Here is a 1,141,399-nt window from a genome sequence, read left to right as displayed (position 1 = left end):
GTAATATAGACATTCATTCTTTTATTAGGACTTTACACACATTAGCTCTCTCACACTGTCCCCCTTTATCTTTGCTGTCTGCTTGGGCTCTGCAGCTTATGTCACCTCCATGCCTGCAGCTGCACTCTCTCACCGGCAATGTCAGCTTTTAGTTACAAAGTTAACCTTTAAAAGGCCTTGCCCTGCTGGGTCCTCCGGATTTAATCCGGAGTTGTTGTTTTTTTTTTTTTTTCATCTGATCTCTGAGCCTCTGTGGGAAGGCAGAGAGTTTTTTCTTTTTCCTTGTTAAATCTTGAATGCATTTGACACATTTTGGGTTCTAAGAGTTGACTCTTTGATCTGTTTTTTTTTTTTTTTTTTTTTTTTTTTTTTTTTTTTTTTTTTTTTTTCTGAGATGGAGTCTCGCTCTGTTGCCCAGGCTGGAGTGCAGTGGCAAGATCTCTGCTCACTGCAAGCTCTGCCTCCCAGGTTCACACCATTCTCCTGCTTCAGACTCCCAAGTAGCTGGGACTACAGGCATCCACCACCACGCCCGGCTAAATTTTTTTGTATTTTTAATAGAGACGGGGTTTCACTGTGTTAGTCAGGACAGTCTCGATCTCCTGACCTCATGATCCACCCGCCTCGGCCTCCCTAAGTGCTGGGATTACAGGTGTGAGCCACCACGCCCAGCCTGAACTAATTGTTAGTTCCTTGAGGTCCTGCATTTGGGCCTGGTCCCTGGGATCATTATTATCCATTTGGGATCAACATTTGGAAATTTATATTCGGCTAGCAAGACTCCCTCTCTGGGAGGGTGTTGCCTTTCCCTGATGGTCATGGCTGCTCACCTAATCATTCCCCTTTCTTCTCCTGTGAACGGGATATTTATAATAAACTTTATTTTAGCCTAGGTTTAAAAGCTGGGTCCTAGGAATTGGTCCAGCTGGTCTGCTAAACCGAGGGGATCTTCTAGGAGTGGTTTCATTTCCTTCTTAATATTCCTAACTTTAGTACTTGTAAGAGGAACATTTACAAAGCCAATGTCTCCTGTCTCATGGGCACTTTCCCAAGAGGGAACATGCTGGATGCCTGCTGTGTGGAAGTTCTCAATATCCTTCTTACACTGTTCTAATTCTTGCCTTAAATATGGATAAGGATTCAAAGGAGCAGTTGGTTTGGCTCCCCCATGGTCTCCGGGTCTGTCTTCCTCTAACCCTCCTGCTGCCCCTTGATCTTCCTGTCCCTTTCTTTGTGAGACATATGGAGGGGCAAGCATGATAGGGGGGTCCCATGGCTTTTCACTGGGTGAGGCTCTTTACTAAGCTCTTTTTCTTCTTTGAGGTGGAACATGCGGGCTAATTCCTTGATCTAGCAGAGAATGTAACCTTTCTCTTCTTGTGAGGATGGGGTTTTATTAGTCATGTAGAGAATTATAGCTTGGCACACTCAATCCTCATCTGAGCCAAACTTAGGCCAGAAGACTGAAGGCTTACAAATGTCTTTCCTTTGTACCCCCAGTGCTAGAATTTCTGTCTCCCATTTTTGGCCAGTCTCTGTGTCTGAGTTTTTCCTGTGTACTCAACTGCACTTACAGGAGGCTTCTTTCATACTCATGTGTACTCAACCTCCACTTATTGGAGGTTTCTTGCACACCCCAAGACAGATGAATCACTTCATCTGTCTCTAGCCATTTCCCTCTTAGGAGAACGGAACTGCAGATTGGGACTCCGTACTTGCTTTATATCTAACATTCAGCTTAGTCACACACACTCAACCTCCAAAAATGCACCACCACCAAGGCAGTAGTTAATAGTCCAATTTTCCTACCTTGGCTGGTGCATGAGTTTGCCTGGTTGCCCAGTGCATGAGTTTGCCTGGTTGCCTGGTGCCTGCTTTTCTCTCTTTGTCACCTCTGCTGCCTCCTGAATAACAATCTTGGGATTGTCTGTTTTCTGCATAGAGCTGGAAAGCCTGGAAAGAGCAGGCCACCTAAATTGGGTGGGATACATCTCCCCTCTCAGCCAGAGTCCCACTCCAAGCAAGCAGAGATCGCAGATGAGCCCCCAGGTTTGTGAGAAAAATGTTCACCCATTCAAACTCAAAAGAATGGACTTACAGGCATGAAAAACAGTGAAAGTGAGACTTTTAATAATGGTCTTGCAAGATAGGGGGTCTGGTAGGCAGGCACACCCAGGGCAGTCATAACAGGTAATTTATCTCCTAACATGCAAGTCCCCCAGTTCCTCACTGGTCGAGTACTATGCGGTTACAATCTTCCCGGACGTCGCCTAAGTTTAATTATCTGCCTTATAAGATTATATCTTGTCCTCTTCCCTACTTAAGTTTCAGTTTTTCCAATAGTGAAACTTTCTTCCCTTCTATGGGCTGACCCTTCCTCGACATTTTGTTCACCAATTTTGACCTTCTAGGTGCATGAGCAGTGTGGTTTGTTATGTTGGCAGACTGGCTGCCAGTACTTAGATTTATCATACCTTGAAAATGGTCCATTTAAATGTTTTCTCCCATGACAGAGGTGCTTGCTTCACTTTCACCTTCTTCCATGATTGCAAGTCTCCTGAGGCCTCCCCAGCAACGCAGAGCTGTGAGTCAATTAAGCACCTTTTTGACTACTACTACCTAGTCTCAGGTAATATCTTTATAGCAGTGTGAAAATGGACTAATACAGACACAGACAACTTGTGAGGTCCTGAATCTCTCACCTGGATGCATTCAACAGTGTGACTCTCATATGTGGTTCCAGCCACAGGTGGAATGGCAAATTACTTCTGGAACCAGCTCACAGGGTTAATAATAATTTTCATTCCTGAATGCAGCCAATAGAAAATATTTTGACCTTGGCTTAGAATAACAGGCAAAATTGTTTGTCCACCATGAAGTCCTCAGAGAAGATTGTGACTCTCACATCTACTATATAAAGCCCTCAGGTGGTACAGAGAGTGGCACAAGACTCAGCAAACAGTTGAGATTTGACTCCTGTATTCACAGTCAGCCAACAGTAAGGATTGTTACCTAACCACAGACATAGCCAATTGGTAAGGTCCTAAATTTCACACCATGATGCAGTTGACCATTGAACTTGTGATTATCATACCTGGATCTGGCCACAGGTAGAATGGTGCCTTATTTCTGGACCCAGCTCACAGGCATGATGATGACTCTCATACCTGGACCCAGCTAATAAAAGAAATTTTTACGTGCATACTTGAGCATATGGAAAATTATATAATCATGTACATTCAATCACAAAGGTTTTAGAGAGTATTGTTACCCTCACACCTACCATATAAAGCGCTAAGGTGGTAGAGAGAGTGTTATAACAGAGCTTAGCATAAAATGTGAGGTTGTAACTCATAGCAAGACACAGACTACAGGTGGGATTAAAGCTCTTATTCATGAATGCAGTCCACTCTTGAGATTGTGACTCCAATACTTGGACCAAACTCACAGCTGGTGTTGACACTCATATCTGGATCCAAGACATGTATGAAATTGTGACTCTCATTCCTGGACTTTCCTGGAAGTGGGATTGTAACACATACTCTTGGCCAGGGATTAGGTGTCAAATTGATATATGACAGAGCCAAACACCTAGCTGATTTGATTCTCCTTCCTGGGGACAGCCCACAGAAGGTACAGTGAATCATTTCTGGACTCAGCTAACAAAATAATGACTCTCCTACCTGGACCTAGCCAGCAGAAAATATTGTGACTCTCATAGCTAGGCTTTGGTCAACATGTAAAACATGAGGTTCAAATCTGTATGAATGTCACAGAGAGAATTGTGATTCTCACATATACTGTGTAAAGCCATCAGGTGGTACAGAGAGTGTTATAACACAGCCTAACACATTGGTAAGATTGTGGTTCTCATATGCACAATTAACCAATAGTTAGGAGTGTCACCCTCATACAGGGACACAGCTCACTAGTGAGGTCCTAAATATCATACCCGAATGCAGTCAGAAGTTGGAATTGTGGCTCTCATACATGGATCTGGCCCACAGGTAGCATGGTGACCCTCAAACCTGTATTCAGCACACACGTGATGCTGGGACTCTCCTACAAGGACAAAGTTTACAGATGATATTGGGGCTCTCATGCATGGATCTAGTCCATCATTGAGACTGTGACTTCTGTTCTTGGAACAAAATCTTGGTGATGTTGACTTTCAGACCTGGACCTGGGACATGTGGCATTTTAACACTCATACTTGAACCTTATCACAGGTGGGATTCAGATACATACCTTTGCCTAGCACCTAGGTGATTTGACTTCTATGTGGGCCCAGGCCACAAGTGGGATTGTGATGTATAAAAGAGGCAAGTATCTTGGCTCTTTGGCTCTGCTGCCAGTGCCCAGATGACTGACAGAATTGTAACATATACCTTGGCTCTTCACCAAATTAATTTGATTATTTTTCTGGTCTCAGCCCAGCGAGATTGTGACATATACCTATGTCCACCATCTAGGTGATGTGACACTTCTGCCTGAACCATGCCCACAGGGGGGATTGTGACATGTAGCCGGACCCAACACCTAGGTAGTTTGGCACTCCTGCCTTGGCCCAGCACATAGAAGTAATTGTAAAATATACTGGGCCCAGCAACAAAATGATGTGATTCTCCTACCTGAGCATTGCCCATAGAAAAAATAGTCATGTTAGCTAAGTTCATCACCTATGTGACTTGACTGTCTTGCCTGGGCCTAGCCCACAGGAGATGTTATAGAATATGTCTAAGCCTAACATTTTAGTATTTTTTTTCTCCTTCCTGAACTGTGCCCAATGAAATAATTATGAAGTATTTCTGGGTCTGGCACATAGGTATTGTGACACTGCTGCTTTGGCCCAGGCAACATAGAAAATGATGAAATACGTGTATGTCCAGCACCTAGGTGATTTTTCTCCTGGGTCCAGTCTACAGGTGGAATCACATACATTTGTACAGGACATACATTTGGGCCCAGCACCTAGGTGATTTAGCTCTCCTAACTGGGCACTCTCCATAGGTGGTATGGTGACTCATTTCTGGACCCAGCTCACAGGTACAATAAATACTCGCATACCTGCATAAAGCCAATGGGAGAGATTTTGACTGTTGTAGCTAGGCCACAACAGCTAAGATTGACTCTTGTAGCTTAGCTTAACAACAGCTAAGATTAGGGGTCTCATACATGTATAAATGTCACAGAGAGGATTTTGACTGTCACGTATACCATGTAAAGCCCTCAAGTGGTACAGACAGTGTCATACTAGGGCTTGGAACACGGGTGAGATTGTGACTCTCATATGCACACCCAGACAACAATTAAAATTGTCACCTCTACACATGAACACAGCAAACTGGTGAGATCCTGAAACCCACACACCTGGATGCAGTCATCAGTTGAATTTGTAACTATCATGCGTGAAGCTGGCCACAAGTGGGATGGTGATGCATTTCTGCACTCAGCTTACAGGTGATGATAATAATGAATAATAATGAATCTTATACCTGGACCCAGGCAATAGGAGAGATTTTGACTTTCATACCTGGGTTTACAAGCAACATATATAATCATGCATCTTTACCAGTATGAAGGGTTTAGAGAGGATTGTGACTCTCACACCTACCATGTAAAGCCAACAGGTGGTACAGAGTGTCATAACAGGACCCAGCACACAGGTAAAATTATAATTCTCATATGCACATTCAGCCAAAAGTTAGGATTGTCACCCTCAAACATGAACATCGCCCACTTGTGAGGTCCTGAATCTCACATGAGGATGCAATTGACAGTTGAAATTGTGACGTGCACATGAAGCTCTGGTCACAGTTGGGATAATAACTCCTTTATTGGCCAAATTTATAGGCAGGATGATAACTCTCATACCTGGACCCAGACAATAGGAGATATTTTAACTCTCCTACCTGGGCTTAGAAAACCAGAAAAATCATGGGTCCATATTAGCATACAAATCTCAGAGAGTACACTTATAAGTGGGAGCTGAACAATAAAAACATCTGGACACAGGGAAGGGAACAACACACAGAGGCCTGTTGCGGGGAGCGGGAAGGGAGAACATTAAGATAAATAGCTACTGCTTGCAGGGCTTAATACCTAGGTGCTGGGTTGATAGGTGCAGCAAACCACAATGGCACATGCTTGCCTATGTAACAAACCTGGACATCCTACATATGTATCCCATAACTTAAAATAAAATAAAATTTAAAAACATCTCAGAGAGTATTTTGAGCCCCACCTCTATCATATAAAGACCTCAAGTGGCACAGAGAGTGTCATAACAGGGTCCAGCACAAAGGTGAGATTATGCCTCTAATATGAACATTGAGTCAATAGTGAGAATTGTCACTCTCACACATGGACACACCTACTGCTGAAATTTTGAATTTCACACTTAGATGCAGTATATAGATGGTAGCATGACACTTATATGTGGATCTGGTACACAGATAAGATGATGACTTTCAGACCTGGATTTGCAGACCTGGATTCAGCACGCCTGTGAGGCTGCTACTCCCCTACCAAGAAACAGTCCGCAGATTGGCGTGAGGCTCTCATCTGTGAATCCAGCCCACTGTCGAGATTGTGAATGCTGAACTTGAAGCAAACTCACAGGTGGTGTTGACACTAATACCTAGATCTCAGTAATGTGTGATTGTGACTCTAGTTTCCATGGTTTGCCTCAAGTGTGATTGTGACATGGTCTCTTTCTCAGTACTTGAGTAATTTGTTTTACTGTGGCCCAGCCAACAAGTGATGTTGTGACATTTGACCGATCAAGTATCTAGCTTATTTGACTCTCCTGCCTTGGTCCAGTCCTCAGGTTAGATTGTGACATATACTTCGGCCCAGCATATAGATGATTTTACTCCCCTGCTTGAGCCCAGCCAGGTATGGTGACTCATTTCTGGATTCAGTTCACAGGCACAATGATGACTTTTATAAATCGACCCTGCCAATAGAAGTGATTTGAATGCCAATAGCTAGACTTAGGGCAACAGGAAATATCACGGCCCTCATACATGTATGAAGGTCAGATAAAACATTGCAACTCTCATGCATACCATATAAAGCCCATGGGTGGTATGGACAGTGTCATAACAGGGCCCAGCACACAAGAGAGATTGTGACTCTAGTATGCGCTTCTTGCCAACATTCAAGATTATCACCTTCGCACATGTACACAGCCTACTAAGTAGGTCCAGAATCTTACACCCAGACATAGTCAACAGTTGGAATTATGACTCTCAAATTTAGATCCAGCCACAAGTGGGATAATGACATCTGTCTGGACTGAACTCACAGATGCAACGATGGCTCTCATGCCTGAAACCAGACAATAGAAGAGATTTTTGACTCTCATACCTAGGTTTAGGCTCACAGGTAAGATTGTGGGTACATACCAGCCTGAAAGCTTCACAGAAAATTGTGATTCTCACACCTGCCACACAAAGCCCTTGGTGGGTAGAGAGTGTCTTCACAGGGCCCAGAAAACAGGTGGGACCATGACTCTCATAGGCACTCTCAACCAACTGTAAGAATTGTTAACCTCAAACATGGACACAGCCAACTGCTGAGGTTCTGACTCTCAGGACCAGATGCAGCCGACAGTTGGAATTATGAATATCATACTTGAATCTGGCCACAGGTAAGATAGTGACTCAATTCTAGACCCAACCAACAGGTGCGATGATAACTCTCACACTTGGATCCAGCCAATGGTAAAGATTTTAACTCTTGTATTTTGGTTTAGGGCAAGTTATGTAATCATGGTTTCTTATGAGCACAAAGGTTTTATAGAATATTGTGACTCTCAAACCTATTGTATAAAGCCGTCAGGTGTACAGACAGTATCATAACAGGGCCCTGTGCACAAGTGAGCTTGTGACTCTGCACATTCAGTCAACAGTTCCAATTGTCACCCTCACACATGGACACGGCCCACTGTTGAGGCTATTAATCTCAAACCCAGATGCAGACAAAAGTTGGAATTGTGACTCTCATATGTGGATCCAGTCCACAGGTAGGATGGTGGCTCAGACCTGGATTCAGCACACCTGTAAGGTTATGACTCTTCTACCATGACACAACCAACAGGTAGTGTTGAGGCTCTCAACCATGGATCCAGCCCACCACTGATACTCTGACTTCTGTACTTGGACCACATTCACAAGTGGTGTTGACACTCATACCTGAGTCTGGAACATGAGTGGAACTGTGACTCTAACTTTTGAACCTTGACACAGGTGGGATTGTGACATTTTCTTGCCCAGGACCTGAGTGATTTGACTTTTTCACTGTGGCCCAGCCAACAAATGATCTTGTAAAATATGACAGTTCAAGCACCTAGATTATTTGACCCAGCTTCCTTGATCCAGCCCTCAGGTGGAACTGTGACATACACCTGGGCTCAGCATATAAATATGTGACTTTCCTGCCTATGCTCAGCCCACAGTTGGAATTGTGACATTTATCTGGGCCCAGCATCTAGGTTATGTAACTCTCCTGGGCTCTGCCCACAGAGGGTTTGTGACATATACCAGGATCCAGAGCTTAGGGGATGTAACCCTTTCATCTGGGCCAAGTTCAGAGGGTATTGTGACATATACCTGAGTTCAGCACCTAGGTGATTTGACTCACTTTCCTGGTCCATTTCACAGGTGGTATTTTAACTCATTTCTAAGCCCAACACACAGACATCATGTCTCTTATGCCTGGACCCAACCAGTAGGTGGGACGCTGACAATCATACCTAGGCTTTGGGCAATAGGTGAGATCATGAATTTCATGCCTGCACTAAGGTCATAGCGAGGATTGTGACTTTCTTGTATATTGTATAGTTTCCTAGTGGTACAAAGAGTGTCATAACAGGACCCAGCACACAGGTGACTTGAGTATGCACTTTCTGTCAATATTCAGGTTTGTCACCTTCACACATGTACACAACTCACTGTTATTTTTTTATTTTTTTTGAGACGGAGTCTTGCTCTGTCGCCCGGGCTGGAGCGCAGTGGCTGGATCTCAGCTCACTGCAAGCTCCGCCTCCCAGGTTTACGTCATTCTCCTGCCTCAGCCTCCCATGTAGCTGGGACTACAGGCGCCCGCCACCTCGCCCAGCTAGTTTTATTTTTATTTTTTTTGTATTTTTTAGTAGAGACGGGGTTTCACCGTGTTAGCCAGGATGGTCTCGATCTCCTGATCTTGTGATCCGCCTGTCTCGGCCTCCCAAAGTGCTGGGATTACAGGCTTGAGCCACCGCACCCGGCCAACCCACTGTTATTAATCCCTTGTCAGATGTGTAGTTTGAAAATATTTTTCTCCCATTCTGTGGGTTGTTTTATTTTCACTTTGTTGATTGTATCTTTTGCTGTGCAGAAGCTTTTTAACTTGATGTAATCCCATTTGTACATTTTTGCTTTGGTTGCCTGTGCTTGTAGGGTATTGCCCCAGAAATGTTTGCCAAGACTAATGTCCTGGAGATTTTTTCCCCAGTGTTTTCTTGTAGTAGTTTTAGAATTTGAGGTCTTAGATTTAAATATTTAATCCATTTTATTTCATTTTTGCATATGGTGATAGATAGTTGTCTAGTTTCATTCTTCTGACTATGAGTACCCAGTTTTCCTAGCACCTATTAGTTGAAGAGGCTGTCATTTTCTCAGTTTATGTTCTGGCACCTTTGTCAAAAGTGAGTTCACTGTTGATATGTGAATTTGTTTCTGGGTTGTCTGTTCTGCTCTATTGGCCTATGTGTCCGTTTCTTTGCCAGTACCATACTGTTTTGGTTACTATAACTCTGTAGTATAATTTGAAGTCACATAATGTGATTGCTTTGGTTTTGTTCTTTTTGCTTAGAATAGCTTTGGCTATTCTGATATTTTGATAGGCATTGCATTTAATCTGCAGATTGAGTAGTATGAACACTTTAATAACATTGATTTTTCCAATCCATGAGCATAGAAGATTTTTTCATGTTTTGGTTTACTCTTTAATTTCTTCATTAGTGTTTTATAATTTTCATTTTACAGATCTTTCACTTATTTGGTTAATTCATAGATATTTAATTTTATGTGTGGTCATTTTAAATGGGATTACTTTAACATTTTTTTTCACATTGTTCACTGTCAGCATATAGAAATGCTACAGTTTTTTTTATGTTGGTTTCACATCTTGCAACTTTACTGAATTTGTTAATCAGTTCTAACAGTTTTTCTTCAGAGTATTTAGAATTTTCTAAATATAAGATTATATAATCTGCCAATGAAGATAATTTGACTTCTTCCTTTTCAATTTAGATGCCATTTATATCTTTCTCTAGTATGACTGCTCTAGCTAGGCCTTTCAGTAATATATTGAATAACAGTGATGACAGTGGCCATCCTTGTCATGTCCCAGATCCCAAGAAAAAGGCTTTCAGTTTTTCCCCATTCACTATGATATTAGCTACGGGTCTGTCATAAGTGGCCTTTGTTATGTTGAGGTATGTTTTTCCTATCCCTAGTTGTTTAAGGGTATTTATCATGAAAGGATGTTGAAGTTTGTCAAATGCTTTTTCAGCATCAATTGAAATAATCATGTCTTTTTTTTTTTCTTTTACTGACCACTTTATTTTATTTTTAATTATTTTAATAATTTTAGGGGAAAAGCTGGTGTTTGGTTACATGATTTCTGAGATTTTTGTCCATCACCTGAGCAGTGTACACTGTCCCTAGTGTGTAGTCTTTTATCCCTTATCCCTCCCACTCTTGCCCCTGAATCCCCAGAGTTTATGATATCATTCTTATGCTTTTGGATTCTCATAGCTATTAGATGTTTGCTTTTTTTATTCCTGAGTTCCTTCACTTAGACTAATGGTCTCCAACTTCATCTGGGTTGCTGCAAATGCCATTATTTTATTCATTTTCATTTCATTTCGCCATTCCATGGTGTGTGTGAGTGTGTATATACGTGTGTGTGTATATATATATGCCATATTTTCTGTATTCATTGGTTGGTTGATGGGCATTTAGGCTGGTTCCATAATTTTGCGATTGCAAATTGTGCTGCTATAAACATGCATATGCAAGTGTCTTTTTTTCACAATATGATTTTTTTCCTCTAGGTAGATACCCCATAGTAAGATTCCTGGATCAAATGGTAGCTGTACTTTTAGTTCTTTAAAGAATCTTCATACTGTTTTCTATAGTGGTTGTACCATTTTATATTTCCACCAGCAGTGTAATGTTCCCTTTTCACCACATCCACACCAACATCTATTATTTTTTTATGTTTAAATTATGGCCATCCTTGCAGGAGTAAGGTGATATTGCATTGTGGTTTTGACTTCCATTTCCCTGATAATTACTGATGTTGAGCATTTTTCATATATTTCTTGGCCATTTGTATATCTTTTGAGAATTATCTGTTTATGTTCTTAACCCACTTTTTGATGAAATTCTTTTTTTTTCTTGCTGATTTGTTTGAGTTCTTTGTAGATTTTGGATATTAGTCTTTGTCAGATGCACAGTTTGCAAATATTTTCTCCCACTCTGTGATTTGTCTATTTACTCTGCTGATTATTTTTTGGCTGTGCAGAAGATTGTTAGTTTAAGTAAATCCCATGTATTTATCTTTGTTTTTGATGCATTTGCTTTTGAGTTCTTGGTAATAAACTCTTTGCCTAAACCAATGTCCAGAAGACTTTTTCTGATATTATCATCTAGAATTTAATAGTTTCAAGTCTTAGATTTAAGTCTTTAACCTATCTTGAATTGATTTTTGTATAAAGTGAGAGATGAGAATCCAGTTTAATTCTTTTACATGTGGCTTGCCAATTATCCCAGCACCATTTGCTGAATAGGGTATCCTTTCTCCACTTTATGTTTATGTTTTTGTTTATGTTGTTGAAGATCAGTTGACTGTAAGCATTTGGCTTTATTTCTGGGCTCTCCATTCTGTTCCATTGATCCACATGCCTGTTTTTAGACCAGTATCAAACTATTTTGGTAGCTTTAGCCTTGTACTACAGTTTGAAGTCACGTAATGTGATGCCTCCAGATTTGTGTTTATTGCTTAGTCTTGCTTTGGCTATGCATGTTTCTTTTTTTGGTAATTGTTTTTCCTAGTTCTGTGAAAAATGATATTGCTAATGGGAATTTCATTGAATTTACGGATTGCTTTTGACAGTATGGCATTTTTACAATATTGATTCTACCCATCAATGAGCATGGGATGTGTTTCCATTTTTCAGTGTTGCTCTAATTTTTTTCAGCAGTGTTTTGTAGTTGTCCTTATACGGCCCTTTCACATCCTTGCTTAGGTATAGTCCTAAGTAATTTTTTTTTTGCAGCTGTTGTAAAAGGGGTTAAGTTTTTTATTTGATTCTCAGTTTGGTTGCTGTTGGTGTATAGCAGTGCTACTAATTTTTCTACATTAATTTTGTATCCTGAAACTTTACTGAATTCATTTACCAATTGTAGAAGCTTTTTGGATGACTCGTTAGGATTTTCTAAGTATACAATCATATCATAGGCAAACAGCAACAGTTTGACTTCTTCTCTACTGATATGGATGTCCTTTATTTCTTTTGTCAGATTGTTCTGGCTAGAACTTCCAGTACTATATTGAGTAGAAGTGATGAATGTGGGTATCCTTGACTTGTTCCAGTCCAGTTCTCAAGGAGAATGTTTTCTTTTCTTTTCTTTCTTTCTTTTTCTTTTCTTTTTTTTGAGACGGAATTTCGCTTTTGCTGCCGAGGCTGGAGTGCAATGGCACGATCTTGGCTGACTGCAACCTCCACCTCCCAGGTTCAAGCGATTCTCCTGCCTCAGACTCCCAAGTAACTGGGAATACGAGCATGCACCACTATGCCCGGCTAATTTTGTATTTTTAGTAGAGACGGGGTTTCTCCATGTTGGTCAGGCTGGTCTCGAACTCCAGATGTCAGGTGATCCCCCCAACTCGGCCTCCCAAAGTGCTGGGATTGCAGGCGTGAGCCACCACGCCCGGTTCTCAGGGAGAATGTTTTCAACTTTTTGTCATTTAGTTGGCTGTGGGTTCATTATAACTGGCTTTTATTATCTTAAGGTATTTTTATTCTATGCTGATTTTGCTAAGGGTTTAAATTTTAAAGGGATGCTGGTTTTGTCAAATAATTTTTTTACATTTATTAAGATGATCATTTGATTTCTGTTTTTAATTCTATTTAATAGGGTGTATCACATGTATTGACTTACGTATGTAAAACCATCCCTATATCCCAGATATGAAACACATTTAATTTTGGTGAATTATCTTTTTGATATTCTGTTGGATTCGGTTAGCTAGTTATTGACTCAGAATTTTTGCATCTATGTTCATCAGGGATATTGTCCTGTAGTTTTCTTTTGTTTAATTGTCCTTTCCTGGTTTTGGTATTAGGGTGATGCTGGATTCATAGAATGATTTAGGGAGTATTTCTTCTGTCTCTGTCTTTTGGAATAGTGTCAGTAAGATTGGTACCAATTCTTTTTTGAATGTCTGGTAGAATTTAGCTGTAAATCCATCTGGTCCTGGACTTTTTTCTTGTTGGTCCTGACCCTTATTTATTACTGTTTCAATCTTGCTACTTGGGATTGATCTTTTTAGTTTCTGTTTCTTTCTGGTTTAATCTAGGAGGGTTGTATATTTCCAAGAATTTATCAAGTCCTCTAGGTTTTCCAGTTTGTATCCATAAAGGTGTTCATAGTAGCCTCGAATGATCTTTTGCATTTCTGTGGTATCAGTTGTAATATATCCTATTTCATTTCTAATTGAGTTTATTTGGATCTTCTCTCTTCTTGGATGCTCTTGCTAATGATCTATTGATTTTGTTTTGTTTATCTTTTTTTTTTTTTTTTTTTAGATGGAGTCTTGCTCTTTTGCCCAGGCTGGAGTGCAGTGGTGCGATCTTGGCTCACTGCAACCTCCACCTCCTGGGTTCAAGCAATTCTCTTGCCTCAGCCTCCTGAGTAGCTGGGATTACAGGTGCCTGCCACCACACCAAGCTAATTTTTGTATTTTTAGTAGAGATGGGGTTTCACCATGTTGGTCAGGCTGGTCTCGAACCCCTGACTTCATGATCCACCCACCTCGGCCTCCCAAAGTGCTGGGATTACAAGTGTGAGCCACCGTGCCCGGCCCTTGTTTATCTTTTGAATCAGCATATATATATGTGTGTGTGTGTGTGTGTGTGTGTGTGTGTGTGTGTATTTTTTGTGTGTGGTTTTTTGTTTTAATTTCATTTAGTTCTACTCTGATCTTTGTTATTTCTTTTCTTTTGCTGGGTTTGGGTCTGGTTTGTTCTTGTTTCTCTGTTTCCTTGAGGTAAGAGCTTAGACGGTCTACTTCTGCTCTTTCAGACTTTTTATGTAGGCATTTAATTCTGTGAACTGTACTCTTTGCTGTATTCCAGAGATTTTGATAGGTTGTGTCACTATTATTGTTCAGTTTAAAGGATTTTAAAATTTCCATCTTGATTTTATTATTGACCCAAAGATCATTCAGGAGCAGATTATTTAATTTCCATTTACAGTTTTGAGGATTCCTTTTAGAGTTCATTTTCAATTTTATTCCAGTGTAGTCCAAGAGAGTACTTGATTTAATTTTGATTTTTTAAATTTATTGAGGCTTATTTTGTGGCCCTTCATATGATTTATCTTGGAGAATGTTTTACATGCTGATGAAAAGAATGTATGTTCTGCAGTTGTTGGGTAGAATGTTCTGTAGATATCTGTTAAGTCTCTTTGTTCTAGGGTATAGTTTAAGTCCATTTTTTCTTTGTTGATCTGTCTAGTGCTGTCAGTGCAGTGTTGAAGACCCCACTATTATTGTGTTGCCATGTCTCAATTCTTAGGTCTAACAGTAATTCTATTATAAACGTAGGAGCTCCAGTGTTAGGTGCATATATATTTAGAATTGTGATATTTTCCTGCTGGACTAATCCTTTTATTTTTATATAATACCCCTCTTTGTCTTTTAAAACTGTTGTTGCTTTAAAGTCTATTTTGTTTGATATAAGAATAGCTACTGCTTGCTTTTGATTTCCATTTGCATGAAATATCTTTTTCCACCTTTTTACTTTAAGTTTATGTGAGCCCTTATATGAGTCTCTTAAAGACGGCAGACACTTGATTGGTAGATTTTTATCCATTCTGCCATTCTGTATATTTTAAGTGGAACATTTAGGTCATTTACATTCAACATTAGCATTGAGATATGAGGTACTGTTCTATTCATCATGCTAGTTGTTGCCTGAATATCTTGTTTTGTGTGTGTGTGTGTGTGTGTTATTGCTTTATAGGCCCTGTGAGATTAATGCTTTAAAAAGGTTCTATCTTGGTGTATTTTGAGATTTTATTTCAAGATGTTGATCTGGCCCCATCTCTTCCTACATAAGTCAGCTGTGCTATATGAAATTGCATCCAAAGAAATAAATCACATTTCAAAATGTAATGGCCTTTTGAAGTATTGTATTTTAGACAATCTCTGACACTAAGCTTTTTCATTGCTAACATGAAATAGTTGTACGATCAATAATATACTTATTAGCATTTATATATCTGAACAGATATATTTAATTCACATGTGAAGAATTAATATGCTAGCCCAGATCAAATGGACTCATTTAACTTCCATTTTAGTCACAGCCATCTCACTGGCATACAGAGGTAAGCAGAGGAGGAGAAGAATAAGCCCTAATGAGTAAGATCTATTTTCACAAGTAAATTCCATCTCCAGACAAAAAGGAATGGGAACACCACACATCATTATTCTACTGCAACAGGCAAAATCTCCAAGGCTGGCTGACAGTGTTCAATTGCTTCTAATAAGAGCCAGATATTCCCAAAACTTTCAATTATATTTGCAGATATTTTTTAGATTGGTTCACAGTAATTAAATGGCTCATATAAAGTTGTAAAAATTATTTCAAAAATAATATCACAGAAACTTTTATTGTGTATATATTAAAGTGAATGGTTCTATCTTGAAAAGGTATATGAATGGTTCTAATCTTGAAAAGGTATGTGCTGAAGATTGCCCTCAGAGAATGGTGTTACAGTCAGCTGGAATCACTCAACTCACAGGCAAGATGAGTCCCAGTGATGTCAGTTGCTCTAGAGCTCAGCACATTAACTTTTCTTGGAAATGTCAACATTATAAGCCAATGATTCCTTAAGCAGCCCTTTGTCTTTACTAACTAAATACTGAATTATCAAACATTTCAACTTGAGTAATTGGAACTTTCTTGTTGAGAAACAGTTAAGAACTTTGCCTTGGTCAGGTACAGTGGCTCACGCTTGTAATACCAGCACTTTGGGAGGCTGAAGTGGGCAGATCATGAGGTCAAGAGATTGAGACCATCCTGGCCAACACGGTGAAACCCCGTCTCTTCTAAAAATTCAAAAATTACCTGCATGTGGTGGCACATGCCTGTAGTCCCAGCTACTTGGGAGGCTAAGGCAGGAGAATTGCTTGAACCCAGCAGGCAGAGGTTGCAATGAGCCGAGATTGCACCACTGTTCTCCAGCCTGGCAACAGGGTGAGTGTAGGGAGACCCCCTGAAACTATTACTATGGAATAAAAGATGAAATGCTCTTGATTATTGTAAATATAAAATTGCATGCATGCAGGATTGTGCAAAGACAATGCCAGGTTGGACTGCCAGAATGAGCCAACAGCGCGTGATGTGCTTCCCCCTGCAGAGAGCCTATGAATGGATGTGCAGTCAGGGAGGTTTCACATCACCAAGATTCCTATCCCAGAAAAGCAGATGTTCATAGCTCTGGGAATGGAATGTGACCCTTGTGGAGAGCCTATAAATGCACGCATGAGGGGCATCTGTCCATATGGATAAGATAGGGCTATAAATGCCCTCATCTTGCCACAGCTCTTCTAGGCGTCTTTAGGGTTAAGGCATACTCCCTTCTGAGAATTTCTGGTCTAACCGGTTGTCTAGCTTCACATCCTGTTTCTATGGATTGCTGGTAACCAGCTTTTCTACAACTGTTACTGCTGATTAATATCTTGGTAATCATAGGTTATGGAAAGACTGTGTTTCTGTTTTAAGGCTCTGTTAGAAATTACTGATGCACACACTATATTTTAAATTCTTATCTCTGTATACCGTACTTCTGCATATAGATATTATGTTAAAGAATTACTTCATCCCCAAGTGACCATTTCACCTCATAATCAAATGACCCTAAATCCCTCACTAACCTACCCCTACCCTCACTAAACTTAATAATAAATGCTGGTATATCCAGTACATTGGTGGCACTGCGGGACCAGAAGGAGGTGACCGCCCTGGACCCAGCTTTCACTGTCTTGTGTGTGTCTATTATTTCTCAACCTGCCGATCCACCTGGGAACAAAGAGAGAGCCCTGTTGCATTGCGGGCTGCTGGCCAGATCCTGCAATAGGTGAGACTCCATCAAAAAAAAAAAAAAAAAACAAAACTTGGAAACTCATGGTTCTTTGTTTGAAATACTGTGAGGAAAATTCATAAAGAGACAGTTATAATTTTCCAAGAATAAGAACCAAAGAATCGATTATGTTTGAAAACATTATGTATTTGGGTAGTATGTTAGATGTAACAATGATATATTTCTCACAATTCTGTGGTTAGCATGGGTGTTCTTTTGCAGGGCCTGGATGGGCTCAACCATGTGGCCACAACCTTCTGAGAGTTAGACTCAGTTGAGACAGTTAGATCTCTCTGTATGTTGTCTTTAATCTTCAAGAAGGCTGGCCTCCTTCACAGGATGCTGTGAATGTTCCAGAAAGACAAGCCCTAATGTGCGAGTAACTGTCAAATATCTGTTACTGACTCATGGACCAAAACAAGTCACATGGCTAACCCCAAAGTAAATGTAAGTGTGATGGTCAGTTTTATGTGTTAACTAGGCTATATCACTCAGTTATTTACTCAACATGAATCTAAGTGTTTTCGTGAAGGTATTTTGTAAATATGGTTAACATGTACAATCAGTGGGTTTTAAGTAACGGAGACTACTTTGAAATGTGCATGGCTCTCATTTAATCAGTTGAATGCCTTAAGAGCAAAACGCAGGTCTCAAAGAGCAGAATTGTGCCTCTAGACTGTAGCGTTAACTCTTGCCTGAGTTTCCACCCTTATCAGCTCCTGAAATTGCATAAATAAAAATTTAATTCCTTAAGATAAGTCACTCTCTATATGTCCTGTTACTGTGTTTCTCTCAACAATCCTGACTGATGCAGTAAAGAGCTATACAAGAGAGTGGATAAGGAGAGGCAGAATACATTAGGGTCAATAGTGTGACAATGTACTACAGTTTGTCCTTGGGCCCTGTATTTCTTTTTTGTCCTTCAAAATAGTTTTCAAGATGGGATTCGACATGTAATCAGTATACTAGGAAAATTGCTGTGAGAGATAGTGGGGAGAGAGCCGGAAAAGGCACAGAGAACCTTCAGATATGATCCAGCTCTGAAACCTGTGGAGGAATCGGGAAGGATTAAGCAGGAGGAATTTCAGATCATAGCACAGTTCTAAGAAAGATGTTTTCAGGCCAAAGAGGAGGCTTTGAACCAAATTGCTTATCTGAGGCATCCTGAGATTCACAGGAATAGGACTCCATTAGTGATCCTGCTGTTGAAATGGGAAGCATAACCTTGCACAAAAGTAGTGGTGAATCAGACGGGCCATAGCTGAAGTTATCACCCCATTATACTCTCCATGGAAGAAGATCTGAGTAGTGCATCTGTCACAACCCACGTGATTCATGCTCCTTTCATATTTAGAGTACATTTACTGTCTATCAAGAATGTCAGTCTCATTCAATCATGGCATCAGGCTTTGAGTCCATACTTTATAATCTACTTCAGGCCCAGTTGCAATTGAGGTTCTTCTGATTATGGCTCATCTTTATCCAGAGATCTGAACAAAGGGAAAATTTGTGTGCTCTCATTTACTTAATTTAAAATGGTTCTTCTGATTTTGTCTTATCTTTTCCCAGAGATCTGAACAAAGGGAAAAGTTGTGTGCTCTCATTTACCTAATTTAAAATGGTGAGACAGAGACATGGAACAGCGATAGACACTATTGTGGTTTGGATATATGTCCCCACCTAAATTTCACATTAAATTGTAATCCCCATTTTTGGGGATGGGTACTGGGAGATAATTAGATCTTGGGGGTGGGTTTCTCATGAATGATTTAGCACCATACCCTTGGTACGGCTGTCACGAAAGTAAGTGAGTCCTCATGAGATCTGATTATTTAAAAGTTTGTAGCACCTCCCTTATCTCTCTCCTGCTGCTCTAGCCATGTAATGTGTCATCGTCCCCTTCACCTTCTGCCATGACTGTAACTTTCCTGAGGCCTTCCCAGAAGCTGAGCAGATGTCAGCATCATACTTCCTGTACAGCCTGCAGAACTGTGAGCTACTGAAGCCTCTTTTCTTTATAAATTACCCAATCTCAGCTATTTTTTTAAATAGCAATGTTAGAATGGACTAATATAGACACTTGTTTTCAAAAAGAGAATGAATAGGGTCCTGGTTGTGGGAAAAATGGAGTTGCAGCATTTCTTCCACTGAATACAACTCTCAAAGCTAGCAGAATGAAAGCACAATTCAAGAAATCTGAAAAGAAACTAATAGCTGGTGGATTAAGGAAGACCAGAATTCAAGTTCAAACAAATCAACGGTAAGTATTCTGCATTTCCTTTCCTGTGGCATCCCCCAGGAACTAAGAAGTAAAAAGTAGAGAGCAAAAAGAAAGAAGTCCTCTAGTTATTGTGCAAAAAGTGGGTGGAAAAACATGTAACTCTCGGAGTATATACATTCTCTTTTTTTCTTCTTCCTTTGTTCTTGAGAACTCTAACCCTTAATTAATCCCCTGGTGATGAAGCAACTACTAGAAATAAGAAGCTTAAGGATTGAAAACCCCGAGGGAGCTAAAAACATCCTCCTGCTCAGTAGTGCTGCCATAGCAAGAGGGTGTGCTGCTTTTGCTTTTTGTCCTCATGCTTCCTAATTCTAGATGGAGATAAAGTTGCAAAAGTGCATAATCAAACCCCAGATACTTAGCTAAAGCACTAAAATAAGCAGTCCTAAGGTGCAAGAAAGAGCCAGAAAGTTTGTGGGGAGACAAGAACTGAGAAAAACAACTTTATAACATTATTTATAAATTTTTAGGTCTATCCTTAAGTTATACATGTGTAGATATTATACACCACTGCCCAGATTTGAAACCAATTGGGCAGCAAAAATGTGTAGTAGATTCAAATAAAGTGTAAATAATTTACAAATGGAATTGGCACTGAAACTACAGCCTACAGAAGGCAGGTCAAAACTTGTGACCCTAACCCAACCAATTCAACTATCTCCTAGAGAAAAAGTTAACATTTTCCACAGGATGTAAACAGAAGCCAGAAAAAATTTTAATATTTAGAATTTTCAAGATACAACCCCAAATTACAAGACAAATAAAGAACCAGAACAGTTACACTTCACATAGGAAAAGAAACCAATGCCGATGCCAACATGACACAGATGTTGGAATTATCTTACAGCATGCAATTATGGATACTCTTGAGGCCAATGAAAAAATAGAAATTTTCTGTAAAAAGATAGAATATTTAAATAAAAATCAGAGAAAATTTTAGAGCTGAAAACATGACAAAAAGAAAAAATAACTACTGGATGATCTCAATAGAAGAATAATGGCAAGAAAGAAAATCAGTGGGCTTGAGGATACACCAATAAAACTTACTCAATTGAAATGTCAGAGAAAAAATACAAAAACGTCAATAGAACCTCAGGAACTTATTAAAAAAAATAGGACTAACATTTGTATCAGTGAAATCTGACAAGAAAAGATAAAATGCTGAACAATATTTCTGAAAAATACCTAAATTTCTCCAAATTTGATGAGAGACTTAAACCTACACATTAAAAAAATCATAGCAAACCTCAAAACAAGAAATCCACACTCAGGCATATAATAATCCAGTTACTGATAACTAAAGACAAAGAAAAATGTAGAAATCAATCAGCAAAACAGTAACACATTATCTTTAGGGGAAAAATGATACAAATAGGTACAGATTTCTCATCAAAAATTAGACTCCAGAAACAACATTTTTTAAAGTGATGAAAGAAAAAAATCTTGTCAACTTGGAATTCCATATATCTTAAAAATATCCCTCAGGAATGATAAAACAAACACGTTTTCAGATGAAGATAAACTGAGAAAACTTGTTTCCAGAAGACTTGCTCTAAAACATTTGCTAAAGCAAATTCTTCAGAGATGGGAAATGACAACAGAAGGAAATTGAAACACCAGGAATGAAGAGAATAAATGTGGTAAACATCTGGGTAAATATAACAGACTATTCTTCTTCACTTGAGTTTTTCAAAATATGTGTGACAGTTGAAAGCAAAAAATGTAACACTGCTTGATAGAGTTTTTAATGTAGGTAGAAGGAATATATAAAACAACTATAACAATTATAAGAGGGAAGACTAAAGGCACCTATATGGGGTAAGACATCTACATTCCATTTAAAGGAATAAAATACTATTTTAAGTGGACCACCATGAAAAGGTTAAGTATGTACATGGGTATCTCACAGTGACCACTAAAAAAAGATATATTAAAATATGCAATAAACAAAATAAAATAAAAATATGTTCAAATAACTTTTGGAAGTTATTCAAATCTTTCAAAAAGGAAAGAAAAGAAATATAAATAAGGTATTATTAGTCCATTTTCACACTGCTATAAAAAAATGCCTGACAGTGGGGAATTTACAAAGAAAAGAGGTTTAATTGATTCACAGTTCCACATGGGTAGGGAGACCTCAAGAAACTTACAATCTTGGCAGAAAGCAAGTGGGAAGCAAAGACCTTCTTCACATGGTAGCAGGAGAGAAGAGTGAGTGAAGGAGAAACTTCCCAAACACTTATAAAACCATCAGAGCTTGTGTGAACTCACCCACTGTCATGAAAACAGCATGGGGGAACCACCCCTGTGATCCAATCACCTCCTACTGGGTTCCTCCCTTGACATGTGGGGATTATGAAGATTACAATTTAAGATGAGATTTAGGTGGGGACACAGAGCCAAATTATATCATTCCACCCTGGGCCCCTACCAAATCTCATGTCTTTTCACATTTCAAAACCAATCATGGCTTTCTCAGTCCCCCAAGTCTTAACTCATTTTAGCATTAACTTTAAAACCCACATCCCAAAGTCTAATCTGAGAGAAGACAAATCCCTTCCACCTATGAGCCTGTAAAATCAAAAGGAAGTCAGTTACTTCCTAGATACAACACTGGCTGCTTTCATGTCTGGAGTTGAATGTCTGTGGCTTTTTCAGGTGCGTGGTGCAAGCTGTTAGTGGATCTATTATTCTGGGGTCTGGGGGATGGTGGCCCTCTTCTCACAGCTTCACTAGGTGGTGACCAAGTAGGGACTCTGCATGGGGGTTCCAACCCCAGGTTTTCCTTCTGCGCTGCCCTAGCAGCGGTTCTCCATGAGGGTTCCACTACTGCAGCACACCTCTGTCTAGACATCCAGGCATTTTTATAAATCCTCTGAAATCTAGACAGGAGCTCCTAAACCTTAATTCTTGTTTTCTGCACACCAACAGGACCAACAGCACATGGAAGCTGCCAAGGTTTGGGGCTTGCACCCTCTGAAGCAATGGCCTGATCTGTACCTTGACCCCTTTTAGCCACAGCTAGAACACCTGGGATGCAGGACACCAAGTCCTGAGGCTGCACACAGCAGGTGGGCCTTAGACCTGGCCCATAAAAACATTATTTTTTTTCCCCTAGGACTCTGGGCCTCTGTTGGGAGAGGTTGCTGTGAAGGTCTCTGACATGCCCTGGAGATATTACCCCCCACATTGTCTTGGCAATTAACATTTGGCTTCTCATTACTCATGCAAATTTCTGCACCTGGCTTGAATTTTCCCCAGAAAATGGGTTTTTCTTTTCTCTCGCATTGTCAGGCTGCAAACTTTTTAAACTTTTTTGTTTTTTATTTATTTTTATTTTTTGAGATGGAGTTTCACTCTTATTGCCCAGGCTGGAGTGCAATGGCATGATATCAGCTCACTGCAACCTCCAACTCCCAGGTTCAAGTGATTCTCCTGCTTCAGCCTCCTGAGTAGCTGGAATTACAGGCATGTGCCACCACACCTGGCTAACTTTGTACTTTTAGTAGAGATGGGGTTTCTCCATGTTGGTCATGTAGCAGGATGAGCAGCAGACAAAACTCCTCAGACACCGAGTTAAAGAAGGAAGTGGTTTATTTGGCTGGGTGCATCAGCAAGACACCTGTCTCAAGAGCTGAACTCCCTGAGTGAGCAATTCCTGTCCCTTTTAAGGGCTCACAACTCCAAGGGGGTGTATGTGAAAGGATCGTGATTGACTGAGCAAGCAGAGGGTACATGACTGGGGCTGCATGCACCGGTAATTAGATTGGAACAAAACAAGATAGGGATTTTCTCAGTGCGTCTCTACAATGTCTGTAACCTAGAGATAACATAACCGATTATGTCAGGGGTCGATCTTTAACTACCAGGCCCAGGGTGCGGCGCCGGGCTGTCTGCCTGTGGATTTCATTTCTGCCTTTTAGTTTTTACTTCTTCTTTCTTTGGAGGCAGAAATTGGGCATAAGATGATATGAGGGGTGGTCTCCTCCCTTAGTCAGGCTGGTCTCAAACTCCTGACCTCATGTGATCCACCCACCTCGGCCTCCCAACGTGCTGGGATTACAGGCATGAGCCACAGCACTTGGCCAAATTTTTAAAACTTTTATGCTGTGCTTCCCTTTTAAACATAAGTTCCAATTTCAGATCATCACTCTCAAGTTAAAAGTTCCACAGATCTCCAGGGCATGGGAAGGATGCTGCTAGTCTCTTTGCTAAAGCATAGCAAGAGTGACCTTTGGTGCCAGTAAGTTCCACATCTATATCTGAGACCTTCTCATCCTGGATTTCACTGTCCATATCACTCCTAGCATTTTGGTGAAAACTATTGAACAAGTGTCTAGGAAGTTCCAAACTTTCCCACATCTTCCTGTCTTTTTCTGAGCCCTTCAAACTATTCCAAACTCTGCTTGTTACGCAGTTCTAAAGTTGCTTCCACATTTTTGGGTATCTTTTTAGCAGTCTACTGCTACCAATTAACTGTATTAGTTGGTTCTCACACTGCTGTAAATAACTGCTCAAGACTGGGAGATTTATAAAGCAAAGAGGTTTAATTGACTCAGTTCTGCATGGCCAGGGAGGCCTCAGGAAACTTACAATCATGACAGAAGGTGAAGGGGAAGCAAAGACCTTCTTCATATGGTGGCAGAAAAGAGAGAAGAGTGAGTGAAGGAGAAACTTGCCAAATACTTATAAAACCATCAGATTTTGTGAGAACTCATCCACTATTGTGAGAACAGCATGGGGGAACCAACCCCATGATCCAATCACCTCCCACTGGATTTCTCCCTCAACACATGGGGATTGTGGGGATTACATTTCTTTCTTTCTTCCTTTTTTTTTTTTGAGGAGGAGTTTCACTCTTGTTGCCTAGGCTGGAGGGCCATGGCGCGATCTTGGCTCACCACAACCTCCACCTCCCAGGTTCAAGTGATTCTCCTGCCTCAGCCTCCTGAGTAGCTGGGATTACAGGCATGTGCCACCATGCCCTGCTAATTTTATATTTTTAGTAGAGACAGGGTTTCTTCATGTTGGTCAGGCTGGTTGCGAACTCCCGACCTCAGGTGATCCACCTGTCTTGGCCTCCCAAGGTGCTGGGATTATAGGCATGAGCCACCACACTTGGCCATTGGGGATTACATTTCAAGATGAGATTTAGGTGGGGACATAGAGCCAAACCATGTCAAGTGGTAACCAAAAACAAATAGTAAAATAGTAGCTATAAATACAAAAATGTTATTAATTACATTGAACGCAAAATGCAAATTAAGCACATTAATTAAAAGATAGAAATTTTTAGAATTAATTTAAAAAATATAAATCAACTACTTTCTACATGAAACTCATTTCAAATATATAAAATAGATTAATAGTAAGGTAAAAGAAAAGTTATATCAAGTAAAAACTAATTGAAAGAAAGCTGGAATGGCTAACAATATCAGATAAGCAGATTTCATAACAAAAACAATTAGCAGGGATAATAAAGAATATTTCATAATAATGCATGCATCAATTCACCAAAAATAACATTTCTTAATGAGTTTGCACACAAAACAGAACTTTGAAACACATAAAGCGAAAACTGCCAGAACTAGAAGAAAGAAGTATTGTGTATATTGTGCATTCACAACAGTAAATGGAGACATCAATACTCCTTTCAGTAAAAGGAGACAGAAAAATCAGCAAGACTATAAAGAATTAAACAGCACCAGCTACCAAAGTGTGTAGCTTACTTTTATAGAGCATTACATCCACCAACAGCAGAAATCATGTTCTTTTCAAGTACACATAAAACATTTTTCAAAATCACTCGTGGCTGACAGCCACAAACAGAGTTTTACCCACATATTTATTGACAGCAAGCCAGTGATAAGCATTGTTTCTGTAGATTATAGATTAGCTGAAAGCATTCCTTACGGGAAACAAAGGGATGGGCTGAAACAAAGGGATGAGCTCTGGCTAGTTATGTGCAGAAGGAACATGTCTTTAGGCACAGATTGCTCATGCTATTGTTTGTGGTTTAGGAAAGCCTTAAGTGGTTTTCCACCCTGGGTGTGCCAGGTGTTCCTTACCCTCATTCTGGTAAACCCACAACCTTCAGCATGGGCATCATAGCCATCATGAGCGTGTGACAGTGCTGCAGAGATTTTGTTTATGGTCAGTTTTGGGGCCTATTTATGTCTCGATTTGAGGGCCTGTTCCCAACATGTTCATCTTTTTTGTTTTTGCAAGACCATAAAAGCAAAGGCAGCTTTATCACGGTGAGCTATTTCTCACAGGAGTCAGGATCCGCATCTGCAGGCTGTACAAAGAAACAACACAGATTAAAAGCACAATCATCATTGAAATCACAGAGCTTCCAAGTGTTTTTATCTATTTTAATGGGTTACTAGATGCTAATCTGTCTGCAGCTCCTTCAAGTACTCCAGTTCCTGGCATAAAGGTCAGGTGTGTCTGGGCTGCTTTAAATATTTGTTTTTTAAATTTTGCAATATTCAAAGACAAGTTTGTAGAGTGTACTTCTAGATGCTTTGTTTACTCTTTCCCAAATTTTGATCTTATTAGGAGCCATTAATAGTTTCCACAAATCCTTATGTTTAGCTCTCAGAGCGGGCCATATCATTTGAGGTTGAGGTACCACTATACCACCATGTTTCCAGATAATAGGAACTCTTGCCGTACTTCTTATCATTTCTACCATCTGACCATTTTGTTTAGACCCGCTGAACATAGTGTGGCCATGGCACACAGACTGTGAGGTGCAATTCAAGCTAATCCCCTTAGGGAACCAATCAATAATGATTCCATAGGAATCATTGCACAGCACCTCTGCCTGTTCTACAATGCAATCTTCCCAAACAAGTATGTTCATTATTTCTGGTCAGGTCCAATTCTGTTTACAAATAGGTTTTTGAGGGTGGTATGCCTCAATTATAGGAGCAGATTAATTATGGTAAATACTGAGATCAGAAAGCATGTGTAAATGTGTCATAGAGTGATTACATCCAGGCATTATTGCCAGCCAAGATTGATAGCGAGGGGATAGGCAACTAGTGGCCTTTCCTAAACATATAGGCGGATGTTCAAATCCTAAAGAAATAGTCATAACAGTTCCTTCCTTGTGTGGGTGAGATGGGCCTATATCATCTGTAGGACCAAGCATCCAAGAGCTATCATTAATGTATACCTCCACTGGGGGGGTCCAGCCAAGTTACAGGCCATAGAAGTGGTGGAAAAGGTAAATATGCCCAATAAGTATAATTGTTCTCTGTATCAATCCTTGTTAAAGGAATACTCATGGCAATGGTGATCACTGCTGTCAGAGCTATCATTAATTACTCATTGTGAGTGGTTGTCCCACTTTCCCTAGGTTTTCTTCTGCCATCTGTGACAACTTCTTGATCTGTCCCCAGGTGGGTGGCTGTGTTTGACGGGTGTTTTTTTGTGACAGTTGGGGTCCTCCTCAGTGTCAGTCTTGACATGGCTGCAACCTGGGGGTCCTTGGGATCTTCCCAGAATCTCTCCCTCAGCATCTGGCTCATGATAAGGTTTCAGGTGTCTTGATGGTATCCAAATCGGCTGTTGATTTGGTCCCGGAGAAACACAAGCATAACCTCTCCCCCAAGTTATTATTTTACCTATTTCCCAATGTTTTGTTATCAGATCTCTCCACCAAACCAGTTGTTCTGCTTCTGTCTTTGCAACTGGTTTCTGTAGATGCTGTTCATCTGCTGCTAACATCTGGCCTTTAGGCAGGCTCAAAAAATTTAAAGTTAATAATGCTAGATTCAGTTGCATATGGGGTGTGCCATAGTCCCTCTTTTCCCCCCTCTGCTTTTGCAACTGCTGTTTCAGGGAGAGATTCATTCTTTCCACTATGGCTTGTTATTGAGAATTATATGGGGGTACCAGTAATGTGTTTAATATTCCATATAGAGAAAAATGTAGCCAGAGCTTGGCTAGTATAGCTTGGGGCATTATCTGTTATAATAGAAGCTGGAATGCCCATCACTGCAAAACACTGCAAAAGGTGATGTTTAACAGAGGCAGAAGACTCTCCTGATTGGCATGTATCCCAGACAAAGTGAGAAAAGGTGTCCACACATACATGTACATAAGCTAGTCTCCCAAATGAGGGAACATGTGTGACATCCACTTGCCAAAGAGAGTTAGGTTCCAATCCTCGAAGATTAACTCCTCCTGTAAAAGATGAGGAATGTACCATTTGGCAAGTTGGGCATCGCTGGATAATAGATTTAGCTTCTTTCCAGGTAATTCTGTATCTGCATTTGAGACCAGAGGCATTAACATGGGTTAAATTGTGAAAGTGTCTAGCATTAGATCAATCAGCCATTTGATTCCCTTCAGTTAAAGGTCCTGGAAGAGGTGTATGAGCCCTAATATGAGTGATGTAAAAAGGGTGCATTCTACTTCTAACTGCTGTTTGCAATTTGGTAAATAAAGTCATCAGTTGTTCATCTGTATGAAATCATAACTAAGCATTTTCATTTAACTGTGTGGAATGAACCACGTATGAAGAATCAGAAATCATATTACTAGGCATATCAAAAGCAGTCAATACCTTAATTACAGCTACAAACTCCACTTTTTGAGCTGAAGTATAGGGTGTCTGAAAAACTTTACTTTTTGAGCCAGAATAAGAAGCTTTCCCAATTCTAGACCCGTCCGTAAAACATTCTCAGCACCTTCAATTGGTTTAAATTTAGTTATTTTAAGGAGAATCCAATTAGTTAATTTCAAAAATTGAAAAGGTTTGTTTTAGGAAAATGATTATCGAGAACACCCACAAAGTCAGCTAAATGGATTTGCCAAGTAAGACTATTTATAAAAGCTTGCTGTATTTGTGCCTTCATGAGAGGGACAATAACTTTTCCAGGATCATATCCATGTAATTTAACAATTCATGTTCTCCCATTACCTATTATAGTAGCGATTTGATCCAAATAAGGAGTTAGAGTCTGTGAATTAGCATGTGGAAGAAAAAGCCACTCTACAAGATCTTGCTCTTGAAAAATAACCACCAGTAGGTGAATGCTGAGTTGGAAAAATTAGCAAATCTAGAGCCTTTTCTGGATTTATTCTATTTATTTAAGCTTTATGAACTTGCTTTTCAATCAGCTGTAACTCTGTTTCAGTTTCTTTTGTTAATTGCTGAGGGCTAGTTAGTCTAGGATCTCCTCTAAGGATATAAAATAGATAACTCATTTCATAGGTAGGAATGCCTAGAGCAGGTCATATCCAATTAATGTACCCTAGTAATTTTTGAAAGTCATTTAATGTTTTCAATTGATCCCTACATATGGTTATTTTCTGTGGCACAATGGGAGTGTCATTTACTAAGGTCTCCAAGTAGGAGTAAGGAGTAATAGTCTGAATTTTGTCAGGAGCTATAATTAAACCAGCACAAAAAACAGAATTTTGCAAGTGATCATAAAATTGGAGTAATATTTCTCGAGTGGGAGCAGCACAAAGTATATAATCCATATAATGAATAATGTAACAGTGTGAAAATTTTTTACGAGTAGGTTCAATTGCTTGCCCTACATACCTCTGGCAAATTGTTGGACTGTTTAACATGCCTTGTGGCAACACTTTCCAATGAAAATGCTTAGCGGGCTACAGGTTGTTTACTGTAGGAATTGTAAATGCCAACTGTTCACAGTCTTGCTCAGCTAAGGGGATAGTAAAGAAAGAGTCTTTTAAATCTATGATGATTAAAGGCCATTTTTTTGGAATCACAGCAGGAGAAGATAATCCTGGCAATAATTTCCCCAGGGGTTGTATAACTGAATTAATGGCTCTAAGATCTGTCAACATTCTCCACTTACCCAATTTTTTCTTAATTATGACAACTGGAGAATTCCAAGGGGAAAATGTTGAGGCTATATGTTCATTTTTTAGTTGTTCATTAATGAAGTCCTCTAAAGTCTCCAGTTTCTCTTTACTTATTGGCCATTGCTCTATCCAAATTGGCTTATCTGTTAACCATTTTAAAGGTATAGGTTCTGGAGGCTTAACAATGGCTGCCATCAAAATGATATCCTAAACCTTGGCAGAAACTTTGTCTTTCCACTTGAAGAGGTTCTTTCAAACCTTGCAATTTTTTTCCTAGTCCCATACCAGGGACATACCCCATTTCACGCATCATCTGTTGACTTTGAGGGCTATATAATTGTTCTGGAATTAGAACTTTTGCTCCCTGTTGTTGTAATACATCTCTTCCCCATAAGTTTATAGGTACAGAAGTTATAATTGGTTGAATAGTCCCAGGTTGCCCATTGGGCCCTTCACAGTGCAAAATATAACTACTTTGATATACTTCAGGGGCTTTACCAACTCCAACTATGTTAAATTGAGCAGGTTGAATTGGCCACATGGATAGCCAGTGCTGTAGAGAAATGATTGAAATGTCCGCTCCTAGTTCTACCAAACCTTTAAATTTCTTTCCCGGAATAATTATTTCACAGGTAGGACATTTATCAGTAATTTGATTCACCCAATAAGCCACTTTGCCTCGTTTATTTGTGCTTCCAAATCATCCTGTTCATTTAATTTCACTTTTCCCCATTTCTACATACAGCACAATCGGGAGCTGTACTATATGCTTTCCTGGCTTTGCTTTCCAGGGAAGAGAAGTAGATACAACAATTTGAATTTCCCCATTGTAATCTGAATCAGTGCCTCCGGTATGTACTTGCACTCCATTTAAATTTAAACTAGACTTGTCTAGAAGTAATCCTGTTGTCCCCACTGGCAGGGGTCTTGGAACTTTTTGCGGGGGTTCCCCAGGCAGAAGACTCACAACTTTTGTACCGCATAAATCTACTGCAGCACTATGGGCTGTGGTGGGGGACAGACATTGTACAGGAGTGGGGAAATGGTCTGAGCCAGAAATGCCCTGGTTTGGAAAGGGGCCTGGAATGGACCCCTCATGGCATTTCCCGAAATCGGGTTCTCATCTTTATCAAACTTAGAGTGACACTGATTAGCCCAATGATTTCCTTTTCTACATTTTGGACATATTCCAGGCTCAGCAGTTTTCTTTTCTCCCTCAAGTGGTGGACTGACTCACTGATTTTTTTCTATATTCTTTTTTTGTATGACCGTGCTTCCCACAGTTAAAACAAGTTCCAGGAAATGGAGTGTTTCCTTTACCCACTTTCAGTCCTGCCATGGTTTGTGCCAACAAAGTAGCTTTATGCAAATTACCTCCAATACCATCACAGGCCATGATATAATCAAGTAAATGTGCTTTCCCTCTAATAGGTCACAGAGCAGACTGGCACTTGGGGTTAGCATTGTCAAAAGTTAATAACCACAACACTATATCCTGAGCAGTTGAATCTGCAATCGCCTTTTTAAGAGACTCCTGTAACCGAGCTATAAAATCTGTGTACGGTTCTTTTTGTCCCTGTTTTACAGCACTAAAGGAAGGGTATTGTTCTCTACCTGTAGTGATTTTTTTCCCCCATGCTCTAATGCACACTCCTCTAAGCTGTTCTATGGCATCATTCTGCGTGACCACTTGTGCATCTAAACCAGCCCAGCTGCTGACCCCCAACAGTTGGTCTGCAGTTATAGTAATTTGAGGTTGGACCTGGGCATTGTGAGCAGCCTGAATGGAAGTTTCATCTGCCCACTAAGTTTTAAATTGTAAGAACTTAGCAGGAGTCAGACAAGCTCGAGTAAGAGCATCCCAATCAGTAGGAACCATCCGACTGGAAACAGCAACATTCTTTAACAGTCCCATTACAAAAGGAGAACCTGGTCCATATTGATTAATAGCTTGTTTAAATTCTTTGAGTAATTTAAAAGGAAAAGGCTCAAATGTGGCTACATTTCCCTGTTGATCTGGGGGGTATATTCCAACAGGGAACTGCCAAGCCTCTACATCACCCTCTCATCTAGCTTGCTGAATTCCTGCCTGAGTAGAACTGAGAGCGGTCGCTCAAGGTGCTGCTTGAACAGTCACTGGGGCAACTACTTTTCACCCAGTGTGTTCAGGAAAAGAAAGGTCTGGAGGGTCAGGTCACTCTTTTTCTTCAAAATAATGAGGGAGTGCAGAGGGTACGGACAAACCTCTCCCTCCTTTGCTGCTTTAGCTTTAGCTGGCAAACAAACCTGCTCTGTCACCTCTTCTGTTACTTCATTATACTTTCCTTCCTTCTCATCATCAGTGTGAAAAGGTTCCAAGGTGGAATGAACCAGAGCCCACAATTGTCCCATTGTTACCCTGAGGCTTCTGAGCTCCCCTTCTTACTTACCATGGGGATTGCTTAAGAGTACTTGAGTGCCCTCCAGCTTAATTCCACATTCTCCAACTGTTGCTCCAGCGACCCTTTGACCCAGGTTCAAGCCTCACATATGGGCACCACTTGCCGAGACCAGCTCGGTCATGGAGACCCTAACCCAGCAGCACTAGAGGAATTAAAGACACAAACACAGAAATATAGAGTGTGGAGTGGGAAATCAGGGGGCTGACAGCCTTCAGAGCTGAGAGCCATGAACAGAGTTTTACCCACGTGTTTATTGACAGCAAGCCAGTGATAAGCTTTGGTTCTATAGATTATAGATTAGCTAAAAGCATTCTTTACGGGAAACAAAGGGATGGGTCTGGCTAGTTATCTGCCGCAGGAACATGTCCTTAAGGCACAGATCGTTCATGCTATTGTTTGTGGCTTCAGAACACCTTAAGCGGTTTTCTGCCCTGGGTGGCAAGGTGTTCCTTGCCCTCGTTCTGGTAAACCCACAACCTTCAGTGTGGGTGTCATAGCCATCACGAGCATGTGACGGTGCTGCAGAGATTTTGTTTATGGCCAGTTTTGGGGCCTATTTATGGCCAGATTTGGGGGTCTGTTACCACATAAAATGAATGTTACAAATTTTATAAAATGAAATAAAAAAGTATGCTCTGTGGCCATTATGGGATTAAACAAGAAATTAACAATTCAACAAGACTTGGGCCATTTCTAGTTCTTCTAAATGCTGTTTATTAACTGAACATTTCTTTCTTAGTTAATCTCTATTTTCTACACCTTATTATATAAAGCTTTTGAAGTCCATTGAATTTTCATCATTCTCTGTGGAAAGCTGCTTAGCTAAACCCACAAGTTAATTAGGTATATGTTTTTTATCTTTTATTTTACTACAGGAACAGTTCTACTAAGTGTTTATAATGATAACACATGAGTCACTCTGTTTCAAACCTCCAGTAACAGTCTCCTCAATGTATTTCAGTTTTTTTTTTTTTTTTTTTTTTTGAGACAGAATCTCACTCTGTCACTAGACTGGAGCACAGTGGCATGATCTCAGCTTGCTGCAACCTCTGACTCTGACTCCCTGGTTCAGGTGATTCTCTTGCCTCAGCTTCCCACGTAGCTGGGATTACAGGCATGCACCACCACGTCCAGCTAATTTTTGTATTTATAGTAGAGACGGGGTTTCACTATGTTGGCCAGGCTGGTCCTGATCTCCTGACCTCGTGATCCACCCGCCTTGGCCTCCCAAAGTGCTAAGATTACAGGTGTGAGCCACTATGCCTGGCCTCCTCAATGCATTTCTAGCACTCACTAAAATTTGTATTCCATTTCTTCAGCCTTTATCAACAGGTGACTTGTGGTTTTTTTCCAACGTATCCCTGCTGCCTTTAAACTAAGAAATTATGCTTCTTGCTTTAATTACCATTAAGTATCAGTGACAATTTCAATCATAACAATCATCAGGTTTGTACTTTTTATCTGAGTTCCTAAATGTTCCAAAAATGTTTCAGAATTACCTGCTGCCATGATTTTTGAAGGTGTCTTTTGCAAGACACAATGTTAATATTCTAATAAGTTTATTATATCTCCACTAACATGTTCTGTATGCTTTTATGGAATGAGGCAGCTCCTGCTGCCTGGCCTCTCTCCACTCCTGTCACCCACTCTATGGTGGAGCAAAGTTGTGACTGAGCCTGGGTGCTGTTGTGATGCAGCTAGGTGTGAGCCCCAGAGTGAGAACTTCTAATTGTTTTCTAGGTGTGTCCATGGACCAATCAGCATGTACGTTTTCCCTTCTGAGCTCATAAAAACTCCAGACCCATCCAGACTCCTACAGACAGTCAGGACTACCAGCTGTGTGAGGGAGCTACCCACTTCAGTTCTCCTCTTCACTAAGAGCTGGATACTCATTGGGACAACCTGCCTGCAGAAAGGAGCTACCCACTTCGGGTCTCCTGAGAGCTGTCCTGTCACTCAATGAAGCTCTTCTCTGCCTTGCTCACCTCATTTTACGTATTTAATTCTTCCTAGACACGGGACAAAAATGGAGGGCCCACCAAATGATGGGACTAAAAGAGTTGTAACATAAACAGGGCTGAAACATGCCCCACCACTCACTACATTGTGGGCAAAAAGAGGGAGAGAAACACTGTGGCCCTTCTGGGATCTTAAACCTAGGTGTTCCCTGAGCCAGGGCTGTGACTCCCTCTTTGGGGCTCTGCTGTTTCAGCTTGCAGGCAGCACCATGTTCCCCATGTCCAGATGCATGTGCCCACAGCAGAAGCCACTTGCAGTGCATCTGATTCAGCCATAGGCTTGCATGGAGCCAGTGCCTCTGCTGGCTGCTGGAGCTGCCTTCCCTGCCACAGCAGCTGGTGTGCATGGCTGTACACTATGACTGGACCCCAGACTCACTTATGCACACTTCACTGCTCCACACCTGGCTCACCGTTGGCAAGCATGGGATCCAGGCCAGTAGCATGAGCCAAGCACTCCCTGCCAGGCCAAGTGGGCAGAACAAGCCCAGTGGGGCCAAGTAAAACTTCAGCAAAGGTGCCAACAGCTATAGAGATTTCCAGCTAGAAAAGTGACACCCTAAGGATCTCATGAAACTAAGAGAATAGTGAACATTTTTCAGGTTTTGGAGAAATGGAAGAAACTGAGGGAAGGAGTTGCTGTGAAGAAAAGTGGTCTGGCCCCTAGCCTCTGCAGATGAGACTTCTGAGCCTCATCTTTAGCAACTGAGAAAAGTGCTCTGAACTCTATGAAGTGGAGGAGTTACATTGGTAGGAGAACACAAGGAAAAGGAAAAGAGAATTAGGAAATAAAGAAAAGAAAAAGAGAAAGGTTTACTTCAGAAATGTGAAATTGAGTGCAAGTTATTTGGGGATCAAGATAAGTACCCCCAACTCCCCTCTTGCAGCCTTTCCCATAGGTCAGTGGCAAGCTGAGCACTCCTTGCCAGTGCCATTGAATGAAGGGGTTGGGATCAACCCCAGTGCCATCCGACCATCCCAAAGGCAACTTCCTTCCCCAAGGATGGGCCCTTCCCCCACTCCCCAGCAACCCACATGTGGGCAGCTGCCATGAAGCTGCATTAGTAAAGATGCCCTGGAGGTGTGGTCTAGCTAGAGCTCCTTCCAGCTCTGAAGATTAGTAATTGCATACCATAGACCACACTGCAGCTTCTGAACTCCACATGGCAGGTGCCCACCCTGAAGTTTCACTTTCTTCTGGGCTATCTGCTGCCCAGAGATGCCTCCTGAATCAGGAGATTAATATGGTTCTCCAGGAAAGCCATCAGTGAGCTGAGACTATTACTACAGGCAGTAAATTGCCTTGCTTTACTAATTTGCCTGTGTTTTGAGGGGCTTGTTCTAGTGTGACTTGCTAATTTACTGTAACCTCCTTGTGTGGTGATGGGTAACTACACTTGAGTACTCCACACAGGGGTGCGCTGGGTAGATTTAGGAATTCCTCCACTGACAGTGAGTGCGAAGGCAAGCTTGACGCAAAACCTCCTTACCCTTACTACTCAAAGAGCCCTCTCTTCAGTTTTGTTAATCTCACTCTTGGTGCAGCTTGGGAGTCTGCTAGTTAGAAAGATGGCAGTGGCTATAGGCTGAATTGCCAGAAAAGAAGTTGGCCTAGTCTTGTGACCTCAGTCACATTGTAGGAACCAGAATAACCAGAATTTTGTTAGAAACTCAAGTTTCCAAAACCATCCATGTAGTCAAAACGGGAAAATGCAAATACAAATAATAAAATTTATTTTTATATTCATTAATAAATGCTGTTGTGCTTGAAGATGATCACTCAGATAACATTTTGGTCCTGTTTTGGTTTGTTTTATGCCAATTTTTTTGGCATAAATTTATGCCAGTTATTTATAGTTCCAAACAACTAAATTGTTTTTATTAAAAAATAAAAAATTCTTGGCCGGGTGCAGTGGCTCACACCTGTAATCCCAGCACTTTGGGAGGCCAAGGCGGGCAGATCACGAGGTCATGAGATTGAGACCATCCTGGCTAACATGGTGAAATCCCGTCTCTACTAAAAAAAAAAAAAAAATACAAAAAATTAGTCGGGCGTGGTGGCAGGTGCCTGTAGTCCCAGCTACTTGGGAGGCTGAGGCAGGAGAATGGCATGAACCTGGGAGGCGGAGCTTGCAGTGAGCAGAGATCATGCCACTGCACTACAGCCTGGGCGACAGAGCGAGACTCTGTCTCAAAAAAAAAAAAAAAAAAAAAAAAAAAAAAAAAATTAAAAATTCTTAAGGAAGAGAAATATCTCAAAAGGAAGAGGAAAAAAAGTCCAAATTTCTTAGTCATCTTTGATACTAAGAACTTAATCAAATCACTATCATTTTTGCCTGGATTGAATTATGAAATAAACTAACATTGTTCCATTCGAACGGCTGGCAAATTAATACCTAGTTCATCAAAAAAAGTTTTGTTTACATTTAAGTAAAACTGCAATGAATTTTTAAAAGATATACCTTCAAAAATGGTTATAATCACTCATTTGAATTGAGATAGTATATGTTTTTGTTAGGATAACGAATTGTATTTACATTTTCTCTTAGTATTTAAAAATTACAACACTTTTTGCACACTCACAAAACAGTATGTAAATAAACATAAAGACATATGTGGGCACCCAGCCTGCATGAGAAATCAACATTCTCCTAACAGGTGCAGCTCTTGATTTCCCCACCCCACCCGATCTGTCCTAACTACCCCAGTGAGGACAGCTCTCCCAAATATACCACTTATCAATTCCTTTCCTTTCTCTATATTTTTACTACATATATATGGGTGGAACCCTAAGATGTAGTATGATTTCGTCTTTCAAAAGTACATACATAGTTACCATTCTGTATATATTTTCTGTGTGTTCTTTTGAGATATATTTTATTATTATTTAACATTATATTTATGGGCTTATAGCCCTCACTTTCATTTTGTGAACATGTGGCTTCTACTAACTTTTAATGCTGGTTCACACTACGCTCAACATCCGTCTGCCACAGCTTATTTGTATACATTCTTCAGTAAGGGATAGTTAAATTTTTCCCAATTATTTATTCTTGCAAATAATGTTGCTATAAATAACGTTACACATGTGCACTTGAACAAAGGTGAGGGCAACTCTCTAAGGGATGTATATCTAGAAGTGGAATTGCATCTTCAACTTTTCTGTGAGTGGCCAAATAGCTCTAAAGTTAGTAAACCATTTTATACTCCAATATTCAGTGTATTCTTATAATTTTATCACTTTCTTTTACAAATTTTGAGACTTTTATGAGGTACATGAGTGCATATAAATGTATAACTATTATGTTCTTGGAAATGGGATCTTTTATCATTTTGAAGTGACCTTCTCTGTAATAATTACTTTTATCTTAAAATTAATGTGTTTGTGATACAGTTATAAAGATTTTTTAAATTAGTATTTGCCTGGTATTTCTATCTTTCTGCTTTCAAACAGTCTATATCCTTATGCAGGAGGAGTGACTCTCATAAACAGCCTACAACTAGGTTCTTTTAATCCAAATTTTTCATTTTCAAAGATTACCCTTTTCTAAGATGGCAAATTTTGCTTCTTTACATTTGTGATTACTGATATACTTGAATATATTTCTAATATTTCTGCATTGCTATTATCCCCTTTCCCATAAATTTTCTTACAAGTTTTAGATTGATCATTTCCTTTATGTACTTCGTTTAGAAATTATAAATTCTATTGCTACCCTTTACTGGTTATTCTTAAAGTTTATTTTATTATGTATGCTCAAAACATTCTAAAGTTTATCTCCATGTTTTCACTCCTACTGAATAATACATCTACTGTAGAAACCTCCTGTCTTACATCTTAGCATGATTTTGGTCTTTGTTTTGATTTTTTTTTTTTTTCCTGAAACAAGGTCTAGCTATGTTGCCCAGGCTTGGGTGCAGTGGCATAATCAGAGCTCACTGCAGCCTCTAACTCTGGGCTCAAGCAATCCTCTTGCCTCAGCCTTCCAAGTAGCTGGGACCACAGACACATGCCACCATGCCTGGCTAATTTTTTAAAAAGATTCCTTTTGTTGTAAAGATGAGGTCTCCCTGTGTTGGCCAGGCTGTTTTGAAACTCCTGGGTTCAACAACCCTCCCACCTCATCCTCCCAAAGTGCTAGGATTACAGGCGTGCGAGACCATGCCTGGCCAATATTTTGAGTTTGAATACTGGTCTTAGCTCAAGCTACTGTCACAGGATCTTTAGGGTGTTGCTTTGCCAGCCAGAAACCTCTGTGGCCCACAGCACCTCTGCTTGGGTTTTGGTTGTGCCCACTGGGCTCACTGTGCCCATTTGGCCCAGCAGTCTGCACTCAGCTTGCACTGCCAGCCTGGATCCCACACCTACCAAGGGTGAGCCAGGTACAGAGCAATGAGAGGTGTGTGAGCAAGTGAGTGTGGGGTCCAGACATTGTGCGTAGCCAGGCATGCTTGCTGTGGTGGAGTGGACAGGTCCAGGCACCAGCACAGGTGCTGGCTCTGTATGAGGCAGTGGCTGGACTAGACATACTGCAAGCAGCATCTGGGGCAGGCACCAGTGTCTGGAAAAGTGGAACACAGTGGCATCTGAAAGCTCACAGATGCCAGGAACCACAGAACCTCAAAGATGGTGTTATAACATGTCACAGCCCTGGCTCAGGGATCTCTGAGGTCTGGGCTACCAGTAGGGCCATAGCTCTTCTCTCATCACCCACAATGTGATGAGTGGGCGACGAGGAGAGAAGAACTGCGGCCGCAGAAGGGCCTTCTGGGAGTCGGGGACGTGTTTCAGTTTTGTGTTACAGCTCTTTCAGTCTCACCATTCAGCGGGTCCTGAATTCTTGCCTTGCGTCCAGGAAGAATGAGGTAAGCAGACAACTGGAAAATGAGCAAGGTGGAGAGGAGCTTCAGAACAGCAACAGAACAGCTGTCAGGAGACCTGTACTGGGTAACTCCTTTCTGCAGGAAGGTCATCCCAATAAGCATTCAGCTCTCAGTGGAGAGGAAACCCATGGTGAGTAGTTCCTTTCCACAGGCAGGTTGTCCCAAAGAGTCAAGGAGACAGCAGCTGGTAGTCCTGAGGTCTGTCTGACTCTGGCAGAGTCCATAATTTTTATGGGCTCAGAAGGGAGGAAGTGCATGCTGATTGGTCCATGAGTGGCCATGGGCAGGCCTGGAAAAAGCACCATTCCATTGGCTGAACAGTGACCAATGAAGTTCTCACTCCTGGCCACAGACTTCCCCCACAACTGGCAGTCTGGCCCACAGGCATCAGGCCATCTCTGGCTTGAAGGTGAGGTTTCACTGAGGAACTGCCCCTTTCCACCTAGGATCCTGTGTGGCTCCTGCCACCATCAACATGTCATTCATGGTGCCCATGCGGTTCATCGTGAGGGGTGCCTGAACATCTGTGCCCAGCCATCCTCAGTTCCCCAGCCTCCTACCTGTGCTTGTCAGTGCCCAAAGTCTGGAAGGGACCAAGGCAGCAGTGGAGGGGTTGCTCCATCAGCACTGTCCAGAGCATGCACACACCTGGCCGGGTTGTGACAGTGACTGGACTGGGCTACAACTTTGCTCTGCACCAGAGTGGGCATCAGGAGTGGGGAGAGGCCAGGGAGTGAAGTCAGCCACTTCTTAGCCTGAAGGGGCAGTGGAGGTTTCCGGGGGACTCTGAGAGTGCAGAGATGCATAGGTCTGGAGCCGTGGCTGGGTGGCTGCACCTGCACCTGGGAGTGCAGTGCTCCCATGTGTTCCCCACCCCTGTTGGTTCTTTGGAGCATACAGCCCCAGCCACACCTCCTCTGCTGCAGCTGGCATCCCTGCAGCAGCTGCTCCAAATGGGCCACCGCCACCATCACTGCTGTAACAAAATACTATACACTGAGTGGCTACCCACAACAGAAGTTTATTTCTCACAGTTATGAAGGCTGGAAATCTGATATCAGGGTTCCTGCATGGTCTGGTTCTCATGAGGGCCCTTTTCTGGGTTATGGATTGCCTGTCCTCACATAGTAGAAGCAAAATCCTCTGATCTCCTTAGCTCCTAATAATAAGGGCACTGATTCTATTCAAGAGGGCCCCATACTCATGACCTTATCACCTTCCAAAGGAGCTACCTCCTAATACCACATCATACTGGTGGTTGGGATTTCAACATGTAAATTTGGGGAGAAAACAAACATTCAGTCCACTGCAATGTTCAATAAAGAGTCATTAATATTTTAAATAATTAGTATGGTTTAGCTTTACATATCTGTTTAACAATTTATTTACTTTCCATGCTCATCTAACTATTTACTTTCCATGCTCATTTATGTATCTGGTTTTCCAAGGATCTGCTGGGATAAATTGTTTTTATTTGATTGAAAATGTTTCTCATCCGTTGTTGAACAAAAGTCTAAAAATTCAATTAGATATATAATATACTTATTATCCTCTTTATGTCTTTTAACTGCTGTTTATCATTTTCATCTGTTGCACTCAATATAATTTTTAAAAATCAATCATCTCTTCAGCTGAGTATCTGTTTAATAAAACCGTTTGACTTTTTGTCATGTATTTGACTTTCAGAAATTTATTCCCTTCCCAATTCCATTTAATTTTTGATATGATCTTATTTTTCAGTCACTTTTTTTATGCTTGTTTAAAAATGTTTTGGGGATTTATATAGTTTACTTTATCTGAGAAATCATTGTCTTACATTTTTTGGAAGTCTAGTTCTGCTAGTGTGGTTTCTCCTGTCTCCCATTCATGGCTCTTGTTTCCCTGTGTGTTTCTGGGATTTAAAATCCTGAGCTTACATTTGGTAGTCTTAAACTGTTAAAGTCTTGTAATTCCTAGTTTAAGAGTGAGTCCCTCCTGACTGCATTTGTGTTTGCTTTTTTGAGGCATTCTGGGATGCTATCAATCAAAGGCTTGTTTTAGATTGGTTTGTTGCCTTAGTATTTTCTGGACAGGCAGGTGTTTTAAGTCTAAACTTCAAACTTGAGAGAAGAATCGTGGTTATAAACTCTTAAGGGGAATGCTTTTCCTAGCCAGCAATTACTCCAAAATTGTTAAATGTCCCAAGCACCAACTTTTGCCAAAGATAGATTATTTCCAGTCTCCAATTTCATTTTGAACCTAATCTTTTTTAGGATCTCAGCATTATAGTGGGATGGGATTTTATCTTGACCTAAAACCTGAATGCACAGCTTATCTCTCCTTTTCCCTGACACCATTAAATACCATCTTGAGATTACCAATACTGACAAACACCTTGCAGATGTTGCATTCTTAACATGAGTTTACCACTTTGGCTTTCAGCTGCATTTTTGTTTTTTGAATCCTGATGGTTACTTTTACTTTTTTTACAAGTTTAGATGATTGTTGTTCATTTCATTTTATCCAGTATAATAGGTGTTTTTTATAGGGCCTTTCCCCCACCCCAGGATATGGAGTGTGTACCATGTTGTCAGAAATGAAAGTAACTATATGTATAATTTTAAAGATGTAAAAAAATATATTTTTAGTGAATGTTCACAGTCATCAGGAAAAATTTCCTGAATTTTCTTTGCAGTTCAACAAAACATGATGTACTTTTCCCTCTAGTTTGAATAAACACAACCTATTTTCACATATTGCAAAGAATTTAGAAATCATTCATTTTGGGCAGCATATAAATATATATAATTAATCAAATAATAAAGGTCAAATAATTAGCTCTTTAGATTTTTATCTTAGTCATCTTGGACTGCCACAAAAGACCATAACTTGGTGGCTTAAACAATAGAAATGAACTTTCCCACAATTATGAAGTCTAGAAGTCCAAACTCAAGGTGCTAGCATAGTTTGTTTCTGGGCTCTTTTCTGGATTGAAGATGGCCACCTTCTCACTGTGTTCTCACAGGATGGGCAGGAGTGGAGGGGAGTGAGAAAGTTCCTTGGTGCATCTTCTTATAAGGGCACTAATTTCATCATGTTGGCCCTACCCTGAAACCTCATCTAAACCTTATTATCTCCCAAAGGCCCTATATCCAAATATTGTCACACTTCAGGTTATGGCTTCAATATGTAAATTTTAGGGAAATACAATTCAGACCTAGCAATGTTTGAATGTATTTCATAAGTTCAACATATACTTCTTATTAAATAAGACTAGAAAAATATTTTCTTAAGATAATACAATGTATTTATCTCAAAACAAATGTCAACATCATGTTTAATACCAAAACAATAAAATAATTTCAATTGTAGATAGAAACAGAAAAATAGGCTGGGCGCGGTGATGCATGCCTATAATCCCAGCACTTTGGAGGGCTGAGGTGGGTGGATCACCTGAGGTCAGGAGTTTGAGACCAGCCTGGCCAACATGGTGAAACCCCATCTCCACCAAAAATAGAAAAATTAGCTGGGCACGATGGCAGATGCCTGTAATCCCAACTACTTGGGAGGCTGAGGCAGGAGAATCACTTGAACCTGGGAGGGAGAGGTTGCAGTGAGCCAAGATTATGCCATTGCACTCCAGCCTGGGCAACAAGAGTTAAACTCTGCCTCAAACAAAAAAAAAAGAAAAATTGTATTTAATGTCACCATTTTTTTCCAAATAAACTTAAATAATTTACATAAAGAAAATGCTCATCTTTTAAGTTCAAGGTGTGACAAATATATACACCTGTTTCAATCTTTTGTCCTATACTATTTGCTTTCCAGCTTCCAAAATTTTTTATCTTGTCTATCCTTCCTATACCTGATTTCTATCCTTGTAGATTTATGCACTTCTAAAATTATCATTTACTCTAAGTTTATTGAGGACAAAGAAAAGATGAAAGCAGATGTGTTTGCTCAATCTACCATCTTTACTTGAAAGTTTCCTGGGAAAGATTTCTAAAAGGATCTAACTCTACTTATGTATCAATTACCATTTGGAACCAAATAAACTAACCTCTAATCTAAAGGCTTAAAACAACCACCATTTATTTAGGTTATGATTCTGTAGGTCATTGCCTTCTCTTCCCTGAAACTTCCTCTTGCTCCTATAGTAGAATCTGTCAGTGGTTGGTCCTGTCTTAGGCTGTTCTCTGCCAAACCCTTGCCTGACACTGGCAGCCACCTCGGTGGTGTGCCTCTCATTTCTTAAGTTCTGGTCTTAAAAGTAAAATGCAGAGAGAAAGCTGTTCTTTTTTCTCATATACTTCATAATAATATATTTGTATGTGTTTTTAAAATGTAAGTTTAAATAAAAATATGAATAAAATCCTTTATAATCAATCCCAGCAACTCCAAGCAACTTCTGACCTAAACACATACAATTACCTTTTCCATTTCGAATTTTTGAAAAACTGTGGAATATTTGAGGAGCTCATAGTTGCCAAGAGTGTTAATATTTTCCAAATAAGCAGTATATCTGAGAAATCTGAAAGGCAGCCCTGTCCTAAAGCTTCATTGGATAAGGCAATTCTTGAGTTTCCACAGCTGCTGGCTTCAGCCTACCCAGAGAAATAGTTTTAGAGATATATTAATCTCTGAGAAATCCACAGTAATTCATAGAATGCTTGCACAGTGATTCAAGCAGCATGTGTAAAATTTATTTAGTGTTTGGCCAGGAAGAGTTTTAATTATGTGAAGTCTTCAGAATGAGCAGAAGGTGACTAAAGATGTTTGACTAAATCAGTTATGGAGGACCTGGATTCTCCCAGACCTCCCTCCAATTTTGTTTTATTTCTGCAAACCTTAAACCATAAATGCAAAGCTCTCATGGAATTGGATGATGGCACTGTTAGAACCAAGATGCAACTAGTAGAAACGTCATCCAAGACAGGAGATAAGAACAGCAGCAGTCTTGAGCCCTCCAGTGTAGCAAAAAGGTCAGGTGTCCAGTGGTGGGTTATCTACAACCAGGGTAGGCTCAGAGGTGAAAAATTATGGGATTTTTGAAAACCCAAGAGGCAGGATGCAAGATGCGTCCATCAAAAACCTCAAGTAAGTGCAAGGTGGAGTGTGACCACCTGCTGGTCAGCTCACACTTTCTGAGTTCCTGGCATAGTGTGGTGTTGAACTTGAAGTAGCACCTGCAAGTGGAGAGAGGGCCAGGGTCCATTTCTGAGGATGATACAGGCATGGGGACTGGGCCTTGCAGGAAGAAGAGTTGAGCCAACCCTATTGGGCTTAAAAATGGTCAATAATCAGAAGCCACAAGGTGTCACCTAGGCTGATGGAACAGTTAGAAAACCGCAGTTATCTTTAAGGATGACTTTTCATCCTCTAGGTTTTGTCCATGGATATTAGGACCCCAGCACAAGACTTGGGGCAGGGGCTTTTGTCCCAGGAGACTGTATGTGTCAGAACCTCAGAAAGGGGACAAGAATTTTCGGAGACAATCAAAAGCCAGTCCTGTGAGGTAGAGCACAGAAGCTGGAGTGAGGCTGCAAGGTTCTCATAATCATCCCTAGATTGACCCACAGCATGAAGGTCAGGGGGAACTGCTGAAGTATTTACTCCCTCAAGTCACACAAGCCTGGGCACCAAAGTAGGCTTTTCCTAGCTGAGAGGAGTATGGAAGGGAACCAGACCGACCTGACCTGGAGTTCAAAACACTGAGGTTGAGACGATGATGTGAGTAGGAGTCTCCACCTGGGTTTTCCAGAGATCCCATCAGCACCAACATGCCCTAAATTTATTCCCCCTGCTCCCCTGTGTTTTCTTTTTCTTTTTTTTTTTTTTTGAGATGGAGTCTGGCTCTGTCACCCAGGCTGGAGTGCAGTGGCCGGATCTCAGCTCACTGCAAGCTCCGCCTCCCGGGTTCACGCCATTCTCCTGCCTCAGCCTCCCGAGTAGCTGGGACTACAGGCGCCCGCCACCTCGCCCGGCTAGTTTTTTGTATTTTTTTAGTAGAGACGGGGTTTCACCGTGTTAGCCAGGATGGTCTCGATCTCCTGACCTCGTGATCCGCCCGTCTCGGCCTCCCAAAGTGCTGGGATTACAGGCTTGAGCCACCGCGCCCGGCCGTGTTTTCTTTTCTCTATACTGTTTATAGTACCCTGAGCCTCCCAATCACTCAGGCTGAAGCTCATTATGGGCCCTTCATCTTCTCTGCCCTGAAAATTCTACCTCATATCCTTTCTTTCTATCTCCACTGTCACTCCCCTAACTCAGAAATTTCTCCCTTTTCTTCCCGCTATTGTTCCCCAATCTCATATGGTGGTGGCAGGCTGAATAGGGTTCTAATAATGTCATTGCTCTGTTCTAAAATCATAGAAGTATTCACATTACCTGGAATAAAATTCAAATTAAGCCTGTACATCAAAGCCCTTCCTGAGTTTTTTTCAATCTACCTTTCCAATGTCAGGCAAACAAAACCACTCTCTTCTCTGTACACTTTTTACTCTGTTCTACCTTTGCATTTTGCTCTGCATGGAATGCATTTCTCTGCATCACTGCATTTCTGAATCTTACCCATCCTTCAAGACCACCTCCTGTGTGAATGTTCTCTGATTTTCCTCTGCAGGCAGCTCTTTTGGACTCCTGGAACCACATGTCCTATTGTTTTACATTTAAAAACAGGATATGCTTTTAACATTTTTTCATTAAGTGATAAGCTCCTTGGAAATAAGGGCCTTGCATCAAATTCACCTTTATGGAGGCATAGGGAGAGCCAAGAACATTGAATTTGACCAGTTCGTAAGAAATGTAAAAAGTTTGGTGGAATAACTTTGAAAAGGTAGATTGGAGTCGTATTGTGACTCCGGAGTCATAGCTAAAGGTGGTTGGGAATAATCTGCAGAAGTATAGAAATAGATGCGGTAACCCTGAGAAAGAATATCAAATATGAAGGGAAAAGATTTATGGCTGGAAGCTCAGGGAACATCACCTGCAAGTGTTGGATGGAGAATGAAGAATCCCTTACGCAGACCGGCAAACAATGATTGTATAGGATAAAAGACAGTCACAATATTCATACTACACTGGGCATGAAAAAAAAATTCAGCCCTATTGGTCCGTCACACCAATATGTGCATGGGTAAGTCTGACGAAAATGTTTGTTTTTTTTTCTCTAGAATTGCAAATAGGGCAGAATGGCAAATACGGAAGGACGCCCTGACAGACTTATAAACCCTTAATTCAGAACATTAGAAAAATTGATTTTAGCATGGGCAACATGGCAAGGTCCTATCTCTACAATTTTTTTTTCTTTAATTTATAGAGCATGGTGGAATGTGCCTGCAGTACCAGCTAGCTGGGAGCCTAAGGCAAGAGAATTGCTTTAGCCCAGGAATTTGAGGCTCCAGTGAACTATGATGGCACCACTGCACTCCAGTCAGAGCAACAGAGATCCTGTCTTAAGAAAAAAAAAGTGATCCACTCATTGCCATAACTTTCCTAACAAATGGAACCTCCCAAGCCCAGTAAACCTGAGACATCTACAAATATGAAAATGCCGCACATAAAAAAAAATAAAAAGCCTCATAAGAAGGAACACACAAATGGGAATAAGAAGGATTCCTGGTGGTCTGATTTTGTGTTGCCCTCCCAGTTCCAGAAGTTATTTTAAAGTTGAACATAATTATTAAAACCAGAGTATAAGCACAGAGACCCTGAGGCAGTAAATAGGGGTTGAATGGGGGCTTAAAAATCCTGACTACAGGGAACCTGAAAGACTAGGGAAGCCTTTCACAGAGCTGGATAGAGAAGTTCTAGGTGGGCCGAACGTGGTGGCTCACGCCTGTAATCCCAGCACTTTGGGAGGCCGAGGCGGGTGGATCATGAGGTCAGGAGATCGAGACCACGGTGAAACCCCGTCTCTACTAAAAAATACAAAAAATTAGCCGGGTGTGGTGGTGGGCGCCTGTAGGCCCAGCTACTCAGGAGGCTGAGGCAGGAGAATGGCCTGAACCCAGGAGGCGGAGCTTGCCGTGAGCTGAGATCTTTCCACTGCACTCCAGCCTGAGTGACAGAGTGAGACTCCATCTCAAAAAAAAAAAAAAAAAAAAAAAAGAAAAGTTCTAGGTGAAGGGTGTACAATCCTTACTGGATAGGAACTGTGTAGAATCTTGGGACAGTGAGCAGCTTCCACTTGAGACCTTTCTGATCATTCCTGACCAGGGGAACTACTGCCACTGACACACAGGACCTGCTCTGTGTCAGCTAAATTTAATTCTGTGCAGACAAACTGCTGAGCTCCTGGGAGGTAAAAAGCCCTCAGCCAGGCAGACATTTACCTGATCAAAGCACGGAGGCCCTCTGAAGCCTAGCCTGGTAAAGGTCCTACCTGAGACCATAATAATCTTACACTTTATTCCAATACAATGGAGGCCAAACTACTTGTTTAAATGGTTCTACAAATGTTTGGTTGAAATTACATTTTATTCTTTATTCAGATTAAGGTATAATTGCCAAATTACAATTATATATACTTGTGGTGTACAATGTGATTTTTAAAATTTCAGCTTTTATTAAATCGGGGGATACATGTGTAGGACTGTTACATGGGTGTATTGGGCCCACATAGTGAGCATGGCACCCACAGGTAGTCTTTCAACACATGTCCATCTCTCTTCCTACTCTCCTAGGAATTCGTTTAGCTTCCGCTTCTGAGTGAGAACACGTGGTATTTGGTTTTCTGTTCCAGAGTTAATCTGCTTTAGATTATGGCTTGCAGCCATATGTTGCTGCTGAGAACATGATTTAATTTTTTTATAGCTTCATAGTATTCCATGGTGTAAATGTACATTTTCTTAATACAATCCAGCATTGATGGGCACCTAGATTGATTTCACTTCTCTGCAACTGTGAGTACTCCAGTGATGAGTATATGAGTGCATGTGTCTTATTGGTATAATTTATTTTCATTTTGGTATATACCCAATTATGGAATTGCTGGGTCAAATGGTAACTCTGTTTTAAGTTCTTTGAGAAATCTCCAAACTGCTTTCCACAGTGGCTGAACTAATTTACATTCCCACCAACAGCGTATGAGTTTTTTTAATCTGCAGCCTTGCTAGCATGTGTTATAGTATTTCATTGTGGTTTTAATGTGCATTTCTCTGGGGATTTGTGATGAGTATTTCTTGATATGTTCATTGGTCACTTGTACGTCTTTGAAAAGTGTCTGTTCATGTCTTTTGCTCACTTTTGTATGGCACTATTCATTCTCTAGTTACTGACTTAAGTTTCTTATAGATTCAGGGTATTAGACCTTTGTTGGATGCATGGTTTGTGAATATGTTTTCCTATTGTGTAAGTTGTTTGTTTACTCTGTTGGTGTTTTTTCTTTTTTCCACTTTGCAGAAAATCTTTAGTTTAATCAGGTCCCATTTGTTAACTTGTGGTTTTGTTGCAATTGCTTCTGGGGGCTTGGTCTTAAATTCCTTGCCAAAGTCGATGTTGAGTAGGATAATTTCTAGGTTTTCTTTCAGGATTTTTATATTTTGCAATCTTACGTTTAAATCTTTAATCCAAATAACAGAACAGAATAGAAAACTTGGAAATAAGGCCATACACCTACAACCATCTGATCTTTAAGAAGGCTGTCAAAAACAAGCAATGAAGAAAGGACTTTCTATTCAATAAATGGTGTTGGCATAACTGCCTGGCAATATGCAGAATACAACTAGATCCTTACCTTTCACTATATACAAAAATTTAACTCAAAGTAGATTAAAAATTCAAATTATATTTTAAACATATTTTTAAAACTGTGAACACAGTCAAGTGTTTGATGCCAAATGTGAACACTAAGCCACAGGTTCATATACTCATGCCCAACTCAGAATAAATGTTCTTCTGCCAAAACCATGAATGTATTTGAACACGAGAGACCAGCCATGAATCAGAAAACATCTGAAGACACTCTATCCAGCTTGGCATTTTATGTTTACAATGATGGACCATACATGTGCGTGGACTGTTATAAATTTTACTGAGAATGTTTGCTAGCCAGAATTAATGGAATTTTTTTTTAGCTCCAATACCAAAGCAGATCAAAACACATTTTAATAAATGTAATATCTGCAGAACTTTTATAAGCCTGATACTAGTTTTAATTCAACTTTGGTTGAATTATGTTTAATTATAGAAATTAAATTGTTAATTATAGAACTGGTATCAACAGGCTAAACTATTATCAAACCTATGGATATATTCACAATTTAGTAGCTATAAAATTGTCCCAAAACTTCAGGCATATGACTTCTTCCTGGGGGATACAAAACACTTTTACTCAAATATCTACACTGTTAGAGCTACCGTTTGGTGTTCTGAATCTCCTGAGGTTTCCATTTCAAGAGTTGCAACAGAAACTTTAAAAAATAAATTGGGAGTTTCTTCAAAATATCTAAATGTTCCATAAATCTGTATTCCCAATAAACTCAGGGCAGTGGGATAAAGAAAAATACACCCATTTGAATCTGAATACCTTAGCTTTTCTCAATAAATTAGACATCCTTTTTTCTTCCCTATCATTTCATGGTTAATGTGTTCATATGTTTCATCACATTAATAAAGATATAAAATTCTCTGACCCATTAGGAGCCTGATAAATAAGTTTGGGGTATATTTATTTCCCAAAATAATTGACAGTAAACCTCTCTGACTACATTAAATACAATAAACGTATATTTTCTGCTTCAAGTTATTAAAGTATCCCTCAAACAAGAACTGGTAAGTCATAGTTCTGAGAAATATTTGATCTTGCTTACTTTCTTTATCTAATTATGTGAGAAAACAGCTATTAACATTCCCAGGAGAAAGTTCATGGAGAGGAGATTAATGGAAGCTGGTGTCACCAATCTCCTTGTCTTCTCAGCAAAATTGTAGATGCCAGTTCTACTTTTAATTGTAGTGGCTTATCTGTAGCCTGTGAACCAAGTTTTTCCAAGGTATTTATATATCAGCAGGGGGAAAGAGCAAGGCCCAGTAGCTATTATCTCAGAATCAAATAACACATTGACTGAGATATAGAGTAGACCTTTTTTATCTTTTTCTGTTCTCAGTGGGGCGTGGTGTCTCATGACTGAAATCCTAGCACTTTGAGAGGCCAAGGTGGGCGGATCGCTTGAGGTCAGGAATTTGAGACCAGCGTGGGAAACATGGCAAAACCCTGTCTCTACAAAAAATTAGCTGGGAGTGAGTGCTGGCCTGCACCTGTAGTCTCAGCTACTTGGGGGGCTGAGGAAGGAGGATCGCTTGAGCCCAGGAGGTCGAGGCTGCAGTGAACCAAAATCGCTCCACTGCACCCCAGCCTGAGTGATGAAATGAGTCTCTGTTTAAAAAAAAAAAAGAGGAGAGGCTAGGCATGGTGGCTTATGCCTGTAATCCCAGCACTTTAGGAGGCTGAGGTGGGTGAATCATCTGAGGTCTGGAGTTCAAGACCAGCTGACCAATATGGTGAAACTCCATCTCTACTAAAAATACAAAAAATTAACCGGCCATGGTGGTGCATGCCTGTAATCCCAGTTACTTGGGAGGCTGAGGTAAGAGATTCACTTGAACCTGGGAGGCAGAGGTTGAGCGAGCCAAGATCCTGCCATTGCACTCCAGCCTGGGCAAAAAGAGTAAAACTCCATCTCAGAAAAGAAAAAAAAAAAAAAAAAAAAAAAAAAAAAGAGCGTGGATGCTTTACAGTAGCACAAGGGAAAGGAGAAATTAAGGGTTGCTTTTCAACCCCGCAGTTCATGAGCAGGATATCCCCTGTCCAACTGCAGCAAGGCCTCCTCAAGGAGAAGTTGCAAGGGCACATATCTGTCACTGAGCATAAGAAACTTAGAAAAATATTTCCCCTAAGCCACAAGCCAAGGCTGCCCTGTGTAATTTATGGCCTGTTTGATTCCAGTTACCTCAGTTAAGCTTGTTAAATAACAGTTTAGTTCTCAGAGGATTCATTAGTGAACGGTGACTACAGAACTTTCACAACTTTTATAAAAAATGACTCAGATATGAATATGTAAATAGTATCCAGGCACAATAGATTAATGCAGCTCAAAAGCCAGGATGGGGCCTTTAGTAAAATTCCATTAGATAATACTGTCAGTGATAAATTTGAAGATAGACTTTTTACCTTTTGGGGCTCCCTTTTTTGTTTACCCTCTTTAGCTTAATAATCAGTCTAGCACAATTATGCCAAGATGAGTATACATTAATGAGGCAAATCCTCCAATATTCCTGTGTTCTCTCTTGCCAAAGAGAAGCATTTACCATTTCAGAAGTAACTGACTTAATAGTGTAATATACAACAGATAATTTCTGATCTTCTGATTTAAGATGGCTGACAGGTCATCTGTGGCAATCTTTCTTTACCACAAATTCTTAGAAAGAATCACTCACTCTGAAATACAAGATGTATCCTCACTGAACTAGAAGTCAGGAAAAATCATTAAAACATGAAATATAGATAGGATTGGATTGAAGAAGAAAACCACAGCCAAATGGCATACAGGATAAGGGAGCTACAAAAGGTGAGGCAAACCTGACCAGGCACACCCTCCCAGGAGAGAGCAGTTGCCTAGAGGATAATGGGACCCTGGATTAAATAATAATCACAAGATTATTAACTAGAAAAAGATATCTACAAAATAGAAAAATTGGCAAAAGATATGTTGTAGTTCACAAAAAATGTTAATAGCTTTATATACATAAAATATGCTCAGGCTTAGTCATGATATAACTGTCTAATTCATATTTTGACATCTTAAAGCTGAGGAAATGGGAGGCAATTATATTCTAAGGCTGAAGCCCACATAATTGGATTTACTGGCTTTATGAAATAATTCTTAAAGAGCTCTCTCTTACTCTCTTTGCCAGCTAAGTGTACAACCTTAAGTCTCCAGCCTACAACTTGAGAGCCCTCACCAAAGCCCAATTATGCCAGACTCTGGTCTCCAGCCTGAGGTGAAATAGAAGTGATATCCCATTGTCTTTGTTGAATTCTGTTGGTCAGAAGTAAGTCATTAGTCTCACAGTGCTCTGAGTTTTTGTGGATGCTGCACACCACATGATATGCAGCACAAGGGTCTGATTTTACATATAATGGAAAGTCACTGGAATGTGTAATTAGTAGCAAGATGGCAATATTTGGATTTTACCCTCTTACTAATTCAGAATGAAAAATGAGGCCCAGAGAAGTGACTTTCCAAAACTACACTGCTGGTCCCAGGTCTGAGTTGTATTCCATGCTACCTCCCACCCATTCTTGTAATTCATCTCTAAATTTGTGCATTATCTTCATGTGACACTATGCCATGAGTTTTGTCTCATTTGTACCTGATGCATTTTCTAGAAGATGCTGGTATAATCCCCATTGCGTAGGTTAGGAGGCTGGGTAGGCACCAAAATACACAATGACTTCTAGGTTCACAGAACTGGTTAGAAAAAAGTAGTTCTGATCCAGCTATGTCACCACAAACCTGGGGCCCTGACTGCGTCCAGTCTCTGTAGGGGACTGAGAGGCTGTGCTTGCATAACTGTGTACAGGCAAGGAGTTGACATGGTGGGGAGCATGAGAAATCAGTATCCCAGTAGGGCCTTTGGGTAGGTCTTATGGAAGGAAGGGGTCTTGGGGATAGAACCCTGAAGTGACCTTACTTTCTCAGTGACAGACCCCAAGATAACTTAGAACCCTGGTAACCAGGCACCTACATTCTAGAGACAGCCCCAGTAGTCAACTCACTCAGTAGGAAATGCTCAAGAGAGCAAGATGTTCTTTTGCTATATCCTGACTTTCCAAGGCTCTTGATTTAGTAAGGCCTGACGTGAGGACGCTTTTCAACAATGCAGGAATTGGCTCAACTCTCACCACTGATGTCTCTGGCCATTTGGCAGAGGGCATGCAAAGGTAACAAAGGGCATCTCAAGAGAGGCCCATGCAGGTGAGGCCTCACCTGTGATCCTATTAAGTAAGACTCACATGTCTTTCTGACACCATGTGTTGGGGAAAGCAAGTGCTGAGGAGGCTATTTCTGGACAGGAGCAGATCATCAAGTGTTGGAAGCCTTAGTGAGTTGGTCAGGTTCATACCCTAGGGCATGACAGGACGGGGAGGTGAGTGTTGAAAAACAATTTTGTCTTCTTGGATGTGAACCCCAAGACTTCAAACCGTGATCTGGTTTCCTCCCTGGCTGAAGGTCTATGGGAATTCTCTTTTATGCCTGATATAGGGATAATTACTTTTGTTTTTTATATAGGGTCTCACTTTTGTCTTGCAGGCTGAAGTGCAGCTGTGTAATCATGGCTCAATGAAGCCTCAACCTTTGGAGAACTTTTAATGGAAGTGTTCCCCTGTGATGACAACCAGGCAACCACTGATGCCCCCTGGTCTAGCTGCAAGGCACTCTCTTTGCAGAGCTCCATGCAGGAGATCAATAAAAAGCTGTTTGATGGGTCCAACTACTCCATCTCTTTGGATGAAGGGCAGGTATACCATGACACCAACCATATCTAGCTCTGGGCTTGGGTGGCAGTGGGCACAGAGAGGTCTTTGCAGACAGGGATCAGAAGAGACAAAAGTGGGCCCAGGACCAAGACCCGAATATGTAGGCACCCTGGGATCTGTCCTAGGGCTTTCCCACTAGGGTAACTCACCATTCTTTCCCAAAGGAGTCTGGCTTTCATGAATCCTAAATGGCAAATTGTTAGGCACAAATCCCTGTTCACATACTTATAGGAATATCAGAGAAGACATTTTTCTGTTGCTTTTACTTCACACTAGGCCATGAGTATCTTTGCATGTTGCTGTTTTTATTAAATAACTGCACCCAGGTATCTCTTATAGCAGGCAGCTCCACTGCCCTGCCAGACCTTCTCTATACCTTACACACCAGTACTTTTATGAGGGAAGTGTTTACAAAAGGGGAGCTGGGGGTTAACCCAAAAAGGTTAAGGTATCTTATGCATTTCTCTGCAATGTGTCATCTCAGAGAACTCATGCCTACAGTCCCATCAGGGCAGGAGCTCTGCCCTTACATGTCTTGATATCATGTCTTTATGTTATTTCATAAAGCTGTTTCCCACAGTGGCTCAGCCTTTCAATGCTGGTGGAACCTGGCATGAAGAAATTTTATTTCCACTTCAGTCGTGCTGCAGGAAACATTTTGTTATGTGTCCTAACAGACTGTAACGGTTTGCTACGCTGTCATAACACAGCATCACAAACTCAAGGCTTTAATAACAGATTTTTTTTCTCACAATTCTGGAGGATAGGAGTCTGACGTCAAGCTTTGGCTGGGGTGTTTTTTCTGAGGCCATTTTCCTTGACTTGTAGATGGCTGTCTTCCATTGCTGTGTTCACAGGATCTTCTGTTTCTGTACCTTTACCATCACTTCTTACAAAGACCCCAGTCATATTGGATTAGGGCTCACTCCAATAAACTCACTTAACCTTAATTACCTCTATAAAAATCATATGTCCAAATATACTCCCATTCTGAGGCACTGGCTATTAAAACATGTGAACACATACATTTTTGGGAGAAAATGCAATTCAGCCCATAATATATAGTAATCACCTGCAGAAAGGGGTAACCTGGTGAAAGAATATGCATGGGTAAAACTTTAATAGGTATAGCCAGATTACTTTCCAAAAGGGCTGTGGCAAGTATAATGTCCCCAGCCGTCTCTCAATATCACTGGTTCCCTACATCCAGCCTCCCTTGAATGTTAAGACTTAATTTTTTGCCAATCTGGTGTCTGTGTGACAAAGAAATTCATGTAATTCCTTGCATTTCCAGTTGTTTAACAGATAAGTTTGAGTCACCTTTCAGTTATTTAATATTTATTTGGGGTTTCTCTTCCCTGCGTCATCTGCTTCCATTATTGGCCCTGCAGTTTCCCAGCCTTTTTCTCTTTGCCAGGTGAGAAACTGCTGTAGCTGTTTCTTAAGACTCCCCTTAAAGAAAACAAGTAGATGCGTTAGGTCAAAAGGGTTATTGTAAATCGTCTTGCTCTATGTATTCTTTCCAAACAAAGAAAAAAATAAAACTTCTCCAAGGCTCTTTTCCTCCACATGACAGCAAACAGAACTTCGGATAGCTTACAAGAAAATTCATACCACTCTCACTCTGCACGTTCCCAATTCTGAACCACATGCTTTGAGTAGCCATTTGATGTGCAAAAGCCTGTGTTTTCTCATCTCTACAATGAGTATGTTTTTCAGGATTCACAGTAGTCTCTTAATACAGGCTATTAATACAGATGTGTGCTGTTGCTCCACAGCTGACAAATACCATAAAAATGTCTTGAAAGTATTAATGTTTGAATCAATCCCCAACCTCCACATCCAGTTTTACTTTGGAAGCCTAGAACCTTCTCTATAAATACTCATGCCCACCACATGCACTGACGTACTGGAATTTCCTGGTCTGAATTTCAATCCCCAAAACACCTGAGGCTCATGCTCCTATTAGTGACTGTAGTTCCCTCCTTGTCCCCTGCGTAGTATAAAAATGAGTCTAAGCTGAATCTAGAGTAAATCTGCATGATGTGGACCACCAGGCTAGGGAGAAGGGAGACGTTGGTGGAGTTCCTGACTTCAGCTTTGCAGGCTGGGACCATCTTTTCCTTCACCATTTTCCTAGGCTCCTAACCAGGACTTCACCACAGCACCATAGTTCCTGGAGTAGCTGTTCAGAAGCTCAATGTTTGTCCCTTCCAAGACACACTGATGACTGCCACCTATTGGCTGTGTCTTGGAGATGTCCCCAATGTTCCTGCAGCTCTCTGAGCTGAACTTTTCTTTTCTGAAAATGGGCGAAAAGAAGATAAACCTCATAGGGTTCTTGTAGGGACTAATGTCTTGAGACATGGAAAGCAGGTCAACCATGCCTGGCTCCATAAAAAGCCTTCTGCACATGCTGTGGCTGTTCATATTTATTATTTTTTTCTGAATTTTACTGAAACTTTCTGTAACATGCCCCAATGACTCATGTCCCTTATTGTTGGGAAAACCATATCAAAAGCAAGTCCATTTTTGCATTTGTAAATGCGGTTTGACATTTCTTTTGCCTAGTCTTTGTTCTTGACATAGGCAAAACAGGGGTCCCCTGCTGGTAAAAAAAAAAAAAAAAAAAAAAAGGTCCCACGTTTAATAAAATATCTGAGACGGTTCTGGTTGAGATTTATTTAGTCAACACACACACATTAAGCATCTAATCTGAACAGTCACATTTCCAGACACTTGGCATTATTCAATGAACAAAGCAGTTGAGAGTTTCTGGGCCTCAATTTCATTTGGGGAGTCAGAAACTCACAGTAGACATTATCAGCAGTAGACATTATATGTCACGAGAATGTAACATATGATGCCTTCGTGTCCTCCTCTAGGTATAGATGCATCCTCCTAGATTCTGACAAAGATGAAGGATCTCAGAACCAATTATAACTTTTAAGTGAATGCAGAAAAAGAATTTTAGAAAATTCAACATTACTTTATGACAAAATCTCAAAAGAAATTACATATAGAACATACATACCTCAAGCCAATAAAGGCCATATATGACAAATGGATATCTGACATCATGATAAACCTTCAAAAGTTGTAAGCCTTTTTTTAAAGAGGCAAAGACAGTAGATCGATAGTAAGGCAAAGATACCTAATTTCATCACTCTTATTTAACATGCTACTGAATTTCCAAGCCAGAGCAATTAGAGAACAAAACCAAAGTCAGCCAAATTGGAAAGAAAGAAAATAATTATCCCTGTTTGCAGATATCATAGTCTTATGAATAGAAAACTTTAAAAACACTTAGAATAAATTCACTAAAGTTGCAGGATACAAAATCAAGATATAAGAGTGAGTAGCATTTCTATATACTAACAACAAACTATCCGAAAAAGAAATAAAGAAAACAATTGACACCTGTAATAGTTACAAAAAGTTTACTTCCCAATAAAATTATTCAAAAATGTTAAAGATCTCTATATTAAAAGCTAAAGAAAATTGAGGTATACAATTAAACACAAATAAATGAAAAGTTATCCCTTATTCATAATTGGCCAAATTAATATTGCTAAAAAGTCTATGTTACACAAAATGATGTATATATTTAACATAATGTCTATAAAATATCAATAGAATTTTTCACAAAAACAAAAAAACCTAAAATTCATATAGTAGAGCAAAAGATTCTGAAAGCTGGAAGCATTGTACTACTTGACAGCTGAATATACTGAAAGCTACAGTAACTAAAACAGTCCAATACTGGCATTAAAAACAGATAAATAGACCAATGGAGCAGAACACAGAAAGATGAATACCTCACAGTCTCACTCATGTGGAATCTAAACAAGTTGATCTCATTAGAGACTAGAAAGAAGGTTAAGAGATGCTGAAGTTTTAGGAGAAAGGGGCTTAGAGAATTATCTGTTAAATGATAAACAATGCCTGTTAAGCTAGGAGGAATTAGTTCAAGAGACCTATTGTAGTGCAGAGTGACTACAGTTATTGAGAATATATTGTATTTTTTTTTAAAGTGCCAAGACAGTGTTGAGCATTCTCACAATAAAAATAACCATTGAGGTAAAGCGTTTTTAATTAGCTAGAATCAAGCATTTCAAACATCATGTGTTATATGTATATATATAATTATGTGTATATATGTAATTATAATTACATATATACATATATAATTATATATATACATATATCATTATGTATATATGTGTATATATAATTTTGCCAATTTAAAAATAATTTTTAAACACATCATGGAGCGAAAACAATGCTCCAAATACCAAGTCTGCATCTTTTTAAACTTAGCTGAACTATATAGAAAATACAGTTTTTATGATTTTTAAAAATGTCCACTTATCAGCCATAAGCACAGAAACTCTAATATTCACCAGCATGTTCTAGAACCAGCACAGAACATGGGAGTCACCAATGAACTCTATGGCTTTCACTTTAAGTTTGGGACACCTGGAGTTTCTGGTGCTGATGCTAATCATATGGATGACATTAAAGAAGCAGGTGGTGCTAACAGTCCCATCTCTGGCCATGGTGTGAACACAGAAATCAGGTTTGCATTCAAAATCACCAAGGAAATACTTCAATCCAAAAGCTCTCTAGATCTCTGAGTTTTTTAATACAGAAAATGACTAAGGAATTGGCGAGTTATGTGATTATTTATATAAACTCTGCAATGTAAGCTGCACCCATTTAAATAAAACATACTGTGATATGAGTAAGAAACTTCCCAAGATTCCAGTATCAATGGGGAAGAAAAGATTATTCCAAATTTTAAATCCACAGAAGCATTAAAAAATTTAAATTAAATTCAAAAAATTAAATGTAAATATAAACATAAATGTAAATGTTTATTATTGTCTAATATATTACATAAACACTAAAAACTAAAAAATTCTACATGTACACATAAAGTGTGCTATATGTAATTTATAAAAAACTAAATTTAAACTTTTTTGCTTGCCATTAAGTGTCCTTAAGATTTCCAAGATATATTTTTGCTTAAGGGGTTTCCATATTCTGATGTTTCTTTATATAGTGATTATGATATATAGCCTACCATTATTAATGCTTTACCTATTCTAACTGATTTCATGTTTACCACATTTTGTGGTAGAATCTAATAACATTTCTTTCATACAAACATTACTAACTCACTAATTTAATCCTATAAACTGTGTAGAGTACATCCCAATTATGCCAATTAAATTATTCAAATGGTGCATTTATAACTTAAAAATGTCCTCAAACTCTCCAGTTAAATCCAATTTTTCACTATATTAAAAATTTCAAATTTCTTATCACATCCTACAAAATACTGTATGAAATTACATGGGCTGCAGAGAACGTTGAGAAATCTGTAGCCATGATAAGCAAAGAAGGGAAAGGGCTATGACTGACACATAGATGGGGGTGAAAATAAAATAATAGTGAAGTACTGGAGATAACTATGAAATAAACACAATTCCTCTTAATTTCAGAGGCAGTTGTACACCCTGGGTATACATGTGTTTTCTTTACATGCAGAGTTAATGCCATCTCTTCATGCTGAATATTTCTAATCTCTTACTTGTAGCCAAAAAGTGACTTCGACAAGAGTATTTGCTGCTAATTATAGAGCATCTATTATACCCCCAGGAAACCTAGCACGTTCCTGTGTTTGTTCACCTCATTTATATGTCAAAACAACTTTGTGAATTATGAAGCCTTCCCAGTGCACATCTAAACAAATTGGCTCGAAAAAGTAAATAAATTCAATTATGTAAAATATTAAAATGGAAACAAAAACCAAGTAAAAATTGTCTGAAATAAGGTTCTCCAATTGAAATACAAAAATAGAATGTACTCATTAAATAAACTGTAGCAACACACACATTGTAGAATTACATCTTAAAATTATCTTGTGAACATTAATAAATTTTATGAAGGTTATTCTTGGAATTTCTCAGGAATATAGAGAAAATTTCATGAACTTTGGAATGAGAAAACTATATATTAGGTTTAGGATGGTCAACAGACAAGAAAAAAACAGGATCTGCATGAGAAGATTCTGAGCCAGGAGCCATAAGATTTTTCAGAAGTAAATTCAATACAAAGCAGAGAATAAATATTTACTTTCAGAATCTTTGAGATTCCTAGTTTGCTAGTAAATTACCAATACTTTTTAAATTACGTTTTGTTCCAATATTTTTGTTTTACTCTCAAAAAAGTACACACCTATACTCAAACACAATTACACGCTCCATAATTCTCTTAAAGTTAACACTTATGTTTAGAGTGATAGACTTATAAAATTAACTCCACGTTAATCAAAACTAAATGTATGTATGTGTTTTTACAGGCCAGAGAAGTCACAGGCTCAAAGAAAAATGTAGTATGACATTTTGTAAATAGTCATTCAGGATTCAAAATACATGGCTTTTCATTATACTCTTTTATAATTATCATCATAGTGGGCAATTATAATGGTTATACTGAAGATTATATAAGAGTATCATTGTCCAATATTTACAAAAGAAAAAAATTAAAATATAACCAATATGTTAATCAATTTTGTGCTGCTAGAAGGGGATACTTAACACTGGCAAATTAAAAAGAGGTTTATTAGCCTCAGTTCTGTTGGCTATACAAACATGACATCAGCATCTGCTTAACTTCTGATGAGGCCGCAGGGAGCTTTTACTCATGATAAAAGGCAAAGGAGTATCATGGCAAAAGACAAAGCAAGAGGAATATCAGCTTTTTTTTTTTTTTTTTTCTTTTTTTAACAACCAGCTTTCACACGAACTGACAGAGGACTCACTAACTGCAGTGGAAAAAACATCAATCTATTCTGAGGAATCTACACCCATGACCTAAACACCTTCCACTAGACCCCGCCTTCACCATGGGGAAACATATTTCAACATGAGGTAAGGTACAAAAAACCCAAAGCATATCATATAAAAAAAATTTCCCAAGTTGTTTGAAATTAAAAGCCACTGGGAAAAGAGACTACTAGAGGTATCCTTTCACTGTTACCCAGCAGTGTATTGTTACTATCTGTTACCTACAACTTTGGGTAAAGTGGTATAGGTTAATTATTGTGGCAAGATGTACTTCATTCAATGTAAAATATTCTTAACACATTAAAAATCATTTTGTTTTATTAAAAGAAACTGCATTCTAAAAATAACATTTCAAAAGCTACTATATTTTATTACCTTAATGTGCAACTCATAAAACAATTTACTACTAAAATTCAAAATGTTTTATTACTATAATGCAAAATACTTCTCTGAATACCTAATGTGTTACTTAAAACACTGTTATACATCAACAAAAAGCATTTCTACTTATATTTTCCTTATAAATGTTACATTTCAGCACCCTTAATCACTCATGAAAAAGCATATAAATGATGGTCATCTAATATAGAAGAACTTCTCATAGCTCTTACGCAGCAACAAATGACCACATGCTTTAACGTAAACAATAAATATAACAAAATCAAGTTATTTGAGATTTGAATTACGTCAATATTAAAACATATAATAAAAATAAAAAACTTTTAATACGAAAAAGTATAACATGAATGTAACTACTTCAAAAAGACATCATCTCTTGATTCATTTAAATTTTTTTTTTACCATTCTGTTACAGTTTATTATTAACTTATTTTCATTACAAGTAAGCCAAAAATAGTTTCCAATATTTAGAGAAAATTTACTCCTAATTAATTTATATTTTTGACTTTAGAAAAAATTGCAGACAGAATCATATCCTGAACAAATACAAGCTGTGACCTATTTACATCTTGATCAATGTTACAAGCCAGGGCCAAAAGATATTTTAATTCTGGGCTATTGCAGAAGAGTTTCTGGTTATATCAGGAAGTTAAATCATCTGAACAATTATTATTAGAGTTTTAACTAAGTCCAGTGAACTGTAAATAGGCAAGTTGGATCTCGTTTAGGCAGAAAATTGGGCTGTAGATGTAGGGTGTGTGGTGATGCTTATTGAATCAAACAGACCCTGTCATCTGCAAAAAAGAAAAAAGTAACTTGGTGTCATAATCTGTACTCTTGATTTTCTTGGTGAGTCTTTGACCATGTATTCTTATCTTTATTTATTTTTGTCTTTGTTTAAGAGCAACTAAAAAAGTCATTGAAAGGTGGAGTATATGGTATTATCTATCACTCATTACTCCTAGGCCATGTGACTCAATTCTTCCTATCTTACTTCCTTTCTAAGTTCTATAGATTATTTTTGTATGCATTTTAGGCATTTTTATCCTTTGAAAAATTTTAAATTATTGGATTGTTTCAAATATCTTTCATACATATTCTAAAAATAACAAAGACTTTGCATTCACATTACATTGCTTTCATGTTATCAGTGTCTAGCTATTACTAACCTCTTGGCATGCTGTTCATACTCATACACTCAATGTCTCCCTCAGTTTTGGCTATTCCCTCTTTCTTAACTCTCATTTTACTGCAGATTCTACTGATACCTTCTTTCAATGCCTCCTCAAATTGAGAAATAACTAACCCCTTTTTCTGGAATATTTATAATTGACTTATACAATTGTTTTCTAACTGGTTTCTTGCTCCTCTGATTAACTTCACACACTCCTGCTGGAGTTGTTTTCCAAAACACAAATATGAATATAACTTTCTATAGCTTTTAAATTTCTAATTTACCTTTCTTGCCAAAAGATAAAATCCACACTTCTCAATCTGTTACTTAGAGTTTTCAAGCACATAGCTTCCTGCAAGCAACTCTCTCCAGTTCATTCTCACCATGTTTTAACAATACACTTAAAAAAAGTTAGTATCAGACTTCTGCTCCTTTGCTCAAGCATTTCATTCTGTCTGGAAATTTCTTACCTTAAATATCTCTACATCAACTTCACTATGCTATACCATATTTTTGTTGCACTAGCATACATGAACAATCATGTCCAAGTTAAGTCCCACGTAAGTAAGAATTTCTACAGCCACATACTAGGATCTTAGCACCCCACTAAGATTGTCATCATCCAACCATCTCCCAGAATAGGAAGTAGTACACAAGGATGTACACATAATTAGTAAAAAATATAAAACATCTTCCTAAAACACAAATTTGAATCCATAGTAAATTATAACCTTTTATATTAAAGTTATCAATGTAGTAGAATAACTATTGCTGTTGTTTGATCTCTTAGGCATTTTGTCCTTCATTGAAGAGACTTATTCCTCTTGACACCATATGATTCTGAGAGGGCTTCCATATTACATCCTGTCTCTGCCTCCTTAGCTCTAGTTGATTGATCTAGTGCAAATCTGACCCAAGTTAGATGAATCAAAGCCTTTCCCTGTGATTTTTTCACCCAGACTCTGACATGAAAAACTACCTTTATTTATTTATTTATTTATTTATTTATTTATTATTATACTTTAAGTTCTAGGGTACATGTGCATAACGTGCAGGTTTGTTACATATTTATACTTGTGCCATGTTGGTGTGCTGCACCCATCAACTCGTCAGCACCCATCAACTCGTCATTTACATCAGGTATAACTCCCAATGCAATCCCTCCCCCCTCCCCCCGATTCATTTAAATTTACATACAACTAAATTATCTATTTAAACTTTGAATTATTCTTGACAATCAACACTGCTTTAAAGTAACATCTGAAACTGTTAGTGCCTTAGTACTTTCTATAGTAAATTATGTAATGTTTTATTTAGACTTAATTTTGGACATTTGTTTGTATTCACTGTATCTGTAAAATATATTCTACTATACTATAAACTCTGGTGTTTTCTAAGGTATATATCTTGAAAAAATGTTTTTCCACATTTGTAGGAGGATTTTTCCCCCATAAAATCCTCTAAAGTTGAAAAAAGTCTGAATAATTGTTTAAGGGTTTTCCTCTGGTACAGATTCTATTTACAGGATGATCTTTGAAATAAACAAAGGTATTGTAATATTCTATATTTATACATTTCATTCAGTATAGTGTTGTGCACCATGAAGCTTACATTTTGTGAAACATCCTTAAACAGTCATGATGCTCATACCACTTTTATTCAGTATGAAATTACTGAAGCCATGTATAATGTAAGCAGTTTTTAAAGACTGCCACATTTTTCACATTTGTCAGGTTCCTCTCCAGTATAAGTTCTCTTATACTTACTATGGATTGAGGATTGGTAAAACCCTTTTCCACATTCTTTACATGTGTAGGGTTTCTCTCCAGTATGAATTCTTTTATGACGAGTAAGGCTTGAGAACTGGTTAAAGGCTTTGCCACATTCTTCACATTTGTAGGGTTTCTCTTCAGTATGAATTCTCTTATGCTTACTAAGGATTGAGGACTGGTAAAAAGCTTTGCCACATTCTTTACATTTGTAGGGTTTCTCTCCAGTATGAATTCTCTTATGGCTAGTTAGGTGTGAGCACTGTTTAAAAACTTTGCCACATTCTTCACATTTGTAGGGTTTCATTCCAGTATGAATTCTCTTATGTTGAGTAAGGCTTGAGAACTTGTTAAATGCTTTGCCACATTCTTTGCATTTGTAGGGTTTCTCTCCAGTATGAATTCTTTTATGCTGAGTGAGGTTTGAGAATTGAGTAAAGGTTCTGCCACACTCTTCACATTTGTAGGGTTTCTCTCCAGTATGAATTCTCTTATGGCTACTTAGATGTGAACACCGATTAAAAGTTTTGCCACATTCTTCACATTGGTAGGGTTTTTCTCCAGTATGAATTCTTTTATGACGAGTAAGGCTTGCAAACTGTGTAAAGGTTTTGCCACATTCTTCACATTTGTAGGGTTTCTCTCCAGTATGAATTCTCCTATGTCTAGTTAGGTGTGAGCACTCATTGAAAAGGTTGCCACATTCTTCACACTTGTAGGGTTTCTCTCCAGTATGAATTTTCTTATGTTGAGTAAGGTTTGAGAACTTGTTAAAGGCTTTGCAACATTCTTTGCATTTGTAGGGTTTCTCTCCAGTATGAATTCTCTTATGTTGCATAAGGTTTGAGAACTGGGTAAAGGCTTTGCCACATTCTTCACATGTGTATGGTTTCTCTCCACTATGAATTTTCTTATGGCTAGTTAGCTGTGACCACCAATTAAAAACTTTGCCACATTCATCACATTTGTAGGGTTTCTCTCCACTATGAATTTTCTTATGGTTAGTTAGTTGTGACCACCAATTAAAAACTTTGCCACATTCATCACATTTGTAGGGTTTTCCTCCAGTATGAATTCTTTTATGTTTGGTTAGGTTTGAACATCGATTGAAAACTTTGCCACATTCTTCACATTTGTATGGTTTCTCTCCAGTATGAATTCTCTTATGTTCAGTAAGGATTGACCTCCGGCTAAAATTTTTGCCACATTCAATACATTGAAAGATTTTGCTTTCAGTTGATGAACATTGAGTAAGTCTATTATAACATTCTTTTTGCCCCTTACCCTCATTCACAGTTCTCCAGTCTTTCACTAAGTGCAAATTGTCAAGGCCCCAGCTTCTATGTCTCGTCAGTGTCACTTTTTGGCATAAATCTTTCATATCCTGCTCTGGCAAAAGGTCTTGAATGGAATAAGATAAAATAGCTGAAAGAAATAAAAATAAAAAGTTATTCTGCTTACTAATCTCCAGTAAATACACTTTACAAATCTAATAAATATTATATCAAAGACATTAACAAGATGGCATAATAAAATACCACAGGCCCTGATTCCTTTTTGAACATATAAACTTAACAAAAATATACTGACCAAAATGCCTTTCTGAAAACTATAAAATCTAGTTGAGTGTGCAACACCCTAGGTGAGCACAATTGCAAAATCCACATAGAATAGAAAGTAAAGTTTGTTACATTTATACATAAAACCTTTCCTCCACCCCAATATAGCATGGTGTCTTTAAGAGTAAACTTCAAACTCCTGGCTTCTCCCTCAAAGCAAAAAAACAAAAAACAAAACATTGCACATGTGCCCATACTTCTGGCTTTTAGGGGCTTTCCAAAGACTGGTTTCTGTCTCCCATAACAAAGACTGTTGAAAGAAATGGTGGTATGCTTTGAATGACAGCTTTGATCTGCTAAGAAAAAGGTAAATAATTGTTACTGCAGCAGAGAGATCATAGTGCCACAGACAGACACCAGGTGTAGCACATGATTACAGGTTTTTACAAAGAAACATGAACAAATCTCTTTAGCTGAACAGTAAACACACGATTCCAGAGAAGACAAATCATAAGAAGAGGTTTGAGAGGCTACAAGGATCTCCAGCCTGGCAAATAGCTAGTAGCCTTCTCCAGGACAAAGCCACTTATAAAGAGTGTGACAGGTGGCATTTTATTAATGCCCAAATATGAACCAAAGATTACAACATATGCAAAGTTATCAGGGTAACATGGTCCAATCAAGGAAACAAACTAAATAAAAAATTAATTCTAAGAAAATAAATATGTATAAATTATCTAAATAATTCAGATGACTCAGTAAGTGAAATGGGAACAAAGACAACTAAATAAAATCAGGAAATGGGAGTATCAACAAAATAATAAAATGTATAACAAGAAACAAAGTGTGGGACTAAAGAATACAAGAAAATAACAGAAATGTTTAAACAAAAGATGTAAAAAAATCAATAATAAACACAAAAAGACCCATAAGAAGACACATTATAAGCAAGATTTTGAAATCACAGAGAGGAATAAGATGTTGAAAGCAGCAAGAGAAAAGTGATGTGTCATTTATAAGCATTCTCCTATGGGATTACCTGTGAATTTATCAACAGAAACTTTGCAGGGAAAAAGGGAGTTAAGTGATATAGTCAGGGTGTTGAAAGAAAAAACAAAAACTTTCAAGCAAGAATACTATTAACAGTAAAACTGTCCTTCACAATTAAGAGAAGATGAAGACTTTCCAAGATAGCCAAATGCAGAAAAACTAAATCACCAGTAAAACTGTCCCATAGAAAATGTAAAATGGACTCCGGTCCATTGAAAATAAAATGTGTCATTAAACAAAAAATTATATACAAATACATAACTCTCTGGGAAAGATGTATACATACACAAAAATAAAATTCTGTAGTTTTATAATGATGGTGCTGAAAACACTTTTACTTACGCTCTACGATTTGAAAAATGCATGAGAACAATAATAAACATCTGTTGATGTCTATATAATATGAAATATATAATTAGTGACATCAATAATATGAAGTTTAAGGTAAATATAACAAAAAAAATTTCTGTATGCAACTGAAATTAAGCTATTACCAGTTTATTATATGTTGTTGTAACTTTGGGGGTTTTATAATTCTCATGGCAACCACAAAGAAAATACCTACAGAGATACATATAAACACACACAGAAGAAGAGAGTAGAAGCATGTTACTAAGCTCAGAAAACATACTGGAAGACAGAGAGAAAAAGAGGAAAAAATGGCTACAAGAATCCGATAAAACAATAAATGACAATAGTAAGTAATTATGTTTTAGACAGCTATTTAAATATTCATCAACAAAACATCCCAATCAGAAGACTGAATAAAGAGATTTAGAAAAAATTTTAAAAACCACAAACTATGTCTTGTCTCCAAGAGACTAACTTTAGATGACTGGCATAATAGTGGGAGGAAGAAAAAAGATTCCATGCAAATGGTAACCAAATGACAGTTGGAAAGGTAACAATTATATTGGGAAAAGTACATTATATGTCAACAACTGTTATATTTCACAAAGTATACTTTAAGCCAAACTTGTCACAAGAGAAAATATGAACATCAAGTAATAATAAAAGTGTTCATTTATTGGAAACATATAATTTATAAGCATGCATGAATACACATAAGATTTACTGAGAACATAGGTTCCCCATTAGGTTTCCCAAATATATATGTTTATTTAAAAATCCCACACAAATTTGAAATGCAAAGAGAAAACTAAATGGAAGTGCAACTGTATAGGAAGAATAAAATCAGCAAGTTGTTGGAACAGGAGGTCCTCTTCTTGTATATCTCCCAAAGCAACAAAAACTTATCAACCATCTATGGACATAAGTGCCTTTGTGAGAGAGCCGGGCACCATGGCTCATATTTGTAATTCCAGCTATTTGAGAGGGTGAGGCAGAAGGATTACTTCAGGCCAGGTGTTTGAGACCAGCCTGGCTAATAGAGCAAGACCCTGTCACACAAAAAGTACATTTATGATTGCTTTGTGATTCGGGGAGGGAGTTGTAATACCCTGCCAAAAGCACAAGACCAAGGAAAGCCTTTTTCAGAAAGTAAGTTTACCTTCAGATGGCAAACTTGAGGACCGCTGGTCTTGGCTACAGATGAAGAAATGGCCCATTTAACATGATTCCACTTAGAATTCTGAAGTAACACTGTAACTGTCATTAACTCCTCCCAGCCATAGTCAAGAAGAGGTACTGCCCATTCAGAGAGCTAGGGTCAGATGCTCATTCATGGCCATAGACGCAGAACTGCAGACCTTGACATTTACTGTGGTCTCTGAAGCAGGTGAATAACTCAGTTCTAGACCTTTAAGCTACATTCCATGGCCAGTCCTGCCAACCTGGAGACCTGTGACCTGGTAAAAACCTTGCAAGTACTGGGTGGGAGCGACACACATACAAACACTTGGTATTAGGCCAAGTGTCTGCCCTACAGATCAAAGTGCTGAAGGCAACTCAGTTGGCCAAGTAATAAGACAGACTTCATAAGCACACAAGCCCCTGGTAATAAGCCCACTAAAGATAGACCCCATTGTGGACCCTGCAACAACCTTAGGACTCAGGTATATAATCTCTCTACTGTGAACCCAGAAAAGATCTCATCAGCTGGGGACCCAATAGGATAAAATCTTTACCTGTATAAACCAGTTTATAAGAACTGGTAGAGGTGTTTGCTCCTTCAAATGCACAGACACCAATGCAAAGTGATATTGTGCCCATTATCAATGCTTCTATTTTAACATAGTCCTGGAAGTCCTAGACAGAACAATTAGGCAAGAAAATTTTGTAAAAGCCATAAGAACTGAAAAGAAATAAGTAAAAATATTGCTGTTTGTTGATGACATCATCTTATATGTAGAAAGCCTAAGAAATAAACCAAAAATCTTAGTAAATTAGCGGAATATAAAAGGTTATACAAATATCAGTTTTGTTCTAGTACACTAACTACAAACCATTTAATAAAAAAACTCATTTACAGTAACATCTAAATTTCTTGGCAAAAAAATTTAAACAACATGAAAAATCTTTACATTGGGAAAGAAAATATTGATAAAAGAAACAAGAAAAAACAAATAAATGTAAAGATACCCAATGTTTATGAATTGGAAGACTAATTATTGTAAAGTGCCATATTATCCAAAGCAATCAAGAGATTCAATAAACTTCCTATCAAAATTACAATGGCATTTTTAAAAATAATAGAATAAAATTTTAAAATTTATATAGCATTACAAGACACTGAATTGTGAAAGCAATCTTGAGAAATAATAACAAAGCCGGGGGCATCATACTTTCTGATTTAAAGCTCTATTTGAAAACTATGGTAGTAAGAGTAGGATGGCATAAACACGAAAACTGATACAAAAATGGAACAAAATAGAGAGCTCAGATATAAACCCATGCATATAAGGTCAATGAATCTTTAACAAGGGCGTCAAGAATACACAGTGTACAAAAGATAGTCTCTTCAATAATTGATGCTGGGCAAAAAGAATATCTTCATGCAAGTGAAATTAGACCATTTTTTTCTTACACGATACCAAGAAATTAACTCAAAATAAAGACTTAAATGCCAGATAGAAATCCTTAAAAATCTTAAAAGAAAATATATTTTAAACACTACTTGATATTGGTTGTGGTAATGATTTTTTGGATATGACATCAAAAGTACAGGCAACAAAAGCAAGTATTAACAAGTTGGACTGCATGAAACTAAAAAGCATCTGTACAGCAAGAAAAACAATAAAATAAGAAAATCTGCAGGATGGGAGAAAATATTTGCAATCCATAAATCAAATAAAAGGTAGATATCAACAATATATGAGGAACTCATAGAAATCAAAAGGAACACAATAATAATGATAATATTAATAATAAAATTGAAAAACAGGCAAAAGACCCAATAGATATTGTTCCAATGAAGACATACAAATGCCAACAGATATATCAGAGGGCTATCACCAATCATCAGGCAATCACAAATCAAAACCATGATGAAATATCACTTCACACTTAAGATGACTAATACATATATATTAAAAAGTGAGATAACGGTTTGACAATAATGTGAAGAAAGGGGCTAAGAGCAGTGGCTCATGTCTATAATCCCAGCACTTTAGGAGGCTGAGGCGGGCAGATCACCTGAGATCAGGAGTTTGAGACCAGCCTGGCCAACGTGGTGAAACCCCGTCTCTTCTAAAAATACAAAATTAGCTGGGTATGGTGGCACATGCCTGTAATCTTGGCTACCTGGGAGGCTGAGGCAGGAGAATTGCTTGAACCCGGGAGGTGGAGGTCATAGTGAGCTGAGATCGTGCTATTGCACTCCAGCCTGGGCAACAAGAGCAAAACTCCATCCCAAACAAAACAAAAGAAAACAAAACACACAATGTGAAGAAACAGAAATCCTGTACTGTATACTTTAAAAGTTGTAAATTGGTGAAGTCATTATAAAAATTGGTATAAAGGCTCTTAGAAAAAGATACAAGTATAAAATTCAACAATCCCAGTTCTGTGTATATAACCAAAGGAAATGAAATCAGTATCTCAAAGAAATATCTGCATCCTCATATTTATTACGGTATCATTCACAATTGCCAAGATATGACAATAACCTAAATGTTTTTAGACACTAGATGGATAAATATGGTTTACATACACAATAAAATATTATTTGGTCATAAAAATAATTTAATTCTGCTATTTAAACAACACGGATGGACTGGAAAGACATTATGCTAAGTAAAATAAGCCAGACACCAAAAGGCAAATACTGTATGATCTCACTTGTATAGAGAATCCAAAACGGTGAAACTCACAGAAGCAGAGAGTACAGAGGGAGTTGGCAGGGCCTAGAAGTGAAGAAATTGGGAAGGTGTTTTTCAGTTTTTGTTTTTTTGAGACGGAGTCTTGCTCTGTCGCCCAGGCTGGAGTGCAATGGTAGGATCTGGAGTGCAGTGGCTGTTCGCTGCAGCCTCCACTTCCCAGATTCAAGCAAATTCTCCTGCCTCTGCTTCCCGAGTAGCTGGGATTACAGGCACCCGCCACCATGCCCAGCTAATTTTAGTTTTTTTAAGTAGAGATGGGGTTTCATTATGTTGGCCAGGCTGGTCTCAAACTCCTGACCTCAAGTGATCCGCCCACCTTGGCCTCCCAAAGTGCTAGAATTGTTGTTTGGTTTTAAGATGAACAAATTTAAAAGATCGAATGTGTAATTTCATGAATACAGTTAATAATGTCTTGTAGGCTTAAAATTTGCTAAGGTAGTAGACATTAGGAATTCTCACTCCAAATCAATTTGAGTGTGTTAATTATAGTACAATGTGTACACATCAAATTTTTATGTTGGACATTCATAATTTGTATTTGTAAAAGAGTTGTTACACACACAAATAAATATATATGCATGCATGTATATGTATGTATACCCCAGTAAGCTTTATAGTAAATAAAAACAAATTTAAAATATAGTTATTTAAAAATAAGGTAAAAGGTGGGAGTTTAATATACGCTCAGCAATCTTCCAAGCTCCCTAATAAAACAGTATTGTTTTTAAATGTAGGGAGTAGATATATTAAATTATATTACTGTTGATACTGTAACAATGTGGGCATAGAGTTTAAATTACCAATCTCAGTTTTTACTTAGAAAATAAAATTTTGAAGTAAAATAAGTTTAGATTTTCTTATATTTAGTGTTCTGATAAAATCACTGAGTATGAGCTTCTGTAAAATCACATTTGAAACCTCCATAGGATAGAAAATCATAAAGCTGAAAACACAACATATGTTTGTGGTGTTCCTGGGATTTCTGAACCAAATGCCAATATACCACTACTCTCACAAATTTCAGACAAGATGCAAAAAGAGAATTAAATGGTATAAAATAGAGTTCCTCAAAAATATGTAGATATGCCTATGTTCCACAAAGCAACGGAAAAGCAGTCAGATTATATAGTGCCTTATAAACCATGAAGAGGACTTTGCTTCACTCTGTAACCTCAAAGGAAAATCACTTCATGGTAGTGGAATCCTTAGAGAACTTAAGAGCATGGGGCAGAAGATGCTCCTGTGAGAGGAAGACAAAGAAACTCAGGCTTTTCTGAAGCAGAGCTGCCCAAACCACATTTTCATTTCTGGCTTTCTCCTTGACATTTGGGCCTCTAACCTGTGTCATCTACTTTATTTACTCCTACCTGCCTTGAAATTTGGCTACTATCACCTGTCTCTTTAAACTCCCAGGCTGTTTTCTTTGTTCTAGACAGGTGACCAGGTCTGGATTAGACATAGCAAGACCTGTTTCATTAGAAAAAATAACATGACTCTTGCTGGCACACTCCAATTACCAACCTAGTACGGTGCTTGGTAGGAAAACAATTTTTTAGAAGGTTCTAGAAAATTACTCCCAAAATACTATTTTCTGACATTAACTATACAATATTTAGAAAGGACTTTAAATGCATAGGTTCTTTTTGTTTGTTTGTTTGTTTGTTTGTTGAGATGGAGTTTAGCTTTTGTTGCCCAAGCTGGAGTGCAATAGCATGATCTCGGTTCACTGCAACCTCTGCCTCTCAGGTTCAAGTGATTTTCCTGCTTCAATCTCCCAAGTAGCTGGGATTACAGGCACATGCCACCATGCCCATCTAATTTTTTTTTTTTTTTTTTGTATTTTTAGTAGAAATGGGGTTTCACCATGTTAGCCAGGCTGGTCTTGAACTCCTGACCTCAGGTGATCTGCCCACCTCGGTCTCCCAAAAACGTATAAGTTCTTAGCTCCACTACCCAATACTACTAAATCAAAACTTGGTAGTGTAATTAGATTTTGAGGTGTGGGCAACAGTATCTTATGCCACTAAAGTTCTGGAATTACCAGTCATCTAGACTGAAGAATTTAGACCTTAAAATGTATGTCAAGATGAAACATTTTGAAGATTTTATTTTCTACACCAACAAATTCCCAAGTTTTCCTTAGAAGCAGAGATCAAAAACTCATTCATGCAAATGACAAACTCTCAGGTAACATTTCAGGAGTGAAAAATATGAAATTCATAGTATGAAATATAAATTGTGTATTGAAGTTATCCTCACCCAGGGAGACCAGGTTTCTGTAGTTCTCGAACATCACATCCCTATACAAATTTCGCTGGGCAGGGTCCAGACATGCCCACTCCTCTGGAGAGAATTCTATGACCACATCACTGAATGCCAATAGTCCCTGGGGGGAAAAAATACACACACATTTACAAAATGTGCCATGGGCAGAGTTCTTAATTTGACTCCAACTGAATTGAAGACAGTAAAGTGAACTTTTTCTGGCATAAATTGTCCAGTAAGATACTGTTTAAAACACAAAGATTCTCAAATGCATTCTGTAACTCTAAGGAAAGAGGATGGCATAAGATTTACAAAACCAGTGTAGATGCTATACTTTTGTTAAGCGTTATAGTATAAAAATAAGGGTGCCAATACAGGCATTACATATTGGACAGCTATATTTACATTACACAAGATAAGTTGGATAAATTTCTCAGAAGGAAAAATCATCTGAAGTGCCTCTCAGATTTTAATGCATATGACAAGAAATTGGAAATCTGTTTAAAATGTAGATTTTGATTCAGAAGGTCTGGGCTGAAACCTGACTTTCTGAATTTTGAACAAGTTCACCTGTGATGCCAATGCTTCTGAACCAAGGAGAATATTCTGCCAAACATTAAGTGGCAGAGCCTGCATTTATCTCAGTTCATTTGACCATTAAATAAGAGCCTTCATTTTCCAAGGTCAAATAATCTAAGAAGGAGAACTTCTAAATTAAATGTGATGGTTCATGCCCATCAGTTATTAAATCTCCCCAATGTACTTAATAATACAGAGAAAACTAATTTGCTTTATAGTGAAGAAATCTGTCAGAAAGCATCTTAACCTAGTGAATAAAATTAACACCAAGTGTAACAGAAAAAACTGGTATCACGTGTAAAAATGCACAGGAGGAGGTTACAACATTATTGCTGTAACAGCATAGGTCAAGAAGGCAAAATCTGAATCTAATCATAAAGAAACATCAGTTTCATGCAAAATTCCATCAACTTTCTTTTAACTAATCCAAGGACCCGAATCCATCTCCAGTGGGAATCTTGGGCATCCACAACTTCCCATGTTCAACAGATACAAAAGAAACATTCATTTTGCAGGTCAAAAATTTATAGTAAAGATTGCTTATGGCACTTAAAAAGCCTGAATGGATATAAAACATTGATATATAGGAAAGAAATATTTTTCAGAGCCCCTTGACTATCATAAGAAGAAAAATTTAAAAAGTACTTGAAATAAATTTATTAGGCAGAAACATTACAAATATATAAATAAAAGTCTGCAAGTTTTAAACACATGACATTTCTGGAGAAACAGCTGACCCAGCCCCTGACCTAGTACTCATTTACCCGAGAACCAGCCATTTCTTCCTCTTTTTCTGATTTCTGTTCAGATGAGATTATCTGGACAAATCACACATCTTGAGAATATGCCTTTAGAGATGTCAGCACAACTCCTTCACCTGCTATGACCACACACACAGGCAGAAGGACCTTGAAATGCAGAAAAAGCTACTTTCCTGTTTCTTCATCATACAAGACAGGAACAATGAGCTCCTACATAAAGGTCAAAATGTGAGTTTTCATTTTCCTGCCATCAAGTGCCCTTCTGTCCCATGGTAGCCAGCAATTTTGGCTACAATAATAAAAATATTGGCTGCACTGACTTGACCACACCAAACCAAAGGAGAGCAGGCCCTGTGACCTTCCTCTGGAACAAAGGCTGAACTCAACTCTCTCAAATGTATCTAAGGGCCCTCATGCTTGACCCTGGCCTTACCTTAGGATCACATGGGGTACGAAACTAAAACAACAATGTTCTTACCCAGACCAATAGACAGAACCTGTGGGGAGGGTACAAGTGAGAGTATTTCTTTAAACTGGACATGTGATCCTAATTGGAGGCTTGGGCTGAGAGCCACTTAGCTAAGCATTGCTTCTGAAACTTCAATGTGCATATATCATTTGCTATTCTGAGCCCCACTTTAAGTAATGTGATTCTGTAGGTTTGGAAGAGGTCTATTAACTGGTTCCTGTAAGAAGTCCCTGTTCATGTTAATGTTGCTCCTCCTAGGTCCATCACGAGTAGCACTTAGGTAGAAAACTACAGGCACAACAAACAGAGTCCCTTTACACAATACTCTTAGCCCAATACAAATATTTTTGGTCCAAAGTGAAGACCACCAGTCACAATTCTGAAACATGGCATTATCTGCTAGCCCTTTAAAGTTTAAAGAGGACCACAATGTCTGAGCAAATCTCCATTTGGGAAACACCTTGTGCATATACATTAATGCAATGTTTATGGAGCACGTACTATGTGCTGGGAAGTACATTACAAAACACTATGCGGGGAACTTCACATTATGTGAGTTAATCTTCATAAAACCCTAGGAGGTAGATGCGAAGTGTCTCATAATTGCCAGGATGTGAATACAGGGCATACTCTTTCCATTTCTTTTTCCATTTATCTATCACTGATTTTAAAAATAAAATGTATAGGCCAGGCGTGGTGGCTCATGCCTGTAATCCTAGTACTTTGGGAGGCTGAGGCGGGTGGATCACCTGAGGTCCAGAGTTCGAGACCAACTTGGCCAACAAGGGGAAACCCCGTCTCTACTAAAAATACAAAAAATTAACTGGGCATGGTGGTGGGAACCTGTAATCCCACACTTGGGAGACTGAGCCAGGAGAATCGCTTGAACCCAGGAGGCGGGGGTTGCAGTGAGCCAAGACTGTGCCATTGCACTCCAGCCTGGGTGACAGAGCAAGACTCCATCAAAAAAAAAGAAAAAAAAAAGGAATAAAATAAAGCTAAGTATAGATGGAAGAGACACAGAAATAAGTGTGGCATATAGGTTAGAGGAACTTTTTATTGTTGTATTTATATTTACTGTTTTATAACTTGGAGAACAACTACTGGATCCAAAGAAATAGAGAACAGGTTACTGAGTAAAATGTTTTTAGAAACACAGATTTTAATTAAAAAATAAAAATTAAGGCCCCAAAATATAGTCTTTGGCTCCCATTTATCTGTTTGGATTTGGGGAAATTGTGGGAACCAGGTTTGGGGAGGCAGCAAGAGCAGGTACTGAAACCTCTGATCTCCCCTAATCAGTTCTGTGAGGGCAAATTCCAGGGTGGAAACATATTTAGACAAGGTTTCGAAGAGCGTGAATCTGGGCAGGGCTGGGACCCTGGGCTTCACATCTTTATACCACTGGCTGATTTTCAGTTATGTCTTTCCTAAGGCTGCCCACAAGAAACTTGACTTTCACAGTTTGTGTAATTTCAATTGTTTAAGCCAATTCTCTATTCTGTAATGTAACAATAAATATAACATAAACCTTTAGAATTTTCTGGCACTAATATACTAGAAGCTAAATATTTTATTCCTAAGAAGGTAAGAGCATTTACTGCCACCACCACTGCTGTACTACTACTACTACTACTACTACCTCCTACTCCTCCTCCTCCTCCTCCTCCTCCTCCTACTACTAATAATTCTGTTCAAGAATGGCCATTCAGGCCAGGTGCGGTGGCTCATGCCTGTAATCCCAGCACTTTCGGAGGCCAAGGCGGGTGGATCATGAGGTCAGGAGTTCGGTGCCTGTAGTCCCAGCTACTCGGGAGTCTGATGCAGGAGAATGGCGTGAACCCGGGAGGCAGAGCTTGCAGCTTGCAGTGAGCCGAGATCCTACCACTGCACTCCAGCCTGGGCAACAGAGCGAGACTCTGTCTCAAAAAAAAACAAAACAAAAAAAAAAAAGAATGGCCATTCAGGTAGTGACATCAGAACTCACAATAACATTAGGGAAGTAAGGAACTCAAATGAAGCCCAAGTTCCCTGTGCACCTATATCTCTACTTTTTTTAAAAACTGGCCACATACTTCCAAATTCAAGCGTTTACCTACATTTTCTAGACTGAAAGTTCATGCATGATGGAGCCATGACAGCTCCATTTGCTTTTCTAATAGCCATAACAATGGAGGCAATTGGTCCATATATTAGTTTGCATCTCCAGATCTCCTCTTGGTTCTTCATCCAAGTACCAGGAAACTGAAGAAACCCCCATCTAGGTACCAACCAAGAAGATTCACTCTATGAGGGGAGAAACAAACCCTAGATGCCTTATTTCTCTTCCACTGAGATGAAAGCAGAATACCCCATCAACAGTCTTCACAGGACATCCCTAAATGTCTCATAGAATCTCGGATGCTGATGAGACGGGTTCCAGTAAGCCTAGGCTGATGTCTCCATGATGAATCAGGCAGGACCAATTCAAGGTACTTCTATGAGGCCAGGAAAGTAAATTAAACTGCCCTTGTAAAGCAGCCAACCATGTTGGATACTACCTGTCTCTGATCAGCTAACTCTTGGGTAAGAGGAAAGATAAAACTATCCTACTCCAGTAAGAGTTCACAGATGAGGTGTAATTGTGGTCATGACTGGACGTTTTGTGGTGCTGACCTCTCATTGCTAAGGTACTTGTTTACACTTACAGATTCTTCCAGGTTTTGCTGAAGGTAGGCTTTACTCTCCAAAAGAAACTTGGAGACAGGGTGCTCTACTTTTTACTATTTGTACAACTGCAGCAGGTCACTGGACAAAATCTACAAAACATGGAGAAACCCACCCCAAAAGAGGGACTTTACAAAGTCTATGTTGATGTCTCACAAGGTAGATGTCTCCCCTGAGTTTTCTATCCATCCTTAGTTCAAAGTCTAGCCCTTTATTTTGCATCTTAGGCAAATGACAGCCCCTCTGTGTGGACTCTAGGCAGAGTCAACCTGGTTTACTATTTCTGGGAGCTACAGAATGGGGAGAAAATCTAGAGGAGATATGCCCTCATGGAGGCTTCTCTAACAGATGCTGAAGAACCCCAGGACCTAGATTCAAAAGTTTAAGCTGCAGACTTAGGTCTTTGAAGGGCAGGAATGTGACAGGTGCCCTCTGTAGATTCCTGGGCATTTGGACAGCAGGAGAAGGAATGAAGTTGAGGGTCTTAACGCCTACTCAATGCACAGATGTGAGCCCAATTGTTTCTGGGCCCCATAATCTCTGACTCAGTTTTGGGTCTGAAGATGCCAGGGGCATTAAAAGAAAGAACTGGAATATCTGGTTGTTGTTTTGTGAAGTTATGTTTGTAGAAATATGGTCTACTTGCTCTGAAAGAACTGTAGATTCCAAATAGAGAGACCCTTCTATCTAAAAATTGTGCAATATTTTGCTGTACAATTGCAAATTGTGACTAGACGCTCAAAAAAAGAAAGGCCCTTTACAGTGAAGCCTTGTGGGTAACTTATATGTTTATATCATGTTTGGTAATTCTGGACAGCGTTTAAAAAGCAACTAAAAACAAAATTATTTTCAACTCCAGAAAAACTCTCCACAATGGTAGAACAGAGAGAAAACTGTTGCTTTTTTTTTTTAAATAAAATTGAATCACAATGTGATATATATCACAGGTCATCTGCTAACAGATTGCAAAAACAAAAATAAAAGTAATGAAAACTAGTCCTCAAGTAGAAGACAGAATCTTTTTAAAAATATGTATTGTTCAGACTGACCCCATTTTAGGCCTCAGCCCACCTGCACCCAGGCTCTCATTAAAACAGCATGTTGCTCCACACTGCCTTGCGTGTTGGCACACTCTTGGGGTTCCAACCAATACAAGAACCTTACATCTGGTGCTGAGACCCAGGAGGGGCTCAGGTCTGCGTCCCCTGTGGACCCTACCCCTCTACCCTGGAGAGCAGGCCATAGCAGCGGGACAAAGGAAGCTCCTCAGCTTCCAATCGCCTCTCTCTGCATGCACATTGATCACTGATCTCGCCTGCTGGTAAGTTTCCCGGGAGCCCCGTTAGCAGGGGAAACTCTGCATGGCCTCTCTTGGTTTCTCCAGTCCGAAAATCCAAGGTTGGTCCCAGAAGGCTCTGGCATGTGCCAGGTACTTGCTGATCATCTGGTCTCAGAAGGACGCCTCCAAGTCATGTGATCCCGTTCCAGGACAAAAAAGGCAGTGGTGACAATCGCTCCTTTTATCATCTCCTTCCGGTCATCCAGGATGGTCTCCTTTTCCCTGTTCTCCCAAGCCTACCCTCCATTATGGGAAACTCCCAGTCTTCCATTCCAAAAAACAGCCCTCTAGGCTGCCTCATAAAAAACCTGCAAACCTTAGGCCTCAGTCAAGATATCCGCCCTAAGCGCCTTGTCTTTTTTGCAATACAGCCTGGTTGCAGTACGAATTAGATATGGCCTGCAAATAGAACGTTCAACTTAACAATTTTAACTGACGTAAGCAATTATTGTCGACAACTGGAAAAATTGGAAGAAATTCCTTATGTCTAGGCCTTTTTGCACTCAGATTACAACCCGACCTCTGCAATTTTTGCTCACCTGTTCAAATCCTTCTCCTCCATTCTTGCTGCCTTGATCACCTTTCTCCTCCCAACCCTACCTCTTTTTCCTTGTTAGATCCAGCAGACTGCTGTCCACCCCTCCCAGCCCCTACCTCTTCCTCTCAACCGTCTTCTTTAACCCCCCAAGCCTCCTCATTGTCTTCTCAGCCATCTTCCCAGTCAGCTGTATCCACTTCTTTTCCTACACCATCCTCCCTCAGGACAATTCTAGCATTGCCTGTACTCATTCTCCTTTCTCACCACCCTCTCCTGAAGCCTGTAAACCCATCCCACCACCTTATGCCCCTATCTATCCTCCACTGCCTGTTAACTCAACCCCCATTCCCCCTTCACATCCTCAGCAGGAACCACTTCCAGGTTCTCCCTTCTCTCTTGCCCATACTCGCTCAGGCACCAACTTTGGCATGCCCCAACCTTACTTCAGCACCTGTGCTAAAATGCCCCCTCCAGAAAGTAGCAGGAAGCAAAGGTATTATTAGAGTTCATGTTCCCTTCTCCCTCACTGATCTCTCTCAAATTAACAAAAGACTCGGTTTATTTCCAGAAGACCCTGCCTCTTATATTACGGAGTTTCAGTATTTTACCCAGTCTTACGAAGTAACCTGGCATGACCTCTACGTTATCCTCTCTTCCACCCTCACCCCAGAAGACTGGGACTGTTATTTGCACCCTAGCTCAGGCGCATACTGATACAATTCATCACCAGGGTCCTGCCCAGCCTACTGGTGCAGAGGCAGTCCCCAAGCAGGACCCCCACTGGGATTATCAAGACGGGGCCTCTGGACGCCGCATTTGAGACATGATTGTGTGTCTCCTTGCAGCATTCAAAAAGGGTGCCCATAAAGTGGTAAGCTATGAAAATCTTTCAGAAGTCACCCAAGGTCCTGACGAAAACCCAGCCCTTTTTCTCCCTTGTTTAACTGAAGCCATGAGAAAATATACCAACCTAGACCCATCCAGGTGAGAAGGAACCACTATTTTAAACCTTCAGTTCATCTCCCAATCCAACCTTGATATTTGGTGCAAGCTTCAGAAGCTTGATGACGGCCCTCAAACCCTACGGTGAGATCTTCTTAATTTACCCTTCAAAGTCTTTAACAATCATGATGAGGAAAGTAAAAGGCAAAAACAGGCAGAGTTTCAAATCCTTGCCTCCACCATCAGGGGTCCCCTGCTGGCCCATGGGGCGGCCGCTCCACACAGAAGCCTCCTAGCAATTCACCTCCACCTGGCACCTGTTTCAAGTGCGGCAATGAAGGCCGCTGGTCCAGACAATGCCCACACCCAGGTAAGCCCACAAGGCTGTGCCCCTCTGCAGAGGACCCCACTGGAAGTTGTACTATGAGTGGCCCCAGCAAGGACTGCCCCCATCCCTTCCCAAGCAGGCCAAAACCTCCTGCTTGGATCTCATTGGCCTTGCCACTGAAGACTGATGGTGCCCTGGAAAGGACATCCCGGAAACTACCATCACTTCATCCGAGCCAAGTGGTAACCCTGATGGTGGCAAGTAGGCCAGTATGATTTTTAAATTAATACCGGGTAACCTACTCTGCTTTACCTAATTTTTCAGGACCCACCCACTCCTCCCAAGTATCTGTTGTGGGAATTGGTGGACAAGTCTCCAAACCCCGAGTAACCACTCCACTCTTCTGCTCCCTACACACCTTTTCCTTCACTCACTCTTTCTTAGTCCTGCCCTCATACCCAACTCCGCTCCTAGGCAGAGACATCCTTTCAAAACTCCACATTACTCTCCACTTCCATGTTCCCCATAGTACCCAAGACATCCACCTAGACTCCTCTGGCACTTCTAACTCTCTTCTGCTCCTCCAACCTGACACGTTAAAACATGCAACTTTTCCTTATCCCCCATCTGTAGTTAACCCCACTGTTCAGGCGCAAAACACCACATCCCCGTCCGCATTACCCTTAAAGAGCCCACCCAGTTTCTATCACAGAAGCAGTATCCCATCCCCCAAGCAGCTCTTGTAGGCCTAATCGTTTCTCACCTCCTCGCCAGTCACCCATCCACCCAACAAACTTCCCTTTTAACACACCAGTTCTACCTGTTAAAAAGCCAGGAGCTCATCGCTTAGTCCAGGACCTCAGGCTCATTAACCAAGCTTTCCAGCAGTTCCTAACCCATATACTTCACTTTCTACAATTCCCTCCAATACCACCCATTTTTCTGTTCTAAATCTAAAGGATGGTTTTTTTTCCCCACAATTCCTTTACGCTCTGATTCCCAAAACCTCTTTGCCTTTACGTGGGAAAACCCTGACACCCACCTTTCATGTCAGCTCACCTGGTGTGTACTACCTCAAGGTTTCAGACACAGCACCCACCTTTTTGGACATGCCCTTTGCTCATGACCTCTCTACCTTATCCCTAAAACTGTCCACTCTCTTTCAATATGTTAATAATCTGCTCCTGTGTAGCCCCTCTCAGAGACTGCAACACCCATACTCTCTCTCTCTTTTGAACTTCTTGGCAGAATAGGGGTATTGGGTCTCCCCTAAGAAAGCACATATATGCACCCCCTCAGTCACCTATTTAGGCCTAGCTCTTAGCCTGTGAACCCGAGGACTCACAACTGACCGCACATCCCTCCTCTAGTGCCTCCGGCCTCCATAAACTAAGCAAGAAATTCCCTTTTCAAGAACTAGTGGGATATTTTAGGCTCTGGGTTCTCTCCTTCGCTTTACTTGCCAAACCGTTATACCAAGCTGCTAAAGACCCTCTCCATGAGCCTTTAAAACCTGCACAGCCTATTACCCAACCTTTCCATCTACACCAAAAGGCTCTCATTTCAGCCCCCGTCCTCACTCTCCCAGACCTCACCAAACCTTTCTCCCTCTATACCGATGAACAGCATGGAGTTGCACTAGGTATTCTAACCCAGTCTAAGGGACCCACCCTCCAGGTTGTTGCCTACCTCTCTAAACAGCTTGAAGTCACAGTTCTCAGATGGCCTGCCTGCCTCCGAGCATTGGCAGCAGCTGCTGTCCTCACCCTTGAAAGTCTAAAACCATCTCTCCATGCCAACCTAACAGTTTATTCAACCCATAACATCAAAGACATGCTAGTTCACCGCAGTGTACTAAGTCTCATCTCTGCCTCATGGCTCCTCCAACCATATTCTCTATTCATAGAAACCCCCCAAATCACTGTGCTAACCAACTCCCATCTAAACACAGCCATGGTCTTACCTGAAGCTACAACTGCCCAAGACCCTTCAAACTTCAGTGTGAATACTGTTCAAACCTTTCTTATACCTTTTCCAAACCTAACAGACCAACCCCTTCCAGATGCCTCCTTTACTTGGTTTGTAAATGGCAGCTCCTTACTACATCAAGGACGCTGGTTGCTGGCTATGCTATAGAGTCACCTCCCCTACACACTATTAAAGCCAATCCACTCCTTCTAGGCACCACCTCCCAAAAAGCTGAACTCATCACCCTCACTTGAGCTCTCACTCTAGCAGCCAGAAAACAGATCAACATATATTCAAATTCTTGTTATGCGTTCCACATAGTGCACTCACATTCATTCATGTGGAAAGAACAGGGTTTATCTGCCAACCCGACCCTCACCAAAAGCTACAACCAAAGTGGACAGGCCCCTACACCGTGATATTCAGCACACCAACTGCAGTGAGAGTCCAAAGACTCCCCCACTGGGTCCATCGCACCAGGGTCAAGCTCACCCCAAGACTACTCCTTCCTCCAAAACATTAACAGCAGGCAGCACCCTTGGAGTCCTTGTATATAATAACCTAAACAAAGAAAAACTATCCTTAAAGGTAGGAGAAAGCCAAAAGATGGCAAAGGGACAAATGACCTCCGCAATGGATCATCGAATATTACGGTCCTGCCACTTGGGCTGAGGATGGTTCATGGGGTTATTGCACTTCTATATACATGCTGAATAGAATAACTAGACTACAGACTGTTCTAGAGATAATCACTAACCAAACTGCCTCAGCCCCAGAAATGCTCAGCACCACAAAACCAAATGTGTGCAGCAATTTGTCAAAACAGGCTAGCATGAAACTACTTATTAGCAGAAGAGAGTGGAGTCTGTGGTAAATTTAATATCTCTAAATCGCCATCTTAACACAGATGATAACGGAAAAGAGGTTCTAGAAATCGCTTCTAACATCAGAAAAGTAGCCCATGTACCAGTCCAAACCTGGAAGGGATGGGACCCAACAAACCTAGGAGGGTGGTTCTCTAATTTAGGAGGATTTAAAACACTGGTAGGGGCAGTAATCTTCATCATCGGGCCCCTCCTGTTTCTCTGGTGTGTTATCCTACTGATAATAAAAGCCACTGAAACTCTTGTTGAAACTACAGTTAATCGCCAGACAATCCAGAAAATGCTCCTGCTACAACGACATGATGGATACCAACCCATCTCTTCAGAATACCCCCAAAATTAAGTTTTTCTTTGTCCAAGGTGCCCACACCACCCCTATGTCACGCCTGAAGTAGTTGTTGAGAAAGTCGTCTGTTTCCCTTTTCTATAACCAAAAAGACAGGAATGTAAGATTCTTCCCCCGGGCCTGAAAGCTTGAGATGAATAACTCCTCCCTTCTCAGGCCCAGTCCCAAGGTGCAAGGCTACCTGCACCAGCAGCGTGTGCCAGCAAGATAGCAGAAGCAGCAAGAGAGCCTGCCAGAAGACACGAACCCCTGAGGATCTAGAAAGGCCATCCGGGTACAACATAGCAGTTATGTCAGACTAGGACACTTCCTGCTTACAGGAGACTATAAAACCTTTGCCCCACCCTCACTTGGTGCTGACTCCATTTCAGGCCTCAGCCCACCTGCACCCAGGTGCTCATTAAAACAGCATGTTGCTACACACACACACACACACACACACACATATGCACACACACACGTTCACCCTAAATTCACCTGGTAACTGGGGAGGCCATCTGTGTTTTGGCTTAGTCAACAGAAAACTGAATTGCCTATATTCAAAAGAAATACAAATTTTCTATTTCTTCACGACATAAGATAGTTTTGGAACTTGGAGCCAGGTCCTGCTGAAGGTAGGCTCTACTCTCCAAAAGAAATTCTGGAATAGGGTGTTCTACCTTTTGCTACTGGTATTTCAAAACAATGATTTCCAGGTTTAAAATAAAGGTACACCTGAGTCAAATGAAACGACAAAAGACATATTTAGCTTTTTAAATGATGTGCATACATTTCAAAGAAAATAATTACATATAAAAGTTTTCTAAATTAAGTGCTTTATAAAAAGGGAGGAGAGCATAATCTCTTCACTTACATATTCAACTTGGAGAATTAAGATTTTTTTTCTTTTTTGATCACCAGGCAGAGACTCTTGTTCTCTTCCCTCACTTTCTCCAAAACAGAGTCTCTGCCTCTGGGCTGAGCCGCCTGGAGCTGGAGGAAGGGTGACACAAGCACCCCTGTGGCCAAAAGGACTAGAAATGCAGTGGCTCAGACATGAAGCCAGCAAAGCACTGAGTCTCACCCAAAGCCTGTTGGAACCACTCCCTGGCTACCACCGATGTTTTCTCAAAGCCCTGGGGTTCTAAAATTAGCAGGTACCATAGGCAGCCAGGCCTGTGTTCTTCCCTTCAGGGTAGTAAGTTCTGCTAGGCCCCAGAAAGGTCCAGAGGTGCTGTTCACAAGCCAGGGACTAGAGTCAAGTCCTTTAGAAATCTATCTGGCATTCTATTGTATTGTGGCTGAGCTGGTGCTCAAACCAAAAAATGCAGTCCTTCTCTCTCTTCTCAATTTGTTCCAAAGGCAGAAGAGCCTCACTCTGTGGCTACCACCATCACAGACCATGGAGAGTACTTCCATACTACCACCAATGTTCCCTTCAGACTCTTCAATCAGCTTGTGGTTAATGCTGCCCAAACTGGGGCTCATTCTTCAGGGCAGGGTGTTTCCCTTTTCCCAAGGGAAGGCCCAGAAATGCCATACACGAACCATGTCTGGAATCAGGGACCTCATAAGTTCACTTGGTGCTATACTTCCCTGTGGCCAAGCTGGTGCCTCACATGCACGACAAAATCCGCTTTACTTTTTCCTCTGCTTTTCTCAGGCAGAAGTATCACCCTGTAGCCACCACACCTGGGAATGTGCTGAGTCTCACCTGAAGCCAGCAAGTCTCAAAGTGTCACCTAAAGTCCTCAGTATAGTAACTGGGAATCACTGCTAGTTATTCAGGACCCAAGGGCTCTTTAGTTAGCAGCTAAATTCTGCAAGGACTGGGTCTTTCCCTTCAAGGCAGTGGGTTTCCCTCTGGCCCAGGGTGTGTATAGAAATGTCATGACAGAGCTAGGGTTTGTAAAGGGAGCCTCATGACTATGACCACTGCCTTATTCTGCTGTGGCTGAGCTGGTACACAAAAATGCAAGACAAAGTCCTCCCCGTTTTTCCTTCTCCTCACCTCAAGTGGAAGGAAGGGGTCTCTTTTTGGAGACAAGAGCTGTGAAGCCTGGGGTTAGGGGATGGGTGATGTCAGCATTCCCTTAGCTGCCCTAGCTCATGTATCAGTGGGCCATGTGCCCCACTAGTCCACTGGTTCTGGGCCCAGTTCAGCACTAGAACTCACCTAGGAGTTGCAGTCTTTGTGGCCTAGACTGCTTCAAATTTGTTTAGGGTCCTAGAGCACTTTAGCCCACAGCCGCAAGGCTTCTGGGAACTCAAGTTCTGACTAATGGGATCAGAAATTCCCCTCTGGCTAGGGCTTGTTTAAATGCTCACTCCATGGGTGGATGTCAGCTGAGTTTGGTTTGGTTTGGTTTTCTGCTGTAACAGGGCAGCACTGAGTTCAACGCCTTATAATTGCTGTACTCTGCCTCTCTGTGAGAGACAGGACTAGCTGGATTTCCTAGGCCAATGAAGAATTCCTAAGCCTAGCTAAGGAAGATGACTGCACCCACCTTTAAACACGGTACTTGTAACTCAGCTCACACCCGACCAATCAGGTAGTAAAGAGAGCTCACTAAAATACCAATTAGGCTAAAAGTGAAAGGTAAAGAAATAGTCAATCATCTATTGCATGAGAGCACAGGGGGAGAGACAACAATTGGGATATAAACCCAGGCATTTGAGCTGGCAGTGGCAACCCCCTTTGGGTCCCCTCCCGTTGTATGAGAGCTCTGTTTTCACTCAAATCTTGCAACTGCATACTCTTCTGGTCCATGTTTGTTCCGATTCGAGATGAGCTTTCTTTTGCCGTCCACCACTGCTGATTGCTGTGCCAGGCCCGCCGCTGACTTCCACCTCTCCGGATCTGGCAGAGTGTCTGCCACACTTCTGGTCCAGCGAGGTGCCGATTGCCACTCCTTATTGGGTTAGAGGCTCACCATTGTTCCTGCATGGCTAAGTGCCTGGGTTTGTCTTAATCAAGCTGAACACTAGTTTCTGGGTTCCACGGTTCTCTTCCATGACCCACAGCTTCTAATAGAGCTATAACACACATTGCATGGCCCAAGGTTCCATTCCTTGGAATCCATGAGGCCAAGAACCCCAGGTCAGAGAATAAAAGGCTTGCTGCCATCTTGGGAGAGGCCTGCTACCATCTTGGGAGCTCTAAGAACAAAGACCTACCAGTAACAGTTGGTGGCCTGTACGGGGATTCTCCAAAGCGGTGAGTAATATCGAACCATTTTCACTTGCTATTCTGTCCTATCCTTCCTTAGAATCAGAGGAAAATATCGGGCACCTGTCGGCCAGTTAAAAATGAATAGCATGGCTGCTGGATTTAAGACTCAGTGTTAAGCTTTCTGGGAAAAGGCTTTCTAACAACCCCCAACCCTTCTGAGTTGGGAGTATTGGTCTCCCTGGAACCAGCTTCCACTTTCACAATATTCCTGGGGGAAGCCAAGGGCCAACTAGAGGCAGAAAGCTGTTGTCCCAAACTCCCGGCACTGGCCGGTCAAGATCATGGCATAGCCAGAAGCCTCTACTCAACAGTCGCCCATGTGTGCACCCCTACCTGTCCTACTGACCCATACCTCCTGGGTCCCAACCATTACTTTCTTGAAAGTGTACCCCAAAATTCTCCTTACCTCTGAATCTACTTCCTCTGATCCCTGCCTCCTAGGTACTAATGCATCACACTTTCACTTCCTCTCCCAAGTATTAGAGAAATTTGTATCTCCAAAGGGATCTAAGAAAGCTCTACGCTGCATCCTTAGGCACTAAGCTATGAACCCAGGGAGTCTTTCCCCTGGTGGCCCTCTCAATTTAGGTACACAGCTCTTGACACAGGCAGCTGTGTGGGACCCATTCCCCAACACCCTTGCCAGGGTCCCAAGTTTGTAAATGGCTAGGAAGATTGCTCTCCCATTGTGTAACATGCTCTACTCCCCCAATTTCTACCCAGCTTACCCCCACTGCAATACAATCTCCAAGCCTTGGCTCCTTGGCCAGGGCCTTAGAACTGATGACCCAGTACTTTAACAACTGGAACTGGGTCTACAACAACACAATAGATCAGGATGAAAATGAATTGAGTAAATTAAAGTGAGGTGCACATTCCTATAGTGGCAAATGAGGGCAATGAGCAAACGTCCTTCTGCTGTGTTCCCAAAATCCATGAGCAAACGTCCTTCCACTGTGTTCCCGAAATCCATCTGCCAAGAGAGGAATTATCTCTCTCACAGCTTTGCCTAGTGAGCCTACATAAGTCAATACTATTGGAAGGATAACATAGTGCCCAGAAGTTTAACAACTGGACTTCAGCACATAAAACCCAGAAAGCCCATGTTTTTCTCCTCGTTCTCCTTCTCGCAGGAAAAAGGCACATAGGATAAATAGGATCCATCTCTCATATTTCATACCCAAAAGGATTTAATCCAGGGAAACAAAAAGTTTAAGATCAATAATTAGAGCATATTCCTACAAAGGAAAAGAAGGACAAAGGCCCTAGTGGGCAAAAACTCTGTCTCAATCCTGACTCAAAAGGTTACCTACACCCTCTCTGAAATGAATTTGCATAGGAACTGTTGTTTATGGGAATGAACCTTGATGGGGCAATTGGGTTGTTATGAAATACTCAGGAACCCAGCCGAGCTCTAGAACTCATCCCTGAGTGCAAAGGCAATGTTGGGCACACTGGTAAAGGACCATTAGAATCCAGCAGCCCGGATCCCTTTCTTTGTGGTCAAGAAAGGCAGGAAAATGGGTGCAGGACTGTTACATCGGTAAGCATAACTAATTCGATAAGCAGAGGTCCATGGGTGGTTATGCACCCTGGAAAGGAATAAGCATTAAGACCATAGAGTACGCTCTAGGACTAATGCTCATCGGAAAATGACTAGGGGTGCTGGCATCCCTATGTCCTTTTTTCAGATGGGAAACATTGCCTCCAAGGCAAAAATGCCCCTAAGATGTATTCTGGAGAATTGGGACAATTTGATCCTCAGACACTAAGAAAGAGACAACTTATATTCTTCCGCAGCACTGCCTGGCCATAATATCCTCTTCAAGGGAGAGAAACCTGGCCTCCTGAGGGAAGTATAAATTATACCACCATCTTACAGCTAACCTCTTTTGTAGAAAAGAGGGCAAATGGAGTGAAGTGCCATATGTTCAAACTTTCTTTTCATTAAGAGACAACTCATAATTATGTAAAAAGTGTAATTTATGCCCTTCAGGAAGCCCTCAGAGTCTACCTCCTTACCCCAGCGTTCCCCTGGCTCCTTCCCTGACTAATAAGGACTCCCTTCAACCCAAACAGTCCAAAAGGAGATAAACAAAGGGGTAAACAATGAACCAAAGAGTGCCAATATTCCAAAATTATGCCCCCTCCAAGTGGTGGGAGGAGAATTCGACCCAGTCAGAGTGCATGTACTTTTTTCCCTCTCAGACTTGAAACAAATTAAAACAGACCTAGGAAAATTCTCAGATAACCCTGATGGCTAACAAGGGTTAGGACAATCCTTTGATCTGACATGGAGAGATACAATGTTACTGCTAAATCAGACACTAACCCCAGATGAGAGAAGTGCCACCGTAACTGCAGCCCGAGAGTTTGGTGATCTCTGGTATCTCAGTCAGGTCAATGACAGGATGACAACAGAGGAAAGAGAACAATTCTCCCAAAGGCCAGCAGGCAGTTCCCAGTGTAGACCCTCACTGGGATGCAGAATCAGAACATGGATATTGGTGCTGCAGACATTTGCTAACTTGAGTGCTAGAAGACTAAGGAAAACTAGGAAGAAGCCTATGAATTATTCAATGATGTCCACTATAACACAGGGAAAGGAAAAAAATCCTACTGCCTTTCTGGAGAGACTAGGGAGGCACTGAGGAAGCATACCTCACTGTCACCTTACTCTATTGAAGGCCAACTAATCTTAAAGGATAAGTTTATCACTCAGTCAGCTGCAGACATTAGAAAAAAACTTCAAAAGTTTGCCTTAGGCCCGGAGCAAAACTTAGAAACCCTAGTGAACTTGGCAAACTTGGTTTTTTGTAATAGAGATCAGGAGAAGCAGGCAGAATGGGACAAACAGGATTAAAAAAAAAAAAAAAAAAAGGCCATCACTTTAGTCATGGCCCTCAGGCAAGCGGACTTTGGTGGCTCTGGAAAAGGGAAAGGCTGGGCAAATCAAATGCCTAATAGGACTTGCTTCCAGTGCGGTCTACAAGGACACTTTAAAAAGATTGTCCAAATAAAAATAAGCCACCCCCTTGTCCATGCCCCTTATGTCAAAGGAATCACTGGAAGGTCCACTGCACTCCAGGGTACGAAGGTCCTCTGAGTCAGAAGCCACTAACCAGATGATCCAGCAATAGGACTGAGGGTGCCCGGGGCAAGCGCCGGCCCATGCCATCACCCTCACAGTAAGGACATAGGTAAGGTAATTTGCTTTGTCATATTGAGAGGCAGGACTTTACTGGTGTGAGCCTAGACACAGTGAATAAAAATAGACTGTGTGGCACAGATATCAGCACTGTTCCACCAAAGGGAGGTACCCCCCCAGTGCCTGACCATGAATTTTCCAGTTTGTGACCACCAAACAGTGATTACGCATTAGTGATGGCCCCAGAATTGGTGAAGATGTGGGTTTCAGACTGGCCTTGCATGGCAGACTGCTCACCAACCAGGAGGATGAAAAGATAACCAAGAGGAAGAGGTAAGATGGGCCCTCACTTTGAGAACCAACCTCATGACCTAGTGGAAATGGGCCATCAGTTCTGCATACTGAGTGGTCCTTTTTCTGCAGCTGGAAGGGTTTATCTGACACTGGATGATAGATGTTGCCCATCCAGATGTGACTTGGGCACCTCTGCACGTCCATCAATAAAGTAGGTACACCCCTGTTGCAGCAGTGCAGTAGCTTTCCAGCTGTTGGAAAGGACCCGACTAGCTAAAGGCAAAATGGTCTCTGGTTGTTGATCATCTTCTGGCATGCCGGAGGGACAGAAACTGACAGTCTTGTGAAGTACAGAAACACCTGAAACTCCAGGCCTGTCTCAGTCCTGCAAGTATTCCTTCCATTTGACAAAAGATGCTTGGTAGCCGCACCTGGTTTTCTAGAATAGGGTTCTTAGATCCAAGGCACAATGTACATCTCTGTTTTCAGTAGATGAATTCAAATCCTGTCAGTGTCTTGGTCTCAGGGAGAACTAGATAAACTGCAACCAACTGTGTCTTGAGAAGCATATATTAACCACAGGCATACACCAAAAGCCCATTGGGAGTCAAGACCCAGAGTGAGTAGTCTAAAGACTCCATGAGTCAAGAAGTATTATTATTGAAACCTATTACCTACCATTGCAAGTCCTTTCCCCATGGGACTAGTGGAAGAGCCTCCTGGACTAACCACTGGGCAGTTCTTACAGCTTCTTCTTGAGAAGAACACAGATGAAGGTGAATGTCTTGTGAGCGGCCTGATGCATCTTAGAAAGCATTAGAGGTGATGAATGTGTTATCTCAGTAAGACACAAATGCCAACAATGCGCTGGGCCTCTTTAGCCAAGAAAAGAACCCTGTGAGTGAAAAGCTTCAGGGATGCTGATTGTGAAGTTTGTCTGCCTTCCTTACTCTAAATATAGCCCCCAAAATTGATGGAGATGGCAGGCCCTTGTATCTTGTGTAGGGTGATGGCCCATCCCCATGGGTCATGAGGTTGGTTCTCAATGTAAGGGTCAATTTTACCTCTTCCTTTGGGTTATCACCCAGAAGGACACCACCCACATAATGCCACAGGTGGAAGTCAGAGGGCAGCTAGGTCCTCCCTACACAGATCATGAGCCAGTGGAGGACTACTGAGGTAGCCTATTGGAAGCTTTATAAAAATGTATCTTTGGCCTTTAAATGTAAAAGTGAACTGCACCTGAATTTCTCTACAAATTGAGACAAAACAAAACATGTTTGCCAGGTCAATAACAGTAAACCAAGTTGCAGAGGAATTCTGAACTTCTTCCAAGATGGTGACAATGTCTGATGTAAAGAGATTTAATAAGTATAGCATTGATGAGGTTGTGGTAATCAGCAGTAAGCCTCCATTCCTTTCCCTGGCCTTGAAAAAGGGCCAGACTGGGAAGTTAAAAGGTAAGATAGTGGTTTCAGAAAACCCCCTTCTATCCTGTCATATGTAACAGGATGAATCCCTTCTATGCCCTACTTGAGTTGATATTATAGGGTGTTGATCACCTTAGAGGGATTTGGAAAGCTGTACTGGTTTCTTGTTGGACTGTATAGTCATCAGTACAAAAGACACGGGCTTGGTCCAGGTGAGGATCCAAAGTGGGGATCCAAAGTGCCAGAACATCCAGGCCAATGACAGGAAATAGTCACTGAGAGGTGAGCGAGAGTAACACCAGGGCTTGTGAAAAAATGATGGGTCCTCCCTTAATGATGATGATGACCCTGGCAGGTATTCTAAAGACTTGTTCTTCTCCAAGTCCATTCATGGGCACAACAAGACTGGTGAACTACATTGGGTATGTGGAAATCAGAGTAACCTATGATCAGTGTGAAATCAGGCCATAAATGCCCATGAGTTTTGAGGCACACACTTCTGGATTTAAAACTACACTAACAAAGCTATAGTAATCAAAACAGTATGGTATTGAAATATATATATATATATATATATATGTCTGTGGAAAAAAAATAGGGAGCACAGAAATAAATCTAAAAATATACGGTAAACGAATTTTTGACAAGGGCACCAAAAGGATACACTGCAGATAGGATAGTCTCTTTAGTAAATGGTGCTGGGGAAAAAAAATTAGCCAGGCATGGTGGTGCGTGCCTGTAATCCCAGCTACTCGGGAGGCTGAGGCAGGAGAGTCACTTGAACCTGGGAGGCGGAGGTTGCAGTAAGCTGAGATCACACCACTGCACCCCAGCCGGGGTGACAGAGTGAGACTCCATCTCAAAAAAATAAGTAAATTAATTAATTAATTAAAACATAGTAAATGGTGCTAGGAAATTTGGATTTCCACATTTAAAACAATGAAATTGAACCCATACCTTACACTATACACAAAATCAACATAAAATTGATAAAAGCTCTAAATGTAAAACCTGAAACTATAAAACTCCTACAAGAGAACATAGGGGAAATGCTCCTTCACATTAGCCCTGGCAGTAATCTTTTGGCTGTCACACTAAAAGTCAAAATACCAAACCAAAAATAAATAGGACTATGTAAAACTAAAAAGCTTCTGCACAGCAAAGGGAACAATCAACAAACTTAAAAGGCAATCTACGGATTAAGAAAAAGTATATGCAAACCACGTATCTGGTAAGAGATTAATATCAAAATTTAGAAAGAACTCTTCCAACTCAATAGCAGAATTAACAATCCAATTTAAGAAATGAGCAAAGGATCTGAACAGGTAGTTCTACAAAGAAGAAACAAAAAATGGCCAACAGGTATAGGAAAAAGTGCTTGACATCATTAATTATCAGGGAAATACAAATTAAAAGCACTATGAGATATCACCTCTCACGTGTAAGAATGATTATTTAAAAAAGACAAGATATAACCAATGTAGGAGAGGATGTGGAGGAACGGGAATCCTAACAATCCTGTTGGTGGGAAAATATAGCCTGGTATAGCCATTATAAAAAACAGGATGGAGGTTCCTAAAACATTAAAACTAGAACTACCATATGACCCAGCAATCCCTCTTCTGGGTATACCTAAAAGGGAGAAAATCATCACATAGTTAAAGTATCTGCACTGGCATATTAACTGCAGTATCACTCCTCTTAGCTAAATATGGAATAAACTTGTGTCCATCAAAGGATGAATACAGAAAATACTATATTTATGAATATTATTCAGCCTTAAAAAAGGAATTCAATTCTGCTAGTTGTCATAACATAGATGGAACTGAAGAACATTATGCTAAGTAAAGCCAGACACAGAAAAAAAATATGCAAAATATCTTAAAATCTCTCAAATATGCAGAGATAGGAAATGAAACAGTGATTACCAAGGGGAGGAGAATGAACAAAAAGAAAATTGGGAGATGTCTGTAAAACAATACAAAATAGCAAATATGTAGAATGAACAAGTTTAGAGATCTAATATCCAACATGAGGATAGTAAATAGGAAGTAAAAAAAATTGTATGGTATTAGATATTTTTTTATAAAATAAGTATGCTGTGCATACTCTTGTCACAAAAACTATATGAGATGATGAATATGTTAATCTGATTCTCTATAGTAACCATTTTACTATCTGTAGGTATCCTACAACATTTTGTAAAACTCAAATGTGCACAATTAAGTTTATTTTAAAAATGTAACTAAAAATCACATGTAATGCCAAAGCTTTTAAAATAGAAATAAAATAAAGTACTACGATATATAACCTGGGTTTTAACCTTTCATAACAAAATTTTAAGACGTGACCGTATAGGTTATTTTGTTTTATTCCGTTGCAATTAATGCCGATAAAAAGGTTTTTGTTCATCTTGTTTTCTGGCTACCACAAAGTATGTGGAAATATTATTCTCTGCTATTTATAAAATCCTTGTAATGTTATTGACTAACTTAGTGATGATAGGGGCTGAAAATATTCACCATGAGCTTAAATATATTTATGAGCAGTATGTCAGGTTTTCTATTTTTAGGGGACAGTCTCCACTTGAAAAAGTAGAATAAGAGCTCCCTAGGTCTTCTGTATAAACTCATACTTACTAGAACACTCTGTATGTTACTTTGTGCGAGACTTGTTTTCTAAAGACAAAAACTTTTTAAAAAGTGAAGGAGGGTCAGGTGCGGTGGCTCATGCCTGTAATCCCAGCACTTTGGCAAGTGGAGGCGGGCAGATCACAAGGTCAGGAAATTGAGACCATCCTGGCTAACACGGTGAAACCCTGTCTCTACTAAAAATACAAAAAATTAGCTAGGCATGGTGGCGTGCGCCTGTAGTCCCACCTACTCAGGAGGCTGAGGCAGGAGAATCGCTTGAACCCGTGAAGCAGAGGTTGCAGTGAGCCGAGATCTTGCCACTGCACTGCAGCCTGGGTGACAGAGCGAGGCTCTGACTCAAAAAAAAAAAAAAAAAAAAAAAAAAAAAAGAAGGAAATGATGTTCTATTTTCAAAGAAAATCCTGTTAGTATTTTTGCTGTTTAAAGGTTTCAAATATTGATGTTGGATTAAAACATATATTCAAAAAAAGTCACAAGTAAATTTTAATGTGGTTATTGAATCATCACAAATTTTATGGTAAAATCAGCATTCAGTAAACCTATTGTTATGAAATATCTACGTGTCTTAAAACAGAGGGGAGCAACACATATTGGGGCCTATTGGAGGGTGAAGAATTGGAGGAGCGAGAGGATTTAAATAAATAACTAATGTGTACTAGCCATCTGTATTCATATTTCTATTTCATTGTCCATCTGTAATGCATTTTGGCAGCTAAATCTTACAGTTCACTAATCCTCTCATTAACTTATTTTAATGTTTTGCCTGTACATTGTATACTAACTTTATTATATTTTTCAAATGTTTATATTTGATTTAGTTCTTTTCCAAATATGGCTTATAAAGTTTGTTGTTCCTTGATCTTTATGCATTAATGTTTTGACTGTGCATTGTATATTAACTTTATTTTATTTTTCAAATGTTTACATTTGGTTTAGTTCCTTTCCAAGTATGGCTTATAAAGTTTGTTCCTCCTTGATCTTTATATATCACTTCAATTTCCCATTTTTTCCTTTTTATACATTTAAGTATTTTAAAAATTTTAGTATTTGACATTTGGAAATATCTAGTTTATCTGAACCTTTATTCTGGTGGTTTATTTCCTATGTGACTTATAAATTCTAATTTGGAGGGGTGCGCAAGATGGCCGAATAGGAACAGCTCCAGCCTCCAGCTCCCAGCGTGAGCGACACAGAAGATGGGTGATTTCTGCATTTTCAACTGAGGTACCAGGTTCATCTCACTGGGGCATGTCGGACAGTAGGTGCTGGTCAGCAGTTGCAGCCTGACCAGCAAGAACTGAAGCAAGGCGAGGCATCTCCTTACCTGGGAAGCGCAAGGGGGAAGGGAATTCCTTTTCCTAGCCAAGGGAAACTGAGACACACAACACCTGGAAAATTGGGGAACTCCCACCCTAATACTGCACTTTACCAAGGGTCTTAGCAAATGGCACACCAGGAGATTAGGCACCTGGCCCGGAGGGTCCCATGCCCATGGAGCCTCCATCATTGCTAGCACAGTAGTCTGAGATCTAACTGCAGTAGGCAGTGAGGCTGGTGGAGGGGCGCCTGCCATTGCAGAGGCTTAAGTAGGTCCGGGAAGCTCGAATTCGGTGGAGCCCACCACAGCTCAAGGAGGCCTGCCTGCCTCTGTAGACTCCACCTCTGGGGACAGGGCATAGCTAAACAAAAAGCAGCAGAAACCTCTGCATATGTAAATGTCCCTGTCTGACAGCTTTGAAGAGAGCAGTGGTTCTCCCAGCACGGAGGTTGAGATCTGAGAACGGACAGACTGCCTGCTCAAGTGGGTCAGAGACCCACTTGAGTAGCCTAACTGGGAGACATCCCCTACTAGGTGCAGACCGACACCTCACACCTCACACGGCTGGGTACACCTCTGAGATGAAGCTTCCAGAGCAAGAATCAGAGAGCAACACACGCTGTTCAGCCATATTCTATCTTCTGAAGCCTCCACTGCTGATACCCAGGCAAACAGGATTTGGAGTGGACCTCAAGCAAACTCCAACAGAACTACAGCTGAGGGTCCTGACTGTTAGAAGGAAAACTAACAAACAGAAAGGACACCCACACCAAAATTCCATCAGTACGTCACCATCATCAAAGACCAAAGGCAGATAAAACCACAAAGATGGGGAAAAAGCAGTGCAGAAAAGCTGGAAATTCAAAAAATCAGAGTGCATTTCCCCTCCAAAGGAACGCAGCTCATTGCCAGCAACGAAACAAAGCTGGACAGAGAATGACTTTGACAAGTTGAGAGAAGAAGTCTCCAGTCAATCAAACTTCTCAGAGCTAAGGGAGGAACTATGTAATCAGAGCAAAGGAACTAAAAACCTTGAAAAAAGAATGGATGAATGGATAACTAGAACAATCAATGCAGAGAAGACCATAAAAGAACTGATAGAGATGAAAACTATGACATGAGAACTACATGACAAATGCACAAGCTTCAGTAACCGACTTGATCAACTGGAAGAAAGAGTATTAGCAACTGAAGATCAAATGAATGAAATGAAGTGAGAAGAGAAGTGTAGAGAAAAAAAGTAAAAAGAAATGAACAAAGCCTCCAAGAAATATGGGATTATGTGAAAAGACCAAATCTACGTCTGATTGGTGTGCCTGAAACTGATGGGGAAAATGGAACCAAGTTGGAAAACTCTCTGCAGGATATCATCCAGGAGAACTTCCCCAACCTAGTAAGGCAGGCCAACATTCAAATTCAGGAAATACAGAGAACGCCACAAAGATACTCCTCGAGAAGAGCAACTCCAAGATACATGATACTCAGATTCATCAAAGTTGAAATGAAGGAAAAAATGTTAAGGGCAGCCAGAGAGAAAGGTCGGGTTACACACAAATGGAAGCCCATCAGACTAACAGCAGATCTCTCGGCAGAAACTCTCCAAGCCAGAAGAGAGTGGGGGCCAATATTCAACATTCCTAAAGAAAAGAATTTTAAACCCAGAATTTCATATCCAGCCAAACTAAGTTTCATAAGTGAAGGAGAAATAAAATCCTTTACAGACTAGCAAATACTTAGAGACTTTGTCACCACCATGCCTGCCCTAAAAGAGATCCTCAAGGATGCACTAAACATGGAAAGGAACAACCAGTACCAGCCATTGCAAAAACATGCCAAAATGTAAAGACCATCAGTGCTAGGAAGAAATTGCATCAACCAATGAGCAAAATTTCCAGCTAATATCATAAAGACAGGATCAAGTTCACACATAACAATATTAACCTTAAATGCAAATGGACTAAATGGTCCAATTAAAAGACACAGACTGGCAAATTGGATAAAGAGTCAAGACCCATCAGTTTGCTGTATTCAGGAGACCCATCTCACATGCAGAAACACACATAGGCTCAAAATAAAGGGATGGAGGAAGATCTACCAAGCAAATGGAAAACAAAAAAAAGCAGGGGTTGCAATCCTAGTCTCTGATAAAACAGACTTTAAACCAGCAAAGATCAAAAGAGACAAAGAAGGCCATTACATAATGGTAAAGGGATCAATTCAACAGGAAGAGCTAACTATCCTAAATATATCTGCACCCAATACAGGAGCACCCAGATTCATAAAGCAAGTCCTTAGAGACTTATGAAGAGACTTAGACTCCCATACAATAATAATGGGAGACTTCAACACCCCACTGTCAACATTAGACAGATCAACGAGACAGAAAGTTAACAAGGATATCCAGGAATTGAACTCATCTCTGCAGCAAGCAGACCTAATAGACATCTACAGAACTCTCCACCCCAAATCAACAGAATATACATTCTACTCAGCACCACATCTCACTTATTCCAAAACTGACTACATAATTGGAAGTAAAGCACTCCTCAGCAAATGTACAAGAACAGAAATTATAACAAACTGTCTCTCAGACCACAGTGCAATCAAACTAGAACTCAGGACTAAGAAACTCAATCAAAACCGCTCAACTACATGGAAACTGAATAACCTGCTCCTGAATGACTACTGGGTACGTAACAAAATGAAGGCAGAAATAAAGATGTTCTTTGAAACCAATGAGAACAAAGATACAACATAGCAGAATCTCTGGGACACATTTAAAGCAGTGTGTAGAGGGAAATTTATAGCACTAAATGCCCACAAGAGAAAGCAGGAAAGATCTAAAATTGACACTCTAACATCACAATTAAAAGAACTAGAGAAGCAAGAGCAAACACATTCAAAAGCTAGCACAAGGCAAGAAATAACTAAGATCAGAGCAGAACTGAAGGAGATAGAGACACAAAAAACCCTCCAAAAAATCAATGAATCCAGGAGCTGGTTTTTTGAAGAGATCAACAAAATTGACAGACCGCTAGCAAGACTAATAAAGAAGAAAAGAGAGAAGAATCAAATAGATGCAACAAAAAATGATAAAGGGGGTATCACCACCCACCCCACAGAAATACAAACTACCATCAGAGAATACTATAAACACCTCTACACAAATAAACTAGAAAACCTAGAAGAAATGGATAATTTTCTGGACACTTACACTCTCCCAAGACTAAATCTGGAAGAAGTTGAATCCCTGAATAGACCAATAGCAGGCTCTGAAATTGAGGCAATAATTAACAGCCTACCAACCAAAAAAAGTCCAGGACCAGATGGATTCACAGCCGAATTCTACCAGAGGTACAAGGAGGAGCTGGTACCATTCCTTCCGAAACAATTCCAATCAATAGAAAAAGAGGGAATCCTCCCTAACTCATTTTACGAGGCCAACATCATCCTGATACCAAAGCTTGACAGAGATTCAACATCAATGCAAAAATCCTGAATAAAATACTGGCAAACCGAATCCAGCAGCACATCAAAAACCTTATCCATCATGACCAAGTGGGCTTCATCCCTGGGATGCAAGGCTGGTTCTACATACGCAAATCAATAAACGTAATCCAGCATGTAAACAGAACCAAAGACAAAAACCACATGATTATCTCAATAGATGCAGAAAAGGTCTTTGACAAAATTCAACAGCCCTGCATGCTAAAAACTCTCAATAAATTTGGTATTGATGGAACGTATCTCAAAATAATAAGAGCTATTTATGACTAACTCACAGCCAACATCATACTGAATGGGAAAAAAACTGGAAGCATTCCCTTTGAAAACTGGCACAACACAGGGATGCCCTCTCTCACCACTCCTGTTCAACATAGTGTTGGAAGTTCTGGCTAGGGCAATCAGGCAAGAGAAAGAAATAAAGGGTACTCAGGTAGGAAAAGAAGAAGTCAAATTGTCCCTGTTTTCAGATGACATGATTGTATATTTAGAAAACCCCATCGTCTCAGCCCAAAATCTCTTTAAGCTGATGAACAACTTCAGCAACATCTCAGGACAAAATCAATGTGCAAAAATCACAAGCATTCTTATACACCAGTAACAGACAGAGAGCCAAATCATGAATGAACTCCCATTCACAACTGCTTCAAAGAGAATAAAATACCTAGGAATCCAACTTACAAGGGATGTGAAGGACCTCTTCAAGGAGAACTACAAACCACTGCTCAGTGAAATAAAAGAGGACACAAACAAATGGAAGAAAACATACCATGATCATGGATAGGAAGAATCAATATCATGAAAATGGCCATACTGCCCAAGGTACATCTCCACTAAGCTACCAATGACTTTTTTCACAGAATTGGAAAAAACTGCTTTAAAGTTCATATGGAACCAAAAAAGAGCCCACATTGCCAAGACAATCCTAAGCCAAAAGAACAAAGCTGGAGGCATCATGCTAGCTGACTTCAAACTATACTACAAGCCTACAGGAACCAAAACAGCATGACACTGGTACCAAAACAGACATATAGACCAATGGAACAGAACAGAGCCCTCAGAAATAATATCACACAGCTACAACCATCTGATCTTTGACAAACCTGACAAAAACAAGAAATGGGGAAAGGATTCCCTATTTAATAAATGGTGCTGGGAAAATTGGCTAGCTGTAAGTAGGAAGCTGAAACTCGATCCTTTCCTTACTCCTTATACGAAAATTAATTCAAGATGGATTAAAGACTTAAATGTTAGACCTAAAACCATAAAAACCCTAGAAGAAAACCTAGGTAATACCATTCAGGACATAGGCATGGGCAAGGACTTCATGTCTAAAACATCAAAAACAAGGGCAACAAAAGCCAAAATTGACAAATGGGATCTAATTAAACTAAAGAGCTTCTGCACAGCAAAAGAAACTATCATCAGAGTGAAGAGGCAACCTACAGAATGGGAGAACATTTTTGCAATCTACTCATCTGACAAAGGGCTAATATCCAGAACCTACAAAGAACTCAAACAAATTTACAAGAAAAAAACAAACAATCCCATCAAAAAGTGGGCAAAGGATAGGAACAGACACTTCACAAAAGAAGACATTCACACAGCTAACAGACACATGAAAAAACGGTCAGCATCACTAGCCATCAGAGAAATGCAAATCAAAACCACAATGAGATACCATCTCATACCAGTTAGAATGGCAATCATTAAAAAATCAGGAAAGAACAGGTGCTGGAGAGGATGTGGAGAAATAGGAACACTTTTACACTGTTGGTGGGACTGTAAACTAGTTCAACCATTGTGGAAAACAGTGTGGCAATTCCTCAGGGATCTATAACTAGAAATACCATTCAACCCAGCCATCCCATTACTGGGGATATACCCAAAGGATTATAAACCATGGTGCTATAAAGACACATGCACACATATGTTTATTGTGGCACTATTCACAATAGCAAAGACTTGGAATCAACCCAAATGTCCATCAGTGACAGACTGGATTAAGAAAATGTGGCACATACACACCATGGAATACTATGCAGCCATAAAAAAGGATGAGTTCGTGTCCTTTGTAGGGACATGGATGCAGCTGGAAACCATTGTTCTCAGCAATCTATCGCAAGAACAGAAAACCAAATACCGCATGTTCTTACTCATAGGTGGGAACTGAACAATGAGATCACTTGGACCCAGAAGGGGGATCATCACACACTGGGTCCTATTGTGGGGAGTGGGGAGTGGGGAGGGATAGCGTTAGGAGATATACCTAATGTAAATGATGAGTTAATGGGTGCAGCACACCAACATGGCACATGTATACATATGTAACAAACCTGCATGTTGTGCACATGTACCCTAGAACTTAAAGTATATATATAAAAAAATTCTAATTTGAAATACCTTAATTCTTGTCAAGAGTCCAGTTTTTATGTGTCTTTGTTTATTCAAATTTACCTGAGGCAAGTCTGAGGACCCCTACAGGTTTGATGATCACAAAATTATCAACTGTCCTGAGGGCAGTAACTACATCTCTGATTCCTTTTCTAGATCCTTGTCTAGATTTACTTTTCCTTCTTGAAGTTTCTGCATTTTTCTTTCAGCTCTACTGGGCATTTTAAGCACTCTTGTAACTTCCTTAGCATTTTCAGTTGTTGCCTTAGAAGAAACTTGCTGTTATATAGAATATTATTTCCAAAAATACATAAGTAAAATATTTAGATAGACATTTTGTAGCTGACAATAGTGCTTCATTTGAAATCTAAAGTTTCTTATTCCAGAATAGCTTCTGATCCCAACAGTGTACCATATATTAGTAATAATTTGTAGAATTTGATGATTTTTAATATGTAAATAATAATTTTATGTTTAAGACATTTCTATATGTATCATTCGCCAAATAATTTTCAACATTAAAAAAATAATTTTATGTGTTGAATATATTTGTAAAGATATCAGTCTACTGAATATGACCCAAATGAGTATTTATTTACCTATTTTAAGATAGCTTTGTTGAAATAATTGGATTCCAATCACTATGCTTCCTTCTTAGTACTTACCTAAATCCTTAAAAAAAAAATCAGTCTGAATTTTGTACTTAACCCAAATGCTATTTTAAATAACCTCAAATTATATTTGCATGTGGCTAGATGGCTAGACAATACTTTTCGGTTACAATTTACAATTTTAACTGGTAGATTTTATTGTTATTCACAGAAAATGCAACCTGTAGGAGTTCTGCTTTCATAACATTATTTATACTTTTGGAGCCTTAAACCTTAAAGTTTTAAGATTTTTTAAAAATAATCAAATATAATCTGTATACCCTGGTTTCCACAGTAATTGTTGTTCACGTGTCTATCTTTTTAACTAATCAATGTTTCTAATAAAGTTAGTTAACATTTGTTGTGTTAATTTTTCCTATATATTAAAACAAATTATTTTATAGTAGTTTTAATGCCCCCTATGAAAACTGTAAAATGTGCCAATTTATTTTCTAAATGAACCTATGTGCTATATATAAATGTATACTTGAATATATAACTAATATAGCATATATTATAAATTAAATATAGAACATATAATAAATGTATGTTATAAAATAGATAAAATATATTATAAAATATAAATATATTTAAATATATAACTATTTAAAATTATATAGTTATTTTAAATAGCTATATATTTAAGACATACATGTAAGTGGCTTGGAAATATACATACTCTGTGCTATGTAAGTGTTAACCAGTGATTCATCAAATGATCAGCAACTGATACCATTCTTTACTTACAATGTTATTTTGTATTTTTCTCATTACGAGTTACATTTTCTGTGTTATCTAAATACTGACACAAAAGAAGACAGTAGGCTGCCAGCCAACATTTGATAAAACTTAAAAGTCAAATGACATAATCTTCTAGTTTATTTTAGGTGCATTTTTGTCTTATGCAAAATGACATGTCTGAGTGGTAGGTATGAAGTTGTAGCCTTGTTTTATTTTCTACAAAGACCCTCAGAAAGACGGTATTAACAGACAGCTCAAAACCTCATTTTTCACATTATTTAAAAATATCAACTGCCATGAGAATCTAGAGATACAGAACACTAGAAATTATAAACAAATATATATGAAGACAAAAATTACAAAAACAAATTCTAGACAAAATAGGATGTGTTAACAGACTTCTAACAAATAAAGAGATTAAATTAATTAAAAATCTTCATGTATAGAGTATCTCAGATCTGGATGGCATCACTGATGTATTCTGCCAAATTTTTTGGAGAATTAATATCGACCCTTCCCAAATATTTTCTATGGGGAAAAGAGAGATCAGATTGTTACTGTGTCTATGTAGAAAAGGAAAACATAAGAAACTCCATTTTTATCTGTACCAAGAAAAATTGTTCTGCTTTGAGATGCTGTTAATCTATAACTTTAGCCCCAACCCTGTGCTCACAGAAGCATGTGCTGTACTGAATCAAGGTTTAAGGGATTTAGGGATGTGCAGGATGTGCCTTGTTAACAATATGTCTGCAGACAGTATGCTTGGTAAAAGTCATCGCCATTCTCCATTCTCTATTAACCAGGGACACGATGCACTGCAGAAAACCGCACGTACCTCTGCCTAAGAAAGGCTGGGTATTGTCCAAGATTTCCCCCCACTGAGACAGCCTGAGATACGGACTCATGGGAAGGGAAAGACCTTACCGTTCTCCAGCCCAACACCCATAAAGGGTCTGTGCTGAGGAGGGTTAGTAAAAGAGGAAGGCTTCTTTGGTTAAGAGGAAGGCCTCTGTTTCCCGCATGTCCCTGGGAACGGAATGCCTTGGTGTAAAGCCGACCATTTGTTCTATTCTGAAATAGGAGAAAAACCGCCCTGTGGCTGGAGGCAAGATATGCTAGTGGTGATACTGCTCTGTTACTCTTTGCTACACTGAGATGTTTGGGTAAAGAGAAACATAAATCTAGCCTATGTGCACATCTGGGCACGGTATCTTCCCTTGAACTTATTTATGATACAGATTACTTTACTGACATGTTTTCCTGCTGATCTTCTCCCACCATCACCCTATTCACCCTGTTCTCCTGCTGCACTCCCCTTGCAGAGATAGTGAAAATAGTAATCAATAAATACTGAGGGAACTTAGAGACCAGCACCGGTGCAGGTTCTCACATGCTGAGTGTGCCGGTCCCCTGGGCCCACTGTTCTTTCTCTATACTTTGTCTCTGTGTCTTATTTCTTTTCTCAGTCACTTGTCCCACCTGATGAGAAGTGTCCACAGGTGTAGAGGGGCAAGCCCCTTTCACTTTCAATAAAAAGGAGATAATAAATAACATATAAAAAGAGTTATACATCTTGACCAAGTGGGATTGTTTCAAAAACATGTAGTTTTGAGAGGTGACAACATGCTAGCAGCCCTTGCTCTCGGCACCTCCTCTGCCTTGGCGTACACTCTGGTGGTGCTTGAGGAGCCCTTCAGCCCATCACAGCACTGTGGGAGCCCCTCTCTGGGCTGGCCAAGGCCGGAGGCGTCTCCCTCTGCTTATGGCAGGTGCGGAGGGAGAGGTGCAGGTGGGAACCAGGCCTGTGCTGTAGGTGCTCACAGGCCAGCGCGAGTTCCAGCCGGCACAGGCGGGGGCTCGGCAGGCTCCTCACTGGGAGCGGCTGGCCAGCCCCGCCGGCCCAGGACAGTGAGGGGCTTAGCACCCAGGCCAGCAGCTGCAGTGGGTGCGCCAGGTTCCCCAGCAGTGCCTGCCCACTGGTGCTGCCTCCGGGCCTCAGCTGCCTCCCCGCCGCCGGGCAGGTCTGGGGACCTGCAGCCCGCCATGCCCAAACTCCCCTGTGGTGGGCTCCTGCGTGGCCTGAGCCTCCCCGACGAGTGCCGCCCCCTGCTCTGCAGCACTCGGTCCCATCAACTGCCCAGGGGATGAGCAGTACAGGTGCACAGTGCAGGACTGGCAGGCAGCTCCACCTGCGGCCCTGGTGTGCGATCCACTAGGTGAAGCCAGCTGGGTTCCTGAGTCTTGTGGGGACTGGGAGAACTTTTATGTCTAGCTAAGGGATTGTAAACACACCAATTAGCACTCTGTGTCTAGCTCAGGGTTTGTAAATACATCAATCAACACTCTGTGTCTAGCTCAAGGTTTGTAAATACACCAATCAGTACTCTATCTGGCTAACCTAGTTGGGACTTGGAGAACTTTTATGTCTAGCTAGAGGATTGTAAATGCACCAATCAGCACTCTGTGTCTAGCTCAGGGATTATAAATGCACCAATCAGCACTCTGTAAAAACGGACCAATCAGCTCTCTGTAAAACGGACCACTCAGCTATCTGTAAAATGGACCAATCAGTTCTCTTTAAAATGGACAAATCAGCTCTCTGTAAAATGGACCAATCAGCAGGATGTGGGTGGGGCCAGATAAGGGAATAAAAGCAGGCTGCCCCAGCCAGTCAGTGGCAACCTGGGTCCCCTTCCACGCTGTGGAAGCTTTGTTCTTTTGCTCTTTGCAATAAGTGTTACTGCTGCTGCTCACTCTTTGGGTCCACGCTGTCTTTATGGACTGTAACACTCACCGCGAAGTTCTGCAGCTTCACTCCTGTCAGCGAGACCACGATCCCACCAGAAGGAAGAAGCTCCCACCAGAAGGAAGAAGCTCCAGACGCATCTGAAGGTCTGAAGGAACAAACTCCAGACACACCATCTTTAAGAACTGTAACACTCACCGCAAGGGTCCGCAGCTTCATTCTTGAAGTCAGCGAGACCAAGAACCCACCAAATCGGGACACAGTTTTAACATCTAGAGAACAATTAATTTATCCATTTACGCTTACACTTCCACAAGTTTCCCCATTTTTGTGTGTGTGTGTTTTATAAGTACACTTAACATGGTTATATTTATTATTCTCATAGTGGTAAAGTGTCACAGGAATATATCCAATCTCATAAAATTGAGTATATTGAACTTGAACTTTTTTGTATATCAAATATTTTAATAAAGCTGTTAATATCCATAAAATATATCACAATAAAATAAAGATCAAGATGTGATAATATCATTGACAGAAAAAAATTTTGGCTAAATATACTTTATGACTGTAATCCTAAACACACTAGGAGTTGAGGAGAACGTCCACAACCTGTTAAAGGGCATCTATATAAAATGTACAGTAAATATTACTTAGTGAAAAAAAGTTTCCTCCATAACATTGGAAACAAGACAAACATTCACTTTTGCCACATCTATTAAATATTGTCCTGGAAAATTTAGCTTTAAAAGTCATATATGAAAAGATAAAGTGTCTCTACATTGAGTAAAATTCTTTTAATTTCTGAGACATTATTTCATATATGAAAGAAATCCTGAGTAACTGTCTAAAAACTCAAATAAGTTTAGCAATGTTGCAGACTATGAGATGAAGATCCAAATATTAATTGTATTTCTGTACACTAGCTATGAACTTTCTGAAAATACAACAAAGAAAACCATACCATTCAAAATAAAAATGAATGAAAACTCCCACAAGAAAAAACTTTTTAAAAAAGTGCTAACTGGGTCAGGCGTGATGGCTCACGCCTGTAATCCCAGCACTTCGGGAGGCGGAGGCGGGCAGATCATGGGGTTAGGAGTGCAAGACCATCCTGGCTAACATGGTGAAACCCCGTCTCTACTAAAATTACAAGACATTAACTGGGTGTGGTGGTGGGCCCCTGTAGTCCCAGCTACTTGGGAGGCTGAGGCAAGAGAAAGGCGTGAACCCGGTAGGTGGAGCTTGCAGTGAGCTGAGATTGCGCCTCTGCACTCCAGCCTGGGTGACAGAGCGAACCTCCATCAAAAAAAAAAAAAAAAAAAAAAAAAGTGCTAACTGAACAAAAATGGTAATAAAAAGATAAAAACACATCTTTAAAAAGGTAATTTTAATGAACATTTTGTCACTGTCAAAAATATATATAAATTACAAGTATGTAAAACTACGCTTGACATTAGTCATTAGAAAAATGCTAATCAAAACCTCAGGGAGGCCGGGTGCAGTGATTCATGCGTTTAGGCCCAGCACTTTGAGAGGCAGAGGTGGGTGGATCACTTGAGCTCAGGAATTTGAGATCAGCTGTGCAACATGGTGAAACCCCATCTCTACTAAAAAACACAAAAATTAGGTGAGCATGGTGGGTGGTACATCCTGTAGTCCCAGCTACTCAAGTGGCTGAGGCAGGAGGATCATTTGAGATTGGGAGGTGGAGGCAGCAGTGAGCCATGAGCATGCCATTGCACTCCAGCCTGGGTCCCCAAGTGATATCCTGTCTCAAAAACATAACTCTCAGGGAGATACCCCTTCTTATGCAGTATAATGATTTAACAACAAACAAAAGTAAGTGTTGGCAGAGACATAAACATAGAACCCTCACAAACTGCTGATAAACCTGTAAAACAGCATATCTGCTTTACAAAACAATTTGGTAGTTTCTCGAAATGTTTAACATGGGTTTACCATATTGGTGCATCAGCTCCACTCTCACTTACGTGCCCCAAAGATATGAAAATGTTAGTTCACACAAAGGCTCACTGGAACATTGTTTGTTATAACCAAATATGAAAAATGGAAACACTCAAATGTCAACCAGTTAATATAAGAAAAAACAATTAAGTATATTTTATATTGGAATACTATTTGGCAATCAAAATGAAATAAATAATGCTACATGCTACAACGGATATGAACCTCAAACAAATAAACTAAACTAATAGAAACCAGAAGCAAAAGACTGATAATGTATGGTTTCAATTATACAAGACATGTCCAGAAAGTGAATGTCTACAGATAGAATGGAGATTAATGGTTGTGTAACACTGAGATAAGAATGAGAAATATCCTCAAATTGCATTAAGTTTTGGGGGAGTTAATGAAATCGGGCTTCTAAGAGGCACTTGAAGTCCACTGAATACATCCTGGAAGTTCAAGGTTAGTGGCTACCACTTACTGCTTTGTCAACAGACCTGGAGCACCTACAAGAGCTCAAGTGGACAAGGCACCAGCTCTGCATCCTCCCACAGCTGGCATGAAGCAGCAGAAGGGGGCTGGGTTGGGGTGCCAAGACCCTGGAGCCCATAAGCAATGGTGGGTGAGGAATCAGATGACTTCCTACATATTAGTAGGACTGCAGCACCTGGAGTGGGACCCAGTGGGTCACACTGGGGTGGCCAGATACACCTGGGGCTGCCAAGTACACTTTCCCAAGTCAGCAGCCCTCCTATCTGCTGGTGGCAAATAGCATCTACATGCCAAGTTTGAAAGTGAACCCTCATTGTATGGTAGTAAAACAAGTAACACAGTGGCAGGGCATCTGAGTACCCCATACAAATAAAGGCGAACCACCTAGTACTTCCCCTAACCTGGCAACAGAAAATAGCAAAATAGATTCATCCTTTCAGGGATTGTACCTGATTCCTCTGAAAACACAATGCAACATTCCCCCGGCGCCATGCCCGTCATGACATGGGAGGAACAGATTTGGAGCTCTGGAGACAATTAGCTGCCTGTGGAGCTGCTCTTTCTCCCCACAAAGCCTGAGACTTCATCCACACGTGGAGATGCTGAGGCAGCCAGGCAGTACCTGCAAGAGGGAACCCGGCACAACCAGCAGCCCATTCCAGGAAGATGCACATGCATGTATGGGTCAAAAGTTATGTTTTATTTTCCCTCCCCTCCAGGAAATCTTGGTATGTTGCCTCAGGCTGAGGCTCAGTGGCTACTCACAGGTACAATCATCACACATTATAGCCTTGAACTCCTGAGCTCAAGCAATTCTCATACCTCAGCCTCTGAAGAAGCTGGAATTACAGGTACATGCAACTGTGCCTGGATCAAAAAGCATTCTTTAAAGTGCAACCAACAAGTACTATTCAGCCATATGCAAACTTCATTTATGACCTTTTTAAGTTAACACCTGGTTTAAATGAAATATTCAAACTGATATTTTTACACAGTCATGAAAGTGCTAGGAGGAAGAAGGATGTTTGGAGCCCGAATACCTAAAATAATTCTACCAATTCTAGCCTTGTGTTATAAACAAAGAGTAATTCTGGCTATAGTCAGATACTATTTCTGTAGTGAAGCACTATTATTTCAAAAATTTACGCAAAACATAAAATAAATTTTCAAGTATTAAAAATAATTGCACTCTACGAATTACTGTTATCTTATGGTATATGGGACAGGGTGTGTGATCCAAATAAGAGACTTGAGATCTCTGATGAAACACTACTGTCTGTCAAAAAAAAAATTGTGAAATATTTTACTTATGTGTACAATGTGGATATCTGTGCTTCTGAAAAGTACTGCATATTACACAAATCCTTAATGCATACAACTAAAAATTCTCAAAAATTTACTTGTCACAGTAAATATAAATTTTAACTGATAAGTAATTTGAAACTTTCAGAGAAAACAGCAGGATTTTTATTTTAGTAATCTGGCAAATTACCAAATTTAGCAATTATTATCTCATTACTAATCTGTCTCATCCAAACTGATACGCAGAAAACTTTATAAGTTTTTGTTTTGTTATTGAAAACCAGCAGAAGACAAGGATGCTCTCTCACCACTCCTATTCAACATAGTATTGGAAGTCCTGGCCAAAGCATTAAGCAAGAAAAGAAATAAGGGCATCCAAGTAAGAAGAGAGGAAGTCATGTTATTCCTGTTTGCAGATGATATGATTCTGTATCTAGAAAACCCCATAGCCTTGACTCAGAAGCTCCTTAAGGTTATAAACACCTTCAGCAAAGTCTCAAAACACAAAATCGATGTACAAAAATTACTAGCATTTCTATACACCAAAAATTATAAAGCCAAGCCAGGCACGGTGGCTCACACCTGTAATCCCAGCACTTAGGGAGGCTGAAGCAGGCAGATCACGAGATCAGGAGTTCAAGACTAGCCTGACCAACATGGTGAAACCCCGTCTCTACTAAAAATACAAAAATTAGCCAGGCATGGTGGCACGTGCATGTAATCCCAGCTACTCAGGAGGCTGAGGCAGGAGAATCGCTTGAACCCGGGAGGTGGAGGTTGCAATGAACTGAGATTGCACCACTGCACTCCAGCCTGGCCAACACAGTGAGACTCCGTCTCAAAAAATAAAAATAAATAAATAAATAAATAAATAAATAAATACATGTATAAAGCCAACAGCCAAATCAGGAATGGAATCCCATTCACAATTGTCACAAGAAAAAGAAAAGAAAAAAGAAAGAAAAACCTAGAAACAGAGCTAACCAAGAAGGTGAAAGAGCTCTACAATAAGAGCTACAAACACTGCTCAAATAAATCAGAGATGACACAAACAAATTTAAAAAATTCCAAGGTCATGCATTTAACAAATCAGTATTATTAAAATGGCCATAATTGCGGTGGCTCAGGCCTGTAATCCCAGCACTTTGGGAGTCCGAGACGGGCGGATCACGAGGTCAGGAGATCGAGACCATCCTGGCTAACACGGTGAAACCCCGTCTCTATTAAAAAATACAGAAAACTAGCCGGGCGAGGTGGCGGGCGCCTGTAGTCCCAGCTACTCAGGAGGCTGAGGCAGGAGAATGGCGTAAAACCCAGGAGGCGGAGCTTGCAGTGAGCTGAGATCCGGCCACTGCACTCCAGCCTGGGTGACAGAGCGAGACTCCGTCTCAAAAAAAAAAAAAAAAAAAGGCCATACTGCCCAAAGCAATTTACAGATTCAATGCTATTCCTAACAAACTAGCAATGACATTCTTCACAGAACTTTTTAAAAAAAGGACTGAATAGCCATGAAAATCCAAAGCAAACAGAACAATGCTGGAAGTATCACACTACCTGACTTCAAACTATACTATAGTATAGACTTCAAACTATACTATAGTAATCAAAGTGGCATGGTATTGATACAAAAACAGAAACATAGACAAGTGAAACAGCATAGAGAGTCCAGACACCTACAAACCATCTGATCTTTGACAAAGCTTAACAAAACATGCAATGAATAAAGAACTTCCAATTTAATAAATGGCGCTGGAAGAACTGGCTAGCCATATGCAGAAGATTGAAACTGGACTCCTTCCTTACACCATATACAAAACTCAAGATGAATCAAAGACTTAAATGTAAATTCCATAACTAAACCCTGGTATACAACCTAGGCAATACCATCCTGGATATAGAGAGAGGCAAAGATGTCATGACGAAGATGCCAAAAGCAATTGCAATGAAAGCAAAAATTGGCAAATGGGGTCTAATTAAACTAAAGAGCTTCTGTAAAGCAAAAGATACTACTGACAGAGTAAACAGACAACATACAGAATGGGAGAAAATTTCTGCAAACTATGTATCTGACAAAGGTCTAATATTCAGAATCTGTATGGAACTTAAACAAATCTACAAGAAAAAAACAACTCCATAAAAAGTGGGCAAAGGACATGAACACTTTTCAAAAAAAAAAAAAAGATATACATGCAGCCAACAATCATTTTTAAAAAGCTCAACGTAACTGATCATTAGAGAAATGCAAATCAAAACCACAATGAAATATCATCTCACACCAGTTGGAATGGCTATTACTAAAAAGTCTGAAAATAACAAAACAAAACGCTTATACACTGTTGGTGGGAGTGTAAACTTGTTCAGACATTGTGGAACACAATGTGGTGATTTCACAAAGACTGAAAAACAGAACTGCCATTTGACCCAGCAATCCCATTACTGGGTAAATACCCAAAGAAATATAAATCATTCTATCATAAAGACACATGCACACATATGTTCAATGCAGCACTATTTACAATAACAAAGAAATGGAATCAACCTAAATGTCCATAAATAGTAGACTGGATAAAGAAAATTAGGTACCTATATGCCATGTATTACGATGCAGCCATAAAAAAAAAAAAAAATGAGATCATGTCCTTCACAGAAGCATGGGTGGACCTGGAGGCCATTATTATTATCTACTAATGCAGGAACAGAAAACCAAATATTGCATTTCCCTAAGTGGGAACTAAATGAGAACACATGGACACATAGAGGGGAAAAACAGAGTGGGGTGCCTGCCAGACAGCAGACAGCAAAAGGATGGAGAGAATCAGAAAAATAACTAATGTGTACTAAGCTTAATACCTCGGTAATGAAATAATCTGTACAACCAACCAACCCCCATTACACGAGTTTACCTATATAAAACCTGCACATGTACCCCTGCACTTGAAATAAAAAAAAAGAAAAAATAATAAAGCTGAATTTACTTTTAAGAAGGTATATAAAATCACGCTGAATATTAAAGCAACATTCATGTATGGTGCTTATTAATTCTTCAAAGATTCGATAAACAGCAAAAAGTTCTATTTTCAGATATGTGGCAGCCAGGAAAAAAACTTCTCTCATAGCAACTACTATGGCATAATAAAACTAAATGGTCTTCATAGTAATCTAAAATCTAATATAAAATGTAAAATAATCTCATATTTTGACATAATTTTAATCAGTCTTAAAATATTATACGTACACTAAAGTGCCTCCAAACTTTAAAAAAAAAGCATAACTCAAGTCATTCTGAATTTAGATATCTGTTGCTTTCAAAGATAAAATTCAACCTAATTACATACAGTATTTAAAAGAAAATTATAGGGGGAGGTGACAGGAGGACCTGCAGCAGGCCCGCTTTGGCCTTCTCTCCGGCCTGGTTTCCCTCTGCGTGTGACTGCGCGCTCAGCCCAGCACCACCAAGGGAATTAGAATGAGATCAATATTGTTAAAAACAAAAACCTGAAACCAGTTAAATTTAACAAAGGTTATTTGAACAAGAAAATGATTCTAGAACTGGAGGAAGATGTTCTACATCCTGGACTATATGAACCCAATAGCAATGGCGAGATCAAGGGGTCCAATCCAGTCTTCAGGGCCAACAATACCAGATTACTTGAATCAACCAAGGCCTATCTGGGAAGAAGTAAAAGAGCAACTAGAAGAGGAAAAGAAAGGCTCCAAGACTTTGGCTGAATTTGAAGAAAAACATGAATGAGAAATGGAAGAAAGAACTAGAAAAACACAGGGAGAAATTGTTAGGTGGAAGTGAGAGCTCATCAAAAAAAAAGAAAGAAAGAAAGAAAAAAGAAAAGAATAAATCTGGCAGGTATTCATCTTCTTCATCAAGTTCTATTTCTTCTAGCAGTTCTTCTGATTCTGAAGATGAGGATAAGAAACAAGGAAAATAGAGAAAGAAAAAGAACCGTTCATATAAATCTTCTGAAAGCTCCACGTAATAAACTGAATCAGACAGTAAGGATAGTTTAAAAAAGAAAAAGAAGTCAAAAGATGCAACTGAGAAAGAAAAGGACATTAAAGGACTCAGCAAAAAGAGAAAGATAAATTCTTAAGATAAAACTTTATCATCCAAGTCCTTGTCAGAATCACAGTATATTAAGGAGGTACGAGCAAAAAAGAAAAGCAGTGAAAAACAAGAAAAAGCAACAGAAAAAAGAAAAAGAAGCATAAGAAACACAGTAAGAAGAAGAAAAAGAAGGCTGCTAGTTCAAGTCCTGACTCACCATAACATTAAGAAAAATCAGGATTCCCTTATAAAGAAAGTGCAATGTCTGAGGAAATTTCAACTGTGAAAACTACAACATATTTACTAAAATGCACGAATTTTCTTGTTTTTAGAATTATTCCTGGACTATTCAGTAGCCACTCAGATGCCACTGTGTGAAAGGGCCATAAATGTTGCCTGCTGCTTGAACATCTATTTTTTCCTCTTCCAGTGCTTCATAACTCTGGGAGATAATACTCTGCAGTCGGACTACTGGTTAAGATATTTGGTAATAAAATTAATACTTTTAACTAGAAGTGTCTAAGGATAAGCCAACAGAAAGTGAATCTGGATACATCTTTTTTTTTTTTTTTGAGACGGAGTCTCGCTCTGTAGCCCAGGCTGGAGTGCAGTGGCCGGAACTCAGCTCACTGCAAGCTCCGCCTCCCGGGTTTACGCCATTCTCCTGTCTCGGCCTCCTGAGTAGCTGGGACTACAGGCGCCCGCCACCTTGCCTGGCTAGTTTTTTGTATTTTTAGTAGAGACGAGGTTTCACCATGTTAGCCAGGATGGTCTCGATCTCCTGACCTAGTGATCCGCCCGTCTCGGCCTCCCAAAGTGCTGGGATGAATCTGGATACATCTTTAAGATGTAATCAGAAATGACCAGATGACTCTAGTTAAAATTTTTGAAGGAGGGATTACATTAATATTTCAAAATCGTTACTCTGTAGAGAAGTGTATTTTAATTTTTCCCCTCATATACTTTTATTTACCTGGGGAAGGAGCTTTTAGGGTTGCAGGGCTGGTTTGCTATCTCTTTAGCTAGCAGAATAGTGTGCCTTTGATCCTTACACATCCTGCCTGTATTATGGACACGGTAGCCATGCTTCACTGGGAGGTCAGAGCTGGGTACCAGCAGTCTTGCCCTTTACTGAGCTTAGTGTCATCCTTGGATGCTGTCATATGCTGCTTTGAGTGAACCATTTGCAGCATGAGAAAGCCCCAAAAGCTCTGGGATTTACCTCTTCAATAATAAAGAATATTTTTTAGCATTAGAATGTGTTATGTCATTTGAATTAATTTTGATTACACTTCGGCTTGGGAGAGGAATTATTTTAAATAGACACTGGTACTTTTTGAACTTGATAGCTGAAGATTCTAAAATGCATGTTTTATACCAAGTTTTATGTTGGGAACAGGCCCCCAAAATCTGGCCATAAACTGGCCCCAAAACTGGCCAAAAACAAAATCTCTGCAGCACTGTGATATGTTCGTGATGGCTATGACGCCCACACTGGAAGGTTGTGGGTTTATCGGAATGAGGGCAAGGAACACGGGGCCCACCCAGGGCAGAACTGGTTAAAGGTATTCTTAAACCAAAAACAGCATGAGGATCTGTGCCTTAAGGACATGCTCCTGCTGCTAACAAGCCAAACCCATTTATTTCAGCCCATCCCTTTGTTTCCCATAAGGAATACTTCTAGTTAATCTATAATCTATAGAAACAATGCTTATCACTAGCTTGCTGTCAATAAATACGTGGGTAAATCTCTGTTCGAGGCTCTAAGCTCTGAAGGCTGTGAGACCCCTGATTTCCCACTCCACACTTCTATATGACTGTGTGTGTGTCTTTAATTCCTCTAGCATCACGGGGTTAGGGTCTCCCCGACTAAGCTGGTCTCGGCAGTTTTAAGCAGTCAGGAAAATGTTGTGTAACCAGTGATAGTTTTTTTTTTTTTTTTGTATGGATTTTGTTTAGGCTGCAATGTTTAGCTTTTGTTAACTCCTCACTCTTGCTGTCATTGCCATATTTAATGGCCTACTTGCCAAGATATTTAGCATGTAAAAAGCAGGATTTTGATCAAAAAAAAAAAAAAAGCTTCATATTGAAGCTGAGACTTACCATAAACAAGTTGAGTGGCAAGCTTGGTATGCTGTGTCTTATTGCCAGAATCTTAGTCAATGTAATATTTTAAAAGTTTGCTGTCTTTGTATATTAGTAACAAATTATGATAAGTTAAATTTAAGAGTTAACTTATCTAACTTAAGCTCTTCCTGTGTCATATTTTACTAAGATTTTGTGCCTCATATCTACTGCCGAATTGTTTACTAGGAATGTTAAAAGAAACTGATAATTCATTTTCATTTTACATTTTTATATAATCAGGTAACATGAAATATAACTTGATGTACAATTTTGCCTGTTACAAAGGGTGTGCTAATTATAGTGGTATATGCACAGAACATGTTGGCATAACAATGGGCTGAATAAATAGCTATTTTACTTAAAAATAAAAATAAAAAAAGAAAATTATAAAATAAGGAATACCAAACACAACTAAAGTCCAAAATTCAACAGCATATAATAAAGGTTTTTTCCAAAATCTAGTTTTCTCTTGAATTCCTGAAATTAATATTCTTTTGAAAACATCTACTGTATTTAGTCATAATTAACTAAGATATGACTGAGATTAAAGAATGAAATTCTCCTACCACTTCATTGAGAAAATCCTGCCTCATCCTATCCACTCACCAAAGTCTTGAGCTCTCACTGTCAATGAAGCTGAGACATAGACACTCACCCAGCAGAGTCTTGGAAGTGAGTCTGTGCATGTGAGATAAGCTACCTAAAATGTAATTATAAGGAAAGGATGCCATTAGTTCACCTCCTTTCAGGCCTATAAGTGTCATGTCACCTATAGAGGCAGGATAGTCCTAGTCCTAGGAGTGGGCCTAGCTGGGTTGCAACTTGTTCCATATGTGAGTTCATTTTTCTGCCACCTTGTCCTGTGTGGTTTGTATGGTGTCAGTCCTTGACAACAAAACAGATGTCTTTTAGTAGCTCAACCTTCAAAACCGTAAAACACCATGCCAGATTTGTTTGGCAAGGATGTGCTCTCTCATCACTCCTGTTCAACATAGTATTGGAAGTCTGGGCCAGGGCAATCAGGCAAGAGGAAGAAATAAAGGGTATTCAAATAGGAAGAGAGGAAGTCAAATTGTCTTTGCAGATGACATGATCCTATATTGAGAAAACCCCATTGTCTCAGCCCAAAAGCTTCTTAAGCTGATAAGCAACTTCAGCAAAGTCTCAGGATATAAAATCAATATGCAAAAATTGCTAGGATTCCTATACATTAACAACATGCAAGCCAAGAGTCAAATCATGAATGAACTACTATTCACAATCACTACAAAGAGAATAAAACACTTAGGAATACAGCTAACAAGAGAAGTGAGGGACCTCTTCAAGGAGAACTATAAACAACTGCTCAGAGAAATCAGAGAAGACACAAACAAATGGAGAAACATTCCATGCTCATGGATAGGAAGAATCAGTATTGAGAAAATGGCCATACTGCCCAAAGTAATTTATAAAAGAATTCAATGCTATTCCCACTAAATTACCACTGACATTCTTCACGGAATTAGAAAAAACTACTTTAAAATACACATGGAACAAAAAAAAGAGCCCAAACAGCCAATGTAATCCTAAGCAAAAAGAACAAAGCTGGAGGCATCATACTACCCGATTTCAAACTGTACTACAAGGCTACAGTAATCAAAACAGCATGGTACTGGCACAGAAAGAGACACACAGAGCAATGGCACAGAATAGAGAACACAGAAATAAGACTGCACACCTACAGCTAAGAGAGGAGAGCACCTTCATATTGTCTTATGCGCAATTTCTGCCTCCAAAGAAAGTAGTAGTAAAAACTAAAAGGCAGAAATGAAATATCCACAAGCAGATAGCCCGGCGCCACCCTCTGGGCCTGGTAGTTAAAGATCGACCCCTGACCTAACCAGTTATGTTATCTATAGAATCCAGACATTGTATGGAAGAGCATTGTAAAAATCCCTGTCCTGTTCTGTTCTGTTCTGATTACCAGTGTGTGCAGCCCCCAGTTACGTACCCCTGCTTGCTCAAACTTGGTAAGACTAGTCTTGAGAACTTGCCCACTCCATTTGAGTGGAAGTGTGGCCTGATCACCCACAGCATGCCTTTATTGGCACTTTGGTTTGGTTTTGGTTTTGGTTTTGACTTGGTTTGAATTGCCTGACAGGACCAGTTTTAGGAACTTGCCTACTCCATTTGAGTGGAAGTGGCCTGATCACCCACAGTGTGCCTGTACCGGCACTTTGGCTTTTGTTTTTGACTTGACTTGGATTGCTTGATAGTTTGGTTTTGGTTTGGACCTGGCTTACATTTCTTGATATTCTGATTTTGGTTTTGATTCTGGTTTGGCATAAACTGTAAAAGTGTGTGTGTGCCCTTTTTACCCGTTCTTTGTTTTGTGGTGTGTGTGTGGTGTGAGCGTGGTGTTTTGTCTCAAAGAAGCATGGGTCAGGCACAAATAAGTCAACTCTACTAGGAACTACGTTGAAAAACTTCAAAAGAGGGTTTAAAGGAGACTATGGAGTACTATGACACCAGGAAAATGTAAAACTGTGTGTAAAACTGTGTGTAACGGGCCAGCATTAGAGGTGGATTGGCCATCAGAAGGAAGCCTGGACAGGTCCCTTGTTTCAAAGGTATGGCACAAGGTAACCTGTAAAGCCAGGGCACCCAGACCAGTTCCCATACATGGATGCTTGGTTACAGCTGGTTTTAGATCTCTCCACACTGGTTGAGAGAACTGCAGCATAAGCAAGGCAGAGAGAGAGAGAGAGACAGAGAAGAGAGAGAGGAAGAGACAGAGGCAAAAGGAAAGTCAAAGAGAGAGAAACAAAGTCAAAGAGAGAAAGAGAGAGATATATATACAAGTAAAGAAAAAAAAAACAACAACAGTGTACCCTATTCCTTTTTAAAAGCCAAGGTAAATTTCCATAACCCTATAACACTCCAATACCACTTCATTGTCAGTGTAAACAAGGGCATATCCCAAAAGCACTGAGGCCTTCCTATCAAAAATCCTTAACCCAGTAACCTGTGGATGGCCCAAAAGCATTCAATCTGTAGCGGCAACTGATTCGCTAACAGAAAAAGGTAAAAAATAACTTTTAGAGGCAACCTCATTGTGAGCACACCTCACCAGTTCAGAAATACCCTAAGGAAAAAAAGGGGCGGGGCAGAATTTATGTAAAAAGAGTATTATAGCCAGGCGCGGTGGCTCACGCCTGTAATCACAGCACTTTGGGAGGCCAAGGCGGGCAGATCACAAGATCAGGAGATTGAGACCACGGTGAAACCCAGTCTCTACTAAAAATACAAAAATTAGCTGGGCACGGTGGCGGGCGCCTGTAGTCCCAGCTACTCAGGAGGCTGAGGCAGGAGAATGGCGTGAACCCGGGAGGCGGAGCTTGCAGTGAGCCGAGATCGCGCCACTGCACTCCAGCCTGGGCCACAGAGCAAGACTCCGTCTCAAAAAAAAAAAAAAAAAAAAAAGAGTATTATATGGTAAACTCTTGTCCTGAAATAAATTAACTGATTGTTTAAAGAAAGAAATATTTGTAATAAGTCAGAAAGTTGAGGCATGTCGAAGAATTGTCTGTAAAAGTTGTGAAAGAGAAAAATGTTGTAAAAAAAACAGTTTATGTGCAAGGTGTATAAGGAAAGTAAAATATACCTTTGGTAAAAGAATTATAACAAGGAATAACTATAAATTTTTACCTACATTAAAAGGTTAAAAATATGTATATTTTGTTTTAAAGGTTTAATCAAGTTTTAAAATGTTAATTGGAAAGAAAATTCTGTGTGTAAACATTGGCTAAAGTGGTAACAACCAGTTTTTCTGTAAACTGAACATTAAAATAAAAGCATAGCAGGTTTTTCTTAAAGCACCAACCTGCTCTTTAGCAAAAATTATAAAAGGTTAAAAAGAGTCTATAAAATCTTACCTTATGGTCGGTCAAACATTAAAAATTGGATAAATATGTCTATAAGGTTTATTAAAATTAGGTTTAACAATAATACACTAATATAAAGGTAAAATTTAGCTTATCTGGTACAAAAATCATACAAAAAGCATTGTTAAATGTAGAATGGTATTTGGCTTTCTTTGGTTTAAAAACTAATAAAAATAGGTGCTAAAGGAAATTTCTCAGTAAAAAGGCACTAAGGACTATAAAGTCCACAGCCAACGTCCCCACATTTAAAACAAAAGGTCTATTTCTTAAAAATTATATACTTGGTTTATCTTCCACTTTCCTTTCCCTCAAACACTAAAAGTCTTTTAGCACATGTATCACCCCTAGAATTTCCGGTAAACTAGCACCAGCCGGAAGATCACATTATCATCAAAGCGTGGAAAGAAGAAAAACTCAAGCCAGCCTGGGAAGGACCCTACCTTTTGCTGCTAACCACCAAGACTGCTGTTCATACAGCAAAAAAAAAAAAAAAAAAAAAGGAAAGGGATGGACTAATCACACCCAAGTCAAGAAGACACCACCCCCTCCAGAGTCATGGACCATAGTCCCAGGGGAAAACCCTACCAAACTAAAGCGAAGACAACTTTAACTCTTTTCATCTATTCTATTACTCTTTCTTCTTTCCTCGTTCTATTGCTGACCATCCAGTTATTAGCATAACCAAGCCAATTTCACCTCAAACTATTGCATTTAATGCTTGCTTTGTTATATCCTGTGGAGACTTGCCAAGTCAAAGACAGCCTTCTACTTCAGAAAAGTACTTCTGTCCCTCCTGACTCTCCTCAGCCTGGGCATTAGTAAACTAGGACCATTTAATCCGAGGAGATTTCGATAAAGACCCTAGTGCCAACCAGAAGTCTTGCCCCCAGTGTAGAGTTTTCATGCCATAGTTGGTCCAACATTCTGTGGACCACTAAAGAGCAAGGATGGACTGCCCCAACCAGTTTTTGTAATTTCCTAAAATCATACATTCATTTTACTAGAGGATCATAGAAGTTAAACACTTAAACTTTAGCAATAAAGACAGGATATCAAGGTGCAAATGCCTGGTTAAAATGGATCAAATATTCCACCTGCAAATTAAACAAAAGCAATTGCTATGCTTGTGCACATGGCAGGCCAGAGGCCCAAACTGCCCCCTCCCACCAAGGTGGTTCTCTGGTCGACCAGGCATAGGCTGCATTGTAGCTCTTCCAGGATTCTACAGTCTGGAGTAATAAGTCATGCCAAGCTCTCTCTGCTATATCCCGAAGTCTGGCACTCTGCGGGTCAGCCCCTGAGGGCCATCCAGCTTCTGTCTCCCAACACTAAGTTCACTTTGTGTCTCTCATGACAATGAGAAAACTTAGCATTTCTTGAAGACCTGAAGGGATGTGATGAGCTTAAGAATTTTCAAGAGCTTATCAATCAGTCAGCCCTTGTTCATCCCCGAGCAGATGTGTGGTGGTATTGTGTTGGACCTATACTGGGCACTCTGCCAAATAACTGGAGTGACACTTGTGCTTTTGTCCATTTGGCTATCCCTTTCACCCTGGCATTTCATCAACCAGAAAAAAAAAAAAAAAAAAAGACATCGTAAAGCAAGAGAAGCCCCTTATGGGTCTTTCAACTTTCACATCTATTTAGATGCAATTGGAGCCCCGCAAATAATACTGGATCAATTTAAAGCTTGAAATCAAATAGTTACAGGATTTAAGTCAATATTTTAGTGGGTGACAGTTAATAAAAATGCAGACTATATAAACTACACTTATTACAACCAACAGCAACAAGTTTTTCATGAGTTTAAAGAAAAACTCATGTCAGCCCCAGCCCTGGGTCTACCTGACCTGACAAAACCCTTTACACCCAAGTGTCAGAAAAAGAAAAATGGCAGTTGAAGTTTTAACCCAGACTGTAGGGCCCTGGCCAAGGCCAGTGGCCTATCTCTCAAAACAACTAGATGGGGTTTCCAAAGGCTGGTCCCCATATCTAAGGGCCATAGCAGCAACAGCCCTGTTAGCACAAGAAACAGATAAGCTAACTCTTGGGCAAAACCTAAACATAAAATCCCCTCATGCTGTGGTGACTTTAATAAATACCAAAGGACATCATTAGCTAACAAATGCTAGACTAACTAGATACCAAACCTTGATCTGTGAAAATCCCTGCATAATCACTGAAGTTTAAAACACCCTAAACCCCACCACCTTGCTCCTGGTATCAGAGAGCCCAGTTGAACATAACTATGTAGAGGTATTGGACTCAGTTTATTCTAGTGGGCCCAACCTCTGAGACCATCCTTAAACATCAGTAGACTGGGAGCCATACATGGATGGGAGCAGCTTCGCCAATCCCTGCAAAGTGACTCTGAAGAAGACGACAAGCCTTGCTCCAGTCACACCTGGAAGTTGACTGGTTCATGCACGGCCGAAGCATGAGGAAACTCATCGTGGGACTCATTTTCCTTAAAATTTGGACTTGTACAGTAAGGACTTCAACTGACCTTCCTCAGACTGAAGGCTGTTCCCAGTGTATATATCAAGTCACTGAGGTAGGACAAAAGGTTGCTACAGTCCTATTATTTTATGGTTATTATAAGTATACTGGAACTCTAAAAAGAACTTGTTTGTATAATGTTATTCTATACAAGGTATGTAGCCCAGGAAATGACCAACCTGATGTGTGTTACAACCCATCTGAGCCTCCCAAGACCACAGTTTTTAAAATAAGATTAAGAACTGAAGACTGGTAGGGGCTTATAAACAATATGAGAAAAGTGTTAGCCAAAAAAGAAAAAAAAGAGGTGCCCAAACAAGTCACCTTAATATTTGATGCCTTTGCTGTCATTAATAATGATAAGTTAAAAATAGGATGTGGTTCTCTTAATTAGGAAAGAGGTTAAATGGCAGAAAATAAGTACGTTTATCATGAATTAGAACTGTGTGAAAATATAGATAATGGTCTTGTGTCATTTAGGCTACTTAAATTTTAAAACATGAAAAAATCCTGTCCACCTTCAGCAAGGGAAAAGTGGCCCTTCCTGTACCACTGGTCCTGTACCCTTAGAACTCATAATAATCAACCCCCTTAATCCTCGCTAGAAAAAAGGAGAACGTGTAACCCTAAAAATTGATGGAGCTGGACTGGATCTTCAAGTAAATATTGTGGTTTGAGAAAAAGTTTATAAACGGTCTCTCGAGCCAGTATTTCAAACCTTCTATGATAAACTAAATGTGCCAGTACCAGAAATTCCAAGAAAAAACAAGAAATTTGTTTTTGCAATTAGCCAAGCATGTAGCCCAGTCTCTCAATGTCACTTCATGTTATGTATGTGGAGGAACTGTAATAGGAGATCAATGGCCATAGGAAGCCTGAGAGTTAGTACCTACAGACCCAGTTCCTGATGAATTCCTGGCCCAAAAGAATCACCCTGATCACTTCTAGGTCCTAAAAGCCTCAATCATTAGACAATACTGTATAGTAAGAATGGGGAAGGACTTCATCCTTCCTGTAGGAAGACTACATGGTGGAGTTCAAACGACACAGAGAAAAATCCCTTCAGTAAATTTCCAAACTTGCAGACCGTTTAGGACCACCCAGAATCCCACTGGGACTGGATGGCCCCCACAGGGCTATATTGGATATGTGGACATAGAGCCTACACTAAGCTGCCTGACCAGTGGACAGGCAATTGTATTACTGGCACTATTAAACCATCTTTCTTCCTACTGCCCATAAAAACAGGTGAACTCCTGGGCTTCCCTGTCTATGCTTCCCCCAAAAAGCAAAGCAGAGCCATAGATAATTAAAAAGATGATAAACGGCCTCCTGAAAAAATTATATAATACTATGGGGCTGCCACTTGGGCACAAGATGGGTCATGGGGATACCGGACCCCCATTTACATGCTCAACCGAATCATATGGTTGCAAGCTGTCTTGGAGATCATCACTAATAAAACTGGTAAAACCCTGACTGTTCTGGCCTGGCAAGAAACTCAGATGAGAAATGCTATCTATCAAAATAAATTGACTCTCGACTAACTTGCTAGCAGTTGAAAGAGAAGTCTGTAGAAAATTTAACCTTACGAATTGCTGCCTGCACATAGATGATCCAGGGCAAGTAGTCGAAGATATAGTTAAAGACATGATGAAACTGGCACATGTGCCTGTACAAGTGTGGCAAGGATTTAACCCTGAGGCCATGTTTAAAAATGATTTCCAGTGCTAGGAGGATTTAAAACTCTTGTAATTAAAATTATAGTAGTAATAGGAACCTGCTTACTGATCCCTTATTTACTACCTGTACTCAATCAAATAGTAAAATGTTTCATCGCTACTCTAGTTCACCAGAATGCTTCAGCACAAGTGTACTACATAAATCACTATCGATCTGTCATGCAGGAAGACATAGGCAGTCAAAATGAAGGTGAGAACTCCCACTAATAAAATGAGTGAGAGTCTCAAAGTGGGGAAATAAGGGAGGAGACAACCCCTCATATTGTCTTATGCCCAATTTCTGCCTCCAAAGAAAGAAGAAGTAAAAACTAAAAGGCAGAAATGAAATCCACAGGTAGGCAGCCTGGCGCCGCGCTCTGGGCCTGGTAAAGATTGACCCCTGACCTAACTGGTTATGTTATCTATAGATTCCAGACATTGTATGGAAGAGCATCGTAAAAATCCCTGTCCTGTTCTGTTTCGTTCTGATTACCGGTGCATGCAGCCCCCAGTCATGTACCCCCCGCTTGCTCAATCAATCACAATCCTCTCACGCGGACCCCCTTATAGTTGTAAGCCCTTAAAAGGGACAGGAATTGCTCACTTGGGGAGCTCAGCTCTTGAGACAGGAGTCTTGCTGATGCTCCCAGCCGAATAAACCTCTTCCTTCTTTAACTTGGTGTCTGAGGAGTTTTGTCTGTGGCTTGTCCTGCTACACAGCCATTTGATCCTTGACAAACCTAACAAAATCAAGCAATGGGGAAAGGATTCCCTATTTAATAAATGGGGCTAAGATAACTGGCTAGCCATATGCAGAAAGTTGAAACTGGATCCCTTCCTTAGACCACATACAAAAATTAACTCAAGATGGATTAAATACTTAAATGTAAAACCCAGAACTATAAAAACCCTAGAAGAAAATCTAGGTAGTACCATTCAGGACATAGGCACAGGCAAAGTTTTCATGATGAAAATGCTAAAAGCAATTGCAACAAAAGCAAAAATTGGCAAATGGGATCTAATTAAACTAAACAGCTTCTGCAGAGCAAAAGAAATGATCATCAGAGTGAACAGACAACCTACAGAATGGGAGAAAATTTTTGAAATCTATCCATCTGACAAAGGTCTAATATTCAGAGTCTACAAGGAACTTGAACAAATCTACAAGAAAAAAACAGCCCTATTAAAAAGTGGGCAAAGGACGTGAACAGTCACTTCTCAAAAGAAGACATACATGCAGCCAAGAAACATATGAAAAAAAAAAGCTTAGCATCACTGATCATTAGAAAATTGCAAATCAAAACCACAGTGAGATACCATCCCATGCCAATCAGAATGGCCATTAAAAAGTCAAAAAATAGTCTGGGGCAGTGGCTTACGCCTGTAATCCTAGCACTTCGGGAGGCTGAGGCAGGTGGATCACTTGAGGCCAGGAGTTCAAGACCAGCCTTGCCAACACAGTGAAACCCTGTCTCTATTAAAAAATAGAAAAAAATAGCTGGGCATGGTGGTGCATGCCACCATGTAATCCCAGCTACTCAGGAGGTTGAGGCATGAGAATCACTTGAACACAGGATGTGGAGGTTGCATTGAGCTGACATCGTGCTACTATATTCCAGCCTGGGTGACAGAGTGAGACTGTATCCACCCCCTCCGTCAAAAAAAAAAAGGAAAAAAACAACAGATTCTGGTGAGGTTGTGGAGAAAAAGCACTTGTACACTGTTGGTGGGAGTGTAATTAGTTCAACCATTGTGGAAGACAGTGTGGCAACTCCCCAAAGACCCAAGGGCAGAAATACCATTTGACTCAATAATCCCACTACCAGATACACACCCAAAAGAATATAAATCATTCTTTTATAAAGATACATGCAAATGTATGTTCATTGTAGCACTATTTACAATAGCAAAGTCATAGAATCAACTTAAATGCCCATCAGTGATAGACTGGATAAAGAAAATATGGTATATACACACCATGGAATACTATGCAGCCATAAAAAGAAATGAGATCATGTCCTTTGCAGGGACACGGATGGACTTGGAAACCATTATTCTAGCAAACTAATGTAGAAACAGAAAACCAAACACTGCAATTTCTCACTTATAAGGGGGAGCTAACTGATGAGAAAACATGAACATGTTGGGGGAACAACACATACTGGGCACCTGTTGGGGGGTTGGGGGGAGGGAGAACATCAGAAAGAATAGCTAATGGATGCTGGGCTTAATACCTAGGTAACAGGATGATCTGTACAGTAAACCACTATGGCACACATCTATGTAACAAACTTACACATCCTGCAGATGTACCCCCAAATTTTTTTAAAATCTTGAGGAAAAAAAAAAAAAGGAAAGGGTGAATTTCAGGGTTTCCACAGTGGCTAAAATGTAGAGATGTTCCAGGTAAGAAGGCACGGAGTAGAAGCTCCAAATTTTACCCACAACCTGCCCTAACATCTTTGGCTGCATCGTGCACTTTGTAAATGTATTGATGATACACAAAATTTCAGGAGTCTGCTGCAGTTTAGAAGGCATAAGAACTGACAGGCTACTGCTTCATGCAGGAAATACAAGACAAAATGGATTTAAATGTCTCAAAGTTTTCTTGAAACACCAAAAGTTGAAACTTTTGGTTCTAGACAAGATGGGATAAGCAAACTCTATTCTATTCTCAAAAATTATAGCAACGGGCTTGTAAAAACTTATAAAGCATCAGTCTAAAGACTCTGAAAGGTACAGAAAAGAAGGCAGACTAACTTGGAACAACAGGAGTGGTTTTAACAGCTACTGCCCTGGGTATGTCTTTTGTTTTGTTTTGTTTTGCCTCCTATATATCCTGGTTCAGTAGTGGAGAACACAGTAACCTGGAAAAGGCAACTGAAAAATAATGGAAAAAAAAAAATCTAACATGCTCTCTAGCCAAAGCAGCATGGGATAAAGATGGCCTATGCAGAAAGTGATTACTGGATGACACGTCTTCATATTCTGGCAAACATCACACACAAGTAAGACATAATACTTCTCTTCCCACAGTGCTAGTGTTACAAAAACTAGGAGCAGAACTCTTTCATCCTCACCCTGCAATATTGAGGCCTAGCTTCTCCCAACCCAAATTGAACGCACTGTCAAGGCAAATACTGAACAGGGCTCTGTCTTCCATTCTCATCCTGCCATTTAGGTGCAGCCTATCACCCCATCCCCATAGGCTTTGCATTCAGGGAGACCGTAAGTGGAGCTCTCCCTTACATTCCTGCCCCACAGTAATTAGGGAATGCTTTGTTTCACCTACATACTGAGCACCTTGATGAGGGAAAAATTGCCTGTTAGGGTTAAGAATATGACCAAACACATGATGCCTGGCACTGTAAAACTGACTTTAGCTTATTACCTACATATTCTCACATGCCAAGGAAGAAACACCTTGGCTACCACACAGAACCGCAGAGGGAGGAGTGCTTGCAAGCAGAGTTTAAATGTTGGTGATAATCAGAGATCCTGAAAGTTTTGTTTCTAAATTTCTGCATTACCTTTTTCTTTTGTGTTTACTTTTTAGCAGACTCTTAATTACTTATTTTTAAGTTTATCAGTTCTTTTATATGCTTGCTCAAGTGCTCTGTTAAAGCCCTCTATTAAATTTATTTCAGTTAGTATACATTTGTTCTAGAATTTCTATTTCGTTGACTTTTTTAAAATCCCTATTTGTTTAGTGATATATTCTATTTGGCGGGACATTGTTTTACTCATTTGTTTTACTCTTTGTTCATTTTCCTTTTGGCTTTTAAAATGTGCTTATGAAAGTTGATTCAAAGGCTTAGTTTAATAAATATTACGTCTGTGCTTCCTAAGAGAATTTCTGTTAATTCATTAGTATATTTTCCTGTGAATAATATTTTGTTGTTCATTTGAATGACTATGTTTTTATTTGCTTATTTATTTTATTTTTTAGAGATGGGGTCTTCCTATGTTGCCCAGTCTGCAGTACAGCGGTTATTCACAGACTCAGTCATAGGGCACTGAAATGCCTAGGCTTAAACAATTCTTCCAACTCAGCCTCCTGAGTTATCTGGCACCTGTAGTGCACATCATCTTGCCTGGCTCATCATTTTTTATTGTTGAAAAGTGGACATGTTGAATACTATACTGTAGTAAATCTGGAAATCAAATTCACCTCCCTCCCTAGGCTTTGTGACTGTTTGCTGTGAGTTGTCATTACTTATTCAGTGATCATTTATTTTTAAAGCTCTATTCTTCTTCATAAGTGGTCACTGATACCTATGTTTCATTAGTTGTTGGCTCTTGATTTGAGAGAGGATTTTTCAAATGTCTAGAGAATACACTTTTTTTTTTTTTTTTTTTTTTTTGGGACTGAGTCTCCCTCTGTCACCAGACTGGAGTGCAGTGGTGTGATCTCAGCTCACTGCAACCACCACCTCCCAGGTTCAAGCAATTCTCTTGCTTCAGCCTCCTGAGTAGCTGGGACTAAAGGCGTGTGCCACCACATTCAGCTAATTTTGAATTTTTAGTAGAGACAGGGTTTCAACATGTTGGCCAGGATGGTCTCGATCTCTTGACCTCGTGATCTGCCCACCTCGGCTTCCCAAAGTGCTGGGATTACAGGTGTAATCCCATCGTGCCCGGCCAAGATCTTTGAGCATTTTGCTTTCTATTTCTAAGCTTTTTTGTTTAATGTATACTTTCTTAGTTTGCCTGATTTCTCCACAAAATTAATTTATATATTCACTTATTAGCCATTTAAGGTTCATAAATATGTATTACTTTAATTCATTTTTTTCTACTTATTTGGGACTAAATTTATCCAATGATACCTTATGTTTTCAGCTGTGCTAGCTTTGGCACCTGCAATAGTTTTGCTCCACTGACCATGCATATTCAAATTGGATGTCCATGAGCCCATGTTTAACATAACAGATCTAGATAGAAAACGATAAACTGGCCATTTCCTTTTCATGGATGCAGGCTGTATCCTTTTCTCATCTTCTACTAATCTACAGTCTTAAATCACATTTTCAAGTAAAACATAATAGAAAAAATTTGTGTCTTCTTTATTAAGCAAGTAACTCAAATTCTAGGTCCTAGTTTCAAGTCTCTCTCAGAGTGACTCCTGTTCTGTTACTGCTTTTGTCAGACTTCTGTACCTTACTCTAGGCCCATCTATAAACTTTCTTGTAAAATTCAGCTGTAGCAAATTACCTTGAAAAGTCAGTTTAGCAAGAACACTTCATCCTTAATATCTGATCGGCCTCAATGTTTCATAAGGTTTCTCACTGTCCGCCATCCCACAAGGTTGATCACCCTGGCTGTCCCCAGCAAGAACTGGTTTGGTCACTTTAACCAGAATACCCCTCATCTTTGTTTCCTCTTAGTAAGTTTCCATCCATCAATCCTTAGCCTACTCCTTGCCTGTAAGTTCTTACTTACCCATACTGTATTTAGAGTTGAGCTCAATCTTTCTCCCCAACTACAAAATCTTACTGCAGTGGTGTCTATACCCATCTTATTATTCTGACTAAAGTGTTTCTTATTATGCTTTAACCAGTATCATGAAATATTTTTTAACATGTTTGACATGTAATTTGTAAATAGTGTTCCTCACACATGGACAGCCAAAAGTGATCAGCCTTAGCTGGAGATAGAGCAAGGTAAATATATAGCTGTGTTTTGTTCAGAACTCTCAGCTGTTAGCTCATCTCAATTAATAGTCATATTTGCTTATTTGTGCATATTTTAAATATTAATAGCTTGAGTGGAGAGTGGATAAATGGTTAGTTTAAGGAAGTTCTTGCATCACTAAGGTAGCCATTGATTTTTCTATTTGAGCCTTGAATATTTCCATGCCTGAGAACAGGTACCTGGAAATCATGCATTCATTCAACAGTGAGCTGGTCTTTAGGTCTTGTGACAAATGAACAAATGACTCAATATAAAATATCCTGCACCAATGGTAGTATAAAGCTCTGCAACAAAATGTTAATTCAATTGGTGTGGACTTCCCCAACCATGTACATTTTAAAGGTCTTCAGAACTGGTTCTAGACTTGCCCCTAGAAGGTAATCTCCATGACCTTGGAAAATTCTACCTGATAAGAAAGAGTGTTTTAGTTCACTTGAGGTCTTGGGTAAAAACATGTATATGATTGTAACCACATAAGTGATAGTGAATATCTTGTTTTTGTATGCCTGGGTCTCTGGGCCATGCTGTATTAGTATGACCCCTACAGTAGAAATGGTGGTTGAGTAGCTAGAGCCAGTCATGTGCCCACTGCATGCCTATACAATTGAACCCCAATAAAATACTTTGGACACCAAGACTCTGGTTGGTTTCTCTACTTGGCAAAACTTTGCACATGTCACATTAAGACTGGGAAAATTATGTACTGCTTGTGTGATTCCACTGTGACAGGGCAACTGGAGGTGTGCACTTGGTCTCCTTTGAAAGCTTTCCTACCTCCTACTTTCTTTCCTAAATATAATCTGTATCTTTTCTATTTAATAAATTGTAGCCATAAATGTAACACTTTTTCTAAGCGTTTTTAGTTTTTCTAGTGAGTAATCAATTCTGAGAGTGGTCAAGGAATTCTTGACAAAGTTAAATCAGAAGTGGAATTGCCTGTAATCCCAACTACACAGGAGGCTGAGGTATGAGAATTGCTTGAACCTGGGAGGTGGACATTGCAGGGAGCCGTGATTGTGCCACTGCACTCCAGCCTGGGCGACAAGGCAAGACTCCATCACAAGAAAAAAAAAAGAAAAAAGAAAAAAAAAGAAATTTTCTAAAATGGACTTACTGAATTGTTGCAAAGTTATCATTATAGAAAAGGAAGAATTAATAGTAGGGGTTCATAAATATAATATTTGTTGCCTGGATGTCTACTGAATCACACATGAAATAAGACAGCTGGTGTGCTGTGAACAGTTATTAGATGTAAAGGTTATCAATAGAACTTAGAAATAATAGACCCAACTTTAAGGAGTCAGATCAATGGATACATAATATGTAAAATAAATAAAAACAAGTGTTTAAAAATCTTAACAGGGAGGCCATTATAATGGCAGTCCCTGTGCTTTAGGTTTCTAAGTAAGAAAGCCAGAATGCAATATAAACAGAACAAACAAAACTAGAGACTTTACCTATCAGAAATTGCCAATTAACCTTCAACTAAAATATAATTCTTTTAAAAACTACATTTACAAAATATATATGACCAACTTATTAAAGACAAAGTTGACAGTGCAGTAAGTAAATAATGTCTTACACTGGCACTAGTGGTGCCAAGCCTATTAGACATTCACAGACACACAGACAGAAAAGATCTTGATTCTTATCTCAGGCTATACACATAAATTGATTATAGATGATTGTAGCTCTGAATGCAAAAGTTAAAATTTTAAAGCTCTTAGAAGAAAACAGAGATATACATATTATAATTGGCAAAACTTTAAAAAATAGAAACCAGGACCAGGTGTGGTGGCTCATACCTATAATTTAAAAACTTTGGGAGGATTAGGCAGAAGAATCACTTGAGGCAAGGAGTTCAAGACCAGCCTGGGCAACATAGAGAGAACTCATCTCTACAAAAAAAAAAAAAAAAAAAAAATAGCTGGGCAGGTGGCATGCCCCTGTGGTCCTAGCTACCTAGGAAACTGAGATAGAAGGATTGCTTACGTCCAGAAGTTTGAGGATATAGTCAGCTATGACAATGTCAATGCACTTCACCAGGGGTGACAGAGTAAAACCTTATCTCATACATACATATATACATACATAATAAGAAATTAACAAAAATAACCAGAAAGTCATAAAAAAGAAAAATTGATGTGTAACTACATTCAATTTAAGAAATTATTATTATCAAAATTAAGAAAATAAAAAACTAGAGTGGGAGAAGATATTCGTGTATGTGTGTATATGTATATATATGTGTGTGTATATACACGTGTGTGTGTATATATACGTATACGTATATACACATATATGTACACACATATATATATATCTGATAATATACTTGTATCCACAATGTAATAAGAAAAAGGTAGACAATGCAACATAATGATGCAAAAGTCTTAAACTGATACTTGAAAAAAATTACCTTCAGATGGGCACTAAACATATAAAATGGCTTCAACTTTATTAGTTATCAAGGAAATGCAAATTATATCTCAATGCAGTTCAGTTACATAGCCACCAAAATAACTAAAATGGAAAAAGAAAATATAACAAATGTTTGCCAAGATGCAAAACAAACGAAACTCTCATGCACTCCTGGTGGAAATGTAAATTGTAAGGACCACATTAGAAAACCATTTGGCAGTATATACTAAAGCTGAACATATGCATAACCTATAATCTAGTACTTTTTCTAGGTCTCTAGCATACAGAAATGTGACTATCTTGGCACCAAAGACAGGTACTAAAAAGTTCAAAGCAAGAGTATTCATAATAGTCCCAAACTAGACAAAATCAAAATTTTATCAACAATACAAGTTGATTTTATACAACGGAATACAATACAGCAGTAAGTATAGATGGATTAGATTATGGATGAAAAAGAAGCAATGCCACTAAGAACGTTGAGCGAATGAAGCCAATCATAAAGAGTATATATTTTATGACCATAAAGTTCATAAATAGACAAAACTACTTAAAGGTTTTAGAAATCAGGGTAATGTTTGCACTTGGTGGATAGGCAGAAACTACAAGAGGGCATCTGGATTTCTAGTAATCCATGTTTCCTTTAATTTCCTTTCTTTTTTTTCCTTCCTTCCTTCCCTCTTCCTTCCTTTTTTTTATGCTCTCCTTCTTGAACTAAGGGCTAGTTATGTAGGTATGTTGCAGAATTTTGTAACATTTATCAAGCTATATACTTATAACATGTATATTTATATATGTATAATATACTTCAATATAATTTTAATGACAAGGCCTAATACTTTTCTTAGCAATTGACAGGATACAAATTATAAATAAATCTCTATAATGATATTATATTTCTAAGAAACCATACTACATTTTCTATTCTTTTTCTTCCTTTTCTTCCTACTTACTAAACCTTTTTCATTTCAGGATTCATATTGAAGACTTTGAAAATTATCCAATGAAAATTGCACATGACCTTTATATAGAAGTCCATACTCTAAATGTATCACTCTTACAATATTAATTTATCAATTTTCTGTGGTAAATTTTTTTTTTTTTGAGAAGGAGTTTTGTTCTTGAGGCTGGAGTGCAAAGGCACGATGTCAGCTCACCACCACATCCGCCTCCCGGGTTCAAGCAATTCTCCTGCCTCAGCCTCCCAAGTAGCTGGGATTACAGACATGCACCACCACACCTGGCTAATTTTGTATTTTTAGTAGAGACGGGGTTTCTCCACGTTGGTCAGGCTGGTCTAGAACTCCCGACCTCAGATGATCCGATCCGCCTGTCTCGGCCTCCCAAAGTGCTGAGATTACAGGCATGAGACACTGCACCAGGCCTTTTGTGGTAATTTTTGGCCTAAATAGACTGAAGTTAGATAAATTATAATGTACTTTCATTCCTCATAAAAGAATGACGTTAATGTTCTTGACAGAAAGACTAGAGACTCAAGGAAGCCCTTAGTTTCATAAAGGCATCAAAAGTAATGATAACAAAAATTCATTGTGTATCAAGACAGTAATAGCTTTTCCAGAAATATGGATGTAATTTCTGTCAAAAATATTTAGGTTTGCATAACTTCAATTTAATAGCATTTGCTTTAGTATTAAAGGTGAGAGTATAACTAATGAAAGTCAATTTTGCTTTATTTTAAAAAGCAGCAGGGGAGGGCAAGATAGCCAACTAGATGCAGCGAGGTAGAACAGCTCTCACTGAGGGACTGAGATGACAGGTATGCTTTTAACAATCTTCAGAGGAAAGGCACTGACAGTGGACAGAGGGAAGACACAGAAGCTGGTCTGATGCAGCAGAAAGCTGGAAACAATGCATGGGGCTACTGTATACTGGGACTCATTTCTGGACCACAATAGCTCCAGAACGAGTTGAACTGTCAAGAAGCAACCCACTCTCGCCATAGGCCTCTGGAACCTTGAGCAGGAAGAGACCCGTTGACCACCAGAGACACTTTGAGTTAGCTGGGAGAGCTGCTGTCCCTTAGAACTGCAACCCCTACTTGGTAGAGACAGCAAGCCAGCTGATGTAGAGCTCAAAGGGTTTGGTAAAGAAGCATCTGTAGTGAGGTGTGGACTTGGCCAACCATCCCCATAGGCTCAACTTGCTCCGAGACTTTAGTAGCCCAGAGGAACTGTCAGATCTGATCTCCACAGGGCTGTCTTGCCTATCAGATGGCACTGGTCTGACCTAAGCATCCCTTGGTCTGCTGGCCTATCCTGGGGCCCAAGCCTGGCCATGTCTGCTTGCAGGGCAGTCTTGGGTGTCCTCGGGGCCCACACTGTAGCTTTTGCACTGATGCACTATGCCCGACTGGTAAAGAGTTCCAACGAGCTGATCGCTATGACCACATACAAGCCTGTCTGCTCCCTCCCCATACTGCAGCTTCCCCCAGGGCCATGGTAACTTCCCACATTGCTTTGCTGGTGCATGTCTATATGGGCAGGTTTTACTTTCACTGTCCACCAGCACAGGAGCACAATTCACTCTCCCACACCCCCCACCAACCACCACTGCAGATTCAGCCTTGGCAGGCACAGAGCCAGCAAGCCCTACCCATACTAGCACCCCACCCTTGCACTAACACTGCACAGAGAACAGTGGGTCCTTCCCTGAGCAATCACTCCTGCTTGTAAGGCACAGATTAGGCACCCAGACCTGCACCACTAGCATTCTGGCCCTAAGCCAACACCACCTCCAGCACAATGGCACACACACTCTGCAACAGGGGTTCCCGCCACTCATAACCCCCTGCTGTATTGCCTTCACCACTCCAGTGAATGCCTGTAGCAGGGCAAGCACTCCAGCACCCACTAGCACTCTGCTGCAGCTGCTGCACCTCACCCACCACCATATACACAGTGCAGTGGATTCCAAACCTCCAGGAGCCAGAAAACAAACGAGGTTCAAAACAAGTCTCCCAGAGAGCACAAAGTCCAAGATTTGGGAACTGAGTGCTGGCCCCCAAAATCTTCCAGAAACAAAAACAGTTGGCTGAAAACACATTTTACCACAATCAAAGTCTCAAGGCAATCAAATACAATAAAAGAAAAATGCACATCCAAAGGTCAGTTACCTCAAAGATTGAAGGTAAATAAACCAACAAAGATGAGAAAGAATCAGTGCAAGAATGCTGAATGCCCAAAAAGCTCGAGTGCTTTCTTTCCTCCAAACGACTGTGTCACCTCTCCAGGAAGGGTTCTGAACCAAGCTGAGATTGCCGAAATGACGGAAATAGGATTTAGAATATGGATGCAAATGAAGATCATCTGAGCTATGGGCATACATTGAAACTTAATGCCAGAAAGCTAAAAATCATGACAAAACAATGCAGGAGCTGACAGACAAAATAGCCAGTATATAAAAGAACATAACTGATGTGATAGAACTAAAAAACCCATTCCAAGAATTTTGTAATGGAATGAAAAGTATTAACAGCAGAATACACCACATGGAGAAAAGAATCTCAGTGCTTAAAGACTGACTTTTTAAAATAAGACAATCAGACAAGAATAGTGAAAAAAAAAGAGTTAAAAGGAACAAATAAAACATCCAAGAAATATGTTATGTAAAGAGAATGAATCTGATTCTCATTGGTGTCCTTGAAGGAAATGGGGAGAATGGAAGCAAGTTGGAAAACATATTTCAGTTTGTCATCCATGAGAAGTTTCCCAACCTAGCTAGAGAGGCCAACATTCAAATTCAAAAAATGCAGAAAGCATCAGTAAAACACATCAAAACAAAATCATCTTCAAGACACGTAATCATCAGATTCTCTGAGGTTGAAATAAAAGTAAAAAGGTTAAAGACAGCTGGATAGAAAGGTCAGGTAACCTACAAAGGGAAGCCCATCAGACTAAAAGTGGACCTCTCAACAGAAACCTTAAAAGCTGGAAGAGATTGGGTACCAATATTTGACATTCTTAAAGAAAAGAAATTCGAACCCAGAATGTCATATTTGGCCAAACTAAGATTCGTAAGCAAAAAAGAAATAAGAAGATCCCTTTAAGACAAGCAAATGCTGAGGTAATTTATTACCACCAGATCTGCCTTACAAAAACTCCTGAAAAAAGTGCTTAATATGCAGAGAAAAGACTGTTACCAGCCACTACAAAAACACACTGAAGTACACAGACCAATGACACTATAAAGCAACCACATAAACAAGTCTGCAAAATAAACAGCTACCATCATGATGGCATGATCAAAACCATACATTTTAATACTAACCTTAAATGGAAATGGACTAAATGCCCCAATAAAAAGACACAGAATGGCAAGATGGATAAAGAACCAAGACCTACTGGTATTCTGTCTTCAAGAGACCCATTTCATGTACAATGACACATGTACGCTAAAAATAAAGGGATGGAGGAAAATCTACCAAGCAAATAAAAAACAGAAAAAAAAGCAAGATTGCAATCCTAGTTTCTGACAAAACAGATTTTAAACCAACAAAGATCAAAAAAGAAAAATAAGGGCATTACATAACAGTAAAAGATTCAATTCAATAAGAATATATAACTATCCTAAATATACATGCACTCAGCACAGAAGCACGCAGATTCATAAAGCAAGTTCTTAGAGACCTTTAAAGAAATTTAGACTCCCACACGTAATAGTAGGGGGCTTTAATACCCCACTGACAATATTAGATCATTGGGACAGAAAATGAACAAAGATATCCAGGACTTGAACTCAGTACTGGATCACATGGACCTGATAGATAGATATCCACAGAACTGTACACTCAAAACCAACAAAATACATATTCTTCTCCTAGCCACATGGCACATACTGTAAAATCAATCACATAATCAGAAGAAAGATGCACCTTAGGAAATGCAAAACAACCGAAATCGTAACAATCTTTCAGACCACGGCACAATCAAACTAAAAATCAAGACTAAGAAATTCACTCAAAACCACATAATTACATGGAAATTTAATAATCTGCTTCTGAATGACTTTTGGACAAATAATAAAATTAAGGTGGAAATCAGGAAGTTCTTTGAAACTAACAAGAATACAGATACAACATACCAGAATTTCTAAGATACAGCTAAGGCAGTGCTAAGATGGAAAATTATAACACTAAATGCCAACATCAAAAAGTTAGAAAGATCTCAAATTAACAACCTAACATCACAACTAAAATGACTAGAGAACCAAGTGCAAATCCCAAAGCCAGCAGAAGGCAAGAAATAACCAAAATCAGAGCTGAACTGAAGAAATCTGAGACATGAAAAACAATTCAAAAGATCAGCAAATCCTGGAGGCGTTTTCTTTTTAATTAATAAAACAGACCATGAGCTAGCCTAATAAAGTAAAAAAGAGAGAAGATTCAAATAAATACAATAGGAACTGACAACGGGGATATTACCACTGATGCCACAGAAATACAACCAACCATTAGAAAATATTATGTATGCCTCTATACACATAAACTAGAAAATCTAGGGGAAATGGATAAATTCCTGGACACATACACCCTCCCCAGACTGAACTAGGAATAAATTCAAACCCTGAACAGACAAATAGTGAGCTCTGAAATTAAGTAATATCTTCCCAACCAAAAAGCAGCACAGGACAAGACAAATTAACAGCTGAATTCTACCAGATGTACAAAGAACAGCTGGTTCAATTCCTGCTGAAACTCTTCCAAAAACTTGAGAAGGGACTGCTCCCTAACACATTCTCTAAAGCCAGCATCATCCTGATACCAAAACCTGGTAGAAGCAGACAAAAGAAGAAAACTTCAGGCTGATATTTTTGATGAACATCAATGCAAAAACCTCAACCTCAACAAAATACTGGCAAACTGAATCCAGCAGCACATCAAAAAGCTTACCCACCATGATCAAGTAGGCTTTATCCCCAGGAGGCAAATTTAGTTCAACATATGGAAATCAATAAATGTGATCTATCACATAAACAGAACTATAGACAAAAACAACATGATTATCTCAACAGATGCAGGAAAGGCCTTCAATAAAATTCAACAATCCTTCATGATTAAAACTCTCAATAAACTAGATATTGAAAGAACATACCTCAAAATAATAAGAGCCAAATACAACAAACCCACAGCCAATATCATACTGAATGGCCAAAAGCTTGAAGGATTCCCCTTGAAAACTGACACAAGACAAGGATGACTTCTCTCACCCCTCCTATTCAACATAGTAATGGAAGTCCTGGCCAGGGCAATCAGGCAAGAGAAAAAAACAATGGGCATGCAAATAGGAAGACAGGAAGTCAAACTATACCCGTTTGTAGATGACATGATCTTACACTTAACAAATCCCATAGTATCACCCCAAAATCTCCTTATGCTGACAAACAACTTCAGTAAAGTCTCAGGATACAAAATAAACGTGTGAATATAACTGACACTGCCATATACCAACAACAGCCAAGCCGAGAGCCAAATAAAGAACACAATCCCACTCACAACTGCCACAAAAAAGAATAACATTCCTAGAAATACAGCTAACTAGGAAGGTGAAAGATCTCTACAAGGAGAACTATAAAATGCTGCTCAAAAAATTTGACAACACAAACAAATGGAAAAACATTCCATGCTTAAGATAGAAAAAAATCAATATTGTAAAAATGGCCATACTGCCCAAAAACAATTTATAGATTCAATGCTATTTCTATTAAACTACCAATGAGATGCTTCACAGAACTACAGAAAACTATTTCAAAATTCATACAGACCCAAAAAATAGCCTGAATAGCCAAGGCAATCCCATGCAAAAAGAATAAAGCTGGAGGCATCATGCTACCCAACTTCAAGCTATACTACAGGGCTACAATAACCAAAACAGCATAGTATTGGAACAGACACATATAACAATGGAACAGAAAACTTAGAAATAAGGCTGCACACCTACAACTATACAACTACTTGATCTTTAACAAACCTGATAAAAATAAGCAATGGGTGCCACTGCACTCCAGTCTGGGCAACAGAGTGACACTACATCATAAACAACAATGATAACAACAACAAAAACCCCACAAGCAATGGGGAAAAGATTCCCTATTTAATAAATGTTACTGAAATAATTGGCTAGCCATTTGCAGAAGATTGAAATTGGACCCTTTCCTTACATCGTACACAAAAAACTAACTTAAGATGGATAGAACACTTAAATGTAAAACCCGAAACTATAAAAACCCCAGAAGAAGACAACCTAGGCAGTATCATTCAGGACATGGAAATGGGCCAAGAGTTCAAGACAAAGATGCCAAAAGTAATTTCAACAAAAGCAAAATTGGCAAATGGGATTTAATTAAACTAAAGAGCTTCTACTACACAGAAAAGAAAAATATCAATAGAGGAACAGACAACCTACAGAATGGGAGAAAACTGTTGCAAACTATGCACCTGGAAAAGATCTAATATCCAGCATCTATAAGGAACTTAACAAATTTACGAGAAAAAAAACCCAAAACACAACTCCATTAAAAAGTAGGCAAAGGAAATGAACAGACACTTTTCAAAAGAAAACATCCATTCAACCAAAAATCATATTTCAAAATGCTCAACATTCTCTAATGGTGTTCATTAGAGAAATGCAAATGAAAACCACAATGAGATACCATCTCACACCAGTCAGAATGGCTAGTATCAAAAAGTCAAAAAGTAACAAATGCTGGCAAGGTTGCAGAGAAAAAGACCCTTATACACTGTTAGTAGGAGTGTAAATTAGTTCAGCTATTGTGGAAGACAGTGTGGTGATTCCTCAAAGAACTAAAAACAGAAATACCATTTGACCCAGCTATCTCATTACTGGGTATATACCCGAAGGAATATAAATCATTCTATTATAAAGACAAATGCATGTGTATGTTCACTGCAGCACTATTCACAATTGCAAAGACATGGAATCAACCTAAATGCCCATCAATAATAGCCTGAATAAAGAAAGTGTGGTACATATACACCATGAAATCCTAGGCAGCCATAAAAAAGAATGAGATCATGCCCTTTGCAGGAAACTGATTGAGGTGAAGGCCATTATCCTTAGCAAAATAACACAGGAACAGAAAAACAAATACTGCATATTCTCACTTGTAAGTGGGAGCTAAATGACGAGAACACATGGACACATAGAAAGGAACAAAAGACACTGGGACTTATTTGAGGGTAGAGGTGGGAGGAGGGAGAGAATCAGAAAAAGTAACTAATGAATACTAGGCTTAATACCTGGATGATGAATCTGTACAACAAGCTCCCGTGACACAAGCTTACCTATGTAACAAACCTGCACATGTACCCCTGAACTTAAAAGTTAAAAATAAAAAATAAAAATAAAAAGCAGTACCGAGTGCTAACATTTGTATTAAGAATATGGTTTACTGGGAAAAAAAGAGATATTTACTAAAACTGTGGACCATCTGTGTGAGTCAAAAACCCTTATATATGTTAGGTATAATGTAAAGAGCAATGCTAAAACAGCTGCATTTTAAGATAAACTGTTTAATTTTTTAAATTCATACTTTTATTGACAAGCACACATTATGCATGACCTGAAATCATATCATGTATAAATTAGTGTATGCATTATGAGCTCAATCTGTCAATGGGCTTTCATTCATAAGTGTTGCTGCTCTCTTCCCAACATAATAATAGTGCTACTTTCATTATTTGAGGAGAGTACTGTTTGTACATGGAATTAAAAACAGACAGTGATACACTTGTGGGGTCCTAAGAAAAATATTATTAAAAGGTGGCATTTTCAGCCCTGAGAATTACATTAATGCACCACCCCCACTCTGTGTCTCCTTCGATGAAATTCTCTCTACTGACAATAAATAACTATGTCTGTGAGTTGGACTGTTTCCACTCTCTGATTGCCTTCTGGTTGCCACACCTGGGTAGTGCAGAGTCACAAGAAACCCCATGCCACGTGGCAGAATGCACACTGTTCCCACCTCACCACACTCTACTCTCTCCATCCAGCACTAGCTGCAGCCAGGCTGTCTCACAGTCCAGAATGCCAGCCAGCGATCAAGCTTTCTGAAGTGCCTTGGCTGGGGCCCATAGATAAGGACCGCCAGGCAGTGCTCCAGAAGCCAGCAGATGCCATCAATCAATTTCCCACCTGCCAGACACTGAGAATCTCCAGACACCAGAGATGTCCTCTGTTGCCAGAGCTGAACTCTCACATGAAGACTCCAGAAGGCCCTGCAATGTAGGCATGCTTCAATCATTGCCTCTCTGTGGCCACAAGGACACAGGCTCTTCCCATGGCTAGTGAGTTGTCCAGCACACTTGGGGCTCTGGAAAGGCCCCTTTACAACTATAGGCCTTAGCTGAGCTCTCCATTTACATAAGGCCAGGCAGTGCACATTATGGGAGACACCCCTGGGTACTGGGATAAGGATGGCACTTGGCATGTGAGCTAGGATTGGGTGCCCACTGCTCTACCCCAGCGAGGCAGTGGCCAGCTAGCCTCTGTCCCCTTACCGACCTCCTTTGCTACAACTGCATTTCTGGCAGGCAGCGGATCAGGGAAGCATCTGCAGTTTTGGACCATGCAGAGAACCACTACTGGACAAGCATTTCCAATCTGACAACAGAATAGTACAGCACTGCTGAGGTGAAGTTGGCAACGAACTTTGAGACCATAAAGGCAGCCAACACTTCCAAGTCATCACAACCTGCCTCTCCCATAGATTTATTGTAGACCAACTCAACCATCTCCATGTCAGCAAGAAATGGTCCTCACTCTAAGCCATCACTCTTGGATTTAGATCATTGGGCTGCTTTGGTATGGAACTGAAAAGCTTTAATTTCTATAAAAACATAAGGTTTTGGACCACAGCTTTATTAAAACAAACAAACATGAGCAGAGTTGTCTACATATGGAATATCTGGGATAAACTCCTACTTGAAAGTATAATCACTGTTTTTTTGTTTGTTTCTCCTTTTTTTTTTTTTTTAAGATGGAGTCTCGCTCTGCTGCCCAGTCTGGAGTGCAGTGGCGCGATCTTGGCTCACTGCAAGCTCCACCTCCCGGGTTCATGCCATTCTCCTGCCTCAGCCTGCTGAGTAGCTGGGACTACAGGTACCTGCCACCATGCCCATCTAATTTTTTGTATTTTTAGTAGGGACGGGGTTTCACTGTGTTAGCCAGGATGGTCTCAATCTCCTGACCTCGTGATCCACCTGCCTAGGCCTCCCAAAGTGCTGGGATTACAGGCGTGAGCCACCGCACCCGGCTTTTTGTTTCTTTAGTCTGATAGGACAATATCAGAAATTTCCTTGGTCACAGAGGATATAAAACATAGTTTGAACAAAAGCAGCAATAAAGCTACAAACTATTATTCAGTGTATTTGCTTAAGTATGATAGCTGATTGGGGCTTTATCATGTAACATTAGTTTGCTTAGTTTTCATTAACTCTGTTGAACTTGAATTGTGAATACATCTATGGCTAATTCATATTGTAATTAAACTGCAAATTGACATAAACTGTACATAAAAAGCTGCACATTGTCATCCAAAATAATACTTAGGTAAAACCAAGAATACAATAAACCGATGTCAAGGAACCTACCCTAAAATAAAAATACAGTTAACATGGAATTGCAAAACTAGAATGAGAGAAACAATTACCCATAAAATCTTGTTTGGAACATCGATATAACACTAGAAAAGAATTTTTCTAAATAACTACAATGTTCATCTGTGAGTGTGCATCTATGAAAACCAGGCATTCTGAATCATTGCCCTGTGGTGTATGGCAGTACAATTTTACAGAAAATGCACTACAACAATTAATAAAATTCTCTAATGAGAGAATTTTAATAAGTATTTACACTACAAATAACTATTTATATTACTAATATATTGATGCTATTATTTTACAAAACAAATAACCTGTAATAGTCTTTAAAAGGAAATAAGAGTCTCACATTTCTAAATTTAAAAAATACAAATTTTGTGAAATATGGTTAAGAGTAACTGATAAAATAAAAATTTGGGCATAAACTATATTATAGTTTGGACATATGTTGAAAAAAGTGGATGAAAATCTTAATGAGCCCTTTTGTCTGCACTAAACTTAATCTTACAGGTGAATATTATAATATATAGTATACCTACTAGCTATCTATTTTATACACAATGTATAAATTCTACCACGTTGTTCTTAATGTTTGAACCTAAAATAACACACAAACATACAAGAGAACAAAATAAGGCAGAAATGCATGAAGACAGTGACATTATCAAGATGATGGAATAGGAGTTCCCTACTTTATTTTATTTTATTTTTTAAAATTTTTATTTTTTATTATACTTTAAGTTCTAGGGTACATGTGCACAATGTGCAGGTTTGTTACATATGTATACGTGTGCCATGTTGGTGTGATGCACCCATTAACTCGTCATTTACATTAGGTATATCTCCTAATGCTATCCCTCCCCCCTGCCCCCACCTCACGACAGGCCCCAGTGTGTGATGTTCCCCTTCCCGTGTCCAAGTGTTCTCATTGTTCAATTCCCACCTATGAGTGAGAACATGCGGTGTTTGGTTTTCTCTTCTTGCGATAGTTTGCTGAGAATGATGGTTTCCAGCTGTATCCATGTCCCTACAAAGGATACAAACTCATCCTTTTTATGGCTATATAGTATTCCATGGTGCATATGTGCCACATTTTCTTAATCCAGTCTGCCATTGATGGATATTTGGGTTGGGTTCCAAGTCTTTGCTATTGTGAATAGTGCCACAATAAACGTAAGTGTGCATGTGTCTTTATAGCAGCATGATTTATAATCATTTGGGTATATACCCAGTAATGGGATGGCTGGGTCAAATGGGATTTCTAGTTCTAGATCCTTGAGGAATTACCACACTGTCTTCCACAATGGTTGAACTAGTTTACAGTTCCACCAACAGTGTAAAAGTGTTCCTATTTCTCCACATCCTCTCCAGTACCTGTTACCTGACTTTTTAATGACCGCCATTCTAACTGGTGTGAGATGGTATCTCATCATGGTTTTGATTTGCATTTCTCTGATGGCTAGTGATGATGAGCATTTTTTCATGTATCTGTTGGCTGCATAAATGTCTTCTTTTCAGAAGTGTCTGTTCATATCCTTTGCCCACTTTTTGATGGGTTTTTTTTTCTTGTAAATTTGTTTGAGTTCTTTGTAGCTTCTGGATATTAGCCCTTTGTCAGATGAGTAGATTGCAAAAATTTTCTCCCATTCTGTAGGCTGCCTGTTCACTCTGATGGTAGTTTCTTTTGCTGTGCAGAAGTTCTTTCATTTAATTAGATCCCATTTGTCAATTTTGGCTTTTGTTGCCATTGATTTTCATGTTTTAGTCATGAAGTCCTTGCCCATGCCTATGTCCTGAATAGTACTGCCTAGATTTTCTTCTAGGGTTTTTACAGTTTTAGGTCTAACACTTCAGTTTCTAATCCATCTTGAATTAATTTTTGTATAAGGTGTAAGGAAGGCATCCAGTTTCAGCTTTCTACTTATGGCTAGCCAACTTCCCCAGCACCATTTATTAAATAGGGAATCCTTTCCCCATTTCTTGTTTTTGTCAGGTTTGTCAAAGATCAGATGGTTGTAGATGTGTGGTATTATTTCTGAGTGCTCTGTTCTGTTCCATTGGTCTATATCTCTATTTTGGTACCAGTACCATGCTGTTTTGGTTACTGCAGCCTTGTAGTATAGTTTGAAGTCAGCTAGCATGATGCCTCCAGCTTTGTTCTTTTGGCTTAGGATTATTTTGGCAATGCAGGCTCTTTTTTGGTTCCATGTGAACTTTAAAGTAGTTTTTTTCCAATTCTGTGAAGAAAGTCATTGGTAGTTTGATGGGGATGGCATTGAATCTATAAATTATGTTGGGCAGTATGGCCATTTTCACGATATTGATTCTTCCTATCCATGAGCATGGAAAGTTCTTCCATTTGTTTGTGTCCTCTTTTATTTCACTGAGCAGTGGTTTGTAGTTCTCCTTGAAGAAGTCCTTCACATCCCTTGTAAGTTGGATTCTTAGGTATTTTATTCTCTTTGAAGCAATTGTGAATGGCAGTTCACTCATGATTTGGTTCTCTGTTTGTCTGTTATTGGTGTATAAGAATGCTAGTGACTTTTGCACATTGATTTTGTATCCTGAGACTTTGCTGAAGTTGCTTATCAGCTTAAGGAGATTTTGGGCTGAGACAATGGGGTTTTCTAAATATACAATCATGTCATCTGCAAACAGGGACAATTTGACTTCCTCTTTTCCTAACTGAGTACCCTTTATTTATTTTTCTTGCCTGATTGCCCTGGCCAGAACTTCCAACACTATGTTGAACAGGAGTGGTGAGAGAGGGCATCCCTGTCTTGTGCCAGTTTTCAAGGGGAATGCTGGAGTTCCCTACTTTTATATTCCCCTGCAGCAAAAACAAAAACAAACAAACAAAAAAACTAGTCAGCCATCCATCAACTAAAGTAACTTTATGAGAAAGCCAGGCACAATGGCTCATGACACTAATCTCCTCCATTCAGGAGCCTGAGGCAGGAGGACTGCTTCAGGCCAGGAGTTCAAGAACAGCCTGGGCAATATACTGAGCTTTGGGATACAGGGCATTAGGAAACTGTGCTCAAACCCAAAATAAAGAAGAGTCACTTTGAGAAGACAGGCCCTTTGATTAATAAAGTATCATATTATCCAAAGCAGTCTGTAAGTTAACTCAAATCCCTATCACAATTCCTGTGCACTTTTCATAGTAATAGAAAATGGAAGCCTACAATGTATATAGAACTACAAGAAATAATGAATGGCCAAACCAATCATGAGGAATAACAAAAAAGCTGGGGACATCATACTTGTGACCTACACAAAACAGTTCAAAAGTCACTGCTTGTAGATAACCTGGGGAAACCCTGCTAGGTACTCAGTGGGAGCTACACTCATCCATGTATCTGGTATTAGGCCCACCATATAGCAGAAACCTGCCCTAGTGCCTGCTCCACAGAAAGTCCTGAAGACAATCCAGTCTGCCCAAAAACATGACAGGACTCACAACCACATGTGCTCCTGGTAACAAGCCCACTAAAGGTAAAACCCACTCCAGACCTGGCAGCAACCTTGTAACCCAGCTACAACCCTTTTTACTGCAAGCCCAGAAAAGATCTCACCTGTCTTGAGACCCAAAAGACGAAGATCTTTACCTACTGAAAACAGTTTATAAAAATGAGAAGAGGTGTTTGCTCCTTCAAATGCACAAACACCAATGCAAGTCTATATTATGCCCATTCTAATGGTTCTGTTTGAACATAGAACTGGAAGTCCTACATAGAATAATGAAGCAAGAAAACACAGAAGATCCAAATTGAAAAGATGAAAAAAAGTCACTGCAGATGGCATAATCTTATATATGTAAAACCATAAATAGTACACCAAGAAATAGCTTAAACTAATAAATGCACTCAGTAAAGAAGCAGAAAATATAATTAACATACAAATATCAGTTTTGTTTATATAGAGTAGCAACAAACCAGTAAAAAAAAAAATCTCATTTACAATAGCAACAAAATAATAAATTTCTTAGCAACAAATTTAACCAATGTGAAAGATCTTTAAACAAAAAAATAAGATATTGATGAAAGAAATTAAAGAAGATACGAATAAATGTAAATATATGATTGTTTATGGATTGAAAGAATAAATATCATCTAAGTGCCATATTATCCGAAGCAATCTGTAGATTAATTCAAATTCCTATCAAAATTCTTGTGCCACTTTTTAGAGTAACAGAAAATAAAGTCTACAATGTATATAAAACCTATAAGAAACATTAAATGGCCAAAGCAATCATGAGGAATAAAACCAAATCTGGGGACATTATACTTCATTATTTAAAACTACATTTCAAAGCTACAGTATAAATAATAGAATGGTATGTTTATAGGAACCAACACAAAAATCAATGGAACAGAATACAGAGCCCAGAAGTAAATTTATGCATCTAAAGTTAAATCTTTGACAAGGGCACTACGAATACACAATGCAGAAAGTATAGCATCTTCAATACTTGGTGCTGGGAAAACTGGATACTCACATGCACAATAATAAAATTAAATCATATTTCTTGTACCGTACACAAAAATTAACTCAAAATAAAGACTTAAATTTAATACATAAATCCTTAAAAAAATCATTTAAAAAGCATATGAAAAGCCTCCATGATACTGACTTGGCAATGATTTTTCAAATATGATATCAAAAGTATGGCAACAAAACCAAACATAAAGTTGTACTGTATCAAACTAAACATATTCTGCACAGCAAAAAATAAGAACCTTAAAGATAGGATAAGATATTTGCAAACCATGTATGATGAGAGGTTAGTATTCAAAATATAGCAGAAACTCACACAAATCATAAGCGAAACCGTAATAATAATACCCAAATTATTATTTGAGTACCAATAATAATACCCAAAAGTTTTTTCTTTTTTTTTTGAAATGAAGTCTCGCTCTGTCACCCAGGCTGGAGTGCCATGGCGCAGTCTTGGCTCACTGCAACCTCTGCCTCTTGGGTTCAAGCAATTCTCCTGCCTCAGCCTCCTCAGCTGGGATTACAGGCCACCACGCCAGGCTAAAGACTGAATATTTTTTAAACAAACATATTAAAATGGCCAACAGGTGTGTAGAAAGATGCTAAACATTACCATCTGTCAGAAAATTGCAAATCAAAATCATAATGCAATAGCATTTTACAGCAGTCAGAATGGCTAATAAAAAGAAGAAATACAACAAGTGTTAACAAGGATGTGACAAAATATTTCTGCACATTCTTAATGCGTTGGAAACTGGAAGAATCATTATGAAAACTAGCATGGAGATTATTTTTAAAAACTAGAACTATCTTACAATCCAGCAATTCCACTTCTGTATATAAACAAAATAAAATCAGTATCACAAAGAAATATCTGCACCCCTGTATTCAATGCAGCATTATTGACAACTGTCAAGGATTAAAAAAAAAAAAAGACTCATCTGCAGATGCTGAATGGATAAAGAAAATGTGGTATAAATGGACAACCAAATATTATTCTCCCATAAAAAAGAATGAAATTCTACTATTTCAACATGACCTGAAGACATTATGCTAAGCAAAATAAGCCAGGCACAGAAAGACAAACACTGTATGTTCTCACTTAAATGGAGAATCTAAAAAGGTTGAACTCAAAAAGCAGAGAGTTACAATGGTAATGAGCAGCTCTGGAGGTAGAAAAAATGATAAGATGCTCAAAGAGTACAAACTTTCAGTTATAAGATAAATAAGTTTTGGGGATCTAATGTATAGCTTTAAAATGTAGTTAATGACAGCGTTTTGTATGCTTAAAATTTGCTACAACAGTAGGAGACCTCAAGTGCTGTCACTCCAAAAAAAACATAACCATGTTAAGTGACATAATTTTCATCAACTTAATTGTATTAAACATTTCACAATATATATAACTATCAAATTATTACAATATACACAATATATAATCATGCAATTTTTATTGATCAAAAAATTAATGTTATGCACACACATATATACACATATGTGTGTATATGCACATACATAAAACATACACATACATATCAATGACATGTTATGTATACACATGTGTATGCATATAAAAACACATACAGTGATATAATCCTAGTAAGCTTCAAACTAAACAAAAAAAATTATAAAATAATAACTACTTAAAAATCAGGAAAAATATGGGAATTTAACACACGCTCAGCAATGTTCTAAGTTCCTCAATGGCACAGTACATTTTTTAAATGTAGAAAGTAGATACATTAAACCATATTACAGTTAAGGAATTAGAGCACAGAGCATTTACAAGATATGCCTCAGTACATACTAAAAAACTTAAAATTTTGCAGTAAGATAACATTAGATTTTATTATATGGGGCAGATGCTTAGTGTTCTGATAAAATTATTGAGTATAAATTTCTGTAGAATCACATTTGAAGCCTTCATAGGATATGAAATTATAAAGCAGAAAACATACAACATCTGGGTGTGGTGTTTCTGGGATTTCTAAACCAAATCCCAGTATCTCCACTACTCTTACACATTTTAGACAAGATTCAAAATGGAAATTAGAAAATGTTTAACACAGAGCTCCTTAAAAATCACAGATAGCCCCATGTCCTGAAAAGCAATAAAAGAGCAAGCAGCCACGTCCTCCAGTCCCTTGTAAGCCACGAAAAGGACTTTGATTTTCTTTGTAAGCTAGAAGGAGGATTGTGGAAGAGGAAGTCCAGTCCTTATAGAATTGAAGAGCATGGGACAGAAGATGTCTGTCTCTATATGAGAGCAAGAGAAAAAAAACAGGGCTTCTTAGAAACTATTTCCACTGCAGCGTAGCTTCACAAGCCACATTTTAAGATCTGACTTTCTCCTTGACCTTTGGACATCTCATCTATGTCATCTGCTTTATTCACTCCCACCTACTTGGATGTTTGGCTACTGTCTCCAGTCTCCTCACACTCCGGGGCTTTTTTTTTCTCCATACAGGCGATCAGGTTTGGCTTAGAGAACAGCCAAGAACTCTTTCATCAGAAAAAGTAGTATGACTTCTGCTGGGATTTTCCAATTACTAACTTAGTACTGTGTTCAGTGGAAAAAACAGAACATTATAAAAGAGTCTAAAAATTTAATATGAAATACTGTTTCCTCACAGAAACTTTATGATATTTAAAAACTTTTCTAATTGTGGGTCCTTAGCTCCACTACCCAGTGCTGCTGAATCAAAACTTGGTGGTGGTTGGCTGGGCATGGTGGCTCACACCTCTAATCCCAGCACTTTGAGAGGCCAAGGCAGCAAATCACGTAAGCCCAGGAGTTTGAGAGCAGCCTGGGCAACATGGAGAGATCCAGTCGCCTAAGGAAAAAAACAAGTGGTGGTAATGGGAGGTGGTAATGTGATTATAAGACGTGGGAAACAATATTTTATGCCTCTAAATTTCTGGAGTTACCACTAATCTAAAATAAAGGACAGATCAGCTGAAGAAAGAAAAAGGTTTATGTCAAGATGAAGTATCTTCGAGATTTTATTTTCTATACCAACAAATCCCTAAGTTTTTCTTGAAAACAGTGATCTGAAATTTATTCATGCAAAGCAGAGACTCCTCAAAACATATACGAAAGCAAAAAAAAAGGCCAGGCATGGTGGCTCACGCCTGTAATCCCAGCACTTTGGGAGGCTGAGGTAGGTAGATCACAAGGTCAAGAGATCGAGACCATCCTGGCCAACATGGTGAAACCTTGTCTCTGCTAAAACTACAAAAAAATTAGCTGGGTGTGGTGGCACTTGCCTATAGTCCCAGCTACTCGGGAAGCTGAGGCAGGAGGATCACTTGAATCTGGGAGGTGTAGGTTGCAGTGAGCCAAGATCATGCCACTGTGCTTCAGCCTGGCCATAGAGCAAGATTTCGTCTCAAAAAACAAAAGAAAAAAAAAAAAGAAACTCATAGGGTATACTAGAAATTGTGTACTGAAGTTATCCTCACCAAGACAGGCCAGGTAGAAGCCTGTAGATGTTTGAAAACTACAGAATAGAAATGTTCTATTATAACATAGAATAGAAAACCATTTTTATAGTTTTCTAACATCACAAATTCTGCTGAGCATAGTCAAGCAATTTCCACTTCTCCAGAGAGAATTCTATGATTGAACCCCTGAATGTCAAGAGTCTCTGAAAAAAAAAAACCAAAAAAACAAAATAAAACCAAAAAACACTACACACTTATTAAGTGGCCATGGGCATAATTCTTAATTTGGTTTAAGGTAAAATGAGAGTAAAGAGAACCAGTTCTGACTGACTCACTGGAATTATCCAATAAGATAATTTTTTAACTCAGAAATATTTTCAAAGGTTTTCACTAACTTTGAGGAAAAAATGCATAAGATCCATAAATCCAGTATATATACAATACCTTTCTAGATGACAAAATACAAAATTATGGGTACCCACACAGGCATTGCACAATTTTGAGTACTATATTTACACTGTATGGACTAAGTTGTGTATATTTCTCAAATGGAAAAGTTGTGGTGAGTTAAAAGATACTTCTCACATTTTAATGTGTACAACAAATAACTGGAAACTTCAGATTTTGACTCAGGAGATCTGGGGTGAAGCCTGAGTTTCTGAATTTCTAAGAAGCTCACCAATGAGACCAATAATTCTAGCCCAATGAGAATATTCTGTCAAACATCCAGTAAGTGTCAGAGCCTGGGTTCATCCCAGTTTTTCTGACCAGTAAACAAAGATGAGAGCCTTCATTTTCCAAAGTAAGGTATATGCAAAGAGAATAAAAAGAAGAGATCTGAGCTTGCTTACAGAATAAATGTGATGATTTAAACAAATTAGCCAGTAAATTTACAACAGGTACGTAGTAATGCAGAGAAAAATAATTAACTCTATAGTAGAAAAATCTGTCAGAGAACTCTTTAACCAAGTGAGTGAAATTAACATCAACTGTAACAGGACAAATTTTTATCATGTGCCATTGCACACAGAAGAACAAAACATCACTGTTGTAATACTGGTAGTCAAACAAATAAATAATTTAAAATATTTTTCTTTTATTTATTTTTTTTTGAGATGGAGTCTCATTCTGTCACCCAGGGTGGAGTGTGGTGGTGCAATCTAAGCTCACTGCAACCTCCACCTCCAAGGTTGAAGTGATTCTGCCTCAGCCTCCTGAACAGCTGTGATTATAGGCGTGCGCCACCACACCCAGCTAGTTTTTTTTTAGTGGAGATGGAGTTTCACAATGTTGGCCAGGCTGGCCTTGAACTCCTGACCTCAAGTGAACCACCTGCCTCGGCCTCCCAAACTGCTGGGATTACAGGCATGAGCTACCATGCCCAGCCAAAAAATAAATAACTTTAAATCTGAATCTAATCATGAAAAAACATCAGTTTGAGTCTCCAGATCTCCTCTCTTTTCTTTTACACCAAGTACCAGGGTACTAAAACAATTTCCACCTGGGTACCAACCAAACAGACTGAGGAGAGAAACAAGTACTAGATAACTCATTCCTCTTACTCTGAGAGGGAAGCAAAATTAGACCCTCTTATCAGCCTGACCACAGTTTGCATAGAACATTTCCAAACTTCTGAGAGACTCCCAGGTGCTGGTGAGAGAGTTCTGGTGTCCCTGGATTGATGCCCTCATTGTGATTCAGGAAATTCACACTCAGGTTGATTCTGAATAGCAAATAAAACTGCCCTGGTGGAGCTGTGGAACCTGAATCCAGGTGTGACAGCACCTGTTCTGATGAGCCAACTCTTGGTTAAGAGGAAAGACAAAATTTATCTACTCCAGTATCACAGTTTAAAGGTAACTGTAGTTATAGTCATGGCTTTCGCTATTATGTGCTGCTAACCTCCCACTGCTCATGTGCTGGTTTACACTTAAAAACTTTGCCATGAGGTTCTATTTAAACCAATGTAGCAGGTCATGGGACAAGATCTGAAATACTCAAAAAATCCCTCTAAAAGAAGGACTTTAAGATGTCTATGTTGATGTCTCAGAATGCAGAACATGTCTCCCACGGGTTTTCTGTTCATCTTCAATCCATAGTCTTGTCCTGTCTTGTAAATCCCAGGCAGAAGTCAGATCTCCTGTGCAGATTCTAAGTGGGATCAACCTAGATCAGCAATCATGGAAGTTACCGCAAGCGGAGTAAAACCAGAGGAGAGATTTCCTGATAGAGACTGCTCTAACACATTCCATAAAATGTTGACCTTTAGAAAAAAAGCTGAGATGAAACTGATATAATTAAGAGTATTGAGGACTGCTACCTGGGAGTATAGTTTTAAGTTGACCTGAATATACACTTTGATTAGCAGTACTTCCAAGTGGATTTTCAAAGACAAAAAAAAGGGGATGGGGGAGCAGGACAAAAGAGTGAACTGATACAAAGTTGTTTGTCTGAAATTCTCATTGGTTTACAGAAATAACATTAGTTAGTGATTGGTGAGTGACCGTATAATACAGAGTGTGGGTTACAGTGTCTGGTGTAGCATTATTAGGTTAATTTACAGCTACCTGTAACAATAGCAAGGACTTTCAAGGAAAATATACATTAAAAATGAGGAGTAGGTCATGTTTATGGTCTTATTATAACATCTCTCTGGGCCTGATAAGTAAAACAGCTTGGATTCTTCTGATAAAATTACTTTCTTTTCTCAAATCCTAAGACCTAGATTTAGAATTTGGAGCTGCAGATTTAGGTCTTGGATGGGTCAGAAAGCAGCAGGTGCCCTCTACACATTTGTGGGCCTTTGGGCAAGAGAAAAAAGAGGAGTTTGAGGTCTCAAGTCACGTAATTAATACACACGTGTGACCGTGTTTGGGTCTCTGGGTATCAGAGTCTTTGAGTTAGTTTCAGGTCTGAAGAAGCCAGGGCATTGAAACACGTTGAATGGTTGATTGCTGCCCTGTGGAGTAGTTTTGGTAGAAGTCTGCTTGAACTTCTCTAGAAGAGACTGTAGATCCCCAACAGGCAGAGACTACACTGCCTGCAGATTTTAGGGCAGCATGCACTTTGCTGCACAAGTATGAGTTGTGACTAGAAGCCCAAAATGGAAAGTGAGTGAAGCCTGGCAGGCACTTCATAAGTTTATACTATGTCTGGTAATTCTGGACAATGTTTGGGGAATATAACTACAAGTAAAATCATCTCCAATCCCAGAAAAACTCTCTACAATGGTACAACAACAACAACAACAACAACAAAAAACTGGCTTAAATTACACAACTCAACCAGAATGTGATATGCATTACAGATAATCTGCTAAGAGATTAAAAAGACAGAATGTAAGTTACCTTAATTAGTCCTCAAGTAGCAGACCTGACTGCACCATTTGTCATATATAGTTCATCCTAAATTCACCTGATAATTGGGGGAAGGGGGAATCATTTGTGTTAGCTAATTTGCTATATTCCAATGAAAAACAAATTCCCTTATCTGCAAGGCATGAGGTAGTTTTGCAACTTAGAGCCAGGTGCCCGCTCCAAGTAGGCTTCTACTCTCCTACAGCAATAGTAATGAAAGAATCTATCTTCTTGACTATTTACATTTCAAAGAAATCATTTGTGATGCTCTGAGCACCCATCTTCTGCTGGCCTGTATCCACTTCCAACTCTGGCCATCTGCCACCAAGCCACAGCTTACCACCCAGAGCTTACAGCCCATGCAAATGCTGACTGCTGTAGTTGTGCTCCCACACCCCGTTACAGTGCAGGGGCCCGGAGGCTGTAGGAGAGCCTGCAGGACTCCTGGGTAGAATTGCACTTTAGCAATAATGGAAATGGAAAGAGTGTTCCAACCTCAGATTCCCTGTATAATGGCAACAGGGAAAAAAAATACTGCTAGATGCCCAGCATGAGTCTGAATAAAATAGCTCCACGAGCTGTCATTATGACCCCCACCTTGCTTACAGACACTGTAAGATACTAATAAAGTTTCTGAAACAGATACCCAAAGCACTGGAGAGAAAAACAGCTCTCCATCAGAGAAAGGTTATATTGAGAGAAGAAAAGAAGTTGAAAACATCTTAAAGAAAAGCTTAGATTAAATATGGGATTGGTAAATTCAACCAGAAAAATCTACCCTTCCAGGAGTTTCTCCAAAGACACCCAAAGCACATAGTCACTGTTAGCATAAAAAACATGAGCATTATGAACATTATGAGGAACAGGAGCATAGTCTCAAGCAGATTTTCTAAAGGTTTTTCTGCCAGTTCTGCTGCTTTCTCATCTGCAGGCCATTAGATTAGGGGTCCATATTGGAAGGCGCCTGACAACTTCCACCAGCACCTTTTGATGAAGAATTGGAATACAATTTTATTAATACAGTGGGATTTATCTGAGCTTGTGACACAGCTAACTGAAGAGCTATTGTGATCCTTAGGTGGCTATATCACATGTTTATTTGCACTACAAACGCTACATCCTTAATTTAGTAAAATAAAACACTAGACAATAAAATCATGCTGACCTATAATTATACCTACACAATCAATTAATAATCATGTCAGACTGATTAGTATCTACTGAAACAATTTGGTAGTGAATTTTCTTTATATAGTAGGTATAAATATCTAGGTAAAAATTTTTTCATATACTAGAAGTTTTGAGATTAATATGACCTTAATTCACTGAAATATAAAACACTTTATATTTCAAAAGAATAAATAGCACTGATGTTAAAAATCACTACTTTAAGGGGTTTGTTCAAAATAAATATTGCAGCCTCTTAGACAAGGCAGCATGAGAAATAAATAATATTGTGGCCTTATTTATACAGTATTGTTGAAAACACTGTTTAATTTAAATGAATGCAAGTCATCTACTAAAGACTACACATAACCATGCTAACTTGTCCTAAGTAATAAAAAGAAATCAGGTATAGCTAGAAACTCTGCTGTACAGGTCATACATTAAACTGTTCTTGCTTCTGCACTGTAAGTACTTCAGACTCCAAATGTCAGATAATCACCTTGGATGATCAGTTTTTTGTCAAAGTCCACCTACTTAATATCTTTTACCCTTTACCATTCTGGCTGCTGAATTTAATTCTACTCTTTGGGCTCAACTTTTGCAAGCTCTTAAAATCAACTTTAAAAGACTAAAAATTTTAAAAACAATAAATTTCTGCCAAATCAAAAAACGATGCAACAGAATCCAGGTCTTAGATAAAGACAACCATGAGTTAAAAAGAATGATTCAAATTTATTTAGCTGGTAAAATAATTTGCATATATTTCAAGAAGCAGAAGAAAAAATACATACAAGTTTTCCAGGTCAGGCATGGGGGTTCACACCTATAATCTTAGCACCTTGGCAGGCTGAGGTAGAAAGCACCCTTGAGGCCAGGAGTCCAAGATCAGTCTGGACAACATACTGAGACCCTGTCTCAACAGAAACTTTACAAATTAGCCAGGCATGTTAGTATATGCCTGTAGTCCTAATTATTCTGGAGGGTGAGGCAGGAAGTCCTTGAGCCCAAGACTTCCAGGTTGCAGTTAGCTATGATTGCACTCCAGCCTAAGTGAAAAAGCAATACCTTGTCTCAAAATAAATAAACAAAAGAATAATAAGACTTTTCTAAATTAAATACTTTAAGAAAAAGGAGGCCGGGTGCAGTGGCTCACGCCTGTAATCCCAGCACTTTAGGAGGCCAAGGTGGGAGGATCACGAGGTCAGGAGATCGAGACCATCCTGGCTAACACGGTGAAACCCCACCTCTACTAAAAACACAAAAAATTAGCAGGCATGGTGGCAGGCGCCTGTAGTCCCAGCTACTCGGGAGGCTGAGGCAGGAGAATGGCATCAACCTGGGAGGCGGAGCTTGCAGTGAGCCCAGATGGTGCCACTGTACTCCAGCCTGGGAGAGAGCAAGACTCCGTCTAAAAACAAACAAACAAACAAACAAAACACAAAAAGAAAAGGGAGAACAGCAAAATTTCTTCCCTCATTCTCAAGTGGAAAAATTAAGTTTCTTCCTTATAATTTGTATTTGCTCCTACAACAGACAGGTCTTGAACTCCTGGACATTGGAATTCCAGTGGGCACTGGATTAGGCACATGAAAGAGAGTTTGTGGGGAAGAAAGCAAAAAAAGAGAAAGATGCTCTCAAGGATCCACAGGTGGGGGACAGTGAAGGATTGAAGGAATAATTGGTTTATGCTCAGATACTGGTCCATGTGGGGCTATGCCCTGACTCATTTCTGTGCTGGAAGATGACCTTATAATCAGCTAGTCCAGAAGCCCAGATTGACGAAGCAAGCAGGTTGTGGCTACAGAAACAGTATCTGAGGCAGGGGATATGCCAAGAGTCCTGAAGACACATGTGTGATTTTTGGTCGGAGACTCTAGGAGCAAAGTTGTACGTGAAATTCCTGAGAGTGAAGCCTTGTTCTAGAAGAGGCATGGCCACACTGATAGTTAGTGGCTATGTTCTTGAGTGGGTGGGCATCATGTGAAAGCAGCTGTGGGGAAAGGGGGTCTGTTTTCAGAACTCCTTCCCTCTAACTCCTCAGTCCTCTCTCATCTTGGGAGGACTCCTGGAATCACAGGACAGTGCAGTGTAACAGCCTGTATACAGAACAGAACCTCTCTTCGCTAAGAAAGGGCATCTGCCTCCAGCTGCTGCTCCTGCACTTTTGACAAAATTTCTGACACCAGATGTGTGCAGTTTCCTGAACATCAACCAATTCTCCAACACCACTGGTTGCTCAACAATTCAATTCTAACACCATTCAGTTTGCACAGACCTTACAAGGCCAGGGCTCAGTCCCACATCACTGCCCCCACTACAGAGGCCAGTCACATGCACCAGGGACCCATCTATACTTATTGAGTGATTGCCTGTAAGTCTGGGACTCCCATAACCCCATACTCAAGTTCAATAATTTGACAGAACTCCTCACAGAACTCAGCAAAACATGTACCAGTTTGTTATAAAAAGTACATCTCAAAACAGCCAAATGGAAGAGCTATATACAGTAAAGGAAAGTGGCAGGAGAAGATTGGGTGGGTAGGCAATCCTGGTAAATAGATGTGACTGAAGAAATTCCCCATCCTTCATGTTCTCAAAGAATAGGTGAATGAAAAGAAACACTCTTCTAATTTTGACTTATGATGCTCCCCCCCTTTTTTTTTAACCTATTACAAAGCCAGACACAGATTGCAAATTCCCATTTTTGTCTCATAAACAATCACCTGAACAATTCTCTTCAGTGGTAAAAAAACCAAAAAACAAACAAGAAAAAAAACCTTGTTCACCAACCACTGCTTAACCCATTTATGCTGGAGGTGGCAAATTTTTTTGTGTGAAAAATCAGACCATGGTGATGACCCTGAGCAGTAGGGTCATCTAGTAGTAGGAAGTATAAATAACTCCCACGAGCTTAGTGCTCCAATAATGAACACTAGGCATAAATGGGTTAGCTTCTCTCTTTCTAGCAGGCCCCAGAACTTTGATGCATACTCAGCCTGAGCCAGCAAATAACCCCTCTTTATGCCCCTCCTAAACACAGGCTGACCTCAGGGTGAAACATTCTCTGATCTAGGATCTAATTTTGGCAACTTTCATCCTGTCCTCCCGCTTCCACATTCTTTCTAGTCTTGTGTGTTCCCCCTTCAAATAAAGCCCTTTTCTGCCTAACATTTCAGATGATTGCAGATATAGTTGGTATTTTTCCCCTGTTGCAATACTCCTTTAAAATTAAGTAACTTTTTATGTAAATCTAAATTAGCTTTATTTGACAAAGTCTAGAAACAGCCCAGGACGACGAAATTTTATCCTCAGAAAGAGCTTCTGAACCCGTCTTCCAACCCAACCTCATTTGCATCTGCCCATGGATCTCCCACTTTCCAGGGCTCTGTAGCTTCTCTCAATGTAAAGGACTCTGCCATGCTTGTGTGAGCAGGCTGGGACACCTGCAAGGGAGGCTCCTCAGGAAGAACTAATTGGGCCTTCAATGACTTTCTTTTGCAGGTTCAAGATTGGCCTTAACTTGGAGTCACTGGGCTCAGACTTCTACTTTCCAGTCAGGGCTATTCATTTAGTTTTAAATGAGAAAATGCCCAGTGTTTGAAGAATTCAGCAAAATCACTCAAAGACAGTGTTTATAAAAGGGAATAAAATTGTAAGACACATTTTACATTTCAAAAGGAAAGGCAAAAGTGTCTATTCCTTTCAGATACAAAAATGTCAATTAAATATTTCTATAACAGATCATTTAGGAAACACTTACTAAATGTGAGCCCTTCTAAGAGGAGCCATGTCCCATCTCCTAAAACTTAGCATTGAATTTGGATGTCCAGATAATTGAATACAGAACATTTAATGTCACAAATCATCCACCCTGTAAAAAAGAGGAACTGATGTTTCATGAATCTATATAATTTACCAATTAATCTACCATACTGTCTTGTGAAATTGAATTTCCTATAGGCATACTGAAAAAGAGATGTTTCCTATTTTTTCCCCTGGTAGAATTCCCAAACTTAAGCCCTGAGATTCTGTTTGAAATCACCCTTAAAATAGAACAGAACTGAGAAACTACTACACTCACTCTGATGAAGAAAAAGATAAACGAGTTTTTTTAACAAATGAAATATATGACTACATATTTTCTTCCTAGAATTCACCACTTTCATGCCCTTTGTAAATATTTTCTAACCTTTCAAGCTCTACTGATAAAGTGTAATATATACTTAATAAAAAACTGATGATGAAATAAGTGAACAAATCTTTTTAAGGTGACAAATTCAGGGAGTAACAGTGCTACCTGGAACACAGACACATCCGACTCAAGTGTCAGATCAGGCTATCCTATAACCTGGGACATTCTCCCACCCCCATTCTACTCACTGAAGTGGTCACTGACCACCCTGTCTGGAGACACTGCACTGTGCCTCACTGTGTGCTCCAGGGATGTTTTGCTTTGCATGTTCTCGCACCAGCTCACTGGAGTAGGTTTTGCTTGTCCTTTGGACTAGTTTTTCTCCCTTCACAAGTCTGAGAATACAGAGGGCAGAAATTATTTCTGTCTTTTCCCAACTCCACTGACATGTCTCCAGACAATGAAATTGGGGGTTGGGAGAGAATGTCTAAGAGATTAGCTTTTTAGATGAAGGGTGTACCAGAAGACTTCTCTCAGCCCCAGGACATCCAGCAGCTCCACTGAGAGGTTCCATCCCCATGCCATAGGCTGTCCTCTGGTAAGAAAAAAAACCCAGCAACCAAAATTCACTAGATACTCCAAGAGACATAGCCACTGTGGGCATCTTGGGTCATTCCCAGACAATTCTGAAACTCAGGACTAGGATAAGAGTGGCTGACCGGCCAGGCGCGGTGGCTACGCCTGTAAGCCCAGCACTTCAGAAGGCCAAGGCGGGCGGATCGCGAGGTCAGATCAAGACCATCCTGGCTAACGTGGTGAAACCCTGTCTCTACTAAAAATACAAAAAATTAGCCGGGCATGGTGGCGGGCACCTGTAGTCCCAGCTACTCGGGAGGCTGAGGCAGGAGAATGGCATGAACACGGGAGGCTGAGCTTGCAGTGAGCTGAGAGTGCACCACTGCACTCCAACCTGGGCGACAGAGAGAGACTCTGTCTCAAAATAAATAAATAAATAAAAATAAATAAAAAAGAGTGGCTGAGGATACAACAAGCTGTAAAGTTTCCAAAGTGGAACCTCAACTCAAAGATATTGTACAAGGCATCTGTGCCTAGGAAAGATAAAAGCAGAGTGCCACAAATATTTCTTTACAATAGAGTGCCAGGGGGTTCTTCTCTGCTTTTACAAACAGAAAACAAATCTTTAAAGAGTGCCACAAGCATGGGTAACTAGTGAAACCCAATCTCTGCAAAAAAATAAAATAAAAAGAATTAGCCGGGCATGGCAGCACACACATTTAATCCTAGCCACTCAGGAGGCTGAGGCAGAAAAATCACCTGAGCCCAGGAGTTGGAGGCTGCAGTAAGCTATGACAATGTCACTGCATTCCAGCAGCCTGGATGACAGAGCAAGATCCTCTTAAAAACAACAACAAGCCAGGCGTGGTGGCTCATGCCTGTAATCCCAGCACTTTGGGAGGGCGAGCGGGCAGATCACGAGGTCAAGAGATCTAGACAATCCTGGCCAACATGTGAAACCCCATCTCTACTAAAAATACAAAAATTAGCCAGGTGTGGTAGCGCACACCTGTAGTCCCAGCTACTCAGGAGGCTGAGGCAGGAGAATCGCTTGAACCCAGGAGGCAGAGGTTGCAATGAGCCGAGATTATGCCACTGCACTCCAGCCTGTCAACAAAGCGAGACTCCAACTCAACCAAAAAAAAAAAAGCCGGGCAGGAAAAAAAACAACAACAGGCCAAGCGCCGTGGCTCACGCATGTAATCTCAGCACTCTGGGAGATCAAGGCGGGGGGATCACAAGGTCAGGAGTTGGAGACCTGCCTGACCAACACGATGAAACTAAAACACAAAATACTAAAAATACAAAAATTAGCTCAGGGTGGTGGCACGCGTCTGTAATCCCAGCTACTCAGGAGGCTGAGGCAGGAGAATCGCCTGAACCCGGTAAGCAGAGGTTGCAGTGAGCCAAGATCGCGCCACTGCACTCCAGCCTGGGCTACAGAGCGAGACTCCTTCTTAAAGAAAAAACAAAAACAAAACAACAATAGCAACAACAAAGAGTGCCCTCCAATGTTCTGTGAAAAAATGATTAATTAAAATATTGTGCCTGGAGTATGCAATAAAAGACAAATAGCTGACAATGTTGTGAATTGAAGAGGTGACGGTGGTTTTTGTGAATTTTGGAAAGAGACTGAAAATTTAGTATTTTATTGCAGGCCAGAGTTAGGCTGGGGGAGCAGGGGAGGAGATTTGAGACTCTGCTTTCCATGTATTTGGAAAATGCAGGGGAAAACCAGTCTCTTGTGCAGTGTTAAAATAATTAGCAGGCAATTAGACAGATGTGGCTCTAGTGTCTTGCGTTTCGACATGAAAAATACTAGTAGCTCAAATGCATTTCTTGTTAATGACTACCTTAAGTGGAAACAAAATCCAGGTTCAACCAATCGCAAAACTCCAATTAATCTCTAATTAAATAACCAGGAAATTTCCACGTGTACAGTCCAAATAAAGTGACTGTAACTGTCGCCAGTCAATTATTAAATTTGGCTTGCTTCCTCATGCACCCTACAAAAGCCTTTCCTTCAAGCACCTCCTCCATAAACCCACAAGCCACACACCATAGATGGGTGCTCTCCCATTCCAGAAACTCCCTTTGCTCAAACAAACTCTTCAAAGCTTTAAGAGTGACTCCCTTTATTTTTCACAGGAAAAAGGATGGACTGCACAGCTAAGATGAGCCCTATGGAACAGCTCTTCCCACGCATGTTTCGCACACCGAGTTGGGCTTCTCCCCGATGACCCTCCCCTCCGGACCAAGCACACAGTTTGGGGGACTGGCGGGGTGGCAGCTTCATAGCTGCCCAGAGAGGCCGGGGCGGAGGCCCGGGCGGAAGCCGCGGCGCAGCGATGGGAGGAGAATCACGCGGCGGCCCGGCCCCGCCCCTACCCAGAGGTGACAGATCCCACAGGTGCCAGCAGAGACTCCGGGCCGCGGACTCCGCAGCTGATGCGGGGAGGCCGGGCCGCCATCTTGGAACACCCTCCAGGGAACTCTCACCGTTTTCCGGATTTCGGTGTGTCCTGGCATCTTAGCTACGTAACTCCCAGCACCTGCAGGTCACAGGGAAACCAGACACTGCAGCAGCAGAGTCACCAGGGCCTCCCGCAGGTGAGGATAAATAGCGGAGAAGACGCGACCGAAGCTCCAACTGGAGCGCAAGACAAAGGCCCCGCCAGATCCCGGAAACCGCCTCTGCCTCTCAAGCTGCGCTCCTGATTGGACAATTCCCACGTCAATGTCCCTGATTGGACAGGGCTCCAGGACCCTCCTCCTTTGGTTATGAGTGACAGGAGATGAGGTCAGCAAAGGGGTTGAATGAGACTATTAATAAAATGGGCAATTTTTTTTTGTATCCTTCCAAAATTGTTCCATGTCTTTACATGTATACCATCTTTAATAAAGGGCGCACTCTTAAGCCAATCTGCAATCTTTTTTCCTGAGTGTCTGAACAGCATCATCATCATCTTCTGTTGGCGAGAAACCTGAAGATGAGTTTTCCTCCCAAAGCACAGACCAGTCAGAAGCCGAGGCGTGCTTGGGAATGCTGGCGGGTGGAAAGGGGAGGCTGCCTGTGCATTCCGGTGCGCCTGTGGGACTGTCCTAGCAAGCAGGACCCAGCTGTAGAACAACTACGCAATGCATGTGTTTCTGACCAAAGGGGACCTGCTGTCCACCCGCCTCCTCTGCTGGGCAGGGCAGCTAATGGTTGGGGTATTTACATCCAGGCAGGTGTCCCAGGCCAGTCCCCTGTCAACCCATCATAATAAAAAAGTCAGAATCTATTTTCAAAAGCATATTCAAGGGCACATGTTCAGGATACCTACCTGAGAGCATAAAGTTGCCCTGAATATACACTCCAATTAGTAGCCATTACAAGTGGATTTTGAGAAAAGACGCAGTTCCTAAAATTTTCATCAAAAATTTACATTAAAATCCATAAGCCACTGACTGGCTATACATTGTTCTTTGTATCACAAATTCCAGATGAGGCAGCTCCTTAGGAACAACATACCTTTAAACAATTGCCTCTGGGAAAGGGTGTGGAGGTGTGTCTCAAATCCCATACTCAAGTCTCTCTGGGCCAGAAAAATCTTTTGTACCTCACAGAGCTTCAGCTGTTCAGAGCTATTCTTCTTTTCTTATTCCCATAGTCGGTACACTTGGACCCTTAACAAGAAATAAGTTCAAACAGAAAATTTGCCAAGCCACAGGAATAATGGCCTGTCAGTGCCCTCCACGAAGCTGATTGTCACCTTCCTTCAACACCCTTTCCACTGCTTCCCCCCAGCACACACATCCTGGATCCCGGGAGAGAGGGGCTGAAGCACACCCAGACACATCTCACGACCACCACGAGCAAAACCAACCCCCTCCCCACCCCGGCCCTCCCCACACAGACACACACTGGCGCACTCGCGCAGGTACACACATACACACACACACAGAGAAAGAGACAGATAGTTTGAGGGAGAGCAAGAGAGAAAGGGATGGAGAGAAAAAGGGAGGAAGAGAGAGACAGCGATAGAGAGAGAGAGACAGAGTGACGGAGGGGAGAGAGAGAGAGAGAACGCGAAAGAAAGGGTGCATGGTGGAGGGGAAAGAAGAGAAAGGGTGAGGGAGATAGAGAGCGAGAGCCATACAACCTTAGAGAGGGAGTCCTCTGCTCTGGTAGACAGGGCCCCATTGAGCAGGCCTGGGTAGGGTGGAGGGTGCTTGGGCTGGGCCAGAACAGGGTGGCAGGCCGCCCACGCGGGTGAACCAAGGGAGCCCTGAAACGTGTTTTTTCTTGGATTGGTTGATTTGGGGGTGCGTTTCTTAGGGTTTTTCCTTTGTTGGCTCCTCCCTGTCCTCTTGGTGCGGTGGGCCCCGAGATTTGTAGAGTGCGCGCATCCGTCTAGCTAGAGCGGAGGCGACGAGCGTGCCCAGGGAGCCGGAGGCCTGCGTCTCTCTCGTGTCCTCGGGACTAGAGTTTACACGAAGTTGGTGGCAATGGGATTCTGGGTGCACAGGGACGGTTGTTTTGGTGGCTAATGAAGGCAATGACCTTCCCCGAGGGGGAAGCAGCCCATGCGTTCTGGAGCGGGGGTCTTGGCTGGCGTCTGCGGGGCCCGCTACCCCTGCCGGCCCCTTCCCTGGGCTTGGACGGTGGCGGCGGCGCCGCATGATTGAATTGAAGTGCTTGCGCCTCCCGGGAGCAGGAAGACACCCAGGACAGCAGGGAACCCGCCTCTACGCCTTCAGGGTCGGGCCCCGGCCAGCCACAACCCGGGCTCCTGCTGGGGCTGCGGCGAGGCGGGAGAGGTGGGATGCTGCTGCCTGGCGGTGGTGCAGTGGGGGACCCCTAGGTCCCGGGCTGCTGCGGGGGCGCAGCAGGGCGGAAAAGGGGGGAGCACAGAGGGCGGTTAGGAAGCAAGCAGATAAAAGGGGAAGGTTAGGAAGAGTCAGAGGGCGGTTAGGAAGCAAGCAGACAAAATCCCTTCAGCACTCGGTATTCCCGGGCGGAATCCCATCCAAGTACTCACCCAGCCGACCCTGCTTAGCTTCACTAGATCAGAGGAGATGGGGCGCGTTCAGGTTGGTATGGACGTAGACCCTGACAGTGGCGCCTGGCCGCCCCAAGAACTGGGTCCAATCACGCCTACCAGACTCCAGGCGTCCCCGCCACCCCGGGGGCGCGGGGCTCGGATGGCGGACCCCGGAGCCGCTCGCCCGCACCCGGGATGGGCTGCTCTCCCCCACTACACCTGAGCACCCCGGGCCGCCTCGCTGCGCCTTCCGTCGGCCTCCTAGAGCCTCCGGCAGTAGCTGGCAGCCAAGTCCCGCGAACACCACGGCGCCGCCCTGCTGCCCAACGGGGGTGTCAGAGGCCTCTGTCCCCTGCCCAGGCTTCGGACTCTCCGGGCGGCCTCCCTTCCGCCAACGCTGCAGGCCTTCCCCTGCCTCCCGAGCTCCCGAGCTTCCACCACATCTGGCCGCTCAGGACAGGGCGTCAGTGCCCAGGCCCTCCGATCCTCCACCTTAGCGCTGAGGGATTGTTTTGGATCCCTCGCAGCCCGTCTTGCAAACAGACACCTACACACAGACACACAAAGACACAGACACACACAGCTTGAATGAGAGCAAGAGAGAGGGATGGAGACATAGAAACGGAGGGAGAGAGAGAGACAGTGATAGAGAGACAGTGAGTCAGGAGAGAGGGAGAGAGAGAGAGAGAGAGAGCGCGCGAGAGAGCAGGCGACAGAAAGAGCACGAGGTGGAGGGGGAAGAAGAAGAGAGAGGGTGAGGGACCTAGAGAGCCCTAGAGCCTTGGAGAGGGAGCGTTCTGCTCCGGTAGACAGGGCCCCTTTAAGCAGGCCGGGGTAGGGTGGAGGGGGCTTGGGCTGGGCCAGAACAGGGTGGAAGGGCTAACGGAGTGACCCAAAGGAGCCGTGAGACGTGTTTTTTGTTGGATTGGTTGCTTTGATGGTCCGTTTCGTAGGGTTTTTCCTTTGTTGGTTCCTCCCTGTCCTCTTGGGGCGGTGGGCCCCGAGATTTGTCGAGTGCACCCGTCCCTCTGGCAAGAGCTGTGGCGCCAAGCATGCCCACCGGGCCGAGGCCTGGGTCTGTCTCCTGTCCTTGGGACTGGAGTTTATAGAAGTTGGTGGCAAAGGGATTCCGAGTGCACAGGGACGGTTTTCCTGGTGGCTGGCGAAGGCAATGTCCTTCCCCTGGGGAAAGCAGCCCATGCGTTCTGGAGCGGAGGTCTTGTCTGGTGTCTTGTGGGGCCCTCTTCCCCGCTCCTTCCCCCGGCTTGGACGGTGACAGCGGCGCCAGATGAATGAATTGAATTCCCTGGGCTTCCCGGGAGAGGGAAGACACCTGGGACGGCAGGGAACCCAGCCACTGCGCCTTCGAGGTTGGCCCCGGTCCGCCCCGCCCCGCGCAGCGAACTGGGCTACTGATGGGGTGGCTGACAGGCAGAAGGGGTGGGAAGCTGCTAACCGGCGGTGCTGCAGTGGCGGATGCCTCATGAGGAGGTCCCGGGGTACCGCGGTGGCGCAGGCGAGTGGAAAAGGAGGAGCAGAGTCAGGGGGTGGTTGGGAAGCAACGGGATAAAAGGGGGAAAGAGGGAGGGAGCGGGAAGCCAAAAAAGCCTACAGCACCCGGTATTTCCAGGCGGTCTCCCAGTTAAGTACTAACCAGGCCTGACCCTACTTAGCTTCCAGAGATAAGACGAGATCGGGTGCGTTCAGGGTGGTATGGCCATAGACGCCTGGCAGCCCCAAGAGCTCCGCTCAGTCTTGCGCGCCGGACTCTACACATCCTGGCAACCCCGGATCCACAGGGCTCGGATCAAGTATCCCTGAGCTGCTCGCCAGCGGCCGAGCTAGTCTGCTGTCCCCCTCTACCGGCTGCTCTCCCCTTCTACGCCGGAGCATGGTCTGTCGCAGTGTTGCGCCTTCAGCTGGCCTCCAAGAGCCTCCCGCAGTTGCTGGTGGCCAGGCCAAGCGCGGGACCGCCACAGCGCCGCCCTGCTGCCGGGCGGGGGCGCCAGAGGCCTCTGTCTCCTGCACAGGCTTCGGGCTCTGGAGGTGGCCTCCCTTCAGCCGAAGCTCCAGGCCTTCCCCCAGCTCCCTAGCTCCGGAGCTTCCACCACATCCGGCCGGCTCAGGACGGGGTGTGCTCCGAGGCGTCAGGGCCCAGGGCCTTAGCACTGAGGGATTGTTTTGGATCCCTCGCGGTCCCTCCTGCAAGGCCCCCTCTTGCCCCACCCACCCAGAGCCTCCAGGGCTGCCCAAGGGCAATCAGCCAACCCAGTCCTACGGGCGCTCTTTCTCACAACGCCTTCACCCCCGTCCCCTGTCCCGACGGGGACCCAGCCTGTGGGCAACAAGGGGGCCAGCTGGGTTCTGCTTTGCCCCGCGCTGGCACCAAAGCCGGCAGCCTGATCCTGGGAGAGAGCGGCTGAGGGACACCCAGACACAACTCACGACCACCATGAGCAAAACCACCCATTCACACAGGGGAGCACGCGCGCGGCCACACACACACAGCTTGAAGGAGAGCAAGAGCGAGAGGGATGGAGAGATAGAAACGGAAGGAGAGAGAGACAGCGATAGAGAGACATGGGGGAGGGGGGAGAGAGAGAGAGAGAGAGAGAGAGAGAGAGAGAGAGAGAGAGAGAGAGAGATGGAGAGGTGGAGGGGGAAGAAGAGAAAGAAAGAGGGTGAGGGAGCTAGAGAGTAAAAGCGATAGAGCCTTGGAGAGAAAGCGCTCTTCAAGCCATAGAGAGAGAGACAGGGTGAGGGAGGGGGGGGAGAGAGAGAGAGAGAGAGGAAGAAGAGAAAGAGAGAGGGTGAGGAACCTAGAGAGGGAGGGCTCTGCTCTGGTAGACAGGGCCCCTTTGAGCAGGCCGGGGTAGGGTGGAGGGTGCTTGAGCTGGGCCAGAACAGGGTGGCAGGGCCGCCCACCAGGGTGGGCCAATGGTGCCCTGAGAAGTGTTTTTTCTTGGATTGGTTGGTTGCGTTGGAGGTGCGTTTCATAGGGTTTTTCCTTTGTTTGCTCCTTCCTGTCCACTTGTTGCAGTGGGCCCCGAGATTTGTAGACTCTCCCTGTCCGTCTGGCGAGAGCCCTGACGCTGAGAGTGCCCATGGGGCCTGAGGCCTGGGTCTCTCTCGTGTCCTTGGGACTGGAGTTTACACGAAGTTGTTGGCAATGGGATTCCAGGTGTACAGTTACGGTTTTCCTGCTGACTGGCGAAGGTAATGTCCTTTCGCCGGGAAAAGCAGCATTCTGGAGCGGAGGTCTTGGCTGGCATCTGTGGGACCCGCTGCCCCTGCCCGCCCCTTCCCCCAGCTTGGACTGTAGAGGCGGCGCCGGATGAGTGAATTGAATTGCCTGGGGGTCCCGGGAGCAAGAACCTCCCAGGACTGCAGGGAGCCCGCCCCTGCGTCTCTGGGGTCCGGCCGGGCCCGCCGCTCCCGGCGCAGCGAGCCAGGCTCCTGCTGCAGCGGCGGCGGCGAGGGGGAAGAGGTGGGATGCTGCTACCTAGTGGTGCTGCAATTGTGGACACCCATGAGGAGGTCCCGGGCTGCGGCGGGGGCGCAGGCCTGCAGAAAAAGGGGAGCAGAGTTAGGGGGCGGTTGGGAAGCAGGGCGATAAAAGGGGTAAACAGGGAGGGAGCAGGAAGCCAAAAAGCCTTCAGCACCCGGTATTTCTGCTGTGGGAAACTGAGGACCAGAGAGACCGATATGGGAAAACAGGAGGATGTTTATATTAAGGTACACACTGGTTCAGTGGATCCCCATTCAAAAAGCTGAGGGTTGAACAAAAACAGAGTTTGGCTTATAAAGGCTAGCATACAAGAGCAAAACAAAGGCAGTAAATCATATATTGACAGGTCACGTAATCTATAGCATAACTGATGACTTGACATAACTTGTGGCTTTATAGCTGCTTCGAAAGAAAAAACAAGAACTGTCTAAATAAAGACATTTGTCCTTTTTTTTTCCCCCCTCACACTTGCTCCAGAGGAGGGGTGTCTGGGACCTATTCCGTTGGTTTTGACTTCAGGGGCAGCGTTATCTTATAACTGTCTTTGAAGCGAGCTTGCTAGGCAGAGGAAAATTTGTTCTTTTTCTTTTTTTTTTTTTTTTTTTAACCTTTGCCTTGCCACATTCTGGGCCTTGGCTTTTACTTCTCAGACTAGGTCACTGACATTCTTAAAGCCTTGTCAGTTACTTTTCTTGGAGTGAATGAATGTAGTACTTATTGTCATTATTTTCAAATTTCTGCCTCAGTTTTCCCCTTTAATGCTTTTTATAAACAAGATTTTAATAGAAAGCATCACTATTACTTGATTCTTTTTGAAAGAACAGTTTTTCTTTTTTAGGCACAGGCTGATATTTACGCAGAGCCATTAGCTGAGTGGTAGTTTGCTTAGCTACAATTGCCTCTATAGTTGATTTAATGCTCCTAACAAGGAGGGGTAAAAGACAAGGAAGTATCAAGCAACCTCCTAGTATGACTGGAACTTCTCCTGTTAATGTTTCGAATCCACTGAAAGAGGTGAACCAGCCTCCAACGATGGAATCAGGAGTCCACCCTTTACAGGTCTGGACTGGAACATGGGCTAATTTTCTCATTCTTGCAGTTATTTGGATAATAGCTTTTCTATTGTCATCAATTTCTAGGCAGCAATTAGTTAGATTAAACTTTCCACATACTTCTCCTTCCTGGGCTAGGAGATAGTCTAAAGCCAGTCTATTTTGATAAATGGTGTTTCTAATTTTTGTGGCCTGTTGGGCCAATAAGTCTAATGCATTTGCTATTTCATTAGTGATAATTTCAAGAACTGCTTGCAAACTTGTGATGCGGTTAAGCATGTAAATTGGGGTGCGGTACCCCCATGACCTATCTTGTGCCCAGGTAGCTGGCCCACAGTATTGAATTACTCTTTCAGGTGGCCAATCTGTGTCTTTCTAATCTCCTATTTTATGTCTTTTTTATGTCTGCATTTCTTTGTTTCTTCCTTTAATTTCATCATAGACAGGATACCCTAAGGTTTCCTCTTGTTGCAGTGGAAGCAAAAAGAAAGACGGCCTAATTGTTCTGAGTACACAAGCCCCTGTCCATTTGGCTGGTAACTGTTGGTTGGCCCGTGGCCCACAAATCCAATAGAGACAAGAGGGTGCCTGCCAGGTATTTAGAACTTCAAGCTGATACCAGGTGTGATTTAGAGAAGAGAAACAGGAGAATGGATTTGGATGAGGTGATTTGGAACTATTTTTACCTTGCAAGAAAGTTTTTCTTAGTGTTTCATTATAATATTGCAGTACTAAACATATTAATTCTTCTACTGGGTCTGTAAAAGCTTTTCCTCAGCGAGCAACACAGTATCCCCTGATAACAGAAGCTTTTTTTTTTTTTTAATTTATTTATTATTATTATACTTTAAGTTGTAGGGTACATGTGCATAACGTGCAGGTTTGTTACATATGTATACTTGTGCCATGTTGGTGTGCTGCACCCATCAACTCGTCATTTACATCAGGTATAAATCCCAATGCAATCCCTCCCCCCTCCCCCCTCCCCATGATAGGCCCCGGTGGGTGATGTTCCCCTTCCTGAGTCCAAGTGATCTCATTGTTCAGTTCCCACCTATGAGTGAGAACATGCGGTGTTTGGTTTTCTGTTCTTGTGATAGTTTGCTGAGAATGATGGTTTCCAGCTGCATCCATGTCCCTACAAAGGACACAAACTCATCCTTTTTTATGGCTGCATAGTATTCCATGGTGTATATGTGCCACATTTTCTTAATCCAATCTGTCACTGATGGACATTCCTTCTTTGTCTCTTTTGATCTTTGATGGTTTAAAGTCTGTTTTATCAGAGACTAGTATTGCAACCCCTGCTTTTTTTGTTCTCCATTTGTTTGGTAAATCTTCCTCCATCCCTTTATTTTGAGCCTATGTATGTCTCTGCATGTGAGATGGGTCTCTGAATACAGCAGACTGATGGGTCTTGACTCTTTATCCAGTTTGCCAGTCTGTGTCTTTTAATTGGACCATTTAGTCCATTTACATTTAAGGTTAATATTGTTATGTGTGTACTTGATCCTGCCATTATGATATTAACTGGTTATTTTGCTCGTTAGTTGATGCAGTTTCTTCCTGGCCTCGATGGTCTTCACATTTTGGCATGTTTTTGCAATGGCTGGTACCGGTTGTTCCTTTCCATGTTTAGTGCTTCCTTCAGGGTCTCTTGTAAGGCAGGCCTAGTGGTGACAAAATCTCTAAGCATTTGCTTATCTGTAAAGGATTTTATTTCTCCTTCACTTATGAAACTTAGTTTCGCTGGATATGAAATTCTGGGTTTAAAATTCTTTTCTTTAAGAATGTTGAATATTGGCCCCCACTCTCTTCTGGCTTGTAGAGTTTCTGCCGAGAGATCTGCTGTTAGTCTGATGGGCTTCCCTTTGTGGGTAACCCGACCTTTCTCTCTGGCTGCCCTTAACATTTTTTCCTTCATTTCAACTTTGGTGAATCTGGCAATTATGTGTCTTGGAGTTGCTCTTCTTGAGGAGTATCTTTGTGGCGTTCTCTGTATTTCCTGAATTTGAATGTTGGCCTGCCCTACTAGGTTGGGGAAGTTCTCCTGGATGATATCCTGAAGAGTGTTTTCCAACTTGGGTCCATTTTCCCCCTCACTTTCAGGCACCACAATCAGACGTAGATTTGGTCTTTTTACATAATCCCATACTTCTTGCAGGCTTTGTTCATTTCTTTTTCTTCTTTTTTCTTTTGGTTTCTCTTCTCACTTCATTTCATTCATTTGATCCTCAATCGCTGATACTCTTTCTTCCAGTTGATCGAGTTGGTTACTGAAGCTTGTGCATTTGTCACGTATTTCTCGTGTCATGGTTTTCATCTCTGTCAGTTCGTTTATGACCTTCTCTGCATTAATTACTCTAGCCGTCAATTCTTCCACTTTTTTTCAAGAGTTTTAGTTTCTTTGCACTGGGTACGTAATTCCTCCTTTAGCTCTGAGAAGTTTGATGGACTGAAGCCTTCTTCTCTCATCTCGTCAAAGTCATTCTCCGTCAAGCTTTGATCCGTTGCTGGCGATGAGCTGCGCTCCTTTGCCGGGGGAGATGCACTCTTATTTTTTGAATTTCCAGCTTTTCTGCTCTGCTTTTTCCCCATCTTTGTGGTTTTATCTGCCTCTGGTCTTTCATGATGATGGTGACGTACTGATGGGGTTTTGGTGTAGGTGTCCTTCCTGTTTGATAGTTTTCCTTCTAACAGTCAGGACCCTCAGCTGCAGGTCTGTTGGAAATTGCTTGAGGTCCACTCCAGACCCTGTTTGCCTGGGTGTCAGCAGCAGAGGCTGCAGAAGATAGAATATTGCTAAACAGCGAGTGTACCTGTCTGATTCTTGCTTTGGAGGCTTCCTCTCAGGGGTGTACTCCACCCTGTGAGGTGTGGGGTGTCAGACTGCCCCTAGTGGGGGATGTCTCCCAGTTAGGCTACTCAGGGGTCAGGGACCCACTTGAGTAGGCAGTCTGTCCCTTCTCAGATCTCAACCTCCATGTTGGGAGATCCACTGCTCTCTTCAAAGCTGTCAGACAGAGTCATTTGCGTCTGCAGAGGTTTCTGCTGCTTTTGTGGTTGTTTACTGTGCCCTGTCCCCAGAGGTGGAGTCTACAGAGACAGGCAGGTTTCCTTGAGCTGCTGTGAGCTCCACCCAGTTCGAGCTTCCCAGGGGCTTTGTTTACCTACTTAAGCCTCAGCAATGGCGGGCGCCCCTCCCCCAGCCTCACTGCTGCCTTGGCGTTAGATCGCAGACTGCTGTGCTAGCAATGAGGGAGGCTCCGTGGGCGTGGGACCCTCCCGGCCAGGTGTGGGATATAATCTCCTCGTGTGCCTGTTTGCTTAAAGCGCAGTACTGGGGTGGGAGTTACCCGATTTTCCAGGTGTTGTGTGTCTCAGTTCCCCTGGCTAGGAAAAGGGATTCCCTTTCCCCTTGCACTTCCCAGGTGAGGCGATGCCTCGCCCTGCTTCAGCTCTCGCTGGTCGGGCTGCAGCAGCAGCTGACCAGCACCGATTGTCCAGCACTCCCTAGTGAGATGAACTCAGTACCTCAGTTGAAAATGCAGAAATCACAGGTCTTCTGTGTCGCTCGCGCTGGGAGTTGGAGACTGGAGCTGTTCCTATTTGGCCATCTTGCTCCGCCCCCCACTTGGCCCTTTTTTGCATTGTGGTGGCCCCTGATGACTGTATATCTGGCCATCCAGTGACTTGCTATACTGTCTTACAGGTCAGTGTGGGGCCAGGAACAACTGGGCCAAGGGGCACTACACAGAAGGTGCAGAGCTGAAGGCGTCGGTGATGGATGTTGTGAAAAAAGAATCAGAGCTGTGACTGCCTGCAGGGTTTCCAGCTTACCCGCTCCCTGGGTGGAGGGACTGGATCTGGGATGGGTACCCTTCTCATCAGTAATATCTGGGAGGGGTACCCAGACAGGATCATAAACGGTGTTCTGCCTTTGCCCAAGGTGTCAGATACCATGGTGGAGTCCTACAGTGCCACCCTCTCAGTCCACCAGCTCATAGAAATTGCAAAGGAGACCTTTGCATTGATAGCGAAGCCCTGTAGTTCTGCATGACATCTGTTCCAGAACCCTAAAACTGCCCACACCCACCTATGGTGACCTGAATCACCTGGTGTCTGCTACCATGAGTGGGGTCATCATGTGCCTGCGCTTCCCAGGCCAGCTGAATACTGACCTGCAAAGGCTGGCCATGAACATGATCCCATTTCCCCGGCTGTGCACTTCTTCATGCCTGACTTTGCCCCACCGACCAGCCAGGGCAGCCAACAGTACTGGGCCCTGACTGTGGCTGAGCTTACCCAGCAAATATTTGATGCTAAGAATATGATGGTTGCCTGTGAGCCCCGTCATGGCCACTACCTAATGTTGGCTGCCATTTTCAGAGGTTGTGTGTCCATGAGGGAGGTGGATGAGCAAATGTTCAATATTTAAAACAAGAACAGCAGCTACTTTGCTGACTGGCTCTCACAATGTGAAAACGGCCATCTGTGCCATTGCATCTAAGGGGCTAAAAATGTCAGCCACCTGCATCGGCAACAACACGCCATCCTGGAGCTGTTCAAGTGTGTTCCAGGCCTTCCTGCACTGGTACATGGGTGAGGGCATGGACATGATGGAGTTCACCAAGGCTGAGAGCAACATGAACGACTTGCTGTCTGAGTAAGCAGTACCAGGATGCCACAGCTGAGGAGGAAGGAGGTGGCCTAGAGCCTGCCTTTTCTGGGTAAAGAGGGGAAGCGGTGTGGATTCTCTAGTGTGTTCTGATAGCCATGTGTCACTACGCACTTGTTCTTTGTGTCTTCACATCTCCTCTTGTTGCATTCTAAAGCATTTTCATAGTATGCAGTTTTGCCTAATAGAGCATTCTCTTAGCATCTGCTTTCACCTGCACTTTCTATAGGCCCTCTGGGTACTGCTGGCAGATGTAATTGTGCTGCAAGGTTACAGCTGACTTGGGCTTCTATGCCCAGGAACAAGCATTCCAGTGGTTCCTGGCGGGGTTAGTATGGGCTATGGACATGGCAGGCATGCTTCACAGGAGCTTGAACCTGCCCTGGGCCTTGGTCATCTGCTCAGTAGGGAACCTGCTTCCTGAAGGCAACCCTTGCTTCTCCTCCACAGGACCAGCTGGTCTCTGTAACTTAAAAGAGGCCAGTGTTGCCCACCCCCACCCTACTTCCAAAAGGGTTGGGCAATTCTACCCCAAGGTAGGACCTTGGAGACAATGTAGTAGCACTACTGGTGCTGAACCAGCAATAAAGGGTGGTCAAATAGGGGGCCAGCTACCCGTTCCCCATGATAGCGTGGGTGTGTCAGTGTGACCTCTTCCCCCTAATCATATGGGCACACGAATATCTGGCAGGGGCAGAGACTAGTTGGCAGGAATCAAGCCCACTGTGTACTCACATGCATGTAGAAGGGAATTAGGCCCTGGGGGCTGTACATGTGGTCACTGGGCCTGTGTGTGTCTCTCCATGGGTGCAGTTTCTGAACAGGAACTGGGAATCTGGCAACCAGTGATGAAAATGCCTACTCAGGGGTCTGTTCTGCCCCAGGCTGGAGGGATGGCACTCCCTGGAAAAGTAGCTAATGTACACTGCCTCTTGTCTCACCTATCTCCCGCTTCAAAGCAGGGGGAGAATACAAGGCTATCAGGATGAGAGAGGTGGAAGTGGCACCTTTGGGGTCAGGCCCTTAAGCCAGGCAGAGCCTCTTTCCCAGGCCTCTCAGGAAGCCTGGACTTCGAGGCCTGCCTCCAGGAAGCTGTCAATAAGATGTGTATGAGCTGGGTGCTTGGGAGCACACCCAGGACAGTGCTCTTCTACCTGGCTCTTATAGAACTCAGCCATGGCCTGTATGACACCCTGTTGGTAATTCACCCCATCACACAGGTGGATCAGGAAGATGAAGCCAGCATAGCCTGGGGTTGGGCAGATGTTCACGTCCTATCCCAGATCCCCTTGGCCTTCCCCTAGGCCTGCCCACCTGTCTCAGATGCATCAGGGAAGGCAGGTGAGGCTCATCTCCTTTTCCCTAAATGCTGGCAATTGCTTCACAGGCAAGCAGAGGAGTGTCTCATCTTTGGAAAATATGTCCCTGGGTAGGGACACAGCTGGGAGGTGAGAGAAGTTCCCCTTTAATGCCCCAACCTGTTCTCAGAGCAAGAAAAGGGGCCTCTGTGACAGCCCTCCTCACTGGCTCTTGCCCTCTGAGGGGTGTCCTTGCCCAGCACAGCCCAGGCCTTCACCCACCTGACTTGGCCTTACATGGAGCTGGTTGGGAAGGTTCAGCTGCAGCAACAACTGGAAGCTGCCCATAACTAGTGTCTCCACCCGTGGGTGGTGTCAGATGTTCCTCCCTCCTGCAGTGGTACAGCCAGAGTGGCAGAGGGGGCAAGTCACTGCTGCAGTTCCCACCTGGTTCTGAGTGGGGCCCAGGCTTGGTTCCTGTGTATTTCCCAATTACCTGGTTCCACCTGGGACTTCATGGATGGGAGTGGTCCTCTTAGGGGCCTTTTTTTTAATATGCCAGCTGCAGGTCTGTGTTTCTCAAGTCTCAGGAGTCCTGCTTCCAGCCCGGCAAGCATGGGCCATGGTGGGAGGGGGCATGAAGCTTCCAGAAAGCAGAACCTAGTGACTGCTGATGGTTTTCTTCCTTCAGTGGGAGTCAGCTCAGAATCTCAACGTTCTTGTAGGGCTTCAAAACAGTACAGACAGGGTAGCGTGTAAGCAATTGAGGCAGAATGATGGGGCCAGGAGGGAGCAGGGCCAAGGTCTGGTGGCTTACCCATGTAGAAGGGATTGTAGGGATTATCTACTATCCGGGAATTCAGTGGAGCTTGGTCTCATTAAAGCCCTAGATGAACTTGGACTTGGACATGGGAGACAGCATGAAGTGGGGGCTCTACTACATGCTGTGGTTTTTGAGCAGCTGTGCCATGGTGTACCCATAGATGTTCCCCACTTGGAGCACAGCTGTGGGTAGAAGCTGGCATAGCTGCAGAGGGAAGAGGAGGAGCAGGCGGCAGGAGGAGTCTCAAGAGCAGCCTCAGGCAGCCAGATGGGGCCTCTGCAAGCAAAATGCAGATCCAGCGTGTTGGCCTCTTAGCTTCTTGGCTTGCTGCAGATCACCTGACCTCTGCTTACCTATAAATGGGGGTTGCAGTAGCACCTGCCTTCTGGGACTCTCACAGCTTGAAGGGGCAGCACACGCCATGTGCTGAGAATGCACCTGACTCTGGGGAGCTTCTGACAGCACATCAGATTCAGCATACCCAACCTCTACCAGACACCATGAAATCTTCCCTACCCCTCATTCCAGCTGAAGGGAAAGGGAGTCTGTCCTAGGGGAGCAAGTATAGGCATATTTCTCTGGTGGGCACATTGCCCAGGCTTGGGAAAGCCCCTTGGACACATGCTGGTTTCACTAGGAATCTGTGGGGTGGATTTAGCCTGGAGCCCTGTACCCCAGGAGGCCAGTGGCCCCCTACCTGGGACCAGGACTGCACCCCAGGAGGTCAGTATCCCCCTACATGGGAAGCAGGTGGTGGGGCTGAACTTTGAGGGAAGTCATCATTTGGTATCAGGAAAAGTGCAAGTGGTTGATGGTGGTTCAGTTCTGCAGGGCTTGTGTAATAACCCAAAGAGTGCAAAGTTAACACAGGCTCATCAGTTTAAAAGATAATGGGGCAGTTGTCTTCATCTGCCCCTTTCCCAGAAGTAACTGGTGTTCAGAGGTGGATCTGGTTTCTTCCAAGCCTTTTCCCTTTGCATGTAGCTGTGTGCATGTATTTAGGTGTGTGTACACACATTCTGCAGAGGAGTTTTGTTTTTTTATTTGGGGGCATAACTAGTGAGGCAGCCTGGTATTGTAAGTGTGGAGTCCTCTATGGAGTGGGCATTGGGACCTTACTAGCTGGCTTCTGCCAGCTGTTTCCCCAGTTTCTGCCCTTCACAGACATGCTGGCCACCTGTTATGACATTCAGTAGTCTGGTCCCCGGTTAGTAACATGAGAGGACTTAGTCAGCTACATCATAATACTGGAAAAGCCCACATTATGCAGAGAGAAAGTATAAATGAATATTTGTGTACTGCTCGGCTGGAGTCCACAGTACATGACTGAAATGACAAAGGGATTTTTTTCACCTAATATTTGGACCCTGAAAGAGGGCATTTATGGTTTTCTTATTTAGAACACAGAATAAGTACTACCCAAAATTATGCCCAACTCCCACTTCACCCCTCTAGTTTACCTGCCTTGGAGAGAAAGAGGAACTCACCTGGTTAATGCAAGCCTGAAATTATTTGAGCCAGGTCACTGTGTAAAGGTCATACTGACTCTGTCCTCTCATGTGTCACATTCTCAACTCAGATATTTCATAGCTCCCTGTATACAGGTAGATACAGTACCCTCCTAGCCTCCTTTCTTGGTATGATACATGCCTGACAGCATGTGAGAGGGCTCAAGGTCCAGGCTCATGGGATGATTTGGGCAAGACTGTTCTGCTTGCCCCATCTAATCTCTCCAGGTGACCCTGCATGCATATGTTCCTCCATCTAGTTCCAGAATAGGGGATAGGAGGTTATATGGCTTGGCTCTCTGTCCCTACCCAAATCTTACCTTAATTTGTGATAATGCCCATGTGTCAAGGATGGGACCAGGTGGAGATAATTAAATCATGGGGCAGTTTCCCCCATACTATTCTCATGATAGTGACTGAGTTCTCCCAAGATCTGATGGTTTTATAAGGGGCTTCCCCCGTCACTTGGCTCTCACTCCTCTCATGCTTGCTGCCATGTAAGGTGTGACTTTTCTCCTCCTTCACCTTCTGCCATGATTGTGGGGCCTCCTCAGCCATGTGGAACTGTGAGTCCATTAAACCTCCTTTCCTTTATATATTACCCAGTCTCAGGAATGTCTTTATTAGCAGTATGAGGACAGACTAATACAGTAAATTGGTCCCAGGAATAGGGTGCTAGTGTAAAGACACCCCAAAATGTGGAAGTGACTTTGGACCTGGGTAACAGGCAGAGGTTGGAACAGTTTGGAGAGCTCAGAACACAGGAAGATGTTGGAAGGTTTGGAACTTCCTAGAGACTTGTTGAATGGCTTTGACCAAAATGCTGATAGTGATATGGACAATAAGGTCCAGGCTGAGGTGGTCTCAGATAGAGATAAGGATCTTGTTGGGAACTGCAGTAAAGGTCACTCATGCTATGCAAAGAGACTGGTGGCACTTTGCCCCTGCCCTAGAGATTTGTGGAACTTTGAACTTGAGAGAGATGATTTAGGGTATCTTGCAGAAGAAATTTCTAAACAGCAAAACATTCAAAAGGACACAGAGGGGCCAGGCACAGTGGCTCATGCCTGTAATCCTAGCACTTTGGGAGGCCAAGGTGGGTGGGTTACTTGAGGTCAGGAGTTCAAGACCAGCTTCACCAACATAGTGAAACCCTGTCTCTACTAATAATACAAAAATTAGCCAGACGTGGTGGCAGGCACCTGGCTGCCCATCCCAGCTACTCGGGAGGCTGAGGCAGGAGAATCACTTAAACCCAGGAGGTGGAGGTTGCAGTGAGCCCAGATCATGCCATTGTACTCCATTCTGGGGGACCAGAGTGAAACTCCATCTCAAAATAAAGAGGAAGCAGAGCATAAAAGTGTGGGGAAAAGAGAGATCAGCCTGTTACTGTGTCTATATAGAAAGAAGTAGACATAAGAGACTCCATTTTGTTCTGTATTTGAGATGCTGTTAATCTGTGACCCTACCCCTAACCTTGTCCTTGCAAGAGACATGTGCTATGGTGACTCAAGGTTTAAAGGATTTGGGGCTGTGCAGGGTGTGCTTTGTTAAACAAGTGCCTGAAGGCAGGTTACTGGTTAAAAGTCGGGACTTGCTAGCTCAATGCTGCTCTTGATGCACTAAAAAGGTTTATGGAGATGTTGACATATGCATATCAAGGCACAGCACTTTTCCTTAAACTTATTCATGTCACAGAGAACTTTATTCTTATGTCTTACTGCTGACTTTCTCCCTATAATGATCCTATTATCCTGCCACTTCCTTTTCTTTAAGATGGTAAAGATAATTATCAATAAATACTAAGGGAACTAAGGGACCGGTGCCGGCGTGGGTCCTCTCTATGCTGAGCGCTGGTCCCCTGGGCCCACTTTTTCTTTCTCTATACTTTGTCTCTGTGTCTCATTTCTTTTCTCAAGTCTCTCATTCCACCTAACAAGAAATGCCCACAGGTGTGGAGGGGCAGGCCACCCCTTCATCAAAGCTTGAAAAATTTGCAGCCTGATGATGCAGCAGAAAAGAAAAAACCCATTTTCTGTGGAGAAATTCAAGCCTACAGCAGAAATTTGCATAAGCAACAAGGGGCTGAATGTTAATCACCAAGACAACGGGGAAAATGTTTCCAAGGCATGTCAGAGACCTTCACAGCAGCCCCTCCCATCACAGGCCTAAAGGCCTGGGAGGAGAAAATGGTTTCCTGGGCCAGGTTTAGAGGCCCCCTGCAGTGTGCAGCCTTGGGATTTGGTGCCCTGCATCCCAGTCACTCCAACCGTGACTAAAAGGGACCAAGGTACAGTTCAGGCCATTGCTTCACAGGTACAAGCCTCAAGCCTTGGTGGCTTACACATGGTGTTGGGCCTGTAGGTGTGTAGAAGTCAAGAATTGAGGTTTGGGAACCTCTGCCTAGATTTCAGAGGATGTATGGAAATGCTTGGATGTCCAGGCAAAGTTTGCTGCAGGGGTACAGCCCCTCTGGAGAACCTCTGCTAGAGCAGTGTGGAAGGAAAAGGTGGGGTTGGAGCCCCCACACAGAGTCCCCACTGGGGCACTGCCTAGTGGAGCTGTGAGCAGAGGGCCACTATCTTCCAGATCCCAGAATGGTAGACCCACCTACAGCTTGCACTGTGCACCTGAAAAAGCCCCAGATACACAATGCCAGCCCATGAAAGTAGCCAGGGGGCAAGGCTGTACCCTGCAAAGCCACAGGGACAGAGCTGCCCAAGGCTGTGGGCAGCCTTGCATCAGCAAGACCTGGATGTGAGACATGGAGTCAAAGGAGATCATTTCAGAGCTTTAAGAATTGACTGCCCTGCCGGATTTTGGAATTGCATGGGGCCTATAGCCCCTTCATTTTGGCCAGCTTCTCACATTTGGAACAGGTGTATTTATTTATCCAATGTCTGTACCCCCATTGTATCTAGGAAGTAACTAACTTTCTTTTGACTTTACAGGCTCATAGGTGGAAGGTACTTGTCTCAGATGAGACTTTGGAGTGTGGACTTGTGAGTTGATGCTTAAATGAGTTAAGACTTTGGGGGACTATTGGGAAAGCAAAATTGGTTTTGAAATGTGAGAACATGAGATTTGGGAGGGGCTGTGGATGGAATAACATGGTTTGGCTCTGTGTCCCCACCCAAATCTCATCTTGAATTGTGATTCCCCATGTGTCAAGGGTGGGACCAGGTGGAGAGAAATGAATCATGGGAGTGGTTTCCCCATGCCGTTATGATATTGAGCGAGTCCTCATGAGATCTGATGGTTTTATAAGGGACTTCCCACTTAACTTGGCTCTCACTTCCTTCTTGCCTGCCACAATGTAAGACATGACTTTGCTCCTTCTTTACCTTCCGTTGTGATCTTGAGGCCTCCCTAGCCATGTGGAACTGTGAGTCCATTAAACTTTCTTTCCTTTATAAATTACCCAGTTTCAAGTATGTCTTTATTAGCAGCATGAGAAGAGACAAGAAGTCTCATATTGACCTCGAGTTTATGCCAGTTTTTCCACAACAGCTTTCCAAGACAGTCCCTGGTGTGGGGCTTATAAGATGCCACGAAGATATGTGAAGTCACTATCTGCTTTTATTGTGTGGGTGTTTTATAAATTAGAGCCCTAGAGGGGAATAGGTGTCAGAGCTACTCCAAACCGCTAACATATAAACATCTAAGCCTGGCCCTTTTTTGGTGGTAAAATATATATAACATAAATCTCACCATTTTAATCATGTTTAAATGTACAGTTCAATGGCATTCAGTATACTCACATGGTTGTACAACCATCTCCTTTATCCATATCTACAACTTTATTATTATCCTAAACTGAAACTCCTAAACTCCTAAATGAAGAAGTCATCAAATAGAAGACTGATGAATTTGACTTCATAAAAATTAAAACTTTCAATGAGAAAAAAATGCCTCAAAGTCAAAAGTCAACGGACTGGGGAAATCTCCAATATATATGACAGACAAAAAGCTAATTTGGGTAATGTATATATAAAGCTATCATAAATTATTAAAAGACCAGCAAAAAAATTGAAAATGAACAAAGAATGTTGTATTAGTGCATTTTCATGCTGCTGATAAAGACATACCCGAGACTCAGCAATTTACAAAAGAAAGAGGTTTACTGTACTTACAGTTTCACATGGCTAAGGAGGCCTCACAATCATGGTGGAAATTGAAAGGTACGTCTCACATGGTGGCAGCAGGAGAGAGAATAAAAGCCAAGTGAAACGGATTTCCCCTTATCAAACCATCAGATCTGATGAGACTTAGTCACTACCATGAGAACAGCAGAGGGGAAACTGTCCCCATGATCCAATAATCTCCCACCAGGTCACTCCCACAACATGTGGGAAATATGGGAGTACAATTCAAGATGAGATTTGGGTGGGGATACCAAGCCAAACCATATCAGATATAAAGAGTTCAAAGAAAAATGTAGATTTAAAAATATTTGCTAAGTTTTTTACTGTGGTAAAATATGCATAACAAAGTTTACCACTGTAACCACTTTGAGGTGTATAATTCAGTGGCATTAAGTACAAATACATTGTTGTGCAACCATCACCACTATCCATTTTCAAAACTATTTTATCATCCCAAACTGAAATTCTATCTATGGAAAAATAACTCCCCATTTCCCTTCCTCCCATCCCCTGACCTCCACTATTTTATTTTCTATGTCTATAAATTTGACTACTCTGGGTGCTTCATATAAGTGGAAACATACAGTATTTGCTTTTTTGTCTAACGTATTTTACTTAGCAAAATCTTCTCAAGTTTTGTTGTAGCATGTATCAAAATTTCTTTTATTTTTAAGGTTGAAGATATCATTGTATGTATTGACTATATTTGCTTACCCATTCATCTATAGATGGACATTTTGGTGGTTTCTACTCTTTGGCTATTGTGGGTGCTGCTATAAATATGGGTGTGCAAATATCTGTGCAAATTCCTGCTTTCAGTTCTTTTAGGTATATACCCAAAAGCAGAATTGCTAGATCATATGGTGATTACTGTTTTCCACAGTGGCTGTGCCATTTTACTTTCCCACCAGTAGTATGCAAGACTTCTGACTTCTCCACATCCAGTATTTGCTGTTCTCTGGGTTTTTGTTGTTTGTTTTGGTTTATTGTTGTTGTTATTGTTTTATGGTAGCTATACTTATGTGTGTCAGTTGGTATTGCATTGTGCTTTTGATGTACATTGTTCTCATAATTGATGCTGAGCACCTCACCCTGTGCTTACTGATCATTTGTGTATCTTCTTTAAAGAAATGTTTATTTTAAAATCTTTGCTCATTTTTAAATTTGATGTTGTTGTTGCTGTGGTCTTAATATAGCCTGGATATTAACTACTTATCAGATATATAGTGTGTGGATATTTTCTCCCCCTCTGTGAATTGTATATTCAATCTATTGATTGTATCTTCAGATACACAAAAGGTTTTAACTTTAATAATGTTATTTTTATGTATTTTTGTTGTGTTGCCTGCACTTTCACTGTCATATCCAAGAAATTATTGCCAGATTCTATGTTATGAAACTTTTTCCCTATGTTTTCTTCTAAGGGTTTTATAGCTTTAGCTCTCACAATTAGATGTTTGATCCATTTTTAATTGTTTTGTATATGATGTAAAGTAAGGGTTCAACATCATTCTTTTCCATGTAAATATCCAGTTTTTCTAGCACCATTTAAAAATACTGTCCTTTCTCATTGAATAGTTTTGGCTGCCTTGTTGAAAATTATGACCAATATTGCCTTGGTCTTCATGTCTGTCTCTATGCTGGTACAACATTTTTTGGGTACTGAAACATTGCAGTAATTTTGAAACCACAAGGCGTTAGTCCTTTAACTTTGCTTATTTTAATATAGATTGGGACACGGGTTTTTTTTTTTTTTGAGATTTCATCTGAATTTTAGAATAGGTTTTTCTATTTTTGCAAATGTTGGGATTTTTATAGGAATTCCATTGAATCTGTAGATGACTATAGATAACAATGACATCTTTTTTTTTTTTTTTTTTTTTTTTTTTTTTTTTGAGACAGAGTCTTGCTCTGTCGCCCAAGCTGGAGTGCAGTGGCGCGATCCTGGCTCACTGCAAGCTCCGCCTCCTGGGTTCACGCCATTCTCCTGCCCCAGCCTCCCGAGTAGCTGGGACTACAGGCGCCCGCCACTGCGCCCGGCTCATTTTTTTTGTATTTTTAGTAGAGACGGGGTTTCACCGTGGTCTCGATCTCCTGACCTTGTGATCCGCCCGCCTCGGCCTCCCAAAGTGCTGGGATTACAGGCGTGAGCCACCGCGCCCGGCCAACAATGACATCTTGACAAGGTTTTGTCTTCCAATCCATGAACACATGGTGTCTTTTCATTTGAGTCATCTTTAATACCTTTCTGCAATGTTTATAGTTTTCACTGTACAGGTTTTTCATTACCTTGGTTAAGTTGGTTTCTAAGTATTTTATTCTTTCGACGGTATCATAAATGATACTGTTGTCTTGATTTTTCTTCATGTAGTTTATTGTTAGTTATTGTAGAAATACAAATGATTTTATGTATTGATTTTGTATCCTGCAACTTTATTGAATTTTATTTATTGCTCCTGACAGTTTCTTTCACAATATACAAGATTATATCATCTGCAAACAAATACTTTTACCTTCTCTTTTTTAATTGGAATATTTTTTATTCTTTTTCTTGCCTTACTGCTCTAACTAGAACCTGCCATACTACATTAAATAGAAGTGGTAAAAGCAGGCATCCTTGTTTTTGCTCTTAGGATAAAAGCTTTCACCATTATGTTAGCTTTGTTTTTTTAAAATGTATAACATATTATGTTAAGGTCTTTCCTTTCTGTTTGTAGTTTGAGTATTTTTTATCATGAAAGTGGGTTAAATTTTGACAAATGCTTTTTCTGCTTTGGTTAAAATAATCATGTGGGTTTTTTTTCTTCTATAGGTTAATGTGGTATTACATTGATTTTTATGTGTTGGAGCATACTTTTACTTTAAGAGTCAATTATACTCATTCATGGTGTATAATCCTTTTAATGTACTGCTAAATTTAAATTGCTAGTATTTTGTTGAGGATTTTTGCATCAGCATTTGTGATGTTTGTCTGTAGTTTTCTTGTGTTGTCTTTGGTTTGGTGTCTGGGTAATACTGGCCTCATAGAATGAGTTAGAAAATGTTACCTCCTCTTCAAATTTTTGAAAGAGTTTGAGAAAAACTGGTGTTAATTCTGCTTTAAATGTTGGGTAGAATTCAGCAGTGAAGCCATCTGCTCTAGGGCTTTTCTTTGTTGCTGGGTTTTCGGTTACTGATACAATGTTCATACTGAATCTCCTTGCTGAATAGGTTTATCCAGCTATTCTATTCCTGATTCTGTCTTAGTAGGTTTTTTGTTTCTAAAAAATTGTTCATTTTATTTATGTTATTCAATTTTTTTGATGTATAGTTGCTTCTGGTACTCTCTTATATCCTTTTTCACTCTGTAAGTTTGGTATAACTCATTTAAGTTATAACTTCTCCAGTAGCCAATTATTTCAAAGGCCAGATATGTACTCCTTAAAAAATGACTAAAACTGACAGCTTGTAGAAAGCCATAAAAACCTTTACTGTGTTGTTCTGGTAACATACTTGTAAGATGCTTGCCAAAAAAAAAAAAAAGAAAGAAAAAGAAAAACACTGGAAAATACTTTTCAATTTCTCAAGGAGATTACTACAACAGTAACACATCAAGACTTATTCATTAATAATGAAAAATACCAATTGTTATACTAAATCTGGATAGAAAAACATAGGTAGTTTTTTACCTATCTTCATTATCTGTACAATGTTACCTTTCAAAATATTTTGAAAGTGTTAACTGTATGGGAAAAAATGAGGTATTTGAAAATGGTTAGAAAGTTTAACAAAACCTTATAAACTCACATGTCCTTTACTGGGATATCCTTGAAGATCTGAGAGTTGTCCACATTTTGTACAGCTTGATCATTCATAATCTTGGAGGCAAACAGAGTGACTCCCAAGGAAATCCTTTTCCAGTTAGATGGACAAATGTCAATTTCAGCATAAGTTAAGATCCTTTCCAGGTAAATCTGCAAAAGAGAGCACTGATATTTGATTTTAGTTCAGTTTAGCTGTTACGATAAGAATGCATGAATGACAGATTTCTTCTGTTTTTGACCAGAAAGTAAGTGGCTTTTATTTTTATATTCAGAGATTTTGCTCAGTCAGCCAAAGCAAGAGACCAAATCACAGTTGTAAGTCAGATATCTCTACATCTACTCCATCCTTAGAAATTTGCAGTCCAATTTTGATCACAGGAATGACTGGACATCTCAGCCAAGGGCATCATGAAGACAGATGGAGTCATTGCCTTCACACCCATAAAACGCAGCACATGCACAGGCCCAGTGTGCATTAAGGTTATTAAATGAACACTTCAATACCCACCTTGTGCAATGTGTTTTTATACCTGGTTTGCAGGTTGATAGAAATTGTACAGATATGTCATGCTTGATTGTATAAAACCCAAGGGATACTGAGTACATTGCTATCTTCTCCTTTTCACAATAACTAATCCTTTTGTGGCACTAGCTTGAAGAACTGCTAGTCAAAAGAGCCTCCCAGTGGCTGCTGTGCAGAGCAGCATGACAGGTTCAGGTCTTTGGGGCCATAAAATGTTTCCATATTCAGTGCCTTGATAAGGAATACCCCTGTAGAGAAGGGTACTTCTCACAGCCCTATTTTTCCTATCTCCACAATCATTTCATGAAAATTTATTTTCTGTTTTGTTTTGTTTTTAGATGGAGTCTAGCTCTGTCTCCAGGCTGGAGTGCAGTGGTGCGATCTCGGCTCACTGCAACCTCTGCCTCCCAGGTTCAAGAGATTCTCCTGCCTCAGGCTCACAAGTAGCTGAGATTACAGACACGTGCCACCATTTCCAGCTAATTTTTGTGTTTTTAGTAGAGATGGGGTTTCACCTTGTTGGCCAGGATGGTCTCAAACTCCTGACCTCAAATGATGCGCCTGCCTTGGCCTCCCAAAGTGCTGGGATTACAAGCGTGAGCCACTGCACCGGGCTTCTTTTCTGTCTTACATCATCTGCAACGTTGTCAATTCCATTGGCTTAAAGGCAGTAACACCTGTCAGTCTCTGATCCTTGGGATTCCTCTTAACTTGCAAGGCAGTTTGTGAGAAAATCTCATGAAGTATTTTACATCTATCAAACATCTACCTACAAAAAATTTGGTGAAGTGAACAGCTGAGTAAAGGTTATAGAGGTAATCCATGAGGTGTTATTACCTCAAACGGTGCTCTGCAGAAGCATATGGTTTATATGTCATTTGAACTATGTACCAAGACAAAAGGAAAACAGTTCATTTTATGAAAGTTTATTATCTGAAAGTTAGGTTGGCAGCTCAGATCTGGCAATGTTCTCCAAACTCAACAGTGTTTTCAAAAACAAATGGCTCTCGAACACAATGTATTCTTAGATTCTTCTCCCTTGCCCCCAAACTCCACACTCTCACGTATCCTAAGAATGAACCTCCTGCCCAAGGTTAACGCTCTATAGATATCATTAGAAAGCATTGAAACAGCACTGGCAAGCCCTCAACTTCCTGTTGCCTTTATTGCTAAGCTGGTAACCTGTGGACACTCATTGATCCCACTTGTCTTCCTGAGTCAATCAGAGACAGTTCCTTTTTCCCACTATGCCAGTTCTCAATCAGTGTGGTTGATCCATCCCACTTCTGCAGAACACTGTTCCCACAATCACTTGTTTTTTTTTAATACTTTAAGTTCTAGGGTACGTGTGCACAATGTGCAGGTTTGTTACATACGTATACATGTGCCATGTTGGTGTGCTGCACCCATTAACTCGTCATTTACATTAGGTATATCTCCTAATGCTATCCCTCCCCCAACCCCTCCCCACAATAGGACCCGGTGTGTGATGCTCCCCTTCCTGTGCCCAAGTGATCTCATTGTTCAGTTCCCACCTCTGAGTGAGAACATGTGGTATTTGGTTTTCTGTTCGTGCAATAGTTTGCTGATTATGATGGTTTCCAGCTGCATCCATGTCCCTACAAAGGACACAAACTCATCCTTTTTTGTGGCTGCATAGTATTTCATGGTGTGTATGTGCCACATTTTCTTAATCCAGTCTGTCACTGATGGACATTTGGGTTGATTCCAAGTCTTTGCTATTGTGAATAGTGCCACAATAAACATATGTGTGCATGTGTCTTTATAGCAGCATGACTTATAATCTTTTGGGTATATCCCCAGTAATGGGATGACTGGGTTGAATGGTATTTCTAGTTCTAGATCCTTGAGGAATCGCCACACTGTCTTCCACAATGGTTGAACTAGTTTACAGTCCCACCAACAGTGTAAAAGTGTTCCTATTTTTCCACATCCTCTCCACACCTATTGTTTCCTAATTTTTTAATGATTGCCATTCTAACTGGTATGAGATGGTATCTCAATGTGGTTTTGATTTGCATTTCTCTGATGGCGAGTGATGATGAGCATATTTTCATGTGTCTGTTGGCTGTATGAATGTCTTCTTTTGAGAAGTGTCTGTTCATATTCTTTGCCCACTTTTTGATGGGGTTGTTTGTTTTTTTCTTGTAAATTTGATTGAGTTCTTTATAGGTTCTGGATATTACCCCTTTGTCAGATGAGTAGATTGCAAAAATTTTCTCCCATTGTGTAGGTTGCCTGTTCACTCTGATGGTAGTTTCTTTTGCTGTACAGAAGTTCTTTAGTTTAATTAGATCCCATTTGTCAATTTTGGCTTTTGCTGCTGTTGCTTTTGGTGTTTTAGACATGAAGTCCTTGCCCATGCCTATGTCCTGAATGGTATTACCTAGGTTTTCTTCTAGGGTTTTTATGGTATTAGGTCTAACATTTAAGTCTCTAATCCATCTTGAATTAATTTTTGTATAAGGAGTAAGGAAAGGATCCAGTTTCAGCTTTCTACTTATGGCTAGCCAATTTTCCCAGCACCATTTATTAAACAGGGAATCCTTTCCCCATTTCTTGTTTTTGTCAGGTTTGTCAAAGATCAGATGGCTGTAGATGTGTGGTATTATTTCTGAGGGCTCTGTTCTGTTCCATTGGTCTGTATGTCTCTTTTGGTACCAGTACCATGCTGTTTTGCTTACTGTAACCTTGTAGTATAGTTTGAAGTCAGGTAGCGTGATGCCTCCAGCTTTGTTCTTTTGGCTTAGAATTGTCTTGGCAATACAAGGTCTTTTTTGGTTTCATATGAACTTTAACGCAGTTTTTTTCCAATTCTGTGAAGAAAGTCATTGGTAGCTTAATGGGGATGGCATTGAATCTATAAATTACCTTGGACAATATGGCCATTTTCACGATATTGATTCTTCCTATCCATGAGCATGGTATGTTCTTCCATTTGTTTGTGTCCTCTTTTATTTCACTGAGCAGTGGTTTGTAGTCCTCCTTTAACAGGTCCTTTACATCCCTTGTAAGTTGGATTCCTAGGTATTTTATTCTCTTTGAAGCTACTGTGAATGGGAGGTCATTCATGATTTGGCTCTCTGTTTGTCTGTTACTGGCGTATAAGAATGCTTGTGATTTTTGCACATTGATTTTGTATCCTGAGACTTTGCTGAAGTTGCTTATCAGCTTAAGGAGATTTTGTGCTGGGACAATGGGGTTTTGTAAATATACGATCGTGTCATCTGTGAACAGGGACAATTTGACATCTTCTTTTCCTATCTGAATACCCTTTATTTCTTTCTCTTGCCTCAATGCCCTAGCCAGAACTTCCAACACTACGTTGAATAGGAGTGGAGAGAGAGGGCATTCCTGTCTTGTGCCAGTTTTCAAAGGGAATGCTTCCAGTTTTTTCCCATTCAGTATGATATTGGCTGTGGGTCTGTCATAAATACCTGTTATTATTTTGAGATATGTCCCATCAATACCTAATTTATTGAGCATTTTTAGCATGAAGGGCTGTTGAATTTTGTCAAAGGCTTTTCTGCATCTATTGAGATAATCATGTGGTTTTTGTCTTTGGTTCTGTTTATATGCTGGATTACGTTTTTTGATTTGTGTATGTTGAACCAGCTTTGCATCCCAGGGATGAAGCCCACTTGATCATGGTGGATAAGCTTTTTGATATGCTGCTGGATTCGGTTTGCCAGTATTTTATTGAGGATTTTTGCATCGATGTTCATCAGGGATATTGGTCTGAAATTCTCTTTTTTGTTGTATTTCTGTCAGGCTTGGGTATCAGGATGATGTTGGCCTCATAAAATGAGTTAGGGAAGATTCCCTCCTTTTCTATTGATTGGAATCATTTCAGAAGGAATGGTACCAACTCCTACTTGTACCTCTGGTAGAATTCGGCTGTGAATCTGTCTGATCCTGGACTGGTTTTTTGGTTGGTAGGCTATTAATTATTGCCTCAATTTCAGAGCCTACTATTGGTCTATTCAGGGATTCAACTTCTTCCTGGTTTAGTCTTGGGAGAGTGTAACTGTCCAGGAAATTATCCATTTCTTCTAGGTTTCCTAGTTTATTTGCATAGAGGTGTTTATAGTATTCTCTGATGGTAGTTTGTATTTCTGTGGGGTTGGTGGTGATATCCCCTTTATCATTTTTTATTGCATCTATTTGATTCTTCTCTCTTTTCTTCTTTATTAATCTTGCTAGTGGTCTATCAATTTTGTTGATCTTTTCAAAAAACCAGCTCCTGGATTCATTGAGTTTTGGAGGGTTTTTTGTGTCTCTATCTCCTTCAGTTCTGCTCTGATCTTAGTTATTTCTTGCCTTCTGCTAGCTTTTGAATGTGTTTGCTCTTGCTTCTCTAGTTCTTTTAATTGTGATGTTAGGGTGTCCATGTTAGATCTTTCCAGCTTTCTCTTGTGGGCATTTAGTGCTATAAATTTCCCTCTACACACTGCTTTAAATGTGTCCCAGAGATTCTGGTATGTTGTATCTTTGTTCTCATTGGTTTCAAAGAACATCTTTATTTCTGCCTTCATTTTGTTACGTACCCAGTAGTCATTCAGGAGCAGGTTATTCAGTTTCCATGTAGTTGAGCGGTTTTGATTGAGTTTCTTAGTCCTGAGTTCTAGTTTGATTGCACTGTGGTCTGAGAGACAGTTTGTTATAATTTCTGTTCTTTTATATTTGCCGAGGAGTGCTTTACTTCCAACTATGTGGTCAATTTTGGAATAAGTGTGATGTGGTGCTGAGTAGAATGTATATTCTGTTGATTTGGGGTGGAGAGTTCTGTAGATGTCTATTAGGTCCACTTGGTGCAGAGTTGAGTTCAATTCCTGGATATCCTTGTTAACTTTCTGTCTCATTGATCTGTCTAATGCTGACAGTGGGGTGTTAAAGTCTCCCATAACTATTGTATGGGAGTCTAAGTCTCTTCATAAGTCTCTAAGGACTTGCTTTATGAATCTGGGTGCTCCTGTATCGGGTGCAGATATATTTAGGATAGTTAGCTCTTCCTGATGAATTGATCCCTTTACCATTATGTAATGGCCTTCTTTGTCTCTTTTGATCTTTGCTGGTTTAAAGTCTGTTTTATCAGAGACTAGGATTGCAACCCCTGCTTTTTTTGTTTTCCATTTGCTTGGTAGATCTTCCTCCATCCCTTTATTTTGAGCCTATGTGTGTCTGCATGTGAGATGGGTCTCCTAAATACAGCAAACTAATGGGTCTTGACTCTTTATCCAATTTGCCAGTCTGTGTCTTTTAATTGGACCATTTAGTGCATTTACATTTAAGGTTAATATTGTTATGTGTGAACTTGATCCTGTCATTATGATGTTAGCTGGTTATTTTGCTCACTAGTTGATGCAGTTTCTTTCTAGCATCGATGGACTTTATATTTTGACATGTTTTTGCAATGGCTTGTACCTGTTGTTCCTTTCCGTGTTTAGTGCTTCCTTCAGGATCTCTTGTAGGGCAGGCCTGGTGGTGACAAAATCTCTAAGCATTTGCTTGTCTGTAAAGGATTTTATTTCCCCTTCACTTATGAAACTTAGTTTGGCTGGATATGAAATTCTGGGTTGAAAATTCTTTTCTTTAAGAATGTTGAACATTGGCCTTCACTGTCTTCTGGCTTGGAGAGTTTCTGCCGATAGATCAGTCTGATGGGCTTCCCTTTGTGTGCAACCCGACCTTTCTCTCTGGCTGCCCTTAACATTTTTTCCTTCATTTCAACTTTGGTAAATCTGACTATTATGTGTCTTGGAGTTGCTCTTCTCGAAGAGTATCTTTGTGGCATTCTCTGTATTTCCTGAATTTGAATGTTGGCCTGCCTTACTAGGTTGGGGAAGTTCTCCTGGATGATATCCTGCAGAGTGTTTTCCAACTTGGTTCCATTTTCCCCATCAGTTTCAGGTACTCCAATCAGACGTAGATTTGGTCTTTTCACAAAATCCCGTATTTCTTGGAGGCTTTGTTCATTTCTTTTTACTCTTTTTTATCCACACTTCTTTTTTCACTTCATTTCATTCATTTGACCTTCAATCGCTGATACTCTTTCTTCCAGTTGATCGAGTCGGTTACTGAAGCTTGTGCATTTCTCATGTAGTTCTCGTGTTATGGTTTTCATCTCTATCAGTTCTTTTATGGTCTTCTCTGCATTGATTATTCTAGTCATCCATTCATCCATTCTTTTTTCAAGGTTTTTAGTTTCTTTGCGCTGGTTACATAGTTCCTCCTTTAGCTCTAAGAAGTTTGATCGACTGAAGCCTTCTTCTCTCAACTCATCAAAGTCATTCTCCATCCAGCTTTGTTCCATTGCTGGCAATGAGCTGTGTCCCTTTGGAGTGGGAGATGTGCTCTTATTTTTTGAATTTCCAGCTTTTCTGCACTGCTTTTTCCCCATCTTTGTGGTTTTATCTGCCTTTGTCTTTGATAATGGTGATATACTGATGGGGTTTTGGTGTGGGTATCCTTTCTGTTTGTTAGTTTTCCTTCTAACAGTCAGGACCCTCAGCTGTAGGTCTGTTGGAATTTGCTTGAGGTCCACTCCAGACCCTGTTTCCCTGGGTATCAGGAGCGGAGGCTGCAGAAGATAGAATATTGCTGAACAGTGAGTGCTGCTGTCTGATTCTTGCTCTGGAAGCTTTGTCTTGGGGGTGTACCCCGCCATGTGAGGTGTGAGGTGTAGGTCTGCACCTAGTGGGGGATGTCTCCCGGTTAGGCTACTCAGGGGTCAGGGACCCACTTGAGCAGGCAGTCTGTCCATTTTCAGATCTCAACCTCTGTGCTGGGAGATCCACTGCTCTCTTCAAAGCTATCAGACGGGGGCATTTACCTCTGCCGAGGTTTCTGCTGCTTTTTGTTTAGCTATGCCCTGTCCCCTGAGGAGGGTCTACAGAGGCAGGCAGGCCTCCTTGAGCTGCGGTGGGCTCCACCCTGTTTGAGCTTCCCGGCCACTTTGTTTACCTACTTAAGCCTCAGCAATTGTGGGCACCCCTCCCCCAGCCTCACTGCTGCCTTGCAGTTAGATCTCTGACTGCTATGCTAGCAATGAGGGAGGCTCCGTGGTCGTGGGACCCTCTGGGCCAGGTGTGGGATATAATCTGGTGTGCCATTTGCTAAGACCCTTGGTAAAGTGCAGTATTAGGGTGGGAGTTACCCGATTTTCCAGGTGTTGTGTGTCTCAGTTTCTGTTGGCTAGGAAAAGGGATTCCCTTCCCCCTTATGCTTCCCAGGTGAGGCGATGCCTTGTCCTGCTTCAGCTCTCTCTGGTCGGGCTGCATCACCTGACCAGCACCAATTGTCTGGCACTCCCCAGTGAGATGAACCCAGTACCTCAGTTGAAAATGCAGAAATCACCTGTCTTCTGTGTCACTCACGCTGAGAGCTGCAGGCTGGAGCTCTTCCTCTTTGGCCATCTTGGGTGTGCCCCCCAATATAACCCACAATCACTTCTTCTTGAAGACTTTCCCTGTGCCCAAAATCTTCCCCAATATGACTGTGTTTCCTTTATTCTCATCCCACTCCCCAAAACTCCCCAGAGTTGTCCTCATTTGCTCACAGCATCATGCCCTGGTGCCCACTTCTCACCTCCCATCTCTCCTTAACCAAACCCACCTGGCCCCTGCCACCATCACTCTCCAGAGAATCCTGGTGCCAAGCTGCCCAGACTTCACATCTGCAAACCAGAGCTCTTCATCCCAATGCTCTACTCCCCAAAACTTCCCTAATCTGGTACAGGGCATTTTTATTTTCCTCACTTCTGGGGCCAGATACATACATTAAGTTGGCTTGCTCCAATCTTTGTGCAACTCCTCTTATGTCTCCTTTCACTGGTAGGCTGCCTTTTTTTTATTCTGAGCTGCTATTTTTCACTGCTCACCTATATCATCCTAGTTGCTTCTTTTTATTATTATACTTTAAGTTCTGGGATACATGTGCAGAATGTACAGGATTGTTACATAGGTATACACATGCCATGGTGGTTTACTGCACCCATCAATTTGTCATCTACATCAGGTATTTCTCATAATGCTATCCCTCCTCTAGCCCCCCACCCCCTGAAAGGCCCTGATGTGTGATGTTCCCCTTCCTGTGTCCATGTGATCTCATTGTTCGACTCCAGCTTATGAGTGAGAACATGCAGTGTTTAGTTTTCTGTTCCTGTGTTAGTTTGCCGAGAATGATGGTTTCCAGCTCCATCCATGTCCCTGCAAAGGACATTAAATCATCCTTTTTATGGCTGCGTAGTATTTCGTGGTATATATGTGTCATATTATCTTTATCCAGTCTATCATTGATGGGCATTTGGGTTGGTTCTCTTTGCTATTGTGAACAGTGCTGCAATAAACATACGTGTGCATGTATCTTTATAGTAGAATGCTTTATAATCCTTTGGGTATATACCCAGTAATGGGATTACTGAGTTCAAATGGTATTTCTGGTTCTAGATCCTTGAGGAATCGCCACACTGTCTTCCACAATGGTTGAACTAATTTGCACTCCCACCAACAGTGTAAATTCTTCCTGTTTCTCCACATCCTCTCCAGTATCTGTTGTTTCCTGACTTTTTAATGATCACCATTCTAACTGGCATAAGATGGCATCTCATTGTGGTTTTGATTTGCATTTCTCTGATGGCCAGTGATGATGAGATTTTTTTCATGTGTCTGTTGGCTGCATAAATGTCTTCTTCTGAGAAGTATCTGTTCATATCCTTTGCCCACTTTTTGATGGGATTGTTTGATTTTTTTTCTTGTAAATTTGGTTAAGTTCTTTGTAGATTCTGGATATTAGCCCTTTGTCAGATGGATATACTGCAAAAATTTTCTCCCATTCTGTAGGTTGCCTATTCATCTGATAGTTTCTTTTGCTGTGCAGAAGCTCTTTAGTTTAATGAGATCCCATCTGTCAATTTTGGCTTTTATTGCCATTGCTTTTGGTGTTTTATCATGAAGTCTTTTCCTGTGCCTATGTCCTGAACGGTAATGCCTAGGTTTTCTTCTAGGGTTTTTATGGTTTTAGGACTTATGTTTAGGTCTTTAATCCACCTTGAGTTAAGTTCTGTATAAGGTGTAAGGAAGGGATCCAGTTTCAGTTTTCAGCATATGGCTAGCCAGTTTTCCCAACACCATTTATTAAACAGGGAATCTTTTCACCATTGCTGGTTTTTGTTGGCTTCTTCAAAGATCAGATGGTTGTAGATGTGTGGCATCATTTCTGAGACCTCTGTTCTGTTCCATTGGTCTATATATCTGTTTTGGTACCAGTACCATGCTGTTTTGGTTACTATAGCCTTGTACTATTGTTTGAAGTCAGGTAGCATGATGCTTCCAGCTTCGATCTTTTTGCCTAGGATTGTCTTGGCTATATGGGCTCTTTTTGGTTCCATATGAAATTTAAAGTAGTTTTTTCTAATTCTGTGAAGAACGTCAATGGTATCTTGACAGGGATAACATTGAATCTATAAATTACTTGGGGCAGTATGGCAATTTTCATGATATTTATTCTTCCTATCCATGAGCATGGAATGTTTTTCTATTTGTGTCGTCTCTTATTTCCTTGAGCAGTGGTTTGTAGTTCTCCTTGAAGGTCCTTCACATCCCTTGTAAGTTGGATTCCTAGGTATTTTATTCTCTTTGTAGCTATTGTAATTGGGAGTTCACTCATGATTTGGCTCTCTGTTTGTCTATTGTGTATAGGAATGCTTGTAATTTTTGCATATTGATTTTGTATCCTGAGACTTTGCTGAAATTGCTTATCAACTTAAGGAGATTTTGGGCTGAGATGATGGGGTTTTCTAAATATACAATCATGCCATCTGCAAACAAAGGCAATTTGACTTCCTCTCTTTCTATTTGAATACCTTTATTTCTTTCTCTTGCCTGATTGCCTTCAGCAGAACTTCCAATACTATGTAAAGGCATCCTTGTCTTGTGCCAATTTTCAAAGGGAATGTTTCCAGCTTTTGCCCATTCAGTATGATATTGGCTGTGAGTTTGTCATAAATAGTTATTTTTTTGAGAAACTTTCCATCAATACCTAGTTTATTCAGAATTTTTAGTATAAAATGGTGTTGAATTTTATCAAAGGCCTTTTCTGCATCTATTGAGATAATCGTGGTTTTTGTCATCAGTTCTGTTTATGTGACGAATTATGCTTATTGATTTGTGTATGTGGAACCAGCCTTGCATCCCAGGGATGAAACTGACTTGATCATGGCAAATAAGCTTTGTGACGTGCTGCTGGTTTCAGTTTGCTGGTATTTTATTGAGGATTTTTGCCTTGATGTTCATCAGGGATATTGACCTGAAATTTTCTTTTGTTGTTGTTGTTTTGTGTCTCTGCTAGGTTTTGGTATCAGGATGATGCTGGCCTCATAAAATGAGTTAGGGAGGAGTCTCTCTCTTTCTATTGTTTGGAATAGTATCAGAAGGAATGGTACCAGCTCCTCTTTGTACCTCTGGTAGAATTTGTCTGTGAATCTGTCTGGTCCTGGGCTTTTTTTGGTTGGTAGGCTATTAATTACTGCCTCAATTTCAGAATTTGTTATTGGTGTATTCAGGGATTCGACTTCTTCCTTGTTTAGTCTTGGGACTAAACACATAAAACTAGTATGTGTCCAGGAATGTATCCATTTCTTCTAGATTTTCTAGTTTATTTGCATACAGATGTTTATACTATTGTCTGATGGTAGTTTGTATTTCTGTATGATCAGTAGTGATATCCCCTTTATCATTTTTTATTTTGTCTATTTGAGTCTTCTCTCTTTTCTTCTTTATTAACCTGGCTAGTGGTCTATTTAGATTGTTAATCTTTCCAAAATCCAGCTCCTGGATTCATTGATTTTTTGAAGAGTTTTTTGTGTCTCTATCTCCTTCAGTTCAGCTCTGATTTTAGTTATTTCTTGTCTTCTGCTAGCTTTTGAATTTATTTGCTCTTGATTCTCTAGTTGTTTTAATTGTGATATTAGGGCATCGATTTTATATCTTTTCCACTTTCTCCTGTGGGCATTTAATGCTATAATTTTCCCTCTACACACTGTATTAGCTCTGTCCCAGAGATTCTGGTATGTTGCGTCTTTGTTCTCATTGGTTTCAAAGAACTTATTTATTTCTGCCTTAATTTCATTATCCAATAGTCATTCAGGAGCAGGTTGTTCAGTTTCCATGTAGTTGTGTGACTTTGAGTGAGTTTCTTAATTCTGAGTTCTAATTTGATTGCACTGTGGTGGTCTAAGAGACTATTTGTTACGATTTCCATTCTTTTGCATTTGGTGAGGAGTGTTTTACTTCCAATTATGTGGTCAATCTTAGAATAAGTACGATGAGGTGCTGAGAAGAATGTATATTCTGTTGATTTGGGGTGGAGAGTTCTGTAGATATCTATAGGATCTTCTTGGTACAGCACTGAGTTCAAGTCCTGAATATCCTTGTTAATTTTCTGACTCATTGATCTAATATGGACAGTGGGGTGTTAAAGTCCCCCACTATTATTGTGTGGGAGTTTAAGTCTCTGCTTAGTCTCTAAGAACTTGCTTTATGAATCTGGGTGCTCCTGTATTGGGTGCATATATATTTCCTTCAGGAACTCTTGTAAGGCAGGCTTGGTGGTGACAAAATCTCTAAGCATTTGCTTGTCTGTAAAGGGTTTTATTTCTTTTTCACTTATGAAGCCTTAGTTTGTCTGGATATGCAATTCTGGGTTGAAAGTTCTTTTTTTTAAGAATGTTGAATATTGGCTCCTACTCTCTTCTGGCTTGTAGGGTTTCTGCAGAGAGATCCATTGTTAGTCTGACGGGCTTCCCTTTGCAGGTAACTCCACCTTTCTCTCTGGCTGCCCTTAACATTTTTTCCTTCATTTCAACCTGGGTTAATCTGACAATTATGTGTCTTGGGGTTACTCTTCTTGAGGAGTATCTTTCTGGTGTTCTTTGTATTTCCTGAATTTGAATGTTTGCCTGTCTTTCTAGGTTGGGGAAGTTTTCCTGTATAATATCCTGAAGAATGTTCTCCAACTTGATTCCATTCCTCCTGTCACTTTCAGGTACACCAATCAAATGTGGGTATGGTCTTTTCAAATAGTCCCATATTTCTTGGAGGCTTTGTTCATTTCTTTTCATTCTTTTTTCTCTAATCTTGTCTTCATAATTTATTTTATTATGTTGATCCTCAACCTCTGATATCCTTTCTTCTGCCTGACTGATTCAGCTGTTGATACTTGTGTATGCTTCATGAAGTTTTCTTGCTGTGTTTTTCAGTTCCATCGGGTCATTTATGTTCTTCTCTAAACTGATTAGTTAGCAATTCGTCTAACCTTTTTTCAGGATTCTTAGCTTCCTTGACTTGGGTTAGAACATGCTCCTTTAGCTCAAAGGAGTTTGTTATTACCCACCTTCTGAAGCCCACTTCTGTCAATTCGTCACACTCATTCTCCATCCAGTTTTGCTCCCTTGCTGGTGAGGAGCTGTGATCCTTTGGAGAAGAGGCATTCTTGTGTTTGGAATTTTCAGCCTTTTTGTGCTAGTTTTGCCTCATCTTCATGGATTTATCTACATTTGGTGTTTGATGTTGGGGACCTTTGGATGGGGTTTCTGTGTGGACATCCTTTTTGTTGATGTTGATGCTATTCCTTTCTATTTCTTAGGTTTTTTCTAACAGGCCCCTCTGCTGCAGGTCTGCTGGAGTTTCCTGGAGGTCCACTCCAGACCCTGTTTCTCTGGGTATCACCAGCAGAGGCTGCAGAACAGCAAAGATTGCTGCCTGTTCCTTCCTCTGGAAGTTCTGTCACAGAGGGGCACCTACCAGATGCCAGCCAGAGCTCTCCTGTATGAGGTGTCTGTTGACCCCTGCTGGGAGATGTCTTCCAGTCAGGAGGCATGAGGGTCAGGGACCCACTTAAGGAGGCAGTCTGTCCCTTAGTAGAGCTCCAGTGCTGTACTGGGAGATCTGCTTCTCTGTTTGGAGCTGGCAGGCAGGAACATTTAAGTCTGCTGAAGCTGTGCCCACAGCTGCCCATTCCCCCAGGTGCTCTGTCCCAGGGAGATGAGAGTTTTATCTATAAGCCCCTGGCTGGGGCTGCTGCCTTTCTTTCAGAGATGCCCTGCCCAGAGAGGAGGAATCTAGAGAGGCAGTCTATCTACAACGGCTTTGCAGAGCTGCAGCGGGCTCCGCCCAGTGCGAACTTCCCGGCAGCTTTGTTTACACTGTAAGGGGAAAACTGCCTACTCAAGCCTCAGTAATAGCAGAAGCCACTCCCCCGACCAAGCTCGAGCATCCCAGGTCAACTTCAGACTGCTGTGCTGGCAGTGAGAATTTCAAGCAAGTGGATCTTAGCTTGTTGGGCTCTGTGGGGGTGAGATCTGCTGAGCTAGACCACTTGGCTCCCTGACTTCAGCCCCCTTTCCAGGGGAGTGAATGGTTCTGTCTTGCTGGTGTTCCAGGCACCACTAGGGTATGAAAAAAACTCCTGCAGCTAACTCGGTGTCTGCCCAAATGGCTGCCCAGTTTTGTGCTTGAAACCCAGGGCCCTGGTGGTGTAGGCACCCAAAGGAATCTCCTAGTCTGCGGATTGTGAAGACCATGGGAAAAGCATAGTATCTAGGCCAGAGTGCACCATTCCTCATGGCACAGTCCCTCACAGCTTCCCTTGGCTAAGGGAGGGAGTTCCCCAACCCCTTGTGCTTCCCAGGTGAGGTGACACTCCACCCTCCTTTGGCTCACTCTCCATGGGCCGCACCCATGGTCTAACAAGTCCCAATGAGATGAACCAAGTACCTCAGTTGGAAATGCAGAAATCACCTGCCTTCTCTGTTGGTCTTACTGGGAGCTGCTGACTGGAGCTGTTCCTATTCGGCCATCTTGCCAGCCACCCCTAGTTGCTTCTTAACGTTCTAACTTGCCTCTACTTTGCCTCCCAACTATGGCCTACTCTCCCCAAAGCAGTCAGTATACTTCTTAAATTAAGAGCACTGCACTACCCTGCTCAAGATATGACAAAAGTTACCTGTAAAACTGGATTAAAAACTTGACTTCTTCCCAGGACCTGCAAGACAAAAGGCCCTGTGAGTTATGGCACTGCCTGTGTGACCTCATCTTCTCCATTACTTCCCTCATTCCTCACTCCAACCATGCTGGCCCCCTTGCTATATGTTTACTGAACACATATGAAACACATTTCTGTCCCAGTCTTGGCACTCACCTCACTACCTGTAATGTCCATGCTCCTTCCCTTCCTCACTTTTGTCAGGTCACTTTTCAAATGTTACTTCGCTAGAGAGGCTCCTTCTCATTCTATCTAAAATTAAGAGCTCCTCCAATCACTCTGTTTCCTTTTATCCCAATTTCTTTTCTTGCTATTTGCCACTACCTGAAAAAAAAAAAAAAAAAAGTCTTCTTCACTAGGCCATAAGCTCATAAAGCTGATAAAAGCAAAAACTCTGTTCCACCTGTCCTTCTCTCTATCCCAGCACTTAGAAGAGTGGCAGAGTCAGCATTCAGTGTTTACAGAATGAGCAACTTCTTGGCAGCATTTAGCACTGTATCACAGCCTCTATTATCTTGAATTCTTTGTTGTAGTTTTAGTATCCTATCCTGTTTTTCCTCCTCCAATTCTATCTACACATCTGAGGGCTTGTTCCTTACATCCTGATAGTCTTTACAGGCCTATCTTCTATTCACTCTCTCTTTTTTTTTAAAAAGAGAGGGTCTCACATGTTGCCCAGGCTACATAAAAATTCCTGGGCTCAAGCAATCCTCCCACCTCAGCCTCCCAAGAAGCTGGGACTAGAGGCATTTGCTACCATGCCCAGCATGTCCACTTTCACTCTACACACTTTCTCCACATTTAAGTAGCTACTCATACTGCTCATTCCTTACCTCTAGCTCAGATTCAGGTTCCAGTCCGGTATATCCACATGATGACTGAACACTGCCACTCTGCTACTTCACAGGCACATTGAAACTAACTCATCTACAGTGAACTCCTTTTCTGATCCAGCTTTTACTCCAGTATCACCTAACTCTCTACATCTGGAAGCACCACTCCCATTTTCCTCCATCATGTGCTAAACTTTCTGAATGGCTTGAAGCTTCATGAAAAGGCCTGTGTCTTATCCAGTGCCCATAGACAGGTTTCTATTCAAGTGCACAGCAAAAGCATTCTCTCCTAAACTCTGGCTGGTTGCTAACAAATCATGTATTTACCTAAGTGTTCTTTTCCTCCAGCCCAAGCAGTTGATCTTTTTCTATAGGCTTGCTGTTGAAAGGAATAAAACCCAACTGTATTCGTCTGTTCTCACACTACTATAAAGAACCACCTGAGACTGGGTAATATATGAAGAAAAGAGGTTCAATTAACTCACAGTTCTGTATGCTGTACAGGAATCATGGCTAGGAGGCCTCAGGAAACTTACGATCATGGCAGAAGGTGAAGGGGAAGTAAGCACATATTAACACGGTGAAGCAGGAGAGAGAGAGTAAAGGGGGAAGTGCTACACACGTTTAAACAATTGGATTTCATGAGAACTCATTCAATATCATGAGAACAACAAGGAAGAAATGCCCCCATGATCCAATCACCTCCTACCAGATCCCTCCCCCAACATTAGGAATTACAATTTGACATGAGATTTGGGTGGCAAAACAGAGCCAAACCATATCATCCCACCCCTGGACCCTCCCAAATCTCATGTTTTTCTAACATTGCAAAACACAGTCAGGCCATCCCAGTGGTCCCCCAAAGTTTTAACTCATTTCAGCATTAACTCAAAGTCCAGCTCCAACATCTCATCTGAGACAAGGCAAATCCCTTTTACCTATGAGCCTGCAAATAAACAATTCAGTTAGTTACAAGATATAATGGGGGTAGAGTCATTGGATGAATAAACCCATTCCAAATGGGAGACATTGGCCAAAATGAAGGGGCTAAGGCCCCATGTAAGTCCAAAATGCAGCAGGGCAGCCATTAAGTCTGAAAGCTCTGAAATAATCTCCTTTGACTCCACAGCTCACATCCAGGCCATACTGATGCAAGGGGTAGGCTCCCATGGTTTTGGGAAGCTCTGACCCTATGGCTCTGCAGAGTACAGCCCCCACAGCTGTTTTCACAGTTTGGCATTCAGTGCCTGCAGCTTTCTAGGTACAAAGTGCAAGCTGTCAGTGGATCTACTATTCTAGGGTCGGAGAATGGTGGCCCTCTTCTCACAGCTCCACTAGGCAGTGCCCCAGTGGGGACTTCATACAGGGTCTTAAACACCCCATTTCCCCTCTGCACTGCACTAGTAGAGGTTCTCCACAAGGGCTCCATCCCTGCAGCAGACTTCTGCCTTGACATCCAGGCATTTCTATACATACTCTGAAATCTAGGCAGAGGCTCAAAAACCCCAGCTCTTGCCTTCTTCACATCTGCAGGCCCAACACTACATGAAAAACACCAAGGCTTTGGTCTTGCACCCTCAGAAGCAATGGCCTGAGCTGGACTTTGGCCCCTTTTAGCCATGGCTGGAGCTGGAGCAGCATGGACAGAGGGTGCCATGTCCTGAGGCTGCAGAGAGCTGAAAGACCCTGAGCCTGGCCCATGAAATTATTCTTCCCTCCTAGGCCTCCAGGCCCATGATGGGAGGGCCTACTACGAAGGTCTCTGAAATGTCCTGGAGGCATTTTCCCCATTGTCTTGGCTATTAACATTCAGTTAATCTTTACTTATGCAAATTTCTGCAGCCTTGAATTCCTCCCCAGAAAATGGGTTTTTCTTTTCTACCGGATGGTTGAGCTGCAAATTTTCCAAACTTTTCCACTCTGCTTCCCTATTAAATGTAAGTTCTAGTTTCAGGTCATTTCTTTGTTTATGAAAATGAACGTAAGCTTTTAGAAGCAGCCAGGCCATATCTTGAATGTTTTGCTGCTTAGAAATTTCTTCCAGATGATGGCCGAATAGGAACAGCTCCAGTCTCCAAATCCCAGCGTCAGCGACACAGAAGACAGGTGATTTCTGCATTTTCAACTGAGGTACTGGGTTCATCTCACTAGGGAGTGCGGGACAATTGGTGCTGGTCAGCTGCTGCAGCCCATTCAGAGAGAGCTGAAGCAGGGCGAGGCATCGCCTCACCTTGGAGGCGCAAGGGGGAAGGGAATCCCTTTTCCTAGCCAGGGGAACTGAGACACACAACACCTGGAAAATTGGGTAACTCCCACCCCAATACTGCGCTTTACCAAGTATCTTAGCAAACGGGCACACCAGGAGATTATATCCCACACCTGGCCGGAAGGGTCCCACACCAACAGAGCCTCCCTCATTGCTAGCACAGCAGTCTGCGATCTAACGCCAAGGCAGCAGTGAGGCTGGGGGAGGGGTGCCAGCCATTGCTGAGGCTTAAGTAGGTAAACAAAGCGGCTGGGAAGCTCGAACTGGGTGGAGCTTACAGCAGCTCAAGGAGGCCTGCCTGTCTCTGTAGACTCCACCTCTGGGGACAGGGCACAGCTAAACAACAACAACAACAACAACAACAACAAAAAGCAGCTGAAACCTCTGCAGACGTAAATGACTCTGACAGCTTTGAAGAGAGCAGTGGATCTCCCAACACGGAGGTTGAGATCTGAGAACAGACACGCTGCCTGCTCAAGTGGGTCCCTGACCTCTGAGTAGCCTCACTGGGAGACATCCGCCACTAGGGGCAGACCGACACCCCACACCTCACACGGTGGAGTACACCCCTGAGAGGAAGCTTCCAAAGCAAGAATCAGACAGGTACACTTGCTGTTCAGCAATATTCTATCTTCTGCAGCCTCTGCTGCTGATACCCAGGGAAACAGGGTCTGGAGTGGACCTCAAGAAAATTCCAACAGACCTACAGCTGAGGGTCCTGACTGTTAGAAGGAAAACTAACAAACAGGAAGGACACTCACACCAAAACCCCATCAGTACATCACCATCATCAAAGACCAGAGGCAGATAAAACCACAAAGATGGGGAAAAAAGCACGGCAGAAAAGCTGGAAATTCAAAAAATAAGAGCGCATCTCCCCCTGCAAAGGAATGCAGCTCATCACCAGCAACGGATCAAAGCTGGACGGAGAATCACTCTGACGAGATGAGAGAAGAAGCCTCCAGTCCATCAAACTTCTCACAGCTAAAGGAGGAATTACGTACCCAGCGCAAAGAAACTAAAAATCTTGAAAAAAGAGTGGAAGAATTGATAACTAGAATAATTAATGCAGAGAAGGCCATAAACAAACGGACAGAGATGAAAACCATTACATGAGAAATACGTGACAAATGCACAAGCTTCAGTAACCAACTCGATCAACTGGAAGAAAGAGTATCGGCAATTGAGGATCAAATGAATGAAATGAAGTGAGAAGAGAAATCTAAAGAAAAAAGAAGAAAAAGAAATGAACAAAGCCTGCAAGAAGTATGGGATTATGTAAAAAGACCAAATCTACGTCTGATTGGGGTGCCTGAAAGTGCGGGGGAAAATGGACCCAAGTTGGAAAACACTCTTCAGGATATCATCCAGGAGAACTTCCCCAACCTAGTAGGGCAGGCCCAGATTCAAATTCAGGAAATACGCCACAAAGATACTCCTCGAGAAGAGCAACTCCAAGACACATCATTGTCAGATTCACCAAAGTTGAAATGAAGGAAAAAATCTTAAGGGCAGCCAGAGAGATAGGTCGGGTTACCCACAAAGGGAAGCCCATCAGACTAACAGCAGATCTATCGGCAGAAACTCTACAAGCCAGAAGAGAGTGAGGGCCAATATTCAACATTCTTAAAGAAAAGAATTTTAAACCCAGAATTTCATATCCAGCCAAACTAAGTTTCACAAGTGAAGGAGAAATAAAATCCTTTACAGATAAGCAAATGCTTAGAGATTTTGTCACCACCAGGCCTGCCTTACAAGAGACCCTGATGGAAGCACTAAACATGGAAAGGAACAACCGGTACCGGCCATTGAAAAACCATGCAAAAATGTAAAGATCATTGAGGCCAGGAAGAAATTGAATCAACTAACGAGCAAAATAACCAGTTAATATCATAATGGCAGGATCAAGTTCACACATAACAATATTAACCTTAAATGTAAATGGACTAAATGGTCCAATTAAAAGACACAGACTGGCAAATTGGATAAAGAGTCAAGACCCATCAGTTTGCTGTATTCAGGAGACCCATCTCACATGCAGAGACATACATAGGCTCAAAATAAAGGGATGGAGGAAGATCTACCAAGCAAATGGAGAACAAAAAAAAGCAGGGGTTGCAATACTAGTCTCTGATAAAACAGACTTTAAACCGTCAAAGATCAAAAGAGACAAAGAAGGCCATTACATAATGGTAAAGGGATCAATTCAACAGGAAGAGCTAACTATTCTAAATATATATGCACCCAATACAGGAGCACCCAGATTCATAAAGCAAGTCCTTAGAGACTTACAAAGAGACTTAGACTCCCATACACTAATAATGGGAGACTTCAACACCCCACTGTCAACATTAGACAGATCAACAAGACAGAAAGTTAACAAGGATATCCAGAAATTGAACTCATCTCTGCAGCAAGCAGACCTAATAGACATCTGCAGAACTCTCCACCCCAAATCAACAGAATATACATTCTACTCAGCACCACATCACACTTATTCCAAAATTGACCACATAGTTGGAAGTAAAGCACTCCTCGTCAAATGTACAACTACAGAAATTATAACAAACTGTCTCTCAGACCACAGTGCAATCAAACTAGAACTCAGGACTAAGAAACTCAATCAAAACTGCTCAACTACATGGAAACTGAATAACCTGCTCCTGAATGACTACTGGGTACATAACAAAATGAAGGCAGAAATAAAGATGTTCTTTGAAACCAATGCGAACAAAGATACAACATACCAGAATCTCTGGGACACATTTAAAGCAGTGTGTAGAGGGAAATTTATAGCACTAAATGCCCACAAGAGAAAGCTGGAAAGATCTAAAATTGACACTCTAACATCATAATTAAAAGAACGAGAAGCAAGAGCAAACACATTCAAAAGCTAGCAGAAGGCAAGAAATAACTAAGATCAGAGCAGAACTGAAGGAGATAGAGACACAAAAACCCTCCAAAAAATCAATGAATCCAGGAGTTGGTTTTTTGAAAAGATCAACAAAATTGATAGACCGCTAGCAAGACTAATAAAGAAGAAAAGAGAGAAGAATCAAATAGACACAATAAAAAATGATAAAGGGGATATCACCACTGACCCCACAGGACAACAAACTACCATCAGAGAATACTATAAACACCTCTATGCAAATAAACTAGAAAATCTAGAAGAAATGGATAATTTCCTGGACACTTACCCTCTCCCAAGACTAAATCAGGAAGAAGCTGAATTCCTGAATAGACCAATAGCAGGCTCTGAAATTGAGGCAATAATTAATAGCCTACCAACCAAAAAAAGTCCAGGACCAGATGGATTCACAGCTGAATTCTACCAGAGGTACAAGGAGGAGCTGGTACCATTCCTTCTGAAACTATTCTAGTCAATAGAAAAAGAGGGAATCCTCCCTAACTCATTTTATGAGGCCAACATCATCCTGATACCAAAGCCTGGCAGAGACACAACAAAAAGAGAATTTTAGACCAATATCACTGATGAACACCAATGCAAAACTCCTCAATAAAATACTGGCAAACCGAATCCAGCAGCACATAAAAAAGCTTATCCACCATGATCAAGTTGGCTTCCTCCCTGGGACGCAAGGCTGGTTCAACATACGTAAATCAATAAACGTAATCCAGCATATAAATAGAACCAAAGACAAAAACCACATGATTATCTCAATAGATGCAGAAGAGGCCTTTGACAAAATTCAACAGCCCTTCATGCTAAAAACGCTCAATAAATTCGGTATTGATGGAACGTATCTCAAAATAATAAGAGCTATTTATGACAAACCCACAGCCAATATCATACTGAATGGGCAAAAACTGGAAAAATTCCCTTTGAAAACTGGCACAACACAGGATGCCCTCTCTCACCACTCCTATTCAACATACTGTTGGAAGTTCTGGCTAGGGCAATCAGGCAAGAGAAAGAAATCAAGGGTATTCAGTTAGGAAAAGAAGAGGTCAAATTGTCCCTGTTTGCAGATGACATGATTGTATATTTAGAAAACCCCATCGTCTCAGCCCAATATCTCCTTAAGCTGATAAGAAACTTCAGCAAAGTCTCAGGATACAAAATCAATGTGCAAAAATCACAAGCATTCTTATACACCGGTAACAGACAAACAGAGAGCCAAATCATGAATGAACTTCCATTCACAATTGCTTCAAAGAGAATAAAATACCTAGGAATCCAACTTACAAAGGATGTAAAGGACTCAAGGAGAACTACAAACCACTGCTCAGTGAAATAAAAGAGGACACAAACAAATGGAAGAACATACCATGCTCATGGATAGGAAGAATCAATATTGTGAAAATGGCCATACTGCCCAACGTAATTTATAGATTCAATGCCATCCCCATCAAGCTGCCAATGAGTTTCTTCACAGAATTGGAAAAAACTGCTTTAAAGTTCATATGGAACCAAAAAAGAGCCTGCATTGCCAAGACAATCCTGTCAAAAGAACAAAACTGGAGGCATCACGCTACCTGACTTCAAACTATACTACAAGGCTACAGTAACCAAAACAGCATGGTACTGGTACCAAAACAGACATACAGACCAATGGAACAGAACAGAGCCCTCAGAAATAATACCACACATCTACAGCCATCTGATCTTTGACAAACCTGACAAAAACAAGAAATGGGGAAAGAATTCCCTATTTAATAAATGGTGCTGGGAAAATTGGCTAGCCATAAGTAGAAAGCTGAAACTGGATCCTTTCCTTTCTCCTTATACGAAAATTAATTCAAGATGGATTAGAGACTTAAACGTTAGACCTAAAACCATAAAAACCCTAGAAGAAAACCTAGGTAATACCATTCAGGACATAGGCATGGGCAAGGACTTCATGTCTAAAACACCAAAAGCAATGGCAACAAAAGTCAAAATTGACAAATGGGATCTAATTAAACTAAAGAGCTTCTGCACAGCAAAAGAAACTACCATCAGAGTGAACAGGCAACCTACAGAATGGGAGAAAATTTTTGCAATCTACTCATCTGACAAAGGGCTAATATCCAGAACCTACAAAGAACTCAAACAAATTTACAAGAAAAAAACAACCCCATCAAAAAGTGGGCAAAGGATATGAACAGACATTTCTCAAAAAAAGACATTCATACAGCCAACAGACACATGAAAAAATGCTCATCATCACTGGCCATCAGAGAAATGCAAATCAAAACCACAATGAGATACCATCTCACACAAGTTAGAATGGCAATCATTAAAAAGTCAGGAAACTACAGGTGCTGGAGAGGATGTGGAGAAATAGGAACACTTTTACACTGTTGGTGGGATTGTAAACTAGTTCAACCATTATGGAAAACAGTATGGCGATTCCTTAAGGATCTAGAACTAGAAGTACCATATGACCCAGCCATCCCATTACTGGGTATATACCCAAAGGATTATAAATCATGCTGCTATAAAGATACATGCAGACGTATGTTTATTGTGGCACTATTCACAATAGCAAAGACTTGGAATCAACCCAAATGTCCATCAGTGACAGACTGGATTAAGAAAATGTGGCACATATACACCATGGAATACTATGCAGCCATAAAAAAGGATGAGTTTGTGTCCTTTGTAGGGACATGGATGTAGCTGGAAACTATCATTCTCAGCAAACTATCGCAAGAACAGAAAACCAAACACCGCATGTTCTCACTCATAAGTGGGAACTGAACAATGAGATCACTTGGACTCGGGAAGGGGAACATCACACACCGGGGCCTATCATGGGGAGGGGGGAGAGGGGAGGGAATGCATTGGGAGTTATACCTGATGTAAATGACGAGTTCATGGGTGCTGACGAGTTGATGGGTGCAGCACACCAACATGGCACAAGTATACATATGTAACAAACCTGCACGTTATGCACATGTACCCTAGAACTTAAAGTATAATGATAATAATAATAAATAAAAATAAATAAAAGAAATTTCTTCCACCAGATACCCTAAATCATCTCTCTCAAATTCAAAGTTCCACAGATCTCTGGAAGAGGGGCACAAAGCCACCAGTCTTTTTGCTAAAGCACAGTAAGAGTGACCTTTACTCCAGTTCCCAATAAGTTCCTCATCTCCATCTGAGACCAGCTCGGCTTGGACTTCACTGTCCATATCACTATCAGTATTGTGGTCAAAGCCATTGAACAAGTCTCTATGAAGTTCTAAACCTTCCCTCATCTTTCTGCCTTCTTCTGAGCCCTCCATACTGTTCCAACCTCTGTTACACAGTTCCAAAACTGCTTCCACATTTTCAAGTATTTTTATAGCAATGCCTCCCTTCTCTGGTATCAATTTTCTGTATTAGTTCTTTCTCACACTGCTATAAAGAACTACCTGAGACTGGGTGATTTACAAAGAAAAGAAGTTTAATTGACTCACAGTTCCACAGGCTGCACAGGAAGCATGGCTCAGTAGCCTCAGGAAACTTACAATTATGGTGGAAGGCAAAGGGAAAGCAAACATGTTTTACAATGGTAAAGCAGGAGACAGACAACAAAGGGGGGAAGTGTTGCACACTTTTAAAGCATCAGATATAAGAACTCACCATCGTGAGAACAGCAAAGGGGGAATCCGCCCCCACAATCCAATTACCTCCTACCAGATCCCTCCCCCAACACTGGGAATTATACAATCCAACGTGAGATTTGGCTGGGGACACAGAGCCAAACCATGTAACTGTTTAAATAAAGGCAAGGTAGTAGAAAAATGTTTGTGGGACTCTCTGAAATCTATACTGGGTTCTTAGGAATATCTCTGTGTAGTGGCTTGGAGAAATAACATTATTCTGAAATGATTCAGAACAAAGTACACTAATTACATCTGACTTTTTTCTAAGTCACCAAAATAATTCTATTCTTCATTGTAGTAAAACTAAAATGTTTTACATCTAAGTAGGAATTTCTCAGTTTCCAAATAAACTGATATAAAATTGTCCAAAATAAAGATATTAACAGTAAACTGTTAATGTCCTGACTGCGTTTCTATGGAAACTTAAGAATTGTAGGCAAATGCTGAAATCGAGGTTTCACTTACCACTTTATTGAGTGCCAGAAAAATAAATTTCAAGAGGCAAATTGAAATGAAAATTTAAGTGTCATGCAAATAAACATAAAATGGTAAATTCTGTGCTCACAAATTATTTTTTTTAGCTTTTCTGATTTAACACTTCTTATGATTGTTCTATGCTTAATGTATGATACCTTACCTCTCCTGTTTCCAGCTTCTCTTGTCCAGGGAATTCTCAGTTTCAATTTACAGTGACAAGAGAAAACTCTTTAAAAATTATTAACCTGCTTGATTGGTAAATTTAGGTAATTTTATTACCTCTACTTTTATCTGTATCTGTTGAAATTAATGTATAGACATATGATGGAGCCAGGTAAGATGGAATACATCAGTAATTCCAGCTACTCAGGAGGCTGAGGTAGGAGGATCACTTGAGCTCTGGCCAGAAGACTGAGGCCAGTATGGGCAACACAGTAAGACCCCTTTTCCTTTAGAAACAAAAATGGACAGGTAAATGTTGCCTCTGAGTTGTATAAAACAAACTTTTAATTGAACTAATCAAGGGTGGAGTAAGTTCTAAGAGATAAGTTTACTTTATGGGTAAAACATACAATGTATTCCACAGTTTTAAAGTTTAGGAACTCAATTAGGCATCACTACCATCTCCATGTCAGTTTCAGGGTACTTACCATAGAACCTTAGTTCTGTTCGGGAGCTGTCTTACATAGTCATTTCAGATCTCAAAGTCTTTGTTCATCATCAATGTAGGGAGAATATACACAGGCCTTATTTGTGTTTGGAAGGGCCAAATAAGATGTACGTTAAAATGTGTTGTACATACTGAAAAAAGACATGAAGAGCCTATGGGATCTCATCCAACACTACCCATCTACCAACTGGTGTCTAAAATCACTGAGGCTTACCTTACACCACCAAACAGAGCATAAATATTCACAAGTACTTCCATGCTTTGTGCATAAAGTTATAATCTATTAACACAATCTATTCATTCTTTCATTATTATTGAATATTCTGAAAATTGAATACAGTACTTCCCAGTTATAAAGGCACATACATCATGAGCTTTAATTATTCTAACTTTTTTTTTTTTTTTTTGAGACAGAGTTTTGCTCTTGTTGCCCAGTTTGGAGTGCAGTCGCGTGATCTCAGCTCACTGCAACCTCCACCTCCCAGGTTCAAGCAATTCTCCTGCCTCAGTCTCCTGAGTAGCTGGGATTACAGGTGTGCACCACCATGCCCAGATAATTTTTTGTATTTTTTTACTAGTGATGGGGTTTCATCATGTTGGTCAGGCTGGTCTCGAACTCTTGACCTCAGTTCATCCACCTGCCTTGGCCTCCCAAAGTGTAGGGATTACAGGTGTGAGCCACCATGCTCAGCCTAAGTGTTCTAACTTTTAAAGAAATTAAAAGCACAACCAAAGTTGAAATAGAAGAGCTATAAGACATTTTCTCTATACTAATGAAATATCTGGCATTTATTAAAACAAATAAAACAACCAGATTTAAATATCTTTATGATACAATGTTTTCTATTTCAAAGAACTTGGTTTTTATTCAAGAACCCTGTTGTTACTCAAAACTATTTCTACTTAAATTCATTCTTTTCCTCAAAGTCTGATGGTAAAATATTAAACATTTTCTTTCATCTCCCCCGTTTCCATCCCTATCAGAGATTGGAGTTTGAACTCCAACACACTCATCTTTGAACGTAATTCTGTTGACATGAGGAGGGAGCTATGTAAACAAACACTTGAACAGGCAGTGTCTGGCATTTTAAACTCCCAAACCTTTACATCACAAATGTAACTCTGAATTTATGTTCAATCTCTTTCGAAATGTTTTTACCATGAACCACCCCCACCACTTTTAGAACAAGCAGGAAAATGAAGTCAGTAAGTTACCAGAGTAGATCTGAAGATACATTTGGGTTAAAGAGGAAATCTTTTTTTTTTTTTTTTTTTTTTTTTTTTTTTTTTTTGAGACGGAGTCTCGATCTGTCCCCCAGGCTGGAGTGCAGTGGCCGGATCTCAGCTCACTGCAAGCTCCGCCTCCCGGGTTTACGCCATTCTCCTGCCTCAGCCTCCCGCGTAGCTGGGACTACAGGCACCCGCCACCTCGCGCGGCTAATTTTTTGTATTTTTTGTATTTTTTTTTTTAGTAGAGACGGGGTTTCACCGTGTTAGCCAGGATGGTCTCGATCTCCTGACCTCGTGATCCACCCGTCTTGGCCTCCCAAAGTGCTGGGATTACAGGCTTGAGCCACCGCGCCCGGCCAAGAGGAAATCTTAAAGCAATCAGAAGACTGTGGGTAAGCTTTGGGTTTAAAAAACCACCAACTATTCTGCAGCCCTGGCAGTAACATTTTACACCATTCATAATCACTTTAAGTATCTCTCCAATTTTCTTCCCTTCAGTGTTCAAATTATAATTGGAAGGAATAAAGCCATTTCTGTCGAGGTGACTTAAAACAACCTATTAAAAACTCCATATGCCAACCTCTATTCTGAATTTAAGCAAGAAATCTCCAAACATTTGGGTCTAAATTTTCCCAAGTATCAGCTACCTTAAAACATCAGAGAAAGGGAACACTCAGACTCTTACCTGGCTCCTTCACTTAGGCACCATCTGGATAGACAAGGAGAATGGGATGGGTACTCAGAAGTTGGAGTACTTGAGTTCTCATTAAGAAAAGGCAAAAGTCGAAAAAGTCGAAAAGGCAAAAGTCAAAAGGAAAAAGGCAAAAGGAAAAGGCAAAAGTCGAAAAGTCGAAAAAGTCTCATAGAATGATAAATTGTAGGGCTCAGACTGATGTCCTTTGGCAGACCAGCTTGGAGCTGGCACTGGGGGACACACAAGTCAGCATGCTTTGCATGGAGTGGTTCTGCTCCTCTTCACCACCATGTGCACCGTTGCTTGCTGCTGCCTGCTCACAGATCTCAGACCTGAAGTAGGACCCCACTGCCCCCCGATCCCACCTAGTTTGGTTCTAGCATTGGGTGACACACAATAGGTCAGCATGGTCCCCATGGTGCACTTCTGCTCTTCTCTACTGCCATATATTCCTTTGCTCACTGCTGCCTGCTTGCAGATCTCAGACCTGTGGTAGGGCTCCACTGATCTCCTTGCCAGACCAGCTTCCACTCTTCTCTGCCACTGCCTGCACTTTTGCTTGCTGCCACCTGTTCATAGATCTCAGCCCTACAATCGGGCTCCACCAGCCCTGTGCAGCAACCCCACACATGGCTGGCATTGGGGAAGATGCAAGAGTTCAGCATGTTACCAATGGGGCACCACCACTCCTCTTCACCACTGCCTGTGCCTTTGTTCAATGCTGCGTGCTCATAGATCTCAAACTCACAATAGGGCTCCACTGGCCTTCTGCACCAGCCCTGTTAGGGGCTGGCGGCATGGGACATGCAAGAGGTCAACATGTTACCCATGTGGCACCTGCACTTCTCTCCACTGTGGCCTGCACCTTCACTCACTGCTGCATGCTTATAGATCTCAGACCCACAAGAGGGCTCCACAAACCTCCTGTGCCAGCCCTACTTGGGGTTGGGATTGAGGGACATACAAGAAGTCAGCATGTTCCCCCAGAGGGTGCTTCCAGTCCTATCTACTCCCATCGCACCTTTGATCATTGCCTCCTGTTCCTCATAAATCTCAGACCCCCAGTAGACCTCATGTGCCAGCACCATTCATGGCTGGCATTGTGAAACACAGAAGTGATCAGTGTGTTACTCATGAGGCACTTCTGCCCCTCTCCTCTGCCATCGGCATGTTTTCTCACTACAGCCTGCTTGTAGTTCTCAGATCTGAGGTAGAGTTCCACTGACCTCCGGCACCAACTCTGCTTGTGGCTGGTATTAGGGAACATGCAAGAGGCCAATGCATTACCCAAGGGGTGCCTTTGTTTCTCTCCACCAACACCTACACCTTCACTCGCTGCCACCTGCTTATACATCTGAAACTCACAGGAGGGCTCCACTGACTTCCTGTACCTGTCCGGTTTGGGGCTGGCACTGGGGGACATGCAAGAAATCAGAGTGTTACCCATGGGGCATCTTTGCTCTTCTCTGCTGCTGTCTGTGCCCTTGCTTGCTGCTGCCTGCTCCTTGATCTTAGATCTGCAGTAGTCCACCAACCTCCTGTGCCAACCCCACTCAGGGCTGGCACTTTGGGACATGCAAGAGGCCAGCCTGTTACCCACGGAACAGCTCTGTTCCTCTCTTCTACCATCTGCATGTTTGCTCTCTGCAGCCTGCTCGAAGATCTCAGACCCACAGTAGAATTCCATCGATTTCCTGCACTGACATTGCTTGGAGCTGGAACTCCGGGACATGCAAGAGGTTAGCCTGTGACCCATGGGGCGCCTCCACTCCTCTCCTCTGCCATCTGCTTGTATGCCTCCTGCAGGCTGCTTGAAGAATGCAGCCTCAGAGTAGTGTTCCTGCCAGTCTTGCATGGGCCTGGTTGGGGCTGGCACTCTAGGACATGAGAAGTCAGCCTGTGATCCACAGGGCGCCTCCACTTCTCCTGCCATCTGCATGTTTGCTGCTGCTGTCTGCTCCTAGGTCTCAGCCTTGCAGTAGGATTCTGCCCACCTCCTACACTGGTACTGCTTGGGCCTCGCATTGAAGGACATGGAAGAGGTCAGCATGTTACCTTTGGGGTGCCTTTGTTCCTTTCCACTGCCACCTGCACCATTCTTCATTTCTGCCTGCTGGTAGATCTGACCCATGGTAGGGCCCTGCCGACCTCTTGTGCTTGTCCTGCTTGGGGCTGGCATAAGACACACAAGGGGTCAGCCTGTTACCCATGGTGTGCTGCTGCTCATCCTCACTACTGCCTGAGCCCTCATTGGCTGCTGCCTGCTCGTAGATCTCAGACCCACAGTAGGGCCCTGCTGACCTCCTGCACCTGTCCTGCTTGGGGCTGGCAATGGGGGACACGCAAGAGGTCAATGTTTTACCTAAGGTGTGCCTCCACTCCTCTCTGTTGCTACCTGCACTATCTTTTGCTTTTGCCTACTAGTAGATTTCAGAACCACAGTGAGACTCCACAGACCTCCTGTGCCGACCCGTTTGGGGCTGGCATTAGGGGACATGCAAGAGGTCAGCCTGATACCTATGGGGCTCCTTCTCTCCTCACCTCTACCATCTGCATGTTTGCTCTCTACAGCCTGCTTGTAGATCTCAAACTGGCAGTAGGGCTTCTCTGAGCTCCTGCAGCAACACTGCTTGGGGCCAGCACTGGGGGACACTCAAGAGGTCAGTGTCTTGCCAGTGGGGTGCTTCTGCTCCTTTTCTCTGCCATCTGCGTGTTTGCTCATTGCAGCTTGCTCGGAGATCTCAGACCCTTAGTAGGACTCCGTCAACTTTCCGTACCAGCCCTGCTTGGAACCAGCAATCGGACACATGAGAGCTCAGCCTGCTACCCATGGGGTGACTGTACTCCTCTCCACTGCCGCCAGCACCCTCTCTTGCTGCCATCTGCTTGCTGATCTCACATATGCAGTAGGGTTCCACTGACCTCCTGCACTGGTCCTGCTTGGGGTTGGCACTCTCGGTCACCAAGAGGTCAGTGTGTTATGCATGGGTGGTTTTGCCCCTCTCTGCTGCCACCTGTGCCTTTGCTCACTGCCACTGGCTCATAGTTCTGAGACAGGTTGGGGGGCCCTCCCAACCTTCTGTCCTGTCCTACTTGGGGCTGGCATTGGGAGACACATAAGTGGTCAGCCTTTTACCCCCATGATGTGCATCTGCTCCTCTTTGCCACAGCCTTGGCCCTTGCTGGCTGCTGCCTACTCGTAGATCTCAGACCCTCAGAAGGGTTCCACTGACTTCTTGCACCCGTCCTGCTTAGAGTTGACACTGGGGGACATGCAAGAACTCTGTGTCTTACCCATATGTAAGGTGTGAGCCACCATGCCCGTCCAAAACAAAGTTTTAAAGAGACTCAAGAGGATCAACTTGTTCTGCAAGTAATGTAAGTGCCTAACAAAACAAAGTTTTCTACTCTTTAAAGGAAGATAGTACCAGCCTGGGCAACATAGTGAGAACTGATATCTACAAAAACAAAAAATCAAAAATTAGCCTGGTATGGTGGCACATGCCTATAGTCTCAGCTACTTAGGAGGCTGAGGCTGGAGGATCAGCCCAGGATGTTGAGGCTGCAGTGAGCTGTGGTTGTGCCAATGTACTCCAGCCTGGGCAACAGAGCAAAACTCTGTCTCAAAAAGAGAAAAGACAGTAAAAGCCAATCACTCAAAACATAACACTTACAATACTAGGTATTTAAAATAGGACCCAAAACCGTAAAATATTTAGGAATGTATCCAATGTGTGTTGGAACTGGCTCATACAACAATTTATTGTCATCTCTTCTAAACTCATTCATGACATTACGTTGATAGCCTGAAAGTGATCATGGTGTATCTACATCACAGAAATTGGCAAATAGCACAAATTAGGGCTAACCACCCTCTCCCCAAAGAGCTGGTCCACCAGAACACCACTGGATAAATTTAACAAAATATGAGCTGACCTCTACAATAAAACATTGCTGAGAGAAATTAAAGGAGATCTAAATAATTAGTGAGATATAATTTATGGATCAGAAGATTCAATATTGTTAAAAATGTCAATTTCCTCCCAAATTACTCCACAGATTCAGTGGAATCCTAATTAATATCCCAACAGACAGGGTCAGGCACAGTGGCTCACACCTGTAATCCTAGCACTTTGGGAGGCCGAGGCGGGCAGATCACTTGAGGTCAGGAGTTTGAGACCAGCCTGGTCAACATGAGAAAACCCTGACTCTACTAAAAAGAAAAAAAAAAAAAAATTAGCCTTGTGGTGGCAGCCACCTGTAATTCCAGCTACTCAGGAGGCTGAGGCAGGAGAATTACTTGAACTGGGAGGTGGAGGTTGCAGTGAGCTGAGGTTGCACCACTACACTCCAATCTGGGTGACAGAGCAAGACTCCATTGCAAAAAAAAAAAAAAAAAAAAAAAAAAACAGATAGGCTGATACTAAAATTTATGTGGAAATGCAAAGTTTTAGAATAATCAAAAGTTGAAAAATAAACATGTTAGAGGACATACACTACAACATTTTATTATTTATTATAAATCTACATTAAGTCATAAAAGATATACAGACCTGTATAAAATATAGAGATCGGCCGGGCACGGTGGCTCACGCCTATAATCCCAGCACTGTGGGAGGCCAAGGCAGGCAGATCACGAGGCCAGGAGATCGAGACCATCCTGGTGAACACAGTGAAACCTTGTCTCTACTAAAAATACAAAAAATTAGCCGGGCGTGGTGGCGGGCGCCTGTAGTCCCAGCTACTCGGGAGGCTGAGGCAGGAGAATGGCAGGAACCCAGAAGGTGGAGCTTGCAGTGAGCCGAGATCGTGCCACTGCACTCCAATCTGGGCAACAGAGCAAGACTCGTCTCAAAAAAAAAAAAAATTATATATATATATATATATATATATATATATATATATATATATATATATGTAGAGAGAGAGCAAGAGAGAGATCAATGGAACAGAATAGAATCTAGAAATTCACTTGGACATATACAGCCAATTGGTTTTGTTTAGATGTTCTATGGCTACTTGTCTGAGACTTTATAGTGTTTGCTTAAGCATTTGTTAATGATCATATTTTTAAAATCTAAGCAAAATTCATCATTACCATGTCTCATGACATAGAAATTTGAACTTCAATCATCCATTTGTTCCATGCTGAACAGACTTAGAACTATTTTCTAAAATAATATGTGCTTTGCCTGTGAACACTCCCTTGGCCCTTCTTTGTGCATTGGACTTGAATTTAGTCAAGTGGCCTACCTCTAATTAAAGCACAAAGGTATGTGCTTAATCAGTAACATAAAATAACTCTCATTCACTCAAGAAATATTTACTGAACAACTATATGCCAGGCAATTCAGATATTACTTGGAAAGTATAACCTCTAAGACTACATATCAAAAGTTTGATTGCAAAAATAATATTTACCAGAATAACCTGAAATATATGTAGTCAAATTATTTCACTACTTAATCTAGAATTGTTTTTTTTTGTTTTTTTCAGACAGGGTCTCAGTATGTTGCCCAGGCTGGCCTTGAACTTCTGGGCTCAAGGGATCCTCCCACCTCAGCTTCCTGCATAGCTGGGACTACAGGTGCCCACCACTACACCCAGCTTTCTTCTTTTGATTAAGGCAGACTCTCAGATTGATACATACCTGGATCTCACAGTTATGTCTCTCACAGTTAACTATGCTCTAGTACTATGTTCTATGACCTAAGCCAAGCAGTGTTATAAGAAGCAATTGCAGCTTAGCTAGCGTCAACCCACTGCAATTTCTTCAAAACTGCATTAAGCTAATACAGCTCTTTGGCTGTCCCTGGGTTCTCATGAGGTTAGGCTGTGGGCTAAATTTCTCATCTTTATTTTCATGAGCGTGATGACAAAAAAAAAAAACACTGATTATTTGAATTAATCTGAATGAACATCTATTATCTGCAACTGGAAGAGCCTATGTAACACCTGTAGTTTTACAACAAAAATATTCCACAAAGCAAGTCCAGGGGGTTCCTCTAGTATTCTGCCTGGAGTAGATATTGTCATCAGCTCTGGGTTCCAGGATCTCTTCTATACTTTATCTTCCTAGTAATTTCAGTAATTCCAGTGCTGGGGCCCAGATATTTCCTTAGCTCTGAAATCCAACTCATATCAAACTACCTGGTGATAGCTCCCTGAGGTTATCTGATGGGCATATTGAAATGTAATGTGGTCCAAAATGGAATTCTTTATTCCCTTCTCTTAATTCCTCTTCCAAGACTTCCTATCTCCATAAATGACATTAGCATCCAATTCACCCACAAACCCAGGTGTGTCCTTCATTCCTCCCTTTCCTGCAGGCTCCATAGCTAATCTATAGGCAAGTCCTGTCAATTCTACATCTCCAGGCTTGCCACTCCCCTGCATCTCCAACCCTCTAGTTCAAGCCATCATCATGTTTCATTTGAGTCACTGCTAGAGCCTCCTGATTGGTCTTCTCAATTCTGCCCCTGTCCTTCTCTACTTTCTGTTATACATAGTAGCAGAAGTGATATTCTCAAAAGATAAATCTAATCCTATGAAACTCCTACTTAAAACTAACTAGTGGCCAGGTGCAGTGGCTCACATCTGTAATCTCAACATTTTTGGAGGCCAATGTGGGAGGATCGTTTGAGGCCAGGAGTTCAAGACTAGCCTGGGCAACATGGAGAGACCCTCATCACTACAAAAATTTTAAAAATTATCCTGGCATGGTGGCACATATGTCTAGTCCCAGCTTCTTGGGAGGCTAGGGTGGGAAGATCACTTGACCTCAGGAATCTGAGACTGCAGTGAACTGTGATTGCATCTCTGCACTCCAGCCTGGGCAACAGAGTGAGACTCTGTCTCTAAAAATACATTTTAAAAATACAATAAGGGCTGGGTGCAGTGGCTCAAACCTGTAATCCCAGTACTTTTGGAGGCCAAGATAGGCGAATCACTTGAGCCCAGAATTTTGAGACCAAGCTGGGCAACATGGAGAAACCCCATCTTCACAAAAAAATATGAAAAAAATAGGTGTGGTAGCACACACCTGTAGTCCCAGGTACTCAGGAGGCTGAGGCAGGAGGATTGGTTGAACCCAGGGGGGTGAGCTGCAGTGAGACCCTGATCACACCACTGCACTCCAGCCTGGGCCACAGAGTGAGACCCTGTCTCAAAAAAACTAAAACAAAATAAAATAACTGGGAGTATTTCTCTCTTTCAGCTAAACCATGATCAATATAAAGGCCTTCATGATCTGTCTCCAACTAATTTACCAATCTTATCTATACAACTCCCCTCCTCACCACTGTTCTTCAGCTATATGACTCTAATTTTTGTTATTAGAAAATCCTTTCCTGTCTCCTGGGCATTAAATCTTTTTTCCCGTCTGCCTGGAATGCTCTCCTCCTGGAGTTTAATGAGGCCTGGCCCTTCTCACCTATGATCTCATCTTCCCCATTAAGTAGCACTCACATGCCACCTACTCAGAGACAGCCTTGGTTGTCAGCCAAATGGCTCTTTCTTTTCTTTTCTTTTTTTGAGATAGTGTCTCACTCCATCACCCAGGCTGGAAAGCAGTGGCATGATCATGGCTCTCTGTAGCCATGACATTCTAAGCTCAAGTGATCCTCCCACTTCAGCTTCCCAAGTAGCTGGGACCACTGGTGTGTGCCGCCCCACCCGGCTAAATTTGTTTTTGTAGAGACGAGGTTTTGCCACGTTGTCCAGGCTGGTCCCGAACTCCTGGGCTCAAGTGATCCACCTGCTTCGGCCTCCCAAAGTGCTGGGATTACAAGTGTGAGCCACCATGCCTGGCCCCTAATGGCTCTTTCTAAAGCACTCCTGTTCACCTTCCCCAGCTTACCATCTCTTTCTTTATAGCACTTAACAAGATAGGTAATTATCTTCTTTTTAATTGTCTGTTTCCTTGTTGATTTTCTGTCTTCCCACTAGATTATAACTTCCATGCTTTCACGCTCCTTACTTGCATTTAGCATATTTTCTGGCACATAGTTGGTGCTCAGTAACTTCTTTTATTTTTTTAGAGACAGGGTCTTGGTATGTTACCCAGGCTGGAGTACAGTGGCTATTCAACAGACATGCTCACAACTCACGCAGCCTCAAACTCCTGAGCTCAAGCAATCCTCCTGCCTCAGGATTCTAAGTGGCTGAGACTACAGGCATACCACCACATCTGGCTGATTTAAAAAAAAAGAAAAAATTTTTAGAGATGGGATCTTGCTATGTTGCCCAGGCCAGGCTGGTCTTAAACTCCTGGACTCAAGGGATCCTCCAGCCTCAGCCTCCCAAAGTGCTGGGACTACAGGTGTGAGCCCCTGCACCCAGCCTCAATACATTCTTGTTGAATAAATGAACAAATAGCATTCAGTTGGAGAGAGATCTGCATGAAGAAAAGGGCTTAACTATTTATGCCATGCACTGGATCAGGGGCTGCATAATGTTGTGCAACAGAGATGCCACTAAGGGTCAGACACTCCACCATTGGGCTCTGTCCTCTGTGACTGACAGAAGCTCCAAAAACTTGTCATTGTGGGAGCTGCAATATCCTGGGTCCTTGCTTCTTCAGTCTACTTTCCCTGTTTGTGCTATCTGCCTCCTAATCTTTCTCAGATGACTTGTACATTTACAGTTTCCCCAGTTCTACCCACAGACATTAATTTTCAGAAAAAGGTCTGAGCAAACACCAAGTAAGAGTGACAGCCTCTAGCATTAACTGTCCTTAAGGTGGTTGCTTTTTACCTGGCAAAAATCCTTAGCTAAGCCCAGGACGCTTTAGAGCAGGGGTTCTAAGTTTTCATAACTCTTTTTTTTTTTTTTTTTTTGGTGAGATGGAGTCTCACTCTGTTACCCAGGCTGGAGTGCAGTGGTGTAATCTCAGCTCAACGCAACCTCTGCCTCCCAGGTTCAAGCGATTCTCCAGACTCAGCCTCCCAAGTAGCTGGGATTACAGGCACCCGCCACCATGCCCAGCTAATTTTTGTAGTTTTAGTAGAAATGGGGTTTCACTATGTTGGCCAGGCTGGTCTAGAACTCCTGACCTCAGGTGAACCATCCACCTCAGCCTCCCAAAGTCCTGGGATTACAGGCACAAGCCACTGTAATCCAAGTTTTTGTAACTTTTGAATATTTTGTGGTAACTGCATTTATTATTTTATAAATGACTATACAATTTGTAAAGGCCAGTTTTGGTGGAAAAGTAATTAAAATAAGGATGGAAATTATTACACTTGCTGGAAATATCTAATCTTTGTCCTCAAACAAATGCTTATTGGCTGTAAGCAAACTTATTATATGTTAGTTCTGAAAGAAAAAACATAATGAAATAACTTGTACAAAATACTGCAGATATATCTTCAAAGATTTTTGTCTAACAATTATGGAGGAAATGAAAATTACATGTAAATTATAAGCTGAGAATCAAACGAATGCATTGACACACATTCCAAGTCTTTGGAATTATTGATAAGAATACAGCTTATTACAGATCCTTTCATCAAGAGAAGATACTGGGGTTTGATTTTCCTTTGACAACATTTTCAAAAATATTGATGGTACAAGACCATCAAAGTCACCATCACTATCTCCTGCTGAAACTCCAGCCAAATCTTCACCCCACCCTACTTAATCACTTGCAAAAATCACCCAACATTAAAATCAAGTTCTTACACGTCACTCAGGTAAGAGAGATAATTAGAAATTGAGGAAAGAAAGAAATCACTTTAGCGTAATAAGGAATTGGCTGGGCACCTTGGCTCACGACAGTAATCCCAACACTTTGGGAGGCCAAGGCAGGTGGATCATGAGGTCAGGAGTTTGAGACTAGCCTGGTCAACATGGTGAAATCCCATCTCTACTAAAAATACAAAAATTAGCTGGCAATGGTGGTGGGCGCCTGTAATCCCAGCTACTTGGGAGGTTGAGGCAGGAGAATCACTTGAACAAGAGCGAAACTCCATCTCAAAAAAAAAAAAAATAGCCAGGCATGGTGCGCACTTGTAATCCCAGCTACTTGGGAGACTGAGGCAGGAGATTGACCTCGGGAGGTGGAGGTTGCAGTGAGCCGGGATCACACTACTGTACTCCAGCCTGGGCAACAGAGCAAGGCTCCATCTCGGGAAAAAAAAAAAAAAAATTAAAGAATAATAAGGAGCTGGCTTGCGCCTGTGGTCACAGCTGTTCCCGAGGCTGAGGCAGGAGAATTGCTTGAGCCAGGGAGACTGCAGCTACAGTGAGCTATGATCGTGCCTGTGAATAGTCACTGCACTCCAGCCTGGGTGACATAGCAAGATGCTGTCTGAAAAAAAAGAAAGAATAAGAAGGAGCTCTGTAGGTAAATTAGAACAGACTTGTATTTGAGACCTTGCCTTCACTGCTGCCATGAGGTAGGGCATGGAGGGACACTCAAGGAGGAAAAGCAGAGATCTCCAGCCCCAACCCTATTCTATTTTGAATTGTCTAATGAATTGGGATGATTCCAACCAAGGTCCACTGGCATTTAAGAACACTAAAAATACCAGAGGGAGACTCACCTGAGTGAAAGAGGAGTCCAGTCAGTTGACCTGATTGCAAATGTGGGCAGAGAGGCAACAAGAAAATACAATAAGTCTCCTGTCTCCTTTGTATGGGGCTGGGTGCTGGGAATAGTGAAGGTCACGGAGGTGGTGGTGTGCAGGCAGAGGCAGACACATTTTGGATGGAGTAATCGGTGAGGTCCTCTCTGGAGACTGAGATCTAAATGATGAGGCAAAGAATGGGGCAGGAGAATGCAAAACTGAGGCAATAAGGCCCTGAGGCTTTTTTTTTTTTTTTTTTTTTTTTTTTTTTGAGGCAGTTTCAGAGTTTCACTGTTGTTGCCCAGGCTGGAGCACAGTGGCGCGCTCACTGCAACTTCCACCTCTTGCATTCAAGAGATTCTCCTGCCTCAGCCTCCTGAGTAGCTGGGATTACAGGTGCCCACTACCACCCCCGACTGATTTTTTGTATTTTTGGTAGAGACAGGGTTTCATCATATTGGCCAGGCTGGTCTGGAACTCCACCTCAGGTGATCCACCCACCTCAGTCTCCCAAAGTGCAGGAATTACAGGCATGTGCCCAGCCAGAGGCCCTGAGGCTTTAAATGGCTTAGTGTGGTTGAGGAGATGAAAGAAGACCACTTAATAGAACACAGATGAAGAAGGAGGAGAGCACAGATTGGAAAAATGGGCAGGGGCCACCTCACACAAGCCTCTAAGGTGTGGTTAGGAGTTTGCTCTTTGTTTTAAGAACAATGAAAGCCCTGAAAGGTTTTAAGCAAGGGTATGACTTGGTCGGATCACTCTGGATGTTCCCAAGAGAAGGGACTAGAGAGAAGATGGGAGCTTTGAGGTCCATTAGAGGCGAGGCCGCGGCAGTGGAAGAGCTAGATAAAGCGCTCTTGGGAATTCTGAAGGGGGATGGCCCAAAGAGGAAAACACTGGATTTCTGCTAATAAAATCGAGCTTGATGGGATTAGGAAGGGCGGCTCAAGGCCAAGAATTTAAGACCAGCCTGGGCAACATAGCGAAACCCCAGTATCTACAAAAAATAAACAAAAATTATCTGGGTGTGCTGGTGCATGCCTGTAGTCCCAGCTACTTTGGAGGCTGAAGTGGGAGAATCACTCAATCCCGGGAGTTGGAGGCTGCAGTGAAATGATTGCGCCACTGCCTGAAATGAAAGAAATAAAAAGTTAGGGCTCAGGAAATTCATCAAAAAATAAAAGGGGCTGAGTGCGGCGGCTCACACCTGTAATCCCAGCACTTTGGGAGGCTGAAGCAGGTGGATCACTTGAGGTCAGGAGTTTGAGACCAGCCTGGCCAACATGGTGAAACCCCGTGTCTACCAAAAAATACAAAAATTAGCCAGGCGTGGTGGTGCGTGCCTGTAGTCCCAGCTACTCAGGAGGGTGAGACATGAGAATTGTTGAACCCCAGAGGCAGAGGCTACAGTGAGCCAAGATTGCACCGCTACACTCCAGCCTGGGCAACAGGGTCAGACCCTGTCTCAAAAACAAACAAACAAACAAATAAATAAAAGGGATACATGCATGTTGGTGAGGCAGGTCATATTTGTTATTCCTGTAGACAGGTGCTTTCTAGCCATAGTTGAACTAGGGTAGTTACATCACTAGACTTTCAGGGCCATTTTTCTCTCTATAAAGAACTTCTTTAGCATGAAGGAAATTATTTCCTCCAAATGACAAATGGCATTTGAGTATTTCAGAGTCATGATTCAGAATATTTATGTAAGCCAGATGGGAGCAAGAAGAGGATAAACCAGGACTGGCAGAGGTGGAACTTGTTCCAAATACAAGATGGACACTGCCATCCTGTTCTTCCCAGGATGTCACCTCCATCTGCCACACCCCTGCACTTCTTCTCACAGCTCTTTCCTCTCCTTCCCTCCTCACCCTTTCATCTTCTCACCCTGATTCAACCCAAACATACAGAACCAATCTTGGAGGGAAATCTGTTTTCATCCAAGACAACTGGTCGGTTGCAAAACATATTGGACAATCAGCCACACATGCTGAGCGAGCACATGTAGGTAACACTAGAGAAGACAGTCTTGGCTCTAGGGGAATGCCAAGTTCTGGGGCAGAGCCTGCCCTGGTGTCTGCCAGCATTTCCAACAATCCCTGCAGTTAGGAGAACCAAAAATTCAGATGTCATCCTTGACAACTCTCTCTCTTCCCCAGCCCTCGCATAAAATCCATTACCAAATCTTGTCAATGTTCCTCCTAAAGATCCCCCAAATCTGCCCCCTGCCTCCCCTGCCACCCCCTCCACACCACCCCAGTCAAGCTCTCTCTCTTCTTTCCTCTGAGCTCTATGAAAGCCTTCTCCCTGGCTTACCCCATGAGCCCCTTTCAAATCCATTCTCCACATTGCAGCCAGAGAAATCTCTCAAAACGCAAACTTGTCACTTTACCCTTCTCCCGTGGGCATAAAAGTTTTCAATGCTTCCTTTTGTTTTAGGATACAGACCAGATTCCTTACAAAGCCAAGGCTGCCTGTTCTGGTCCCTGCCCAGCCCTGCAGCCTATGAGTGCCGCCAGCCTTTGATTTCTCTGCCCCAATTACACTGGCATCGTTTGGTCTGTTACCCTCTGCATATTCCCTCCCGTGTGTGGTCCCTCTGCCGAGAATGCTCTACTCTCCCCACTTTATATTTTTACTTATTTTCTGAACAACAGCTCAATATCGATTTCACAGGGAAGATTTCCCTGACCTCCTAACTAGGTCAAACCCTCTTACGCAGCAGCATGCACCTGTCCTTCACAAGGCTGATCACACTCACACCCCTACATTCATTTGCACGATTATTGGGTTAAAATCTGTCTCCCTGGCACCAGTCACAAGGCTCCAGCTTCTCTCTGCCTGTCTGCCCAGGAAGCAGAAGATGAGACACATTAGACGATCGGGCTCAGAATAGAAGGCAGAGAGAGTACGATGATGACCCCGACAGCAAAGGAGTGCCTGAGACCTGGTTGTCTAGAAGCAGAGCCCAAGACCAGGGAGCACAGCTGCTTGTGATTACTGTAGCGCTGTTCTGAGGAAAGACCTGTGAGGGAGGAAGGGAAGTGCAGCAGAGGGCTCTGGACCCCAACCTGCCTGGAGACAAGGGGCCAGCTTTTGTACCCCAGTATCAGCCAGTCATTGGCTGGAGGTGTCCCCCTCTTCCTGGGGGAAATTGGCTCATAATTTCCATAACTTCCCAGCAGGGCAGCTCTTCTCAGACAAGGGCAATTCTCCTGAGACACAAAGGAAAAGGAGAGCAGCCGTGATGCGTTAGTGGCTCACATTCACAGCAGCTGGGATGGGGATCTGGGCAAGGCACCACCGCATCTGCTACAGGGTGGTAGCTAAGAGTTCTTTATATGTATACCTATATACACACACACTCATATATATGTATGTATATATATTTTTTGAGACGGAGTCTCACTCTGTTGCCCAGGCTTGTGTGCAATGGCGCAATCTCAGCTCACTGCAACCTCCACCTCCCGAGTTCAAGTGATTCTCCTGCCTCAGCCTCCCAAGTAGCTGGGGTTACAGGTGCATGCCATCACACCTGGCTAATTTTTGTATTTTTAGTAGAGGCGGGGTTTCACCAGGTTGGTCTGGCTAGTCTTGAACTCCTGACCTCAAGTGATCCACCCACCTTGGCCTCCCAAAGTGCTGGGATTACAGGTGTCAGCTACCATGCTGGCCTATTATTATTATTTTTGGGACAGGGTCTTGCTCTGTCACCCAGGCTGAAGTGCAGTGGTGCCATCATGGCTTATGGCAGTCTCCACCTCCTGCATTCAAACAATCCTCCCACTTCAGCCTCTCGAGTAGCTGGGACTATAGGTGCGCACCACCACACCTGGCTAATTCTTTGGTATTTTTTTGTTGAGACAGGGTTTCACCATGTTCACCAGGCTGGTCTTGAACTCCTGGGTTCAATCAGTTCTCCCACCTCGACCTCCCAAAGTGCCGGGATTACAGGCATGAGCCACTGTGCCCGTCCAAGGGTTCTTCTTTTAAAAATACATATGGTAGGCTGGGTGTGGTGGTTTATGCCTGTAGTCCCAGCACTTTGGGAGTCTGAAGTGGAGGATCGCTTGAGCCCAGGAGTTACAGACCAGCCTACGCAATACAGAGAGACTATCTCTACAAAAAATACAAAAATTAGCTGGGTGTAGCGGCCCGTACCTGTAGTCTCAGCTACTCCAGAGACTGAGGTGGGAGGATTGGGTGTAGTAGCCCATGCCTGTAGTCCAAGCTACTGCAGAGGCTGAGGCAGGAGGATTGCTTAAGCCCAGAAGGTTGAGGCTGCCGTGGGTTGTGATTGCACCATTGCACTACAGCCTGGGTGACACAGCAAGACCTATCTCAAAACATATATATCAAATAAAATAAATAAAATATGTAAAGGCCAGGTGCAGTGGCTTACACCTGTAATCCCAGTGCTTTGGGAGGCCAAGTGGGGAGGATCACTTGAGGCCAGGAGTTCGAGACCAGCCTCAGCAATGTAGCAAGATGCTCATCTCTACAAAAAATTAGCAGGGTCGGCCGGGCGCGGTGGCTCATGCCTGTAATCCCTGCACTTTGGGAGGCCGAGGCGGGCGGATCACGAGGTCAGGAGATCGAGACCATCCTGGCTAACACGGTGAAACCCCGTCTCTACTAAAATACAAAAAATTAGCCGGGCGCGGTGGCGGGCGCCTGTAGTCCCAGCTACTCGGGAGGCTGAGGCAGGAGAATGGCGCGAACCTGGGAGGCGGAGCTTGCAGTGAGCCGAGATGGTGCCACTGCACTCCAGCCTGGGCGACAGAGTGAAGACTCCGCCTCAAAAAAAAAAAAAAAATTAGCAGGGTCTAATGACTTGCCTGTACTTCTAGCCTCTGGGGAGGCTGAGACAGGAGGATCATGTAAGTCCAGAAGTGCAAGGCTGCAGTGAGCTATGATTGCACCACTGCACTCTAGCTTGGGTGGCAGAGCGTGACCCTGTCTCTTTAAAAAAAAAAAAAAGGGAGAATTCTGATGATAAAAGAAGGCAAGTTAAATAAGAAGATTACATGAAGGTAGAGGGGAGTTCCACTGGACATCTTTCCTTCCTTTCTTTTTCCCAGCCAATCAGAAGCACTGCATCAAAGTCAGAAATGGAAGTCAGTGAAACAAATAAACAAGAGGATCCTGTCAGATTGTAAAAGGATTACAGCAACATCCCACGGCTGTCCAGCATGGGTCCTGTTAGCATACAAGCAATGATGTCTGCACTGAACCCTTCCTGCAGTGGACTGGGTCTTTGTTTCCTTTTGTGTCTCCTCTAGATCTTGTTTTTCCAGGCCTTCTAGCAATTCTATGAGCTACCCAATGTCTTTTTGGTGTACTTGTTTTCCATTCTAAATTGCTATAATTAGTTTCTGTTGCTTACAACTAAGATCCCTGTAGTATGCCTTATCCAGGCCCCTGCTGCACAACCCTGAGGTCCCCTCCACCTACTGACTGCAGAGGATAGGATGGGCCAAATGCCAGCCGCATAGTTCCTGACCCCAGCCACCAGGCTGCAGCCACAGTGGAGGGCTCCTCAGTCTTCTGGAGCTCTGAGGGCAGGTTGGAGGAAAGGAAGGACAGGGTTCTGCCTTTAGATCAAAGCACTATGGATTCAGAACACGGGGAGGCTGTGGAGCAAGCCTCCGTCTATCAGAGCAAGCCTCCAGCATGATCCAGTACTGCTCAGGTGAAGATGGACACAGCCAACACATTTCCTCTGCAGAAGAGATGTGACTCACAAGCTCTTCCCCAACCAGCTGCTCATGGAGGAACATGTCAAGAGCTTAGCATTGTCATCCACTGCCTCGGCTTCTTATGGAGGGGCAGCCATGTCCTCAAGCCATGTCCAGACTTCTTACCACACTTCGACTCCTAACTCCAGCACTACCAAGTACCCGCCACCTCTGCAGTCATCCCAACTCATCTTGACCAAGCCCAGCCTCACATCGTTGAGAACAGAAGACTTCAGCAGAGGAAGGGGCCTCCCCTGTACCTATTTCTCTCAGGACCTGGCAGCAGTAGAAGTCAGGGAGCCCTTTTAGAAAGGGGCATTTTTCTCACTTGCTTTCTTGCATTGTGATATCACCTCTGACATCTGTGCCTTGGGTAATCTGAGGATCAGTGCACAACCTTCAGTCCCGAATTTCCATGGAATATGAATTTTCTAGGCTTCACCTTGGACATTCCTCGCTTATATATCCCTGGCTCATTCCTACTGGTAAGAGCAAATTTCAGCAAGTTGGTGCACTTAATTCTTCCAGCTATTTCTCATATCCTACCAACTTGTGCTCATTTGTTTAGCCTCCCAGGACTATTCTGGACTACATTTCAGATGCTTCCAGCCACCTCCTCTTTTAGCAGCTACTATCCAAGTCTTTGTACTATTGTGCACCATCTGAGGTTCATCAAATGGAAATTACGAACCAGATGATAATTTATCATGGTTCCTTGGTTGCAAGCAACAGAAACAAAAAGAAGAACTTGTTGAAAGCTTAGCATGTAGCTCACAGAGGAGACAGGAGGCTGGAGAGCCAGTCTTAAAATAGAACTGGAACCAACGAAACTGGCCAACTATTTTGTCTGAGAGTTGCTGAGGAAACAAGTGTCATCCAAGTGTTCATTTCTGATGATGCAAGACCCTGTCTCAGGAGACAGTCTGAGTGCTCCAGCCTAGGTCATGTGCCCACCTCTTGGCTATGAGGAAAAGCCCCTTGATTTACTGTCCTACCAAGAGTCCACACAAGGAGAGAGGGTTAAGTCCACAATCAGAAATTGGGGTGCTATATCCAATAAAGGGGAAATGGAGGTTGAGCAATTTTTTTTTTAAATGGCCACTACAAGTACCTATGTTGCTGTACGTTCCATCAGCTCACCTCACCGCTGCAGAGACCACACAGGAAATCTCTCCCACACTCCCCTGCCTGGCCTGCTCCATAATCATATGGCTTTGATCCTGTTACAGTAGGTAGCTAGTCAGGCATGAGCCAGGCAGATGAGAGCTCCCACATCGACCCCACCAGGAATATCAGGTGACCACCAGATGATAATCCGGCAGTTGTCACACTGTCTCTCTAAAATAATAATTGGTAGCAGCTGGTGCCAGAGAAAGGCAGTTTCCCAATAGAGAGAAACGCCTGAAGCTGGTGATCAGCAGCTTCCCGATAAGATCTCAGGAGTTGTGTGAGTGAGCTCATGCATGTGCACTAAAGCAAAATGGCAGAGTTTAACTGGTATATATTCTCCTGGGGACATTCCACTGGTAAGGGAAGAATGTTTCAAGTGAGCATGCATACAACTCCAGTAAACACACTGCGCATGCTCCGCTCCCAAGTGCTAGCAGGCCACTGTGCATGCGGACAGCCCACCCCAAGAGAGGAATCAGTGGAGAAGGGACACAAGACGCCAGAAGCATGCCAACATATAAAACCCCAAGTCAAAAGGTCAAACCACACACTTGACTTTCAGATCACCCACTTGGCCCTCTTCCAAGTGTACTTTCCTTCTTTTTGTTTCTGCTTTAGAGATTTTTTTTTTTTTTTTTTTTTTTGAGCTGGAGTCTCCCTCTGTCTCCCAGGCTGGAGTGCAGTGGCATGATCTCAGCTCACTACAACCTCTGCCTCCCGGGTTCCAGCGATTCTCCTGCTTCATTCTCCCGAGTAACGAATTATAAGCACCCACCACCATGCCCAGCTAATTTTTGTACTTTTAGTAGAGACAGGGTTTCACCATGTTGGCCAGGCTGGTCTCGAACCCCTGACCTCAGGCGATTTACCCACCTTGGCCTCCCAAAGTGCTGGGATTACAGGTGTAAGCCACCGCTCCTGGCCTTTGCTCTAGAGCTTTTTAATAAACTTTCACTCCTGCTCTAAAACTTGCTTCAGTCTCTCCTTCTGCCTTCTGCCCGTCCGTCAAATTATTTCTTCTGAGTAGGCAAGAATAGAGATTGCTGCAGAACTGTATGAATTTGTCGCCAGTAACTCGGATACCCACCACCGGTAACAACCCCAGCGGCTTTTACATCAAGTTCCACTGACCCTGGAAGCTGACCAGTAATGGTGTTTAACAGGCTGCCTAGAAGAGTCTCCAGGGTGCCCTCTGGGGGTCGAGAGCAGGTATAACCTTTTAGAGGACCGGAACTTTGTAAAGGTTACTGAAAGAATGAATCCAACCAGACTGAGTCTCAGGGTATGACACTCAAGTAGGTGTCTGATCTTCCCCGTTGTATAGGCAGCATCATCTGCTCTGGAACCTGGAGAAAGAACCTGGGGGCTTCAAGGTTTCAGAGGTCATCAGTCCAGTGGCCTTCTGATTTGAATGGTCTCTCTCCACTATCTTTCCCCCATTCTCTGCTCCATTCAGCTCACTGGGCCATTAGCTTCCCCTCCCTCTAGCAGTGATAGCCCCTTGCCCCCAGGGTCCAAGGATGGAACAGATGTTGGACTTCCAGTGATACAGTCCAGGAAGGCTCAAGAGGAGATGCCACTGTGGTTAAAGCATCCCATAAAAGTGGCTGGGAAATCCTGGTCCTATTCTACTTCTGTGGTGGAAAGTTTACTTCTACACCCACTGAGAAAACCAGATTGTTCCTCTCTTGCTTGTAAGAAGTCCACAGGTCCTTTCAAATTTATTCCACAAACGCTTATTCAGCATTTACCATATGTCAGGTACCATGCTAGGTACTAGTGATATTGCATCTACAGCTTCGGGGGAAGGAGACATTAATTAAAAGAATACACACAGATGTAATTAAACTGTGATGTTTGCTATGAGGGAAGAGCATGAGAAGTTTTAGAATAGATGACTGCAGGATCTGTTATCTGCAGGTCAGGGAAGCTTCCCCTGAAGAAGTGATGCTGAGCCGCTATCCAAGGATCAATAGAATGAAATGAATAGAGGGGGAGATAAGGAAGAGTATGCTGGTAGAAGGAGCTGTGAAGAAGAAAAGTCCCGAAGGCCAGAAGAGTTTGTGGTGTTTGGAGTACGGAAAGACCTGGGTGCTGATGTGAGAGAGGGTCAGCACCCAGGTCTTTCCGTGGATGAAGGGCCTGTGGATGAGGGGCTGTGGATGAGGGGCTGTGGATGAGGGGCTGTGGATGAAGGGCCTGCTGGATGAAGGCCTGTGGATGAAGGGCTGTGGATGAAGGCCTGTGCATGAGGGGCTGTGGATGAAGGGCCTGCTGGATGAAGGCCTGTGGATGAGGGGCTGTGGATGAAGGGCCTGCTGGATGAAGGCCTGCGGATGAAGGGCTGTGGATGAAGGCCTGTGGATGAGGGGCTGTGGATGAGGGGCTGTGGATGAGGGACTGTGGATGAAGGGCCTGTGGATGAGGGGCTGTGGATGAAGGGCTGTGGATGAAGGCCTGTGGATGAAGGGCTGTGGATGAAGGGCTGTGGATGAAGGCCTGTGGATGAGGGGCTGTGGATGAGGGGCTGTGGATGAAGGGCCTGTGGATGAAGGGCTGTGGATGAAGGGCTGTGGATGAAGGGCTGTGGATGAAGGGGCCTGCTGGATGAAGGGCTGTGGATGAAGGGCCTGCTGGATGAAGGGCTGTGGATGAAGGGCCTGCTGGACCTGGCGGGCTGGGACTAGTGGGGATTTAAGCTAAACGGATTTAAGCAGGCTGCTAGGTGAAGAATGGATTGAGGGAGGAGAAAGCATTCAGAGAAGAGGCAGAGGAGTGGTTTGGACCTGGAGAAAGGGAAGTGGATGGATCTACGGGGCGTACCGGATTTGGAATTGAGAGGACTTGATAATGGATTGGAGGCGGAGGATTCCCAGGATTCTGACTTGCACACTTCTGTCTTTCGCATTGACAACAAATGACCCGAGTGTAGCCTCATTATGGTTGGGGACGTTGTCTAGTCCTCTTTGTTCTAGGTGCACAGTGAATGAATCCATCCTCAGTGCATGAATAGTTGCTTTTCTCCACCCCGGGGAAGGCCTGCAGGTCTCACATCCCCCGGGAGGTGGCAGAGCAGGAAAACCAGCCGTTCACTTTTCCCGTGGCCAGAAACCCACTTCCTGCCGCAGGCGAGTTCGACTCCCTGGGGGAATTTTTCCCACATTCCAAATTCCCGAAAACAGCTCTTTCCCCAGCCTTTTGGAACTGCTTGAGTGAAGGGCGTGACATGACCAGGGAACTTCTCTTGGGGGCCAAGGCCCCTGAACTGACTCAGTCATTTTGCAGGGAGGGCCTCTTTCTTTTCGGCTGGGACAGTTCTGCAGAGCTTCCATATCGCATGGCCGGCCTTCCGCAGGGCACGGCGTGGAATCGACAGGGCCACCGGGGCATTTCTCCCTGCTCTGTGGCTGCAAAGAGCGAGAGAGCCTAAGGGAGCCCTTCCCAGTCACATCCCGGGGAGGTTGTGGGGAGCCCAGAGAATGCCTCACCAGGAGTCAAAAAATAGGTTTACACATGGGAAAGCTGGGTTAGAATATGAAAAAGAGTCGGGCAAGGCCAGGGAGCGGGAGACCGGTTCTGAAAGGCCAAGGGCAACAGGCTCAAAATACCCCTGGAGGATGTAGGTAAAGGACTGGGATTTACCGGCTGGGTATGGTGGCTCACGCCTGTAATCCTAACACTTTGGGAGGCTGAGGTGGGCGGATCAGTTGAGGTCAGGAGTTCGAGACCAGCCTGGCCAACGTGGTGAAACCTCCTTTCTATTAAAAATACAGAAATTAGCCAGGCGCCTGTAATCCCAGCTACTCGGGAGGCTAAGGCAGGAGAATCGCTTGAACCCGGGAGGCATAGGTTGCAGTGAGCCGAGAACGCACCACTGCACTCCAGCCTAGATGAGAGAGAGACTCTAAAAATAAATAAATAAATAAAAATAAAAATAAAAAAAGACTGGGGTTTACCAAGAAATACGGCTCTCTGAGTGAGGAAAGAGCAAAACGAAGTCTGGCGGCAGATGAAAGAATAGAGAACAAGGACAGAGTGAGGAACACAGAAAGCTGAAGGGCACTTAAGGGGACACATTGCCATGAGGAGCGGAAATCAGAATCCAGAGCCATCTCACCTAATGTTGGTGATATGGTTTGACTGTGTCCCCACCCAAATCTCATCATGAATTGTAGCTCCCATAATTCCCACATGTTGTGGGAGGGACCTAGTGGGAGATAAGTGAATCATGGGGGCGGATCTTTCCGGTACTATTCTCATGATAGTGAATAAGTCTCATGAGATCTGATGGTTTTATAAAGGGAAGTTTCCCTACAGAAGCTCTCTTCTCTTGTCTGCCACCATGTGAGACCTGCCTTTCACCTTCCCCCATGATTGTGAAGCCTCCCCAGCCATGTGGAACTGTGAGTCCATTAATCGTCTTTCTTTTGTAAATTGCCCAGTCTCTTTTCTTCCTCACCCCTCCTGCTTCTACTCCTTCTACTTTCTGGCCCCTCATTAAAGAGTAGGAAGAACTAGTGGTTCCCAGTTTCAGGAACTTCAGTACACTGACCACACGTTTATCTCCCTCAACCTGACTCATACCTGAAGTGCCATAATTTAATTTCATAGCTGTATTAATCTAGGTTTATGATCATATTTTAGTGTATATTACATATTTGATTTTTTTTCAACAAACATGTGATGAGGATCTACTTAAATTATGAAAGGCCCATTCACCATTTAATTCCATCGCACATACTCTGGCAGGATAATACATTTACCTGTTATCAGTCATTTCCTCCTTAATTTTGATCCCTGGTTTCCATGTGTCACCTCTAACTGGTCTTGTGTAATAGATCCATACTTTGGTCCCCTGGTCAGGACTGCCTGATAGTGTCTGTCCTCTGAGTCTATTGGTAGACATTACCTGGACTTGTCCTTGACCACTCCTTGCCTTGTAGTTCGAGTGCTCCAGCCACCTTGCGTAACCTACAGTTCTCTGATGCATCATTCTGTATCACACACCTGCATCTTTGCTTGTTGACTCTATTGCCTGAGGTATTTCTTGACCTGTTGTATTAGTCAGGATTCCCCAAAGAAGCAGAACTTACAGAGTGTGTGTGTGTGTGTGTGTGTGTGTGTATGTGTGTATTTATTGAGACAAGGTCTTGCTCTTGTGTGTAAGAGCAAGGATTCCCCAAAGAAGCAGAACTTACAGAGTGTGTGTGTGTGTGTATGTGTGTATTTATTGAGACAAGGCTGGAGTGAGGTGGTGCAGTGGTGTGATCTCAACTCACTGCAACCTCTACCTCTTGGGCTCAAGAGATCCCTCAACCTAAGCCTCCTGAGTTCCTGAGTAGCTGGGACTACAGGCATGTGCTACCATGCCCAGCTACTATTTTTTTTTTTTTTTTTTTGAGATGGAGTCTTGCTCTGTCTCCCAGGCTGGAGTGCAGTGGCGCAGTCACGGCTCACTGGAAGCTCCGCCTCCCGGGTTCATGCCATTCTCTTGCTTCAGCCTCCAGAGTAGCTGGGACTATTGGCGCATGCCACCACGCCTGGCTAATTTTTTGTATTTTTTAGTAGAGACAGGGTTTCAGCGTGTTAACCAGGATGGTCTTGATCTCCTGACATCGTGATCCACCTGCCTCGGCCTCCCAAAGTGCTGGGATTACAGGCTTGAGCCACCACGCCTGGCCTTTGTTGTTGTTGTTGTTGTTGATGTTGTTGTTGTTGGTTGTTGTTGTTGTTGTTGTTGGAGATGGAGTTTCATCACGTTGTCCAGGTTGGTCTTGAACTCCTAGGATTATGCAGTCCACCCGCCCTGGCCTCCCAAAGTGCAGTATTACAGGTGTGAGCCACTGTGCCCAGCCCTGTATTTTCTTTTAATTATAGAAATTGCCTCATGTGAGGAGGCTAATCAGTCTCACAGTCTGCTGTTTGTAAGCTGGAGAACCAGGAAAGCTGATGATGTAGTTCAATCTGAGTCCAAAGGCCTGAAAAGCAGGAATGCCAATGTCCAAGGGCAGGAGAATATGGATGTCACAGCTCAGAGAGAGCAAATTTGCCTTCCTTCCACCCTTCTGTTCTATTTAGGACCGCAAGGGATGATGCCCACCTACATGGATGAGTGCAGACCTTCTTTACTCAGTCTACTGATGAGCTAATCTCTTCTGGAAACACCCTCGCAGACACATCCAGAAGTAATGTTTTATCAGCTATCTGCACATCTAATTGACACATAAAACTACCATCACAAATTCACTCCTTGTCAATTTGGCATCCGTATGGGTTGCATCTCCTTAAACCATACTTAGTCCCCAAATAAAAACAATAACAAGATCCTAATTCTGATTAACATGACATCTATCTCATACTAATTCCTTTCCCAGAAGAGGAGATGAAGCTCTTGAGTGATGTTTGCTGTTCTCCAGGTAAACACTATGATGTAAAATTAACTTAAATACAGATATAAAGTGAATACATTTTATATTACATAATAAGGGAGTAAGAGAAGAAAGAAAATGAAGGTATTTGCTTAAAATGTATACATATACACGAACATATAACAAAATGAGGAGGATATACTCATGTCAGTTACAGTCCTCATTTCCATAACTGGTCGTGTGATCATAACTGGTATTGATCACTACCTTCTTCTACTACCCGTTCTGTATTCCATTTGCCTTCAGCAAGCACTTCAGCTGGTCGAGGTTTGTTACCTGGTGGAGTGGCACAAACCTTCATACCTGAAGGATCTGGGTCATTCATAGTCCTGCCTGGATTGCACTGTTGTAGTTTTCCATCGACCTTAATCACAGGGTGTGGTAATACTAAGAGATACCCTAAGAGACCTCCTATATTCCATACATACTCTTCCTTACCTCCATTGTGGAGTGGAGGTCCAATTTCCCCTTTGGAAGTCTGGACCAGTCACCCCAACCAATACAGTAACTCCCTTCTTGGCCTATTGACTCAGAGGCATAAAGAGCCCAAAGAGTCTGGGTGGCAGTCTTAGCTTCAAGTTCAATTGAATCATTGTTGTGTCTCTTAATGGAAGCATTCCTCCCTCCAGAACTAAGACCTCTAGGCCAGCAGAGCATAAAATTGCAGGAACAGGAAGCAAAAATTTTGCTAGTGGGTCACTAGGGTAATGGCAAGTGGTGTCATTTCTATTTCCACCCCTTGATTCCTGGACCCTTGAATCTTGGCCCTCGGAGAAACAGCACCATGTATTGGATGCTGATTCAGAGCACATATAGCCTCCTGAATGGGCTTGCCCTGGCATCACAAGGCATTGCCACCTAGCTGGAGTGATAACTGAGACTTCAAAAGCATCCAGCTGCTTCAGGATGGTGGGGAATGTGATAAGACCAGTGAATTCCATGAGCATGGGTTCATTGTCACACTTCTTTTGCTGCAAATTGAGTTCCTTGATCAGAAGCAATGCTCTATAGAATACCATGATGGTGGAGGCATTCTGTAAGTCCACAGATGGTAGTTTTGGCAAAGCATTGCATACAAAGAAAACAAATCCGTATCCAAAGTAAATATCTCTTCTAGTGAGGACAGAACACTGCCCCTTCCACAGTGGAAGTGATTCAGTGGTAATCAATTTGCCACCAGGTAGCTGGCTGACATCTTTTCTTTTCTTTTTTTTTTCTTTTCTTTTCTTTACTATTTTCTTTTCTTTTCTTTTCTCTTTTCTTTTCTTTCTTTCCTTTCTTTTTTTCTTCTTTTGAGATGGGGTCTCATTCTGTCACTCAGGCTGGAGTACAGTGGTGTGACCATGGCTCACTGCAACTTCTGCCTCCCAGGCTCAAGCAATCCTCTCACCTTAGCCTCCCAAGTAGCTGGGACCACAGGCGTGGTCACCATGCCTGGCTAATATTTTGTATTTTTGGTAAGGAAAGGTCTTGCCATGTTGGCCAGCCTGGTCTTGAATTCCTGACCTCAAGTGATCTTCTTACCTCGGCCGCCCAAAGTGCTGGATTACAGATGTGAGGCACCATGTCCAGCCTCCTTGACCGGTTTTCATCCAGCCAATTCCTCCTCGTTTTTGGGAATCAAGTTAGTTGTCATCACCACCAGGAAGCCTTCCCTGACTACCCAGATAGGCACTTAGTATGTGCCATGCTCTATGCTAGATAGACACTGGGGATCCAAAGATAAATAAGTCACACTTCAGAGCCTAGAAGTGCTCCCAGTCTAGAGGATAGAGCAGTGTGGTAAGTGCTGTGATGGAGGTATGCACAGGTGCATGGGAACACTGAGGAAGGGCTCCCAGCCCAGATGAAGTAGGGAAGGGACCCAGAGGAAGTGACACATCAGCTGAGCTAGGCAACGGAGGAAGCAGGGAGGGGGAGAATGTTCCAGACCAAGACTTCGTGGTAAGAGCAATTGTAATACATCTGGGCAACTGCAAGTGGTTCAACATGAACTAAATAGAAAAGGAAGAAGTGATAAGAGATAAGTTTTACCCGTAAGCAGGGACAAGATGACAAAGGGTCAAGCTATGAACTTTGTCATTCAAAAGACTTTGGGCTTTATCCTGAAGACATTAGGAAGCTCCTTAAGGACTTTAAATGGGGGAAGATGGGATCACATCTATTTTAAATGATAACTTGCATTGGGCAGAATAAATGAGAGAGAGCAAGGCAGGAGGCAAGGACTCATGTGGAAGGTTATATGTGAAATGACCCTGGACTGAAATAAGATGATAGTGGTGGGATTAGGTGGGGAGAAGTGGGAAGATTCAGGAGACATCAAGGAGCTAGAATTGCCAGAGCAGAAAAGAAAACCATACAGGTTTCTAACTTTGGCACTTGGAAAAAGTGTAGTATTTTTGTCAAAATAGGGAACACTGGAGAGATCAGGTTTGGGGAAAAATATTTGTTTTGGGCAAGTTGAGTTTGAGGTTCTCTGGGATGTTTAGATGAGGTACCCAGTAGGCAGCTTGCTATGCAAATCTAGAGTTCATAAAAGCCATTTGAATTTCATGACCATTAGGATGGCTACTTTTTTTTTTTTTTTAACACACAGAAAATAACAAGTGTTGGTAAGGATGTGTTGAAAGTGGAACTCTTGTGCACCATTGGTGGAAAGGTAAAATGTTGCAGCCTCTGTGAAAACAGTATGGTGGTTCCTTAAAAAAATTAAAAATAAAATTATGATTTTGTCCACCAATTTCACTTCTGGGTATATGCCCAAAAGAATTGAAAGTAGAGTCTCAACGAGATATTTTTTTCACCCATGTTTATAGAAGCACTATTCACAACAGCCAAAAGGTAGAAGCAACAAGAGGTCTACCAATGGATCAATAGATAAACAAAATGTGTGTGTGTGTGTGTGTGTATATATACACACACACACACACACACACTAGAATATTATGTAGCCATGAAAAGAAGGAAATTATGATACATACTATAGCATGGATGAACCTCAAAGACATTATGCTAAGTGAAATAAGCCAGTCACAAAAAGATACATACTGTATGAGTCCACTTACATGAGGTACTGCTACTTTTTGTCCTTGAGTTAGAGAATAATCTAACTTATAGGGACAAAAAGTAGAATGGTGATTGTGGGGAAGGGTAGGGAAGGGGAAAATGGGGAGTTATTGTTTAATGGGTGATGTGGTTTGGCTGTGTCCCCACCCAAAACTCATCTTGAATTGTAGCTCCAATAATTCCTACATGTTGTGGGAGGGACCTGGTGGGAAATAAATGAATACCATAGTATTCTGTGGTAGTGAATGAGTCTCATGAGATCTGATGGTTTTATGAGGGGTTTCCCCTTTTACTTGGCTCTCATTCTCTCTTGCCTGCTGCCATGTAAGACATGGCTTTGCTCCTCCTTCACCTTCCACCATGATCGTGAGGCCTCCCCAGCCATGTTGAACTGTGAGTCCATTACCAGTCTTGGGTATGTCTTTATTAGCAGCATGAGAACAGACTATTACAATGGGTATAGAGTTTCAGTGTTGCAATATGAAAAGGGTTCTGGAGATGGATGGTGGCACTGGTTATACAACAACATGAATGTACTTAATGCCACTGAAGTGTATACTTAAACATGGTTATGATTTTTAAAAACCAAAAAATGGTTATGATGTTGTCTTAGTTCATTTTCCATTACTTATAACAAAATACCTCAAACTGGGTAAATTATAAGAAATGAAATTTATTTCTTACAGTTTTGGAGGCTTTGAAGTCCAAGGTTGAGGGGATGAATCTAGTGAGAGCCTTCTTGCTGGGGGTGCTCTCTGCGGAGTCTTGAGGTGGTGCAGGGCATTGCATGTAGAGCGGGCCAAGTGTGCTAGTTCAGATCTCTCTTCCTCCTCTTTAAGCCACCAATCTCTGATCCTCTGGTTCCTTTTCCCATTGGATCTGAATGCTGGTCTTGGTGGTTGTAAAAGGAGGAAAAGTAACACTGAAGGTGGCTTCGCAGTCTTGTAGTCTGGCATATCGTTTCCACAATGGTTTGAAATAATAATAATAATAATAATAATGCCATAGTTCCATTCCTGTGATAACCCATTAATCCATGAATTAGCTCCCCATGACCTAATCACCTCTTAAAGGCCCCACCTCTCAATACTGCCACACTGGGGAATAAATTCTGACATGAATTTTGAAGGGGACAAACATTCAAACCATAGCAGATGGTAAACTTCATGTTGTGTGTATTTTACCATAATTTCTTGAAAAAGCCATTAGAGCCACCAGTCTTAATTTGGAAATCTTTAGACTGTATAGGTGACAACTAAAGTCATGGTCTCATAGAAAGCGAGAACAGTAGAGGAAAACTACTAGTTGTGGGGTTGGCAGAGTAAAAGGAAGGTGCAAGGGGGCCTGTGATATCAGAAGGAAAACAGGAAGGAGTGGTAGCATCGAAATGGATGAAGGAGAGCTCATCTTAGGGTCAGAAGCTACAGACACATCAAGAATGAGAAGGACTAAGAGGAATCCTGTATTTAGCGACAGAGAGAGTGTTTATGACCTAGGTGGGGGCAGCCTCAGGGGAGAGGTGGGGTAGAATTCAGATTGCAATGGGGTGAGGAGTGTGTGAACTGAGGAAGTAGGGAAGAGTGCAGCATCCTGGAAGCTTGTTTATGACAGAGGGAGAGAGAAGATGGTGATAAAGACAGATGCAGCCGGCTATCCTAAGTTGATGACAAGATCACTAGCTTTGCAATTTGCCCCAGTGTCATGCTCACTCAAGCATCCTTTTGGATATATACATATTCCAACGCCCACATGAACATCTAGCCCACCAGACAGAGTAATGACTTGAGGAATCGGCATTCTAGTTGATACACTTTCCCTCAAAAGTTTGGTTAGCTCAAGGTTAGATCTGACAAGATCAAGTTTTTGAAAGTGGAAAGCTCAAGACACTGAACTGTTTGGAGATCCCCACATGCCCACACTGCACCTCTCTTCTATGTCTTTCTTAAACCATCCTCCCTCCATGAAATGTCATCCCTCAGACACACACAACTTGTTTTGTTTTATTTTCAAATTTTTTTGTAGAGACGGGGTCTTCCTATGTTGTCCAGGCTGGCCTTGAACTCTTGGGCTCAAGCAATCCTCCCGCCTTGGCCTCCCAGAGTACTGAGATTACAGGCATGAGCCACTGCACCTGGCCACAATTCGTTTTATTCTTACACATTCTTTGAGGCTCAGTTTAGTTTTGCTCCTGTTTCCCTCACTGAACAGCTTCTTGTTTCTTGCTCCCAGCATATGTGTAGATGGTCAGTAAGTGCTTATGGAATTAATGAGTAGATGGCAAAGAAGGATGATGTTGAAAATGCTTAATTAATAACAGAACAAAAAAATCCATTCTTTAATGAGCAGTATTTATTGAACATTTACCAGGCGCACACCAGGTATGACCGGTGTACAAAAAGATAGGGACCCTCTCCTTAAAGAGCATACCCATGGGAGCTCTTTTATCACACCTTTCATGGTAGAAGGAGAATGGTAGTTACATTTGGCCTCTGTGCTCTCCAAATTATTTGTTCATACTTGAGGCTGGCATATTGTGTACAATAAATCTTTGTTGAACAGATGAATGAGCCTTTATTATAGAACTTATAATATGATTTTTTAGTTTTTGTGTGTGATTTTCTCCTCCACATCATGAGCTCTTGGAAGCCAGGAACTATGCCTTACTCATGTTTGTTAACAGAATCTAGCACAGAGCTTTGTACATAATAAGTGCCAAAAATGTTTATTGACTAAAAGAATGAATTTCTAATAGAGGTAACAGCAATGCATACACAACCACACATACATGTAATTTACATTCTCTTTTTCCCCCAATTTTTTTTTTTTTTTTTTTTTTTTTTTTTTTTTTGCATAGGAAGCCAGGTGAAAAATCCATTTCTTGTTACTGGTTTTTAATGGGCCTGAACATTTCTGCGGTCATCCTCCGCAGATTGCTCTGGCTGTGGCAAACAGACTCTCATTGCATCAATTGAGGTTGTGAAGGATCTGGAAGGAAGCACATCAGTTGGGGACTTGGTGTCCTTGGTCCTCATAAAGCCTGTGACTGTGATGACACATAGCATTTATTTGAAAGGGCAGATGCTGGTTGATAGACAACACAGCTTTTCACCTGGGGCGTGGGAATGTGGGAAGTTTAGCTGAAGCTGCCCCGCTGAACTCTGTGCTTAACTTTATTAAATTCTCCAATGAATATATTAAATTTACCAATATGTACACAAACAGGAGATACCCAGGGGATGACTAGTCTAGATTTCGCCTCCTCTAGCCCTCTTATACAGCAACAACAAACAAACAAACAAACAAAAACTTCTCTGCCCCTTTCCATGTTTGTCCTGCCTGCAGGGGAAATGGGTTTGTCTAAGCAAGGAAGAGGTTTTCCAGCAGGGTTAAGAGGGAAGGATAAACATTTTAAATTTTGTTCCCCTTTAGCAATGGAATGCACTTGTCAAAGAACAGAAGACACACCCTCAGAGCTGCAGGAGATATCATTTCAGAAGTTGTGGATGTTGCCACAGGGGCTGCCATGGTGACTGTAAAACTGGTTGGATCAGAGCAAAGATGACAGCCCTTCCTGCCTGCTCCTTGGCCAGCTCAGCTCCCTGTGACCTTGTCCTCTGGGAAGCAGCCCTCCAGACTCCACACTTCCATGTTTTCCCCACCCTGGGTAGAAGCACTAATAGCTCATGATTCTTACTTCAGTGCATGTTCTTACTGCTCCTCTGCTTTGATGGGTAACATCAAGCAGATAGTCCAAGGTCAGCCAGCGAGGGAATGCCCTGGGTGACAGTTCTTTCTCCTGGATCTTCCAGGGTTTGGCCTCAACTCCATAAACAGCGATGGGAAAGCCTCACACTTCTTGATCTGCAGCGGGATTTCTGTTGAACCAGCCTGATTTCTTTCCTGCTCGCTTCAGGGGGTAGGGAGTTGTCCGAAAGCATATTCTGTTTTTCCCAAGAAAACGAGCTGGCTTCCTCTCCAGCTATTTTTCTGCTCTTCATTATTTGTAAATTTCAACTCTCCAGCCTCCAGCTACACAAATTTACAAACTATTATTAGTAGCTATGTGGAAACTTCATATTTGAAATGTTTTCTGATAAAAGAATGGGGACATTCTTTGTTAAAAAATTATTTCAGAAACACTTAGCTCATTTCTCCCTATTCTAGCTGTTTTCGTCTTTGTTTCCCAGCTCACTGCCAGATGCAGTCTTTTCACAGCTTTGCAAAACTGCTGTTTAACTTGACACAGTGTTAACAGTTATTAATCTAGGTGGTGGGAATATAGGTTTTAGTTACGGTATTATTTAGACTTTTCTGTAGCTTTTATATTTATCAGAAAAGAGCAACCATACAATAAATGGCTTTTTGTCCTCTTTTCACAGAGTTCTGTTGGTGGTTCTGTTGCTATCTCAGTTCCCAAGCTGTTAGCAGGACCACGCTGTTTCCTTTGTGTACAACAAGATCTCAGTGTTCCAGGGCGGTGTTTCTCCCACCTAACAGCCCAGACTTGCCAACCATTCTTGCTGGATTAGGAAATGAACCACTGATCCTAAAGATTAGAAAACAAAATAAGGAGATATAGGGTCCCCAAGGACCTCTCTATTTAACTCTACCTTGGATTACTAGCTTTGTTCCAACAACTTTGCTTCAGTTCCCAGAGAAAATAACCAGGCTCTTGAGGTGGACTGACCCCACTAAAGCCGCTGGGGCGGTCTGGACCAAAACGCCACATCATATGACATTTGAGGGAGTTGAAGGTACAGGAGGAAGGTGTTGATTCCAGAGCTTCACGTTTTATCTAGACTTGGTTACACCCTTGTTTGCCATCTTTTAGCAAACAAACTGCATCCCCGTATGCGCTTTCAGCGTCTGCATTTGGAACAGCAGTTCTCAAGCTCGTGTGTGTATCAGAATCACCCAGAGAACTTGTTAAAATGCAGATTTGTGGAACCTACACCCATAGTTTCTGATTCAGTAATAATGGGATGAGGCCTGAGACTTTGCATTTCTTTTTTCTTTTCCTTCCTTCCTTCTTCTTTCCTTCTTCTTTCTCTCCTTCCTTTCTTCCTTTCTTTCTTTCTTCCTTTCTTTTCTTTCTTCCTTTCCTTTCCCCTTTTCTCTCCCCTCCCCTCCCCTCCCCTCCCTTCCCCTTCCCTTCCCTTTTTTCTTTTCTTTTCTGACAGAGTTTCACTCTTGTTGCCCAGGCTGGAGTGCAGTGGCGCAATCTCGGCTCGCTGCGACCTCTGCCTTCCAGGTTCAAGCAATTCTCCCTCAGCTCCCAACTAGCTGGAATTACAGGCGTGTGCCACCACGCCCAGCTAATTTTTGTATTTTTGGTACAGACAGGGTTTCACCATGTTGGTCAGGCTGGTCTCGAACTCCTGACCTTAGGTGATCCATGCACAAGCCCAAAGTGCTGGGATTACAGGCGTGAGCCACCTCGCCCAGCTCAGGCTTTGCATTTCTAACAAGTTCCCAGGGGACACTGATGCCACTGACTGGGGACAACAGTTTAAGAACCACTGATTTAGGAGATAGGACTGGTGATTGTATCTTACCTGTGGGCAGGGGTGAAAATAAAGGTCAAGAGAGGAAGAGATGTGATGTTTTGTACAGTTCTGTGAGTTGTCTTTTTTTTTTTTCGAAGACAAGTTTGCTGTCTGTCACCCAGGCTGGAGTGCAGTGGCTTGATCATAACTCACTGCAGCCTGGAATTCCTGGGCTCAAGGGATCCTCCTGCCTCAGCTGCCTCAGTAGCAACTGGTCTCAAACCCTTAGGCTCAAGCACTCCTCCCACCTCAGCCTCCCCAAGTGCTGAAATTACAGGCATCAGCCACCACACCTGGCCCAGTTTTATGTTTTTATATATGCTTATAACTTAGCAGTACATGATTTCCATTACTCCGTGCTCCAGTAGCTGCGGGAGAGAGAGGCACTGTTTGGGAAGGGGCACATCAGTGTGTATCCCAACCCAGAAGCTATATTCTCTGCTCTTATAGTGACCCTGTCCATGCCCTGGTTGGAAATCAACTTGAAATTTACATCTCTAGATTTTTTTTTTAATTTACTAATATGTATCTCAAAATTTCACAGCACAACTCGTGTTCAAAGCCATGTTTTGGGGTGTCCTAATTCTACCTACCCATCTCACTTGCTGTTCCCATGGCAGCTGTGCCCTACCAACTGGTTGAGTGTCTGGTTGTCACCTGTCCATGACACCCTCCCAGCCCATGCAGGACCGCTCTCTGGGGGCTCTGCAGCAAGCCTCGATGCACTGTGGACCAGCTGGCTGTGTCCCAGGAGTTCTTAGGGACCTGGCTGTCTCCTGATGTGATTTAAAGTTTGAGTTATTGGTGACATTAATGGAACTGCTCAGGAAGTGGAAAATCCCCAATATATATGTTCTGTGCCCTTTTAGAGAAAAGGAAGAGCTTAGGGGTGGGGAGGAGTATTCTTTGATTTCATTGCCTAGTACATTTCCCAAAATGATCCCCAATTCTAACATTTAGGCCTGGGAGGAAAATTCCCAAATAAGTTGTAATGATCTGAAATCTTAGCCAGCGGGAGCAGAGGGAAAAATGTTGGTAATCTGCTATCTTTTTTATCACATAACAGTAAAACTTTATTTTTGCTATGAGACTTTATTTTTAGGGTGGTGAATAGTCTCTGTAGAGGGTGATGGCTTCATTTTTATCCTCTCTGTAAAATGGTAGTGCATTATGCACATACTATACTGCATTAATATTTCTGCCATTAGTCACTTCTCATATATGAGAAAGTTAAACAATATCTATCTTAAAATAATGTTTTGTCTTATGTTGTACACTTTGAGAGTGTTTTAGAAAAATCCCTCTGTCCTCCCTAATGTTACATAATTTTTTTCTGAATAATTAGACTTTATTACTTTTTCCCTACCAGAAATCTTAGATCTCGGGGCATTTTTTATGAATGATGGAGAACATTTGGTGCCTTATCTGGAGAGATAGAGAGATGTAACTATTGGCCATAGAAAAAAAAAATTTAAGGGTAGTCAGTGTTCCCTGGACTAGGTTTCATTTGTGTTTTAATACACTTCGCCATTAGATGGTAGCACAGTAATAGACATAACAATTTAGGGGTAGAGGCACGGTCTCATCCCCCATTTTAAATAAGATCAGAAAGGTCTAAGTTGGTTTAATAGAACCATCAGATGGTCTTTGTCAATCCCAACACCATAGATTTGGGCCTGGGACTTTGGTCCTAAGACTCTGTGGCAAGTCAGATTGTGGGTGAATGTTATAAACAGGAGCATTGGTTTCAGGTTGCCCTGTTACCTCCAGATCTGAGATAATTATCATTTAAGCCTAAGAATGCTTGGATGGGTTGGGGGTGTTTTGAGACTCCTTGGCACAGCTTTTGGCTTCTCTTTTTCTCCTCTCTCCTCCCCTCCCCTCCCCTCTTTCTTTTCTTTCTTTTCTTTTTTCTTTTCTTTTTGTTTCCCTTTCTTTCTTTCTTTTCTTTTTTTCTTCCTTTCTTCCTTTTCTTTCTTTTCTTTTTTCTTTTCTTTTCTTTTTGTTTCCCTTTCTTTCTTTTCTTTTTTTCTTCCTTTCTTCCTTTTCTTTCTTTTCTTTTCTTTTTGTTTCCCTTTCTTTCTTTCTTTCTTTCTTTCTTTTCTTTTCTTTTTTTCTTCCTTTCTTCCTTTTCTTTCTTTTCTTTCTCCTCCTTCTCTTTCTCTGTTTCTTTCTTTCAACAGGGTCTTGCTCTGTCACTCAGGCTGGAGTGCAGGGGTGTGATCACAGCTCACTGCAGCCTCAAACTCATGGGCTCAAGCGATCCTCCCACCTCAGCCCGGGAGTAGCTGGGACAATGGGCACACATCCTCACACCTAGCTAAGCTCTCGAAATTTGGATGTCAAAGTATTATTTTATTTTATTATTTATTATTACCTCATGACATAGCTACTGTTTATCCAACATTCAAATTAAATACATTTCTTTGAATTAGTATTGAATTTTCTCTTCCTTGTGTCTATACTTTCCTAAATTGATGTTTAAAAAACAAGCAAGGCCAGTGTTTGGCAACTTCTCTCCCACATCATTTGTGACCTGGGAAAGGGAAAAATGGCTCTTCTCCAGCCTATCGGTTTCGAGGGTCAGCTGCCCTTTGACATCAATGTCTTCCTGTCTCCTGCAGTGTCATAAGGTATCATTAACAGGAATTCTGTGTCCCAAGGGGACAAAAGAAAACCAGGTCAAGGGAACTTGCATGGAAACTTAAACGTTTTAAAGAATGGCAAATTTGGCTTCATTTAACATAATTGAAAGACTCTCTAACAGTGTTAGAGAGCTAATGGGGCTATCCATGGCTGATAGAAATAGAAAAGAATCCAACTCGACCTAGTTTCCATAAAGATAATGAGTCCAAGAAGAAAACAAATCTGGAGAAATAGAGAAAACAGAGCAGATTTGATTTACAAACATTTTCCTGTTTTTGGAATTACGATGATGGAGTCTCAGTGGGGCTCCAGGGGTCCTAGACTTGCCAGGGCAATTCATTCCACCTCTGTGGGACCCCTGCATCCTTGCCCCCAGCACAGTTAATGCTCCTTTAGGAGCTTGGCACTGCCAATCCCTCATTCACTGGGCCATTGCTACAGGATGTTTCACTGTTAACTCACAGGCTTCTCCCTCTTCCCCTACCCTCTCCAGGGACCATCATAACTGTCACAGTCAGAAACCGGCTCTCCACATCCCGAGTCTGGGGCTCTCACCAATCCTCCTAGTCTGGATACATCCCCACTACTGCAAGTAGAGTTGCCAGCCAGATGAGCAAAGACCTAGACTGCCTATTGGGGGCAGCCCTGCCTCAGTGGGCCACTCTCTAGCCACCCAGCCTGTGTCCCCATTCTGAGGAACACAGACCTACTCATCTCCTTCACCTGTTAGAAAATTACTTTTACTGGCCGGTCATGGTGGCTCACGCCTACAATACCAGCACTTTGGGAGGCCGAGGTAGGTGGACCTCCTGAGGTCAGGAGTTCACGACCAGCCTGGCCAATATAGTGAAACCCCATCTCTACTAAAAATAGAAAAATTAGCCGGGCGTGGTGGCGGGCACCTGTAATCCCAGCTACTTGGGAGGCTGAGGCAGGAGAATTGTTTGAACCTGGGATGCGGAGGTTGCAGTGAGCCAAGACCATGCCATTGCACTCCAGCCTGGGCAACAAGAGCAAAACTCCTTCTCAAAAAAAAAAAAAAAAAAAAAAAAAATTACTTTTCCTGAGGCCAGGTGCAGTGGCTCAAACCTATAATCCCAGCAGTTCAGGAGGCCGAAGAGGGCAGATCACCTGAGTTCAGGAGTTTGAGATCAGCTTGGCCAAAATAGTGAAACCCCGTCTCTACTAAAAGTATATTTAAAAAAATAAAAAGAAAAAAGAAAATTTCTTTTCCTAGAAAACAGGTGCTTCCTCCAGGCCCTTGGAAGTCTGTTGTCTTTTCCTTCAGCATACTTTTGCTGACTACCCCTGGGGATATTCCTAGGTGAAACGAAGCCTCTGCCCATCCACCCTCTTTCTATCGTAGCTCTGACTGGGAACCTTATCTTCCAGCCATGTCATATGAAGGATCTGGATATAGAAATATATAGCAGTATGATTTACTACATTTATAACTGCATGCAGTGCTATGCTGGTAAATGTTAGTAACCAGAGTTGCCTGGGGAAGGGAGAAGAGAAAACTCTAACTTGTAGCATTTGCTTATTTCCATGTGTAAATACTCTGGATCTGCATTTGGGGAACTCCTATGAAAGCAGTCTTGGCAGAGGAGGTAGTGGAGGAGAAAACAGGGCTGCATTCAGGAAAGAATAGCACTTCCAGAGAGCTGGGACCAACAGATGGAAGCCTCATGGCAGAGACAGCCGGCTGGGAGACATTCTAAATTCAATCAAAGCCTGGGGAGCTGAGATGGACGGGACAATTGTAACAGGGAGAGCCTGGTAAGAACTGTGTCTCCTGAGCTCTGCGCTTTCCTATAGGATGGGCATGGGAAGTGCTGGAAAGCCTCTTCTTTAAATGAATATTAAAGTGTTAATATTCTGGATTCTTGGCCCAGATATTTAATTTCTTTTATTTTCCTTTTTTTTTGAGACAGAATCTTGCTCTGTCACCCCGACTGGCGTGCAGTGGTGCAATCATGGGTCATTTGCAGCCTCGACCTCCTGGGCTCAAGTGATTCTCCCACCTTAGCCTCCTGAGTAGCTGGGACTACAGATGCTCACCACCATGCCTGGCTAATTTTTGTATTTTTAGTAGAGATAGGGTTTCGCCATGTTGCCCAGGCTGGTCTCAAGCTCCTGGGCTCAAGTGATCCTCCCACCTCAGCCTCCCAAAGTGCTGAGATTGCAGGCGTGAGCTACCACGCCTAGCCCCTAATCGATCCTTCCTTCCTTTCTTTATTTTTCCTCTAGGTGAATAACTTTATTAACGTTTGTTTCAAACTTTGTTCCCAGGCTTCTTCTGCTTAATTAACTGCAAAGAATGAATTGTGTATAAGCAAAAACTGAAAAGTGTCCAAGGGGCTTGGGCTTAAAAATATTAGAGATCTAGATTTTATCAGATCCATAAACAAAAAATTATTTAAAAGCAGTCATAATATAAAATAGCATCTCCCAGTAACTTCTTCAAGTTTTATCTTCAGAAGTTGATTCAATTCAGTTTGCCTCATTCTTGGAAGCCTCATCAAAATTCTCCACAAGACGTGGAACTTCATCATCATCATCATCATCATCATCATCATCATCCTCTCCAGTACCAAGTGGTGCTTTTCCATCCACAGATCGTTTGGGCAGAGCTTCAGCCAGTCTCCTTAAACTAGTCAGACTGACTGCAGTAAGCTGGTTTAAGACGCTGGTTAGCGTTTCTGTCAGCTGCTTTGTCTCAGCATGGCCTGTAATGGTGAAAGTGTTCACTGCCAGAGATGCCTGAACTTCAGGGTTGTTAAACTGGATCATTGTTCCTTGGAGTTTTTCCTGGTTCATGATTGTTTCTTTCATCTTGTCTGAGTGGATAAGGGGCTGCACGGGGGACTAGGGTTGGTGCTCGGGGGTCTTGGGTGGACCAGCTGAGATTAGGCGCATACACGCGGGGACGCAAGATGGCAGCTAAAGCCTTTCTTTTTTTTTTTTTCTTTCTGTCTCTCTCTCTCCTCTCTCTCTTTCCCCGCTCCCTTCCCCTCCTATCCCCTCCCCTTCGCTTCACTTCCCTTTCCTTTCTGTTGCTCTGTTACCCAGGCTGGAGTGCACTGGCATGATCATAGCTTACTACAACTTTGAACTCCCGGGCTCAAGCCATCTTCCCACCTCAGCTGGGACTACAGCCAGCCATGCACCACCATGCCCAGCTGTTTGTAAATTTTTTTTAGAAAACGGGTCTCACTTTGTTACCCAGGCTAGTCTTGAACTCTTGGTCTCTAGTGATCCTCTCTCCTCAGCCTCCCAAATCGCTGAGAGTATAGGTGTGCTCCACCATGCCAGACTCAGACACTTAATATCTCTAATGAGACTGTATTTTGTGATCTAAAATGCCCATAGAATGATCTAATACCTTAGAGTGAGCAGAAAAATTCTGGAGTCCTCATAATTTTTATCTAATGGCAGGAAAGAGCTTTCCTCATGGAATAAATTTTGAAGGAGCAGTGGGTAACAAAAATAAAGTTGCTTTTTGATCACGTCCCATGGGCAGTTCTGGTCCAACAAATAGATTTGGTGGTTAATGGTGAGCGCCAGGCCTCCTAAAACCAACCTAATCTTCAGGGTTCCTTGCTGTGGGCCTAGTGGGAGCAGAGCCATCTGGGAGGAGTGGGTGAGCCCAACTCATTCTGTGGGAGAGGGTGCTTCAACAGACTTGGATTGAGGTAGAGGCTGAATTTTAAAATGTATCTTTTAATAAGATGATATATTTGCAGACAGAGTTATTGCCCATGTCCAGACTTTATGGGACAGATTCCTACTCCTACTTGGTTTTTGTTGTCATTGTTGTTGTTTTGTTTGTTTTGAGACAGGGTCTCATCTGTTGCCCAGGTTGGAGTACAATGGCACGATCACTGCTCACTGCAGCCTTGACCTCCCCAGGGTTAGGCGATCCTCTTGCCTCAGCCTCCTGAGTAGCTGGGACTACAGGGTTGCACCACCACACTCAGCTAATTTTTGTATTTTTTGTAGAGACAGGATTTTGCCATGTTGTCCAGGCTGGTCTCAAACTCCTGGACTCAAGTGATGTGCTCATCTCAGCCTCCCAAAGTGCTGAGATTATAGGCGTGAGCCACCATGCCCGGCCCTCACTCCCATTGATGATTTGTGCAGAATCTTCTCCCAGCCCCTCACATGACTCATGAAGGGTGAGAATTTTCCCCTAAAGTCTCCTCCAGAAGCCCACACTAGAATCTGCCACACTAACCACATTTCATCATGTGATGCTTCAGAAGGAATTAGAATGAGTTATAGCCATGCTTGCAGGCAGACAGTGAGTCCAGTTTGGAGAATCTGACCCCAGTGACAAGTCCAGCTCCTTAGGGATTTTTTTTAATTTTTAGTTTTTTAAAGAGATGGGGTCTCACTATGTTGCCCAGGCTGATATAAAACTCCTGGCATCAGATGATCCTCCCACCTTGGCCTCCCAAAGTGCTGGGATTACAGGCATGAGCCACCATGCGCAGCCCTCCTTAGGGACCTCGATAAAAGATATTAATGGAAAACTGAATTAAGGTCCAACATGCTTATATATTTTGCCAGGTTTCTTGAAGCTCCAGAAGTCTTTGATTCTGTGTCTTCTTGGCTGCAGCACAGTCTAAGGGTCAGAATTTTTGCCATTCTCCAGGCGGTGTAATGTTTGCACTGTGTGTGTGTGTCTGTTCTGTGAGCCGCCACTGCCACCGCTGCAGGCTGCAGCTGGTGTTGACGGTGCAGAAGTGCTGAGTCACTGGCTGTTTGGCGACCCTTACATCACGTTCCATTGTCCTTTCTTCCTTTCTAGGCTTTGAGAGCCCTTTCAGTGTTTTTTGTTTTGTTTTGTTTTTGCCCAGGGCCTCTCCCTGGTAGGAAATCAGGGTGTGAAAACTGAGAGGGTGCTGGGGCTCCGGAACAAAGCTGCCCAGAAGGATAATGGGTCCCTGCAGGCTGCTGAGGACACCCAGCAACCCAAATTCACGTGCTGGAGGCACACCAGGGCCCTGGGCCAGCCCCAGCCGGCCCCAGAGCCCCAGGGTGGGCTCTGACTCACATTTTTCTGCAGCTCTCCCTGCTGTGCTGGTTTCAACTGGAGCTGAGGAGTTTAACAATCTCTTTATATGTTCTGAATCCAACGTTCTTTGTGCCCGTTTTAGCACAAGTGTAACAGGTGGTCCTAATTATCAGTGTGACATAAATTCTTGGAGAGGTAGCCTCTGGAGAGGGCTATACAGATTTTTTAAATGACTATTTTGACCCAACAAGCTTGTCACTTTATTACAGTTGTTTTGTTATTAAAAAAAAAATCTATTTATTATGGAAACATCGGGGAAAAAATAAAACATCATAAAGAATGAAGTAAAGGTTATTCGTATTCCACTACCCAGAGATGATCACATTTTGATATATAATCTTCTAATATTTTTTCTAAATATAGATTGATATGCACGTAATTTTACATAATTGGGCCCACATTGCACATTTTATTTAAACTGAGAAATATGCTGTGAATACACTCTTACGTCATTTAGCTATATTCTAGAAGTGCTGCAAATTAATGCAGTATGAGCAGAGAGATAAGATACATCTTGGATTGTTTTATTTGCTGTCAGTTCATTTCTGTTTGCAGGATCTTTCTCTTGCCAGAATAGCCTCATTTACAAGTCCCGTCCCTTCCTGTCCCTTCTTCCCACCCCTGCAAGGTAGCTAAAGCATTTTCTCAGGTAACCATCCCACACTCTCTCTGCCTTTTTTTTTTTTTTTTTTTTTTTTTGGTATATAAACTGTTTATTAACAGACAAGGCCTACAGACTTATTCATTCTTGGACACACCCACAGTTCAGCCATGGCAGCCAATGGTCTTGCTGTGCTGGCCTCAGACAGGAAGGCCCCAGAGGTGACACAACCCTCTATGGGCCCGAATCTTCTTCAGTCACTCCTGCTCTTCACAGAGTTTGTCGTCTGTTGGCTAGAATCTGCCCATATTTTCCAACCTTTACATACTTCTGTCTGTTCAGGAACCAGTCTGGGATCTTGTACTGGCATGGATCCTGCATAATGGTGATCACATGTTCCGCCTCATCCTCAGTGAGTTCTCCTGCCCTCTTGGTGAGGTCAATGTCTGCTTTCCTCGACACCACATGAGCATATCTTCAACCCACAGCCTTAATGGCAGTGATGGCAAAGGTTTTTTTTTCTGCCGCCCACCGATGCTGGTGTTGAGTACTCGCAAAATATGCTGGAACTCTTCAGGGATCACTAGAGACATGATGGCCGCAGAGGCAGCAGCGTGTAGGCCTCCTGTGGAGGAAAATCTCTGCTTTTTAAAAAATGCTTTCTGGGAAGCCCTAGGACCAGCTAAGATCTATCTGGCTCAGTAGTTCTCAATCTTGAGCTCACATCAGAATCTCCTGGAAGGCTTGTCAAAGGAGATTGCTGGGCTTCACCCCTGGAGTTTCAGTAGGGCTGGGGTGGTAGACAAGTTCCCAGGCAAATGTTGCTCATGCTGGTTCACTACTGAGAACCACTGATTTGGGGGAATGGATGAACAATTTTCTTCCTCCAAGCCCTCTCCCAGTGTTCCTTGGCTACTTGTCTTTTTCCCTTAGAGCATTTATTTTGTCTCCAAATTCTTTGCTTATAACCACTCCCTATGCTGTCTTCTTGTGGTGTCACTCATGCATACAAAGGACAGAAATATTTTCTTAATGGAGGGCTGGAATCCAAAGGGTTCAAGGAGTCTCCCAGTACCCGTGAGAGTAGAAGCCAGTGTGATTTGTCCTTCCCTGTCACTGCAGCAGTCTCCTGAAGAGCTGGCTCAAAAGGAAATGCACAGATGCCCAGACTATTTGTTAAAGGAAATGACACATTATCCTCTTCCCAACATCTGGTCATTCCTGAAAGACAGTCAAGCCCTGATAATACCGTTGACTCACTAGAAGCCTGTGTCTTCTTTCCCGAGGGAGGTGGAGACAAACCAAGGAGGATAGAATCTATTTTTGTGTCGGCCCAAGGGGACGCCTTGGGGAGGGGGCGAAGGGTCACCCACATTGCTGTTCTGTTCTGGGAGCCAGGAATGCATACTTCCTTCCTGTCCAGGCCTGAGCAACAGTCTCTTTCTTAAGCCTCAGATCTTCCACAGAGAGCTGGAAAGATTTTTAAATGCCATGGTGGGCTGGAATGGCTGGACACCAGCGTAAATGGACTGATGAAATGGGAAGAGGAGATTTGGCAGGACACAGGGTATTGAGGTTGCAGCAAAGGCAAGAGAGCTGTGTTGGGTTGAGTGACTGTCATACTGTGCAGTCCAGGCTCAGAAGGACTCTGGCTGCATCTGGCTGCCTCTTGATTAGGAAATGCATGTATTTGTTTTCATCTCTAAGGCATCTTCTAGGGGCTAAATATGGAGAAAGAATAAGAGGGGTGTGAGTAGGGTGTCTGGTTAATTAACCTGGAGGACTTGCCCAGGTTGACTTTGCACAGGTAAGGAGAAGTAATACCCTGAAATCTACCTGGAGATCCAAGGGGACCCCCCTCCAGCCTCTCAACCAGTGGAGTAAGTGAAGCTGAGTTCTGAGAAAAGGAAGTTGTGTTCTCATTAAACTAATAGAGGGCCTCCTGGACTAGGGAGGGGATGGGGAGAGGTGGGGAGGGCACCTTTGCCTTTGGATCTAAGGGCATTTATTGTGCCAGGCCTTTGTTTTGTTCCAGCCAGGGCACTCTGGCAAAGGCATCCTGGGAATTTGGCCTGCAAACAGAAAGGGCATTTCCTTGTGTGGGTTTCCTGTTTAGGTCTGCGTAGAAACCCAAAGGATCGCTTGGCCTTATAAATCCTCTAGACATTACTGGTATAGATGCTCTGGCCGGATGCCATGGGAAAATCGCACAGAAATAGAAGAAAGGAGGAAGGCACATTTACTCTCAGGATGCTGGGTGGGTTTCAGGCTCCCCGCCTTCAGATCTATAAACACAGGAGGTTGGGCTAGAGGGGATGATCATTCAGGTCCTCTCCAGCTTTGACAATCTCAGGTTCCATTTTCCTCTCAAGGGTCACCAGGAGCTGGCACTGTACATCTCAGGCATGGGAGTCAGCTGAACAGCTCACCAAACAGAAGCACAAAGAAAATTTCAACCCAAAAGTTAGAAAGTTGCCCTGGAATATCCTTTAGGCTCCTTCTCAGAAAGGAGGTGCTTTTGAACTCTGGTATTTCCCAGTCTTTCCTAGATGCTTAGCATACTCCAAAAATCACAGCTGCTAGGTCAGGAGCATTGTGGAGTCTCGTGGAAGGGTTTTGGCACAAAGCAAGTTTGCAGAGCCGGCGGTGAATTAGGTGTTTGTTAGGAGACATCACCCATTTCAGGTTTCTTTTTTTACTTCCTGTTTCCCTCAATTTCTGTATATGTCAACTTGCAGTTTGGCATTCACACTTCTGGTTTAACGGAAGAGGCCATGTTTTTTTTCTTAATCTGTGGCTGAATTCAGATTCTCTGCAGACTTCACTTGGAGATTGACCAGACTTTAGGTCAGTTGGGAAAGTCATGGGGCAAAAACAGGATTTCTTATGGAGATTTCCTGTGTCAACCCAAGCTTTGTTGCAGTAAGAACATGCTCATCATCTTCAACAATGCCTCTTGTGTTAACTTATTTTCTCATTTATTTGCATCATTTAGAAAATGTGTTATATAGAACCACCTTTTTTGGGAGGCAAATAATAAAATGATATTGAGTAACATTAAATTAATTGCCTGTAGTCGGACAATGCAGCGTTCTAGTAAATTAATTATGATAGACTCACTTATGCAGCAACATTTCTCAAGACAAGATCGCCCCCTTAGAATTCAGCATGGCTGTGTCCTCAGTTCTCTTGGGTGCGAATTGTGGCATTTGTCTCTGAACCTCATACCCTCAAATATGTCCTTACAGATAAACACATCCGCAAAGGAAAATCACTTCCAAGGTCCCATTCTGTTATTTCTTTTCCAAATTTTGCTTTCATGTGTCTGAAATACATTCTTCTTTCTTCCCACCAACTCTGAGCTGTTTCTTCAATAATGAAGTGGGTGGAAGAAGAAGGAACATGATAGGAAGTTCTAAGCTTTCTGGATCAGTGCTCCTTGGAACACTAATCCTGAGAAATATGCTTTAAAAGGGAGTCCTGTGGTCACACAGGGGTGGGAAATGCATGTTTGCACTCTGCTGTGTTAAAAGCTCTGAAAATTCATGCAATAAAGAAACATGTTTGACTTTAGCTCAGCATTTCCCAAACTTACTTGATCAAGAAAGTATCTTTTTATATTATGTGTATAGCAGATACTAACAAATGGAGGAATAAGTGTTCTATGTGACACTTTGAGAAATGCTTCCTGTTGAAAAATAGAGTTCACTGTCTTATATTTAGTACTGGGGAAAATACATGTATTTACATTATAGTATAGTATATGAATATTTATAATATATATGTTGTATATGAATATATTATAGTATATGTTATACAACAAATATAAATATACTTATAGTGATAATAATATAAATATTACATATAATATATTATATAAAGTTTATAATTTATATTTATATTATAATATTAACATAATCATAATATTAAATATATAATTCTATATTACATTACATATAATTATGTATTATATGTTATATAATATAAATATAATGTGTATAATTATAATTTTATTTGTTTATTTTATTATTTTTATTTTTTTTGAGACGGAGTCTTGTTCTGTCACCTAGGCTGGAGTGCACTGGCAGGACCTCTGCTCACTGCAACCTCCACCTCTGGGGTTCAGGCAATCCTCCTGCCTCAGCCTCCTGAGTAGCTGGGACTACAGGTTCCTGCCACCACACCTAGCTAATTTTTTTGTGTTTTTAGTAGAGACGGGGTTTCACCATGCTGCCCAGGCTGGTCTCAAACTCCTGACCTCAAGTGATCTGCCTGCCTCAGCCTCCCAAAATGCTGGGATTACAGGTGTGAACAACCATGCCCAGCCTATAATTATAATTTATATTTACATTTCTAATTTACATTCATAATATTTATATCTCAATATTTGTATTATATATAAAGTGGAGGAATATATATATAACATATGATAAACATTCCCATTACATTTTCATATATACATACTTTATATGTGATATGGTTTGGATCTGTGTCCCCACCCAAATCTCATGTTCAGTTGTAATCCCCCATGTGGGAGGTGGACCTGGTGGGAAGTGTTTAAATCATGGGGGCAGATTTCTCGTGAATGATTTAGCACCATCCCCTTGGTACTGTCCTTGCAATAGTGAGTGACTTCTTTAAGAGATCTTGTCATTTAAAGGTGTGTAGCACCTCCTCCCTGTCTCTCTTACTCCTGCTCTGGCCATGTGAAGGGCCTACTTCCTCTTCATCTTCTGCCGTGATTGTAAGTTTCCTGAAGCCTCTCCAGAAATCAAGCAGATGCCAACATCACGCTTCCTTTACAACCTGCAGAATTGTGGCTAATTAAACCTTTTTTTCTTTATAAATTACTCAATCTCAGGTATTTCTTTACAGCAATGCCAGAACAGCCTAACATAATGTATATATACTGTATGTGTGTGCATATCAATAATGTACTGGAAATGTTGCTGCTCTTTTCAGAATTTTCAGGATGAACATAGCTATGAAAAGATCTTTATAGAAAAAACATTAGAAACACATCACCATTTCAATTGTGGCTATCGTTGTTTGGTAGATGACAGGTGAGTCTTTTTTTCTTTCTATTTTTGTTTCCCACAGATCTTCCACAATGAACGTGAATTATCTCTATATTAGATGCAAGAAACAAAATAAATTTTAATTTTTAAAAAGAGTCCATGCACGGCCGGGCGCGGTGGCTCAAGCCTGTAATCCCAGCACTTTGGGAGGCCGAGACGGGCGGATCACGAGGTCAGGAGATCCCGGCTAACACGGTGAAACCCCGTCTCTACTAAAAAATACAAAAAAATAGCCGGGCGAGGTGGCGGGCGCCTGTAGTCCCAGCTACTCGGGAGGCTGAGGCAGGAGAATGGCGTAAACCCGGGAGGCGGAGCTTGCAGTGAGCTGAGATCCGGCCACTGCACTCCAGCCTGGGTGACAGAGCAAGACTCCGTCTCAAAAAAAAAAAAAAAAAAAAAAGAGTCCATGCACAAGGTTCCTTTCATTTGGTCTTCATGCAGAGAAGCTATCAGATGCATCCTCCTGCTTCCTAGTCATTTATCTGAGCTTGCTTGTGGTTTATGGCATACATCTACTGAGGTCCTGCATGGCTGTTTCTGGAGCACACGCAGCTTCTTCAGTTTTAACAGAAAGTAAAGCAATTACCACATAGTGGGAGGATCAGTAAGTGCAGGAAATGGCCTCATCAAGTCCACCAAACTCAGTTGTTCCTGGATTGTGTGTTCAAGAAGAAACAGATTGTCTATCAGCCAGAATTTTTGGTTGCCACCAATGGAAATCTCAGTTGGAAAGTGGATTTATTGGAAATGTATCATATGGTTCAAGGAATCAGTGCAAGGCTGGAGAACCAGGTGATGAAATTGGATAAAAATCTAGGGAGGCCTCATGACCCAGCACTGTGGGAGGCCAAGGCAGAAGGGTCATTTGAGCTCAGGAGTTCAAGACCAGCCTGGCAACATAGACAGTCCTCATCAGTCAAAAAAAAAAGAAAAAGAAAAAGAAAAATTGGCCCGGCATGATGTGCCTGTCGTCCCAGTTACTTAGGTGGCTGAGGCGGGAGGATCATTTAAGTCCCGGGTCGAGGCTGTAGTGAGCTATGACCACACCGCTGCACTCCAGCCCGGGTGGCAAAGCAAGACTGCTTAAAAAAAAAATCAAGGGTGGCAAGGCACAGAGATAGTCTACTTGGCATGCTGCCATTGGTGTTCTCAATGCTGAGCACCTGTCATCATGCTGCTGGGCTCCGGCACCCCTGAACACTCATTGCTGCGCTGCTGCACACTCAACTCCAGCACAGCCACTGCCAAAACCTTCTGCCTCCCCACAGGCTTCCTGTCCTACTGGGGCCACTGATCAGCTGAACCCAGGGTAATATGCTGGTTCTCTAGCTGCTGGGGCAAAGACAGAAGCTCTCTGCCCTCTTTGGCTTCTGAATTAGGAAATGGAGTCCTGCCTCCCTTCTTTTGGATGCTTCTTTCCAAAGGGAAAGGATGTTTAAAGGCTTGGTAGCCAGAATGACCAATAAGCATAACATTTAGGGATTCTGTAAAGGGGCTGCTAGGATCTCGGAGGGGCAGGGGAAAAAGCAGCCCACCATGCTCAGAAGTGATCTCTTTTCCCCAGAGCAACATGCAGCATGGTTTTCTTTCTACTGGGAATCCTGAGATGGGAAATGTTCTGCCAGATTTCTTGATCAGTTGGTTGAAAGTCTGCCCCTCAGAAGAACTGACCACTCTGGATAAAAATTGCACTAAATAACAAAATAAGAATGACCATTTTTTAAAGAACCTGGGAGTCGAGGAATGATGCCCAGCTGGCTGAAAGGGCTGGGGTTTCTCACTCGCTCTGTCAGCCACACGGATTGTCTGTTGGACCCTGACCAGGGGAAATGAAGGGGAAACAGAGCACTTGACGGATTGTTTTTTCCTCTGAAGAACTTTACAGTTTAGGGACGCAGATGAAATAGATTGAGATTATCTTAGAGAAGGGCCCTATAAGTGCAGGGAATGAGAAAGGAGTGAAAAATGTAAACATGGATTTTTTAATTGACTTCCTTATTCGGGAACATCTCTTTCTGCTTGCAAATGTCCAAATGTTGGGGCTGAGTTCAGAGACTAAAAGATGAAATCCAAGGAGAGAGTCAGGGTGGCTGTGGCTGCTGTTAGATTCTTAGACACCAGACACGGACCCTAATCTGGACTGTGTGGGAGAAAACTGGTGGGGTTAACTACTTCAGAGTGTGGAGTCTTTCAGGTAGAACTGGAAATCAATGATTAAGAAATGAGAGGCCAGGCACAGTGGCTCATGCCTGTAATCCTAGCACTTTGGGAGGCCAAGGCAGGTGGATAATTTGAGGTCAGGAGTTCAAGACCAGCCTGGCCAATATGGTGAAACCCCATCTCTACTAAAAATACAAAAAAATTAGCCAGGCATGGTGGTGGGTGCCTGTAATCCTAGCTACTTGGGAGGCTGAAACAGGAGAATCACTTGAACCCAGAGGTTTCACAGTGGAGGTTGCAGTGAACTGAGATTGCGCCCCTGCATTCCAGCCTGGGCAACAGAGTGAGACTCCTTCTTAAACAAAAAAGAACAGTAGAACTAATATGGATCTGCTCACCTCAGAATAAGTGAAGTAGAATTTGAGAACCTCACAAAGTTGACCTTATGTAATCTTTGTATTATTATAATTTTCTACAGTGAGTTGCTTCTTGGTTGTCAGGAAATCTGCACAACTTTTTCATCATTGACTGGGGCCTTTTGAGGACTGTCTATACCATAGTCCCCACTTATTGATGGTTTCACTTTCCACAGTTACAGTTACCTCTGGTCAACTGCAGTCCAAAAATATTAAACGGCAGAGCATGGTGCCTCACACCTATAATCCCAGCACTTTGAGAGGTAGAGGCAGGAGCATTGCTTGAGCTCAGGAGTTCAAGACCAGCCTAGGCAATATAGTGAGACCCTGTCTCTACAAATAAAAATTAAAAATAGCCAGTTGTGGTGGTGCATGCTTATAGTCTCAGCTACTCAGGAGGCTGAGGCAAGAGAAGCACTTGAGCCTGGGAGTTCAAGGCTGCAGTGAACTGTGATCACACCACTGCACTCCAGCCTGGACAACAGAGCAAGACCATGTCTCAACAAACAAACAAACAAACAAAAATCCCAAAAAGATTAAATGGAAAACTCTAGAAATGAGCAATTCGTAAGTTTTAAATTTTGTGCTATTCTGAATAGCATGATGAAATCTCAGGCTGTCCTACTCCATTCCTGCCCAGGATGCGAATCCTACCTTTTTATCTACATGAAATAATTTAGCCATCTTGGTTATCAGATCTAAAAAACATAGTATATGTGACGCTTGATTCTATCTGTGGCTTTGGGCATCCACTGGCAGTCTTGGAATGTATACCTTTCAGATAAGTGGGGGACTGCTGCATATTTTTAGAGAAGGGGTTTCCAAGCTTGGGTACTTCAGTTGGACGAGGATCAGGAATATGCCTCCCAGAAATGCAACCAAGACAACAAACCAAGCACAAGTCTTTGGTATAATGTATTGTAGAATGCATTCTTGCACGGTGGATTGTATTCTTCCTGGGAATATATGCTAGAAAGAGAAGAGCAAATCTTTAGGAACATGAGAATGTTCTACACCTTAGAGAGTGCAGCTGTGTGCAAATACTCAGTTACCTGGAACTGAATCTCAACTAGAACCAAATTTCACTGACATAGACAAAGTTTAATGATCAGTGTGCAAGAACATCTGAGTCACGATGAAGGAAGAAATGATTAAGGACTCATAGGATCTCTTCAACTTGGAAGCCTATCCATTCCTAGGAAATTTGACACAAACCACATGGTGTCTCTCCTGTAACCCCAGCATTTTTCCAGGAAAATCTTTGAAGGAAAAAGGTCACAAAAAGGTAGACCGAGGGAATAGAGTGAAGACAGAGAGGCAAAGTGGAGGGGATATTCCATTTTTCTCTTCACCGTAGAGGCTGTTGATTGGAACAGGAGGTAGGAAGTGACTGGAATTTCTAGTATCCAATATAGGGATAGTGCATTTCACCTTTGGCTGTGTCCCAGGGTGAATAGACAGTGAAAGGGAAGCATAAGCCCTCACGAAAGAGCCTGATACAGCAAAACTGCTATAGGCCAGGGAGGCTGGAGGCAGACAGGGCTGGAGCTCTGTGAGACACTTCAGGTCTCAGGCCTGGGTCCAAGAGATGAGTTTGGACACAGAATGAACATCTTTGTTGTCAGTTATATTAAAACATGGTGTCTGGCTGGGCACAGTGCTGCACGCCTATAGCCCAAGCTACTTGGGAGGCTGAGGTGGGAGGATTGCTTGAGCCTGGGAGTTTGAATCTAGCCTAGGCAACAAAATAAGATCCTGTCTTTAAAAAAAAAAAAAAAAAAAAAAAAAGATGGTGTCTGTAACCAGATGGCTGTGTTTAATCCTAGCTCTATACCTCTTACTAGCAGTAGGATTTTGGAGAAATTACCTAACCTTTCTGTGCCTCTGTTTATCATTTTTAAAGGGCGATAAGGATATGACCTGCCTCATAAAGTTTTCATGAATGTTAAACACATTAATTCATGTAAAGTGCTTAGCACATAATAAGTGTAACCAAGTAACTGTTCAATAAGCATTAGGCTTCAATGTTATTATAGGTGGTTAGAATATGCCAGAACAAGGGTAACATTTTTCACCTACAAGGCTTGCATGGGACATCCAGGTAAACTTTCATTCAGATTAAGCTCAGAAAATGTCACAGCCATTGCTTTAATCTGACTGAAGTTGATGAAGCATCTCTGTGGTGGAAATATTTAACTTACATCTATAATATTAACAGATTGCTGGTGTTAAAATCTTACTAGTGGCAAATGCTTTGTTTCACTGAAGCATTTCCTAAGCAGTGGCACAACATGGTTGAAATGTGGCCATCCTGGGTCTTAGTTTTAAGAGCCTTAAGGCCGGGCACGGTGGCTCATGCCTGTAATCCCAGTGCTTTGGGGGGCTGAGGAGAGAGGATTGCTTGAGACCAGAAGTTTGAAGCTACAAAGAGCCATGACCATGCCACTGTTCTCCAGCCTGGGTGACAAAGCGAGACCCCATCTCAAAAAAAAAAAAAAGAATCCTTGAAAATGAGTCCTCAGAAATGAGGGGGACTGTAGTGTCTTGCAACATTTCTCACATAGGTGTGTCAGTCACCGGGATTTGGGGACAACTTGAGCATTTTAAAATGTATGTTTTCAGGTCAGGTGTGGTGGCTCATGCCTACGAGTCCCAGCACTTTGGGAGGCTGAGGTGGGAGGATTCCTTGATCCCAGAAGTTTGAGACCAGCCTGGACAACACAGTGGACCCTGTCTCTACAGGAATTTGTTTTAAAAAATTAGCTGGGCATAGTGGTGTGCTCCTGCAGTCCCAGCTACTCAAGAGGCTGAGGCAGGAGGATCGCTTGAACCCAGGAGTTCAAGGCCGCAGTGAGCTATGATGGTGCCACTGCACTCCAGCCTGGGTGACAGAGCAAGACCCTGTCTCATAAAAAATAAAGAACTAAATAAGTAAAATTTATGTTTTTATAGAATAAAACATAGTTCCTTAAATTAGTTTTTTTCTCAAACTGCGGCTTGTAGATTTTTTTTTTTTTCTTTATGAGATGCTGGTGCATTCCTGAAATCTGAGGAATGTTGGTATAACAGAAGGGACATGGGCTTTGAAATCAGACGATCCATATTCAAATTCTGCCTCTTCTACGGACTCCATGGGAGAACCTGGGTGAGTCACTCGGCCCCACTGAGCCTCGCCTTTGTCATTTGGAAAATGGTGATAATAGCTACGCACAATCTTGCTATAAAGAGTGCATGCAAATGTAGGGGCTCAGCAAAAGTTACCTCCCATCCTCTCACCCATTTTCTTCTCCCCTAAAGAAAGAGGAGAGGAATTATTCTGCCGTCTTGAATGAAAGCAAAGAGAAACTCAACTGAGATATTCAACAGATTTGTACTGGAGACTCGATGATTCAGACAGAGGTGTTGTGGTAGGCTGAATAACACCCCCTCAACTCCTAAAGATGTTCACGTCCTCATCACTGGAACCTGTGAATGTTATATGGCAAAAAAAGAATGTTGCAGGTATGAGTAAATTATAGATCTTTCAACAGAGGGATTACCGGTGAGTCCTAAATAAGAGGGAGGAAGAGGAAGATTCCATACAGAGAGAAGAGTAGAAGGCAATGTGGCCAGGGACTCAGAGACTGGAGTGATGTGGCCACAGGCCGAAGAAAGGAGCAGCCACCAGAAGCTGGGAGGAAAGGAAAAAAGCGAATTCTCCCCTAGAGCCTTGGGAGGGGCTCAGCCCTTCCGGCACCTTGATTTAAGCTCCGTGAAACTGACTTCAGGCTTCTGGCCTCCAGAACCATGAAAGAATATATTTGTTTTAGGTTTCCACATTTATGGCAATGTTTTACAGCAGCCATAGGAAACTAATACCGATGGTTGCTCATGACTGCAAAAAAATAATGTTAAGATGGGGTGGAAATGATTGTGCTTAGTGGCAGAAATTTAAGAACTCCCGAGCAAACATTTTGATTCTGTTGTCTAGTCCTTGGCTCCTAGGCCGACAGGTGTGAAGAAGAGAAAATCCCTTCTAATAGTATAGAGCTTTCACACTGTGGCTTGAAACCTTCAGTGGGCTGTGATTGACGTTTTGTTTGTTTGTTTTTTAAGTGAACTAGAATAGAATAAAAAGCCTGACACTCTATGCTGTTGTCATCATAAACCAAGGGCTTGCCCACTCTTTCCTATGTGAAGCCGTTGCACATGGTCTTCCATGCACTCTCCTTCCTCCTCTTACCACTCTTAGTTAAGTGGCCGCTAACATGCTCCCATGGCATCTTGTGCTTTCGTTATTATGGTCCTTATCACCTTGTAGTACATTATTAGCCACTCATTCAGCGAGTGTGCTTCTGGTCCTACTGTGTCTCAGGCACTTTACTGGGTGCTGGTCCTTTCCAAGTGTCTCCTCCTTGGACAGCCATTTCCCTAAGGAATAAGGTTTTTATTGTTGGGCTGTTTGTTTGTTTGTTTTCTGAGATGGGGTCTCGTTCTGTCGCCGAAGCTGGAATGCAGTGGCATGAACATGGCTTACTCTAACCTTGACCTCCCGGGCTCAAGCAATCCTCACACTTCAGCCCTTCTACCCAAGTAGCTGGGACTACAGGCACACACCACCATGCCTGGCTAATTTTTTAATTTTTTGTAGAGACAGGGTCTCCCTGTGTTGCCCAGGCTGGTCTTGAACTCCTGGGCTCAAGAGATCCTCTTGCCTTGGCCTCCCAAAATGCTGGGATCACAGGAAGGAGCCACAGGGCCTGGCCCAGGAATAATGTTTTAACATCTGTATCTGTAGTGCCGTAGGCAGTGCCTGGCATTCCAAAAGGTGCTTGAATGAGTTGTGGTTTTAGAATTATTCTTTTTTTGTCTGTTTTGTTTTGGTTTTTATTTTTTTGTTTTGTTTTGTTTTGAGATGGAGTCTCGCTCTGTCATCCAGGCTGGAGTGCAGTGGCGCCATCTTGGCTCACTGCAACCTCCCCCTCCCAGGTTCAAGCAATTCTCCTGCCTCAGCCTCCCGAGTAGCTGGGATTACAGGCGCCCACCACCACGCCCAGCTAATTTTTGAATTTTTAGTAGAGAAGGGGTTTCACCGTGTTGACCAGGTTGGTCTCGAACTCCTGACCTCAGGTGATCCACCCACCTCGGCCTCCCAAAGTGCTGGAGTTACAAGCATGAGCCAACGCTCCTGGCCTAGAATTATTCTTTTAAACAAATTCAAATGGTAGTTGCGGGCAAGTCATCTGCTCTGGCCCTGTTAGGTGTGGGACAAGACATTGCTCTATGGGAACTGGCCTGACAGGCGTAGGTTTTCTAGAAGCATGGTCATAGAAATCCTCTATTTGGGCTTTTAAATTGCAATCGTCCCTTGGTAGAGTTGGACACATTTTCTCTCTTCTCCAGGTCACCCTCCTGCCATAGCATCCTGGAACAGCTAGAGGAGGAATCACTTGACTGATGAAGAAATGGAAGGAGTGCTTGTGAACATTGGAGGCCGTCCTAATTGCAGGACCAGCTGGAGAAGATAGCCTAAAATAAATTTCAGTCATACAGGAATTTTTAAAAGAAAAGGATACCTTCCTTTCCTAACTTAGGCTCTTCTGCTAACTTATTGTAACATCATCAGGTCCTTAAAACATCAAATATGAGAGCCAAATTATATTCAGCAGTGTCTTAGGCAACAACCACATATGTATAATATAGACGATGATATCATGGCTGACTCAATATAATTACACCTTTGCTCATAAACCCTATCTTTCTTTCTAGGCATTCAAAGCACATGACAGACATTATCTTGTTGCTTTTCCCAGCACACTTGCCAGGTAGACAGGAAGCAAATATCATTATTGTCTTCATCTCATGTAGGTATAGACAGCGTTCCTGGGAACTATTTGCTCAAAGCCCCACTGGCAATAAGAGCTACTGGGAAAAAAAATGGCTAGAGTCCTAATTTAAAAAACAACTTCCTGCTGAGTCAACTTCAGGTCACAATGCTGGGATATTTCTAATTTCAGGCATTCTTAGACGGGGGCACAATGGGTTAGTTATTTTCCTTTATTTGCAGGGGTTTCGGAGGGAGTGAGATAGCAGATATAATCAAATTGATGCAACTATTGGCACTTTCTGAGTGTTCAGCATCTATGGGGAACTTCAGCATCTATTTTCTTTCCAAGATGGCAGTGGCATTACCGAGCATAGCTCAGTGAAGTACGACTGGCAACACAATCTGGAACATCAATATGATTCTACAATGTTTTGCCATTAGAGGCATTTCTACTGTCATTGAAAACATTTAGAGTTGTAGAGGCCTGAGCTCAAGTACCAGCTCTGACATTAACTGGTTAAGTACTTTTGAACAAGCCTTTAATCGCTCTGTTCTCATTTTTCTCATCCATAAAATGGGAACAATATTTACCTTCGTCGAAGACACTAAGGGTAAAAAGAGATCATATATATGTTTCATAAACATTGAAATTCTATAGAAAAACAAAGCATTACAAAGATTAGACCACTTCAATTACAGGCCCTAATACAGGTTATATTTTCTATCAATGGGGACTATTTCCAATGGGTCATCTGTGCAAAAAAGATGTCTTTAAAACTGTAAATTAGGCCGAGCATGATGGCTTGTGTCTATAATCCCAGTACTTGGGAGGCCGAGGTGGGCATATCACTTAAGGCCAGGAGTTGAAGACCAGCCTGGCCAACATGATGAAACCCGTCTCTACTAAAAATGCAAAAATTAGGTGGACACGGTGGGCATGCCTGCAATCCCACCTACTTGGGAGGCTGCAGCAGGAGAATAGCTTGAACCAGGGAGGCGGAGGTTGCAGTGAACCAAGATGGCACCCCTGCACTCCAGCCTGGATGACAGAGCAAGACTCTGTTTAAAAAAACAAAAACAACAACAACAACAACAAAAACTGTAAATTATTATCTCCCTGGGAAATCAGGAGAAAAGAAAATTAAAAGGAGAAAGGAGGCCTGGGGCTATAGGTCTATCAGAATGTAAGGAATGTGACAAATATGAACCCCGTGCCTATGTGGTGGAATTCAAGTCTATATACAATGTACAGCCCAGGAAGCTTGCAAAGTAAAGCTTTCTTGTGCCTTCTGGAATGTGGACCCTTTGTCCACGATCTACAAGGTAAAGAATTCCATAGGAAGTATATATTTAACTAATTGTAGCCAGAAATTAGATATGGGTAAGCCAGATTCCACTGTGCAATGTTATTGCTTCTTCAACCTAGATACGTGCATACTTTAACCCAAGCTCAAACCCTGAAGATTTGAACTCCTAACCTTTAAAACACGAGGCGGTTACTTTGATCACCAGGCATCCTGGCTCTTGTTTACTAGGACTGGGAGTTCTCCTCAGACAGAGCTCCATTTATTCCACGACCCCAGCAGAATAACACTAAGAAACCCAAAAGCACATCCATTTTGAAATAGTGCCTGTGGCACCAAAAGGATTCTGGAGCTCTGAATCAGTCCCTTACCTCATGGCAAAATTTACAGGCTTGCAGAGTTAAATGAAAATCAGATTGGAATGCAGGGACTTCTATTTTTCTGTAATGACATGTTGTGAGAAGGAAGGCAATTTTCTTGGACATTCCTCTAAAACCAGTGCACTTGCAGTGGCTTTTTTTTTTTTTTTTTTTTTTTTTGGTTTACAAAACTATTCTAAACAGACCCAGGGCTCACTGCCATCTCCGGGTGCCAGGACTCTGGGCCACAGGGGCCATTTGTCCAGGGAATATAATTAAAATCAGTAATTATTCCTTTCACTTGGCACATGTGAGCCTCTTCTCAAAGCTGTCAGAGAGTGGACTTTAATATCTCATTCTTTCTCTGAAGTAATTTAATGATCACATAAGAAAAATGATTCTCTGAAACTATAATCTTAGAATTTGGCTCCACCTCCAAGTTGAAAGAATTTTGTAAGGAAAGAAAGAGAAAACACTCAAGAAATATGTCTGCTCCTCACATCTGACTGTGAAAAGTCTATATACTATGACCTGAAAAGGAAAGATAAACATAGTCCATGAAATTCTGTGGCAAAAAGGAATGAAAATGTGCTTACGAAAAAAAAAACCCAAACTGGAACTGTATTCTCTGCAGGTTTAAAAGCAACCTTTGCCAAAATCTGCTTTCTGGAAACTTTCCTCTAAACCTGGCTGCTACCGTCAGCCTTGGCTGTGGGAGACAGACCTGGAAGACTATGGTTTGGAATATGTGAATGTTAAAAATCAGACATTGTTCCCTTTTCTTTATAACAACAAAAAGTCTTTGGTTTTGGCTATATACATGCTGGGTTTTCTGGTACCACATTGTTCCTTTTTTCACTAGAGGGATCTTGATATTTTTGTTTGTTTCCTTTTTGACCACTGCTCTCCCCTTTCTTACAATGCCCTTGAGAAGAAGCTAATGGGCTCTGTTTCCATGCTGAAATGAAGAAATGATCGAGCGAGTATGAAATGACGCGTGGAAGGCCACACAGCAAGTTGGAAAAAGACTCTGAATGAGAAACTTGAAATTTCCATGTCCTCCCCAGGTCTGTAAATCCAGTATACTAAGCTAAGTTTTTCTAAGACATTGAGGCCCAAAGATGGCTGTTGAACCACAGGCATGAAGTGTGACTTCAAATCAAGAGTCAACACTACGCGGAGTGACTAGATACAGAATGCTCTAATAAAATAATCATCACCTGCCGGGGCAGAGTTAAGCTTAAAATCATCTTACCGTGGATTATTTGAATTTATAGCATATTACATATAATTCAGATAGAACAGGGTAATGTTCAACCTAATCCCATCTATGAAAAGACTGCAGAACAAACAATAAATATAAAATACATTACAGGAACTGTGTTTCAGTTACATGTCATATGTCACATACATAAGAACAAGAATTAGGAAGCAACAGAATCAATTATTATTGCATCACGGGGAACTATGTTTTCAAGAAGCATAACTACTGAACTTGGAAGTCATTCTCTTTAACAAAAAACAGGTAGTCCATGTAACCTAACATATTACACAGCAGCAGCAGCAACTGAAAAAGCTGTTCCCAGGCAAAGGGCACAAGCCAAAGTCATTTTTGTGGGCTCTTAAGCAGATCTCGCTATGTTTCAGTGGAAGGTAGAATCATTCAAGAGGAAACTGGGAATGTGCAGAGATAGAACCACAGAACATCACAAAGAGCCTTCTTAAAGGAGCAGTGGTGGGCTGAGTGATTGGGAATGCTCTGCAATTAAAGGCATACCTGGTTTAACGTTTTTTTTTAAGAGATGAGGCTCTCACTATGTTGCCCAGACTGGTCTTGAACTCCTGGGTTCAAGTGATCCTCTTACCTTGGCCTCCCAAAGTGCTGGGATGCCACCCTGCCCCAGCCTATCTTTGCCATTTTTCTAACAGCATGTGCTCATTTCATGGTCTCTGTGTCACATTTCAGTAATTCTCACAATATTTCAAACTTTTTCATCATTATTATTTCCGTTATACTGGTCTGTGATCAGTGATCTTTGATGTTACTGTTGTAATTGTTTTGGAGAGTCATGGGCAGCACCCATATAAGAAGGTGAACTTGATCAATAAATGTGTGTGTTCTGACTGCTCCACCAACTGGCTCCTCGCACTGACTGGCTGTTCCCCCATTTCTCTCTCTCTCCTCAGGGTCCTCCCTATTCCCTGAGATACAGTGATACTAAAATTAGTTCAATTAATAACCCTACAGTGGCCTCTAAGGGTTCAAGTAAAAGCATTGCACATCTCTCACTTTATTTATTTATTTAATTTTTTTTTCAGACGGACCCTCACTCTGTTGCCCAGGCTGGAGTGCAGTGGCGCGATCTCAGCTCCCTGCAACCTCCGCCTCCCAGTTCAAGTGATTCTCCTGCCTCAGCCTCCTGAGTAGCTGGTATTACAGGCATGAGCCACCACACCCACCTAATTTTTGTATTTTTAGTAGAGACAGGGTTTCACCATGTTGGCCAAGCTGGTCTCGAACTCCTGGCCTCAGATGATCTGCCCGCCTCAGCCTCCCAAGGTGCTGGGATTACAAGTGTGAGTCACCACACCCTGCTCACTTTATTTAATTTATTTTTTGAGCCAGGGCCTTGCTCTGTCACCTAGGCTGGTATGCAGTGGTGCCATCTCAGCTCACTGCAACCTCTGTCTCCAGGGTTTAAGCAATCCTCCCACCTCAGCCTGCTGAGTAGCTGGGATTACAGGCAAGCACCACCATGCCTGGCTAATATTTGTATTTTTTGGTAGAGACAGGGTTTTGCCATGTTGCCCAGGCTGGTCTCGAACTCCTGGTTTCAAGCATTCTGCCCGCTTCGGCTTCCCAAATTACTGGGATTACAGGCACATCTCTCATTTTAAATAAAAAACTAGCAATGATTATGCTTAGTGAGGAAGGTATGTTGAAAGCTGAGATAGACTGAAAGCTAGTCCTCTTGTGCCAAACAGTTAGGAAAGCTGTGAATGCAAAGGAAAAGTTCTTGAAGGAAATTAAAAGCATCTCTCCATGGGACACATGAATAAGAAAATGAAACAGTCTTAATGCTGAAATAGAGAAAGTTTTAGTGGTCTGGGTAGATCAAACCAGCCATAACATTTCCTTAGGCCAAAACCCAATCCAGAACAAGGCCCTAATGCACTTTAATTCTCTGAAGGCTGAGAGAGGTGAGGAAGCTACAGAAAAAAATGTTTGAAGCTAGCAGAGGTTGGTTCATGAGGTTTAAGGAAAAAAGCTGTCTTAATAACATGAAAGCAAGTAGTGATGGAGAAGCTGCAGCAAGTGGCACAGAAGATCTAGCTGAGATAATTAATGAACAATAGGTTTTCTACATAGATGAAACCTTTTCTATTGGAAGATAATGCCATCTAGAACTTTCATAGCTAGAGAGAAGTCAATGCCTGGCTTCAAAGCTTCAAAGGACAGTCCGATTGTTTTGTTAGGGGCTAATGCAGCTAGTGACTTTAAGTTGAAGCCAATGCTCATTTACCATTCTGCAAGTTCCAGGGCTCTTAAGAATTATGTGAAATCTACTCTGCCTGTGCTCTACAAATGGAACAGCAGAGCCAGGATGACAGAACATTTCTTTACAGCACGGTTTACTGAATAGTTTAAGCCCACCATTGAGAACTACTGCTCAGAGAAAAAGATTCCTTTCAAAATATACCTGCTCATTGGTAATGCACCCAGTCATCCAAGAACTCTGATGGAGCTATACAGGAGATTAATGTTTTAAGCAAACACAACATCCATCCTGCAGCTCATGCATGGAGGTGTAATTTTGGCTTTCAAGTCTTATTGTTTAAGAAATACATGTTTTTTTTCTTTCTTTTTTTTGAGATGAAATTTTGCTCTTGTTGCCCAGGCTGGAGTGCAATGGCACGATCTTGGCTCACTGCCACCTCTGCCTCCTGGTTCAAGTGATTCTCCTGCTTCAGCCTCTCAAGTAGCTGATATTACAGGTGCCTACCACCACGCCTGGCTAATTTTGTATTTTTAGTGGAGATGGAGTTTCACCATGTTGGCCAGGCTGGTCTTGAACTCCTGACCTCAGGTGATCCACCCACCTCGGCCTCCCAAAGTGCTCGGATTACAGGCATGAGCCATTGCACGCAGCCAATAAATACATTTTGTAAGGCTATAGTGACCATAAATAGTGATTTCTCTGATAGATCTGGGCACAGTCAGTTGAAAGCCTTCTGGAAAGGATTCACTATTCTAGATGCCATTGAGAACATTCATGATTCATGGGAGAACATATCCATGTTAACAGGAGTTTGGAAGAAGTTGATTCCAACCCTCATAGATGACTTTGAGGACTTTAAGACTTCTTCAGTGGAGGAAGTCACTGCAGATGTGGTAGAAAGTGTAAGAGAACTAGAATTAGCAGTGGAGCCTGAAGATGTGACTGAATTGCTGCAATCTCATAATAAAAGTTTAATGGATGAGAAGTTGCCTCTTACGGATGAGCAAAGAAAGTGGTTTCTTGAGATGGAAACTACTCCTGATGAAGACACTGTGAATATTATTGAAATGATAACAAAAGATTTAAAATATTATGTAAACTCAGTTGTTAAAGCAGCAGCAGGGTTTGAGAGATTTACTTCAATTTTGAAAGAAGTTCTACTGTGAGTAAATGCCATCAAATAGCTTTGCATGCTACAGAGAAATCTTTCATGAAAAGAAGAGTCAATTGATGCAGCAAACCTCATTGTCTTACTTTAAGAAATGGTCGCATTTTGAAGAGAAGGTGGAGCGGGGGGCTCCTCTATTCCAGGGACTCTAAACCAAAAAGCATCAGAGTTTGAGAAGCCAGCAGCTCACGGTTCGGCTGAAGTTAGGAATGGGAGGCAGCCGCCAAGTGCATGGGGTTGGGGGTGTCCTGGTCTTTGGCTTCTCAACTCTGTCTTTCGACAGAGAACATGTTACGACTTTTCAGAAATAGGAAGGTTTGTTGATTTCTCACAGTTTCAGGAATCTGATGATACAGATGAAGATTCGGGCCCTACCACTAAGAAAATTTGATCATCTCCCCTAGAAGCTAAAAATAAGGCGATCTGGAAAGAATTCACAGGAAGATAGTGAGGACTCAGAAGAAAAAGATCTGAAGACCAAGAAGGATGACTTTCACTCAGCAGAGGATAATGAAGATGAAAACGAAGATCATAAAAATGTACACCAGCACAGCAGGCAGCATCTAAAGCAGCTTCTGAACAGAGGGAGACGCTCACGGAAGATGTGGGCGTGAGGAAGAACAAGAAGAGGATGAGGCACCCTTCCAGGAGAATTCCGGCAGCAATGAAGATTTCCTAATGGAAGATGATGACGATAGTGACTAAGGCAATTCAAAAAAGAAAAACAAAAAGATGGTTAAGAAGTCCAAACCTAAGAGAAAAGCAAAGAAAATGTTCAAACGCAGACTAAAGGCTACAGTGATGCCAAGTCCAGTGAAAGGCAAGGGAATGTGGGTCGCCCCACAGCTTCAAAGCCATCAAAGGAAAGGACTCCTTCTCCCAAGGAAGACAAGGAACCAGAAAGCCCGCCAGAAAAGAAAACATCTACAAGCCCCCACCCAAGAAATCTGGGGATGAAGGCGTCTGGGGAGGCTTAAAAGTGATGATGGTTTGGGGAGAGCTTTTAAGAAAAGGAGAGGAGAGTAGAGGAAGAGAGAAGAAAGGAGAAAGAAAAGAAAGAAAAAAGAAAAAGTAAAGGAGAAAAGAGAGGGAGAAAAAAAGAACCTACTTAAGATAGAACATGGTTTTGTCTACGGCTTGACCCATGGGCTTTCAGTGCTTTTTTCCATTTGTTGAAAGTAATGCTTCTCTCTTTTAAAAATAAAACAATTGTATGTTTAATTGTTTAAGTTACCTTTTTGTCTATTGGTCTCTTTGCCAATGCCCCCACCCCCAACCCCAGCTGCCCTTTCCCAATGAAAGCTACGTCAAATTAATCATGGATTGACTGCTTCGTTTTTTTATTTTTAATGGAAGGTATACCACAGTTGTAAAGCAGTAAGATTTGAGATGAACACTATGGAAAATTTGCTTTTTGCTAAACAATAGCAAGTTGAATAGTAATCAAAAAACATAGAAAGATTTTAGTTCAAAATGATTGCTTCTTCCTCTACTTGGACTTTAAAAAAATCAGTTGTCATCTAATATGAGTTTATTTGTCTATGTACACAAGTATAAATGTCTAAAAAAATCATGACTTTAAACTTCCACTGATGAGGCAGGTAAAAGATAAAGATGAATTCTGAACTGTTAAAAAAAAATGGTCACAGCCACCCTGTGATGATGGTTCATTTCAGGTGTCAATTTGACTAGATTAAGGAAACATACAAACCTCTAAAAGTGTTATTTTGGGGTGTGTCTGCGAGGGTGTTTCTAGAGGAGATTGGCATGTGAGTCTGAGTGGACGAGGTGGGGAATATCTGCCCTTTGTATAGGCAGGCACCATCTAATCTTCCAGGGGCCTGGAGAAAACAAAACAGAAAAGGCAGTTATGTTGTGCTGTCAGTTGGAGCTGGAATACACTCTTCCTCTCCTATCCTTGGACAGCAACTTCAGGCTGTCCAGCCTTTGGACTCCAGGACTAAAACCAATGGCTTCCCCTGTTCTCAGGTCTCTGACTTCACATTGAGAGTTACACCACCTGCTTCCCTGGTTCTGAGGTCTTCAGACTTGGACTGGGCCAAGCTACCAGCACCTCAGAGTCTCCAGCTTGCAGTTAGCCTGTTGTGGGACATCTGAGTATCCATAATCATGTGAGCCAATCTTCCTAATAAATCCCCTCTCATCTACCTGTCTATCTACCCTATTGGTTCTATCTCGTTGAAGAACCCCAATGAATATACATGCTAACCCCAACAACAACCACCCTGATCAATCAGCAGCCATCAATGTCTAGACCCTTCACCAGCAAGATTATAACTTGTTGAAGGCTTGATTATCATTAACAATTTTTTTTTTTTTAAGACAGAGTTTCACTCTCTCGCCCAGGCTGGAATGCAGCAACGCGATCTCAGCTCACTGCAACCTCCACCTCCCAGGTTCAAGCGATTCCCCTCCTTCAGCCTCCCAAGTAGCTGGGACTACAGGTGGATGCCATCACACCTGGCTAATTTTTTGTATTTTTAATACAATGGGCTTTCACTGTGTTAGCCAGGATGGTCTCAAGCTCCTGACCTCATGATCTGCCTGCCTCGGCCTCCCAAAATGCTGGGATTACAGGCATGAGCCACGGCACCCAGCCTATCATTAACATTTTTTTCGCAATAAAGTATTTTTAAAGTATGCACGTTTTTTAGACATAATGCTATTGCAAACTTAATAGACTACAGTATAGTATAAACATAACTTTTCTATGCACTGGGAAACAAAGATGTTCATATGACTCACTTTTTTGCTATATTAGCTTCATTGCAGTGGTCTGGAACCAAACCTGCAATATCCCTGAAGTATGCCTATATAGAATTCTTCATACCGGGAAGAGGACTTATTGATAGAGGAAGGTGTGGGATATGGGGCAATGTGTGTGACAGAAAAAGGTCAGTAGATGGCAATGAACCAATGGCAATGGAAGGATCAAGAAGGACCGACAGAGAGATTTCTGTCCATCATGCTTGTCTGAAATGAAAACCAGAGCCACATTGTGTATCATTTACAGCTTCATGTATGCATGTATCTGTCTAAGTTAACCGTTTATGGTTTTTTATGATGTTGGCAGAGTAATTTTACACTATTTGTATTGATTTTATAAAATCAGGTTAAAGCCATCTCTTATTATTAGAGATTGATACTTTTAGTTAAAGATGCAGGTAGAATGCATGCATTAACTCTTATTCTCAAGTTATTCTAAAGAATAATTAAACGGATTTTGAAACACAAAAAAGACATAAACCACAGGGACAAAGAGGAGAGGAGAAAGCAAAAACAAAATTTTGGATGGTGGAAAGCACTGGGACAAGTGATAACTGAATTAGAAGACCCGAGGGTGTCAAATTGTATAGCAGTGGTTGGGAAGCTGAGAACAGCCCAATTTACACTGAAGAACTCCCAAAGTCTTAGGAACTGGTAACGAGGTTCCTCTTAAAGTGAGGTTGAAGGTTAGTGAAAATTAGCAGATTAGAGGAAAGTCCAGTTAAAAAGCTGTTAGATGAATGAATGAATGAATGAATGAACGAATGAAAATGGTATATCTATACAATGGAATACCGTTCAGCAATAAAAAAGTTCTGATTCATGTTACAATATGTATGAACCTTGAAAACATTATGCTAAGTGAAAGAAGCCAGTCACAAAAGACCACATATGGTATTATTCTATTTATATGAAATGCCCAGAATAGACAGATTCATAGAAACAGAAAGAACAGTTGACTCTTGAACAACATAGATTTGAACTGCATGATTCCACCTATATGTGGATTTTCTTCTGCCTCTACCACCCCTGGGACAATAAAACCCAACCCCTCCTCTTTCTTTTCCTTCTCAGCCTTCTCAATGAGAAGACAATAAGAATGAATACCTTTATGATTATTCACTTCCATTTTATTTTATTCAATTTTTCATAGGTTATTGGGGTACAGGTGGTGTTTGGTTACATGAGCAAGTTCTTTACTGGTGATCTGTGAGATTTGGGTGCACCCATCACCCAAGCAGCATACACTGCACCCTATTTGTAGTTTTTTGTCCCTCTTCCCCATCCCACCATTCCCCCCAAGTCCCCTGTTGTATTATTCTTATGCCTTTGCATCCTCATAACTTAGTTTGCACATATCAGTGAAAACATATGGTGTTTGGTTTTCCATTCCCGAATTACTTCACTTAGACTAATAGTCTCCGAGCTCATCCAGGTCACTGAGAATGCTGTTAATTCATTCCTTTTTATGGCTGAGTAGTATCCCATTGTATATATATACCACAGTTTATTTATCCACTCAATTGATGGGCATTTGGGTTGGTTCCATGATTTTGCAATTGCAAATTGTGCTGCTATAAACATGCATGTACAAGTATCTTTTTCATATAATGAATCCTTTTCCTCTGGGTAGATATCCAGTAGTGGGATTGCTGGATCAAATGGTAGTTCTACTTTTAGTTCTTTAAGGAATCTCTATTCTGTTTTCCATAGTGGCTATACTAGTTTACATTCCCACCAGCAGTGTAGAAGTGTTGTCTGATCACCGCATCCACGCCAACATCTATTGTTTTTTGATTTTTTTGATTATGGCCATTCTTGTAGGAGTAAGGTGGTATTGCATTGTGGTTTTCATTTGCATTTCCCTGATCATTAGTGATGTTGAACATTTTTTCATATGATTTTTGGCCATTTGTATATCTTCTTTTGAGAATTGTCTATTCATATCCTTAGCCCACTTTTTCATGGGATTGTTTGTTTTTTCTTGCTGATTTGATTGAGTTCATTGTAGATTCTGGATATTAGTCCTTTATCAGATGTATAGATTGTGAAGATTTTCTCCTACTCTGTGGGTTGTCTGTTTACTCTGCTGACTGTTCCTTTTGCCATACAAAAGCTCTTTAGTTTAATTAGGTCTCAGCTATTTATCTTTGTTTTTATTTCATTTGCTTTTGGGTTCTTGGTCATCAAGTCCTTGCCTAATGTCTAGAAGGGTTTTTCCAATGTTCTCTTCTAGAATTTTTATAGTTTCAGGTCTTAGATTTAAGTCCTTAATCCATCTTGAGTTGATTTTTGTATAAGCTGAGAGATGAGGATCCAGTTTCATTCTCCTACATGTGGCTAGCCAATTATTCCAGCACCATTTGTTGAAAAGGGCGTCCTTTCCTCATTTTATGTTTTGTTGTTGTTGTTGTTGTTGTTTGTTTGTTTTGAGACAGAGTCTTGCTCTGTCGCCCAGGCTGGAGTGCAGTGGTGTGATCTCAGCTCACTGCAAGCTCCGCCTCCCGGTTCACGCCATTCTCCTACCTCAGCCTCCTGAGTAACTGGGACTACAGGCGCCAGCCACCACGCCCAGATAATTTTTTGTATATTTAGTAGAGACACGGTTTCACCATGTTAGCCAGGATGGTCTCGATCTCCTGACCTCATGATCCACCCACCTCAGCCTCCCAAAGTGCTGGGATTACAGGCGTGAGCCACCGGGCCCAGCCTCCTCACTTTATGTTTTTGTTTGCTTTGTCAAAGATCAGTTGGCTGTAGGTATTTGGGTTTCTTTCTGGGTTCTCTATTCTGTTCCATTGATCTGTGTGCCTATTTTTATACCAGTACCATGCTCTTGTGGTGACTATGGCCTTATAGTATAGTTTGAAATCATGTAGTGTGATGCCTCTAGATTTGCTCTTTTTGTTTAGTCTTGCTTTGGCTATGCAGGTTCTTTTTTGGTTCCATATGAATTTTAGAGTTTTTTTTTTTCTAATTCTGTGAAGAATGATGGTGGTATTTTGATGGGGATTGTGTTGAATTTGTAGACTGCTTTTGGCAGTATGGTCATTTTCACAATATTGATTATACCCAACCATGAGCATGGGATGTGTTTCCATTTGTTTGTGTCATCTATGATTTCTTTCAGCAGTGTTTTGTAGTTTTCCTCGTAGAGGTCTTTTGCGTCCTTGATTAGATATATTCCTAAGTATTTTAATTTTTTGCAGCTATTATAATGGATATTGAGTTCTTGACTTGATTCTCTGTTTGGTTGCTGTTGGCGTATAGAAGAGCTACTGATTTGTGTACATTAATCTTGTATCCAGAAACTGTTGAATTCTTTCATCAGTTCTAGGAGCTTTCTGAAGGAGTCTTTAGGGTTTCTGAGGTAAATGATCATAGCATCAGCAAACAATGACAGTTTGACTTCCTCTTTACTGATTTGGATGCCCTTTATTTCTTTCTTGTCTAATTGCTCTGGCCAGGACTTCTAGTACTACGTTGAAGAGGAGTGGTGAGACTGGGCATCCTTGTCTTGTTCCAGTTCCCAGAGGGAATGCTTTCAACTTTTCCCCATTCAGTACTATGTTGGCTGTGGGTTTGTCATAGATAACTTTTATTACATTTAGGTAATGTAAATGTAATAAAATTGTATGCCAATTGTAATAAAATTGGTATGCCTTGTATGCCAATTTTGCTGAGAGTTTTAATCATAAAGGGATGCTTGGATTTTGTCAAATGCTTCTTCTGCATCTATTGAGATGATCATGTGACTTTTGTTTTTAATTCTGTTTATGTAGTGTATCACATTTATTGATTTGCATATGTTATATGCCCTGCCTGCATCCCCGGTATAAAACCCACTTGGTCATGGTGGATTCCCTTTTTGATATGTTGCTGGATTCAATTAGCTAGTATTTTGTTAAGGATTCTAGCATGTACGTTCATCAAGGATATAGGTCTGTAGCATTCTTTTTTGGTTATGTCCTTTCCTGGTTTTGGTATTAGGGTGATGCTGGCTGCATAGAATGAATTAGGGAGGGTTCCTTCTTTCTCCATCTTGTGGAAGAGTGTCAAAAGGATTGGTACCAATTCCTCTTTGAATGTCTGGTAGAATTCTGCTGTGAATCCATCTGGTCCTGGACTTTTTTTTGTTGGTAATTTTTAAATTACCATTTCAATCTTGCTGCTTGTTATTTGTCTGTTTGGGATATCTAATTCTTCCTGATTTAAGCTTAGGAGTATTGTATTTTTCCAGAAATTCATCCACCTCTTCTAGGTTTTCTTTTTCTTTTTTCTTTTTCTTTTCTTGAGATGGAGTCTCGCTCTGTCACCCAGACTGGAGTGCAGTGGCATGATCTCAGTTTACTGCAACCTCCACCTCCCAGGTTCAAGCGATTCTCCTGCCTCAGCCTCCTGAGTAGCTGGGACTATAGGCATGTGCCACCACGCCTGGCTAACTTTTGTATTTTTAGTAGAGACAGGGTTTCACCATATTAGCCAGGCTGGTCTCAAACTCCTGATTTGATCTCAAACTCGTGATCCACCCACCTCAGCCTCCCAAAGTGCTGAGATTACAGGTGTGAGCCACCGCACCCAGCCTCTTCTAGGTTTTCTAGTTTATGTGCATAAAGGTGTTCATAGTAGCCTTGAATGATCTTTTGTATTTCAGTGGTGTCAGTTGTAACATCTCCCATTTCATTTCTTATTGAGGTTATTTGGATTTCTCTCTTCTTTTCTTGGTTTATCTTGCTAATGGTCTATCAGTTTTATTTATCTTTTCAAAGAACCAGCTTTTTGTTTAATTTTTTGTTTGTCTTTTGTTTGTTTCAATTTCATTAGGTTCTGCTCTGATCTTGGTTATTTCCTTTCTTCTGCTGGGTTTGGGTTTGGTTTGTTCTTGTTTCTCTAGTACCTTCAGGTATGACCTTAGAATGTCAATTTGTGCTCTTTCAGTCTTTTTGATGTAAATGTGTAGGGCTATGAACTTTCCTCTTGGCACCGCCTTTGCTGTATCCCAGGGGTTTTAATAGGTTTTGTCATTATTGTCATTCAGTTGAAAGACTTTTTAAAATTTCCTTCTTGATTTCGTTTTTGACCCAATGCTCATTCAGGAGCAGGTTATTTAATTTCCATGTATTTGCATGGTTTTGAAGGTTCCTTTTGAAATTGATTTCCCGTTCTATTCCACTGTGGTCTGAGAGAATGCTTGATATAATTTCAATTTTCTTAAATGTATTGAGGCTCATTTTGTGGCCTATCATATGGTCTATCTTGGAGAAAGTTCCATGTGCTGTTGAATAGAATGTGTATTCTGCAGTTGTTGGATGAAATGTTCTCTATATATCTGTGAAGTCCATTTGTTCCAAGGTATAGTTTAAATCCATTGTTTCTTTGTTGACTTTCTGTCTTGACGACCTGTCTAGTGCTGTCAGTGGAGTATTGAAGTCCCCCACTATTATTGTGTTGCTGTCTGTCTCATTTCTTATGTCTAGTAGTAACTGTTTTATAAATTTGGGAGCTCCAGTGTTAGATGCATATATGTTTAGGATTGTGATATTTTCCTGTTGGACAAGGCCTTTTACCATTATATAATGTCCCTCTTTGTCTTTTTTAACTGCTGTTGCTTTAAAGTTTGTTTTGTCTTATATAAGAATAGCTATCCCTGCTCACTTTTGGTGTCCATTTGCATGAAATGCATTTTTCCACCTGTTTATGTAAGTCCTTATGTGTTAGGCGAGTCTCTTGAAGGCAGCAGATGGTTGGTGAGTTCTTATCCATTCTGCAGTTCTGTATCGTTTAAGTGGGGCATTTAGGTAATATCTTGTCATATTACCAGAGTTGGTTTTCTGGTTCCTTCTCGCTTGGGTAGGCTCTGTCAGAGGGAAGGTCTAGGGCTAAAGGCTCTCGTTCAGATTCTTTTGTCCCATGAGGTGTTCCCTTGATGTAGTACTCTCCCCCTTTTCCTATGTATGTGACTTTCTGAGAGCCGAGCTGCAGTGATTGTTATCTCTCTTCTGGGTCTAGCCACCCAGCAAGTCTACCAGGCTTTGGGCTGGTACTGGGGGTTGTCTGCACAGAGTCCTGTGATGTGAACCATCTATGGGTCTCTCAGCCGTGGATTCCAGCACCTGTTCCAGTGCAGGTGGAGGGTGCCAGGGAGTGAAATGGACTCTGTGAGAGTTCTTAGCTTTGGTGGTTTAATGCTCTATTTTTGTGCTGGTTGGCCTCCTGCCAGGAGATGGTGCTTTCCAGAGAGCATCAGCTGTGGTAATATGGAGAGGAACTGGTGGTGGGCCCTAGAACTCCCAAGAGTATATGCCCTACCAAGGTGGGTAGGGAAGGACCATCAGGTAGGGGAAGGGCTAGGTGTGTCTGAGTTCAGACTCTCCTTGGGCGGGTCTTGCTGCGGCTGCTGTGGGAGAGTGGGGTGAGGTTCGCAGGTCACTGGAGTTGTGTGCCTAGGAGGATTATGGCTGCCTCTTCTGAGTCATGCAGGTTGTCAGGAAAGTGAGGGAAAGCTGTCAGTCACAGGCCTCACCCAGCTCCTACACAATCTGAAGGGCCAGTCTCACTCCTACTGGGCCCCTGCTAACAGCATCAAGTCTGTTTCCAGGCAGTGGGCAAGCAGGGCTGAGAACTTGCCCCAGGCTACCTGCCTCCTGGCTGTGAAAGAAAAAGGCTTTAGTTCTTCCCCTGCCTGTGGAGTCTGCATGCTGGATTCCCCCCTCCCCCGCCCAAGTTCCAGCCAGGAGGCTTCTCACCTGCTTCAAATTGTTAACAAAGTTCAACTGGAGACTTTCTTCTCCCTGCAGTGTTTTCCGCATGCCTCTAGCCACCCTCCCAAAGATCCCTGTGGTGCCATGCAGGAATGGGCTGCTTGGGGACCCAGCAAGCTCCCAGGGTCTTTCCTGCTGCTTCCTCTACCTCTATATTTTGCTTGACTCTAAATTGACTTAGCTTCAGGTAAGGTCAGAAACGTCTCCCGCAAACTAGACCTTCAGTTTCCCCAATGGGGGTATGTGCCTCAGGGGTGGAAGATCTCCCTTTCCCACTTCCACACTTTTGGCACTCACAATATTTGGGGTGTCTCCTGGGTCCTGCAGGAGCAGTTCACTTCCTTCAAAGGGTCTGTGGGTCCTCTTGGGATGCCTGGTTTATTTCTGCAGTTGTTCTGGAGCTAAAATTCATGATGTTAGCCTCCGCATGCTGCTCTGTCCATCCAAGTCAGAGCTGCAATCTAGTTCTGCCTGTCACTTGCCATGATGATCCCTTTATTTTGATTCACTTCCGCTTAATGAATAGTAAATATAGTTTATCTTCCTTATGATTTTCTTAATAAAATTTTATTTTCCCTACTTACTGTATTATAAGAGGATATTATATAACACATATATGTTAATCGATTGTTTGTTATCAGTAAGGCTTCCAGTCAACAGTAGGCTATTAGTAGTTAAATTTGGGAAGAGTCCAAAGTTATACATAGAGTTGCAGCTTCACAAGAGGTCAGTGCCCTTAAGCCCCATGTTGCTCCAGGGTCAACTGTAGATTAATGGTTGCCTGGGACTGGGAGAGGGGAGAATGATGAGTTTCTTCTAATGAGTATGGGTTTCCTTTTGGAGATAAAAAAAATTCTAAAATTGATTGTGGTGATGGGTGCAAAACCCTGAATACTAAAAACGATTAAATTAAATAATTGATTATTGTTTTAAATAAGAAAACGCTAAACCCATCAAAAAATGAGCCAAAGGTCTGGGTGTGGTGGCTCACGCCTGTAATCCCAGCACTTTGGGAGGCCAAGGCAGGTGGATCACCAGAGGTCAGGAGTTTGAGACCAGCCTGACCAGCATGGTGAAACCCTGCCTCTACTAAAAAAAAGAAAAAGAAAAACAAACAAAACGAAACACACACACACACACACACACAAAATTACCTGGGCATGGTGGCACATGTTTATAATCCCAGCTACTTGGGAGGCCGAGGCAGGAGAATCGCTTGAACCCGGGAGGTGGAAGTTGAAGTGAGCTGAGATCAAGCCATTGCACTCCAGCCTGGGCAACAAGAATGAAACTCTGTCTCAAAAAAAAAAAAAAAAAAAATGAACCAAAGATCTTAACAAACACCTCACCATAGAAGATACACAGATGGCAAATAAGCATATGAAAAGATGCTCAACATCATACTTCATCAGGGAAATGTAAATTTAAACAGCGAGACACCACTACACACCTATTAGAATGGCTCAAAACCCAGAACACTGACAACACCAAATGCTGATGAGGATGTGGAGCAACAGGAATGCTTACTCTTTGCTAGTGGGAATGCAAAATGTTTCAGCCACTTTGAAAGACAGTTTGGCAGTTTCTTACAAAATGCAACATATTCTTAACATACAGTCCAGCACTTACACTCCTTGGTATTTACCCAAGTAAGTTAAAAAAATTATGTCCACACAAAACCTGCACACAGGTGTTGATTTATTCATAGTTGCCAAAATTCAGAGGCAACCAAATGTCATTTGGTAGGTGAATGGATAAATAAACTGGTACATCCAGACAATGGGATATTATTCAGCACTGGAAGGAAATGAGATAACAAACTGGGAAAAGACATAGAGGAAAGTTAAGTGCATGTTACTAAGTGAAAGAAGCCAATCTGAAAGGCTATAGGCTAACTCTAAAAATATGACATTTTGGAAAAGGCAAAACTATGGAGACAGTAAAAAATCATTGATCATTGTGGGGGAGGGAGGGATAAAACACAGAACACGGAGGACTTTTAGGGCAGCGAAACTGCTCTGTATGACACTATAATGGTGGATGTCATCATACATTTTTTTCAAACCCATAGAAAGTAAGATACCAAGAGTGAACCCTAATGTAAACTCTGGACTTTGTGTCATAGTGATGTGTCAATGTAGGTTCATCAGTTATAAGAAATGTACCAATCTGGTGGAAGATGTTGATAGTAGGAAAGGATATGCATGTGCAGGGATAGAAGATATATGGGAACTCCGTATCTATTCAGTCTTTTTTTTTTTTTTTTTTTTTTTGAGATAGGATCTCACTCTGTCACTCAGGCTGAAGTGCAGTGGCTCAATCACAGCTTACTGCAGCCTTGACATCCTGGGCTCAAGTGATCCTCCTGCCTCAGCCTCCCAAGTAGCTGGGATCACAGGCACGTGCCACCATGCCCAGCTAATTTTTTTGATTTTTAGTAGAGATGGGATCTTGCTATGCTGCCTAGGCTGGTCTCAAATTCCTAGGGTCCAGCGATTCACCTGCCTCGGCCTCCTAAAGTGTTGGGATTACAGGCGTGAGCCACTGTGCCTGGCCTCCATTCATTTTTGCTATGAACCTAAACTGCTCTAAAAAGTAAAGCCTATTTAAGAAAATTAACTAAATGAAAGAGAAAAGGGAGCTGATATAGCCCCTGCCCTAATGGAGTATACTTACTAGTATGTATTATTCTTGAAAAGAAAAAAATCCATAAATATTTTTAAAACATTTTTAAAAGTTGATTCTAAAACTCATTGCACTGGGTGAGGGCATACCAGACAAGCAGTCTCCTTACAAAACAGTGCCCAATACACCCTGTTCCTGCCCAGGTACACTACAGGGGACCCTTATAGTGCTGTGCCCTTCATCTAGTTAACTGAGAGTAGGGATGGCTTTGAGAGCATCCAACTATACAGAATAAAAAGGGTCTTTGCACTGGAGGCTCTTAAGAGAAGTCAAGCACAAATCCATTGTTTTATAAATGAAAATACTGGAGCTCAGAGAAATTAACTAAAGGTAGAAAGACTTCAGTGGTAGAATGTGTTTTTGATGCATTATCTCACAAAAACCTTAAGAAGTTGGTGATATTAATGTCCCTGATTTAGAGAGGAAGGAAATGAGAGGCTAAGAAATTTGTTCACGTTTCCACAGCTATTTAAGTGACAGAATCAACTGTAACTCCAGAGCATATTATCTGACCTCTATGCTAGAGTTCTCCTTGAGCACTTCTTTTCACAAAATGAATCTACTTGGTGATTGTATTATTACTTGATCATTTGTTTTGAATTTTAGTCCTTGGAGAAGTTCATTGTTTTCTTTGGTTTGTTTTCTAGGATTCCTTTTCAGAACAAATCATTCTACTTCATAGTGCTATAACAGTCCTCTCATTAAAGGAACTATAATTTTTTTTCTATCACAGCATTCTAAAGCTTCAATGCCAACAGCCGCTCCAACCACCCCTTTATACATGTCCCAAATGTATAACCTAAAAGGACTTATGTGAAAATCTGAAGTTTCATTCATTTGTTTATTTATTACTTCATTCAGCAATGTTTATTGAGCACTTGTTGTAAGATAGGCCTTGGGTATACAATGAATATAACAGACATGATCCTTGCAGCTATGGAGCCTGTAGTCTAAGGGAGGAAGATAGACATTAAAAAAGCACAACCAATACTTAGAATTATAAGCCACATCAAGCGCTATGAGGAAAATAAATGGAAAACCATAAGAGACTACAAGAGAGTACTGGATTTCGATTGGGAGACCAAGAAAGGCCTCTTTGAAAAAATGATGAGCCAAGGCCATCAGGATGAGTAAGTGTCAGAAAGGCGAGGTTTAGGTGGAAGGTTATAGGGTGGGGCACATGCAGCATTTCAGGAAAATGAATTGCATACGTGAAAGATCCAAGACAAGATGGTGTTTGCATGGTTAAGAACCGAAAACAACTTAATGTGGCTAGAGCGTAGTAAGTGAGGAGCGTGGTAGGAGATGAGTTTGGAGATTTAAACTTAAATCTGATCATGCAGGTGCTTGCAGTCCATATAAGGACTTCTTCTTATATGAGATGAGGGAAATGGGCTTCTCTACTCTCTGGTCCCACCAGAAAATTTTCAGAACATTTTTCACGAAAATAAATTCTCTTCAGAGGAACCAGGTGGGTATCTGAACTTCCTTTGAAGTAGGCGTTTGCCTTTACCACAGGACACTCGGAAGTCTGAACCTTTTAGTCACTAACCATATAAGGATCCTTATCAGGCTTAAACTATGTTTTAAAGATCTCTCTGGCCACCATAGTGAGTATAAGAGGGAGGGACAGGAAAAGAGGATGGGATGGTGTGTAGCAATTGAGTTGCAGTAGTCCATCTGAGAGAGAATAAGGACTTGGAGATGGAGAAATAGGAAAAGACTTGAGAAATATTTTGAAAGTGGAATCAGTAGTATTTGGTAATGGGCTGGCTGTTATAAGCAAAGGAGAGGGCATTTGAAAAGATGACTCCTAGGTTTGTGGCTTTAGCAAATGAACAGATGGTAGTAATATATATTTAGATAAGGAAGATGGGAGGAGGAAGATCAAGGGTTCGGGTTTGGACAAGTTAAATTTGAGTTGCCTCTGAGATATGTGAGTAGGCAGTTGGCTATACAAGCCTGGAGATCAGAAAACAAAGGTCTGGACTAGAGATTAAAATGTGGGCATTAACAGCATTTTGGTGATATTTAAAGCCACAGGACTGGTCTGGGCGCAGTGGCTCACTCCTGTAATCCCAACACTTTGGGAGGCTGAGATGGGCAGATTACTTGTGGTCAGAAGTTCAAGACCAGCCTAGCCAACAGGGAAAAACTCCATCTCTACTAAAAATACAAAAATTATCTGGGCATAGTGGCTCACGCCTGTAATCCCAGCCACTCGGGAGGCTGAGGCAGGAGAATCACTTCAACCCAGGAGGTGGAGGTTGCAGTGAGCCAAGATCACACCACTGTACTCCAGCCTGGGCGACAGAGCATGACTCTGTCTCAAAAAATAAAATAACATAAAATGAAATAAAAATAAAACTACAGGACTGAATGAGATTACTTGGGGGAAAGTGTAGAGAGAAGAAAGAAACAGGCTCCGGAAGGAGTGCCGAGTGGTCTCTAATACATGGAGACAGAGGAGAGGAGATAGGGTTAGCTGTGAGACTTAGATTAGCCTGGACATGGGAGAAAGGAGAGGACGGCATGGTGACAAAAAGACCAAGGGGAGAGTGTTTCAATAAAGGTGCAAGCAACTATGCCTAATGCTTCTGAGAGGTTAAAGTGAGGTTGGGAACGTGTCTACTGTATTTGGTATTGTTGCAGTAGTGTGCTGAAACTGACTCCCATCAGTGCAGAGAATCTATGTGGGCATCTTTTCCCAATTCTGTGTTTAGTGATGACACATTGGTAGTCATGGTGGGAGTATTTCCACTACGGAAGCTAGCAACCACTTCTATGGTTTTTGTTTTATTTTGTTTTTGGCGAGGTGGTTGTAAACATGTACCAGCATGCCACTGACAATATGACTCAATTTGTAATAAGCTGAAGAGAGAAATGGCCTTCTCTGCTCTCTGCTCTCATCAGAAAGTTTTCATGAAAATAAATTATCCTCAGAGGAACCAGCTGGGTGTCTGAACTTCCTTTGAAGTGGGCTTCTACCTTTGCCACAGGACTCTCTAAAGGCTTAGCCTTTTAGTCACTGACCTTCACAAATTTGATGCAGACCAACAGGAAAAAGAAAATCAATGTGGTCATATGAAGAATTCCTTCCAACTCTGAGATGCTGTAATTCTGTGTTGGCTGCAAGAAATTCCAGGAAGCACAAGCAGTAAACCACATTTCATTTACTCCTGGGCTTATTTACTTGGTAAAAATAATCATTAGAAAATTCCAGAATCCAGGGGTTAAGAGATGACATTTTCCACATCTTTTTTATTTTTGAAAAATGTCTACTATTTTATTAAAAAAAAAATGTAGATAAAAAAATTAACTGTGGCTGGGCACAGTGGCTCATGCCTGTAATCTCAGCACTTTGGGAGGCTGAGGCAGGCACATCACTTGAGGCCAGGAGTTCGAGACCAGCCTTGCCAACATGGCAAAACCCCGTCTTTACTGAAAATACAAAAATTAGTTGGGCGTGGTGGCGCACGCCTGTAATCTCAGCTACTTGAGAGGCTGAGGCAGGAGAATCGCTTAAACTCAAGATTGCGCCTCTGCCCTGAAGCCTGGGCAACAGAGTGAGATTATGTCCCACCAAAAAATATTAATTGAAAGGTGGAAAGTTTTATATTTTCAATACTATGACAAATGAATTAGATCATTTAATAATCAAGATAATTAATCACTAGGTAATAGGTGTTAAGATAAAATCATTAAAATAATTGTGCTTTTGACATTACTTTAGTTGTGGCATATAGCCACAGTCTAAATCCTCCTGTCATCCAAAGGTGAACTACAGATTGAACTGAATTTCTTGCAAAGTCTTCAATTTACTGAAGAAGTCAACATGCAAACCTAGTCTATATAGCTCCAAAAGTTTGTTCTTTGACACATCTTTACTCTGAACACTTAGCAATGATAAAGTTTATCAAGCTTAAAAATTAAATAAACACATCGGTGGCTCAGATTTGGAACAGAAATGCAAAGCTGTGAGCTGAGCAGAAGCCACTTGCTTATGGGGCTATGGATCTGGAATCAGGCAATATTAGCTATAGTTTGGCTCTTCCCAAGTAAATTAAAATAAAAGAGTTCCATGCCAAGATGGGAGGCTGAAAGCCAGACTCACTACTTGAAGCCAGAGGGAAGGCAGGCTTCTCCTACTCCAGAAAGGAAGCAGAAATGGAAGCTGTTTCTGCCTGGAGCTACAGCTTTTAGCAAACTGTGGACTTATGCAAGAGGGAGGACACAGCTATAACCCTGTGACTAGGAAAAGAGGCAGTCTGTTTAGTGCCTAAATCTGTGCTGTCCTCAATATGACTGTGGGCTGGATCTTGAAATAACCATTAGTAAATCTGGGTCTGAACTGGGGCCCCAGGGAGCCAAGTACAAAATGAAGGGATTCACAAAGCCACTGGACAGGGAGGAGAAAGCACAGTGGGATTAGAGGAAAAAAGAGAAAGAGAGAGACAGAGAACACAAGCCTAGAGTCAAAATGAGTCCTCAACCAAAATCCAATGCTTAGAAAGCCAAAAAAAAGAAAAAAAAAAAAAAAAGAAGACATAAATTTTCTCCTGTTGAAATTAATTTTCTAGAACAATCTGGAAAAAGGTTTACATATGCTTACAATGTGCAAAGAGATATGCAGGAATAACTTCTTTTTTTTTTTTTTTTTTTTTTTAAAGCAAGACATTACACAAAAAATGCCAACATAAATGAAATCAGAATGGGGGTATAGTGAAAAGAACAACTAGAAATCTTGGAAATGAAAAATACACCCATTAAAACAAAAATACAATAGATGAGATAAGCTGTAGACTGGCAATAGTTAAAGACAAAATTACTAGATTGAAGATGATACTGAGGATTTTTGCCTAAGAAACAGGACAGAGAGACAAAGAGATAAAAAATGTGAGACAGCAATTAAGAGAGAAGGAGGATCAACTGATAGGCTTTGACAAATGTCCACTAGGAGTTTCAGAAAATGAGAATAAAAGATATGATGGATAAGTAATATTTAGGGAGAAAATAGCTAAAAATTTTCCACAGTTAAAGAAAGTGCTAAGCTGAGCACAGTGGCTCATGACGATAATCCCAGTGATTTGGGAGACTGAGGCAGGAGCACTGCTTGAGGCCAGGAATTTAAGAACAGCCTGGGCAACATAGTGAGACCCCATCTCTACAAAAAATATAAAAAGTTAGCTGGGTGTTATGGCACCTGTCTACAGTTTCAGCTCAGAAAGCTGAGGCTAGAGGATGGCTTGAGCCCAGGAGGTCGAGGCTGCAGTAGGCTATAATGGCACCACTACACTCCAGCTTTCGGCATCAGAGTGAGACCCTGTCAAAAAAAAAATACTAAGTGCAAGTGCAGCATGACAGAAATTCACACATCTTAGCCAGCAGACAATTAAGTAATGTCTTTACAGCTAAGGGCAAGTAAGTTAGAACCTAAAATTGTACATTAAAAAAGTTTATTCAACAGTGAGGGACGCTTAAAGACATTTTCAAAAATATAATGATTAAAGTGTTTCCACTCAGAGACCCTCATAACTAACAGGAAGGCATCTCAGCAAAAAGAAAAAGGAACAAAGGTTGATGAAAATGACTAACACAGAAATTGATAAACTAGATTAGTAAATTTAATTTCCTTATAAAAATTCAACATTTTTTTCATTTATTAAAAAGATGAACTAAAATTCTAGACAATAATTTTTAAAACGCTAAAGAGGGTAAAGGATGGGAAAATAGGATGAAGAGTATTCAAAGGGAAGTTAATATATGCTAAGATCAATATCATATCAGGAAAAAGAAGAGGAATATTTAATAATTTAGATGTTCTTAGAATATGGAATTATTAAATATGCAAGTCAACACTATAAGGGCAACTACTAAAATAAGTAAGATACCATGTCTGGCTCCTAAAGTAACAGCAGAAGAAAAAAGGAGTATAGAAAATGTTTTCAACACAAGAGAAGGAAGGAAAAGGGAAAAAATAAGCAAAGAATGATAAACATAAGATGAAAAAATAAGAAAGTTAAAAATAAGTTGAAACATTATCATTAGCCTCAGCAACCATAAACATATTAAACATTGACTTTCAAAAAGAGATTATCTGAATGATTTTTTTTTCCAGACAGTCTCATTCTGTCACACAGGTTGGAGTGCAATGGTATGAGCTAGGCTCACTGCAAACTCCAGCCCACCAGGATCAAGCAATTCTTCTGCCTCAGCCTCCCAAGTAGCTGGGATTACAGGCACAGCCCACCACGCCCGGCTAATTTTTGTGTTTTTAGTACAGATAGGGTTTCACTACATTGGTCAGGCTGGTCTCAAACTCCTGACCTCAAGTGATTCACCTGCCTTGGCCTCCCAAAGTGAGAATGAATTTTTTAAAACCCCAAATCAGGCCGGGCGTGGTGGCTAACACCTATAATCCCAACACTTTGGGAGGACGAGGTGGGCAGATCACCTAAGGTCAGGAGTTCAAGATCAGAGACCAGCCTGGTCAACATATTGAAACTCCGTCTCTACTAAAAATACAAAAATCAGCTGAGTATGGTGGTGCACACCTGTGGTCCCAGCTACTTGGGAGGTTGAGGCAGGAGAATTGCATGACCTTAGGAGGCAGAGGTTGCAGTGAGCCGAGAGTGAAACATCATCTCAAAAAAACAGAAAAAAAATTGCACTGAATACACCTAACTTACCAAACATCACAGCTTAGCCTAGCCTAAATTAAATGTGCTCAGAACACATTAGCCTACCATTGGACAAAATCATCGAATACAAAGCCTATTTTTCAATATCTCATGTAATTCATTGAATACTGCACTGAAAGTGAAAAATTGAATGGTTGCATGGTTACTTGAAGTATAGTTTCTACTGAAATGCTTTTAAAGCATTGTAGAGTTGAAAAGTTGTAAGTTGAACCATCATTATCAGTATAGTCAGGGCCATGCTCTCTTGAAGGTGCTAGGAAAGGAATTACTCGATGCCTCTCTTACAGCTTCTGGCAGCTTCAGATGTTCCTCGGCTTGTAGGTGCAACACTCCAAGCCTGTCTTTACGTGGTGTTTTCCCTGTGTGTCTTCACATCATCTTCCTCTGTGTCTATGTCTGTGTCCATATTTCCCTCTTCTTTTAAGGACAACAGTCTTGTTGCATTAGAGGCCCACCCTACTCCACTATGACCTCATCTGAACTTAGCTAATTGCATCTGCAATGACCCTGTTGCCAAATAAAGTCACTTTCTGAAGTACAGGGGATTGAAACTTCAACCTGTCTTTGGGCAGGGGACACAATTTGATGCATAACAGAAGGCATCAGTAAAAATAAGGGCAGAAAAGGCTGAAATAGAAACCAAAGTCATAAAATAGAGTAAATAAATACAAATGAAACTTAGTTTTAAGAAAAAAATCCAGTTTGATTACCCAATCTTTAATAAGACTGATAAACAAAAGAGCACAAATAAACTATATTAGAAATCATAAAGAGATACAATCGCACCCACACATTTACAAAATCACAGATCATTGCAGTATGAAAAAGAATACTTATTTACTTATTTATTATTTTTTGAGATGGAGTCTCATTAGTTACCCAGGCTGGGTGCAGTGGTGCCATCATAACTCACTGAAGCCTCGAACTCCCGGGCTCAAGCAATCTACTTGCCTCAGTCTCCCAAGGAGCTGAAACTACAGGCATGTACCAGCATGCCTGGTCAATTTTTTAAAGTGTTTTTGGAGAGATAGGGTGGGGGACAGGTCTTACTATGTTGCCCCGGCTGGTCTTGAACTCCTGACCTCAAGCCATCCTTCCACTTCAGCCTCTCAAAGTTCTGGGATTATGGATGTATGCCATCATGCCTAACCCATATTTATTTTTAAAGCAAATTCTACATATCTTGGAGGGAATAGCACTTGAGACTATTTTAAAAGCTTGGATGGGTAGGTGATCACGTATCTCTATTTATAATAGCTATGTGTCTTCCCTTAGCTATATTGGATTTTTGTTGTTGTTGTTTTTGTTTTGAGACAGAGTCTGACTCTGTCACCCAGGCTGGAATGCAGTGGCGTGTTCTCGGCTAACTGCAACCTCTGCCTCCCGGGTTCAAGCGATTCTCCTGCTTCAGCCTCCCATATAGCTGGGATTACAGGCACCCGCCACCACGCCCGGCTAATTTTTGTAATTTTAGTAGAAATGGAGTTTCACCGTGTTGGCCAGGCTAGTCTCAAACTCCTGACCTCAGGTGATCTGTCCACCTCACCCTCCCAAAGTGCTGGGATTACAGGCATGAGTCACTGCACCCGGCTATATTGGATCTTATTTTCAGGATTTTAGAGAAAAAAAAGGAAGAACTGAGAAATGTGCCCTTAGCTAGTAGGAAGCTGTGGGGTTAGAAAAACAATTACTAGGAACTTTTAATTCTAACCATTAAGTAAATATTTTAGTATATTTGAACACACAGAGCATATATTTTTACCTACTCAAATGTTTCTATGTGGATATGAAAATATATACACAAGAAAATGATAATGGATCTACTGACATATGCTTTGGTACAGCTGCAAAACGCAAATATTTCTCTATGTATATTCATGTTCACTCCAGAGATAAAGATCGACAAACCTGCTGAGCTGGTATTTTACTTATGCACTATTTTTCTGTCTGCTTTAAGGGACTCCACATTCCACATACGATCTACATTTCATTTTAACTCCCATGTTCTTGGCTTCACTCTTTTCATGTCAGCTTTATCCTTTTAACCACCTGTTTGATAGTGATTTCTCAGCTTCAAATTCTAACTTGCTTTTCTTCCTCCTCAGAAATGTCCTGTAGTTTTATTTATTGTTTCCTGAAGTGTGGCACTTGCTCATAATTTCATGAATGACAGCCTTTTCCCAAAGGGAAGCAAAATAGTAGTTATTCTCCAGCTCCACTTAACAACCATATTTAAATGCAAATACAATCACTTCCATTCTATCTGCTTTGCTTCTCGTATCTGATCTAAACTATCAAGACATTAACAACATCTAGCTTTTGTTTTTTGTGATGATGACTTTTCATTTTTATATACACATTTTTTGGGTTGTTCAAGAATTACATAGTGCCCCGGTACAAGTTATGAGATAGTTGTACTATGGCTACACTTCATTATTAAGTAGACTATTTGATTTCCTCTGCACATATCTATCTATCCCTGTGCTTTTGCTTTTATTGGTCTCCCTGCCTGGAAATTTAGTACTTCTTTGCTTCTGTTACCCAATTGATAAAGAGAGTGAGGCCTGGAGCCTGACTTACCTAAGATCACACAGTTAATTAGGACTAACGGAGCCTAGAGATAATCTCTGGACTCCTGGTCCCCTGGGATTTTTCCACCGCACCCCACTGCTTTCTTCAAGGTTTAATTCAAATAATGCTCATCTAAGAAGTCGTCTTGAAACCTTCAAACAGAAGTAATCTGTCCTTTCTTTCAACAGCTGCATGATTTAATTGCAGCCCCTCAGATGCTTATCACTTTATTTGTTTGTTTGTTTATTTTTGAGACGGAATTTTGGTTTTTTTGCCCATGCTGAAGTGCAATGGCGCGATCTCAGCTCCCTGCAACCTGTGCTTCTTGGGTTCAAGCGATTCTCCTGCCTCAGTCTCCTGAATAGCTGGGATTACAGGCATGTGCTACCATGCCCAGCTAATTTTGTATTTTTAGTAGAGACAGGGTTGCTTATCACTTTTTATTTTGCACTATTGTTATTCATGTACAGGCCTTTATTTCCTCTCTTCATGTCCAGTTATTTGAGGCTTGAACCTGCTTTACTTTTGTGTCTCTCATATCACCTAGCCTTCTTGTATTAACAGGTGCTCAATGTATATTTGTTAAATTAATTAGACCCGTTTCTTATTTTGCACAACTTGTGGTCATGGAAATCACATAATCACATATAAGCCAGACACCCCAGCATGCCATTTGGCTTGGGGAATTCTTTTGAGCCATGCCTTTCTGCCTCTTGCTGAACACTTCTGTGGTTCTAGAACTCCATTGTCTAAGAGAACGTTCTGTAATGATGGAAATGTTTTATATCTGCACTATCCAATATGGTACCACTAGCCACATATGGTGATTGGCCACTTACATGCGCCTAGTGAGACCGAAGAAGTAAAATTTTAATTTTATTGAACTTTAATTAATTTATATTTAAATAGCCACATATGACTAACAGCTGCCATATTGTACAGCATGGTTTTAGGCACCCCATTTTGATAAATTCACTTGTCTCGTCCCATTCAACTTGGTTACATAATTCTAGATGGCCTGCTTAGTGAGAAATGACATTGTTGTCCTCCAGGCTCCAGCCTTCAAGATTCCATGTTTTACAGTCCTCTTTCCCCACTTTTGTCCTCAGGAGAAAGGTGAAATTCTAAAGATTTTCCTAAGCACTCTGATCTCCACCCATCTTTCTTGCTCAGAATCTGACTCTGTTGGTAAAGCACAGGGGTATAAATGTATAATGCCTAGGTGTATGGTGTTTGCTGCTATTTCTTAGATTTTCCTAAACAGATTATAAACTTCTTGAATGTAAGGACCATGCATTCCATATCTTCTGGATCCTCCCGGTTGCTGATTCCACTGCCAGTTATATTGTAAATGTTCTATAAATATTAATCAATTGATTGATTAAAGGTGGAAAAATGGGCTGGGAGCAGTGGCTCACACCTATAATCCCAGCACTTTGGAAGGCCAAGGTGGGTGGGTCACTTGAGGTCAGGATTTCTAGATCAGCCTGGGCAGCATAACGAAACCCAGTCTCTACAAAATTTTTTTAAAAAGTTAACCGGGCATTATGGTGTGTGCCTGTAATCCCTGCTGCTTGGGAGGCTGAGGTTGAGCCCTGAAGGTTGAGGCTGCAGTGAGCTGTGATAGCGCTACTGCATTCCAGCCTAGGTTATAGAGTGAGACCCCGTTTCAAAAAAAAAAAAAAAAAAAAGGAATCTAGTATGAGCAAGAAAGGACAGTATCTGAGAAACAGGGAGAAGGTTGTCAAAATCTTAAGATTTACTTAGCACCCTACAGACTAAAGGACTTTTAGAATTATTTCACTTATTCCCATAATTGTTTCACAAATGCCCTTTTGTATTATTTAGTATTAGTCATCTAAGGAACTCAATTTAAATAATTTTTCAGGCCGGGCGCGGTGGCTCGAGCCTGTAATCCCAGCACTTTGGGAGGCCGAGACGGGCGGATCACGAGGTCAGGAGATCGAGACCATCCTGGCTTAACACAGTGAAACCCCGTCTCTACTAAAAAATACAAAAAACTAGCCGGGCGAGGTGGCGGGCGCCTGTAGTTCCAGCTACTCGGGAGGCTGAGGCAGGAGAATGGCGTGAACACGGGAGGCGGAGCTTGCAGTGAGCTGAGATCCGGCCACTACACTCCAGCCTGGGTGACAGAGCGAGACTCCGTCTCAAAAAAAACAAACAAACTAACTAACTAACTAAATAAATAAATAAAAATAAAGATGGGGTCTCCCTATGTTGCCCAGGCTGATCTTAAACTCCTGGACTCAAGCAATCCTCCCATCTCAGCCTCCCAAAGTTCTGAGATTACAGGTGTGAGCCACCACACCCAGCCTATCAAAGAAACTTTCTGATCATGTTTATGAACTTCATCGTAGATAACTTACTGGGAAATTGAGGAGTTGTTAGGTACCTAAAACAGCACATTTGGTGGAAGTAGGAAAGAATATGTCTGCATATTTGTTTAAAACCTTCTCAAGGTAGGCTCTTGAATGTATATAATGCCATCCTGCTTTTATGGATGAGGTAATAAAAGCAAAGGTGTTAGTGTTGTGGAAAGTATTTTGATTTACTTTTCCTTCTTCCTTTAGCACCCAAATTACACTTGAGCAAGATTGAGCTCCTGTGGGAACCTAGCCTAAGGCAAAATTTCTGCTGACCACACCCTGTGTGAGACCACAGTCAGTCTTTTAGGGGCTCTGGCAGGAGGACTTAGTAAATTCACGATAGCTGCAAAGTTAAAAGGCCCAACCCGGGAATTCTCTGTCCTGTAGAGCCACACTGCCTTCCTGCCTGTGCGCCAACCTTTAGCTCACAGTGCCCAAAATATGAAAAGAAAATTAGGAGCCAGGAGGGAGTTGTCTTTGTGGGACAAGAATTTCAGCTGGCAGTAGTTAATATTTTTCCAGCTATTTTGACATGCATTATATAAGGGAACCAATTCCAAGACAAAACAAAAAATAAAATGCTATTGACTCTCGAAGTGCAAACATAGGGTAAATTAGAGCTGACTTTTCTTTTTAACTTTTTATTTACAAAGGATGGATTTAAGTAATTTCTCTTTTTATTTATTTCCATAAAGTCGCAAATCTAGTATATTATTTCCCTTACTGTTTATTCATTTTTATTTCTGCTAATTTTCATATGTTTAAAATATGTTTTCAATAGGCTGACAATACTTATGGATCATATGCACACATGCTTATGTATAATAAATCACTTTTATGGGACCTATCAAATCTGGCATTCTTTGTAGCCCACAGTGGTTCACATTTTCAAGGCTTTTCACCCTGTTTTAAACTGCAACTTAACACTCACAAAATAGGTTGTTCAAAGGTAAAGGTTCTGCTTACAGGCACTTGCCTTTGACTAAATACATCTAGAGTAAGTCCTGAATAAAATGGAGGAAATAACCTCTGTCTCATCTCCATTTATATCAGGACTAATGAAGAAAATGCACTTCGTAGTCTGTACCAATGCTGCCCAGTGTAGAAATAACATAGGTTACATGAATATGGTAATTTTTTTTGTTTTGTTTTCGAAACAGTGTCTTGCTCTGTCGCCCAGGCTGGAGTGCAGTGGCGTGATCTCGGCTCACTGCAACCTCTGCCTCCCGGGTTCAAGTGATTCTCCTGTCTCAGCCTTCTGAGTAGCAGGGATTACAGTCGCCCGCCAACACACCCGGCTGATTTTTGTATTCTTAGTACAGATGGGGTTTTGTCATGTTGGCCAGGCTGGTCTCAAACTCCTGGCCTCAAGTGATCCACCTGCCTTGGCCTCCCAAAGTGCAAGCATGCACTGCTGCACCTGGCCCACTGATTTATTTTCTATCGCTATAGTGCTTCCTTTTCCAGAATGTTATATAAACAGAATCTAATGATATGAGTCTTTCTGGTTCTTTCACTTACCATGATGCATTTGAGATGCATTCCTGTTGGAGTGCCTTTCAATTGTCCTTTCCCTTTTCTTACTGAGCAGTACTCCTTGGTATGGATGTACCACAGTTAGTACATCCCTTCCCCCAGTGAAGGACATTTAGGTTGTGATATGGTTTGGATTTGTGTCCCTGCCCAAATTTCACATCGAAAGTAATCCACAGTGTTAGAGAAGGAGCCTAGTAGGTAGTGATTGGATCATGGGGCAGATTTACCCCTTGCTGTTCTCAAGATAGTGAATGAGTTCTGGTTGCTTAAAAGTGTGTGGCACCTCCTCCTTCTGTCTCTTCCTCCTGCTCCAGCCACATAGGATGTGCTTGCTTCCCCTTTGCCTTCCATCGTGTTTGAAAGTTTCCTGAAGCCTCTGCAGCCATGCTACCTAAACAGAACCGTGAGCCAATTAAGCCTCTTTTCTTGATAAATTACCCAGTCTCAGGTAGTTCTTTCTAGCAGTGTGAGAATGGACTATCCAGTGTTTGATGATTACAAATAGAACTGCTGTAAACATTCATATACAGGTTTTTGAGGGGACATAAATTTTCACTTCTTTTAGGGTAAATACTCAAGAGTGGTATCAAGGTTTTTTGTTTTTGTTTTTGTTTTTTTGAGACAGGGTCTCAGTCCGTCGCCCAGGCTGGACTGCAGTGGCACAACCTTGCTCACTGCAACCTTCCACCTTCCAGGTGCAGGCGATTCTTGTGCCTCAGCTTCCCGAGTAACTGGGATTACAGGCACGTGCCATCACACCCAGCAAATTTTTGTGTTTTTAGTAGAGATAGGGTTTTGCCTTGTTGGCCAGGCTGGTCTCAAACTCCTGGCCTCAGGTGATCTGCCTGCCTCAGCCTCCTAAAATGCTGGGATTACAGGCGTGACCATCACACCTGGCCTGATATCAAGGTTTTAAGGTATATGTTTATAAAAAATTCCCAAATTATTTTCCAAAGTAGTTGTACCATTTTATATTCCCATCAACAATGTATGAGAGATCCAGTTTCTCCACAATCTCACCAACATTCATATTATCATTGTTCTGTATTTTAGCTCTTCTACAAGATGTATAGGAGATTGTGCTTTTAATTTGCAATTCTCTAATGACTAATGATGTCAAACATCTTCTCATATGCTTTTTTTGCTATCCATATACTTTCTTTAGTGAAATATCCAAGTCTTTTGCTCTCTCTCTATATATATTTGTTGTTGTTGTTGTTGTTGTTGTTTGCGATAGGGTCTCTCCCTGTCACCCAGGCTCCCAGGCTGGAATGCAGTGGCACAATCTCAGCTCAGTGCAACCTGTGCTTCCCAGGCTCAAGTGATCCTCCTACCTCAGCCTCCCAAGTAGCTGGGACCACAGGCATGTGTCATCATGTTCAGCTGATCTTTTAATTTTTTGTAAAGACGAGGTCTCACTGTATTATCTAGGCTAGTCTCAAACTCCTGGGCTCAAATAAGCCTCCCACCTTGGCCTCCCAAAGTGCTGAGATTATGGGCAAGAGCCATGGTGCCTGACCACTATTTTCTAATTTGATTTTTTTCTAACTGTAGAGTTTAGAAAGGTGTTTTTTGTTTTTGTTTTTGTTTTTTTAGAAAATGCATATATGTCCTTTGTTGGATATGTGATTTGAAAATATTTTCTCTCAGTGTATGCCTTTTATGCTTTAAAAAATAAACTTTATTTTGTAGAGCAGTTTTAGCTCAGCAAAATTGAGTGGAAGGTACAGAGATTTCCCATATAAACCTGCCCCTACACATGCATAGCTTCTCCCAGTGCATTTCCACACCTTCCATTGTAGTGGTGCATTTGTTACAACTGATCAACCTACACTGACACATCATTCTCACCCAAAGTCCTGCATGTACTTTAGGGTTCACTCTCGGTGTCCTACATTCTATGGGACTGGACAAAGAGACAATGACATGTATCTGCCATTATAGTGTTATGTAAAGTATTCCACTGCCCTAAAAATCCTCTGTTTTCTATTTACTTACCCCTCCCTCCCCACCAACCCCTAGCCACCAATGATCTTTTTACTGTCTTCATAATTTTGCCTTTTCCAAAATGTCACATAGTTGGAATTAGACAGCATACATCCTCTCAGATTGGCTTCTTTCACTTAGTGACATGCACTTAACTTTCCTCCATGTCTTTTCATGGTTTGTTAGCTCGTTTCCATCTAGTGCTGAATAACATCCCATTGTCTAGATGTACCAGTTTATTTATCCATTCACCTACTGAAGTACATCTTAGTTGCTTCTGAATTTTGGTAACTATGAAAAAATCAACTCCCGTGTGCAGGTTTTGTGTAGACACAATTTTTTTTTTAAACTCACTAGGGTAAATACCAAGGAGTGTGAATTCTGGATTGTATGTTAAGAGTATGTTGAGATTTTTGTTTTGTTTTGTTTTGTTTTGTTTTTTGAGATGGAGTCTGGCTTTGTCACCCAGGCTGGAGTGCAGTGGTGTGATCTCAGGTCACTGCAACCTCCACCTCCTGGGTTAAAGCGATTCTCTGCCTCAGTCTCTTGAATAGCTGGGACTACAGGCGTGCGCCACCATGCCTGGCTCATTTTCATATTTTTAGTGGAGATGGAGTTTCACCATATTGGCCAGGCTGGTCTTGAACTCCTGACCTCATGATCTGCCCACCTCGGCCTCCCAAAGTGCTGGGATTACAGGCATGAGCCACCACACCTGGCCAAGTATGTTGAGTTTTGTAAGAAACTGCGAAAATGTCTTCCAAAGTGTCTAAGCTATTTTGCATTCATATCAGCAAAGAGTGAGTGTTTCTGCTGCTCCACATCCTCATCAGTATTTGGCGTTGTTAGTGTTCTGAGTTTTGGCCATTCTAATAGATGTGCAGTAGTGTCTTGTTTTAATCTGCATTTCCTGATGAGGTATGATGCTGAGATTTTCATGTGCTTATTTGCTGTCTCTGTATCTTCTTTTGTGGGGTGTTTGTTAAGATCTTTGGCCCAGTTTTAAATTGGGTTGTTTGTTTTCTTGCTGTTGCTTTTTAAGAGTTATTTTTATCTTTTGGATTACAGCCTTTTATCAGATACTGATTTTGCAAATATTTTCTCCCCATCTGTGGCTTAGCTTTTCCTTCCCTTGACAGTATGTTTCAAAATTTTTAATATTAGTGAAGTCCAGTTTATTGGTTCTTTCTTTCATGGTTCTTTCTTTCTTTCTTCGATGTTTTATCTAAAAAGTCATTTCCAATCCCAAAGTCTTCAGATTTTCTCATATGTTATCTTCTAGAAATTTAAATTTTTGTGTTTTATATTTAGATCCGTGATCCATTTTGAGTTAATTTTTGTGTAGGGTGTAAGGTCTTTGTCTAGATACATTTTTTTACATGTTGATGTCCAGTTACTCCAGCACCGTTTGTTGAAAAGATTTTTTTTTCCCATTGCATTGCCTTTGCTACTTTGTCAATGACAAATTAGTATTGCATTGAATTTATAGATAAAGTTAGGAAAAACTGACATCATGACAACATTGAGTCTTCCTCTCCATTAATGCAGACTGTCTCTCCATTTATTTAATTCTTTGATTTCTTTCAACAGAGTTTTGTAGTTTTCCTCATATAGATCTCATATATGTTTCATTAGATTTATACCTAATCGTTGCATTTTTGGGGTGCTAATGTAAATGGTATTGTGTTTTTATTTTCAAATTCCACTTATTTGCAGGTATAGAGGAAAAAGATTTACTTTTGTGTATTAACCTTGTACCCTGCAACCTTGTTATAATTGCATATCAATTCCAGGAGTTATTTTATTTATTTTTTTAATTTTTTATTTATTATTTATTTATTTTTATTTATTTATTTTTAGATGGAGTTTTGCTCTTGCTGCCCAGGCTGGAGTGCAGTGGCGTGATCTCGGCTCACCACAACCTCCACCTCCCGGTTTCAAGTGATTCTCCTGCCTCAGTCTCCTGAGTAGTTGGAATTAGAGACATGTGCCACCACACTCACCTAATTTTGTATTTTCAGTAGAGATGGGGTTTGCCCATATTGGTCAGTCTGGTCTTGAACTCTCAACCTCAGGTGATCTGCCTGCTTCGGCCTCCCAATTATTTGTTTGTTTTAAGAGGTAAGGTCTCTGGCCAGGTGCAGTGGTTCACACCTGTAATCCCAGCACTTTGGGAGGTCAAAGCGGGTGGATCACAAGGTCAGGAGATCAAGACCATCCTGGCTAACACGGTGAAACCCCGTCTCTTCTAAAAATACAAAACCAAAATTAACTGGGCTTGGGGGCGGGCACCTGTAGTCCCAGCTACTTGGGAGGCTGAGGCAGGAGAATGATGTGAACCCAGGAGAGGGAGCTTGCAGTGAGCCGAGATCGCACCACTGCACTCCAGCTTGGGTGACAGAGCGAGACACCATCTCAAAAAAAAAAAAGGTAAGATCTCATTATGTTGCCCAGGCTGGCCTCAAACTCCTGGGCTCAAGTGATCCTCCCAACTCAGCCTCCCAAGTAGCTGGAATTACAGGCATGAGCCACCACGTCTGGCTAATTCCAAGAGTTTGGGGGCAGTTCTTTCAGATTTCCTACATAGGCAATCATGTCATCTACAACAAAGACAGTTTCATTTCTTCCTTCCTATCACTCCACTTTTTATTTTCTTTCCTTGTCTTATTGCATTAGCTAGGACTTCCAGTATGATGTTGAAAAGGGATAGTATGGCTAGGTACAGTGGCTCATGCCTGTAATTTCAGCACTTTGGGAGACTGAGACAGGAGGATCACTTGAGCCCAGGAGTCCAAGACTGACCTGGGAATGGGAGACCCATCTTTCCAAAAAAAGCTTTTAAAATTAGCTGGGCACAGTGTTGCATGCCTGTGGTCCTAGCTACTTGGGAGGCTGAGATGAAAGGATCACTTGAGTCCCGGAGGTTGAGGCTGCAGTGGACTGTGTTCACACCACTGCACTTTTGCCTGGATGACAGAGCAAGACCCTGTGAAAGAAAGACAGACAGACAGACAGGAAGGAAGGAAGGAGGGAATAAAGGAAAGAAGGAGAGAAAGGGAGGGAGGGAGGGAAGGAAAGAAAGAAAAACGAAGGAGAAAGAAAGAAACCAATGAACGATAGGTGAACAGACATCTTTGTATTGGTCGTGATCTTAGTGGGGAAGCTTTATTTTCTCACCATTAAGTATTATGTTCGTTGTTTTTTGTTTTGTTTTTTTTTAATAGTCCCTGTGAAGGGACTTGAGGACATTCCTGTGTGTTCCTAGTTTACTGAGAGTTTTTATCATGAACAGGTGTTGGATTTTATCTAATGCTTTTGCTATATCTATTGATATGATAATGTTAGTTTCATTCTTTACCTTGTTGAGATGATAGATTACATTAGTTGATTTTAGTTGAATTTTTTAAATGTTGAGTCATCCTTGTACACCTGAGTTAAATTCCACCTGGTCATAATGTATAATTACCTTTCTACACTGCTGAATTTGATTTGCTAATATTTTGTTAAGGATTTTTGTTATCTGTGTTCCTGAGAGATGCTGGTCTGTAGTTTTCTTTTCTTATAATGTCTTTTCTGATTTTGGTTTAGGGTGATACTGGCTTCGCAGTGTGATTTAAGAAGTATTCCCTCTGCTTCTGTCTTCTGAAAAAGATTGTAAAGAATTCGTATAATTTCTTCCTTAAATATTTGGTCACCCATTTACTTTTAATCTACATACGTCTTTATATTTAAAGTGGATTTCTTATAGACATTATATAGTTGGATCTTGTTCTTTGACCTACACAGACAATCTCTGTCTTTTAATTGGCGTATTTGTACCACTGATCTTCAAAGTGATCGTTGATATAGTTGGATTAAGATTTGCCATAGGCTGGGTGCCATGGCTCATGCCTATAATCCCAGCACTTTGGGAGGCCGAGGCGGGCAGATCACGAGGTCAGGAGATTGAGACCATCCTGGCCAACATGGTGAAACCCCGTCTCTACTAAAAATATAAAAATTAGGTGGGCATGGTGGCGTGTGCCAGTAATCCCAGCTAATCGGGAGACTGAGGCAGGAGAATCGCTTGAACCAGGGAGTCAGAGGTTGCAGTGAGCCAAGATCGCGCCACTGTACTCCAGCCTGGCGACAGAGTGAAGCTGTCTCAAAAAAAAAAAAAAAAAAAAAAAAAGATTTGACATGTTAGTTACTGTTTTCTACTTGTTGCCCTTTTCTTTGTTCCTACTTTTGTCTTTTATGGTTACAATCAAGTATTTTATAAAATGATTTCATTTTCTCTCCTTTCTTAGCATATCAGTTATTTTTTACTTGTCTTAGTGTTTGCCCTAGAGTTTGCAATTATTAATTTACCACTAACCTAAGTTCACCTTCAAATAAAAGTATACTGCTTCACAAATAGTGAGAGTAGTTTATAACAAAATAATCTGAATTCCTTCTTCCTGTTCCTTGTATTGTTGCTATCATTCATTTCATTTATATATAAGCATCAACACACACACAAACACACACTCACTCACACATACCCACATACATCCATACTTGAATACTTTGTTGCCATTATTCTTTGGACAAATGGTTATTGGTTAGATCAATTAAGAATAAGAAAAATAAGGTTTTTTTCAACCTTCATGTATTTCTTCTCTGATGCTCTTTCTTTCTTTCTGCAGACCTGAATTTCTGACTTATACCGTTTTCCATCACACTGAATAACATTTTAAAATATTTCTTGCAGAACAGGTCAACTGGCAATAAATTCCCTCAATTTTCATTTGTATGAAAAATCTTTATTTTTTTCTTCACTTTTGAAGGATCATTTCGCAGGGGACAGAATTCTAGTTTGATTTTTTTCCTCTCAACAGTTTAAGTATTTCACTTTACTCTCTTTTTTCTTTCATGGTTTCTGAGGAGAAGTCAGATATAATTCCTATCTTTGCTTCTGTATAGGTAAGGTGTTTATTGCTTCTGGTTTTGTTGGAGATTTTAAAATTCGTATTTAATTTTCTGAGGTTTCAATATGGTATGTCTAGGTGTTTTTTTCTTTGTTTTTTTTTGTTGTTGTTGTTGTTTTGTTTTGCACTATCCTGCTTGCTGTTCCCTGAGTTTCCTGGATCTGCGGTGTCTGACATTAATTTGGGAGAAATTATCAGTCAATATTGCTTCAAATATATCTTTTTGTTATCCTTCCAGTGTTCTTATTATGCATACATTAAACCTTTTCTAGTTCCCCACAGCCCTTGGGTGTTCTTTTCTTTCTTTCTTTTCCCAGACATTTTTCTCTTTGCTTTTCAATTTTGAGGTGAAAACTCAAAACTGCCTTGAGATGACCTCAAGCTCAGAGATTTTCCTCAGCCATATTTAGGACTAATAAGCCTATCAAAGGCATTTTTCATTTCTGTTACAGTGTTTTTTATCTCCAGCATTTCTTTTTAATTCTTCACTAATACTGCCCTCTCTCTGCTTACATTTCCTATCTGTCCTTGCATGCTATCTACTTTATCCATTAGAGTTCTTAGCCTATGTATCATATTTGTGTTAAATTCCCAGTGTGATCATTCCAGCATCTCTGCTGTATCTGTCTAGTTCTGAATCTTGCTCTGTTTCTTCTATTATTTTTGCTTTTTAGTATGCCTTGTAATTTTATCTTCTTCTTCTTCTTTTTTTTTTTTTTTTTGAGACGGAGTCTTGCTCTGTCTCCCAGGCAAGGCAGTAGTGCAGTGGTACGATCTAGGCTCACTGCAACTTCCGCCTCCCAAGTTCAAATGATTCTCCTGCTTCAGCCTCCCGAATAGCGGAGACTACAGGCATTAGCCACTATGTCTGGTTAATTTTTTTGTATTTTTAGTAGAGATAGGATTTCAGCATGTTGGCCAGGCTGGTCTCTAACTCCTGAGCTCAAGTAATCTGCCCACCTTGGCCTCCCGAGGTGCTGGGATTACAGGCATGGCCTTGTAAGTTTATCTTGATAGCCAGACATGATGTACCGTTTAAAGGGAACAGTGATAAATAGACCTTTAGTCATGTAGTCGTAAGGTGTGAAAAGAAAGGAAGTTCCCTGTAAGTGGTGGGGGACTACTTCTCTGTAGTCCTAAGATTAGGTCTTCTGGTGAGCCTGTGCCCATGGACTGACTGTGAACTTTACAAGTGTTGGTTAGTGTTTTTCCTTCCCTGCCTTAGTTGGACAGAATGGCCAGAGTGGGCTGAAGTTGAGTGTTGAGTATTTCCCTTCCCCCAGGACAATTAGGTTCTGATTAAACCCCAGGAGGTTAGGGGTCCTTAGCATGGTCTTGAGGGCAAACCTTGCTAAGAAGTACAGAATGCTTTGGTGTATTTCAAAATGATTTATTTTTCCCTACACTTACCAAGAGAATGAGGGAATTTTTGTCCGATATTCACTGTGAGAATCTTGTCAAGCTCCTGGAGGTAAAATTCACAAAAGTGTCCCACACCCCACTGGCCGTATCTCCTGGAGTTTTTGACTCAGAGACTTGTCCACACTAAGCCTCCAGCAATTTGCCAATTATAGTTCAAATTTTCCTTCCCAAAGCTGGTTCCTGCTCATTGGTTTTTTCATTTCATTCATTTTTCAGTTTGTTCAGCTTTTTACTTGTTTGGATGGAGTGACGACTTCCAAGTTCCTTACATGCCTGACCGATGGTGCCTTTTCTTTTAATCCTCTAAACAATGTTTCTCAGAATGGAAGGAGAAATTCTTAATTTTTATGAAATCTAATTTTCCCATTTTTTCTTTTATGGATCAAGCTTCTATGTATTGTATCTAAGACATTTTTGCCTAACTCAAGGTCACAATGATTTTAATTTTTCTTCTCTCAGAGTACTCTTTTTAAAGTGTAAATCAGATCACATCACTCCCTTGCTTAGAATTCTCTAAGGGCTTTCCCTCACATTTAGAATAAAATCTAAACTCCTAATCCAGGGCTACAAAGTGCTGCATGATCTTGCCTTCGGCTTCTTCTTTGACCTCAACTCCCTGCCCCTTTCTCCCTCATTCACTCTGCTTCAGCCACATTTGTTTTCTTGCCGCTCCACACACCCTCCTTGGAGTCTTTGTACTTGCTGCTACCTCTGCCTGGATTACTCTCCTCTCAGATCTTCACATTGCTCACTCCTCAGTCCTTAAATACCAACCACCCTCTTGGCAAAGCTCCCTTAACAAGCCTATGTAAAATAGGACCCTTCTTTTATTTGCAATTCTGTTATCCATTTTTATTTTTGTCATGGCATTAATCACTATCGGTAATTACTTATTTATTGCATTACTTGAGGATTTTTTTTTTTTTTTTTGCTAATTTGTGCTACTAAAATGTACATTCTTTAGAGCAAGGCATTTTTGTCTTGTTACTTTATTCCCCAAGCCAAGAACAAAATGTGGCACAGAGCAGATGCGCAATAAATATATGTTGAAAAAATGAATTATACCCTACTGAAAACCACACCTCATATACTGAGAAACTCAAAATATGAATCTTGGGATAAGGGTGAGAGTGAGATTTGAATGGGGTGGGGTTTGTTTTGAAGCAGAAGAAGAAAGGAAGTTTTCAGTGGGACTCCCTGAAGAGAGAAAGCCTGCCGACAGGGGCCCAGCCACTTCCCAAGAATGAGTGACCTATGATTCCCTGACCTCAACAGTGTCCAAGCACAGGCCTTCAGCAGTGGAAGCCCATTGCCTTGTACCCTCTGAGAGTTTCTCTCAGGTCCTTAAATTACTTTAATTTTAGGCACACTTTGTGCTTCAAATTTCATTGCCTCCAACTTAATTATTGGCACGGACAAAGTCTTCCAATCCATAATTAAAGACAAAAAGGTTTTAATTAGTACTGGCAGATGAACAGGCATATAGCTTCACGTAAAAAATGGAGGGTCCACATACCTCATGTTTATGGTCAGTTGATTTTGCAAGGGGATGAAACAATTTAATGGGGGAAGAATATTCTTTTCAACAAATGGTGCTGAGATAATTCACAGGCACCAGAATGAAATTGAACCCCTATGTCAAACCATTCACAAAAATTAACTCAAAATCGATCATAGACCTGAATGTAAGAGCTAACAGTTTACAACTGTTAGAAGAATGCATAGTGGTAAATCTTTATGACCTTGGGTTAGGCAATGCTTTCTCACATATGACACCAAAGCACAAATGTCAGAAATAAAATAGATAAATTGAACTCATTAAAATGAAAAACTTTTGTACTTCAAAGGACAAATCGGGAGATTGAAAAGATAACCCACAGAATGGGAGAAAATTTTTGCAAATCAAATATCCAATAAGAAACTTGTATTCAAAATAGCCAGGCATGGTGGCTCATGCCTGTAATCCCAGCACTCTGGGAGGCCGAGGTGACAGATAGCCTGAGGTCAGGAGTTCTAGACCAGCCTGGCCAACATGACAAAACCCCGTGTCTACTAAAACTACAAAAATTAGCTGGGTGTGGTGGCATGTGCCTGTAGACCCAGCTACTCAAGAGGCTGAGGCAAGAGAATTGCTTGAACCCAGGAGGCAGAGGTTGCAGTGAGCCGAGATCGTGCCACTGCACTCCAGCCTGGGAGACAGAGTGAGACTCCAGCTCGAAACAAACAAACAAAAACAAAAACAAACGCAAAATATATGAAGAACTCTTACAACTCAAAAATAAAAAGACCTATAACTCAATTTAAAAACAGGCAAAGGATTCACAGACATTTCTCTAAACAAAATATACAAATGGCCAATAAGCATATGAAAAGATGCTAAAAATTATAAGTCATTAGGGAGATGAAAATAAAAATGAAGTACCCACCAGAATGGCTGTAATCAAATAGATGGACTATAACACGTGTCAGTGAGGATGAGAAGAAATTGGAACCCTCAAATGTTGCCAGCAGGAACATAAAATGGAGCAGCTGCTTTGGAAAAGGTTAAACATAGAGTTACTATGTAACCCGGCAATTCCATGGCTAGCAGTTCTACCCAAGAGAAATAAAAACACATGTCCACACAAAAACTTGTACATGAATGTTCAAAGCAGCATTATTAATAATAGCCAAAAATTAGAAACAACGCAAATAGTCATCAGTTGATGAATGAATAAACAAAATATGGGATACCCATACAATGGAATATTATTTGGTCATAAAAAGTGAATGTGGTATTGACACATGCTACAATGTGGATGGGTCTTAGAAACATTACATGAAGTGAAAGAAGCCAGTCACAAAAGGCCATATATTTATGATTCCATTTATGTGAAATCTTCAAGACAGGCAATCTATAGAGAAAGTAGATTACTGGTTGCCTAGGGCTGAGCGGGGAGTAATGGGGTCCTAAGAATGTGGTAGCTAAAGGGTATGGGGTTTCTTTCTGCAGGGGACAAAAATTATAAAATTAGATTGTGATGGTAGATGTATAACTCTGTAAACTTACTAAAAACCATTTAGTTGTATACTTTATTTATTTATTTATTTATTTATTTTGGAGACAGAATATTGCTCTATCCCCTAGGCTGGAGTGCAGTGGCATGATCTTGGCTCACTACAATCTCTGCCTCCCAGGTTCAAGTGATTCTCATGCCTCGGCCTCCTGAGTAGCTGGGATTACAGGTATGCACCACCATACCTGGCTAATTTTTGTATTTTTAGTAGAGCTAGGGTTTCACTATGTTGGCCAGGCTGGTCTCAAACTCCTGACCTCAAGTGATCCTTCTGCTTCAGCCTTCCAAAGTGCTGGGATTACATGTGTGAGCCACAGTGCCCTGCATGACTTGTATACTTTAAATGGGTAAATTGTGTAGTGTATTAATTACATCCCAATAAGACTAATAAAAAAGATATATAATTAGAAATACTCATTTTAGTATCACTTTAGTATCATGTTCCTCCACCACTTGCTTTTCAGCTTCTTTGCGCTACATGTGTAGATGCCAAGCTAGAGAAAACAAAATGCTTCCCTTAAGCACCTTGACTCACAGTTAAGTGAAGATGCCATTCACCGAAATAGATCAACTGAAACTCAAACAAAGCAATGCAGGAGCCCAGAAGGCAGAACAAGTTACTATGTCCAAGGTATTAGAGAGGACTCTTCAGAGGAGATGTGTTTAAACTAAAATATGATGGACAAGTAGAAGTTTGCTACACAATGAAAGAGAAATCCAGCCTGGTCAACATGGCAAAATTCCATCTCTACAAAAAGTACAAAATTTACCCAGGCATGGTGGTGCACACCTGTAGTCCCAGCTACTTGGGAGGCTGAGGTGGGAGGATTACTTGAGCTTGGGAGGTTGAGGCTGCAGTGAGTTGAGATCACACCACTGCACTCCAGCCTGGGTGACAGAGTGAGACCCTATCTCAAAAAAAGAGAAAGAAAAGAAAAGAAAAAGGAAAAGAAAGAAGAAAAATTAAAAAGAGAGCAAGAGAGCAAGAAGAGAGGAAGGAAGGAAGGAAGGAAGGAAGGAAGGAAGGAAGGAAGGAAGGAAGGAAGGAAGGAAGGAAGGAAGGAAGGAAGGAAGGAAGGAAGGAAAAGAAAAGAAAGAAAGAGGAAAAGGAAAAGAAAAAAGAAAAGGAAAGAAGGCAGGGAGAATTCCAGGTTCAGGGAACAGTGCATGTGAAGGCACAAAACCAGAGGAAAGCCTGGAGTGTTCAGACAATAGTAAATTGATTTGGCAAAAGGGTGGGTTGGCTGGGGGAATGGTGAGGGATTAGGCAAAATGATAGGCAAACCTACCCTGAAGGACTTTACATGCCCTTTTGAGAAATCCCAGCTTTTCCCTTAGAGGCAAAGGGGAGCCAGTGAAAGACAATCAGCTTCTCAAAAGGAGGGTAACTCTGCAAACAGTGCAGGACGGCATGCTGCTTTACGCCAATTTTTTTTTTTTTTTTTGAGGCAGAGTCTCGCTATTTCACTCAGGCTAGAGTGTAATGGTGCAATCTTGGCTCACGGCAACCTTCGCCTCCCAGGTTCAAGCGATTCTCCTGCCTCAGCCTCCTGAGTAGCTGAGATGACAGGTTAGTAGTGTAGTGTAGCCACTACACTCGGCTAATTTTTGTATTTTTAGTAGAGATAGGGTTTCGCCATGTCAGCCAGGCTGGCCTCAAGTGATCTGCCCTCCTAGGCCTCCCAAAGTGCTGGAATAACAGGCGTGAGCCATGTGCCTGGCCTGCTACTTTTTCTACTGTCTTCTTCTTTCTGCAAATCCCTCCACTCATGCAGCACTGGCCTTTATTAACTTTAATTGTGCACATTCTGGAAGCAGATGTTACCCATGCAGATATTTTGTCTAATTCAGCCACTCATGTGGGAATAAGCTACACAAGATGACATGTGCCAGCACAGGTACATTTACTTCCTAAAGATCAACATGACCAAACTGCTTAGTTTAAAAAAATCATTTACAGATTAATTAATTAAGGTATTAACATAGTATCTTTAGGGGATGAAGTAAAAAAGTGGCCCCTGGTGGTCTAGCTTAGGCTTGAACATAGATATGCTGTGTGACCTTGGCAAAGTCATTGCATCTTTCTAGCTTCAATCTCATCTTCTATAAGATTAAATGGATGGAAATGAAATCAGTGATCCTGGAACTTACCTAATGACAAGCATCTCCTGGAGTTCTTGCTCCTACTCCAGACCCACTGGATCAGTATTTCCGGGGGAGGGCCCTTGAGAATTTTACGTTTAACAAGTGCTTTCTAAGGTTTCTCCCAGGTGCTGTAATCCCAGCATTTTGGGAGGCTGAGGTGGGAGGACTGCTTGAGGCCATGAGTTCAAGACCAGCCTGGGGAATATAGTGAGACCCTGTCTCTATTAAAAAAATTAAAAAATAAAATTAGCCAAGTGTGGTGGTGCACACCTGTAGTTCCAACTACTCAGGAATCTGAAGCAGGAGGATCACTTGAGCCCAGGAACTTGAGACTGCCATGATCTATGATCACACCACTGCATTCCAGCCTGGGCGACAGAGTGAGACCCTGTCTCTAAAAATTAAAAAAAGAAAAAAAGGAGAATTCCTCCCAGCTCTGATTCCATCTTTCAGTAATGCTGGCTTACAGCAGGGCAGAAGCCTGACTGAACTGAAGATTCCCTAGATGCCGCAGCTGGAGTGCTACTGCCGGGATGTTTGTTGGAGGTGGAGGGTGAAAGTATGTATAAGGGTGGCCATTTATATACTGAAAGTGTGTGACAGTGTCATGGCCCCAAGAAGAAGCGACAAAGCAGTGGCTCCTCCATTTCTACCTTGCCTCCTTCTGCTAACCCCAGACATCCCCCTTCGGGGAAATGGGCACTGGAGCATAGAAGGAAAGACTTCTGAAGTAATGAGGAATGTTTTCTAAATGATGGTGTTGTGCTTTGAAGAAGCAGTGAAAACAGTGATGTCATTCAGTATTCTTCTTCCAAAGAGAGAGGCTGTTCTTTTGGTATTTCAGTTCATTTAGAATGGTGTCACTCATTAGGGTCTCCCAAAGGCTCTATTCAAAATAGCGTCTTTAAGTACCCACTTGAGTGCCATGAAGCCATTAAAATAGGCATCATTTCCATTCCATCTAAGCTTTCCATCAGGGTGGACAAACATGTTGAAGGGCAGACAAACAGAGATGCACAACATTGAGAGAAACATAAACAAATGGAGACCCTACCCAGCAAATAAACACAATGTTAAATATTTACATTCTGAACGGGGATTATTACTTGTTCTTATGTTCTGGGTTAAGATGGTTGGAGCCAGGCCAGGGTACATGATTCACTACCCTGTGCAAACAGAGATTGGATTATTCCTCCTCTCCTTTCATCCTGTCTCCAAATTTGAGGTTTTAAAAATGCATTCAATAAACGTTTATTAAATTTCTTCTATTTTCTAAGAGTTACATACCAAGGATACAAAAAATAAGACACATTTCTGCCTTCTGGGGGCTTGGCAATGACAAAAATTAGGAAAATGCAAGAAGAACTTTTCATTAAGAAAGTATTAGGGACCCTTCCTATGAATGTAAGACCCAAACTCCAAATAAACATGTAAATGTGTAGATTGCCATCTAAATCAACTTGGCCTCCAAGTTTTACCCAGGATTAGTTAAAAGCCCAAGTTAGTTTATTCCCTTGGAATTGCCTTAATTGTCTTATTTTAAATTAATTGAATTCTTTTTTGTGGATCAGATGAGGTCATCTCATTTTGACTGGAAGCTGTTTTCTCATCTCTCTATTTGTGGGAAGCAGCAAGCCTAAGTAGATCAGCCTTGTGGCTTGTATCCATGTGGATGTGGATGGCTAATGTCACCCTTTCAGGCATTTTCAGATATGAAAGATTCTGGATACAGTTCTGTCAGGAGAGTCTCTGAGTCCATGTTCAAATTTTCTGACTTAAGAGATTCATCTCTTAGCAACAGCTCAGTTGCTAGTGTATTGGTTCCTCTGAAGATCTGTTATGAAAATAGTTAATGAGCCAGGGCAGATACAGTGGACCTGGAATCATCAAAACATTTCCCAAGGACATAACGACTTCCACAAACCAACATTTTCACACCACCTTTTATACCAATGTGCTCACAGCAAGAAGCTGCCTACTGAAGATTGGGTATATTTGGTCAAGGGTATAATGTAAATCTCTTCCACATGTTGGCTGAGCACTTATAGGGCTATCACTTGGTTTTCTGAGATGTAATTTGGTTTCATTTGCTATCTTAATCCTAGATTTGCTTCATACCCAGTAATAAATTGGATCTTATGCCAGCTTTGTCCAAAGGTCTTCCGTAACCCCTCCAAGATGGGTAAGATATTCTTCTCTGAGCTCCCAAAATACCCTTTGCATTTTACTACCACCGCTTTTCCCTCATTTTTAAAATTTTTGTTTTGAGACAGGTCTCACTCTGTTGCCCAGGCTGGAATGCAGTGGTGTGATCATAGTTCACTGCAGCCTCGACCTCCCGGGCTCAAATGATCCTGCCACCTCAGCCTCCCGAGTAGCTGGGACTACAGGCATGTGCCACCATGCCCTGCTAATTTTTGTATTTTTAGTAGAGACAGGGCTTCACCATGTTGCCCAGGCTGCTTTCTTTATTTTCTAATGTTGAAATTTGGCAGACTTTTTTCCCTTTGCTACAGGATGAGAAATACTTGTAGTAAGAGAATAATCTACACAAACACACACACACACACACACACACACACACACACAGAGAGAGAGAGAGAGAGAGAGAGAGAGAGAGAGAGAGAGAGACTATGACATCTAGCTGGTTACAGTTGAAACAATGATTCTGACACTGAAAAGGAATTCAATACGCAACTGGCAGACATTTGCCCCTGAACAGTGTGTATGTTACTGTCAAGTCAAAACTGAAGAAGGAGGAACAAGGCTTATTTCTTGAAAGGAGGTGGTTCTAGTGAGTAAAAATAATTCCTCAGGGAGTCCCATGAAAATGGCAGGGGTTTCATCCAAAAAGTCAATTATCAGGACAAGTTAAAGCAGAGCAGAAGAATTATCAGACCCTTTACCAGGCCTGCCTGTGCACGGTTAAGGTATAATTTAACACAGAGCAATGTATATTTTCTTGTTATAGAATACGAAGTTGTCTTTGCTTGCTGATTGTCTGCATTTCTGTTTTAGATTTAAAAATTGAGAGCTTCCCTTGGCTGCTTCTGAACCAGTGGACTGCTCAGCGGGATTGCGGAAGGAGGTGAGATTCTACCCAGGGTGACTGTCTGTCCTCCAATCTACTATTCTCAGACTCTGCTGATCTCAGATCTCGAGTCATTCTTGCCACTTTTTACTAATAAATACTAATAAAAACACGCTGACCTTGTGCATGTTTCCGGCCACCGGGTGACCCAGCCTGCCCCTGTTCCACTTACTGAATGCTGCTCAGAAACCACAGTGGATTTGCTGCAGAGGGCCTCGGCTATGACGCAGAGAAAATGGTCTTATTTCCTTACATGATTAATGCCAAGGCATGGCTTGGTAAAAAGAGGATTATGCCAGACCAATGTTATTTCCTTTTGTGCTAAAGGGGCAGGGTATATGGTGGTGGGTGGTGGAGGGTGGAGGGTTGAGGGTACAGGGTGGGGCAAGTGAATCAGCCCATGTGAATAGAAATAAAGCAGTTGATTCTGTGTCACATGATAGTCTAAGCAAGGAGCTGAGATACTGGTAATACTAGTAGCCTATTGAAAACTCCTCAACAGTGATTATCAGTGGTTTCTTATCAACCCAAGGACACCCTTAAGGATTGTTCTTTATCACCAACTTAGATGAAAATATTAAAAGTGTTCACTAAATTTGGAGAGGGCACTCATTTGCAGGGAGTGGATTATATCAATTTGATTGTTTATTTCAATATGACTTTGAAACATCAGAAAATGTGTCCATTAATAGCAAAATTTGCTTTTAATCTCAACAGAGACAAATGCACATTGAAAGCTTTAGAAATTAGAAATATAGACTCAAGATGGCATTAGGCTGAAGAGCCATAAATGCAGAAGAAAGTGCTTCCAGTCAGAGTGGACCACAAATACAATGAGTTAGCAATGTAGTAATATAATTAAAACAATTCCTTGTGACTCAAGGATAAATTAAAGAAAGTATGCCATGCAAAGACAAGAAATAATCTCTTCATGGTGTTTAGAATTATGAGCAGTTGGAGTTTATTTTTTATGATTTCATTTTTTAAAAAGCAAATATTCTATAGAAATACAATAACAGTGATAATAAGGATGACAAAGAGAAGAAGGACGAAAGTATAATAACTCTTCATATTTGAGATGTTGCTGAGGCCCTGGTTTCAGTGTCTGTTACCTGAGATAGCATCATTGGATCTTAAATATTATTTTGGGGGCTTTTCGACGGGATCAAATTTTACAACTTTGGAACTCAGTTTTACTGAATAATGAAAAAATAGGTAAGCTGATCAGCTAAAATTAGCCACTAATTATTTGCAAAGCACTCCTCTATCAGGTTCTCCTCATGCTTGTCCTACTTTTCTTTGTCCCTAGCTGAAAACAGAAAAAAAAAAAAATGTAGAGACCATTTATCTTGTTAAACAACTGCAGAGTCACAGCAGCACTTTCTGGCCTGAAATTCAGGCTTCTTTGGTATTGATTCTAAACAATTGACTCTTGACTAAATGCTCTTGACTAAAATGCTAAGCCATAAATAAGGAAGGTAGTAAACCTGAGGTTCTCCACTAACATATCTGGCAATTAGATACTCCCAGGATTGCTGGGCTTAGGAACAAACTCAGTAGAACTGAGCTGGCGTGGGTGAGAGGTGCCTTTTCTGGCTTCTCTGGTGCCCTGTGCTTCCCTCCCCTGTGCAGTTCAGGACACTTTCATATTGTACTTTTCTGCTCACAAGATTATGTTCCAGATCAGTGTTTCTTAAATATCACTGTGCATTCAAGTCACCTGGGGCCCTTGTTCAAATGCAACTCCTGAGTCAATAGGTTTGAGGTGGGACCTGAGAGTTTCTGGTGTGCACCTGGGAGATGTCAAGGCTGTGAGTCTGGTGGCCTGCACTTGATTGAGTAGTAAGGCCAACTCCTTGAAAGCCAGAGGGAAAGTCCCTAGCTCTTTTTTTCTTTTCTTCTTTTTTAACTTACGATTGAAGTATAACATATATGCAGAAATGTGCACAAATTATGAAAGGTCAATGTATTTTCAAAAAGTAAACACATCTGTGTAACCAGCCCTTGTATCAAAAATTAGAATATCGGCCGGGCACGGTGGCTCATGCCTGTAATCCCAGCACTTTGGGAGGCTGAGGCAGGCAGATCACTTGAGGCCAGGAGTTTGGGACCAGCCTGGTCCACATGGCTCTAAAAATACAAAAATTAGCTGGGTATGGTGGCGCGCACCTGTAATTCCAGCTACCTGGAGACTGAGGCATGAGAATCACTTGAACTTAGGAGGCAGAGGTTGCAGTGAGCCAAGATCACAGCACTGCACTCCAGCCTGGGTGGAAGAGTGAGACTCTGTCTCAAAAAATATAAAAAATTAAAATAAAATAAAATAAAAAATTAGAATATTACCAGCACCTGGAACCCTTCTTGTGCCTCATCCAGTCATGACTTTTCCCCAAAGGTAAATGGAATCTGACCTCCTTCACTTTTGCTGTTACCAGCAATACTCCAATGAACACACTTGTGCATGTCCCTTCATTCACGTGTGCATGCATTTCTCAGGTAGATACCTAGACCCATTCTGATTTTAATGGTAAGATGATACTCCACAGAAACATTAGTGCCTTGTATTTATATGAGAACAATACAAGTTGGTCTTTGGATGGCTTTTGTCTATGGTATCAAAGACTGACGAATGATTGGTAAATGCTAGTAATAGCCTCCTTAAATTATTTTGCATTTTGTTTTTGTTTTTGAGACAGGGTCTTGCTATGTTGCCCAGGCTGGAATGCAGTTGTGGGATTGAAGCTCACTGTAACCTCGAACTGGGCTCAAGCAATCCTGCCACCTCAGCCTCCCAAGCAGCTAGGACCACAGGCTGAAGCCACTACACCTGGCTACATTGTTTCTTAAGGAGCTAAAACAGAATAACTGTGCTCAGTGCCCCTCTGATGCCTGAAATGTTTGTTCTTTACACAAAGTCCGAATTTAGAACCTATGACCCTAGGATTTTTTTTTTTTTTTTTGACACAGAATCTTGCTCTGTCACCCAGGCTAGAGTACAGTGGTGCAATCTTGTCTCACTGCAACCTCCACCTCCTGGGTTCAAGCCATTCTTCCTGCCTCAGCCTCCCAAGTAGCTAGGATAATAGGCATGTGCCACCACACCCAGCTAATATTTGTATTTTTTTAGTACAGCCAGGGTTTTGCCATGTTGGCCAGGCTGGTCTTGAACTCCTAACTTCAGGTGATCCGCCCACCTTGGCCTCCTAAAGTTCTGGGATTACAGGCATGAGCCACTGCACCCAGCCCTGACCCTAGGATTTGTTGAAAAGAAATAGGCCTGGAGTTTTGAAGGAATACCCAGTATACTAGCTTGTAACTTCACGAGTATTTTCTAAAAATAGAGTGGACAAACATCTGTCTACATTCTATGGGAAAATGCCTCTAGTATTAATTCGGTGTCATAATTTGGCAAGGATTGGGAATTGTAAATCAGGATAGAGTATAAATAATTTTGATGACAGAAATCTGGCCCTTTTTCAGTTGGGTAGCTGGTCAGCTATTAGAATGGATTTATGATGTAGGTTTTTACAATCCACAAAAGATGTATCCATAGCTGTAGGATTGCACAGCCGAAGGAAGCAACTTGTCTAGTTAAAACATGATTTATGCTTTGAAAAACCAATTTACAAAAGATTCATAATGGATTCAGTGTCCCAGAATCTAATTTCATCATGATCTATAACTGTAGATATCACAATCTCCATTGAAATCTGCTGTCATCTAACTCTTTGAGGTAATAATTATAAAAGGATATGAATTTAATAAGTGACTACAGTTGATTTTTGTACGTGCTGTTATTTATTACTTTGCCAGCTGCTTTTGAGGGATTTGGTTTTTTTGTATGATTGCTTGTGTGTTTTTTTATCAGTCTCTAATTGTTGTGATTGAACAAGAGATGGATGATACTGTCCTTTTTAATTCAGGAAAAGTCCCTAGAGATAAGACCCAATCTAAAGTTTCTAAATATAGCTTGGCAGAACCATTGCAAATTTTGATGTCCAAGTGCTCCTAAATGAATACATTAGCTGGTAGATAATATATTACATACTATGTAGAAGACAAGCAGTTGGTTCCAGAAATCAGTGACGGGCATGCAAATTAGTAAAATGATAGATGTGAATGTTAAGGCATACTAATTTAGTGTCTTCCTGAGACTGGATTAGAATTATGAAAAGTTTATTTTGGTGTGCATTAAATCACTCAAAGTGCTTATCATACCAAATGCAACCAGAGTTCATTTATTCATTCTAAAAGGTTCCCAGGGTGTTATAGGTCAGATGCCATGGTAGGCATTTAGGGCATGGGTAGGAATGTGAGTAGTTTCTGTCCTGGTATGATCTGCCCCCTACCGGGGGAGACAGACACATCAGCAAACATTTGCATTAGGGGGATGAACTTTTAAGACATTGTATCCTATTTGCATCAACAACAATTAACCCAGAACCTAGCACGGTGAATATGCTTTCAAATAAAGAAAGCATATTCTCTAATATGGGAATCCTAGCAGGTGACCCAAAAGGATTGTTCATCAACTCAGCCTGGAATAGATGAGTGTGAAGACCAAAATCTGGAAAATCTCCACCAAGGAAAATATATATTGCTGGTTGTCGTAGGCTAAGTAATGCCCGCTCCATCCCCACCCCCTGAGAGTGATGCCCATGCTGTAATCTCCAGAATATATGAATATATATATATTCATACATGAATATATGTAAGTGGCAAAAGAGACTTTGCAGATGTGCTGAAGTTAGGTATCCTGAGATGGGGATTACCCAGGTGGGCCCAATGTAATCACAAAGGCCCATATAAGAGGGAGGCAGGCAGGGCAGAGTTAGAAGGAGGCAATGGGAGACAGAAGTGAGGCTGGAGTGATGCCATTGTTAGGAAGGGGCCACAAGCCAAGGAATGCAGGCAGTCTCTAGGCTGGAAAAGGCAAAGAGTTAGGTCCTGCCCTTGAGCCTCCAGAAAGGAACCAGCCCAGCTGATACCTCAACTATAGACTAGTGAGGCTGATTTTGGACTTCTGACCTCTATCATTGTAAGATAATAAATTTGTATTGTTTTATGCCACTAAGTTTGTGGTGATTTGTTAGACCTGCAATAGAAAACTAACATACTGGTTCATTGTCAGTCTCTGCAGTGTGTAATTACTGATGATTCTTCCTTTCTTTCCCTTTTTTCTCTTCTTTCCCTTCTTTCCTTCCCTCCCTTTCTTCCTTCCTCCTTCCCTTCCTTCCTTCCTCCTTCCCTTCCTTCCTTCCTTTCTGTTTTTTTTTCTAGAGCACTTGCTAAAATCACACTTGATGATTTCAATATACACAGAGAGGACCCACCCAGCTTTTAGGCCTCTCGGTTCCTCGATTTTCTTTTTTCCGAGATCTCTACTTCAATCACTCACTACTTTGGTCATAACCTAGACTTAATATTACCAATAATAGCAAACCCTCCATAAACTCACTCTCAGGGATTCCACTCTGACTACCACTTCCTATTTTTTCAGTGCTCCGTCTCTCTGGTACCCTAATTCCAGTAACCCTTCAATCTCGCTGGACCCTCCAATCCACTGATACTCCCAGCCGTTCACTGTCTCTCACACTCTAATGTCCTCATTTCCCTCATAACTGGATTTAGGTCTCCAGGGCAGTCTTTGTGAACGTTCCCTTGCCTACACACTAGGCTTCCTGGCTCCTCTCTCATTTTGACATTTCCTTGTCAAAATTTCCACCCTTGCCTATATCCAATTGTTGAACTACTCCCTGCCTGCATTTGCACAGCTGAATATGGCTGAAGAAAAACACATAACCATGCTGTTGGTCACAATTTAAATTCACGACCACTAATCCCAAGTACCCTGAGTACTATCTGGCCATCCTACTATACTTCGAGTCCACTCTTCCACCCTCCTAGCTGACCACTTCACACCTTCCCCTCTCTCCCAAACTAGTGGCACATCCTCCCTCTTCTTCACTCCCACCTTGCTTCTGATTCCACCAAGGAAACAGGAACAATCCTAAGAACTCCCACGTGATTACTCCTCCCACCACTTCTGCCACCTGCCTCCTTCTCTGCCCACATAGGATATTTCATTCCCCTCCCGTGGCTCTGTCTGTGCTCCTGTCACAGGCCAATATCTCCACTTATTCTCTCTTTCCATTCTCTCTCCCCTGTTCAAGGACTTTGCTCCTAGTATCGTTCCCCTCATCCCCAGTGTCATTATTTTCCTTCTCACCTTTTTTGGATCATCTCCGGGTTATAGCAAAACTCCTTGAAAGTGTTGTCTGTCTTTGCTTTCTCTATTTTCTGTGTCATTCTCTCTTGAACTTACTCTAATCAAGCTTTCTTTCCCACCATCTTAGTGAAATAGTTGTTATCGAGAAGTCCATAATACCAGGTTGGTTGCTCAACCCAATGCTCAGGCCTCTTCTACCCTCACTAATCAGAGGCATTTGATGCAGATAATCATGCGTTCTGTCTTAAAACACTTTTTTCGCTTTTGTGTCTGGGACACTTTCTTTTCTTTCCTTTTTTTTTTTTTTTCCCGAGGCGGGGTCTCACTCTGTTGCCCAAGCTGTAGTGCAGTAGCGCAATCACAGTTCACTGCAGCCTGGACCTCTAGAGCTCAGGTGATTTTCCTACCTCAGCCTCCTGAGTGGCTGGGACTACAGGGGCATGCCACCACACCTGGCTAATTTTTTGTATTTTTTGTAGAGATAGGGTTTTGCCTTGTTGCCCAGGCTGGACTAGAACTCCTGGGCTCAAGCGATCCTCCCTGTTTGGCCTCCCAAAGTGCTGGGAATACAGGTGTGAGCCTCCGCACCCGGCCTCTGGGATACTTTCTTGGTTCTCCTTCTGTCCAGTTGATGACTCATTCTTTTTTTTTTTTTTTTTTTCCTTTTTTTTGACACAGAGTTTTTCGCTCTTGTTGGAGTGCACTGGCAATCTCGGCTCACTGCAACCTCCGCCTCTCAGGTTCAAGTGATTCACCTGCCTCAGCCTCCCAAGTAGCTGGGATTACAGGCATGCACCACCACACCAGGCTAATTTTTTGTATTTAGTAGAGACAGGGTTTCACCATGTTGGTCAGGCTGCCCTCGAACTCCTGACCTCAGGTGATCTACCCACCTTGGCCTCCCAAAGTGCTGGGATTATAGGCGTGAGCCACCATGCCTGGCCTCATTCTTTTTCCACTTACCTCCCCAATCTTTAAATACTTAGAGATCCCAGGCGTCAGTTTTTGGCCCACTCTTCTCTATCTATATCCACTTCTCAGGGATCTCGTTGAGACCCCCGGCTTTAAGTATACTGGCTATGTCCATGTGCTGATGGCTCCCAAATTTATATCTCTAGCCAGGCCACATCTCTATTTTGAACTCCAGACTTCAACATCTTGGTGCTGCCCCAATATCTCCACTTGGATTTCTAACAGGCAAGTCAAAATTAACAAGTCTGAAGCTGAACTCCTAATTTCTGTCACCCGGGCTGGAGCGCTGTGGTGCAATTCATAGCTCACTGTAACCTCAAACTCCTGGGCTCAAGGCTGGGCTTCTGCCTCAGCCTCCCAAAGCACAGGGATTATAGGCATGAGCTACCATGCCTAGCCTCAAGCCTCTATCTTGACTCTTACTTACACACCACATCTAATTCATCTGATCATCCTATCAGCTGTACCTTTACAATATGTTCAGGATTCAATCACTTGCCATCTTTATTGCTACAACTAATCATCCTCTCTCTCCTGGATTATTTTTTTGACCTCATGATTGGCCTTCTTGTTTCTACACCACCTCCCTTCCCAACAAGAAGAGGTAATTTTCAGCATAGAAGCCATTTATTTAATATTTATTAAATGAATATTTGCTGTGTCTGAAATGTGAAATCTAGTCAAGTGTCTGTTCCATCTCCCTAGAGTAAATGCTGAAACTTGCCCAATGGCCCAAAGCCTGAAAATGGTCTGGCTTTGGGTTAATTTCCTAGCTAACCCTTCTTGTTCACTATTCTCCAGCCATAATGGCCTCTTTGCTCTCCCTCAAATGTATCTCCACCTTAGGCACTCTCTATTTAGTGCTCACTCTGCCTAGAATATGCATCCCCTAAATCTTCTTACGGCTCTCACTTCCTCACTTCTTCCAGGTGTCTGCTCAAGTTTTACCCAATCAGTAAGACCTTCATGAGAGAGCACTACCAGCCCCCAGCCCTGACACTCCCTATCCTCTTGTCCTCACTTTATTTTTCTTCATGGCACAGATTTATGCTCTAACAATATTATCATATATTTTCTTGCATAAATACTTGTGTATAAATGACTCCCTCCACTAGAATGCAGACTCCACAAGAGGAGGAATTTGAAGTTATTTTGTTCACTGCTGTAATCTCAACATTCAGTAGTTTCTGGCACACGGTGGATACTCAACAAGTATTTGAAGAATGAATAAGTTGCTAGATAGAATACAGAACACTCAGTTAAATTTGAATTTCAAATAAACAACAATTAATTATTTTGTGTAAGTATGTCCCATGGAATATTTGGACATGTTATGCTAAAATTTTTGTTTATTTGAAATTCACATCTAACTGGGTACTTATATTTTTATTTACTAAATCTGGTAATCTTATGAATGAACGAATATTTATTGAGGTTCCTGAAGAATGAATGGAACTCTGGACAAAGGTTTGGAAAGGACATTTTGGCAGAAAGGCTAAATTTGACAAGGTACACAGGTGCGAAAGCAATGTCGTTCATTAAGAAAAGAGTGATTTAGAAAGTGTAGCTTACCCTCAACTCTTCCAGAATTACTTTGCTGGAGGGTACATTTAAAGAGGGTCTGTAGGTTGGGAGTAGTGGCTCACGCCTGTAATCCTATTCATCTGCAAATCCTGTCAGCCGTATCTTCACAATATGTTCAGGGTCTGACCACTATCCATCTCTCTTGCTACAACTGTGGTCCAGACTAATTATCATCTCTTTCCCAGATTACTTTATTGGCTTCAGGACTGGCCTTCTTGTTTCTGCACCACCTTTGCTGGGAGGCAGAGGGAGGATCGCTTGAGCCCAGGAGTTTGAGAACAGCCCTGGCAACACAGTGAGAACTTGCCTCCACAAAAGATTTTTAAAAAAAATTAACTGAGTATGGTGGCACATGCCTGTAGTCTCAGCTTCTTGGGAGGCTGAGGCAAGAAGGATCACTTGAGCCTGGGAAGTTGAGGCTACAAGGAGCCATGATCCTGCCACTGCACTCCAGTCTGGGCGAGGGAGCAAGATTATGTCTCAAAAATAAAGTAATTAAAATTAAAAAGGTCTGTGTCAAAAATTGGACAGATTTTAAGTCTTGTCTTTGTAGATGGGTGATATTAAAAGTTTATAGGACATTTAAGACAGAATTTTGCTTTTCTACCATGCCATTCATACAGAAAAGGACACTGAAAATATAAAAAGAACATTCTCAGGGTAAGAGAAGATATATTTTTCCTTTTGACTTGGGATTATATTAAGTCATTCACAATTACCATGTTATTAATACTGCTGATAATTTTAGGCCTAATTTTTCTGGGCTAACTCTCCTTCCTTATAGTGGAGAAACTTAGATGCTTATTAGTTCTTTTCATCTGAGAAAGAAGAATTTGCCTTATATGGTGGATGCTATGGTGTGGGACCCAAAGGCCCCTTCAAGACTGAGGCCCTCGTTCACCCAGCCGTTGGAAATTGTGGTGACTGACTGCTCTTGTTTGAATTATTTTCTGTGACTTGCCATTAACCGAAGATAGCCACTTTGCCCAAGTCACACTCTATCCCTGGGGTGGCCCACATCTTAGCCCTCAGAGCAATCTGTGGCACCATCCGAGACCTTTGTGATTTCAATGCAGTTCATCTTCTCCCTCTGTTAAGTCCTTCTTTTTTTTTTTTCATCTCCTATTGATGTGAATCTGGTGACACCTCCCACTCTCCGCCATAAATTTACTGTATACTAACCCCCATCTCAAAGTTGGCTTCTTGTGGACTGACTTGAGATAGTTGGTTCCAGGAATGGTCTGAGGAAGCCAAGTGTAAAGTAGGTCACCAGCAAGGAGGACATCATGACTAGGGGTAGGTGGAGCATGGACAGTGCTTAGCATGCTGTAGCCATGTGCTTGTTAAAACTTTCATGGTAGTAGGCAGGGTACAGTGGTCACGCCTGTAATCCCAGCTACTCAGGAGGCTGAGGCAGGAGAATCGCTTGAACCTGGGAGGCAGAGGTTGCAGTGGGCTGAGATCACGCCACTGCACTCCAGTCTGAGTGACAGAGGGAAACTAAAACTTTCATGGTAGTAAACTGGGATGAGATGTTTGTGGAAGGCAGTGCAGGGGCCTCAGGCATTTGAGAAGTTCAAGGGAAGTCATAATTATAAAAACTATGGAAATGGCTGGCTGTTACTGGACATTTAATGTATTGAAGAAGAACAATGAAAGGCTGACAGTGATTAATCAACAATCAGAAAGTCAGAAGCTCTCCTTGGCTTCATAATAAACAGACTCTTATTCTGCAGTTGGAACACAGAAAAAAAAACTGAGGATCAGGCCCAAGTCTTAAATATAAAAGAAGGGGAGCCGCAGAAGAGATTGAACTCAGGTTATCCACCTCTATTGCACTGGTTCCTCTCTGTCAGCTCATGCCTATGGACCATAGAGGGTTCCTATGGCAGGCTGACAGAAGAGGGAAAAGGCCATGCCAGGGTCACAACTTGGTGTGTGGATGCAACATGAAAATGGTCTTTGGCTGTACTACAGCTTCATTGTAGCCCTGCAGAGTGAGAGCCTGGAAGACAATGGCAAAGGAAATCCTACCAACTGGCAGATTTCTGGGCAGTGCACCTAGTCAAATACTTTTTTTTTTTTTTTTTTTTTTTTTGGAGAGATGGGGTTTCACTATTTTGACCAGGCTGGTCTTGAACTCCTGGCCTCAAGCAATCCTCCTGTGTTGGTCCCCAAAAGTGCTGAGAATATAGATGTGAGCCACTGTGCCTGGCCTGGTCAAATATTTTTGGTGGTTAGCTTGGCTGGCTTGCTAAGAGCAGGGCAGAAAGATTGGAAGATTGGTGGCAAAGATATTTAAAGAAGAGGTGTGTCGATGGCCCTATGGCCATGGCCCAAACTGTGAAGATTTTGAATCCTATTGTTAATGCCCATAAGTGAGCATCCACTATGGAGGAAGCACTGAAGAACAAAGTACACAGGATGACTTAACTGGTCATCTACTAAAGGATGACTAGCCAGACCCTGTCACGCTATAGTGCTGGCACAATGGGCACATGAACCAAGCAGCCCTGATGGCAAGGATGGAGGCTGTACATGGGCTCACAGCATGGACTCCCACTCGGCAAGGCTGATCCTGCTACTGCAACTGCCCTATGACCAACCTGCCAGCAACACAAACCAACCTTGCATACTCACTACGGTGCTATATCTCCAGCTGACCAATTAACCATTTGGTATTAATTACATTGGATCCTCTCTACACCAGAAGGGGCAGTAATTAATCTTGATAAAAATGGATACATATGGATGTAGGTTTGCTTTTCCTACCCACAGTGTGTTAGCCAGCACCACCTTCTGAATAATTAGTTTTTATCCAGAAATATAGAATGCCACATGATATTCTATTAGTTCAAGGAGCCCACTTTACAGCAAAGGAGAGTAAAAGTAGACACATGGTGGTGAGACCAACTGGTTCTACCACCCAGACCCTGACAGCCTGCTGAAGGGATAAAATGGTCTTTGTAAGGAAGTCACAGAAGCTTAGGCTTGGAGATGATAACCTAAGAAGATGGGGCATCATTTTCCAGATTGCAGGACATATCCTAAATCAGCTACCACTCTATGGTGTTGCGTCCCCACTGGGAAGAATACTTGGGTCTAGGAAACACGGTGAAAATAGAAGTGACTGTGCTTCTCATCACTGTCTGTGACTACTAGGAATATGTGATTTCTGTCCTTGCAGCTCTTTGCTCTGTGGGTTTACAGGTTTTATATTCTAAAGGAAAACACACTAGGGGACACAGCAGTAGTCCCATTGATTTAATTTAATTTTTTTTTTTTTTTTGAGACAAAGTCTCCCTCTTTCACCCAGGCTGGAGTGCAGTGGTACAATCTGGGCTCACTGCAACCTCTGCCTCCTAAATTCAAGTGATTCTCCTGCCTCAGCCTCCCGAGTAGCTGGGATTACAGGTGCACACCACCACGCCCAGCTAATTTTTTGTGTTTTTAGTTAAGATGGGGTTTCACCAAGTTGGCCAGGCTGGTCTCGAGCTCCTAACCTCAAGTGATCTGCCTGCCTCAGCCTCCTAAAGTACTGGGATAACAGGCATAACCCACTGCACCTGGCCAGTCCCATTAAGTTTTATAGCTACTGCCTAATTACTTTAGGCTTCTTGTTATAGGAGCAAGAAAAAGGGAATCACCATTCTGGGGATGTGTCATATTGGGGATTCAGCAGGGGTCATTGACGCTGATCACTAGGAGGAAGTAAAACTGCTGATATACAGTAGTGCCAGGAAAAGTATACATATTTGGCACCCAGGGCATCTCCAGGAGAATCTCCTTGTACTCCCTTAAGCAATTTTGATGGTAAATTGCCAAGTGCCACGGTTGCAGCCTGAGAAAGACATGGCAACCAGGGTCTCAGACCCATCAAAGATGAGTGTCTAGGTCATACCACCAGCTAAGCCACTGAAACCAACAGAGATGATAGCCAAGGATGAGGGGACTCTAGAATGGGTAGAAGAGTAAGATAATCAGCTGGTCTCTCAGGATACATTGCTGTAGTGACAGGGCTGTGGTTTTTCCTGCCAACCCTCTCCTTAAATTTCCCAGAAAAAGAACCAGTCAGAATCTTGGAGGAACTTGCAAAGACTAATATACAAAATAAACAATCCAAGCAGCCGAAAGGGTGGACTATAGTTAATGCTGTGCACTGCCCAGAACTTCCCTGCAGGACTCAGATACCATTTCCCCAGCTGTTGGGAGTGTTGGCGGAAGGGCTTTCAGCTGAGTCACTCTCCAGGAAATGTTCTCAGTCCCTCACCCAAGGACATTCACCGCCTGGGGTCAGTCCCCAGTCACTGACTGATGGAGGCAGCATACAAAGGCCCATCCCCCTTTGCACCAAGATGGGACAAGATGGGCTATCCAGAGCTCCCCTCTGACTGCAGCCTGGCTTTGTTCCAGCTGCTCCCCAGTTCAGCTCTTCCCTCTTTTCAATCATATCTCCTTCCATGCCCATTGGTGCTGACCCACAAGACATACCCCAATAAACCTCCAGCAGGTAAATCTGTCTGAGTCAGTCTCAGGGTACCTGACCTAAGAAAACGTTATCAATTTACTGTAATTTATGAGTTAAATAGGACACAACATAAGGAAAGAGTCATTATCTGATAATTCACAAAGGAAATTGCAGAGGAACTGGATGACTAGTGTTATTAGATAATAAGAGTGTTGTTGGGTTAATCTTTACAGATAGAGGAAGATTCCCTGTTGAGATTGTGTCCAGAGGCGAATCAGAATGATGCATAAATGAAATAGAAGGTTTGGGCAAAGAGAATAATATCAGGCAATGTTCTTTGAGAGGCAACATATCAGACACATCTTGTCTTCTGTAAATGGGACCCAGGACAGCAGTGCTACAACCGATAGTGAATGCACAACTTTGATAGGTCTCCCAGGGTTACACTCTGGGACATAGAAGCGGGGGCACTGGAGTGGATGAACCAGAGAATCTTGAGGCCCCAGGCCCTCCTGAACTGTTGAGGTTAGCAGAAGTAGCTCACTATCTCACGCTGGCGGAGAGGAGCCTCTCCTGTACAAAAGACCCTTCAAAAACCTTGCCTGAGGCAATTGCCTCACAAAATGGTGAGTGTCCTTCTTAGGACCCGTGCCTGGCTCCCTTCATTGCCTCAAGAACTGGCTAATATGAACTAGCAGGAAATGAGAAGGTGTACAGACAGGTGGATCTTGAGGGAGGTGGGCTAGAGAGGGTAGAATCTAAGGCTGGGTAGGTGAGAGTTCATTGATATAAGAGCATCTTCCTATGATGAGGAGTTTCATGTCCTATCTAGGACATCGGAGCCAGTCCCAGGATGTGCTGGGATTGCTCCCTAAAAATTGAACATGATGGTGACCTGCAATAAGGCCAGAGGTGCTCCAACTGTCTTGTGGAGTTCTGAGGAAGAGGTTAGAAAGATTGGGGAGATGTAAATATAGGAATGGATTTATTATGTGATACTGAGAACCTGCTCCCTAAGCATGTGGTCTAAGGAACATCCCTTCCATGGAAGCAATAAGGATGAGCTGCTGAGAGGGGTACAGACATCTTTGAGAAGCCCAGTTTTGGCTATCCTCCATAGGGCAGAGGTAACTGTAAGACTCTCTAGTATCAGTGACGGTGACAGAATTCCAGCATAGCAAGGTCCAGGTGGTAGCACTTAACAAAAAGCAAGGTGGATGTAACAGAAACAGACAGCAAGGTTGAAATGTCAGCCAGGTGTCTACTCTTACAAGGTTTTGTGGCAATGGCTAATAAATAGACCATAGTGATCCTGGAGGGACAAGGTAGGTAGCCAGATGACTAAGAAGTTGCTTCACTTATATGACAAGAAAAACTTGAGAGTTTGGTGAACCTACATCAATTGCAGAAGTGGAAAATCATGACCTCTCAGATCGGAATCAGTTCTCACTCCCAGAGGCCATCAATTGAAGGAGAGTCTGGGTCCCTTTGAGAAAGGACTCTATAATGACACTACAGGAATAGACATTATTTCTCTTATTCCTTCCCTAAACGGACCTGTGGTCATGTACCAAAAAAAAGATACAGAGGAGAAAAGGGAATCCTCAGCCCTTTGAGAGCTATTGGATAGAGGGCACTCAAAACACCATTATCATCCCCCAGTTACAGTGGAAACTTATGGAAGCAAGACGATCAATGAAATCCTGGCCCAAGTCTGACAGTGGTCCAGTAAGTCTCCAGGCCCCTCCTGTGGTTATTATCCTGGTTCCCAACTGTGTAATTAGAACGCAAATTAACATCAGGTAGAATCTTACATTAAATACCTGAGCTGTAGAGTAAGAGCTATTATAGAGGGAAGAGCCAAGTGAAGGTGCCTGAAACTGCTCTCCTCTGGGCAACATAGTAAACCAAGAAAATACTGTATCCCAGAAGGAACTGCAGATGTAGGCAAAGGGATGCAAGGGTAGTGGCCTCCACCAAATCTCTTTAATTCACCTGCATTCCTCTAATGAGCACCAGGTGGATTAAGGTAGGTGGAGATGGAGGCTACCCAGTTGCAGCTGTTTTTTCCAGATGCTGCATCTTTACTAGAACAGATTAACAGACCCTGGCACTTGGAATGCAACTGTCATTAACAGTGACAGTGCTCTTTCTCATCACCATCAGTAAAGAAAATTTTAAAACCAACTTCTTTTTATAAGGCAGCAGGACATAGTCACTGCCTTGGCGCTGTTTTCCTGTGTTAACTCTTGTTTCTGTTACTACATAGCCCACAGGGACCTTGACCATCTCAATCATCTGTGGAAGCAGAACATTATGCCTATTTATTGAATTAATGACATCAGGCTCATTTTGACTCAGCAGGAATTGGTGAGAACTTTGGATGCCCTAGTAAATACAATTGTGTCAAAGGGTGGAAGATAAACACCACAAGGATTCGTGGATGGAAGTAGATTTATATTAGTCCATTCTCACAGAGGTATAAAGAACTATCTGAGACTGGGTAATTTATAAAGAAAAGGTTTAATTGGCTCACAGCTCGTCAGGCTGTACAGGAAGCGTGGCTGGGGAGGCCTCAGGAAACTTACAATCATGGTGGAAGGCAAAGGGGAGGAGGCACGTCTTACATGGCTGGAGAAGTAGGAAGAGAGAGCAGCGGGAGGTGCCACACACTTTTAAACAACCAGACACCATAAGAACTCACTCACTATCATATGAACAGCAAGGGGAAAATCCGCCCCCATGATCCAGTCACCTCCAACCAGCCCCCTCTTCCAACACTGGGGATTACAATTCAACACGTGGTTTGGGCAGGATCACAAAGCCAATCTATATAAGATGCAATTGCAGACAAGCTCTGGGGATTTATAGCAATCTTCCATGGAGGTTATAAAGCTACTAGTGATAGTAGGTCTATATATTATTGTAATTCACCCATAATAGACAATAAAAAGAAAGGAAAAGTTTCGGGATGGGGGCACGTAGTCTACAATAACCTTTTGTGTGTTTACTGTCTCTTGCTTTTTAGGTATGATCATATTGCTGCTGCAGTTTGAGAACTAATGAGAGAAAGGCATCAGAAAGAACCTTACAAACAGGGATTTGTTGTTGTTTTGTGTATAATTTTCTAGGGGGAATCTTGTCTTCTTATTGCTTCTGCCAGGAAGCCCAAACTACATGATTTCCTTAGAAGCAGACAATACTCCCTGTTACGTTGGGAGGAATAAGCTAATAAAAAAAGATGTGAAAAACTACAGGAGTGTGCAATTAGGTGTGGACACTGGCATCACATGGTGGAAGAGAATGCAAGAGTCAGCACAGAAGTGGCGGGTCCCAAGCAAGCAGTGATGCATGAGGGAGGGTGAGAAGTGAAAAGCAGCCCGAAGTAAGGCAACGCAGAATGGACCGAGAACAGGTGACTGTGGATGAGATAAAAGGCATGGAGGCCAAGCACAGCGGCTCATGCCTATAATCTCAGCACTTTAGGAGGCCAAGGTGGGCGGATCACCCAAGGTCAGGAGTTTGAGATCAGCCAGGCCAATATCGTGAAACCCTGTCTCCATTTTAAAAGATACAAAAAGACTGGGTGCAGTGGCTCACGCCTGTAATCCCAGCGCTTTGGGAGGCCAAGGTGAGCAGATCACCTGAGGTCAGGAGTTTGAGACCAGCCTGGCCAACGTGGTGAAACCCCCAAGTCTACAAAAATACAAAAATTAGCCTGGCATGATGGCAGGTGCCTATAATCCCAGCTACTTGGGAGGCTAAGGCAGGAGAATCACTTGAACCCAGGAGGTAGAGGTTGCAGTGAGCCGAGATCATGTCACTGCACTCCAGCCTGGGCAATAAGAGCAAAACTCAGTCTCAAAAAAAAAAAAAAAAAAAAAAAAAAAAAAAAAAAAAAGCATGGGAAAGTGGGAGAAGCACAGTTGTGAAAAGCTTAAATAAGAGAATAGAAAAAAAAAATCAATATGAGTCTGTGACATTTTATAGGGAGGACAGCAATGCTGAATGACATCAATCTTTACAAGGCTGTTCTACCTGAAAACAATTATGAATATTTGTTCCAGTTATAAAATCAATTGTTTCCAGAAAAGAAAATCACAAATTATCCTAAAAATGTGTTTTCAAAAGTACTTTTATAACTTCTTGTTAGAAAAATTATGGTGATCTATTTTAGATGGTTAATAAAATTAGCAAAAAGAAAAAAACACCGTAATTCTACCACTTAGAGATTAATAATTACCGTTAAATCTTGATGTTTATTATCTAAAAGTTTCGTGTGTGTATTCTATTTTGATAAAAATAGGATCCTGTTGTGTAACACAATTTCTTTTTTAAAATGCACTATTTTCGTCTGTAAGAAATCACATTCAGTATCCAAAAGAACTGAGTAAATGATAGAAAATATTTTCTGGGATTGCTTTTTATTTGAATTTTCAACATCCAATTTTTTTCTTCTGCAATGTGCTATATATCACTCTACCATAAAGCCAGGACCAGATCAGGCCTGGTCTGGCCCTTTTTTCCCTGTACAGAACTCCACAGCCTCCCTCATGTGACATTATCAGTAGCTTGCTACAGCTGACCCACATATTTAATTTATTTTTATGGGCCTTTTTCTGGAACAATAAAAAAAAAATCTGGGATATCTTCCATGAAGAATGGAAAGGAAGTGCTGTCAGTCTTGGAGAACAGCAGTGCAGATCACTGCCCTGACCTCCCCATGACTCAACTGCCTGTGTTTTCACTTTGGTCCTCTTTAAGGCTGGAAGACTAATTGAATAGAGGTTGAGGAGGCCAGGTAATAAGTGAGGTGTATATAATGACTCAAAGGCATCTTGCCTCGTCATTTTGGGCAAGTTACTTAAGTTCTTTGAGCCTTGGGTTCCTTCCATCAGCTAGAATAATACCTATGCCATGAAAAGTGGCAAGAACTGAATGAGACTGTATGGATATTGCATGATGTTTCTGCAGTATGTGCAGAAACAGCAATCCACTCATTCTTCAAACTTGTGCACTAAAAGTAAGAGGGTTTATGGAAAAAACGGGATTGAAGCAGTTCATTCAAGGCCTATGCAGCTTTGTAACCAAAGCAGTGACAGTAACAATACCCATCCTAATAAAATGCACCATAGTTAAGCTTCTATAAAGAAGAAATACTAATTAAATTTATAAGATTGCCTTTGCCTTTAAGAAAAGGTGATGGTTACTTGATGGAAGAGGGTGAGAGTGAGGGTTGATGCTGCCAAGTTACACAGATGAGGGCAAAATGCACTGAGACCCAGTGAGTACCTCCAAGATACAGCCAAGAAAGTGGGGTGAATGGGCACCATGTTCAGTTCTGAATTACTTCATGGTTTCTTTTTTTAAAAACTTATTAGGGCACATTAGCTGCAAAATAGTAACATGTGGGCACAGGGCTGCAATTTTTTTTTTTTTTTTTTTTTTTTTTTTTGAGATAGGGTCTCACTCTGTCACCCAGACTGGAGTAGAGTGGCGCCATCACGGCTCACTACAGACTTGGCCTCCTGGGGTCAAGCAATCCTCCTGCCTCAGCCTCCCAAGTAGCTGGGATTACAGATGTGTGCCACCACACGCAGCTAGTTTTTGTACATTTTTGTAGAGATGGGGGTTTGCCATGTTGCTCAGGCTGGTCTCAAACTCCTGGGCTCAAGTAATCCCCTAGCCTTGACCTCCCAAAGTGCTGGGATTACAGGCATGGGCCACTGCGTACAACTTAGAGCTGCAAAATATTAACATGCTGGGGAAAATCACATATGAAAGCAATCTTGATTATAGTGATATCTCTGGATTTATCATTTATGTGTGGACTAATTTCCAAGATAGATGTAGATGGTACAGCAAAACAGACTGTCCCTAGTACAGGGGATGGTTCATAGTAAGTGCTCCTTAAATGACTGTGAAGTCATCTTCATGATTCTTTTCTTTTTTTTGAGACAGGATCTCACTCTGCCACCCAAGCTGGAGTGCAGTGGCGCAATCATGGCTCACTGTAGCCTCAAACTCCTGGGCTCAAGCAATCTTCCTGTCTTGGCTTCCCAAAGTGCTGGGATTAAAGGCATGAACCATCACACCCAGCCTGTCTTCATTATTCTCATCATACTCATCATCAAAATTATCATCATATATGTTAATCCCCACTAGTCAGGAATTCAGAATAGAGAAGTAAGTTACTACATAGAGCCAGCATACAATGAGACATAAGGAAAACCCATTCTAAAGCAAGATCCTGACCCTAGCCAGAGGCGTTATGTATGTTTCTGTTAAAACAAGAACTCATTCTAGGATGTCACCAGTTTTGCGTCCCAATAGAAAGTGACAGGTGAAAATAGATTCAGATGGTTTGGGGGAATCTCCATATCGAGATTTGGAATTTAGCATTTTGTAAGTAATCTACTTGTGGCAAAATGGTGTGGGTGGACTTATTTAGTGTCCAAAATGGAGAACAGAATTGGATTTCTCTGATTTTATTTTTACCAGTTATCTGCTTAAATGGAATTATGAGTGAAGGGAAACCAGGTTTAATCTCTCTATTCTACACAGTTGCAGATTTAACATTTATTGCAAAAAGGACATGGAAAAATAGAGAGCTCATGCTTTACCAAGATCTGACCTTTACGTATGAGCTACTAATGTTTTCTTGTTTTTGCGACAGTCTTTTGTCCTGCTTGATTGTTTGACAGAAATTTGAGGAAAGAGGCAATAATTTCTTTCTTTTTTTTTTTTTTTTCTGAAATGGAGTCTCGCGCTGACGCCAGGCTGGAGTGCCATGGCACGATCCCGGCTTACTGCAACCTCCGCCTCCCAGATTCAAGTGATTCTCCTGCCTCAGCCTCCCAAGTAGCTGGGACTACAGGCGCGCACCACCATGCCCAGCTAATTTTTCTATGGTTAGTAGAAATGAGGTTTCACCATGTTGGCCAGGATGGTCTCAATCTCTTGACCTCGTGATCCGCCCACCTCGGCCTCCCAAAGTGCAGGGATTACAGGTATGAACCACCGTGCCTGGCCAATAATGATTTTAAGAATTGAAAAACTGCAAGGTGGGCAGATCACTTGAGCTCAGGAGTTGGAGACCAGACTGGAAAACATGGTGAACCCTGTCTCTACCAAAAATACACACACACACACACACACACACAAAGTTAGCTGGGCATGGTGGTATGTGCCTATAGTCCCAGTTACTTGGGAGGCTGAGGTGGGAGGATTGCTTGAGCCTGGGAGGCAGAAGTTGCAGTGAGCCGAGATTGTGCCACTGCACTCCAGCCTGAGCAACCCGATGAGACCTGTCTCAAAAAAAAACTGAAAAACTGAGTCCAAAATGTAGAGGCCAGTAAGAAAAAATAAAGAATAAAAAAGAATTGAAAAACAATTACTTTGCATAAGTTGAGCATGGTGGCTCATGCCTGTAATCCCACCACTTTGGGAGGCCAAGGGGGCAGATCACTTGAGGTTAGGAGTTCGAGACCGGTCATGACCAACATGGTGAAACCCCATCTCCACTAAAACATATATATTTTGTGTGTGTGTGTGTATGTATATATAAAAAATGATATATTTATATATTTGTAATATATTTATATGTAATATTTATAATATATTTATATATGTTATATATTTATATATTATATATAATAATATGTTTATATATTTTTATATATACATATATAAAATTAGCCAGGCATGGTGGTGGGTGCCTGTAATCCCAGATATTCAGGAGGACGAGGCAGGAGAATCTCTTGAACTTGGGAAGCAGAGGTTGAAGTAAGCCGAGATAATGTCACTGCACTCCAGTCTAGGGGACAGAGTGAGACTCCATCTAGAAGAAAGAGAAGAGGAGAGGAGAGGAGAGGAAGGAAAAGAAATATTACTTTGTACAGAATCTTCTTCAAATGTTGATAGGAAAGCAAGCAAGCAAGAAAGAAACAATTACTTTGTACAGAATCTTCTTCAAATGTTGATGAAAGAGAAAGAAACAAAGAAAGAAAAGAAAGAAAGAAAATGACTTTGTACAGAATCTTCTTCAAATGTTGATGAGAGCTTCAGTCTCAGAATCTACACAGTGCCACAATAGCTCAACTCTCCTTTGCTTGACATAAGCCCTAGCCTAAGGCTGTCTTGGGGAGCTACAGTAGCCCAACTGGCAGAAGCAAATGTAAAGTTGAAAAGACATAACCTAGAATGGTACTTATTTTCGTAAAACTGTCCACAAATGGTGGAACACAACAATGTTATGAATTTAGACATTCAAGGATCAGGAAATTCCAGAGTTAAGGTTCTTATATTGATTAATCTATATAGCACATTTAATAGGGTTTATAATATGCCCTGAAAATAAAAGCCGTAATGGGCTATGATTTTGTTTAAAGGGAAAATGGGAAGACCAGCTTATGGCTGGAGAGATCAAATAAATAGTGTTATGAAAACCTTTGGAGGCTGAGCACAGTGGCTTTCGCCTGTAATCCCAGCACTTTGGGAGGCCGAGGTGGGTGGATCACTTGAGCGCAGGAGCTGAGACCAGCCTGGCCAACATGGTGAAACCCCATCTCTACTAAAAATGCAAAAATTAGCTGGGCATGATGGTGTGTGCCTGTAGTCTCACCTACTCAGGAGGCTGAGGCAGGAGAATCTCTTGAACCCGGGAGGTGGAGGTTGCAGGGAGCTGAGATCGTACCACTGCACTCCAGCCTGGGCTACAGAGCAAGACTCCATCTCAAAAAAAATAAGAAAAGCTTTGGAACCTGATGCTTTGATTATGTATGTTCTTAGCTTGCAGGTTTCATTAGTATCTATTTTTCTTGGGTTAAGTAGAAGGCACATTTTCAAAAAAGGTAATTGTTTGCTAAAGTAGAATCCTTAAAAGATTTTTTTTTTCCATCAGAAAGCCTTAAGTCTAAGTTCTTGCAAAAAAACCATAAATGTTCTATTTTGTGTTTTTTTCTTAAATACATTATTTAAATCTTCATGACTTTAGATTGGCTTGATTTGTTTCCCTTCCTCCATTGGGAGTACACTGCTGCCAAGTTTAAAGTTTGTAACAATCATTTTTGAATGACATAAATGCAAAAAAATCTCAACCGTCTGTCTGCAATAGGAAAAATTATATTTCTTTCACCATTGTTTTACTACAGACTCATGAAGTTATTTTTATAAAACTAACTTTTTTTTCCATGAGGGAGAAAGTTCAGTGCAAATATATAGAACTAAAACCTAAACTAAATTTTTCTAGGAAATTCCTTAGTAAATGAGTGACTATGGTATGGTCTTAAATATTACTATTTTTGAGTTTTTTTGGTTTTGATTTTCACTGACTTAGTGATTTGGGCAACGCAAATGATCTTTCTAAACTTCCTTTTCTCAAAGTAAAATTGACTATAGTTTATGTAATAGGCTGCAGTAGCTACTGTTATTTATCTTCTCTGCAAGACTTCCCAACACCTTTCTTCCATTAACATTTCTGGCCCTTGGAGTTCTTCCCTGGGATTTCTTGATTTGGAGCCCGGAGAGGAATAGCCTTGCCTCAGAGGTCGAGTCCTAGAGAGATATGAAGGTATGTATGCGTGCAGGTTGCAGGGTAGAGGACGTGCCATCTTCACCATGTGCAGAAGTCTGTCTGCAGTCAAAGAGGATAAAAACAAGCAGAGACAGAGAAATGGCAACACATGGGCTGAGGGTGGGTGGGAGATGGAGCCATTCGGAGCACTCATGAGCAAACATGAAGTGAGACATTTCTTCTTTCCAGTCCCAGAAGCCCAGGTCCTGTAGGTCCTGATCAATCCCTTGATCCTACGAGCTACTCCATTATCCTGAGCCTCACGAACTAGGATAATACCTTTTATACTAAATCTAATTTTACAGTTAGATTTCTGATATCTGCAACCCAATTCTATTGTGTGGAGTCTTTCTCTTTTTTCTGAGGAAGTCTTGCTCTGTCACCCAGGCTGCGTGGAGGGCAGTGGTGCGATCTCAGCTCACTGCCACCTCTGCCTCCTGGTTCAAGTTGATTCTCCTGCTTCAACCTCCCAAGTAGCTGGTATTACAGGTGCCTGCCACCATGCCTGGATAATTTTGTATTTTTAGTGGAGATGGGGTTTCACCATGTTGGCCAGGCTGGTCTCAAACTCCTGACCTCAGGTGATCTGCCCACCTTGGCCTCCCAAAGTGCTAGGAGTACAGGCATGAGCCACTGCATCTGGCTGTGTGGAGTGTTATATAGGGCAATGTTTCTTAAACTGTAGCACGCATTAGAATCACCTGAGAGCTTGTTAAACACTGCTGGGCCCCATTCTTATAATTTCTGATTCAGTAAATCTGGCAGGGAAACCTGAGAATTGGCTTTTTTTTTTTTTTTTTTTTTTTTTTGAGACAAGGTCTTGCTCTGTCACCCAGGGTTAACTAGAGCGGCACGATTCTAACTCCCTGCAGCCTTGAACTGCTAGGCTCAAGCAATCCTCCTGCCTCAGCATCCTGAGTAGTTGGGACTATAGGCGTGTGCCATCATGCCTGGCTAATTATAACATTTTTTTGTAGAGATGGAGTTTGCTGTGTTGCCTAGGTTGGTCTCAAACTCCTGGGCTCAAGTGATCCTCCCACCTCAGCCTCCAAATGGTTGTGTACAGATGTGAGCCACCCTCACCCAGAGCTGAGAATTTGCATTTCTAACAAGTTTCTTTTTTTAATTATTTATTTATTTATTTGAGATGGAATCTCGCTCTGTTACCCAGGCTGGAGTGCAGTGGCGTGATCTCGGCTCACTGCAAGCTCCACGTCCCGGTTTCAAGCAATTCTCCTCCCTCAGCCTCCCAAGTGGCTGGGGCTACAGGTGTGCACCACCACACCCAGCTAATTTTGGTATTTTTAGTAGAGATGGGGTTTCACCATGTTGGCCTGGCTGGTCTCAAACTCCTGACCTCAGGTGATCCACCCAACTCGGCCTCCCAAAGTGCTGGGATTACAGGCTGAGCCACTGCACCATCCTCCAATGAGTTTATATGTGATGCTGTTGCTGTTAGTCCAGTGACCACACTTTCAGAAACACCGATAAAAAGAGTTAACACGGACCTCTATAGCAGCTCGAACTCTTGAGTGAGGAACAGGCTGTCTCACTAAGCAATGAGCTCCCTATCATTGGAAATGTCAGAAGAAGCTGGGTGAAGATTTATCAGGGATGCTGCAGAAGGGATTTGCATTGTGTGGGAAGTTATATTAGATTTTTAGGTTTCCTTCTAGTACTAATAGTTTATGATTATTTTAAATGTCTTCTATGTAGGAACAAGAAAACAAAGGAACACTCAATCTGTTCCTTCAAATAGCAGGGAAACAAAAACCAAACTTCATTCCTGCCACAAATGAAGACTTGTTCAGTAAAGCAAATTTCATAACTCATTTCCATATTGATTTTGGGAAACATTCTTTATGTTTGTTTGTTGCCATTCTTTATGAAATTCTGTAGTATATCAGCAAACATTAATTGAGCCCCCATTTAACATTGCTAATAAAGCACATGTTGTCGTTCCTCATGAAGCCCGATATAACAGCTCTACAAATTACATACGTAGATGACTATTGCCAGAATTTATTTTATATTATGTCGAAAATGCTAACTTGAAGATACAATGTTACCAGGTCCAGAAGTTCAGCTCTGTTACTATTACCGAAATCTAGTGGTTAATCCAGTAGAAATATCATATAGGAAAAAAAAAATCCTGTGTCTTCTGTTTCAACTTTTTGTGGAAAAAAAAAAAACAAATAGTGTTGAACAAATTTAATAATGAAAATATTATAGCTTTACTGGGCATTGTTACATTTTCATTGTGGTGCAACAATGTTCAAGGATTACATCTTTATTTCCAGTATATGGCACTGCCTATTTTTCAATAATATACCCAGGCTCATGTGCAGCTGGTAGAACCAGGACAGACACACCAGTTGTTGGGTAATGCCCATGATATACTGTTATTAAATATGTTGAAATACCTCTGAATATACCATTTCTTAGAAATCTTTTTTTTTTTGAAGATAGGGTCTCACTCCAGCCCCTTGGGATGGGGTGCAGTGGTGCCTTCATAGCTTTCTTCAGCCTCGAAGATATCCTCCCTCCTTAGCCTCTCAAGTAGCTGGGACTATAGTTGCATGCCACCACATCTGGTTAAATTTTAAAACTTTTTGTAGAAACAGGATCTCGCTATGTTACCCAGGTTGGTCTCAAACTCCTGGCTTAAATGATTCCCACACTCGGCTCCCAAAGTTCTAGCATTATAGGCATGAGCCACCACACCTGGCCCCAGAAATTATTCTTAAAGCAAAAGCCTCAGTAGTAGCTTTTTGGTTAAAAAATGAAACACAACAGGTTATTTTAGTTGTGTTTTGAGACTTAAAAAGTTTAACCAGGTATATTAGTTTGAAGGTACTTTTAAAAAAGAAACCAATGAAAATGAAAAATATACTAGTATTGCATGTTTTCGAAATTACACACACACACACACACACACACACACACACACACAGATCTGCCACTTAACTAATCTCACTTTGAGAAAATCATGAGATTCCCCAAGCTCCCAAAAGCTCAGTTGTCTTGTCTATAAAATGCAAAGATTGGACTGGATGTTCCCTGTATTCCTTTTAAAGCTAACATTCTACAGTCTTATGGGGGAGGGGTAGCATAATGATTCATTAAGTTTTCTTTAAACACATTTTGGTTTATTGTAATTTCTAGAATCCAAGAGTTCATTCTATTCATGCCTTTATTTAGAAAATAGAGACACTGAAAATGAGCAGCATATGACTAAACTTCATGGAGAGTGATTACATCATAAAAGGAGAAAACTTGGAGCCCTAGAGCTCTGCAGAAATATGTGTCAGATTTGTGTGCTTGTCAGAGAAGTGTTTGGAGGAAGATTGGTACAACCTATTATTCACGGAGTTCTTCCTGCTCTTCCCAAAGCAGCAGATCTCTGTGATTTCTCAGTGAATTTCACAATATGCTCTGTGGTAGCTACATTATTAACTCTTTTATATATTGGGAAATTGAAATAAGTGAAGAAAAGAATTTCTCCAGGTTTATGCAATAGGTAAGTATAAAAATCACTTCTAAAAACAGGAAATTTAGGGGGAGACTCATGTGAAGATACTGAAGAATTGATTTAAACTGTAGAAAGTCAATGTCAGCAGTTTTCTTTTCTATCAACATGACATTAAGTAACTTTAAAGGTAAGAATTATGGATGAATATTATGTCATCACTCTTTATAAAATAGACCAAAGTGCTAAAATGTCAACTCACTTTTGGCTGCTTTTGAAAATCAAAAACCAAACTCAAAAACACAAATGAAATTAGCTATGGTTAAGTATAAATCAGCACAATTCATGTGAGCACAGTTAAAATGACAGATGGACTGTGTGCCCCTAAATGCAAGATATAGAAGATTGTGCAAAGCAAGGTCTACATATATTAAGTCTGAATTTCCTGGTTTGAAAAGGATTAACCAACCTCAATAGAAGAAAAGCTAAAGAAAACAAGCACTTTATCTGTGGTGAAAACAGAAAATGCTAAAATTTCTCTTGATAATGGCATAATGCTACATGACAGTCAGATTTTGCAACGGCCAGTTCTCACATATTCAGCTAATAATTTAAAACAGTTTTTACCACTTTGTTGAGCCTGATGGTATAATTCACAGCAGACAAAAAAAATACACCCTTCAGCAACTTTTGGCTCGTCATCTAGAGAGTCTGCTGTTTGATATAGTTAATAAAACACTGAAGCTTCATATTACTTCTCTACTGAGCAGAAATATTTCAAGAATGCACAGAGAGAAAAATAAATAAGAATATGAATCTAGTAGAGGAATTGAAATAAATGTGAAGATGGAGGAATATCAAAGTAAAAAAAAAATTGGGCCAGGCACAGTGACTCATACCTGTAATCCCAGTGCTTTGGGAGGCTGAGGTGGGTAGGTCACCTGAGGTCAGGAGTTCGCTCAAGACCAGCCTGGCCAAAACAGTGAAGCCCCATCTCTACAAAAATACAAAAATTATCCAGGCATGATGGTGGGTGCCTGTAATCCCAGCTACTCAGGAGGCTGAGGTGGGAGAATCGCTTGAACCTGGGAGGCGGAGGTTGCAGTGAGCTGAGATCATGCCATTGCACTCCAGCCTGGGTGACAGAGCAAGACTCTGTCTTAAAAAAAAAAAAAAAAAAGGGGGACTAGTTTCACATACTAAAGAATTTCAGTGACTGGGAATTTGTAGGTTGGCATCAATTTGGAAGATCACACATCCATTAATCTATAATATAACTGACTTTTTAAATATCTTAAAGTACACTTGCACATACCATATTGTCATACTGAAAAATAGATTCATGCAATAATTGTGGCTATAGCAACTGCTTCAATAAACCCAAGAGTTTGGGCATGATGAACAAGGCTAAAGGAAAGGAAGAGGAGCTGGAGTGGTGGAAGGAGATTCAGTAGACTGTGCCTGTAGCATATTGCATGGTCAGTAAAATGGAACCTAGATAGGAGCTCTGTAGGCTTCATTCTATACTCTGTATCATATATCTAGTACCTTCATATGGCTGTATGTCTGCCCAAAGAATACACAGGCATACCTCATTTTACTGCGCTTTACTGTGCTTCACAGTGCATTTTTCACAAATTAAAGGTTTGTGGCAACCCTGTTGTGATGGTTAATATTGAGTATCAACTTGTTTGGATTGAAGGATACAAAGAATGGTTCCTGGGTGTGCCTGTGAGGGTGATGCCAAAGGAGATAAACATTTGAGTCAGTGGACTGTGAGAGGCAGACCCACCCTCAATCTGGGTGGGCACCATCTAATCAGCTGGAGCGGCTAGAATAAAACAGACAGAAGAAGGTGGAATGAGCAGACTTGCTGAGTCTTCCGGCCTTCATCTTTCTCCCGTGTTGGATGCTTCCTGCCTTCAAGCATCAGACTCCAAGACCTTCAGCTTCTGGACTCTTTAACCTACATCAATGGTTTGCCAGGGGGTCTCCAGCCTTCAGCCACTGACTGAAGGCTGCATCCCTACTTTTGAGGTTTTGGGACTCAGACTGGCTTTCTTGCTCCTCAGCTTGCAAATGGCCTATTGTGGGACTTTACCTTGTGATTTTGTGAGTCAATACCCCTTGATAAACTCCCCTTCATGTATACGTCTGCCCTATTAGTTCTGTCCCTTTAGAGAAACTTGACTAATGCACCTGTATAAACCAAGTCTATTGGCGCCATTTTTCCAACAGTACATGCTCACTGCGTGTCTCCACATCATAGTTTGGTATTCCTCACAATATGTCAAATTTTAAAATAATCATTATTGTATCTATTATGGTGATATGTAATCAGTGATCATTCATGTTACTATGGTAATTGTTTTGGGGAGCTATGAACTGAACCCATATAAGACTTAGATAAACTTAGATAAATGCTGTGTATGTTCTGACTGCTCCATGGACAGGCCCTTCCCTCATCTCTCTGCTTCTCCTTGGGCCTCCAATTCCCCATAAAACGATATTGAAATTAAGCCAATTAATAACCCTACAATGGCCTCTAAGTGTTCAGGTGAAAGTAAGAGTCGTACATCTCTCACTTTAAATCAAAAGCTAGAAATGATTACACTTACAGGGGAAAAGAGGATGAAAGGCAAGATAGTCCAAAAACAAGGCCTTTTTTTTTTAATGGGGTCTCACTCTGTCACTCAGGCAGGAGTGCAGTGGCACAATGATAGCTCACTGCAGCCTCAAACTCCTGGACTCAAGTGATCCTCCCACCTCAGCCTCCTGAGTGGCTGGGACAGGCATATGCTACCATGCCCAGTTAATTAAAAATTTTTTTTCATTCATGTTCTGCTTATGCTATGGCACTTGTGCTATGGCACCTGGCTAATTTTCTGTATTCTTGATGCTCTGGCATTTGGGGTCTTGTGGACTCCGAGAACTGCCCCTCCAAGGATTAACTAATTTCTAAAGATAAGGAATTTGCCTGCCAGTATGCCTTTAATATGTAAACCAACCAATTCCAAGACTATATTGCCCACTTGTCACCTTTTATCAGACTTCTAAAATTTTTTGTGTGTATGGAGATGGGGTCTCGCTATATTCTCCAAGCTGGTCTCAATATCCTAGCCTCAAGGGATCCTCCTGCCTCTGCCTCCCAAAGGACTACAGGCATATGCCACCCCACCTGGCCAACAAGGTCTCTTGCATTAATAGGAGAGTTGTGAGTACAAAGGAAAAGTTCTTGAAATAAATTAAAAGTGCTACTTCGTAAACATATGAATGATAAAAAAGAAAAAGAGAAATAACTTTATTACTGACATGGAGAAAGTTTTGGTGGTCTGGATAGAAGATCAAACCAGCCACTACATTCCCTTAAGCCAAAGCATAATCCAGAGCAAGGCCCTAACTCTCTGCAATTCTAAGAAGGCTGAGAGAGGTAAGAAAGCTACAAAAGAAAAGTTTGAAGCTAGCAGAAGTTGGTTCAGAGGCTTAAGGAAAGAAGTTGTCTTAATAACATAAAAGTGCAAGGTGAAACAGCAAGTGATCCAGAAGTTCTAGCTAAGATGATTGATGAAGGTGGCTACACTACACAACAGATCTTCTGTGTAGATGAAACAGCCTTCTATTGGAAGAAGATGCCGTCTAGAATTGTCATAGCTAGAAATAAGTCAATATAGGCCAGGTGCAGTGGCTCACGCCTATAATCCCAGCACTTTGGGAGGCCAAAGTGTCTGGATAACTTGAGGTCAGAAGTTTGAGACCAGCCTGGCCAACACATGGTGAGACCTCGTCTCTACTAAAATACAAAAAATTAGCCAGGTGTGGTGGCGCACACCTGTAGTCCCAGTTACTTGGGGTTCTAAGGCAGGAGAATCACTTGAACCCAGGAGGCAGAGGTTGCAGTGAGCCAAGATTATGTCACTGCACTGCAGACTGGTTGACAGAATGAGGCTCTGTCTCAAAAAAAAAAAAAAAAAAAAAAGAAAGAAGTCAATAGTCTGGCTTTAAAGCTTCAAAGGACAGGCTGACTCTCTTGTTAAGGGCTAATGTAGTTGGTGACTTTAAGTTGAAGCCAATGCTCATTTACCATTCTAAAAATCCTAGGGTCCTTTAGAATCATGCTAATGAAGTTCAGGATTTCATGTCATTAAAAAAAGAATGATGCTAAATCTACTCTGCCTGTGTGCTATAAATGGAAAAATAAAATCTGGATGAGAGCCCATCTGTTTACAGCATGGTTTCACTGAATAATTTAAGTCCATTGTTGAGACCTACTTTAAAATATTATTGCTCATTGACAATGCACCTAGTTAATCCAAGCATTCTGATGGAGATGTACAAGGAGATAAATGTTGTTTTCATGCCTGCTAACCGAACATCCATTCTATAGGAGTAATTTCAACTTTCAAGCCTTATTATTTAAGAAATACATTTTGCAAGGCTGTTGCTGCCATAGATAGCAATTCCTGTGATGGATGTGGGCAAAGTAAATTAAAAATCTTCTGGAAAGGATTCACCATTCTAGATACCAGTGAGAACATTCATGATTCTCATCATGGGAGGAGCTTAACAGGAGTTTGGAAGAAATTGATTCCATTATGTATGACTTTGAGGGTTCAAGACTTCAGTGGAGGAAGTCACTGCAGATGTGGTGGAAATAGCAAGAGAACTAGAATTAACAGTGGAGCCTGAAGATGTGACTGTATTCCTGCAATCTCATGATAAAACTTGAATGGATGAGGAGTTGCTTCTTACCGGATGAGCAAAGATAGGGGTTTCTTGAGATGGACACTACTCCCAGTGAAGATGTTGTGAATATTGTTGAAATGACAACAAAAGATTTACAATATTATATAAACTTAGTTGTTAAGCAGTGTCAGGATTTGAGAGGATTGACTCCAATTTTGAAAGAAGTTGTATTGTGGGTAAAATGCTATCAAATAGCACCACATGCTGCAGATAAATCTTCTGTGAAAGGAAGAGTCAATTGAGGCAGTTAACTTCATTGTTGTCTTATTTTAGAAAATTGCCACAGGCACCCCAGCCTTCTGCAACCATCACCCTGGTCAGTCAGTATCCATCAGGACAAGACATTCCACCAGCAAAAATATTACAACTCACTGAAGGCTCAAATTAATGTTAGCATTTTTTAGCAATGAAGTATTTTTAAATTAAGGTATGTACATTGTTTTTGTAGACAATGCTATTGCACACTTAATAGACTACAGTATTGTGTGAACATAAACTTTTAATGTGCACTGGAAACCAAAAAATTTGTGTGACTTGCTTTATTGTGATATTCACTTTTTTGTGGTGGTCTGGAACCAAACCTGCAGTATCTCAAGTTATGCCTGTAGTTACTTTCACTGTATTTTGGGCCAGGTGTAGTGGCTTATGCCTGTAATCTCAGCACTTTGAGAGGCTGAAGTAGGAGGATTGCTTGAGACTTGGAGTTCAAGATCAGCCTAGGCAACACCCTATCTCTATTATTAAAAAAAAAAAAACAAAAAAAACAAAAAAAAACACCCAAACAAACAAAAAACCACTATATTTTGCATTAGCTGTGTTTTCTTATGTTCTGCATTTTTTTGTTTGTTTATTTTTTGTTTTTTGGGAGACAGAGTCTTACTCTGTTTTCCAGGCTGGAGTGCAGTGGTGTGATCACAGCTCACTGCAGCCTTGACATTCCAGGCTCAAGTGATCCTCTCACCTCATTCTAGCAAGAGTAGCTGGGACCACAGCTGTGTGCCACCACACTTGGCTATTTCTTTTTTATTATTTGTAAAGATGAGGTCTCATTATGTTGCCTGGGCTGGGCTCAAGCAATCCTCCCACTTCAGCCTCCCAAAGCGGTGTGATTACAGGTGTGAGCTACCACACCCAGCCTCTTTTTTTTTTTTTTTTTAAGAGACAGAGTCTCACTATGCCTGAAACTCCTGGGGTCAAGCAATCCTCCTGCCTCAGCCTCCTGAGAAGCTGGGACTACAGACTCGTGCCCCGGCACTCAGCTAATTTTCTGTATTCTTGATGTTGTGGCATTTGGGATCTTCTGGACCCTGGGAACCACCCCTCTGAGGATTAACTAATTCCTAAAGATAAAGAACTTCCTTGCCAGTATGCCTTTAATATGCAAACCAACCAATTCCAAGACTATATTGCCCACATGTCACCTTTTATCAGACTTCTACTGTCTGGGACTCCATCCCCTATCCTCATCACGGCAGGGCCAAGCACCAGACAACTGGGGACCACCAACATAGCGCAGAGCCCACTGAAATTATTTAGACTCTCTGACCATAAGCTTGTACCGCTTGCCTACTTTGCTTGGCCCATTCCTTCCTGCGTAAACTACAATTAAATCTCCCACCCACAGATCCTGTCTCTCCCTGCCTGCTCATCTACCTTTGGTGCTTCCCTGTGTGGTCCTGCATGTGCGCTGTGCCTCCTCTTTCCAGGGACTGTGATTATAATAAAAAACTTCTTCCATCATGGCAATCATTTTTATGTCTGTGTGTATTACCATACCAGCTCAACACAAGTGCTGGGTACTTTTTTAGAACAATGGCGGTAAGCAAATTTCCCAACTACTCCTTTAGAGAGAGCCAACTGAATACATTTTCTGAGGTTGCTCACTAGCTTATTATACACTACAGTCCCCAGGCCACCCTACCCTTGCTGCATGCCTTTATTCAGTACTTTAATGATGCAGTGGCTATAACATTGTGGATTGTTTTGGATGGCCCAGAAACTTTACCTATTCTTTTGGAAAATGAGAAATTAGTCTCTCCCCATGAACCACCAAAAAAGTCCTTTGTTAGAGGCCATGGCTTTTTCTGTCCAGTGGATGAACATACAGCCAAGCTAGGTCATCCAGATAGCGTTTCCCTGAAATTTTTGTTTTTAAACTTTTAAGTTTGGGGTACATGTGCAGGTTCGCTACATAGGTAAACTTGTGTCATGGGCATTTGTTGTACAGATTATTTATTCACCCAGGTATTAAGTCTAGTACCCATTCATTATTTTTCCTGATCCTCTGCCTCCTCCTAGCCTCCACCCTCCAGTAGGCCCCAGTGTGTGTTTTTCCCCTCTACGCTGTGTTCAGGTATTCTCATCATTTAACTGTCACTTACAAGTGAGAACATGTATTTGGTTTTCTGTTCCTGCATTAGTTTGCTAAGGGTAATGGCCTCCAGTTCCATCCATTTTCCTGCAAAGTCCATGATCTCATTCTTTTTTATGGCTGTGTAGTTTTCCATGATGTATATATACCACATTTTCTTTTTCCAGTCCACTGTTGATGGGCATTTAGGTTGATTCCATGACTTTGCTATTGTGAATAGTGCTGCAATGAACATACGCATGCATACGTCTTTTTTTTTTTTTTTTTTTTGAGACCAAATCTCACTCTGTCACCCAGGCTAGAGTACAGTGGTGTAATCTTGGCTCACTACAGCCTCCCTCTTCTGGGTTCAAGCAATTCTCATGCCTCAGCCTCCCAAGTAGCTGGGACAACGGGCAGGCGCCACCATGTCCAACTAATTTTTGTATTTTTAGTAGAGACGCGGTTTTGCCATGTTGCCCACGATGGTCTTGAACTCCTGGGCTGAAGCGATCTGCCTGCCTCGGCCTCCCAAAGTGCTGGGATTACAGGTGTGAGCCACTATTTCCGGCTGCATGTGACTTTATGATAGGACGATTTATATTCCTTTGGGTATATACCCAGTAATGGAATTGCTGGGTCAGAGCCAGAAATGTTGGAGCTGATTTATCTTGTCATTGGCACCTGGAAGAAATAACCATTGTTTTTCACTGCTTAGATCCTACAGCTGTCCTGGTACTTCTGCCTTTCCTTTGTTTTCATGAACTATCTGATAAGCTTCCAGTAAAGTCTTTAAGTTATAATTGGTTTCTATCCTTGCAACAATAGCACCCCAACAGATACTCATGAATTCAGTGACTAGAGACACTTTATGTAACCTTGGCCATTAAAGTAAAATTCACATGGAGTCCTGAAAGTTCAAGATGGTGGTAAGAGAGTTTGTGCATGAATTATTTGTGAAAGTACTTTGCAAAATGTCAGTGCTATATGGTATTGTCTCTCGTCTTCTCTTTGCTCCTCACCCTCGCCCCACCCTTTATACCAAAGTGGAACGGACACACAAGTTTAAGGACAATTAGTTCACCACTGTACCAGTGAATGGAAACTATGTGCTGTGCTGAAATGTTTGGTATACAGGGATAGGTTTCTCTCTGACCTCTTCCCTCTAGAAAGCTAGAGATGTGAGATAAAGCTTACATTCTCCATCATCAGAGTGGAGACCCACCCATCCCTCACCAAAGGGTGAAGCAGTTGGTGTAATAAACTCTTACTGTATTCCTCTCTTTAGATGCTCCTACCCTTGACCCCTCCCATTTTGTAACTTACTTGAGAAGTTCTTCTGCTGTGATCTGAGAAGCCCTGAGGTCAACAGGTGTAGGCTTTGGGGCAAACCATCTCTTCTGCTCTCTGTTCCTTTGGGTCTTCTGCCTCCCATCTGGTGGATGTGACCTGTCCATGCAGTGGAGTGAAAAGATCTGAGTCTCAGATTCAGGCTTCCAGTGGGAAAAAAAACCAAAGCAAGCCTTTGGGCATACTTTGGCTTGAGGTTATTCAGACTGAATTTGAGTTCTTTGCTAGGAGTTGGGGCCAAAGCTCCAGCCAATGATAAAAGGCCTTGCTACGTATCTTGGGTGTATATGTCTCTTGGGAGAAACTCAAGAACAAGGATAGAATTTGGGTATTCCTGGCTTCTTAGTGAAATATCATCTTAATATCACATCTTTCAAGTCAGTCAGTATACATTAATTGGGCCATGTCTATTGTTTACAGCTGTCATCCATTCTGACTAATTAATGTCCATGTCCTACTGTTGTCTTTTTGGCATTTTGAATATTATATCTTATTTGGTTAATATACTCAACACCTCCTTCTTAAATGCATTTTTTTTTTTTTTTTTTTTTTTTTTGGAGATGGAGTTTCACTCTTGTCACCCAGGCTGGAGTGCAATGGTATGATCTCGGCTCACTGCAATCTTCGTCTCCTGGGTTCAAGCAATTCTTGTGCCTCAGCCTCCCAAGTAGCTGGGATTACAAGTGTGTGCCACCATAACCAGCTAATTTTTGTGTTTTTAGTAGAGATAGGGTTTCACCATGTTGGCTAGGCTGGTCTCGAACTCCTGACCTCAGGTGATCCACCCGCCTCAGCCCCCACAAGTGCTAGGATTACAGGTGTGAGCCACTGCACCCAGCCCTAAATGCAATTTTTTTTTTTTTTAAACGGAGTCTAGTTCTGTCACCCAGGCTGAAATGTAGTGGCACGGTCTCAGCTCACTGCAACCTCCACCTCCCTGGTTCAAGTATTCTCCTGCCTCAGCCTCCCAAGTAGCTAGGATTACAGGCACCGCCACCACACCCGGCTAAGTTTTGTACTTTTAGTAGAGACAGGATTTCACTGGGTTGGCCAGGCTGGTCTCGAACTCCTGACCTCATGATCCACTTGCATTGACCTCCCAAAGTGCTGGGATTGCAAGCATTAGCCACCGCACCCAGCTGCAATTTTTAATATATGTGGTAGGTTGCAAAAATGTTCACAATTGTTTGGACCTTCCTATATCCAACACCCTCCAACCTTTTTTTTTGTCCAGAGATAGGGTCCCACTCTTTCACCTAGACTGGACTATAGCAGTATGACCTTGGCTCATTGCAGCCTCAAACTCCTGGGCTCAATTGATTCTCCAGCCTCAGCCTCCTGAGTAGCTGGGACTATAGACGTGAGCCACTCTACCTAGCCCTCTAAACACTTTATAATGTGTCTTCTCCCATTCAGAGGTGAAGTCCATTTCCCCACCCCTTGATTCTAGGCTGGACTTGTGATTTTGCTTTGGCCAATACCATGTGGCAGAAGTGGTGGTGTGCTAATTTCAATACTAGACTTTAGAGGCTTTGTGCATTTCTACTTGCTTTGTTGGGATCCCTGCCTTTGCCATATGAGCAAGTCTAGGCTAGCCTGCTAGAGAATGACAGACCATCTAGACCAGAGCTGAGTCAGCTCAGTTGTCCCAGCTGAGGCTCCAGACATGTGTGAGAGCCCAGCCAAGATTGGCAAAACCAATCTATGTCTGAAAACAGATCCATGAAGGAATCTAACAGAAGAACTGCCCAGCTGAGCAGAGCCTAAATTGCTGACTGTAGTCACGAAAATAGTGCGTTATGCTGCTAAATTTTGAAGTGACTTGTTATATGATAGTAGCAATAGCTAACTGTTATATTATTTACTATGCATAATTAAAAATAGACTTATTCAGCAATAAAGGCAATCTTATAAAGCAATAAGATCCTTTTCACTGGGATCACAAGGCAGAGGTTCTGTGATTCCTGGACTGTACCTGTTAAATGATTGTGAGGAGAATTTTCAGTTCCACAATCCTAAAATTCTACTGTATGACAGTTTTATTCATCTATCACTCTAAATGCAGAAAAACACACTAAATGTGTTGTTCTCTTCTTCCCATAAATAAAACTTCTGCACATTAGCATTAAAATATTCCCAAGTAAATAAAAAATCTTTTGAGCTTCTTAGACTCAAGAAGCCAGCTGGCTGTATAATGAGAGTATAACACAAGTAATAGTTTCTGAAACACAAGTATCAACTTCTAAGTCATGGTCATGTCTTTAATATCTTCCTACTGTTGCTGTGAGACCTCAGGCAAATTCCTTACACTTTTGAGTTTTAGTTTCATGATTAGCAAAATAGGCACAGTAAACTTCTCTACCTTGAGACTTGGTATAATTTAATTACATATTTCTTCTAAAGAGCTGAAAACTCAAAATAGATTAGATACATACAACATACTATCACACAAGGAGAATAAATCTCTTAAGGAGACTATCTTGGTAAATATATCACCTAAGGCATGAATATCCCCAAGTAAAAGTATTATTGAATAAATGATCAAGTTAGAAGACAAATGATCAAACTGACTAAATTATAAGATATGTATGACTGGGCATGGTGGTGCACACCTGTAATCCCAACACTTTGGGAGGTTCAAGCAGGAAGATAATTTGAGCCCAGGAGTTTCAGAACAGCCTGGGCAATATAGTGAGACCTTGTCTCAATAAGTAAATAAATAGCAAGCTGGGTATGGTGGTGCATGCCTGTAGTCCCAGCTACTCGAGAGGCTGAGGTGAGAGGATTGTTTGAGCCCAGGAGGTCAAGGCTGTGGTAAGCCATGATTGTGTTCACTTCAGCCTGGGCAACAAAGTGAGACCCTGTCTCAGAACTAAATATATATATATATATATATATATATATATGCTACTGTAGAAAACTTTATGTTTACACAGAATCCTGAAGAGAAATATGAGTTTTATTGTTGTTGAGTTTTTTGTTTGCTTGTTTTTTTGAGACAGAGTCTTGCTCTGTCATCCAGGCTGGAGTGCAGTGGCACAATCTCGGCTCACTGCAAGCTCCACCTCCCGGGTTCACGCCATTCTCCTGCCTCAGCCTTCGTAGTAGCTGGGATTACAGGTGCCCGCCACCAAGTCCGGCTAATTTTTTTGTATTTCTAGTAGAGATGGGGGAATCAATGTATTAGCCAGGATGGTCTCAATCTCTTGACCTCATGATCCACCTGCCTTGGCCTCCCAAAGTGCCCGGCCTGTTGTTGGTTTTTTTGTAGAGACAGCATCTTGCTGTCTCCCAGGTTGGAGTGCAGTGGTGTGATCACAGCTCACTGCAACTTTGAACTCCTGGGCTCCAGTGATCCTCCTGCCTCAGCCTCCTGAGTAACTGGGAATATAGATGAGTACCACCATATATGGCTGAGAAATATGAGTTAGTAAAACTTCTGAAAGAATAGATGTGGCTGAGAGCAGGTGAGGCCAAGGCGGGTGGATCACCTGAGATCAGGAGTTCGAGACCAGCCTGGCCAAATATCATGAATGCACATATATTTACATTCTGATGATTAAAAAAATATTTTTTATGGCCGGGTGCAGTGGCTCATGCCTGTAATCTCAGAACTTTGGGAGGCTGAGGCGGGTGGATCACCTAAGGTCAGGGGTTCAAGACCAGCTTGGCCAACATAGCAAAACGCTATCTCTACTAAAATACAAAAATTAGCTGGGTGTGGTGGTGGGCACCTGTAACCCCAGTTACTTGGAAGGCTGAGGCAGAAGAATCGCTTGAACCAGGAGGCAGAGGTTGCAGTGAGCCTGAGCAACAGAGCAGACTCCGTCTCAAAAAAAAGGAAAATTTGCTTTTTCAAGACGGGGTCTCTCTCTCTCTCTCTCTCTGTCTTTGAGGCTGGAGTGCAGTGGCATAATCACGGCTCACTGTAACCTTGAACTCCTGGGCTTGAGTTATTCTGCTCCAGCCTCCCAAGTAACTGGGACTACAGGCTTACACCACCACACCCAGATAATTTTTAAAAATGTTTTTGTAGAGACAGGGTCTTGCTATGTTGCCTGGGCTAGTCTTGAACTCCTGGTGTCACACAATCCTCCCACCTCAGCCTGCCAACATGCTGGGATTACAGTGTGAGCCACTGTGCCCAGCCACATTCTGATGATTTTCAACATTTTATGATAGATGAAATTTTATAAAAGTGATAGTATAGGAAAAGTATTTTAAGTCCTCTGTTTATACAGAAGCTTAAGGCCTTGAAATGCTGTATCAAAAATGTGGCCAAATTACGACTCTTATTTTGTAGGATTGTCCTGGGAATGTTTATGCAGGGGCTGCATGATTCCTGAATTGGGTAAGATAATGATTTTTCCAGTTCAGAAATTTCTAGTGCTTGCCGCTTTGAATCTTGTTCATGCATTCACTAATCTTTTATTGAGCTCCAAGCCTGGGCCAGCACACTGTTAGGGACCACGCGTGCAAAGTTGGATGAGAGCAGTGCCATGGGACCATGAGCCCTCAGAACATCTTACCGCAGTTCATTTTTATGACTTGGCTTTGTTCTGGCAGACAGAACTGTTCAGCCATCTTTGTTCTGTCACCATGGGCTTTGGTATCAGACAGACTGGGCCCTTGTTCTAGCTCCATCACTGACTTTCTACACCTGCTTCCTTAAATGCAGATAATAATGCTGTCTACCTCGTAGGGATATTGTGAGAATCAGAAAAATGATGTGAGAAAAAGGATCAGGACAGTCTCTTCATTAAACCACTTGCTCTGATGACACATTTCCTCACTGTCCCCGGAGAGTGTCCCATGCATAAACCCTTCCTTCCTCCCTCTACCATCACCAATGGCCAGAAAAAATCAAACACCTGGGATTCTCTTCCTTCAGTGCTCTGTCTCTTCTAGGTAGGATATTCATCTACAACTATATAAATGTGTGAATAAGTGCTAACTTTATGTCATTTGTCCCAAGAGTAATGCATTTAACATGAGCTCCCTTGAGATGATACTTTTTCCCCCATTGAGATTGGTTATATTTAATACATATTTTAAAACTGGTTTTCTTTCAGCTTTATGAGAAGTTAAGGGAAGGGAGGGTAGTGGAAAGGTAAGGAAATAAAAGATGAGAAAAGATTAGAGAAGAGAAAGGACAAATAGAGGGAGAAGGAAAGGTAGGCAGAGGAAAGGAGGGAAGAAACAGATAAATTGCTGCTGAAAGATATGTTCATAGAGACTGTAGTGAGGAAAAGGCAGAAACAGAGGAAGAGAGTGAGAGAAAGCCAGAGTGAATATAAGAAAGAGAGAATTTGGCCTGGCACAGTGACTCACACCTGTAATCTCAGCAGTTTGGGCGGCGGAGGCAGGAAGATCACTTGCGTCCGTGAATTTGAGACAAGCCTGGGCAACGTAGTGAGACCCTGTCTCTACGAAAACTAAACAAAATTAGCCAGGCGTGGTGGCTCATGCCTGTAATTCCAGTACTTTGTGAGGTTGAGGTGGGTGGATCACCTGAGATCAGGAGTTCAAGACCAGCCTGGCCAACATGGTGAAACCCCCATCTCTACTAAAAATACAAAATTAGCCAGGTGTGGTGGTGCATGCCTGTAATCCCAGCTATTCAGGAGGCTGAGGCAGGAGAATCACTTCAACCCAGAAGGCGGAGGCTGTAGTGAGCCAAGATTGCACCACTGCACTCTAGCCTGGGGGACAGAGTGAGACCCTGTCTCAAAACAACAACAACAACAAACAACACAAAAATTAGCTGGACATGGTGGCACATATCTGTAGTCCCAGCTACTTGGGAGGCTGAGGCTGGGGAATAGCCTGAGCTCAGGAGGTTGAGGCTGCAGTGGGCTGTGATCACACCACTGCACTCCAGCCTGGGTGACAGAGTGAGTCCCTGTCCAAAAAAAAAAAAAAAAAAAGAGAGAGAGAGGAGAAAGAGAGAGAGAGAGAGAGAGAGAGAGAGAAGAATTGCTTGTATTCTCCAAGCCTGAGAAAGACCTGGCATACTGTCCAGCATACAGTCAGTGCTCAATATATATTTGCTGAATGAAAGAGTGTATGGAAGAGATAGTCAATAGCTCAATCTAACGTGTTATCTAGACATTCTAGTCCATCTTATTGTCCACTGGGCAGAGGGTATTGTACCTTAGCTATCTCTTTTAATCACTTTCCTTTAAAGGGGTTTTTAAACCATGGTTTATAGCTCCACAGTAGCTTTTTATTATTTAACCTTCAGCGCTTCCACTCCGAATGGGATCACCACAGCAGCCAATTAAGGGAGAAATCATTATTTGCATTTGAGCTCAAGTGCTCAAAGTAATAAGTATCAGTATGCTAGTGGGCAGGTTAATCCAAGCTTTAGATTGTATCCAGCCTGTGAAAGATGTTCCCTGATTCGACCTTAACCCAAAGCAATGGCCACACTGTCCGAGGTGTTAGGCGTCCCAGTGAGGGAGTAGTTTTAGGTTGGCAGCATAAGTTCATGACTATTCAGTCTTAACCAGATGCCAGCAGTGATGACCTTGTTAACCAAAAAGCATCTGAGACCAGTATCAATCAATTTAGAAGTTTATTTTGCTAAGGTTAAGGACATGCCCAGGAAGAAAACAAACAAACACAGAATTTCAGAAATAGTCTATGGTCTGAGGGCTTCAATATTTAAAGAGGGAATAGTGGGCTGGAGGGGAGAGAGGTGGTTACATTACTGAATTTATATGTTGCAAGAGAAAAGGAGCAGGTAGGGGAATAGTCAATTACGTATTCCTCTCGTGCTCAGTAAATTGGAGCTTTACGTAAGATAAGGTGAACATAGAGTAGCTACCTGTGGAGATATTTAACTTTTTAATCTGTGGCTATCTGCTTAGGAACAAAAGGAAAGGCAGCTCTTGCACAACTCAGCTTTCAGCTTCATTTTTTTTCTTTTGGCAGAGTGAATTGGGGTCCTGGATTTTTATTTTCCTGTCACAACCTTCAGGTTCTACTCCATATAGACCCTTGGTTAGGGCTACTCTGGCCTTACAGGGCACACTGAGAAGTCTGACCAATAGCTGGTGAGATCTTAAAATGGGTCCTTGCTTCCACACCACTGGTCTAGTGGGCCCAAAGTAACATTTAGCCCTCAGATACCTCAGAGAGCTTCCAGCTGACCCCTAGTTTAGCTGGTTAGCTTATATTTGTAGCTTTGCATCTGGGTTTTTTATGTGTGTTCCAATTCCTTGCTGAAACTTGAGGCTACCCCTTCTTGACTAATACCTGGAAGCGCTCACGGGTTTCTGCCTCATGTCGTCTTCCCACCCCTTAGTAACCAATGCCCTTCTAACCTAGAAGGACCACCATCATCCATCTATCATCCTAGCCCCCATCTGACAACTATAACTATCTCTTCTCAGGAGTGGCTCCACCTGACCCTGTCTTTGTGGAACTGAGTCACTTGAATTTTTTTTTTTTTTTAGACGGAGTTTTCGCTCTTGTTGCCTAGGCTGGAGTGCAATGGCACGATCTCAGCTCACCACAACCTCTGCCTCCCGAGTTCAAGCGATTCTCCTGCCTCAGCCTCCTGAGTATCTGGGATTATAGGCATGCGCCACCATGCCCAGCTAATTCTGTATTTTTAGTAGAGACAGGGTTTCTCCATGTTGGTCAGGCTGGTCTCGAACTCCTGACCTCAGATGATCCACCCGCCTCAGCCTCCCAAAGTGCTGAGATTACAGGGGTGAGCCACTGTGCCTGGCCACCACTGGAAAATTTAATCACCCTCATGAGATTTCACTTAGCCATGCTTGGATTTGGTTATTTGTACCTCTGTCTTTTCCTAGAGGGGCCTGATTCTTCTGTCCCAGCTTGCTTCCCACAGCCCCGAAGTTGGTTTATTCTTTTTTAAAAATTTTCATTTTATTTTAGATTCAAGGGGTACACAGGTGTATTGCATATTGGCAGGGACTGGGCTTCTAGTATACCCATTACCCAAATAGCAAACATTGTATTCAATAGGCAAGTTTTCAAGCCTCACCCCCACAGTCTCCCTCTTTTTAGAGTCCCCAGTACCTATGATTTACATCTTTATGTCCATGTGTACTCATGGACAAGTTACCAAATACCTCAGTGAGAACATGCAGTATTTTATTTTCTGCTTCTAAGTCATTTCACTTAGAATAATGGCCTCCAGCTTTATCTATGTCGCTGCAGAGGACACGATTTCAATTTTTTTTTAATAATAGCTGTGGCTTATTTTCTCTCTTGGAAAAATCCTCTCTGTTGTCTACTCTGTTCTGAGGAATACAAAGTGTACCAAAAGGTATACTATAATTCAGCTTTCAGGGAAATTTCTCTGCTTCATTACCTTCCACCAACCAACCTTCCCATTCCAACTAAAAGGACATTAACAATATTATGATACCTTTGTTTAAAATTTGTAAGTTTATCTTGGGGATTTCTACAATGAAAGTTGGACATGATCCATTTATACTTTATACTCTGTATCTGGTGGAGACTGGGGGCTTGGTAAGTACTTCATTGATGACATTCATTGGTGACTGAATGAATGAACTGAAACATCTTAATAGTAGTTTAAAAAAAGCAATTTGGGAATGGTTGCTCTAGTACTTGTTAATGATTATCTAGTAGTTTTGTGGGATGGTTAATTCCATTTTATTTTTTTCCTGAGACAGACTCTCGCTCTGTCACCCAGGCTGGAGTGCAGTGGTGTGATCTCAGGTGATCCACCCACCTCGGCCTGCCAAAGTGCTTAGTTTACAGGCATGAGCCACTGTGTCCGGCCGATTAATTCCATTTTTAGTATGAGGTACTAATGAGGACAAGGTGGTAGTTTTATCACTGCCTAGATAATTTATTTTTGTATAGTAAAAGTATTTGTTTCACAGTCATACATGGTGCTTTGCACTAAGGTAGTCATTAAATAAATGACTTCTCACAAGGCAGGATGAACAAGAGCATGGACATAGATGGTTTAGAGAAAACTCAGTTCCATTGCTGAGAAAATAATACACTAATGATCAATTAGTTGTTTTTATATAGGATAACATGTTATCATTATGAGAAACAAACTTTCAAAGAACAGAAAAACCTAATGTTACAGTAATAAAAAATACTTAATTTTTTTCTAACATCATTCTTTGATATTGTTCTCTAGCTTTTTATCCTGACCTATGTCAATGTCATGCTAGTATTTGAAGAAGTGGCTGGAACAAGGTCCCATATTTTAATACTTATGAAGTCTTTTGTACTCTTTATTGTCCTCCGCATACATTTTTCCTTAATTTTTATAATATTTGGGGACTTTATTTATTTTTTCTTTTTCTTTTTTTTTTTTTTTGTTTTTTGACGGAATTTTCTCTGTTGCCCAGGCTGGAGTGCACTGGTGCGATCTTGGCTCACTGCAACCTCCACCTTCCAGGTTCAAGCGATTCTCCTGCCTCCACCTCCTGAGTAGCTGGGATTACAGGCCCGTGCCGCCACACCTGGCTAATTTTTATTGCATTTTCAATAGAGACGGGGTTTCACCATGTTGGCTATCCTGGTCTCAAACTCCTGACCTCAGGTGATCTGCCTGCCTTAGCCTCCCAAAGTGCTGGGATTACAGGCATGAGCCACCGTGCCAACTTGGGGGCCTTTCTTATTTGAGGAAAGCCCCTGTTAGGATCTCAGATTGAATTTTCTTGAATTTTCACTTCCCTTTTTATGGATGCCTGGGGTCTCCAGATACCATCTTATATGTGGGTTTATGTCTTGGTGCTTTTTATTATTATTATTATTATATTTCTTACTGTAAGAAACATTGCTGACAGTGCCTTATTTCATTTGGCTTGTAAATGCTGATGCTTGCTATCCTCTGGGTCAGAGAGAGGTCAGACTGTTCTAAAACATAATCGCTGGCTCCACCATACAACTGTGAGTTTAATTAGTCTCCCATACTGGTGTGAAGCACTGAATCTTATTGCTGAATGAGGCCTGGAGAGCGTATCTGTTCTGGTCCTGTCACCTTCTGGCAGGTGGGTTCCAGACCATTCAAGATAGGTGGCTGTTGGAACTGAATTGAAATAATCATTTAAAAAATCTTCACAGATTACAATTTGACAATCTCTCTTTGTATTTAAATTGAGTTATCACCCATTACCATCCTGATAACAAAGAGTTTCATTTTTTTGTCTCCATGAAATAAGTCCTATTTTAATAAAACTGTTCTCTCTTATTTGCTCTTCTTTAATAAGAAAAACAATGAACAAAAATCTCTGCAAAAGAATGTCTTCTCTGCTTCCAGGTTATAGCTAAGTCATTTCTGTTTTCTCTTCTCTTTTTAGACAATAGGGCACAGTCTAAATATGAATCAGGTAGCTGGTATTAGTTTCTCTTACCTTGCTATGAGGTAGGTGAGGAAAGCATTTCAGCACACAAGCTTCAGAATGAATCCCACCTGTGCTGGAATCCTGATACTACCTATCAGCTTTGTACACTTGGGAAAGTTACTTAATCTGTCTAGTCCTCAGTTTTTCTCCGTGGAAATAATAATAGATTCTACTGTACAGGATTTTAAAGAGGATTTAATGAGTGTAAAGACCATTTGGACCAGGCACGGTAGCTCACACCTGTAATCCTAGCACTTTGGGAGCTGAGGCAAGAGGAATATTTGAGCCCAGGAGTCTGAGACCAGCCTGGGCAGCAAGGCGAAACCATTTCTACCCCCACCCCCAACAAAAAAATTAGCTGGGCATGGTGGTGCACACCTGTAGTCCCAGCTACTCAGGAGGCTGAGGTGAGTGGATCACTTAAACCTGGGAGGTGGAGGCTGCAGTGAGCTATGGTCGTACCACTGCACTCCAACCTGGGTGAAGAGTGAGACCCTGCCAAAAAAAAAAAAGATGATGTTGTTCTAGTTACTACTGTTGCACAACAAATTATTTCAGAATGTAGCAGCTTAATGCAATTATTTCATCAGGTTCATGGACGTTACACATCAGAAATGTGAAAAAAAACACAGTGATGAGAAGTTAACTCTGCTCCACAATGACTGGGGCCTCAGATGAGAAGGCTGGGAGTCTTGGCTAGGGTGATTGACAGCTGCAGACTCCAATCATCTGGAAGTGTCTGCAATCACATGTCCAGCAGCTGATGCTGCCCGGAGCTGCTGAATAGGTGACTGCATGCAGCTTGGGCTCCCTACTAGCATGGCAGCCTTAGGACAGTTGAATTTAGTTGAATGTCTTACATGGCAATGTAGGGTTCTAGTGACAGTGTTCCAGTGGACAAGCTGACACTGCATTGCCTTTTATGGCTCACCCTAGGAAGGTAAGCAGTTATTTATGCTACATTCTATTTAGGACAAGCAAGTCACGAAGCTTGGCCTAGATTCAACGTAAGAGGATATAGACCCAACCTTTCAATGGAAGGAGTGTTGAAGAATTTATGACAAGTTTTTCAGACCATCATAGATTGTATATATGGCCTTAAGATTAATTGAGATCACCTAGGTAATGGGTGTAGCTAGAAAAGAGATGAGGTTCTGAGCCCTGGGACACTCCAGTATTTGAAGATCAAGAAGATAAGGATCATCCAGTGAAGGAGACTGAGAATGAGTGGCCAGTGAGGTAGGAGAAAATCAGGAGAGTGCGGAAATCAAGTGAAGGAAAATGTTTTAGTTAAGAGAGGTGATCAGCACTGTGAAATACTGTTAAAGGGCAAATGAGATGCGGATTGAGGATTGCCTATTAATTTTGGTAATGTGGAAGTCACTGGCAATCTTGGCCAGAGCAATTTCCAGAGTGTGGTAACTGAATTCGTCAACTTTCACCTCCTTGGCTGCCAGCCCCTATAGGTCCTGGGTGTGTCACCTCCACTCCCACCTCAGGACCAAAGGTTCACACTGGCTTAATTGGTTTGGTTTTGTCACCACATGTTGCAGTACAGTCTTTACCAAGTGTTTTCTGCTGATGGAATTTATGAAAGAATCTCACTTATCTTTGCAATGTTCAAATTTGCTAAGTAGCTCTAATAGCTGACAATATCTGTATTATAACGTTTGAATCTAAACATATTTTGGAAAGTTCCATTTATAGTAGAGCTTGTTTATGTAGAGCTTTAATGAGAGATTTTAAATGATAAATTTAAAGATAGGGCAACATGGACAAAATCCACTGACAAGCAAGTGGGAACTATTCGTCTGTATACCTAAGTAAACCTGCCCTAATGAGGGTTGGTTGGTTTTTTAACTTCTTGAAGAAAAAAATAAAAAAATTTGAAAAGAAAAAGGTAAAAACTTCTCCTATGTTAAAATAATACCACTTCAAAATCTACTTAATGGTTGTTCAGAGATAAAACATTTGTTTTATTGATTTTATTATAGTTTGGGTTAAACTGTAACTGTGTTGATTATATGTGTGCAAATTCTGCCTGTTTGCTCTTACATTCATTTCTTACCCATTGCCTGCTCTACTTTATCTCTGGGGACCACTCATGCAGCCTCCCTTTGAGAGGCTCCGTGTTAGCTGCAAATGACAGGAGATTTGTCATAAGAGGATTCTCTTCCCCTCTGTCTGCCTAAGGCAGCATCCCCAGTAGCACTTGCATCTCTTCTGTGGCTCCATCTCCCACCAGCCCTGGTTTTAGCTTCCACCAGCCTAGGGGTGGGAATAGCTTCCGGCTGCTGCCAAACTGGGTCACCTGACTTCCTTGCTCTTCCATCATCCATGGAACCATGGAACCATGTGTCAGAATTAAGGTTTCTCTGGTTTCGGCCGGGTGCAGTGGCTCACACCTGTAATCCCAGCATTTTGGGAGGCTGAGGTGGGTGGATCATTTGAGGTCAGGAGTTCAAGACAAGCCCAGCCAACATTGTGAAACCCCGTCTCTACTAAAAATACAAGACAATTACCCGGATGTGGGCCGGGCGCGGTGGCTCACGCCTGTCATCCCAGCATTTTGGGAGACTGAGACAGGCGGATCAAGAGGTCAGGATATCGAGACCATCCTGGCTAACACAGTGAAACCCCGTCTCTACTAAAAATACAAAAAGTTAGCCGGGTATGGTAGCGGGCGCCTGTAGTCCCAGCTACTCGGGAGGCTGAGGCAGGAGAATGGTGTGAACCCGGGAGGCGGAGCTTGCAGTGAGCCGAGATTGCGCCCCTGCATTCCAGCCTGGAAAACAGAGAGAGACTAGTCTCACAAAAGAAAGAAAGAAAGGAAGAAAGGAAGGAAGGAAGGAGGGAGGGAGGGAGGGAGGGAAGGAAGGAAGGAAGGAAGGAAGGAAGGAAGGAAGGAAGGAAGGAAGGAAGGAGAGAGAGAAAGGAGGGAGGGAGGGAGGGAGGAAGGAAGGAAAGAAGGAAGGAAGGAAGGAAGGAAGGAAGGAAGGAAGGAAGGAAGGAAGGAAAAGAAACAAAATTAGCCAGATGTGGTAATGGCGTGGGCGTGTGCCTGTAGTCCCAGCTATTTGGGAGGCTGAGGCAGGAGAATCGCTTGAATCAGGGAGATGGAGGTAGCGGTGAGCATGTGATCACGCCCCTGCACTCCAGCCTGGGAGACAGAGCAAGACTCCGTCTCAAAAAAAAAAGCTTTCTCTGGTTTAAATAAATACGTGATTTCTGCTTTTTTGGTTGAACCCTGACATAATCATGTACGTAGTTCTTTCTTTGCCCTGACATCAACTTCTAAAGCCCAAATATGTGAATTAACAACACATCCCACTTATTCCTTGTTACAATAGGAAGGAAGAGTTGCGTTTATAGAACCTGAAGATGTTTTATACCTCACTTGCTTTGTGGTTAAAGCCATGGGCACTGGCATGAGACAGGCCTGGTACTGACTTGTAGCTCCTGTGTCAATCACTAATTGTGTGATCTTTCACAAGTTAAGATCTCTAAGCCTCAGCTTCTTCCATCATCTATGATATAGAGGTAATTTCCCTACTTCATATGGTTATGATGATTGAATAAAACATGAGCTCAAACTACCCAGGACAGTGTTTACAGGTTGTTAAGTGTTCTGTAAAGGAAGCAGTTATTAATCAGAAAGTTTCTTTTTTATATATAAGCCCTTGCAGTTGATCTCACTCATGTCAGGAGCCTGACATGAAGAGAGGACAGGCATTTGCTGGCATTTTATCTTGGGAGGGTACTAAGCCAAGTCATTCATTTGCAGGGTCAGGATGTGGCTAGGCTAAAAGGAGATGTGGTAAAACATCCTCAGTGCTATACATTAAGCCCTACTGTGGCACTCACCTTGTTTTCGGCTCCGTTCTCCAACAATGACCCTATAGTTATTCTGAAGTTAGATATACCAAGGTGAGAGTGAGGCTGACTGTTAAAAATATTAATTGGTGGATTAATTCTCCTGCTTTTAGCCCTGAATTGGAGGATTAGTTGAAGAGAGCTCGTACTGGGGACTAGGCTTAATGATTTCTGTCCTGCCTTCTTCTTTCCACCTTCCTACCTTCTTGTCTTCTCCTGTCCTCTTTCTTTTCTGAATGGTCAGATTAATTCCCAGCATCTTCATAAAACATTCTCTGATTATTTCAAACAAATTGGGCATTTGCAGTGGTATACATCTAATCTCCAGGCCCCCAAGCAGAATTTCACAAAGAAGACCTCCTCCAGGCTATTTTTCCCCAAAGAATATCCTGTGAGGCAGCCTGTGGCACTCTTGTTTTGCAGGAACACCTCAAGCACTGTACGGCTGCTGGGCTGCGCCTTTCTTTGGCTTAAGACCGGTTTCATTAACAAGCATGTTCACACTTCAACTGGAACATTTAAAATAACACCCGCACAATGTGTTTAGTGTCTAGTTAATTATTAAGTCTCTGAGCTTGAATTATTCAAGCAAAATTGATTGGGTTCAACCTCCTTCCTTCTCTTTGTGTGTGTGTGTGTGTGTTTTTTTTATTTAAATAAAAATAAATTCTCCTCTCTGCTTTCTAAATAATGTGGAAAGGGTTATTTAGCAACCATCAATACCCTGGACTGTGGGTGGTACCCAAGTGCTAATAGAATTGGTAGAGAACTGACAGCTTGACTCTTTTGTTAAAAAAAAAATGTATCTACATCTCATATACTTCCATTGTCAATTAGCATTTATTGAGACCTAACACGTTTTAGGTTCTCCTTTAAACTTCTTTTTAGTTATTTGTAAGTTGGAAAAGTAGGTATCTTGGAGTCAGTTCTTTAGTTTACCATACTTGAAAAAGGAGAAGAAATTGCTTCCTTCTTTGCTACCGCATCTTATGGTCAAACGAAACTGTTAAAATTGGCTTCACCATTAAAATCCATATTGTTGAAGAATATTTGTTGAGCTGAAAAAATGTCCAAAATATATTGCTAATTTCAAGCAAGAGGCTATAAAACTGTCTTTTATTATGTATCATTTTTGTAAAAGTGCATAGGAAAAAGACTTGAATAATAAACACCAAAATATTGCTTATTATCTGTGTTAGGATTAAACTTTTCTTTTTGCTTTTCTACTACTTTTAGAATTAGACAACACACACCCATATAAAGATGTCATGGCTGGAAATGATTGACCTTTTGTTTGAATCTAAGTATTATTCATGTCAAGACCGCATTGAAAATAATGCTGTTCTTAAGCCAGGCAAGTGTAGACGTTGCAAGTGTAGATTTCATAAAAGATTCGTGCTATTTCGTGAATCACAACTTGAATCAACTTCTGTTAGCCTTCATTTTACGTCTAGGCCCTCATTTCTAATTCTTCCTCAGCTTCCATATTATCAAGATGTAAGATGCAATTGTGGGCATTAACATAGAAACATAACCGCCTCGCAGGTGTGGGGAGGGAATATAAAATAATTGTATTTTAGAGAAGGACCATAAAGGAGATGGCAATCTTAAGAGAAAGTAACAGAACTGCAACGACCCAGTTTTGTGGTGTTAATTTAAATGTGGCATCTTCCACGAGAATTTTTTAAAGGGAGCTCTCCTAAAACCGAGATTCACAAAAACCTGGAAGGGCCTTACAAGCATCAGGTGCCCTAGCTATTCAGTGATTTGCCTTTGTTGCCCTAATTCCTGCATTGTGCCACTGGGTTACAAGTGTGTGTGCGCGTGCACACGCGGGTGTAGGTTTGATGACAGCGGTGAACTGCCTTGACTGCCTTCACAGGCTGAATCCCCCGCAGGCGGTAACCATGGCTAGGGAAAAACAGGCAGCCGCTAGGACAGTTCTGGAGGAGACACTATCAGGCTCCCGTAGGGAAACTTTTGGGAATGGAGATGGGGGATTCCATCCTTTGCGTGCAGACCCAAGACTTCGGTGGTAGCGCGGACAAGTCTGTCATTGTTTTTGTCCTGGGAAATGACACACGAAGTGCTGTAATTAGATAACTAAGAAATGATTATTCTGGAGTGTGCGCGAACCGAATCTGGGGGGTGGGTGGGGAGCAGGTAAGGGGCTGAGAGACAGGCTTCGTCTTCTCCAGCTCTGTCGGAAGCCTAAAGCCAGCTGCTTCTGGGCGCCTTTAACAAACGCGCCAGACAGGTGATGTCTCCGAGGACTAGGCAGGAGCCCCGCTTCGCTATCTGCACCAGAAGCCTCGGGGAGCCGGGGCCACGGCGCAGCGGTGGCGCAGTTTCCACCCTGCGCCCCGTCCTGCCGCAGCTCCCGGCGCGGCCCGGTCATCCCGCCTCCATATGCTCCGCCACCGCCGCCCGGGCCTCCCCCAGCCCTCCCGCAGCTCCGCATTCCACGCTGCGGTAACCGCAGCCTCGCCGCCGAGGCGGTCCCCACCCCTCCTCTCCGGCTGGCGCAACCACTCGCGCCCAGAGCCCGCGCCCCCTTGGGGGCCTCCGCTGGGCGCGCCGGCCGGACCCCGCCCGGCTTGGTCGCCGGCTGGGGCTGAGGCTCGGGCAGGGCGGGGGCGGGGAGTGGAGGGCGTGTGCGCGCGCGTGTGCCGGGGCCGGGGGGCCAGGCCGCCATATTGGATCCAGACTCGTCCGCCAGCCTCCGCCTGCGTGCGGCGGGACTGGAGGAGCCTAGCGGAACCCAGGGCGCGGGCGCGAGAGGAGAGGGAAGGCGGGGGAGGGCTGGAAGGGAGAGGAAGGGAGTGGTTGGGAGCCGGACTGCCGCAGCCTCTGGTCTCCTCAGCCGCGGAAGCGACCCCTCCTCCTGCGCCTCGGCCGCCTCCCTCCTCGCTGAGGAAAGATGCCCTTAGCCCAGGGGTGTGAAGAAGGGGGCGAAGTAGCTGCCAGAGCCGCCCGCGCCGCCGCCGCAGCTGCTGCGGCTCTTGTCCTTTGAATTCAGAGAAGCACCCCCCCTCGCCTGGGGCGTCGGGAGCCTCCGGCGCGGCGGCCGCGGTGTGGGTGTGGGGGAGACGGGGAATCTCTGCCTGGCGCGGCGCGGCTCGGCCCAGGAGTGACCACCGACATGGAGCGGGCTCGGGCGGCCAAGTAGCCCCTTCGGAGCCCGGTGCCAGTGCCGCCCGCAGCCCGCCTTCCACCCCCGGCCGCGCCGCCGGTCAGGCCCTGGGGAGAAGCCTGGAGAAAAATGAGGAGTTTTCACCGGAATCCGTTGAAAATAGGACTGACTGCAAAGCCTTAAAAAAGAAGGACCTCGGGAGGAGAAACGAAAAGCGTCCTCCGGGCAAGACTTGGCGTGCTCCGAGCCGAGGGGCTGTTCAGGGACCTCGCCCCCTCCCTTTCCCGCTGGAGAAATTGCCGCTGATGCACTATCCAAGTGGTGGTTGGGAGGATTTGCAGCAACATATTTGGTTTTCCCTCCCCCTTCTATGCATTCTGTTTTTTTCTCCCTTTTCTGTTTTTCTTCCCGGGAAGTGAATTGCTGATGCAAATCGGACTTTATTCATTAGTGATGCAACTGGATTCGTTTCAGGATTACGTTGCACGAGTTGAATTTTGAATGAAGGAGAAGAGTTTTTTTTTTTTTAAAGAAGTGTTGACTCTAGTTCGTTGTACTTTTAATTATTTTATTTAAATATACGACTTAATTGTATTATTCTTTAAAAAATGCATTAAGTATATATTTTATGGTAATTTACCCTCAAAATATATGTATATGGGTGAAATTGAAGACGCTTCAGTTAAGTGAGGTTACCGGTGTGTTGGATGTTTAATTCAGCACCAGCATTGCATGACAGTTGTTTGAATAACAAGTGGTTTATTTTTAAAACCATACCTTTTAAAATTTAGGTTCAGATAATAGTAAAAGTCATCATAATAATTTAAAGGAAAACCAGCAGAAATCGAAGCAAACATGTCTGGAGAAGTGCGTTTGAGGCAGTTGGAGCAGTTTATTTTGGACGGGCCCGCTCAGACCAATGGGCAGTGCTTCAGTGTGGAGACATTACTGGATATACTTATCTGTCTTTATGATGAATGCAATAATTCTCCATTGAGAAGAGAGAAGAACATTCTCGAATACCTAGAATGGGGTAAGTTTGTAATTTTTAGATAAACTGTTAATCGTTAGCTGGTCATTATGATTTAATTGGTATAGAGAGTTATGAGTAAACTCCGTTGAAAGAAAAAATACAATAAAAAAATAGACACTAGTTATTCAAGATTTCTGCTAGTTTTTGGTAAATATTTTCCCAGGAGTAGAACTGTGCTGCTCAATTGTTACCTTGATTTAAGGCCTAGCTAATGTGGAACTTGGCGATGAAGAACTTACATTTTTAGGTCAACAGTGAGATATTTTAAATCAATTCTGTGATGGGCAAAAGTGGATTATTGGTTACAGTTGCCTAATACATGGCACTGTAATAGTCCTTCATTTGAAAGGCATTTATTGGTGGAAACATTCAGATTATGGAAATTATTCTCAAAATGGGAGGAGATATAATATCTGTGTTTACCTTAGGTCAACAGGAAGCTGAAGGTGGTGATCAGTGGGTTTTTTTTTCATCTCTACATAGTACAAGCAAAGGAAACTGCTAAACATGGACTTTCCAAAAATTATGTTTGTAAGATTAAATGACATAAATAGTTTAAAAATTTTGTGATAGTAGTTGATGGAGAATGTTTGGGGACAGCTTACACTTGAGAGATTTTACTCTAATTTAAATCTAAACTGGGTAGATTTTTGGCTTCATTCTTCTAAATATAGATGTGATTTAGAAGACCTACTGTATTGGAATAGATCAATGATGTGAGCAAACGCTCCATGACCTTCAAGCTTGAGGGCTTGGCTCAAGTTCTTCAGCGTCTCCTGTTATATACAGGGTACACTCTAGCGTCCAGAAGTTCACTGTTGCAGTAAGCAAGCATCGTCACCCAGATCTGTCTGTAGTAGTGGTACGTTGGCTTTTGAAGGATTTTGGCCGAATATTGTTTTGTACCTTTGGAAATCTAATTTTAGTTTGTTCTTATGCTAAGTTCTTATGCTAAAATATCTTCGTTCCCAAGTAAAACTTTATTTTCCTGAGGTAAAAGTCAGGTGCTGATTGTGTCTTTTTTTTTTTGGATTTGAAATTTATTCAAAGTTAGTTTCTCAGGTAAACCACTGATCCAAGAATGCCTATAAGTAATAACTTTATTCCATTTGCCAGTATAAGGAGATTTCTAGCAAAGTGATGTCATAAGGTTTAAAAAATATGTAAATGTGAGTAGAATAACTCTTCAAAACAGACTGCCAGACTCACCCTGGGAATGTAAGCAATCTAAACCATCTTTCAAGTAACTTCTCACTTAAGAGCGAGACAGTTTTGACTTTGGTACTGGTTTTGTGAGTATATGTCTTTTATATGTTGAATAAAATATTTTGTAAAGCATATGTAGTTTTACATCCCATGTCTCTCAAATTCAGAAATTCTGTAATGTTAATTTTTTTTTTTTTTTTTTTTTTTGAGACTTAAAGGTTTTTGGTACTTTTAGAGTTGGAACCTGAGTTCTTAAGTTATGGTTCCTTAGTGATACTCTAGTCTGTGATTTTTGTCATTTAGTGAATTCTTTCCTATCTGTGAAGCTATGGGAGAACTGTATGTACCAGTAGTAAATATAATTTTAAATGATTTATGACAAAGAGAAAACTGTATTCTCCACTGCCTTCTGATTATTAGAGTTTAGGTAAGTAGTTTTATGCTATGAAATATTTTGCTGTGCTAGAATAATTTATATGTATTTTCCATTAAAGTATGTTTTTCTTGGATGTCGTTTCTTATATATCTATAAAAACACCTCATTTATGTATATTTTCATATAAGCCAAATATCAAATAAGTATTTGGCTGAATTTTATTTTTATTAGTGTAGAAGTTTGGATAAGGAGTAAGAAAAGAAAGAATGGAAAAGGCTGTCAGGAGTTGTGTAGTGAGTAGTGTTTGATGTCTTTAAGTTATTTGAGAATTTAGATTAAGAATGCCAGTCTCTTTAAGAATTGAAATAGATCATATGTTCTTCATATGAATTGATTACTACATTTTGGGGAAATGTCCTATTTTATTTTAATTACCTAACAATATGTGAAAATCAGTTAAGACTACGAATATTTCCAGATTGTGAATTGACCTCAGTTAAATGTTTTAAACATTATTTTTTGGGACTCTGGTGGAAATTTACAGGGATTGTTGTTGGGGTTAAATTTGGTAATTTAGATTTGCCTTAAATGGTGTAATTTTAAGTTTGATTTTTAATAATTCAAAAAATATTCTTTTATTTAAATATTTAAAAGATTATTTGCAACAGGAACACAGTATAAATAATACAATTTCTTACATATTTGTGTTCATTATTTATATTAATGAAAGTGTCAGCTAGATGCTACTTATTTTTATGCTGATGATAGATTACTCTTAGATGGAGTCAGCCAAGATTCTTACCGGCTGTATTCAGCTTCATTTATATCAATTTCATTTTATTCCTAGTTTTAGTCCATTTTATTTTTATATTGGTACAGTTAATGTTTTGTTCATAGCAGTATCATGACAATAAGAAAACTGACAATTCAAAGTCAGATACGTTGTTTTTCTTTGACAGCATTTCTTGCTTTTGGTGCTGATGGCTTGAGGGAGGAAATAAGTGGAAAGAGAAAGAGGATTAAGCCAATGAGCACTAGAGCACGGGAATAAAAGTGCTTTAAGACTATAGATCACATTTAAATTTAATAAGATGTGTTATTTTTATTTATAGTAAATAATATTTGAAAGACTTTTGTCTGCTTAGTTTTAAGTTGTTGAAATGATTATGTATGTTTGTGTATACAGTAATAGTCTGGATGTCAGCATAACTCTAGAATAAATTACAGTGGAGTTGTAGAAGTAAAGATAACTTCCACATTGTAAACTAATTTGCTAGTAATGACTGAATTAGTATATCATTATTAAATCGGCCACACCCTACTTTTAAATGGGAAATTGGAATTTTAGGGAATTACTTACCAATTTACTTAATAAATGTAAGATAATATTACTTAATACAAAATAAATATGCAAGGCTGTCTGTATGTGGATAACTGTATTTTGATGGTTTTTGAATATTGGACTTTGTAACATAGAAATTATCACTAAAAGTAATTTTATAGCTTTTTCAGATTTTATATATACATAGAGAATAGTCTGTTTAATAAATTTGTACCTAGAACATATCAGCAGGTACTATGCTTTAAGCTTTTCTTTTTATTAGAATTGTCATAAAGCTGTTCACTTTTTTTTTTTTACACGAGGGTTAATTAAGTGAGGTGTTGATGGATCTGTATCTTTTCTAGGATACTTTTGTTCTTCACATCTGCTGTTCCTCATTGTTAGCTTTTCCTGAGTAGAATTTATTAATCAGTTCGAATTATCAAAATGTTCATTTGATACAGATGATTACATTTATTTTATTTAAGTTCTCAACTAGGATAATCAGCAATATTGGTTGGGTCCTTGTTTCCTTTATACTAGCCACCTAATATTCTATTCTAGGAATGATAATGAGTAAGTGCAATGATTTTATCCAGTACAATGCTGGCACATGGTAGAAGCATGTTCAGTAAGTGTAATGGCTATTATTATAATATTTCTATTTGTCTCTTTTTAAGAGAAATTACACTTAGAGGTAGTTGCCGGAAGATACTGGTTACTGGCATTCATGATGGAATAGCGTAAGAGTGATGCTGTTGATAAAATTACATGTAGGAAAAATTCTCTAGAAAGTAGAGTGAACTTAGATATAATGAACTAGTGCTGTCAAGCCCTGAAGTCTTTGAAATACTTGATGTTCATTAGTAATTTTTTTTGTTTTTAGAAACATCACCCTTTTTATTTTATGTATTGATTTATTTTAGAGACAGAGTTGTATTATAATTTTTTTGTTTTTAGGAGCATCCCCCTTTTTATTTTATGTATTGATTTATTTTAGAGACAGGGTTGTATTAGTCTATTCTCGCATTGCTATAAAGAACTACCTAAGACTGAGTAATTTACAGAGAAAAGAAGTTTGATTGGCTCACAGTTCCGCAGGCTACAGGAGGCATCCATGGGAGGCCTCCGGAAACTTGCAATCATGGTAAAAGGCAAAGGGGAAGCAGATCCCGTCCTACGTGGCTGGAGTGGGAGGAAGAGAGGGAAGGAGGAGATGCTACACGCTTTTAAACAACCAGATCTTGTGAGAACTCACTATCACAAGAACACAAAGGGGAAGTCTGCCCCCATGATCTAGTCACCTCCCACCAGGTCCCTCCTCCAACACTGGGATTACAGTTTGACATGAGATTTGGGTGAGGGCACAAATCCAAACCATGTCAAGGGTCTTACTATGTTGCCTAGGCTGGTCTTGAACTCCTGGACTCAGAGATCCTCCCACCTCAGCCTCCTGAGGAGCTGGGATTACAGACAGGCACCACCACACCCAGCTTTTTTAAAGAAATAATGTATTGCTTTATGAGTGAAAACAGGAGGTCAGGATTAACACTTTAGGAATGTTAGAAATATATTTATTTTATATGGAAATGTAAGGCATACCTTAGTATAGCAGTATATAAAAATAAATAGTGCAGTATGTTGGAAATTTTATGAAATGTCCCGTAATTCCTAGGACTTGAATACTATAACACAGTAAGCTCAGGCTATTTTAGGATAAAATAACTTAGCTCAAATAAATATTTTATTGTACCACACTTCCATGCCAATCAAAAATTTGTTCCCTGATCATTTTCTTATTTGGTACATTTATTGACAGTATGTTATCTATGTAGCTCATTGTTTTCTCCTGCTGGTTGTGATAGGTTTTAAAATCAATTATTAAGTCTAACCAGCATTTAAAAAATTAAAGACTAGAATAGAAAATACAAAGTACATCAAATGCAGGAGTAAGTATTGTTGTGCAAAACATTGTGTTTTTCTGTATTTCTTGTTCCCATACTTCTTACTATAGGTTGAGATAAAAAGAGTTTGAAATACTTTAGTGTAGGTGCAGCTATACTGTGTTGACTGTTAAACAGTGAAAATATTATGGACAGTTGATTTTATCAAAAAGGGCACACAATAGATTAGGGACTTACTCAAGCACCTAGTGAAGGGAAAGGGTAGGTATGGACAAGATGTAGACTTGGAAATAGATGGGAAGAGGAGACATGGGGTAGGGAGAACATGAGAGTGAGTAGGGAGAGGGAGATAGAGAATGAGAATGAAGACCATGTTCCTGAGTTGCTGCTTCAGTCTGACTTGTTGAATGATTGGGTATTTTTAATTTAAAAGAACTTAACGGGCAGAGGAGTTAATTTCACTCTTTTGTATTTCTTGCGATGATTTATTGTCTCTTCCTTTGTCATTTTCCTTTTCTGACTTTGGGCTAATGGGCGTTGACTTTGATTGATTGTCAGAGGTATATAAGTTTTTGAGTTTGAGTGATAACCATATGACCTATAAACAAGGGTAGTAGTTTCTTGGTTTTAGCTTCCCATCACTTCAGCCGAACTCTAGGGTAGATGTAGGTGAGGATTTGCTAGTTCCATCAGATTTTTTCCGATCCCTTGTTGCTCAGGAAACTGCCAGTGATAGGGACTTCAAGTTTTAGGTATCGAGGACCAAGAATTGCTTAGCTCCTGTTGCCCTATCTTGATGGGTCAAGAAGTCTTATCATAATAATTATTATGAAAGACCATCATGGCTTACTACAGCCTCAACCTCCTGGGCTCAGGTGATCCTCCTGTCTCAGCTTCTGAAGTAGCTGGAGCTACAGGCAAGTGCCACCATGCCTAGCTAATTAAAAAAAATTTTTTTGTGTGGAGATGGGGGTCTCATTATGTTGCCCTGGCTGGTCCCAAACTCCTGACCTCAAGCTATCCACCTGCCTTGGGCTTCCAAAGTGTTGGAATTGCAAGTGTGATCCTCTGCACCTGGTGTGATTTTTGTTTTTGAATTACCCACACTGTAAGTATAGATCATCCCAGACACAAGTTTTTTGTTGTATATAAAAACTCCTTTCCAAATCAAGGGGGCTTCCTTTTCTTCCCCATTAATGGTGAGTAGAGCTCCAGGATTATTCTATCTAGCTAGCTTCTACACACTTCCTTCCTATGACTGTCATCTCTTTTTTTAGTCAGTAGGTGGGGAATGGCTAACCTTCTATTGGCTAGTGTTTCTTTATCTGTCATGGTATGAGAGCAGCACTTTAGCTTTCATGTTAACGGGACACAAAGACCTGGCTTCCCCTTTCCAATCCCACTGTTTGCCTTTATTCTTCCTCATAGAACTGTTTGCTTCTCTTTTGGGATTAGGGCCTCTTCACTCTAACCTCCCTCCCTAGTTTCAAAGTGTATTCTGGAAATCCATGGGATATTTAATAGATGCTTGGGCAAGGGGAAAGGTTTATATGAATAAATCAATTTGGGAGACGATTTTAGACAATATTTAATGTTAAAAATACGGCAGATTATCCTAGAATTTATGAAGTTTATCTGACTATGGAATAAGCTTTTTTTTAGAGCGTCTGGAGGACGACTGGCAACCAGTGTTTCATAGAATACACTTTGGGAAATGTTCTTCCAGTATAAGGTCATGGTTTTCCTTGTAACTTCCTGAGTTGCAGGGTTAGAAAGAAATATTGAGAGATATTTGGGTTATTGTGTGGATTGGAGAGAGAATCCAAATCTGAGTAAGTTGTTTTACTTAGTGGCTGTGAACTTCATTTTCTGTGTGAAAGTCATGTGCACTGAAAGATAAATTTAATCATGTTGGAATAACATGAGTGATGCTGTTGGTAAAATTATGTCTAAGAAAAGCACCCTAAAAAGTAGAGTGAAATTTGACATCATAATGAACCAGTGCTGTCAACTCCTAAACTCCTTGAAATTACTAAACTCCTTGAAATTACTGAGAGATCTCTTAATTATGACCTTTTCCTGCTTTAATTAAACTTGCTTTTCTTTATGTGTAGTCATTCACATTAAATATAGAAATTCTTTTATTTTTTACATCTTTTATTACTATAGATTTTGCAAAACTATTGTCTATCTGAAAAGATTGCATTCATTACTTTGTGATTTTTAAGAGGAAAATATGGACTCATAGTTTTAAAATCCTGTTACAGTGCTAAGTATTGTTTTTTTGCCATGTAACACATTTTTGCTAGGCCATTGGTTTCAGACTTTTGGACTCGTGTGGGAACTTTACTGCTATTTATTATATCCATGAAGCACTGTGTTTCCAGTGCCAGCACCTATTTATATATACTGTTAAGGAAACTAGAAAATATATACTTTTATTAAGGAGAAAACATATATAATTGGTGCTATTTTGGCGTTATGTGAACAATTAAAACTGTGGTTACTGTTAATTTTTGTTCTGGGTTTTGGGGAGGCCAGATAATAATCATAGAGGACAATCTAATTTCATTTTTTAAAGACAAACAGCATATAGGGGAATAAAATTAGTTTTCTCTCTCTTTTTTTTTGGTAGAGATAACGTCTCACTATGTTGTCCAGGCTGGTCTTGAACTCCTAGCCTCAAGCAGTTCAAGCACTTGGCCTCCCCAAAGTGCTGGGATTACAGATGTGAGCAGCCACACCTGGCCTTTTTTCTTTTTTCTGATTTAGATGTATTTTTCTCTTTAACTGTTCCTCACCAGTGCCGTTCTTCCCACCCCTGATCTAATTATACTGGAAAGTACTATTTATATGGATGAAAACAATCTTTTGAAAAGATTGTGAATTATTTCAGTCATGTGCAATCATTTGTTAACTTTCAGTTTTATTTCAGATTGCTTAAACATCACTGTAGGCTTAATGAAAAAAACACCTTTTATTTAGTTTGGTCTTTTCATAGTGATAACACTTAATCCAGTTTCCTTAGAGTTTCCATGGTGAATATCCACAAGTAGAACACCTAACCTGAAATGTTTCTGTTCTAAACCAATATACTGGAAAAGAGCAAGGGGTTTTGGATTAAGACTGACTACTTTGTTTATTAGCTGGGTGATTTAGTTATTTAACCTCCCTATGTCTCTTTGTGAAAAATGGACATAAGACTAATAGTTTACTTTTCTAAAAAGTTAAAAGTTGGTTTAGGATTCTTCCTTTTCTGGTGATTTATAATTGTATTTTGTCAGCTTATTTCCCATTCTGGTTTTTTTTTTTTTTTTTTTTTTTTTTTAAGAGTTTAAGAGATGGAGTCTCACTCTGTTGCCCAGGCTGGAGTGCAGTGGCGTGATCTCAGCTCACTGCAACTTCCACCTCCCAGGGTCAAGCAATTCTCCTGCCTCAGCCTCCCAAGTAGCTGGGACTACAGGTGCATGCTGCCATGCCTGGCTAATTTTTTTTTTTTGTATTTTAGTAGAGACAAGGTTTTACCATGTTGCCCAGGCTGATGTTGAACTCCTGAACTCAGGCAGTCCACCAGGCTCGGTCTCCCAAAGTGCTGGAATTTTCGGCGTGAGCCACCGTGCCCGGCCTCCCATTCTGCTTTTAAAAATTTCTGTCTAGCCTTATGATAAAGGAATAATTAAAATGACATTTATTGGTAAAAACTGAAATGCATAGCTATACTAATATAAGGATGTAAATAACTGTTTTACTATTAACATACATTCGTATCTTACTGATGGTATTTTATTATATTGGGATTGAAGATGCCAATATCTCTGTGTGACTATGCAAAAAAATTTTATAGAATAAGCTTTTTGCATTGGAACATTTTGTTGTTATATAATTATTCTTCAGTAAATATCAAGTTAATGTTCATTTGTCCGCCATCAACAATGAATATGAGATGACTAATAACATTTTATTTTTCTATTTATGTCCAATCTGTGCATCAGTGGTAGAGTTCTGGACTTCAATGCAGAAGGTTAAAATCATCATGAAAAATTATTGATGTGTTGTTCATTTAGGACTTTTTATGTATTAAAGATTTTGCAGCACCCATAAATGTATTTGTGACCTGACAGTACCACAAATGTGTGGTGTGGTATGTAGAAACTTAATGTATACTAGTGTTTCCTAGATTATATTTCAAGAGATATAAATGAATATTCTGAAAATTCAGAGTTCAGTGGATATGTAAGATTGGAAAATAGTGCTTTTTGTATGCCTCTTTGGATATTACAAAGCACATTATCATAGAAAAAGTTTCAAAAAGTTCAGTGTAGAAACCGTTTAAACTTTGTTTTACCTAGAATTGGCCTGAGTAATTTAACATTGGAACTCCTTATGAAGAACAGCTGACAGAGTTTGGGAAATGCTGGTATATAGTTAACCATAGGTAGTATGAGAGCCTTTAAATTGGTTGTGTGACAAAAAGTGGTTAATAAATTCTTCTACCACACAAATTGTCACAATTTATATCAATTTCCAAACAAAGGCAAAGGTTTGAAGGTTTGCCTTTATCCTTGCCATGTTTTTTTAGCGTTATCTGTTTATGTCATCTAAGCAATATTAAGTTGGTATTGGGTGTGTATATCTTTACAAACAAAGGACAATGAGACTTGATACATGCCTTCGAGGAGTTTATATGTGCAATTCTTGGTTTGCAAAGATGCACCTGCTAACCTAGTGATTTTCTTTTTTTCCAGTAAAGGAAAAACATAAACATAAAACATAATTTATTATGTTCTAATCCAGTACCTCTCTAACCATTGGCACACAATTTGGGATCGATATTGTCATGGCTGTGAAATAGAACAGTGCTAATTAGATTTTATGAAAGTCTTGTAAAAGCAGTATAGTTGTCTTGCTACAGCAAGAATCCCATTCTTAAGTATCATCATTTACTTGGAGTGGCTAATGCAATGCCCCAAGTTGACTCAGATACTATTAAAAGCACTCAAGCATTTACTTAGAAGTGGTATGCCCTGGGATTTAAAAAATACTTGTTTGAAAAGATTAGGAAAAGTCCCCACTATGAAAAGTGACTAAAACCCCTTTTTCAGATTGTGTTGCTAGCTACATGATCTTGCCCTGAGCTAAAATCGTAACTAAGAAACATTTAACAACAGACTAAGTTCAGATATGTGAGAAGCTGACATATGATATCATAAAGCTTTTCCATACCCTCTACTTATAGAGATTCTCCTAGAGTTTATGGTTAAAACTACAATAATATTTTCAGGTCTAGTGTAGAATCTGTTTCTGCCTTTTTGCTGTGTGCCTTCGTAATGTGCTTCTCAGTTCAGACTAATGCATGCTAAGCTGACAGTTTCTTCTAAGAGTCCTTTGCTGTGTTATGTTGCTTGAAGTTGTGATTAAGTGTGATCATATTTGTCTCTTCTGACTCTGTGCCTCTGTTAATCCCAGTTAAGTGTAGTAGCTCATGAGTTCTGGTTTTATTCAACCTCTGTGTGCATCTGACTCAGTTGACTTCTCTGTATGAAACGTGTACAAATGGATTACTTTCCTGGATCTTACTGACCTTGTTAATCATGTTTGTTTTTCCATTAAAAGTTAAGCAGTAACAACTTCCTTATTACATGTGCCTCTAACCTGAAAATATTGTGAATTCTACACATCCAGGATCTTTGTAGAAGGAATTAAAAAAAAAAAAAAAAACCACTTATAACATGATCCTTTGATCATGTCAACATCCTGCTTAATATACTTCAATAACTACTGAAAGCTTTCAGAATGACATTTGAACTCCTCTTTAGTGTGGCATACAGACTTTTTAATATGATCCTTGTTTACTTCTCTTTTTCTTCACTTTATTTATTTATTTAGTTTTTTGAGATGGAGTCTCGCTCTGTCACCCAGTCTAGAGTGCAATGGCATGATCTTGGCTCACTGCAACCTCCACCTTCTGGGTTCAAGCGATTCTCCCACCTCAGCCTCCCGAGTAGCTGGGATTATAGGCACCCACCATCATGCCTGGCCAGTTTTTGTATTTTTAGTAGAGTTGGGGTTTCACTATGTTGGCCAGGCCGGTCTCAAACTCCTGACCTCAGGTGATCCACCCGCCTCAGCCTCCCAAAGTGCTGGGATTCCAGGCATGAGTCACCACTCCCAGCAGATGCTATGATATTTTAATGTCGAAAAGGTGGTGTCAAATTTGATGATGGTGATGAAGAAAATAATTTTCATAATCCTTAAAGTATATGAACTTTGTTGAAAGAGAATAAAGTCGGCTTAATAAGAATAACATCTAAAGGTATGCGAGGACCTAGTAATCCTTGAAAGACCAACCTTAAGAGACTTCTCTGACAGCAAGAAAAATAAAAGAGTAAACAACAAGAAATGAAAAGGAGGTTTCTTGAGACAACAAACCACAATGAAGACATTACACAAATGTGAGTTATTTTTATCCTACCCATTTTGGGATTAAAAGAGTAATCTATAAAGAGTAATGGGCCGGGCGCGGTGGCTCAAGCCTGTAATCCCAGCACTTTGGGAGGCCGAGACGGGCGGATCATGAGGTCAGGAGATCGAGACCATCCTGGCTAACACGGTGAAACCCTGTCTCTACTAAAAAATACAAAAAACTAGCCGGGCGAAGTGGCGGGCGCCTGTAGTCCCAGCTACTTGGGAGGCTGAGGCAGGAGAATGGCGTGTACCCGGGAGGCGGAGCTTGCAGTGAGCTGAGATCCGGCCACTGCACTCCAGCCTGGGCGACAGAGCATGACTCCATCTCAAAAAAAAAAAAAAAAAAAAAAAAAAAAAAAAAAAAGAGTAATGGATTTAAGGTTAAAAAATGTTTGCCTCAGCTTCCCAAAGTGATGGGATTACAGGCGTGAGCCACCGTGCCTGGCTTTTTCTTCACTTTAAAACATTTTGAAATAATCTCAAGTTTATAGAAACATTGCAAATATAGTACAATTTTTTTTCCTCTTAAACCATTTGAGAGTAAGTAGCCTACCTAATGCTCTGTCATCCCCAAATATTTTCTGCATTCTTCTACGTAACCACAATACAACTATTAAAATGAAGAAGTTAACATTGATGTATATTGTCATCTAATCTTTAGGGCTGAATTGTTCAGGCAGGAGAAGGGAATGACTACTTATTATGTATGTATGTGTGTATGTGCAATTTTATATTTATTTTCCACTGTCATCTTAAAAATTATTTAAAGTTCTTTAAGAAATTTACCTATAGTAAAATTCACTTATTTTGGTGTGAATCCTGTGAGTTTTAACAAATGTAAAGTCATGTAACCACTACCATAGTCAAGATACAGAGCAGTTCCATCATCCCTAAAATTCTCTTGTGCTGTTCTTTTGTCCCACACTCATCTTTTACTCCAGCTATAAATGAATTTGACTCTTTTACTCATTAAACCATGACTTTGATCATTCATGACTTTTCACGTATTGGTTAAATTGTTTGGAAATTCCTCTTTCATTGCACCCCATAGGAGACATTTGGTAATGTAGGTTGAATGAATTATGCCATTGTACTTGTTATATGCAAGGCTAGAAGCAATAGCTCTAATCTTGAAACATGGTATGAAACTCGTATTTTTAATGCCAGGGACTTGTTTCTTCTTTGATTTACCCTATTGTAAAAAATTTCAAAGTAATTTTTTCCTTAAAATTACTTAATAATTAGAAATAGTGATAATAAAAATTCAAAAGTAATTTTTCTGTTTTTTTTTTTTTTTTTTTTTTTGAGACAGAATCTTGCTTTGTTGCCTAGGCTGGAGTGCAGTGGTGTGATCTTAGCTCACTGCAACTTCCATCTCCTGGGTTTAAGCAATTCTTCTGCCTCAGCCTCCTGAGTAGCTGGGACTACAGACATGTGCCACTATGCCTGGCTAATTTTTGTATTTTTTGTAGAGAGGGGGTATCGCCATGTTGACCAGGCTGGCCTGGAACTCCTGGCCTCAAGTGATCCGCCCACCTTGGCTTCCCAAAGTGCCAGGATTACCAGCATGATTACAGGTGCCACCACATGTGGTCAAAAGTGATTTCTTATATGAGTAGTCGTTTATTATCCCCTAGCAGTTGGCAGTTTGTAAACAAGTACTTCATGGTGGTAAGGTAAGGAGAAGAGCCGGGCGCGGTGGCTCAAGCCTGTAATCCCAGCACTTTGGGAGGCCGAGACGGGTGGATCACGAGGTCAGGAGATCGAGACCATCCTGGCAAACATGGTGAAACCCCGTCTCTACTAAAAAATACAAAAAACTAGCCGGCCGAGGTGGCGGGCGCCTGTAGTCCCAGCTACTCGGGAGGCTGAGGCAGGAGAATGGCGTGAACCCGGGAGGCGGAGCTTGCAGTGAGCTGAGATCCGGCCACTACACTCCAGCCTGGGTGACAGAGCGAGACTCCGTCTCAAAAAAAAAAAAAGGGTAAGGAGAAGAGGGTGGTGCTGTTTAAAAGAATAAGGTAAAATGCAGATAATCTCAGATTTTTCAAGGTAAAGGTTCTTGGATTAACTCTGCATTTAACTTTATTTGCACAGTGTCCATCATAAACTTTAGAGTCTGGTGATGATGGATTGAGCATACAAATATAACTTCATTTCCTTCTGTAATTCACTAACACTATAATAAAGTAATTTTTTTAAAGAGTCATAAACCTTTAAGGATGGTAAGAGTGGTAGAAGAGACTATAGAAACGAAACTTTGGAAGCTGAAAAGCAGGTAGATGAGTGATAATGACTTAGGAGATCTGAGAAAGTCAAATTCCAAATTAGCAATGGTGAAAATTGAGGACTTGTTCAATTTACTTGGCAGAATCTTCAAAAGTCTTAGAATTGATATCTTTAGGAACCTCTGGAAGTTGAGGTATGGGTAGGGCTAAAGTACAGAGGATTGATTGAGGCTGGTTTAGATGCAGTAGAAACTCTAGAGCCATTCCCCTGTTGAGTGCCATTAGGTTACTTTGTCCCTCTCCTCAAACAAATATTGGATATTCTTAGTACAACAGAGGTTTTCTCGATTGGGCAACATAGGTGTAGTTTATGGTGGACATTTCATATTGAAAATAAGGAGATTAAGTAGATTTATATTCACTTCTACTGTTCCCAGAATGCTGGCAACTAGGCCTTTATCACAAGGACAGGAGATTAGAAGAGTCTTGTCTAGAGAATCTGACTCTCCCCAAGAAGAAAGAACTTAGAGATGCAGATATCAGGGGCTTCTCAGTAAAGGGCTCAGGCAGTCACACTACAGTGAGATTTGTTATCAGTGGGTTTCACCCAAGGGTTTGGAGTTTCATGTCATGTTTTAGTTCTCATAATTTAATATGAATGGAAAACTGAGAATTGCCAGACATCTAAGGAAAGGTACAGTCCCACACAAAAAAAGCAACCCACATGAAACATACTTTTCAGGGAAAGCATAACTTCGAAAAAAGAAATCCCCCAAAAACACCAAATCACATAAAACTATCAGTATTTTCTAGAGATGAGAGAAAATACTGCAGTCATGAAGTCAGGATGCCATAAAAAGGAACAAAAGAGAATGAAAAAAGTTCTTTGAAATTAATATGATAGCTAAAATGAAAACCTCAGTACAAGATTGGAAAGTAGAAGAATGGAGCAAAAAGCCACAGAGAGATAGAAAAGAGGAGATAGAGGAGAAAATTAGAGGACCAATTTAGGAGGCCTGAATAATAATCTGATGAATGATAGGAATTCTAAAAGAGCACTTTGATACAACAGAGGGGAAGAAATCATCAATGAAGTAATTTAAGAAAATGTAGAACCAAAGGGCACGAGTTTCTAGACAGAAGGGGCCTACCAAATACCCAGGTCAGTGGATGAAAATAGACTCATATCAGGGTTCAGAACCAGTACATTCTGGAATTCCTAAAACTCTGGGACAAACAAGAGACCCCAAAAGATTCCAAAGAGTGTGAATACAAAGGATAAGAATCAGAAACACTTTGGCCTTTTCCGCAGCAACGCTAGAAGCTAAAAGACAGTGTTAATATTTTGAAGGAAAACAGTTTCTAAACTGAAATTCTATATCCAGCCAAATTTTTAAGTATGAGGGTGGGATAAGGACATTTTTAGGCATGAAGGTGTTAAAAATTCTGTAACCTGTGGGCTACAAATGGTTTACTTAGGATAAGGAGCTTCCCAGGATATGGGACTTGTTCTAGAACCAGGAAAGTCTTAGGCAAACTGGAATGAGTTGTTGCCTTAGCTGCAACTAGATAAAGGAGTGAATGATGAGGAAATAACAGGATATAGGAAGCAGGAGATACAATGCAGGAGAGAGTAGAAAGGATTTCCTAAGACTATAGTGAAGGGAGAATACAAAATGACAACTTTGCACTAAGCATAGAGGTGAACCAAAACAGATAGGATGCAGTTCAGAAGGTTCCAGGACAGACTTAAGTATCTGATATGGATGAACATCTTGAGAGGAGATTTGGAAATCTGGGGAGAATTTAGGTTGCTTAGAAATGAAGCAAATGAGAAAACAATAAGAAAAATAGAAATTTGTTTAGGAAAGGAAAAGTAATAACTTATATGGGTATAGTAATGGAAACACAATATTTAACTAAAATTATGCTATAACCATATTGGGAGGATGGTATGGAAAGGGAATTTTTTTTTGGTGGAAGTGATAGTAGGTATGGGGCCTAATGTTTTTCCTAAATCTTAAGTGATGATTGAATGTGTATTTATGAATAACTGATAAAAATGAAAATTTAAAAAGCTGTAGTTTTTACAGAATTAAAAAGTCTAAATCCGGCTGGGCACAGTGGCTCATGCCTGTAATCCCAGCACTTTGGGGGGCCGAGGTGGGCAGATCACGAGGTCAAGAGATTGAGACCATCCTAGCCAACATGGTGAAACCCTGTCTCTACTAAAAATACAAAAATTAGTTGAGCGTGGTGGCGCACGCCTGTAGTCCCAGCTACCCTGGAGGCTGAGGCAGGAGAATCGCTTGAACCCAGGAGGGGGAGGTTGCAGTAAGCCGAGATTGTGCCACTGCACTCTCGCCTGGCGACAGAGTGAGACTTCGTCTCAAAAAAAAAAAAAAATGTCTAAATCCTTTACACCTACTTCGTTGATCTTATTTTCAAACTTGTGTTTTTCTTTTTGAGGTATTTCTAAGTCCTGTAATCAAGGAGCTCAAAACTGGATACAGCAAATGGGAAATTTGTGTTAGAATTTATGAGAATATTCTTTGAGCAGATCAGTCTTTTTCTTATTTCTCTGTTCTTAAAGATGACAATTTATAAATAGTCTTTATCTGTCTTAAGAGTTTAGTTGATTCCTGAAAAACCTATGTAGGTTAAATTCATTAAGGATACACAGACACTTCTGTGAACACACAGCAAAAGAACACTAACAGAGCAGTGAAGACAATAAATCACACAAATGATGTAAATGACGAAAATGATGGATATGATTATTATTTCTTTAAGGAGCTTCCAGGTCCTATGAGGAGGCATCAGAATACATGTCAGCTATACAACCGCAAAGGTAGCTTTGGTTTAGCAGCACTTACCTGCTCTTCTGAAGTTCAAGTTTATCCTTGTAAATGCAAAGAAATGCCGTGTGTGTGTGTGTGTGTGTGTGTATGTGTGTGTATATATAAATTCTCATGGCTTTTGGGGTACAAGAGGTTTTTGGTTACATGGATGAATTGTATAGTGGTGAAGTCCAAGATTTTAGTACGCTCATCACCTGGGTACTGTACATTTTACCCAATATATAGTTTTTTATCCCTCACCCCCTTCCCTCTACCTTCTGAGTCTCCAACTCCATTATACTTCTCTATCTGCCTTTGTATACCAATAGCTTAGCTCCAACTTACAAGTGAGAACATACGGTATTTGGTTTTCCATTCCTGAGTTACTTCACTTACAATAATGGCCTCCAGCTCCATCCAAGTTGCTGCAGAAGACATTATTTTGTTCTTGTTATGGCTGTGTAGTATTCCATGGTGTGTGTGTGTGTATGTGTGTGTATATGTGTGTATATTCTTTATCCATACATTGGTTGATGGGCACTTAGGTTGGTTCCATATCTTTACAATTGTAAATTGTGGTGCAATAAACATATGTGTGCAGGTGTGTTTTTGATGTAATGACTTATTTTCCTTTGAGTAGATACCCAGTAGTGGGATTGCTTGATCAAATGGTAGATATACTTTTAGTTCTTTAAAAAAATCTCCTTAAAGTTTTCCATAGAGGTTGTACTAACTGACATTCCCACTAGCAGTGTGTAAGTGTTCCTTTTTCACCACATCCACAGCAACATCTATTGTTTTTGACTTTTTAATAATGAGAAGTGCCTTATATTAAATGAAATTCCTCTTGTAATGAATTTCAACTTCTCCTAGAGAAAATCACTTTAAAATCTAAAGAACTGACCAGCTCTTCCTTTCATGTCTGTTTTAGGGCAGGGTTAAGAGAAGTTTGTTTCGGGGGATTGTTGAACTGTAGGACTCTGAGAAAACTGGTCAGCTTTCTAACTACTCCCAAGTCAGGTTTTCAGAGGATGAGAGTGACATCTTTGCTTACTTTCTCTTTACATTCAGATGCATATTGAAAAACACACCCCAAAAGTAATTATTATTGAATTATGTAATGTTTTTCTTCCTTGTATTAGAAATCATTCTGTTTAGTTTGTTCACTACTTCTGTTGCTCAAGGTCGTTTTTGTTTTCCAGACTGTGGGTCATTTATTTTGTTGGTGATTGCATACCTAAAAATTTATTTTGCATTTTATCTAAAGGGAAAAACATTCAAAATAGTAGCAAAGCCATAAAAAATTTACAGGCTAAATCTGTAATCATTTTAATTTCTAAGTTTAATGTCTTTACTGAGAATCAATAGAATTTAAAGCAGATACTAACCAGTCCATCTAGATAACATTATATATTTACAGCTTAAAATAGGGTTAGGATGAAATATTTATGATAGTTTAGTATATTTTGTTTTCAGTTAGCTATATGACTAAAAAATATGTAAACCATTCCATTTAAAAAAAGAAGTAAGAGGAGATAATGTAATATAACTAGTATTTGGAGATGACAAAGGAATTTTCCCCCCAACGGCAGTACTATTTCCTTTGCAACAGTGTTTCTAATTTATGTTTTGGTTCTCAGATATACAAAGTTGATTTTTGTGAGAGGGTATTAATTTTTTAACAGACAAATTTGATTTTTGAAAACCCTAATTGTTTAGTGTTTATCAACCCTAAGAATTTTTACCTAAAGCTGCTTAAATATTAGTTAAAAAGTTGTTTCATTTTCTTTCCAAAATTCTCTGCACATGGCTCAAACTGTATTTGAGTCTGAATTTCTTTTGAAAATCCAGAAAGCTTTATGAAGAAATGCCAAGAAAATGTTTAGTTCAGATTTACTCTTCTTTCATAGAAGGACTTTCACTTTAACTGTTTCACTTGATTTATGTTTATTCTACTCTACAGCTGTCCATTTCTGAAAGTTACCAGCCTCTAGAATGTAAAGAGCTATATATGATTCTATTCTAGCATATTGAGGTGAAGTTATAGATGAAGTTATAGATGTGTTTTGTTCAGCTTAGTTTTGATTAATTTTCCTTTTTTATGGATATTGAATTATCTTTATAATTCAGTGAAAAGGCAATGTTTGAGATATTTCGTGTGCTTTCTTCTCTGTTAAGTTCTCAGTTTTTGTCACTGAAACCTGTAAGCCACTGAGCTGCTGCTGTTTGTATCTACTTATGCCAGATAGTCCTTGGCTTTCATTTGTCAGGATGCAGCAAGCTTTTTGTTATATAGCTTCAACTGGCTTTTTTTCCTTAAAAGAAGCATGTTTTTGCTGGAGAAGTATGAATCCATATTACCAGTTTATTATAAAGGACAAAACCTGGGACAGCCAAATGGAAGTGATGCATAGGGCGAGGTTTAGGGTAAGGGAGTAGAGGGGGAGGATTTCCATGCCCTCCTTAATTAATTTTCTTCTGAGTTTTCAGGTTATAGCACCAACATACTAATGACACTAGCTAGTTTATATACATGTTTAGCCAAATTATGAAAAGTAAAAGGAACTATTTTCCTGAGGGTATTATTACAAAAAAATGCCTCAAGGTGACTAAGGGCAATTATAATAGTGGCTGAATTTCTAGTACTATTTTGTCATAATTTCACTTGTTATTTTTTATGTGTTTGTGTGTATATATTTCTTGGATGTGCTTTAAGTGTTCCTTGTCTTCAGTACCTTGGCAATGTATATGAACTTGGAATTGTGGCACAACTCTGGGGAGGGAGGTGCTCTGGAAAATGCCATATGCGTAAAATTCTTACCTACCGCAGAGAGAGAGAGAGAGATTTTTTTGAGACAGATAACACTGCCTCGGCCTCCCAAAGTGCTGGGATTACAGGCATGAGCCACCACGCCCCGCCTAAACTTTTTTTAAACATTTAATTTACTTCCATTTATCTGTTGTTACAAATAATGCTATTATAAACTGATCTGTGATTAAATGTCATTTTATTACAAGCTAGAGACACTGTTAAAAGCAGCATTTATCCCTTATTTTATAAGGTAATGAAGAAAATGTGAAATATATATATTTTATAAGCTCTTGTTGCCCAGGCTAGAGTGCAATGGCGCCATATCGGCTCACCGCAACCCCCACCTCCTGGGTTCAAGCAATTCTCCTGCCTTAGACCAGGCCAGCCTCCCGAGTAGCCACCATGCCTGGCTGATTCTGTATTTTTAGTAGAGACGGGGTTTCTGCATGTTGGTTAGGCTGGTCTCAAACTCCCGACCTCAGGTGATCCGTCTGCCTTGGCTTCTCCAAAGTGCTGGGATTGCAGGCGTGAGCCACTGCACCCGGCAATAGACCTTTTTTCTTTTTTTTTTTTTTAATGACTTTACCATAGTAGCTTTGTATATGAATCTGATGGCAATTGGGGATGTAGATACCTTTTGCAGTAAATAATAATAGTGACAGATTGTGTAACCAGTTCTGATAACACATTATAGTTCTGTAGGCTTGAGGATTTAGTTTTTTTAAATTCTCTTTTTGTGATAATTTTTAGAAACTGTAAACATTTAAGTGTTAAAAGGTGATTAAGAATATACCATAGTCACTATTTTCCAGCATTTATCACTATTTTTAATTATATGTATTTGCAATTATTTGATTATTATTGATCTTCCTTACTAGAGCAGGGACTGTGTCTGTTTTGCTTACCACCTCTTCCCCAATACCTAACATAAGTGCTTGGTATATTGTAGGCACTCAATAAATATCTACTTGATGAATGAAAGAATTGGTGAGTGAACAGTGGAGTTAAGCAAATAAATAGGGAATAAAATGTTTTGATACAATTAAATCTCAATATTGAGTCAGTAGCTATGATGAAGAAATAACATCAAAAACTCCAACTTTAGAAACAATTTTGCAGAGATTTTGGGGGGAATATAATAAAATATAACAAGGAGGGCAATTTAGAGATGAAGTATTTAACTCTAGGGTTTTGGTTTTGTTTGAATGATAGTGGAAACGTCCAGGTAGAATGTTCAGGAGAGAGAAATATGGGCCAAAGGTCAAAGGGTGGTCATTAAAATAATGACAGTAATTAAATTCAATAAATTATTGAATGTCTACCTTGTGCTAGCTATTGTATAACTGTGAAAGGTAGGTAAGACATATTCCTCATAATAATTCAATTAAAATACCTCTTACGCTGATAATTGTCTTCACAAGTAAAGTTTTAACAAAGTTAGAATTTTGATTTTAGAATTTAGTGGAAAGCAATGATTATGACCAAATTATCTTAATACCTGTTGAATTTTCGCTATATCTTCTAAGTGATAAAGATGATTTTAATTCAGTCAACTTTATACTCGAGACTTTTGTTAATAAAATATTTAAAAAAATGGTTTACTGCCATTCTGTGTAGAAATAATTGGAACAAGATTTTTTAAAATAATCATTATGATACCTATCTTTTATCTTTCTGCAGAAAAAATATGGAAACACTAATGTCTCTAGAGGTAAATATTTAGTGAAATGTGGTTTTCATTTGAAATTAAAATTAATCATCTTTGATTTCATATTTTTTCTTTTACACTGTGATACTTTAAAAATTATTGGCTGGGTACGGTGGCTCACGCCTGTAATCCCAGCACTTTGGGAGGCCAAGACAGGCAGATCATGAGGTCAGGAGTTCACGACCAGCCTGGCCAATATGGTAAAACCCCATCCCTACTAAAAATGCAAAAATAAGCCGGGCATGGTGGCACATGCCTGTAGTCCCAGCTACTTGGGAGGCTGAGGCAGAAGAATCGCTTGAACCTGGGAGGCAGAAGTTGATGAGCCGAGATTGCACCACTGCACTCCAGCCTGGGCAACAGAGGGAGACTTCGTTTAAAAAAGAAAAAAGAATTATCTGTTATAGACCTCAGGGCTATTTGTTATTTTTAAATTGTCTTTAAAATGAACTTGAATTTTGTGAACATTGTAACAGGTCAAATTTCTGGTGGTACAAGTCTTCAGTATTGGAATAAAAAATAGTTTAAATGATAGTACAGTGATAAGAGGTAGCTGATTACACAATACAAATGTTGAGGGTTAATAGTGTGCTTTTGGTTGGAACAGAGAACCTGATGCAAATTGGTTTAAAGAATATGGAAAGTGGCCGGGCGCGGTGGCTCAAGCCTGTAATCCCAGCACTTTGGGAGGCCGAGACGGGCGGATCACGAGGTCAGGAGATCGAGACCATCCTGGCGAACATGGTGAAACCCCGTCTCTACTAAAAAATGCAGAAAACTAGGCGGGCGAGGTGGCGGGTGCCTGTAGTCCCAGCTACTCGGGAGGCTGAGGCAGGAGAATGGCGTGAACCCGGGAGGCGGAGCTTGCAGTGAGCTGAGATCCGGCCACTGCACTCCAGCTCGGGAGACAGAGCGAGACTCCGTCTCAAAAAAAAAAAAAAAAAAAAAAAAGAATATGGAAAGTTTTTACTAGTTAACCTATCAAGAGCAAAGGTGGGGTAGAGTTCTCGGTTTAGTGGCTCTACGGTATTATCAAACATCCAAAGTCTTTCAGTCTCACTGATGTTGTAGTGTAGACTTTTTTTTTTTTTAATATTTGAGACAGAGTCTCACTCTGTCACCCAGGCTGGAGTGCAGTGGTGTCATCTCTGCTCACTGCAACTTCCTCCTCCTGGGTTCAAGCGATTCTCCTGCCTCAGCCTGCTGAGTAGCTGGGATTACAGGAGCGTGCCACCATGCCTGGGTAACTTTTGTATTTTCAGTAGAGATGGGGTTTCACCATGTTGGACAGGCTGGTCTTGAACTCCTGACCTCAAGTGATCCACCCGCTTCAGCCTCCCAAAGTGCTGGGATTATAGCTGTGAGCCACTGCGCCCAGCCTAGACTTCTTTTTTAACACTGTTTTCCCTCAGGATTATGGGATGGCATCGGAGCAACATGATTTTTGTTCAGGTGGGGAGGGGAGAGAGAAGCTACCTGTAGCCCTCTGATTTCATGGAAGCACCTAGAAAATCTTCCCTCCATTCTCAATGGCCAAAATTAGGTCTCCTGTCTATTCCTGAACCAGTACAATTGGTATTGGTGCCAATAAGATATTGAGGTATATGGGCTGTGTATGGGAAGTGCAGTGATCTTAACAAAGTTAGGATTCTGTTCAGGAAGAGGGAATGGATTCTGTCTACAAGCAGTCTCCCCTATAGTTGGTTTTGTGGCGTACAGTTTATTTGTAGCATTTTCGAAAGGAATTTTTAGTGCTACAGTAAAGCTTTATGCTATACTTTGTGTTTACCCTCGCCACCCCACCACCTGTAACTAACACCTTCTCTAATAATGTGTTTTTGATTTAGGGATTCTGGGCCAGTGTTAGTGTGTGTTAGGAAAGGATATTTATATAATTAAATATTAATTTTAAAATTATAAAGTCATTAAAATGATATGCCATCCTTTGTTGGCGTATCCCTCCTCTGAATGCCTATAAAATTTGTTTATAGTGCTCACTTGGAAACAAATATGAATCTTAGATTATTTATTGTCTTTTTATGTATGTCATACCAGGATCATTTCTTGTATATCCAGGACAAATCTATTATATCTGTGTTGTTAGTGATATCTGCAGAAGATGTTGTTAAGAGAAGATTTGAAGTCAATTCAATAAATTTTTTAAATGTACAGTAAAGTAGTATGTTTATAATGGAGTGTAGCAACAATGAAGATGAACAACATGTGGTTCCTTCCCTAAAGGAATTAAACAATTAAATGTAATAAAAAGGGCAGTAGAGAGAGATTACTTTGGTGTGGGGAGTAGAAAGGCTCAATCATGGAGATAACATTTTGAGCTTACTCTTAAGGAATTAATGTTTTGTGAAACAGAGATAAAAAGGCGCATTTTAGATGGAAAGGAAGCTCAAAGGCATGTGCTAGTAGCATAGTACTTGGGAGCAGTTGAGGCTTAGTGGGAAATAAAGTTGAAATGGTGGATTGGGGCCATTTCAGAAGGCTTACTACTTAATTTGAATTTGACCTGGTGGACAGTGGGAAGCCATTGAATATATATATTTGTTTTTATTTTTAGAGATAGAGTCTTGCTGTCACCCAAGCTGAAGTGTAGTGTTGCAGTCATAGCTCACTGCAGCTTTAAACTTCTGGGCTCAAGTGAGCCTACCAGTAGCTGGGACTATAGGTGCACACCACCACGCCTGGCTTTTTTTTTTTTTTTTTTTTTTTGTAGAGACAGGGTCTCACCACGTTGCCCAGGCTGGTCAGGAACTCCTAACCTCAGTAGTCTTCCCACCTTGGCCTCCCATGTATTTCTTTTTAAAGCAAGAAGACTTGCAAATTGTTTTCTGCTGAAACATAAGTACCCTTAAGATTTGTTGTCTTTTGCCATGATATAATGTTTGTGGAGTACACACGTTAATTCATGTATTTTATAACAAATATCTATTGCATACCTCCTATGATAGACATCAAAATCTGGAGATACAACAGTGAACAAGACAGGCAGAGTCTCTGCTCTCATGGAACTTACATTGTAATTTTGGGGGAGGTCAGGAAATACACATGTAAATAAGGTTATTTCAGATAATGGTAAGAGCTATAAAGAAAATAAGAGGATGATGTGACAGAGTGTTTTGGGTGGTAATTTAGATGAGTTGGTTAGTGAAGACCTCAGAGGATTTGATGTTTGAACTGATGTTAAATGAGAAGGTGCCAGCCATGTGATGATCTTGGGTAAGAGCACCCTAGGTAGAGGGAACAGTAAGTGCTGGGTCCTTAAGATGGAAAAAGGAACAGAAGGAAGACCAGTGTGCCTGGATCAGGGTGAGTTAAGGGAAGAGTGGTAGGGTATGAGGTTTCTCCTGGAAAGGAGTTTATATTTTACTCTAAGGGTTAAAGCCAGTGCAGAGTTTTGAGCAGAAGGGTGATACCTAGATTTATGTTTTGAAAGGGTAACTGTGGTTGCCATGTAAATAAAATCATGCCAATTAGGACCTTTGTAGCAGTGCAAGTGAGATAGTAGTGCCTTGAACTTGGGCTGTAGTAGAGGAGATGGAGATTTGTGATACCATTTTTATTTAGTTATTTTTGATTTTGAATTATTATTTTTTTGAAACAGAGTTTTGCTCTTTTTGCCCAGGCTGGAGTACAATGGCATGATCTCGCCTTACTGCAACCTCTGCCTCTCGGGTTCAAGCAATTCTCCTGCCTCAGCCTCCCAAATATCTGGGATTACAGGCGCATGACACCATGCCTGGCCAATTTTGTATTTTTAGTAGAGATGGGGTTTCACCATGTTGGCCAGGCTGGTCTCGAACTCCTGACCTCAGGTGATCTGCCTGCCTCAACCTCCCAAAGTGTTGGGATTGCAGGCATGAACCACCACGCCTGGCCTTAAAAATTTTTTTTTGAAACCGAGTCTTGGTCTGTCACCCAGGCTGGAGTGAAGTGGTGCAGTCTTGGCTCACTGCGACTCCTGCTTCCCAGGTTCAAGTGATTCTTCTGCCTCAGCCTCCCCAATACCTGGGACCACAGGTGTGCGCCACGCCAGGCTAAGTTTTGTATTTTTAGTAGAAATGGGGTTTTGCCATGTTGGTTAGGCTGGTCTTGAACTCCTGGCCTCAAGGGATCCACCCACCTTGGCCTCCCAAAGTTCTGGGATTATAGGCGTGAGTCACTGCACCCGGCCAATACCATTTTAATTTTAAGATTTTTCATTTTTTTATTTTTTGAGGCAGCATTTCCCTCTGTTGCCCAGGCTGGAGTATAGTGGCATGATCACAGCTCACTGTAGCTTAGACCTCCTAGGCTCAAGTGATCCTCCCACCTCTGCCTCCCATTCACTTCCGATTGCTTTTATTATTTCATGAAGTTGATAAAATGTAATCAGCTGAGGATATTGGGAAATAATGGGTGATTAGACATTTAATGAGAGAAGATAAGATTTGTGTGTTTTTGCGGTTCCACAGACCATCTCCATGTTGGTGCTTTACTACGAGGACTGATGGGACAAGCATGTAATGATACTCATAGTTTAGTGTTCATTACAGTGAAAAGCTACAAAACAAAATCAACAAAGGGAAAAGACTAGTGGAGCAAAGCCAGAGGAAACCAAGCGCATACTTCCAAGGATCCTCTCCCACTGGAATCATACAGGACGTGTTTAATCCCCTCAGTAATGAATTTTAACATATAGTGTGAAGTATTGTCTGCCAGAGAAACTCGTTGCCCTACAGTTTTGAATAGCTAGAAGAAGAATGTTGAACATTACCAACATAAATAAATGATAAACGTTTGAGATGATGGATGTTGTAATTACCCTGATCTGATCACCATACGTCTTATGTATTGAAACATCACTGAAACTCCATGAGTATGTATAATTATCTGTCAATTAAAAACCCTGGGCACTGAGTTTATTTTTTTATTGGTGGCTAGTCACGTAGGAACCCTCTACCTAGCACATACTGAAATTCAACAAGGTTGAAGATTCAACAGGGTATTAAGTAATTTGGTCATAATCATATTGCTTTCCACTGAATTCTAAAATCAAAATTCTAACTTTGTTAAAACTTTACTTGTGAAGAGAATTATCAGGGTAAGAAATATTTTAATTGAATTAATGATATTAATTGAATTATTGTTCCTTCTAGACTCCCAGAAGGATAGTAGATTTTCAGCATAAATTATATTATTTGCAGAAATAGTTCAGGTACAGTGAGCCATTCTTATCAGTTAGGATTGTGGGAACACTCCCAAAATCCAACTTCCCAGATGCCAGCCATAGACCAACCTTGCAAATAGGCCTTGCTAAGTAAAAAATAGCAGTCTCAGGTCTGTGATGTAACTCTTCCGTACAATTTGAAATAGTACTTTTGGAGCATTGGAGAGAGACCATCCTAGGAGAGAGTATTCAGATTGTCAGGAATGTGTGTTCATGTAAAATGTGCGACAATGACTTTTATCAGCAAGCATTGATACAGTTTGGAAGTTTTTCCCCTCCAAATCTCATGTTGAAATGTGACCCCCAATGTTGAAGCTGGGGCCTAGTGGGAGATATTTGGGTTATGGAGGCAGATTGTTCATGAATGGCTTGGTGTCCTTCCTGTGGTAATGTGTGAGTTCTTGCTGTATTTGTTCTTCTAAGATTTGATTGTTAAAAAGAGCCTGATACCTCCCCACTCCCCGTTGCTCCCCCTCTTGCCATGTGACATGCCAGCTTCCTTTCTCCATCTAAAACTGCAATTACTTTTGCACCAACCTAATACTATGAATGAAAGCTGCTTGAAGCCCTCACCATAAACAGATGCTAGTGCCATGCTTTTTTGTACAGCTTGCAGAACCATGAGCCAAAATAAATCTCTTTGTAAATTACCCAGCCCTTCAGATATTCCTTTATCGCTGTTCAAAATGGACTGATACGCTAATACAGAAAATTGGTACCAGGAGTGGAATGTTGCTATAAAGATAACTGAAAATGTGGAAGTGGCTTTGGAACTGGATAATGTACAGAGGTTGGAAGAGTTTGGAGGGCTAAGAAGATTACAGGAAGACAGGAAAAGTTTGGAACTTACTAAAGACTGATTAAGTGACTCTGATAAAAATGCTGATAGAAAAATGGACAACAAAGCCCAGGCTGACAAGGTTTCATATGGAAATGAGGAATTTACTGGGAACTCTAGAGCAAAGTTCACCCTTATTACACCTTAGCAAAAAACTTGACTGCATTGTGTCCATGTTCTAGGACTTTGTGAAAGGCTGATCTTAAGAGTGATAACCTATACTAACTGGCAGAAGAAATTTCTAAACACCAGAGCATTTGAGAATGATATGACTGCCTCTTAACAGCCTGTGATCAAATATGGGAGCAAATGAATGACTTAAAGTTGGAGCTTATAATAAAAAGGGAAACAGCATAAAATTCTGGAAAAATCTCAGTCTGGCTCAGTAGTAAAGAAGGAAGAAGTGTTTTCAGGAGAGGAATCCAAGGGGGCTGTGGAGCAACCACTTGCTAGAGAGATTAGCATGATGAAAAGGTAGATAAGTGCTGATATTAAGACAATGGGAAAAAGGCCCTGAAGGCATTTCAGAAATCTTCCAGGCTGTCCTTCCCATTATAGGCTCAGAGGCTTAGGAGGACAGAATGGTTTCAAGGGGCCAGGCCTAGGGCTTCACTGCCTTGTGCTGACTCAGGATGCTGTTCTTCTCTCTGACTCCAGCTGGATTAATAAAAGCATCATTGTGATTTTTTTTTTTCGTTACCTATATCCAAGTACTCAGGAGTAGGCACAGTTACAGTTTTAACTACGATTTGCTGACATAATTTGACTTGTTCAAAAATGGGGTGACTCCTTTTTTTACACTAGCCTGAGACACAGAACTAGGTGGAGATTTTGTGGATTTTATTCTCAGTTGATAATGCCATGGTAAACCCTAAATGATCCTCTTTCTAGTGACAGGAGCATCTGGGACTCACAGAGGATATAATTTGTATGGAATAACCTGTCAAGATAAGCAGAGTGTCAGATACTGACAATCCTTCATTGTGACTTCTTATGGGATGCCATTACCTGGCTTGGTTTTGGCCTAGTAATTTCCTGGCTAGATGAATGGAATTTGGGTCTATTATTTCAGGGGCATATGGATAGAACCAATAATACAGATTTTTGTTTGCTTTTCATAGGTCATTTGTGGTTATTAAATAATTATGTAAGATATAAAGTCCTCAGAAGAAGTGGTTCTTAACTTGATATACGCATCCAAATAACTTAGTGGCTTTTTCAAAAAATATGATTGCTACCCACTTCTAGAGATTATGACTTAGTTAACTCAGATGGAAGTCAGGGTATGTGAATTTTTTAAATGCTTCCCTGTTAATTCCAATGTGTTCTACTGATTAAGAATCATAGTTCCAAACCAGATAATGTTAGCTTAGTTGTTTTATAAGTTTGGGACTCTCCATTAATAAAACTGTGTACTTTGTATTGCTACCTATTTTGCACAAGAAATGAGAATTTTGTCAGGTAGGGTGTGTGTCTGGTTGGGTAGACTGGAGAACATTGGACCATGTTTCTCTCTCCAGAGGTATGTACCAGAGAATGCTTTGATCCAGAACAAAGTGGATTTTTTTTTTTTTTTTTTGAGATGGAGTCTCACTGTGTCACCCAGGCTGGACTGCAGTGGCGCAATCTTGGATCACTGCAACCTTCTCCTCCTGGAATGAAGCGATTCCTGAGTAGCTGGGACAACAGGTGTGTACCACCTGTGCCCGGCTAATTTTTTGTATTTTGGGTAGAGACGGGATTTTGCCATGTTGCCCAGGCTGGTCTCGAAGTTCTGAGCTCAAGTGATCCACCCGCCTTGGCCTCCCAACATGCTGGTATTACAGATGTGAGCCACTGTGCCTGGCCTAGAACAAAGTGGATTTCTAACAGTTAGGGGAACTTGGGTTTCCAGCAAGAGAGAAATGCAACCAAGTGGTGCTCTGAAGTCTGGGCTTAGGAACCAACTTAGTATTTATTTAGGAATCATAGATTAAGAAAATTTGTACATTCTCTCCAGTGCTATTAGTATTAAGTTCAGGCCCTCTCCTGGGGATGGTGGTGGGTAGAATACTTGATAATCACCTGCTGGGCCTCCGGTTTAAAGCTTATGGACTTACATGTGGTTCACTGGAAAACTCACCAGTATTTATAAAATAATCTTTGAGATAATGTATTCTAAATTCCAAATTAGTTATTTGTAAATAAGCTTCTAGATTATGACTAGTTCATAAGTTGTAAATTGCTTTAAGTTCAGCCTTTCATTTCAAGGAGAATAAAATATAAAAAATTAAATCATTACTTTTTTTAGGAAATGAAAATATTTATAATATTTTTAGTTATAAAATATCAAAATATCCTATTAATACTCATCAAACCATACCATTATGACATTTGATGTGTCAAGACAAAGCGTTAATAGAAGATAGTTTATGGATTGTTCATTAGTTGTTTAAAGCAATCTAGTAAAACATTTAATCAAAAAAATACATATATGTTTTTTGAGGTAGAGTTTCTCTGTGTTGCCCAGACTGGAGTGCAGTGATGTGATCTTGGCTTACTGCAACCCACTCCACCTCTTGGGTTCAAGCAGTTCTTGTGCCCCAGCCTCCCGAGTACTGGGCTTATAGGCATGTGCCACCACGCCCAGCTAATTTGGGCGAAATCCCATCTCAAACTCCTGGCCTCAAGTGATCCGCCTCCCAAAGTGCTAAGATTACAGGCGTGAGCCACCATGCCTGGCCTAATAAAGCATTAACAAAAAATTTAGATTCAAGGGTACATGTGCTTATTTATTACATGGGTATTACATGCATAATGGTAGGAGTTGGGCTTCTATACTCGTCACCCAAATACTGCACATTGTATCCATTGGTAATTTTTCCACCCTCCCTACTTCTGTCCTCTTTCCTTTGGAGTCTCGAGTTTTTTTCCCTCCATTTTTATCTCCATGTGTACCCTTTGTTTAGCTCCCACTTGTAAAGCACTTTGAAAATAAATATAATCACAGCATAAACATTTTTGTTACAAATAGAATCTTCCTACCTGGTTTTCATTTGCTTTTTCTTTTTTTAGGTGAAGAGAGTAGTAAATGATTAAGATAACATTTTATAAGCTATTAAGTATTACAGTATTTTCATTGGATATGAAGAGTAAGCCTGTCTTTTTTTTTTTTTTTTGGTGGGTCAATATTTTTCACGCATTTATATTTCTCTTGTTTATGTGTATATAGAAAGCTTATATAAAACTTTCTGTAGCATTTAATAGCAACAGATTTATAAATGTTTGCTTACAAAAATATTTATGAGACTATATGTGCTTTTCCAGGAACACACTGTTGTATCAACATGTGTATTTTAAGTCATGTTTCTAGAGTAGTGATATTCTGCCACTAAAATAGAATAATAGAAATCTATAATTTTTAGGAAAGATTAAGTCAGTGGGTACAGTTTTCTCAATTTGAAGTTTTTCATCCCATGAATTTTAAAAAATTATGTTAAAATATATATAACATAAAATTTACCATTTTAATCTTTTCGAAGTATGTAGTTCAGTGGCATCAAGTACATACACATTGTTGTGCAACCATCCTGATCATCCATCTCAGAGCATTTTGTATTTTGCTAAACTGAAACTGTACTCATTAAAAATGACTTTACTCCCACTTTCTATCCCTTGCCCTCTGGCTACTGTCATTCTACTTCTTGTCTATGAATTTGACTAGTCTAAGTACCTCATGAGTAGAACCATACAGTATTGTCCTTTTTTGACTAGCTTATTTCACTGGTTCTGCACTTGAATAAATGTAAGAACCATTAGCAAAGAGTGAGGTAGGGCTGTGCTCTTTGCTGTTTGTGTTTTACCTGCTCCTAAGCAAACAGTATTACTGTTTTAAATACTTAAAAAAGTATTTATCTGCATTTAAAAAGTAACATATGATATTAACCAAGATCTTAGATAACTGCAGGTAATACCAGAGAGCCTGTTGCTGCTGCATTGTGTACTAGAGGAATTCTGCTGTCTTTTTGACTTAGCTGCTATCACCGTCCTCACATCCCACATGTGTAACAGTAAACACTAGAAGTGATTCTGTTTTCTATGCAGACATTTTAGAGTATTATATAAACAACTGCTTAATTAATTTTGGTTTAAACTCCTAGGAAGTGATGAAATCACATTTTAACAGTACCGAATAGGACCCATAAAATAATTTGTAGGTAATCTCTGTTCTTACCCTAAGAATATTAATTCTGCCATTCTAGGCAGTATTTACTCATTCACTTAAATTTTTTTTCCCTTTTTTTTTTTTTTTTGAGATGGAGTTTCGCTCTTGTTGCCCAGGCTGGAGTGCAGTGGTGCAATATTAACTCACCACAACCTCTGCCTCCCGGGTTCAAGTGATTCTCCTGCCTCAGACTCCCCAGTAGCTGGGATTACAGGCATGTGTCACCACGCCTGGCTAATTTTGTATTTTTAGTAGAGACGGGGTTTCTCCAATATTGGTCAGGCTGGTCGTGAATTCCCAACCTCAGGTGATCCACCCGCCTCAGCTTCCCAAAGTGCTGGGATTACAGACGTGAGCCACCACGCCTGGCCTCTCTTCCTTTTAATTATTAGAACTCTTTTTTCCTGATTGACTGCCCTGGTTTTACAAAACCAAAGCCAGGTAGGTTTTCCACTTCCCATTTTGTTGTTAAGGGACATGTGCAGAGGTTCAGGACTCCTGAGTCTCTGGACAGTGCTGATCTCACCCCTCTGCTCAGCCTCATGCTTTGTCTTAAAATTTAATTGTCTGAGTTGGAGCACTTGCAAAAGCTCTAACTCTGGCTAGTGGTTGGGAGGGTGCTCAGAGACTTAATTGCTGCCTGGTGCTCAGGGCCTCCAGGTTACACTAACTCTGTCTCGGTACAGGCATGGGGAATCAGCCACAGGAGACTGACCAGCTGGAGATTGGCAAGTGTGGGGGCTCTGAGCTGCTTCCAGGGGCCCTGGGACAGCTGCTTTTGAGGGCTTCATGTCTGCTGGACCATGGGATCCAGGAGAAGAGCCCTTGCTGGAAATCACAGGACCTGGGGTGGGGCTAGTAGTTGTACAGGTTGGAAAACTGGGCCTGGTAATCCCTTTAGGAGCTGTGCTCTGAGGAACTTTGGAGTTTCCCTGGCATGTCTAGGGTGAGAGTGGGGGAAAAAAAGTGACTCTGAGGGTTAGGACCCTGAACTTGCTCACACCCCACCTGGTTCTGTGTAAAACCAGCGCAACCAACCACGAGAAAGAGTTCTAATGATTGATTAAAAGGACTGCCTTTTTCTTTTTTAAAAACCACAGCAATAAAGGGTTTTGCTAGGGCACCAGGCTACCTTTCTCAGTTTGGCTTGGCCTAGATTTTCATATGGCTCCTTATTCTCCACATTCACACGGGCCATGGTGTTTGTGGAGGTGAAGGATTGGAATTTGGGAGAATGTGATGAGGAGAGAGACAGCTGACTTGGTGTAGTATCTGGGCTGTGCAACAGGCACTGCATAACTGCTGATGGGGTCTTGGCTACCAGTAGCAGCAGGTCTATCCTAGAGAGGCAGAGGCCCTGAGAGGCAGTTCTGACCCCCTGAGCTGTTGTGCTGGGATCCCTGGCTTGGCATGCTTACCTTAGAAGAGAAGCAGGCTAAGAAACTGATTTCTGTCTCAGCTAAAACAATCCTTCTCACATACTGCATACGATCCCCAGTAGAAAACAGAACTTCCAGAATGCAGTTCATTTTTAAGATTTTATCATTCATTTATACCTGAGAGTCAATTAAGATCAGATTTTTTTTTGTTAAAATACAAATTGGCAATTTTAGTTTTTAAAAGATCTACTAAATCTCAGGAGATAATTTAGTGTAATAGTCTGCAAACTGGTATCTGTATCCATGGTGCATGAAGACTTTCCAAGGGCTATGTGGATGCGTATAGTTTTAAGGGGATCAGTTTTCAGATCTTTAGCTTCCCTAATTAGTCTTCTAAAATCCATCTGTTTGAGAACAGTCTGAAGTCTGTGGATTTTCTTTCCACTCCCATTTCACAATGAACCATCTCCCATTTTTATAAACTAACGGCATATTTCTCACCCATCTCAAATGTTCCCGTGGTACTGTCTCGTGTTGTGAAAATCTCTTAGGTGTAAAACTAAAGGGACTGTTTTGAGACTGTAGCTCTTGAAAGAGGGCAAAAGAAAAAGAGCTTATATAAAAAAATATTGAAGCAGGTATTTTATTTCACTAGTTTACAAACCAGTGGCAAAATTCTTGTCTGTCATCTTTCTGAGAACTCTGAAGCAAAATGGTTGATACCAGACTGTGTAATAACACATTCATTTGAATTAAAAATTAAATTCAGACTTGTTCTAATAGAAAATAAGTCTTTTTTAAAACAAGGTTTAATTCCATTTAGTACATTACTTTATATCTTTTTTTCTTTTGAGATGGAGTCTTGCTCTGTGGCCCAGGCTGGAGTACAGTGGCACAATCTCGGCTCACTGCAACCTCCACCTCCCAGGTGCAAGTGATTCTCCTGCCTCAGCCTCCCAAGTAGCTGGGATTACAGGCGCACACCACCAAACCTGGCTAAATTTTTGTATTTTCATTAGAGACGGGGTTTCACCATGTTGGCCAGACTGATCTTGAATTCCTAACCTGAAGTGATCTGCCCACCTTGGCCTCCCAAAGTGCTGGGATTACAAGTGTGAGCCACTGTTCCCGGCCTTAGTACAGTATGTTAAATTTATTGTGTGGGTGAATCAAATTATTTTCAAGTCTGCAAAAAACTGTCTCCACAAAGAGCCTTAAATTGCTGACAAATTTCTGGGGTGATAATGCAGCATATTTAATTAAATAAAGCTAGTGTCTCCAAATATAAAGCCTCCAGTTAAATATATCTTTTGGAATTACAAAGAATTAAACCACTTAATTTATAATATAAATTATATTACTTTAATATATGAAGTAAGAAAATGATTGTTAAATATCGCAACTTTAATTTTCTGGTATGGTCAGACCTTTTACAGATATTTCTATGCTATTTTAACTTTAGGATATAAAACAGTAGCAATCTACTAAGTTTTCTATTATTAAAATTAGTATGGAAATTATCAAAATACTGAAAAAACTGTTTCATGAAAGCAGTACCTCCATCACTGTAACTTATTTCCTTTCTTTTAGAATATATCGTCAAAAGAGACCAGAATTTATCTAAAGATAGTAGTTTGAATTTTAAATTTCCAGTAAATTTTTCATTATCTCAAAATTGAGCTAATGAAGGGTTTATGGAGTTAGGAGAACACAGGTTTACAACTAATGCCATCAAGGCAGCAGGATCCTCATGTCCGTGAAGACCAAAAGAAAGATGTAATGGAAGCGAGAACTACAGATCTGTCTTACATCCTAATTTAACCTTCAGGAAATACCTTCTACACAAAATACTTATTTAATAAAAAAAAATTACAAGATAGTAAGCTTAAAAAACAAAAGGCTAGGACCACAACTTGCCCAGTTAAGTCTGAATGGTGATGTTACTGGTTTTAAGCCTGAAGAAAAGAATGTAACTTCTGCACCTCTAAAATCACCTCTTCATATTGGGCTCATTTAAATTTAAATCACTTAATGCCTTGACAGTGCTAAAAATTCCAAGAATGTCAGACATACTGATATTCAAAATAAAGTACAAAAATAAATATCAAAGTCAAATATAAATATGTTTACCTGTCACGTTCCTCTTTAATTTACCCTGATGAGCTAAAGTTGATTGTGCTTATAATAATATATGTTATTTCAAGTACTACTATTATTTTTAAGAACTCATGACCTGGGACCCCAAAATGCAATTAGGGATATACAGTTTGGAGTATGGTTTACTTCTTAGTAAAGTTTAATACTAATTGAAGTACTAAATTGAACAAAGTCAATACTTTGTAGTACTAATCCCAAGAACTCGATCCCATGCAAGAAACAAAAGGGAATTTTAAAGGCTGTTTTGGAATCTCAGAATATTGGGGTTCTACCTTAACTTCCTGGTATTCCCCTCAAGTCTCAGTTGAGTGTTAGAGAACAAGTCTTACTTTTGCCATTTTGACAGTGAGGACTGGCTTTGCCAATTAGATTATGTGGTGGACATTTTCCATCAATTTTCATGAATTCCAGGTTTTGATGGAATTCTATTTAAAGCACATATGCAATTTGAAATAGGTTGGAAATTACATCATCTGCATCCATTTAAACCTATAATTAAATATTTGAGCTGTAATTTAAAAGTGTTCAAGGCAGTACATTGCTTTTCAAAAGCTTTGTAGAGACAGAAAAATTTCACAACCACTGCTGTAGTGTAATGGAGAAAGCCTGGGCTCTAAAGTCAGTCCGAGTGGCCTAGTTTGAATCTTTTCTCTGGCAATATTGGCTTAGAAGTTAAGTTAAAAACTACTTAAGAGTGGTTGGGCGCAGTGGCTCACGCCTGTAATCCCAGCACTTAGGAAGGCTGAGGCGGGTGGATCACGAGGTCAGGAGATCGAGACCATTCTGGATAACACGGTGAAACCCCGTTTCTACTAAAAATACAAAAAATTAGCCGGGCGTGGTGGTGGGTGCCTGTAGTCCTAGCTACTCTGGAGGCTGAGGCAGGAGAATGCTGGACCTCCACCCTGGAGGTGGAGCTTGCAGTGAGCCGAAATTGCACCACTGTACTCCAGCCTGGGCGACAGAGTGAGACTCTGTCTCAAAAAACAAAAAACTACTTAAGAGTTTCATCCAGTGTATCTATTCCTAGTTTTCTAAGAGATTTTAAATTTTTAATAGAAACTGTTACAGAATTTTATCAATTGTTTGTGCTTATTGAGAGGGTCTTATGATTTTTCAGTTTTTAAATTCCGTTATGTGGTGATTAACATTGAAGTTTGAATATTAAATCAGTCTTAAATTCCTGGATTAAACTCATCTTGGTTGTGATGGATAACATATTTCTGGATTTGATTTACTAATGCTTTGATTAGGATTTTTTTTTGGATTATATTTGCCAGAGAGATTAGTCTGTAGTCTTGTAATACTGTTGTTGTAAGTTTTAGTTATTAACATTATGCTGTCCTCATAAAAAAGGATGAGATGTAGTCCCTCAAATAATGTTGGTGCCATTTCTACATTTAATATTGAGACGTTTGGAAAAATTCAGTGATAAATCCATCTCATTCTGGAGTTTTCTTTCTGGAAAGATTTTAAATTATGGATTCAGTTTCTTTATTAGAGATAGGATTGTTCAAGTTTTCTATTGTTGGTCATTTGGCAAGTTGAGTTGTTCTAGGAATTTGCCCACTTTTAATTTTAAGGTTTATTGGCATAAATTTTTTCACAGTGATTGTTTTTCTGTTTACTCTCTTAATGTCCATAATTGTACACAGCTTTTTCATTTCTAATATTGTTTGTGTCATCTTTTTTTCATCACTCCTTTTAGAGGTTTATCAGTCGTGTGAATTTTTGTTAATGTTGATTTTCCCTATTTAATAGTTATTTTAATTTTATTAACATCTACTCTTATCTGTATTATCTTTCTTTTACTTTTCTCTTTTCCATCTTTTAAAGTTCTATGATTAGCTTGTTAGTTTTTAGCATTATTGCTTTCTAATGTAAGTATTAAGACTTTAGATTTCTAAATACCCTTGCATCTCATATGTTTTGATATGTTGTCTTTTTATTATTATTCCATTCTAAATGCCTTCTGTTTTCTTATTTTTATTTTTGACTTGTGAGTTGTGTAGAGTTATGACTTAATTTCCAATGCTTTTTTTAAAAAGCCATTAATTTAAAATATTTTTATTTGTATCATACTCCAGTATTTAAGATTTAAAAGTGTTCTGTATGGTTTTCAAAATAGTATTTCTTCTGTAGTTGTATTGCATTTATGTCTACTAGATTCAGCTTGTTACTTAGATTGTTCAAACTTTTGTATGCTTCACTTATCAATTACTGAGACAGGTGTTAAAATTATCTAGCTTAATGGCAAGTTTGCCCATTTTTCTGTGTAACTCTTGTCAGTTTTTGCCCATTTTATACATTGAGGCTAGGTCAGTTAGGTATATAAAGTGTAGAATTTCTGTGTTTTCCTGATGAATTGCACCTTTCTCTAATGACAGTCATTATCTGTAGTGAAACTTTTTGCCTTAAAATTCCCCCTTTCTCTTCATATTAATATAAATAATATAAATAATATATATTTATTTGGATATTATTTACCTGGTTTATCTTGATCCATCCTTTCATTTTCATTCTTTCTGTATTCTCCTGTTTGGATAGTTTTTGGAAACAGCATATAACTGGATTTTTCTCCTGTAGTGTGAAATCTTTGTATTTTTAACGGAGCAGGGAGGCCATTTACATTTATTATAAATACAGATTTATTTGGATGTATTTCTACCATTTAAAAAGCTTTTTCTATATTTATTTTTCCTTATGTTCTCACTGTCTTTTAGATTAATTCAGTATACTTGCCAGATATAGTTTTTCCCTCTAGTTGTTTGGAAGACGTAACACTTCATTTCTCTTCGGGTTGAGACTGCCCAGTTGAAATTTCCACATTTAAGTTATGAAAGTAATCACTTTTTTAATGGTCTTCCTAAGGATCCTCTCCTGTGACTTCTAGTCTCTGTTTCTTTTAATTTAGAAAAAGAGAATCTGTTTGGAATAGTTTGGATCAGGTGTCTACTTTTGGATCATAGCTATTATAAGGTGTGGAAGGTGGAGAATTTTTGTAGAGATGTGGCCACTGGGGGGTTCCTTTCCTTCACTCCTTACGTCTCTACTCCCCTCTTCATGAACTGTATATTATTGATTTTTATCAGGCATTTTGCGAGATATATACGACAGAATTGCTGCAAGCCCAAATATATGTAATTCCATAGTCTTTCTGTAAGACTGTTTCTCTCAAATTTACAGAGTGGGGGGAATATTATTCCTTTTTATTTTTTTGGTGTATGTGAATATTTGAAAACTGTCAAACCAGGAAACACCTCCCCCCACCACTACCTCCCAATCCCAAATGTGTCATCTCTCACTGGCTAAACTGTTCCAAAAGCTTTGGGTTGTTTTTTTCCCCTTGTTTCTTCCATTCTTTTCCTTTAGTGCTTATCTGAGAATTCCTAGGGCACTTTGAGGAAGTATTATCAGTATTTCACAATTAGAATGAACTATTGTCCTAACTTTTAATGGAGGTTCAGGACCATGGACAGATCATGTGCGCTACCTGTCTCAGTCCCACCCACATATTTTAGCACGTTAAAATATTCTCCTGAAGTCTCCACTGGCATCATTCTTTTCCTTATAAGTTGAACTTCTCCCTATTTTTATCAGTCATCTTACAGCCAGGTCTTGTCTCTTTAAAGTTTTGTTGTTGTTGTTGTTGTTGTTTTAAGACAGTTTGGCTCTTGTTGCCCAGGCTGGAGTGCAGTGGCGCCACCTCGGCTCACCGCAACCGCTACCTCTCCAGTTCAAGCAATTCTCCTGCCTCAGCCTCCTGAGTGGCTGGGATTACAGGCATGCGCCACCACGCTCGGCTAATTTTGTATTTTTTTTTAAGTAGAGATGGGGTTTCTCCATGTTGTCAGGATGATCTCGAACTCCTGACCCTCAGGTGATCTGCCCGCCTTGGCCTCCCACAGTGCTGGGATAAGAGGCTTAAGCCACCGTTTCGGGCTTTTTCTTTTTTTTTTCTTTTTTTGAAACAGCCTTTTTCTGTCGCCCAGGCTGGAGTGCAGTGGTGCTATCTCGACTCACTGCAACTTCTGCCCCCCGGGTTCAAGCAGTTCTGCCTCAACTTCCTGAGTAGCTGAGATTACAGGCATGCACCACCATGCCTGGCTAATTTTTGTATTTTTGGTAGAGATGGGGTTTCACCATGTTTGCCAGGCTGATCTCGAACTCCTGATCCGCCCATCAGGATCCTCCCACCTCGGCCTCCCAAAGTGCTAGGATTACAGGCATGAGCCACCGCGCCCAGCCCCTCTTTGAAGTTTTTATCTCATTTATTTATAAAATACTTATCTTGCCAATACCTTTGAGTTAGTAAATAGTTTAGTCTCCGTAAAGAAATGGAGAATTAGATAGGTAACTTATTTAATGATGGAGCCAGGTTTTGCAGTCAGGTTTTTCTGACTCTGAAACCAGATCTCTCAATTACTTGATATACTTCATTTAAAAAAATCATTATTCTGTTCATTATACTGTTTATGACTTTAAAAATATGTTTTAAAATCATTTATAATTTATTTTTGAAATTACAGGGCCAGGCACAGTAGCTCACATCTGTAATACTAGCTGTTAGGGAGGCTGAGGCAGAAGGTCACTTGAGGCCAGGAGTTTGACACCAGCCTGGGCAACATAGTGAGATTCCAACTCTAAAACCAAAAGCACTTTACACATTTGCCCAATTTTCTATTATAGTGTTCGTTTTTTTCCTACTACATTGTAAGAGCTCCTTGAATTTTAGGGATAGCAACCCTCTGACCATCGTAGATTACATATATTTTCCCCATTTTTCTTTTTAACTTAGAGTATTTTTTAAAATATGACTTTAGTACATAATAAAACTGTATCTTTTATTTAGTTAAATCTTTTCCTTAGGGTTTTTCTTTTGGCATTCTGATTAGAAAACTTCTTCCCCATCCAAAGAACATAAAAATATCCAATTCTGACATATCTGTGGTATATGTAAGGTTATTTTTCAGATTGTCTGTATTTGAACTGATAATTTTAGAACACACTTTAAGAGCGGTAGGTTAAGGACCTTTATATTTCTTTTTAAATGTTTTCTTGGCTTTTCTTCTACATTTATTCTTATAGGTGACCTTACAATTATCTTTACATTCTCTTTCTTTTTCCAAAATCTAATTAGGAAGAACTTTTAAAAAGATAAACAAAGTGGCCAAACTTTACTTTCACTTTTGTCATGTTTTAAACGTATGAAATAATTAAACTTTAATTTATAATAGGGTTCTTACCAGCTGGATAGAAATACATTTACATAGTGCCTATATTTATTTTTTCTTTCTTTGTTATTTATCTTCTAGGAAGCTATTATGTAAAATTTATGGTGAACCAGTTGTTGATTTATACATTATTAATGGTGTGATAACTGAGGATGCTTGAAAGAAGGCATGTAATGAGATTAAATTGTTGCCATGGGAAGATAGACTAGGTAACTACCCAGAATGTTTCCCATTTCTAGTACAATATCTGTTATTAAATACATGAAGAGTTAAATGAATAATGAAGACTTTTTTTGGGTGAATTTACAAAGCTCTTAATTTCAGCCTTATGGATCAGAATCAGAGATACAAGTATATTCAGTCATCTTATTTATAGGAGGCAAAGTAGATGAACTAGAATGTCAGGAATTTACAATAAAGAATATATCTATCAGCCATCAGAGTCATTTGTATCATTCTCACCGCTTTTTTTTTTCTACAGGAAAAATTTTATCAGACGTTCACTTGAAGAATGAAACTGGAATAAGAATAGCTACTTTAGTGAATTTAAGTTCTGATAGCATGATAGGAATGATGTGCCAAGTGGATTAATATTTTTGCCCAGTGTTTAACATGTTCCTCTGCTGTGCACAAAAGACTGCTACCTAAGTTTCTCACTCACAGATATTCTCTACTGATAATACCTGCCTCCTGGCCACATACTTTCTTTAGCTGTGTCATTAGCTCACCATTAGATCTTGCTCTGATTTAGACATAATTATTTAAAAGAAAATACACAAGTTGTACATGAATATATGTTTATTTTAAAAAACAGTATAATGAACATTTATTGAGCCATTTTATGCACCAGATATCACATTAAGTATTATATATTCTTATTTAATTAAAAACCCATTTTTAACCCATTGAGGGACTCAAACAGGTACTTACATGCCAGTGTTCATAGCACTGGCATGTAATAGCCACTCACAATAGCCAAAAAATGTAAACACCCTAGTGTCCATTAACTTGTAGATGGATAAAATGAATGTGGCATAAGCATACAATGGAGTATTATTTAGCCATAAGAAGAATGAATTTCTGACACATGCTGTGCAACATCACTGAACCTTGAAAACATGCCTAGTGACATAAGCCAGACATACATGATTCTACTTATATGCAGTGTGTAGAATAGGCAAATTCCATAGAGACAGAATGTAGATTAGTGGTTACCAGGCATGGGATGTGATGGTGGGTGGGGGAGGGGATGGGGAATTATTGCTTAGTGTTTACAGAGTTCTGTTTGGGGTGATGAAGTTTTAGAAATAGTGGTAATGTTTGTACAACATTATGAATGTAATTAATGCCACTGATGTACACTTAATAGTTAAAATGGTATATTTTATGTTACATATTTTTTCCACAAAATAAAATTCAAACAACTCATGACTTAGGTTCTACTATTATCACCATTTTGCAAGTGAGGTTTAGAAGAAATAAGTAACTAGTATGAGTTCATGTAGCTAAGTGACAAGCATCTAGACTTGAACTCAGGTTTGTCTGACCCCAGATTCTGTATTTTTAATCAGGTGGTTCTCTGCTTTCAGAAATAAAAGTGGAGGTGCCGTCTTTCCTATTCCTTATTTGCATTCTTTTGCACAGAAATTACCTCTGGTTCTTTACTTAATTGTTTGACATGTATCCTTTTAGACTCTTTTCCTATGCATTTAAGTATTTAAGTATTCCTATGCATTTAAGTATTAAAGACTCTTTTCCTGTGCATTTAATATTAAGTATTAAGTATTTGTACATAAACAAATGTGTACAACTTTTTCATTAATTTACATACATGGCATAACATATTGTTTATGTGACTGCTTTTTTCATTTAACAGTATGCATTAGAGATATTTCTATTAATTCATGTAGATCTACTTCATTTTATTTGCTGCATATGTTTCATGGCATGGATATATATGGGTATAGTGTTTCGTGGCATGGATATCCCGTAATTTATATACCATTTCGATATTTCCTAGGTAGTTTCCAGTTTTCCATTCTAACATACAGTATTTCAGGGCTTGTACATATGCTCAGAAGTGCAGTTTTTGGGCAAAGGGAATGTACATTTAAAATATTTTAAGTTACTGCAATATAATATTTCTTCCCCCATAAAGGATACCAGTTTAAACTTCTAACACTGAGATATGAGAGTCCTTTTTGCTAGGAACAGAATATTATCAGTCTTTTTTGCCTGTCCTATGGTCAATAATTGATACTTGTTACATTAGTATAAAAATCTCTGATTTACTTCCAGATGTTAGACATTTTTGATATGGTTTTCTGTTTTTTTTTTAATTGACAGTGCCTATTTTTCTAATATTAATATTTCTCTTAGTGATTTCTAAAATCTATATGTTCTATGTGTTAATTTTTTGTTATGTAAATATTTGTTACAAATATGTTTTTCCAATGTTGTTTTATTTTTCTTAAACTTTGTTCATGTTATCTTTTACCTTACAGGAGACTTGTTTTTATATAGATAAATCTTCTTTTTATTATTAATACTTCTGGCTATAAGGCTTTGTGTTGCTGAAACAGCTTTTCCCATTTCAATATTATGTGAATATGCTCCATTTTTTTTCCTAGTATTACTATAGATTTTAAAAATTGTTTCTCTAATTATGGCAATATTTTTTGAATTGTGTGAGCTATCGATTAAAGTTTTTTTTCCAAATAGTTCATCTTTCCCCCACTCATTTGAAACACCTATATCTGAGCCCATTTCTGCTTCATTGTTCTATTGGTTCAGGGGTCAGCAGACTAACACACAAGACGAATCTGGCTTACTGCCTTGCTTTTGTAAATACAGATTTATTGGAACATAGCCCCACCCATTTGTTTACATATTGTTTTTGTTTTGATTATACAAGGGCTGAGTTGAATAGTTGGCACTAAAGAGCTCACGAAGCCTAAAATATTTACTGTGGCCTTTACAGAAAAAGTTTGCCAACCCCTGAATTAGTCTCTTTTCTAATACTAGACTTTTTTTAAAATAAAAATATAAATATGGGCTGAGCACAGTGACTCATGCCTGTAATCCCAGCAGTTTGGGAGGCCAAGGTAGGTGGATTGCTTGAGCCCAGCAGTTTGAGACCAGCCTGGGCAATATGGCAAAACCCTGTCTGTACAAAAAATATAAAAATTAGTGTAGTCCCAGCTACTTGGGAGGCTGAGGCTGGAGGATTGTTTCAGCCCAGGAGGTTGAGGCTGCAGTGAACCATGAACACGCCAGTACACTCCAGCCTGAGTGACAGAGCAAGACCTTGTCTTTAAAAAAAAAAGTGTGTGTGTATATATATACACACACAAAAAGTATACATACATATATACATACACATACAAAATACACATATAAATGTGTGTTAATGGGTATGTCTGTCTCCCCATGTCACACTTTTTTATTTTATTTTATTTTATTTTAATTTTTATACAGCCTGGTGGGGAGGGGGTGTATCTTTTCCTACCAGATATCAAAACTAATAAATTATAGTAAAAATAGAGTCTGGTATTGGAAAAGAAACTGACTAAAACAGAATTGGCCAACTTTTTCTGTAAAGACTACAATAAATACTTGGCCGGGAGCGGTGGCTCAAGCCTGTAATCCCAGCACTTTGGGAGGCCAAGACGGGCAGATCACGAGGTCAGGAGATCGCGAGACCATCCTGGCTAACATGGTGAAACTCCATCTCTACTAAAAAATACAAAAAAAAAAACCTAACCGGGCGAGGTGGCGGGCGCCTGTAGTCCCAGCTACTCGGGAGGCTGAGGCAGGAGAATGGCGTGAACCCGGGAGGCGGAGCTTGCAGTGAGCTGAGATCCGGCCACTGCACTCCAGCCTGGGCGACAGAGCGCGACTCCGTCTCAAAAAAAATAAAAAATAAAAAATTAAAAAAATTAAAAAATAAATAAATACTTTTGACTTTGTGAGCTGTACCGTCTCTGTGCCAGCTATTCATCTCAGCCCTTATGTCGTAAAAGCAAACGAAAACAATACATAAACAAACGGATGGGGCTATGTTCCAATAAAAACACCTGTGTTTTAAACATTTTTTCTTGATTATTCTGCATTTCGTTTTGCACCTGAACTTCAGAAACAGTTGTTGACTTCAATCAGATACCACATTAGGCTTTCTTTTAAGGCAAACTTAAAAAAAATGTAACTTTTCAGAGATTACATTTTATATACAAATTTGCCATTTTAAAATAAATACTTGATTAAGTAATCAGTACTAACTCCAGTGCCTAGGACATGGTAGGTGTACAATTCATGCTACTAGTATGAATGGTCCAAGATTGTTTCTGCCATGTCTTTTGTCTGGTGATATGGTTTGGCTTTGTGTCCCCATCCAAATCTCATTTCGAACTGTTACCCCCGCATGTTGAGGGAGGGACCTGGTAGGAGGTGATTGGATCATGGGGACGATTTCCCCCATGCTGTTCTTGTGATAGTGAGGGAGTTCTCACAAGATCTGACGGTTTTAAAAGTGGCATTGTGCTTGCTTGCTCTCCTGCTGCCTTGTGAAGAAGGTGCTTGCTTCCCTTTCACCTTCTGCCATGATTGTAAGTTTTCTGAAGCCTCCCCAGCCATGTGGAACTGTAAGTCAATTAAACCTCTTTTGTTTATAAATTACCCAGGCTCAGGTAGTATCTTTATAGAAGTGTGAAAACAGACTAATACACCTGGAGAATCGCCTGTCTGATAGGTATAGATATTCATTAACAGGCATCTGTCACCTGTTATCTGATAACATCTATGTCAGTTGCATACGTGACAGATGATATAGATTAGATTGTACATTTTTTAAATGCTTAAGGGCCAGCAAACATTCCTAAAACATTAAAATATCATAATACTATTCCTTCCCCCACCCCACAGGTCTTCTAGTAGATGATCTTATCTACGTTTTAAGAGATCATTGAATTCCTAAAATGATTTTATTTTGTAGAATTAAAACAAATTTGTATTCTGTTATGCATTTTGGTAACAGATTAGAACTAAACTGGATATAGTAGGGATTTCATTCATAAATTATCATTCAACACTAAATGCAGATTCTTGGCTGAAGGAGCTTATATATTCAAAATCTATTTTGTTATAAAAATGCATAAATTAAGCATTTTCTTAGTAGGACCAAACTTTTTGTGATATATTTGACTGACTTTTCTTTCCTAATCTTGTAATATCCTTCTATAGACATTTAAAGTTTTACTTCTTTATGCCTTCCCCAGCAACTTTAAACCAACATTTTCCTGCTCTTTCTGACCTCATGCTAAAGACTGCATGCTAAACGGTCTGGTTGTGAATCCCAGTTCCTTCATTTATTTGAATATTTTAAGGGCCAACAAAATTGTCAGAAATTAGTTTAAAAATGTAAATAAATGGACTATTTAGGTCACATAAATTATTTTGTTTTCTTATTTAAAATGAAGCTAGTAATGCTACCTATCTTCATAGTTTGTTGTGTGTCTTGGACAAGTTGGTATGCAAAACATAAAATGTCAAGCTTGTTAAATGGAGTTACTCTGAAGATTATGAGTCCTGTTCTGATAGCCTAATTGAGAATAAGTGCTACAAACACATGTAGTTTCAATTTACAGATGCAGAGATAAGTTATAGACTAATGATAAACTTGGCAAGATTTCTGGGTAAGCTTATGTTTCACTGTATAGAATTATATTTTGACTTCATGCTTAATATTTTTTAAAAGCATTTGCTTGGTCATAACAGAATGCAACTAACAGTGATCGAAAACACAAGAACATTTATTACTAAATAAGAAGTCTTGAGGCAGGCAATCCCAGGGTTGGTTCTCTGGCTCAGCAGTGTCAAAGTGTTAGACTGCCAGGTCTCTGAAGCTCTTCTGTTTTCCCTTTTATGGTTGCAAGGCCAGCTCCTAAAAGAGCATATCATCATGGTAATATCTAGAGTAGAGAGAGAGCATTCGAGAAAGGGCTTTCTCCTTGTTCTTACTCATTAGAGAAAAGACCCTTCCTAGAAGCTCTCAGGCCCTTTCTATTATTGGTCAAAATAATATAAAGCAAGTTTCACACAGATGCCTGACCAAACAATGGAAAAGGGGAAAGGACTTACCATGACTGGCATATACCAATTATAATTCACCTTCTGGGGTAAAACAAATTGCCACTACCCAGAAATAGGGTCTGTCAATGAGGAAGAAGGGAACATTAGTTGTTAGGTAACTAGGTAGTCTGCCACATAAAATACTCATTTAAGTGACTTACAAAGTAACAGGGTTTAAAATAGTGAACAAAGCAGACTTAACCCCCTGAATTCTTGAGGTTTTTTTTTTTCCTTTTTCTGTTTAAGAGATGCCATTTTTGTTGGGATATTATTAGGCATTTTCTTGTCTCCTGAATGTTTATAAGTGTTAATTATGTATTAGTATTTCTAGTTTCAGAGCAAAAGAGAAGCTAGGGTCTAGAGGATAATATACCCAAGTTCAAATAGATGGGAGGTTCTAATTATATCAGTTAATAATTTTTTATTATGACAGAAATTGCAGAAAGAATGTAAGAAAAAGGTAGCAGCACTGCCCAAATGAGGTTATACAAGAAGAGGAAGAGAGAATCCATGAAGATACTGAGTGGGGTATTGAGTTGCTATCTGAGGTTTCAGAGAGGAATTGAAAAATTCCAGGTTTAGCTGAAGGTCCAGTTCCAGACTTAGCTGAAGGAATTACAGTGGCATATACAATTCCGAAAAAGCAAGACGATTCTGTCACTGAGGTAACGGGAAGATTCTGGAAAGCTTGGAAGACCTCATGGCCAAGATGAAGAATATGTAGATAATGGACTGGCATATATTTTATTTCTCATGTTAAAGCCTCTTCCCTTGAAATTAAAAAAAATTAAAAACTGATAAAACTTAGGGCAACATTAATTAATGTATACTCTTAACTGAATTGTTATACTTTTTGAAAATCCTGTGACTTGCTTGTTTCTCTCCACTCCAACTAACTCTCCTAAAATGTATGTTTCATTCTAGTAAGAAAACTTTAAGGATATTGTAGGATATAAATCTTATTTGAAAACATAGCCATTGAAATGTTTTGGCCTTTTGGAGTTGGGGAATGACAAATCTGATCTTGTAATCTTTTTCTTTCCAGTAATCCCTTGTGTCTGTTGCCTGAGGGACATGGACAATAAAGCAGTACATGATGCTCAGATACAGGGAAAAGGACAAGGCATATAGCTTATTGATTGGAGCTCACAAGCATCTGCTCATTGTGTTTGGAATTGCTTTCTATAAGAAAATTGCCCACTACTATTAACTTGACCAACAAGGAATTTAAAATAGCCTGTGAAAGAACATCTTTTCAAATGTTTGCTGATGAAATAAAAGTTGAAATGTATTCATTGCAAAAGTCTGTAAACCTGTGGATTATATATTCAAAATAGACAAAGACAAATAAAAAGCAGCTATCTTCATGAATAGACAAAGTTGCTTTCAGGAAGTATAAATTATATTCTGCACTGACCAAAGAATAGAAGTTATTGCATCTGTGGAACATATATCTGGAGTTACTATACTTTACTAAAGAGCAGGGCATAAATTTAGACTAAGATCCATCCGGATTACACTCATTCTTTAGGCCACTCCTGGATACTTCATTTAAATTTTGATTCTCCGCTGGGCGTGGTGGCTCATGCCTGTAGTCCCAGCACTTCGGGAGGTTGAGGTGGGTGGATCACCTGAGGTCAGGAGTTCGAGACCAGCCTGGCCAACATGGTGAAACCTTGTCTCTACTAAAAATACAAAAATTAGCCGGGCATGGTGGTGGGCGCATGTAATCCCAGCTACTCGGCTACTCAGGAAGCTGAGGCAAGAGAATCACTTGAACCTGGGAGGTGGAGATTGCAGTGAGCCAAGATCATGCCATTGCACTGCAGCCTGGGTGCAGAGCGAGACTCTGTCTCAAAAAAAAGAAAAAAAAAAATTGATTCTCGAGATAGTGAGATGTCAGCAAGGTTTGTCTTGTATAGTGGGCATAAAAGAAAAGTTCTGAAGTGCCTCTTCAGTGACTTGTAGTTAGTGGAAAAATATCATTTTCCCTGATCATGACCACTACAGTGTAAATTGATATAAATTAACTTTCTCTGGAGTGACACACAAATAACGAAGACTTAAGAGAACCTGGGTTGAAATAAATTTCCAATTGTTTGGAGGCCAATAAATACCATGCAGGTGTAATCATTAAAAAAATTATATAAACTACAATATTTTAGCTTTTCTGTGTGAGAAAGTGATTGGCTTGTTTGTTTGAGATAGAGTCCTGCTCTGTCATCCAGGCTGGAGTGCAGTGACACGATCTTGGCTCTCTGCAGCCTCACCTCCCAGGTTCCAGTGATTCTCTTGCCTCAGCCTCCCAAGTAGCTGGGATTACAGGTGTGTGCCACTACGCCTGGCTAGTTTTTGTGTTTTTCGTAGAGATGGGGTTTCACCATGTTAGCCAGGCTGGTCTTAAACTCCTGACCTCAAGTGATCTGCCCGCCTCCACCTCACAAGGTGCTAGGATTACAGGCATGAGCCACTGCACCTAGCCAAAAGTGATTTCATGAAAATTGTTAAAAATCTGTAGCTGCTTTGTTACCTTCATTAACTCTTTGTGATTAAAGTTGCAAGTTTATTGCAGTAATGGGAATGTGTTAGATTAATGTTCAGGTGAGTTACATTTTAAAATCTGTGTAGTATAGTTATAGTTCACCCAGTAATTAGAACACTATCTTAATTCCTTATTGTTCCTCTAGTGTGTCATAGGAGGTAGAGTTTCTTGATGCTGGGATTGTGGATGTGAGAATTAACATTCTCAGGGTATCCTGTGACTTAAAAGGCCAATTTTTTAACCGTGATATTTTCTGTGATTGTATATAATTTAGTTTAAATTTATACTTAATAAGTGCCAGAGTACATGGCTATATTCTTAGTATTGTTTAGAATGTTATTTCTTAGTCAAAGTTTATGAGGCATCTAGCAACATTTTACATGATATATAAAATTTGAGGTAAATGTGCTTTTTCATGGGAGGAATTCATAGCCTTAAACTGTATTCTTGAAGGAGTGTATGATTCTCCCTCTGTACTTTCCCCTGTTTTTGAATTATTGCTTCAGAGTATTTTTTTAAAAAGTTTGAGTACTTAAAACAGCATAGAGAAATAAATTGGTGACTTAAAAATTCATTATTTTGTCCTATATGCACATGTTAATATATCATTACATTTCAGTGGCAGTGTTTTTCATTTCTTGAAGTTTTACTTGGTTAATTTTCAAATCGCTGTTCGTTCATTATCATTTGTATTTCTTCCATTTCTTGAATCAATGTTACCCACTTTACGATATTTTTCAGATTGTATTATTCTCTTGAGTTCTTGGGGGTACTAATCTTCCCATTTGTTTTGATTGCCAACTTTCCCCATTTTGGTGTTCTATTTCCTCATTTAGTTTAATTTTTTTTTTTTTTAATTGTGAGCTCACTTTTGACTGAGGTAGATTTTTCTGGGATGAGTTCTATTCCCTCTGAATGCTTTTGCTTCTGTGGGATAGGGACTAGATTTAATATTTTTTAGCAAAGGATTTCTTTACCACATGGGCAGTATGGATTCAGACTCCAATCCCTCATGTTTTCCCCTTATGCTGCCCCCTGCCAACACCCTAGGTTGCTTCACTGGACCAAGAATCAGAATTTTTATTATTCCCTGACATGGAGAAAGGGTCCTGGTTTTAATGAGAGGTAATCATTCCAGTCCTCCATCTCTGTTAAGCCACCAGTGATACCTTCGTTCCTTGTGGATCTACCTGTTAGCGCCTGTGTCCAGGACTTCTGCTTTTGCAGCATCTATTCCTGTGTTTAAAGTTTTGTTTATTTTTCTTTATTTCTAATTCTTGGGGATTTCTCTTCCTTTCTTCTCTCCTTCATTAGTTTGATTGTATATTTAAAATTTCTCATGGTTGTCTGTTTATTCAGCATTTCTATGTGTATTTGTGTATGTGTGGGTCTGTGTTACTGCTTGCTATGTTGTCAAGACAACATAGTTTCAAAAATGCACAAGGACTGTTTTGAAACTTTGTTTAATAATAACTCAGGCTAGGTGCAGTGGCCTATGCCTGTAACCCCAGCACTTTGGGAGGCCAAGGCAGGCAGATCACCTGAGGTCAGGAGTTCAAGATCTGCCTGGCCAACATGGTGAAACCCCGTCTCTACTAAAAATACAGAAATTAGCTGGGCATGGTGGCGCGCACCTGTAATTCCAGCTACTTAAGAGACTGAGGCATGAAAATTGCTTGAACCCTGGAGGCGGAGGTTGCAGTAAGCTGAGATCATACCACTGCACTCCAGCCTGGGCAACAGATCGAGACTCTGTCTCAAAAAAAACAAAACAAAACAATCTGTTAAAAAATTTTAATATGAAAGATACTGGTGCTTAAAGGTGAATAATACTGTTTTTACCTTCATGTGTCTGTGATTGTAAAAAGTCTCGGAAATATACCACCTGTAACTTTGTTCTTTGTATATTTTAACTCATTAATGTATAGTCACAGTATATTTCATAATCTTTTACTATATATCAATTTAAAAGTACATAGTGTATTTTATTTACAGAATTTAGACACAGAGCCTGACATAATTGATAATAATTTTAACGTGACTTTATTAACTCCTCTTTTCTCATTCTTCCCTATTCTCTTCTAGTCTCCCTTTTGCATGGATTATTATTCTCTTTCCCTGCCCTACTGTTGGTTCCAGATTCTTATGTTATTCCACTGCACATAAGAGAGAGGAAAAATGGTAGAATGGAAACCTACTGGAGAAATTCGAGAAGAAAGGGAAGAAGGAAAATAATGGGTGAAGGGAAGGTTAAAATCTCTTGCTCCAGCACTCTCTGTTCTCTTCCAGGCCTCTTATTTTACTCCTTCAGACTCTGTCTTTATTTCTCATCTTTTCTTCTCACTTATGCCTCCGCCTTTCCACTCTCTCTTTCTATTGGACACTTTCCTTCTTACACCATTGTAGCTATCACTAGTGGCTTGCAATCTATGTTCCTACCACCTGGCCAGTAGTTGTAGGTAGGAAGGAGGTTGGATGGGAGAATTGAAGGAGACTCTGTTTTTGGATCTTGGGCTACATAGAGCAGGAAGAAAGATGTACCTTGCAAGGTATACCAGACATTTTGTATTGGAACTTTGAGTTCTTTTCCTTCTAGAATTACTCATTTATCTGTTCATTAAACAGTATACAATGAACCCCAGGCAGTGTTTTAGGAACTCAGATAGAAACATACTTTGTTCTTTTCAGTTTCAAAGAGATTTTTTAATTTAATTTAGAATTATTTCATTTTTGAATGTCTGAATTTCAGCATCTGTGTTTATTACAAACTTTTTGGGAATAAAGAGGCAACTTGTTATATTGGAAAGATTTTTGGAGCCTGATAGATCTGAGTTTTAATCCTGTCTTTGCCACTTACTAGGTATGTAATATTCAGGAATTTATATTATCTTTCTAAACCTTTCTCTTTTTTTTTTCCTGTAAAATGGGAAGTTCTTGGTATGGTACTTGGCCTAGATGGCTCCCAATAAAATAATGCCTGCTGAGATTATTATTATCACACAGAAAGTTTGTTCTTAGTACCAGTTTTGTTTTTGTTTTTTTTTGGCCAAGAAGTACTTTTAAAAATAGAGTACATTAAGACAATGATTCAAGGATTCTATTTTATTTATTTATTTTTATATCACATTCATGAAGTTTGGACAAGTTGTCATAATTTACGTAAAACTACTACTTCTAAGCTATTACTTGTAAGTTGGTGTGTCCTTCCCTGAGCTAGCTACTGTGAGCTAGCTCACAGTACATAGTAGTACTGTGACTTACTAGTCAAGTTTAGGCCAGCAAGTCACATACTATCTTTAGGCCTTATTATGTTAATGAGGGTTAATAATATGTACCTTATAGATTTTATGATAACTAAATTATGTATTAGTTTGGCAGCTCACTGTGTCTGGTTGTGAGCTGAAAACCAATTATTTAGTGTAAGATTCAGGGTTGTTCGGGGAATACAAGGCAGGGATGCAGTCAAATGTCAAGAATCACCAGAACCCCAGGAATAAGGAAACTGTCAGAACACTTCCTTTACTCATTGTCTTTGCCTTTCTGTATGCATCTGCTTTTTTTTCCTCTTTCATTATGTGGAACTGATTTTCTCTTTCGCTTTTAGCGTCATAGTATGATGTTTGCCTCAACACTTGCTGAGTTTGTATGTTAATTCTTGTAATCATCTGTAGACTGATGCTGAGTTAGGTTTTAAATTGTCCCCCAGCTTAGGTCAGGTTTCCATATTGGTTCAGTTAACTCTGACTAGTTAAATGGGGCCTCACAATATGCACTTGGCCGACCCCTGAGAACTGAGGGGGAGATTTTCAGAAAAAGAGAGGCGATGTGGCAGATACCTCAGAAAGTGTGTGCCACAAGTGAAGTCATTTAAGTGTACAGCACTGAAGAAAGTAAAGGTATTGTTATCATGAGATGATGTAGTACTTTGTGAAATAACACTGATAGCATATTCAGAATAGCATGTCATTTATCTACCAGTACAACAGATCTGATTGGTCCCTTATATGTCCTTGATTTTTGTCAAGGGCAGTAGTGTAGTGATTATTATTATCTTTTTCAATTGTTGTAATGAATATAAAGTCTTTTGCAATTTGTCTTTTATATTCAAAATTATTTTAATCATACAGTGTGCTTGAAATGGACGTTTTGGTGGATATAATTTTGTAGAATATATCTTTGTATAAAAGCACTTTGTTAAATATTGCTAATGAACTTTTTTCGGGAATAAGTTGAATGTATAATCAGTTTATTTTTCAAATGCAGCATAGAAATAAGAAATATTCAGGTAATTGATACATGATTCTTTTGGTTCTATCATTGAATTTCTGAGCTCTCAGCTGTAACTTGTTAAGGCATCTTTTAAACTATCTCAGACATTATGAATGCAGTACTCAGTAATGATTTTTATAACCCTTAGCATTGTTTTGGTTCATTTTCTTCATACTACTTAGGGTATCATCATATGACAAGATAACTATATACCCCTCTATAGACACTTAATATTTTTTAATATTTATTGTTCCATGTTCATATTTACCCCAAATTAGAATAATCAGTAGGTATAATTTACCTGAAATGTCAGCTCTACAGCACACTTTTCCTGAATTTCTGATTTAGCCTGAGTAGGGGAACTAGGTTTCAGTTTAAGGATACCTTTGTTTTGTGATTTTGTGATATAGTAGAAATCAAAGCTTCTTTTAAGTATAGAAGGTTGGTGTTATAATTATTTGGGGGGATAGTCAGGCTCCCATTTTTAGTTCTTTTTTTTTTTTTTTTTTTTTTTTTTTTGTGACAGGGTTTCACTCTGTTGCCCAGGTTGGAGTGTAGTGGCGCCATCTAGGCTTACTGCAGCCTTCGTCTCCTGGGCTAAAGTGGCCCTCCCATTTCAGTCTCCTAAGCAGCTGGGACTGTAGGCACAAGCCACTGTGTCTGGCCCATTTTTATATTTGTATTTTTGTAGAGACAGAGTTTTGCCATGTTGCTCAGGCTGGTCTTGAATTCCTGAACTCAAGCAATCCGCCTGCTTTGGCCTCCCAAAGTGTTGGGATTACAGGTATGAACAACCACGCCCGGCCCCATTTTTAGTTCTAATAGGCCTGTATGTATCACCCACCTTGTCAAACTTGTGTGTAATTTTTTTAAAAAAGGTTTCACCCACCTTGTCAAAGTTGTGTGTAATTTTTAAAAAGGGTTTCTTCCTTCTTTAATTTGAAACAGAGTCTCACTCTATTGCCCAGGCTGGAGTGCAGTGGCATAATCTTGGCTCACTGCAACCTCCACCTGCCGGGTTCTAGTGATTCTCCTACCTCAGCCTCCCAAGTACCTGGGATTACAGGCACGCACTACCACGCCCAGCTAATTTTTGTATTTTTAGTAGAGACAGGGTTTTACCATGTTGACCAGGCTGGTCTCGAACTTCTGACCTCAGGTGATTCACCTGCCTTGGCTTCTTACAGTGTTGGAATTACAGGCATGAGCCACTGTGCCCAGCATCTTCCTATTTTGTTTTAAAACAGCTTTACTGACGTGATTGACATACCAAACAATTCACCTGTTTGAAGTGTACAATTCAGTGGTTTTGATATCTTACTAATTTTTAAAAATTGTGGTAAAATAACAAAATTTGCCATTTTGACCACTTTTACATGTACAATTCAGTGGCATTAATTTACATTTATAATGTTATGTAATGACCATCACTATCTGTCTCTAAAACGTTTTCATTATCCAAAGAAATTCTGTAACCATTAGGCCCTGACTTTTCATTCTCCTGTCCCCCAGCCTTTAGTAACCTCTAATCTACTTTCTGTCTCTATGAATTTGCCTATTCTAGATATTTCATATAAGTGAAATATTTGCCTTTTAATGCCTGGCTTATTTTACTTAGCATGTTTTCAAGATTCATCCACATTATGGCATGTATCATACCTTAACTTCATTTTAAAGCTGCTTAACATACTGTTGTGTGTGTGTGTTTGTGAGCTACACAAACCAAATACCACATGTTCTCACTCATAAGTGGCAGATGAACAATGAGAACACGTGGACACAGGTAGGGGAACAACACACACCAGGGCCTGTCAGGGGGTGGGATCCAAGGGGAGGGAAGTTTTGTTTATCTCTTCATCTCTTGATGGACATTTGGATAATTTCTACCTTTTGGCTACTGTGAATAATGGTGCCATGAACATAATTGTACAGATAATCTGTTTGAATCTCTTTTGATTCTCTTGGGTACATAGGAATGGAATTGCTGGGATATGTTGGTAAATCTATGTTTAGCTTTTTGAGGAACTACCCAACTGTTTTACAAAGCAGCTGTAACATTTTATATCCCCTCTAACAATGTATGAGGGTTCCAGTTTCTCCACATCCTCATCACTTGTTATTTTTTGTTTTATTTAATTAATTAAAAAATTACAACTATTGTAGAGGTTGTGAAGTGGTATCTCATTGTGATTTTGGTTTGCACTTCCCTAATGATTAGTGATGTTGAGTATCTTTTCATATGTGTATTGGCCATTTTTTAATATCTTCACCACATGTATATATTATTTTACTTTAAGTTCTGGGATACATGTGCAGAACATGCAGGTATGTTACATACGTATACATGTGCCATGGTGGTTTGCTACACCCATCAACCCATCATCTGTGTTTTAAGCAACACATTAGTTATTTATCTAATGCTTTCCTTCCCCTTGGACCCCACCCCCTGACAGGCCCTGGTGTGTGTTGTTCCCCTCCCTGTGTCCATGTGTTCTCATTGTTCATCTCCCACTTATGAGTGAGAACATGTGGTATTTGGTTTTCTGTTCCTGTGTTAGTTTGTTGAGACTGATGGCTTCCAGCTTCATCCATGTCCCTGCAAAGGACATAAATTCATTCTTTTTTCATTTTTATTTATCTTCTTTGGAGAAATGTTTATTAAAACTTTTGCCCATTTTTGAATTGGGGTTTTTTGTCGTTGACTTGTAGGAGTTCTTTATATATTCTGGTATTAATTCCTTAGTAGATACATGATTTGCAAATACTTTTCCCATTCTATGGGTTGTCTTTTCTCTCTCTCCATATGAATTTTAGGATGAATTTTTCTATTTCTGTAATGCCATTGTAATTTTGATACAGATTGCTTTGAATCTGTGGATTGCTTTGGGTAATATTGTCATATTAACAATATTAAGTCTTCTTCCAATCCAGAATACTGGATGTCTTTTCATTTATTTAAGTCTTCTTTAATTTTTATTAGCAATATTTTTTTTTTTTTTTTTTTTTTTTTTTGAGACAGAGTCTCGCTCTGTCGCCCAGGCTGGAGTGCAGTGGCCGGATCTCAGCTCACTGCAAGCTCCGCCTCCCGGGTTCACGCCATTCTCCTGCCTCAGCCTCCCGAGTAGCTGGGACTACAGGCGCCCGCCACCTCGCCCGGCTAGTTTTTTTGTATTTTTTTTTAGTAGAGATGGGGTTTCACCGTGTTAACCAGGATGGTCTCGATTTCCTGACCTCGTGATCCGCCCATCTCGGCCTCCCAAAGTGCTGGGATTACAGGCTTGAGCCACCGCGCCCGGCCTATTAGCAATATTTTGTAGTTTCCAGTGTACAAGTCTTTCACCTCGTTGGTTAAATTTATCCTTAAGTACTTTATTCTTTTGAATGCTATTGCAAATAGAATTTTGTTATTATTAATTCTGTTATTACTGCTTTTTAAAAGACCAGATCTTGCTATTTTGCCCAGGCTGGAGTGCAGTGGTATGATCATGACTCATTGCAGCCTCGAATACCTGGGCTCAAGTTATCCTTCTGCCTTAGCCTACTGAGTAGCTAAGGACTACAGGCGTGTGCCATCACGTTCAGCTAATTTTTTTCTCTTTCTCTTCACTGTTGTGTGAATTCCACATGGAAATCCTCTCTGTCTTTCCTTTCCTTACAAAACACGAATACAGAAATCTCTAGTAGACTTGACTAAGCAGTGCGGAATACCCGTTTTCGAAGCTAGTTAGGGCTAAATGCATACTTCTAGATCAGAGCAAACTGTATGACCTATCTGTTTCACTCCCCTTATGCTCAAATACATATCTTTGATCTTATCACACTCTGTCTCCATGGAAGGAAGAGAGGAGAAGACAGCTACATCCATGTATTATGATCCTTTAATCATATCAATTCCTTTTTGTGAAAGACAGACCCGAGGAGAGGAAAGGAGACACGTCTAAACTTCTCTTACAGGCAGCAGAATATATAATCGCTCTAATCATTAGCAAATTTTAATTTACCAGTTAAAATATTAATAAGATTGCATCTAATTTCCTTTAATGAAATTCAAAGCATTTTCCATTTTCTAGCTCTTATTTCTTTGCATTTCTTCTCACAATTCTTTACCATGGATTATTTACCATTAACACCCCAAATTCACTTCCTTGCCTGTCTTCATTTGCTTATATTGTTCCCTCTTGCCTGGTGTATCTACACAGTCAAACCCAGGCAAAGGAGCAAGATTCTATTTAGTTCTCAAGGTTCAATTTATCTGTTATCTCCTTTGTGTGAAGCATTAGTATCCATATAATTAGTGTTCTCACTAATTCTGAAGCACTTAAAACTTTATCACATTATTAAATTTTGTGTCTGCATATATGCATACTTGCCTTTCTTGAATGAAGACTAAGAGCTTCTTGAAGGAAAGTATCATATCCATAATCAACTTTTTAAAAACTCCAGTCATTGCCACCATGCTTTGTATACTGTAGACGTTTGCTGAAGCATTTTGAAAGAACAAATGAATGTGAAAGAAATATGAATTTACTTGGTGGGAATTGCTGAAGAGCTCTCTGGTGCTGTGAAATCTGCTTTTATTTTTTATACATTTGTGTTAAAATATATATTTAATGCTGATAGAATGTTAAAACTGGTCTCATTTTTACATCCCCCTTGCTTTGCATTCTTTCATATGTTATTTGGAGTTTAAACATATATTTCTCACCAAAAATGTAATTCATATGTAAGAAATAAAAGAAAATATATTGTTTTCTTAGGGAAATCAAATTTGTTTATTCTCATATAGTTTGGAATTTTTAAGTATTTTGACAATTCTTAAATAATAATTTGAATTTTTGTGTAACTAAGAAACACCATTATTTATATCTAATTTGCATCACATTTTATTAAGAAAATAATTGATATTGCTCTTTCATTTCAGCTAAACCATTTACTTCTAAAGTGAAACAAATGCGATTACATAGAGAAGACTTTGAAATATTAAAGGTGATTGGTCGAGGAGCTTTTGGGGAGGTAAGAGATTAAGATTTGATAGAAGGTCTGCTAATTGTTTTGGTAGCTGTTGAACACAGTTGTGAGAGAAATTAACAAGTATTGTTACTTGTTAAACAATATTTGTTAAGTTGTGATTGATGTGATTGTGCTGTTGTGATTGATACAATTGCTCAGAAAATGAAGTGTTGAATGAAATATTTCTACTTGGAATTTTTTTTTAAGATCATGTTTTCATATGTACTTCGTATGTCAATGTAAATATGAGTGTGTTTCTAGACTCTTTCGTTCTGTTGGTCTATTTATTTGTCTTATTCTAGTATATAAGGAATCTTGATACCTGGTAGTGTGTATAACTCCGACTTCCTTTTTCTACCCCTCTCCCATCTCTCCTCCCCTGATATTTTCATAGTATTTTATTTTGTGTATGTATGTATGTGTTTATTTTTGAGATGGAGTCTCCCGCTGTTGCCCAGGCTGGAGTGCAGTGGCGTGATCTCGGCTCACTGCAACCTGCACCTCCCGGCTTCGAGTGATTCTCCTGCCTTAGCCTCCTGAGTAGCTGGGATTATAGGCATCCGCCATCAGGCCCAGCTAATTTTTGTATTTTTAGTCAAGTCGGGGTTTCGCTGTGTTGGTCAGGCTGGTCTTGAATTCCTGACTTCAAGTGATCTGCCTGCCTTGGCCTCCTAGAGGATATTTTCATAGTATTTTAGAATCAGTTTTTCAGTTTCTACTCACTCGTAGAGATACACATACACGGCTGGGCACGGTGGCTCAAGCCTGTAATCCCAGCACCTTGGGAGGCCAAGACGGGTGGATCACGAGGTCAGGAGATGGAGACCATCCTGGCTAACAAGGTGAAACCCCGTCTTTACTAAAAAATACAAAAAACTAGCCGGGCGAGGTGGCGGTCAGGTGGCGGGCGCAGGTAGTTCCAGCTACACGGGAGGCTGAGGCAGGAGAATGGCGTGAACCCGGGAGGCGGAGCTTGCAGTGAGCTGAGATCCGGCCACTGCACTCGTGCCTGGGTGACAGAGCAAAGACCCCGTCTCAAAAAAAAAAAAAAAAAAAATACACATACATGTACGCGCACACATACACACACACACACACACTCACTCTCTCTCTCTCTGTCTTTTCCAGGAATTTGGGTTAAGTTTGTATTGAAACTGGAGATCAGTTTGCAGTTAATTGGCATCTTAACAATACTACTGAATTAGCTAATCCATAGACATGGTATATTCTTCCATTTATTTAGGGCTTTATAAGTTTCTCTCAATACTGTTTGGTAGTGTTCATTCAGTATAGAAGACCACATCTTTCAGCAGATTTATTCCTGGATATGTGATATTCTTGATATTATTTTAATTAGAATTGTTTGTGAAATTTCATTTCCTAATTGTTTTCTTGGTAGTAGTTAGAAGTATAATTTAATTTTATTGATCTTATACCTTGTTATACTTTTCAAATTAGGAATTTTGTTGAATTTTATTAATACTTTGTCTGCATCTTTTGGGACATTCATGGTTTTTCTCCTTTACTTTATTAATGTGTTGAATTAGGCTGTTATATTTTCACATGTTAAACAATCTTTGCATTCCTAAAATAAGCCCAATTGGCTTGTGATATGTTACCCCTTTGTATGTACCAATGGACTTCATGTGCTTTTTCTGTGTTGTTAGGATCTTTGCACCTATGTTCTTAAGATAAATTGGCCTGTAATTTTCCTACTTTGAATGTTCTGATCAGATTTTGGTATCTTGGTTTTGCTGGTCTTACAAGAAGAGGGAAATGTTCCCCCCTTTACTGCTCTCCAGAAGAGTTAGTGAAGATTGTTGTTATTTTTTTCCTCATATGCTTACAAGACTTAACTGGTGAAGCCTCTGAGACCAGAGGTTGCTAGTGAAAAAGTTTTAAATAATATGTTTAATTTCTTTAATGGAAATAAAATGACTTGTATATATGTATTAGTTTTGCTAGGTTTTGCTAGGTTTATCCATTTCATCTAAGTTTTAAAACTTATTACTGTATTGATCATTTCTGTCTTAAAACTTTTCTTGCTAGGGGTTTATCAGTTTATTATCTTTTCCGTGAATTAACTTGGCCTTTTGAATTTTGTTATTGTAGATTTGTTTTCTGGTTATTTAATTTCTGCACTTTATAATATTTTCTTTGGTTTTAACTTGCTATTGTTTTTCTGATTTTTTGAAATAGCATTGATATCTAGCCCTTCTTTTCAAATCTGTGGTTAAGGCTATATATTTTTAGCTATAGCAGACATATTTTGATATGTCATATATATGTATATATTTTTTGCTTAAAATACAGTGTGATTTTAAATCTCTATTTTTTGATCTATGAATTTAAAGTCCATTAAAAAAATTTCTAAACATTTAGAAAATTTTCTAGTTTGTTTTTTAATTATTATTATAATGTAATTTAAAAGTGGTTAGAACACATACTCTATGTGATTGGAATCCTTTGAAATTTGCTGTGCAGTGTTCTGTAAATATCACTTAGGTCAAGTTCAAAATCTTGTTTAAATCTTCAACATCCTTACTTTCTGTTTTTTTCAGTTTGATCTGTCATTTCCTGAGAGAGGATTTCTTCATTTCTTTCAGTTTTTGCTAATAACATATGTACAGTTATTATATCTTCCTCGTGATTAACTCATTCATCATTATGGAGTGTTCCCATTATCTCTAGAGTTTTTTGATGTAAATTTTCCTTAATCTGATATTAGTAGAACTACTCCAACTCTTTTTTATTAGTATTTTCATTAAATATCTTATTCTGTCCTTTTAGTTTTAGCTTTCTATAAACATGTGGTATGTTTCCTGTTCAGTAGAATATAATTAGGTTTTTGTTTTATATTTGTTTTACTCATTTTGTGTTATTTTTCTCTCATTTCTTGCTTTTTCTTGGATTAATGGAATATTTTAAATTATACCTCCCAATTTTATCTTCTTTTATGGGTTCCCCTGGTGATTACCACACGTATCCTTGGTAAATTTATATTTTGCCAATTCCCATTTACCCAATTTCTACCTTTTTTTTTTGGTCATTGCTGTCATGTATTTTAGTTCCATATATATTTGAAACCCCAATATATATATTGTACCTATTTATGTAGGTTTACCCACATATTTATATTTTCTCTGCTCTTCACGTTCATGTACTTACCTTTGGGATCATTTTCCTTTTGACTTAAACATTCCCTTTAATATTTCTGTTTTATATTTAGAGACAAAGTTTTGCTTTGTCTCTCTGGCTGCAGTGCAGTGGTATGATCATAGCTCACTGCAGCCTTGAATTCCTGGGCCCAAGTGATCCTCCTACCTCAGCATCCTGGGTAGCTAAGACTGTAGATGTGCACCAGCATGCTTGGCTAATTTGTAAATTTTCTTGTAGTGATGGGATTTTACTACATTGCCCAGGCTGGTTTCAAACTCCAAGGCTCAAGCAGTGCTCCTGCCTCAGCCTCCCAAAGTGCTGGGGTTATAGTTATGAGGCACAGTGCCTGGCCCCCTTTAGTATTTCTTCAATGTAAGTCTGCTGATGACAAATTTTCTGATTTTATTTGTCTGAAAAAATATTTTTTTGAGGTTCTAAAATTAAAAAAAAATTGAAGTATATTGTATACACATACACATCAGTTTTAAAAAATATACACACATACAACTTGATGGATTTTTACATTTTTTTAGGGTACAAAACAAGAAATGGCATTTTATTCTTATGCCATTTGACCATAGCATTCTTTTTTTATTTTCTATTTTTTTATTTGAGATGGAGTTTTGCTCTTGTCACCCAGGCTGGAGTGAAATGGTGCAATCTTGGCTCACTGCAACCTCCACCACCCGGGTTCAAGTGATTCTCCTGCCTCAGCCTCCCAAGTAGCTGGGATTACAAGTGCCTGCTACCACGCCTGGCTAATTTTTATATTTTTAGTAGACATGCGGTTTCACCTTGTTGGCCAGGCTGGTCTCGAACTCCTGACCTCAGGTGATGCACCCATGTTGACCTCCCAAAGTGCTGGGATTAACAGGCGTGAGCCACCATGCCCGGCCTTATTTATTTATTTTTTAATTTTTGTGGGTACATAGTTTATGTATTTATGGAGTATATGAGATATTCTGGTACAGACATGCAATGCTTAATAATTGCATCATGGAAAATTGGATACCCACGTTATTTCAGAATGGACATTCAGGCATTCAAGCCTTTATCCTTTGTGTTACAGAAAATCCAGTTGTACTTAGTTATTTCAAAATGGACAATTATTATTGGTCCTTTGTGTTACAAAAAATCCAGTTGTACTCTTTTAGTTATTTCAGAATGGACAATTAAATTATTATTGACTACAGTGCCCCTGTTGTGCTACCAAATACTAGGTCTTGGTCATTCTGTTTTTTTTGTACTCATTAATCATCCCCATTTCCTCCTTTTTTTCCACGTCGTCAGTAGCATTTGTTACTGCCTGACTTGTGGATAAAAGTCATTTTAACTGGGGTGAGATGATACCTCATTGTAGTTTTAATTTGCATTTCTCTGGTGATCAGTGATGTTGAGCACTTTTTTCATATGCCTGTTTGCCATTTGTATGTCTTTTTTATCAAAATCTTGAGCCCATTTTAAAAACTGGATTATCAGATTGTTTCCTATAGAGTTGTTTGAATTCCTTGTATATTCTGGTTATTTAATCCCTTGTCAGATGAGTAGTTTGCAAATACTTCCTCCCATTCTGTGACTTGTCTCTTCACTTTGTTGATTGTTTCCTTTGCTGTGCAGAAACTTTTTAACTTGATGTCATCTTATTTGTCCATTTTTTGCTTTGGTTGCCTGTGTTTTAAGAAATTTTTGTGCAGACCAGTGTCCTGGAGATTTTCATCAATGTTTTCTTTTAGTAGTTTTATACTTTGAGGTATTAGACTTAAGTCTTTAATCCATTTTGATTTGTTTTTGATATAAGGTGAGAGATAGGGATCAAATTTCCTTCTTCTGCATATGGATATCCAGTTTTTCCAGCACCGTTTATTAAAGAAACTGTGTTTTCCCTAACATTCTTGGCACCGCTGTTGAAAATTAGTTCACTCTAGGTATGTAGATTTCCTTCTGGGTTCTTTATTCAGTTTCATTAATCTATGTGTCTGTTTTTATATCAGTACCATGCTGGTTTGGTTACTGTAGCTCTGTAGTATAATTTGAAGTCAGATAATATAACTCCTCCAGTTTCATTCTTTTTGCTTGGGATAGCTTTGGCTATTCTGGGTCTTTTGTAATTCCATATAAATTTTAGGATTATTTTTTCTATTTCTGTGAAGAATGTCATTAATATTTTGACAGGGATTGCATTGAATCTGTAGATTGCTTCGGCAGTATGGATATTTTAACAGTATTGATTCTTCTAACCCATGAGCATTGAATATCTTTTCAGTTTTTTGTGTCCTCTTCAATTTCTTTCATCAGTGTTTCATCAGTATATTGAGGTGTGTGTGCGTGTGTGCACATACCTCACATATATATGTTTATATACTTCAATTAAAAAATACACATACGTAACTTGATGGATTTTTACATTTTTGTAGGGGACAAATAAACAGTAGCATTTTATTCTTATACCATTTGACCATAGCATTTGTGTTCTATAGTTTTCACTGTAGACATCTTTTACTTCTTTGCCTGATTTAATTTCTAGGTATTTAATATTAGTTGTGGCTATTGTACATGGGATTACTTTTTTGAATTCTTTTTCAGGTTGTTCATCGTTGGCATAGAGAAATGCTACTGATTTTTCTATGTTGATTTTGTATCCTGCAACTTTACTGAATTTGTTTATCAGTTTGAATAAGATTTTGTGTGTGTGTATGTGTGGAGTCTTTAGGTTTTCCAAAATATAAGACCATATCATCTTCAAACAAGGGTAATTTGACTTCTTTCTTTCCAATTTGGGCATCCTTTTGTTCTTTTGTTTAATTGCTCTAGCTAGTACTTAACGAACTGTGCTGTACTTGAATATTGATATCTTTCTCTAGATTTGGAAAGTACTCTCATTATCCCTTTAATAAACTTTCTACTCCTATTTTCTCTACCTTCTCTTTAAGGTCGATAGCTCTTAGATTTACCCCTTTGAGACTGTTTCCTAGATCTTATACATATGCTTCATTGCTTTTCATTCTTTTTTCTTCTGTCACCTCTGTGTATTTTCAAATAGCCCATTTTCAAGCTCAGTAATTCTTGCTTCTGCTTGATCAATTCTGCTATTAAGAGACTTTGATGCGTTCTTTAACATGTCAGTTGCGTTTTTCAACTCTAGAATTTCTGCTTGATTTTTAAAAATTATTTTTTTTTGTTTATTTATTTATTTTGAGATGGAGTCGCATTCTGTCACTCAGGTTGGAGTGCAGTGGTGTGATCTTGGCTCACTACGGCCTCCATCTCCTGAGTTCAAGCAATTCTCCTGTCTCAGCCTCCCAAGTAGCTGGGACTACAGGTGCGTACCACGCTCAGCTAATTTTTGTATTTTTAATAGAGATGAGGTTTTACAGTGTTGGCCAGGCTGGTCTCGAACTTCTGACGTCAGGTGATCTGCCTGCCTTGGCCTCCCAAAGTGTTGGGATTATAGGCGTGAGCCACTACGCCTGGCCCCCTTTTTAATTATTTTAATCTGTTTGTGAAATTTGTCTTATAGAATGCCGAATTCCTTCTCTGTGTTATCTTGAATTTCTTTGAGTTTCCTCAAAATAGCTATTGTTTTTTAAGATGGGGTCTCACTCTATTGCCCAGGCTGGAGTGCAGTGGTGCCATCTCAGCTGACTACAACCTCCGCCTCACTACAACCTCCAGCTTACTACAAGCCCTTCTCCTGCCTCAGCCTCCTGAGTAGCTAGGATTACAGGCTTGGACCATCATGCCTGGCTACTTTTTGTATTTTTTTTTAAAATAGAGATGGAGTTTCACCGTGTTGGCCAGGCTGGTCTTTGACTTCAAATGATCTGCCTGCTTGGCCTCCCAAAGTGCTGGGATTACAGGCATGAGCCACTGCACCTGGCCAAAATAGCTTTTTGTTTTGAGACAAAGTTTCGCTCTGTTGCCCAGGCTAAAGTGCAGTGACGTGATCTTGGCTCACTGCAACCTCCGCCTCCCGGGTTCTTCCACATCAGCCTCCTGAGTAGCTGGGATTACAGGCACCTACCACCACCCCTGGCTAATTTTTGTATTTTTAGTAGAGATGGGGTTTCACTATGTTGGCCAGGCTGGTCTCGAAGTTCTGACCTCAAGTGATCCACCCGCCTCAGCCTCCCACAGTGCTGGGATTACAAGTGTGAGCCACCGTGCTTGGCCCAAAATAGCTATTTTGAGTTCTGTGTCTGAAATGTCATGTGTCTTTGTTTTCTCCAGGATTGATTCCTGATGCCTTATTTAGTTCATTTGATGAGGTCAGGTTTTTGTGGATAGTGTTGATGCTTTTAGATGTTTTTTGGTGTCTGGACATTGAAGAGTTAGGTATTTATTATAGACTTTGCAGTCTGGTCTTGTTTGTACTTGTCTTTCTTGGGAAGGCATTCCAGGTATTTGAAGGGACTTGGGCCCAAAGGCCAGTAACACGGTGGTTTTTGCAGTCTTGTATAGGTATTGCCTTGGTGGTCTTGGATAAGATCCAAAAGAATTCTCTGGATTACCAGGCAAAAACTCTTACTCTTTTCCTTTACTTTCTCCCAAACATATGGAGTCTTTCTCTCTGTGCTGAGCCACCTGGAACTCTGGGGATTTGGTGATACAAGTACCCCTGTGGCCACCATCACTGGGACTGTGCTGGGTCAGACCTGAAGCCCAGCATAGCAAAACCTTAGCATTCTGCCTGATGTTTTATTTTACTATGACTGTGCTGTCATTCAAACCACAATACAAAAAGTCCTTCCCGCTCTTCTCTCCCCTTTCCACATGTAGAGGAGGAGCCCCTCTCTGTGGCCAGCACCATGACTGGTCCATGAGCGGTTCTGCCAGGCCACACCGCCAGTGTTCACTTAAAGCCCAAAAGCTCTTCCGTCAGCTTGTGGTGAATGTTGCCAGGCCTGGGACTCACCCTTTAGGCAGTGGGTTTTCCTCTGGCCCAGAGCCAGTCCAGAAATGGTGTCCAAGAGGCTGGACTTGGGGATCTGAAAAGCCTGCCTTTTGCTCTGCCCCACTGTGATACCTGAAAGCAAGACAAAGTTCCCTTTACATTTCCCTCTGCTTTTCTCTAACAGAAGGAGTCTTTCTCGGTGGCCACCACAACTGGGAATGTGCTGGATCTCACTTGAAGCAAGTAGCCTCAGACCTTAAGGCCCACGGCATACTCCCTGGGTATTGCTGGTGCCCAATGGCAATTCCGTGCCCAAGAAATCTTTAGTCAGCAGGTGGTGAGTCCTGCCAGGACCGAATCCTTCTTTTCAAGGCAACGGGTTCCCTTTTGGCCCAGAGCGTGTCTAGAAATGTCGTCGGGGAGCTAGGGCCTGGAATGGGGGCCTCATGGCTCTGCCTGATGCTCGATTCCAGTGTTGTTGAGCTGGTATCCAAAACGCAAGACAAAGTCGGGGCTGTGCACGGTGGCTCACGCCTGTAATCTCAGCACTTTGGGAGGCCAAGGTGGGCAGATCACCTGAGGTCAGGAGTTCGAGACCAGCCTGGCCAACATGGCGAAGCCCCATCTCTACTAAAAATACAAAAATTAGCTGGGTGAAGTGGTACGTGCCTGTGGTCCCAGCTACTGGGGAGGTTGAGACGGGAGAATTGCTTTAACTTGGGAGGCCGAGGTTGGCAGTGAGCTGAGATGGCGCCACTGCACTCCAGCCCAGGCGACAGAGTGAGACTCCGTCTCAAAAAAAAAAAACAAAAAAACCCACAAAAGATGCAAGACAAAGTCCTCTTTACTCTTTGCTCTCCTGTTCTTAAGCAGAAGGAAGCAGTCACTCTGGTTCCCGTGAGCTGCACTGCCTGGGTTGGGGGATGGACAGTTGATGCCTTTCTAGGTCATGTGCAACCCTAGTTCACTGGCTCCAAGCACTAGGGGTTGCCTAGGAATTGGAGTCCTTGTTAGAACACAACTTGACTGACATTCAAGTTTACCTAGGACCCCAGAGCACTTCAGCCTGCAGTGGTGATGCTTGCTGGGAAACTCTCGTTCTGACCTGCTGGGATAGGTGACTCCCCTTTGGCTAGAGCTAGTCAAATGTCCCCTCCAAGCATGGCCACTGGCTGAGTCCAGCAGGGCTTCATTCTCTGCTGTGACAGGGCAGCACTGAGTGTCTGTGCTTTCCCTCCCTGAAGTATATTCTCTCTCTCTACCTCATGGCCGTTGCCAGGGAATAGGAAAATAGGGGTGGCATCCATGATTCAAGACTGTTTCTCCTGTCTTCCTAATGCCTTTTTTCAAGATACGAAGTTAAAACCAGGTACTGTGATTGTTTACCTGAGTTTTGGTTCTTGTGATAGTGCTTTTCTCTTTGCAGATAGCTTTTAAAATTTGCTGTTCCAGCATGGTGTGGGGGAGCTTGAATGGTGTAGGCTTCTATTCCACTACCTTGCTTCACCACTGGTCACAGCCAGATTTTCACGTTTATATGAACTTGTATAAACCATCAGGCAGTTCAAGATATAGAACATTTCTAGCATTCCGATAGGCTCCCATTGCTCCCCCTGCCATGTGAATAATCACTTCTTTATTAACTATTCTGTTAACTATTCTGACTTCTATCACCCTAGGTTTTTTTTTTTTTTTTTTTTTTTTTGCTTGCTTTTCAGTTTTATGTTAATGGAATTATGTAATATATACGCTTTGGTTTCTAGCTTCTTGTGCTCAACAGTACACTTTTGTAATTCATTCTTGTTTTTCACTGGTTCACAGTATTTTTCTTAATATGGACATGCCACAAGTTATTTATTAATGGTGTTCAAGTTGTTTATGGTTTTTGGCCATTATGTATAATGCTGTTATGAACATTTTTGTGCATATCTTTTGGGAGATATGAGCACTTATTTGTGTTTGATATAAATTTAGAATTGCTGGGTCACAGGATAGGCTTATTTAGCTTTAGTAGATAATGCCAAATAATTTCCCAAGTGGTTAATTCCCATCAACAGTGTATAAAGGTCCCAGTTGCTTTATAACTTCACTAACACGGGTCTTTTTTTTTTTTACTTTAGGTTTTTTTTTTAGTGAGTGAGTAGCTGTATTGTGATATTTCATTTTGCATTTCTTGATAGTGTCTACATTTGAACACATTTTCATATCACTTAGATATCCTTTCCATGAAGTGCACATTTTGGGGTTGGGTAAGTAGGAGTTGCGTGGGTGAGTTGTCTGACTTATCTTCATATTCTAGATTCAGATCCGTTGTTGGAGATGTACACTCATGTGTGTGTATATATATGTGACACATCTTTTCTGTGGCTTGGCATTTCCCTGTCTCCAAAGATCTTGTATTAAACAGAAATTCTTAGTGTTAATGGAGTCCAATTAATTAAACTTTTCTTTATAATTAGTGATTTTTGTGTTAAATTTTTTTCTAACCTCGAGGTAATGAACATATTTTCCTCTAATTAAAATAAATTCTTTTTCTGATCTTTCAAAAGAAACCTTTCATATTTAGATGTCTCATCTATCTGGTATTGACTGTTTTGTGTTTTCTGAGGTATAGGTTAAAGTTCACTTTATTCTTAGTGGTTTCTGATTATTGTTTGTTGTAAAGACTACCTTTTTCACATTTAATTGCAAAGGAACTTTTACTTACGTAACTAACCTATGTGTGTTACTTACTAATTTTTAAAAAACAGTTTTCAATGTAGAAGTCTTTTTTAAAAACAATTCTTAAGGTCAGGGGTACACTTGCAGGATTGTTAAATAGGTAAACTTGTGTCATGGGCATTTGTTGTACAGGTTATTTCATCGCCCAGATTTTTTTTATTATTATTATACTTTAAGTTCTAGGGTACATGTGCATAATAACATGCAGGTTTGTTACATATGTATACTTGTGCCATGTTGGCGTGCTGCACCATTCAACTCGTCAACACCCGTCAACTCGTCATTTACATCAGGAATAACTCCCAGTGCAATTCCTCCCCCCTCGCCGCTCCCCATGATAGGCCCTGGTGTATGATGTTCCCCTTCCCGAGTCCAAGTGATCTCATTGTTCAGTTCCTACCTATGAGTGAGAACATGCGGTGTTTGGTTTTCTGTTCTTGCGATAGTTTGCTGAGAATGAGGGTTTCCAGCTGCATCCATGTCGCTACAAAGGACACGAACTCATCCTTTTTTATGGCTGCATAGTATTCCATGGTGTATATGTGCCACATTTTCTTAATCCAGTCTGTCACTGATGGACATTTGGGTTGATTCCAAGTCTTTGCTATTGTGAATAGTGCCTCAATAAACATACGTGTGCATGTGTCTTTATAGCAGCATGATTTATAATCCTTTGGGTATATACCCAGTAATGGGATGGCTGGGTCATATGGTACTTCTAGTTCTAGATCCTTGAGGAATCGCCATACTCTTTTCCATAATGGTTGAACTAGTTTACAATCTCACCAACAGTGTAAAAGTGTTCCTATTTCTCCACATCCTCTCCAGCACCTGTTGTTTCCTGACTTTTTAATGATCACCATTCTAACTGGTGTGAGATGGTATCTCATTATGGTTTTGATTTGCATTTCTCTGATGGCCAGTGATGATGAGCATTTTTTCATGTGTCTGTTGGCTGTATGAGTGTCTTCTTTTGAGAACTGTCTGTTCATGTCCTTTGCCCACTTTTCGATGGGGTGGTTTGTTTTTTTCTCGTAAATTTGTTTGAGTTCTTTGTAGGTTCTGGATATTAGCCCTTTGTCAGATGAGTAGATTGCAAAAATTTTCTCCCATTCTGTAGGTTGCCTGTTCACTCTGATGGTAGTTTCTTTTGCTGTGCAGAAGCTCTTTAGTTTAATTAGATCCCATTTGTCAATTTTGGCTTTTGTTGCCGTTGCTTTTGGTGTTTTAGACATGAAGTCCTTGCCCATGCCTATGTCCTGAATGGTATTACCTAGGTTTTCTTCTAGGGTTTTTATGGTATTAGGTCTAACATTTAAGTCTCTAATCCATCTTGAATTAATTTTCGTATAAGGAGTAAGGAAAGGATCCAGTTTCAGCTTTCTACTTATGGCTAGCCAATTTTCCCAGCACCATTTATTAAATAGGGAATCCTTTCCCCATTTCTTGTTTTTCTGAGGTTTGTCAAAGATCAGATGGCTGTAGATGTGTGGTATTATTTCTGAGGACTCTGTTCTGTTCCATTGGTCTATATCTCTGTTTTGGTACCACTACCATGCTGTTTTGGTTACTGTAGCCTTGAAGTATAGTTTGAAGTCAGGTAGCGTGATGCCTCCAGTTTTGTTCTTTTGACTTAGGATTGTCTTGGCAATGTGGGCTCTTTTTTGGTTCCATATGAACTTTAAAGCAGTTTTTTCCAATTCTGTGAAGAAAGTCATTGGTAGCTTGATGGGGATGGCATTGAATCTATAAATTACCTTGGGCAGTATGGCCATTTTCACGATATTGATTCTTCCTATCCATGAGCATGGAAAGTTCTTCCATTTGTTTGTGTCCTCTTTTATTTCACTGAGCAGTGGTTTGTAGTTCTCCTTGAAGAGGTCCTTTACATCCCTTGTAAGTTGGATTCCTAGGTATTTCATTCTCTTTGAAGCAATTGTGAATGGAAGTTCATTCCTGATTTGGCTCTCTGTTTGTCTGTTACTGGTGTATAAGAATGCTTGTGATTTTTGCACATTAATTTTGTATCCTGAGACTTTGCTGAAGTTGCTTATCAGCTTAAGGAGATTTTGGGCTGAGACAATGGGGTTTTCTAAATATACAATCATGTCATCTGCAAACAGGGACAATTTGATTTCTTCTTTTCCTAACTGAATACCCTTAATTTCTTTCTCTTGCCTGATTGCCCTAGCCAGAACTTCCAACACTATGTTGAATAGGAGTGGTGAGAGAGGGCATCCCTGTCTTGTGCCAGTTTTCAAAGAGAATTTTTCCAGTTTTTGCCCATTCAGTATGATATTGGCTGTGAGTTTGTCATAAATAGCTCTTATTATTTTGAGATACGTTCCATCAATACCGAATTTATTGAGCGTTTTTAGCATGAAGGGCTGTTGAATTTTGTCAAAGGCCTCTTCTGCATCTATTGAGATAATCATGTGGTTTTTGTCTTTGGTTCTGTTTATATGCTGGATTACGTTTATTGATTTGCGTATGTTGAACCAGCCTTGCATCCCAGGGATGAAGCTCACTTAATCATGGTGGATAAGCTTTTTGATGTGCTGCTGGATCCGGTTTGCCAGTATTTTATTGAGGATTTTTGCATCGATGTTCATCAGGGATATTGGTCTAAAATTCTCTTTTTTTGTTGTGTCTCTGCCAGGCTTTGGTATCAGGATGATGTTGGCCTCATAAAATGAGTTAGGGAGGATTCCCTCTTTTTCTATTGACTGGAATAGTTTCAGAAGGAACGGTACCAGCTCCTCCTTGTACCTCTGGTAGAATTCAGCTGTGAATCCATCTGGTCCTGGACTTTTTTTGGTTGGTAGGCTATTAATTATTGCCTCAATTTCAGAGCCTGCTGTTGGTCTATTCAGGAATTCTTCTTCCTGGTTTAGTCTTGGGAGAGTGTAAGTGTCCAGGAAATTATCCATTTCTTCTAGATTTTCTAGTTTATTTGCGTAGAGGTGTTTATAGTATTCTCTGATGGTAGTTTGTATTTCTGTGGGGTCAGTGGTGATATCTCCTTTATCATTTTTTATTGCATCTATATGATTCTTCTCTCTTTTCTTCTTTATTAGTCTTGCTAGCAGTCTATCAATTTTGTTGATATTTCAAAAAACCAACTCCTGGATTCATTGATTTTTTGGAGGGTTTTTTGTGTCTCTATCTCCTTCAGTTCTGCTCTGATCTTAGTTATTTCTTGCCTTCTGCTAGCTTTCGAATGTGTTTGCTCTTGCTTCTCTAGTTCTTTTAATTGTGATGTTAGAGTGTCAATTTTAGATCTTTCCAGCTTTCTCTTGTGGGCATTTAGTGCTATAAATTTCCCTCTACACACTGCTTTAAATGTGTCCCAGAGATTCTGGTATGTTGTATCTTTGTTCGCATTGGTTTCAAAGAACATCTTTATTTCTGCCTTCATTTGGTTATGTACCCAGTAGTCATTCAGGAGCAGGTTATTCAGTTTCCATGTAGTTGAGCGGTTTTGATTGAGTTTCTTAGTCCTGAGTTCTAGTTTGATTGCACTGTGGTCTGAGAGACAGTTTGTTATAATTTCTGTTCTTGTACATTTGCTGAGGAGTGCTTTACTTCCAATTATGTGGTCAATTTTGGAATAAGTGTGATGTGGTGCTGAGTAGAATGTATATTCTGTTGATTTGGGGTGGAGAGTTCTGTAGATGTCTATTAGGTCTGCTTGCTGCAGAGATGAGTTCAATTCCTGGATATCCTTGTTAACTTTCTGTCTCGTTGATCTGTCTAATGTTGACAGTGGAGTGTTGAAGTCTCTCATTATTATTGTATGGGAATCTAAGTCTCTTTGTAAGTCTCGAAGGACTTTATGAATCTGGGTGCTCCTGTATTGGGTGCATATATATTTAGGATAGTTAGCTCTTCCTGTTGAATTGATCCCTTTACCATTATGTAATGGCCTTCTTTGTCTCTTTTGATCTTTGATGGTTTAAAGTCTGTTGTATCAGAGACTAGTATTGCAACCCCTGCTTTTTTTTTGTTCTCCATTTGCTTGGTAGATCTTCCTCCATCCCTTTATTTTGAGCCTATGTATGTCTCTGCATGTGAGATGGGTCTCCTGAATACAGCAAACTGATGGGTCTTGACTCTTTATCCAGTTTGCCAGTCTGTGTCTTTTAATTGGAGCATTTAGTCCATTTACATTTAAGGTTAAGATTGTTATGTGTGAACTTGATCCTGCCATTATGATATTAACTGGTTATTTTGCTCGTTAGTTGATGCAGTTTCTTCCTAGCCTCGATGGTCTTTACATTTTGGCTTGTTTTTGCAATGGCTGGTACTGGTTGTTCCTTTCTATGCTTAGTGCTTCCTTCAGGGTCTCTTGTAAGGCAGGCCTGGTGGTGACAAAATCTCTAAGCATTTGCTTATCTGTAAAGGATTTTATTTCTCCTTAGGTTATGAAACTTAGTTTGGCTGGATATGAAATTCTGGGTTTAAAATTCTTTTCTTTAAGAATGTTGAATATTGGCCCCCACTCTCTTCTGGCTTGTAGAGTTTCTGCCGAGAGATCTGCTGTTAGTCTGATGAGCTTCACTTTGTGGGTAACCCGACCTTTCTCTCTGGCTGCCCTTAAGATTTTTTCCTTCATTTCAACTGTGGTGAATCTGGCAATTATGTGTCTTGGAGTTGCTCTTCTCGAGGAGTATCTTTGTGGCGTTCTCTGTATTTCCTGAATTTGAATGTTGGCCTGCCCTACTAGGTTGGGGAAGTTCTCCTGGATGATATCCTGAAGAGTGTTTTCCAACTTGGTTCCATTTTCCCCCTCACTTTCAGGTACCCCAATCAGACGTAGATTTGGTCTTTTTACATAATCCCATACTTCTTGCAGGCTTTGTTCTTTTTCTTCTTTTTTCTTTAGGTTTCTCTTCTTGCTTCATTTCATTCATTTGATCCTCAATCGCTGATACTCTTTCTTTCAGTTGATCGAGTCGGTTACTGAAGCTTGTGCATTTGTCATGTATTTCTTGTGTCATGGTTTTCATCTCTGTCAAGTCGTTTATGGCCTTCTCTGCATTAATTATTCTAGTTATCAATTCTTCCACTCTTTTTTCAAGATTTTTAGTTTCTTTGCGCTGGGTACGTAATTCCTCCTTTAGCTCTGAGAAGTTTGATGGACTGAAGCCTTCTTCTCTCATCTCGTCAAAGTCATTCTCCGTCCAGCTTTGATCCGTTGCTGGCGATGAGCTGTGTTCCTTTGCAGGGGGCGATGTCCTCTTGTTTTTTGAATTTCCAGCTTTTCTGCCCTGCTTTTTCCCCATATTTGTGGTTTTATCTGCCTCTGGTCTTTGATGATGGTGACATACTCATGGAGTTTTGTTTTGGGTGTCCTTCCTTTTTGTTAGTTTTCCTTCTAACAGTCAGGACCCTCAGCTGTAGGTCTGTTGGAGATTGCTTGAGGTCCACGCCAGACCTTGTTTGCCTGGGTATCAGCAGCAGAGGCTGCAGAAGATAGAATATTGCTGAACAGCAAGTGTACCTGTCTGATTCTTGCTTTGGAAGCTTCCTCTCAGGGGTGTACTCCACCGTGTGAGGTGTGGGGTGTCGGTCTGCCCCTAGTGGGGGATGTCTCCCAGTTAGGCTACTCAGAGGTCAGGAACCCACTTGAGCAGGCAGTCTGTCCATTCTCAGATCTCAGCCTCCGTGCTGGGAGATCCACTGCTCTCTTCAAAGCTGTCAGAGAGAGTCGTTTGCATCTGCAGAGGTTTCAGCTGCTTTTTTTTTTGTTGTTGTTGTTGTTGTTTAGCTGTGCCCTGTCCCCAGAGGTGGAGTCTACAGAGACAGGCAGGACTCCTTTAGCTGCTGTGAGCTCCACCCTGTTCGAGCTTCCCAGTGGCTTTATCTACTTAAGCCTCAGCAATGGCGGGCGCCCCTCCCCCAGCCTAGCTGCTGCCTTGCGGGAGATCGCAGACTGCTGTGCCAGCAATGAGGGAGGCTCCGTGGGCGTGGGACCCTCCCGGCCAGATGTGGGATATAATCTGCTGGTGTGCCCATTTGCTAAGACCCTTGCTAAAGCGCAGGATTGGGGTGGGAGTTACCCGATTTTCCAGGTGTTGTGTGTCTCAGTTCCCCTGGCTAGGAAAAGGGATTCCCTTCCCCCTTGCGCTTCCCAGGTGAGGCGATGCCTCTCCTGCTTCAGCTCTCGCTGGTTGGGCTGCAGCAGCTGACCAGCACCGACTGTCCTGCACTCCCTAGTGAAATGAACCCAGTACCTCAGTTGAAAATGCAGAAATCACCTGTCTTCTGTGTCGCTCACACTGGGAGTTGGAGACTGGAGCTGTTCCTATTCGCCCATCTTGCTCCGCCCTCCTCATCACCCAGATATTAAGCTCAGTACCCATTAGTTATTTTTTCCTGATCCTCTCCCTCCTCCTACCCTCCATCCTCTGATAGGTCCCAGTGTGTGTTGTTCCCTTCTTTGTGTCCATGTGTACTCATCATTTAGCTCCCACTTACAAGTGAGAACGTGGGGTATTTGGTTTTCTGTTCCTGTGTTAATTTGCAGAGGATAATGGCCTCCAGCTCCATCCATGTCTCTGCGAAGGACATGATCTCATTTTTTTTCTGTGGCTGCATAGCGTTCCATGGTGTATATGTACCACATTTAGAAATCTAGTCCACCATTAATGAGCATTTAGGTTGATTCCATGTCTTTGCTATTGTGAACAGTGCTGCAGTGAATATATGTGTGCATGTGTCTTTATAAGAGAAGAGTTTATATTCCTTTGGGTATATACCCAAGTAATGGGATTGTTGGGTCAAATGGTACTTCTGTTTTTGATCTTTGAGGAAAATATTTTTCAATGTAGATGTCTTGTTCATGTTTCACTAAATTTATGGGTCTGATTTCTTTTCTTTACCTGCCCCAATCCAATTCTTTTTTTATTTAATTTTTTTGAGTCTGATGTGTTTTGGTTAGCTAGTAAAGGATAGTTCTAGAAATCTGTTTTTTATTTTCTTGCTGTGATAGAAATACAATTGGCTTTAAAAATATTAATCTTTTATTTAAGGAACTTGATTATATTAACTTATTCTAGTTTGTACATAAATTTTTTGAATTTTCTATATACTCATCTTGATCTTCAAATAATGATAGCATTTGTTCTTCCCAATATTTATTCCTTTTATTTCTTTTTCCTGTATTATTGTAATAGAGGAGATTTTAATAATGTTGAATTTAAGTGCTGAAACTGGGCATCCTTGTCTGGTTTGTGAATCAGGGGAAAGTGTTCAGCATTTTACTAATGATTAAGAAGTTTGCTACTACTATTTTTTTTAAAAATGATTACTCTTTTTCCTTTTTGTCCTAGTCTGTAGAGAGCTTTTATCGTTAATAGGAGTTAACTTTTATCAAAAGCTCCATCTGTATCTATTTTGATATGATTTTACTATGATATTTGGCTAATGTTGAAATTATAATTTTCAAATATACCAATATTGCAATACTATAGAAATTCAGTTGTTCCTGATGTGGCCTTTTAATACATAGTTGGGTTTGATTTGCTGATATTTTGTTTATAATTTTTTGTTTATGTGTATGAGAGAGATTGGCCTTTGTCTATTTTATAGTCTTACATTTTGGAACAATATTTAGCTCATAAAACAATTTGGAAAGTGTTTTTTCTCAATTTTCTGAAAGCATTTGTGTAAGATCAGTGTTGTTTCTTTTTAATAATGTCCAGAAGACCTCACTGGTGAAGACGTATGAACGAGGAGCACAAAATCTTTTTGTTGTTTGTTTAGATTTTCTGAGGTAAATTTTACATACATTGAAATACCCTAATTGTATATGTACAGTTGCTTGAGTTTTTGGAAAATGATCACCCTTATCAAGATACAGAATATTTCTGTTACCCTGGGAAGTTTTCCTCCTTGTTGGTTCCCCACAACTTCCATCAAATGGCAACTGCTGTTTTAACTGTAGATTAATTTTGACTGTTTGAAAATTTCATATAAATGGAATTATACAGTATGTACTGTTATGTGTCCACCTATCACTCAGGATAATGTCCAAGACTCATCCTTGCAATTGCATGTATTAATCCTTTTTATTACTGAGCAGTATACCATTTTATCAATGTTCCACAGTTTATTCATTTTCCTGTTGATGAACATTTGTTTCCAGTGTTTTGGCTGTAACAAATAAAGCTGATATGAATATTCCTGTACAAGTTTTTATGGAAATATGTTTTTGTTTTCCTTGGGTAAATACCTAGAAGTGGAACTGCTATGCTAGATAGTAGCTGCATGTTTAAATTTAAAAGAAACTGGCATACTACTTCCAGTTGAATTGTACCATTTTACATTCCTACTTATGCCCTGTTCTTGCCCAATATTTTTTATTGTTAATCTTAATTTTACCCATTCTAGTGGGTATGTAGTGGTATTCTGTGGTCTTAATTTTCATTGTTGTTTGCATTTGTGTTATATATCAGCATGGGGTTTTTGTGTTATATATATCATGGGGTTTTTGTGTTATATATGTCATGGGGTTTTTGGGTGCCTGTTATTCTTACATCTTCGTTTGTGAGGTGTGTGTTCAAATATTTTGCTTAGTCTTTAGAAATTGAAATGTTTGTATTTTTATTGTTGAGCTGTAAGAGTTCTTTGTCAGATGTTTTAGCAATATTTTCTCAGATTGTGTGGTTTGTTCATTTTTAAAACAATTGTTTAATGAGCAGAAGTTTTCAATTTTGAAGGTATAATTTTATCAATTGTTTTCTATTACAGTTAGTATTTCTGTGTTCTAAGAAATCCTTGTTTATACTCAGATCACAAAGATATCTATGTGTTCTTTTCTAAAAGCCTTCTGTTTTTAACTACTATATTTAGATTGGTGATCCATCTCAAATTCATGTATGATGTGAGATCGGCATTGAGATTCATTTTTTTTTTCATATTTGTAGCCAGTTGTTTCAGCACCATTTGTTGAAAAGGCTGTTTTCCCTTTATTAAGTCATTTTAGCATCTTAGTAAAAAAACCATGTGCTCTATTGCTGTCCTCTCTATTCTCTTTATCTCATTGTCTGCCTTTATGCTAATACCACAGTCGTGATTCCTGTAGCTTTATACTAATGTTGAGATCGTGTAATGAACTCTGAGTGTATAGAGTCCTACTTTGTTCTTTTTCAAGATTGTTTAAATTATTCTAAGACTTTTGCATTTTAGAATCAATGTATCAATTTTTATAAAAGCCTACTGAGTATGCACTGAGTATATAGATACATTTTGGGAGGACCGATATCTTAACAATGTTGAGTCTGTTAGTCTATGAAGCAGGTATTCTCTTTTTTTTTTTAAGGTCTAACTCAGTTTTCTCAAGGATGTTTTACAGTTTTAATGTATAGGTCTTCTTCATATTTTCTTAAATTTATTCCAAAGTATTTAAGTTTTTTGAGTCTGATAAATGATATCTTTTTTTTTTAAATTTATTTATTATTATTATACTTTAAGTTGTAGGGTACATGTGCATAACGTGCAGGTTTGTTACATATGTATAAAATTTTTACATTCAAACACTGTGCTGCTAATATGTAGATAATATAGTTGATTTTTGTATCAGACTTCTTTCCTGAGATCCTACTGAAGTCATATATTTTTTAGTAGTTTTGTTGTTGTTTTGGTCCCTGGTCTCTTAGTTTTTCTGTATAAGTAGTCCTACTGTGTGATAGAGGATTTTCAGAATAAGGTCACTTCCTTTTTACTTTGCAGACTTTCTGTTTGTTTGTCTTGACTTACTGCACTAGCTTGGACCTCCAATACAGTGTTGAATTGGTGTCATAAGGGTGGACATCCTTACCTTATTCCTGAATTGAGGGAGGAAGAATTCAGTGTTTCACTGTTAAGTATGGTGAAATTATTGTTAGGCAATATTTTGGTAGGTGCCTTTTATCTGATTTAAGAGACTGTCTTCTGTTACTATAATAGTTTGCTGAGAATTTAAAAAATATAGTTATTGATGGGTGCTGAATTCTGTCATAAGCTCTTTCTGTATCTACTGAAATCATTATGTGGATTATTTCTTTTAGTTACTTGATATAGTGGATTACTTTGATTAATGTTTTAATAGACTTTATATTTTAGAGCAGTTTTAAGTTCACAGCAAAATTGAGTAGAATGTACAGAGTTCCTGTATACCTCCTGTTCCCACACTTACCCAACCTTCATCTCCCAAAACACTGAACCAGAACAGTACATTTGTTACAATTCAGGAAACTACATTGACATATTATTATTACCCAAAGTCTGTAGTTTACCTTAGGGTTCACTCTTGATGTTGTACGTTCAGTGGGTTTTGACAAATGTATGTTATGTATCTCCCATTGTAGTATCAAACAGAGTAGTTTCCACTGCCCTAGAAATCTTCTGTGCTTTGTCTGTTTATTCATTTCTCCCTCACCATTGATCCCTGGCCACCACTAGTCTTTTTCTTATTATCTCCATAGTTTTGCGTTTTCCAGAATACTTAGAATGATACAGTAGGTAGCCTGTTCAGATGGGCTTTTCTCAGTAATATGCATTTATGGTTCCTCCATGTCTTTCAGTGGCTTGATAGCTCTTTTCTTTTCAGTGCTGAATAATATTACACTGTCTAGATACACTGTGTGCATTGAACATTCTATGTACATTTGAAAATAATGTTTTTTCTACATTTATTGCTTGTTGTGTTTTATATATCAGTTAGCTCTAGATGGTTGATGCTGTCATTAAGCTCTTCCATAATTTCCTAATTTTTGTTTAGTTCTGTCAGTGCTGAGAAGAGGGCTATTAAAGTTTTCAAATATAATTGTGGGTATGTCTGTATTTCCCTGTAGTTTCCTCACTTTTTATTTTATCCATTTTGAAACTTAATTGGTGCATACACGTTCCAATTGTTCATCTTTCTTATACACTGAGTCTTGTATAATGGAATGTGTTTCCCTTTAAGGTAGTACTGCTTGTTGTGAAGTCTGATTTGCCTCAGTATAGCCAGCTTTCTTAAGATATTAACCTTTTTCATATAGTTAGGTTTTGTATTTTTTCATATATTCTGGTAATCTGTGTATTTTTAAGTGGACTGTTTAGACTGTGGGTCAACAAACTTCTTCTGTAAAGTGACAGTAAATATTTTAGATTTCACAGTTCATATATGTTCTCTGAGGCAACTACTCTTCTCTGTCACTGTAGTGTGAAAAGTAGCCATAGAGAGTTTGCAAATGAATGATGGATGTGGTTGTATTCAAATAAAATTTATTTATAAAAACAGGTAATGGACCAGATTTGACCTTCAGGCCATGGTTTGCTGAAACCTGGTTTAGATGTTTTGTTTGTTTGTTTTTTTAATGAGACAGGGTCTCGCCAGTGTAGTGGTGCCATCATAGCTCACTGTAGCCTCAAACTCCTGGGCTCAAGCTGTCTTCCCACTCGCCCTCATAAGTAGCTGGGACTATAGGTGTGCCCCACCATGCCCGGCTAATTAAAAAAAATTTGTTTTAAATAGAGATGGGGGTTCTCACTTTGTTGCCCAGGCTGGTCGTGAGCTCCTGGCCTCAAGTGATCTTCCTGCCTCGGCCTCCCAAAGTGTTGGGATTACAGACATGAGCCACTGTATTCGGCTAGACATTTTTTTTTTTTTTTTGAGACAGAGTTTTGCTCTTGTTGTCCAGGCTAGAGAGCAGCGGCGTGATCTCGGCCCACCGCAACCTCCGCCCCTGGGTTCAAGCAATTCTCCTGCCTTAGCCTCCTGAGTAGTTTGGATTACAGGCATGCACCAGCATGCCCGGCTAATTTTGTATTCTTAGTAGAGATGGGGTTTCTCCATGTTGGTCAGGCTGGTCTCTAACTCCGACTTCAGGTGATCTGCCTGCCTCAGCCTCCCAAAGTGCTGGGATTACAGGCATGAGCCCCCGCGCGCGGCCAATAAAACTTTTAATAAGTGGTCCTGAGACAACTGGATAACCATTTGGAAAAGTCCATTTGTGGAACAAGTTAAAACTCTTACATATTCCAGGGCAAACCACAAATGGATCAAAGATTCAAGTGTAAAAAATTAGACAAACACAACCCAAGTATCCGACGTTAGGCAACTGGTTGAATAAACTATGGTATAGCGACATAACAGAATGCTGTGTAGCTGCAGTCAAGAAAGTTCACTGTACCTATGTAGAGCGATCTCCAGAATATATTGTAAAGTGAATAAAATAAGATGCAGGATAGTATTTAAGTATGTCTCTCTTTGTTAAACAGAGGTAGGTAGAAATATTGTTTACACTTGTATGCTTATCCAGTAACAATAGAAAGGGAGTCGAGGGAATGGGGTAGACAGGAGTGGGAGTGACACTTCTAAGCGGGAACCTTTTTATTTTTGTTCTGATTTTTTAAAGCATGTAAATGTATTACTCATTTTAAGATATCATGTAATAACTTTTCCAGATTGGGCTGAATTCATGTGCAAGTTTCATGAATCATTTAAGGAAGAAGTAATTCTAAACTTCCCCAGATGATAGAAAAAGAAGGACCATTGCCCATTGCCCAAGTCATTTTATGAGGCTAGCATGACCTTGATTCTAAAACCTGACGTGAAGCAACATAGGAAAGAATACATATTATATGCTTTGTTTTGCTTTGTTTTGTTTTTTTATGGAGACAGGGTCTCATTCTGTCATCCAGGCTGGGGTGCAGTGGCACAATTATGGCTCACTGCAGCCTCGACCTCTTGGGCTCAGTTGATCCTCATACCTCAGCTTCCTGAGTAGCTGGTACCACAGGCATGTGTCACCACACCTGGCTAATTTTTGTATTTTTTGTAGAGGTAGAGTTTTGCCATGTTGCCCAGGCTGGTCTCAAATTCCCAAGCTCAAGCTATCTGCCCATCTTGGTCTCCCAAAGTGCTGTGATTACAGGCATGAGCCACTGTGCCTGGCTTCATATGATATGCTTCTGTCACAAAAGTCAGGATCATGGTTAACTCCGTTGGAAAGGTGGGGGTTGTGATCAGGTAGGGCTGTGGGGGCAGGGTTCTGTGTTATTGCATGTTCTATTTCTTGATCTGAGTTTTAGTTATATGTTTATATGTTTAGTTATATGTTTAGTTATAGTTGTTCATTTTATCATTGTGTAAACATAATTTGTTTTGTAGTTGTATGTAGGTATGTTATGATCAATTATAAATGTTATAAAATCATTTAAAAAGAAGGTTTAATAATTATGAAACATATGTCTTATAAATTACTTAAAAAATATATACACTAATACTTGATAGATGGAACTTGCGTGGGGAAATAAAAGAACTTTGAACAGTTTAAGATTAGCACTTTTAATATTCCTATATCATAAATTGATAAATCAAGCAGATAAAAAATCAAGACATAGAGGTATTTGTTTTTTTGAAGGGAGAAACTTTTAATGGCACAGTTATTCCAATTCCATGTTAAGATGATTGGTATAGTGATTTTTAAAAACAGCAAAAGCTGGTTTCTCCCAAATTAGTTTCCCCAAGGGATTAGAGGTCAGTCTGTCAGTCAAATCTATATCCAGTAGGGACCACCCAGTTTTGTTTTAGGCTAGTCTGTTGGGATATATAGTCTAGCTAGCAGAGTTGCAGCTCTAGCAAGTGTTAGAATTGTTCATTCACAGAATCAGCTGAGGTACTTAGAAAGTAAAGATTCTTTAAAAAGAATTATGCTACAGAAAAGAACAGAGAGGATATATGTACAACACAGGAAGACTCAGCTGATTCAGGGACCCCAGTAGAAAGTGGTTTTCTTCATTTAAAAAGCTACTGTCATCTCTCCTCTTAACTTACTACAAATCCAGAAAGACAGTACTTGCCAAGAGATACTGATTATATATGGGAATTTAAATCCTCCTTGTTAGGAATTCCATTAGCAATTCTTTTGGAAAACCTGAAATCAAACCCTTTAGGTTCTCACAGAGTTTTACTCTCTGGAGATGCTCTGGTTGGGAGGTTGGTTGTACTAGGAGTTGGAGCAGCAAGCATTGTGTGGAATGCTAGTCTGTGTGAAAGTCCTTATTAGGAAATTTAAAGGGTTCACTTTGCCTTGTCAGTGGTGAAAATCAGTCCTCAAGGAGGCTGAGAGGTAGCCAGGTTTGGAGTTATTTTCTGTGTTAGGGACCTCTATATAACCCCCAAAACATAATTCAAATAGTATACACAAAAGTTTGGTTTAGTCCAGTTCTTCAGGCCCTGAAGCACATTAGCCATTGTCTACACTCTTGAATTATATCTGAACTAAAAGAATAAAAGGACTTTTCACCCATCCCCACTTGCTATATTCAACTGGCCATATTTAAAAAAATATTCAACTCGCCATATTTAAGAAGAACCTTTTGCAGGATTGGCTGGACGGACTACACCATGCTAAAACTTTTTCTAGTACTGATTAGTGTGTGAGATTGCTAGCCAGGATTTCTGACTTGATTCCATAGTGGCCTTTTTCTGAGATAATTTGAAGAAGGCAGTCACCCTAGTCAGTTTTCTAGGAATTGACAGCCAGCCAGTAGGGGGTGGCAATCTTCATTCTCCAGACCAGGATGCAGATGGTGTAGGTTCTCCTCATTTCTTTAGTGTCATGTTGGACCCTTAAGACTTTGATTGCTGGAAATCAGCATACACAGAGAAAGCTCCATCTGCTGGACCATTCTTGTAAATATCAGCCATGATCTCTATACTTAAAGGTTTACTGTAAAACAGAGGTGTCCAATCTTTTGGCTTCCTTGGGCCACATTGGAAAAAGAATTGTCTTGGGCCACACATAAAATACACTAACACTAACGATAACTGATGAGCTAAAAAAAAATCACAAAATCTCATACTGTTTTAAGAAAGTTTATGTATTTGTGTTGGGTCATATTCGAAGCCGTTCTGGGCCACATGCGGCCTGTGGGCCACGGATTGGGCAAGCCCGCTGTGATAACCATTGCTGTAGTGCTTGTCATCTTTGTAGGAAGGCGTGTTGCGAGGCTCACAAATTTTGAACTTGGGAATGTCTGTCTACCTCCGTCACATGGGAGCTGAGAGCATATTGAAATGGTGCTCACATGGTGGGGATAGAATAGGGTCTTCAGGCTACGTGGGAGTCATAGAGGTACGGTACCTGAGAGAGAACAGGCTTTTCTTGGTTCAGAAATTCTAGGTTTGAGAAGGAAAGCCTCCATACAGTCATCTCCACACTGCACAACAGGTGAGCAGGTTTCAGCAGACATTTCCACATTGTTGTTCTTATTGGTCTAAATGTATACCTGGTCAGAAGTGGTTTTCATGGCCCCAGAAGTTCAGGAAGAGTTATAGGAACTCTGTCGATGGTGTCTTTTTAATTGTTAGACATTTTGCCCACTGTTGCTGGATGAGCATTTTTTGGGCAGACCCATTTTCTTAACAAAACTGTACTCTCTGAGGCAGCTTGGATCTATCTAAGGTTTCCATTAGTTAATTTGCATAGCTCATGTTGGCATTGTGGAGACTCAACAGTTTATCTGCAGGGTGTGAAATAGGTTCTGCTTGGGGTATTAGTCAGCACCATAAAGCGGAAAAGGTGGCCAGACTCACTCTTTGGACTCTGGATCCTGGATTTACTGAAACTGCAGATATCCTGAGCCTGAAGATGCCATGTCCAGTCCTAATACCTCATTCCTGGAACCCACCTCCACCATTGTTGCCACTTGAACAACATAAAAAAAATTTTAATGACATGTTATGTTGCTGAACCTAAAAGATAAATATAGAATTCTACATGCTGCAGAGACTCCACATTCTTTTCTAGCTTATTTATTTATTTATTTAAAATAGAGACAGAATCTCGTCCTGTCACCCAGGCAGGAGTGCAGCGGCATGATCTTGGCTAACTGCAACTTCCGCCTCCTGGGTTCAAGTGATTCTCCTGCCTCAGTCTCCTGAGTAGCTGGGATTACAGAGGTCTGCCACCATGCCTGGCTAATTTTTGTATTTTTCGTAGAGATGGGGTTTCACCATGTTGACCGGGCTGATCTTGAACTCCTGACCTCAGGTGATCTGCCCACCTTGACCTCCCAAAGTGTTATGATTACAGGCATGAGCCACTGTGCCTGGCCCAAAATGGCTCTTTGAAAGCGTTAATAGGATATTTAAAAATTGTTGAGGTCTTGGGAGAAAAATCACGTGATTATTTCAGTAGATAAAAAACATAACTTTGATAGGTATATGTTACAAGAACTCAGAAAATAGGAATAAAGGGGAATATCCTTAATTTGATAAAGGATTTATGCCAGTAACCTAAAGCAAACTGTTTATAGAGAAACTTTAGATGCATTCTGTCTAAGATCAGGAACAAGACAAAGATGATTAACACTGTTACAGCTCTATATGTTACTGGAGGTCCTAGATAGTCCATTAAGAAAAGAAATACAGGCCGGGCATGGTGGCTCATGCCTGTAATGCCAGCACTTTGGGAGGCCAAGGTGGGCGGATAATGAGCTCAGGAGGTCAAGACCATCCTGGCCAACATGGTGAAACTCCGTGACATCTCTACTACAATACAAAAAAAAAAAAAAAAAAAAAAGCAGTTCCAAGATGGCCGAATAGGAATAGCTCCAGTCTGCAGCTCCCAGCGTGAGCAACTCAGAAGACGGGTGATTTCTGCATTTCCAGCTGCGCAAACGGCACATCAGGAGATTATAACCTGCGCCTGGCTTGGAGGGTCCCATGCCCATGGAGCCTCCACTCACTGCTAGCACAGCAGTCTGAGATCGAACTGCAAGGTGGCAGCGAGGCTCGGGGAGGGGCGTCTGCCATTGCTGAGGCTTGAGTAGCTTTGAAGAGAGGAGTGCTTCTCCCACCATGGAGTTTGAGATCTGAGAATGGACAAACTGCCTCCTCAAGTGGGTCCCTGACCCACAAGTAGCCTAACTGGGAGACACCTCCCAGTAGGGGCCGACTGACACCTCATGCAGACGAGTGCCCCTCTGAGATGAAGCTTCCAGAAGAAGGATCAGACAGCAACATTAGCCGTTCTGCAATATTTGCTGTTCTGCAGCTTCTGCTGGTGATACCCAGGCAAACAGGGTCTGGAAAGGACCTCCAGCAAACTCCAACAGACTTGAAGCTGACAGTCCTGACTGTTAGAAGAAAAACTAACAAACAGAAAGGACATCCACACCAAAACACCATCTGTACGTCACCATCATCAAAGACCAAAGGTAGATAAAATCACAAAGGTGGGGAGAAACCAGAGCAGAAAAGCTGAAAATTCTAAAAATCAGAGCACCTCTTCTCCTCTAAAGGAAAGCAGCTACTCACAAGCAATAGAACAAAACTGGATGGACAAAGCTGGAGGCCTCACACTACCTGACTTCAAACTATACTTCAAGGCTACAGTAACCAAAACAGCATGGTACTGGTACCAAAACAGAGCTATAGACCAATGGAACAGAATAGAGCACCCCAGAAATAATACCACACGTCTACAACCATCTGCTCTTTGACAAACCTGACAAAAACAAGAAATGGGGAAAGGATTCCCTATTTAATAAATGGTGCTGGGAAAATTGGCTAGCCATATGTAGAAAGCTGAAACTGGGTCCCTCCCTTACATCTTATACAAAAATTAATTCAAGGTGGATTAAAGACTTAAATGTTATACCTAAAACCATAAAAACCCTAGAAGAAAAACTAGGCAATACCATTCAAGCCATAGGCATGGGCAAAGACTTCATGACTAAAACACCAAAAGCAATGGTAACAAAAGCCAAAATTGACAAATGGGATCTAATTAAACTAAAGAGCTTCTGCACAGCAAAAGAAACTACCATCAGAGTGAACAGGCAACCTACAGAATGGGAGAAAATTTTTGCAATCTACCCATCTGACAAAGAGCTAATATCCAGAATCTACAAAGAACTTAAATTTACAAGAAAAAAATCAACCCCATCAAAAAGTGGGCAAAGGATGTGAACAGACACTTCTCAAAAGAAGACATTTATGCAGCCAACAGACACATGAAAAAATGCTCATCATCACTGGCCATCAGAGAAATGCAAATCAGAACCACAATGAGATACCATCTCACACCAGTTAGAATGGTGATCATTAAAAAGTCAGGAAACAACAGGTGCTGGAGAGGATGTGGAGAAATAGGAACACTTTTACACTGTGGGTGGGACTGTAAACTAGTTCAACCATTGTGGAAGACAGTGTGGCGATTCCTCAAAGATCTAGAACTAGAAATACCCTTTGACCCAGCCATCCCATTACTGGGTATATACCCAAATGATTATAAATCATGCTGCTATAAAGACACATGCACACTTAGTTTATTGTGGCACTATTCATAATAGCAAAGACTTGGAACCACCCAAATGTCCATCAATGATAGATTGGTTTAAGAAAATGTGGCACATATACACCATGGAATACTATGCAGCCATAAAAAAGGATGAGTTCATGTCCTTTGTAGAGACATGGATGAAGCTGGAAACCATCATTCTGAGCAAACTATCCCAGGGCAGAAAACCAAACACCGCATGTTCTCACTCATAGGTGGGAATTGAACAACGAGAACACTTGGAAACAGGGTGGGGAACATCACACACCAGGGCCTGTTGTGGGGTGGGGGGAGGGAGGAGGGATAGCATTAGGAGATATGCCTAATGTAAGTGACAAGTTAACAGGTGCAGCACACCAACGGCACATGTATACATATGTAACAAACCTGCACATTGTGCACATGTACCCTAGAACTTAAAGTATAACAAAAAAATTATTGGCTGGGCTTGGTGGTGCGTGCCAGTAGTTCCAGCTACTCTGGAGGCTGAGGCAGGGGAATTGCTTGAACTCGGGTGTTGGAGATTGCCGTGAGTCGAGACTGTGCCACTGCACTCCAGCCTGGTGACAGAGCAAGACTCCGTCTCAAAAAAAAAAAAAAAAAAACAAAACTAGAAATAGAAATCAGTTAGCAGGATTGGACAGGAAGAGATAAATCTTTAAGTATTAATAGACAATCTACACATAAAAATACATAGAAGCAATAGATAAAAATATCTATTAATAAGATAATTGAGTATTTGCAATTAAAGGATCATTTTACAAAAATCAGTAGAATTCCTCTGTATTCAAAATAATTAACTAGAAGAGATGATGATACAAGATGTCATTCACAATAACAAAATCAATCATGTCTCTAGGATCTAGGAATTAACCTAGCAATGCATAAGATCTACATGGAGTAAATTTTAAACTCTGTTACAGTATTATTCAAAAGACTTGAAAACCAGATACACCATATTCAAAGATGGTACAACATATTTGTAACAGTGTGAGTTCTCCCTAATCTATAGATTCTATGAAATGTCAATCAAAATCCAGTGGAATATTTTGAGAAATTTGAACCACTAAATAATTTACGTGGAGCTTCTGATTCTGATTATGACACTTTTGCTTATATTACACCAGCTGTTCTGCTGAAAACAACTAGAAAATCTTGACTAAAGTATAAATTTATCTGTTTGAAGGTATAAGAGCTATGAAATCAGTAAGACACAAGGGGCAAAGAGTTGCAGATACAAGCTGTTGAGAGGTAAACTCCCAACATTCAGCCCTACCTTTCTCTTTTAGGCAGTTGCCATTACCTAGGCCATAGCAGAACAGCTAGAAGTCTCATAGGCAGGAAAAACATAACTTGGAGTTCAGGTTTCAGTAAAGAATAGGCTCTGTTAAGTATCCTAGGTATTCAGTTTTGATCCTTGAAGGTCTATCACCTTTAGGTGTAAAGACAAATGGAAATGAGTCTGCCATTATAAGACAGAAACTCAGTTGTAATCAAATAAATTCTTAAGACTCCATGACAGGATAAATATGAAAATTACACCCAGGCACATATCAGTAAAACTTCTGAAAACCAAAGATAGAAGATTTTAATAATACCTCACGGAAAAAGGACATGTAACTTCCAGAAAGCAGTGAGACAGTTCACTTCTCAACAGAAATGATAGAAGTCGAAGATAATGGAAAAATGGCATTTTAAAACTGCTGAAAGAAGAAAAGCCATCAATCCAAAACTTTATGCCCAGCGGCAGTATCTTTAAATGAAGGCAAAAACCATAAGATATTGCTGAAAGAGAGTAAAGAAGACCTAGGCAAGCAAAAAGACATTGCATATTCATGAATTGGAAGACTTAATATTTTTAAGATGGCAGTGTTACCCAAATTGATCTACAGATTCAGTGCAATCCCTGTAAAAATTCAAGGTACCTTTCTGGTAGAAGTGGACAAGGTGATCTTAAAATTTATGTGGAAAGTTGAGAGATCCAGAATAGCCAAAATAATTTTGAAAAAGAGCAAAGTTGGAGGACTCACACTTCCTGATTTCAAAACTTACTACAAAGCAGTGGTGATCAAAGTTGAGTGTTACTGGCGTAAGGCTCATATATAAATCAAGAGAAAAGAATTGAAAGTCCATAAATAAATTTTTACATTTATCGACTGTTGGTTTTTGCCAAGGGTGCTGAAACCAAGGAGGTAAAACAGTTTTTTTCCAACAGTGCAGGACAACTGGATATCCACATGTGAAAGAATGAAGTTGGACTCTACTTCATACCATATACAAAAATTAACTCAATACAGATCATAGACATAAATGTAACAGATAAAACTATGAAACCCTTAGAAGGAAACATAGGTGTAAATTTTTGTGACCTTGGCTTAGGCAATGGTTCTTAAATATGACACGAAATCTCAGGCATCAAAGAAAAAAACAAAAAATAAGATTTCATCAGAATTTAAAACTTTAGTGCCTCCAAAAAAACACCATCAGGGAAGTAAAAAGACAGCTCACAGGGAGGGAGAAAATATTTGCAAATCATGTATCTGATGAGGGTCCAGTGTCTATATTAAAATAACTCTTTACAACTCAGCAATAAAAGCACAACCTAATTTAAAAATTGATGAGTGATTTGGATAGCTGTTTCTTCAAAGAAGTTATACATATGGACAATATGTACATGAAAAGATGCTCAACATCACTGGTCATTAGAGAAACGCAAGTGAAAAGTACAATGAGATACTCCTTCTCACCCACTGAGATGGCTGTAATAGGCAAGACAGTAACAAGTATTGATGAAGATGTAGGGAAATTGGAAAGCTTAGGCATTGCTGGTAGAATGTAAAATAGCATTCTTCAAAATGTTAAACATAGAATTACCATATAATCCAGCAATTCTACTCCTAGATGTGTACAAATGCAAGAGAATTGAAAATGTAGGTACACACAAAAACTTGTATATGAATCTTCATAGCACCCTTAATCATAATAGCTAGAAAGTGGAAACAATTCAAATGTCTGTCAACTGATGAATGCATAAACAAAATGTGGTATATCCATATGGTGGAATATTATCTAGCCACACAGGAATGAAGAAGTACTGATATATGCTACAATATGAATGAGCCTTGAAAACATGTTGCTCCTGAATGACTACTGGGTACATAATGAAATGAAGGCAGAAATAAAGATGTTCTTTGAAACCAATGAGAACAAAGATACAACATACCAGAATCTCTGGGACACATTTAAAGCAGTGTGTAGAGGGAAATTTATAGCACTAAATGCCCACAAGAGAAAGCAGGAAAGATCTAAAATTGACACTCTAACATCGCAATTAAAAGAACTAGAGAAGCAAGAGCAAACACATTCGAAAGCTAGCAGAAGGCTAGAAATAACTAAGATCAGAGCAGAACTGAAGGAGATAGAGACACAAAAAACTCTCCAAAAAATCAATGAATCCAGGAGTTGGTTTTTTGAAAAGATCAACAAAATTGACAGACCACTAGCAAGACTAATAAAGAAGAAAAGAGAGAAGAATCAAATCGACGCAATTAAAAATGATAAAGGGGATATCACCACCGACCCCACAGAAATACAAACTACCATCAGAGAATACTATAAACACCTCTACGCAAATAAACTGGAAAATCTAGAAGAAATGGATAATTTCCTGGACACTTTACACTCTTCCAAGACTAAACCAGGAAGAAGTTGAATCCCTGAATAGACCAATAGCAGGCTCTGAAATTGAGGCAATAATTAATAGCCTACCAACCAAAAAAAGTCCAGGACCAGATGGATTCACAGCTGAATTCTACCAGAGGTACAAGGAGTTGGTACCATTCCTTCTGAAACTATTCCAATCAATAGAAAAAGAGGGAATCCTCCCTAACTCATTTTATGAGGCCAACATCATCCTGATACCAAAGCCTGGCAGAGACACAACAAAAAAAGAGAATTTTAGACCAATATCCCTGATGAACATCGATGCAAAAATCCTCAATAAAATACTGGCAAACCGGATTCAGCAACACATCAAAAAGCTTATCCACCATGATCAAGTGGGCTTCATCCCTGGGATGCAAGGCTGGTTCAACATTCGCAAATCAATAAACATAATCCAGCATATAAACAGAACCAAAGACAAGAACCACATGATTATCTCAATAGATGCAGAAAAGGCTTTTGACAAAATTCAACAGCCCTTCATGCTAAAAACGCGCAATAAATTCGGTATTGATGGAACGTACCTCAAAATAATAAGAGCTATTTATGACAAACCCACAGCCAATATCATACTGAATGGGCAAAAACTGGAAAAATTCCCTTTGAAAACTGGCACAAGACAGGGATGCCCTCTCTCACCACTCCTATTCAACATAGTGTTGGAAGTTCTGGCTAGGGCAATTAGGCAAGAGAAAGAAATCAAGGATATTCAGTTAGGAAAAGAAGAAGTCAAACTGTCCCTGTTTGCAGATGACATGATTGTATATTTAGAAAACCCCATTGTCTCAGCCCAAAATCTCCTTAAGCTGATAAGCAACTTCAGCAAAGTCTCAGGATACAAAATTAATGTGCAAAAATCACAAGCATTCTTATACACCAGTAACAGACAAACAGAGAGCCAAATCAGGAATGAACTTCCATTCACAATTGCTTCAAAGAGAATAAAATACCTAGGAATCCAACTTACAAGGGATGTAAAGGACCTCTTCAAGGAGAACTACAAACCACTGCTCAGTGAAATAAAAGAGGACACAAACAAATGGAAGAACTTTCCATGCTCATGGATAGGAAGAATCAATATCGTGAAAATGGCCATACTGCCCAAGGTAATTTATAGATTCAATGCCATCCCCATCAAGCTACCAATGAGTTTCTTCACAGAATTGGAAAAAACTGCTTTAAAGGTCATATGGAACCAAAAAAGAGCCCGCATCTCCAAGACAATCCTAAGTCAAAAGAACAAAGCTGGAGGCATCACGCTACCTGACTTCAAACTATACTACAAGGCTACAGTAACCAAAACAGCATGGTACTGGTACCAAAACAGAGATATAGACCAATGGAACAGAACAGAGTCCTCAGAAATAATACCACACATCTACAGCCATCTGATCTTTGACAAACCTGAGAGAAACAAGAAATGGGGAAAGGATTCCCTATTTAATAAATGGTGCTGGGAAAATTGTCTAGCCATAAGTAGAAAGCTGAAACTGGATCCTTTCCTTACTCCTTATACGAAAATTAATTCAAGATGGATTAGAGACTTAAATGTTAGACCTAATACCATAAAAATCCTAGAGGAAAACCTAGGTAGTACCATTCAGGACATAGGCATGGGCAAAGACTTCATGTCTAAAACACCAAAAGCAACGGCAGCAAAAGCCAAAATTGACAAATGGGATCTAATTAAACTAAAGAGCTTCTGCACAGCAAAAGAAACTACCATCAGAGTGAACAGGCAACCTACAGAATGGGAGAAAATTTTTGCAATCTACTCATCTGACAAAGGGCTAATATCCAGAACCTACAAAGAACTCAAACAAATTTACAAGAAAAAAACAAACAACCCCATCAAAAAGTGGGCAAAGGATATGAACAGACATTTCTCAAAAGAAGACATTCATACAGCCAACAGACACATGAAAAAATGCTCATCATCACTGGCCATCAGAGAAATGCAAATCAAAACCACAATGAGATACCATCTCACACCAGTTAGAATGGCGATCATTAAAAAGTCAGGAAACAACAGGTGCTGGAGAGGATGTGGAGAAATAGGAACACTTTTACACTGTTGGTGGGATTGTAAACTAGTTCAACCATTATGGAAAACAGTATGGCGATTCCTCAAGGATCTAGAACTAGATGTACCATATGACCCAGCCATCCCATTACTGGGTATATACCCAAAGGATTATAAATTATGCTGCTATAAAGACACATGCACTCGTATGTTTATTGCAGCACTATTCACAATAGCAAAGACTTGGAATCAACCCAAATGTCCATCAGTGACAGATTGGATTAAGAAAATGTGGCACATATACACCATGGAATACTATGCAGCCATCAAAAAGGATGAGTTTGTGTCCTTTGTAGGGACATGGATGCAACTGGAAACCATCATTCTTAGCTATCTATCACAAGAACAGAAAACCAAACACCGTATGTTCTCACTCATAGGTGGGAACTGAACAATGAGATCACTTGGACTCAGGAAGGGGAACATCACACACAGGGGCCTGTCATGGGGAGGGGGGAGGGGGGAAGGATTGCATTGGGAGTTATACCTGATGTAAATGACAAGTTGATGGGTGCAGTACACCAATATGGCACAAGTATACATATGTAACAAACCTGCACGTTATGCACATGTACCCTACAACTTAAAGTATAATAATAATAAATAAATTTAAAAAAAAAAAAAAAAGAAAACATGTTGAGTGAAAGAAGTCCAAACAAAAAGCTACATATTGTTTGATTCCATTTATATGAAATATCTGCAGGTTTGTTACATAGGTAAACATGTGCTATGATGGTTTGCTGCACCTGTCAACCCATTACATAGGTGATTAAGCTCCACATGCATTAGCTGTTTATCCTGATGCTCTCCTCCCCTGGCCTGCCCTCACCTCCCCACCCTGTAGGCCTCAGTGTGTGGTGTTCTCCTCCCTGCATCCATGTGTTCTCATTGTTCAGCTCCCACTTATAAGTGAGAACATGCGGTATTTGGTTTTCTGTTCCTATTAGCTAATAGAACAAGTAGACAAGAATGAGGGATAAAGGATATGAACAACCTCAACATAATTGACATGGAACATTATACTGAATCACTGATGACTACTTGTTTCCTGTTTAGTACGCATGGAACATTTATCATTTACTAGTGTATAGACATGCAGTTGATTATTATTTTTTTTAATATGGACCTTGTATCCTGTAACTGTTGTAAATCCACTTAGTTTTAGGACACAGTTTTTGTATATGGTTCCCTGTTAGATTTCCACCTTCTATGTTATCTAACTTTTATTTCCTGTCTTTACCAGTTTTATGGTCACCAAAGGGAAAATTACCTTGTGCACATGTACCCTAGAACTTAAAGTAAAAAAAAAAAAAAAGTCTCCAAAGTTTGGCAGAAACCATCAGGGTGAAAACCAGCTATGATGCCTGCTTATCTGTTAGTATTCTTAGATGCACTTAATTTTGATGCTGTGCCAGTTTCTTTCATCTCACTCAGAAATATGTTTAAATGGTTAACAGTTTCTCACATTTATGATATATAGGAAGGTAATTCAATGTATCTAATCTTCCATACTGCCAGAAATGGAAAGTTTTGTTTTTTCATATGAATATTAATCTCAACTTGTCTACTTAAAAAAGTGTTATTTTCTTTGGGATAATTTGAAATTTACAGATTAAACGAGAATTGAAGTCCAGTTCTCTTTAGATTACAATAGGCTTTGTAAGTTCAGAGAAGAGAGATGGCCAGTTTTGTAAACTTTTTACTTATTTCTTACGTTCCTTACTAGATTTTTTTGGTAGCTGTTGATGGGATATTTTCTACTATGTTTTTTTCTTTTTCTTGAAAAATATGAAAGGTATTTATTTATATATATCCTACTTTATTAATACTAATTACCTTTTGTTACCAGCTGCCTTAACAAATTACCTTGTTGCTAGTAGTTTCCTGTTTATTTTTTACTTTTTTAGTTATACAATTGAATCTTCTACCAAAAATAATAAAATTTGGAGTCTGTACATTGACAATTTCCCTATTAGCTTTCTTGACTCCTTGAGTTTTGATTTTTAGCTTTAACTCTCTATGTAATTGCTCTTACCTGTGCATTAATTTTATTCTGCAGTGTAGTTTCTCCATTTTCTTTTCTCTCCATCTAACCCTATTCTGTTCATCCTTAGATTTCAGGAATTCTTTAAAATATCTAATCAGCTGATGTTACTCTTATTACTTTCCAGTGTTATGGTTTATTTTCGACAGCTTATATTGTCTGTCATCTCATGAACTTGAAGGAGGGAGCGAAGTAAATGAGGGTCCCTAGTTTGCCATCTCAAAACAGACTCTATTTAGACTATTTAAATACTAACTTAAAAAGAAAACATCAACAAAAGTCAATTATCTTGGCTGTTACTCTTCAGTAATTGAATATTTCTTGGCTGGTCTTCTCAGCTGAGGTTCTTTATACTACTTCAGTGTTTCCATCCTTTGAGAACTCCATATCCTCCCTGTTTCTGCCTCTACATGTCATTGATGAAAGTCTTCATTCCTTGTACCATAGATCCTGGAAGTTTTGATACTTTCCATCTATGGGCTATGATATAATACTGTTTGAGCGGTGCAAGGAGGTGAGGTTCAAACCTCTTCTCTTTGCTTCTGGGTTTTAACTAGTATACTAGAGCTAGATCAGGTTCAAAATGATCAGATTTTCTGTTAAAAGGGATCAAGACTTAAACTTGGAGCCAGACTCCTAAATGCAAAGTGGAGTTCTGACTTGGAATCTCAGAGTAGACTCCAAGTATATGTATCCAGCTAGCTGACTTGAGGTTTCCAGCCAGCCTTACAAACCAATTGGGTAGTGGAATAGAGAACAATATTGAAATATGGACATCCAGGCCAATTGCTAGAGGACAAATCTTGAGTCCTAATCCATTTGAGTTTATTACAAGGACAGAAGTGAAGTGCAAGGGAATTACTCATTTTTGTTTTTCAACATTTGCCTCTTGAATCAAGAGAGAGGGTGGAGCCTCTCTTGCTTGTGAGGCAGGGTGTTTCCACATACTCATAACTTGAACTCTAGGAAGAAAAAGATAGCAGGATACATTTTACAGAAAAGAGAAGTAGAGCAGCATGCTTTGCCCAAGCACTCATCTCCTTTGATACAGTTCCTTCAGATACTTTGAAATAACTAATGCATTATATTTAAGGCCAATATTACTAGTCATTGTGTTTTCAAGGAAATCAGAGGTATTCCCTGCTTCACTAAATGTATTTGTCATTACCTATTGCTTCTTTAAAATCATCCCATATTTGGAAATCAGTGAAAGAATTGTGGCAGAAAGAAGTCAGTGAAGGAACTGAATACAAGAATAAAGTCAGGAGATGAATGAATGAGTATGAAAATGGGAATAAAGATATAAAATACTTTTATTTTTCTAATGGGGAGATGAGAACACCTATACAACTTCTTCCTAGTATTTATACTTAAAACTATTAAATTCCTTATTTATGTGTTTAATGTTTGTGTTCACCTATAAAGTGTAATCTCTGTGAGGTCAGGGAGTGAATTTCTCTTATTTATTTTATTCCCTACTTAGAACAGTGCTTTTAAATGTAATTATTTTTTTTATCAAGGGCTAAAAACATAGGAAAATGGAGTTCTTTTTTTCTTTCATGCTTCCCTCTTTTGACTAATGAAAATAATACTTACTCATCATCTACTATAATCCAGTAATTTACATGCCCTTGAGTAGGGTCGCCGTTTAATCAGCAAGAGGGAGAGAGGTACACAGGGTTGATACCCACTTCTGTAAATTGAGGGATATTTTTCCAATTTTATTTCTATTCACAGGTAACAAAATTGATGTAGTTTTATAAACATTAATATAATGAACTTTTCTTACCAAATATTTTGTCTTTTTCCCATGTATTGAAACATTTCTTTGTAAATCTGATTTCTTATGGCTCCATAAAAGTCCATTATGTGGATATTTGATAATTTACTTAACCATTTCCTTATTGTTAATCTAGAACGTGAGCTCCATGAATATAAAGATTTTTTTCCCTCTGTTAGCTCATTGCAGTTTCCCAGTACTACAACAGTGTCTAGTGTATAAGTAGGTACTCAATATGTATTTGCAGCATGAGTGAAAGAATGTGCTCTATTTTTTGCCACATTATAAATGACTTATAAAATGTTTTTGTACCTAATGCTTTCACTGCACTTCAAATTATTTTCTAAGAATAAATTTCTGGACAAGGACTTGCTGGTTGAAAAGACATAGAAAAGGTTGTATGATTTCAGATTAGTTTTCTAATCCAAAATAATATTATCTGTGGCTGTTTTTCTTTACACTTTAATTTTATAAATTTTCTATAACATATTAGGATCAAAATAGTTATTTTTTTTTTCTTTTAAGTGCATTTCTATTTATTCAGAGAGCAGTGAGCAGTCTTCTAACTGGAATATAAGGTTTTTGTTGGTGGTGGTGAAAGATGAGGCTTGAAAGGTCACAGCTGGGTGCAGTGGCTCATACCTCTAATCCCAGGACTTTGGGAGGCCGAAGTGGGTGGATCACCTGAAGTCAGGAGTTCGAGACCAGCCTAGCCAACATGATGAAATCCCATCTCTACTAAAAATACAAAATTAGCCAGGCGTGGTGGCATGCACCTGTAATCCCAGCTACTTGGGAGGCTGAGGCAGGAGAATTGCTTGAACCTGAGAGGCAGAGGTTGCAGTGAGCTGAGACTGCACCATTGCACTCCAGTCTGGGCAACAAGAGCAAAAATTCGTCTCAAGAAAAAAAAAAGAAACATCATTTGGGCAAAGCAGTGAATGGCTTGGTATGGCATGCTAAGGACCTTTATTCTGCAGGACTCGGAGTCCTGTAAACTATTAATAAGCCGAATACAAAAATTTCATAAATTAAATAAAAACAAAAATACAAAAAAGCAGAGTACAGATGCCACCTGTCTTTTGAAAGGGTTATGTCCCAGTGAACCCACTGTAAGTTAAAAATAAGTCTTGAAGATGCATTTGATATACCTAACCATCATAACCTACCTACCATAGCCTATCCTACCTTAAATGTGCTCAGAACATTTGTACAGTGTAGAGTATCGGTTGTTTGCTCTCTTGAGTGAGTGAGAGCTGTGGCTCACTGCAACTGACCAGCATCCTGAAGAGTCTCATATGGCTTTCTATTGAATACATGTTGTTTTTGCACCATCTGTAAAGTCGAAACATTGAAAAATCTTACGTTGAACCATTGTAAGTTGGAGACCCTCTGTAGTGGTGTAATTAGAACTCTTCTAGAAAGGTAATAGTGATAGTGCTGAGGAAGGACTGGATAGAGAAGGGGACAAAGGGAGGTGCTGGATTTCTCACTCTCTAGTCTCCATATCTGGCCAGTCACCAACTTTTATTTAATATCCTCAGTATTTCTTCAGTTTCTTCCTCTTTTTCTTAGTTAGATCCTCTCACCTCAATTACTGCTATAACTTTCCAATGTCTTTCTCTGCCTTAAAACCATTCTTCACAGAGCTGCTATAGTGATCTAGCTAAAACTATCTACACAGAGTGGTTCCCTTGTTACCTGTATTTTTAAGGTTCTAGTTTGTTAACATGACATACAAGCTTCTCTACTCTTTGGACCCTTCAACACCATTTCTTGCTACTCCCTATTGTGTTCTTTATGTTCCTAGGAAAGAAAACTGCTTAATTTCCTGCGTATCTTCTCCCCCACACATATTTCCTGCCTCTGTGCCTTGCTTATGCTGTCCCTACTTCCCAAACTATCCCCTGTCCTCAGTCAAATCCATTTCAGTCCCCTTTTTCTGGAGTTCACTATGTAAGACTCAGTTGTCAGCCACTTCATTTAAAAAACTTTTAACATACATATTCACATACTATACACTTTCCTCCTCTACTCCCACTTTGGGGTCAAGGATGTGTCTTCTTTACTTTTTTATAGGACACTGATTTTTACTCCTTCTTTCCCTGTAGTACTGTTATGGTACTGTCTGTGTACTACTGTTTAGGTGTGTTTTCCCACACTGGACTGTGAGAATTTTGGAGGCAAGAACTTTTGGGGGCCAAGAGTCCAACCCTTATTATTGATCCAACCTTTGGCTCTCTGAAAGTTTGCTGAAAACTTAACTTACAAAAGGCAGATTAATAGGAGAAAAGGTATACAAATTTATTTAACATGTATCCATGGGCACCTGTATGAGGAAGACCCCAAAATACAGGGGAAATTGCCCATTTTTATGCTTAGGTTCAATAAAGTATAGACAGCTGTGTACAAATGTGATTGGAGAAGAAAAAGGGTATGATCTCATGCTAACAGACTGAGTGGGGAAACCCAGCAAGGCCTGTCTATCTAAAGTCTTCTTGGCCTCTCTGTGCAGCATTCCTTCCTTCCAGGTATGGGGCAGGACCCTCTCTGGAATGGGGGTCTGATGACCTACAATGAAACAGGTAAAATCTGATAGTTTTTTTGGTTGTTATTTCTTTGTTTCAGACAGTCTTGCTGTGTCCCCCAGGCTGGAGTACAGTGGTGTGATCTTGGCTCGCTGCAACCTCAGCCTCCTGGGTTCAAGCCATTCTCATGCCTCAGCCTCCCGAGTAGCTGGCACTACAGGTGCCTGCCCAATTTTTTTGTAGTTTTAGTAGAGACGGTTTCATCAAGTTGGCCAGGCTGGTCTTGAACTCTTAACTTCAGGTGATCTGCCCTCTTCAGCCTACCAAAGTGCTGGGATTACAGGCATGAGCCACCGTGCCCAGCCATTTTTCTTAAGACAGGGTCTCATTCTGTCACCCAGGCTGGAGTGCAGTGGTGCAATCACAGCTCACTGCAGTCTTGACCACACTCCCATCTCAGCCTACCAAGTAGCTGAGATCACAGGCATGCACCACTATCCCTGGCTAATTAATTTTATTTTATTTTTTGTTGTTGTTGTTGTAGAGATAGGGTCTTCCTGTGTTGCCCTGGCTGGTCTCGAACTCCTGGGCTCCAGTAATCTTCCCTCTTCAGCCTCTCAAAGTGCTGAGATTATAAGCATGAGCCACATTGCCTGGCAATAATTTCTTGGTAGCCAGTTTTTATACCGAAAGGCTGAGGGAAAACTAGAGTAATATTTTTAGGTTTTATGGCTGGCTTTGAGGAAAGGGAAGTTCTAGTTTCTAAGACCTAGAGAAGAGGGATTCTAGTTTCTATGGCTTACCTTGGGGGAGAATGGGACTGAGAGACAGAGCAGGAGAAGGTCAAAGAAAAACTTCTGTGTCTAATGCTGCTGAGTCCTTCATTTTGGAGTATTGTTTTCTGAGCCCACCAAACTTTTTATTCAGCTTTGTGTTCTCAGCAGTTAGCATAATGTATAGCATATAGTAATGTGTTTTAAAAAAAAGAGCCTATTATCATTTTTCAGTTGAAATAATGAGTCCTTGAATTAGGTCAGTGGTAGTGGGAAAGGAGGGTGGGTGGGAGAAACAGATTCAAAAAAGTCAACTTTGAATGTTAATGATAAGTTAAAGGTATGTAATTTATAGATAATGAGATTTGCACTTGAGTGAGTTTGGTATACAGATTTTTGACTTCTTAAATTTAACATTTGCTGAACACGCTAGAGAGATGACCAGTAGGCAACTAGAAATAAAGGCATAGATAGTAAGAGATAGGGATTTAGGAGTTGCCAGCATATTGGTATTAACTGAGGCTTTGGAATAGATAATATAGGTCAGGAAGGAGAGGAGGTGTAAAAAAGGTGAAGTAGAGATCCTTGGGGAAAAATATTTAACAGGTTACAGCAAAAGAAAAATTAGAGAAGTGTATTAATTGTCAGCAGTGTCCAGTAATGAAGAAAGGGTAAAGCAGGTGAGAATTGAGAACAATTTATTTGGAAATTAGAAAGTTGTTATTGAACTTTGAAAGAATAATTTCTGTCTAGTAGAGTGAAATTGAAATTAGTTTGAAATAGGTGTTTGAAAGAGGTTGAGAAGCAAACAAATGATGAGCAAGTGGAAAAAGCAAGCATGTACTACTCTTTCAAAATGTGCTTTTTGGAGAAATGTGTTGTGGAAAGGGATATGGTATCAGTTCCTTGAGGAAAAGGTAAAATGGGAGTGACGTTTTTGTTTATATTTTTGTTCTTGGATGGGGAATGGTCTTGGAAAAGTTTTTCGATTGATATACAGGAGAAAGGGGGATTGAAAGCAGGAGAGAAATTTTTAATGGAATAAGGACAGGAAGGGAAGGAAGGAGAGGGTCTGGGATCAAGATCTCAAATGATACAGTTACACCTGAAAAGTAGTAGGGTTCAAAAGGAAAAGAGGTATGGAAGCACAAAAACATTTAGAGTTGGCATGAGGGAATGTAAAAGGTCTGTTATCTATAAAGTAGGCAACCAGGTCATTAATCGCTGGTGAAGAGTAGATAGGACAGGATTGGGATAGTTTGTGGTGGCAGGGTGGTACAGGACATTTTAGAAGACTGATAAAGTTCTGTTGAGAGTGACAGAATTAATGTCAGGACTGCAGGTAGATTTGAGGGCTCAGCTGAGATTGAGCTATGGAAATGAAAAGCAACAATAAAAAGACTTAAAGAATATATATATTTGTATATGTGTAATATATATATTCCTTACATATATATCTTTATATATATCCATATATATTTATATACGTATATATAAATATAAAACATGACTTTTTTTCATTAAAGAGACTGAAAAAAAAAGACAGGGAATTGAAAAATTACTTGTAGTTGCTCATTAGGATATGTAAGGCAGTTAGTTAAGGACAGCCAAATTTGCTCTACTGTCCTGATGCTTGGAAGAATTAAAGAATGGGGTACAGGGCTGGGGAGTTGGTGGCAGCAGATAGCAGTCCAGCAGTCAATCAAGTCCTGCCTGGTCATAGGTCTGTGCCATTTAAACCTCCAGGATCAAGTCAGAGCACTTGACGCATGACTGATAATATTTGGAATTTAGTGTGAGGTGTCTTCTTAAATTTTTTTTTTTTTTTGGTATGTTCTTGCTCTATGTGTGTATTGATTAAAATATGTGAAATAAAAGCAACAGTTTGCTGGTAATTAACTGTTATTTCAAAACAATTAATTTTGTATAGAAAAGTAGTATTGGCTGGATTATGAGCTTTACTGCTTATTCATTCCTGATGAAAATATCTCTGCTGGGCTTACATACCCTGTAGTGTTTATGAACTGGTAGGTTTAGAAATGAAGAGACCCTAGAGAGATAATCATTTCCTTCAAGACGTTTTGTCTTCTACCAGGAATTTTTCAATAGATATATAGGCCCAGTGGATAGGCTTACCTCTGCATGAATATTTGATAGGAGCATTTCTGTCAGTTATGCTCTTTCTTAAAAAAAAAGAAACCATGAAAATAAATGCATCATTTATATAACTCTTGTAAGAAATGCATAAATCGTGGGAAACAGTAAGATACAATTGAAATTCAGCAGCTCAGTGAGTTATGAACCTTCTCTCTACAACTCAATTGTGTTAGTTACTGCTTAACTTAACGCTGGGTTTTCCTTTTTGCTTTCAGGAAAACCTTTAACTTACGCCCTGGGTGTTGCCTGTCAACAGTTTCCTGGTGGCTCACCGCTTCTGCCTGCTCCAGCCTTGCTCCGGCAGCTTCAAGGCTTCTGGGCTTCAGAGCTTGTTGTGAAAGCTTGCTGCTTTGGCCTGCTACCCCTGCTTCAGGTGTCAAAAGCTTTTAATTAGCTTGCTTCCTCTAATTACTATAACTAGGCCCTTACGTGTCTGCATAATCCAGTTCTAGGGTCTGAAGGGAGAATTACCTTTAGCCATTCATTCTTCTTTAAAAAATCTTTTACTCTGGCTGTCCTGGCGTTCATGGGGGAGTAAGAAGCTATATTGCATGATTCACCTTTGATGGTGCTAGTCTTCAGTCTGTAGGGGCAAACTGGTGTGGGCATACTGTATTTTATAGCCAGTGTTTGTTCTGATTGGTTGATGCCCATGCTGTCCCAATTTTAAAGTATTTTGACTGTTACTACTGAATATATAAATTGTGTCTCTATAGAAAGGATATCTCTAGCTGGTTTAATAAACTCTTTGTAGTGTTTTTAGTTTGCTTATTAAACATAATTAGTTTCCTCCCCCATTTTTAATAAATATTTTGAACACAAATTGGTCACTCAGAAAAATACAGCAATTTCTACACATTTTGTAATGATGACCATTAATGTGTCAATAGGTATCAGAATTACAGGTATGATGAATCGGAAGAACTCCTCAGTACCTATAGAACTATTCAGTACTTAGAGTAGTAAAAGTATACTAGCTCTCTTATCAGATAGCCAGATACATATTCTGGTTCTATTACTTACTCATTTTGTCACTATGAGTAAGTTAATTAACTTCTCCAAACATTAGTTTACTAATTTAAGTGGGGATTATAGAATCTGCTTTAGATTGGTATAAGGATTAAATGGGGGGTAATATATGTAATATGCTTAGCCCAGTGCTAGGCACAGAATAAGCTTTCTATAAATAAGAGTTATTTTTTGTTATTTTATTATTATTAATCATAAATGATAGTAGATGATATGTGGGGGAAATTAAAAGGTGAAAAAGTAAGTAGTGAGCAGCAACAGACAAAAGATAATAAAGGCCAACTTGTGAAGTCAGGACTTCGATGCCTCTTAAGAGAACGGAATGAGCTGGGATAAGCTGATAGATGTTTAATCACAAAATACACAGTTGTATCTCTTTTGTCATAATACCTTATTTTTGAGTTTTAGTGTCAGTTTAGTTGTATACTTGCAGCTGAGAATATTGATGCCGTAAACTTTGCATGGATATACACCCACAGATTCCCAGTCATTCATCATTAATTTAGCTAATGTTTACTGAGTACCTATAGATTCCCAATTACTAGGTGTGTACCAGTGAACAAATAGGAAAAAAAAATCCCTGCCCTAGTTAGCTTATATTGTAGTGAATGAAGCAAACAATGAACAAAATATATAAATAGAATACATAGTTCATAATGTTAACAACTAATGGGAAAGGGAAGCAAAGAAATGGGTTAGAAAGTGTCAAGGGGTAAAATGACATTTCATTGAAGGAGTGAGAGAGAAAGCTGTGTGGCTTTGTGGGGCTAGAATATTCCAGGCCTAGGGATCAACAAGTACAAAGGCTAGTTGGGATTGAGCAAGGTGATCATTATAGCTGGAGCAGAGTGAACCAGGGGGAGAGTAGCATGAAGTCAGGGAAGGTGGAGGGCCAGAACATGTTGGCCCCAGAAGGCATAGTAAGGATTTTGACTTTTACTTGGAGAGAGATGGGAAACCATTGGAAGCTGTGGAGCAGAGGAGTGTCATGATCTGAGCTACATTTCAAGAGGATCAACTGTAGCTTCAGTGTTGAGGGTAGATTGTGGGATGAGAGGACAGAAGTAGAGAGGTCAGGTAGGACAATCCAGGCAAGATTTTCTTTTGTTTGTTTGTTTTTTGAGGCAGTCTCACTCACTTCAGCCCGAGCTGAAGTGCAGTGGCACTATCTCAGCTCACCGCAACCTCCGTGTCCTGGGTTCAAGCAGTTCTCCTGCCTCAGCTTCCCTAGTAGCTGGGACTGCAGGCGCCCACCACCACACCCGGCCAATTTTTGTGTTTTTAGTAGAGATGGGGTTTCACTATGCTGGCCAGACTGGTCTCAAACTCCTGACCTCAGGTGATCCACCCACCTTGGCCTCCCATAGTGCTGGGATTACAGACATGAGCCATGGCGCCCGGTCTCAGGCAAGATATAATGGTAGCTTGGAATGGGTTGGACCAGAGGAGGTATGGTGAATGAATTCTTGCTATATGCAGGAAGACTAGATTTATAGAAGTCCATGGCAACTGTTTCTGTTTTCTACAACCTGTAACTTAAGAATGAACATAAAATTCTGTAACTGCAATTTGTAACTAGTTTGTAGCTTCAAATGACTAAAAAACACTAGCTTCTGTAGTGTTTACAGAAATAATTCTTGAATTATTATTATTACAGGTTTTCTAACATCATGTTTTTACTATGAAGTCTTTCAAGACATTGCTAATGTTTTTAAAAATATGTCTGTTCTGTGTTAAACTGTAGTCTTGCAGTTCATACTAAATGTACTTTTAATTTTGATCAAGCTAAACAAGAAAGGACATTTTAACATACTACACTCTTATATGTTAGCTATGGTTCTTGAAAATACAGGACCTGAGGTTAGAGTTCTAAGAAAATCCTTCTCTTCTTGATTTTTAGCTACTGAAATGAATATGAATATGACTTGCAGTGTTAAAGGAGAAAAGCAAGATCAGTTAGATTGTATTTTATTACTTTGTAAACTTCATATCTTTTCTCATCATTTACCAATTCGATTATTCAAGAATATTTCCTGAACTGACATTTATTTCACCACACTCACCTTATTCCAGAAAATATTTTAGGTAGCTCATGAAACTGTTATAAGATAGCTTTGAAAATGTTTTCCACCCTGCAGCAGCATGGCATTCCTGATGACCACACACAAGCTAAAATGTAGCTTCATTTTAGCCCTGATCAGTTACACCACAATACCTCGACAATTAGCGGTCATTTCATGACCAGGATGTGATGTGGTATCCCATACTATCTCATTCCATGCTTCAGATTTTATGTGTTTTATATAGAAAATGTAGAAAAGCAAGTAGAAATTGCATCACCTAGAAATACCTGATCTTTTGATTCTTCTGTTAATATACATAAAGCATAGAAATTTATGGTACATATTTTATGTGTGTGTGTATATATATAGAGAGAGAAAAAAGTCACAGTGTACACACTTTAATAAACTTATTTGTTTATACTGTGAACTTTTCCCTATTAACATTCCTCAGTAATTTTTTAAAGTGTATGAGTAATTTTCTGTCATACTGTGAGATACCACATTTAGTCAAATTGACCATTTAGAATGTTTAAGTTCATTTCAATATTTTACTATTGAAAACCATACTGGTGAATATTGTGGCTTAGTTTTTATTTGTATGTAGATATATTCAGTTGAGGGTATTTCTATCCATATTTCTATGTAAATATATTTTTCATAAGTCTAAAATTATAGAAAGTTAGACATTAAAGAGATGAAAGGTTTTTTATTTTGGTAGTTAAAGAAACTGAAGAAATTGAGAGTTGTATTCTTTGCCACATATTAGAGGTAGAGTTGGCAGTGAAGAGATTGGGCTATAACATGCTTAGTGTAATGCCTGGCACATAATCATAGCTAACACTTATTGAATGCTTACTAAGTGCCAGACCCTTGAAAAACTTGAAAATATTTTTCACTGTGCAGCAGCATGGCAGCCCTGATGACTGCACGGGTGTGTAGAGTGGGTCTCATCTTGGCCCTGATCAGTTACACCACAATACCTTAATAATTAGTGGTCAGCAATCCCAAGTACAAGGATTATACTTGTATTAATTTTTAAAATCTTTACCACAATGATAATAAGTATTGTTATTAACCCCGTTATCATGACGAGGACACTGAAGTATTGAAAAGTTAAGTTTTTTGCCGAGAGTTGTACAGCTAATGACAAAACTAGGATTCAAACCCAAGTAGTCTGACTTCAGAATCCATGCTATCACCACTCCCCAAAACAGCCACAATAAATGCTAGCTAAGTGTTTGAGTGTTCAATAAATATTAGGCATCATCATTATTCCTACTGCACAGTTGTATATTCCAGAAGTTGTTTTGGTTCCAATATTTTTGGATTTTAGAAAGATAATTTAGTTAGTATACTCTATTTTATGTAACATTCCCATTAGGGTTTAGAGCAGCACTTCATAAACAGATACATTCACATTTCTTCAATGAAGCATGTTTGTTTTTATACTAAGTGAGATTAAAAAGCAAGAATATTAATAGCCTGATGTCACTATATGCTGCCAAATGAGTTATGAAAACCTTTTGTCTTTTAGAATTGCAGATAAGGGATTTACCTGTGTAAAACTCTTACCATAGTGCCTGGCATTTAGAACACACTCCTCCTTCTATTAGATTTATACTAGTAGTATTGGGTGGGTATTACTACTACCACTACTTTTTGTTAGTAGTTATCATCAGGTACATATTTATAGAAAACTGGTGAATTGTAGAGTACTGCTAGTACTTTTCTCACATTGTGACCTTAGGAGGGGAAGATACCTAAGTTTTGGAGTCTTTCAGCTATTCTTCCCTCAATCAGAATAAGAGGGTGTAAGTGTTAGCGTTCTGTGTGTTTTCCCCACCCTAAATTTAATCTTGTATAGCTCAGTGCTCCTGTCCGTCTGTCCATGTGCACTCCCAATTGTGCAGGGTTTGATTTTTGAGTCTAAGCAGTAGCTCAGGTGGTGTGTTCACCCTTTCAGAGATCTTAGTGAAACAATGTTTCAGGTTTTTCCTTATTCTTTATTAAAGCCCTTTTTAAGTATGATTCCATTGAGAGAACAATTTAATTGACCCATCATTTCTCCAGATATGACTGAAGACTAAAGTGATTGTGTTTGAAATTGAGATACTTCCTTTTCTTTCTCACCATTTTAATTGATGAAAAACTATAATCAGTCATTATAACCACTTATAACAATTACCAAGAAATATTTAGTATTCATACACTTACTGTAATTATATGGTCATGTTATTTTTATTGCAGTCTGATCCAAATATAAATTTATTAAATAACCTTGATATGCACATTTGCTATTTTTTTTTTTTTTTGCACTTGAATTTAAACCTATACTCTATTTTTGGAAATATCCCATTGAACAGCAGTTTGAAGATCTGCTGTATATAGTTTGACCTCCCTTTCTGCGTATTAGGGTAGCATTTCTCTTCCTCCCCACCCACCCCCAGTAACTGGAAGCATCCTCCTTCAACCTTTGTTTTCCTCTTTTGTAGGCTAGCCTCTGGCCTATGGCAAATCCAGTGGGGTGAAAGCCCTTATAGATTATCTGGTTAAACTGAAGCAGAGAGATAGAAATAGAAACGTAATCAATTTGTTGAGAGTGAGAAAGGGATTTTATTTATTGTATTTGATAGTTTTTGATTCACAATTGAAATGTAAAATACAGAAATAAATGTTTATTGAGGGATCTGGCCAGCAACCCACAATGCAACGGGGCTCTCTCTTTGTTCCCAGGCAGATCGGCAGGTCGAGAAATAAGAGACACACACAAGATAGTGAAAGCTGGGTCCAGGGGCGTCACTGCCTTCTGGTCCCGTGATGCCACCAATGCACTGGATATACCAGCATTTATTATTAAGTTTAGTCAGGGCAGGAGGAGGTTAGTGAGGGATTTAGGGTCATTTGATTATGAGGTGAGATGGTCACATGGGGGTGAAGTAATTCTTTAACATAACATCTGTATGCAGAAGCACAGTATACGGAGATAGGAATTTACAATATAGTGTGTGCATCAGTAATTTCTAACAGAGCCTTAAAACAGAAACACAGTGTTTCCATAACCTATGATTAGCAAGATATTTTAATCAGCAGTAACAGTTGTAGCAAAAGCTGGTTACCAACAATCCATAGAAACAGGACGTGAAGCTAGACAACCGGTTAGACCAGAAATTCTCAGAAAGGAGTATGCCTTAACCCTAAAGAGGTCTAGAAGAGCCGTGGCAAGATGAGGGTGTTTATAGCCCTGTCTTATCCATATGGACAGGCACCCCCGCATGCATCCGTTTATAGGCTTTCCACAAGGGTCTCATTCTGTTCCCAGAGCTATGAACATCTGCTTTTCTGGGACAGGAATCTTGGTGATGTGAAACCTCCCTGACTGCACGTCCATTCATAGGCTCTCTGCAGGGGGAAGCACATCATGCGCTCTTGGCTCATTCTGGCAGTCCAACCTGGCATTGTCTTTACACAATCCTGCATGCAATTTTGTATTTACAATAATCAGGAGCATTTCATCTTTTATTCCATAGCGATAGTTTCAGGGGGTCTCCCTACAAATGTTCCTTTTTTTTCTTTTTGGAAGGAATGTGTAAAGTTTAGTTTTTGTGAAATTGTCAGTTTTAATTGCTCTCTATGTGTATGTATATGTGTGTATGTGGTTTGGGGATTATGGTATAGTATGTGGTTGGGGGTTATGGTATAGTATGTAAGAGTATGTGATATGAAAAATAGGATCGTTTTCAGTTTATTTCATATTGTTTGATCCTCTCAGAACATATTTGTTTTGGCAGCTGGCCTTCCTTGTAACATGGTGTTGGAATTTTGCATGCATTATTTAATAAGCTCTAGTTCTTTCCTGTTGAACATTTTGTTCAGTTTCTTAGTGATAGTAGATATTGAGTTTAAATTCCAGGGCAGAAAACTTGGAAAGGGGGATATAATGTATAATTACCAACTAATACAGTGTTCCCAAATACCAACTAATACAGTATTCACAAATACAGTTGTTAGTTTGGCACATGTTCACTAACTTTTTCATCTGACAACATTATTTAATTTAGGATCTTAGAATTTGAACTGCATTGATATAATTGATAATTGGTATTTTTTTTTTTTTACAGAGAGGAAAAAGGAAAATGGATGACTGAAAAAAATTATTTGTCATTCTTTTAAAATTTATATTTCCTATATCTTTTCTAGGTTGCCGTAGTAAAACTTAAAAATGCAGATAAAGTATTTGCCATGAAAATATTGAATAAATGGGAAATGCTGAAAAGAGCTGAGGTAAGAGTCTTATGTATTGGAATATATAAATATTTTAGAAATATTTTTCAGGAACTATAAAATTACATAGAGCTCATTAAATATTACTTGGTAACATTTTGTCTATGGTGACATTCTTTAAGGCATAAAAGACAAATTCAACACAATTGTGATGTAATTATGATAAAGGTTACAATCCATATGCTAATTTAATATTAGAATACTAAATGGAAACCCTTGTAATGTGGGGCTTATGCAGTTATATTTAAAGGATGTCTGCAAACTACTTTCTTTTATAGAAAGACATTTTATAGTGGATGATTTCTAACGTGACATAACTTGTTTATATTATTCTGTATTTATCTGTATTCTGCTACAAGCAAAAGTCAGCAGGAGTTTTGAACATACCCTCTGGAAATTCTGTTTAATGCTGATTTTGCAGTCACTTCATATTTTGTTTTATATTACAGGAGTTGTAGTAAAATCTAGTAGTGCAAGAACTGCCTGCATTTTTATGTAGGTTTGAGAAGGATTGACTGGAGTGATGTTAAAAATATCCAGCAGCTAGTATGGCCTGGTCAGAACTGATGGCACACATAGATCTGGAGTGGAGTTCTTGGGGGTCCTCTGCTGTGCTGTATCATGGGGAAGGGTTGAATGGGGTAGGCATTCTGGGGCTTGAGGGAAGCAGAACTTAACTGGTGTAGAATTCTGTCAGTATTTTAACTGATAAAAAGTGATACTGATGAGCAGGCTGAATAATAGCCCTGGAAGTTGGTAAGATTAGTAAGAAAATAACGGGAAATTCGCCCTTAGAAATTTTTATCTGTCAGTACTTGTAGCAACCCGAAGATGAACAAACGTATAGGGAAAAGCAAAAAGGGTTCCCATGATGACAGATGTGGTGGCAGTGAAAGTAAATACTTCATTATTTATTTCTTTGGAGAAATTTGAAAACACAAAGAAGAAACTAATAATCACTTTTGTTCTGTTACCCAGAATTAATAACATTTTGGCCAAGTTTTTGGTTTTAGTTTTTTTTTTAAACTAAAAAAAAAAAAAAAAGAAAACAAACAAAAACCCTTAGAAGTGAAGCACAAATATATTCTTTGTAAAACAAATAATAGCATATTACAGATAAAGCCAAAGCGTTCTTTAACCACCCAAGTCCATCCTTTCTCTACCTCCCAGAGGTCATTATTTTAAAATACTATTCCTTCATTAAACATTTTTTGTTTGTTTTTATATATTTAGGAGATAAGGTGCAGATTACTGACATGCATATATTGCATTGTGGTGAAGTACCCATCTAGTGAACCCATCACCCAAATAGTGAACATTGGACCCAATAGGCAACTTTTCAACCCTCACCCCCTTCCCACCCTCCCACCTTTTGTAGTCTGCAATGTATTATTCCACTCTGTATGTCCATGTGTACTCATGGTTTAGCTTCCACTTATAAGTGAGAACATGTGGTATTGGGCTTTCTGAGTTTTTTCACTTAGCATAATGATCTCCCGTTCCATTCATGTTGCTGCAGAAGATAAGATTTTATATATGTATATACATGCACACACATACATATATACATATGTGTATACACATACCACATTTGCTTTATTCAGTCCTGTGTTAATGGACAGCAAGATTGATTCTATGACTTTGGTATTGGGAATAGAGCTGTGATAAACATATGAATACAGGTATCTTTTTGATATAATGATTTTTTTTCCTTTGGGTAGATACCCAGTAGTGGTATTACAGGATGAAATGGTAGTTCTGAGAAATCGACGTACTGTTTTCCACAAAGATTATACTGATTTACATTCCTATTAATAGTGTATAATTTTTCCTTTTTATCTACATCCCCCCAGAGGTAATTATTGTATAGTAATATCCTGTTTGACAAAGTATCTGGGAGATTTAATGTCGCATGTATCACTGGGATATGTGCTAGCATCCATTATATTCAACACCTTAGTTTTTACTTATAATTTCCCTAAGACTGAATTGCCTTACTGTCACTGGTTGAATTTCTCAAGGAGTAAATACCAAGATTGAGTTTATTGTGCAGATATTTGTTAGGGATTTCTTTTGAGATCAACACCTGTAGAAGGGAAGGGAGGGAAATAGGATTTGTAAAGTTGTCCCATCAGCCTCAGTTGATTCCACTGGGAGCTCTGTAGCAGAAATGGCTCTTGAGAAGTGTCCTACATTGGATCAAAGTGTCTAAACCTTTATACACCTACCTCTACTAGTCAGTGGACATGGACTACCCCTGAAGGACATGGCCTTGGACTGGTAGGCTTTCTTCAGCTGATGCAAACCCTGAAGGTGTGACAGCATTCCCGGCTGCTAGAGCAACAAATCCTGTTATTACAAAATAGTAAATAATTGTGTTCTGATTAGCAGAAATAACAGCTGTAGTCAGTTTACTGTTTCAGAGTTAGAACTTTTAAAATTGAATTAAACTTTGTACTTTTTTTTTAAATGAAGCTAGATATTTTGGGGAAGAATTGTGAAAAGGACAAATGACTGGGTTAGCTTTCATTACAGCCGGAAGTGGCAAAATCGAAAATAAAACAGTATAATTTAAAATCAAATATTTTATTGAATTAACAAGTATTAATATATTCTGTTTCTGAGACAAGATGGAATAGACTCATTTCTCCCTGTTCTCTGTGAAGTACAGCTAAAGATTCTGGACATTATATATAAAACAAACATTAGAAGAACCCAAAAGGTGGAGAGTATAAGGTAGACCAGCTAGGGACCTCAGGACCTTAGAGTATAAGACCCCTTTTGGAAGTCAGTGTTATGCTGATAGAAAAACCTGACAAGGACCATTCAAAGAAAGTTTAAGATAAATATTCCTCATGCATTTAGATGCAAATATCTTTAACAAAATATTAGCAAATACAATTCAGCAGTGTGTTAAAAGAATTATATACCATGCCCAAGTGTGATTTATTGTTGGGATGCAAGACTGATTCCATATTTGAAAGGTACTCTCCTCGAACTATTTGAGAAAACTGTTATCTTTCAGGCAGAAATTCTGCATTGAAACTTTTAAGGAAGAATTCACTTTAAAATATAAATTGTATTTCTATGCTTGAATAAGCATATCTTTTTTAAAAAAAAATTTATAAAAACCCTTCTGACCATGACTTATCCATCTTTGGAAAACAAGACCTACCAGTGATGCTTAATAAATTACAAATGAGAAGCAAAATTCCTTATTTTTTTAGTTTGTGTATTGTTGATGCTTTAAAACAATTTTTCAGAGGTTTATGTCCAACTTATTTACCTTATTCTGTTTCAAGCCATATGTCAAATATATAATTAATGAGATATGGGTTACTCAAAGGTGCTAGGAAGCCTCCTCTCTTTCTATACCTGGGCAGAAAGGTATAATAATATAATAATTGTCCAGTAATTTCACAGATTTACCATTTACAAACTTTGCTAGTTTATCACCAATAACTGTACAAGTTCATCATTTACAGACTTTGCTAGTTTATCAACAACCTCCTAAATTAATGAATTAACTACTGCTTTCAATCTGTTCTGTAAATTTTACTTCTTTCTTCACATTTATTCAGTGAGTACTGACTTCGCTCGTTAAGAGATGTCCTTACTCATTTCATGAAGAGATGCAGTATAGTTTACAGAAACACTGTCTTGAGAGTTAAACCTTTTAAAAAAATCTTTTAAGAATATTTTTATTTATTTATTGAGGCAGAGTCTTGCTCTGTTTTCCAGGCCGGAGTGCAGTGTTGCGATCTTGGCTCACTGCAACCTCTGCCTCCTGGGCTCAAGGGATCCTCCCACCTTAGCCTGGGAGTAGCTGGGACTACAGGCACATGTCACCACACTCAGCTAATTCTTGTATTTTCTGTAGAAACGGGGTCTCATTGTGTTGCTCAGGCTAGTCTCAAACTCCTGGGCTCAAGTGATCTGCCTGCCTCGGCCTCCCAAAGTGCTGGGATTACAGGTGGAGCCACTGCACTGGGCTGAGAGTTAAACATTTCCAAGGCTCAATTTTCTCATGTATAAACTGAAGATAATAAGGTCTCATAAATAGGGTAACAGTATATCTTAGTTTATCTGTGACAGTGCTGATTTATGCCTATTGTTTTATTAGTTTTTCTATTGTTGTTATCCTTGTTCAGCTATTTTTATAATTGTTGTTACTCTTAGTAAAGTACTATACAAAGTAAAAAATGAATAAATGCGAGTTCCCTTTTCTCCTTCAAATACCCCCAGTCCTTCTGTCTTAAGTAGATCATTATTAAGGGTTTCTTATTTATCCTTAACAGAAAATTTTATTATAATGAAATCATATTACAAGGCTGATTTTTCATATTGCTTTTTCACTTAAAATATGTATTAAGTTTTTCCACTTCTGTATATTTAATACATTTATAATATCTTATTCTTAATAGCTTCGTTATACTAAATGGCTCTTTCTCTGTGTGTGTGTGTGTGTGTGTGCGTGTGTGTGTGTATGTGTATGTATATATATATATTGCTTTTTTTTTTGTTGAGACAGAATCTCGCTCTGTCTCCTAGGCTGGAGTGCAGTGGCGAGATCTCGGCTCACTGCAGCCTCCTCCTTCAGGGTTTAAGTGATTCTCCTGCCTCAGCCTCCCAAGTAGCTGGGATAACAGGCGCCCACCACCACACTTGGCTAATTTTTATATTTTTAGTAGAAACAGAGTTTTGCCATATTGGCCAGCCTGGTCTTGAACTCCTAACCTCAGGTGATCCACCTGCCTCAGCCCCCCACAGTGCTGGGATTACAGTCGTGAGTCACTGCGCCCGGCCTGAATGACTATATTTTTTATTAGGTTGATTTTTTAAGTTTATGGGAATTTAGGTTGTTTCCTTAGTTTCACTATTTTGAACCATGCTGTAAAAATATTTATATATACTGGGTAAACTTTTGTGAGTTTATCAGTAGTGTGAATTCTTACAAAGATGAAGTGTCAAACTGTCAATACATTTCATTATTTTACCATTTATCTATCTGCATGTGTTTGACCAAGAGAAATTTCAGAACAGGAGAGAAGCTAGTGCATCAAAACTAGTCATGCTACCCGAAAAGTATATGCCATGTAAAATTTAAAAAAAATTTACTATGAAATGTTGTTAGAGATACTGCTGTGGGCTGCCCTGAGGCACTTCAGCTTGTGTATACTGAAGTTGAAATGATTTCGAGGATAATTTTTACATGAAGGGATTATCATTTGATGCTTGACCTAGAACTTATTCACTCCCTAAATTAAACTCCTTGCTAGTCGAACTCTGGGATTTTAGTCGGGGAGGGGAGACATTTAAACATTGATAGCTATTGTTCCAACAAAATTATCTTCTATAAAAGTTGGACGGTTATCTTTACACTCATAATATGTAAACATGTCTGTTTTCTCACACACTTGGCAGTTGTGGATGTTACCAAATTGTTTCTATTTTTAATAAAACTTTTTACTGAAAAATAAGTAAAAATGATACATCTCATGTTTGATTTGGCCATCAGATATATATTAAAATGAAGACTTAAAAGTGAATTGATGCCATGGTAATATTTTGAATTCTTAACATTTTACAATTTAAAATTTCACCTGTTTAGATTTTAAAAATGAAAAATGTTGTCCTTTTCCTCACATATTAGAGAAAGATTCAGTTGTTATTTGAAAGAATTTCTCTGTGACAGTATTCTATGGAAGAGTGAAGTCTTTATTCCTACTAAATGATAAGCCAAAGTAGATATAATCATTAGTGGATTTTGTTTCTTTTTAACTCATGCTTTCCAAATATCTGTGCAGTTTTGATGTAAAGTATAAGATTGTTAGTCTGATGAGTGCATCTTATGAATATGGTGAAGAGAATCCTGTGTCAACTTTCCGGAATTACAATTTATGTATGTAGTCCTTACTAACTTCTGTTTCAACATAGGCATTCCTGTTGCTCTTTATCCCAGTAGTCCATTAAGGATAAAATTTAAATAATATAGACTGAATATTTTTTCAAAAGGAAAACTGTATAACAGTTGAAAACATCACTGTGGCAAGCAGAATGTTTAGATGAACATTTTGAGAAAGTGAGTGAATCTGAGGAAGTGATATGATCTACAGTAGCCCTTCCTACATGTTTGTTGTTAATACATTCTTAGATATCAAATATTCTGTTTTTAAAGGGGGGAGATATTATTTAGTTTGTTTTTTAAAAAGGTAATGAAGTAGATGTTACTATAACCTTTAAGCATGTTGAATCCCCAGATCACTTTTATGAATATATATATATATACCCAAGGTATATGTGCATCATGGTTTGGTTAATATTGATCTAGAACAGGGCTTCTCAACAGGGACTTTATTGACAACTGGGGCCAGATAATTCTTTGGTGGAGGGGTTGTTGTGTGCATTGTAGGTTATTTAGCAGTATCCCTGGCCTCTACCCACTAAATGCCAGCAGAACCCATCCTTTCCCAATTGTGACAAGCAACTGAGAGCCATGTGATATGTTGAAGCAAAAATGTAGCCTGTGCTTTATACCTAGACTCAGGATTCAAGCCATTGATAGGAATCATTTAATAGCTAGATATTTATGGATAAAATCATGTGATGTCTGGGGTTTGCTTAAAAATATGTATATGCTCCTGTGTGTGTATGGTGCTAGGGGATGGTAGTAAGTGAGTGAGGGTCTAAAAGAAATAAGATTGACCAAGAAAATAATTGTTGAAGTTGAGTACATTAGGAGGCGGGGGTTTTTATTCTAGTTTCTCTACCCTTGTATACGTTTGAAAGTTTATGTTATAAATAGTTTATATTGTTTATTTTCTTATTTTAATTAATGTTTTTGAAGAGACAGAGTCTTGCTCTGTGGCCCAGGCTAGAGTGCAATGGTGTGATCTTAGCTCACTTCAGCCTTAAACTCCTAGGCTCATGTGATCTTCCTGCCTCAGCCTTCCAAGTAGCTAGGACTACAAAGGTGCATGCCACCAGCCTGGCAGATTTTTTTTTTTCCCTGTACAGTGAGGGTCTTGCTGTGTAAGGCAGGCTGGTTTCAAACTTCAGGCCTCAAGTAATCCTCTCACCTCACTTCCCAAAGCATGGGACTGCGGATACGAGCCACCACTCCTGGCCTATTATTTTTATTTTTTATTTATTTATTTTTTTGAGACGGAGTCTCGCTCTGTCGCCCGGGCTGGAGTGCAGTGGCCGGATCTCAGCTCACTGCAAGCTCCGCCTCCCGGGTTTACGCCATTCTCCTGCCTCAGCCTCCCGAATAGCTGGGACTACAGGCGCCCGCCACCTCGCCCGGCTAGTTTTTTGTATTTTTTTTAGTAGAGACGGGGTTTCACCGTGTTAGCCAGGATGGTCTCGATCTCCTGACCTCGTGATCCGCCCGCCTCGGCCTCCCAGAGTGCTGGGATTACAGGCTTGAGCCACCGCGCCCGGCCTATTTTTATTTTTTAAAGATAGTTTTTTTAAACAGTTTAACATAGATTAGAACTCAAAGTTTAATATGTTCTGTTGACTAAAGTCTTTGGAACTTTTTTTAGTTTTGAGTTATTGGTCAAATTAAATAATGAATATTTATTAAATTCTAGCTAGAATGTTTATAAAATTTCAGATTGCTCTTATAGTGAGATAAAGCCAGGAGAAAGTAGTCTCCTAGACTCTGGCAGTCTTTACAAGCTCTCTAAAATGTTAGCAGTAAACCATAACCTCAGGTCAGTTAAATCATAAAACAGGACTTAGTAAGAAGTATGTAAAGTGCTTTCTGTTTTCCCCTTAAAAAGAACCAGAACGGCTAGGTGCAGTGGCTCATGCCTGTAATCCCAGCACTTTGGGAGGCCAAGGTGGGAGGATCACGAGGTCAGGACAGGAAGACCATCCTGGCTAACACAGTGAAGCCTCGTCTCTACTGAAAATACAAAAAATTAACTGGGCCTGGTGGCGCTCACCTGTAGTCCCAGCTACTCGGGAGGCTAAGGCAGGAGAATTGCTCGAATCCAGGAGGCGGAGGTTGCAGTGAGCTGAGATTGTGCCACTGCACACCAGCCTGGGCGACAGAGCAAGAAGAAAGAACCAAAGCATAGTGTTGTAGATTTTAGTAATTTAATTGTTTTGTGTATCATGACTGTTGAATTTACCTTGTGGGAAACAATAATCACTTATTATATATAGCATACTGTATGATAATGTTTTTAGTGTATCTGGAATATAGTGTAGCCATTAAGAAAAAATTAGGTAGATTTCTATGTACTGATATGGAAGGATGTTCAAATTCATTGTTACTTGAAAAAAAAAAAAAACAACTTACAGAGCACTATAATCTCATTTGTATAAAGACCAAAACATATAGGGGAGGTGGAATACCGTGTGAATATATAATCTCTGTGTGCACGCATGCATGCTTATATAGACACAGATTTTCTGGAAGGATTCTGACCAAAGAGTTAATAATGGTAACCTCTGGACACAACAGTTGGTCAGTGAAACTATGGGAACATGACTCAGGGAGACTTTTACTTTCTTAGAGTTATCTTTGAAGTTTCTGTCATAGTGTTATTTTTGTTTCTTTTTAGTTAAAAATTAAGGATAATGTATTACAAAATTATGATATATAAAATTAATTTTTAGGCTGGGTATAGTAGCTCATACCTGTAATCCTAGCACTTTGAGGGGGCTGGAAGATTGCTTGAGCCCAGTAGTACGAGACCAACCTGAGCAAGATAGTGAGACCTCGTCTCTAGAAAGAAATTAAAAAATTAGCTGGTCATAGTGGTGTGCACCTGTAGTCCCAGCTACTCGAGAGGCAAAGGTGGGAGGATCACTTGAGCCCAGGAGCCTGGGCTGCAGTGAGCTGTGATCGTAGCACTGTACTCCAGCTTGGGCAATAGAGTGAGATCCTGTCTCAAAAAAAAAAAAAAAGTTAAAAAATTATTTTTTATTTTTGTTTATATATTTCTAAGGTTCTCCAGGATATACTTTTATAGTAGTGGAAATATATTCTCAGAATAAACTACAACTTGAAAAAAAAATTTGAAAAACCAATCCATTAGATAAAATGGACAAGGGGAGTGAACAATTAAAAGACAAAGCTCAGGTGTCCAGTAAGTGTATGTAAAGCTATTTCTCTGCACCTGTAATTAGGAATATGTTAATTAAAGGAATAATGATATTATTTCACATCCATCGTATTAGCAACCACTTAAAAGTCTAATAATGTCATATGTAGTTGAGGATATGGGGAAAAGCAGAGCTTTTATATTCTGGGTGGAGATAGTAATTGGTATAGCACTCAGGAAAGAAAATTGGCTAAATGGTAAAGTTGAAATTTGCATTTAGGGCCGGGCGCGGTGGCTCAAGCCTGTAATCCCAGCACTTTGGGAGGCCGAGGCGGGCGGATCACAAGGTCAGGAGATCGAGACCACAGTGAAACCCCGTCTCTACTAAAAATACAAAAAATTAGCCGGGCGCCGTGGCGGGCGCCTGTAGTCCCAGCTACTCAGGAGGCTGAGGCAGGAGAATGGTGGGAACCCGGGAGGCGGAGCTTGCAGTGAGCCGAGATCGCGCCACTGCACTCCAGCCTGGGCAACAGCGTGAGACTCCGTCTCCAAAAAAAAAAAAAAAAAAAAAAAAAAAAAAAAAAAAAGAAATTTGCATTTAGCATTTCTACTTCTAAGTATATACAGTGGAGAAACTCTTGCACATTTGTACAAATATGTTTATTCCAACATTGTGTAATAATAATACAAAACTGGAAATAACCTATGTTTCTCCATGGTTATTGCATAAATAAATTATAGTGCATTCAAACAATGGTATGCCATAGCAGTCAAAAGAAGAGCAGTCATTCTTGAGAAAAAAAAAAAAGTCAAATTGCAAAAGGATAGATAAAATTATAACATTCACATAAATTTTTTCGTTTTCTTTTTCTTTCTTTTTTTTGAGACAAGGTCTCACCCTGTCACCCAGGTTGGAGTGCAGTGATACTATCTTGGCCCACTGCAACCTGTGCCTCCTGGGTTCAAGCAATTCTCCTGCCTTAGCCTCCTGGGTAGCTGGGATTACAGGTGTATGCCACCACACCCTGCTGATTTTTGTATATTTTTAGAGACAGGGTTTCGCTATGTTGCTCAGGCTGATCTTGAACTCCTGAGCTCAAGCAGTCTGCCCGCCTTGGCATCCCAGAGTGCTGGGATTACAGGCGTGAGCCACTGCACCTGGCCCATGAACATTTTCAAAACATAAAACAAATCTGTTGTTTATAGACATACACTTGTGATCAAGTCATATAATTGGTGGACTATCCAATGACTTCAAATTATTATTACAACGGGAGAAAGGGAAGAGAATGGGTTCGCAGTTTGGAGTAGGAAGGCTACAATTTACATGTTATTTCTTTAAAAAGATCAGAAGTAAATATGGCAAAATGTAGACATTTATATTATATGGATGATGGGTTGGTCCATGGTTCTTGAATTATTCTGTGCGTTTTTCTGATTATTTTGAACTATAAAAGTGTTTTTTAATATAAAATATATTTTTAAAAGTTACTATTCCAGTAGCCCAGTTTCTGAGGGTGGTTTGAAACTTGTGTTATTGAAATGTCTTATAATATCAGGTGTATTCCTTTTCCATAACAGAAATAATATAATAAACATAGTAATTCTTTGTATATTTCCTAGTTTTACATAAAGTATACTCTAAAATTTTTCTTTTTGCATTTCAGACAGCATGTTTTCGTGAAGAAAGGGATGTATTAGTGAATGGAGACAATAAATGGATTACAACCTTGCACTATGCTTTCCAGGATGACAATAACTTAGTAAGAATCATTTTTGTATTTCTGTATACTTACTATTTTTTTGTTGGAAGAATTAGAATTATTTTTATTTAAACATCGTTTAAATGTAGGTTTTATATAAAAAACCAAACACCACATGTTCTCACTCATAGGTAGGAACTGAACAGTGAGAACACTTGGATACAGGAAGGGGAACATCACACACTGGGGCCTGTCGGGGGCGAGGGGAGGGGGCAGGGATAGCATTAGGAGATATACGTAATGTAAATGACAAGTTAATGGGTGCACCACACCAGCATGGCACATGTATACATATGTAACAAACCTGCACGTTGTGCACATGTACCCTAGAACTTAAAAGTATAATTAAAAAAAAAAAGAAAATTAACAGCATTTCACATAGGGTAAGTTGTTCACTTGATATGTGGTGTTTTTTTTTCTCCCTGGAAATTTGATACCTTTTCATTGGAATTCTTTATGCTTTTTAATAAGCAAGTCGAAGCTAAATCCAAACATTTAATTGCTATTAGTTAAGTTCTGTAGAAGGCCTTCAGGAGTTTTTCATGATACCTTTAATACCAGTACCATTCCTCTTCCCCTGCTTCTGTTAAAGTCCAGCTAGCACTTTAAAATTGTGCTCAAATTCATCTTAAAATAATCATTTCCAGAATTTCCCATTGAAATTAATCTTTCTCATCTCATTCTAACTTTACGTTTTTAAATTATTTTTATTACATAACACATGTGTATATATCTCTGATTTTTTTTGATACAACTTTAAAAAACATTTAAATAGGCCAGATGTGGTGGCTCACACCTGTAATCCCAGCACTTTGGGAGGCCAAGGCGGGCGGATCATGAGGTCAGGAGATTGAGACCATCCTAGCTAACATGGTGAAACACCGTCTCTACTAACAATACAAAAAATTAGCCGGGCGTGGTGGCGGGCACCTGTAGTCCCAGCTACTCAGGAGGCTGAGGCAGGAGAATGGCGTGAACCCGGGAGGTGGAGGTTGCAGTGAGCCAAGATCGTGCCACTGCACTCCAGCCTGGGTGACAGAGCAAGACTCAGTCTCAAAAAAAAAAAAAAAAAAAAAAAAATTTAAATAAGTTACATGGACTGGACCATCTTTAGATAATTTAAAATTAAAGGTTTTTCCAACCCCACTGGAAACAAGGAAAAAAAAATAAAGGTTTATGCAACTCTATAATACTCATGGGGTTTGTCTGATTTCAGGCCAGATCTAGGTGTTCAAATAATGTCATTACTTGTCTTTTATATCCCTTACATGCTTATAAGAATATAATAATGTTTTATTAAACTGCAGATGGTGACCCATTAGTGGGTAATAACATCAATTAAGTCAGTTACAAGCAGCATTTTTTTCTCTTTTCCTTTTTTTTTTTAATTTTAAAGAGACAAGATCTTACTCTGTTGCCCAGGCTGGATCTTGCTCTGTTGCCCAATTAGAGCTCACTGCTGCCTCTGACTCCTGGGCTCAAGCAACCCTCCCACCTCAGCCTCTTGAGTAACTGGGACTACAGGTGTGTGCCACTGTGCCCCACTAACTTAATTTTTTTTTTTTTTTTTTTGGTAAAAATGGAGTCTCAGTTTGTTGCTCAGGCTCATCTTGAACTCTTGGCTTCAAGTGATCCTCTCAGCTTGACCTCCTAAGGTGTGTGGATTACAGGCATGAGCCACCATGCCCAGCCATAAGCAACATTTTTGAAGATTAAATAGAATAGAAAATGACAGAGTTAATGACAAGTAGTAAGAGTGAATGTAGTCTCATGACACATTTATTTTATAATATACTGAATTATCATATAAGCCATATATATTATTGTGGGTTATAGTGAGAATTGTTTAAAAGCCATAGTATAAAGAGTTTTGTATGCGCTAGTTGCATAGTTGTTGAACTGAATGTAATGATGTTTTAACTGGATTTAATTTTATTTAATATACAAAATTTTAGGGGTGAATGTATCATGCAAATATAATCTGCATGGGTTTGTTAACAACATTTGCAAGAGCAGATTAAAACACATCCCACATCTTTGCCTAGAAAAATTATAGCAATGTATCATGATAATTTTCAAAATGTTTTCAAATAATGAATAAAATCCACTATGACATTGCATTCTGTATTAGATAAATGTAACACTGCAGATTTGTGCATTGCTTAAAATTCTACATTTTGGTATAAATATAGAAATAATTATATAATTTTGTAGATATATTAATAGAAGTAAATTACTCAAATACCAAATTTTATATAGCAAAAAAAGCCTGAACTGTTAATTATCTCTCTCCTTTCATTTAGTTTTATTTGCATTCTTTTGTATTTGACATTAGGGTTAACATTTCTTTTTCAAAGACATTTCTCAGGGAAAAATAGTCTGTATATACCACTCAATAATTACTAAAATAGAATTAAAGACATAACTGGAGGAAGAATGAAACACTGTAGCAGTCAAATCTCCTATAACTTGCCAGTGTTTCTGTAGTTTAGGGGAGCCTTCATCATATATTCATCTCAAGAGTCAGAGGTCTTGGTTATCATGAAAGATTTCCTTTTGAACATTTTTACAATATTAGAAAATAAAATCATTAAAAAATGTTGACAAAGCTAATTTTAGATACCATAAAAGGAAATTTTATTATATATAATTATTTTTCAAAGTAATGTTTAACCCTGATAGCTTTTAAATTGCCAAGTAAAGAACATAATTTATAATGTTATACAGTTTGAGAAAGCTGTGGCAAATAACTTTCATTTCTAACCTGTTTACCACTATAGTTTATGAAAAAATTTGTAGTTATAGCAAGTAGACCTTTTGTGTGTTTCAGAAAAAGGCACATAATTTAATGAATGGTAGATATGTGATTAGATCATTTTTTTCTTTAAAAAAGCTCGTTAAATACAAAGCTGCTTAGTTATGTCAACATTGACACATAAAATTTTTATCACTTACATAACACTAGAATATAATGAACCAGTGAAATTTGTTCCTTCTGTACTTTCTTATTCATTATTTCCTGATTAGTTATTTTATGGTTGAGGAAAAAAAGGAAAATACCTTGAATTGACATACGTAACTTTTTTAAAAGGTGAAAGATACTTGAATTTTAAATTAATTGCAGTAACTCATATGAACTCTAAATTCTTTATAGGAATCCAATTTGTGAAGACAGAAATTATTAGAAAAGTATCTTTTTTTAGAAAAGTATTTTTTAATAGTAAAAAGAAAGCAAGGAGGAATAACTATAAGGTGAGCCTCTAAAGATTAACTGTTAATCTCTTTGTTATGGCAGCATGGGAATTAAAAGAGTTTCCTGATATTCCTAGGAAGACTTCTAGAATCGTATCTTGAAATGCTCATTTTGGGACATATAACTCGTTTATTGCACGTTTTCAGATGTTTTAGCATTCTTTCCTTGGACTGAAAACAATCCCCAAAGCTGTGATGGTCTTTTTAGTAATCCGACCAGTGATTCCTAAAATCAGTGATTGTTGCTTTGGCTTTCATTTCCCTAATGACTATTGAAGTTCAGCATGTATTAATTGGCTGATCGTGTTACCTCTTATGTGAATTATCTGTTAATATTCTTAGCCTAGTTTTGTTGGATCGTTTGTCCCTCTCTTAATAGTTGGTAGGGGCTCTTGATGTTAGGATTATATCTTTGACCTATTATGAATATTACCTCTCAGTGTATGTTTTTTAAAAACTTATTTAAAGATGCCTTAGCTACATTGGGTAATATTTTCAAAGTAGTTTGTGATTAGGAGTACCAGATATTCAATTTTACTATAAAATTAACCGATCTGAACAATATGATATTATAATAATATAGGAATAGGTAACCATAGCAGAATAGATTATCTAGGAACAGATACGAGTATATTTGGGATCTTAAAATACGATGAAGGGACGTTTCATTTGAATTGAGGAGAAAGAATGAATTATCTAGTTATTTTAGACTTTTAGTCTTATAGACTCTGTCTATAAGAAAATAGTCTTCACACTTTAATCAAAAGTAAATTGTCAGGATAGGGTCAGTTCAACATTAGGCCAGCCCAGCATGGTGGCTCACGCCTGTAATCCCAGCACTTTGGGAGGCCGAGGTGGGCAGATCACAAGGTCAGGATATCAAGACCATCCTGGCCAACATGGTGAAACCCCGTCTCTACTAAAAATAGAAAAATTAGCTGGGTATGGTGGCGCATGCCTGTAATCCCAGCTACTTGGGAGGCTGAGGCGTGAGAATCACTTGAACCCAGGAGTCGGGGGTTGCAGTGAGCCAAGATCGTGCCACTGCACTGCAGCCTGGCGACAGAGCAAGACTGTCTCAAAACAAACAAACAAAAATGTTGGGCCTAGTAAATACAGCAAGTAGACCAAGACCAGGATTTTAAATACATTCTGCTTCCTAATTTTCAAGACTTTAAATATGTGAAATTAGTTTCTTTGGTTTAACACACATTTACTATGTTAATAATTTTAACATACAGTAATAAAAGGAATTTGAATTTTTTCAAGACTCTTTAAATCTTAATGTCAAGTCAGTAATATCCCTAAAACAATATCTTTATTCTGTAATAAAACCTTAATTTCAAGGCATTATTAATGACCTTCACGTGTCTTATACTCACTAGCCTTCATGCTAAGTGCTACATTATCATTATTATACTTATGATATGTCTATATATAATAATGAAATGTCACAGAGATTAATTTTTCAACTTCCACTTACAACATGGAGTCAGTATTTGAATATAGGTTTCTCTGACTACAATACCCATTTTTCCACTATGCCTAGTTTTCTCCCTCACTTAAAAATAATATATAATATACACACAAATACACATGTGTATGTAATACATGTTTATAAAGCAATGTAGAACATAAAGTTATAACATCAGGTGTAATCTAACAACCTAGAGAATCCCAGTGAACAGTTTAATGTACTATCCTCATCGTTTCTTTTTTGGCACACCCACATACATACCCATAAGCATCCATATCTAAAATTAGTTGGCATCTGTTTATTATATACACCTGAGAAAAGCTCATTCTGATATTTATAGTATTAGAAATGGGAAGAGAAACATATGGTGAGAATTACTATATTCTACGCAGTAGTGGTTTCTAAATGCTGATCTATAGACTGATGCTGGTTCTAATAAAGTTCTTACTGGGTAAAATAAGGAAAACATAATGATGATGAATACGAATTTCTTTCAATGTAGGGACGATCCTGTATTCGAATTTTTTCTTTTATTGTTTTTTTTTTGAGGGGGGCTGGATTCAAATGTTCGTTATTCTAAAATCTTGGAAAGCTGTGTTCCATTGTTGGAAGATGATAATAATGATGATATTATCTCTTTGCAAAATACAGCAAGAAGAATGGTAACCCTGTGTTGTTCTCTGCCCCAGTCTTTAAAAGTTTTGTTTTACTGCTGTATGAAATTTAGAAGTTTTGTAATGACTGCTGATCATCATCTTACACAGTTTCTTGTTAATTAGCTGCATATGTAATTAACTGCATAAATATTTGACCCAGTCCTGTTTGACCTTGGGATACAGTATATTAATCTTTCACCCTTATTAGTTTACTGAGTACATTTTATTTTTTTCATTCACAGTACCTGGTTATGGATTATTATGTTGGTGGTGATTTGCTTACTTTACTCAGCAAATTTGAAGATAGATTGCCTGAAGATATGGCTCGATTTTACTTGGCTGAGATGGTGATAGCAATTGACTCAGTTCATCAGCTACATTATGTACACAGGTAAGACAGTCCTTCATTGTACCTGACTGTGAGTTACTATGTAATATCTAGCAACAAAGGTCTATTTCTTGCCAGATTTATGAATTATGGTCTTGGGTACATTTATTGTCAACCAAAAAAAATTATTTTCAGACGATTTTGGTTGTTTTACTTTGTTGTTATTTGTCAGCATTACAGAACCGATGTGCCTGCTTATACATGCATGTACGTGTATAGGATCTAAAAGTTCTCACTGCTAGAATAGTAGACATTGGAGACTAGGAAAGGTGGGAGGAGGTGAGGGATGAGAAATTGCCTATGGGTACAGGGTACACTATCAAGTGATGGGTACGCTATATTGCATACCTCACAACTACACAATATGTCCATGTAGCAAAACTGCACTTGTACCCCCTAAATCTGTTTTAAAAAAAAGTTCTCACTTCCAGTCAGCATTTCTAGAAACCACTTCTTTAAAAACCGCTCTTGTTTAAATGTACATATGAATTCCATCTCAAAAGGAGTATGTATTGGTCAGTTTTCTTATAGTTGAGTCTTATATATTTAAATTAGCTGGAATTCTAGACCATAAGTCATAGCTTCATTTGCTAAATAAGTCCTGTATTATATATTTTATGTTTCTCAAGAAAATACTTTCAAGGATTGTATGTGTCAAAAGAGATTTTTTGTATGAAAGTGATAATTTTGATGTTCATGGAGTAATTTATTATAAACTTAATAATTTACATTTAAAAAATTTAAAAATACCAACATGAATTTGGAAGGACACACAAAAAGTAAGAAATAAATTAAGGATATATGGGATGATTGAAAAGGTACCCTCACATTTTAAGAGGAAAGTAGGAAAGAGCAGAACATTGTTGGTGAATTAATCATTCAAATGAGAGTATCTTTGGATAGTGCAAAATGTGAGAAAGAGAAAGGTGCTGAGGAGAAGTAGGTAAAGGGATACTGCCAAGTTAGAAATAAACTAAACCATTTTCTAAGAGTGCTTTTCAAACTTTGGCATGCATCTGAATCCTGTGGAGGAAGCCTGGTTGAAACCCAGATTGTTGAGTCAGCTGCAGAAGTGCTGATTCAGTAGGTTGGGTGGGGCGGGGGAATTGCCATCTCTAACAAGTTCCCAGGTGGTGATGCTGCTGCTGGTATAGTGACCACACTCCGAGAACTATGCTCTAAGACAGCAGTGACTGTTTCTTTTAAGTTTTGGGTGGTAAGAGTGATCTTTGAGAAGAACATGAATGTGGCAGGAATAGAATGTTTCTGTTTCGGTGTTTGCTTTTTAAGATGTGGGTGTCTTAATCGCTGTTTTATTTAATTAGTATTGAAGTTCTAAGACATTATTAAAGGAAGAATAATTAAACAATTTATATTTTATCATATCTCTGTTTGGCTCTTGCCTATTCATGTGCTTTTCTCTGTGGGTATCTGATTGTCCATAGTTTTCATTGAAAATAAAGATATGGAAATGCTTTGAAAATTGTAAAGGACAATGCAGTTTTTGTTTTTGTTTTAATTTAAATTTTTGTAGAGATGGGGGTCTCACTGTGTTGCTCAGGCTGGTCTTGAACTCCTGGACTCAAGTGGTCCTGCCACCTCAGCTTCCCAAAGTGTTGGGATTAGAGGCATGAGCTACCACTCCTGGCCACAGTGCAGCTTTAAAGATGGTATTGTGGTCTCAAAAGTCACTTATAGAATGAGAAACCAAAATGCTATTTTGTGGTTTAAACAGTAATCCAAAATCCTAGCTGAGGACTATCATTTAAAAATACTTACAGAAAATACTATTTCATTGAATATTTGAAGAATGTTACAAAACATAGAGTCTTAGGCTTGTGGAATTGAGAGACTTTACCCAGTTTATATGTAATTCTTGACAAAGAATGACTACTTCTGAAAATTATATGCTTCGATTGATGAAAGTAAATATGAGGTATTTGTAATATCTTTCATTCTGCCAGGCTTGTTAGAGATACTGTTTTTTGGACTGAAAACCATTTCAACCTTGAGCTATGCTTAAGTACATTTAATTTTACAAGGTACTTTTAAATGAATCATATTTATTCCATGGTTGGGCAGCTCTAATATTATAAAATTTTATTTTATATTAAGCTGAATTTCTTTTCTTTATTTTTTTTGAGACAGAGTTTCATTCTTGTTGCCCAAGCTGGAGTGCCCTGGTGCAATCTTGGCTCAGCACAACCTTCGCCTCCTGGGTTAAAGCAATTCTCCTGCCTCAGCCTCCCGAGTAGCTGGGATTACATGCACCATGAAGCCTGGCTAATTTTTTGTACTTTTAGAAAACCCGTAGAGACGGGTTTTCTCTATGTTGGTCAGGTTGGTCTTGAACTCCCTACCTCAGGTGATCTGCCCGCCTCAGCCTCCAAACATGCTGGGATTACAGGCATGAGCCACCACTCCCGGCCTTGAATTTCTTTTTATTTTAGTCATTGGTCCTAGTTTTGCTTTTAGAGTCACATATAATTTATGTCTCTTCTATTTATCATGCTTTCTGAAGTCTTCTTTAGGTTAAACATCTGAACATCTCTAGTTTCTCTGTTATCACAATCTGAATACACTTCCTATCTTCCTTGTCTTAACCCCACGCCACACACTCTGCCCATTCCCACACCTCTTCTCCCTCCCTCCTTTTCTTTCCTTTTACCTTTCCGTGGATGCTCCATTGTGTTAATGCTCTTCTTAAAATGTTTTTCTCATTTTCTGGATAGATTATTTTCAGCAAATGCTTTACTGAGGAAATATTTTTTGAGTCCTCTTTTATAAGTAACATGCTAAAACTATGTGGAATTGTAAGTAAGTAGGTATAGCATATAGTTGTGGCTTTTGAAAAGGTTTCAGTTGTTTGGAGACACAAAACCTGAGAGAGAAATAAAACTTAAAATGCCACAAGTTAAATAATCATTTAGGGCCAAACTGACAGAGTGAGTCCAGACTGTGGATTGCTAAATGAGTTATACAAGCAAGTTACAGTGAGCTCAAGAAATGAGTAATAAGTTTATTTCTAATGATCAGTTCTAGTCCTTTTTTTTTTTTTTTAACTCTTTGTGCTATTCACTGTATTCCAACACAAATTCTGTGATTTAGATGTCATCTAAAATGGGTGTTGCCCCATCTTATAGATGAGGAAACCCAGCTTCAGAGACATTAGTTAGTAAGTAGCATAGCCTAGATTAAAATCTAAGTTAGGCTTGTTACCAGATTTATGTTCTTTGTACAACATCGTGTTTTTCATAGAAGACTTTAATGGTGGGGCTTTGAAGAATGAGAAGACTGTATGTAGGCAGATAGGAAGGCATTCAAGATAAGTGAATGGTAGGAGAAAAGCACATAAGCAGGCAAATGGTAGTTTTGGAAAATACTTAATAGACTAGTTTGGCTAGAGAAAAGAGTGCATGTTGAGTTTAGTAGGAGATTAATTTGTAAAGACAGATTTTGGTTCTTATCATGGAACTCTTGAATGTTACAGACTCTGTATCTTGGTAGCTAATAAACTACAATGAATTTTAGGCAACGAAATGTTAAGTTATTTTGTGGTAAACTTCATGTCTTCATGTCTTAGAGTTTTATGAAATTTATCAAATTTCCTAATGTTTTATAATTCATGAACTTAAAATATAGGGAAGTGGAGAATACAAAAAGGGAATAGTGAGACTCATGTATTTAAGGAAGGAAATACTCTCCTTTTTCTTGTGTTCTTTTTAAGGAAATTTATTTCTAGACTTATAAAAGTGTGTTTGTCTTCTATCAGCACAAAAACTTGGCATATGAAAAATTTGCACAAAGGTTTAACAGGAGCAATGGAAAGTAGTAAATGGTAGGAATAATTAAAGTAAAATATTTTCTAATGACATTGAGTAGTCAAAAAGCAGTAGACTAGGAATCAGAAGATTTAAGTCCATCACCTATCAGATTCTCCATCTGTTAAAGGAGGATAATAAATGACGTTTACTCTGCTTGTTTTGCCAGGGTATTGGGAAGGTGAGATGAAATGTGTATATGAAAATGTTTTGACAGTATAGAAAATACGCCATTGCAATTAGGGAAACATCTTTTTGAATTATAAATTTGAGGCATTAAAATTGTTATAAATAAAATAGTTTCATCCTTCAGTTCTATAATTCTAAATACATTTTTCTGTCTAGGTCTATTGAGAATATTTCTTATACTTCCTTAGTTTTCATTTCTGATTTTTCCTTCCTTTCTTTGGGCAGCATTTTTCATAAGCTTTTGTGTGTGCTAAATTTTATTTAAGAAATGCGGGGATATAAGCATATATTTCTAAATTTGCTTGCATTTCCTAAGGAAAGTTTTACAACTGCTAGAATGCACTGGCAGTTGTAAAAATGGTTGCCTAAAGAGACTAGGGTGGAGAGAAAATGGGATGGATGGGGTAGGAATCAGAGCTCAATTTCTAAGTGAATACACTTTCATATATACTTTTTAAATTAATAAACTTTCTTATTTACAGCAGTTTTAGGATCATAGAAAAATTGAGTGGAAAATATAGAGTTCCCTTAGACCTCCTCCCGCCCACCACACACACATGCACAGCCTCCCCCACTATCAACATGCCTTACCAGAGTGTGGCACATTTGTTAACATCGCTGACCCTTCATTATCACCTAAGTCCATAGTTTACATGTTTACATTCGTGTTCTCTGTTGGTGTTGTACATTCTATGAGCTTTGACAAATGCAGAACAACATGTATCCACCATAATAGTATTATGCGGAATAATTTTAATGCCCTAAAAATGTTCTGTGTTCCACCTCTTTATTCCTCCCTACCTGCTAACCCCAGGACATGACTGATCTTTTTGCTGTCTCATAGGTTTGCCTTTTCTGGAATATCATATAGTTGGAATCATGCAGTTTATAGCCTTTTCAGATCGGCTTCTCTTGCTTAGCAATATTTAAGGTGTGACAGCTCATTGCTTTTTAGTGAGTAACATTCTATTGTCTGCATGTACCACAGTTTATCCATTTACCTACTTAAGGACATCTTGGTTGCTTCTAAGTTTTGGCAATTGTGAATGAAGCTGCATTTTATATGATTGCTTTTTTTTTCCTCTCTCTTTTTAGCATTTCAATTATACTTCCATTTTTTAACTTTTCTTAATGGTTACCCTAGAGTTTGCAATATAAATTTATAACTAATGTCAGCCCACTTTGAAATAATATGGTGCTGTTTCATGGATAGTGAAGTACCTTGTGATAACAGAGTAATCCTGATTCCTCGTTCTTGTCCCTTGTATCATTGCTGTCATTTATTTCATGCATAAGTAAGAATTCATATTTGAATACATCGTTGCCATTCTTTTGAACAACCTGTTATCTTTTAGATTAATTAAAAATAAAAGATAAAAGTTTTTATTTTGCCTTCACTTATTCATTCTCTGATGCTGGTCCTCTCTTTACATAGTTCTGTTTCTGATTTATATCATTTTTCTTCTTTTTGAAGAACTTTTAAATTTTTCCTGAAAAGTAGTTTCCTGGCAACAAATTCCCTCAATTTTTGTTTTTGTCTGAGAAAGTATTTCTCTTTCACTTTTGAAGGGTAATTTTGCAGCAAATGAAGTCATAGGTTGGTGAGGTGTTTTTTTTTCTTCTTCTTCTTTTAAATACTTCACTTCACTCTCTTCTTACTTGCATGGTTTCTAAGGAATCAGATATAATTGTTATCTTTGTTCCTCTATACGTAAGTTGTTTTTTGCCTCTGGCTTCTTTCAGGATTTATTTATTTATTTATTTTTTGTATTCTGTAGTTTGAAAATGGTGTACCTAGGTATAGTTAGTTTTTTTTGTGGGGGTGGGGGGTTGCATTTATCCTGCTTGATACTTTTTGAATTTCCTGACTCTGTGGTTTGAGGTAGGAAAATTTTGGGAAATTCTCAGACATTATTGCTTCATTCCCTTTCCTTCTAGTATTCCCATTGCATGTAACTTATACCTTTTGTAGTAATCCCACAGTTCTTGGATATTCTGTTCTGTTTGTTTGTTTGTTTTTTCTCCCAGTCTTTGCTTTTTTCGTTTTGAAGTTTCTATTATATTCTCAAGCTCAGAGATTCTTTCCTAAGTGGGGTCTGGTCTACTAACGAGCTCATCAAAAGTATTATTTATTTATGTTACAGTGTTTTTGATCTCTAACAGTTCTGATTCTTTCTTAGACTTTCCATCTTATTTATCTGTTCTTGCGTGTTGCGTACTTTAACCATAAAGTCTTTAACATATCAATAATAGTTTTTAAAATTCCTGGTCTGATAATTGCAACATTGTTGCCATATCTGACTATCATTTTGATGTCTGTCCAGTCTCTTTGTCCCATTTTTAGTATGCCTTGTAATTTTTTGTTGAAAGGCAGACATGTTGTTAACCTTAAATAACAAGATTAGAAAATAAGTATAGACTTTGAGCCCAAAGCTTGAGGACGGCCAAGCTTTTGCCTAATAAATTTTGCATGCCTCACATAGCTCAGACAGCTTTGAGCTCTTTTTCTTTTCTCAATATATTGGGCAAAAGGAATTGCAATAAGTAGGCTTTGACTGATGTAGTGGCAAGGGACGTGTGTGTGCATGTATGTGTTGGTAAGGGGCCATTCTGTAGTCCTATGATTAGGTCCCAATCTTTAGTGAGGCTGTGAGACTGCACTGTGAACACCAGGGCTTCTCAGCTTCTCAGTACTCCTGCCACCTCTGTACCTCCCTTCCTGCCTTCCTGCTTAGTTGGGACAGGATGGCTAGAAGGTGCCAGACTTGGGTACTGCCCCTCCTTCTGGAAGGTTAGTCTCTGATAATACCCCAGCAGATTAGGCTCTGAAAAATTCCAGACAAGTTAGACTCTGGTAAAATAGTTTCTCCTGAGGGCAGGCCTTTTTAAGAAGAGAATACTCTGGCATATTTCAGAATGCAGCAGAGATTCTCTTTTCTCCTCCCTCTGTTGGAAGCATGAAGGTATGTTTCTCTGGTATTCACTATGAGGACATGGTTGAACTCTTGGTGGTAAAACTCAAAAATAAATGTGGGACCTCCCTATGACTGGGCCACCTTTGGAGTTTTTAATCTTTCAGGCTTGTCCACACTGAACCTGCAGCAATTCTTTAATCACAGTTTAGGTTTTCCTAACCAGGCACTGGTTCCCTGCAAGGTTTCTGCTATAGGTTTTTAAACTGCCAAGTTGTGATTCTCCATAGCCACCTGTCTGTCCAATTTGGGGACAACAGTTTGCCCTGTGACCTTACTTCTCTTACATATCTAAGACGAGTTGTTGATTTTTCAGTTCGTTCAGGGTTTTACTTTTTGTTAGGACACTGTGGTGACTTCTGGACTCCTTACATACTGGAAGTGGAAATCTCCCCATAATCTTTTAAAACTTAGATTTCAAAACAACATGTTTTATCATTGTGATACGGCTCCGATGAGGGGAGGAACACCAGATTCTTCCTCTTGAGTCGAATTAGAAAAAAAAACACGGACACACGTGGAGTAATTTTAAGGAGCAGGGAGTTTAATAGGCAAGAGAGAAGGGGGAGGAAAGAAAGAAAAAGCTCCCCTCTACAGAGACAGAGGAAGGGGGGCTCCAAAGCCACGAGACAGAACCCCGCTTTCAGGTGGTATCAGCCAGCTATATTGGATGGCTGGAGGAGGTGGTGTCTGATTTGCATAGAGCTCAGGGGATTGGTTTGACCTGGCATTTCATGCACATAGCCCGCGGAAAAACTGGCCCTCCCACCCTCTCTTTTTAATATGCAAATGCAGGGTGCCATGATGTTTCACACACGTGGGGATATGTGGGAGCAGCCATACTGTCAGGCACATGTTAGGGCAAGGGCAAGAGGACAACGGATGGTAATGGTAATCGCCGTGTTGGGTGAATGGTAATTGCCGTGTTAGGTGGACCCAGTTTCTAATGGCTAACATTTGCATATCAAAGATTGCCAGCCAGAGTCTAAGACCCAAGGCTTTCATGCTAGATAAGAGCTGGAAAAATCTTCCAAGGACCCCTTTTTTTCCTATCTGCCTAAAATAATTTCTTAGTAACTCATACCTCAATTGAGGGTACAGCAACTAAGAACTTTTGGTTAAAAAAAAAAGTTCTCTTGTAAAGATGAAAAGATTTCCAAAGATGCTAATTAAAGTGTTAAATGACTACCTGGAAAAATAACAGCTTATTTTATTGAGAAACCTAAGAATGTTATGATGATAAACACTCAAAGGGGCTATTACTATTGTTTTCTACTGAGAATTACCCCAGTAGCCTTCTCCCTTTTGAAGGAGGCAGGGAAATGATGCAGTGGTATTGAAGAGTGAAGAAAAATGATATTAATAGAGCAGCTAATAATACTGGTGAGTATTGTTTGGAGGAATTAGAAATAATGAGTGGCTAGTAGATTTGAAATGCTTTAAACATTAAAGATGTCAGTTCTTCCCAAATTGATCTACAGGCTTAGTCTTTATTCTTTTTTTTTTTTTTCATGTTCTTTCGTGAGGTAGCAAATCTATAGGTTTAATGCAATCTCTCAAAATCCTAGCAAGATTTCTTTAGATAGAGACAAGCTTATTTTAAGTTTTATGTGGAAAGGCAATAGAACTGGAGTAGTTAAAAGGATTTTGTAAAGGGAGAATAAAGTGGAAAGAATCACTCTACCAGATATTAAGCCATACTGTATTGCCACCTTAAGACCAAGAGATAATTGCGATGTAATAAGTACACAGTACCAGACCTAGGCTAACACAGGTATTTCCAACTGATTTTGAGAAAAGTGCAAAAGCAAAAATAATCTTCAACAAATGGTGCTCAAATAAGAGACCAAAAAAAAAAAGCCCAAATAACTTCCCCAAAGCTCTCATAAATACAAAAATTTATTCAAAATGGGTCAGGGATTTAAATGTACAACATAAAACTATAAAACTGATAGAGGAAAATATTGGAGAACATTTTCTGGATCTAGGGCTTGGTAAGGAGTTTTTAGATATGACCAAAAAAAGTCAATAAAAATGAATAAATGGGACTTCATTAAAATTAAAATTATGTGCTCAATGAAAGACCCTGCTAAGACTATAAAAAGACAGGCTACAAAATGGGAGAAAATAGTTGTCAACATATCTTACAAAGATTTTATATCTAGACTATATAAAGAACTCTCGAAATGCAATTAAAAAGTCCAAGCAATGTAATTACAAAATAGGGAAAAGACAATAGACATTTCACCCAAGAGGAGATAGAGATGGCAAGTAAGCACATGAAAAGATGTTCAATATACTGATATTGAATATTACGAAAATGACAGTTAAAACCATAATGAGATATTATTACCCACCTATTCGAACAGCTAAAATAAAAAAGTAGATAATACTAAATGCTGGCAAGGATATGTAGAAAGTGGATCTCTTACATGTTGCTGGTAGAAATAAAAAATGGCACAGCCACTTTGGAAGACAGTTGGACATTTTTTTTAAAAAGTTAAGCATGTAACATGATCTGACCCATCAGTTACATTCTTGAACATTTATCCCAGACAAGTCAAAATTTATAGTCACAGAAAAATCTGTACTTGCATGTTCATAGTGGCTTTATTTGTAGTAGCAAAATACTGGAAACAACCCAGGTATCCTTCAGTGGGTGAATAGTTCAGCAAAACTGGTATATCCATGCAGTGGAGTACTACTGAACAATAAAAAGGGATGAACTTCTGATATGTACAATAACCTGGAGGGGCCTCAAGGGTATTATGCTTTGTGAGAAGAATTAAATCTCAAAATGTTACATACTGTATGTTTCCATTTATATAACATTCTTGAATGACAAAACTACAGAGATAGAGAACAGATGAATAATTTCCAGGGGACAGGGCCTGGGGAAAATGAATGGGGGAGTGAGTAGAAATACAAAGAGGCAGTGTGAGGGAGTTTGTTTGTAATAATGGAACAGTTACACGTTGTATTGTGGTGGTAGTTACACGACTCTATACACAGGATAAAATTGCACAGAACTATACATGCACACACATGTACATTTTTAAAATGGCATGTATTATGCTTCTCCAGAGAGACAGAACCAACAGGATATATATGTATATATAAAAGGGAGTCAGTTAGGGAGAATTAACTCAGCCGATTACAAGGTAAAGTCCCATGATAGGATAAAACTGCAAGCTGGGGAAAGAGAGAAGCCAGTAATGGCTAAGTCTAAGTCTGAAAGCCGGAAAACCAGGGAAGCCGACAGTGCAGCCTTCAGTCTGTGGCCAAAGTCCGGAGACTCCCAGGAAGCTGCTGGTACAAGTCCAAAGGCCGGTGAACCTGGAGTCTGATGTCCCAGGGCAGGGAAAACTGAAGCAAGCTTCGTGCACTGGAAGAAGAAAGAGAGCCAGAAGACTCAGCAAGCAGAATTATCCCACCTTCTTCCACCTGCTTGTCCACATTGAGGGTGGGTCTTCCTCTTTCAGTCCATTGACTCAAATGTCAGTTTCCTCTGGTAACACTGTCACAAACACCCAGAAACAATACTTTACCAGCCAATTAGGCATCCTTCAGTCCAGTCACATTGACACCTAATATTAATTATCACAGGGTGAAAACTGAATAAGGTCTAGTCTAACAGTAATGTACCCTTGTCAATTTTTTTGTTCGATATTGTGCTACAGTTATATGTTACCATTGGGGGAAGCTGGTGGAAGAGTACAAGGGATTCATTGAACAATTTTTCAATTTCCTGTGAGCCTATTATCTTTGCAAAATAAAAATTTTTAGGAAAAAGAAGGGCCTCTATGACTTGCTTTTCTGAAGACTGGAAACCAAGCCCAAGAAATTATGTACCTTATATTTCACCTGCAGTGCATATAAATTTGGTGAGTTCCTCAAGATCAACATGGCTGGAGAAGCCTCATAATCATGGCGGAAGGCTAGGAGTAGCAAGGCCCATCTTACATGGATGGCAGCAGGCAAAGAGAGAATGAGAAACCCTGATAAAAGCAGAAACACTTGATAAAATCATCAGATCTCATGAGACTTATTCACTATCATGAAAACAGTATGGGGAAAACTGCCCCCATGATTCAATTATCTCCCGCTGGGTCCCTCCCACAACATGTGGGAGTCGTGGGAGTATAGTTCAAGATGAGATTTTGGTGGGGACACAGAGTCAAACCAGATCAGCAATTCAAGATGATCCAGGTATGAGAATTATTGGACAAAGACTTTAAAGCATTTAGTTTAAATATGTTCCATGAAGTCAAGAAAAACACATTTGTTTTCTTCCAGATGAATGACATGATGGAAGTATCTCAGCGATAAAATAAAAACTATAAAAGAAACAAATGGAAATTTTAGGACAGAAAAATACAGTATTGCAAAAAAAATTTATTAAATGTCTTTGAGAGGACAAAGGAGATTACATAAGAATAAATAAAGTATATTCAAATTCAATTTGCATATAGATCAATAAAAATTACCCCATGAAAAACAGAGACAAAAAGATTGAAAAAATGAGCACATTCTCAGGAATGAGAAGGTGTAACATGCATGTAATTGGAGTTCCAGAAAGAGAGAATAGAGACAATAGGACAAAAAAAAATAATAGCTCCAAACTTCCTGTGTTTGGAGAAATACATGAATTTGTAGAATAAAAAATTGCATAGTGTTACAGCTCTTTTAGAATTGTACCAGAACCCTCCCCTGCCCCGCCCCCTATGGAAAAAAATTGCAGCAAACCCAAAACAACGTAAATTCTGGGAAAACCACACCTAGCTCATCAGAATCAAAGCACAGAATACAATAGATAGAGAAAAAGTCTTGAAAGCACCAGAGGAAACAACATATCACATACAAGGAAAAACAATTGGAATGATCTCAGATTTCTCATCAAGGGGTGGGGGTGGGGGGGCGGGGAGGGGGGAATGCTACCTAAAAGGTAATTAACATCTTCAGAGTATTGAGAGGAAAAAAATATCAATGCAGTATTCTGTATCTGGGGACATTTTCTTCAGATAATGAGGTGGGGGTGGGGAGAGTCATTTTCAGATAAAGATAACCCAAAAGAATCCATTGCTTCAGACCTTCCTTACAAGAAATGCTGAAAAAAGCATCTCAGAATGTAGGGCAATGATAGCAGAAGGCAACCTGGATTTTTAGGAAAGAAGAAAGAGAATAATAAATAGTAAAAATCTCAGTGTATATGAAATACTATATATATTTTTTTCTTAAATCCTTAAAATATATGGCTTTAAAGCAAAAGTTGTTTTTGTGGGATATTAAATGAATGAATACATAATGTATATGCCAGCTATAACATAAGAGGTAGGGCATAAACAAATTCTAGAATAATTATTTACTTTTACAGTTTAAAAAAAAAGGTAGGGGAACATAAAGAGCCAGTGGATTAGAGGGGAGAGAAAATTAGTTTATCATTAGACTTTCCAATGATGAAGCTTTATGATAAAGATTTATAATATCCCGGTAAAGAAAATGTGAACAAAACAGACTTTCAGGTATAAAAGGCATGTACAAATGTTATCAAGTTTCAGGAATTTTAGGAATGTTGTTCCCATGAATTCTTCTTGAAGAATATACTAATCTACTAGTTAGGATAGTATAATAATATATACTAGTTAGTATAGTATACATTTTCTAGTATAACCTACTAGAAAATGAGCTTCAGATGACTAACATGGCTATAGAGTTATCAGTATAAGGACTGGTATTGCTTATTAAATAGTCAGTTGTAGAACTAAAGCAGAAAAACATTAAAAGGAGTGAGCACAGGATTAATGGCTGTATGCTATGGCATGAGCATGCAGTACAACTGTAAAAGTAGGTGGGAATAATTGGGAGAATTTATGTAAAATTTTTTTCAAACTGTTTTCAGTAATCAAATTAGTGGTGACAGTATAGTTACTGTTATTTTGACATTATTGTGTTTATAATGTGAAATGAAACAGAATGATTATAGAGTATTCTAATTTTATCCCTTATGTTAAGAATCAGAATTCTTGGTGTAGAAGAAAGGAGATGCTGATGTAATATGGAAGAGATCATTAAAAACCCTAATGTCTTGAATTTGAATTGAAAGTATCAGTATGGGCTGGGCACAGTGGCTCACACGTGTAATACTAGCACATTGGGAGGCCAAGGCGGGCAGATCACTTGAGGTCAGGAGTTCAAGACCAGCCTGGCCAGCATGGTGAAACCCTGTCTCTACTACAGATACAAAAATTAGCCCAGTGTGGTGGCACACGCCTGTTATCCCAGCTGCTCAAGGAGCTGAGGCCCAAGAACTGCTTGAACCTGGGAGGCGGAGGTTGCAGTGAGCCAAGGTCGTGCCACTGCACTTTATATCAGTATGAACTTCTGCAGTATTTCATACACACACCCAATACACCTTACATACAGCTCTGTGTGGCGAAAATAACTAGAAACAGTGACCAGCACAGTAGCAGTGAGCATCCCTATTGACAGATTATTGTCCTCACGTACTATTTCCTACTGCAGGGAAAACAGGCTACTTGGAGAAATTACTGACTCAAGATCTAGGTAGGAAGTGGACAAGATGAGCCCTGTATATCTTGTCATGCCAAATAGCAAATAAGCTTTCAAAGACTTTTAGGGTTATGTCTGAAGGATACAGGAGTCAAATTGGAAAGGTTACTAGTGGCATAAGATGGGAAAATTTCCAATTTAGTAGGGATAATAATAGAAAGAAATAGAAACTCATCAGATGTACCTGTATTAATGAATTCATAATGCACCTGTACCAGCCTCAGTACCTTGGAGATGAACTAAAAATATGAACAGTATGTGTAATGAATGATTACTTGGTAGTTTATCATATGCTGTGTTAAAGTATAGGATGCTGCCCATTATCCAGTTATTTATTTTAATTTCTATATTTTTAAATTAGACTTCAAGTTTGTAGAGGCATAGACTATGACTTTTTTTTTTTTCTGTTGTGCTCAGTGGATATATTTTATGATGTCTCTCTGGAGGTTTTCTTCATCTAGACCTGCAGCCTTATGGTTTCAAGGGCTTCTTTCTGGGTGTTGGTTAACAGGTTGCTGCAACACAGCACTACCATTGTCAAGTCATATTTTAGGAACAGTTGCTGTTATATCTGGTATTTAGACCATGAATTATATATAAGTTCCAAAAAGGGTTGTATCAGTCATTATTGCATGGAGTGTACATGAAAATATATTTCCTGATAATCAAATTATTTATCTAGTTATTTATTCCTTTCATCTTCACTTTGTTCCATAATGGATTTAGATAATTAGAAATAAGAATGCATGCAATAAATCAATGGCAGAATATAAAAAGGAATAAAGAGTCGCAAAATCGAAATTATATTTAAACATGAAGACCCTAAACCAAGGAGACATAATGAACAGAAGTCGAGTCATATGCTTGAGGCACACCAGCTTTCTGTTGGATAGAATCTCTTCCTGAGACCGCTTAAGCAGGTTTCGTGAAACTCAGTGGAAAATATAGGCTTTCCTATCTTTGTTTTAAATCTTAAATACTGGATTGAATAGATTCTTAGGATGGAATGTATTTTTAAAGTAATTTCTCTTTACCCTAGTCCAAACAACTAAAACAAAACACCAGCTACTTGTTTATGGTTTTCTTCATAACTCTTTTTATCTCATGTAGTTTGTTTCATAGTCAAGATTTTTGATTACAGCTTTTATTAACCTCATCTCTTTAATGTTGATAATATTTTATATAATGTGGTTAACTTGAGTAAAGTGTACTGATATAGGAAATAGAGCAATCCTATTTTAATAGAATGTGTTGCGGGGGGAAATACCACATAATTCATATCTAGAGAGTTTTTCATCTGTTATCCCGTAAGAATTTCATGAAGGATTGGTATGTGCTTTGCCTATACCAGAGCTTTGTGCTGATTATCTCTTTTGGCTTAGATTTGTGGGTATGGTTTGTCAGTTATCCTCTTGGAATGTGTAAAATCATTACTTTTACAATGAGATAGAAATATTTTGAGGCCTTAGGCTTACTCAGAATTCTCTTCAGTCTCTTACAGGCCTGAGTCACATTTCAAAATTGGAATTTTTCATATTGCTAATGGAGGAACTATTTTTATAGTATTGTGAAACTATTAAAGAATAGGTAATGTTATACGGATGCTCTTTGACTTACAGTGGGCTATGTTCCAGTAAGCCCATCATAAAGTTGAAGAATCATAATTTGAAACATTGTAAGTTAGGGACCATCTATAGTTAAAAACTGTTACACTCTAGAGTATAGGTGAACTCAGGATGTGCACAATTAGGAATTTTAAAATATAAATATAGTTACTATTTTATAGTTCAGTTGGTATTTCAGTAATACAAGGAATTGGGACAACTACAGAGTTACAGGAAACCTTCCTAATAGACCACTCCCAGTTCTGACACCAATTGGAAGTTCAAGGGGTTCCCAAAACCACCCCTTAGTTTTCATAATTTGCAAGACTCACAGAACTCACCGAATGCTGTTATACTTAACAGTTGTATTTGATTACATGGAATACTGATTTTATTATATGGAGATCGATTTAAATCAGCCAAAGGAATAAGTATTAATATATAGGGTAGAGTTCAAAAATACCACATGTGAAGCTTCATCATTCTTTCTTGATGGAATTAGGACAACCCAGCATACACATATGATAGTGCTTACCGAGTATTGCCAACCAGGGAAGCCCACCTAAGCCTTTGGTTTTTGTAGTTTTTTGGGGTGGCCTCAATTACTTACTGCCTGACTGTCTTTATTCTCCAGCCCTTCCCAAATGTTGGGCTGATACCTTTAGTCTCCATTCCTTTCCAGAGGCAAAACATAGTATGACCCAAATGAATTACATGTATCAGTCGTGCTATTCCAAGAGCCTAGAGATCATCTTCCAGTAGCTGAGGATAAAAACCAGACCTCTCTTTGGGCAAGATTAGGTCTTCACTATATAGACAATTCCCTGGCCTTTAGGCAAACTTTCCTATCATAGTTAGGCATCTTCATTTAGTGTAGTGTTCATATGGCAGATACAGCAATAGTATCAGTTTGAATATATCTGGCATTTGGAAGAGCCAGTGCAGGGTAATTGAACAAAATTTCTGGTCTATCCTATAAAGCCATTATATACATTCTCGTATTTTTGTACTAATTTAATTACTTGTTTCCTCCTTTTATCTGTCACTATTTGTACTTGTACAGAACTATTTAGCATAGAAGTTACTTGATAGGTAGCTAAATGTAGTTATTCCTCAGGCTGGCCATTTTATTAGATCCTGAGGAGCCTTTAACTGAATCTACCAGTGAGTATTTCTCAGATCAGATGCTATTGACTGTACTATAGTTTTAGGTTTTTCTTTTAGTTATATATTATTTATATACGAGTGAGTATTTGTTAAAGAGAATAAGTGTAAAGACATGTTAATATATAACAGGATAATGAGAAGTATAAAATAATTCTATAAATTTACTCAAGATGATTGTTTTTTAGCTTAGAAAACCTTATTTTGAAATAAGTTTAGAATCAGGAAATTGCAAAGATAGTACAGAAAGGTCCCATGTACCTTTCACCCAGTTTCCCCCAACTATACTATCTATCCTACTCATTATAGGACTTCTTCCTTCTGTCACAGCGGGCAGTGGTTTAATCTGCATTTTATTGCCCCTTTACTGCCCACTTTTCTCTTCTTTTTCCCATATGCTGAATTGGAATGTTTATTTTCGTAATTATACATAATTTGAATTTCATAGTAGTCTTTCTTTGAATTACATTTTAAATGTGGTTTGTGGGTTGTTTCACTTATTCTCCTTGTTGATTGTATCTGGATGGTTTTTGGAAAGATGCATAGAAAGATTAGGATTTGTATAGCCATCATTATTTTGCAGTACCTGGAATTTATAATCATTAATTTTTTATTCCCATAATTCTTAAATAATAGCTTCACTATCCACTGGAAAAGATTCGTTTGAGAAAAGTTTACTGACAGAATTTTTTGAATAACTGTTTTCTCAAATGTAAGATGAACCCCAAATTAATGTTCCATAAAGAATTCTAATTTCTGACTGATAGGCTGTTTGTGACATAATTTTACCAGTGTGGACTTTGTTTTCTTTATTACTGATGTAATATTTCTTTGACAAAATTAAAAGACAATTTTAAAAAGCAGTTTCATTTTAATATAATGCAGTATGCTGTTTTTACATGAGTATATAAAAAAGGAGTAGGAAAATGAGAAAATAAAAGTTTTGTTTTAGAAGAATCCACTACTCTAACTTATGTAAATTATAAAAAGGAACCAAATGGGAGATATTAACGTGATGTTGCTGGGAAGAGAAATGCCTGTCTTAAATTAGTGGCTGTTAGGGACCAATCCCTATGCAGTATTTTGATTAGTGGTGCCTGGGTTGGGGCCAAGGTACATGCAATTAAAATAACCCTCTATAGTTGAATTCAGTGTCCAGCCAGAGTTGAAACTATGTAGATTAATGTCATATTCACATTTCAATCTTATGGGGGTAATATTTATAATAATCATGCTTTTGGTACTGATGTTCTAGTGAAGTAAAAAAAAAAAAAAAAAAAAAATCGCCCGTAGAATGTTGCCCTTTCAATATAATCATTGTTTTAGAATGCTTTTTTTTTTTTTTTTTTTTGGAGACAGGGTCTGGCTCTGTCACCCAGGCTAGAGTGTAGTGGCATCATCACGGCTCACTACAGCTTTGACCTCCTGGGCTCAGGCGATCCTCTGACCTCAGCCTGTTGGGTAGCCGGGACCACTAGCACAGGCGTGGACCACTATTCTTGGCTAATGTTTGTATTTTTTATAGAGATGAGGTTGCTCAGGCTGGTCACAAACTCCTGCACTCACGTGATCCACTGGCCTTGCCTCCCAAAGTTCTGGGATTATAGGCGTGAGCCATTGTGCCCAGCATAGAATGCTTTTTAAATTTTAAAAACTATTATTTTAAAACTAAAATCATAAAACTTTTAAGCCAAATCTTATTTGCTTTTGTTTAGGGACAAGGAAAATTATTCATTTTAGAAACTTTAATTACTGAACATGTTTTGATTAATATTTGAATTGTGGGAAAACTTGAATAATGTTTTTACAGTAATAATGTAGATATTTTATCTCTTCCAAACATTTATTTCTCAGTTTTCATGAATTATCAAAGTTGAAAATAATGTTTTACCTGAACTTTCCTTTCACTCCTTTTATTGCCAATTTTTGGTATCTGGTTGTCTGGCTGCCACGTTATTTGCAAGATGTCACTGACTCAGAGTGGTTTTGAATGCCAGATGTTATTTTGTGGCTTCTTTCAGAAAATGGAATTTGTTGGGCTACTGTTCCACTTACCAACTGCTGTGTAACACATTATGTTCTCCAGAAGCAGGCACTGAGACAGAATGTGTCATGCAGGGTATTTATTAGGGGTTAACACCTGTAGAAACAAATTGGAGAAAGCAGGTTTGGGTGGAGGGAGAAGTTAGATGACATTGAAGTCAAAGCTTCAGTCAGCCCCACTAGGAGTTCTGAAGCATCTGTTGCCACCTGAGTTGTTGCTAGTTTGGTAGAAATGGCGTGGTTTTCTTATTTCCTTATTAGTCATTCAATGCATATGAAGTTCTCCAAGAAACACAGGCAGTTTTGTAAAGAGGCTTTCTGTAACTCGGAAGGAGCCTGGCGGAGGGGAGCTATCTGTTGACATCTGGGGCAAAGCCCATCATTGAGGGAGAAGATAACACATCACTGTCCACCATACACCCTGAAATGCTATAGTGACTAATATAAAACAAGTTGTTTTTTGTTTTTTGTTTTTTGCTCATGAGTCTGAAATTTGTGCAGGACTAGGCAGCACCTAATTGTATCTTCTCTATGCAGCATGAGTTGCAGTAGCTCACTTGCGGTAGGGGGAATCACTGTCAAGATGGCTTACACACATAACTAGCCAGTTGGTGCTGCCCATCAATTGGGAGTTCAGCCAGAGCTGTGGGCATGGGGTTTTTGTTCTTCCTACATGGGCTGCTTGACTTTCTTAACAACATGATAAGTATGTTCCAAGAGCAGGTGTCTCTAGAGAACAAAGCAGAATTGCATGACATTTTAATGACCTAGCCTTGGACATCATAGCCAGACTAAGTTCTATCATACTGTATTGATTGAGATAGTCACAAGAGTCCATTCAGGTTCAAGCTGAAGGGACAATCTTCTTGATGGGTGAATGGCAAGGTTCTAGATGAAAATGTGGAGTGAGATATATTATTTAGGCCATGTTTGAAAAATATAGTTTTCTATATTCATAAAACTTAAAAGTTCAGGGTGCCTTAGAAATAGGGTTGGCTGCCTCTTTTAGAAAATTCAAATTAATAGTGGTCCAAATCAATGAGGCGGGGTAGTGACTGAATGAGGTCTTTCTGGACTAAGACCCTCACAGAAGCAACTAAAAATCTGAGCATAGCACAAAGACCATTATCCTAAAGACACTAAGGGGTGAACAGAAGCGGGGAGAACCTGATTGGGAATACATCCTCAAAGAAGATAAGGTATATGAAGTGACATCTCATGTTTTGCAGCTCTCAGCCTGGGGCTGGGTGAAAATGGCATGGTGTGCATTGTGGCATGGGCATAAGTAGAATAACTCTGGTCTCTATGGCCTGTGAAAGCTGAATTTGGGGAAACTGTGTTTGTTAGAGAGGGTATCCAAAATCTGTCTACTGACAACTCTCATGACCCCTGAGTGATAGCTTCACTCAGAGCTGCTCAGCTAAAGACAAAAGATAAGAAACTTCTTCCCAAGAAACAGTTTGCAGTTTAAATGTATTTGATCAGCTGATTAAAAAAAAGAAAAAAATGCTAACTGGAGAAAAAGAATCCAGAGTTTCAGAAATTTTACATTTATTATGTACAGGGAACATTCAGAATCACCCAATATGTAAAGAAAAAGGAATATGTAACTCCTTTTCAAGAGAAAAGAGTATCCCTGAAATGACCGAGATGTAGAAATTATTGATAGCAGACTAGGATTTTTAAGTGGCTATTACAACTATTCTCAATAAAGGAAAATAAAATGCGTTCACAGTATATGAAAAGATAGGAAATCTCAGCAGAGAACTAGAAACAAATCAAAAAATCAAATGGAAATTCTACAAATGAAAAATACGAAATCTGAAATGAAAATTTTCACTGGAAAAACTTAACAGCCTAGTGGAGATGACAAAGTAAAGACTTGAAGTTAAATAAGCCAGAAGTTATTGAAGGTAAAGAACAGTGAGGAAAAGAGTAAAATAATAGTAGTCCAAGGACCTGTTAGAAAATATCACAAGGTTTTATGTACATGTACTTTGAGATTAAGAAGGAGAGGAAAGAGAATGGGCCAGAAAAAGTACCTGAAGACCTAATGGCCTCAAATTTGATGAAAGATATAATCTTATGTATTTGAGATGCTCAAGTAATATCAGTGAAGATAAATATGAAAAAGGCCATGTCAAGGTTCATTATAGTGAAACTATTGAAATCCAAAGACAGCAAATTTTGGAAGGAGCAAGGAAAAAATAACAAATTACATTTGGGGGAACTACAATTCCATTAAGAAATGAATTCTCATTAGAAAATAAGGAAGCTAAAAGAGAGGCTTAACCAAGAATTCTATATATCCAGTGAAAATATCCTTCAAAAATAAATGTGAAATGACATTTGAAGGTAAAAGAAGAACAAAAGAGGCCAGGCGTGATGGCTTATGCTTATAATCTCAGCACTTTGGGACGCCGAGGTGGGCTGAGCACTTGAGGTCAGGAGTTTGAGACCAGCCTGACTAACATGATGAAACCCCGCCTCTACTAAAATACAAAATTTGCCAGGCTTAGTGGCAGGCACCTGTATTCGCAGCTACTTAGGAGGCTGAGGCAGGAGCATTGCTTGAACCCAGGAGGTGGGGGTTGCAGTGAGCCAAGATCATGCCACTGCACTTGAGCCTGGGTGACAGAGTGAGACTCCATCTCAAAAAAAAAAAAAAAAAAGGAAAAAAAAAAATTATGCCAGAAGACCTGTACAGTAAGACATGCTAAAGGAAGTTATTTAGGCTGCAGGGAAATGATACTACATGAAAGCTTGAATCTGCAGAAAGGAATCCAAGGCAATTAAAATTGTAAATGTCTAGATACATACTGGACTATAAATTTTTATTCTTATTTCTTCACAAACCATATGACTGCTTAAAGCAAAAATTATAACATTGTTTTGAACTCATCAGAGATTTGAGGTCATAGGGCAACTAACTAACCTGAAATCTAAGAAATGACAGGTATCTCCAAGGCAAGGATCATTGAGGTACAAAGGAGAGCAGAGAGCTGCATATTAAGAAAAGGTGGCATTAGGGGAATGGAAATTATGCTTTTGGGAAAAGAGGAACCAGGAAAGGAAACTGAGAAGCATTAGTTTTAGTTGGGAGAAAAAAATAGATAAGAAAGTGACATAGTTGGGAGAATAACCAGCAGTGTCAGATGTTATGGAGAAGTCATTACAGGATTCGAACTAAAAAGATGCTACTGGAATTGGCAGTGAAAAGGTCATTTGTTATCTTAAAGAGTATTTTCTGCATAATGAATAGGAGAAAGGAAAGCCAAAAAAAACTTTTGGATAACTTCTTTTCAGCACTCAAATTCCTTTTAAGAATTGATCATACATTTCAGTGGTAATGTAAGGACAAGGACTTGCATTTTCTTGGAGCAGGTATAATCATGATAGATAACTTTATGCTTATGACCTTCATTATTTAAAAAGATTTTACCAAATATGGAATGCAAAACATTTTCTAGGAGGCCTCTAGTTTTTATTCTTATGTAATATTGTAAGATGCCAAAACCTTAGCTCAGTGATCAAATTATTTGTACAGAGAATAGGTGTACGTTTACTACCTACTTTTCTTTGATCTTCTTCAAAATGTTAGAACCTTTTGGGTTTGTGGGTACTGTCAGTTAAGCGTAACCTTCTTTCCATTCAGGTGACACTTGAGAACTTTTTCTGTTCCTGCTCTCTTGAGCCCCCCGCCCCCCAAGTTTGAATGAAGTATCTATGCTTGTTATACTACCTATTGAGAGCATCCTTATGAAGTAATTAAGAGCATTCTTTACTCAGTTGATAGGTGTTGGTCAGCAGAGGCATTGAGACACCCCCACTCCTGCCCCTAGTGAGCACTAATGGGAATTGGAATGTGTGACTTCTCTTTGTTTACACTTTAGAGTACAAAAAGAACCAGGGTGGTCCTTGTGTAAGTTTGGCCTAGTTCACATCATACTTTGTATCCCTTCTCCCCAAACATTTTTCTTATGACTACTATAAATTTAGATTTAAATGAAGATAATAGGTAAGTCTGAAGGAAAAAGAAAACCACAGAAGGCCAAGCTGTAGTCTTGGTCAAATGTTTTCTTTTGCTCGAGATGATAAAGTATGTGAATTTATGTAAGTTTTATGCCTTATGTTTGCCTGGTAATTTAGTGAAATATTCTGCCTAGCTAGATGGAAAAGCCATTTTCTCTTCTACCCTATGAATCCTTTAAATTCTGCCTCATACCAGCATTACATGTTCTATTGCCTCATCCCCAAAACAAAAATAAAACTTAAATATTTTCAAACACAACAGATGACTAGGGAGAATAAATAGCCCACCCTCCTGAGGTCTCATTATTTCGAAGGTTAGGAGAGTTTCCTTCTGCCCAAGTAGTGACCATTTTAAGAACAGAGAGACTTCTTTTTCAGCCATGGAATAAAATGAGTAAGGATGTGGAGTGAGTCAGTAGGCTACATACTTTATTAAATGTATAATTGTACTCATTGTTGAATAAACAGAGACCAGTTAATATTGTCATTTTAACATCATGGTGCTTATCTGTGATATTGATAACCGTTAACTGTTTGGACTAAAATATATTGCTGACTGCAGATGATCTTAGTGGTTTAATGAAAACATTTTCATATTCTTTGATTAAATGATTCAGACATTTACACATGTATTTTTGGTTTTTAATTAATTTTAATCAAACAATACTTAATACAGTAAAGAAAAAACTAATATTAAAAAGGTTATATTGAAAAATAGTCTCTCCAGCATACCTCTTATGCCTGTTCCCTAGTGGCAGCTATATTCAATTCTTTTTTTAAAAGTTATTTAGCCCCTTATCTCTAATGTCCTGATGTGTTGATGTTTCTAGATTTGTGAATTTTGGACAGTTTGTAAAGACTTCTGTTGACTGCCTTCTATGCTAGTGGAGGATTTAGCTGTCTATATTCCTCTTTCTACTTTTCCTTCCTGCATTCTCTCACTATAATTTTATCACTGTTTTTGCTCTTCTTGGTAGATAATGGTTGCATTTTTGAGACTTTGTAAATATTGTTTATTGCTGAGCCAAGAAATGTACTATAATTTTTTCCTTTCTTATTTCACTATTTTTCCTGTAATTAATAATAGGCTCAAATTTGTTTTCAGTTGTTTGTCAATACTCTTAAAATTTCCTTTTATATGTACCAAATGCCTAATAGTACATTTTGAAGTATTCCAGTACATCAAATCATGTATCAAGTCAATTTAGTTTCTTTCTCCCAACCTTGTAGGCAATTATAATTCAGCTTCCTTGGCTCCACATTATTTATCATACGTATGTTCTCCATCTTTGAAAATTGTGTTGACACCCATCATCTTCTATTGTCTTTTCTTATATTCACTTGTGGGTTTCTACCTTTTAATTCTTGTATTGTCATTTTACTGTGGTTCTGGAGGGAGCAGAGATAAACATGTTTATTCCCAATAATATTTTTGGGGTGATGAGGGAATAAGAAGGATTTCTGTTTTCTACTTTCATGTACTCCTGTAGTGCATAGTGTTGCAGTTAATTCAGTGCTGTTGCGTGCTGTAAATGTTTAATTAATGCTTATTGAATGTTTTACTTTGTCAGTTGTTACATTCTTGTCCCAGCCCTCACTCTACCCCCAACAATTAAATTAAATTAGGAAATTTAATTTCCTAAAACCTGTCTTTCTCTCAGCTGCTAATATATAGCATAAAATTATTTATACAAGAAGACTATGTATTGATTTGGAAGAAAATGTGAAGTGATAAGAGTAATGTTGGGCCCTTTGCATTTTAGTGATTTATTGAGAGTTTACTGAAAGTTTTGAAACTAGGATCTGGTTTCCAGAGTCTGAATTTTAAAAAATTTAGTTAGGGGTGTGTGTGTGTGCACGTGTGCGTGAACACGCGCACTTGAAAAGAGATGGGGGTCTTGCTCTGTCACGTAGGCTGAAGTGCAGTGGCATGATCATGGCTCACAACAGCTTCGAACTCATGGGCTCAAGTGATCCTTCCACCTCAGCCTCCTGAGTAGCCTCCTGAATAGCTGGTACCACAGGCATGCACCACCACGCCTGTTTAAATTTTTTTTTTTTTTTTTAATAGAGACAGAGTCTCACTATGTTGCCTATAGATTAGATGTGTAAGTTCTCTGTGGAAAATAATTCGTAACTGAAGAATATAAAAGAAGACTTATAGGTTTAGTGTACACAGAGATAGGAAGTGTCATATTGCAAAGATGTCAGTTCTCTTCAGATTAATCTATAAAATCATGATTCCCATAAAAATTTCAATATGTGTTATAGAACATATTAAGCTAATTCCAGCATTGATCTAGAAGAGTAATGGCAATTAAAAAATATGCTTTACTGATATGAAGCTCATTATTTTATAATTAAGACACTGTGGTATTGGTGCAGGTAGAGGCATATTGATAGGGTGGCCATTCATCTTGGCTTGTGTGGAAGAGTTCCAATTTATGCCTGTTATCCTGGCAATTATTAATAGGCCCCCTTTCACTCTAAAGATTGTCAACTGAAAAAAAATATAGAGAGTAATAAGTAGTATTTTTGCTCTTCTTGAGAGTCCTGAAACAAACCCACTAAATTTATGACCTATGTGGTATTAGATAATAGTGGTGAAAAGGTATCATTCAGTAAATAGTGCTGGGGTAGAAAGAAATGTAACTGCCCTTTATCTCACACTACACACAAAAATTAATCCCGGGTAGATTTAAAAACTTGAAAAGTAAAACTTTAAAACTTACACAAGAGAAAATTAGGACACTATCCTTATGATATCTGGGAAGATAGAAATCATAGTATAAATTATAAGACTACATTAGTATATATATATATATATATATTTTTTTTTTTTACAAATAAGAAGGACATTAAAAGCAATGGAAAAACAAGCCCACATGCAGGGGAAAGAGATTTGTAACACATAATAAAGAACTAAGTTTGAGTAAATAGAATCCCTGAAGATTAAACAAAAAACAGTGTGCACACAGTTTTTAAAACGGCAAGGGATATTAACAGGCATTTTATAGAAGAAGAATCTAAGATGACCAATGATACCAATGATAATATGAAAAAGGTTCTCAACTGTACTCGTAATCATGCTAGCAAAGTTGAAGATGTCTGTATCTTTCATCTCAGAAATTTCACTTCTACATCTGTAGTCTGGAGAAGCATTCACATATGAGTACTAGAAGACAATTATTAAAATATTCATCTCAGCATTCCGTGTTTTAACAAAATAAAAATGGGAAGCAATCAAAATTCCATTATCAGGAGAATTGATAAATTTTGACATGTATGTAATTAAAATTAAAATTAATGAATCAAAACAATATGTACCAAAATAGATAAGTTTTAGAAACATATATATATATTTTTTTCTTTTGGAGACAGTTTCTCATTCCATCACCCAGGCTGGAGTGTAGTGACACAATCATGGTTCACTGCAGCCTTGACTTCCCAGGCTCAGGTATCTTCCCACTTCAACCTCCCAAATAGCTAGGACCTCAAGCATGTGCCATCCTGCCTGGCTAACTTTTCATTTTTATTTTTTGTAGAGAAGGGGTCTCACTGTGTTGCACAGGCTGTTCTTAAACTCCTGGACTCAAGTACTCCTCCCTCCTTGGCCTCCTTTGGTCTCCCAAAGTGCTGGGATTATAGGCATGAACTATCACACCCGGCTGATGAAGCATAGTATTTGAATCAAACCAAGCTGCAAAAGGCAATACACAGTTTGGTGTCATTTATGAAGTTTAAAGACATTTAAAGTGTACATAGTTTTGTGATGTTGTATATAGGCATAATAGTATAAAATATGCATGGATACAGTAAACACCAAATTTAGGATAGTGGCTGTGTCTGGGTAGTGGAGGGAAAGGATGAGATCAGGAATGGTAATAGAATACTTATGTTTTTCAGTACTATCTGTGATGTCTTGTTAACTTTTAGTATTTTCTATTTTATTTATATAGTATTATGAATAGAGTATATTCACATTAATATGCTTTATGTATATGTATATATTTTATACTTACTGCCTATAAAATAAGCAAAGATATTATTGATGCATATAAATCCATCTTTGCAATTCCTTTAATCTCCTTTACAATCTAAGAAATACTATACCAGTAGAAGTAATTTGTAGTGACTGTATAGCTTAATTTTTAAGATAAATAATAAAATATTTTTTCCTCATCCAAAAATGGTCTTAGTAATTGCTAAGCTTCCTTCCAGAACTAAACTGTACTCCTTTGATGTTTCCCCTACATCAGATCTTTTTTGACAGGTTAGGATAAAGTCAAATGTTGAGGATTATAAAGCTAATTCCCTATACAGATTGTTGTTTTCAATCTGCCTGTCTGTTTAGCAATCATCTATCATCTACAATAGGTGTTTGAAAACTTTTTCCATAAACTGCCAGAGAGTAAATATATTAGACTTTGTAGACCATGTGGTCTGTGTCACAACTACTCACTTTGCCATTGTAGTGTGAAAGCAGATATAGGCAATACCTAAATGAATGGGCACAGCTGTGTTTCAATAAAACTTTATTTACAAAAACAGGCAGCAAGCTAGATTTGGCTGTGGGCCATAATTTACTGACTTGTGATATACAACACACTCAGAGAAATTGCTTCAGTAATCAAAGTAATATTGTTATAATATTTTACCCATATTATGGGTGGTAAAACTGAGGCATAGAGATCTTAAATGGCATTATTCAGGTTAAATTGAAGTAGCCCTCCCATATTCCTGTAATTTACATGGCAATATAATTTTTAAAAAATATGTATAGGTTCTCCAAAGATTCTTTTTCTTCCTCTAAAAGTGGAGTGAGTTGGGTGGGTATAATCTCTTAGTTATTCACAATTACAACCTTTAGTATGATTAGAAGCTTAATATTGTTAAGTCCCTGAGAATCTTCTTTACAGAACCATTTTATATATGATAATTTTTTAAAGGTTTGCATTCACATGCAAAAACAAATACAAAAGCTGGTATATGATATAGTTTAGATTTGAATATCTTACACACCATTGACTTAACGTCCAAAGACAGTGAAAGCTTTAAATAATATAGACAATCTATTAGGCAGTTGTTTTAGTTCTTCTGTAAAATCAACTTTATGAAGCAATTTCTTTGTGTTGTCATGACCTGCAGTAATTGAGACTTTATCTATCTGCAGTTATCTTAGGGTCTAGAAAGTATATTTTTCCCTGTCCAGTTTCATGGGCTAGAGGATAGTATTTTTTATGGTTATCAGGTAATGATGACTCTTCTGTATGCAGAAAGTAGGTCTACCATAGTGACATAGGTTTCTGTGTAAATCAAAAGGAAAGATAGTAAGATTAATTTAACCAGAATGAAAATAACCACACTACCTTTTATCTCTAGAAGAATACTGAAATTATATGTGTTTGAGAAAGTTTTAATATGAATCAGAACCAGGATTTGACTTAATAAAGTAATTAAATAGATGTTCTTAGAATATTACTTTTAAAATAAGTTGAGATTTTTTTTCGACAAAAAGAATACCTTACCAAGCAACGAATTGTTTATTTTTCCACTAAAAATTGAATGTATTTATTTTTTCAGAGACATTAAACCTGACAATATACTGATGGATATGAATGGACATATTCGGTTAGCAGATTTTGGTTCTTGTCTGAAGCTGATGGAAGATGGAACGGTAAATAAAGATAAATACTAAATTATTTTATTCACAGACGTTTCCCTTGCCATTTGTCTTTTATATCTGTTTTAGAAACCATCTATTTATACTGTCTACCCGTCCATCCATCCATTTGTCTATCTATGCTCCACCTCCTTCCACAAAGGGATTTGGGCATACTTATAATGGGGTTTGTCTAAAAAGTCACAAGTCACTTCAGCTGCTTATATCAAAGATCTTAAGACTGATAAAATATACCCTTTATGAGACCCTTGTTTGCTCCTTCTTTAGCTGGTGACTTCTGTTGTATTTCAGATATTTCGAAGTTCACCGGGGGTAAAAGAACTAAGTCTCACATAGAAAAAGAAAATGCAACTTTGTCCTCACTTTTACTTTTTTTTGTTCTTTCTTTCCTCATTGCCTCGTTATTCTCAGGGACAGTGTTCAACAAATGAATCCTTTTTTCAGAGAGTTTACAAGTTGATTTAGTTTCATGTTCCCATTTGCTTAACTTTTGCTAAGCTTAAATCCCTTGTTTTTTTGTTGTTGTTGTTTGTTTACTTAATAGCTGGGCATGGTGGTGGGCGCCTGTAGTCCCAGCTACTCAGGAGTCTGAGGTGGGAGGATCTCCTGAGTGCAGGAGGCAGAGGTTGCAGTGAGCCAAGATTGCACCAATGCACTCCAGCCTGGGCAACAGTGAAGTCCTGTCCCCCCCACTCCCTCACCCCCACAACCAACCCCCCTCAAAAAAAAAGCTGGGCATGGTGGCTCATGCTTGTAATCCGTTGGGAGGCTAAGGCAAGAGGATCACTTGAGCCCAGGAGTTCAAGACCAGCTTAAGCAACATAGTGAGACTCTGTCTCTATTTTAAAGAAAAAAAAATAAGTTTATATGCCAAGTTTTATTCTGTTATTTTTTTTAACTTCATTTTTTTTCTGGCCGTATAGGAGAGATCCAAAAATATATCAGTTTAATTGACAGAAACTTTTTGGAGAACAGTTTAGTATAATACATTCCAAAAGCCATGAAAATGTCACATTAGACCAGTAATTTTAACTTTGGAAAAATTTTATTCTTTTTGTTTTTTTAGACGAAGTCTCACTCTGTTGCCTAGGCTGGAGTGCAGTGGTGTGATCTTGGCTCACTGCAACTTCCGCCTCCTGAGTTCAAGTGATTCTTCTGCCTCAGCCTCCCAAGTAGCTGGGATTGCAGGCAAGCGCACCATGCCTGGCTAATTTTTGTATTTTTTGTAGAGATGGGGTTTCACCATGTTGGCCAGCCTGGTCTCAAACTCCTGACCTCAGGTGATCCACCCACCTCGGCCTCCCAAAGTGCTGGGATTACAGGCATAAGCCACCGTGCCCGACCGACTTTGGAAAATTTGTCCTACAGTGATAACTTTGTTAAAAAGAATTATGTGACTTCTGCCTCTGGCCATGATGGAAGGAATAAATTGGTACCAAATTAGCACCCCCACTATAAGGAACTATAAAATTGGATACAGTAGTTGAAACAACTGTTTTCCAGCAGTGAACAACAGGCAGCATATGCTATTATCCCTGACATAAATGAACTCATGAGGTATTCCTCACGATTGTGCAAAGACTGGGACAGTTCCTGACTCTGATGCAGAAAGCTAGAGTGAAAGCAGAGCTGGACTACCTGCAACAGCTGGAATATTCAGGGCTTAGCATTGGAGAGGAAGGAGTTGTACAGAGAGAGGGCATAAAGTACCTCATGAAGGTTGGGCTGTGCATTGTACTACAAGACCATATGAGGCTTGACAATAGCAGATGATAGCATTTGAAAACAGACCAGAATACTAATCATCAAGCAGATCTCCCAGGTGAGAAACAGTGCTAGGGGAAATTGAATTTTCAGCCCTGGAGAGCCAGCTAACAACCTTTGTATCACCTAAGACCTACTCTAACCCTGACTAACAACCTAAGTCCAAGCCCTGATAAGATCCACAGAGTTTGGAAGTCTTCCTTCCAAGTAGAGGGTCTTATGACAAATCTTAGATTTTCGTATGAACCTACAATCACAGAGTATATGTAAGCCAACTCATGGTCAAGGAGATCAGTCAGTAATTTTTTTATGTGCTGACATAATTATTTTTCTTCATAAGAAGGTAAACTCAATACTCTCTATAACATCTTATTCACAATGATCAGGATTCAAAAGAAAAAAAATCACTGAACCAAACAAAAATGGGGATGTGGATAGTGATGCAGAGTCAGATAAAAGCAGTCAGTAGAGGCCTGGCTGGCACACATGTTGGACTTAGCAGACGGAGACTTAAAGAAGTGATCATAGGTCAGGCGCAGTGGCTCACACCTGTAATCCCAGCACTTTGGGAGGCCAAGGTGGGTGGATCACCTGAGGTCAGGAGTTTGAGACCGCCTGTCCAACACAGTGAAAGCTTGTCTATACTAAAAATACAGAATTAGCTGGCCATGTCAGATGTGGTTAAAGTGCTGAAAACTAAAGATAAAGACATTTAAAAGCAGCCAGAAGGAAAGACGTATTACATACAGAGGAGAAATGGTAAGGACTGCTGACGTCTCATGAGAAATCATGGAGTGATATCTTTAAAGTGCTGAAGGAAAAAATGTGTAAACAGGTTTCTGTATTAAGAAAAATATCCCTCAAAAATGAGGGTGAATTAAAGACATTTTCAGATAAATGGAAGATGAGAAAATCTCTAGCAGGCCTGGATGCTAAAGAATGTCCTCCATGTCAAAGGAAATGATACTGTTTGGACATTTGGATTTATAGCATAAAAAATATCTTATGCAGTAAATAAGTGGGTAAAGAAAATGTCTGTACTGTCTCTCTTATTTAATTTACGTAAAAGGTACCTGACTGTTAAAAGCAAAAATAATGTAATGTGTAATTATTTGTAATTTGGGGTTTGTGACATGTAGAAGTAAAGGATATGACAATAGTCACATAAACAATGGAAGATGTGTATATGGAATTATACTGCTCTAGGATAATTGTATGTAGGGAGTATAAAGTGAGAAGTGGGTAGTGCCAGGTATGACATTGGAAGAGGGAAATAGCATGGTAGTGTTGCTGAGTTGAGAAAACAGAGATTAAAATCAGGGAGGCTTTGGCATCTGGAAGTTGGGGCCACCATTTCAGAGAGGATAGAGCTGCAGGGAAAAATAACTCCACGGAGAGAGCTAGTCCTGCATGTTACAAGCCCAATGGACTCAAAGCTGGAGATAGAGTCCCTGTAGTCTGATGTTTGCCATTCTAAATTCCTTTTGAATGCATTTGAAATGCAAATTCCAGAATGCATGAGTAGTATTTCTGTCTCTATGAGTTTCCTCCAATTATATTTGTTCCTGAAAGTCTGGTGTGTCTTCCCAGTCATTCATTCTGATTTTGCTGGACGATAGGATATTTTATGTTTTGTTTCTAGCACACTTATTGATGAACTCAAAATGGTTTTCTTGGATGTAATATCACGTTGGACTTCCATTTTCAAAACCATAGGCTTGCACTTATAATACCAGCACTTTGGGAGGCCAAGGCGGGAGGATTGCTTAAGCCCAGGAGTTTGAGACCAGCCTGAGCAACATGGCAAGACCTCATCTCTACAAAAAAATAGTTAGGCGTAGTGGCATGCACCTGTAGTCCAGTTACTCAGGAGGATGAGATGGGAGGATCGCTTGAGCTTAGAACCTGGTCAAGGCTGCAGTGACTGTGATGGTGCCATTGCACTTCAGCCTGGGTGACAGCAAGATCTTGACTCCAAAATAAATAAATAAAAAATAAAAAGAAGTAAAAATTTTAAAAACACTATAATGAAGAAACCTTGTTTTATTTTATATTTTTACATTAATTTTTAGATTTTATTGTCTTATTTTTTGAGGCAGGGTCTTGCTCTGTCACCCAGGCAAGTGCAGGGTGCTGCTGCTGTCTCTTAATTATTTATTTTTAGATACTATCTCTTCATTTCCTACCATGGTAGATGAGGATTCAGGTCTCTTGCTCTGCTCTTGCCCAACCAGTACACTTCCTCTCTGTCCTCCCAATGTAATTATCACACAATCCCTCATTAAATCCTGTTCAGTATTTTATTATGATGATACAAATACTCCTTGCCGTGTCATACAATTTGTTTTAATTGCATTTCTTTTCTTCAAAACCTTTTTATTCTTCCTGGTGTAAGTGACCACTTTGCTCTGCTTAATTTTCTGTGTAATTTTCACCAATTTATCCTCAAACTCTCCACCACATTGAATTACTTAGTAAAAGGAATTTAGCAGCTCCTTTTTTTCCCATGGAGATATTCATACTGGGGTCTTGCATTCTCCTAATCTGGACTATTTGTTCTAGAGACCTACCGCAGAGGTACTATCCTAGGACTACCTTTCATCATCTTCATGGAATTTACGTTGTTCTCTAGTATCGGACTGTGTTTCCTGGATCCCATTTGGTGATAGCTGCCTGAGGAAGGTTCCATTGGAAGTAAATATTTCATAATCTTCCATGTCTGAAAAATGCCTTCATATTTTATTGATAATTTGTCTGGACATAGTATTCTAGATTTGAAACTATTTTTCTCTTAGAATTTAGAAGGCATTATGTTGTCTTTTAACTTACAGTGTTGCTGTTAAGACATCTGATGCCATTCTGAGTCTCAGTCCTTTTATTACAGCCGTTCTCTCTATCTTTGGAAGCTTTTAGAATGTTTTATTTATTCCCAGTGTCCTGAAATGTTATGATTGTTGACTTTGTGTGGGTCATTATTTATTATCTGGACAGCTGCCTCAAATCTATGAGGCTTTCCCAAATTTGTGACTTTTAAATTAAGTTTCAACTTGCTTTTTCTCTTATGTCTCGGTCAAAACCGTACCAGCTGAATCACTTTACCTTAAGAAGTCAATTTCTGGTGGTGAAGTGTTTGCTATAATTCTTTTTCTTGCTCTAAAATTATCTTGGCTATTCTTGGCCCTTTATTTTTCTCTGTGATTGTTAGGATTATCATATTGGTTTATATCCATACATGTACACACATGTGAACAATCCTTCATAAACACTGGCTTATGTATTTAAGACCTGTCATTGAAATTAGAGCTTAATTTTGGGGACATTTATGTCTACAACATGGACTCTTCTTATCTATGAATGTTGTGTTTCTTTTTATTGTTTCAGGTTTTCTTTTATGTCTGTTAATACAGTTTCATAATGTTCACTATTAATCCATTACCCAGATGAGTTAGATTTGCTCCTAAGTGACTTGTGGATTTTTTTATGTTACCTGTATTATAAATGATACTTGTTTAATTTGCAGTTTAATAGCTTGTTGCTCTTCTTTAGGATTAGAATTGATGTTGTATATTCATCTTGAATATAGCAATCTTGCTAAATTTTATCAGTTTAAAATAGTTTATAGATTCTTCTAGATTTTTCATACAATAAATCATGTAATCCATAAATTATGACAAACTTTGGGTTTGTTTCTCAACAATCTTTATATGTGCTTTTTTTTTTTTCCTCCTACCATGGAGTCTAATGACCTTCAGTACAATGTTAAATAGGTGCAGTGATGTTGTTTCTGTAGCTTCAAATTAGTTTAATGTTTGCAGTTAGCTTTTGGTATATATCCCTTATCAAATTAAGAAATTTCTTCTCATTTCTGATTACTGGAGTTTTTCTGTTATGATTCTGGTTGAAATTAAATTACTTTTCTGCATCCATCAAGATAAGGTTAGGTTGTTTTTCCTTTAATCTGTTAATCTGATAAATGACAGCTTCTCCATTGTTAAATCATTCATCCTTTGAGTATGTAACTTTATCAAGATGTTATATTGCAGTATTTTAACAGATTGCTAGTTGACTCTGCTACCATTTTGTATAGTATTGTTACCTGGCATTCTTACATGACATTAGTCATATCTCAGACTGGAGTATAATTTTTTTTTCTTAAATTGTTCTTGTCTGATTTTTAGATTTAAGTCATTTTAGCCTTATAAAATAAACAGAGGACCCATATTTTCCCCTTACCCATTTTGGCTCTAGAACAGTTTATAATACAGTTATCTGTTAACTTATATCATTGGTAGAATTTACTTTTAAATCACCTTAGCCTGGGTGAAGTTTTGTTTTCTTCAATTTAATTTTGTTTTGCAGATAGATTTTGTACTATTGATTCAAATTTTTAGTGATTATAGGTCTGTTGGATTTTCTGTTTCTTCCTGAGTTTTAATATGTTATAGTCTTTTCGATGAAAATTGTCCATTTTCTCTGAGTTTTCAATTTTACTGCCATAAAGTAATTCAGACCGCCTTCTTCCTAGTTTTAACGTATCCGTTACAGTGTAGTTTTGCCCCCCTTTTCCTAGTATTGTTTATTTCTGCTTCTCTTTTCCTGCGTAAGTTTTGATACAGAGCATTCTACTGTTCAATTCTAAATATTTTCCAACTTAAGTTAGAATTCTTCTGTGGACCACTATTTAGTGATATGCCTTTTAATATCCATAGTATTAGATTTGTGTGTTTGGTTAGTTCTTCCTGGTTTCAGTTTACTGTAGATTGGGTCTATTTGGTATTAGGTTTTTTTGACATTTTTTGAAATTTGTTTTGTGATTTTGTAACAGGCCAGTTTTTATATGTTCTCTGTTTATTTGAAAAGAATACTGTTTTTTTCTAACTTTTGGGTACAGATATATATGCACATAAGATTTAAATAGTTAATTTTGTCATTCAGCTTTTTTGTGTTCTTAACGATTTTATTTCTCTGCTCTGTTATTCATTGTTTAAAAATCCTTATGATGGTAAATTTATTAACTTTTCTTTGTAATCATCAGTGTTTTGCACAGCTCTTTTGTAGCTGTGCCTGTTAGGTATATATTATTCAGAATTTGCATTTCTTCCAGGGTATTTTCTTTTATATTAATGAGTTTTTTAAAAAAAATCTTACAATGATTTTGACATTAGAATATATTTAACTGATATTACTGTAGCTATCTTAAGTTTCTTTTCTTTATCATATGCCTCATATATCCCTTTCCATCCGTTTACTTTCAACTTTCCTGTGTCCTGATGTTTTAAGTGCATCGCTTTTAAACAGATGATTGCTGATGTTTTTCCCATTTGTTCCTTTTAGTTTTGTGTGTTGTGCAGTGTAACAGTTTTGTTTAATAGGTGAATTTAATCCATTTATAAATTTTGTGATTATTAATACACTTATTTCTAGTATCTTATATGCTATTTATTATTGGTTTTGCTTGTTTCTTTGCATGTAGGCTTGAGTTTGTTTTCTTCTTTCTTGCCTTCTGTTGACTTGGTCCAGTTTAGCTTTTAAATTTCTCTCTCTTTGTTTGGAAGTTACATATTCTAAGTATTTTAGTGTTTATCATCACATTTTTAAACATTTATAGTTTACCTACTGTCTATAGAGTTAATCAGTTTTTCTGCCACATTCCCAGTCAAAACAAGAAACTTAGATTACTCTACACTGTAATTAACTCAACGTAACACTCACAACAAAAATTAACTCAAAATGGGTCAAAGACCTAAATGCAAAAACTAAAACTATGAAACTCTTAGAAAAAAAACAGAAGTGATAACTTTATGACATTGGATTTGGCAGTGATTTCTTGGGGATGACACAGCATTACAGGCAACGAAAGAAAAAAATAGATAAATTGAGCAATATCTCTATTAACACTTCTAAGCATCAAAGGGCACAGAGTGAAAAGGCAACATATGGAATGAGAGAAAATATTTGCAAATCATACGTCTAATAACAGGTTAGTCTCTAAAATATGTAAAGAACTCCTACAAGTTAGCAACAAAGAACAAAGGATCCTGTTAAAAAATGGACAAGGAATTTTATTTTATTTTATTTATTTTATTTTATTTTATTGTTGAGATAAAGTCTTGCTCTGTTGCCTAGGCTGGTGTCAGTGGTGTGATCTCGGTCCACTTCTCCTGCCTCAGCCACCCGAGTAGCTGGGATTACAGACATGCATTACCATACCCAGCTAATTTATTTATTTATTTTTTTGTAGAGACTGGGTTTTGCCCTGTTGGCCAGGTTAGTCTCAAACTCCTGACCTCAAGTGATTCTCCCACCTCAGCCTCCCAAAGTGCTGGGACAAGGAACTTAAATAGACATTTCTCCAAAGAAGATATTTAAGTGGACGATTAGCACATATAATTAGAGAACACTAATAATTAGAGAAACACAAATCAGAACCACAGGGATACACCATCTCACACTCAGCAGGATTGCTACTATCAAAAAAACAGAAAATAACAAGTGTTGTCAAGGGTGTGAATAAATTAGAATCCTTGGGCACTGTTGGTGGGAATGTAAAATATGGAAAACGGTATGGGTAGCTCTTCAAAAAATTGAAAATGAATTACCATGTGATCCAGAGTTCCTCCTCTGGGTATATACCCAAAAGAAGTGAAAGCAGGGAGTTGAACATACATTTGTACACTCATTTTCAGAGCAGCATTGTTCACAATAGCCAAAGGGTGGAAGCAACCCATGTACATTGACAGATGAATGGATAAACAAAATGTGCTGTATACATACAATGGAATATCAATCAATTTTAAAAAGGAAGGAAATTCTGACATGTGCGACAACATGGATGAAACCTTAGGACATTATGCTAATGAAATAAGCCAGTTACAAAAGTACAAATATTTTATGATTCTACTTATGTGAGATAACTATAGTAATCAAGTTCAAAGAAACAAAGTACAATGGTGGCTGCCAGGGTCTAGGGGAAGGGGGAATGGGGGAATTACTGATGGACACAGAGTTAAAATTTTCCAAGATGAAAAAATTTTAGAGATGGATGGTGGGGACTAGTGGCACAACAGTGTGAAGGTACTTATGCCACTGAACTGCACACTTCTAAAAATCATTAAGATAGTAAATTTTATGTGTATTTTTACCACCATTAAAAATAATAATTAAAAAATTTTAAAAACCTAAGAAATTTAGAATACTTGAATCCTGTTTACATCCTCAGTAATATATTTTTGTTTTTCCAGTGTTTTATTTCCAACTTTTGTTTTTTAGGGAGGTAAATTGGGTGTTTTTTAAAAATTTTTTATTTTTCTATTTGTAAACTGACAAATTATAGTTGTATACATTTATGGGGTAAATTTATTTTTCAGCCCTAAGGTAGTTACTCCTGCCTCTTTTTCTAGTCCTTGTCTTCCTCCTTCTTCATTGTGTTATCCAATTAACCACCATTTAGATGTATTAGTAAAGTTTACTAATGTCTTTGTTCATAATTGCTTCTAGTGTCACGTTCTTCCATCTTGGTTAAATTTCTTGTTTTCCGAAGTATACCCTTTAGTACTTGTTTAGCTGAAAGGAAATATTAGTGATAGTTCACTCAGTCTTGTGTGAGAATGTATCATTTCTGTATCATAATTTAGGTAGGTAGGTAATATTATATTGACAATCATTTTGTCTTATCACTTTGAAGGTACAACTTCATTTTCTTCTGACTGCAATTTTTAGTTAATAATAATTCAACTGTTGCTCTAATTGTTGTTCCTTAGTAGATAATCTCTATTCTTTAATGTTTTTAAAATCTCTTTGGGTTTGGTATTCTGTAGTTTAATTCCAGTGTGTATAGACATGAATCTGCTTTTATTTATCTTCTAAGTACTTTGTGTTTTGTTTTGTTTTGTTTTGAGACAGGGTTTCACTCTTGTTGCCCAGGCTGAAGTGTGGTGGTGCCATCTCTGCTCACTGCAACCTTGACTTCCCAGGCTCAAGCAATCCTCCCACCCCAGCCTCCCAAGTAGCTGGGACTACAGACATGTGCCACCATGTCCAGCTAATTTTTGTATTTTTTGTAGAGATGTGGTTTCACGATGTTGCCCAGGCTGGTCTCCAACTTCTGAGCTCAAGCAATCCACCTGCCTCAGCTTCCCAAAGTGATGGAATTACAGGTGTGAGCCACTGTGCTCAACCTCTTCTAAGTACTTTATGCCCTTCCTGCATCCAAGAATTCAAGTCTTATCATTCTTGAAAAAATTTAAGCTTCGTCTCTTTGGATATTGCTTTCCGCTATTCTCTCTTTTATCTCATTCTCTTATGCTGTGTTGAACTTGTCCATTCTAGGGTCCGTACATGTTAGCCTTTATTCCAAATTTTCCATTTTTTAAGTCTTCATATTAGATGCTAGTTAATTTCTTCAGCTCTTCTTCAGGTTTATTATTCTCGTCAACTGTATCTAATCCACTGTTTACCTATTTATTGCATTTATTTTATTTCAATGACTATTTTCATTTCTAGGAGTTCTGTTTGATTTTTAAAAACTTGTGCGTTGTTGATTTTTTTAGGTCTTTAATAATTTTAAACATACTTATTTCATAGAGTGGATCTGATTGTTGTTAGGGATCCAGTTGTTCTGTTTGTTGGGATTTATGAGTTACTCATAATAGACAGTTTCCTCATTTGGTTTTTATTATTGGATTGTGAGCTCATATTCAGCGACATTTTGTGTTTAAGAATTATATCTGCTAAATTTGAGCATATGTCCTCCACAGTAGATTTGAATTTGTTTTGCTTCCTAGAGGCAACTAACCTTGGGTCAGTGTTAATGCCAATTTCTTTTTCTTTTTTTTTTTTCTTTTTAAATTATACTTTAAGCTCTAGGGTACATGTGCACAACGTGCAGGTTTGTTACGTATGTATACATGTGCCATGTTGGTGTGCTGCACTTGTCATTTACATTAGGTATATCTCCTAATGCTATCCCTCCTCCCTTCCCCCTCCCCACAATAGGTCCCGGTGTGTGATGTTCCCCTTCCTGTGTCCAAGTGATCTCATTGTTCAGGTCCCACCTATGAGTGAGTGAGAATATGCGGTGTTTGGTTTTCTGTTCCTGTGATAGTTTCAGAGAATGATGATTTCCAACTGCATCCATGTCCCTACAAAGGACACAAATTCATCCTTTTTTATGGCTGCATAGTATTCCATGGTGTATATGTGCCACATTTTCTTAATCCAGTCTGTCACTGATGGACATTTGGGTTGATTCCAAGTCTTTGCTATTGTGAATAGTGCTGCAGTAAACATACGTGTGCATGTGTCTTTATAGTAGCATGATTTATAATCCTTTGGGTATATACCCAGTAATGGGATGGCTGGGTCAAATGGTATTTCTACTTCTAGATCCTTGAGGAATCGCCACACTGTCTTCCACAATGGTTGAACTAGTTTACAGTCCCACCAACAGTGTAAAAGTGTTCCTGTTTCTCCACATCCTCTACAGCACCTGTTGTTTCCTGACTTTTTAATGATCACCATTCTAACTGGTGTGAGATGGTATCTCATTGTGGTTTTGATTTGCATTTCTCTGATGACGAGTGATGATGAGCATTTTTTCATGTGTCTGTTGGCTGTATGAATGTCTTCTTTTGAGAAGTGTCTGTTCATATCCTTAGCCCACTTTTTGATGAAGTTGTTTGTTTTTTTCTTGTAAATTTGTTTGAGTTCTTTGTAGGTTCTGGATATTAGCCCTTTGTCAGATGAGTAGATTGCAAAAATTTTCTCCCATTTCTTGGCTTGGGAACTTTTGGACCACAGAAGTGGTATGGATTTGCATCCCAAATGTTGAGACTATGTGATGTAATGTTACGAATTTCTACAGGAACAATATTTTTCATTCATCACTCACAAGTCAAGATAGATAAAATGTCTTGTCCTTCTCTGCTTTGTGGAAGATTTTTATAATGTACCATTTTTCTTAAGCAGTATACATTTTAGGGTGTGTATATAGGGAAGCCTTTGTCTTCAAACTCCCCACCTCATGTAAGCTAAGCATAAGGTCTTTCCGTCTGTTCCTTTGTTTTTGTTTTGTTCTTACCTTATATAAGTGTAAGGTATTCGCTTTTGTGTATGTTAAAATTCGAGAACCTAGGACATGAAAACCAACAATTCCCCAACCCCACTCAGCTCTAATGCTTATTCTTCTGATTTTTAAGCATTTCTTGATTACTGACCTCTAAGAATTTCTCTTTGTAAAAAAGTTCTTTTATATGTTTATACAAATAATTGTTATATTTTATCTAGCTTTTTTTTTTTTTCCTTTTGAGACAGAGTCTTGCTCTGTTGCCCAGGCTGAAGTTCAGTGACGCAGTTTTGCTTACTGCAAGCTCCGCCTCCCAGGTTCACACCGTTCTCCTCCCTCAACCTCCTGAGTAGCTGGAACTACAGGCACCCACCACCACACCCGGCTAATTTTTTTGTATTTTTAGTAGAGATGGGGTTTCATCGTGTTAGACAAGATGTTTATATAGCATTTTTAAGAGTTTGTAATAGAAGGGTTTTTAAGTTATTTAATCTCATTACTAAAATGTAAGTCTCTTCTAATTATTCAGAATTGGAAATGTAGTCTAGAAAATCCAAAATATTAACTGATATTCTACTTTAGGAATGTTCATGTTTCGGATAAGTTCTTCTAAAACATGTAAAGGGTCAATATTCTTTTACTTCAAAGTACCTTACAACAAATATACCCAGGATTTTTCTAGTTACCTGTTTTATTTTTTCTTCCACTTTTTTATAGAGACAGGGTCTTGCTATGTTGCCCAGGCTTGTCTCAAACTCCTGGGCTCACGTGTTTTTCCCACATTGACTTCCCTAAGTGCTGGGATTACAGATGTGAGCTACCATGCCTGGCTTTAATTACTATTTTCTAGTTAAACCTAACCTGCTATAACAAGCACTCAACTTTTTCTCTCTATTGGAACTTTAGTTTTTGAAGGATATGCCTCTTCTTTTATAGTTTTTTAAAGTAGTAAGTAGTTTGTTGTACATTATTGACATTTATTTTCTTAGGTTTCTATTAAGGAGTTTAAACATAATCTCCAGGCTTTTCATAGTGTTGGCCTAAATATCAGGAGCTTTTCCCCCCATCTCATTGTAAAATTTTTATAGCTTCATTTTTTTTTACGTGTATAGGTTTGACAGGTAATTATCAATAATGAGTGTTCTAAACCAAATATTCAGTTTGTTGTTAATGGGTATGATGGTTTAAATTAAATTGTTCCTCTCAATGTCATCAGCTACGTAACAGCTGTATAGTGTTACGAAATCTGGAAAACTATTAATGTGGGGATAATACAAAATTTAACATATATACAAGGATTATTATTTTTCAGATAATGACAAAGATGTGTTTATGAGATAATAATGTCTTGTGTATCTTAAGTAGCTATTTTAAATTTAAAATTATTTTATTTCTAATATAGTAGATTAATAAAAATGTAAATTTCTTCAGGTTCAGTCCTCAGTGGCTGTAGGAACCCCAGATTATATCTCTCCTGAAATCCTTCAAGCCATGGAAGATGGAAAAGGCAGATATGGACCTGAATGTGACTGGTGGTCTTTGGGGGTCTGTATGTATGAAATGCTTTATGGAGAAACACCATTTTATGCAGAATCTCTGGTGGAGACATACGGAAAAATCATGAATCACAAAGTTAGTATATTTTACTTTTGTTCAAATTAATGTGGTAAATAACACATATAATAATATCATTTTTAAAGAGAAAATATTTTTCTAAAAACAGTGAACAGGTCACATTTCTATCCTAGTACGGGACACGACAAACATAAATAGTCAAAAATCCATAAATTATTCATAAGTTACTAGTTCTCATTTTCTTGTATTTTATTAGAGATGCTGCTAAGTAGGAAATTAAGTGGTCTCTCAAGTAGAATAACAAAGGTCATAAGCAGAGAATTTAGATCATTGCTTACTATAGTATATGTATATAGTACATGTATAATCATGACTAGAATGTGTGTAAAAAAATTTTCAACTTTAGTAGTAATAAGTGCAATACAAATTTAAAATAAGAATGAGATACTTTTTTTCTTGTCAAATTAGCAAAGATCAAAAGACAAATAGTACTCTGTACCATAAATAATGCAGTGAGATGGGCATTCTAAGACATTAATAGGATTATAAATTGGTGTAACCTTTCTGTTCAGAAAGTATACAGGTATGCACCTAGAGCCTTAAAAAATGGTTAGAGGTTTTGATTGAGCAACTTCACTCTAGGAATCTACCCTATGACATTTTCAGTAGAACAAAGATATATGTACAAGTATACCTATTCTAATATTATTTATGATGACGACATTAGAAGCAACACAGATAACACAACAAGAACAAATTAATGAAACTTTAATATATTTAGTACTAAGTGAAATAGACTTCATAATAATAAGAAGAAAGGTTTTATTAGCAGTCTTAGAAGATTGTGAGCAGTTGCAAAAACCTAGAATATGAATATCCGATAGAAGGGGATAATCTGTTCTTTTTAATTTGTTCCAGTGAAGCAATTATGATTAGTTGCTTTACATATATAAAAATCAGTTTTATAGGGCTTATGTTTTTCTACCTGGTTGCAAAGACAATGTTTCAAGTAGTTACAAAGAGCTGAAAGACTGGAAATAGCAGCAAGGTTGTACATAGCATGTACATCATTTGAATTAGAAAAGAATATTGTAGTATAACATTATATTTAACAGCACAGATTACAGCTTCAGTTCGAATTCTGGTTCTGCCACTTACTAGATGTGTAATGTTGAGAAAGTTATTTGAATTCTCTGTGTCTTTATTTCTTCTATAATAGTAGCATAGTAGGAGTACCTACCTAAAATGGTTGTTTTGAGGGTTAAATGAGTAACGTACTTTAAATAGTGTCAGATACATATTATGTCCTTTAAAAATATTATTAATCATTAGTATGTAACTTATATGACCATTATCAATCATCTATGCTCGATTTAAATATTGAGTCAAATTCCACTACTTTTAAGTAATTTCTCTTCATTCTGATAGCAGTTTAAGGTATAATGTATTCTTTTTTCTATAGCACATGCATGATAACTCATATATGAAATTAAAGTCCTAGGAAAATGATCATCTGTCATTCATTTCTGTATTCCTTTAGTATTAGTACTTTGCACCAACATACAGTTATTAAATATATTTAAAAGAAAATGTATTTTTAAGAAAATAAATAAGTCAGCCAATGTACTTAGTATGTTAAACACTGATTTATATTTTGTTTCTGTTTTTCACTGTTTAGGAGAGGTTTCAGTTTCCAGCCCAAGTGACTGATGTGTCTGAAAATGCTAAGGATCTTATTCGAAGGCTCATTTGTAGCAGAGAACATCGACTTGGTCAAAATGGAATAGAAGACTTTAAGAAACATCCATTTTTCAGTGGAATTGATTGGGATAATATTCGGAACTGTGAAGCACCTTATATTCCAGAAGTTAGTAGCCCAACAGATACATCGAATTTTGATGTAGATGATGATTGTTTAAAAAATTCTGTAAGTATGACACTGTGAAGAAGTTCTGTCCCTCTGTTTCTTTCTAATATGGTTATATAGTAATTTTTTGGTTTATAAGTATTTTGCTAGGATGGTTTTACAATTTATCAGTTATCAGTCAGTGATCATGGCTTCCAGTGCTTGTTCTGTCACAAATCAAATAAAGAAGAAAGTTAACTGAGGTGAACATAGTTATTTGTGACTAAGAACAAAATTAAAATTCAAAGTTTTACCTCTTAGATAAGTTATGCCATTAAGCTTCCTAAGAGAACAAATTAGATACTTAAAAAAGCAGATTTTATGATTGCAAAGTGAAGAGGTTGGCAAATTTCTCTCTAAAACCATAGAACTGGACAAAATTATCAAAAACAACCATGTCAGGGCTTGATACAATTGAAGAGAAATAAATTGAGAAGCATTTATTTGTGCAAAGCTACTGAACTTTAGTTAAAGTCACATATACCACACACTTCCATCCCCACTACTGACTTGGTCTGGGACAGTAGTACTAGTAGCATGGAACTGGATAGAAAAATCAGCAGCTTTGCTGATACGGAGGGCAGATTCCAGGACTAAATACCCAAGCCCAGTGTGTTGCTGCTAACAATAGCTAACTTGGTAGGAAATCAATAGGGAAAATAGTCCACAGACGTGGTATAGCCCTGAGCTATAACCCTGCCTGAGGTGAATATCTGACCTCAAGCCAATTATTTGGCCAGTCCACTAGCCAAATAATTCGACCATTCTTAGCTTGTGAGCCATGCCCAAACAGGCCAGCATAGTATATCGACCTCTGCTATAACCCTTTAGGTTATATGAGATTAAAATTTAGGAAAATAAGAACTTAAAATGTTTGTGCTTTTTGCCTTTTTAGTCGTCGTCGTCGTCGTCATCGTCTTCTTCTTCTTCCTTCTTCCTTCTTTCTTCCTCCTCCTCCTCCTCCTCCTCCTCCTCCTCCTTCTTCTTCTTCCTTCTCCTCCTCCTCCTCCTCTTCCTCCTCTTCCTCCTCCTCCTTCTCCTCCTTCTCCTTCTCCTTCTTTTTTTAAACATTTTTTATTTGAGACAGAGTCGCTCTGTGTCTCCCAGGCTGGGAGTGCAGTGGCATGATCTCGGCTCACTGCAAGCTCTGCCTCACGGGTTCACGCCATTCTCCTGCCTCAGCTTCCCGAGTAGCTGGGACTGTAGGCGCCCGCCACCACGCCCAGCTAACTTTTTGTATTTTTTGTAGAGATGGGGTTTCACCGTGTTACCCAGGATGGTCTCGATCTCCTGACCTCATGATCCGCCTGCCTCAGCCTCCCAAAGTGTTGGGATTACAGGCATGAGCCACTGCTCCCAGCCACTTTTTAGCCTTCTTAATTTGAGCTTTTATTTTTTTTTTTTGCAGTTATTTTATTTACTATGGCTTTAATTCTGTACTAAAAATTTTTATGTTAATGTTATATGACTTACAATTTTTTAAAATTTTTGTGGGTACTTAATAGGTACACGTTATATTACTTTTCACTGAAACTGTGAATACTCTTTTCAGTACAATAAGCTGTAATCACTGTTTGATAACTGTAAACCATCCTAGTACTATATTCAAGGCAGATAAAAATTTCTCATACTTTCCTGTCTAAACTTCACAAAGAATAGTTAAATGGACTTCTCTTACCAATTTTTTATAAATAGAATTATGTTTACTGTTAACAAATTGTGAATCATTCCAAATTAAATACAGAGTACAGTTGATTCTAATTATTCATGGTGTTTATGTTCTATATAGTTGCCTTGAACACTATTAGCTAATATTGAACCATTGCTCTGAGGGAAGTACAGGGTTAGGTTTCTGTGAGCCTCTGATCAACTGATCAGTATATAGTCTTGTTTTATGTGTGCTTCTCTTTAAAGACACTTTATATAATATAGTTGATTCATTAACACTGAACTCACCATTGAACTCACCACCAGCAGCACTGTAACTCGTGCCTGAATGAAGCTTTTCTAGCATATTATTTTCTCCGTAAAGGCACGTCACTGTCCTCTTGTGCTAGGAACACTAGACAGTGCTTCAGCACTATGCTTGGGAGCCTTTTCAAGCAGTGAATCACATACAAAGGGCCCAAAAATGTGAAATGCATGACACCAAAGAGACCCTGTAAAGGACACTTGTTTCTAATATGAGCGCTTAAATGAGAAGGCAGAGCCTCTCCTGTTCAACTTCAGCTGGGAATGTGAGCATAGGACATCTCAAATTTTTCTGTGCTCTGCACGTGTCTACAAATAATCATAAAATTACCATAAGTATTGATTTGGGGTTTACAAATAAATATTAGCTTCTATACAAATTTGCAAATACAGAGTACATGAATAATAATGACTGTTTTCTCAATATTAGACTTTCCATCTTTAATTTAATTAGAATTTTAGAGTAGCAGTGTTCATGGTCTGAATTTTATATCACTAAACAACTATACCAAACTTATCAGTGTTTTAAAATTGAACAGTCAAAAATTTTTTTTGTTAATTTTTTTTGGCATTTTATATTTATAGCCAAGCATACAGATCATAGCTATCTATTTCTTACCAGATGTTTTTTCCTCCTTTAGGAAACGATGCCCCCACCAACACACACTGCATTTTCTGGCCACCATCTGCCATTTGTTGGTTTTACATATACTAGTAGCTGGTAAGTTTGAAAAGTTAACATAGTTTGGGCGAGGTGCAGTGGCTCATGCCTGTAATCCCAGCACTTCGGGAGGTCAAGGCAGGCAGATCATGAAGTCAGGAGATTTGAGACCAGCCTGGCCAATATGATGAAATCCCATCTCTACTAAAAATACAAAAATTAGGTGGGCATGGTGGCGGGTGCCTGTAATCCCAGCTACTCGGGTGACCGAGGCAGGAGAATCGCTTGAACCGGGGAGGTGGAGGTTGCAGTGAGCCGAGACTGCGCCATTGCACTCCAGCCTGGGTAACAGAGTGAGACTCTGTCTCAAAAAAAAAAAAAAAAAAAAAGTTAACATAGTTTGGACAATTTAAAGCAAATTAAATTGAATTGAGGTTGGTAAAAAATGTATGCGAAAACTGTAAATTAAAACTTTTTAAAAAATAGAATGAGCCTACTGCTGGAAATAGAAAGTTAAGCGTTACAAAATTAGAATACATGAAAATCTGAACTCGTTTTGGAGGGGAAAGAATGGAACAGAGAGCTCAGAATCTATTCCTTAGCAATGAAGCAGTAATTAGAAGAGTTTCATGCTGTTGAATATTCTCTAGATGTCAAGCAGGAGAACTTTCAACCCATTAATTCTACCATCTTTTACACTGACCCTCCGTTCACTTATATTCCCTATTTCTCCCTTACCCTGCTTAAATTCCATTGAGAATGATTATAATCACTCCTTGTATGCTGTTTCAGTTTGACTGTCTCTAATTCTGTTATACTTGCTTTGCTAAGTCAACATTAACTCTTAAAATTTTATTCTCTACCTGTACAGTTTCAAATGACTAGAAAAAATAGCTGACTATTCTTACTGGTCTACTTTAAATTCATGATTACCAACCTCAAGTGCCCCTTGTCTGACAAATATACTGTATTACTCTAGTGTATTCACTCTTCTACTCACCTAGATAACTATTTTTTACTTTCTTTTTTTTTTTTTTTTTTTTTTAAGAGATGGGGTTTTATTTTGGGCAGCAGAAGGGCTGGAATGCAGTGGTGCAGTCCTAGCTCACTATAACCTCAAACTCCTGACCGCAAATGATCCTCCTGCCTCAGCCTCCAGAGTAGCTGGGACAATAGGCACAAGCCGCCATGCCCAGCTAATTTTTAAAACGATTTAGAAATGGAGTCCTGCTGTGCTGTCTAGACTGGAGTACAATGGCACAGTCATAGATCATCACTACAGCCTCCTACTCCTCAAGCCATCCTCTGGCCTTAACCTACCCTGTTGCTGGGATTACAGATGTGAGCCATTGCATCTGGCGTATTTCTTTCTACTTGAGTTTGAAACCTCACGTTCAGCTGACTTGTATCCCCTTTCACCGAAAGGATTGAGGCAAACCACAGACAACTCCCACAAGCTCCAGTTACCATATTTACCGCCTACTTACTGTTGGACCCAAATTCTCTGTTCTTTTCATGGATGAACTGTGCAAGCCTCTAGTAAGGCCAGTCTCTTTCATTCCTTCCTGGCTGGTCTAGTACATGTTTTGCTTTTATGTCATGAATTTTTTCTTCTTGTGTCATCTGCATCATCAGATTATTTCTATCAGCTTGCAAATGTCAGTTCCCCATCTTAATACAAAATATAAAATCTGGATTCTACTTCCTTTACCTCTTATCAACCATGTCTCTGCTCTACATTATAGAAAAATTACTTCAACTTTTGACTGTATTTTTGTTTATTTTTCTCATACTGTTGTTTCTTGAATTCATTCCAGTCAGGTATGTGCCACCATCACTTCATGCAAACTGCTTTTATCAATGTCACTGTTGACCAGCATGTTACTAAATCTAATGATCACTTCTCAGTTCTAGTCTTACTTATTTGCTTAGTCTCATCTTATTTGCCACAGCTCCATACTTTTAAAATACCCTCTTCTCCTATCTTCTAGGACACTTGACTGATTTTCTCTCACCTTGCTGGTAATTCCTTCTCAGTCTCCATACCTGAACCCTCCTGACTTCCCTGACTTGTGAATATCAGAGTGTCCTATGGCTCAGTCTTTGGACTTCTCTTTTCCATCTAAACTCTCTAGTGTTCTCCCAAAGATTTGCTGATGAATCGTCAGTGTGCATCTCCAGCTGAGACCTCTCCTCTCGTCTGCTTAAAAATCTGTCTTAACCACCCACTTACTATGTAAATAACTTTCTTTTATTTCTCTGAACCTGTTCAGGTGATCCTTTAAAAGATAATCAGAACATGTCACTCCCCTATTCAGAACCAGTCCACCCATCCCCAACTCCAGTGGCTTCATATCAACTCCAAATCAAACTTCTTACAAGGCCCTACATGACTGCCTTACTTTTATCTTTCTGAGTTTATTTTTCTTTGTTTACTCAACTCCATCCACACAGGCCTCCTTTCTGGCCTGTGAACATGCCAGACATACTCTTGTCTCAGGGCTTTAGTACTTCTGTTTCATCTGCTTGGAACATTCTTTCTTTTGCTATTCCCTTAAGTGGTCCCCTCACCTTTACTTAGCTTTTTTCAAAGTTACTTTAGCAGTGACAGCTTTACTGACTACTTTATCTAAATTTGTATCTCCTCCCCTTCAATACTTTATTTCTCCTTTTCCTGCTTTATGTTTTCTCCTTAGCATTTAACATTTTCTAATGTAATGAATATCTCAATTATTTTGTTTATTTCTGTCTCAGTCACTGGAATATAAGCTCTATATGGGCAAGGATTTTTGTCTGTTTTGTTCACCACCAAATGTCCAGCAGTTGCAGTATTTTTATTTAAATCGTATTGAATTAAAGACAGAAACTTGCTTTTGAATTTCAAATTCTAGTAAAGAGGGCCGTGGTTGGTGCTTTTGACTACTACTGTTTCACCTAGGTGGTCAAATTGTTTTAAACTACCAGTAACCCTTCAGCAAACTTCATTTTATAATTTGTGGGGTTTTTTAAATCAAAATAATTTGGGGGATATTAGGTTTTCATTTTTTCAAATGCTTCTAAAAACAGTTTATGGTAATTTTGCAAAAAAATCTTATAATTATTCCAGCTGGCTAAGCTGCAAGATATTCAAATCTGTGTTTTAAATGAGCAATTTAAAAATGTTTATGCCATGAATGTGGAGTCAGTTAAAAATTTTTTTAAAAATGTTAACATTTTTCTTCAAACTTTTTCTCACAGTATGAACCTACTTTTTTTTGTTTTTTTTTTTTTTTCTTCAGTGTACTTTCTGATCGGAGCTGTTTAAGAGTTACAGCTGGTCCCACCTCACTGGATCTTGATGTTAATGTTCAGAGGACTCTAGACAACAACTTAGCAACTGAAGCTTATGAAAGAAGAATTAAGCGCCTTGAGCAAGAAAAACTTGAACTCAGTAGAAAACTTCAAGGTAAATATATATTCACTTTTTGAATTGTACTCACAGTGTTATGAGGTGTTTATTGTAAGTGGTTGTTTTATCTTTGGAAAAAATCTTTTAAGTGGTGAAAAATCAGTTGTAGAAATTTATGCAGAAAACAGCATAATACCATTTATATAAAATCACACAATTAATAATAAACAACAACAAAATAGCTTTTGTTTCCTGTGGGTACATATTTATGTTTATAAAAATGTGTGGGAATACCTTTGGAGATGGGGAAATGGGACCCTCCTCACTTCGTTATAGCACTTTAATGACTTTTCCTATCTTATTTGCTCAACATTTAAGAGCTCTAGCTCCTTTCACATTGTCATTCTCTGCAGCATTGCTTCTGCCATATTTGGTGATTTTAAAATGCACATACACATAAACTTTTTAAGATTCTGAGTGAGTTTCTTTATTCTTCACCTTCAATGATTGTTTTCTCCATTTCATTTCATCCAGTCCATCCTATGGTAATAAGATATGTCTTAAGATTACCATATCTAAAACTCATTAATCGCGGTTTCCAGCAAATCTTTTATAATTTCCTGCTCATAATTTTCTAGTGCTCTCTCTCTCTGACCCCTTAACTCCAATATTCCTTCACTGCCACCATTACCTACAAGTCTATCACCAATTTAACTCTGCTATTTATACCCTCATTTTTCATTCTCTGGTCAGCCATAATCATACCCTGGCATATACCTTCAAATCTATTGTTCCGCTTTCTCTTTGTCAGATACCTTTGGCAGAACCCCAACCGTGTTTGAATACAACTTTGTGTCTTCAACTATCCAGCTGAAGACAGCTTACCTAAAACACCCACAACATGCTGACTAATAATATTAATTCAGATTCACAGACACTCACCTCAGGTCAGCTCTTCATGCTGCCTAGCAGTCCTACTTTGTTCCCCTAGTCTATTTCCCTATCCTGTGCTGTAAAATCCAGTGATCATTTCTGTCTTCACCTTTTAACCTATCAGCAATATTTGATCCTGTGGACCATTTATTCCTCTTGATAATGCCTTTTTTTTTTTTTTTTTTTTTGGCAGGGGGGGCGCTTCCGGGGCACTTTATCTCCTGGTTTTCTTTTTCCTCATAAACCAGTCCTTCCCAGTCTCCTTTGCTAAGTTTTCCTTAACTCTTTGACCTTTGAATGTTAGAATACTCTCTACTTGAAGCAAGTCTCTAGTTGAATGATGCCTTCAATGAAGGTTTTCCAGACCATCCTATTTATAATTTAATCATATGTATATCCCCAGTACTACTATCTACTTTTTCTGCTTTTTTCTCTAAAATAAAGGATGTCACGTATTATATATTTTACTTACATATTTTGTGAATGAAGGAATGTATTTATGCACAAATAATCAGGAACTTGTAACTCCTAGGAGAGAAATAATCAAAGTTTTACAATCACAGAATTTTACTCTCATAGTTTTAGAGGCCAAGTAGAGAAAAAGGCTGTGTAGACATCAATAGAATGGACTATTTTCTGTTTTTCCATAAGTTGTTAAGATCTCTGCATATGAATTACTTCCCTTTTGTGACTGAAATTTTTCTGTTTGTTTTTTTATGTGGTGACATAGCAAAGTGTGCAAGCATTCTACTTTTAAGTATAAGCCTAATAAATGTTTGTATATGTGTACACTAATGTAACCTTCACCCATATTCATGTGTAGAATATTTCCAGCATAGGGTAAAGTCCTCAGATGCCACTTCCCAGTTTGTAACTTACCACTATGAAATAAACATCATCCTAATTTCTTTCACCATTAATGAATTTTTACCTGTTTTTGAACTTCATATAAATGGTATCATACAGTATATTCTCTTTTGTGTATGGCATGTTTCACTTGTTGTTTTTTAAAATTCACCCATGTTTTGTATATATCAGTAGTTTGCTCTTTTTTTTTTTTGGACTGCTGTTTAGTATTTCATTGTGTATAAGCACTAAAAAATTGCCCAGTCTGTTGTTGGTAAATATTTGGGTTATTTCCAGATGTTGACTACTATGAGTAAAGTTCCTGCAAATGTGCTTATATGTTTATTTTGATGGTCCTATATACTGTTTCTCTCAGATATATACCTGGGAGTAGAATTTCTGGGCCATATAGTAGAGGATTTTCAGCTTTAGAAGATATTTTCAAAGAGTTTTCCAAAGTGATTATACCAATGTATAGTTCTACTAATAATTTATGAGTTCTACTTTCTTCAGCTCCCCACCAGAACTTGATATTGTCAGCGTTTTTAACTTGTAGCCATTCTGGTAGAAGTATAGTGATGTCCTGCCGTGATTTTAATTTGCATTTTCCTGATGGATAATGAGTTTGAATATCTTTTCATATATACTATCCATTTGGATATCTAGTCTTGTGAAGTTCTGGTTCGAGGTTCTTGCCCATTTTTCTGTTAGGTCTTTATATATCTTCTTCTTAGTAATTTGTATGTTACTACTTCACAAACAACGTAGAAACCTTTAGACAACCAGCTCCTTGTATGACTGTTGTTATGTAGTTTACCTTAATCTGTGTTATAAATCTTTTAATACATTTTTACTCAATTGTTGCTTTACGTTTTCTTTACTCATTAATTTTAAGTATCATTTAATTTACCCATTCATTTACCCTTTTGGTGCTTTTTATTTCTCCCTAAATTCCGTGTTTCTATCTGGAATCATTTTTCTTTAGCCTAAAAAACTTCCTTTATTGTTTTCTTGTAATGTAAGTGTGTTGTGACAATTCTTGATAGGGTTTTGTTGATGTGAAAATGTCTTTATTTTTACCTTCATTTTGGAGGAATACTTGTGCTGGATTAGAATTCTAGCTTGGCAGCTTTGTCTTTCAGAGCTCTACATGTATTATTTTATTCTTTTCTATAATAGCTTCCATAATATTTCTTGAGAAGCCAGCTGTTAATCTTAATCTCTTGAATGTAATGTATATGTTTTCCCTTCTGGCTGCTTTCAGGATTATGTCCTTAACTTCAGTTTCAAATAGTTGGACTGTGATTCACGTACGTGTAGCTTTCTTTGTATTAACAGAAAATCCTGGTTGAGATTCACTGAGCTTTTGCAATCTTGTTTGATGTCTTTTATCAGTTTTGCAAAATTCTAAGCCATAGTCTCTGTAGATACTATTTTGCCTCGTGCACTTTCTCCTCTCCTTCTGGGGCTGTAATTGCGTATATGTTAGATGGTATCTCACATTTCCTTTATGCTCTGTTCTGTTCCTTCCATTGTTTCTTTTTGTGTGTGTGCTTCATTAAGATATTTTCTATTGATCTGCCTTCAGGTTCACTAGTTCCGTCTTCTGCTATATCCATTTTGCTGTTAAGTCCATCTGATTAATCTTAATTTCAGATATTGTCTTTTTTAGTTAAAGTTTATTCATTTGATTCTCTCAATTGCAGTTTTCTGTTGAAATTTCCCCATATTTTTGTGTATTTTTTCGCTATTTTCTGTAACATTTTAATAATATTTTGAGGTCTTTATCTGTTAAATTTCAGCAACTGTGAACCTGCCTTTCTGTTTTTTTCTTCCATTTGTCATGCTTTTCTGCTTTTCCAAATGTCTCATGTGAAAGATGTCAGGAATAAAAATAACATAGAGAAGCAAGTTTATATTATTTTTGCCCCAGAGAGGCTTCTCCCTTTTCATTCCATCAAGAATTGAGCTTGGACAAGACTAAATTGCATTTTTTTTGGGGGGGGGAGGGGGGGACGGAGTCTCGCTCTGTTGTCCAGGCTGGAGTGCAGTGATTTGATCTCGGCTCACTGCAACCTCTGCCTCCCCGGTTCAAGTGATTCTCCTGCCTCAGGCTCCTGAGTAGCTGGGACTACAGGTGTGTGCCACCATGCCTGGCTGATTTTTTTGTATTTTTAGTAGAGATGAGGTTTCACCATGTTAGCCAGGATAGTCTCGATCTCCTGACCTCGTGATCTGCCCGCCTCAGCCTCCCTAAGTGCTGGGATTACAGGCATGAGCCACTGTGCCCGCCTTTAAATTGCATTTTTAATTAGATTCAAACCTACCTTTGATTTCAAATGCCCAGAAGCGGGAGCTGGATAGAGCCTAGTTGCGCCTCTTTCTCCTTCACTTCCTAAACTATGGGAGATTTATTCTCCTCTTCAGCTTTCTGCCCTATACCATTTCCAAATTTGGTAAGTGTCTTGATGAAGAGACTGGCCATGTATTTGAAGCAGATTCTCTTCCTCAAGCAGCTCTTCGTCTCTGAAATAATTCTATACTATCAGAGATTTCTGTCTGACTTTTCAAAGCTCCCTAACTTCCCATGAAGCCCCCAAGTACAACAATGAAAATATACCATGGGAATGAAAGCACGATATGCTTACGGACTTTGAGATTTCCAAATTGTTGCATCATCCCCACACATCCTCCAGAAGCTTCAGTGGTTTTTCTTTCCAGCATGTTATCTCTCAATTTAAAGGCCAGGCTTGACCTAAGTACACTCACAGAAATGAATAAGGCTTCCAGGTAAGAAGCAGTTGTAATAGCCTCTTCACTTCAGAATGCCTCACTTCCCTGGCTCACTTTCCCACCTCTGACTGGGAAAGCAAAGAGAACTAAGTAAAGTAAACCAAAGATGTTTTTAAAAATAAGATTTTTTCCAAATTATATACTGAATTTTTACTTTTTACAGCAGGAGAAACAAAGCAGTGACCTGTTGCTTCCTAGTCCATCCCCTTATGACTAAGAATTTCCTGTGTTTTGGTTTTTTTTTTTTTAATGTTTTGAATTCTTTAATTTGTTCTTAGTATTTTTACATGTATAGTATCGTCTACACAGAGCAAAGCAAACAAAAATGTAAGATCATTGCCTTTTGGCATGAATACTTATTTCATAGCAGTGACATAGATTAACATTTAAACTGATTCATTCATTTGTCAGCCATTTATTGAGTATCAAATAGCCAGGAACTGTTCTGCATATGACTAGTAATGTAATAAAAAACAGATAAAGACAAAAATACCTCCCCTTGTTATGTTTCCTTTCTACTTTGAGGAGACAGACAATAAATCACATACAAAGTAGGGTCATCCACTGAGAGTAAGGAAGGTAGAGGAGATAATAGATATTTGACAAGAAAAAGAGAAAATATGAAATGATCAGTATAGAGATGAAGAGAGTAAATGAGCCAGGGAAATAGTTTAGGATAGCCAGATATTTCCATGTTATTTAAGTTTAGTAATTATGAGTTTTAAATGACTGTGTATTTTTTTCAGTCATTTTTAGCTACTTGGGTAAAATCATAGAGTAGGAGGAGAGTAGAAATTAGCCAAGATTGAGGGCCTTCTAGAATAAGTACAATGGAGGAGAGAAGGGTAAAGAAATGGAAGGTATTTGCAAAACAGTGATGGACCAAAGAATCTAACCAGGGTAAGTAAGGAAGTAAAGAGGAAAAAATGGAAAGTGTTGAGAACACACTGATTGGCATTTGTGGTGGGAATGAAGAATTGTTGAAGTGGTCCCTGGAGTAGTAAGCTGTACAGATAAGAGAGATGATTTTGGAGGCCATGACGTTATTGATAATGACAAAGCGTATAGTAGAATTTCTTAATTGGTGAACCACAAGCATTTGGGGTGAGGTAGTTTTTTCACATGAGAGAGAGTTTCACACTCTGAGATATTGAACATTCTGAGTTTCCAGATGTTAAATGCTTGTCGCAGTCTCCTCATGTACTGTGTCAACAACTGACTCCCCTTCTGTCCCCTTCACATGAGGTGATGGTACACCTGCAGTAGAGAACCACTAGTTTAGGATGTGGCCAGTTAATCTGATGGTTATACTGGAGAGAAGTCTATCAGCTAGATTGTTTTGGGCTGCAGATGTGAGAATTCTTAAATAATAAGGATTTATTTTCTCACTTAAGAAGCCAGAAGTAAATGGTTTCAGTGCCAATTTTGGGGTAGCTGCCCTATTAATTTCTTGGCTTTCCTTGATTCCACAATATTGTAGAACTTTCAGATGTAAACTTTGGAAGGTAAGACATCCCTTCATACACCAGATTCACTTCATATACCATCTGACAGACATACCAGGCATTTGACTTATCACATGGTGACGTTCCCTGCTAGGACAAAAAGGAGCTAAATAGATTCATTGGCAGAGTACACCAAGAGTTCTGTCTTCATATCTGCACATATCCAGAGACTCAGAAAGTGGAAAGCTTCATTTAGTTTCATACATCTTTCATTTAATGGGAGATTAAAACCTCTCCCTGAAGCCCCCTAGTGGACTTCTTCTCAAGGTACCATTTAAGTTCTAACTAGGTCACATACCTAATTCTTGACCAACACTTGCAATGTGGAATGGAATTATTATGATTAATTTAAGCCAGCCAGTTTTGACTGGGCCCACCTTGCCTATGCATACTGTAGCCTGATAATTGAATTTGGTTCACAAGGAAGAAAAGATGAGTAGATGCTGGGTAAAAACCAGCAGTATCTGCCGTAGAGGATTTGTGTGCCTCAGAAGTCAGTGTTAGATGGATTATCTATTTTGATGTTAAAGTCACTAAGAATAATAAGAAGAGTAGTAATGGAAAGAAGAGCAGAGAACAACATGTAAAATCCTTGTTTAAAAAAGAGTAAGATAGGGAGGACAAGTGGATAACTACATAAGCAGGAAATGGCCATTTCAGTAGACCTAGGAATTTTGAGGAGAGAGGTGGCAATAATGAGCAAGGATGCCTGCCCCACCTTCATACCTGTAGCAGGGGGGGGTACAGGAGGAAAAGTAACTCCTATTAATGTCCATTTGGTATTTTTTGGTTTTTTGTTTGTTTTTTTGAGACAGAGTTTTTCTCTATCACCCAGGCTGGGTGTGGTGGCATGATCTCAGCTCACTGCAACCTCTGCCTCCCGGGTTCAAGCATTTCTCCTGCCTCAGCCTTCCAAGTAGCTGGTATTACAGGCATGCACCACCATGCCTGGCTAATTTTTATATTTTTAGTAGAGATGGTGTTTCACCATGTAGGCCAGGCTGATCTGCAACTCCTGACCTCAGGTGGTGCACCTGCCTTGGCCTCCCAAAGCACTGGGATTACAGGCATGAGCCACCACACCTGCACCTCTCCCACATTGGGTATTTTTATGTCCCCCCATTTTCTGCCCCCAATTTAGATGTCTTAAAAAAATAAAAACATTGGATGTTCTTTTCAAAATAATAAATACAGAAAGGACCAGTTTTTAGCATGTTTTGAACCCAAAGAGATAGAAATGTATAAGAAATACTTATATGATGCAGAAAATCAAGATCAGATGCACAATGTAGTATATCTTACACCTTTAATTCAAATTAACAAATATTTATTGACCGCCAAACATATAGAGTTTATGGTTTACACACACACGTACATATGCACACACAAAGTAATCAGTAATGATTTGCACTAACTCATAAAGAATTATGGTAAAGGAGAGACTTATTATGTAAGAATCCCTCCATAAATAGCAGAACACCTATTTTAGAACAAAGGGCAATTTCATTTCTGGTGTAAAATGGTAAAAAATATTTTCTTTGTTCCATATCTTTTGATGATATCTGGGAATAAGCCTCAATAGACTTACTGTTCTTTAAAACCTTGTATTTTCTAATTAGAACTGCAAGATAAATTAATATTTTCTATTTAAACTAAATATTTTAGCTACATTGTTGAGCCGTAGTTACCTATAGATGGGCCTCAACTTTCAGACAAAATTTGGAAGGCCAGCACTTCTGCATATGTATATTAACATGCCTAACCCTCCATTTGTAAACCCAATTCAGGTCTTCATATAGCATCTGACTGACATACCAGGCTTTTGAGTTATCACATGGTGATGTTCCTACTAGGAGAAAAAGGAGCTACGTAGTTGATTCACTGGCAGAGTACACCAACAGTATTTAAAACCAAAAATTATTAGAAGGTGGATTATTTCATATATATATATATATATATATATGCAGCGGATTTTTTTTTTTTTTTTTTATAGAGTCTCACTTTGTCTCCCAGGCTGGAGTATAGTGCCATGATCATGACTCACTACCACCTCAACCTTCCAGGCTCAAGCAGTTCTCCCATCTGAGCCTCCTGAGTAGCGGGACTTCAGGCATGTGCCACTATGCCCTGCCAATTTTTGTATCTTTTGTAGAGAAAGGGTCTCACTCTGTTGCCCAGGCTGGTCTTATACTCCTGGACTCAAGTGATCCTCCCACTTTGGCCTCCCGGAGTGCTGGGATTACAGGCATGAACTACCATGCCTGGCCTGATTTTTTATGACCTAATTTTTACGTATTCACATGCTTTTTATCAGTGAGTAGATGTTTTGTTCTATAAATTGTGTAAGAATTTCTCTGCAAACAATATAATGTTATTAGTGTTAAGAATTTGGAGTATGGTGATATTTTTATAATTCTTTTTTTTAAAGAGTCAACACAGACTGTCCAAGCTCTGCAGTATTCAACTGTTGATGGTCCGCTAACAGCAAGCAAAGATTTAGAAATAAAAAACTTAAAAGAAGAAATTGAAAAACTAAGGAAACAAGTAACAGGTAAATATCTGTGATTCACTGCTAATTCAATTTAGGAAATGTTTAAACAATGGTTTATTCACACAAAAAACATCTATTGAGAACCTGTCTGTGTTATGTGATGTGAGTTGCATGGTAGTCAGGGAAGGGCAAATAAGAATGGGTTCTGCTCTCAAGGAGTTCACATTTTGGTCTGGGAAACAGATAAACAGTTATTGCAATACGTATGAAAAGGCTATCAGGAAAAATAAATGGAGATACGTGGAGAGTACATAGAGGATCACCTAACCCAGACTTATGTGAATAAGGATGGCTTTTTTGGAAGGCCTGTTCATTTTGGAATTTGTCTGGCAAAGCATATTTGTGAGGAGAGGAAAAGGTGAGTAAGGTGTGAGGAAGGACACTAGAGACAAGCAGAGTGCATGTATACAGGCATCAGGAAAATTTATTTTATTTGTTATGCAATTATTTTTTCTTTGTATTACTAAGATTAAAATTAAATTTGACAAGTGTTTGTATACCTATTATTCATTTATTGCATTTACTCAATAAATATATATTTAGCACCTACTATGTAGCAGGTGTTTTTTTAGGCTCTTGGGATTCAACTTAAGCAAAACAACTTTAAACAAAAAATCTTTGCTTTGGCCTGGGTAAAGGACAGAAAACAGAAACCAGTAAATATATAACTTTGTAAATGATACAATATGTTAGAAGGTAATAAGTGCTTTAAAAATAAAAATAGAATAAGGAGAATTAGATGTGCAAAATGAGGAGTTTTATCATTTTAAGTATAGTGCTCCAGGGGTAGGCCTAACTGAGAAGGTGACATGTTAGCAAAAATTTAAAGAAGGCAAGGGGGTTAGCCATACAGTTATCTGCAAAATATATGTTCTAAGCAGAAAGACTAGCTGGCGCAAAGACTCTAAAATCAAATGTGCCCCAGGTGTTCAAGTAAAACAGAGTACTGCATGGCTGGAGCAGAATGAGCAAGCAGGGAGAATGGAAGGAAGTGAGAACTAAAGGGGTGAAATGGGCTTGTTGCCTGATCAGTAGAGCCTTACTGATTGTCGTAAGGTCTTTGGTTTTTACTCAGAATGAAATGGCAGTTTTTTGCAGGGTTTAGAGGCATTACATGATCTGAATAAGTAGAGGGATAGGAAGAGAGAGCAGAAGGTACTGTTTTAACGAGAATGGTCAGGCCTCTCCAGAAAGGCAGTTTTAGGCAAAAATAAGTAAAAGAGAAGAAATAATCTAATGTAGCATCTTTTATAAAAGTGACTATTTAAAATGCCATATTAGCACTTTGTTTATTTTAAATATATGGAGATCTTAATTTTGAGCATAATTTGTGAATGCTATTTTGTGTTTTTAAGAGGCTGTCCTCCTAAGAAATATCTATATATCTAATCTCTGTTACTTTTATCTTTCCAAAAGTAAGTTATTATAGATTGGGAACGTGATAAGTGAATCATGGACTTTGGTACCAACAGTAACATTAAGAGTGTCATTGAATGTCTACATTAGAGTTGTATGACACTAAAAAAGCAGTAGAACAGAAGACCAGCTAGAATGGTCGGTGATTTGTCTTCAGAGAGGCAATAGGAATTTGGAAAACTTATTCATAAGCCTGTCTCTTCTCTTTTTAATAGTAGAATGTGGCTTTGAATGGCAGTAGCTTTTGAAAGCTTGCTAATTAATTTTAAAACTGCCTTGAAATAGATGATATTGATGTAAAATATTCAAATCAATAATCTAGTTGTTATGTCATTCACCAAAATAGTTGTGAGCTTCTTTGTTAGCTCTGTGTAAGAGCTAAATTTTTAAATCTTAAAACATTTTGCTGTCATTCACAGTAATGTTCTGGCACTATCCAAAGGAAACCTGTGTTGATGTCTAACCCATTATATATAGAATCATGATAAGTAATTTCATTTTCTGAGCAATTCCAAATAGTATTGTATTTTTAATTTTATTGTTCATGTGTTTATTGCTAATATATAGAAATATAGTTGATTTTTACATGTTTATTTTGTATTCTACAGTGTTGCTACACTCCCTTATTAGTTCTAATAGGGTTTTAAAAAATAGTTTATTTGGGATTTTTAATTCTGACGATCATGTCATCTGCAGGTGGGAACAGTTTTATTTCTCCCTTTCTGATCTATATGCTTTTTGGTTCCTTTTCTTGCCTTATTGCAAGAACTTGCAGCACTATGTTATGCTAAAGAAGAATGATGAGAAGAACATTCTAGCTTCTCAATCTTGGGGGAAAGCATTAGTTTCTTTCTGTTTTTGTATTTATAAGGGCTTTTAAAATCATTAATGGGTGCTGAATTTTGTCAGATGCTTTTTCTGCATCAATTGATATGAACATATGATTTTCAAAAAATAACCTGTTAATATGGCGAATTACATTGGTTGATTTTAAAGTGTTGAACCAGCCATACATCCCTCTTGTAAACAGTGGTCATGGTGTACAATTATTTTTATATGTTGCTGAATTCCATTCCTAATATATTTTTAAGGATTTTTGCATCTATATACATGAAGGATATTAGTCTTTAGTGTTCTTTTTTTTCTTCTTCTTCTTTTTCCTTTCTTTCTTTCTTGTACTGGCTGTTTCTCTGTCAACATAGCTGGTGGCTACTGTCACCAGCAGCCACCAGAGGCCTGAACAAAAGAGCACTAGCAGGGGATCCACCTGCATGCATCCTTTCTGAAGCAGCCTTGCAGTCAGGAGTCAGATTGCTGGTACAGCGTCAATGACAACCTCAATGTGAACATTTAAGAGTTTTTAGTACTTACAGACATTGTGGCACATGGCACACCTGGAGGCCACACACCTGGAGGTCAGGGAGTGCAGGGAGACAGAGAGCCTTGAGCAGGAGAGCATGGCAATTAGCAGTATATATTAGGGAATAGGATGTAGATCACTTTAAGTTTGGAAGCCAGTGCTTGAATGGTCCCTTTAGAGGAGGTGGCTGGAAGGCAGGATCCCAGTCTGCTAGGTGGGAGAGATGTCTCCAGCTTGAGCCCCTTGGGTGTGGTGTAGAATTTAAAACTGCATCAAGAGTGACTAAACCCTGCCTCTGAAACAAGAAAGCTAAACCTGCATTCAAAATGGATGCTGAGGCAGCATAAAATTATTATAAAATTATACATTTATTATAAATGATTTATTTTAAAGTAAAATTAAATATGCTGTAAATTTATAAATATACTTGATCCTTGAGCAACATGGATTTGAACTGTGTGGATCTACTTATATGCAGATTTTTTTCCCAACCACATAGAGATTGAAAATACAGTATGCTTGCGATCCAAAAGTCAACCCAGGTTGGAGGTAGAAGTCCAGGTTTCCTGTGTGGTTTCCACTGACAGTGTGTGTGAGGGGAGGCTTGTTGTCAGCCAGTGAGGGTTAATGTCCTGTCTTTTTGTGATACCACTCTTTTTTTTTTTTTTTTTTTTAATTTGGAGATAGAGTCTCACTCTGTTGCCCAGGCTAGAGTACAGTGACATGATGTCAGCCCAGTGCAACCACCATCCCCCAGGTTCAAGCAATTCTTGTGCCTCATCCTTCAGAGTAGCTGGGACCACACCCGGCTAATGTTTTGTGTTTTTAGTAGAGATGGGGTCTCGCTGTGTTGCCTGGGCTGGTCTCGAACTCCTGTCTTCTAGTGATTCACCCTCCTCAGCTTCCCAAGGTGCTGGGATTATAGGCATGAGTAACCACACCCAGTGTTTTTCTGACACCACTTTTGCAGATATGTTTGAGCATCTCATTATAGCCTCATGAGGTTGGAAATCTAGCCCCCCTGCACTTATCCATTGTTGACATTGGTGACATGGGACCAGTTTTTTTCTGTGATGTTTATCTCAAGTAGAATTGTTATTGTCTATGAGTTTTCTGTCTTCCTGGTCTACCCCTTTCCTAATCCTTTGGCTAGAAAGAGCAGGCTTTTGTTGGGGCTTTTTCTCTTTATAGCTGTTGTCATTTGTGGGTTATCATCTTTAGCTCTAATTCTGGGGTATATGAACCAAGAAGAAACCCCAGAAAACTCAACCATTATGTTGTTTATCAGATCCCAATGTCCTGAGGAAGTTTTTTCCTTCACATTTCAGAGTCGTCTTATGTTTGTTTTATGTATAATGTCTAGGGTTTTAAGTTATACTTAATGGGAAGAATGGGAAATATATCTATTCCATCTTCCCAGAACTTGAAGTCTCCAGAGTAAGCTTTAAAAATGTAAGTCTGTTCATGTCACAGCTTCAACATAAATATCTTCAGTGGACCCCCATTGCCTGCAGGATAAAGTAGAAATTTCTCAATTCTAATACAAGGCCCTTCATTATTATGCATGTATTTGCCTCTCGAGCTTTATCTCTTGTTACTACTCCCTTGTCCAGTGATTCCAGCCATACTGAATCACCCCGTGATGCTCCACTTCCTTCACATACTGTCTTTTTCCTTCCCTTTCTTTTTTCCTTCCCTTTTTAACAAAAAATACAAATTGAAGGCTCCCTTTAAGACCTGCCTGATGAGTAGCCCCAACTTTAATTTGGCTCTGAAGAAAAAAGTATCCCAAATACCTTCAATCTGTCATTCCTCCAGATACTTCTTGAGCAAAGTCTTTGTGTATACAAATACCCACCATTAATGACTGGTTATCTTGTGTTTCCCAACAGCAGTGTTCTCCAATATTTTTAAGTTCCTGGAAAAAATGTGACAAATTTATAGTTATTGACAACTTCTTTTTAATATTTGCTTCTTTACCATACTCTGAGCTCCTAAAGGTTAGGAAGTAGGTTATAGTAGGTTTTCCTACTACATTCCTAATGCCAAGCTTATTGCCAGTATTGTATAACAGACACTAAATATATATTTGTTGAGTATCAGCAGACAAAAATAAAATTTTTTTAAATAAAAAATTCATACCTCATTTAATATTTTTGTATGAGAAAATAGGATTTTTTTGTTTCCTAAATGAAAAATTTATTATAATCTATAATGTACTTTTGAAACTCTCATTCTTATGTTGCCTTGAGGTTGGGGATATGCGTCTCTGTGTACCGTTTCTGTTTGTCCAACCCTAAACTAACACACACACAGACATACACACACACACACACATTCTGTCTCTCTCTCTCCTTCCCTCTCTCCCCTGTGAATAGGAGTATTGATAATAAGGGAGCCTGAGTTGGTCCGAGTGTTGTGGGTTATTGTTAAGTTGATAATAAGGGAGCCTGTTTTTACTGATTATAATTAGAAGTAAAGTTTCTTCGCATCTCAGAAGAGTTACATAATGGGAAAAATGAAAATATCCATCTTGTGGATCAGGGAGATGTTTTGGTTGTTCTGCCAACCTCCTGCTGGCCCCAGTCTTAACCCCTTTCCAGTTTATAGTGTTCCACTTTGAATACTGCTTTAATCATGCCCATTTTTGGACCTCAATTCCTATAGCATATATAGCCTGCCACACAATTTGCATTTGATTTTCTACGTTATTATTTTTTAAAAGAGTGTTGCTGTTGTCTAACTTATCTCCTTCAAGACAGAGACCATATTTTATATTTCTTTTCCATGCCATATAGCACCAAGAAAATAACCCCATATGTATGATACCTTCATTAAGTCCTCATTACTAACAAGTTGAATTTTACAGTCCTAAATAGCATCCGTGAGCTAAGAACCATTTAGTTGATATCAGCTAACCCAGTTTCCTAGTACAGCTTTTTCTTTTGAGACAGAGTCTCATTGTATTGCCCAGGCCGGAGTGCAGTGATGCGATCTTGGCTCACTGCATCCTCCACCTCCTGGGTTCAAGTGATTCTCCTGCCTCAGCCCTTCTCAAGTAACTGAGTTTATAGGTGTGTGCCACACCTAGCTAATTTTTTTATATTTACTAGAGCTGGAGTTTCACCATGTTAGCCCGGCTGGTCTTGAACCCCTGACCTAAGGTGATCTGCCCGCCTTAGCCTCCCAAAGTGCTAGGATTACAGGCATGAGCCATGGTTCCTGGCCTAGTACAGCTTTTTCTATTTGTTCACTATAATTAGTTTTTAACAACTTTATCTAAATGTCATGGCTAATTGTGTTGGATATTTTTAATAGTCTCTGGATTTCTTTCAGAATTTTAGCCATATTTGCTATTTGTTGTAGTGAAAGTAAAGGCTCTGCTGCTTTACCCATTTTATAGTATTTGACCAAAGTTCAAAGCATTCTGGATTTTTCTTGATATGGGGTGTTCATCTTTCGGGAATGCAACATTCTGTGTTTTCCAAATTACGAGTGCTGTGTTTCCCTCCATAATGGAGGATTTTATGAAATATTGGAGGAGGGGTTATCTTTTCCAACACTTCTTAATCTAGTACATTCTTTTGTACTTCTCATAATTCACATACTGTTGTTTAAATGAATGTTTTGAGCTTTTTTCATTTTGAAAAGTGTCTGAAATATAAAACAGGGAAATTTGACATATATTTCCATTTCTCCAACAACTCCATTGCAAAGCAGCCAAAATAAAATGGCTGTGGTGAAAACTAAAATTAACACTGTATTGAAATAAATCAGTAAAAATATCCTTAAAGCTTTTAGATGCTATCCCATGTGATATCATCTGTTATAAACTTTATATGATAGGGAAATTTTATGAAATACTGAATTTTTTTGTTTCTCAGAGCTGTTGAAATAAGTCAGTAACAATAATTTCTGAAAAAATTGAACATGTCAGAGAAGAACACTTCAAAAGTAGAAGAAAGAAAGTGTGCTCAGAATGGATTACTAAATGTACCATATCGCTACTCTAAATTGATTTTCCTTAACCATAAAATGTAATTAAAATGAACCAGGAAGTGACAGAAGTCAGCTGCTTTACAGGCTACATTTTTACTCTTAATTATGAGAAATAACAAAAGTAAATTGATATTTACTTTAGAAATTGTTGAAATCCAGGTCGGGCGCGGTGGCTCATGCCCGTAATCCCAGTACTTTGGGAGGCTGAGGTGGGCGGATCACCTGAGGTCAGGAGTTGCAGACCAGCCTGGCCAACATGATGAAACCCCATCTCTACTAAAAATACAAGAATTAGCCGGGCATGGTGGCAAGTGTCTGTAATCCTAGCTGCTCAGGAGGCTGAGGCAGGAGAATTGCTTGAACCTGGAAGGCGGAGGTTGCAGTGAGCCAATATCACACCATTGCACTCCAGTCTAGGGGACAGAGCAAGACTCCGTCTCAAAAAAAAAAAAGAAAAACAAGAAATTCTTGAAATCCTAAAAATGTTAAAAACTTGAACTAGAAAATATTTAAATGTGTTTGAAAGAAATTAATTTAAATAGAAATATTCCCCTATGAAATGCCAAAATGTGATAAAGTGATAAAATACAGTTTTCTGAATATAAGACTAAACACCATGATTAAGATTAAACACCCTATGATTTCTAGTTTTCTTCACATAAGCATTCATTAATTGATACTGTTCAGATACTATGAAAACCAGTTAATACAACTTTACATCTTCAAAAGTTAACTGTGCTATTAATAACTATACTTTCAAAGTAAGTTTGAAATCTGTAAGTTTATTGCACTGATACCAGTTATTTATGGAATGTAGTACTATACAATGCATGATACACTAATACATTTAAGTAATTTTTAGACTGCAGATTTCATCTACACAAGTGAATTGCTTTTCCCAATAGGACTAACATATTAACACTGCTTCATTTATTGAAAGCATCAGTCTCAACAGTATGCAACACTTTGTGCACTAGTTCCCACACATTAACGTACAAATGAATGACTTGAGGATACTGTATAGATTCTGCTTCATTAGGTCTTGATTGGGGCTTGATATTCTCCATATCTAAGTTCCTAAGGGATGCTCATGTCACTTTTCTGGGGATGTCACTTAGAGCAGGGATTCCCAATTCTCGGGCCACAGACTAGTACTGGCAGACTGGGCCGCACAACAGGAGGTGAATGGCAGGTGAGTGAGCATTAGCGCCTGAGCTGCACCTCCTGTCAGATCAGCGGTGGCATTCGATTCTCATGGGACCGTGAACCCTATTGTGAACTGCTCATGCGAGGGATCTAGATTGCATGCCTCTTACGAGAATCTAACTAATGTTTGATGATCTGAGGTAGAACAGTTTCATCCCAAAACCATCTCCCAGCTCCCAGACTCCTGGGCCATGGAAAAATTGTCTTCCACAAAACTGGTCACTGGTGCCAAAAAGGTTGGGTATTGCTGACTCAGAGTAATAATGTGTAAAGAACAGAAAATATCCAGAGCAGAACTGATCATGAATATTGTTTAGATTTCTCTGTATCATTGACTTCAGTTCTTTCCTAGTTTACTTTTAATACCAGGAACATTTCCTATCAATTTATTACATTTTAAGGCATAGGTTAAAATAAATAATGTTGTTGTTTCTTAATATCCCCTCTTATCTGAGAATGTTAAACATTATTTAATAACGTTACCATGTAAAGTGGAGAAGTCAGTGCAAGATTTCCTGGGCTCTAGTCTTATCTCTGATACACATTTTGCAATGTGACTAGGCAAATTATTCAACTCCCTGAGTTTCTTCATCGAAAAATAGAAGAATTGATTTAGATCAGGAGTTTTTCAGGTATGTGCTTTTTGGAAATCAGAGTTTATTCTTCAGATAAACAGTGGTGTAACTAGACTGAGTGATTTGGAACCACCCTGTTAGAATCAAAATCATCTTACACAGTAATTTGACTAACATGAGCCTTAGGATGCTTACCAACACTGCAGTAAAACTTGACTTTTTGTTGTTGTTGGTTGGGTTTCTTGTTGCTTGTTAGTTTTAAATTTTTAATTGGTCTGAAGGTGCTGTTTTTGCAAGTATTTTTTTTCACAATGAATCTGTAAGGCATTTCTGCACATAAATTTTGCACATTTTCACACTGGCATACGTAATTCACCATCTTTACAGTGAACTGATAAGCATTTAATTTGTCAAGAGTCATACTGGTATACACTGTCAGTAGACCTAACACCAAATTCAAAATACTGATTAAAAAAAAAATTTAGTTGTTTTACCTTAGGTTCAATCATTTGCTTTTATACAAATAGTAAAAGAAACATTTGTCTTTTGTTTTTAGAATTGAGTCATTTGGAACAGCAACTTGAAGAAGCTAATGCTGTGAGGCAAGAACTAGATGAAGCTTTTAGACAAATCAAGGCTTATGAAAAACAAATCAAAACGTTACAACAAGAAAGAGAAGATCTAAATAAGGTAAAATATGTGAATAGATCATTAAAGCTTTTTCTCTGTTTTGAATCTTGTATAATAGAATACTGAAAGCATTCATAATGAATTACAATAATACATAGTGTATTTTATCTTTTTAAAAGTTGGTTTAAAAATATAAGGATTATTTTGGTGTATGTCATTTGATGAGTAGCTAGTAATAAACTTTTAAATTGTTGAAGCTTGAAAGTTCAGAATCTTTTGTTCTTTTAGAAAGTTAATAGTCAAAGGACTAGATTAAAAGTGAATGTTATTGAAAAAGAAACACGAAGAAATAAGAAAATAGTAGAATCTGTTTAGCATCTATAGAAAAAATTTAAAATACAGGCATATTTTCATTATAACTTACTGATAAGAACATTCTTAAAATATAATTTAAAATTTCTTTGGTTATTTGTTTTAAATGTCAGTTTTTATCTTTCAAAGCAGCATGGGTAAAAAAGCTAAAGTGATTTTCATAAGAACTGTGTATAACATTTAAACATTATTTTAAACATCGAGAAAATTTATTGATAGTTAAGACTCTGTAACATAGCCCAATAGGGTAAATAATATTCAAGCACTAGAGAAAATACTTTTCTTGAACCACATGCTGCTAAGCACTGTGACTTTCATTAATACAAAAATGTTGGGACTAATACTAGCCATTGCAAACAAGAAATCTGTAGTTTATGGCATAGCATAAGTTGTATTCAATAATGTAATATATTAATATAATGCACTGATAATATAGAATGAATGAAATCCTCTGGGGGAAGATTTGAAAGTCTTTGCGCCAGGAAAGAAATGGAGGGAATTAAAAATAAAACAAATAACCTTTAGCTGATGAAACTAATCAAAAGGACTAAAAGAGAACGCTATTAAAGAATAGATTGAAATAGACCAATACATTTTTACTTTCTTCTTAATGCAGTTTCAACCAATTTTTTGTATAGGCCCATTTAAATTCATTGCCAATTTAATAATATTTGTCATTTAAAACAGTTAGTGTTCTATTAACTTTAATAATATTATAGTAATATTAATGGTTTACCATTTTATATTTATTGGTAGGATTACTCAGCCAAATGTAGTTAACATAATGGATGTTATGCTTCCTGCTTTCTCCTCTTCTAAGAGAGTTCCTTGGAAATCTAAAGAGAAGGATCTTGGGTTCTTCCTCTAACCCTTTGAAAAGAGGATGAAAATCTGACCGCTAGATTTATAGTGACAGATAGTCACCAATTTTTAATGTTTTAGCATGAAAAATCCTTTTCATATATTTTGAGAAGACAATAGTGCTGACGAAAAGAAACAGATGATACCAATATAGGATTTTGAGTGATTTGCTTAATATCCTATAGGCATTAGAAAATGATTTTTCTCCACATTCCTTGCCAACACTTGTTATCCTTTGTCTTTTAAAAAAAAAATAGCCATTCCAATAGCTGTGAAGTGACAGCTCATTATGATTTTGGTTTTTACTTCTCTTATGACTAGTGATGTTGAATACTTTTTCATATACCTATTGGCCATTTGTATGTCTTCTTAGAGAAATGTCCACTGAGGTCCTTTGCCCATTTTTTGATTGGGTTAGCAAATATTCTGATTTTTTATAATGCCAAACTGTTTTCTAGTATACCAACTTCCATTTCCACGAGTAGTATATAGGAGTTTGTGTTCATATTACCAGATTTATTACTTTTGGCCAATCTAGTCTAAATTGAGATTTTAGGTTTTAGAAAATGTTTGGTTGTGGTCTTAATGTGCATTTCTCTAATTACTAATGAGGTCAAGTATCTTCACATGGGTCTATTGTCATTTACATTTCTGTTGTGAAATATTTCTTAATATCTTTGGTTTATTTTTCTGTTGGGTTGTTTTTTTCTTACTGATTATAAGAATTCTTGGAAATATTTGGACATTCTTATCTTTTGTGAGTTATATGTGTTACAAATATCTCTCAGTGGCTTATCTTTTTGCTTTTAGGAATCTTTTTATTAAAAAACGTTCTTAGGATTATTGTGGCCAGATTTATCAATATTTTTATGGTTAGTGTATTTGCTGTCTTATATAAAAAAATCTGAGATTTTAAAAATTTCTCCTAAATTTTTATCTTAAAGTTTTAAAATTTTAGAGTCTGTATCTCAACTATGTTTTAAAAACTGTGAAGATGGAATTTTGATTAAAATTACATTTGATCTGCTGAGCATCGTGACTCATGCTTGTAATCCTGGCACTTTTGAGAGGCCGAGGCAGGAGGATCACTTGAGTCCAGGAGTTTGAGGCCAGCCTAGGCAACAACAGAATGAGACCCAGTCTCTACAAAAAATAAAAAAAATTAGCCTGGTGGTGCACGCCAGTCATCCCAGCTACTCAGGATGCTGAGGCAGGAAGTTCTCTTGAGCCTGGTAGATCGAGGCTGCAATGAGCCATGATCATGTCACTGCACTCCAGCCTGAGCAACAGAGCAAGACCCTATCTCAAGGAAAAAAAAATGCATTGAATTTATAGATCAATTTAGAGAGAATTAACATCATTACAATATTGTCTTTAAGTTCTTACTATATATATTTATTACTGTTTTTCTGAATATACACACAGATTATTTCCAGAATAGAATGGACTGTTATTACTTACATACAGCAAGGAATAACTACATGGCTCCCTTCTGTGCTAAGTCTTACCTCAAGAGAAATACCCTGAGAGCTGGCAGGATAAAACCCTACACAGAAGGAATTGTATTGTAAATGAGGAGCCTTGAAAACATTTATCCAGGTGTTTACATAGAGAAAAGAAGCCACTGCTTCCTGCTTTCTCCTCTTCTGAGAGAGTTCCTTGGAAATCTAAAGAGAAGGATCTTGGGTTCTTTCTCTAACCCTTTGGAACATAGATAAATATTTCCACTGTAAATATAAGCCCAGAGTCTTCTGCTCTATCAAAGGAAGCCCCCTTGTTCTAGGCTCCTACTCTCTGCCACCCCACCTTGTAATGTAAACACATAACCTCCAGAAGGTAAATCTTAGTTTTCTCCCTACTAAAATCAGTTATAAGTTACTTTTTAAGACTTTCATTTAGCCCAGGTTTTGATAAAATTTGTTCAGAAGGGACAAACTGCAAAAACATGAAAGTTTTTCTGCATTCCTAAAGTCTTTTTATTCGTAAACATATCGCTCCATATATTTAAAGTTCTTTTAAAATATTCTTCCATAAAATTTCGTACAGAAAAGACTTTCATTTCTTTCCTTGTTTTACTGTATTAGCTAGAACCTCAGTACAATGTTGACTAGAAATGATAATAGCAGGCATCCCCATCTTGTTCCCCAATTTTAAAGAAATTGCCTCTGATATTTCATCACTAATAATGTTTGCTGTAAGTTTTTAATAAATAATTTTTATCAGGTTAAAGAAGTTACCTTCTATTCCTATTTTGTTAATAGCTTTTTATTTAGAATGGGTATTGACTTTATTCAATGTGCCCTTCTGTGCTCTATTGATATGATTATATGTTTCTTATCCTTCAATAAGTTGGTGTGGTGGACTACATTTGTAGACTTTTTCTAATATTAAGTCACTGTTATATTTCTGGGTTAAGCCCAAATTTCTTATAATACTGTGATAGTATAGATAACATTTATGTAGCAAATATCTGTTCTAATAGCACTGTTGTGAAAGCTTTACATATGTTAAATTATTTAATCTCCATCACAGCCCCATGAGTTAGGTGATATCATTATTCTCATTTTATGAATGGTGAGACCAAGCACAGAGAAATTAGTTCACTTACTCAAGGTCATAGAAATAGAAAGTGGTGGAGCTAGATTTTTAGCACAAGGAGTTTAGCGCCAGACTTCATGCATATCTACTTTATATATCACTGGAACTGATTTACTAATTTTTAAAAAGGATTTTCACGTTTCTTTTTATAAGTGAGATTGGTGTGTTATTATTTTTCCTCTTTCTTTGTTTTTTTTTTTTTTGAGACGGAGTCTCGCTCTGCCGCCCAGGCTGGAGTGCAGTGGCCGGATCTCAGCTCACTGCAAGCTCCGCCTCCCGGGTTCACGCCATTCTCCTGCCTCAGCCTCCCGAGTAGCTGGGACTACAGGCGCCCGCCACCTCGCCCGGCTAGTTTTTTGTATTTTTTAGTAGAGACGGGGTTTCACCGTGTTCGCCAGGATGGTCTCGATCTCCTGACCTCGTGATCCGCCCGTCTCGGCCTCCCAAAGTGCTGGGATTACAGGCTTGAGCCACCGCGCCCGGCTATTTTTCCTCTTTCTTTTCTTTTTTTTTTTTTTTTTTTTTTTTGATATTCAGATTATACTGGTCTCATAGAAACAGTTGAATTGCATTGGTTCTTTTTCTCACAGACCAGTGAGTTGTTTATAAGTATCTTTTAAAATTTTCAGTGTATGGAGTTTTATTTTTTTTTGTTGACTTCTAATTTAGTTGCAGTGTCATTACAGAACTTGCTCTACATAATATCTGTTCTTTGAAATCTACTGAGACTTGCTTTGTGGCCTAGCCTGTTCCATTTTTAAAACATTCAATATGTGTTCTTGAAAATAGTTTGTGTTCCAATTTAGAGAGCAAGCTTCTGTACATGAAGCTTGTTAGTTGAGCTTTTCAGATCGTCTTTATATTCACCGTTTTTTTTTTTTTTTTTGCCTACTTGGTTTATCTATTAATGACTAAGAAATTAAAATTTTTCATTATAGTGATGTTTACCAATTTTTCTCTGAAGTTCTAACAGTTTCTTTTTAATGATTTTGAGACTATCTTATAGAATGCACAAAAGTTTAGGATAGTATTTCTTCTTAGTGTATTGAATTTTATCATTATGTAGTGACATTCCTTATCCTTAATAATACTTTTTCTATTGAAGTCAAGATTTCATTTATTAATCCAATATAATAGATGGCCTTTAACTGGTGATTACTAATGTATATGGATATGTCTCTACTATCTTATTTTTTGTTTTCTGTTTGTCATGATTTTTGCATGCTGCTTTTTATTTCCTTTCTTCCCTTCTCAAAAGTTTTTAGCTGTGGTAAAATACATATAAGATAAAATTACCATCTAAACAATTTTCAAATGCACAGTTAATTAATGTTAAGTATATTTACATTCTTATGCAGCAGTCTCCAGAATTCTTTCTGTTTGCAAAATCATTTCTTTCTTCTTCACTGACATTTGTTGTTGCTGTTGTTGACATTTTACTTTACTCTCTAGTCTTTTGGTGGTTACTCTTGGCTTCTACCATGTGTATTAACCAAGTTTAAGTTGAAGTTAAATATCTTAAAACTATTTCCCAGAAACAATTTAAAGAGGTTTAATTTTACAGATTGAGTATCCCTTATCTGAAATGCTTGGGACCAGCATTCGGATTTTGGAATATTTGCATTATACCAGTTGAGTATTTCTAACCTGAGAATCCAAAATCTGAAATGCTCACTTTGAACATCATGTTGGCACTCAGACAGTTTTGGATTTTGAAACATTTCGGATTTCAAATTTTTTGGATTCGGGATATTCAACCTGTATTACCTCTTTATAACTTTCTTTATGTGTTGTTATTGGCCAGTATTTTAGCTGTATCTTTTGTTTACTGTACAAAGTTAACATTTTTATAGTATAATCTTATATATACACTTATTTACATTCACATTCACGTTAACCATTTTATTAGCTATTCATTTCTCTTGCATTAGATCTCTAAAATCATTTTTTTCTTCCTGAGATAAAGCTTTACTGGTTCCTTTAGTGCAGATCTGATTATGGTAAGCTCTGCCAGTTTTTGTTTATATGAAGCCTCAGACTTGAAAAGTAATTTTTCGGGTATATAATTTTAATTATCTTCTCATGTCTTTGAAAATATTTTACCCTGTTTCTGTTGCTGTTGTTACTTCTTCAGTTTATATTCTTAGTCTGATTTTCCTCCTCCCACCTTATTTGAGGATGGGGAATAGGTGATTTGTCTTTTTGTCCCTCTGATTTCTTTACGGTCTTTTATTTCTCTTTGGTATTACCAAAGAGTGTTGTTTTTTGAACATGTCTGGTTTGGGTTTTTAAATTTTTTTCTTGATTCATAAATGTAGAGCTTCCTCTAGTGATTGATGCATGTCTTTAATTTTAACATTTATATTTTTTCTTCTTTTTTTTTTTTTTTTTTTTGAGGTGGAGTCTCACTGTATTGCCCAAGCTAAAGTGCAACTGAGTGATCTCACCTCACTGCAGCCTCAGCCTCCTAGGCTGAAGTCATCTTCCCATCACAGTAGCTAGAACTATAGGCGCACACCGCCATACCTGGCCTTTTTTGGTTTTTTGGGCATTGTTATTTTTTGTAGAGATGAAGTCTCACAATGTCACCTAGGCTGCTCTTGAACTCCTTGGCTCAAGCAATCCTCCTGCCTCAGCCTCCCAAAGTGCTGGGATTATAGATGAGACCAACTGGGCCAACCTTAACGTTTTCTGTTTCTAAATGTTCCATACAGTTCTTCTATAAATCTGCTTGGTCATTTTTAATAGCCTTTTGTCATTTTTTCATTTTTATTATTTCATCTTTTATTCCTTTAAACATTTCATATGTAGCAATTTTGTGTTGATATCTAATGATTTTAATACCAAGATACCTTTGATGTTTATTTTTATTGTTTTGTTATTTGATTGTGGTGCTTTGTTCTTTGAGTAATTTGGAATCTGTGGTTGTGAGCTCATTCTTGTTTGTTCTTAATATGTGAAAAATTCAGATTTCATTGCAGTTCTTTTCCCCAAAGAAAATCTGCATTTCCTTTTGCTGGGAGGTAGGTAGTGGTACTGCCCTGAGTCCACTTTAGCTCTCCTCTAAGTTTCTCACTTCAATTAGGGAGTCTCCGGTTTAGTTTCTGTCTCCTTGCTTCTGGCTTGAGGCGTAGCCTCCATGTCAAGGGCAATGCTTGTTTTTTATGAAAACAACCTCACAAATATTTATCAAATTTTACAAATATTTATTTTGACCATCATATCGTTTATTCCTAAACTTTTTCCTCATTTGTGGAAATTAAGGTACTATCAGGTTAAATTAGCAGCTCCCGTGCATTTACTGTATTAGCATAAGGAATTGAGACCATATCAGGACACCATTCCGTTAAGAAGTAGTTTATTTATGTCAAGACACCATGCTGTTCAGAAGTAGTTTATTTATTTTAATTTGTCCTAAGGTGAATAATTTTGGCTCTTCTTGACTTAATAATAGCTATTCTGATGGCCAAATTTGGTCTCTAGGTTGCAGAATTGGTAACTTATATTCTTTTTACAAAACTGTAGGAACTAGTCCAGGCTAGTGAGCGATTAAAAAACCAATCCAAAGAGCTGAAAGACGCACACTGTCAGAGGAAACTGGCCATGCAGGAATTCATGGAGATCAATGAGCGGCTAACAGAATTGCACACCCAAAAACAGAAACTTGCTCGCCATGTCCGAGATAAGGAAGAAGAGGTGGACCTGGTGATGCAAAAAGTTGAAAGCTTAAGGCAAGAACTGCGCAGAACAGAAAGAGCCAAAAAAGAGGTTAGTAGTCAGGCAAATTTTGTAGTGCCCATGGGATAGTGATTAAAGCTACTTTTTAAGACTAGTGATATCATATATAATTTTTTATTTAATATTTTTTAAAGTTATTTTTATAGTTTGTTAATATTATTTAATATGGATTTAAACATTTGAATTATCTTCCCGTTACAAGGTAAATTCTCATTGGGATAAATGTTTTGTTTGGAAAAAGATTATAACCATGAAATCTGCTTTTTTCATTCTGTTTTAAAGCTGGAAGTTCATACAGAAGCTCTAGCTGCTGAAGCATCTAAAGACAGGAAACTACGTGAACAAAGTGAGCACTATTCTAAGCAACTGGAAAATGAATTGGAGGGACTGAAGGTATCTTTTGACTTCACATTTATGAAGCTTAATTAATTTTCTTCTCTTTAGGCTTGTTAGGAGTGTTAGCTTATACACTGTATTCGGTGTGCAGTGAAAACTAGTCATTCTTCAAACCTAGTATTCATAATTCTCGTTCTTACCAGTAGGAAGCTGATACTGATTTCTTAATTATGCTGAAGAAAATGGAGGATATGTTTAGTGGGAAACATGAATCTATCAGGAAGGAGTTAGAATGTTTATGAAGGACTGCCTGCCTACCCAAGATGTACTGGTAATCTGCATGGGAGTCATGGTTAGATATCCAGAACCTCTCTGTATCTCATAAACGACTCAGGAGAAGCTCAGGGGTAGCTTTGCAGACACTTGTGTTTGTTAGGATAAGATGATAATGATCATAGTCTTATCTCAGCAGAAGGTGCTTTGCAAGGGAAATCCTTGAGCCGTTCTGGAGTCAGACTACCTATTCTTAACTTCTTGCTTCACCAGTCACTAGCTGTGTAACATGTAATATTGGACAGAACGTTATGGGGCCGGGCACAGTGGCTCATGTCTGTAATCCCAGCATTTTGGGAGGCCGGGATGGGCGGATCACCTCAGGTCAGGAGTTTGAGACCAGCCTAACTAACATGACGAAACCCCATCTCTACTAAAAATACAAAATTAGCCATGCGTGGTGGTGCACGCCTGTAATCCCAGCTACTCAGGAGGCCAAGGCAGAAGAATTGCTTGAACCCGGGAGGTGGAGGTTGCAGTGAGCCTAGATTGCACCATTGCACTGCAACCTGGACAACAAGAGTGAAACTCTGTCTTAAGCAAAACATAACAACGTTTAACCTCATTATATTTTAATTTTCTCATCTATAAAACTACTTCATGTCAAGAGTGCATACGTACATTTGTAAGCTGACACATTATAAGTGTTCAGTAACTGTTAGTGTAATAATGGTATCATGTATATTACAATGAGTGAATTAAGATCAAATTGACATGATATTTTTACCATACTAAATAATAGTCTGAATGTGGTATCTGCCTTTTATCTTTTTTGACTCCAAACTTTTTCCATCCTGTTTCCTCTGCTATACCTGTCAGGCCCCATTTCACCTACTTCTTTTAGGACCATGCTTAGTCTACTGTCCAATTATCCATAAATGTAAGAATCATACTCCTTAAAATCTACATACTCCTGTACTGCTTCTTGGAATTCTGTTAATACCTGTAGCTTAGCTCTTACTGTAATTATTTATTTGCAAATCTGTATATTTCCAGCTAAACTGTGACCTAGCTTATTGAAAATACAGACAGGTATATTGTTAATTTGGCCCTGGCAAAGGACCATATATTTAATACTTGTTTAATAAACCTGTTAAGTTAATGAATGAATCATGTGGTAGAATTGGTCAGAACTTACTTTTTCTCTGACAATTGAATTTCAGTGGTTGCAAGTCAAATTCCTTTGCTATAAATGGAAATATAAACTCTTGATTTTATTCTTGTTTTTGTTTTGGGAGTTTGTTTAGTTCATCATGAATTCGTAGTCCTGGTTACCTTTATGAAGTAGAGATGTGTCTTCTATATACACCTGTACCTCTAGAGCAGGATTAGTATATAGAAGTAATTACATCACCATCCCAGATACTTTTCAGTCAGGGCCTGCTTTGTTTCCAGCACTATTCTAGGAGCTTTGGGTGGTAAGAATAATAAAGTACAAACTAGAATCTTAGGCATTATTTTTATTTGAGAAAATTGAGGGTCAGAAGAGTTAAATATTTTATAGTCATAAGTGATAGAGTACAATGTAAACCCAGGTTTTCTAACTTTCATTCACATATTTTATCTAATAGTTTGCTTTTTATTTTTTTCTACAATAAACATTACTGCATTGGAAACTGTATCATGTTTACCTACTTGCCAAACACATCTCTGTGTCGTCTATAAATTTGAGATAATATAACACCTACTAGTTAATGCATTTAACATGTATAGGCCAGAACCTGGCACATAGTAAAGGGTTAAAACATATTTTGGCTGTTTTAAAGATAGTAGGAATCTTCACTTCATTGAGAATACTTTTGACAGACTTAAAGAGAGAAATAGCCCTACAAAAAGAGTTAAAGACTTCAATATCTCACTTCCAATAATGAATAGAACATACACACACAAGGTCAATAAGGATATTGAGGTCGTGAACACCACTATAACCAACTAGACCTAACAGATACAGAGTCAGCCCTTCATATCCATGAGTTCTGTATTCGTGGATTCAACCAACCATGGATCAAAAATATTTGGAGGAAGAAAATTAGATGGGTGCATTTGTATTGAACAGGTACAGATGATTTTTCCTGTCATTATTCCAAAGGTAAAAACTGCTTATATGGCATTTATATCACATTAGGTATTGTAAGTACAGATCGTGACATTTTAATCAGCCACAGACTGCATATACAACAATGGTCCCTTAAGATTATAACGGAGTTGGAAAAATTCCTGTCACCTAGTAATGTCTTGATGATCTTGAACCTGTGTAAACCCTATATTAATGTGTGTGTTTGTGTCTTAATTTTTAACAAAAACGTTTCAAAAGTAAAACAAAAATTTTACCAATGAAAAACACTTATAGAAAATGGATATAAAGAAAGATAGCTGGGTGCGGTGGCTCACGCCTGTAATCCCAGCACTTTGGGAGGCTGAGGTAGGTGGATCACTTGAGGCCAGGAGTTCAAGACCAGCCTGGCCAACATGGTGAAACCACGTCTCTACTAAAAATACAAAAATAAACTGAGCGTGGTGGCACACGCCTGTAATCCCAGCTACTCTGGTGGCTGAGGCATGAGCTTTGCCTGGACCTGGGAGGTGGAGATTGCAGTAAGCTGAGATTGTGCCACTGCACTCCAGCCTGGGTGACAAGAGTGAGACTCTGTCTCAAAAAAAAAAGAGAAAAAGAAAAAGATACATTTTTGTACATCTGTACAATGTGTTTGTGTTTTAAGTGTTACTACAGAAGAGTTCAGAAAGTTTTAAAATAGTAAATAGCTTATAAAGGTGCAGTAAGCCAAGTTTATTATTGGATAAATAAAATGTTAAAAATAGTGTAGCCTAAGTATAAAGTGTTTATCAGGTCTCCAGTAGTGTACAGTAATGTCCTAGGCCTTCACGTTCACTCACCAGTCACTAACTCATCCATGCCAACTTCCAGTCCTGTAAGCTCCGTTCATAATACTTTACATGACATACCAGTTTTTATTTTTATACCATACTTTTGTGCCATATTTATACGCAACGTATCATTTTTTGTCTTTTATATCATATTTTTACTGTATCTTTTCTATATTTAGAGACACAAGTATTTACTATTGTGTTACAGTTCCCTGCGGTATTCAGGACAGTACCATACTGTACAGGATTGTAACCTAGGAGCAACAGGCTATACCCTATAGCCTAGGTGTATAGGAGACTGTGCCATCTAGGTTTGTGGAAGTACAATTTATGTTCACACAAGGACAAAATCTCATTAGAGATGCATTTCTCAGAACATATCCCTGTCATTTAGCAATATGTGACTGTAATCTAGAGGTGATTTAAAGTTTATGGGAGGATGTGTGTAGGTTGTATGCAAACACTGTACCATTTTATATATGAGACTTGAGCATCCATGGATTTTAGGTATTCAAGTAGGGTCCTGGAACCAGTGCCCTATGGATACTGAGGGACAACCATGTATAGAACTTTTCACCCAACAACAGCAAAATGTACATTCTTTTAAAGTACACATGGCAGATTCTCCAGGATAGACCATACATTAGGCCAAAAAACATCTTAGTAAATGGAAGAAGATTGAAGTCGTATAAGGTATCATCTCCAACTACAATGAAATGGAGCTAGAAATCAATTACAGGAAAAGAAAAAACCTGGAGTGTTCAAAAATATGTGGAAATTAGTGAACACACTCTTAAGCAACCATAGGTCAAAGAATAAATCACCAGGGAAATTAGAAAATACATGAATGAAAATGAAAATACAATACACCAGAACTTACAGGATGCCATAAAGGCAGTGCTGAAGAGAGAAATTTATAGCTATAAATGCCTGTATTAAAAGGAAGGACTAAAAGGGAAGAAAGTAAAAATCAGTAACCTTGCTTTATACCTTAAGGTACTAGAAAAAGAAGAGCAAACTGAATCCAAAGATAGCAGAAGAAATGAAATAATAAAGATTAGGGCACAGCTAAATAAAATAAAGACTAGAAAATAATAGAATCAATAAAATGAAAAGTTAGTTGGTTAGAAGTCAACAAAATTGGCAAACCTTTAATTAGACTGACCCCTTCCCAATAAAAAGAGCTAAAGAGGGAGAGACATTGCAAATCACTAAAATCAGAAGTATAAGGGAAAATTTTATTACTTACCAACAGAAAACAAAAGAATTATAACAGGAACAACTGTATGCCAACAGAGTAGATAACTAGATGAAATGAACAAATTCTTAGAAGGATACAAACAACCCAGTATGACTCATGGCAAAATAGAAAATCTCTGCAGACCTGTAACAAGTAAAGACATTGAATCAGTAATCAAAAACCTTCTGACGGACCCTCACGCACTCCACAACCCCATTCCAGCGGCTTATTAAAAAAAGACAGTCAACCTTCTGATAAAGAAGAGTCCAGGACCACACCAGTTCACTGATGAATTGAACCAAACACTTAAAGAAAAATTAACACCAATCCTTCTCAAACTCTTTTTTGAGAAGGCACCTGTAGTCCCAGCTACTCCGGGGGCCAAGGCAGGAGGATCACCTGAGACTTCGGAGGTCGAGACTATAGTGAGCCATGATCAGGCCACTGCACTCCAGCCTGGGTGACAGAGTGAGAACCTGTTTCAAAAAGAAAGGTACTTGAGACTTGAACTTAAAATAAATTCACCCAAGTTGCAGGCTGCAAGATCAACACACAGCAATCAGTTGTGTTTCTATAAGCCAGCAACGAACAATCTGCAAAGAATGTTAAGAAAGCAATTCCACTTAACAATTGCGTCTGAAAGAATAAAATACCTTGAAACAAATTTAACCAACTAAAAATGACAAAACATTGCGGAAAGGAATTAAAGAAAATCTAAATAAATTGAAAGACATCTCTTGTTTATGACTAGGGGAATTTAATATTGTTAAGATGCAGTACCTAAAGTTATGTACAGCTTCAACTCAGTCCCTATCAAAATTCAGAGTCTTTTTTGCAGAAATAAAAAGCTGATCCTCAAATTCATATGGAATTGCAAAGGACCTGGACAGCCAAAACTATCATAAAAAAATGGACAAAGTTGGAGGATTCATACTTCAGAACTTATTGCAAAGTTACAGTAATCAAAACAATGTGGTACTGTCATATACATAAAACTCTCTGCACAGTAAAAATTTTACCTTTTAAAGTATTTTCAGCAACCATGTAACCAGTTTATCATGTATCCCTTAATTTTTATCTTGTTTCTTTTTAAAATTGTAGAAGATTTGTTGGTTTTTCTCAGTGTTTCTTCTGTCGCTTCAAAGCTTGGCTTGTCCTCCTCTCAGAGTTTTGATAAGTATTTAATTCTGCTTTCTTTTGGATGTTTGTTGGGTCTAAAAATAATTAACTGTTTAATCTGTTTGGAGTTTGTTTTGCTAAATGGTATGACATGAAATTCATTTTTGTTATTTTATTGCTAGCTGGTGATTCCAATGTCATTTATTAATCATTACCTTACCTAGTGACTGAAGATGTCTCATATATTGAATTAAATTATTTTGGGAAGCAAATCTGTCACAGTGATACTTTAGTAAAGAGTTATAGTATGTTTTAATATTTTAAAAGTGTATTTTCCCACTCACCCCTTGGTAATTTCTTTGACATTTTTATTTTTACCAGTTTATTCTTATCCACGGAGTAGAAACATGTCTCCGTGCCCTTCTATCCCCACATTTATAAAGAACTTTTAATTAGAATTATGTGGAAGATAACATGAAAAATATTGAATACATGTCCATTTAATCTTCCCTTTTAAATAGTTGGTTTCAATACTTTTAGGTTTTTTTCATATAAATCAGAAATTTCTCACTGTTATTCTTCAGTTAACAATGAAATTTTTGTTGTTTATTGCTTATTTTAATATCTGGAAGTATTGATTTGTGTTTATCTTATATGCTATTGCTTTACTCTGTCAATTCTAACACATTTCACTAGATTTATTTGTGTTTTCTAGGTGAACAATTAAATAGAAATGATAAAGATGTTATTTTTCTTTACAATATTCATATTTTTAACTATTTTACATGTTGGTGAGAGAGACTGTTTTACATGTTGGTCTGAAATGAATGTTGCATAAGAGTGATAATGGAAGACATCCTTTTTGTTGATGTTTCTGAATTTACTCAGTGTATCTCTAATGGCTCACCATAAATAGTATTTCGATAGCTCAAAATGGATACTTTTAAATTAAAATAATTACTGTATTATTTTTTATGTGATAGTTTTATTGTGGGACTTAGGGTAGTATTTGGAATTATTACTGGATTTTATAAAATGCTAGTAGGGGTACATTCTGAGATTATCATTTGGATTTTAAAATTTAGTCTATTAAAATAATTCATTTTATGACACAGTTATTAATAAGTTGGCTGACATTAAATTATCTTCAGTGCCTGCAGTAAAACCTATTATTTCTTGGTAGGTTTTTCTTTTTTACAGATGGGTTAATATCATTTTCATAGCGATGCTTAAGAGCAAGAATCTGCCTTGCTCTGGTTCTTCTCAAGTTAAGCAGACTTTTGCATGTTAGGCTGCCTAATAAACCATTGGACAATCTGGATCTGGCACACGAAAAATATTTTTTTGATGAAAGGTTAATATTGCACTGGACAAACCAGGGCTATTTCTCTGGCCCACATCACTTCCTTTGCTCTTTTTAAATTATATACTTCAAATATGAAGGGGTCAGGGTATTTTTCCTTCTACTTTAAGTCAACTACGCTTACCAGTTTTATTGCCCTTATGACTGACTTCAAAAAAGAATACACTGACCTCTAGATCTTGATTCTTTGTTGTCCCTAAACTTAAGTGCATAGGTTCTTTTAGTTTTAAAAGTTTTATTGCAACTGGGGAGACAGATAAGATATAACAAATTAATGACCTTTGGAAAATTACAAAGCTTAGGAAATCTTACAGTCATAATCTGTAGTCTGTATGTTTCTGTTTACCCTTTAGGCAGTACCTGGAAGAATCTTTGGACTTTACATTTTCTTTTCTTTCTTATTACTGAGAGGATATTTCAGCCTTATTTCTAAAAAGGTAGACTTCAACCCAATTTCTTCTCCTTCTTAATCATATCTGAAAGTGAAGAGACCTACCTTTTTTTTTTTTTCTAGTGTAGATATGAAGGAGATGTTAGTTTAGACCTTTGCCATTTCTCACAGGACTGTTGCAAAAGGTTTCTGTCTTTATTTTTGTACATTCTACTCTACCATTCCTTTGCCCATTTTAATTTTTTTAAGACGCAGATGTCCTTAAAACTTTTTATCAGTTCCTCATCAGATTTAGGATGCAGTTAGATTTTTCTCTCACTCTATATACCAACAATAATTCTAAATAAATTAGAAATTTAAATGTAAAGCAAGAAATCATGTAAGTCCCGGCTAAAAATTTGACTAAATATGTAATCTGTGTGTGAAGAAAACTTAAAAGTAGCAGCAAAGACAGACTATTAAGGAATGTAAACTGAGGAAAATATTTGCAATATATGGCAGACAAAAAGGTAGTAGACTTTATATAGAATTTTATTTTTGTTAAGATGTACAAAAATGCAGTTACATGAATACTCATTTATATTACAGAAAGAAGTTATTTAATATTTTATTATTCTTGTAGATGCACTAATCTTTAGTTATTACTTCTATAGCAAAAACAAATTAGTTACTCACCAGGAATATGCAGCATAGAACATCAGCAAGAGATAACCAAACTAAAGACTGATTTGGAAAAGAAAAGTGTCTTTTATGAAGAAGAATTATCTAAAAGAGAAGGAATACATGCAAATGAAATAAAAAATCTTAAGAAAGAACTGCATGATTCAGAAGGTCAGCAACTTGCTCTCAACAAAGAAATTATGATTTTAAAAGACAAATTGGAAAAAACCAGGAGAGAAAGGTAAGAATCACATTATTTACTATACAGTAAATACTTATTGAGTACCTGTTTTGTGTCAAGTATTGGAGATACATAGACAATAAACATATCTTAGACCTAAAGGAGACCAAAATCAGGATTGGCAAATAGTAAATTATAATATAGCATGATAGAAAAGCGAATGGGATGATAACTATAGGAGCACATATAGGGAAGGCACAAAAGATAACTTTGGTACATCTAGGCTTTCTGAACAAAATTACTTCTAGCTTGGCATGATGGCACACACACACATACCTGTAATCTGAGTTACTTAAGAGGCTGAGGCAGGAGGCTTACTTGAGCCCAGAAGTTCAAGCCCAGCCTAGGCAACGTAGTAATACCGTATCTCTATCAGGAAAGAAAAAGAAAAAAAAAAATGATAAACTTTGAAGCTGAGATATAATTAGTGAGAAAGAAGTAGCTAGGGAGGAGTGTCCAGGGAGGATGTGCTAAGATCTAAAGGAAAAGGAGGACTTGCCACATTCAGAAAATGAAAGATGTTTACTATGACTGAAACATAAATAGATGGGAGTGGTGAGAAATAAAGCTGGAAAGTAAAATAGACGCAAAGTCATAACAGAGTACAAGGCATTTGCACATTATCCTCAGGCCATTAAAGGAAGGTGACATGATTATATTTACATTTTTGAATGACCACTCTTGCTACTGTGTGGAGAGTGAAGTGGGAGGAACAGTCTGAAGGTACAAATCCAGGTTGGAGAGATGAGGTGTGGGCCTCAGGTGGTGATAGTGAAGATAGAAGTGGATGGATTCCATCTACTGAGAAGATAGAACCTGGAGAACATAATAAGCAGCTGTGAGAAATGAGGGAGCAGAAGAAATTGTCAGTTATACTCAGCTTTCTGGATTTCAGGAAACTGAATATATGTTGCTGTCATTCTCAGCTTATATTGGAAGCCCGAGATGATTCAGTTTGTTGCATTTATTCATTCAGTAATATTTTTTAATCTACCATGTGTGACACGCTGTTGTAGGGACTGGTACAAAAAGACAATGACAATGAAAAGAAATTCCTGTCCCATAGAACTTTCTATAAGTAAAACATAGAATGTATCAGATAATGATAAATGCTAAGAACAAAAAATTAACAGGGAATAGGGTCTATGAAGCATTCGGGGGAGGATTAAATTATATAAATACAGGATGGCCAGGAAAAACGATACTGAGAAGGTGATTGATTTCTCAGTTAAAGACTAAAAAAAGGTATTTATACAGATGTATGAGAAGAGCATTCTACATGGAGAAGAGTAAGTTTTTTTACAAAATAGTGAGGAGGCCAGTGTGCCTCAAGTAGAATAAAGGGAGAAGAATAGTAGAGACAAGTGAGAGAGGCAACAGGGGCCACATCATGTAAAGCCTTGAAAGTCATGTTTAGTGGATGCATAGTTTCTTATTCTGAGTAAAACTATTGCAGGGAATTACAGTCATGCATCGCTTAACACCAGGGATATTTTCTGGGAAAGGTATTGTGATGTGATTATATATAAGATTTTTTTTTTAAAAAGGGTACACCTATATAAGGCACTTACCATAAATGAAGCTTACAGGACTGGAAGTTGCTCTGGGTCAGTCACAACTACAAGGTCTTCAGGGACAGTTACACACATGGAATTGTCATTTCCTATAACAACAATGCCTTCTTCGGGAATACTTCCTGAAGGACCTGCCTGAGGCTGTTTTGCAGTTAACTTTAAAAAATATATATGAAGTAGAAGCTGTATACTCTAATGATAAGAAGTATAATATAGTAAATATATAAACCAGTAACATAGTCATTTATTATTAAGTATTATGTACTATACATAATTGTATGTGCTATACTTTTATACTGCCAGCAGCGCAGGTTTGTTTACACCGACATCACCACATACACGTGAGTAATGCTTTACGTTAGTACTTTAAGACAGTTACAGTATCACTAAGTAATAGGAATTTTTCAATACCACATAGTGTTCCCATAAGATTATAATAAAGTTGAAAAATTTACACAGTTATGGACTAATACATTATGGACTAATGGCAGTCCATAGTTGATCAAAATGTCATTATGCATTACATGACTATATTGTAGAATTCTGAGCAGAAAAGCGACGACTGATTTGTGTTTTAACAGGATCACTCTGAATAATAGGTTAAGAGTAGTCTGAATTAGGTAAGAGCAAAAGCAATGAGACCACTTAGAAGACGACTGAAGTAATCCAAGCAGATGACAGTGGCTTTGGCCTAGGGTAGTGGCAAAAGGGATAAGAAGGGTTTGAATTTTAATGATCTTTAAAGGTAAAGATAGCAATGTATTGGTGGACTAGATATGATATGAGGGAGAAAAAGGAAGACTCAAGAATGATACTAAGGTTTTTGGTCCAAGTGGTTGGAAGAATATATTACTAGAAAGGACGACTACAGGAGAGGCAAGTTTGGGATTGGGAGTATTATCAAGGGCACATTTTTCCCCCAACAAGACTCTTTCATAAACAGAAAGAGCTCATTTTAAGCAGTTACAGTTGAGATGCTTATTAGACATTCAGTTGGAGATGTCAAATAGGCTGATGTATAGACCAGCCTGGATTTGGGGGAGGGAGGTAAAATCCTGAGAATATTATCACTTCCATGGCATTTAAAGCTCTAAGACCGTATGAAAACACTTAGTGAATGGGTATAGATAGAAAAAAATTTCCTAGCACTGAGCCTTGGGGTACTCCAATTTTTAGAAGTTGAGAGACGAGGAGGAACCAGCAAAGTGGATAGAGAAAGGGCAGTGAGAATGACAGGAGAATAACAGGCAAATTTAGTGTCCTCATGTTGGCAGCAGCAAATCCATATGCATTTGCAGCAACCTCAGTTCTTGCCTCCTCAGAATAAAGAATTAGACCAAGGGGCATAAGACAGAGGGAGAGACCGAGGCAAGTTTTAGAGTAGGAGTGAAAGTTTGTTAAAAAGCTTTAGAACAGGAATAAAAGGAAGCAAAGTACACTTGGAATTGTGCCAAGTGGGTGACTTGAGAGATTCAAGTGCATGGTTTCACCTTTGACTTGGTGTTTAACCTTTGACTTGGCATGCTTCTGTGGAGTTGCATCCCTTCTCTGATTCTTCCCTTGGGGTGGGCTGTCCGCATGCACAGTGACCTGCCAGCACTTGGGAGGGGCTACATGCACAGTGTGTTTACTGAAGTTGTACACGTGCTCACTTGAGGCATTCTTCCCTTGCCAGTCTAGTGCTCCTAGAAGAAGGTCATATGCCACCATTTAAACTCCACCATTTTTTCTCTTAGTGTATATGCTTGAGCCCACTTGCCTAACTCCTGAATCTTATTGGGAAGCTGCTGATCACGTTTCAGGTGTTTCTATCTAGTGGGAGACTGTCTTTTCCTGTCACCAGGTGTGATCAATTATTATTTTAGAGACAGTTTAACAATCACCTGGCCATCACCTGATGTGGCCATTCCTGGTTGGGGGTGTAGGGGCAGGGGGTCCCTCCTGTCCTGCTTATGTCTGCCTGACTGCCTACTGTAACAGCGGAAACCAAGTGAAGAAAGCACATAAAGTCTGTCAGCATGTCAAATAAAATGAGTTCTGAATCAAGTGAGATAAGGACTAAATAATGACATTTGAGTTTAGCAATATGAAGGTCATTGGTGACTTTGATAAGAACAATTTTAGTGGAAAAGCAGAGGCAAAGACCCCACAGTAGGATTAAAAGAGACTGGAAGGAGAGCACTTGGAGACAGAACATAGAAGTAAAACTATTGTTACTTGGAGTTATCACACAAACAAGCAGTGAAATCAGGTAATAGCTAGAGGAGAAATTATCTCAGAGAAGATATTTTGCTCTTTGTTTTTGTGTATGTGGTTTTCTTTTTAAGATGGAAGAAATAACAGCATGATTGTAATCTGATAGAAATTGTCTCATAGATGATTGGAAGAGAGAGGAGAAGAGGAAAGTACTAGAGAAAAGTACTTGAGTACTTCAGGATGTTCATAATGAAGGGATTGGCCTTACTCAATCTGTTTTGTTTTGTTTTGTTTTACCTATCAGAAGAGAAAGTAGAGTATATTGATGTAGATGGGGTGGTGGGAATTTGTGTTGAGCTCTCTTGTTGAGTTGGGCATATTGAACTTGCAGTGCTTGGAAGATGTCTTTGTGGAGATGTCAAGTCAGCAGTTTGAAGGCCACAAAAGCTTCAAATGTAGATTCAGAGATCATCAGCTGAATACATAAATAAAACCAACTAGTGTCATTGATGAGATACCTCAGGCAGCATGTGTAGAGAGGAAGAGACAGCACCTCTAAGACAGAATGCTGAGGAGCATTGGTATTTACAGGAAGGATAGAAGAGTCACAAAGGCAGCCGAAAAGAAGCCAGGAATGTAGACTAAAAACTAGTAGAGCATGGGATCCCTGAAGTCAAAGCCAGACAGCATGTCAAGAGGGCAAGAGTGGACAACACTGTCAAAAGTGGCCAGCAGGTTGGATGTAATCACAGTCAGGCCAGTGTTGAGTTTTGAGAGAGCTGTTTTCTTGAGATGGTGGAGGCAGAAGCCAGATTTTGGTGTGGTGGAGAGCAACTAAACCATGAAAAAGTGGTTACAGAAACTGTTTCAGGATGCTTACCAGTGAGTGGGAAGACAAGGATTTGGGAAATGAATTGTAACACAGGCTATGGGGAGAATTTGTTTATTTTTAATATGGAAGAGACTTAAGCTTGTTTAATGCTAACAGGAAACAGGAAAAAGAGCTTCTGTGTTAGGGAAGCTTCCTAAACATAACTAAATTTAACATCTGTCTATAGATAATAGTGAAGTGACACATTTGCTTGGAGATGGAGGTTAGTTTATTTTCCTTGAATTTGTCATTTAAATTATAATTTATCTTCAATAATGTTATGTAGGAGATTTTTAAGATTACACTTTTAAGATCAACCATTTCTTATATTCTTTGTTCACCTTAAAGCAATCATATATAATTACCCAGCCTGATCCACATGGAATTTCATTCATTGCTAACATCCTGTAGCATCCATCAAATTGCTGTAGATATAAGCCTGTTTGTCATATAACAATACAGTCTTCAAAAAACTTATTCCTTCCTGGGCACAGTGGCCCACGCCTGTAATCCCAGCACTTTGGGAGGCCAAGGCAGGCGGATCACCTGAGGTCAGGAGTTCGAGACCAGCCTGGCCAATATCGTAAAACCCCATCTCTACTAAAAATACAAAAATTAGCCAGGCACAGTGGCACGTGCCTGTAATCCCAGCTACTCGGGAGGCTGAGGCTAGAGAATCGCTGGAACCTGAGAGGCGGAGGTTGCAGTGAGCTGAGATCACGCCACTGCACTCCAGCCTGGGCTACAGAGTGAGACTCTTGTCTCAAAAAAAAAAAAAAAAAAGTTTATTCTCCTTTTTTCCTTAGAAGACTTTTTATGTCTTATTAAAACTGTGTTTACTTCTAAGGGTAAATAAGTTGTCATGCTCCACAGAACTATCATTTTAAATAAGCTTTGTAATATTAAAATAATAATAAATGTGTATGTATGTAGATGTAGGAAGGAAGGAAGGACTGAAAGTATTGATAGAACTGTTGGAAATTTAATTGAACTTTTAATACTATCTAGAGTTGAGAACAAGGAATCATTTTGTGGTTCATATATCCTCCTCTTTCCCCTAACCTCTCCTTTCACCACACTTTCTAGTATATACATAATCAAATAAGGTGAGCATAGGAAGTCTACAAATCACAGATGTTTTCCTCAGATTTCTAAATGAAACACAAATAGATGTTATTAAGCATATGTTCATCGAATTCATTAAAAGTAAATGAGTGTGATTTTTAATTTTAAGGGAAAGGATGAGGATTTGGAAGCATCAGGCTATAATAAAGCAGATGGTACAATAGCCAATCTGGAATACTGTTATTTTTAATAAAATCAGGCAATGCAATTCCATTCTGGCATTTTCCACTGTCATTGTAGACTGTCATCTGGGACACCTACCATAGTGTTTCTCCAGGATGCTAGCGCCCTCTCACTGGTGTATTTATTAATGCCTTGGTGAAAGGACTGCTTTCTAGGTGTTCTGAAGTGGGTTCTTCGTGGGTGGCTGACCAGGTTGCACATAATAGGTCCACTCTGACATTCTCATCTCCTTGAGCCAGTAATGCTCCAGCTAATTGACTGTAGGCCACTATTGGGTCCGAAGTCCAAGCTTCAATTACTCAGCCTAGCAGTGAAAAACTACACCTGAATGTTGAGTCAACACATTAAACCACAAATCCTAGATGAGTATGTGCATTTGATAAATTTGGCTGTATTTAATTTTTTATTTACCCACCTTGGGGTAACACCCTTCTGACCTGAAGGAAGAAGCTGAGGCACAGGATATATTTAAAGAGTTTGCTTGAACCAAAGTGAAGACAGCTGCCAGGAACACACTTCCAGGTTACCTTGAGGAGTGCTCCATTAGATCTTTGTTACTAGTAGGTTTTTAAAGGCAAAAGGAGACCAGGGCTGGGCTGATACAAAGTTGTTTGACAGGGATTTTCATTGGTTTACAAAATAACATTGATAGGGTGTGAGTCATGGTGTCCAGTGTATGACATTTTATGGCTACTTGGTATCAGTTTAGAGCCCACATAGCAAGTGGCCTCAAGAGGTGATTATTGAGCTCAAGGTGGGAGATGTGACTGCTCTCACATTTTAAATACCTCTCTGGGCCTGATAATGTAAATGGTCTCACATTCCTCAGATAAAAAAAGTTTTCTTTCTCAGTTCTTAGAATTCATTTCTATATGCTGCCCATACGCCTTCCAATATAAATTGGCAAAATCCTTTAACACCTTCATTGCTTTTATATCTAGTCTCTGCTGTGATCTTAACTGTCATTATAGGCCTGAAGACAATGACAAGTGATTGGGTAGGTGTTAAAGATACTTGGCCTCCCCTTTCGGGGTAACTATTTCAGGTGAAGTTAATAAATGCTTTATGCAAAAACAGGCTGGTTGCCTCAGGTTATAGCTGCTGTGGGGAAAGCGATGAGATTGCTTCTACCTGCAGAGGTTTGAAGGGATATGAGGGTTCAGAGTTCTCAGCACTGTCTTTTGCTGCCCAAAGGTTCCAAAATGTTGTCCAAAAGACAGAAACTGAGGCAAAATTAATATAGAGTTTATTTGGGCCAAGGTTGAGGACTGCAGCCCAGGAAACACAGAGAAGTGCTCCAGAGAACAAAAAAGAGGCTCAGGTTTTTAAAGAAAGACAAATCAGGAGAGGGAACATACAAAAGTCTTTTGTCAGGAATTCTCATTGGTTTGCAGAAATAACATTGATTAATGATTGGATGTATATTGTTGACCTATATAGGGTGTGAGTAATGGTGTCCAGAATATGGCATTGTTGGGTTAATTTATAGCTATTGGTGACGCTCAGTCTGGAGTCCACATAGCCGGTAGATTACTTAGCTGAACTGGGAGAATGAGATGTCACTGCAGTCACATTTCAGTGCCTCTCTGGCCGTGCTAATTTAAAGGGGCTCACATTTCTCGTAAAAAATTTATTTTCTTTCTCACATCTCATATCTTGGGAACTCCACTCATTCTGAATCCACACCCTTAGCCTAAGAGGTTTGGTCAGCGTTGTGCAGATCAATATTTTGCACCTGCTGGTGGGATGCACTGAGAGACATCGTCCTTGTGGTATTCCAGCCAAAAATGAATTCTTTGGGACTAGTCATAAACATCAGATGACCCCAGGATGAGTGTCACCGTACTCAGTTAGAGACCTGTACATTATAAAACTGTTGTGAGTGATAGGGAAGACTGAGGAACTGTTCTAGACCAAGGGAGATTGAAGAGATATGACTATTAAATGCAACACATATTTCTCAGTTGGATCCTGGCCTTGATAAGAAAAGGAGACATTGTTGGGATAACATGAATTGGGTCTGTGAATTCAAATGGTAAGTGTTCTAGTAATGTTGATTTTTTAAATTGAGAAGAAAGTAATGAAGAAAATACAGTAAAATATTAACAATTGGGGAATCTGGGTTAAGACGATACAGCAATTCTTTGTACTATTTAACTTTTCTATAAAACTGAAAGTATTTCACAGTAAATTTTTTAAAATTTCTGAACTCATATAAATTCTAATTATGAACAAAATGTTTGGAATACTATCGTTAATCAAATTGATAACACTAGGAAGTGACTCTGGCCTAATATTAAATAAGGGCCCAGCAACTTTGTATTTTGTAAGAATATTGATCTCAAACTAATTTGCCTTTGGATAGAACATAATGAATGTGAAGCAGATGGCAACTATTATTTTCATTTTGGTCCATTATCAACCTTGATGAGACCTTCTCTGACTATATAAAGTGGCCACCCTCTCCCAAATACTATTTATTGCATTACTGTATATATATATATATATATATAATTTAGAACTTACTATCTGAAATTAGTTCATTTTACTCACTTTTCACTGGCAATCCGCCTCTACCAGAATATAAGCTCCGTGACAGCAGTAGCTGTGAAGACTTAAAACAATTTCTTGGCACCTAGTAAGTGCTCCATAAATATTTGGTAAATGAATGAACAAATCAGTATTATTGTAATATAAATTCCTGGAACATGCTTTCACCAGGCCTGTCACTACTTATAAACAAGCTGTGTTCTCTGGGGACAATATTTCTGCAGTTCAATCTGATATTTTATGTTTTATGTAACTATTGGAAAAATAATTTCAAGTTTTCAGTTGACCTTTAATTCCCTTTTTTCCTTTTGTGTTTTGAATTATGTTAGTCAAAGTGAAAGGGAAGAATTTGAAAGTGAGTTCAAACAACAGTATGAACGAGAAAAAGTGTTGTTAACTGAAGAAAATAAAAAGCTGACAAGTGAACTTGATAAGGTGAGTGATTTAGTCTCATATTAATTGAGTAGTACATGCTAGATGTTCAACACTGATGGGAATTGTGGATGTAACTGTGTATTTGGCATACATTTTTGTTTAATAGTCTTTCTCCTGAGTTATATTGCTTCTATGATATATACAATTCTTTGTCGTATTCTAAAGAGACAGTTTTGCTTATCTCCTTTTATTCTTTGTCCCATTTTTGTTTTTTTTTTTTTTTTGAGCTTCTTATTTATTTCACTTTCCATCCGTATTAGTCCTTTTTGGGGTTACTATAAAGGAATACCTGAGACTGGGTAATTTACAAAGAAAATAGGTTTATTTTGGCTTATGGTTCTGCAGGCTGTACAGGAAGTGTGGTGCCAGCATCTGCTTCTGGTGAGAGTCTCAGGAAGCTTTCAATCACAGAAGGTGCAAGGGCGAGGGAGGGAGCAAGAGAGAGACTGGGGAGGTGCACACACCTTTGAACAACTGGATCTCACTGAGTGAGAACTCACTTATCACCAAGGGGATGGTGCTAAACCATTCATGAGGGGCCTGCCCCCATGGTCCAGTCACCTCCCACCAGGCCCCACCTACAACACTGGGAATCACATTTCAGCCTGAGATTTGGAGGAGACAAACATTGAAGTCATATCACTATCTGTTCTCTTTCTTACTCTTTTCTTTCATATATTCATCATTTGCCCTGTCATGGATGGCTAAGTTCAGGCCAACTTAAGTCTGGCCCTTGGCAAGAACAGGGACAATTAGGCCAAACCTGGAGAAATTGTAACAGCTGATTCATATTCACAGAGGAGAACTGGTAAAGCTAGAAATGATACCGGAGTAGGTGATAATCTAAGGAAACCATCTCAACCTAATTTCTAGCTTGAATACAGAATCATGTATTGAACTGAGAAGTAGCCATATTCATGAACAAAATTTCAAATACTTAAAGGAATTTTTTTCCACTTAGCATCTCAAATTTCTCAACTTCCCACCATTCTGCATTTCTTGTGCTAATTCCTAACAAGCAGTTGTAAAAATCCTAATATTAACTAGAAGTTTATTGTTTGTTTGTTTGTTTGTTTTGATACAGTCTCACTCGGTCGCCCAAGCTGGAGTGCAGTGGCGTAATAGCTCACTGCAACCTCAGCCTCCTGGGTTCAAACAATTCTCCTGCCTCAGCCTTCTGAGTAGCTGGGACTACAGGCGCACACCACCACACCCAGCTAATGTTTGTGTTTTTAGTAGAGATGGAATTTCGCTGTGTTGGCCAGGCTGGTCTTGAACTCCTGACCTCAGGCAATCCGCCTACCTTGGCCTCCCAAAGTGCTGGAATTATAGGCGTGAGCCACCATGCCTGGTTGCATGAGCCACTGCGCCCAGCCCAGAAGTTTTAATAATTCTACTTACATTTACATAAGAAGGGCTGGATAATTGCATTTTATAATGATATCTAGTATTTTCTTCCTATAAAAATATTATGTTCAATTATTAGTTATTCCAATAACAAACTGAAAGACCATTACTTGTAAAATAGAGACTCTTCTTTCTTTTTGTTTTATATATAGCTCTGTATTTTCACTATTTTCCCCATGATTATTTAGCATTTAAAATGCTAAATAAGTATTTAAAACATTTAAAAAATGAATGCTTGTTTTCTAAGCCTTTAAAAAATGACTAGTTGAAAACTACTTGAGAAAGAATACTGTTCATATTGTAAAGTCTTATAAAGCTAACATATACAAACATTGTAGAAAGTGGCTAAACAGTAATATAAATTGATTTTTTAAGCCATGAACAGTGCATGAACTTTATTGTATAACAGTTATTTCCATTGAAATAAGAGTAACAATATTTGAACTTTATCCAGACAGGTCACATAATTGTTACTTCATGTGTTGCCTAATTTGATTACAAAATTTAATGTCATTTTGTCCTATAAGACAGAATTTTAAGATTCTGTTGAGTTAACTACTAAAAGATGTTACATTTTAAGAAAAATTATATTGGAAAATAAGTTGAATGTAGATCAAATTTTTACATTCAATTATTGGTTTAATTTCATTGCTAGCCATACATTTCTGCTGAGTTTCTCTGAAATATATATTTAGAGAGAATTTTTCAAAACTTCTTATTTGATTAAAATTGTGTTGCAGTCTAATACATCCATGAGAAAGGGACATACTTAGGCCTAGTATATGTAGTGAAGCCTCCTTGATGAGGCCTGATGGATAGTTTGTTTTTAAAAAAAAAAAAAAAAAAAAATTACCCATTCTTCCTAAATTGAAAGGTAGGTAGGATATGAATAGCACTTTAAGAGCAAATTCATATGGTAAGTAAATATTTAATGTCCAGTGGTTACAGGACAATATTTATTCCTGAAGAAATGGGGGAGATCTGGAATCTCTATTTCCATTTGAACCTCTGCTCTGTTTCTCAAACTTTTTTTCAATTTTTGCATCTCTCTCTTCTTAATTCTCAGTCTCCCTTTCCCTTTTTAATTCTGTCTGTCTCAGTGATGATCAACTGAACTTCACCTCACATCTTCACTTTCCATTTATTCATTTTCCAATTTGGTTTGAAGTGGGTATTTTCCCCAAGGATGACAACAGAAGCATTTGCCATTGCTACACCAACTATTCCATTGGGAACCAGCTTGAAGAGAACTAGATCTCTTCTTGACAGAATTACAGATACAAAAGTCAGAAAGCAATTATTAGGTTAATTTTGAAAGGTATATATTATAGATTTTCACATTTTTAAACTCCAAAAATAAAAACATTTAAATAAATTTTTAAAAATTAGATGACATTTTTGTAAATCTTTTTTTTTTTTTTTTTTTTTTGAGAGGGAGTCTCGCTCTGTCGCCCAGGCTGGAGTGCAGTGGCGCTATCTCGGCTCACTGCAAGCTCCGCCTCCCGGGTTTACGCCATTCTCCTGCCTCAGCCTCCCGAGTAGCTGGGACTACAGGCGCCCGCCACCTCGCCTGGCTAATTTTTTTGTATTTTTAGTAGAGACGGGGTTTCATTGTGTTAGCCAGGATGGTCTCGATCTCCTGACCTCGTGATCCGCCCGTCTCGGCCTCCCAAAGTGCTGGGATTACAGGCTTGAGCCACCGCGCCCGGCCATTTTTGTAAATCTTATAAGCCCCACTTTTTATTAAAAGATAATTCATTGCAGGCTGGGCGCAGCGGCTCATGCCTGTAATCCCAGCACTTTGGGAGGCCGAGGCAGGCAGATCGCTTGTAGTCAGGAGTTTGAGACCAGCCTGGCCAACATGAAGAAACCCCATCTCTACTAAAAATACAAAAATTAACCGGGTGTGATGACACGTGCCTGTCCCATCTACTCAGGAGGCTGAAGAGGGAGAATCATTTGAACCCAGGAGGTGGAGGTAGCAGTGAGCCGAGATCGCACCACTGCACTCCAGACTGAGCGGCAGTCTGTCTCAAAAAATGTATATATATATAGCATTGCAAATATAATTAGCCATCTGGTTTCCTTCAATCTCATAACAAATTTTTAAAAATTAGCAATTTATGCCAGTGAGTAAAATTGTTTACAGTAAGAAAAGTTGTAATTTGTTTTTAAAATTTGTTTTTCAAATATTTTCAAAAAATGTGGAAAATATTTAACATGAAAGTTACCTATAATGTGATCACGACAAAATAGGTATTTTAATTTTGTATGTTTCTTTCCAGGTTTTGCCTGTATCCTTATTATTACATAATTGCAATCATGTATAGAGTCCACTTACTAATCTGCCTTTTCACTTAAAATGTTAAGAGCATTTTTTCATATTCCTATGTAGTCTTCTTATAACTCAAATGTGTCAGTGTACGAATAGTAAAACCTCATTTTCAAACATGAAAAATGAACTAATACTTAAAATTTACTATGTGCAGGTCATCTTCTGAATTACTTCATATAACTCATTTAATTTTCACAATAACTCTCTACGGTGTACCCTTTTGTTCTTGCCATTTTATAGATCAAGAAACTAAGTCAAAGAAGGGTTAAACTACTTTCCCAATCTCAAGAATAAGAGGTAGGATTTGAGTACAGGTAGTCGGGCTCCAGAGTCCATGCCTTTATTTGGTAATTATGCAGAGATTAACTTTTTTCTGACCAATTGCACATAAATTAAGCAATCTGTTGAAAACTATTTATCACTGTTGCAATATGACAGTGCAGAGTTTTCATTTTGCTCCTCTTGCAAATATCCAATTGAAACCCCAACCACAAATGTGGAAGGGCTATCAGAAATAATGGTAATCCAAAATGGATATTAGTGCAGGAATTAATGAAGAGAAGATGCTGCATATACAACCCTCAAAAACAGCTGGTGGACTTCTGGCTATGCTAATATGAAGAGATTGATTGATCTTCTAAAAAAATGCTAAAAAGCAAATGCAATTGTCAAAAACAACCATTTCGAAGTCTTGGAGTTAACCAAAGGAAGATGACAGCTACAAAACACTGCTAAGATGTATTAAGGAATATCTGAACAAATTGAGAGATAACTATGTTAATGGATTGGAAGACTCAATATTGTTGGGAGAGCAATTCTTCCCAAATTGAGCTATAAGTTCTGGGACATCCGTATCAAAATTCTGGTAGGCTTTTTGCTGGAATTCACAAGCTTACCCTTAAAGTTATAGAGGAATAGAAAAGACCAAGAATAGTTCAGATATTTTGAGTAAAGTTAGAAGTTGGAGGATTAATACTATTTAATTTTAATACTTGCTGTAAATATGCAATAATCAAAAAGATGTAGTACTGGCATAATGAAACAGAACGAAGAGTCCAAAAATAAGCTCTTACATTTATGGTCAGTTGATTCTCTGCAAAAGTGCCAAGGCAATTCAATGGAAAAAGGATAATCTTGTCATATAGTACTGGAACAATTGGATATCCATATGTGAGAAAAAATGAACTTGGATCCTTATTTCATACCTTATACAAAAATTAACTCAAAGTGGATCACAATCTGAAATATAAAACGTAAGCATAGGAGAAAATCTTTGTGATTTAAAAATGTCAAGATAATGACATTAAAAGCACAGTGAATGAGAGAAAAGTAATGATAAATTGAACATCAAAATTTTAAAAGAACATTAAGAAAATGAAAAGACATGCGCAGATGGGGAGGAAATATTTCCAAATCATTTATCTGAAAAAAGACATGTATTCATAATATGTAAAGAACTCTTAAGGCTGGACGTGGTGGTTCACACCTATAATCCCAGCACTTTAGGAGTCTAAGGCATGAGAATCACTTGAGCCCCGGGAGTTCAAGACCAATCTGGGAAATATATAAGACCTTATCTTTACAAAAGTTTTTAAAAAAATATTAGCTGGGTGTGGTGGTACATGCCTGTAGTCCCAGCTACCTGGAAGGCTGAAACAGGAGGATTTATGTGAGCCCAGGCAGTCAAGGCTGCAGTGAGTGGAGATGATGCCACTGCCCAGAGTTTGACCCTATCTCCAAAAAAAAAAAAAGGAAAAAACCCTCTTAAAACTCAACAATAGAGAATATAAACAACTCAGTTTTTTAATGGGTAACAAAGATGAATAGACATTTCATGAAAGATGATACATGAATAACAAATAAGCACATGAAAAGATGTTTGTCAATAGGAGAATGCCACTTAAAAACACAACAAGATACTGCTGTATACCCTCGAGAATGTCTATACTCAATTGGAGTGACCGTATCAACTATTGGCAATGATATGGAGGAACTAGAACTTATACACTGCTCATAGGAGTATAAAATGGCATAGCCCTTGTAGAAAATAGTTCCAAAAATTCTCAAAAAGTTAAACATATACTTAACATACAACCTGGCAGTTCTCCTATTTACTGAAAAGAATTGAAAGCCTAGTCCCCTTAAGACTTACATATGAATTTTCATAGCATTATATTCTCATAATAGTAAACAACTGGAAACAGTACAAATGTTTATCAATGGTGCATGGATAAACAAAGCATACCATACCCATATACTAGAATACCACTCAGCAGTAAAAAGGAGTGAACTTCGGATACATGCAACAGTATTGAGGTTCAACTTCAATAATCTAAGTGAAATAAGTCCAATACAAAAGACTACATATTCTGTTATTTCATTGATAGAAGATTTCAGAAAATGCAGAACTACAGAAATAGAAAGCAGATCAGTGATAGGTAGAGAAATTAGGGTGGGGACCAAGATCAATTGCAAATAGGCATGGGGATATTTCTTGAGTATTAGAAGTGTTCCAAAACTGGATTGTAGCAATCACTGTACAACTGTTTAAGTTTGCTAAAAATCATTCAACTATATACTTATAATGCGTGAATTTTATGTTATATAAATTATACCTCAGTAAAAGTGTAAAAAAAAAAAAAAAACTGGTAAACTGTATCTTCAGAGGTGAATGGCACACCCTGAGGTACAAAACTTAAATCTCTTGTTTGCGATAGGCAAATCAGTGTGTGCCAGCAGTGACTGATAGCTTCCCTGGATCTCATTTCCTTTTGGGAAGACAAGGAGGTTGGAGGTAGGATTAAATGGGGGAATTACAGACAAACTCTATATGCGTAAAACAATTTATTGCTGTTGTTTTGCCAGAGGGGAAGAAATGAAACTTTGCTTTGTGATTTGTGCCAAAATTGCCTATCTCTGCACAGAAATACAGGTTAAAAATAAACACCAATAAAATCCTGTGTCATTAATAGAATTCCTAATAACTTAGAATTGAGAGTTGGCAAACTATGGCCTCTGGACAAATCTAGCTCCCAGATTGTTTTTGTCTGACCCACATGATAAAAATGATCTTTATATTTTAAAATGGCTATTTTTAAAAAGAAGATGATGATAATGTGAGATTTTATGTGGCCCACAGAGGTGAAAATACTTGTTGTCTGGTTCTTTACTGAAAAAGTTTGCAGACCCTTGACTTAGAACATGGTTGTGGCCTGTATTAGGTAGGGTTCCACAGAGAAACAGAACCAATACAGTGAGTGTATGTGGGGGGTGGGGGTGTGTGTGTATGTGTGTTGGGAGCAGGGGAGATTATAAGGAATTGGCTCAAGTGATTATATAGCCTGACAAGTCCCGAGATCTGCACTGGGCAAGCTGGAGACCCAGGAGAGTATATTTTGTAGTTCCAGTCCCAAAGCTTGGCAAGCTTAACATTCAGGAAAAGCTTCTGTCTCATTTCAGGTCTGAAGGCAGGAGAAGCTGATGTCACAGCTGATGTTCCCCCCTACTATTGGTGCAGTCAGCCTTTTTGTTCTGTTCAGGTTGATCACATGGGACTCACATACATTAGGGAGGGGAGTCTTCTCAGTATGCCAATTCAAATGTTATCTTATTAAGAAGCACCCTCACAGACCTACCCAGAATAATGTTTGACCCAATGTCTAGGCACCTTGTGGCCCAGTCAAGTTGACAATCACATGGCCCTTTTATCCCTAAAAACCTGTGAATAGATCCTTTAGGAGCAACTCACCTTCATCAAAGTTGAGTCATCAAGAAGAAACTAGCACAGTATCTCTACAAACATACAAAAAAGGAAGAAAGGAGTAGTATTAAATAGCAGATGAGACCATTTATCAGAAAAAAAAATGTAGCTATGAAATAAAATAGTAAGCAAATATTTTTTCATGTGGTGTTTTTTTTGTTTTTGTTTTTTTTTTTTTTTGAGATGAAGTCTCACTTTGCCACCCAGACTGGAGTGCAGTGGTGTGATCTCTGCTCATTGCAACCTCCGCCTCCCGAGTTCAAGCGATTCTCCTGCCTCAGCCTCCCAAGTAGCTGGGATTACAGGCATGCGCCACCACACCCATCTAATTTTTTTATTTTTAGTAGAGACGGGGTTTTGCCATGTTGGCCAGGCTGGTCTCAAACTCCTGACCTCAGGTCATCCACCCACCTCGGCCTCCCAAAGTGTTGCGATTACAGACGTGAGCCACCACACCCAGCCTTTTTCATGAATTTTCTAAAAACTTAAAGCAAGAACTTTTTGCTTCTGTGACAGAAGAGCTTACATCCTACCACCTCACCAAGAAGAGCTATAAAGCTTAATTTTAAAAATAATACTATATGAATACCACTTATAGGATTCATCTGTAAGAAGTCATTGGAGTGACAACAAGGAAACCAGGACTTTACTGACCAAGATCCTAAAGGGAATAATAGTACAGAGCAGTGAGCCCAACATTTAGTGCCACTTTTCCTCTTTGGGCATTTGCAGATATGAAAGCAGAAAAATCTCAGAATCTAGGAAGTTGAACATGGTATTCCACAGTTTTACAAGGCTGGAGAGAGAAAAATGGAAGTGCATTGCCTATCAAGTTGCAGGATCCTTAGTAAATAATTCAGACTTTCAGTTCAACCCACTGAAAGCCTACATTTTAGGAGTAAGGGTGAGTGAGAAAGATAAGTCCTCAGTAACTGAAACCCAGCCTCCAAGATCTATCTTTACTCTGATTGCCTACCAAAAGTAAAAGTAAATAACCTCTGGAGGAAGATATTATCTAGAGTCTTAAAATTATCTAAAATTTTTATACATGATATGTGGCATGCAGGAAAAAAATTACCAAGCATATCAGCAAACACAACCAAATCATTGAAAACCAAGAGAAAAATTCAGCAGCAAAAACAAAATCAGAAAAGGGAAAATGAAAACCAGGCAGTCAGTAGAAACAGACCCGCAGGAGTTCCCAGTATGAAATTTTTATGAAAGGATTTTAAGATAATTGTGTAATTTGTTTAAGAAAGTAGACATATGAAGAATTTCAGCAAACAACTAGAATCTTTACAAAACTGTCAAATAGAATTTCCAGGAGCAAAAAATAAAATAACCGAAAGACTCAATGAACGTTTTAACAGATTGGAGAGAAACAAAGAAAAGGACTACATATGTTTAAAAAAAAATTTAGACTAAAGTGTACTCAGGGATTCAAAAGAATAAAAAATATAGAAAGGAGGATATAAGACATAGAAGATGTGATGAAAACTTGTAACATACAAATAATTGGTTTCCCAAAAGGTGAGAAGAGACAGATGGTGGCAGTGCAATATTCGAAGAGTGTTTATGGCCCAGAATTTTTCCAAACCTGTGAGAAACATTTAGCCACAAATTCAAGAAATACCACAAACCCTAAAAGTGAAAGAATTAATAGAAATCAGACCCCAGTTAGACAAATCCTAGAAAAGCTGCCAGAAACCAACCAACATAAAATTCTAAAAGCAACCAGAGAAGAAAGACACATTTATGTTCAAAGGCGTGAAACTTCAACTGAAAACTGACTTCCCAACAGAAAAAATTAAAAATGGAATTTAGAAGAAAAAGAATGTCCTAAAAATGCTATAGTAAAATAACTGCCAAGTTACAATGTTATTTACAGCAAAAAATGCCTTCCGGAAATGAAGGCAAAAATTCAGAATGTAGAAAACTGCAGGACAACCTACATTCCTTTTTTTTTTTTTTTTGAGACGGAGTCTTGCTCTGTCACCCAGGCTGGGGTGCAATGACATGATCTCTGCTCACTGTAACCTCCGCCTCCTGGGTTCAAGCAATTCTCCTGCCTCAGCCTCCCGAGTAGCTGGGACTACGTAGGCGCATGCCACCACGTCCGGCTAATTTTTTGTATTTTTAGTAGAGACAGGGTTTCACCGTGTTACCTAAAATAGTCTCGATCTCCTGACCTCATGATCCACCTGCCTCGCCCTCCCAAAGTGCTGGGATTACAGATGTGAGCCACCGCGCCTGGCCATGACAACCTACATTCTTCATGTCAAAAGAAAAATAAAGGTGTTGCAGGGAAACCTGTAAATAAAATAGACTTAAAAGACATATTGGGCCAAGCGTGCTGGTTCATGCCTGCAATCCCAGTAGTTTGGGAGACCATAGCAGGCGGATGGCTTGAGCCCAGAAGTTTGAGACCAGCTTGGGCAACATGCCGAGACCCCATCTCTACAAAAAATTTAAAAAATAAAAAATTAGCCAGGTACTAATTTTTTTTGGCTGTAATCCCAGCTACTTGGGAGGCTGAAGTGGGAGGATTGCTTGAGTCCAGGAGGTGGAGGTTGTAATAAGCTGAGATCACACCACTGCACTCCAGCCTGGGTGACAGAGTGAAACCCTGCTCAAAAAAAAAAAAAAAAAAAAAAATATATATATGTATATATGTATATATCTCCAACCATTAACCATTCAGCTGTGTTTTCTTATTGGTATCATGATTGAATTTAACAAACTTAAGTTTTGCGATATGTTGAAGTAAGTGGAAACTTGAACTATTACTACCTACGTGCTGTTAGGAAATTCCTGAAATTTGTAGTATGATGCTATGGTGGTTATATTTTAAAAGAGAGATCCTTATTTTTTAGAGATACATACAGCAATATGCATGGATAACATTGTATGATGTCTAGTATTTGTTTCCGAATAATACAGGAAGAGGGGATAAGAGAACAGGCGTATAGGCCAGGTGTGGTGGCTCATACCTGTAATCCCAGCACTTTGGGAGGCTGAGGTGGGCGAATCTTCTGAGGTCAGGAGTTTGAGACCAGCCGGACCAACATGGTGGAACCCCATCTCTACTAAAAAGACAAAAAATTAGCCAGGCGTGATGGCGCATGTCTGTAATCCCAGCTACTGGGGAGACTGAGACAGGAGAATCGCTTGAACCCGGGAGGCAAAAGTTGCAGTGAGCCGAGAACGCGCCATTGTACTCCAGCCTAGGCAACAGGAACAAAACTCTGTCTCAAAAAAAAAAAAAAAGAACAGGCATGCAAGTGAAACAAGATGGATGTTGAAGTAATCATTGTTGAAATTAGGTAGTGGGGCTCATAGGAATTCATTTATATTTTCCATTTTTGTATATGCTTGAAATTATAAGCTTCTTTAAAGAAGAAAAGATGACATAAAGACATTTTTTGGACCAAAAAAAAAAAAGTTATTTCACACAGAAATAGGCAATTCTTAAGCCAAGTAGAGAATGTTCACAGAACCAAGTCACTGTAGGATGTAAGGAAAAAAGCAAAGATAGCAGGAGAATTCAGAGTACTTGATATCCAAATTCAGTGAGCAAAAGGGATTATTATAATAAGACAAGCATTATTGGGTAGATGATGTTGAGTAATCAAATTTGACAATACCTGTCTGAACATCTCAGATTCTTGGTCCTGAAAGTCATGCATGTCTTAAAACTACCTTTCAGCTTACTACTTTGTATGAGAACTTAAGTATACACAACCAGCAGTTAGAAGAAGAGGTTAAAGATCTAGCAGACAAGAAAGAATCAGTTGCACATTGGGAAGCCCAAATCACAGAAATAATTCAGTGGTGAGTGCTCTTTTAAATGTTCTTTTGTGGATGATTGTGAGTATGTGGCCAAGTTGGTGTGAATTCCAGGTGGCTACTAATAATGGTTTTTATCTCATTTGTCAGCTATGATAAATAAGTTACTCGAAAAGCACAATTTTATTATTGACCTGTTATTTGTGTTCTAATGTGTTTTCTGTTATGTTCCTCTGTTCCCTAACTCTAACAAATGTCCCATACCAGCATTTAACACAGCTTCATTGTAATCTGATTATTGATTATTACTTTCTAAGAAAATGTTACCACCTCCAGAGTCAAAGTTGGAATTCATCTGCTACCTATGGATGTTTCTTTCTAAGACCAAAACTCCTGTATTTGTGAGTATTTTAAGAAATGGAAGGCCTGCAAAAAACTTAGAAGCTAAAGATACTGTACTGTTACCTTCTATCATGATTATACCAGATTAATTCACACATGACATTTTTAAAACCTTAAATGGTTACATTTTAGTTTTATCAGCTCTTTCTCAAGCTCTTGGGATTTCGTTTGGAATATACATGTTAGTAACCTTCATATTCATTTATTAAACCATTATTCTGGTGCGTGTAAAAAATTTCATATTTTAATAATACATGGAGAAAGCAGAATCTAATGAAGACTGTATTTCCAAGTAAAAATAGGTAACTTAACTTTTTATATTTATTTAACTTTTTAAATCCTTTTTGGCAAATGGTAGGTGTTTAATTTATATCAAAACAAATACAGGTTGAGCGTTCCTAATCTGAAAATCTGAAATTGAAATATTTCAAAATGTGAAACTTTTTGAGTGCTGACATGACACCACAAGTAGAAAATTTTAGACCTGACTTTGTGATGGGTCACAGTCAAAACTTGGTTTCATACACAAGAAATTATTCTAAAACATTGTAAAAAATTACCTTCAGGCTATATTTATAAGGTGTATATAAAACATACACAAATTTTGTGTTTTGTCTTGGGTCCCATTGCCAAGGTAACTTCATTATGTATATTCAGGTATTCCAAACTCCAAAACATAAAAAATCCTGAAATCCAAAATACTTTTGGTCTCAGGCATTTCACATAAAGGATATCCAACCTGTAGTTTCATCATTTATTTATAGATTAGTCATTTGTAGGGAATTTTATTTCCTATACGCATATTTTGGTTCAAATGCTTTTCCATTAAGAGCTCTTAGGCTTATAATGTTTCTATTCAGTGCATATAAAGGGAATATGCAGATTGTGGAAATTTATTTGGGTTCCAGACAGTATAGTTATTGGTTCATTAATTTACATCTACATCATCAAGTCTGCATTTCTGAAGCAAAATCCACTTTAATCTTTAACCAAGTTTATAATATCAAAAATTATGACTTGCCATTTGTAATTCCATTTTTATGTTATCAAATATATATTTAAGGTGGAGCTGAAAATGACTTTTCAGAAGGCAGAGTCAAAACCTGTGTTCCTAGACTTCTGATTTTTTCAAGTGTCAGGCATGCTGATTTGAGCTGGAACAGGAAGTGGTTCTAGTAATGGAAGGAAGCTTTCAATGTGGGCTTTGTAGAAAGGGTTAATAGAAAGGGTGAAGATGAAAGTTTTATATGATGCCACAAAACACTCATTATACACTTCTCACATTCAAGCGAAATGCAGAAATCAGAAATACAAGGAAGTCACTTTGCATAAAAGCTGTTATTAACCCCACTTCTTATTTAGAAATGGACTGTTAGATAGCAGATTGGCAAATACCCAAGGGAAAAAGTAAAATATATATTCCCTGTTCAACTTTCTTACCTACTTGAAAGGTAACTCTGTGAGATACAATATCCAAGTTTATAAAGGTCGAAAGACTGAGTTATTTTCATTTTTGAGTTTAGTATACAGAGTAAGTATTCCTTATTCAAAATGCTTAGGACCAGAAGTATTTTGGATTTCTTTTGGATTTTAGGAAGTTTGCATTATACTTAACAGTTCAGCATCCCTAATCCAAAAATTTAAGCATCTTGTCAGTACTCAAAAAGTTCCAGATTTGGGGGCATTTCAGATTTTGGATTTTCAGATTACAAGTACTAAACCTGCTTTAAAAAAATGAAGTAATGCTCAAACAAGATTATAGGACCTCATGACATACAGCACCTTAAATGTTTCCTGGGACAAATGAACAGTTTAATATAAAAGAAATACTGCAGTATATAAAACCTTATGTGAAGTCACTTCTAATGGCTCTTGAACTCCACCTCCTCTCTCTTTTGCTATGAAATATCCCTTTCATAAGAAACCCTTTTAGAGCAAGGACATCTTCTTCTCACCACTGTTAGAGTAGGAACCTTCCTTCTCACCATTGGCTCATCAGAGGACTTCACGTTTTCTCTTTGAAATAATATTACAAAGAGAGGTTAGATTAATAGGCTAATCCATAAGATTTATTTTTTAAATGTGTTTCCTCACATAAGGCATTCTTTTGGTACAATAAGAGATACAGAGGTCTATAAATGTAGTACTTGCCTTTAAGTAACTTATAACTTAACATTTAAAGTTTAAAAACTATTTTGACCAGAACTGGCGATAACTTACAAGACTTAAATATAAATGCCTTACATATTGAATAGATACTGACTTTTTAAAAATAAGAATGTAGTGTTGAGGGAATTATCTCAGACTAGTTGCTCAAGAAGGGTGGGAGCAGTCAGTTAAACTAGACTGTGTTTTCTGAAAAGCCTGAGTTTAGTAAAATATCCTACACCTAGTTTGACCAAATTGGAATTTATGTAAAAGAATAGTAGGAAATAAGAGTAACAAAGTTACTGCAACACAATTGTCATGAATACTAGGTAAGAATTTTACCTTCACTTATTTGTAAGATGGAGAAGGTTTTTTGCAAAGGTAATGGTATTAATTAAAATGATGATGAGGCAAATAGCTTTTAACAGTAATGTTCAGGATGAAATAGATGGTAAGGTTGGAAATAAAGTGAATAAATGCAGGAGACGTTGTGAAAGAAAAATCTATAGGACTTAATACTACTTACAAATGAAGGGTGAGAGATGAGGAGAAATTAGTATTCCTGAATTGTGAGTTAAGGTGGTTAAGAAAATGATGGCATCATTGAAGTAGGAAAGTTAAGAGAGGTAACCACCCTTGGGGAAGATGATACAATCAATTTTATCTGTTATTTTATTTTGTTTGTTGGTGAGACTGAGGTGTCCTGAGGCATCTTAGTAGAGGTTTCTCATATGCTTTTGAAAAACTAACGTAAAGGTTAGGATTAGAAATGTAAATTTGGGAATTAAATTCCTATTGAATAAGGCCAATGAAGTGGTTGAGATGTTTTTAAGGAAACAAGAAAGAAGGCAAATGGTAAGGGCTATATGATACAAGCTAGATGAAACAGCTCTGCAGGAGAACCAGGAGAAGGGTTTAATGATTACAAAGCGTTTCAGTAATGAAACCTTTGTCTTTCTTTATTTAAATCCACTCACATTATTTGAAACATTCCTCATTCAGTAATGCTCATTTGTGTATAGCAATAGCTTCTATTGATTAAAACATAAGAGTATTCCAGTCATTAGGCTGGAAATTCACATGTATTCTTATTTAGTTATTACACCAGTTCTGTGAGATAGGTATTATTACTACCCTCATTTTATAGATGGGATAACAAAGTTAGAGAAGTAACCTGGCCAAAGTCACACAGTTGGTAAGCACCAGAGCTAGGATTTGAAACCAGGTCTGTATGACTTAAGAATCAAAGTTCCTAATTACAATATATGCACCAACTTTTCAGGAACTGTCCCTTATTTGTCTTCTTTTGTCTTCTTAATGTGCCCAATGTAATAGTATTTAATAAGTATTAACTAATTGATTATTTGAGAGAACTTGGAAGGGAAGGATTAAATGTGCCAAGAGAACACATAGATCTAAGTTGGCCTCCTGTAGTTGAGTTTTAACAGATTAGCTTCAGCAAAATAGTTGAGGCAGGAATTAGACTTCAGGAAGTATAGAGTAGTGAATGGAGGGTTTAATACTACAGCACTTACATGTATGTAGTAGAACAATGAAAGAGGGAAAAATGGGATGTTTGGGGGTTTGTCAGTGAGGAGGACAGGGAACTTTTGTATTTGGTAGAGTTTGTTCATGTTTAAAGAAACCAATGGAAATAATGAAATTGAAAATATAAGGTATAGTAGGGAGGGTGATTATGTATAGTAATAATAACTATGTTACTAAGAAGTATTTGAACGATTTAACCAAATAAAAGATGAGACAGCTACCTCTAAAACTGTTTTTAAAAGTTAAGAGAAGGAATATGAGTAAACTTAACCAAATGGCTTAGAAGCAAGGAGTAAGAGGTAGTGTTAGGGCCGGGTGTGGTGGCTCATGCCTGTAATCCCAGCACTTTGGGAGGCTGAGGTGGGCGGATCACCTGAGGTCAGGAGTTCAAGACCAGCCTGGCCAACATGGCTAAGCCTTGTCTCTACTGAAAATACAAAAATTAGCCAGGCATGGTGGCATGTGCCAGTAATCCCAGCTACTACAGAGGCTGAGGCAGGAGAATTGCTTGAATCCAGGAGACGGACATTGCAGTGAGCTGAGATTGTGCCACTGTACTCTGGCATGGGCAATGGAGCAAGACTCTCTCTCTCTCTCAAAAAAAAAAAAAAAAGTGTTGGGGTTGGAGAAACAATATTTTTTTTAAATGAGGTTGAAAAATAGACAAATAGCAATGATTATGAAAAGGAACTGTGTGAGATCTAGCGTCCAGTGGAACTTAAATGGCATGAGTTACCCTCCAAATCAGTAATTCTCTATAGCCAAGAAAAAGAGAAGTAGGTTTAATCAAAAGTTAGGAATTAGCGGAAGATTGCAGTTGTAAGGTGTTCAACATGTAAATAAATGTGTTCAACATGTAATGTGTTCAACATGTAAATAAAAAGCAAAGTTAGAAAAAAGAGATTGTCATATAAAATTCCAGATAATTTAAAGTCAGTTTACAAGAAGTTGATTTCCAAAGTTAATAAAACATACTGGACTTCACAGTTTCTTGGAAATATGCATAAACTAAGATCTCTGAGCTATGGTAGATACTAAACCAGCACTAGTTGAGCCCTGTTAGCCTAGGCACTTAACAGATAATACAGTTTTCTTTATTGTTACCATTTAAGTATCCTTTTTGTATTCTAAAAAAGATAATCTTCATTCATGCCAATTTATTCTCTATACTACATACCAGGTAATTAAGTAAAAAGATTGCAGTCACTTGTGATCAAATAATTTTAGAAGGACACAACCCTTACTATACAAACATTCTTAAAATAATTTCCAAAACCATTTTTCTTTAACAGGCAATAAAAATATTTACATTTACATAGAGCCTAGGAATATGTAACTGTCCCTAGAGTGGACAACTTCTTACAATGGTTTTATTGCATCTCCATATTTTCTTTTGCTTGTACTCCAAAGACAACCTCCCATCTAAGAGAAGAGAGCACCAAGCCTCGTTTAAAGGGCCTCATTAAGATATATATGAATTTGACTCCTCAGGAGTTTACATTCTAAGAGATACTAAAGCAGCTCAGGAGTTAAACATGTCTGCTGTATGCATCAGATACATACTGATTTACCTGAAATATACTTTCCTCGTAGCTTCAGTGACATGGATTTTATCTGAAAACTGCCAGCCTGCACAAAGACAAATTGTCTTCCCCAAAGTCTTTTAGAATACACTTGTGAGCATTGCAAATTTCGACTCCATTTTTTTTCTTTGTGCAGTATGGCTTTCTTTATACCAGTGGTTTTCATTCTTCCTGAGAATAGGACCTCTTTTGTAGATTTTTGTAGATATGCTAGACTCCTCCCTTCACCTTCTCACCGCTTGAGGGAAGTGTAAGAAATGCAGACTTTTTCTTGAGAAATTCTAAAGTGTGGAATTTGTCTTACTAAATATAATTTGAAAAGTTTCTATCTAAAATTATAATTGTATCATCAGCTAGATAGCCTTAAGGCAGTAAGTAGAAATTGGGTTTTGGTAGTTTAATCTCTCTTTGTTATTTTAGTGATCATTTTAGAAAACAGAAGAGCTTAATTACAATATAACCCTGATTTTTGCAGAATATCATACATTAAACTTTCTAAATTTAATATACTTCAGTTTTAAGAATGGTATGTTGTTTTTATGATGTAAAATGACGGAATTCAGTTAATGAGAAATCTTATTATTTAGAAAACCTCACCCATGTGTGCATCTGTGTTGTTAGATTTAAAGAATGTTAATTCTGTGTTTCAAGGGTGAAGTTTTACTAATTTATCAGCTATGAGTAACCTGGACTTTTGTAAACTTCACCAGCTCTACCATGTACATAAAAAGAACAGTTCCATAAACCTCTTCCCAGTTGCTGACAGGTAGTATACTATGGTAGACCTTTTCAAAGAAATTATTTAAGACTATCTTTGAATTTCCTATCACTTATTTCTTTAGGAAGCTTTAAAATAACATATATTGCACTGAAGCTTTTTTGTTTTACTTTTGTACTTTGTCTTTACGTATTCTAGGGTCAGCGATGAAAAGGATGCACGAGGGTATCTTCAGGCCTTAGCTTCTAAAATGACTGAAGAATTGGAGGCATTAAGAAATTCCAGCTTGGGTACACGAGCAACAGTAAGCTTCTATGATTTTGCATGGAGGCTCATCATATTAGAAAAAAGAGACTTAGGCCGGGCGCGGTGGCTCAAGCCTGTAATCCCAGCACTTTGGGAGGCCGAGATGGGCGGATCACAAGGTCAGGAGATCGAGACCATCCTGGCTAACACGGTGAAACCCCGTCTCTACTAAGAAATACAAAAAATAGCCGGGCGAGGTGGCAGCGCCTGTAGTCCCAGCTACTCGGGAGGCTGAGGCCAGAGAATGGCGTGAACCCGGGAGGCGGAGCTTGCAGTGAGCTGAGATCCGGCCACTGCACTCCAGCCTGGGCTACAGAGCGAGACTCCGTCTCCAAAAAAAAAAAAAAAGAAAAAAAGAAAAAAGAGACTTAAAAAACACTATAATAAATCCAGTTACTTGTATCAGTTTGTTTAGACTTTGAGCCTACTAAAGAGTTTTTTATGAGAAAACGATTAGTTTGGGTCTTTTCCAGTTTAGAAAAACATAACACACAGCTGGTTAACTGTAATAATTTAAATGTTAAAAATAGGATGGAACTAAAAACACAGTCATTATTTCATAGGATATGCCCTGGAAAATGCGTCGTTTTGCGAAACTGGATATGTCAGCTAGACTGGAGTTGCAGTCAGCTCTGGATGCAGAAATAAGAGCCAAACAGGCCATCCAAGAAGAGTTGAATAAAGTTAAAGCATCTAATATCATAACAGAATGGTAAGATTGAATAATATAGTCCCACTAGAATAATTTCTGAGTTTGTCAGAGTCATTTGTGGAGAAGTTACATGTTTAGTTTCCATTGCTTTCTTTTAGAAAAATGATGGCCAAATATGTTACGAAAATAGATGCTTTCAAAAATAGATGAAAATAGATGCTTTCAAACCTTGTAGATAGTGATGAGGTTTTAATATAGCCTTGTTTTCCTCTGGCTTGTCCATAAAGTAGAATTAATAGTATTAAATAATAATCCATTATTTACTTTTCCTCTTATTTATAAAATTTAGTTGACTTAAATTTTATTAAACCTAAAATTCTCTCATGTTTAGGAATATTATATTTGTATAAAAGTACAATGTATGGTGAGAACAAAATATAATCATTTGAAAATTGTGGCCTCTACCATAGGTCTTTTAGGTGTTTTATAAATGAAAATTCTATTGATGGCACATTTCACAATGGTATAATATCTTCTAAGTATAATTATTATTTTTCATGTTTCCTTATGTATTTAGAAAAAGTATATCCCACAGTCTCTGAAGCAGTTAGCTAATGAACACATTTCCTCAATTCTTGTCACAACACTAGAGTGAATCATACTCTGAATACATAAATGATTCACAATTAGATTGATTATAAACATGGTTCAAAATAAGTCAGTTTACGTGACATAGAGGAACAATAGAAACTTCACATCACAAGTGAAACTACAAATATGAAAATCCATTGACTGCTGAGAATATCAAAAGTTCCAAAAGCCTGAAAAGAAATGCAGGCCCATGAATTCAGTTTTTAATGGTGTATATTCATAGTCCTTAAACTGCAATTGTTAATCTTTTTAATCATATCAAAGGCCAGATACATGATACCTCTGTCGGATTATAAACTTTTGGTTTATAAGCTTTTTGCTATAACTAATGCAGACATTGTATGTTTTACTTAAATGTGCTTACGTGGCATTGAGGAGGGGAAAACTTTTCCTGGAGAAAGTGAATTTGATCCCAGCGTAAAGAGCTAATCAATGTCATTCTCTGGGTTGTGATTTGAAATAAGTAAGATCTTTTCTCCTTACACCTAGGACATAATGAGTTTACATATTGTTCATAAGTCAGGAAGATGAGCCAGTTTGAAAAATTATAAACTTACTCCTGTATATGCTCCACTTTCATGGTTGCCTGTAATGATATAATATCTAACAAAGTCTAACAGAATTCTAAAATAAACCTTTGATTTTATAACATTTTTAAATTTAATAATTTAGTTCAGGGTCAGCAAATGTTTTCTGTAAAGGTTCACTTAGTAAATATTTTAGGCTTTGATTAGCCTCCATCACAACTTCTCATCTCTACTATTGTAGTGTAAAAGCAGCCATAGTTAATACTTAAATGAATGAGATTGGCTGTGTTCTAGTAAAACTGTTAATCTACATGAAAGTAGGTAGCAGGCTGTATTCGTTCTTCCTGCCGTAATTTACAGTCCCCTAATTTACCATGCCTGACACTTAAACCAAGTAAGTTTGGCTACATCCAAGATGGCTCAGTAACCAGCAATAAAAATGACATTTTTCCTTTTTTCTCCTTATTTAAGTAAACTAAAAGATTCAGAGAAGAAGAACTTGGAACTGCTCTCAGAAATCGAACAACTGATAAAGGACACTGAAGAGCTTAGATCTGAAAAGGGTATGGGAGTGTGTGTTTGCCTTACTCAGGACTTACTATTATGTTATAAATATGTTTTATTACAGAAGAATCAGTTCATTGCATAGGTGGGAGAATTGTTGACATAAGCAATTCTGGCACTCATTTATGAATACATGTGTGTATATATGATGCATGTGCGTACACACACATTTGGAAGACTGGCCTCTGAGTCATTTTGTTTTACTTAATATGCATTGTTTAAAGATTTCATAGTAACAGAAAAAGACACTTTGCCATAAATTTGATGTTTTTTTCAGTGCCATGGACTACTTCATGAATAACATTTTTGTGATTGGAAAAAAATTTTATTTTATAATGTACTTTATAATATTCTCAAATGCTATAATATAAGGTTATCACTCTGACGATGGCAATGTGTGTTAACATTCAGAACTTGGTAAGGGTACTTGAACAAGTATTTCTTAGCACTTTTTATGTGCCTAGATGTATAAAAATTTGGGGGGGATACACTTTCAGGATAGTTGAGGAAACAATGTATGAAATAGCTAAAGATTAATCTAGTATTAATGGAGCAATTCAATAAGGAAAATTTGGGGGGGCATTTTAATGTCTTCTTCCAGTTTGACACTTAAATTGCTTGTCCTGTGGGATATCCCGGATTTATTACCATTTTCTTGAAAACTTTACTTGAACATTTTTCCATTCATGTTAAAGCTTAGTCAGAGTGCTTGATAGCTGTATTACATGAACTTCTTAAACTTTCCTTAATGTGGATGTTAAGAATGTGAAGATTTAATAAAAAGAAATATAGATATTTTTAAAATAAAGGGATATCTTATATGCATTTATTGGAAATTGATTTTTCTAACAACAGCCATCACTGAATACCGAACTCGTTAATGGGCTTTTTATTAGGTCTAAGTACTTCTCCATCATTTCTCAGCCATGCAACACAGTGAGATAAAACTGGTGGAGTCTCTGCATCTGCATGTAAAATGATGGAGAACAGCGAGTAATCACATAAAGAAGCTAACATGAAAAAACCTTTATAGATAGTTGATGCTCAATAAATTCTTGTTGATTGAATTTCTTAATTAACAAGAAAAGGAAGGAGCCCAGAAAAAGTGAATAGTAATTCAGATTAGGAGCACAAGCCATCATGCCAAAATGAAAATCAAGCTAGGTTTTAATTAATGAAAATTGGAAGGGAGATACATTATTTAGTGATGAAAAGAAAAAGAATACATAAGACATGGACAACTTGTGGCCGCAATGGCAAATAGGAGAGAGACTAGTGTAGAATATGACTTGCACGCCAGATGACATTGATTGTATCATTTTTAGAGTAGACCTAAACTTGAAGGAGACTTAAGTTTATCACATTATGAAGGCATGTTTACCACATTTTTTAAATTTGGATTTTGAATATTGCAGAACAAAATTTTATTGTATAACATAACGTATGCTACTACTTCAGTAATATAATGTGATATTTACATTATGAGGGCAAGGATGTTTTTAATGCTTCATTTACTGTTATGTCCCCAAGTGTCTAGAACAGTGTCTGGCACACTTTCAATATTTGAATGAATTTCTGAACATATTGCCTTACCTGATAACTATGTTATCAGTTATTAGATAGTCTTAGATAGTAATACTAATAGATGTGTTATTAGATAGTAATATGAAAAACACAAATCAGCTGATGTCAATTCCTAAGCATATGGAAGTAAAAAATGTGGGATTGGCTGTTTTCTGGTTTTTTTCTACCTGGTATTTTTATTTGTATGTTTTAAGAATTATTTGGGAAATTGTGCATTTAAAGTTAATGCTACAGTCAAGAGATATGTATGAATTTTTAAAAATTCATCTGAGAAAAACTGGGGTTTGGAGTCTTCATCCTGTCAATAAAAAAATACCTGAAGTCAGATTGACAGCTTTTTTGTAATTAAGTGTATTTGTTTTATCAATGCATTAATTTCTTATAAAGGATTTTTGTATTAGTGCTTACTCTATGCTTTGGTAAGACTATTTCAAAACAGAAGCCTGTTTGGTGTTAAATTAGCTTAGAAAAATCAGATATAAACAGACTCCTATTTTTAAATTCTCTCAAGCCTACCAAAAGATTTAATGTGTTTTTTTTATTATTTACTATACACAAAAAGAAAGAAACTCAGTAAATTAAATAAGCGTTTCATGGAAACTGATATAATTGAACTGTTAAGTGATATTCTTGGAAACACTAGCGTATTTTAGTTTTGTTTAAATGTCGAGTTAATAATAGTGATCAGGTTTGAAATACAGTAGTTTGTGAAATGCTTTTAATAGATTCAGACAGGGAAGGTTATCCATTAAAATCAGTTTTGATTGTTGTAGCCTTAAAAAAAGTTGCTGCTGTCTTCTAGGTATAGAGCACCAAGACTCACAGCATTCTTTCTTGGCATTTTTGAATACGCCTTCCGATGCTCTGGATCAATTTGAAGTAAGTATTAAACATGCCAAATATCCTCTGGGGTCAATTTAAAATTCACTTACAATAAAACCGTTTTATTGCTTCTCACATGAGAGGACCTAGAATCTTAAATAAACAAAAACATATTAGCAGAGGAATATGTTCTGCTTTCTTATGGAGACTATAATCCCACCTCTTTTTAACAAAACATCTAAGAAAGATCTAATCATGAGAGTCATTATAAGATTGAAAAGCAATTTCATTTCCCTTAAGAAACATTAAGAGCAGAACAAATCCCAACTTTTGAAATAATTTGACAATTTTTTTTATTCTCCAAAGCATAATGCCACAATAAAAAGTGAGAAAATGTCAAAGCTGACAATAAGGTATTGCTGATTCTTATTTCAAATCAATTCTTCTTTTAAAAACTATACAGTAAGAAATGCTTTTTGTTAAAAGGTATTACATTGACCCTGTTAGGCAGATCATACAGTAATGAAATTGTGTTTATGTAATTTGATCATTTCTTAGTATTTAAATTCTTTGCTTTAAAAAAATCAGCTTACTGTTATCAAGTATATTTTTGTCTCAGTAAATTTAAGTGTGATTATATCTTTATTCAACAAATAATAATCATGTAGCTTTGTGCAAGGCACTGTTGTAAGTGCTCGAGATACAGTAGTAACCAAAATAGACAAAGTCCTTCCCACTAGAACTTACATTCCAGTGGGAAGATTTACAAGCCTCAGGAATTCCATTGCTTACTTTTAGTTGTTACTTCAAAAGTACTTACATTTAATTTGATTGTTAATTATTTGTCATGAGCTTCATTTTATTACATTTTGGGCACAGTATATGAATTGTGTTTCGTTCCTTTAGGAAAAGGAAAAAGAATCACTCTTTAAAAAGTAATTAATGAATCTCTTAAGTTTCTCAAGAACAATGATAGTGACTGCTTTTCTCATTTATTTATTTGAATTAATGTCATTTGCCTTTCAATTGTTTTACAAAATTTTTGATTTATTATTTGTTCTTATTAAATTGCTTCATCCATATTTTCTATTTTTTTACTGCTGTATTCGTTAAATAGGATTCCTTTTCTTCTTCCTCATCTTCACTGATTGATTTTTTGGATGACGTAAGTCTTTGATTTTCAAACCAATGCATCCTTCAGTAAAAAAGATCAGTGAATTGATATGAAGAATTTGCCTAGTAATGCAGTCAGTTTTAGAAATACCACATTTGAAAATTTATGTGAGCCAAAATATGCTTCTTTATTATCTTAAATATAATGAAAGATTTATCAGTATTAAACATAATGAAGTAAAAATTTACTTTGAAAAATGCTTTGACTTGTAGAATCCCAGTATTTTCAATCTTTGTAAGAATTCTAAAACTAGAATGCTTATTTATTGGTTTATATATATGTATATATAAAAATAATTGCTTATTTTTATTTTTCCTGGTGATTTCTATTTTACTTTTCACTTTTCTTTTCAGCACTTTACTGTTTAATTTCTATGTGGGTTAAAAATAAACCTCTGATGGTATAATCAAAAAAGTTACTTTTAATTAATTTCTCCAGTAGGTTTTATTGTATGCCAATAATAGAGTACTGATTTTAAAATAAATCAATTAAAAATTCTGAAATTCTAATTCTGAAAGAATTTCTTTTCTGATGTGCAAAGTGATTTTAGTTAACATATGCACTATATGCACTATAAATTGACTGCATTATCACTTTCTCTCCTGAATTCTATCAATTTAATAATTTAGAAGTTCCTGTTAAATGTGTATCATTCATTCTCTTTACTTCTGGAATAACATTCTCTCTATTCCACATTAAATGGCACAGTAATTCTTGTCCTAAAGCATTTATTATCCTGTTGAACATTAATCTTTAGAGAAATGGGGAAATAAAATGTATTCAAATGCAAATACTGTGCATAGAACTGTTTCTAAAACCAGGGAAGATTTTTAAATGTTTCATTATTTCTGTTTTGTTAGGATACTTATAGTCAGAAGAGTAGTTAGCATAATACTGTGCTAAAGGAACTTCTTAATCTAGATGTTTAAAAATTATGCAACAAAAAAGTGATTTTGAATATGTTTGGAATATTTATACTGAAGTTTGCACATTTTCATAAGTGTTTTGCTATTCTCAAAACAAATAATTACTTTGGTTAATTCTATAGTGTGATGAAAAGAGAACTCTCCTCATGTACAATGGTATTGCATGTTATAATCTGCTCAGGATATTAAAAATACTTAATATGATATTTTCATACAGATACTATTCACCTTAAAAAGAAAGGGAAGGAAGTTTGAGTAAATTATTTTAGTTGTTCTTTCCACTAGAAAATCTTTTTATTTCTAACAAAGTCCTCTCCATCCCTTTTCCTGTCACACACACAAAAAATATATATATATATATATTTGGTTGTAAAACCTAGGAGCAGTATGTATTTTGGCAAATGCATGAGGTCTTCTCAGCAGATCTTTCAGGAATACACACCCCAGCCAGGTCCTCAGCTTGTTTCTGCTCTCACAGGCACTCTGCCACTGCTGCCACCCACCTGTAATGCCTGAGTACCCCACAGCCATTTCCCAGTGTTACTTTTCCTCCAGAAATATCCTTTCTCATCCTCTACCCTCTATTAATGCAACCATGAGCTCAGTACAGACATGAAAGTAAATTTTATTGCACTGCAAGGAAACTCCTAGTATAAAAGAGCTGAGCTCACAAGAGCTGCCAAATCTTTTATTTATATTCCACCTCCTAAAAGGCATGATTTCCCACTCATGTGCTTTCTAAGCTCCATTCTCCCAATTTATTGGTTAAGTGCATAAGTAGGCACAAATCCTGCCTGTACAACTTTCTAGGTGTATGGTTTGGAAGAAATTAACCTTTCTACATCCTAAGTTTGCTCATCAGACAAATAGTAATAATAATAGAACTAATATCATAATGTTGTTTGAAGATTTAAAGAAACAGTGTATGTAATGCCATCAGTAATAATGTACTTATTACTCTTAATAAGCTGGTTCCCTCCCTTTCTGTATTCTCTTTAGCTTCTTTTCTTGTCCATCAGTTCAGTTTCACTTAAATACTTTCTTAGCTCTTCGTCACTCAGTCATCTACCCACCACCAATATTTTATGGTACAAACTTCATGTTTCTCTTTAGAGTTTGTACCTATGATCTCCCTTCCCAGAGTTACTATTCATTCATTTGATCCTCAGAGTCATACCAGAATGATGAACAGCAGTATTCAGTCTTTGACATACTTGAGTTCAGCATCCAAGAGATTTCGTATAATGCTCAAGTTCTTCTGTAGCTCCTTTTCTGCTAGGCACTTGGATATTTTTTTTTTTTTTTTGAGACAGTCTCATTCTGTCACCAGGCTGGAGTACAGTGACACAATCTCAGCTCACTGCAGCCTCCGCGTCCCGGGTTCAAGCGATTCTTCTGCCTCAGCCTCCCAAGTAGCTGGGACTACAGGTGCATGCCCCTGTGCCCAGCTAATTTTTGTATTTTTAGTAAAGGTGGGGTTTCACCATGTTGGCTAGGCTGGTCTCAAACTCCTGACCTCGTGATCCACCCGCCTCAACCTCTCAAAGTGCTGGGATTACAGGTGTGAGCCACTGCAGCTGGCCACACTTGGATTCTTAAGGAGCACATCAACTCTCTGTTGTTCTCTGTGCCAAATATAGTTATATTGTGCTTGACGCTTATATGCCTGCCCTTTGCAGTAAGTAAGTCTCTAATGAGTAGTACACATCCTCCTGGACATTCTTTTTTGTTTTCTGTCTTGTTGCTATAAAGGAGATTATGTTGAAGACCTAAAGTTTGAATTGCAGCTGGAGCTTGTAGGTGTAGAAGGGAATAAAGCTAGTACTAAGCAAAATTGCAGGAATCAGGTCCTTTGGTGTCAACATATTATCATTCTTCTCCCTCTGTCTCTGGGAACCCAGTGTTCTCATGCTGCCCTCTGATTTGTTGGAGCTTTACCACCGGTGCCTTTCCTCCTCCAAAGTTACCTTCTTTACTCCTATTTTTACCCTTTCACACAGGCCTCTTAAAAGTATAGTTACTTTATTTAAAACAATACAGTTTTAAGTTAAAATGTTCCCACCCCTAATTTTTCCTCCACATGTTTTGCCTGTTAACTTAAAATTCAAATGAATGCTGGAATTTTTGGCACAATGGGAAGATGTTCAGAGCAAGATGCTTTCCTTTTTAAGTCACATTGTTTGGCCAATCCTTGTATGTGTAAGAGTAGCTTTGAAGAAAAGGAATATATGTAATACCAGTCATTCCCTTCCCTTTGGGAAAATGAAAGGAGGCAACAAGGCAGAACAGAGTATATTCTCAACACTCTCTGCTGCTCTAACTTGGGGGAATGTAAGCATTTGGGCTTTTCTACATGTAGAATCATAGAGTTTTAAAGGAGAAAAACCTTAGAAAATATTTAATCCAGTTGTTTTAACCATTATGGCACTCTTCTGTTCTTAAGAGTGGATAGGTTTCTCTCCCATTTTTGAGTGACTTTTTTAAAGTTCTCAATCTTTGGGGATTAGGACAGTGTGCTGATACATTGTTATGTAAAATATTCTTTAGGACACATAAAGAAGGGTTTGAGTTATTTATTTATTTATTTATTTATTTATTTATTTTGAGTCGTAGTCTTGCTCTGTCACCCAGGCTGGAATGCAGTGGCACAATCTCGGCTCACTGCAAACAAACTCCGCCTCCCAGGTTCACGCCATTCTCCTGCCTCAACCTCCCGAGTAGCTGGGACCACAGGCGCCCGCCACCATGCCCAGCTAATTTTTTGTATTTTTAGTAGAGACAGGGTTTCACCGTGTTAGCCAGGATGGTCTCGATCTCCTGACCTTGTGATCCACCCGCTCCGGCCTCCCAAAGTGCTGGGATTACAGGCGTGAGCCACCGCGCCTGGCCGGGTTTGAGTTAATTTTAAAAGACATTGAGACTACTTTGATAAGTGGTCTCTTGAGAAAGGCATTTCCATTCAACCTATTAAGAAAGCAGTAGAACAGAGATACCAAGATCCCTTCTGCTGTATAAATTATTCCCACTTCTACCCTCATATTTTCCTTCAACCATACATGCCCAATCCTGGACTGTCTAGTCCACATTAGCCCCAGCCTCTTTCTCTAGGTAATAAACAGGGTGAGGAACAAATGGAGCTCAGCTGCTTAGATTTTCCTGTTTCTCTCCCCAATCTATTCCCTTCATCCCAATAGTAACAGATCCAGGGATCATCACACCAAGCTTGTAGCAACTTCCTATACTCTCTTCAGTTCATTTTCTTTTCAGCTGAACCTAAAAAAGCTTGGCTTCAGTAAATTATAGATAATACTAATTACAATCATATAAATTAGCTGCTTGCTCTTTATATTTGAGAAACATATTGTCATATATTAAATATGTGCTAAGTAAGTTTTGAATTTGATTAAATTATAATTCTATTCTTTGTTCATTTAGTCCTAGTTCACAAAAATAGAAATTGCCCATTTGCCTGGCAAATGAGAATGTACTCAACTTGCTTTTCAGAGTTGTCTTGCTCTGATATACTGATGAAAGAGTAAATCAAGGATTAAGCTCCTGAATATAAAGGTCAGACACTAAGAAACAGAGACAGTGTCTATAGCCTAACTGTCTGGTCCCCCTAATATTGTTTTCCATTCAGCAAGTAGTCTGACAATATTGACAGACTGAGTTCTGGACTTGGTTTTAACCTTGTATAACATCTTGCTAAGATGCTTCAAAATATTTAATTTCAGTCATGGCTTCTAACTTCTTTAATTTATCTCTTGATTTAACATTGTTTTATCTTCCATTTCTTTTACATTCTTTTACATTCTGTTACAATCAGTTACAGAAATCTGAGGCTTGGCAGCATAGTTTCAGCGATACTTGGGGGGATGGTCAATTCTATGTGAGAATTGGTAGGAAATATAATTTTAAAAAATACATTTTAAAGATTTTTAATCCTATGACCAAAATCAGACCTAGCTTCTTTGGCATTCCTGAAATTTGCTCATTCAATTCTTGTTTTCACAAGTTCTATCCACATATTCACCACAACCCTACCTGAAGATTGTATATTTCAGAAAGTTACATGCATTTTTTCCTCAACTTAGGCAATATATTATGTTGAATATAATTGTATATATTACATATTTTATCGCATATATATTTAGACAATCTAAAGGGAAAGACATGATTATGTAGTCCATTTCTTCTTTGGTATTTTATTAAATAAGACCTCTAGGATTAATTAATTGAACCTTAAAAATTATTAGCCAAATTATATACTCCTGAGATTATTTCTTTTGGTTTCTCCTTATGTGCATACCTTCATATTCAGTCTTAAAGTTTTCGTGGCAAGTCATAGACCTGTATATGAAATACATGTTTTAAAGTGGTATTTGGTTGCACATTAAGACAAGGTGTTGGTTTACAGTGTTTGCCATGAATTCAATTTCAGTGTTTATAAAAAACCACAGTGTGTGTAGGTATATATGAGGGAGAAAGTGTGTGGGTGTGTTTTCCTCTAACTCACTTTTTCTGTTGAAAACATAAAAATTAGACAATTTCTAGGTAAACACTTTGGTAAGAAATCATTGCTGTGGTGATAGCATCATTATTAGCTTTAAATGATATTAGCTTAGAAAATGTGTTGTCCTTCATTTTCAAAGATAGTTTCAGGATACATTTTAACTTGTTTTAGTGTAGTGATAATATATTTATTTTGAGATATTCATACTCTTTTTCATGGTTTTAGCACACTCCAGACTCTAGTCTTAGAAGTAGAGATAGCCAAAAAAGTTTTTTTTTTTTTTAATGTTAAACATTTTAGCACTTTTTACATGGGTAGTAATATACTGGGCATAATGGCTACAAAGACAAAGCAGATGTGGAAACAGACCTCAAAATGCTTATTTTATAATTAGAAAAATAATTATACAGTTACGCACTATGCAATGTGGAAAGCAATAAATGCCATGAGAAATACCTAGCAATAAATGCCATGAGTACTGTGGACGTTCAGAAGGATTCATTCAATATTTATTGAGAATTTTTAAGTTTAAAGGCTTATGCTAAGCGTAATACAATATTTCCTGCCCTTAAGCATAATATTTCCTGCCCTTAAGCATAATGCAATATTTCCTGCCCTGACAGTCTAATGGGAAAGACAAATATATAACCAGATAACTATAACACCATGTGGGAAATACAGTGATAAAAGATAAAGATTGTATATCATGGGAATACAAAGAAGAGAGATTTCAGATTGAACCCAGGAGGATCCAGAAAAGCTTACTAAAGGAAATAATGCCTGAGCTGGGTCTTCACAGATGAGTATGTTCAGCAAAATCATAAAAGAACTACATACGAGGATTATATTCTAGACAGGCAGAGCAAACTTGTGGGGAGAGGGAGCAGGGAGTTACGGGGTTGTGGGCAGAGGGAGATTTCAATTTAGTTTGAATTGTCCCTTGCTTGGCAAACAAAAAGGGTGAGGAAGGGATTGAGAAATGAGTATGAAGACACTGGCAAAGGCCAGAATGAGGGTCTGTGTTTCTCAACTTTATACTTCATATTACGGAGCTTAGGTTTAAGCAGTCCCATATGTAATAATTATTAAAAGATTTAACAGAAGGGAAAAGTGACAGCTTCATTTTGGACAAGTTAAGTTTGAGATTCCTAAGGGACATCCAGTTGGAGATGTCCAGCAGACAGTCAGATACTTAATATATGCGTCAGGAGTTTAAGGAAGAGGAGTGAACTGGCAACAGAGATTTGGAAATAATCAGAGTTGAAAGTGGATGAGATTCCCCAAGGGACAGGTTGTAGCAGTGAGCCAAGGACAGAAACCTGGAATCTCCATTGAAGAAAGGGTAAAGGAATAGGACTCCACAAAAGCGAAGAAAGAGCAATAGTTGAGAAGTATGCTGTTTCTCAGGAAAGTACCTGTCAGAAAAACTAGAGGAGTGGAGAATATTAAGGAGGAGAATGGTCAGTGTGATGGTTTGGCAGGGGTGGCTGGTCAGATAGGACAAACCGGAAATACTGACCTGCTGAATATCAGATCAAAGCGGAATCTAAATTGTACTGTATTAGAAATTAATTGAAAGTTTAGAAAGTACAGACAGCGATTGTATACCATTTTTCAGAAGTCTGGCTGAGGAGGTTTGAATCCTGGCCCTACCACTTAATAGTTTTATAGCCTTAGGCAAGTTGATCCGCCTTCATCTTTAAAATTAGGATCATAACTCCTACCTTACAGGGTTTCTGTGAGAATTAAAATAATTCATATATGTAAAGAATTTTGAAAAGGATCTGCATATACTCTGCACATAATAAATGTTATTATGATTATTAAGGAAGAAGGGAGAGATTAATTGATAGCTAGAGGAAGAGTTGGAGTTGATTTGTTTATTGTTTCGTCGTTTGGTTTTGGGGGCAAGAAGGGATGAGAGAGATTCTTCCCATTAATAACTGAGGAAAAGTAACTAGGTTTGAACCTGAGACTTTAACCTCCATAATGGAAAAACTTCTTTAGAACTCTCCAGGCCTTCTAATCCTGGTTTACTATTAACTCCATAGGACAGTGTTCAAGTTATCTTCCATTCCAGTTTCCTATGGAAAGAAATAATAGTTCTGGCCGGGCACGGTGGTTCACACCTGTAATCCCAGACTTTGGGAGGCCGAGGCAGGTGGATCGCTTAGGTCAGGAGTTCAAGACCAGCCTGGCCAACATGGTGAAACTACTAAAAATACAAAAATTAGCCAGGCATGGTGGTACGCACTTGTGATCCCAGCTCCTCAGGAGGCTGAGGCAGGAGAATCGCTTGAACCCGAGAGGTGGAAGTTAGGGTGAGCCAAGATCGCACCACTGCATCCACCTGGGTGACAGATCGAGACTCTGTCTCAAAAAAAAAAAAAAAAAAAATAGTAGTTCCTATTTACTTATCTGCCAGAGTTATTGTAACACTAATACTGAATTTTTGGTAGTGTTTCTCATTCTTGAACTTTTCACTTTTTTCTTAAATCTTCTATAACTCCTGTAGACCTAGTCTATAAGTTCCCTCATCTAGGTTCCCATGAAAATCTTGTCTGTCTCTCCTCTAGGTTCCCATCCAAACCTTATATGTATCTCAATGATAGCATTTGTCACGTTGTTGCTAGCATGATGTCTTCTCTACCAGTCTGTGAACTTCCATGTCTTGTTTATCTTTCAGTCCCTTGCGAAGTCTGCTTAGTATCCAACGTATTGTAAGCTCACAATCAACGTTAGGTTGGATTGAATGTTAGAAATTGCTGAAGCAGATATTTCATATTAGTGAAGCTCTACTGCTGGAGCATCACAAAAATATTTTGAGATAATTGTTACTTTTTTCCTAATTACTTAATTCTTTAATGTTAGGTGAAAATCCCTCTTTTGACTATGGCTGAAGTTGAGTCAGGATGGAGTATTGTTCAAATAACTTTTTATTTTAATATATTATCTTTAATTCTGAAATCCTAACTTAGGCCTTGTTATTTAAAAGAATCATTTTTGAAAAGAGTAAAAATTTAGTAGGTAAATGTCTAAGACCAGGCTAATTCATTATTTTATTAAATGTTTGCCAGCACTAAATGAGCACTAGATCCTTTTTGTTCTCATTTGTTCCAGTCTGCTACTGCCAACCTTTCCAGAAAAGAAATTGTCCGTCACTTGATGAAGCCTTGTGTGGGTCACTGTACATGGGCCAGTGAAAAGTTTATCAACCTTAGATGTAGTCCAAACAACTGTTTCTTTACCATCCTATCCTCTAGGTTTTCCTAAAAATACATGTACATTCAGCCTATCCAAAACAGTGGCCTTCTGTGTATGTTTATATACTTTTTCTGTTAATACAATAGTAGTCCTTGAGAGTCTTATGTGTGTAAATATTTGTAACATGTTGTATTCTCCTTTCTTTGTTGAAGCGCTCTCCATCCTGTACTCCAGCTAGCAAAGGCAGACGTGTAAGAGACTTTTGCACTTATGTACCCATCCTGAGACTTTACCCCTCTCTCATCCTTTTGCCTGTGATTGCTGAACCTGTTAATGTTTTTGTGGTATATTATTACATTTATTGCATGTTTGTGCTGCTGCTCCTGCTGTTGCTGTGCTGCTTTTATGTGTTTTTTTATTTTTTGGCTTTGGCCGCAAAGCTTTAGGAATGTTCATATAAATTACTACAACCAAACTACTAAAATGATAAGATATCTTTTTTATTTTGATCAAAGGGAAAAGTGATCCTAAAGTATGCCTTCTAAATTAGTCAGAGATAAAGTACATGGGCTCCTAAGAATCTGTTGTAAGCAAATATGTAGATTGTTTCTTAGAGATTTTAATTATGTAGAAAGAAAACTTGATAATTCATGTTGTACAAAATTCAAAAATGATTTGGAATAAATTATACATCTTAATGATTGACTACAATTTTATGTAAATCAGTTCTGGAGAAATCTTGGGGTTTTTTCCTAATGTAGTTCAAAGGAATTTCCCAAAATATGTATCTACATCTGCGGAAATAATGTTAATAATAAATCCTTTCTATTCTAACATAATTCCAAGATTTAAAAAATATCAGTAACATTATTTATATATGTATTATTAACAAACTGTAAATATCTTCCTATACTAATGCTAGCTCCATGTTTCTCAACTTGAAATGAGTCAACCACTACCCCTGTGCTACAAGATTCTGACATGCCCAGAGTTGGAATTTTTCTACATCCCAACACTAGTCATATACACACATACATACTCCCTATTGGAAAAGCGACAGGGTAGCTGACAGTGTTGGGATTTCATATACTATGTAAAATAGTAACATTAAAAAGGAAAGTCAGTGATAGATAAAAGTTCGTAATGTTCACTGGTCATCTCCATGGAGATTGATCAACACTTTACATTCAGAATTCTTGGACTCGGAAAGTTCTAGATGAGGGAATTCTCTGGTTTGTGGTAGGCATGGGAAGCAGTTGGGGTGGCCTCCTGCTTCCTGTGGTTCTGTCTTTCTGGTATGGTGGAGGGTTGGTTGTAAAATAAACTTGAATAACTCTAATATAGCATATATAATATTTTCGGATTGCTGCTTAATAATGAATAAGCATTTCGGATACTTGTACTATGGCCAGTAGAACTGCATTCAAGTGATATCTCATTAATTATTGTGTTTATGGAAGATTACTAGTTCAACTGATTGCTTGATTATTTTGAAAATTGTTGAGACTTAAAACCATTAGATATTTGGATTTATCAAATGAATCTGAATATATGTTGATTACATTACATAACCTCTAGAAGGGAAAACCATATGTTCTGTGCCCAATTATATTAGGGTCAAATCATCAGCCTGTGAATTGACTAAATTTTTAACTACTTGTTTTTCTTAATAAGGTTATAATTTAGGATTTGTTTCTCTAATTTTATTATGGATTAATTTTGTCTCACTTGCCTTGCAGACATTCTGGGGCCTTGGCCACCTAGAACATTTTTTGTGAATCTTGAAATAAGAAAAAAATTGTGGAGGGAAATAGCTGTTATAAGGTCTCTCCTTAATTCTATGTCTTTATTCTATGGGATATGAATAAACTATAATTAACCATAATCTATTGACTTATAATTACATATGATTATTTTAAACATAGATATAATAAGCTTGGTTATCTGCTTTTCTGGCCTCCTTCAGTTTTTCTTTGGTTAAGCATCTGACAAAAAAAGTCAGCCACTGAAAAGTAATAGTGCCTGTGAAGATGCTTGAAGAATTACAAATTACTCAGCTGTTAAATAGAAGCATCTCAGTGGCGTAGTGTAGAACCTCAAGTGTTCCCTGGGACATCGATGTATTTCAGTAGGACACAAATAGTTACCATTCTTAACAATGGCCTCTGTTGTAACAGTAGCATAAGATTTTATGTTATATACCATGGTTTTAGACAAGAAAATGTGCAGTATTTTAATAAATATTTATGAAATGTCATATGAATGAGGTAGTATTACAAAAGAATGTTTCTTGCATTCTTTTTTCTAGTATGCTATTAAACCTCATTTACAGTTTGAATACTTTTCTTTATAAGTAGTATTAAGTATAGTAGAAGAAAAACTTTTTATTGATGGTATTGTTAATGTCCAAATAGAAATGATGAGGGAGATTTCCACAGTGCTTTCATTAATAGTGAGAAACGCTGAATGTCTTATTTCAGATTGTTCCTTTAGAGTTTGGAGCAGAAATTTTATAGCCCACATATGGCTTAACTTTCTCTTATGTTTTGTTAGAATATGTGTAAATTCTCCAGACTAAATATTCAAATCAGTATATTGAAAATAACTTGAGAATAAATTTTCTTAAAGGGAAACAAGGTGCATTATATATAACTAGGAAGCTTACCGTTACTGGTCATAACCTTTAGTCATTTGTTAGGATTTGTTCTAGAGCAATAAAATGTATTTACTGTTTTCCAAATGATATAGTACTTCTATAATACTGTTTTTGTATCATAAGCTCAGTTAACAGCAATAAATATATCACTGAAGATTTGAGTTTATACGTGTTCTAAATACAAAATACTAAATTACCTTCCACTTTGTTTTCAAAATACTTCTAGCTAAAGGATAAAGAAAATTGATAGAGACTGGATTTTGGCCAGGCATGGTAGTTCAAGCCTGTAATCCCAGCACTTTGGGAGGCCGAGGCAGGAGAATCGCTCGAGCCCAGGAGTTCGAGACCATCCTGGGCAACACAGGGAGACCCTACCTCTACAAAAAAAGTTTTATAAAAATTAGCCAGGCATGGTGGCACATACCCATATTCACAGCTACTCTAGAGGCTGAGGTAGGAGGATCTCTTCGGCTCAGGAGTTCAAGGTTTTAGTGACCCATGATTGTGCCACTGCCGTACATTGGGGGCAACAGAGAAAGACCTTGTCTCAAAAAAAAAAAAAAAAAAAAGAGAGAAAAGAAAAGAAACTGGGACTTTTTAACTTACAGTTTTACATTTAGCAATAACAAACAACTTGTTAAATGCAAGCTAATTTTTAGTAGGTTGACCATGTATAATCCATGGTCAAATCTTGGTGTTTTCTACTTTGAAACAAGGTTTCTTATGAGAGGGTTGTTACTTGTACAAATCTGTAATTATTTAGGCAGTAGAAAAGGCCTGTTGATACATATTCAAGATGAGTGGGTTTAGTTAATTTTATTATTTATGGGAAAACCATACTGTCCATAATTTGAGGAATTCTTGATAAGCGGGTCATCTAAAAATCAGTTCTGTGATCCTGAGGGGGGAGGAAAAACCTTTTTTAATGTACTACTGTAAAAATACATTTGAAGATCTTTTAGTAGAAAAATCCTAATAAATTCAGGGACCATTATGAACATTTTGCATTAAAATGTTTCACAGTGTGGACAGTACCACTAATATTCAGCTTTTCTTCTTTTTTAACAGAGCATTAAGTAAAAATGATACTGAAGTATAGTAGATGTTTCTAATGACTTCGTCAGAGTAACACCTTAAAGTATGTTTACTTAGGAAAAGAAAATTAGCTAACCAAAAAAAAAAAAAAAGAAAAAATTGCATTTACTTAAAGATATTTCTTATATTGAATTTATAATATCTCTGCTATTTATGTATGTTTATTAGCTTTTGCTGCATTATTATACTTAATGCTATAGTATTTTAGCACATAAAAAATGATAAAAAGAATATTTTAACTTCTGTGACTAAAATATAATATTAATAATGATTATGTTTGTTTTTAAGGTTTTAAAATACTTCGTAATAAAATAACTAATGGTATTAATTAGTTGCTTTGCTGCTATACTATATCAGAGTCATTGACAATTCATTGTTAAACTGAATCATAGGCTATCTTTAAATGCCAGCATGTATTCACTGAATATTCTGAAAGTTTAATAGAATTAATTGCTTTTTAGTGGATAGAATAAGCCATTAATTATAAATGCATTGGTAAGCATTTACTTGTGGTTAAAATTAGTAACTTCCTGAAAATTCCATTCTGGTTGGTAATAATTAAAACCTGAATGAAAAAAATAAGTGATTTGTATTTTTCTTATTTTTAGTGTTACACCACTTTTGAGATGTTGTTTACACTGGTGATAACCGAGAAATGAAATGAAATATTTAAATCTATTAATGTTATTAGCATTAGCTTCATTTAAAAGTCCTGGACATTTTTTTTTTTTTTTTTTGATATTTGAAATGGTTTTTGCCCTGAGTTTATTCATCTTTACCAAGCTTTGTCCTTTGTCTTTAAAAGAAACACACTTTGAAAGTAAAGTGGTAATTTTTAAATTTTAATTATTATGTTCATAGGTTTTTAAAATTAAAGATACGACTATCACTATAATTGACATAGTCCAACTTTTTAATATGCCTAATACCATCTCAAAATATTTCAGTATTTTCACTTACTTTTACTATTTTTTAAAGGAAAAATTACTTGATTTTGTTTAAACTCTGAAATTGATTTTTACTTTAAGAGTATACAACTCTAAAAAGCTAGTATGTTAATTTTCATTATTCTACTTTATTACAAGTGTTTTCATTTAAATTAAATATTTTCTATTTCTGAATAACCACCTTTTACCTCATTCAGCAAAGAAAATCACTTTTAAATCTATCCATATCCATATTCTCTTTCATTTTTATTGATGGAGAAAAACTAGTTAGGAGAATAAGACTTGACAGAGGAGCCAAGAGGTGTGTGTTAAAAGCCTCAAGAGTTATTTAAGAGTTACTAATTTGTGTAGTCACAAATTAACTTGATAGTGTATTTTTCCTGTCTCCAATATCCCACTGTCATAATATCACATTTTCATAGGATCAGCAAACATGCTGGTAAGTGTTTTAACAACCAGCTCTGGGGCTAGAGAAAGCACTGCTTTTTAGGTTTGCTGATTTCATGATATAACCTTCCATTAGACCGTATACTGACAAAATGGCATAAGGCAGTGTTTTCTAATTTTAATGTGAGAAAGTATAAGACAGTATGCCCAACTTCTGTCAGCATGTGTTTAAACAGCTTGAAGAGCAGACCTGCTGTAAAATTTCAACCTGTGCTTTTGGAAACAGCAAACACTTGGCCTTTCCCATTTTTAAAGAGTTTTTGAAATAATCAAACCCAGATATACAAAGCCGTAATATCAGCTATTCACATATACACAGCATTACCTTTCACACAGGAACTTCTCATTTTATGTCTTTCAGTCAGGCTGTGGGGCTAAAGCCTTTTGCAACAGGTCAGAAACTTTTAAATTTTCCTAAGATGGCCCAGTTTTTTTACACATAGAACGTCCCCTAGTTAGATACCTTAAAACTTCCTGAATTGATATTTCAGTCAGTTTTAAGTTCTCACTGGTATAAAATGTATCAATTCTGCTTTGCTTCTTAATTCCATTTTAACTGAAGCCTCTCTCCATGGACTCCTGATTCTCCTTGCAATGTATATAATCTTATGAAAACTAGGAGGAGGAGACTTTTAGAAACTGAAAGACATTTCTGCCGTATTCCCAACTCAGGGTCATATTTCATATTTATAATCTAAACTGATTACTTTCTCCATGGCTGTTGCTGAATAAAATTGTAAACTGGGCAAAATGTGTCTTGAGTCCCATTTTCTTCCACTTTTTCTTTTCCTGGTCAAAATTTACTATCAGGAAAGGAGATAATATTACTTAGCCTCCTTGATTATTAAATTACTTTGAGTAAATTACTCTGCTGTGGAGATGCCTCTGGTAGAACAGAAATAGTGCTGAATTTGGACTCAAGAGATGGGATACAGGCCTGGCTCTCCAACTTCACAAGGCATACTAGTTTCATGAAATCAGCCACATCACACATACAGAGCTGATATTCAGCTGGTAAGCTTTAGTTCAGTGGTGCCACTTTTTAAAATATTGAGTATCCTAGCAGTTGGTAAATGGTTGCTGCTCCAAGACCCCTAATGCCTTCAGTGAGACCCTTCTTCTCCCTACTTTTCCCAAATCCACTAGCTGAAAGTTTATGGCCTGGCAGTGGCTTTGTGGTTACCAGAATACCTTTCCATGTCCACCACCCAGGAAGGCCGTAGTGGGCACCAATGGAGGGCTACGATGGTGTTTCCCAGCCTGCTAGCCTGTTCCTCCCATACACTTGCCAGATTTTTAAAATTCTCCACATTGAACAAAAGTTGACTGTTTTTAACATATGCAGCATATCATACATGGATAACAGTGTTCTACATAATTATCAATAGGAAAATATCCCCAACTTGAGAAAACAATTTGTGCCCTTAGAGATTGAAGCCACATGCCCAGAGTTCTGTTGAACTAAAAACAAATCTATGAAGTTAATTTCTAGGGGAACCTTCTTTTCCAAGTATTTCTATTCTCAATTATTTATCATTCAACCCAGAATTTTAAAGAAATTTTGCTTTTCACTTAGTTTTGAGTACAGGGCATTATATTTTAATTCATTGTTTTAATAGTTCTACTTTGCCAGCAGTTTCAACTGCACCTGAATCTTTCATCAGTGACATTTCTAAGGGGTACATTATCATCATGTCTTCCCTCTAAAATATAGCCATAGTAAGAACAAAGGAAAATAATTATAAGTTCATGTTTGAATTCTTAAACTGATGCTGTTCTTGTGATTTGTGACTTCTGATCTAAGCATTGTTTTGTTGTACAACATATTCAGAATAAATTCCTGAACCACTTTTCCAAATTGTCTTCATTGTCCTATCATTTTAAAAAGTCAATCCTAGTCACTATGAAACTTGCCAAACCGACTAGTCAATCAGTATGCTTCATAAGATCTTTTATGCTAAATTTTAAACCAAAGCATTTTTAATTTCTAAAAATACTTGGTTTAAAAGGATGCGACTGAATATAAGTGCTGATTTTTCTACTGGTGCAAAATAAAGGGAAGACTTCCTTTAGTGTCCTGCACAAAACTGATAGGTTAGGGTTTTTTTACTTTCAATTGATGAGTAGTAAAAGACCAAACTTCATTCTTATCAAGGACAAAATTATCTTTAATCTGCAGTATGTATCTCTATTAAGTACTCCACATTTATTTCACATGTATGATTTGTTTCGTGAAATAAAAAGTTCCATGTGGAATACCAACGTAGAATGTGCAGTAGGACCAGTGCTCAAAGTAAGAGATCAACAGTGAAGATCAGGGAGGAGCCTTTGGTTAACTATTGTGTCAATCCTTGTTTACATTAGAGCTAGTGGTTATGCTTCTGTATAATGATGTATCCCTAATGTGAATATTCAAACTAAAGTTTGTTATCCTCCTTTCTCAAGAAATGTTGTCGTAATCATGCCTTACAGAAATTTGCTAAGAGCTGCACATTGTTTAAAAGTGATTTTTTGGGTTTTTGTTTTTCCCGACTTATTTTCCTAGACTGATCCCGTTGAGAACACATATGTATGGAACCCGAGCGTCAAGTTTCACATCCAGTCACGGTCCACATCTCCTTCCACATCTAGTGAAGCTGAGCCAGTTAAGGTGCCTCATTGGAGCAGCCCTGCTCCCCAACTTTTCACTTGTGTCAGGAAAGAGGGAATTGAATAAAACAAGTCTGTCTCTCTCTTAACCAAATATATTATGTAATAAGTTACAGTCTGTTGGAGGTCATTACGTTTAACTAATAATGTAGGTAGAAGTAAAAAACTAAAGAGCACATTGTCCTCAAATAGTCAACCTGAAATAGACAAAACTAACTAGAAAGATGGTCTTTAATTAGAGAACTGTGTAGAACAGAAGATTAATTATGTAAATTTTTGAATTATTAGAAACTCTAGGCAAATGGCAATGCAGGTGCCATTCTCATATTTTAATTCTTCTAATAAATGTAATAAGTCATGATATAACTAACCTGTTACATCATAAGTAGAGCTGAAAAATAAAATAGCCACTTCTGGCAACTGAATAGTTCATTCTAACTGCTAAATTGGTAACAGTCAACTAAATCCTGGCATTTCGTACTGCAAAAAACAGTGCTGTGTTTACACTAAATGTCAATCAATGGTTTTAAATAGCCAATAGGCCAATTTTCTCATCAGAGATCATTTCTTCCACAAGTCCAAAGAATGTTGTACCTCAGTCCATGCCATCCTACCTTAAGATTCAACTCTGGTTCTTCATTCAGCATCACGATTCAGACAAAGCTCCTTTGCTTTCCTTTTTTTTAAATCTCCAGAGCTGTGTCTAGCATTCCAATAGAAGCAGATAGTCCAATCTGAAGAGCTGTCTGAAGCGAAGTGTGAGATTGTGGTCAAGTTCTGACTTGTTTTTTCTAACTCTGTGATAGACTCCCCCAAACTGGTTAATGAGACCCTCTTGTGTTTTTAGTTATAATTGTTTTAATATTTTGAGATTATACATTTTTGTTTTAATGATAAAATATTTCAAGCATTCAGAGAATATAAACACCCATGTAAGTATCACCCACAGATTAAACAGATATGAAAATTTTGCTTAATTGTTTTTCAGATTTTTATTCAAAGAAAATATATTTCAGAAACAGTTGAAACATCCTCGTGTATACCATTCCCCACTCTTCTTTCCCAGACATATCTAAATATCCTGAAACTGATGTGCATCTTCCCTTTCTTGGTTTTACATGTTTATTTCATTTGTATCCTAAATGACATATAGTAGTGCTTATTATGTGTTTATAATTTACATAAGTATTACCTGTATCCTTTTGTAATTTTTTTCATTCAAAAGTCTGCTTTTCAGGTTTATTCCTACAAATATGTGTTCATTTAGTTCATTCATTACAACTGTGGCATATATCACAACTATTTATCCATTCTGCTGTAGTTGGATATTTCGGTTTTTCCAGTTTTTCGTTGTTATCAGTGCTGAAGTGAATATCCTCATATCTGTTTTTGCAAATGTGCAGTTTGTTTGGCATATATACTTAGTGGAATTACTGAGTTGTATGTTGTATGTATTTTCAAGTTCAACTGGTTCTTACCAAATTGTTTTCCACAGTGGTTGGACCAATTTTCACTCCCCCAGCAGTGTGTGTGAGTTCTAAATTTCCCCACATCCTCACCTCACTGTCACACATTAACTTTTGCCAGCTTGATGGATATGAAGTATCAGTTTTGTTTTACCTTGCATCTGTTTTCTAGTGTTATTCAGCATCTTTTTGTATGTTTATTGACCACTGATGATTTGCCTGTTTGTGTCCTTTGTTGTTCTATTGAATCATTTTTCCTATAGCTTTTTGTGTTCATTATATACTCTAGATACTAATTCTTTGCTAGCTATATGCATTGCAAATATTTTCTCCCAGTCTGTGGCTTCTTTTAAAATTTTATTTGTGGTGTCTTTTTGTCTTGCAAAAGTTTTGATTTTAAAATAGTCAGATTTATCAGTCTTTTTCTTTACGACTTCTGCTTTTTATGTCTTTTTAAAGCAGTTCTTCTCTTTGCAGAGATTATAAAGATTTTCTTCTATATTTTCTTCTAAAAGTTTTTAAATTTTGCTTTTACTTGTTTAGGACCTTAATCAAACTGATATATATTGCTATGTATAATGGGAAATAGGCTTCTAATGTCTTTTTCCCATATGAACACGTGACCCTGCTATATTTCCCATCGATTTGTTATGTTTGTTTCTGCATTATATGCATGTATCCGTTTGGATACTCTCTTTTGCATTGTTCTTTTGGTTACTCCTGCATTGACAGTAAATTGTCTTAATTACAATTATTTTCACTCTAAAATAATTCCTGATGCCTGGTATGGTGAGCCATCCCACTTACCTTCTTCTTCCTTTTCTTCTTGACCTTTTAGTTTTTCATATTACTTTTAAGGTCAACTTGTCAAGTTTCACATGGGGCTTTTGATTGGAATTGCATTAATTTATAGATCTATTTGAGGAGAATTGACATCTTTCATGATACTGAGTATTCCATCTATGAACATAGTATACATATTAGGGATTCTCTTATATCCTTCAATAAAGTTTCATTATTTTCAGTGTATTTCATATTGCTTGTTAGATTTGTTCCTAGGTACCTTAAATTTTTTGTTTCTATGGTGAGTGGGATTCTTTTTAAATACATTTTCTTACTGTGCATTGCCTTGTCTTTATAAACTCTGTAGATCTTGTATCCAGCACCCTTGCTTAATTCTTTTTAATTCTAATAACCTTTGAACTTTCTATGTAAATTTGACAAATTTGTTTCCTATTGTTTTTTATTAACTTACATAGATTTTCAGCATTCTTCTCTTTTATCTTTCATATTTATCTCTTCAAATGTTAAATTATAAGTTTGGTTTAAAACTTTTTAAGCTATTTAAAAGTAAATAAAATCTAAATTAGAGCTAAAGTCACAAACAGAAAACTGAGAAACTCGACTGAATTTTGTTTTAAGGCTATAGTGCATATAAAATATTCTGGTTTTGCAGGTTGTATGGTAACAACAAAGATAGATTGTTGTATAGTAACAACAAAGACGAGGTTGTATAGTAACAGCAAAGAAAGGACCATCCATTTTTCTTGTAATATTTTAAAATATTCTGTACTTTATACAAAGACTGGCTTTTTCCTTTTATTTTTTTGCTTGGCATCCTGAAAGGAAGTTACTTTCCATGTCTTTTTTTTTTTTTTTTTTAACTGCTTTGCTGATTAAGCAGTGGCTCTTTTATCCCCATAATAACATCCAGTGAAATTATTGGTTTTTTTCATTCAAAGAAATAGCTTACAATAAAATCCCATAAAAGAAGACCATATTTTACATAGCTACCTAAGAAAGATACGGTATGTGACTAAATTTGTATTAAGGTCAGAATTCCAATAATATTAAATAATTCCAATAAAATTAAATAATTCCCTTCTTTGGAAATTAATTTCTGCACAAAAATCCCAGTGTCAGTCTCTATCTGTCTATGTATTCACATCCAGAGCTGTGTTCTATATATGTAATATATGTTCTGTGTATGAAAGTTGAGTAGTTAAAAGAATCTTCTAAATATTTTATTATAAATCATTTTCAGACACTTTTTAGAATTAATATGGCAAATTCAGATGAATGTAAAAATATCCTCATATTTGTGTAGGCCACATGCTATGGCTTTTTTTATTTGGATCATTTGATCCAAATGATTTATTTTTGTATTTCCAGACTGAAGTAACTTACTAATTGAACAAATATTTCATTTGTAGATATTGCAGGCAGAGATTTAAATTATCAGCACTATGAGAATTTTAGCTTTACTGAGGTTTTCTTTATTATTAATTAGTAGAACTTTTTACCTTATCGATGTTTTGTTTGGTTTTATTTATTTTGGCTTCTTTCTAGTTATATTTGAAATTAATGGAGTGTTTCATGACATTTATTTCCTTTTTTGCTCCTGGGTTCAGACTGTAGACTCCACTCCACTTCCAGTTCACACACCAACCTTAAGGAAAAAAGGATGTCCTGGTTCAACTGGCTTTCCACTTAAGGTACTCAATCTAGTTATAAAGTTATAAGCATAGTGTGTTCCAAAAAAAATGAATTTTATCTGCTCTATGCATTTGCTGTGATTTTTTTGATATTATTTCTTCAAAGTTACAAACAGAAAAACTTATAAATTCTGTGTGAATGCAAATAATCACCAATAGGAAAGGCAGGGAGAGGGTACAGCACTTTTTCATTTTCTTCTTTTTTTTTTCTGAGACGGAGTCTCACTCTGTCGCCCAGACTGGAGTGCAGTGGCCGGATCTCAGCTCACTGCAAGCTCCACCTCCCGGGTTTAGGCTATTCTCCTGCCTCAGCCTCCCGAGTAGCTGGGACTACAGGCGCCCGCCACCTCACCTGGCTAGTTTTTTGTATTTTTTAGTAGAGACGGGGTTTCACCGTGTTAGCCAGGATGGTCTTGATCTCCTAACCTCGTGATCTGCCCGTCTCGGCCTCCCAAAGTGCTGGGATTACAGGCTTGAGCCACTGCACCCGGCCTCATCTTCTTAAATTCGATGTTTTGAAGTAATTATAATAAGTAGCACTTCCTCTAAGCAGTATATGCTTCAGTAAGGCATTAAGTTGAGGCCACTTGTGGAAGAATCTGAGACTGAAGTCAGTAAACCACTGAGAAAGAAAAACATTTAGTGAAAAATTCAAGTGGACTTTTTTTCCCCACTCTATTTGACATAAATATGACTGAAGTATTACATTTGGTAGAATGAGAAGATGTAGTTGCTTGTCTCAAGCTCCTACAAAGAAATTCCAGAAATTGGAAAACTGAATGATCTCCTTCTCCAGAACATAAACCTTGGATAAACCACAAAATGAGAGAGAGAGGTCAATGAACCTGAAAAAATATACAAAAAATATAACTGATATAGAAGAAAGACAAACTGAAATAACCTGTGCCCAGATAAAGCAAAATTTTAAGGCCAGATAGAACAGGAGTTTAAAATAAACATTAAAAATAACCTTAAAGAGATAAGAAGTATGTTGGTAACATGAGGCAGGGTAAGGTAGTTACGAAGAAAAATAAATTGGGAATACTTGACATGAAAACAGAACTGCTGAAATAACTAAATAGATAACTTTAATAGTAGAAGGGTCAAAATGGATATCACAGAAAAACAAGTTAGTAGGATGGCAGATAAGATGAAAAACAGGAAACAAGATATATGACAACCCAGTCAAAAGAAAATATTCTAGTAAACTAATGGCTTATAAATAAAAGGAAAAGTATTGGGCATTCAGGCAAAAAATATGTCACTTAAAGGGGAAAGAAAATGAGATTATCATCAGATTTTTTCATAGTAGCAGTATGCTAAAAACAACAGCAGTGGAATAACACATTTAAGATACCCAAGGAAAGTACAAGTCAAAGATTTTTAAGGATTTAATATTTTAAGGATAATGAAGCATCCTCCAAAAATGAAGGCCGCAGAAAACTATTAAGAATATGTAAGAGCTCAGGAAATCTGTTCCCACACCCCTTCCCGAGCAATGTACTAGGGAACAAGCTTCAGACAACCAAAATGATAAGACGCCAAGTAGTTTCAGAGGCAAGAATGAAGCGAGAGTCTAGAATAGATTAGAGAATTGATTCAAAGTCCACATAAAGTATTATACCAGCTCTGAAAACCAGACAACCACCCCAATTCAGCAATATGTTAATTTTGTGAAGTAATTAAACCAAAGAGACCACAAGACCACAAATTTAGGGGCACCAGGCTTACTGGTTGGTGAGAGAAAGAAGTGTGAAACCACAAATAATGAGATTTGTCAAAAGTCCATGTACTGAATGGCGAGACCTGAAAGCCTTTCCTCTGCTTAGCTCCCAGAATACTGACTGTTGGGACTATAGCCTCTTCCTCCCCACTCTGCTCGGAGAATATCAGTGGATTATTGGGTCCACTGAATGACCCAGAAAAGACCTATTGATAATGTCATTTGGGGCTTCCTAATGAGATGGCTAGGTCCCTTCTTAACAAGCACATCATATATTTGCTCTCACATGTGCATACATAGATATACACAAAATCTCTTTAGCTTTTTTACTGACTGTTGTAAACGTTAAGATTCCCAAGAGTCAGTAGACATTTCAAAATTATCTAACAAAAGAAAAAGATCAGGGATACATAGTGGCTCACACCTGTAATGCCAGCATTTTGGGAGGCTTAGGTGGACTGATCGCTTGAGCCCAGGAGTTCAAGACCCACCGGGACAGCATGGCAAAACACTGTCTATATGAAAAATACAAAAATTAGCCGGGCATGGTGGTGTGCACCTGTAGTGCCAGCTACCTGGGGGCTGAGGAGGGAGGATCGCTTGAGCCTGGGAGGTCAAGGTTGCAGTGAGCTGAGATCGCACCACTAAACTCCAGCCTCAGCGACATGGTGAGACCCTGTCTCAAAAAAAAAAAGAAAAGAAAAAGATCAAAACAAACAAATATTTCCTGTTTTCGTTGAAGGAAAAAGGGACAATGCAAAAAGCAGAAAGAAACAGCGCAATATGAGAACAAGAAGTCTCAAAGAAAATATGATAAATATTTTTTAAATTCAGTAGGTGAGTCAAAAGATACATTTGAGAATTCTCTTAGAAAATATTGCAAAAAATCAGGTAGAAATTAGGAAAAGAAAATAGAAGAAATCAATATCCAACAAATAGAAGTTCCTGAAAAGGAAAACAGAAAAAAGAAAAGGAAGGAAATTATCAAGTAAGTAAAAGACTTTTTCCTGTAACTGAAAAACGTGTTTCCAGATTGCAGACTTCCATCAGTGCCTACTAGCACTAGTGGATGACAAATACCTGTCCCCAGTCACATCATTGTGTGAGTTTTCAAGATACCAAAGATAGAACTTTTTAAACCTTTAAGGAGATGGAAAAAAAAAAAAAATCACATCCAAATATTCAGGAATTGAAATGACGTACTTATCCAAAGCAAAATGAAAAGAATAGTTAGAAGGTAAAATGATTTCAAGCTAGGATTTTTGATTCCCTGTCAAATGTCCCATCGAGTTGCAGGGGAAAAAACTGCATTTTGAGAAATTCCAGAGCTCAAAAAAATTTATCACCCATGTGCCACTTTCTAAGGAAACTTAATTAGTTCTACCAGAACAAGGAAGGGGGCCAGGAAAGAGAAAGACATGAGGCCTATAGAAGAAGGAATTGTACACAGACCGGTTAAGAGAAAGACTGGAATAGGAAACCAGAGGGCTTCAGCCGGGTTGTCTTCAGGTTGATATAAAGGGGTAAAGGGGCTGAAAGGCTTCCAGTGTATATGACCATGTCGTAAATAGATTCCAGGGGATTTTACAGTTCCTTAGAAGAGTCTGGAAGATTAGTGATAGAGATACAGAAAGGTAAAAGTCAAGGGTGGGAGGGGCACTGTTGACTTTAGAAAAATCATAAGGTTATACAAGTAAGAAATGATAACCATAGTGTACTTCTTAGTGAATAATGATTCTCTAGTCATAATAACTTAGACATTACATATAAATTTTAAGCTAAAACTGTACTATAACAATATTGGGAAAAATGAAAAAAGGGAGTAAATAGTGTAAAAGGGCCATATCCTTCTCTACCATAGCAGGAAGTGAACAGATAATGTCTCAAATCAAAAAACTGTGGTATAGGCTTTCCACTCCTAGCTCTCCCCTGCCAAGAGAGGTATCTATTACAGAAGGAGGGCAATAGCTTTTAAAAAAAGAAGAATTAAATGAAATTGCCTCTAGGAAGTAGGAGGGATACTTCTGATTTTGTCATAAGCATTGTAATACCATTTTACTTTTTCAGCCATGTGTATGTATTAATTTGATTTTAAAAATTTAAAACACAGAAAATGTAGAAAAAATTTTTGTGACTGGGAATAAATATAAGATCTCAAATCACAAGCATAAGGTGAAAATATTCGTGGACTTTACATCAAAATTAAAAATGTTTTTACAGTGAAAGCATTGTTAACAGATGATGACAGACTAGTGGAAGATATCTGCAATGTTTACCACTAATAAGAGGTTTATTTCTAAAATACATAAGAAACTCCTGCAACTCCATATGAAAAAGACTGGAAGTCCCGTTGAAAGATTGGCAAGTGATATAAATAAGTAATTCCCAGAAGATGAAATCCCGATAGTCAACAAGCATGTGAAGAAATGTCCAACTTCATTAATCATTGGAGAAATTTTTTAAATTTAATTTTAAAATTACTATCACTTTCTATTCAAAATCAAGATAAAATTAAGATGACATCATGGATGTGGAGAAACAGGCAGCTTCACACGTGGATACTGGAAGTATAAACGGGTACAGCCATTTGGGAGAGAACCTAGGCAATGTAGAGGCATACGTAAGCTGTATGACTCAGCAATCTCATTTCATCAGAAAAATCTCTTTCCTTTAGAAAAACCTTCATACAGATCCATTAGGCAACATGATGAAGATGTTTATTACTGTTTTTTTTATGGCAGTAGGGAGTTGGAAATAGGGGAAAGATTCCTAAAATGTAGCTGTTATATAACAGGAACACATTTATATAAATAAAAACACATACTCAGACTATCTAATTTATAAAGATATATACATGTCCAAGGTATTGGATCATCAAGGATGAAAGGCAAAATAAGACAAAACTAGAGTGAGGCTTCTACCAAGCTGATAATATTTTATGAACTAAATATTAACTCAGTTTGTTGCACCTAATATTTTCCCCAAGAAATAAAATTTATTTCATGTTTTTTAAAAGATAGAGAAGTGAATCTATAATTATCTCAAAATAGAAATTTTAAAAGGGAAGAAAAAATATTATTTTTTAAAAGAAAATTTATTTATTTATTTATTTATTTATTTGAGACGAAGTCTCACTTTGTCACCAGGCTGGAGTGTAGTGGTGTGATCTCAGCTCACTGCAACCTCTGCCTCCCAGGTTTACGCGATTCTCCTGCCTCAGCCTCCCGAGTAGCTGGGACTACAGGAACCTGCCACCACGCCCAACTAATTTTTGTATTTTTAGTAGAGACGGGGTTTCACCATGTTGGCTGGGATGGTCTCGATGTCTCAACCTCGTGATCTGCCTGCCTTGGCCTCCCAAAGTGCTTGGGATTACGGCCATGAGCCACCATGCCCGGCCAGAAAATTTAATTTATTTAAAATGTTTTAAAATTTTTTGTAGAAAAGAAAGGGTTGTATGAGATACTATTTGACTTGTCATTTATTAGTGGTAAAAGTTTAATTATCTGTAATAAATTCTGAAGCTTTCACCAAGAGTTGTGCTTGGTTCCACTTGGCTCTCACATCGTCTGTTAAAAACATTTTACTTTCTTTCTCCAATGTGTAGCTTAAAATCTACACACAGACAAAATCAGAGTAGAAAAAAACTCTTTCTAATTACCACTTTGAAATTTGAGGTTATAGTTAATTCTTTCTACTCCGAATGATCACGTAATCTAAAATTCTAATTTTAGTTCATACTTTAATACCTTTCATTTTTTTCTCTTCTTCTAGCTGTCACCAAAGGGAAGTATTAGATATCAAATATTGACCAGGAGGCAGGAAACAGGGATATTAGAAGCCAAGGAATCTAGACCCTAAAATTGATCATTTGTGTATCTTTCTTTATACATTTTCACACCAAAACAAAAACAAAATCCTATTGTGTATTATCTAAAGATTGATGGCATCAGAATAACGATCTTTAATTATGTTATACTGTCCTTAGTGGAGATTAGCAAAACATAAATGCCTTAATCTTTAGTAGTAAATTGCACAACCTGTCCCATAATTTAACCAGCACTTACCAGTTGGATGATTTATTACCTAAAATTAATGCTCATCCAAAACACTGGGTTGTTGTATTTTTCCCTGCTGTCATATTCAGAATTGCGACATCCTGAATAGATCTCTTGCTGGAGAGGAAGTGTATGATATATATGTATATATATACAATTTGAGGGGCATTGTGAAGAATTACTAATAAATTTGTCAACCCTAGAGTTGTTTCATTGCTAGTGTTTCAGATATGTCTTTCTTTAGAAGAAGAAAAACATGAAGCTACTTAGAGCAGTTGATTAACTTTTCCTTCTTTGTATTAAAATCCTCTAGGACTAACCAGTAAAATAACTTTACATCTTTTGCATTAATGCATTCTGAACAATTGAAAAAGTTAGCACTAGAAAATTTACTCATAATAGTTTCTCAAAGAGCCAGAAATTAAAAAGTAGTATACAGGAGAAAGAGCAAAATTTTATGATTTTAATAGATTCCTTCATATAAGGAAATAGTATCTATCTTTCAAGTGAAGTGGTTGTTTGCACAAAATAAGATGAATTATGTAAAGTACTGGTACAGTGTCTGCGCCCTGACTGGGACTCAGAAGCTATAGGAGCAGTTGCAGAGTTAGTAATAAGATAGTCTGTGTTCTACTTAGAGTCAAATCCCAGTGCTGCTTTGAAACTGACCAAAAGATCGTGAGGAACTTCTAGAACAGAATGGTTTGAGGTTGGACCAGAGCTCATGACCACTCTAAATTTGAGAATCTCATCCCATTCTCTGACTAATGCTGGTAGTCAGGTTTTTCTATGTGAAAAGATAATCTACTTCTTTCATTTTTTAAAACTTTTTTTGTAGTGTACAAATCATATATCCCAGTTGAAAAGAACAAGATTTATTTTTAACTTGAATTTTAAAGCTTCAAATATTCCCTTAAGTTTTTTGTTCGTATGTTAGTGTCAACTGAAATAAATGCTACTTGATAACCTTTTAAAATCAGTATTCATAATTTATTAGAATATGGAGTAGAGTTCTTAGTAGTTTAAATCAATCACACATTTAAAAGAGAAATAATTAGCAAAATTCATACAACATTGGGTACCCATGGACATAAAGATGGCAACAAAAGACTCTGGGGACTACTAGAGAAGGGGAAGGAGGGAGGGGTGCCAGGGCTAATAAATTAGGTACTGTGCTCTGTACTTGGGTAATGTGGATCAGTCATACCCTAAACCTCAGCATCATACAATATACTCAGTAGGTAACAAACCTGCATGTGTACCCATGAATCTAAGAGTTGAAATTATTTCTTTAAAAAAGAAATGTTTTTTGAGTACTTAGTATGTACCAGGTACTGTTTGAAAGACTTTGTTTATATTAATACTCATTTAACCACTCCATTAGGTAGATACTATTATTTATCCTGTTTTGTAGATAAGGAAAGTGAGACAGAGAGGAATTTAGTAAATTTTCCTAAGTTCACACAGCAGAATGAAAGGTTATTTATTATACATCATTTATTGTTAAAACATGCTAAGAGAATTAATTTGGAAAACAAAGGAATATTCCAAAGAGATAAAATCTACATTTGCTTACCACCATGTAAATCAGGTAAGACTAAAATACCTTTAACTATGGGATATTCAGTAAGAAATTTCAATCTGCCATCTGTCTCTGGAATAATATATGTGTATTTTTATCTGCTCAAGTATTATACTCCCTCTTTGCATAGGAGGAAACTGATTTGTGAAGCATATTATTTGTCCTTGGTCCCAGAAAGAGAAATACATGATTTACAATAGAAACAATAATTTTAAATAATTTTTTTCCTAAGAAGATATAAAGCACATTAAAATCCTATGTTTGTATAAGTATAAATATGCAATATTTTACTTAACTATTTGCTGAACAATAATTTGGATAATTTATTAAAATTCTGAAGCTAAGATTTATGGCCCCCCAAAAAAGCTATTATTTATTTTACATACTTTTCAAATGGCATTCAAGAGTAATTGATTATCATTTAACTTCTTAATTATTTTAGCTTAGTCCAGTTCAAATTACCTAATACAAATGTTTAAAGACCATAAACCATAAGAAGATGTAATGAGAAATGGAAATAACTCATTATATTCCTATTTAGGAAACATTCTAGAAAGTGATATGGGGCATAGGGACTCACATTATGGAAATCTTTTAAACAATCAATGTGTGTTTTTTTATCAATTTGTTTTGCAGCGCAAGACTCACCAGTTTTTTGTAAAATCTTTTACTACTCCTACCAAGTGTCATCAGTGTACCTCCTTGATGGTGGGTTTAATAAGACAGGGCTGTTCATGTGAAGGTAAGAACAAAAAGGAAAGAAAACGTGACTTCACCATCTAAATTGTAATCAAATAACTTGATTCTCTTTCAAAGGTATATAAATGTTTGTTTTACTTAATCATTTGCTTTTTTGCATAACAGGAATGGAAATAATCTATGTTGTCGAATGTTTGAGAAACTAGACATATTTTTCAGGGGCAATATATTTAAATATGGTTCATTTGTCTTTGTTTTGTTATTGAGTAAATTTATAGTCCCCGCCAAAAAACATTAACCTATCTGACAGAAGAAAATTCACTGAATTTTAACCTTGTTTAATTCCTTAGAGAAATTGTTATTGAAAAGTAGACAATGTGGGCACCTTTTCAGAAATATTAAATGTCTGCCACTATGCCTGAAAGATACTTTATTCCTGTATTAATAGCAGAGGTTTTTTTTTTCTCTACCATCCATGATTTATTCATCACATGTTTATGGAAAACCCACTGTACTTCTAGGCACTGGGGACATAATAGTGAATAGGGGAAAGGCATAGATCCTACCCTCATAGAGCATATATTCTGAGTGATGAAGGAGAGAGGGTCAGGGGTCATGTGAACAGAAAAGAAAGCATATTTATTTGTTTGGGTATTGCTTTATTTTTCTTAGGACCTCTGAAGTGAAAATGGTTTAAGTTATAATGGAATATATTATTTCTTTTTGGATGTTTCAGAAGAATACTTTTTTTAAAAGTCAAATGAAATTTGTCGCTACAACGCTACCTTATATGAGGGGACTTCAGAAAGCTTGTGGAAAAGTAGAATTTAAAGATAAAAATTAACAATATAAACTTTATTTTTTAACATAAGCTCCATTAAGTTCTAGACAACTTTGTAAGCAATTATACCACCCATTTAGTCCATCCCTAAAGAACAGAGGGTCCTGAGAATGTAACCATGTCAGTGTAGTCTCCTTTACATTATTAACTGAAGAAAGATGGGTGCCCTTAAAGACTTTTTGAAATTCAGAAACAAAAAGAAGTCAAAAGGAACCAAATCAGAACTGTAAAGTGGATGCCTAATGATTGCCCATGGAAACACTCACAAAATTGCTGTTGTTTGATGAGAGGAATGAGCAGGAGGAGCACTGTCATGGTGAAGAAGGACTCTGCTGAAGCTTTTCCCAGGCGTTTTTCTGCTAAAGCTTTGGCTACATTTCTCAAAACACTCTCATAATAAACAGGTGCTATCAATCTTTGCCTCTCCAGAAAGCCAACAAGCAAAATGCCTCAAGCATCCCCAAAAACTATTGCCATGACCTTTGCTCTTGACTGGTCCGCTTTTGCTGTGACTGGACCACTTCCATATCTTGGTAGCCATTGCTTTGATTGTGCTTTTTCTTCAGGACCATACTGGTAAAGCCATGTTGCATCTCCTGCTACTGTTCTTCAAAGAAATCTTTCAGAATCTTGATCCCACTTGTTTAAAATTTCCATCTAACATTCTGCAGCTGATCTAGGTGCAGTAGTTTCGGCATCCGACAAGTGGGAAGTTTGCTCAGCATTCATTTTTGGTCAGAATTGTGGAAGCTGAACCAGTTGAGATGTCTGTGGTATTGGCTGTTGTTTGTGCTGTTACTCATCAGTCCTCTTCAGATAAAACATGAACAAGATTAATTTTTTTCCTGGCAAATTAATGTGGAAGGTTTGCTACTGCAGGTTTCATCTTTGACGTCCTCTTATCCCTTCTTAAAATGAGTTATTCATTTGTAAACTGCTAATTTCTTTAAGGCATTGTATTTGTCTCTTCTCATGCTGCTAATAAAGATATACCCAAGACTGGGTAATTTATAAAGGAAAGAGGTTTAATTGACTCAGTTCCACATGACTGGGGAGGCCTTACAGTCATGGTGGAAGGTGAAAGAGGAGCAAAGTCACATCTTACATGGCGGCAGGCAAGAGAGCATGTGCAGGGGAACTCCCCTTTATAAAACCATCAGATCTCATGAGACTTATTCACTATCACCAAAGCAGCACAGAGAGACCTGCCCCCATGATTCAGTTACCTCCCACTGTGTCCCTCCCATGACATGTGGGAATTATGGGAGCTACAATTCAAGATGAGATTTGGGTGGGAACACAACCAAACCATATCAGGCATTGTCCCTATCAACTTTTTGTAAAGCATCAATGATTTCACCATTCTTCCACCCAAGCTTCATTGTAAAATATATATTTGTTCTTACTTAATTTTAACAGAATTAATGTTGCTCTGATAGGGGCTCTTTTCAAATTGATGTCTCATTCTTCTTAGTGCCTCAAACTAGATCCTCTTCAGACATATTTTAACAAGTTAGTATGCATTTATTTTGGTACAAAAGAAAATTTTAAATCCATACATAGTTTTTCCATAATATGCATTTTCCATGAACTTTCTGAAGATCTCTCATATATTGGTTTATCTTACGGAAAAGACAAGAAAATAGTTGCTAACTCAAATTCTAATACTAGTTGCCATTTCCTACTTCTTCTGCTGTAAGGATGGGAAGGGACCTTAAAGGAAATGTAGCCAATCCCCATCATATGCATATGTTTCCTTTATAATATACTTGTAGTTAGCCTGTATCTGAGTACTTTGAGTAAGAGGGAAATTAATAACATCTTAAGGCGGTGCATTCTGTTTGGTTAGTTCTCACAACTAAAGTGAAAGATCCAGATTGCAGTATTTTAACTAGTTCATTAGATACGTGTGTTTTCAAGCCAAATAAAATGTTCAGAGTTAAGAAAGCAGAGATTTAAGAGTTATGAGTGTATTAAGTTATAAACATGAAAATGACATTATCCAGGAAGCACATGTAGATTGAGAAGAGAGCAAGTACATGAGTCTCTTACATAGTTAAGGGAAGGCAACAGGAAAAGATAGCCAAGTAACCTGAGAAGGAATCGCCTATATTATTGACTAGAAAGGTGTGACTGAAGCCAAAGAAGGAGAAAATTTTTAGTTTTCAAGCTTTGTTTCATTTTGGAACTTAACCAGTACTGGTATGTCATTCTAAAACGTGTTTATTAGAATCCTGGCCAGCTACCTGGCTTTAAGTCCCATGTCATTTTTTATGCCCCACAATTATTTGCAATTCATAATAGCAGTTTTTGAGGTCTTCTCAGACTCTCTTCCCTTCTAGAGTCTTTTGCTGTGAAGTTGTCCCCATCTTTTCTTCAGACCCTTTGAAGCATACTTTATGAAGCTGTGGGGTCTCATGAGACTGTTCCTAGCCTTTGTCTGCCAGGCTTTTGTAAATGTTATAATAATGTGGTTCCAGCTTCTAAAGAGTCCTGTCTTGTTCCTTTCCTTGTGGTTGGTTGGAATTAGATCCAGTATAGGATACTTATTTTGTTGCTTCCACTGCCCTTTGCTTTTAAGTAAAACAAATCATAACTTGCTAGATACTCCACTTAAAAGTGAATTGAAGTTGAGTGTGATGGCTCATGCCTATAGTCCCAACTACTCAGGAGGATAAGACAAGAGAATCATTTTGAGGCCAGCCTGGGCGACATAGCAAGACCCTCTCTTTAATAAATAAATAAAGTGAATTGAGACGTTTGGATGATTTTTGTCATCTTGCCTCTCTGCTTGTTTCACAATATCCATCAGTGATGTGTAGTCCATTTATAGAGATGGTAACTGTACCTCTCTTAGATTGTTATAGAAAAATAAAAAGCACTCCATAAAGTGAACTATTGTTATTTTAGTAGTAGTTTAAGTATATGTAATAATAACTCCTAAAATTTACCTTCAACTTGTACTTTTTTAGTCACTGAAAAACTCCGTTTTCAAGGATTGGTAGGGTTTGCCAAACCAAAGATGTCAGGTAGCTTAATGCCCACTAGAGACCCTTGCAAGAGAAATTTCAAGGCAGATACCAAGTTGCAGTGGGATGAAGAGCAAAAGACTCTAAAAACCACTCTTTTAGAAAATCTAAATCAATCATTTTATTCACAAGGTTAGATGCTTCTTTTGTTTGCTTCTCTTTTTGATCACTAATGTCAATACAGAACAACAGTAATACAAATACTTTTTAAAATATTTACTATTTCTCATTAAAATTGTCATTGGTAAGCAAATGAATCAGCTACCCAAATGATAAAACAGTTATTTAAGATAAAATTGGAGATAAGCATTCATCTAACATAGCATCTTGTATGCAGTGAGTGTTCAGTGAATTTTCTTTTTGTTAAAATGAATTTTTATCAAATGTTTCTTTTTTGCCTCCAAAAGTATGTGGATTCTCATGCCATATAACTTGTGTAAACAAAGCTCCAACCACTTGTCCAGTTCCTCCTGAACAGACAAAAGGTCCCCTGGGTATAGATCCTCAGAAAGGAATAGGAACAGCATATGAAGGTCATGTCAGGGTAAGTATGATTAAGTTGGGTTTAGATTAATCTTTTAAGATTGATTAATGAATTAAAATCAAATTAGTTATTTTAAGAGCATAGTTCTTGTTGGAAAATTAAATGAGTAAAATTCATCTAATAATTTTATTTCATCTAGAATAATGATTTGCAAACAAAAACCTAGCTTTTACGTGGAAATAACCTATAAAATGTCTCAAGTTTTTCCATGTTGTTCCTATCTTGTGATGAAATCTTCATAAAGGAGTTTGTAGCACCTGGTCTTGCAAGAGAGGTGGCATATGGTTATGAATTATGAGCTCTTATCAAGGCATAGTCTTGTTATCTTGGGTAGTATTTACAGTGTAAGCTGAGTTTCATCTTACACCAAGTTTTAGTTTTATGCTATTTAGAAAGAAAACCATGAGTGTTATTTTAATGAAATACTAGTGAAAGTTAAAGTGGTACCATTAAAATGTTCCTCAGAATAAAAGGTCACAGTATTTGAAGAATGTGTTCTCACATTTTCTCATAGCTTAATGATATGTGTCCCATCTGCTACTTTACCAACCAGAATGGCAGACTTATAAAACATGTACATTATCTGTACATCTTCACCATGCAATTACATATGTGATTTAAGGCATATTTTCATTTGAGTTGTTTTGGCTGTTTGTTTGCCTGTCTGTCTAAAACAAAACTAAGATTCCTAAACCAGCCGGAGTGAAGAAAGGGTGGCAGAGAGCACTGGCTATAGTGTGTGACTTCAAACTGTTTCTGTACGATATTGCTGAAGGAAAAGCATCTCAGCCCAGTGTTGTCATTAGTCAAGTGATTGACATGAGGTAAGACTTTGAAGGTAAAATTATTTGTATCATTGCAACATAGGAATTTTAAAGTTTCTGATTTTTAAAAATTGTGTTGCCATGGTTTATTTAAATGAACTAATTTCATATTTTCTAATTTGCTAATATTGCTATAGTAATAGAATTGAAAATAGGAAGGAAGGTGTATTTATAGGACAGGTTGGTATGTGTGTTGAGTGTGAGGGGCTAGGAGTTAAGGAAAAAGAACTTGGTGTTTCAGTCCAAAAGACCCATGTAAATGGGGTAATGGAGGCCTAATGCATGAAGCTTATATCATCACATCACGTAAAGGCTTAGAGTATAATTACAATGTAAGGAAAGAAAATAAAAATCAGAAAAGCTTCTGGAAAACATAATCTGTAAACATTTAGGTAAGTATAGCCCTCGAACACTTCTGGTCTCATTTTTCAGATTCTTCCCGTGTTCCTTAGTGTTCTCTCCTTTATCTTTTCTCATAACTCCAGGCACTGTCCTTGAGTGATCATATTTATTCACAGCTTCAGCCATCCCCTCTGCATTGATGACTCCCAGACTCGTATCTCCAGTTCAGATATATCCATCCATTGCTCAAAACCAGAATTTCTAGCTCTGACTCACATTGGCACTTCACATTAGCATCTCAAACACATTATCTTCCCCTACAAATATGGAACATGATGGGACAGATGCAAGAAATATTGGCAATTAAAATCTGATAGAACCTACTAAAGGATTGAATATAGATAGGGAGAAGAATCAAAAATAGGACTAAGGTGTCAAGCCTGTAAGACTAAGGGAGTTGGGGAGCGGAGCAAGATGGCTGAATAGGAATAGCTCCAGTCTCCAGCTCCCAGCGCGAGCGACACAGAAGACAGGTGATTTCTGCATTTTCAACTGAGGTTCTGGGTTCATCTCACTAGGGAGTGCCGGACAATTGGTGCTGGTCAGCTGCTGCAGCCCAACCAGCGAAAGCTGAAGCAGGGCGAGGCATCGCCTCACCTGGGAAGTGCGAGGGGGAAGGGAATCCCTTTTCCTAGCCAGGGGAACTGAGACACATAACACCTGGAAAATCGGGTAACTCCCACCCCAATCCTGCGCTTTACCAAGGGTCTTAGCAAACGGGCACACCAGGAGATTATATCCCACACCTGGCTGGGAGGGTCCCACGCCCACAGAGCCTCCCTCATTGCTAGCACAGCAGTCTGCAATCTAACAGCAAGGCAGCAGCAAGGCTGGGGGAGGGGCGCCTGCCATTGCTGAGGCTTAAGTAGGTAAAACAAAGCCGCTGGGAAGCTCGAACTGGGTGGAGCTCACAGCAGCTAAAGGAGTCCTGCCTGTCTCTGTAGACTCCACCTCTGGGGACAGGGCACAGCTAAACAACAACAACAACAAAAAAAAAGCAGCAGAAACCTCTGCAGATGCAAACGACTCTGTCTGACAGCTTTGAAGAGAGCAGTGGATCTCCCAACACGGAGGTTGAGATCTGAGAATGGACAGACTGCCTGCCCAAATGGGTCCCTGACCCGAGTAGCCTAACTGGGAGACATTCCCCACCAGGGGCAGACCGACACCCCGCACCTCACACGGTGGAGTACACCCCTGAGAGGAAGCTTCCAAAGCAAGAATCAGACAGGTACACTCGCTGTTCAGCAATATTCTATCTTCAGCAGCCTCTGCTGCTGATACCCAGGCAAACAGGGTCTGGAGTGGACCTTAAGCAATCTCCAACAGACCTACAGCTGAGGGTCCTGACTGTTAGAAGGAAAACTAACAAACAGGAAGGACACCCAAAACAAAACTCCATCAGTACGTCACCATCATCAAAGACCAGAGGCAGATAAAACCACAAAAATAGGGAAAAAGCAGGGCAGAAAAGCTGGAAATTCAAAAAATAAGAGTGCATCTCCCCCTGCAAAGGAACGCAGCTCATCGCCAGCAACGGATCAAAGCTGGACGGAGAATGACTTTGACGAGATGAGAGAAGAAGGCTTCAGTCCATCAAACTTCTCAGAGCTAAAGGAGGAATTATGTACCCAGCGCAAAGAAACTAAAAATCTTGAAAAAAGAGTGGAAGAATTGATAACTAGAATAATTAATGCAGAGAAGGCCATAAACGAACTGACAGAGATGAAAACCATGACATGAGAAATACGTGACAAATGCACAAGCTTCAGTAACCAACTCGATCAGCTGGAAGAAAGAGTATCGGCGTTTGAGGATCAAATGAATGAAATGAAGCAAGAAGAGAAATCTAACGAAAAAAGAAGAAAAAGAAATGAACAAAGCCTGCAAGAAATATGGGATTATGTAAAAAGACCAAATCTACGTCTGATTGGGGTGCCTGAAAGTGAGGGGGAAAATGGAACCAAGTTGGAAAACACTCTTCAGGATATCATCCAGGAGAACTTCCCCAACCTAGTAGGGCCGGCCAACATTCAAATTCAGGAAATACAGAGAACGCCACAAAGATACTCCTCGAGAAGAGCAACTCCAAGACACGTAATTGCCAGATTCACCAAAGTTGAAATGAAGGAAAAAATGTTAAGGGCAGCCAGAGAGAAAGGTCGGGTTACCCACAAAGGGAAGCCCATCAGACTAACAGCAGATCTCTCAGCAGAAACTCTACAAGCCAGAAGAGAGTGGGGGCCAATATTCAACATTCTTAAAGAAAAGAATTTTAAACCCAGAATTTCATATCCAGCCAAACTAAGTTTCATAAGTAAAGGAGAAGTAAAATCCTTTACAGATAAGCAAATGCTTAGAGATTTTGTCACCACCAGGCCTGCCTTACAAGAGACCCTGAAGGAAGCACTAAACATGAAAAGGAACAACCGGTACCAGCCATTGCAAAAACATGCCAAAATGTAAAGACCATCGAGGCTAGGAAGAAACTGCATCAACTAACGAGCAAAATAACCAGTTAATATCATAATGGCAGGATCAAGTTCACACATAACAATATTAACTTTAAATGTAAATGGACTAAATGGTCCAATTAAAAGACACAGACTGGCAAACTGGATAGAGTCAAGACCCATCAGTTTGCTGTATTCAGGAGACCCATCTCACATGCACAGACATACAGGCTCAAAATAAAGGGATGGAGGAAGATCTACCAAGCAAATGGAGAACAAAAAAAAGCAGGGGTTGCAATACTATTCTCTATAAAACAGACTTTAAACCATCAAAGATCAAAAGAGACAAAGAAGGCCATTACATAATGGTAAAGGGATCAATTCAACAGGAAGAGCTAACTATCCTAAATATATATGCACCCAATACAGGAGCACCCGGATTCATAAAGCAAGTCCTTAGAGACTTACAAAGAGACTTAGACTCCATACAATAATAATGGGAGACTTCAACACCCCACTGTCAACATTAGACAGATCAACGAGACAGAAAGTTAACAAGGATATCCAGGAATTGAACTCATCTCTGCAGCAAGCAGACCTAATAGACATCTACAGAACTCTCCACCCCAAATCAACAGAATATACATTCTTCTCAGCACCACATCACACTTATTCCAAAATTGATCACATAGTTGGAAGTAAAGCACTCCTCAGCAAATGTACAAGAACAGAAATTATAACAAACTGTCTCTCAGACCACAGTGCAATCAAACTAGAACTCAGGACTAAGAAACTCAATCAAAACCACTCAACTACATGCAAACTGAATAACCTGCTCCTGAATGACTACTGGGTACATAACAAAATGAAGGCAGAAATAAAGATGTTCTTTGAAACCAATGAGAACAAAGATACAACATACCAGAATCTCTGGGACACATTTAAAGCAGTGTGTAGAGGGAAATTTATAGCACTAAATGCCCACAAGAGAAAGCAGGAAAGATCTAAAATTGACACTCTAACATCACAATTAAAAGAACTAGAGAAGCAAGAGCAAACACATTGAAAAGCTAGCAGAAGGCAAGAAATAACTAAGATCAGAGCAGAACTGAAGGAGATAGAGACACAAAAACCTTCCAAAAAATCAATGAATCCAGGAGTTGGTTTTTTGAAAAGATCAACAAAATTGATAGACTGCTAGCAAGACTAATAAAGAAGAAAAGAGAGAAGAATGAAATAGATGCAATAAAAAATGATAAAGGGGATATCACCACCGACCCCACAGAAATACAAACTACCATCAGAGAATACTATAAACACCTCTATGCAAATAAACTAGAAAATCTAGAAGAAATGGATAATTTCCTGGACACTTACACTCTCCCAAGACTAAATCAGGAAGAAGCTGAATTACTGAATAGACCAATAGCAGGCTCTGAAATTGAGGCAATAATTAATAGCCTACCAACCAAAAAAAGTCCAGGACCAGATGGATTCACAGCTGAATTCTACCAGAGGTACAAGGAGGAGCTGCTACGATTCCTTCTGAAACTATTCCAGTCAATAGAAAAAGAGGGAATCCTCCCTAACTCATTTTATGAGGCCAACATCATCCTGATACCAAGGCCTGGCAGAGACACAACAAAAAAAGAGAATTTTAGACCAATATTCCTGATGAACATCGTTGCAAAAATCCTCAATAAAATACTGGCAAACCGGATCCAGCAGCACATCAAAAAGCTTATCCACCATGATCAAGTGGGCTTCATCCCTGGGATGCAAGGCTGGTTCAACATACGCAAATCAATAAACGTAATCCAGCATATAAACAGAACCAAAGACAAAAACCACATGATTATCTCAATAGATGCAGAAAAGGCCTTTGACAAAATTCAACAGCCCTTCATGCTAAAAACTCTCAATAAATTCAGTATTGATGGAACGTATCTCAAAATAATAAGAGCTATTTATGACAAACCCACAGCCAATATCATACTGAATGGGCAAAAACTGGAAAAATTCCCTTTGAAAACTGGCACAAGACAGGGATGCCCTCTCTCACCACTCCTATTCAACATAGTGTTGGAAGTTCTGGCTAGGGCAATCGGGCAAGAGAAAGAAATCAAGGGTATTCAGTTAGGAAAAGAAGAAGTCAAATTGTCCCTGTTTGCAGATGACATGATTGTATATTTAGAAAACCCCATTGTCTCAGCCCAAAATCTCCTTAAGCTGATAAGCAACTTCAGCAAAGTCTCAGGATACAAAATTAATGTGCAGAAATCACAAGCATTCTTATACACCAGTAACAGACAAACAGAGAGCCAAATCATGAATGAGCTTCCATTCACAATTGCTTCAAAGTGAATGAAATACCTAGGAATCCAACTTACAAGGGATGTAAAGAACCTCTTCAAGGAGAACAACAAACCACTGCTCAGTGAAATAAAAGAGGACACAAACCAATGGAAGAACATACCATGCTCATGGATAGGAAGAATCAATATTGTGAAAATGGCCATACTGCCCAACGTAATTTATAGATTCAATGCCATCCCCATCAAGCTACCAATGACTTTCTTCACAGAATTAGAAAAAACTGCTTTAAAGTTCATATGGAACCAAAAAAGAGCCCACATTGCCAAGACAATCCTAAGTCAAAAGAACAAAGCTGGAGGCATCATGCTACCTGACTTCAAACTATACTACAAGGCTACAGTAACCAAAACAGCATGGTACTGGTACCAAAACAGAGATATAGACCAATGGAACAGAACAGAGCCCTCAGAAATAATACCACAAATCTACAGCCATCTGATCTTTGGCAAACCTCAGAAAAACAAGAAATGGGGAAAGGATTCCCTATTTAATAAATGGTGCTGGGAAAATTGGCTAGCCATAAGTAGAAAGCTGAAACTGGATCCTTTCCTTACTCCTTATACGAAAATGAATTCAAGACGGATTAGAGACTTAAATGTTAGACCTAATACCATAAAAACCCTAGAAGAAAACCTAGGTAATACCATTCAGGACATAGGCATGGGCAAGGACTTCATGTCTAAAACACCAAAAGCAACAGCAACAAAAGCCAAAATTGACAAATGGGATCTCATTAAACTAAAGAGCTTCTGCACAGCAAAAGAAACTACCATCAGAGTGAACAGGCAACCTACAGAATGGGAGAAAATTTTTGCAATCTACTCATCTGACAAAGGGCTAATATCCAGAACCTACAAAGAACTCAAACAAATTTACAAGAAAAAAACAACCCCATCAAAAAGTGGGCAAAGGATATGAGCAGACATTTCTCAAAAGAAGACATTCATACAGCCAACAAACACATGAAAAAATACGATCACTCGCTATCAGAGAAATGCAAATCAAAACCACAGTGAGATACCATCTCACAGACACAGTTAGAATGGCAATCATTAAAAAGTCAGGAAACAACAGGTGCTGGAGAGGATGTGGAGAAATAGGAACACTTTTACACTGTTGGTGGGATTGTAAACTAGTTCAACCATTATGGAAAACAGTATGGCGATTCCTCAAGGATCTAGAACTAGAAGTACCATATGACCCAGCCATCCCATTACTGGGTATATACCCAAAGGATTATAAATCATGCTGCTATAAAGACACATGCACATGTATGTTTACTGCAGCACTATTCACAATAGCAAAGACTTGGAATCAACCCAAATGTCCATCAGTGACAGACTGGATTAAGAAAATGTGGCACATATACACCATGGAATACTATGCAGCCAAAAAAAAGGATGAGTTTGTGTCCTTTGTAGGGACATGGATGCAGCTGGAAACCATCATTCTCAGCAAACTATCACAAGAACAGAAAACCAAACACCGCATGTTCTCACTCATAGGTGGGAACTGAACAATGAGATCACTTGGACTCGGAAACGGGAACATCACACACCGGGGCCTATCATGGAGAGGGGGGAGGGGGGAGGTATTGCATTGGGAGTTATACCTGATGTAAATGACGAGTTGATGGGTGCTGATGAGTTGATGGGTGCAGCACACCAACATGGCACAAGTATACATATGTAACAAACCTGCACGTTATGCATATGTACCCTAGAACTTTAAGTATAATAATAATAAAAAAAGAAAAAAAAAAGACTAAGGGAGTCATGGTACCAACAACAAAATTAGGGGAATCAGAAGATATTATTGTGGAGGAAATATGTTTTAGATGTTGAAGGAACAATGAAATGTAACATGAGCTGGGTTGAGGGCACTTAAGATTTATTATGGGAGGCAAGAGGGTCCATGGAGGCTCCAGAGACCTACCAGGGTTCAAATCCCAGTTCTACATGTATACTTAACTGGCCTTGTAACTGTGGGTAAGCCAGCAATGATTTCTAGCTCTTGTATAATATGCCACTAGGAAGTTATTCTTGATAAATTATTTGGGGCACTATTAATTACAATGGGGAAAATTAAATTTTTTAAAAAATTAAATTTGGGTGTTTGGTGCAGTTAAGCTTTGGGTATTGCTTCATATGTGTTATTTGGATACACACCCCAAACCACACACACATAGCCACATATACTTTTAATGCTTTGCTTTTCTTTCAGGGATGAAGAATTTTCTGTGAGTTCAGTGTTGGCTTCTGATGTTATCCATGCAAGTCGAAAAGATATACCCTGTATATTTAGGGTAAGTGTGTATACTATAATGTGATCACTGAATTATGTGTTTTTAATGAGTGTATTTTGCCTCCCTATATAAATCATAAATTCACTATAAGTAAAACTAAATCTTACATTCTTTTATATATTCCATGTCATCCAGTACTTGAGGGTATAGAAAATTGGTGCTAAATATTTAATTAGTGAAAGACCTGGAGAAAGCATCAATATATGGCTTATAAAATATGCTTCCTGGTAGATAATATTTTTTAGTTCCAATTCAGTTTTAAATAAATACTACCAGATGGAAAATGAGATAAGTGTGAGGTTTCTCAAGTTTTTTAAAAAAATAAAAATGTCTGTCTTTAAAAATTAAAAATACTTACTGCTTCGTACCAGCCATTCCAAAACTTAGTAGCTTAAACCGACAATGATTTATTATTTTTCACTATTCTGTGGACCAGCTGTACAGTTCTTGTGGTGTCAGCTAGTGTCACTCATGTGACTGCATTCAGCTCATTTGGGGCCAGAACATCTAATGACCTTGCTCTTACATCTGGGTGTTGGCTGTTAGCTGCGTGATCTCAGTTCTCCTCTTTGTGAACTCGCTCCATGTGGTCTGTGGTCATCAGGTAGGCTGGCTGAGCTCCCAGTGGCTGGCTTCTAAGAGAGCAAAAGAAACTACCAGGCCCTTTGAGGACTAGGCCCAAAACAGGTATAATAACCCTTCTGCATTCTGTTGGTCAAAGCAAGTCATGAGGTCAGCCCAGATTTAAGAGGAGGGGAGATAGACTCCACCTCTTGACGAGAAGAATGGAATTCCTTAGGAGGACTTGTTGGTAGCAATCTTTGGCGGCTATTGCCATGATGCAATCTTGAGTTGGTAAATTAAGACAAGAGAGATTAAAAAAAAAAAAAAAAAAAAAAAACTACTGCCTAGTAGTTATGCCTATCTCCCTATATTTCTCTGTGAACCTTGTATCTAAGGAAGGTCAGGCAAAGATTATACTTAGTCTCTTAGTTCCCAGACTGACAACTATTTATTTTCCTCCCAGCCACCAAGGGAGCCTACAGAGGCCCACTTACTGATAACTGAGTTGCGTAGTGTGATTTTATTGTCACTGCTACTTAATAAGGAATTCTTTACTTATCATAAGGAATTCATATAGGTAAAATTTAAAACTGCTCTGATAGTGTTGTTTGTATAATGATAAACCTTCATTTAAATACTAATTTAAATTATCAAGTCTTAACGATGATGTGAGTTATTGTTGTGAAGTAACAGCGAATATATTTCTGAGCACTTCTGACTTCTTAAAACAAGTTGCAAGTCAGTATGGTGTGGTGCTTAGTAGCATGGGCACAAGATCCCAGATTTCTACCTGTGTGTCCTTGGAGAAATGATTTAATTTCTTTGCATCACCATTTGTTTCATATATAATATAAGGATATAATGACAGTACATCCTATCTCATGACGATGTTAACAGAGTTAAATGAGTTAATACTTGTAATGTGCTTAGATCTACCCAGTGCTCAGTATTTACTCAATAAATGTCAGTTATTGTTGTTATATATGAGTGTATTTAATGCCTCTTTAGTGATAGTGGTTTGGCAATTTTATAGAAGGAAAATGAAAATGATACAAACATTTCAAATGATACCTGTCACCTTTGCTTTGTCATGTAATCTAGTGCTAAAGGTAGTTATTCTGATTAGGAATAGCTAAACTCCAGTAACGGTATCATTTAATGAATGCTTATTTTATTGGTGAGTGCTAAGCAAACTAACATAATCATGAAACTAGCATAAAGGGTGTCTGTTTTCTAATGTCATGATTATTGATTAAATTGTTCTAGGTCACAGCTTCCCAGCTCTCAGCATCTAATAACAAATGTTCAATCCTGATGCTAGCAGACAGTGAGAATGAGAAGAGTAAGTGGGTGGGAGTGCTGAGTGAATTGCACAAGATTTTGAAGAAAAACAAATTCAGAGACCGCTCAGTCTATGTTCCCAAAGAGGCTTATGACAGCACTCTACCCCTCATTAAAACAACCCAGGCAGCCGCAATCATAGGTATGAATTTATAACATTTATCATATTATTATAATTGTTTACTAATCTACTTGCGAACAGGGATTGGCTTTCATCTAGGAATCCCCAGTGTCCAACATACTATGCATCGTATCACAAATGCTCAGTACATGTTTATTGAATGAATGAGACCTATATCAGATCTTTGTTTTTCAGTAAGCGGGAGTATAAGTACACTTTCAAAGTGCCTTTTTTTCCTGAAAAAACAACAGTGGTAAACATTAGCCTACCAATCTATTTTCTGCTTGTGTGATTTAGAACAAGTTAGTTTCTTAGAGTTTAGTATATAAAATATAGATGATAATTACCTTGCTGAGGTTATTGGGAAGTTTAAATAAGATGGAATACATAACACAGAGTGCCCTGCATATTTGTTAATGGCAGTTTCTGTGTCTGTAGGTTTAAATTTTTGCTGTTTTCCTGTGTATGCATCTAACTCTTTTGTTACTTTCCATGAATACTGAAAAGTTTAATGAGTACGGTTCAAATGCCATTCACAATTTTTACCTCCCAAAACAAGAAGTGTAGAACAACTTAGGTTTTTCATTTTGTTTCGTTTATTAAACATTTACTTATTTTTGTAGGTATTGATATGGATTATTCTTTAATAATTATTCTATTTTAGAAGACATGAGAGATTTACCAGTATAATCTGAAAGAAATAGTGTAAACTGTTATTGTAATTTATTTTATTTCCATTTTTTTGCACCAAATGTTCTTAACATCTGGTTTATTAGCATTACATGGTTTTTTCCTAATAAAAATCTTTCATATTCATGTCTTACATAGATCATGAAAGAATTGCTTTGGGAAACGAAGAAGGGTTATTTGTTGTACATGTCACCAAAGATGGTAAGAGAAAACTTTTTTTTTGAGTAATTTTCAATCATGTGTTAAAAAAAATTTTAACTCGGCCGGGCGCGGTGGCTCAAGCCTGTAATCCCAGCACTTTGGGAGGCCGAGACGGGCGGATCACGAGGTCAGGAGATCGAGACCATCCTGGCTAACACGGTGAAATCCCATCTCTACTAAAAAATACAAAAAACTAGCTGGGCGAAGTGGCGGGCGCCTGTGGTCCCAGCTACTCGGGAGGCTGAGGCAGGAGAATGGCGTAAACCCGGGAGGCGGAGCTTGCAGTGAGCTGAGATCCGGCCACTGCACTCCAGCCTGGGCGACAGAGCCAGACTCAGTCTCAAAAAAAAAAAAAAAAAAAATTTTAACTCTAGATTCTAAATTCTACAAAGAGCAGGATTTGCTCTTATTTATCCTGTGACTAAAATTTTCCAGACCTAATTTGATATGTTTATAAATTAAAAGATTATTTTTAAATTTCTGTAGTCCCCCTGAGGTTTAAAACTTCAAATGTGTGTTGTCTTTCTTATATCATTTTATTTAACAGTTCTGTATGAACTCAGATTGCATTTCTTTTTTGTTTTATACGGAGTTTCGCTTTTGCTGCCTAGGCTGGAGTGCAGTGGCGTGATCTTGGCTCACTGCAACCTCCACCTCCCAGGTTCAAGTGATTCTCCTGCCTCAGCCTCCCAGTAGCTAGGATTACAGACATGCACCACCATGCCCGGCCCGGCTAAGTTTGTATTTTCAGTGGAAACGAGGTTTCTCCATGTCGGCCAGGTTGGTCTCGAACTCCCAACCTCAGGTGATCCAATCACCCACCTTGGCCTCCCAAACTGCTGGGATTACAGGCATGAGCCACCGCACCCAGCCCAGATTGCATTTCTAAAGATGGAACATGAAAAAAAAATAAACAACTTGATTTTCATATTGTTCTGTTAGTATCAAAAGAGACAACAGCTATTAAAATGTGTTTGTTTGGAGGTTTTTCTTCTAGGGAAAAACTAAATGCTGGGTGAAATAAAGAGAAACCAATATAACTTGGTATTTATAAATATAATATTCTAAGTTTTATCTTTATATCAACTTAGATCATGGGAAAACAGTGCATTTAAGACAATGCATTGTTACCCATATAAAAACTTCTGAAAAGTGAGTTCTCTGTTTTTAAAAACGGGAATCCCATGGTGATGTTCCCTAGAATTTAGTGCCAGTAAAAAAGTTTTCCTTGAGGATTTGGCATACTTTTACACAAGAATCCTTTGGGGTTTGCCTTGGCTGCCAGAAATCTTAGGACTCAATCCGTACTATAGGTGAGTTAAATTATCTTATGATGGGTTTGATTATCTTTTTTTCCTGTGACTTCTGATCTCTTATTCTTCCGTGTGTGCATCTGTAAGTTGACTTACATCCTTTTGAGTATAATTGGGATATGATGAATCGATAAAATTTTGATTTATTATTCTTTGTGTTTAGAAATTATTCGAGTTGGTGATAATAAGAAGATTCATCAGATTGAACTCATTCCAAATGATCAGCTTGTTGCTGTGATCTCAGGACGAAATCGTCATGTACGACTTTTTCCTCTGTCAGCACTGGATGGGCGAGAGACCGATTTTTACAAGCTGGCAGAAACTAAAGGGTGTCAAACCATAACTTCTGGAAAGGTGCGCCATGGAGCTCTCACATGCCTGTGTGTGGCTATGAAAAGGCAGGTCCTCTGTTATGAACTATTTCAGAGCAAGACTCGTCACAGAAAATTTAAGGAAATTCAAGTCCCATATAATGTCCAGTGGATGGCAATCTTCAGTGAACAACTCTGTGTGGGATTCCAGTCAGGATTTCTAAGATACCCTTTGAATGGAGAAGGAAGTCCATACAGTATGCTCCATTCAAATGACCATACACTATCATTTATTGCACATCAACCAATGGATGCTATCTGCGCAGTTGAGATCTCCAGTAAAGAATATCTGCTGTGTTTTAACAGCATTGGGATATATACTGACTGCCAGGGCCGAAGATCTAGACAACAGGAATTGATGTGGCCAGCAAATCCTTCCTCTTGTTGTAAGTTTCTCTTTCTTATGACTGTCTTACATTTATGTCTCTTTCCTTCCTTTTCCCTTCCACTTCATCTCCCAAGTGTTGTCATTGTTAATAACAGTTTTTTCAAAAAGTCATTTTTAATGCTTTTCCTCAGTATTGATTATGTTGTTGATGTAAAAACCATACGTAATTAGGCCAGGGCAAACAGGGCCAGCATTAGCATGCATGTGATTTAAACAAAACATCTTTCTGTGGAATATTTCACTAAGATGGATTTTTTACCCCATGTCGTATTTTGAAATAACCCTAAATTGTTATCTAATGGTCCCCCAAAATATGGTGCTTATAAGCATCAGTGTCTCACAGAACTTATTCTGGAGAAGTAGTTACCAAGTGAATTATTTAATCAGGTATGTAAAGGTATAATATAGCATCTATAAGAGGTGTTTTTCAGTTTTCCATTTTTATCTAGATGGGTAGATATTTATAATTGCTTATTTTACCCCTTCAAGAAATATGAAGATGTAATTATTGAATACTTTTTTTTTTTTTTTTTTTTGAGAGAGAGAGATGGAGTCTTCCTCTGTCATACAGGTTAGAGTACAGTGGTATCATCATAACCCACTGCAGCCTCCAACTCCTGGGCTGAAGCAATCCTCCTACTTTAGCCTCCCGAGTAGCTGGGACAACAGGTGCACACCACCATGCCCAGCTTGTTTTTACTTTTTGTTTTTGTAGAGATGATCTCAGTTGTTCAGGCTGGTCTCGATTTCTTGTCCTCAAGCAGTCCTCCCAACTTGGCCTCCCAAAGCACTGAGATTATAGGCTTGACTCACCACACCCAGCCTTATTGAATACTTTTAATTATGGAATACTTTGGTTATTGAATATTCCAATCATTATTGAATATGTGCCATTGAATATGAGTTACAGCAATGAGTAAAATAGATAACAGTCTTACCCCCACAGAGCATGGGTGCAGTGGAAAAGATTCGTGATAAAGCAAGTAGTTGCAGTAGAATGTAAGTGCTATGATAGCAGAAGTAGAGAGTTCTATAGAACCACATAGGAGAAGTATTTCATCCATACTGTTTTGTTTTTAATGAAAAATACTTGAGCATGTTAAAATGCTGAAGGGAAAAAAAACCCCAGGGAACTATGTGGAACAGTTGTCTATATGGGAAATAGAGTAAGACCGCCAAGAAGACCAGAGAGGACAAAATTCAGAAGACAGGTGCATGAATTACTTGGGGAAAGGAGGAGTAAAACCTCTTCATTTGTAACAAGATAGGAGGAGGAGTTATGGGTATGGGTCTAGTCAAGGTTAGAGGTTCATTGCAAGAAAGTTTGGCAGGACAATCCATGCTTATTACAGAAAAATCAGAAAGTCTGCATAAACAGGACAAAAGAAAAATACGTCTAGTTCTACCCATCCAGACTTATTTTTTCCCCACCCTCCATCCTGGGATGAAAGGTTTAACTATTTTTTCTTGTTATTGTTGTTGTTTTTGTCTTTCCAACTTTTCAACTGCAGATCTTGGGAATTAACTATTTTTAATATTTCTTCTGAAAAATACAGTCTTAGGTGGGCACAGTGGCTTACACCTGTAATCCTAGCACTTCAGGAGACTGAGGCAGGAGGATTGCTTGGGGCCAGAAGTTCTAAGCCAACCTGGGCAACATAGCGAGAACCTGTGTCTATAAAAAATTTTCTTTAATTAGCCAGGTGTAGTGGTTGCATGCCTGTTGTCCCAACTACCCAGGAGGCCGAGGTGGGAGGATCACTTGAGCTATGATCATGCCACTTTTCTCCAGCCTAGGCAACACAATGAGACCTTATCTCTAAAAACACAAACCCACACACACTCTCACACTCTCTTTCTTATCAATAGAATAAATGCTGTTTTGTAACTGAGTCAGGTAATAATTATGATTATTCTAATGTAGAGTCAGAGTTGGAATGTCTGACTTTTTTGTATAGCTCTGCCAATAATTCCCTTTGTAACCTTAGTTTAAGTAAACCACTGAATCTTTCTTTGCTTGTGTTGATATTCATTTGTTGATATTCATTCTTTCAACAAGTATATATTGAGCATCTACCCTATTCATGTAACTATGCTACAGTGCTTTATTATACTTTCTTAACAGGGACTAGAACACTTACCTGGAGATTTCTCTACTTTCTAAGTTTGATTCACTGTCAATAACTTAACTACTTTTAGGAATCAAATACTTTAAATATAATGAAATTCCTTTATAGAACTCATGTTGGGCAGGGAAATAGTATACCCCTGGTGCTTACAAAATCCGTCTATATTATAATGGCTATATAATCTGACATTGGTGTGCCAGTTCTTCATTTACGATATAAGTTCTATTTGCTTCAAAAATATTTTGATTTGGCTACTATATGATAGCCACATAGGATTTGGGTGGGATTCCACTCTACAGTTATTTAGTGTAGACCTTTCAAAATATTTGGGGTTTAATAGTTAAAAGTAATCCACAAGCTGCCCCCTCCTTCTCTTCTCCCAGGTTACAATGCACCATATCTCTCGGTGTACAGTGAAAATGCAGTTGATATCTTTGATGTGAACTCCATGGAATGGATTCAGACTCTTCCTCTCAAAAAGGTAATTTAACATTAAAATGTTGGCTAAGCCAACTGAGTATAAGTGAAAACACTAAATTACTACATAGTAATTTTTTTTTATTAACTCAACATTTTGTGGCATGTGTAATTGGCAGTTTGAGACTTAGCTAAGAGTGAGAAAATAGAAACAGAAATAAAGTTGGTTAATTTCCTTAGGCCTAGCTAAAACCATACTAATTTTACTATATTTGGTTTATGAAAAGTATGATTACTATTATTATGAACAACTAGAATATATCCTACAACCTAAAATAAAATGTCAGTGTTATCTTCCACTTTTGGATTAAGGAGCTCTGAGAGACTACACGATTATTATGAATTATAACTGTTATTCACCCAGTGTTTAATCTTGTGAGGACAGATTTAACAGGCTAGAAAAGTGGTTAAACTTAGAACCAAAACTGTTTAAGTGTCTCATAATTGAAAAATAAAGATTTCATATATTCCTAATAAAATGTAATATTTTTCTTAATTTATAATCCTATGTTTCCATAACACAGAGAATTTTTACAAGTATAGAACTGCTAGTTTGCAAAAATGAAGAGCAATAGTTTCATGTAGATAGATGTGATATATATATAGCATGTATGATTAGTTGGGGGACAGGGTTTAGAGAATACGTGAAAGTCGCTGAGATGATATTTCAAAATTAGCTCCCATTTAAAATCATAATGGCATTTTAAAAAGCTCTTGTAAATACTGCCAGATTATCTGAAGCAACTAAAATATACTCTAGTTTGTAAATTTGGACTGGTCATTATTACTTTTCTGTGGGGTTTTTTTGTTGTTTTTTGTTTTGTTTTGTTTTTGTTTTTGTTTTTGAGACAGGGTCTCGCTGTGTCATCCAACCTGGAGTGCAGTGACATGATTTCGGCTCACTGCAGCCTCCGCCTCCTGGGTTCAAGCGATTCTCCCACCTCTGCCTCCCGAATAGCTGGGACTACAGGTGTACACCACCATGCCCTGCTGATTTTTGTGTTTTTAGTAGAGACAGGGTTTCACCGTGTTGGCCAGGCTGGCCTCGAACCTCTGACCTCAAGTGATCCGCCTGCCTCTGACTCCCAAAGTGCTGGGATTACAGGCGGGAGCCACTGCACCCAGCCCTATTTGATTTTTATCATGTAATTTTTGCAATATATGTGAAAGAATAAATATATGGCCTTTGTGAGGGATAATAATAAACTGATCACTCATGAACCTACCTCCTAACCTGAGAATCAGAACATCACTCATATAACTGCAAACTGCATCATGTGCTTATCATTCCTTTGCTTTTCTTAAAATACAGAATTTTTGCATATTTAAGTATCCATAAATAATATATCTTTCAGTTTTGCTTGGTTTTGAGTTTTATTAAAATGTTATAATATATAGTCATTTTCTATCTTGCTTTCTTCACTCATCCACCAAGTCTCATTCATTCATGTTGTTACATATACTGTAGTTTATTGCTTTTCAGTACTATAAAATATTCTGTTGCGTGAACTTATCTGTTCCCTGATGGGTAGACATTGAATTATTTACTAGCTTTTTGCAATTGTGATGTTGCTGCATATGTTTTTTGGAATAGTTTTCAGGAGTTTCAGTCCTATACCTAGGAGCAGAATCAATGGGACATAGGGAGTTCAGTTATTCAGCTTTATGAGATAGTGTCATATTATTTTCCAAAGTAATTATACCAACCAGTACTCCCATCAACAGCGTAAAGGAATTCTTATCCACATACTAGTACTTTCCATTGTCAGGATTCATAGGTTTTGTAAATGGTTACAAAGTAGTATTTCGTTGAAGTTTCAATTTGCATGTCCCTAACTAACTGTGTAGTTGAAAGTCTTTTGTATGTTTATTCATCATTCATATTTCCTCTTCCATGAAATGCCTGGTCATGCTTTTTGCTCATTTTGCTATTGGATTGGCCACATTTTTCCTATTTATTAGAATTCTTTATACATTGTGGATACTGGCTAATAATGGATATGTAAATCTTTTTCTTCTTTGTGACCTATTCATTCATTTGTATTTGGCTGAACAGAAGTTACTGATTTTAATGTAGTTAAATGTATCTTTCTTTTCCTTTATGTTTGTCTTTTTTCTCCTGTTTAAGAAACTCTTTCCTACCTTAAAGTCATAATATACATTCTATTTTCCTCCAAACATTTTACCTTTTTTTTAATCTTTTTTAAATTTATGTACCCAACCTCCAAACATTGTAAAGCTCAGCCTATTACATTTCTGTTTTTAATCCAATTGGAATTGATGCTTTTGTGTATGGTGTGAAGTAGAGATTTTATTTTATTGGTTCCATATAACCAGTTGTTCAATCACTATTTATTGACAGTCCCTCCTTTCCCCAGTGATCTACCCTTCCATCTCCATCATATCTATGCATTTAGTTTTTGATAGTAAGAATTCATAAATCAGCCATGTTGATATCTTCTTAGTATAACTGGTCATTAATGGCTTTAAAATGTCTAAGGTTTAAATGTACTTCTACTTATTTGTTCATTTGCCTAGGATAGCCTTCCTTTAAAATGTTATCATTGTAAGTTTGTTTGTTCAAATTAGATAGTATTATACCTTTCCAGTCAGAATTATTGTTGATTTTTCTGAGAGGGCTGTATTTTGAAGTAGATAAGCAAGAAGTCTTAATAAGGTGTACTTTATAAGCAGGACGTACGTTTTATAATTTAGTTTTTAAAGGTTTTGTCAAAATACTAATTTTGTTTTTTATTTTAGGTTCGACCCTTAAACAATGAAGGATCATTAAATCTTTTAGGGCTGGAGACCATTAGATTAATATATTTCAAAAATAAGATGGCAGGTAAGAAAATATATATATTCATAGGGATAGCTTCATTGGAAATATTATTTCTAAGCTACCTGCCCAAGGTCACATTAATAGTAAGTGCCAGAGTCCAGATTTCAACACAGGTGTATCTTACTCCAAGTCTATGATGTTGGCCAGTCACATTCTTAATATATTAGAATAAATTACTAAGCAAAAAGTCATTCTGTTCAAGCTCGTGTAAGTATTTGATTCTAATGTACCTTGTTATTTTTCTGTGGAGTACCTGGGTAAGTAGAGAAAGTGTAGCTGATTATATCTTCTGTATTTTCAATATTGTAGAACCTAACCAAAATTTGTAACATTAAAATTATAAACACTCATCTAGAGTTGAGGAATATGTCTTCAGGAACATATCGCCTGCCAGTGTACAGGGCCTAGCACTTCGGAAGTGGTGATGTCAGCATAGGAAGAAGCAGGAAAGAGAGGAGAGTCACGGGAGTGCCTGGAACCAGGAGAGGGAATGGAGACCCAGAGTGTTACAGACAGGAGGGGAGGATATTTGGTCAGTGACCAAAATATTGAGGTGAGACTGTCACACATGTTATTACATACCACACATAAAATGCCAGGGAGACTGCTCACATAGAATTAAATGTTGTTTGCCTGTCAGGGTGTCCAAACAGTTAAAGTCTCAGTTTTAACAAATATTATTATAGTACCCTCTTCTACATAATAAAGTCATTTTTGTGTCATAGCAGCAAATTTCTGTATTATAGAAGTATTTGTAAATTTCTGATCTGTTATGGCAGGTCTGTTAGCGAGGATGTATTTATGGTACATTATGTATTTAAAATAATTTTTTTTTTTGAGACGGAGTCTCACTCTGTTGCCCAGGCTATAGTGCAGTGGCACAATCTTGGCTCACTGCATCCTCCTCCTCCCAGGTTCAAGTGATCCTCCCACCTCAGCTTCCTGAGTAGCTAGGATTATGGGTGTGCACCACCACACCCAGCTAATCTTTTGTGTTTTTAGTAGAGACAATTTCACCATGTTGGCCAGGCTGGTCTTGAACTCCTGACCTCAAATGATCCGCCCGCCTCAGCCTCCCAAAGTACTGGGATTATAAGCCTGAGCCATCACGCCCGGCCAGTATTTAAAATAATTTAAGTGGACAAATATAAGTAAAAATACTGGCTTCAAGAAAACACATTAAAACGTTTAGACCCATTATTTTGGGGTAGTGAATTTTTTTTTTTTTTTTTTTTTTTTTTTTTTTTTTTTTTTGAGACGGAGTCTCACTCTGTTGCCAGACTGGAGTACAGCGGCGCCATGTTGGCTTACTGCAACCTCTGCCTCCTGGGTTCAAGCGATTCTCCTGCCTCAGCCTCCTAAGTAGCTGGGATTACAGGCACGCACCCCCATGCCCAGCTAATTTTTTTGTATTTTTAGTAGAGACGGTTTCACCATGTTGGCCAGGATGATCTCCATCTCCTGACCTCGTGTTCCACCCACGTTGGCTTCTGAAAGTGCTTTGATTGCAGGGGTGAGCCAAAGTGCCTGGCCATGAAATTATTATCTTAATGGTTTTTTCCCACCTACCCCATATTCCTCCAATAAATTTGTCTTTTCTACTATCAAAAAAAAATCCATCAGAAGTTTTCTGTGATTATTTTTGTTGGTTTTGTTTTATTTTGTTGGTGTGTTTTTATGTTATAAATACTAGAATACACAAAATTGCTTGATTTCTGGTTCAGTGCATTGGTACGTTGTCTTGGAACCAGAGGTTTCTTGGTGAACATAGCAGGAATCTATGCTAAGAGTACATTCCATTATGACTTAAGAAAGGATATTCAGGTTTTAAAGGTGATTCTCATTCAGAGATGGATACCTCGTGAAGTTAATGAAATGTAAACTTTAGATACTTCACTTCCAAGACCCATACTTAGTTTTATACAGGCATACCCCCATTTTATTGTGTGGCACTTTATCGTGCTCCACAGGTACTACATTTTTTACAAATCGCAGGTTTATGGTAACCCTGCCTCCAGTAAGTCTCAGCGCCATTTTTCCAATAGCATGTGTTGACTTCATGTCTCCGTTTCACATTTTGGTAATTCTTGCAATATTTCAAACTTTTTCACTGTTATTCTGTCTGTTATGGTGATTTGTGATCAGTGATCCAAATTTGAAGTTATTGTAATTGTTTTGGGGTGCCACAAACCATGCCCATATAAGATGCCAAACTTAATTGATAAATGTGTGTGTTCTGACTGTTCAACCAAGCAGCTGTTCCCTGGTCTCCCTCCCTTTCATTGGGCCTCTCTATTCTCTGAGAACCAACAATAGTGAAATTAGGCCAATTAATAGCCCTACAATAGACTCTAAGTGTTCAACTGAAGAGTCGCACATCTCTTACTTTAAATCAAAAGCTAGAAATGATTAAACTTAATGAGGAAGGCATATTGAAAGTCAAGATAGACTGCAAGCTAGGCCTCTTAACAGTTAGCCAAGTCATGAGTGCAAAGGAAAAGTTCTTGAAAAAAATTAAAAGTGCTGCTACAGAGAACACATGAATGATAAAGTGAAACAACCTTATTGCTGTTATGGAGAAAGTTTTAGTGATCTGGATAGACTGTGAGCTGCAACATTCCCTTAAGCCAAAGCCTAATCCAGAGCAAAACTTTCTCTTCAATTCTATAAAAGCTGAGAGCTGTCAGGAAACTGCAGTAGAAAAGAAGCTAGCAGAGTTTGGGTCATGAGATTTAAGGAAAGACGCCATCTTCATAACATAAAAATGCAAGGTGAAACAGCAAGTATTGATGTACAAGCTGCAGCAGTTTATCCAGAAGACATAGCTGAGATAATTGATGAAGGTGGCTACACTGAACAATACAAAATTCAGTTTAGCTAAAACAGACTTCCATAAGATGCCATCTAGGACTTTCATAGCTAGAGAGAAGTCAATGTCTGGCTTCAGAGCTTCAAAGGACAGGCTGACTCTTGTTAGGGATTATTGTAGCTTGTGGCTTTACGTTGAAGCCAGTGCTCATTTACCATTCGAAAAAATCCTAGGCCCTTAAGAGTTACAGTAACTCAGCTGGGCACAGTGGCTCACACCTATAATCCCAGCACTTTGGGAGGCTGAGGCAGGCAGATCACCTGAGGTCAGGAGTTTGAGACCAGCCTGACCAACATGGAGAAGCTCTGTCTCTACTAAAAATACAAAATTAGCCAGGTGTGGTGGCGCATGCCTGTAATCCCAGCTACTCAGGAGGCTGAGGCAAAAGAATTGCTTCAACCTGGGAGGTGGAGGTTGCAGTGAGCCGAGATTGCGCCATTGCACTCCAACCTGAGCAACAAGGGCGAAACTCCATCTCAAAAAAAAAACAAAAAAAGAAATATGGTAACTCTACTCTGCCTATATTTTATAAGCAGAACAACAAAGTCTGGATGGCAACATATCTGTTTACAGGATGTCACTGAAAATTTTAAGCCCACTGTTGAGATCTACTGCTCAGAAAAGAAAGACTTCTTTCAAAATATTACTGTTCATTGACAATGCACCTAAGTCACCCAAAATTTCTGATGGAGATGTACAAGGAGATTAATTTCACATCTGCTAACACAGTATCCATTCTGTAGCCCATGGACAAAGGAGTAATTTTGACTTTCAAGTCTGATCATTTAAGAAACGTATTTCATAAGGCTATAGCTGCCATAGATAGTTATTCCTCTGATGAATCTGGGCAAAATAGATTGAAAACCTTCTGGAAAGGATTCATCATTCTAGATGCCATTAAGAACATGTGTGATTCATGGGAAGAGGACAAAATACCAATATTCACAGGAGTTTGGAAGAAGCAGGTTCCAGCACTCATGGATGACTTTTAGAGGTTCAAGACATCAGTGAAGGAAATAACTACAGATGTGGTGAAAAGAGCAAAAGAACTACTAGAATTAGAAGTGGAGACTGAATTGCTGCAATCGCATGATAAATTTGATTGGATAAGGTGTTGTATCTCATGGGTAAGCAAAAAAAAAAAAAAAAATGGTTTCTTGAAATGAAATCTACTCCTGGTGAAGATGTTAAGAACATTGTTGAAAAAGCAAGAAAATATTTAGAATACTACATACACTAAGGTGATAGGGCAGAGGCAGGGTTTGAGAGGATTGATTCCAGTTTGGAAAGGAATTCTACTGTGGGTAAAATGTTGTCAAACAGCATCATTATGCTACGGAGAACCGTGTTTTGTGAAAGGAGGAGTTAGTGTGGCAAACTTTATTGTTGTCTCACTTTAAGAAACTGCTGCAGCCATTCCAACCTTCAGCAACCACCAGCCTGCTCAGTCAGCAGCTTATCCACATCCCTCCTACTATCAACAAGAATACGACTCATGGAGGTGAAGATGATTGTTAGCATTTTTTGGCAATAAAGCATTTTTAAATTATGGTATGTATGTTATTTTTTTAGACATGTACCGTTGCCCACTTAAGACTACAGTATAATGTAAACATAATGTATATGCACTGAAAGAGCAAAAAAATTGTGTGACTTGCTTTATTTTGATACTTATTTTATTATGTGGTCTCAAACTGAACCTGCACTTTCTCCAAGGTATGCCTGTATTCTGTTTCTTAGAGGAACTCCACATATTTGTATAAGATTGGCTCCACCCTGTTCTCACTGTGTGTGACTATGCTGGTCTTAAATGTGTTCATACCCACTATGTGTCTGTAAGACAAAACTTACTCTGACTTGTCTCTTCCCATGCTTTTTCATCTTTCTACTCTAGGCTAAGAGTAGAGGTAGATCTTGGAGAAGAGGGACCTGACAAAATTTTAATGTAGTTGTCTTTTTCTTTGACAAAGGAAGGAAATCGCATCTCAAGAGGTTCTTTCTTTTTCTGTGTTTTGCTTTCTCTGTCATTTCTTAAGAGTCAGTGTTCCTGCAGCCCTCTGCCTGTCCAAAATCTCCCATTGCCACCCTAAGTCTCCAAGACCTGCTTTACCCTCATAATTCTCAAATTCCAAATTTGTGTCCCACATTATCATTCACTTCAAAAACTCTATTCTTTGACTGGGCATGGTGGTGCATGTGCCTGTAATCCCAGTTCTTTGGGAGGCCAAGACAGCAGGATCACTAGAGCCCAGGAGGTTGAGGCTGCAGTGAGCTGTGATGGTGCCACTATACTCCAGCCTGGGCAACAGAGCAAGACCCTGCCTCAAAAAAATAAATAATAATAATTCTATTTTTAAAATATGTATTATTAGGAAAGCAGTCTGCCTAAGCCATATTATTATGCCACGAGTATCATGTTGCACTTTTGCTAATTATCACCTTTATTTTCTTATAGGCTCATTTCGCTTCTTCCCACCTCCTCCTTCTCACTTCAGCTTTTTGGGTGTTGAAAACTTCTAAACTTTCCTCTTTTTCCTTATCTTATTTAGATAATGACACCCTTTGTTGTGTTATATGGATACAGTTGTCTATTTTTTTCTTCTTTTCACATAGCTCAGCATGTTTTGGGAGTCCCTGGCAGACAGTTTTGTTTACTTCTAGATATTAAAACTGACATCGGATAAGACTGTCACTGGGTTGCTAGGTGTATATGATTAAACATCTACCCCCAAGATTAGAAGAGGAGAAATAGTGACAGATTCTTACCTTTTGTAAAGGAAGGGTAGTGGGAGCACAGCTCCTTTTTTTTAACTCCATGTCTCATAGATTAAACCTTGCAAAGGAAATTTTTTTTATTATGTAAAGATAGTTGTTATTGTTGTTTACCATTTATGCCTGATTACTGCTCAGGGTAACAATAGTAGCTCTTTAACAACACCCTAAGCCATTGAAATCAATACCTGGAGGGAGAGAAAACACAGTATTGAGATACTGAGGTGGGGTGGGGTGGCTGATTAGAGTGACAGAACACCAAGGCAAGTACAGTTTTCTTCTAGTAAAATTATGCCATACTATGTTTATAATCAAGTAAAAATGAAAGTATATTTTGTAAGCTATGTTTACTTTCAGCATATTATCTGTTTACATAGGTTCTGTTAAATATTATTTACTGTGGTTATCAACCCAACATTTAAAAACCAGAATTGCATATACTTGTACTATCATTGTTTGTACTGTCTTGGAGGTTAATAGATAAAAAGCATTTTAACAGTTTAAAGAACATCATTATCGTTTGTATTTTTTCGTTTTAACAGAAGGGGACGAACTGGTAGTTCCTGAAACATCAGATAATAGTCGGAAACAAATGGTTAGAAATATTAACAATAAGCGGCGTTATTCCTTCAGAGTCCCAGAAGAGGAAAGGATGCAGCAGAGGAGGTAGATATTTAACCTGTACTATCATCCATGCCTGCTTGTACATCTGGGACTACTTGGTGATGATACTATATTTGATTTGGAAGGAAAATTGGGTATCTGAAAATCTCATTCATCTGTGGTGTCAAAAACTGCAATAATGAATGTAACTTCTCTGTCTCATTTTAATTAATATTCTCAAAATTGTGAGTATGCACCGGATTAAAGTACCATATTTTTATTCACCTTATTCACTTCTCTATGAATATGGAATAGTCATACTTTTGGATTGTGTACCTTTCTACAATATAAGCATAGGACATAGCTGTGCATACAGTAAACCTGTATATGTCTAAGAAGTTCAGACTTTTCATGAGCAAACAGAAGTAGGATTGAAGTGTTACCATTTTTAAAGAGATACATAAAATGTTCAGAATTATATGTAAAATAGAGCTTCTTTGATGTCTTAAGTATTTGAAAAGACCCTCTCTACTTTTCCACCTAAAATAATAAGATCTTGTATTTAAAATTTAAAACAAAACATTCTAAGGAAGTAAATTTTTAATTGAGTATATTCTGTTACTCTAATTATATTCTTATTAATGTGATTTAACAGTTGTATTTTTATTAAGAAAATTAAGTGTGCTTAATTTTTTTCATAAGCTACATAAATTAACTATGGAAACAGTGTCTAAACAGATGCTTTGTTTTACAGGGAAATGCTACGAGATCCAGAAATGAGAAATAAATTAATTTCTAATCCAACTAATTTTAACCACATAGCACACATGGGTCCTGGAGATGGAATACAGATCCTTAAAGATCTGCCCATGGTAAGAGGAATTAAGAGTGAATGTAAAAAAGTGCAGATGTCGGGGGAATATAAACAGGCTTATGCATAAACTTCAAAGGATATGTGAATGTAATGAGGAAATGTTTCTCTCAGTATACCACAATATGTCTAAGATACATGATGACATACCTGATGAACAAAACATAAAATTTAGACATCTGTCAAAAGCCAAACAAATCAAGTTCTTATTTAGTTCCATATTGGAGAATTTCTCCCATGCCTATGTTTACTATTGTTGGTGGAAGAAACTACCAGATTTGGAGAGGTTCTATACCAAATTTGGAATATGGTTACCAAATCACTAAAATTTCACTACATATTAGCAAATCAATACAGATATTTGGCCTACTCTTTTTTTTTTTTTCTTCCCAGAGAACCACATTAGCTTGTTCATTAATGGTCACATCTGTCCGATAGTTGTGAAATTAAATCTTTTTCCTTTGCCGAGTTACAAACATTACCTGGTCAGTTGTACATGAAAAAGTATAACATAGGCCGGGTGTGGTGGCTCATGCCTGTAATCCCAGCACTTTGGGAGGCCAAGACGTGCGGATTGCTTGAGGCCAGGAGTTAAAGACCAGCCCAGGCGACATAAGCAAGACCCCATTTCTTTTTTTTTTTTTTTTTTTTTGAGATGGAGTCTCGCTCTGCCACCCAAACTGGAGTGCAATGGTGTGATCTCAGCTCACTGCAACCTCTGTCGCCCAGGTTCAAGCGATTCTCCTGCTTCAACCTCCTGAGTAGCTGGGATTACAGGCGCCCAGCACCATGCCCGTCTAATTTTGTATTTTTAATAGAGATGGGGTTTCACCGTGTTGATCAGGCTGGTCTCGAACTCCTGACCTTGTGATCCTCCCACCTCAGCCTCCCAAAGTTCTGGGATTACAGGCATGAGCCACCAAGCCCGACCAAGACCCTATTTCTATAAAAACATAACTGGGCTTTACATGTAATGTGTGCCTATAGTCCTAGTTACTCGGGAGGCTGAGGTGGGAGGATTACTTGAGCCCAGGAGTTTGAGGCTGTGGGGAGCTATGATTGGCTTTGCATTGGGCAACTGAGCAAGACTGTATCTCAAAAAAAGAGAAAAAAGTACAACATTGGAGAACTATTCTGTTTTAACAATATGAAGATTAGGCTCTGAGACTTGTCATGTTTAAATTAAGAATATTAGTGGAATTAGCCAGGCTCTGTACATTTCAGTACCATAGTTCTCTCAACATACTATTAAAACTGTAAAAATGACCCTTTTGATTGGTAGTGATAGCTGCTAAATTTTGCACAGAATTTTAAATATAATTCATATTTCATGGCAATTTGGGAGATGATTTGTGAATCTTGACCCCAATTGCTCTCTAAGGAAATCTGTCTTAATTAAACCACATTATCAACACTACAGTGATAGAAGATATAAACATCTATTACTGACAGAAATTGATTGATAATATAGTTCGGTGTGCAGTCCAGTTTCTTTAAATTTAAAAAAACACTTTCTAAAGGGAGGTTTGCATTTATTTCATAGGAAGAGAAAAAAATCTGCATTCAAGTCTGAGTTCTTCATTGTAAATATCTCAGTTCATCAGTTGGCTCTGCTTGCTTATGAATGAATGTGACATTCTTACTACCAGTACCAATAATATCAAAATATCATATATTCATAGTAATGTACTTTTCTTTATGGAGTTCAAACCAGCCTCATTAATCACTTAGGTTTTTGGAATAGGGTTAGCTCTGCTGAGTAAATATTTAAAAAGTGCAAAACTAGATTACAGCTTATCTTGATATAGTACTTTTAAAAATTTTCAGGTCGAGCCCATGAAATATTAAAACTGTTATACTTTTCTATCATGTTTAAAAGCTATACTTTTTTTTTTTTTTTTAACCTTTTCCTGGTAGTGAGATCTCAGATTTCTCTCCATTCTTTTCCCATTAGGAACATTTGCTTAAAGTCCTGAGTCTGGTCCTCAGAAGTAAACATACCATAACTATAGAGTCCAAAGCCTGTTGTTTTTCCTTGTGGAAGGTGGAATGTCAGGCACAAAATACCTTAAAGAATTTTTTTAAGTTGTGATAGATAACTGAAATGTGAATATATTTACGACTTATATTTGATAAGTCAAGTGCCATGTAGAATTTTAATTAAACTTTTTAAATTGAGTTAGTAGTTTCTTCAATACATAATATGTAGTTAGCATTATGTAGGGATAGCAGGATACAGATTTCAAATATATATGTTGCAAAACAAAACATCAGCAAATATAAAATTATTTCAGTAGTTACAAGGTTTTTAATAGATATTCTTTTAAGAAATTTCTTACACTTTTGTTTCATTTTACTACACAGAAAAGAATGTTTTGATCTCCTACATTCCGACAATGTAGCTAGAAGTATTATAGAAAATATTTGTAGACATTCTATTCTAGCCCACATATTACAGTGTTTAACAGAATGTTACTCTGCTTGGTGTCCTTCTGCTATCAGGTGAAAAATCCGTTTGCTAATGTTCCAGAGTTCTTTCAGACCTTCGTATCCAATAAGACTGCACCTTGATGCCAAAATGTCAGATTTGAAACACTGTAAGAACTTTTATATCAGAGATCCCTCCTTACTCTACATTTTCTTCCCTCTTCCTTCCACCACTTTAAGAAAAAAAAAAAGAGATAAAAAGAAAAAATCTGTATCTTTTTATTCAAAATAAGGTCTAGTCTTTATTGATAAGATAGCATTTTCCACAGAATCATTAGACTGCTTGATTTTTAGTATTTGTTGTCACCTAATTTTGTTAACACATGATAATGGTTCTTTTTGGCATTAACACAAGTGACTTTTTGCCCTCTCATTGCAATTCCGTTTTTAATGTGCCCTTCATTGCTTTAACGTTTTCTTATCACGTAAGTGCTTTTGTATTTCCAGGACAAGAAGTTGGTGCAAATTTTTGAAACCTGTTTCTTCACCTGTACATGTAGTATGCATCAAAGATTTTATCTGTCTGAATTCCTGTTCTTCACAAGCAGATTTTATTTTCACATGACTTTTTTCTGTTTCACTACCAAAGGACATATAACCTGAGGCTTTTTTATAGGCATCATTGAAACATCTAACAAATATTTATTGAGCTCTTACTGTGTGCCCAGAACCATCTTCATCTCAGAGTAGACACTAGTAAATATAATAATATGCATGTCTGAAAATAATTAAGCATGCCTGTACTTGTGTATGTATCTGTTGAAAAGCTTGTGATATTTTAATGTATTCTCAGATGTTAATATGTTCTTTCCATTGAAATAGAATTATTACAAACTGTCTCATAAAATAAAGAATTAAATTTATCTAATGTTAACATATATGAGTTTTTAAATACCAAAGCCACATGTTGTCATCTATTCAAAGAGCATGTGTCTCAGACATTTTTATGTTTTAATTTATTCAAATCAGTATTGCTTTCCTGTGAAATACTTATAAGCTTAGAAAGTTTATTGTATGTCTTTAGAAATTTAATTCTGTTGCTTTTGTGCCAGATGATCTTGAAACAGAATTGTTCGCTTTTTGAATATGGAAGGGGCAGTGAGGCTAAGTAAGGGAGTCATATACCTGTATCAGATCCAAACCTTTATTTGTATCTAAGTGAGCCAAGACAATATAAGCAATTAATATAAGATGGTTTGTGTGGCTTATAAATAGATGCTATATTCATTTTCTTGAATTTTTAAAATAATCTACCGTTTTTAATACATGGTTGCTATTTGTAGTAAAGAACAAATTTTTCTCTAATTTGGATGCAAGGATAATACTTTACCTCTAGAAGATTTATTTTTAGCACATTACATTTCTCCTAGCTTTTAATGCATTACTAAAATTGTTAATAAAAATATATTTTCGAGCGTAGTGGCATCCTGGAGCTTAAAGAGTCAAAGTTTCAGGTAGAAAGTACTGATTTTATTCATATCTCTGGAATAAAAACATGATCTTACATGGGAGCCTTTCTTTTAAGCCTAGGTAATTTATGCGATCTCTTTACAAAGCAGGTTCATCTCAGCTCATGGGAACACGAATGCCATGCTGGATTCAGTTAGCATTCTCTCCAACATGCCATTCACCCTCTGCCTCTAATGAAGGGATCATGTTTTCTGGAAACATAACTGTTCTTCAAGAACTGAATCCTGAAAATTCCCATTAGAGAAGGTGACTGGCTACTGAGTGTTGGTTCCTGAATATTCAGAAGTAGTTCTTTTATCTCTAAAATTAGTCCTTGGATTCAAAAGCTTTTTTCTATGTCTTTGATATTATATTATTTCATTTTTAAATAATATACCTGAACATTGAAGGGAAGATTTTTAACTTAAGAAAATAAACATGTTCTTTTTGGGTGTCTAAATGGAAATAAGCTTGGGCTGCTTAAAGGTAAACCAATAATTAGTATATTCCATGGCTAACTGTTATAAGGAAATAAAATCAGTAAAAACAAACACATTATCAGGGAATGGTTTTACATGGTTTTATATTTCTAAAGAAGCAGTTTCATAACACATCTGTTTAGAAGCTGTTGTAGGTTCACTTGTTCATTTTCTTGCTTCTTTCTTGCTTTTTCTATCCTTAATGTTTGGTAGATTTGCCATATTTTGATTGTGTTATTACATAAGAAAATACTGAAGTAAACTCTGAAAGTCTAGTATCTCCAAAAGTCCAAATTCTCCTTACTTAACTATTTTAATTAAAGAATAATTTTATAGAAAAGAATGATCTTTTTGCAAATCAGCTATTTAAGTAACTGGCAAGAGTATTATAAAATTTAACTTTCTAAGACCTAAAAGTATTTCATTAAGGATTCAGCTCTGATATAAGATACTATTCCATTTGTTCTATGTGCATGTTGTGTGAAATGTGAATCCATTTCCATCACCTTATTGCCTTTTTTCATCTTTCTTTTGTTTTTGATAGCCAGGTTTCCCTTATCCATCCCCTCATCATCACTCCGGTCTGATCTCCTCTCCGATCAACTTTGAACACATCTATCACATGACTGTTAATTCTGCTGAAAAATTTCTCTCTCCTGATTCCATAAACCCTGAATATTCCCCGTCTCTACGCTCTGTCCCTGGTACACCAAGCTTTATGACTCTGAGGGTATGAACAGCTGAGTCAGGTGTTAACTTTTACTAACCATGTATGGATTTCCTTTTGCCTGGCTTTAATAAGTAACACCGCTGAGATGGTGCCATCTTGTGAACCTTTTCCTTTGGCCTATTTCTTTCCTGCCAAACTTCTCCTCTTCCTCTTCCTCTTCCTCTGTTTATCTTCCTCTTCTTTCTTTCCCATTTCCATTTGTTTCTTCTTTTGAGGAAGAAGATGGAGGAATAGGAAAGATTTCAATTTTTATTTTTGAAACACAGTATTGAAGATTTGTCTATGTTTAATGAAAGATTTTTCCATCATAAGAAATAGCTCTCTATTCTATTAAAACGAACAGGAAAGGGCTCCCAGAATTTCTGAATTTTTTAGCTCCTTACCCTATAACCAGTTCAATTCAGTGAAATGTTTTATATTTAGTGAGGTTAGTCTGTGGTAGAGCCCATCCACAGACCTATGTACAATAAACCCCTTTTTGAAAAGCTTAAAAATCTCCAAAGTAAAAAGTTAAAAAATTAATATTAATGAGTAACAAAAATTCTAAAAATAAGTAGATACTAATCTTTGAGTTACTGAAATGCATGTAATTCCAACCAGGATCCAAGGTAAGAAAACTAAAGCAAAGAGAGAGGAAAATTTAGAAAGCATGCTGTATTCTGAAGGATTATGGCAGCTGCTGTTGGTCTCTTCCATTCAGCTTGTATCTTTGCTACCAGTGGCTTTGCAATAGGGTGGAGAGCTGGTGGCCATTAAAGCTGAATATTCATATGTCCATCAAGTGGTGTATGCTTACGGTAACTTCAAGGGAACATCTTCTAAAGTTAGTTTTGCAGGTAATAAAATGTTTGAATTGTATAATGTATCACTTCCCACAATGTCCCCTAACTTACAGCAATAGTAGATCAATTTTTGTATTTATATATGTAGAAATTTTCCAATTAGAAAATTAGCTATAGGATGGGAAGTTTATTTTTTTGTTTGTATTATAAAGTTATTCTAAATTATAACGTTTTAAATGTTATTGACATTTAAATTATTATATCACTTAAATATCTTATCTGACCAAATTAAATTAACCATGATAAAATAAGTCTTAGTTTGCTTAGACTGCAGGGAGTGGATTCCAGAGGAATTTTGTATTTGTTAATCAGGAACTTTTCACTGGGTAGGATGGTTCACACATGTAATCCCAGCTCTTTGGGAGGCTGAAGCAGGAGGATCACGAGCCTAGGAGTTTGAGACAACCCTGGCCAACCATAGCGAGACCCCATTTCTGCAAAAAATAAAAATAAATTAGCTGGATGTGGTGGCACATGCCTGTGGACCCAGCTACTTGGGAGGCTGAGGGGAGAAGATCACTTGCGCCTGGGAGCTCGATGTGGCAGAGAGCTGTGATTGCACCACTGCACTCCAGCTTAGGTGATAGAGCAAGACTCTGTCTCAAAAAAATAATAACTTTTCATATAAAAGACTATGGAAATGTTGCTTTAGTTAGTCATCTATAACTAGAAATACCGTACCATCAAATGAAAGTCTTACCCTAATCTTATGCATATTTGTACCTTGAAAGGACCAGAGGCTTAGGTTTCTTGTCACTTTATAATGAAATGTATTCAACTCTAGCTGACTGAATGATAAACTTTTTTTTTAACAAAACTTTTTTTTTTTTTTTTGTCATTCCTTTATTATTTCAGCCCGTTACGGTGTTACTAAGTTTCAGGTATATTTTGTAGCCTTAATTTTTGCTATTTATTCTAGGGTAGGTTTGTTTTATAGGAAAGGACAACATCAATATATATTAAGGTTTACAGAAAAACAATAATGAAATGTATAGCCTGAAACAAATATTCCCACCTCCTTTGAGCTTTTCCTGGCTGCGTTGTTCACACGTTGCTTGCATCTTACAGGGTTGCTCCTGTAAATGTGACTGTTGAATTGCTAGCATTGACTATTTCCATTTTAATTTTTTTATTTTCTTAGAGAAAAAAAAAGCATCTGCTTTAAATAATGCACCAAGAATTACATGGACTGTGCAAATTTGGTAGATAAACCAAATTCATGTAAATGGCATCGGTTAAATTTGGGGCCAACAAGTTGCCAACTTTCAGTATGTGCGATTCTTCAAAATGTATGCTTTGGAGCTTTTCAAGTGATATTAATATATGCTTTCCCGGGTGCTGGCTTTGACCCTTTTTTAGTTGTTTTGCCATAACCTTTTCTCAGGCATTTCAGGTGCATGTAGGAAAGTTCAGTGCTGCAAACTTTCTCAGAGCTCTAACCTCTCCTTGGAGTGAGTTTCACAATTGCATGGCATCTGGGAACTCAGTTTCCAGTTTTAGACTTTTATTATAACTAAAAAATATTTTTTAGCCCCATTTGTACATTTCTTTATTGCTTGTTTCTTTTAACCTCAAAAGCCTTAAGTATTTATGCCCATTTCATTGTATTCTATGTTAAATTATTTAACCTAGATCATATAGCAAAGAAGACAGTCATCTTTTAAGTGTTTGCGTAGAATGTTACTTTGTATCTTTAAAACACAGACCTGTAACTTCAAATCAATATTAACTGAACACTGTTTTACAGAAAGGATCATATTTTGAAATTACATTGCCAACTGAATTAATCTCAATACTCAAATTAGAAAATTGGGATTGCAGATATAATCTATTCATTTTCCATTTATTTATTCAGCAAATATCTTTCAGCACCTAACTATTTTAGGTGCTGGAGAGTGTAGTGTTATTGTAATAGCAGTCAGTATAAGAAATTATGTGATGACTAAAGAACTGAGGCTAGGGAACCGTATGCTTACTGAATAACCAGGACAAATGAACTGTCAGCCCAAAAGCTGAGGACCCTGAGGTGGTGAGTGTGGAGGACAGTGTGCCTATCAACAGTGTCCCCCTGGGTTTCCATGTTTAAAGGTCAAGTATGAGGACATTTAGTAAAATATGTAAAATGTAATTTAAGCATTTAGGCCTTTTCTCTTACTGAAACTTCTAAAACCATTTAGGTAAGATAGATTTCTATTAACATTAAATAACATAAGTCATGAATAAACATAAGTCATACCACAAAGTTTATCAACGTATGGCAGGTATGTGAATAAATTTCTCTAATGTATTTTCTGTGTTAAGCTACTAGAAGAAAAAGTAATATTTCCTGAGCCCAAAACGATGAGAAAAGATTGTGGTTTTGAAACAGTAAAATGAGGCAGACAGTTGTAACATTTTTAAAAAATAACTAGTTAGCTTGGTGTTCTATTGCATTTGAAAACAGCATGATACACTATCATCAACGGTTAAAGAAATTGTGTTGGAAGAAAAGATAGGAAACACATCAAATTGTTAATAGTATCTGGTGAATTCACAGGGGACTTTTTTGGTCCCTTATGATTTCATTATTATATGTTCTGCAGTTCATGAGTATTACCTTTATAATCAGAAAAAAAAGCAAACAATTTTAATGAACTAGTTAGCACTGAGAGAACACCAGGTTAATAAATATATCTTCCAGTCACATTTTGTTATGTCTTAGTGGCTATGACTATCTGTGTGATTTTCTGATGATGTAGAAAAGATAAAGGATTACCCTATACTAACGGTAGCCTACAGCATTCTATGAAGAGAGCATCTCTTTTCAAAGGAAAGTTGCATGTTATAATTTAACTTGGAATTAAACTATTTGGCTTTACTCAACAAATTGATCCTTTGGAAAAGTCACAAAACTTGATTTTTTTAGGGCTTTCAATGTGTGATTTTTTTTTTCATTGCATTTCCATTATAGAGTTAAGGTCTTATTTAAACATGTAAAATTTGTGATCCCCCCACCACCAAGCAGAATTGCTGGGAGTTTGTTGTTGTTGTTTTGAGATGGAGTCTCGCTCTGTCGCCCAGGCCAGAGTGCAGTGGCATGATCTTGGCTCCTCCGGCAACCTCCACCTCCCAGGTTCAAGCAATTCTCCTGCCTCAGCCTCCTGAGTAGCTGGGACTACAGGTGCGTGCCACCACGCCAGCTAATTTTTTGTATTTTTAGTAGAGACAGGGTTTCACCATATTGGCCAGGCTGGTCTCGAACTCCTGACCTCGTGATCCGCCCACCTCAGCCTCCCAAAGTGCTGGGATTACAGGCCTGAGCCACCACGCCTGGCCAGAATTGCTGTTTTGATGTGACTAAAAGGAAGTTTGAAAGTGATATTGCAGATAGCTGTATGAGGTTGTTACCAGAACAGAGGAAAGAGAGGGCACATAGTAGGACTGGGCTACATGCTTTCTTTTTGCTAGTGTAATTAGCTTCATCCTCAGACAAGCCTCAGGAGGCAATTATCCCCATGATACTGCTGAGGGAACTGGGGCTCAGAGTTTACCAACCCCAAGCCCTGCTGTTAGTCAACTGTGCAGCACAGATGTGAGTAGTGGGCCAAATCCCTCTGTAGCCTGTGCTCACAGCCACCATGCTGCCTTTATGGCACACCCTCTTGAACAGCCAGTGAAGGAGAGGCTGGCTGACAATAGGCTAGTAAGATTACCATCATTTTCTTACCTATGAAAGAAAAATCAATAAGGAGTAGATAAATCTTCCAAGTAAATATATATAAATCTGTTTATAAATTATAAGAAATCAAATCCAGACCATTTGCTTCAGAAGATGCTTACATGAGGCTGGGATTATGTCAGCAAATGGAGAAAAGCCTTGTGAGTGTTAAAAGAGATGTTAATAACATGGTATATATAGTTTGCCTTCTGCAGGATTTATAAAGAATATTGAAATATTTTTCAATATTCAATATCTGAACTTTTTCAGCCCCAACATTTCATCCTTCTGGTCTGAAAAAGATTGGGGCCTTTGGGGAGTCTGCCTGCTTTCTGTTCTCAACTATAACCAGACAGCTCACCCTGCACACCACCTCTCTGGCTGTCCTTTAGGTGTGTGTGATTTGCAAAACATTCTGTGGCCTATTTTCCTACCTCACACACTTAAAATCATTCAGTAATTAAATGGAAAAATCAGTAAGGAGTAGATAAATCTTCCAAGTAAATGTATATAAACCTGTTTATAAACTTTGAAATCAAATCCAGACCATTTACATCAGAAATTAGTTTTCAAACTAATAGTCCCAAATTAACTAACTTCACCTAGTTTGTGAGTATTGCAGCGTCTTATTTCTAATCTCAATATTACTATTGGTGTGAGTCAGTAAAGATGTCTGGTGACCGGGGTGTGAACTTATAAATGGCACATTTAGTATCACATCAATAAAACATTTTCTTGAGAAGAATATAATTTTAGTAGAATTTTCTCCAAACGGACTTATTCAGCTGTTGAGCAAATAAAAATGTCATACATGGTAAAAACTTTCAGTTATCGGCAAATGTCCATGTAATTCTACCCTTCACTGTCACATCTAACCATATAACTTTTACTTACTGTTTTTACAACCCAAAAAATGCTGTTTACTGATAAGTATTTCAGTAAGTATAAGTACTTATTCCTGATTAGGATGAGATTTACTTCATGCTAGGTTTTTATTACTTTTGTGGGTGGGAAAGACTATATAATCTGCCGTTCCTTACTGTGTGTCATTCTGGTCAAGATGACTTTATTTCTTGGTAATTATAGTGAAAAATAGACATCTCTGCAGAAAAATCAGTTTCTTTCTGGCTAAAGGATGTCTCTCTTGCTTTTGTTTATAGAACCCTCGGCCTCAGGAAAGTCGGACAGTATTCAGTGGCTCAGTCAGTATTCCATCTATCACCAAATCCCGCCCTGAGCCAGGCCGCTCCATGAGTGCTAGCAGTGGCCTGTCAGCAAGTAAGTGCCGGGGCTGCAGGAAGGTGCCTCCGAGACAGGGTGACCCCAGCTCCTTCCCCTCCTGTCCTGTGGGTGACATGTCCTTCACTTACGTGTGCCCATTGCATTCTCAAGTGGCTGAAGTGTCTCACACCCTGCTGGGTAATGCCTAATAGGCACAAATGCCGTTGTTAAGAAAATAGTCCCCAAGTCCTTTTAGAGTATACAGGCCATCTGGGAGACAGACAAATATGATTACAAATTGTGGTGATAAATGCTCTGAAGGAAGTAAACAGCATACAGTAATAGAGAATAACAAGGAGTAACTGTTCGGGATGAATCCCTACTTGGCAGAATAATTAGGAAAATCACTCCCTAGAGGTGGAGTCATGTTTGAGTAATATTTGGTTAACTGAAAGAAGGCTAGTGTGGTTACATGGTAGTGGTGAGGAAGTAACAAAAATTAAAGGGGAGTAGCAGGTAAGGGTCAGACCAGCAGGGACTTGAAGACCAAGGTAAGACATTTTTTACTTTATTCAAAAGCAAAAGGAAGACTTTTAAGTAGGGAAAATTTTTCATTCAATTTACATTCTTAAAACAATCCTGCAGGCTGCATGGTGGAGAATGGACTAGAGGCGGGAAGAGTGGAAGCCAGCATCCAGATAGGAGACTCCTAGAGTGATCCCGGTGGAAACCGATGAGGGCTTGGGATGCAGCAGGGGCAGAAGGAGAGAAGATGGTAGATTCTCCAGATATATTTTCAGAGTTAAAAGCAGTAAGACTTGATGATGAATTAGTTGTGGAAAAGTAAGGGAGAGAGTTAAAGATGACACCCAGACTTTCTACTAGGGCCTTAGTATGATACCATTTACTCCCATTTACCACCATTTAAGAAGGGGCTGGGGCAGGACATTCCAGGCATGTCCAAAGTTCCCGAGGTAGCAAAAAAAAAAAAAAAAAAAAATGCATATGTTTGATTCACTGAAAGAAGGCCAGGAATGGATTCAAGAATATACCCTTTACTACAATAAAGATAACATTCATTCAGTACACATCTTTGAGATTCCATTAGCTACCAACTCTTCTGCGAGGTGCTGGGGGTAAAAATCATATATGACCTAGTACCTGTTTCAGGTGTGTCTCAGTCTTTATTAGTCTCTTTCTCTCTCTCTCTTTTTTTAAACTGTACTCGGAACTGCAACATCTCTTTTCTACACTTTCAAACTAGAACCTTGAGCTAAGGGACCGTAGAGAGAAAAAACTGCTCCATGGTGCACTTAGGTTCAGCTACTGTCACGGAGCAACTTTTTGGTGGGGGGAAAGGTGTATAAAAAGATATTGTCTGCCTGAATAAAATTATACAAAGATGCTAAAGGCTACTTACCTCAAAATGAGAGAAATGTACAGATGGGACATCTGGCTGATTTAAAAAAATAAATTTTACTCCCGTCAAATTCACTGCGATCTTAGATATTTCCTGGGTTATAAGCAGTGAGGTTGTACATTGTCAAGTGATCATTGTAGTTTCTTACCTGGGGAAGACCGTTCTTGGCTGAAGGGTTGCTTTTCTGTAACTTCCTCAAATGTGTGCTTTCCCGGGAACATGGCACTTGCTTGGAGATCAGAGAGAGTGTCAATCGAGTGTGCCAGCGTAAATGCAGTCCCAAAGTGTACCAGGTGCAACTTCAGTGAAACCTTTTTTCACCTCCATGCAAATGAACTTTAAGAGAAAGTAACTGCACTAAATTCAATTTCACATTTAAAAGTCATTGAGTCAGAAAACTTACTTGTTCCCTTCTATTCTTGAATGTTAGATGGTTGAGTTCAAGTCTTCTGATGCAGATTGAGTTTCCACCATTCATTTGCTCTTCATTCAGCAAGTCTGATTTTGGCACCCAATTTGTGCCCAGGTATTTCTTTTTTTTTTTTTTTAGATTCTGGCAGCATAAAGGTGAATGATGTTGTGTTAATTACCTCTTGCTACATAAGAAATTATCCCACAAATTAGGAGCTTTAAAATAGCAAACATTTATTATCTCACAGTGCCTTAGGGTCAGGAATCTGAGAACATCATAGACTGGATGGCTCTGGTTCAGGGTTTCTCAGAAGATTGCAGTTGAGTTGTTTGCTGGGGCCACAGTCACCTGAAGACTCAGCTGTGACTAGAGAATCTGCTTCCAGGCTCACCCATGTGGTTGTAGACAGGTCTGAGTTCCTCACCAACTGTTGGTTGGAGGCTTCCCGTTTTTGCCATTGTGGGCCTCTCCATACCCAGTGCCTGAGTGTCCTTGTGGCCTGGCTGCAGGCTTCCTCCAGGGCAAGTGATCAGAGAGACAGAAGCAGCAGTCTTCTACCTAACCTCAGGAGTGCTGTATCATCACTTCTGCAGTATGCTGTTGATCACACAGACCAGCCCTGGGTGTGTGGCAGGGGACTACATATGAGTGAATACTAGAAGGGACAATCATCTTGGAGGCTGGCTACAGACCTACAGCATGCTTTCAAGGAGCTTTTGATTGACAAGATGTTGAAATGTACAGTTTGCAACTTTGTTGCCATTATCGCCTAACATCATCTGGACCCAGTATGTAGCCTTGACCATGAAAAAATCTTGCTAAGTGGGAAAATAACAGCCACTTCTATTATGTTTTTATTAGCGATAGCTAGATTTGATGATTGATGTAAGCTGTTACTAACTATAAGTTATCAGGAAGTCAGGTACAAAGGTGTTACAACTTTAGGAATTAAGTAATGGTCTATAATTCGTTACCTGAAGCCCTTGAGGCCAGAATGTTTTTATGTTTTAGAAAGGGATCTACCTTGTATTATGTTATATTCCCAGCAAGATCCATGACAAACAAACACATTAAGTTCCCACAAACACATTAATACTCACACAGCAAAAGTTATGACTGTTCACACTGTAAATATAGGAATAAATGGAGTCTTTATAAACAAAGCCTAAAGTCAACCTCCAGGATTTTTTTTGGGTTTTTTGTTGTTGTTGTTTTGTTTTTTGTTTTGGTTTTGTGTTTCTGTTTTTGTTTTTTGACACGGAGTTTCACTCTGTTGCCCAGGCTGGAGTGCAGTGGTACGATCTTGGCTCACTGCAACCTCCGCCTCCCAGGTTCAAGCAATTCTCCTGCCTTGGCCTCCCGAGTAAGTGGGACTGCAGGCGGGTGCCACCATGCCCAGCTAATTTTTGCATTTTTAGTATAGATGGGGTTTCACCATGTTGGCCAGGCTGGTCTTGAACTCCTGACCTCTTGATCCGCCCACTTTAGCCTCCCAAAGTGCTGGGATTACAGGCCTGAGCTACCACGTGTGGCCTTATTTTTAATTTTTTTAGACAGAGTCTCTATCTGTTGCCCAGGCTGGAATGCAATGGCACAGTCTTTGCTCACTGCAACCTCTGCCTCCCAGATTCAAGCAATTCTCCTGCCCCAGCCTCCCAAGTAGCTGGGATCACAGGCATGCGCCACCATACCCAGCCAATTTCTGTACTTTTAGTGGAGATAGGGTTTCACCGTGTTGGCCAGGCTGCTCTTGAACTTCCAACTTCAGGTGATCCACCCACCTCTGCCTCCCAAAGTGCTGGGATTACAGGTGTGAGCCACCACGCCCGGCCCAGTTCACATTAGGTTTTGTCATCACATGAATTTGCATCAAGCTTGTGAAAAAACTTTTGGTTTTCAGGACTTTTGGATTTGTGGAATTGCAGATAAAGATAGGCCCTAAATTGCAAAGATTTAAAGAGCCGAGACAGCCCATCTCCTTAGAAGTGCTGAAGTGAGGCTCCCATATCGCTATTGATGGCATGCAGACGAACTGGAACTGGCCTGGCATTCTTGTCAAGGCCCTTAATGCGTTCATCGAGTTTGGCCTTTTTTATGTCCCTGGTTACCAGCTGCTTGTCCAGTAAAGACACAAGAGGAAAGACCCTCTTGGGAATGCCGAGGGGCATCTGGTATTTAGAGTGCCTCCTGCTGGCTTCAAGACTAGGCCAATTCATATAAAATGTTTCCAGAAGGACAGCCAGCCAAGAAAGAGACAAGAAGGAACAGGCCAACTATGTTCAGTCTCTACAGCAAGAAGCACAGGATCTTCCACAGCCAGACTCGCAATTTCATGATGCAAAGTCAAACTGAAACAGCAGTGCTCATCACGCTTCCTTCCCTCCTTTCCAGTTCACCTGAGGAATGAGACCCACTCCTGTCAGCAGTAGGGACTCACTGGGAACCTCCCAGACCCTCCTGGAAGTCATGCAGAGGTTGGACATCGCTCATCCCCAAGAGATTTAGGGCCCAGCCCCCAGAGTCACCACTTAAAACTCTCTGGAAGGGGCTGTACCCTGAGTACAGTACATCGTCTCAGCCAGAGGGTCCCCAGGCCCCTTTTGCTGTTCAATCAAAACAGCCCTGCCTTGATTTTTTTTTAAAGGTAGTGTTTGAGTGTAACCTTTCTTTGAAAAAAAAAATTCCTGAAGTTTGAAAGTGAAAAAAAAGTGGAAATCACTGGGGTAGAATTCAGTTCATTTCTTTGTTCTATAAATGATGGCTAAGAAGGAGGGGAGACAGTGAAAAGACCAGAAGCACAGTGCAGGCCCGCACACACCTTGTCTTGCATGTTACTCTCCATGCATTGAGTGTTGAGTTGTTCCCACAAAGTCCTGTAAGGTAGAATTTATTTTTTTACTTAAAGATAAAGAAAATGGAAACTCAGAAAGATAAAATGACTTGCTTAAGGTCGCACCATTAATAAGCAAAGTGGTGGAAGTCTCTGGCAGTTTGGCTTTCTGTGCAGAATAACAAAATGTTAAAGTAACTTTTTTGTTGTTTGTTGAACTGAGCACTAAACTAGGCATGGAATTGGAAGAAAACTCAAAAAATATTTTATGGCATTCGATTAGGTTATAATCTAAGGAGACAGGCATTCCACATCAAAAAAGTAAAGAGTATATTTCCTGAGAAATATGTCAACAAATGAAGACCATTGCATGTGGAGAAATCCAATGATGGGGATGGAGTGTTAGGGGAAATGCATCTTCTGGGGAGTGAGGTTGTCAGTGGTTCTTAGCCTGAGGGGCCTTCTGGAATCATCCGGAGGGATGATGATGGTGATGATGATTATTATTATACTTTAAGTTCTGGGATACATGTGTAGAACATGCAGGTTTGTTACATAGGTATACATGTGCCATGGTAGTTTGCTGCACCCATCAACCTGTCATCTACATTAGATATTTATCCTAATGCTATCCCTTCCCTAACCCCCCACCTCCTGACAGGCCCCGATGTATGATGTTCCCCTCCCCGTGTCCGTGTATTCTCATTGTTCAACTCCCACTTATGAGTGAGAATATATGGTGTTTGGTTTTCTGTTCCTGTGTTAGTTTGCTGAGAATGATTATTTCTAGCTTCATCCATGTCCCTGCAAAGGCCATGAACTCACCCTTTTTTATGGTTACATAGTATTCCATGGTGTATATGTGCCACATTTTCTTTATCCAGTCTGTCATCGATGAGCATTTGGGTTGGTTCCAAGTCTTTGCTATTGTGAATAGTGCTGCAGTAAACATAAGTGTGCTTGTGTCTTTATAGTAGAATGATTTATAATCCTTTGGGTACATATCCAGTAATGGGTTTGCTGGGTCAAATGGTATTTCTGGTTCTAGATCCTTGAGGAATTGCCACTGTCTTCCACAATGGTTGAACTAACTTACACTCCCACAACAGTGTAAAAGCATTTCTAAGCCGGGTGTGGTGGCTCAGGCCTGTAATCCCAGCACTTTAGGAGGTCGAGGTGGGTGGATCACAAGGTCAGGAGATCAAGACCATCCTGGCTAAGACGGTGAAACCCTGTCTCTACTAAAAATACAAAAAATTAGCTGGGCTTTGTGGCGCGCACCTGTAGTCCCAGCTACTCGGGAGGCTGAGGCAGGAGAATGGCGTGAACCTGAGAGGCAGAGCTTACAGTGAGCTGAGATTGCACCACTGCACTCCAGCCTGGGTGACAGAGACTGTGTCTCAAAAAAAAAAAAATTTCTATTTCTCCACATCCTCTCCAGCATCTGTTGTTTCCTGATTTTTTAATGATCACCATTCTAACTGGCATTAGATGGTATCTCATTGTGGTTTTGATTTGCATTTCTCTAATGACCAGTAATGATGAGCTTTTTTTTGTATGTTTCTTAGCCACATAAATGTCTTCTTTTGAGAAGTGTCAGTTCATATCTTTTGATGGGGTTTTTTTTTTTTCCTTGTAAATTTGTTTAAGTTCTTTGTAGATTCTGGATATTACCCTTTGTCAGTTGGATAGATGGCAGAACTTTTCTCCCATTCTGCAAGTTGCCTTTTCACTCTGATGATAGTTTATTTTGCTGTGCAGAAGCTCTTTAGTTTAATTAGATACCATTTGCGAATTTTGGCTTTTGTTGCCATTGCTTTTAGTGTTTTAATCATGAAGTCTTTGCCCATGCCTATGTCCTGAATGGTATTCCCTAGGTTTTCTTCTAGGGTTTTTATGGTCTTAGGTCTTACGCTTAAATCTTTAATCCATCTTGAGTTAATTGTGGTGTAAGGTGTAAGGAAGGGGTCCAGTTTCAGTTTTCTGCATATGGCTAGCCAGTTTTCCCAACACCATTTATTAATTAGGGAATCCTTTCCCCATTGCTTGTTTTTGTCAGGTTTGTCAAAATGATCAGATGGTTGTAGATGTGTGGCATTATATCTGAGCCCTCTGTTTTGTTCCATTGGTCTATATATCTGTTTTGGTACCAGTACCATGCTGTTTTGGTTACTGTAGCCTTATAGTATAGTTTGAAGTCAGGTAATGTGATGCCTCCAGCTTTGTTCTTTTTGCTTAGGATTGTCTTGGCTACATAGGCTATTTTTTGGTTCCATATGAGATTTAAAGTAGTTTTTTCTAATTCTGTGAAGAAAGTCATTGGCAGCTTGATGGGGGGATAGCATTGAATCTGTAAATTACTTTGTGCATTATGGCCATTTTCATGATATTCATTCTCCCTATCCATGAGCATGGTATGTTCTTCCATTTGTTTGTGTCCTCTTTTATTTCACTGAGCAGTGGTTTGTAGTTCTCCTTGAAGAGGTCCTTCACATCCCTTGTAAGTTGTATTCCTAGGTATTTTATTCTCTTTGTAGCAATTGTAATGGGAGTTCACTCATGATTTGGCTGTCTGTATTACTGGTGTGTAGGAATGCATGTGATTTCTGCACAGTGATTCAAGCAGACCTAATAGATACCTACAGAACTCTCCACTCCGAATCAACAGAATATACATTCTTCTCAGCACCACATCACACTTACTCTAAAATTGACCACATAATTGTAAGTAAAACACTCCTCACCAAATGCAAAAGAACGGAAATTATAGCAGTGTCTTGCGACCACAGTGCAGTCAAATTAGAACTCAGGATTAAGAAACTCACTCAAAACCGCACAACTGCATGGAAACTGAACAACCTGCTCCTGAATGATTACTGGGTAAATAATGAGATGAAAGCAGAAATAAGTTCTTTAAAACCAATGAGAACAAAGGTACATGTACCAGAATCTCTGGGACAGAGCTAAAGCAGTGTGTAGAGGGAAATTTATAGCACTAAATGCCCACAGGAGAAAGCGGGAAAGATCTAAAATCAACACCCTAACATCCCAATTTAAAGAACTAGAGAAGCAAGAGCAAACAAATTCAAAAGCTAGCAGAATACAAGAAATAACTAAGATCAGAGCAGAACTGAAGGAGATAGAGACACGAAAAACCCTTCAAAAAATCAATGATTCCAGGAGCTGTTTTTTTGAAAAGATTAACAAAATAGGCTGCTAGCCAAACTAATGAGAGAGAGGAATCAAACAGACACAATTTTAAAAATGATAAAGGGGAGATCACCACTGATCCCACAGAAATACAAACTATCATCAGAGAATACTATAAACATCTCTACACAAATAAAATAGAAAATCTAGAAGAAATGGATAAATTCCTGGACACATTCACCCTCCCAAGACTAAACCAGGAAGAAGTCGAATCCCTGAATAGACCAATAACAGGCTCTGAAATTGAGGCAGTAATTAATAGCCTACCAGCCAAAAAAAAAAGCCCAGGACCAGGCAGATTTATAGCCGAATTCTACAAGAGGTACAAAGGGGCTGGTACCATTCCTTCTGAAACTATTCCAAACAATAGAAAAAGAGGGAATCCTCCCTAACTCATTTTATGAGGCTAGCATCATCCCGATACCAAAACCTGGCAGAGACACAACAAAAAAAGAACATTTCAGGCCAATATCCCTGATGAACATTGATGCGAAAACCCTCAATAAAATACTAGCAAACTGAATCCAGCAGCACATCAAAAAGCTTATCCACAACGATCAATTCGGCTTCATCCCTGAGATGCAAGGCTGGTTCCACATACGCAAGTCAATAAACGTAATCCATCATGTAAACATGTAAACAGTGAAAAAAACCACACGATTATCTCAATAGATGCAGAAAAGGCCTTCGATAAAATTCAACACCCTTCATGCTAAAAACTCAATAAACTAGGTATTGATGGAACGTATCTCAAAATAATAAGAGCTATTTATGACAAACCCACAGCCAATATCATACTGAATGGGCAAAAGCTGAAAGCATTCCCTTTGAAAACTGCAACAAGACAAGGATGCCCTCTCTCATCACTCCTATTCAACATAGTGCTGGAAGTTCTGGCAAGGGCAATCAGAGAAGAGAAAGAAATAAAGGGTATTCAGATAGGAAGAAAGGAAGCCAAATTGTCTCTGTCTGCAGATGACATGATCGTGTATTTAGAAAACCCGTTCATCTCAGTCCAAAAATCTCCTTAAGCTGACCAGCAACTTCAGCAAAGTCTCAGGATACAAAGTCAATGTGCAAAAATCACAGGAGAACCTTTAAAGTTAAATCAGAAACTCTGCTGTAATTGTTCTGGGATAGGGCTGGGCGTTGGTGTTTGTAAAGCTCCATCATACGCTAAGCAGTATTGCTTGTCTGTGTTACCAGTGTTGCTGATCTGCGGTCAGTCACAGTGTTGAGGAAATGCCAACGAGCCTGTGACTGCAGCCTAGGTAGGGGCTTCGCAAAGAAGCTGAGGAAGGGAGGTGGAAGGGGGATTACCAAGGACAGAGTCCGCCCAGGCAGGCTCTTGTTCAGTTTATTTATGAACACTTGTGTATTTTGGTGGTCATTAGATAAATGTGCTGCTTTAAACTATCATGTTTTGACATTTTTACTGAATTCTCAATGTAAAAATCACTTGAGACATCTTAAACCAGCAAAAAGTTGAAACAAGCACAGCCTGTACCTTAGAGTTGTACTAAAACCTCAACACAGTCTTTTGGACGAATAATCCTAATACAGAAACTCAGCACGATTAAGGCATGTTTAAGCAAAATCCTTGTAATAGTAAGGAATGCTAAGAGCTTTAAATAGGTACTGACAATAGCCCCGAGATTCCCAGGGTGTTTTGCCTCTTGGCTTTTCTTCCTGTGAATGCTGCTGGTCCACTGTTACGTACCCCAACTTTGAGAACACAGTAGAGAGTGGCTTTGAAGAAAACCTCATTTTTATTTTATATCTCAGGCTCTTTGCCCTGTGAAGTAAAAGTACTTTTATGTTCTCTTTGTGGTTTTATGAAAATTGTCTAGAAGATAAGCGATATTTCTGCACTGGGTGGCATGGCCTCTCTGGGGATGGTTCAACTCAGCTTCCTCCTTTAGCACATCTGTTTTGAGCCTGCCGTGTGCCATGTCCTGTGCTAGGCCCTGGAGAGGCAAAGACACCTCATCTATTAGGAGAATGGCAGGCACATGATGATAACATGACTTCATAAATGCCGTGAAAGATGCCTGGGAGCTGTCAGTGACTGGGAAAGACTTGCGAGGCAGTACCAGGCAGGTGGAGACTTGACGGATTCCGGGGAATTGTTAGCAAGTGGGGCATTTGGGCAGATGGCACAGCCTAGAGAGTGCTGCTCACTCACCGGGAGTCCCCGTGGCTGGGGTGGACAGGAATAGCGAGTGAGATTGCTGGATTCAGGGTTGAGCCCAGGGCAAAGGTACTACAGTTGGACTTAATGTGCTTCAGGGGAGGAGGGGTCTGGGGCCTACAAAGGATGGCCTGTCAGCTCAGCAGTCTGTGTGCTTTCTAGAGTATTGTCCCCTCTGCATATGTAAAATTTTGCCTGCATGATGTACTGTAGGGTCATCCGCACAGAATGGCAGCGCATTAAAGAGGGAATTCTCTGGAGGAAGCTACAATGCCAAGCGGCAGCCCATGCCCTCCCCATCAGAGGGCTCTTTGTCCTCCGGAGGCATGGACCAAGGAAGTGATGCCCCGGCGAGGGACTTTGACGGAGAGGTGAGTGGGCAGGGTTCCGGAGACGTCATGCATCAAAAAGACTAGGGCGTCTTTCTAAGCAATCCCACCACCTTAGGATTGGCCTCAACTGCAGCAGGGGTCAGGGTCAGGGGCCAGCATTCACTCTTGGCCAGTGGGCAACTAGGCCAGTCACTTGGGTTGCAAACTGCAATTTTCCCAGAGGCATTCAGACTTCTGGCTTTTGTGTGAAAATACCATCATCTGTAAAGGCCTACAGAAAGGATGGAGCATACATGTTCTGTGTCTCTTCCTCAGCTCATAGAAGGGGCTTTATACTGACAGCGAGGAAGCCCCATGGGGTTATTTGGTCAGGGTGGCTGGAGGGGGCGGTGGTAATCTGAGCTCCTTCTGCCTCCCTTTCTCCCCCTGCTTCTCATTGTTTTACTTTGGGCCTTACAGGACTCTGACTCTCCGAGGCATTCCACAGCTTCCAACAGTTCCAACCTAAGCAGCCCCCCAAGCCCAGTTTCACCCCGAAAGACCAAGAGCCTCTCCCTGGAGAGCACTGACCGCGGGAGCTGGGACCCATGAGCTGCCTCAGCACTGAGACTTCTCGCTCTCCGCTCCCTGCCACTCGCCTCTTCTCACTTTCATCTTTTCCCTCCACCTCAGCCTGAAAGCCACCAGGGGCTGGCAGCAGTAGCAGGACAGGGATTCAGGAGTTCTGACGACATGACTCTCAGATCCACGCCCCTAGCCTAACAGCAACAACAAAGACAGACTTTCCATAGCAGCTTAGATTAACGTTGATTTCATTCCATGCACTTAGAGTTGCTTTCAGTAACATTTTGCCCCTACTCCCAAAGGTAGCTTAAATAGATTACACAAATGTAAGTGATAAGAATAAGATTAGACAGATTTTGCTTTCACAGTAGAGTCTCATTATAGTCCTAAAATAGCTCATGGGATTCTCCGCATCCAGAAGGGAGAATCCGTCCCTGGAGTGGCTCACTAAGCTCTTAATCGGCAACCACAGTGAGTGTCAACCTGATTGTTGCCAGGAAATCCTTATGAATTAAAACAATGCATATTTTACTACAATACAGAGTTTAAATGAATACATAAATGTAGAAGTACTAAAAGTATATATTTAAAAGGAGCCTCTTGTATTCAACAAAAGATGGATGCATATATAAGAGAGATGATTTAATTTAAAAAATACGTTGTTTCTTGTCTGTTTCCCAGCTAAGTAATGTAAAGGGTGGAAAGGCCTCAAGCTCACATTTTTAGAGGCAGAGCGAGAGAAATCAGAGTTCCCTTTATTGCCCTGTCCTCAAACTGGTCGTAGGCTCCTGTCACTCGGGGAGCTTTGGAAAACATTTGCAGAGCCTGGTTTTGCTGGTCTGGAGTGTGCCCTGGCACCAGAGCTTTAACATCTGAAGCCACTTCAGCAGCAGCAGCAGCAGCAGCAGGCTAACTCATCTCCACCCGAGGTGTTTCTTTTCCTAGTGGTAGAATTTGAACACTTCTCACTTTTTATTGTATTTTTATCTTCTGCAGATAAATGTAGAAATATATGATTCTGTCACCTCTGATCCCTTCCATCTGAAAGGGTGCAAGGAGTGTTGTAGCTTCTGAAGGTCCAGAAAATAGTTTCTAAAAATGCTTTTCTTCCTGGTCTCATCCTGTCCCTCCCTAAGTTACAGTGAGGTGTCTGTCCCAGGGCTGGAGACGGTTCCCAAGGAGGAGTCTGTTTTGTTGAGGGTGGGCATGAGCTTCTTCAGATAAGCCTGGGAAAGGAAGAAAAAAAGGCTTTCATTACCAAATAATGTAAAACCTCAAAAGCAAGGGCTTGAAGAGCCTTAACCAAATATTATTCCCATAGCCAGTGGAAAATGGACAATACAACCCCAGTGCACAGGCCAGAATGAGCCCAGCACGGGGCTCGGACTGGCCTCCTCTCAGGTGCTGGATTGTGGGGTTAGTGGCATTTTCAGCTGGATTCCTCCTGTTGTAGTTGCCATAAGGAAATGAGATGCAGAATCAGAATGATCTATTTCTACAGAGTCATTTCACTAGTTAAGCACATGAGTAGAGAAAGAGATAAAAATAAAAATATCTCATGGAAGGAAAGAGATTTTGCCTCTCTTTTACTTTTCGCCTAAGTTTCTCTGAGAGAGACAGGATTCTCTCTTTAAAATTCAGTGAAAATGAAGAAAGTTTTCCTGCAGTTGCTAACCTGAGTTGCAGTGTTTAAGGCCATCATTTCACTGCTGCTGTCTGTGACTCCACCTCTGTGACACTGGCAGTAGCCCATGCTGGCCTGTGGCATGTGCAGGGAGCTGAAGCTGTTTCCAGGTGATGCTGCTGTGTGGAGAAGGTTCTGAGATGCAGTGAGGGAAGAAAGGATCCTGCTAGGGATTCCATTGCAAGCACCTATAATTGGGAATTTTCACATAACAGCTTTGACATTTAAACATTCTGAGTTTGGTGCCAGCTCAGATTTGATTATATTTTGTTTTGGATGGGTGTAATTCACAGCACAGTTCTAATCTCCCAAATCTTTCTGCTTTTTAGAATGAAGTATAAAAATACTTTTGTCACCTGAATACCAAGGGTCGGCCCTTTAATTGGATCATTGTCATATGACTAGGTAGATCCTTGTCTTCAGCACTCCACGTGAGAGAAGGGAGTCAGCCAGCCGGCCCCCTGCCTGGTGCTCGTGACCAGCTCGCACCCCTTCTGTTCACCCTGCCCTCCTCTCCTCCCCACTCTCCCCCTCTCCTCCCCACTCTCCCCACCCTCCCCTCCTCTCCTTCTCACTCTCCCCACCCTCCCCATCCTCCTCTTCCCTTTCCCCTTGACTTCTCCTCTCTCTCTTCTCTTCTCAGGCAGGGAGGAGGCCATCCCAAGCTGAGATTAACAGGATAAATGGCTTATTGACATAAGCCATTAGTTTGTAGCTTTGACAAGTAATTGTGAATTGTTGTTGCCTATAGGTGCTTATTTTCCAAAGGATGCTTTTAGGATCAAAATATAACCCTACCTAAAGTCTAGGCTCTACTGCAATGGGTCATACCCTTCCACCTCCCAACAGGGCAGATGAGAGAGAACTACTGAGGCTTGTCTTGGTTGCCAGGCTAACTGGGCGGATTGTCCATATTCACTCCATGGATTGCACCACGGCGCTCTTTGATTTTTCCACTGCAATGGCAAGTCATCTCATCAGTCATAATAGAGCAGTCCCAAATGTGTGTAGATTCTAAAACCTGGGCTTTAGGGGAGAAACACTGCCAGGGGTAATAGTTTTGGGGAGGGTTTTCCCAAAATAATGGTCATCCTACTGGGTTTATCCCACCCTTAAATATGAAGCCTGTTACCTCCAGAAGCTTCTGAGAAGAATGATGTGAAAAGACAAGGAGTGAGTTCAGGGGAAAAAAACATAATGACCATTCAGAGGAGTCAGTAGCAAAGCTCACAGGTAAAGTATTTTATTACTATCTGAAGACATCCTTTGTTTTCATTCAGGACATTTTAAAAATGTATATGGCAGCAGACACTTGTTTCTCAATAGAAAAAAATACATTCAGAGGCATTTCTGAGATAGTCTATCTGTGTTAGTATTTGGTGCTATCTATGTCCAGCCAAGTTATCTACCCTTGAATTCTGACTAATCATGTTTTGTGCTTTGGGTGTTTAAAATTACATACATATATATTATTTATTTTTGCCAAAAACAAAAGTCTTGCTCCTTGTCAAATTATTGCTAAAGTAGATCTTACATTTTTTGTTATTACATATGTATTTATAGACACCCCCAACACACTTAGTGATTTCTGTTATTTCCCAGGGAGCACAGCTTTCAGGCTATGAGATACAACTAAAACGAGCCCATCTATTTGGTTTTCCAGCCAATTATTGTGCCCACACTTCAGGGGAGAATCTGAAATTCCTGTCATGTTTACAGCAACAATCTATCATTCCCGGCTGGCTCTCAGCCTCTCCTTCCATAGGTTAGAATTATGTCATTTTGTTACTTAGTGGCCACATCTATTTCTGAGAAAGACTGGTTACATTTATGTGGCATCTCAGGTATCATTAAGGAAAAGCCAGAGCAGGGGTGAGCAGACGTCAAAACCACTGACGCAGCAGGGCCATTTGCCGCCTTTGACCGGGATCACAACCACTGCAGTCTCCCAGCAGGTAGGCCTTGCCAAGCCTAAGGCTCCCCATCCAGTCTAGACAGAGGGGCGCTCAGAGCAGACTTTGCCGTAGCCCACATCCAGTGAGCACAATAGGAATGAATTGGGCACTCCACTCCCCTCTCTCTCTGGCCCAGTCCTGAACTAGATGAGCTGCATTTCATTGAGCCCATTTTGAAACCTCTTTCCTTATGACTTTGTTACTCAAGTCCAGAGTTCTCTGTGCACTCCTGCTAGATAAGGAGTGCGGGCTCCCCCAGCACTGGCAGCACGCTGGGCGCCTCCCTACGCAGGACACCATGCAGTTCCGGGGGAAGCTGACTCAAATCAACCTTGAAATCTCATGAAAACAAAATGACTTGCCTTTTTATTTGATAGTGTAATATCATTCATTTTATAAATTTTTTAGGGTTTTTCTTGTAATATTGTACAGTTTTGCATGGCCTGGTGTGATCATTTTTTGGTTAGAATATAATGCTGACAAATGTGTATGGAGGGGGAAAGATACTGCTTTAGCCTATCCTTATTTTATTTTGTTTGGTTTTATGCCCTCAATGTTTTAGGGAACTTTCTAAGAGATCCTCTGCTACCAAACAATGATGTGGATTCTTTTGCACAGAAATATTTAAGGTGGGATAGTAAAAAATGTCACAAAAGACTCCTCACCAATATTTTATGTTGATATCACTTAATATTAACCAGACTTTGCTGTATTGCAATAAAACAGAGAACTGTTAGCATTGAGTATTTTGTCTTTTTTCCCCCCACTTGAAAGTCTGAGGAATAGAGAAAGGTGCCACCTCTCCGCGTGTCACTTCTCTTCTTTCTGCTGGCTTCCCTCCTCATCCAGGCTGCTTCCTTACACGGTAAAAGGACATGGGGTTAGTTTGCCCCTGTGGTTTAATCTAGGACTTTCTTAATGTCTTCCTTAGCTCAAGTAAGAATGATGTTCAATTCTCCTGAAGCTTTCAACTCCCCTCTTCTGGCCAGAACTTCCCTGTTGCTGTTGCTTCAGTCCACAAGACCAAGCTCTGGCTACATGAGGTTTCATGAGTGGCCCGGACAGTGTGAATGTGGGAGGAGTTTGATTTTGTGTCACTTAAACAAGACTGACTGTTACTGCTTTTCTGGAGTTAACAATGGTGCATCTAAGAACCTACAGGGAAGGTCCAGGGGTGGCATTAAAGGAACTCCTGAACTGGTGGCAGCTAAATAGTTATTCAGAGAACACTTCCGGTTCCAATGGCCCTTGGAATTGACACTTGTGGCTGTTACTGTTACGTTGGTTTGCTATAATGTCAGCTGTGCAGTGCTTTAGAACAGGGCTTGGCAACCCTTTTCTGTCCAAGACGAGTTAGGAAATCCTTGTGCCTTTGTGGGCTGTATATATAGTTCGCTGCAGCCCCCCGGCTGTGGCATTTCGGTGCAAAACAGTCTTAGCCTGCTACATACATGAACGAGAGTGGCTGTGCTCCAATAAAACTTACAAAACCAAAAATGCAGCACGCTGGGCACCTCCCTACACAGGACACCATGCAGTTCCAGGGGAAGCTGACTCAAATCAACCTTGAAATATGAAAACAAAATGACTTGCTTTTTTATTTGATAGTGTAGTATCATTCATTTTATAAATTTTTTAGGGTTTTTCCTGTTGTAATATTGTATGGTTTTGCATGACCTGGCGTGATCATTTTTTGGTTAGAATATAATGCTGTAAACTATATATACAGCATTATATTCCTGTATATAGGAATATAGGAAAATGCACTGGGCCAGATGTGGCCCTTGGACCATCATAGTTTGCCAGCCCTTGGTTTGGTCCCATTAGTGTAGACTGTAAGACCAGACTGTCTTGTTCCAAATTCTGGTTCTACCACTTAACCTCTGGGCCTCTTTTTTTTCCTCTGTAAAAACTCACTTGGAGTGTCAGGAGTTAATGTAGAAAAGCACTCAGAATCTAACTTCTAGCCTATGGCTCAGTGTTTTGTCCTTATGAGTAACCACTAAAGCCTACATTAACAAATACTATTTTTGTTATGCAGTGTCCAGCCCTTCACTTAGATGTTAAGGATACGAAGACACAGACCCTGGGAAAATCAAGCCATGATTTGCCATGTTCTCATGCCCCATGTCTCAGTGTGAATGGGTGAGCACGGGGAGTCATGCATCACAATACAGTAAAAATCAAAATAGGTACAAAAGAGTAAGTATGTGTGGCCAGCTTCAGAGCCAGCTTTGCTTGGGGATTAGAGTAATTTGCAATCCAGTGATCCCCACTGTCTTCACAGGGAGGGCTCTAGTCCTCAGCTGGCTGTCAGACTTAGGACACACAAACCGTATTCCAATTTCCCTTAGAAAATCCCTCCTCTCAGCCCGGTGTGGTGGCTCACACCTGTAATCCCAGCACTTTGGGAGGCCGAGGCAGCCAGATCACGAGGTCAGGAGATTGAGACCATCCTGGCTAACACGGTGAAACTCCATCTCTACTGAAAATACAAAAGATTAGCCGGGCGAGGTGGCGGGCGCCTGTAGTCCCAGCTACTCAGGAGGCTGAGGCAGGAGAATGGCGTGAACCAGGGAGGCGGAGCTTGCAGTGAGCCGAGATCACCACTGCACTCCAGCCTGGGGGACACAGCAAGACTCCGCCTCAAAAAAAAAAAAAAAGACAATTCCTCCTCTCCCAGCAGTTACGGTCGTGGTTCCTGGGGAAGCAAATGCTGGCTCTCTGTTCTCCTTTCCCTTCCCCCCACCGCATGCTGCTGCTTGACTTGTTTGGCTTGTTTAAGAGGAAGATGCTGTGAGAGCCCTGGCTGGGGCTGGCCTGGGTTCTGCCCCTGCTGTTTACTCTGCAGGGCGTTGGCTTCAGATCTGAGCGCTGCAGAGTTCGCTAAATAACAGCAAATACCCTTACGAGAGCCACAAGAGTTACAGCCAGGGATCTGCCAGTGGTGCTGGGCACCACTGCTAGCCAGGCAGCCTCACGGACACCACCCGGACCTCTCCATCCTGTCCTGGAGCCCACTGGGTCTGTTACTCAGCAATCCCAAATTTCATAAACTACGTTTTAAGAACCCTGAAAGCCTGTACCTCTCAAAGCCTCTTTTGGGCCTCTGTGGTCTGCAGCTGCACTTTCAATGGCTCACAGGTCTGTAGGAAGGGCCCCAGCCCAGTGTCCAGTGTGTCCTGTTACCTAGGAATCAAGCTGGCCCCAGGAAAAGCCACTTTGCAGGAAGTGGTCCTCAACTGCAGCTGATGTCTAGAGAGGAGACGTCTCACTGTGATGCAGACCGGAGTCAGCCGTGCGGGCAGGTGTCACTGTCCTCCCAGTTGCCACCATCACCGGATACAGCTGCTGCAGCAGTGTGGTACAGCCTGCTGGGGGCTGGGGCAGTGACACTGCAGCCTCTCCTCCTGTTCTCCACCACCCCCACCACCCTTCTTACAGGGAACGGGGCTGAGCCTTCCAGGTTCGGGGCCAAGAGCCGCACGCTGAACCAGGCCCAAACCTTGCAAATGGGCTGTGACACTGAGCCTGCTCTATCAGGTCACGAAACCACCACCACCACGAGCTAGAAGATACGGGTCATCATTCTCCAGAATACAGAACACACACGCCAAATACAGAAGTACACGCGCCAAAGCACTTCCCACGAGCATTTTTATTAAATTGCAACAAGTTGATTCGATCATTACAAGACTTGTACAAAAATTCACAGAACCTGTGAGGAGCCTTTGGCTGGAACTGGTGACACCTGTGCCTCTCCAGACCGAGGAAGGAAGTCCCACCCCACTTTCCAGCAGCAGCCAGCCTGTGTCTGGCATTCCCTGTTCTGCTGCTCCCACCCTCACCATGGGGCAGCAGTTCTTCAGAAACATTCAGCTGTCAAAGATGAGAGCCAGCCCTACAGGCCTGGGCCTCACAGGCTTAAGGAGCACTTGTTGGCACTGTTACATCAGCACCTCTCCCAGCTCCAGCCCATCGGCTGGAGAGGAAAAGGGCAGAAAACACAAATCTCACTCTAGAAACACATACACACACCCCTACTACACAGATAATGAAATCCCACAATTGTATCCGTGTTCATGTTTCTGGGTTTTGCACTGGAACAGAGGTTGGAAGGGAGTAAGGACTCTCCCTTCTGCTTAACATTCATGTCAGGAAAAAGAAAACAAAGTTGCCCTTTCATCTTCATCTACTTATTTGAGAGGACACTCAGAGGCAGACTGACCGAGCAGTGGTCTTCATCTTCATTCTTGCACTTCTCACCCTACAACCATTTAGCAACAGAAACCGTGGGAAACACTGGCTATGGGGCTCCAGGCAGCCACCCCCTCTTATTGGGCAAAGGAGTTAAAAAGAGCATCACCACCACCTCCCTACTGGTTTTTGGCCTGTCTGAAGGAGAGAGTTCCCTTGGAGCCGGCCCGGGCGTGGCCCGCAGCCCTACTGCTGGGCCTGCCTCCTGCAGTAGTTGCTGTAGGCCTCCTCGAACATGGCCTTGCAGGGGAACCGGGCCTTCAGCTTGGAACAGATGAGGAAGGAGCCCCCCATCTTCCTGTGCAGAGAGTAGGTCTCCTCGGGTGGGGGGACGAGACGGTGCCTCAGCATGACAGGAATCAGGTTGTGGATCTTCTCGGTGGTGCTCTGGGTGCCAAAATCAAAGGGCTCATCGGAGGCGAAGGCCTCCCCCAGGATGAGGATGGCATCCAAGTGGGCGTCTTCCATGACCTGGGGCAGGAGAGGAAGGGTAAATGGCGGCGAGACAACAGAGCCCTCCACCAGCCTGGGTTCCTCCCACAGTGCCCAGAGCGCTGAGTTCTCACTCAAAACTCTGCTGTAAACTGGATTACATCACAGTAATGGGCATAAACTCAAACCCACAGGGGCCGGGAACACGAGGGTAACATGAACTGGGCTGATGCAATACAAAAGGGAGTGGTGGGGCCTGTGGCAGAATGCAGAGGATGCGTCCCTCCTCGTGGCACTCATTCCAAGTTTTAACAAAACACTGTTCTGGCCAAAAAGAACAGAGTCCGCGGGCCTGAGCTGGCAGGGCCTCCCACCATGCGTGTCTGAGTCTGCCAGAGTCCACCCAAGACACATCCAGCGGCTGTGTCTGCCCACAGGAACTAGCAGCCTAAGGAACCTGCCAGCAGCAGAGCAGGGGAGAAGAGCTGCCACCAGGGACAGCCTGAGGTGGTCAGAGGGATGGGGGGCCAGGAATCAAGTCAGTGCGAGTGGCCATACGGAAGAGGTGGCAGGGAGCTGCTGCCCGCTGAGGGCTTGCAGCTGAGATAAGGGAGGCTCAGAGATCCTGACATGCCTCAAAAGGCACTCCTACCAGACGGCAAACCCAAGGCTTGACCTGGATTTCTTTAACTCCTTCCCCACTGTCAAGCAGCAAGCGGAAAATGCCGCCTTGTGGGTGGCTTCGGGCGGCACCAGCACAGACGTTCGCCTTTATTTAAAAGGCTTCTGAGGCTTCTTCCGACTCTCCCCACGGAGGCTCGATGAGGGCAGGACTGGGGCTTCCCTTCCCACTTGCTCTGCACGTTGGCTCAATCAAGCCCTGACCCCAAGCCATAAGTGGGCGAGAGTGAGAGGCAGAAACAAGAGCTTCATGACAAGTCCCCTGAGTCCCCAACTCACTGAACCACTCGGAAAATCTCACGCACAGCATGGCGGCATGGGCCGGGGCAGGCCCCAGCTTTCAGACCATGCCCAAGGAGGCCCAGGCTCTGGGGGCCCCTTGAGGGCAGCTGCCCGCTGTGCTTTCATCCATTCCTACACAGGGAGCTGGGCCCTGGGTCGGCAGGTCCCGGGGATCCCCCGCAACCCTGCTCACCTTAACCTCGTAGCCGGTGAGGAACTTCATCTCTATGGATTTTGCCCGCACAGTCTCCCTGTCCCTGTCGGCAGCAGCCCTGATGATCTGGGGAGAGGCACAGGAGGGGACCCGTGGGCAGCATGGAAAGAAAAGCTCCCGACATCCCAGGGAGCCAAGTGCCACACTCAGGCCCACCCTACCCTCATCCTCTCCCTGCACAAGGCCCCCGGCCAGTGCAGTGACACGCCTGGCAGCTGTCAGCCTAAATGCCCGCTGTCACCAGACCTGAGGGGCAGGCAGCACAGTTGGGGACACAAGGGCAGGAACCCAGTCATTCTCCCCGCCCCAAGTCCCCCAGCATCCTGTCCCAGCCTCAGAAAAACATGGACCAAGGCCAGGGCCCCTCTCCTGTTACCTGAATGTAGAGGTCGGTGAAGGATCTGTCATATTCCCGCGTTGCCCCAAAATCCAAAAGAGCCACCTGGGGACAGAGACACCAGGAGAAGTTTGGCCCCGCTGCTCCATGGTGCAGGTGTGGGGCCAGGAAGGGGGTACAACAAAGGGTGGTGAGGATCCCCACTCCCGGAGCCCTGAGCTCTCTGCTGACTTTCCCAGGACAAGGGGCAGGCCAGGGCCTCACGCGCCCCATTCAGAGAAGGTCTCAGGCCTGGCTGCGGGTGCCCCCACCCTGGGGCTCACCTTGTGCTGCTGCGGGTCATAGAAGAAGTTGGACCAGTTGGGATCTGTTTGCATGAAGTGGAACTCGAACAGCTCCCTCAAGCACAGAACCAGGATGTTGTAGCAGATCTGTGGACAGCGTGAAGGGCCTGTATCAGGCGGCACCACACTGCCTGGTGCCCTGGGTGACTGGGGCCAGAGAAGCCCCTGCCTCCTGTTTTACCCACCGTACCCTGTGGGACTGTTTGATTCTCAGTGTCACTTGGGCCAGGGAAGGCAGCAGCTCCCCTGTGTCCCCCTAAATCCCACTGGTGCTACTTCAACGCCACTCACCCCCAGGGAGCACCTCAGGGCTCCAAGTCCCCGGCTAACACCATTAGGTCACCAAACAGCCACACAGCAGGGCCACCCCGGCCCCACCTGTCTGCTGGCGCAGACGCACCTCGTTCCGAATCTCCTGGCTGAGCCCTTCGGCCTGGTCCAGGGGGAAGCCGGACACAAGCTCTGTGGTCAGCACATGCGGGCTGCAGAGCTCATCCACGATCTCAGGCACATAGAAGAATGGGTGGCCCTTCAGCAGGTCCCTGGGTAGGGGCAGGAGGTCACGCCCTAGCCACAGGCCCTCCACATCACCCCCTCACACACACCCCACCAGGCAGAGGGCCCTCCACCCCAGGCAGGATGTGGCCTCGGCCCAGGCTGCAACCCCAGCCCTCTGCCCCTCAGAGCCAGAGAGGCCTTCACCAGCTGCTGAACATGGTCCCTTCTGCCTCCCTGGTGGCAACACGCAAGGGGCCCGGGCAGGGGCCACACCTGAACTTGCGGGCACAGGCGGCCTCCCGCTGGTAGTCACACTCCAGGGCCAGCTCCCGCCTCAGCACGTCGATCAGGTGCTCGGGGAACAGGCCTGGGCCGGAGAGGAGGGCATCAGCGAGGAAGGGGGCTCTGCAGGGAGGCCCCCTCTGGCCCCAGAACCTGACGCAGATGCCTGCCACCCCCTCCTGCCCTTGACCCAACCACCTAGCCTCAGACCTTCTGGAAGCATGTTGCTCATGTTCAGCACGGCCATGAGGTTGTTGACATCACTGTTGATGCTCTGGGCCACGCCAGGGTACTGCGGAGTATTGGCAGGGCAGAGGAGTTAGCCCAGGGAGATGGGTGGCCCTGCCTGGGGCACTCCCCTAACCCCCACTGGCTTCCCAGCTGTGTCCTGGCCCCAGCCCACACCCTGGAGGACCAGAGCTAAGACCCAGCCATGCTGCTGTAATCCTTGGACCCCATCACAGCCTTGTCATCCACCTTCTACTCCTGCCTCGCCTCACCCCCGGGAACATCTCAGGGCCACCCTCCCACCAGCTCCGGCCCCAAAAGCAATCAATTGTCCCCTGTCCCTGCACATCCCAAACCAAGCTTGCTGGGAGCCCCTCCGTGCCCCCAAAGCCACTCATTTAGCAAATACTTCCCAAGCTTCTGGTGCCAACCAGGCACTGGGGCCAGAGGACACCACATATGGCCCTACCAGGAGAGAGAGTGCCCTGTGGGACGTGGGGTGCAGAGGCACTCATGAGCCAGGCCCCAGCTCTGCCCCCTGCAGCCCCCATGGGGACAGGCACTGCGCACCAGGCTGCCTACCTGGATCTTCATGGCCACCTCGCGGCCGCCCTTCATGCGGGCCAAGTGCACCTGTCCGATGGACGCAGCGGCGAAGGGCCGCTCCTCGAAGTACTCCAGCTTGTCCCGCCAGCTGGGGCCCAGGTCGTTGTTGAGAGTTTTCTGGAGGGCAGGACCAGGGAGGGGCTCTGAGCACAATCCTGCCTGGGCCACCTGGAGAAGCCCCAAGTCTGTCTCCTCCACCCAGTGGGGGCCGAGGACCCAGAGGGCAGGCAGAGTCCCTGGCTCCTCACCATCATCTGCTTCAGTGGCATGAAGTCCGCGCTCTGCCGCACCCGCTCAAAGATCTTAGCCAGGTGGGGGTTGATGAAGGCGTCATCTGGAAGGCAGGAGAGTGACACAGGGCCAACCTGGGGATGAAAGTGCTCGCCCAGGAGCTGGGCAGGCACACTTCTGGGACGCCCCGGCCACCACACACTCCCCACCAGGAGCACAGGTGAGGCCAGAAAGACCGGAGCCCTTACAACAAATGCCCTCAGCCACTCAGTGTCCCCAGAGCCCCAGCCTCAGCCCAGCGACCTGAGAAGGTGGGCTTTTTACATGCAACATGCAGAGTTTTTCATAATTACAAAAGAAATTTGGAAAATAAAATATAGTAAAATGTTGAAATGACCTGTGTTCTGACCGCCTCTAGAGAACAATTTTTCCTCTCTGCTCTTTTTCCCATGTTTCTTTGGACCCAGAGCCACTCACCTGGAGACCAGGCCTATTATCCTCTAAGATCTCTCCCCAGCCTGCCCACATCTTGCCCACTGAGCTTTGGTGGGGCTACTGCTCCCGGCCCTGGAAGTTGACCCCCACAGCAGCCCACGCAGTCCCAGCGCAGCAGCCCCCGAGCCCACTCACCCTGGATGCTCAGCATCTGGCCCAGCTTGAGTGCCGCACCACGCACCTTGCAGAGCGTGCGCACGATACGCTCTGCATTGGCCTCAGACAGGAAAGGACTGGAATCCAGCACAGCCTTCTTCCCTGTGGGCGGGCAAGAGGGGTCACCATGGCACTCGGGGGGGTCTGGGAGTAGGATGGCAAACCCAGCCTGACACAGATGGCGGCTCAGTGTCTTGCCTCCCAGGCATCCATAAAACCAGCAACACAACTAACTACTGTTCCATGTCCACCTCCCCAAGCCTGTGTGAGGTGCATCCCCAGGCCCTACACCAGCGCCTCCCAATACACACACACAGGCATGCACACCTACATAATGTGCACACACACACACACACACAGGGCCTCTCCCTTCCACATGGGTACCTGGTGGGCCGTGGCAGGGCCATGGTACTGCCTGTCGCTAGAAGGGGCATGGGAGGGGAGACCCCAGGTGAGGAGGTGCCAAGCCTTTGCCCTGTGCGCCCCCACCCAGGGCACTGCACAAAGGTCCGCTGCACCTGTGGGGTCGGCGTGCATTTGCACATGGGGCCAAGTGGCTGCAGCCAGAGGCCTGTCCTCAAGGAAAGGGTGCTCAGGCCAAGGGCAGCACAGCCCAGGGGTGCCCATCTCTCCCCTCCACCCACAGAGGTCCCCTGCAGCTCAGTGCAGCCAGCTGGACAGTCATGAGCATGCAGTGACCCCAACGGTGCAGGTGGCCTTTTTCCAGTCCACCAGTGGGAGGGCTGAGGGCCGTGACTCAGGAGCGGCAGAAGACCGGCTAAGTCAGCTGCCAGCAGCCGTGTGGCCCAGGGCGGCTGAGCCCCCTCTAGCTTCCATGCCCTCCTGGGCCATCAGCTCAGTGCTGCCTAAACAGGGAGGTGCCCCTGTCCAGAGGCACAGAGAGGCCTGAGCAGAGATCTGGGGCTCCGAGTCCTTCCACCTTCCCTGAGCTCTTTAGCACCCCTCTTCGCCAGGTCTCCAGCCCTTGTGACATTCGCACCTTCTCCTGCCTTCTGTCCTGTGAATCTAGTTAGATCTCAAGCCCCAAGAGGTCGCAGTGCAGCTTCCTCCCCTCTGGCCCCCACAGCACCCAGCACTTGCCTCAGCTCCAATCACTTCAGGCCTGGCATGGCACTCGGGTGGCACACGGAGCCAGGTATCCAGCAGGAGAAGAGAGAGGTGACCGTGCCACTGCCCTCTGCCCCAGAGCCGGGTGCAGCCTGGCCCCTGAGAAACCAGGGTGGGGCAAGCCGCCCTGAGAACGGAGGCCCTGCAGCCCGGAAGAGGAGCCTCAGAGAAGACCCGCATCTGCCCACCTGTGCAGGCAGCCACATGGAAAGGGGCCAGGCTCACTCCAGGCTCCCAGATAGCAGGAAGGGCCCTGGGAAGGTGGGAGACCTAACGTCTCTGGGGGAAGAGGCTGAGCTGCCCTGGGAGGCTGAGCTATGACCCATGGGCAGAGCCAGTCCAAGAGGGCTGGGCCCAGAAGGGTCCCTGGGCCACCCCCTTCCCTTAGGCAGCAGCAGATGCCGGCGCCAAAGGAAAGGCAGTCAATGTCCCCTCCGCCCCCAGCCCTGTGGTACTTGTGGGCTGGGGGCTTGGGCCTGGGTCCCTGGGGAGGGGCGGGCAGAGAGGGAAACCTTTAGGAGAGGCCACTGCCCCAGGCCAGAGGAGGGACAGTCTATCTCCTCATGACACACAGAGCAGGCCTAGGCTGGCGGCAGTGCTCCTGAGAGATGCAGACAGTGCCTGGCCCAGTCGGGGCTTTCCCAGGTAGCCCATCGGCAAAACTGGTCAACGCCACAGGCTGGAGGCATGTCCCCTGCCCAGGCAGGGCTGGCTGTGAGAATGACTTAGCAAACGGGGATGGGTCCAGGGCTACGGCGGCGTGCACCCAGCTCAGGAAAGGACCTTCCAGGGCAGAGCTCAGCCAGGGTGGCCGGCACCCTCCAGGCCAGAGGGTGCCAGGGCCTGGTCAGGAAACTGGAGCACAGTTTGGGGCTGCTCAGGGCCACCGTACTCCAGCCTAAGCCTCGGGTCCCACTCTCAGGGCTACCGATGCCTGGGCCCCTTAACCCCCAGCCTGGGGTCACCACTGTCCCTGACAAAGAACACCAAGTGTAACTGTGGAGCCAGCCTGGCCTCTTCCCTGCTTGGATGAGGTAGTCTGGAGAACAGCCAGCTTTGGAGAGGACCGCAGAGGACAGTGGGGGAAGGCTGGCTTCTCCTTCCAGAGAAATCCAGGCTTCATTTCCCTGAGGGTTTCAGTACTAGCGCTAAAAATACCCTTGCTAAGCCCTCCGTCCTCAGCCCCTTCCAAGGACATGCATGCCGCCCGTGCCCCAGGACTCAGGGCCTGTGGGAGGGACTAGTGCTCTCGTCCCAGAAGGCAGCGTTGGTGGGTGAAGGGGGGATGTCCAGGGACTGGCAGGGCCCCCAACAGAGGCTAGCCCAGGCTGGCAGACAGGGCTGTGAGGACCGCAGTGTGGCCAGTCACTGGGTGTCTCTGGGGGTCCCCATAGGCGGGGGTGGAAGGGAGTGATACCAGAATGAGCTGATATTCCCTGAATGGGCCGGGGCCAGGGGACTTGGCCCAGAACTCCCAATGTGTTTAGGAAAATCCACCAAGCAGATGGCTCCCTTGGCGCTGCTCTCCACACCCCAGGCCCCACTAACAGGAAAGCCCCTGCTGGGCTGACCTCGCACCCACCTGGCCCGGCCCCCATGCCTGAAGAGGCCTGAGGAGGCGCCCAGCCTGGTGCTCACAGGCAGAAGGCGGCAGAAGCTCAGTGTGCCCCACTCCTCATCACAGCGCCATGAACCCCCGAAGCCTCAGTGTGGTCCGTCCGCAGAACCTCTCCAGAGAGTCCAGCCACAGCGGGCCACCAACCTCAGTGGGATGAGTGTCCTGACCTGACCACCTGCCTGACCCTGGCTATGACCTTCACTTCAGAGATGAGGTGCCTCTGCAGAGGCTACAGCCTCCCCAGGTTACTGGGCTGGTGAGGAGCAGCCTTCAGGATCTGCCTGCACACCTCCCGTCCCCAGCCACACCTGACCCGGCCAGACCAGCAGGCCACAGGGACCCCCAGAGAGTAGGGCGGCAGCAAAAGGTGGGTTTACAAGGAGGTGTGCGGGTGTGTGGAGGGTGTGTAAGAAGGTGTGTGGAGGGTAAGGAGGTGTGTGGGTGAGAGGTGGGTGTGTAGTGTGTAAGGAGGTGTGTGGGTGGGAGGTGTGAGGTGAGTGTGTAAGGTGTGTGGGAGTTGGGTGTGTGGAGAGTAAGGAGGTGTGTGGATGAGAGGTGGGTAAGGAGGTGTGTGGGTGAGAGGTGGGTAAGGAGGTGTGTGGGTGAGAGGTGGGTAAGGAGGTGTGTGGGTGAGAGGTGGGTGTGTAAGGAGGTGTGTGGGTGAGAGGTGGGTGTGTAAGGAGGTGTGTGGGTGAGAGGTGGGTGTGTAAGGAGGTGTGTGGGTGAGAGGTGGGTGTGTAAGGAGGTGTGTGGGTGAGAGGTGGGTAAGGAGGTGTGTGGGTGAGAGGTGGGTGTGTAAGGAGGTGTGTGGGTGAGAGGTGGGTAAGGAGGTGTGTGGGTGAGAGGTGGGTGTGTAAGGAGGTGTGTGGGTGAGAGGTGGGTAAGGAGGTGTGTGGGTGAGAGGTGGGTAAGGAGGTGTGTGGGTGAGAGGTGGGTGTGTAAGGAGGTGTGTGGGTGAGAGGTGGGTAAGGAGGTGTGTGGGTGGGAGGTGTGAGGTGGGTGTGTAAGGTGTGTGGGAGTTGGGTGTGTGGAGGGTAAGGAGGTATGTGGGTGAGAGGTGGGTGTGTAGTGTGTAAGGAGGTGTGTGGGTGTGTGGAGGGTGCATAAGGTGTGCAGGTGTGAGGTGGGTGTGTGGAGGGTGTGCGATTGGTGTGTGGAGGGTGTGAGGTGGATGTGTGGAGAGTAAGGAGGTGTGCGGGTGTGTAGAGGATAAGGAGGTGTGCAGGTGTGCAGTGTGTGGAGCGTGTGTAAGGAGGTGTACAGGTATGAGGTGGGTGAGTGGAGGATGTAAGGAGGTGGGCCGGTGTGTGGAGGGTAAGGAAGTGTGCGGGTGTTCAGTGGGCATGGAGGGTGTGTAAACAGGTGTGTAGGTGTTTGGTGGGTGTGCAGGGGGTGTGTAAGGAGGTGTCCGGGTGTGCAGAAGGTGTGTGGGTGTGCATGCAGCCAAAAGCAAGGGGCTAAGTGGCCACTTTGGGCCAGGAGGAGGAAGGGCCTCCAGCCTCACCCCCTCTAAAGCAGGTCAATCCGTCTGTATGAACAGCCTCATCACCCAAGGGACTTACGTGGAACCCCATGCAAATGCGGCCCAGCTGGCTGACACTCCCAGAGCACAGGCGGGGCTGGGGGCTGACAGGTTCAACCCTCCCAGGGCCCACCCTGCCCCTCCCACTGAAGGGTCCGGCTCACCTGAGGGGTCCTCGGAGCGCAGGCTCTTCTTGGCGACCTCTGCCAGTGCCCCAAAGCCAAGACCCACTGCCAGCCCTGCAAGGAGGTGGGGGCAGGCACTCAGTGCTCATGCAGGGCTGGGGCCACCACCCACCCACAAGGCCTGGGGCAGCACCACACAGACACCGCTTGCACCAGGAGCCCTCGCTGCCACACCAGCATTTTGAAAAGTGGGGAACAAGGTGGGAGATGCCACCTGTTGTTTTAAGAGAACATTTGGCTCGAAGTAGGTGTTCCCAGTGGAAAAGATTCAGGAATCCCCCACCCCCCACCATCACCTTTGATAATCCACAGGCTCACGGGCACACGGACACTCCAAAGTGATGTCAGCTGGGAAGCACTTGGGAAGGACCCAGTACAAATGGGAAGACGGACCAGGGATGGTCCGGAGACTAAGGTCACCCCAACCACACAGGGCACCCTGAGAACACAACCACCCCCTTCAGGTCTGAAGAGCCTCCAATCACCTAGACTTCCCTAATTCACTGGAACAGGAAAGGTGCTGCCACAGGCATACAAAGCACTTGGTGGAGAGAGTGAGAACACTTTCGGCTCTCCCTAATCCAAGCCAGGGGGACAAGGGGCTCAGGCGGAGCCCCTGCTGGGGAATGGAAGGTCCTCTCGCCCACCCTGCCCCTTCTGCGGGGCTGGCAAACACTGACATCCGAGGACCGTGGGATGCAAGGTCTTCCCTTTATCCTCTTTCACAATCTTCCGAATCGAAGCCCACTAACACCTCATTTATCCAAAAATCAGTCAATGAATGATCCCAGCTGCTCAAGAAAGCCACCCCCGACCCCTGCCCAGGAGCCCAGAAGGTGCCACTAATGCCACACCTCACCCAGGGCCAGTATTCTCTTCCTTTATACCCAGCTCTAGCTGGCTTTCCAAGGTAGGCAAGGGTTAGCAGAGAGAGGGTGAAGAGCACCTGGCTGGGCACGGTGACCACGGCCGGCAGGGCTGAGACCAGAATGGCCGCGCAATGAGCCAGCCTTGGAGAGCCCCGCAGCCCCGCACACGGGCAACATCGCAACATCGCAGCCCCGCAGCCCCGCAGTCCCGCATGACTTTTATGAAAAATACAGAACTTGTTGAAAATTTAATGAAAAGTAAATTTTAAAAATAAAAAGAAGATAACTCAATTTTTTTAAAAATGTTTTTGCAATACATTTTTACCCACACCTAGGCAACAGTGCACCCTCCATGTCCCCGGCTGTCTGGGAAGCCCCTGCCTCACAGGCTGTCGTGAGGGCGTGAGTAGAGCACTCGCCAGGCCAGGCACACGCAAAGGCCACACAAGTGGCTGCTGTTGTTCCGGTGACTCTACTCAAAAAGGCTGGACCGACACAGAACAAAAGAAATAGAAGGCAAGCCACACATATAATTGTAACTTTTCTAGCAGCCACATTGAAAAAGGCAAGAAGAAACATGCAAAATGAATTCTAATAGTATAATTTACTTAATATACCCAAAATGTTATCATTTCAACAAGTAATCAAAATAAATATCAGAGATATTTTACACTTGTGTGTATGCATGAAGTCTGTAAACGCCACATATGTTTTATACTCAGCACATCCCACTGTGGACCAGCCGCATTTCTAAGGCCCCGTGTGGCTGGCGGCTCCGTACCAGGCAGCATGGGGCAGGATAAGCCAAGCCTACAGGCCCTCAGGAGTGATGACACACACATGGTACAGATGTCTGCTGTGCTGGGACAGGGATGCCTGGCAGGTACATCAGCTGTTTCTCTCGCTGTGGGAAGCCCTGGGCTTAGGTGGGAGCCAGAGTCCCAGCTTAAACATTAACTCCCTGATGCCTGCCCACCTCTGCCCCACCAGCACTCCAGCACACAATCTGACTTAGCAAAATAAACGAAGACCGGCAACACCAGCCTGCGCACTGCAGTGACCTTCACCAATGTCTGTGTCTGGATTCTTCTCTGCCTGAAGCAAGTCCAGAGACAAGCCCACAAGAGAGGCAGGTGGCTCCACAGGTTACCAGAGATGCCACAGCTGTAGGGTGGGCCACATTAAGCTCCTCCTTCTGCAGGCAAAGGTGTGTCCCCCTCATCACCCTCCATCAGGACCCCCCTCAAACTGTTCTCTGGCCACTTCTGGGCTCACAGCTCTCCACTGGCATGGACCTGTTATTAAACAAATGACCAAAAGAACATTCCACAGAGGAGGCCTCAGGCCCCACACGTCCCTCAGGACCGACCAGCCAGGTGCCAGGCCAAGGCACTGCCCACTGATGGACAGAAAGGCTCCACTGGCAGGCTCCCCAGGGGGTAGAAACCAGTCTAGCTGGCCGGCAACCCTGACCTTGGCCTCACGAGCTCCTGCACCAGTGAACCCAGAATAAACTGAGGCCCTCCCGCCCCAGGCTCAGCGCATTGCTCGGGACCCCAGACCAGCCTCTGCCCTCCACCAGAACCAGCCAGCATCGGAGGCATCCAGAAGATAAGCACCTCAGCTGAGACTCCCCGGGTCCTTGTGGGACCCCACTCGGCACCCCCACAGCCCTCAGGACACCCAACACCTCTCCCTGCTCAGATCCACATTCTAAGAGCACCCCCGCTCTGGCTTGGCCCACATGGCCAGGAAGGAAGTCCTGGAGGACAACCGGCCCAAGCACAAGCTCCAGGCTCTAAAGCCACTGTCAGCAGCCTCGCTTCCCTCCTGGCCTGTTCCAGGAAAGCTTCTGACATGTTTCTCACAGAAGTTATGCAGTGAAAGAATGACAGGGGAGGGAGGGGCAGGCTCTCCCCCAGGCAGGAACACAGGCTGCTCCTATGACTTCTGGACCCCAGTCCCTCACAAGGCCCCATCCTTCCAAAAGTCCTTCTGGGAGGTCATCAGAGCCAAACAGAGCCCTCCCGTGAGCAGTCACTCGGCTTCTGACCAGATGGACACCAGGAGGTTAAAAAATGCCAAACGTCAAACACCTTCCAACAAACAGGGCCCTTCCCAGCAGGCTGGGTGAAAAGTGCTTAAGGGCAGCGGTGAGTAAGTAAAGTTCCTTGGAGCTTTGGCTTTACCTGCCAGAAACTAGGCCTGTTGACAGAGAAGGGCTCGAGGGAATTTCTCTACCAGCAAGGGGTAAAGATACAGCTAAGGATAAACAGCAGCGAATTACAAACCAGGCGCTGCCCTAAGCCCAGCTTTTACTAAGGCATCCAACAACCCTCGTCTGACAGACAAGAAATCCCCACAGAAAATGCAGCGGCCCAGGAGGCTTCCCTTCACTTCAAGGTGTTCCTGAATCCCCAGTGATTCAGTCTTTCTCTATCACCACCTGGTATCCTCCAGCTGCCCCCAGCCTCAAGGGAGGACAGGGAGCCTGGGGGGAGCTGCAGCCCACAGCATGGGAGGAAGGTGCACCGGAAGGGGACAGGAGTTCCTAGCGGCTGCTCTCACGGGTTCTCAGGATCTGTCTCTCTGTTCCCAGAACTGGACTGGTAGGGGAGGGGAAGCCCTACCACCCCTCTGGGGCCTAATTACAGAGCCTGGCCAGGCTCAGACTTCCACACACACCACAGAGGCCTGGGCTCTAGTCCCAGGGATGTCACAAATAACCATACAGCCCTGGGCCATACGCTTCTTCTTGGCTCAGCTTCCTCATCTGTAACAGGAGAGAAGAAGAACCGTCCTCATCTCCAACACAGAGCTCCTGAGATACACAGAAAAGCCCCTTTTCAAGAAGGCTCCTGAGAAGGAAGAAACACATTCCCACGCCCCTGCCAAGGGTGCAAAACTCTTGGATCTAGAGCACATCTATCTTGCTGCAAAGTGGACCCAGAAGAGCACTGGCACTGCAGGAAGCATGGCGTGTGCCCTCAGCAAATCATGCTGGCGTCACTGCCTGCCACTCCTCGCTGGCCTTGTATGCAGCCCTGTCAACAAAGGGGCATCACGCCAGCAGGGTAGAGCAAACAGTGCTGCTGCAGGGGGTCCTGAGGACCCAGCCAAAGGGTCCAACAGCATCGCTGCTGTGGGATGGCTCTGAAGGCCATGGCAAGCTACAGCCAGGTCTTGAATGGTGTCCAGAAACCAAATGATATCGTGAGTCTTTCACAAAACTAAGTCATTCCATTTATTATCCTCTATCTTGAAGCATGTCCTTTATACTTTTGCACTGTTAAAATGTCCTTTTGAAAAGATAAAGTGATGGTATAAAATGGTGCTGCTTTGTTTTAAATGTCCTCACATGCAAAATTTAAAAAATAACCACCCCAAGCCCGTTCACCCAATGTTTGTTTTAAATTTTACCACTGAGATGAGGGACACAAAAGTTTGGGGGGATGGGGCACAATGGTACCAGAGAGAGCTTTGCTGCTGGTGTATTAACAGTATCCAAAGGGTACTGGCATCTTTGGGAAATTAAGCAACAAGAGCCAACAGCCTAAGCAATGCCCGTTTTCTAGCATAAGAGAGTTACCTTACCTCTTAGGAAACCCAATGGAGTCTCATAAACTATATTTAAAAGCAAAGTCTTTTTCTGGGAGTAAGGGACACCCTAACCTTTTACCTTTTAAAAATAATAGAATACCCAAGGGTCCATTCCCTCTACTCTTCATTCCTGGCCCACTGACATGCTTTTTCTCATATGAGCATCTCCTTGTTTTCACAGGTCAAATTTCAAAATCCTTTCTACACAGAATCAAATAGTATTATTGCTTCCTATTTCTTTACTTTTTGTTTCCTGTCTTCCTCTCTCCCCTTCTCCTCTCTCCCCTTCTCCTCTCTCCCCTTCTCCTCTCTCCCCTTCTCCTCTCTCCCCTTCTCCTCTCTCCCCTTCTCCTCTCTCCCCTTCTGCCTTAATGATGTGGATTGAAAGTCCCTGTGTGAAGGCCCCAGGAACCACCACAGTGCTATGCACAAAGCAGTGCTCAACTCCTTCTGGCAAGTCTTCTCTAGTGTCTCCTCTATCCATTAAAGTCTCATTTCTGTAAGTGTCCAGTTCCCAATGTATAGGTACAGACGAGATAAGTCATCTCCTCTGAACCTGCAAGACTGAAGGATAAATGGAAACAGGGATAGAAAATACAGAAAAAAGCAAAGGAGACAGAGGAAAAAGATCTAACATATGTGTAACTGGAGTCCTAGAAAGAGAGGAGAGACAGAATAGTACAGAAACAATATTTGAAGAAATGATGAAAATTTTCCAAAACTGATGGAAGCCACAGTTCAAGATGTTCTGTAAACCCCAAGCAGAATAAATACAAAGCAAACCACACTCAAGCATGTCACAGTCAAACTGCTAGAGAACAAAAACAAAAAGGAAATCGTAAAAGTAGCCAGAGAAAAGAAATAAGCCATAACTTTCAAAGGAGCAGCAATAAAACTGATAGCCACATTTTCAAAACAACAAAGTAAGAAAACAATAGAGGAATATTATTAAAGTGATCAAAGGAAACATCGAATATACTACCCAGCAAAAATATTTTCAACATCAAATATACTACCCAACAAAAATACCTTCAAAAAACAAAGTATGATGATATTTTCTTTTTCTTTTTTTTGAGATGGAGCTGTCGCCTGGGCTGCAGTGCAAGGGCGCCATCTTGGCTCACTGCAACCCCCATCTCGCCAGTTCACGCCATTCTCCTGCCTCAGCCTTCTGAGTAGCTGGGACTATAAGCACCCGCCACCATGCCCGGCTAATTTTTTGTATTTTTAGTAGAGACAGGGTTTCACCGTGTTAACCAGGATGGTCTCGATCTCCTGACCTCGTGATCCGCCCGTCTCGGCCTCCGAAAGTGCTGGGATTACAGGCGTAAGCCACCACGCACAGCCGTTTAATATATCTTAATAATATCTAAAAAGTGTTCTAAGGTATTAGCATTATTGGAGAAGTAGTAAAAATAATCAATCACTTATTTTTATATTGTAATAAGTCAAGATGCATGCTGTGATCTCAAGAGTGATCACCAAAAGAACAGTAAAGGAATATAAAACATAAGAGCTAACAGAAAACATGCACAGTCATGCATCATATAACATTTCAGTCAACGGACTGCATATATGACAGTGATAGATTATATCATATTTTTACTATACCTTTTCTGTGTTTAGATACACAAATACCATTGTATTACAGTTGCCTACTGTATTCAGTACAGTAACATGTTGCACAGGTTTGTAGCCTAGGACAAACAGGCTATGCCATACAGCCTAGGCATGTAGCAGGCTATATACCATCTAGGTTTGTGTTAAGTACACTCTGTGATGTCCACACAATGATGAAACTGCCTAACGACACATTTCTCAGTCTGAATCCTTGTTATTAAGACACACATGAGGGCCAGGTGCGGTGGCTCCTGCCTTTAATCCCAGCACTTTGGAAGGTTGAGGCAGGTGGATCACTTGAGGCCAGGAGTTTGAGACCAGCCTAGCCAACATGGAAAAACCCTGTCTCTGCTAAAACTATAAAAATTAGCTGGGCCTGGTGGCACACACCTGTAATTCCAGCCATTCGAGAGGCTGAGGCAGGAGAATTGCCTGAGGCTGCACTGAGCTGAGATCACACCACTACATTCCAGCCTGGGTGACAGAGTGAGATTCTGTCTCCAAAAAAAAAAAAAAAAGAGATGCATGACTATAATTTTTTTTTTTTGAGATGGAGTCTCGCTCTGTCCTCCTGGCTGGAGTGCAGTGGCACGATCTCGGCTCACTGCAAGCTCCGCCTCCCGGGTTCCTGCCATTCTCCTGCCGCAGCCTCCCAAGTAGCTGGGACTACAGGCGCCCGCCACTGCACCCGGCTAATTTTTTTTTTTTTTTTTTGTATTTTTAGTAGAGACAGGGTTTCACCGTGGTCTCGATCTCCTGACCTTGTGATCCACCCTCCTCGGCCTCCCAAAGTGCTGGGATTACAGGCGTGAGCCACCGCACCCGGCCGCATGACTATAATTTTAAGTCTTTGATTAATGTAAAAGAAGGCAAGACAGGAGAGAAAAGGGGGGACATAACAGATAGGTCAAATAGTAAACAAACAAAAACTAAGGTAATAGATATAAACTCTAACACATCCGCAATTGCATTTAAATGTAAATGGACTAAATATTCTCACTGTAAGAGTATCAGTCTACACTTAAAACACACAAAAAAAACCAACTATATATGCTGCTCATAGAAGATATGCATTAAACATAAGGACATTTTAAACGTTGAAAGTAGAGGGGAAAAAAAGATAACATGCAAGCATTACCCAAAACAAAGCTGGAATGTAGCTATAGCAATATCAGACAATGAAGACTTTCACCGAGATGAAAAGAGGCATAACATAAGAACAAAGGGTCAGTCCCTAGGAGGATATAAGAATTCTAAATCTGGCCAGGCACGGTGGCTCACGCCTTTAATCCCAGGACTTTGGGAGGCCGAGGCGGGTGGGTCATGAGGTCAGGAGATCAAGACCATCATGCGCCTGTAGTCTTAGCTACTCCGGAGGCTGAGGCAGGAGAATCACTTGAACCCAGGAGGCAGAGGTTGCAGTGAGCCAAGATTGTGCCACTGCACTCCAGCCTGGGCGACACAGCGAGACTCTGTCTCAAAAAAAAAAGAATTCTAAATCTGTAGGCAGCAAATAACATAGCTTCAAACCATACAAAGCACAAGTCAACAGACTAAAAGTAGGTAAATCCGCAATCATAGCGGACTTTTTAATGCCTCTCTCGATAGCTTATTGAATAAGCAAACCAAAATCACTTAAAAATCTGATCAATATGAATAATAAACCAGACTAGATAGACAGATCGCTGCACTCAACATTAATTATTTTCAGGTAAACATGGAACATTTACCAAAATATTCCCATTTGGAATCAATGGCAAGACCCTTATTTATAACAAAAGAGAAAACCAAGGTAGGGCCCAAGGTCACACTGGAAGCAGAGTTGTAATTAAAGGCCAGCTATTATGATGACCTAAAGTTCAGTTCTGACCCCATATCCAATATATGACCCTTTCTTTCACACCACTCTTTAATAAAATCTAATATCCACAGATTAACCTGCCCATAGCATCACAGTCATAATGTCCCATAGCCAAATTGGACTTAGGACTCATGCCCCCATTTCAGCATCAAAATGAGCCCCTGGAATTGGAAAGTCCTTGACTTCCACGTCTATATAGCTGAACACCTACTGCTGACCTCGCTGAAAACCCGTCTGGGCCCCTGCAGCGCCCCACCTCCCTGAGACCTACAGCAATCCCCTTCCTTCATAACCCCGGGTAGAAACTTCCTAGTCTGCCAGTCTGCACCTGAAAAACACCTTTCCTCCATGAAGGGAAGAAAGGTTAGAGGTATTTTCTAGGAGAACAAAGTCGAACAGTGCGACTGGAAACCGGACAGTGACCCACCAGTAAGCTATATATTTCACATTGCAGTGAAGAATATACTTAAACAGTATGTATATGTCTCTGAAACTAAAATATCTTGCCATGTGTATAGTTCATTCTAAGGATGCACAATATTAATTCTAATCTTTTCTATTTAATTCCATTCTGTTTAAATTGTTCTGTTTTTTGAGACAGAGTCACTCTGTCACCCCCGCTGGAGTGCAGTGGCGCAATCTCAGCTCACTGCAACCTCCCCTCCTGGGTTCAAGCAATTCTTGTGCCTCAGTCTCCCAAGTAGTTGGTATTACAGGCACACACCACCACACCTAGCTAATTTTTGTATTTTTTCTAGTAGGGATGGGGTTTCACCATGTTGGCCAGGCTGGTCTCAAACTCCTGACCTCAGGTGATTCTCCCACCTCAGCCTCCCAAAGTGCTGAGATTACAGTTAACTTGTTTTTATATGCTGATCCTGACACATTAAGGTAATTTCACAGTTTTCTAAATGTTCATAACCTACAGTTTGAAAGGTTCAACTGGGTGAGCTAGAAGGCCCAGAAATCCCCACCAGGGCCAGAACGGCACGTTCTTTCCTGACCTGGCTTCTCTTTCCTCCCATCTTGCCATCTCCAAGCCTGAAACATCACCTGCCAATTGCTAGGGCAACAACATGCGTGTCTCTGAATCATAGCTGTGGGCAATCCTCCAGCACACAGACACCCACAGATGGCTCCATGCATCAGGCAGGTGTCAGCAAAGGCTCCAGAGGCTTCTGATGCTACAAAGCACCCAAGACCAGGGCTTCAATTCCACTAACCCAGGCTCCCTCTGGCTGCCCATAATACCCCACCCTCTGAGGAGAGCCCTCTACCTTTTTTTCCTACACATCTTCCCATATATAACCATTTCCACATCAGTCTCTTTCTTCCTTAACCCGTCACCCAAAAGGGTCTGACTTCTGCCTGCTTTGCCAGGACTTTATGGTGCTCCACCAGATTCTAATTCACCATCAAGACTTTCATTCTGACCACTTTTCCCAAACAGCCTGCCTTAGCTCTACCACTTCTCCCCACCCCACAAACACTCCCAGGCGAGGACTGCACCGATCCTGAAACACGTCAAACTCAGCCTTCCAGGGACAGGCTCACCAAGAGTCTAGAGTGAAGGGAAGAGGGAGGGGACAGAGAAAAGCTACCGATGTGAAAATAGGGTAGCTCCTGCCCTCAAAATCATGCAGAAAGAAGACAGACTCCATTCAATATTTTAATAAGAAATAATACATGTTACCCAGTGACAAGCCAATATGCAAAGCAGGTAACATGCCAAGTCTTCCAGGGGATAAGGACCATTAGAGGCCATCAGGGCAGTGGCTCTAAAACTCATTCTGACAGCAGAACTCAGGAAGGTGTGATATTCTATGACGGACTGCTTGAAATGCTACCCCAGGAAAAGGAAATAAGCAACACTCTTGGCTATCCCATAGATGACACTTCATACTAAATTCCCCAACGGCTAAGTAACAGTGGGTGCCAAATATTAAGGTAACAATTAGGAAAGAAAACCTTACAGTTGAGAAAATTCTATCCAGTTAACCAAGTCTGCTCAGCACCTTGGAGAGGGGGGCCATCCATCATTCAATGTCAGAACCCACACATTACCCAGCTCCCAGAATACCAGGCTCTCAGGGAGCACAGTAGTACATGAGCCTCTGCCCAGAACCAGTCTTGAACAAGTAGGATGGGGTTTCCAAAAGAGAACAGGCAGGAGCGGAGAACAGCATATATGATGGACGGTGTATGGGAGGAGAAACATAAACCAGAAAAGTGACAGGCAGACCCATGAGGGTGCATCTCCATGACCCACCCAGCACCAGCACCATCATGGACCACTCAGACCTCTGCTGCCTACAGCCCTGCAACTAACCACTCACCCAAGCTCAGGGTCCAAATCAAGCCACCAAAACTGTGGCTTGCATTAATTATATCACCCTGGAGAACCTACTGAGGACAGCTGAGTGTTAAAGAAATGCAATCCCAGTAACTAACTTACAGTGTACCACAGCAAAGGAGATGGCGCTTTAACAGGAACATCTGGGCCAGCGAATTAGCAGCAGACATGACAAACATGTCATCAGAGCAGACACAACTGCTATAAATCTTCACTATAAAATCACCCTTCAACTTGTATAAAAAGAGCGCATGTGTACTAGGCACGATGACTATTCAACCCCCCAAAGAAAAGTACAGAAAAATGGCTTGAAACAGCAGCAGCTGGAGGCCACGGCATCTTGTCACTCCACTCATGAGCCGCAGGCCTGGGGGAACCCAGGGCTGCCTAAATGTCTGGTCCCAAGGGAAAGAAAGCCCTGCTGAGCTACTGAACAGCCCCAGGGAAGAGCTTTTCCTCACTACCCAGCCTCCTTCCTGAGAGGCCTCCAAAGCAGCGGTAGTGAGCCTGAGGCAGGGGTGAAACAGAGATGCTGCAGACACCGCCTCCAAGCAAGGCCTGCCGAGCAGTCCAAGCTCAGCTCCTGGCATGGCATCGACCCTGTACCAACCCACAGGGAAGAGCCAGGCAGAGCTGGAATCCAGTAACTGAATCATCCTCCCATGAAAAACTCCAGCTCCCCCAACAGCTCATGCAGGGGCAGCTGCCGCCACCTCCTCCCCCAACACCTTCCAGGGGATACTGCTGGGTCCCCACCTCCAAGCAGGCCCCATTGTGGTGCCCAGGCAGGGCAGGTGAGGTGGCCCAGGGGCACACAGCCACCTTACCTCCGAAGTTGGCCAGCCGGCCAATCCTCGTCACGGGCACCTTCCGCTCCCGGGCATGCTCACTAAGCTGGAGGGAGACCAGAAAGAGACCTGTGGAATCAGCCAAGGGGACAGGACCAACCTTCAGAGGCTCCTGTTGCCCCCACATCTCCTCTCCACCCCACAGGCAGCATCTCCGCCTGACAGCACACTCCACCAAGAGAAGGCCTCCACGTTCCTAAAAACCCCAGACCACAGCACCCAGGAAAAGTCCCTAGAGCAGGACCCAAGGCCAACACTGCTGTGGGTGGGAGCTACCTCAGCCCTCCAGGGGCCTCCCAGACGTACCGTCTGTTTGTGCTGCTTGTTCTCAGGGCGAGCCTTAGCCTGCCGGGCCTTCTCAATGTCCTCAGCTGTGAGGCCCCCCACAGGGGATTGGTCCTGGTGGAAGAACCTTCGCTGAAAGCCCATGGCAGAGAATGAGTCTCTGGCGTTTGCAAAGAGCATCCCGTTGGCCCTGCCCAGAGGGGAGGCAGCCTGGCCGGGGAGCCCGGCTTCTCTAAAGGGTCCACTGGCCACGTAGGCAGGAGCTGGGCCCTCGCTGTGGGCATGACCCAGGGGCGGAGGCGCTGACTGGTTGGGAGCAGAGGCTGCAGAGAAGTCTGTGGAGGCTCCGGCTGCCTGCGGGACTGAGAAGTGGAACTCCCCTTCTGGGCCATCGAAGTTCTCACCAAAATATTCTTCATGTTTATCCTGACCCTGCAGGGAGCAAAGACCAGCATGAGGAGAGCAAGAGCGAACCAGGAGCTCCTCCCTGCCTGTCCCCTGCTGCCTAGGACAGCACACTACCAGCATCCCGCCCCCTCCCACCTCCAGAGATGGCACGGTGCTGCACCCAAGACCCAGCACCCTTCCCAGCCTGGGAGCCGAGACCTGGGCTCCAGCCCTGCTTCTGTTGGGGCTCTGCTGTGTGGTCCTAGGTGGGACACTGAGCACCTACTGTGTGCCCAGCCGGGGCCAGGCCAGGTGCACACTATGCCCGCAGCAGGTTCCTCGCCTATAAAACAGAGCCAAGGAGGCCTCCAGGGCTTTGGAGATGGTAAACCAGGGCGCAAACGACAGGGAAAGCTCTGAGAGGGGAACACATAGCCTAAGGCTGGCAATGGGTGAGGGAAGCATACCAATGGGCCCACCTAAGCCCACAGCTCACTGCAGACATGGATGCCACCGGCCAGCCGGAGTGTGCATGTAAGAGATTCTCACTGGAGAGGTGGTCACAACCAGGACAAGGCCTGGCCGTCCCTAGGAGTTCAGGGTTCAGGGAAATGGAGGGGCAGGGGAGAGGATACGCCGTGTATTCTTTGTGACGGTCACCAGGGCCTGAGCTTCGGGCCCAGGTCCTTTCTGCTTCTGAACCAAGAGTGACCTTGAGTGAGCTCCTGACCCTTCTCTGCTACTTCCTCATCTGAAAATAGGGCTCCTCACAGTCACAGTTACTGGAGGCCACAGACAGGGCCAGGAAACAGCACCCAGGAGCCTATAATTAGAACAGCACCAGCTTCTGGAGGGAGACCAGTGGCCTGGATTCCCAGCTTCAACTGAAAGGAATGAAATGCGCAGGCAGCCGCGTGCTGCCTGCAGGGTACGCAGACAGCAGGAGACCCAAGCCTCTCACTCTGCTGTCTAAGATGTCACAGGATGGGAGGGAGGAAAGAGACAGGTTGTTACGCTCACTTCAAAAACAGGAAACTGAGGCAAAGATGGCTGATGTGCTGGTGAAGGTCACCAGGCAGCAAATGACAGAGCCAGGATCCAACACCCAGGCTGGCCCTGCTGGCTGCGACACTATTCTCAGAGTAGAAACAAGTTGTATTTAAGTCAGTGCAGTGGCTCACACCTGTAATCCCAGCACTTTGGGAGGCGGGAGGATCACCTGAGGTCAGGAGTTCAAGACCAGCCTGGCCAACATGGTGAAACCACATCTCTGCTAAAAATACAAAAATTAGCCAGGTGCGGTGGCAGGCACCTGTAATCTCAGCTACTCGGGAGACTGAGGAAGGAGAATTGCTTGAATCTGGGAAGCGGGGGTTGCAGTGTGCTGAGACTGCACTGCTGCACTCCAGGCTGGGTGACAGAGCAAGACTCCATCTCAAAAAAAAAAAAAAAAAAAAAAAAAAAAAAAAACACCCACAGAAGTCATATTTAAATTCACAGAGCCCCTGGGAAAGCCTTGCCATGAGGAAGCCTGGACAAGGCCCTCCTTCTGCCCCATCGCTCCCATATGGTCCCCTGGCCCTGTGCTACTAACACCTGTCAGTGTCAGTGTGGAAGCCCAAGGCCAGTGGGGGGTCCCCAGGGCCCCGAGGGGACCCGGGCTCAGTAAGTATCTGCTGAATGAATGCAGGAGCAACCTTGACGGGCTGGAGGGAGACAGGCTCCTGGAGTCCGTGACCTTCCTCCCCTCAGCAAGAAGGGAGACAGCGAAAAGCGAAGCACTGAGGGAGTGAATGGCAGCGCACCGCAGGCGGCCACCCTGCTCTGAGGGAGTGAATGGCAGTGCACTGCGGGCAGCCACCCTGCTCCGGTGCCTACCCTGCCCCGGTGCCTCCTGGGTGGTGTGGCTCATCACTCACCCCTACCTCCCAGTGACTGAGGGGGAGGCCCTGCCCCTTCCAGACATACTTCAGGAGCAGAGGGTTGGAGAGTGCCTGATCTGGAGGCCCCGCTCGCATTATGACTAAGGCCTGCCCAGGCTGTCTCACTTCTGGGCGGGCCCAAGTAAGCTAGCTGGGCAAAACACCCAAGTTTTGAGTGTCCCACTTTCTGAGTGTCCCACGGGCAAAACACCCAAGAGTGAGGCCAAGGCCCCACACTGAGGCACCGAACCAGGCAAGGGGAGGGCAAGAGCACGGAGTCCAGGCTGGGAGGGGACAAGAATTCTGGTCCTGTCACTCATTATGAGTCCTGCAGCCAATTGCTTCGTCTCAGTTTCCTCATCTGAGAAATGGGGGTGATGGTCCAGGCCGGCCCCCATCCCAGGACAGCGGTGAGGCTTGGAGGAGAGCACAGATGTGAGGACTTCTGAACATTAAAGGCAGGCATGCTCGGTGACAGAGCCACTGTATCACTGCGGGATCCTCCCAGAGCGGCAAGGAAGAGCCTGCAGGTCCTAAACCTGAGATTGAGACGCCTGGGGGCTGCAACAGCCTCACAGCCTGCAGGAGGGCAATGACCTTTGTCTAAAAATCAGCCATCCACAGAAGAGACGTGGAAGGAGAGAGGCTGTGACACAACCTCCAATGCACACATGCCTAAGGACACACACAGGTGCTCGCGCACAACAGGCACACAAACACCCCCCAATCCCATCTCCCTGACTGTCAGGGAAGTTGCTGGCGACTGTGCAAGGTGACGCCATGGTGGGCAGCGCTCTGCTGTAGCCAGCCCTGTTTATAGTCACCTCTCCAGCACACGATTTCACTAAAAACCACCCCTTGGAGTAAGACGTCAAGGCTTCCTGGACCTCGGCACAAAAGGTCATCTCTACCCCTAGATGGCACAGGGATGAGAGAGAGGCTGGAGATAAAGCTGCTTTTGGAAGGGCTGTGCCAGCTGCCACCCAGGAAAGGAGAGCCCCCAGTGAGGAGCCCCGAGACCCTCAGCAAACTGAAGGAGAAAAATGAGGTCGGGCCTTGGCGGAGGCTCAGCAGGCTCAGTGGGAAGGGCCTTCGAAGGCTGAGCCAAGCTGATGGACACCCGGGCCCCGGTAAAAACTGCATGTGTATGTCTCCAAAGAGCACACGTTGAAACCTAGCCCCTAGTGTGACAGTATTGGGAGGTGGGGCCTTTGGGAAGTAATTAAGTCATGAGGATAGAGCCCTCCTCAATAGGATTGATGCCCTCATAACAGAGGCTCTAGAGAGCAGCCCTGCCCTCCTCCTGCCCCATGAGGACATAGTGAGAAGATGGCCATCTACGGATTAGGAAACGGGCCCTCACCAGACACTGAATCTTCTGGCACCTTAATACTGGACTTTCTAGCCTCTAGAACTTTGAGAAATAAATGTGCATTGTTTAAGCCACCAGTCTATGGAATTTTGTTATAGTTGCCACCGCCTCACACAGGGGCCCTGTCCTACCCTGGAAGGACTGTGGGACACATTAGCTGGTGGGCCCTCAGGCCCTGGCCACCACAGACCAGTTGCCATGGTCACGGCCCTTGGTCTCCTCCAGAGCTCCAGGTCCCGCCCTCTTCCTGCCAGCACCCCTCCCACTGCCAGGCCCTCTTACCTGTACCTTCCCCAAGAACATGCCAATCTGCTCCACAGCCGTGGACTGCAGGGCCCTGGCCGCCATGATCAGCTCCCCTCCGATGCCCAAGTGCTGCAGGTGGGTTTCCACGGCTGCCTGGGTCAGCTTGACAAGGCCTTTGGCCACCATGATGGTGTCTCCTAAGATGGTAGCCATCCTTTGGGGCTGAAAAAAAGGAGGCCAAGTCAGGGGAGGCCCCGGGCCTCTGCAGGCCAAACCCACACTACCAACTCCACACGAAACTCTGAGCAAAAAGTCCAGAGGGCTGGTTTTTCCACTGATCTCCCCTTCTGCTAAGAGATAAGAAAGGGCCCAGGGCTCAAGGGAGACTCCACGTGACTCTGGACACTCCAGGGGAATAGAGCAAAATAAAGACCATTGAGTTGGTGGTGCAGTGTGCTCGCTGCTTCCCACACATTTCCTCTCCTGGGCCTCACAAGCACCCTACGGAAAACCTGAGGCACGGACAGGTGGTGTGATTCATGATTCACAGCAGAACCAGGGCTTGAGTCAGGCGCACAGACTCCTAGTCTAGGGTTCTTCCCTCTGGACCGAAACTGCCTATTGGGACAGGAGCATCCAACTCCCAAAGAACTTCCCTGCAAGGTCCAGGGGACCACTCACAGCATTGGTGCTCCAACCCGAACCCTCAGGGGCTGAGGCTGCCTGTCCCTGCCCAGCCGCCGTTGCTCTGCCCAGTGAGGCCTGTGACAGATATCCACAGACCAAGGGACAACCAGAGCCCCTCCCTGACCCCTCAGGGTCGGCCCACCCTCAGCTTCAACTATTCACCAAACCAATGTCTTCAAACTGCAGTCCAGACCCACAGTGCAATCAATTTGGAAGATCCTAACCACCATTCAAAAGAAATGAACAACCAGCACCACCACCAAGCACCACTACCACCACCACCACCACCACCACCACCACCACCAAGCATCACCACCGTTGCCACCACCACCACCACCACCAAGCACCAGCACCAAGTACCACCACCATCACCACCAAGTACTACCACTACCACCACCACCATCACCAAGCACCACCACCACCACCACCAAGTACCACTGCCACCACCACCAAGTACAACCACCACCACCAAGTACTGCCACCACCACCAAGTACCATCACCACCACCACCACCATCAAGTACCATCACCACGACCACCACCAAGTACCACCACCACCACCACCACCAAGCACCAACACCACCAAGTGCCATCACCACCACACCACCAAGCACCACCACATGATGCAAAATCAAAAAGGAAGCATCAAGGAGCACTGTGGGTAGCTTTCTTAGTTCACATGTCCTACTTTCAAAGTGGCAAATAAATAAGCCATCTAAAAAAGTACACACTGAACAGTACTTAGTTGTGCCTTTCTTCCTACCTAAACAGTTGCATCCTACATACCCAGTGAACTCCCAACTGGTGCCAAGTCCCACCCCAGACAGTGGTGCCAGAGCCAGGAAGCAGAGATGGTGAGTGCCCACTCTTCTGGAAGGAGGGCCTGACGAGGGGAATACCCTACAGATACATGGCCCTGCAAACTGGGAGGCAAAACCTATTCTTCTCAAATCAATAAACACTGCTAAAAAACAGATGTTGCTAATAAACACAGTCTGTCATTTGTGAGCACAATAACATGTAGACTCATTTCAAAACCACAGCCTGTACCCACCCGCCTTTGACAAATATTGCTGACCTACTCTTCAGGGTCCACACCTACACCTCCCCTTACCATACAAAGTGAACCCTTTACACCTCATCAATATTAGGTACTTTTTTTTTTTTTTTTAAGAGAGGGGTCTCACTATGTTGCCTGGGCTGGAGTGCCATGGCTGTTTACAGGCATAATTGTGGCACCCTATAGCCTCAAATTCCAAGGCTCAAGTGATCCTCCCACCTCAGGCTCTCAAGCAGCTGGGATTACAGGTCCGTACTACCATGCCAGCTTAACACCAGGTATTTTTCTGCAAGGGAGTCTCTGCTCTCATAGAAGTAGAAAGGAGGGAAGGGGAATAACTACCAGAAGGAAACATCTATCCAGAACTTTTCTCACCTTCTGCTTTCAAAAATTAGGTCTTAAAACCCTACTTCTAATGCACCACAATCCCAAAGTGCTTCATAATTCAACGATCCCACAATTTCACTGCAAATCCCTTCCAGGGCTGCACCAAGAACCAGGCACACAGTTACACCAGGAGGTATTTTCATCATGATTTTAAAGAAATAAAAGCCCCCAAACACATGTAATACACAAGTTAAAAATCCTATCAGCATCGTGACTTCATCTGCAAGTACCCAACCCTCGCTAGGAACACCAGTCTCCCACCCACCCTACTTCTTCCTGCAACTCCATGAGCACGTTTTTGGGGTCTCGCCTGTGAGTAACAGAAATGGAGTGTTTGGGCTCTGTGCCTCCTTGGTACAGCGGACTCCTGAAGGCCTCCGTGTGCCTGCCTGCTCTCCTCTGAGGAGGGGACAGCCAAAAGAGTGGCCACAAATAATAAAGCAGTGGAGGTGGGAGACAGGTGCTCATGTTTGGGAGTATCCACTAGCCAGGCATGAAACCAAAATAAAAAGTCATCCAGAAGTTCCTTCAACACAAGTTCACTGACCTCCCAGTGCTCCAGGCTAGTTCCTGCAGGCCCCGGATGAACCTGCCCTGGCCCAGGGCTCATGGCAGCGTGGCAGGCCCGTACCTCTATAATGGGCACAGATACCAGGAAGACAGCTGGAGGCCAACTGATGCTGACACGCCAGGATCACAGGCAGAGTGGAAGAGATGACCTGGAGCTGGGACATGGGGCTCCAAGCCCACCCCCACCAGCTGCCACTGCCCAGCATGCGGCTCGACCTCTTCCATCCTCCCTCAGTAGCTCAGTTCGGAAGGGCTCTGGGTGCCTCATCAGGCCACTTTTCTGGTCCTAAGGTGCTAAACTGCTCTGACGGACTTTTGTGGGGTTGACAGTCTTTTTGACTTATTTGGGTGGCATAATGGTTGTTTTTGGCTATACTATGGCAATGGCTACTGAGGAGTATCCTGAAACATGAGGATCAAATATTGACATCTGAGGGGCTTTATTATTAGGACTATTAATGGAGTTGATGCTGGTTCAGTGACTAGTTGAGCACGACGGAGTGGGGATCACGGTTGAAGTAAATAAATGTCTTTATTGAAGTGTCTAGAGAGAGAAAGAACCATGACAAATGCAGCTTCCCAACCCCAGGGACAGGGGTTGAGAAAGCTGCACAAGGCTGTGTTCCCACCACGGGAGGGCGTTTTCTGGCCAAACTTTCACTCTCTGACCTTTCCGGGACACTGTCTCACTCACACTGGAGACGAGTCTCCAACCTGGGGATCCTGACCTGCACGTGAGCTGGTAATTATCTGGGTCATGGGGACCTTCAAATCTAGTCTCCAAAACTAAAAGACACCCCCACGGGCTAACTGGCCAGATACAAGAAGATATATCAATAGGAAAATGAGTTGTGTCCTTTTTTAAAATGAATTCAACAGGCAATCCTGATAGACAGCAGATGAGAGTATCACACACTGTACACTCAGGACCCACCGGGAGGAAGGAATTTTACTCTGAGGATGCCATATACACGCCAAGTCCCCCCTTCAGAGCCAGAACTCACCGTCTGTCATTCATCTCTAAGACAGCAGGCCAGGGACATTGTCTGCATTACCAAGCCGCTGTTCAATCTCCTCCGTAAATACAGAGTGTGGCATTATCAACCAGCTCCTCCCCAGCAAAGCATGGTGTGTGTTCTCTCTAAAAGCCAAGGACCCACCGTCCTCGGGTCTCTTGCAGTCATATCTGCCACCGAAGCCTCAACATGACTGGTATAAGAAGCCAGAAGCAAGTGGCACAAAAGGCCTTTCTTCTGGGCAAAGTGTGAACCAGGGAGAGTGGGGGCCAGGGAAAGTGTGTATCAGGGAGAGTGGGAGCCAAGGAGAGTGGGAGCCAGGGAGAGCGGTAGCCAGGGAGAGCAGGAACCAGGGAGTGCGGGAGCCAGGGAGAGTGTGAACCAGGGAGAGCGGGAGTCAGGGAGAGCGGGAGCCAGGCAGAGTAGGAGGCAAGAGTAGTGAACCAGGGAGAGTAGGAGCCAGGGAGAGTGGGAGTCAGGGAGAGTCCACGCTGAGAAGCCTTCCCCAGGGCAGCCGTCCGCTGCAAGCCTAGCATCCCAACCACCTATAGGTACCTCCTATAGGAAGTGTGTCCCAAACTGACCTTACCACCCCCACCTCATCCTCCCAGGGCTCCCACCCTGAGGAATGCAGCCGCCACACACTTCTTTCAAGCCTCCTCCCCTGCCCTTGAGCATCTGATATTCCCACTGGGTGATGCAGCAGTCATTCACCGTGGCTCTGTCCTTCCCTCCACTGCCTTTAGGTTCCAGCCAGGCCAACCCATTCCTGGAACCAGAGAGGCTTCCTCCTGCAGGCCTGTGCACAGCGGGCACACCTCCTCTCCTCCTCCCAGATCTCAGCACCAACATCACCTCTTCTGGGAAGGCTTCCCTACATGCCTCCCAGCACCCTGTGCCCATCCCCTCCAGCGCAGCAGTAACCACTTCCTGAATCTGCCTAACTCTCTTCCCAGTCAGATGTCAGCCACAGGACAAGGACCACAAGGACCATCAGCCACAGGACAAGGACCACATCTGTCTTCCCCCTCTCTCCAGCACCAAGCACCATGCTCAGGATTGAGCAGACAGGTCATCAATATTTGTCAAAGGAAATGAACTCAGTTAGTCCCTCCAAAGTTTGAGAAAGCCTGCTATTCTCTGGCTGGCTCACACCTGCTGGCAAATTTTACTCCACATACAGAATCAAGGGCCTCTCAGGAGGCTGGTCTGAGGCACTGGTCCTAAAGCTGCTGTGAACGTCTCTATCACCTTAAGACTAGTCCAGAGTGCTGGGCCATACCCCTAAGGGTTCCGTCTCAGCAGGTCTGGGGTGGGGCCCAGGAATCTGCATCTCTAACAAGTTCCCAGGTGCTGCTGACACTGCGGGTCCCAGGAACTTACTTTGAGAACCCCGGTTCTGGAGGAAGAGAGGGAAGGGGAGCAGAGGGAGCCCATGCCTATGGCCAGGCAGGACGCCTCCATGGGGACCCTTTCCTAAGAGTCTCCCCCTGCAACCCTCTTCCCAAGAGTCTGGCTTTGCCCTTAGGTGGAAGTCTTCCACCTGCCCCTTCTTTTTCCATTATTCTTCAAGAAACGAAAAAAGGAAATCAAAAGTGAATGAGCTTAGACACCGTGACCCACAGAGCAGACCTCCAAAGGCTGTCAAGACTGTCACTTCAAGGACGCTTTGGCAAGGACTGTTTAATGATATTCAGGACACCCTGAGGGGCTGGCAGTGGCCTTCTGCTCCCTGCCCAGCCAAGAACCATCTTTTCACTTTGGGTATGAACATTCTCGATTTCTAGCCGATATGGGCACTGAAACATTCCTTTACATCCCTTTTTTACCCTTAGAAAAAGACAACAATTGACTGTATCCTAAAAGACTCACAAGAATGTAAGTGCTGGGGCAAAGGCTTCAAACTTCTGAACCAAACTCCATGAGTCTCTTTAGATGTCACCTTCACCTCAGTCTTTACGATCACACACCAGGGAGCATCACTCAAACATCTCAGGCAACTCCTGGCTTCTATCAGTAGGGGCTCTGTCAGCAGGTCCTGAAATATCCTCACCTGCTAACAGTTTTCAAAGACAACTGAATACATGAAGAACCCAGGAGATGAGAAAGAGGGAAAAAGCCTCCGTCCTTCCCCTGTCAGTGAGCCCCAGTGCAGGCCTGCTGAGTGAGGCCTTCACAGTGGGAACCCTGGAGCCTGTACTCAAGAGTCTACCCCAGGGCTGAGCTCTCAGAGCTGGCCCCAAAGAGCACATCTCCCAGGAAGTCCCCTCTCCCCTTCTCCTCAGGCCCTGCCTGCCAAAACCTGTAAAATTACATCTCCCTGAAAATGGATGTGAACATTCACTATGAGAATATAAACATCACAACCTTGCCTAAGATTAGTTAGCTGAACGGTGGAATATTCATAGGAGGGCATGCCACACAGTCATTGAAAATGACACTGTGGGCTAGGCACAGTGGCTCATGCCTGTAATCCCAGCACTTTGGGAGGCCAAGGCGGGTGGATCACGAAGTCAGGAGTTCAAGACCAGCCTAATCAACATGGTGAAAGCCCATCTCTACTAAAAATACAAAAGTTATCCAAGCACGGTGCCATGCGCCTGTAATCCCAGCTACTCGGGAGGCTGAAGTAGGAGGATGGCTTGAACCCGGGAGGCGGAGGTTGCAGTGAGCCGAGATCATGCCACTGTACTCCAGCCTGGGAGACAGAGCCAGACTCCATCTCAATCAATCAATCAATCAATCAATCAATAAAATAACACTGCACAAGGTGTTAATTATTGACAAATAAGAAAGTGTATTATATATTCCTGGGAAATAAAAAGCAGGTCACAAAACTATCATCTTTCCTTTTGGAGCAAGAAAGGAGAGAAGGGAGGGAGGTGACAGGAAGCAAAAACAGGAACACTGCTTTTCACAGAGTGGTGGGAAGACAAATCTTTCTACAGCCTTTGTACCTGTATCTATATTTTCTAAAATATTCTACGAAGAACATGAACTACTTTTACAATATAAGATAAATGCTATAAAAATAATATCAGGTTGGGTGAAGTGGCACACGCCTGTAATCCCAGCACTTTGGAAGGCCAAGGTGGGAAGACTGCTTGAAGCCAGGAGTTTAACACCAACCCGGGAAACACAGGGGCATCCCCATTTCTTTTTTTTTGAGACGGAGTCTCGCTCTGCCGCCCAGGCTGGAGTGCAGTGGCCGGATCTCAGCTCACTGAAGGCTCCGCCTCCCGGGTTCACGCAATTCTCCCGCCTCAGCCTCCCCAGTAGCTGGGACTACAGGTGCCCGCCACCTCGCCCGGCTAGTTTTTTGTATTTTTTAGTAGAGACGGGGTTTCACCGTGTCAGCCAGGATGGTCTCGATCTCCTGACCTCGTGATCCGCCCGCCTCGGCCTCCCAAAGTGCTGGGATTACAGGCTTGAGCCACCGCGCCCGGCCTAATCCCCATTTCTACAAACAAAAAAGTTAGCCAGGCGTGGTGGTGCACCTGCAGTCTCAGCTACTCAGAAGACTGAGGTGGGAAGATCGCTTGAGCCCAGGGATTTGAGGCTGCAGTGAGCTATGATCACACGACTGCACTCCAGCCTGGGTAACAGAGCAAGAAGACCCTGTCTCAAAACAATAAAATAAAAGATAAATAAAATAAAAATAATCTTAAATATGTTTTGTTAAAATTTTAAAAAGTAAGCAAGCACACAAATGTATTCCCCAACCCCTAAATGCTTGTCCAGAGCAGAATGAGCGAGGGTTAGGCAGGAGACTGGAATGGCATAAACATTGCCTCTCCTTGTTTAGCCACTGTCCTTCATCAGAAGACAACTGCTCCTAACAGGCCACCAGGTGGATGGAATGTGGCACCTCCACTTTGGAGAGAAAGGCTCAACTGCCCTTCTCGGGACACTGGGGGAAAAAACCACTTGGAACAAGCAGTGGGTCCGCCTGCCTTCCCTAATGTTGGCCTCTGGGTTAAAAGATGGAAATAATGAAAGGGTGCTTACCCCGATCCTCCAAAAAATAGGATCCTAGTTTAGAACTGGGTGGTAAGTGCAGTGACCACATTTTTTGCACCAAAAATTAAGACACATAATTAGTGTCCTTCCAGGGCAGGGGTTAGCAAACCATGGTCCTCAAGCCAAATCCAGTCCTACTGCCTGCTTTATTGTCAATAAAGTTTTATTGGAACACAGACTGCTCACCCATTTATAGATTATGCATAGCTCATTTGTTTACATATGTATTATCCTTAGCTGCTTTCTTTTTTTTTCTTTTTTAGCTACAACAGCAGATTTTAGTAGTTGCAAGAAAGATCTATGACCCATAAAGCCCAAAATATTTACTAGTTGTCAATTTATATTCTAGGGCAAGAGTAAAAACCACAGCTGCCCCAGGAAATCTGGAAGGTCACCAGAGTTGAAGGAGAACACCCCAATAAGGCTCAGAGTTGAATGAGAACACCCCAATGGGCGAGGACCCCCCATTACAGCTCTGCTCCTGACCGTGAGAGATGGGCTCACCTCACCAGACACAGAGCTGCCCAACACCCAGAGGACCCCAGGTGAAGCCAGAGAAAGGCAGGCCACCTGTGACTGTATTATCCAGGCCAGCGTGGCCCCTAAGTGCTGCTCATGTAGGGGTAGGCCTGGGAGGCTGGAAGGGGGTGTCCAATGCCAACTTCCTGTATGGCTCTCCTCCCCCCTCCTCCTGTCGCAGGAGGCTCACAGCCTAACTGCAGACACCCACATTCCCCTCCACATTCTCGGTCCACGGCTTGGGCTTGGGCTGATATAAAATCACCCACCATCTAATCATTCCTTCATCCCTCCACTTTCTCAGCCTCCTTTACAAGAAACCTCTTGCAAGGCAAGCACTGGCATGTGTGTGGGGTCAGGGGGTAATCAGGGGAGACACAGAGGCAGACAGGGACACACGCTGCTGCCTTCACCCCATGCCCCACACAGAGTCCCTTCTGACTGCAGGGCATTGGTGGCCTCCTAGTGAGCCACACATGCTGGCCTGTGCTGGCCTGTCTGCCCTGGCGGAGAGGTCTGAGCTCGCCATGGCCCTCACACAGGTCTGTACCCACAGCCTCCGGATGTCCCAGTGGGTCATGCTTTGTAAGGAAGGGAGTTTCCAGGGCTCAACTTGCCTTCTAGGCTAAGGACTTCAAGTTCCCTTGAAAGTGGCTTCCAGACTACTGGGGTTTTCCTTTGAACTGTTAAAAAATTATACATTCTTGTGCTAATAACATAAATAAGAGCTTGTTAAAAGCAGGCACTGAATCCCATACTGCTAAATTTTTCTTTAAAAAAAAAAAAAGCAAGCAACTAGGCACTGACATTCTCCCCCATGAATGTAACCAGTTCCACAGATGTTTTTATTTTGTGAGCAGCAGAACCAGCCCACCATACCGATGATAACTACAGCTGCTTTTTCTGAGTTTAGTATATGCCAGGCTCTGGGCTCAGTATTCTACTTAGCACAGAGATGTATTAACTCAATCATTTTCAAAAGGTAAATTATGCCCATTTTACAGATGAGGGTGCTAAGGCACAGAGAGGTTAAGTAATTTGTCCAAAGTCACACGGCTTTTAAGAAGTAAAGCTGGGACCTGGATCCATCATGGCTCAGGAGCTAGGCAACCTGTTTAACAGGTAAGAGAAGAAAATGAGCAAAATAGTGGGGTTTTGATGTCCCAGACTACAAACCTCCATTCTCCATCCATTGGGAGATTAAGATAGTCTTAGGATTCCCTGGGTGAGTTGCCCTGTGGTAAGCACTGGGTTGGGAGCTGGGCATGGGTTGGGGGTGATATAAAAGCAGCAGAAGGCAAAGTTCCAGCCTCTGATGATAGTCCAGACAAGGACCCAGCGCTGTGAGTGACCCGTGTGGGCTCAAAGCTCCAACACAGGCAGGCAATGGAGGGTCCAGAGCAGCCTCTCCCACTCTGGAGTTGATATAGCCGCCGACACACAAGGCTTTTAAAGGCCAACCAGTCAAGCGCAGGGTCCTGATGGCAATTTAGTTTTCTGACTAAAAACCTACTGAAGTTTACTGCTTAAAACATTCAAATGAAAATATTTGGCTCATGAAGTGATACTGGTGACATGGTTAAAATGCTCTGAGGTTAGGTGACCTGGGTTCACACCATGACTCTGCCACTGACTTGCTAGTGTGAGCTAAATCAAGTCATGTGAGCTTATCTTTGTGCCTCAGTTTCCTCATCTGTTCTTAAAAGGACTGGATAAATCCATGTTCCTCATCTGTTCTTGAAAGGACTGGATAAATCCATGTAATAGCATTCAGGACATATAGTAGGTGCTTAAAAACCATTAGCTAATGCCATCATCATCATCATTATAATAATTATTATTGCAAGCACACAGACATTCTGGAATGAAGTTCAGACTTCATGAGACCAGAGGTCAGGGTGAATGGGATCAGTCTGGATAACCCACAGTTATTCCTGCCGGGCACAGTCTCACGCCTGAGTTGGGAGGCAGGCTGGGCTGGGGGAGAACCAGTGTGGTTTATTTAGTGCTGTGGTATGAGGCATCATTCAGGAGAGGCAGTCCAAAGTGCTGGTGGCCTGCTTGGAAACCAGAGACACAAATGCCCACTGGTATTCCTTACCACTTCATCTTACAGGAGAAAACAGCATGGGAGGCTCTTGTCCAGGTACATTCAGGGAAAGGCAGTGGGAAGAAAAACCCCTCTAACTCCCACAAGCTCCCCGGCTCTGAGCCATGGAACACTCTCCATTTATTATTCCCCTTCTGTCTGCCTGTCACTTTATATTAACTCTAATATATTCCTCTTCCTATAATAAAATCCACGTTCATCATGCCAACCCCTTGCTCAAATGTAGACATATATGTAGACATGTAGACATGTATGTACACATATATATAAAACCCAGACTCCTGCGCCTGAAGTCCCAAGCCTGGAAATCAGGCCCCCAGCCTCCTTTCCAGCCTCTAGCTACACATGAGCCGCATGAGCGCACTCCACTCTGCAGGTCCTACTCTCCCAGGCAGGCCTGCCCACCCCTTCATCTCTGTACATCTGAAAACCCACCCATTAGCCAAAGGTGAGGGCCTTGGGGCTGGGAATCAGCTCTGCCTTGACCAGCTGGGCTGTTCCAGGCACATTCTTCAACCATCTCTGACCTGTTTCCTCTCCTGGAAATGATGGTATAAGTTCTTATCTTGTCCAATATAAATGGAGGGGTGGGTGGACATACTTTGAAATGTGTAAAAGCACCACATAAATTCAAGAACGTATTCCTATTCAGGCCCTACTTTGATTCCCAGCTCTTCCATATTTATGTCCTCCTGACAGCTGATCTAACTCGCTGGTCAGATTCCTATGTTGTAAGTTACCCTTCTTCTTGTACATGGACCTCTCTTCTCTTCAAATTATAAGCTCCTTGTGGGAGGCTCTTGTCTCTGACAACTCTGACTCTTCCCACTCCACCTATACACACAGAGTGATCCGCCCACACAAATTACAAGTGTTGACTGAATTCATGAACCACTGCCACCCAGGAAGGTAATTAAGGATCCTGAAGTCGAGGTTGAAGGGTTTCTTTCAACATTTCTTTCAGATGCTTACAGGGTTGTCTTTAAATCTGGCCAAAATACTGTGGGTGGCTGTGGTAGGCTGAATAATGGTATCCCAAAGATACCCATACCACAATCCCCAGAACCTATGAATGTTACCTACAAATGGGACTTTGCAGATGTAATGAAGTCAGGAATCCTGAGATGGGGGATTATCCACGTGGGCCCAACGTAATCACAAAGGCCCATATAAGAGGGAGGCAGGCAGGGCAGAGTCAGAACGAGGTGATGGATGAGAGACAGAAGTGAGGCTGGAGCGATGCCATTGTGAAGAAGGGGCTACAAGCCAAGGAAGGCAGGCAGCCTCTAGGCTGGAAAAGGCAAGGGGTCAGGTCCTGCCCTTGAGCCTCCAGAAATGAACCAGCACAGCTAATACCTTGATTCTAGCCTAGTGAGACCAATTTCAGATTTCTAACCTCCAGAAGTGTAAGATCATACATTTATGTTGCTTTGAGTCACAAAGCTTGTGATAATTTATTACAACAGCCATAGGAAATTAAAGTAGTAGCTATTTTTTAAGAAATCTGATCCTTGGGTTGGGGAGAGGGTCTGTATTCTAGAATAATTTCCAAACCATTCTTCTAAATTAACTTTGGTCACTCCACAAATACTACTGAATGTCAACCAAGTACCAGACACCAAGCTAGGTGGTGGACTACCCCACAGACAGCTCAGCGCATTCCCGTTCTTAATGACAGAGTACTGTTGGCTTTCTCTATATTGGGCCCACACTACATGCCAGGCAGAGAGAGAGAGAGAGAGAGAGAGAGAGATTTTTTTTTTTTTTTTTTTGAGACAGGGTCTTACTCTGTTGCCCAGGTTGGAGTTCAGTGGCATGACCACAGCTCACTGCAGCCTCAACCTCCCCAGGCACAGTTGATTCTCCTGAGTAGCTGGGACTACAGGTGGGTGCCACCACACCCAGCTAATTTGTTTGTATTTTTAATAGAGACAGGGTTTCACCATGTTGCTCAGGCTGGTCTTGAATCCCTGACCTCAAATGATCTGCCCACCTTGACCTCCCAAAGTGCTGGGATTATAGGTGTGAGCCACCGTGTCTGGCCTGGGTTTTATATTCTTAATCTTTCAAAATACTTTTACTTCAGCTTTAATATCTAAATGAAATAGGAATAATAACAAGAACAGCTACCATTTATTATTCCCCTTCTGTCTGCCTGTCACTTTATATTAACTCTAATTCTTACAACGACCTGGTGAGGTATTATCCCCACTCACCGACGGGATAATTAAAGTTCATCAAGGCTGAGCAATCACCTAAGAGCCAAAGCTGTGGGATGCTGGACCCTTCCACTCCCGTCTGACTCAGGCTCCAGTCCTTTCTTCTTACTGCCTAGGAAGCTGAAAGACAGCAGAGAAGAACACTGCCCCGAATCAGTAACTCCTTTTTTGCTAAATCGACAGTCACTCAACATGAGACATAAGTAAGGTTTACATCCTGAAATGTGTCTTCCTGGTTACAGAAAATTGAGTCACAAAAATCCTGGGACCAGCTGGGCTCTCAGAGGCCATCTGGCCAAACTCCCTGCTCTGGAAAGTTCGTCAGCTGCCAGGACTGAGGGTATCACAATTCTCAGGACCAGTGATCCCACCCACTAGAGGCAAAGCTTGGTTCCAGAGCCAGTTTGATCTTAAACATAGTGGAAAGAGGCAGACACCCCACACTGAAGACTGCCTCTGGGTGTGCAAGAGCTAGGAGGAGCCATTGGGCATGTGGCCCTTAGTCTTGCCACTCAACACCAGCACCAACCTTTACTAGCATCACCTCCAAATGCCACACACAGGCCAGGTGTGGACATGCGCACATCACTGGTATGGAGGTTAAATAAACAAGTTCTGCCCTGAGGTCACATGCAACCCTCAGGCACTACATGTGTATGCAAAACCTCTATAGCTTTTAAAATCACCCAGTTAACCCAGACAAGGGGCAACCCTAGACAGACAACAACTACACACGCAACGAGAAATGAGAAGAGGCTCAGCAGGGGGCGAGGGGACCACAGGCCCAGGAGAAGTGGCCGTCTCCTTGTTGATCTCCACTCTCCCTGGCCTGGCCAGCAAGGCCCTTTACTGTGGAGCCCCAGACACCTCCGCAGCAATACCTCTCGCCAGCTGCCTCTGTGCCCCAACGCTTCAGCCAGAATGGACCCCTGGCCCCGCCCAACACCCACACAGGTTTTCCAACTTCCACGGCCTGCTCCCTCCTCCCCGTGGAATATCATTTCCCCTGCTGGAATCTTAGCCACCTGCTGGAGTCTTAGCCACCCTGCTGGAATCTTAGCCACCTGCTGGAATCTTAGCCACCTGCTGGACTGGTAAACCCCCTATAGGCAAGTCATCTCCTTTCATCTAAACTCCCTCATCTCTTAATGGTCTAAGGTCACCTTGCCATGCCCTGTATGATTCTGTGTGTGCCTGTCCCATTTCCCTTACTGCACAGTAAGCTCCGGAGGGAGGGGCCCTCTCTTCCCCAGTTCTGTATCCCCCACAGGGTCTGGCACTGTCTCCACACACACCATGAGTTTATTACCATTATGAGTCAGTGAGGTAGGGCCCAGGCACCCAGGCTCCGTGGCTTCCTGAGCTCCCTCATCTACAGCCCAGGACTGAAGAGAGGAGGCTGAGCACCAGAGGAACCTGAACCCCCGAATATACAAAGCCACAGAAATGGCAGCAGTACCCCCCTGGTCAAAAAGTGACTTTTATAGGAGCAAAGCCAGATGAGTTTTTAAGCCAGCTTCATAATCCCGCTTATGGTGGGTACACAGACCCAGGAAGGGAGCAGGGGACACAGTCATTGCTACTGCTTCCTCTGCTTCACCCCCGCACCTGTCTAAGACCGAGGGAAAAGAGGAGGGGCTGAACCCAGCAAGCAACTGTTCCGAAGCAGGCCAATCAGCCCTAGCCCATGAACCATGAGAGCCAAGCAGGCGTAAACAGGAGCTACTACAGACCTGGCGGCAGCACAATGTCCAACCCTTGACCACATGCTGGCTGTAAACACCTTAGGAAGCAAGAGCCACAAGCATTTTTTCAATCTCGGGAAGATTAGAGATGTTTGCTCAAGCACCTGTCAAACAGTAACCACCTTCAGCTTACCGGGCAATCGACTTTTACTTTTACCCTCCTCTGAGCCAGTATCAGTGCCAAACGAAAAATGTGCCAAGCACAGAACAAACACTGGGCTGGGGCCCAGGCTCTGAGCTTGAACTTTAACATTTCTTTTCATGTGGACTGTCCCCAGGACTTCTCATCCAGCCCTGCGGACAGCAGGGACTTACCACCAGGTCCTCCAGTTCCCAGATGACACCACGTATATTGTGATGAGGGCTGAGGGGGAGGACCAACAGTAGGCCACCAAGCACAGGTGACCTCAGGCACACCGCTTCTCCTCTTGGGGCCTACGTTTTCCCATTTCCTCATGTGTAAGTGACATGACTGACATGGACGAGGCCTACTTCCCAGAGATTAGGAAAGGGCCATGCATCCCTGGAGCACAGAAGGTCAGCAAGGAGAGCACGCACAGGGCTGTTTTGAAAGCTGGGATGTAACGGGGTCTAGAAAGAGTAATGCTCAAAACAACACAGATACTGATCCTTCCGGAGACTCTATGAAACAGTGAGAGGTGACAGGCAGACCAACCCTGCTGTCTTCACAAAGGCAGAGAGGGGCGCTACAGCCTCTCTCTCTCTCTCAGGAAACACACCTCTGGGAAATGGAAAACTCCAATGGATGGTGCACAGGTAGGGAGAGGTAAGGGACTGGGCTTTTCCATATGAACCGGAAACAGCTTCCTGCCTGCCTTCTATACACACACACACACACACACACACACACTCACTCTCTCTCTCTCACAGGGCACAACCAGCCTCTCAAAGGATGCCAAGGTACCTAAGGCTCTTCAAGCCCCCACCCCTGGCTCTCTCACATTAAACAGAAGGCCTCGACCCCTCTCTAGCGGACCTTTGTTACTCCAGAAATGGGGGCAACCAGATAGGAGTGACCGCACATTCTTGGTCACACCTCTCAGACCCTTCCCCTGCCTCTGTTCCGTCTCCTCCCACACTGACCATCCCTCCTCCTTCCCGCAACAGGACCTTGCCCCTGACCTATTTTTTTCTTTTGCCTTCAATCTCCTTTCATAAAAGCCCTCCCCTCAAGCCCACAAGCCTACTATAGGCTCTGCTTCTCCTCCACCCTCTGGACGTGGCCACCATCTCCCAAGGATGGAGTGCACTTGCCATCTTCCCTGCTCCCTCAGCACACACTGTCTGGCCCCAACCCCAAGCTGCCCCTCTGTGACACCTGAGGGCTCAAGCCAGTGGGTCTCCTCAGCCACTCCCTGCCCCACAGTGTTTCCTGCTGGCCCCACACTCTTCCCAGAAGCCCTCCCTCCTCCCTTCTCTCTGGCCTCACCTCCTCAGCTTCCTCCCCCAGCTCCTCTTCCTCCATCTACTCCAAGGCCTGGGAGTTCCCAGGCTGGTCCTTGACACCCCGGCCTCCCTGCCATCTGCACTGGCTCCTGGGCGGCCAGAGCTCCTCCACAGGCTCTGCACTGATGCCTCGCCACCCTCAGGCCAGGCAGGGCCTCTCAACCACCGAACCCATTTCCAGAACAAACCAAGTTACACACACACATACCACATCACCACTTCAAAGACCCACAGGCAACTGGGAAGAGGCGCAGGGAAATTTCGGAGGGTGATGAAATTGTTCTATACCTTGATTGTGGTGGGGTTATGTGACTGTGTGTTTGTCAAACTGTATAGAACTGTACACTAAGAAGGATGAATTTACTGTATGCAAATTATACCTTAATCAAACAGGATAGAAAAAAGTCCCATAGGCTCCCATCATGTCTAAAACTAAGATGACCACCTTCTCCCAAACCAGCTCTTCCTCCATCATCCAGCTCCTCCCCCCGCTTAGAAATCTCAGCCATATATCCAGCCAGTTAGTCAGTCTAGAAATTTCACCTGCATAAATTTCTTTGAATCCATGCCTTCGGTTCTATCTCCCCTTGAGGTCCTTCTCACAAACCACCTCCGTGGACTCCCACCCCTCCACATGTGCAACTCCAGAAAGAGCAGGACCCTCAAACTCCCTCACTCCCACCAGCCCTCCTTTCCACTGGCTCTCCCGAGTTCCTGGCTGTTGCTTAACAGAATGACAGAAGTATCTCCAGATGCCACTGTCAAATCAAGACAACTCTCTGTCTAAATATTCCTGTCTAATTTTGCACACAGCTCTTGTTTCAACGGACAAAGATAATGACTCAGTGTCCATGGTTCTTACTGGAAAATTATCCTGCCAAGTTTTCAGCTTCCCAATAATAGCCTTCTTTAAACTTCTCTTTGAGAAAGGAGACGTGACCTTCCTTCCTGATCGTTTTCTATAAGCAACAAAGGGCACCCAAAAGATCCCTTAACTGACCAAGGAGTGTTACGGGAAAATCCTGATATATCCCCACAGGATCAATTAACAGCAAGAAAGAGAAACTCATTGAATAGGCTTAGGATGGTTTTCCTTGCCCTGTGCAAGAAATCCCTGTTTTTCAGCTTTTCTGCATGCCTATCAGTTTGGGACTTAGAAATTTGGGGCATAAATTCTGGATTACACTGAAGGCAAAATTTACACTCAGAAGTAAAGCATCCTTCTCCATACACACATAAAAATGTCTCTTTGATGAGCAGGCTGACCCAAGGAGAAAAGAAAAATAAAAGGCTCACTGACTTTGACACTGATGCTTCAAATAACTACAAAAGAACTCCACAGATTATTATACCCATGTCCACACTGCACTCTCAGATGGTATATGTAAAAATACATATGTTTGAAATGCACCCTGCCACTTACTCCCTGCAGATGAAGGCCTGGTCCCTTCCACATCACAAGACACAGAGATGTCTGAGCAAAAAGTGAGGATGAATAAAGCATCTCCTTGAAGAATCACTTGTGGATAGCTGAGTTAGCCTTTGTGCCAGCACTCAGCTTAAGTATGTTTCCTATTGTAAAACTGGCCCATAGTTACTCATGTGCAAATCCCCTAGTCTTGCAAGAGAAATGAGTTTCTCTTTCTTGCTGTTAATTGATCCTGTGGGGATGTATCGGTATTTTCCCGTAACACTCCTTGGTCAGTTAGGGGATCTTTTGGGTGCCCTTTGTTGCCTGTAGCCAAGAAGCTACCAGTCTTCCAATTCTCCAGCACCCCCAACCCAGGCAGTCACTGCCACACATCTAGCAGGCACAGTACATGCCCATGGGTGTCTACCTCTTTTCTGCTTGCAGGTTTTGCCTCTGCCCTGCTAGGTGCACAGGTAGCCCAATCTACATGGCTTTTACCACTGGGTTAGGGTAGGAGGCACAACACTACCCTTTGCCTAAACCTCTCACCTACTCACGGGCAGGTCCCAGAGGGGCCTCTGGCAGCATAGGACAACTCTTTTTAGAGTCTTACCTCAGTGGTTCTCAACCAAGGGAGATTTTGCCCTCCAGAGGACATGTGGCAATGTCTGGAAACATTTCTGATGGTCACAATGGCTAGAAGGGGTAGGGAGTGGTGCTAGTCTAGTAGACAGAAGCCAGGGATACTGCTACACATCCTACAATGCATAGGCCAGGCCCCCCGCCAACAAAGAATTACGGGTCCAAAATGTCATTAGTCCACAGGTTGAAAAACTTTGTCTTAGATAACACACTGGCTCTGAGGGAGGTGCCCAGACTGCCTGGTTCACTTTTCCTTTGAGCTAGCTGCCCAACATTAGGCCCCAAATCATGATTCTGCATAGTCCGCACCATTTGCAAGGCTGAACAAAACATTCAAAGCCATTGCCTGAGTCTTTTTTTTTTTTTTTTTTTTTTTTTTTTTTGCGATTGAGTCTCGCTCTGTCGCCCAGTGGGGAGTGCACTGGCGCCATCTTGGCTCACTGCAACCTCTGCCTCCCAGGTTCAAGCAATTCTCCCACCTCAGCCTCCTGAGTAGTTGGGATTATAGGTGCCCGCCACCACATCCGCCTAATTTTTGTTTGTTTGTTTGTTTTTAGTAGAGATGAGGTTTTGCCATTTTTGCCAGGCTGGTCTCGAACTCCTGACCTAAGGTGATCCACCCGCCTTGGCCTCCCAAAGTGCTGAGATTACAGGCATGGGCCGCCGCGCCCCGCAGCCTGATTCTTAAAGATGCTGCTCCTGTAGCTCCCCTTTTGTCTCTCCTCAGGAGAAAGGCCTTCCTCCAAAAGAAGAGTCTCCCAAGAGCCCTCCTGCCAGGACGACCCACCCATCCACAGCGTGACAACTAGCAAGCTGGCATCAATGAATGTTCAAATCCTTTGGCAATTCGGTAGGCCTGGCATGACCAGCTACTCAGTCCTGTCACGTAGATCCAAGGCCCAAGTGAACGTGCACAAGTTTTTCAACAGGCTGCAGGCCCAACTCAGGCTGGAAGACTCTGCACAAAAGCCTCTCACCCTTCAGGAAGCTGACATCTCTCACCCAAACGGGGAGTCCCAACACCCAAACCTGCCCCTGCAGCATTCCCCATCGCCCAAGGAGGGTTTGGCAGAGGGGCTGTTACCTCTGTGCAATGGGTGAGAATGAGCCTCGGAAAGGCTCCGAGTTTAGGGGAGTAAGCCCAAACCTTACTCACAAGATCCCCCGTGTTTGGAGAAGTAAGAGGAAAGGCCAAAGAAAAGCGAAAGGAAGAAAGGATCAAAAAGGATCCCCTGTCCCAAGTTCACCCAAAATTCCCACCTGTGAAGCCCAACAGTTGGCTCCAGCCAAGGAAGTCAAAGTTCTGACCCAAACCTGCAGCCAGGGGCAACGAGCCTAGAGCCCCAGACACTTAGAGCAAGGGGGTCTGGGAGTGAAGAACGACATTATTAGAAAGCGAAGCAGGAAAGCTGTATTGGCGACCAAAGGGCACCGGCAACGGGCGATCGGCAGCCGGAAGACGGTCGGGCAGGCAGCGGGCGTGTTCCAGGGACCCAAAGCTCTGCACGTGGCCCTCGTCTCCTCCCCGACGCAGGACCGAGGGGCTGAGGTGGACCCAGGGACGTGAGACGACTGCAGAGGACCCACCCTGCACCTGAGGCGCCCCCTCTGCGTCCCGACCTGAAGCTCGCGGCTAGCGAAATTCGCGGGGAAGCTGCACTGTCACATGAAGAAAATGCAAGAAGGGCTCAGGTGGGTGTTGAACCCAGCTCTGGCCGCAGCCAGACGGCGCCCGGGCACTCGGCGGGCCGGCGGGTGGCAGCCTTACCCGGCTGCAGGAAGATGGGATCCGCGGTCACCTTCTAGCCCCCTCTGCGCCCGCCTCCGCGCGCTCGCCACAGCGCTGACGCCCGGCACGCGCTCCGGATCTGTTTACCAACTCGCCAGCTTCCAGGGAGGCCCAGCGCCCAAGCCCCGCCCCGCGGACCGCTCCCATTGGCTGCGCCGCCGGCCGCCGGCCGCCTGCCGAATGCCGCTATGCGCGTGAGAGCGTGCTCGGCCCGTGCTCCCAGCCCGTAGCCAATCGCGACCGAGGGCGGAGCAAGAGGAGCCAATGGGAGGCTACCTTAGGAGACAGGGCCCTCCCGTTCTCCTTTTCCCCACCTCCATGCTACCTTTCCCTCTAGCAAACGCGGGCTGGAGGCCTGGCTTTGGAGTTGGTGGCCTGCGCGCATGCGCCTTGAGAACGGGCGCCTTGAGAACGGGCGCCTTTTTCACTGCGATGCAATGTGCGCGGCCGCAAAGGTTCCCTGTGTTCCTTCAGATTGGTGCTTGCTGGGCCTCCGCGCGGGCGTGGGAAGGGAGGCTGTGGACCGAACAGACGCGACTGTGGGCCGTGGAGGGTGCCGCCGCTTTAAGGACCGGGCGAGGCCTGTTCTTTGCTCCTCTCTATGTAGCAAGAGCCCCTTTCCCAGGGCCCACAAAAAGCACTCCGAGGAAGGGAAGCGCGGCGGGCAAGGCCGTGCACTTCCACCTCCGGCGTCGGGGCCCTTCAGGCTAAGGTTGCTTGTTTTGTGTGGCGCCATCCTCAAAACAGGAAGCCTCTGCCACCCGCGCCCCTAGGGTAGAGAGATAGGACCCTCACCCGAGTCGCTGTCCGCCCGCCAGTCTTGTCGGCGTGCAGGTGTCCGCAGTCGCTGACGGCCGGGGTTTTGGGGGACGCGCGGCCCACACGGGATAGAGCTCGGGTCTAGCCCTCGGCGGCCCAGCCGAGCAACCCTGGGAGGCACCGCCACCACCAGCACGCAGATTTGCCCCGTCACTCCCTCCCTAACGAGAAGAGGAACGTGTGAGCCAAAGTCGGCTCGACAATTTCCACTGAGATGACCTCAAACACTGGTCTGCAGCTGTTAGTCGTTCTTGTGGAAAAGAGAGAAATAACAACTTAGTGAGTTTCTCATAAAATGAAATACTCAAGCCAAAGGATTGTTCCTTAATCTGAGCCTCCCCCCGCTTTTTTTTGGGGGGGGGGGGGTATTGTGAAACGAAAATTCACTCTGCCAAAAGGAAAAAAATTAAGCTGAAAGCTGAGTCATGCAAGCAACTGCCTTTCCTTTTGTTCCTAAGCAGATAGCTACAGATTAAAGGTGAAGTATCTCCACTCTGTATTCACCTTATCTTGTGTAAAGTGCCGATTTACTGAGCGCTAGACAAATACGTAATTGTTGCCCTACCTGCTCCCTTTATCGCAACATGTGGATTCAGTAATGTGAACATACCCTCCATCTTTCCTCTCCAGCCTGCTTTTCCCCTTTAAATATTGAAGCCCTCAAAATAATCTTTGGAGAAAGGCACAGACCTGTCTCCTGGGCGCAAGTCCTTCACCTTCATAACATAAATTTCTAAACTGATACAGGTACTTTTTGTTTCACAAGTATTGACATTTAACTTAATTGAAAGTCGTTTGTTTTATATTTTCCCTTGGAAAAATTTAAAGTTAGCTGTTCTATGTTGATGCCTAAAATTGGGGATGGAGGCTGCTTTATTATACTGAAATCCAGAACCTAACTTCACAGCCCCCCGTTGACCACCTGGAGCCTGGCTTCCCAGAGATCTGCCTGAGTCCCCAAGAACAGAATTCTAAGTGTGTGTCATATGGGTGAACACAAGCTCTATGTCAGGCTCCGTTCTTCCCAGGGGTAGGAGAGGGCTTTCTTCCAAGGAGAATGGAGACTGTGCCTTGTGGCCTCTGTGGCTGGACACTGGTAGGCTGGTGGGTGCTCCTCTCTGCACAGACCTTCACATGCCCTCCCCACAGTCCAAGTTCTGCCTCCCCCATCTTCACCACACTAAATACAAAGTAAATGTTAAAGGACAATTAAAGAGTTATTTTGACTAAAGTTTCAAGTAACTGCCCCAAACAGTTGACAACTTGCCTTGATTAGGTCAACTGGCTCCATTTTCCCACACAGGAGAAAAAGACTAAGCCTCAAGGCCTTTCAAGGGTGGCAGTTGCTTCCTCCTACAGTAACTGTTCCCTTACACAGTTCTGCTGTTCCCTGCCTGCTTCCTCCAAGCCCTCCCAGCCTAGTGATCCAGACCACAGTCCACGGAATAAGAGAGTTCCTGGTTCATAACTTCCTGAATCTTGCGAACTCTACCCCATCAGATTTGAGCTGGATGAGAATGTGATTGTCATCAACTCCTGCTTCTGGTAAGTGGGGAGAGGATGTGGTGCTTTAGTTTCACAAACGTGGGGCGGGAATTGGCCGCTTCCATGCTACCTCAGTCCCACTCCACCAGCAATGCCAAGGCCAGCTTCTCTCCTAAAATACCTTGAAAACAAGCGTAACCCACCACCACAAACATTAGTTTTTCTTCAAGGACTGCCAGTCTGATTTACTAGAGAAATGACCTCCAGCTAGTCTATGCAAAGACAGGATCTTCCTCCAATTAATACAACTTTGACCTTACTCCCTGTTAAATAATGACCTCAGCTTTACTATATACTAAAGACACATTTCTTTCTTTCTTGACCTGGCTTTTAGTGCAAAGATTTTCCCTGCAAAGTATTTTTCAGGTGTGATAATGGGATTGTAGTTAGATTTTTTAAAAGAGTCGTTGTGTTTCAGAGATACACATTATCAGATGAAATAATATTATATATGGGATTATCTTCAAAATATTACAGGACAGGGGAAGTGAACAGGCCATGGGTTTCTTTACATTACATGCCTATGTGACAGGTGAATTTCTACCCTGGCTTACCTTTAGGAAACAGGATACCTGTGGTCAGAAGGTGCCCCACATGACCAAACACTGGTGAGATCCAAGATGGCAGCTCACTTGACCTCTGAAGAACTTCTAACTTCATTATAATCTAATTTCCATGCTAAATGACTTTCCCACCAGCATCATGACAGTTGATAATCACCATGACAATGACTGGAAGAAACCATAAAAGGACAAAAAAAAAGGAAGGTAATACTCTAGTTTTGAGAAGTTCTCTGTCCATTCCCAAAAAGACATGAATATTTATCCCCTAGCTTTTAGTGCCTAACCCCTTCATTAAAGAGGCCCTATATTTGTGACTTCCTGACTTTCACAAGCTGAGAAGTTAATTCGTGAACCAAGCTCCTTATTCTCAATTCCGTGGCCATCCAATAAAGCCTGCACTACTTGACACTTGCTTTTGTTTTTCCAAACTGGCTTTGGGACACCAAAGAGGGAAAGACTCCATTTTGTAGGGGACCAGCTTTGTAGGTAACAAGTTGATAATAGTGGAAGATGAATGATGAGTCTACTGGGGTTCATTATATTATTACCTACATATGTTTGCAATTCTCTATAATAAAAAGTTTTTTTAAACAAGGTGTCTGCAAAGAAAGCCCAGCCTGAAGATAACACTAATAATGTGGGCAGGGTGAACAAGAAGAAAACAGTGAATAACAGTCATTACTATTCTTGTTAACCTCACTACAAGGCAAGGTCAAGGACAGATCTAACTGTAGCTAATAATACAGCCTTTCAAATTTTGAATAAAATTCAAAATTATCAAGAAAACATTTGAAACAGATTTCATTCATGGGGTACCTCACTCTGATTGTCTGTTATGCCTGAAAGTATTAGTTAATGATCATATACTGCCATCTTAGTTAAGACATTTTTTAAAAATGTATCTGTGAGTACAGTATTATGTAATATAAACACACTCAAACAAATGTGTGTGTGTGTGTGTATTTTCCCAATAATCAAAGATTCCTGTGCCTGGGACTTTAGGGTGAAAAGTATGATACTCCAATAACTTTCCTCTGATCTTCAAACTTCTCCCTTAACAACAGTGACAGAGGAGACAGTCAGTTTTTCCCACTCTGCGCCATTCCCATCAAATCCATTAAAAAATCTCCTGGGCTCACCTCCATTCTCATTTCTCTGCTCTCATTTTCAGCAAAATTCTTGGAAGAATTATCCATATTCATTATCTCCACTTCCTTTTCTCCTATTCTACCTACAGCAATCTAGTCAGGTTTGACACCTGTCCCCACCATTCCCCTAAAACTGTTCATCAGTGACCTTTCTGTTGCCAAATCAAATGGTCATTCTCGGATCTCATCTTAAAACTATCAGCTGCATTTGACACAGTTGATCACTCCCTCCCTCTTTCTTATGGGTTGCTCTGGGGATTATAATGAACGTCTTATAACATTCTAGTTTGAATTAATGGTAACTTAATTGCAATAATATACAAAAGCTTTGCTCCTATAGAGCTCCATTCTCCCCTCCTTTGTGCTGTTATTGTCATACAGATTACATTCTTATCCATTATATGCCCATAACCACACATTTATAATTGTTGCATATTTATGCTGCCTTTTATATTTACCTATGTAATTTCCTTTACCAGTATTCTTCATTTCATGTGAATTTGACTTAATGCCTCAAGTCCTTTCAGCCTGAAGAGCACCTTTTATTTCTTACAGGGAAGATTTGCTAAGTGATGAATTTCTTCAGTTTTTGTTTATCTCAGAATGCCTTGATTTCTCCTTTATTTCTGAGGGATAGTTTTGCTGGATATAGAAAGCTTAATTAAGGGGTGTTTTTTTGTTTGTTTGTTTGTGTTGTTTTTTTTTCGGTAGCATTTTATGTCATACCACAGCCTTCTTGGCCTCCAGAGATCAGATGTTAATCTTATTGAGAATCCTAATACAGGGTAAGTTGGTTTTTTTATTTGTGTTCTGCTAATTTCAAGACTCTCTCTTTGCCTTTGGTTTTCAACAGTTTGATTATCATGTGTCTAGGTGTGAATCTCTCTGAGTTTATCCTATTTGAAGTTCAGTGTGCTTCTTGGACATGCTTTTTATCAAAATAAAAAGCATGCCTATTTATACTTTTTATCAAAATTGGAAGTTCTCTTCTACTTCTTCAAATATTCTTTATGTCCTTTTTCTCTCCTCTCCTTCTGGGACTCCCATTATAAGTATGTTTGTATGCTTGATGGAACCCACAGATTTTTGAGGCTCTGTTTGTTTATTCCCTTCATTCTTTTTTTTTTTCTGTTCCTCAAATTGGATAATCTCAATTGTCCCATTTTCAATTTTGCTTATTCTTTCTCCAGCCTGCTCTAATGTGCTGTTGAGCCCCCACTAGATTTTTCATTTCAGTTATTATATTTTTCAACTCCAGAACATCTGTTTGATGATCTTAAAAGTAATTTGTTTTTATTGATATTCCCTATTTTGTTAGAAAAAAAATGTATACTTTTATTTTGTTCTTTAGACATGGTTTCATTTATTTCTTTGAATATATTTAAAGTAGCTGACTTAAAGTCTTTGTCTAATAAGTCCAATGGTGGAGACATTATCTATATTCCTATTGATTGCATTTTCCCCTGTGCATGGGCCACACTTTCTTGTATCTTTGCATGTCTCGTGCTTTTTGTTGAAAACTGGACATTTTAAATAATATAATGTAGCATCTCTGGAAATCGGATTCTCCTCCCTCCCGAGGGTTTGTAGTTACTGCTCCTTGTTATAGTTGTTGTTCTTTGTTTAGTGACTTTCCTAATTTGTAAAGTCATCATGATATTACTGCTCCACAGATAATAAGTATATGAAATTCTCACATTTTGCACACCCAAAATCAACTAGTTAACTTTAATGATTTCATCCTTCATTTATAAATGACACATCAAATATAGTCTTTCTTTATAATACCTGGAAAATCATTTTATACACTGGCTGCAACATTTTCTCATTAACACTAGATTCTAAAGTGGAAGAGCTGAATTTTCTATATGAGAAGTTGATTAATCACAGTTTTCAGATCTGCAGAAAAAGTCCTGAGGCATATTTGTAGAATAATAATTTTCATGCTCCACATTACCTAGCTGTCTTCAACAGCAAGATTCTTTTTCATTCCTGGGCCATTTGGGGTATTAATTAAACATGGTTAATAAAAACAGGCCGGGCACAGTGGCTGACGCCTGTAATCCCAGTACTTTGGGAGGCTGAGGCGGGTGGATCACCTGAGGTCAGGAGTTCAAGACCAGCCTGGCCAACATGGTGAAACCCCGTCTCTACTAAAAATAAAAAAAAATGATCTGGGCGTGGTGGTGCATACCTGTAATCCCAGCTACTCCAGAGGCTGAGGCAGGAGAATCACTTGAACCTGGGAGGCAGAGGTTACAGTTAGCTGAGATTGCACCACTGCACTCCAGCCTGGGCTACAGAGGGAGAATCCATCTCAAAAGAAATAAAAAATAAACAAATTTTAACTGTACAAGCACAAGAAGAGGTATTTTCTTTCTTTTTTTTTTTTTTTTTTTTTTTTGAGACAGAGTCTCGCTCGTCGCCCAGGCTGAAGTGCAGTGGCGCGATCTCAGCTCACTGCAAGCTCTGCCTTCTGGGTTCATGCCATTCTCCTGCCTCAGCTTCCAGAGTAGCTGGGACTACAGGTGCCTGCCACCACACCCGGCTAATTTTTTGTATTTTTGGTAGAGACAGGGTTTCACTGTGTTAGTGAGGATGGTCTCAATCTCCTGACCTCGTGATCCGCGCACCTTGGCCTCCCAAAGTGCTGGGATTACAGGCATGAGCCACCATGCCTGGCCAAGAGGAGGTGTTTTCAAGCAGAAAGATGCCTAAGCAACTGAGTCATAGCCTGGACACCTGCTCTTCATGGCTGTCTACTGTGTCCACTCCACACCCCAGGGACTCTCAAGAGAGTTTTGTCATAATGGGAAAACAGTTGCTTAAAAATTCTTCTATGGGCCGGGCACAGTGGCTCATGCCTGTAATCTGAGCACTTTGGGAGGCCAAGGCAGGTGGATCACCTGAAGTCAGGAGTTCAAGACCAGCCTGACCAAAATGGTGAAACCCCGTCTCTACTAAAAATACAAAATTAGCCAGGCATGGTGGTGCATGCCTGAAATCCTAGCTAATTCAGCTACTTGGGAGGCAGAGGAAGGAGAATCGCTTGAACCCAGGAGGTGGAGATTGCAGTGAGCCCAGATTGCACCATTGCACTCCAACCTAGTCAGCAAGAGCGAAACTCCGTCTCAAAAAGAAAAAATTATGAATTAAATATAAGAAAGTAGGAGTCAAAACAGATTCCGCTACTGCTTTGTTATATTTTATTTTGAGACAGGGTCTCACTGTCACCCAGGCTGGATAGAGTGCAGTGGGACAGCCATGGCTCAGTACAGCCTGAACCTACTGGGCTCAAGTGATCCTCCCACCTCAGCCTCCTGAATAGCTGGGACTACCGTCAAGCACTACCATGCTCAACTATTTTATTTTTTATTTTAATATTTTTGTCAAGACAGAGTCTCACTATGTTGCCCTTGCTGGTCTCAAACTCCTGGGATCAAGTGATCTGCCTGCTTCTGCTGCCCCAAGTATAGGCGTGAGCCACCAGGCCCACCCACTATTGCTTTAAATACACACATTTCTCATTATACCTTTACAAACCACTATTTGGGAAATGTTAGATTATATGATCACTGGACTTCTCCTCCCCCTAAAACTTTTTTCTATTCTTAAAAACTCGGCCAGGCATGGTGACTCACACCTGTAATCCCAGCACTTTGGGAGGCCGAGGTGGGCGGATCACGAGGTCAGGAGATCAAGACCATCCTGGCTAACATGGTAAAATCCCATCTCTACTAAAAGTACTAAAAAAAAAAAAAAAAATTAGCTGGGTGTGGTGGTGGGCACCTGTAGTCCCAGCTACTCGGGAGGCTGAAGCCGGAGAATGGCATGAACCCGGGAGGCGGAGCTTGCAGTGAACCAAGATCATGCCACTGCCTGGGCGACAGAGCAAGGCTCTGTCTCAAAAAAAAAAAAAAAAAGTCTTGTACATTTTAATTAATTGATTTCAATCTTTTATTAGGTAATAATACATTCATTTGAATATTTAAACATCTATTTTATAAAGGTTTGCAGTGAAGTCTTCCCTAATTCCATCCCTTTCCTACCCACTTCCCAACCCTCATGCCCCCAATTTCCTTGCCCTCCCCAATAAACATCTTCCCTGTTGTTAAGTTTGTTTTCTCTTTTCAGTTTCTTTGTACATAAACAAGCAAATACAAACCTATACTTTTATATTTTATACAAATGGCCTTACTATGCACTCAGTTCTGCTTTTTTCATGTAACAATATAGCTTGAAGCTCTTTCCAGATCAGTACATAGAGAGCATCCTCATTCTTTTTCTCAGTATCATATGGATGAACCATAATTTATTTAACCAGTCTCCTGTCCTACAGACTGTTTCTATTATTTTGCTATTGCAACGGTGCTGCAGTGAATAATCCTGTATGTTTTCAAAATGTGATTGACGGCCGGGCGCGGTGGCTCAAGCCTGTAATCCCAGCACTTTGGGAGGCCGAGACGGGCGGATCACAAGGTCAGGAGATCGAGACCATCCTGGCTAACATGGTGAAACCCCGTCTCTACTAAAAATACAAAAAACTAGCCGGGCGAGGTGGCGGGCGCCTGTAGTCCCAGCTACTCAGGAGGCTGAGGCAGGAGAATGGCGTGAACCCGGGAGGCGGAGCTTGCAGTGAGCTGAGACCCGGCCACTGCACTCCAGCCTGGGCGACAGAGCGAGACTCCGTCTCAAAAAAAAAAAAAAAAAAAAAAAAAAAAAAAAAAAAAAAAAATGTGATTGACAGCTGGGCACTGTGGCTCATGCCTGTAATCTCAGCACTTTGGGAGGCCGAGGCAGGCGGATCACGAGGTCAGGAGATCGAGACCCTCCTGGCTAACACGGTGAAACCACGTGTCTACTAAAAATACAAAAAATTAGCCAGGCGTGGTGGCAGGCGCCTGTAGTCCCAGCTACTTGGGAGGCTGAGGCAGGAGAATGGTATGAACCTGGGAGGCAGAGCTTGCAGTGAGCCAAGATCATGCCACTGCACTCCAGCCTGGGTGACAGAGCCAGAATCCGTCTCAAAAAAAAAAAATGTGATTGGCTTGTACCTAACCAAGCCTGGGTCAGTACGCCAAGAGTGGTGACAGTGTAGAGCCCAAAGTGTTCTTGCTGTGCTCAGAGGCCTGACACGCATAACTCACTGGCTCCATGATTAGTCACATCCCTCACCCCTCACTCTGTGGTGAAAACCCAGCACAAACAAATCATTTCTCGAGCCCCAGAAATGCACCATTGCAGGCCACAATCTGAGGAAGTCGCTAGATGCAGGAAAATCCAACCCAGTCCTGTTAAGAGAATGACTTAGTTCAACTCTGTTGAACTAAGGCAAGACTAATTACTGTAATTAGCTGACTGTACAATTAGAAGTGATTAAGCACATGACAAAAGAGGCTCAGAATCCCCACAACTGGAAACATCCCAGCTCAGTCCGTTAACAATGTCTGCGGCTTTTCTGTTTTCATAGCTTATGCTTGCAGAACATGTCTACCTTCTCAGTAGGGTATTATTTTTCTTTTCAACACACTGTAGCATATGGACATTAGCAAAGTATATCATAATCATTGGTTTAATTTTTCTATGCTTAAATTGAGATGTAATTTATATATGATAAAATGCACAGATGTAAGGTCCACGGTTCATACAAATGAAAATATCCTGTAACTAACACCTTAATCAAAATATAGAACAATTTTATACCTCCAAAAAGTTCCTTCATGTCTCTTTCCAATGACTGCCCCCCAGCTCCCTCTCCCCAGGCAACTATTCTAGGTTGATTCCATTAAGGGAAAATAACTGGAAGGTTATTTTGGCCATTCAAAATTAGGCAAGTAGTCATTGAATTGAAAAAAAGCTTATAGGGCCAGACACCATGGCTCACGCCTGTAATCTTCGCACTTTGGGAGGCCGAGGCAGGCAGATCATCTGAGGTCAGGGATTTGAGACCAGCCTGGCCATTATGGCAAAACCCCGTCTCTACTAAAAATACAAAAAATCAGCCAGGCATGGTGGCACATGCCTATAGTCCTAGCTACTCGGGAGGCTGAGGCAGTAGAATCACTTGAGCCCAAGAGGTGGAGTTTGCAGTGAGCTAAGATCATGCCACAGTACTCCAGCCTGGGTGACAGAGTGAGTGAGGCTCCGTTTCAAAAACAAAACAAAACAACATATAATTCATTCTCCTGTTCTTAAATGCTGTACTGTGTGGGGGAAGCCATCCTACTTGCCTAGTTGCTGAATATGTATTTTACTTTGTTCTCCCTCAGACAGTCACTGGATACTTGTTTCTAATTCACCTAAGTTTTGGAGTAATTTCCACATTTAGAACCCCAAGTTTTTAAACTAGAGAAGCAGCAAACAGGCGAGAAGCTGCAAACCATGAGCCAAGACTAATTCTGACGATCTGTTGCCCACTTCCTTTTGAGTATACAAAAGCAGGGTGAAGACAGCGAAATTGTGAAAGGGAGTTTAGAAAAGAGAGTCACCGACCGGGCATGGTGGCTTATGCCTGTAATCCCAGCACTTTGGGAGGCCAAGGTGGGCGGATCACAAGGTCAGGAGTTCAAGACCATCCTGACCAATATGGTGAAACCCCATCTCTACTACAAATACAAAAATTAGCCGGGCATGGTGGCATGTGTCTGTAGTCCCAGCTACTCGGGAGGCTGAGGTAGAAGAATCACTTGAACCCAGAAGCAGAGGTTGCAGTGAGCCAAGATTGCGCCACTGCACTCCAGCCTAGGTGACAAAGCAAGACTCTGTCTCAGAAAGAGAGTCATCGTGCATCCAAAACAGACAGTGAGACTTAGTTCAGAGCCTGCGTGGCCAGGAAATGCCATCAAGGCAGGGTCCAAGTGGCTGCAAATAAAATAATTTCAACTTCAAGGTGAGGACGGACCAAGGACACAGATGTTGCCAATGACCAAGAAGGTTAAATATTAATATGAACTGTTAATAAAAGAGCACAGGAGGGCCTGGCTCCCTTGGGTGAAATAAGCAATCCTGGAAGAGGCTAAGAGGTGTGGACCTATAAATCCGAATAGAATAGAATGTCCCAGTGGTGTCTGAACTTTGGGTTTTATTTTCTTTCCTTGCACCCATGAGAGAGATGTCAAGTATTTCAGACGGATGCCTCCACCCCACGAACCCCAGCGGGGTGTGTGTGACAAGGAAAGGGTGCACAAGGGGGAAGCCCATGGTGGGGGTTGAGAGACAGCCAACAGGGAAAATCTCCCTGCCTTCTAGGGTGCGGTGGGTTCCAGGGAGGAATAGAGGATAGGAATTCTGCATCCAGGGCCAGGCGCGGTGGTTCACGTCTCTAATCCCAGCACTTTGGGAGGCCAAGGTGGGAGGATCACTTGAGGTCAGGAGTTTGAGACCAGCCTGGCCAGATGAGCCAGTCCGTCTCTACTACAGATACAAAAATCAGCTGGGCATGGTGGTGGGCTCTTGTAGTCCCAGTTACTCATGAGCCTGAGGCAGGAGAATCACTTGAACCCAGGAGGCAGAGGTTACAGTGAGCTGGGATCACACCACTGCACTCCACCAGAGTGAGACACTGTCTCTAAATAAATAAATAAATAAATAAATAAATAAATTCTGCATCCACATGGATATCCCAAACTACTTCTTATCCAAAGTCCTTGGGACAGCGAGTGACTTGGCAAATGGGGAAACTGAATTTAACTAAAGGGCAGAGCTCTGAGATAATGGCCCAGGATCCTGGGAAGGAACACTCATGACCAAGTTCAAAGTGACATGAGTGATACTGTCCTCCCTGAGGAGCCACAGAGACCTGGGGATGCGTGTTGTCCACCAGACTGACGAGAGACCAGTGGCCTCTGGCTGCATGTGAAAGTCAGACTGGCCCTGCTCCCTCTTTGGACTGTGTAAAGCGTTAGGTTGAACAAAATTAAGGAGTTGGGGGAGCCCCACGAAGGAGATACTAAATTTCCCACTAATCAGGTAAATGGAGGCTTAAGCTAGATTTCTTTATGGGAGAAAGTAAAGACATATTCACCTTGCACCCTGACTTTATTATCCTAGTTCCTCAGGTATTATCTGAACTCTGAGATTTCTTTGTGTTGGGGAAATATTTCTTGCCTTAGCAGCAACTTCTAGAACTTGTCCTCCAACTTACCTGGGCCATTTCTCCAACCTTTCCCTTGGCTTTCTGCCTCTGGGGCTTTACTCTTAAAGCTCCCCTGCCTCCCATGCTCTCCCTTCTCTCCTGTAATCATTAAAATCCCACTCACTCTTTAAAACCTAATTCCAGTGTTATTTGGTATGCAACACCTCTCTGATCACCTCAGTCAGAAACAATCTGTCTCTCTCCTTTACATTTCTCGTACTTTGTTTTAGCATTTACACGTGTCATTTTTACATTACACCTAATAATAGTGTATTGTAGTTATTTGTCAGCTTGTCTTTTGATATCAAAGAGATTGTCAACTGTGTATCTTTATATCTCTTACAATGCCTTATACCTAGAAAGTACCCTTTAAATTAAAAAAAAAAAAGTTTAAATTGCTACCAAAGTGTGGTAGACATTGGGAATGTTTGTCACCCGTTCTCCTCCCCATTGTGTAGCCACCATCAGTTTGAGAGGCATTGGTCTCACCCAGCTCTAGGGGTGGTGCCCTGTATTAGTCTGTTCTCACGCTTCTAATCGAGACTGGGTAATTTATAAAGGGAAGAGTTTTAAAGGACTTACAGTTCCACATGGCTGCGAAGGCCTCACAATTACGGCAGAAGGCAAATGAGAAGCAAAGTCATGTCTTACATGGGGGCAGGCAAGAGAGCTTGTGCAGGAGAACTCCCCTTTATAAAACTATCAGATCTCAAGAGGAGAACAGCACGGGAAAAACCCGCACCCATTATTCAGTTACCTCCCACCAGGTTCCTCCCACGACGTGTGAATTATGGGAGCTACAATTCAAGATGAGATTTGGGTAGGGTCTTAGTGATTAACATTGGGCTCCTTGTTACTTGTGCAAATTTCTGCAGCTGGCCTGAATTTCTCCCCAGAAAATGGGTTTTTCTTTTCTATGGCATCACCAGGCTGCAAATTTTCCAAACTTTTATGCTCTGCTTCCCCTCGATCACTTTGCCACTTAGAAATTTTTTCTGCCAGATATACCCCAGATCGTCTGTCTCAAGTTCAAAGTTCCACATGTCTCTATGGCAGGGACAAAATGCCACCAGCCTCTTTGCATAGCAACAGTGACCTTTACTCCAGTTCCCAACAAGTTTCCTTATTTCCATCTGAGACCACCTCAGCCTAGATGTTACTGTTCATATCACTATCAGCATTTTGATCAAAGCTATTCAACAAGTCTCTAGGAAGTTCCAAGCCCTCCAAACTGTTCCAACTGCCTGTTACCCAGTTCCAAAGTCGCTTCCACATTTTCGGGTATCTTTACAGCAGCACCCCACTACCGGTACCAATTTACTATATTAGTCTGTTCTCATGCTGCTACTAAAGACATATCCGAGGTTGGGTAATTTATAAAGGAAAGAGGTTTAATTGATTCACAGCTCCACATGGCTTGGGAGGCCTCACAATCATGGCAGAAGGTGAATGAAGAACAAAGTCACGTCTTACATAGTGGCAGGCAAGAGAGTTTGTGCAGGAGAACTCCCCTTTATAAAACCATCAGCTCTTATGAGACTTATTCACTATCACAAGAACAGCATGGAAAAAACCCTCTCCATGATTCAATTACCTCCCACCATTTCCCTCCCATGACACGTGGGATGGGAGTTACAACTCAAGATGAGATTTGGGTGGGGACACAACCAAACCATATCATGCCCCATGGTATAAGTCAATCCCAACCCACTTGACAAGGTGATAGGTTTTTGAATCTGAGCCAATCAGCACATGGCATGCCCTCAATGACTGGTCCTGGGGTGGTCCAATCAGAAGGAAGCTCAGGACTTCTATGCAATGGCTGTAGGAAACAATAGCTCCTCTCTCCTTAGATGAGTTGTTGTTGGCTGAGTTGCTGTTCACAGACATCTTGCAACCATGAATAAGCCAGCCTGAAAAGGAATCTGGCCACAAAAGGGCAAGGCAGAGAGAATTAAAGAGAAATGGAGCTGGAGCCCTGATTAAAGCTTATTAGAAGGCTGCACTAACACTTAACTTTTCAGCCATGTGAACTAATATATCCTCTTCACAGCTTCTTTAATTACAAGCAAAGGCATCCTAACCAGTGCATTGGGAGTCCAGCATTATGGTGAGCATTGTGGGTTCATACATTGCACATGCACACATGCATGTACACACACGTGCACACACACACACTACCTGAATCTTACTAGAGAGGGGAAAAACACAGACCTCCAATTCCTGGGATAGTTGCAACATTGATTTTACAAAATTGCACACTGTAAGGCTTTTGGTAATAATTACCAATGCATGGAACTAATGTTTTTGGATAATTTTTCATTGATTTCTGTATTAAAAACGATTTTGTAAGTTTAACCTGAATTCTTAAGAATATCTCCAACTCTGGCAAGTGGCAATTATAAAAAGGTTTTTTCTTTAAAAAACTAATATATTGTCTGTCACCTCTTTATTAGTATTTAAAGTAATAAAATCCACTTTTACCTTAATGTGAAGTTTGTATTTTCAACATTTTCCTTAGAAGGTGAAATGAGGTTCTAATAATTGGAAGATGATATTGACTTTTCTTGACTGGTTCCATGCCTTGACCTTATTTACAACTTTGTTTCAAAATTTTTCCAACCTGTTTGTTTACTTGCTGCTTTGGCAGGCCTTCCTGAGTTTTTTCTCTAGGGGCCTAGCTCCTTATAAGCTTAGACTAAGTCTTGTGCCTCTTTCATAACCCACGTCCTCCCCATGCCATGCCGAGTGCAAGAGCTTACCAAGAGCTAGTGGACAGCCCATGGAAATTTCCACAACAGCTGCTCAGCCCCAGTCCCCCCTCCCCAACTGGGACCTGGCCTGCAAGTCCTACTAGCCCAAGGACACTGGGCCTGGCTCTGGGTCAGGCTCTAGGTCTATTTATGCCTTTTTATCTCAGGCTTTGTGCTTTGGCACTCTGCACTCAGGAAACCTCCTCCCATCCTCACCAGTCAACATACAAACACACATCCTTATCTGGACAAGAGGAGAACAGTGGGTCAGATCCACAAACTCTTTCTCCATGGCTGCCCAGATGGCCCCAATGTCTCACCACCTTTGGTTCATTCTTCTGGTTGGAGGAGTAAATCTTTTATGGGAACAAAGATTTAGGCTTTCTGCCATCAGACAAAGTATCTTTATGACCACTGACAAACTTATTAGTGAACGTATTTCTCACATGTTTCCCCTTATTAGGAAAAAACTGTCTCCAAGGTGGTAGGAACCTCACTACCCTAATATGTTCCCCTGAGCTCAGCTCTTTGACAGAACAAGTAATCGATAAACCCAACAGCCCCTGCGGGAGCTGCTCAGGGAAGAGCTGAGCCCTTGAGGGCCCAGGAGCACCTGGTACCTGAGGAGGGGTGTGAGGAGCTACCCTGCTCACTGCACTCTCTTCCCAGGCAAGGACTGAGGACGTGAGGAATAGGAGCCAGATAATCTGAGAACAGAGCAGAGCGTCGTTGAGGCACACTGTGTAATCTCTCTGGCCTCAGTGTTTTAAGGGGCCAAATTCCTGACCTGTGTACTTAATTCCTTATTTTGTTTATAGTAGTAGTAGTAGTAGTATTTTACTGGTGGCCGTGTTTATTATGTAATTTGGATGTCAGTGGGAGCCTCCCTAGATAAGATTGGTTCAAACTTCTATTCTCCACTCTTTGGAAGTCTAAATTCGTCCTCAAAAGTTTGGCCAGTTCTCAGGAGGGAGGCCAGCGTGGAAGGCGGGCAGAGGCTCACATGTACAGTCACCACTGGTTCTCAGCCCCTGCATCTGGAGAATTCGGCTTGTGGGCTGCCTCACCATCTGTGTGCTGTCCCTGTCCAGCCTGGCACCCACCCCTCAGGGGAGTGAAGGAGATCTACGCAACAACTTCAGATGAAATATGGGACACCACTGTTCTCAAAAGCTCTTGAGCCATCCGGTCCCATTAGGATTTTAGGCTGGCTCCCCTCACAGAGTGATCCAGCTGGCTCTCCTCATCCTCCCATCTCTCCTCCCTACTCCTTCCCTTTTGTATTGCTTCCAGAACTCCAAATCCTTCCCCCTTTATTCTATAGAGTCATTTATTTCTCTACCATTTCTTCTGCCAAACTCAGCCATTCAAACCCACCAAGTTGCAGAGAAGGATGTTCCATTCAGCAAGATCTACCTTCATCACGTACCAGACAACTGTGGTTATGTTTTTTCTCAATTGTATTAAAATTTGAAATACAATTTCTGCCAATTCTTGCCAAAATGGCAATTCCATTTCTCAGAAAGCAGAGAAAATGATAAAGAGAAGCACCATTTTGGAGCTAATTCTGTACCACTAGGGGAACCTGTTGCTAAGATGAGAGTGAGAGAAAGCTCCCTGTCATCCAGGAGCCTGGGACAGCTCGTCTCTGTACCAAGAGTTAGGAAGGAGAATCCCAAGGTATTTGGAGAAAAATTAGGCATGCTTGATTTCGTGATCCAAGACAAAGGAAAGACAGCTCAAGCAGAAGCAATGAGGTTATAATTGCAAATGAGCCCAGAGTGGGCAAAGAGAAAACAGGTCCACAATCCAACACAACGGTTGAGAGAGGTGAGTGGTTCAGCAGGGTGCTCCTCTTCCACACTACTAGTCAACAAAAGCTCTGGTTTCTTCATCATGTGACTTCCACGGTCTCCCTGGGTATCATCTCCACTCCATGAGGGGGTCTTAATGGCCAGGCCGGCAGAGGCACACATCACTTCTGCCCATGCTTCACTGGCTGGCCCTCAATGACATGACCACAGCTGGCTGCAGGGGAGTCTGGGAGATGTCTCCCAGCTGTGTGCCTGGGAAGTAGAGGAGAGCATGAGTTTTGCCCAGCAGCTGACACTCTCTGCCACACACTCCTTTGGTTTCCCTTATTAAAGAGAATTATGGTCTGGATGGAAAGTTGAAGAGCACTATTGGAAAGAGAAATTGAAGCTCCAGGTACTGAAGGAGGCAGTAAGAAAGCACCTTGCTGCCTCAGAACAACTCAGGTCTTCTGACCTGTATATGTCATATTCAAGGCTACTGAGGGAGCTCACAGATCAGGAGACTTCATTTTTAAGGAACCTTCATGAACAGAAATACTGCTGGAAGACTGATGAGGCAGGCAATGTCTTCCTAATTTTCGAAAAGGCTAAGAAAATTAGAATCTAAAAAGTTTGTTAAGGTGAGCTTGACATTAATATGGGATGAGTGGCTAAAAGAGAGGATGAAATGGGTGGCCTTGAATATTCAGAAGGGAAAGAATTGGCCACTAAGAGCCAGCACGTGGTCCGGGATAACCTTATTTCCTCTTTCAGAAGAGTTAGGTTTAACAATGTTGATATTCTTAATTTTAATAATACACCTTCAGGAAGTTATTTTGCACAAGAAGATGTTCAGCACCGTTTCGTTTGTAATAGCAAAAACTTAGATACAAGCTGAAAGTACAGCAACAGGGGAATGGTGATGCAAATTATTAACCATTGATACAATGAGTTATTATACAGCCTTCAAGATTGTTTTCAAAGAGTATTTAATAATGTGAGAAATACTTATAAAAACTCTTAAAAATTTAGAAATATAAAGAAAATGTAAAAAGCAAAACTTAAAAACAGGACTACCATATGATCCAGCAATTCTGCTACTATAATATATACATACACAAAGAAAATGAAATCAGTATATCCAAGAGATATCCACACTCCCACATTCATTACAGCATTATTCACAATGGCCAAAAAATGGAATCCACTTAAGTGTTCATCAGTGCATGAATGGATAAAGAAATTGTGGTATATATACACAATGGAATACTACTCAGCCTTAGAAAAGAAGGAAATCCTGTCATTTGCAAGAACACGGATGAACCTGGAGGCATTACATTAAATGAAATAAGCCAGGGACAGAAAGACAGATACTGCCTGATCTTACTTACATGTGTAATTTGAAAAAGTTGAACTTGTACAGGAGGCTAAGGCAGGAGAATCGCTTGAACCCGGGAGGCAGAGGTTGCAGTGAGTCAAATCGCACCATTGCACTCCAGCCTGGGCAACAAGAGTGAGATGCCATCTCAAAAAAAAAAAATTTGAATTTGTAGAAGCAGAGAGTAGAATGGCGGTTGCCAAGGACTGGGAGGCAGGGTTTGGGAAGGTGTTGGTCAAAGGATACAAAATTTCAGTTACATAAGAGGGATACGTTCAAGAAATCTATTGTACAACATGGTATTGTTGACAAAAAGAGTCAAACTCCATAAGATATTTGAAGAGATTTATCCTGAGCTAAATATGAGTGACCAATGACCCATGACACAGCCCTCAGGAGACTCTCAGAACACGTCCCCAGGGTGGTCGGGGCACAGCCTACTTTATATATTTTAGAGACATGAGACATCAAAACATGTAAGATACACATTGCTTCAGTCCAGAAATGTGGGACAGCTTGAAGTGAGGGGACTTCTAGGTTCTAGGTAGATTTAAAACTTTTGATTGGCAATTGGTTGAAAGAGTTATTATGAATAGAAAGGAATATCTGGATTATAAGGGGTTGTGGAGACCAAAGTTCGATCACGCAGGTGAAGCCTTTAGGTTGCAGGCTTCAGAGAGAAGAGATTGTAAATGTTTCTTAGCGGACTTAAGGTCTATGTTGATGTTAAATGCTCGTTGGCTTTTCCTGAAATCCCAAAGGGAGGAGAGCATAATGAGGCATGTCCGACCCTCCCTTCCCATCATGGCCTGAACCAGTTTTTTAGGCTAACTTTGGAATGCCCTAGCCGGGAGGAGGGGTCCCTTCAGATGGTTGCAGGGCCTTAGAATTTTATTTTTGGTGTACATAATTACAGTTAATAACTATTGTATTCTTGAAAATTGCTGAGTAGGTTTTAAGTGTTCTTACTACAAAAAATGATACGTATGTGAAGTAATGTGTGTGCTTATTAACTTGATTTAGCCATTCCACAGTGTAACAACATGTTGAACATGATAAGGATATATATTTTTGTCAATTAAAATTTTTAAAAATATTTTTTAAATAAAAAAAAAAACAGGAGGTAAGTAACAGAGAAGGTGTGATTTCAGTGATGTGAAAAATACCAACACAGAAAAAAAGCTGGAAGAAAAATGCTGAAATGTTAACAGTAGTTATCTCAAGATGGCAGAATTTTGGTCATTGTTAATTTCCTCTAGGTACTTTCCTGCATTTTGCCACAGTAGGTATGTATGACTTCTACAAATAGCAAAAAACAAAAAACAAGAAAAAAACTATTTTGTAGGAAAAAAAAATCATGAGGCTGGTAGAGGAGGGCAGTGCCACATATATCTAGGCCATCTTGCTTTTTACAAGGCATTTAACAAAGTCCTTCACTGATACTCATATACGCTGGTGGATGAAATTGTGCACTGAGTTATTATAAATACAGGTCATTAATAATCCTTGAATGACCATCCCCAGTCCAGAGTTTGGACTCCAGTGACAGAAGCAGGTCCCTGTTCTACTTAATATTTTTACCTGCATTTCAGGTAAACATCTAGAGCTGTGACACTGTCCAGTATGATATCTATTAGCCATATGGGACTATTTAAATTAATTAAAATTAAAGACAATTTAAAATTCAGTTCCCAGTTGCATGAGACTAATTTCAAGTGCTCAAAAGCTGCATGTGGCTAGTGGCTGCCATATTGGACAACACAGATCTGGTACATTTCCATGTTCACAGAACATTCTGTTGGAAAGTGCTGCTCTAGGGTAGGTTTATCAGTTTCACAGAGGACACGGGCTGTAAGAGAATGATCGCCACTCCTAGATGATCATCACAGGCTGGAACAATGAGCCAAACCTAAACAGATGAACTTGAACAGATGTAAGTATAGTATCCTTTCATGTGGGCTCCAAAATACAACTGCTGATGTATAGCAGAATTGCAGGGGAAAATTAATTGGGTGGAGACAAACTCCATATGCATGTATAGGGTAATGCAGCTACCCAAAATAATGAGATCTTGGGCCGAACTAGTGAAGTATAGTGTTCAGAACAAGGAAGGTGATAGTTCCAAGCTATATTGGTCAAATCACATTGAGAACTCAAGTGTTTTTCTTTCAGTGGTATGTTCAGAACTAGAATCGGCTATAATGAAATTGTTTAAATGGAAAGTACTATTTGCATCACTAGGAACTGCTATTGGTCACAAACAGATTGTAGTTAGGAACTACCACAGTGTATGGGGGAAAAGCTGCTGTGAATAGTCCAGCTACTTGGTTTTAGTGGCTGTATGCTTTGTTTACTAAATAAGGGAGACAATGAGTCATAAAAGTAATAAAAGTAGTGCTACTGGTGAGAAACAGTTAACAATGTGCTGCTATGGAGAGAGAAAGAGAAAGAGAGAGAGAGAGAGACACACTACTACTCTTGGGTAAAAGTCAGAGGTACTTTCATAGCTTTACGGCAATACTACTACAGCTATAAAAGACAACTTTGTTATCAAAATTCCTACAGGAAAAATAACTTTGTTATTGTACATCTAAAACTTTCTTTTTTGATGGGGTCTTGCTCTGTTGCCCAGGCTGGAGTGCAGTGGTGTGATCATGGCTCACTACAGCCTCGACCTCTTGGCCTCAAGTGACTCTCCCACCTCAGCCTCCTGAGTAGTGGGACCACAGGCATGTGCCACCATGCCCAACTCATTTTTTTTTGTTATTGGTGGTGGTGTTTGTAGAGACAGGGTCTCACTATGTTGCCCAGGCTGGTCTCGAACTCCTGGGCTCAAGCAATCCTCCCACCTTAGCCTCCTAACCTTATCTTTTTCCCCTCTTAAAAAAATTTAGTTCTTATATGTTTTGATAATGTGTCACTTCCTAAAAATGCAAATATCATACTATAAGAAAGCAGACAGAATTGTGTTTTTTAGTCCAAATGAAATGCTGAAGTACTTCAGCAAGTCAAGAGAAAAAGGAACAGAATAAATACAATTCTAGAAACAATGACAAATAAAGGATATTTAGAATCAAAACTAAATATACGTTTCACCATATGTTTATGTGCATCCTGGAGAAACAGTATGATTGGAACTGGAATTGGATTTCAGCTCAATACAAGGAAGAACTGTCCAACAGTCAGGTGTGATGCAGTGGGCTGCGGAAACCGTACAGGGAGGTGGCAAGGCTGAATTCCAGAGCCAGGCCAACCTGAGTTTGCATGCTGATGATTTCTTGGTATGTGACCTTGGCCAAGTTACTTAGTCTTCTAAGCCTATTTTTTCTTTTCTTTCTTTTTTTTTTTTTTTTTTTTTTGAGACGGAGTCTCGCTCTGTCGCCCAGGCTGGAGTGCAGTGGCCGGATCTCAGCTCACTGCAAGCTCCGCCTCCTGGGTTTACGCCGTTCTCCTGCCTCAGCCTCCCAAGTAGCTGGGACTACAGATGCCCGCCACCTTGCCCGGCTAGTTTTTTGTATTTTTTAGTAGAGACGGGGTTTCACCGTGTTAGCCAGGATGGTCTCGATCTCCTGACCTTGTGATCCGCCCATCTCGGCCTCCCAAAGTGCTGGGATTACAGGTTTGAGCCATCGCGCCTGGCCTAAGCCTATTTTTTCATCCGTAAGAGACAATAGCACTACTTCTTAGTATTGTTATGAATAAAGTGAGATAATACATGCCTTGTGCATATTACAGTGCCTGGCACAGAGCAAACCCTCCAAAAATGTTACCTAGTATCTGTTATGATTCTTAATGATGGTTAATGGTGACTGAGCTCTGTCTACCAGCAACCTGGAAGTTAAAAAGTGATGTGTGAAGAGGGTTCTACAGTCAAATCCATTTGATAAAGATTGGAGTAATCAAAGTTCAACAGGTTTCTTTACTCTGTGGCTTCTCTGAGGCTTTAATACACAACCATCATATTTGGCCACAGAACCCTTTTTAATGAAGCATCCTGAGGGAAGTGAGTGTTTTGAATATACTTTGGAAAACACTGAATTACAGGACTTCTGAAATTCTTTCTGACTCTAACTTTGAAAAAGTTGTGAATTTCAAATGCAGTGATGTTTATAACTGGTATTTATTGAGCACTTACTATGAGGCAGGCACTTTAGAAATGTAATGTCATATTATTCTCTCAGCAACCCTGTAATATTGTTGTCTGCTTTCTACAGTTGAGAAAATTGAGACTCAGAGAGGTTAAGCAGCTTGCTCGAGGTTATACAGCTAACACATGATGGAACCAGGAATATTACCTTGCCTATCCTTTCAAAGCCCTGTTCCTCTTAGCCAATAGGCCACATTTGATCAGAGACTGCTGATTTTTTATGTATCATTGAGTTGACTCAACACAATGATGAATATTTGGGGGATAAAAACCAAAGTGAAGTTGGCATTATAGTAAGGGGGAAAGAGCACAGACCAGGAGCCAGGAGGGTCAGATTTGAACCTTTGTGTTGAGACTTCAGAGCTGATGCCCTTTCCACTGACCAGCATTTGAGCCAGCTCCTTCATGCCAGGTTGCTTTAAGATTGTTGGGAGAAGTCATAGGAGCCGCTAGCTAACGGGATGTAGAGATTATGTCTATGTTGAATGACTGCAGGGCTTTGCTTTCATTGCTAGAGATGTCCATGACTTGGTTCTGATAAAAAATAAAAATAAATGAGGCCCTAGTTTCAGGGAAAACTTCACATATGCCCTTTACTTCCACCTTAATCCAAGGCTAGATAAAAGGTGCCTCCTCTCCCCTTCTCACTTTACTGCATGACAACCACGTGCTCCTGAACAGTAAGTGTTCCAGGGTGCTCTTTCCCTGCAGGCAATGGCAAGAAGGCCTAACCCTTCCAGGTTAAAGCTCAGGATCTGGAAGATGGAATTCTACACAACATGGAGATAATAATGTTCATTTACCAAACATGTCAAACCTGTGATATGCTCAGGTTCTGGCTGCTCTCTCCTGGCCCCTGGGAGGGAGAGTACAGGAGGCCTGAGCCTCCCACAGAACAAGGACCTGGTTTATCATCTTTGCTTCTCCAGTACCACCAGCCAGGGACTCAGTGGGAACTGGATGCTGAAGGCCGACCTGGTGAACACCTGCGCTTGAGGCCCCAGAAGGGGCTAAGGGCGGAATCGGCTGCCCTCATGTGGCCACACTGGAGTGCAGCTAACAGAAGGAGAAATTCAAGGCAAATGGAGGAGTCCCTGGAGACACAAAAGGGACGTGGCTGAAGGACAGCAGAAGTGTAAAGCCACCAGAAACAAGCCGCAGCCTTCTGGAGGGACAATGGTCCTCAAGCGTTTTGGTGTCAGGACCCCTTGAAACTTGTAAAACTTACTGAGGACTGCAAAGACCTTTTGTTACGTTAGCGCTATCCTGTTGAGAAATTACAACTGATAATTTTTTAAAATTATGTATCAACTTTTAAAAAAATAACAAAAATAAACATTTCATTTTAACATAAATACGTTTTTTGAATATAGCTATATTTTTGCAAACCAAAAAACTTTCCTGAAGACTGGCATTTGTTTACATTTTTGCAATTCTCTTTACTAGAATAAATAGAGTATCTTAATAGAAGAGAGCTGGATTCGGCCAGGTGCAGTGGCTCACTCCTGTAATCCCAGCACTTTGGGAGGCCCAGGTGGGTGGATCACCTGAGGTCAGAATTTCAAGACCAGCCTAGCCAACATGGCAAAACCCCATCTCTACTAAAAATACAAAAATTTGCCAGGCATGGCGGCGGGCACCTGTAATCCCAGCTACTTGGGAGGCTGAGGCATAGAGAATTGCTGAAAACCCAGGAGGCGAGGTTGGCCGTGGTGGCTCACGTCTGTAATCCCACCACTTTGGGAGGCGGAGGCTGGCAAATCACCTGAGGTCAGGAGTTCAAGACCAGCCTGACCAACATGGTGAAACCCCATCTCTACTAAAAATACACAATTAGCCAGGCGTGGTGGCACATGCCTGTAATTCCAGCTACTCTGGAGGCTAAGGCAGGAGAATCGCTTGAACCCAGAGGCAGAGGTTGCAGTGAGCTGAGATCACGCCACTGCACTCCAGCCTGGGCAATAGAGCAAAACGCCGTCTCAAAAAAAAAAAAGAAAAAGAAAAAGAAAGAGAAGACAGCTGGATTCTCATATCTGCTTTTGTAGTCAATCCCTTGTGATATCACATATCATATCATGCAGCTTCTGGACAACTCCTGTGTATACTTGTAATAGAAGGAGAATGGTAAGGTAATGTAGTTTTATTACAAAATAGTTTTGACCTCATGGGCCCCCGGGACCACACTTTGAGAAGCACGGCTGCAGAGTTTAAGCTAAGAACTAACTCTGGCTCAGGGTCCTCCATCAGCTCATCTGATCCTTGGGCAGTGACAAGCCCAAGGTAGGGGGCCCCAGGCAGGGAGGCTGCACCAGACCACCAAGAGGTCGATGCCCACCTGCAACCTGGTGAAGGAAGAGTCTCTGTATTCCTGCCCTCCCACCCACCCTCACCACTTTCAGGCTGAGTGGCACTGCCGGTGGCCTTTGCTCCAGACTTCCCAGCAGAAATGGTAAAATCAAGTTTTTCTTTTTTCTTTTTTTTTTTTTTGAGACAGAGTCTCTGTCTGTTACCCAGGCTGGAGTGCAGTGGCGTGATCTCAGCTCATTGCAGCCTCCGCTCCCCGGGTTCAAGCAATTCTCCAGCCTCAGTCTCCCGAGTAGCTGGGATTACAGGCGCGCACCACCACACCTGGCTAATTTTTGTATTTTTAGTAGAGATGGCATTTCACCATGTTGGCCAGGCTGGTCTCAAACTCCTGACTTCAGGTGATCCACCTGCCTCGGCCTCCCAAAGTGCTGGGATTACAGGCGTGAGCCACTGCGCCTGGCTGGAAGATACATTTTCTTAGCTGAATGAGATAGTAATTAGTAAAGGGTGACATTGGCTAAACTAGAGCAGGTCCTGTTTCAATTTAGTCCCCAGCAGCAGAGCTGAACAGGAACTGAGTGCAGGCAGTTCCCGTGCACCACAGAGAACACCCCAGAGGGGCAAGAGGACATGGCCTGGGATCAGGCTTCCCTCATGCGGCCAGCAGGTGAGGGAATGAATATTTACTGGATGATACTCTAACCCACCGCCAGACTGACATCTGCCAAGGAAAGTCACTCCAGACACCTGATCTAGTTCTTCATTTATAAATGTGAACAGTCAAGCAAGGATCACCAACCATTTTTGAAGAGTTATAAAACAAATAAAAGGACTTAAGATGAACAGATAAACAAAAAGGCTAAAGAAAACTGAGACAATTAATCAAACAGAAAACCTTTCAAGAACTATTTACTCATTTCTCAGTACGAGCTGAGAAGATACTGCCTCCATCAAAAATAACAACTATGAGAGAGGAGCAAGCAAAGATCATGAGTATTTGGAAATTTAAAAAAAAAAAAAAAAAGATTGTCAAAAAATAAAATCTCAAAAGGCTAGAAGAAAAATTCTAGCATACAGAGGGGGGAAAAGACAAAGGGATGCAGAGTAGGAGACAACACTGAAGAGAGACTAAAAAACAATTTCTGAGATCTGACACCAGTCTTGAGGGAATCCCAAAAAGAGAAAACAGAGAAAATAGGTAAGGGGAGAAAATTTCCAAGATCTGAATAAAGACTCAAATATTCAGATTGCAAGGACCCAGGGAATGGTGAGCAGGATGGGTGAATGAGAATAAAATCCACATCCCTGACTCTGTGAATTATCTGTGAATAGTCACTATTTCAGGGTTGGACTGACTTGATCAAAGGTTTTGGGAGCTCTTGGGGCAGAGGTTACTTACATCATAGCGTGGCCACCTGCCTCCTATTGGCTCCTTTTCCTTCTACATCAAGTGGAGGCCAAATCCCTCTCCAAGTATTATTATACAGAGATATTCAGCTCCCCTTGCTTAACCAGACCCTGTACTCAGTAGAAGAAAAGCCACTAAACAGGACCCTTTTAAAAAGCAAGGGTAATAAATAGAAAAATATATATAACAGGTGTGTAATAATCTTGTGTTTCCCTAAGGCAGTCTAAGTGGCTGTCTGTTCCTTCTAATCCAATGAAGGCAGGCAGTATTTGGTACCAGCAGTGGGGATGCACAGAACATACCCTCAGAAAGAACATGTAAGTGACTATGGCACCATGTTCTTTTGTGGGAGGGGGCTGAGCGAGCAGCGTCCCATGCAAGGGTGAAACTTGATGGTTTGTGATGATGCAGTGTCTGAGTAAACCACCTGTGACTCTGGGGGATGGAGAGGCTATTCCCACCGAGGATGAAGCTTTGGAGAACTCTGTTGACATTCCTTAAGAACCATCCCAAGATAATGAGGAATGCAGTGAGGAAGGAATGGCTGCATTGCTACAAGAGAAAAGGGATGAATTCTGCTCCCAGCTTATTTACCTGGAAACAGATGTGAAAATATTACAATATCCAGCTACAAGAAACACTTTCTTCTCCTTACATCCCCTAGCCTCAAGATCCTGTTCCAATACAATTTTCTGATACACACCCTTAGGGCTTCACCTTTGACTTGATGCTTCTCATCAAAATGTTTTCTTAAATAAATACACCTCCTTTTTTCTTTTTTTTCTTTTTTTGAGATGGAGTTTCATTCTTGTTGCCTAGGCTGGAGTGCAATGGTGTGATGTTGGCTCACTGCAACCTCTCCCTCCCAGTTTCAAGCGATTCTCCTGCCTCAGCCTCCCGAGTTGCTGAGATTACAGGCACCTGCCACCATGCCCGGCTAATTTTTGTATTTTTAGTAGAGACGGGATTTCACCATCTTGGCCAAGCTGGTCTTGAACTCCTGACCTCAGGTGATCCATCCACCTTGGCCTCCCAAAGTGCTGGGATTACAGGAGTGAGCCACCATGCCCAGCATACAGCTTCCTTTCTAAGAAGAATTCTGAAGAAACTACTTAGACAAGTTTTTTGGGGTGTTAAACACTGGAGGAGCAGATTTGGGGTACTGGTGGGAGAGAAGAACAATGTTTTCAGAACACCTAAGTGGAAGAGATAGCAAGTGAGCAGAGATGTCTGACTGAAAGGTAGGCCAGGCTTGCATATGGCTGCATGTACTAGAAACCCAACTATAATAGTTTAACCAGATAGGGGTTTCTATTAATAACATAAAAGAAGCCCAGGCCAGGCACGGTGGCTCACGCCTGTAATCCCAGCACTTTCAGGAGGCCTAGGTGGGCGAATTACTAGAGGTTAGGAGCTCCAGACCAGCCTGGAACTGGTGAAACGCCATCTCTCTAAAAATACAAAAATTAGCAGGGCATGATGGCGTGCGCCTGTAGTCCCAGCTACTCGGAAGGCTGAGGCAGGATAATCGCTTGAACCCAGGAGGCAGAGGTTGCAGTGAGCCAAGATGGCACCACTATACTCCAGCCTGGGCGACAGAGTGAGACTCCATTTCAAAACAAACAAACAAACAAACAGAAAAGAAGTCCAGGGGTGGCTGGGGCAGCTACTTAAGGAAGTCATCAAGTCTCCAGCCTCTTTGTGGTTTTCTTCTCTGTCATACATGCTTTGCCTGTGACTTTCATCCTGGTGGTCGCTAAGCAGCTGTGACATCTCAAAGCATCACATCCGTGTCCCATGCAAGGAAAAATGGCAGATTACGACTGAAGCATCCCTCCCCGCCTTTAAAACCAGGGAAATAGCTTTTCTGGAAGACCCAAGCACTAGACTTTGGCAGAGCTGAGCCACATGGCCACTCGTAAGTGCCCAAGACCCTGGGAGGTGAGCAATGCTAAATGTGCATGAGGACACTGTGAGCACAGCAGGCTCTGCTAGGAGGGAGAGATACTGGGGAAGGCAACCCGCATGTGAAAGGCACGTGAATGGATAGCATCACACTGGGAAGAGAGGAGGAGCAAGCAGAGAAGAGGAATCAGAACTGAGTCCTGAAAATCTCCTGCATCTAGGGTAAAAGTAGAGAAGCAGTTGGAAAATGGCCAAGGAATGAGCAGGAGGAGGGAAGAAGAGTAGGAGGAAATTGCCAAACAAAATAAAATTGGAGCTGGGTGCGGTGGTTCATGACTGAATCCCAGTGCTTTGGGAAGTTGAGGCTGGATGATCACTTGAGGCCAGGAGTTCCAGACCAGCCTGGGCAACATAGCAAGACCCTGTCTTGACAAAAATTAAAAAAAAAAAAAAAATTAGCAAGGCATGGTGGTGCATGCATGTAGCCTCAGTTGAGGCAGGAGGATTGCTTGAGCCCAGCAATTCGAGGTTGCAGTGAACTGTGATCATGCCACTGCACTCCAGTCTGGGTGACAAAGCGAGACACTGTCTCTAAAAAAATTAATATTTAGGAACTGGATTTAGTAAGGAGAGACTTTATTCAAAAGGATTATTGCAAGAATGGGAAGGGGCAGGAAAGGGGACCATTGCAATAGGGGGAACCCCTGACTGTTAAGATCTTCCAGAGTCTCAAGATCTAGGCAAACATGTTTTTTGGTTTTGTTTAATAGGGGAGTAAACATGACCAGAAAGAACAGATGTGGAGAAGTGGAATGGAAGGGCGGTAGGATCAGATAGATCAGAGGATGTTGGACTCTGGGGCCAACCTCTTCTCCAGAGGGGATGTCTGCCGGCTCAGGAAAGTTAGGGACCTGGGGAAAGGAAGGAAGTTTGGTTAATGAGCATTTGTTCCCATTAGTCAGTGGGGAAAAGCACCTCAGCTAATCATTTAGAAAACTAAGAATGGGAATTTGGAGGGTCTGTGTGTGTGTCCTTGTCATAATTAAACAAGGGAGGCATCTAAGAGGCCTAAGTGCTCTGGGAAGATGGCTCTTTGCAGGAAGCTGTCTGCTAGAACACAAAGCATTGGGGGTTTTCTTAACCTTGGCTGTTTCCAGGAGCAAGCGCTGAGACAAAATCCAACATTTTCAGAACCAGCAGAGAGAGGGTCTCATGAAAGCCTTGGAGACAAAAGTATTTCAAAATGGAGACCACCCATTGTTAGAGTAAGTCACGCTGGAGTAAAAAAGAAAAAATCAAAAAATGAAAGAAAAAAATTCAGTGTTTTAGTATGAGAACAATATTACAATTAAAAAAAATTATTTTGATAATTTCAAGCCTATAGAAAGGTTGCAGGAATAGTACAAATAATTCTTCCTGATTCCCCAAATATTTTACTATATTTGTTTCCCCATGTGTGTGTGTTCAGCCTCTCAGGTTTCTGTTCCCCTCCGAGTAGGCTCTGGAATACTGGAGGGTGGGGTAGGCAGAGGAGGGTGGCTCTGGGTGGCCAATTGGGGTCTCCTGGCTGTCCATCTCTGCTGGCACCTGTAGGCCCTGCTGGCAGACCTTGGAGCCTGATTTCTTGGTTTGGTTATAACAGGTGCTTGCAAGCCAGCCCAGCCTCCCCAGCTCTGACAGACCCTTGGCTCAGCGGACACCTCAAACCACTCCATTGCAGTCCAGAGAGGGACTGCTGGCTCTCCACTTGGGGACCTACCACCTGCCCCCTCAGGAATGGTGGGAAACTTCTGTCTTGTGCCGTGGCTAAGAGAAGATAACCCCTGCCTACCTTCCAACCCCACTGACTTCCCTTTGGAAGATCGTGCAGGATCAGGTGCTGTTGAGCCTGAGACCCGACTTCCTCCCCGAATCCCAAATAGGGAGCAAGGGGAGAAGGTCTTCCCTACCTCTGCTCTTCTCTCCATCCTTCCTATTCCCAGAACACCCCAGGGCCCAGGGTAAGCCATGCCCTTACTTCCTCTAAATCAGGGGTCCCCAACCCCCAGGCCATGGACCAGTACCAGTCTGTAGCCTATTAGGAACCAGGCTGCACGGCAGGTGGTAAGTGGTGGAGATGAGCATCACCACCTGAGCTCTGCCTCCTGTCAAATCAGTGGCATTAGATTCTCACAGGAGCTCGAACCCCATTGTGAACTGCACATGCCAGGGATCTAGATGGCACACTCCACATGAGAATCTAATGCCTGATGACCTGAGGTGGAGCAGTTTCAGCCCCAAATCATCCCCCTAACCCCTATCTGTGGAAAAATTGTCTACCATGACACCAGTCCCTGGTCCCTAAAGATTGGTGACCGCTGCCCTAAGTCATATCCTCCTCTCTCCAAGGATGGGGCCCCTTCCCTGCCTCCTGGGAGAAACTCTAAGGAGTCTTCCAGGTTTCAGTTTACAAATCTACCACTCTTATGAAATAACCCAAGTCCCTATGTCTCCTGCCCTGAGGTGATAAGGCTCTTCCTTGGCCTTCTTTAGGGGAAAATTAAAATGCATGGGTCATTTACAAAGTAGTAGCTTGCTACAACTGTATTTTTCTTAGAGGCCTTCTCTCCAAGAATTAATGTTATCTTCCCCTTTTTTGGTCATTTTAAAAGTCATTCTCATGGGGAAATCTTTGACTTTAAAGTTTAAAACGTAATAAAATGTAACAAAAGAAAGATATCTGACCAGTCAGCACATGAACAGGTGCCCAACGTCATTAGTCAGCATTAGGGAAATGCAAATCAAAGCCACAAAGAGACACCACTTCACACACATGAATAGCTAAAATTAGACTATGTTTTTTAGTTTTAGCCGAGATGGGGTCTTGCCATGATGCCTAGATTGGTCTGAAACTCCTGGGCTTAAGTCATTCTCAGGACTCAGCCTCCCAAAGTGCTGGGATTTTAAGATTATACTTTTTTTTTTTTTTTTTTGAGACAGAGTTTCACTTTTGTCACACAGGCTGGAGTGCAGTGGTGTGATCCTGTCTCACTGTAACCTCTGCTTCCCTGGTTCAAGTGATTCTTCTGTCTCAGCCTCATGAGTAGCTGGGATTACAGGCACCCGCCACCACACCCAGCTAATTTTTGTACTGTTAGTAGAGACAGGGTTTCACTATATTGGCTAGGCTGGTCTTAAACTCCTGACCTCAGGTGATCCTCCCACCTCGGCCTCCCAAACTGCTGGGATTACCGGTGTGAGCCACCATGCCTAGCCTCTATTGGGTGTTTTGAGTGGCCTTGACAGAAGGATGGCAGCCCATGCTATCCATTACACACTGCACGGAGGACCTATTTCTACTAGTCAAGAGCACCTATTCTACAAACCACATACCATGGGTTAGTATACCAACTACTCCCTGCTTGATTTTGGGCAAGTCAGTGATCTCTGTGCCTTCGTTTCCTCATCTGTAAAATGGAAATTAGAATAGTAGTTACCTCCTATTGTTACAAGAATTGAAGGTAAACTCGTTTAGTGTGAGCCTAGCACAAGGTTGGCACTGGGTAAGGGTTTGCTACTGTCACTGTTACTCTCTAGAGAGTCCACAAGCACTGTCTCAAGGTCCTTCCTAAGGTGTCCAATGTTGCACACAGCAGCACAGCACTTCTGCTTATATCCAACTGGCCATTAGTCAGACGTACTGACAAGTATCTCCTGGCTGCCTCCAGGCAGCTCTTGTCCAATGTCCTCAAAGCTTCCCCACAACTTTCTGGCCATTCACTCAGACTGGACCCTTCCTCCCTACCACCGTTCAAAGCTGTCCCAAAATCCACTGTCCCTCACACCACCTTTCCCAAGTAGCTAAAAGAAAGGTGGTGATTACAGGGCCCTACTTTATCAATGGGTGACCCCAGGTCCCTGCCTCCCCATTCAACTCACATAAGCATAAAACACATCACCGAATCACAAACTACAGGCATGCTTCTACTTTGGATAGTTTGATTGACTTGCAATCCACATAGACTGTGCTATCAGCCATGAAAAATGTCCACAGAGGGGGCAGGGAGGTGCACGTGGATCTGCACCTCATCCTTGGCCACTCTAAGCTACTCGCAGGCGTTCTGTACAGAGCTGATGGTGGCAGCCGTGGGGGGCACAGGGTCTCCTAACCACTGACCGCTCTGACTGCTGGTCCAGCTCCATCACCCTCCCCTCATTTTAACCCCAGGATGGAGGTCTACCTTAATCCCCACTGCTCTCATCTGCTGCCTCTCAGGGCCCATTTCCACCATCTTTGAAGACATCAGCTTATGGTTCACATGATCCCTCACGACCCCATTTTCTCGTTTTTTTGATAACTTCATCATCTATGTTGTGAACCAAAAGACACGCCATAACCACGTATCCCTTATCTTGTTTAGGTGGATATATGGTCACTTGAAATAAAGACATTTCCCCAGTCTCTCAGTCTCAGACAGGTATGGCCATGGGACTAATGGCCAACTGAATATAGGCAAAAGTGCTGTGTGCAACTTTGAGACATGTTTTTAAGAAGAGGAAATGCATCATTTTCTAACCTCCTTTCACGTTAGATGGAGTGTGACTTGACAGCCAGCAGTCAGCCTAGGTCATGAGGTGAAAGCCACTTACTGACCTTGAAAGAAAAAGAGGCGTCTGGCCCCTGATACCATGCACTATTGCACCCTCTCCAAGCTGCCTGTGCCTGTGAGAGGATTCTAGCCCATCTTGTTTAAACCACAGCAGTGACCTAACCCTTATTGACTCCCACCACCATTCCACACTATTATACTTCTGTAGCTTTATACTATTTTAGGAGATCTGGTGTAGCTTCAGATTTACATACACTCTGCCTCTAGAATCTCAGGAATAGATTTATTTAGGAGAGGCCCCATCTTCTCTTTTCACCACCTAAGTTTCTCTGCTTCAGTCACCTGGTGAGGCATTGGCCTGCGAGAGAGCAAGCTCTATTAACAGTAGAGAGCTCAGTAACCCATCCACCCAGTTATGGAAACTTGGTATATGTTAGGAGAGTTCTACAGACCAGCGAGAAAAGAGAGACTGTTGAGTAAACAGTGCTGGGACAACTGGTTACAAACAAAGAAAAACAAAATTAGGTCCCTACTAAATACAATCATAAAAATACATTTCAGATGAACTTATGAAAAATCTTATTATGAGATTAAAAATTCAGAAAACTTTGAGGGTAGGGAAGGATCTCTTAAAACAAGATTCAATGGCATAAGCCATATATACATTTAACAACATTAACATTTAAAAATTACTTGGGTCCAGCAAAACACTCCTAAAGGCAGGGAAGAGAGACAAGCCACAATGTACCAGATATTTGCAATGCATATAATTAATCAAAGACTAGCATCTCTCTAGAATATATATTTTAAGAGGCTTAAATACCTTTAAGACAAAAAATTCCAAGTGAAAAATGGGCAGAGGATATGAACAAGTAACAGAAGGAACCTTGGGCTGGGTGTGGTGGCTCACGCCTGTAATCCCAGCACCTTGGGAGGCTAAGGTGGACGGCTCATGAGGTCAGGAGATCAAGACCCTCCTGGCTAACACAGTGAAACCCTGTCTCTACTAAAAATACAAAAAAACTAGCCAGGCGTGGTAGCAGGCACCTGTAGTCCCAGCTAAGCTACTCGGGAGGCTGAGGCAGGAGAACGGTGTGAACCGGGGAAGTGGAGCTTGCAGTGAGCCAAGATCGCACCACTGCACCCAGCCTGGGCAATAGAACAAGACTCTGTCCCCCCAAAAAAATAATAAAATAAAATAAAAAACAGTGAAGGAAACTTGTACAGTCAATACACATATGAAAAGATACTTATAAAACCTAAAGGAAATGACACCCATTCAATCAGATAAGATGAAAAGTCTGATGACACCAAGTATTGCAGAGTTAGGGAACTCTGATTGCTGATGGGAGGATAAACAGACACATGCTTAGAGGGCAACTGGGAATGTCCAGTCAATTAGGGGAATTCCAATACCTCCTCGAATCTACACAATGTGATGGGATACTCACTGCAGCACAGCTATAATACAGAAACACTGAGAAACCCCTACAGGTCCATCAATAGCATATAAACAGTAGAACTCATACAATGGAACACTATACAATAGTTAAAATAACTGGGCTGGGCAGAGTGGCTCACGCCTGTAATCCCAGCACTTTGGGAGGCCAAGGTAGGTGGATCATCTGTGGTCAGGAGTTTGAGACCAGCATGGCTAACATGGTGAAACCCCGTCTCTAATAAAAATACAAAATTAGCCAGGCATGGTGGCGGGCACCTGTAATCGCAGCTACTCAGGAGACTGAGACACGAGAATCATGTGAACCCAGGAGGTGGAGATTGCAGTGAGCCGAGATCACGCCATTGCACTCCAGCCTGGATGACAAGAGCAAAACTCCAACTCAATAAATAAATAAATAAATAAATAAATAAATAAATAAATAAATAAATAAATAAAATAACTGAATTGGAGCTACATTTATACATGCCTCCGGAATGCAATATTTAAAAAAATTATCAAATATGTACAATATAACATTTCTGCAAAGTTAAGAAAACATGCCAACATACAAAACAAAACTAAAACTAACCATAGATGGGAAGAACAGAAATGGACTTCAGGACAGGAGGCACAGGCAACAGGACTGGTGCCACATATGAACAGGACTTCAGAATGTGCATTTTATTTCTAAAGACAAATCTGGAGCAAATATGGAAAGATACTAGTTGACTGGTTACATGGGGGAGATACAGGTGTTTGAACACCAGTGCCCTGCTCTTGTTTGACATGTTCGAATGCTATCTTTTACAAATTATCTCATTTTTCTTCTTTGTTGCTTGTGTTCTGGGTTCCCTCGTCTCCCAGCTCTCTGGGGACCACCAAGTAGCATCTCCTCTGGTGTCTTTGCTCTCTCCAATGCTCTTCCCTCGTCTTCTCACACGTCCTTGTTTTCTCAGTCTTAACACTTCACCCTAACCATCACTGGGCCCCTTCATTTCTTCCTCCCTCGCTGTCTACTTAAGGGCCTCCCACTTCTGCCTTTACCTCTCAATGTGGTCTCCACCCAGCAGCACCCCCTGGCCAGGCCTTTGAAAGACCTCATCAAGCTTAATGATTCAAAACAACATCCAATCCCATCTTTGGAAACCCCACCCTAAAACTGCTCTTCTGAAGATAAACACTGCCATAATTGCCAAATTGAATGGGCTTTTCAGTTTTTCTTTCCCCATAACCTCCTGGGAGCTATCACCATCAGGGACCATCCCTGTCTGCTTTACCTGCTCCCTGCTGTGGCTTCCGTGATGGCAATGCCCCCCATCCCGGGTCTCTGACCTGCACTACTAATCGGTGGGATTCCACCTGCCAGTGTTCAGCCTCCTCCGTCCTCCCTTCTTAGGGCACCACATTTTCCTCTGCCCTTCCTCAAACAGCCTGGGGGAAAGCAAGCTCCTGTCAAATGTCAAGATATACAATTCTCATTCCTCTCATAATAAAGACGCATTGCCCTGGCACTCATGCTATTCCTGGAACAGGGAGACGGGGCTACCAGTTTGAACCCCAAGGCACACTTGTGTCTTCTCAGCTGTCTGATATACGTAACACCTGCTTGATCTCAGCTCACTGCAGCCTCAGCCTCCTGGGCTTAAGTGATCCTCCCACCTCAGCCTCCAGAGTAGCTGAGCCTACAAGCGCACGCCACTATGACTGGCTAATTTTTAAATTTTGTTTCGTACAAAGTCTTGGTATGTTGCCCAGGCTGGTATCAAACTCCTGGGCTCAAGTGATCCTTCCGCCTCGACCCCCCGAAGTATTGGGATTACAGGTGTGAGCCACTGTGCTCAGGAAGAGGCACTTCTGAGATTCTCTTTACAACCCATGATTGATGCACGGAGAAGGCAAAGCCCACCTGTCCACTCTCCTGCCACAGCGCCCAGGGCCACAGCCAGAGAAGGAAAGGAGAGTGGTTTCTGAGCTCAGGCCCTCACAGGCTTCTACAGAGGGTGAACACTTGCTGAAGGAACCACTGGATGTTTTGGCAACCACCTGGCAGTGTTCGTGCTGTCATGCACAACTGAGTCCAGGGACCTGCTTGGCACCCGCAGCCTTACAGCCCAGGGCTGGCAGATATCAGGCCTCCCCGCTCTCCTAACGCCTCTGCTTAGGAAACTTTCTAGTTAAAGAAATGTGTGCAGAGAGGTGAGGTCATTAAAAGCTCCTTCGAATGGGGCAAACTGCCTCCCTCCTGAGCTCACAGCACAGGTTATCCCAAAGGAGCCCAAGATGCAGGGAGAGGGGTCAATATTTACAATGGACCAAACTCCAAGATTCCAACAGGACTCATCCATTTATTGATATTACTATTAAGCCACTTCCCAGCAGTGTGACTGCCATAACAAGAACAGGACTCGGTTTCTAAAGGCAATAAAATAACAAGGACATCACGGACAAAGCATTGGAACACTCCTCGTAGGGAACTGGCTTTTCCTCTCCAGCCAGAGGACCCAGGTGCCAGGCGCCACTCCCGAGCACTCGGTCCTGGTCCCGAACAGAGGCACATCTTTATGTATCTCGGCCCTCATGCCGGATGCTTTCCCCGCCCTGATCTGATCTTCTCAGTTCATCTGGATAAACCCGCTGTGCTTCCTGTCCATGAAGTGAGGCGCTCCCCAAAGAGGGATCCAAAGTCTGGTGATGAAACAGCTGGCACCAAAGAGCTGGTTCTGCTTCCTCCTCACCAAGTAAATACGCACTTTATTTTTTTTAAGGAAAGAAAAGTCTTAAAAATATATGGCACTAGAGTGTAAAACTATACAACCGCATCCAGTGAAAATTCCAGGCAGCTTGAGGCCTGTGGCGCACCACGTCCCTCAGATGTAGAGCTGATGGGAGGCCAGGGTGTCCATGAATGGTCGCACCAGGTTGTCCGTGGAGAAGTAAAAGATGAGCCCAAACGTGATGGAGATGGGGAGGGCGGGCAACGCCTTCTTGAAGACAGCAAGCAGCAGGAGGGTCAGACACAAGCCCTGCAGGACACGGAGGGGAGGGTGAGCGTGGTGATCCCTGGCTTGGACGGGAGCTGTGAGTCATGGTCTAGTCCCTGGGCGCAGAAGCTTGTTCGAGGACCAGTCGGACAACGGCGCTAGACACCCCATTATCTTTCCTGGTCCTCCAACAGCTCTTGAGGTGTTGAGGGCAGAAGTTCTCACCCCCATTGGATCACCCCACCTGTTAGTGAGTGAACCAGAAGGCAGGCCTCCCTACTCCTGGAGCAGTGCTGTGCCCTCAGGTCGTGCTGCCTCCCCTGTCTGGCTAGAGTGGTCACATGGGATGGTAAGATGCCCTCAGGGAACATGTATTTATATGAGAGCTAGGTGGGCTCAACTGAAATGGCAGTAAGGTTCTCAGCAGCTGGCACCAAGGGAATCAGAGCTGCCAGCCAACCTGCCCCTGGGAAGCAGGTGTGGGGGCTGCCCATCCTCCCCTGACCTGGCTGATGCAGGCAGTGGTCCAGGTGAGTACAGGGAACCAGGGTGCCTTCTCTATCCTTGGGGGCAGGAGGGCTCAGGTCAGGCAGTCTGGTGGTGGAGCAGCCTAGGTCGATCATCCCATCCCTGATGTACTTGTGGGCAAAAGCAAAATCTTCTGGACACTAGAGCATCAACTTTAACCATGCCATGCCCAGGGTTTTCACCAAGGGGCAGACACCAAGCGCACAACTCAGACACTCCACCTCCTCTAACGTGACAGGGAAATCTCTGAGATGAAGTCACGGCAGGACATCTCCCCATTATGTGTATCTGGCCAGGTTAACTGACTATGGGGCCTGCACAATTCACAGTAACAGGGCCAGCCCTAGTGCCCCAGATTCAGACCCTGTGGTGTCTCAGTGGCATAGAGGAGGGGAAAACACGGTCCTCACTAGCTTTGTGCCCACGGGCAAGGCCCTTAAGCAATTTTCTTTTCTGCAAATCTGATGTCATCACAATCACCTCAAGGGTATCATCACTGCACAAAGCTGTCAGCTGGGTCCCCGGCCCGGAGGCTGTATGCTCAGCCACGCTGGGGCCAGTGCTCTCCTCACCCTCCCCTGCACTGTCCTCCGCAGGCTGGAGCCCACCTAGGGGTGAGCACACCTCCTGTGAGCCTCGGTCTCAAGCTGACCCTTCCAGCCCCGCTCCCTGGTCTCGTCCCTCAGAGTGAAGAGAAGAAATGAAAAATCCCCAGGGATCCTGGGACCCGCCCCCACCACAATGAGGACTCTGGGGACCCCACCACCAGGGGGCAGTCAGACACATCCCCAGCTACTCACAATGAGGATGGCCACGAAGCAGGCCAGCGTGGTATTCCAGTCCCCGCTGCCCGTGGCCGCTGCCTTGCCCACCAGCACACTGTAGAAGATGAAGTCCCCGAGGCCAAGCTTCACACCCCCTGTGTGAGGAGAGACAGTGAACCCGTGCTGAGGAGGCGTGTACGGAATGGAAAAAGAAGAGAAACCCTGGTCCAGAAGGCCCAGCCAGTCTGCCCAGCCCAGCCCACCTGGCCTCTAGAAGCTGCCATGTGGACTGGGGACAAGGACAGCTGCCTCCCCAAATCAGTGGCCAGTGGGAAAGCAGGGGACACCTGTGAACTGGGTGACTTACAACCTGGGCAGAGAAAAGCGGGCAGTTCTGAAACTCAGGTAAAACCGGTGTTGGGCACTCAGTGAGTAAAGAACAAATAGGAATGCATGGCCTGGGGCTGTGCACTGCTGTACAATTTAGTATGAAGTCTGAATTACAAATTTTTAGGGAATTTAATTTCAGTGCATTCAAAAGCACATATAACACCAAGACAGAGGTCCTCTGAAGACCCTTTCACCTTACAATAGGTAAATATAACTGGGAATTAGTCTACCCATTACTGATCAGAAAATCAGAGCTTCCAAAATGCTCTCAGGTTTGTTTTCTTTAGTGCAATGGTCCCTGACACTTATTTATAGGATAACTTTGCTCACTGTAGACAATAAAAATGGTTATGCAATAAACACAAACCATGGAGACCCACCTCCCCTGCCCTTCCAGCCCTGTAGGTGTCCCTCCCACTCCTGGCCCCAGCGTCCATCCTTCCCCCACCAGGTCCAATCCATCAGCATCACTTCCTCTTGGATCCCAACTCCTCCCCTTTAGCTGGTTCCTTCTCAGAGCCTAACAAACAGGTTCCAGTCTTGCCCATCCTAGAAAGACAGCTCTTCCTGTCCTGGGCCCTTGCTCCTGCTTTCATGTGCTGGCTCCCCTTCCTTATCACTCCTTCTTCCATCAGGACTCTGAAAAAAAACCCTGCACTCATCTCCCAGTCACCTTGGAAACCTAGAGGCACCAGGTCCCATGTCCTGACCAATGCTCTCTGGTCCCCAGGGGACACCTGCAGTCCTCACACCACCTGCGGCACCCATCTGCCTCTGGCTACTCCTCAGGGTCCTCCAATGCACCTTCCCTTCCTCTGTAAATGTCACCGACCCTGACCCTGCACCCTCCCTGGCTACTCTTCTCGGGCCTCATTTTGACAACATGTACATGCTGATGGCTCCAACGTGTCAAACCCTGAGCTCTTCCCCGGCTCTGGTGCCTGCTGGTATGTCCCTCCAGATGTCCTGCAGCCCCCACCCCCTCCCACATGGATGCTCTCCTGAGTAAGTGTGGTAAGCCACACCACCTTCCCGGTGGACCCCTCCACACCGTCCTTGGCCTAGTCCTGACAGTCATCCCCCTCTCAGCCCATGGTGCTGCCTTGTTTCTCTCCCCCCGGACAACAAGCGGGAGTAACGTGTCCTGCCCCCGAAGAGAGGACACAGGAAACACGTGCTGGGGGCCCTCTCACATGCTCTGTGTTTCTTCATTTGGCTGGTCCTGAGTTGCATCTCTTATAATAGAACTAATTTTGGCTGAGTGCTGTGGCTCAGACCTATAATGCCAATACTCTGGGAGGCCAAGGCATATGGATGGCTTGAGCCCAGGAGTTCGAGACCAGCCCGGGCAACAAGTCAAAACCTTGTCTCTATTAAAAATATAAAAATGAACCAAGTGTGGTAGCATGTGCCTGTAATCCCAGCTACTCAGGAGGCTGAGGTAAGAGGATCACTTGAGCCCAGGAAGTCAAAGTTGCAGTGAGCCACGATCGTGCTACTGCACTCCAGCCTGGGCGACAGAGCGAGAACCTGTCTCCAAAACAAAATGACAACAATGACAAAAACAAACAAACAAAAACCAAACAAACAAAAAAAAAAACACTGCAATTTTAAGTGTAGTGCTTTCCTGAGTTCTGTGAGTCATTCTAGCAAGTTATTGAACCTAAGGGGATCATGCAGCCCTAAATTTGCAGCCAGTCAGAAGCACAAGTGGCATCTAGACCCTCCAGAGTTTGTGGCTGGTGTTTGGAGGGAGGCCGGTCCTGTGGGCCACGTGGGATCTGTGCTAACTCCTGGTCTGCAGCACACCACTTGGCCTTGGAATAAACATCTCCCACAAGCCTGCCTGGGGGTGTGCACCTGCTCCTCCTTCCAGACCCACCGCAGAGCAATCTTAGCTTGCCCCTCCCGCGTCACTGGAGTCCTGTATGCCAGGCCACTGTTACCAGGTTGCTCCCATAAGGCACCTCTCAAGGCAGGGGCTGTTACGACACCGCAGCATCTCCCTGCTCCAGGCTGCCGCCTGGCACGCTGCAGTGGGCGGGCACTGGGTATTGGGCGGGCACTGGGTATTGGGCAGGCACCGTGTACTGACGCCAGGATGAACCCCTATCTCAGTGTGTCTCCAGGCCTGTCTGCAAGGCCCTCCCACACTTCTGCTCTCTGCATCCCGCTCCAGCTTCCTCTGACTCCTGAGTCTGCCTGTCAGGAAACGCTCCCCACCCTGTGCTCCTCTTCTCTAGGGACTGCTGTGACTCAACCTTCAGAGCTCAGCTCAGCAGTTATTTCCTCAGGTGACTTTCTCTAATTCCTGCCAACCAGGTCAAGAAGCCCCATGGCATGCTATCCTGCCCCCATGGCCTGCTTCACAGTCCCTGGCTTCTGCAGTCTGCATGATTACTGCCCGCGTCTCCTTAGTCTGCAGGTCCCACTAGGGCTGGGCCTCACCCAGCACAGCACGGGCACATGGTCCACACTCAATACACGCCAGACAACTACATGGGGTCTGCTGAGAAGACCCCAGTGCTGCAGGCGTCTCCTACTTCCACAGAGATGCCTCCGATGGGAAAAGGGGCCCCTCCCCTCACGCCCTCCTCCACCCAGGCTGCAGGGAGCCTCCACCCTCCGTCTTCACTCCTGCCCCGGGCTGAAGCAGGCCGTGTGAACATGGGCACCTTACTTTCCTCCTCTTCCTCCAGTTCCTCCCCTGGGTAGCCAGTCAGGGGAGGCTCAAAGACTTCGGGGTATGAAGGCTCCCCAAAACTGTCATAGGAGTCTTCTTCTGGGTGTCCAGGAAGAGAAGATGACCATCATTGCCATGAGGAGGGGACAACAAGGGAGACAGACAAGAGCTGGTCAGAGTGGTCCCTGGGAACAAAGCTCCAGGAAGGGGTCCCCCTGAGCACCAGTGCCTGATGCCAGGGCTTCCCCTCCCCTGCCCCACCCATGCCCAGCAGAACGAAGCAACAGAGGTTGGCAGAGGACCAAGGGTCCAACACTCGCTGAATCTTCAAGCCCCATGTGTCCGGCTGGTTTTCAAAGGACCTTTCCCTCTGCTCCTCCTGAACTCATGCCTCTCAGAGAGGCCAGGCCGGGCAGAGCTGGGTGCAGGTAGGGAGCTGCCCCCCAGTGATGAGAGGCTGTTAGCTCCCCTGGATACTCACCCATCTCCGGGTCATAGGGGAGCTGGAGGGCACCCTGAGATGAGGGGTCCAGCTTCGCCATGCCGACCGTCCACACCATGGCGGCTGGGGGAGGGGAAAAGGTTCACGCCTCAGGCGGTGCTAACAGTGGCTGCCTGCAGGGCCTGGGGGAGGTGACCAGTCTGCGTCCCAGAAAGCCTGCACAGGACCCTCCATCCCGCCATCCTGCAGGTATCTGTTCATGCTCCATTGTTAGGAGGCCGTTGTGGGAGGGGTCCGGAGTCACTCCCTCTTGACTCCTGCATTTGTCTATTCTGTTACTGTTTGTCTCCCCTCCTAGAGCGTAAGAAGAACCAGATCTATCAGAGCCAGGACCTCACTGTTCACGGGTGAATTCCCAGAGCCCTGGGACACTCACAACAGTCCTAGCACAGACTTTCCATACATGGTCTTTGCTCATCCTTGGAATGTGCCTGGAATGTGCTTTCCCGTGGGGCCGCGCTGCGGGTGATTCTCCTCTACTGCTCGATTCCTCAGCTGCATGGAGATACCTAGCACTCTGTAGCTGTTCCATAAACTCTTTCCCAGGCCACCCTGCAGAAACCACAGCTCCAGAAATTCAGGCTCTATTTAAGCTCTGCCATTAACAAACCGAGGGCATCACAATCCCAGGGCTGTGAGCTCCATGAGGCCTGGGACCCTGTGGTCTTCTTTCCTGCTGGGTCCCTCAGTGCCTAGCACAGTGCCTGTCACAAAGTAGGGACTTGATGTGCTTTTGCTGACTGCATGTGTAAGTCCAAATCTCTACACACTGACCCCGAGGCCAGGGGCCATCCCGTGTGCCTTCCCTTCAGTTAGGGTTAATGCCAATCAGCCACGCTGCTGTCAAGGAAGCCCAGGAGCTCCTTGCTCCTGACCCCCTGCCCTGAAGAATCCCTCTCCAAAGTCCCTTCTCAAGAGCCTGGGGAGCTGAGGTGTGGCTGCGGGCTCACAGGAATGCAACCTGCACCACAGCATGCCACTGTGCCACTGGAGGATGAACGGGATGAAGTCAGGGGCTGCGCCACATCCTAGCAGACGCCTGCTTCCTGTCCTACCTTTCTAAGCTTCTTACTATGTTAATATCAAGATACTACCCTCCCTGGTTTCTGAAAGTGGAGATCCTCCAGGGATCACCAAGGCCAGCTCCTCCTCTTTGCTCAGGGAAAGGGTGAGCATCTCCTAGTCAACTCTGAAAGCCACGGCCAGGAAGCAGGCCCTTGTCCCCCCATAGGCTGCCTGCTGACCCTGAGTCAGGTAGAGGCACGGAGGGACCACTCACATGAGTATATCAGGGCAGGGAATATGGGCTCGTTTCTCTCCTGGGCAGTTTCTACCAGCATTCTCAGAGGCCCTTTGGGACACAGCACAGCCACGAGATCTGGGAAAACAGAGACATCCTTGTCAAGTTATCCCCAAACAGCCCCCTGAAGAAGAGCCAGCCCTGTAGCACAGGAGCCCCGGGTGGAGCTCTCAGAGCATGCCTTGCTTCTGGGCTGGCATCCCAAACTCTCAATATCCAGTCATAACTTAGAGCAGGCCCTGGTGTGAGCCAGAGTAGGGCCTCACAGGCAACCGCAAGCATGGAGGAGCTGTGCACCCGAGACGTGGTGGCCAGGCTGGGGAGTCCCACTTCTCTTAAGCCTCAAATTCCTTAACCTTAAAATGGAAGTAACAATACTGGCAATGATAATCATGGTAGTATCAAATAGCAGCTAACATTTGTGGTTATGTATATGTGCCCAAAGGACTGTCTTGATAAATCACTTACAGTGTGCCCAGTGCTTAACAGTGCACTTGCTCAATCAGCATATTGATAATAATGGAAAATGAGGGCCGGGCGCGGTGGCTCACGCCTGTAATCCCAGCACTTTGGGAGGCCGAGGTGGGCCGATCACAAGGTCAGGAGTTCGAGATCTTCCTGGCCAACATGGTGAAACCCCATCTCTACTAAAACTACAAAAATTAGCCCAGTGTGGTGGCACACGCCTGTAATCCTATCTACTCGGGAGGCTGAGACAGGAGAATCACTTGAACACGGGAGGCAGAGGTTGCAGTCAGCCGAGATGGCGCCACTGCACTCCAGCCTGGGCGACAGAGAGAACAAGACTCCATCTCAAAAAAAAAAAAAAAGAAAGAAAAAAAAAGGCAAATGAGGAGCTCAGTGACTACCGTGTTTTATCTAGATCACCAGGAGTGTTCCTGAAATAGTGGACTCCCCTATGTTTTACAAAGGTGACTCTCAGGAGGGAGTCCACCCAAGCCTCTGCAGGAAGGGAAGCAAGTCCTTCAGCACCTGCCCTCCTTGTGCAGCACTGGGGACAATTTGGCTGCGGACATCGCCCCCGCTGCCCCCACCCGCTTTGCTGCCCGCCTACCGTACACAGAGATGGCGCCCAGGATGACCCACGCGGACCACTCTGGGAGGTACTTGATGAACACCAAGGCCATGAGTGCACTGATCATTATGAGGTAGGCCTGCTGCAGCACCAGGGGGCCCTTCCAGTGGATACACACCATGCCCACCGCCCCGAAGTTCCAGACAGTCAGCAAGAGGGTGGGGTAGTCCATGGCCACATTGTAGGTCTTCAGCACTTCCCTGCAGGACCAAGGAGCCTGTGAGTGGGACTCAATGGAGACATTACAGTCTAGCAGTTTACCACCATTCAGTCCCAACCTGGCCCTCCTTACTAACATTTCCTTCCCCGACCTTCACTGTCCTTACAATTTACCATTTGCGACATTTTCTAGAACAAGGTGGGGATGTTTGGAACAGGTCACAGAAAAGTGTACAGGCATGACCTGGAAGACCCTGTGCACATGAAAAGGTCCTTGGGAAGGTGTTTTCTCTTGTCCCTCCAGTCCCTTTGGGCCCCTGGGTCAGGATGATATCCCAAATCAAGGGGCAATAGAACAGATACTTTTTCCCACAAACCAGGAAGTACCCAGGCCTAGCCCAAAAATTAGAATGTAAATTTTGTGGAATTTCTATCCCCCTGGGGTTCACAGAGCGCCTTCTCCATGAAGGGTTCGTTTTAAATCAGGAACAAGACAGAAACGTGGGGTCCACCATGCAGCCCCACTTCTACTCCCCTGTGTCAAGGCCATGAGAGAGGGCCATGAAGGCCTGGATTCCAGAACGGCTGGCACTGGGGAACACTGGAGCTCGATGGTCACCTTTCCCTGCCCAGGTCCTCATGCCCATGTCCACTTGTGCCGCATGGAGAGGGGCTCCCAGTGCTGTTCGTCTGCTGCTTACCCAAGGTAGATATAGGTGAAGAGGAACAGCAACATCAGCGAAGACATGATCAACCAGCCATGGATGAACTAGACAATAGAAATGGCACGATCACAAGGTATCCCCAAGTGCCACAAATCCTAAGGCCCCCAGGATCCTGGGACTGATACCCAAGCCTGAATGCTCTGTTAGGCTACTTCATGCCTACGTTGGAAGGGATCAGGTGGCCACCTTACAGATACAGAGGGCACAGAAATCCAAGGAGTTCCCCTCAGGTCACCTTGCAGTGTGTGCAGACAAGACTCCCTCAGGTCTGTTGGCATAGCCTTGCAGTCTCCCCCAACTCTACTCGTTCAGTTAGAAAGGTAATGCTGGGTGTCTTCTACTTGCCAGGCACTGTTCTAGGTTCTGAAGCCAAGGCTAGCAAAGTCTCTGCCCATGGGCACTGTGTTCCAGTGTAAGGGGAGTTAGATGACATATAGACAAATTTACAGTATATTAGCAAGTAATGATGAGGGCCATGAAGAAAAAAATGTTAGCAGGATAGAGTGACAGGAGACTCACTGGGGTGCTATTTTAGATAGGGTGGCCTCAACAGAGAACCCGGGAAGTCCCCTCTCACCCTTGGGACCTACAAACAGGTCCTCAGAAAGACCTGTTCCTGTCTCCTGGCCAAGCATAGGAGAGTGAAGGACAAGAGGGGGCTGATCCTAATCCAGTCCCTTAGCTGGCCATCAGCAGGACAGTGATATGACTTCCCATCAGCCTCACCCCTGAGGACCAACTCATCAGTCACCAGCTCAACCCACTGGGACCTCAGCTTGGCCCTGGTCTACCTGGAGTGAAAGCAGCCTCCACGGCCATGCTGTATGCACAGCCAAAAGGGGAAAGGGCTGCCTCTGGGACGCGCCGACCCTCTTCCTCCCAGCCGCCACCTGGCCGCCCGGGCCACCATCATCTGCCTGTGTTGCGGAACCTCCAAGGAAGCCCTACTGGACAGATGGCTGAGCCCCTCTTCACAGCCTCTGGGACTGGCCACCAGACACCTACTGCCCGCAGTGGTGCCAGCACTTCACACCTGCCATGCAATTTCTAGCTTGACCTCATGCAATCTGTATCCTCTGCTCCAAACCAGCAGCCCTCCACCCTGCTTCCCACCATCTGCCAACCTCCCAGTGGCAATGTTCAAACCCTGCCTCGTCACAGTTACACAGGTAATTGTTACTTATTTTATTATTATTTTTTTTAGAGACAGGGTCTTACTACATCGTCCAGGCTAGACTTGAACTCCTGGGGTCAGGCGATCCTCCCGCCTCAGTCTCCTGAGTAGTTGGGACCACAGGCATGCACCACCATGCCCAGCTCGTACTCATTACTTATTGATAAGCTTCAGCTCAGGACATGTCCTGCAGCCCCTCCCATGGCCTTCCCCGCTGCTGCCCCCACTGGAACGGGGCTCAGCTCCCTCCCTGCACTGCCCCTGTCCCATCCCTCTAGCCTGGGCACTCTGTACCACTATCTACCTGCTCCATGGATGGCAGCTGCCTGAACAAAAAATGTTGTGAGGCACCTGTGTGTAAACAGTTTTAAAATAGGTAATGCCCAGCTTAATCACCTTTCCATCTTTAGTGGTTCAACCCCTTCCCTGGGAGAAAAGCCTGAAGCCGCTGTCTAAAAGGTTATGGCATCTTTGGAGACAGGCAGTGCCCATAATTCTGGCCAGATGGGATCTGCCCTTCCACTACTCCCTGGGGCTACTTAGCAGCTATAGGCAGCTACAACCCGAAAGTCTCCCAGGGCTGAAAGACCTCAGCATGGCATCTGCACATCCTTGCACGAAAAGGAAAAGGAAAACTAAAAATAAATCTTCAGGGGAAGTATTGGGGTGAGAGGAGCCTAAAATAGAACTTCAGAAAGAGAAGCTAAACAAAATTAACTTCGAACTATGAGAAATGATGCTTGGAACACTGCAATGAGGAACTCAAGTGGGATAATGTGCAAATTTAAAAGAAAACAGGCTGGGTGCAATGACTCACACATGTAATCCCAGAACTTTGGGAGGCCAAGGTGGGAGGATCACTTGAGTCCAGGAATTTGAGACCAGCCTGGGCAACACTGTGAGATCTAGCCTCCACAAAAAAAATTTAAAAATTAGCCAAGTATGGTGGTGCACACCTGTAGTCCTAGCTACTTGAGAGGCTGGGCGGGAGAACTTCTTGAGCCCAGGAGGTTGAGGCTGCAGTGAGTCATGATCGAACCACTGCACTCCAGGCTGGGCAATGGAGTAAGACCATGTTTCAAGAAAAAGAAAATAAATAAAAATAAAAGACAACAGTATTAGGTCATCCATGGTGGGAGACAGGATGGGGTGGGAAGGAGTACAAAAACTCTGGGTCTATTTTCCTCTGATTTGTGTTTTTTAAAGGTGGCTGTTTCACAGGCTCTGCCACCATGGTGTGGGGCAGACAGGGAGAGAGACAGGTGGGTGGAGGGCAGGGCCAGGGGCTCACCTTGTAGCAGCGGTACTTGTAGAGCACCACCAAGAAGATGGTCATAACCACGATGACGCTGATCATGATGAGGGTGTTGAGAACAGAGTTGAGGAGGCGCTGGCCCACCGAGGGCGTGTCCTCAGTGAATGGCGTGTAGATGCTGAGGGAGGAGGCAAAGGGCTGACGCTCCCAGCCCTGCCTGCTCCTCGAGGCTCCCCACCTTGAGTGATTCTGGACCTGCTAGGGGAGGTGCCTGGGATGCCCATACCGCCCACGTGCTGCCCTGATGGAGTGCAGGCACCACCCCCGTGAGCAGTTCCTGTCCTCCAGCTCATTTCCTGGCACCCTGACCACAGACCTGTGGCTCTCAGCCTGCCACCTGGGCCCAGTGCCGCAGTGAGGATGAGGGCTAGATGACCTCCCCGCTGCCCTCCCCACCCCCACAGGGATTAAAGGCTCCCTAGGCGCTTCTCTCACCCATCCAATTCTCATTCCCCCACCCACCCACACCTCTCCACCAGCTCCACCCAGCCCAGCACCCCTCCACCTGCTACTACCCTACCCCTACCCGCTGGAGTAACTGCTGTCCTTGCAGTTCATAAGCTCAGGAAGCAGAGACAGGAAGCAATTCACCCAAACCTCACTCTTCCCAGCCTGGACTGCTGCAAACAAACTGCTGGCTGCATTCTCTCCATGCTTCCACCTCTGCTGTGCTGAATCTCCCACACACTATAAGCTTCCTGAGAATGGGACTCTACTTTTTTAATTTTTTTAAAAAAATTTGAGACAGGGTCTCACTCTGTTGCTGAGGCTGGAGTACAGTGGCGCAATCATGGCTCACTGCAGCCTTGACTTCTGGGCGCCGGTGTTCTTCCACCTCAGCCTCCCAAGTAGCTGAGACTACAGATGTGTCTCACCACACCTGGCTAATTTTTGTATTTTTTGTAGAGACAGGGTCTCGCCACATTTCCCAGGCTGGTCTCAAACTCCTGGGCTCAAATAATCCTCTCGCCTCAGTCTCCCGAAGTGCTGGGATTACAGGCATGAGACACTACACCTGGCCTTATTCCTTTCTTTAAAAGAAACAAAAAAACAAACCAACACGCACAAAATGAAACAAAAATTCCAGAAATTAAAAAAAACAATGTTTATAGAAGGTGCTTAGCAGTGAGCACCACAGAAAGGGGAGGGGGAAGAAGTAGAGGAAGCTCCTCATTTTTCGACGCTGCTGCCTCTGCATGTATTTTACTAAAATAAACGAAAGGCTTTATAAGTCTTTCTCACAAGGCTGGAAGTGAGCTGAGAAATATCTGGTCCAACCACCTTGTTTCACATTCAAGGAAGCAGAGACCCAGAGAGGAAGTGATTTGTTTGCGGTCACAAAGGAATGGGTGGCACAGCCACGCGCAGGATCTAGGACTAGGAACAAGGAGCCCAGTGCTTTGCAGCAAGAGTTTGATTTCTGCGGCAGGATCCAGCTTGCTTGAGCACTCACCTGTAGCAGACACTCTTCAAAGCCTTTCACTCGTATTAACTCACTTAATTCTCCCAGTAACTGCGTTATTAACCCATTAGACAGACAAGGAAACTGAGGCATAGGGACATTAACAGCATGCCCAAGTAGGTCACAATCCAGGAGGCAGTGAGCCAGGCCATGAACCTGGGCGGTTCTTCATCCCTGCTCTTTACCACTGCTGGTGTGGAGCAGTAGATGCAGTGACCAACACAGGCTGCTGCCCCCCGACAACTCAGCCCTCACCCCACCCTGTGCCCCCCAAGCCCCCAACTCACAGCTGTCCATTCTTCTCCGTGTAGAAGCGCACAGACTTGATGGTGGCTACCACCACGATCATGCACAGAGTGACCGGCACAAACAGCATGATCACGTGCTTTGCCCCGTACTTGAGGGTCAGCTCTTCCTCCAGGCCTGGAGGCCGCCCGGGAACCCCACTACAGACGTAGCGGTCAGGGTCCTCCTCACCGTCCTCCTCGTTCTCCTGGCTTCTCTGTGGGAAACCACATCGTGAGGGCCGCGGAATGTCCCCTATGGCAGCCTATCTGTGTAATGCATGGATTTTTGGAACCAGAAATGAGAAGTTTGAATGTTGTTTTCCAGATATAAGAAGCAGTCTATGAGCTGCTAGGGCATACGAAAAGTTTATGAGGACAAGAGTAGAGAAGATTTGGAGCTGGATGAGGCACTACAAATGAAGGAAGGTAGGCTGCTATGGTCTGCAGGCCCAAGACTAAATGGTTAATGAATTTGGAACACATCAAAAGATCTTTCCCCTTCCTAATACAGGGACTCAGAAGGTTGCTCAATTCTGTTCACGTGGCCATGCTGATATGGGAGGAGACAGGCCAGGAGATAGAAGGAAAACAGAGACTAAACATTTTTGGTTGACAAATCACTAGCTAGAGGAGTCAGTGCAAAGGACACTCTCTTTGAGTGTGACTAAGATACTGGGAATTTGCAGAGGAAGAAATTACTTTGAATTTTCTGCCCCACAGAATCAAGCATGTAAATTTGCAGCTCTGAACTAGAGAGGCTAAACGGGCATTAAGCATCTGAGAAGACGCAGGCTCTGGTAAGGTGGGCAGGCACAAATGAGGAGGTAGCAAGGGAGGGCAGGACACCTGCCAGACACTGGCACAAACCGATCTGTGAGAACTGTGGAAAGTTAGGGTCATGGGCTGCCTTGCTAATGAGGTGAACAGCTAAAGAAAAAGCCAAATGAAACAAGAACCAAAAATTTGCTTCAGTACCGGTTGTCTGCAGAGAGAGTCCCAATCTAGCCATTCAGCCAAGAAAGGAAAGGAAGACTATTCATGAACAGAAACTGAAACGACTAAAATGTACAAAACTTCCCAGAGATAACAAACTAACAAGAAAAGGCTGAGGAGTGGCCGAGCAGTGGCCTTGAGCTGGTGTGATTTCACTCAGAGCTTAGGGACGATGGTTCTGTTCTCAAGGAGAACATGGAGAAGTGAGCTCAAATTTCAGCAAGAGGGATTAAGACTGGCTGCAAGAAAACAATCCACACAGAGACATTTTTAAATTCTATAATGGGCAAAACAGAGAACAGGATTCAGGCAAATTCAGATGTTTTGCTCTGATCGGGAGAGAAAGGGCAAAACTAAGTGGCTCTCCCAAGGATATCCTACTCTTTCTAACGTTATAATCTCCTCCCCTGGGGGCCGGATGATCACAGTGCAGCCCAAATATCCCCAGCTCAAAAGTCAACTGTGCATCAGGCAGACTCCTCTCAGTTACCATGTCTGGCCATCTGCCAAAAAATGCTTCCCCTGCTACCATCCTAAGCTTCTGCATTACCTGTCCTAGCACCCAGGCATCCAAATAAACTCTCCTACTACAGTGGAAACAGTGACCTGCATGAGAAAGGTAAACCTAAGGGGGCAGAGTGGACAGCATCCTTCAGCTCACTGCCAAGTCCATCTCTGGCTGTGAATGCGCAGAGTCCTATGAAGCCCTGCAGACGGAAAGTCTACCATGGCCAGCCACCCACCCTTTTGGCCAATCCTCATCATTACTTCCCTTCTCCCTCCCGCATCAGGGAATGAACATCTGGTTTTCATCTGTAAGGTACAGGAGCCCCAGGGACCTGTTTCAAGGCCCCCAGCTGCTGGTGGGACCTACCCACTGGGCAATGTTCTCTCCATCCTCTGGTCCCTGCCTGCCCTCCTGGCAGGAGCGCGGTGTGGGGCTCTCGGCCGACATTAGGGATGTCCGCTCATCACACACTTCTTCCTCGCTGTCAGAGGCCATGAATGTGAGCATAGCCCTGCCTCCGGAAGTACCTGGAAAAAGGAGCACAAGGACCTTGTTCCACTTTCCTGTGAGACAAAGGCAGTGGAGGGCTCTGGGGGTGGCTGGAGGTGACCTGGAAACCTGGACACAAGTCCTGCCCCACAAGCGTCCAAGAGATGCCTGTCAATCAAACGACTGCCACAGAACAAAAGGCCTTGAAAGCTGCCATGGAGGCAGCAGTGGCCTTGCCTGGGACTGGCCTGAGGTTACTCACATCCCAGGGGGCAAAACCTACAGCCATGCAGCTCCAAACTGTCAGTGTGCTCATTCGTTCAATCAGCAAACATCTGTGGTGCATCTGTTATGCACCAAAGATCATGCTGGGCTCTGAGGATATAAAGATGAGTAAGAAACACCCTTGTCCTAAAACAAAACAAAACAAAAAAATCATCTAATGTGACAAATCATACGATCCAGGTGTGTGATGGTAGGTGCGGAAGCACAAAAGTGGAATCAAATCTCAGAGATCAGGAATGTTTTCTAGAGAAGAGCCTATCTGATGGAGACTGGTTTTCCCAGGAGGAGGGAAGGGCAGAAGGCACAGAAAATGTTCCAGTGAGGGCCTCACACTGTGGGGCGGGCAGTGGAGATGAGCAGGGTCTCAGGCACCATGTTAAGGAGACACACATCACCCTGAGGACAATCGTGACAGACAAGATCTGAACTGGGTTCATTAAAGTCAGTTTGGCCACTGGCCAGGGAGGGAAAGTGATCCCCAGAGATGACTGTGGCAGGTGAGGAGGACCGAGGACAGCAGCAGGATAGATGCAAGTGAGGGCAGAGTCCAGAAGAGGTCAGGAGGTCAAGGGCAGGACCTGACACAGGAGAGAAAACAGAGTCTAGAATGGCAGCCAGGTGGGGACTAAGACAGGGAAGACCGGAGAAGAGAGTCTCAGGAAAGACTGTGAATTTTACCCTTTGAGTGTCTATTGGATAAAATGGGGAAGCTGTCTGGGAGGCGTCTGAGGACCAGGTCTCCTGAGGTTAGAAGTGGAGACCTAAACCACGGGAGCAGGCGTGTGGGGTGGGGAAGTGCCACTGAAGGTGTGACCCAGGGGAAGGCCAAGGCCAAGGGGACCACAAGAGGGAAGCCTGCCCCCGCAAAACAGTGCTGACTGGGGTTTCTACACAGTAGTACCAAGTGGGGGACCTAGTGTACCAAAATCTACACATGCAGGATTCCGGGCTGGGAAGAGCTCCAAACAATGCCTGGCAAATCTGACTATTCTTGCCAACATCCCAGACGGGGACAGAGGCTGAGTTATCGCTGTCTAGAGACCCTCAGGGCTGAGCTTCACACCCTGGGCAAGGACAGGTGTGCTCTCTGCTGAAAGTTCGTCTTCAAGTAAGTCGCCCCACAATATGTGTGATTTTTATTTTTATTTTTATTTTTAGAGACAGGGTCTCACTGGTCACTTAGACTGGAGTGCAGTGGTGCAATCATAGCTCACTGCAGCCTCGAACTCCTAGGCTCAAGCAATTCTCCCGCCTCAGCCTCCTCAGTAGCTAGGGCTGCAGATGTACGCCACCACACTAGGCTAATTTTTAAAATATTTTGTAGAAATGGGGGTCTCACTTTGTTGCCCAGGCTAGTCTCAAACCCCTGGCCTCAAGTGATCCTCCTGCCTCAGCCTCCCAAAGCACTGGGATTACAGTGTGTGAACAACTACACCCAGTTACATGTGGTTTTTAAACAAAGCAGGCAGGTTCCTTCCAAGTCAGCCAATTTCAATCCCCTTAACAAGACTTGTGGCTGCCCTTCCTTCTGAAGACAGCGACCCTGGCTGTTGCCTGGATTATTCCCACAGGGACTTTAACTTCATCCCCAAACAAGAGGCACAGGCAAAACCTGCCTCTGCTCACCTCCATCACAGGGATTTCAACATGAACAAACTCCCCAGCCTGAAGCACCTTCTGTTTAGGATAGATAAGACAAGTACAGGAGTAACAACAGCAGGAAGCAAAGCCAGCTAAAAGCCAGGAGGGAGGTGACAAGGACAATGCACCCGAGAGTTAGAAGGGGACAGAGTCTACCAGTTGTCAGGAATAGATGCCTCAGGTCACAAGAAATTAGGACATGAAGCTGCAAAGGTTAGGAATATTTCACCAGGCAGAGTTTGGAGGAGGGGGCTCATTCTGGAAAGAGGTAACCACTTAAGTAAACATATGAGTTAGGAACATAACATGGCCTATCCTGATAATATCAAGCAATTGGATGTGGCTGAAATGTGGGGACCTGGTAGGATGGGCCATCCAGGGAGGAGTTTGGTGCCTGATGGAGGTGTAAGAGCTTAATGCAGCAGAGGAGAGCCCCCAAAGGTTTCTGACCAGGAGAAAGATGTGAACTGAAGTGAACTTTACAAAAGCAGCCTTTACAAAAGAGGTGTGGGCCCTCCTCCCTCTTCACTCAGAGTCGCCTCAGACTAGGCCCCGGGGCCACAGGGAAGATCTGGGAATCAGCAAAACCCAGACAAATGGAGCACAGCCTCACAACCCCAAAGAGTTGCAAGACGTTGGAAAGTTCTTGGCTTTAGTTCCTTCACCATCTATGGAAATGAGAGAAATTATCAGGCAGAAATGCAGGAGAAGGGCCGGGTATGGTGGCTCGGCTCACGCCTGTAATCCCAATGGTTTGGGAGGCGGAGGCAGACGGATCGCTTGAGCCCAGGAGTTCAAGACCAGCCTGAGTAACATGGCAAAACCCCATCTCTACAGAAATAAATTAATTAATTAATTAAATTGAAGAGAAGAAACTTCAAGATCCTCCTTTGGCTCAGCCTCACTAGATAAATCCTAAACAGACTCCTGCCTGGACCCAGGGTTTCCCTCACTATCCACTCTGGCAATAGGGAACTCACTGACTCCAAAAGGGGCACCAAAACAAAGAGCTGCTGCATTTTCTCAAGCTAAATCATAACATTCCGTCTGGAGCAGTGTGCTGGATGGGCTACGAGACTGTACAGGTGGCTCTCTTAATACCTCCTTTTCTAGCATGACAGTTTTGTTTTGGGTGTGAACGAACAGGGAAGCTACGATCTCCTCCCTCTGTTCTTCCTATGCCTCTCAAGCTCCTGTGACTTATCTCTGCTATGACTGGAGGAGCAGTTCTGGGAGTCCCTGTACCTAAAAAACCACAGGCTGCAGCCCCTAAGGACAGAGGGCAGGCTCACCCTTCAGACCCACAAGAGCTGTAGCATTCAGAAGATAGGCTCCCAAATAGCAATGCACAACAAAAATGGATAAGCAGAGAGCAAAGTTACCTGCTTAAAGGAGAAAGGGAGCTGATGGGTGGGTGAAGACGGAGAAGCAGGGGACCCAGGATCAAGTAGAATTAGGTCCTTCCAATTCCCACTTCTCCATTCAGTTGCCAACCACTAATAAGACACTCCCTGGGGCTGGGTGCGGTGCTCACGTCTATAATCCCGCACTTTGGGAGGCTGAGGTGGGCAGATCACCCAAGGTTAGGAGTTCAAGACCAGCTAGCCAAGATGGGGAAACCCCGTCTCTAATAAAAATACAAAAATTAGCCAGGCATGGTGGCAGGTACCTATAATCCCAGCTACTGAGAAGGCTGTAGCAAGAGAATCGCTTGAACCCAGGAGGCAGAGGCTGCAGTGAGCTGAGATCGCACCACTGCACTCCAGCCTGGGCGACAGAGTTGAGACTCTGTCTCAAAAAAAAAAAAAAGGCCATCCCTGGAAAGCAGTTCTGTGAGCAGAAGTTCCCTGACATGTGTGATAGTCATGCTGGGGAGGGTGGGGTTAAAGGACCGTAGCCTTTCCATGTGACACTGTGCTAGACAGGAAAGAGGCACCTGGTGACCACTGCCATCGTCATCCACACTCGCCGACTGCCTGCCCTGTGCCCAGGCCTGGTCTCATCAAGACCTGACAGCTCTTCAGAAAGAAACAAGGGAAAACTACAAAATCTGCTTTCTCACCCACAAATGTCATTCATACATGCGGCCTCCTCACCAGAAAACAAGTGCTCCCTGAGCAGGCTGCTTCCCTCATTCCACTTTCAAACATTCCTCCAAGGCCTCCCCTCAAGCTGTGCCCACAACAATGAGGACCAAGACTTCAAGAAAGTAGGGAAGGAGGGAGCTGTCATTAAGGAATAATCAGGGAAAAGTTAGTCTCAGCTGTCACAGCAAGGGCACCCTCTAATCACAACCCTCCTAGCCTGGTGCGGTGGGGGTAACAGGTGGGAGGCACCAACTTAGGAAAGGCTGAATCCCTTAGGATCACTGTTTCTCAAAGGTGGCCCAGGCCACTGGGAGCTGGTGGAGATGGACCAGCACCTGCTGAGCCCTTACCTGGCACTAAACATCATGACCCTGGAGCAAGGCGCTACTATTCTTCCCCATGGTACCGATGAGGAAACAGAGGCTCAAAAAGTAATTAGCTCAAGGTTACCCTTGGATCTAGATAGTCTGTGTCTGGGCTCTTTACCACTCTGCTAGGCTGCTTATTAAAAATGCAGATCTCCAAGCTCCATCCTCACCCAGTGTCAGGGATCTGCATTCAGGATGGTCGGCCCCCGGGTGATTCTCAGCCAGTGTCTGACTTTTCCTGGCACTGCCTCTGCTTTATAATCACACGACCAGGCTGGGGCCCTTGCTCAGCAAGGTGAGTGTACCTCCCCCACCCACCTTCGCCCCCCGACTGATTGGCACTACTTGATTGCCGAATGGGACAATGAGACAATGAACACTTTCTCCTGGATATCTACAGTCTGGTCAGAGACCAACTAGGGAGGAAGAGGAGTGGAAAATGCAGACCAGCAGAGCGGCATGGGGAGAAGAGAACTCTTGGGCTGAAAAAGGCCTAAAACAATGCCTGCTGCGGAAGAGAGTGTGGAAAAACTGGGTCTCAGTCACTACCTGGACAAACTGCACTGGCCTTACTGAAAGGAGTAAGAATCAACACTTTAAACACAGCACACCTTTTGATCCTGAAATGCTACTTCTCAGAATTTGTCCTAAGAAAATATAAAGTATTTATACAAACATATGTGTTAACTGTAAAAAAAAAAAAAAAAAAAAAGTGAAACTGACCAAAATGTCTCTCTACTATGATGTATTTCCCTGATGGAGAGTGTTACAGGACCACCAAAAATCTTATTTCAAATATTTAATAACCTGAACAATGACAAGATGTTAAATTTAACAGAACATAAAACTTTACAAACCTAATCATCTGAATGTCCTTATAAAATGTATGTATATGAAGGACTGGAAATATTACAAAACATTAAAGGTGATTATGTTTGCATGGTGGAACCGAGAGTGGTTATTTTCTTTATATTTTTCTGCATTTCCCTAAGTCTCTATAATAAACACAGACTATATCTGTAGGGTTTTTTTTTTAGGCCATTAATTCTTTAAAGGAAAACAACGAGCATCAACATTTAGAGATTTTCCTCTATGTCTGCCCCTCCCAGATCCCCTCTCATTGGCCAGGAGTAGCAGATGGGAGCCAAAGCTGTGACGTTTTTTCATTTGTCCCTCAGCCCCTCTGATTTACCTAGCTCCTAAAGGAAAACAGAGCATCTGGGATGGACTTCTGCTTCCCTCTGAATTCCTAAGGGCCTGCTTTGCAAGCCACCTAAGTCTGCTCTGAAGCCTGCTGGTGCTCTGAAATCCTTGGAGGGAAAAATTACCACCCATATATGTGCAGATAAACAACCTGCTAGATGTTTGTCCACATGAGGGTGCCGGTGACGCAAAGAACTCTCCCCAGAGGCTGACTCATGGGCAGGTGGGGGTGGAGCTGGGTGATGTCAAATCCCATCAACCACACAGCAACCAGCTTTCCCCATCTCCCACCCCCTGTACCCCGTTCTCTAGAGAAGTGGCAGGAAAATGCAGAGGGGCAGAAGAAAGTGTCCGGCGTACACACTACGTTCTGGAAAGCCTTCTGACAAGGAAGTGCTGAGGCTGATAGCTGCTTTGGATTAGGATGCAAAATCAAACATCCAAAGAGGCCACTGCACATTCCCATTAATCAGCTGAATAGGATCAAACTGCTGAATTAGCCAAACCAAGGGAGTCTGACCTAGAGAATCTCCCCAGCCACGCTTGTGTCAGCAGTTCCTGCAATTATTATGGAAACCCAATGACCCAATTTCCTTGACCTTCTTTTCATTACAGAGAAATGTAAACGCTTTGGCCTTAACATTTAAGGCCAATGGAACTAGGTAAGAAACGGATTTCAAAACGCTACAGCAAACCCCCATGGAAATCTGCCTCCATGGAGAAAATCCTAATGGAAAAAACGGGTTCGAAAGCGGATTGGGAGTCACTGCACTTACCACAAACACTTGGGGCCGCAGAAAGGTTTGGATCCTGGACAACTGGTTCTTCTTCCCAGCAGGTTAGATGAATGATAACGATCCCTGGCTTTCAAAGAGGGAGGCGCTGGTTTTTAACACATCACTTTCTATGGTCACACAGCTCCGTCACATCACTTTTCTGATGTCTGAGAAGTCCCACAGTCCTCCCTTAAAATAAGGAAGACATTTTTAAGGCCAGGTGATACCCGGACAAACGCCCATGGCTGCCCTGCTCACCTTTCTCCCCCTGGCCCTGGGTACCCAACTATGTATTTGGTCCAACTGACCATCCATCTGTCCATCCATCTCAGCCCGTATAGTAACACATACCACTTGGGGATGGTTCTCCCTGGCCTAAGCCAGAGCTGGGGCCTGAGTCTCAAAGGGAAGTGAGGTACTGCCCTACCACCCTCCCAGACCACAGGCCCCAGAGGCCCTCTGATGGGGCCTCCTGAACTCTGGGCCAGGCTCTAGACTTACCTCTAACAGCCCTGTCCCACTCAGAAGTGCCTGGGGTCCAGGCAGAGTTCTCTCATTTCCTGAAGCAGCCGGGGAAAAGGGTGGTTTGTGGAGAAGTGGGAGAGGGAGCCCCTAGCATGACGCCCTAGAGTAGGCTCCAGAAACACATTTATTTTTAAACAAGCAGCAGCAAGTCAGTGGTCAAAAGCAGAGGCTTGGAGACTGACAGGGTTCGGATCGCCTGCCTGTGTGATTTGAACCACATATTCCCTGGCTGAGAGGCCTCAGACAGTCTAATCTGACACAGCTCATTTCCTCTGCTGTAAAAAGCAGAACAGGCATACCTTGCAAGATTACCGTAAAACCTAGAGATAACCTGTAAAGTGTCCAGCACACAGTAGGCATTCAATAAGTGGTAGTTATAAAGAAGATGAAACGGAGGAGGGACACAGTGAGAGAGGACACAGAAGCCTGTTGATGTGCCTCTTGGAAAGTGACGGATCTGCTGAACCACCAGACACATGAACTGGCTTCAAAGGCCAGGCCCCAGAGATCAAGTTTCCATTCCTGGCGCGGCCCCAGGCCCTATGGCCACGTAAACATATTATCAAATGAAAGGGCATATCCATAGGACAATGTCAGAGCTGGCAAGGATCTTAAAGGCCACCAATGCCACCTAGTCAGCTCCCTGTATTATAATTAAGGAAAACTGAAGCCTAGAGGGGCAAAAGTAATCAGTTAATGTCCCATGGCCAAAAGCCACAGTTACAACTCAAGTCTCCAAACTGCCCATCAAGGAGCTCTTCCCAGTCCACTCAGCACTTGTGAGAGTCACGTACCCAGTGGCCAGGGTTTAGTCATACAGGCAGCCCCACCACACATCACGTAGGCTTTCTGTGAGCACACTTACAAGGCACATGCCTTCACCATGGGCAGGTATGTGTCAAGAAATGCTCCCTAATCACCAGCTCATCTGCCACCTCAAAACTCTCAAGTCTCTCTCCTGCCACGACCCCAACTCCTGCCCCCATGGCTCACTCTGCTCTCTCTCTGCTACTTGCCCAGGTAGGTTTGGCTCCTTTGGAGGGAGTGCCCACATATGGGCATGGGGAGGACACAGGGCACTGCTTCTCTGGGATAAAAGGGAGGGTGGGAAAGCGTCCTGCTGTGGGACTGGTAGGATAAATAATTCAAATGCTCTACACACCCACCAAATCTGCTTTTCCACGAGTACTCAACAAAAGGAAAATTCTGAAGGCATAACAGAAAAAACAGGATACAAAAACTTCACCTACGGTTCCCTCCCTCTATTGTTTTAATAGATAAATATGCATATGTGAACAGTGTGGAAGGAAATGCATGTTAAGAGTGGTTATCTCAGCCATGAGGAATGGCTCATGCTTGTAATACCAGCACTTTGGGAGGCCGAGGTGGGCGGATCACCCGAGGTCAGGAGTTTGAGACCAGCCTGGCCAACATAGTGAAACTCCGTCTCTAATAAAAACACAGAAATTAGCTGGGAGTGATGGCGTGCGCCTGTAATCCCAGCTACCCAGGAGGCTCAGGCAGGAGCATTGCTGGAACCCAGGAAGCAGAGGCTGCAGTGAGCCAAGATCATACCACTACACTCCAGCCTGGGAAACAAGAGCAAAACTCCATCTCAAGAAAAAAAAAAAAAAATTCCTGAGTTTTCTAGAATAAACGTGTATTACTTTTATTTAAAAAAGAGTCCAATAAGTTTCTGGTTAAGGTATAGCAGAACAGAGGGCACCCTTTGAATTGTTCTTCCCCTGTTCTAGAATTTTCACAAAGGTGAACAAGCAGCCCATTCTCCCAGTCAATGAAGAGGCTCTCAAGAAATGATCTCCCTCACTGACATCTGGTCTTTCCTGAGGACTGATGTGAAAACATTCTTTTTTTTTTTTTTTTTTTTTTGAGACGGAGTCTCACTCTTGTTGCCCAGGCTGGGGTGCAATGGCGCGATCTCGGCCCACTGCAGCCTCCACCTCCCAGGTTCAAGCGATTCTCCTGCCTCAGCCTCCTGAGTAGCTGGGCATGTACCACCATACCCAGCTAATTTTGTATTTTTAGTAGAGATGGGGTTTCTCCATGTTGGTCAGGCTGGTCTCGAACTCCCGACCTCAGGTGATCTACCCGCCTCAGCCTCCCAAAGTGCTGGGATTACAGGCATGAGCCACAGCACCCAGCCTGAAATCATTCTTTTCTCCAGACATTAACATGATGCTCATCCTATCACCAGGCTTGGAGCCCAATGCAAAATGTTCGTCTCGGGGCCTCTCAGCCTCACCCCCGCTTTTCTACAGCTGTGGCAGCTGGGAATAGAACAGGTGGGAATACTTGCGGAAACATTTGCTGTCTTATCAGTCCCCAACTAAACAGTGTCCAAAAGTCAAAGCAACAGCTGAAAACCTGCCAGAGATATTTTCATTAGACACACTGCATGTGACCTACACACACTGCTTTGGTTTCTGTAAAAAAAATTTTGTTTGTCAGGAAGTTGCTCATGGGAACTCCACGAAACTTTCCCAGCAGTAGTGGAGAGACATGGGTAGGAGTTGAATGCAGGAACCTCCTTTGCAAAAACTCAAAAGATAAAGATGGTGTAGCCAGCTATGTTCAAATCCTGGTGCTTAAAGCACTGAAGCCACATAACTGGACTAGCTGCTTAACTCCCTGAACTTGTTTCCTCTTCTGTAAAAAGTAATAAACTATTTCAGTGTCATTGAAATTCTTAAGATCATAAATTCTAAGATTCTGTACAAGATGGCTTTTTATTGTATATGACCAACTCATAAGCGAGATATGTGGCATTATCAACATCGATAACAGAGAAAGGCCAAAGTAGGCAAGAGGCAAACCCCCGAGGGGGGACGGTGAGCAGCCAGGGAGGGGAGACAGGTGTGACACTATGCACCACACCTCCAGGCACCCCAGCAGCAGCCCCTAGCCCTTGCTCCTCCTCCTCCTTGCTGCTCTTTCAAATAGACAGGAACAAGCCACTCAATTCCCACAAGTGAACAGGCTGGACTCAAGACTTGGCACATGGGCACTTCAACACCAAAGGGTACAGTTTTCCCCAAAAACCTGATACAACATCCATCCCACTTCAAAGCAACATCCCCCCAAGCCCTCACTCCAGCCTCTGCCCTGGAACCCAAGGCTCAACCTGGGCGTCCTGGGGACGCAGCTCTGAGCTGGGGCCAGGAACCAGGCCCCTTCTGCACCTGCACCAGTCACTGCCTGCCCACAACCACATTCAGCAGAGAAGAGCCTGAGGCTCACACACCTGAAGCAGCTTATCCCGAGCGTCCAATTACCGCCAAAGGTCTTGGCCGAAGGCCTTGGAGGCTCAGGTGTCTGCAGAATTGGCTACAGAGGCATCAGGGGCCTCCTTACTGGAAGATGGGGTCGGTCCTAATCAAGTTACTCCATAGAGTTTAGTCTGCAATCGTCTCTTTGGGATGCTCTCAGGTACTCCATCTGTAAATAGGGATGCAGTTACTTCACTCAACACCGTTCATACCTGTCTAAGGGAATACTTATTAAGCCAATAAACACGGTTGAGGTCTGCTCGGAGGGATGTACAGCAGATCTAGAAGCCAGGACACTGGGGTCGAAGCCTGGCTCTGCTATATCCTACCTGGGCGACCTTGGGAAAAGTCACTTTAGCTCTGTGGCCTCAGCTTCTTCATCAGTAAAATTCGGAGTGGGGACTAGCTTCTGTCTCAGGTTCCTTCAGTTCCAGAAGCTTGCTTCTGGTTGCCTCCTCACAGCTGCAAATGCCTGATAAAACAGCCAAACACCGCTGCTAACAGAAACCGGCTCTAGGCTTGCGCCTGCGGCTCTGCGGCCCTGCCCTCACGTGCGGGCAGAGCCCCCGCGCGCCTCCTTTCTGGAGAAAGCATGCCCAGGGCCGGATGCTGGAGGCCGGATGGACTCTGCGCAACGGAGGTCTCAGGCAAGAGAGAGGAAGAACAAAACGCCCCCGCCCTGCTACACGCCTCAGAGACCCACGTGCACGGCTCCTTTAAACGCACCGGCCCTTTAACAGCTCGCGCCGCGCCCACCCCCAGCTGGGGCTCGGGGGCAGGCGGGCGCGGGGAAGTGGAGACGCAGTGAGGCCAGAGGCCTGAGGGCAGCTTCCCGCGATCCTTCCACCACCCAGTTCCGGGCTGGCCCAGCAGCCGCCTGCCGGGCACTCTCCTCTCTCCGCCCCCGCGCTGGCCACAGAAGCCAGAAGCACTGCGCACGCAGGGGCCGCAGCCCCACAGCCGGGGAAGGGACCGCAGCTAGGGGCGTGCGGAGGGCAGGGCCGGGCCCTCAGGGCGCAGCCCCACCCCGGGCCCTTAACGCCGCGGGCGACAGGGCCCTGGCCTGGGCACCCCCAGCACCGCCTGCTCACCTGCTCCACCGCCGCGCTCCAGTAGAGTTTACGCAGCTGGCGGAGCGCCCAGCTGGACCCGGCGCCGGCCCAGTCCCCGCCCCGCGCCCGCCCAGGCCCCGCCCGGTGGGCGACGCCGCGTTCTCTCGTTCACTGGCGCCCCACTTGGAGCCCCGGGCGCGCGGGGAGGGTGCCCTTCAAGCCGCGCGGATGACGGGATCATCCCGACGTCGAAACTGGGCAATGACCTTAGAAGGAGTGGAGGCCGGGCCTGTCATCTTCCTGTGGGCCTGGCAGCAGCGTGGGGCCGTAGGACATACGCTTCGAGGACACTCTTCCTTGTAGTTTTAGGTGCACATCCTCTCCTCCTCCCGGTTGTTCTCACATTAAAGGAGCACTAGTGGCCCGATGTGAGGTAACACCATGAGAATTTTCCTAGTCTGTTCCCTAGAGCGCTTCAGAGCCACCAGGAGCTCTGGATAAAATTGAACAGGGATGAAATTGCTGCCTGACCTGAGAATTGGCCTACGGGGTTGTGATTCCAGGATTTGGGGTCTGTGGGATAAGTTGAAATTGTCAATAATTTGGCGTTGTCTGAGTAGTTTTACTTTTTTTTTTTTAACTGAAGGTGAAATTCACACAACATAAAATTTACCATAAAGTGGTCGTTTCGGTGGCATTTAGTGAATTCACAATGCTGTGCAACGACCACCTCTGACTAGTTCCAAAACATTTTCCTCATTCCAAAAGAAAATACCCCATACCCATTGAGAAGTTTCTTCCCATTGCCCTCTTCCCCCAGCCCCTGGCAATCACCAGTCTACTTCTGTCTCTATAGTTACTTATTTTAGATACTTCATATAAACGGAATCACAGTGTGTGGACTTTTGTGTCTATCTTTCACTTAGCATATTTTCAAGGTTCACCCTCAGGTAGCATGTAACAGACTTTATTCCTTTTTATGACTGCATAGTATTCGATTGTGTGTGTATCGTGTATGCCACAGTTTATTCATCTATCTATAGACATTTGGGCTGTTTGCATCTTTTGGCTTTGTGAATAATGCTACTATGAACATGCATGTACATGCTTTTGAGAACCCATTTTTATTTTGGGAGGGTACGTACACAGGGGTTGAATTGTTGGATCACATGGTAATTCAATTTTTTTTTTTTTTTTTTTTTTTTTTGAGACGGTGTCTTGCTCTGTCGCCCAGGCTGGAGTGCAATGGCGTGATCTCAGCTCACTGCAAGCTCCGCCTCCGGGGTTCACACCATTCTCCTGCCTCAGCCTCCTGAATAGCTGGGACTACAGGCTCCCGCCGCCACGTCCGGCTATTTTTTTTTTTTTTTTGTATTTTTTTTAATAGAGACGGGGTTTCAACGTGTTAGCCAGAATGGTCTTGATTTCCTGACCTCGTGATCCACCTGCCTCAGCCTCCCAAAGTGCTGGGATTACAGGCGTTAGCCACCGTGCCTGGCCTTTTTTTTTTTTTTTTTGAGACAGAGCTTTTCTCTGTTGCCCAGCCTGGAGTGCAGTGGCGGCAATCTTGGCTCACTGCAACCTCTGCCTCCCAGGTTCAAGCAATTCTCTTCCCTTGGCCTCCCAACTAGCTAGAGTTACAGATGTGTGCCACCACGTCTGGCTAATTTCTGTGTTTTTAGTAGAGATGGGGTTTCACCACGTTGGCCAGACTGGTCTTGAACTCTTGACCTCAAGTTATCTGCCTACCTTGGCCTTCCAGAGTGCTGGGATTACAGGCATGAGCCACTGCGCCCAGCCTTCAGTGTTTAACTATTTGAGGAACTCCAAATGGTTTCCATGATGGCTGAACCATTTTATATTCCTACCAGCAATGTACAGTGTTCCAGTTTCTCCGCATCCTCACCAATGCTTGTTATTTTCCATTTTATTGTTATCCCAGTAGGTATGCAGGGATACCTCATTCTGATTTTGGTTTATGTTTTCCTAATAACTAATGCTGTTAAGCATTCTCCTTTTCATGTGCTTGTTGGCCATCTGTATATCTTCTTTGGAGACGTGTCTATTCAAGTCCTTTTCTGATTTTAAGATTGGGTTGTCTTTTTGTTGTTGAGTTGTAAGAGTTCTTTATATATTATGGATACTAGACCCTTATCAGATATATGCTTCACAAATATTTCTCTCCCATTCTGTAATTGTCGTTTTCACTTTCTGATGTCCTTTGATGCACTTAAAACTTTAATTTTGATGAAGTTCAGCTTAACTGTTTTTTCTTTTGTTGTTTGTGCATTTGGTGTCCTGTGTAAGATATCATTGTCAAATCCAAGGTTGTGAAGATTTACTCCTATGTTTTCTTCTAAGAGTTTTATAGTTTTAGCTCTTATATTTAGGTTGTTGATCCATTTTAAGGTAATTTTTGTATGTGGTGTGAGGTCAGGGTCCAAGTGCATTGTTTTGCATGTAGACTTCTAGTTGTCCCAGCACTATTCGTTGAAGAGATTGTCCTTTTCCTATTAAATTGTCTTGGCTTCCTGTCAAAAATCAATTGGCCATAGATGTATGGGGAAAACCAAATAGTTTTAAAGAGCTGTTTAAATGAAGATTAACCCCAGATGGAACTGGGGCAGGCCAGCATTTTGGCTAAGAAAATAATGGTCCAGCCCGGGCTCGGTGGCTCACGCCTGTAATCCCAGCACTTTGGGAGGCCGAGGCAGGCGGATCATGAGGTCAGGAGATCGAGACCATCCTGGCTAACGTGGTGAAACCCTGTCTCTACTAAAAATACAAAAAAAAAAAAAAATAGCTGGGTGTGGTGGTGTATGCCTGTAGTCCCAGTTACTCAGGAGGCTGAGGCAGGAGAATGGCATGACCCCGGGAGGTGGAGCTTGCAGTGAGCAGAGAGAGCACCACTGCACTCCAGCCTGGGCGACAGAACGAGACTCTGTCTCAAAAAAAAAAAAAAAAAAGAAAAAAGAAAATAATGATCTTTGATAAATTTGAGAAATTAATTATACTTAACATAAAGAATTATAAAAATAATCAATTCTTAGAAAAGGAAGGACACCTGAGGGTCACAAACTCCGACTCCCTAACTGATGCATATATGCCCTTGCTACAGAATTGCTGGGAAATGACTCTCCAGCCTGGTTTGTTCTTGTTGTTTTGAAACAAGGTCTTGCTTTTTCGCCCAGGCTGGAGTGCAATGGCACGATCTCAGCTCGCTGCAGCCTCTGCCTCCCAAGTTCAAGTGAGTCTCCTGCCTCAGCCTCCCAAGTAGCTGGAATTACAGGTATGCACCACCCCGCCTGGCTAATTTTTGTAATTTTAGTAGAGATGGGGTTTCACCATGTTGACCAGGGTGGTCTCAAACTCCTGACCTCAAATGACCCTCCCACTTCGGCCTCCCAAAGTGCTAGGATTAGGTTACAGGTGTGAGCCACTGCACCCATCCCTGATTGGTTGTTGTTGTTGTGTTGTTGTTGTTGTTGTTATTTAGCTTTCAGTGTTGTATTTGATAGGCTGAATTTCCCCTAATGTGAAGGGCTTCATTTGCGCTAATGCGAAGCATAATGACTCAATAAATGAGTTAAGAAGTTGTGATATAATAAAAATAAACATTTGGTCATTATCCCTGTTCCTGGCACAAGCTCCTAAAACCTTCGGAATCTTAGGTGTGATAAGTGTTGTTGGTATGCTAATGAGATGACTGGTGGCTGGGGAACCCTGAATAGCTTCAGGATGGGGGCTGGTGGCCAGAAAGACTAAGGCATGATCTAAACAAACAGAATACTGCAGCCCTTAATAAGCGTTAACAGGATCTGATTTCCAGAGTTACCACATTATAATATTCAAAATGCCCAGTTTTTGCTTTTTTCTTTCTATCAGCTTTTTCAGGTTGAAGTGCCCAGTTTTTGGGGGTTATTATTATTATTATTATTATTGAGATGGAGACTGGAACTGTCGCCAGGGCTGGAGTGCAGTAGCGCGATCTCTGCTCACAGCAACCTCTGCCTCTCAAGTTCAAGCAATTCTCCTGCCTCAGCCTCCTGAGTTGCTGGGATTATAGGCGCCCACCTCACACCCAGCTAATTTTTGTATTTTTAGTAGCGACAGGGTTTCATTATGTTGGCCACGCTGGTCTCAAACACCTGACCTCGTGATCCACCCGCCTCGGCATCCCAAAGTGCTGGGATTACAGGCATGAGCCACCATGCCAGGCCCGAAGTGCCCAGTTTTTAACCAAAAATAAATAAATAAATAAAATAGCATACCAAGAAAAAAGAAAAGTACAACCCATTCACAGGAAAAAGAAATTGACAGAAACCATCCCTGGGGAAGCCTAGACATTGAACTTGCTAGACAAAGACTTTTATTTAAATGTTTGAAAGTTTACTTAAATGTTTATTTAAATGGTCTTACATATGCTTAACTAAAGGAAACCATTGACAAAGAACTAAAGGAAGCCAGGTAAACAATAAGTGTATAAACAGAATATCAACAAAGAGACAAATTATGAAAAATAAACCAAAGTTCTGGAGCTGAAAAGTACAATAGCTGAAATGAGAATTTTGAAAAGATGAACAGCACTGACAAATCTTTAGCTAGACTGAGAAAGAGTGAAGATGCAAATAACTAAAATCAGAAATGAAAGCAGCAACATCATTATGAACCTTACAGGAAAAAAGAAAAAAAGCATCATAAGACAATACTGTGAACAACTGTATACCAGCAAATTAGATAACCTAGATGAAATGAGCAAATTCCTGGAAAAACACAAATGACCAAAACTGACTCAGGAAGAAATAAACCTGAACAAACCTAGAAAAAGTAAAGAGATTGAATCCAATATGAGGTTGAATCAGTAAGGCCAGGCACAGCAGCTCACGCCTGTAATCCCAGCACTTTGGGAGGCTGAGACGGCGGATTACGAGGTCAGGAGATTGAGACCATCCTGGCTAACATAGTGAAATCCCGTCTCTACTAAAAATACAAAAAAAAATAACGCCAGGCATGGTGGCGGGCGCCTGTAGTCCCAGCTACTCGGGAGGCTAAGGCAGGAGAATGGCGTGAACGCAGGAGGCAGAGCTTGCAGTGAGCCGAGATTGCACCACTGCGCTCCAGCCTGGGCGACAGAGGGAGACTCTGTCTCAAAAAAAAAAAAAAAAAGGTTGAATCAGTAATCAAAAACCTCCCCTGAAACAGGACCAGATGGCTTCAGCTTGGTGAATTCTACCAAACCTTTAAAGAAGAATTAACACCGATCCTCAAATTCTACTAAGGAATAGAAGAGGAGGGAATACTTCGCTGAACTATTTTTTCTCACAACACTTCTGACACTAAATATGTGGGTTTTTTATTCCACACAAAAAACAACTCTCCAGACACCAAGTATGTGTCTTACAATTCAATTCAATTCTGATATTACGTACCTGAAGTTAGCAGAAGCTCCCCAGACGTAGTCATTAGGGGGGTGTTTTTGGAAGTTTTATTACGTAGACATCATGGGTTAACATCATTGGCCATAAAATCATTGACCCAGGAGGTCAAGGGGTAGGGCTGAACGGTCCAGCCCTCTTTGCCTAGCAAGTTCAATGTCTGGGCTTCCTCACAGATAGCTTCTGTCAATTTCTTTTTCCTGTGAATGGGTTGTACTTTTCTTTTTTTCTTGGTATGCCTTCACATTTTTTTTGCTAAAAACTGGATACTTCAACCTGAGGAAGCTGACTGAAAGAAAAAACTGGGCATTTTGGATATTATAATATGATAACCCTGGAAATCAGATTCTTTGCCCTTTGCAAGATTTGCTGTTATTGCTTATTAAGGATTGCAGTCTTGTTTGTTTAGTGACATTTCCATATGATTTTTGCAGACTGCATTCTTTATATGTAGACACTGAAGTCTCTGCTCTATTACCTCAGTGGTCAGCCACAGAGAGTTAACATAGATTTCCTTAAACACCTGGACTAAAAACACCTGGACCAAACACAAAAGAAAAATCTTCTGATCTTTGCAGATTGGCTCTGAGCTGAGGCATTCCTTAGACACTTAACCAAGCCACTCTTTCCATTTTCCGTAGACTTTAACTCCTGCTTGCATGGAATGCAAAGATCAGCCACAGGTGCAAGCCTAGGGTCCTCTTAGATCTTTTCTGAGCGTGTGTGCAGCCCTGGACATGTGCATTGCAACCTGGGTTCCCTGGTACATGCAGTAGCCCTTCAATGACCTTCTTTTCTCAAGCATCTTCTTCCTCAGCCTCCTCCTTCCCAGACTTTTTCGTCTATGTGCTGCATGACCCATCTGCTGTCCCTTGCTCCAGACATCTATGGGGAGTTTATGTCTTTAAATGTTTTCAACAGGCTGGGTGCGGTGGCTCACACCTGTAATCCCAGCACTTTGGAAGGCCAAGGCAGGTGGATCACCTGAGATCAGGAGTTCAAGACCAGCCTGGCCAAAATGGTGAAACCCCATCTCTATTAAAAATACAAAAATTAGCCAGGCGTGGTGGCAGGTGCCTGTAATCCCAGCTACTTGGGAGGCTGAGGCTCGAGAATCACCTGAACTTAGGAGGCGGAGGTTGCAGTGAGCCGAGATCGTGCCATTGCACCCCCAACCTGGGTGACAAGAGCGAATCAAGAACAAAACAAAAAAAAAATGCTTTCAACAGATGCCACCTGGGGAGGTGCACCAGCCTGAGGGATTGAAGCAAAGACAAACCTCTGCACCAGTCCTCAAGGGAACTGCTAGGCATGTCAAAATGCACAATCACAATTACTTGAGAAGAAAGTCCATATTGCTCACTCCAGCACCAGCAAGCTACATGAGGAATGTTTAGTCCTCTCCCTAAATCCTAGATACACGGACAACTGCCCATAAACCGCTGCACTCAGAAATCCCTGAGACTATTTTAGGTGAAGCCCTGTAACTAAGTTCCAGTTAATCAGATGAAAGGAGAAGAGGCATGTCTTTTTTGTTATTCTGCTTCCTTTCGAGAATATGGAGATGATAGCCAAAGCTCAGGTAGCCATCCTGGGCCATGAAGACCATGAGGACGGTGAAGCCACAAAATGGAAGGAGCTGCGTCCTCAATTGTGGAGCCACTAGCTTGGCATTGCCTAATTCCTTACTTGGTTTCACGGAGGGAAAACCACTTTTATCTTGTTTAAGCCATTGTAATTTTGTGATTCCCTCACATACAGTTAAATCAAAGTTTGCTTGACACACACGCCCTTTCCAGCTACATTCCTCCTACACTGTATGCCCCACTAGCTATGCTCAATGCCATGCACCTCTCTCTGCTTCCATTTCTTTGCACAGCATTTACAGCAAGTTATCAGGACGGTCTTCTTCACTTGTCTCTCTCACTACCCATGAGTGTCTTGTCTCTGTCTTGGATTCCTTATTTTAATTCTTGGAGGAACTTGGGGAGAGGAGGGCATTATTGCTTTTTTACACATGGGAAAATGGAGGTTTACAAAGACAAAACTGCTTCCCAATTGTGCCTGGATAATGAGTAGCAGAACCAGATGCGGAACTCAAGTCCCTCTGGCCCAATGCAGTGGCTGGCCCTCTCTGCTCCACCTCGAAGGTCTCATGGCAGTGCATGCACTGGGCTGTGGCTGAGGGATCTTTGATGAATTCATTCCCTTTGCAGTTTTCCTTTGAGGTCGTCAGCTGCTTTTCACATGCTGACTTGTGAGGGATGAGTAAGCTGCTTCCTGGGCCTGGCCTCAGTTCAGGAGGGATGGCCTCTACTTCGGGTTTTGCTGTTCAGAGCATGGTGTTTTCTTTTAGCACACTCTAGGGGCCCAACACTGCTTAGCAGACAGCGTGGGGGAACGGAACCCATGTGAATGTTAGAACCAGATGGACCCAGGTCTGAAATCTGTCTCTTCCACTTATTTGTTGCATGAACCAGGGTGATTTCTTAACCTTGCTGGGCCTCAGTTTTCCCACCTGTGACAGGATAGAATGATCTCTCAGAGGTTTATAGAGAGAATTAAAGACAAACCAGTCAAAATGACAGGAGTATGGCAGGCACTCAACAAATGTCTTTCTTCTACTTCTCTCCTCATGTGAGGTAGGAGCTTTGTCTGGTTTTGTTTGACATTGAAATGATAGACTATATTATTGTTCACAAATTTGGAAGCCTTGCTTCACATGGAAAAAAAAAAAAAAAAAAAGAAGAGTAGATGGAGCCAAGTGTGGTGACTCATGCCTGTAAGTCCCAGCTACTTGGGAGTCTGAGGTGGGAGGACCACTTGAGCTTAGGAGTTTGAGTCCAGCCTGGGCAGCATAGTGAGCCCTCAGTCTCTAAAAAAAGAAGAGTAGATAAGTGCTAGCAATATCTGACATAAGATTGCCATGGAGTGAGTCTGGAGTAGTTTCTTTTTGAGCCATGCAGAACCACATTCCATGTCACAATAGTCTCATCAGTACCGTTCCAGGGCAGGGTCAGTCTGACATGCATGAAACCCAGCCATAAGATAGGCACTAGGGACACATCCCCCATGTGTGACACTGGGGACAGAAGGGATGCTTAAAGGACAACTTAAAGCAGCTCTTTCTTTGCTAGAGCTTTTGCCAGTGTGTCTGGGAGTTGGCACCAGTCATCTGAAAGATTCTGGTCAACTCACCTAATGATACTTACCACCACATTTTTCCAGCATTTTCTCTGTATAATGGGATGATTTCATCTTTCTATGGTGGGTGTTTGTGTGATTTTGAAACACTCTTAGGATGGGTCTGCTCTTACCATTTCAAAAATTTAAGCCAGCAATCCTCAACCTTCTTGGCTTTATAACCTCTTTACTCTGTTAAAACTAATTCAGAACTCCAAAAGCTTTTGTTTATGAGGTTTATATTTATCAATACTTAACCATATGCTATGGTTTGGATGTGGTTTGTCCCTGTGAAAACTCACCTTGAATTGCCAGTGTAGTGGAGTTGGGAGGTGGGGCATATCAGAGGTGAATAGCTCATTAAGATGGACTTCTTGTGAGACTGGGCTAGTTCTTGCAGGACTGGACTAGTTACCATGATAGTGGGTTATATCATGCAAGGCTACTCCTTGTTTTTGGTCCCTTTTTCGCACATGCCTGATTCTCCTTCTGCTTGTCTACCGTGTTATGGTGCAGCAGGAAGCCCTCACCAGAGGCCAGGCAGATGCAGGCGCCATGCTTCTTGGACTTCCCAGCTCCAGAATCATAAGCCAAAAAAACCTCTTTTCTTTATGAATTACCCAGTCTCAGGTATTCTATTATAGAAACATTAAGTGGACCGAGATACCGTGTTAGAAAGCAAAACTGAGAATTTGTAAAAAAATATTCACTCACTTAGAATAATGACAAACTCATTACGTGTTAACATATGACATTCTAATGAAAAATATATTTTGCAAGCAAATTTAGTGGGAAGAATGGTACTGTTTCATATTCATGGTGAGCAGTTATGGCCCTCAATTGTGTCCACACCTTAATACTCTGAACCTATAAACATGTTACTTTACATGGCAAAAGGGATATTACAGATATGATTAGGGTTAATGATTTTGAGTTGGGAGATGAGCTTTCATTATCCAGGTGGACCCAATCTAATCATCAACTCCTGAAAAATGGAAAACCTTTTCCACCTGGTCACAGGAAGACATGACACTGAAGAAGGCTCAGAGGGAGATGCACTGTTGCTGACCTTGAAGATTGAGGATGGCGTCAAGAGCTAAGGAATGAACAGCACCTCCAGAAGCTAGAAAAGGTAAGAAAACAGATTCTTCATTAGAGCCTCCAAAAGGGAACCCAGCTCTGTGATACCTTGATGTTAGCTCAGTGAGAACTCATGTCACACTGCTGACCTACAGAGCTGTATGAGAATACATTTGTGTTGTTAAGCCACTATGGTTTGTGGTAATTTTTTTTTTTGGAGACGGAGTCTGGCTCTCTGTCGCCCAGGCTGGAGTGCAGTGGCACAATCTCGTCTCACTGCAAACTCTGCCTCCCGGGTTCATGCCATTCTCCTGCCTCAGCCTCCAGAGTAGCTGGGACTACAGGTGCCCGCCATCATGCCTGGCTAATTTTTTGTATTTTTTAGTAGAGACAGGGTTTCACCATGTTAGCCAGGATGGGTTTGTGGTAATTTTTAATGGCAGCAATAGAAAAACTAATACAAGGCCAGGCGCAGTGACTCACACCTGTAATCCTAGCACTTTGGGAGGCCTAGATGGGTGGATTGCTTGTGATCAGGAGTTCAAGACCAGCCTGGCCAACATGGTGAAACCTCGTCTCTACTAAAAATACAAAAATTAGCTGGGTGTGGTGGCGCATGCCTGCAATCCCAGCTACTCAGGAGGCTGAGGCAGGGCAATCACTTGAACCCGGGAGTCAGAGGTTACAGTGAGCTGAGATCACGCCATTGCACTCCAGCCTGGGTGACAGACAGAGACTCCATCTCAAAAAAAAAAAAAAAGGAAAAATTAATCCAACGGTTTTACAAATCTCTTCAGTGTCTGGCTAAACCAAAGACCGTTGGATTCTTGCACCTGCTTCTCCATTCAATCTGTCGTGGAGATGATGCTTTGGTTGAAGTATATGAAGAAAATTTGGCCTTATATAGATTTGTAGTTGAAAACCTTAGGAGTATTTTAATAGCCTTTTCAGATCATTGTGGATTATTCTTTGATATGATGCCAAATTTAACAATTGTAATTTCTTAAAGTTTAGTTGCAATGTAGAACATGAAAGCATATCAACAAACTTTTCATATCTGTTACATTAATATCCATTGGCCTGTCTTCCAATTTGAATGGATCTTTTACTCATGCATTATTTTGTAACATGATGTACTGGTCATTTGGAAAACACTGAATCACTAAGTTATGCAGGTCTTCCAACTGTTGACATATTTCATTATACAAGATAAAAAAGATCACATTCATTAATGTCAATCTTATCCAAAGATATAGAGAAGCTATTAAACTCATAATGGCAGATACAAGTCTTTTCCAGAATTCTCATTTTCATTTGAAATCTCAAACTTTATCATTGGCAATGAATAGCATCAGTTGTTTCCCTTGAAGTGACAGGCTCACTTTGTTCATTTTTCAGAAAACGTCTTCCAGATACACAAGTCTGAATCACTTCAGGTTGTCCGTCATATTTTCAAGATGGTGGTCTCTGCAAAAAGCAGTTAGTACAGCTTACGACTCACAAAATGACATAAGTACTTTTCTTGGATACCAAGATACTTCAAATTGTAGCAGAAATGCTTTATGCCTACGTCCCATGGCATCACACACAATATTAAAAACAGTACAGGATCGAGGGCAGAGATTAGATGGAATTAATAATTTTTACTGCTTTTTTTAGTACTTTCTCAACTGAGACTGTCATTTTAAAAAATCATCAATTTCACAACAGTGAAGAATGCAGCATCGACTACTGTTTGGCATCACAGAGTTTGTTCATACTAAGGCGTTAGCAGTTTTACCCAACACTGATTTTGTTCCATCAGTGCACATATCAACATAGTAAAAATGAGTAATAACAAAGTCTTAATATTATTATGAAAACCATTTTGCCCACACAGACCCTGGGGGTCTGCAGATCACACTTTGAGAATTGCTTATTTATGCCATTTTATCTAAGGACATCTCCACCTTCATTCCGTATTTCGATGACATGTAGTGCATAGGCTTAGCATGTTGGTGTCTGTTTCTGTAAACTATTACAAAGATGTGCACACCCACTTTATTGTCATATTCTAACGAGATTTATGAAATTCACAGCATGTACTTTGTGGACAATTTGGCAAACGTTTTTCTTTAAAAATTGCTTGGCTTTCTCTGCATTTTCTTAGGTTCTGTGTACTAGTGTACATATGTTGATTTATGAAGGGAAGTAGTAGCTATCAGATGGTTATTCCCACTTAGCCAGACATTACTTTGTTGCTTTGTTGACAGTGAAGAGAAAAGAAGTAATGCATACATCTGGGCAATACTTTTAGTTTCATTACATTTTGTTTGCTTCTACATCTAAATTATAATATTGTATTATGAATGCTAATTAGCATGCATCATTTTTTCTGGCTTTACAGATTTTGTTTCTATGGTAAAGTGATACACATTCATTAAAGAAAACTTAGATATTCTAGGCTGGGTGCAGTGGCTTACACCTATAATCCAGCACTTTGGGAGGCCAAGGTGGGTGGATCACAATGTCAGTAGTTCGAGACCAGCCTGGCCAACATGGTGAAACCTCGTTTCTGCTAAGAATACACAATTACCTGGGCGTTCTGGCACATGCCTGTAGTCCCAGCTACTTAGGAGGCTGAAGCAGTAGAATCACTTGAGCCTGGGAGGCAGAGGTTGCAGTGAGCCAGGATTACACCACTGTACTCCAGCCTGGGTGACAAAGCGAGATTCTGTCTCAAAATAAATAAATAAATAACTGGGCACGGTGGCTCATGCCTGTAATCCTAGCATTTTGGGAGGCTGAGGTGGGCGGATCACGAGATTAGGAATTTGAGCCCAGCCTGACCAACATGTTGAAACCCTTAAAATATAAAAATTACTTAAAATACAAAAATTAGCTGGGTATGGTGGCACATGCCAGTAATCCCAGCTACTCAGGAGGCTGAGGCAGGAGAACTGCTTGAACCCAGGAGGCGGAGGTCATAGTGAGTCGAGATCATGCCACTGCACTCCAGCCTGGGCAACAGAGTGAGACTTTGTCTCAAAAAAAAAAAAAAAAAAAAAAAAGCAATAACAACAACTACAAAAAACTTAGATATTCTAAGCAGTATGAAAAAGAAGACAATAATAGTTTCATCTTCCAAAGATGACCAATGATAACATTTTGGTGCATTTCTTTCCAATCTTTATCAAAAATACAGTATGTAGAGCATTTTATAGCCTGCCTTTCCCCCTTGATATTGCCTTTTATGCATGTATTATTGTGTAGTCTTCATAAACATTATTTGAAATAGTGGAAGAGGGCTGGGCACAGTGGCTCTCGCCTGTAATCCCAGCAGCGGGCGGATCACGAGGTCAAGGAGATTAAGACCATGCTGGCTAACATGGTGAAACCCTGTCTCTACTAAAAATACAAAAAATTAGCTGGGTGTGGTGGCGCGTACCTGTAGTCCCAGCTACTCAGGAGGCTGAGGCAGGAGAATTGCTTGAACCTAGGAGGCAGAGGTTGCAAGGAACCGAGATTGTGCAACAGCACTTCAGCCTGGGTGACAGAGTGAGATTCCATCTCAAAAAAAAAAAAAAAAAAGAAATATACACCACACTATAACCATGTACTCACTGTTGTGCTTATTAAAGATTATTTCCAATTAAAAAAATTTTAGGCCGTAGATTTCTTTTCCGTATTTAGATTTCTTTTGTATAAATCTGCCAAAGTAAAATTACTGGGGTCTAGGAAAAACACTGTTTTTCTACTCAAAACACTTCTGACACCAATTGTATAGGGATTTTCCCCACACTTAAGCATTTCTTCAACTTTCTGTACACCAGTTGGGTGTCCTGACATTCAGTTCAACTCTGACACTACCTACCTGGAGTTAGTGCAGACCTCACAGGCCCCACAGACTGCCCCTACTTCAGAGCCAAGCATAAGACACAGTCCTCTGAAGCTTCTGACCAACTTGACTACAAATTTGGGGTTCCCACAGCCTCCTCCTCAGGTTTGAGAGTTTGCTGTAACAGCTCACAGAAGTCAGAGGAAACATTACTTATGTCTCCGGGTTTCGTAGAAAGGATTCAGATGTACAGTCAGATGAAGAGGTACCTAGGGCGAGGTGGGAAGGGTCCTGAGCACAGGAGCTTCTGTCCCCATGGAGTTGGGGTACACCGCTCTCCTGGCAGATGGATGTGTTGAGCATCCTGGAAGCTCTCGGAACTCTGTAGATTAGGGATTTTGGTGTAGGCTTCAGTTCATAGGCATGATCCATCGTGCATTCAGTCTCCAGCCTCACTCTCCTCCCTGGAGGATGGGGGAATAGGGCTGAAAGTTCCAAGCTCCTAATTGTGGCTTGGTCTTTCTGGTGCCAGGTGCCCACCCAGAAGCCCACAAAGAGTCACCTCATTAGAACAAAAGATCCTTCTATCACCCAGAAAATTCTAAGGGTATTAGATATGTATTAGGAATTGGGGGCAGAAATCAATGTATTTTTTTCTTATGTCGCATGGGGCTTCTGAAGTATATTCTCAAACTGCTTTTCAAAATACTTGAATTAAGGTTTACTGCCCTACAGGAGGATGTGAGAGTGTCTCTATCCTAGCCATTATTAAATGTTTCAATTTTTGATAAAACTGTGCATTTGAAAGATTCATAAAAATCTCAGTGTTGTTTTAATTTCCATTGAATACTAGGAAATATGAATTTTTCCTATGTTTGTTTACCAGTTTCATGTTCTCCTTTGTGAAAGGCCCATCATGGCCCTCACCTGTGTATATTTTATTTTCTTGATGCTTTTCTTAACAATTTATGTTAACTTTTTTCTAATAAAGATGTTGGCCCCATTTCAGTATTTACTATAAATATTTTCTGAGCTAACACAAAGGATCAGATTAAACCAGATTTACACAAAACAGAGATTGTTCCAGTATTTATACATTTTAGGGAGACATGAGACATCAATCAATATATGTAAGAATTACATTGGTTCGATCTGGAAAGGCAGGACAACTTGAAGGAAAGGCAGGAAGACTCAAAGTGGGGAAGGAGCTTCCTGGTCACAGATATGGTGAAACACAAACGGTTGCATTCTTTTGAGTTTCTGATAAGTCTTTCCAAAGGAGGTAATCAGAATATGCGTCTATCTCTGTATTCCAGTATTAAATTTTATGAATACTAATACCCGAGAGGCACAGGCAGCATAGCAGGAGGCCCGTCCTTCCTGCATCAGACACAGGCCCTCTGGCTCAGAGCAGTATACAAGGTCTCTAATGAGGTTTGCAAGTCCCCTCACATAGTGAGGAGCGTTTAGGTTGTGAAACATCTCCATTTGATATCTCAAGTGGTTGTATAACTCATGTGATCTTCTCCAGTCATAAATCCATAGATTCTAAGTTTCTTTGCCATCAGCAATTCTAAACTGAGACATCGTGAAAGAATTCCACTGATAAGCACTCTCCTCCTAGCAGATATCCAGTGAGCAGCATATTTACTGCAGGCCGAGATAGGCCTCCCCCTTCTTTCTTTCCCACAATCCCCCACGGTAAACAGGGGACAAGTGTGTCATGGGCCCCGCTGCTTTCATTCTGCCTTCTCTACTTTCCAAGGCAACTGTTTGCATTTTAATTTTTTTGAACTCTAGATGTTTTAAAAACTTTCATTATAATTAAGGGGATTTCTGGTTCCAGTAAAGGCAAAGTAGCTTATATCAGTCTGATCCTCTCACAGACAACAATGACAAAGTATGTTTAAAACATTATTTTAAGTCATTGAAAAGCAACCAAAAACCAGGCAGCAATCAGAGAGTATTTGAGGAAGGCATCTGCACTTTGTGAAATCTTCATTTTGTATGGCTTTCTCCTGACTAACCAGTCTGTGATAGCTTGGGGACTGGCTAAAAGTCAAGTACAAAGCCAAAGTTACATTGGCTTTAGGTGCCGGAGGATGGAGTTTGAGGCCAGCAGAATAGCTGGAAATTGAGGCAGGCAATTCTGGAAAGGAGAAAAGGAAGAAGCCCAGGAGAGCGAGCCCCTTGAATGTGCATATAAATTCCCCCAAATCCATGCCTGATCCTTGAACTGTCCTAGAGATAAAGAAGGACATTGTATAGTGATAAAAGACATAATTCACTGGGAAGACACAACTACTCTAAATGTTTATGTACCTAATAAGAGCTTTCAAGCACAATAAACAAAAACTAAAAACTAAGGAGGGGAAGTTGAAAAATCGACAGCAGCGTTTAGAGAGTTTCACAGCCCTCTCTCAGGAATTGATAAAACAAGACTAAATATACACATACATACACACAACACAGTAAATGAGGATAGAGATTTGAACACCACCATGTTAGTCTCCCATAGCTGCTATAACAACTCACCCCAAGTGTGATGACTTGACCCTGGAGGCTGCTGGGATGAAATCAAGGTGTCAGCAGGACAGCGCACCCTCCAGAGGCTCTAGGAGAGAATCCGTGTCTTTGCTTCTTCTAGTTTTTAGAGCTATGTTTTTTGACTTGGAGTCCCTTCCTCTATCTTCAACACGAGAAATGTAGAATCTTGCTTTAGTCCTCACATTGCTGCCTTCTCTGTAGTCAAGTCTCCCCTTGCCTTCCTCTTATAAAGATACTTGTGATTATATTTAGGGCCCAACTCAATAACCCATGACAATCTCATGTCAAGATCATTAATCACACACACAAAGATCCTTTTGCCATATAAGGTGATACCCACAGGTTCCAGTGATTAAGATCTGAATATCTTTGGGGGTCATTATTCAACCTACCACAGTCCACTTGGCCCTCAAACATTCACATCTGCAAACCCAGAAAATATGAGACAGGTCTCAGTTAATTCAGAAAGCTTATTTTGCCAAGGTCGAGGATGTGCCCATGACACAGCCTCAGGAAGTCCTGATAACATGTGCCCAGGGTGGTCGGGGCACAGCCTGGTTTGATACATTTTAGGGAGACATGAGACACCAATCAATATATGTAAGAAGTACATTGGTTGGATCTGGAAAGACAGGACAACTTGAAGCAAAGGCAGGAAGTCTCAAAGTGGGGAAGGAGCTTTCAGGTCACAGATACAGTGAAACACAAATGGTTGCATTCTTTTGAGTTTCTGAAAGTCTTTCCAAAGGAGGTAATCAGAATATGCATCTATCTCTCTGAGCAGAGGGATGACTTTGAAGAGAATGGGAGGCAGATTTGCCCTGAGTGGTTCCCAACTTGAAGGAGCCCAAGATACTTTCCTTTCACATTTCCCCCCTTTTCTAAAATCTTTTGGAGAAAGCATTTTGCAAGGAAATGAGTCTCTCGTCTCAGGTTTCATCTGATCTCTCATGGCTGGGATGGTTTATTCCTAGGCGAGCAGGTGCTGAAAGCTCATTTTTTGCAGGTTGTGAAGTCTGGTGTCCTGTGAAGAGAAAATCGGAGGAGGAAGGGAGAAAAACAACAAACAAAAGAACAATCCTGGAAAATTGATATAGGCCACATTCCTCTGAAGTCCATACATCAGTGTGCAGGTATGAAAGTGGCTTATGTATGTAAATAGGTTGCTGTTATCTTCTTGCGAAATTTAAGTTTTTTAGTTTCAGTTCACAGGGCTTTAAGAAAGCACAGCTTAGTTTTCAGTGATTCCCAATTAGGAAAAACGGGATAAAAGAAGGAAAAAAAGAAAAAATAATTGAAAACATTATTTTGAAGACTTGTAGCCAAGAAAAAATTTAGAAAAAATTTAGAACTCAACCCAAACTGTAGAAATAATAAAAATTGAAAAACATTAGGCAGCACTAGAATCTAACAACAGGTGTACTATAGTTTTTGAAACATAATTCTTCTCTCTCCAGTTTCCCTTGCTGAAGACAAATCATGGTAGGACTGGTTTGCCTTATTATACTCGGCCTAATTATTTGTATACAGTGCAGCAAGAATAATTATTTTTTAATAGTTTTTTTTAATTGGCTTTGATGGAACTTTGTGCCACAGAAGGAATCTCAGATAAGACTTTTTAAAAGCCAAGCCCAGCTATGGATTTGTGCATCAGATATCTATGAGCTGGGTGAATTTCCTCTCCTCTTGAGGTTCCATGATAAACCTGGGGCTTCTGGACTTGTTAGAAAGTGACATTCTTTACTTACCACAGGTCAGAAACCCTGTACAGGTACTGTGTACACAAAATATGAGGCCAGTTTTGCCAAGGATTTATTGCCTCCATAGCCAAGGTTGATTCCTTAAAGGAAAGTACACTATTCCAGTCAAAGCCTTGGTAAAATAACAAGTTTCTCCAATTGTGTCCTGTTACAAATGAAAACAGATTCTTATTGCACTTATGCAAATAACTGTATTGCCATAAGTTACAAATACTCAGTTTCCAAATTCTGTAGATATCAGGTAGAGAGAAACAAGTGTGCTCCAAATTTTGTTCATGGGAATATACTAAATTGATAAAAGCTGTTGATAGCTCCAAAGAAAAGTTTTAGACTCAGAAAAACAAAGGATCAACAAACTTTTTTTTTACACTTTAAGTTCTAGGGTACATGTGCACAACGTGCAGTTTTGTTACATAGGTGTACGTGTGCCTTGTTGGTTTGCTGCACCCATCAACTCGTCATTTACATTAGGTATTTCTCCTAATACTATCCCTTCCCCAGCCCCCCAACCCCAACAGGCCCTGGTGTGTGATGTTCCCCACCCTGTGTCTAAGTGTTCTCATTGTTCAATTTCCACCTATAAGTGAGAACATGCAGTATTTGGTTTTCTGTCCTTGTGACAGTTTGCTGAGAATGATGGTTTCCAGCTCCATCCATGTCCATTCAGAGGACATGAACTCATCCTTTTTTATGGCGGCATAGTATTCCATGGTATATATGTGCCAGTCTATCATCAATGGACATTTGGGTTGGTTCCAAGTCTTTGCTATTGTGAATAGTGCCGCAATAAACATACGTGTGCATATGTCTTTATTGTAGCATGATTTATAATCCTTTGGGTATATACCCAGTAATGGGATCGCTGGGTCAAATGGTATTTCTAGTTCTAGATCCTTGAGGAATCGCCACACTGTCTTCCACAATGGTTGGACTAATTTACACTCTCACCAACAGTGTAAAAGCATGCCTATTTCTCCACATCCTCTCCAGCATCTGTCATTTCCTGACTTTTTAATGATCGCTATTCTAACTGGCATGAAATGGTTTCTCATTGTGGTTTTGATTTGCATTTCTCTGATGACCAGTGATGATGAGCATTTTTTCATATGTCTGTTGGCTACATAAATGTCTTCTTTTGAGAAGTGTCTGTTCATATCCTTTGCCCACTTTTTGATGGGGTTGTTTTTTCTTGTAAATTTGTTTGTTTGTAGATTCTGGATATCAGCCCTTTGTCAAATGTGTAGATTGCAAAAATTTTCTCCCATTCTGTAGGTTGCCTGTTCACTCTGATGTAGTTTATTTTGCCGTGCAGAAGCTCTTTCATTTAATTAGATCATATTTGTCTATTTTGGCTTTTGTTGCCATTGCTTTTGGTGTTTTAATCATGAAGTCCCTGCCCATGCCTATGTCCTAAATGGTATTGCCTAGGTTTTCTTTTAGGATGTTTATGGTTTTAGGGCTAACATTTAAGTCTTTAATCCATCTTGAATTAATTTTTGTGTAAGGTGCAAGTAAGGGATCCAGTTTCAGCTTTCTACATATGGCTAGCCAGTTTTCCCAGCACTGTTTATTAAATAGGGAATCCTTTCCCCATTTCTTGTTTTTGTCAGGTTTGTCAAAGATCAGATGGTTATAGATTTGTGGTGTTATTTCTGAGGACTCTGTTCTGTTCCATTGGTCTATATATCTGTTTTGGTACCAGTACCATACTGTTTTGGTTACTGTAGCCTTGTAGTCTAGTATGAAGTTAGGTAGCATGATGCCTCCAGCTTTGTTCTTTTTGCTTAGAATTGTCTTGGCAATGTGGGCTCTTTTTTGGTTCCATATGAACTTTAAAGTAGTTTTTTTCCAATTCTGTAAACAAAGTCATTGGTATCTTCATGGGGATGACATTGAATCTATAAATTACCTTGGGCAGTATGGCCATTTTCAAGATATTGATTCTTCCTATCCATGAGCATGGAATATTCTTCCATTTGTTGGTGTCCTCATTTATTTCATTGAGCAGCAGTTTGTAGTTCTCCTTGAAGAGGTCCTTCACATCCCTAGGTATTTTATTCTCTTTGTAGCAATTGTGAATGGGAGTTCACTCATGATTTGGCTCTCTGTTTATCTGTTATTGGTGTATAGGAATGCTTGTGATTTTAGGATCAGCAAACATTTTAAGCAAAAAGTCAAAAAGATTAGTTCAGACCATGTAGTTAATTCCTGTTCTGCTTGATACTCATAAACATTTTAGCTCTCCATGAGTCCTGAAAGTTTTTCCTCTATTCTGATGTCACAATCCCCAAAATTATCAGAAACTTGCATTCAAGAGCACTTGTTAGAATTGTATAGCTGATTATAAAACCGCCTTCTAAAGAGGACTGAAACAGGACAATAATTGTCCATGGATGATAAAAGTTTTAGGGTAGTCATAATCAAAGACACAACTGATGAGGAAATTTGTTACCTCTGTGGCACAGAATAATTTTAACATAACAATTATGATTATTACTGATAATGTATACTGTTATATCAGAATTACAGGAGTTTCCCATAATTTTAGAACATATACCAATAACATATTTATACAAATACAGCCCAAAGAAAACCCAACACAATTTCACATTTGATAATACTTCTTGTATAATTTTTGTACCAAATAAGCCAAATTTTGGACTTTTATTTTCTGGACTTTAGGGAGCCTAATATCTTAAAATATTAATTAGGTCAGAAAAATATATAATTTATAATTTGATTTTGGAAAATTTGTCAAATATCAAAGGTTTTAAACATTTAATGTCACAAAATAGGATCACAGGTCATTGTGTAAGTCATTTATTTAACCAAAGTGATAACTCAAAGATTTTTTTTAAAAAGGCAAAAACCTTTATTCTTTGAGAGAGGAGACTTATTTTCCAAATAATAAGCCCTAATAAAAACAGCATGAGGTCAATTAAATTTGTTTATCAAAATTTTATAAACAATCTGTAAAATTTTAATCTTGACCATATGATATAGCTTCCATAAGCCTTTTATAACCTTTACAACCTTTATTAAGGAGTTGGTTAATGCTTCAAGAAAACCTTGTTAGGGCAGGCACGGTGGCTCATGCCTGTAATCCCGTCTCTTTGGGAGGCCAAGGTGGGCAGATCACCTTAGGTCAGGAGTTCGAGACTAGCCTGGCCAACATGGTGAAACCCCATCTCTACTAAAAATACAAAAATTAGCCAGGTGTGGTGACATGTGCCTGTAATCCCAGCTACTCAGGAGGCTGAGACTTGAATGCAGGAGGCAGAGATTGCAGTGAGTTGAGATGATGCCATTGCCATCCAACCTGGGTAACAGAGCAAGACTCCATCTCATAAAAAAAAAAAAAAAAGGAAACCCTTGTTAATCTGACACAGGGGACCATATGCTGGTCTTGCATCTGTGTGCCTTTAACATTAATGATTAATTTATAGAAAACCTGAACTTATTTTATCTTTCAAAATCAGCCCTCACAATCATACATGCCCACCTCTTCCACGATAGTCCCTGGGCCTTGAGGAGTTGAATAGCTTTAATTTCTTGCCCTGTGTCTCAAGAATGCAGTTTATTTTGATTGGCATCTTCTACAGGTCCTGAAGATGAGACTTTAATTGGCTGTCAGTGTTTAAGATTTAGCAGGACTTGGTATCCTTTTTAGACCCAGGAGTTGAATCCCTGTTACTCAGTGTCACAAGGACTTTAAAAGCACATACAAGGAGGTACATGGATATAATAACCTTAATTAAAAACATTTTTTGGCCTGGCACAGTAGCTCACGCCTTCAATCCCAGCACTTTGGGAGGTGGAGGCAGGCGGATCACAAGGTCAGGAGATCGAGACCATGGTGAAACCCCGTCTCTACTAAAAACACAAAAAATTAGCCAGGCGCGGTGGCGGGTGCCTGTAGTCCCAGCTACTTGGGAGGCTGAGGCAGGAGAATGGCATGAACCCGGGAGGCGGAGCTTGCAGTGAGCCAAGATTGTACCACTGCACTCCAGCCTGGGCAACAGAGTGAGACTCCATCTCAAAAAAAAAATTTTTTTTCTCAGTTTTTTTTCCTAAGCAAACCAAAACTTGATAATAATATGACAACTGAATCCATATTAACCGTTTTTAAAAAAAATAAATCCTTGTGATTTACACTGACTGTTCATGACATACTTGTGTTACAGGAAAGGGGTCCCAATCCAGACCTCAAGAGAAAGTTCTTGGATCTCCTGCAGGAAAGAATTCAGGGTGAATCCGTAGAGTAAAGTGAAAACAAGCTTATTAAGAAAGTAAAAGAACGAAAGAATGGCTACTCCATAGACTTAGCAGCTCCAAGGGGTGCTCGTTGCCCATTCTTATGGTTATTTCTTGATGATATGCTAAACAAGGGTGGATTATTCATGCCTCCCATTTTTAGACCATATGGGGTAACTTCCTGACATTGCCATGGCATTTGTAAACTGTCATGGCGCTGGTAGGAGTGTAGCAAGATAGCATGGCCATCTTGTTTTTGGTGGGGTTTGGCCGGCTTCTTTACTGCAACCTGTTTTATCAGCAAGGTCCTTATGTCCTGTATCTTGTGCTGACCTCCTATCCCATTCTGTGGCTTACAATGCCTTAGCCGTCTGGGAATGCAGCCCAGTAGGTTTCAGCCTCATTTTATCCAGCTCCTATTCGAGATGCAGTTGCTCTGGTTCACATGCCTCTGACACTTATACTTCCTGGTTTGTCCTGAATATCCCTCCCTCTAAAACAACCAGTCATTTTATTTTAGGACTAAATTTACCATACAAGATTCTTTCTCATATAAAATGGTTTTTCTTTAAGATTTCTTACCACAAAAAATACCTCTTTATTTTTATAACTTTCTTTACATCTTTATTTCCTGGTTCCTTTTACCTTGTTTTATACATATCCTTTAAATAAACTGAATTAGACAAAATTTGTTCACCTCTTTTTTTTTTTTTTTTTAAGGACACACTTGGTTTTCCTACAATATATATTTTTTAGAAAATACCCAAATAGGCCGGTCCCGGTGGCTCACGCCTGTAATCCCAGCACTTTGGGAGGCCGAGGTGGGCGGATCATAAGGTCAGGAAATCAAGACCATCCTGGATAACACAGTGAAACCCCGTCTCTACTAAAAATACAAAAAATTAGCTGGGTGTGGTGGCAGGGGCCTGTAGTCCCAGCTACTCGCAAGACTGAGGCAGGAGAATGGCGTGAACCCGGGAGGCGGAGCTTGCAGTGAGCAGATTATGCCACTGCACTCCAGCCTGGGCGACAGAGTGAGACTCCGTCTCAAAAAAAAAAAAAAAAAAAAAAAAAAAAGAAAGAGAAAATACCCAAATAATGAAATATCTATAACTTTATATTCTAAATTATGACAAGTTTGCCTACAAGTATTTATTCCATTACATGTACTTATTTTACTTTGTTTACCTAGATTACTTATGAAAACTGTGATAGTCATGAAACCACCACTGCAAAAATATAACTGAGGCAATGAAAAAGATATGACCTGACTCCATCTTGCTTCTAATCTCCAAGCTGTCCCTGTTCATTCCTGGACTTTGGGAGGAACTTAGTTTATAGTTTAGTTTTGAAACAAAGACAATAACGGCCTTTTCCCAAAACCAACCTCCTTACTGCCTGTGGACTAGACTACCTAAAAGCCACAAGATTAGAAGTTATGGTAATCTTAGTAAATTTAAGATGCAGCTATTTTCATTAAACCAATATCAATGTCTTATTTATTAAAAACTACACAAGCAAAGATCATTCATTTTGGGTTGGGTTTATAGTTTTATAACCCCATGCCAAATTTTAACACCTTTATAGTATTTTGCAGAAATAAGTATGAAATTGCCTGATTGCAATGAAAAATTGCAAATGAAAAATGTATGGTGGCAATTCTTAAGAAATTTCTAATATTACTTTACCAATAATTTTAAAGCTAGCTTATTAAAGATTTTACTTAAGTTACATAAAGTTGAAAAAGCATTTGACTAGTCTTTTTTAGTATCTGATTTAAGTGCTTTTATTTTTCTTTTAACCAATTAAAGCTCTTTTATATATTTTTAGTAGTGAAACATGTACATAACACATAAATACAATACATACACATATTAGACATGCTAATGGAAGTACATTTTATAGATTTATAAACATCCCCTCCTTTATTTTCCCTCTATTTTAGACTTTCAGATCCTTGATAACCCGTTTTACAACCCTCGGCAGTTGTCAGCTAAATAGCCTTAAATTTGTACATTAAACGAAACAACTCAGGTGAAAAACAAATAGCAAAATGTACATCATAAGGTACAGAGGGAAAAAGTATGGTGGTGCTAGAGGGAGATGCTTTTTTTTTTTTTTGAGCCAAATTAAACATAAAATTAAACTACACTCTTCCTTAAAAACCCAAGACTAGCCTCTGTTGCAATAACTATTTTAGTCAAAAAAATCAGGTGAAAACAGAATTCAGTCAACTGAGAAGAAAAAGAAGGGGAAAAAAAACTTTTGCTCCAAAAAAAGATAAGGTCTTAGGATAGAAAAACAAATGTTTAAACCAAAAACATGAAGGCATTTCAAATACAAACATGCACACATACACACATCTTGGATGTTAGTCTTTTAATTAAGCTGACTTTTTTTTTTTTCTGAGACTGAGTTTCGCTCTTGTTGCCCAGGCTGGAGTGCAATGCCACTATCTCTGCTCACCGCAACCTCTGCCTCCCAGGTTCACGCAATTCTCCTGCCTCAGCCTCCCGAGTAGCTGGAATTACAGGTATGTATCACTATGCCCACCTAATTTTGTATTTTTAGTAGAGACGGGGTTTCTCCATGTTGGCTAGGCTGGTCTCGAACTCCTGATCTCAGGTGATCCACCTGCCTCAGCCTCCCAAAGTGCTGGGATTACAGGCATGAGCCACCATGACCGACCTAATTAAGCTGACTTTTAACCACTGAGCTCCTTAAAAAAATGTTTTTAAAATCTTATTACCATATTTCAGCTAGGACAAAATACTGCTATTTCAGAAGTACAACCATTGCTCTTTCAGTTTGGTCTGGCTGGCAAAAAGGTGGCCTTGTTATGTAAATAAAGGCCATTTAGTAGTCAAAATAAAAAATCTTTCCTCTTTTTTTTTTTTTTACTGGCTACTTTTTCTCCCACTTTAAAGGTCTTGTTCCCCATAATTTAGAGTTCCCTTTCATATTTGACCGAGACAGAAACAAACAACAAAACCATGAAGTAAATCTAACAATGATCACACAGATAATATGATTTCTGAGTGCTGTAAGTGTAAGCAGAAATTAACACCGGCTGGTTGTTATACTAACTTTAATTATGTTAAAATAATTTGCAAGGCAGAATCCCAGACCAGTTTCTTACCTAGTGATGGGTCTCAGGCTGTAGACCGCTCTCTACCATCCTAGAAGCAGGAAAACAAAACAAAACAAAACCAAAAAGCCTTCTGTTCACTGTTGGAAGCAAAATCAAACTCCATAAAGGAGTTACCTGCCTTCCATCGCAGATAGATGGGATACAAATGGTTCATTCTTTTGAGTTTCTGATAAGTTTTTCCATATGAGGTAATCAGAATATGCATCTATCTCTGTGAGCAGAAGGATGACTTTGAATAGAATGGGAGGCAGATTTGCCTTGAGCGGTTCCCAGCTTGAAGGGGCCCAAGATACTTTCATTTTGCACATCCATCCCACATGAAAAAAACATTCACCCTATCCGAACATCCCCCAAAGTCTCAACCCATTAACAGCATCAGCTCAAGTCCAAAATCTTACCTAAGTATCATCAGCTCAAAAGTTTTAAATTTCATTGCCCATATAATCTAAATCAGGTGTGGAGGAGACTTTGGGCATGGTCCATCCTGGGCAAAATCTCTCTCCCATCTGTGGAATTGTAAAACTGGAAAACAAATAGTTTGCTTCCAACACATAATTGCATGACAGGCACAGGATAACAGTTGTAGATATTCTCATTCCCAAAGGGAGAAAATGGAAGGAAGAAAGGCATCACTAGCCCCAAGCAATTTTGAATTCCAACTGAGCAAACTCCATTATGTCTCAAGACCTGGAAACAATTGTCTGTGGCTTGAGACTCCACCCTCTGGGCCCAAGGCACCCCACCTCAAAGTCATCTTTCTTTTTCTTGAAGGTTAGCATATGTTTGCAGCTGAGCAGTTTTATCAGCCTGTTTCCTGCCTGTAGAATTTGGGACTCTTTATAGTCTTCTTTCATTTCATTCTCTGTCCATCCCTTTCAGTCCAAGCCGGCAGTGCTGCTGTTATAATACTCTCAGAAACTTTGGTAGTCTCCTGTGTATGTCAGAGATTTACTCCGTTAAACAAAAGGCTCCTCCATAGATCATTCCATCTCTATTCATGGCTTTTGCTAAAACGGTTGAGGGACTCCATGAATCACATAGGTAATCTCTTCGGCACTAGAAAAGTTGCCTAGCCACACCTTGGGCCTTCAATTTAGAACTCGCTTTCTTAACAGTGAATCTCCAGAAGTTTAATATCTTTTGCAATCTGGAGAGTCTGAGAATTTCCCAGTCATCAAGCCTTGGTTCCTTTTTGCTTAACATTTCTTCCCTCTTTTTTTTTTTTTGAGACAAAGTCTCACTCTGTTGTCCAGGCTGGAGTGCAATGGCGTGATCTTGGCTCACTGCAACCTCCACCTCCTGGGTTCAAGTGGCTCTCCTGCCTCAGCCTCCTGAGTAACTGGGACTACAGGCCCCGCCCGCTACTACCCGAGGCTAATTTTTTGTATTTTTAGTAGAGACGGAGTTTCACTGTGTTAGCTAGGATGGTCCCGATCTCCTGACCTCATGATCCGCCTGCCTTGACCTCCCAAAGTGCTGGGATTACAGGCGTGAGCCACCGCGCCTCGTCTCTTCCTCATTTTATCTCTTACCTGTCAAAGTTTATTATAAGGAGCAAGAAGAACCCAGCCTATACTTTCAACCCTTTGCTTGAAAATCTTAGCTAAATACCCAAGTTCATTGCTTACAAGTTCTGTTTTCCTAAAACTTCAGGACACAATTCAGCTAAGGTTTCTGCTGCTGCATAACAAGGACCCTCTTCCTTCCAAATTCCAATAACATGTTCCTCATTTCCTTCTGAACCTTCACCAGCAGCACTTTAATGTTCACATGTTTACTAACAGTCAGTTTATGACAATATAGACATTCTCTGAGGTGATACAAACTTTCTCTACTGTGTGTCTCACTTCCTCCTGGCCCTCACTGGCAGAATCTTTCAAATCAGTATTTCCAGTAGCAGTCTGTTCAAAGCAATCTAGGCTTTGTCTATCGTGCTTCTCAAAATTCTTCCAGCCCTATTACCCTATTCGAAAACTATTTCCATTTTTTTTTTTTTTTTAAGAGATAAGGGTCTTGCTATCCAGGCTGGACTCAAACTCCTGAGCTCAAGTGAGCCTCCCACCTCAGCCTCCCAAGTACTTGGGACTACAGGTACACTTTTTGAGGCATTTTTACAGCAGCACCCCACTTCCAGATTTTTAGGTATTTGTTGCAGCAACACCCCACTTCCAGATGCCAAAACATATATTAGTTTCCTATGATTGCTGTAACAAATGTCCATAAACGGAGTGGCTCAAAATAATACACACATATTCCCTTACAGCTCTGGAAGTCAGAGGTCTGAAATCAGTTTCACTGGGCCAAACCAGGGCCGTGCTCATGTTGGAGGCTCTAGGGAAAAAAATCTACATCCTTGCCATTTCCATTTTCTAGAGGGGTTTCTTTTCTTTCTTTTCTTTCCTTTCCTTTCTTTTCCTTCCTTCTTTCCCTCCTTCCCTCCTTCCCTCCTTCCCTCCTTCCTTCCCTTCCTTCCCTTCCTTCCCTTCTTCCTTCCTTCCTTCCTTCCTTCTTTTCAAGATGGAGTTTTGCTCTTGTTGCCCAGGCTGGAGAGCAGTGGCGCGATCTTGGCTCACTGCAACCTCTGTCTCCCGGGTTCAGGCAATTCTCCTGCCTCAGCCTCCCTAGTAGCTGGGATTACAGGCATGTGCCACCACGCCCAGCTAATTTTTGCATTTTTAATAGAGACAGGGTTTCACCATATTGGTCAGTCTGGTCTCGAACTCCTGACCTCAGGTGTTCCACCTTCTCCAGCCTCCCAAAGTGCTGGGATTACAGGCATGAGCCACTACGCCTGGACTTTTTTTTTTTTTTTTAAAGATGGAGTTTCCCTCTGTCATCCAGGCTGGAGTGCAATGGCACGATGTTGGCTCACTGCAACCTCCACCTCCCAGGTTCAAGCGATTCTCCTGCCTCACCTCCCAAGCAGCCTGGACTACAGGTGCCCACTACCATGCCCAGCTAATTTTTGTATTTTTAGGTTTCCATGTTGGCCAGGTTGGTGTTGAACTCCTGACCTCAGGTGATCCGCCCACCTCAGCATCCCAAAGTGCTGGGTTTACAGGAATAAATTTTAATCTTACAGAGTATGTTTTCTTATGACAACAATTGGTTCTTATTAAGTCAATACTAGGATAACTAGAAAAGTCCCACATATTTGAAAATTAAACAGTATCCATGGAACAAGAAGGGAACCACAAGGGAAATTAGAAAATATTTCAAACTGGGTGAAAATCCAACATAGCAAATTTAAGGGCTGCAGCTAAAGCAGTGCTTAGAGTAAAATGTATAGCACTAAATGCTTACAGTATTATAAAAGAAGAACATTTTCAAAATGATGATCCAAATCTCATCTCAAGAGCTAGAAAAGAAAAGCAAATTAAACCCATAATAAGCAGCAGAAAGGAAATAATAAAGATAAGAACAGAAGTTAGCACAATACGAACAATGAATTAAATCCAGAAGTTCTCTGAAAAGATTAATAAAGTTGATAAACTCCAGTAAGACCGATTATGAAGAAAAAGAGAAAATATCAATTATCAATATCAGCGTGAAAGAGGGGATATCATCATATATCTTACAGACATCAAAAAGATAAAATATGAATATTATTATAATGGCATGCCATTAAACTCAGTAACCTAGATGAAGTGAGAAAATTCCTTGAAAATACAAATCATCAAAACTGACACAAGAGTATTCAAAATCTAAATTGTCCCTTTTAATCAGTGTTGCCTATTACAGATACTTCCTAATTTAAAACCTTCCCATAGATAAAACTTCAGGCCCAGATGGTTCCACTGGTAAATTCTTCAAAAAATTTAAGGACAAATTAATAATACCAGTCTTATACAACCTCTTTCAGAAAGTGAAGGAGGAGGAATAGTCTCCAATTTGTTTGATGAGAACAGCAAAAAACTGTCTTGAAATCAAAATAGCACAAAGATGCCAGAAGAAAAGAAAATTACATACCAGTATTCCTCATGAACATGGACATATCAATCTTTAACAAAATATTAGCAACTTGAATCCAGCAACATATAAAAAGAACAATACCTCAAGTCCAAAAGGAGTTTATCCTAGGAGTACAAGGTTGATTTCATACTGGAAATCAATCAATATAATTAACTATGAATGGAATAATGAAAAAACATATGACCATTTCAGTAGATGTAAGAAAAACATTTGACAAAATTCAATATTCATTCACAATAAAAATTCTCAGAAATGCAGGAATACAAGATAATTTTCTTATTCTGATAAAGGCTATGTATCATACTTACTGGTGAAATATTGAATGCTTTCCTCTTAGATTGGGGAAAATGCAAGAATGTCTATTCTTACTCCTATGCAATATTGCCTGGCCAGAACCTGATTTTAAGATTACTACAAGGCTGGGCACCATGGCTCACGCCCGTAATCCCAGCACTTTGGGAGGCCAGGGCGGGGGGATCATGAAGTCAGGAGATCGAGACCATCCTGGCCAACCTTGTGAAACCTTGCCTCTACTAAAAATACAAAAAATTAGCCAGGCGTGGTGGCACACACCTGCAGTCCCAGCTACTTGGGAGGCTGAGGCAGGCTGAGGCAGGAGAATTGCTTGAACCTGGGAGGTGGAGGTTGCAGTGAGCCAAGATCATGCCACTGCACTCCAGCCTGGGCCACAAAGTGAGACTCCGTCTCAAAAAAGAAAAAAAAAAAAAAAAAAGAGAGAGAGAGTCCATAGATAGATGGTCACTTGAGTTCTGACAAAGATATCAAGATAATTCAACAGGGAGAGGAAACCTCATTAACAAATGTGGATGGAACTACTGAATCAATGTATGGGGGAAATAACCTTGCCCCCTCTTTCATAAATCTAAATGCTAACACTATAAAGCTTCTAGAACAAATTTAGATGGATATTCTCATAACTTTGGAATAGGACAAGTTTTCTCTGAGCAGTCACAAAAAAAGCACTAAACATAAAAATGGAAAAGTAGGCCAGGCATGGTGGCTCACACCTGTAATCCCAGCACTTTGGGAGGCTGAGGTGGGTGGATTCCTTGAGGTCAGGAGTTCGAGACCAGCCTGGCCGACATGGTAAAACTCCGTCTCTACTAAAAAATACAAAAATCAGCTGGGTGTCGTGGTGGGTGCCTGTAATCCCAGCTACTCAGGAGGCAAAGGCAGGAGAATCACTTGAACCTAGGAGGCAGAGGTTGCAGTGAGCCAGAATTGCACCATTGCACTCCAGCCTCGCAACAAAGCAAGATGAGACTCCATTTCAAAATAATAATAATAATTAAGAAAAATATTTACCCAGTATGGTGGCATGCACCTGTGGTCCAGGTACTCAGGAGGCAGAGGTAGGAGGATCTTTTGGGCCCAGTTGTTCAAGGTTACAATGAGCTGTGATCACTGGTGACAGAGCGAGACCCTGTCTCTAAAAAAAAAAAATATGTATAAAAGACAGCCACAAAAGAGTATCTACTATATGGTTTCATTTATATGAAGTTTAAAAACAGGCAAAATTAATCTACAAGATAGAAATCAGAACAGTGGTTTCCTCTGGGGGGATAAAGATTAACTGTAAAGGAATACTGGGAAACTTTCAGAATATATTTTGTCTGGGTGGTGGTTATGTGGGTGTATACACTTATCCAAATACAAATGTATCTTGTATATTCAAGATACATCTATGTGTTTCACTGCATGTAAATTTTAATTTACTATATAATACATAATGCATAAGTATACAGGTGCGTACTTATATTTGTGATGGACATTCCAACAACTGAAAAGTAAGTTCTACTTAAAGATGAAAAACAAAATACGATACATTTAATTACATATTTTATCTCCTCTTTTCTTGCCCATTGTAGACATAGAATATCTTAAATAATAAAGATTTTGAAAATGTTTATGTTGTCTTATCCTTGGTATTTACCTCTGTGTAATTGAAGCTTAAAGATATTTTGCCCAGTTAGAAATTTGGAAAAAAGGCCAGGTGCAGTGGCTCACGCCTGTCATCCCAGCACTTTGGGAAGCTGAGGCAGGTGGATCACCTGAGGTCAGGAGTTTGATACCAGCCTGGCCAACATTGTGAAACACTGTCTCTACTAAAAATACAAAAGATTAGCTGGAACCTGTAATCCCAGCTACTCAGGAGGCTGAGGCAGGAGAACGCTTGAACTTGGGAGGCAGAGGTTGCGGTGAGCCAAGATCTTGCCATTGCACTCCAGCCTGAGCAACAAGAGTGAGACTCTGTCTCCAAAAAAAAAAAAAAAAAAAAAAAAAAAAAAAATATATATATATATATATATATATATATACACACACACACACACATATATATATATATATATTCTGTATTTCTCTGTATTCCATCCAGAATTTGTTCGGAGGAGAGAAGGCCTGCTTCCAGTCATACAGAGGAAAGGCTTTCTTTTCACATCCAAGTTCCTTCCCTTGAGCTCCCTGCTCAGGTGACTGCTGCTTCTGGCCAAGGGAAAAGAAGAGGTAGCAAAGCGTGAGACATCCCTTCTTGGTGGGAGCTAGAGAGGGGGTCTATCTGCCCCCAGCAGAGTGCTTGTCCTGTTTCTGAACATGACTGTTTTTCTCTAAGTGGCCTCATTTTCAGATTAATACAGCTTGAAATTGGCCTGCTTCCTTGAAAAAAAATTTCTTTTTGAGACAGGATCTGGCTCTGTTGCCCAGGGTGGAGTGTGGTAGCACAATCATAGCTCACTGTAGCCTCAACATTCTTGCTAAAGCGATCCTCCCACCTCCCAGCTCAGCCTCCTGAGTAGCTGGGACTACAGGTGCATGCCACCACACCTGGCTAATTTTTTGATTTTTAAAAATTTTTTGTAGAGATGAGGTCTGGAACTCCTGTCCCTCAAGTGATCCTCCTGCCTCAGACTCCTAAAGCACTGAGATTATAAGCATGAGCCACTGCACCCAGCCAGTTCCCTTGAAATTAAAGTTCTTGAAATATTCAAAAGAAGGTAAAGCAGAAATAGTCACTTGAAAGAATAGGAAATTGCTCTCACTGGAATAGTATAACCGTCCTGTGATACATATGAAGCGTTATACATTTGATAAGTATTAACCTTGGGGGAAATGATTGTTGGATGATTGGCTTTGGTCTCTGGTATCAGACATGTGGACTTGGGAGTAGTTGGAAATCTATGCAATATGAAGTGTCTGACTTATGGGGTTAAGTGTCAGCCTTGGTGGTACCTCTGCTTTATCCTCAAGCTAAAGAACAGCTAGACTTGGCACAAGTTGAAGAGAATATTGGTGTCTCAGAGTCTTCAAAGCCAGGCCTATATGACAATCCCTGTTAGCAACAACAACATCTTCAAATTTAAAAAACTGCCAGGGTCAGGCATGGTGGCTCACTCCTATAATCCCAACACTTTAGGAGGCCAAGGCGGGCAGATCACCTGAGATCAGGAGTTTGAGACCAGCCTGAACAACATGGAGAAACCCCATCTCTACTAAAAATACAAAAATTAGCTGGGCGTGGTGTCACATGCCTGTAATCCCTGCTACTCAGGAGGCTGAGTCAAGAGAATCGCTTGAACTTGGGAGGTGGAGGTTGTGGTGAGCCGAGATCGTGTCATTGCACTCCAGCCTGAGCAACAAGAGAGAAACTTGGTCTCAAAAAAAAAAAAAAAAAAAAAAAAAAAAAAAAAAAAAAGCCAGGCAGTTAGTCTTCTATAGATCTGCATAGCACTTATCTGAGGGTATTTAGAGCTGAGAAATCAGAATTATCTGGGCTTTGTAAATGCTGCAAAATGTACCACTCAGATAAAACTGAAACATCCTGACATGTAGCTGCTTGCCTTTTTTTTTTTTTTTTTTTTTTAATGAGAAAGAGTCCCGCTCTGTCGCCCAGTCTAGAATGCAGTGACATAATCTCTGCTCACTGTGACCTCCGCCTCCTGGGTTAAAGTGATTCTCAAGCCTCAGCCTCCCGAGTAGCTAGGATTACAGGCACTCACCACCACATCCAGCTAATTTTTGTAGTTTTTTTCTTTTTTTTTAGTAGAGACAGGGCTTCACCATGTCGGCCAGGCTGATCTCGAAATCCTAACCTCAACTGATCTGCCCTCTATTTAATCACCATGGAAGACACTGCCCAGTGCCTTTCTTAGAACGCTTTTTGGATTTTTTCTATTAAAATTGCCGTCAGAGTCAGCATATGATCTACATGAGGGAAATCAGCTCAGTTTTCTTAATTCACAGCACTTTATTCAGAGTTCTAAATAACTCTTGGCTGTTTCAAAAAATCCAGTCCACCCCAGAACAAAGATTTGCCACTAGTGAAGATATTAAAGAGAATGTGCTTTTGACATTTTTACCAGCAGCGTTGAAGATGTACATCAGTTGGTAGTGACAAAGATTCTATGCTTGGCCAAATATTAGTCAGACTCCTGAACCTTCTCCTAGGCCCATCTGTGCACCTTCTTGTAAAATCCAGTTTTAACGAGATGCTAAATCAGCTTAGCCAGAACCCCCCCACCCTCCATATCCAATCACTCTCAATATCTGGTGGGATTCTTCATCCCCTGCTACCCGCCAGGTGATGTCTGATTGCCCTGGCTCATTTTCAGCCAGAATCCTGTTAGGTTGCGGGTGGGAGGGATATTGTGAAATATATACAGTATTTGGTCTTTGTCTCTCTTTCCTAGCATACTACTCCTAAAATCCTTGGAATTCCCAAAAAGTAAATGTCTTTTTGTGTGCCAATGAGTTGACTAATGGCTGGCAGTCCCTAGGTAGCTTTAGGATGGGGCTGGTCACCCATCTGAAAAGAGGGAGGAGTAGAGGGTTGGGACTTTCAGCCCCACTCCCCAACCTCCTGGGACAGGGGAGGGAATGAAGATTGAGTCCATCCCCTGTAGCCAATGATATAACAATCATGCCTATGTAATGATGCCTCCATAGAACCCCGGAAGGACAGAGCTGGGTGAGCTTCTAGATAACTGAACACATGGTCGTTCCCAGAGGTTGGCACATTCAGGGAGTGCATGGAAGCTCTGTGCCCTCCCATGTCCCTTACCCCATGCATTGCTTCCATTGGTGTCCTGGGTTTCAGCACCAAATGTTACACATGTCCATGTGAAGAGACCACCAAACAGCCTTTGTGTGAGCAATAAAGCTTTTTAATCACCTGGGTGCAGGCAGACTGAGTTTGAAAAAGGAGTCAGCAAAGGGAGACAAGGGTGGGGCAGTTTTATAGGATTTGGGTAGGTAGTGGAAAATTACAGTTAAAGGGATTTTTTTCTTGCGGGCAGTGGCAGGGGTCACAAGGTACTCTGTGGGGAGCTCCTGAGACTCATTGTCCAGGAGAAGGAATGTCACAAGGTCAATTGATCAGTTAGGGTGGGGCAGGAACAAATCACAATAGTGGAATGTCATCAGTTAAAGCAGGAATTGGCTATTTATATTTTTTTTGTGGTTCTTTAGTTGCTTTAGGCAACTAAAGATGTATACATGCAGGTCACAGGGGTTATGATGGCTTAGCTTGGGCTCAGAGGCCTGACATTCCTGTCTTATATTAATAAGAAAAACAAAACAAAATAGTGGTGAAGTGTTGGGGCAACGAAAATATTTGGGGGTGGTTTGGAGAGATAATGGGCGATGTTTCTCAGGGCTGCTTCAAGTGGGATTAGGGGCAGCATGGGAACCTACAGTGGGAGAGATTAAACTGAAGAAAGATTTTAGGGTAAGGAATGATATTGTGGGGTTGTTAGAATGAGCATTTGTCATATAGAATGATTGGTGATGGCCTGGATGCCATTTTGTATGAATTGAGAAACTAAACGGAAGACACAAGGTCCAAATAAGAGAAGGAGAAAAACAGGTATTAAAGGACTAAGAATTGGGAGGACCCAGGACATCCAATTACAGAGTGCCCAAGGGGGTTCAGCATAATTATTTGCTTGTTTGGCAAGTTTTGGGGCTCTATCCTCGAAATACAGTCATGTGGTTCAGGACTTGTGTTGGGTGCTAAGTGAGAAGCCAGGTTGAAATTGGGCCCATGGGTAATAGTTACTGTTGGAGTTTCACCAAAGAGTGAATAGAGCTGGAGGAGTCGAGGGGCAGACAAATAAGTGTTAAAGGTGTGAGGAGGATATTAATGCTTGAAGGTTGTGAGAACTGTAAAGGGTAAGTGGAGCATATCCTGTGATTTTGAAGGCCTCTAGAAGTATTAAAGTGGACATGAGGGCCAGCCCAGAACTGTGAGGTCAAGTTGTTTTCATAGAAAGGCAACAGATCGTGGGCCTGTCTCCTGTGTGAAGATTCCAGCAGTACAGCCTTGTATTTCAGCTGTGTGTAAGGAAAAAGGATGGGACAAGTCAGGGAGTGCTAGTGTGGGAGCTGTCTCCAGGGCGTTTTTGAGAGAGCAAAAGGAAGACTAGGGAAAAAACTTAGGGTCTATGGGATCAGTTAAGTTACTCTTTGTGAGCTTGTAAAGTGGTTTGGTTAGGATAGCAAAGCCTGGTATCCAAAGTCAGAAATACCCAACAATGCCTAAGAAGGAAAGGAGTTGTTGTTTGGTGATGGGGATTGGGGTCTGGGAGATTAACTGAACACAGTCTGCAGGAATGGTGCATGTATGTTGATGAAGGATTATACCGAGATAGATAATGCTAGGGGAAGAAATTTGTGCCTTGGAGGGGGATAGTCGGTATCCTTTTGAGTAGAGATGTTGAAGAAGCAGGATAGTGTCCTGCTGGGAAGATTGGTAAGAGGGACTGCAAAGAAGAGGATCTTCAAAATATTGAATAATGTGGGAGGCAGACAGGTGAAAAGAAAGCAGATCATGAGAAAGGGCCTGGCCAAGGTAGTGTGGGCTGTCCCCGCAGCCCTGGGGCAGAACAGTCCAGGTGAGTTGTTGGGATTGGTGGGTGTCAGGGTCAGTTCAAGTAAAGGCAAAAAGAGGCTGGGAGGAGGGATGCAAGGGGATAGTAACGAAGGCATCTTTGAGGTCGATAACAGAATACTGAGTTGTGGAAGAGGGTATTGAAGATAGGAGGGTTATAGGTTTGGCACTATAGGATGGATGGGAAGGGTGATTTGATTAATAAGGTGAAGATCCTGAACCAACTGTAAGACTTGTCCGGTTTCTGGATGGGTAGGATAGGGAAGTGGTAAGGAGAATTTGTAGGCTTTAAGAAGCCATGTTGTAACAGGTGGGTGATTACAGGCTTCAACCCTTTTACAGTGTGCTGAGGGATGGGATGTTGGCATTGAGCGGGGTAAGGGTGACTAGGTTTTAATGGGATGATAAGGGGTGCATGATTGGTCACCAAGGAGGGAGTAGAGTTATCCCATACTTGTGGATCAAGGTGGGGAGACACAAGGGGAGGATGTGAAGGAGGCTTTGAACTGGGGAAAAGGGTGGCAGTGAGGTATGGCTGTAGCCCAGGAATAGTCAGGGAAGCAGATAATTTAGTTAAAATGTCTCGACCTAATAAGGGAGCTGGGCAGGTGGGAATAACTAAAAAGGAGTGCACAAAAGAATGTTGTCCAAGTTGGCACCGGAGTTGGGGAGTTTTAAGAGGTTTAGAAGCCTGGGCATCAATACCTACAATAGTTATGGAGGCAAGGGAAACAGGCCCTTGAAAATACGGTAATGTGGAGTGGGTAGCCTCCATATCGATTAAGAAGGGGGCCGGCTTACCCTCCACTGTAAGCGTTACCTCTGTAACGCTTCACTGTAAGCGAAGCCTCTGTGATGGTCCAAGAGGCTTCCGAGGTGATTGGGCAGCGTCAGTCTTCAGCCGCTAAGCCGAGAGATCTGGGAAGGTGTCAGAGAGCCTTGCCAGAGTTCCAGGGGCTCTGGGAGTGGCTGCCGGGCGAGTTGGACAGTCCGATTTTCAGTGGGATCCCGCACAGATGGGACACGGCTTAGGAGGAATCCCAGGCTGTGGGCATTCCTTGGCCCAGTGGCCAGATTTCTGGCACTTGAAGCAAGATCCTGGGGGAGGAGGTCCTGGAGGAACACCTGGCCAACGTAGTTTAGGTGTTTTGAAGTTCTTGTGTGCTGGAGATGTGGCTGGGGCTTCTCTCACAGCAGAGGCAAGTAATTGCAACTCTTCTCTATTATTGTACACCTTGAAGGCGAGGTTAATTGAGTCCTGTTGTGGGGTTTGAGGGCCGGAATCTAATTTTTGGAGCTTTTTCTAATGTTGGGAGCAGATTGGGTAATAAAATGCATATTGAGCCTTCCGGCCCCTCTGGGTCTAGGATGGTAAAATGTCTGAGGGTTGTTGCCAAATGGGCCATGAACTGCGCTGAGTTTTTATATTTGATGAAAAAGAGCCTAAACGCTAACTGATTTGGGAGAGGTCGGATAAAGAAAATGGAGCATTAACCTTGACTATGTCTTCAGCTCCAGCCATCTCTCTAAGAGGAAATTGTTGGGCAGGTTGGGGAGGGCTAGCCATGAAATGAAACTGTAAGCTGGACTGGGTATAAGGAGGGGAGGTGACAGAAGGATTATAGGGTGAGGGAGCGGAGGCTGAGGAAGAACTGGGACCTGGCTTGGCCTGGTGAGGAGCAGCCTGGGGAGGAGGGGAGAGGTCAGATGGGTCCATAGAAGAGGATTCAGAGGACTCAGAGCTTGGGGTGGAGCCTGAAGGAAGAGATAGGAGAGAAAGAAGAAAGATTTGGGACGAGTCGCATTGGAAACAGAGACTAGGGAGGGACTGATGTGTAAAGAATCCCTGGATGTCAGGTACCTCAGACCACTTGCCCATTTTATGACAAAAATTATCTAGATCTTATAGGATGGAGAAATTGAAAGTGTTGTTTTCCGGCCACTTGGAACTATTCTTGAGTTTGTATTGGGGCCAAGCAGTATTACAGAAGAAAATAGGACATTTAGGTTTTAGGTCAGATGTTAGCCAAAGGGGTTTTAGATTTTTAAGAAAACAGGCTAAGGGAGAAGAAGGGGAAATGGAGTGTGGAAGTTTGCCCATAGTGAAGGAGGTAAGTTTAAAGAGGAAGGTAGAGACACGGAGAAGTGGGGTAGGTGGGGTGAGCAGCCCTGGGCTATAATGTGGGTGAGTAGCCAAAGCAGGCATCCCCATAATTGACCTGCCACCAAGGGAGGCATCCCCGTGGAGATCAGACACTGATGGAATGTGGGTGAATGATCAAGGCAGGTGTCCCCGCTATGATCAGACACCAAGGAAAGACTGTCTTCCCAAATCTGTGACCAACATCGGAGTTTTTGAGTTCATGGATAAATTGTGTCTCCTTTGTCTCTACTAGAGAGGAAAAAGAACTGAAATTGGAAGGATAGGGAGATTGAAGGGTAGCAAGAGAGGCTGGAGAAGAGAGTGAAGAGACCACTTACCCAATTTGAAATTGGTGAGATGTTCCTTGGACTGGTCTGAGGACTGAAGGTCATAAGTGGATCTCCATGGAGTGAGGGCGAGGACAGGAGTCCAGTCTCCCAAAGGTCGGGGGGGTTCCTCCTGTCCCGGGTTTTGGCACCAAATGTTACGTGTGTGTGTGAAGAGACCACCAAACGGGCTTTGTGTGAGCAACAAGGCTGTTTATTTTCACCTGGGTGCAAGTGGGCTGAGTCCAAAAAGAGAGTCAGCAAAGGGAGACAAGGGTGGGGCAGTTTTATAGGATTTGGGTAGGTAGTGGAAAATTGCAGTTAAAGGGGATTTTCTCTTGTGGGCAGGGGCAGAGGTCACAAGGTGCTTGGTGGGGAGCTCCTGAGACTCATTGTCCAGGAGAAGGAATGTCACAAGGTCGATTGATCAGTTAGGGTGGGGCAGGAACAAATCACCATGGTGGAATGTCATCAGTTAAGGCAGGAATTGCCTATTTCATTTCTTTTGTGGTTCTTCAGTTGCTTCAGGCCATCTGGATATATAAGTGCAGGTCACAGGGGTTATGATGGCTTAGCTTGGGCTCAGAGGCCTGACAGTAATAAACCCATAAATGTAAGTATAATGTTTCCCTGAGTTCTGTGAGCTGCTCCAGTAAATTAGTGGAACCTGAAGACAGAGCCACGGGAACCTCAGTTTATAGCTCAATTTAGAGCTGTTCATTGAAGGACAGGTTAAAGAACTTGGGGCTTGCAATTGGCTTTGAAAGTGGGGGGCAGTCATGGAGACTGAGCCCTCACCCTGCAGGATCTGACACTATCCCAGGTGGATAATGTCAGAATTGAATTGGAGAACACCCACACCCAGTTGGAGGACCAAGTGGAGGTCCACTGCAGAATTGATTGTTTGCTCGAGGTGTGGGGAGAATCCTCTCCACCTCTGGTGTCAGAAGTGTGCTGTGAGTGAGACTATAATGGGAGAAACTGAGTTTGTTTATTTCTTTTCTTTTTTTGTATTTTTTTAGTAGAGACGGGGTTTCACCGTGTTAGCCAGGATGGTCTCGATCTCCTGACCTCGTGATCCGCCTGTCTTGGCCTCCCAAAGTGCTAGGATTACAGGCTTGAGCCACCGTGCCCGGCTGAGTTTGTTTATTTCTATATTCTCAGAGTTGATTGAGCTAGGACTCCTTACCCCGATGTAATTTTACACCCACCCAGCCTCACCTTGCTCTTTGCCTATGGAGTCCCAGTTGCTTATGTTGTATTCCGAATTGAGCCCACTTCTATACTGAGGACCCCTTTCCCCTACTGCAATGGTCCTGAATGAAATCTCTTTTTAACATGTTAACTACCCGACTCTGGCATTTCCTTGACAGCAGCACTGCCTGTGGAGGTTGCTCTGAGGGGGCTCCTCTTGTTTGAACATAGGAGTCCTGCCAGGCTGTCATCACGGCAGCCTCCCTAGTTCATGGCCCCATTGCCCATGAGCTAGGGATTTGTGACTGGGACCACGCAAGACACTGGACACTAGATGTGAATGTTACTCACAGATTTCCCTGCTGCTGGAAAGTGAAAAACAAATGATGTCAAGCCTGTGTCTCCATTTCCACATTCTTTCTTCCAAATTTGTTTCCTCTCCTGCCTGTACCTGATGGTTTCAAGGATAAGTGGTGGTGACACTGTTCTTAGGGGTGGAAAGAACAACACATTTATCTCATTCATAGCTTCTTTCACCACAATTTTGGAGCCTAAAAAAATAACCACTTTAGGCTGGGCACAGTGGCTCACACCTGTAATTCCAGCACTTTGGGAGGCTGAGGCGGGAGGATCACCTGAGGTCAGGAGTTCTAGACTAGCCTGACCAACGGTGAAACTCTGTCTCTACCAAGAAATATAAAAATTAGCCAAGCATGGTGGCACATGACTGTAAGCCCAGCTACTCGGGAGGCTTAGGCAGGAGGATTGCTTGAACCTGGGAGGCAGAGGCTGCAGTGAGCATTGGAGTGGAGGTTGCACTCTGGCCTGGGTGACAGAGTGAGACTTTGTCTCAAAACAACAACAACAACAACAACAACAAAAAAAAATAACGAATTTTCTGCCTGGATGACTCAGAACAGGAAGGGTGATTCACCTGGATCCTAGGGGAGGACTGAGTTCCCTCCTTCTTTGAACCATCTTCCCTCTGTCCCAACTTTCTCCTCTAGACCCCCAGTAACAATCCCTTCAGAACAAAGTTCCTAAAATTTATTTGCTTTTGCTTTCCTCTCTATGCCTGTCCCATCCTTCCTGACTTTGTCTGATAAGCATTCTTTCTTGTGTACTTTTATTTAAAATTGTTTTTGAAATTCCAAATGATTTCATGTTAATATAAAATACTTAAAAATATATATCCCCAAATGACTATAACTCCTATTGATGACATTTCTAAATGTGCAGTACTCTCTGGTTACTAAATTATAGTCCCTTTCTAGTCTATCTGTCCCTCTGCCTTTTGTTTTTTATTTTATTTATTTTAAATTTTTAACTGTGATAAAATATACATAAAATTTACTATCATAACCATTTTTAAGTGTACAGTTTTAATAGTATTAAGGAAATTTACATTATTGTGCAACTATCACCACCATCCATCTCTAGAACTTTTTAAAGAAAATTATTAAACTTTTTTTTTTTTAGATGGAGTTTTGCTCTTGTTGCCCAGGCTAGAGTGCAATGGCACGATCTCAGCTCACCACAACCTCCACCTCTCGGGTTCAAGTGATTCTCCTGCCTCAGCCTCCCAAGCAGCTGGGATTACAGGCATGTGCCACCACTCCCAGCTAATTTTTTGTATTTTTAGTAGTGACAAGGTTTCTCCACGTTGGTCAGGCTGGTCTCAAACTCCTGACCTCAGGTGATCTGCCCGCCTCAGCCTCCCAAAGTGCTGAGATTACAGGCATGAGCCACTGTGCCCAGCCAAATTATTAAACTTTTTAAAGAGCAGTTTTAGTGTCACAACGTTTTAAGGAACAGTTTTAGGTTCAGAGAAAAACTGGGAGCAGAGTACAGAGTTCCCATGTACCCACTGTCCCTACAAGTACACGGATCCCCTGCTTGACATCTTCCACCAGAGTGCTGCACTTGTTAATGATCAGTGAACCTACATTGATACATTATCACTGAAAGTTCTCCAGAACCTTTCATCTTGCATAACTGGAACTCCATCCCCATTAAACAGTAACTCCCATTCTCTTCCCTCCAGTCCCTGGCAGCCACCATTCTGCTGTCTGTCTCTATGATTTTCGTGACTAGGTATGTCATATAAGCGGGCTCACACAGTATTTGTCTTTTCATGTCTGCCTTAAATTGCTTAGTGTAATGTGTTCTTTTTTTTTTTTGAGACAGAGTCTCGCTCAGTCACCCAGGCTGGAGTGCAGTGGCACGATCTCGGCTCACTGCAAGCTCCGCCTCCTGGGTTCACGCCATTCTCCTGCCTCAGCCTCCCAAGTTGCTGGGACTACAGGCGCCCGCTGACACGCCCAGCTAATTTTTTGCTTTTTTTTTTAGTAGAGACGGGGTTTCACCGTGTTAGCTAGGATGGTCTCGATCTCCTGACCTCGTGATATGCCCGCCTCGGCCTCCCGAAGTGCTGGGATTACAGGCATGAGCCACCGCACCTGGCCAATGTGTTCTTAAGGTTCATCTGTGTTGTAGGATTTGTCAGAATTTCCATCCTTTTTTTTTTTTTTTTTTTTTTGAGACAGAGTCTTGCTCTGTTGCCCGGACTGGAATACAGTGGAGCAATCTTGGCTCACCACAGCCACTACCTCCAGGCTTCAAGCGATTCTCCTGCCTCATGTCAGCACGCCTGGCTAATTTTTGTATTTTGAGTAGAGATGGGTTTCACCATGTTAGCCAGGCTGGTCTTGAACTCCTGACCTCATGATCCACTCACCTTGGCCTCCCAAAGTGTTGGGATTACAGGTGTAAACCACTAAACCACCACGCCCAGCAGAATTTCCATCCTTTTCTTTTCTTTTCTTTTCTTTTTTTTTTGAGACAGAGTTTTGCTCTTGTCACCCAGGCTGGAGTGCAATGCGCGATTTTGGCTCACCATAACCTCCACCTCCAGGGTTCAAGCGATTCTTCTGCCTCAGCCTCCTGAGTAGCTGGGATTACAGGCACCCGCCACCATGCCCAGCTAATTTTTTGTATTTTTAGTAGAGACGAGGTTTCATTATGTTGGTCAGGCTGGGCTTGAACTCCTGACCTCAGGCGATCCACCCGTCTCAGCCTCCCAAAGTGCTGGGATTACAGGCATGAGCCACCGTGCCTGGCTCAATTTCCATCCTTTTTAAGGGCGAATCATATTCCTTTGTGGATATATACCACATTTTGGTGATCTATTGTTCTGTTGAGGGACACTTGTGTTGTCTCTACCTTTTGGCTATTCAGAATGATGCTGCTATGAACAAAGGTGTACAACTATCTCTTCAAGACCGTGCTTTCAATTCTTGTAGTTATACACTCAGAAGTGGAATTGGGGCTGGGCGCAGTGGCTCACACCTGTAATCCCAGTGCTTTGGGAGGCCAAGGTGGGCGGATCACATGAGGTCAGGAGTTTGAGACCAGCCTGGCCAACATGGTGAAACCCCATCTCTACTAAAATACAAAAATTAGCTGCGTGTGGTGGTGGGTGCCTGTAATCCCACCTACTCAGGAGGCTGAGGCAGGAGAATCGTTTGAACCTGGTAGGCGGAGGTTGCAGTGAGCCAAGATTGTGCCACTGCACCCCAGCCTGGGCGACAGAGCGACACTCTATCTCAAAAAAAAAAAAGGTGGAATTGCCGAATTGAACGGTCATTCCATTTTAAATTTTTTGAGGAACTGACATACTGCTTTCCACAGCAGCTGTACCATTCTACGTTTCCATTAACAGTGGACAAGAGTTCCAATTTCTCCATCCTCACCAACACTTATTTTCTTTCTTCTTTCTCTCTCTCTCTCTCTCGTTTTTTGATAGTCGCCATCCTCATGGGTGTGAGGTAGTATACACTTTTGCTTTTTAGCTTTTATTAAAAGCCTGGTGTCTTTTGGCCACAATCCTTTTCTTTCAAAGCCTAAGTGGGCACTTCAGTGTTCAGCTGTATATTTCCTTTCTCGAAATACGTACAGTAGGAGCATGTTTTCTGACGTAGGGAAAACTGAGTTGATGTCTTCAGGTGGGGGAACAATTAGCCAGCAGAGACATGTGCCCCCTCAGAGAGTGCCTGGAATGATTCAGCCAAGCTTTCTGACTTGCAAGGGATCCTTTTCTCCTTTTAAGGCTCCTGAGCACCTGTCCCAAAGTTGTATGTTCCCCCAGAGAACAGCCTTCCCAGATGGAATCTTGGTGCAGCTGTCAGAGGTGCTTGGGTACCCTTCCAGGTTATATGTTATGTGCATGTGGATTTAGTGATAGGGGCCTTGGTCTCACTGAAAAGTAATGAGAAGGGTCTAAAGTCTGTGATGCTAGGCCAGGGGCAGTAGCTCACGCCTGTAATCTCAGCACTTTAGAAGGCCAAGGAGGGGCCGGGCCCAGTGGCTCAAGCCTGTAATCCCAGCACTTTGGGAGGCCAAGACGGGCGGATCACAAGGTCAGGAGATCGAGACCATCCTGGCTAACATGGTGAAACCCCGTCTCTACTAAAAAATACAAAAAACTAGCCGGGCGAGGTGGCGAGCGCCTGTAGTCCCAGCTACTCGGGAGGCTGAGGCAGGAGAATGGCCTAAACCCGGGAGGCGGAGCTTGCAGTGAGCCGAGATCCGGCCACTGCACTCCAGCCTGGGCGACAGAGCGAGACTCCCTCTCAAAAAAAAAAAAAGAAGGCCAAGGAGGGTGGGTCACCTGAGGTCAAAAGTTTGAGACCAGCCTGGCCAACATGGTGAAATCCCATCTCTAATAAAAATACAAAAAATAGCCGGGCATGGTGGTGCGTGCCTGTAATCCCAGCTACTAGGGAGGCTGAAGCAGAAGAATCACTTGAACCCAGTAGGCAGACGTTGCAGTTAGCTGAGATCGTGCCATTGCACTCCAGCCTGGGCGACAGAGTGAGACCTCATCTCAGAAAATGAATAAATAAATAAGTAAATAAAGAAATAAAAGTCGTCCGGGCGCAGTGGCTCACGCCTGTAATCCCAGCACTTTGGGAGGCCAAGGCGAGTGGATCATGAGGTCAGGAGTTCAAGACCAGCCTGGCCAAGATGGTGAAACCCCATCTCTACAAAAAATACAAAAATTAGCTGGGTGTGGTGACAGGCGCTTGTAATCCCAGCTACTCAGAAGGCTAAGGCAGAGAATTGCTTGAACCTGGGAGGTGGAGGTTGCAGTGGGCCGAGATTGTGCCACTGCACTCCAGACTGGGTGACAGAGCAAGACTGTCTCAAATAAATATATAAATAAAAATCTGTGATTATAGAAGGTAATCATTATTACAACATTATACATTACATCAATGTATTCTACAATTACGTTGAAGTTCGTAAAACACAAGTGGCACAATTTTTCCTTTTGGAGTCTCAGTCAGGGGTCTTGAGGCTGTGTCCCCAGGGGATCACCCTTTGGTTTCCTTCTGAGTGTGCTCAGCCCCACGCCCCGTGCCTATGGCCCGAGACCAGGGCCGCGAAGCAGCTTCTCTCCCGCTAGAGGGCGCTGGGCTCCTTGGTTCAGATCGTCTTCGGGACTCCAGGGAGGCCTCTGACTCTCTTCCGGTTTGACTGGGCCTCCCAGGCTCTATTTTTAGGCCTCCTTGTTGGCCTTGGGCGTTCAGACCTGGAGACCCCGCTGAATCACTGAACAGCATAGTCCCTCACAGGATATGGGTGGTGACCCCCCAGGAGTCAGGGTCCCTGTGAGGGTGAGATCACCATTCACAGGGCACCCAAGGACCCACGTAGGGGAGGTCGGGGGGAAGAAGGCCTTTTTCTCACGTTTCGAGATTCGTTCTCACACTCGTTCTCACACTTTGTTCTCACATTTTTTTCCAAAAGGAAAATAAAAATTTAAAAGAAAAATGCTAGGGGCCAAAGAAAAATGTATTCATCGACATTGCCTTCTCCTGTGGTACTTCCTGAAAAGCTGAAAATAGTGTGGGAGGCGCAGGATTAGCCGGGCATGGTTATTAGCCATCCCTTCTGCTTCCTCGCTTGCTGGTGCGACCTCCTTGCAGCGTTTGGGCTCTGCAAGCTTTCAGAGGCGCCAGTTCTGAGAGCCGGCGCCCAGGCCCCACCCTCAGAGCTTCTCACTCGGTAGAGCCGGGTGTGGCCCAAGAATCTGCCTTTTTGGCAAGCACCTCGTTGGAGTCTCAGGCAGGTAATCCTCAAACCACACTTGGAGGCACTTTCCATTGGGCTCATGTCCTCTGATGCTGTTTGTTTACTTCTTAACAGTTCTCACAGAAATTTTACACTCCCAATAGGAAGCCTCCATGCAGGAATTCCACACTAAAATACTAAATAAAATTTAGTATTTTAGATGACCAGTTCCTTCTCCTCTGTGGGAGTCCCTAGGCAGGCCCTGTCCTGAGTTCTGAAACATGGTGTCTTCAGCAACCCCCACCTCAGTTCTAACCCCTGCTTACCACTCCGGACCATCAGCCTCCTGCTTCTGATGCTCCAGGGCTGCCCTGAGCCTGGCAGCCTTCTAAATTTCTTTCATTTATTGCACTGAGCTCTTGGAAGAAATCTTCCCTCCTGCGATAGAGGCCCTTAAGTAAGAGTCTGGTTTCCCTCTCTTTCCCTAGTATCAGGGTCTCACTTAACTCCAGCTCCAAACTCAAACACACAAATGCTGTGTAGCTGGAACAACTGTGGCTGTTCTCCAAGCATACCCCAGCAGCCAGACAGCAGCTGATGTTCAGGCTTTGTCCAGTACCTCCTGCTTTGATGGTGCTGGGTAAACGCTGAGGTCACTGGGCCTGGCTGCTCATGCCTGTAAATCCCAGCATTTTGGGAGTCCGAGGCAGGAGGATTGCTTGAGCCCAGGAGTTTGAGACCAGCCTGAGCAACATAGGGAGACCCCCATCTCTACAAAATAAGTAAATAATGTAGCCAGGCATGGTGGTGCAGGCCTGTAGTTCCAGCTATTTAGGAGGCTGAGCTGAGAGAATTGCTTGAGCCCAGGAGGTTGAGGCTGCAGTGAGATGTGATTGCATCACTGCACTCCAGGCTGGGTGACAGAGGGAAACCCTATGTCCAAAAGAAAAGCTGAGGTCAACAAATTTAGGAATCAGTCATTACCCCACCCATGTCTGGGACAGCTGAGAATAGAACATATTGAGGAAAAATCCACTTTGGAGGCCAGGTGCGCTGCCTCATGCCTGTAATCTCAGCACTTTGGGAGGGCGAGGCAGGTGGATCACGAGGTTAGGAGTTCAAGACCAGCCTGACCAAGATAGGGAAACCCTGTCTCTACTAAAAATACAAAAATTAGCCAGACACGGTGCCAGGCACTTGTAATCCCAGCTACTTGGAAGACTGAGGCAGAAGAATCGCTTGAACCCAGGAGGCAGAGGTTGCAGTGAGCCGAGAACATGCCACTGCATTCCAGCCTGGGTGACAGAGCGAGGCTCCATCTCAGAAAAAAAAAAAAAAAAAAAAAAAGAATCCGCTTCGGAGAACCTGATGCAGTGATGACAGGTAATTGGGAGAGGGGCTCCTGGCGCCTCTGAGACTGACACAAATGGTGTCTTTAAGACACGCAGCTGCACAAACTACTGCATCTTCAGCTTGTATGAGAATGCATGTAGAAGTGGACATCTGATTTCCCATTTCCTCCACTTCCCAGCTTTGATCACCTTCTTGCTCAATTTGCGTACTAATTACTAAGTCTCTGGTTAGCAACCCCTAGCTGTCTGCCCTAGGTCTGCTGTCGAGCTCTCACGTCAATTCTGTCACCAGTTTGTAAGTTGAGCCCCCCATGACTCCACTCTCAGGGTCAGCCTCTTGGAAGTGCTACTCCTGAGCCTGTAGGCTGAGAGGGCACCCCACCTGCCCCCACTCAAGTATCAACTCCCCAGTGTGAATGGCAGCCATCAAAGAGAGCTGTCTGTCAGCACAGAGAGGTCCAGGCTTATAGGAAGGGGGCTTACAAGTTGGCCTGGCCCTAAAGAAGGTAGGCACCATGGCCCTGGTTCCAGACCTCAGTATTGCATGCCGAGAAACTCTATTTTGTCCATGGCTCAGTGATTCAGGGAGTCAAGAAGCTCACAAGAGACTGATGCATAAAGCCATCATTAAAATGAGAAATAAGATCAGATATTTATGTCTGCATGACCAACCCAACAGGCAGGGGCAGGGCGTTGGGGGCTTTCCCTGGTGGTCATGGGCCAGAACAAGTATGGCGAGAGGTGGATTCCAGTGGAAATGGCATGGCTCTCTGCCTGCATTCAGTCAGCCAATATTCGGCTGGAATCTTCTCCATGACTACACCAGTTATTAATGGCTGGCATCTGTTCAAATTGGTCAGTGTCTTTGCCACATCAGACCAACAGTTGTAATATCAGTTACATATTATGGCCATCACCTTTAACAGTAGGTGCACATGCACCTGCTGGAAGAGTCAGTTTTTAGTAGGCTGACATCACTGTCTCTCCCCTAGACTGACTACACAATTCCTTATGTGAAGTCCTGATTAGATAAGTAAGCAACAAGAGGAAGGGGCCCCAGGTGGGGAAGAACAATGAACAATCGTTCTGAGAAACACAAATCGGAATCACAAACAATGGCCTGTTCTGGGGGGCACAATGTCCTCATTCAGCACATAGCCCACTCCAGCACAGCCCTATAAAACTTCTCTCCAGCTCCCCCCGCCCCCACTTTTTGGCAGACAGACGCTTCTCTGCTATGCTGCCCACTGCAACCTTGCAAGATATTTTCATACTTCCTCTCATAATCCGCCTTTCTTTACCTATAACTGTCTTGGTAAATTCCTTTACCGCCTGCGACCATGGCCCCAGCTAGTCATACCTGTGCCATATTACACTTTAAGAGGCTCTGTTCATTGGCTAGCTACCAGCACCTAGCACATAGTAGATGCTCAATGGCACAGATCAGCATTCATGATGTTGCGCTCAACCAACTGCTAATGCCTGGATGGACTCTGCCAGTTTGCCTCCATGCTTCCCTTTTCTGAGCCTCCATGGTTGACTACTCTCTAAACTGTGACATTCTTTCCTTGCATCTGCCAGACTCAGGTGACCTTGCTAGCTCAACAATGAATATTTTACTGAGCACTTATTATATATGCCAGGCTTTGGGGATATGGCAGTAGATAAAATAGTCACAGTTCCTGCCTGCTAAAGTCTTACATCTGAGGAAGGAGTTAGGCATTAAACACGGGAGATGAAGAGTGTGGATAGAGAAGGATCTAGGCTGTGGGAGTATGTGGGAGAGGGATGGGGTGGTCTCCTGGAGGAAGTGATGTTTTAGCTGAGAGATCAGTGAGTTGGGGGAAGGGAAAGGAAAGGGGACAGGGGAGGTGAGAAGATGAGTAATTCAGGCAGAGCAAACAGCCTTTACAAAGACTCACATATGGGAAAGAGTAGGTTGGGTTGGCGCAGCAGGAGCAGAAGAGTTGGGCCAGAGATGAGATGAGGATTGGGGGCATGGTGGCCAGGGGAACTCACCTTGTATACCTCTAACTCTGGGCAGCAAAATTGTCCAGGGGCTCCTGCCACTTACCCCAAAGCCAGGCTTCCCCCAGGGACAGAAATCCTTTGTCGCTAGCTTTGGCTCAAGGATTCCATGGTGGTTTGCTGAACTTCCCTTAGACTTCAGGGTAGGTAGACTATGTCTACCCTCCATTCTCACCTTCCCATTCCTGTGGGGCCAGACCCACATCACAGTGGATGGGTCTCCCAGACTCCTGCAGCTCCCTTCCACATTTCTGTCACAATTTCCCCAGATAAAACCCTTGCATGCGGACGTGGTGGCACACACCTGTAGTCCCAGCTACCCAGGAGGCTAAAGCAGGAGAATCGCTTGAACCCAGGAGGTGGAGGTTGCAGTGAGTCAAGATCGTGCCACTGCCCTCCAGCCTGGGCAACAGAGCATGACTCTGTCTCAAAAAACCAAACCAAACCAAAACAAAACAAAACAAAAAACAAAAAACCCTTGCAGGTTTAATCCTCAACTTTGTGTCTTTTTCTGGGAGGATCTGAACTAACACAGGAGGCTTTACCCTAATGACTGTAAAGCCATTGAAGAGCTTTAAATGAGGAAGTGACATGATTAGATTACATGTAAAGTTCAGTCTGGCTTCTGGGTAGAGAATTTGACAGAGGGGACCAAAAGCGGGGGCAGGAAGGCCCATTTGGAGGCTGTTACAGTGATCCAGGTGAGACAGCTTGGACTAGGGTGTGGGAGAGATTTTAAGCTGTGGTTGAATATGGGAGATACTTAGGAAGAAGAGATGGCACTTGGTGTTGGATTGAATATGGAGTATGAGGGAGGAGTTGAGGATGATTCTAGGATCCTGGCTCATGCGACAAGAGGTCAAAAGCTAGCAGTTGGGAGTTGTATCCAGCTCTGCTTAGGGAAAAATGCAGAATCTGGCCCATAGAAAGGTGAGTTCTGTTGTCAGTCAGGATGGCTCACTGTCCTCCATGCTACCTGGGTGAAACACCCCTTGGCAACACCCACTGCCAAGTTCATGTTCATGTTCATGTTCACCAAACAGTGTTCTGATTGTTCATTTGGCTACACAGGTGTTCAAACACCAGGCAGACCCTTCTGGAAAGGAATAGTGCCTGATGAAAAGGAACAAATTAATTCATTGGAATTCCAGTTTATCCGACAATGTCACAGGTGTCTAATGGTTGCAAGCTAACATCTCCAAGTCTGCGATACTGGCAAAGATGAAGCCCGGACTCTGGTAAACTTGCCAGAGGAACTCTGGTCTTAGGGCCTTTGTGTAGACAGCCAGCTGGCCTTCCTTAGAGACACACTATGGCAGGCTGACTAATGGCCCCAAATATGTCCACACCGTCCACACCCTGAATCTCTGGAACCTGTGACCATGTTACCATAAAAGGGACTGTGCAGGTGTGATTGAGTCAAAGACCTTGAGGTAAGGGGCTCATCCTGAATTATCTGGATGAGGCCAGTGTAATCTCAAGGGTCCTTATAACAGGGAGGCAGGAGGATCTGAGAGAGTAATAGGAGATGTGATGACTGAAACAAGAGGGGCCATGCAAGGAAGGGGCCAGGAGCCAAGGAATGCAGACGGCCCCGAGGAGATGAAAAGACAAGGAAACATTCTCCTAGAGCCTCCAGAAGGAATGCCATCTTGCCCACACCTTGGATTTGGCCTAGCAAAACTGATTTTAAAATTCTGACCTCCAGAACTACAAGAGAGTAAGTATGTGCTGTTCTAAGCTACTGAATTTGTGATAAGTTGTTACATCAGCAGTAGGAAGCTAATACACTCCAGCTACACCATCTCACCTTTTTAAAAGACAAGTAGCAGATTAAATATATATATGCCTATTATATTATATATAATATGTAACATATATATGCCTATTTTTAGACCACAGTAACTAAAATGAGGGAGTCATGTAGAATGAACATGTGTCATATTTGTGTATGCTTAATATCTTTTGAATAAATTCCTTTCCTATTTTTAGACACTTTCAGGCCAGACTGCGTTTCCCAGGATCTCTTGCAGCTAGGACACAAACATTTGACCTGGGCCCCCCCAAAGTCATATGCACCTTAGTGAGAAGGCACCTGGAGGATTCCTCTCCTAGGGGCTCTGTGGAGCAGTCACTGAGATCTCAGGGGCAGAGGTCCTGGCTGTGGTGTCCCATCTCAGTATCTGAAGTGCACACCTGCACTCAGCAGTGGTGGGAGGATGATCTGGGTATTGTTCTAGGCTGCAGAGCCTCCAGGCCTGATTTGCTGGCCTTTCTGGAAATCCTGTGAGCCACACAGTATCCTTCTATGAATCTGTTTGCTACTTAATCTTGTACTGTGGATTCTTTCATTTGCCACCAAGAACTCTGACTGATGCGTACCTTATGGCAAGGTTGTCCGTGTTAGCACTGGAAGGTGAAGCATTTTGCGTTTCCAGACAGCCAGAATCATTCTGCAAGATCAGGAAATGGAAGCGAAAGTGCACATTAGTTCCTAATTACAGCTGCAGAGCATCCCAGCAACCACAGAACAGCTGGTGTTCTTTAGTCCTGGAGTGGCCATGGAGGGGGACCATGTCCAGAGAATAAGTGAGAAATAAGTGACTATGGGGTTTCCAGGTGGGCTGCAGAAGGGCCCATCTAGGAGAGGTGAGGGATGACTGGCACAGTTTCCTCAGACGCAGGTGAGGAAGGTTCTAGGAGCACTCTGTCAGAGCCATTTTCCCCCAGGGATAGTCAGTTCCTATTTCAGTTTGGGGAGAGGTGCCTGAAGTCCTCCTGACTTTCCTTTCTCTCCCCTCCCTTCCCGTCCCCTCCCTGGAGAAGTCTGGGCCAAGAAGGCTCACGCATGAGGAGCCAGATGTGAGCAGAGCCTTGACACACAGCCGCTTCCAGGAGCTCGTGCTCAGCCTGGAACACTGTCAAGGAGATGACAGATGTGCCTTCCTCCTTGGGTCAGCTTGAGATGAAGTCATCCTTTCCCTCTGGACTCTATCAGGATTAGCCCTCGGTATTTCTGAGTCATTTGACAGTTTTTAAGCACTTTGGAAACCAGAAGTATCGTGTGAAAATCTCTGCAGATGAGATTTTTATCCTGGGCCGTTACTTTTGAGGATCCTCTTGAGACCCTGTACCAAGAACATTGACCAGAAAACTGAATGTTATTTTGAGGATTTTGAGAATTAAGAAGCATAAAAGAAGGAGAAACACATTGGTGATGAATATGTTCAGGAGGCCATAGGGGTTGCAGCTACTATAAAATCAAATCCGTGCCTCTTAAGTGCTCCCACACCCTCGGGGGATGCTGTTTTTGAGTTTTCTTGGATCTTACAAGGGCCAAGTAAGATTGCCTAGTCTCACATACAGCTTCCTTTGAAGAATGCTAATCCTATGAGGACTTTTCCTTCCAAGATATTGTTGAGGAGGGGTTTTCTGATTACCATGGCCTGAAATGGCCTTAGGCTAAAATATCCTAACCCAAAGGTCTTTAGAAAGGGAAAAGTTAAGGCCTTGTTAATAATTTATAGTCTAGTAGTAATCAATATGTTAGTATTCAATCGGATTGTTTTCAACATCCCTTCAGCAGAACAATTTCCCAAGAAATGTGTGTCCATAGTTATGTTTTCATGGGGAGAGAGGTAAGGACATTCATTGATGAGGAAATTAGGGAGAAACTGACCATTCACAGGGAGCCCTTTGTTGAGCAGAGCAAAGCTGGAAAGCTATCATGTTGAGGACCCGTCCTTCCTTCCTTGATGGTGTGTGTGTTTTATCTATTACACTGGAAAACATATCTCTAGATTACTACCCAATGAAATATAAAACCAGTGGCCTGTGTTAATTGTGCTTTGCTGATATGGCTGCAATAAATTGAATTCATTGCTGATGTGGATACAGTAAGTTCTAACTGTATAGTAATTTCTGTTAAATGCTTGTTTCCCAAGTGCATGTTCATTTACAATAGAGTCTTTAAAGAAGATATCTTCAGCTCCAGGTCCAACAACTTGGTGTACATAATGAACATGGGAGACCAAGGGCTGTCCTTCTCAACCAAGTGCTCCCTGGGTGATGCCCTCTTGTCCCCACAGCCACTCTTCTCTCCCATGGGAAGATCCCTGTCCCTTCTCATTTCTGAAGCAAGTATATTGCTTTCCCAACATGGGCATTATTGGCCAGCTTCTGTACTCCTCAAGAAAATATAAATATTATTATCTCTCCTGCCTTCCCAAGACAGTTTCTTTCCCCAGAACTGAATTTCAGAGCTCGGTAATCCCTAGCACTGTCTCCATGAGTCCAGATGGGATACACTTGACAGATAGAGCTGCACACCCCCTTCTACGTACCTCACTCCCTTAACACTTTTTTTTTTTTGGAGATGGAATTTCACTCTTGTCACCCAGGCTGGAGTATAATGGCCGATCTCAACTCACTAAAACCTCTGCCTCCGGGGTTCAAACTATTCTCCTGCCTCAGCCTTCTGAGTAGCTGGGATTACAGGCACCTGCCACCACACCCAGCTAATTTTTGTGTTTGTAGTACAGACAGAGTTTTCACCATGTTGACCAGGTTGGTCTCAAACTCCTGACCTCAGGTGATCTGCCTGCTTCAGCCTCCCAAAGTTCTGGGATTACAGGCGTGAGCCACCACGACCAGCCCCTTGACACTTCTTGACACTGTTCGGACCCTACATAATGTACAGACTTGACTGGGATTACTTGCTTTGCAGGTTCTTGACTCCTGAAGCTAGAAAATCCCTGGAGACATCCGTAAAGGTCACCAATTAGTTTTCTCCAATGCTGGCTCTAGTTTAATCCCAAATGGTCTAACACAAGTGACCCACACATTTTTTGTTTGTGTCTGTTTTGAGGTGACCCCATCTCTTCCCGCACCCAAGGAAACAGGATGTAGCCACTCTTCGATAATCTATAAAATACCAAGAATACTAAAAATCACCTACTCAACATTCTGAAAATGATAGCAAACATTTTGTAAATACAATTGCAGCAGGGGGACATGCTCACATTAACTGGCATCCTGCTTTGGAACTAACAAAACATCCCCTTTAGCTCTTTGCTTCCTTTCCCTCCCCAAAGGAATTTGCTATTGTTTGTAAATATAGTATACTGCTAACACCAGCTTTATTTAACTCCGCTTCAAATTTAGCCTTTCTGAAAATTCATACTAGGTAGGTTTTACTTTTTTTGAAACAATTCCATTGAGGTAGAATTTACATACAATAAATTGGACTAGTAGGGTTAGGCTCAGGGCACTGTTTTACTTTTTGCTTTATTTTTAAAAATTTTTGTGGGTACATGGTAGGTGTATATACTTATGGGATACATGAGCTATTTTGGTACTGGCATGCAATGCATAATAATTAAACCATGGAAAATTGGATATCCATCCCCTCAAGGATTTATCCTCTGTGTTACAAACAATCCAATTATATTCTTTTAGTTATTTTTTGAAATGTACAATTAAATTATTAACTGCAGTCTCCCTGTTGTGCTATCAGATACTAGGTTTTAATTCATTCATTCATTCTTTTTTTTTTTTTTGAGATGGAGTTTCACTCTTATTGCCCAGGCTGGAGCGCAATGGCATGATCTCGGCTCACCGCAACCTCCGCTTCCCAGATTCAAGCGATTCTCCTGCCTCAGCCTCCCGAGAAGCTGGGATTACAGGCATGCACCACCATGTTCGGCTAATTTTGTATTTTTAGTAGAGACGAGGTTTCTCCATGTTGGTCAGGCTGGTCTTGAACTCCCAACCTCAGGTGATTCGCCCACCTCAGCCTTCCAAAGTGCTGGGATTATAGGCATGAGCCATCGCACCTGGCCTTAATGCATTTTTTCTGGTACCTATTTATTATCCCCATCTCTCCCCACCTTAGCCCCCAACACCCTTCCCAGCTTGTGGTCACCATCTTCTACTCTATGCTCATGAGTTCAATTGTTTTGATTTTTAGATCCCACAAATAAATGAGAACATTGAGCACTGTTTAAAGTGAACAGTTCACTGAGTTTTGACAAATGTATATGCCTATGTAACCACCACCATATTCAAGATATAGAATGTTTCCGTCACCCTAAAAAGTTATCTCGTGCCTCTTTTCTATCAACCATCCACTCCACCCTCAGCTCCAGGCAACTGCTGATCTGCTTTCTGTCATTATTGATTCATTTTGATGGGCTTTAATTTTAAGGGGAATATACTGTAGTCAATAAAATGGAGTTCTACTTGCTTCTGCTTGACACTCTGCAAGGATCCACATGAGAAAATGTTAGCATTAAAAAGTAGCAATTATATGTCATCTGAGCCACACAACATTGATCCTTTGCTGAATTCTTTTCTTTCATTAGTGTAATAAATTGTTTTCAAAGATGGTGCCAACAATTCCTCCCTCATTCTTCTCCTCCCATCAAGAGGTGGAGTCTGTCTCCCCTTTCCTTGAACCAGGAGTGATTTTGTTACTTGATTTGACTGAAAGAATGAGAAAGAAGGCCGGACGCGGTGGCTCTTGCCTGTAATCCCAACACTTTGAGAGGCTGAGGCAGGTGAATCACTTGAACCTGGGAGTTCATGGCAAAACCCTGTCTCTACAAAACAAAAAAAACCCAAAACACAAATATTAGCCAGGCATCATGGCCTGCACCTGTAGTACCAGCTACTTGGGAGGCTGAGGTGGGAGAATTGCTAGAACCCAAGAGGTGGAGGTTGCAGTGAGCCAAGATTGCACCACTGTACTCCAGCCTGGGTGACAGAGTGAGACCCTATCTCAAAAGAAAAAAAAAAAAAAAATGATGCTGTGCCAGTTCCAGGCTCGGGCTTTACAAAACTTGAGAATGTCTATTTGGCCTATTGGGATTCAACCACCATGTAAGTAAGCTCAAGACAGACTGCTAAATGATGAGAGACTCCATGGAGAGGGAGAGCTCAGCCAGCTCCCTGCTCCTCAAGCCACCCCAGCTGAAGTGCCAGACATGTAAGTGAAGCCATCTTGGGCATTCCATCTAAATTCCAACTAAAGCTGCCAACTAAATGCAGCCACATGAGTGACCTTGAGCAACTCAATACAGAGCAGAAGAACTGCTTAGCTGAGCCCAGCCAACCCCCAGAATTGTGAGAAATAATAAATCTTTGTTTTAAGCCACTGAGTTTTGGGGTAGTTTGTTACATAGCGGTAGATAACTGAAGCCATCGGGAATGTTGATGGAGGGTAATGCCCTCCTAGAAACACCTGAAACAAGATCAGCAAAAGGAAAGAACATGTGGCCTCCATAATACTATGAAGCAGTGACTGACCCTTTGTGAAGTCCCAGAGGCAGGTCATTAAACCAGCTCCTCCCAAAGGAAGCAGAACCCAGGATGCAGTCACAGCCAAGAAAGGCTTTTTCAGGGGCTCTCAGGAACTGTGGGGAGTTGGCTCAAGGGAAAAAAGGACTCTAGGTCCTCCTCTTTCTCTTTGTGACTTTCAGAGGGAGAGTCTCACCCAGGTAGGAGGAGTCGTAGCTTAGGGAGACCTAGGATGATTTGAGAGGTTAAGAGCTTCTTAGAGCCACGTCTCCTTAGGAAGACCCAGATGAGAAATGATTCAGGAATTCCCATGATCAAAGGCTGGCACAATCTGTGGCCTGCAATAGCTACTCACAAAAGTGTTCGTTAAGTCAATAAATTTCTGCTTGAGTTATCTGGATATTCCACAGGCTAATTGGATTTAGGGAATCCAAGACTGGTGCTGAGGTGTCCACCAGGCATGAACAATTCACTCTGATAATTCCTAGATCATCATGCACTCTGCAGACCAGAGAGAGCCATAGAAACCTTAATTTGAAGATTAATTATTTAGCCTGTTGTAGACTTAGCCTTCACCTAGCATTTAACCATAGAGTGGGAGCAAGTTTGAGACATTCGTATAAACCCATCATCACTTGCCCTTTCTTTCCTGGCAGACTTGATAATCTTCAACCAAACCTCCAGGTCATGGAAAAAGGATCTCTAGCAGCAGCTTCTTTGAATTGAGGAGGACTCCTAATGGGTTATATGGAAATCATTGCTCTAGATGTTTGAATAACCAGTTGGTAAAGCAAGGGGACCAGTATTTCCTGATAAATACAGGCAGTCTGCTGCTAGCTGAAGCTGTTTTGAATTGGATATGGTAACAAGAGCAACACCACTTCACCTCTGTCTCTCCTGAATTATCCAGTAGTTGGTGAGCCCCTCAGAGGAAGGAAGATGCAGGCAGGAGAACTTTTCTGGATCTGGGCCCGAAGGATGCTTCTGCACCCCCAGCTTAATTTTTTTTTTTTTTTTTTAAGACAGGGTCTCATTCTGTCACCCAGGCTGGAGTGCAGTGGTGTGATCTCGGCTCACTGCAATCCCTGTCTTCTGGGTTCAAGTGATTCTCCAGAGTCAGCCTCCTGAGTAGCTGGGACTACAGGTGTGCACCACCAGGCCTGGCTAATTTTTGTATTTTTAGTAGAGACAGGGTTTCACCATGTTGGCCAGGCTGGTTTTGAACTCCTGACTTCAAGTGATCCCCTTGCCTTGGCCTCCCAAAGTGCTGGGATTGCAGGCGTGAACCACCATGCCCCACCCCCAGCTTAATTTTTCAATGTTCGCTATGGTCATAGCACATCCTCTGCATCTTCATTGTTCCCTGTGCATGCATTGAGGTGAGTTTCCTTAGTGTCACCTGCAGAAAGCAGAGGAAGGAGAAAGAGGTGGGAATATGATAATCCCAGAAGTCTTCCTGCAAGAAGGGCCACAGCTAAGTGACAAAGATAAGGAGGGGCAGGGACAGGCCAGCAGTAAATGTGGAGCAGCGCCAAGTGCGTGTCAAAAAGTCAGAGTTTTCACTTTCTAAATTGGTTTGTGTCTTATTGAATAAATCAAAAGGACTTGACCCTGTGCTTATGCAAGATCTCTTAGTGGCATGCAAGCATTTAGAAATGCTTGAAGTGCTGTACACATGAAAGGCGGAGTGACTTTGTTATTAGCTCCATCTGTAACTGGATGATGGCCACACCCTCTGGCATCTGACTGAGTAGGAAAAAGGCCCCAGGGTGTCCTGTGCTGGGGACACCAGGTGACTGTACAGAGTCCACGCCAGCCAGGAGATCCCAGCAGGTGTGAGGCTGATGGGAAATGCGCAAGCTTGGATGGTTTTCCTGCCTGGATGGAGCGTCCGGCTTAGTCACTCTTCCCTCTGCCTGGGGGAGTGAAGTCACAAGCTCTCTGCTCTCACTGTCTTGCCAGCCCTTCTTTTCCCTCCCCTCGGCCCTCTTGCCTTCTCTAGGACCACAGACTAATTGTAACTAGAACCCTCAACACACTTACTGTAAGAGACTTTCCCTTATAAACGTAAGGTCTAAAAAAAGAGGGTCAAATGGCAAACAAGCACCCTCAAAAGCAAAAAGCATCTACATTCTGCAAAACCAAGCTACTCTGAAGGATTTTTTTTTTCTTTTACAGAGACAGGATCTGTCGCCCAGGTTGGGGTGCAGTGGCTTGGTCATAGCTCACTGTAGCCTCAAACTCCTGGACTCAAGTGACTCTCCTGACTCAGCCTCCCAAGTAGCTGGGATTATAGGCCCATGCCACCATGCCCAGCTAATTTTTTAGACAAAGTAAGGAGTAGGATATAATCCAGGGTCAGGGCAGTTACAAAGAAATCCCTACTTGTAGTGCTTTTGTAGGCTGATAAACGGTATTGATATTCTTAATAACTTTAAAATACAGATCTTGAGACATATTTTTAAAATTATTTTTACATTTTATTATGAATATCTAGTGTGTATGCCACCCCCACATCCTTTTTGGAAAGAACCGAGGCAATATTAATAATAAATTCTCATGTTGATTTCAGGTGCTTTCACATACATTATTTCTTTGGTTTTCCCACAGCCTGTTGAGCTGGCAGAGTCTGGACCATATCAGGGACAGCTGTCTTCTTGTGTTTGTCTGAATCTGTAAGCACAGTGTTGGAGCAGTCACCACCATCAAGGCAGTGGCAGGGTGGGTGTGTCTGTTCTGCAGTGCAGGGGTCTTGAAGGCTTTCTTGGGTTTTGCTGATCCTGTTATCCTGTTGGCAGATACTTTTTTTTTTTTTGAGACAGAGTCTTGCTCTGTCACCCAGGCTGGAGTGCAGTGGTGCAATCTGAGCTCACTACAACCTCCTTCTCCCAGGCTCAAGCAATTCTCATGTGTTGGCACTTTCTGACAACGTGTTAGGGACAGTATTTTAATCTCTGTGGCATGTCAGAATGCAGCCTTATTGGCTGTGAAGATTCCTTCAATCATTATAAAGGTGAAGGTTACCTTTGGACTCTTCTAGTCACAAGATACAGAAACCTGTTTAAATTGGCTCCAGTAAAAAGAGGACATTTATATCAGGAGGTGCTAATGTCTCAAGAACCCAAGGGCAGAAAGCGTCAGTAGTCTTGTGAGACACTGGAACTAGAACAAATGCACGTGTCACACAGATGTCGCATTTCCACACCTGTGGGCAGAGAATGTGAGACTCTTCCACAACTAGGGCAAGGCTGGGCCTGATGCTCAAAGCCGAGATCTAGTCAAACCTTGTTAGGATTGATTTACAAGGATTGCTCAGCATAACAGTGTAGATATTATTGACCTGTTCAGCCTAACAGTGTAGTCCCAACTCAAAAGGGGTCAGGGAGACAGATTTCAAAGCCAGAAAAACCACTTTTATATTAATATATAAAAACTAAATTTGTGATAAAACATAACAAGTGGGAAAGATTATTCAACAAATTGTGCCAATATCATGTAGAAGTTCACATTAGTTAATACTCCAAAACAAGCTCCAAACTAAAGGGTAAACATTTTTAAAAAGTATACCATAAAACCAAAATAAAATATAACTTAACATTATTTAAGGGTTTAATGAAAAGAAGATAATGACTCCCAAGCCCAGAAACCACAGAGTAAAAATCAAAGAAACACTGAGCAAGTTTGACGTTTGTCGAGTACTTTATTATAAACTGTCTCTATTTTTAAGTACTTTGCCCACATTACCTAATGTATCTTCCAACCTTAAGAATATGGTATTATTCTCCTTTTTAAAGCTGAGTAAACTCAGGCACTGAGATGTTAAGTAACCTGCCCAAATCCCACAGTAAGTGGTAGAGCCCTACTTTATACTGGGACTGTCTGTCTCCCAAGCGGTGCTCTGGCCCTCTATGCCCTACTGTCTCGTTATACAAATTCAAATAGATTAAAAGGGCAAAGTTAATTCTATATGCATTTATCAAGCTGTCCCTAAGGGATGGCCACTCCAGACCATAAAGATATAAATGAACGGCCAGGTGCGGTGGCTCATGTCTGTAACCCCAACACTTTGGGAGGCCAAGGCAGGTGGACCACTTGAGCCCAGGAGTTGGAAACCAGCCTGGGCAACATAGAGAAACCCTGTCTCTACAAAAAATAAAAAAATTAGCTGGGTGTGGTTGTATGCGCTTGTAGTCCCAGCTACTGGGGAGGCTGAGGTGGGAGGATTGCTTGAACCTCGCGGGTGGAGGTTGCAGTGAGCTGTGATCCTACCACTGCACTCCAGCCTGGGTGACAGAGTGAGACCCCATCTCAAAAAAAAAAAAAAAAAAAAAGGAGAGAAAGACAGGAAGAAAGAGAGGGAGGGAAGGGAGGGAGGGAAGAGAGTTTCTGATCCTAGCAGGTGCTACAAAGAAGAAAGGAGGCTGTGTGATGAATGACGACCTGCCATGAATTGGGTGGTCAGGGAAGGGTGGATGGGGCAGACTGGCTGGGAGATGGGATATATGGAGTATGGAAAAGGAGAGATCACGAAGGGCTCCTGGGTTTTTGGCAAAGGTGGATTATAGTGCCATTTACTAAGATAGGGAAGACCAAAGAAAGGACAGCAGGTTTAGGGAGGAAAACCTGGGGTTACATTTTGACATCTTAAATTTAAATGGCCCATTAGACATCCAAGTGAAGTGATAATACATGCAGAGCAAATATCACAAAGCAATAACCTCAGATATATCTACAAAACCCACTGAACTCCCCACAGATGTGTGGTCAAAGGATGCGAACTTACGCTTTAGGAAAGGGAAAATATAGTCAATAAATAAACATGGGAAAATGTTCAGTCTCACTAGTAATCCAAGAAATGCAACTTGAAACAGTGATGAGGGAGTACATTCATCCCATGGTAGCCGTGGTGGATTGGTTCCAGGACCCCTCAGGGAAACCAAAATTCAAGGATGCTCAAGTCTTTTACATAAAATGACATTGTATTTGCAGATCTTCCCATATACTTTAAGTCATTCAGATAACTTATAATACCTAATATAATAAAAATGCTATTTAAATAGTTGTTATACTAGATTGTTTTAAAATTTTGTATTATTTTTATGGACATATTGTTATTTTTTATTGTTCTTTTCCCAAATATTTTCAGTCTCTGGCTGGTTGAATCTATGGATGTGCAACCCCTGGAAACAGAGGGCAGACCGTATATATTTAACTACTGAGTTGGAAAAATATTCAACAAATAATAACACTAGCAGAGTCAGGGTGAAACTGGTGCTCTCACATGTTGATGGTGACATTATACAGTGGTGCAAATACTTGAGAAGGTAATTTGGCAAGAGTCATAAAGATTCTTAAATTCTTTGACCAATTTTTTTCACTTTGGGGATTCTATCTTAAGGGAAAGCTGCCAAGAGCCCATGGTATTTATCATGAAGATATTAATAGTGAAAATTCAAAAAACAAAAAGTAGGGGAATGGTTGTATAAATTATGGTAAACCTTCTCCATTCCAGTGTGGTGAAGCCATTGTCTATGTTGGTGGCTTTCCTTCAAGTAACTAACAGAGTGGGAGAAAGTTCCAGCCTCCTGGCAGCTAAGTTGATCCCAATGGAAGCTGAAGAGACCAGGAAGGCCAAAGCCTGTCATAGGCCTCTTGTGGGGCCTAGGCCTGGGTCAGGGAAGGCTTCAGGCTGGTCCCTACAGCCTGGGGCACCTGCAGAGATGGGGCACTGGAGCTCCGGGGATTGGCTGGTGTCTCTGAGATGCTCTCTTAGTCCATTCCCACAGTACTGTAAAGAAATATTTGAGACTGAGTAATTTATAAGAAAAGGTTGAATTGGCTCATGGTTCTGCAGGCTATACAGGAAGCATGGCGGCTTTTGCTTGGGAGGAGGCCTCAGGGAGCTTCCAGTCATGGTGGAAGGCAAATGGGGAGCAGGCACATCACAACTGGAGAAGGAGGAGAAGAGAGAGGTGGGGTAGGTGCCACATACTTTTAAATGACCAGATCTCACGAGAATTCACCTATCATGAGAATAGCACCAAAGGGGAAATCCACCCCAATGATCCAATCGCCTCCCACAAGGCCTCACTTCCAACATCGGGGATTACAGTTTGACATGTGATATGGGCAGGGACACAGACCCAAACTATATCAGATGCCCAGAAGGCAAGTGGGCTAAGAACCCAGTGCCTGGAGGCCTGTGCCCCATTTCCACTTTACATTATGAAATTTCCAACAACAGCCGGCACAGCTGCACTGACCTTTCCCTGAACTGGAGATGGAGCCCAGTGACCCTGTGCTGCCCGGAGAGGGATGTTGGGGAACTGGTCAGCTGATGGGAAGCTGATGTCCACCCAAGTTACCCCATCACATTCTGCATTTCTCACACCGTCCTCCACTTGGCATGGGGTTTGTCTTAAAGGCACCTGAAATCACAAGCAAAGTGGGTCAAGGTCATTGCCCTTTTCAGCTACTCAGTAAGCTATTCAAATGTGTGGTGTTCAGCACAACGTCACACCACCAAGCTGCTGCCACCAGTTACCAGGCAATTTTTGTGGTGACTGCTAAAGCCGGCTTGGAATGCATTCTCCAGTCTTTAGTGGTTAGCTGGAAATCAGCAGTCTGCTGATTTTACGGGATTTAGGGGTATTTTATGGGAATCAAATGACCTCCCCGTTTTTCCATTTGTGTAAGCAGGTGAAAACTCAGTCCCCACCTCCTGGGGAGCCTTTGTTCAGCCTCATGACCCCTCTGAGCTGCTGTGGCCAAGAGCCCTTCAAAAATGACCCGAGGAAGTAAAACCAACCAGGGAGTGTGGCCAGGAGAATCAGAGGAGGCTCAGAGAAACACTCCCGTCATACCATAGAAAATCAGGAATCCAGAATCATTTCACGCTCCTTCCCGTGACTCCCTTGCAGAGACTACTGCGTCCAAGTCAAACAGCACTTGGGAGCCTCCCTGCACCCTGAGCTGGGCCTGGGTTGCATCCCAGGGGCAGCAGCACCACTTGCCAAACATGAATGACTACAGATGGAGCTGCTGATGGACCAGTGGAGGCCACGGCAGGAGCTGGCAGGAAAGTTCCAGGGCAAATGCAAGCATCCTCTGCACTCTAACACACCACCACTGCTCCTGCCATATACCTGCACCCCGTGCCAGGCATGATGCCAACACCAGGACCCTGCCTTAAAGCACAAGGGAAGTCTCAGATCGCCTCATAAGAATGTCCACAGTGGCAATTCTGAATACTTGGTGTATTGCTTTCCTCAGTTCCCAGCTCACTCAAACACTCAGGCTGCAGAGACCTCTTTAGAGCTGCCAATCACTGCTGCCATGCCCACTGCCCTGCTAAGGAGATCTGCCCCAAACCCCTCCTAAATGAATCCAGGGGGTCGAACCAGGCAGAGCATCTTACCTGAGGCCATCGACTGTTGGTGTGAGAAAGCCTGATTAGATTTCTCTCTTGGTTCATTCTAAATGGGAAACTGAGGGACCAAAAGATGGTATTGCCAAAGCAGAGAATCAGTTAAGAGGGAATAGAAAGTATGGGTAAAGCAAGCTGGCTGGAGAGAGAACAGGGCAGATGAGCAGGGAGAGGCTGGGGTTCCAAGAAGTGATTGCAGGAACTTGAGGGGGCCGGCGGAGAAAGAGAAAGAGATGAGACAGTGTGGTCTGGATGGATTTCTGTCTTTTTGAAGCTGAGCTATGCAGATCTTCCTTTGCTTCGATTCCCATGAAATGTCCCTACAGTGGTTCCCTGTTTACTGGAATGGATCATGCTTGAGCAGGACTTTGTTCCCAACGGCCACCCACTCATGGGGTTCAGAACACATCTCAGTCCCTCTCCTGAGTCCCCATAGAGGCCTTCCCAGCACCTCTCCCTTGCCTACACCATCTGGAGAGCCAGGGTGGGCTTTTCCTGTTTGTTTGTGGTTCCGACTCTTCCTCACCTTGTATCAGGAGGGCATCAGCCTTCGAAGCCCTGTGGAAGCCCATAGGCACACAGCTAGACTGCTGCTCACATAGCACATGCTGGCTGCACCCCCTCTTCCCACAGAGGACCCTCATGAACTGCACAGAGGCAGCCGCACAGAGCCTTATGGCGCTATAGGGTCAGCAGAGGGACTCTGAACGTCCAGAGCCTCCTGAGGATCATGCAAAGGACCCCACCCCTGGAGCCAGGCTCTGCGAGGGCAGAGTCCAGGGGGCCAAGAAGAGTCTGTAGAAAGGACACAAGTGTCTCCTTAGGAAGCTGAAGGCAGCACCTGGCTCCCAGCCTCGGCAGAGGTCAGCCAGCAGGGAGAAGAACTCTTTCTTGGAAGCCCTCTGGAGTGACCACTGTCCTAAAACTTTACCCTGGGCTGTCTGCCAAGGCTCCAGACAAGGGAATCCCCAGCGACAGACTCTTTCTGCCGGGCAGCTGGGTCTGATGCATCCTGGGGCTCTTTGAGAGTGCCATCCCGGGAGCATCCCCATGGGCAGGTCTGACTTATTGCCTCAGACCCCAGAAGCAGGAAACCAGTGCTTCCCATTACCTCACTCCTGTTCTCTCTCAGGTGCTTGACTGCCCACTGGGCTTTCTCCAAGGTTGAAAGCCCCACAGCCATACTGATACCCCTGCCGAAAACCACAGCTGAGTCCTCAGCCTCACTTGACAAGCCCAGGTCATCCGGGGGCTTGGTTGGGCTATTTTTGCCTGGGTTGGTCTGGATTCCAGGCTGTGCCAGAATCGCTGCAGGAGAAAGGCTGTTGATAACACAGACCTCCTACTCTGAGCCCAGACTTGGTGAAGCAGAATCTCCAGACGTGGAGCCTAGTATCTGGGTTTTTCGATGCTCCCCAGGTGATTCAGTTGCACAGCCAGGGATGGAGCTCCTGACCTAGGCCAGGCCCCTCTATTCCAAGTGTGGAAATAGGCCAAGGGAGGTGAGAGGTCTTATGGCCACTCAAGCTTTTAATAGTGTGAGCGGCCAAGGGCTTTTCTTTCCAAACAAGGCAAATCCCCAAACAAGACTCTTTCAATGCAATTGTGTGGGTATAATGCCTCCTGTGCTCATCGGGGCTCACAGGTGGGGAGAGAGGAAAAAGTGACATTTATTTAGCACTCACTAGGAGTTGGGCCCTGGACACACCCCCTTTATCCACAGTGTTACGGAGATATACATTACATGGACGTAATAATAAATTTTTTAATTGAGCAAAAGGGAGACGGAAAGGACACAGCTTAGAATTTCCGTTCCTGGCTAATCGGGCAAATTATTGTTGCTGGCTCTTGAGCTGGCTATTAGAGCATCCCTGCTCCCCTCCCTAAGGCCTGTAACAATAGGAAATCAATATACACAAATCTTCAGCATTGACAGGCATGACAATGAGTTTATTCTACTCCCAACCCACACAAGGATCAACAAATAAGACGAAGCTGGGGAACCCTTCCTAAACACTCAAGGGCAGACCCAGATCTGTTTTGCTCACCCCATGTGTATTCCCAGATCTGAGTGCAGTATCTGACATATACTGGTGCTCACCAAATATCTGTCAAACAAATCAAACTTCAGGCTTTTCACGGCTTCTGTTAACCAAGCTTTGTTGGTCTCTTGTATGTGGCAAAGTTCAGTGATCCTTCTGGCCTCTGGAATGAAGGGGTGTTCTGTAAGGCATGAGCAATACCTGCTTCTAGAGCCTTGCAGAATTGCTTTCCCTTTTACCTAGTCATGACAGCTCCTTCATCCTTCTGCGCTGCTGTGTCTCCCATTCCAGTGAATGGAACCTTCATCCATTCAGGTTCCCAAGCCAGGAGTATCAGGCCTCCTCCCACATGGTGACTTCACTCACTGTACCCAACCAGTTCTACCTCTTCAACAGGCCTCTCTTAGTTTTCCTGTTCTGTCGGTGGGCCTCAAGTCCTTCTCCATTCCTCCCTCAAATGATTCTCCCTCTCCTCACTTCCTCCCAAAGAGCAAGTATGGTGGTCCGATGGGTTGGTTTCCCGGCTACCATTCCTTGTGGGCTCAATGGGGCAGGTGGGTTTGTCCACTCTCCAGCTTCTGAGGCTGCCCTGAGGCCTTTCCTGTGTTGAGGCTTACCCCTTTAATTTGGGAGTTGGACTTAGGGGCAATGAAATGCATCAATCTCAAGCTTACGCCAAAGCATATTGCACATAGTTCAACCCAGTTTAATAAAGGTTGGAGTTTGGGGGCAAAGTACCAGATAATGTTAAATTTAGGGTGTGAGGGGGAAAAATAAATGACATGCTTGTTTTTATCATCCAACTTTGTAACCAGTTAAGAGACAAAAAAGGAGAAATAAGGCATATGGATATCAAATTGTCATTTTGCTATAGGTAAAGCTGGTGTTAGAAAATGTGGCTTATACTGAGAGCAAGCAGATTTCTTCCCACGGTCAGCTCTGGACCAGGGCAGCCTCTGGACTGGGAAACTGGGAGATCCAGCTCCCGTAAAACTGGAAGCATGGAGTAGCAGGCCATGTGCTGTTGACCCTGGGAGTCTGTGGAGGAGTGGAGGGAGACCAGGGTATCGCACTCCTTGATATCCCGACACTTGCAAGGAAACACAAGGAGAGAGGAGTTCATGTGACAACTGAACAAAAGCAGCATTTTCTTTTCCTTGTTCTGCCTCTGTTCCCTGGATATTTCCTGAGGAGCTTTGTGGGTAAGCAGGTGGTTGGGCTGAGGCATGATTTGACACTTTGGGTTCTCTATGTGATAACTTCATGACAGGACCCTGACCCATTGGCACCCCAACCTTTCCATCCCTCAAACTGCTGCAGAATTGCAGGCCTTTCCAGGCGCAGTGGCTCACATCTGTAATCCCAGCACTTGGAGAGCTGAGGTAGGCAGATCACTTGAGGTCAGGAGTTCAACACCAGCCTAGCTAATATGGTGAAACCTTATCTCTACTTAAAAATATATAAAAATTAGTCGGGCATTGTGGCATGCACCTGTTGTCCCAGCTAATCAAGAGGCTGAGGCAGGAGAATTGCTTGAACCTAGGAGGCAGAGGTTGCAGTGAGCCAAGATCATGCCATCGCACCCCAGCCTGGGTGACAGAGCAAGACTCTATCTGGGGAAAAAAAAAAAAAAAAGATTCACAGGCCTATGTCACCAACTTCCATCCAGGTTACGCCACTGGTCTTCCACTGGTGTCTGCAAGGCCAGTTTCCCCCTCAGAACCCACCACCCACACACGCCCAGGGTGATATTTGTGAAAATATACATCTGACCAGGTGATCCTGCTCCTCAAACCCTGAGTAGACTCTTCATTGGTTACATAATTAAGTTCTGATTAGCGTGCCTGTGCCGGGTAAGAGCTCAGACCTTCTGGTGGAGGGGACAATGTGAAGACAGTGTCATTTCTGGTTGCCAAGACTGACATTTCCTCAATCTGAGTCGTCTGAAAATGTCACTCAAAAAATTGTGCTAAAGTTTATCTAAGCTCACATGAAGACTGAAGCTCTCAGATGCCTTAGCTCAGCGTCAACCCTGAAACCCAAATGTGTAATACCCATCTTTCAATGTCTGGATATCAGACCTGGTGTAAGCAAAATATTTAGATAATCAATGCATCTTCCCATTTCCATCTGTACCTTTGGAGCCTAGAGTCCCTGATTTAACTCCTCCCATAAGAAGCTATGAGAAGGTTGAAATCTGATAATGAATAGTTGTCAGCTCCGACCCCGGTCTCTCTGGTCCCATAGGGACCCCATACTCTTTAGGATGAAACAAAAACTCAATGTAGAGTGTTTTTGTGCTAGCTGCCACCATATGTGATCCCCGACCACCATGTCACAGATGAGATCTGCCACCCACAAAGGCAGAACTTCAACTGCGTTTCCACCTTACTGTGTGCCCTTACCCCCACACAGCGAGAAGAGACAGGGGACATGGATTTCCATCTGCCTGCCTTAAGCACCTCACTGGCCCATGCACAGTGCAGACACAGCTGCGGCACTGCTGTTATCTGCCTTCTGCAGATGCTCAGTTCAGCTCTCTCCTGAGCACCCTTGTGGGGTGACACTCAATCACCTCCTGCATCTCCCAGCCCCCATGACTGGGGCGTCCAGAGGTCACCATTGTCCTCCAACCAATCTTCCCTGAATGTGGAACTCAACCTGAGAAGTGTAAAGTAAACTGTTTTTTGATGACAGATGGCTCTGGGGTAGAAAATAAAAGCCAGAAAATAATAATGATACTAGTCATTCCAACTTTTTTTCCCTTTAAGGCAATTGTCATACATAAAACAGAAGGAAGCAAGATTTTGCCACCAGATATATTTTCCCAGAATACTTCAACAGTGGCTCTGTTGAGTGTTCAAGGTCTGGTCTGGATGATCTAGACACTTACACAATCAAGCATGAGAGAGAGACCCCAGCCCAGACCCCTGGAGTCCCCTCCGCTTCCTGTGGGGATGCCCTGAGATGGGACTCGGCTCCCCCAGACGCGGCAGGGGGCCAGCAGCTGCTTCTGTCAGCAGGAAGTGCCACCTGAAAGGGCTGAAGGCCATTGGCACTCATCTTTGATGGGCATGGGACGGTCAGTTAGTCTCACCCTGGAGCCCCTTCCCAAGGCTACTTTGGATCTCTGGGAAGAGCAGCTGAGGTCCCAGGTGAGAAGCTGTGCCTGGGCAGATGCTGGTACTCCTCACACAGGTGAGAAGCAGCCTGCCAGCAGAGGGACAGACCTGGTTCCAAAACTCTGTACTACCTTAGCCTCCCAAGTAGCTGGGACCACAGGTATGCACCATCATCCCTGGAGATACATATATATGTATTTCATTTGTTTTTATTTTTATTTTTAGAGACAGGGTCTTGCTATGTTGCCCAGGCTAATCTGGAACTCCTGGACTCAAGCGATCATCCCACCTCGGACTTCTGAAGTACTGGGATAACAGGCTGAGCCACCGCACCCAGCGTTATATTTACTTTTAAGAAGAAAGCAACGGCTGCTTCAGGACAGGCCTTCTTCTCAACTAACAGATGCTAGCAGCTTTTGTTTTGTTGTTGTGCTAGTTCTAATAGTCAAAGTCTACCTACTGGGTGAGACCACCAGCTGGATTTTATGTGGTTACCAGCCCCTGGAGGGGTCCGGGGGATGGTGCAGCTCTGCCCCTCCCTCTGGGGAGCCCTCCACAGCGACTGTCCAGGAGCTGTCAGACGCCCTCAAGATTGTTGAGGTGGGGTCATGGGGGCCATTGAACATCCACCGGATGTTGGGTGGATTCTCAAAGAGGGTTGATGGAGGTGTTTTAAAGTCTCCTCAAGGCTGGGTGTGATGGCTGCAATCCCAGCACTTTAAGAGACTGAGGCTGATGGATTGCTTGAGCTCAGGAGTTCAAGACCAGCCTGGGCAACATGGCAAAATGCCAACTCTACAAAAACACAAAAATTAGCTGGGCATGGTGGCTCATACCAGTGGTCCCAGCTACTCTGGGGGCTGAAGGATCACTTGAGCCCAGGAGGTTGAGGCTGTAGTGAGCCGTGATTGTGCCACTGCACTCCAAGCTGGGCAACAAAGTGAGACCCTGACTCAAATAATTATAAATAAATAATAAAGAAATAAAGTCTCCTCGAGCTGAGCGACTCTTCCCGGCGCTCTGCAGCATGAGCACATTTGCCCTACCCATTGCTAGGGCCTTTTCTAGGCTTGAGGCTACAATAGTGAACAAGAGAGCAAGCCCCCTTCTGCACTAAGTGATTTGAATGCTAGTGGGTTGCTGTGGTCCCAACGGTGAAATTGCTAAGTTACTAAGTTCCAGGGAGACAAAATGTGGCATGTTTGCCTTTTGTATGTGGTTCAGAGACATCTATTTAGTTCAGAAATGTGTAAGGACACACACATACTCCTCAGACACAATGTTCCCAAATCCCTCTAAATCTACCCCAATTTCCTCCTGCCTTAGGTGCCCAAGATGCAACTGGGAGTGAAGAAACTCAATCATTTGCAGAAAATAGAATCCTGACTTTAATTGTTCTCTGTGGACAAGTACTAGACACATATTTTTGAGATAAATCTCAAAAAGAAAATTTCATATTTCCCAAAATGTCCTCCCCACTTCCCTTCTTTTCTTTTATTCATTCAGCAACATTTATTGAGCATCTACTACATGCCAGGCCCTTGGCTAAGTACTGATAATATGAAGTTAAAGAAGACTTGTCTCTTACCCTGAGGCCCTGACAGTGTGAACTGATTATCATAATCTGGTATGATGAATACCAGGACAGAGAGATGCACTACTGCACAGGAAAAGTTGGGGACACAGAGGAGAGGGATTTAATCCTGAATGGGAAGAGCAGGGGGAACGAGACAGAGAATCAAGGAAGGCTTCCTGGAGGAGGAGGCAGTGGAACTCAATTTTCAAAGATGAATGGGAAAGGATATGCCTCACACTTTGACATCTAACAACGGAGTCAGGTCCCCTAGGTCTGAGGGTTTAGGAGAGGTTGGCAAGAATGGAGCCAGTGAGGGATCAGACAGGGACCCTAGCAGCCTTGAAAGACCCATAACACTCACCTCCTTCCTGACTTCCTGACTGGCCACTTCCACCTCGGAAGTATATATATATATATATATATATATATACACACACACACACATATATATGTGTGTGTGTGTGTGTGTGTGTGTGTGTGTATGTATATATACATATATTTTTTTTTACACAGAGTCTTGCTCTGTCACCCAGGCTGTAGTGTAGTGGCATGATCTTGGCTCACTGTAACCTCTGCCTCCTGGGTTCAAGCGTTTCTTGTGCCTCAGCCTCCCAAGTAGCTGGTACTACAGACGCATGCCATCATGCCCAGCTAATTTTTGTAGTTTTAGTAGAGACGGGGTTTCACTATGTTGCCCAGGCTGATCTTGAACTCCTAAGCTCAAAATATCTGATGGCCTTGGCCCCCCAAAGTGCTGGCATTACAAGCGTGGGCCACCGTGCCTGGCCCCAAGGCCTCTTATAAAGATCATTCTAGGCCAAGTGTTTTCCAGGACTGGTAACCTTCAATGGAGCTGCTAGGTTACCAGACACCGGGTTCAGACCTTACTATACCTGCAAGCTGTTGGAGCCTGGCGGGTAATCAGGCAGCAGGTTTGTTCATTGAGCCTTATTATGTATCTACTGTATGCTCAGCCTTGTCTTAGGCAGTTGGGGTACAGGTAGAATAAGCTGACAGCTTATTATATGCAATCTATATGACCTCAAGTAAAACAAAATCGCTCAATTATGCCCTCAAGTCACCGGAACAATTTCAGGTTTCTTTAAAAAAAAAAAAAAAAGGCTAGCGATTATCTTTTTTCTTCTTCTTTTGCAAAGATTTCTTAAGAGCTTGAGAGCCAAAATGAGTGTCTCTGCATCTTTGCTTACTTGCTGAAGTATGCAGTGTCTTAAAGTTTTCTTTTTCTTTTTTTTTTTGAGACAAAGTCTCTGTCACCCAGGCTGGAGTGCAGTGGTGTGATCATAGCTCACTGCAGCCTCAACCTCCTGGGCTCAAAATAATCCTCCCACCTCAACCTCTCGAGTAGCTGGGAAAGTAGCTGGGATCACAGACACACATCATCCTGCCCAGCTAAGTTTTAAATTTTTTTGTAGAGACAGGGTTTCGCCATGTTGCCCAGGCTGGTCCTGAACTCCTGGGCTCAAGCGATCCACCCGGTCGGCCTCCCAAAGTGCTGGGATTGCAGGCCTGAGCCACTGTGCCTGGTTTAATAAACAATTTTCTTCCTGTTTTGCTTTTGTTAAGAAAAATGAGACACACACCCCTTTCCTTTCTTCTAATGATGAGGCAGAGAACAGAATATTTTCCACTTGATGTTCTCCCCCTTTCTTCTCAAACCAGTTTGGCATTTTTCCACTTTCCACATTCAGGTTCAAAGCGTGTCTGCGTGATGAGAACCAGGACACGGCTGGAACTCCGGCCATGGCGGGAGCTCACGCCTACCCTGTAGGCGTAACATTCTAGGTTTGCCTTTTTTCCAGCAATAATACCTGCGTATGGTGGGAAAGAAGCTGGAATCAAGCAAGTCCAAGTTCAATCCTGGCTCTAGCACTTACCAGCCACAACCTTGGACACGGACCTCTATGACTCTATTTTCTCCTCTGTAAAGTGGGTACAGATGAACCACCAAGACCAGTTGTTGACTGTCTCAGGTTGCAAGGGACAGAGACCAATGCTGGTCCCCACAGGCCGGGGAGCACAATTGTAGGGATAAACTAGAAGTAAAGCAACACTGGAAATCAGTTTGGTATCAAGACAATTGGACCTTTAGGAGAACTGGAGTGTTGTTCAGGATTCCACAGCAGCAAGTGTGCCTTCAGAAGCACTGCCCGTGCTGTGCCCTACCAAGTGACTCTGCCCAGGGCATGACTCAGTTTCCCGGGGACCCTGCAGTGTCTGTAGCTGCTCCTCCTGCCGCTGCGGCTCCGTCTGTCTTCATGCGCCTTCACCCTGTCTCATGGCTTCTGCTTACTCACAAGTTTCCCCACCGCCCTTCTCCTGGCTGTCCCTCAGCCGCAGAAGTCCCCTCCATGTGTCTCTCCTCCTGCCAGCTGCCACAGGACTGCCTCAGACAGAGGAGGCTCCCAGGCCCCGTCAGGGGTGGGGTCACAGGTATGCAGCGGGGTCACTGCGTTCAGGAAACTGCCAGGGGCTGGTGTTCTCGGAGAGGAGCCACAGCTGGGCGGCCGCTCAGCACACATCCTGTCCAGTTACGGGCCCTTTGTATAGATGAGGAAATGGCCCCTTGGAAGATTCAGTATTGAGGAACGAGAGCAGCCATAACATCACGCTGTGCTCTGGTGTCTCCAACCCCGTCACACTCCTCTGCTTCCTGTTTCTGTTCACTCATGCAGGATGCCAAGGGAAGCGGGGCTTCTCCTGCCTTTATCTGCTTTCAGCCCCTATTCTGATATGACCTGAGTGCCACCCATCGAAAGACCCGTCCACCCCAAAACATCCCCAATCCACATCCCACTGCTAGTCCCTGATGAATTAGACAGTGAGGGCCTGATCACCCCCAGACCCCAGTGAGCCCGCCATTGGCATGACGGTCAGATGAGTCCTGGGATAGTGGGAGGGCAGGGGCTGGGCTCAGGAAACGGAGGAGCAGCAGGAGAGGTGCTCCCATGTGGCACAGGTCAGAGAGGGGAGCCTGGGGTGCCAGTGAGAAACAAGGCAAGGTCTCCACTTTAACCTGTCACCTAGGACTCCCAGTGTGCAGCTGATCAGGTTTTTGGGCCCTGAACTGGAACATACCATGTTTAGACAGTGAGACAAAGACTCAAAATCAGGACTGCCCTGGAAAATCCAAGACCTATTGTGGTGTTCAGATTGGGTGTTGTGTGGTTGGGTCAAATTTCATTTGAGAGCTTCAGTCAACCACAGGTGGCTGGGGGCCCAGGAAGGAGGCGGCTCTTGCAAACAGATAAGGGCCACACTGGTGAGAGGCACTCTCCCCAGAGCAGTAGGCCCCAACTGCTCTCAGTTCCTGTGGTAAACTCTGTTCACTTGTGAAGATCAGGAGAGACAGGACCCATTCCCTCTACTTCTCTCCACTACGCATCTTCCTCCCATGTCCCCTCAGCTACTGAAGGTTTCAATGTGCCCTGATTTGTCCTCTCTTCCCAGCTCTCTGTATACAAAGTGCCCAGCTATTCCTCCCACTTTGCAGATGGAGAAATGGAGGCCTTAAGGCAGTGAGAAAGTTTTCCATGATCGTGGTTAGACAGTGAGATTCAAAGATTCAAAATCAGGACTACCTTGGAAACTCCAAGACCTCTTGTGGTGTTCCAGTTGGGTGAATACTTTCCAAGAGCACATGTAGAGGCTGCACAGGATTCCACTGAAAGTTGTCGTCATTTAAGAATCAGTCAGGCCGGGAACGGTGGCTCACACATGTAATCCCAGCACTTTGGGAAGCTGAGGCGTGTGGATCACCTGAGGTCAGGAGTTCAAGACCAGCCTGGCCAACATGGCGAAACCCTATCTCTATTAAAAATGCAAAAATTGTCTGGGCGCGGTGGCTCACGCCTGTAATCCCAGCACTTTGGGAGGCTGAGGCGGGCGGATCACAAGGTCAGGAGATGGAGACCATCCTGGCTAACATGGTGAAACCCCGTCTCTAGCAAAAATACAAAAAATTAGCCTGGCGTGGTGGCAGGCGCCTGTAATCCCAGCTACAAGGGAGGTTGAGGCAGGAGAATTGCTTAAACCCCGGGTACAGAGGATGCAGTGAGCCAAGATGGCACCATTGTACTCTAGCCTGGGCGACAGAGTGAGACTCCGTCTGAAAAAAAAAAGAATCAGTCAGTTGTTCATATCTATCTCTAAGAAGATACTGTGCCTTGTGTCCAGGGCTTAGTTGACGGCTGTGAGAATCAAAATACAAAAAAAAGATGAAAATTTCTGCTCAGGAGGGATGTGGTCTACTTGCAGAGGTAAAACAGGAAAGCAGAGAATTAGGGACTGAAATTCAACCTGAGCTCGGGTCCCCAAGCGGTGTGCCCTGGTCAAAGGCTGGAAGAGCCACCTTTTTTTTTTTTTTTTTTTTTGAGACAGAGCTTCCCTATGTCGCCAGGCTGGAGTACAATGAAGCGATCTCAGCTCACAGTAACCTCCACTTCCCGAGTTCAAGTGATTCTCCTGCCTCAGACTCCCGAGTAGCTGGTATTACAGGCACCCGCCACCACGCCCAGCTAATTTTTGTATTTTTAGTAGAGACAGGGTTTCACCGTGTTGGCCAGGTTGGTCTCGATCTCCTGACCTTGTGATCCACCCGCCTCAGCCTCCCAAAGTGCTGGGATTACAGGTGTGAGCCACCACGCCCGGCCAGAGCCACCTTTTAAAAATCTGCACCAAAGGTGCCATATGGGCTAGTGGAGACCCTGGGAGAGGTGAGATCCCCCAGGAGGGTCAAGCTAGACACAGTTCTTTAACCTTAAGACAATCGGCAATAGGAGCTGAGCATGACGGCTCATGCCTATAATCCTACCACTTTAGGAGGCTGAGGCAGAAGGACTGCTTGAGCCCAGGAGCTTGAGACCAGCCTGGGCAACATAGCAAGACCCTGTCTCTACAAAAATTAAAAACAAAAAACAAAACTTAGCTGGGCATGGTGGTGTGTCTGTTGTCTTAGCTACTCAGGTGGCAGAGGTGGGGGGATCGCTTAAGCCCAAGAGTTCGAGGATGCAACGAGCTATGATCATGCCACTGCACTCCAGACTAGGTGATGCAGCTAGACCCTGTCTGAAGAAAGCAAGGAAGGAAGGAAGGAAAGAGAGAGAAAGAGAGAGAGAGAATTGACAATACTAAGCAATCGTGTGTTATGGAGCTACCGAGTACAGAAAGCAGGGCTGTGGGAAGGTCAGCAGTAAAAGGAGCTGCAAGATGGACTGGAGAGGGAGAGGCAGGAAGGAGGCTCTGCTACAGTCCGCAGCCAATGCAGTGATGATGGAGACAGCACAGCGCTGGGAATGACAATGAAGTTACCTCTTCCCTTCAGCCCAGGCCATCACATACCTTTATGGTACAATACTTAGCCTGGCTACAATTGAATATCCTTATGTGTGGTATCTAATAAATGCCTGTTCTCTGCTTACCGCACCCTCACTCCCCCAGCAGACTGAATACTTCATGAGGGCAGGGGTTGTATCTAATTTGTTCTCTTGTATCCCAAGCACACAGTAGCCTCTCTATCAATGATTATTAAGCAAATGACGGAAAGAAAGAAAGAATGAATGCAAGAGTAAATAGATGACCAGTCACCATACAGAGTATTTTGATGAAGGGGTTATATAAAACCCCTTCCAGTTGCCAGTTCCCACTTTCTTGCTGGCTGAAATGATATGCTTTGCTTTTCTCTTTCTCTCAGATTTCAAAGGTAGAGTAATAGTAAATACCACTTTAGGAAAAAAGAGTGGTATTCCTCTGGGATATATTTTCTTTTTTCTTTCAGTTTCTGATCATGAGAATAAAACATGGTCATTATAGAAAATTTAAAATGTAGGGGAAAAAAACCACAATGAAGCCAGAAAAAAAGCCATGCAGGAAGAGGCTCCCCCAATCAGCTTGCTGGCATGGGACTTTCCAGGACTCTGAGACACTCATGGGTAGATAAGACTTCAAGGATGTCCATGTGAGGACTCCTCAGGCCTCTGTCCTTGCTGTCCTATTTCTCAAGGATACTCAGGAGCCAGTCCCCTACCCTTCTCCTCTCTCTCTGGCCTAGGGCTTTCCCAAGGCCTTGGAGAGCTTTGGAAAGGCTCGTTCTTCCACTTCATAATGAAATGATGAAATGCCTTTGGACTTGAGTTTTTCACCTGTAGCTTGGCAGCCACGCTTTCCTACTAAATGAGTATCAGGTGCATGGGTGTTTGGGATTATATTAATCCCTTTTCCAACATTTCGGAGTCCCCTGGTTTTCTTAAAACTTTCAAACAGTTGAACCAGCCATCAGCCTATCACTAAAATGAGCTATAAGGCTTCTTCAAAACCTAAACTGCCTTAGATTTTTATAATTTTGGCATTTTCAGAATTATGCTAGTTCCTTCTGAGTCTCTCCTGGGAATAACACTGGTACTTTGGAAACTATAGAGGTATAGGCAGGGATGGAAAGACATTTCATCTGCATGCCCAATCTACAATTGGCAATTACAGCAGCCCCAGGAGCTCTGTTAAGAAGGATCCTGAGACCATGTCCAAGCTCAGTGGGAAAAAGTGATGTGGTTGATTAGTGATGTCTGCTGTGGGAATAGCATGGGAATGGGGGAATGGAAGCTTTTATTGCCATCCCTGAATATAAGAAATCTAAGCCGTCAAGGAGCTTCATGATTTCTATGGGAAAGACAAGATAAATTCAAAGTCAAATGACATATGCTAAGTGGTACATGTGAGTGTACTATAGGAGTTCCACAAGAAGAAATCAAAATGGGCTGGAAGATTTTTGGAAAAAAGGGATATGAGCTGGTCCTGAGTGGAATCTAGACAATGGCGGGGCAGGGAGGAAATGAGAGCACACTCCAGACTAAGGAAAGAATTTAAGGAAAGAACCATCATGTCGTGTTTCAGGGCAGTGGGAAGAAAGCAGCCTCTTTAAAGTAGCCGTAACAGGCCGGGCGCGGTGGCTCAAGCCTGTAATCCCAGCACTTTGGGAGGCCGAGACGGGCGGATCACGAGGTCAGGAGATCGAGACCATCCTGGCTAATATGGTGAAACCCCGTCTCTACTAAAAAATACAAAAAACTAGCCAGGCGAGGTGGTGGGCGCCTGTAGTCCCAGCTACTCGGGAGGCTGAGGCAGGAGAATGGCGTAAACCCGGGAGGCGGAGCTTGCAGTAAGCTGAGATCCGGCCACTGCACTCCAGCCTGGGCGACAAAGCGAGACTCCGTCTCAAAAAAAAAAAAAAAAAAAGTAGCCGTAACACTTTAGAATGTGTGTAGCTTGAATTTATTTGGTAAGTTAAATCATATCAAGAACAGAGTAAAAATTCATTTAAACTTTTAAAAGTGATGATGACCATTTTTAATCTGGTGAAATGTTTAAAGATAGAGAGGAAAAACACAAAGGATGACATAACAAACACTTATTTCCAATTACTATTAGTTATTGGAAATAAAGGGATGAAAGGAGGATCCTAAGGGGTTCCGGCCTCTTTCTGTTTTTAAAGAAATAAAATATTACAGATAAAACTTCAGTCCTTTTAACTACTACACGTTCATCTCCCCAGAAACACCCACTGTCAGAAATGTGAAGGTTTTCCTTCTATCTAAGTTAATTCTATTTAATTTCATACTGACCTCTGTACACACCGAAATTTCTGGACTCCTCTTCATCCCTTTATTTCCAATAACTAATAGTAATTCTCTACTTCAAATCAGCTCAATCACACGCTCTCCTTGCCAGTCACTTCTCTTAAGCCATTTTCTCTGGAACCCCTTGGGATCCTCCTGCCAATCCCATCTCCACCCCTTACATGCTCCTGCCCCCTCCCCAAAATATGCTGCCTCTCCTTTCTTTCAGAATCTTTTTTTTTTTATTTTTTAGATGGAGTTTCACTCTTGTCGCCCAGGCTGGAGTGCAATGGCGCAATCTCGGCTCACTGCAACCTCTGCCTTCCGGGTTCAAGCGATTCTCCTGACTTAGCCTCCTGAGTAGTTGGGATTACAGGCACCAGCCATCATGCCCGGCTAATTTTTGTATTTTTAGTTGAGATGGGGTTTTGCCATGTTGGCCAGGATGGTCTCGAACTCCTGACCTCGTGATTCACCTGCCACGGCCTCCCAAAGTGTTGGGATTACAGGCGTGAGCCACTGCGCCTGCCCCAGAATAAATCTTATACTTTTCTTTCTTCCCTTCCTCCAAGGCCCACTCCATGTAATCTTTCCCTTATTTTGAACTCCCTAAATGCTGGTATATTGGATGTGGCCTATACGTCTACTCACCTTATAAGCTGAATATTTTCTCTTTTATTAATGATGTAGGTTATTAGAGCATAACTGTCTGAGAGGAGAGGCCACCTCTTCTCTTGTATCTATCATAATCCACAGCACAGGGCTAGACTTAAAATAGGAGCTCAACAATTGCTGAATCATGAACAAAGCCATTCTGAAAGGTTTTTCTATGTCACATGTCAGAGACTGATAACTCTCTCCCTTTTTCGATACTGTAGAAGGGGTACTTCACTTGGGATCTACAGATTTCAAAGGCTTTGTCAACAGCATCACTTATCAATATAATTGGATTCCTTTGTAATCTTATATATTTTATTTTATTCATTTAAAAACATTATTCTAAGAAGGAGTCCATAAGCTTTAGCAGATTGCCAAAGGGGTTCATGGCACCAAAAAAGGCTAAAAATTCCTGCACTCCAATATTTAACTGGGCACATTGCTGTCAAGGATAGAGATCACACTCTCCAGTCTAACCTGACAAGTGTGGTGTTATGCAATTTCCCTGAAGAGTCTGTATTTATTTATTTATTTATTTAGAGATGGAGTTTCACTCTGTCCCCCAGGCTGGAGGGCAGTGGCATGATCTCAGCTCACTGCAACCTCCACTGCCCAAGTTCAAGCAATTCTTCCTGCCTCAGCCTCCTGAGTAGCTGGGATTACAGGTGTGTGCCACCATGCCTGGCTAATTTTTGTATTTTTAGTAGAGAGGGGGTTTCGCCATGTTGGCCAGACTGGTCTCCAACCCCTGACCTCAGGTGATCTACCCACCTCAGCCTCCCAAATTGCTGCGATTACAGGCATGAGCCACCATGCCTGGCCTGAAGAGTCCTTTATAAGGGAGGAGTAGGATGGGCGCGCTGGCTCACAGCTGTAATCCCAGCACTTTGGGAGGCCCAGGTCGGCAGATCACGAGGTCAGGAGATCGAGACCATCCTGGCTAACACGGTGAAACCCCATCTCTACCGAAAATACGAAAAATTAGCTGGGCGTGGTGGCGGGTGCCTGTAGTCCCAGCTACTCGGGAGGCTGAGGCAGGAGAATGGCGTGAACCCGGGAGGCAGAGCTTGCAGTGAGCCGAGATCGCGCCACTGAACTCCAGCCTGGGCGACTAAATGAGACTCCGTCTCAAACAAAAGAAGAAGAAGAAGGAGAAGAAGAAGGAGAAGGAGGAGAAGAACAAAGGAGTATAAGAGTATATCCTTCTTTCTCTCTGCCTTCTGGACTGCAGACATAATGGCTAGAGCTCCAGTATGGAGCCTTGGAAATGGAAGTCATAGAAAACAGTGTAACATGATAGAAGACCTGGTTCCCTGACACCATGGAGGGCTACACCAGCCCTGAAGTGGCTACCTCCAGATTTCTTAAATCTGAGAAGGAAGTAAACTCCTATTTCACTTTAGCTACTGTTACTCTGGGCTTCATTGTTACTTACCATCAGGCTGAAACCAAATGAATTCAACAAGCTTTTCTGAAGATACATTGAAAAGGGTCTTGTTTATCTAAAGAGTTTTCAGAAATCATCTCTCATTCTAGAGAAAGAATCATTTCCAATCTAGACAATGATTCTTTTCATGCCTTACCTTGTATTAAGCATTTAAACAAAAGTGAATTGTGTGGGAACACATTTTATTCAGTTTCCATTTTTGATACAACTAATGAGCTTAATAGCTTTATGAAACTCTCATTTTTTCAGCTACTTCTTCAGTCTACTTTCGTCTCCCCTAAAGATAGAGAATGTTATGAGTAGCCTGGCTTGTGCCCACCAGCTCTTAATTTATGACAGTGATTCTTTTAAAAATACATCCTAAGAATTTTACAAACCAAATAGTAAAGATTATTCTGGCATGCCCATTTTATTATTATTATTATTATTATTATTATTATGAGACAGGATCTTGCTCTGTCACCGAGGCTGGAGTGCAGTGGCGCGATCTTGGCTCACTGAAACCTCTACCTCCTGGGCTCAAGCGATCCTCACACCTCAGCCTCCCTCCTCAGCCACCATGCCTGGCTAATTTTTTTATTTTTTGTAGAGACAATGTCTTGCTAGGTTGTCCAGGCTGGTCTCAAACTCCTAGGCTCAAGTGATCCTCCAGCCTCAACCTCCCTAAGTGCTGGGATGACAGGTGTGAGATACCGTGCCTAGTCCTATTATATTACTGATGGATTCAGAATATATGTATGATATAATAACCATCAATAACACACTTTTTTTAAAAGGATGCTGTGGTTACTGAAAGGTATAAAATAGTAGCTTCTGTCCTAAAAAATATTATTATTTGTTGGGGCAATATGTACATGAAAAGATAAGTAGCATACAACATGTTTAAGCATGATACAATCAGCAAGTGATAGGTAATTCAGAAGTGGAGGAAGGACAGGATATGATAAAAGCAAAGAAGGAAAGACAACAATGAAGACTGGAGAAATGAAGGGAATGGGTAGACCAGCTGGCTGGGACGGAAGTCTGTAAAGTTCTTCCTGTCTCCTCTGTGTAGAATTACTGCATCTTCCCCACTGTGTTTCCACATTGCTTTCTGAAGACTTCAAATATCACACATAGTACAGGAGGGTGATGATCACTATGAACTCTCTTATAGAAAGCCATTCTCATTTTTATAAGCCTCATACCCACCAGGGCTCCAGAAACATTTGTTATGTGGACTCCTAAAAGTCTAATGAGGCCAGGCTCAGTGGCTCACACCTGTAATCCCAGCACTTTGGGAGGCCAAGGCAGGTGGATCACTTGAGGTCAGGAGCTCAAGACCAGCCTGGTGAATATGGTGAAACCGCATCTCTACTAAAATACAAGAATTAGTCGGGCATGGTGGTGTGTGCCTATAATCCCAGCTACTCAGAGCCTGAGGCAGGAGAATTGCTTGAACCTGGGCGGCAGAGATGGCAGTGAGCCAAAATCGAGCCACTGCACTCCAGCCTGGGCGACAGAGCAAGACTCCCTCTCAAAAAATAAAAATAAATAAATAAATAAATAAATAAATAAAGGTCTGATGAATGAATATCATTTCTGATGAGTGCATATACTACATCTTTAAACAAACCATTCCCATCTATATTTTCCTTAAAATTACATAAACAAGTCCTGTTTATTGTAGAATGGTTCTAAAATACTTAGGTACACATAAAAACGAGAGTTAAAGCCCACATCTTAATATTTTCAGCATCCACAGATAAGACACAATCACCATGAACATTTTACTGCATATCCTCCCAGTCACACAGATTGTTTTCACTTTTTAAAGCCTGTCCTGGAAACCTGGATCTGCCTAATTTCTCTGAAATGGCTTTTCCAATATTTGTAGGATGTAGTGAATACATACATATAAATTTCAAAGTGTCCCGACTCAAGCTGGCCGAGCATGAACCCGGAAGCTAAGACAGGCAGCCAGTTGGTGAGGTTAATCAAGTCCTGATTCAGCCCTTGTTGCATCAAAGACATGGTAACTCCAAGAGCAGTTAGTGCTTTACAGGTACGGTAAGTCCCCACTGAATGTCAGATGGGTTCTCAGAAACTACAACTTTCAGTGAAATGATGCATAATGAAAGCGATTTTGCCATAGGCTAATTGCTATAAGTAAGAGTAAAGTTCCTCCATTATATTTCTGGTCATAAAAACATCACCAAACTTGTAAATAGAGACCCAAAACACTTCTATTATTACCCACATGAAATAAATATTAGGTATATATGTATATATATATGAAAAATTAATCAAAATGGGTAAGATTTTTATCCAACCTTGGAAAATAAGTAATCAATGAGTGACAGTGGTCGTGGTTGGTGGTGGGTTACACCAATGGATAAATGTTTGCAAAGGGAAAATCATCAGGACCATCTCTGACCACCATGAAGTTCAAAAAGAAACAGTAACCGATATGGTAGCTTGTTGAGCATTTTTGTACCATGTTTTTTATTGTCTTGCATTTTTATGATTATTGTCTACTTTACAGATTTTTGTTGGACAATAATTTGTATTCATTCATTCAATCATTTTCTAGCCTGCTTATTCCACTTCAAGGTCAGAGGTGGCCAGAGTCCATCCCAGGAGCTCAGAGCACAAGGTGGGAATCAACCCTGGACAGGACGCCATTCCTTCACTGGCACAATCACACTCACGCCCACACTCAATCACACTGGGGCCAGGTAGACCCACCAATGAACCTCATGTGCACAGCTCTGGGATGTGCAAGGAATCCGGAGTGCCTGGAGAAAACCCACGCAGACATGGGGAGACAATAAACTCACACAGATGGTTACCCCAGCTGGGAATCTATTTTTTCTCTCATCACTGTTGTAATGCAACAACACTGAATGAAACGACATTATTTGAGGATCTGCTGGTAGGGTTCCGAGTGGAGAGAATGGAGGAGAATCTCTTCAGAGAGCTTGAAGAATAACTCATCACAAGGTTCACAAGCAACCACTCCTGAGGTTCCATTGTGAAACACTATCATTTAATTGGCTCCTTTTATTTAAAATAATTATTGAGGTGAAATTCAGATAACATAAAATTAAGCATTTTAAAGTGAACAATTCAGTAGTATTCAGTAATTCACAATGCTGTGCCACCTCCTCCTCTATCTAGTTCCAAATAAAAATTGGAACTAGATAAATTAGTTCCTCTGAAATAAAATTCCATACCCATCAGCAGTTTCTCCTCATTTTCCCCTCTCCACATCCTCTGGCAAGCCCAACCTATGTTAGGTCTCTATGGATTTAGCTATTCTAAACATTTCAGGTACATGGAACCAAACATGTGACCTTTTGTGTCTGGCTTCTTTCATGTAGCATAATGGCTTCAAGGTTCGCCCACATCATGATGTGTGCCAGTACTTCCATTTTATGGCTGAAATACATTCCATCATATGTTTATAAAACAATTTGTTTATTCTTTCATCCACTGATGGACATCTGGACAGTCCCTTTACTTTCACTAAGGCCTCTGTAAAAGGAAATATTTGCAGATCTGGAAATTTATAGACTGGGCCTCATAAATATGGGGCAGTGGTTCATTTGGGGGTCACCATGTCAGATTGCATCGTCCTCAATTTGGGGGTGCCAGTGCACTCACGTGCTTATGGGGCTACAAATGATGGGACTCAGAAAAACTCATCAACTCCATATTTGCGTCTCAACTTTAAAACAACTATGTGAGACAATCAGGACAGAAGACATTGTCCCATTTCATAGATGTGAAACCTGAATTCCAGAGACTACAAGTTCAATACCCTGGTTGGGAAGAGTCAGCGGACGCCCCCAAGCCTTCTGACCAAACATAGCCCCTGCCTCCTTTAAACAGTTATCATTGACAATAACCACATTGAAAGACACAGACTCGGGTAGGAGGGAGATTTGTGTGTCAGGAATAAATTTAGTGGTGAACAAATGGACGTGAACAATTGCAAGTCTATGAGAGCAGGAATGAGACTGGTGCCCAAAGACAGAGAAGGCTTTTCTTGACCTAAACCCTCCATCCTCATTGTCCTCCATCTACTGCCCACACAGCAAGGCATTTGACCAGCAATTCACATTTCATCTCTACGGATCCTGTTTCCTCAAAACCTGGGAAGGGGGCTTCCTTGGACATGGTGGGCATAGGGTGGGCAGAGAATATTGGGTATGGGACGCAGGCAACATACTGCCTCCCTACATGTAGAGCTGCTTGGGCAATCCCTGTGGAATGAATCAATAAAGATGGTTCAAAGCACTTTTGAAACCTTTGCATTGAAAACAAAAGCAAAAATCTCTGTCAAACAGTGACCATCAATAGTTCCACGTCTGTGCCTTTCCCCCTCCTCCGGGGAGGAAGGGGAGCAGAACTTTCTTATGTAAACTAGTTAGGGTGAGGCTATCCTGCCTCACCAAAGAGGCCCCAACATGTCAGTGACTTAGAACAGACAGTTTCAATCTCTCTCATGTGTAGTTCCAGGTGAGCATTGCAGGCTGGTATGAAGCTCTGCTCTGCCTGGTCATTCTGAGACCCCACTTCCTTCCAAGTCACTGCTCTGTGACACTGTTGTCACTTGCATGTCAAAGCTTGGTTGCGACCAGGCATGGTGGCTAACACCTGTAATCTGAACACTTTGGGAGGCCAATGCAGGTGGATCACCTGAGGTCAGGAGTTTGAGACTAGCCTGGCCAACATGGCGAAACCCCATCTCTACTAAAAATACAAAAATTAGCCAGGCGTGCTGGCATGTGATTGTAATCCCAGCTACTTGGGAGGCTGAGACAGGAGAATCGTGTGAACCCAGGAGGCAGAGGTTGCAGTGAGCTGAGATAGCGCCACTGCACTCTAGCCTAGGCAACAGAGCAAGACTCCATCTCAAAAAAAAAGCTTGGTTGCTGCAGGTTCCAACTGTCCAGCTGGAGGAAAGACAGCAAAAGCATGAAGGAGGAATGCTCATTCTTTTAATGCCTAGTAAGAGTTATGCATATAATTTCTGCTTATGTTCTATTGGCAAGAACTTTGTCACATAATCATACTATTACTGCAATGAAGGCAGGACAATGTAGTCTACCTGTGTGCCCTAGAAGAAAGGGAGAATTGATTTTGCATTTCCCTCACCACCTATATGCTTGCAGTTTATTTTTAGAAAGCAGCATAGAAGGCTCACATCCATGCCCAGATAGAAGGGCCTCTCTATTTAGCTGGCATTTTTTTCCCTGGCCTGTCCACCCCCACGTGGAAGGGAGTCAACTTTGAAGGGTAAAGATGAACACAGACTTTTGCCTAGGAAGAAGGACCGCTCAGTCTGGAAAGGTGAAAGGCAGAGGGAAAACCATTGAGACTGATGAAATCAAACACAGATGGCCTGTGTACAACGAATACTCAATCCCTACAGGGTTGTCTCCTCTGACATTTGAAAAAAAAAAAAGTGTTAATAAATTTAAGACAAGATGCTCAGCTTCACACAGTGGGCAATAAATGTGTGGAGTTTTTAGAAAAGTTTCTAACAACACAGGGATTGACCTTTCAACTTGACTTCAGGGAGGATACCAATGGCCCCTAACACACACATACACACACACACACCACCACCACAACCACCACCACCACCATCCACTATATCCCTTTGGGGTGGGTCCCTAGTAACAAATAGGGGATGGGGAGGAGGCTGGCCCAACCTTTGCCTAGGTGCCCATGAAGAATCTTGAACCAAGCCCAAGCCCTGACTGCCCAGGAGTGAGCCGGCCTTAAATGGCATTCATCGATGTCACAGCCACTTGTAACAAGGCTCTTTCCTGGGTACTTAAAATGACATCAGGAAGCTTTTCGGGAAGAAAAAACTGTCCGGTGGCAAATGAAACCCATCGATGGCTATCTTCATAATTTGGAGCCTCTCAAACGGAAAACCATTTTTTTCTCTCTCTCTCCCTGGCAGGGCCGTGGCCCACGGAGGCTTCCTTCTCCAAGGCCAGCAGCAAGACAGCTTCACCTCTCTATTTTGATTAGGGCTCCCGCGACACTAAGGACTCGCCCCCGACATCAGAGCCCCTCTCAGACCTCGTGGGCCCGCAAGGCAAGGTCCAGATTACTTCCTTTCTTTTTCCAGAAGCTAAGGTGCTGAGACACAGTGGAAATTTTGATTGCGTTTTCCACACCTTCCAGTTCATCTCATCCCTAAGAAGGTGCTATGGATTATTTCAACAGTGTCAGATGGGAAATAAATTTTCCTGCAAGCAAAAGGCCACAAACACCAGGGCTTGGGGGTGGGGTGGAGGGAGAGGAGAAGAGAGGGAAATGAGAAATTCGATGCTGACATATTGCAGGCTAAAGAAACATCATTTGCTCTTTTCCTGCCCTAAGAATAAAAGCTCCCTGATAGGGCTGCACTCCTCTTCCCTATTAAGGAGATGTGGTTTGGGCTAGAGGAACAACTGTTCCCAATAAACAGGTAGGGAGCCCGGCTTTCCCTTTCTTTTCCTTTGGAAGTCATATTCGCCCTTGTTTGTGGCCCTAGAAATCCTCCCTACCACAGATTACACTTTGTTTGAATTAATAAAGCCTCGTGGGGGTTATTGCTGTTTTTAGGGCCCAGCCCCTTATTTGGCTTTGGAAAAGGACACTTCCCTGCTGATTCACAGCGCTCCTATTATACTGGGCACATGGAGGAGAGAAGGACATGAGGAGGCTGTGGACCAGGGGACAAAAGACTCAAACAATAACACAAAGGCATGAGATGAGTATGTGTGTGATGATCTCTGTTCTTGTGTGATTAAGCACAGCAGCTTGTGTGAATATAGTGTTTTGATGAGAAGGGGCTTTTGGAGTCTGTTTATCCCATTAGATGTTACTAATACAAAAAGAGACAGGGTGGTAATAATGGGAAACTTTGTGGTCAGATAAACTTGGGTTCAACTGTTGGCTCCCCCACCTATTGGCTGTATGCCCCATCATTTAACCTCTTTGAGCCGTAGTTTCTTCAGTCGCAAAATCAGACTAAGAACATGATAGGAGACCTGATGCAGTGGCTCACGCCTATAATCCCAGTGCTTTGGAAGGCCAGGTCAGGAGGATCACTTGAGACTAGGAGTTTGAGACCAGCCTGGGCAACACAGAAAGACCCTGTCTCTACAAAAAATAAAAATAAAAATAAATCAGCTGGGTGTGGTGGCACATACTTGTAGTCCCAGATACTTGGGAGGTGGAGGCAGGAGGATTGCTTGAGCCTGAGAGTTTGAGGTTTCAGTGAGCGGTGATCACACCACTGTTCTCCATCCTCAGTAACAGAGCAAGACCCTGTCTCAAAAAGCAACAACAGCAACAACAACAACAACAAAAACCTCACTATGGGTGGTAGATGGCTAATGGAACATGGCAGTGTGGAGAGGGGTCACTACGGAGAGGCTGGCTTGGTAGTCAGCAGGAGGCCTCTCAGGGCCACTGTTAACTTGGCAGATTTGTCGCAGGTTGGGTTTAGTCATGCAGGCTCAGGAATCTGATGTCACATACCATGAGGGTGACCACTTTTTCAGGGTCCAATTAACATTAAGCTGGCTCACAGAGACTGATGTATAAACCAAAGTGCCCAGTTACTGATTCAAAGCAAGAAACCCAGTCACTCAGAGGACCAGAGGCTCCCTTCCCCAGTCAGGGCATTCCAAGTCAATGGGTGAGTATGTGGGAAGCTTGGCTAACGAACAAGGGAAACTGATTAAATTGATTAAATAAATGGTCTATTTTCTGCCTACTCCCGGGATTCTCCTGTTCCCCACACCACAGTTGCACCAAGGAGCTTGCTTTTCTGAGAATGTGCCACATTCTCTATTATGCACGTTTGTTGGGTCCCCACCCAGCATTCTTTCCTCTCCTAACAAACAATGCTCAACTTTTTCTCCTGGCATCATACACACACACACCATGAGCTTCAGGGACACTGATATCATTCCCAGCTCCTGCTCCAGGGTGGCAAGGAAGGAAGAAAGGAAGGAAGGGAGGGAGGGAAGGGTCCATTACAAACTCCATGCCTCAGGTAAACCACCAATCAGGGCAGATATGTGACTTCATTTGACCCAGTCAGTGTGGCTCTCAGGGATCTTCCTGGAACTATGGGGAGAGTGCTCTGTCTTCCTTTGACCTGTGCAGCATATGGATTTTCTTATGAAATAGCTGCAGCCAATTTGCCTCAGTGAGGAAAGCTGAGGATGACACTGACACACAGAGGAAGGCCAAGCCCAGAAAATCATAAAATAGGTCTGAAGTCCTGATCAAGCCATGCCTGAAACCTGCCTGATTCCTCTGGAAACATGGTTCTCAATTTGGGGGTGGGGGTAGGTAGATAGTACCTACCCCTTACATTTTGGAAATGTAAGGGGTTCTTTTCTTTGTCAGGTTGATTGGGAATGTTACTGCCATTTAGTCTACAGTCAGGAATGTTAGATGTTCTACAATGTGTGGATTACCCCCATGGCAAAGAACTGTCCACAGTCCTGCAAGACTTGTGTATGTCTTACCCGACATCAATGTTGGTGCGCACACTGCAGCAGGAACTGGAATGAAAGTCTGGTAGGCAGAATCATGGCTCCCAGAGACGTCCACGTTCTCACCCAGAATCTGTGAATGGTACCTTACCATGGCAATGGGGACTTTGCGCAGATGTGACTAAGGATCTTGAGATGCAGACATTGTCCTGGATTATCTGCTTGGGCCTGATGTAATCACAGCACTCCTCAAAGAAGGGACACAGGAGAAGTCAGAGTCAGAGGAGAAAGTGATATGGTGACAGCAACAGAGATTGGAGTGATGTAATTTGAAGATGGAGGAAGGGGACACAAGCCAAGAAACGCAGGCGGCCACTAGAAGTTGAACAAGATAAGAAATGGGCCTCTCTCCTCAGAGCCTCCATGAGGAACCAGCCTTGGTGACACCTTGACTTTAGCACAGAAACTGGATTTGGACTTCTGACCTCTAGAACTGTCTGGGAATAAATCTGTGTTGTTTTAAGCCACTAAACTTGTAATTTGTTTTAGCAACCACAGGAAACTAATACAAAGTTATGCCTGAAAGGACTCAAGGCAGCCGGTTTTGTTTTGTTTTAATGGGAGACGTGTTTATGGGGATGGTTTCCCACTCATCTTGAGGCAGAGTGCGTCCAGTGTTGCTTCCTCCTGAAGGATCAGGCTTCTGGAAGTCTTGCTTCTCCTCCTGTGAGCTGGCGGAGGACAGTGGAGAAGCCAACACACAAAACTACTGTTTGTACATGGCTAACAAGTGTGGTGATTTTATAGCATCCTGGGCATTTCACATCATGGAGTGGGAACTGGGGCTCCGCACCAGGCACTTCATTTGTTTCCTCTTCTCCTCTTCTGGAAAGGGATGCAGGAGATCTTTTGCAAGGGGCATGTTTTTGTGGGTGGGTCATCACCGCCAGAAAGGCAGCTGATCCATTTGATTGCTATAATTAACTGAGGCTAGCCCCTGGCTCTGTTTTACATATAGACCCAGAGTGCTTTTTTCACAAATATAGACCATGTTTTCCATGGAAGATGGGGCTTTACTTTATTCCAAACTTTACCAAGAGTCATTCCCATTCCATCAGAAAATCACATGAACTATGACCAAGGCTACTTGGGATCCACCTCCCTATATTGGCCTGCACTTGTCACAGTCATGCTTATGAGGATTCTGAGTATGGATGTGAACCTCTCACCCCTTATGTTGTCTTCTGGAGTAGCTGTACCCAAACATTTACATATCAAAATACACATCATTTTGTTACAAATACGTTCCTTTCCTTCTTCCTCTGTGACCTCTATGACCTAGTTAGGCCCTCATATTGCTTCTTTTTCTTTTTCTTTGTGGAAAATATGGATGCATGTAGGTTATGTTATGCACTAATTCCATTTCAGGAGATACAAACTATTTTTTAGAGAAAAGGGACTTTAGGTCAGATAGGGCTGATAATTACAGCTCTCAGTTGTGGGTGTTGCTATGTGCACCTGCTATCTGAGTAACTATGTCTCCTCTGGTGACCCTCCTCGCCTCTAGGGCTGGCATGATGAGCCCATGCAGTAAGTCCTGCCAGTCCCCACTCCCTTGTCTGTAACAGATGCCGTTAGTTCAGTATAGCACCATTTTTCATTGCAACGGGATTTAGTCTAAAATTTCTTCTCGTCGGAATGTTAGAAGCAGCTACCGCCCATAGACAGGAGTTAGTACAGGAGATCACTTCCCTGTGAATCCAGAAAAGGCAGATCCTTTTGCCTCAACATCCTTCTCTCCTGCCCCAGGGCCATTGCAGGCTTAGCTTGTACCTCTGCTCCTCACCCCCTCCATGAGGCGGGTGACAGGAGCCCCTTCTCCCTGTGCTTGCCTCTGTAGTTGCATGCATCTAACAGTTTGAAAAGTGGCTGTTTTTAGTTTTTATTTTTATTTCTTGAGACAGAGTCTTGCTCTGTCACCCAGGCTGGAGTGCAGTAGCACAATCATAGCTCACTGCATCCTTGACCTCCTCGGTTCAAGTGATCCTCCCAACTCAGCCTCCTGAGTAGCTGGGACTATAAGTGTGCTACCACCACACCCAGCTAATTTTTAATTTTTTGTAAAAATGGGCACTACGTTGGCTTGGCTGGTCTCAAATTCCTGGCCTCAAGCGGTTCTTCCACCTTGGCCTCCCGAAGTGCTGAGATTATAGGTGGGAGCCACTGTGCCCGGTTCAAAGTGACGTTTATTTCTCTCCCCTTCCAAATGTAAACTTTTTGAGTGCAGAAGCTGTGATACATTCCTTGATTTGAACTCAGCGCCTGGTAGGGAGTAGGAGCTCTATAAATCTTTGATAAAATCAGGCAGGCAGGTGGACTCAACCAACATGTGCCATCCAGTTCTCTAGCCCCTGTTCCCTACCAAGATTTACTGATTCCCTTCTGACCTTCTGACAGTGATTTTTCATTGAGCTGTGCTCATCTAATCGAGTCGGTCCATTTGTACTGCTCTTAAGGGCCTGAGAGTGAACACATGTCATTCTTGGTTACCCAGCTGCCAAGAACCCCTCCTGGACAGGACAGGTGGGAGGAAAGACACTCTTTCCCTTCTGTGGGTAGAGGAAGTGTGTTCACTCAGGACTTTAAATCTGGAGGGAGGGACACTAGGATGCAGAGCCAGTTAGAGACAATTAGCAGCAGCTGCAGTGGGACCTGCAGTCTAGTGGTGTGGGGGATGTGTCCAGGGCCACAGAATCCAGTAGGACAGAGGTGAGCACATCCTGGGACAGGGGAGCAGGAATGAATGTCTGGTCGTGATGACAGCAGCCGTGGCCTATGCAGGTCGCTCCTGAGAGGGGGTCTTGTCTAGCCCATGTCTAATTTGGATCTGTTGGAGCCTGGTTCCCCAGCTCCTTGTCAATTACATGAGTTCCCAAATACCTTTCCAATCAATCTCTGCCCTCACTCCTGTCCCGGATTCCTGCTCCTTTCCCTACAGCACCCTTCATCCCGTTTCACCCACTAAATCTTCATCCTCACTGCCCCATCCCTGAATGGAATCTACCTGGCTCCCCACCTTGCCCTCAACATACATCAGATCAGTGCCCAGATCTGAGCAGTCACTGGGTCCCCAGTACCCCATCTTTGTAGCTGCACCAGGAGGCTTCCCTCCTTTCCCAGCAAGGGAGCAAGGGAAGCTGCCCAGCTTCGGGGAGAGCAGGATTGAGATTTCCCTGTTGGCCTTCCCACCCATGAAATCTAGAGAAGATTTTGGAGTAAGATTTATGTTCATTTTTTATAGGTACATATGTTTCAGTTTTATTGTCCAAAACCATATTTAAAGAGGAATTATTTTCCAAGTTTAAAAAGGAGCCCAATCAGCTCTCCTAGCCAATGAGCCCACATGGCCAGTGAGAAGCAGCTTTGATTTCTTCTTGCTCTGCCCAAGGGCCTACCTGGATCATAAAAGAGCAACATTAATCTTAAATGACTCCTTGCTTTGTTGCCCTGGGAAGGGCTCCAAACTCAATGAAATCCTCCTGCCACAATAACAACAACAATGACCAGGAACGTGCAATAAGCACTTGCCCAGCACTCAGCTCAGCCTCCCACACATCGCAGAGATGATTTAATTTGCTGTCACAACAATTCCATGTGCTTGGCACAGTCACGCCCTGTCTGTCAACAGGGAAATGGAGGCACTGAGGGACTTTCCCAAGGTCACGTAGCTGGCAACGGCAGTCTTGGATGCTAACCCCTAAAGGAAGACAAAAACAAGGGAAAAGAAGTTGGGAAGAATAAGGGAAATGTTATAGACTGGCAGAGTAACAACTACTGGAAAAAAATTTTGGGATTGCCTAACAATCCTGATTTAGAATCTGGAGCAAACAGGCCATGCAAACATTGCATTCCAAACAAAGTACATTTTATGATAATAATTTTTAAAATACTGTGAGTTTTTTAATATAATGACTGGGTGACTGAATAGAACTATCTGTCGTCCTTCCTCCAAAACAATAAGCAAACTTTCTCTTACGAAAAGTTTTCGAAAAGAGGACTGCAATAACTTTTTTTTTCTTCTTTTTGAGACAGGTTCTCACTCTGTCATCCAGGCTGAAGTGCAGTGGTGCAATTTCAGTTCACTGCAACCTCTGCCTCCTGGCCTCAAGTGATCCTCCCTGCTCAGCCTCCCAAGTAGTGGGGACTACAGGCATGCACTACCCCACCCAGCTAATCTGTGTTTTTTTTTTTTTTTTTTTGGTAGAGGCAGGGTTTGGCCGTGTTGCTCAGGCTGGTCTCAAATTCCTGGACTCAAGTGATCTGCCAGCCTCTGCCTCCCAAAGTGCTGGGATTACAGGCGTGAGCCACTGCGCCTAACCTGCAATAACAATTTAACATGAACACACTATTCTGGAAAAGCACACACAATGTTTGAAAATCCTACTGGAGCTTCAGTGATGATGGAGTTAGATTATGATAAGAGCAGAGGAAGAACCATATTAACAGAGGATTTGGTTTGGAGGCCTCCCGGGCAGAGCTCAAGGTTGCTGAGCTTCAGGTTGCCATGGAGCACAACTCTTAGACAGTGCTCTATTCCACCCTGGGCCTGTGCTTTGGAGGGTTCTGTATATTAAACATATGCACACCAAAATGCACATGTCAAATAACACACAGAAGGCTTGGTCAATGGTATTTGGTGCTCAATGCTGGCATAGCCCAACTTGTAGCCCTAAAACATATGTTCTATTAACTAACACTATTCAGGCCCCAGAGAAATGCTTCTCCATATCTCTTGCCCTATATTTTCAAAACAAAAAAATGACTGTGTCTGAAAGCCATGGTTTGTGGGTTGTATCACTGTCCAAACTGGGCTGGACACTGTTTTTGGGGTGCAGGGAGATCTGAGTAATGGAAGAAGTTAGATGAAAGACAAATCAGTTAACAAGTTCTTATTCTCAGTGTGAATGCCATGGATTCTTGTACAATGAAGCACCATTCACCAGTACTGTCAAACATCCATTTTCTTACTTCTCCTTGGATTCCCATGTGTGGCTCCAGAGGCCCTCCCTAGTGCAGTACTTGCCACTGCTGCACATGTCAGGCTTGGATTGTTCTTCAGCATTAAATATCACTCTTCAATTTGTACATACCGTCAATTCTCATTATTCGAGGTAGTTATGTTCTAAAAAAAGTCACCAAGAACACTGAATTAGCAAATACTGAACCGTTGCTCCTAGGGGAAATACAGGGCTAGGTTCCTGTGAGCCTCTGGTCACATTTCATCAACTAATCAATACATAACCTCGCTTTATGTGTGTTTCTATTTAGACACCTTTTAAAATATATATTATTATATTGTATATTTTAAAACAGGTAGAAGAGAGGAATTTCAATATTCTCACCACAAATAAATGATAAATGTTTGAAGTGCTGGGTTTGCTATTTAGCCTGACATGACAATTACACAATGTGTATATGTATTGAAACATCACATTATGCCCCATAAATACATACAATCATGTGTCAATTAAAAATGAAATAGGCCAGGTACAGTGGCTCACACTTGTAATCCCAACACTTTAGGAGGCTGAGGTGGGAGGAATGCTCGAGGCCAGGAGTTTGAGAGCAGGCTGGGCAACATAAAGATACCCTGTCTCTACAAAAAAAAAGATTTTTAATTAGCCAGGCTTGGTGGTGTGCACCTGTAGTCCCAGCTTTTCCGGAGGCTAAGGCAGGAGGATCTCTTGAGCCCAGGAGGTCAAGGCTGCAGTGAGCTGTGATCACGTCATTGCACACCAGCCTGGGGGACAGAGGAAGACCTTATCTTTAAAAAATAAATAAAACTTAAAACAAATAAATTATATATATATATATATATATGCGATTCATTAACAGTGAGTTCACAGCCAACAGTACTGTAACTCATGTCTGAACGAAGTGTATCTAACACCTGTATTCTCTCAGTAAAGCACATGAAAGCCTCTTGCACTTAATGACACTAGATAGCTCTTCAGCACCACATTTGGGAGTCATTTCAAAGAGCGAGTCACTGAAAAAATACAAAAATTCAAAAATCATGACATTAAATAGACTAAGGAAAGGACACTTCACATAGGAGAGCTGAAGCAGGAAGGCAGAGTGTCACCTTGTTTGACCTTAGCTTAGGAATGTTGGGTAGGGTGACACCTTTTTCACTGCTCTGCACATGCCAGCAAATGACCTCAAAAACACTGAGTATTGATCATGAGGTGGCAAAGAAATTTTAGCAAGGAAGATAATTTGTAAATATGGAATCTGTGAATACTGAGGATCAATAGTATGTGGATCTAGATGCAACTTGTGTGAAATGATACCAATTTTTTATATTACATTAACTAGTTGGGATTGGAACACTAAAATTGTAAATAGTTTTTTTTTTAATTTTTTTGAGATGGAGTCTCACTCTGTCACCCAGGCTGGAGTGCAGTGGCGCCATCTAGGCTCACTGCAAGCTCCGCCTCCCAGGTTCACGCCATTCTCCTGCCTCAGCCTCCCAGGTAGCTGGGACTACAGGCACACGCCACCACACCCAGTAATTTTCTTTTGTATTTTTAGTAGAGACGGGTTTTCACCATGTTAGCCAGGATGGTCTCGATCTCCTGACCTCGTGATCTGCCCGCCTTGGCCTCCCAAAGTGCTGGGATTACATGTGTGAGCCACTGCGCCTGGCCCAAATAGCTTTTTTTTTTAAATTTATTTTTTATTTTTAAATTTTTATTATTATACCTTAAGTTCTAGGGTACATGTGCACAATGTATAGGTTTGTTACATATGTATACATGTGCCATGTTGGTGTGCTGCACCCATTAAATCGTCATTTACAATAGATATATCTCCTAATGCTATTCTTACCCACCCCCCACAATAGGACCTGGTGTGTGATGATCCCCTTCTTGTGTCCAAGTGATCTCATTGTTCAATTCCCACCTATGAGTGAGAACACGCGGTATTTGGTTTTCTATTCTTGTGATAGTTTGCTGAGAATGATGGTTTCCAGCTGCATCCATGTCCCTACAAAGGACATGAACTCATCCTTTTTTATGGCTGCATAGTATTTCATGGTGTATATGTGCCACATTTTCTTAATCCAGTCTGTCACTGATGGACGTTTGGGTTGATTCCAAGTCTTTGCTATTGTGAATAGTGCCGCAATAAACATACGTGTGCATGTGTCTTTATAGCAGCATGACTTATAATCCTTTGGGTATATCCCCAGTAATGGGATGGTTGGGTCAAATGGTATTTCTAGTTCTAGATCCTTGAGGAATCGCCACACTGTTTTCCACAGTGGTTGAACTAGTTTACAGTTCCACCAACAGTGTAAAAGTGTTCCAATTTTCCACATCCTCTCTAGCACCTGTTGTTTCCTGATTTTTTAATGATTGCCATTCTAACTGGTGTGAGATGGTATCTCATTGTGGTTTTGATTTGCATTTCTCTGATGACCAGTGATGATGAGCATTTTTTCATGTCTGTTGGCTGTATGAATGTCTTCTTTTGAGAACTGTCTGTTCATATCCTTTGCCCACTTTTTGATGGGGTTGTTTTTTTCTTGTAAATTTGATTGAGTTCTTTGTAGGTTCTGGATATTAGCCCTTTGTCAGATGAGTAGATTGCAAAAATTTTCTCCCATTCTGTAGGTTGCCTGTTCACTCTGATGGTAGTTTCTTTTGCTGTCCAGAAGCTGTTTAGTTTAATTAGATCCCATTTGTCAATTCTGGCTTTTGTTGCCATTGCTTTTGGTGTTTTAGACATGAAGTCCTTGCCCATGCCTACGTCCTGAATGGTATTACATAGGTTTTCTTCTAGGGTTTTTATGGTTTTAGGTCTAACATTTAAGTCTCTAATCCATCTTGAATTAATTTTAGTATAAGGAGTAAGGAAAGGATCTAGTTTCAGCTTTCTACTTATGGCTAGCCAATTTTCCCAGCACCATTTATTAAATAGGAAATCCTTTCCCCATTTCTTGTTTGTGTCAGGTTTGTCAAAGATCAGATGGCTGTAGATGTGTGGTATTATTTCTGAGGGCTCTGTTCTGTTCCATTGGTCTGTATCTCTGTTTTGGTACCAGTACCATGCTGTTTTGGTTACTGTAGCCTTGCAGTATAGTTTGAAGTCAGGTAGCGTGATGCCTCCAGCTTTGTTCTTTTGGCTTAGGATTGTCTTGGCAATGCGGGGTCTTTTTTGGTTCCACATGAACTTTAAAGCAGTTTTTTCCAATTCTGTGAAGAAAGTCATTGGTAGCTCAATGGGGATGGCATTGAATCTATAAATTACCTTGGGCAGTATGGCCATTTTCACAATATTGATTTTTCCTATCCATGAGCATGGTATGTTCTTCCATTTGTTTGTGTCCTCTTTTATTTCACTGAGCAGTGGTTTGTAGTTCTCCTTGAAGAGGTCCTTTACATCCCTTGTAAGTTGGATTCCTAGGTATTTTATTCTCTTTGAAGCTATTGTGAATGGGAGTTCATTCATGATTTGGCTCTCTGTTTGTCTGCTACTGGTGTATAAGAATGCTTGTGATTTTTGCACACTGATTTTGTATCCTGAGACTTTGCTGAAGTTGCTTATCAGCTTAAGGAGATTTTGGGGTGAGACAATGAGGTTTATAAATATACAATCATGTCATCTGCAAGCAGGGGCAATTTGACTTCTTCTTTACCTAACTGAATACCCTTTATTTCTTTCTCTTGCCTGATTGCCCTAGCCAGAACTTCCAACACTATGTTGAATAGGAGTGGTGAGAGAGGGCATCCCTGTCTTGTGCCAGTTTTCAAAGGGAATGCTTCCAGTTTTTGCCCATTCAGTATGATATTGGCTGTGAGTTTGTCATAAATAGCTCTTATTATTTTGAGATACGTTCCATCAATACCAAATTTATTGAGAGTTTTTAGCATGAAGGGTTGTTGAATTTTGTCAAAGGCCTTTTCTGCATCTATTGAGATAATCATGTGGTTTTTGTCTTTGGTTCTGTTTATATGCTGGATTACATTTATTGATTTGCGTATGTTGAACCAGCCTTGCGTCCCAGGGATGAAGCCCACTTGATCATGATGGATAAGCTTTTTGATGTGCTGCTGGATTCGGTTTACCAGTATTTTATTGAGGATTTTTGCATCGATGTTCATCAGGGATATTGGTCTAAAATTCTCTTTTTTTGTTGTATCTCTGTCAGGCTTTGGTATCAGGATGATGTTGGCCTCGTAAAATGAGTTAGGGAGGATTCCCTCTTTTTCTACTGATTGGAATAGTTTCAGAAGGAATGATACCAACTCCTCCTTGTACCTCTGGTAGAATTCGGCTGTGAATCCATCTGGTCCTGGACTTTTTTTGGTTGGTAGGCTATTAATTATTGCCTCAATTTCAGAGCCTGCTATTGGTCTATTCAGGGATTCAACTTCTTCCTGGTTTAGTCTTGGGAGAGTGTAAGTGTCCAGGAAATTATCCATTTCTTCTAGGTTTTCTAGTTTATTTGCATAGAGGTGTTTATAGTATTCTCTGATGGTAGTTTGTATTTCTGTGGGGTCAGTGGTGATATCCCCTTTATCATTTTTTATTGCATCTATTTGATTCTTCTCTCTTTTCTTCTTTATTAGTCTTGCTAGTGGTCTATCAGTTTTGTTGATCTTTTCAAAAAACCAGCTCCTGGATTCATAGATTTTTTGGAGGGTTTTTTGTGTTTCTATCTCCCTCAGTTCTTCTCTGATCTGTTATTTCTTGCCTTCTGCTAGCTTTTGAATGTGTTTGCTCTTGCTTCTCTAGTTCTTTTAATTGTGATGTTAGGGTGTCAATTTCAGATCTTTCCTGCTTTCTCTTGTGGACATTTAGTGCTATAAATTTCCCTCTACACACTGCTTTAAATGTGTCCCAGAGATTCTGGTATGTTGTATCTTTGTTCTCATTGCTTTCAAAGAACATCTTTATTTCTGCCTTTATTTCGTTATGTACCCTGTAGTCATTCAGGAGCAGGTTGTTCACTTTCCGTGTAGTTGAGCAGTTTTGATTGAGTTTCTTAGTCCTGAGTTCTAGTTTGATTACACTGTGGTCTGAGATACAGTTTGTTATAATTTCTGTTATTTTACATTTGCTGAGGAGTGCTTTACTTCCAACTATGTGGTCAATTTTGGAATAAGTACAGTGTGGTGCTGAGAAGAATGTATATTCTGTTGATTTGGGGTGAAGAATTCTGTAGATGCCTATTAGGTCCACTTGATGCAGAGATGAGTTCAATTCCTGGATATCCTTGTTAACTTTCTGTCTCATTGATCTCTCTAATGTTGACAGTGGGGTGTTAAAATCTCTCCTTATTATTGTATGGGAGTCTAAGTCTCTTTGTAAGTCTCTAAGGACTTGCTTTATAAGGCCGGGCGCGGTGGCTCAAGCCTGTAATCCCAGCACTTTGGGAGGCCGAGACGGGCGGATCACGAGGTCAGGAGATCGAGACCATCCTGGCTAACACGGTGAAACCCCGTCTCTACTAAAAAATACAAAAAACTAGCCGAGTGCAGTGGCGGGAGCCTGTAGTCCCAGCTACTCGGGAGGCTGAGGCAGGAGAATGGCATGAATCCGGGAGGCGGAGCTTGCAGTGAGCTGAGATCCGGCCACTGCACTCCAGCCTGGGCAGCAGAGCGAGACTCCGTCTCAAAAAAAAAAAAAAAAAAAGGACTTGCTTTATGAATCTGGGTGCTCCTGTATTGGGTGCATATATATTTAGGATAGTTAGCTCTTCCTGATGAATTGATCCCTTTACCATTATGTAATGGCCTTCTTTGTTTCTTTTGATCTTTGATGGTTTAAAGTCTGTTTTATCAGAGACTAGGATTACAATCCCTGCTTTTTTTTTGTTTTCCATTTGCTTGGTAGATCTTCCTCCATCCCTTTATTTTGAGCCTATGTGTGTCTCTGCATGTGGGATGGGTCTCCTGAATACAGCAAACTGATGGGTCTTGACTCTATCCAGTTTGCCAGTCTGTGTCTTTTAATTGGAGCATTTAGTCCATTTACATTTAAGGTTAATATTGTCATGTGTGAACTTGATCCTGTCATTATGATATTAGCTGGTTATTTTGCTGGCTAGTTGATGCAGTTTCTTCCTAGCATCGATGGACTTTACATTTTGACATGTTTTTGCAATGGCTGGTACCTGCTGTTCCTTTCCATGTTTAGTGCTTCCTTTAGGATCTCTTGTAGGGCAGGCCTGGTGGTGATAAAATCTCTAAGCATTTGCTTATCTGTAAAGGATTTTATTTCTCCTTTACTTACAAAACTTAGTTTGGCTGGATATGAATATCTGGGTTGAAAATTCTTTTCTTTAAGAATGTTGAATATTGGCCCCCACTCTCTTCGGGCTTGTAGAGGTTCTGCCGAGAGATCTGCTGTTAGTCTGATGGGCTTCCCTTTGTGTGTAACCCGACCTTTCTCTCTGGCTGCCCTTAATATTTTTTCATTTATTTCAACTTTGGTGAATCTGACAATTATGTGTCTTGGAGTAGCTCTTCTTGAGGAGTATCTTTGTGGCATTCTTTGTATTTCCTGAATTTGAATATTGGCCTGCTTTACTAGGTTGGGGAAGTTCTCCTGGATGATATCCTGCAGAGTGTTTTCCAACTTGGTTCCATTTTCCCCATCACTTTCAGGCACACCAATCAGACATAGATTTGGTCTTTTCACATAATGCCATATTTCTTGGAGGCTTTGTTCATATCTTTTTACTCTTTTTTCTCTACACTTCTCTTCTAGCTTCATTTCATTCATTTGATCTTCAATCGATGATACTCTTTCTTCCAGTTGATTGAGTTGGTTACTGAAGCTTGTGCATTTGTCATGTAGTTCTCGTGTTATGGTTTTCATCTCTATTAGTTCTTTTAAGGTCTTCTCTGCATTGATTATTCTAGTTATCCATTCATCCATTCTTTTTTCAAGGTTTTTAGTTTCTTTGCACTGGTTGCGTAGTTCCTCCTTTAGCTCTGAGAAGTTTGATCAACTGAAGCCTTCTTCTCTCAACTCGTCAAAGTCATTCTCCAGCCAGCTTTGTTCTGTTGCTGGTGATGAGCTGCATTCCTTTGGAGGGGGAGAGGTGCTCTGATTTTTTGAATTTCCAGCTTTTCTGCGCTGCTTTTTCCCCATCTTTGTGGTTTTATCTGCCTTTGGTCTTTGATGATGGTGACGTACTGATGGAGTTTTGGTGTGAGTGTCCTTTCTGTTTGTTAGTTTTCCTTCTAACAGTCAGGACCCTCAGCTGTAGTTCTGTTGGAGTTTGCTTGAGGCCCACTCCAGACCCTGTTTGCCTGGGTATCCCACAGAGGGGGCTGCAGAAGATAGAATATTGCTGAACAACGAGTGTTGCTGTCTGATTCTTGCTCTAGAAGCTTCGTCTCAGGGGTGTACTCTGCCATGGGAGGTGTGAGGTGTCAGTCTGCATCTCAGCTGAAAATGCAGGAATCACCCATCTTCTGTGTTGCTCACGCTGGAAGCTGGAGGCTGGAGCTGTTCCTATTCGGCCATCTTGGGTGTGCCCCCTCTGATATCCCAAATAGCTTTTTTTAATAAAAAGATATAATAAGATTAAATTACATTTTCAATTAAAAAATGAAAAATTTCATGTTTTTTGAACAATTTTGGTCTAAAATGTTCATATTCACTAGTTACAACATAATTTGGCTTTTACTTTTAATAGAGAAACTTAAATATTTTAGAAGAAATTCAAAAGCATTTATTTTTTACATTTCTTTATATTTTTGTGAAAATATATTAAAATTTTGTGTACTTTGAATGTATTTGCTTTTTTTTTTTTTTTTTAGACAGAGTTTTGTTCTCGTTGCCCAGGCTAGAGTACAATAGTGCGATCTTGGCTCACCGCAACCTCTGCCTCCTGGGTTCAAGTGATTCTCCTGCCTCAGTCTCCTCAATAGGTGGGATTACAGGTATATACCACTACACCTGGCTAATTTTGTACTTTTAGCAGAGATGGGGTTTCTCCGTGTTGGTCAGGCTGGTCTTGAACTCCTCACCTCTGGTGATTCTCCTGCCTTGGCCTCCCAAAGTGCTGGGATTAGAGGTGTGAGCCACGGTGCCCAGCTATATTTGCCTTTTTTAAAAAACTCTAATCTCATGACAGATTATGCTTTCATTATTTAATTGTTTATATCATTGCAGTAAAGGAAAAGAAAATTAAGTGAATACTTTATGGCCGGGCGCGGTGGCTCAAGCCTGTAATCCCAGCACTTTGGGAGGCCGAGGCGGGTGGATCACGAGGTCAGGAGATCGAGACTATCCTGGCTAACACGGTGAAACCCCGTCTCTACTAAAAATACAAAAAACTAGCCGGGCGTGGTGGCGGGTGCCTGTAGTCTCAGCTACTCGGGAGGCTGAGGCGGGAGAATGGCATGAACCCGGGAGGCGGAGCTTGCAGTGAGCCAAGATCACGCCACTGCACTCCAGCCTGGGAGACACAGCGAGACTCCGTCTCAAAAAAAAAAAAAAAAAAAAAAGTGAATACTTTATTACAATAATATGATTAATAATGTTGCTAAAATCAAGGCAAGAAAATTAGTTTTATGGAATAAAGGCTGTGATAACATATGAATTATGTATGTCTTTATTTTGTTACTCAGCTAGATCTTGCCAGCCCATGAGCAGACCAAACATGTCCTATAAATCATAAAATTGAGGCCCGGCATGAGGCTCACGCCTATAATCCCAGCACTTTGGGAGGCCAAGCTCAGGGGATTGTTTGAACCCAGGGGTTCGAAACCAGCCTGGCCAACATAGTGAAACCCCTTAAAATACAAAACTTATCCGAGCATGGTGGTGTGTGCCTGTAGTCCCAGCTACTTGGGAGACTGAGGGAGGAGAATCACTTGAGCCTGGGAGGCGGAGGTTGCAGTGAACTGAGATCATGCTATTGCACTGCAGCCAGGGTGACACAGCGAGACTCTGTCTCAAAAAAAATAAATAAATAAATAAAATAATAAAATTCAGATCTCTTTAATAGTTTGTTGACTTGCAGTCATATAAAAGAGCTTTATACATTTTTAAAATTTTTGTTGTTACAAAGATAACTGTATCAAGGTAGAGGATAAAACATGTTTTATTTAATTTGTTGTTGTTTTGAGATAGAGTCTTGCTCTGTTGCCCAGGTTGTAGTGCAGTGGTGTGATCTCAGCTCATTGCAACCTTCTCCTTTCAGGTTCAAGAGATTCTCTAGCCTCAGCCTTCCGAGTAGCTGGGATTACAGGCGCCTGCCACTATGCCCGGCTAATTTTTTTGTATTTTTAGTAGAGATGGGGTTTCATCATGTTGGCCAGGCTGGTCTCAAACTCCTGACCTCAAGTGATCCGCCTGCCTTGGCCTCCCAAAATGCTGGGATTATAGGTGTGGGCCACTGCATTGGGCTACTTAACAGTTTATTGGCTTGATATATTACCTCTTCACATTTAGACACATGGTATGTGGATCTCCATTCATGCCCTTGCGCTGGAACCCATCCACATCTTGGTGGATCTGCCTCTGTGAATATTGAGGGTATAGGCAGTATTCTGGGGTCTGTATCCCAGAAAATCAGCAGCCCAGCTTAGCAGATATTCTGATATTCTGATTAGGTCTAGCCCCAAATTGCAGAAAAACAGATGGTAACAGCATCAAATCAGTTAGAAATTCTCCAATAATAGTGCTAAACATTGTCATAGGGTTGGAAAAGGCCACCCTAGCAGACTGGTGGCTGGAAGTGGAGAGATTCAGAAAATGCACAGTGGCTGTGACAACCACTGCAGTGAAAGAATCCTTGAGAAGCTGATGGGCTCAGAGGGCCACTTGTTCTGATGAACAGAACATGAAATCAACTCATTTTGCTGTCCTACTCTAGAGGAAATGCAGCGGACCTCTGCAATGGGTCTGCATCCAAGTCCCTGGCCTCAGGGCCCATCCTGAGCATGGAGGGTTCCAGGCAACAGAAGCTGGGTCTGTCCTGAGGCTTCCACCTCTGATTATCCCCAAACCAAAGCTTCTCTAGAGCATATTTATAGGAAGCTGAAGATAAAACGTGGAGCCCACCTGCTCAGGTGAATGACATCACCTCCAAGTATTGAAGTTGGGTCCTTCAATCAGATTTAAGATTTATTTATGGCCGGACACAGCGGCTTATGGCTGTAATCCCAGCACTGTGGGAGGCCAAAGTGGGCAGATCACTCGAGGCCAGGAGTTCGAGGGCAGCCTGGTCAACATGGTGAAACCCCGTCTCTACTAAAAATACAAAAATTAGCTGGGCATGGTGGCACACGCCTGTAATGGCAGGTACTCGGGAAGCTGAGGCAGGAGAATTGCTTGAGCCCGGGAGGTGGAGGTTGCAGTGAGCTGAGATCGGTTGCAGAGTGCCAAGGCACTCCAGCCTGGGCAACGGAGTGAGACTCTGTCTCAAAAAACAAACAAAGACTTATTTATAATCGTTTATAATCATTCAGCATATGCAAAGTCTCAGGGGACTCAGAAAGCGATCTGGGTTCTACTTCCAGTTTCTAGTTTCTGTACTAACCGTGGGACCTTGGACAATTCCTTTCACCTTTACAGGCCTCTGTTTCCTCATCTTGAAAACAAAAGCACAGTCTTAGATCATTTGTAGGGTCCCTCTTGCTGTGAAACTCTATGGTTTATCTGCCAGAGGGATTCCTTCTGTGTGCCTTGGACTACGTCCAGTATCAGGATTGCTTACTCCAAAAGGCAGTTGTTCCTTTGTTTGCTGGCCTCTGGGGAAACCCAGACATTTTATGATGTCCCTGCTACAGGGGTGGCAGGGAGTGCCTGGTGTCTGGTGCCCTCTGCCTCCAGCCTATGTCATTGGCATTGGCCCAGCTTCTTTGGTGGAGGTCATCCCACCCTTGTTATGTGGTCAGACATGCTACCTTCAGGGAAGTAGTCACAAGTTCCCTTTGACAGAGAGAAGTCCTTTCATCTATGGTAGACAGCCCTTGAACTCTATCATGGGGTTCAGTGGGTACCTTCTTTAAATCATGGCTTACTTTCATTAACTTAGTCAATAAATATTTAATGAGGGACAATAATATCTACCTCATTGTATTACTGTGATGAGTAAACTAGTTCATATACAACTTTGAATGGTGCCTGACACGTAATAAATTCCAATAAATGTTCGCTATGGAGTACCTACTGCATGCTGGGCACATGCTAGGTGCTGGAATGCCAGAGGAGCAAGACCAGCTCCTGGAGGAGCTCACAGAGGCGAGATGGATGTGCCTACAAGAGTGTGCTATGAGGAGAAATACAACACAAGAAGAATCCAGAGCCACAGGTGTGCAGGTGAGGGAGGTACTGATTTTTCGGGGAAGGAGAAAACAATGGAGTGTGAGGAGGACATCTGTCACTTCCCCATACCCAACATCACAGTCCTGCCTTCTTCACGTAGAATCCATCTTTCTTATGGGGGATCCATTCCATGGAGTCAGGTAGGACTGATCCCAGAGGAGGGCAGGTGGCTCAAGGTTGGCCATCAGGGTATTCTGTCTTTCTGCTGACGGTCACTGGCTCAGGGATGCACATGGGGCAAATACTGGGGCAATCCGAAAGCTCCTGGGGACATTCACCAAACCTATTAGAGAAGCGTTCACTTTCTGTCTGTCTGGGATCATGAGACTTAAGGATAACACACATCTGGAGCTCCCAGTGTGACTAACTTTAATTTTAGGTGGAGGAAAACTAAATCTAAGTCAGAGGAGAAATTGGAGAGAAAGAGAGAGAGAGGCCTTGACACTCGGAGCCTGGGTCCTATTGTGCCTGAAGCTACAACCACTCCCAGTTACATGAATCAATAAAGTACCCTTTTGCCCACTGTATTAGATTTCTGGCATTTGCAACCAGCAGCCTTGGCTAATACTACAGAAAGTTGTTTTATTAGTTTGTTTTTTGTTTGTTTGTTTTGGTTTTTGTTTTAAACACAGAAAGTTTTAAAGAAGATAGGACGTGAGCTAGAGTTTGAAGAACAGGCTCACCAGTCAAAAAAGTTCTATATTAATCTTTGGGATTCAGGAACAAATAATAATTCCCAGGATTTCTTGGGATGTCTCAAAACTTATAATTTTTTCTGTATTTTTATAATACTATTATGCTGGGTGCAGTGGCTCATGCCTGTAATCCCAGCAGTTTGGGAGGCTGAGGTGGGAGGAGTTCAAGACCAGCCTGGGCAACATTGTGAGACCTTGTCTCTACTAAAAGTCAAAAAATTTGCCAAGTGTAGTGATATGCACCCGTAGTCCCAGCTACTCAGGAGGCTGAGGTGGGAGGATCACTTGAGCCCAGGAGATCCAGGCTGCAGTGAGCTATGATTTCATCACTATAATTTCTTTAGCCTGGGCAACAGTGCAAGATCCTGTCTCAAAACAAAACAAAACAAAACAAAAAAAACCCCAACGATTTACATGTTTTTAAATGATAACAGAGTGACCATAATAAGAAATAATGAGGCTGGGCTTGGTGCCTCACGCCTGTAATCCCAGCACTTCAGGAGGCCAAGGCGGGCAGATCACCTGAGGTTAGGGATTCGAGACGAGCCTAGCCAACGTGGTGAAACTCTGTCTCTAGTAAAAATACAAAAAAATTAGTCAGGTGTGGTGGCGCACGTCTGTAATCCCAGCTACTTGGGAGACTGAGGCAGGAAGAATCGCTTGAACCTGGGAGGTGGAGGCTGCAGTGAACAGAGATTGCGCCACCACACTCCAACCTGGGCGATGAGAGTAAAATGAGTAAAACTCCGTCTCAAAAAAAAAAAAAAAAAAGAAACAATGAATCATATTTCTGTGTCAGGGTTATCATAAATGTTTCAAAAGTTTTCTGTTTAAAAAAAGCATAATAAATGTATAATTATTGTTATGAGAAAATGTATGGTGCTTATAGATTATTTCAATAACATAAAAATAATCTCTACGTGATAAAGACATTTGATAACAGAAAACTAAAAGAGAAGATTAACACCAAATAAACACCAAATAAAAGTCATTAAAAGTTGAAAGATACTTTCACAAATACTAAAACATTATTGTCAAAAGGAGATATTTAAACACAGCATTAATTGCCCTACACAATAATCTTGATCTTTGTTTCATGAGGAATACTGTAGTGGGAGAAAAATGCGTTTCATTTTATGTTGACACAGGTTGAATTAAGAGTGCACGTCTGAAAGCATCTTCCAGCTGGGCATTAGGGTACAAGTTGCTTCCTCTAAGCTCGTTTCCTATTTAATGATGAAACTGTGGTCTCCTTGCCCTGATTTTGGTTTTGCCCTGGAGTTGATAATAGGTGTTGCTAGTTCCGACTTTAGAATGTTCCTGATTTCATGTCTGAGTGTCCCATGCCCATCTTATCTTCCCTTTAGGTTTCCTCCTTGCTGGGGTTGAGCTGGACACCCTGTGGGTTCAGCAAGGCCCGCACACTCCACCTCATGGGAAGGCCAGCATCTCTCAGCCCCAGCAGGCTCCCGGGGTCTCCAGGCAGCTGTCAGCTGCGCAGCGCTGCTCACTGCTGGGCCTTCTGAGTCTTGCCCTCTGTCCAGCCCTCCCCCAGAAACCCACACACACACAGTCCTGGGCTCCTCTTCCCGGCAGCTTCTCCTCTCCAGTTCCCTGTCCCCACAAATTCCAGTGACTTCAGCAGCCTCCATCTTCTCTGAGCTGTTCCTTCTCAGCTCAGCGAGACTACATCTCTTCATCTCCTTACTGTGATCCAGAGAGTGCCCCCAGGGGTGGATGTGGGGTCACCTGTGGGTTTCCCGGCTCTCAAGGATCAGCCCTGTGTCCATTGGGGTCTAATTCCTAGAAACAGTTGTCTTGTCTATTTTACCCATTTTTACAGTTCTTTAAAGCAGGTGAGTATCCATTTAATATCAGTCGCTGCCACATGGCCAGATATGAAAACTCATCTCTTATTTTTCATTAAAAAAATGTGGGCCGGGCACGGTGGCTCACGCCTGTAATCCCAGCACTTTGGGAGGCTGAGGCAGGTGGATCACCAGAGGTCAGGAGTTAGAGACCAGCCTGGCCAACATGGTGAAACCCCGTCTCTACTTAAAAAAAAAAAATACAAAAATTAGCCGGGTGTGATGGCGGGCACCTGCAATCCCAGTTACTTGGGAGGCTGAGGCCAGAGAATCGCTTGAACCCAAGAGAGAGGGTTTGCAGCGAGCTGAGATTGCGCCACTGCACTGCAGCCTGGGTGACAGAGGCAGACTGTTTCAAATAAAAAGAAAGAAAGAAAATGTCGTGACGATGAGGATATTGTTCAAATTTATAACATGTGTATTTTATTTTGAAGTCACGATTCCACTGTTTTCTCTCTTTAATGCCATAATTCTACATTTTAAATGGATTCAGTGTTCTAAGTCTTTCTACAGTGCTCTCTCCATTCTTGAGTTTTTCATGTAATTCATTCTCCTTACAGGTTAGATTTTAAAACAAGCAGGTTTTTTTCTCCCACAAAGCACTCACGGGTGTTACATTCCTTGTGGTGTTTTCATGTTTGGGATTGTGCCTTGGCCTTTATACTGAAATGGCATCTTGTCTAGGTCTCATTTTCTCAGTCACATTTTTTTACAGACAATGTGCTGTTGTCTTCCTTAATTATTCCCCAGTGATGAAATTTTTTTTTTTTTTTTTTTTTTTTTTTGAGATGGAGTCTCGCTCTGTCGCCCAGGCTGGAGTGCAGTGGCGCAATCTCGGCTCACTGCAAGCTCTGCCTCCCAGGTTCAGGCTATTCTCCTGCCTCAGCCTCCCGAGTAGCTGGGACTACAGGCGCCCGCCACCACTCCCAGCTAGTTTTTTGTATTTTTTTTTTTTTTAGTAGAGACGGGATTTCACCGTGTTAGCCAGGATGGTCTCAATCTCCTGACCTTGTGATCTGCCCGTCTCGGCCTCCCAAAGTGCTGGGATTACAGGCTTGAGCCACTGCGCCCGGCCCCTTGAATAATTTTTTTATCACCAAAGTTCACTAATTTAATTAGAGCAGTTTTTTTCTTGTTTTGTTTTTTCGTTTGAGACAGTGTCTCACTCTGTTGCCCAGGCTGGAGTAAGTGGCATGATCACTGCTCACTTCAGCTTCAATCTTCTGGGCTCAAGCAGTCCTCCCACATCAGCCTCCAGAGTAGCTGGGTCCACAAGTTTGCACCACTATACCTGGCTAGTTTTTGGATTTTTTGTAGAGATGGGATTTCACCGTGTTGCCCAGGCTGGTCTCAAATTCCTGGGCTCAAGCGATCTGCCCACCTTGGCCTCCCAAAGCACCAGGATTACAGTATGAGCCACCGTGCCCAGCCTAAAGTACACTTTAGTATGTAACATGCTGTATTACATTTTTCTTGGAATACAGTTTATTCCATTTATTTGTATATTCAGTCCTTCATTTCATGGAAGTTCACTTGATTATACATTTGAATACATCTTTTGTTCCATGTGTTGGACTCTCTACTTAAGGGACACCAATTATCCTTATATTCAGTCACGTTTTCCTCTCTTTCATATCCATTTATTTATCATTTATATTCACTGTGATTGCCTTAAGCCTTTCCTCTATATCATAATTCAAATTTCAACAGTATTTTGTTTCTTATTTCTAGTTTATATTTTAACTCTATAATAATTCTTCCCTCTATTTGTTTCCCTGTATCTGAAATCTCTCTTTTCATCTCATTTCGATTTTACCATCTCTTCTTTGAGTTCCTGTTTCACCTAATTCACTTTCTAACTAAGCAGTAGAGCCTGCAGAATTGGGAGGAATTACCTTCACTGCTTGAGTCAGGTTTCCTCTCATTTGGGTTTCTGGTCATTTTCATCATCCATTGCCTTTTCCACCCTGCAGGATGGTTTTACACTTGCCGTGTTTTTTCTTTTCATTTGCTCATGTTTGGGGAATTCCAGTCATTCGTCTTATTTGTTCTGATAGCGTGTGGGTGACTTCTTGACGCTCTTCCTCTTCTATTTGTTTTCTTCTCTCAATTTCATTGGGAGAGTTGAGGGAACCAGGTGGGAAGGGCAGGGAAGGTTGGGAGGGCAGAGTGTCGGGGGATAGCACGTCTGGGCTCTGCTCTGCCCACTGCAAGATTTAGGAGACGTGTTGGGATCTACTCCGCCAGGCCAGGTAGTACACACCAGTCCCATTTGCATCAGTGCTGAAATTCAGTTTGTAGCCCTGGAGCCTTCACTGTGGTCAGAATCAGCCCAGTTGTTCACTTCCTCCAGTTTACACATTTCTCCTCAATAGGCATTTCTGCTGCTTTATTTACAGTCAGAGAAGGAAATGGATAAATAAACCTTTGTGCTTGGCTTCTCTCGGCTTTGCGGATGTTCATGACAATTGTCAGGACTTTGTTGGTTCTCCACTGCAGCTACAGGGGGCGTGGGGTCCAGGTGAGGAGCCAAGTCCTGTCAGGCTTCTCCACTCTACTCCAGAATCTTGCTTATTTTCATGGCTAACAATTTTCAAAGTTTATTGCTTCTTTCCTTATTTGATTGCTGTTGGTGAATTTCTCTTGTTTATTTTTACTTCTCTCTCTCTTTTTTTTTTTTTTTTTTCAGATGGAGTCTTGCTCTGTCGCCCATGCTGGAGTGCAGTGGTGTGATCTTGGCTCACTGCAACCTCTGCCTCCCGGGTTCAAGCAATTCTCTTGCCTTGGCTGCCCGAGTAGCTGGCATTACAGGCGCATGCCACCATGCCCAGCTAATTTTTGTATTTTCAGTAGAGACAGGATTTCACCATGTTGGCCAGTTCACAAACTCCTGACCTCCAGTGATTCACCATCCTCGGCCTCCCAAAGTGCTGGGATTACAGGCGTGAGCCACTGTGCCCAGCCTTGTTTTTTTTTTTTACTTCTTTGGGCTATTTTTGAGGTATTGGCAGACCAAAACTCTGTATTAGTCCATTCTCACACTGCTGTAAAGAACTACCTGAGACTGGGTAATCTATAAAGAAAAGAGGTTGAAGTGACTCACAGTTCCACATGCTGTGCAAGAGGGATGGTTGGGGAAGCTTCAGGAAACACACAATCATGGCAGAAGATGAAGGAGAAGCAAGTCTGTCTTCCCATGGCTGCAGGAGAGAGAGAGAGTAAAGGGGGAGGTACTACACACTGTCAAACAACCAGATCTCATGAGAACTGTACCACGAGACAGGACATGAGGGATGGTACTAAACCATTAGAAACCTCCCTCCTGATCCAGTCACCTCCACCGGGCCCCACCTCTGACCTTGGAAATGGTAATTCAACACGAGATTTGGGTGGGGACACAGAGCCAAACCATATCAAACTATGAGAAAATTTTAAACTGCCGTCTTAGTTAAGAAGTTCTTTATTTATTGTGTGTTATCTGGCCACTCCACTAGAATGTAAATTTCATGAGGGCAGGGGTCTTGTTGGTTTGTTTTATCCCTGTGTCTCTGGATGCTAAAACAATACTTGGCATATTGTAGGTGCTCAATAAGTATGTGAAGGACCAATGGGTGGATGGATGAAGAAGCAAAGAAATTGATGAGGAAGCTTTCACCATAGTTCAAGCAGGGACAGGGTGGGCCTTAGCAGTGGGGCAGCAGTGGAGAGGAGGGGGTAGCTTTGAGGCACATTGGAAGTTGGAGTAGAATGGAAAGAGCTTGCTAACTCAGGTGGAGTGAGGAGCAATGAGTAAGAAGGAAAGCCAGACTCTTAAGATAAACTGAAGATTCTGGGGTTTGTAGCTTAATGAACAGGTGTTGTGGTTAGGTCCTTCACTGAGAATCGAAACACCAAAGGGGCCAATCATACTGGGTTTAATTTGGACTTGCTGGCTTTGGTAACATTGGGCTGTCTTAAACACAAGGCTGATGTTCAGGAGAGAACAGAGCTGGGCAGTTTGGGGAGGCATCAGCAAAGGTAGAAGTTTAAGCAGTGGAATTAGAAGAGTAGAGAAGAAAAGAGAATGAGGCGGAGAAGTGAGGCACTGATCCATATTTAAAGTAGGGGAGGGGTCACAGGCAAAGAAATCTGGTTCTGTGAGGCTTCAGGCCCCAGAAAATGTTTTTAGAAATAAATCAAAAAAAGATATGCCGATGCATGTCGCATTTGTGCCCAATGTAACTTCTGTTTCACCTTCTTCCCCATCCTGCCCTTACCCTCATTACTCCCCCATCAAATATTTCTTTGCAAAGTTGCAAAAATAAGATTCAGATTTATATAATCTCAGAAAGCATAAAGACAACTGCCTTTAGCAGTGGGAATGGTTTACTTCTACTTGCATTCACTGAAGTGCATGGGATGAGTCATGTGAAATTCTGAAAATTCAGCAGAGCATACACAGGCATTTTAATAGCTCAACCAGTAGAGCCAAGGCGGATGGGGGCAGACAAGCACCAGCAGGAAATGCTGAGTGTCAGACAGTAGCCCAAAGGAAGAGCCTGGGAAGGTTACCCTCTGTGATGACGCAGGGTCTGGAAACAATGACATCAACATAAATCATGAGATTTGAGATTGCGTCTGCTCTCTTCTTGGTTAGGAGGGGAGACTGTGGGCTGGGGAAACATTCCATGATCTCCCATTGTACCCCTGTCCCCCACCTGCACCCCCTCTATCCAACATCCTTGGACTTATTGGGGGCTCAGGTGATGATTTCATTCTGAATCTCCAAGTTCATTCTCTAAGGGTGCACTGAACACCACAATCCCTACGCATTGTCATAGGAATTAATTAAGGGCTGGCTTCAGTGGGTCATGCCTGCAATTCAGTGCTATGGGAGGCCGAGGTGGGAGGATCGCTTGAGGCCAGGAGTTTGACTCCAGCCTGGGCAACAGAGTGAGACACTGTCTCTACAATTTATGTATGTATGTATGTATGTATGTATGTATGTACGTACGTATGTATTTATTTATTTATTTTTGAGATGGAGTCTTGCTGTCTTGCCAGGCTGGAGTGCAGTGGAGGCTGAGGCAGGAGAATCACTTGAACCCGGGAGGCAGAGGTTGCAGTGAGCCGAGATCACGCCACTGCACTCCAGACAGGTGACAGAGCGAGACTCCATCTCCAAAAAAATAAAAATAAAATAAAATAATTAGCTGGGTATGCTGGTACATGCCTATAGTCCGAGCCATTCAGGAGGCTGAGGCAGGAAGATCACTTGAGCCTAGGAGTTCAAGGTTGCAGTGAGCCATGATTGCACCACCGTACTCCAGCCTAGATGACAGAGTGAGATTCCTGTCTCAAAAAAAGAAAAAAAGAAAGAACACTGGAGAATTTAGGTTGAAGTGGAGTTGCCTTGGATTCCAAGGGGCTTTAGTTACTGAATTGCCGCAAGCAGGTCTGAACCAGAAAGGACTGCCCTCCTCAGGCAGACAGGAATTCGTGTTTTACACACTTTCATCTTTCTTCAGTCAACTAGCTGAGACTTCAGAATAAGGTTTATTGCCAATTGTCACAAAAATAAAATTATATTCGCTAATAGCATGAATGGATAATTACTGCTAAATTAATACTAATTTTTACTGTAGCTAATAATTTCTTAATTATGTGCTTAGAATGTGCTGGGCACTAAACTAAATGAGTTATACACATTATCTCATTTCCTGTTTATAACGATCCCCTGAAACACATATTATCACTTCTATTACTGAGTGAACATGTATATTCATTGATTCATTCAGTCAGTGACGGGGGATGCAATGTGAAAGCAATAGATTTTGTTAATGTCCCATCCAGATCCCTTCCCACAGCATGGGTTCATCTCCAGTGACTGTGACCATTGGCTGGTACTGTCCACAGCTGCCCGTCTTCTCCAGAGAATTGCCCTTGGTCAAATGGGAGCTGCTTCACCTGGGAGGGTACTCTTCCTGCCCCACCTAGGGATATTCTGAAACATAATGGAAAATATCTGCGGCCCATAGCCAATGACTCACTGACACATAGAGGTACTGACTTGGCTCCCTTCTTGCCTCGAGGTGGAACAAACCCTGTGGTGTCATTCATGTTCTGGAGTTCCCCATGGGACTCGGCTGAAGAAACCAGTCTCCAGCTAAGATGACAGCCTTTTCCTCACATCCTTCCCTTGTCCTATCTTCCCTCCCACACCCCTTTCTCTCCAGCACACCTTGTTCATAAATGACATGTTGCAGACCCTGTCTTACGTTCTGTTTCTTGTGAACTCCGTCTACCACATTGGAATGAGTATAAACTTTAGTTCCAGACAGACCTGAGTTCGAATATGTTTCTGTGGCTGTGTGATCTTGAGTAAGTCAATTAACCTCTCTGAATTCTATTGTCCAGATACGTTTCTAAAAATGAAAATAGTAGAACTGAGTTTCATTTACTACTTCCTTCTTTCAATAAACTTTAACATGAACCTCTGTGCTGAGGATATAGAGACAAAAAAGGCGCAGTTTCTGCCTCCAGAGGTACAAGATTTTCTAAAGATGAAAACTTCTCATTAGAGGGAGGTGAAAACAACTTTAGTGGATCCGACCAGCATTATGAAAAAAAAAAACTAAAGGAATGAAAAGAAAGTATCAGAGTGCCTCACACTTAATAAGGGTAAGTTCCATGAAGACTTGATTTGAATTTATGATTCTGCCTATGCATAGATAGAATCTATAGAGTATCTATGTCATATCTATCACTATAGATACTTCATTGTAGACCTGAGGATATACTGAAAAATAATGTAAAATGGATCTCTTTCTGGCCATCAGTTTAAAAAGGTTTGAAAGCTTCTTGTCTACAGAGTAGGAGCCAGTGAGAAAAGGGGAGATTTTATTTCAAAATTTGTATAATTTTGAAATAAAAATAAAAATTAATAATGAGGAGCTTACACACATGCATTTTGTGTTTGTACACATCTCAGTAACCCCATAATAAAAGGTAGTTTGTCAATACTGGGAGACACTTTCTCAAGAATACTTTTCCTTTAAAGGTGGAACAGTGAATTGCTTAACCTTGTGTTCTAGTTGTAAATCCACTCTCTTAATCATTTTTAAATCCTGTGGTATTCCTTTCAGAACATTACTCAGCAAAATGAATCAGTGTAGAAGATGGTGTGTATAGTTCAATTTTTTTGCTAAGTGTGTAGATTTATGCAGAGAAAAGAAGACTGGAAGGCTCTATGACAATATTGTGTTACCTCTGTGTAGCAGGATTATAAGTGAGTTTGGGATGAGTTTGTGTCCTTTGTAGGGACATGGATGCAGCTGGAAACCATCATTCTCAGCAAACTATCGCAAGAACAGAAAACCAAACACCGCATGTTCTCACTCATAGGTGGGAACTGAACAATGAGATCACTTGGACTCGGGAAGGGGAACATCACACACCGGGGCCTATCATGGGGAGGGGGGAGGGAGGAGGGATTGCACTGGGAGTTATACCTGATGTAAATGAGGAGTTGATGGGTGCTGATGAGTTGATGGGTGCAGCACACCAACATGGCACAAGTATACATATGTAACAAACCTGCACGTTATGCACATGTACCCTAGAACTTAAAGTATAATAATAATAATAATAATTTTTAAAAAAAGACTTAGAAGTCGAAATTATTCCTTGACCACGGGCTGCAGAATGAATATTGTGTTAGCAGGCATGAAAACCATGTTAATCTCCTTGTTCATCTCCATTAGAGTTCTTGGGTGAACAGGTACCTTGTCAATTAGCAGTAATATTTTGACAGGAATCTTTTTTTTTCCTGAGCAGTAGGTCCCAACAGTGGGCTTAAAATATTCAGTAAACCAGCTGGGCTCGGTGGCTCACACCTGTAATCCCAGCACTTTGGGAGGCCAAGGCAGGGGGATCACGATGTCAGGAGATTGAGAACATCTTGGCTAACATGGTGAAAACCCATCTCTACTGAAAATACAAAAACAAAATTAGCCGGGCATGGTGGTGAGCGCTTGTAGTCCCAGCTACAATCTGGGAGGCAGAGCTTGCAGTGAGCTGAGATCGTGCCACTACATTCCAGCCTGGGAGACAGAGCGAGACTCCATCTCAAAAAAAAAAAAAAAAAAAAATCAGTAAACCATGTTGTAGACAAATGTGCTGACATCCAGACGTGGTTGCTTCATCTGCAGAGCACAGACAGTAGATTTAGTATAGTTCTTAAGGGCCTTGGCTTCAACTTAAAGTCACCAGCTGCATTAGTTCCTGCCAGGAGAGTCAGCCTCTCCTTTGAAGCGTTGAAGCCAGGCATTGACTTTGCTCCTCTAGCTATGAAAGTCTTAGTTATTAATTTCTTTCGATAGAGGCTGTTTCATCTACATTGAAAACCTGTTGTTTAGTGTATCCACCTTCATCACTTATCTTAGCTGGATCTTCTGGATAACTTGCTGCTGCTTTTTCGTTAGTACTTGCTGCTTCTCCTTGCGCTTTTATGTTAGGAAGGTGACTGCTTTCCTTAAACCTCATGAACCAACCTCTTGTAGTGTCTAACTTTTCTTCTGAAGCTTCCTCATCTCTCTCAGCATTCACAGAATTAACGAGAGTTAGGGCCTTGCTCTGAATTAGGCTTTGGCTTACAGGGATGTTGTGGCTGATTTGATCTTCTATCCCAACCACAATACTTTTTCTGTGTCATCAGTAAGACTATTTTGCTTTCTTGTTATTTGTGTGTTCACTCAATAGCATTTTATATTTTCATCAATAACTTTTCCTGTATAGTCACAATTTGGCTAACCGTTTGGCATGAAAGGCCTAGCTTTTGGCCCATCTCATCTTTTTACCTGCCTTCCTCACTAAGCTTAATCATTTCTAGCTTTTGAGTTAAAGTGAGGGATGTGTGACTCTTCCTTTCACTTGAACACTCAGAGGCCATTGTAGGGTTGTTAATTGGCTTGATTTCAATATTATTGTTTCTCAAGGACTAGAGAGACCCAAGGAGATAAGTGATGAAGGTAGATACACTAAACAACAGGTGGCTCACGCCTGTAATCCCAGTACTATGGGAGCCCGAGTGGGCAGATCTTCTGAGGTCAGGAGTTCGAGACCAGCCTGGCTAACATGGTGAAACCCTGTCTCTACTAAAAATACAAAAATTAGCAGGGCATGGTGCTATGCGCCTGTAATCCCACTTACTCTTAGGAGGCTGAGGCAGGAGAATCACTTGAACCTGGGAGGTGGAGGTTGCAATGAGCCGAGATCATGCCACTGCACTCCAGCCTGGGCAACAGAGCGAGACTCCATCTCAAAAAAAAAAAAAAAAGATAGACTTGCTCGAAGCAGGGTTGCCACAAACCTTCAATTTGTCAAAAAGAATATCTGTGAAGCAGAATAAAAGTAGATATTCCTGTATATGTATGCACACATGCATGTGTGTGTATGAGAACAAGAGAGAGAGAGAGAGAGAGAGGGACAGAGAGAGAGTGAGAGAGAGAGAGAGAGAGAAACAAGAGTATAAAACATCCGATGCATCAAACCTGGTGACTGTACCTTCAAATGCATCCAGAGCCTGCCTCCTTCTAGCACTTCTGCTCTCCCGCCTGGCCTCACCCCTGCTCCTCCAGTCTGGCCTCCCACAGGAGCCCCCTGAATGCTCTTCCTGCCTGCTCTCTTGCCCCTCCACCCTCTGTTCCCCACCAGCAGCCAGAGGGCTCCTTCTAAAATGTGAGTCAGGTCGTCTTACTTCCTTGTTCAAAACCTTCCAAAAGTGTCTCTTCTTGCCCTAGGGAAAGCCCTAACTATCTCCCTGATCTTATTCTCTCCAACGCTCCTTTCACTCACTCTGCCCCAGCCACGATGGCTGTTTGCTTCCTTGACCCTGCAGGTGTGCTCCTGCCTCAGGGCCTCTACTCTGGTTGTCCCCTCTGTGGGTAACACTCCTCCCTGGTGTGTGAATGACGTCCTCCATCCTTCAGATCTCTGCTCAGACATCATCTTAGGCAGAAAGTCTTCCCTGGCCACCTCTACAAAGTTACTTAGCACTCCCAAGGCCCTCTTACCCTGCCTGTATTGTTCTCCACGGCTCTTATCAACATCACATGCACACACCACACACACACACAGGCTTGTTACTCCCATCTTCCATTACTGTGAAGCCTCTCTGAGGTCAGGACTTGTGTGTGACTCCCTGCTCTATCCTTACAGTCTAGAATACTGCCTGATATATAACTGCTCAGTAACATTTTTTGAATGAATTTGTCTTCTTTCCTTTTTACCTTTAATCACTTTTTTTTTTCTTTTTTCTTTTTGAGACAGAGTCTCACTCTGTCGCCCTGGCTGGAGTGCACTGGCACTGTCTCAGCTCATTGCAACCTCCGCCTCCTGGGTTAAAGTGATTCTCCTGCCTCAGCCTCCCAAGTAGCTGGGACTGCAGGTGGCCACCACCATGCCAGGCTAATTTTTGTATTTTTAGTAGAGACGGGGTTTCACAATGTTGGGCAGGCTGGTCTCGAACTCCTGACCTCAGGTGATCCGCCCACCTTAGCCTCCTGCAGTGCTGGGATTACAGACATGAGCCACCATGCCCGATTTTTAATCACTTTTTAATTATTTAAAGATAAAGATGGCTGGGCATGGTGGCTAACACCTGTAATTCCAGCACTTTGGTAGGCTGAGGCGGGCAGATTACTTGAGGTCAGGAATTTGAGGCCAGCTTCGCCAACATGGCAAAACCCTGTCTCTACTAAAAATACAAAACTTAGCCCAGGCATGGTGGCACATACCTGTAATCCCAGCTACTTGGTAGGCTGACATAGGAGAACTGCTTGAACCTGGGAGGTGGAGGTTGCAGTGAGCCAAGATCATGACACTGCACTCCAGCCTGGGCAACAGAACAAGACTCCATCTCAAAAAAACAAAAACAAAAACAAAAACAAAAACAAAAAAAGAGAGAGAAAGAAAGAAAGAAAGAAAGAAAGAAAGAAAGAAAGAAAGAAAGAAAGAAAGAAAGAAAGAAAGAAAAAGATGCTGTGAGAACTCACTTGCTCACTTGCCTGGAAGTCAGCCCTGCGGCTCCAGTGGACCCTCTGGGCTCTAGCTGAGCAGCCTCCAAGCCTGAGATGCCTGTTTCCCCAGCCTCCAGGGGTGGGTATGGATACACACCTCAGCTCAGCCCATCAGACACACCCACTGGACATTGACACAGAGAAGCAGGGCCATGGAGAAGCCATCTTTGTGTAATGGTGCCAGCAGCATGGCCATGTCCAGGCTCCAGGAGTATCAGTGCTGCAGCAGGAGCTGTGTTGACAACACCTTATGTGGCACTGGACAAACTCTCAGGAGTGATTTGACCTGGGGAGCCTCCCCCATTCCTGCCCCATCTCCCAAGCTTGATTTTCTGGCATTCTTGATGATTTTATGAATTCCCCATATCTTTATTATAACCTTATCTTGTGCTTATAGAAGCAATACACAGTTTCTGTTGCTTGCCATTGAGCACCCTGACCACTGTTGGGCCATGCTCTGTGATGTTTTACGGCAATAAGCACAGCAGGGTGGGGGCATGCAGGAACCACTGGAAAAACAGTAGCCTCATAGATGCCTTCCTAACCCCCTACAACCTATTATACCTTTACCTTAAGGTAAGCAAGTTGGCATTCTTTGCATCTCATAATTTGAAGTCATTCATCTTTGTGCTTTCACCGTATCTGCTCTCTTTGGAGAAGATGTCTATTTTTGAAGCTGCTGGGCATTTGGGAATCCTGCACACAACGTGAATTGGTTGGGTTGGCATTGTCACCAATGACGATGTGAGTCAGGCTGGCATTGTCAGCACTTGGAGACACAGTTTAGATGGAAAGCTTTCAACCTCAGCATTCATGCCTCAGGGTTCCTTTGGGAGTTACTCTTCTAGCTGCGTTTCCAGGAATTTTAATATAAATTATGTAACAACAAGCATGGAGACTGTACTCAGGAGACCAAGTGAAGTAAGAGCATCCCAGCCTATTCCCAGCTTCTCAGCTCTGCCTTAGCAGGGAGCACATGGCCTCTAAGACAGAAAACCAAAGCCTCAGCCCGAGATGAGCTCCTTCCCTCACCCCTGCTTTTGTTTACCCCAGCCTTCCATCCCAATCAGGTGTTTTAGTTTAGCACAGAGATGAGCACATGATAATTACCTTTAAAAGCAGTCTAGGCTGGGCACAGTGGCTCATGCCTGTAATACCAGCATTTTGGGAGGCTGAAGTGGGAGCATCACTTGAGTCCAGGAGTTTGAGAGCAGCCTGGGCAACATAGGGAGACCCCATCTCTACAAAAAAGTGAAAAAACTATCTGGACATGGTGGTGCATGCCTGTGGCCCTAGCTACTCAGGAGGCTGAGGTGGCAGATTCACTGGAGCCCAGGAGTTCCAGTCTATAGTGAGGCATGATCACACTACTGCACTCCAGACTGGGCCACAGAGCAAGATCCTTTTTTTTTTTTTTTTTTAGAGTAATCAAGTGCTAAACCATTGGATGGATGATGGAGGAGACCTCGAAGGGGAGGAAACACTCTCATTTCAGGGCCTTAGAGAGCTGCTAGAGATGGGTGATGTAGCCCTGGAACCCCAGTCCTGGAGGGTCAGCAAGTGTTTATCAGGTGGTCACCAAATAAAAGGAGTGTCCACAGCATGGAGATGCAAGGTCCTCTTGCTTTTACCACTGAGGGGGCCTTGATGTGGGATGTGTCTGTGACAGTCTTGGCTGCCCTCCAAGGAGAAGCCTGAGAACCAGGCTCTTTCACAGCTGGTTTTGCCTGTGACTTCAATACAGCCTTGCTTAGGATATGGCCTAAGTTACTGGCTAAGTTGCAATGTGGCAGGGCCCATGCTAGGGTCTTTCATATATACCATGTTATTTAATCTTTTAAGATCCCTATGGGGTAAGCAGCAGTATCCCCATCTTGCAGATTAGGAAAGTGATGTGAAGAGAGGCCACCTAACTCTCAAGTTCACACAGCTGTAAGTGGCCGAGCCGGGATTGAAACTCATGTCCAGGCCAGGCTCAGTCGCTCACGCCTGTGATCTCAGCACTTTGGGAGACTGAGGCGGGCGGATCACCTGAGGTTGGGAGTTCAAGACCGGCCTGGCCAAAATGGTGAAACCCTGCCTCTACTAAAAATACAAAAAATTAGCCGGCCGTGGTGGCGGGCACCTGTAGTCCCAGCTACTCTGGAGGCTGAGGCAGGAGAATGGCGTGAACCCGGGAGGCGGAGCTTGCAGTGAGCCGAGATCGCGCCACTGCACTCCAGCCTGGGTGACAGAGCAAGACTCCGTCTCAAAAAAAAAAAAAAAAAATACAAAAGTTAGCCGAGCGTAGTGGCAGGTGCCTGTAATCCCAGCTACTTGGGAAGCTGAGGCAGGAGAATTGCTTGAACCCGGGAGGCGGAAGTTGCAGTGAGCTGAGATTACACCACTGCACTCCAGCCTGGGCATGGCAGTGAGACTCTGTCTCAAAAACAAAAAACAAAAACAAAAACAAAAAACTAAATAAATAAACCTTTGTCCACCATAGACTTTTTAACCAAAGGGCCCAATGGATAATAAGAATTAACTGATGAGGCCGGGCGCAGTGGCTCACGCCTATTATCCCAGCACTTTGGGAGGCTGAGGAGGGCAGGTGACAAGGTCAGGAGATCAAGATCATCCTGGCCAACATGGTGAAACCCCATCTCTACTAAAAATACAAAGAATTAGCCGGGTGTGGTGGCACGCACCTGTAGTCCCAGCTACCAGGGAGCCTGAGGCAGGGGAATTGCTTGAACCCAGGAGGTGGAGGTTGCAGTGAGCCAAAATTGCGCCACTGCACTCCAGCCTGGCAACAGAGCAAGACTCCGTCTCAAAAAAAAAAAAAAAGAATTAACTGATGAATAGGGAAATTTCAGGTCTTCAACATCTTAATCCAGGACCACAGTAATGGCATTCTAATTGAGCCCCTTGAGAAAGTATTCCCTTAATCACCAGATCAGTCCAGACAACCTCTCTTTGATTGTATAGCCCCTGGAGAACACAGCTACTTTATTTTTCCCTTATTTTCTGAGATAGTTCAAGATCAGCCTCTGTCCTTAGAGACAGACTTTAAGATGGGTTCAAGTATTTCTGCCTGCAGGCATTTCATGGCCCTGTGTGTGAGTGGGCTTGGCGATTTGCTTCTAAGCAGTAGAGGTGATAGGATTATAATCTAAGCAATGGAGGTGATTATGTTACATAAGATTGCAACTTCCGTCTTGTAAGCAGATGCTCTTTGTTGCCTTCTAAGCTTTCGTGCTTTGATGAAGCAAGTAGCCATGTTGAGGAGGTTCACATGGCAAAGAAGTGAGAGAAGCTTCTGGCCAAAGCCAGAAAGTTGCTGAATCTCACCAACAACACTGTGAGCTTGGAAGCAGATCCTTCCTCAGTTGAGGATCAGATGAAGCCCAGTCCTGGCCAACACCTTAAGTGTAGTCTGAAGCCGTGGACTGAACTAAACCACACTGTGTATTACAGAAACTGTGAGATTATAAATACATGTTGTTTCAAGCTGCTAAGTTTCTGGTAATCTGGGATAGCAACAGGTAATTAATATGCTCCCTTATGCAGTTGCGAGCTCCTGAAAGGTAGGGCTGTGTTGCATGTTTTACTCATCTCTGAGGGCCCGGTATCCGGGAACTCTGTAAGGTTTGTGCCCCCACTGAACCTGGTCTCTATTTCCCTTCCAATATATTCTCCGTACTGCCTCAGAGATATCTTTTTAAAATGCTAATTTGTGTCACTCTCTGCCTAAAACTCCTCAGTGGCTGCCTATCATTTTTAATGAAAATCCAAGCTAATTAGCTTAGTAATTAAGGAACTTCACCACCTGTCTCCAAACTGTTATTCCAGGCTCTTCTCCCCGACTATTGCCCCCCCCCCACCACTACCATATACTCTGGCCACATGGATTCAACACTCCTCAAACCTGCTCTTCCATGGGTCAAGGGACTTGTGTGTGCTGTGCCTCTGCCTAGAAGACTCTTTTCTTTTCCTGGTGAACTCCTACTCAGCCTTTACAGTCCACCAAAAGATCACCCTTTCTTGAAGCCTTCCCATCTCCTCCCCTAGTCCAAGGTCAGCCCTACCACTGTTCTCTCTTGGTAATTTGAGTGCTATTATACCATTTATCACATAAAAATAAAAATAATTATAACTATTTTACCACTTGGTTCCCCTTCTAGTCTGTGAGTTCTTTTTTTTTTTTTTTTTTTTTTTGAGACGGAGTCTTGCTCTGTGCCCCAGGCTGGAGTGCAGTGGCGCAATCTCGGCTCACTGCAAGCTCCGCCCCCCCGGGTTCACGCCATTCTCCTGCCTCAGCCTCCCGAGTAGCTGGGACTACAGGCGCCTGCCACCTCGCCCGGCTAATTTTCTTGTATTTTTAGTAGAGACGGGGTTTCACCGTGTTAGCCAGGATGGTCTCGATCTCCTGACCTCGTGATACGCCCGTCTCAGCCTCCCAAAGTGCTAGGATTACAGGCTTGAGCCACTGCGCCCGGCCTCTGTGAGTTCTTTAAAGATGAGTACAACTTCTCTTCATATCCTTCTCTTCCCTCTCCCCCTGCCTAGAAAACCCAGTCATAGTTTAAGAGTAAATGAATGGCATTAATGATACCCAAAGCTGAAATGAGATGCTCATGGGTTAAACGACAGCGAGGTAGGCTGCGTTAGTGGGTACCAGCAGAAGCTCTGTAGACACCTGAAGCATGGACTGAGTGTGGTTTGCAAGCAGTATAGATATAATCTCTTGTTGCTGGTGCTGTCCCTTTGTTGTAAGGGAAAGGAGAAATGGGAGGCAAGAGAAACTTCCCTTTTCTACCAAAGACAGCTGTCTATTTTGTGTTAGAACACTATATGGTGACCTTTTCTGAGACTCTGTTCTTACATACCAAGCATGTAAACTTAACACTTTCTTTTCATTCCTAAAATCTTAGATGATGGATCAAGGTTGACCGAAGTCCTTCTCTGGCTCTCCTAAACTTCCTAATGGAGGCTATTCAAACACAAGACCCACTGTATCAAAACCTCAGAGAAAATATTTTGTGAATGTCCTGTAACTTGCACGTTTCCAATGCTCTTTCTCACCAATTATTTTTGTCCTAAGGGTCCACAGATGTCACACGAATCCAGTTATCCAGAGAAAGGTGCTAAGGCCGCTCCTCACCTTTCACTCTTTTGTTGTTGTTGTTGTTGTTGAGACAGAGTCTTGCTCTGTTGCCCAGGCTGGAGTGCAATGGCATAATCTCAGCTCACTGCAACCTCCGCCTCCCGGATTCAAGCGATTCTCCTGCCTCAGCCTCCGGAGTAGCTGGGATTACAGGCACCCGCCACTATACCCAGCTATTTTGTATTGTTAGTAGAGACAGGGTTTCACCATGTTAGTCAGGCTGGTCTCGAACTCATGACCTCAGGTGATCTGCCCTCCTCGGCCTCCCAAAGTGCTGAGATTACAGGTGCAAGCCACCGTGCCCGGCCCACCCTTCACTTTTTAGGATTTAAAGCAGAGGCAGCCTTTTCAGTGTGTAGGAGGGGATCCCTGGAGAAAGGTTTAGTGCAAAGCCATAGAGAGTCAGCAACTTAAACTGACAGCAAATTACTTGGTTTCAATTAAAACAAAGTCTTGACACCACATGTTTTCTTTTCTTTTCTTTTGAGATGGGGTCTCACTCTATCACCCAGGCTAGAGTGCAGTGGCATAATCATGGCTTTTTGCATCCTCAACACCTGGGCTCAAGCGATCCTCCTGCCTCAGCCTCCCAAGTAGCTGGGACTACAGGTGCATGCCATCATGCCTGGCTAATTTTTAAATTTTTGTAGGGACAGGGTCTCGCTATGTTGCCTAGGCTGGTCTTGAACTCCTGGCCTCAAGCAAACCTCCTACTTTGGCCTCCCAAAGTGCTAATCCACTGCACCTGGGCTTGACACCACATTTCAACATGAGTGTTTAAGTTAGCTAAGTCACATTTAGGTACGAAAAGCAGGATCACATTTTTTCAGTCCATCTCTTATCAGTTCACGGCTGTCATTACAGACAATGAAAAAATGTATATATACATTTTTGATGCTAAGTGAATACACGTATTTATACCACTGGCTCAGATCATGGCTGTTCTATGGATTTTGAGTCTCTGTGCATAATTTCTTAACAGATTTACAACAGAGCCAACCCAATCTGTTGTTTAGATGGCTGGAAAAGTCAGTTTGAAACTAGATAATTGTTTCAGTGTCCACATGTAAATGGAATATACCTGTAAGTATCTTACACTTTGTTGCAGAAATCATCCTAATCAGCTTGGTATTCCCTTTCCAGTACCACCACAAAGCAGCCTCTGGATTGAGGAGAGGCAGAAAATACTTCTGTTGCTCTTGCCTGAGTTGGGGACAATGACCATTCAATAAATATGATGAAATACCTTCGCTACACCAGACATAGCAGATGCAAATGGGAATAAGTCCTCAAAGAGGAGGAGGCAAAAGGTAGCACATTGTAACAAAGCCTGGAGGGAGGGAAGGGTTTAGTAAGCGTTTGATGAATGAATGAAGACATCAAGAATAAGCTGTTATAATAGTGAAGTATACCCAGGAAGCCATGAAACTAGGGCTAAAGCTCAGGTGTATAGGGAAAATGTAAAAATGGACTTTCTCTTTTCCATATCAACCTAGAATCATAACATTTGCTGTTTTCATTTTGCTCTTCCAGACCATGTGCCTCATGACTAGTGGCAGAGGGTAGCAAGACTGTGTTTGTGTATGTATATGTTTAAATAAATAAGCCTGTCTTTTAAAAAATAGTATTTTTAATGACTAAGGAATTAATCATGAATAAATATATGTAAGACAAGGTATTAAGTGGCTAGGGGAGGTGGGTTGTTCATAGAAAAGCCATAGCTGCTCTCTGCCTTCAAGGACCTTATGAGAGACAGCATGAAAAGCTTACTAACTGCGAGGCAGAAGGAGGGATGCTGAGTGAAGGGTGCTGATGCAGAGTCTCCACGTGCGAGGAAGAGGAGGTCATTGCAGGCTGGGCCATCAGAGGAGGATTCCTAAGAGGATGACACTGCAGGACAGATGGTACAGCTGGAACAATTGTGATAATTTAACAAGTTGTATTTGAAAAAAGGGAACACAGAGTTATTCCATGAAACATGTGAATGAACAAATGAACAATTTACCCAGAACGTTTAACCCAGAAGAGATATTATATGTCAAGCACTATGCTTGACACTAGGAATGGGGCCCATAATATCCTCATCAAAGGCTATATCCATCCACAGCTATGTTTTTAAAAATATCTTTATTGGCTGAGCACAGTGGCTCATAATTGTAATCCCAGCACTTTGGGAGGTTGAGGCGGGTGGATCACCTGAGGTCAGGAGTTCAAGACCAGCCTGACCAACGTGGTGAAACCCCATCTCTACTAAAAATATAAAAATTAGCCAGGCATGATGACGGTTGTCTGTAATCCCAGCTACTCGGGAGGCTGAGGCAGGAGAATCACTTGAACCCGGGAGGGGGTGGCTGCAGTGAGCTGAGATCGCACCATTGCACTCCAGCCTGGGCTACAAGAGCAAGACTCCGTCTCAAAAAAAAAAAAAAAAAATCTTTATTACGTTATAAGTGATATACAACAAACTGCACATATTTAATGTTTTACAGTGTTATATGTTTTCATTTATGTATACACTCATAAAATCATACTACAATTAATACAGTAAAAGTACCCATTACTTTCACAATGTCCCACATGTCCCTTCATCTTTCCTACTTCTTGCCGCTCTCCACAGCCTCCATGTTCAGGCAGCCACCCAGTCTACTTTCTGTTACTATAGATGAGTTTGTGTTTTCTAGAATTTTCCATATTTAGAATCATACAGTAGATACTCTTTTGTTTGATTTTTCTCATGCAACATAATTCTTTTGAGATTCATCCATGTTGTATGTACATCAATGTCCATTTCTTCTCTATTAATGAATATTCCATTATATACCACAATTTGTTTATCCATTCACCTCTTGATGGACTTCTGAATTTTTTACAATTTTTGACTAATTCTAATAAAGCTGCTATGAACAGTATGCTTTGCATGTATTTTCTCCCAGTCTATACATTGTCTTTTCAGTATTTTTTGAAGAAAAGTGGGGTGTTTTGTTTTTGTTTTTTTGTGGACACAAGGTCTCACTCTGTCACCTAGACTGGAGTGCAGTGGCATGATCATGGCTCACTGCAGCCTTGGCCTCCCAGGCTCAATTGATCCTCCCACCTCAGCCTCCTGAGTAGCTGGGAATACAGGCACGTGCCACCATGCCAGCTAATTTTTGTATTTTTTTTGAGACAGAGTCTTGCTCTGTCACCCAGGCTGGAGTGCAGTGGTGTGATCTCGGCTCACTGCAACCTCTGCCTCCCAGGTTCAAATGATTCTCCTGCCTCAGCCTCCTGAGTAGCTGGGACTACAGGCATGCACCACCATGCTTGGCTAATTTTTGTATTTTTAGTGGAGACGGAGTTTCACCATGTTGGCCAGGCTGGTCTCAAACTCCTGACCTCCAGTGATCTGCCTGCCTTGGCCTCCCAAAGTACTGGGATTACAGTTATGAGCCACATTGCCTCCTAAAGTGCTGGGATTACTGGCATCAGCCACCATGCCTGGCCTAATTTTTGTTTTTATTTTGTTGTAGAGATGGGGTTTTACCATGTTGCCTAGGCTGGTCTCAAACTCCTGAGCTCAAGTGATCTGCCCACCTCAGCCTCCCAAAAATGCTGGGATTACAGGTGTGCACCACTGTGCCTGGCCTTGAAGAGAAGTTTTAAATTTTGATGTAGTCCAAATAATTTTGGTATCACATCTAAGAAACGGGAAGCCAAGTTCCCAGATATTTTCTCTTATGTTTCTTATAGAAGTTTCTTGGTTTTAGGCTTTATAATTAGGATCTGTGAACCATTTTGAGTAATTTTTGTACAATATTATATAAGATATTCATTGAATTTCCTCTTTTTAGATATGGATGCTGAATTGTTATGGCACTGTTTGTTAAAAGACTTCTCTACTTTTTCTGCACTTGTGTCAAAAATCAATTTTCCATATATATGTGGGTCTATTTCTGGACTATTTTGTCCTATTGATCTATTTTTTGAACTTTATGCTAATGCCACACTATCTTGATCACTGTAACTTTATAATAAGTCTTGACATGAGATAGTGTTAGTCCTTCCACTGCATTATTTTTCAAAGTTGTTTTGGTCGTTCTAGATCTTTTGCATTTCCCTATGAAGTTAAGAAAATAAAAACAAAATAAAATAAACAAAAACAAAAACTTGCTGAAATACTGATTGTGATTGCATTGAATCTACAGATAAATTTGAGGAAGAATTGACATCTTAACAATATTGAGTCCTCCAATTCATGAACATGGTATATCTCTTCATTTACTTAGGTCTTTTTTTTCAGTAGTGATTTATAATTTTCTCGCAATGGATCTTCAAACGTTTTGTCATGTTTATCTCTAAGTGTTTCATAGTTTTTGATGTTATTTTAAAGGTATTATTATTATTTAATTTTTTAAAATTTCTGATTATTTCTTGGTAGTATGTAGAAATACAACTGATTTTGGTATATTAATCTTGTATTCTGCAACTTTGCTATTATGGGCTGAATTGTGTTTCCCTCCATATTTATATATTGAAGTCCTAATCCATGATGCCTCAGAATATGACTATTTGGAGGTAGGGTCTTTAAAAAAGGTAATTAAGGTTAAATGAGGTCATTAGGATGGGCCATAATCCAATATGACTGGTGTACTTACAGGAAGAGGAGATTAGGACAAAAACCTATACAGAGAGAAGACCATATAAACATATATAGAGAAGATTTATTGGCCAGGTGTGGTGGCTCACACCTGTAATCCCAGCACTTTGGGAGGCCCAGGCAGGCGGATCACAAGGTCAGGAGTTTGAAACCAGCTTGGCCAATATGGTGAAACCCCGTCTCTACTAAAAATACAAAAATTAGCCGGGCGTGGTGGCAGGTGCCTGCAGTCCCAGCTATTTGGGAGGCTGAGGCAGGAAAATTGCTTGACCCTGGGAGGCAGAGGTTGCGGTGAACTGAGATTGCGCCACTGCACTCCAGCCTGGGCGAAAGAGTGAGACTCTGTCTCAAAAAAAAAAAAAAAGACGACTTATCTACAAGTCAAGGAGAGAGGCCTCAGAAGAAACTGGCCCTGCAACACCTTGATCTACAGACTACTACTATTCTTAATCACCAGAAGTGTGAGAAGATAAATTTCTGTTGTAAACAGAATTTCTGTTGTAAGCCAACCAGTGTGAGGTACTTTATTATGGCAGCCTGGCAAACTAATACATTTACTAAACTTACGTATTAGTTCTAATAGCTTTTTTATAGACCCAGGATTTTCCACATAGACAATTACATAATATAAATAAATAGTTTTACTTCTTCCTTTCCAATTTGATGCCTTTTTATTCCTTTTCCTTGTCTGATTGCACTGTCTGGGACTTCAAATACAATGGTGAGAGCAGACATGCTAACCTTATTCCTAATTTTGTTTTATTTTATTATTATTTTTTAGATGAAGTCTCACTCTGTTGCCTAGGTTGGAGTGCAGTGGTGCTATCTCGGCTCACTGAAACCTCTGCCTCTCGGGTTCAAGTGATTCTCCTGCCTCAGCCTCCTGAGTAGCTGGGACTACAGGTGCGTGCCACCACGCCTGGCTAATTGTTGTATTTTCAGTAGAAACAGGGTTTCACCATGTTGGCCAGGCTGGTCCTGAACTCCTGATCTCAAGTGATCCACCCGCCTCAGTCTCCCAAAGTGCTGGAATTAGAAGCATGAGCCACCTCGCCTGGCCATTGTTCCTCATTTTAGTGGTAAGTGTTTAGTACTTCATCATTAAGTATGATATTAACTTTAGGTTTTTCATAGATGCTGTTTATCAAGTTGAAGAAGTTTCCTTGTATTCCTAGTTTCATGGCTTTGATTTTTTTAACTTCAATTTCAAAAGCAAGCAAATGGGTACTCTGAATAGTTAGGCAAACCTTCCCTACACCTATAGAGAACAACTGAAAAGTTAGGCACACCTTCCCTATGGTTATAGATAATAACTATACAATGTGGAGAATTAGTGACAAGCATGGATTCTAGACCCAGATTACACAGGTTCAAATCCTGGTTTTGCCACTTACCAGCAATGGGATTTGGGGACAAACAACTCACTTATTTGCGCTTTCATTTTTTCATCTGTAGAATAAGGATAATAATGATGCCTGCCTAATAGAGTTTTTATCAGGATAAAAATGTATAAATATTTATAATGTGTCTAGAACAGTGTCTCTCAAATAAGTGCTATGTAAAATATTCTTCTCATGTTCATTCACAATCATGGAAGGCAACTAGATTCTGTCTCAGGATGCAAGCCCACTATGCTAGCTTCCAGACATGCATTTTATTCTGTCTTTTCCCCAACCCCTGCTGCTCTTGGTGGCACAGCTAGAATTTTAGACTGGTAGAATCATCAGCTAGCCCCACCTCAAGCCCAAGGCAGAAATTCCTTCTGCATGTCACACCTGACAGCTGCTGACTGCCTTCTGACCAATAATTCTTCAGGTTGACTGCACATTCAAGAAGTCTGAGTTTCTCAGCTACGGAAGCCTGATGATATCAGGCTGTGAGGTGACAGTGAGGTTTCCCAGGGATTGGAAAGCTAAGTGTCTGTGCTTAATGTATGCATTGCTAGGTCCCTCAGTTGCTTCTACCATGATACCTGACATAGGTATTGGCCTCTACTAGAACAAAAGCCCCTCAGACATAAACTCCAATGAGTGGGTCTCCTGAAAACTGGCAACTCGTTTCTTTTGCCCCTAGAGAACCAAATTAGGGTCAAGGAGAGGGCTGGCTTCTCTTTCTTAGGAACTGCTCAGATCCTGAATAGCTGCTCAGAGCCCTGAATAACTCTGGGCTCTTTTTTTTTTTTTTTTTTGAGATGGAGTCTCGCTCTGTCGCTTAGGCTGGAGTGCAGTGGTATGATCTTGGCTCACTGCAACCTCCGCCTCCCAGGTTCAAGCGATTCTCCTGCCTCAGTTGCCCAAGTAGCTGGGATTACAGGAGTGCACCACCACGCCCGACTAATTTTTGTATTTTTAGTGAAGACAGGGTTTCACCATGTTAGTTAGCCTGGTCTCGAACTCCTGACCTTGTGATCCGCCTGCCTCAGCCTCCCAAAGTGCTGGGATTGGGCTTTTTAAAAAAAGTCCCATTGAAGGTAGGAGGGGAATTAGGTTCAATTCTTCCATTTCTAATTTTTAAAAACTAGAAAGTTTTCAACAGTGTGTGATTCTCAGGAATTCTTGGCTAGAAGATCTCTTGATTTCAGATTTAGCATGAGCTTTTTCCTGATTGAGCAGCAGGTTACTTTGCTCACTTAACAGTATTGTTACATAAACAAGCAAGAGATCTGTGTGCTACAAGCAAAGTCAAAATTTCCATCTGAATTTCAGCTAATCATGATATAAGGACCAATTCAGGCTTTGGATGTTTCAGTCTCCTGAGCTGTGCAGCTGTGTTTTCCCTCTTTTCACTAAATGCTGTAGTTTAAGATTTAGAGAATTATGTAAAACACACTGGCAGTGCCAGGGCTTAAAAGGGGTAGGATCCTCTGCCCAGTAATGTTTGCTCATGTTCTTTCTCCCTTTTTTGCTGATAGTAAAAAGGTTCTTGAAAATGATCCAGTATACAGGAGACAGTCTATAAGGGTCTACAGGAGCAAGAGGGGTTTCAGACATTAGCCAAGCCTTCTTAGTTCCAGGACTATGCTTTTTCTTAAAATAATTCTGAGAATTAAGTGCAAAAATATGCGAATGTCACATGTACTGTGTGCATTTATAAATAAATGTGATATGTAAAGGTGTATTTATACATCTTCCAATTGCACTGCAAAACTATCCCCAGCTCATAGACCAACCAGTCTTCCAAAATACTACTGTGATGCACTTAAAATCTGCAACTCTGCATGAAGGTGACCTCAATGTACCTTCTTTGAATTTGCAGAATTGTGTACAAGAACACAAATCGTTTATATAGGATTGTAGCCTTTTTTAAATGCTAAAAAGGTCCCCATGATTTGCTTTGTTTAAGACATACACTCAAAACTTTATTAAAAACATTTTTCAAAACTAGTTTCATAAAGCTAGACACATCAGCAAGCCTCGATTGAGGGGTGGAAAATGAATTGTGTATCTTTAAACCGCAGAAGTTAAAAGGCTTTTTTTTTTTTTTTTGGTTAGCTAACAATGGAAACTTTTTTTTTAAGTGTTTCCCTCCCTCGTCTTGCCAAGCAATAGAAAAAAAAAAAAAAAAAAAAAAGAAGAAAAGAAAAACTTGTTCCGCTGAGTTCAACCCCAGACAGGCTCACAACTTCCTTCCTGCTTTCCTCCCCCAAGCCTCCGCCTTTCTCCCTCCTCCCTCCTCCACCCCCCCTAACTTTTCTTTCTTTCTTTTTTTTTTTTTTTAATCGTACATTGAACAAACACTGAAGTAGCCCGGAGCAGACACTGACAGGGGCAGTATCTCCACGGCCGAAAAGGGTGTGCAGGGCCGGCTTGGCGTCGCAACTGCCGGGATCGCCGGGCCCCTGAACCGAAGAGCTTTCCCTCTGTTTCGCACTCCTCTTTTTTGTCTTCCATAGCTTGTGAGAAAATAATTTCTGAACATTTTTACTTTTAAAACCATCTCGTCCCTACGAGGTCTGCGCCTCTGGGCATGTAGTCTACACAGGACCTGAGAATCTGAGAAATTGCAGGTAAGTTTGGCGGCCTTTTAATGGTTCTCGCCTCTGAACAACCCTCTTTCCCCTCACTTTCTGCTCTGGAGCGAATCTCGGCCTTCCTGGTTCCGAAGTAGGGCAAAGGGGTGGGCTGGGGAGGCAGGGAAGGGGGTTTGATTTTGGAGGGTGACATGGAGTGGTGGTGGGGAGAAAATCGGGAGAGAGGAGGTCCCCGTATTTCTCCTACCCGCCTTCCGGGCCGCTCACTCCGCGCCGCCTCCCCCAGCGCGCTCCAGGAGTCCCCAGGCTGGGGTCTCCCGGCGGCTCTGCTGGCGCCGGACGAGGCTGCCCGGGATGCAGAGAAGCCCTGCGCTCCGCGGCGCTGTCCTGGGGTGTTAGAGCGCCGGCTCCAGGGAGGTTTGCAGAGCCAGAGGCTCTGTGCACCTAGGGCTGCTGCCCGGCTGCAGCCATGCACGCCCCTAAGTTCCTCCGAGTGGGCGCGGGTCCGGGAGCCCGCAGGGGCAGCCGAGTCCTCGGCAACAGGGCGCGCTGAGAGCAGACTCGCTCCGCGCGCGCGCGCGCGTATACACACACGCGTGCACACGCACACACACATACACACACAGTCACACACCCCTCCATAGGGGACGACGGCAGGAGGGCAGCGAGTACTGGTTCCGGTAGAGGGGACGTGTAGAACCTCGGTGCGCCCACACTCACAAAACACTTGTCTAGGGATAGGCGACAAGGCCAGCGCTGAAAAATGCTTCGGCTGCGGCCCCGCCGCGCGCCCAGGCCTTCCTAGGCCGAGGGACACAGCCCCAAGGCCAGGGTCTGGAAGGTAAACGGCCGGCACGCGGGCGCCCTCCTAGATCCGGGCGCTGGCAGCGATTCGGGGGAAGGCAGGTTCCGCTCATGTTCCCTCCGAGCCGGTCGGTCTCTGATGCCCCGAGAGGGTGGAGCAGGGAGACCCTGAAGCCCAGGGCGAGGGCTGCAGGGTTGCCCTCTATAGCCAATGTTTGCTCAGGCTGGGGAGACCCGGAGACGGTGACTGGGATGTCCTCAGCCCGGGAGAGCTGGGAGTCAGCCGCGCCCCGCGCACAGCATACTTAGGAGCCAAGGAGTTGGACCTCGCTTCTCGCCGGTCCGCGTGGCTCCGGAGACGAATGTTAGGACTAGGATTTGAAGGGACCTCATAAAGCGCATCACAGTCTGGGGCGGGGTGGGGGGCGGGGAAGCACACCCGTAACCGCGCTGGCGACCGAGGCAGCCGGGGCATTCCCACGCCGAGCCTCGCCGTCCCCATAGGTGAGATGTCCGGTGGCGCCGGGTCCTGGATAGATTGGGTTCCCGGGGCTCCCTCTGGGTTCAGCAGGCGACCCCCAATCCCCTCGCGCCCTCCAGGGTCCTGACTTTTCTCCTTGTATCTCCACAGCCGCACGGTTGTTTATGGAGCTTTGGGCGGGGGCTGAACCCGCGGTCGTGCCCCCAGCCCGCAGCCCAGGTCATGCAGCCCCATCTGCGCGCAGAGCCACGGCTGCCGGGCCTCCGGGGCTGAGCCGGGAGCGCCGGGAGGAGGAGGCGCCGGCGGCGGAGCAGGAGCGGGAGCCGCGGCGGCGGGCAGCGCGGGACCCAGTACTATGGCTGTGTACTGCTATGCGCTCAATAGCCTGGTGATCATGAATAGCGCCAACGAGGTGAAGAGCGGCGGCGGCCCCGGGCCCAGTGGCAGCGAGACGCCCCCGCCCCCGGGGAAGGCCGTGCTGAGCCCCGGCAGCGTTTTCAGTCCCGGGAGAGGCGCCTCTTTCCTCTTCCCCCCAGTCGAGTCGCTGTCGCCCGAGGAGCCCCGGAGCCCCGGGGGCTGGCGGAGCGGCCGGCGCAGGCTGAATAGTAGCAGCGGCAGTGGCAGCGGCAGCAGCGTGAGCAGCCCAAGTTGGGCTGGTCGCCTGCGAGGGGACGGGCAGCAGGTGGTGGCCGCCGGTACCCTCTCCCCGCCGGGGCCGGAGGAGGCCAAGAGGAAGCTGCGGATTCTGCAGCGCGAGTTGCAGAACGTGCAGGTGAACCAGAAAGTGGGCATGTTTGAGGCGCACATCCAGGCACAGAGCTCCGCCATTCAAGCGCCCCGCAGCCCGCGTTTGGGCAGAGCTCGCTCGCCCTCCCCGTGCCCTCTCCGCAGCAGCAGCCAGCCCCCTGGAAGGGTCCTGGTTCAGGGCGCCCGGATCGAGGAACGGAGGACAAAGTCCTGGGGGGAGCAATGTCCAGAGACTTCAGGAGCCGACTCCAGGAGGAAAGGAGGGCCTGGCCTATGCACCTCGCAGGTGAAGGAAGGAATGCCACCTCTTCCTGGCCGGGGTGCCCCTACAGGATCAGAGGCCTGGGGTCCTTTTGTAAGGATGGAGAAGGGTATCTCTGCCAGTCCCCGCTGTGACTCACCCACAGCTATGGAAATTGACAAAAGGGTCTCTCCTCCCCCGGGAACCCGCAGCTGCCTAGCTCCCTCATTGGGGCTGGTCGGAGCTAGCTTAACGATGGCCACAGAAGTGGCAGCGAGAGCTACACCTACTGGGCCACACCGTCCACAGGATCTTGCCCTCACTGAGCCGTCTGGTAGAGCCCGTGAGCTTGAGGACCCGCAGCCCCGAGAGGCCCTGGTGGAGAGGCAGGGGCAGTTTCTGGGCAGTGAGACAAGCCCAGCCCCAGAAAGGGGCGGGCCCCGCGCTGGAGAACCCCCTGGGAAGATGGGGAAAGGAAATCTGCCCTGTGGCATGCCGGGCTCTGGGGCGCCTGAAGTGGGCGAAAGGCCAGAGGAGACGACTGTGAGCGTGCAAAGCGCAGAGTCCTCTGATGCCCTGAGCTGGTCCAGGCTGCCCAGAGCCCTGGCCTCCGTAGGCCCTGAGGAGGCCCGAAGTGGGGCCCCTGTGGGCAGGGGGCGTTGGCAGCTCTCCGACAGAGTGGAGGGAGGGTCCCCAACGCTGGGCTTGCTTGGGGGCAGCCCCTCAGCACAGCCGGGGACCCCGGATGTGGAGGCGGGAATTCCTTCTGGCAGAATGCTGGAGCCTTTGCCCTGTTGGGACACTGCGAAAGATCTGAAAGAACCTCAGTGCCCTCCTGGGGACAGGGTGGGTGTGCAGCCTGGGAGCTCCAGGGTTTGGCAGGGCACCATGGAGGAAGTCGGTTTGGCTTGGACGTGTGGCACAGGGGTGCAATCAGAGGGGACTTGGGAAAGCCAGCGGCAGGACAGAGATGCCCACCCAAGTCCGGAGCTGCTACCCCAAGATCAGGACAAGCCTTTCCTGAGAGAGGCCTGCAGCCCCAGCAACATACCTGCCGTCATCATTACAGACATGGGCACCCAGGAGGACGGGGCCTTGGAGGAGACGCAGGGAAGCCCTCGGGGCAACCTGCCCCTGAGGAAGCTGTCCTCTTCCTCGGCCTCCTCCACGGGCTTCTCCTCATCCTATGAAGACTCAGAGGAGGACATCTCCAGTGACCCTGAGCGCACCCTGGACCCCAACTCAGCCTTCCTGCATACCCTGGACCAGCAGAAACCTAGAGTGGTAAGTCTTGCTCTGAGATTTGCCCAGAACTCATGCTGATTTCAGCAGACTTTTGATACCCTATGCATCCCTTTTTCTTACTTTCTACAGAGTCATGAAAACTCAAACCAGGGCCCTGGGACAGTCACAGTGAATAATTCTGTCCAGGTGTGTTTGCTGAGGTGGAAGCAGAGGCACTGACCATGCATTTTAGCTTGGACAGTGAATCTGAGTCATTTCTACTATTTCCACGCACATCTTAAATAACAAGTTTTAAAAGTATTTCGTGTAGGTCACCATGCTTCTTGGGAAAATAATATTCATAAGTGTCACCAAAAACTTCTGTACTAATCCCCAAAGATAGTGAAGGGAGCTACTGAGTGTAGTTTTTGTCTGATCAGGTGAAACACTTAACTCTGTGTTTCATTCAGGCCAAAGAAAATTGACAAGGATGTCATCAAATTAAGTTAGCCTCTACTAATAAACCAGGAAAATGAGTGATGTGAGTCTATGACAGGACCCTGAAACCTGTAGATGTGGTTGTGGCCAGTCAACTGGGTGAGGAATCACTGAGCCTCAGTAAGTTAAGCCAGGCCATTGCAATATTTGTGTGGTTAGCGTAACCAAGGTGCAGTTTGATGTATGAATTAAATGAAAATGATACTTTGAGCTAAGCAGATGGTTTCTTCAGTATCATAGGCACCTGGGTGGTATCTCCAGAGTAGGTACCTCCTAATGGATGTACATGTCAGTTGGTACAAGTTGACATTTCAGGTATGTTTTCACATGCCTCTGGTTTGGGTCATCACACTGACATCTTGTTCTGGTTATGGCATTAGACAGGAGTTTATTTCTCTTACATGGTTAATCGAATGTGTAGGCTGTTTTTACTCTTACGAGGATCACAGTGCCTTACAGAAGACATAGGAGTTAAAGCTAGCACTTCTGAAAAGGTCTGGACTTTCTATTAGCTTTTCCAGAGAGCATGGGGAATTTCCTAGTTCAGCGTGCCAGGGGTGGTTGTGCTACACTGGGGGAGTCTGCATTTTATTATAATAGGTAGCCTTCCGATTTCATCTTGAATATCAAATACTCTTCACTGTACCTCAATAACTTTCTCCACCATGACTGGGAGCTTTATGTTTCTACTCTGCATTCTTCACTAAGGTATTTTGGACCACAAAACATACTCCTCTCTGATTCCGTATTCACAAATCACAGTCTGGATTTTTGAAGACCAGGCATTCCTTCTCATGAAACTCTGCTTTCTGCTGATGATCTGGAGGCAAATGTGTATGCAAAATCGCCCCAATCAGCCTGGCATTTTGTGGCTAGGACAGGGCCCCTGGGCATTATGCACCTGCTGTCAGGCATAGGCACACCACCTTTAGAAGGGGAAACGGTCCACCTGGAACGGGATAGTGGTCAAGGGCAGGTGGGAATTACTTCTTTCTGAAGGCATGGCCCAGATTTATTTGTCTTTCTGTCTAGCAGTTAGAGGCCTACTGATTAAGAGATGGTCCCCCGTCCCACCTCTCCCAGTTGCTTTTGAACTCCTGAAGCATAACTAGAACAGCCAAAGTCACTTTAACTTGTTCCCTGACTGTCCATTCACCCTTTCTAGTGGTATATTAGCAACTTCTATTGGCTGGTTGTCAAAACAGTTTGTGTCCTGATGTTTGAAAAGGGCTCTTGTCTAGAAGAGAATTAACCGGGAGATCAATAACGACAGGTGACTTTTTTTTTCATTTGCTAGAAGGATGCCATTTGAGAAACCAGAGGGTTAAGTGGTGTTTTTAAGTTAGTGAACATATCTAGAGGTAGAAATGAGGCCAGCTTGTTGTCCAGTCCAACTCCCACCTTTAAACAGGTTTTCATATACCTGCAGAGCAGAGCCAGGGAAAAATCTCCTGCCGGCTTTGCTCTCTAAATCACATGAGACTGGTGGGAAGTGGGGTGTGTGTGTGTGTGTGTGTGTGTAGGGGGGTAAGGGTGGGTAACCAACTGGAAATTATGGGATCCTAGGGACTTTTGAGCTTTGGTTGAGTGCTTGCATGATAAGCAAAGTTTTCTTCTTGTACAGATTGTTACGCTGGAGCCTTATCTGTGACACCTGAACATCAGCTCATAGGGTCAAAAATCACTTGATTACCTGCGATTGATATTTTGTCTACATAAGCCCAGACATCTTGATGGAGTGAGCCTTTTGGCTGGGTCTTTCTGTTTGATAGATAAAAGCCCCACCAGCTCTGTCTGAGGTTCTACCAAACTGATGCAGCATTCTCTTTTCTGGACTTTGCTGTGTCTGTACAGCTACTGCACTACGCTACAGCTGCACACTCTCATGCTTGCTCACACTTGCTTACACTCACCCTCACACACGCTCACACTCACCCTCCTGTGCTCACACAGGCTCCCACTTGCTCACCCCACTCACACAGGTCTGAAATGGTATGTTCAGTGTTCCAGTCACATAACCAACCCCTGGCCCTCAGACCCACACTAGACACAGATTTTTTCTATGCTGCCCTACCTTCCCACAGAGTTAAACCTCTCAGGCCTCCTGTGGCGCTTTCTTCATCCTTGCTGAGGAATACGAGTGTGTATGATTTGGTGTGCAGGCAGGGGGTGACAGTATATCTGCTTAGTAGGGATCAGACACTTGCAATTTGCTCAGAAGTAGTTGCATTACACACCCAGTGGGCAATGCCTGAAATTCAGGCACATTCATGCTTACTGTTCTCTGAGATCTGAACAAAATCAAATTGCACTGAGCAAGGATAGTGCTCTCTCTTTTGTTCTTTCTGACAGCTAAAAATTAACCAGCAGTTGTCTACTTCCTTATATAATTCCGTTTAAGAGAATCTGGACCATTGAGACACCAGGCTTAAAATGTTGTATTAAGATATAAAAGTACCTTACTTTAAAAATAGATTTTTATTGATTTATTTCAAAATTGTTCTATCAATTATATGTACAAAAAACAAAAGAAGGCAGGGCACGGTGGCTCATGCCTGTAATCCCAGCACTTTGGGAGGCCAAGGTGGGTGGATCACTTGAGGTCAGGAGTTCGAGACCAGCCTGGCCAACATGGTGAAACCCCGTCTCTACTAAAAATACAAAAATTAGCTGGCGTGGTGTTGGGTGCCTGTAATCCCAGCTACTTAGGAGTGGGAGGCAGGAGAATCACTTGAACCCTGGAGGTGGAGGCTGCAGTGAGCCAAGATTGCACCACTGCTCTACAGCCTGGGCGACAGAGTGAGACTCCGTTTCAAAAGAAAACAAAAAACAAAAGCCAAAAACAAAAAACACTGGCCTAGTTACTTGGGGGATGTATAAAGAAGTGTAGTACGAAACCCTTGGCTTCATGGTGCGTACTGTTTTTTAAGGGCCATTGGAATTTTGTTTCTTTGTTTTTTTTTGGTGTTGACTAGTTTTGTTGTCTTTTTTTTTCTGAGTGAAAAACTAACTCATACACATAGTGAAAAATCCAAACAGTTTAACATGGTTTTATGTGGTTTTGAAAAGTGTGTAAAAATTTTAGTTCGGGGTAAACCAAACTAAAATGTAAAAGCTTTAGAGGGGCACTTTAAAAACTGCATCTGTTGGTGAATACTTTTAAGTGGAAAATTCTTTTCTAGATGAGAATGTTGAAAGCTCAGATTCGTGGGGTTATGAGCTCAAGTTGCACATGCTGTTTGCTGAAGATGGGGTACCCTTCTTCTCTCTCAGGTACATGGAGCGGATCTTTCTGGCAAGGCCTCAGCAGCTTTGAGATCTGGGAGGACCCTGAGTCATTTATGTTTGGTTTGGGGTACAACTCTGATCTGTTTGGGGATGAGGAAACAAAGCACTCAGAAAGTCAAAGGGAACCAAGGACACACTCATGGGCTCTGCTTCTCTAGCTTAGTTTTCTTCTCTGAAAATGTGGGTATTGCATGGTATCGATCTCATGGGGTCATCCAGTTCTGTCTGTGACTATGTAATTGAAGACATCTGATTTAAAACCTAGTGTTTGTGTTAGGGTATCGGGAAATGTGACAAGACTTGTTAGGTGTGGATTTCCGGCACTGAGGCCAAAACTGGGCACCTTCACTTTTGTGCTTTTGCTTGAGACCGATTGATTGATCTGTCTATCTTCTGTCTTTTTGCCAAAAGAATGGCTCTTTGTAATTTCACATTGAAAAAGTACCATCAAAATAAATCATCAGTACAATACCTAAGATTATCATTAATAATTAGACTGGTGGTAGAGACTGCTGGTAGGATGCCAGAACATTAACCTGAACAGTAAAAAATTCATTCTGTTGGCGGGGCACGGTGTCGCAGGCCTGTAATCCCAGCACTTTGGGAGGCGGAGGCAGGCGGATCACGAAGTCAGGAGATCCAGACCATCCTGGCCAACATAGTGAAACCCCGTCTCTACTAAAAATACAAAAAAAAAAAAAAAAGAAAAAAAGAAAAATTAGCCAGGCGTGGTGGCGGGCGCCTGTAGTCCCAGCTACTCGGGAGGCTGAGGCAGGAGAGTGACATGAACCTGGGAGGCAGAGCTTGCAGTGAGCCGAGATCGCGCCCCTGCACTCCAGCCTGGGAGACTGAGCGAGACTCCGTCTCAAAAAAAAAAAAAAAAAAAAAAAAAAAAAAAAAGATTAATTCTGTTTAAAAACAAAAAGCAGGGCTTTGTCCCCCCTCAGATACTGAAGTCTAGAAACAGAGGCCTTGCCCACACAGAGCCAAAACATCACTTCAAAGACCTTGTCTTATCAAAGATAAAAGTATTCAGCCAGCTTAAAACCTTTTCAAGTAAAGGTGAGGTATACAGAAAAAGAAAGATGGATTCTAAGCATTGCAATTTATCATGCAAATGCTTAGACTTTGCAAAACATACAGCTCAAGACTTACCCGCTTTTAGGTACTACAAGAAAACATTAAAGCTGTCAGTTGGTGTTTTTAGAGAAATATATTTCAGGTGTTACATAAGTCATTTTCAGAATTTTTGTTTTTAAGTGCCGAATTGCTGTGGAGTCACTTTTCTGATTTTGTTGGCACATACCTGTTAAATGCAGTTCCAGATTAGATTAGTATTGGCTAGTTTATTTATATTCCTAGGAGCATTGATAACATTGTTTAGGCTTATTTTATTTTGTCAGATTTCAATTTAGTTATCTAAAGGTAGAATTTTAAGGTATTTAATGGAAAGAATTTTGTATCTTGGTGAAAAAAACTACAGACTTTGGATAATCAGGAGGTGATTCAGAATTAACTGGAACTCTTCTAAAGCGTGTTGTGATCACAGCATCAGTGTAGAGGGTTCTGTGGATTTTGGTGGGAGAGGAGACCTTGGGATCATAGGTTTATGCACATGGTATTCAACTCCATGACAAGAAGGCCTTGCTGTGATTTTTTTTTTCCTCACTGGGTAGAATTGGCATTGTGAAAGATGTATTTTTCAGCCATCAGGGGAGCTCATTGTTAACAAAAATCACACCAAACCCGACTTTGAACTCTTCGGTAATTTGAAAAGTGGAGTGGCAGCTGCCTGTTTGGGGTTTTGTATGACCAATTCTAAGATGGTTGCCCTTCCTGTGTTAACTTACCAAACCAAGTGACGATGGTGCTACAGGCAATCCCAAACAACATGGAGCAGAAACAATCAGCATCTCCTTCAGACCCATGGGTCTGATCCATCTGACTGTGGAGGGCCACCTGGGTGATCTGGAAGAATCTGCTGACCTGGTCCCTTGACCTTCTAGTCAAATTTGACTCGCTGAAGTTCTGCCAGACAGCTCTTAATTTTCTCACTGGGCCCCCTTCATTCACCCCAACTTTGTAGTGAAGACAGCAGCCCCGATCCATTTTTCCAGGAGTAAACTATTATCTTAAATACAGTTCAAGTCTCCTTGGTTGAAAGACACCATAAATATATATGATCTCATTAGGAAGTTAGGCCTCTGTGCTTGCTATTAAAAAATAACAAAAACTAGGTAGGGTGTGGTGGCTCATGCCTGTGATCCCAGCACTTTGGGAGGCTGAGGTGGATGGATCACCTGAGGTCAGGAGTTCAAAATCAGCCTGGCCAACATGGTGAAACCCATCTACTAAAAATACTAAATCTATTAAAATACAAAAATCAGCCGGGCGTGGTGGCACACACCTGTAATCCCAGCTACTCAGGAGGCTGAGACAGGAGAAACACTTAAAGTGAGGAGGTGGAGGTTGCAGTGAGCCGAGGTTGCACCACTGCACTCCAGCCTGGGTGACAGAGCAAGATTCTGTCTCAAAAAGAAAAACCAAAAACAAAACAAAAACTTTTTGATAGCTTCCATAATTAACAGTATCGAAATCTGGGTCTGGGACAGACTTTAGAGTTCATTTCCCTTTTTTTTTTTTTTTTTGAGATGGAGTCTCGCTCTGTCACCAGGCTGGAGTGCAGTGGCATGATCTCGGCTCACTGCAACCTCTGCCTCCCGGATTCATGCAATTCTCCTGCCTCAGCCTCCCAAGTAGCGGGGACAACAGGCGCACATCACCACGCCCTGCTAATTTTTGTATTTTTACTAGAGATGGGTTTTCACCATGTTGGCCAGGATGGTCTCGATCTCTTGACCTTGTGATACTCCCACCTCGGCCTCCCAAAGTGCTGGGATTACAGGCGTGAGCCACTGCGCCTAGCCTCATTTCCTTTAATATCCACATTTTACAGAGGAGGAAAGCAAGGGTGGAAAATAGTCAATACCATTACAGGACCCATGGTTACACCCTTCTTTTCAACTAACAGACTTCCTCAGTGGATAAGCTCCTTACTCGCCTTTGCAGATCCACCTCAGCTTTGAACACAGTACATGCTTTTAAAGCATTTGTTAAAGGAATAGATGAATGAATGAAGGAGAGAAAAAAATCTCTGCCGTATTATCTACCCATAAAAGAAATGCAGAACCATCTGGAAGGTAAAGAACAAAGAAAGAGAATCAAGCCCTTGGAATGCAAGTTTGTTGTTTATTCCTGTGACTTTGCTGCCACAGGGATAAGGGTGCTAGGCTTGGGTTTAGGAGACTTGGGTGAAATTCCAGTCTACACATGGCCAGCAAGCTCTCTGAAAAATGGGGAGAGTTAGTGTGACCTCAGGGAGTGGTGAGCATTCAATGTCATGTTTACAAAAGTGCCTAGCACTGTACCTGATACATAGTAGGGGTGTAGTAGTAGTGGTTTCCTTTTGTTCAGTTGCAGGGTTGGGTATTACTTTAAGGCTTAGACTCAAAGCGGTAGGAATGAATTGCTTGGTCAGCAGAAGTGCACACTGTACACTGGCCTCAAGGGACAAGGTCAACCATGACACATGTTTGCAAAGTGTTTGTGCAGGGAAGACCACTCTGATGTTTCTTACTTAAAGGCAGGGTCTTCCAACTTTGTCTGATAAGGAATGACGTGTTACAATCATTTCACAGGCAAGCCAACACTCAGACTTTTGACTAACTTGTCTGGTGTGTTTCTCAACAATTCCATTAAGAATTCACTCTTAGAAATCTGGTCTTTTCTCCTCTGTTGAGCTTTACTTGGACATTTTATTGATTTGATATCACTTAATAGAAACCCATTAACAAAAAGTATCTCTTCAGGCCACTAGTCAATACAGCATTTTTTATTTCCTGAGATTTTTACTTCTATTTTGCCCTACATCAGCTGGTAAGTTTTATAAGTAAGCAAAAAGTAGGAGCTATAGACAATAAGGAAGCAGAACGAACCTCTGCAATTCATATTTATGTGCGATTTCGCTTGGAGTGGGAGATGTTTTTATTTCCCCGTCTTTGAATAAGTAGAAAAACATCTCACGCAACCTGGGGTGGTGGTGGTGAATTTTCAGCTAAAGGGAATCCTCCCTTATGAAGCTCACTGCTATCCTGTTAATCTAGCATTTTACTTTTGCGGTAAGATTCTGGGTGGAAAGGGAAAATGAAATGATATAGCATCTCAAACATAGGCATCAAGATTATTTCCGTTGACCTGGTGACCAAGATTAGGGTTTGCCTAACCCAGAGATGATAATATGTATTAATAATGCAGGGTAAGGGCCGGCCCCTGGCCAAGGAGAACTCTTCTAAAGGGATGGGCCATTTGCTCACATTTATAAAGTTGGTCCCAGGGTGTTGAGGGGTTGGGGTGCAAATGAGGTGCTTTTACCTCTGACTTTTGGGGCAATGACAGCAGTTTTCTTTCTTGGCCCTTCTAAAGGTTCTCTGCATTCTGTCCCCTCCCCACCCCCACCCATTAAATGAGAATGAATAAACTGATTTTACTGTTTTCCAAAAAGAAGCCGTAACACATTTTATACTACCAGTGCTTAATATTTTCATGAACTACAGGGAGCGTTCAGCCTGCTGCGAGACGGATTTGGTTCCCTGGTGACTGACCATCTACCCAGCTCAGTCCGCAATCTCTCTTGGTATGCTGCCGAGTTGGTGGGACCTGGGCAATTACAAGGGAGGTCACTGCACCCCCAGGCAGTTCCCAGCAAGTGTTTTTTCCAATTTCACTGACATTCTTTCTGGGCTCAACTCAATTTGTTTTCATCTTCTCTATGGCAATTGATGACTGACTGTAATTCAGCAGGATCTCCTGTGAAGTGCTTCTTGCCCAGTTGAATAGGAGCTGGTGTTTGTCTAAGCCTCTGCTTATGCATGAGGTATAATGCTTTTTATACGTTATATAATGCTCTTACACGTTAGCTATCTGAATGGTAGATTTAATAAAATACACCTCATAATCTTATAGGGAAAGGATGCCGGCTGGTATAGAGAGGAACTCGGGAGTATCACTTCTGTAATCCTTATCTAACCTGAATCTATTAGCAGGAAACTGAAAAGGCCTGTGTATGACAATGAGATAAACAGTTTTAATCTCTTAACAATGTCAAGTGGAAAATCTAACTACCTGCCAGTAGCTTAAGAAATGGCTAAGAGATTTTGTTAGGGACGAATAATCCTGAGACCTAGATTGCTGAGCCAAGGGTAGGAAAATTGGTTGCTATGTGTTACAGCTGGGAAGTGAGAAGGTCACTGAGAAACTGCTAAAAAAAACCTTACAGATTAAACATTCGCCAGTGTAGGGGACATTTTGAATGTGTTATAATTGATATTTTAGTCTATATGAGGCCGCTGAAACCTTTTTCTTAAAAAAAACAAAAACAAAAAACTTTGTTTAATTTGAGACAGAGTCTCACTCTGTTGCCCAGGCTGGAATGCAGTTGTGTAATCACAGCTCACTGCAGCCTCGCTCTCTCCAGCTCAAGAGATCCTCCCTCAACCTCCCGAGTAGCTGGGATTACAGGTTCATAGCATCATGCCTGGCTAATTTTTTATTTTTTAGTAGAGACATCTCTTGCTATGTTGCCCAGGCTGGTCTCGAATTCCTAAGCTCAAGCGATCCTTCCACCTTGGCCTCCCGATCCGCCTTGGCCTCCCAGAGTGTTGGGATTACAGCTCTGAGCCACTGAGCCTGGCCTTCTCTTTTTCTTAACCTTTCTCCTTCATCATCATCATAGTCATCACAGCATTAAACACGCATTAATATTCACCATCTGGCTAATTGCAAGTAATCAAGGAGACAAGGCCTCCTCTGAGAATGTTTTTTGTGCTTTACAAGTGCAACATGCTTGAAAGACTTGTGACTCTCAGATCCAGCACTTGACCTCATTGGGCCTCTTTGGACTTGGGTATCCTCAATCTATAAAATGGGTATATTGATAGTCTTCCTACCGCATGTGGTCTTTGTGAGTCCAAATGAGGCAGTGTATATAGTCATTTGGGGAGAGTGAATTATTTCCTGCCTAAATGAGTTTTTAATTATCAGTATGATGACTTTGCTTTTAAACTTTTACAAAAAGGATGGACAAGGGCAAGCACTCACTCATGAAGAGTATTCTGACCTTGCTTAAAGAGAAATCGCTAAGGACTATGTTAAAAACAATCTTTGCATCCACAGCAGAGCCAGTTCTGAAGTGGACGGAGCAGTGAGGTCGGGGTTGGGATGAGGAGACATTCTGGATAATGCCCCGGTTTCACTTCAGCCACAGCATTGTCTCCTCTTGCCTGTGTGCCCATCTTGGCCACTGTGGACTGTGGATGTAGCCTCCTCTGGCTGTAGTTTGCCCACTTGTCAGTGGGCATGCAGATGTGACAGACACCAGGGAAGGCTGGAGCAAGCGAGAAGGGGGCCCCAAAGCAGGGGTCTCATGCTCCCTGAACAGGGCCGCCAGCTGCTGAATCATGACAGGGAGACTGCACTGCACTCTAGAGTTTGAGGGTACTTAATGGGGGCATGGACTTTCCTAGTACCATGTAGTGGTTTTCTCTTCTGTGTCATGGAAAGTGAAAGAGGGGAATTCAACAAAGTCTTGAGCTTTTAATGCAGATATTACATTCAGCAGATACATACTTGGTGCCTCTTCTGTATGGCCAGGCCCTGGGCTAGGTCTGGCAACCACTGCCTCCTTTCTCACAGAGCTGGATCTCCCTTCGGGTGGCTGCCCACTTTGAGAAGTGCACTTTGCACCCAGTGGCGGCCCAAATAGTAGGCATTTATTTAATACCCTTGTCTGTAGACACCTGTGCTGAAAAGAACGGCTTAACGGATGCTGTCCCTGTCCTTGGGGATCTGCTTTCTAAGACAAAGTTAATGCCAACAGACATACTGGAGATTTGCGAAACTGAAGAACAAGTTGTATGGCCACTGAGCAAGCATGTTCGTTAAATATGAGTTAATAAGTAATGGATTGGTGCTGGCATGCACAATGTAGAAAGCTTCAGTACGTGTTGTGGAACAGGGAGTAAAGGAATTGGATTTGGGCAACAGCCTCTAGGGAAGGAGTCTGGGGTAAAGGTCTTGAGGAATTTGCTCCCTCTGTTGGAAGTGGTCGATCAAAGAGACTGTTCTGGATCCAGAGGCTCGTGGAGACTGGAATGAAAGAGGGCACCCCTCTTCCAGGACTTGATTTGGAGCGTTGGATTCTGCACAAATTGATGCTCAGCAGATGCACGGTGCAGAGCCCAGTCAGCTGCACTATTGCTGTGCTCTCGGGAGGACCCCGATTGACCAGGACTTGGTCAGGAGAGCTCGGCAGGGGTTTTTCTGCTTAGTACGCATTATGGAGCCTTAACTGTGGAAGAGCCCTAGGGGGAGGGGGAGAACCCTGAGAGTGGTAGTCCTGGGTTGAGTCTAAACTCTGTTACTTCCTATCTGTGTGACCCTAGAGAAAACTTTGTGTCCCTCAGTTGCATCATCTGTGAAATGTGACTGATAATACCCACCTTAAGGCTGTGAGCCTTAAACAAGGTAAGGTGGGGAATGCCTAGTACAGCGTCTGGACATACTAAATGCTCGATACAATAGCATGGACCTCAGAGGCAGCTGTGGTGCCATTCGTTAACATTTTATGCTGAACCTGCGACTTCCACCATTCCCTTTGACTGGCTGAGAGTGAATAAGGGTGCCTGAGGCAGTATTGCCTTCTTCCCTTGGAAGAGGAGAGGTCATGGGGTCTGGGAGCTCTTTGACATTGATGTTTGTAGGAAGTGTGTGCTGGAGGAGGCTTGCTCTGCTGAGCACGGAAACAATATGGTCTGCTGGGGAGCGTGGAGCCCAAGCCAGCCAGACCTGAACCCACACCCTCCCTCCGTCCTAGACCTTGGTGTGGGCTGAACATCTCTGAGCCTCAGTTTCCTCATCTCTAACATGAGGATAATAAGCCTCTCTCAGGGGCTGCTGTGAAGATGAAAGGAGATAATGCGGCTCAAGTGCCGGGTGCAGAACAGGGATGGAATAGAGGACACCCCTCCTCCAGTTGTGAAGAGCGTTTTTAAGTGGATTCCCTAATCGCCTTCACCAAGTGGCTCGAGTCGCGTCATCCCAAGTACAGCTAATTGTCGAAGATGATGACAAAACAGGCAGCAGGATTTATTTTTCCAAGGAGGTTCTTCAGTTGCAGGAGAGGCCTCAGTTTGTTACTAGGGGTTGGAACTTGAAGTTTAAAAAAACAATCCCCTGTATTCAGCTGCTGGCAAGAGGTGTCAGGTTACACACCCTGGGGACCAGCCTCTTTTTATTCTGTTTTGTAGGTGGAAACTGGCTGAGGTCATTCAGACACAAAACACCCAGCATTTGGGGTGTGAAAGCCGTCCCTTCCCTCCCTTCCTCTTGTTCCTCTGATTTCTTGGTGCATCTTTTAGAGTCACTGTAGCTCATAAGAGAGCCAATGAGATATATATATATATATATATATATATATATATATATATATATATATATATATCTGTGCGCGCACACACACACTACTCTGTATTGCTGTGACTTTTCTTACCAAGGAGGTCTCTGGACGTGTGTGATTTAATTAGCCTTCATCTCTTCTCTGTGCCGCATCTGGTGGCCAGGCCAGGCACGTGCTTATTAACACAGGCTCTTTCTGAGATTAAGGAGATGTTTTATTTTACTGCACACCCAGTGAGGCCCGTCAAGTGTCCATTCACAGGGATTCAGGTCCATGTGGCTCTGGGGTCTCTGAAGCACACTGTGCATCACCATAGCTTCCTCTTGAAGTGAGCCACAGAGAACCTACCCAGCACTTACCAAGTCACAAGGCCATGCTGTGCTCTTGTCATCTGGGCTGGGATGGTGGAGTGGAAGGAAAAGCCAGTCAGGTGACTGGATGGACCTGATGAACCCCAAGCACACCAGCTCACTTCCAAGTCCCAAGAGGGCCTACTGGAACCCATGCAGGATCCAAGCTGGATGGCGACAGGTTCCATCTGAGCAGCACAGAGTGGCATCACCACAGTCCTGGGCACCTCTGCCTGCCAAACCCCGGTCTGTACTCTGCTACACACTGGATGTGTGATATGGAACTCTCTCCTTCCTTTCGGCTGTAATTCGGGGGGCGGGGGAGGGGTGGGGGAGGGGCGGGGGTGCGTAGGCAGCAGGCAGGATTGACCCTGGGCGTTTGCATCTTTTCTGTCCAGGGTGATCTACTCAAGCCTTTTCTAGCCCCAGGACCCATGAGGCATCTGTACAGAGCTTCCAGGCTCTGAATATGCAGTTTTGAGACTGTGCCCCTTTCCAGACGTATATGTCTCAGGCTCAGCATGCCCTAACACCTCCCCAAGCCCCAGTTTCTTTCTGCCCTTTGCAGTATGAAGGGGCTGATGTCTGGGAGGATTGAAACCACGAAAGGAGCTTGTTAGCATGTGGCAGTGTTGACCTCAGAGGTGGTCTGATGGCAAATGTGCTGGACAGTAACTCTCTTATTGCCCCAACCTGGAAATATACACAGAATGGTAATTAGTTTCGATCTCAGGGTAAAGGCATATGGAGCAGCGTCTGGGATGCTGTTTACCTTGCGGTATTACACTGTACATTAAAAATCAACTGCTCTCTCCTGAGAGCCGAGCCGTCTCCCGCCTCTGCAGACTGCTGGTTAACACTGAGAAGCTGAACGGAGCCCTGCAGGTCCTGGGGTCCTTCCTGGCATCCTGTCTTTGGCATTTTGAACTGGGCTAGATTTTCTGGTCTGTCACCATTGGCCTCAAATACCATATTCCCAGGGGAGGGCAGGAACGTCTCCTAGGAGTTGGAGTGGCGAGAAGCCCCAAGGATCCATGTTGTGCCTGAAGTGGGGGTGCCCTGAATGTACCAGGTGGCAAGTTGCTAAGGACCATGAGCCTGGCCTCTGACTGTAGTTTGGGAACACTGACTTTGGAAAGAAGATTTGAGCACCTTCAGAAAAATATTTTATGGCTGGATGCGGTGGCTCATGACCGTAATCCCAGCACTTTGAGAGGCTGAGGTGGGTGGATTACCTGCGGTCAGGAGTTTGATTCCAGCCTGGCAAACATGGTGAAACCCCATCTCTACTAAAAATACAAAATTAGCTGGGTGTGGTGGCAGGCGCCTGTAATCCCAGCTAATCCTGAGGCTGAGGCAGGAGAGTCACTTGAAACCGGGAGGCAGAGGTTGCAATGAGCCCAGATCGTGCCACTGCACTCCAGCCCGGGCAACAAGAACAAAACTCCATCTCAGAAAAATAAAATAAAATAAAATAAAAAAAGGCCAGGTGTGGTGGCTCATTCCTGTAATCCCAGGACTTTGGGAGGCTGAGGCGGGTGGATAACCTGAGGTCAGGAGTTCCAGACCAGCCTGATCAACATGGTGAAACCCCGGCTCTACTAAATACAAAATACTAGCCAGGCGTGGGGGAATATGCCTGTAATCCCAGCCACTTGGTAGGCTGAGGCAGGAGAATTGCTTGAACCTGGGAAGCAGAGGTTGCAGGGAGCCGAGATCACGCCATTGCACTCCAGCCTGGGCAACAACAGCGAAACTCCGTCTCAAAACAAAACAAAAAAAAGAAAATAGTTCAGTATGACCCCATGACCAGACATCGTAAAAGGGAACATGAGTTCCACATAAAGGTATTTAAAAGTCAATTGCACATAGGATAGGATGGAGGGAGTCCTGGCTCATCAATATGTCTTTTTTTTTTTTTTTGAGATGGAGTTTTGCTCTTGTTGCCCAGGCTGGAGTGCAATGGCGAAATCTCGACTCACTACAACCTCCGCCTCCCAAGTTCAAGAGATTCTCCTGCCTTAGCCTCCCGAGTAGCTGGGATTACAGGCATGTGCCACTACGTCCAGCTAATTTTGTATTTTTTTTTTTTTTTTTAGTAGAGACGGGGTTTCTCCATGTTGGTCAGGTTGAGCTCAAACTCCCAACCTCAGGTGATCTGCCCGCCTCAGCCTCCCAAAGTGCTGGGATTGCAGGCATGAACCACCACGCCCAGCCAATATTTCTTTTTATTTTATTTTATTTTATTTTTTGAGACAGAGTCTTGCTCTGTTGCCCAGGTTGGAGTGCAGTGGTGGGATCTTGGCTCACTATAACCTCTGCTGCCCGGGTTCAAGTAATTCTCCTGCTTCAGCCTCCTGAGTAGTTGGGATTACAGGTGCGTGCCACCACGTCTGGCTAATTTTTGTGTTTTTCGTAGAGGTGGGGTTTCAGCATCTTGGCCAGGCTGGTCTTGAACTCCTGACTGCGTGATCCGCCCGTCTCGGCCTCCCAAGGTGTTGGGATTACAGGCCTGAACCACCACATCCAGCCGTGCCCAGCCAATATTTCTTTTGAAATTCACTGGAAGTTATAATTTTACTATCAGTTCAATATGAATTAACAGGTGGTGCGGCTGTTAAAAATACTAAGCAGTCTTAGGATGCACAATAATAATAAAAATAATAGCAGCAATGATTTCAGAAGTGCCTATTACGTACCAGGCATGTTCCATCAAATACTTTATGTAATTTTTGCAAGGCATTCATTATTTTCCTCCTTTTAGAGATGAGGATGAGACATACAAGTTGTTAGTCCCAAGCCCACAGCTGGGCAGGGCTGGGATTTTAACTCATCTGAATCTCTCAAGTTCCTACCCTGTCCTCCCTGCCACCCATCAGCTGTCACCTGGAGAACAGAGGAAGGTGGCTTTGAATTTAGTTCTGGGCCTTTTGCTTTAGGGGGATTGGGGACTGACTGAATTGAATGCAGAGGCGGGTGGGTGGAACGATGGGGGCTCTGAACCACAGCCCTGGGAGGTGGCTGAGGGAATTAGGATTGGTTGTTGCTGTGGAAATATTGGACCTGGGGGAAAGACAGTTGTTGACATAGGTTCCCTGGAGTAGCGTTTTAGTCTGGTTAAAGATCAATTCTCTATTTGAGGGGTAGAACTAAGAGAGGATTCTTTTCCTTATAAATGAAAGGGCCTTTGTTTAAAAAAGGGATGTAATAGATGCAACTGCAGCAAAAGTGAGCCCCTGGAGCTGCCTCCTTAGGTTGATGAACTGGAAGAGAACTCTTAACCCTAAAGGGCAGGAAAAGGTTAAAGCTCCTCATTGCTACAGCTGTAGCAGGGCAACAAGCTCCCGATAGCAGAAAAGGGGAGCACCCCAAGGCATTCACTCTGCAATCCGGGTCCCCAGGGACTCAGCCTGCCTCCCACAGGGAGAAGAAGGGCAGATCTGCCCACAGGACAGAGGGTTGCAGCAGATACAGAGCACGGATCTGCACATGTCCAGTTGCCTCAGGCCACCCAGAGAGAGCATCGTGGGCCTCTTGACTGCATAGGGCTTGCTAGGTACTGCTGTACTGTGAAGCACCCAGGCAGCCTGGAGCTGCACGGCCTGGGCATGAATCCAACAGGTACAAGTTGTTGTGGGCTTATAATGTCAGTACCTAAGTAGGCATTGAATGCAATCAAGTTGGGTTACCTGCCTGCAGGTAAATTAAATTAAATCCTCATTTAAATTAGGAGACATGGGTGAGGACCTAAAGGAGACAGGAGGCCCAGGCTTTCAATAGGTGATAGTTTCAATGGGTGATAGAGTTGGGACTGAAGGGTGTGAACCCTGGGCATGCTGTGGCAGCTCCCTGGAAAGGAGCACAGCTGCAGTCACCAGGTGAGGCTGTGGCCTCCATCGTGAAGGCCATGTGGGCTGGCAAGTGAACGACCACAGGGCACAGGCAGTCAGCAGGGAGTGACCACCAGGATTCCTTATTGAAATTGGATTTCTCAGTCTCTGCTATGCTACCCTCAGATTTTCTGATTTAATTTTTTGTTTTGTTTTGTCCTGCTCTGTTGCCCAGGCTGGAGGGCAGTGGTGTGATCTTGGCTCACTGCAACCTCCACCTTCTTGGTTCAAGTGATTCTAGAGCCTCAACCTCCCAAGCTGGGATTACAGGCATACGCCACCACAACTGGCTACTTTTTTTGTATTTTTCAGTAGAGACGGGGTTTCGCCATGTTGCCCGGGCTGATCTCAAACTCCTGGCCTCAAGTGATCCGCATGCCTCGGCCTCCCAAAGTGCCGGTCCCCAATTCACTTTTTAGGAGGGGACATCTATGTCATTTCCAGGTCTGGCTATTTTGAATAAAGCAGTTGTGAACATTTGTGTACACATTTTTGTGTGATGTAAGCTTTCATTTATTTGTGACAAATGCTCAGCAGTGCAGTTGCTGGGTTGTACAGTAGTTGCATATTTATTTCACTTTCTATGAAACTGCCACACTGCTCTCCAGAGTGGCTGCACCATTTTACATCCCACAGCAGTGTATGAGTGCTGCAGCTTCTCCACATCCTTGCCAGCATTTTATTTAGTAGCTGAGTAACTACTTTTATTTTAGCCACTCTGGTAGGTATGCAGGTATGCAAGGCCATCTCATTGTAGGTTTTTTTTTGTTTGTTTTTTTGAGACAGGGTCTTGATCTGTAGCTTGCCCAGGTTGGAGTGCAGTGGGCAATCATAACTCGCTGCAGCCTTGACTTCTTAGGTTCAAGGGATCCTCCCACGTTAGCCTCCCAAGTAGCTATTTATAGGACGACAGGTGTGCAGCACCATGCCTAGCTAATTTTTAAATTATTTTGCAGAGACGGGGTCTCACTATGTTGCCAAGGCTGGTCTCAAATCTCCTGGCCTCCCAAAGTGCCGAGATTATGGGAGTGAGCCACCACACCAGCCTTCATTGTAGTTTTAACTTGCTTTTCTCTTTTTTTTTTTTTTTGAGAAGAAATCTTGCTCTGTCGCTCAGGCTGGAATGCAGTGATGCCATCTCGGCTCACTGAAAGCTCTGCCTCCTGGTTTCAAGTGATTCTCCTGCCTCAGCCTCCCAAGTAGCTGGGACTACAGGCGCCTGCCACCACGCCCGGCTAATTTTTGTATTTTTAATAGAGACGAGGTTTCACCATGTTGGCCAGGCTGGTCTCAAAGTTCTGAACTTGTGATCCGCCCACCTTGGCCTCCCAAAGTGTTGGGATTACAGGCATGAGCCACCGTGCCTGGCCAACTTGCTTTTCTCTAATGGCTGGTGATGTCAACTTTTCATTGGCTTATTTACTGTCTCCTTCTGTGGAATGATCTGGCTTAGAAAAAGAAAAATTCCACAGAGGTGCTATAAAAACGGCACGGTGTCAAAAGCCTTGGCCTCCGGTTTGGGCTTTGCCTCTCAGGGCTTCAGGTGAAGGTGCTTGGTCATCTCTGAGGTCCCTTCCTGCCCTCAGTGTTCTCTGACTCCAAGACACAGTCATGCCCCTTGGCAGGCAGCCTCGGCGGGAGCTGTGGTGTGTAGGAGGCCAGGACGGCGGCCCCTGCCCACATGCCATCACCTCCCAGCCCGTCTCCACAGGAGCTTACCCAGGCTGACTCACAGGTGCTGTATTATTTAAGGAAAGTTGTTTATTGATTGTTGGGCCTGGAAATAAAAATAAAAACAAAGAAGCAGATGCAGAGTGTCTCCTTGCCACCTCCCTCTGGGCGCCTCTGAGATGGTGGCTGAGGACCAGGCCCCGCTCTGGGCGAGGCTTCCTTTCCGCCACTGGTGCTTCCCGTTGTCTCTCTGCAGCCTGGGCCTGTGCTTTGGGTTTAGTTTTGCAACAGTCATGCTGAAGGTCCCAGAGATGCTTCCCCTTTTTATTATAATTAAACCAAAAAAGAAACATTGGGTATGTAATTTAGAACTACTCATAACCGCAGCGATGGAAGGAATTTTCTCTTTAGAGCTAGCACTGGATTTCACCTTGCACCCTAGGCCGCTTGGCCATGTCCTTGTCTTCTTTTAACTCCTGGGGCAGCAGAAAGTGGTCTTGAGAGTTAATGGGATTGCTGCTAGTTTGAGTACCTGCTGGAGGGTTTGGTCTCCATCGAGAAACAGGGGAAGATGTCATCTGCTTACGAAGGTGTTTATGTTTGTTTTTCTGCCCATTGATATACATGAACCTGGTAGTGTGTGAAATAAAGCATCTTAGTCCTTATTTCAGTGAATCAGAAGAAACTAAAAGGCATGGTTGTTTCTCCCTCAGTATGATGAATTCTATATAATATTTGCAAAATCTCCTTTGGTGAAATTGTATAAACAATCTATCACAAAGAAAGTATTGTTTTCTATATGGGCTTAAAGGATTTTTGGAAAATGGGCAGAGGATTTTCCCATGTATTCCCTGAGCCTGGGGAATGGAAATGGTCTCATGGAGACAGATGACCACAGGCTTTCCACCCAGTCCCCATGGCCCACTAGAATTGTCCAGCATGTTTCAGTGGTTATTTGATTGGGCTCAAGACCAAAGTTGGAACTGAATCAAATGATGGTTTGGTTCAGAATATTTTTCCATTTTGGTACATTTTTAAAACCTAGGTTTGATGCTGGTTGTAGTTGTTCAATATATTTTTTAAAAAAAACTTACGGTACAACACCCACTGAGGCCTTTCGGGGATTGGGGTAGGGAGAGCATCAGGATAAATAGCTAATGCATGTGGGGCTTAGTACCTAGGTGATGGGTTATAGGTGTAGCAAACCACCATGGCACTTGCTTACCTATGTAACAAAACTGCACATTTATCCTAGAACTTCAAATAAAATAAAAACTTTTTAAAAGAAAATAAAAAGAGAAGATTTTTAGAAAAAAAGAAGAAAAAAAGATTTTAGAGCCACCAAATCTCTTTTTAGAGTATGGGAAGAACAGAAATACTTTGGGTAGAGCAATTTTTGGCAGAAAATGATTTGGGTTTATGTGAGATATACAAAACTATTCTTACGCATTTTTACTGCATGCCGCAACTTGGGATTTCTTAGTATTTTTCACATCAACCACACTACTTTAAGTTGTCTGATTAGAAGTGTATGAACATGTTATAAGCTCAGAAAATGGCATGTAAAAGCACTAGAGGGCTGGGTGCGGTGGCTCACGCCTGTAGTGCCAGCACTTTGGGAGGCCGAGGCAGGCGGATCGCCTGAGGTCAGGAGTTTGAGACCAGCCTGGCCAACTTGGCAGAACCTCATCTCTACTAAAAATACAAAAATTAGCCAGGCATTGTGACGGGCACCTGTAGTCCCAGCTACTCAGGAGGCTGAGGCAAGAGAATCACTTGAACCTGGGAGGCAGAGGTTTCAGTGAGCTGAGATCTTGCCACTGCACTCCAGCCTGGGCGACAGAGCGAGACTCCATCTCAAAAATAAATACATAAAAATAAAAGCAATAGAGTATTACAGTATTAATCAGGAAATCTTGCACATTTTGAAGGTTTCAAATGGCTTGGTTTAATAAAGAAAGAAAACTTGTAATACCTAGAAAATTGATGTTGAGTGGGAAAAATAAAACAGAAAATATTGCTATACAAAAACCTCTTGTTACATTCCTGACTCAAATTAAAATCTGATATTTGTGTTTGGTTTGTTTGAATACATAAAATATGTTATAGCCATTGGTGAGTAGTTAGTTCATTTTGATTCAAGTTACTTCTCTAGATAGCATCATTGTTATAAAATTTAATTTCCATGAACTTACATTCTTCCAGGATGGTTGTGATCTTCTGGTTTCTTAAATATTCTGGGTCAGAGTTACTATACTATACTTGCATTTGTGCTTTGCAATGAACTAGAATAAATACTTTCTATTAAAACCAGCAGAAGTTTTGCTAAAGAGAATGCACGCACAGGCCTTGTCTTTTTGGTACAAGGTAGAGGGTTTTATCTACTACCTGCGACTAACTAGCTTTCAGGAAAGAGTGAACTAATGCTTTACTCATGGAGTTCACAAACGTTTATGGTGTTCTGGCAGTAGGGATACATATATAAGCATAGCTTAGTTCCTACTTTTTAGGGATTTGAAGTTTAGTAGAGGGGGCAGATTGTAATACCTAATACCTATTATACTTTTATTATGTGGTAGGTATTGAAGGAGAAGTTAAGTGACATGTCTAAAATCATAGTAATAGAAGAGTCAGGCTATGAACCAAGATATTCTTAGGGTTTCTCATCATTGGCATTTAGGGACAGATACTTGTTGGTTGTGTGGGGCTGCTCTGTGTACTGTAGGATGTTTAGCAGTATCTCTGATCAGTAGCACCTCCCCCCATTTGTGACAACCAGATGTCTCCAGACATTGTCAAATGTCCCCTGTGGGGAGAATCGCCCCTGATTGAAAAGCACTGCTGTAGAGCCTGCTCTTGTGCCCACCACTCTGTACTGTCTTCCTAGATGAGTGAGTGCTATGGGAGAGAATAAGCATGTTTACAATGTGAAGTCCCAATTCCTGCTGGCAGCAGAGGACAGATGCCAACACTACCTAGGGTGGTGGAGAAGAGAAATATTCTCAGATATGGTGCCACTGGGGTTGAATTTTGAACTCCAGAGAGTTCAAAAAAGGCAGAGAAAAAGGAAAACTATCTGGAGTAGAGGAATGTGCATGCACAAGAGCACGGCAGCAGGAGGAAGCAGGGCAACCTTGCGGATGGCGGGTAGTTTTCTGTAGACCCTTTAATTCCCTCTTCAGTGCTGTTCTCTTGTTTCCTCTGTTCAAGCAGCAAGCCAGGGTCACAGCAGCTCTCTATGTCATTCTTACTTCAAATCAAAGGTGTTGTGTTAGTCAGGATGAGCTAGGTTATGTTGCAGTAACAAACAGCCCCAGAATTGGCAGCAGAAAACAAGAAAGGTTTATTTCTTACTCATGCCACATACCTGATCTGGGTCAGCTGTGGTCTCATGGTGCTGATTACTGTACAGAGGGAATGAGAACATGGGGAATCACATACTGACTTCTAAAGCTGCATTCCAGACAAGTAACACTTATCACTTCTGGTCACATTTAATTGGCCAGGCAAGTCTGCTGTCCTCACCTAATTTTAAGGGGGCAAGGGAGTAGAGTCCTACCATGTGCCCAGGAGAACTGGAAATATTTGGGGGCAGCACTCAGGTGTACCATAGATGTCAGAGGCCCATACCTCAAATGTTCAAGCACACACAACTCATCATCTGCTCTCTGACAGCCTCCTAGCTTGGCTTTCAAGAAGGGCCCTTTGCCATAGATGGTCAAGATTTTTAAAAATAGCAATTATCTGAATAAGTTAAAGAAAGTCCTTGTGGGACCAGGTCACAAGCCCTCAGTTTCAAGAGTCAGGATGTTGGGGTGGGAGTGATAGAATTGATTGAAGTCAATACAGTCTGGATGTGGTAGATTGTTTTATGAGGAGGGGCAGTTGTTCAGGACACTGATCATTATCTGAACACCCAGGATGCTTTCTTTGGCTGTCACTGTAATAGTTTTAAAGCCTGAGCCAAGTGTCAAGCAGCAGGAGGGTGTCCTTCATGAACTCTGAATTTATGGGGCTGTGTCTGAGAAGAGATGCCAACAGTAGCGACTGAGAACATTCTGGATGATTTTAGAAACCCCAAACACATTCCTTTAAACACCAAGGAGCATTCTCTTTGTTAGAAACTCCTCCAGACCACGACTCTGGCCCTGGCCCTGGCCCTGGGGTTAGGAGATAGAGAGGGTGCCTGGCTACAGTGGATCTAAAACGGGATGACACCGGAAACCTGTGGGGAGGACGCTGTCCTTGTCGCCCCTTGACAGAGGGGGCACAGAGGCCTTAGAAAAACAGAAATAAAAATAGCAATTGTTTGCCACTTCCCTCCCCAATAATGTGTTCTCTCCAAACCTGGTTTCCACTCTATTTCTGAACTGTTTTGCCGCATGGTGTGTAGGGAGCCAGTGTAAATGTGGGAGTGGGAGGAATGGGACATAGGCAGCAACTCAAAGGAAGGCAGAATTAGTAGCCATCTGGGAACCGGGAACGGGGGCATTCTAGAGACATGAAGAGGTCGAACAGCCAGCTGGGTCCAGAATCACCTCACCTCTGGTGTCTTAGCAGAGCATGAGTGTGTGTGTATGTGTGTGTGTATATATGTGTGTGTGTATTTGCACATATGCACGTGTGTGTTTGTGTGTGCATGCATGTGTGTATATGGGTAAGTGTGCAGTGTATGTGTGTGTATGTGCATGCATGCGTGTATGGGTGTAGATATGTGGGTGTGTAGATATGTGTGGGTGTGCACATGCATGCACCCCTGCAGTGGAAGCTGTGTGCAGCTGCATGAGTGTTACTGACCATTCTGTGGTTTGCTGATAGCTGCCTAATCTGAGTTGTGTGTTTCCTCCCTCCCCCAGCAGACACTCAGGGCGCTCCGTGATGCCCCGGGACACTAATATTTTCACACCTGCAATCTGTATTGTTATTTTCTCCTTCGGAGGGCGATATTGCCCTTCTGGGTGCTTAAGTAGGACACACAGGACCAGATAATGTAAGAGGAGCCTGAATGCTCAGGGCCAGAACAGATGGTCCTGAACAAGGTCACAGGCCGTCTGGGGAGTGCAGGGCCAGGGCAACACCAGCTCACTTCCTTCCAGCCGACTGCTCCCTTCACCGTGACCTTCCCTTCAACCTTCCCTTCAACGCCTTTGTTTCCTGGCTGTAAAATGGGCACGTTGCATACAGCTGTGTAGGGAGTGTTTGCAAGTGCCCAGGCTCTGGGAATTTGAGTAAAGGAGGCCCTTTGTTGGTGGCGCACACAGCCTCGGCTTTCTTCACCTTGTCAGTTGTCCATTCAGTTGGAGTAACTGTGAACACCCACTTACCCTTCACATATCCTAGGATCAGGACTGTCCTTGCAGTGACCACGAAGCCTGGAGAGCCAGATGGCTATGGACCTCACAAGGGCCTGCCAGTTCCCAGGAAGGGGGTCTGGGCTGCCAGGACAGGGGGCAGCAGCAGGACTCAGCGAGAGGGTTGCCTCACAGTGAGCCCTGCCCATCTCTAGTACGGTGGGAAGGTGGTTGAAACCCTGTCCTTATCCTATGCTCTGAGGTCTCCGGAAGACACAGGTGCTATATATAAAACTAAGACTGTTATCTCACTCTTGCTAAGTTTCCACCCTCGCGGCTTACTGTACACCACCGGGGAGAACATTTCCTGAAGCCCTTCTCCCGGAGCTCTGGGGCCAGAGTGAGGGACGCCTTCTGAGAGAGAGAAAACCTTCCCCGCAGGGAGGCCTTTTGTAGAAGGGGGAGGAGAATAAAGATGTCCAGGCAAATGCCCAGCCTCACCCTAGTGAGCTTCCCACTAGCTGAGCTGGGGACCAACATGGTACCAGCCCACAGGGAAGCCCCTCCTCTTCCCCCTTTTGCCTTTTAACATGGAGTCTCTGGGTCAGGGATGGACGTGGTGGTGAGGGATGCTAAGTATGAGCAGACACCCTAGTGGGTTCAGCTCAAACTCCAGAGGGGATGGGGATGGGCAACATTCCTGAGGAACTTCTGTTCAGCACTGGTCATCGCCATGACAAATGATGGGAGGTCCGGGTTGGGAGGTTTCCATTTAAGCATTGGTTCCTTGCAATTTCCCTGGGCAGTTTTTTCAAACAGCCCATGATTGTCATTTTGGGTAAGACGATCCCCATTGTTTGGGACTGTCCAGCACACTGAAGGACACTGAGCATCTGGGCCCTGGAGAACTATTTGCCATTGTGCAACATACACACCATACACACACACACAGACACACACACACACACACTCTTTCAAAACACCCTCTAGGGCTGGAGGCAGGTACTGCATCTGGTTAGGAACCACCGCAAGGAATTACTTATCTTGGCAACATCTCAAGAGGACATCGAACTGGAGTTAAAGGACTTTGGGGAGGTGGAGTAGGAAGGAGGTAGACGATGTTAGGCTAAGAAATGTCCTGTCAGCTTGGACAGGGTGTTGGCCTAATTTTTTTAAGTGAAGAAGTTTCATTTTTTTGGTCCTATTTATGAGCACCCAATTGATGAGCACTCACAGTTAATTGGAGAATCTTGTGCATTTTGTTCGGTTTTGTTTTCACTTTTTCTTAATAAGAATGTCTTAATAAGATGTCTCTTAATAAGCACTATTACCTGTGGGGCCGGCTTCATGAATGCAGTTGCACCGGCCGCATGCTCAGACGGGCCCCGCTTTTGGGGTTGAATGCCTGGCCATTGCTGCCTTGAAATTCGTGATAATTCTTTGAGTTGGTGTTTTGTAAGTGAAGTCCAGTAAGACAATGAAGCATGAATTCCCTGGGCTCCAGCCCCACCTGGCTTGCTTCTCCCCACCCCTGGCAACTACTGACTCTTCTGGTCCCATCAGGGGCCTGGGTGAAGGTTCAGGGAGGGACAGCGTTCACGTCACTGGTGTCCCAAGGTAGGGTGTGGTGGCCATCCCCACCCCAGGCTGGCAGGGCCAAAAAGTAGGCAACTCCGTGAGAATTCAGCTCACTCCGGATCCAAATACCGTGGGTGTCCCAGCACGGAGTGTTCAATCACTTTGGGTCTGCCCAGGCAGGTGTGTGGAAAGAGGAGACCTCTCTGCTCCTGGCCTGGCCGCCGGGTAGAGGAACGCAGTAGACAGAGTGGCCAGAGTCAAGGGGCGGGCTCCCAGAGTCCTGTGAGACTCTGCACTCATTAAATAGCAAATACGAAACACTGTATCAAATTGAGAGAAACCCTGCTGAAGAAAGGAAGGAAACAGTTTATTTTAGTACCTTTTATGGCACTTTTTTCCTGTTTTTTGAACAAGGGTGCTACATTTTTACTTTGCACTGGACCCTGAAACTTAGGTAGCTGGCCCTACTTGCTTACTTCATTGCTACCTGCAGTTTCTGTTTATTTTCTGTCTCCCAGTTTCTAAAAAGAAATAACTAGTTAAAATGGCTCACCATGAACACAAGTGCTTCCATTTGTGTCCCCCTTTCTGTTCTTCTGAGGGACATGATCACCAGCCAATCACCAGCTGCCCCACCCCAGACTTCTTTTCCAATGCTACTTGTTAGCATGGCACCTTCTGGAGGAGGCCGTGAGTCAGGGGAGAGGAGACAGGGGCAGGGAATGTGGTACTGGTATGTGGCTGAATTTTGTGGTGGGTGGGTCGTGAATCTTCCCATTGGGGAGTGATTTCTTCCCAGGCAGTTATGAGCTAGTGCTGGCTCCAGGCAGGATGCTGTCAGGATACTAGACAGGGAACCATAAAGCAAGGTTCCAAGAAACCAGGCTCTGCTCTCATTAGTGAGCTTTATTAAGGGACTCTTTTCAAGTGGGAAGATAGTGCTGCAAGTTAAGCACTGTCTTTGGGCAGGAGTATCATGCCGTAAGACATGGCCCAAGGGAGAATGACAGTGAGGAAACCTAATTGCAGGTCAGGTGGGCCTGTAGACAGGGACAGGTGAGGGCTAGGCCCTGCCCCTGCCGCTTCTCATCGTTGGTCCCTAGTCGTAGAAGTTTCATATTTAGACAGAGGAGGGTCAGGGAAATATCACGTCTTCTGCTTTATCTAGGAAGTTCTTGTTGGGGGAAAGTTGGATGTCAGAAGCCACTGTGCCTGCCTCTACCCTAGTCCCCTCCACAGCCTGCTGCATAGTTTCCAAGTGTCCCAGGACCGCAGTGATGCCCACCCCACCCATACATTTTTAGTGTTAGCCACTGCTTGTCTGTTACTATAAAATGCACATCAGACATTCCTAGACCCATCGGAGACCTGGAGAGGGCAGACACTGGACATCCTCCTACCACTGGGCCAGACACACCCATGGCAGCCCAGATAGGCAGCCCAGGGCAGGGGAGGCCATCTTTATTTCTGGATGTTCCTAGCCTCGCCAGGGAGGGGGTGCAGCCAGAATAAAGGCAGGGGACATACTCATGCTAAAAAGTCACTCGTTGTTTATCTAAAAATCCAAACTTAACTGGGCATCCTGTACTTTTTCTGGCAGCCCTAACCCGGAGGGCAGTTTTGTCACAGCCTTTGTGAAATGGGTGAATCCAGAAAGGAAAGAGCTGGTGGCCCAGAGGCCTCTGGAGATCTCCTATTAAGGGGCCAGACGTCTGGGGCTCTGCTGCCCACTGCTGCCACCTGCTTGCTGTGCCATATGGAGTTGTTCTGAGGCCTGGTGTAGCTCGTGTTCAGTGGGGATGGAGATACTAGTGTCTTCTTCCACTTCCCTTAGGCTCTCCCTCAGCATGGAATACAGTGAGGGGCCTGGCAGAATCCTGGCCTAAGGCAGCATGGTCTGCCAGGCCTCCAATAGAAAGCTGCTCAGGCTCCCTGCCTCATGACTTAAGATGCTGTCAGCAGCAAGTATCAGAAAACTGCAACCCAGTAGAGTTGAATAATAAATAAAACACATTATTTCACTTTAATCAACAAGTCCCAGCATAGGCAGTTTTAGCATTGGTTAATTCATCAGCACAGCAGAGTTACTGAAAGACCTGTGTCCTCTGTCTGTCTCTCTCTGCTCTGTCCCACAACGTGTTGACTCATCTTTCCTCATGGTTTCTGGATGGGTGCTGCAGGGCCTCTGTCCTGTGTGGACATGATAATATCCCTTGGAGGAAAAAGTGGGGATGGCTCTTCATGGTGTCTAAGGCCGAGACATCTTTCTCAGAAGGCTCCCAGCAGATATCCCCTGTGTCTCATTGACCAGAATGTCTCATATACTCGTGCCTAAGTCAGCCTCTAGCATGGGAGTGGCTTATAACAATTAGTATTGACTCTGGGAGTAGCTCCAAGGAGCATGCATTTGGGTGGGTCTCAATTAGGTCCCTTGAACTGTTCCCTACCTCATTCTGCCAACAGCTTGAGGCAGGTTTGATTTATTTTTTCTTTGTTCTTTTTGGTTTTTAACAAAAACTTAAACATTACAGAGAAAGAAGCTAATGATAACCATAACTAAATAATGATAACCACGACTAAATGAATGATTTAACTCATTCTAGGTATTTACAATCTTTGTAAATCCAATTTGGTCTTCGACTACCTAATTTTGTTTTACATAATTGCAGTCTGGTTGTACTAGTTTTATCTTTTATTGTTTTAACGTCATTTTATATTTTCATTTTCATGTATTGATGCAGGTCACCTGCTTGCCATTTTAAATGAATAATTGCAGCTAACTTTTATCAAGTCCTCATGATGTGCCAGTCCTTGTTCTAAGTGTCTTACATTGACTATTTCTTGTAATCCTCGTGGCGACCCATTTTCAGATGAGGAACTGAAGCACAGAGTATATAGTAATGAACTGTGTGGTCTGATTCCTGAGTGTGAACTTTCAGCCACTACACCATTTACGTCATCTCACTTCTACCTTTGGGTGGGTAGTTTCCATATTTTGTTGCAGCTATTGCCATATGCAGGCATGAGCATTTTTGTTAAAACGACCTCTTTTCTTTCTCCCTTTAGTGACTTCCTTGGGAAGTGTTCCCCTCAGTGATACTGCTGGGGCAATGTCCAATACCAAGAATGATGTATAGCATATTTCATCTTCCCACGCTACTCTCCCGAAAGACTGAGCCTATTTACGGGGTCATCTGCAAAGTCTAAGTGCTGCAGTTTCCCTACGACCACTGGATTTTGTTTGTAGTTTGATATTGTCTTACTGTCCCTTAAAGTTATAATTTGTAATTCTTTAGTTTTCAAGAGGGACTCTACATGTTTCCTTGTGATGATGGCCTTTAATTACTCATGTGTACGCTGCTTATTTATCCCCATTGAGCCACCACTGCCCGAACATGTTGATAGTATTTTTTAAGCTATCAGTTACTTAATGTACAAATATTTTTCCATTCCATGTTTTTCTCTTAAAATTGTACTTTATTGGCTGGGCGCGGTGGCTCACATCTGTAATCCCAGCACTTTGGGAAGCCACGGCAGGTGGATCACCTGAGGTCAAGAGATTGAAACTAGCCTGGCCAACGTGGTGAAACCCCGTCTCTACTAAAAATACAAAAAGCAGCCAGGTGTGGTAGCGGGTGCCTGTAATCCCAGCTACTTGGGAGACTGAGGCAGAAGAATTGCTTGAAACCGAGAGGCAGAGGTTGCGGTGAGCCAAGATGGCACCACTGCACTCCAGCCTGGGCAAAAAAGCGAAACTCCATCTCAAAAAAAAAAAAAAAAAAGAAAAAAGAAAAAAGAAAATACAAGTGTACTTTATTTGGCAATGATGTTTTTATTCCGAATTATTCTACTAGGTCCCTTTTTTGCCTTGTGAAATTGTTCTTAATTGCGCTGACCTGGAAATAGAGCCCATATGGTACTGGAGGGTGATGGTTTTTCGTAGTTTTTCTTATGCAACCACCCTTAGTGATGAGTCCCTAGAGGATTGAACTGTGCCTCATTCTGTGGACTGGACTTTTTGGAAACCCCTTTTTGAGCCCCCAGGAAGCAATTTGGCTGAGAGCTGATGCCTGGATGCTAGCCAGCTGGCTGCTGGCCATATCCAGCCACCCCAGTCCCCTGGCCATCTGTATACCTCGGCAGCAGAGTGGCATCTGACACACCCAGGCCCAGAAAGCCAGACTGGCGGCTGGAAACTTCATGGAATCCTTGTAATTAGAAATGGAAAAGACCTGTTAGCTCGAGTGGTATTCTCCTCCTCCTCCCACAGGCCCCAACCAGCTTTAGAAGGTGACATATAATTTGCCCTGTCACTTGGAGCACTCAATTGAGTTTTCTGGGCCTTATCTGTGAAATCCAAGAGCTGGACCGAATCAGTGGTTTTTAACCCCTTTTGGGTCTTATGCCATTTTGGAAAGTGGTAGAAAGCCACACACCCTCTTTCCAGAGAGAAGCACATTTCACAGGCCATTTTGCACTTTCAGGACATTGATAACAAGAAGCCTGTCTAGATCCTAGCCCACGGTCTTCAGGTTTAGAACCCAAAAACTTGTTGATCTCTGAAGTCCCTCTTAGTTCAGAAAACCCACATTCTAGAAAGTTTTCTGTCAAGGACCCTAGGTATGGAAATGGGTAAAAGGAAGTCTCTTGTACTTAACTTGGAGGAAACCACTGTCCAGCCCAATGGGTTTCACTATCAGGTATTTTTATTTATTGTTTTACCATTTGTTATTTTCCAGGATTGAGTTCTACTTTGTGGTACCACATTCTTTCCCATCACTTTAATCTTTCTAAATTTCATACTGCCTTTGAAACAATTGAACTCTTACAGGTTTGTGGAGTGGAAATGGGATTCAAGTGACTTTGACCTTCACCTCACAGGAAGGGGGATCATCTTTCTGGCAATTCCCAGCAGATATTAGCCTCTGCCTGCTGACCCTCAGCCTCCTCTCCCAGCCCTTTAACAGCTTGGAACAAGAGGCAACAAACTGGTTGGGTTGATGTTTATGTGAACATATGGATGCTTGGGAGGTGGAAGATGCGGGGGGAAATCCCTTCTGATGGCTCTACAAGTGCTTTCCCAGCACTCTGGGCTTGCGTGGCTAAGAGGCTTTGCTTCAGTTCCCAGGGACTTCAGAGTTTCTAATTCCTCAAATGACCTGCCTGACAGGGAGTCTTAATAAATGATTCGGGCCTCCAAGATCTTTCCTCAGGAGTCAGGAGAAAATGTGCAGTATAAGTTGATATAGTTGGAGAGGGGATGTCTGCAACCTCCAGCTGTGGACAAGGCCAGCCTAGCCTCCTGGAATGGGGTGGAGGCAGTCACAGATACAAGTCTCCTTGGTGGGAAATTGAAGGTATTCAGGCCTGTATGTGCCCATAGGCACTTCTGCATATTTGGATTTGACCCAGGAAGCTTGGGGAAGGAGGGAGAAAATCAGAAGCTTTGACATCAGTTTTTTTTTGTTTTTTTGGTTTTTTTTTTGAGATGGCGTTTTGCTCTTGTTGCCCAGGCTGGAGTGCAATGGCGCAACCTCCGCCTTCCAGGTTCAAGCGATTCTCCTGCCTCAGCCTCCCGAGTAGCTGGGATTACAGGCGTGCACCATCACGCCCGGCTCATTTTGTATTTTTAGCAGAGATGGTTTCTCCATGTTGGTCAGGCTGGTCTCGAACTCCTGACCTCAGGTGACCTAAATGCCTTGGGCCTTCCAAAGTGCTGGGATTACAGGCGTGAGCCACTGCGCCTGATCGACATCAGTTTTGTTTCTGGACTCTCCTCTCTTCCTCTGGCCATCAGAATGTTTATGGAAAAATGTGAAATGAGGGATAAAGGAATTAGCACCTAAATATTTTACATAATGTTAGGATGATTTTGCTGTGTGGGAGAGTGGCCTGAATGTAGGGAGCCCTTGAGTAACTGACCTATAACTTTTCTTACGCCCTTCTGATTTTATCCCAGTTACTGATGCTGTTCTTATCTCCTACCTCTTCTGGAATTCATCTTTGAACATTTAATACATTTGGCCAAGCAAGAACAATGCTGTGATTCTTTTAAAAAGTACAAGCTTTTGTCAATACTTCTTTCAAGTTCTAAATTTTATGAGGAGTTTGTTCCACTGTGCAAAGGAGCCTCTGACTTTAAGAAAGGTCATTCCAGCTCAAGATTTCAAATGAAGTTGAGGCTGTGTGTAGTCACAGGATTTCTCATGTCATCGGCAGAGATAAAAGCCTCTTAGTTTTACACTGGGCACAGCACTGTTGAACGTCCATTACTTACTGTTTAAGTAGCCAATGATCTCTGAAAAAAGCTTGGCTGTAAAGTTGGCAGAATGATGCACTGCTTTATTTCAAGCCACTGTAAACTGCCTTTCCCAGTGTCACTTTTATCTCCACTGCTTTTGTCACATCTTTTTCATTTCCCCAGAGTGGAAAAATATTGCATTACCCAGAATGACAATTTTCATTGCTGCCCGCTCAATTCAGTTTTTCATAAATGTCCATGAAATAAACTAGCTGAGTTCTTCTCCATTCTCACACATCTTCATTAGCACACACAAGAAGTTTTTTACAGGGAATTCTCAAGTTGAGCAGTTATGATACCTGTTGGAATGTGGGTAGCCTTGGTTATATTAACGTCTTTAAAGATAAGTAGTGTTATTACTTTCTTGGTCACGTATAATTATATCGGAGGTCTAATTATTGAGAGTTAACAATGCTTTGTAATTGGTATTTTATGGCATGCTAAACATTTTTCTGAAGTGCTTTTACTATTCATGTTTATTAGTTTTGTAGTCACCCTTTTTTCATACTGTAAAGGTAAACGGAATTCAGATTAAGATTGAATTATCAAAAATTTTCAGGGGTCTAAACAAACAGTATTTAGAGTCCGACGCTCTCACTGTTTGAGATCTAGGAAAATAAAAGCCTTGGGCGGATGGGTTTCGGGCAGAACCGCTATGCTCCGCAAGCTGTCCGTGGAGTTGGGCAGTGTCATCCAAAGAAATGATTTTTTTTTTAAATTAGCTCTTAAACAAAATTAATTAATCAAAAGTTGTTACTCTTGGGGATGAGGGGGACGAGGGAAGACAGGATTTGGGAGCCTCCTGACCTACAGTTCAACTCTACAAAAAGTATACCCATTTTACAAATGAGGAAACCCAGACTGAAACACATCCTTGATCCCAAGCCGGGAGCTGGCAGCCAGCAGCGCTGAGATTCTTTTCGTAAGTAGCAACAGCAGCCCCCTTGTCTTTCCCGCCTGGGGGGCGCAAGCCAGCCGTGCAAGACAGCATTTCAAGACCCGCTGCTGCCTCTGCTGCTGGGCCGCCGGCGCTGGCGGAGCCGGCAGGGGCGGCCACCTCCCCATCACGTGACGGGCGCCGCCGCCGAGCATGCCGGGAGAGCCCCCTCCCCGCCGCGGGCTTCCGCGCGTGGGCGGCGGGCCGGGCGCGCGCTGGAGGAGAGAGGAGGTGGGGGCCGGGCAGCGACTGGGGAAGAAACCGCGGCGAGGAAAAGCCCCCTGTAGAGCAGGCCCTGCTCCATCGCCCTGCCCGAAATCCCCGCGCGGCGCCCCCGCCTCGACCAGCGAGCGTCGGGCGGTGGGAACCGGGCCTGAGCTGAGGGCGGAGGAACTCCAGCGCCGTCCTTTAATTGTGAACAAGTCGAGCGAGAAATGGAGGCAGGCCTGGTTCCCCCGGGTCCCCTGGTGCAGGCTTTCACACCCAGGGTGCTGATACTTGGTCTTTCCCCTGCATAAGGGATAGGACTGTGTGTGCAATTAGGTTTTTCTAATAATATCTTGCACTTTTTTTTCTTTACCCACTGAGACATTCCCCATTTTTCCTCATAATCACTTTCTCTCGCTTCAGCATACACACTTAGCCCTTGGCAGGCAAAGCGGAATCTTGGGTTCTTGTCAGAGCTAAGTGTTTAAGCTTCTGAAACACAGGGCATATTTAGTTTATTTTACTGTTATGAAAATAAACCACCTCCTGCAGTTACACCAGCTCAGATTTTCCCTCGATAGGGTCAGTGTGGATTATCTATTGGAGGAAAAAATATTTAATTAGAAAGGAATGAAATTCTCTTAGCTCCTTGAGGTTGGAGGGAGCTTAGGCAAGGAACAGTTAAAGGTAAAAACAAAAAATGCCAGGGGTCCAAGAAGCCACTATTGGAATGCAGTATCTGTTGGCTACTGGTTTAGCACACTGCCCCAGGCTTCCCAGTTGGGGCTCCACTCGGGTCCTAGACTGACAAAATGGGAAGGCACCCTCCCAATGGGTCTTCATTGCCATCTGCCGAATAAAGAGAATACCAGTAGTTGTATTTCGTGCATTTCTTGGAGCCGAATGATTGGACTAAATCTAGTCCCTTACTGTGCGAGCGTAGTCAACTTTGGTCATCTCTCTCTAGGCTTAGAGCCAGTTGTTGCCTGCCTTTGTAACCAGGTAGCCACAATGAGGCCATCAGAGGAGGATAGGCAGCCCTGCAGAAGGGAATCGTTTTTCTGTATCTCACTATGATGAAATAGGGCTAGCCGTCAAGTTGAATTTTCTCTTTTTTTTTTCCCGAGAGGGAGTCTCACTGTGTCGCCCGGGCTGGAGTGCAGTGGCGTGATGTTGGCTCACTGCAAATTTCGCCTCTTGGGTTCAAGCGATTCTCCTGCCTCAGCCTCCCGAGTAGCTGAGATTATAGGCGTCCACCACCACGCCTGGCTAATTTTTGTATTTTTTAGTGGAGATGGGGTTTTGCCATGTTGGCCAGGCTGGTCTTGAACTCTAGACCTCAAGTGATCCATCCACCTCAGCCTCCCAAAGTGCTGGGATTCCAGGCGTGAGCCACCGCGCCGGGCAGGTTGAACTTTTCTCTTGGGGGAATCATGTGCCTGCTCAACACAGATCTGGTGGAATTTTCTTGTCTCTTTCTCTTCCCTGGCATTTTCTCTGGTCTTAGGCAAGTATTTCCTGTCTTTTCTGATCCCCTGTGTGTGCATGGGACTTAGGGGAGAAAGGAGGAGGGAGTTTTCTGTTAAGGGAGCCACGGGTGAGCAGGAAATGGCTATTTGGTACCAGTTATTCTGCAGAATTAGGGAGCACTGGATGCTGACAAGGAGTCAGAAGGATTCAGTCATCATGACATCTGCAGTCACAACTGGGTGGGTTAGTGAGCGCCCCTGAAGTGTGTGTACTCATTTCAGGCACAGTCGGCAGCAGAATTCGGGAAGACTGTCCCACCCCTCCTACTCCCTGTGTGCTGGCAGTTTGCTGTGTGGCTCCATGGATCTGTGGAGCTTAAGAGATTAAGTCCTTGGAGAAAATGGGTAAAGTGAAGTTTTTAAGTAGGACTGTTGTTAGGAAGATGTTAGCACACTTAAGAGTTTGTAGGAATTCTCCTGTTGGGGTGTCACTTTCTGTTCTGTTGAAATGATACTTCTTCCAAAAGCTGAAGTTCTGGGCTTATATAGCAGGGAGCCTCGCTGCAGCTCACACACACCCTGCGTGGCTGGCTTCTGGTCAGAGTGCCAAAAGCATTTGAAGTTCCTGGAGGTGTGTTAGCATAAAGAATCAGTGTCATCAGGTAGCTGGGACATTGTGAGAAGTCTTGTCTATGTCTGTAGAAACAATTTCAGACTGACTGCTTGCTGGTTTCTCATTGAAGGCACTGTGTGCTCCATGTAGTGCTCTATGTAATCTAATGTCCAGAGTCAAAGCAAAAGCTGCAAAAGATGACAAACCCAGATCCAGAAAAAGACACAGCCCTTGACAAGGTGGTGAATTTCTTCTGAGCTTCCCAGCGTCTCTTTTTGTATTCTCTTCCTTGATTGAATTTTGTTTGCGTCCCACTTCCTTCTCATTCTGATAAGTGTAGAGGGGCTCAGAAGGTGGTGTTCTGCAGGCAGGCAATGTAGCCTTTGGGAAGAAGAAGCAGGCTCTGGAGTCAGAGGCTGAGTTTCAATCCTAGCCTGGCCAATGGCACTAGTATCATTCTAGGCAATGTATTTATTTTCTGTGAAAACACTTTCGGCATTGGGTGTATGTGGGAACTGAGCAATGTGGGTAAAGTGCCTTGCATATATAGTAAATCATATTAATAGCTGTGATGGTTAATACTGAGCATCAAATTGATTGGATTTAAGGCTGCAAAGTTCTGGGTTTTTTTGTTTTTGTTTTTGTTTTAAGACAGAGTCTTGCTCTCTTGCCAGGCTGGAGTGCCATGGCACAATTTGGGCTCACTGCAACCTCCGCCTCCCAGATTCAAACGATTCCTCTGTCTCAGCCTCCCAAGTAGCTGGGACTACAGCTGTGTGCCACCACGCCTGGCTAATTTTTTGTATTTTAGTAGAGATAGGCCAGGATGTTGGCCAGGATGGTCTCGATCTCCTGAGCTTGTGATTAGCCTGCTTCAGCCTCCCAAAGTGCTGGGATTACAGGCATAAGCCACTGCGTCCAGCCAGTTGCAAAGTATTGATGCTGGGTGTGTCTGTGAGGGTGTTACTAAAGGAGATTAACATTTGAGTCAGTGGGCTGGGAAAGGCAGACCCACCCTTAATCTGGGTGGGCACTATCTAATTAGCTGCCAGCATAGTTAGAAAATAAAGCAGGCAAGAAAACGTGAAAAGACTACACTGGCCAAGCCTCCCAGCCTACATCTTTCTCCCATGCTGGATCCTTCCTCCCCTTGAACATCAGACTCTAAAGTTCTTCAGTTTTGGGACTTGGACCAGCTCTCCTTGCTCCTCAGCTTGCAGGCAGCCTGTTGTGGGACCTGTGATCATGTGAGTTAATACTGAATAAACTCCCCTTTATATATGTACTTATCCTATTAGTTCTGTCCTTCTAGAGAACCCTGACTAATACAGTAGCTTAGTGTTTGTTTTTCTTTCTTTCTTTTTTAATTAATGAAGCTCTGCTGTACTGGGTGCTATGGAGAATATCCCAGAAAGGACTATTCTCAAAAAGCTGACAGTAAAGATGATACTGACTAATGTTCACTGAATGCTTAATATGCTCCAGGCATTGTTCTAAGTGGTTTGAATATTTTGGCTTGTTTAATCCTACTAATGACCCTGTGAGGTAAGTGCTATTAATACATCTATTTTGCAGATGAGGAAACTGAGACCCAGAGGTGTTAAATGACTTCTCAGTTGTCTGAGAAAATTTTAGTATGTGAACACAGTTTAGAGCCCAGACCTGCCTGGCTGCACTATCTGGGCTCTTAACTGCTGTAATCTATACTGCTGTAGTATAGGATAACACACTGGGGAATCTAAGAGTGTCGTCAGCAGCCCGGAGGGTGCTTGGCGGTGCAGAGATCCTCAGAGATCATCCTCCAGTCTCTGTCCTGCCCTTGCACCTTTCCTTTCTCTATAGCATTGTTGCTGTGACCAGGAGGCATTGCCTTAAGCCTTCCTACAGAACAGATGGCCCACTGAGTCCTTTCCTTCTAGATGAGACTTTTCTCAGATGGCCTGATAGTACCTTATTATCAGCATACTAGAAAGCCAGGGCTGCTTCCTTATGAGAGGTAGTGGGGGTGAGAGGAGGCCAGAGGGCCGTGGAGAGTTCAAGGAACCAAGAGAAAACTTAAGGCATTGTTCTTGCCTGCCAGCTCTTCCCTGTATTCTTCCCAGCAGTTGGTAGTTTCCAGGTGAGACTGGCTTTCTAGTTCTTTCTTGCACTGCCCAGCTCAGCCCTCTTAATTTTAAGCAAATGTGTGCAACAGGTTGGAGAGGGTACCAGCTTGAGATATGACCAGGGTAGCAGAGCTAGCCCTGTCTGGAGACTATCAGCAGATCTGTGTGAATGCAGTCAGCAGGATGGGATAAGAGGCCAGGTGCAGAGCCGAGCTCTAGCCCAGTGGCCTGGAGCAGGTAGGGCTGCCCCATTTGGGATGCTGCTTTCCATAACCTCCTGCAGATCATGCCTGTCCTCTTCCTAGTCAACCTGGGGAAAAGAGTCTTCCATATTTCTCCAGCCTCTGATGACTTAGTAATGACTCATTCATATATAAGTGAACAATACCTGTCACCGTGGCCTCTGTCTTTTCCAGAATTGGTTTAGTTGGTTTAGTCTGGGAGAGGCAAAATGAAACGTGAAGGCACACACTTTCCAGTCTTACTATTCTGAAAGGTTGGTCCTTCTCTAATTGGCTCAGTGCCTCCATACTCTGATTTAAGAGATGTTTCTCATCACCCCAGCAGTCAGCATCCCTAGCCCTGCCCTTTTGGCCTCTAAGGTCAGCTCTGGTCAGTTCAGAAATGAGCTGTCGTAGCTGCTTTAGGGATCTTAAGGAGTCTGTGACCTTTCTCATGTTTCACAGGAACAGAAATTTCCTGAAGATCCATTCTATGCCAGGCACTAGGCTAGGTGCTGTGGAAACAAAAGATAAACCAAACAGAGCTTCTGCCCTTAAGGTGCTGTCCAATTTGGGTGATTCCCCTTGGCCCCTTGACAGTTACACTGGTGACATTCTGGGGACAGAAAACAAGATTTGAACCGGTTTGGCAGACAGATTCAAAGCTGCCCTTCAGCCTACAGTGGTGTTCTGCCCCGGGGGAGTGTCCTTCCATCTGTCTGGAGAGCACAGTGCATAGGACCCTGCCTCTGAGTTGAGTGACTCCCAGCCTGTGGGCAGCCAATTGTGGCTGTGACCAGGGCTGCCCCAAGAGGGTTTGGGTCCTCTTGGGGACCCCTTATCACCCAGATATGAGGGCACATCTGCCAGGGTAGGCCACAGAACTGTGGTGTTCCTAGGGCCAGCTCTAGGTGTTCCTAGGAGAGTTCTGGGTTGGTACAGAGGACCCTAGAGAATTGTCTCTTTCACTTATGCCACCTGGGGCAGGTCCCCAGTATCTTCACCACTAATTGCCTCCCTTCTCTAGCTCCCATAGTCATGGTGAGGAAAAGTGACTTAAGTGCTCATCAGAGTGTTTGGGAGTACATGAAGCCCAGTTCGCCTGTCTGGTATGTTTGATTTCAGCTTATTCCTCAGATGAAATGGCCAGCCATTGTTTGCAGAGTTGGAGAATCAAGCACAAAGAGATTCCCTCACCTGACCTCTGGACACCCATCTCTCCAGGGATGATGAGGAGGAGAACTAAGGCCTTCCTTGCTGATGCCGGGGCTGTGTCTGCATCACAGTGCTCTCTTGTCTAAAGGGGGAAATTCTATTTCTTACTTTGCAGCACTGTGTATTCATGATCTTTTCAGATTTGCTTATTGGTGCAGAAAGGGGAAAGAGCCTAAAGTTTCTCAAATCTTTGCCAGACACTGTACCGTGCCTCTAAATGCATCATATCTTAATCCCTCCTCACAACAACTATTACTGTTTTCATCTTTCAGAGAGGGAGACAGATTCAGAAAGGTTAACCAAGTTGTGACAGGCACCTAGCCTGAATCAGTGGATTTCTTCCTGGACTTACCAACATTTAGTTGACGCTTGCCCAGGTTTCTGCTTTGGTGAACTATGTCCTATTGCTCTCAGATAAGAACACCTCCAAATTAACATGAATCCGTTTGTTTGGTGGTAGCTGATATGATTTGTTCCCATGAGGCCTGGATGAATGAACTTCATGGTTGTGACCTCTTTTTAATTAGTGACGCTGTACCTGTCCTTTCTGTAGGAAGCTGACATCATTGAGTGTGATCTGTGTGCTGGGTTTTTTCCTGGGAATGGGGACAGGTTGTGCTAACCCCCCTGCCCCTAGTCGGGTGCTGCAGAGGACACTCAGGCCTCAGGGAATGGCTTAGGCTACATCACCTCTGCAGTTTGTCAGCTCTGAGATTCTCAGGCCTTAGTAAGCGTGATGAGACAGGAAATATTCGGAGCCCTAACCAGATGTAAAGACTGTGTGTGTATGTGTGTGTGTGTGTGTGTGTGTGTGTGTTTCCTCACTGCTAGTGCTAGCTATGAGTTCTATGGAGAAGGCCAGCCATCTTAGCAGTTGCTTGGTCTCCAAGGGGACCCCGAGAAATAGCAGCAGCTAATAATGCTCCAAGCTAGTAATTAATACTCTAACTAGAAATGATGTTCTCAGGAAACAGTAGAAAATACAGGGGCCGGGCATGTGCCATTTCCTCTCTAAGCTTTGGCTTTGTTGGAAGTGGAAGCCGGTGTCCAAGATAGTAAAATAAGTCACTATCTATGTGCCGGGGATGTACATTATAACTAAAACTAGCTACCAGGGAGCACCTTATATGTGCCAAGCATCTGTGTTGAGAGAGAGAGAGAGACACACACACACACACACACACACACACACGCATATCTATGTGTATATATATGTGTGTATATATTTAAAATTAAGTCTCAATCCCATATCAAAACCATGAGATAGATATTATTGTCCCCATTTCACAGATGTGGAAACTAAGGCTTAGTGAGATTAAGTAATTGGTCTAAATTCACCCAGCTAGTGACTAGTAGAGCCAGGGTTTTAATCCAGCATAGTGAATTCCAGAGATTCCCAGGTAGGGGCATTAATGGGTGACTAATAGGCCAAGCTGGATGCCCTGGGCAAGGAGCAGGAAGGAGCTGAATGGAAGAAGCAGCAGCATGTAAGTGCATATTGGAGGGCTGGGAGTAATTAGTCTTTTCCCTCTGCTCTGCCTTTTTCTTCTCCTCTTCCCTTTGCTGGCCCTGCATCTGTTTCCTCCCCCTCCTCACCACTTCCTTCTCTTTTCCCTCATCTTACTGTCTTGCCCCCTGGGTTTGGGGGGCTCACAGTGGCATTGTGGGCTCTGCCATAATTTATCCACTTCCCTTCTTGTCTTCTCCCCCATATCCCCTCCCTCCTGTCCTTCCCCTCTTCCCTCTTGCCATTTGTCTTCCAATTCTGCTGCACACTGATTCTTGCTGCTGCTGCCAGAGGACAGAGTGGGATGGGGCAGAGCTATGTTCTATAGGGGAAGGGGGAGGCCCCACAGGTAGTGTCAGGTCTGCTGCAGGTGTGAGAAGAGAGAGAGGATGGCGGGGTCAATGCTCGGGCAGCTGGCCTGGGTGAGAGTGTGGGAGATGCCTGGACTGCTTGCCCTGTCAGTGCAGCCAAGATCGTGTTGGCGTCTGTGGAGTCACGCAGGACTGCCACTCCCTGGGCTGAAAGTTAACCGATCCCCCTTCCCCACCCTTCCATACATTAACTGCCATAAAATGCCGTGAGTGCCAATCTCACTTTGCACAATTGATTTATTTAAAACCAAAATATGGACCTTCAGTCTTTTATTAGTGGTTTTGGCCTAGAATGTTAATCAAGATAATTTTGACTCTTGATTTTTGTAATTTATCCTGTTCACTATCTTCTCCCAGCTTTTATTTATTTATGTATTTATGTATGTATTTATTTATTTATTTACTTACTTATTGAGACAGAGTCTCCCTCTGTCGCCCAGGCTGGAGTGCAGTGGCACAATCTCGGCTCACTGCAACCTCCGCCTCCCGGGTTCAAGCAATTCTCCTGCCTCAGCCTCCCAAGTAGCTGGGACTACAGGTGTGCATCACCACACCTGGCTAATTTTTTGTATTTTTGGTGGAGATGGGGTTTCATCATGTTGCCCAGGCGGGTCTCAAACTCTTGACCCCAGGTGATCCACCCACCTTGGCTCCCCTGAGTGCTGGGATTATAGGTGTGAGCCATGGTGCCTGACCCCTTCCAGCTTTTTGAAAGAGTTGGAAAAATGAGGAGACCTAAATTCAAATACTGTCCTGGTAACTTTTTAACTGTGGACCTTGATCGAGCCAGATCAAAGTTTGATTTACCCAGTGGTTTTCAACCAGGAGTGATTTTGGCTGTTAGGGGATGTTTGGCAATGTCTGGAGACATTTTTGGTTGTCACAACTGTAAGGGTGGTGCTCCCAGCACATAGTGGGTAGAGGCCAGGGATGCTGCCGACATCCTCCAGTGCACAGGATGGCAGAGAATTACCCAGTTGAAAATGTTCATATTGCTGAGGTTACGAAACATTGATGGCTGAGCCTGAGTTTCTTTACTACAAAATGAATATAATAATACCTGGCTCCCTGACTTGGAGGCTCAAATGAGATAAGATGTGTAAAAGTACCTGATAAAACTGCACAGTGCTCTGTGGGTGCCCAGTTCATCAGTTGATCAGTTAAAATTGAGGACACGCCATACCAATTGGTAATGTTGCTATCACTAATTAAAGAAGTCATAGAAAGTTTGACTAGGATCAGACTCAGGAAAGAACCTTCTAGGGTCCTAATAAAAGCAATTTCCAATGTTCTTAAGGGTCTGTTATCAATAGCCTCTAGGGGTACAATTGTTTTAACAGCTTCAAAACTGTTCAACCATACTTGGACACATATTTTCTTTTTCTATCTTTTCATGCACCTTGGTGAAATGTGAACACATTCTCTATGGCATTCTTCCTGATTTTGTAGCCTGCATCAAAAGAAGAAATGATATTGGTTTGTTGAGACTTTTTCTTAATGAACCCATGTAGACTTTTAGTGATTTCTACCTTTCCCTGTAAATGCTCACAAATCACTTGTTCAGTAATCCAGCCCTATGTTTACCAGTCTGAAGCTTTCAGAATCCAATTTGGCAAAATGTTAGGCAAATAGTTACCCATCTTTAGTCCTCTGACACCTCTTAAAAGTTATTAGCAATGGTTCTGTGAATGCAGAGTTGAGTTCTTTCAGAGCTATGTCTGAAGACAAGGTGTGCTGTGAGAACCCATTGTGGGTGGGGCCGCATGGATCATTTGAATTCTTTTTTAAAAGCGTTGATGTGGAGCTTTTTGAGTAAACTTGAGTTATCCAGGAAAGGGGAATAAGGTACAAATCACCTCTCTGACCCATGGTGTCAGCACAGGGCTATAATTCAAAAACGTGGGACTGGCTCCTATGACTGTAGCAGTTTTAAAAGTACAGATTGTGATCTTCAAATGGGGATCAATTTAGATGGTTACAACCAATATGCTTTAATAAAATAGAATATGATAGAGTAGAATAGAAAATAACAGAATTCATTGCACAAAGAAATGTTAAGTACTGTTGTGTGAAACTTTTGTTTTCAGTTGTATGTGTCTGTGTATATGAAGAATATACTGAGCATACCATAAATTAGATTGCTTACAAAACATGTCGGTCGGGGGACAGGCAGTGATCGCTACAGACCCAATAGGAAGTGGTTCTAAAGTCTAGAAATTAAATTCTAAAGCAATGACTCTTAGGCAGGGGTTTTCCTAATATCTGTGTGCAAAGAGCTGCCCAGCATCGCTGGACAGCAGTTTAGACCAGCTAGGGAAAGGAAGGGAATGGTGGAGGGTCTGACTGCTTCCAGAAGCCCGAAGAGATCTCAGCTCAGTGTCTTGTGTGTTCTTCTTCTGAGCTTTTGGCTGTCACTATTCCCAACAGAAACTGCAGTCCTGCTCCTGAGAAAGCAGAGCTGGGTGCTGTCTGCTCACCGAAGTTGACCAGAAGTGACTCTTGTAATGTGCTACCTTTGAAGGCTTCTGGACCACCCTGGAGGACAGCAGCACCCAAGCCAGGACTCACATGCCTGCCTTGCTTCCTGAGCAACCGAACTTTATTACCATCACACTTGAAGCAGTTCATCCGGGATTTGTTTGAGGCAAGAGTTCCCAGGCCCAGGAAAAAGCTAAAAGCTGTGGACTTAGGAGCCAGATGTTGAGATTTTGTTGTCTGCTGATTGTGCGCTCTTGTCAGGAAAGGAGAAGAAGGAGAAATGAGAGTATATTCACAGTTGCATGGGGAGTTTTTTACCCTTTTCTTTTTTTGAGACGGAGTCTCGCTCTGTCACCCAGGCTGGAGTACAGTGGCGCCATATCCACTCACTGCAAGCTCCGCCTCCCGAGTTCAGGCCATTCTCCTGCCTCAGCCTCCGGTGTAGCTGGGACTACAGGCGCCCGCCACTGCGCCTGGCTAATTTTTGTATTTTTAGTAGAGACGGGGTTTCACCATGTTAGCCGGGGTGGTCTCAATCTCCTGACCTCGTGATCCACCCGTCTTGGCCTTCCAAAGTGCTGGGATTACAGGCGTGAGCCACTGCGCCCGGCCTCCCTTTTCTTTTTTTAAAGAAGTTGGCCTATTCTTCCAACCTGAGTATTTATATATTGAGCACTAACAATTCTACATTTGAAGAATAAATCCCCTTAGTGACATGCTACCTTCAGCTCTCATTCTTGGGACTAAACTGAGTGGTGACTTGGGGGTGGCTTTACCTTTTAGTGGCCGGCTCAGAAATAGCCAGCACACTTTTGACACAGACTGCCAGGCTCTCTGGCGGAAGACAGAGGCTTTGGAGCCCAAGTTTAGCCTCAGCTGTTCTATGGCAGTGTAGGGTGAGAATTGGACCTGGTGGTTTATGTTAAGAAGTCCAGGGCTGCAGAATGGGAATGCTTTCTTTAGAAGCTTACCCCCTGAAAAATAATTTCTACTTTCCTATTTAAAGGGGCTTTTGAACTTGTGTTTATGAAATCTGTTCCCGCCATTTCATGTGACTTGGGACATAGCAGCTGGGATGATGTTCTTTTTACCCAAATGGAAAGTTGGGCTAGGGCCTGTGGAAAAGCTGGAGAAGTTTAAAAGCCAGGCAAGCAGGATTATAAAAAACAAGAACCAGGAAAAAAAAAAAAAAAAAAAAAACCCACATGATCTTGAGAGGCAGCCTAGTGTAATGGAAAGAGTATAAGCTTTGGAGTCAGATGACTTAGAGTTGAACCCTAGCTCTGCTCCTTGGACATATTGCTGAATTTCTTCCATTTCCTCATGTATAAAACTTGAAAGTTACAGGGTTTCGAAGACTCCAGGAAAAATAAATGCATGGCACCTTGCATGTAGTAGGCCCTTGATAAATACTGATTCCCTCCCAGGCATTTTATCTTTGTTTTTCTGGGGCTCTTAACTTTTCTTCACTGGTCCTTGGTAGGCACCCATTTGGAGTTCAGCAGGTACCTGGGAGCCCAGAGGAAAAAGAGTGCTACAGACTCCAGGTGGGCCCTGGGTGACCACTGAACCCACCTTCATGATTAGGACCCACGCAACACAGAGCTGCTTCCAGAGCTCTGGGGGATTTGCTATTAGCTTGGGGTAGTTTAAAATTGAACCCATCACAGTGACACGATGGGGAGACATAAACAGAACATTTGGGAGCAGAGCACAGCTGCTAAGGTGGCATGGTAGACTGCTCGGCATTATAGCATTGTTATTTATTAGGGAAAGTTGAAATTGGTCAGAGAACAAAGTTTTTCTAAAGACCTCAGTCTTAGGACTAGCAGTCTCTTTTCAGTGTTCCTCCGTAAAAATTTTTTGCTCTGCTCTATATTGGGCCAAATGCACTAGCCAAAATACTATTTTGCAAATTTCAGGGGAGGGGATGCGGCTGCTCATTCTGGGCCCTCCCCTTCCTGCTGTTGACTCAGGCCGGGCTAAGGCGTTCTGTGCTGCATTTGGGGGATTTTCTGGGGCTGATTTTAGAATGCCTGCTCACTGTGCGTGCAGAGCCCCCCCAGTCAGGCCCCATCCCAGCATGGCTCCTGCCTCTCTCATCTGAAGCCTCATGAGCTGAGGCTGGGAAGAGAATAGAAGACACTGGTCATATGCATGTGCCCACAGTTTGTTTGTGGAAGAGATTATACATTCATATTTCCAAAGAGAAAAAACGAGTTTTTTTTTAAATGTAGCAAAGTGTACATAACATAAAATTCACCATTTTAACCATTTTAAGTGCACAGTTCAGTGTCATTACATCCATTCACACTGTCACACAGCCATCACCACCATCCGTCTCCAGAACGTTTTCATTTTCTCAAACTGAAACTCTACCCTTAAATAATCCCTCTCCCCTCTCTCCTAGGCCCCTACAACCATTAATCTACTTTTCTGTCTTTGTGAATTTGCCTATTTTCAGTACTTGGGATAAGTGGAGTCATACAACATTTGTCCTTTTGTGTCTGGATTATTTCATGTAGCATAATGTGTTCAAGGGTCATCCCTGTTGTAGCATGTGTCAGAATTTCCTTCCCTTTTAAGGCTGAATGATAATCCATTGTGTGTCTATATCACATTTTGTTTATCCAGTCATCTGCCGATGGCACTTGGCTTGCTTCCACCTTTTGGCTATTGCAGGAAGCCAGTTTTGACGTGTTGAGATGCAGGCCTGATTTCCCTGCCTGCTTGTGAGGTAGGTGGACGCGTTGAATTGACGGTCCTCTGTGTGAGTGAAGTGTGTGCGACTGTGTCTGAGTGTCTGTCCTTCTCAGTTGACGTAAATACTAGGGTTATGAAAAGTCCTGTTTTATATCTGAAGAAACTCTCCCTGCCCACTGGCTTGTCAGAGCCTCTTGATGAAAGGGTAAACAGGAGGTGAGTGCTTGACGTAGGAGGAGTGAGTTCTGCCTCAGCCTCCTGCCCTGGAAAGTGTGTTTACTGCAGGATGCTGTAGGGATGAGAGGACCAGTTTGGGGGCCTGAGAGCCCCAGATCAGGACCAGTCTCAGAATTTCTTTCTTGTGTGACTTTGGCTAGGTCACTTTAACTTTTCTGAGCCTGGTTGTCTACATCTAAGAGGATTTTGGGGTCCGTATTTAATGTAACATATCAAAAGCTGTTGCCCGGTGCCTGGCTTATGGTATGTGTTCAGAACATCTTCTCTTCCTTAAAGAAATGCTTATACACTGTTGGTGGGAGTGTAAATTAGTTCAACCACTGTGGAAGACTGTGGCGATTCCTCAAAGACCTAAATACAGAAATACCATTCAATACAGCAATCTCACTACTGGGTATATACCCAAAAGAATGTAAGTCATTCTATTATAAAGACACATGCACATGTATGTTTATTGCAGCACTATTCCATAATGGCAAAGACATGGAATCAACCCAAATGCCCGTCAGTGGTAGACTGGATAAAGAAAATGTGGTACATATACACCACTGAACACTATGCAGCCATAGAAAGGAATGAGATCATATCCTTTGCAGGAAGATGGTTGGAGCTGGAGGCCATTCTCCTCAGCAAACCAACACAGGAACTGAAAACCAAATACTGCATGTTCTTATAAGTGGGAGCTAAATGATGAGAACACATGGACACATAGAGGGGAACAACAAATACTGGGGCCTTTTGGAGGGTGGAGGGTAGGAGGAGGGAGAGGATCAGGAGAAATAACTAATGGGTACTAGGCTTAATACCTGGGTGATGAAATAATCTGTAAAACAAACCCCCATGACACAAGATTACCTAGGTAACCTGTACATGTACCTCTGAACTTAAAAGTACACAAACACATATGCATGCACACACACACACACACACACACACACACACACACACACACACACAAATAAAACCTTCCCACAAAGACCCACAAAAACTTTCTCCTCCTTTCTCCACCAGGGTAGTTAGCATCTTGCCAGGGAGAGACCTTGTTGTATTTACCTATAGGATTCTCCTTCCCTGGGCCTACCACAGTACCTGGCCTGCAGTAGCGGCTGCTGGTTGGATGCTTATTAACTTTATCCTGGACGCTCTCTGGGAAACAAAGGCTGTTCCACAACAAGACTTTCCAAAAATGTTCTGAGAAAACACAGCTCCAGTGGAATCAGCACAGAGCCTTCTAAGGGGGCGGGCTTTGAAGATAATATTATTTATTTGGATGGGTAAATTCTGGCTTGTTTGAAAAACAAAAACCTAATACTGGCCTCATTACTTTTTTCGTCATTGCCCCTTTGTCTGTGGGTAGAGTGCTTTTGAGAGATTATTGGTTGGAACTTTAAAAATAGGCCAGTTGTCAGATGTCTTGGCACAAAAACATATCCCAGTGGCTTTCTTTAGGAATTTTCATAAAACTAAACGTCTCTCCTTGGAGAGGACTGTGTTGATCACCATCTGCTGAATACCCTAAAGAGGTCAGAAAACAAACTTGCTCCCAAGCTAGTGGAACTAGCCAGTGGAATCCAGATGTCAGTAAAGTGGGGAAGAGCTTGTTTGTTGGGGGAAAATGGAGTGGTTGGTAATGGGAGCAAAAACAGTCCATTTTTTCTGGACCCTTCTCCCAACTCCCATCCCAATCCCTACCCATCTGCCTTTGTCTTTATCAATGAGAGTCCTACCAGCGTCCTTGGATGGTTTTGTGGGTCAAGCAGAGAGAAGGGTACAAAGACTGTTGGTGGCATTCCAAATGCCAGGTGAAAGGGAAAGGAGAAAGTTCTAGCATAAAAGCTCTGCTTGGGACCCAGCAGGCGGCTCTGGCACAGCTGACTGTGGCAGCAGCTCTGTGGTCTGGGCAGCCCCTGAGTAGCCTGCTGATTGTGACTGGCTTCATTAGCATTTTGGGCAGTGGCCCCCGAGCAGCTGGGCTGCTGCTGCCAAGGGTTGCTTTGCAGATGGAGGACCTCCCATTCTGTCCTCTCCTCTTGGCCCTCATTACTATCTAATGCCAAAGATAGCAGAGTGGAGGTGACTCTTGGCTTGGGTTCTGTGGGACCCTGAACACATGAGACAATCCTGATGGGGGACGGTTAGGAGTAGGGGGGGTTTACATTCTGAGTTTCCAGGAACAGCTCTGCAAAACAGCTCCCCAAGGGGTTTGGTCTAATTTGTCTTTGCATTTCCAGTGCCAGCATGGTACCTGCCACATACAGGGGCTGCAGTTTAAAAGGCTATGCTCTTTCCTAGAACACTCAAGGGCTGCAGGGATCTCTTGTATGATAATGTCACTATTTGCCATTTCATAATGGCTTTATCATTGCTGAACCCTATCAGAAGTGTGAACCCTATCAGAAATGCTAAGCCCATTTGTTTATTCTTGCCAGAGGCTCGGGCCTGAGACTTGGTATGGCTTCTACTTTGGGTGTATTTATCCTAAGCAAAACTTAGGGTGATTGGGAGCTTTCTCCTGTTTTTTTTTAAAAGTAGCTGTTACAGAGACTCCCTTGGCTGGTCCTGGCAAAGATCCTTGAGGTGGTAGGAGCTGCTCTTTCCTACTCCCCAGGGGCCTGGGGGAGTTGGTGAGCTCCTTGAGGAAACTCAGAAGCAGTATCTTTTTAATGTTTTTACCTCCATCCCTGTGGTCTTGAGTAGAGAGCTGCACCCAAAAGGCCCCTTGACAATGAGGAGCAATGGTGATGCTGCCCAGCTAGAGATCCTGCCCACAGCTGGTATCTGTGTGGCCCCCTCTGTGCCAAGCAAGGCCACAGGAGGGCATGAGGGCACTGTGTCTCTAAGTGCTACCTACAGTGCTGGAACTGCTGGGGCTGCAGTTTCATGGAACCCCTCAGTTTTGCCAGCCTCAAGTTGACAAGTGCAAAAGCAGATGTGATTTCTGAGCTCATTCATGTTCCTTTACAGCGGGCAGCACCCTCGGTCTCAATGGAAAAAGCTGTTCCAGGGACAGAGGGTAGAAGCTCTTTCTATGTTGGCCTCTGAGCTGGAGGCTGGAAACAAGGGATCAGGGTGTGATGTGGCAGGGCAGATGGCATAGAAGACTCCAAACCCTAGTGTTCCCTTTCGAGGCCCACTTTTGGTTGCTTCACTGTGGATAGTGGGTGAGATTTTTGTTTTCATCCAAGGATGGAAGCCATAGACTTATGACTCTGAAGAGCTCTCTTACGAATAATTTACGGTTCTATAGCTCATGGTGGAAATATCTGGCAGCATTCTGCACTATTTCTGCCTTCTCTTCTTGATTAGAGTTTATTTTATTCCACTCTGATCTTATTTTGGCCCAAGTGTAAATGACGCTATAGAAAGATTCCTTTTTAAAATATTCCTTTTTGCTCACTGACTACAAATATACAGTACTAGAGACCCAAGGCAGCAAATGACTTGTGCCACATCAGTGAGGCAGGGCATTGGTCCCTGCCAGCACATGGTGATGTCACTCCCTGGAGTTTCCAGATTATAGCATCCCAGCCTGAGGCTTGAAGACCCAGGGGACTTCTGTTGTCACAGCACAGTCAAATCCTCTTGGCAATAACCCACTCTCCTTGCACGTTTTTCTCTACCTCCAGTTCTGCTCTATCCCCTCCCATTGCCAGAAAAGTTAGCCACATATCGCCCCCAGGACACGGTGGCAGATGTGCACTTGGCACCCCAGGACAACCCTTAGGAAAAATGGACACACACCCAAACCCTTTGGGAAGTCCTTTTTCGACATTGTGCACAGTTACACATGATCTTTCATGAAAGAATCCTAGATGGGAAACATGTGGCAGGAGATCTCCTTTTAGTGCCAGATAGTTATGGAGTCCTCTGGTCTTTAATGAGTTTTATGTTGTGTTATGTCTGTGCTGGGGTGGAGGGCACGTTACACCACAGGCTGACGCAGGTTCGGGGTCCCAGAGGACACACAGAGGCAGCGCAGGAGCTTTGGGTTTTTCCCACTGAGCTAAAGGGAGTTTGGGGGGTTTGATCCTTTTGAATTTCCCCCATTTCCCCAAAGGCCGAGCTCTGGACTTGGCACTTAACAAGAAATGCTCCTGGAGACCCCAATCTAATCATGGTATCTCAGTGAACCCCAGGGAATTTTTCCACTTCCTTTTGAAACTGACTATGGCTTCTCTTTCAATCTATACTAGACATGTCCAGGAATGAAATAAGGTCCACTGGGTGACTAGGGAGTTGGAGACATTCTTCAGCCAGCCAGAGCCTCACTGTTGATTCAAAAGCAGATGCTTCTGTGACTTGCCCCTGCCCGCCCACCCCCGTGGCCTCATTAGAGCAGACAAAACTGGTTTGGAAGCCTGCTGGCCCACATGGCTTTCCCTTGGGTTCTGCTGAAGTGTCCTGGTAAACCCTCTAGGGCGGGGGGGCAGGGGGAGGCAAGGGCTTTATCTGCCATTCCCTTTAGCAACTTGCCTTGTTAACCTGGGGTTGCTTTCTGCAGTAATGTCTCAGGTTGGAATCGTCATCATCCCCCTCCTCTTCTCCCTCACTCTTTCTCCTTTCCTCCCCTGTCATCAGTTCCTTGTCTTGGCACCCAGCAGCCAGCCACTTCATTTCTCCAGCTCCAGAGCTTCATGGATGAGAAAGTGGAATTTTTTTTCCTTGTACAATGTTGTGGAGCTTTTAATTAGTTAACTCATGTGTCCATTTTATGAACAATGAATTAAACACCTGTTACATGCTGAACATTCCAGCCCAACAAGCCCTGGTGCCTGCCCTTGAGGACCTGGAGATGTCACTGGTCACAGAGACATGCAATCAGATCACAGAGTCATTGGGTAGAGGCTGCAGGGAGGCCCATGAGGGCAGGGCCATGCTGTGTGGGTGCAGACAGGGAGGAACAGCTACTGCCCTGGGGCCTGCTGGGAGGCCCAGAGCTCATCTGTGGAGGCTCTGTGGGAGAAGGGACAGTCAATAACTGTTGAGTTGGACTTCAGTGACTGGACTTCAATTTACTGTTGAGTTGGACCTTAGTGGCTGGACAGGGAGGAAAGACGATTCCAAGTTGAAGGTCCACGTGAGCAATGGCCAGGAGAACTGAGAGAATGTGGCGGGACCGGGAAATGGTGAGTGGGTCGATGTCACTAGGACTTAGGGGCAGGGGTGGGGCAGAGCGGGCCTGTGTGGAGCCAGGGTGCTGAACACTGAGCTCAGCACGAGCTGAATTTTGAAGTGCCACATTCTAAGGAAATTAAAATATCCTGTGGATGGCAAGAGGACAGGTTGAGTTTTGAAAGGGGTGTCCACAGATGGAGGTGTAGGGAGGTAGCTCTGAAGACAGGGACTCTTGGATGAATCTCTTACTGTGTTGTTCCCATTAAAGGGCTGTTTCCCTCTTAGGGCAGAGGCCACCTCCTTCATTCCCCACCTTGGCTTCAATGTCTACTCAGGCATTCAAAGGGAAAAGGAAAGCAATGTTTTTTCCTGACCCCATTCCATTCTCCCTGTGTAGGACCTGTGAGTCGCCTGTGCTTATTGGAAGAATAGCTGTCTGTGAATCCAAATGCAGGCCTTCCATGCAGGCTTTCCAGGGAGGATGTTGGGGTGCACAGGTTGACTGATCTGCTCCCTAGCTGGTGCTGGTCTCCTTCTGGAAGCGTGCACTAGGCTGGCCAGCTGGAGAGTGAGTATCTGGTAACAGATGAGCAAGTGCTTCTCCTACTTTGAGTTTCTTGGGGGTGATTCTACACTTGCTTTCACATATCCTTCTGGTAACACCTGACCTGGTGCCATTTCCTTCCCCTTCGTTTTGTTCCTAATGGCCCCAACATCAGTGCTGCACGCGAAAGGTGAGAGAATTCTTGGCAGGTGAGAATTGGGTGCTGTGAAGAGGTTATTTTTCTACTTATGGAAGTTCATTTACTCTTTGGATTGGAAATTTCCCTGACACTCAGAAAGCCAGATGGTTTGTCAATATGGAACATGCCTTAGGGAATTAGTAGGATATCCATGCCTTCTTTGACTGGAATTTAATATTTCCCACATTGGCCCAGCAATTGAACAAAATCTCTTTGCAATGAAGTACCTTCATTTCTTTAAAATGAAGTTTGGTAAGATGAAAGCTGTGTTCTGAGGCACAGATGTTGTAAGATGTTTGGTGGTTGACTCGTCCAGCCTGTCCTTGGGTAGCTGGCTTTGCCATTTTCTCAGATGGAGAAAGGAGAGATGGAATGATGTGTTGCTCAAACTCAGTTTTAGAATGGAGCATCAAGTCAGGGGGACTCTGAGTTCAGCTAGAGCTTAGATTAGTTGCATGTCTACACTCCCCTTCCCCCGCCACTGTCTCCACTTCACAGATGACTTATACTACACAGCAAGCAGGAGGGCCTTTGACATGGGTCGGGGGCCATGGGGCATAGCATGGTGGAGAAGAATGGGTTCTTGGTACATAGACATGGGTTCAAATCCTGTTTCTGATGAGTCCTGTGACCGGGAGCAAGTCATGGCATCTGCCTGAGCCTCTGTTTTCTTACTGGTGAATCCAGGTCATCTTAGTCCCTGTAATCAGCTGCCTCACAGGGCTGTTTTGAATATCATAAGAAATAATGGATGAGAAAGAGCTCCATCAACTCTACAGGTATTAAGGGAGAAAGGAGAGAAAAGGAAAAGCAGAAAGAATCATGTAGGCAGTGGGTTCCTTTATGCTGGGCTGCTCAAAGCATGAAGGGGGAAGTGTTGCAGAGTTGGGATTCCCCAGCCCTCTCTGCCTTGGGACAGTTGTCATACATTCCCAGGGTCTGTGTCTTCTACCCAGGTTTATGCAAGCGTGGACAGCACAGGTGACAGGTTGTAGTGCTGGCTGCCCCCTCTAGGGCCTGGCTTCCCTCAGAGCATCATGGTGTAAAGTATGAGGTAGAAGGTAGGTGTGAGTCTGTGGGCAGACAGACCTGTCTTGGGCAGAGCTGCTTGGGATGACACAATCCAGTCTGATTCCACCCACTTTGGTAGGTAGAACGTGGCCAAATATAGCTGGAGTCTCCCTGTAAATATACACCTCCTCCTGAGACTCAACTTGCAGAGAAAAAGGGACTAGGGATAGAGAACAAAGGCTGGAGATGCCCCAGATGCTTGAGTGGCTGCCCTGCCTGTCTCCTATACCACTTTCAGCTTCTTTTATCTTCCACAGCTCCTCCCCAAGGAAGTCTGAATCTCGTTCACTAAAGGGGTCCCCTCTGAAGGGTACCATCAGCCCACAGCCTCTCTAAATACCAAACACAAGTCAATCCCAGGTGCAATTTGTTTATTAACAATCATAAGTGTCACTTACAGAAGACCTTGTATGTGCCAGGCAATGCCCTAGTGCAGCTAATTCCTAGCACAGCCCAGTAAGGGAAGCAGCCTTATTTTACAGATGAGGAAACTGAGGCTCAGAATGAATGAGTGGCTTTACCCAGGTCACATGGTGGGCAAAATGCTGGAGCTAGGACTCAAATTTCTGCTTGCTTTGCTCCAAACCCTTTGCTCTATCTCGCTACCTCGCCTTTCACTGCCAGTACACAGAAGTCCCTTTGGTCCTTCTCTGTTCTCAAGAACCCTGAATGGCCTGCTGAATGTTATTTACATTTTCCTAGCTCTTTTGGGCCACTTTGACCAAACACTAGCCCAGTGGTTCTTGCCAAGACTGCACTTTGGAAACATGTGGGAGCTTAACAAATAAATCCCTGTGCTAGACTACACTCCGCACTGACTAAGCCAGAATCTCGGGGTGGGGGGGACCCAGGCAACAATGGTTGTAAAACTCCCAGGTGATACTGATGTGCAGCCAAGGTCAAGGACCACTGCATTGCCCTCCCAGCCTTCAGCTAGTGGTGGGCTTTTGACTACTGGAGATGAGATGGTGGCAGCTGCCTGGGGATCCTTTAGGAGGCCCAGAAATTCTTCAGCCAGGCCTTTAGGTGGACTGCCGACGTTGCTCCTACACTGTTTCCCCATAGCTCTGAGCCTTTTTATGTAATGCCCTCATTCAGCCTATGAGCTTATAAGCAGCTTGAGTCTGAACTCGCAGCTTGGACTCCTGAGTGACACATGCTGGAGTACAGGCATTTGTTTTGAAGGAGGTGGGGGGTATCATCTGGAGAGCTGGAAATTTTGTTTTGCAGGGTTACCAAAAACATGGCCAGCTAGTAGACCTGCATTTGCTGCCTTTTTTAGTGCCCAGGCTGAGGCATTTAAATGTTGTTGCAGATGGGAGAGGATGAAGCACAGATCCAAATCTGTACAATGCAAAATTATGCAAATTGGGCTTTAAAAGAAAATGATTATATTTAATTTTTAAATCAAACCTTTTACCTCAATGTAGGTATTTTTCTGTATGCCCCAGGCAATTGCAGGAAAGCAGCCTGGCATAGGGAAGGCCTGGGTTGCATCTGGGCTCTGGATTTATCAAATTTTTTGCACTTAGCAACTCTGTGCCCTTGCCAGGGTGGTTGTGAAGACCATCTTAGAGAATGGACACAAGCTCTCTTGCATAATGGTAGGCTCAGAGAACACACGCAACACACTAATTCACTAATTGCTTTCCCTGCCTTCTCTGCCCAATTTTACAGATGGAGGTGTCTGCAAGGTAAACTTTCTGGCTAAATCAAAGGTAAATGAAGTGTAACCCCTCAAGAGCAGAAGGGCTGGTTCTAGGTGGGAGTGTCATTCACAGGCTAGGAAGAAAGGAACAATCTGGCCTCTGGGAACCAGCAACACTGTCTGTGGACTGAGAAGCACCCCACGTTAGGTTTTCTCACCAGACCACTGGGTTTGACATGGTGAGAAGAGGCAGGTGGTTAATTTTCTGACCAAAGCGCTCAGCTGAAAGGCTATTAAGGATGGCATGAATAATTTTTGCCAGGTGAAGGGAGGGGAGTTTCAGAGAGCATGCATCTCAAAGCCTTGTCAGGGCAATGACTGGACCTCAGAGGCTGACCACTTAATAGCTGCAGACTTTTTCTTAGCAATGTGAAAGAGCATATCCACTTAGGGTAGTCACAAGGCGTATGTGTTGGGGTTGGCAGAGGTCTTGCATTTACCCAAGATGGGGTTGAACATTTTCCTGTTTGTCCCAGGGACAGGGTAGCTCTCTTGTGCCCTGTGGGCTTCAAGGCAAAAGGGCTTCATGAATCCTGGTGAGAAAAAGCGTTTAAAATTTATCTTGGCCAACAGTATCTTGGTTTAGTTCCTTCGATCTGACTTTCCTGAGTTGCATCCCAACTGGGCTGAGCCTGGTCTCTGAAAAGTCCCTATCATCAATATCCATTTCTTTCCAAACGCCCTTGCTGAAAAGCCTGGGGCCCCCTTTTCTTTCCTTCTTGTACTGTGGGATATTTGGTTTCCTTTTTCATAAGAATCGTGGGTAACTTAATACAAGTAATCATATTAGAGCTGACTCTCCACGCATCGGTTCACCAGCTGGTCCCGGAAAAGGACCCTACCTAACACATTCAGCATTGACTCTCTTGGGGAAGGAGCTGACACATTTCTGTTCCTCATGCTGGTTCTGGGATGCCCTCAGGCTTCCCTACCTCCCACCTCTCCGCCAAAAGGGACTTAGAATCTTTAAGCTGCCTTTCAAACCTCAAGGAATTTCAGGAACTCGCTTGCTCTTTTGGGGTCGCGCTGATTTGGGCAGCTGGGTGTGCCCCGCCCCCCTCCCCGCCCCAGCAGTCACGTCATGGAAAGGCGGGGGAGGCGGGTCCGTGCTCACGTGGTCACGGGCGCTGCGCTGCCTGGAGGCTCAGTTCTGGGCTTTCGGGGTTGAAAACCCCGCCCAGAGCTTAGTTTGAGGCCGTCTGAGGCCGCTTGAGAGCTGACCCTGCACTCACAGGTGATGTGTTAGGATCGAGGTGTGGTTGGTCTCCGTAAGCAGGTCGGAGGCACAGACGCTGGGCCAAGGTGTCAGCAGCAGTAGGAAATCTACTGGGTGTTGAGGCTTTTTACAGTTCCCTTTTCTCCCCGCCCTCTCCGCCTGGCTTGCGCTTTAACTCTTCCCAGGTTTGCTGCAGGGTTGGGAGTGAAGGCAGTTTCACTGGTGAAAAGGACGCTTTTAGAAGCCAGACTCCAAACTCTTTCCCCAGCAAAAATCGAATTTAAAGCAATAACCTTTAAGTTGAGTTTTAAACTGTGACATGTCCATTGTAGATCATTGGGTCAATACAGAAAACTATAAAGAAATTAAAATCACCCGTAGTCACCCTTTTAGACGTTTTCCTAATATTAAAAATACTGCTTTTATTTCTGCAAAATGTAATTTTAAGTATAGTCTTGAATGACTGATGAGGAAAACATTCGTTTATCTTCTTTCTCCTTTAAACACCAGTTCAAAAGGGTAGAATATCGACTTAGGTTAGTCCCCACAACTCAGCTTTTTTGAGACTATCCCAAGAACACAGAATTTCAGAGCCAGATAGTATTTTTGAGTTTATGTGGTTAATCTTTCCATTGTCTGGACTGAGACAAGTGATACAACTTTCTTGGGGTTTCGAAATTAGCTGCAGAGCTGGAACCAGAAGAACTCAGGAGTTCTGCCTCTGAAGTCAGGGTCCTCCCAAAACTCCAGGAGCATGGAATATCAGAGTTCACTTTTAGGTCAGAGATTTTAAATAAGATCAAAAGCAGAAAAGGGAAGAGGGGAGACAGGCAACCACATTTGAAAAGGGGCAATTTTCTTTGGAATTTTGGTACATTTTAATTCCTCTTACAAATGGAAACAAAGTGACATTTAAAAAATTCTGAATAGACGCTGTCAGCCATTGGAACAAAACACCTGCAGGAAGAGATATTGGGAGGCGGGGAGCTATATCTTAGAGAGACACCCAGTTCTTTGGGATATGAGTGCCAATCTCTGCAGAATTTGACACCGGGACTCCCCTAACCTGGGTGCTGGTGTCAGTGCTTCCCTGCAGGCCTGCCCTCTGGGCAACCATGTGCTCTCTTCCTCATCAGTAGCCCTCTGTGGAGGCATGCTCCCTGAGATGCCCCTCTTTCTGACATCCACTCTGGGCCTATGGCTCTCTTGCTGGGAGTATTGATACCTCTATTGTCACTTCCTGGGAGGCCTTCTCTTCACACAGGAAACCTTCCTGAGAGCAGAGAGCAGCCTAGAATAAGCCTATCATGAACACTGTTGTCAAGACCACGTAAAAAGCTCACCAGAGCCTTATCCCAGTCCTGGCTCCTTTTGGAATAGATCATTCGCCCTTTTTCTCTCTGACCAGGACTGATAATGATGATAATAACGAACACTTAGGTAGTGTTTAGTGCTAGATACTTTACATTTTAGTCCTCACAATGTCCCAAATTCATTTCACAGGTGAGGAAACCAATGGGGCACAAATAAGCTTGCCTGAAGTCACAGCTATGAAATTCAGAGCCAGAATTCACACTTAGCCTGGCTCCAGAGACTATGTTCCTAACCACTAGACTAGACTAGTCAGCCTGCTCCAGGGGCTTGGCCTCTGCCCTCGGTGGCAGCAACTCTATTTGAGGTCTGCAGCCATCTGCAGGGGATTTGATTTTCCTCCCCCTTTATGGAAAGTGAGTCTGGGGTCACCGTGGCTCCTCTGCCCTCTCCTAAGTTTGCGTGGCAGCCAGTTTTCATTTTGTGTCATTTTATTTTCCATAGGCCACATTTATCATATTTAATAACCAAATGTTTGGTTATTGGTTATTTTGTAAAATTATTCATATGAATAACATTAGAAAAATAGTCTTTGTTAGCGTCCATGTCCTGGTTTAGTATTTGGACAAATTGTGAAGGTGTGGCCAGAGAGTATATTCTGGAGTTGGACAAATCTGTCCAAATCTAGACTCTACCATTGATTGGCAACATGTCTTTCTTTTTTTTTCAATTCCTTCATTTCATGGTTTTCAGTGTATTCAAGTAATGCCTGTACAAGCTTGATATAGCAAGTTAAATAATACACGTGAAATACCTATACAAATGAAATAATACAAGATGCATGAAGGTGAAGCTACTCATCTCCTCCTTCAGTCCTGTCCCTCTCAATCAGCATTAGCCACGTTCTTCTCCAGGGCAGCCTGCTGAGCCTCCACACGGTTGTTTTCCTGTCTATAACAGGAGGTGAATGCCCTGTGATGTATGTAATGGGTGCTCTTTCAGTGGTAGTCATTGTTACGAGGAGGGAACATAATGTGTGTTAGGGCTGCAGCAACTCGCAGGGAAAAGAGATTCTCCACCTTTCCTATCGGTTTCTCTATGCTTCTCCATCTTGCAGCCTCTGGCACAGCCTAGAGTCCAGTGGTACCCAGCAGAGGCAGTGCTGTGCACCTCTGAGCTGGGCCCAGAAGGGTAAGGGGGAGCACCTCCAGCAACATTCAGAGTGGGTCTGGGTTCCAGGGCTTCTGATCCTGGGGCTGGGCTTGTCTGAGATTCACAGGAGGTTAGAGAACTAAGGAGGAAGGGGAGATTGCTTTAACCAACCCCTCTGCTCTCTCTCTCTCTCTGGAGGAAACCTCAGGCAACTCTGCATATTTCCCCCGCTGCACACACACCTCTTCCTGCTTTCTCTACCCTGACACCAAGGTCTCTCCTCAGCCCTGGTGGCATCGTGCCTGGGTTGCTAATAATAGAGAAGGGTGAATCTGCCAGGCTGTGAATCAGAAGGCTGTCCCAGCTCTGCTCTTTCGCCCTGATCCTGGCAAATTCTTGTGGGGCTGATTTGGTAAATATCCTTGTGAGCAGAATAAGCCTTTGTGTGTTCTGGAAACTCCTGCTGTCCCTGGGGGTAACACCCTCTTGGAAGGATGATGGGGATGCCTTTGGCCTCAAGATCTTAGGACACGTTTCAAATCGCTCCAGGCTTCCAAGCTAGCCTGGGCTCTGGGAAGAAGGTTTGTAGGTTTGGAGAAGGAGCTGCTTCCCAGGTGCTCAGGGGATGGAAGTGATAATAGGGAGGGTGTGGAGGGTGTGAAGAGACTGTTTAGTTCTTCCCTAAAAGGCAACGCAATATGGTCCTTCCAGTTCTTTCCAGAGCTCAAAAGGTGAAATAAGAATGAAGAACAGCGATCTGCAGTTTTCCTATTATCCAAAAGCCTACTACCCAATTCAGTGGGTTGTTTTGGCAACTTGCTTGGATAAACTTATTTAGAAATTATTTCAGAATTCCTTCAGGCAGTTACCCTACGTCGTTTTTAAGTCAAGGTGTGGTATAAGTCCATTAACAAATTAAAATGCTTCCAGATTTCTGTGTTATTCTCAAGGCACTTTTGCTAGATAACAATACCTCACACTTGGACAGTGTTTTGCGGTTTGCAAAGCACTTTCACATCTGTTTTCTCACTTGGTTGCCATAATAACCCTGGGAGCCGGGAAGGACATGTCTTGTTATTACCCCTATTTTGCAGATGAGGAAGCCAAGGTTTTTAGAAGGTTGGATGGCCTGGTCAAGGTCACACCGATAGGAGGACTGGGGGGATGGAGGAAACTAGAGCTGTTTTTCCTTAACCATCTTGCCTCCCACTGAGATGAAACAGCAGGATGGTTCCTGGGACCCAAGATCCCTTTGAACACTTGGATTAAAAGAATTTATGAGTTCTTTGTGAGTGTGTGTGGACCTGCTGGTAGTGGCTTTTCTTCATTAGAATTTGCATGTAAGATTGAAACTAAGATGGCTGACTTTCACCATCCCAAACCAACCCTGTTTTTGCACCGTGCTGTAGTGGCATGAATTACCTTGCAGATAATTGTGGCGTAGGTGACGGTACACAAAAGGCATCGTGCAGCAGCCAGATGTTCATTTTACTAAATGGAAAATATGACTCAGAACAGGGGCCAATCTGAGCCTCCAAGCAGGCAAATTAGCCATTGAGGATGAAATCTTCATCTCTGGAGAGGAGAGAATGTGGGAACACGGAGCCCAGAGTCAAGTGATTTGGTTGAGTTCCCCCCACTTTGGTTATTTAGACTTGCTTATACTCTTCTGACCAGACTATGGGATCTTCTACTGAAATTCTGCAGCAGTGTGGGCAGAATTACAAGTAAAGTGGGTTGAGGAAGTGCTCAGGTGGAAGTGTAGCAGAGAGGATGCGTTTGAGGAGCAAGAGGCTGGGACTCAAGAAAGCTTTATGCAGATTCGAATCTTACAGTGATAACAAGCATTTGCATGGCACATACAAGTTTCATCCTATGAAGGATTCCATATGATTCCCACAGCAGCCCGAGAATGTGAGCAAAGCAGTGAACAATATCCCTGTTTTATAGAGGAAGTAGAAATCGAGAAGCAGGAAGGGTGGGTAATTTGCCCAAAGTTCCACCACTAGTAAATCGCAGAACCTGGGACTAAAGCCCAGGTCTTCTGATCCTCACTGGGCCCAGCGTTCTTTCCAATGTGTCATCCTGCCTTTTCCCCCTTTCTTCCTCCTCCCCACAGCTCCTTACAAGTTCAGCCTGCTGGAGGTAAGGGAAGTGATCATAAGAGTTTTTCCAGTGCTGAGACGTTCTGGAAACAACATGGACCTGTATCTGTGTCCTGATCTGTGCTTTGTGATTGGACTGTCTTGACACTCATCTCAGAGACTCTGGGGAGTGCTTGTGCAAGCGTTTCCCAGTGTGGCCGGCTTCTCGAATGCTGCTAATGGAAAGTTGTAAGAGTTCCATTTTCCTGTTTCAAGCGAGCATTTCCCCCTTGGGGTTATAGCAACCACTTCCTCCTCAGCACCCGGTGGGTCATGGTAAACACCAGTTACGGCAGAGTATCCCCTTCTGACAACCTCATTGGTTCCTTTTTTTTTTTTTTTTTCTGCCTTTAAACACACACACAGTGTTCTGAAGGCTAGGTCTCCTTTCCCTCTGGTTTAGAGTTTTCAGAGTACCCTGCTGTGGCTTTGGAAACAAAACCCACACAGAGGTCAAACGCAGTTCTTGTGGAGTCACCTTGTCATCCTGCTTTGTTTTGGAAGGAACTGGGTTGGAGGCAGCACAGTAGGACTACAGCATCTTTAACGCTTGGTAGGATTGCTGGATCCACTAAACGCTTGTGGGTAAACAGGAAGCTCACAGCCTCAGTGGGTCATTAAGGGTGTTACAGAATAGACACGAAAATCTGAAGTGGGATGGGAGCAGAGCAGGACTTGGTGGGTAGGTACCGAGGAAAAGGAGACAAATGGGGATGGTGAAGAAACCGAAAGGGAATAGGGGATACAAGGAAGGGGTCAGGAAAGGGTGAGTAAAAGGTTTAAAGAGAGGTGCTAATTTTAGATACTTAAAAATATATGAAAACTTGTGGCTGGATATGGTGGCTCATGCCTTTAATCCCAGCACTTTGGGAGGCCAAGGCGGGCAGATCACTTGAGGTCAGGAGTTCGAGACCAGCCTGGCCAAAATGGTGAAACCCCACCTCTAACTAAAAATAAAAAAATTAGGCCGGGCGCAGTGGCTCATGCCTGTAATTCCAGCACTTTGGGAGGCTGAGGCAGGTGGATCACGAGGTCAGGAGTTCAAGACCAGCCTGGCCAAAATGGTGAAACCCTATCTCTACTAAAACTACAAAAATCAGCCAAGTGTGGGGGCAGGTGACTGTAATCCTAGCTACTCGGAAGGCTGAGGCAGGAGATTGGTTTGAACCCGGGAGTTGGAGATTGCAGTGAGCCGAGATGGCGCCACTGCACTCCAGCCTGGGCAACAGTGAGACTGTCTCAAAAAAATTAAAAAAAAAAAAAAAAAAAAAAAAAATAATATATATATATATATATATATGAATACTTAAAAAATATTTGTAATTGCTGGTTTGGGGTTACTAGAATCTCTTCTGAATCTGTCTCAGTTTTTCTTACAGCTTTTAAATCCATGGAACTCTATCACCAGGAGATGATTGTGGTATGGAGCTGAATCATCCCGGAGTTAGTCGGGTGGCAACTGAGATCAAGGGGGAAATGGAGCAGTTTGAGGATAAATGGGCCATGAAAACCTCCCAGCTCTGCCCCCAGCCATGCCGTGAAAGTCATGGGGAAGAAAGTCCCCCATTTGTGTGTTTGTGTGCATGCATTATTAAATAGAACAGTAACAGGGCAGGTCTCTGAGCCTGTCTGGCAGAAATCTTTCCATAGCAGGAGTATCCTGCAACTCTCTGGCAGATTTGCAAAACAGTCCAGGTAGAAAAACTTAAACGGGAAACAAGCTTGTCTTGTGTCCTACTTTGTGGAGATAGATAATAAAGCCGAAAGGCCAAGAAATGTAAATATATAGCATGTATCTAATGTATACGGCATATGTACATGTCAATCTATAGCTATACAGTATCTACACTATTTATCTATATCTATTCTATGACTATAGGCTTCAGAAGACCTGTCAAAGATTTCCATACATTTAGAGAATTTGGGAGGATCCCTTTATAGGTGAGAGTTGAGACTCTTTGACTGCAGGTTGGGATTTGGTGGACTAGTTCCTGGTACCACCACCTGGTTGCTGTGATTATCTTTAGACTAACCAAGGCCCTTGTGTTAGCCTTCCTTAAATCATCCCCACCTCTAAGCAAGACAGCACCTATACCTTCTCCAGTTCATCCTGAACAGTTTGATGAAGTTTCTCCAGTTCATCCCTGTTTTATTTTATTTATTGTTTTTTGAGACACGGTCATGCTCTGTCACCCAGGCTGGAGTGCAGTGGCACGAACATGGCAGCCTCTACCCTTGTGTTCAAGCAATCCTCCTGCCTCAGCCTTCTGAGTAGCTGGGACCACAGGTGCACACCACCACAGCTGGCTAATTTTTTGTAGAGACAGGGGTCTCATCATGTTGCCCAGGCTGGTCTTGAACTTCTGGTCTCAAGCAGTCCTCTTGCCTCAGCCTCCCAAAGTTTTGGGATTACAGGTGTGAGCTACTGCATCCGGCCCATCCCTGTTTAAATGGGAATATCCAGAAGATTGTCCTTGTCATACACTTGGTGCAGTTTAAAGTATCTTTGCCACTTGTCAGAAACAGAATTCTGGTTGGGAAGGGCCATCATTCTGAGTGTGGCAGGTTTTTGCTTTGTTAATTGCTGGAACTGGGGTACAGAAGCCAAATGCAGGCTCTCCACCTGGGACCTTCTTCCTGTTTGTCTGCCCAGTTCACACTTGTCTTAGGAGCTAAGCTGCAGCCTGAAATAGTGAGATGGCTACATTGCCTGATCAAATCTGGGATTTATGAAGTGATAACACCTCCCGGGAGATAGATTTCTTCGCCCCACCCCAGTGCTTCCCATGCATGCCCAAGGACCGGCTCTTTATCTCTGGCGTGAAGATTCCTCCCACTTCCCTGTTGCTGAGATCCTTAGTCCTTTAGAGGGCAATTATTTCAGCAGGGATTGCAGCTCCAGGTTAGAGTGGGGGTGGGAAGAAACTATGCCCCTCACACCGAAAGACAGTCCTGGTCTTGTCGACCTAGTATCTGAGCCAAGGTTGAGGACAGCTGCCTGGGACACACTTCCAGGTTGCCTTGGGGAGTGCTCTGTTTGGCCTTTGTTACAAGCAGGTTTTCAAAGGCAAAAGGAACAAGGAAGTGGGCTGAGACAAAGTTGTTTGACAGGAATCCTCCCCGGTTTACAGAGATAACATTGGATAGTGATTGCTCTATACTGTTGAACTATATAGTACGAGTGATGGTGTCCAGCATATGTCATTTTATGGCTACTTAGCATCAGTTAGTCTAGAGCTCACATAGCAAGTGGCTTCAGGAGGTGATTATTTAGCTCAAGCGGGGAGACGTGATCGCTGTCACATTTCGGTGCCTCTCTGGGTTTGATAATTAAAGGGGGTTTGGATTCTCAGATAAAACATTTTTCTTTCTCAGTCTAAAGTGGAGAGTTTAAAAAAAAAATCCATCTTCCTCTCTCACTTGGACAATTATAGCAGCCTCAAAATGGATCTTTCTTGTTTTCACCCTTTCTCTCCTGCTTTCTGTTCCCCAGGTGTACTCTATACATAAGCAGAGTGAGCCTTTTAGAACATAAGCCAGACTATGACACTCCTCACCCAAAACCCTCCAGCAGCTTCCTGTCTCACTGACATAAAATCCGAAGTCCTAAGAACGGCCTAAAAAACTCTGCAAGAACTGACCTCATATGTGATATGTTCTCCTCTTTGTTTACTCTGTTCCAGCCACTTTGCTGTTCCTGTTGGCCTTTGAAGCTGCCCACACACCTGTCTCAAAGCCTGTGCACTTGGCCGCTCCCTGTGCCTGCAGTGCCCTACCCTCCACCTGTGTATGGCTCAGCCCCTCACTTCCTGCAGAAAGGCCGTGGTCAGCTAAGCCAGCACACCCCTCTCCCTGCCTCCCCGGGGCTCTCCCTTTTCCCCTACCTGGCTTTATTTATCTTCAGGATACTCATAGCTGCCTGATGCAATATGTCTTTATTTGTTTATCATCTGCCTCTCCGCACTTAGAATGTAAGCTGCTTTAAGGGTAGGGACTTCATTGTGTTCACTGCTAAATAACCTGCAGCTAGAACAGTGGCACATCTGTAAATATTTGTCAAACAATGAATGCATGTGTGCACGCATGCATGAATCCATTAGCAACAGCATTTATTGGGTTCCTTTACTAGGCATCACGTTTGTAGCAAGGAGTACAACTACGGCCCCTGCCCTCAGGGGCTCACTCCTTTGATCTATTCTTTGTGGAAGGGTTTCCCACATCAGTCTCTTTTCTGATCCTGTTCTTACCCGTGCTGTTTGAATTTTGGGAAGGCCCCTCCACCCTAGGAGTCTAGCTGCTGTCTGTCATCAGAATGATCCTACCCTAATGTTCCTGGGCTTCTAGAGTTCCTTGGGGTCTTCACGGAGCAGTCAACCCATTCAGGGAACAGTTTTCAGTCCTCAGCTCACAGAACCTACAGGAAGAAAGCCCTATTTCTCCCTTAGCTGAAGTGACCTTTTGGAGAGTGCTGTGTTCTCAGATCAGATACAGGAAGGAGCACTGAAGGTGTAAGATATGGCAGCAGTTTCTTTATGTTACTTGTTTATTTGGTGTTCTGTATATTTTTTACATTGTAAAAGCAAACTAACCAGGCTACAGAAATTTCGAAAATAAAGAAAAAGAATGGGTATCATCATAACCCTACCATCGTAATGAAACAGCTTGGTTCTATGAATTATTAATTAATTGGTTAATTTGTATTCTACCTTATTTAAAAGATTTGCGGATACTTAAAACAAATATGCATCTAGTACAACAGAATATAACTGAGAAATCAGAGCAAAGGGTCAAATTGTTTATCAAAGCCAGTATAAAGTTAATGTGCAGAAATGCATACTATTATAACTACTCTTGATATATTTCTTCTTAGCCTAAGTCTGTATATTTTTCATAGCTTATTCTGCTCCCCACCCCTTAATCTTATAGCAAAAATTTCCACGTTTCTGTCTTAACTCTTATAGTTAAGGACTGAATGATCAATCCCAAGGATGTGCCCCTAATTTGTTTAATCATTCCTCTATTGTTGGAAGTTGGGCTATTTTCACTACTATTGTTATTAGAAACAATGGCGTAATTAACATCTTTATGCATGTAACTTTTTCCATATTTTGGAGTATTTCCTTAAGTAGATTTCCAGAGGTAAAATAACTAACTGAAAGGTTGAAACATTTTTATGGCCCTTGTAGCTTATTCCTGGGCTGATTTCCCAAAAGGTCATGTGCCTTGGGGATGCCTCCGAGCAGTGGGTTGGTATGTGTCACACCTTACTCTCCTCCTCACCAGCACTAGGATTCACTATTTAAAAAAAATTTTTTTTGCCGCCGAGCTCGTGGCTTACGCCTGTAATGCCAGCATTTTGGGAGGGCAAGGCAGGCAGATCACTTTAGGTCAGGGGTTTGAGACCAGCTGGGGCAAATAGTGAAACCCCATCTCTACTAAAAGTACAAAAGTTAGCCCCGCATGGTGGTGCACATCTTTTAGTCCCGGCTACTCAGGAGGTTGAGGCAGGAGAATTGCTTTACCTCTGGAGGCGGAGATTGCAGTGAGCCAGGATCCTGCCACTGCGCTCCAGCCTGGGTTACAGAGTGAGACAATGTCTCAAAAAACAAAAACAAAAAACAAAACACAATTTTTTTTTTTGCTAATAGGCAAACAGTATATTGTTATTTCATTATATGTATGTTGAATTATATGTATGTTGCCAGGTTATCTATTGGCACCTGAGATTGTTTTTACCCATTTGTTTGAGTTCTTTGTATATAAAACTTAACCCTTCAATCTTACTTTATTTTGTAAAATATTTTCTCCAGTTTATTTGACTTGTGCTTTGGTTTGCAGGTGTCTTTGCTTTAGATACTTTGAGGTTTCACGTTTTGGATAGTCAAAGTTCTTTATAATTTTCTCTGTTATTTACCTAGAGACTGTAGTCCAAGTTCATTAGCCTGGTGGTTGAGACCTGTGTAGGCTTTGTTATTCCAGAAGCCTCACCTTCTGTTCCCTTAGGACCTTCTTGTTAGGAAGGTGAATCAGTGGTGCATCTACCATATATGAGATGGAGTTTCGCTCTTGTTGCCCAGGCTGGAGTTCAATGGTGCGATCTCTGCTCACTGCAACCTCCGCCTCCTGAGTTCAAGCGATTCTCCAGCCTCAGCCCAGGTGCCCGCCACCATGCCTGGCTAATTTTTGTATTTTCAGTAGACACGGGGTTTCACCATGTTGGCCAGGCTGTTCTCGAACTCCTGACCTCAGGTGATCCACCTGCCTTGACCTCCTAAAGTGTTGGGATTAAAGGCAGGAGCCACCACGCCCAGCTCAGGAGTAGATTTTTAAAAATACTCCCCTCCTCTAGTAAGAAAGTTATTTCAGTAATTAAGAAATAAATGATGATGAAGATGACCAGAAAAGAATTTCAGACAGTTAAACATTGCTGTTTTTGAATTTTGTGTATATGATGCCAGCAATAAAAAAAGGGGGGCGGTGAGTAATGAATTTAGTGACGCTAATGCTTATTTGAAAAAAGGGAAAGGTTACACTTTCGTAGTGGTCTGTAGTGAATAAAACTCTACGGTTTCTGGTTTTGAGTCTTCTGTAAACTGATCAGACTTCGCAAATACTGATCTTTGCCTATTCATCATGATCAATAGACAAAGCTGCATTTGTTGGTCTATCTTCCCTCAAAGCTGGTCGCAGAGCGCTTTTTATTCCTGTTAATTTTGAAAAGTTTCTTTTGGTTGAAACAGCAGATATACAAACAGGATAAATCTTAAACATAAAATTTGGCAGAAATTCACAACAATCCCATTTCACAGTAAATTCCAGACATTGCGAAAAAGTCCTGTTCCTCATTTCTTCAGGACTGAATAATATCTCATTGTTGAAAAGTTAGAAACATAAATAAAAACTCCCAAGTGGTCTGGTAGAATGAGAGAATGGAATAGCCCAGGTTCTATTTCTTTGTCTTTACAGTGACTTTGTTTCCAGCCTTTATTTTTGGTCTGGTCTTCAAGCTTAGAAACACATCGTACCACAGGACTCGGGGGACAAGCCACCCCAAAATGAGTGCCAATGATACCGAATCCTGTGAACTTGCTCTTGAAGCATGGGTAGCTGAGTCCACGGGTGTCAGGGGCTGGCTTTGCAACCAAAATACGAGTTCTTTGAATTAACTTCCATAGAGAATATAATGTTTATTGAAAGGTAATTAGTCTGTGTGAATTTGAAGCTTACATGTATTATTAAAAGTCAAGAATAATGCAGCAATTGTTTAGAATTCGACAAAAGGTTGTTGGCAGGGGCGGGCGGGGCGGGGGGAGGTGGGGGCGGTGTTAGATTATGTTTAAATCAGAATTGCCAGCTCATGGTCATGATAAAATGCCCATCAGTTTCAGTATTGTTTTAAATTCCCTACAGGCAATTTTCCCTCTTATTGCCTCCCTCTGGGGCAGACTGCTCTGTGCTAGGCCCTTGGTGCTGAGCTGAGCGGAGCTATGCCAAGCTGTTGGCTGTGCTGTTGGTGCTTTTTTGCTTCTAGGCTTTTGCTTATGCTTTTCTCAATCCTGAAACACCAACCTCCACTTCACACACACACACACACATACACACACACACACGCACACACCCCTCATTTTCCTCGTCTTTTAAGACTTAGCTTACATGTTACCTTTTCCATCAAGCTTCCTTAATTTTTTCCCTTTTTCTCCCAAAGTAATAACTTCCTCTTCTGAATTCCTGTAGCCCTATCCCAGATCTGAAGGAGAAAGCGCTCCCAGCTGTGTCCAGTGCATCCAGGGACAGCACTAATGTCAGAAAGTGTGGGTGGCCTGATTGGACGAAGGAGCCCAGGAGCCAGCCCAGGTTACCTGCCTGGGTCCTGGTTCCGGAGCTCTCCTTGTTCGCCTCTCTCTCTGATGGGCTGGCCCTGGTAGTGGGACCTCGCTGAGTCTGGAGGCTGCTGCCTCTGGTTCTTGGCCTCCGGGTGTGAGGCAACCCTTACTCAACTTACCTTTCTGCTTCAGAAACCCCACTTTAAGCCAGACCCCACAATAAGGGCTGGGCATTCTGGGCACTCTTCTGCTTTCTCAGCCAGACTCTTGGGTCTTGGCGGGGTTCCCACGTGTTTATGTTAGCCTATATTTATCGATTCTCAACCCTGGGAAAGCAGTGTGCCAGATAGGGCCTAGAGGTTCAGCAGTGAACTGGCCATTTCCAGCCCTCAGGGAATGCTCACTCTAGTAGGGGTTACACTCATGTCATCAGCAGACCATGTGAATGCGCTCTCAGCAGAGAAGCAAAAGCATGTATGAGGTATAGGGGAGAAGTAATTAGCCTTTTTGAGTGCATTGGGCAAAAAGTGCAAAGAGGAGGTGATAGTTGCGAATGGTAAAGAATGAAAAAGAGTTCTCTAGGTAGGTTAGGGAAAGGGTCTTCCAGCCAGAGGGGCCAGCACAAAAGGTTCAGGAGCATGAAGCAGTGTGGTGTGGGTCGGCAAACACAACCAGATCAGTTTTGCAACAGCCCAGGGAGTGAAGGGACGCATTGGTGGGGAGAGAGCGAGAGCCCTTGGGAGTCCCTGTGTGGTCTGTGGCCTTTGTCCTGCAGGCTTTAGGGAAGCCACGGAAGGTTTAAAGCCAGGGAGACACATGATGGAATTGGCATGACCAGATTGATGTTTTAGAAAGGTCTACAAGGCTGATGAGTGATGAGGGTTGCAGGAAGGCACACCCAAGGCAGGGCAGGCTGTTGTCATCCTGGAGAGACAGGAAGAGCAAGGGGTGCTGGCCATAGGGAGAGTTGTCAGAGTGGTAAATTAGGAACTTTGATGATTGACTGGATGTTTTGGCAGCCCTCTTCCAGAATCTCCTTTGCTGTCCCTGAGGGTAGATCTTTGGGTCTCCCATGGAATTTGTGACCTCATATGTTCAGTGTGGTCCCATTAGGTCTGTGGGGTCTGTTTGCTGGGGCATGACACTGCACATGCTCTATCTACCCAGAGCCCCTGGAGCCCTTGGCCATCAGGCAACCATGTCCGCCACATATGATGCTTTGATAAGGAGCTGGTAAGAAGCAAGATGACCTCTTGTTCCTGAGAGCTGCAAGCACTTACAGCTTCTCCCTCTGAGCTCCTATGGCTTGATGGGAGCTGGCAGAGCTTGCCAAGTCATGCCCTGATTGGGTGGCCTGAGTCATTGCTGCCACGGCCACAGGCACCAGATCCCACCATGCCATGTGCCCCCTTCTGGTATCACAGCTGCTCACTCTCCACATGTGGCATTAGGGAGGGCTTTGGGGCAGCTATAGGACAGATGCCTTTATCACTTAAACCTCTCCTCATCTTCTGAGAAGCCCATTGGTAGCTAGCCCTCTGCAATCATGTCTGTCATTTCTTTGATTTTTAGGCAGGCAGGTGGGGAAGACCGCAGATGGCCAGGAGCTTTTGGGTCACCCCTCAGAATGCAGTTGGCCACTACACTGTGAAATCCTCAGAGGCCACAGTGCCCTGTGATGTGCTCCTAGCATTTTGAGTGTTGAGTTTCATTGCCAAGATGCTAGGCTTCCTCCTGGCCCCACCAAAGATGCTTCCGTAAGTGTCTCCTCGCCTCACCTGGGCTGGGCCATGGCTAGAAGTCCCAAATGCCAACCATCCCCGGTTCTAAATTGCGTTCTAACTAATTAGAGGCAGAGGTTAGTCAGAGTCAGGTACTGCTCAGCCACGACCACAGTGATGTTCTGCTTCTCCTGGAGGTGGTACCGCAGGCGGGGCCAGGTTGGTGGAGCTGGATGGTTTAGAAATCCTGGCTTCCATCTCAGCCCCTGCAGGTTACCACTGAGGTAGCTTTTGTGTGTACTTTCGTTTCCTCTGCTACTTATCTCATCAGAGAGGCCTATTTTGTCTTGGTGTTCTGTTTCGTCTTTTAGACCCAAAGGGCCACATCTTACCATGCATGGTGTGTGTTCAGGTTTTCAAACACGTCCCTTGTTTTCCTACTAGTCTTCCCTACAGTTTTGGGGTTGAGGCCTTGCTGTCCTTTTTCATCTCTGCAGAGGGAGAAACAGCAGCTCAGCAAAGTAGGTGACTTGCCCGCACTGACATGACCAGTGAGTAGACTACAGTTGAGCTCTTTGGTTTTCCTCAGCACTTTCCCCTTTGTCTCTAAATCCAGCAGTTCAAACTCAAATGCCACCAGGGGCCAGGCAGGTGACCTGTGTCAGTGGGGCCCAGTGACAGGGGAAGAGAAGGCCCCATTTTAAGTGGCTGCTGCTCAGCCCCAGGCAGGGGCCACTGTCCGGGATTACAGGCCCAGAATTTGAAAGAGAAATTGGGAATTCGGATTTTTGTGTGCAATCTGATTTTTAAATGTTGGCAGCTAATTTAGAAAAAAAAATGCAGCCGACAAAGTAAGTCTGCTGGCCTCTGTCCTACATCACCCGGCTGCTGGTCACTCACCCATGGCCTTTCCTCCTGACTCAGGCTTATGGGGACCCTCTGCTGGCTGGCTTTCCTGTTAAGGGAAAGGGGGAGAGGAAAGGGAAGAGGAAACAGTTCTAGGAGCTTCTGGTCCATTTGCATCGTGCTGGCCACACACTGTGTAAATAGCTCAGCTGCCCACATTCCCAAGGCAAATACTTTCCATGCGCCTCTTTGGCCACCTTGAATCCTGGGGCTCTTTGGCAGTTTATCGGCTCACTTCCTTTTCCGAAGATTCAAATGACGACTGCCTGAAAATATTTTCTTCAGCTGGGTTTTTCCTTGGTGACTTCACTCTGAGACAGATGTGCCCTAATAATAACATTGAAAGTTAAGGGGAATAAGTCAGCCAGCTGGTTCTGTTCCCTAGAAATGATGTTACAGTTCCTAAATGTGAGCTCTCCCTGGAGACCTTGGAGGGACTGAGCCTGCAAGAGGGCTGTGGTCACTGTTAGAGTCTGGAGTCCTTCTCCCTGGGACAGAGTCCCCAAGGCTCTCCCCTCATCCCAGCGGGACACGTGTACTCCCTGGCACACAGCAGATGGACATTTCAAAGGAGGTTTGCTCTCTTCAGAGATGGTCAGGGGCTCTTATTCAGCTCCTGCCTCCTGAGCCTAAAGGCCCCAAGCTTGGTGAGACCTAAACCCTGACTGCACAAAGCAGACCATTCCTCCAAGTGCCTCTCTCGTGCCTGTGTTCAGGCTCACTGACTGGAAGGACTCCCAGAGGTCATTTAAGCCCGTTCTTCAGCCTCTATCATTCCAGAATACATTTTTCAGATAACCCGCTTGCATTCCCTCAACAATGTTTCATTTCCTCTAACTCAGTACGAAGGAGATGAAACAAGTCTAAGAGAACCAGAAGCCTCTGTAAGCTGTGCAGGCAAGAGAGTGACTTTTGTGGGGGCCAGGCTTTAAGATCCCTTAGATAGAAAACTGGACCAGCCTCTACGGATGTTGATGCTCTGTTTCTTGGTTTTGCTTCTCTGTAAATCTGAGAGAGAAGACAGGAAGGACCTGAGGTGCAGCCCTTCTTTGCCCCTGTCTCATAGGAGATCCTCACCTCACTTTTGTGAAAACCCATGCTGTCTGTAATGATCCCAAAAGCTGCTGCAAAAGACCTCAATATAAAAGAAATGTTAACCTGGACGTGGTGGCTCACACCTGTAATCCCAGCACTTTGAGAGGCCGAGGTGGGTGGATCACTTCTTTGGTCACCTTAAGTCCAGGACTTCAAGACCAGCCTGGGTAACATGGCAAAACCCCATCTCTACGAAAAACTAGAAAAATTATCCAGGCATGGTGGTACATGCGTATAGTCCCAGCTACTAGGGAGGCTGAGGCAGGAGGATTGCTGGGTTGCTTGAGCCCAGGAAGTTAAGGCCATAGTGAGCCATGATTGCGCCACTGACTCCACTCCAGCCTGGGAGACAGAACGAGACCCTGTCTCATAAAAAAAAAAAAAAAAGGAAGAAATGTTTAATCATTGTAGCCTGAAGCAAGAAGTGAAGGAAACAGTTTCAGGGTGTCCCTGCGCCTGGTGAGTGGGAGAACCTGGCTGCAGGAGGGCGTGCAGGCTTCCAGGGTAGGAGTTTGGGCAAGACCCCAAGGTCTGCCCTGGATTGGGACACAAACCTGGGGGCACACCTTTGCCCCTGTTTGCGCTCTGGGAATTGGAGGCGAGACTGGTGCCTGCCTTTCAGGAGCCCTGGGAGGCTCTTGTCGCATGGGGAAAGTGCTACGTAAGCACCCACTGCCACTAGCAGGGCCTGGTTGACAGAGATGCACGGGGAAGGGCGATGAGTCAATCTGTTTATGAAAATCACACATATCGTCACACATACCGTCAAGATGACCTGGGGGACAGCTGAGCTCTGAGAGCTGATGAGTCTTGCTCATACTTGGGGGTTCTCTGGTGTCCCTTTTTGGCAACCTGTTTCCTGTGCTTCCAGAGGTCTGCACGTGAACAGATGCATGACTGCTGAACTGAGACACAGGGTCTCTGCCCTGAACAGCTCTGGTGAGGAGAGGGAAGCTGGGTGACTCATAGCAGAATTCAGAGCTGTGCATTGGCCACTGCTGGGGCAGGGCTGCAGACGCTTCTTTGGAAAGCAGCTTGGGGTTTCTGGTTCTCTCTGCAAGTCTGCATTCTCACTCACTGAGTGCCATTTAGCCACAGGCAAATCAGCATAATCTGTCAGAAATATGAATTGTTCCAGTGTAGCTTGATAACTGCTTATAAGCCATCATATGGTATTCAAGTCCTTCCTCAAAAGTTTCCGTGTTAGAAATTCCTTAAGTGGGAGTTCCCAAAACTCTTGGCTTTGGAGTTAGACCAGGGTGACCCCCTTAACCAAATCTCTTACAAGATCTTTTTTGCATTCCCAGAAACTACTTAAAAGGCAGTATTTTGTCCATTAATGTTCTTGGCCTAGGGAGGTAAACTTTTAGCAATTGGAGGTTGAGGAAATCTTGTCCCTTCTACTATATCCAGTAGTATCCTAAGATTTTAAAATGTGTAACCTGAAGTTTTTTCAATCTCAGGAATCTCTGAAAAAGTACCAGGGGTTACTAGCAAGCTGCTCACACAGAAGTAAGTGTGTTTCCTTCAGCAGGGCTGTGCCTGAGAGAGCTTGGGGGAGAGAAGATGGCATTTTAGATTCTTGAACTTTCTGCAGAAAACTTCCTTTTAGATTCCTGGCTTTGTAAATGTCATCCTCCAGCATGGGATGAAAACGTCTGTTTCCACTTGTGGCCACCTAGCAGAGCTGCCTGTGTCCCTGTTGCCCAGCGCAGTCTCCCGGGGAACAGGCAGAGTTCCTTATTTCAGATCCCAGCTCCCTGCGGGAGGTTTGGGTGAGGGGATTTTCAGGAAACACGAGAGCCTCTGGTGGCTCCCGTGCCAGGCTGCCTCATCGTCCATGCACTCCCTTTCACACCTGGCTAGAAAGTAGCTCCTGGACGTTTTGGAGTTCCAGAAAGACTGTTTCTGGCAGGAAATAGGACTTTTTGTTGGGGATCCACTTCCTCCTGGCTGTGGCCTTCACCTTCTGCCCTTTCCTTGTGGAAAGGTGGGATTCAAGGCTGGGATCAGGGATAGAGGAGGAGGTGGTCAGACCCTACTGCTAACATCTGCTGGGCCCATACAGAGCTGCCTCCCGTACAGTTCATCTGACCCATAGGCTCTTGACCTTGAGGGGGTCAGACCAGACAGTATACGTGAGAGGTATGCAATATGTATCTGCCTCTGTTGAGTGCTCTTGTGTATGTACCAGGCACTGCACACAGATAATTTAATTTAACCCAGAAAACAATCCTTCAGGATACATGGTATTTCCACTTTACAGATAAGGAAACTGAAGCTCAGAGAGGTTTAGTAACTTGCTTAGTGCCACCAGCCAGGAGAGGCAGGATCTAAATCTGAGTTTATCTGGCCATAATGTTACCTGTTCCACATGACAGGAAATGAGGCAGCCCAGCAGAATGATGAAGAGCTTGGAGCCGGCAGCCAGCCTGCCTGACTACACATGTACAGAACATTGGGCAAGTTGTCTCATGACTCTGTGTCTCAGTGTTCCCATCTGTAAAGTGGGACAGTGACAGCACCTCTGTGATAGGTTGAGAGACTCTTACCACATACCCATAGCAAATACTCAGCCCTGTGTCTGGCGGAGAAATAGCACAGGAGCTATTTCTTGAACTGACACTAGAACAGCTCGCATGCTGTGGGCTGCGCTCCTGCCCTGCTTACCTCTCTGTGGGCTATAAAGGAAGGATTAAGCAACTCTAGCTCCCCAGACTAGGGGGTGGGGATGGGGCTGAGTCCCCTGGATGGCCCCTCTGAGAGAGTGGCCCAAGATGGAGTCTGCGGGTGCTCAGAGGTTCCAGAACTTCAGTGCCAATTGTCTGCTGATCAGGAAAGGTCTTCGGTAAATTTCCACCCTCTGTAACTTGGCCTTCTTGTTTTGCATTTACAATAGTAAAAATAAAATCTCTGGGGAGGAGTGAACGAGCGCAGGGCGGGAGGGGATCTGCTGCAGGGGTGGCCCTTAACCGGCTGGGCAGAGCCCAGGCGCCCTTTCCCAGAGGAAAGGCTGAGCCCTTCTGTCCTCTGAGCTTTATCCATTAGGAAGTCAGCCTGGAAAGGCTGCCCACCCTCCTCGTGCTCTTCCCCAGCCCCCTTGGCCACTCCCTGTTTCCTCCTATTGTTGGTCCTGTCCTAGCCTCCGGACCCAGCAGCCTTTGAGGCCTGGAGGGGCCCCTGGTGTGAGCTCTGTGAGGCTCCTAGTGTGAGCTCTGCCAGGCCTCTGTTCAGCACAGCATTTCCTATGCCTTCTTCCTCTCTCGCCTCTCTCCTCTAGCCCTTCATTATTTTTAGTTCTTAAGAGGATGGAATCCAGGAGGGAGGAGGAGGGAAGAGCCAAGTTAATGACCTTCTCACCAGAGATGGAGCATTTGCTGGGCCCTGCCCAATAGGGAAGGTTAGGAACATTTCCATTTTGGGTGAAGGACACCTCGATTCTTGAGTAATCAAAAAAAGACTCTGGTTTAGCAAGATTGCGGGCCCCTTTGATGCCAGCTCCTATACAGTGTGGATGAGGGAAGGAGTCGGGACCTGAAAGAGTCGCTAACGGAAGAGCATTCTTTGCTGGTGTCTCCAGTGTCCCTGGCTCCTGCAGGACACTGGGGACACCCACGAAGAGATGTTCCCTGCCTGCCAGCAAGGGCATCCCAGATTGAGGGATGGAAGAGTGAACAAACAGTGACTAACCTGAGTGAAAGGTTGCCCTCCAAACCCTTGAGTGAAAAAGAACCCTGAGGCCCGGGGCCAGCCAGGCTGCCAGCCATGGGGTCCTGGAGAGAAACCCAGGCAGACAAAACAGGAAATTCCCACAAACATGCCCCCTCCTGCTGCTTGGAGAAGTCTCTAGAAAAATCCAGGTGGGACAGGTGAACATAAAGCAGTGTGAGCCTTGGTGTAGGTGAGCTTTATCTTCCAGGCCTGGGCGCTTACCATGTGGTGGGCCCGCAGGGTCCTCTTATCAGCCAGATGCCAGGAGTATTGGATTCCCGCTGGCTGTCCAGCCTGGGGGACATACAGAAGTTTAGGACAAATCCCCAGTTCCCCAGGAGCCTTCCTGCCACTGGGAGACGTGGTATGGCACACAAGAATCACGAAGCACTCCAGCTTCCTGTCCCTTCCCTGCCCCACCTGCAGGTCTGCTGTGCAGGTGCCCTTCCAGGAAGCTCTCCCTCCACCCTTCTGCATATCCACATCCTGCATCTCCCTCCAGCTTTAGGGAGGATTCCAGGAATGGCATGGGGCTGGAGTGGCCCGAGAGACTTCAGGGAGAAGGTAGGGCCAGCTTGCAGATTCCAGGGGATCTGCTGGAGGGAGAGGTAGGATGTGGATAATACACAGAAGGGAGAAGGGAGAGCTTTCTGGGCAGAGCATCTGCACAGCAGACCTGGAGGGGGGGCCGGTATGGGATGTCTTGCCCTGACAGATTGGAGTGGGCACACCAGAGAGTGAGTGTGGGGCAGTATCTGGGGGTAGCTGTGTATCCTGGAGGGACCCTGCTCCCTCTTATGGGTGGTCATGAGCCTTGGTGAGGCCCTGGGCTGTTCCTGGAGCCCTGTCCTTGACGACTGGGCCTTGGGCAGCCTCCTCTGGCAGGGTTTAGGGCTTATGGTGGAAGAGAAAGAGTGGCCATAATGGAGGCCCCCTGGGTGCCAGTCTGGGTGCTGCCCTTGGCCTAGAAACTGGGCCTCTAGTTGCAACAGGAAGAAGGCAGCTAAACAGGAGACAGCTGGGCAGTCACTCAGGGTTTTCCTGGCTTTGGCCAGAATGTGCTGCTAGGGGTTGATTGAACATGGTGGCATCCCTCAAAAAGGGTCAGCCAGGTGGGGAGCTCCAGCTTTCAGCCTGACCAGGTCTACACACTGCAAACCAGGGGCCCGGCAGCCCTCACAACCTGATTGGGCCTGGAGAGGACAGAGCGCTTACCTGGAGCTAGTTTAGCTAGTTCACTGAGCTGGTTCGTGTGGCCCCTGCACGTCCTGGCCCCTGCAGGGGTTCCTGGTCTGCACGGGCTGGTAAGGACCCACCATACTCGTTCTCCTGCCCCAGGCCCAGCAATTGCTTCTGAAGGAGGGACTTCACCCACCTGACAGCTCTCAGTAATCCCTACCCTACGCTCATGGGTTCCATAAAGGGCGGGGGAGAAGAACCTCGTGCCTGGTGAGCAGCGCTATGGAGGATGTTCTGTGCCATCCAGCATGCGGGAACATCACACGGTGGGTGGAGACGGGGGATGAAATAAAACCTTACTCCGGTCTTTTCTGAAAGTGCTTTTGCATTTGGCATTTAGGGGGATTTTCTTGTTTGCTAAAGGGGGAAAGGCAGTTAGTCTTAAATCCAGACTTTTATTTTTAGCCGGAGCTACCTGTCCTGCCAAGTCCTTGGGCTTAATTTTTCCGATCCTTGGTGTCTTGGTTTTGAAAGCCCTTCCCCTCCTCCCCTCCCAGCTCCTTTTTGGCAGGGGCAGGTTTCGCTTTTGGCCCCAGCCAGGTTTCTAAGCAGGGCTACAGGAGGGAGCTATTGAGCCAGGGGCCCCTACCTGCCTGGGCTTGTACCCAGCTGCCGCCAACCCAGCTGGGCCCTGCCAGGGGGAATACAATGAACAAAGTTGGCGACCGCCTCCACTCTGCAGCCTAGGAGAAGCACCGGGCTTTTCCCCAGTGAAGGAAATAATGATCACTAGGGAAACCCTAACTGCTTTTTTAGAAAGACCAAATGAAGAAGGAAGGAAAAAAGGATTTTTTCCAAACATGGAAAACTCAATGACTCTCACTCAGACTTTTGCAAGAGCAGAACAAAGACTTTGACACAGAACAAATTCTCCCCGGGCAGGGGCGTTCTTCATCCACTTTCGGGGCTTTGTTAAATGTGCCTTCCCTGAGTGTGTGTCAGTAAGGACGTTCTGGGAACAGAGTTGGAGGGAGGGGAAAGTAGGCCTTTGTTCAGGCCTCCCCCATCTGAAAGGTCACTCTTCTGACAAAGCCCTTGCTGTTTATGTGAGGCTATTTTATAACTAGGGGAGAAGCAGATAGCCCCAGGTCCGAGAGAGATGATAGGAGCCCAGTAATCCTTGGCTGAAACAAAATCCTTGGAATTAAGTGGCACAAACCTGGACTCTGTGTGATTGGACTCTGTGTGACCTTTTGCAAGTTACTAAACCTCTCTGAACATGTTTCATTATTTGCAAAATGGAGACAACTGCATCAGTGTTGTGAGAGTTACCTGAGCTGTTAGTATAGTATCTAACATCATGGTAGACATGAAACGTGATCTCTTTGCACACACGCAGCAGAGTTAGGCTGGCAATACTGTTTTTGGAGTGTTAGAGGGTCTAGAGATCATTTCCCATTTCTGATATTTTAGAGATTTCCCCTCATCTCTTTACTCAAAAACAACAACAAACGGAGACTCTTTCTTTATGATTATCTAAAAATAAAAGCCAAGTGATCAAACTGTTTAAATAAAAAGAGAAGTGCTGGAGGAAAAAGTAGCAAATTGGGGGAACAAGTCAGGTGAGAAGGAGGCTAAGAACAGAATGTAAACCCACTTTAGAAAATGAAATTTGCCAAGCAATCTTATTATTCACCTTGAAAGTATCTTTCTTTGGCAGTGCCTAGCAGAGTTCCACATATGTGAAATAAGATGCTTTGGGAAATCATTCTTCTTTTTGCAACGTCAGTGACTTGAACCAGAAACTGATATTGACTCACCAGGGCTCTGACTCTTTCCAAGTTACACATCTGGGGGCCTGAGGAACTGCCCCCATGAATCCCCAGAGCTGCCGTGGGCATGGATGAGAAGCTTTGTAAGCAATTAATCACACAGTTAACTCATCTGATCGCCACTGGCCACCATCAGGCCCTCTGAAAGTGCCTAGTTGGATGCTTGCCAATCTGCTATGCCTTGGAGGAAAAAATTATTTCAATTTAAGAAAATAGACACAGAAGCAAAAAACCGAAGTGAGCCTGGAAGGTTTGCCTATCCGTGACAGTCTACAGAGCAGCTGCTTGTGCCTGTCACCTGCTCAGGCTCTCACAGTGACTGCATGGGGAGGGCAGGGTGTGTGCATTGGTACCTGCCGTGCCCAGTGTACACTGAGGTTTGCCTATGCTGCAGCTGGAAGGCGGCAGAACAAAGGTTCATTCCAACCTCTAAACCTGAATTGCGTTCTGCGTCATCGTCCTGTCTTGTAGAACAGCATCCAACTCCATGGGCTGCCTTTTAGGATCTTCATGGAGGGGGACAGAAGTATGTATGTCGCTTCAGCCCTTAATGTGCAAGGTGATGAAACCACTGTGGGCCTGGCAAAATCAGCAAGAAGGGGGCTGGAGGAAGGGCAGCTGTCTTGGGGGTACACGCTGGGACTGGAAGGAGCTGCCTTCCCGAAGTCCTCGTTGCTTCTCTGAATTTGTCCCAGCACAGCTGTGGCTTCCAGGAGAGGAATGTCAGGGCCCTGATAAGGAAATGGAGTGGAGCCCACGCCTGCCCAGAATGTGAACTTTCTTCAGGAGCCTCTGACTGGGCTCCTGATGGGCAAGTACAGCCCCTCCCACACCTGCTGAGTTTGATCTCCCTCCTCCTGGATCCTGTGAGGCTTGGCACCTGCCCAGCCAGGCACTCAGGAAACCTGCTGGGGGTCTCTGAGGGCCCACCAGGGTAAACCAAGGTCTCTTTCTTGTGTCAAAGAGAACTGGGATGGAGGCGTGCCCAGGGCTCTTTGGAAGCACCCAGGAGAGGCAAGGGAAGGCTTCCTGGGAAGAGGGTATCTGGGTTGCATTTTAAAGTCCACACAGGAGTTAGCTAAGCCCTGAGCATCCACAGTCATTCTTCTGCAAAGTCCCTAATAGCAGAAGCTGACACCCTTGTGGGCCTAAGGTGGCATGGGGACAGGTGTGTGGAGCAAGAAGTTGCCTGCAGAGCTCCACAGGCCCGAGAGAATGTGAGCCCAGGTGTGCTGCAGATGGTGCCATGTGTGGATGTCACCAGGGCTGCCAGTGACATGCAGTCCTCATGACACACAAGTGTCTGCCCCCAGCATCACAACTTTTTCTTCTCCCACCCATCCCAAATTGCATTGAGAAACATAGCATTGGTTTGGAGGGGTGGGAAGTGGCTGGAAAGAAGACGGGAAGTAGACCCTGGCAGGGCGTGTGGGCTGAGCTGAGGATCGGAAGTGCTGGCCCTGGGTGGCTTGGCCTCCGGTGGGGAAGGCTGGGCTGGGCAAGTGGCCGCTGACCGGCTCAGACAGCACTGCAGGGACAGGAAGCAAGGCCAGACTCTGAAGAACATGCAGAAGGCTGAGGTCTAGTTGCCTCCTCACCCCTCCTGCCCAGCCTTTCCAGGAGACCTCTCCGAGCCCCGAAAGAAGAGCCACAGGTGCCTGCGGCCTTGAGCCTTCCCCTGCCCAAGGATTGAGGAGCCTCTGGTCATTGCCTGTGAGCAGGCCACATAGGCCTACAGGCCTGGCGTCACCTGCTGTCTCCTAACAGGGGGGCCATTTCCTCCCCAGGAGGCAGGGCCCATTTCCTGGCTGAGCAGTCACAGGGCCTGAGAAGGACCCCCGAGCTTGGTGAAGCTCTGCTTTCCCCATCATGACATTCTTACTGAATTTTGGACAAGGGGCCCCTCATTTTCATTTTGCATGTTATGTAGATGATCCTGATCATAGTTAAAGCATTTTGTAAGTGGGGTGGCCAGAGGCCCACACATCTCCACAGCCTAGAGTAGGGTAGACCTGGGTCCCTCCTTCCCCTCCTTCCTCTTCCTCTTCATCCTTCCCTCCTCTTTCTCCCCTCCTCCTCCTCCTCTTTCTCCTCTCCTCCTTCTCCCCACCTCCTCCTCCTCCTCTCCTTCCCCCCTCCACTTCCTCCTTCTCCTTTTTCTACTCTCCTCCCAACCTCCTCCTCTTCCTCCTTCCCTCCTCTTTCCTATCCTCTTCCTCCTTCTCTCCTCTTCCCTATCCTCTTCCTTCTCCTCTCTTCTTCCTGTACTCCTGCTCTCCCTTCTCTCTCCTCTGCTTCCTCCCTCCTCCCTCCTCTTCCTCTTCCTCCTCCCCCCCTTTACTCTTCTCCTCTTCTTCCTCTTCCTCCTTCCTCCTCCTTCCCTGCCCCCAGCGGTCCTTTTTTGCCTGCCTTATGAACGACAAAGGCTAGACCTGGATGTTATGCCCGTTTGCCCTTTGATTTGTTGAAGGCAGTGTTTCCGTACAGCATGACTGAGGATGCCTGATGGGAAGGACCCGGGGAGGATGGCGACATCCAGGAACTGTTAGCATCACAGGAGGGTTGGAACTTGATCCAGAAAAACACACAGAATCAGACCCTGCCCAGGCAGCCCCACTGGCTCCGGACAGCTCCAAGGATGGGCTGGAGGTGGGGAGGAGGAACTGCTTGCCCAGGAAGGCTCCACACCCCCCTGCCACAGAACCCCGGGTCTGTTTTATGGCTGTGTGTGTTGAGCAGGAGGAGATGGTTCTGTGTGGGCCTTGGCCTCCAGGGAGTAGATTCCTATCTGCTCTTCAGAGGAACTTCTGGGAAAAGGGGAAGAGGAAAAGGGAGACAAAACGTGGTGTGCCCTGAGCTTCCCAAAGGCGAGGGCTTCCTACTCCCAGGTGACGTGGGGAGCAGAATTGGGAGCTGGGGTAGGCTTCTCTCTGTTGCGGGGGAATGCGGCTGCTGTCTGCCAGCTCCTCAAGCTCCCTTCGCCTCTGACTTCCTGTCTCCTCCAGCGCAAGGAGGGTTAGGGTTTTGTTGTCAGATTTTTTCCCTCCCACTACAAATCTCTCCACATTCTCTGAATATTTTAGCTCCTTCAAGTCAGGTGCCAGGGGACAAAACCACACCAGAGGTCTCCAGGCCTCTCTGAGTTTTAAGAAATCACTCCCCTTACCACCACCACCACCACCACCCCTCCCTCACCCTGGTCTGGCTGTTTTCTGATCTTTTCTTTCCACATTTCTCTGAGTGAATTGAAGCTCCATCTTTCCCTGTGCTTCTGGAGTTCAGCACGAGACCCTCTTACAGAGCAGGGTCCAGGACGCAACAGGCAGGGGTGACAAAGTCAGCAGCAGGCACTGCCCACCCTGCCTGCAGAGGAGCAGCTAAGCAAAGCTCAGACTAGTGCTCATGTAACCAGTAGCGCAGCCACCTAGGGAGTTCCCCAGCTGGTTTGCATCCAAGCCTGTGAGGCCGGAGGTTACCTGAAAGACCTCATGCCTGGTCTTCAGTTGGTTTAACCACCCTGCCCAGAACCAAAGTAAAAGCTGTGTGTCTCCAGCCCACTCCACTGCCCTTTACCTGCCCAGGGGCACTCCTGCATCGTGGTGCTTTCCTTTCCACCAAAGTGTCCCCAAGAACATCACAAGTGCAGAATCCCATCCACAGAGTCTAGAAGTGTCTGGCTGCTCTGATCTGATATGTGGGTGAGCTTAAACCTTGTGTCATCTGACAGCTGCACTGGAAGTGGCACCTGAGCAGCCCCAGAGAGGGACATATCTGGGGTTTTGGTGGCCAGCTTTAGGGGCATCAGAGGCCCTGGGCTCCTCTGCTAACAGAGCAGCCAGAAAACTTTCCTGGGCTGGCATCCTGACTGTCCAGGGGAACCGCCTTGGAGGAATCTTGCTCTTGTCCTTCCTGCCCAGTCTTCTGCCTCTTGTCCCCTCATCCTGCTGTCTTGAGACTGGAAGGGGCACTTGGAGGTGGGCCCTCACTCGTTGATAGGCACGGAAGTGGGTAAACTGGCTGGAGGCTCCCCATGTGCGTGGTACCTACTGGCAGGGCATAGAATGGGATGACTTTGGGGAAGTAACTTGCCGAGCCTCAGACTCTTTCATCTGTAAAATGGAGAAAATGCTCCTAACTAGAACATAGGAACAAGGCCATAATGTGCTAACCAGGGCCTGTCATATAGCGAGAGCCCCATAAATGGTAACAGGTATGAGTGCACACACCGTGCCATGGTATTGGGGCAAGTCTGCAGAAATGGGCCCTCCCATCTCCCCAAGAGATGACAAAAGCAATGCCAGCCAGCAGCAAGTCCCCCTGCACAGTACTACTCAGCTAGCTTAGGAAGAAACCCAGCACATCCACTGGATAGGCCGGCCCCACATCTGCGTGTGAGGAAGTAAGGGTCACAGCAGGGCTGGCCACAGTCAGCTTGCCACCTGCCCCGGGTCTGCCAAGGAGCAGTTCACAGCCCCAGGAGGCCAGCAGGGACCTGCCACACACAGAGAGCTTTGGGAGCACTCCAGGAGGGGTCCACAAGGGATGTCCCGATTCCCCTGACGACTGGGAGGTGATGCAGGAGCAGGTGGCCAGCTCTGCCCTGGGCGGGGGACCAGGTTCCCTTTGCCACACCACGTTCAAGGCATTTGAAGGCTGCTTTTGTATTTCCTAGAGCTTGGTTTGAGAGGCTGAAGACCTGGGACTGGGTCTGATTTCAGACAGAGAAGAGACAGAGGCTGCCATGGAGAGCTCACTCTTGAATATCTCCCACAGGGGAGGGCCGGAGGGGCGGGAGATAAACCCCTCCGGGTGGGATTCTTCTGGGTTGTCCTCCTTTCTTGCCTTGTTACCTGTCTTAGCTGGCGGATGAGGCCTGGAGTCCATTTCTGAGGACTGGGGCTTCCTCCAACCATGCTCGGAGGGAGGGCTGTTAGCCTGGCTGCTCCTGGAAAGTGGCGTGTGCCTGGAGTGGATTTGGTTCCTAAGGTGGGTGCTGTGGTCTCCCCAACCATCGCAAGGACATTGGTTCTCTGGACTCTCCTCCCATCCTTTAGTTTCTCTCTGCTCCTAGGGGCTGGGCTGGGGCAGCTGGGGTCACCCTGCAGCCCTCCTTCCCCAAGCCTGGACCTGGAAATGGCTTTTTCTGTTTACTGCTTGGCACTGACATTAGGCAGTGCCTGGGTGCTGCTATTTAAAAACCACGGGGAAACCCTGTGTGCTGCCACTGGCAGAGAGAAAAGAGGTCTGTAGTGCAAGTGCATGGCATTCTCACAAGTGGAATATTCCACGGCCCTCATCCAGGCAGGGCAGCCTTGGGATCGGGGGACTCTCAGGGCCTTGGCCACGTGGGACCTGTTTTCATGGTGAAGAAATGGAGGAGGTGTGGGCAGAGGGCAGCCAAGCAGTAAAGGTGCCCGGTTTCGTCAGAGCTCAGCAATGTGAGAGGCTTGTGGATCCCTTGAACTGTCAGAAGACCCCCACCCTGGAGCACCCCCTCCTTTCTGGACCCCTGGTCTTTAGCCTCTGGGAGAAGTCCAAGAACTAGAAGTTTCTTAGCTTCAAATGGCCTTGCAGAGGCTGAGCCACACTGTCTTGCCCGGCATCTGTTCACCTTCCTGGGTCACAGGCCCCTGCTCACTGTGTCTTGTGGGTCTCGGGAGAGCTGCACTCCAACAGGGTGGGCCTGACCCTGCCCCAGGCTCCAAGGTCTTTATTGTTCAGAACCTAGGCCGGCAACTCCGCCTAGCACAGGACTGACCATTCTTGGAGTAACTTCAGAGACACCTGGGTCCCCTCCTTGAACATAGAGGGCTAAAGACCCTCCCACAGACACCCCTGTACCCACATCTTCTGACAACTTTGTCTCCTGGGAGAACGGGAATCTATGTGTCAGTCTTTTTTACAAGCGAGGACTAAGAACTTGTTCAAGGTCAGTCATTGAGGAGGAAAAGGGGAGCCGGCTCTCGGGCCCAGGTTGGCCTTCCTCCCCGCCCCACGCTCTCCCAAGGCCTCGCCTGCTCACCTGTCTCCCTCTGCCTGCAGCCCCCATGCCCATAGCAGGTCTGGTTCCCAACCACTCCCAGTCCCAGTCCCTGGGCCTTTGTCCCCACACTTCCGCTGCCAGCTGCAGTCTTCTCTTTCTCTCCATTGAGTCTGGCCCCCAGCTGTCTCTGGTGGGTGCAGCCTCCATAAGCTCCCTCCTTCTCCGCAGTGAGCTGCCCTTGCACGGCCCCTCTAGGATGCTGGGACCCTTCCTCCATGCATGCTCATTTGCCTCCGCCTGTATACATAAACGGTAAAGTGGCTTGCTGCAGCTGGGAGAGTGGTCCTCTCTAGTCTTCCTCGGAGGAGCCATTGCTGTTGGGATGAGGGAGGGTCACTCTCCAGGGCCCTAGAGTGTCCATCCATCCAAGGAGACTGGTATATCAGCTGTTTGTTCCTCACCGGACACAGGAAACTGAGGCCCCAAGAGGGGCTGTGAAGCAGTGCGGTGTGGGTTCTCCCAGTGGAGACATGGCATGGGATGGGGCGAGCGCTGGATTGAGACCACTCTGGGCTCCCCTCCTCCCACACCATCCCCGAAGCCTGTCAGCCCCTGTCCTCTCTGAGCTCTGCTGTGGGGATGTGACCCACAGGTGGGGTGGTGACTGGCTATGCACCTTCCCCCTGGACCCACCGTAATGGCTTCCCCCTGAGCAGGGGCATCCCCCACAAGCCACTGCTGGCTCATCTTATGTAATGAGGTTTTTCCATTGTTCCCCTCATGCATTGTGTGCCCTGATTGTTTATGCAGCCTTCTGGGTGCTTAGATAAGAAATGCCTCTGCTGGCTTTAGCCTTCTTTGGTGATCTCCATCAGAAGGATCTAGGAAAAACACCGTTGTCAGTAAAGCCTTGGCCCTTTTGTCACATGGCCTCGTGGGGTGCTGCCCTCTCTTAAGAATAGAGTTGGTCTTGGCGGTGGGGTGAGGGTTTCTGGGATGGGGATAAAAATTACCAGGTTTAGTAAGGAAGAATTCCTCTCCTTAAATAGATTTTAACTTGAAAACCTGATGACAGAAGCGGCTGAGTCTCAGCAAAGAGAGAAAAAACAAAGGAAGCTGATTTCACCTTGACTTCACCTTGGGGACCCAGCAGCCACCACTGACCCCTGAGGGCTGCAGCTGGGTGCTTCAGGGCAAGGAGTGGGAACCACATCTTCAGCGTGTCCCCCTGTCAGGCGGGACCACCCTCATCTCCTCTGCAAGCCTCATGGCTTCTGCTCTCCGTGGTTTAGCTGGTCCGGGATCTGCTTTCTCAGGAACTCACAGTGCTTCTCATTCAGGTTCTCATCGCCCCCCTCAGGGCGGGTGTGTTTTGGGGACACTTGATCTTCATCTCCGCAGCCTGTTCTTATTAAAGTTCACTTAAGGATATTTTTTCTAAATTTTTTTTTTTTTTTTGCTGGGAAAGAAAAGAATTTTATTTATTTTCAAGTAGTTGTATAGATGAATGCTTAAATCCCAGCTTCATCATTTACCTCTCCCAGGCTCAGGCTCCACCAGATGGAAATAGAAAGAACTGACTTGCATGCTCATTGAAAAAGTAAAATAAGAAGATGCTCAATATACCTTAGTTCTCCTTTCTGCCCAAAGGGCCTGCTCTCCCCAAACACACACACGTGCACGCACACACTCATGCACACATATCACACACACTCATGCACACATATCACACACTCATGCACACATACTCTTGCACACATATCACACACATGCACACACTCATGCACACACATACACACACATACATACACTCACGCACACATATCACGCACGCATATGCACACACACTTATGCACACATATGCACACACACTCATGCACATGTATGCACACACATGCACACACACACGCACACTCCCAGCCCTGGCTGTTTTCACTGAAGAAACATCCTGAGAGGGCGGAGCGCAGTGCAGAGGAGAGAGCTGTGGACTTGCTCCCTCCTGTGTGATCTGAAGCCATTGGTGCAGGTTCTGTTCTGAGGAATTCCTTTCAAGTCTCCAAACCACTCGCAGGCAAGAGGTGCCTCTGTTGCCTCCGCATCTACAAATTGAATATGAACTAATGTGGTGCGGCTGGGTGGTCGTGTCCTCTCCAGCCTTCCTTGGAGGGGTCATTGCTCTTGGGACGAGGGGAGTTCCCCTGAGCATTTTGCTCAGGCTGTTCGTTAAATGGGGTAAAGCCACCTCCCACCACGTGCCGCATAGGTGATGGTGCCGGTAAGGTCCTCGGAGCCCACCAAGGGCCCTTCCCATCTTGTGGCCACAGGCAATGAGGGCCTTCACTTTGAATTTGTCCTAACCAGAAATTAATGGTTGTCTTTCTAATGTAGAGCTTTTTGTTTGTTTCTAGAGCAAATCATGGAGGAAAATAAAAAACATGGTGCATTGGTCTCCCTTTGTCATGTCCTTCAAGAAGAAGTACCCCTGGATCCAGCTGGCAGGACACGCAGGTAGACACAGGTCTCCCGGACTTTCCTGGCACGATGCTCAGCCCTCTGGGGAGGTGCCCTGGATGCTGCATTCTGGGGATCAAAGCTCCAGAGCAAGTTCCCTCCGAGACTTTGTAGTCTGAAATCGCAGCCACACTTGCAGGCTGCGGCCTTACCAATGCCTTGTAAATGCCATAGACAACTGACCTCTCTGGAGTCTGTGTCACCCCGTTCCTCCAAAACACGCATCCTTCCCTCTTTCAGTCTCTGGCTTTTATTTCTGTCTCTTCCAGTCTCTCTCTTTCTCTCTCTCTTGCAGTTGTATTCAATAAGACAGATGAAGCCATCAGTCTTTATAGCTTACCTGCCATTTGTCACCCTGGACAAAGAGGCAAAGCTAACCCCTTCATTGAGCACCTACTGTGTGCCCAAATTGCTATGGTCCTGGCGGTTGCAGCATTAATGGAGACGTAGTTTCTGCCCCGAGGAAGCCTGCAGCTGGTGGAAGATGTGGCCAAGTCACCCCATAACCGCAGGGCGGTGTGCGGTGTTGGGTGGAAGGTGGCCAGGAGCTGAGTCCAGGCAGGGCCGGGGAGGAGGGACATCTGGAGCCAAGGCCCCAGAGCCATCCAGCCCACACGTGGGACCCTCTGGAAGCACTGTCATCTGGAGACATGTCAGGAGCTGTCTGTGGACTTGGCCTTCATGACTTCACCAGCCTGTGGGTCCTTTGCAGGCCAGCACTGGGTCCAGCATTTCGCTTACCTCCTTGACCACACTGGCCCAACCCAAGACACCTGGATGAACAGCCTGTGTGAATACTTACTGGGTCTGGCTCAGAAGAAGTGCCGCCCAGGTGGGCCAAGCCTTAGACCCCCCCCCACCCCATTTCTTAGCCTGCTGTATCTCCCCATCCTGGCTCTGAATCCTGTCCAATCAGGGTTTCTCTACTGAGGCCAGGAGACACCTTCGTTGCTGAGAAGCAGGGCTGATGATGGAGGTGAGGATGAAAATAGCAACACTAAGGACTGACTGAGTCATGGCACCTTGGTCTCTCACCTAGCTCTGTACTCTTCCAGCAGGGAACACTGGTGAGGAGGAGTCTGGAGTCAAGGAAGCTGGGGAACCAGCCCAGAACTACAGTTAGTGAGTGCGGGATTGGGTCTTTAACCCACTCCCTTTAAGGTGATCAGTCCACAGCAGGGACATAGGCACACCGTCAGCTATCCCCAGGGAGGCCCAGGCCCTGTGCCGGGGAGGGTGCCTCTGCCAGCTGCCTGCAGCTGGGGACCAAGAACCTTCTGCACTTGCTCTGCAGGGAGTTTCAAGGCGGCTGCCAATGGCAGGATCCTGAAGAAGCACTGTGAGTCAGAGCAGCGCTGCCTGGACCGGCTGATGGTGGATGTGCTGAGGCCCTTCGTACCTGCCTACCACGGCGATGTGGTGAAGGACGGGGAGCGCTACAACCAGATGGACGACCTGCTGGCCGACTTTGACTCGCCCTGTGTGATGGACTGCAAGATGGGCATCAGGTGAGCCAGGCTCCTCACACCTCACATGCCTGCCTTGCTGCAAGCCACGTGCCAAGTGCACAGCACAGCACTCAGGGCCTCCAGGAGGCCTCACAGGTGCAAGGGCAGGCTGAGGAGGCTGTTGGACCAATTAGAGCCTCCCCATCCCCAGGAATCTCCCATTATGTGCAGAGGGTTCCGGGACCTGGGCTTTGCCCATGATGGCCCCTTTCCTTCTCCAGTGAGCAGAAGCCAGGGGCTGGCAGAATCAGAAAAAGGGCACCGGCTGGGTTCTGAGCCCCCCTAGAGAGAAGGAAGAGAGAGCTGCCCTTGGTTCAGGTGGGATCACTAGGGATGCGGGGAGCACTAGGTAGGGAGGTCGCAGGATGGTGACTTCCTGCTGTGTGAGCTGCTGGGGGAGATGGGAATCGAGGTCTTTCCATTTCCTCAGCCCTGGTGAGTGGGAAGAGAGAGTGGCTAGTAGAACATGCTGGTTTACTAACAAAGACCTGTACCTGCCTAAGAGGAGGAGGAAGCCCCTGACGGAGCTCAAGAAACCCACATGGCAGGGTGCCACAGGGGCCCAAGGTGAGCCTGGAGCAGTCACTGGGCCTGTGTGCAGGACTGACTCCCACCCCCAGGTTTCTGACAGAGGCTCAGGCTCACCCTGACACCTGCCCAGGGGATAAGCCTGGAGAGGACTCCAGGGAAGAGGAGAAAGGAAGAGTGGGCTTGAGGAGGCAGGGCAGAGAGCAGACGGGGATGCCTGAGGGTGGCTGCCCTGATCTCGGGGCTCAGTTTTAGGTGGCCGGGTTTTCTCATTACCTCTCAAACTGCAGCCCTTCCACCCTGAGTCATCCACAGCATGGCTCCTTCTCCCCTGTGCGGGTTTGGTGAACCTCCCTAAGGCTGTTGGCCCCCGTGGTGTCCAGCGTGCGGTGCTCATGCTTTGGGGCTGGTCCCGGTTGCAGCACCTGGGCTAGATGGCCACATGCCGGGCCCCTCCATGCTGCCTTGCAGGGCTGTCTGGGAGGCCAGGCACCGAGACTCAGCTCAGAGCAGAAGGCTGTGTCCACTGTGACTGGTTTAACCGGATTATTTCTCATAAGAGGAGATTGAGAAAGAGGGGTGTGTGAGAGAGAGAGAGGCCAAGAGAGAAGTGGGCTAAGCCAGCCAGTGTTTCTTTCCTTCCTTCTCTCTCCTCCTGGGAGTTCTGTCCTAAAATCAGCCCCTGCCACTGACTATTGTGTTCCCTCACCATCACCCACAGGGAAAGAATGGGGGATGGAGAAGCACAGGCCCCACTCTTTGCTCTTGCGCCATCTCTGGCCACCTCCCTCCCACCATCCAAGTTCCTTACTATCTTTAGCCCACAGGGACCTGGGATAGGGCAGGGAGGAGACAGAACATGCCCCCGGCCAGCCCAAGGCCATTGCTTTTCCCAAGTCTGGTTTCTGACCCAGGATGGCATCCCCTGGCGCACCAGAATGTGTCCTCTCAGGGGAGGCCCAGCCCTTCCTTCCAACCCAGATAGCAGCAGGACTTCTCAGATGACCACACAGAGAATAATCCAACTGGAGTCCACTCAGACCTGGCCAAAAATGTATGGCCTGTGTGAAGAACACTGGCTGGGCATTTCTGGAAGTCGGCTGTCCCAAGGACAGAGCCAGCCAGGCACAGGGCCAGGCTACCCCAGAACCTGCCTGCTCCTGTTGGGGACAGGAGCCCCGCTTCCTGCCCCAGGGCTGCCCCCACCCACCCGCTTGACTTCCGCAGCTTCTCACTGATTGCACCCTAGCGCTCTCAGGAGAGACCTAAAGTGACCATGGATGGTACCCATGAACCCATCTTGGCAGGCAGAGGGAGCAGGATGAGAGAAGAGTATGTGTGGAGGGGAAGAGGAAGGTCTCCCCAGAAGCAGGGTGCACCCAGCCCCATCTTTTCTGCATACAAATCCTAAGGACCCTTCTTTTTCCAAGGGCTGTGCTAGATGCTTCCATTATTTATCCCATTGGGTTCTCACTGCCATTCTGGGAGATGGGTCATGTTCCAGTATAAGCAGGAGGATTCTGTCACCAGGAGGTTCAGTGACTCATCAAGGCCACCCAACCAGGCAGCAGATCGGTGCAGTTCTGCACCAGGCTTGCTTGACTGCAAATCAGGCCCCCAGCTGCAGCCCAGCCCTTCCCAAGGGAGCTGTGTGGGACCCAGCTTCCATGGCATTTCCCTGAGGTGCCAGGCTAGTTCCATCTGGGCTGTGGACTGTGGCCTTCCCCCAGATGTGTTCATCCAGAACCCTTGGCTGCAGAGCCTCTCCCAAGACTGGCCGCTCATGGTCACCTCCAGAATGTGGCCTTTCCATGACAGGGTGAGGAGGCTGGAGCCCAGGGCTACCTCAGATGCTGAGTCCCAGGGCACAAGGGTTTGAGACATGTCACAGAGAAATGGAAGGGCTGGTCACCAAACAGTCCTGGGCATGGCGGGGGCAGAGGGGTGGCACTAAGGAGAATGTGATGCAGTTGCTGGTGGTGTCTGCACCTCGGGGCTTCTTGGGACTCTGGCTCCCACCGACACAGGCTCAGTGGCTCTGGGGCATGCTCTGAGGTTTGTGACTTGTCCTGGAGAGTCAGCACTGTCTTCCTGACATCGGGACCAGCAGCCTGGGGAGTGCAGGTGAAAGCCCATCCCTAGCACCTCTGCCCTTTAGGAGCTCTGGGTGGCTTTTGTCTGCCACCTGTTGGCTCCCTGGGCTGGCCTGTCTCAAAGGAGTACTTCCTCCACCTGGTCTTGAGTCCCCTCCTCCCCCAGCGTCCTGTGAGTGGGCGAGCAGGTCTCTGCTTCCCTGCATGGCTTGGAGCTTTGACTTTGCCTCGGGCAGGCAGGGGAGTGTGGGGAGGAGCTGAGCCTTACCTTACCTCCCTGTGGGCCTCCCGCTCCACCATCCAGCTGGCACCCCCTGTGGGCATCTCCCCCCCAGCCCCTTTCCTCTCCTGGGCAGCTCTTTGAGCCACAGGGGCCCTTTTTGGAGAAAAGGCCATGTGAAAAGGGATTTCACATTGAGGTCTGCTTCCTGTTTAAGGAGGTGCTGAGAGCTCTTTGCAGAAGTGCAGATACCCACCATGCGGGCCCCTATAGCACCCTCAGGAGTCCCTCCCCCATCCTGGCTGCCCCTTTTCTACATGGTACACACACGGATGCACACGCAGCCCCTGCCTCGGCGCCCCCGTCACCACTGACCTGACTCTGGATGTGAGGGGTATACTCTGTGCGTGTCCTGCATGGGTGCACCTGTGTGTGCAGTGGTGCACAGGAGTCCGTGTTTATGTGCATGTGTGTGCATGAGCATGTGTGTGTGTATGTGCGCACATGGGTGTGTGTGCATGCCCGGGCCCAACCCAAAGCTACTGACCTCCCCCTCTAGCCCTCATCACCTCCTGGAAGGTCCTAACCAGCCAGGCCTAAGTTCACACCCAAAGGATTTGTTTTTTTCTTCCCATTTCTTTCACTGCAAATTTCAGTTAATACAGTGGTTTCTAAAGCCTGTCATTTTTAAGACGCTGTAGTTTTTGTTTAGTCTGTTCTGGGTCCCAAACCAACAACTTGGAGAAGTTGGTGGGCAGTGTTGGAACAAGGCCTGGGAGACAGATGTGGGAAGAGTGGAGGGCCAGGTGGAGGGCAGGTGGGCGGGGCCTCTGTGGGCAGCTCCCACCCACACAGGGCAAAGGGGAGAAAACTTCCCCATCCTGCAACTGACACTGCTGATTTCTGCCTCCTCAAGGGCTGTGGGCAGCCTCTGAGCCTGTTGTGTAGGGAGACTGGGGCTCTAAAAAGAGAGCAGGGGAGCGGGGGTGGGATGACTCACCCCACCTCTGCTCTGGAGAAGGTAGAAGCACAGAGGTGTGTGCTGGGGGAGGGGTTGTGTCCCGGTAGCTCAGGGCCAGCGATTCAGCCCCAGGCTGCTCAGGTTCTCTGCTGCCCCTGCCCCTGTTACCTCCCCGTGTCTAGGTGGTCCCCGCCAGTTCAGCTGGAGCTGCTTGTGTGGAGGCCAGGGCCATGAGGCAGTTGAGTTGGAAGCATTTTCTCAGGCTTTTTGGGCTGGGGGCTCACCTATGAGGAGGCCTGGTGTCGATGGGGTGGGGTGTGCCAGGCATGTTTCCAGGATGAGCAGAGGCTGAGGGAGCTCCCTGCCTTTCCCCCACACTACGGGCTTCTCCATCCACACTGGGGCCCCTTCCGAAACCACCTTCTGACCTGAACTTTGTGCTCCAGAAGATTTCCCCTCTTTGGAAAGAGCAGAGACACTTACGGGCAGGCTCAGCCTTCAGGCTGCCTGAGAGCAGCAGAGATTGGGGCTTGAGGAGGACGGACTTCTCCCGCCAGGACAGCTTCTGGCTTTGGAAGCCCTCACTTTATGGAAGGGCCCAGGCAGCCAAGGGGGTACAGTGGAACCCGGAGTAGACCCTGCCCCCAAGTCCCCTCTCTCAGCTCCACTGTAGCAGCAGGATCAGGACAAGCCCCCCGCCCCACTGCCCTGCCTCCATCTTCCTTCTTCTGCCGGTTCCTGTAGGGGTCTCCTGAGGAGGGGTCTCCTGAGGAGGCTCTGAGTGAAGGCAGTCCGATTCAGTGAGGCTGCCCCTTTTCTCCTGGATCAAGAGCCAACCCCAGGCTGGGTAGTGGTGCACACCTGTAATCCCAGCACTTTAGGAGGCCGAGGTGGGAGGATCACTTGAGGCTAGAAATTTGAGACCAGCCTGGGCAACATAGCAAGACTCCCCTATCTACTAAAAAAATTATCTAAACAAAGAAAAAAAAATTAGAGCCAGCCCCAGCTGGAACAGAGTCTGCCGCCCCCTCCCAAGGTCGTGCCTTGACTCAGGGCGCTGAGCTGACTGTGGCTGTCGGGCAACACACGCCCCGAACCTTCATCCACCAGGCGGGAAAGGAGCTGCTGGTGAGCCCTGCCCCAGGCCGCAGCCCTCATGTCGCCTCCCCTCCTACACAGGACCTACCTGGAGGAGGAGCTCACCAAGGCCCGGAAGAAGCCCAGCCTGCGGAAGGACATGTACCAGAAGATGATCGAGGTGGACCCCGAGGCCCCCACTGAGGAGGAGAAAGCACAGCGGGCTGTGACCAAGCCGCGGTACATGCAGTGGCGGGAGACCATCAGCTCCACGGCCACCCTGGGGTTCAGGATCGAGGGAATCAAGGTGAGGCCGGCAAGTGAGCGCAGCCTCAGGCCCCACCCGTGCCCACCTCGGGGGGCTTGGCTTCTCTCAGGGCCCTTTGGAAGCTGTAAGCTTCTCCAAGCATAGGCTCAGAGTGTGGGTGGCCCGCCCCAAGGCCAGACATTTGGAGACCTCAGCCTATTCCTCAGGCAGGATAGCTGTGTAGGGGGCTCAGGCCTCAGAGCAGAGTGGCTTCCAGCCTGCCCAGCTGTCAGCCCTCTGCCGAGGACTCTCCATTTAGCCCAGATGGTGCCTGGCACCAAGAGCCAGGCGAGAGCTGCCTACGGGATGCCTGTGGAGGAGCTGGTTCATTCTGCTGTGGCTGCAGACCGGGACTGGCAGACAGTTCAGGGAAGGGAGGAGCATGCTGGCCGCCTTTGATGTTGGAGCCAGGGTCCCTCAGAAACCGCATTCTCTCCTCTTTGCTCTTCGATCTTCTTCTTCTTCTTTTTTTTTTTTTTGAAATTTCAAAATATTTATTGGAACAGAAATAGAAACATAAGCCCCAAATAAACATGACAAACTTTGTAAGTAAAAGTAATATTCCCCTAATTAATATATTTACTTTGTGTTCGTGGTTTACAAAATGATAGCTGTTTCCCTTCTATCCCTTTGTACCTATGTGTATCTGGCAGAAAAGTTCTTAACTCTGGCTCTGGGCACACAGAAGCTTCCTATATGTGATTATGCTCAAACGTTTGTTTACTTTCCCCAGAATAAATTGGGGAACTGGCACTGTCTGGATTGATGACTGTCTGGATTGATCACTGGCACTGTCTGAATTGACCTCCCTGTCCTGGGCCCCTGCGTGCACCCTTGCTGTTAAATTTGCAAGAGCAGGGCTTTGGGGCGCCAGCCCCTCAGGGTCTCAGAAGCTGTCCCTCTAGAGCAGATGGCAGTCCCTGTGGGGTTGTCAGGTCTCCCATTCTCTGTCCATTCGTGGTCTACATCATCTCCAGGGTCCAGCCTGGAGTCAGGGTTGGGCAGCCGATGGTCCTGGTGGGAGGTTCCCCTCAGCCTCCTTTCAGATGGCATTTAGACGTATGCTTCCAAAGTTATCAATGGCTCGCTGCCCACAGTGGCGTGTGGGGGAAGTTTTTACCTTCCCCCGGGACAGCTGCTTTGCGAGCTCTGGGCTGAGAAAGGCATTTGCCCCCTTTTTTGTCTTTTGTAGCCTTTCCCTCTTTTTTGCATCCAGCTCTGAGACTGGATGCAAATTCTGTACCCCTCTTCCTTCTCCTTAGCACTTGCTTTCCTTACTTTATTTGTTCGAAACAATCCACTTTCCCTTCACCTCTCCCTCTCAAGCAGGATGTGCTCTTGGTCTCTGCCTATTGTCCAGCCATCAGAACGGCCAACAGCCTGTCTTCCCGCTCAGAGAGAAGCCAGCTGTCTTCACCGTCACCTGCCCACCCCAGCCTTAGCCAAGAGGCTCTGCCTGGGGTGCGCTGCCTGTGGTCCCCCGCTCTCGGCCCCTTCTGCACCCAGGGCTGCTCTCTCGTCCCCAGGTCCTGCCAGTCCTGTCAAAGGCAGCCACAGTGAGGACACAGCTGAAGTAATCTCCAGCCTGAGGGCAGACACGGCCCACTGTTGGGACTCCTGGCAGAGCATTCCTTTCTCACCCTTTGTCCCTAAAGAACAAATTTCCTCATAGGTCAGCAAAGCCCCACATGCGGGCCCAGGACAAACTGAACGGAGATAGTGCTGGGGCCAAGAAGATGGGAGTGGGGTGGGCGAGGGAGCAGAGCTGAGCAGGGCTGTATTGGATCCTGGCTTTCAGAAAACCTGAAAGAAGAGATGATAGATTGTAAAGGAAGTCAACCTGAGCTCAGGGCAGGAGCAAGTCTCACCTGCCTGTGCTGGGGGGAGGTGCCTCTGGAGGGCAGGGACCTCTGGGCACCGGTTTCAGGGCCCAGGCCCCGGAGTGGGAAGTTGAGGCCGACCCTCTCTCTCGGCCCTGCTGTTGCACTCAGGACGGGCCAGACCCTGGCCATGCTACTCCATCCTCGGCCCAGATGACCCTCACATCTCCGGGCCTTTCCTACCACTGTTCACTTGTCTAGGGATGTCAGTGCCACCCTCTGTGTTCCCCTGTGTCTGGGCACAGGGCAGGCTCCCCTCTGCTGTGCACGCCACCTCCATGCGCCATATGCGGACACCTGGGTGCCTCCGCTGGCCCTCCCCCGGGTCCAGATGGGGCTCGCCTGCTCTGTGGTGTTGGGTGGGTGAGAACAGTCTTTGCCCGAGGGTCCCTGCTGACCCCCTTCGGGGTGGGGTGTTGTTCTTTTTCTCAGAAAGAAGACGGCACCGTGAACCGGGACTTCAAGAAGACCAAAACGAGGGAGCAGGTCACCGAGGCCTTCAGAGAGTTCACTAAAGGAAACCATAACATCCTGGTGAGTCTGGCACCTCCAGAGAGGGTCTCTCCAGCCAGCCAGGAAGGGACAACTGTGTCTACTCTGGAGGTGCCTAAGGGGAGGACAAAGCACCCCCAGGGACAGCACACCCCAACCCGAGTTTGTAGGGCTCTGTAGAGAGGCCGCTGGCAGAGACTTTTGTGGCTCTCTCATTCCGCCCTTTCAAAAGTCAAAGGCACGCTGGGCGTGGTGGCTCACACCTATAATCCCAGCACTTTGGGAGGCCACGGCAGGCGGATCACCTGAGGTCAGAAGTTCGAGACCAGCCTGGCCAACATGGTGAAACTCCGTCTCTACTAAAAACACAAAAATTAGCCAGACATGGTAGCGCATGCCTGTAATTCCAGCTACTTGGGAGGCTGAGGCAGGATAATTGCTTGAACCCGGGAGGCGGAGGTTGCAGTGAGCTGAGATTTTGCCATTGCACTTCAGCCTGGGCAACAAGAGTGAAACTGTCTCAAAAAAAAAAAAAAAAAGGTCAAAGGCACTGAAGTTTGTACCCAGGAAAGTGTGTATCCATCCTGGCCCCAGGCTTCAGCTTGGAAAGTGAAGAGGAAGGCAATGTGCTTGTCCCAGGCACGCGTCGGGTAGGCGGGGAAGCTTGGTGGACACTCACTGACTCTCCCTTAGCCATCGGCCCCATAGCTCCAGAGAGCATTTCCCATCCCCTGAGAGAGAACTGCTGGGTTTCCACAGTGCCCGCCGCCTGCCAGGTGTCATGCCAAGTGTGTGGCAAATCTTCACAGCAGACCTGCTGTGGGTAGACCTGTTTGTCCCCATCTTGTGTGCCCGAGGTCACACTGCCCCCTGCCAGGGAGAGCTGGCATGCTGTCTCCAAGTCTGGGGGTGTGGGTTGTGCAAGTTCATGACAAAGTTCTGTCATGTGTATTGCTGCTGCAGCGACCCACAGGCTGGATAGACGTTCTGCCCACTGGGACCAGAGCACTGACCCTTCCAGCTGAATTAGGGAATATTGTGCCACTGTGGCCCAAGTGCACAGCTCCCCGGGACAGTCATAGATCCAGGCACATCTGGGACACAGGCCCTAGAGCCCCTGTGAACAGCACCTTCTGAACAGGCCACAGCAGCTGCAGAACAAGTAGGGGAGGACCAGGTAGCCGTTTCTCCAAGGAGACTCAGTACTGACTGGAACTGGGAAATCTTCCTTTTCAAGCTGGGGAGGCTTCCCTTGGCTCCTGGCAAGCTCTGAGGCTGCAGGCATGGGGAATGCACCTGACTCTTTCGTAGCCCAAGTCCTCCAGTTCCTGAGTCCCCTGCAGGGGAGGATCTCAGCCCCTTAGCAGTGGCCACCATGGAACATGCCTCCTATGCCTGAGATCGACAGGGGTTTGTTCCTGGTGCTGAACACTCCGGGGGCTGCTCGGCTGGCCCTGCCAGCTGTCACTGCTTTCCAGCAGGCATTGAGGAACTCTGTACCTGTGTATGACGGGCTTCCCAACACAGCCGGCGGGTAAGACCCACAGAGCTGGCCTCTGGGGAGGATGGGGCACCCCCAAGGCCAACACAGCTTGACACGAGTTTATAGGGCTCCATGGAGAGGCCACTGGGAGAGATATTTGTGGTTCTCCCTCTTACTCTGTCCTTTCAAAAGTCAAGGGTACTGACATTTATGCTGAGAAAGTCGCCATAGCAGCCCTGCTTGCAGGAAGATGCGTCTAGACGTCCGGCATTCAGGGTAAATCACACTCACAGGAGGAACCGCTAGAGGCTGTGTGGGTGTTCTGATACTGCCCTCCCCACACCTCCTGTTCATGGAGAAGGGTTGGTGGGAGAAAGGGCGGCAGCGGAGCCCCAGCTGCAGCCCCTCCTCTGGGCTGCAGTATCTTCATTTGTAGATAAGGAGGTTGGAATAAATGATCAGGGTGTAAGGTCACTGCCATTTCTACAGTAGGTGACTCTAATGAGCTAAATGGACTAAAATCCACCCCTTCCCCCTACGCAGTGTTTAAAAATGGTCCTCTTTTTATTCCCAGATCGCCTATCGGGACCGGCTGAAGGCCATTCGAACCACTCTAGAAGTTTCTCCCTTCTTCAAGTGCCACGAGGTAGATATTGGCAAACTTTTGCCCTCTTGAGCAGAATGCTGTGCATGCCGACAGGCCTTCTTCTTTCAGAAGCCCGGGGTGGGGTGGGGTCGGGCATTTTCAGGTTGGTGCAGCCAGAGGCAGGCCATCAGGGACCAGCCCCCTCGCTGCATGGGGGAGCTGCGTCTTAATGCTCCCTAGGGTGACCACACAGGCTGTCCTGCCTGAGACCCCTGGCTATTGCCCCCTTTCTCCTCCCTTGTCCTTCCAGCTCCAGAGTCTTGTCCATTCTGGGCAGCTGTGGCAGGACTTCTATCCCACACACCCCATGGTCTTAGGGTAGAAGCTCTCTGAGCTGCTAGAATAGCCGGGCACCCACCGACCACCACCTACATCTTCAGATGAGACCCTGAGGAGGGCAGGCAGGTCTTCAGGTGTCACTCTCGGGCGGGGCTGGAACCTCCCACCTTTGCATATGTTGGTTGGCAGGGGAGGCGGGCAGCAGGTGGGGAACTGAGACACCTGAGAGAGGCTCTGGGAGGCATCGGCAGGTTCCCTGGAGGGGTATGAGACCCTGACATGGGGAGTCCGGGTCCCCAGCCACATGACACATTCACAGATTCCACACTTACCAATCGTATACCACACACATTCACAGATCACACTCATAAAGCCTACGTGCATATACACATTCACACACATTCACAGATCACACTCATAAACCCTACATGCACACACATTCCCACATGCATTCACAAATCACACACACATTCACACACACACAAATCACAGTCACATGCATGCACACACATTGATACATCACACATTGACACAAGTCATACACATACACACTCACACATGTATTCATATATCTACATACACATTTTTGTGTGCACACCCACTCATACACAAACATGCATGCCTTTACCAGTCACACGCCCACACACACACACACACACACACAGCTGCAGTGTTGAGGCTGTCTAACCCCATGGGTGTGAAGTGGGATCCTGCGGCTCCCTGCAGCTGTGTAGGTGGTTCAGGAAAGCAGCCCCTCTCATTGGCCTGTCTTGTGGAGGCCCTCTTGTATGGGGTCTTGTATGGAGGTGGCCTCAGCCTATGCCCTGCCCACAGAGAAGGCTGCGGAGCCAGTAGTAGGAACTCATAGGGTCAGCCCTGGGGCACCCAGCAGGGCAGTGCATCTTTCTGCAAACTACACCACCGGCCCTTCTCAGGCAGATGGCCTACCTTGCTCCTGGATGTCATTCCCTTCGGGGCACCTGGAGAGGATGGCTGCGAGGAGGGGGGTGGCACACCTAGAGAGGAGACTCAGGCTTTGATCTGCCCCTAGCAGGGAGCTCGGTCCTTCTCAGAATGTTCTTTGCTCTCCTCGTCCCCTAGACGACCCTCAGCTCCTCCTGGGGCCTCTCCTTTCCACTTGATGAAGCATCCTCGTGCCTCCTGCCAGAGCCCCCTTTGTCCCAGCTGCCTTTCTGGAGGATGGGGGTGCTGCCTGGCTGCCTGACCCCAGGGGCCGAGCCTCGGAGGACTTCAGGCCACAGAGCTTTGGCTCAAAGCCGTTCCCACCCTTCTTCAACACTTCTGCTTTCATTTCTTGGAAAAGCATTTTGTTCTACACGTTTTGGAGTCTCCCTTAAGGTCTGGAAAGAGGCCAAATCAGCTGGGGTCTGTTGTTTTCCACCTGGAAAGAGGAAGCCCCTTTTCTGGGCTCAGCCTCGCCAGGGGCCCCACCTGCCCTGCACTGCTGGAAGCTGGAATATCACCTCAGCCCTTTCTGTGCCCCCTGGCCTTCCTCTGGCCCCACTCAGGTGACCCAGGGGTATGTGTGGCCGTATTTGGGAAAGCGCCTCGCTCCCACGCAGAGGCTCTGAGCTCTCCCAGGAGGGGCAGGCTCTTTGGTGCCCACTGTCCCTGGACCAGGCTGGGAAGGCCCTATAGGGCCTGTCCGCCCTGAATCTGCAGGGGATTGTGCTGCTGCGGTGGGGTGCTGTGTGCATTTGAAATGGATTCTTTTCCACCCCCACCCCTGGAGAGTTTGGACTCTTCTGGGCACCTTCCCTTTCACTGTGATTCCCTCCAGAGTGTTTGGGAGGAGTCAGGTTCTAGGAGGGGGAAGGGCGAGGCCCCAGGTTTGGTTGTGGTCTAGAAAGAGTGGAAAGTTTGCCCAGGTGCAGTGATCCATGCCTCTAATCTCAGCACTTTCCAAGGCCAAGGCAGGAGGTTGGCTTGAGCTTAGGAGTTTGAGACCAGCCTGGGTAACATAGTGAAACCCTGTCTCTACAGAAATGAAAAACAAAAAATTTGCCAGGCATGGTGGTACATGCCTGTAGTCCCAACTACTTGGGAGGCTGTGGTGGGAGGATCGCTCGAGCCCGGGAGGTTGCACCACTGCACTCCAGCCAGGGCGACAGAGTAAGACCCTGTCTAGAGGGAAGGAAGGAAAGGAAGGAAGGAAAGAAAGAGGGAAGGAGTGGAAAGTGTGCAGGCCAGAGTCGGGGCATGAAGGGGTGCCTGCTGCTGCCCACACAGAAGGGTGGTCACCAACCCTGGAACCCAATGCCTTCTGCCCAGGCATGGCCATTCTTGGGCCAGCTCTGCTGCCTGGCTGAAAATGGGGATTGGAATTGCAGGCGCCGGCCTGAGCGAGCCTCCCCACCTGGTCACCCAGCCCCAGGCCGCAGTGGGAAAGGCAGGGTGGGGCTCCAGCTCACCCTTCACCCCCCTGTTCCCCTCAGGTCATTGGCAGCTCCCTCCTCTTCATCCATGACAAGAAGGAACAGGCCAAAGTGTGGATGATCGACTTTGGGAAAACCACACCCCTGCCTGAGGGCCAGACCCTGCAGCATGACGTCCCCTGGCAGGAGGGGAACCGGGAGGATGGCTACCTCTCGGGGCTGAACAACCTCATCGACATCCTGACAGAAATGTCCCAGGATGCCCCACTTGCCTGAGCTGCCCACGCCCTCCCTGGCCCTCGCCTGGGCCTCCTTTCCTCCCCCTGTGCTTCCTTTCTCGTTCCTAACTTTTCCTTCACTTCCACCTGGGCTCAAACCCAGAACTGACCCTCCCGAACTGCACTACAAGACACTTTGTAGAAGAGATGAGAGTTTCTAGTCATTTTCCTAACATCAGGGCTTGGAGGTGGTGTTTGGACTGCTCTTTGTAGAGAGGGTCACCTACTAGAAGAGAAATGCCCCGTCCGAGAGGTGGGTCAGGTGTAGAACTGAAGGGGGTCCCTGGGTGCTGAGGGGACCCTACCAGATGAGCCCTGCCTCTGGGAGCCCCCTAGGAAGCGCCAGCCTGGACCGACCACCTGCGGAGGCCTGCTGCCCCCTGGCGGCCAGTGCTGTTAGAGTGCTGCCAAGCGCAGTGTTGTTTCTGCCAGGGCCTCCCCACCTGAGAGCCCAGGGGGCCGGCCGGGTTCCTGGTGCCTGGCTGGGAGCAGGGTTTTCTGGTAGTTGGGGCACAAAACCATCAGGGAACCACATGTTGACTGTGAGCAAAGTGTCTTCCAATTAGCAGCCTCAGGGATGCCTTGGTGGCCTCTCCAGGGCTGCTCAGGCAAGGCCCCCCACCCATCTGGTATGGAAACCGCCGGCTCCAGGCCAGACCCAGGAGCCAGGAGAAGGCTGAAGCCAGCTTGGCTGTGTTCTCTGATCTAGGCCTTCCCAGAGGAGGCGAGCAGAAGCTGTGCTCTTCCATTTGGAATTGCAACCCGTGAGTTCAGAAGGCACATTGTGCCACGCTGAGCTCCAGGGGTGCGACCAGGGGAAGATGGGACCTATAGAGTCTCTGGGCCCTGGCCCCAGGGAGGGACACACTTTTCTTAACCTTCACCTACCTGATGCTAGTTGGTCAACCCTGCTTGCGTATGTGGGCTCCTGTCATGGGGCCCAGAGTCCCTTGCAGATCTAGAAATAGGGGAGGAGCTCAGGTCCGTGCCAGGCAGGAAGAAGGCAGGCTTCTGGCTTCCAGAGATGCCATGGTGGCCTCCTGGCATCATTTGTTACTGCCTCTGAAATAAGTCTTAACCGCCTAAAGGGCTTAGATTCCTGCTTCTCCAATGTAGTGTGGGTATTTTGCAGGGTATGTAGTGGATGCCAGGGCGTGCTCCAGGCACCTCTTCCTGAAGTCTTTGCTTTTGAAGATTCATGGAAGACCTATTTAAGCCCAATTTTAACTGAAAGCCAGTGAGTCTGTTATGGAGGGGAATGTAAAATTCACATGACTTCTTAAGAACAAAACCCCAAGCTCTGTCCCAGGCTCCTTGGGGCTTGCCACCGACTCCTTTGCTGTCAGAGGTACAGGAGCTGCGAGAGTCCAGGAGCCAGGGACACAGAGGGAGACTGTGGATCAAGGTGTGTGTGTCTGGAGTAACCACTGCCCACCCCACCGCCCCAGGGTCTCTGGGGAACTGTCAGCCTGCCCACGTACATTTCCCCTTTTGTGCTGGAAGTGTGAGTGACACTTGGTGGGGGTGGAGGGTGGGACACATGAGGATGTATAAGTACAGATTTTTAAAAAGGAAATCACTTAAACTTCCTGGCTCTTGTTTAAAACAGTGGTGAGCTCCTGTGTGGGCTGACTTGCTAAAGGCCACACCCGCACCCGGTGGAGCACGAGAGACCTCGTGGCAGCATGTGATCTGGGAGGCAGCAGGACGGGGGCGTTGGGGAGCCAAAGTCAACTCGGCCTCTGGAGCTGTAGTGACTTTTGGGCTAGAAGGGACCCTGGTGGTCTGTGCTTCAGCCATTTGCAGGGCAGGGGCATCATTAATTCAGACATAAAGATTATATGACTATGGACTGACCAAAAGTTATCCTCTTCCATCTGTGAACGAAGTTTGCTAAAGCAAATCATGATATGAACGAAAATTACAGGGGGCCTGTTTAAGAGAACAAAATGTTCCAAGCACTTTAGGCAGACACCAGTTGTTTGCAAACAATGTGCTAATATGCAAATGATGTGCTTATTAAAGGAGGCCCATGGGGCCTCTTACTGGCAATACTTTGCTGTGGGTTACATTAAATATGTGAAAGTGTGTGAAATAGCATCACTTTAGGGTTATTCTGTTACTTAGGGTTTTTGTTTTCTGGTTTTGTTTTTTTTTTTCTTTTTCTGTGTTTACCATGCTAGTTCTCTTCCACACCTACTCTGTCTCTCAAGCCATTCTGCCAGCTGCTTCCCTGCCATCTGGCCCTTCCCTTTGTCTCAGTGGGATAGATGGATTCTGAAATGGAATCTCCCAGAACCTCTGCCCTGACAGCCTGGAAGACCATGCCTGCCCAGCCCTCATCGCCACAGGGACTCCTTGGGTCCTGGCAGTGCAGGTGCCAGCAGGCAGGACAAACTCTGTACCTGTGCCCAGGTGGATGGGCGCTGGGCCCTCTTGCCCCGTCCTCCAGGGTGCCCGGGGACTTCTTGGCATTCAGCACTGCTTAGCATTCTCGGAAGGTTTCCTCAACTGCTTGCTTTTCCCATGCTTGCCTTTAGTGTCATGTAAGGCATTTTTAAATTATATTTATTTTGTTGGGTTTTAAAATTGCACAGAACACTAAGACCGAAAGGCTGGACTTGTTTCTCCTTGAAAGCTTTGCGTTTATTTTGAACTTCCTTTCCCACTTGGTAGAAAGAGCCCAGAAGAAGCCCTGACCCCATGAGATGGACTCTTTCCTCCTTCAGTTGTATTTAGCTTTGAGTTTCTCTGCATCTGTCCACCCCTTTTGTATATAACCCAGCCCCTGGCTCTGGGGTGTTCACCTCATCAGTGGCCTTTGTTCTGGAGGAGAGGACCCCCCCCACACCTGCCGAGAGGCTCTTTCTGTTCTGCACCCCTCTCCCCATGGGACCTTGGAGAAAACTGAACTGTTACAAACCCCCTGCACAGTGCCTGTCAAACAGATGCAAACCTTCCTGAATAAAGCCTTGGAGACCAGCGCTGTCTGTGGTGTGATCCTTCTGGCCCCCAACCCTTGACACCTGGCTGAGGGGCAGGCTGGGGAGTCTTAGGAAGCTAGAGGGCCTGCATGGGGGCTGTTAGGAGAGTGGGTGTCAGATTGGATAACATTTTAATTTGTAAAGAATATAAACCACTCTCCAAAACGAGTCTTTTTAACCCTTACAAAACTTTGAAATAGTAGCTCAGAGACTAGAACATCAACCGAGAAGCACTGCCCGCAAGCCGGGGGTCTCCGGTGCAGCGATCGCTTCTGGGGCCTTACTCCAAGCTAGACTGGGGCTGAACGCGCCCATCAAAGTTCCTGTTTTACCCAGATCAATTCCCTGAACAAAGATTTATAGTGTCTGTTTTACAGATGAGGAAACTGAGGTTTAGATCAAGCAACTTGACCTAAGTGGGAAGCAGGGATTTGAATCTAGAATGTGCGTTGATTGAAAACCAATTCTGTCGTTGTCCTAACTGGGGGTGGGGATTGGGATGGGGAGCAGTGTCTGGAGGGCAGAGAGCTTGTCTTATCTTTGGCCCAGATCCCAGGCTCTAAGCCCCTTACTTGGCACACAGTGGCAGCCCAGGGAGGGTCTGGAGAACTAGTTCATGGCTGCTTGGCTGGGGCGTCCAGAAAAGACCTTTGGGGGCAAAGCCCCTGCCACACATCGTGATGGCTTCATCATCTGCTACTGTGCACTTTCCTTTAGGCCTCTCCCTAGCTCTGGATTGCTGGGGGCTTCATTTGCAGAACTCAGAATTCTTTATTTGGAGATGGAGGTCCTTCCTTTTTCTCCTTTCTCCTCCTTTCTCCTTTCTTGTTTCCTTTCCTCCCTCCCTCCCTCCTTTCCTTCTTTTTTCCCTTCCTTCCTTCTTTGCTTCCTTCTTTCTTCTTCCTTCCTTCCCTCCTTGCTTCCTTTTCTTCCTCCTTCCTTCCTTCTTTCCTTCTTTTTTCCCTCTCTTCCTCCCTCCCTCCTTTCTTTTTCTCTCTCTCTTTCTCTCTCTTCTTTCTTTCTTCTTTCTTTCTCCCCTCCCCTCCCCTCCCCTCCATTCCTTTCCCTTCCCTTCCCTTCTCTTCCCTTCTTTAGTCTTCCTCTGTTGCCCAGGCTGGAGTGCAGTACCACAATCACGGCTCACTACAGCCTCCACCTCCTGGGCTCATGTGATGCTCCCACCTCAGCCTCCTGAGTAGCTGGGACCACAGGCATGCACCACCACACTCAGCTAACTTTTTTGCATTTTTTGTAGAGATGGGGTTTCACCATATTTCCTAGGCTGGTCTCAAACTCCTGGCCTCAAGCAGTCCTCCCACCTCAGCCTCCTAAAGTGCTGGGATTACAGGTATGAGCCACCGCGCCTGGCTGCATCCTTCCTTTATCATCACTTTGAGAGGTGATAGGCTGGGAGTACAGATGATGAAAGCCACAGGGTCTTTTCACCTGCTCTCCCCAGACTGGCATGCGGTAATTATGCTCCCTCCAGATTTTTGTGCCTTCACTTACATGGTATTGTTGGTGATGCCACAGCAACCAGCTCTGCAGGTGCCAACCAATGTCCAGCAATGGAGCCCTTTATTGCCTTCAGACTGGTGGGCCATCCAACTGCAGAATTCCACCCTGCAGGCTGTTTTCTAAGCAGATGAGCTGTCCCATTTGTGTCCTTGCAAACCTGGATGGTCAGTCACCAGTTGCTTTCCAGGACCACTGCTGGCACCAATTGCCTTAGCCTGGGCCCCTAGAAACCGGTCACCATGGCCACTGCTTGGCAGCAAGTGTGACCAACTCCTTAGTCTTATGGGATGTCTTCAGAGACACTGGGTGAACTGCCGTGTCTGGGGACAGTCCTCCTAGGGGAGGCAGGGATGGAAATACCTGTGCTAGCTCCTGCTGGCTCTGTTTCCCAGTGGTCAGTCTTCCCGGCGGGTGTGATTTCTGGGGTGGCACCATCAGCCTCTCCAGTAACCATGGGGCCCCGAGCCTGTGCACAGGTGCCACACCCCCATAACGTGTCCCTGCAGTGGTGGCAGCATTGGCGATGTGGTTTCAAGACCAACAGGCACCATACTAGCCGTGGCTGGGTGGCTGCAGTCTGGCACGTTGTGTAAACTAAGTTTGGACAAGACCTTTTCCAGCAAACACCAGCAGGGCAGCATCCATCCGGCCCCCAGCCCCTGCCGGTCCTCTCTGCCCCTTGTATGTCCTCGACTGAGGGCTTCACCCTTTTACTCGATTGGGCAGGAGGCTGGGGTCACATGGGACTGCCCCCCAATTCTGGTGTGGGGAGGGGAGAGAAGCTGAGAATAAAGGAGCTCTGTGGGGTGCCACGGTAGGTTGACTGGGGAGTGCTCAGCGGTGTTGGTGAGGGGAGGCCATCTCCATACCAGGGCACACCAGAACAACACTCCTCGAACCAGTCTGAGAATCGGCGATGAGGAGAAGACCCTGGGAGAGGCACTGGGAGACGCCTGCTTCTAAGCAGTTGTAGGCCAGGTCAGCCCTGTGACCTCTCCTCCCCACATCTGCTAGGGCACCACAATCTCTGGGAGGTCTTCACTGACATCCAGATGGTGGCTTGTGTTAACATGGTAGTTCTTCACCTTTTGGGTCACATATCCCTTAGATAATTTAGAGAAAGCTGTAAATCTCTCTAGAAAAACTCATATGCATATACACAAATGATACTATGTACAAATTTAGGGACCCACGGACACCCCCCAGCCTCCAAAGTCCATTGGTAAATGCCCAGATGGTGTATGGGCCCTGGCTTGTAATAACCCTACCTGGTAAGACATCATGGACGAGTGGCCCCTTCCCCTGCTCCCCCTAGTGTGTGACATCTCTGTGCATCAGAGACCTGCCTGGCCCCTAGCTCCCTCTTTTCCACTCCCTTAACCGCCCAGCTTCTGAACAGGTGTCATCTTAGAAATACGGCCTGCCTGATTTCCTAAATAGTCTATTGGAAACAGCCATGCCATTCACTTATGTTTGGTCTATAACTGCTTTAGTACTATAATAGCAGAGTTGAATTGTGTAGTTGTCACAGAGACTGCACGGCTGCAAAGCCTAAAATATTTACTATCTGTCCCTATACAGAGAAAGTTTGCCAACTCCTGCCTGAGAATAATGGCAACCAGTAACAATTAAGGATTGCTTTGTGCCAGGCACCGTTCCAGGTGATTAAAGTTAAGTAGTTTAATCTTTATAAAAAACTCTATGATGAGCTTCATCGACCCCATTTTGTAGGTAAGAAAGCAAAGGCACAGAGAGGGTGAGTAACTCATCTAAGATCACACAGCTGGTAGGCAACAGATGCAGGCTTTGAAACAAGGTTCAAAACCTTTCCATGACTCTGCACCTTACTCCTGAGCAGTCCAGGAGGTCTCCCCAGCAGCGGGTTTTGCCCCAGCACCAGCACTATTCTGGGATTACTGAGACAGCCATTGTCAAGCTGAGTCCTCGTTTGAGACCTGGCCAGGCCCTGTGAAGTATGGACAGCTGAGTTGCAGCAACCCTTGGCTCTAGCCCCCAAGATCAACTGGCAGGACCTGCTCTCCAGTAGGACTGGGGGAGTTGGGGTGGGGTGGGGATATGGTTTGGCTCTGTGTCCGTGCCCCGCTGCAAATCTCGTCTTAAATTGTAATCACCTCATGTCGAGGGAGGGACTTGGTGGGAGGTGATTGGATCATAGGGGTGATTTCCCCACTGCTATTCTCATGATAATAAGTGAGTTCCTACAAGATCTGATGATTTAAAAGTGTTTGGCAGTTCTCCGCCTTGCGTTCTCTCTCCTGCCACCATGTAAGACGTGCCTAGATTCCTCTTTGCCTTCTGGCACTATTGTAAGTTTCCTGAGGCCTCCCCAACCATGCAGAACTGTGAGCCAATGAAACCTTTTATTCTTCATAGATTACCCAGTCTTAGGTAGTTCTTTACAGCAGTGTGAAAATGGACTAATGCAGGTGGGGACCCTGGGTCTCTCTAAGGAGGCACTGTTTGTTCTGGGATCTCTGTAACCCTTCAGGGCAGCACAGCCTAGGCACCCGCCCATACCCCAGTCATCTCTCCTCACCACAGACTGACTGTGCAGAACCAAGTTTACTCTTTAGCTCACAGGCTAGCTCCCATGCCCTCCCACAGAAACACGGAACATTATCCTAGTTCCCACAAACACATCGAAACAGCAGACAAGTCATTTTTCTTGCTGTTTTACTGCAACAACTGTGGCCTGCTCCTGGCATTTCAAGTGCCATGCATGGGCCTGAGATGACAAATTCAACAAACAAGTGAGAAAGGGGATGGCAAACCAGGAATGAGAAGATGGATTTCATGCTTTAGCAAGATGTGAGGGCTTGCAGGGTTTTTTTTAAAACAAGAAAATAACTAGTTGTTGTAATAATGACAACAATAATACACGAGAGGGGCCGGGTGTGGTGACTCACGCCTGTAATCCCAGCACTTTGGGAGGCCGAGGCAGGCGGATCACGAGGTCAGGAGATTGAGACCATCCTGGCTAACATGGGGAAACCCCGTCTCTACTAAAAATACAAAAAATTAGCCAGACGTGGTGGTGGGCACCTGTAGTCCCAGCTGCTCGGGAGGCTGAGGCAGGAGAATGGCATGAACTCAGGAGGCAGAGCTCACAGTGAGCTGAGGTCATGCCACAGCACTCCAGCCTGGATGACAGAGTGAGACTCTGTCTCAAATAATAATAATAATAGTAATACAAGAGAGGGCCAAAGTGCTATCAGACACCTGTCTCAGTCTGCTTGGACTGCCGTAACAACACAGCACACACTGCATGGCTTAACTGAAATGTATTTTCTCACCATTCTGGAGAGTGGAAAGTCCAAGATCGATGCTAGGCTAGTTCAGTTTCTAAAGAGGGCTCTCTTTGTGGCTTGCAGACAGCCACCTTCTCACTACGTCCTCACACTGCAGAGAGCACACTCCTCTGCTTATAAGGCAACTAGCCCTATTGGGTTAGGGCCTCACCTTTATGACCCATTCAACCCTTACCACCTCCTCACAGGCCCCATCTCCAAATACACATGAGGGGTTAGGGCTTCAACATTTGAATTTGGGGTAGGGGGCGGACACAAACATTCAGTTGATAATGGTGCATCTGTTGCTAACTAACATCCTGGATGGTTTTTAACTTCCAACCTGTACCTTTTCAAGCTTGTGAATGAGTAAAGCAGTTTTGCGGAGGCGGGGGGCGGGGGGGGGTGCAATGCTAATTTCTGTGACTTTCAATGTGGCAACACGTGTTTGGGTTATTTTAAAAATAGCTTCTGCAAATTATGGACAAACAGTATCTTACAGAGCCAGTTTGCTGTCGACAGCAGCCCTGTTTTTATTTCAATGGGAAAAAAAAATGCCCAATTTTAGTCATGCTTTCTGAGAACACGTGCTGGAGTGAGATCAAGACCGCCGCCTACAGAGACGTCTGAAATAGCCTGGCGCCGCCTACAGAGGCTGCCCCCTTCTGGACGGTCTGGTGCATTACAAGGTGCCCGAAGAAAAGGAAGATGGGTCGGGAGCTCAGCGACGTCCTGGAGAAGAGAAAGCTCCCTTTCTTTCGTGGCTTCTCCCAGCCTGGCTACATCTTTGCCCTGGCAGAAAGGCAGTGACCATGGCAATGATGAAGGAATCACCAAAACCAAAGGTTAGGGAAGGCTTCCTGTGTGCTGGGCAGGGTGGTGCGCACTGTACGCAGGTTACTTTATTTCATCTGTACAACAGCCAGTTGAGGGGGTGCTATTAGTGTTGTCATAAATACCTGTATAAATTAGGAAACATGCTCAGAGAGATTGAATAATTTGACCAAGTTTGCACAGCTAGTGAATGCCAGAGCCAGGATTAGAGAACCCAGATATAGGGCATGGCGTGGCAGTGGTCAGGTTTGCAGGCACATAGCATGCAGTGTGAAGAGGGCCATGGTGGGGTAAACATGAGGCTCCACGGGGCACAGAGGAGGCCTGACCAAGGAGAGGGACAAGAAGGTCACTCAAGGGAGGCTTTGCAGAGGATGTGGCACCAAGAGGTTGGCGGATGGAGCAGAACATGAAAGTCACGGAGACACCTTTAGAGCATGCTTCTTCTGGAGCCGCTCCAGGCAGTGGGAGCAGAGGACCCTCATGGAGCTGGTAAGGGTGTCAGGGCTGGATCATGGCCTGGGGAGCCAGGGTGAGGCGTGGACTTTCCTGCAGTGACAAGCAGGTGTCCTTGGAGGTTGTCAAGGTGGGGCACGATGAGATCATATTTGCATGTGATGGGGTCACTCTGGCTGCCTGTGGCTTAGAAGAAAGGAAGACAACGCGAGGAGATTCATTAGGAGGAGGTCAGGTGAAGCAGAGGAGAGATAATGGGGTCCTGAAGTGAGGTTAAGGCCATGAGCAGGGGAGATGCTGATGAGGTCGCACGGATGCCCTTCCACTGTGGCTGTGACAGGGTAGGCCTGGGTGCCCCGAGAATGACTGACTGATAGGCCAGAAGCATGGGAATGGCCCTCCCTGAGCTGGAAGCATGGGAGGAAAGGCAGGACTGGAGGGCAGGGGAGCAGGAATGAGTTTAGTTTAGACATATCTAGTTACAGGTGGCTGTGGGACATCCACCTCTGAGGCCAGCTGGACATGTGGGCCTGGAGTTCAGGAGACAGACCTTGGCAGGAGTCATGGGGATAGCATCAGAGGATTGCAGGGGCGCCGCAGGCAGGCAGACACATGCTGCCATGCTCAGTGAGAAATGCAGAATTCAGAAGTGGATGTGCCAGTGAGTCCTGAAGTTTTAGAATTAAAAGAAAAACATCAGATTATTAACAGAGATTGGTTTGAGTGATGGGATAATGGGATCATGAGTGGTTTTTCTTTTCTTTCTTTCTTTCTTTTTTTTTTTTGAGACGGAGTTTTGCTCTTGTTTCCCAGGCTAGAGTACAGTGGCACGATCTTGGCTCACTGCAACCTCCGCCTCCCAGGTTCAAGCGATTCTCCTGCCTCAGCCTCCCAAGTAGCTAGGATTATAGGCGCCCACCACCACGCCTGGCTAATTTTTTTATTTTTGTTAGAGATGGGGTTTCATCATGTTGGTCAGGCTGGTCTCTAACTCCTGACCTCCTGTGATTCACCCGCCTTGGCCTCCCAAAGGTTTTTCTTTTCTACCTTACAGTTTTTTGCTTACTTAAAAATTTCCCAACAAGCATAATTGGCTTTCATAATCAGAAGCATGTACACGTGTAAGGATTTTGTTCTGGTTACTGCTTTGTGCCCAAATCATTCGGAATCCTCCTGACAGAGATGGGCTCCCATTCCGTGTCCCCGAGCCCGTCTCTTTTGGCACTTATTCCACACTGTAAGTAGTCATCATCTTGGCGTCCCCAGCTGCAGCCTGGGGCCTGGTACATAGTGGCAACTTGGAAAATGTTAGTTAAATGAATGGAAAAATAGAATTTAGAAGGCCTGCCACAGCCCATGTACTCCAGTGAGCAGATGAGAGGCCTTGGGATCACCTCCATTCCCCACCACCCAGGATCCATGACAGTGCCCTTGTCAGGATTAGAACAGCATCTGGGCTTGGGCAGGGGCAGTGACTTGCTGTTTATGGAGCTCACAAATTCTTAGTAAAATCTGTTTATATATAAAAAAAAATCTAACTATTTGTGAATGCTAAAACTCATGAATTAAGGAGCAATAACGAATAATATATCAACACATACATCAGTGAGCCAGTTTAAAAAGCTATGCTACTTTTGTAAGGGACAATTTGACAATAAGTATTCCAATTTTTTTTTTTTTTTTTTTTTTTTTTTGAGGCAGAGTTTCACTTCTGTTGCCCAGGCTGTAGTGGCGCGATCTTGGCTCACTGCAACCTCTGCCTCCTGGGTTCAAGCGATTCTACTGCCTCAGCCTCCTGAGTAGCTGGGACTACAGGCGCCCACCACCACATCCGGCTAATTTTTTTGTATTTTTAGTAGAGACGTGTTTCACCATTTTGGCCAGGCTAGTCTCAAACTCCTGACCTCAGGTGATCTGCCCACCTTGGCCTCCCAAAGTGCCGAGATTACAGGTGTGAGCCACTGTGCCTGGCCAGCATTCGAAATTTTTTAAGCACATACTCAGTGGCCCAGCAAAACTATCCAGGTTTTTTATTTACAGATACCATGACCCACAGGTCAAATGACATTGGTACAAGAATGTTCCTTTCCAGGACAGTAAAAGATTGAAGACGACCTCTGTGTCATTGTGGGGGCTGGTTAAATACACACATCCACCTTGTGCAGCTCTTAAATGAATGAAGCAGCTGTCAGCACTGAGAAGGAGCACACCCCAGGTTGTATTGTTAACTGGAAAAAAAGCTAGGTTGGTAACAGTTTGTGATGGCAAGGAATTCTCTAGTAAGGACCCTTGTTTCTGGAAAGGAGACCCATCGGTGAATTGGGGAGGAGGGAGGTGGAGTTCCTCCCACCAAACTGGGTCCTTCTGTTACTTTTAGTTTTGTACCAAACCTCTAGGTACTGCCTATATGAAAAAATTAATAGAGTAAGATAAATAGTAGTGAGACACAATTTATCACAGGCTATAGCCAAAGATGTATAGTAAACCACTGTATATCAATGGTATGTTTTCCCCTTTCAAACAAAGTTCTGCTCAGAAGGAGTAACCTTTGGGAAGCCAAAGCAGGCCAAAGTGGGAGGATAATTTGAAGCCAGGAGTTCAAGACTAGCCTGGACAAATAGTGAGAGCCCCATCTCTAAAAAAAAATTTAAAAATCTGAGCTTAGTGGTGAGCCTGTAGTCCTAGCTACTTGGGAGGCTAAGGTGAGGAGATTGCTTGAGCCTGGGAGGTTGAGGCTGCAGTGAGCCATGATTGTGCCACTGCACCCCAGACTGGGCAACATAGTGAGACTCTGTCTCAAAAAAAAAGAAGTAACCTCTCTCATTTTCTAGCAGCAGCACAACTGTTTGTTGTATCTTTTTTTTCTGTCCAGGCTGGAGTGTAGTGGTGAAATCATGGCTCTCTGCAGCCTCAACCTCCCATGCTCAAGCTATTCTCCAACCTCAGCCTCACAATAGCTGGTACTACAGGTGCGAGCCACCACACCCGGGTATTTTAAAAAAATTATTTTCTGTTGAGATGGGGGGTGTCACTGTGTTGCCCAGGCTGGTGTCGAAGTCCTGGCTTCAAGTGATCCTCTCCTCTTAGCCTCTCAAAATGTTGGGATTACAGGTGTGAGCCACCGTGCCCAGCCTGTTTGTTGTATCTTAACCGATTCTCTTGAAAGTTAAGATGGGCTGGGCGCAGTGGCTCACGCCTGTATTCCCAGCACTTTGGGAGGCCGAGGTGGGCGGATCACTAGGTCAGGAGGTCCAGACCATCCTGGCTAACACGGTGAAACCCCGTCTCTACTAAAAATACAAAAAAAAAAAAAAAAAAAAAAAATTAGCTGGGCGTGGTGGCGGGTGCCTGTAGTCCCAGCTACTTGGGAGGCTAAGGCAGGAGAATTGCTTGAACCCGGGAGGTGGAGGTTGCATTGAGCTGAGATTGCACCACTGCACTCCAGCATGGGTGACAAAGCGAGACTCTGTCTAAAAATAAAAAGAAAAAGAAAAAGTTAAGATGAAGGAATTGTTTCATTGTTTCGTTTCGCATGGTTTTGTTCTGAATGAAATTGTGCAGTGTCTGACGTTTCTGCCTCTTTTCATTGCAGTCCCATGAATGGGTCATGGGAAGAGCTAGCTGAGGACTCCCATTTTCTTGGAGCAGGTGGACCTGCGGACACTAGATAGTCTCATGGGAAGGTAGGGAGGGATGGAGGGGTCACGGGGAGCCCCTGGCCCTCACCTGCCCGAGTTCTTGGCCGCCTCATTTTTCTGACCTGTGCGAGAAGACTCACACCGGCTATGTGGTGTGGTGCCCTGGAGCCGCTCTGCGCCTTGTGGTTTTGAGCTTCGGCTCGCTCCCTGTGCTATGGGGATAACCTCAGGCTCATGGCACCCTGAAGGAGGGAGCCCCCTGCACCTTCTGGGTGACTGGCAGCCCTGAAGTCCAGCAGGGCCTCCCTACACAGCCACAAAGGATTTCCTGTGCATGGCTGCCCCTGGAGCCCGCAGTCGGGGCCTCTGGGTCTCACTCCCGAGCCCGGGTCACCCCAGGAACCACCTGGAGCAGCCAGAAAGTGGCCCAGGGTGCGATCTAAGGGAAGAAACGGGACCTGGGTCCCGGGGAGTGGGAGGCCGGTATCCGGGGAACCGACCGGAGGCGAGCGGTACTGAAAACAACGCGGGGCCAGGGAGCAGAGGAGTGCCGAGGGCAGGGAGGGATGGGCTGTTCTGGGGCCTGCGGGCTGAGTGCTGGACCTGGAAGGTGAGGGCCCAGACGGGTGGACAGGAATTCTGTTGGCGCTCCTAGAATAGAGCGAGAGACCCTCCTCGACGTTCTCCCCCTCAAAGCTGTCTGGAACACTGCCTTCCCCCACCTCCTTCCCGCAGACTTCCTGCCACCTGCTGGGCCTGGGGGCTTGCAGCTCCCCTGCTGCTGGTGTGGGGCCTCGCAATCCCCAGGCCCAGCTCCCTCGGGCTTGTGCCGCCAAACATTGGCGTCTCTGAGAACAGCATTTGTCATTTGAGATTTTGGGGTCTACTCAGGTGTTAGTTTCCGAGGCCTGCGCGTCTGTCGGGACTGGGGCTCAGGCCTGAGGCAGCCTGGGTGGTGGAGGAGGGGGTCAGACAGGCACTCAGAGGCTCAGAGGACCCGAGAAACCACAGCACACTGTCACAGATGGGAGTATCCCCGAGCCACCTCACTCATTGCTGGGGAAGGTCCCCGTGCCTCCTGGGAGCTTTGTCAATGGCGCTCAATGACCTCTCTGTGCTTTCTTTGCATTCAAATACCTTCCCCTCTCCCCTCCCCCACAGGTAAACATCTCAGCACTGGAGTTGCCGAGGGTGGGGAGAGCTTGAATGTTGCCTGTCTTGCATCCTGCCTGCCAGGGCTAGGAAGGGGGTGGGGGAGACACAATGATGAACCCCTGATGTGAGGGTCTGGGGAACCCAGAGAAGAGAGGGCCTTCCTGGCTGTCGCCAACTGGAGTGTGGGTTACCAACTGAAGTAGGGGGTTATCAGCCCCGCTGATGTCCTCTGTGTGGCTGGGATAGAGCAACAGAGCAGGCAGAGCAGTGCTCGGGTCCACCTGGGGGCTGAGGAGTCTCCAGCCCTGCTCAGGTCTATGAGAAAACTCCAGAAGGAAAGAATAGGAGCAAAGGTGAGAGTGAGCCAAGGGTCCAGTGGTCTGGATGAGAGGTCGCTCCGCAGAGGGTGCTGGGTGGACCCTCTGACTTGGATAGATCATTATGGGCCCAAGGACCGCAGAGGCCAGTTCCTTCTTGCAGGAGGCAAGCGTTTCCTCCTTTTGTATTTGTAGGAAGAATTTGTGATAAAATGGCGTTAAGTATTCTTTAAATGAAGTTGTTAGTTAGAACTAAATATAACAGAAGAAGTGCAAAACTTACCTTTGAAAACTATACAACATTACTGAAAGAAAGTAAAGAAGACCTAAATAATGAAAAGATATCCCATGTTCATGGATTGGAAGACGCAATATTGTTAGAAAATGGCAATATATGTCAAATTGACTTACAAATCTGATATAATCTCTATCAAAATCCCAGATGGCTTTACTGCAGAAATTGACAAACTGTTTTTAAAATTCACGAGGAAACAAAAAGACCCAGAATGGCCAAGACAATCTTGAAAAGAGAAGAAAGTTGGAGGACTTACATTTCCTGGTTCAAAATTTACTACAAAGCTACAGTAATCAAGTGGTACTGGCATAAGGATATACATATAGACCAACATATATCCTTATGGGATAGAATTGAGGATCCAAAAATAATTCCTCACATTTATGTTCAATTGACTTTTGACAAGGGTGCCAAGATAATTCAATGTGTTGGCCAGGATGTGGAGAACTTGGAACTTTATACACTGCTGGTGGGAATATAAAATGGTGCAGTCATTTTGGAAAACAGTCTTGCAGTTCCTCAATAGGTTAAACACAGAATTACCATGTGATCCAGCAATTCTACTATTAGATATATACCAAAGAGAAATGAAAATATATGTTCACACAAAAACTTGAATACAAATGTTCCTAGCAGCATTATTCATAATAGACTAAAAGTGAAAACAACCCAAATATCTGACGATTAACGAATGGATAGATAAAACTGGTATATGCATACAATTGAATATCATCTGGGAATTATAAGAAATGAAACGTTGATACATCCTACAATATGGATGAACTTAAAACTCATTATGCTAGTGAAAGAAGCCAGACACAACAGATCCAGACCACATGTTGTATGACTTCATTTGTATTAAATGTCCAGAATAAGCAAATCCACAGAGGCAGAAAGCAGATTAGTGGTTGCCTAGGCCTGGGGGGTTGTGAGGAAATGAGGAGGAACTGCTAATTGGTATGGGGTTTCTTTTTAGGGTGGTGCAATGTTCTAAAATTGATTATGGTAACTATCAATAAGAATAACAGTGTAACCCTAAAAAGAATGATAAAGATATATTAGACACAACTTTATGCTCACAAATTTAACAATTCAGATAAAATGGACAAAGACACAAACTACCAAAATTCATTCAAAAAGAAATCCATAAATTGCATAGTTTTGTATTTATTAAAGAAGATGAACTTATTGTCAAAAATCTTTCCACAGAAAAAACACCAGGGCCAGATGACTTCACTGATAAATTCTACTAATTGCTTGTTTTAGTTGCTTTTTTTTTTTTTTTGTATAATTCTTTTGGATTTTCTAAGTAGACCATAATGCCATCTAAAAATAGAGAAAATTTTACTTTTTCCTTTGCAATATGTATTTTTCATAAAAAGTTCTTTTTCATAATTCTCTATATTATTCTATACTAATTTTTCCAGAAAGTAGAAGGCGGGAAACACTTTCCAATCCATTTTATGAGGTCAGCACTATCCTAATACCAAAACCAGACAAACATGTTATAAGAAAATGACAGACCAGTATCTTTCATGAACATAGAAATAAAAAATTTTAACAAAATATCAGCAAATCACATCCAGCAATATGTAATAAGGATAACAACTTATGACTACATAGACTTTATCCTAGGGATATAAAACTGTTCCAGATTTGAAAATTAATCAATGTAATTCATCATATCAACTGTTTAAAAAATACATATGATATTAATAAATGCAGAAAATGTATTTTTAAAAATGCAACATTCATGGTAATAATGTCAATGAATTAGGGATAGGACATTCCTTAATACGCTAAGAGTTTCTACAAAAAACAAAAGCAAGAACACTTGCATTTGCCATTATACTTAATGGTGAAAGATTAACTCTTTTCCTCCTAATTGGAACAAGGAAAACATATTTCCCCTCACCACTCCTATTCAACATTGTACTGGAGGTTCTATCCACTGAAATAAGACAAGGAAAAGAACTTTTTATGAAAAATACATATTGTAAAGGAAAAAGTAAAATTTTCTCTATTTTTAGATGGCATTATGGTCTACTTAGAAAATCCAAAAGAATTGTACAAAAAAAAAAAAAAAAAGCAACTAAAACAAGCAAGCTTTGCAAGGTTGCAGGATACAAGGTAAATACACAAAAATCAATCATATTTCTATATACCAGCAATGAACAAATGGATATTGATATTTTCAGGACAATATTATGTATAATAAATAGCATCCCAAACCATAAAATACTTAGGTATACGTCTAACAAAATATGTGTAGAATCTGTATGCTGAAAACTATAATGTTGATGAAAGAAATCAAAGGGGGGCTAAATATATGGGGTGATAAATTATGGTCATGAATGAGGAGACTCAATCTTCTTCAGATGTCAGTTTTCAAAATTGTGGAGGGAGGAGCAGGTAGCTCTTGCAATTAAACTCTGGGTGGAACAGGGATAGCACTGGCCTTGGGGATGACAGCATGAGACATTCTCCCTCCATCTCTCATCTCTGCTCTCCTGTGCATGCTGGCCTCTTGCTTTATGAGGTGGGAACCTTGGTTATGGGTAGCTTCAGGAGGAAAAATCATTTTCCCATAATACCAGTTAGAAAGATCTCATTGAAGATCCTGTTCATTCCATATTAGCTCAATGAGAAGGACATGCTATTGGCCTGGCTGAGGCCACAGGACCATCTTTGCTCAGGGAGGGGTGGGCTCTGGGACTGGCAGCCTCCCCAAGAACCCTATGGGGCTCATGAGGGAGGAACTGGCTCTTGGATTACGGGGTGGAGGGCCGAGACCAGCTTTGTCTCACGCCGGTGGACATGGCTCTTGGGCTGGACCTGGAAGCCAGGCAAGGTTTGGGTGGGGAAGTGTGAAGGGTTGTATCCCACTCAGGGGACAGCAGGTGCAGACTGTGGGGACACCATCATGCTGGAGAACTGGTTGCTCAAAGCAACAACATGGATTTCTTTGTAATAAATTCCATACATCACTACCTCGGCTTTTTTAAAGGATTCTGGATGGGTTTCGAGTTTTCCCAGAGGCCAACAGCAGAGGTGGATCCTCTATCCCCTGGCTTCCGGGGCTCCCCTCCTGGTTTGGAACCTCAGAAGATGGGGTAGCTTCTGGGAGTTTGAAAGTGCTTATTTCTTCTATTAATGGCATTCTTAGTTTGAGAAGTTTCTTTGCTTTCTAGAGTTTTTTTGTTTTTTGTTTTTAGCATAGCTATTTTTGATGAAAATATAAATATCCACCCCTCTGACTGCGAGACAGCTGTAGGCTCCTGCTCTGAGCAAAGATAGGCCTCCTCGTCTTCCTCTGAGAACTCTCCCAGACTAAGTCCCTTTTGGGGGCCCTGAACTCCAGGTCCAGCAGACACAGGAAGCACCAGCCCAAGGGGCTAGTCACAAGCCAGTCATGTCCCAATGAGGACGATGCCTCCCCTGCCACTCAGGTCTCCAGGTTATCCCAAGGATACGGGCAGGGGTGAGGGTCCCAGGAGCAGGTGCACAGCCATGCCTCCCAACAACCAGAAAGCAGTTGGGCTCTAGAAGTATCTGAGGCAACCCAGGGCACAGGAGAAACTGTTGCCCTGAGCCGTGAATGCACCACCACATTCAGGTGACTTGCCATGTTGTGTCTTATCTTGCTTTGGGGATCCCCCTCTCCTCCTGCTGCCTGCCAAGTGAACATCTCAGCAATCCGTGTGTCACATCATTGTGTTAGTTAGCTAGGGCTGCCACAACACAGAATCACAGGCTGGGTGGCGTAAACAATAGAAGTTTATTTTGTCACAGCTCTGTAGGCCAGAAGTCCGAGATCAAGTTGTAGGCAGAGTCGGTTCCTTCTGAAGCCTTTCTCCTTGGCTTGTAGATGGCTGTTTTCTCTCTATGTCTCCTCATGGTTTTTGTTTGTTCGTTTGTTTGTTTTTGTTTGTTTTTTGTTTTTTTGGGCAGAGTCTTACGCTCTATGTCACCCAGGCTGGAGTGCAGTGGTGTGATCATGGCTCACTGCAGCCTCGAACTCCTGGGCTCAAGAGATCCACCCACCTCAGCTCCTTAAGTAGTTGGGAACTTACAGGTATGTGCCATCATGCCTGGATAATTTAAAAATATATATTTTAGAGATGGGGTCTTGCTATGCTGCCCAGGCTGGTCTCAAACTCCTGGCCTCAATTGATCTTCCTGCCTTAGCCTCCCACAGTGCTAGAATTATGGGCATGAGCCACTGCACCTGGCCTGGTCTTTTATCTGTGTGCTGTGTATGTCTGTGTCCTAATCTCTTCTCTCTTTCTTTTTTTTCAGAGACAGGGTCTCTCTATGTTGCCCAGGCAGGACTCAAACTCCTGGACTCAAGTGATCTTCCTGCCTCAGCCTCCCAAGTATCATCTCTTCCTATAAGGACCAATCATGCAGGATTAGGGCCATCCTAATGACATTATTTTAACTGAACTATCTCTTTAGAAAGCCTGTCTCCAAATACAGTCACATTCTGAGGTCCTGGGAATTAGGACTTCAACAACTAGGAGGGGGCACAATTCAGTCCCTAGCAGCCACTGTGTGAGAAGGTCTGCATGACCCAGCTGACAGCCACCCACCCCTGGGCAGTTTTTCATCCCAGCACCTCAGGGGTTGCCTGCTGGCTGGGGGCAGGGGTAGGGCCTGGGGAGGGGAGCTCCATTCAGGGAACACGCCCACCCTGCTCAAGGAGCAGCCCAGCCTGCTGCTTCCTGGGCAAAGGCTCATCATTGCTTTGGTTGAGTGACATTGTGGTGGCTGAATTGACACTTTCAGCTCTGTGTGTCTCTAGCAGGCAGTGAGGAAACGTGAGGGCTGGGCTGGGCTGGGGGTGGCACTTCTGTCCTAGCTCCCCAGCTATGCATACATGGAGGGAGTCCAGCTCCTCTTGTCCCTCCTTCTGGTTCTTGATCATGGGCATGAAGGAAGGAAGATCCAGGCCCCCTGGCTCAGTGAATGTGCCTGCTTTCCACTCTTGCCGTTGCCCTATTACCTCAGGCAGGTCCATCCACATGCCCAGAGCAGGTACTTAGGGCAGCAGGTGATGCTCCAGGTGAAAGGGCCGCTTAATCCTCTCCTCACAGGGGGCCAAGAAACCTCAACTACCATTTCTAGAAGCATCTTTGGTCGGGGATTCAAGAAGGTGTCTTTCAAGAAGGGAGAGGAGGAAGAATCCCTGACTGAGAAGCCCCATGGGACATAAGAGACAGGATAGCAGTGGCTCCACCACTACCCAGCTGTGAGTCTATGGACAAGTTGCTTAACTTCTTTTAGCCTGTGTCTTCAGATATTAATGAGACAATAGTCTCAACCATCTTATCTATTTGGGAAGATAAAATAGCACAGATGAATATCCTGGAATGTGGTAGACACTCAATAAATGCAGGTTCAGTTGGAATCTCTTCTTGATGGAGGAAAGTGCTTTGTAAACATATGTCATGACACAAATGGCAACCGTTATTATTATTATTGAGATGGCTAGATAGGAGGGAGCTCCTGCAGAAACTCCAACCAGCCTGCCCACTGAAGTGGGGGCTCAGGAAGTTCAGGATGTTTGCAACAGAGGAGCCTGGCCCCTCGTCTTCCTAGATGGAACCTGAGATTCAAGCTGTGGCAGAAGCGCTCTAGCAGGGATTCCGCGTATCGCGACTCCCTGGTTCCCCCTTTTCTTCCTTTGCATCCAATAAAACCCTGTCTCACTCACCATTCAAATCGTCTGCAAGCCTGAATTTTCCTGGCCATGGGACAAAGAACCCCATCTTTAACTGAACTAAGGAAAAGTCCTGCAAAAGTTTTGGCGCCCCATTTGGGGGCTCGAGAAGTGGTGAGTGAAATGGAGACTCAAAACCTCCCACTGTTGCTCCTAAGCGTTTTAATCCTCCAACTTTTGAGGGTCGGCCAAACATGCCCCCAAACCCGGGGGGCTCCCGAGGGTCAGGAGAAAGGTCCTTTCCTTACTTTTGGGGGAAGGACAGGCCGGCAGGGGCTCCTTGCTCCCTCTCCTCTCTGTGTAGGACCTGGGATGCATGGCCCAAAGGTCCCAAACGGCTGGCTGGCTTGTTCCAAGCCATGCACCACCACAGCAGCCTTCCCCTTCCCCAGCCAGGGGGTTCAGCTTCACTGGGCAGTAAACTTTTCTCCCTGATGGAGGAACCACTTGTATAAGAATAAGAATAAGAGGTTCTTCCCCAGGGATTTTTAAACCTTTTTTCTTTCCTCTTCTCCACCCCGTCAGCAGTTAAGTTTAAGCAAGTTTTTGTTTTGTTTTGTTTTGTTTTTCTTTCTAGAAGACATTTTGCTAGGTTAGGAATGATAAGAATCCCTGTTTATATTCTCTGTAAAGCTTTAATTATGAAAAAGGATTTGTGGGGCTAATGTTGGGCTGTGGCCAATCTGATGTGCTTTGCAAGTCTGTAGGGTTTGTGCTGCAAGCCTCCATCTTGTTTTGCATGCTGGGGCATGGCCAGTAACCTCTTGGCAAGGCTTTAACAATTCTGCCTTAGGGGATGACCGTCTCTGGTTGGTATCTTCATGTTCTCCTTGTCCTGTCCCTTAAAGGGTCCCACCCAGCAACGGGGTTTTCTTGTGCCTGTCTGTGTATGTACTGTGTGTGATGTCTGTAAAAAGAGCTCTAATTAATTTGGCCTAAAAAAGAGCGCTTGGATCAAAACTTTTTTTATTTTTATTTTTTGAGATGGAGTTTTGCTCTTGTTGCCCAGGCTGGAGAGCAGTGGCGCGATCCTGGCTCACTGCAACCTCCACCTCCGGGTTCGAGCGATTCTCCTGTCTCAGCCTCCTGAGTAGCTGGGATTATAGGAGCATACCACCACGCCCAGCTCTTTTTTTTTTTTTTTTTTTTTTTGTATTTTTAGTAGAGATGGGGCTTCACCATGTTGGCCAGGCTGGTCTCGAACTCCTGACCTCAGGTGATCTGCCCACCTCAGCCTCCCAAAGTGCTGGGATTACAGGCATGAGCCATCGCGCCAGCCTGGATCAAATATTTTTCAAAGGGAATATAAAATCTGTGGTACCTTTCAGTTCATGTGACTTTAATCTTTGAGAAATAAAAACAGCTGTGAAGATTATTAAGATAATTAAAGTTTGCTAAGTGTTTTCAGGTTATGAACTGCTTTTTGGGTTTTGAGAACTATTTGACTTGCCGGCTTCATAACTGGTAAGGCTTGGGGACATATGGAACTAACCAGGCCCTTAACTAAGACGGCAAACCTTGACTGCAGTTAGCACACAATTCAACTTACCAAGTTTTACCTTAAAGTTAAAAATTGCTAGGAGTTACAATTATGACATGTAATTGAAACTACCAAAAATAGATTTACATGCAAGGGGTGTAAGAAGAGTAAAATGTGATTTTTATGTAAAAGGTTATAAGAAGACATGGACATGTACACATTTGCCTAGGGTTAAAGGATTATTTTGAGTTAGATAGGGAAAGCTGAAGGTTCAAACAAGTGGTGGAAGAGCTGTGGAAATTAATCTTGCAGAAGAGGTTCTCTGTGTGAACATATTGACTAAATGTAAAAGGGTTATAAAAAGCTTTTGCTTCTTTAAAATTTCTGAGTCATCATTTTGAAAAAATAAATAGTTTGTGGTAATCTGGAACTCTATTTCACAGTATCAGGTGCTTTAAATGTATTTAAAAGGCTTCTCGAAATCAAACTTAAGTTTCAAAATTGTCTTTTCTGATACCTGGCTTTTCAGATGGTTCAGAGGTCCCCTGAAACATCCCAAAAAAGAAGTAAACAGGATTATTTGGCATGTTTAGGTACCTGGGATTGCCAAAATGATTTTCAGTCTTCTTTAGGTTATACTTTTGTGAATACTGATATATGTTCCAAAATTGTATGGGATTTCTAAGATTCTAATGTCTGAGTATATGCTATCAATCATAATTAAGGTTGGTGTTTTAAGTTATTGTAAACCACGAAGATAACCAAACTGTGTCAATTGTGTTTCTAACTGTAACTACCCTGGATGTTTTGTTTTGATTCTTTTCAGGAAGAAAGAATGTCACTTTCTAACAGGTCCCGGAGCTCCAAGTTTATCTTGGGACCTTAAGGTGAATTCACAGTTGTTTGAGGATACAAACCCATGGTTGGGCTCAGCTTTAAAAGGTCTTGTCTGAGATTCCTTGTGGAACAAACTCGCATCAAAACCAATCCAAAAGGCCTATGTAGAAATAATTATTCTTGCTACACTTTATGCAATTAATCAGGCCAAGTGTAAGACTAAAGTCTATTTTGCAAACCATTCAGTCCTATGATTTTTTTTTAACAAAAATGAGGACTGGAGAGAGAGAAATCATGTTTCAAAACTTATTATACATTTGTCATTAAATTCTAAACTCATTGGTTGTTTTTAAGTTTTCACCTACATTTTAGACTAACCCTGCTTGCTCCTGTGAACCAACCAGCAATCTCCAGCTGCAGCTCAGAAAGAAAAAAGGCATGGATAATGTAGAAATCTGGATCAATATTCTAACTCTGAGCAATTATCCTGCAAGTCCTGCCAGGTGATTGGAATAAATAGGATGCCTATCACTTGGAGGTTTCCTTTTTGGGAAAGTAAGACCAAGAAAGCTAACCAAAGCCAAGCACCATGCACCCAAACCCTCACAAGCATTACTATAGCCACCAGTTATCTGGTTGTGTCACAAGACATCTTTTTCTCTCCATTGTTAGAGGAGGACTCAATTCCACAGTTTCACCTTAGCATTTGGCTTGTGATAAGGAGTCCCTGCAACCCCCTGAGACACATTTTTGTCCCAAACTCAATTCCAAGCTTTGGGTCAAAGTCCTAGGAAGGAAAACTGGATCTGAGGGATCCAGAGACAAATGACAACAGAGGTTAAAAGGCACAGTGCAGGTGAGCGTGGCTCAGTCCTGCCAATTAAGCCAACCCCAAGCTTCCTGTTTCATGGATAAATCTATGTCATAAATGAGGTCTAGGGAACTCCAAGGCTACTGACAGTAGGAGATAGAGGCATAGGTGAGAGCAGATAATTCCTATTCTCTAGGCCTTCCCTGCTTCATGGGTGCAAGCCCCTTTGGCACTCATGGTGGCACCTGCCAAGGTCACCAGGACTTGGGGATGCAATGATGGAAGAGGGAAAGAGGACGTTCTTATGTACTCCGAGTATCTGCTAGGAAGAGAAGGGAACCAGGGACACCTGCTCCCCTCTTTCCAGATGGGTAGCCATTCATCTGCAGTCTGTACCCCTTTCAAATATACCCTGAACCCCTGGGACTCCTTTAAAAGGTGTCTTCTTTTTTCCTTTCTTTTCCTCTGTCCTCTCTTCACTGATAGGTAATTGTGTCTCCGTACTATGGGACGATTCCCTCAGGTGCATCCTGCGAACTGGAAAGAGTTAATTTCCCAAACCGTAAACTGTTTGGTTTAGGATTAGGCTCAGGGGAAGGGCACTCAGAAGCCCAACATGCTAGCAAAAGGGTCCATTTTTTGCCAGTCGGGCTTTTGGCCTCCCTCTCCCTGTGCAAACTGGTAAAAGGTCTCAGAATTTTTGAGCTGTCCTTACCCCTCCCTTTGTTTCCTTTTTTTTTTTTTTGCCCAGGCTGGAGTGCAGTGGCATGGTCTCGGCTCACTGCAACCTCTGCCTCCCGGGTTCAAGTGATTCTCCTGCCTCAGCCTCCCGAGTAGCTGGGATTACAGGCGCGCACCACCACGCCCAGCTAATTTTTGCATTTTTAGTAGAGACGGGGTTTTCACCACGTTGGCCAGGCTGGTCTCAAACTCCTGACCTCAGGTGATCCACCCACCTCGGCCTCCCAAAGTGCTGGGATTACAGGCATGAGCCACCGCGCCCGGCCTGTTTTGTTTCGCTACATGTTTTCCAATGACCCTGTTTGTCTGTTCTTGCCTTCAGGCCTTCCGACTCCAAACAGTCATGCAACCAGAGCCTCTGATGATGGCCTCTTCTGCTGGGAAGCCTTAGATAGGCATTTGAGGGAGCTCTGACTGCCATTTCCCAAAAACAATGCCCCCTGTCAGCAGGAAGCTGTTAAGATCGGTCTTCATCCTTATCCTTCATCTAAGGGCAGTTAGGTGAACATCTTTAGAGGGGAAATGAGAGAGCCAGGTGGGAGGGGGTCCCTGCAGAAACTCCAGCCGGCCTGCACAGTGAGGTGGAGCCTCAGGAAGTTCATGATGTTTGCAGCAGGGAGGAGCCTTGCCCCCTCTTTCCTGTGTGAAACCTGGTACTCAAGCCGTGCCCAGGAAGCGCTCTGGCAGGGACTCCAGCCTAGTGAGACTCCGTTTCCCCCTTTTCTTCCTTTTCACCCAATAAAACCCTGTCTCACTCACCATTCAAATTGTCTGTGAGCCTGAATTTTCATGGCTGAACTAAGGAAAAGTCCTGCAACATTATCACCCCAAGTTTTTCCTGACGTGTTCTATATAAACTGAATCTTGGGTCTCATGACCCTTCCCTAAGGCTTTACTTAGAGTCTGACTTGGTATTAGGAGCCCAGAAATGTTCATCTTGGTCCTCTTGGGAATGAAGACCCATCCTCTGGGTTCGGTGGCCCAACATGCAGCCTGCACTGATTTGCCTCCCGGGGTCCCCCACCTGGGACTCTCACTGCACCAGGTTTGGGCCCCACTCCTCCTCTGAGGAACGCATTGGCAACCCCATCCTCAAACCCAAGCACTGCCTTCCCACCTCCTCGAGCCCTTTGTCCCCTGCACATCCTCATGTGTCCCTTCCTGTGACTGCCACTGGCAAGCATGAGCCTCTCCCAGGGCCTAGGGTGTAGGGTGTAGGGAGTTGTGGGGAGCAGATGCCTTTGTGTTTGTCACAGCCCTTTCCTTCTGGGGTTGAGGAGAACTCTGTTGGTAGGGAACACTTATTCACCCCCCAGCAGAAAGGCAGTGGGTGGCTCTACGCACGTCACCCTTCTTGAGGTTAAGAGACTTGGTGCTGGTAGAAGAGAGGGAATGTTAGTGCATGCAAAGGGTTTCCTCCCTTCACCTGGCGGCGCTGGAAGGAGAGCTAACTCTATCTCCCATTGTGCCTTCTCGTGAGCCCCTCTGAAGCTGAATGACTGCGGAAGAATCCTCCAGCCAGGAGCATTCCGGTTTAATCTGAGCACATTGAGTATTTGGACAATGCAAATGATCACAAAATGCTCCCTAGAGTGTCTGGGGAACTCTGAGAGTGCCTTGGGTCATTGTACTGCCTTGGGCTTTAGATCCTGGTCTTAGCAGCGACTGAAGTCAACCTTAGGCACAGATGCCATTTCTGGGGCCTTGGAGAGGCCATTGCAGTAGAGCTTCAAGTCTCACCAAAGGTTGTGCTTTGAAGATGATTCACTCTTTTTGGACAACAGCAGCATCGAGGCCATTGATTCTGCAGCCTCTCCCCAGGTAAGTGGACCCTAAGGGTGCTGGGCTGGCCTGAGAAAATGGCAGGAGGTGGGGTGGGGCCCTTCCCTTGGGTGTGAGTGACAGGAATGACACCTGGACACTCGTTGTCAGAGCACTCGCCCCCCCATGGCACCCAGCACTGAATGCAATGCCACAGATGCGGTTTCATTCCAGACCCCAGCCTGCAGCTCCTGGTGCATCTGAAACCAGATGGCCTGTGTTGTCAGCCCCAGCAGGCCATGATGAACACTGAGCCACCTGTTGAGTAACTCCCCAGGGATGAAGGAAAGCACGGAGCTTTCTTCATGCCAAACACAACTCTTTCATTGAACGCTATTAGATTTCATTGTGTTACATTGCCTCTGCCCATCAGGAGATTTTGGGATTCTGATTTATTCATCTAATACACTTATTTCTCCTTATCCACAAATTGGTAAGTTCTGTAGGTCTTCATCCCATTATGAGTGAAGGCATTGGCTGGGTTGTGGATGCAATTCTCTCCCAGGTGCACCTGTCCTTCGTTATAACTGAACAGGTAGTTATACATTCTCCTAACCACTCTCACCCAGACTCTCATTTATTCAGAAGTCTTTGTCAAATATGTATGTTGCCCACATTTCCCTCATCAACCAGTCTAACAATTAAGAGCAGGAAATGAGCTGCATCTGTACACTTATTCTTGGTAAACCCAATCTGGGGCCTGATGCTTGATTTAGCACGCAAATTCCTGGTTGCAAAGGGATCAGATTATCAAAGATGAGACTGTTTGAAGAGTAACTTGCACAAGCCTTTCGGAAGAAGGGGAATTCGGGAAAAAGGTCTGAAAGAACACAAGACCTGCCTTGGGGAGGACAGCCTTCATAACGCAAAGCAAACCAATAGCAAAGGCTGCAGAGGTGGGATGAAGGCGTGTTGTCCCAGTCAGAGATCTGTCCGATTCGGAACACGGGAGGACACAGGGATTTGATAAACTACCAGAAAGGTCACAGGAATGTTTATTACAACATAGAAAAGAGGGAAAGGAAGAAAAAGGTTTCCAAAGTCGTATTTCCAAGGATTTAAAAAAACACAAACTTGGAATGCCAAAGAGATGTCATGCTTTATATATTTATAATAGGAAGGTGTGTGTATGTATAAATATGTACATGGAGATATGTACACAGGTTTTGACTATCATATATGGTGTTTTTCATTGCATGTACAGCAATGCTGCTTGAGTGAAGGGTTTTAAAGCTGGCAGAAGGCTGGAGAATCTGGAACCCTGCTTGGCCCCTAGAGGGCGCAGTGGAGACCCCTGAGCAGCTCCCAGGGAAGGTCTGTGGGGCTAGGTCCTGAGGGTGCAGGGGAAAGTTGAGCTGCAGGCGGGCTTGGGCCCCAGGCTGCAGGGTTCCAGACAGGGCAAGTCTGGAAGCGTCCCTAGGTCCCCGACATTAGACGTTTTCTTCCAAGAAGGGTTCCAGTCATTGGAATAGGCTGGAAATACCCTCATGGCTGGACTGGGGTGGGGTAGGCTCCCAGCGGGTCAGGGTAGAAGTGAGACAAGAAAACTCCAGGAGCTCAGAGTCTTCTCTAAGAACAGTGAAAACGCACAGCAATTAATTTCACAGAAAGAAGAGAGACCCAAACAAAGCCAATCACGGTGTCAAAACACTGCAAATCACAACACAACACTCATTTGTATGTAAATTAAGTTGATACACACAGAACCAGTTATTTTGTTTTTTTATATGTTGTTTTTAAAAAAACGACACCACACACAACAGCAGGGAACTTAGCCGATGAAAAGGGCTGGCCACAGGTTCTCATGGGTGCCCAGGCCTTCCGGGGTGACGGTGCCCATGAGGAGCCTGATACAACCACCATCACTTTGTCCCTTGCTTGAAACATCCAATCAAGTGCTAACCCAGAAAACAGTGAATGGAACCTCCCTCCCCCTTCTTTCCTCCCTGGTTCCTGTGCTGGGGCAGGTGGGTGGGAACACTGCCCCTCTCCTCTGTTCAGGTCCACCTTCCCCTTCCCACAGGAGGCCAACCTGGGGTCGTGGGGAATGGGCACAGCCAAGTTTGGTGCTGAGCCCACTCACCCTAGGAGTGCATGGGAGGAAGAGATCCACAGGTCAGGGTCCTGGAGACAGGAAACAGCGTGTGCGTGTGGTCTGGGCAGGAGTCAGGGGTGTGATGAAGGCAAAAAGTGCTGCCAACCAGCGCCCATCCCGGAAGAGGGGGTGTGGGCTCCTTTGGATATAAGTCCCAATCCTGAGGCTCCAGGCAGACCCCAGCCTGCTTCCCCCAGCAGTCAAAGGTGCTGGGAATGTGTGTGAATGTATGCCTCTGTCCATGTGGGGGTGCAATGCAATGGGGATGGACTGTGGCATCCACACCTGCCTGGATGGTTGGCATTTTGGCAAATTCAGGCAGAGAGGGAGAAGGGTTGGGGGCCGAGGTTCCCCGCTAAATGCAAATCCAGATGACTTACACTGGAGACTCAGGACACACACACGGTGGACGCTACAGGGCACCTTTCTGCCCTCTGTGGTAGCATCAGGAGGGGAGAGTGGAATTGGGGGCCAGTGTTTCTGTTCAGCTAGAATCTTGCCAGCCTCAGCGAGAAGGCGAGGCCTGGGCAGGAGAGGACAGCCCTTGCCCGGATGGGGCTGGCCCTCCAAGCCCTTGGCTCTGACAGAAATGGGGAAACGATGGCTGCCTGAGCCCTTCTTTGTTCCTAACCTATAGATGGGTAAACTGAGGCGAGAGGCAGTTGGAGAGACGCCAGCAGTCATAATAGCACTCAGGCCAGAACTCACTCCTGGGCCACAAGGGGACATTTGGGGTCACTCTGGTTGGGATTCTTCCTTTCTCTGCATGGCCTGGGATTTAGGGCCGGTGCATGACTGTCTGAGCGTGACCATCTCCATGCCCCCATGATCCCGTGAACATCCAGCTCTAAGAATCTTGCGGGAAGAAAACTGATGAAAAACACAAGCCCCTGAGCCTCACACCCATCTGCTCAGGCTGAGCTTTTTTGTGATTATTTTAAAGATCCAAGCCAGTCAGAAGGACCACAGTCATCTCCCCTGACTAGGCTGGCATCTCATCCCTAAACCCAGTGCACAGAGGTCTCTGGAGGCAGAAGGGGCAGTCCTGTCCTGGAGGAGTACGTCCCCACACCTGCCTCTGCTCACCTTGCAGCTTCACCTGTGGAGGATGGGACGGCAGGATTGTGGAGGTGAGGGCATCCTTTCCAAGCACAGGACCACCAGGCCCACTTTAGCTCTCACTGAGCGCTTGCTGACGAATTAATGCAAAGCATAGAGATGTTCCCCTGGTGAGGACTGCCCGAGGCCACTACCTGAGTGCTCACTGAACCCTCTGGAGAGGAAACCCTGTATTTCTTCAGCCTGAGGCCCGGCTTCTTTCCTGGGAGGGTTGGCAGCAAAGGCCTCAGGCTGCACCCTAAGCCGGAGGCCTCCAGCCACATACAAGGTCATGGTCTCTGGGGAGCTTAGGTGCAGCTGGGGTGCGGGGGGTGGGGTGCACTTTAAAAGTGCTCTCCCACTTCCAATCCCTCCAGTAAAAACCCTCCAACAAAGCCAGCAAGAGGGAGGAATAACAGTAAACTCTGCTTTCAGCCACTATTGGGGAACTTCCATTTAAATGACACTGACCCCAAACATTTGTGCAATGCTCTGGGCTTTCTTTGCAAAATTCACTAACACCATAAGAAACAGCCAATGCAATTAAAACCTAAAGTGGGCGCAGGAGCCTAGAAGGGACTCTGAGGAGGCCAGGCTCTCCACCCTCAGGCCCAGGGGTTGGATCCTGGCAAAACTGAAGTGAATTCTCGGAATTGCAGGCCTTTGGGCAGGGAAGGGGTTAGCTAAAGAACAGGTTTCAGGGTTTTTGGCTTCAGGGGTGTTTTGTATTTTAAAGAGCCACACTGGTGCAGAAGGACCAAGGCCCTCTTAGCTTCCCCTCCTCCTCAAGGACCTCGGGCCTTCGGAAAGCCTTTGACCCCGGTCCTGAGGTTTCAGCCCCGCTTTGCGCTGCCTTACACTTGGTGTTGGCTTTTCTTTTTGAGAGCTGGGCCCCTTTGCCCTCCTGGGGAAAAGTTAACCATGCGGCTTTTTTTTCTTTCTGCAGTTCCTTTTTGCAGCATCCTCCTTACTGCTCCCGAGCCCTGGGCGTCCTGCATGAGGCGGAGTTTATCTCACACCTCTGAGATGCCTGTGCCAGCATGGCTGGAGCCCCGGGCTGGGAGAGTGGGCAACTTGGTCCTCCGCATTAGGATGGGGAAGCTCCTACTACCAGCTCTCTCTCTGCCACCATTCCCCGACACCCGCAGGAAGGGGCACCCTTCTGGGCCTGCCTAAAGGAGGGAGCATGGGTGTGAGGGCTGCCCAGGCAGGTGGGAGTATGGAGCCTTGTGGGGCAGGGTGGAGACCTTCCCAGGAGGTTTTGCCCAACTCCCTCTGAGTGATGACAGGTCTCAGGAGGGGGCCGCCCCCACAGATGGGAGGGAGAAGCTTATTTTCCTGGCTTGGGGTAGGGGCGGCTGCTGAGGGGATGGAGAAGAGATGGTAATTTACGTCGCATGTTTAGTGACACAATCCAGATGCAGGTGGGATTATGTCACTAAACATGTGACATAATCACCCTATTACTCCTGAGGGGCAAGGACCCCTCCACAGGACTGCTCTGGGCTGCCTGCAATTCTGCTCCTTCTTCTGGGAGTGCTGTAACGAGTGTGTGGATGGCACAGGCTGTGAGGGCGGCCCAACCTGGCCACTTGCCCGTCCTGCCACATAGGAGCCGAGTGTTTTGGGGCACACGGCTTACTCTCTCCTGGAGCTTCTGCTCTGACATGTGAAACTCACAAAGGCATCTCCCCTCCCAGAAGCTAAAATGCCCTGCACCGTGCCTGGGTGAGGCTGCTCTTGGGGCTGGATGTGTGGGTCTGGGGCAACTGAGGGTGGGAACCATGCTGCCTGCCCCTTCCCATAGCAGGGCCAGCAGCGTGGCCGGCTGGAGTGGGCGCTGGCAGCAGAGCTCTGCAGCCCCAGCATTAGGCGTGGGCCGGGGGCCGGGACCACAGCCAGGAGCCATCAGAATCCTGCCACTCCCATGGGGATCTGGCCTTCTCAGCCTGAGGTCCTTGGTTCTAAAACTGACTCAGAGCTTAACATCCAAATCAACAGTCTCCACCATCCGCAGGACACACCCAGGCTACCCACAGCTCACTCTGGCTTTAGGTTCCCACTCTGACCCAAGGGAATGGCCACCCTGATCCCCGTGTCACAGTTGGGTACTGGGAGCATCTCATTGCCTCTGATGTTCTCTGCAAGCCTGTGATTCCTGCCCTAAACACCCACAGCCAGGGAGCGTCCTATTGAATTCCAACGGACAAAAGGCCCCAACCTGGAATGTGCCCTGCAGCTTCTGAACCAGCAGCCTTGTCTGCACTATCCAGGCAAAGCCCAACTTTGTCACCAAAGGACTGTGTGTCAACCAAGCACTTGCTGGCATGAGAACCCTAATTTTCAGCTGGCTGGTGCTTGAGAAGTTAACTCTGGCCCCGGTCTGAGTGGCCAGCTGGAACTACTTGGAGTAAATCAGCCACTGTCCCTTACCTACTGAAGATGATCATGCTGGAGACCACAGTCTAATTTAGAGGGGCGGGGGCGCTATTCTGAACTGGTCCCGCCCACGTGGCAACCCTCACAGCTTCATTCAGGAGACAGGCAGGGGCCTCTTGGCTTCTCCTACACATCAGTTACGCGGAAAGGGGCCTCCTCCTTGAGGCTGATGTGTTCCCAGGTTTAGAGACACAGCCCTCAGGGGACAGGAGGATCTGGGGGCACAATGGCCCTCCACGCACACAAACAAACCCTTGTATTAAGCCGTCCCACACGGGACCCAGGGTGACACCTGCCACTCAAGAAAGTCCCACCTGCGTCTGGATTGTGTCACTAAACATGCGACATAAATTACTATCTCTTCTTCACCCCCTCAGCAGCCGCCCCCAGCCCAAGCCGGGAAAATAAGCTGCTCCTTCCCATGTGTGGGGGCGGCCCCTCCTGAGACCTGTCATCACTCAGGGGGTGTCGGGCAAACTCTGGGGGCGGTGTGGGGTGAAGGGCTGTGGGCTGGTGGACATGGGAGGGGGCGGCTTCCTGCAGCTGAAGCTATTTTATCTGAGTAGAGGGGCGGCTCCGTTCTGACACAGCTTCCTCAAGAGCAGCGAGCACCAGCCTGGAGGATGCCCGCTGCACACAGCAGAAGGTTCTAGCTTTTTAGAGAAAACCAAATCTGATCCCACACCTTGAAGACACAGAGGCTTCCAAACAGGAGAGAAGAAGGCAAAGGCCTGGGTTGGGGTCTGTAAGAAGAGAGGACAGGACACGACAGACACTGCCAGGTGTTCAAAAACAGCAGCCCAGCCCCAGGTGGCAATGGAAGACGAATAGTAGCTAAGGGATCCATGCTGAGGGGTGGGTGGCAGGGCCCGCTCCTCAGGCAGGACTATGATTAGAAAGCCCAGTGGATGGGTTAGGTGGGCTGAAACCCCCAGAATGGTGGCCACTGCTTCCCAAGCACTTTGATCTAGCAAAATCCCTTCTCCCGCCCTCAGGGAGTTCTGACAGAGTCTCTGATAGACAAACAAGCCCTTCAAAGAGGGACACGCCCAATGGCACTGTGTCAAGTGGAGTCAGAAGCTTGACTTTGGGCCAGCTCCACCTGTTAGCATTTCCTATGTTAGAATGAAAAGGAAAGGAAAGGGAACAGATATGTAAGTGTCCATCCTCTTAGTATGATTTCTCTTGATTGATACTTGATCCACAGTAGTCTGGACAACTTCTGCTAGATTCTCCCCACTCCCGGCCCCATTAGGGATCTAGCCCTGTCCCAATCACTTACAGAGGGGCTCCTTAAAGAGGCCTGTGGTCCCTTGGCAACCAAAGGAGTCCCTGTGTAATGCCGACAATTTCACCCTCCTAACACGTCTGTTTGCAGATCCAGGTCCACAACCCCATACAATTGTTCTTGCAGTTCTGAAACCCCAAAAGCTCTCAAATGGTAAGTTTTTCCCTAAGTTACTTAGTGGCAAAATTAGACTGAACTGAGGTGAGGCTATTTACAGTTTGTATAGATCCCAATTGACGGGACTAGTCACATGTTTCTCCGCAGAAATATTCACGTGCCTGATGGTAGGCGGGATGTTCCACACTCTGCCGGGAAGTTAGAAAGCGTACAATAAATGGATCGCATTGTCTTTCTCAAATCTAACATTTCTCAATTGAGAGACACATCTGGCCCCAATGACTTCAGAAAAAGGAATGTGGGCCAGAAATGCTTTTAAGTATTGGGCGAAAGACTGCTAGTCTGCCCGCTCCTGCTTCGGTCTAATAATTTTGTATATAAACATCTGGCAGTTCTGGCAGTTTCACCCCAGGGAAGGAGCCACTCCTCTCCTTCCCAGGAAAACACAGGTCACGACACACCCAGCCCTTAGATTTCAGCTGCGAGGAGGCAGGGGTGCGGTCAGGGAGGCAGGCCCAGGAGACGCCTGTGGGACTGGTCTCAGGCCGGCTCTGGGCACAGTGGGCCTTTCCACACTAGAGTGGAGCCTGGCCATCCTTACCCCCACCCTGGTGCTGCCCCCAGGAGACCACACGGTAAACACTCAGATTTGAGGGCACCAGATTTTGAGGCGGGTGGGGTCCCAGAGGACGGGTCTACCACAGTCCTGTCCCCTTGGTGAGCCCCTGCTCACCCAGACAGGGCCTGGTGTGGCCCGGCCCAGCTGCTGTGGCGTGCCCTTGCAGTGGGCAGTGGGTACAGCAAGGCCGGTTGGAGCCTGCTGGAGCATCCCAGCCTCTCTGTGGGCGTTCTCATCTCCACCCCGCTCTCTGATGCTCTGGTGCCTGCGCCCACAGTGCTTTCCGGAGCGGGAGGGGCTGGCAGGCCTCACAACCTGCTGAGAAAAGCAGATGCGTTTTCAAAATAAATAATATTTTTAAAAATACCCCTTTTCCACCCCCAGTCCAGAAAATGGCAGAAGAGAACATGTAAAGGTCCTTGTGCCCAAAGCTGCCTGGTGCAGCCCTCACAGGGCCCCCCTGGATCTCCCCAGCGGCTCCCGTGGGCTCACAGCTGCTGTGGGATGCCCTGCTCCTTGTAGCCTGTGAGGAAGAAGCAAAGGAGAGATGGTTAGACACCTGCTTCCTTTAGGATTTCTCCAGGAGGTGCCCCTAGCCCAGAATGCACACAGGAGGCCTTGTTTATACTAAGGTATAAATGACTGCTACCATTAGAGCACAGCTTTTCCCAAGGGCTTTGACTTTCTAATGAGAAACAAAATAATCAGGAAGTGTGGAGTACTGGGTCTACTGGGAATGTTTGTCGGGCTGGCATTTGGGGTGGGAGTTAAAAGGCTAACGACGTGCTCCTGAACCCACATCTGGAAGCCACTCATAGACTGGTCTGGTGTGATTTCCCAATGCAGAGCCTTGGGAGCAGGTGCCAGGCAGGCTTCCCTGAGGGTTAAGAATCTGCTATGGGTGGATGGAGAGGAGGAAGAAAGGAGAAAGATGGCATACAGAGGGGAGCAGCTATCCCTGTATGCTTCCAACCTGCTGGACCATCACAGCAGGAAAAGGCGCCTGAAGGCTAAACCTTTAAAATATTGATCATGAGTCCTTAGGGAAAAAGTGAGCTCTGTGGATAGTAAGGAATTGTTACTGCTTTATTTAGGTGTGAAAGGGTATTGTGTTTGTTTTTTTAAGAAGATACCCTTTGGGAGGCCGAGGCGGGCAGATCACTATGTCAGGAGATCGAGACCATCCTGGCTAACATGGTGAAACCCCACCTTACTAAAAATACAACAAATTAGCCGGGCATGGTGGCACGTGCCTGTAGGCCCAGCTACTCGGGAGGCTGAGGCAGGAGAATCACTTGAACCCAGGAGGTGGAGGTTGCAGTGAGCCGAGATCGCGCCACTGTACTCTGGCCTGGGAGACACAGCAAGACTCTGTCTCAAAAGATAAAAAAAAAAAAAAGATACCTACTGAAATATTCCCAGCTGCTATTACATGAGCAGAATTTGCTGAGTGGTTATTCCTGTTAGCCAGTGAACTTAGTCTGAAGAGGAGCTTCAGTGTATTGAGCTGCTTTTTCTCTTCATTTTGCAGAGTATTTCTCAATTTTGGGTGCTAATAAACCCATGCTGTGGTAGGGAAGATGTAGGGAATGACAGAGGAAAAGAGGCTGGCCATGAATTGCTAGTGGTTGAGGCTGGTGTGGGCATTAGGGCCTCATTTTACTGGGGGCTCTACTTTTCTCTATGTTTAATCATTTTCCAAATCAAAAGTTAAAGCTAAACATAAAAGCCCATTGACCCACTGGGAGAGTGGGTGGGGTGTTTGTGTGTAGGACTGGGGTCTCAGGGGAGGGGAGGGCCCCAAGCAGCAGCACGAGGCCTGCACGTCCATCCGCAGACTCACCTTGGGAAACTGCAGCAGCACAGAGTGGGAGGCAGCAGGAGGAAGAGAGAGAGAAGAAGAGAAAACACAGCCTGAAAACAGAGCCATAGGGAACGCTCCGCACAGGAAACAAAGCGGATCCATGGTGAGGCCCGGGAGATGGGACAGGGGCCATGCCAGCGGTTTCTCAGATGCCAATCCCCAGGCAGGGAGTGCTCAGTGCTCACGGTGACAGCCACAGTGACCAGCAGTCTGCCCACCAGGTGTGCGGGCATAGCTAGGGGCACAGTGAGGGGCTCTCACACTGCCAGTGAGCTCTGTCCACTGCCTCCCCAGCCCTCCATATCCTGGCCATGCCCACACTGCTGCCTTCATTCTTTATTCTTGTCTTCTTTTGAGACAGAATCTTGCTCTGTTGCCCAGCTGGAGTATAGTGGCATGATCATGTCTCACTGCAGCCTCAAACTCCTGGTCTCAAGTGATCCTCCTGCCTCAGTCTCCCAACATGCTGAGATATAGGCATGAGCCACAGCACCCAGCCCTTTTTTTTTTTCATCCTCAGCTCATGCCTTTCTCCAGATAAATTCCAGATGGACATGAGTGGCAGCTCCTGGACAGCTAGAGCTTTGACTACAGCAATCTAAAGATGCCAATGTGTCCCATCCTGGTCCCACACTGGCTCTGTCTGAGCTATGTGCTTAGCTGTTTCTATGGAGAGGAGCCACATATATAAAAATATTTTGGGGAAGACCCAGGCCAGAGGGTGGCAAACAGGTTTTATCTTTCAGACCTCTTGGATCAATTAGTAGTGACTGCCTGAAGCCCTGTGCTGAGAACATGTGAGATTGGTCAGCAGAAAGTGTCATGATTGATTAGCAATGTCTGCCATGGGCATGGCAGTAGAAAGAGCCCACCATAAAGCTACCAAGTATTTACTGACAGGGTGTTGTTGATTGTTATTTGTTGTTATTCATATAAATCAAGCAACATGCTTGCAAGTTCCTGATCTTAGCTCCCACTTTCATCTAGATTTCTCTGACTCCCCTTTTAGGAGTTTTTCATGATGGTGTATTTGCTGATGACACCCCAGGCAATGCCATGTGAAAAACCAAGGTGTATTGTTACAACTGAAAAGTTTCCTCCATTTTTATAGCAAGGGGCTGGAGTGACACCGGAAAGAAGAGTCCCTTATCCAACTGTCTTCTAGGATAGGAAAGTCCATTGTACTTATTCCCTTCAAAGGATTCATTCTCGGACACACAAGTTCCATGGTTGCTGGGAGTAATCCCACCTGCAGCACCATCTTATGAGTGGCAACTATTCACCCTTTGGGGGTGGGATTAGTTGTGGGAAAAAAAATGCAAAGGCTTCCCTTGCTGAGATGGGTGAATGAGTCTGGGAGTCAGGCAGTGGGCAAGAATGAGGTGTGACTGGTTTTTGTATGCAGCCCTCAAGTCTATACCCCTGATATGGTTTGGCTGTGTCCCCACCCAAATCTCATCTTGAATTGTAACTTCCACGATTCCCATGTGTTGTTGGAGGAACTGGGTGGGAGATGATTGAATTATGGGGATGGGTCTTTCCTGTGCTGTTCTTGTGATAGTGAATGAGTCTCACAAGATCTGATGGTTTTAAAAATGGGAGTCTCCTGGCACAAACTCTCTTTGCCTGCTGCCATCCACATAAGATGTGACTTGCTCCTCCTTGCCTTCTGCCATGATTGTGAGGCTTCCCCAGCCATGTGGAACTATAAGTGCATTAAACCTCTTTTTTTTCCCAGTCTTGGGTATGTCTTTATCAGCAGTGTGAAAATGGACTAATACACCCCTAAAAGCATTCTCAAAAGTTTGATGCAAAGACAGCAGCCCTGGAAACAGTGTGCAGACAACAAAGGGGCTGACACTGACCCCCAGTGAAGGCTGCATGGCAAAGGTGGGGGCTGCAGCTTCTTGCACTTGCTTATCCTGCAGCCCAGTTAGCGCCCCACACCAGCCACAGCAGAGGAGTTTCTGGCCAAGTCAGCAGCCTGGGGCAATGGAAAGTGAGGAAGTGACTGGATCCCCATCTGCACTTCTAGGGCCTCAATGCCTCCTCTAGGGCATGATGAAGGGAGCTCTTTAAGTTATCTCTAAGGTTCCAACCTCTTGGTTCCTGGGTACTAAGGAGATCAAAGACAAGTGTACCAGAAAGCTCTAGAGATCAGATGAGGCATCAACATACATTATTGAGACCTACCCTGTGACACAGTCATGTTCTGCTTTAATGCAGAGGTTCCTTACTCAGGTCCCCAGTGCCTGGCCAGATGCTCAGTTTGAGAGAAGATGAGCCAGTAAGAGGGGCTTATCTTGCACAAATTGGGCAGCCTTCAACCTTCCAAAGGCAGAAGCACCTCCCAGCTTCCAGTTGGGAACAGGGTCAGGAGCCTGCAGACCACAGGCCCCTGGGGAAGCAGCAAATTTCCTCTGTAGAATTGTCGGGACCCAGTTTTAGGACTCACCCAAGGGCTGGCAGCACTTCCTTCCTATCAGTCATGTTCTTCATCTCTCTAGACAAATGAAAGTGGCCCCTGGACATGCCTGGAGGGTGAGATCCCATGAAGGAGATGCAAGGGCCTGCCTGCTGGGCTTACCTCACAATATTTCTCTGACAGGGCAACCCCTGCCCTGAGCACACCCCTCCCAGGAAGAAGGAGCAGCCTCCCTGCCACTTCCCAGCTCATTCCTCCCTGGGGCAGCTTGCCGCTCAGCCGCTGGTCCAGCCTGGAGTTCCCCTGCTCTGGCTGCCCCTGGTTGCCAGCATCTGGCTGGTTTGCTCTGATTCTGGGAGATCCTGGCAGTGCAGCTGACCCACTTCCTCCCCGATCTCTGCTGCTGGAGGAGCCACTTCTGGGCAGCCCATCTGACCACACTCCACTGCATCTCCCTCAGGCTCTGTGTCTACCTGCATCTTCTCTGGTCTGGTGGCCTAACTGGTCACTGACCCTTGTCCTGCCATTTATGTGTGCTCTTGGTCTTGGATATTCACAGGATCCTGAACTGAGGCTGAGTTGACTATAGATCATTCTACATAATTCTAGGGCCCCTGAACCCTGAGTTTCCCCTCCTGCCTCTGCCACCCTCACCAGGCTCAGCTTACCTCTGGCACTGAAGATCCCAGCTATGAATGGTTTTGGGGGGTATAGGACATAATGAGGGGCATGGGGTATGGAGTGAGGCCAAAGTGCCTGAGAGGTGAGGTCAATTATTGAGGAACTGTGTCCTCACAGGTAGATAGGCGTGGGAAAATACAAGGAACGTGGATGGTGGTATGGGAGACAAGTACAGCTGCCTAAAATGGGTGGAGTCTGTTTTAAGATTTTGCTAGGTTATTTTAGAAAGGGTAACTGAGTTGTCTTTGGTAAACTTGATTTTGTAACTTTAAACCCTTTCACAAAACCATTCTGTGTCTGAATCAAGTTTGTATTAAATGATGGAACTCTGCCTGCCATGAACTCATAATTCCCTGCAGGTGTTGGGCCAGGCCTGGTGGGGAGGGTCCCTTGTGCCAAGCAGCCCGGGGAGTTGTGAAGAGGGCACAGGCAAGCCCTCTCCAGAGCCCATCCTTAGTGGGTGAGCAGGACCTCAGCCAGCCATGTCCCAAGTCCTTCCTGTCCCTGGTCACTCTCCCACCCCCAGGAGGCGCAGCACCAGCAGCTACTCACTGGCAAGGATGACCATGTCCATGCCCCAGAAGATGCTCATGATCCAGCCCACCATGACGATGGCCGTGAGGATTTGGATGAGGGCTGCTGCAATGTTCAGCCAGAAGACGCAGCACACATGCCTGTCCGGGAGGTCGGTGCGGGCCCCGCACAGCACAGTGAAGGCCGAGACGAATGTCCCTGTGAGAGGCCAGAGGGGACAGCCTTCTGAGGGTGCTGGGAGACAAAGGAGTCTGTGTGCTCATTGCTGGCCTGGGGCCCAGCTGTCCACCCTCCGAGAGCTCAGAGAAGAGCCACCTATGTCTGGCACCCTATCCTCTGAGTGACACCACTGCCCAGACCCTGGTCCACCTCTCGTCTCCATACTGGAGAGGTCCATGGGCCATCTGGAGCAGGTATGGCACGGGGCTGCCAGGGGCCCCATACAGTCTTGGAACCTTTCGGGGAGACAAGGAAATCACATGACAAGCAGTCCTTTCTGGGAAGGAGCAACAGGGAAGCCACTTGCAAGGACAGCAGGCAGTTGGAAAGGGCAACTTTATGTGGCAAAGATTCCAAGGGCCAAAGAGTTCTGAGGTGGGAGCTGGTGTGTCTGAGTTAACAGAGAAGCAACCTCAGAGGTAAATTCAGGAGAGGTGAAGGGCCAGGAAATGACCACCTGGCACACATGCTGATCACTGAGGGACAGGAGCCAAGAGCCTAGGTGCCTGCACAGTGTAGAGGGTGCAGACTAGGACAGGTTTCCCAGAGCCCCTCCCTGATGGGGTTCCCCTAGACACCGTGACCTGTAAGGGGAGGGACAGTGAGCCTAAGCTCTGTTGAGCATCCACAAGGTGTCAAGCAACGTGGTGGGTGCAGTCACATTCTTCACCTTGTCTAAGACTCAGCCCCTATGGGTAATATCACTACTTTTACTGAGTTAGGCCCCTTTCCTACATGGGCTCTGAGCCCTCCTGATGACAACCGTGAAGAGAATTAGCATTCTCTGTGTCTGTCATGGTTCCCTATGGTGTCAGTAACAAGTTACCTAAACCTCATGGTTAAAAGCCACACAAATTTATTTTTTCATAGTTCTGGAGGTTAGAAGAGTCTGCAATGGGTCCTCAGGGATGAGTCCTTCTGGAGGCTCCAGGGGAAAATCTACTTCCTTGCCTTTTCCAGCTTCTAGAGGCCACCTACATTCCTTGGCTTGTGGACCCTTCCTCCATCATCACCACTAGCAGCGTAGCACCTTCTCCCTGACCTCTGCTTCTGTCTTTATATCTTCTCATTGCCTCCCTGTGGTAAGGACCCTTGTGATAGCATTCAGAACCCACTTGGGTAATCCAGGATACTCTCCCCATCCATTTAATTTAATCACATCTGCAAAATGCGTTTTACTACATCAGGTAGCATATTCACAGGTTTGGGGATATGGATGTGGACACCTTTAGAGGCCACCATTTGGCTTACTACACTCTTACACACACAGAGAGTGATTCGGTGTGATGGTTAATTTTAGATGTCAACTTGACAGGATTGAGGGGTTCCTAGACGGCTGGTGGGGCACTATTTCTGAGTGTGTCTGTCAGACTGTTTCCAGAGGGGACTGATGTGTGAGCCAGTGGACCAAGAGAGGAAGACTTGCTCTCAGTGTGGGTGGGCGCCATCCAATCAGCCGGGGGCCCAGCAGAAACAAACAGGTAGAGGAAGGGGAATGTCCTCTCTGCTTCCTTTCCTCCTTCCAGAGTGAGACGCTTTTTCTTCTCCTGCCTTTAGATATCACACTGCAGGTTCTTCAGCTTTTGAACTTTGGAACTTACCCCAGAGGCCTCCTGGGGGCCTCTCAGGACTGACTGGGGGCTGCACTGTTGGCTTCCCTGGTTCTGAGGTTTCAGACTTGGATTGAGCCACGCTGCCCGCTTGAGCCAGCTACTAGCTTCTCTGGCTTTGCAGCTCGCAGTCAACCTATTGTGGGACTTCTCCACCTCTGTGATCACGTGAGCCAACTTCCCCTCATAAACACCCTTCCAGGGCTGGGTGCAGTGGCTCATGCCTGTAATCCCAGCACTTTGGGAGGCTGAGGTGGGCAGATCACCTGAGGTTAGGAATTTGAGACCAGCCTGGCCAACATGGTGAAATCCCATCTCCACTAAAAAATACAAAAAAAGCTGGGCATGGTGGTGGGCACCTGTAATCCCAGCTTCTCAGGAGGCTGAGGCAGGAGAATTGCTTGAACCCAGGAGGCAGAGGTTGCAGTGAGCCAAGATGGTGCCATTGCACTCCAGCTTGGCCAGCTTGGGCAACAAGAGTGAAACTCCGTCTCAAAAAAAAAAAAAAAAAAAAAAAAAAAACCCTTCCATATATCCTACTTGTTCTGTCTCTCTGGAGAGCCCTAACTAATACCTCTCAGGAACTAAGCATCTTGTCCAAGGTCACAATCACAGGCAGGCATTGAACCCACCAGAGTCAGATGCCAATGCCACGCCCCACTGCACTGCCTCCCAGGTGTAGATGACCTGTTAAAAGCAGGCCCGGACCAGAAAGCAGGGCATTTGGGAAATTGGCCAAATGACTGGTGACCATTTTCACATTCCTCACGTTCCATTCTGTCAGTTCCTGCTCTTTGAGGCTGCCTTGCTTTTTATTTTGCCTCCCACTCTGAACTGAGTCCACGTGCTGAATTCTGAAACTGACCCTGCCTCGTTTTCCTCCTCCTCATCTTAACCACTGCCACCAACGTGACGTCCCAGGCTGCATCTCATTGGTTTCAGGCCCTTCCCTGCCCAACTCGCTGGCTCCTACAGTTTCCAGGTCTCGCCTTTGCTCTCGCCCACACCTTTGTGCTTCAGATCCAAGGCTGAAGCCTGAGTCCATGTGCTGATTTCTGAAACTAACTCTGCCTCGTTTTCCTTCTCCTCACCATAACCACTGCCACCGATGTGAGGTCCCAGGTGGCATCTCATTCACCTTCATCCCTTGAGCCCCTTGCACAGTGCCTTATACACAGTAGGTGGCCTGTGGGCATTCAAAGAAGTACACCAAACCTCAGGTGTCTCCTCTGACCACCTGTCTCATCACCTGTGGCATTGTTAAAAATGTGGGGTCTCACCTGAGATCTATGGAATGTCTAAAGGATGATCCGGCATCTGCACTTCTCAACAAGCTTCCCCCCTGCCCTCCAAGGAATGATAAGGCTCACTACAGTGTGAAAACCACGGATTCAAGATCAGGCAACTCGCTAACTACCCTACTATGTCCCTGGCACAGAGCCCCAGAGGCCCTGTGGGAGATCCAGAGAAGCAAAGCTGTTCTTCTACTCGCAAGGGATGGACAGCCAGCTAGGGGCACAGAGTGTTGCCAGGAGCCTCCTTTTGGGGGGATGAGGTTGGGGTGCAACTCTGGAGTCTCTGTAGAGACTCATTCAGGAACCTAACTGGACCCCTGCCCACAAGAACTCACAGTGTACTGGGCAAACTCATCACCCCACCTGACAGAGGAGAAGGAGGCTGAGGGCTCCTGTAAGGGTAAAAGTGATGAAGCTGGGACTTCAGCTCCAGCCTCTTCCTGCTGGGAGGAGAAGGGAGAGGATGGTGCAGGGGGCAGGGTGGTGACAAGGGGAAGGTGATGGGGATGAAGAGGGAGGACTGACTCTGGCCATTTGTGGAAGGCTTTGAATGCCTGAGTAAGAGTTTGCCCCCAGCCTGCAGGAAATGGAGCTCTCACAGAGAGTTTTGAGCAGGAGAGAAATGCAATGGAAGCAGGGACTTAAGAAAATTAATTTGTCAGCAGGGTGGATTTTTTTTTTTTTTTTTTTTGAGATGGAGTCTCACTCTGTCCCCCAGGCTGGGGTGCAGTGGCACGATCTCAGCTCACTGCAACCTCCACCTCCCAGGTTCAAGTGATTCTCCTGCTTCAGTCTCCTGAGTAGCTGGAACGACAAGCATGCACTACCATGCCCGGCTAATTTTTGTATTTTCAGTTGAGATGGGGTTTCCCCATGTTGGCCAGGCTGGTCTCAAACTCCTGACCTCAAGTGATCCGCTCGCCTCTGCCTCCCAAAGTGCAGGGATTATAGGCATGAGCCACCGCGCCCAGGTGGCAGGGTGGATTTAAAGTGTCTGAGATGGGAAAGATGAACTGGGATGAGAAGTCAGCAGCTGAGGAATGGAGGAGATGTGGGCTCAGCACTTGGTAGTGGACACAGGAAGATGTGGAGGACTCAGGGACTATTAGGAAGTGTGTGCCACCATCCTGTGCTTCTGCCAGTGCATCGTGCATGTGAGACAGGAGATGCACACAAGTGCACCTATTACAAAAGAGAATGCTGCAGAAGTGGAAAGATGGTTGAAGATGAACAAGAATATGTGTGGAAAATGTGAGGTGAAAATAACATAGGTGCCATTTGCTGCAAACTTATAGTTTGCTAAGCACTGTGCAACTCTCTCTCTACCTACATTACCTCTTATTCTTAAAACCACTGGAGGTAGTTATTATTATCCCCATTTTACAGATACAGAAACTGAGGCTCAGATAGGCTAAACGACTTGCCCTCACAGCAGAACCCAGACTTAAAGTCAATCCGTCTAGTTAAGAAGGCTGAGTTCTTTTCAGTCTAGGGTGTTGCATCCTTACATTAAAAAATACGGAAAGAAGCCGGGCGTGATGGCTCACGCCTGTAATCACAGCACTCTAGGAGGCCAAGGCAGGCGCATCAACTGAGGTCAGGAGTTCGAGACCAGCCTGGTCAGCATGATGAAACACTGTCTCTACCAAAAATACAAAAATTAGCTGGGCTTTATGGTGCACGCCTGCAGTCCCAGCTACTCAGCAGGCTGAGACAGAAGAATCGCTTGAAGCCGGGAGGCAGAGGTTGCAGTGAGCCAAGAATGCTCCACTGCACTCCAGCCTGGGTGACAGAGTGAGACTCCATCTCAAAAAAAAAAATTATTAATAATAAGCAAGAACCTTCATCCTTAATGGTTTTCAAATATCCTTGAACCTACTCCTTCCCCTCCCTATGTCTTTATGGAAGACCCTGAATTGGATGGTGTTCTGATCTCTGGGCTACAGTGTCCTGACTCAGTGGGAGCTGAGACCCAGTGACCCTCTCTTTGTGGCTGTGGCCTCACCTCACTCTTTCAGCCTAGGAAATGGGAACAGTGGTCCGTGTTCTTTCATGTTTTTATTAGACTGAACCATATGAAATTGGCATTTCTGCAGGTCAAGAACAGCTGAATAATAAAAGCCTAATGTGTATATGAAAGTTTTGAGCATAAGGAAACTTTGTCCTTGAACTCAGAGATTCTTAGAGTCAGAAGGTCATCAAGCCCATCTCTTGTCAAAAGATGAAATCTCATTGGAATTGCTAAAGTGATTAGAGGCCAGTGGGCTGAGTACCTGCCTATTCCCTGTGGAGCAGGGAAGGCCTGGTGAGCCCAGTGCTCTGCAGAAGAGCAGGGCTGTGCAAGCTGAATGATCCCTAGCAAAGGCTTTGGCTTATATGTTAGGAAAAGCTGGGCTGGCCCACACTTTATTTAAAGGAGGAGACAACCTTAGCATGTGTGTGGTGTCGGAGGGACTTTTGGTCTCTGCACCTTCTTTTACTCATGTTAACACACTCATGATAACTCTAAGCCATGTAAAAATATAACCTTATACACATACTGACTTCTACCATGCGCACGCATATTGTCCAGCTGTGTGACCTCAGATATCACTAGGAAACTATGACAACAGGTCCCTTTTGCCATATAAGGTACCACACGCCATAAAAGGTAGAGATTAAGTGAATGGATTTATGATATAAAAACTGTTTTAATCTCTTCAGCAGTAAATTTTAAAAATGGTTTTAGCACATTTTCCTATGAAGAGGTGCTAATTGTTTTAAATGAGTCTTACCAGTTAAATAAAATGCTCTACCCAACAGCCATGTGTTGGTTCTAATTTATTCTATTGAGCGCCAGCCATATGCCAATGCCGAGTCCTGGGAATGGGAGCCCAGACAGGTGATGGGAACTTGCCACCCCAGCCCGGGAGCTCACACTCTGGCAAGGACACTGGGTCACACCAGGAACAGTGACGAATTCTGTTTGGCCATAGCAGGAAAGACTTCACAGGAGAGCAGGCGATGGAGCAGGGAGCTGGGAAGCTGATGGGGACTCATGGAGGAAAGGAGGAGGGAAGAACATCTGCAGAAAGGCCAGCCTGGCTGTCCGGAGCTAAGCAGTGCATAGTCTGGAGCTCAGCGGTGCATAGACTGGACTCAGAGGAGGGAAGAGCATCTGGAGACAGGCTGACCTGGCCGTTCAGAGCCCAGTGGTGCACAGGCTGGACTCAGGGCATGTGTAGAGGAGGGATGAAAAATGAGGCTGGCTCAGACTTCTGTAAAAATTTCAGAAATTAAACAAATGAGGCTGGAGTGGGCAGGGGTCAGACTGGTGAGGGCCCTGAGGGCCTGGCTCTGGAATCCACCTTCCTCTTCCAGGCAACAGGCAGCCCTGGGAAGGGGTTAAACAGGGGACTATCGGGCCTAGTTTGAATTTGAGAACAAACACTTGACCCCTAAGGAAGGATGGGTCGGAAGTGGCGAGGTGGAAGGCAGGGAGAGGAGGCCTTGCAAAATCCTCAGTGAGAAGGGAGGAGAGGGCAGTAGGAGAGACAGGACCTGCAGAGGACAGGGAGGCAGCATCCTTGATTTAGTGACCTGCTGGATGTTGGGGTAGGAAGGAACAGGGGCACAGGATGGGTTTGGGGTTCTGGTTTTCCACACTACAGGGTTAGGATGGAGCCATTGACCAGGGTGGGAAACCCAGAGTGGGCCGTGCCCACCGACTGAAGAGAGCTGAGTCAGAAACAAGGACCCCAGAGGTGTCAATTTCAACTAGTGGTTGAAAGTGAATGAGGTCACCCCAGGAGGGCATGAAATTCAAAGACCCTGGGAGACACCAAGATTTTAGGGGTGAGCAAGGGAAAAGAAGACCACAAAGGGAACAGGGGAGGTCCAATCAGACTGGCTAGGAGAGGGCATCCCAGAAACAGGAGAGAACTATCTGGAGGAAGAGGTGCTGGGGCAGGTCACCTGCTTCAGCAAGGTTCAGTGAGAGGGGCCACGTGCAATCACAGACTCGCTTAGGCCAAGAGTGGCTCCACAGGGAGTCAGGAGACTGGCAGGGCTCAGAGCAGGAGGTCAGGGGGCTTGGAGAGAACGGAGATGTGGATTCCAGAGCGTGGGTGAGGACCACTTTTCCTTAAGTGGGAGAAACTTAAGGTTGTTTATCTGCTGAGAAGAAGCTGCCAGGAGGGAGCAGGGGACAGAGTGAAGACATAACCAGGTAGGGGATAAGTGGACATCAAGGTTCTTGGTAAAATGAGAAGGGGAACTATCCCCTGATGGTTTTCCAAAGCAGTATGTACATCAGATGTCTCAAACTGAGGTTCATATGCACATTCTAAGGCCCCAACTCTAGAGCACCACAGGCACAGGGATGGATCTAGGAATTGCTTGTTTAAAAAAAAAATAAACATTCCTCCAGCTGATACCAATTCCTCTGATGGGTGGAGGAATTAGCCTGGCAGATATAGAACGAGAAAATCATACAACTTCATCAGAAATGAGTCCACGATTCTGGTTTTTCACTCTGTCCAACGGCTTCGCCCACATGACTCAGGGCTGGAGCGGGAAGACGGTCCTCTGCAGCAAGGACAGGGAGGCTGAGGCGGGCCCTCGGCATGCTGTTCCTGGAGGTCCCAGTGAACACTAACTGGCACCAGGGAAAATGATGGTAATGGACTGTACTGTCAACCACCAAAATCAATGTGTTGTAAGATACCTGGGACTTAGGCACAGACATGTGGTTTGCACGTCCTACCATGATCCTGGGAAAAAGGGCAGGCAGCAGAGGCTTGTCGAAGTCCTCCCACGGAGAGGTGCAGCAAAAACACAAGAAGAGCCAAGCTTTGCAAGCACAGCGCCCCCTGGCTGCCATCACTGTGGTCTCTGTGCTTGCAGCTTCCCCAAGGAGCTCAGGGCTCAGGCCCCAAGACAAGGCAGTGGGGAGAGAAAAGGGTCTCTCCACTTCCATCCTGGAAGCCCCAAAGAGATTCTCTGGGCCTGTCCTCAGGGGAGAGTTCCTGAAGCTTGGCTGTCAGGCACGAGAAGGCAAGCAGTCAGGAGTGGGCTGGTACAGTCTCCCATCAGGAGGGGGGCGGCTCTGCTCCCATAAGATAGAGCCTGGGAGCTGGAAGCATCCTTTGAGCTCTCACTAGGTTCCGTTTTTCGCATGACTCACGTGGGAGCTTTGGGAGGTGCTGAGTTTGGAGAGAGGATCTTGAAGCGTCTTGGAACTTGGTGGAAAAAGGGCAGAGCTGTCTTCTGAAGCAGCTACTTCAGGGTAAAAACTGCCCCTGGGACCTAGGCCAGCAAGTCGTTTGATCCCAGTTGTCACCTCCAGCTGGCTCTGTAGTCATTGTGATGTGCTGCTCCTCAGTGGCTGTGACTTACACCTGGACACCCTTCCTCACTCCCGGGGTGGTGGTTGAGCGAGGCCTTTTTCAAGGCCTTACCCTGAATGTGAGCTTTGGGGGTCAGGAAGGAAAAGTACAGCTGATTTTGAAAGCAAAGAAACAGGTTCTTCACACCCTGAGAAACAGGACCCATTGTCAAGGGCTGCCTAGTTCAAGGCTAGAATAAGCTAAATGGAAGATTATGTTCAGGATCAAAATGAGAGATTGCTAAAAGCACACCTTCCTGGGTCCCATCACCCTAAGATTCTGATTTAGGGGGTCTAATCATCTTTGCCTCATTGTGCGATTATTTCAACCAGAAAGAAAAGGAAAGAGAACTCACTACAAGTTCACAAATACTTCTGGACAAAAGTCCCAGGGACACAGAATCAGCGTAGCCTTGAACGTGAACGGGGCCTATATGGCCATGGCCTAAGTAAACCAGAGGAGGCTGCAGAAAGCAAGGCCAGAGTCCTGGGCCACTCAGATGGTCTTCGTGCCAACTCTTTTGGGTTCTGTTTTCTCAAGAAATGGAGCAGAAGATTTGGGATATCATGTGCTCATATGTGCTGAGGGAAGGCAATGTCATCCTTTCAGCTTGGTCACTCCAGAACAGAGCACAAGAAGGCCACACTAGGTGGGAGATGAAGGTGTCAACCAAAGGCCATATCGGTGCAGCGTTCAAGGCTGAGCAGGTCTGTGGAGGGGCTATGTCTTCCCCTGGAATTACACCAAGTCAATCACCCAGAAAGTATTTTGTAGACCCAGTACTGTCTGCAGCCTCTTGTCCTGGCCAGCAAGGAATTTGCAAGGAGGACTCAGAACATAAAACCGATCTAGAATAGTGCAGGGTAAAACACAAACAGTTCCAGCATCCTCATCATCCTGACCCTCCACATACTTTTTCAGAAAGAATCTGCCAGTGCCCTTGATACCTCTATCCTGGAGCAGCAAAGGGTCCGTGAGTGGCTTTCAACATTAGAGAAAGCACAGACACCCTAGTGAGGTCACACCACCCACTGGAAAGCTGAATTTGCCAGCATTTCGTTGGGATCCCATCATTTCAGTGCAGTAACTAGGGGGTCTTTCCTGCTATCAGCAGTTTCCAGTGGCCAATAACCCACCTTTGATCAACTAGAGATGGGAGAGTAAATTTATTATGACTTAAATCTTTCTATGCATGGGTTTCATGGAAGAGAATGGGGAAAAGTGGACCGGTGACCTTCTGTCTTCCAGCAGAGAGAAGGTGTATGGCATCTTGGACCACTTCTCCCTTAGCCTCAGCTGCTCCCCCATATCCAGAGGCCCTCCATTCTCTCCCCAGTCAGAGAGTGCCAGCTTAGGACGAACCCTCTTCATTCCTCCCAGGGTCTCGGGTAAATGCTCAGGGGTCTTGGGCAAATGAGTTGGGATTGTGAGGTTGACGGGGTCAGGGGAACACAGTGGGGTACGAGTCTTCAGGCAGACAAGGGGTGTGCAGGTGAGACCCTGGTAAGTCACAGTCTTCAGGTGTATTGCAGCATCAGGTGGGCTGCAGCTGTTACTGTGTGCCTTTGATTTTCCAAGTGGCATAAAGGAAAGAAGACAGGAGCCTTCCTGGATGCCACACACCCATCCAGTGTCCTTCCTTCTGAGGACAGAAGGAAAATGAGACCAGCTCCCTCCTCCATCCCCCTCAGTCCCCTGACTGTGACATCAGTTCTCCTCCTGCTGGGGGTGAGGGCGACTGGAGCTAATAATTCATTTTACTGGCTCCGGGCGTGCATCAGCTTCCTTGTGCTTATTAACAAACCTCCTCTGCCCTCTGCCTGCCCCCTCCTAAACCTCTGATGTGCTCCCAGCCTGGGCACTCTGTGGCAGGGCTGGGGAGCTGTGCTACAGAATTGGACACCATAGGTCTCTTCAGGGGTCTTCCCAGGATGTTAAGCTGGAGGAGAAATTTAACCACATGGAATTTCTCAGTTCCCTAACTCCGAGCCTGCCATGACAGAGTCTAGGCTTCAGTGATAGAGGGTGAACTGAGGACACAGGGATGGGATGGGGAAGGGTGGTTGTGTAATGGCCAGGGCAGGGGAGCCCAGGACAATGCAGTGGCCCTTGAGGGCTTAGCCTTGTCCTTCCTACCTTCCAGCAGGTTGGTGTTAAGGGTGGCCAGTCTGGTGGAAAGATGGGTGAGGGCAGCAGTGGTGACATTTGTTATAGGAGACAACACGGCTACCATCTCCTTAGAATTTGCAACCTCACAAGATGACATTTCCATGGATGGGTAGACACGGAGATTAAAAACAGAGAGGGGTTCTGCCCAAGGCTGCAGCAGCCAGAGAGACTCTCTGAGATCAAAGGCAGTGAGAGCCTACAACATGATGAGACCCAAAGGGATCTCTTGTGGGGATGCTGCAGCAACTGAGAACAGGGATCCCTAAGCCGACCCCTTGCCATAATGGTGCCACTAATCCACAGGCCTGAGGCTAAGACTTCCAGGCTCATGCCCGGACCTCATCTGATTGCCCAAATAACAAATAACATGGATATAGTGCCCACCATGTGCTCAGCATGGAGCTTGTTAAAGCTGAGGCACTCTCTCCTTACCAAACGCAAGCCTGGGAACAAGACTGCCCCAGGCATTCGGCAGCCCAGTGTGTGTGAGCTCAAGTGTGCCAGGCACCAGTGGGAGCTCATAGCCTGGCGTGGGTGACCCCTGGGAATGGTGGGAAGAGCTGTCCCCAGGTGCCCTGAGCTGTGGCTACACACACTGGGCATATGAGAGAACAGTGCACCCTGAACCCTTAAGTCTTTGAGCCCTCAGAAGCAAAAGCCTCAGTGGGCCTCTGACATAGCAGGTAGTAGCAGACTCCAGTCACTAGACCTGAAGACTGCATTCCATTGTGCAAAAGTTTGATGAGATCATGGAGTTGGAGTCTCCACAATGGAACTGATGCCCTTATAAAGGGATGAAGAAATCCAAGCTCTTTCTCTCTCTCCCTCCCTACCTTGTGAGAAAAGCAGGAAGAGGTCCCTTCCCAGAACCCAACCACACTGGTATACTGGTCCCAGATTTTCCAGTTTCCAAAACTATAAGAAATAGATGTCTGCTATTTACGCTACCCTGTCTATGGTATTCTTGTTATGGCAGCCTGAACGAAGACATGTCCCCTCCTTAAAATCATACCCAATTCATTTCATCCATTCATTTTTCCATGTATTCAGCTAGCATTTATGAAGTACCTGCTGAGTGCTTCAGTGTCCAGGCCCTCAAGTATCCCACAGGGTGGTGAGAAAGGCAAATAACCCACAGAACGCAATGCTGTGTGGTCAGTCCTCTGAGCAGGGACTGAGGGGGGACACGCAGGATCACACTGTGAATACAAAGGTGGGCTCTGGCATCAGAATGCCAGGGTCTGAATCCCAGCTGCATCACAGATAAGCTATGCAACCTTGACAAGTGATGGCATTTCTCTGGACCTCATTTCTAGATGATAGCATTTCCCATTTCCCCATCTATGAAACGCGCAATGATAGTAGACAAGGGTAAACGTGAGGATTAAATTAACGCATATAAAGTACTTAGAACACAGCATGAAACCAATAAGGCCTAGCTGAGGCATGAGGAGGGCCCCACACTGAGTAGGAAGGAAGATGATGGGGACTGTCCTCTGAGGAGGGAATGCTGGAGGAGAATCTTGGCAGATAGGAGTTATTAATTATGACTAAGAAAACAAAATTGAAGATTTCAGTGAATCCTGCTCTCACACTGACTTGTGGCCAATGGCATTATTCTTCACTCCACCTTTTTAAAAAAAATTATTATCATTGTTAAGTTCACCGTGTCAGCCTCACGAAGCCTGAGGCTAGGCACTCATCCCTATGCCGCAGTGTGACACAGCCAGGAAAAATTATCATTGTGATGACTACACAGCAAGATGGGCAAGTGCTTCAAGTAGATTACACAAATAGAAAGTATATTGTGTGGGGGACTATTTTAACATATGTGTGTATGTGGACAAAGACTGGAGTGTATTAAGCAAAATATTGTAAAAACGGTTTTGCCATGGCGGAATTATAGGTGGCTTTTCTCTTTTTTTCAAAAACAAATTCTCATTTTGGTTAAAACAAGGTTTTAGGCAACCTGTTGAGATCTAACTCTTCAAGGATGTCTATCAGTTAGCTCCTCACTAGCTGCAGAGAAGGCAATGGAGTGGTTGAGTAAACTAGGGGACAGATGCACGCAGATATCTAACACAAAAAATTAAGTGATGCCATGGCACTCTGCAAGACTGTGACAGAAGCCCCTGAATTTCCAGGAACACCCCTGGAATGCAGCTCCCAATCCTATGGTGTTGTTCCCAGTTAACCAGGCAGAGTGGGGCTCTCAGCCAAATGGCAGGCTTGGGTTCACCTGCTGGAGATGAGAGGCCAGACTCTGAGGCTTCTGGGTTGGAAGCCAGGAAAGGACTGCAGTCCCAAGAGGCCTTCAGGAGCTGCTGTAGACTCAGGCAGCCACGACACAACAACAGTGGAAAAGGAGGTGGTTTGACTGAGCTGGCGCCCAGTCTCTCAGAGGACCAGGAAGGGAGGAGAGGAGGTGGAAGAAGCCCTGTGTGGGGCTTGTGCTCAGGTGCACCCTGTCAGCTGGTGATTCCCCACAGGCCTGGCAGACACATGTGCTCCTTCCTGGAACTGTGCCCTGCCGGGCGGCCCATGTATATGCTCTAGTGCTAGGGACAACTTCCTGCCTGGGGCACATGGAATCAGTTCAAGATGGCTTTCTCCATGGGGAGGTGACGTTGCCGCTCCTGCCATGGGGACATACCACACTTGCAGGGAGGAGTTGTCCCTTGTGGTCTTTAATTTGGAAGTAACCAACTCAAACAGGCTTAAATCACAAAGGGATTTATTGACGCCTGTAATCCCAGCACTTTGGGAGGCTGAGGCAGTCAGATCATCTGAAGTCAGGAGTTGGAGACCAGCCTGGCCAACATGGTAAAATCCCATCTCTACTAAAAATACAAAGATTAGCCAGGCATGGTGGTGCGTGCCTGTAATCCCAGCTACTTGGGAGGCTGAGGCAGGAGAATTGCTTGAACCTGAGAGGTGGAGGTTGCAGTGAGCTGAGATCGTGCCACTGTACTCAGGCCTAGGTGGCAGAGAAAGACTCTGTCTCAAGAAAACAAAAACAAAGGGAAATTGGTTCACAAACTGGAAAAAACAAAACAAAACAAAACTAGAAGGGCACTGTGGGATCATGTTAGGAAGATGGAATCTAGGGTCAGACTGCTGAGTGTTATTCATGACTTTACCATTTACTGGTTGACTGAAATTGGGCAAGTTATTCTACCTCTGGAGGTCTATCAAACCTTTTCGGCCCAATTTCCTCATCTGTAAGATGTGGGTTATACTAGTATCCATATCCAGGATTTTGTGTGAGGCTTCATAGAGATTATGCATTTAAAATGCCTAGAACATATTAAGTACCTAATATCTGTTTGCTATTTTTATTGTTAACAGGAATTCAGGGTTGGTTTGATTCCTTGGCTCAATGATTCATCAGAGACCCAATGTCTTCCATCTCTCTGCTCTGTCTTCCAAGGTGTGAGCTTCATCACAAGGCCAACTTCTCTCATGGTGACAAAATAATTGCAGCAGTTCTAGGTTCACATCCATACACCACATCTCCAGAGGAGACAGAACATTTTTGTCTCAGCATTCTAAGTAGGAGTCCTGAGATTTACTGAGATAGGACTAGTTAGTTCACTTGCCCACTCTTGAATCAATGATTTGGCAGAAGAAATAGAGTCAGCTTCCCCTACAAAACCCAGGTGGCATAAAGGAGACATGAACTCCTGAGTGAAAATCTGGATTTTATTGGGAAGTAGGAAGAGGGTAAAATGATGCTGGGTAAGTGATCAGTAATATTCACTAATGGGATAACTGCATTATTAAATCAAGCATAGAAATGATAAATTGAACCATCTTTTGCCAAAGGGGGGTGTAGTGGATTTAAAACATGGCACCCAGGCCGGGTGCAGTGGCTCATGCCTACAATCTCAGCACTTTGGGAGGCCAAGGTGGGTGGATCATGAGGTCAGGAGTTCCAGACCAGCCTGGCCAACATGGTGAAACCCCTTCTCTACTAAAAATATAAAAATTAGCCCAGCATGATGGTGGGCACTTGTAATCCCAGCTACTGCAGAGGCTGAGGCAGGAGAATTGCTTGAACCCGGGAGGCAGAGGTGCAGTGAGCTGAGACCACCCATTGCACCCCAGCCTGGGTGGCAGAGCAAGACTACATCTCAAAAAAAAAACAAAAACAAAAACAAAACAAAACAAAACACTTGGCACCCAATTCTTTGACACTCTTTCATCAGGAGATGGGCCCATATACTTTCCTCTTAAAACTGAACTCTCTAAGAACCAACAGCATATAACAGAAGTGGCACTATGCCAGTTTCCTGGCTCAGGCCTTAACAAACTGCTGGATCTCACTTCCTGCATCTTCAGCTGCATACTCTTGAACCCAGCCACCATGCTGTAAAAAAGTCCAAACTAGCTAATGTGGGCAACTCCAGGGAGAAACCTCATGTAGATGGTCCAGTCAACAGCTCAGGTGAGGTTCCAGCTGATGGCCAGTTTCAGCTATGAGACATGTGAGTAAAGATGCCTCTAGATGATTCCAGTCCCCAACCATCAAGTCACCCTGGTTTTGAGTCTTGCTAGCTGAGGCCCCACACATCATGGAACAGAGACAAGATATCCTGAATGTGTCCTGTCTAAATTCCTACCCACAGAAGTGATGTGCATAATACAATGGCTTTTTTTTCACACCACTAAATTTTGAGATTGTTTTCTATACAACAATAGATAGTTGGAACAAGAGCGTCACTGGGCAACATGTCAATGGAGGGGGAAGAAGACTAGAAGAAGTGGGCGAGGATGTTTAGTTTTTACAGCAATCATTTAGCATCTAGAATCCTAAAGGCCTGTACTGCTTGGTTCTTGGGCAGAGGGGACGATTACTCCCATCGCCCCTCCCAGAGCTCTGCCCTACCAAGTCAGGACAACTGACAAGAGTCAGAGAGTCTGTTAGGATAACACTGCACTGCAGCCATGCTACAGGAAGTACATAAGATTATCAAAAGATAGCCAGTGACAGAGAGGAGGATTCTAGTGGACACAGAGCTGTGAGGAAAGAGAAAAAGGAAGAGGCTAGTGAGGAGTAGCTCCCTGAGGACCTTTCTAGGTGGACAGGAATGGACTAATAAGGCACTGGGGAGGAAAAACAGAATTGCTTTATGCTGTCCTGTAGGATAGACATGTGTGCTTGCTTGTCTAGCAAAAGGTACCTTCCTGGTCTTCCAACTGGCAAAGGTAAAACCATTATCATTATAATCAATCTGTAATGCACTGAGCACTCATTAGAAGTTAGCATTTTACCATATTTCCTCACTTGATTTCTACAACAATCCCAAGTCTTTATTCTCATTTAACAGACAAGAACAGGCCTAGAATGAATGGTACATTAACCAACGGCAGTGGATTTCAGAAATGGCCCCAGTTCTCCACTTCCTGTATCCATAGCCTTTGCAATGTGACTTTGCTGCTCCTCCCATTAAGAAGTAGAATCTGCTTCCCCATCCTTTGAATGCAGGCTGGACCTGGGACTTTCCTTGGCCAGTATAATGCAGGGGAAGTGGTGCTGTGCCACTCCTGAGCTGAGGCCACACTCATAGAGCTCTGCACTGTCATCACATGGACAAGCTCTGGCCAGCCTGTTAGAGGATGAGATACCACATGCAGATGGCTGCAGCCATCTAGCCATCCCAGCTAAGAATAACCAAGCCCAGCGTGACCAAAGAAATGCCCCCCTGAGCCCAGCCCACAGAATTGTGAACTCCATAAACACTATTGTTTTAAGCCACTAAGTTTTAGGGAGGTTTGTCATGCAGCAAAAGCTAACTGAGACCGCCCGGGCCTGTTTTCACAAACTTGTTGGCTACCAGGAAAGGAGAGGGAGAGGCCTGAGGTCTGTGGCCCCTCAGCTTCATCAGAGAACAAGAGGGGAAGAGGGTACTGGGGCTTTAGGAGACAGCCTACCCTGGGACTGTGGAAAATCTTTTCAGGACTTTGAGAGTCAAACGAAAGTGGCCTGGCTTCCTGTGCACTGGCTTTCAGATGAGATTGACTTTGGAGTGACCCTTCAGGATCCACGTACTGATGTCTTTTTTTTTTTTTTTTTTTTTTTTTTTTTGAGATGGCATGTTGCTCTTGTTGCTTAGGCTAGAGTGCAGTGGCATGATCTCGCCTCACTACAACCTCCACCTCCCAGGTTCAAGCAATTCTCCTGCTTCAACCTCCCCAGTAGCTGAATGGTGGCACCTGCCACCACGCCCAGCTAATTTTTTGTACTTTTTAGTAGAGATGGGTTTTCATCATGTTGGCCAGGCTGGTCTCGAACTCCTGACCTCAGGTGATCCACCCGCCTTGGTCTCCCAAAGTGCTGGGATTACAGGCATGAGCCACTGCGCCTGGCTCATATTGATGTCTTAAAAGAGCAAAGAGCCATATGGATTTGAAAAACCTACTTTTTAAAAGAAAACTAATTTCAGGAAAGAACCAAGGATTAAAACCAGTCATTCCAATGGTGAAGGATGGCACTGACCTTTCCCAGGGCGAGGGCAGACACAACAGCAGCAGCGTCCACCTCCGTATCAGTGGAGCTGTGGTCAGGATCCCCAGGACCAGGGCTTCCAGGAGGAGGCTGGGGACAGCTCTGGTAGCAGCATGGTTGCAGGGTGACTAAGTGAGGGGGAACTGGAAGGGGAGGGCCAGACGTGTGAATGAGGGGCAGGGCAGAAGCCTTCAGTTAGAAATAGAAGAAAGGAAGATTTTAGTCAAACCTCAGATAAACTGCAGCAGCTGCAGAGAGGACTTACAACACTCCACAGTGGACGGGTGCAGGAAGTCCCTGGAATGGGTCCCCCTGAAGGATGAGAGCATTTCAGTGACACAAGCCGGCTAGGCCAGGCCTGGCTCAGGATGAAACCCACTAAGAGGATGGCCGGTCCTTCACCACCGGCTCCTCCCTGATATGCCCATCTTCCCATCCACTGACTCTTTTCAGCTCATTTTGCTGGTTTCTAGTTCTTCTCCCCACCCACTACCTGGCTGCCCATCCTCCCCTACCATCATCTCTGTGTGTACTCCTGCTCACTGCACTCCAGCCTGGGCAACAGAGTGAGACTCCATCTCAAAAAAAAAAAAAAAAAAAAAGAAGAGGAAGAGAGAGCTAAGCTCATACACTCTTGCCCTCTCACCATGTGATGCCCTCTGCCATGTAATGATGCAGCAAGAAGGCCCTCACCAGATGCTGGCACTATACTCTTGGACTTTTCAGCCTCCAGAACTGTGAGCTAAATAAACTTCTTTCTGTTATAATTACCCAGTCTGTGAGATTCTGTTATAGCAACAGAAAATGGACTAAGACTCCGACAAACCAACTGTCTGTCCATCCATTCAGTATTCATTGCCCACTGAGTAGGAAGACTGCTAGCTGTCCCCCAAATCCCTTCTTTTTGACTCCTGGGCATTTAGCCACTCATCTAGCATCTACATGTCCCAGCCTCCTCTGCAACCAAGAGAGGCCATGAGACTAAGTTTGGGACAATGAGCTATGAGCAAAAGTGATACATGTAGGAAACTTCTGGGTCATCTCCAAACTAAATCCAGCTGCTTTCCCTAGACTTTGCTCTTTTCCTTTCTTATGGGCTGGAAAGAAGACACGGCGGTAACCCAACTTCAACCATGGGAACTAGGGCCACACCCTGGGCCTTGGCAGAAGACTATTCACCAAGATGATTCCAATGAATGACCTCTTAGAAGACAGCTGCCCTGCCAGCCTGGCATAGCCTGATAGATAGCTTGACGTGAGAGAAAGGGCTTCTAATGCATTTAAGTCACTGTGTTTCTGGTCTCTTTGTTATAGCAGCTGAGCCTCTACTCTAACTACAGACCCAACAGACACTATGCTTGGTGCTGGGGGCACAATGGTGGCCCAGACATATAACCCTTAGATTAGTGGTGGATCCAGACATACAGCTGGGTATTTGCTGGTCAAGGTGATAAAGGCTGTGAGGGGGCAGCATGGGGAGCAGTGGGGCAACAGCAGCCCTTGACCCAGGCATAAGAGCACGGGAGGGCTTCCAAGAGGAAGGAGAGATCTCAGGTGAGTGTGGAGTCTAGGAAAGGGGAAGAATGTTCCAAGTAGAAAAGAAGTGATATATGCCAGGGAGAGTGGGGCATACTCAAGGTATGACTTGTCCTCCTCTGCCCTCCCCTTCATCAACCATGCAATGTTGAAGTCCTCAGCCTCAGCCCTAGACCTCTCCTCTCCCCAGCACACAGCTTCTCCTAAGATCCTCTCCCCTCCACCCAGGGCACCTGATTGAAGACTTCATTCTCCAGCACAGACTTCACCTCTGAGCTCCAGACCACTGACAATGGCTTACTTGACAACTCTTCTGAGATATTTCAAAACCCTCTCAGAAACAAGTACAAAAACAAATTCCTGACCTGTCCCTGCACTAAGCCTTGCCCTTTCTCATCTCAGAGATCCACACCCACTCCCATCACCTGCACTAGCCAGAACCCAGGATTCCCTATGGCTCCTCCTCCCCACAGCCCATCTAAGACCAAATCTGTCATTTTTACTTCTAAATGTCTCTTACTTCCACCCACTTTGTCTCTGCTAACGCTGCCTCCTAGTTCAAGTTCCCATCAACTCTTGCCTGGACTGCTGCCTCCTAACAGGTCTCCCACAGCTGTGCTGTCTACAACAGCTGCAGGGATGTTTTCAAGATGCAGATATAAATATCATTCGGCGGCTCCCATTGCTCATAGAATAAAAACAAAGGCAGGGCAGGGTGGCTCATGTCTGTAATCCCAAATCCCAGCATGTTGGGAGGCTGAGTCTGGAGGCTTGCTTGAGGCCCGAGCAACACAGGGAGGCTCCATCTCTACAAAAAAAATTTTTTTAATTAGCTAGGGGCAGTGGCATGTGCCTGTAGTTCCAGTTACTAGGGAGGTTGGGTAGGAGGATGGCTTGAGCCCAGGAGTTCAAGGCTGCAGTGAACTATGATTGCACCACAGCACATCAGCCTGGGCGACAAAGACCCTGTCTCAAAAAAAAAAAAAAAAAAAAAAGATATAAGGCCTTCCCAAGTTGGTCTCCCTGATCTCTCCCACCCCAGCCTTGTTTTTCACTGCACTCTTTCTTGGCCAGTGAGGCTTCCTCGGGAGGCCTCCACGGTCCCTCACTTTCCTAGCTCTGAATGCCTCTCCTTCACAGACCTCCTCATCTCACACTTGTGGGTGGATTATCTGATGTAATGTCTATCTCCTCTAAGAGACAGGAAGCACCACATGGACAGGGACCAAGTAAATTTTGCTGATACCACTGTATTCCCAGCATGCAGCCCAGCACCTGGCACAGAACTGAATGAAGGCTGCACTCACGTGTTGGGAGTTGGCATCCCTTATCATGATGGCCTGGCATTCCCATACCCCATCCTTCCCCCATCACTCAGCTAATGCCTCACAGTGGCTTCTCTCCACCATGCTGCCAAGATAAGATAGTTTCCTTCTATCATTTGCCAAAGGGGCAGTGTGAGATTAGGACACCACGCTTCTCTCAAAGAATTAGTGCACATAGCCGGCTTCACAGCTGCAGACCCTAAGAAAATGCATTGGGATGGGCCAGGCGAGAACTCACCATCCATATAGGTCAAGCGCATCATGAACCTGATCAAAGTTAGGGATGCGCAGAAGATTCCTCATGCAGAGGTATGGGCTCCACTGGAATAGGAAATTCCAGCCGCAGCACTCACTTCTTGCCATTATGAACTTTTAGCTCCCCAAGATTCTCCTTCAAAATGCAAATTTATCTTCAATTAAATCCCTAATACATCAGTGTGACTTTTTTTTTATTTCATTGCTTGAGAGAGAAATCAGCAAGAGAAAACCTTGGGGTATGAGGGGCAGCTGATCAAGACTCAGGGATGGGAGGGGAGAGGCCTTCCAAGGCCCAGCTGCACTCATTGTCTCTGCCCAGGGAAGCAGCCACTACAGGGGTGGCTGTGGACTTTAAACGGCCTTCACCGAGTCAGACTCAGCCCAGTCATGGCTGCCTTTTTAAAAAAGTGATTGGGGCTGAGTGCAGTGGCTCATGCCTGTAATCCCAGTACTCTGGGAGGCCCAAGTGGGAGGAGTGTTTGAGCCCAGGAGTTCAAGACCAGCCTGGGCAACATGAGACCTTGTCTCTACAAGTAATTTAAAAATTAACCAGGCATGGTGGTGCATGCCTGTGGTCCCAGCTACTCTGGAGGCTGAGGTGGGAGGATCACTTGAGCCGAGACAGTCGAGGCTGCAAGTGACCTGTGATTGCGTCACTGCACTCCAGCCAGGGTGACAAAGCGAGATGCTTTCTCAAAAAAAAGCTGGGGGTTGGGGAGAGGTGTGGGGGACTAAATGCAGGATGATCACTTGAGGGCAAGAGTTTGAGACCAGCCTGGGTAACACAGTAAGACCTATCTCAGTTTTTTAAAAAACATTTTTTAAATTAAAAATAAAGAAAAAATTGAAAAGAGACTACATGACCATGATGATGTGTAAAGACATTTTGAGAAAGCACATAGAAGCAAGATGGTGAGATGTGGAGAAGGTGGCAAACAGCAGTGTCTTTTTGACAGCATCATCCTCCACCAAGGTCCAACAAGGTCCGGCGTCCTGGACCCACAGGGAGGGCAGTCTGGGGCCACCTCTCACATCTCATTACAATGAAAAAATAAGGCTGCATGTCAGGGAAGAGGCCACGGGGGCAGACCTCCCCCAAAGAAAAGGGTAGGCCAGGCCCTCCCACCTTCCCCGGGCTAGTGGTGGAAGCAAGGCAGTGACTGAGTTTTTGCACTCACTCTCTCCCGCCCTACTGTCTCCTCTGTGCAGCCTCTGATTCCTTCACCCCATAGAACAACCATCCCCCGCAGAACAACCCATCTATCTGGGGAGAAGACCGCAGGGCAGCCCCTGAGTCGGAATCTGACTGAAGCCTCCGAAAGCGGTGCATGCTGTCACAGTAAGAGCGGCTGCTGCTGGCCGCCTCTCCCTTTCAGTTGCCCTTACTCCCATGAAGACAATGGCCCTGGGGTCCGAGGGAGTCTCAGCTTTCCCTCCGGCAGCTAAGGGCACCATGGGTAGAGGACTTTCAGCCATCATCATCAGTCCCTGGCGTGTGTGCATGCATGAGTCTGTGTGCCTGAGTGTGTGAGTGTGTGTGAGTGTGTGCCTGAGTGTGTGAGTGTGTGTGAGTGTGTGCCTGAGTGTGTGAGTGTGTGTGTGTGAGATCCTGTTTTGTGTGAAGAGCTGGCAGGGTGAGTGAGATAGCAGAGAGCCTCCCACAGGCTCATTCCTTCCCGAGGCTTCATTCCCCATCTTCTCCATGGTCTCGAGCTGTACTAGATTTCTGGGTACAGCTTCACTTTTTTTTTTCAACCGGGTTTGCTTTGCTTTTTGCTTTCCTGTTTACTAGAATCACGTCACACAGACACAATGATGACGGGAGACACACAATTCCTGAAGGGAGAGCAGTCTCAAGAAGGGACACTCTCTTCCCTACACGGGCTGTGAGTCCTTCAAGGCAGCACAGCCGAGAGGTTAAGAAGACCCAACACCAATGCTGAAGCCAGCCTGCTTGGGTTTGAGCCTCAGCTCTGCCACTTCCTACCTGTGTGACTTTAGACAAGTCATCTAACCTTTCTATGCCTTGGTTTCCTCACCTGGAAATGAGAGCAGTAACGCCTATCTCTGTGTGTGGCTGTGAGCAGTAGAGGGGGTAACAGGTGCTTAGAACTGGAGGGAGCAGCGGTGGTCACTAGGAAAGTGTGTGTGTAGCTATTTTTGCTGTAGAAAATAGGGCTGCATTTACTCCCCTTTATAGTCTAGGCACCAGTGCAATGCCTAGCACATGGCAAGCCTTTCATAAGGGTTTATTAAATGAATAGATCTCCAGAGAGGCATCAGACAAGGCCCAAAGAGCCGTGTGTCCACGGAACTAGACAAGCTGTGTTTGTGGGTTTCTGCTGCCCTGTACTCTTGTGGTTGCCAGGGGCTGGGGGAGGGGGGAGTGGGCAGCTCATGTTTAATGGGCACAGAGTTTCCGTTTGGGAAGATGAAAATGTCCTGCAGATGGATGGTGGTGATGGTTGCGCAACGTTGTGAATGTACTTACTGCCACAGGACTCTTCACTTAAAAATGGCTGAAATGGTAAATATTACATTTATGTATAAAATGTTATGCACATTTTACCACAATAAAAAAGAAATCTCTTCCGGATGTCCACTAGCTCACTAGTCATTGGCAACCTTGGCAAGAGATGGGTCTTTACCTGGGACACATACACTCCACACAGCAGCCACTCGGGAGGCTCGATCATGTAATCTCTCCACAAATGAATTTCATTTCACCACCGCTTTTTGAGAATGGGGAGAATTTCTTTTTCTTTTCTGCTGTGAATGAGGGCTACTGGCCTTGCAGGAGACTTTTGGCTGGGAACCCCAGAATACCTGGCCATCCCAGGCCCATAATACCAGCTCTGTCTCCCTAGCCCCTTGCCCAGCAGCTGCCCCAGTCAGGAGCTCCGAGAGACTGTGTGTCACTTCCTCTAACGAACCGCTCCTGCAACCTGCAGTAAGGACAGAGCATAAGTTTACCTGCCAGGGAGCGGCCGCAAGGGGAGTCATGCTCCATTCTGGTGATCCCCGTCTGATTACTGAGCCAAGGAGAGAATCACAGGGTCAGACAGAGCTGTGTCTGAGGCTGATGGATTTTCAAAGCAGAACTCGTTAGGTACAGGGATACTTAACTGAGGCTTTGCAACCTAGGGCAGTTCTCTTTCCAGCAGTCTAAACAAGCAGGAAAATAGGTGGCAGCCCCTGAGATGGGGAGGGCAGGACTCAGCCCTTGGCCTGATGTCAATGCAGGCTCTGGGGAGAAAGTCACCAGCAGACATTTCCTATTAGGGAAAGAAGGCTCTGTGGATGTGAAAGCCTGAATATCTATTGGAGTGCAGTTGCCTTTGATATTTTGGTGGTTCAGACTATCCACTGCAGGCTTCCCCATGCCTAAAAGGAGCTGAAAAATGGGTGACCAGATATGACATGGTGTTGATTATTTTTGTCCTCCCAGAAACAGCACTTTAGGAAATCTTGTCCTGTTGAACACCAAGAAGCACACTCATGTTTGCCCTGGCCTGGGTCTTTGCCCCGTCTTCTCCCCAACCCTGTTCAGAAAGTCCCCATTGCCACTTAGCCACCCCCCACTCTGTTCCCCACAACCCAGAGCCCAGCCAGGCCTTGCGGCCCAGTCCATAGACCTGGCCAGCCACCATCGCCTGCCTCCTGCCTCACCCACCCTGGGTGCCTGCCGGCAGGGATTGGAGAGCAGCCTGCTGGAGCATCAGACCAGGCCAATCTGTCTTTCTGGGAACCTTCAGCCTCCAGCTGGAGCTGACTCTCAATTTTCGGTTGAGAAGTCACTTTTCTGCATTCCCGCCACACTATCTATCTGCAATAGGGCAGCGTGAGTCTCACCTTATTGAGGGCTTCTGCTGTGCGGGCCCATTCTGTATAAGCCTGATCTAGTCCTCACAAATCCCTGTGATGTGCAGGGCAGTGGTCAGGCGACTGCTCCTCGTACCTGGCTGCCTGAGCCCACCAGCTCTGCCCCTTCCTAACTTGGGCAGGTCCATCAAGTTCTTTGCGCCCAAGGCTCTCCTCCCGCTAGCGCCTACTTCACAGGCCTGCTGTGAGCAGCCTGTGAGTCCACATATGCAGAGTTCCGGGATGCAGCCAGCGGCCTGGCCAGCAGGGAGCCCAGGCATGTGACCCCAGCCCTTCTCGGAACTGACCGCGGTCCACACCTGCAGTTCCCCATGAGTTGGGGTGGGCCTTTCCCTAAGGGGCTGTGAGACCCACAGCCCTGGGGCCCCGCTGACCTCGAGACACGTCCTCTGGGCTTCAGGAGTCCTGTCACTTCTCTTGCAAAGCTCTCTCCACTCTGAGAGTTGGCAACGGTAACGTCCCCACCTCGGGCTCCCTGAGGTGCACATGTTTATGTGAGGTTACGACATCTCTCGCAGGCCTAGTCACCCGTCACTTTGGCCTATTTCACATCAGTTTCTCTTCTTCTGGAAACAGTGCCCATAGCTTCTTTTGGGATCCTCCTCTCCCCCATGCTCAGGCCATGAAGTTTGGGTGGGACTGACCTTGGCCCCAAGTTCCCAAGGTGGGCACATGATACAGGTCTGGCCGATCCAAGCGTCTCATTGCCCCATCACAGTGATTACATAGGGAAGGGCACATGACTCAAGCCAGGCCAATGAGCTTCAACTCCAGGAGCTTTACAGGACAATTAGGGAAAAACAGCCCTTTTTGAAGGAAATTCTGTCATTTGCAACAACGTGGGTGAACCTGGAAAATGTGATGCTAAGTGAAATAAGCCAGATACAGAATAAAAACTGCACGATCTCACTTATACGTGGAATCTAAAAAAGTCAAATACACAGAAACAGAGAGTAGAACGGTGGTTACCTGGGTCAGGGAGGTGGTGAAATCAGCAGACAGAGGTCAAAGGGTACAAAGTTGCAGTTACATAAGATAAACAAGCCTAGAGATGTAATATATGGCATAGGGACTACAGTTAATAAAAGTATAGGCCGGGCGCGGTGGCTCACGCCTGTAATCCCAGCACTTTGGGAGGCCGAGGTGGGCGGATCACGAGGTCAGGAGATGGAGACCATCCTGGCTAACACAGTGAAACCCTGTCTCCACTAAAAATACAAAAAATTAGCCAGGCGTGGTGGTGGGCGCCTGTAGTCCCAGCTATTTAGGAGGCTGAGGCAGGAGAATGGTGTGAACCTGGGAGATGGAGGTTGCAGTGAGCCGAGACCGCACCACTGCACTCCAGCCTGGGCGACAGAGTGAGACTCTGTCTCAAAATAAATAAATAAATAAATAAATGTACATTGCAGGCTAGGGGCCATGGCTCATGCCTGTCATCCCAGCACTTTGGGAGGCCGAGGCTGGAGGATCATTTGAGGTCAGGAATTTGAGACCAGCCTGACCAACATGGTGAAACCCCATCCCTAATAAAAATACAAAAAATTAGCAGTGCATGGTGGTGTGTGCCTGCAGTCCCAGCTACTTGGAAGGCTGAGGCAGGAGAATTGCTTGAATCCAGAAGGTGGAGGTTGCAGTGAGCTGAGATCACACTGCTGCACTCCAGCCTGGTGACAGAGCAAGCCTCCATCTCAAAAAAATAAAAAAACAAAGAAAGTATACTGTACACTGGAAATTCACTAGGAGAGTAGATTTTAGGTGCTCTTACCACATACATCCACACAAACGTTACTCTGGGAGGAGATGGATGTGTTCATGTGCTTGACTGTAGTATTCATTTCACTATGTACATCAAAACATCATGCTGTATGCCTTCAATATACACAATTTTTATTTTAAAAATTAAAAATAAATAAAACCCCCTCTTTTTACTGGAATTGCTAGTTAAAAAGACATTGCCATGATGGATCACTATGAGTCACTGTGTAAAAAGAGTCTACTTAAAAATCAAACAATATAGAGGAATGGAAGTTGGGCCAAGAGCTAGAAAGCAAAACAGAGCCTTGAGGACACATTTGAGCACCTGGATCCAGCAAGGCCTGAAATCCACTGTGCCCTGGATTTTACTGTTCTGTGAACCAATGAATCCCATCTTCTGTTTAAACCAGCTTGAGTTGGTTTTCTAACACTTTTAACTGAAAGAGTCATGACTAACCTGCCACCATCTGTTACAAAAGCTCTATGTGCATTAACTCACTTACGGCAACAAGCCTGTGAAGTAGGTACTACTAACATCAGGTTCATCAAACCTGAAGCACAAAATGCTTAATTGACCTGGCCAAGGTTAGAAAGAGCTGCTCAGGAATGGCAGGACTGATGCACCACTTTGGAAAATCTGCTGTATGTGGTAACTAACATATGCAGGGATCCAGGTGCCCAGATAACACTACTGCAGGTGCTGGACTAACTCCAGAAAGTTGGATTAAAATAACAAACCAAACCCCAAACCTGCGGCAGGCCCAGGACTCAGACATGATCTTCGTCCTACTGATTCCCATGTGACCTCCGTCTGGGGATCGGGGTCAGGAGGCCTGGGTTCTAGCCCTGGCTCTGCCACCATGTGACCTGGGAGAGTCCCTTTTGCCTCTGAGCCTCAGTGCCCATGTCTGTAAAATGAGAGGCTTGGATTGTGTGTTCCTCAAGGATCCTTCCAGCTCTAACTTTTCATGAGCCTGGTCCTGTGAAACCATTCTGGCAGAACTAGTACCATGGACCCGGACTTTCCTGCTCAATGCCAAGGCAGGACCACTTGAGGGGCTTCCAGGCATTTCCCCAGAGGTTGGGGCACTTTCCCTGAGGCAGAGCAGCCAGAGTACCTGAGTCCCAGGAATGCTGCCCAAAGGCCGACTCAGGGACTTAGGGGACTCAGGAGGCTTCCCTGGCCTGCTTAATCCACCGGGAGGCCCTGCCCTCTAGGAGTGCTTAGATAAAGGGTGCTTCCCTCTGCTCGGTCTGCTCATGGTAAAACTGTGACCAACTCCACTTTCCCCTTTCCATCTCCCAAAGGCATCTAGCCACATAGGACTCTTAGCCTCTCCCACCTCAGGTTTCCTGGTTTCCAATGAAGCCCAGCTTCATGGCAGTATCACTGTAGACCCAGGATTTGGTCAAGTGCCTACTTTCAACAACGCATACTTGTTGAAAGTTGTTAAATGAACACAGTAGGCATCAGAAAAACAGACTGAAAAAAGCCCTGAGAATCTCAGAGTCAATGGCTCTCATCTTTCCAAGGTCAAATTACATTTCAATGACCTTGACCCAGGACACCTGTGCTGTGAATGCCCCTCTGTGGAGGAAGGTGATGGTGCCCGTTTCTTTGACAACAAGGGTAACAGGTTCTGACAGCAGCCTGTATCATCGTCATGCCCTTTAATTCTTATTTATTGACTGTGCTTGTTCAACAGTGTCTCGCTGCCTCTCTGCTCTGACCGCCTGTCCATGCCAGTGTAGCAGCTCTGACAACACAGGTTTTTAAGCAACTTTGCTCAAGAGGCCTCCAGGCACTCAGAAGTGCAAAGTAGGAGAATAAAGAAGGGAGAAGGGGCCAGGTGTGGTTGTTCATGCCTGTAATCCAAGCACTTTGGGAGGCTGAGGTGGGTGGATCACCTGAGATCAGGAGTTGGAGACCAGACTAACCAACATGGAAAAAGCCCATCTCTACTAAAAACACAAAAGTTAGCTGGGGGTGGTGGTGCATGCCTGGAATCCCAGCTACTCAGGAGGCTGGGGTGAATCACTCGAACCCCAGAGGCAGAGGTTGCAGTCAGCCAAGATAACACCATTGCACTCCAGCCTGGGCAACAAGAGTGAAACTCCATCTCAAAAAAAAGAAGGGAGAAGGTCCCAAGGGGTAACCCTGGGGTCCACAAAACCCCTGGGGCATCCATGAACTATAACTGAAAAAAAAAATTTGCATCTTAATTTTCACTAACCTTGAACTCAATTTTAGCATTCCTTCTCATTATGAATGCAGACAATAACCACAGTAATATTAACACAATCTGGTCTTCATCACCAAATGGAAACCATAGACATTCCTGCTACAGTCAAGAAGTCAATTTCTCAAAATATCATTTGCACTTATCACTATTTCAAAGTTATGGTACTTCTTAGATCCTCTACTGGATCTTCTTATTTAATACATCAATACAGAAGCACAGTGTTTCTATATGCAAATTTTTTTCTGTAGTTTTTGTTTTGTTTTGTTTTGTTTTGTTTTTGAGACAGAGCCTCATTCACTCTGTCTCCCAGACTGGAGTGCAGTATGCGGTCTGGCTCACTGCAACCTCCGCCTCGCAGGTTCAAGCAATTCTCCTGCCTCAGCCTTCCAAGTAGCTGGGATTATAGGTGCCCACAACCATGCCTGGTTAATCTTTGCAGTTTTAGTAGAGACAGGGTTTTACCATTTTGACCAGGCATCTTTGCAGTTTTAGTAGAGACAGGGTTTCACCATTTTGACCTGGCTGGTCTCAAACTCCTGTCCTCAAGTGATCCTCCTGCCTCAGCCTCCACAAGTGCTGGGATTACAGGTGTGAGCCACAGCGCCCGGCCTACAAATTTGTTTTTAAAAATATTTTAATAAGTCTTTCTTTTTTTTGAGACAGAGTCTTGCTCTGTCCCCCAGGCTGTAATGCAGTGGCGTGATCTCCGCTCACTGCAAGCTCCACCTCCCGGGTTCACGCCATTCTCCTGCCTCAGCCTCCCCAGTAGCTGGGACTACAGGTATATGCCACCACGCCTGGCTGATTTTTTTTTTTATTTTTATTTTTAGTAGAGACGGGGTTTCACCGTGTTAGCCAGGGTGGTCTCGATCGCCTGACCTCGTGATCAGCCTGCCTCGGCCTCCCAAAGTGCTGGGATTACAGGAAGTCTTTTTCAATATCATTGGGGCTTTTAAAGGCTACGTATTAAATGCATTAAAAATGCATTTAAAAAAAACATTATTCTGAGAAGGGGTCCAAAGCTTCATCAGACCGCTAAAGGGTCCAATGGCACAAAGGTAAGGTTAAGAACCTCTGGATTTAGGTCTCTAATATCTCCTCCCAGGTTCAGCCCTCCTCCCTTCACATATGAAGGATGAATGATCATTTGTTTGGCTGCTGTGGCTCCAGGTGCTGGGGAAGCAGGGAGCCCAAGGAGGGAAGAGCTCTCTGTGTGATGCTCCTGGAAGAAAAGGCTGCTCTGGCCAGAAGGAAGCCAGGTGGAGGGAGGTGGCTTGGCCCCTATGGGGTAGAAACTTCTCTCACCCTGATGCTGTGTAGTCTAAAACAATGGCGACTACATCTGTTCGACCTTCTGAGTTTCTTCACCTGTTAGAGGAACTGTGCTTAGCTTCTTCCCTCCTACTCTGTAGATTTCTATTGTATTTTACAGGGTGGTTTTGGGCATCATTGGCTGCTCTGACACTGCCAATGTGCTTTGGATGATCCCTGTTGCTAAGAAACAAACCTCAAATGTATCTTTAAACACACAGCTCCATAAAAGCACATGCCTCCTGACTCAACTCCATTATGTCTTTTCTTGGGCTGCTGGGATACACTAACAGCTGTTTTCCAAAGGCCACATTTTGAACCTCAAGGAAATCTCACTGACTGTTCTGCTTACCCAGAGGAGCCACCAGAGCTCCGGGTGACAGCCCTGAGCAGAAAGGAGGGCATCACTCCAGCCAGTCACCTTGCAAACATCCAGCAGGGGGCTTGTGAAGGAGGGCCTCCAGGGAGGGGCAGGGCTCAGGTTGGTGGCAGAGCTGAGGAAAGGAGGAGCACTGATGTGTGGCAGTCACCCCGACGGACCAGTGAGCTGTGGGCCTGTCTTGGGGGCTCCCTTTTAGTATTTCTAAGAACCACTGACCTCATCTTACTGCAGAGCAGCTCCAGATTAAAAATGCTTCAAACCAAATCCAACCCCAACTTCTCTCCCTGCAAGGCTCTAACCCTCTTCAGTATTTTTACCAGACAGTGCAGATCCCACCATCCCCTCCCAGTCCTGAAGGCAGAAGAGGGGCACGCAGGCAGGCCATGGCTGGAAGTAGCCACTCCTGGCTCTCCCTCTTGTCCCTCAGTCCCAGGCTTTGGGGGTACGTTACATTGAGCTTCCCCAGGAGCGTTTCTCAAATGGGATGCTTTTCAAACAATGCAAGTTATCTGGCCCCACTCCATTTCTGCTAACATTGAGTCAGAATCTCTGAGGACAGAAGCTGGGGTTTTACATTTTTACCAAGCTTCCCAGGGGATTCTGAGGTCTGAGAACTGTAGTGTGGGACCGCACATCAGCCATGTCCCTGACAGGCTATTTGGCCCCAAAATTACTGAGCACCTTCTACGAGCCAGGTATTGTACCAGCCACAGAAGTGTGGAGTTGAGTGAAGACTCGACCTGTGCTCAACAGGCCCACAGCCTAGTGGCCCTGCTGGATCACAGGGCATTGGGCCCTCATAGCTGGAATGGGAGGGCTGGCTTCACCCCAGGACAAATTCTAAGGATAATAATAATAAGGACAATATGTAAGCCTCGCTATATATATGTGCAAAGTGCTATTCTAGGACTTTATATATAATAACCTTTAATATTCAAGAGAGCCCTATGAGATGGGAACAATTATTATCCCATTTTACAGATGAAGAAACTGAGGCATAGAGAGGTTAAGCCACCTGCCTAAGGTCATACAGCCATCATGTGATAGCGTGGGATCCAGGAGGTATTCCTTCAGAAGAAAAAAAAAAATTATCCCCAGAAAAGGGACATCAAAACTTGGGGAAGCATGCACGTGTGGGCACACATACAGCACACCAGCATTCTGGGACCTGACTGCCCACCCTCAAATACCCTTTTGCTGGGGACACCACAAGGACCTCTGCCTCCCACCCCACCTCCTCTGAACAGTGTAGTTGGCGGTTCTGCTTCTGCTTATCCTTGCTTCTAGAGAATGAGAGAGGCCACCCTCATTCCTGGCACCAGGAACAAAGTCTGTCCCTGAAGCAATGAGGTGTCCTCCAGAGAGCAATGTCCCAGGGGCAAAGCTCCTTATTGCATTTCATGCCTTGGGCCTCCTTTCAAAGCCAAAGTCAAGGGACAAGGGACATGCCCGCTCCTCCCCACAGCTGGGACAGTGGCTGCCAGAGGGGGCAGCAGGCAGCCAGGCACCAGACCTGGCCGTTCTTTGCTCAGCAGTCTCCTTCCCTCTCCTCCTGGCCACCCATCAGCCTCAGTCAAGCTGCCTGCTACTTATGCTTTAAACTTTTTTTAAAAAAAATTAAATGTGTGTTGAGGGAAGATGCTGGAGCTGCGCTGCAGGCAGCGTTCTGGTTCCAATTCCCGCTCTGGATGGGGCGATGAACCACATTCCTGAAACTGTCCCTGCCAAATTCCTCTGGGCTATTTCAGGGCAAAGAAAAAAATGCCTGGGAAGCCCTAGGAGCAGCGCTGATAGGCCCTGAACAACCCACCCCGCCTAGGGTTGACGGCAGCCCCGAACCCGCAGTGGGACTCACAGCCCTCAGCACCCTCAGAATGAGGCCCACCCAAATCTCACTACTCTAGAAGCACAAACTCTTTCTTTTTCAATAAACACACTTGAGAAATCGCAAATCAGCAGCAGCTGCCGGCCTTTGCAGAGTCTGCAGACTGGATAGTCTCCTGGCCTTTCCCACTAGTGTGAAGCGAGAGACCATGCATAGCGGAGCTGGTGCTCTGAGTTTTTCTGATTTGTGCAAACTTCTGGACGTGGACTTGTCTTAGGCACGTGTGGGATGCCAGTATGCAGGCTCCCGGGCAAGTACATGACCTCTCCCAGGCATCTCAGGTTCGGCTTCCAAGGAATGGAGATCAGTGCTCAGCCAGACAGGTAGTCCAGTACCTCCTCCTCGGGGTGCCCTGTTCGCATTTCTGACAATACATAAATAATAATGTTAACACAAGGGCTTTCTGGTAATTCATAATTCTTTATGATTCATAATTCTGTATGATTCAAGCCCCTCGGCTGTGTTCAATTAGGCAGTGCCTGGCGCCAAATGCCTGACCTGCTCACTAGAGACCCCTTGGCAGAGTCATCTCATGCTGGCACGCTTCCACTTGTAACTGCTTTTACCTGTCATTTCTTCTCCAACGTGTGTTTGGCTATTAAAAAATTCTCTGTCTTACTTATTCATCTCCTCCCTCGATCTCTTTTATAGCTCATTCTCTGGGAAATAAAATTTACTGGCAAACCCCTGTTTGTGAGCCGTAACAAATGTCTGGCATCACTGATACAAATGATGCTGTTTAGGGCCATTGGGACCATCTACCTCTTCTCATTAAATCTGCTTTCCCTCAACCACTGGCATTCAGGATGAATATAAAACTATTTCTTATTCAATGTTTCCTTATTTTGTTTAATAGCTAATATTATTGTGTTTCTACTTTCTGTTCTTCTCCACTGCAAATGTTCAGCATTTTAGCAGGGTAGTGTGGTAAATGGGATTTTTGAACAAATGTGGTTTGAGAAAAGAGCCCTCGGGGCCCTCACCACCCCTTGGATAGCTCCAGGACGGACAGTCTTCAAAGGCTTTTTGAGAGCAAGGTTTGGGAAGATATTTCAGATCAGTCTGGCCTGGACAGGACCACTGATCAGAAGAGCAGGTGCCCTGACCTCAGCACCCTACTGGCTTCATCCTAGGAACAGGCTGGTCTCCTTCTCCCCGACCAGATCTACTTCCAAGAAGCCCCTTGTGTCGTGTACTGTTTAGAAATCCAGGCCTCTGTCATAACATGGACTCTTGGAATCTTATTTGCAGCATTTGCGGGAAGCAGCAATGGGGTTGCTGCCAAATTCACCACCTACCTTCCCCCCAACACTGCATATCAACCTCAGCCTTCAATGTGCAAAAATCCCCACAAAAATCATGTTTATGGAAATTATATTGCCATGGCAACTGTAAAGGTCTCACAAGTATTTTAAAAATAGCAAATTAACAAAACCCACTTATAAAAATCTAAAATCTGTTCCTTCACAGGAATTAGTGATCATACAAGGTCCAGCAAATACAAGATATGTTTTGTGACATGGTGGCCAAAAGTCAGTTAAAAGGGCTCTTGATCCTGGATTAATTGGGACAGAGAGTTGAATTAGTGAAAGCAAAGTTTGATTTTTTTCTATTAAGAGGTTGCACTTTGAATTTATTCTGGAAAAATGACACCAAGACCTTCTGGTACAAAAAAAAAAAAAATGTGGGTAAGAGACCTGAATTGCTGAAATACTAATTTATTACTTTCTATTTTCTCATCACTCATATTATTACCTTCCATACTCTGCAAGACTATTCCATTTTTAACTCATAGGTTTTTAGCAGTTGCATAAGCTTCTGCCGCTGTGATTTAGCCTGGCTGAATCTCTGTTATAAAACCTGCTTCTCAGAAGTCTGCACACAAATCACACAAGAGGGGGGGAAAATCAGAAGTACCCTACTAGAACCTTTATGCCTTTTAAAAATGTAATTGGCATGGCTATCAAAATGGATTCTTTTAAGTAGATGATGCACTAATTTTTGGTGTCTTTTGTAAAGACTTAAAACATAATAGGCGTATTTTGATGACTTCTCATAACAAGAAATCATTGGGGGCTTTGACAGTTCAAACAGTGGAGGTTCTTTCTGTGAGTGGAGGAAGAGAAATCAAACCACGCAACTGAGGATTCCATTCCTAAGCAGATGTCATTCTCCAAGGGAAGAGGAACAGAAGAAAGGGTAGTGGGGGACAAAAATGCAAAACGATGGGTCCTAGGGAGAGGGGAGTATGCTGGACTGAGTAGCAATTTGCTTTCAATATTTTCTGTTTATCACAGAAAGAGTAAGGAGGAATCACTGGTAAGCCCAGGCACAAGCAATGGGCTGGGCAACTGTTGCACCTTCCAAAATGAAGGCTCCAGGTGAAAGAGGGAAATGACATTCTGGGAAGGCAGTGATGCTTCCAGCCATCTGGGTTTCTTGGGAGGAGAGCAGACAGAACCAGGATTCTGCTGCTGGGGAATCCTCTGGGCAGGAGGTGCAGCCCAGAGATCTCTGAGCCAAGTGTGGGCGGGAAAGGGGAGGATGGGGGGTATGCAGAACTACCCAGGCAGGAGCTGGGCAGGGAGTCACGCCTAGCACCTTCTCAAGTCTCCACCCCTCCCCCGACTAAGGCATCTCCTGAGCACCAGAGCCATTTGCAAGCTGGACACCCACACTTTTCAGACAGCAGGAAGCTCTGGCTCCATGTACTGGTTGTTCCAGAGCTTCTAGGAGGAAGATTGGGTTAGAAACCAACATCTTGGCCGGGCGCGGTGGCTCAAGCCTGTAATCCCAGCACTTTGGGAGGCCGAGACGGGCGGATCACGAGGTCAGGAGATCGAGACCATCCTGGCTAACACGGTGAAACCCTGTCTCTACTAAAAAAATACAAAAACTAGCCGGACGAGGTGGCGGGCGTCTGTAGTCCCAGCTACTCGGGAGGCTGAGGCAGGAGAATGGCGTGAACCCGGGAGGCGGAGCTTGCAGTGAGCTGAGATCCGGCCACTGCACTCCAGCCAGGGCCACAGAGCCAGACTCCGTCTCAAAAAAAAAAAAAAGAAACCAACATCTTTAGGAAAACCAGGTGGAGGTGGGTGGGGATGAGGAGTGAGGGTGGGGGAGCAGTAGTAGTGCCAAGGCTGGTGGTTCAGGACCCCACAGTCTAGTCAGGGGTGCTAAAAACAAACATCTCTGTGTGACCAGCGGGTCCCAGCAGGAAGCAAAGGCTCTCACCCCCAGGGTCTTCATGAAGGAACTATACACAGAGGTCTGGGCAGGATGGGAGGCTGAAATGCTGGTGCCCAGCAACAGTAGGAGGCCATTCCCACCTTTGGGCCTGAGGGGCAGGGAGAAGGAAGGCTGTTGTCGGGCGGAGAGGGCTGGGGTAGTGGAAGGCGGCTGTAGAATGGAAGTCGTGGTCATAGACAGGAAGTTGGAAGGAACAGGAAACAAATACTCAAACTGTCCCTCTTTTCCTCCATCCCTACAAGAACCTCCCATTGGCTAAGACACCTGGAAGCCAGAGGGCAAGGGGGCTGGTGATGCAGGCCGTCGAGGTCAGCCCCCTTGGGTCCAGAGCAGGATAGGGAAGAGCAGAAAATGCATGGGGGAGGGCAGGGGAGTGGGAGCCACCAGCCTACCTGTCAAGCCTCCTCCCCTGCCCACCTCTGCTAGGGTAAGGCTTCTTACTCATTCAGAACTGAAAAGCATGAGATGCATCAGGCTAAGCGCTGAGGCTCCCATCAACAGGATGAGCTGGAATGAGAAGCCGGGATTCCAGATCTCAGCCAGCAGAAGCTACACTCTCCTTGAGGAAGGGGCACATTTCCCAGCACATTATCACTTAGCAAGTAGGGCTGGAATTCTACTGGGTGCTCTGCAGTGGGCCCTCCACTAGAGGAAGTCACACAAAAAAGGTATAATCCGAGAGATAAAACTAACCCACATGCTAAGTTAGAAAACTCAAAATTAGAGTGGCAGGTAGACCAGATAATCCAAGAGTAGATGCCTGGTTCTAATGCATGTTCTACCCGTTCTACCCATCACCCAACCACCAACCCCAGCCATTGCTGACTGTCTTCAGATGCATGTGAAGAATCACACTATTTCCCCCCCATGATTGGTGGCAGTGCCAGTCCCATGATGCTGAGCAGGGAACCCCATGAAGAATAAGAAACAATGAGATGGAAATAAGCCTGGGAGACATAGCCACTAACCCACTCCCTTCCCTGAGTCCTCCTTCAAGAAGTGCTTTGCTTGACCTCCAAGCATTTCTTGAGGACCTACATCTTGAAACAGGGTAACCTAGCTCCTAATTCCTCAGGGAAACTCACACAGAGAGATCTAGAACATCCTGGGGCATGAGTTGTATTGGGAGCAGAAGGGAAACTAGAAGGAAAAATAAACCACACAATGGGCCCACCCAAGAGTGGGCCCAAGTAATTGGGTATCTCCCCAGACTCAAGACTTTCCTAAGTTTTCTTTCTCTATAGCCCAAATCAATTCGCAAGCACTGAGGCCCTTGTTCTCAGGATGTATCAGCCTCAGAGTTCAGCCATGGGCAGTCAGACCCAAGACCACCCAAGCCTTTTGGCCAAGCCTGATCCGTGAGCGAGAGTGCATCAGAGCCTGCCACTCTTTCTGCCTTGAGCCTCAGAACCCCAGTGATTTGGGCCTAAGATGGTAATGTTTACTTTTTTCCCTTCTGAGTCAGGCCACAGGGCAATTCCTGGAAGGATTCCACTTGCGTGTTCAACCCACATGACCTCTCAGAGCAGCCAAGGCAAAGGGGCAGTTCTCCCATGCCCTCTTGGCATGGCAAAGTCACTGGTTGTTGATTTGAGGTGGTTTCTTTGAGGTCCATGGACAACTTCTGGACTCCACACTAAGTCAAAAAGAGGAATAATGAAGAAAACGAAGACTTCTCCAAAATAGCTCTGCGGCATTGGGATCTGCTCTGGCTCTGACTGAAGCATTCAGATTCCTGATCAGCTCCAAAGGAAGCCTGCAAAGGCAGCCTGTTCAGATCCATGGCCACTGAAGGGAATCGGGTGTGCACAATGACCCCAGCCTCCTGAAAAACTCACTTTAACTAAGTTAGTTCATCAAGCCTATGCTGATGGAGCAGAGAAACACCTCATACTCCCAAATGGCTGCAATAAACTTTTGTGTGCCCTTAGGGTTTTAATAGTAAGGATCTCTGGAAAAATCTCCTTCTGGGGTCTGTACCTTGCAAATCAATGCCACCTTGTGCCCTGACTTTTTTCCTGTGGTCCCCAGATAGCCCCTGACTTCCTTATGGCTGGTAGACCTTATGGAAGCGATAAGAGAGAGGATGTGACTGGCTTAGAGTACAGTAGTTTGGATTTAGGTGCAATCACCATGTCTGAACTGCATGAGTGTGTTTGGCTTTTTTGCCAAAAAATTCAACTTTTTATTTTAAAACAGCTTCAAACTGGCAGAAAAGTTGCAAATATAATGCAAAGAACTCTGGTCTATGCTTTACCCAGATTCCCAACTTTTAACATTTCACTCCATTTGTCTTGCCATTCTCTCTCTCTCCACATTCTTATTTGTTTCTTTCTGAACCATTTGTGAATAAGCTGCCGACATCATGGCTCTTTATTTCTTTTTTTTTTTTTTTTTTTTTTTTTTGAGACGGAGTCTTGCTCTGTCGCCCAGGCTGGAGTACAGTGGCCGGATCTCAGCTCACTGCAAGCTCCGCCTCACAGGTTCACACCATTCTCCTGCCTCAGCCTCCCGAGTAGCTGGGACTACAGGCGCCCGCCACCTCGCCCGGCTAATTTTTTTGTATTTTTTAGTAGAGACGGGGTTTCACCGTGGTCTCGATCTCCTGACCTCGTGATCCGCCCGTCTCGGCCTCCCAAAGTGCTGGGATTACAGGCGTGAGCCACCGCGCCCAGCCAGCTCTTTATTTCTTTACATTTCAATGTGTTTCCAAAGAACAAAGATATTCTCTTATATATTCATAGCACAGTTAAACTTAGGAAGCTAAATATTGATACAATATTTCATCTAATTTGCAATCTGTATTCTAATTTTTGTCAATTGTCTCAATAATGTCCTATTGTGATTCTCTTTTCTTCCAGTACAGGATGTAATCCAAGATTATGTTTTGTATATAGCTGTCATGCGTTTTAGACTCCCTTAATATTTTATGACAATGATGCTTTTGAAGAATACAGGCCAGGTACCTTGTAGAACACCCCTCAATTTGGGTTTGTCTGATGTTTCCCCATGAGCAGATCCAGTTTATGAACCCCTGGCTAGAAGACTACAAAAGCGATATAGTGTTCCTCTCAGGATATCATACCAGGAGGTACATGATGTCTTGTTGATGATGTTAGTTTTTTTACAGCTTTATTGAGATACAACTTTCTTTTTTTTTTTTTTTTTTTTTTGAGATGGAGTCTTACTCTGTCGCCCAGGCTCGAGAGGGCATGCAGTGGCGCAATCTCAGCTCACTGCAACCTACGCCTCCTGGGTTCGAGTGATTCTCCTGCATCAGCCTCCCGAGCAACTGAGACTACAGGCATGCACCACTACACCTGGCTAATTTTTGTATTTTTAGTAGAGACGGGGTTTCATCACATTAGCCAGGCCAGTCTCAAACTCCTGACCTCAGGTGAGGTCTCCCAGAGTGCTGGGATTATAGGAGTGAGCCACCGCACCAGGCTGGAGACACAATTTTCATATCATAAAATTCACCCACTTAATAATTCAGTGGCTTTTAGTATAGTCACAGCTTTGTGGAACCATCACCACAATCAATTTTAGAACATTTAGAACATTTTCATCACCCTCAAAAGAAACCTCATACCCATTAACTGTCACTCCCCATTTCCCCCCAAACTCACCTCCCACCCCACATACTGTCTGTCTCTATGGAGTTGCCCACTGTGGAAATTTCGTATCAGTGGAATCACACAATGTGTGGCCTTTTGTGACTGAGTTCTTTCACCTAGCACAGTTTTGTCAGGGTTCAGATGATGATAATTGTGTTCGCCCAGTCAAGATGCTTTCTGGTTTCTCCACTCTGTCTTGTTCCCCCGTGTAAATTAGAAGCATTCCAAGGGTAGACACTTTACAGTCATGCAAATAAATATCCTGCTCCTCATTCAACTTCCCCCTAGACTTAGATTTGATGGTTATTGACCAAACCAATCTTTATTAACGAGGTTTACTAAGGTTGATTCCTTCCACCACTCTTCTCACACTCATCAGTGGTTAGCTACACAATTGGAAAGTTCACGGGGTAATTAGAGACAGTGGCCCCGCTCTTCTCAGTAACATCATAACTGCTCCAAGAAGTCCCCCACAGACCAGGCCATCTGTCCCAGCAACATCTCTCCTCTGCTCCAGTTCCTCCCCGAGTGGTTGGGGACCAAGGACTCCTCAGAGACACACATGCTGCAGGACAGCACATCTGCCCTATTCTGCATGAAGCCCTGAGAACTCTGAGCTAGGAAGGCCAAGAAGTGACAGAAAAGCCTGTGTTCATTGGAGAAGGGTCCACTAGGTTAAAAGAACAAGGACCTGGCCAGGCGCGGTGGCTCAAGCCTGTAATCCCAGCACTTTGGGAGGCCGAGACGGGTGGATCACGAGGTCAGGAGATCGAGACCATCCTGGCTAACACGGTGAAACCCCGTCTCTACTAAAAAAAAAAAAATACAAAAAACTAGCCGGGCGAGGTGGCGGGCACCTGTAGTCCCAGCTACTCAGGAGGCTGAGGCAGGAGAATGGCGTGAACCCGGGAGGCGGAGCTTGCAGTGAGCTGAGATCCGGCCACTGCACTCCAGCCTGGGCGACAGAGCGAGACTCCGTCTCAAAAAAAAAAAAAAAAAAAAAAAAAAAAGAACAAGGACCTGCTCTTGGTTCCACCTCTCCTACCAGTAGTTAATATGCAAATCAAATGTACCTTCACTTCAGCAAACACCTACTAGAAAGGTGCTACTTGCGATTGGAAACAGAAGATAAGTAAAGCACAGCCCCTACCCTCAAGGAGATGATTTCACATAAAAGGATTAAGATAACCAAAGAGCCAGATTCTCAAGGAGAGCAAGAGGAATGTCCTAAGTGACCTGACCATTCTGAAGAAGGAAGAGCCCACCTCACTGGTATGGTCAGGAAAGGCTTTTGGAAGAGGGCATTTAAAATGGGTCTCGAAGGCTGGGTAGGAGTTAGACAGTGATGATAGAGGAAGGTGTACTAGGCAAAGGGTATAGCAGGAGCAACAATGTTCCCAGATAAAGGCCTACATAAAGCGAGGGAAAGAAGGGGTGAAGCTCGCTGGACCCTCGTGGGTCCAATGTGGAATGTGAACTTGGCTCAATGGACAATAGCGAGCTCCTGAAGAATTTCAGGGGAGGAGGATCCAATGATCAGAGCTGAGACATGAATAGAAATGTGCTTAATCTGCTAACAGAGAAAATCAAAATGAGAGCATTATACCACAGCCATTCTGAGATGTGACCCAGGGAACCCATTTCCATTTGATCTGCTGTCAGTGCTCCCTTCTGCAGCTTGGCCTAAGAGTGACACTTCTGAAACCTATGCAACATCCCCAACCAGGGCCAGAACTTATCCATCCGAGAGAGTGACTCACTCCATCACAAACATGCCCCACATTCCAACTTGTGCCACTGGCTCTGTGCTATTCCATTTTCATTGAGAATGTTTTCTGCTTGGTGACAAGCTTCTTTTTCAAGTGAAACAGAAAATAGAAGATGACAATCTCCCAAACAATGTTCCATAGCCTGGAGGCTGCTCGCGTCTTGCCAAACAGCAACACTAATGTGAGCTTTGTCTTCTGAGATGTGGATTCCTGCACTGGCAGAACTTGGAGACAGCAACAGCAAAAGGGTTTCCAAACGATTACTATTCCCCAAGAGCACCTGGATTACAGTGTTCTTGTCTCATTAAACTTCCAAGGTTCTGGAAGAAAAGTGATCAAGTAGTGAGGTTGGAAGACAGGGCTGAGGAAGGAGCAAAAGGCTATAGATCTCCTAAAAGCCATTGAATCATATACTTTGCGTGTTTTTTTGTTTTGTTTGTTTTGAGACAGAGTCTCACTCTGTCACCCAGGCTGGAGCGCAGTGGCATGATCTCAGCTCACTGCAACCTCCACCTCCCAGGTTCAACCGATACTCCTGCCTCAGCCTCCTAAGCAGCTGGGTGCCCACCATCACGCCTGGCTAATTTTTTTTTTTTTTAGACGGAGTCTTGCTCTGTTGCCCAGACTGGAATGCAGGGGCATGATCTCGGCTCACTGCAAGCTCTGCCTCCTAGGTTCACATCATTCTCCCGCCTCAGTCTCCCTAGTAGCTGGGACTACAGGCACCCACCACCGCCCCCGGCCAATTTTTTTGTATTTTTAGTAGAGACGGGGTTTCACCGTGTTAGCTATGATGGTCTCCATCTCCTGACCTTGTGATCCACCTGCCTTGGCCTCCCAAAGTGCTGGGATTACAGGCATGAGCTATCATGTCTGGGCGGAATTATACACTTTGAAAGAGTGACTTGTGTAGTATGTAAATATATCTCAATAACGTTGTTCTGGAGGGGCAAGGATGGAACAGTGAGGAGAAGGGTCCTGATGGCAGGCACTGATGTGGTCACCAACAGGTCATGTGGCTATGCAGTTGTTCTCTGCAGTCCTCACCAGGTCTTCATCAACAGCAGTGTGTTCAGTTAACTGGACAAATATGAATTAACCCTCCAGGATAAGCCAGGCACTGTGACAGGCAGGGAGGCCCCGAAGCCAGGGTAACTGACGGTGAGATTGTGGGTTAGAGCCTTGGATGTAGTAGGTGGCCTCCTTTCTTCCCTTGTCTGTAAATTGAAGGGGTTGCAGCCATCCTAAAGTTCCTTGGCCCTTGGAAAGTTGAACCATTTTCATTGTTGAGGTTTCAGGACAGGATATTTTCCACAAACAGCAAATTGCTCTTGGCCTCAGCATCAAACTTCTCAGACAACAGAGACCAGAGCTGGACTGAGTGCTCTGATCAACAGGGGCCTCTGACCATGGCCCCTACAAATTCCAGGTTCAGGGGCTGTCCTGGCCTCATCTCATTTTATTCTTTTCAAGAAAATTTACTTCATCAATGTAATTTATGGTCTGTCATAAAATAAATGCATGATGAATCCCCGTGTCCTGCCTTTTGATTAGGAAAATATGGTCTCCTTCCCATTGCCTCCACTTTTCCCTAGGAATGTCATTTCTAGTATGTGCTCGGCCTGGGACCCAATTCTCATGGGTTCTCACTGCGAAGTTCCCATGCTGAAGACACACCTGCCACCCCACACTGCCCCAGACTGTGGGGCTTCAAGTATGCTATAAACCACCAAGTGTGTGCCTCAAGGGTATATGGTCACAGAGATTTTCAAATCCAGACCTAGAAACTAAACTATGCTCTAATTTTTATTGTAAAATAACTATAGGTAAAGTCTATGGGACATTTGTGCACATAAACACACAGGTGCACGTCCACCCACACACACAGACACACACACACACACACACACGCTCAGTCACCACTTTGATGTTCCCCACAGCCTTTTTTACCAAATTGTAAAGTTAGCCTCAGAGACACAACCCTCACACAGGCCCAGGGTTTGGGGAGTACAGTGGAGAAAGCTTCCAGTTGGTGTGTTGAACTAAGCCCTGGAGGATGTGTGCCCTTCCCCTTCAAGCCAGCACGTCACGTGTGGGAGGTTTGGTTGGGTGCCCAGTGGGAATTCCTAGGTTTCAGCTCCATGTGCTGCATGGAACTGAGATGCTGAAAAAAGGTGGAAATGCTTGTTAGTCACCCTGTCCACCCCCAGTTCCCACTCAGAGAAATACCCCAGGAATGATCCTGGGAACAAAGGGGATTTTGCTAATGATTTTTGTGTGTTGACTTTGTATCGAACGACTTAATTGTATTATATTCCAATATGTTCTAACAGTTTTCTGGTGGAGTCTGTAAGGTTTTCTATATACAGGATTATGTCATCAGCAATGACAATTTCACTTATTCATTTCCTATTTGGATGCCTTTTCTTTCCTTCTCTTGCCCAATTGCTCTGGCAAGGACTTCCATTATGTTGAATAGAAGTGGCAAAAGTGGGCATCCTTGTCTTGTTCCAGATCTTAGAGGAAAGGCTTTCAACTTTTCACGTTGAGTATAATGTTAGCTGTGGGCTTCTCATATGTGGCCTTTATTGTGTTGAGGTATGACCTTTCTATACCTAATTTGATGAGTTTTTTTAATCATAAAAGGATGTTGAATTTTGTCAAATGCTTTTTCTAAATCTAATGTAATGATCATATGGTTTTTGTCCTTTATTCTGTTAATGTGATGTATCACATTTACTGATTTGCATATGTTGAACGGTTCTTGCATCCTAGGGATAAATCTTAATCATGGTGGATGATCCTTTTAATGCATTGTGGAATTTGGTTCACCAGTATTTTGTTGAAGATTTTTGCATCTATGTTCATTACGAATATGGGCCTATAATTTTCTCTTCTTGGACATGTCAGAATGACTTTTATTAAAAAGATGAAAGATAATAAGTGTTGGTGAGGACATGGCAAAAAGGGGAACCCTTGTACACTGTTGGTGAGAATGCGAATTATAGGACAATTATGGAAAATAGTATGGAGGTGCCTCAAAAAGCTAAAAATAGAATGACCATATGACCCACAGTCCTACTTCTGGGTATTTACCCAAAAAATTTGAAATGTGTTTATTCAAGAAATGTCTGCACCCCATGTTTAGTATAGCACTACTCACAACAGTTAAGTTATGGAATCAATCTAAGTGTCCATCAGCAGATGAACGGATAAAGAAAAGGGGCTATATATGCACAATAGAGTATTTTCAGCCTTAAAAAAGGAAAGTCTATCACTTGCAACAACATGAATGGAATTGAAAAACATTGTGCTAAGTGAAATAAGTCAGGCACAGAAAAACAAATACTGCATGTTCTCACATATATGTGGAATCTAAAAGAATCAAAGTCATAGAAGAAGAGAGTCGAATGGTAGTTGCCAGGGACTGAGGTGGGCGAAGGAAATGGAGAGATGATGGTCAAAAGGTACAAAATCACAGGAGAAGTAAGATTTTTTTCCCTTTTTTGAGTTCTATTGCACAGTGCGATAAATATAGTTAATAATAGAGTATCATACATTTCAAAGTTGCTAAGGGAGTAAACTTCAAATTTCTCACCACAAAATCTGTTAAGTATTTGAGATGATGGATACATTAACTAGCTTGATGTAATTATTCCACATTGTATTCATAAATTATAGCATCACTTTGTACCCCACAAATTTATACAATTAGAAATTGTCAATTTACAAATTTAAAAGCGCAAAGGGGATTTTGCTAATATTAACTGGTAACAATAACCTTTTCTGACTGTGGAGTGCTTTACAGTTAACGGGGCATAATGACTTTGTGAGATGCCCAAGTAGAGATTATTATTTTCATTTTATAAGTGAGAAAACTGAGGTTCAGAGAGGCTAAGTGACCTGCTCAAGGTTCCATGCTACTGAGGAGCCAGAATTAGGTCTGACGCCTCCTGGCTTCTAGTTGACCTCCCTTTTCATGATGCTTTGTGGCATCATGAACCTAATGTTGAACTCGAAACGGCATTTGATTTAGACCATCCAGGTCATTCTGTTCAGTCTGTTGCTCATCTCCCAGATGGCCAAGTTTGCCAGGAAAGCATTGCCTCACCACTGCAGACTGGATGAGATGGGCCCCAATGGCCCATCCTTTCCTCCATTAAAGCACACACTACTGTCTGTATTCATTAGCATCTGCCTTCCCGTTAGACTGTCAGCTCCTTGGCAGGGACCACATCTTCTTTGTCTTTGTGCCTCAGCTCTGATCATAGACCTGGCACACAGTAGGAGCATGTTAAGAGTGAAATGCTGCTGAAGGCACTCAGAAGCAAGCCCTCCTCTGCTTAGCAAGCTATCTAACCTTCATTGAGACACAAACTTCCACCGTATCATCTGTTAACTGACCACTCCCATGACAGCTGGGTCCCTTGCCATTTCTCAGAAGAAATTCAGATGCTGTTAATACATCCACTTGAAATTACCCTTGAAATGGGACAGGTCCAAATTGAGATGTGCTATGAGTGTAAAATGTACACCGGATTTGAAAACTTAGTATGCAAAAAAGAAAATACATCTTATGAATAATGTTTATATTGATTATATGTTGGTAATATTTTTAATATATTAGGTTAAATGAAACATATTGTTAAAGTTAACTTCATCTATTCCTTTTTACTTTTTATGACATAGGTATGTACTAGAAAAATTTTAAATTCCCTATGTGACTTATATTATATTTCTATTGGAAAGTTCTGGCTTAGGTCCTTACAGGTCATAATAAAGACTCAAGCTTTTACTCTGAGTGACATGGGAGCCATTAGAAAGTTTTGAGCTCAAAAGTGACACAGTCTGACTCACTCATATTTAAAAAGTAGCACTCTGGTTGCCATGTTGCGGACAGACTGTAAGGGACATGAGTACAGACAAGGAGACCATGTAGGAAGCTACTGCAATAATACAGAAGAACATGGAGGCTTGAACCAGAGAGTGGTAAGAAGTGGTCAGATACTGATCAGGCTTGGAAAGCAGACCAAGAGGACTTCCTAACAGATTGGGCATGGGGTTAAAAAAAAAAAAAAAAAAAGAGTTGAATCTCAGTTTTTGGCCAGAGCCACTGGGAGTCCTCCATTTGCTGAGATGGGGAAAGAGGAGGGAGAAGCAGGTCTGGGAAAGAAGACCAGGAGTTTGGTTTTGGATGTGTTATGCCTAGGATGCCTTTTAGTTTCCAAGTGGAGACAATGAGAAGGCAGTTGGATATATAACTCGGGAGTTCAGGGAAGAGGCCTGAGCTAGGGGTCAAAACTGGGGAGTCATCATCATAAAAATGCAATTGAAAGCCCAGAGACTGGGCAAGATCACTGTGAGAGTGAATACAGGCAGAAAAGAGAAGATCCAGGTCAAGAAGACCAAGCGCCCTGGGGAGCCCTAAAGTTTAGAGGTTGTCAAGAGAGGCAAAGGAAACAGAAAAAGAGCCTTGAGGTAAAAAGAAAACTAGGAGGGAGTGGTGCTGTAGAAGCCAAGTAAAGAAAGCATTTCAGGAGGAGGTAGTGAACCCCTTTGGCCGGCACGGCTGATAGGTCCAGGAAGAGGAAGACAGAGAACTGGACACTGGATTTAGCAACCTGGAGGAGACTGGCAACCCTGACAAGTGCAGTGTAAGTGAGTGATGGAGGCAAAAACATGATTAAAGTGAGTTCACAAGAAATGAGAGAGAAGGGATTGGAGACAACAAATACAGACAGTTCTTTCAGGGAATTTTGCTGTGAAAGGGAGAAAAGAAATGGGCACAGGTCAGAGGGGATATTGGATCAGGAGAGGCTATTTTTAAAAGGTAGACAAATTCAGCATGGATGTGTGCTGCTGGGAATGAGCCAATAGACAGAAAAATTGATGATGCCAGAAAGACTGGGAATTCTGGTGCTTCCCCAGTCTCCAAAGAGTACACTTATATTGCTTTTTCATGTTTTATCAACTTTAGACATCACCTATCCACTTTCTGCTGTAATACGTACAAGCCAGCTTGCTTATATCACCCCTCATTGCACTTTTACTCTTGTTCCCACATTATTTCAGCAGATCACTATCATCTCACTGTCCCAACACATCAACTATTTCAGTTCGTCTATTGGTCACCTTGGTGCCTTTTATTTCTTGATATATTAACTACAGACAGCATCTCTTGACTCCCATTTTGTATGATTAGGGTATTCATGCCTCTACCCTACCATCTGCTGTAAGTCAGCTTTGCATATGTCATGCTGGGACAATAACAAGACCCACAACCACAAAATCTCAGCAACTCAGGCTTATTTCTGATTCACATGCCATGCCATGGCCTGCTTCTGATGTGTTGTTTATTCTGGGAACTAGCTGAAGGGCATCCCCCATCTGAGACCTGCTATTTTCATGAGAGAGGGAAAAGAACAATGGCAGAACCTCACACCGCCTCTTAACGTGTCTGTTCCGCATGGAATATGTCATTTCCACTCACATTCAATTGGCCAAAGCGAGTCACGTGGCCAAACCAGATTATCAGTGGACAGGGGAGGAAATATTCTCCTACAAGGGCAGGCAAGCCATATGGCATCAGGTGGGGGTGTGAAATCCTCTTTCAGGGAGAACAGTGAATAATTGGGAACAACAATTTAATCTATCACAATTCCTCTTCTCTCTTCTTCTACTCTCCAACTTCTTTTATATTGTCAAGCCAGAAACTCTTTACATACTTCTTTATAGCTATTCTTAAGTAGTCTTTCAGTGCTTTGTTGTTGATTTTAGAAAGCCACTAAGCAGCATTACATTATGACTAAGCAAATATTCTTTACTGCAGAGCCAAAGAGTTCATATCATGCACCACTGTTTCAATGACAGACCCTATGTGCTTAGAGCCTTTCTTACACTCCACCACATGCTCAAAATCAGGCCACATTTTGGACTGCTTCATATTTGGGCTATCCCTTTCATAAGAAATATTTTGTTTTTCCAGAAGTTTCCAATTATGTTTCTTTTTTCTTGTTGATAGAAGAAAATTTGCCTTCTACATCATATCCCTAATATCCTCCAAATTTCTTCCATTTATTGTTTGGACTCTTTTTTTCCTTTTTGAAGCCTGCTGTCCTTCTGACCTGATTGGGCAAACTGCCTCATTTTTGAATCTTAATGCTTTTGCATGGCTCTTTGTCTTTACTACAATTACTAATTGCCTTCTGTTTTGTTTGGGTGGTTTTTTTGGCTTGATTTCTGCTTTTCATTACAAACTTAATTTTTTGCAGTGTCCTAATAATACTCTCTACTTTCTAGAATGTCCTTCTCTCATGTCACCTTCAGAGACCTCTTTCCTTCCACTCTAATGAAAAGTAACTACTCTCTGGTTCTGCTGAATAATTTCATCCTGGGGTTGCTTTTCATGGCTACTCTGTATAGGATCCTCTGTTTCCTGAATCTCATATCTCCTTTCTCGGTTTACTCCCTTACTTTGTTGAAAAACCTCTTCAGGAACTTCCTTCCAAAGGTTTAGTAGGCTGTAAACTTCCTTGGTCCTTGCATCCTCAGGCCTACTTCCCTTTTATATTGAATAAAGGCTTTGGACCAGATGTTCTCTAATGCCTATTCCAGGAGTATAATTCTAGTCTATATGTATTTGTAGATAACATACTCTTTCAAGAAGACATTTAAAACAGTTGCTGCTCCCAAGGAATTTAAGATCTACTTAGATAGACAAAGAATAAAGTCTCAAAACAGCAACAAAAAAATCTATGATACAAAAGATGTCGGGAGGTGGGACATGATTAATCATCAGTTTGAGACTTGGGTCTAGAGGAAAGAGAGAGAGAAGAAGCAAAGCCAGCCTGCGGTGCTCTTATTTAGCAAGCAAGACTTTAGCAGCATCAAAGGTAGGCAGTGTGTTAGGAATAGATTGTTCCTATCTGATGTCCTGAGTCCAGTGGAGTGGTTAAAGGTCAATGAAGGTCCTTCTCCCTTTGACTTTCCCTGTCACTGAGATATCAACATTTTCGTTTCACCAAATCAAGATAGATATAATTTTTAAATACAAAAGTATAACAATACCCTTGACCACTGGACAAACTCTCTGGCCATTTGGGGGCGTAACAATGAACTTTCATTACAAGTATGAATAATTGTGTATATACTTATAAACACCCTAGTTGTTGGAACATGAAAGTACCAACGGTGGTCTTTATTAGTAGAGTTTCACTGAGTAGGACTAAAGGTGACTCTCTTTACTATGTCCATTTGTAAAAACTGTTTTTCATTGTTCCAGTGAGGAGTTGGAGTGATTATAAATCACTTCTCCTTTCCAGCCACTCCCTAAGAGAGGGTACATCCCACTCATGATATGAGTGTTATCCGAGAGCACTGTTGCTTGGGTGGAGAAGGCACTGGGGAATTTTAAGGATGGGGCTTCTCCGTGGCAGGTCCTGAAGACTGAGTGGACATGAGACACCTACATCAGAGGGAAAAAAAATAAACAAGCCTTCATTCAGCAAAGACGGCCCTCTCATCCAATCTGCAATCAAAGAGAGTACTTGCAGGGAAGGAAGTTTCCAGAAAAAAAGAAGAGATCTTTGGGCCAGTGGTCTCAGCAATTTCCAGAATGGGAGTTTAGTGTGATGGCAAGTGCTTAGGCCATGTGATAGATCTTCTCAGCAAGGTCTAACCTAACACTACTCCCTCAGGGAGGCTTTCTCTGAGCCCCCTTCCTTCACACCCAGGAAGAATTAATTTCTGCTACAACACTCTGTTCCTGCTGCCATCCTAGCACTTATCAAATTCAGACAAAGTTGGCATCAATTTTCCTCAACAGTCTATGACATCCTGACTGATTTATTCATCATCACAACCCCAGTCAATGCCTGGCATGTGGTAGGTGCCTGTGTTGGTCAAATGAATGAGTGAATTGAAAGAAGCTGCATTTCATCAAAGGGCAGAATCAGCCATGAATATTCAGTTGTCCCAGGAGCTTCAGACTAGCCAGGAGGCCTTGGAGAAGTGGATCTGGGCCAAGTGGTGGATTTCCAAGAGCTGGGGCCATTTAAACCATTCCTGGGAGAGGAGAGCAATAAAACCACCTGCAAGATTGGTCTGAGCTGCTTTGTTGCCTGGGACTCCACTGCAGGTGGAGAGGGGAGCAGAGAGATCAAAAGCACTCAAGGAGCCTTTGCTTCTGAGTAGTCCAGAGGGCAGTGCTGCCCCTGCTGCAGCGACCCCCACCCAGAGATGGGACCAGTGCTCAGCTCTGCAGAAGAGCAAGACGGACCCACCATCCCTGGAGAGCTTCCTATGCACAAGACACTGGGCTTTAGGTAATCACGTTTCATCCTCTCCGTAACGCCAAGAGATAGGTGTGCCTGACTTACAGATGAGAACCACCATTAAGGATCATTCTGTGTGGAGAGGAGCTGGAGCCTGTGCACCCAGGAAACTGTACAATAGCAACCAAAGCAAAATGAAAAAAAAAAAAAAAGCCAGGATTATGTCACTGAAAATTCAGAAATCTGTGCACCTAAAGCTCACCTGTTTTATTACTTTTGTGGTTTGCATGTCTTCCCTTTATTTTCTCCTGGTTTCTTATAATGGTTTGTTTTGTTTGTTTGTTTGTTTGTTTCACAAAAATCCCATAGGATTCTGATCTCACAAAGGGAAAAGCTGGATCCCCAGGGCAAAGAGTCAGGGGTCAGCGGAATGGACGATGCCCTGCAGCCGATGCTGTCAATGCAGCAGGGCTAAGCCTAGGAAAGGCACCTAGTGAGGGGAGACACAGGAGGGCACACCTAGGTGCATGGGTGGGCAGCTGCTGTCTCTTGGGGCTGGTCTCCCACAAGGTGGTTTCCTCGTGCAGCAGTGACTTAGTGCAGCCCCTCTCACCTGGCACCAATGCATTTGTTTCCTCAAAAGACCATAGGGTGGCATTTACCTCACCACTTAAAAAAAAAAAAAAAAAGGTGAATCAAGATGCATGCTGGCTCAGGAGGATCTTCATATCCGCCAGAGGGAGGGGCAGGCAGTCTCTTTTTACTCCAGCAGGTGGGAATTTCTGATAAAACTAAATTAACATCAGCTTGCCTCCTTGCAGTATCTAAATGTGCAAAGAGAGCTGATCTGATGACACCAGCCAGGGGGACAGGCTGCTGGAAGCATCCCAGGAGACAGAAGCCCAACTAAAGACCACCTAACTTACTGCTCAGATAGGCTGCTCTGGCGGAGCAGCCCTTTGGGGTAGAAAGACAAGGAAGCTCGGAGGGGAAAGTGAACGGGTCCTGCGTGGGTGGCTGTGGCCTTGGCTATCACCGCAGCAGAGGCCCCTGCTGAGCAGGCTAAGAGCGAGCAGACCGTGAGAAAGGCCAAAGTCAAACTGAAAAACCCTTTCAGCTGGCCTCTGCTCTTGGGAACTTGGAGCCATACGCTGGCAACGGGCTCAGCGACAGGGGCACGCTTTCTCCCGGAGAGGGCACTAGGGCGCCTGCCTCTTCGGGCGGGCATGGGAGAGAGGGGGGCACCTCCCAGCACGTAGGAGCAGCCAGTGCCAAGCTGGAGGAGGGGAGGGGCGTGCAGGCAGAGACTTGGAGGTGGAGTTAAGGGAGGGAGGGTCAGGAAAACTTCTCATTCCCTGCCTCCGTTCACCCTCCCGCACCATCTCTGTAAGGGGCCTCCGCTTTAAAACATGGGACATAGATGCCACCAGAACCCCTGCCGGCTGCCAGAGTCCTGCACAGAATTACATCGGCGCACTCTCTACTTCTCAGGAACGGAAGGGATCCGGGGGAGCTATGGGTTCATCTCTGGCCACGTGCATCCAAACTAATAAAATCATCCCCCATCCCCCTGGAGCCGTGCGGGGTGCTCGCGGAAGTGCAGGCACCCCTGATTGAGGCGAAGGAGACTCTGGCTAGAGTTCTCGTCCCCACACGGTCCGCATCCCGCGAATCAGAGGGGTCTGCGGGTGTCTCTAGCCCAGTTTGTCCCCTTTCCCCTGCTCAGCTGACTTCGACGCCCGGGAGTTTGATCCTTGCCACCGAAGCCCAAGATCTCCTTCTGCCTCAACCCCATTCCTTTCGGAGAAATGGGCTCGCGGACCGATGCGCGCGACGGAGAGGAGCGGCAATCGGGACGCCCGGACTGGAGCCCTTCCCCGAAGCCGGCAGAGCCATTCCGGCCGCCGCCTCGGGCTCCAACATTGGCCGCACAGTTTCCGCTCTTTGGGGCCCCGCCTGCGGGTCGGAGACCCCAGAGCAGCCTCTCCCCTCTAGGGTGCCCACTCCACGAGCTTCTGCCATCTGCCAAGGGACGCCGGGAGCCGGCGGGCGCGCGTGGTCGCAGCACTGGAGCGCGCAGCATCTCCAGGAGGTCTCCGGCAGCGCCCGTCTCTCCCCCTACGCCCTCCCGCTGCGGGGTCGAGGTCGCAAGGGTCGCGACCGCCGTGTCTTACCCAGTCCCGGCACGAAAGTGTTGAGGAAGAGGCAGATGACGGCTACGGGGAAGGGCATGTAGGGGATGGCGGCGCGCAGGGGGCCCTTCTTCTCGCGGACCTGCACCACTACTCCGCTGGACGAGGACGCCCCCCGGGGGTCCGCCGCCGCCACCGCTGCCGCCGCCGCCGCCGTCTCGGCGTCTTTGTGCGAGGGCTCCATGGTCTGGTGTGCTCTCAAGCAGCCGGGCAGCACGGCCGGAGCTGGCGCCCAGCGCACGGGAGCAGGAAACGGCCGGCTGCGGGCTCCGGGCTCAGCCCCGAACTCAGGCGGCCGCAGTGCTCCGTGCGCCGCGCGGCTCGCGGAGACTCCCGCCCTCCGGCGTCCCCACACGCCCGGTGGAGGGGCGGGGAGGGCGGCGCGACACCCTGTGACAGCGCTCTGACGCCCCTCCTCGCCAGGCCCCTTCCCCGTCCCCTCCCCCCAACCAAAACCACCACTCACAAGGAATGGAAAATCAGGGCGAAAGGAAGGCAGTGGAAGAGAACCGCAAGTGGAGCTGGTTGCCCAGGTGCTGGAAGGGGTGGACACACCTCGCACCTCCAGGTGAACGGGGAACCTTGACCACGAAGCCCTGCGAACTGGGAGTGTGTGCTTGGCTGACACTGTCGGGAAAGCCTCAAGGCGGAGTCCCCTAATCTAGAGCATGCCTTTGGCCAGGGACATGGGGACAAGGGATCGCGAGGCGCCTAACACCTAGTCGGCCTTCAGTGCGTTGTGATTTAAATGATTTTGTTTGGGGTGAGCGCAGTGGCTCCCACCTGTATTCCCAGCACTTTGGGAAGCCAAGGTGGGAGAATTGTTTGTGCCCAGGAGTTCAAAACCAGCCTGGGCAATGTAGCGAGACCCCCCCAGCTCTATTTGGTTTAAAATTTTTTTCACTTAAAAAAAAAAATGAGTGAATTTGTTTCAAGTGTCAGAGAAAAAGCAATCCTGGGATCGGATCGATAATAGAGGAAACAGATTTTCAAACACCAGGCCAGGTCTCCGCAAGACTGGTTAAAAATGGGACACTTCCCTACACACACGCACCAAAAGCAGAAAGAAATGCGCCTGTTGCAGGCATGTTGGGAAGCGTTCACCATCCCCTGAACTATGCTGGAGGAAACCTGGGCCTTTTGTGAACCTGACGTGGTGATTAAAGAGCCAGTGAGGACACAGCGCCGTCTGGCGTTAATGGGGCAGCTGGTAGAAGCAACAGCCGGCAGCTTGAGGTCCTGTATTGAATTCGATTTTCTGAATAAGGCTGCCTTTGCCTCCGCACCTGGGAAAAGTAAACGGATGAAAGTTACCGCCTCTAACGTTAGGGAGGGGTTCAAGGCTTCAGAATTATCCAGACAACCAGCATATCGTCTGAATAATTGGAAGGGTGCAATATCCTCCCTTCAGGAATAATAGTGATTGACTCTATTATTATAAACAACCCAGGGTCTCAGAAAAGCCTAAAAGAACAAGGGTTATTGTATAAGTCTCTGAATAAAATAATTTTAAAAGCAAATGACCAGGGGTTAGTGATGATACTGGTGGACACACACATGCATGTGTACACAGACACAGACACATACACACACACACAAGAGTCATTAGCTTAGGTTTGGCAGTCAGAAGAACAGGGTTAAATTTTTAGTCTTTGTTCAGCCACTAATTACCTGTATGGCTTAGAAGAACTCGCTTAGCCTTTTCCGGCCTGGAGTTACTGTGTTTATTAAAATCAAAGCAAGATTCCATTTAATACACACTTATTGAAGGCCTAGTAAGACTCAGATTCCAGGGAGAGAGAAATGAGTAAAATCCAGGCTCTGCCTTCAAGAATCTAAGAAATGAGCCGAGAGATACTAACAACTACAAAGACAGACTTACAGAGACAGTGAGGAATGTTGCAGCTGGGATGTGTCGGAGGTGCTGCGACAACATGGACCTATCTGTGAAGCCAGCTAGCGTGGGGGAGGCCTCAGGGAGGTGTCCCAAAGAAGGCGATACTCAAAGGGACTTGAGCAATGACTACAGTTAACTATTTGCAGATTTGTTTTATTTTCAACAAACACTTATTTATCCAAGCACTCTCTGCCAGGCATCATTCTAAACCCTTTACACATTTTAACTCTTTTAATCCTTACCATAACTGTACAAAGTATTATTTATTACTCCATTTTACAGATGGGGAAATTGAAGCACAGAGAAGTTAAACAGGCTGCTACCCACTAATCCGTGGTAGAGCTGGCAGCTGAATGCAGGCAATCTGGCTCCAGAATCAATTCTATATAACCATTATTTTATTCAGAGACCTAGAAAATAACCCACCTTCTGTGAATATTCTTTTGCAGAGCACTTGAACTGTCTTAGGGCCAGTCAATCATTCCTCCTGAAGAAAAAGGATTTCAGGGAAGTCAGTGGATTTGCATCCCCCAGTTTTCCAGATGATTTGCTGAATATCTTGGATGTCAGGAAGACATCCAGGCAGAGCAACAAAATGTACAAAGGCATGGGAGCCCAGGCAAGTAGGGATGATTCCAGGAATTGCAGTGTGGCTGGCACTAGGGCTTGTGTGGGCAGAGACAGAGATGGATCTGGTGGGGTGGCCAGGCATCTAGTACTGAATGGCAAAGGAATTTGGACTTCATCTCGGTGGTGGTGATGCAGAATCACTAGAACATTTTAAGCAGGGTTGTGGCATAAGTGTTTCAGTTACTATCACTGTGTCACAAATTACCCCCAAGTTTAGCAGCTTAACACAACCATTTTTTTCTGATCACAAATTCTGTGGTCAGGAGCTTGGACAGAGCACATTGAGATAATTCTTCTTTGCTCCTTGTATCTGGAGCAGCCTCAGCTCGGGAGACTGGAATGGCTGACAGTTGGAACAGCTGGGGCTAGAGGACCCACTTCTGAGAAGATTCTCAGGAATATCAGCCTGCCTGGACTGGGGTAACTTGAAAGCTGGGTCAACTAGGATGGGTCAGCAAAGCACCTACGCATGGCCTCCCCATGTGACTTGGACTTTTCACAATATGACAGCTGGCTTCTGAGAGGGAACTTCCTGAGAGGAGGCCCTCAGAAAATGAACATTGCAGGACCGGTGGAAGCTGCGTGGACTTTTCTGCCCTAACTTTGGAAGTCACACAGTGTCACTTCTGCAGGGCTTTACTGGTCAATGCAGTCACAAGCCTGCTCAGATTTCATGGTAGACACCCCGCCTCTCAATGGAGGGGTGTCAAATACTTGGGCCTAGGCTTTTAAACCACCACCATTATGAGATATATTTGTTCACAGTGTGGAAGATGGGCTGGAGGGGATAAAATCAGATCACATGCTTATGTAGAGGCTGAGGGGGAGGAGGACTCTTCCTGACTGAAAAGGACTGAGAATGGGGGAGGGACAGTTCCCAAATGAAAACTGGGTAGTATAGCAGACAAGGAGGAAATGAGTTTGAAGGGTCTGAACACATCCGAGAGGTAGCGGGCACTCATTGATTAAATGGCCAGCATGGATAATTGTCTTGATAAAAGTTGGATATTGAGTGAAATTGAGAATCAAGAAAGCAATTGGGGCTGCAGATTTGGGAGCCATCAGCATACGAATGGTAGTTATAGGAGTTCAAGACCAGCCTGGGCAACATGGCAAAACTCCATCTGTACGAAAAATACAAAAATTAGCTTGGCATGGTGGTGCACACTTCTAGTCTCAGCTACTCAGGAGGCTGAGGTGAGAGGATCACCTGAACCTGGGGAGGTCGAGACTGCAGTGAGCCGTGTCACACCACTGCACTTCAGCCTAGGCGACAGAGTACGACTCTGTCTCAAAATAAAAAGTTATAGAATTTCTGTAATTAAGCAGAAAGGAAGAAGGAGGGAAACAAAGTTTACATGGAGAAACATTAACAGTGTTTCATGGAAGCCAAAACAGGAAGATTTTAAGAAGGATGCAGTCAGCAGTGTCAAATTCACTGAAGGGTAAAGTAAAATCCCAAAAGTGCCCTTAAGATGTGGCAGTTAGGAGATTTAACTATCTGGGATCCCAGCTGAGATGTCTCACATGCTATGTATCTATTTTCAAGGAATGTGTCCATTTCGTGGAAGTTATGGAATTTGTTGGCATAAAACTTTTCCTACTTTCCTCTTATCTTTTTAATGTCTGTCAAAGCTGTAATGATGTCTCCTCTTTCATTTCTGATATTGTTCATTTGTACATTCCTTTTTTCCTCACTGCTCTTGCAAGAGGTTTATACAGCATCTACTTGACGTTGTGATTGCAGCTGATGTTTGTAGGAAAGTTGAAGATCTAAGGTATTTCAGGGAAGAAGAGGCTTCCAAATAAAAGTTAAAACCTTAAATGATCATCTCAAAAACACAGACACAAACGCAACAGGGAAAACAGACCAAACAGTTCATTACACGAGCCAAATAATACATCTGGGCCAAGCATTGGGTCATGAAGATAAAAATATATTTCTTAGCCTTGTTCTGCCATCAGATGAGTAAAGTACATCAAGTTTTGGACTTTTTTTAGCTAAAATAAAAATTTGCTGAAGTCAACTTCCAAACTGCATGAGGAATTCATATTCCAACCAGGTGCCTCCTTTTTCGCAAAGATTGGTATCATAGCATCAGCTATGGAAAGACAAACTTTGTTTGAAGCTCTGAGCTTTTGAAAAAGTTTTTTTAACCTCTGAGCTTCAGTCTTCAAAATTGCAAATAATACCTAGCTCATTTGTGTATAAGAAGATTAAGTGAGATAATATGTATAAGGCACTCAATAAGTAAATGGCAACTGAATCAGAAGCTTTTTCATGCCAAGTGATGGAACACAACTCAAATTTAGTTTATGGGGAAAAAAGTATGGATGTAATGGCTTTTTAATGTATCAGCTTGGCTAGGCTCAACTCTAGCCCACAGATTTCTCTTTCTAGTTAGTTTCCATTTATGTTGGACCAATGGGAATATTCTTGCTCAAGAGTTGGAAGACAGAAAGGAGGCAGCAGCCATTTTATAATACTCACACACCTTCCCTAAGGCATCTAATCAAATGCAAATCTGGGTGTTTCAGTGAAGGAATTCTGCAGATGTGATTTAAAGCTCCCAGTCAGGTTGGGTGAGGTGGCTCACATCTGTAATCCTAGTACTTTGGGAGGCTGAAGGGGGTGGATTGCTTGAGCTCATGAGTTCGAGACCAGCCTGGGCAACATGGCAAAATCCCATCTCTTCAAAAAATACAAAAAATTAGCTGGGTGTGGTGGCATGTGCCTGTAGTCCCAGTTACTTGGGAGGTTGAAGTGAGAGGGTGGTTTGAGCTCAGGAGGCAGAGGTTGCAGTGAGCTGAGATCACGCCACTGCTCTCCAGCCTGGGCGATAGAGCCAGACCTTGTCTCAAAACAATGAATAAATAAAACAAAGTTCCCAATCAGTTGACTTTAAGTTAATCAATGGAACCTGGGCAACATGGCAAGACCTGATCTCTACCCAAAAAAAAAAAAAAATTTTTTTTTATTAGCTGAGTGTGGTAGCACATGCCTGTAGTCTTAGCTACTCAGGAGGCTGAGGCAAGAGGATCACTTGAGTTCAGGAAATGGAGGCTGCAATGAGCCATGATTGTGGCACTGCACTCCAGCCTGGGCAACAGAGCATGATCCTGTCTCAAAAAGAAAAAAAAGACTCCGTCTCAAAAAAAAAAAAAAAAAGTTAATTAATGGGAGATTATCATGGGTGGGCCTGACTTAAGCTCCTTAAAAATGGGCCTTCTCCGAGGGAGATCCTCCAAGTAGCTGCTGGGTCAACAATTGCTCTCCTTTCTCCTTAGAACTTTTTTCCTGACTGCAGCTGAAGGACATCATCAAGCTTCAGCTCTTGCCACGGGCTTCCAGCCTACTTGTGACCTTCCCTTGTGGCTGCCTGCTGTAGTGGAAAAGTTAAATATTAAATTTGAACTCAATTGAACGTGGACACAAACAATGGTCACTAAGCCCCAGAACAGATTGCATGAGCCTCTTGAGGCATTCATTCATCTAGCAATGTTTTGGAGAAACCTGCTCCTATACATTAGTTATTGAAAAATAACAGACAATCGCAAAAACAAGTTGACCTTTTTGTGTTCCTTGAGCCCAGTCACAAAGGGCCCTCACGATTGGGCCTCATGCCAAACAACTCCTTACAAAAGAGCTAGGGTCCCAGGCGGCACTGAAGCTCCGTGAGACCTCTCCTCGTCTGTGCACGGACCGGTGGCCCACTCTGGAGCCCAGGCTGTTGCTTCCCGGTCTAGTGATCCTTCCTCCATAGTCTGGTGAGTGTAAATATATATACACACACACACACACACACACACACACACACACACACATATCTTTCCCCTTCTCCCCTTTCCGCTGCAATTTGCATTTTATATCATTTGCTTGTTATATCTGTATTGCTATATACGTGGGATAAATGTTGCTTACCCTCAAAAGGTATTGTGTGTCTTTTCTTTTCCCCTAGTGCGTTTCCTGCGCAGAACATTTTTTGGCATCACGAACAGGATTCGAAAACAAAAGTATGCCACTTTTCGGCTGCAAGGACAGAGATGGAAGCTTGGGGACTTCCCATATCCCAGGATGGGAACTCCCCCAGTTTTCCCCCATGGCAATTGCATGGTCCAGGGGAACTGGCCTTTGTGAGAATTGGGAATCTAAATTAGTGCAATTTGAACCTTTGGCTGTGCGTGAAGTGCTGCAGGGGATTCCAGTCGGCAAAAGAGATGCCAAGGAGATCTGGCGTGGATGATGCTTGCTTACTGCTTATAAGTTAATGTGTCAAGATAGGGATTGGCTGCTACGGGAAAAAAGTAAGCTGGAAAAGGAAGATGGTGACTTAATTTCTAGACTGGTTTTGGCCCAATGCCAGGCCTATGTCCTGACTGATCAAGCCCAAAGCTACCAGGCTATTGCTGACAAAACAGCTATCTGGGTGGCCCGGTACAAGTATAAGAACAGGCAAGGCAAAGTGGATAGGCCGAAAGTATAGGTAGCTCTTGCTCGAGCAGGCCCTGAGTGGGACCCAGACACATGGGATGGAGATGTACGGGATGATGATGAAGAAGGGACCACTTACTCCCTTGGTGAGTAAAGGGAAACTGCTGAGGCCAGACTCCGGAGGCGGCCATGGGCCGTACAGCAGGGGCAGGAGGGACAGA

The 1,141,399-nt window shown here is 42.5% G+C and overlaps 6 protein-coding genes, 1 long non-coding RNA gene, 1 other non-coding gene and 6 pseudogenes across 36 annotated transcripts; 7 read left to right on the top strand and 7 right to left on the bottom strand.

Annotated features, from left to right (window-relative positions):
- MACMULV1R-PS1001 (vomeronasal 1 receptor macMulV1R-ps1001 pseudogene) lies at nucleotides 57,571–58,239 on the bottom strand (annotated as a pseudogene).
- Nucleotides 60,578–162,414, bottom strand: ZNF678 (zinc finger protein 678). 7 transcript variants are annotated; one of them, XM_077939096.1, is made up of 6 exons: nucleotides 162,244–162,414; nucleotides 72,765–72,891; nucleotides 70,465–70,529; nucleotides 68,313–68,433; nucleotides 63,614–65,041; nucleotides 60,578–61,467 (listed from the first exon to the last, which is right to left on the bottom strand). In XM_077939096.1, exons 1-6 carry the CDS (start codon nucleotides 162,271–162,273, stop codon nucleotides 61,442–61,444), a joined length of 1,797 nt encoding a protein of 598 aa, XP_077795222.1. In that variant the 5' UTR covers nucleotides 162,274–162,414; the 3' UTR covers nucleotides 60,578–61,441. The 7 variants fall into 7 exon arrangements, with proteins under 7 accessions (XP_077795222.1, XP_077795240.1, XP_077795227.1 ...); XM_077939114.1 differs by lacking the exon at nucleotides 70,465–70,529; XM_077939092.1 differs by lacking the exon at nucleotides 60,578–61,467 and having other exon boundaries at nucleotides 63,486–65,041.
- On the top strand, nucleotides 112,923–113,890 carry LOC697183 (protein FAM133B pseudogene; annotated as a pseudogene).
- A 3,962-nt stretch (nucleotides 162,415–166,376) lies between the features above and the next one.
- Nucleotides 166,377–166,496, bottom strand: LOC114675149 (5S ribosomal RNA; annotated as a pseudogene).
- A 6,552-nt stretch (nucleotides 166,497–173,048) lies between these two features.
- On the top strand, nucleotides 173,049–174,065 carry LOC100428918 (tubulin beta-8 chain pseudogene; annotated as a pseudogene).
- Nucleotides 174,066–240,765: 66,700 nt separating this feature from the next.
- LOC114675107 (small nucleolar RNA SNORA61) lies at nucleotides 240,766–240,895 on the top strand. Its single transcript, XR_003726205.1, has one exon. It is a non-coding gene; the product is annotated as a small nucleolar RNA SNORA61 (small nucleolar RNA).
- A 12,903-nt stretch (nucleotides 240,896–253,798) lies between these two features.
- On the bottom strand, nucleotides 253,799–254,419 carry LOC100429103 (small ribosomal subunit protein uS13 pseudogene; annotated as a pseudogene).
- Nucleotides 254,420–264,516: 10,097 nt separating this feature from the next.
- On the top strand, nucleotides 264,517–366,675 carry LOC698398 (nuclear ubiquitous casein and cyclin-dependent kinase substrate 1-like; annotated as a pseudogene).
- A 654-nt stretch (nucleotides 366,676–367,329) lies between these two features.
- On the top strand, nucleotides 367,330–696,073 carry CDC42BPA (CDC42 binding protein kinase alpha). Of its 11 annotated transcripts, XM_028826204.2 has the most exons (39): nucleotides 367,330–368,802; nucleotides 426,554–426,645; nucleotides 478,111–478,194; nucleotides 488,921–489,016; nucleotides 494,644–494,792; nucleotides 522,768–522,861; nucleotides 536,126–536,326; nucleotides 537,948–538,196; nucleotides 540,788–540,867; nucleotides 544,086–544,252; nucleotides 552,701–552,823; nucleotides 561,936–562,069; nucleotides 569,366–569,608; nucleotides 569,861–569,971; nucleotides 577,900–578,147; nucleotides 586,976–587,081; nucleotides 598,290–598,414; nucleotides 604,967–605,072; nucleotides 605,638–605,786; nucleotides 607,376–607,467; nucleotides 609,855–609,931; nucleotides 619,904–619,942; nucleotides 627,382–627,486; nucleotides 631,363–631,446; nucleotides 639,446–639,551; nucleotides 643,786–643,922; nucleotides 644,607–644,746; nucleotides 652,201–652,282; nucleotides 654,113–654,329; nucleotides 655,137–655,199; nucleotides 656,676–657,269; nucleotides 659,784–659,881; nucleotides 662,638–662,722; nucleotides 668,903–669,026; nucleotides 669,718–669,835; nucleotides 674,794–674,979; nucleotides 680,679–680,796; nucleotides 691,016–691,173; nucleotides 691,594–696,073. In XM_028826204.2, exons 1-39 carry the CDS (start codon nucleotides 368,625–368,627, stop codon nucleotides 691,723–691,725), a joined length of 5,490 nt encoding a protein of 1,829 aa, XP_028682037.1. In that variant the 5' UTR covers nucleotides 367,330–368,624; the 3' UTR covers nucleotides 691,726–696,073. The 11 variants fall into 11 exon arrangements, with proteins under 11 accessions (XP_028682037.1, XP_077794935.1, XP_028682044.1 ...); XM_077938809.1 differs by lacking the exon at nucleotides 569,366–569,608; XM_028826211.2 differs by lacking the exon at nucleotides 619,904–619,942.
- A 2,903-nt stretch (nucleotides 696,074–698,976) lies between these two features.
- On the bottom strand, nucleotides 698,977–744,968 carry COQ8A (coenzyme Q8A). Of its 5 annotated transcripts, none has more exons than XM_028831060.2 (15): nucleotides 744,633–744,968; nucleotides 724,233–724,418; nucleotides 720,291–720,701; nucleotides 719,964–720,030; nucleotides 708,813–708,887; nucleotides 704,360–704,482; nucleotides 703,747–703,832; nucleotides 703,475–703,615; nucleotides 702,875–702,956; nucleotides 702,656–702,749; nucleotides 702,285–702,426; nucleotides 701,864–701,971; nucleotides 701,580–701,645; nucleotides 701,183–701,269; nucleotides 698,977–700,065 (listed from the first exon to the last, which is right to left on the bottom strand). In XM_028831060.2, exons 2-15 carry the CDS (start codon nucleotides 724,407–724,409, stop codon nucleotides 699,781–699,783), a joined length of 1,944 nt encoding a protein of 647 aa, XP_028686893.1. In that variant the 5' UTR covers nucleotides 724,410–724,418; nucleotides 744,633–744,968; the 3' UTR covers nucleotides 698,977–699,780.
- A 1,066-nt stretch (nucleotides 744,969–746,034) lies between these two features.
- Nucleotides 746,035–747,708, top strand: LOC106993264 (uncharacterized). The gene is made up of 2 exons (XR_001439461.3): nucleotides 746,035–746,201; nucleotides 746,762–747,708. It is a non-coding gene; the product is annotated as an uncharacterized LOC106993264 (long non-coding RNA).
- A 32,384-nt stretch (nucleotides 747,709–780,092) lies between these two features.
- On the bottom strand, nucleotides 780,093–806,472 carry PSEN2 (presenilin 2). 6 transcript variants are annotated; one of them, XM_015114360.3, is made up of 14 exons: nucleotides 806,387–806,416; nucleotides 805,625–805,767; nucleotides 805,271–805,464; nucleotides 801,484–801,672; nucleotides 795,001–795,161; nucleotides 793,134–793,348; nucleotides 791,361–791,502; nucleotides 788,872–788,939; nucleotides 787,991–788,211; nucleotides 786,895–786,993; nucleotides 785,595–785,678; nucleotides 785,111–785,212; nucleotides 782,077–782,195; nucleotides 780,093–780,790 (listed from the first exon to the last, which is right to left on the bottom strand). In XM_015114360.3, exons 5-14 carry the CDS (start codon nucleotides 795,139–795,141, stop codon nucleotides 780,635–780,637), a joined length of 1,347 nt encoding a protein of 448 aa, XP_014969846.1. In that variant the 5' UTR covers nucleotides 795,142–795,161; nucleotides 801,484–801,672; nucleotides 805,271–805,464; nucleotides 805,625–805,767; nucleotides 806,387–806,416; the 3' UTR covers nucleotides 780,093–780,634.
- A 132,314-nt stretch (nucleotides 806,473–938,786) lies between these two features.
- Nucleotides 938,787–1,046,281, top strand: ITPKB (inositol-trisphosphate 3-kinase B). Of its 3 annotated transcripts, XR_013395409.1 has the most exons (9): nucleotides 938,787–939,027; nucleotides 940,427–942,548; nucleotides 1,029,049–1,029,148; nucleotides 1,029,447–1,030,273; nucleotides 1,030,446–1,030,659; nucleotides 1,035,641–1,035,845; nucleotides 1,038,158–1,038,259; nucleotides 1,040,275–1,040,346; nucleotides 1,043,082–1,046,281. XR_013395409.1 is itself a non-coding variant. In XM_015115115.3 (8 exons), exons 2-8 carry the CDS (start codon nucleotides 940,632–940,634, stop codon nucleotides 1,043,295–1,043,297), a joined length of 2,826 nt encoding a protein of 941 aa, XP_014970601.2. In that variant the 5' UTR covers nucleotides 938,787–939,027; nucleotides 940,427–940,631; the 3' UTR covers nucleotides 1,043,298–1,046,281. The 3 variants fall into 3 exon arrangements, 2 of the variants coding, with proteins under 2 accessions (XP_014970601.2, XP_077794923.1); XM_015115115.3 differs by lacking the exon at nucleotides 1,029,447–1,030,273; XM_077938797.1 differs by lacking the exons at nucleotides 1,029,049–1,029,148; nucleotides 1,029,447–1,030,273; nucleotides 1,030,446–1,030,659; ... (2 more) ...; nucleotides 1,040,275–1,040,346; nucleotides 1,043,082–1,046,281 and adding an exon at nucleotides 984,940–985,709.
- Nucleotides 1,046,282–1,074,324: 28,043 nt separating this feature from the next.
- Nucleotides 1,074,325–1,134,554, bottom strand: STUM (stum, mechanosensory transduction mediator homolog). 2 transcript variants are annotated; one of them, NM_001266334.1, is given in 4 exon segments: nucleotides 1,074,325–1,077,395; nucleotides 1,078,716–1,078,724; nucleotides 1,082,395–1,082,574; nucleotides 1,134,202–1,134,492. In NM_001266334.1, coding segments are annotated over 4 exon segments (426 nt in total). In that variant the 5' UTR covers nucleotides 1,134,404–1,134,492; the 3' UTR covers nucleotides 1,074,325–1,077,360.
- Between the last annotated feature and the right edge of the window lie 6,845 nt (nucleotides 1,134,555–1,141,399).

This window comes from Macaca mulatta, chromosome 1 (genome assembly GCF_049350105.2).
Source record: "Macaca mulatta isolate MMU2019108-1 chromosome 1, T2T-MMU8v2.0, whole genome shotgun sequence".
NCBI classification, from domain to species: domain Eukaryota; kingdom Metazoa; phylum Chordata; class Mammalia; order Primates; family Cercopithecidae; genus Macaca; species Macaca mulatta.
This window is presented reverse-complemented; position numbering and strand designations above follow the sequence as displayed.

Excerpts from the sequence above, each read along its gene's own strand:
- ZNF678 (XM_077939092.1), bottom strand. The coding sequence starts at position 162,273 with ATGCCAGGACACACCGAAATCCGGAAAACG. Across the intron at positions 68,434-70,464 it reads GTTTTGGATTCTCTATACAA|GACTTCCAGGACTATGTTAA; the intron begins GTGAGATCATAC and ends TGTTCTGTCTAG. Across the intron at positions 65,042-68,312 it reads TTATAAACTGGTTTATACAG|CTATTTTATCTTATTCCATT; the intron begins GTAAAGATTTTA and ends TATTTCTTTCAG.
- CDC42BPA (XM_028826204.2), top strand. The coding sequence starts at position 368,625 with ATGTCTGGAGAAGTGCGTTTGAGGCAGTTGGAGCAGTTTATTTTGGAC. Across the intron at positions 569,972-577,899 it reads ATGAATTGGAGGGACTGAAG|CAAAAACAAATTAGTTACTC; the intron begins GTATCTTTTGAC and ends TTACTTCTATAG. Across the intron at positions 659,882-662,637 it reads AGACTCTTCCTCTCAAAAAG|GTTCGACCCTTAAACAATGA; the intron begins GTAATTTAACAT and ends TTTTTATTTTAG.
- COQ8A (XM_077943754.1), bottom strand. The coding sequence starts at position 740,631 with ATGTGGAGGGGTGGGAGTCCACGGAGGTGGTTTGTGAGAAGGACCTCA. Across the intron at positions 724,419-740,538 it reads ATTCAAAGAAATTTATGCAG|CCCCAAAGGATGGCTACCAT; the intron begins GTGAAATTTCTA and ends CCTTTTTTTCAG. Across the intron at positions 720,031-720,290 it reads ACAAGCAGCACAAACAGACG|CTTAGTGAGCATGCCCGGGA; the intron begins GTACGTCTGGGA and ends GTCTCCCTCCAG.
- PSEN2 (XM_015114360.3), bottom strand. The coding sequence starts at position 795,141 with ATGCTCACATTCATGGCCTCTGACAGCGAGGAAGAAGTGTGTGATGAG. Across the intron at positions 791,503-793,133 it reads ACGGAGAAGAATGGACAGCT|CATCTACACGCCATTCACTG; the intron begins GTGAGTTGGGGG and ends CTCCTCCCTCAG. Across the intron at positions 786,994-787,990 it reads GGGCGCCATCTCTGTGTACG|ATCTCGTGGCTGTGCTGTGT; the intron begins GTAGGCGGGCAG and ends CTGTTTTCCCAG.
- ITPKB (XM_015115115.3), top strand. The coding sequence starts at position 940,632 with ATGGCTGTGTACTGCTATGCGCTCAATAGCCTGGTGATCATGAATAGC. Across the intron at positions 1,030,660-1,035,640 it reads GACTGCAAGATGGGCATCAG|GACCTACCTGGAGGAGGAGC; the intron begins GTGAGCCAGGCT and ends CCTCCTACACAG. Across the intron at positions 1,040,347-1,043,081 it reads CCTTCTTCAAGTGCCACGAG|GTCATTGGCAGCTCCCTCCT; the intron begins GTAGATATTGGC and ends TGTTCCCCTCAG.
- STUM (XM_028831397.2), bottom strand. The coding sequence starts at position 1,134,403 with ATGGAGCCCTCGCACAAAGACGCCGAGACGGCGGCGGCGGCGGCAGCG. Across the intron at positions 1,082,575-1,134,201 it reads CACTTTCGTGCCGGGACTGG|GGACATTCGTCTCGGCCTTC; the intron begins GTAAGACACGGC and ends GGCCTCTCACAG. Across the intron at positions 1,077,396-1,082,394 it reads GGACATGGTCATCCTTGCCA|GCTACAAGGAGCAGGGCATC; the intron begins GTGAGTAGCTGC and ends TCTTCCTCACAG.